General features: G+C 37.9%; 3 protein-coding genes across 5 annotated transcripts; all 3 read right to left on the minus strand.

Moving 5' to 3' along the window:
• Positions 1 to 2884: 2884 nt before the first annotated feature.
• LOC150085950 (peroxisomal acyl-coenzyme A oxidase 3-like) lies at positions 2885 to 360530 on the minus strand. 2 transcript variants are annotated; one of them, XM_090373609.1, is made up of 16 exons: positions 360367 to 360530; positions 350035 to 350569; positions 255830 to 256063; positions 243222 to 243296; positions 225828 to 225917; positions 216898 to 217130; positions 205200 to 205296; positions 195078 to 195260; positions 166295 to 166417; positions 113994 to 114114; positions 95302 to 95424; positions 80712 to 80819; positions 60250 to 60404; positions 36696 to 36828; positions 25132 to 25286; positions 2885 to 3001 (listed from the first exon to the last, which is right to left on the minus strand). In XM_090373609.1, exons 2-16 carry the CDS (start codon positions 350548 to 350550, stop codon positions 2885 to 2887), a joined length of 2463 nt encoding a protein of 820 aa, XP_090229735.1. In that variant the 5' UTR covers positions 350551 to 350569; positions 360367 to 360530. The 2 variants fall into 2 exon arrangements, with proteins under 2 accessions (XP_090229735.1, XP_090229736.1); XM_090373610.1 differs by lacking the exons at positions 350035 to 350569; positions 360367 to 360530 and adding an exon at positions 283261 to 283556.
• Positions 360531 to 401908: 41378 nt separating this feature from the next.
• Traf4 (TNF receptor associated factor 4) lies at positions 401909 to 901756 on the minus strand. 2 transcript variants are annotated; one of them, XM_090373611.1, is made up of 7 exons: positions 901659 to 901756; positions 546811 to 546862; positions 497467 to 497571; positions 461988 to 462149; positions 419265 to 419426; positions 405969 to 406124; positions 401909 to 402997 (listed from the first exon to the last, which is right to left on the minus strand). In XM_090373611.1, exons 1-7 carry the CDS (start codon positions 901727 to 901729, stop codon positions 402383 to 402385), a joined length of 1323 nt encoding a protein of 440 aa, XP_090229737.1. In that variant the 5' UTR covers positions 901730 to 901756; the 3' UTR covers positions 401909 to 402382. The 2 variants fall into 2 exon arrangements, with proteins under 2 accessions (XP_090229737.1, XP_090229739.1); XM_090373613.1 differs by lacking the exon at positions 419265 to 419426.
• Positions 901757 to 1066876: 165120 nt separating this feature from the next.
• On the minus strand, positions 1066877 to 1067857 carry LOC150085952 (uncharacterized). The gene has a single exon (XM_090374752.1). It carries the CDS (start codon positions 1067855 to 1067857, stop codon positions 1066877 to 1066879), a length of 981 nt encoding a protein of 326 aa, XP_090230878.1.
• Positions 1067858 to 1103454: the final 35597 nt, after the last annotated feature.

The following is a 1103454-nucleotide window of genomic DNA, read 5'->3' on the forward strand; positions in this document are numbered from 1 at the left end:
CCGGCTCTCCAGCCCCCCGCAAGTGCAAGTTGGATTAACCTGGATCCTAAGTAGAGACAGTTTGGCATTAATCGCTCCGTGTCCAGTTAAGAGGTATGTTACTTATAGACCTGGGGAGAACCAGTTGGGTGAGGTTGGGTAGTTTTGTTCAATATTGGGTAGAAATTTCTTTGTGATCTCTTCCTTTTGAGAGTTGCTCCACCTTTCCTGCCATGCCTGCTGCAGGTGAGTTTGTATCCTCTTTTCCACATTTCTGTTGCTGGTTAGGTCAATAGTGAACCCCAGAAAAGTCTGTGGGGTACCTTTGTCTAGGTAGGCTGTAGAAATCATACAACGCAGCCTACTACAGTAGGCTGCGTTGTATGATTTCTAAGTCCAGCGGGAGAGTGCCTGCAAGCACTTGAAGGGGATGGGTGCTCACCGTGCAGCAAGCGAGAGTGATGGTTAGGAGGATGGATCTATGATACATCTTGTTTACTGCTGTTGTAGTTTTTTGAAACCATGTGCCGGATGCATAGGTGGCAATCGGAGTGAAGATAGTTTTGTAGAACAGTTTGAGGACTCGCTTTTTCAAGCCCCGTGATGGGATTCTTCCTCTTGCTCAAATTCTGTACCTGAGGGGAGCATAAACTGAAATTAAGGAAAGATGTGCAGAAATTTGTCTTTAGCCAGCAGATGGTTGATTGCGGGAACAAACTTCCATCTGTCATTCTGGAAGTTGACAGCTTAAATAAATTAAATAAATTGAAGGCTGAACTAGACAAACTTTTGGAGTGAATGGGTGGGTGAAAAGGGAAGATTTTTATGATGTAAGAATGCTTGCTTTCTTGCATCATAAAATCATGATGCAAGAAATTCATTTGCCTAGATCTAATGCTATTAATGTAAATTGTTTCACAACTAGATGAACTTAGTACAAGGGCTGTTAAATAAAGAATAATCATCATTTTTTATGAACAACCATATTGACTGCTATTTCTAGCTAAGCTACAGAATTTAAGACCAAACCAAGCTGCATCACATAGTAACTGTACAGATAACTCATGCGAATGGTATGACTGTGGCAGTTGGGTAAGTTTATTCCTGTTCAGTTTTGGCTACATAACAATGGATGTGACACAAGAGGCAGAGTATGCTGCTCTCTAATTTTGTTTGTCTGAAGTGTATGAAATGTTAAGAGGCCTTTTGGTGAAACTACACTGCCATATGGCATGCTTACAGATGGTTTAGAAAGTTTAAAGGTGGACATGATTCAATCACAAAAATCCCCAGTCCTGGAGCTCCAAACACTGCTATTACCATAGAAACCATAAACACTGTTTCTGTAATTGTGAGAAAATCATCATATAACAATAAGTCAACTAGCAGCAATCTTGAGATATCAATAGGAAGCATGCGCAGTATTCTCCATACCCATTCGCACATGTGACATATCTGTACACAATGTGTTCCAAGGCTACCCAAGTAGTGGACACAAAACGTTCACATGGAGGTTTGTCAGGAGCTGCAATAGATGGTTACCAAGGAGGATGGTGAGGTTCTAGATAAGGTGATAACAGCAGCTGAGACATGGCTTCACATCTCAATCCAGAGAGTAAGCAGAAAATCTCCGTTTTGAAGTCTGTCATTGCCAACGCTGAAAAAAGCAAAAGTTCTGGCTTCTACTGGAAAGGTTATGGTCATTTTTTTTTTTTTTTTTTGACATTCAAAGAATGGTTTACTAGCATGTTGTGACATGTCATACGACTGTTATGGGACCTTACCACAGAACTGTACTGTGCTGTGAATAAGTGAATGCTGCATCACAATGCCAGATCTCACATTACTCATACTGTCATTGAGTACGTAGCCAGCATGAATGTCAAATGTGTTCCTCATTCACCCTATAACCTTGACCTTGCACCCTACGATTTATTTCCCCCCCCCTCAAAGTTGAAGGAGCTGCAAGGAAAATATTTCCAGTCATCAGAAGAAAAACAGGCAATTCTCAAATGCATGTCAAAAAACGGCTTCCACCATGGTTTTGAAGAATGGAAGAAACGGAGTACGTGTATTTCATCAAATGGGGTTTAAAAGGACCATCAAAATATGGATGATTAATAAAGGTGCTGTGGGGTAAAAAATTATGATCATTCTTAATTGAACAGCCCTCATATAAGAGTAATTATGGTTATGCTGTTCTCAAAAGAATCAGTGTTACATTTATAATTGCCAAAAATTGCTGTTGGTAACATTTCTTTTAAATTCCATTAGGTCTCTCATTATTTACTGATGCCATACAAATATAAAATTTACAAAAGGAAATGAAATCTTGGTCCTCAATATTTACAGTGAATTGTGCTGTGTACTAGATTTTTCAAGACTGGAAATCGAATCTTGAAAGATCTAGTACAAAAATCTAGCTCAGCAAGTTATTTAGTTAGTTAGTTATTTGGTTTTGAGGAGCATTAGCAACTAAGGCCATATTGCTCCGGGATATGTGGTGGTCATTCCCTGACCTTTCCGCATCCTCCGTATTTGGTGGTGATGGGCTCGAACCCCAGTCTAATCAAGAAGCGTGTGCTACGCACTGCTGCTCCTTCCCACCTGGCTACGGAGGCACCCACTCAGCAAGAATCGCATTACTAAAATAGTCAAACTATTTTAGAAATGGCATCCTCAAAAGCCATCTTTATATAAAGCTGCATATTTTCCATACTTATAATGAAATGAAATGAAATTACATGTATAGCTATCTTCTATTTGTAAGAATTTTACAGGACGCATGTATCTTCCCAATATAATTATATTTTATATCCAAATTAAAAGTAATCATATTCCGTTTTCAATTCTGATAAGCACAAACTAATTTTCAGAAAGTTATTAGATGAAGTGTAAACAAAAATTATAACTTGGCCTTTAATGAATGAACAGCTGGTTTCTGAAGAAATTCTTGCCACCAAGGTGCTCTCTCTAAGTTGCCAGGGGTCTGCACTATTGCTTCATATAAGTTTTTATACACCTAGAAAAAATTTTAGTAAACTATTTTAAAAGCTTGTATTATGTGAAGACAAGACTATACAATAAGATATTAGTATTGACAAAATAGCACAAGGAAGCAAAGCTATTATACAACATCTGTATACAGGAACTCCCCAACTTAGGTAATACTCAATTTATGGAAATTCAACTTTATGTAAGGTTTTGCTGGCTGGTGAAAACTTAAAAAAATTGTGGAAACATACTTTGCATCTCGTAGGAATAAATGGAGGTATCGTAATATAAACCCAATAACGAATTGTTTATTTTTTTATTTTTTTTTTATTTTTGGTAATTCGCTCCAAGTCCTTGGAAGTTGAAAATTTCGCCATATTACTAAGCTATTTATCTCTCCAAAAGGTCATATTTATAATGGAAATTGCACTACCCTTTCATCATTATCCTATGTTCCTGTTATAAGAATCAATTTTGGAACGCCTTTGTGATATTTTTCTAAAGCACATTTCTGGAAGTCACAACCAAAAAACGATAAAAACAATCTACACTTTCCAGTTTATTGGACTTTTCTGTTAGTGCAGCTAATTATAAATTAGTAGTAAACTCGACCTTATTGTATTTTCAATAATTGCAATTGTGTGAGTTTTTACGCTATTATGGTGAAATGTGTTCCCTTCACTGAAATCTTCAATCATATAAAAAACAAATTTTCAGAAACTTCTCTTCATTCCTATTTACGTATTACAATGATGAAGGGAAAGCAACCAATGAAAAGTGCAAGTGTTGGTAGTGCCAAGAAACGAAACAAAATTGATTTAGAAATGAAGATGAAAATGATTAAGAAGTACGAAGCAGGACAAAGTTTGTCATCTATTTCATGGGAATTAGGTCTCACTGCTTCAATAGTGAATACTATTTTAATGGACAGTGTGTGTATAAAAGAACATGTCAAAGGATCAACGCAACTTAAGATCAACAGTGAACACAAAACAGCGTTCAGGCGCTATATTGAAGATGGAACAGCTGTTAATAATATGGATGGAAAATCAGATTCAGAAGTGAGTGCCCCTGAGTCTAATGACCATTCAAGCAAAAGCAACAAGTAGTTATGAAGATATTAAGCATAAGTATGGCAAACCCCAACCCAAGTGTGTGGCAAGCAACGAGTGGTTTAATAGGTTTAAGCGCCGACCGGGCTAGCCGAGTGGGTAAAGTGCCTGCCCGGCAACCCAAAGGTCGCGGGTTCGATTCCCGCCTCGGGCTTGGATCAAAGTACTGCAAAAACCTTGGGAGGTGCAATATGGCCACAGAAGCCGATGCGCCAACAACTACCAAATCAATCAAATAGGTTTAAGCATAGCAATGGTTTCCACAACGTTAAAGTATGCGGTGAAGTTGCCAGTGCCGATTCTGCAGCTGCACAGAAATTTTGTGATGTGTTGGAAAAAATTATTGATGAAGGCAGCTATTCGATGCAGCAAATTTTTAACGTTGATGAGACTGCTCTGTATTGGAAAAAAATACCGGATCGAACATACATTGCCAAAGAGGAAAATACAATGCCAGGTTTCAATGCATCAAAAGATAGGGCCACGCTCTTGCATGGGGCTAATGCAGCAGGATATTACAGATTAAAATCACTGATTGTGTACCATTCTGGAAATCTTTGTGCATTTAAGGGCATCAATAAAGCCACCCTACCCGTGCATTTCTGATCGAAACAGAGAGCATGGATAACAATATCTCTCTTTGAGGATTGGTTTAAATGCTGCTTCATTCCCGAGGTTGAAAAATATTGTAAAGGCAATGACACGACGTTCCTTTCAAGATTTTGCTTCTATTAGATAATGCTCCTGGACACCTATGCATCTAGATGATTTCAATTCAAATGTGAGTCATATTTCTACTGCAAAACACGACTTCACTCATCCAACCTATGAATCGGGGTGTTATTTCAAATTTAAAAGCATACTATTTACACACAACATTTGCACAGGCATTGTTGCAGTAGACGATGAGGAGACTTTTCAAAATCTTACAATATTTACTATGCCATCTTAAACATTAATAAGGCCTGGGTGGAAATTACTAAAATTTGTTTAAATGGTGCATAGAAGAAAATATGCCCATGGCACGTAAAAGAATTGGAAAAAAGACGAATCATATGAAGAGGTTACAGCTAAGGTTGCAGAGCTACTTCAGCTGGAGGTTGATACCAAAGATGTGGAGGAGTTAATAGAGGAAGAAGAGAAGGAATTATCTAACGAAGAACTTATTGACTTGAAGGCAATAGTGAAAGAAGAAAATGTTGATGAAGCTCAAGATGAACCAAATGAGGAGCAGAGATGCTTCATCACCAGAGATGGCAATGGTATTTTTTGCAATTGCATTAGCAATGGCGACATTTGAGAAGATGGATCCTGATAGCGAACGATTCTTAAAAGTTAACAGAGGGGTGAATGATATGCTTACTTGCTACAAAGAAATCTACGAAGAAAAGAAAAAAGACACTGTCCAGTCATCCATTACTTTCGAAAGTTCGAGCAGCTTATCTCCACAGCCTTCGACCTCCTCAGCTGAAGACGTCAATTCTGGCAACAAAACTTGAGAGGTAAAACTTACTGACGTTATGCCTGTCTCCTCTCTTTTTTTGCAATTATTTATTGTTTTATTCAATTTTGTAAAAAAATTGAATAAATACAATAAATAATTCTATTTGCATGTTTGTCGAATATTTCTTTTTTTATTCAATCAATTCAGCAAGCACAGTTGCGAGTGCTGCACAAGCATGGGGGAAATTCTGACTTGTGTAGCGTTCTGCGGAACATAACCCTTCCTGTAAAAAGCCATCTATTACTTGTAGATGGCTTTTTGTCTTCTAACTTCTTGGTAATGCTGGTGTTTTGCAATGTTCAGTTCTTTCTCCCAATCTTTTTCTCTTGTATATAAATGACCTTCTTCCACTAACTGGTAATCCTCTCCATAGTTTTGCTGATGATAGCACATTGCAATCTACCTTCCAATTTAAGAAACCTTGCCCTGAACAAACAGCTTCAACTTCTTGAATATCCATCACCAATTTCTTAAATGCTGATCTCCGGGTAATTCTCCAGTGGGGCAAAGATAACTTAGTTGATTTCATTCCTTCTAAAACTCAGTCCTGTCTTATATCTTCAAAAAAAGGATTCTTCTGCTTCTGTGCTTATTTTTGATGACCACAGGAGCAGAAGAATTCGATGACACTCAGATTTATAGACAAGATCACATATCTCTATTAGGGATTACCCTGACTTCTAATCTCTCTTGACATAAGCATATTGCAAATACTGCTTCCTCTGCATCTAAAAAAACTTGTTTTTCTCTTTTACTCTCAGTATTACTTTTCATCCAAATAGCAAATTTGTCACTCTGTACAAATCTCAGTTCCATCCTATCATGGAATACTCTGCTCCCAAAACCTCTCTTAGGCTTGAAAATTCCATTCAAAAAGAGGGTAGTCGGGTAAATTAATGGCCAATCTCTTTACAAAGCTTCTTCATTCTTTGTCTCATTCTGTTTCTGCTGCATGCCTTTTATATAGATACTTCTATGGGCACAATTCTTCTGAATTGGCATCTGTAATTCACTCACTATCCTCCAAACCAGTCTGAACACATGCCACAACCAGGCATCATCATCATCAGCCATTTTCAATCCAAGGCAGGATGAAGGCCTCTCCAGCAACTTTCCAGTTCCTTCTGTTTTTGAGCACTGGCCATCCATTTACTACCAGAAAACTCATGAATTTCATCTATCCATCTCCGCCTTTGTCTTCCAGGTTTTCTTCTAGCTCCTCTTGGGTACCATTCTGTTATTTTCTTAGTCCATCTGTCATCATGTCTTCGAGCTATGCATCCTGCCCAAGACCATTTTAGTTCTTTAGTTTTTATAAGAATGTCCTTTACTTGAGTTTGCTGCCTAATCCATGTGTTTCTCTTCTTATCTAACAGTCTGATTCCCAATATAATTCGTTCCATTCTTCGCAGTGTAGTTCTCAGCTTCTCTTCCATTCTTTTGGTGAGTGCCCAAGTTTCACTTCCAGAAGTCATGGTGGGGAGTATACATTGGTTCATTATTTTACGTCTCAGATAAACTGGGATATTGCTCTTCAGAATGTGACTATATTTCCTGAATGCTATCCATTCTCTTGGCTATTCTTCTCTTGACTTAGCATTAGCATTAGAAGAGGCATTTGATGCAAGAAAGCAAGCTTATGCAGCATCAGCCAAAAAAAAAAAATAAAGTAAAATAAATAAATAAAAAATAACCACTTTCACTTCACCCCTCTGTTCGTTCGAAATACCTGTCCAGCTGAGCCTTAAACTTATTTAGGCTATCAACTTCCACGACAAGGGATGGAAGTCTGTTCCACCTACAAACCACCCGCTGGCTAAAGGCAAATTTCCGCACATCTATCCTACATCTGTCTTTCCTCAATTTGAACTTATGCCCTCTCAGGTGATTATTCTGAGCAAGAGGAAGAATCCCATCAGCATTGAGCATGCTCAAACCATTCAAGGCTTTGTACACCTCTATCAGATCACCTCGCTGGTGCCTAGTCTCCAGACACTAATTCGCAAAACTTAAGCCTTTCTTCATAAGAGCACCCCTTTGTTCCATTCACTAATCTTGTTGCTCTTCTCTGTACTCATTCCAGCAGCTCTACACCTTGAAATGAGGCCTCCAGGCCTGTATACAGTACTCTAGGTGTAGCCTGACCATTGCCATATACAAGGGAATAATCACCTCCTTATCCCTGCTAGAAAAATTCCTATATATCATTGACAATACACCATGAGCTACTCTTGCAGCCCATCTGCACTGCTCAGAGAACTTCATATCTGCCTGCACAACCACCCCCAGGTCCCTTTCATTCTCTACCACTGTCAGTGTAGTACCACAGAGTTGATACATTGCTCTGGGGTTGCTGTTTCCCATATGTAGTACTTTACATTTGTCAATGTTAAACTTCATTTGCCACCTCTCAGCCCATCTGCTCAACCTTTCCAGATCCTGTTGCAGAAGCATAGTGTCAGTAGTGTCCTTGACAACCCTGCCAACCTTCGTATCGTCTGCAAACTTGGACATTAAGCTTGATATACCATCATCAATATCATTTATAAATACAGAGAACAATAAAGGACCCAATACTGAACCCTGAGGGACTCCACTAATAACATTAGTCCACGATGAGCAGTGTCCATTGATTACCACTCTCTGTCTTCTCCCCCTCAACCACCCCTTTATCCATAGCAGCAATTTGCCTCCAATGACACACTGCTCCAATTTGTACAGCAGTCTTCCATGTGCAACAGTATCAAAAGCCTTTCTAAGATCCAAGTATATAATATCAAAGTTATTCCCTGCATCCAGTTCTTTTGTGACTGCATCATAGTATCCAATCAAATTGGTCAGGCAAGACTTCCCCTTAACAAAACCATGTTGTGTCCGAGCTATAACTGAAGTCTTGTCTAGATGATCCTGCAGTGCTTCTTTAACCAGTGCCTCCATTAATTTTCCGGGAACAGAAGTTAAACTCACAGGTCTATAATTACTTGTGTCAGCCTTTGATCCTCCCTAGTGAATTGGGGTCACATTTTCACATCTCCAGTCCATGGGTACCTCCCCTGAGTCCAAGGAAGCTCTCATAATTATGGCTAAGGGTTTGCTTACTTCCTTTGCTGCCTCCTTTAATATAACTGGATAGATCCCATCCACCCCAGGTGCCTTTCTTGTGTTTATCTTCAACAATTTCTCCTCCACTTTACTCTCAGTTATTACAAGATTCTCTAGCTTACTGCTAGAGTTGAATACACCTCTGGCATTCCCCTCGCTGAATAACTCCTCATGTGTGAATGTCGATGCAAAATATTCATTTAGTTTGTTAGCTACCTGAGCAGGGTCGTCAACTGTTGACCCATCAATATCAAGTGGACCAATCTGATTCATCCCCTTCCTTCTAGAGTTTACATAAGTAAAGAACTCTTTGCTGTTTTTCTTGGCATCCCTTGCCAAGGATTTCTCGTAATCTGCCTTCGCCTGCCTAACCTCCTTTGTAACTTGGTTACAGATCAACTTGTATCTATCATAGGCTTCTGTGTCACGTGTTAATTTGTATGTATCCCATGCATTTTTCTTCTCTGCCATATGCCTCATTAGTTCATCTGACATCCATTTAGGCCTAAACCTTAAACAATATTTCTTAGTTGGTATGTAAAGCCTAGTAGCTTGCAAGATAAGTTCTTTGAATGCTTCCCATTTTGAATTTGCTGTTGGTAACATCATCAGTTGATCCCACTGTATAGAATTTAAATACTGTCTCAGTCCATCGTAGTCGCCTTTACGAAAGCAATACCCGTTCCCTTTACCGCTAATGGTAGTTACCTCTTTGAGTAACTCCCACTTCAGAACACTGTGATCACTGCCACCTAGTGGTTCATTTATCTGCAGATTCTTAATGCATGAAGAATCACTACTGATAATCAAATCAAGAGTATTACTCCCTCTAGTTGCCTCTTGAACATGCTGATGTAGAAAACAATCATCCAATAAATCCACAAAAGCCTTGCTAGTGTGTGAGTGACCAGCTCCCAAATTCCAGTCAATATCTGGGAAATTAAAATCCCCCATTATAAGACTCTCTGATTTACTGGCCCACTCTATTTCCCCGTACAGTTTCTTATTATACTCATCAGTGTCATTAGGCCTATAGCACACTCCTACTCTCAATTTTGATCTTCCACTGCTTATGTCACACCAAATTGACTCGACACTGCACTGTCCAGCAATGTCCACTGGCTTCACTTCCTTGGATTTTATGTATTTTTTAACTAATAGCATAACCCCTCCTCCCTTCTTATCCTGTCTATCCTTTCTGTAGACATTATACTCCCCAAATTCCAGTTCTGCATTCCTTATATCTGTGTGACACCACGTCTCTGAAATCCCCATAATATCTAACTTTGATGTTTTGAGCAATAACTCAAATTCATCAAATTTATTTACTAAACTCCTAGCATTGGTGTACAAGCAAGTATACATGCACTTGCTCTTCCTCTTAGCCACCCTAACACAACCCATGTGTTTACTTGTACCCCCATGATTCCCAGCAGTCTCTGTAATATCCTGCTTCTTATTTTCCCAGCTGCTGCTCATTCCAATAGAAGCAGTGCAAGAATCACTTTCTCCTCTGCCAGTGGCTACTGTTAATGTATTAGTCCTTGTATCCCCCCAATCTAGCAGTTTTCCGACCCACCTAACACTGCCTCGATAGCATCAGCAAACATTCTTGCACCCTTTCTATTTAAGTGTATCCCATCCCTGTTGAAGCAGTCTCTCCTGTTAACAAGTACAGACCAGGCTGAAAAAAATTCTACCCCTTGAGCCCTGCACAATCTTTCCAGGGCCGAATTGATCGACAGGGCTCTCATCATATACTCCCTCCTATCGTGTCTGGGCAGAATTGCAGACACTTTCAAATTCAACCCTAATTCACGGCTTTTTTTCATCAGTGACCTGCACTTGTTAAGTAATTCCGCCGGTCTCCTACTCTTAATATCATTAGTGCCAGCGTGTACAAGTATATCACCTTTTGTGCCCATTTATCATTATTACAGCTAATAACTTGTCCCAGATAAGTATATGACTCCACCTTTTCAATTACTGCTCCTTCAATCATTATATCCCTTTCTGTGGCATACTTGTTCATCGTTACTTTTGTTTTAGCCATATTCATCTTTAGTCCAAAATCCTTACTAACGGTGCATAACTGATTAAGATTTTCCTCTAATTCTTTGGGATCGTGGCTTACGACCACAATGTTATCTGAAAATCGTAAATGGTTTAGGTACTCTCCATTCACATTGACTCCTTTCTGCAACCAGTCTAATCTTCTGAAAGCTTCCTCAAGGGCAGCAGTAAACAGCTTCGGAGATATTGTGCTTCCTTGTTGAACTCCTTTCTCGATTTTAAATTTCCTACTGTCTTTGTCTAGTCTAATAAAGGAGGTAGCACTCTCATATATTTTCTTCAAAATCATAATATATGGGGTATCTATGCCTTGTCTTTCCAGTGCCCGAAACATTGCCTTATGCTGTATGGAGTCAAATGCCTTTTCATAATCCACAAATGCCAGGCATAATGGTGTTTTATATTCATTTGCTTTCTCCATTAGCTGTGATATTACGTGAAGGTGATCCATAGTTGAGAATCCTGTCCTAAAGCCAGCTTGCTCTTTCGGTTGATTCTCGTCAAGTATTCTAATCTGTTAGTAATTACCCTTGTGAACAACTTGGTCTATAATTTCCAATTTCTGATTTATCTCCTTTCTTATGCAGCAAAACTATGATTGCATTATTCCACTGCTTAGGCATCACACCTTTTCTAATGCACTTTGTGAAGAGCCTTGCCAGTTTTTGTGATATGTCTCTTCCTCCCAATTTTAACAACTCTACAGTATCTTCATCTTCCCCCGGGGCTTTCTGATTCTTCATTTTATTCAATGCATGTTCTACCTCATGGATGCTGACTGCCACAACCAGTCAGCATCCATTTACTATCAAACTTCCAATCTACAAAAATTCAAGTCATTTAACAAGTTCACTGTGTTTTTCATACCTTTCAATTTCAAAAACTCAAAAAATAATTAATTCTGCTGAAAATTAATATTTTGCTATCCATTTTCCCGTTTAAAAGACTGTTAAGCACACCAAACATAAAACACACGCACACACATTTCTGCTTAATATGTGTATAAATAATTTTAAAAAATCTGTGTGTGTGTTATAAGAGGAATATTTGAATGATACAGACCTCGGTTACTACTACTACGTAGAGTAAAAAGTACCCAAAGACCATAAGTAAATAAATAATTGTAGGAGATTAAGTTATTAATGTGGCTAGTGGTGAGTAGGTAGTACAGTCAACCCTCACATAGCACAATAGTTGTGTTCCTAGAAATCCTCATGCAATATAAATAACAGGCCCTATGGGAAAAATAGGGTTAGGTGCCGACCACCCAAGATTGAACACACATTTGTAACCAAAACATTACCAAACACAATAAATAATCGTGATAAAATATTGCTAATGCTTTTGCTCCTATCGTAAGCAAACTTGTTTTTTTTTGTTTGATTTTCTATCCAAACTGATGACAGCCATTCCATCTCTTCCAATTCTTTGTGTCTTGATCTAATGGATTTTAATTACACTTTGAGTTGTTCCTGCTATGAAAGTTGTTTTTATTTTCTCTGCATTCTTTCTAATTCTCGGCGTTGCCTCATTTAGGCCAGTAGCACATGCAATATCACATGGTCTTAATTTTGCTCAGTGTTTCAAAATTTCATATTTTTTCTCTATCAACAGAGGTGGACTGGCCATAAGCCTTACCGGGGAAACCCGGTGGGTTGGAGGCCAGAAGAGGGTGGAGGCCGGTGTGATTTTGGCCATAAACGCTAGTATGAGGCCACTACAAATTTTTCCGGGTAAGAATTTTTGACCCAGTCACCTCTGTTTATCGATATTGCTTTTCTTTTTCTGTCTGCATCTGTAGTGTTTTCACCAGGATGCTTCCTTTTCACACGTTTTAAGTATTTATGGATTCCATCAGTTCCGCCAGTATGGATTCTGTCAGTGTCGATCCACTGGTGATATTCTGGCTTATGTTACCCATTTATGGACTAATTCAATGGAAAGGTTCGGTGAAACACAAGTAGTTGCTCTTGACATCTCAAAGGCTTTTGATTGTGCTTGGCATAAAGGTCTTCTAAACAAGCTTCCATCTTATGGTTTGCCAACTGTTTTTAGTAATTGGTTATCCAGTTTTCTCTCTGATCACTCACTGAGGGTGATGGTAGATGGCTCTCTGTCTTCTAACTTCTCCACTAATGCCGGTGTCCCCCAAGGTTCAGTTCTTTCCCCCACTCTTTTCCTCTTGTATATTAATGACCTTCTTCCATTGACTGGAAATCCTATCCATAGTTTTGCCGATGATAGCACATTGCATTCCACTTTCCATTTTGAGAAACTTTTTCCTGCTCAATCAGCTCAACTTCTCGAAAATCTGCTACCAATTCCTTAAATGCCGATCTCCAGGTAATTCACCAGTGGGGCAAGGACAACTTAGTTGATTTCAACCCTTCTAAAACTCAGTCTTGTCTTATATCTCGCAAAAAGGATTCTTCTGCTCCTATGCTTATCTTTAGTGACACTCTGATTTCTAGGCAAAATGATATATCTCTTTTGGGGATTACCCTGACTTCTAATCTCTCTTGGTACAAGCACATTACAAATATTGATTCCTCTGCATCTAAAAAACTTGGTTTTCTCTTTCACTCTTGGCGTTACTTTTCTTCCAAAAAGCTGCTCACTCTGTATAAATCGCAAATCCGCCCTGCCATGAAATATTGTTCCCACATCTGGGGTGGTGCCCCCAAAACCTTTCTCAGGCTTCTTGATTCCATTCAGAAGAGGGCAGTTAGGTTAATTAATGATTCATCTCTAACAGTCTCTCTCCACTCGCTATCTCATAGACGTACTGTTACTGCTGCATGCCTCTTCTACAGATACTTCCATGGGCACTGTTCTTCTGAATTGGCTTCTATAATTCCCGCTCTCTCTCTCTTTCAAAACAGTCCGAACACATGCCGCCAACATACATTTACTGTCCAACTTCAAACTCACAGAACCAACTTTTCATCTTCCTCATTTATTCATTCAACTGCTGTTTTCTGGAACAACCTTCCTTCATACGTATTTCCTGAAAATTACAGTCTACAGAAGCTGAAGTCCAATGTCAACAAATATCTTTTTTTTGTCTTCTCAACTTCCAACCCAAGCACGGTACTAAATACTATAGGTTCTAGTACCTCTCATGTTTGGGGTTTCCATAAAAAAAAAAAATTTTTTTACTCGTTTTTATGGAATAAAGCACAATTACAAAATGAGGAGGCATGCTTGATACACATAAACAAAGCTGCGCACGTATAGCAACTGAATAAACAACACCGTACAGGCAGAGACACACTATGAATACCTCACTAGCTCACATTTCTAGGAGTTATTACCATAAAACAATAAAAACTATTTCCAACTGCGTTTCTGCTAGTGGAATCTGTTATAAACTGGTAGTAAACTCGATCTAATTGCATTTGCGATAATACCGATAGCTGGAATTGTGTGGGTTTTTACGTTATTATGGCGAAAAGCATTTCCCCTTCACTGATATAAAAAGCATAAATACATTTTCAGAATCTTCTCTTCATTCCTATTGTGTTGCGTTCAGTTGGGGTGATTCCGCATTCAACTGCCATTTCTTGTAAACACAAAGGCGAATCGTGCATAAGCGAATTCGGTTCGTGTTATATACAATATCGTTCCCCTATTTGTAAATCGTGTATGATCGAATTCATGTAGTGTAAACACGTGTTATACGAGGACTGAAAATAAAACTGGAAATAGACTAATAAAACTGGAAATAGAAGTAAAATAATAAGTCAATTCGTACCTGCAAAAATAAAAATAAAACAAAATATTAAAAAATATTAAAAATATACGAAAAGTACTTATGTTGCATATTTGATGATTTTAACATCGTTCTCGAGGCCATCCATCAAAACCAAGGAAAATGCAGCAAGAAGTGAGGCCTCTGTTAAAATTATCGAATTTGCAACATTAAGTATTTTTAGTATATTATTTTTGATAATTTGTTTTTACCTTTATTTTACTTCTATTTCCGGTCTTATTCCACTACCTACTCACCACTAGCCACATTAATAACCTAATCTCTCCTACAATTATTTATATACAGTAATACCCCGACTTACGCTACCCCGACTTACGCGAACTCGGAGTTACGCGGTTCTTGATTTTTTCATTTGGCAACGCTGCCGCCCACTATCTTCAAGGTCGTTTTTCATATGTTAAAGAGAATGAGAGCGAAAGATGAACAAAATTCAACTTTGCTGCTTTTATGTTTTTTATATCAGTGAAGGGGAAACACATTTCACCATAATAACGTAAAAACCAACACAATTCCAGCTATCGGTATAATCGCAAATGCAATTAGATCGAGTTTACTACCAGTTTATAACAGATTTCACTAGCAGAAACGCAACTGGATTTTTATTGTTTTATGGTAGTAACCCCTAGAAATGTGAGGTGTTAATAGCGTATCTCTGCCTTTATGGTGTTGTTTATTACATGCGCGCAGCTTTGTTTATGCGTATCAAGCGTGCCTCCACGTTTTGTAATTGTGCATTTATTCCCTACAAATGAGTAAAATACTTAATTAAAAGGTGTGAAAAGGAAGCGTCCTGGTGAAGACACTGCAGATTCAGAGAGAAAAAGAAAAGCAATTATCGATAAACAGAGGCGGACTGGTCAAAAATTCTTACCCGGGAAAATTTATAGTGGCCTCATACTATGGTTTATGGCCAAAATCACACTGGCCCACCGGGGTTTCCCCGGTAAGGCTTATGGCCAGTCCGCCTCTGTCGATAGAGAAAAAATATGAAATTGTGAAACGCTTTGAGCGAAATGAAAGACCATGTGATATTGCACGTGCTACAGGCCTAAATGAAGCAACGGCGAAAAGCACATGACATTTGCAAACTTGACAGGTTGAAAATTGAAAAGGGCTTAAATATTTTAGAAAACATAGACTCCAACGAAGAACGCGTTATAGCTACAAAGCAAGGAATAAAAAAATTATTAGCTTGCTACGAAGAAATTCTGCGTGAAAAAAAAACGCGCTGTGTCGTCAGACGAATTTGTTAGATTTTATGAAGCCATCAACATCGAAATAACTTTTTAACGTAAGTCATTTGTTTTTTTAATACATATTTTGTATTAATATGTATAAAGAACTGCAATTTTATTAATATTTTTCTTCTAAACTAGTGTTTTTGTTAGTCCCTGGTCCCAATTAAGCAAAATTTATATGTATTTATATGCAAAGTTTTACCCCGACTTACGCGAATTCGACTTACGCGATTTTCGTCGGACCCACCTATCGCGTAACTTCGGGGTATTACTGTATACATACAGTAGAACGTCAGTTGTCCGGAATAATTTTTCTTCCTTTCTGTCTGGTTTTTTTTTTTTTTTTACGTCATATATATCTGGTAAAATGTTGGATTAGGACTGATAGGTTTTCTCAGAAATCATGAGTGATGGAGTTTAGTCATTTGCTTCTGTGAACCCAATTTTCCATGCCATATTTTGTTCTCTTCATTTCGTATTATGTTTAGTTTAGCTCCAGATTCAGTAAGAATATCGGCCCGAAACTGTGCAATTTATTATCTTTCTCAGTTTTTTTACGGGTAAAATGTCAACGAAAAGAAACAGCACTGAAATGGGCAGAAAACAAGGAAGAATGTGATATAACAAAGTTGATATTATTAAGGAACTTGAGAGATTTAGCAGCAAAAAATAGGTCAGAACAAGCAAAACAAAAAATGGTTGAACATTATTTTAAAAAATTACTTTAAAATTTTTCCATATAAAATATGCATAATGTAAATGTGCAAGTTTGTATTTTTTTTTAATAATTTCTTTTAATAATTAATTTTTTTTTAATAATTCTATTATAATTTTAATAATTATAATAGAATTTATTTAATTTTACCTTATGTTCAATTATCCGGAAGCGGTCTGACATTAATTATTCCAGATAACTGACAATCTACTGTATATATATATAAGATACTCCATTTTTAAATTTTTTCAAAATTTATTTCAAATTTGGTGCACAGTAAATTATAACAAATTGCTGTATAAGCTTGCTGGAAAAGCAAGCTTAATCACCCAAAAAAAAAAAAAAAAAAAAGCTTTCCATTTCACCCATCCATTCATTCCAGATGTTTGTATAGTTCTGCCTTGAATTTATTTAAACTGTGAACTTCCACAATGACAGGTGGAAGTTTGTTCGAGCGATCAACCACCCACTGGCTAAAGACAAATTTCTGCACATCTATTCTACAACTGTCTGTCCTCAATTTGAATTTATGTCCCCCCTCAGGTGTTTAATCATCGATATTGAGCTTGCTCAAACCATTCAAGGCTTTATACACCTCAATCAGATCCCCTTGCAGGTGCATAGTCTCCAGAGCTTAAGCTTTTCTCTGTAAGAGCAACCCTTTGTTCCATCCACCAATCTTGTTGCCCTTTCCTATACTCCAGCAGCTCTACATGCTTCCTAAAACGAGACCTCCAGACCTGTATGCAGTACTCAAGGTGTGGCCTTATAAAAGGGGATAATCACCTCCTTATCCCTGCTAGAAAAATTCCTGTATAATCATTGACAAGACCACATGAGCTACCCTTAAGACTGCTTTTCTCAGAAAACTTCATATCTGACTGCACAATTACCCCCAAGTCTTTCTCATTCTCCACTACCCTGAGTGTAGTACCACACAGTTGATATGTCACTCTAGGGTTACTGCTACCAATAAGCAGTCCAGCAGGCCCTCGATTTAATGGACTAATTGGGGGAAGGGGTGTTATTGCCGAAAGTCTGTTTTAAATCGAATGTATTTTAATTAAAATGTTATTATAATGTATAAGTATGAATAAAATATTATTAAAATGTACATTCAGTAATTTATACACACCACTAAAACATCTGCTAAAAATAAACTTACGACAGAGACCAAACTTTATTTTAATTAAACATATTAAACTATACAATGTAACTAATGGAGTATTTCCACCACTTTTTTAAATTTTTTTCCCTTAAAGCTCACACAAAGTTGTTTTTCAATGTGAACATTAGTTTTTTCCATTTAAATCCATTTTAGAGGGAAAAAAATACTTTAAAATTCTTAAACTCCACTGAATATAAACATACAAAATATTCAATATTAATATTAACTTAATTGAAAGAATCACAATTTTCAGAGTCAGAAACAACTGTCATATGGAGGGAGAGGTGTTAATTCCTTGCTGGTAGAGGGTTCTGGTGAAACAGGTCCAGTTGATCAAGTGGTCTTGAAGAAATCATCAAGCTTCAGTTGCCTTACAGTTTGGTGCTGCTCCTTATTACTGGAGATAGAAATTCTCTAAAATGTTCATAATAAGAAAGGACATCAGGGTCTAAGGTATAATGTCATCAATATGTTGTCTTATAACAAATAATTTAGGATGAGGTGCAACTGATTCTTTGTCTTTGTCAACATCATCGTCCTCTTGTTCTCCATGGACATTTTCCGAAATCTCTACCTCAGAAAAAATTTTATAGCCCAGATCACCATCATTTTCGAGCTGCTGTTCCACATCATTCTCAATTGCATTTTTGTTGCCGCCCCTCAGAAGAGTGTCCCAAAAATTAGACGCCTCGACTCCCTCAAAGTCCATTTCAGGTTCTACGTCGCACAACAACTTCTTCCAAGCATTGGCCAGTAATTTTCATATCTTTCCACACAGCTGCTAAACTGAAGATAGCAGATCTGATGTTGAATGCATGTAAATTTTGCAGTGTCCTGGTGCCTCTTGTATCATCTTCTGCATCCTCTGTTTCTTCTAAAACAACCATCACCTCTTCCAAAAACTTCTACGACCTCTTATATGCAACGATTAAACCCTGATCCATCAGCTGTATCAGTGAAGTAGTGTTAGGAGGCAGAAAAACACATTTAATTCTCCCATCCCTGCTAACTAACCTCTCTGCATTAGAGTGAGCAGGTACATTATCTAGCAGTAAAATAGCCTTTATTTCATGTGAAGGAATTTTCAGCACATCTGTCTGATTGGCATTACTTCAAAACAGAAATTAAACTAACAGGTCTGTAATTACTTGTCACCCTTTGATCTCCCTTTGTGAATTGGGGAAACATTTGCACATCTCCAGTCCATGGGGACTGCCCTTGAGTCCAAATCTCTCATAATTATGGCTAAGAGTTTGTTTACTTCCTTTGCCACCTCCTTTCATATAACTGGATAGATCCCATCCACCCCAGGTGTTTTTCTTATGTTTAACTTCAACAATTTCTCCTCCACTTTACTCTCAGTTAGATGCGAAATACTCATTCTGTTTGTCAGCTACCTGAGCAGGATCATTAACAGTCGAACCATCGATATCAAGTGGACCAATCTGATTCATCCCCTTCCATCTAGAGTTTACATAAGTATAGAACTCTGATGTTTTTCTTTGCATCTTTTTTGCCAAGGATTTCTTGTGCCTTCGCCTGCCTAACCTCGTTTGTGACTTCAATACAGACCAGCTTACATCTACCATAGGTTTCTGTGTCACTTGTTAGTTTATATGCTTCCCATGTATTTTTCTTCTCTGCTACGAGTGTCATTAGTTAATCTGACAATATTCTTATTCCGAACATCCTAAACACAGTAATTGTAAACCATGATTTAAATGAAGGTAGAGGGGAATGAGAAATAGAAGATTCCAACCCTTTTCACATAATGAGCAAAATATTAGGATCAGAAGATTGAAAACAATAATCCAACCATGGAAAAGAGGAATAGAAATCATGCAGATCATTCTATTTTGCATTCTTGTAATGCCAAATGACACAAAGTTCAGAATGGCAGAGAGAGAGAGAGAGAGAGAGAGAGACCTTTACTAAGTTATGAAGGTCTCTCTCTCTTGAAATAACCTAGAACACAGTTGCACATTTGGTTAAGGTGCATATACAGTAGACACTCGATTTTCTGGGATAGTTGGTTAAAAAAAAAATTCCCAGATAATCGATTTCCTGGTTAATCCAAAAAATACAGTAAGTCCCCGACATACATAAGAGATACGTTCCAGGACTTCTTACATAAGTCGAGTTTTACATAACTCGGGAATGACTAAAAAAATATTGCTACTATATCCCTGATATGCCAAAATTACAAAAACTATGTAATATCCTCAGAAGAATGAAGAAAAATAGTTATATATTTTTAATTAGTTCAATTAAAAACTTTATCTGGGGACAGCGGTGAAGTATTATAGTTGACTTCATTGGTGCCAATCACTTCACCGCTTCTCGTAATCTGTCTTTATCCTTTGTGTTCATCGTTGCCACTGACAAATCTGAATTCCGTGCAATACTTGTTATTGTTTGGCCATTTTCATACACCCTTATTATTTTAATTTTCTGACCCAACTCAATCACTTTCCTTTTCTTGGTAGATTTACTAGTACCGCTGTCACTTATTCTTTTAGTCGGCACCATGATAACAGTCAAAATTAAATTTTCTGAAAAGAACTTCACAGGGTTAAGGTGAAAACTCACTATTATCACCTCACACGAGCTCACATTTTACTAAAGCTCATTTCTGGAGGCCGCTGCCATAAAACAATAAAAACAATTGGCACTTTCTGGGGCTTTTCTATTAGTGCAATTCATTATAAACGGGTAATAAACTTAATCTAATTGCATTTGCGATAATACCAATAGCTGGAATTTTGTGGGTTTTTTACGTTATTATGGTGAAATGTGTGTCCTTCACTGAAATCTTCAGACATAAAAAAATATATAAATAACGTAAGTCTGAAGCTACATAAGTCGGGGACCTACGTAAAAAGTATGGAGATAGGCAAAAGTCGGGGACTTACTGCATCAAAAAATGTTCAGCAACCTACGTAAAAAGTATGGAGATAGGCAAAAAACGAAAAAAATTACCACACACTACTTGCATATCCAATATGATGCGTCCTTTTATATTTTACATGTCCATTTTAAATCTAATAGCTTCCCTGTCTTTTTTTTTTTACAATGTCGCATATGGTTTGGTCACTAACATTATGACGGTTCATTAGAGATTTAATGGATGCAACATTTTGAAACTTTTGAATAATTTCAGGTTTTTGTTTAATCGAAAGCAGAACCCTTGCATTTGCCCATCATTTACGAGATTTCTAAACGGGGGGGGGGGGGGAAGTTACTATAAAAAAAAAAAATTCCGACATCTCTGACATAAACAACAAAACAAAATTTGTCCCTTTGTGGTGCGACAGAACACAATAAGCGACATGACACACTAAAACAAACTAAACATTTGTTTAGTTTGTTTATGGTCTCTTTTTTTTTTTTGTCATTTAGTCTTTTTTTTCTTCTTCTTTTTTTTCTTTTTTTTTTTTTTGAGTGGCAGGTGTGAAGACAGCAAGGGTTGTAAATAATGGGCACACTAATCTCCCAAATGACAATTATAACGCCACTATTTACGACTTGCAAACATCTGTTCTTTTATACCTATTCTAGTTATTACTTGAATTTTATGATTTCTGGTTGATTTTTTTTTTATTTATTTATTTATTTTTTATTTGGAGTCTTTAAGTGTCCCGGTTAATCCGATCCTGGTAAATCGAGAGTCTGCTGTATAAAGTTGCATAACTAACATTGACTGCACATACTTAGGGTTTTTGGCGAAGAAAGGCGCTATAAAAAGGCACGAAAGTAATAGACATTCATACCACACGTGGTATGAATGTCTATTACTATAGTGATATGGTACTCTAGTATTTATTTTTGTTATTAGTAGAAGTAGCAAATGATGCAAGGAAACAAAATTATACTGTACCATTTTAGCCAAAAAAATAAAAATACCACTACCCACCTCATCTGTCCATCCTTCTGTGTAATTCTTACTTCAATTTAGTTTCACTACCTACTTCCACAACACCAGATAGAAGTTTTTTTTCTACACTCAATTACTCTCTGGATTAATGCAATCCATCCTTTTTTTCAATTTGTCTCCTTATGTGCACTGACTGAGAAAGAGTAAGGCCACTATAGGCATTTAGTTTACTCCATCCATTTAAAGCCTTACAGATATTAATCAGGTCTCCCTTACAGTTTCCACGGAATAAACACTCTTAACCTTGACTAATCTTGTTTCTCTTCTCGGCATCTGTTCTAACAGATCCACAACCTTCTTAAAATGATGCTTTCAGATATGGTATGAAGTCTCAAGGTGTGGCTTAACCAATACCAATCAATCAAATCACCTGTGTGGTGATCTGATTGAGGTGTATAAGGCCTTGAATGGGTTGAGCACACTGAATTCTGATGGGATCCATCCACTTGTTCAGATTAAGAACCTAAGGGGGCATAAATTCAAATTAAGAAAAGACAGATGTAGAATAGATGTGCGGAAATTTGCCTTTAGCCAGCAGGTGGTTAATTTCTGAAACAAACTTCCATCTGTCGTTGTGGAAGTTGATAGGTTAAATAAATTTAAGGAGGAACTGGACAGGCATTTGGAGGGAATGGTGTGATTTTTTTTTTTTTTTGGCTGATGCTACATGAACTCATACACTTGCTTTCTTGCATCACATGCTGCTACTACTACTACCACACACCATGGGATTATCACTTTGTCTCTTCTAGCAGAATTCCTTATATCACTTGACAGAATCCCATGATCTATCCTGACAGCCAGTCTGCACTGCTCAAACTTCATGCTGGACTTACAATTACCACCAATTCTTTCTTTTTCTCAACCTTCAGTTGGGAGCCACACTTTTGGTACATGGTACATTATTCTGAGGTTACTGCTGCCATTATATGCAGTGCTTACATTTATCAAAATTAAGATAAATACATCTTGATTCCTGCTATTAACTCTACTGCTAACCTTTGTATCAACTGCAAACAGTTAAGCTTGATATGCCTTCAATATCATTAATAGAGAGTAACAGGACTTGGCTCAGAAATCTGAAGAGGAGCAGTGCCTATTTATAACCTCCTTCTGTCACTCAACCATTTCTTTATTCATAGCAGTATTTTTCCTCCAATTAACCTTTATTGCTGCATCAATGTAACTAATCAGACTGGTCAGAAAATCATCCCTTAACAAATCCATACTGTCACTCAACCATTTCTTTATTCATAGCAGTATTTTTCCTCCAATTAACCTTTATTGCTGCATCAATGTAACTAATCAGACTGGTCAGAAAATCATCCCTTAACAAATCCATACTGTGATTTTCACATAACTGCATTCCTATCAAGATAATTCTGCAACAGTTCTATTAACCACCAATTCCATTATTTTCTCTCGAACAAAACTCAAGCTTACAGTTCGTAAGCGTAAGCAAAACTTACAAACTTCAGATTTCTTCTCAGTTATCACAAAATTATTAGCTCCAATTATAAATGAACTTGATATACTTTTGGTATTCCCATCCCTAAATACTTTTGTGTGTGAATAAATATTTTCCGAGACACAAAATATTTATTTAATTTGTCAGAAAATTGAAGAGGATCATCAATGGTTATGCCATTCATACCCAGTGGGTCAATGTGGTTCATTCCTTTCTTCTAGTGTTGACATAACCAAATACTTTTATGCTACTTTTCTTTGCATCCCTAGCCAATGTCTTCTCATTGCCTAACTGACTTAGTGGCTTGACTGTAGACTGTTTTGTATTTACTGTGGGTTTCTATGTACCCTTATAATTTATAATCATCATATGTATTTTCCTTCTTTACCACTAGTCTCATCAGTTCATCTGACATCTATTTCAGTCTAAACTTTGAACAGTATCTCTTATTTGGTATAAAACACTTGGTAGCATCTATGATTACTTCCCTAAATGTTTCACTTCTGTTTTAGAATTTACAGTTAGTAACATAATCAGTTTATCCCAATGAAAAGAATTTAAAAACTGGCTAAGACCATTGTAGTCACCTTTAAGAAAGCAGTACCCCATCTGTTTACTTGCATTATATCATTAAGTAAATCCAGCATCAGTATATTATAATCACTGCCACCTAGTGACTTTATCTGGAGATTCTAAATGCATGCAGAGTCCCTACTGGAAATCGGATCAAGAGTACTGATTTCTGTTGCCTCACTAACAAGCTGCTGGGGAAAACAGGCATACAATAAACTCTCTCTCTCTCTCTCACACACACACACACACACAAGTAGCAGGTATATTCTGCTACTGTGAGAGTGACCAACTCAAGTTTCAGTCAATATCTGGAAAGTTAAAAATCTTCCATTATAAGACATTCTGATTTACTGGCCCACTTTATTTTCCTGCATAGTTATTCGTTATACTTATTGTAGTCAGTAGGCTTATAACACACTCCTGTTATTTTTGTTTTCCCAGTGCTGTGTCACAGCAAATTGACTCAACATTGCACTGGTTACCCAAGTCAAATGGATGCGCTGCCTTAGATTTTATGTGTGTCTTAACTCCACCCCTCCCCCAGATCCTGACTGACTCAACACTGCACTGGCCACCCATATTATTTTCATTAGAAATTGTGACATCAATATTAATGGTGTCACAATTTGCTTAAAACCATTAGTAATAGGACTAAAGGGGACACCAAATGGAATATGCTCATTATGGTAAGGGTGCCTCCATAGCCAGGTGGGCAGGAGCAGCAGTGCGTAGCTCCTTGATCAGAACAGGATTTGAGCCCGTGACCATCAAATACGGAGGATATGGAAAGGTCAGGAAATGGCCACCGCATATCCCTGAAACAATATGGTCTTAATTGCTAATGCTCCTAAAAACCAAAACCAAATAATAACAACATTATGGTAGGATGGTATTATTTACCAAGACTGCTGATCCAAGGGCTGCAGAAAATTAAATGGAAATAAGAGAGCCTTAGTATTAGTAAATTAGTAATGGACAATGTTTCATGAAAGCAAGCTTATACAGCATCAGGCAAAAGGAGGGAGGACTTCCCATTTCACTTATTCATCCTATCAAGTAGTCTGTCTAGTTCTTTCTTGAATTTATACAAGTTTCCACTTTCTCAACATCAGATGGAAGTTTTTTTCCAGCAATCAACCACCTGCTAACTATATTTAGGACGGTAGGTAGAGCGAATTCAGATTAATTTTCAACCAAAAAAAAAAAAACACACTTTCTCGTAAGTCACCTGATAGGCTTGTGTGACCACTGCTGGGTGAAGAAGATAAATTAAAAATTTTGCTTCAGAGATTTTTAGCCTAGTATTTTTAGTAAATGAGGGAAACTACAACAAACTTAAGAACCATACCAAGGCAATACTATACATATGGTAAAGTTGTTTTACAGAGGATACCAAAATGCAATAGTGCTGTATTATTTATTACAATTTTTTTTTTTAAATTGACTCTTTTTCTTCTGTTTCTATACTTTATTTAGAATATTAGTAACAAAGACTTTACCTGGCCATCAGACTTTCCTAATGCTGAATTAAGAATAAAATCTGGTGGAGATATAACATCAACCAAAGCTACAGCTTCATTTTTCAGCTCACTGCACATCTTTAATATTTCTGCTCTGATAACTTCTGCAGCTGCTGATCCTTGACAATAACCTCCTGTAGTACAAAGGGGGGAAAAAATTATCACTACATATAGGAAACAACCAATAAGTTCAGTTCACAGTTTGAACACTCACTTGCACAATACCAAAACTTTATTTAAAACAAAAAAATCTGTAATGTTAAATGATATGAAGTATTTTCAAAACAAGTATCTGACAAACAACTGTCAAATACTTGTTTTGAAGGCAGGGAAAAAAGTAACAATAAACTAAAGGGATCTGGGTTGTGGACAACTATAAATTTGAACCCCTCCTCCCAGATGACCGAACAGCCCCTATATGATCTTTAAGAACCATACCAAAGCAGCCATCGACGCCTCTGTAGCCAGGTGGGCAGGAGCAGCAGTGCGTAGCACATGCTTCTTGATTAGACCGGGGTTCGAGCCTGTGACCATCAAATACGGAGGATGCAGAAAGGTCAGGGAATGACCACCGCATATCCCCGAAGCAATATGGCCTTAGTTGCTAATGCTCCAAATAACAAACAAAACAAAGCAGCCATCACCCCCTCCTCTGGTGGCAGACCATGTAGTATGGCAGTTTTGCCATGCATCTGGGTAATGGCATATGTTACAGATAAATAGTAAATATACTTCTTAAGGAACAGTGCTGCATATTTTACATGCAAGACTATGCAAATTGTGGTGCCTTGCTTCACAATGTAATATCGATGCCTCATTCACAAATTTCATTTGCCCTTAGCTCTGTACACAATTAAAGCCTCTGCCAACTCACATAGAGTAATCCAGTGAAACAAGTAGCTAAATGCATTTAAATATAACACCATATTTTTATCCTGTCCTGAGAAGTGTGACCTTTATAATTGCACCTAGCTATTTATATAGAATAGTCTCAAATGTAATACCATGCTCTTTACTGTCCTGATAAGTTTGACTTATGATTGCACATAGCTATTTATATGCGATAGTCTTGTTTGAAAATAGATAGAATGAATGATTCTAGAGGAACTCATAAAAATCTCCATTGAAATTAAGTTCTGAAAAACTTAACACACAAAATACAGAATCAAAAGAATGATGATTAATTTTACAGCTGAAAGCTTGACGTACTGTTGATTATCTATTAAGATTCTTAGCAGAGCTTATTATTTTATTCACTTCTAGATCCGTATTGATTAGGATTAAATTTACATAAAGGAAAGTAAAGAGAGTAAAAGTTTTCAATTTAAAAACATGTTTCTAGGAAGAAGGAGTGCACCACCTTTTTCCTGGTTGTCATTTATAAAATTATATGAAGAAGATTCGTGTGGTGAAAAACTAAGAGCTGGACAAGAAGCTTTCGATGTCATCATCATCAGTTGGTGAATGACATGAGTTGTAAGTGTTGATTTATAGTATCGTGGTACCCAGGATACATCACGTTAAACATGTGTAAACTTGATTCGTGTAAGCTGCCATATTGGTGATAGATTCGTGGGTAATTTAGTGTTTAAAATTTCGTATGATCTATTTTGGCAGAACCATTCTATAGCTAGGGCTTCGTACTGGAATATCTTATAATTCAATTTAAGTTTAATTATTCGATTAAAGTTTAATTAGTGTAATTGTGTTATCTATTAATGGATCATGATTAAAAGAGTGTACATGCTGACTGAGTTCAGTTCCTGGTTGATCTGATTTGAAACTATTATAATGATAGTATGCTCTCGTGCTGTTCTGGAAGTTCCATATTTTGTGGTGATTTTCTGGATGTAATGCATGCTACACGAGTAGCATGCATTACATCCAGATTGGCATTTTATAAAGTCTTGAATATTGCATTTATATGTTTCTCTGTATTTGCTGAAAAAAGTACTTAGTTTATTATATGATGAAAAAATCAGTGTAATGTTTGTACCTCTAAAAATATTCCACAGCTGAGGTGCAAGTTGGCTATGATAGGGAAGTGTGACTATTGTATTTTGTGTATGATCGGTACTAATGTTATCAATGCGAGGATTATTTTAATTTTTTCTTTTACACCTAATATGGTTTCTTGAATTAACTATTCTAGCTATAAAGGTTTTTGTTAAGTATAGTAGTTCTGTAGTCAAATCTTCCTGTGAATGATTGTATTTAATTGCATTGTAGATTTGGTTGAATAATACTGATTTTTTTGTGTTGTAGTGGTGGTGGGAATGAAAATGTAGGAATTTTCCTGTATTTTCCATCCACAACAAACTAAAATATACTTTAGAACTAGAAGAAGATAATAGTATTAATTTTTTTTCAATCCGACCATATATAAATCCGATAAACTCAAAACGTGAACATACAGAAAAAAGACATATACAGAAAAATTCCTATCCACTACCAATTCCTTAAATGCTGATCTCCAGGTATTCTCTAGTGGGGCAAAGATAACTTAGTTGATTTCAATCCTTCTAAAACTCAGTCCTGTCTTATATCTCACAAAAAGGATTCTTCAGCTCCTATGCTTATCTTTGGTGACACTCCGATTTCTAGGCAAGATGATATATCTCTTTTGGGGATTACCCTGACTTCTTTAATCTCTCTTGGCACAAGCACATTACAAATATTGCTTCCTCTGCTTCTACAAACCTTGGTTTTCTTTTTCGCTCTCAGCATTACTTTTATTCCAAACAGCTGTTCACTCTGTACAAATTGCAAATCTGCCCTACCATGGAATATTGTTCCCACATCTGGTGCAGCACCCCCAAAACCACTCTCAGGCTTGAAGAGGGCAGTTAGGTTAAATAATGGCTCATCTCTAACAGAATCTCTCCATTCGCTGTCTCATAGACATACTGTTTCTGCTGCGTGCCTTTTCTACAGATACTTCCATGGGCCAATTCTTCTGAATTGGCTTCTATAATTCTCTCTCTCTCTCTCTCTCTCTCTCTCTCTCTCTCTCTCTCTCTCTCTCTCTCTCTCTCTCTCTCTCTCTCTCTCTCTCTTCAAAACAGTCCAAACACATGCCGCCACCAGCCAACATCCATTTACTGTCCAAACTTCAAACTCACAGAACCAACTTTTCATCTTCCTTGTTTATTCTTTCAACTACCGTTTTCTAGAACAACCTTCCTTTACATATTTCCTGAAAATTACTGTCTACAGAAGCTCAAGTCTAATTTCAACAAATATCTTCTTTCGTCTTCTCAACCTCCAACCCAAGCATAGTACTAAGTACTACAATACCTCTCGTGTTTGGGGTTTCATAAAAAAAAAAGAAAGGGACGATTCACTAAACCAAATTTTTACAGTAAGACAGATATCGGAAAAATTGTAGGAACATAACAGAGACATATATGCTATTTTTTGACTTCCAGAAAACATATAATTGTATCCACAGGAGAAATATACAGAAAATAATGAGGGAATTCAAGGCACACTGCCCATTTTCTGTTTCGCACTTTATTTCACAACTTGTGTGATCTGATCCAGTTTTGACACAATACGATTTCCATAATTTTTTTATATGATGTCAATGGCTTTATTTCACTTTAAAAGATAATCAGATTTTATGAAGATTTTGCAAATGGAAATTATTTATTAAGTGCACTGCACAGATGTCTTGCTTATGCAGCTGATTTTGATTCCTCTTTTAGAAAAAATAAGAGGGAACTGGAAACAACGTTTAACCAAATAACAAACTATTGAATCAATGAAGAAAAAAATAATAATAGCATAGTAATGAGATGATTCAGGAATAGGAATATTTCCATTATTTACCATAATTCTGAGCCTGATAATAGCTCAAAATAATAGCAATAGAATTTAAATTATATTACTACAGAGCAACAAATTTTAATACACATTAACTCTTCTAAAATGATAATAACAGTTGGATGACATATTGTGCAGATTATCTCTAAACACCTGAATGAAAGCACTTCACATGTGTAAAGTTTGGAACCTATTTGTTATTCACAGAGTGTAAAAATCCACACTGCAGATGTTTTCTCCTTTTCTTCAGTGATTGTAATCCCATCTTCACAAAACATAAAATTAATACCTATAAATGCAAAAATTAAATTATACACAACTATCATAAGACCTATCATAATCTACCAATCAGTGACTTGGAGAATAAGGAGGAAAAGAAGCTGAAAAACCTTTGAAATAAGACACTCACAAAGATCTTAAGACAAGCGCCTCACCAAGGTGTCTCTGGAATCAGAAACCCACATTAAAAAAAGAGAAATCCACAACAATAAACTATATCAAATCAAAAGAGACTCAAGTGCACTGGCCATGTAACCACATTCCAGGAACCAGAATATCAAATAGAATTTTCATGATGAAACTGGGTGAGAGAATACTTAGGAGAAGACGAAGGAAGTGAAGTCAATGTTAGGAATGATGCTGAAATACTTGAAACTACGAACTGGAGACAGACAGAAGGCAGATTGAAAAAGTATTATGAAGGCAGCAAAAGACTATCAAGATTCACAGTTGCTAAAGATGATGATGATTGAGTTGTAACTCAAATTTAAGGAAGAATCTTTGCATATATTTTGAAGGTGGAAAATTAATGTTATCTTTCTCTGTGGGAGTTAGTGAATATCATATACAGGTCGACCATCACTAATCCGGCAGTGTTGGGACCTGTGGGGTGCCGGATTAGTAAGTTTCCCAGATCACCAGTGGTTATTTTAGCACATACATTTTACCCAACAGCTAACCACCACCTCCTTCTACCTTTAAAACATTGACTGCCAAGCTAGTTTAAAAAAAAAATTCCCCAGTGGCTAAAAATATTTAGGAAATAATTTGATTAGTAATTCTAAAATAAATATTGCAATGTCAGTGTTTTGTTTTTTCGCTTAAAATATAAAAAAAAAAGTCTTTTTTTATTTTTATGTTGTATATATGTGGCCACATATGTTAGTTACTTTACTTCTTCTGAAGCCATGTTGGCCACATACACATAAATATTGCAATGTCAGTGTTTTGTTTTTTCGCTTAAAATATAAAAAAAAAAGTCTTTTTTTTTTTTTTTTTTGTTGTATATATGTGGCCACATATGTTAGTTACTTTACTTCTTCTGAAGCCATGTTGGCCACATACATGTGACTCTATTACGACATACATATGAAGGTCGTTTGTGATTAGTTTATTGCACACGTGGTGAGCCTGCAATAAAACTAATTACAATAAAATAAACTCTCAAACATCGCAATAAGTTTGTCAGTATTGTTAGAGATTTTGTGAAAACAAGTTCGTTAGCGCACTGTATTATTTGTCATATTGTGTTGTAAGAAAAAAGAAAAAAAATCTAAAAAGGAATGGCTAAAAGAAAATTATTATTATTAATAAATAAGGATAAATGGAACATTATGAATAATTTGTTAAGTACAAGGAAGAAATTATCAAGGGGAAATCAAATTAAAACACTATTAGAACAGATTTCTGGTACAAACAAACAATATGAGGCTGCAAATAGGTTTGCCAAAGCTGTATTAGATCTCAAAAGATATTATATTCATTATTGCCAAAATTCCTTTACTCAACAAGATAGTCTTCCTCAGATAGTGAACTCTTGTGTAGTCTTAACTCCACAATATACTGAGATTCTTAAGATTATAGAACAGTTAAAGAACATGAAATCTTACGGATTGGACTGTATTACAGTAACCGAAGTAAAGAGAAATAAAGAACAGTTCTCTGTTCTCTTGGTGGAGCTTATAGGATGGATGTTAGAGTCGGGAAGCTATCCTACAAATTTACTTTCATTTAAGGTAATACCTATATATAAAAAGGGATCACCAGATGACTTTTGCAATTATAGACCAATAACAATACAGTCAGTTATAAATAATATAATAGAAAATTATATTTTTTCCCATATAAGCAAATACTTACATCAATATGGACTGTTAAACAACTCTCTATTCTAATATCGGAAGGGCAAGAGCACACAGACATTATTAGAGAATTTAGTAGACTCTTTTAACTTACATTTAAACAACAATAACTTCATAATGGTTTTATTTATAGATTTGACCAAAGCATATAACTTAACTGATATCCCAATATTGCAAAATAAATTACTGAAATATGGTATAAAGGGAAGAATCAATCAACTCTTAGCATGTTATTTAACCAAAAGAAAAATAACAGTTGAAGTATAAAATACAAAGGGAAAATATAATATAAAGAGAGGAGTACCTCAGGGCACTCATGCAGGGCCAATCATGTTCAACATCTATATAAATGACATATTCGAAGTAAAAAACTCCTTTATAAAAATTTATGCAGATGATATAATCTTATATACAATGGGAAAGAACCTGAACAAAAATGGCTCAAGATTTACAGCAGGATGTAATACATTTACAAACTTGGTTGCATGATAATAAATTAGCACTCAGCTTTGAAAAAACAAAATTTTTGGTAATTAGACCTCCTCATCAAACCTTGGACATGCAGTCCTCTATTAAATTACATAAACATAAATGCTTACATGATCAGAATTTCTAGAATTGCAAATGTCTAACTGTGGAAGACGTTTCAAATCATTGTTACCTTGGGTTATGGATTGACTACAGTCTAAGTTGGGCAATGCATATAACAAATTTGTACAAAAAAAATGAGATTTTATGTGTACTTTTTTTACTACATTAAGAATAAGTTAAATCTCAGAACAAAAGTTACCTTATATTATGCATTAGTGGACTCTCAACTCAATTATTTAGTAAATGTATGGGCACGAGCAAATATAACTGAAATAAGGATAATAAACAACTTAATTACAGGATTTTGAGACTATCAATGGGGACAAACTTTTGGAATGACCTAAATAAGAGATGACAATTTTCATTAAAATATAAAATACTTTATCCAGTTCAAAAACTGAAGTTAAATTTAATCTTGAAAAATCTTAACACTATTTTTGAAGAGTCGAATCTGCAAAGAAATGTCTCACATAATTTAAGGAACCCTAAAGCAATTGTTTTGCCTCAACCTAGGGTACTAAATAGATTTGGAGATAGGCATACAATGAATATAATAAACAACTTGTTGCTAGTGTAGATTTCAGGCTCAGAAGTTATTCTAACTCCAAATTAAAATTCTTAATAAGAAAATTTCTGATACTCAATGATACAGTAGATTAGAATTGCTATGCAGATAAATTGCTATCTCAGTTTGCAGTGCGGAATGTACTATGTGTTGTGATTTCATTATCTTTTCTGTTAGATAACAAATTTTCATGCAAAAACTGTTGTAAATGAAGAATTACAACTTGTTGTCAAGAAAGTTACTTTTCTTAACAAGTTCATTCATTGTAAACAAATTCTACTGATAAAAATAAATTGTATTGTATTAATAATAATAATAATTTTCTTACTAAGATAAGAGGAACTGAGAGAAATTGCTGGAATTTACAATTAAGCAGAGTTAAACTTCTCACAGACACACTGCTGTCGAGTTTTTCAGAAGTTCAACTTTATCTGTTATATACGGTGTTTGCACGACGAGAGGCACTTCCTTTATACATTGGAACCATGGCTGGGGCTAAATGTGAGCAGGTTATAATAATAAATGCAGAAAAGCAAGTGGGAATGGCTTGCCAGTGTTTACGAGTTCACGCCAACAGCTAATGCTGCAACCAACGTCACTAAAACAGTAGCGGCAGGTCGGTGCGCCGACCTGGGAAATTTGAAATTACATTCGCAGAAATTATGTCCAAATTAGCAGTGGAACCGGATTACCAGTGGCCGGATTAGTGATGGTCAACCTGTACTCTATTAAATTCATTAAGAGGTCCAAAAACCATAGATTTTAACAAAATTTTGCTTAGGTGACCATAAAAAAAAAAAAATAAATAAAATAAAAAAAAAGAAATTGAACTACAGCTATGTTGGTAAAACTGCTGAAAAATAGTTTCATGGCACTAGGAGTAAATCTGATGATTGCACCCTAGCTTCAAGTTAAATGACATTACTCAAAACTGTCATTATGGCCACAGTACTTGTTTTCTTGTTGTTTTAGAGGTTTTTTGGCACAAAGGCCTCCTGGTGCTTCTTCGTGATTTACTTGTGATCAGATCTTCTATATTATGATGATTATAAAAATTTAAGCATTTCAAGTAGTCAAACAGCTCATCAAGATTCATCATGATCCAGAATATGTTAGCAGTTCCTAAAAGATAGAGAGATAAAGCTAGTTTTCTGGATATTTGATTGTTGAGGACATTCAGTGGTGATGTGTTTGATTGTTAGCTGGGAATGACTGATATGGAGTCAAGGAAAATTTACTTCTCACCTGAAATTAGATGTCCACAGCTGTTCTTTTTTTATCTGTAGAAGTTTATTACTGATTTGAGTTTGCCACTGTTGAGACCAGCGATTCCTACATGCTGTTTTAATAATGGATTTGTAATCAGTGTAGGACACTTTTGGGTGACAGGAAAGTCCAGTGTCAGAATGTTTAGCAGTGCAATCTGTATGTTTATTCCCTGAGATGCCAACATGATCTGAGATCCAGAAGAAGGTGACCATCTAGGATGCATGCTTGATAGTGACATAATCGAGTTTGGGTATGTTTTTCAGAATGGAATGAGATGGAGAAAAACAGACAGACTGAAAGGCAGTAACTGTACTTAGGGAGTCTGTATATATCACAGCTTGGTTGAAATGGTAATTTCTTATGTATGTAAGGCTAATTTATTGCTGGCTAATTATCTAGGGCTTACTTTATAGATTCTGTAGGAAGAGACACAGCTACTGAGAAGATGAAAGAAACTGTTACAGTATCCACCGCTTCACCTGTTTTAGAGCCATTAGTATAGATACACAGTTTCTCCATGTATTTCCAATGTGTGTGTTTCATGTAGCTGCTAAAAGTTGTTGTTATTGTTTGCTAGGGAGCATTTTCCACACTGCTGAAAGAAATCATCACAAAGAATTGAGAATAGAGTTCAGGAAGTTGAGGAGTAGCAAAATCCTGGAGGATATCTGGAAATCAATTCCCAAACTGTGCATGAGCTCTCTCAATTGATGTCTTACAGGGTGGTTTTTTGGTAAATTTATTGTGGTATAGCATGTGACATATTGAGGATCAAATATGTCACATAGCTAAATAGTAGGGGTTTTCTCCTGAAATGTGAGATGTTCTCACAGCTATCCTGAGAGCATTCACAATAACTGTGAGAGAACACATGCAATAAAGAACTTTTTCTTGTAGTCACAGATTGGCAATCATTAACCCAAGTGGGACCAAATTAAGGTTTTGTAGAGAAGACGGAGAACATTTATCAACACACCAGGAAATAGTACAGATGGCATTTAAGGTGTTTAATTTTTTTTAGACAAACCATCTTAAGGTAATCTATGAGTACCAAATTTATGTTTATTATGTAAATATAGGTCCAATAAATGAAACTTGTTGGTAAGAGGAATCACTGTTTTTTAAACAGTTTCTGGATCTGAATGTGGGTTGTGGTTTTACAGAAGTGGATTGCAGTAGATTTCTTTTCTTCTAGGGGGAATAGCCATTGGATAGCACCAATGATTCTATTTTGACTATGGAAAGTTGAAGTTGCCTTTCAATAGCATTCAGAGTTTGTGAATGACAAGAGAAAATGAGGTCATCAAAAAACATATAATTCAACTATGTTTGGAATATTCCATGTTATGGTTGTAATTCTTACGGTAAATAATATGGTATAACATACTGAGGATGACAGACTGTGGTACACCCTCCTCTCGGTCAAATGATCTGGATACACTGTTCAGATAACACTGTTTGGATAAACTGTTCAGATGTGGTGTAGAAGGTATAAATTAGGATAACTGGCCTCTCAACCCAAAAGAATGACGATCTTGAAGAACACCATATCACCAAAGAGTATAAAAGGCTTTCTCAATGTCCAGATTAACCATGACCATATGTTGTCTCCTTATAAAATCATTGCAGATATTCGCTTTTATTTTTAATCATCACATATAATGTAGAACAAGTCTTCCAAAGCCTATACTTATTGCTTTTAGCAACTTTTTACTATCTTTCTGGGAACTATGCAAGTTGCTTATGAACAAATTTTACCAAAATTCTACATAAATAACTAGTCGGTAAAACCATCTTGTAATTATGTGGAAATATGCAATCCATACATGGATCCAGGAAGTCTAGGATAGTTCAGTGATAGGAGTTTGGGTAAAGGGAAGGGTTTTTTGATTTGGTAAAGGTGACTACAGTGGTCTCAGAGATTTTTTAGGTTCTATACAATGGGACCAACTGATGATGATGTTACCAATAGCAAATTCTAAATAGGAAGCATTCAAGGAAGTAATTTTGGAAGCTACTAGGCTTTTAAATTGTCAGGCAACACAGAAGCCTATGGTAGATACAACCTAGTCTGTAATCAAGTCACAAAGGAGGTTAGGTAAGTGAAGACAGATTATAAAAAATCTTGAGCAAAGGAGGCAAAGAAAAATAGCAAAGCCTTCTTTACTTATATAAACTCATTTTAAAATAATACGAGGAGTTTATCTCAACATAAACTCTAAAAGAAAGGGGATGAATTAAGTTGGTCCACTTGATATCAGTGGTTTGACTGTAGATGATCATAAGTGTCTGGGGACTAGGCACCTGCAAGGTGATCTGATTGAGGTGTATAAAACCTTGAATGGTTTGGCTCAATGCTGATGGGATTCTTCCTCTTGCTCAGAATAATAGCCCTGAGAGGACAAATTCAAATTGAGGAAAGACAGTTGTAGGAAAGATGTGTGGAAGTTTGCCTTTAGCCAGCTGGTGGTTGATTGCTGGAACAAACTTCCATCTGTCATCGTAGAAGTTGATAGCTTAAATAGATTCAAGGTAGAACTAGACAGACATTTGGAGCGAGTGGATGGGTGAAATGATAAGAGTTTTTTTTTTTTTTCGGCTGATGCTATATAAGCTTGCTTTCTTGCATCATGTGCCTTTACTAATGCTAATAGCTTGTAAAATCTGATTAGTAATATGTTCAGTGGCATTATCTAAGGGACTGGACCATAGCACCAGAAAACTAAATGTAATTCATAAGACTAAATTTACTATCAATGAATGTGAACATAAGAATAACTTTTAAAACTGAAGAACTGCAGCCTTGAGAAAATGCACTATAAAACACCCAGAGAATCTCTTGATCACTGTAACGCTTGGCACCCCAGGTCAGCCACATTTTACAGAAAGGGGGAGAGAAGTATTCACTACTCCATCCTATCAGTATTTATTTAATTATTTCATTTTTCTACACATTTCTTTCTACTTCCCCAAATGTCATTGTGTTGAGTTAAACAATGAAGTATATCCTTCGAATATATTTTTAAAATAGCAATGGATTTTCAGTTGCATGTATAAATTTTTTTTTTATATTTCCACAACATGTTTTCATTAAGAACAAAAAAACATAAGAAATATTATTTAATGCATGTTATAATATGATACATTCCTACCTTGATATAAGGTTGGGAGATGCTTCTCAAGACTCCATAAGCCATAAAGCATATTTAATTGTTGTAAAACTGTTGACAACTTACGATCTTCTTCTTGCTCAGTAAATCTTAAAAACCTCTGAAGTAATGTGTGCTAAAACATTGAATAGCATAAGAAACAAAGTTTTAGTGAAGAGCAATAAAAAAAAGATGTAGTATGTAAAAATGTATATGCATCTTTTCTTATGAAAAAAAAATATCCAAGAAACCAATATTTTGTTTTAACAATGAAAATATCAAAAATAAATACCCAAAATGGAATTATGTATTGAACAACTGATGAATTAAAAAATTTCCAGACATTAGTGAGGGTCTGCATTGTAGGTGAATTAATTTGGAAGAGAGAGAGAGAGAGAGTTAATCAATAAAATGTTGATATAATGAGCAATAGAATAACAAAATATTCAACATAACAAAATTACTTCCCATCCTCCTCTCCAAATTTATGTATCTAGGTAAAAATATTTCATTTTAATAAATATCATTTTAATGAAAATATCTGTTTAGCACACAAAAAAAAATTCAACATGCTACGAAAAAATCTCTGTATACATTAAAAAAGATTTCCTCCTGGTGAAATTTATTCGAGCCAATGGGAGAAGAAGGGAGGGCAATTACGTCGCTTATTCAAGCCATAACTGCCTCTATAACGTTCACCAACTTTGCACACATGAATGTGTGCGAAGTTGGTGAACGTGTGTCTAATACATGACCACGCCCGGCATCATATGATATTCCATTGTAATGTTATCTGATGAAGGGACCCAACTAACCCCCAGGGATTCACATCTGGTGAGTATGGGCTTCGCATATCCAGGGTTCTGAGCTGGATATCATCATTCTTCTCTTCCTTGGTGATTCCCTTCTACTCACTCTCTCTCTCTCTCTCTCTCTCTCTCTCTCTCTCTCTCTCTCTCTCTCTCTCAGGGTAACTTGGGAATTTTTTTTTTTTTGGCTGGTGCAGTATAAGCCTCAGGCTTCCTTGCAATATATGGCTAAAAATAATTTATCTTGTGCAAAGCTGAAGGAATTTTCATAGGTCCTCAAATAAGAAAGCTCCTAAAAGATGAATTTCAAAGAAACCTGAATGATGTTGAACTGGCTGCATGGAGATCTTTCAAGGCTGCAGTACACAAATTCCTCGGAAAGAGAAAAGAAGAGAACTATGAGCAACTGGTGGCAAACTTGCTGAAATGTTACAAGGACATGGGGTGCCAAATGTCATTGAAAATGCATTTCCTTCATTCCCATCTGGATTTCTTTCCTGAAAACTTAGCAGATGTCAGTGATCAACAAGGAATGATTCTCTTGGTGATTTCCTCTTTTACTCTCTCTCTCTCTCTCTTTCTCTCTCTCTCTCTCTCTCTCTCTCTCTCTCTCGCAGAGCAATATGGCCTTAGTTGCTAATGCTCCTAAAAAAAAAAAAATAACTCTCTCTCAGGGTAACTCGAAATTTTTTTTTTTTGGCTGGTGCAACAAAAGCCTCAGGCTTCCTTGCACCATATGGCTAATGATGATAATAATTATAATATAGTTTGTATATTTCTAAATATTTGTATAGTTTGTAAATATTTTAGTGCTGCTCTTTTGGATGCAACAATATTGCTCATGTATTACATAAGTCATTTCCTGATTAGATATCAATCAGTGCATTTCGACAGGTGTGTCTGGAATCCGTGACGTTTGATTTGCTAATTATATGTAATAATGTAGTAATTAACACAACAGCACAACCTATATTGGCAATCACTGATTCCAAGAGAAAACGACGCCGCCATCAATCTTCACAGAAATATAGAGAGAAACATTCCAAAAGTTATGAACTAATCATAGAATAAGTTCAAGGACGACGGAGAAAGTGGAAAATGAAGACTACAGACGTGGGTAGCTAATATGGATGAAAAATATGCCAAAACTCAGTGAACTATTAAATGGCTCAGACGTAATGCAAGATCTTTGTAAGATCCTGATAATGAAGAAACTACTGAAGTATCATATTGTGATTTAGACGATATGGTAGATGAATGTCAACATTGCAGTGGATTATCTTTTCACGGCGAACTCTCAAGAGCCACACATCCATGTTGTCATGGAGGAAAAGTATGTTTGCCGATGGTAGATACCTACCCAGACTCCATAGTCTGCACAAGTAGCACAGTAGTATCATCACTATCCTCCCCACACTGGGTTTTTTTTTTTTTTTTTGTAGTTGTTGGCGCATCAGCTTCTGTGGCCATAATGCACCTTCCAAGGTTTTTGCAGTACTTTGATCCAAGCCCGAGTCGGGATTCGAACCCGCGACCTTTGGGTTGCCAGGCAGGCACTTTACCCACCTGGCTAGCCCGATCGGCCGCCACACTGGGTGGAAAAGGCCCAGGTTTGAATCCCGTCAATGATGCAAGGAACTTTAATGGGCTTTTTTTTATTCCATAGCTGAGTTTGTCGGTCTCAGGCATAGTTGGTTTCATTCCATAGCTAAGTCGGTCTCATCCAGCAAAATAGGCAAATCGACCAGAGAACACGTAATTTACAAACACAAATACAGGTTTATGTAATCAATTATTGGAAATTCTAATATAATAATAATAATATCCAGAAACTTTAAAGACTGTTGTTTGTCAACATAGAAAAAGGAAGACACTTCTGAGAAAATATTCAAGTCTACAACCAACTTTATGCCTTCGTGTCTTTTAATGCCAAAAACACGGACCTTCAAGGTGGCGGCAGCCCTCATACAATGCAAATACGAGGAGGTGCCATGGTGAATGGAACAATGAGTTTCATGTCCATTAGAGACATTCCACAATTCAGCCAAACCTACATTTATGACGACAGAGAAGCATTGATGGGTTAAAAGAGTGAAAAGGACTTAAGTAGACTCGAACGTTTTCTCGTTAGATTCTACATCACCAGGGGGTGGCGAGCAAAGTGAGCAGGGGGTGGAGACCCTTGTAATCATTATAATAAAATTTGTAAAAAGAAATCCTTGAATAATATGACATCCACTACTTCAACTTTCAATTTTAACAAATGGTATCAGCTCATGATGCCCCTACTGATTGATGAGGCAGCTGCAGCATTACTGAAATTGTTTGTTTACATCATATCATCTGACAGTTGCACTTATTATGGGTTATAAATTTGAAAATGAAAGTCTTTCATGATAATGTTTTTCCTTTTTCCATAGTATTAATAACAGTTTTGTTTCATTAAAATAAGTGTAAAAAAAGATAAACTGCATTTAATAAGTAAGTTTATTTTGCTGTAATTCTTTTCTAATATGTTACTATCATCTGACATTTTTTATTGTTTCAGTGTAATGAAATTTCATTATAACAAATATTGTTGTCCACACGAATTCGTTATATCGACATTTCACTGTATTTCACCATTTCAAAATAATGCTTATCATTCAAGTAAATTTATAGCAAAAGCTTCAGGCATACAAGAGCAAGAACATTACTACGAGGTGAGGCTATTAAATTATGAGACTACATGTGCAGCAACACTACACACCAAGTACCACCTGTGAAACAAAGGCACAGCAGTTGACCTCGAACCTTTTGCTAGTTGTCTACCAAATCACGGTCCAACACATTCATTTTCTTTGCACTGAGACAGGTTTTCATCAGTGGCAGCTTGTGACTGATGTGTAGGGGTTCTGCTTCTTAAAGTTACATTAAATTGCCTTGGTTATAAGACATATAGTACAAAGGGTACTAGGAAAGTTTTGCAATACAGCTTTGTTTATTTAATTTTTTCAAAGTAATTTCCTCTACATTCAATACACCTCTCCATCCTCCGAAACCAATCTTTAAACCAGTTCTGCCAAGTTTCACTAGGGAGTAAAGCACACTCATTGTCCCAAGCCCGTAGAAGGTCCTCATCACTGGAAAACCGCCTCCCTTTTAGCTTCATTTTCACATGCGGGAACAGTGCAAAGTCGCAGGGAGCAAGGTCTGGACTGTAGGGAGGGTGCTCGAGAAGTTTCAGTCCTGTCGTGGTCGAATATTCGGTGCAGGCTTTGGCGCGGTGAGCTGGAGCATTTTCGTGATGGAGGTACCAGGTGTCCATTCTTGACTTTGGCCGCAGGTTCTTCATAGATCCAATGACTTTAGCAGGCATTGTTCAGTATACCACTTAGCTGTGACTGTCTTCTGCGTGTCCAAAACGACACGTTCCACAATTCCACTCCATTTGAAAAATACAGCTATCATTTTCTTCTTTACAGATCGGGATTTTCTGACAATTACGGGTGTGTCGTTATCATCAAAGACCCAAACTTTGTTTTGAGCCTTGGTCGGCAGATCGTAATAGTACAGCCAAGTCTCGTCACCTGTCACGATGTTGTTCACATACCGAGATTGTCCCTTATCAAACTTTTTTAACATCTCCCGGCACCAAGTCACACGTCGTGTCATCTGCTCTTCAGTCAGTTTATGCGGCACCCAGAGAGAACAAAGTTTCTTCACGTGCAAATGATCTTGCAGACTCGAACGAATTGCTGGTGCATTTAGGCCCAAAGTATCCTCTATCTGTTGGTAGGTCACTCGCCTGTTTTCGTCAAGCATTTTCCTCACAGCAGTAACGTTTTCCTCCATAACTGACGTTCGTGGCCTTCCCGGCCTCTCAGAACCCTCCAGAGTGAAATTTCCCCTTTGGAATTCTCTATACCACCTGAATATCGTTGTACGATGTGGACAATCATCATCTAGTGCAAGAGTCATTTCTTCTAAGCACTGGTCTATGGTTAAACCACGCACGAAATTATACCGCAAAACTGTCCTTATCTCATTTCGTGACCACGATGCCATCGCAAGCACTTTACACTCTCACTACTAATGAATAACTGAGCCCATCGACTTGGTGCGGCGGCTACTATGCACGTATGAACATGTTTCAACATGCAGCAACAAGCAGCTTCCTGTGATTCATTGTTGCATCATATTGCAAAACTTTCCTAGTACCCTTTGTAATAATAATAAGTAAAATTAAAAATACTACAAAACATTAACTGGATACTTATCATTAACAGACTTGGATAATCTTGAAATTTTATTTAAAAATAAAATCATTCTTCGGGTTTTATTTGTTGAAAACAAATTAATAACTTTTTCATTCACGTTTGGTGCACTGTTCAAATCAGTCCTGCTCTCTCTGCAGTTCCTTTGACTTGTTTTGTCACCTCTACAAAATGAATATTGGCAACCTGCCAACTACGCATTGACTCAACCACTGAGAGCAAAATGTGGAACTGTCTAGCGCACAGTTCCACATTTTGTATGAAGATGAAAATGATTAAGAACTATGAAGTAAGAAAAAGATTGTCATCTATTGTAAGGGAATTAAGTATCGCTGCTTCAACAGTGAATACTATTTTAAAGGGCAGTGCACATAAAAAGGAACATGTCAAAGGATCAATGCACTTAAGTTCAACAGTGGTCACAAAGCAGCATTCAGGTGCTATTATCGAAGGTGGAACAGCTGTTAATAATATGGATCGAAAATCAGATTCAGAAGAGAGTGCACCTGAGTCTAATGACCATTCAAGCAAAAGCAACAAGTATTTATAAAGATATTAAGGATAAGTACGGCTAACCCCAACCCAAGTGTGTGGCAAGCAACGAGTGGTTTAATAGGTTTAAGCATAGCAATGGTTTCCACAACGTTAAAGTATGCGGTGAAGTTGCCAGTGCCGATTCTGCAGCTGCACAGAAATTTTGTGATGTGTTGGAAAAAATTATTGATGAAGGCAGCTATTCGATGCAGCAAATTTTTAACGTTGATGAGACTGCTCTGTATTGGAGAAAAATACCGGAACGAACATACATTGCCAAAGAGGAAAATACAATGCCAGGTTTCAAGGCATCAAAAGATAGGGCCACGCTTTTGCATGGGGCTAATGCAGCAGGATATTACAGATTAAAATCACTGCTTGTGGACCATTCTGGAAATCTTTGTGCATTTAAGGGCATCAATAAAGCCATCCTACCCATGCATTTCTGATCGAAACAGAGAGCATGGATAACAATATCTCTCTTTGAGGATTGGTTTAAATGCTGCTTCATTCTTGAGGTTGAAAAATATTGTAAAGACAATGACGTTCCTTTCAAGATTTTGTTTATATTAGATAATGCACTTGTTTACATCATATCATCTGACAGTTGCACTTATTATGGTTTATAAATTTGAAAATGAAAGTCTTTCATGATAATGTTTTTCCTTTTTTCATAGTATTAATAACAGTTTTGTTTCATTAAAATAAGTGTAAAAAAAGATAAACTGCATTTAATAAGTAAGTTTATTTTGCTGTAATTCTTTTCTAATATGTTACTATCATCTGACATTTTTTATTGTTTCAGTGTAATGAAAATGATTTCAATCCGAGCGTGAGAGTCACATTTCTACTGCAAAACACAACTTCACTCATTTAACCTATGTATCAGTGTGTTATTTCGAATTTAAAAACATACTGTTTACGCACAACATTTGCTCAGACATTGTCTGCAGTAGACGGTGAGAAAAATTATGTTAAGAGACTTTTGGAAATCTTACAATATTTACCATGCCATCTTAAACATTAATAAGGCCTGGGTGGAAATTACTAAAAGTTGTTTAAATGGTGCATGGAAGAAAATATGCCCACGGCACGTAAAAGGCTTTGAAGGATTTGAAAAAGACTAATCATATGAAACGGTTACAGATAAGATTGTAAAATAACTCTACAACAAGTTGTAGAGTTATTTCAGTTGGAGGTTGATGCCAAAGACGTGGAGGAGTTAATAGAGGAAGAAGAGGAGGAATTATGTAACGAAGAACTTAGTTAAAACTTGACTTGAAGGCAGCAATAGTGAAAGAAGAAAATGCTGATGAAGCTCAAGATAAACTAAATGAGGAGCCGAGACGCTTCATCACCAAAGAGACGGCAATGGCATTTTGTGAAACTGCATCGGCAATGGCGAGGTTTGAGAAGATGGATCCTGACAGCGTACGATTTTTAAAAGTTAACAGAGGGAAGAATGATATGCTTGCTTGCTACAAAGAAATCTATGAAGAAAATAAAAAAGCCACCATCCAGTAATCCATTAACATGTTCTTTCGTAAGGTTGAGTGGCTTCTAAATCTCCACAGTGGGGTACTTATCAGCTTAACGATGCTCGAGAGGTATAACGTACTGATGTTATGCCTATCTCCTCTTTTTTTTGTAATTTTATAATTTTGAAATTGCACGTTTTTGTAATTTTTCCTGCGCATGAGATAAAAAATTGCATAAATACAATAAATAATTCTATTTACATGTTTGTCAAACATTTCTTTTTTGATTCAATCAATTCAGCAAGCACAGTCGCGAGTGCTGCACATGCACGGGGAAATTCCTCAACTGACATAGTGTTCTGCAGAACGCAACCCTTATGTAAGTCAGGGAGTTCCTGTAGTTGTTTTCCCATGAACCAAAGGCCTTAGGCTATGGTTGGGCCTGGATGGCCCGGGTTCTGTTTAATACTTGTATTAAATAAAGCAATTATTTATTTTTATTTATTTATTTTTTTTGATTATTGGAAACAGAGGATGAGATATTATATGTGGGTCCTGTTAATAAAAATATTCACTGCGTTGCATTGTTCTTCACAAAATTTTATATAACTCCGTTGACTGCATATTAGATTTAAAAAGCTGGGGTGCTGCAGTTCCACAGTGCCTACCAACGAGCTGCCCCTTGTTTTCAATAACCTGTGTTTTTGAAATTTGCCAGAAAACGACAGACAAAAGAATCAAACAACAAATAAACCTAAAATTTTTAATAAAACTAAAGGAAACACCAACTGAAAGCTATGAGCTGTTACATCAAGTTTATGGGAAAGATACTATGTTGAGAGGTCACACATTTGAATGGGTGAAAAGATTTTCAGAAGGAAGAGAGAATGTGGAAGACTATGAATGTCCAGGCTGTCCAATATACATGAAAATAATGAAAATGTGAACCAGGTAAGGACATTGATTAGAAGTGATCATTTTTTATAAGTATTAGATGAGTGCTTCAGAACACAATATGGAAAAAGAAACAGTTAGACAAATTTTAGCTGAAAATTTAATGTGCAAAATACCATAACGTGCAGATTTTTAGGAACACATGTACCGTGTTAAAGCAGAACTGACTGTATATGTTCATATATTCTCTAGATCAGTAGTCTCCAAAGTTGGGTGCACAAGATGATTTGCAATAAATCAATATTAATTATGAAAGCTTTAATTTTTCGAAACATAATTGAAAATAAAAATTATAAATAAATGTTTTTTAATACTTCAATATGCGGATTTGTTTGATCGCACCGTTGGTTTCGCCCATGTCTGAAATGAAGCAGCAGCTATGTGCTTGGAGTATATCTTCCATCCTTGTTTAACTTACTGAACAAATGTAGATCAAGCAATCAAATCAAACAAATGATTTTATAAACATGCTTTTAGATATAATGCTTCCCATGTAAATGATTTATAAATAAAAAAATATATTAAATTTATATATATAAAATTATATATTAAATTTATATATCAAATTTATATATATAAAAAATATATAAAAATTTCCAACATACTAAGTACCACCTCACAAAATAGCAAGTACTGCTGCATATGGGAATCAGATGGCAAGTTAGAGCATCATACCCACATTTCTAATACATCTTGGCCCTGTTCCAGGACCAAAGGGAAGGAAACTTATTAGAATGCAGTTGATCCTAGCAGTACGAACCACCAACCAATTGATCCCAGTTGGGTTGGTCCAGGAGCTCCTGTCCTGTCTTGTTGAAGCAGGGGCCAAAGTGGTGTATTGGGGCTGGGCCTAATACACCATTTTGGCCCCTCACCAGGACTCCCCCCCCCTTCCAAGTATCCACAGGTTGCGGCACATGCCACATTCCAGTGATGCAATCCTGGAACAAAGGTATGGCTGCCGGATCCCAATGACGCTAATCTTGTAGTCCAGCACTGGGAGGTCCCCTCACCACATACATGTGCCACATTGAAGGGGGTATTATTCGAGGCACCATCATTGTGTTAAGTCAAGGAATAAAAGCAAACATTAAATTTTGTTTTACGTTGGGAGAAAGTGCAACTGAAACCTACAAATTGGTAAAACAAGTGTGTGGCAACAATAACAATGCTCTATCTTATTCATATGTTTTTTACTGGTTTGCAAGATTTTGGGATAGCTGTGAGGTTCTGAAACATAATGAGCACTGATATGCCCAATAACACTTTGAATCATAAAAATGGTCAAAAAAAGTCAATACTGTATGTGAGTATCGAATGATGCTTTGAATGATAAAAGAACAATTTCATATTAATAGAGTTCATTATCAGAAGAGAAGCAATTCTTACAGGAGATGAGAATTCTGGAAAACAAAAGATCATTGGAAACAAAAGAGACATTGAGACTAGGCTACATTCATTTCACACCATTTGACTGATAAGCAAAAGCTGGTTTTGTTTGTTTTTTTTTCAGTTGACAGCAAGGAAATCATCAAAAAAAAAAAAAAGATAAGTTCCACAGGTAAGACTGAAAAAAAGGAGTAATATGCACAAGTTTTGAATTGTTTGGTTAAAATAATTCTGCATATAAGACAATTTCAAGAAAAAAAGGGAGATGATTCCTGTTGCACAATAACACCAGGCCGATTTTGCACTGATTGTCAAGGAACTTTTAGCAAAGCATGGAGCTTGACCATACCTCTTATTCCACTGCTTTATCTCCCCTGGATTACTTCTTATTACCTAAAATCAAATCTACAATGAAAGAAAGATGATTTGATAGTGTAGATGAGATTAAAAGAAATGTGACAAAGGAACTGGTGGCAGTCAGCTCAAATGCATTTCGAAAATCTTTCCAATAGCTCTAAAAATGATCCTACAAGTGTGTAGCTGCACAAGGAAATTACTTCAAAAAATATTAAAAGCATTTTTTCATTCTAACATCTTGTTTTCTTTTAAATGACTCATTTCTGAAACTTAGCTGTTAAACCTTTAAAATTTGGGGTTAAAAAACCATTTCACAAATCAACTAGAGTTAAGAAACAAAACTACCTGCAGTAGGGTTCAAGTTTATTAAAATTTTTCTAGACCAATAAGAAGAGCTCAAAGAATATTTAATTATTACATTTCTTTGCTAATTTAATTTTTGTTTTTTACATAAAAAATTTTCTGTCACACCCACTAACATCCACCTTCATTACAGATGAATGTCACACATTGAGAAACAAGTCACTCTTGCAAACAACAAAACTGTTAATGGATGTGGCATATATCTTTGCGAACAGTTATGTGGCTTTCCTGATCTAAATGCATTACATTTTTTCTATGTGAAGAATACCTAAAACAACTGCTGTAAGACTGGTGTCTGCTTAGAATGAATTACTTCAAAAGATTCAGCATACTGCTGAAGAGGTGCATTGTGTCCCAGAACAATTGCACCAACCCTTTAGAAACCATTTCTTCATCAGTGTATTATAAAAAAACAACTGCATATTAATACATACAACTTCATATATTAGCTGAAGGGTATATTTTACACAAAATATTCATATATATTCATTATAACAAAAAAAACCTTATAATGAGCTAAAGCTAATTAATAAAAGTAGGTGTTGATTATACAGGGTGTCTCAAAAATACATGGCATAACTTCAGGAATGAGTTCCTCATATGTAGACAATAAAAATATTTTATATCAACATAGTTCCGGAAATGCTTGGTTTCCAAGTTTTGAAGGTCTGTCTATGACACTTAACTGTTCACATCACCTTATAGTAATTGTTCAAAATGTCTACCTTCTGCCTGAATACAGGCCGCACATCAACATCTCATGGACTCGCGAAGATGATGCCAAATTCCTGGCATATTTCGTATTGTCTCACAACCTGCCACAATTCGATTTTGGAGAGTTTCCACATCAGCTACTGGAGTCGAATACACCAATGACTTTAAATGGCCCCGCAAGAAGAAATCTAGTGGGTTTAAATCAGTTGAGCGTGGAGGCCAGGCAGTTGGTCCACCCCTCTACTTCAGGAGCCGTAGATCTTAGTCGTCCTCTGTCGGCAGCACGAGGTGTAAAGGTCCCATGTTCACAAAGGCAATGATGGATACCTTGAAACGTTTTCTTGTCTGAACATCTTCGTTCTGGGAACCTTTCGTGTAAAAACGACAAGCCTTCAGAGCATTGCCATCCGCCAAACCATACATAAAGTGCATATCCGCTTGCTCCTGATTTGAGTACATGGTTGGAATGGAAAACCACCAGATTCTGTCTCAGTACCTTATGATGAAGGAAATCACCTGCGAGAGATAAGACATTCCGGTTAATAACCCGGGAACCAAGCAATACCGGAACTATGTTGATATGAAATATTTTTATTGTCTACATATGAGAAACTCATTCCTGAAGTTATGCCGTTTATTTTTGAGACACCCTGTATAATAAGCAAAGTTCAAGATGCTTAGACTCAACAAAAAGGAATTTTCAAATCCATGTTCATGAAAATTTTTTTTTACTTTTCAAACTCAATCCAGCATATAATCCAGTAGTTAAATAAGGTATAAAACATACAATGATAAAAGTGAAAAGGGTGATTATATCTGAGAATCATATTAACGGGCGGGGGGGGGGGTCTAGTCAACTTCCTTTTTACTTTTTTCCCTTAGTCCATTTGTCTTCAGCTTCCTTTATTAGATCCTGCTTCTGGATGGCTCTCCTTTATATCTAATGCAGACATGAAGGTGGAATTATCATTTGTCATTATTGTATAAACAGAAACAAAAAAGCTCACAAGCTGTAAAAAAATAATAATCCTTCTGAAGATTCATATGCTCATTTTGGCATTTTATGTCAAAATATTTTATTTGACGTGAACTTTATCCATACATATAACTCATTTCTGACATTCTCTATTTTGATATTTTCACAGTCTTTAATCAATCAGGCTAAAAAACAAGATTTAGAATGATATATATAGAGCAAAGAACCAAAAATGGGAAAAGGGTTTTCTTAGAATACAATCCTTCCATACTTATGGAAGGATTGTATTCTAAATTTGGAATTATTGGGCCAATCTGGTAACCAGCAGTGTGCCATCAATTTGCTAACAAAGGGCTCCACTTGCAAACAATTTCATCTAAGGGTCATCCAGGTTAAAATAGTCTGATAAATTTTATCGAATTAATTTTTTTACAAGGGCTTAGATCAGGGATTCTTAACAGGGGTGATATTGCCCCAAGGGGGTGAAAATCTGTTTTTTTTGGGGAGGGTCAAAAAATCATGGGTATTACAATGATTTGTGGTCCTCCAAAGTTCAACCCTACCCGGCAATATCTTATTCCTTAATATTTAATTTCTCTCATTGGGTTTTCTTTTTCCCTAAGAGAACATATAGGTATATTATATTAATAGTGAGTGAGAAATTTTGATAAAAGGAAGATAGTGGGTGTGATTTAATTCAACCAGCTTTGCTTTTTATAGGCATTAAATGCCTAAGTGCTTTCAGAGGTAATCTCTGCTAACTTCATGCCAAATGTCTTCAAGTGCCTGGCATGTAAAACAATAATATATTTTTTTTTTTTTACTGACACTGAAGCAGATTTTAAAATGGTGGTAGTCAAGGCCTCATTATTCCTTTTACAGCACTAATTTTTCATTTTGGATCCAGTCCTACAATTTCTTCAATTTCTGTTAAATAACAGGCAACTCATCTTTTCATGTCACAACAGATCACGTATCTGTTTCGCTTGTCTTAGGCTACCCACTCAGAGGAGTTTTTGTAAGTATTTTTTTTTTTTTTGCTATTCTGTATCTATTCTTCAGTCAAAATTCCAACTTCTGCAGACTGTCTTTTTCGCAGTTTACATTGCATCTAATTGCAGAGGTACTAATCACATTTCTGAAGTGACCTACAGAGAAATTCTGAGTTTTTAGGTTATAATAATCAGTCCTGAGAGAATTAACTCTCTGTCAGTCCTCTCAAAACAAAGTACATTCTATTCAATTTGAAGACTGGCTCACAAGAAGCAGATTTCTTTGAGTTTTTATTCATAAGGCGACAAAGTTAAATCACCCAAGAGTAAAGCACAAATTAAAAATCAGTGATTTTTGCTCCATGAGTGCAATATTGCCAATGATTTCTGAATTTTACTCATAATTTTATTGAGTTTTTACTCATAACTATAAAGCTGAATTAGGCAAATTTTTCTTGAGTGGTGACACCTGGTTCCACCTAAACAATTATATTAATTTCCAGAATAATCAAATATGGAGTACAGAAATTCCACATGCTTATCACGAGATGCCTCTTTGATCATAGGCTCGAGTTATGGTGTGCAGTAAGCAATTGAAGAATATTGGGCCTAATGTTTTTTGAGCAAATGATAAGTTCTGAAGCTTATCAAAGCACAATAATACAATTTCTCACTCTAGTTGAACAAGAGGAAAGAGAATGTTCAACGTTCTCTTTTAAATAGGACAAAGCAATATGTCCAGCAGCAAATTCAACTGTGGAGTTTTATGTGAATTTTTTGATGACAGAACTGTCTCCAAAGGGCATTTAACCTATAGGGTCTAACCTTCACTCAAGAAGCACTGAAAAAAAAACATCAAAGTTGAATAAAAGTGGTTTTTTTTTTTTTTTTTTTGTGGGTTGCATTTTAAAGAAGTGCACCCTGTATGTATATTTAATTACAGGCATAACCCAGTTAGCAGTACCCCTTTTAGTGCTGTTTCGTTTACAGCACTCATAACTTGGGAAATTAATTTTTGCTAAAAATTAAAAGAAATGACAAAAATTCATACACTGGGTAATATAATGATGATGATGTTGCATATATATTTTTATTTACTAATTAAGTTTTCTTTATTCATAAGAAGTCAAATACAGTGACTTTTTAATTTACACAAGGGTTATGTTCCAGAACGTCTCATGCTATTTAAATTCATTCGTAATGAAAATGATAAGCAACCAAAGAGATTCATTCATCTTTATCGATTTACTTTCTTTTTTTTTTTTGTACAGTAAGAAAAAGTATGTTCACTATAACCAACAACAGAGGAGAAGAACAAACCAGATCGGACCCTTATGTAATGGACATGGGATAGTATTAGTTCATCTGATGTTGCAGATGAACTCAACAGAAATTATGGGAGTGAAGTTGAAAAATATGTAATTAATGATATTGAAATTATTTAATGAAAAAACTTTCGAGCCTACAGGCCAGTAAGGCTCCTGGGGTTGATGGCATATACCCTATCATCTTAAGGGAGGCAGCAAGTGAGTGCACTGAACCATTGAGGCTAATTATGAGAGCATCACTGGACTCGGGAATGATTCTGTTGGATTGGAAAAATTCTAAAAGGTTTTAAGAGTGAAGTGGGAAATTACCGACCGTTCAGAGTAACTTCAGTAGTAGGGAAAATCACAGAGGCAATGATCAAGGGTGGAATTCAGGATCATTTAGATAGAAATGGAATTCTGAAGGATTTTTTTTTTTTGGTAGTTGTTGGCGCATCGGCTTCTGTGGCCATAATGCACCTCCCAAGGTTTTTGCAGTACTTTGATCCAAGCCCGAGGCGGGATTCGAACCCGCGACCTTTGGGTTGCCAGGCAGGCACTTTACCCACCTGGCTAGCCCGGTCGGCCCTGAAGGATACTCAGCATGGTTTTGTAAAGGGAAAATCATGTTTAACAAATCCGGTTACCTATTTTGACAGGATCACTCATGAGCTGGATTTAGGGAATAATTTCAACATTGTTTATTTGGATTTCAGCAAAGCATTTGACTCAGTCCCACATGAGCCATTACTTTATAAGTTGGAACAGGTTAGAATCACAGGGAAAATCCTTAGATGGACAGCAGGATGGCTTCAGGGCAGGAGGCAGAGGGTTGTGATAAATGGTTATTCCTCAGATTGGATTGTAAGAAGCGGGGTTCCCGAAGGATCAGTATTAGGACCACAGTTGTTTTTGATTTTCCTAAAATATATCGATGAAGGGATAGAGGGCATGACGTCTAAATCTGCAGATGAAGTAAAGATTGGTAGAGTAGTTAATAATCACTGCCAAGCAGAGCTTTTTCAGAATGATCTAGATAGACTTCAGGATGGTTAGAAAAATGGCAGCTATGATTTAATTAGGTCATTAATATACAAGAGGAAAAGAGTGGGGGAAAGAACTGAACCTTGGGGGACACCGGCATTAGTGGAGAAGTTAGAAGACAGAGAGGTGTAAGGTATTACACCTGAGGAACAGTTACCCCAAAATAACTTATACACCTGGTAGAATTGAACTAAAACCAGTAGTAGTGGAGGAAAGGGACTTGAGTGTTACAATACAGTAAGACATGAAGTTCTCCGAGCATTGTAGACAGGTTGCAAGGAAGGCCCATGGTGTCCTATTGATGACATCAAACATTTGCTAATATCGATATGGACATCATAATACCATTATATAAGGCTATTGTTAGACCACACTAGAATACTGTGTTCAAGTATAAAGACTGCACCTAAAGAAAGACATTGAGCTTCTTCAAAGGATCCAAAGGTGGGTAGCTCGCCTAGTGAGATCAGCAAAAGAACGTCCATATGAGGAAAGAATTCAAATATGTGGGTTGCAGAGCTTGGAAACTAGGCACCTTACAGGAGACTTGATTGAGGTATTTAATGCTCTGAGAAGCATAAGTAAAATGAATAGGGGCAAAATATTCATGATCATAACTGATTCTAGAATTACAGGACCATAAATTCAAGTTAAGGGATGGAAGATGTTTAGACTGGATTGCAGAAAGTTTTATTTTAGCAAGCAATTTATAAATTACTGGAATAAGTTACCATATATGGGTAATAGAGACTGAGAGTTTGAATTAATTCAAAGATCAGCTGAATAGTTACCTATGGAAGTAGGAAAATGCATAGGTTGTCTATTTCCTTTTCTTTTATTAATTATTATTTTTTTAAAAATTTTCTTATTATTATTATTTTACTCTTTTTTTTTTTGGCTCGTGCAGCATAAGACACGGGCTTCCTTGACCATGTGATCATTGCTAATTCTAATATACAGTAAAACATAAACAACAATTGTGTGTGTGTGTGTGTGTGTGTGTGAGAGAGAGAGAGAGAGAGAGAGAGAGAGAGAGAGAGAGAGAGAGAGAGAGAGAGAGAGAGAGAGAGAGAGGCTTTAGGCAGATTTTTTTTTTTTTTTTTTTTTTTTTTTAAACCCCAAACACCTCTTGTGTTTGGGGTTTAAAAAAAAATAGTACTTATAGTATTTAGTACTGTGCTTGGGCTGGAGGTTGAGAAGACGAAAGAAGATATTGGTTGACATTAGACTTGAACTTCTGTAGACTGTAATTTTCAGGAAATATGTATGGAGAAAGGTTGTTCCAGAAAAAGGCAGTTGAATGAATAAATGAGGAAGATGAAAAGTTGGTTCTGTGAGTTTGAAGTTGGACAGTAAATGGATATTGGAGGCACATGTTTGGACTGTTTTGAAAGAGAGAGCAGGAATTATAGAAGCCAATTCAGAAGAACAGTGCCCATGGAAATATCTGTAGAAAAGGCATGCAGCAGAAACTGTACGTCTATTAGACAGAGAGTGGAGTGACTCTGTTAGAGATGGGTCATTAATTAACCTACCTGTCCTCTTCTGAACAGAATCTAGAAGCCTGAGAGAGGTTTTGGGGGAACCGCACCAGATGTGGGAACAATATTCCATGGTAGGGCAGATTTGAGATTTGTACAGAGTGAACTGCTGTTTGGAAGAAAAGTAATGCCGAGATCAAAAGAGAAAACCAAGTTTTTTAGATGCAGAGGAAGCAATATTTGTAATGTGCTTGTGCCAAGACAGATTAGAAATCAGGGTAATCTCCAAAACAGATATATCATTTTGCCTAGAAATCGGAGGTCACGAAAGATAAGCATAGGAGCAGAAGAATCCTTTTTGCGAGATATAAGACAAGACTGAGTTTTAGGATTGAAATCAACTAAATTGTCTTTGCCCCACTGGAGAATTACCTGGAGATTGGCATTTAAGGAATTGGAAGCAGATATTTGAGAAGTTGAAGCTGATTGAGCAGGGCAAGCATTGCATTCCACTTTCCATTTCAATTTGATAAAGGACTAGATTTTAACGTGGAGTGCGGAATAAAGGATTCCATTCCTACAAGAATAATTTCAGTGACACGATCTGAGTAAACGTTGAGATCAGAAGTTTTGAAACAGCAATCTGACCAAGGAAAAGAAGAAAAGAAATCTTGCAGGTCATCCCATTTTGCATTCTTGTAATGCCAAACAACATGAGGTTGGGAATAGCCATGAGATAAAGGCTCCATTGGAGAAGAGACAATCACCAAGTTGTGATCTGAGGTGCTTGAAGGACCACTCACTTCGACTATATACTTAAAAGGGTTGGTTGTGAGAAAAAGATCAAGCATGTTGGCTGTATGGTTAAGATTGTCTGGTATTCTGGTAGGTAAATGAACAATCTGTGCGCAGTCATAAGTAATTTCAAAAGCCTCAGCATCTTGACCAGCTGGGTCTGTGTGACTAGAGAATGGAAGCCAGCTGGAGTTGTGAACATTAAAATGATTAGATTGATGAGTGGGATCATCATGGTCAGATTCCATTCCCTTAGATTAGGACCAGATAGGTGTGGATGTGGGCATTATGCTAACTGGGAGGCAAAAACGAGTTCAGAGTTAGTTGCTGTGCACGTTGTCTCTTCTCACACAACTGACAGTAGCAACAAGTTCTAGCATAACTTCACATTGCACTTTAGAGCTTTGTTCCAGATTAGGGTCTTCATTAGCTAATAGATTTAGGCATTCATCTCTAAGATTTAATGCCTTCAATATTCCTTTTACTGTCAGGCTCCATTCTTCTTTAACCTCTGTGCTTTTGCTTGCTGCTGCCTGCTCTTGAATGCAATGCTACTCCAGTACAAAGAGATCTTCATTTGACAATTCTGATGATGTGAATCAATAAAATCATCGACATCATTTGCCTTCACTCCAGTGAACCCTATCTTTTTTAGTGAGTTTCACACATCTGTCTTTAGTTTGTGCATAATCTTCATCAGTATCAGAGTCTTTGAAGGAGTTGCTAAGATCTGGACAACTTATGCCACAGACTTTGAATACAGTTATGTGGAACTTCACACCATGCAACATCAATCAATTTTAAAGCATCTTTTATATTGAAGGTGTGCCAATATTGCTGAATGCTCATCTGTTTGTGGTCGGTCTTGTCAATTAGCTCAGCCAGAATGCACTTTAAATACTGAGCCTTATAAAGATTTAATTACATGTTGGTCCACATGCTAGAGTACTGATGTTGTATTTCCTGGGAAAAAAACACTCTTGATATTGGAACAGACATCGACAATACTGGGTGGATGGCTTGTGGCATTATCACGAATAAGTAAGACATTGAATGGAATTCCTTATGCCTTGCAATACACTTCCAACTCTGGTCATAACTGAGATCCAAGATAACTTCTGAAAATAAGAGCAGTCATCCAACCTTTAGGGTTTGAGTACCAGTACACAGGCAAATATGACTTTTTGCAACATTTAAAGGCATGAGGGTTTTGATAGTGGTAAATTCACACAGGTTTCAGTTTATGACCCTCCATATTAGCGCTAAGCAGAAGTGTTAGCCAATCTTTCACTGCTTTAATGGCAGGCACAGTCTTTTTGGCAATGGAAATATAAGTATGATCAGGCATTTTTTTTCCAATATAAACCTGTTTCATTGCATGCATTGCAAGTGCACTAGGCTAATTTCAACATGTTTTTTATTTTGGTTACTCATCTATGTAGCAAACATTTTTTCCATGCATTCCATCAAACTTGACTGAGCATGCGACAACTTTTGTGCAGTTAAGGGCATACCACTCTTAACACTTTCTTTAATTTTATCCACACTAGCTCAAATAGTACGTAATGTACTCGCACTCAGACTTAGGGCATGTTTAATGCATGCCATGCTCTTACCCCATTTGCAGAGCTAATCATTTCTGGTTTCATTTCGAGCAAAATCGATTTCCTTGACCACTTGGCATCACTTCCACTAGAACTACAAGGATGTTTACTAGTCATAAAGGTAATAATAAAAACAAAAAAAGTAAAATGACAGGCTATTGTGCTGGCCTCTCATGGTGCTTTCCATAAATATGGTTGCCAAGTGTTATTTTAAATTTGCATAATTAAAAGAAGTGTAAATTAAGAAGTCAATGTATATACTTACAAAAAGTAGTTAACGATATAACGATGCAAAAAATAATATTGATATCATATATTTGGATTTCAGGAAAGCTTTTGACACTGTTGCACATGGAAGACTATTGTACAAATTGGAGCAGAATGGTATTAAGGGTAAGTTGCTACAATGGATAAAAGGATGGTAAAGTGGGAGAAGACAGAGGGTGGTAATCAATGGGTGCTGCTCTTCATGGACTAATGTTATTAGTGGAGTCCCACAGGGTTCGGTGTTAGGTCCACTGTTGTTTTGTATATTTATCAATGATATTGATGAAGGTATATCAGGCTTAATGTCGAAGTTTGCAGATGATACAAAGGTTGGCAGGGTTGTTAATGACAGTGTGCTGCTGTAACAGGATCTAGATAATTTTGGCAGATGGGCTAAGAAGTGGCAACTGAAGATTAACCTTGACAAATGCAAAATACTGCATATGGGTAGAAGTAACCCCAGAGAAACATACCAACTGTGTGGTACTACACTTAAGGTGGTAGAAAATGAAAAAGACCTGGGAGTAATTGTGCAGTCAGATATGAAGTTTTCTGACCAATGCAGACAGGCTGCCAGGGCAGGTCATGGGGTTTTGTCAATGATATATAGGAATTTTGTTAGCAGGGAAAAGGAGGTGATTGTCCCTCTGTATAAGGCAATGGTCAGGCCATGCCTTGAGTACTGCGTACAGGTCTGGAGGCCTCATTTTAGGAAGGATGTAGATTTACTTGAGCATGTACAGAGAAGGGCAACAAGACTGGTGAGGGGAATGAAGGGATTCTCTTACCAAGAGAGGCTTAAATTCTGCAAATTGCAGTGGCTGGAGACTAGGCACCTGCGCTGTGATCTGATTGTGGTGTATAAGACCTTGAATGGGTTGAGCACGCTGAATTCTGATAGGATCCTTCCACTTGTTCAGATTACGAACCTAAGGGGGCATAAATTCAAATTAAGAAAGGACAGATGTAGAATAAATGTGCGGAAATTTGCCTTTAGCCAGCGGGTGGTTAATTGCTGGAACAAACTTCCATCTGTCGCTGTGGAAGTTGATAGGTTGAATAAATTTAAGGAGGAACTGGACAGGCATTTGGAGGGAATGGTGTGATTTTTTTTTTTTTTTTTTTGGCTGATGCTGCATAAGCTCATACACTTGCTTTCTTGCATCACATGCCACTACTACTACTACTACATTCTTATTTAGGCATAAATTTTTTTTTTATTTTTATTACCCATTATGTCTGAAAAATGTCTTACAACTTCAAGTGCTAATAATGCATCTAAGGTACCGAGGAAAAGCATTTCTTTGAATGTAAAATGGCAAGAGTCAATTGGAAGCTAGTGAGCGTCAGGTGGATGTAGATTCCTCTTTGAACTTGGCTACATCCACAATTAGAACAATTATCAAAAATTGCAAAGAAGATAAAAGCTTCAGCAACAATGATCTTGAAGTTGTCTGCAACGAGGGTGACTTGTTCAAGAATCCATTTGCTTGAAGAAAAATGAAAGATGGCTTAGCATTTGGGTGGAGGACCAAACACAACAGAACATGCCCATAAGTCAACTGATAATAATGGAAAAGGCAAGGAGCATCTTCAGACACCTTCAGGAAGAAGATATATCAGAAACATTCACAGCCAGCAGAGGTTGGTTTAATAGATTCAAATGGAGCACTAACCTCCATTATGTATCTCCGTGAAGCTGCTAGTGTGGACACAAAGGCAGCCCAGGAATTTCTCGTGACTGTGAAAGCCATCATCGAGTGTGGCAACTAACTTCCTGATGTTGTCTTCAATGTCAATGAAGCAGGCCTTTTTTAGAAAAGAATGCATCTCATACTTTTATTTCCCAAGGAGAGAAATGCACATCTCGATTCAAAGAAAAGACAGACTGACTCTCTCTTACTAAGGGGAAAATGCTTCAGGTGACTCTAAGTTAAAGCTTGTGTATGATTCAGAAACACCATGGGCTATGAAAGGATTTTCAAAATAATATCTGCCAGTGATTTGGAAGTCAAACAAGAAGGTGTGGGTGATAATTTACATTTTCCAGAAGTGGTTGTTTCATATTTTTCCCCTGTAGTAAAGCACTATTGTGAAGAGCACAACCTAGAACCAAGGGCATTGTTGTTACTCAATAATGCCCCAGGATACCCTGAGAATCTAGACACCCTACAGACCTGCAGTCCTGTAGAAGTTTGGTTTGGGTTTTATTGGCATTTTAGTTACCGAGGCTATAATGAGCCCTGTAGAAGTGGTTTACCTTCCATCCGACACACTTCGTTACTCCAACCAATGGGAGATCAAAGAGTCATAATGAATTTTTAGTCCTATTATATTACCTTCACCACACATTCAGACAGCCCGTTGAGGAAAACATATGGTGAAGATAAACAGTCTATCAGGCAATTTTGGAAAAAATATGCATCATGAATGCTATAGACAATATCACAGGCACCTGGTATGCTTTGACTCAAAACTGCACGAACGGAGTGTGAAAGAAGCTATGGCCAGAAGCATGCATTTACTTTGTAGGATGTGAATGAGGAACCAGTCATTAAAAACATCGTTGAACTAGCCTGTTTAGTGGGAATGTAGGATGTTGATGAATTACTGCAGTCTCATGGTAAGAGTCTTACTAATGATGAACTTCATGAATTGGCAAAGCAATGCATACAGAGTGAAACTAAAGACCCCGATGATCCTGGCAGAAGAGGAAACACCAGTGAGAATCCTTATCACAGAATTCCAATACTATCACAGTAAAGTGATAGTATTGCTATGATCTCTCAAATGATGGACCAGTTCACCGAGAATGACTGTGACTGGTAGAGAAGCAGTAAGGCAAAGAGAGGTGTTCTTGATATGATTTCCTGCTGTCAAGAACTACTTTGTGAGAGGAAATTTAAGAGAAGACAGTCAACTCTTGACTCCTACTTCAAGAAATATTAACCTTCAAATGACTTATTCATGATATATACTGTACATTATTCAATAAAGGTACATTACAAAATTTTGGAAAAAATATGTCATGAATGCTATAAACAATATCACAGCCACCTGGCATGATAAGACTCAAAACTGCATGGACAGTGTGGAAGAAGCTATGGCCAGAAGCGTGCAATGACTTTGTAGGATCTGGATCTGGAAAAGTTGAGTAGATGGGCTGAGAGGTGGCAACTGAAGTTTAACAATGACAAATGTAAAGTACTGCATATGGGTAGAAGTAACTACAGAGTAATGTATCAACTATGCTGTACCACTCAGGGTAAAGAAGAACCAAAACGACACGGGGATAATTGCACAGTCAGATATGAAGTTTCCTGAGCAGTGCAGACAGGCCGCAAGAGTAGCTCATGGTGTCTTGTCAATGATATACAGGAATTTTGCTAGCATGGATAAGGAGATGATTGTCCCCTTGTATAAGGCAGTGATCAGGCCACACCTTGAGTACTGCCTACAGGTCTGGGGGGCTTATTTTAAGAAGGATGTAGAGCTACTGGAATGAGTACAGAGAAGGGCAGCAAGATTGGTGAGTGGAACAAAGGGTTGATCTTACCAAGAAAGGCTTAAGTTCTGCAAATTGCAGCATCTGGAGATTAGGCACCTGTGAGGTGATCTAATTGAGGTGTATAAGGCCTTGAATGGTTGAGCAAGCTCAATGCTGATGGGATTCTTCCTCTTGCTCAGATTACTCACCCGAGGGAACATAAATTCAAATTGAGGAAAGACAATTGTAGAATAGATGCGTGGAAATTTTACTTTAGCCAGAAGGCAGTTGATAGTTGGAACAAACTTCAATCTGTTGTAGTGGAGGTCAACATCTTAAATAAGTTCAAGGCAGAACTAGACAAACATTTGGAGTGAATGGATAGATGAAATGGGAAGGGTTTTTTTTGCTGATGCTAATACTGTAATGCTAATTACAGTATTAGTCTTTGTTTAACATACCAATAAATAACTGTATATTATATTTCTCAGGTTGAAAAAAAAAAGTTATAAGGAATGCATTCCCATTTATTTAATGTTAGAATGACCTTGTATAGTGCTGTTTCATTTAGCACTACATTTTTCATATCTTGAGGAACATATCTTAAGCACTAACTAGGGTTTCCTGTATTATTCTCTATCGGCAGTACTCAGTTCTCATGAATGAAGGCTCTTCTGTTTTCCACTTTTATCAAAGAAAGATTTTTAAAAAATTTGCAAATCAATTATAACTAAAAAACTATAAACTTACTTCAAAATATGCCAATGACAAAGTTCGACAGAAGTAAACTTGACTGTTGCATCGAGCAATAAATGGATCATTACTCTTTTTTAATTCAGACTTAAGCTTCTTTGAACTCTGTTGCAGCAAATAACATATAAGCCACTGATAACAAGCCAATACAACTGAAATTAAAGGAAGGATTATAAGAAATATCTAATGTTTAGATATTCCACTTTTAAATAAAGTATAAAGAATTTGAAATTTATCCCTATATTTCAAAGAATTTATTTTTCATTACAAATATATGACTGTAATGTGTTGATGCAGAGCTCTATATAAAAAATTATTTATAACAAGGGTACATGGAACATGATATTAAAATATACAAATGTGCTGATTCATCATAATATTCTTCAGTGCAGCAAAAAAATTTATGAGAACCTACAGCAAATCAAGATCTTCATGGTAGACATAGCTGGAATTTGAAATTTATCCCTATATTTCAAAGACTTTTTTTTTTTCATTACAAATATATGACTACAATGTGTTGATGCAGGGCTCTATATAAAAAATTATTTATAACATGGGTACATGGAACATGATAATAAAATATACAAATGTGCTGATTCATCATAATATTCTTCAGTGCAGCAAAAAATTTATGAGAAATAAAGATCTTCATGGTTGACATAGCTGGTTTGAGTACAGATAGACTAGGTGTAATTATTTGAGCTCCACTAAGTAGATATTTTATTGCTTAAATTATTGGTTGTTTGTTGTTTTGTTTAAAATTAGACTGCAGTTATTTCTGTTTCTTTGATAAAGTAGGCAAAACTGTTTCTTACTTACCCTTCACATTTGCTTAAAAACAAGAGTCAAAGTCAGGGGAATTCCAGTACCATTGTGTCTGTTAATCTCACTGATATTTTGTATTTGTTTTCATATCTATTTTTTGTAGTTCCATAGGAGTTTCATTACCAGCGGAAGTGTTTTTACTAAAGCTATAAACTATGTTAATAACGTTACAAATATAATTGTACAGCATAATAATATAGAATGTAATTTGGTAGCAAGATAGCAGGTAATTCATAACGTAATCTGGTAATAACATGTATTGTTATATCCTTACTTCTTAGTTCATGCAGTAATTTTAATTTTTAATTAAATATATACGAGAATCATGCCTCAAACAAGAGCAGCAAAGCTTTCACTCGGGACAGAACTGTAGATAGCAATCCTCTTGGTGATCATAACTACACATGTTATGATCACCACAGTTTTTCTGCAGTTACCTGTAGTAGGACACAATATGGCCAAGGGGTATATATCTCTGTCATGTGCTTTTGTTGCAGAGTGAGAGAGGATCTTACATGCGAAGTCAGTGTTCTGATGGGCTCAAATGAGGGCAGAACCCTCAAAGAAGTAAAAGGAGAGCCTCATAAAGCACTCAGATGCCAAGTACAACACAATCAGCCAACACAAAGCATAATAAGAACTTCCATGGTGGAGATCCTTCGTTGGTCCCAATGGAAGTAGATAGTGACTTGACTGTCAGGGAAACAGGAAATGCATATTGTGCAAAAAGGGACAGAAAGAATAGGACCAGGGCATGTCTGCCAGAGGCTAACGATGTTGAACTGTAGAACAGCTATCCTCTTTTAAGGGCACAAAAGGTGATATTGTTGTACTTGCTACTAATGGTAATAACAGTAGATCCGAAGAATTTATTCACAAGTACAGAGTAACATTGAGGAAAAATTCATGACTTAGGATTGAAATTGTAAGTGTCTGTAATTCAGCACATACATGATAGGAGGAAGTATACATGAAGAGAGCAATGCCACTCACAATTTGGCCTTGGAGAGACTGTGGAAGGCTAATGGGGTAGAATTATTCTCAGTATGGTCTGTGCTTGTTAATATGAGAGAGAATGATTTTACAGGGATAGGTTATGTTTAAATAGAAGAGGATCCAGAATATTTGCTGATACTATCAAGACAGTGTTAGGTGAATCAGAAAACTATTAGCTGAGAGAGATACACTGATTACTATACCAACAACAGCCATAGGTGGAGGTGTAAGTAATTCTTGCACTGCTTCTAATGGAAGCATGTAGCAATCTGGAAGGCAAGGTGTCAAGGATTTCAAGGCCTGCTGGTGGGCTCTCGTGGAAGAAGCAAATACATGGGCTGTGTTAAAGTTACTAACAATAAAAACAGTTCCATGTATGCTTACGTGTATACTAATGATAGGAGCATGGTAAACAAATTTGATGATTTTGAAATATGGCGGCTACAACATAGCGGAGTGGTCAGGAGCACAACTGCAGTGACACGCACTCTTTGAGTGGACCGAGGCCCAAGCCTGTGACTACTAAATATGATAAATGTTTGCATTGATATTGGGTGAAGGAAACACCAAAATAAAACCAAGAGTGTCAAGGCCTGGCCAGCTGGTTTGTAAAAATTTGGCTGGGCATATCAACATGCAGGAACAACGAGCGTTCCATCCATGTCACTGACCCCTAACTGGGACAAACAGTGCAGATAATTTTTTCTTTAAGTTATCAAATGAGGAGATTGTGGGGATATCGAAGATATGGTGTCACTCAGACATAAGGAATACAGAATTTGAATATGGAGAGTGCAATGTACACAGAGAAGACAGACAGGATGGGGGGGGGGGAGGGAAAGAGAATTTATGCTCTTAGTTAAGAAGCACATAAAATTTAAGGCAGTGCATCCAGCTGACATGGGTAGCCAGTACATGAGTCAGTTTGGTATGACATAAGTACTGAGAAAACAAAAATGAGAGCACGGGTGTATTATAGGCTTAATGACTGTCATGCATGTGATAAACAGCTATATAGAAATATTGAGTAAGCCAGTAAATCAGATTGTCAGTAAAAACAAGAGATTTTAATTTTCCAAATAGTGACTGGAACTTGTGGATTGAAGAAGAATCTTTATTGTAATGCTTAGAATGATAATTTACATAATAGTAGTTGCAACAGCCCATCACAGAACAATAGCCAGGGGTTAACAATGTACTACAGAGATATTATTACCTCAAAAGTCAAATACATAAATAAATAATAGAATGATAAATAAGTGAAAAAAGTACAGAAAAATGGAGAAATGACTTTAGTATACTACATATATAGAACAATAAGTGAGTATACAACCATTTGCTTCAAAATACATACTATAAGGATATACATTGAAGTGCATAAATATGTACATAGTTGTTTGGGTTAAGAATATACATTGCTCAAGACTCAAATTGTAATAGTAGGAGCCTTGGCCACCCCACTGAGTATTCCTTTCCTATATTGTCGATCTCGACAGAACTTGTTGAAGTCAACATCTAAGTCCTGGACTCGAGATAGCATCTGCTGAGGAAGAAACCAGTCTGACAGATGAAGACGCCTTTGCAGAGGACATAACTGGGGGATTGCTCATAATTGTGCCAGTGGGATCCTCCATGCACAGTTTTCCCAGAATGAGGGGAAGGAGATGAGACCGGTCATGAATTTGACTGTTGTGATGAGCCTCCTTTCATTAATGAGCAACATGAGACTTTATGGACTTACTGGATGCCTGTTTTCCTCACCACCATAGTAGTTAGGCAACAGGAGAATGCAATATTCTTGATCTGATTATCTGTAGCAACTCTTCATGATGAATTGATAGATAAAAGACACACAAGAGGGCATTGAGAACAGTATTTTGATGCAGGATTTGATTAAAGATATAACTAATGTCAAGGGCAAAGAGAAGGACTTTTTGTTTGTAAAGGTAACTACAGTGATCTCAGAATTTATTAATGAAAGGAGGCTCGTCACAACAGTCAAACTCATGACCGGTCTCATCTCCTCCCCCTCCTTCTGGGAAAATTGTGCATGGAGGATCCCACTGGCACATCTATGAGCAATCCCCCAGTTATGTCCTCTGCAAAGGCACCTTTATCTGTCGGACTGGTTTCTTCCTCAACAGATGTTATCTCAAGTCCAGGACTTAGATGTCAACTTCAACAAGTTCTGTTGAGATCGACAATATAGGAAAGGAATACTCAGTGGGGTGGCCACGGCTCCTACTATTACAATTTGAGTCTTGAGAAAAAAAAATTTTTAATTCTGTACAGTGGGAATAACTGATGATGTTATTATGTAAATTCTAAATGAGAAGCATTCAGGGAAATAATCATAGAAGCTGCTAGAGGTGCCTCCGTAGCAAGGTGGGAAGGAGCAGCAGTGCGTAGCACACGTTTCTTGATTAGGCCGGGGTTTGAGCCCGTCACCACCAAATACGGAGGATGCAGAAAGGTCAGGGAATGACCACCGCATATCCCGGAGTAATATGGCCTTAGATGCTAATGCTGCTAAAAACCAAATAACAAACAAACAAACAAAAGCTGCTAGACTTTTTACACCAACTGAGAGATACTGTTCAAAGTTCAGACCTAAATCGATGTCAGATGAGACTTTGGATACATATAAATTACCAGGTAAAAAAGAAGCCTACAGTGGATATTAAGTAATCTTCAGTCAAGTCACAAAAGTGGTTAGGCAATTAAGGCAGATTACAAAACATCTCTGGCAAAGACTGCAAAGATAAGTAGGAAAGGCTTCTTTACTTATGTAAACACTAGAAGGAAGGGGATGAATTACATAGGTGCACTACATATGGATACTGTTGAAGGTCCAGCTCAGGTTGCTGAAAACTGAATAGGTATTTTACATCTGCATTTACACAAGGAATTTTTTAAGAATAGGAATGATAGAAATGTATCGAATTCTAACAGGATACGGAAAGATTTTGTGATAACTGGGAGGAAATTAGAAGAGAAACTGTTAAAGTTAAACATTAAAAAAGCACCTGACATGGATAGGATCTATCCAATTATATTAAAATTTCTGAAGATAATCAACTATCAGTTGATTATCTTCAGAAATTGATCTTGTCAATGCCTCGACAGTGTGCTGCTGCTGCTGCTGTCATCAGGGCCAGAGGCAGTTAAACTAAATATTAGTTTGCACCTGGTGAACTTTTCATTTTGTTTTGTTTTCCATTTAAAATGATAAACTGAAGCAAATTGAGGGTTTCTGATAACATTTCAGCCATAAATGTTGTGTTTACCAAAACCGTTGTATAAAGGTTGCAAATGCTCATTTTGGAATATTTTGAGAGGACCTGTCAAATATTACTTAGCTTTGCCTTAACTATTAATAAATATCTTTTGTTTATATTTCTATTTGTGATGCTTGTCATTAATGTAACATACCATCGTGAAAAAGGATTAGAAATGTGAAATTCCTAGGTATGCACTTTCTTTGAACACCAGTGTATATCCATTTCAACAGCAAAAGCAGAGCCAATCCAATCAAATAAGATATTTTCATCGTTAAGAAGTGAGATGAATTTATATGAAGCAATATGTACACTGACACCAAATCTAAAAATTTTATTAGATGCACTGCTAACAATGAGACCTGCTTCAACCCAAAATGAAAAGAATTTTTTCTACTTCAGGCTTATTTGTAACTAAGCAATGATCCAGACTTTCCTACCAAGCAATTAATGCACTATGTTTTTAAAAATTTCATTTTAACATTGCAAATGATAAATGCTAATATTAGTTTTTATTATTATTATTTGTTTCAGTTTTAGTGTTTACTTAGGTTTCTTTTATGCTAATTTCAAATTTATGTTTTTGAATAAATGTATAGAATAATGTTGCTTATCTGTACACTGTACCAATATAATAAAATTTTCTGTTTACATTCATCAAACTACAAGTCATATTTTTTAATATCGAATTCTCATTAAACTTTAGTTTCTTACTTATAACACCCACAATGTACAGTTCATTACTATAGTGTTTTATGACCAGAATAAGGACAAAAATTCTTATCAAAGAGATAGCAAATATTTAATCAATAAAATAAAATTTTCGGGAATTCTCAAGAACCACAATTTCCCATTCCGGTTCTCAAAGGTTAAAAAATTTCGGGAATTTAGAAACCCTAGACAGTTATGTGCTATTTGCACTATGAAAATTGGCCCTATCAGCACAAAAGCACTGCATATCATACAGGTCTAGTTTGTGGACACTAACGGTGAAAAGGTGGCCTGGATGGCTTAGAGCCGACACATAAACTCTAATGAATGCCTCTGGGATGAATTAGAGGAATGACATCTGTTTAGATTTACATAGGTATATTTTTGTAAGCTACAAAATAGTTTAACATTAATTTATGCAGTTCGGTTTAAAATTTATATTAGTTATGGTTTGGGTCATGTGCCCTTACATAGCGAGCATGTGCAACAGGATGTTAGTGGGGTGGGATTGGGTGCCGATATGTATCGGCATGTTCAGTCACATGTAGACAAACTTTAGTAAACATTGCTAGTTGCTGCACTGTGCCATATTGTGTTGGATTTGAACATTATACATATTAAATTGTTTTTAACCTGAATTCATAGTATTTTCCATTCCATTCAGCTTGTAAATTCCATTCAGCTTGTCAAAATTCCCAAATAAAACCACATTTCCCACAATTCCTTATAATTAGTTTACCATCTTATGGTATATTATGTTAAATAAATATGTTTTCCATACAACGTGATGCAATGATACCACCACCTGGGTGGTGGTACTGTTGCATCACCAAGTACCTACCCATCAACCGAGGACAGGACAAATAGCCTTGAAATGGTGCCATCTGGGTGGTGGTATCCACTGGGAATAAGCAACAATAGTCTTCTCCATTGGTGAAGTTACATATTCAAGGTAGTGCAGTATCATGGCAACTGCAGGAGGAAACCGGCCAACCACATCTCGGGATAGAAAAAGATGGAAAAGTTTAGGAGAGGCCTCTGCCCAGCAGTGGGTCAGCAATGGCTAAAAAGAAGTAAAACCTATACAACTTATTCACTACTATGCCGAGAAGTCCCACTGGTCAGCTGTCCACAGCCATTGGCAAAGGTTAAGGCATATTCCTGATGCGGGCATTGGCTCTGGTCAACCTATTTTCTACCGTAAGCACCTATTAGAGAGTTAGGAGAGAGTGGTTTTCTTTTATCTCAGAAATTCATCTGTTGTTTCAAAGAAATAAGTCATCCACACTTTCACTAAATTTCACCTGTCTCTGTTTACATGGTAACTACAAGCCATCCCTAATTTCAGCTTTGTTTTAATTGCTGTGCAAATAACCTTACAATGTCTAATAGGAAATCCTTGAGTGTAGTGTGAAAAAGTGGAAGTGCTTAATAGTGTAGATCACAGCATTAAAACAAAAGAAATCGCTTTAAAATTTGATGTCCCTAACAGTAATGTGTTAACCATTCTGAAAAACCCTGTTTCGATTCTCAAACTGTCTGAGGAAATGTGACCCAGTTGGAAGCATGCAAAATTATGACTTTGGGAAGATGTAGATGAAGCAGTTTTTAAGTGGATGAAGTTGATTCTAGACAAAAACATGCCGATATCAGGGCTATTAATAAAATAAAATACTATGGAGTATACATCTTTTCTGGGGTACAAAACATTCCAAACCAGTTCTGGTTGGCTGGACAAATTTAAAGAGCATCATGCCTTACTCAAAAAAGTTATTTCTGATGAAAGTGGCATTGCAATTGAAGAAGCTATACCCATTGGAAAGAAACAGTTTTGAAAAAAAATCATTAGCATTAGTAGAGGCATACAATGCAAGAAACCAAGCTTATACAGCATCAGCCAAAAAAAAAAAAAAAAAAACCATTTCACCCCTCCATTTGATACAAATGCCTGTCCAGCTCACTCAGCCTTAAATTTAGGCTATTGGCTTCAACAACAAAAGATGGAAGCCTGTTCCACCAATCAACTACCAGCTGGCTAAAGGCAAATTTCTGCACATATATTCTACAACTTTCTTTCCTCAATTTGAAACTGTGCCCTCTCAGGTTAGTCTGAGCAAGAGGAAGAATCCCATCAGCATTCAGCTTGCTCAACCCATTCAAGGCCTTATACAACTCAATCAGATCACCTCGTAGGTACCTACTCTCCAGGCACTGCAATTTGCAGAACAAACCTTTCTTGGTAACAGCACCCCTTTGTCCCACTCACTAATCTTGTTGCCCTTCTTTGTATTCTAGCAACTCTACATCCTTAAAAAATAAATAAGGCCTCCTAACCTGTACACAGTACTCTACGTGTGGACTGACCATTGCCTTGTATAATGGGATAATCACCTCCCTATCCCTGCTAGCAAAATTCCTATATATCATTGAAAAGACTCCATGACATGCACTGGCCAGCTGTCTGCACTGTTCAGCAAACTTCATATTTGACTGTACAATTACCCCCGAGATCTTTTTCACTTTCAACTTCCCTGAGTGTAGTACCACAGAGTTGGTATGTTTCTCTTCTATTATTGCTACCCTTATGCAGTACTTTGCATTTGTTAAGGTTAAACTTCAGTTGCCACTTCTCAGCCCATTTTCCCAGATCCAGTTGGCGTAGCATACTGCCTTTACTGTCATTAACAACCCTGCCATTATCACTGATAAATATACAAAACAACAATGGGCCCAACACCAAACCCTGGGGAACACCACCACTAATATTTGTCCACAAGGAGCAATGTCCATTGATTACCACTCTCTGCCATCTCCCGCTCAACCATCCCTTTATCCATTGTAGCAACTTACTGTTAATACCATGCCTCTCCAATTTGTACAGCAGTTTTCCACGTGCAACAGTATCAAATGCTTTCCTGAAATCCAAGTACAGTGGATTCCGGTTATTTGGGCCACCGGTTAATAGGGGCAGCCGTTTATTTGGGGCAAATCTTAAAAAACAGAACCCAATCGAGAAAATAGCCAGGATTTACTTCGCTTAATTGGGACAAAATGCCGTTTAATCGGGGCAGGAGACCTCAGCACTGGAGATTACCCTACGATTGTCTCCGACCGTACCACGTAGTTCGGACGGATTTTTGGAGGTCACAACCATAAAACAATAAAAACAATTAGCAGTCACCTGTTTATTGGGCTTTTCTGTTAGTGCAATCTATCATAAACGGACAGTAAACTCGATCTTATTGAATTTGCGGTAATACCGGCAGCTGGAATTCTGTGGGTTATTATGGTAAAATGTGTTTACACTTCCATGGAATCTTCAATCATATAAAAAAAATAATTTTCAGAATCTTCTCTTCATTCCTATTTTTAAAGCTTCCTAATTTGTTACTCCGTTCTCACTTGCGCGTGTTGTGTTACTTGCAATTTGTGTGTGCCCTCTTCTTTGTTATTGATTGCTTATCTTTTTACTGTTTTAAATTTCAGCCCCCCACCAACAAATGTCAGTGAACAGAAATGTCAACTAGTATTAATTATTCCGATTATCACGTAATTCTTCCGATTTTCACGTATAATTTAATTTTTTAATTGGTAAGGTAATAAAGGGTAAATTTGTGCTTAATATATCTTTACTTTTATAGCCTGTGGATAATATTTCTCCTATTTTCGCTAATTAGAATCGCTGTTTAATAGAATTAAAATTCAATTCACAAACGTGATCATAATGAACGGCGCTTACTGCACATCGTATAGTGAACGGTACTTTACTATTTTGAGTTCGTCGTAACGTGATTTGATTGTACAGTGAACTAATTGTAAAGGGGGGGGTAAATTGTATTTTTAACTATTTACGTGAAACTTCGGATAATTGGGGCAGCCGCTTAATCGAGCCAAAATGCACTAGGCCCGATGTGTCCCAAATAACCGGAATCGACTGTATATGATATCAAAATTATTTTTGGCATTCAGTTCCTTTGTGACCACATCATAGTATCCAATCAAATTGGTCAGACAAGACCTCCCTTTAACAAACCCATGATGTGTCTTAACTATTAGTGCAGTCTTGTCTAGATGATCCTGCAATGCTTCTTTAACCAGTGATTCCATTATTTTCCCCAGAATACAAGTTAAACTAATAGGTCCTTATTTACTTGTGTTGAACCTTTTGTCACCTTTTGAACCCCCTTTGTGAATTTGTGATATATTTACACACCTCCAGTCCATGGGGGGCCTCCCCTGAGTCCAAGGAAGCTCTCATAATTATGGCTAAGGGTTTGCTTACTTCCTTTGCTGCCTCCTTTAATATAACTGGATAGTTCCCATCCACCCCAGGTGCCTTCCTTATGTTCAACTTCAACAATTTCTCCTCTAATTTGCTCTCAGTTATTACAAAATCACATAGCTCCCCATTAGCATTTGATAAACTTCTGACACTCCCCTCATTGAATAACTCCTCATATGTGAATGTAGATGCAAAATACTCATTCAGTTTATCAGCTACCCGAGCATGATCATCAATAGTCAACCCATCTATGTTAAGTGATCCAAATTGATTCATCCCTTTTCTTCTAGAGTTTACATAAGTAAAGATCTCTTTGCTGTTTTTCTTTGCATCCTTTGCCAAAGATTTCTTGTAATCTGCCTTCGCCTGCCTAACCTCCTTTGTGACTTGATTACAGATTAGTTTATACCTGTCATAGGCTTCTGTGTCACCTGATACATTATATGCATCCCATTCATTCTTCTTCTCTGCCACAAGCCTCATTAATTCATCTGATATCCATATAGGCCTAAACCTTTAACAGTATTTCTTAGTTGGAATGAAAAGCCTAGTAGCCTCCAAAATTAAGTCCCTGTAGGCTTCCCATTTAGAATTCAACGTTGGTAACATCATCAGTTCATCCCATTGTACAGAATTTAAAAACTGTCTGAGACCTCTGTAGTCACCTTTACAAAAGCAAAAGCCCTTCCCTTTAGTCTTGACGGTAGCTACATCTTTAAGTAATTCCCACATCAGTACATTGTGATCACTGTCACCAAGTGGTTGCTTTATCTGCAAATTCTTAATGCACGAATATTCACTGCTGATAATCAGATCAAGAGTATTACTCCCTCTGGTTGCCTCTCGAACAAGTTGCTATAAAAAACAGTCATCCAATAAATCCACAAAAGCCTTGCTAGTGTGTGAGTGACCAGCCCATAAGTTAAAAATTAATTAATAAGTGGAAAGTTAAAATCCCCCATTATAAGACATTTTGATTTACTGGCCCACTCTATTTCTCTGCACAATTGCTCATTATACTCATCAGATTCATTAGGCCTATAACACACACCTACTCTCATTTTAACTTTGCCAGTGTTTATTTCACACCAAACAGACTCGACACTGCATTGTTCACCAACATCAGTTGGATGCACTTGCTTATAGTAGTAGTAGTAGTAGTAGTAGTGGCACTTGATGCAAGAAAGCAAGTGTAGGAGCTTATGCAGCATCAGCCAAAAAAAAAAAAATCACACCATACCCTCCAATTGCCTGTCCAGTTCCTCCTTAAATTTATTTAACCTATCAACTTCCACAACGACAATGGAAGTTTGTTCCAGCAATTAACCACCCGCTGGCTAAAGGCAAATTTCCGCACATCTATTCTACATCTATCCTTTCTTAATTTGAACTTATGTCCCCGTAGGTTCGTATTCTGAACAAGTGGGAGGATCCCATCAGAATTCAGCGTGCTCAACCCACTCAAGGCCTTATAGACCTCAATCAGATCACCGCGCAGGTGCCTAGTCTCCAGCCACTGCAATTTGCAGAACTTAAGCCTCTCTTGGTAAGAGGATCCCTTCATTCCCCTCACCAATCGTGTTGCTCTTCTCTGTACACGCTCAAGCAAATCTACATCCTTCCTAAAATGAGGCCTCCAGACCTGTACGCAGTACTCAAGGCGTGGCCTGACCATTGCCTTATACAGAGGGATAATCACCTCCTTTTCCCTGCTAGCAAAATTCCTATATATCATTGACAAAACCCCATGACCTGCCCTAGCAGCCTGTCTACATTGCTCAGAAAACTTCATATCTGACTGCACAATTACTCCCAGGTCTTTTTCATATTCTACCACTCTACATGTATTACCACACAGTTGGTACGTTCCTCTGGGATTACTTCTACCCATATGCAGTACTTTGCATTTGTCAAGGTTAAACTTCAGTTGCCACTTCTTAGCCCATCTGCCCAAATTATCTAGATCCTGTTGCAGTAGCACACTGCCATTACTGTCATTAACAACCCTGCCAACCTTCGTGTCATCTGCAAACTTCGACATTAAGCCTGATATACCTTCATCAATATCATTGATAAATATACAAAACAACAGTGGACCCAACACCGAACCCTGTGGGACTCCACTAATAACATTAGTCCACGAAGAGCAGCACCCATTGATTACCACCCTCTGTCTTCTCCCACTTAACCATCCTTTTATCCATTGTAGCAACTTACCCTTAATACCATTCTGCTCCAATTTGTACAGTAGTCTTCCATGCGCAACAGTGTCAAAAGCTTTCCTGAAATCCAAGTATATGATATCAAAATTATTTTTTGCATCCAGTTCCTTTGTGACCACATCATAATAACCAATCAAATTTGTCAGACAAGACTTTCCCTTAACAAACCCATGCTGTGTCTGAATTATTGCTGCAGTCTTGTCTAGATGATCCTGCAATGCATCTTTAACCAGTGACTCCATTATTTTACCCGGAACAGAAGTTAAACTAACTGGTCTGTAATTATTCGTGTCACCCTTCGACCCTCCTTTGTGAATTGGGGATACATTTGCACATCTCCAGTCCGTGGGAACCTCCCCTGAATCCAAGGATGCTCTCATAATTATGGCTAAGGGTTTGCTTAGTTGCTTTGCCGCCTCCTTTAATATAACTGGATAGATCCCATCCACCCCAGGTGCCTTTCTTATGTTTAACTTCAACAATTTCTCCTCCACTTTGCTCTCAGTTATTACAAAATCATTAAGCACACTGCTACAATTTGATAACCTTCTTCCATTTTCAAACTGTAATGATTCCTCACGTGTGAATGTAGATGCAAAATACTCATTCAGTTTGTTTGCTATCTGAGCAGGATCATCAACAGTCAAACCATCGATGTCAAGTGGACCAATCATATTCAGCCCCTTCCTTTTAGAGTTTATATAAGTAAAGAAATCCTTGCTGTTTTTCTTAGCATCTTTTGCCAAAGATTTCTCGTAATCCGCCTTTGCCTGCTGAACCTCCTTTGTGACCTGATTACAGACTAGCTTATATCTGCTACAGGCTTCTGCGTCGCCTGATAATTTATATGCATCCCATGCATTTTTCTTCTCTGTCACGAGTCTCATTAGTTCATTTGATAACCATTTAGGCCTAAACCTTGAACAATATTTCTTCATCGGTATGAAAAGTCTGGTAGCTTCCACGATTAATTCCTTGAATGCTTCCCACTTAGAATTTACTGTTTGTAACATCGTCAGTCGATCCCACTGTACAGAATTTAAAAACTGTCTGAGACCACTGTACTCCCCTTTACGGAAGCAAAAACCCTTTCCTTTACCCCTGACGGTAGTTACCTCTTTGAGTAAATCCCACTTCAGCACACTGTGATCACTGCCACCTAGTGGTTCCTTTATCTGCAAATTCTTAATACACGAATGATCACTGCTGATAACCAGATCAAGAGTATTACTTTCTCTGGTTGCCTCTCGAACATGCTGCTGCAGAAAACAATCATCCAATAAATCCACAAAAGTCTGACTAGTGTGTGAGTGACCAACCCACAAGTTCCAGTCAATATCTGGGAAGTTAAAATCCCCCATTATAAGACATTCTGATTTACTGGCCCACTCTTTTTCTCTGTACAATTGTTCATTGTACTCATTCGAGTCATTAGGCCTATAACACACTCCTACTCTTATATTTTGTGTTTCTTAACTAACAGCATAATCCCTCCCTTCCTGTCCTGTCTCACACAGCCTGTACACATTGTACTCCTCAAATTCCAATTCTGCACTGCCTATATCTGTGTGACACCATGTCTCTGATATCCCAACAATATCTGCCTTTGATGTCTTGACTAGCACTTCAAGCTCATCAAATTTATTAACTATACTCCTAGCATTGGTGTACATGCAAGTATTCATGCACCTAAGGAGAACTACAGGTCCAAAGACATACAATGTTGATCAAACGTGTCTATTTTTTAAATGTTTGCCGAACAAGACACTGACTTTTAAAAGTGATAAATGTTTAGGTAGTAAAAATAGTAAGGAGAGAATTACACTCTTGATCGTAAATATGGCTGGTAATGAAAAACTGAAGCTTTTGGTAATAGGAAAAACTAAACAACCCCAATGTTTCAAAGGAGTAAAATCATTAGAGTTGGACTACAACTACAACAAAAATCCTTGAATGACAAGAAAAATTTTTGAGCAGTGGATTTTAAATTTTGATAGAAAGAAAACAGAAAAATCATGTTGATTGTCGACAACTGCCCTGCCCACATTCTTTCAGTAATTTCAAAACTTACAAGTGTGAAGCTTGTTTTCTTCCTTCTGAATAATTCATCGTAACTGCAGCCAATGAAACAAGGCATTATCAAGAATTTGAAAATGCACTACCGAAGACACATATTAAAAAAAATTATATTGAGAATGGAAACCAACCAACCTACCTATAGATTCTGGTATAGATTTGGAGATGTGCATATCAGAGTTGGTGAAAGTGTGGAGTCAAGATGTGGTGGAAACAATGATTAAGAATTGTTTTGCAAAAGCAGGTTTTTCTTAAAATGCTAATTAACAGCGATGAAATACAGGAAGACATTGAGCAATCTTGGGAAGAGTTCCAAGCGAGGTTTGATCAGTGGCGAAATTTTTCTTGATGAATTTTTAGGAGTTGATAATGATGTTGTAGTAGCTGAATATCCGAGTGACTCCAACATTTTGGAACACATTTAAAAGAACTAGTGACAATATCGAAGAGGAATTGGATGAAAATGAGGGCAATATTTGACCTTCCAAAAAATGTTGGCAGCATTTGAAACTTTGCATCGAGGCCTTCAGTGTGAAGAAAATGTGCCAGAAAATATATCTGAGTGTTTAAAGTTTAAACAAACGTGAACGTTTTTATGAATAGAATCCAGTGTACAACAAAAAATAACCAAATTTTTTACAACATAATTCTCAAAAGTGTATTGGGCATCATGTAAGTAGTCATTTCTTAATATGTATGCATTAATAAATTGTTTAAAATGTCAGAAAATTTATTAATTCCCACTTCTTTCCCATCTTTTACTGTATTTCCGAATTTACAGTATTTTTAATTGTTGAAAAGGTCCTAATTCTTTATAACGAAATTTCTGTATAACGAATTTTTTCAAGGGAAAGATCGACTTCGTTACATAGAAATCTGACTGTAATTTGTGACTTATGTATTTAGTAAACTGATAACAAAAAAAAAAAAAAAACAAGAAAAAAATTACTTTTATGTGTGAATCAAGAACATTTTGTTTCTGTACTCTACCATATTGCCCACTCACTCCTCCAATCAATGCATGGCAACAAACATGATATACAGTGCCTTGGCTCTAATATATGGTTATGGAAATTTGTGAGAAAATAAGCACTACAACCTACATAGAGTGTAACTCATCTTTAATTTCCTAAAGGATTACAGATCATTCTCAAACATTTTGTAGTATTTCCTGTACCACTTCTTCACGTAATGCCTGAATGTTCCTATTACTCCATCAGCTTCAAATACCAATGTCTTGGCATGATAGCACTGATTTTGTTACATACTATTTCCAGTCTGTTAAGTAGTCAATTTCCATTGTTTATAAAACATTAAACCATATTTTTTATTAAGCTTGGTTGCTTGGTGCAACTATCAATATGACTTGTACTAATGTCACATGTGGCTTGTATATGACGGAAAAATAGAGAACCGGTAAAAAAATAAAAAAAGTAGAATATAATATTATATAGGTATTATGGTACATAAAATGATAAACTTGTTTTATGTCATTTCATATGTAATTCAAACAATTAAAGTTTATAAATGGAAGTTAGAGAAGTTTTTATTTTAAGTCAAAGTTTTCTGTTAAGAGTTTGTATATGTTACAAATTAAAAAACAATTAAAAGGCTGATTAAAGTGCACACAATGCTGATCCTTTATACCAGTGGTTCTCAAAGTGGGTGCCGCTTACTCTTTATAGGGGTGCCGCAACGTCAAATTTAGCATCAGCTTACATCGTGACCATCACTACAAAAAGTCGTTGATTTTCATGCAACTGTGTAAATTAGAAGTCGTCTGAAATAATTGCTGACTGTATCAGTATTTATGTATATACACCAACATATATGGAACAGTTGAGCTGAGCCGTCCATCGCATACACTGTATTTGAAACAGCACAGTGCCACTGCGAACGTTCATACTCACTTAGCGGATCTTAGCCTTTAGCCCTAAAATTAATAAAATTTCAATATAATTTTGTAATTTTTTTTTTTTTTTTTTTTTTTAATTTTGAATTATTTTAGTTTCTGGATATAAATTAGAAAATGTAATTATTTTCTAAAAACATTAAAATAAGTATGAAAAGACAATTGAATATTATTTCTTTAATTTAGGTTTTTTCATACAATTTATTATTCTTAGAGATATAGAAATTGTGCATAAAATGTGGTATGAGGCCAATTTTTAAATTTAAAAAAATTGTTTAAAAATCCTGTACCAAAAGCCAAATTTTTTTTTTTTTTCATGCATTTTTTCAAAAAAAAATTCCCTCATTGCCTTTCCACATACACCACCTTACAAAATATTCTGCCAGCACCCATGCACCCAGTGCTGGAAATTTTTTATAATCGATTTAGGGTGTCTTCACATTAAAAAGTTTGAGAACCACTGCTCTATACCATTAGACTAAGTGTTTACGTAGATCGTTAATACATTTTACATGATCTGTGTATTTACTGGTAATGCTTTGAAATGAAACCAAAACTTGAACTGCAAAGTTAAACATGGACAAGGTGGTGTGAATAATATATTTTTAAGGATGGAAACATACACTGCATAAGTTATTAAAGAAGGAATGAAAACTAAATATATCAGCTTACTTAAAGGAGGTGGCAGGATGCTTCATTCAGATTTCTTTCAAGTAGATATAAGTAAAGATGATACTTATTTGTTGTTTTACTTTATTGTTGTTTGGACTGTCAAATCTTATGTATTCCTTACACCTCAAAATTATAATATTCTTTTAAATTACTTGTTGTCATTATTTTCCTTTATATTCCAGATTTATTTTATTGTCTAATGAAGAGAAAGAATCACAGTTGAACATGTTTTACCAGAAAGTTCAACTATCAAGCTTGTTTCCACATTTTTAATATTATGTATAGAATTAAGACTCAGTTGGTTCAAGTCTGAAATTTATGCAGTATAATAACATTAAATTAAAAAATAACTTTATAAACAGTCTTGTTATACAAAAAATATTTCTCAATCATGTATAGCCAAAAACTAAGGTTGCAAACAGCAAAAAAAAGAAGGAAACCAAAACTTTGTTATCATTTTTGCTGCTGAGCTTTTCTGACAACATTTTTTATCTGGGATTGAAAACTAAGGGATTGAGTCAAGGGTTGAGGAAAGCAGAGAAGACACTTTTGGACTTTCTTCTCACTAGGGCTGAATTAGTCAACCACTGGTGAAGGTTGCTTGACAAAAACAACCATTTTTGTTCCAACAAATCAGAAGGAAACATTCTTAAAATTCAGCTGCTTTTTCCATCAAGTGAAATAATAAGTAAATAAACACATTAACTGCATCTTAACACATACATGCATCAAGATGCAGTTAATGTGTTCAGTTACCAATTAAAGATGGAGATTAAAAGCAGCAATACTAAAATTCACACTTTTATATTCCAGTATTTGGATATTTAAATTCATAATGTTTATGAATTTAAATATCTTTTCATTGTATACACACAAAAACATGCCAGCCAGACAATTAATAACAAAAGAGTGTAAAAAAAACCACCCACATGCTTCAATGGAGTAGAACAAGTTGTAATTGTATACAAAAACCAATTAAATGTTTCGATGGACTTGGAAGTTTAAGGAATGGTACACATTCATCTTTATAGCTGAAGTTAAAAAATATCAGAAGAAAGTTAATAAGAAAGGAAATGTGTTGTTGATATTAGATAACATCTCTTATATAATCCCGGGGGCTCACATTTGGTAAGTATGGGCTTGGCATACCCAGGGTCCTGAGCTGGATATCATCATTCTTCTCTTTCTTGATGATTCCTTTCTATTTTTGTCTGTCTCTCTCTCTCTCTCTCTCTCTCTCTCTCTCTCTCTCAAGGTAACTCTTGAATTTTTTCTTGCTGGTGCAGCATAAGCTTCAGGATTCCTTGCACCATATGGCTAATAATAATAATAATAATAATAATCTCATCTGTGAAAAGACGTTTTAAATAAGGTAGACAAAAATTTTTGCACTGTGTTTTACCTCCTAATTAGCTCAAGGAGTGATTGAAACATTCAAATCACTGTTTCAACATAATATAAAGGAACTTTTGTTTACTTCTCACTGAGAGATATGAGATCAACAAAGCATATTAAATGTGCAGTTTTTAAAATATATTTTATTGTTCAATTAACCAGAAAAGTTCTTTATATGGAAAGGACATGACATTCATTATTCTCGGTAATCAATGCTCTACTGTATTTGTCTTCAACTTTGTACAAGTATAGTTATAGTTCTCTTAGCAAAGGAAATTTGATGATGCAAGAGAAGTTAGATGTCAAAAATTAAAAAATAATATAGAACGTATATATAAACAAAGACTAAAGGCAAAAATAAATACAGGGTGTTTCAAAAGTGATGCTCAATAATTTAAAGGTGAACTGTACAGATTACAATATGCAAAAAAGCCTAGTAAACATGGGTCCTTAAGTGAATAATTTTTGAGATATTGCACATTTCTAGTTGGGATTCACCACTGACAAGGTGAACTGTACAGAGTTGGGATCCATCACTGACTTGTTTGTTTAGGTTAGGTTATGCTTATTCTTTCCCTTTCCCCTCTCTCAATGCTCTGAGACGTAGCAGGCATACTAGTACTTGTCAAAGGATAATCAACATGGAAAGGGGTTACAGCAATGAAGAGTAATTAAATCCTATGGATTTTTGTATCTGGGGTCATGTAAAAAGTTTGGGGTACACTTCTGACATTAACACAGTTCAGTAATTGCAGCACTGGGTTGGAGTCTTTCAGCAAATCAGAAATGACCCAGGAATGCCTGAGAGGATTCGCAACTCAATGCCTGAGAAGATTACAAAGCTGCGTATGGAAGCAAGGACAGCATTTTGAACACCTTTTGTAACATCTAACATCTGTAAAATCCTGTGGTGTTAAAACCAAAAAATAAAAATGTATTATCTTATGTTTAATAAAACCACCCTTAGCAAAGGGTTCACAGCTTTTTGTTAAACTAGTGCTCCCACAGTCAGTGGCAGATCTTAACAGCAAATGTGCATTACCTCGGAAATGGTTCATTTGCGGCCTGATGTTCACTGGGACTTTTTTTGCTTATTTTAGTTTGTACTTTTCACCTTTAAATTATTGACCATCATTTTTGAAACACCCTGTATATAGCAAAAATTGGGGAGGGGGAATAATCAATACTCTTTTTTCTTTCAAAAATAATGAGTGCTTTTGTGGTCAGAGAAGACATTTCTGAATTATTGTTGAATTTTACTTTACCAAATTTTAATTATTATTAATTATCATTAAACAAATAAAATTACATTTAATAAGAATTCTTCTTGGCATACTTCAAACAGAATTCTAAGTGGAAATGCATACGTACGTGCAAAACTGATTTTCTGTGAACATTTAAAAAGGGAGGGGGGAGGGAGAGAGAGAGAGAGAGAGAGAGAGAGAGAGAGAGAGAGAAGTGGTCAATCAGACTAGGTGCCGATACTCTTTTTATGTAATAAATAACAAAAAGTAAAGCAGTTCAATGCAAAATATGCAAGTTTCTCTCTGAGATAAGGCTGACTAGTATATAGAGTTAAATCACGTCTATTCTTTCATATTTAAAAACCACCAAACATAAAAATATGCAAGTTTCCCTTTAAGATGACTCGTTCAACTGTTTCAACCTAGACTACAAGCAGAATAGCAGTAAATGCTCATATACCACTAATTAATGCTGTTATACTCAAATAAAACCACAGTGCTTTACAAATTAAAGTGGCAAAATCAATCAAAAAGTTAATGGATACAATTTGACTGATTTATGGTTATTTCATTTTGTCTTTTTTCCATCCAGTAAATGGGAAAAAAAGACTCAAGTGTGAGGTTAATTTTCTTTTATTACATTTTCTATTAATTTAAGTATAGTTTGCAGCATAAATCAAACAGCTTTATAAGCAGATGAATAATATAATAATAAAAGAAGTAACAATATTTTAGTGTATGGCCATTATAGTAACCAAAATACAAATTAAATATCTTTTAATGTATATCTTACAAAGATTATTTAATTATATGCAATACAACTAGATAAAAAAAAACACTCAATACCTTTTATATTCAAGCCATCTACTAAATACGTCTCAAAGGTGTCTTGCAAAATGTCATCAAAATGATTGAGAAAACTGATACTGTCGATGTTGAAGTGAATGTTTTTTTCTGTAAATATTGAAAATCAATATATTCTATTAATATTAGATAACAATGTCCAACTCACATAAATTTAGAGCAAAAGCTTCAGAAATGCAAGCATTTTAAAACATTATTATACACTTATTGATGAAGAGATTATATCATTTGGTTCAAAATATGAGCACTATGTATTACCTTATGTGGCCATCTGGATATTGGCATGGTGCTCAAAAGTTAAGGGGGTTAACATAAAAATACTGATAAAAAAAAAAAAAACCCTATTATCACATTTTATTACAAATATTACTGAGATGTTTGTTTAATTCATTTTAATATGGAGAAATAACTTAACAGTTCCACAGATAAGTTCATGAACAAACAAAAATGGCACAATGATAATCCATGGAAAATAAGGTGTTTGATCTTCATGTCATATGCATGCCATTGACTCTCTCTGGTAAAAATTTAATACTAATTAGCACTATATGTATCGATTTATATCAATTCATGTAGAACAAACTTATCTGTGAAAAGATCTAAAACTCCCAAACATTTCATTTCATTTCGCAAAAATTTGTGGTCTCAGTTCCAATCTCAACAATGTCCATTTCCACTTATAGTCTGTCAAATCACGTACTTTTTCTGACAGAATCCAAATTATTGGTTGATTCAACCACTACTTATCTCAGTTGTCCAAATTATTCACTGTACGATTCATTTTGCTTCAAAGGTAGTACTTGTGCATATATTTATTCTGATATTCTCTATCAGAGACTTAGTAATTTGGAATCTCCTCTTTTTGATCTTCATTGGCTTAAAATCTCTCTACCACAATCTGTCAAATTCATCTGTTGCCCCTATTGTTCTCCCAACTATGCTAATCACTTGAAACTCTTTGACTTCCTCTCTTTTAAACTTAACTTTCTCCAGTCCAACTGTCCTAACAGTGGGATAATTTTCTTTAGTGATTTTAATGTTAACAATTCCACCTGGCTTCTGTTTTCTAGTCATGTGGACCCAGCTGGTCAAGATACGGAGACTTTTGCAATTACTAATAACTTTGCACAGACTATTCATTTACCTATCAGAATACTAGACAATCCTAATACACAGCCAACACACTTGATCTTTTTCTCGCAAACAACTCCTCTAAATACAAGGTCGAGGTGAGTGGTCCTCTAGGCACAACTTGGTGATGGTTTCTTCTGTAATTGAGCCTTTCTCTCATGGCCAATCTCAACCTTGTGTTGTTTGGTATTACAAGAATGCAAAATGGGATGACCTGCAAGATTTCTTTACTTCTTTTCCTTGGTCAGATTACTGTTTCAAATATTCTGACATCAAAGTTTGCTCAGATCATGTTAGTGAAATTATTGTTGTAGGGATGAAATCCTTTATTCCACATTCCACATTAAAATCTCATCCTTTATCTAAACCTTGGTTTTCCAATAAATGTGTTAAGGCTGTTCAAGGTAAGAATGTCGCATATTGCAATTGGCTTGTATTTAAATCTCCAGGTTAATTTTCTGCCTACACCAAAAGCTCACAACGATTGTAAGGCAGTTATTAATCAGTCCAAACTAGATTTCGAACTGGCTAAGAGTAGAAAACTTGCTTCTTGTCCAAATGGTACTCCAGCATTCTGGTCTCTTGCCAAAGCTACTGACGACAACTTTTGCCCATCCCTATTCCCACATCTGTCAAAACCAGATGCTTCTATTGCTACTTCAGCCAAATATAAAGCAAACCTACCAGCATCCTACTTTTCTTCCAACTCATATATTGATGAACTTGGTAAACCACCTCTAACCATTCCCACTACACTCCATTCAATGCTCCCAGTGGTCTTCAGTCAAAAAGATAGCAGAAGGATTTTGAACAATCTTGATGCTAAGAAAGCTCTAGGTCCTACACTTGTTCTCAAAACTTGTGCTCTGGAACTTATTCCTGTTCTGTGTCACCTTTTTTCACTTTCTTATTCCAAAGGTGTTTTTCCTTCTGTTCGGAAATTTGCTCACATCCAGCCAGTTCCTAAAAAGGGGTGACAAATTCCTCCCATCCAATTACACTACCCAACATGATTTTTACCTCCAGCAAATCAATGGTTGTTTCTGGTCATGTTTTATGTATAGAATTTAAAATCAATCATAAAAATTTCCTATCACGTCTCAGTTTTAAAATATAGATAAATAACTGGATTCTGTACAAAGATATCATTACTGTTTGAAATACAATTTTTAAAATTATTAACTTTTGGTTGGTTTTGGGTTTTGTTTATTCAGCTAAAAGTTAAGCAAGTACATCATTACTGTTCTTGCAATATAGTATATTTTGATTTTGATGCACTTTTCCAGACAAGTCAGTATTTTTATTAATTTTATTACACCATTCAATATATAGTATGATAAACTACGCTACAAGAATTCACCTTCTGTTCAAATTTACCAATTGCTTTTACTATTTTTAGGTTAATGCATTGTTAAAATGGAGAAGACAAAGCACAGAACTTGCATCAATCACCCAGACAACTTCTTCTATGTTTGTGGACACTTAACCTCAAAAACTCAGAAGAAGAAGAATATGCAATGTCACAAAAGTTGCATATTCATTGTACTTCGGCTGCAAGATCGGTGACCAAGAAAAAAATTGGGATCCACATAGCTGTTGTATTACTTGTACAACAAACTTAAGGCTGTGGTTATATGGCAAGCTGAGAGCATTACCTTTTGCCATCTCTATGGTGTGGCATGAGCCCAAGAATCATTTCGATGACTGCTATTTCTGCATGACAAAAATAAAAGGTATTTCCAAAAACAGCAAGCACTACATCAAATATCCAAATATCCCAACAGCAATTAGGCCGATGCCACACGGTAAAGAACTGCCAGTAGCTGTGCCACCAAAATCTTGGGGTATTGGAAGTAGTGATGAAGGTACAGAAGAAATCATTTTACCAGATGTTGCAGAACCATGTACTTCACATGACTTGGACTATGAGCCAGAAAAAGAAAAGGCCCCACACTAAATTGAACAAGAAGAATTAAAAGACTTGATCAGAGACTTGGGCTTACCCAAAGAGAAGGCTGAATTACTCGGATCCAGACTACAACAGTGGAACTTACTCGCCAAAGGTACAAACATTACAATATACCGTAAGCGAAATGAAGAGTTTCAAGATATTTTGCAATGGAAAACAACATGTGTGTCTGAAAAGACGTCATTGGTTTAATGCACGAACTGAACATTGATCACAATACCTCTGAATGGCATTTGTTCATTGATGAGTCAAAGCTAAGTTTGAAAGTAGTATTGCTTCATAATGGAAATACTTTACCATCAATTCCTCTTGTTCGAACTGTTGGCCTGAAAGAAACTTACGATAGTATGTCCCAGATTCTTGCTGCCATATGTTATAATGACTATGGTTGGAATATTTGTGGTGATCTCAAAGTGATTGGACTGCTTGTTGGGTTGCAATGTGGTTTCACTAAATACTGTTGTTTCCTGTGTTCGTGGGATAGTCGTGCAACAGTCAAACACTACATTGTACAACACTGGCACAAGAGAGATGAATATATTCTCGGAAAAAGCAATGTAAAGTATGTTCCATTGGTTAATCCAAAAAACGTTTTTTTTTACCCCTTTACACATCAAGTTTGGATTGATTAAGAATTTCACTAAGGCACTGACTGGATAAAGAAAGCAGAGGATCTGCATATTTATTGAAAATGTTTTCCAAATTTATCTCATGCAAAGCTGAAGGAAGGAATTTTTCATAGGTCCTCAAATAAGAAAGCTCCTAAAAGATGAAGAATTTCAAAGAAACCTGAATGAGGCTGAACTGGCTGCATGGAGATCTTTCAAGGCTGTGGTACATGGATTCCTCGGAAAGAGAAAAGAAGAGAACTATGAGCAACTGGTGGCAAACTTGCTGAAATGTTACAAGGACATGGGGTGCCAAATGTCATTGAAAATGCATTTCCTTCATTCCCATCTAGATTTCTTTCCTGAAAACTTAGCAGATGTCAGTGATACCAAGGCCGCTCTGACTATGCCATGATGGGAGATTACTGTTGGTTCCTTAAATGGGAAAGCAATCTGGAGTATAAAAGGAAATCATTGAGTGGGAAACATGTCTAAGTAACATATATTGTGTGTAATAATTACAACCATGTATGCTGATATTGTATAAAAACAAGGAATTTAAAAAATGCTTTTCAAATGCTTTTGATCATGTATGGCATAAAGGTCTTCTAAATAAGCTTCCATCTTATGGTTTACCAACTGTTGTTTGTGATTGGGTATCCAGTTTTCTGTGTGATCGCAAACTGTGGGTTCTCTGTCTTCTAACTTCTCCACTAATGGAGATGTTCCCCAAGGTTTAGTTCTTTCTCCCACTCTTTAACTCTTGTATATTAATGACCTTCTTCCATTGACCAGAAAATCCTATCCATAGTTTTGCCGATGATTGCACATTGCATTCCACCTTCCAGTTTGAGAAACCTTGCCCTGCGCCAACAGCTTTAGCTTCTCGAATATTCGCTACCAATTCCTTAAATGCCAATCTCCAGGTAATTCTCCAGTGGAGTAAAGATAATGAATAATTTCTAGCTGAATATGAATTTCTGCATATCAATTCTACAACTATCCTATTTCAATCAAATTTATATCACCTTATGGTGTCATCTGAAAAAGAGTTAAGATGCCATCAGAATTTAGTTCACTTAACCTTTTTTAAAGCCTTATACACTTCAGTAAGTTCACAATGCAGATACCCAGCTTCCAAAGACTGCAATTTACAAATCCCAAGTCTTTCCTGGTAAGTATACCCCAATTAATCTTGCTGCACCCTTTCCAATAGATCTACATTCTTCCTAAAACTAACCACTGCCTTATACCAAGGGATCTCAAACTTTGCGATACTTTGATGCCTAAAATGATAGATAAATTTGTGCAATCCCCCATGAATAAAATTAATGATTTCATTTGGATTACAGTTGGACAAGAAATAAGTATACCATTTACTTTTAATAATTACATTTTAATCTATATATCAAATAAAATAATGATAGTTTCTTACAACTTCATAAAATAATATTGCTTTCTTTAGTTGAGTTTCTAACATGTTGGTGTAGAAAGTAGTCATCTAAGAAATCAATATTGTTATGCTATTGAGTGAACTGCCAATGCGTTACAATTAATATCAAGAAGGTTAAAATCTTGCAGGATAAGACATTCTAACTTGGTGGCCAACTTTATCTTTTGTGTAGTTGTTTATTGTACTCATCACTGTCATTTAGCTATAACATATGCTTCTTATTTTTGTTTTTCCACTGCTTACGTTGCATCAGACTGACTCACTTTTACTCTGGTAACCTGCATGGTTGTACAGCAATGGTTGTAAGGTTTTAGAATCTATGTGCTTCTCAATCAAAAGAATAACCTTCACCCTCACTTCTGTCATGTCTATCCTTTCTGCACACATCGAAATGCTGTGTTCAAATTAGGCATTAACAAAAAATCAGAAAACATCATATTTCCTATATGTGTATGTCAGCATTTGATGATTTAACAATAATTAAATTTCTTCACATTTATTTACTATACACCTAGCATCATTAGTGTACAATGCAAATAAATGTGTGCCTATGTAACTGATAACTGATAGTCCCATGTGGAACCACAGCAGGCCTTGTAAACCGTACTGTTTCCATGGCTACTGCATGTTCCAATAGATGAAATGTAATAATCATTCTGCTTCTGTTTATGGTTGTAACTAAACTATTTATGTATTATGCTGATATGTTATTCCTGTCATTTCAGCAATTGAGACTTAATACGTCAAATATAACAGCCTCCGTAGCCGAGTGGTCAGGAGTGGGAGTGCAGTAACATTCGTTCTTTGAGTAGACCGGGGTTCAAGCCCCTGACTGCTAAATACGGTCAATCTGCCAACCCGCACTGGACAAGCATGGCATATTATGGTCCATTTTCCTCAGCATCAGTGAGTTGATAATGGCAGCAGTTTACCTTTTTTTTTTTTTTTTTTTTTACTTCAGATTTATTTACTATTCTCCAATAATTAGTATAAATTGTTTGTTTGTTTGTCTGTTATTTGGTTTATAGGAGCATTAGCAACTAAGGCCATATTGCTCCGGGGATATGCAGTGGTCATTCCCTGACCTTTCCGCATCTTCCATATTTGGTGGGCACAGGCTCGAATTAGTACAAATGCAAGTAAGTGTCTGCCTATATGTCTTTCTTTCTATCTATAACACAGCCCATATGACTCCGTGTTCCATGAGAAACCTTAGGCACTCGCCAAGGTTTAACAGGCATTCTAAATAGAGAAATGCAATCAATTCTATTTCTGCTTGTCATCATCATCATCAGCCATTTTCAATCCACTGCAGGATAAAGGCCTCTCCAGCAACTTTCCAGTTCCTTCTCTTTTGTGCAATGGCCATCCATTTACTACCCACAAACTCATGAATTTCATCTATCCATCTCCGCCGTTGTCTTTCAGGTTTTCTTCTAGCTCCTCTTGGGTACAATTCTGTTATTTTCTTAGTCCATCTGTCATCATGTCTTCGAGCTATGTGTCCTGCCCAAGACCATTTTAGTTCTTTAGTTTGATAAGAATGTCCTTTTTGAGTTTGCTGCCTAATCCATGTGTTTCTCTTCTTATCTAACAGTCTGATTCCCAATATAATTCGTTCCATTTTTTGCTGTGTAGTTCTTAGCTTCTCTTCCATTCTTTTGGTGAGTGCCCAAGTTTCGCTTCCATAAGTCATGGTGGGGAGTATACATTGGTTCATTATTTTACATTTCAGACAAACTGGGATATTGTTCCTCAGTATGACTATATTTCCTGAATACTATCCATCCAATATTTATTCTTCTCTTGACTTCCAGGCATTTATCATTATTACAGCTAATAACTTGTCCTAGATAAGTATATTACTCCACCTTTTCAATTACTGCTCCTTCAATCATTATGTCCCTTTCTGTGGCATACTTGTTCATCATTACTTTTGTTTTAGCCATATTAATCTTTAGTCCAAAATCCTTACTAACTGTGCATAACTGATTAAAATTTTCCTCTAATTCTTTGGGATCATGGCTTATGACCACAATGTCATCTGCAAATCGTAAATGGTTTAGGTACTCTCCATTCACATTGACTCCTTTCTGCGACCAGTCTAATCTTCTGAAACCTTCCTTGTTGAACTCCTTTCGCAATTTTAAATTTCCTACTGTCTTTGTCTAGTCTAATAAAGGAGGTAGCATTCTCATATATTTTCTTCAAAATCATAATATATGGGGTATCTATGCCTTGTCTTTCCAGTGCCCGAAACATTGCCTTATGCTGTATGGAGTCAAATGCCTTTTCATAATCCACAAATGCCAGGCATAATGGCGTTTTATATTCATTTGCTTTCTCCATTAGCTGTGATATTACATGAAAGTGATCCACAGTTGAGAATCCTGTCCTAAAGCCAGCTTGCTCAATCAGTTGATTCTCATCAAGTGTTCTTTCCAATTTGTTAGTAATGACCCTTGTTGTTTGGTTTTTAGGAGCATTAGCAACTAAGACCATATTGCTCCGGGAATATACGGTGGTCATTCTTTGACCTTTCCGCATCCTCCGTATTTGGTGACGACGGGCTCGAATCCCGGTCTAATCAAGAAGCGTGTGCTACGCACTGCTGCTCCTTCCCACCTGGCTACGGAGGTGCATAATGACCCTTGTGAACAACTTGTAGATGTGGGATAACAAGCTAATTGGTCTATAATTTCCAATTTCTGATATCTCCTTTCTCATGCATCAAAACTACGATCGTATTATTCCACTCCTTAGGCATCACACCTTTTCAAATGCATTTTGTGAAGAGTCTTGCCAGTTTTTGTGTTATGTCTCTTCTTCCCAATTTTATCAACTCTACAGTAACTTCATCTAACCCCGGGGCTTTCTGATTCTTTATTTTCTTCAATGCATGTTCTACCTCATCAGGAAGAATATCGGGTATTTCGTATGTGTTACTAATTTGCGATCCATCTTCCCCACTGCTGGCATCATTCGTTCGCTTCTTGTATAATTCTCTATAGTAGTCTTCTGCTATTTGAATTATGCCTTCTCTGCTATTTATAAGTACACCATTGCTATTCTTCGGTTTCAGTATCATTTGTCTTTCTGTATTACTGCTCATGGCTGCTGATTTAAGTCCTTTGTTTTCCCTTAATGCTTGTTCTACTTTTCTTGTGTTAAATCTTCTTATGTCCTCTCTGAGTCTCTTTCTAATTGCTTTGCATAACTCAGTATACTCAATTTTCTCCTTGACAGTGTTATTTTGCTCTTCATTTGTTGCCTTCGGTTCATCATAACAAGTGTTTCTTAGCTAATTTTTTCTTCTTTGGATTTCTTTTTCCCTATAGGTTTCTTTGGCTTTATCACTTCCAGAAAGTTGTAATATTCCTCGTCGATATCTTGGTCCGCAGCAGTCTGCAGAAGCTCGAACTTGTTCTTAAGTTCCAGTACATACTGCTTTTTCTCCTCCTCCTCTGTTATCTCAAAGACCTTTGTATTATTTACTCAAGTCAGTTTTTTCCTTTCTTTTCCTACATATATAACAAGTGTGCATCTTACCATTCTGTGATCACTTCCAACATTTACCTTATTCAGGACGGTAACATCATTCATGATATATCTTTAGTTAGTGCTTCTGCTTGTAGTTGCCATTAAAATAACAGTTTTTAAGTAAATTTATGGTATAAAGCTTTATGCTGTGAGAGCTATAAAATATTATTTTATAAGTAGGGTATAGCCTTTTTATGTAATCTAGCAGTAGGAAAACTAAAGTTTGATACATGCATCGATCTTATTATTGCAAAAGCCTTTTGCCATGAGTTTCCTCGGTATTGCACTACTCTAAAAAAAAAAAAAAAAAAAACTGCTCCAATGGATAAGTACACTGCTTTTTATTTAAAGTACATGCACTTACCTAGCCCATGGTTCAGACTCTTAATGGAGTTGTGTTGGTAAGTGGCACCTTGCAGGCCTAAACATCCAATGAGATTAAAAACAAGTAAATTTACTTCAGTTTTTAAGATATCTCCATGATATATGAGATACTACCTGCATCTCATATATCATGGAGATATCAGATGCTAACCTACTTCCTCATTGACTAGACTTCAATAAGGATCAAAACCATAGTCTGGGTAAATGTTGCATCAAACTGACTCAGTATTACATTATTACATGTAAAACAATATTCTCAATATCTTTTAAGGCCATTTCTGCACCTAAGATAAAAAAAAGTATCAAGGAGTTCCAAATAGGCTATGCCCTACTTGCATAATAATGTATTATTAGTTTATGAATCCCCCAAAAGTAAGTTTTCCAAACCAATTAATGTTGTCTTGAAAGAACTGCAAATATTCATAATCACTTTTTCACTTTCTATTCAAGTGTAACCTGTCTATGTAAAAACAATCAATGCTCTTAACAAGTGCAGGCCATGGCAATAAATATTCTATTTTATGGGCATTACAACTGAACTGATTGTCAAGGTTCTTATCATGAATTTTCCCCTGTGATATCTTGATAAAATTTCATTAGTTTAATATCATTAGTAACCATACGTAAAACATTCTCAATGTCTTTTAAGTTCACCTTCTACGCACTTAAAAGATCACTGTTCTACAATATCACTACCCATGATATTGCCAAGGGGAATGTCTTTGTGTGCGCGCGATGTAAGGAGTGTGAGGAAATCAGATGCCAACTTAGCGTTGTTATGGGCCTATATGAGAGCTTGAAGGACAGGGTGGATGCCCTCGAAGGATTTAAACTGAGGGACCCATCAAGCTCTCAGCTGTCCACATCAATGCCATAGCTTGCACTTGAACATCACGCAACACAGTGGCAACCCCCAAGGCAGAATGTGCTGGTCCCAAAGGAACTAGTTGTTGTTGGTGACTATTTTCACGGAAACGGAGAACATATTGTGCAAAAAGGATAGGTGGAACAGGAACAGGGCATGTCTGCCAAGGGCAAAGGTTGATGACGAAGAGCAGATATCATCTTTTAAGGGCATAAAGGGCGATATTGTTGTACATGTTGGCACTAATGATATTAAGAGTAGGAGACTGGCGGAATTACTTAACAAGTACAGGTCAATGTTGAAAAAAAGCAGTGAGTTAGGGTGGAATTTGAAAGTGTCTGCAATTCTCCACAGACATATACTCCTTCTTATCATATCTGTGCAGTTCTGCACAGACATGATAAGAAGGAGTATATGATGAGAGCCTTATCGATCAATTCAGCCCTGGAGAGATTGTGCAAGGCTCAAGGGATAGAATTTTTCTCAGCCTGGCTGATAGCATCAGCAAATATTCTCGCACCCTTTCTATTTAAGTGCATCCCATACCTGCTTATACAGGGATGAGATACACTTAAATAGAAAGGGTGCAAGAATATTTGCTGATGCTATCGAGGCAGAGTTAGGTGGATCGGAAAACTGCTACTTTGGGGGATACACGGACTAACAGATTAAAAGTAGCTGCTGGCAGAGCTGAAAGTGATTCTTGCACTGCTTCTATTGAAATGAACAGCAGCCTGGAAAGCAAAGCAATGGGGATTTCCAGGACTGCTGGTAGTCATAGTGGAACAAGTAAATACATGGGCTGTGTTAGGGTAACTAAGAGTAGAAACAGGTGCATGTATACCAATGCAAGGATTATAGTTAATAAATTTGATGAGCTTGAAGTGCTAGTCAAGACGTCAAAGGTAGATATTGTTGGGATATCAGAGACATGGTGTCACACAGACATAAACAGTGCAGAATTGGAATTTGGGGAGTACAATGTGTACAGAAAAGATAGACAGGACAGGAAAGGAGGGGGTTTATGCTGTTAGTTAAGAAACAAATAAAATCTAAGGAAGTGCATCCAATTGATGTTGGTGGACAATGTAATGTTCATCTGTTTGGTGTGACATAAACACTGATAAAGGAAAAATGAGAGTAGGTGTGTGTTATAGATCTAATGAATCTGATGAGTATAATGAACAATTGTGCAGAGAAATAGAGTGGGCAAGTAAAGAGTGTGTTTTATAATGGGGGATTTTAATTTCCCAGAGATTTATTGGAATTTGTGAGTTGGTCACTCACACTCTAGCAAGGCTTTTGTGGTTTTATGGGATGATTGTTTTCTACAGCAGCATGTTCGGAAGGCAACTACAGGGAGTAATAATCTTGATCTGATTATCAGTAGTGATCACATTGTGCTCAAGTGGGATTTACTCAAACGGGTAACTACCATCAGGGATAAAGGGAAGGGTATTTTGCTTTCGTAAAGGTGACTATGGTTGTCTCAGACAGTATTTTAATTCTATACGGTGGGACCAACTGATGATGTTACCAACAAAAATTCAAAATTAAGGGCAGCTACTAGGCTTTTCATACCAACTAAGAAATATTATTCAAGATTTAGGCCTAAATGGATGTCAGATGAACTAATTAGACATGTGGCAGAGAAGAAAACTGCATCGGATACATATAAATGAACAGGCGTCACAGAAGACTAAGATAGATATAAGCTCGTCTGTAACCAAGTTGCAAAGGAGGTTAGGCAGGCAAAGGCAGATTACGAGAAATCTCTGGCAAAGGATGCAAAGAAAAACAGCAAAGAGTTCTTTACTTATGTAAACTTTGGTAGGAAGGGGATGAATCAGATTGGTCCACTTGATACTGATGGTTGATGATCCTGCTAAGGTAGCTAACCAACTATACGAATATTTTGCATCTACATTCACACATGAGGAGTTATTCAGGGAGGGGAATGCCAGAGGTGTATGAAACTCTGGCAGTAAGCTAGATGATCTTGTAATAACTGAGAGTAAAGTGGAGCAGGAAATGTTGAAGATAAACATAAGAAAGGCACCTGGGGTGGATGGAATCTATCCAGTTATATTAAAGGAGGCAGCAAAGGCAGTAAGCAAACCCTTAGCCATAATTATGAGAGCTTCCTTGGACTCAGGGGAGGGACCCATGGACTGGAGATGTGCAAATATGACCCCAATCCACAAAGGAGGATCAAAGGGAGACACAGGTAATTACAGACCTGTCAGTTTAACTTCTGTTCCAGGGAAATTAATGGAGGCACTGATTAAAGAAGCACTGCAGGATCATCTAGACAAGACTGCAGTAATAGTTAAGACACAGCATGGGTTTGTTAAAGGGAGGTCTTGACTGACCAATTTGATTGGATACTATGATGTGGTCACAAAGGAAGTGAATGCCAAAAATAATTTTGATATCATATACTTGGATTTCAGGAAAGCTTTTGATTTCTGTTGCACATGGAAGATTTCTGTACAAATTGGATTGGTATGGCATTAAGGATAAGTTGCTACAATGGAAAAAGGGATGGTTGAGTAGGAGAGGACAGAGAGTGGTAATCAACAGACACTGCTCTTCATGGATTAATGTTATTAATGGAGTCCCCCATGGTTCAGTGTTGGTCCATTGTTGTTTTTTGTATTCATTAATGATATTGATGATGGTATATCAAGCTTAATGTCCAAGTTTGCAGCCGATACAAAGTTCGGCAGGGTAATGACACTAATGACAGTACGCTGCTGCAACAAGATCTAGAAAAGTTGAGCAGATTGGCTGAGAGGTGGCAACTTAAGTTTAACATTGACAAATGTAAAGTACTGCATATGGGAAGCAGTGACCCCAGAGTAACATATCAACTGTGTGGTACTACACTGATTGTGGTAGAGAGGGAAAAGGACCTGGAGATAATTGTGCAGGCAGGTATGAAGTTTTTCTGAGCAGTGCAGACGGTCTGCAAGAGTAGCTCATGGTGTCTTGTCAATGATATACAGGAATTTTTCTAGCAGAGATAAGGAGGTGATTATCCCCTTGTATAAGGCAATGGTCAGGCCACACCTTGAATACTGTATACAGGCCTGGAGGTCTCATTTTAAGAATGTTTGTTTGTTTGTTATTTAGTTTTTAGGAGCATTAGCAACTAAGGCCATATTGCTGTGGGGATATTTGGTGGTCATTCCCTGATCTTTCCGCATTTTCCATATTTGGTGGTCACGGGCTCGAACCCCGGTCTAATCAAGAAGCATGTGCTATGCACTGCTGCTCCTACTCCTGCCCACCTGGCTACGGAGGCGCCATTTAAAGAAGGACGTAGAGTTGTTGGAACGAGTACAGAAGGGCAACAAGATTAGTGAATGGAACAAAGGGTTGCTCTTATAAAGAAAGGCTTAAGTTTTGTAAATTACAGTGTCTGGAGTTTAGGCACTTTTTTTTTTTTTTTTTTTGTTAGTTGTTGGCACATCTGCTTCTGTGGCCATAATGCACCTTTCAAAGTTTTTGTATTTTACTCTGATCCAAGCCCGAGGCGGGATTCGAATCCGCGATCTTTGGGCTGCCAGGCAGGCACTTTACCCACCTGGCTAGCCCGGTCGGCCTTAGGCACCTGCGAGGTGATCTAATTGAGTTGTACAAAGCTTTGAATGGTTTGAGCATGCTCAAATGCTGATGTGATTTTTCCTCTTGCTCAGAATAATCGCCTGAGAGGGCATAAATTCAAATTGAGGAAAGACAGTTGTAGGATAGATGTGCGGAAGTTAGCCTTTAGCCAGCAGGTGGTTGATTGCTGGAACAAACTTCCATCTGTTATTGTAGAAATTGATAACTTAAACAGATTCAAGACAGAACTAGACAAACATTTGGAATGAGTGGATGGGTGAAATAAGGGGTGTTTTTTTTTTTTTTTTTTTTTGGCTGATGCTATATAAGCTTGCTTTCTTTCATCCTGTGCCTTTGCTAATACCCTTGCAACCAGACCCCCATTCTGTTCACCCATCCTTATTACATTAGTATTAGTAATAGTGAAAATGATACTAGAAAGCAAGGTTATACAGCATCATCCAAAAAAAAAAAAAAAAAGGGGGTAGCACTTCCGATATTACTTGTCCATTTCTTTTTTCAGTTTGTCTAGCTATTCCTTGAATTTATTCAAATGACCCATCTCTACAAGACCAGATGGGAAGTTATTCTAACATTCGAACAATTGACCCCCTGCTATCTGAAGGCAAATTTCCACACTAATCTGCAACCATGCTTTCTTGGTCTGAATTTATGCTAGCCTCCATATGTGAAGTCTGAGTGAGAGGAACGATTCCATCAGCAATGAGCTTACTCAATCCGTTCAACACCTTAAACATTATTGTTGCTGAGTAAAACATAAGAATATTTGGCATCATTATCATCTTGAAGACAGCTAAATCTAGATGCTAAAAAAGCAAGATTTCAGTCAGATTTTAATTTATTATTAACACCAATAACTATTTTTAATAAATAAAGTTTACTGACTATTTATTCATCTTTAATTAAGTAAAAACTTTCTTTATCTTTAATGGGAAAAAGGTTAATCATTAATAACCACTAATGTTACTAATTAATCATTAAGAAGATCTTACCTTCTTCTTTTCTTTTAAACAAACCCAGTAAATAATTGCTAGTCTGTTGAAGTAGAACATTATTATCTCCCTCATAAGTGCAATTTGCATCATTATCATCTCGAAGGCAACCAAATCCAGCTGCTAAAAAAAGTAAATTTTTGGTTTAGAATATCAAACCTCTAAGAAAGAAACATTTCTTATAACTTATTAAAGTGAAATACCAATTACAAAATAATATTTAAGAAAATACATAAACTAATGATAAATATTTTAATAAATATTCAAAATGTATTTCAGATTACGTTTATAGCAGGGCTCAATAACCTTTTTACTTATAAGATCTCATTTTAAATTATTGGAGATGTGAAGAGTGTATACAGTGGTTTTATAGCTATATTATTTATTGCAAATATACAAATTGAAATCATTAAAGGTTTTTTCATTTGTACTAGTTTACTAATCTTCCAGAAAGAAATATCAAATGGAATAAATTCCAAGATCTCTGCAATTGAAAGAACTGTTGTAACATCACAAAAGCCTTTAATATGACAAACCATCAATTAATTGTAATAAATTTCTTTTTATGCTCTAAGCCAACCCAGATTAACCAAAGGAGGTGAGAAGTCTATTGTAACTCTTTTAAGAAAGTAAATATAGCAGGGTCACAGTGAACAATAAGCCTTGCATGTTTCTTGTGGAGTTGTGTAGATTTAATCGCACAACCATGCATACTCAAAACCACAGCTTGACCATAATGAAACTCGGGGCAGAGAAGAAAAATGCATGGAATGCATATAAATTATCAGGTGACACAGAAGCCTATGATCAATATAAGCTAGTCTATAATCAAGTCACAAAAGAGGTTAGTCAAGTGAAGGAAGATTATGAGAAATATTTGGCAAAGGATGCAAAGAAAAACAGGAAAGACTTCTTTACTTATGTAAACTCTAGAAGGATGTTATGTTATTTGGTTTTTTAGGAGCATTAACAACTAAGGCCATATTGCTCCGGGGATATGCGGTGGTTATTCCCTGACCTTTCTGCATTCTCTGTATTTGGTGGTCACGGGCTCGAACCCCTGTGTGATCAAGAAGCGTGTGCTACGCACTGCTGCTCCTGCCCACCTGGCTACGGAGGCGCCACTCTAGAAGGAAGGAAATGAATCAGATTGGCCCACTTGATATCTAGGGTTCGATTGTTGATGATCCAGCTGAGGTAGCTTCAAAACTGAATGAGTATTTTGCATCTACATTTACACATGAATTCTATAGAGAAGTGGAGACCAGAAGCTTATTAAACTAACAGATTGCTAAATGATTTTGTAATAATTGAGAACAAAGTGCAGGAGAAATTGTTGCAGTTAAACATAAGAAAGGCTGGATGCGATCTACCCAGTTATATTAAAGGAGAAAGCAAAGGAAGTAACCAAATCCTTAGCCATAATTATGAGAGCACTGTTGGCCTCGGGGCAGTTCCCCACAGACTGGAGATGTGCAAATGTGCCTCCAATTCACAAAAGAGGATCAAAGGTTGACACGAGTAATAACAGACCTGTTACTTTAATTTCTGTTACAGGGAAAATAATAGAGTCACTGGTTAAAGGATCATCCAGACAAGACTGCAGTAATAATTCAGACATAGCATGGGTTTGTCAAGGAGAAGTCTTGTCTGACCAATCTGACTGGATACTATGATGTGGCCACAAAGGAACTGGATGCAAAAAATAATTTTGATATCATATACTTGGATTTCACGAACGCTTTTGATTCCATTGTACAGGGAAGACTACTGTACAAATTGGCATTAGCATTAGTAGAGGCATATGATGCAAGAAAGCAAGTTTATGCAGCATCAGCCAAAAAAAAAAAAAAAAAAAAACACGCTCTGATTTCACCCCTCCGTTCGTTCCATATACCTGTCCAGCTCAGTCTTAAATTTATTAAGGTTATCCACTTCCACAATAAGGGATGGAAGTCTGTTCCACCAACCAACTACCCGCTGGCTAAAGGCAAACTTCCGTACATCTATCCTACATCTGTCTTTATGCCCTCTCAGGTGATTTTTCTGACCAAGAGGAAGAATCCCATCAGCACTGAGTATGCTCAAACCATTCACGGCTTTATACACCTCAATCAGATCACCTCACAGGTGCCTAGCTTCCAGACACTATAATTTGCAAAACTTAAGCCTTTCTTTGTAAGAGCAACCCTTTGTTCCATTCACTAATTTTGTTGTCTTTCTCTGTACTCCTTCCAACAATTCTACATCCCATCCTTCTTAAAATGAGGCCTCCAGACCTGTATACAAGGTGTGGCCTGACCATTGCAACAAGGGGATACTTACCTCCTTATCCCTGCCAGAAAAATTCCTGTATATCATTGACAACACACCATGAGTTACTCTTGCAGACCATCTGCACACTCTCAGAATACTTCCTATCTGCCTGCATAATTACCCCTATGTCCTTTTCATTCTCTACCACTGTCAGTGTAGTACCACAGAGCTGACACGTTACTCTGGGATTACTGCTTCCCATAGGTAGTACTTTACATTTGTCAATGTTAAACTTCATTTGCCGCCTCTCAGCCCATCTGCTCAACTTTTCTAGATCCTGTTGCAGTACCGTACTTTCATTAGTGTCTTTAACAACCCTGCCAACCTTTGTATCGTCTGAAAACTTGGACATTAAGCTTGATATACCATTATCAATATCATTTATAAATACAGAAAACAACAATGGACCAACACTGAACCCTGAGGGTTCAGTGTTGAGTCCATTGTTGTTGGGTCCACTAATAACATTAGTCCACGATGAGCAGTGACCATTGATTACCACTCTCTGTCTTCTCCCACCCAACCATCCCTTTATCAATAGCAGCAATTTACCTCCAATGCCACACTGCTCCAATTTGTTCAGCAGTCTTCCATGTGCAACAGCATCAAAAGCCTAAGTTCCAAATATATGATATCAAAGTTATTCCCTGCATCCAGTTCCTTTGTGACCACATCATAGTATCTAATCAAATTGGTCAGGCAAGACTTTCCCTTAACAAAACCATGCTGTGTCCGAGCTATAACTGAAGTCTTGTCTAGATGATCCTGCAGTTCTTCTTTAACCAGTGCCCCCATTAATTTATCTTGAACAGAAGTTAAACTAACAGGTCTAAAAGGAGGATCAAAGGGCAACTTGTGTCACCCTCTTATCCTCCTTTGTTAATTGGGGTCCCATTTTCACATCTCCAGTCCATGGCTACCTCCCCTGAATCAAAAGAAGCTCTCATAATTATGGCTAAGGGTTTGCTTACTTCCTTTTCTGCCGAGACCCCATCCACCTTGGGTGCTTAGATCCCATCTATCTCAGGTGCCGCCTTTTTTATGTTCATCTTCAACAATTTCTCCTCCACTTTACTCTCAGTTATTACAAAATCATCTAGCTCACTGCCAGAGTTTAATTCACATCTGGCATTCCCCTCCCTGAATAATTCGTCATGTGCGAATGTAGATGCAAAATACTCATTTAGTTTGTTAGCCATCCGAGCAAGATCATCAACAGCTGAACCATTAATATCCAGTAGACCAACCTGATTCATCCGTTTCCTTCTAGAGTTTACATAGGTAAAGAACTGTTTGCTGTTTTCCTTTGAATACTTTGCCAAAGATTTCTCATAATCTACCTTTGCCTGCCTAATCTCCTTTGTGACTTCGTTACAGACCAGCTTATATCAATCATAGCCTTCCATGTCACCCATTAATTTATATGTATCTCATGCATTTTTCTTCTCTGCCATGTCTCATTAGTTCATCTGACATCCATTTAGGCCTAAACCTTGAACAATATTTCTTAGTTGGTATGTAAAGCCTAGTTGGTTCCAAGATAAATTCTTTGAATGCTTCCCATTTTGAATTTGCTGTTGGTAACATCATCAGTTGGTTCCACTGTACAGAAATTAAATACTGTCTCAGACAACTGTAGTCGCCACAAAAGGATGGTTGATTGGGAGAAGACACAGAGTGGAAAATCAATGGGCACTGCTCTTTGTGGACTAATGTTATTAGTGGAATCATCCTGGGTTCGGTGTTGGGTCCATTGTTATTTTGTATATTTATCAATGATATTGATGATGCTATATCAGGCTTAATGTCGAAGTTTGCAGATGATAAAAAGGTTGGAAGGATTGTTAATGACAGTATGCTACTGCAACAGGATCTAGAAAAGTTGGGTAGATGAACTCAGAAGTGGCAACTGAAGTTTAACATTTGCAAATGCAAAGTACTGCATTAGCATTAGTAGAGGCATTTGATGCAAGAAAGCAAGCTTATGCAGGATCAGCCAAAAAAAAAAAAAATAACCCACTTCCACTTCACCCCTCTGTTCGTTCGAAATACCTGTCCAGCTGAGCATTAAACTTATTTAGGCTATCAACTTCCACGACAAGGGATGGAAGTCTGTTCACCAACCAACCACCCGCTGGCTAAAGGCAAATTTCTGCACGTCTATCCTACATCTGTCTTTCCTCAATTTGAATTTATGCCCTCTCAGGTGATTATTCTGAGTAAGAGGAAGAATCCCATCAGCATTGAGCATGCTCAAACCATTCAAGGCTTTATACACCTCTATAAGATCACCTCGCTGGTACCTAGTTTCCAGAAAATGTAATTTGCAAAACTTAAGCCTTTCTTCGTAAGAGCACCCCTTTGTTCCATTCACTAATCTTGTTGCCCTTCTCTGTACTCGTTCCAGCAGCTCTACATACTTCTTCAAATGAGGCATCCAGACCTGTATACAGTACTCTAGGTGTAGCCTGACCATTGCCTTATACAAGGGAATAATCACCTCCTTATCCTTGCTAGAAAAATTCCTATATATCATTGACAATACACCATGAGCTACTCTTGCAGCCCATCTGCACTGCTCAGAGAACTTCATATCTGCTTGCACAACCACCCCCAGGTCCCTTTCATTCTTTGCCACTTTCAGTGTAGTAGCACAGAGTTGATACATTGCTCTGGGGTTGCTGTTTCCCATATGTAGTACTTTACATTTGTCAATGTTAAACTTCATTTGCCACCTCTCAGCCCATCTGCTCAACCTTTCGAGATCCATTTGCAGTAGCATACTGTCAGTAGTGTCCTTGACAACCCTGCCAACCTTCGTATCATCTGCAAACTTGGACATTAAGCTTGATATACCATCCTCAATATCATTTATAAATACAGAAAACCATAATGGACCCAACACTGAAAACATTAGTCCACGATGAGCAGTGTCCATTGATTACCACTCTCTGTCTCCTCCCCCTCAACCACCCCTTTATCCACAGCAGCAATTTGTCTCCAATGCCACATTGCTCCAATATGTGCAGCATTCTTCCATTTGCAACAGTATCAAAAGCCTTTCTAAGATCCAAGTATATAATATCAAAGTTATTCCCTGCATCCAGTTCTTTTGTGACTGCATCATAGTATCCAATCAAATTGGTCAGGCAAGACTTCCCCTTAAAATAACCATGCTGTGTCGGAGCTATAACTGAGGTCTTGTCTAGATGATCCTGCAGTGTTTCTTTAACCAGTTCCTCCACTAATTTTCCTGCTTACTTCCTTTGCTGCCTCCTTTAATATAACTGGATAGATCCCATCCGCCCCAGGTGCTTTTCTTGTCTTTATCTTCAACAATTTCTCCTCCGCTTTACTCTCAGTTATTACAAGTTCTCTAGATTACTGCCAGAGTTGAATACACCTCTGGCATTCCCCGCTGAATAACACCTCACGTGTGAATGTCGATGCAAAATATTCATTTAGTTTGTTAGCTACCTGAGCAGGATCATCAACAGTTGACCCAACGATATCAAATGGACCAATCTGATTCATCCCCTTCCTTCTAGAGTTTACATAAGTAAAGAACTCTTTGAAGTTTTTCTTTGCATCCCTTCCCAAAGATTTCTCGTAATTTGCCTTCGCCTGCCTAACCTCCTTTGTAATTTGGTTACAGATCAACTTGTATCTATCATAGGCTTCTGTGTCACGTGTTAATTTGTACGTATCCCATGCATTTTTCTTCTCTGCTATATGACATCCATTTAGGCCTAAACCTTGAACAATATTTCTTAGTTGGTATGTAAAGCCTAGTAGCTTCCAAGATAAGTTCTTTGAATGCTTCCCATTTTGAAATTGCTGTTGGTAACATCATCAGTTGTTCCCACTGTATAGAATTTAAATACTGTCTCAGTCCATCGTAGTCGCCTTTATGAAAGCAATAACCCTTCCCTTTACCCCTAATGGCAGTTACCTTTTTGAGTAAATCCCACTTCAGCACACTGTGATCACTGCCACCTAGTGGTTCATTTATCTGCAGATTCTTAATGCATGAAGAATCACTACTGATAATAAAATCAAGAGTATTACTCCCTCTAGCTGCCTCCCGAACATGCTGATGTAGAAAACAATCATCCAATAAATCCACAAAAGCCTTGCTAGTGTGTGAGTGACCAGCCCCCAAATTCCAGTCAATATCTGGGAAATTAAAATCTCCCATTATAAGACTCTCTGATTTACTGGCCCACTATTTCCTTGTACAGTTTCTTATTATACTCATCAGAATCATTAGGCCTATAGCACAATCCTCCTCTCAATTTTGATATCCCAATGCTTATGTCACACCAAACTGACTCGACACTGCACTGTCCAGCGATGTCGACTGGCTTCACTTCCTTGGATTTTATGTGTTTGTTAACTAATAGCATAACCTCTCCTCCCTTCCTATCCTGTCTATCCTTTCTGTAGATTTTGTACTCCCCAAATTTCAGTTCTGCATTCCTCATATCTGTGTGACACCACGTGTCGAAATCCCAACAATATCTGCCTTTGATGTTTTGAGCAATACCTCAAATTCATTTACTAAACTCCTAGCATTGGTGTACATGCAAGTATACATGCACCTGTTTCTATTCTTAGCTACCCTAACACAACTCATGTGTTTACTTGTACCGCAATGAATCCCAGCAGTCTCTGAAATATCCTGCATCTTGTTTTTCAGGCTTCTGCTCATTCCAATAGAAGCAGTGCAAGAATCTCTTTCACCTCTGCCAGTGGCTACTGTTAATCTATTAGTCTTTGTCTCCCCGCAAGCTAGCAGTTTTCCGACCCACCTAGCACTGCCTCGATAGCAGCAGCAAATATTCTTGCACCCTTTCTATTTAAGTGTATCCCATCCCTGTAGAAGCAGTCTCTCCTGTTAACAAGTACAGTCCAGGCTGAAAAAGATTCTACCCCTTGAGCCTGGCACAATCTTTCCAGGGCTGAATGGATCGACAAGGCTGTCATCATATACCCCCTCCTATCATGTCTGGGCAGAATTGCAGACACTTTCAAATTCAACCCTAATTCAAGGCTTTTTTTTCAACAGTGATGGGTAGCATATGGGTAGCAGTAACTTCAGAGAAACGTACGAACTGCGTGGTGTTACACTCTGGGTAGTGGAGAATGAAAGAGATCTGGGAGTAATTTTGTAGTCAGATATGAAGTTTCCTGAGCAGTGCTGACAGAGCGGGTCATGGGATCTTGTCAACGACATACAGAAATTTTGCCAGTAGGGATAAGGAGGTGATTATCCCCTTGTATAAGGCAATGGTTAAGCCACACCTTGAGTACTCCATACAGGTCTGGAAGTCTTATTTTAGGAAGGATGTAAAGTTGCTAGAACAAGTACAGAGTAGGGCCACAAGACTGGTGAGGAGAACAAAGGGGTGCTCTTACGAAGAAAGGCTTAAGTTCTGCAAATTTCAGCAGCTGGAGGCTAGGCACTTGTGAGATGATTTGATTGAGGTGTACAAGGCCTTGAATGGCTTGAGCAGGCTCAATGCTGATGGGATTCTTCCTCTTGCTCAGATTACAAATCTGAGGGGGCATAAACTGAAATTGAGGAAAGCCAGTTGTTGAATAGGTGTGCATAAATTTGCCTTTAGCCAGCAGGTAGTTGACTGCTGGAACAAACTTCCATCTGTCACTGTGTAAATTGATCACTTAAATAAATTCAAGGAAGAAGTGGACAAACTTTTGGAACAAATGTAGAGTGGTTTTTTTTTTTTTTTTTTTTTGCTGAGGCTGAATGAACTTGCTTTCTTGCATCATATGCCTCTACTAATGCCAATCGACATTACACAAAATTGTAATGAAGGCAACATCTTCAAATGGTTTGAAAGTTTTACTATTCCTTACTAATCTGAAAGAAATTTTTAGCCAATCTATATTTCAACTTTTGGAATACCTTGAGGTTTAAAATGGGCTGAAGACTCAAAAGAATCTTCCTTAATGGTATCAGAAATACGATTGACGCATTTCTTTCTTTCTAAACTATGCTGATGATTTAAATCTTTACAAAATTATTAAAAACAGCTCTGAGCAACTAGAGCTGAGAGAAGTACTTATAGTTTGAACAAATTCATCATACAGAATGAACCCAAGATTAACAGGAAAAAAAAATCACATTCCACCATTTGAAGAAATTCAAACTGATGACCTTTAATAATTGTAAACTTAACAATCTTCACATTCCTAGAGTATATGATACATTTGACCTTGCAGTATTATTTGCAAGCAGCAGCAACAATACTTTCAAAAACAAACCAACCAAATTTTAGCACAAGCTTCAAAATCTAGGTGGTAGATGACTCTCATCAACCGATGCAATACCACCACTTTGCTTATTAGAGGCTTGAAGTGGCGGAACCCATGTTTAGTCTCCAGAGCTAAGTTCCGATAAACCCTACCCCATTTCTTCCATCATGCAGTATGACTGATGACTTTTGAGGTTATGATGGACATCATGGTGAGATCCAATCTTCCTTACATTCGAGGATACAGCTCTAAAACGGTGTTCGCAGGCCAGCAGCTAGTTAGTACACCGGACCAAACTTATTGGTAACTCTTTAGGAGGCTTCCGGATTAGCTAGTGTATAATGTTTCTACCTCTACTCTGCCAGACAGTGACTGGAGGGAGTCCAAGTAGTGTGTATGCAGGTGGGGGCATTGTCAAAGCCAAGTTATATCAAGGATCTGAGTAAATTCTTACCATATGTAAGCCATATCCAAAAATTTCCTTACTTCATACAGCATGTTCCCCCCACCCCCACTTCTTCTTACTATTGATTTCATTGGTTTTTGAGTTTTATTGGCGCATTAGCAACTAAGGCTATAATGCACCACCTCTCTTACTATTGAATACACCATAAATTGTCAAACTAATAGAGTAAGCTTATCTCCGAAAAGATCTAAACCTCCCAAACACTTCCTAGTTCATTTCACAAATATACGTGGTCTCAATTCTAATCTCAACAACGTCCATTTCCACTTGCAGTCTGCCAAAGCCCATGTACTTTTTCTGACAGAATCTCAGTTATCGGTTGATTTGACTACTGTTCATCTCAGTTGACCAAACCATTCGCTGTGTGATTCCTTTCGCCTCAAAGGTGGTATTTGTGCATATGTCCATTCCGATATTCCCTGTCCGAGACTCGGTAATTTGGAATCTCCTCTTTTCGATCTTCTCTGGCTTAAAATCTCTTTACCTCATTGTCAAATTCATCTGTTGTCTCTACCGTTCTCCCAACTCCACTAATCACTTGGAGCTCTTTGACTTCCGCTCTTTACAACTTGACTTTCTCCAATCCAACTTTCCTAACAGTGAGGTAATTTTCCTTGCTGATTTTAATTTTTACAACTCCAGCTGGCTTCCGTTTTCTAGTAGCACCCACCCAGCTGGCCGAGATGCTGAGGCTTTTGCAATTACTAACGACCTTGCACAGATTGTTCATTTACCTACAAGAATACGGGACAATCCTAACCATACAGCCAACACACTTGATCTTTTTCTCACAAACAACCCTTCTAAGTACACAGTTGAAGTGAATGGTCCTTTAGGCACCTCAGATCACAATTTGGTGATTTGTCTCTTCTCCAATGGAGCCTTTAACTCATGGCAATTCCCAACATCATGTTGTTTGGCATTACAGGAATGCAAAATGGGATGACCTGCGAGATTTATTTTCTTCTTTTCCTTGGTTGGATTACTGTTTCAAAACTTCTGATGTCAATGTTGGCTCAGATCGTGTCAGTGAAATTATCCTTGTAGGAATGGAATCATTTATCCCACACTCCACTTTAAAATCTCGTCCTTTATCTAAACCCTAGTTTTCCAATAAATGTGCTAAAGCCGTTCAGGAGAAGAATGTTGCATATTGTAATTCACTTTTTTCCAATTCTTCAATTTCATTTTCTGCCTACACCAAAGCTTGCAACAATTGTAAAGCAGTTGTTAATCAGTCCAAACTACATTTTGAACAGGCTAGAGTAGGAAACTTGCTTCTTGCCCTAATGGTAGCCGAGCATTCTGGTCTCTTGCCAAAGCTATTGGCCACAACTTTTGCCCATCTCTGCTCCCACCTCTGTCAAAACCAGATGGTTCTGTTGTTACTTTGGCCAAGGATAAAGCTGACCTGCTAGCCTCCCCTTTTTCTCCCAACTCGTGTATTAATGATCTTGGTAAAACATATCCCACCATTCCCAACATGCTCCATTCAATTCCTCCTGTGGTTTTCTGTCAAAAGGATGTCAGAAGGATTTTGACGAATTTTGATGCTAAGAAAGCTCCAGATACTGATGGATGGTATTTCTCCACTTGTTCTCAAAACCTGTGCTCCCGAACTTACTCCTGTTATTTGCCTCCTTCTTTCACTTTCTTATTCCAAAAGTGTTTTTCCTTCTGCTTGGAAATTTTCTCATATCCAGCCAGTTCCTAAAAAGGGTGACAAATCCCTCCCATCCAATTATCATCCCATTGCAATTACTTCTACTCTTTCTAAAGTAATGGAGTAATCAATTAACCGCCAACTCTTAAACCACCTAGAAACCTTCCATCTGATCAACGATCACCAGTATGGATTCCGTCAATGTCGATCCACTGGTGATATTCTGGCTTATTTTATCCAGTTATGGACAAATTCAACGGAAAAGTTTGGTGAAACACAAGCAGTTGACATTTCAAAGACTTTCAATCATATTTAGCATAAAGGTCTTCTAAACCAACTTCCATCTTATGGTTTGCCAACTGTTTTTTTGTAATTGGTTATCCAGTTTTCTATCTCATCGCTCACTGAGGGTGATGGTAGATGGCTCTCTGTCTTCTAACTTCTCCACTAATGCTGGTGTTCCCCAAAGTTAAGTTCTTTCCCCCACTCTTTTCCTCTTGTATATTAATGACCTTCTTCCATTGACTGGAAATCCTATCCATAGTTTTGCTGATGATAGCACATTGCATTTCACTTTCCATTTTGAGAAACCTTGCCCTGGTTAATCAGCTTCGTCTTCTTGAATATCCGCTACCAATTCCTTAAATACTGATTTCCAGGTAATTCTCCAGTGGAGCAAAGACAACTTAGTCGATTTCAATCCTTCTAAAACTCAGTCTTGTCTTATATCTTGCAAAAAGGATTTTTCTGCTCCTATGCTTATCTAGGATAAGCACTCTCGCGTATTGGGCACGCAAGTAGTGCATGGTAAGTTTTTCATTTTTTATCAATTGCCATACTTTTTACGTAGGTTGCTGAAGATTTTTTAATATAGTAAGTCCCCAACTTATGTATATTCGGACTTTTCAATGAAGGGAACACACATTTCACACAATAACATAAAAATCCACAGAATTCCAGCTATTGGTACTATAGCAAATGCAATAAGATCGAGTTTACTACCTGTTTATAATTGGTTACACTACAGATAAGCCCAATAACCCAGAAAGTGCAAACTGCTTTTATTGTTTTTTGGCAGTGACCTCCAGAAATGTGCTTTAGTAAAATGTGAGCTCGCATAGGGTGATAACCTTGTGAAGTTCTTTTCAGAAAATTTAATTTTGACTGTTATCATGGTGCCGCCTAAGAGAATAGGTGACAGCAGTACTAGTAAATTTATCAAGAAAAGGAAAGCGATTAAGTCGGATCAGAAAATTAAAATAATAACAATGTATAAAAATGGCCAAACATTAACAAGTATCGCGTGGAATTCAGATTTGTCAGTGGCAACAGTGAACACAGTAAACGAGAAAGAGAGAATATGAGAAGCGGCAAACCAATCGGCACCAATGAAGGTCAACTATAATAACCAAGACTACAAAATACATATCAGTTTTTACAGTACAATAACTTGCGTTTTTTTTTTTCCTTTTATGTTTTCTTTTCTTATGTGTCACTCCGGCTACTTCACCGCTGTCCCCAGATAAAGTTTTTAATTGAACTAATCAAAAATATATAACTATTTTTCTTCATTCTTCTGAGGACATTGTGGTTTTTGTAATTTTGGCATATTAGGGATATAGCAGCAATACAGTTGATTCCAGTTATTTGGGACACATTGGGACTAGTGCATTTTGGCCCAATTAAGCAGCTGCCCCAATTATCCGAAGTTTCATGTAAAAAAGTTAAAAATACAATGGACCCCTGCTTTACAATTGGTTCACTGTACAATCAAATCACGCTACAATGGAATCACCATAGTAAAGTACCATTCACTATACAATGTGTAGTAAGCGCCGGTCTTTGTGATCACATTTGTGAATTGAATTCTAATTAGTGAAAATAGGAGGAATATTATCCACAGGTTATAAAAGTAAAGAAATATTAAGCACAAATTTACCCTTTATAATCTTACCAATTAAAAAATTAAATGATACGTGAAAATCGGAAGAATATACGTGATAATCGGAATAATTAATATGTATTGTAATATGTACCTACTAACTAGTTGACATTTCTGTTCACTGACATTTGTGGGTGAGGATTGAAATTTAAAACAGTAAAAAGATAAGCAATCAATAACAAAGAACACAGCATGCATGAATTTCAAGTAACACGGTACGTGCAAGTGAGAACAGAGAACACAGAATTCCAGCTTTCGGAATTATCACAAATTCAATAAGATCGAGTTTACTATTCGTTTATGATAGATTGTACTAACAGAAAAGCCCAATAAACAAGTGACTGCTAATTGTTTTTACTGTTTTATGGTTGTGACCTCCAGAAATCCAATCGAACCACGTGGTACGGTGGGAGACAATTGTAAGGTAATCTCCAGTGCTGCGATCTCCTGCCCCGATTAAACGGCATGTTGTCCCAATTAAGTGAAGTAAACCCTGGCTATTTTCTCGATTGGGAAATCGATAGCCAATCGAGAAATCGATTTCTCGATTGGCTATTTTTAAGATTTGCCCCAATTAAACGGCTCCCCGATTAACCGGTGGCTCAAATAACCAGAATCCACTGTATTTTATTAGTCATTCCAGAGTTATGTAAAACTCGACTTACTAAGAAGTCCTGAAATGTATCTCTTACGTATGTCGGGGACTTACTGTATTTATGGATTAACCGGGAAATCAATTATCCAGGAATTTCTTTTTACCATCCATCACGGAAAATCGAGAGTCTACTGTATAACCATTTAGTTTTGGCCAGTATTATAAGCAAATTAGTATTGCATGAACTTAATGATCAATTGATCCAAGGATACCAGATTTTCTGCATTGGAAAAAAAAAAACCCTTTCTCATTGTTATCATGTCCTATCAGTTGACAACTATCTGTCTCCTCAAATTTTTCTAAGCTCTTAACGTCGATAATTCTAGGAAGTAATTTATTCTAGTCACTAAATGCTCATAGGTCAAAGACATATCTGCTGAAATGCATTTTACTGGTATCCTTCAGTTCATATTTATGCCTCCTGGTACTTGTTTCTCCTATACTGCAATGTACTGCCCATGTTCATTTTACCCATTGCCTTTATGGTCTTAAACATCTCAATCAGATCCCTCCTGAGATAACTAGTTTTCAATCATTGCAGATCTTTTGAAATCTATCCTCCGAGGTAAATCTAATTGCATTCCCCATCACTGGATAAAACCACCTTTAAAAGTTGGTGGTCTCACTACTAACTTATACAGGATTATCCAATTAAAATGCAACCGAGTTTGCAATATAACAAAATTTCATTTAAAAACACAGAATTTAATTAAAACTCTTTCAGAATGTTCTAGAAGTATCTACCTCACTCACATGCCCAATTAGTCACTCTTTTCAGCATGTTTGATGCAACTTTATGAAATAACATGGATCAGCAGAGTAAATGCTGTTCTCAGTGTTTTGGTTCAGCTCATCCAGAGCATATGGGTTGTTTGGATAAGTCTTATTCCTGAGTGCATTAATCCCACTCACTTCATATCAATGACATCATGTGTTCTGTTGCCATAGTCACCTCAGCACACACCAGTAACTGATAAGTTGCATAATACGTGGGTAACTCTGTATACTAGAATTATAACCATCACCTCCTCCTCCCCCCTACATTAAAAATGTTTGGGAAATCATTGACAAAATACTGTGTACTTTTCTAGCCATTCTGTAGCAAGTCTGGATTCTTTCAAAGTGGCATAGCTTCACTATTGTCATTCACCAATCTTCCACCTTTACATCATCTGCAAATTTTGATTGATGTCCAGCTTGCTGACCTGATGTCTGGCTATAGTTGCTCATTGGTTTAGCTCAATGTGGAATGTAGTCCAAGGAGAAGTCCAATGTTTACAAACATTGGACTCCTGGGGGGATACAAGGACTAATAGATTAACAGTAGCCACTGGCAGAGGTGAAAGTGATTCTTGCACTGCTTCTATTGGAATGAGCCGCAGCCTGGAAAATAAGATGCAGGATATTTCAGAGACTGCTGGGAATCATTGGGGTACAAGTAAACACATGGGTTGTGTTAGGGTAGCTAAGAAAAAGAACAGGTGCATGTATACTTGTGTGTACACCAATGCTAGGAGTTTAGTAAATAAATTTGATGAATTTGAGGTATTGCTCAAAACATCAAAGGCAGATATTGTGGGGATTTCAGAGACGTGGTGTCACACAGATATAAGAAATGCAGAACTGGAATTTGGGGAGTACAATGTCTACAGAAAGGATAGACAGGATAGGAAGGGAGGAGGGGTTATGCTATTAGTTAAAAAACACATAAAATCCAAGGAAGTGAAGCCAGTCGACATCGCTGGACAGTACAGTGTCGAGTCAGTTTGGTGTGACATAAGCATTGGGAGATCAAAATTGAGAGTAGGAGTGTGCTATAGGCCTAATGACTCTGATGAGTATAATAAGAAACTGTTCGGAGAAATAGAGTGGGCCAGTAAATCAGAGAGTCTTATAATGGGGGATTTTAATTTCCCAGATATTGACTGGAATTTGGGGGCTGGTCACTCACACAGTAGCAAGGCTTTTGTGGATTTATTGGATGATTGTTTTCTACATCAGCATGTTCGGGAGGCAACTAGAGGGAGTAATACTCTTGATTTGATTATCAGTAGTGATTCTTCATGCATTAAGAATCTGCAGATAAATGAACCACTTGGTGGCAGTGATCACAGTGTGCTGAAGTGAGAGTTACTCAAAGAGGTAACTACCATTAGGGGTAAAGGGAAGGGGTATTGCTTTCGTAAAGGCGACTACAATGGACTGAGACAGTATTTAAATTCTATACAGTGGGATCAACTGATGATATTGCCAACAGCAAATTCAAAATGGGAAGCATTCAAAGAACTTATCGTGGAAGCTACTAGGCTTTACATACCAACTAAGAAATATTGTTCAAGGTTTAGGCCTAAATGGTTGTCAGATGAACTAATGAGGCATATGGCAGAGAAGAAAAATGCATGGGATACATACAAATTAACACGTGACACGGACGCCTATGATAGATACAAGTTGATCTGTAACCAAGTTACAAACGAGGTTAGGCAGGCGAAGGCAGATTACGAGAGATCCTTGGCAAGGGATGCGAAGAAAAACAGCAAAGAGTTCTTTACTTATGTAAACTCTAGAAGGAAGGGGATGAATCAGATTGGTCCACTTGAGATCGATGGGTCAACTGTTGATGACCCTGCTCGGGTAGCTAACAAACTAAATGAATATTTTGCATCGACATTCACACATGAGGAGTTATTCAGCGAGGGGAATGCCAGAGGTGTATTCAACTCTAGCAGTAAGCTAGAGAATCTTGTAATAACTGAGAGCAAAGTGGAGGAGAAATTGTTGAAGATAAACACAAGAAAGGCACCTGGGGTGGATGGGATCTATCCAGTTATATTAAAGGAGGCAGCAAAGGAGGTAAGCAAACCCTTAGCCATAATTATGAGAGCTTCCTTGGACTCAGGGGAGGTACCCATTGACTGGAGATGTGCAAATGTGACCCCAATTCACAAAGGGGGATCAAAGGCTGACACAAGTAATTATAGACCTGTGAGTTTAACTTCTGTTCCCGGAAAATTAATGGAGGCACTGGTGAAAGAAGCACTGCAGGATCATCTAGACAAGACTTCAGTTATAGCTAGGACACAGCATGGTTTTGTTAAGGGGAAGTCTTGCCTGACCAATTTGATTGGATACTATGATGCAGTCACAAAAGAACTGGATGCAGGGAATAACTTTGATATTATATACTTGGATCTTAGAAAGGCTTTTGATACTGTTGCACATGGAAGACTGCTGCACAAATTGGAGCAGTGAGGCATTGGAGGCAAGTTGCTGCTATGGATAAAGGGGTGGTTGAGGGGGAGAAGACAGAGAGTGGTAATCAATGGACACTGCTCATCGTGGACTAATGTTATTAGTGGAGTCCCTCAGGGTTCAGTATTGGGGCCTTTATTGTTTTCTGTATTTATAAATGATATTGATGATGGTATATCAGGCTTAATGTCCAAGTTTGCAGACGATACGAAGGTTGGCAGGGTTGTCAAGGACACTACTGACACTATGCTGCTGCAACAGGATTTGGAAAGGTTGAGCAGATGGGCTTCGAGGTGGCAAATGAAGTTTAACATTGACAAATGTAAAGTACTACATATGGGAAACAGCAACCCCAGAGCAACGTATCAACTCTGTGGTACTACACTGACAGTGGTAGAGAATGAAAGGGACCTGGGGGTGGTGGTGCAGGCAGATATGAAGTTCTCTGAGCAGTGCAGACGAGCTGCAAGAGTAGCTCATGGTGTATTGTCAATGATATATAGGAATTTTTCTAGCAGGGATAAGGAGGTGATTATTCCCTTGTATAAGGCAATGGTCAGGCCACACCTAGAGTACTGTATACAGGCCTGGAGGCCTCATTTCAGGAAGGATGTAGAGCTGCTGGAACGAGTACAGAGAAGGGCAACTAGATTGGTGAATGGGACAAAGGGGTTCTCTTACGAAGAAAGGCTTAAGTTTTGCAAATTACAGTGTCTGGAAACTAGGCACCAGCGGGGTGATCTGATAGAGGTGTACAAAGCCTTGAATGGTTTGAGCATGCTCAATGCTGATGGGATTCTTCCTCTAGCTCAGAAAAATCACCTGAGAGGGCATAAATTCAAATTGAGGAAAGACAGATGTAGGATAGATGTGCGGAAATTTGCCTTTAGCCAGCGGGTGGTTGGTGGGTGGAACAGACTTCCATCCCTTGTCGTGGAAGTTGATAGCCTAAATAAGTTTAAGGCTCAGCTGGACAGGTATTTCGAACGAACAGAGGGGTGAAGTGGAAGTGGTTATTTTTATTTATTTATGTTACTTTTTTTTTTTTTTTTTTTTTTTTTTTTTTGGCTGATGCTGCATAAGCTTGCTTTCTTGCATCAAATGCCTCTACTAATGCTAATGCTAATGCTAACATCGTTGAGTGTACAAACAAAGGTGGTTGAGTGGGAGAAGACAGAGTGGTAATAAATAGGTACTGCTCTATGTGCATTGATGTTATTAGTGGCGTCCATCAGGGTTTGGTGTTGAGCCCATTGTTGTTTTGTATATTTATCAATGATATTGATGAAGGTATATCAAGCTTAATGTTAAAGTTTGAGAATGATACAAAGGTTGGCAAGGTTGTTAATAACAGTAATGACAGTATGCTACTGCAACAGGATCTGGAAAAGTTGGGTAGATGGACTGAGAAGTGGCAACTGAAGTTTAACATTGACAAATGCAAAATACTGCATATGGGTATAACCCCACAGAGAAATGTACCAACTATGTAGTGTTACACTCAGGGTAGTGGAGAATGAAAGAGAATTTGGGGTAATTGTACAGTCAGATATGAAGTTCTCTGAGCAGTGCAGATGGGCTGCCAGAGCAGGTCATGGAGTTTTGTCAATGATATATAGGAATTTTGCTAGCAGAGACAAGGAGGTGATTATCCCTTTGTATAAGGCAATGGTCAGGCCACACCTTGAGTATTGTATACCGACATGGAGACCTCATTTTAGGAAGGAAGTAGAGTTGCTAAAACGGGTACAGAGAAGGGCAACAAGATTGATGAGAGGAACAATGGGGTGCACTTATGAAGAAAGGCTTAAGTCTGCAAGTTGCAGAATCAGGAGACTAGTCACCTGCAAAGTGATCTGATTGAGGTGTATACGCTTTGAATGGTTTGAGCAGGCTCAATGCTGACGGGATACTTCCACTTGCTCAGACTGAGGGGGCATAGATTCAAATTGTGACCAGATGGGTGAAATGGGAAGGTGTTTTTTTTTTTTTTTGGCTGATGCTGTATAAGTTTGCTTTCTTGCATCATGTCTTTTTTTTTTTTTTTTTTTTTTGAGAATTTAGCTAATGCTAAATTCTCAAACTTTCAAAAATTTCTAATCTCCTATAAAATAGTTACCTTTTAAATAGCCATGACCACCACAAGCTTCCCTAGACTCTTGGATAGCATCTCTAGCTATCCATCCTGCTAATGGTTTAGCTGCACTGGAAAGAGCATGGATTTCAGCTACTCGTTCTGACTAGAGGAACAAAACCTAATTTCATTAGCTATTTATTTAAAATGTTATAAAATGAACCATTGTGTACAAAGCTTCTCTAAGATTATGCAAACATGCAACCCTTCTTTCCACAAATGAGTACTCAATATCAAATGATAATATAATAAATTCTGTTTGAGTATTGCCTACAAATGCATATATGTTACAATTTCCCAAAAATTTTTAATTTTGCAAGAGAAAGATTAACAAAATAAACATTTTTTCACATATTTCATATAAAAATATTCTGAAAATCCTGAGCAGTGTCTGAAGTATATGCAGGGCATATGTTCTACGAAACCATTCACTTCAAGTTTGGTTTAGCACTATTCCCATTCAAAATACTTTTACAATGGAAATATCTTTTTTTTTTTTTTGCAGAATTTAAGTAGACAGATGTAAACAGAAAATGTCATCTCCTGACCCCCATTACAAAAGATCAAAGTAATTCTGTATTCATTCCTGCTTCTACCAGACACGTGAAAAGGTTCCATTGAAATTTTCCACTTGACGACCTCTGAGAGCCCAAGATATGATGGCATCCAGGTTTCTATCACTTCCCTGACTGGTTTTAAACAGTCCTCTTAGATAAAAACAAGCAATCTGATGAAAAAAAACCTAAGACCAATTGATGATGGTTGCTGTAATAATACTGGAATACAAATGCTCTGATGTACATACACGAAATAAATTATTTATTATTGTGTTTTTAACATCTGAGAAATAAGATAAATATAAACAATACTGAAATAAATAAATCTACACACACATACCCAATAACTATTCTGTGTGGTCCTCTTCAATGTAGACACCAAATTAGTAATAAATGCATACCAAAGGAATTTCCCTAAGGTTAACTACTATATATAACAAACAAGGAAGAAATGAATTACAGTTTTATCTGGGAGATATCAACTGAATTAGTTATGTGGCAGCTATGGCCATTACTGACTTATACTCAGTGTGACCAATTGACCAGTACCTGATTGCAACTTCTGGATAGCTGGCAGTGGTTCTGAAGAAAAGACTGAACTTGAGCAGATGATGAACTAAGAAAGCTGCAAGTTTGTGGTAAGGTAGGAATTCGAAGATCTGACTTTTGGGAAGGGCAATGTAGACGAGGACTGTAGGTTTTACACTAAAGGCATCAGTCAACTACACTGTCATTTAATGACAGCATAATTGAATGAGAGTAAATTCAGACATTCAGTGAAGTTTTCTACCTTAGCAACTTGTTTCAAACACCAATAATTCATATACTATTACCCTAGGCTTGTCACTACATCTGGCTCTATAGATGTCAGTTTTTTACTGCATTTCTCCATCCATGCCCTACTCAAATAACAGCTGTATTATAATACCCAATAAAAGTAAATGTCTTTCACGTTGGTGCACGTCCAGCACTTGCTGGACACGCACAAGCACTCATACTTCATTTGAAATTGAACTAGCAAGATCATGCCCCTTCCCTATTGCCAGCTAAAATAATGTAGTAATGATACTCCTACATGATTTTGCTTAGGTCTCATGAACATATTACACAACACTGAATTGCATCTGTTTGCCTAGATTTGCATTAACATGCACTTTACAGTTCTTCACCGATTCTAATAAAATTTCCAGGCAGCATATACATAAACAAAGCAATAATTTATTTTAAATGATACTGCATGTTCTCACAATGTAATCACATACATACATGTATGTCTGACAAATACAGGCATGTTCCTTCATTACAACGGCTATCATCCATTCGCGTACAAACGATCTATTATTTTCAACCAATTTCTGAACGCATATAAGTATTCTACATCGGAGTTATTGTTAACCAACAAAATCCAAACACTGACAGATTTTCAAATAGAGGCTATCCTCTTTCTATCATTGACCAGATTAAAATACAAGCTACAAGTGAAAACTTTAGCCAATGGCAATAATTTATTGCTATTAAGAATTAAGGATTATTGCTATTAAGAATTAAGAACTTCATGCATTAAGAATCTGCAGATAAAGGAACCACTAGGCAGCAGTGATCACAGTGTGCTGAAGTGGGATTTACTCAAAGAGGTAACTACCATCAGGGGTAAAGGGAAGGGTTACTGCTTTCGTAAAGGCGACTACGATGGTCTGAGACAGTATTTAAATTCTATACAATGGGACCAACTGAAGATGTTACCAACAACAAATTCAAAATGGGAAGCTTTCAAAGAACTTATCTTGGAAGCTACTAGGCTTTACATACCAACTAAGAAATATAGTTCAAGGTTTAGGCCTAAATCGATGTCAGATGAACTAATGAGACATATGACAGAGAAGAAAAATGCATGGGATACATATAAATTAACACAGGCGCATTATAGCCAAAGCAGTTTATGTGCCATCAAACCCCCATATCAACAACAACAACAAAAACAACAACAAAAAATAAATTAACACGTGACACAGAAGCCTATGATAGATACAAGTTGATCTGTAACCAAGTTACAAAGGAGGTTAGGCAGGCAAAGGCAGATTACGAGAAATCTTTGGCAAGGGATGCAAAGAAAAACAGCAAAGGGTTCTTTACTTATGTAAACTCTAGAAGGAAGGGGATGAATCAGATTGGTCCACTTGATATCGATGGGTCAACTGTTGATGATCCTGCTCAGATAGCTAACAAACTAAATGAATATTTTGCATCGACATTCACACATGAGGAGTTATTCAGCGAGGGGAATGCCAGAGGTGTATTCAACTCTGGCAGTAAGCTAGATGATCTTGTAATAACTGAGAGTAAAGTGGAGGAGAAATTGTTGAAGATAAACACAAGAAAGGCACCTGGGGTGGATGAGATCTATTCAGTTATATTAAAGGAGGCAGCAAAGGAAGTAAGCAAAGCCTTAGCCAAATTATGAGAGCTTCCTTGGACTCAGGGGAGGTACCCACATACTGGAGATGTGCAAATGTGACCCCAATTAGCATAAGCATTAGTAGAGGTATTTGATGCAAGAAAGCAAGCTTATGCAGCATCAGCCAAAAAAAAATAAATAAATAAAAAATAACCACTTCCACTTCAACCCTCTGTTCGTTCGAAATACCTGTCCAGTTGACCCTTAAACTTATTTAGGCTATCAACATCCACGACAAGGGATGGAAGTCTGTTCCACCAACCAACCACCCGCTGGCTAAAGGCAAATTTCCACACGTCTATCCTACATCTGTCTTTCCTCAATTTGAATTTATGCCCTCTCAGGTGATTATTCTGAGCAAGAGGAAGAATCCCATCAGCATTGAGCATGCTCAAACCATTCAAGGCTTTATACACCTCTATCAGATCACCTCGCTGGTGCCTAGTCTCCAGACACTGTAATTTGCAAAACTTAAGCCTTTCTTCTTAAGAGCACCCCTTTGTTCCATTCACTAATCTTGTTGCCCTTCTCTGTGCTCGTTCCAGCAGCTCTACATCCTTCTTGAAATGAGGCCTCCAGACCTGTACGCAGTACTCCAGGCATGGCCTGACCATTGCCTTATACAGAGGGACAATCACCTCCTTTTCACTGTTAGCAAAATTCTTGTATATCAATTGACAACACCCCATGACCTGCCCTGGCAGCCTGTCTGCATTGCTCAGAGAACTTCATATCTGCCTGCACAATTACCCCCAGGTCCTTTTCATTCTCTACTACTGTCAATGTAGTACCACAAGATTTGATATGTTGTTCCGGGGTTGCTGTTTCCCATATGTAGTACTTTACATTTGTCAATGTTAAACTTCATTTGCCACCTCTCAGCCCATCTGCTCAACCTTTCCAGATCCTGTTGCAGCAGCATAGTGTCAGTAGTGTCCTTGACAACCCTGCCAACCTTCGTATCGTCTGAAACTTGGACATTAAGCTTGATATACCATCATCAATATCATTTATAAATACAGAAAACAATAATGGACCCAATACTGAACCCTGAGGGACTCCACTAATAACATTAGTCCACGATGAGCAGTGTCCATTGATTACCACTCTCTGTCAATTCACAAAGGAGGATCAAAGACTGACACAAGTAATTATAGACCTGTGAGTTTAACTTCTGTTCCAGGAAAATTAATGGAGGCACTGGTTAAAGAAGCACTGCAGGATCATCTAGACAAGACTTCAGTTATAGCTCGGACACAGCATGGTTTTGTTAAGGGGAAGTCTTGCCTGACCAATTTGATTGGATACTATGATGCAGTCACAAAAGAACTGGATGCAGAGAATAACTTTGATATTATATACTTGGATCTTAGAAAGGCTTTTGATACTGTTGCACATGGAAGACTGCTGCACAAATTGGAGCAGTGTGGCATTGGAGGCAAATTGCTGGTAGGGATAAAGGGGTGGTTGAGGGGGAGAAGACAGGGAGTGGTAATCAATGTACACTGCTCATCGTGGACTAATGTTATTAGTGGAGTCCTTCAGGGTTTACTGTTGGGTCCACATTATTGTTTTCTGTATTTATAAATGATATTGATAATGGTATATCAAGCCAAGTTTGCAGACGATACAAAGGTTGGCAGGGTTGTCAAGGACACTACTGACACTATGCTGCTGCAATAGGATCTGGAAAGGTTGAGCAGATGGGCTGAGAGGTAGCAAATGAAGTTTAACATTGACAAATGTAAAGTACTACATATGGGAAACAGCAACCTCAGAGCAACGTATCAACTCTGTGGTACTATACTGACAGCGGTAGAGAATGTTGTTGTTGTTATTTGGTTTTTAGGAGCATTAGCAACTAAGGCCATATTGCTCCAGGGATATGCAGTGGTCATTCCCTGACCTTTCCGCATCCTCCGTATTTGGTGGCTCATGGGCTTGAACTGCGGTCTAATCAAGAAGCATGTGCTACGCACAGCTGCTCCTGCCCACCTGGCTACGGAGGTGCTGGTAGAGAATGAAAAGGACCTGGGGGGTAATTGTGCAGGCAGATATGAAGTTCTCTGAGCAGTGCAGATGGGCTGCAAGAGTAACTCATGGTGTCTTGTCAATGGTATACAAGAAATTTTTCTAGCAGGGATAAAGAGGTGATTATTCCCTTGTATAAGGCAATGGTCAGGCCACACCTTGAGTACTGTATACAGATCTGGAAGCCTCATTTCAAGAAGGATGTAGAACTGCTGGAATGAGTACAGAGAAGGGCAACAAGATTAGTGAATGGAACAAAGGGGTACTCTTATGAAGAAAGATTTAAGTTTTGCAAATTACAGTGTCTGGAGACTAGGCACCAGCGAGGTGATCTGACAGAGGTGTATAAAGCTTTGAATGGTTTGAGCATGCTCAATGCTGATGGGATTCTTCCTCTTGCTCAGAATAATCACCTGAGAGGGCATAAATTCAAATTGAGGAAAGACAGATGTAGGATAGACGTGGGGAAATTTGCCTTTAGCCAGCGGGTAGTTGGTTGGTGGAACAGACTTCCATCCCTTGTCGTAGAAGTTGATAGCCTAAATAGATTTAAGTCTCAGCCGGACAGGTATTTTGAACAAACGGAGGGGTGAAGTGGAAGTGGGGTTTTTTTGTTTTTTTGGCTGATGCTGCATAAGCTTGCTTTCTTGCATCATATGCCTCTACTAACGCTAATGCTAATTCCAAGAAATACCTTATTTCCATTTCCTTCATCAAGCAATGGCACAAACAACTTAACACACTTTTCAGGGATATGGAATTTAAAATTGTGTCTAGACCCATTCGAAAATTACATACTGAACTAAACAATCGATTGAAACCTTCGTCATTTTTGACACAGATAAACGACATAGTACACAACATTTCATGTAGGGAATGTGATTCATCGTATCAAGGGTCGACAAGGTGTACGATGAATAAGAGAATCAAATCAAGCTTCAGTAAGCATCAACAAGAATCACACCTTTTTATTTGACAAGTCCAAAATACTTGGCATACAGAGAAATTACACTAAATTATTAATCACAGAAACTCTGGAAATCAAATTACATGAAAATCCCATTAATGTATGTCGCCCATTTCTCATATCAGATTCGTGGTTGTTTGCACACATGCACCAAGATATTAAATAATCTCAAATGCTTTAGAAGTTGCCACTAACTTACTTCACGTTACTTTTATTCTGTGATCAAGGCAGACCATCAAAAATCCCCAGTCTGCTTCAGGAAGGAAGTGGTTCAAAATTGGTTTAAATTATTTTAACTTTTATACACCGCAATTTTTTTAATGATTTTATTATTAAACAAAATGTCTTCTGGCACTCGGAGGAGTTGTGTGTTGGTGGTCGAATTGGGAAATTTTGACTATCGATCGCAGATACGTCATTCAAAAGTCTTCCTTCCTTCAAAGATATTCATATGTCTTTGAAGGAAGGAAGCCATTGAGTAATAATTTTATGTCCAATTGAATTCAGGTGTGTGTCGTGGTGAAGTTATTCTACAAAAAAGCATTGAGGTAAATTCCATTTTATTTCTATATATTAATATAAATGTAGAACTCATTGAGCATCATAGCTCTGTTTTTTATTTATGTGCATATTATATACACATGTATGTGGTATAGCAAATAAAGTTCCCAGACTGGTGCTGTTGCAATCATGTTCAACAAATTTGATAATAAACAAAAGTGGTATGTTGTAGTTCAAACTTCCTCCAACTGATGGTGGTACAGAGATTGCCCAGGTTGTTATTTGCAATTTGCAGACAAATTGCAAATAACAACCAGTTTCATTAGTGGCAATCTGCTTTAATATGGGAAAATCTTCAACAGAAATATCTGAAATGTTACAAACTGTTTATGGTGATGAACCATTATATAAGACAAACCAGTGAATAGTATCAGTGGTTCAAACCCAGATGTGAGAATGTTTGTGACAACCGAAGAAGTGGGCCTTGTTACAGGGTGGCACCCGGATCTACATCCATCTAAATATGGTGGCCTGTTAATGTAAATGTATGTAGTATGTTACAGTGAACAGGACACTCAGCCATCAGGTGATAGCAACAATTGGGCAAATATCACCCGGTGCACGACCTAGCAAGAAAAGCCAGGCCTGGGTCTGCTATCACAGATGGTATGATATGTACCTAAGGGAACAAACACACTATTATCACTTCACGAGACTTCACTCATATACATATCTAAAGTCAAATGTGGGGGAGCTATATTTACCAATTATTTTATTCCTTGGAGAGCACTTTTCTCATTGGCTGTATTCACAAGATAACACATCAGGTTTCAAGGCCGAATGACATTGTCAGGAACTCAGATTTTTCTGTTCGAACAGAAATTTCGTTAGGCGTGACAAGAGGAAAATGGATGAAATGCTAATAGAAAATTAAATTTGAAGTAAATAATTTGTTTTCAGCATACAAGTCGACATACTCACTGCAAATGTCCAGTCACAGGGATGCTCAAAAATGGCCAAAGGAGGAAAATAGACCAAGAGAATTAAAAATTGGGAGGATGAACAAGTCGATCATTTCAATTTGCACAACTCATAACAATTTCTTACAAGTTCAATTTTTAGGGTTGAGAAGTAGTTCTTTGTTGTTATTAAATTTCATTAAAAATTTTTGTTTCGTATTTTGACAGAATAAGTCCTTATTCAAAATTAAACTTGCAGTATTTTACCTTTCCTTTCACATATAACTAATATTTCCTTAGTGCTGATTGAATTTCGAAATTGCGTACTTTGCCCTTTAATGTCATCCTTAATTGGATTATATAGAAAATTAAATTCTTCTTTATTCATCTGTAAGTACATCGTGAAATGATTTTCATCTTCTTCTAAGTCCTGCAGTAAATGATGGAATTCGCCCTTTTCTGTTCTCTTCCAGTTGATGTTGTGTATCCGTATACTCTTTTGTTTTCTCAGCTATAAGAAAAGCGCATGCATTTTCTAAATCTTCAAAATCTGAAGAGGAAGATGAACTGTGGCAATTCATTTCACTTCAACTTTCTTCAATGAGAATGACACATAGACAACGTTACGGGTTGCCAGATGTACCCCTTTTGGAAGTATAATAAAATTTCCAAAATACCCCTTTTTTTAACATTTGAAAAAAGCAGAAATCATAAAACACCCTGTTGAGATGATTATTTAGGAAGAAAGAATTAACTGACGATAAAGTCGTTGTTGAAATGCACCCTTAATTAGAGACTCAAATACGACATTCTATCCTATTTACAAAGAGGGTTGTAGAATATTTATATTATGCTTACTTTGTAACCTTTTACATTCTACTTGACTTCTTTTTTATTTCGTTGTAATGGTTTAAGGCTCAGGCAACAAACGTTTTTTATTTAAAATTCCCAATATCAATATCGATTTGCTGTATGAAGAATATGTTCTGTTGAAATCATTCTGTAGAAATATTGAGACAAAAGACCTCAAAAATACCACAGATGTTTGGATAAAAATTTTAAATGCGTACGAAGTACGTAATACAGAAAAAAATATTAATTTTGTTTTTGCTTTGCCTCACTCAAATGCAATGAGTGAGCAAGTATTTAGCTCAATGTTTAATGCATGAAAAAAGGATAGAAATAAATTAGCCCTAAAGAATGTTGAAGGAAAACTGTGCAGAAAACCAATCACAATGTGTCATGCAAAGAATTTTACCCATTATGTACTAAAAAATTAAAAACTGTTAAAGAAAATTCACTCAAATGAAAAGTATTGCTAGGTAAATATTTTCTTTTTTGATAAAATAAATCAGGTTTATTGAATGTGTATTGTAAACAATTATGTAAAACATTTGATGTTAATATTTATAAAAGTTTCCTTTAGTGTTTATAACTTTTGCAATAAAATTTTCTGAATTAAAAGAATTAAAGCACAGGGCTGTAATTCGGTTAATTTTATTTAAATTTGACTAATTTTGCATTCCACAAACTTGTAAAAATCAACAAAATACAGAAATAAAATGGTTGTTATTAAAATTGTTCAGTTTTCTTAAGATATAATGTGAGTACCCCTAAAGGAGGAATAAATACCCCAAACATAAGCATGAGTACCTTGAGATAAAATTTTTAATCTGGCCACACTACGTTACAGTGACGTTTCTTCTCCGACCGACTTCGCAGTTTACATTAAAAAACAGGGACCACAGAGTACTACACTGTGACAGGGACATGACGAGATTCATATGGCATGATAATAGTGTGTTTGTGCCCTAACTCCTGCACCCACTAGTGAAGTGCAAGACTAGGTGGGTGCCAGCATTCTGCCCCTAGGATGCCCACTCCTAGGAGCTCGCAAAAAAATAAAATAAAAATAAATAAATAAATAAATATATAATAATAAAAATGAATAAATAAATAGATAATAATAAAAGTGAATAAATAAATAGATAATAATAAAAATAATAAATAAATAATAAAAAAAATAAAAAAAAAAATAAATAGATTTAAAAATATATATATATATAAAAAAAAAAAAAAATACATACAGTAGACTCTCGATTTTCTGGGACACATGGTAAAATAAAAATCCCAGATAATCAATTTCCCGCTTAATCCAAAAATACAGTAAGTCCCCAACATACATTCCAGGACTTCTTACATAAGTTGAGTTTTACGTAACTAGGGAATGACTAATAAAATATTGCTCCTATATCTGTGATATGCCAAAATTACAAAAACCACATAATATCCTCAGAAGAATGAAGAAAAATAGTTATATATTTTCAATTAGTTAGTTATATATTATTTATATATTAATTATATATATATAGAAAAATAGTTATATATTTTACAATTAGTTAGTTATATATTATTTATATATTAGTTATATATATATAGAAAAATAGTTATATATTTTTAATTAGTTCAATTAAAAACTTTATCTGGGAACAGTGGTGAAGTTTTTGGAGTGGCACACATGAAAAGAAAACATTAAATGAAGAAATTGTACAGTAAAAACTGATATGCATTTCGTAGCCTTGGTTATCATAGTTGACTTCATTGGTGCTGATCCCTTCACTGCTTCTTGTATTCTGTCTTTTTCCTTTATTATTGTGTTCACTGTTGACACTGACAAATCTAAATTCCATGCGATACTTGTTCATGTTTGACCATTTTCAAACATCCTTATTTTAATTTTCTGATCCGAATCGATCGCTTTCTTTTTTTTTCTTTTTTTTTTTTTTTTTTTTTTTTTTTTTTTTTGAGAGAGAGATTTACTAGTACTGCTCACTTATTCCTTAGTCAGCACCATGATAACGTTCAAAATGAAATTTTATGTAAAGAATTTCATAGGGTTAAGGTAAAAATCATTAAAACTATTATCACCCCACGAGCTCATATTTTACTAAAACACCTTCCTTGAGGGCACTACCATAAAACAATAAAAACAATTTACACATTCCGGGTTATTGGGCTTTTCTGTTACTGCAATTCATTATAAACAGATTGTAAACTAGATCGTATTGCATTTGCGATAATACCGATAGCTGGAATTCTGTGGGATTTTACGTTATTATGATGAAATGAAATGTGTGTCCCCTTCACTGAAATCCTCAGCCATATTAAAAAAAAAAAAAATAAATAAATTTTAAAAATCTTTTCTTCATTCCTATTTTTAAGCTTGTGACTCCATATCCCGCTTGTGCAATTTGTGCGTGCCGTGATCATCTTTATTGATTGCTTAATATTATTATTCTGTTTTAAATTTTACAATCCTAAAAAAAGAAACAAAAATTTGAGTAAAAAAATTAATGTACGTTCAAAGTTACGTAAGTCGGGGACTTACTACAGTACAGTATATCCAAAAACGTTCAGCAACCTACGCAAAAAAATATGGCGATAGATAAGAAACTTACCACACTACTTGCACATCCAATACATGCTTCCCTTTATTTTTTTTTATGTCGATTTTAAATCCAATAGCTTCCCTTTATTTTTTAAGATGTTGCGTATGGGTTGGTCACCAACATTATAATGGTTCATTAGAGATTTAACGAATGCACCATTTTCAAACTTTTGATTAATTGAAAGTGCAACTCTTTTATGTTTACCCATCATTTTCGCGATTTCTAAACAAAAAAAAAAAAAAAAATTTCATTATCCCTAACATAAATAACGAAACAAAATTTTTCTCTTCGTAATGCGATGAAACAGAACAATCGAAGCGACGCACTAAAACAAACTAAAAATTTCTTCCCTTTTTTTTTTTTTTTTTTTTTTTTTTTTTTTTTTTTAAGAGTCGGGTGTGAAGACAGTGAGGGTTGCAAGATAATAATCTCCCACTGGCAACTTAATAATGCCCTGCTTGTCGCTTATTTACAACTTCCAAAACATCTGTTTATGCCTATTCTAGTTATTACTTGAATCTTATGATTTCTGGTTGATTTTTTTTTTTATTGCCATGAAGTGCCCCGGTTAAACTGATCCCGGTAAATCGAGAGTCTGCTACACACACACACACACACACTAGGAGATAACTCCCAAATACGGGGTAAAAACATTCCGCAACTTGAATTCACAGGAAGCCAGCCTATATATACAGAGTGTCTCAAAAATATCGGTACAAACGTTTAGGGGAGGTAGGTAACATCTAAAGGAATGTGAATCGCATAGGAACCCATAACTGGAAACGTCACCATAAGTCGGTACACGGCGCTATTCATCAGTTGGGGAGAGGGAAAATTTCTGGTTTACTCATTCAAGCAGTAGTCGCCGCACAAAGAGCATGCATCGATATACGAACTGTGAGCTGGCAGACATGCACCTAGTGTATGGATTAGCAGAGGGCCCACACGGTGTGCGCCTCCATGCGGCACAACATCGCTTCTCAATAAATGTGTGGGCAGGTATGGTCGGTGACTGCTTAGTCGGCCCATACCTGTTACCATCCCACATGAACTCCGCTAAATATCGGATCTTTCTTGAACAAGTTCTACCAGGAACATCATCAAGAACAAGTTCTTGACGATGTTCCAGCAAATGTGAGACGCAACGTTTTGTTTCAACATGACGGGGTGCCGGCCCATTATGCAAGGTGTGTTCATGACCATTTGAACAGGCGTTTTTGGCATTGATGGATTGGCCATGGTGGACCCGTTGCCTGGCCCCCACGCTCACCTGATTTATCGAGCCTTGATTTCTTTCTGTGTGGGGGGGCCCGCAAATCTATCGTGTATGAATCGCCTGTGGAGACGGAAATGGATCTCGTGGCGAGACTCGTTTGCACTGCTGCTACTGTCAAAGAAACTCCAGGTGTGTTTGACTGTGTCCATCAATCCATGCTGCGTCGGTTTCACGCATGCATCGCATCTCATGGTGGAACCTTTGGGCATCTGTTGTAACATCATGAACTGCATCCATCTCATACTCCATTGTTAATATTATGTCAAATAAATGTTTGCCACTAATTACTGCCTTGTGTCATTTCTGCTTCTTGTGCCTCTGCTACTACTTTCCCATGACGTTTCCGGTTATGGGTTCCTATGCGATTCACATTCCTTTAGATGTTACCTACCTCCTCTAAACGTTTGTACCAATATTTTTGTGACACCCTGTATATAAAAAAAAAGATAACTCCCAAATACGGGGTAACATCCAGCAACCTGAATCCACAGGAAGCCCAAGAAGTGGGCATACGTCAACCTCTCAAAGTGAGAACAGAGTTAAAAAGGTTCGGGAAATTGTTGCAAGAGATCATCATTTGATTCTCCGAATGATGGCTGATGAGATGGATATGAATAAGGAAACAATTCATCAAACTCTGCATGAAGAATTAGGTTAAAGGAAGTTCTGAGCAAAATTTGAGCTGCACAGCCTCACAGAAGTAATGAAGAATGTCATAATGCAAAATCTTCATCTAGACTTATCAAGATGATCCTTTGTATCTGAAGGTGAGGGAGTCAATGCTGCATTCTACATACAAGTGCTTCAAATACTACTGAAGTGCATTTCCCAAGTGTGATAGTAATTTTGAGAGAAAGGCAGCTGGTTCTTGTTGCACAACAATGCTCTGTCCATTCTGCACTCATTGTGAAGATTTCTGATGAAACATGGCACTGAACAGATCAACCATCTGCCCTACTCTCCCAATCTAGCCCCACTAGACTTCTTCCTCTTTCCTAAGGTGAAAACTACTGAAAAACCTCAAAGGAAAGAGATTTCAAGATGTTGATGACATTAATAAAAATGTAATCACTGAACTGAACATCAACTCTTTGGATGCCTTTGCTGACTCTTTTCAGAAACTTTTAGAATAGTGTAATACGTGCATTCAATCAGGTGGTGATTACTTTGAATAAAAATAAAACCATTTTTGAGTTCCTTCAACCTTTTCTTTTTTTAATGCACCAGTCCAGAAACTTTATTGCCACCTCGTATGTATGTGAATGTGTATATACATATTGTATGCCGACCGGGCTAGCCGGGTGGGTAAAAGTGCCTGCCTGGCAACCCAAAGGTCACGGGTTCGAATCCCGCCTCGGGCTTGGATCAAAGTACTGCAAAAACCTTGGGAGGTGCATTATGGCCACAGAAGCTGATGCGCCAACAACTACAAAAAAAAAAAAAAAAAACATTGTATATTAGTATTAGCTATATGGTGCAAGGAAGTTCTAGGCTTTTGCTGTACCAGCAAATAAAAAAATAAAAACAAAATAAAATATAAAAACTGCTCTATGCGTTCCCTATCCATGCAAGTACTACCAGCTGACCTTTGAATTTCCCCAAGCCATCACCCACAATCATCAAAAGATAACTTATTCCAGTAATTAACAACTAAAATAAAACTTACTACGGTGCAACCTAAACTCTTCCCCTGTAATTTGCATTTATGTACTCTAGTCCCAGTAAAATTTATAACTGTGAATATTTCACCTTCAATCATTTTACTCTTCCTTTTCAGAGCATTACAGGTCTCAATCAGATACCCTCTAAGGTACCTAGTTACTAAGGTTTGTTGCACATATTAAGTCTTTCCTTACCCTTTAAGACAATCTCACCAGGCATGCCTGTTTATCTGTCTGTCTATCTTTAGATCCTTTCAAGAAGCTCAATGTCTTTGTTGCAGTCATAATAATTAGATGTAGCATTCCAAGTGCAGTCTGTATTGCCTTATGCAGTGGGATTATGACTCCATATCACTACAAGCAAATGTTTAATAAATCATCAAGAGAACACCACAGGCCTTCCTTGATGCCTGTCTGTCTATACTACATGAAGAACTATGGCTGGATCATGACCCCCAAATCATGATCCTCCTCCTCTACTGTCTTTAATTCAGTTCCATCTAATGTATAAAGTTATTCTGAGGTTGTTATTTCCAAAGTGTAAACCTTGCATTTTTCAGCATTAAAGCAAAGATGCCACTTTTCTGACTGCCCATGAAGCCTATCCAAGTCAAGAAAGGGTGCAAGAATATTTGCTGATGCTATCGAGGCAGTGTTAGGTGGGTTGAAAAACTGCTAGCTTGGGGGAATTCACAGACTAAAAGGTTAAAAGTAGTTGCAGGCAGAGGTGAAGGTGATTCTTACACTACTTCTATTAGAATAAGCAGTGGTTTGGAGTGAGGGGTGCTGAGGGTTTCAGGCACTGATAGCATCATGAAACAAGTGGGTATATAGGATGTGTTAGGGTAACTAAGAATAAGAATAGGTGCATGTATACCAATGCTAGAAGTATAGTAAATACATTTGTTGAATTTAAAGTGTTGGTCAAGACATCAAAGGCGGATATTGCTGGGATACCAGACACGTGGTGTCACACAGATATTAGGAATGCAAAATTGGAATTCGGGGAGTACAATGTGTACAGAAAGGATAGACAGGATAGGAAGGGAGGAGGGGTTATGCTGTCAATTAAGAAGAACATAAAATGAAAGGAAGTGCATCCAGTTGTTATAGATGGACAGTGCACTGTTGAGTCAGTTTGGTGTGATATAAGCACTGCAAAAGCAAAAATAAGAGTAGGAGTGTGTTACAGGCCGAATGAGTACAATGAACAATTGTACAGAGAAATAGAGTGGGCTAGTAAATCAGAATTTCTTATAATGGGGGATTTTAACTTCCAAGATATTGACTCGAATTTGTGGGTTGGTCACTAGCACACTACTAAGACATTTATTAAACAATTGTTTTTTGCTGCAGCATGTTTGGGGGCAACCAGAGAGGGTAATATTCTTGATCTGGTTATCAGCAGTGATCATTCGTATATTAAGAATTTGCAAATAAAGGAACCACTAGGTGGCAGTGATCACAGTGTACTGATGTGGGATTTACTTAAAGATATAATTACCATCAGCAGTAAAGGAAAGGGTTTTTGCTTCCGTAAAGGTGACTACAGTGGTCTCAGACAGTTTTTAAATTCTGTACAGTGGGATCAACTGATGATGTTACCAACAGCAAATTCTAAATGGGAAGCATTCAAGAAATTAATCGTGGAAGCTACTAAATGTTTCATATACCTATTAAGAAATACTGTTCAAGGTTTAGGCCTAAATGGTTGTCAAATGAACTAATGAGACTTGTGGCAGAAAAGAAAAATGCATGGGATGATGTATATAAATTATCAGGCGATACAGAAGCCTATGGCAGATATAAGCTAGTCTGTAATCAAGTCACAAAGGAGGTTAGGCAGGCGAAGGCAGATTATGAGAAATCTTTGGCAAAGGATGCTAAGAAAAACAGCAAGGATTTCTTTACTTATATAAACTCTAAAAGGAAGGGAATGAATCAGATTGGTCCACTGGATATCGATGGTTCGATTGTTGATGATCCTGCTCAGAAAACAAACAAATTGAATGAGTATTTTGCATATACATTCGCATATGAGGAGTTATTAAGGATTAAAAAATGCCAGAAGGTTATCAAATTGTAGCAGGGTGCTTAATGATTTTGTAATAACTGAGAGCACAGTGGAGGAGAAATTGTTGAAGTTAAACATAAGAAAGGCACCTGGGGTGGATGGGATCTATCCAGTTATATTAAAGGAGGCGGCAAAGGAAGTAAGCAAACCCTTAAGCCATAATTATGAGAGCATTCTTGGAATCAGGGGAGGTCCCCACAGACTGGAGATGTGTCCCCAATTCACAAAGGGGGATCGAAGGGTGACACGAGTAATTACAGACCAGTTAGTTTAACTTCTGTTCTGGGTAAAATAATGGAGTCACTGGTTAAAGATGCATTGCAGGATCATCTACACAAGAGTGCAGCAATAATTCAGACAAAGCATGGGTTTGTTAAGGGAAAGACTTGTCTGACAAATTTGATTGGATATTATGATGTTGTTACAAAGGAAATGGATGCAAAAAATAATTTTAATATCGTATGCTTGGATTTCAGGAAAGCTTTTGACACTGATGTGCACGGAAAACTACTATACAAATTCAAGCAGAATGGTATTAAGGGTAAGTTGCTACAATGGATAAAAGGATGGTTGAGTAGGAGAAGACAGAGGGTGGTAATCAATGGGCACTGCTCTTCGTGGACTAATGTTATTAGTGGAGTCCCGCAGAGTTTGCTGTTGTTTTGTATATTTATCAATGATATTGATGAAGGTATATCAGGCTTAGTGTCGAAGTTTGCAGATGATACAAAGGTTGGCAGGGTTGTTAAAGTCAGTAATGGCAGCGTGCTACTGGAACAGGATCTAGAAAATTTGGGAAGATGGGCTGAGAAGTGGCAACTGAAGTTTAACATTGACAAATGCAAAGTACTGCATATGGGTAGAAGTAACCCCAGAGGAACGCACCAACTGTGTGGTACTACACTTGGGGTAGTAAAAAATGAAAAAGACCTGGGAGTAATTGTGCAGTCAGATATGAAGTTTTCTGAGCAATGCAGACAAGCTGGCAGAGCAGATCATGGGGTTTTTTCAATGATATACAGGAATTTTGGGAGCAGGGAAAAGAAGGTGATTGTCCCTCTGTATAAGGCAATGGTCAGGCCATGCCTTGAGTACTGCCTACATGTCTGGAGGGCACATTTTACGAAGGATGTAGATTTGCTTGAGCGTGTACAGAGAAGGGCAACAAGATTGGTGAGTGGAATTAAGGGATCCTCTTACCAAGAGAGGCTTATGTTCTGCAAATTGCAGCAGCTGGAGACTAGGCACCTGCACGGTGATCTGATTGAGGTGTATAAGGCCTTGAATGGGTTGAGCACGCTGAATTCTGATGGGATTCTTCCACTTGTTCAGATTACGAATCTAAGGGGGCATAAATTCAAACTGAGGAAAGACAGCTGTAGAATAGATGTGTGGAAATTTGCCTTTAGTCAGAGGGTGGTTAATTGCTGGAACAAACTTCCATCTGTCGTTGTGGAAGTTGATAGGTTAAATAAATTTAAGGAGGAACTGGACAAACATTTAGAGGGAATGGTTGTGTGATTTTTTTTTTTTTTTTTTTGGGCTGATGCTACATAAGCTCATATGCTTGCTTTCTTGCATCACATGCCATGATTACTATTACTATTTTGAAGGAGCACACACTTTTGTTCTTGATATCATGTGCAAATTTTGACACTGCACACCGTGATGTCAAAATCACTTAAGAAAAATAAGAAACAGCAGTCTCGGTATAAATCCTGAAGAACCCCCACTTCTAACACTAGCCCAACCTGAAGAGTAACCACTGATCACAATTCCTCTGCCTCTTAGATGTAACCTTCACCCCAAAGTAAAAGGTTATTTCCATCAAAAGCAAACCCCACGAACTGGGCCTCAGAGACATACAATTCTGAATATTGAAAACTTAACCTTGGTACAACTCTGTTTATGCCTGCAACCATTATGAAAGCCCAAAAGGCAAGTTAATCACTACATTTAGACACCTTCCCAAAGACAAGGAATGTTGTTTTATTGAGATTAAGAATGCATATCCTGCCTTCTAAGACTTATCAACCAGTGTGTTCATAAATCATAGGATAGCTATAATACCAATGACACCAAGCAAACCACAACTCTTAGAATGTCCTAACCAAATAAGTCAAATAAAAAAAGCCAAGCAAAACCAAAGATTATTATTTCTGACACAACCGTAACTCCTTGGGTGTCCTATTGGATGTGGCCTTCTGAAAAACTGGTCAAGAAATGTACTCCCCATTTAACCACCCCCCCCAACCTACTGTTAAACACAGTCAAAGTGTCTCAGCACTTTTGCCCTCTCTCTATCTCAAACTGAACAACCCATAAGGTGCAGTAAATTATCTTGCTCTTGGATGCTCATGTGCAGTTGCATCCCTTGAGACCTGCCTATAAGGAACTGCTCTGTACCTCACCAAATTATAGGCTGCTGATTTGAAGTGGGTCTCCATCGCAGGGGTGAGATCTTTCTTACTGCAAAACACTGGCTGACCCTTAATTGAAAGTGGCACTAAGTGCCCTGCTTGAAGAGAGATAGTCCTGAAAAGCTGACCTCTGGAATCCTACCCCACAGGAGGAATAACTTTCTCAGAGATTGTTCTGCACCTTCTGGCACCCTCCCTACCATGTACACTTCCAGATCTAAGAGAGAAAGAGAGAGAATGTGAGGCATACCGAATATGAGTGAGTGAACGAATGAGGGAATGGATTTTATCACGTGAATGAGAGAATCCTAAATGGAAGAATGAATTAAAAACACACACACACTGTATTTTTCAGACTATAGTGGACACCGCTTATTATGTTTACTTTTTGGACATGGCTGAATTGATAACAATAACCAAAGAAACAAGAATGCAGCTGTTTCTGATGTAGAGCAGAAATGGGTATATAAAATGGTGGAAGTGGACAGTTCTTTTTGTCCACTATATAAAACATTAAAATTAAGCAATATAAAATACTTTCAATTGACTGTTCACTATTTCATCATGAAGGTCATGCTAATAATAAAACTGTCACAATATTTCTTGAAATTGACATAAACCATTAAAAACAAATAAAGAAAATATTAAAATTAAGAATTAGGGTAAATGCCCTATTTTAAAACAGGAGGATTGGTTTTTTTTTTTTTTTTTTTTTTTTTTTTGTTAGTTTTTGGGCATCAGCTTCTGTGGCCATAATGCACCTCCCAAGGTTTTTGCATTTTACTCTGATCCAAGCCCGAAGCGGGATTCGAACCTGCAACCTTTCGGTTGCCAGGCAGGCACTTTATCCACCTGGCAAGTCCGGTCGGCAGAAGGATTGGTAGGAGTGCAGATATAGTACTTTCTTTCATGGAGTAACAACACTAACAACCTTACTAACTATACAAAGCAAAAGCAGTAACTAGACATGCAAAGTGTTGGAGTTCCAGAGAAAAACTGTTCACTATTTCATGATGAAATAGTGAACAGTCAATCATTTCCACTGTACATGTATAAATCACAATATAGTCAAAAAGTGAAAACAAAAACTAAAACACTTAACCACAATACACTTTGTTTTTTTCAATGCATTTGTATATCCGATCAAGATATACAAATGCATTCACATTTGTATTCATTCACAAAAGTGATAAAATTATATGAATGATACCATTATCCACGATCGCAATAAACAGCATGCACTGCATAACATACAGTGAACCATAATATGGAACATTAGACCATAAAATGCACAATATCATTTATAAATACAGAAAACAACAATGGACCCAACATTGAACCCTGAGGGTCTCCACTAATAACATTAGTCCACGATGAGCAGTGTCCATTGATTACCCCTCTCTGTCTTCTCCCACTCAACCATCTCTTTATCCATAGCAGCAATTTGCCTCCAATGCCACACTGCTCCAATTTGTTCAGCAGTCTTCCATGTGAAACAGTATCAAAAGTCTTTCTAAGATCCAAATATATGATATCAAAGTTATTCCCTGCATTCAGTTGCTTTCTGACCACATCATAGTATCAAATCATATTGATCAGGCAAGACTTTCCCTTAACAAAGCCATGCTGTGTCCGAGCTATAACTGGAGTCTTGTCTAGATGATCCTGCAGTGCTTTTTTAACCAGTGCCTCCATTAAATTTCCTGGAACAGAAGTTAAACTAACAGGTCTATAAATACTTGTGTCACCCTTTGATCCTCCCTTGTGAATTGGGGTCACATTTGCACATCTCCAGTCCATGGGTACCTCCCCTGAGCCCAAAGAAGCTCTCATAATTATGGCTAAGGATTTGCTTACTTCCTTTGCTGCCTCCTTTAATATAACTGGATAGATCCTGTCCACCCCAAGTGCCTTTTTTTATGTTTATCTTCAACAATTTCTCCTCCACTTTCCTCTCACTGAAAGTGGAGGAGTGAATGTGACTCCTTAGTCACATTTACGAAAGGAAAAACCCTTCCCTTTACCCCTGATGATAGTTACCTCTTTGAGTAAATCCCACTTCAGCACACTGCAATCACTGCCACCCAGTGGTTCCTTTATCTGCAGATTCTTAATGCATGAAGAATCAATACTGAAAATCAGATCAAGAATATTACTCCCTCTAGTTGCCTCCCGAACATGCTGATGTAGAAAATAATCATCCAATAAATCCACAAAAAACTTGCTAGTGTATGAGTGACCAACCCACAAATTCCAGTCAGTATGTGGGAAATTAAAATCCCCCATTATAAGACTCCCTGATTTATTGGCCCACTATTTCTCTGTACAGTTGTTCATCAGAGTCATTATGCCTATAACACACTCCTCTCAATTTTGCTTTCCCAGTGCTTACGTCACACCAAACTGACTTGACACTGCACTGTCCAGCCATGTAGACTGGCTCTACTTCCTTCGATTTTATGTGTTTCTTAACCAATAGCATAACCCCTCCTCCCTTCCTATCCACATTGTACTCCCCAAATTTCAGTTCTGCATTCATTATATCTGTGTGACACCATGTCTCTGATAACCCAACAATATCTGCCTTTAATGTTCTGAGCAATACCTCAAATTTATAAAATTTATTTACCAAACTACTAGAATTGGTGTACATGCATGTATACATGCACCTGTTCCTATTCTTAGCTACCCTAAACACAACCCATGTGTTTACTTGTACCGCAATGACTACCAGCAGTCTCTGAAATACCCTGCATCTTGTTTTCCAGGCTGCTGCTCATTCCAATAGAAGCAGTGCAAGAATCACTTTCACCTCTGCCATTGGCTACTGTTAATCTATTAGTCCTTCTATCCCCCCAAGCTAGCAGTTTTCCGACCCACCTAACACTGCCTCGATAGCATCAGCAAATATTCTTGCACTCTTTCTATTTATTTAAGTGTATCCTATCACTGTAGAAGCAGTCTCTCCTGTTAACAAGTACAGACCAGGCTGAAAAAAATTTTACCCCTTGAGCCTTGCATAATCTTTCCAGGGACGAATTGATCGACAAGGCTCTCATCATATACTCCCTCCTATTGTGTCTGGGCAGAATTGCAGACACTTTCAAATTCAACCCTAATTCACGGCTTTTTTTCAACAGTGACCTGTACTTGTTAAGTAATTCTGCCGGTCTCGTACTCTTATTTGTAGAGAAATACAGTAGAATGTTGGTTATCCAGAAGTCAGCTATACGGAACACTGATAAATATAAGGAACTGTATTTGTAGAGAAATACAGTAGAACATCAGTTATCTGGAAGTCAGCTATCCGGAATAATTTGAAAGACTGATCTTTCTTTTTTTTTATTAACTGTTAGTACAGTAAACACCAGTTATAGTGTCAGATCACATTTGCAAATTTAATTTTGATTATAATAAGTGAAAGATCAAGTTTACAGCCCATTTATAACAGATTGTACAAACAAAAAGCCCAATAAACCGAAACCTGCAAATTGTTTTTATTGTTGTGACCTCTAGAATTCTATGTGACCTTCAGAAATGTGCTTTAGAAAAATATCACACAGACTACTGGGTTTTCTCAGAAACCATGAGTGAATTTCAGATTAGTTTAGCTCCAGATTCAGTAAGGATAATATCGGCCCTAAACTGTGTGATTTATTTTTTTAAATTTTTTACAGTAAAATGTGAACGAAAAGAAAATGTGCAGTTTTAATATTGCAACAAAAAATGTAAATTATTAATAGAATTAGAAAATGTGAAAATTTAGGAAATCTCTACAAAAAGTTTAATGTGCTTATAACATAATTTGTGTCATTGTGAATAGTGATCGAGGATCTAGCAGTTTTTCACTGTCCAGGCGAGACAAGACATTCAAGGCGAGAAACTTTCTGCAGAGGAATCTGCAGCGGTGTCCTTTAAAAGTAAATTCACTTCAGTTATGCAAATTACGAGAAAGAAAACGTTTATAATGTTGATGAGATGGGCTTTATTATGGAAAGCATTACCAAGAAAAACCCTAGCCACTAAAAGAGAAATGCCTGCATCGGGTTTTAAGATGAGTAAAGAGCGAGTTACAGTCGCTATGTATGCAAATGTCATTGGGATGCACAGATTGTCCGTGCTCGCTATCAATCGAAAAAACCAAGAGCATTTAAAAATCTTTCTAACTTTCCTGCTTTGTATAAAAATCATAAAAATGCCCAAATAGATGTTTCTGTTTTCCAATATTAGTTTATATATATTTTTTATTTAATTAATCTTAATTATTTAATTTGATCGTAAGGTAAGATTAAATTTATTTAATCTTATTTAATAAAATAATTAGATTAAATTTATTTAATCTTACCAGAAAAATTATCCGGAAAATTTGGCTTTCTGGAAGAGGTCTGACATAAATTATTCCAGGTAACTAACGCTCTACTATAATCCCATAAAAATAAAAATAATACCATATTTTCTACAAAATACGGGATTATTTTTAGGTCTTTCTCCACTACTTTGGATGTGGTACCACACTCAAGGTAGTGGAGAATGAAAAAGACCTAAAGGTAATTGTAGTCTGACAAAGTTTTCTGAGCAGTGTAGGTAGACTGAGAGGACAGCACATGGAATTCTGTTGATGAAGTACACGACAGGCAAAGAGGCACATTTTCCCATTAAATAAGGCACTTGGTTACACCTTATGTTGAGTATTACAAACAGGTTTGGAAGCCTTGTTGCACAAAATATATAATTCTGTTCGAATGGGTGCAGAGAAGAGCAATAATTTTAGTCAGGGGCACAAAAGGTAGTCTTACTAAAAAAGAGGACTTTTGTAAATTGCAGCACTTGGAAACTAGGCACCTGTGATGAGACGTAACTGACAAGTTTAAGCTTCCAAATTTGTTAAGTAAATTAAATTCTGATGGCGTCCTCACCCTTTCTCAGGGACATAAATTTAAAATGGAAAAGGATGAGTGCTGGATAGATGTAAGAAAATTTGCCTTCAGTCAGAGAATACATGATTGTTGGAACAAATTTCCTTTTCACTTGCAGAAGTGAGTAGTTTGAATAAATTTAAAAGAGTGAACAAATTATTAGAAGTCACAGGCACATGATGTAGGTTTTTTTTTTTCCCCTTGCTAATAAGCTTTCTTCCTTACATAATTTTACCTCTGCTAATAACTAACCCACCATAGCCATAAATATAAATTTCAAAATCAGCAATTAGTACATCTTTTTCAAGACATCAGTATGTATACAATTAAAAATCCACACTTAATTCAAGCATAGAGATTATGATTTGATTAACAGGCGTTTTTTGTTACCAATCAACAATGCAAAACATAAAAGTAATGTTATCACATGTTTCAAATATCATTCCTTTAGACCAGATGATATTCTGCTTCCTTGCATCATTTGGCTTGATTTAATAGAAACACAATGTCTCTAACTTTGGATTTGAACAGGAAGGAGCATAATTTGTCACTGCAGTAAACTCAATTTTTTTTTTTCTTTTGCTGACCAAAATTAATGCAGCATCAGCCAAAAAAAAAAAAAAAAACTGCTCCCATTTCACCCCTCCGTTCGTTCCAAATACCTGGCCAGCTCAGACTTAAATTTATTTAGGCATTCAACTTCCACAACAAAAGATGGAAATCTGTTCCACCAATCAACTACCCACTGGCTAAAGGCAAATTTCCGCACATCTATCCTACAACTGCCTTTCCTCAATTTGAATTTATGCCCTCTCAGGTGATTATTCTCAGCAAGAGCAAGGATCCCATCAGCATTGAGCATGCTCAAACCATTCAAGGCTTTATACACCTCAATCAGATCACCTCACAGGTGCCTAGTCTCCAGACACTGTAATCTGAAAAACTTAAGCCTTTCTTCGTAAGAGCAACCCTTCGTTCCATTCACAAATCTTGTTCTCCTTCTCAGTACTCATTCCAAAAGCTCTACTAAAATGAGGCCTCCAGACCTGTATACAGTACTCAAGGTGTGGCCTGACCATTGCCTTATATAAGGGGATAATCACCTCCTTATCCCTGCTAGAAAAATTCTGGTATATCATTGAAAAGACACCATGAGCTACTCATGCAGACCGTCTGCACTGCACAGAAAACTTCATATCTGCCGGCACAATTACCCCCAGGTCCTTTTCATTCTCTACCCCTGTCAGTGTAGTACCACAGAGTTGATACGTTACTCTGGGGTTACTGCTTCACATATGTAGTACTTTACATTTGTCAATGTTAAACTTCATTTGCCACCTCTCAGCCCATCTGCTCAACTTTTCTAGATCCTGTTGCAGCAGCATACTGTCATTATTATCCTTAATAACCCTGCCAACCTTCGTATTGTCTGAAAACGTGGACAATAAGTTTGATATACCATCATCAATATCATTTATAAATACAGAAAACAACAATGGACCCAACACTGAACCCTGAGGGACTCCACTAATAACATTAGTTCACGAAGAGCAGTGTCCATTGATTACCACTCTGTCTTCTTCCACTCAACTATCCCGTTATCCATAGCAGCAACTTGCCTGCTCTAATTTGTGCAATTTGCCTGCCGCAGTGCTCCAATTTGTGCAGCAGTCTTCCATGTGCAACAGTACCAAAAGCATTCCTAAGCTCCAAGTATATGATATCAAAGTTATTCCCTGCATCCAGTTGCTTTGTGACCACATCATAGTATACAATCAAATTGGTCAGACAAGACTTCCCCTTAACAAACCCATGCTGTGTCCGAGCTATAACTGAAGTCTTGTCTAGATGATCCTGCAGTGCTTCTTTAACCAGTGCCTTCCTTAATTTCCCTGGAACAGAAGTTAAATTAATAGGTCTATAATTACTTGTGTCGCACTTTGATCCTCCTTTGTGAATTGGTGTCACATTTGCACATCTCCAGTCCATGGATACCTCCCCTGAGTCCAAGGAAGCTCTCTTAATTATGGCTAAGTATTTGCTTACTTCCTTTGCTGCCTCCTTTAATATAAAGGATAGATCCCATCCACCTCGGGTGCTTTTTTTATGTTTATCTTCAACAATTTCTCCTCCACTTTCCTCAGTGATTACAAAATCATCTAGCTCACTGACAGAGTTTAATTCACCTCTGGCATTCCCCTCCCTGAATAACTCCTCATGTGTGAATGTAGATGCAAAATACTCAGTTTGTTAGCCACCTGAGCAGGATCATCAACAGTTGAACCATCAATATCCAGTGGACCAATCTGATTCATACCTTTCCTTCTAGAGGTTACATAGGTAAAGAACTCTTTGCTGTTTTTCTTTGCATCCTTTGCCAAAGATTTCTCATAATCTGCCTTTGCCTGCCTAATCTCCTTTGTGACTTGGTTACAGACCAGCTTATATCTATAATAGGCTTCCATGTCACCCATTAATTATATGTATCCCATGCATTTTTCTTCTCTGCCACATGTCTCATTAGTTCATCTGACATCCATTTAGGCCTAAACCTTGAACAATATTTCTTAGTTGGTATGTTTGTTTGTTTGTTATTTGGTTTTTAGGAGCATTAGCAACTAAGGCCATATTGCTCCGTGATATGCGGTGGTCATTCCGTGACCTTTCCGCATCCTCCGTATTTGGTGGTCAGGGCTCGAACCCCCGGTCTAATTAAGAAGCATGTGCTACGCACTGCTGCTCCTGCCCACCTGGCTACGGAAGCGCCTAGTTGGTATATAAAGATTAGTAGCTTCCTAGATTAATTCTTTGAATGCTTCCCATTTTGAATTTGCTGTTGGTAACATCATCAGTTAGTCTCACCGTATAGAATTTAAATACTGTCTCAGACCTCCTTTATCACATTTACGAAAGCAAACACCCTTCCCTTTACCCCTAATGGTAGTTACCTCTTTGAGTAAATCCCACTTCAGCACACTGCGATCACTGCCACCCCAGTGGTTCCTTAATCTGCAGATTCTTAATGCATGAAGAATCACTACTGATAATCAGATCAAGAGTATTACTCCCTCTAGTTGCCTCCCGAACATGCTGATGTAGAAAATAATCATCCAATAAATCCACAAAAACCTTGCTAGTGTGTGAGTGATCAACCCACAAATTCCAGTCAATATCCAGGAAATTAAAATCCCCATTATAAGACTCTCTGATTTACTGGCCCACTCTATTTCCCTGTACAATTTTTTATTATACTCATCAGAGTCATTAGGCCTATAACACACTCCTACTCTCAATTTTGATCTCCCAATGCTTATATCACACCAAACTGACTCGACACTGCACTATCCAACGATGTTGACTGGCTTCACTTCCTTGGATTTTATGTGTTTCTTAACTAACAGCATAATCCCTCCTCCCGCCCCTATCCTTTCAGTACACATTGTACTTCCCAAATTCCAGTTCTACATTCCTTATATCTGCGTGACACCACATATCTGATATCCCAACAATATCTGCCTTTGATGTTTTGACAAACATCTCAAATCCATCAAATTTATTTACCAAACTCCTAGCATTGGTGTACACGGAAGTATACATGCACCTATTCCTGTTCCTATTCTTAGCTACCCTAACACAACCCATGTGTTTACTTGTACCGCAATGACTCCTGGCAGTCTCTGAAATACCTTGCATCTTGTTTTCCAAGTTGCTGCTCATTCCAATAGAATTCCGACACATACAAGTAGCCCTCAATTTACTCCGGGGTTAAGTTCTTGGGGAGAGAAGTGCAAATGGAATCGGCACAAACAGAACCCTTTATATCATGGTGTCAATGGGAAACACAGGGTTAGTTCTGGGCACCAAAAATTTTACCTACCACTTTGCATCAATTGTTTTTATTTTATCAGCATTCTTCATAATTGTAGTAATAGTCAATGGAGGCATATTCATAGCCATACACTTATTAGGGTGGCTTTCACCAGCTTCCAATGTTATTGATCGATGTGCCTTTTCACACTTTCATTTGCACTAGGGTTCATTGAACTTAGTTTACCGGACATGGTGTCTCTTTTTTTATATTAAATTAAAAACTTTATAACATGATTCGCAAAAACTGCACATGGCTATCACTATTATTAATTATTATTTAATTTATTAATGGCACAATTAATAAAAAATGTTAGCATAATAAATTGCCAACACGTGTAAATGGTGTAAACGATAACCAACTGAATGCTTTACCGCATGGATCTTTACCACCTGCATCCACGAGTGACTACTTTGAGGGTAGGAAGCTTTCTCATCTCTAATTGGTTAGGATACAGACGCTGATTGGCTCAGATTGTCGTTGATCACGTGAATAGTGTATATACACAGCACATTATGATGCTGATAAATTTTTTCTGGCAATTTTAAACTTTCAATTTTAAAAAAATTGCAAAAATAAATAAAAATGGCCTCGTGGTTAGTGACTGGAGCTATTTCAAATCAGTGCAAATTGGACCGGTGCAATATGAGTGCTACCTGTAATTACAAGAAACCTCCTTATGTAATGAGTATTGAACAAAGGGAACTCATAACCAAAGGTTTTAAATTTAGAGCTCCTATTAACTCAGTTTTAATCTTATATAAAGAAAAAAAATTAAACTTAATTCTGCTGCAGTGTTTCTCAAAAACTTGAATATAAACATATATACCAATTTGAGGCCTTTGAAAAGCAGGTCATCACTACACATCAACAACTGTCAGTAGTTTTCTCACATACTAAAATTTACTTTAATATAATAAAGTGGCAGTAATGAACGGAAGGGTAACAAAATATTGAATAATGAAATCACTTGCCATCCCCTGCAAAATTTACTATGCATCTTTTTTTTTTAAGTAAAAATGTTTCATTTAAATAAATATCGCCTCAACAGAAATATCAGTTTAGCAAAATAAAAATTCATACTGCTACTATAGAAAAATATAATTATAAGAAAATTATAAAAAGAAAATACTTAAAACATACAACATGTGAGCTTGCTTTTCTGATCTTTGGTCTTTAGCTATAAGTGGCAATGATGTAATGATTTACTAATTAAGAAGTTAATTGCCAATTCAAGATTAGTGGTTTTTGACCCGCCTAGTTTCCAAAATCTTATTTCAGTAATTTGGGGATTGCATGGATTTTTTATGTGGAGCTACATACTTAGTGAAATATGTTGGTAGATGAGGTACTAGTGTTAAAATTATGTCTACAGTTTTGTGTGAATAAGTATAGTTGTTTATATCATCAGGTGACAGTTTCTCTTATCACAGCTGTATAAATTTGAAAATGGAAGAGACTGTAGTTTCATGCTTATAAAGTTTTTCTTTCTTCCAATCACAATTTAGTTTCATTATAATTATTTTGTAACCAGAAACTTATTGTTTTCACTTTTTTTTATTATTATTATTATTTTACTGCATTTAACTCAAATAAAATTTCCTTATAACAAATATGTTTCTTTTACCCAGGAAACTTTTTTACACTTATATTTCACTGTATAGATTTTGAAAAATACCATTTATGAATGTTAATACTGTATAATATAAAATCAAATAATTTAATTACAGAATGACATTGGGATAACAAATGTGGCAAAAGAATCTAATAACTATGATATTTTTTGAAAAAAATTCTACTATACAATCCTCAAAAAATGAAATAAAGAATAGCAGCATTTATACAAAAACCAACACTGGCAACAAAAAAAAAGGTAGAAGGCATCTATTATGCAGCAATGGTATTCTTTTGAACAAAGAGGTGCAAGGCTTTTTTCCAGTATCATTGAAGACACCTTAAGGGTTGAGGGAACTGCTAAATGGGGGAAAATAATAATACAGACAAGCATTTATCTGATGATATGGGTCAAAATAATGCTTGCATGCATAGCAACAGCCAATATTGGAAATATGATCTGAGGATGCAGCATTTCAAATGAGCAGAAAGATAAAGCTAGGGGAAACTAGCTTAAATAACTTCAATGGATGTGTCAGAGCAGTAAACTATACAATAATACTTAGTCTTAACTATGCCTGTAGTAATGTCAGGAATGCTGTCAGTAGATCTCTACATGCAGATGGAAAGGGCAAGCAAATGTGAATGTATTATTATGAGCGATTTCAATTTGACCCTGAGTGATTGGATGGTGGTACTGAACAAAATTTTTAAATAAACTAGATGATCAATATTTGTATCAGCACATTAGAGAAACAAAGTAAGAATATTCTAGACTTCATCATTACTTATGAATCAGAAGACATCACAGGGCTTACAGTACAGGAACCACTGGCAGGAAGTAATCATGCAGGGCTAAAGGTAAAGGCACAAGTTTTAATTACAGAAAAGGGGACTATGACAGTTTAAGGAGAATTGGGTCATCTATGAATTGGGTCAAATGCAGAGGGTGAAGATATTAGAAAATTGGAATACCTTTAAAGCATTAAATGGTCAGAAAAGTGGCAGCTATATTTTAATGCAGGAAAATACAACTTGGGGAATAGCAACTCCAAAATAATTTATACACCTGGTTGGGTTGAATTAAAAACAATCAAGGAATATATTGTAACCTAAAATAATCTACTATAATTTTAGGTTAGTATGGCTCATAATTTATATTTCTTTTTTTAAAGCTAATGCTGCTCTGGTGAAAAGGAGCATGTGAGGTTCCCCTTGAAAATAACGAGCCCATATAAACTGTTGGTTAAAAATAAAAATTCATGATTTTTCTGTACACTCTTAAATACAAACAAATATTTAGTTGGTATGATTTTTGCAATCCTTTTTTAACTGCCTTCCCAGAATTACTGTGTGAGAGAACCTATTCAGTCATGTGCCACCACATCTGTTCAACTTTTAACCCATAGTTATACTACTGTGGGAACCTGATGGGTACTGACACTATGAAGCTTGGAATTATGTGTTTGTTTATAGTTCAAGTTATTCGCGGAACTCTCCCAAGTGATCTATCCATATGACAGGTCAACAGTTTTAACAGACTAACATGAAGTGTTTTTGAGTGTTTTACTTGAAAGATTAATCATTATTTTTGAATAATAAGAAATGGATTATTATTTTAATGTGATTGGATTATTATGCATAATCTCTTTCACAAGTGAACACTGAAACATTCATTTCAATATTCACTTGCAATAGAGAGCATGTATAACATTCAAATTTAAAGCACTTCAAGGTGCACCAAATTTGAAATACATTTTTTAAAAATTTGAAAATCAAAACAATAATATCTAATATATATATATATATATATATTTATTTCTTTATTTTTAAAACTATTTATAATAATCAGAAATATATGTGCCTACACATCTGAAATTTCACACATTAATGTTCTTTTAAACTGAAAAATGGGAGAGACTAACAGTTTCATCTTTATTTTTTTCATCTTTAATACATTATGAGCATAAGCCCATAATGTATATTTTTTTTTTAATTTCAACAAAAATTAATTTTTTGTTTTTATTAAATGAAAGGTTTAAAAATGCAGCTTTTCTATATACTGTATTTTTAATTTTTTTTTATCAAAAAACTAAAAAATTACATACATTAAGTATTTGCATTCCACTAAGAAAAGACGAAATACTGGCATATTTATTAGACTTTTTAAAATAAAACAAAAAAAATTGTTAAAAACACAAAAACCTTTTCCAAAAATGAAAAAAAGTTTTCACCTGCCATGTTCTCTGCTACCGGCTTTGCTACAATATTGGGTATCACCACTGGAGGGTTAATTAGCCTGTTAGCTCACTATTCAACTTGATTAATAATTTCATTAAAGTTTATATCTAGTGATACCTCAATACAGCAACTTGCTTACTGTGATTTGGTTACATGGTTTTTATTTTCCATTCCAACTACAACTGTCCCACATTTCTATTAATGGCTCATATCTTTTCTTCCTCTCCTACTTTTACTATATTTACTTTCAATATATACTGTTCCATTTTTGCATAAGTATGGTATAAACCACCTTACTTTTCTATTAACATTAAACCAAGCCAGGGTTCTCTCTCCCTCTCTCTGATGATGGGCTGTTGTGCACCCAGCTTGCACATGTATTATTTAATCCTATTCTCATATTTTCATTTTTAACTATCTTTTCTTCCTCCTACAAAGAGATGGCAAAGGGGAGGGTTCTTGCTTTACTCTTCTTGTATTTTTGCCTTCATTCAATCATTAAATTCAATCATTATCCTCCCTCCCTCTCTCCCAAGCCATATTTCATATTCCTGATACAAACAATTGTCTAACTGTTTAAAGAAAATACTTTCTCACCTAGTGTAGTACACTACATTACTAATTTAGAAATTGTTGTTCTCCAAATAAAGATCAATTCGTTAGAAAGAGAGCAGAAATTCTTGAGCAGTTACCAAAACAAACAAGTTCTGTGAAACACCTGCATCCATAAAACAATGACAACAATTTAAGTATTTCTTAAAATAACAAACGTTTAACCGTTCCAGTTCTCACTGGTTTGAAACGCTTGGTTTCTATACATGTTATAGTAACTGATAACGACAATGCTAATGATAAAGCATTGAATCAAGTACACCATCCTTTAAAAAAACAGTCCTTCACTAAGTCTGAATATGTTAATTTTACAATTTAAACTCTGGTCACAAAATTTAAAAAACACTAACCTCAGTCTGTTGATAAACTGTTACAGCAGACTCTCGATTTACCGGGATCGGATTAACCGGGACACTTCAAGACTCCAAATTAAAAAAAAAAAAAAAAAAATCAAATCAACCAGAAATCATAAAATTAAAAATTCAAGTAATAACTAGAATAGGTATAAACAGATGTTTTGCAAGTCGTAAATAAGCAACAAGAAGCGGCATTATAAGCTGTCATTGGGAGATAATGTACCTATTATTTTGCAACCCCCGCTGTCTTCACACCCACCGCTCAAAAAAAAAAAAAAAAAAAAAGAGGAAAAGAAATGTTTAGTTTGTTTTAGTGCATTGTGGCAATTCTTGTATTCTGTTGCACTGCAAAAAGACAAAGTTTGTTTCGTTATTTATGTCAAGGATGTCGAAATTTTTTTTATAATAAATATTTTTTTTGTCTAGAAATCGCGAAAATGATGGATAAACGCAAAAGAGTTGTGCTTTCAGTTAAACAAAAACTTGAAATTATTCAAAAGTTTGAAAATGGTCCATCCATTAAATCTCTAATGAATCATTATAATGTTGGTGACCAAACTATACTTGACATTGTAAAAAATAAAGGAAAGCTATTAGATTTAAAATCGGCATCGTAAAAAATAAAAGGAAGCATCGTATTGAACACACGAGTAGTAAGTGGCAAGTTTTTTGGTTTTTTTTTTTTATCTATCACCATACTTTTTACATAGGTTGCTGAACATTTTTCGATACAGTAAGTCCATGACTTAAGTTGTGTTATTTATATATATTTTTTTATGTGACTGAAGGATTCAGTGAAGGGGACACACATTTCATTATAATACCATAACTTAAACACCCACAGAATTCCAGCTATTGGTATTATCGCAAATGCAATAAGATCGAGTTTACTACCCATTTATAATTAGATGCACTAACAGAAAAGCCCAATAACCGGAAAAGTGCAAATTGTTTTTATTGTTTTATGATACTGACTTCCAGAAATGTGCTTTAATAAAATGTGAGCTTGCGTGGGGTGAGTTTTCGCCTTAACCCTGTGAAGTTCTTTTCAGAAAATTTAATTTTGACTGTTATCATGGTGCCGACTAAGAGAATAAGTGACAGCGGTACTAGTAAATCTATCAAGAAAAGGAAAGCGATCGAGTTGGATCAGAAAATTAAAAGAATAAGGATGTATGAAAATGGTCAAACATTAACAAGTATGTATGAAAATGGCAAAACATTAAAAAGTATCGCGCAGAATTCAGATTTGTCAGTGGCAACGGTAAACACAATAATAAAGGAGAAAGACAGAATACGAGAAGCGGTGAAGGGATCGGCACTAATGAAGTCAACTATAATAACCAAGGCTATGAAACACATATCAGTTTTTACAGTACTAACTTGCGTTTTTTCTTCCTTTTATGTTTTCTTTTCTTATGTGCCACTCCAGCTACTTCACTGCCATCCCCAGATAAAGTTTTTAATTGAACTAATTAAAAATATATAACTATTTTTCTTCATTCTTCTGAGGATATTATGTGGTTTTTGTAATTTTGGCATATCAGAGATATATAGTAGCAATATTTTATTAGGCATTCCCGTCGTAAAACTTGACTTATATTAGAAGTCCTGGAACGTATCTCTTACGTGTGCCAGGGACTTCTGTATATTTGGATTAACCGGAAAATTGATTATCCGGGAATTTTTTTTTTACCATCTATCCCAGAAAATCGAGAGTCTACCGTATTTCTCTTAAAATTAAACGGTTAACTTAACAGCAGCCACCAGACTTAAAACTAAAACCACAGAATTATACATCTGGAATGAACAATAAGTTTAAACATTCTTCATTTTTTTTTTTTTTTTTTTTTTTGTTTTTTTTTTTCAAAATATAGCACTGATATATAATACTGACATAATGAAGTGTAAGTCTTTAAACACTATGACATTTTCAAACTTCATTTCACTTGCAATGAAAAGGGAAAATTTACTTTTCCATGAACAAACATCTGCTGACAAGTAAAAGTTCAAACTTAATTGTTCAGGAATCCTTTAAATAATTTGCTGCTTCTTGCCTATATACATACATATCAATATCCAATGTAAATCAGTTAGCATTACCAAATAAACTGAGTAAATAAATCCCTAATCCTGACTTTAAACATGTCGCTGATTTTGTGTGCAATTTCCATCAAGAGATAACTGTAATTTAAACCATAATTACTCAGTGGTAATTACCTTTATAAAGAGCATCACATTACTATACTGTACCTAGCCCCTTGTTCATATGCACATCTCCTCTCGGTGGTCAGGATGTCTAGGCAAGTAAGAGAAGGGAGGTGGTGCCATAAGAGAGCAAATGATCCCCAAATGGTCAATCAAAGAGATTCAGTAACCTGTCCTATAGATTTTAAACCCCAAGTGAAAAAAAAAAAAAAAATTTCATTATAAATTTATATTCTGCTGCCAACAAAAAGATGCATCTGCAATTTTTTACATTAAAGTATAGGAACATTCACTGGTTTAGATACCATATCAAGTGGATACTTTTTACATACTCCCATAGTTTCTTTCCTTTTCCTTTTATGTAATGTATGTAATTGCTTTCTTGAATTTGCTTCCATTCTGTGTTTTTTTTTTTTTTAACTGTTAAGTAATATTCCCATAATTTTATTTGTATTTGCATTTTGTCAACCATACTCTGTGAAAACCCACTGTTATAAAGGTATATGGAGGTGTGTTTAAGTTCCTCATCTAGTTTTTCAGACCACAAACTGTTATTGCTGCTACGTTAGCATTTTCATTATGCTATTTTTGATCTTCATTGGATGATTTAAATTAAAATTAACAAAAAGTCCAGAAACTAACTTTTTCTAACTAACTGAGTAATTTGATCACGGACTAATTTATACTTACTTTAGATTGCTGTATCCCTCTGATAATTTATAATGATCACATACATCTTTCTTCTCTTCCACAACTCTCACCAGTTCATCTGACATCCATTTAGGTCTGAACCTTGAAACAGTATCTTTTAGTTTTCAAAAGCTTAGCAGCCCTACAATTACTTAGCTAAATGCTTCCCATTTGATGTTCGTGTTTCTTAATGTTGGTTTATCTTATTTTAAAAGATTTTAATTTTGTCCAAGAATGTTCTATTCACCTTTTGCAAAAACAAAATTGTTCCTCCTCTACCTTTGACAACAGTTATAAATTCTGAATCAACACAATATGATCACTGTCACCTGGCAGTTTCTTTACCTGACTATTCTTAATGCATAAATTGTCACTGCTGATAATCACATTAAAAGGAATGCAATATTTTCACACTCTTTTCATCTAAAGCACACAAAGGCATTTGCTTGGCTCTATGTCCTGATAAAGTCAGCTCTACAAACATTCCACAAGCAGTACAAATGAGCAGATCCTGCGTAGGAGAATGTCCTCTGGCAATCCCCTTGACCCAAAACATTCTTACTGCTTACAGCTCTTGGCTTTGCTACTCTAGTCAGAGACACAATTTTAGTAAATTTTAAATTAAAAACTACAGCACCATATATTAAGTCTATTACCACAACTCTGAAAGAAACACAATAATAATGCTATTTTATTCCCAATTATTCCAGCAGTATGTATATATTATGTTATAATGGTTACATTTACAGACTTCATAAAAGTACAGTGGTACCTTGGATTACGAGTAACTTGGTATGCGAGTGTTTTGCAAGACGAGCAAAAATTTTTAATAAATTTTAACTTGATAAACGAGTGAGGTCTTGCAATACGAGTACAGTCAGTCCTCGTATAACACGTGTTTACACTACACGAATTCGATCATACACGATTTATAAATAGGGGAACGATATCTTATATAACACGAACCGAATTCGCTTATGCACAATTAGCCTTTGTGTTTACAAGAAATGGCAGTCGAACGCAGAATCACCCCAACCGAATGCAACTCGATAGGAATGAAGAGAAGATTTTGAAAATGTATTTATGGTTTTTTATATCAGTGAAGGGGAAACACATTTCACCATAATAACGTAAAAACCAACAATTCCAGCTAGTATAATCGCAAATGCAATTAGATCGAGTTTACTACCAGTTTATAACAGATTCCACTAGCTGGAACGCAACTGGAAATTGTTTTTATTGTTTTATGGTAGTAACCCCTAGAAATGTGCTTTAGTAAAATGTGAGGTGTTAATAGTGTATCTCTGCCTTTATGGTGTTGTTTATTCAGTTGCTACACGCGCGCAGCTTTGTTTATGTGTATCAAGCGTGCCTCCTTGTTTTGTAATAGTGCGAGCGATGAATCTGATTTCCGTGAAATCCTCAAAAGGAGGCAAAAGCAAGTGTGATTGGAAAGATTCCTTGTTAAAGTCGCACAAAAAGAAAAAATCAACAGATAGCAGTGATTCCGTTAGAGACAGTGAACGTCGTCCTACCCAATAATTAATAAATTCGATTGCTTTATGTATATTAAATTTAAATATTAAAAATATAAAAAGGTATGTATTTTGTATTAATCATTTTTACAGTATATGAATATTTTTGAGTTTTGGAACAAATCATCTGGGTTTCCATGATTTCTTATGGGAAAATTCGCTTTGATATACGAGTGCTTTGGATTACGAGCACGTTTCCGGAACGAATTATGCTCGCAAACCAAGGTAAATCTGTACTTATAATATTAATTAGACACTACAAAATTACATAGAAGCATATTCGAATCCTTATATCTTACTTACATCAGTATAACGAACACAAAGACAAAATTCTCTCCTACTTCAAATATGATTTTTGAATAAATTCCTAAGCCAATTAAAAACACTTTTAGCTATTTAATCAGATAAACAAAATAATAACTACTAATTTTAAACATAAAGATATAAAAATCCAATAAATATTAAATAAAAAAAAGAGAGTCTACATGGCAGAGATGAAAAAATGCTCTCACAAAGTGGCTAGAACATGGACTGTTTTATAATCTGATATAAGTTCTCTCACTGATACAGTAAGGCTGCTAGGCCAGCAAATGGAATAGGACAGCGATATGCATATCACTGTCAGTATCCCATCTGATGGGGTATATAGCACAGTAAGTGCTATATCAGAAGAACGGTGGTATATTTGGATATATATAATGTCCACAAAAGTACTTAGTTTAAAATCAGAATTTGGTAAACAAAAAGACATCCCAACTCAGGTCACATCTGAACTTTGATTCTGAGGTTAATGAAGCTGATGGTCTGAAGAATTTCAAAATCGTGTAATATATCGTAGCAGGTGCCTGTTAGTCATATGAAAACAGCATTACGGTACAAAAAAAAAAAAAAAAAAAAAAAAATTTTAAACAGTAGCTCCTATATCCCAAGTGTAATTTGTGTTTAAGTTGCATGTGCTCTCTGATTGGTTTTCTTGTCTTGCTTGATCAAAAACCCCAGAGTTTTCAGGAGTGAAAAACTTTGCTACCCTCACCAACTGACTTGGCCAGGGTGTAACATTAAAAAAAAAAAAAAAACATTTCCTACCATCATTGATAGGACTCAAACAAGGCTTTATCCACAGTGTGGGAAGTTGGTGATTATAACAGTTGTACTATCCATGGAAGAACATTACAGTGCAGTTTTTAATTATTCTACTCTATTTTACATTAGGAAATTTGCAAGTAAATTTAAGTGTTTTTAAAAAAAACTATTTCAACCTGCTACCCTCAATATATCAAAATGCAGCAAACAAAAAGAAAAATCTGCAAAAAAGGCTACCCTCACAGATTACTATGTACAATAAGCTGCAGTATAGAAAAGCATATTTTTTACAGTATTTTTTTACTATAATGTGACTACCAAATATCTGGAACATTCCAGGATCTGGAAAGGATCAAGTAAAGAAGGTTGCTAGATTTGGGAGATTTGAATATACTAAATTTACACAAGCTCCCTAGTTCTATAAGATTAGATGGTAATTGTTTCAATTACTATCTAATTGTTTATTTAATGACTGTCTACTATCTAATTGTTTACTTAATGACCGTCTAACAAAAAGAATTTTTCCTTAATTTAAGTACAAGTCCTCTATTTGTGTTGACTGCAAAAGAAAAAATATATCTTAAATTAAATATATATTATGTTAAATTATAATTTCTATTATTAATTTACTCAAGTCCTTCAGAACCTTAAATATCTCAATTAAGTCCTAGTGCAGATTTTCAGTTTGAAGAGAAAGACTGTGCAAACAAGTTTCATGACCCTCTCATTTGTTCCACCTTTTCCAGCAGACCCACATTCTTCATGAAATGGGGGCTCCAAACCTGTATATACAATACTCAAGATGCAGCCTAATCAAAGGGCTTTACATAGCGGAATAAGTATCACTTCATCCCTACTACCAAAATTCCTACACAGTGAGCTTTCAAGTTTACAAACTTTCAAGATTTATGAACTAATATCTCAATCTTACAAGCTTTTATGCAAATTCATAAAGCATCACCTTTTGAAAATAAAACGAGCAAAAATTAAAAATTTAAATTTTTTGTACTGTACATGCATTTAAATGCCATACAATATTTAAAGTACATTTTTGGTGAAATGTGCTATCAAGCACATGTGAAGGTACAAATTACAAACAGTATCTCTTATTAAATAAGTGATTTCTATTTAAGAATAATTTAATTTGTTGCTTGAAGAAAAGTGTTTGTTATTCTTGCCAAAGTTATTTCATGTTTACAGTGGTAAACAAGCTATTTTGTTGATAATTTTATTGTAGCTGTGTAAGCAGCAAGGTGTTTTCATAAGGTCACTTAAACTGGAATTTTATTTTTGGAAGAGGGTTGGTGGAAAGAGGGAGGGGGTAACCAACTTTAATCATAAGCTAGAAAAGTGCTACTTCTGTGATTATTTATTGCTATTGAAATTATACAATAATAACTATTCTCTTATGTATATGTGATGATTACCAGCACTCACTGCACTGCAAAACAGTAGATTCCATAATGGAATGCAAGTGAACTCCCCTATTGTGATTCATGGTACTATTATTGCTAGCTATGTGCAGTGCCTCAAGCCATTAGCGCTGGGGATAATCACATGAATAGTTGACGAATAGCCGCCAGTGCAAATGGCTAGAGGCACTGCACATAGCTAGCAGTAAAAGTACCATGAATTGCAATAGAGGAGTGCACTTGCACCCCATTATGGAATATACTGTTTTGCAGTGTGATGAGCGCTGTCGATCGTCACATATACGTGATTCTACTCTACCGACACCAGAATCATGATGCATGATCATGCTCAGCTGACTTTTGCTGTTTTAACCAAAATATATATACTGCCATCATTCACTGACTAAGCTGTGAAGAGGCACGTCATCACAAAAGCTACTGTATATTTTCTTAGTTTTGTCCATATTTTATTGTATTTTAATGCTTTTATTTTATTTTATCTCCGTTTTAGTATTTTATGTAGATATTATTTATTTATTTTAATAAATTTATTTTAAGTCAGTTTGTCGGTAGAATGTTTTTGTGATATGTAACCCAAAGCTCAAGGCCTGTTTTCAAATGAATAGCTGTGTTTGCACAAGCATTTCTGTTCTACTTATTAAAATATTAAAAAGCTATATAGTATGTAATTAGAAAGGCAAGGATAACGAATACAGCCATTAAACATATGGGAAAAGCCACGAGCCATCTTACAAATTTTGTTCTGCAGGTTTTTTATTCCCAGGGCAATGCAAACAATGCAGAGCTGATACAGTCGTATAATTCTTCACTTTAGAAAGCGCTTTAGAAACTCCAACTTGAATTGCTGAGAGAGTTGAAGTTAAAAAATATGAACTAATACATCACCCTCCCTTGTTAACAACTCACTATACAGACTGCATTCTCTGTCAACATTTATTAAAGAGAATGCAAGACAAGTACAGAGATATGTCATGAATGTCACACAGGTTGACAGATAATGAACTGATCATAGCACAATAATGCAATAGTGCAGTGTCGAGTCAGTTTGGTGTGACATAAGCACTGGGAAAGCAAAATTGAGAGTAGGAGTATGTTTTAGGCCTAATGACTCTGACGAGTATAATAAACAGCTGTGCAGAGAAATAAAGTGGGCCAGTAAATAAGACTGTCTTATAATGGGGGATTTCAATTTCCCAGATATGACTGGAATTTGTGGATTGGCCACTCACACACTAGCAAGGCTTTTGTGGATTTATTGGATGATTGTTTTCTGCAGCAGCATGTTCAGGAGGCAACTAGAGGGAGTAATACTCTTGATCTGATTCACTACCAACATGATTTTTACCTCCAGTAAATCAGTAGTTGTTTCTAGTCATGTTTTATGTATAGAATTTAAAATCAATCATAAAAATTTCCTATCCCGTCTCAGTTTTAAGATATAGATAGATAACTGGATTCTGTACAAAGATATCATTACTGTTTGAAATACAATTTTTAACCTTATTAACTTTTGGTTAGCTTTGGGTTTGTTTATTTGGCTAAAAGTTAAGCAAGTACATCATTACTGTTCTTGCAATATAGTATATTTTGATTTTGATGCACTTTTCCAGACAAGTCAGTATTTTTATGAATTTTATTACACCATTCAACTGTTCAATATATAGTGTATGATAAACTATGCTACAAGAATTCACTTTCTGTTCAAATTTACCAATTGCTTTTACTGTTTTTAGGTTAATGCATTGTTAAAATGGAGAAGACAAAGCACAGAACTTGTGTCAATCACCTAGACAACTCTGCTATGTTTCTGGACACTTAACCCCAAAAACTCAGAGGAAGAAAATATACAATGTCACAAAAGTTGCATATTCATTGTACTTCGGCTGCAAGATTGGTGACCAAGAAAAAAATTAGGCTCCACATACCTTTGTATTACTTGTACAATGAACTTAACGTTGTGGTTATATGGCAAGCTGAGAGCATTACCTTTTGCTGTCCCTACGGTATGGCACGAGCCCAAGAATCATTTTTATGACTGCTATTTCTGCATGACAAAAATAAAAGGTATTTCCAAAGAGAGCGAGCACTGCATCAAATATCTAAATATCCCGTCAGCAATTAACCCAGTGCCACAAGGTAAAGAACTGCCAGTACCTGTGCCACCAAAATCTTAGGGTATTGGAAGTAGTGATGAAGGTAGAGAAGAAATGGTTTTACCAGATGTCACAGAACCATGTACCATGATTTGGACTACCAGCCAGAAAAAGAAAAGGCCCACACAAAAAATTGAACAAGAAGAATTAAGCGACTTGTTCAGACACTTGTGCTTACCCAAAGAGAAGACTGCATTACTCGGATCCAGACTACAACAGTGAAACTTACTTGCCAAAGGTACAAACATTACAAAATGCCGTAAGCAAAATGAAGAGTTTTCAAGATATTTTGCAATGGAAAACAACATGTGTGTCTGCATAAAGGTCGTTGGTTTTATGCACGATCTGAACATTGATCACAATACTTCTAAATGGCATTTGTTCACTGATGAGTCAAAGCTAAGTTTGAAAGCAGTATTGCTTCATAATGGAAATACTTTACCATCGATTCTTCTTGTTCATGCTGTTGGCCTGAAAGATACTTACGATAGTATGTCCCAGATTCTTGCTGCCATATGTTATAATGACTATGGTTGGAATATTTGTGGTGATCTCAAAGTGATTGGACTGCTTGTTGGGTTGCAATGTGGTTTCACTAAATACTGTTGTTTCCTGTGTTCGTGGGATAGTCGTGCAACAGTCAAACACTACATTGTACAACACTGGCACAAGAGAGATGAATATATTCTCGGAAAAAGCAATGTAAAGTATGTTCCATTGGTTAATCCAAAAAACGTTTTTTTTTACCCCTTTACACATCAAGTTTGGATTGATTAAGAATTTCACTAAGGCACTGACTGGATAAAGAAAGCAGAGGATCTGCATATTTATTGAAAATGTTTTCCAAATTTATCTCATGCAAAGCTGAAGGAAGGAATTTTTCATAGGCCCTCAAATAAGAAAGCTCCTAAAAGACAAAGAATTTCAAAGAAACCTGAATGACGTTGAACTGGCTGCATGGAGATCTTTCAAGGTTGTGGTACACAGATTCCTCGGAGAGAGAAAAGAAGAGAACTATGAGCAACCGGTGACAAACTTGCTGAAATGTTACAAGAACATGGGGTGCCAAATGTCATAGAAAATGCATTTCCTTCATTCCCATCTGGATTTCTTTCCTGAAAACTTAGCAGATGTCAGTGATGAACAAGGAGAGCACTTCCACCAGGACGTATCTACAATGGAAAAACAATACCAAGGTCGCTGGGACTCTGCCATGATGGGAGGTTACTGTTGGTTCCTTAAAGGGGAAAGCAATCTGGAGTATAAAAGGAAATCATTAAGAGGGAAACATGTCTAAGTAACATATATTGTGTGTAAAAATTACACCCATGTATGCTGATATTGTATAAAAACAAGGAATTTAAAAAATGCATATCTTTTGATGTAGACACGACAGTAGTAAAAGATTGATATTTTCAGGACATTAATTTTATTCAGAATAATCAACTTTCATTCCAGAGGTATGACAGAAAAAATTTTTTGTTGGGTAGTGAATTATCAGTAGTGATTCCTCATGCATTAAGAATCTGCAGATAAAGGAACTACTAGGTGGCAGTGATCACAGTGTGCTGAAGTGGGATTTACTCAAAGAGGTAACTACCATCAGGAGTAAAGGGAAGGGGTTTTTCTTTCATAAAGGCGACTACGATGGTCTGAGACAGTTTTTAAATTCTATATGTGGGACCAACTGATCATGTTACCAACGACAAATTCAAAATGGGAAGCCTTCAAAGAATTAATCTTGGAAGCTACTAGGCTTTTAATACCAACTAAGAAATATTGTTCAAGGATTAGGCCTAAATGGATGTCAGATGAACTGATGAGACATGTGGCAGAGAAGAAAAATGCATAGGACACATATAAATTAACAGGTGACATGGAAGCCTATGATAGATATAAGTTGGTCTGTAACCAAGCCACAAAGGAGGTTTTGATTTGATTTGATTTGATTTGGTAGTTGTTGGCGCATCGGCTTCTGTGGCCATATTGCACCTCCCAAGGTTTTTGCAGTACTTTGATCCAAGCCCGAGGCGGGAATCGAACCCGCAACCTTTGGGTTGCCGGGCAGGTACTTTACCCACTAGCCCGGTCGGCCACAAAGGAGGTTAGGCAGGCAAAGGCAGATTACGAGAAATCTTTGGCAAAGGATGCAAAGAAAAACAACAAAGAGTTCTTTACTTATGTAAACTCTAAAAGGAGGAGGATAAATCAGATTGGTCCACTTGATATTGATGGTTCAACTGTTGATGATCCTGATGTTGATGATTAGGGGTAAAGGGAAGGGTTATTGCTTCCGTAAAGGCGACTACGATGGACTGAGACAGTATTTAAATTCTATACAGTGGGACCAACTGATGATGTTACCAACAGCAAATTCAAAATGGGAAGCATTCAAAGAACTTATCTTGGAAGCTACTAGGCTTCACATACCAACTAAGAAATATTGTTCAAGGTTTAGGCCAAAATGGATATCAGATGAACTAATGAGGCATATGGCAGAGAAGAAAAATGCATGGGATACTTACAAATTAACACATGACACAGAAGCCTATGATAGATACAAGTTGATATGCAACCAAGTTACAAAGGAGGTTAGGCAGGCGAAGGCAGATTACGAGAAATCCTTGGCAAGGGATGCAAAGAAAAACAGCAAAGAGTTCTTTACTTATGTAAACTCTAGAAGGAAGGGGATGAATCAGATTGGTCCACTTGATATTGATGGGTCAACTGTTGATGATCCTGCTCAGGTGGCTAACAAACTGAATGAATATTTTGCATCGACATTCACACATGAGGAGTTATTCAGCGAGGGGAATGCCAGAGGTGTATTCAACTCTGGCAGTAAGCTACAGAATCTTGAAATAACTGGGAGTAAAGTGGAGGAGAAACTGTTGAAGATAAACACAAGAAAGGCACCCGGGGTGGATGGGATCTATCCAGTTATATTAAAGGAGGCAGCAAAGGAAGTAAGCAAACCCTTAGCCATAATTATGAGAGCTTCCTTGGACTCAGGGGAGGTACCCATAGACTGGAAATGTGCAAATGTGACCCCAATTCACAAAAGAAGATCAAAGGCTGACACAAGTAATTATAGACCTGTGAGCTTAACTTCTGTTCCAGGAAAATTAATGGAGGTACTGGTTAAAGAAGCACTGCAGGATCATTTAGACAAGACTTCAGTTATAGCTCGGACACAGCATGGTTTTGTCAAGGGGAAGTCTTGCCTGACCAATTTGATTGGATACTATGATGCAGTCACAAAAGAACTGGATGCAGGGAATAGCTTTGATATTATATACTTGGATCTTAGAAAGGCTTTTGATACTGTTGCACATGGAAGACTGCTACACAAATTGGAGCAGTGTGACATTGGAGGCAAATTGCTGCTATGGATAAAGGGGTAGTTGAGGGGGGAGAAGACAGAGAGTGGTAATCAATGGACACTGCTCATCGTGGACTAATGTTATTAGTGGAGTCCCTCAGGGCTCAGTGTTGGGTCCATTATTGTTTTCTGTATTTATAAATGATACTGATGATGGTATATCAAGCTTAATGTCCAAGTTTGCGGACGATACAAAGGTTGGCAGGGTTGTCAAGGACACTACTGACACTATGCTGCTGCAACAGGATCTGGAAAGGTTGAGCAGATGGGCTGAGAGGTGGCAAATGAAGTTTAACATTGACAAATGTAAAGTACTACACATGGGAAAGAGCAACCCCAGAGCAACATATCAACTCTGTGGTACTACACTGACAGTGGTAGAGAATGAAAGGGACTTGGGGGTGGTTGTGCAGGCAGATATGAAGTTCTCTGAGCAGTGCAGACGGGCTGCAAGAGTAGCTCATGGAGTATTGTCAATGATATACAGGAATTTTTCCAGCAGGGATAAGGAGGTGATTATTCCCTTGTATAAGGCAATGGTCAGGCCACACCTAGAGTACTGTATACAGGTCTGGAGGCCTCATTTCAAGAAGGATATAGAGCTGCTGGAACGAGTACAGAGAAGGACAAGATTAGTGAATGGAACAAAGGGGTGCTCTTACGAAGAAAGGCTTAAGTTTTGCAAATTACATTTTCTGGAAACTAGGTACCAGCGAGGTGATCTTATAGAGGTGTATAAAGCCTTGAATGGTTTAAGCATGCTCAATGCTGATGGGATTCTTCCTCTAGCTCAGAACAATCACCTGAGAGGGCATAAATTCAAATTGAGGAAAGACAGATATAGGATAGATGTGCGGAAATTTGCCTTTAGCCAGCGGGTGGTTGGTTGGTGGAACAGACTTCCATCCCTTGTAGTGGAGGTTGATAGCCTAAATAAGTTTAAGGCTCAGCGGGACAGGTATTTTGAACGAACAGAGGGGTGAAGTGGAAGTGGGTTTTTTTTTTTTTTTTTTTTTTGGCTGATGCTGCATAAGCTTGCTTTCTTGCATCAAATGCCTCTACTAATGCTAATGCTAATGATAAATGCTCAAATAGCTAACAAACTAAATGAATATTTTGCATCTACATTCACACATGAGGAGTTATTCAAGGAGGGGAATGCCAGAGGTGAATTAAACTCTGGCAGTGAGCTAGATGATTTTGTAACAACTGACAGCAAAGTGGAGGAGATATTGTTGAAGATAAACATAAGAAAGGCACCTGGGGTGGATGAGATCTATCCAGTTATATTAAAGGAGGCAGCAAAGGAAGTAAGCAAACCCTTAGTCATTCCTTGGACTCAGGGAAGGTAACCATGACTGGAGATGTGCAAATGTGATTCCAATTCACAGAGGATGAATGAGCGACACAAGTAATTACAGACTTGTTCGGGAAATTAATGAAGGCACTGGTTAAAGAAGCACTTCTAGATCATCTAAGCTGGATTTCAGTTATAGCTCAGACACAGCATGGGTTTATTAAGAGGAAGTCTTGTCTGACCAATCTAATTGGATACTATGATGTGGTCACAAAGGAACTGGATGCAGGGAATAATTTTAATATCATACATTTGGATCTGTTGCACATGGCAGACTGCTGCACAAATTTGAGCAGTGTGGTATTTGAGGCAAATTGCTGCTATGGATGCAGGAAAAGACAGAGAGTGGTAATCGTTTTCTATACTCAAGTCTCATATATGGGATCCAGTAGATTCCACTCTTTTAAATGAGATATCAGGGATCTGCAATGAATTTATCAAAACCAAGTACCTCACTAAGACAACTATTTCCTTGCTGATTAAGGAAATGTGGCACTCTACTTGAACAGGCTTCTGAAGTGTCATACTAACTATCCTGCTCACCAGATTCATTACCCAATTCCAAAGTCTCTTCTCTGGAAGGTGGACTGGGAATTGTCAGATCTTCATAACATAATACTGGAACAATAGAGAATGATATTTTGGAATCCATTGCAGCATTTCATCTACACACTTCTAAATTTTTATAGAAAAAAAATACACCATACAAAAGTAGTAATCACAATAGCTTGTGGGCTCTCTCCATGTTCCAGGAATTGCAAAAGACATGCACTTAAAACTACCATGGCAGAAATGAGGTGCCCACAACTTGTCTTGATTACCTATAGGCATTCCAAAATAGGTTTTATATGCATTGCAAAATTTGTGAAACTAACATATATATCCAAAAACATAACAGAATCAGTCTGGGATAACTTTACACATTCATTTGTTAACTATAGCAAACTGCAAAAAAAAAAAAAAAAAAAAAGGCTCTTATATATCACAGCACTGATATGTACATATTTAGTCTAGGAAAGTTTATCGCCCGCAATTCACCGCCAGCAATTAATCGCTAGCAGTTTACCGGCGCGTCAGTTTATCGCATAAATAATTTATAGCCTACAAATGATCGCTAGCATATTTTATCTCCAGGCAATACATATAATTTATATAAATTTATTGGTCATTTTAAATTGAAAATAAGGTTTTTCTATAGGTGTTATTTAAGAATTAAGAGTAGCTAAAAATGAAAGTTATATGCTAGAAATACATACCATTGCAGGTGCTTTAATGTAATTGCCTGTTATTTTCCAAAATTGGAATTAAGTACCTACTTAATCCATTTAACTTAAGTAGCATGTTTTAGGGGAGTGGGGGTAGGGCGTGCCGATTAGGGAGGTACTTATATGTTTATAATCTCTTACAATCACAACATTTTCTTATTTTGAGAAAATTCCACCAACATCATGTTGGTGGAATTTTTGAAATCAGAAAAAGGAAAAGCGAAATTGTGCTTTAGTGGAATTTGTTTTATAAAGACAGGCAAAATGAAACAAAAATTCATTGGAAGTGTCAAAATTACCGAAAAACCAAATGTGCCACTCGGGTTACTACGGTAGATAACACCATCGTTAAAACATGGATGGAGCACAACCATTGTAGAGATGCAGCACAACTTCTTGATACTATTCGAACTTATGCAGAAACAACAAATAATACACCTCATAGTATTATTTCAAATGTTTCGAGAACCTGTAGCCAAGCAGCAGCCCCGAAGCTTCTGAGTGTAGATACAATGAAACGAACGATCCGAAATATAAGAAATCGAAATTTTGATGGCCCAGTTCTTCCAACGCATCATAGAGACATAGTTTTTACAGAAGAATATAAAACATCATGCAATGGAGAATTGTTTCTACAATTTGATTCTGGACCTAAGGACAATCGTATGTTAATTTTCGGTACGAAAAGAAATTTGCAGTTGTTAGCAAGAGGTGAACACTGTTATGCTGCTGGGACTTTCAAAACTGTTCCCTTACTTTTTTATCAGCTGTATACGATACATGGATTCAAGGACAAAATATCGCTTCCATTACTTTATGCATTATTGCCTAACAAGTCTGAGGAAATGTATGTATCTACTACAGCAGCTGAAAGTATTGGAACCGGCTATGTCCCCGCAATCAAAAACTATAGATTTTGAGATGACAATGATGAATGCTTGCAGAAGAGTTTTTACTGACGCTTCGCAACGGAGTTGTGTTTTCCACTCTTCACAATGTATTTTTCGTTCCATTCAGAATAATGGATTGAAACAACGTTATGAAACTGATGCTAATTTTGCTTTAAATATGCGAATTTTGGCAGCAATTGCATTTGTGCCCATTCCTATTGTGACGGTCGTTTTTGAACATTTGTGTGAAAATGGTGTTTTTCCTCCAGAATTGCAAGAAGTTGTTGATTATTTTGAGGATACATGGATTGGACACCCAACCAGACGACATCTTCATCGACCACCAAAGTATTCCCATGAAATGTGGAACGTACACCAGCTTTTCTTGAAGGATTACCAAGAACGAATAATTCTGTTGAAGGGTGGCATAGAAGATTTGAGGAACAAGTCGCTGCTTATCATCCCAACATTTGAAAATTTATTGATTGCATTAAAAAAGAACAAAGTATTAACAAAATGCACACTGAACAATATTTAAGTGGAAGTGATCCGGGCAACAAAAAAAAAACAGAAGTATCGCAATTGTGATGAATGAATTAAAAGGCTTGTTAGTGCATACAATGAACAGGGTGATATTGTTGATTATCTAAGAGGTATAGCGCATAATATTTCTTATTAATAATGTACATACTGTGTTGTAAATATTACAGTTTCTTAGTAATTAATTATCCCAACGTGACTGATTCTGAAGATTGCATAAACATTCATTTTGAATTTTTGCAGTGTACTATGACATACCTAATGTTATAATTAGTTTAGTTTAAAATTAACCAATTGTTACATTGTTTAAATAATGGATTTTTTACTATTTTTGTGATACATGTAACAATTAAAATACATAATCTACCTATTAAATTACATATTTCCATACATGTGTTTTTTTATTTCCATACTATTCCCTCATAGTTCATAGAATTCCAAAAATATGCTAATCATAGCTTAAGGCAGAAACTTAAATAAAAAATAACTTTTTATGATTTGACCAAACACATCTCATTGCTTCTAGATGGTAAAATATGCTAGTGATCATTTGTAGGCTATAAATTGTTTATTTGATAAACTGACGCGGCGGTAAACTGCTAGTGATTAATTGCTGGCGGTGAATTGCGGGCGATAAATTTTCCGGACCCCGTACATATTTATGTAATATACAATCAGGGTGTGTGACAGAGCATACAGCCAAGTTTTTCAGAAAGCTGCTTGCACCTTTAACTTGAACCAACAACACCTGTTTTCACACCTGTCTGTATCTCTGAACAGAAAAAAACCAGAAGATTAAATCTTGGATTTTTGAAAGACTACTCTTGAGACAAAATATACCAAATTTCATTTCTCTGGGATGATCCATTGTCCTACAGTAGAGCCTCAGAAATGGTAGTTTTTGCTGTCTGACTTGCTCACTCAACAATGTTCTGATATAATTTTGATTACGTTAGAGACTTGAAATTTGGTACAGTTAGAGGACAGTCTTTCCTCCAATGGGAAAAAGGAAAAACTATGACAAGCCATCTAGGGGTTCAATTTTGAAAATATACATGTTGCTAAATATGCTTCTGTATGATAGAGGTACAAAGAGTTGATGACATTTAATATTGAACATGACGGGTATCAAATTAATAACCAGCTTGATGAGTAAATTCTAAATGTACTGCTTGTTTTTAGATTTGGGGCGACCACCTCCTAAAAAATTAAAAAAACATTTAAAAATAAAAATAAAATAAATAAATTTTCTGTTTATACTCCGGCACGACAACCAAGTCAGTAGAGTTTACAGTAAATCGTCAATACAAATATTTATCATATTTAGTAGTCACGGGCTTTAACCCCGGTCCACTCAAGGAACGCATGCTATGCACTCTTGCTCCTGACCATTGGGCTATGTCATATTGACATGTGAGGTATCTCAAGTTAACTGGCTTGACAAGTAGATTCCAAATCTCAACAAAAAACAAAAACTTGTGAAAAAAGTGAGCCAAGTTCTTTCACAAGCTTTGCAAAAACCTCCACCATGAAAGGGTTTGAGATCAAACAGTGATGCCAAGTTCATCATAACCTCAGCCATGAAAAGCATTGAGATGAAAAAGTTGTGTGAAGTTTGTTATTAGCTAACAAGATTAAAAGTTTGTCATACACTTGGTAGATTCACCACATTATTTATATTTCAGTTCATTCCAGGTTCTCAAGTCTTTTATTTTTATATACAGTATTTTTTTTATCAGTTGCATAAGTCATGAATTTGCCAAGTGTATGACAAACTTTTAATCTGGTTAGCCAATAACAAACATAGCATAACTTTTTCATCTGAATGCTCATGGCTACCAATGTTACAAAAACCTTCTCAGTGCTAACAAAATACTGACACTAGAGAAAAACCAATGACACCACTGGATTCAGAAAATATAAACTTTTTTTTTTTTTTTTTTCATTACAGTGTTATGTTCTATCTATTTGTCACTGAGTGCATGTGCCTTTTATATCCTACTTTTATCTAGTACCACCATCTACCTATCAGATCATCTCTATAAATAACCTCTTCCCCACCTTGAGAAGTCAGGAGATGTCCAATACAGGCAAATGACAGTGTATGCAGGAAATGGTAAAAAAAAAAAAAGAGTATAAAGTGTAGTTAACTGAAACTACAGAAATAAACTGAAATGGTAGCATAACATTACAGGAAACTCCCACTCAGCACTTTTAATTAGGGCTTTAAAACAGAATGATAAGTGAACTTCCATTACTCAAAGGAGATTTAGCCATAGGAAATACTGTAAATAATTTTAACTGTTTGGGGTGACTAGTGTTTTTAGCTGATCTTAAGGCAATATTTCTTTATATAAAAATATTAAATGTAGCAGAAACATTTAAACCTTTAAAAAATAAATACAGTACATGGTCAAGAAAGTGCAAGAAAACTTACCTTAAAATTATGGAAGCTTATATGTATATTATATTTACACTATTTATAATAGCAATTTACGAAACAGATAATTTTGATAATTTAACCACAAGACGTAATGTAAATTTAGCACTCTCCCAAATCTAGATCTTTTTTACAATGTCCAACTTAGTTTCCAATGACTAGCTTTTCTGAAAAGAAATTTAGTGAGGTATTATTAGCAGTAGCTGACTCACTTTTCTCTTTGAGGCCATTAAAAAAAAACAAAGAGAGAAGTTGAAACTATCTACATGGTAAACTAAAATCAATCAATCTTGAACACAAATATCTCATAAACTGACTGGAAATTGAAACTAAATTGAAAACAGCATTAGGCAGTATGCAGCTAAAAGAAACTCCTTGTCAGTAAACAAACAGTTCCAAAGTAAAGTTTTATAAACAACACCACAATAAACTTAGGTTAATTAGAACCCTGGAGCAAGTGTTCCATTTCCCATAACACAGCTGAGTAGGAGGATGTATAAAGTGCATATTTTTGTAACATGCAAGAAAGCCATGGACACAGGAAACTTGTGTCAGCAAAAACAGCTACAGAAAATTAACATAGCGATGTAAATCTCTATGTTAATTTTCTTTCTCTTTTCAGGTTATTTTTCATGGGCATGAAAAATTACTTTTGGAACAATAAACAAGCAGCTTTCAAAGTTTTGCCTTATCATAAATTAGAAATGTGCCGCATTTCCAGTTTGGCTAGCAATTCAACCATTTCCTTGTTAATTACAGTATCAATTAAAAGTAAATTTTTAATAGTGAAATTAGAGAATACACCTTTGAAGGCACACACTGTGTACTGGAAAATCAGATCTGAGAGCATTAAAATTTTTCTTCAATACCCAAACATGTGCTAATAGGTAACTCCTCCCAAGGCATCTGTAATGAGTAGCACTATTCTGGGGTGGACAGAGTGCAACTCTGGATGGGGGGAATCAAAACACACAGAGCCCTATTGTAGTAGAGGACAACTACACATGACAATAAAAATAAATATTACCATAATTTAAAATAAACATAAAATGATATTCAAAGAAAGAAATATAAAAATCTATCTTCCAAACTCTATTTTCATAGTACTGTATTATAATAGATGAAAATCCTTATTAAAGATAAGGGTGTTTCATTTTTAATAATAATTTGCATGTATAATAATCAAAACTGAAGAGCATTTACATGTATATGTATCACAAATAAAGTTCATTATTATGTGATTCAATATTAAACTAATGCTGGTATTTTTGCTAAACGTCCTATATTACAAAACCTAAGTATCATAAAACTCAACATTAAAATAATATTATTTATTTTTAATATTTTTTTTACCATTTCAGGAGTTTTATTTCCAAATAGAACAGCCATCTGGAAGCTCAAGTAATCTCTGAGAAATTCATGAGAAAAATGATAAAGAACATATGTAGCTGCTAAATAAGGCAGAAGTCTCCACTGCTGAAAATAACAATAAAATTATAAGATATGATCACCATTACAGAAGAATTTGAATTTAAAAAGCTTACCTAGTAGGATTACATTTCATAAAAATAAATCTAAGTATTTATTTTTATAAAATGTAATCCTACTAGGTAAGCTTATTAAATTCAGAAAGATACTGAATAACAAATTACTGAATATTGAATAACAAAACTTATGAAAATGAGAAAGATATTGAATAACAAATGGAAAAAAAAATAAATAAATAATAAATAAATAACTGTAGGGAAATACAACATTATAATCTAAAGCTTTAGTAGTATAAAAAATGGGGATTCTAGCACAATGTGCACTTTTACAAATACAAAAAAAAAAACACCACACCACACCCTAAAAATCATTCATTTTCCTAAGAGAATCTACAAAAAATTAAACTTTTGTATATTTTTTTAAGAAAATAACATAGGTTTAAGCAAAAAAATGACTAAAAGTCTCCCTTTTTATTAAATTTATGTCTTTTTCATATTTTTTGCTTCAAAATCATCTATATGAGCTTTATTTTTTCTCACTTTTTCCATATCTTTATAAATTGGTTTCATTTTTATTTTATTTTAATCCTCAATATTTATGTGTTATTTCTCTGTTGAATCTATCTGGTAAAAATACTTTAAATTCATTTATGTGAATAATTATTTTATCTCCTCTTTTCTGTTTCAACTTATTCAAATTTTTTTATTAGAAAATGTTCATTAAGATTCGAATGGAATTGACTTGAATTGTCCAATGTTTTGTAGTCATTTTATTAGTTCCATTTATAAAAACGTAATTTTTTCAAATATTTTTTTCAAGTAATTTTTCAATTATTTTTTTTATAAAAAATAATTTTTTTTATAAAGAAATAAAATTCTGCAAAAAATGTGAGCAAGAAATAGATTTGAAACTAGTTTCTCTAATACATACTATTATTAGTATGTATTAGAGTATGTATTTCTCTAATACATACTAGTATTCACTTACTGGTATTATTAGTTGTAAAGTATCTTCACATTTTTGTTTTCAGAGTTCTGTTAAATCATTCTACTGTTTTAGCTTTTGTTTCTATGTTCAGTAGTAAACCAATGAACAATATACTTTTTAAAAAGCCATTACATTTGTCTATTTATAAATTCATTACTTCTATCAGTTAGTATTTTTTCAGGAATTCTTTCTGCAAATATAATCTAAAAAGCTTTTGATATCTCAGGCAATAAGAATGGAACAAAGGGGTGCTCTTACGAAGAAAGGCTTAAGTTTTGCAAATTACAGTGTCTGGAGACTAGGCACTGGCGAGGTGATCTGACAGAGGTGTATAAAGCCTTGAATGGTTTGAGCATGCTCAATGCTGATGGGATTCTTCCTCTTGCTCAGAATAATCACCTGAGAGGGCATAAATTCAAATTGAGGAAAGACAGATGTAGGATAGACGTGAGGAAATTTGCCTTTAGCCAGCGGGTGGTTGGTTGCTGGAATAGACTTCCATCCCTTGTCGTGGAAGTTGATAGCCTAAATAAGTTTAAGGTTCAGCTGGACAGGTATTTCGAACAAACAGAGAGGTGAAGTGGAAGTGGTTATTTTTTATTTATTTTTTTTTTTTTGGCTGATGCTGCATAAGATTGCTTTCTTCCATCAAATGCCTCTAATAATGCTAATCTCATTGCCCATGCATACTTAGAAAACACATCTATGACTGTTAGTATGTAGTTAGTGTTACTGTTAAACAATTTGTTTTCTTGCGTATCAACTAAGTCTGCTTGAAACTGATCATCTATATGACTAACAAACTCTCCTTCTCTTAAATTTTCTTTTCACAGATTTATGCTTCATATATTCATCTTGCTGATGAAAAAATTCTTTTATTTCTTTTACAGGTGAATTTGTTTTTCTTTGTAATTCTAAAATATCTGAATAACCTGCTAAGGGATTATAACACAGATTCTTAAAGCTAACATTAAAAAAAACAAAAAAAAAAAAAAAAAACACTTTTCTTTGCTGCACATATACTACAAATATCTTTCATTGTATTTCTTCCAGTCTTTGTTCCTGTTTTTGTATTAGCTTTTAAAATTTAAGGGGTAAATATTCATTGTATTTATTACAGAAGAAATTTTATCAATTCCTAATCCGAATCGTTTTTTAGCTTTAATTATCCATCTACTTGCATATTCTTCAAAAATTGGATTTTGTATAGCATCTAAATCATTTAATAATTCTTGATCTGCTATATGTCAATCAATTCGCCCCTGGAGTTGTTTTTTGGTTTTTAGGAGCATTAGCAACTAAGGCCATATTGCTCCGGGAATATGCGGTGGTCAGAGGGACTCCACTAATAATGCTAGTCCACGATGAGAAGTGTCCATTGATTACCACGCTTTGTCTTCTCCCCCTCAACCATCCCTTTATCCATAGCAGCAATTTGCCTCTAATACCACACGGCTCCAATTAGTGAAGCAGTCTTCCATGTGCAACAGTATCAAAAGCCTTTCTAAGATCCAAATATATAATATCAAAGTTATTCCCTGCATCCAGTTCTTTTGTGACTGCATCATAGTATCCAATCAAATTGGTCAGGCAAGACTTTCCCTTAACAAAACTATGCTGTGTCCGAGCTATAACTGAAGTCTTGTCTAGATGATCCTGCAGTGCTTCGTTAAATTTTCCTGGAACAGAAGTTAAACTCACAGGTCTATAATTACTTGTGTCTGCCTTTGATCCTCCTTTGTGAATTGGGGTCACATTTGCACATCTCCAGTCTATGGGTACCTCCCCTGAACCCAAACAAGCTCTCATAATTATGGCTAAGGGTATGCTCATTCCTTTGCTGCCTCCTTTAATATAACTGGATAGATCCCATCCAACCCAGATGCCTTTTTTATGTTTATCCTCAACAATTTCTCCTCCACCTTCTTCTCAGTTATTACAAAATCATCTAGCTCACTGCCAGTTTACTTCACCTCTGGCATTCCCCTTCCTGAATAACTCCTCACGTGTGAATGCAGATGCAAATACTCATTTAGTTTGTTAGCCACCTGAGCAGGATCCTCAACTGTCGAACCATCAATATCCAGTGGACCAATCTGATTCATCCCTTACCTTCTAGAGTTTACATAAGTAAAGAAATATTTTCTGTTTTTCTTTGCATTCTTTGCCAAGGATTTCTCTTTAATCTGCCTTTGCCTGCCTAATCTCCTTTGTGACTTGGTTACAGACCAGCTTATATCTATCATAAGCTTCCATGTCACCCATTAATTTATATGTATCCCATGGATTTTTCTTCTCTGCCATATGTCTCATTAGTTCATCTGACATCCATTTAGGCATAAAATTTGAACAATATTTCTTAGTTGGTATGTAAAGCCTAGTAGCTTCCAAGATAAGTTCTTTGAATGCTTCCCATTTTGAATTTCCTGTTGGTAACATCATCAGTTGGTCCCACTGGATAGAATTTAAATACTGTCTCAGACCATCGTAGTTGCCTTTACGAAAGCAAAAACCCTTCCCTTTACCCCTGATGTTAGTTACCTCTTTGAGTAAATCCCACTTCAGCACACTGTGATCACTGCCACCTAGTGGTTCCTTTATCTGCAGATGCTTAATGCATGAAGAATCACTACTGATAATCAGATCAAGAGTATTACTCCCTATAGTTGCCTCCCAAACATGCTGATGTAGAAAACAATCATCCAATAAATCCATAAAAGCCTTGCTAGTGTGTGAGTGACCAACCTACAAATTTCAGTCAATATCTGGGAAATTAAAATCCCCCATTATAAGACTCTGATTTACTGGCCCACTCTATTTCCCTGTAAAGTTTCTTATTATACTCATCAGAGTCATTAGGCCTATAGCTCACTCCTACTCTCAATTTTGATTTCCCAATGCTAATGGCACACCAAACTGGCTCGACACTGCACCGTCCAGTGATGTCGACTAGCTTCACTTCCTTGGAAGTGAAGCCAGTCGACATAATACTTTTATGTGTTTCTTAACTAATAATATAACCCCTCCTCCCTTCCTATCCTGTCTAACATTTCTGTACACATTGTACTCCCCAAATTCCAGTTCTGCATTCCTTATATCTGTGTGACACCACGTCTCTGATATCCCAACAATATTTGCCTTTGATGTTTTGAGCAATACCTCAAATTCATCAAATTTATTTACCAAACTCCTAGTATTAGTGTACACACAAGTATACATGCACCTGTTCCTATTCTTAGCTACCCTAACACAACCCATATGTTTACTTGTACCACAATGACTCCCAGCAGTCTCTGAAATATCCTGATTCTTGTTTTCCAGGCTGCTGCTTATTTCAATAGAAGCAGTGGAAGGATCACTTTCACCTCTGCCAGTGGCTACTGTTAATCTATTAGTCCTTGTATCCCCCCAAGCTAGCAGTTTTCTGCCCCAACTAACACTGCCTCGATAGCATCAGCAAATATTCTTGCACCCTTTCTATTTAAGTGTATCACATCCCTGTACAAGCAGTCTCTCCTGTTAACAAGTACAGAACAGGCTGAAAAAAATTCTACCCCTTGAGCCTTGCACAATCTTTCCAGGGCCGAATTGATCGACAAGGTTCTCATCATATATTCCCTCCTATCGTGTCTGGGCAAAATTGCAGACACTTTCAAATTCAACCCTAATTCACGGCTTTTTTTCAACAGTGACCTGTACTTGTTAAGTAAAAACATAAGCACTGGGAAAGGAAAAATGAGAGTAGGAGTGTGTTATAGGCCTAATGACTCTGATGAGTTCAAAGAACAACTGTACCTAGAAATAGAGTGGACCAGCAAGCCAGAATGTCTCATAATGAGGAATTTTAACATCCCAAATACTGACTGGAACTTGTGGGTTGGTCACTAGCACATATCAAGACTTCTGTGCATTTATAGGCTGACTGTTTTCTATAGCAGCACATTTGAGAGACAACCAGAGAGAGTAATACTCTTGATCTGATTATCAGCGGCGATTATTCACGCAAAGAATCAGCAGATAAAGAAACCACTAGGTGGCAGTGATCACAGTGTACTGATGTGGGATTTACTTAAAATTGTAACTGCCATCAGAGTAAAGGAAAGAGTTTTTTCTTTCATAAAGGGCTACAGCGTCTCAGACAGTTTGTAAATTCTAAACAGTGGGACCAACTGATGATGTTACTAACAACAAATTCTAAATGCAAAGCATTCAAGGAATTAATCTTGGAAGTTACCAGGCTTTTCATACCAACCAAGAAATACTGTTCAAGGTTTCGGCATAAATGGATGTCAGATGAACTAATGAGACTCAATGCAGAAAATAAAAATGCATTGGATACATAAAAATTATCAGGTGGCACAGAAGACTACAGTAGAATACGAGGCAGATTATGAAAAATCTTTAGCAAAAAATGCAAAGAGGAACAGCAAAGTCTTCTTTACTTATGTGAACTATATCTTGAAGGGGATGAATCAGATTGGTCCGCTTGATAATGATGGTTCAACTGTTGATGATCCTGCTCAGGTAGCTGACACACTGAATGAGTATTATGCATCTATATTCACACATGAGGAGTTACTTAGAAAGGGGAATGCCAGAAGTCTATCAAACTCTAAAAGGAAGCTAAACGATTTTGTAATAACTGAAAGCAAAGTGGAGGAGAAGTTAAATATAAGAAAGGCACCTGGGGTGGATAGGATTATCCAGTTATATTAAAAAAGGCAGCAAAGGAAGGAAACAAAGCCTTAGCCATTATTATGAGAGAATCTCTGAATTCAGGGAAGGTCCTCATGGACGGATATGAGAAAATATCCCCAATTCACAAAGAGGAGTCAAAAGGTGACACGAGTAATTATTTACCTGTTAATTTAACTTCTGTTCTGGGGAAAACAGTGGAATCACTGGTTAAAGAAACACTGCAGAATCATCCAGAAAAGACTGCAATTATAGTTCAGACACAGTATATGTTTGTCAAAGGGAAGTCTTGCTGACAAATTTGATTGGATACTTTGAGGTGGTCACAAGGGACTGGATGCTAAAAATAATTTTGATATCATATACTTGGATTTCTGGAAAGCTTTTGACACTGTTGCAAGTAAAAGACTGCTGTAAACATTGGAGCAGTATGGCATTAAGGGCAAGTTGCTGCTATGGATAAAGGGATGGCTGAATGGGAGATGACAGAGAGTGGTAATCAACGGACGCTGCTCTTCGTGGACTAATGTTATTAGTGTAGTCCCCTAGGGTTCGATGTTCGGCCCATTGTCATTTTCTGTATTTATCAATGATATTGATGAAGGTATATCAAGCTTAATATCCAAGTTAGCTGATGATACGAAGGTTGGCAGGATTGTTAATGACAGTAATGATAGTACGCTACTGCGACAGGATCTGGAAAAGTTGAGCAGATGGGTGGACAGGTGGCAACTGAAGTTTAACATTGACAAATGCAAAGTACTGCATATGGGTAGCAGTAACCTCAGAGTAATGTACCAACTGTGCAGTACTACACTCAGGGTATTGGAGAATGAAAAAGACCTGGGGGATTATTGTGCAGTCAGATATGAAGTTTTCTTAGCAATGCAGACAAGCTGCCAGAACAGATCATGATGTGTAGTCAATGATATACAGGAATTTGGTTAGCAGGGATAAGGAAGTGAATATTCCTTTGTATAAGGTGATGGTCAGGCCACACCTTGAGTACTGCATACAGGTCTGGAGGCCTCATTTTAGGAAGAATGAGGAGCTGCTGGAAGCACAGAGAAGGGCAACAACATTGGTGAGGAGAAGAAAGAGTTGCCCTTACAAAAAAAAGGCTTAATTTCTGCAAATTTGCAGTGTCAGGAGTTTAGGCACCAGTGAAGTGTTGACTGAGGTATAAGGCCTTGCACGGTTTAAACAAGATCAATGCTGATGGGATTCTTCCTCTTGTTCAGATTCAAAAAATATAATTTTTTTTTTGAACCTGAGCAAAACTTCAAATTGAGGAAAGACAGTTGTAGAATAGATGTGTGGAAATTTGCCTTTAGCCAGCAGATCATTGATTTCTGGAACAAACTTCCATCTGGTGTTGTGGAAGTAGATATCTTAAATAAATTCAAGGAATATCTAGACAAACTGATTTTTTTTGATTGATACTTTATAAGTATGTTTTCTTGTATCATACGCCTCTACAAATGCTGATGATGCTGAGCTGTACCTTTAGCTTTACTATATGCAATATCGTGTTTCTTACAGCTTTCGTAAACTCTATTAATTCCTATATCTCCACAAGCTAATTTCTCTTTTAATTTTGTAAAAGGTCTGCAAAAGTTATATTTTTTTTACCTGTTAGAGTTTTAAAATACATTTCTGGTGTTTTTAACTTTCAACCAACCAACTACAATCAGTGGTCACTATAATGAGAAGCTCTTTATAGCGACCATCTTTTTAACGTCCCAACACGTTACATCAATTTCTTATTAACCAATTCTATTTTACATTCAGTGTAATGACCTTGAAAATAAAACAATTTCTCTAAAATGGCCTTAAATATCTACTTCTTATTCTAAATTTTTACTTTTTTATTACAATATCTGTGCTTAAAAATGACAGAACACTTCAAATATATCGAATCAATTGACAAACTTGCAGCCTGAGAAATCATTTGTTAAGATTTCCCATGCTCTTTTCTCACAGTGCAGTAATGAAATGAACATGGGCTAGTTCATTTCATTAAATAGTTAGGATGTATGTTTATTGGTTATTCACTCCAAGAAAGTCAATAGCTTTGCCAATAGCAGATAACATTAAGATTTTGCAAATTGTAAATAATGGTGTGCATTCTAAGACTGACGACTGACACTGCAAAACAGTTCAGCATTCTTAAGAGTACTCTACTCACTATTTTGAAAGATTGACAGTTTAAAGAAATCTGTTGTGCCGAGTAGAATTCCAGCACAAAACGTGAGGTATCTGGATCTTGAAAAGATACTTTTGGAACGGCTAATGATGATGCATACAAAAAACGTTCCCATAGATAGAAATCTTTTAAAAGCTAAGGCTGAATCATTTACACATCGAACGGTGATAGTGAAGAATTTAAAAGTTCAGATGGATGGTTCCAGAAATCTAAGACTTGTCATGACCTGTCTTTCAAAAAAAAAAAAAAAGTGTGGCAAAAATGCAGCCAGGGACACTCACACTACAAACGAATGGAATGAAAATCGTTTAAAAAATGTTTTGCTGATATATGACCACAATATGTTCAATGCTGATGAAACTGGATGCTTTTTTAAATTGCTACCCAGATAAAATTTAAAGGAGAGAAATGAAGTAGTGGAAAAAAGGCCAAATGACAGATTACTGTTCTCCTAGCAGCAAACATGTCTGGCACAGAGAAGCTTCCTCTTTTAATCATGCGGAAGGGAAAGACCAGAAGCCTCAATGCTTTAAAGGGTTTAAGACATTACCGACTATGTATTGAGCAAACCAAAAAGCATGGATGACATCACAAATCTACAAAGAATGGATCAGAGACTTAGATCACAGGATCAGTGAGAAGAATAGAAATATTTTGCTGTTTGTGGATAACTGCACCCCTCATTTTCAAGTAAACAACCTCCGTGCAATCACTGTCAAAGAATTAACTGACTTTAGTCCTTCAATCACTGTTTGTTTGTTATTTGGTTTTTAGGAGTATTAGCAACTAAGGCCATATTGCTCCGGGAATATGCGGTGGTCATTCCCTGACCTTTCCGCATCCACCGCATTTGGTGGCGACGGGCTCGAACCCCGGTCTAATCAAGAAGAGTATGCTATGCACTGCTGCTCCTTCCCACCTGGCTATGGAGGCGCCTCCTTCAATCACTGAAGAACCAACATGATCAAATATGACGTTAATTCTTCAGCCACCTGATCAAGGTGTAATCCAGTGTTTTAAGAAAATGTACCAAAGAATGCTATTAAACAATATTGTCCTTTGTCTTGAAACAAAATTCAGTGCAAAATTGACATCCTGCAGGTAATGTATTTATGTGTTTCAGCATGGGATGAAGTTGAAGAAAAAGTAATCACCAACTGCTTCAAACATGCTGGATTTACCGCCTTGAATGGTGCAATGTGTGAAGTTTTTAGCATGCTCTTTCCTCTATTAATTGCAAAGAACAGTCCGATAATAGGGAACAAATATTTGAGAATGTGCATAATCACCTAAACTTACAGAAAAACTTAAGCTTCAAAGATTACACAGAAGTGAATGTTTCAGGATATGCACAAATGAAGAGGAACTCATTGCAGATATAATGGAATCTTCTGAAATTTGTAGTGATGAAGATGAGGAACTTACTGTGATTAAGCAAGAAGTTTCAGTGAAAGATGCTCATCAAGGATTAGAACTTGTATGTCGATTTTTTTCACGTGCAGCCTAACTGCAAAAAGTGAAATAACTGCTATTGTGCACATTCATAATTCTCTTTTAAAACATGCTCTACCATTGAAACAGCATGTTCTGACAGATTATTTTAAAGTATGAAACAATTCTCTTGTTTTGATAGGTATGTAAATTTCTTGATAGATATGTAGTGAAATTTACAATCATAATTTTCTTGTATAATACTGTAGTATATATTATAAATAAGATTATACTATATTGGATTAGTACGATTACATTAAATGTTCAAGCTTTTACTTATTTTGTTGCTGATTTTATGAACAATCGATATAACGTCCTTCTGATATATCAACCATTTTACTCACTCCTCTGGGGGTCATTATATAGAGCTTCGACTGTATATTATCTGCTACTAATTTCTCATTAAAATCACTAGATGTTTGAATAAATGAATACAATACATCATAAGGTGATTTATTCTTATTAATAAGTGTAATATTTATCATACAATAATAAATAGATAAAACAGAATCTGATTTTTGTACAGTAGAACTTCAATTATTTGTCAGGGTATGGGACTGGGACCAGGACCAAGACGGATAATCGAATAGACAGAATAGACATTAAAAACATTATGCATACAAAAAACTGGGTCATCTAACTTGTTTATTTTATTACCTAATACACAACCTAATGAAATTTAATTAAGCTTTAATTATTATTTATTTTTTACCAGGTGATCAAAAAATCATAGTACAGATATCTACATACATACATACCTATTCTTAATATTTTGACTTACATTGGTAATGTAATGAAAAAATTTTAAAGAAAACAATATTACATACATACAACATTGTTCTAATATCATTAAAGAAATTTAAAAGAAAACAATATTACATAATTCAATTTCTTTTCTAAAAAAGTCAGTCAATTTCTTTTGTTTCATTACCCCCTCGAGCCTTTTGGGAGGCAATGTTATGAATTTTATGCAAAAGTAACACGCGCAGCATTTGCTTCTTCTTGTACCTCGAACCACTCGATGCACTTTGACAACATAGTTTCAGCTTCGCAGTGGCTAATCATGTTCTTTAGTTCTTCAGTTTCAGAATCATCTGAAATTATCATCACTCTTTGCACAATTTCATTGTTGTCTAAAATTTCGCATCCGACGTCCATTTTGTCCATATCTAGCCAATCATTTACTTCCTCCATCGAAATATTTTTAAAACCAGGAACATTCAAACATAACTGCAAAATTTCAGTTTCTTTTGGAATGGTTTCTGTATCAGTTGAATATATTTCTGGCCCCAACTTATTTCAGCTTCTTTGTATTGTTTGAACTGGAACAGCATTACAGGCATCAGCAACACTAAAAACTGCATCTTTTAAAGTGTAGCCGTTCCAAAACTCTATCATTTTGCGATACGAACATTTTGAAATAACGACGGTTCATACTTTCAATCACGCCTTGGTCCATCAGTTGAATGAGTGATGTGGCATTTGTTGGCAGAAAGCGGCATGATATTTTACCACACCGCTTTTAAATCACATGCATGTATGGGATGAATAGGCACAATGTCCATCAGTAGCACTGCATATTGTGGTAAACCTTTTGTTGCCAAATGTGATCTTAGGAATGGTATAAATATTTTCTGAAACCCATCATGAAATATATCTTGGCTCATTCATGCATTGTTTTGTTATTTGTTATTTGATTTTTTTTTAGGAGCATTAGCAACTAAGGCCATATTGCTCCGGGATATGCGGTGATCATTCCCTGACCTTTCTGCATCCTCCGTATTTGGTGGTAACGGGCTCGAACCCCGGTCTAATCAAGAAGCGTGTGCTACGCACTGCTGCTCCTTCCCACCTGGCTACGGAGGCGCCTGCATTGTTTTGTGAGAAATATTTAACTGGCAAAGCATTTAAATTAATATTTTATGACTACTGCTGGCATTAGCACATACCATTATAGTTATGCGATCTTTTTTGCATCTTATATCCCGGTGTCATATGTTCAGTCATTGAGGTTAGTGTCTTTTGAGGTAGTGCCTTCCAATTAAGGCCAGTCTCATCACAGTTGTATATTTGGTCTTTAACCAAACTTCGATCAGCTATTTCCTTCTGTAGTTTTTCACAATAAACAGCTGTGCTACCTGCACTTAGCTTCTCACCCCTGGATTGACAATTGCCAAATACCACAGCAAAACTTAAATTTGTCCAACCATCTGCTGCAAGCCTTGAATGAAAGATCTCCACCTAGTTTTTTATTGATTTCAATGGCTTTTTCAATTATTATAGGTCTCAACAATGGAATTCCTTGGCTACATTTTTGAACAAACCGTTGAAACATTGCAGTATCCAACTGTACATTTTTAGCAAGCTTCATTGTTTTATGACTTTTAACATTATCTTCAGTTGTTTCCATTTTTGACACGCCATTTTCAATTTTGTCTGCATCACGCTTTATATCATTTACTGTTGTTCTTCCTATTCCATAAACCGATGCTATAGCTTGTAGCACTTTCACCTTTTCTTAGACAACTGATTATTTAAATTTTTTGTGATAATCACAACACTACTCGCTTATATTTCTGCCATTTCAATGGGTTTACTAAATAAAAATTATTAAAATATGAAACAAGAGGTTAAAGTACAGCCATATACAGTGAATTGTAAACAAAGACTGAGTAACACATGGTGCTAATATCACAATGAATTACAGCGTACTGGGGTTAAGTGACAGTTAACAGAGACTGACAGTAAATAGGGTGAGGGACAATCGAAGTTCTACTGTAATTAAAATGAGTTATATACTATTTTTTTATTTGAAGTTTTTAAATATTTTTTAACTTCTTCTGGTAGAGGAAACCCAAATTAATTTAAAAAATTTACACATTTTGGGTTTTTATTGTAATAAACATAGCCAGTGAGTACCATTTCCTATAAATGAACATAGATTAATAATACTGCTTTCAAATTTATTTGTTTTATTTGGTAAAATATCTCTAGAGAATATACCTCCAAAACCTTTTACATTTTTAATTGGTCGACCTCCAATATACATTCCTTTTCCACTTAATTTATCTACAACTATATATGCCCACATCTTCAAATTACTAGAATTAACTGGAATTAAAACTGCTGTAGTTTTTTTTAGTTTCATAGATTTCACCATGATAGATATATAGCTCTCTAGCTGTTACTCTGAACTGTCAACTGCTAAAATGCAGTCAGGTAGCTTCTCTGTTTACTTAAGCACTGATAAAAACTACTATGTGTTGTTATCTCTCCTTACTGGAAGACTAGGTATAACACAATGTTATCTCTCTTAAGTCTAATATAAAAGATTCTGAAAGATTTCTTCACGAAAACGTTTTTCAGTATGAAATGTAACAGTCCTTATGATGCATACTTATATTACAATACGCATTTGATAGCCTTGCAAACGATAAAACTCAGTCAGGTAGCTATCCTGTTTACTTAGGCAATGATAAAAACTACTGTGTGTTGGTATCTCCCCACACCACAATTACTAGGTAAAAACAAAGTTATCGCTTTGAGTGCATTATTCTCATTAAAAATATTCTAATTTTTATAGAAGTAAATGGGTGAAATACTAATTAGCTCTAAGATTCTAAAACAAACATCACTGTGTCTGAAATTATATTCAGATATACCTTTTATGTTTTGCTAATTCTTATGAAACTGCATTAACTAAATTAAATTCATACTATTCATGGTTTAATGTGAATAACACGGGTAGGGGGAAAAAAATTTTTTTGCTCCCCATTAAAATTCAGAATAATTCTTGTAGTTGACATTGCTGAATTCAAATATGGCTATAACACCCACCAATTTAAGGGAGAAGGAATTAAATTCAAAAACTAAGTTTCTAGTAAAAAAGATTTCATATATTTTAAGAAAATGTTACATATAGTAATAAATATTGAACAATGGGCCTATTAATGTTAAAAATGTTTATCTGATAACAAAACACTTATTTTGTCATTTTTTGCCTTATATAATCATTACTGTTGGAATCTCTTGTATGAAATTCCAACAGTAGTCTGCCAACATAATTGGACTCCATTTTCCCTGGTATCTTTCTCTATTTGAGAAATATCTTGGTGAAACCTTTCATCATGTTCATCAGTGACCACTCCCAAGTTTTCAGGAAAAAAGTCTAAATGGAATGTAGAAAATGAAGCTTTAACATGTTGCATCCCAACTATCTGTATACTAAAATTAGCTGATCTACAATTTCACTGTAATTTTGTGTCACGGCTTAAAAAGTTCTGGCAGATGTTTTCCAATGCCTTCCAGGCTCTTATTTCTGTAGCATTTCATTTTTTAATAAATTTCTTATCTTGGAATAGCAATCTGATTTGAGGACCCACAAAAATCCCCTCTTTTCTCTCAGCCCCACTGATTCAAGGAAACTTTTGCCTCAAACAGGAAAATCCTTTTTTTTTTGTCAATCACTTTCACAAATATTTTTTATCAAACCTAGCTTGATGTGCAATGGAGGTAAATAGAACTTTGACTTATCCACCAAAGGACGATGTGCTACATTTTTCTGGCTTGGTGTGGTTTCTGATTGGCCATTTTTTTACCCTGTATGGCAATCCTTCACTCAGCTGTCCCACTCGCATAAAAAGCAGCAGTATTTCATGTATCCACCTTGCAACCCAGTCAGCAAAGCTAATATTCCATTTCTATTCCGGATATTATTTTTTTTATTATTATAAAAAGCATATTATTTTTTGCAAAGAATGTGTAGGTTCTCGTACATTTCCTTCATGTGAACTGCACGGGCCAATGATATAGATTGACACTTATTTCCACTATGGAGTAAAACTGTTTTCAAACTGATCTTGGTTGAATTAATGAGAAAAGCTTCCACTGCTCAGTGACTTGCTCCAGATTAACTCTTTCATTAATTTCTGGACACTATTACAATAAATCAAAGCACTATCCATAGAATAATAGGTCATTACGTTAGATTATCTCTTCCTATAAAAAGGCACCTTGACACCCTTAAGAAGATTCTGCTGCTAATGCCATGATCCTAGCAATTGATCTGAACCTTGGTTTTGGAGAGGTCAATATTTCTGACCAAATCATTCAACTAAGAATCTCCCTACACGCAAATTATTGTCAAAAACAATAGGTGGTTTTTCTGAATCAAAATGAAGTTTCAAATAATCATTAAATAAATCTAATTCATAAATGCAATTACAAAGCATTATTAATTTCCAATGACTATCAAAATACTTGAAGTGATTATTGTTTTATTGATTACACTGGTTGGCATCACTTTCCTCACTGAAATAATTTTGACAGATTCCAGTAAGAAATATGTTCAAAAACTCATTTTTTGAACTATTTTTTTTTTAGAACATTTGGGAGCTTTCCACAATAGTCTAAAATATTCTGAAATGTGCAGAATATCGTTATATCCGGAAGAAATGTTGGGGTGTTTCTGGAAGGTTCTAGAACTTTCAACGGAGTCCTCTAGAAACATTGTGAGCCTTCTAGAAACTTCTCTACCAGTGTATATATGAGTGGGCCTGCACCAAGCAAGCATTATTAAACTTCTTGAATTTCTGCAGACTGTAATTTTCAGGAAATGCGTATGAAGGAAGGCTGTTCCAGAAAACGGCAGTGGAATGAATAAACGAGGAAGATGAAAAGTTGGTTCTGTGAGTTTGAAGTTGGACAGTAAATGGATGTTGGTGGTGGCGTCACGTGTTTGGACTGTTTTGAAAGAGAGAGAGCGGGAATTATAGAAGCCAATTCAGAACAACAGTGCTCATAGAAGTAACTATACAAAAGGCATGCAGCAGAAACATGAGAAATATGAGACAGCGAGTGGAGAGACTGTTAGATAGGAGTCATTAATTAATTTATCTGCCCTCTTCTGAATGGAATCTAGAAGCCTGAGAGAGGTTTTGGGAACCAGATGTAGGAACAATATTTCAAGGTAGGGCGGATTTGCAATTTGTACAGAGTGAAAGAGTTTGGAAGAAAAGTAATGCCGAGAGCAAAAGAGAAAACAAAGTTTTTTAGATGCAGAGGAAGCAATATTTGTAATGTGCTTGTGCCAAGAGAGATTAGAAGTCAGGGTAATCCCCAAAAGAGATATATTATTTTGCCTAGAAATCGGAGTGTCGCCCAAGATAAACATAGGAGCAGAAGAATCCTTTATGTGAGATATAAGACAAGACTGAGTTTTAGAAGGTTTGAAATCAACTAAGTTGTCTTTACACCATTGGAGAATTCACTGAAGATTGGCATTTAAGGAATTGGTAGCAGATATTCGAGAAGTTGCAGCTGATTAAGCAGGGCAAGGTTTCTCAAAATGGAAAGTGGAATGCAATGTGCTATCATCAGCAAAACTATGGATAGGATTTCCAGTCAATAGAAAGAGGTCATTAATACACAAGAGGAAAAGAATGGGGTAAAGAACTGAACCTTGGGGGACACCAGCATTAGTGGAGAAGTTAGAAGACAGAGAGCCATCTACCATCACCCTCAGTGAGTGATCAGAGAGAAAACTGGATAACCAATTACAAAAACCAGTTGGCAAACCATAAGATGGAAGCTTGTTTAGAAAACCTTTATGCCAAACACAATCAAAAGCCTTTGAGATGTCAAGAGCAACTGCTTGTGTTTCACCAAACTTTTATATTGAATTTGTCCATAAATGGGTAACGTAAGCCAGAATATCACCAGTGGATCGACACTGACGGAATCCATACTTGTGATCATTGATCAGACGGAAAGATTCTAGGTAGTTTCAGAGTTGGCAGTAAATTGATTTCTCCATTACTTTAGAAAAAGTAGAAATAACTGCAATGGGAAGATAATTGGATGGGAGGGATTTGTCACACTTTTTAGGAACTGGCTGGATATGAGCAGATTTCCAAGCAGAAGGAAAACACCTTTGGAATAAGAAAGTGAAAAAAGGCAGCAAAGAAAAGAAGTAAGTTCACAAGCACAGGTTTTGAGAACAAGTGGAGAAATACCATCAGGACCTGGAGCTTTCTTACCATCAAGATTCATCAAAATCCTTTTGACATCCTATTGACGGAAGACCACAGGAGGCATTGAATGGAGCATGTTGGGAATGGTGGGAGGTGTTTTACCAAGATTATTAATACATGAGTTGGAAGAAAAATGGGATGCTAGCAGGTCAGCTTTATCCTTGGCTGAAGTGACAACAGAACGATCTGGTTTTGACAGAGGTGGGAGCAGAGATGGGAAAAAGTTGCAGCAAATAGCTTTGGTGTAGGCAGAAAAAGAAGACCAGAATGCTCGGCTACCATTAGGTCAGGAAGCAAGTTTTCTACTCTTAGCCTGCTCAAAATCTAGTTTGGACTTATTAATAACTGCTTTACAATTGTTGCGAGCTTTGGTGTAGGCAGAAAATGAAACTGAAGAATTGGAAACAAGCCAATTATGATATGCAACGTTCTTCTCTTGAACAGCCTTAGCACATTTATTTGAAAACCAAGGTTTAGATAAAGGACGAGATTTTAAAGTGGAGTGTGTAATAAAGGATTCCATTTCTACAAGAATAATTTCACTGACACGATCTGAGCAATTTGTTGACGTCAGCAGTTTTGAAACAGTAATCCGACCAAGCAAAAGAAGAAAAGAAATCTCGCAAGTCATCCCATTTAACATTCTTGTAATGCCAAACAATACAAGGTTGGGAATAGCCAAGAGATAAAGGCTCCATTGGAAAAGAGACAATCACCAAGTTGTGATCTGAGGTGCCTAAAAGACCACTCACTTCAACCATGTACTTAGAAGGGTTGTTTGTAAGAAAAAGATCAAGGGTGTTGGTGTATGGTTAGGATTGTCCGGTATTCCTGTAGGTAAATGAACAATCTGTGAAAGGTCATTAGTAATTGCAAGTCTCAGCTTCTTGACAAGCTGGGTCAGTCTGACTAGAAAACAGAAGGCAGCTGGAAGTTGTGAACATTAAAATCACCAAGGAAAACTCCCTCACTGTTAGGAAAGTTGGACTGGAGAAAGTCAAGTTGCAAAGAGAGGAAATCAAAGAGCTTCAAGTGATTAGTGGAGTTGGGAGAATGGTAGAGACAACAGATGAATTTGACACAATGAGGTAGAGAGATTTTAAGCCAGAGAAGATCGAAAAGAGGAGATTCCAAATTACCAAGTCTCTGACAGGGAATATCGGAATGGACATATGCACAAGTACCACTTTTGAGGCAAAACGAATCATAAACTGAACAATTTGGGCAACTGAGAGGAGCAGTAGGTAAATCAACCGATAACTGAAATTCTGTCAGAAAAAGTACATGGGCTTTGGCAGACTGCAAGTGGAAATGGATATCGTTGAGATTAGAATTGAGACCACGTATATTTGTGAAATGGACTAGGAAGTGTTTAAGAGGTTTAGATCTTTTCGCAGATAAGCTTACTCTATTAGTTTGACAATTCATGGTGTATGCAATAGTAAGAAACAGTGAGGGGATATGCTGTATGAAGTAATGAAATTTTTGGATATGGCGTACATATGTAAGAATATACCCAGATCCTTGATATAACGTAGCCTCAACAATATCCTCCACATACACACTACTCGAACTCCCTCCAGTCACTATCTGGCAGGGTAGAGGTAGTAAGGTTATGCACTGGCTTATCCGGTAGACTCCTAAAGAGTTACCAATAGGTTCGGTCCAGTGTACTAACTAGCGGCCGGCTAGCTGCTGGCCAGCAAACACCGTTTTAAATGATGTCCATGATAACCTCAAAAGTCATCAGTCATACTGCATGATGGAAGAGATAGGGAACGGTTGACCAGAACTTAGCTCTGGAGACTAAACATGGGTTCCACCACTTCAAGCCTCCAATAAGCAAAGTGGTGATATTGTAACATTAGTCCACAAAGAGCAGTGCCCATTGATAATCCTTCCTCTCTTCTTCCACTTAATCATTCCTTTATCCATAGCAGTAACTTGCCCTTAATGTCACATTGTTCCATTTTATACAGCAATCTTATGTGTAACAGTATCAAAAGCCTTTGAAATCCAAGTATAAAATATCAAAATTAGTTTTTGCATCCAGTTCCTTGATTACTGCATTAACCTATCAGATTGGTTAGACAAGAATACCCCTTACCAAATACACGTTGTGACTGCAGTATAATTGCATTCCTGTTTCCATATGGTCCTGCATTACTTCTTTAACCAGGGACTCCATCATTTTCCCTGGAACAGATGTTAAGCTAACAGGTATATATTTACTCATGTCACCTCTTGAGCTCCCTTTATGAATTGGGGATACATTTGGACATCTCCAGTCCATAGAGTCCTCCCCTGAATCCAAGGATGATCTCATAATAATGGCTAAGGCTTTGCTTACTTCCTTTTCTAACTCTCTAAATATGTTTAGATACATACCATCCACCCAAGGTGCCTTGTTTATGTTCAGCTTCAACAATTCCTCAACAATTCACCTTCTTTCTTTTCAGTTATTGTAGTCATTTTGCTCTCTAAAGAATTCCTCATATATGAATGTATATGCAAAAATACCTATTCAATTTGTCAGCACTGTCAGATGTCAATGGCCCAATGTAATCACATTGGGCCATTGACATCGAATGGCCCAATGTGATTACATTCCCTCCTTCTACAGCTAATATAAACATAAAAGTCTCTGCTGTTTTTCTTTGCCAGAGACTTCTCATGATCTGCCTTATCATGCCTAACCTCCTTTGTGACTTGATTACAGACTAATTTATATCCCCCGCACACTTCTAAATCAGCTGATAATTTATATGCATTCCCATGCACTTTTCTTCTCTGCCACTTGTCTAAATAGTTCATCTGATATCCGTTTAGGTCTAAGCCTCGAACAGTATTTTTGCATTGGTATGAAAAGCCTAATAGCTTTTGTGATTACTTCCCTGAATGCTTCACATTTAGAATTTTTTGTTGGTAACATCAGCAGTTTGGTCCCACTACATAGAATTTAAAAACTTTCTGAGACCATTGTAGTCACCCTTTGAAATCAAAAGCCCTTCCCTTTACCTTTGACAGTAGTTATATCTTTAATTAAATTTCACATTGTTCACTGTGATTGCTGCCACCCAGTGGGTCTTTTACCAGCAGGTTTTTAATGCATGTAGAATCACTGCTGATATCCAGATGAAGATTACTGCTTCCTCTTGTTGCCTCTCTAACATGCTGCTGCTGTAGAAAACAGTCATCCAAGAAATCTACAAAAGCCTTGCTAGTGTGAGTGAACAACCCAAAAATTCCAGTTAATATCTGGATAGTTAGCATTAGAATTAGTAGAGGCATTTGATGCAAGAAAGCAAGCTTATGCAGCATCAGCCAAAAAAAAAATAATAATAAATAAATAAATATATAAAAAAATAACCACTTCCACTTTACCCCTCCGTTTGTTCGAAATACCTGTCCAGCTGAGCCTTAAATCTATTTAGGCTATCAACTTTCACCACAAGGGATGGAAGTCTGTTCCACCAACCAACCACCTGCTGGCTAAAGGCAAATTTCCACACGTCTATCCTACATCTGTCTTTCCACAATTTGAATTTATGCCCTCTCAAGTGATTATTCTGAGCAAGAGGAAAAATCCCATCAGCATTGAGCATGATCAAACCATTCAAGGCTTTATACACCTCTATCAGATCACCTCGCTGGTGCCTAGTCTCCAGACACTGTAATTTGCAAAACTTAAGCCTTTCTTCGTAAGAGCACAACTTTGTTCCATTCACTAATCTTGTTGCCCTTCTCTGTACTCGTTCCAGCAGCTCTACATCCTTCTTGAAATGAGGCCTCCAGGCCTATATACAGTACTCTAGGTGTGGCCTGACCATTGCCTTATACAAGGGAATAATCACCTCCTTATCCCTGCTAGAAAAATTCCTATATATCATTGACAATACACCATGAGCTACTCTTGCAGCCCATCTGCACTGCTCAGAGAACTTCATATCTGCCTGCACAACCACCCCCAAGTCCCTTTCATTCTCTACCACTGTCAGTGTAGTACCACAGAGTTGATACGTTGCTCTGGGGTTGCTGTTTCCCATATGTAGTACTTTACATTTGTCAATGGTTAAACTTCATTTGCCACCTCTCAGCCCATCTGCTCAACCTTTCCAGATCCTGTTGCAGCAGCATAGTGTCAGTAGTGTCCTTGACAACCCTGCCAACCTTCGATCGTCTGCAAACTTGAACATTAAGCTTGATATACCATCATCAATATCATTTATAAATACAGAAAACAATAATGGACCCAATACTGAACCCTGTGGGACTCCACTAATAACATTAGTCCACGATGAGCAGTGTCCATTGATTACCACTCTCTGTCTTCTCCCCCTCAGCCACCCCTTTATCCACAGCAGCAGAAGCAGCAATTTGCCTCCAATGTCACACTGCTCCAATTTGTGCAGCAGTCTTCCATGTGCAACAGTATCAAAAGCCTTTCTAAGATCCAAGTATATAATATCAAAGTTATTCCCTGCATCCAGTTCCTTTGTGACTGCATCATAGTATCCAATCAAATTGGTCAGGCAAGACTTCCCCTTAACAAAACCATGCTGTGTCCGAGCTATAACTGAAGTCTTGTCGAGATGATCCTGAAGTGCTTCTCTAACAAGTGCCTCCATTAATTTTCCTGGAACAAAAGTTAAACTCACAGGTCTATAATTACTTGTGTCAGCCTTTCATCCTCCTTTGTGAATTTGGGTCACATTTTCACATCTCCAGTCCATGGGTAATTCCCATGAGTCCAAGGAAGCTCTCATAATTATGGCTAAGGGTTTGCTTACTTCCTTTGCTGCCTCCTTTAATAAAACTGGATAGATCTCATCCGCCCCAGGTGCCTTTCTTGTGTTTATCTTCAACAATTTCTCCTCCACATTACTCTCAGTTATTACAAGATTCTCTAGCTCCCCTGACGGTACCTCTCCTGAATCCAAGGAAGCTCTCATAATTATGGCTAAGGTTTTGTTTACTTCCTTTGCTGCCTCCTTTAATATAACTGGAGAGATTCCATCCACTCCAGGTGCCTTTCTTGTGTTTATCTTCAACAATTTCTCCTCCACTTTACTCTCAGTTATTACAAGATTCTCTAGCTTACTGCCATTGTTGAATACACCTCTGGCATTCCCCTCGCTGAATAACTCCTCATGTGTGAATGTCCATGCAAAATATTCATTTAATTTGTTAGCTACATGATCAGGATCATCAACAGTTGACCCATCGATATCAAGTGGACCAATCTGATTCATCCCCTTCCTTCTAGAGTTTACATAAGTAAAGAACTCTTTGCTGTTTTTCTTTGCATCCCTTTCCAAAGATTTCTCGTAATCTGCCTTTGACTGCCTAACCTCCTTTGTAACTTGGTTACCAATCAACTTGTATTTATCATAAGCTTCTGTGTCACGTGTTAATTTGTATGTATCCCATGCATTTTTCTTCTCTGCCATATGTCTCATTAGTTCATCTGACATCCATTTAGGCCTAAAATTTGAACAATATTTCTTAGTTGGTATGTAAAGCCTAGTAGCTTCCAAGATAAGTTCTTTGAATGCTTCCCATTTTGAATTTGCTGTTGGTAACATCATCAGTTGGTCCCACTGTATAGAATTTAAATACTGTCTCAGTCCATCGTAGTCGCCTTTACGAAAGCAATAACCCTTCCCTTTACCCTTAATTGTAGTTACCTCTTTGAGTAAATCCCACTTCAGCACACTGTGATCACTGCCACCTAGTGGTTCATTTATCTGCAGATTCTTAATGCATGAACACTCACTACTGATAATCAAATCAAGAGTATTACTCCCTCTAGTTGCCTCCCGAACATGCTGAAGTAGAAAACAATCATCTAATAAATCCACAAAAGCCTTGCTAGTGTGACTTACCAGCCCCCAAATTCCAGTCAATATCTGGGAAATTAAAATCCCCCATTATAAGACTCTCTGATTTACTGGCCCACTCTATTTCTCTGTACAGTTTCTTATTATACTCATCAGAGTCATTAGGCCTATAGCACACTCCTACTCTCAATTTTGATCTCCCAATGCTTATGTCACACCAAACTGACTCGACCCTGCACTGTCCAGCAATGTCGACTGGCTTCACTTCCTTGGATTTTATGTATATCTTAACTAATAGCATAACCCCTCCTCCCTTCCTATCCTGTCTATCCTTTCTGTAGACATTGTACTCCCCAAATTCCAGTTCTGCATTCCTTATATCTGTGTGACACCACGTCTCTGAAATCCCAACAATATCTGCCTTTGATGTGTTGAGCAATACCTCAAATTCATCAGATTTATTTACTAAACTCCTAGCATTGGTGTACATGCAAGTATACATGCACCTGTTCTTTTTCTTAGCTACCCTAACACAACCCATGTGTTTACTTGTACCCCAATGATTCCCAGCAGTCTCTGAAATATCCTGCACCTTATTTTCCAGGCTGCTGCTCATTCCAATAGAAGCAGTGCAAGAATCGGTTTCACCTCCAGTGGCTACTGTTAATCTATTAGTCCATGTATCCCCCCAATCTAGCAGTTTTCCGACCCACCTAACACTGCCTCGATAGCATCAGCAACATTCTTGCACCCTTTCTTTTAGTTAAAATCCACATTAGAAGACATTCTTATTTACAGGCCCACTCTATTTCTCTGTATAGCTGTTTGGTATACTCATACATCATTAGGCCTATAACACACTACTAATCTAAATTTTGTTTTCCCAGTGCTTATATCACACCAAACTGACTCAACATTGCACTGGTCACTCATGTCGACTAGATGCACTGCCTTAGATTTAATATGCTTCTTAACCCCTTCCTGTATACATTGTACTCCCCATATTGAAATTCAAAATCACTCATATCTTTGCTATCCCTACAATGCCTGCATTTGATGACTCAATCAATACTTCAAATTCATCAAATTCATCAAGTTAACAATTTGCATATACGCTAATGCACCTGGCATTAGCGTACATGCAAATATACATGCACATGTTCTCACTCTTAGTTACCCTCACACAGCCGTGTATTCACTTGTTCAATGATGACCCACAGCAGAGCAGGGACTGAATCCATGACATCTTGCTTTATCAGGCTGCCACATTTCCCAATAGCAGCAGTTAAAGAATCCTCTGCCTGCAGCTCTGATTAATCTATTAGTCTGTGTATCCCATCAAGCTTGAGGGGAGGTGCCCCCTTTTCATTCCTTCCAGGGCATCTACCCTACTCTTCAGGCTTTCATAAACATCCATCAGAATGCTATGTTTATTAAATGTGAATGTTTGTTAAATGAGAACAAATAACAATAAAGTAAATCATGGAAAATGTTATGTACTGTAAAATAAATTTTAAATGCATGCCTATTAAAATATCATAACAAAATATCAAATAATATACTACAGAGAAAAAAAATGCTTCCATATTAAAGAATAAGAAAAAAAATTAACTGCTCTTCAGCAATAGTTATAATGAAGTATCTGCAATCTTGTTCAATTTAAATAACATTTTGATTTTATTAATGTACTGTGGAATTACACTATATGTTATATAAATACAGTAGACTCTCGATTTCCTGGGATAGATGGTAAAAAAAAAATTCCTGGTTAATCCAAAAATACAATAAGTCCCTGACATACATAAGAGATATGTTCCAGGACTTCTTACGTAAGTCGAGTTTATGTAACTCGGGAATGACTAATAAAATAATGCTACTATATCCCTGATATGCCAAAAATTACAAAAACCACATAATATCCTCAGAAGAATGAAGAAAACTAGTTATATATTTTTAATTAGTTCAATTAAAAAATTTATCTCGGGACAGCAGTGAAGTAGCCAGAGTGGCACATAAGAAAAGAAAACGAAAGGAAGAAAAAACACATGTTATTGTACAGTAAAAACCGATACGTATTTCGTAGCCTTGGTTATTATAGTTGACTTCATTGGTGCCGATCCCTTCACCCCTTATCGTATTCCGTCTTTGCCTTTTATTATTGTGTTCAACGTTGACACTGACAAATCTGAATTCCACGCGATACTTGTTGATGTCTGGCCATTTTCATACATCCTTATTATTTTAATTTTCTGATCCAAATCGATCACTTTCCTTTTCTTGATAGATTTACTAGTACCGTTGTCACTTATTCTCTTAGTTGATCTTAGTCCATGATAATGGTCAAAATTAAATTTTCTAAAAAAACTTCCCAGGTTAAGGGGAAAACTCACTATTATCACCCCACAATAAAAACAATTTGCACTTTCCGGGTTGGTGGGCTTTTCTGTTAGTGCAATTCATTATAAATGGGTAGTAAACTCAATCTTATTGCATTTGCAATAATACTGATAGCTGGAAATCTGTGGGTTTTTATGTTATTATGGTGAAATGTGAGTGTCCCCTACACTGAAATCTTCAGTCATATAAAAAATATATAAATAACGTAACGTAAGTCCGTAGCTATATGTCAGGGACTTATTGTATCGAAAAATGTTCAGCAACCTATGTAAAAAGTATGGCGATAGATAGAAAATGAAAAAACGTACCACACATTACTCACGTATTGGACATGCATTTATTTTTTACAATGTCAATTTTAAATCTAATAGCTTCCCTTTATTTTTTACAATGTCATGTATGGTTTTGTCACCAACATTATAATGGTTCATTAGAGATTTAACAGACGGATGCACAGTTTTCAAACTTTTAAATAATTTCAAGTTTTTGTTCAATTGAAAGCGCAACTCTTGCATTTGCCCATCATTTTTGTGATTTCTAAACAACAAAAAAAAAAAAAAAAAAAAAAATTCCGACATTCTTGACACAAATTACAAAACAAAACTTGTCCTTTTGCGGTGTGACGGAACACAACAATCATGTGACGCACTAAAACAAACTGAAAAAAAGAGAAGAAATGTAAACATTTCTTCTCTTTTTTTTTTTTTTTTTTTTTTTTGAGCAGCAGGTATGAAGACAGAGGGGGTTGCAAGATAATAGGTACACTAATCTCCCAATGACGACTTATAACGCTGTTTCTTGTCGCTTATTTATGCCTTGCAAAACATCTGTTTATACCTATTCTAGTTATTACTTGAATTTTATGATTTCTGGTTGATTATTATTTATATTTTTTTTTAATTTGGAGTCGTGAAGTATCCGGTTAAACCACTCCCAGTAAATCGAGAGTCTGCTGTATAGTAGAGGGGAAAATGAAGGGTGGATAAAGGTCAATCACTAGGCCTTTGTTTGTATGTCATCACTAGAGACCAGTTATTCCTAAAACAAGCTGTCTGAGCAGTCATCTTTTAAACAAATTCCCAATTAGCAGTTTTGTTTGGCATCTGCCTCCAAGTAATAAAAGACCAGGGCAATTCATTACAAAGACATTTTTTTTTTTTCTGATAGCAGAATTAAGACCACTGCATTATCTCTGCAGTTTATGCTTAATGCATAAACAGATTGAAGACAATACAGTTTTGCAAGTGCCAGATTTCTTTCAAAATATTAAGAAAGAATTCTCTCTGCCAGATTTCTTTCTTAATATTTTGAGACTACAATGTTGATTTTTGTGAAATGCACCAGGTTTTAAAAAATTCTAGATTGTGAAATACTGGATTTTACAGAGTTTGCTAAACTATTATTCAGTAAAACAAGTCTCAAAACAATTTTTTCATTTATACATTACTATTCTAGGATTAAAGCACATAAAGATAAACTGTTAAAATTTCTTGAAGGAACAAAGTTGGAAACTGAATTAAAAACAAATATATTTTGCAAGTTTTAACCTGTACTGCATTAGCAGCAGGCATGCATGCAGAGAGAGAGAGACCAGATGGCAAAAATACAAAAAAAGGCTGGATCTCTATGAAATGCCTCTCACAGTAGTAAACACAGAAGTTTAGTAAAGCTCAAAGAGGAATTGGATTGCCACTTTTTAGAAATGATGAAGGTATGAATGTAGAAAATTTCCCCTTCCCCTTGGCAGATTAAGAATGTCTGCTTCCTTGTGTCATTTGGCCATTACAATACCGAACACTAATACTATTTGAATAGTGTTTATTTAAACAAGAGGTCTTTTTATACTGTAGTTCATGTAGTTCATACATAATAAGACTAAATACAGGTTAAAGCATAAACACTTTATACATATATGTACTAAGCTTATTTAAGGTGGGTTCACTTTTATGATGTTTTTTTTATATTATCTATTTAAGAAAGTAACATTATCTTAATTGCATCTACCAGGTTCATGCAAGTCAGATTAGTAAAGTTCTACTACACTGGAGACTTGATAGTTAGTAAGCATAATCTTGGCATTTTAATAGTTTATAACTTTCCTTCATTTTACATATCTAAAGATATGAGCATACAATTTAAATAAGTAATAAAAAAATACTGTAGTTGTTGCCATGTCCATAATTCCGTTAACCAAAGGCATAACAAAAATATAAATAAATAAAAAATTAAAAAATAATGGATAAATGGAATCGAAAAATTTCCCTAGATGTGAAGTTATGAATTTTAACCTCAATAATGATAGTATGGAGACAAATAAAAATTTCTGCCACAATGTGAATGTTCAGAAACTTGAAAGAAAACTAAAGCACTTACTCACCAGTACAACATGTAATTTAATCCTCCCAAAAATATGTGAGGCAAGAGAGCAATGGATAGTAAAGAGCAGAGCTCACTACCAGACAAATTACAAGGTGCAATGGTTGTGAACAGTCAGACTCCTCTGCTGTCAAGCATGCTACAATGGATAAAAGGATGATTCAATGGGAGAAGACAGAGAGTGATGATCAATGGGTAAAAGAGCAGAGCTCACTACCAGACAAATTACAAGGTGCAATGGTTGTGAACGTCAGACTCCTCTGCTGTCAAGCATGCTACAATGGATAAAAGGATGATTGAATGGGAGAAGACAGAGAGTGTGATCAATGGGTACTGCTCTACATGTACTAAATGTTATTAGTGATGTCACTCAGGGTTTGGTGCTGGGCTCGTTGTTTTGTATACTTATCAATGATATTGATGAAGGTATATCAAGCTTAATGTCAGAGTTCGCAGATGATACAAAGGTTGGCAGGGTTGTTAATAACAGTAATGATAGTATGCTGCTGCAACAGGATCTGGAAAAGTTGGGTAGATGGGCTGAGAAGTGGATGTTGCCATGTCCATAATTCCGTTAACCAAAGGCATAACAAAAATATAAATAAATAAAAAATTAAAAAATAATGGATATCCCAAATAACTGGAATCTAAAAATTTCCATTGCTGTTAAGTTATGAAGTTTAACGTTGACAAATACAAAGTACTGCAGATGGGTAGCAGTAACCCCCAGAGAAATGTACCAACTATGTGGTGTTACAGTCAGATATGAAGTTTGCTGAGCAGTGCAGACAGGCTGCCAGAGTAGGTCATGAGGTGTTGTCAATGATATACAGGAATTTTGCGAGCAGGGAAAAGGAGGTGATTATCCCCTTGTAAAAGGCAATAGTCAGGCCACACCTTGAGTACTGCATACAGGTCTGGAAGCCTCATTTTAGGAAGGATGTAGAGTTGCTAGAATGAGTACAGAGAAGGGCAACAAGACTGGTGAAGGGAACAAAGGGGTGCTCTTATGAGGAAAGGCTTAAGTTCTGCAAATTGCAGCTTCTGGAGACTAGGCACCTGCAAGGCGATCTGATTGAGGTGTATAAGACCTTGAATGGATTGAGCAGGCTCAATGCTGATCGGATTCTTCCTCTTGCTCAGATTACATACCTGAGGGGGCATAGATTCAAATTGAGGAAAGACAGTTGTAGAATAGATGTGCAGAAGTTTGCCTTTAGTTAGCAGGAAGTTGATTGCTGGAACAAACTTCCATCTGTTGTTGTTTTGGAAGTTGATAGCTTAATTAAATTCAAGGCAGAACTAGACAAACATTTGGAATGAATGGATCAGTGAAATGGGAATGTTTTTTTTTTTTTTCCGGCTAATGCTGTATAAGTTTGCTTTCTTGCATCATGCGCCTCTAGTAATCTAATATGATATTAAAATAATGCTGTTAATTATAAGGTCAGTTTGCATATAAACCCATAACATGGATCTATAAAACAAAATTGTAACATCAAAAAATTAAAAAAAAAATCATCACACATTCATTATTAATTATCATATTCTATGACAATTAAGATACAAAAATATACTAAACATAGCACAAATAGAAAAAAAAAAAAAAAAAGATTTATATTTACTTGCAACTGATATTCTAAGATTGGCCACTCTGTGTCTCCAGCTGGTCCAAACTGCCTTCTAACGGCAGAATATCTAATCGAAATAGGAAGACACTTCTGAAGGTTGGTCACACACATATTTATTATGGCTATTCTTCCCAAGGATAAAGTACCAAGAGATATTCCAAATCTTTTCTTTGGATCCTATTAAAAAACAAAAAAAAAACATTTAACATTCTCTTTTTAGGTTATAAACTGATAATAATAAAACAATTCACCTTGCCTTAATAAGAAAGATGCTGCATTCTAGGGCAAACTTAGAAAAATTTATTTAATCAAATTCAAATACAAGACAATGAAATCCTGCAGATACTTTCATTAAAAATCTTATTACTTTTTTTAAAGAAACTGATTAAATCAGGGTTTAAGTGCTGCATACACTGGCCACTCTTCCATACACTGGCCACTCTTCTAGTGGGAAAGCTCTAGGAACCATGCATTCTCACACATTAGCATTAGCATTAGTAGAGGCATTTGATGCAAGAAAGCAAGCTTATGCAGCATCAGCCAAAAAAAAAAAAAAAAAAACCACTTACACTTCACCCCTCTGTTCATTCAAAATACCTGTCCAGCTGAGCCTTAAACTTATTTAGGCTATCAATGGCTAATGGCTGAAATAGTAGCAAGAAACAACTAGGTAGAAGTTGTGTGCCATGTGGTTATAAGTAGTTGTATAGTGGTTTAGCTAACAGGAGGCAAAATTAAAAAATACACACTCCTGCCCTCAAAAGTACACTAATAGCCCAGAGTGCAGAAAAATTCTAAAAAAAATGTTCTTGCTTATACTCCAGCACAACCACCAAGTCAGTGTAGTTTACAATAAATCAATCAGACAGTATGAACAGAACTCTAATCCTCAATACGTTCCATGTTGATATCAATAGTTGTAAAAGAATAAGAGAAGTTTACCTCAATATGATACATAGAACACTTCCGTATGATACTCTCCAGAAATTAAAACGAAAACAATTTAAAAAATCGAAAAACTTGCATTACAGTCAAAAATAATTAAAAATCAATTGAACACAATTAAAAATCAATTTAAACGCAATTAAAAATTAAAAATCAAGTAAAATATTAATTTAACAAAAAATTGTAAAACAATTTTTCCTTCCTTTTCTTTTAAAAATGTGTAGGTGGATGTGTCCCCCCCCAATGTACTAAGGTGAGGCTTGTGAGGAGAAACCAGAGTACCCAGAGGAAACCTCATGACACGGCCTGAGACCGATTAACTCAAGATACTGGGGGGATGAAACCCGCAATCCCGAAACCGAAACTAGAGTTGGCAAGACTGCCAGACTGTGCTGAGAGGAGTGCGGGTTCACGTCCCACCGGGGTTAATTGCATTTGTTCAATTGTCAACCTCCCTACTACATGGGTAACATTGACCTATTTACACCTTCTCCCCTTCCCACACTCAGGGTTACTTCAGCTTGTTATGAATAAGCCGAGAACCAATTTGCTAATGTCTTTGGTTCACCAATACAGCTTGGCTGACATTTGCTCCCCTTAGCCCATTTCACCAGCTCCTACTTGACACCACCACCATAAGTTGTCTGCCTTTGTCAATATCATCTCGTCTGCATTTTACATTACTTTTGTTTTTTAAATTCCTCTTGAGTTGCTTGTTATTTTATTTTATTTCTTATCTTAATTTTTTACTTTAGATTTGATCTGGATTTCATTCCTTTCCTTGTTGATCTCTGTCGGGTCAGCTATGAAATATACATCAGCCTACTTTTTTACCTATTGCTACATATATTTCATATCAGAAACAGAGGTCTTGCTGTATTTCCATTGGTTTTGGCTGCTGATCCTTGATGAAAATTAAAATCATTGGATCTATAGCATTAAGTACTACACTTATTTTTATTTAATTTTATTTTATCTTTTATTTTACAGGTACCTATTTATTTTGTGCCATTGTTAATACATCTGATGTGGTCAGCATTCCTCCATTTATACTCTAAACTACTTTTTATTTTATATATATATATATATATATATATGTATATTTTAATTAATATGATAAATAATCCAGTTTATTTAACTCTCTGATGTTTTCTGTTTTTACTCTTTAATACAATCCAGTTTATTTAACTCCATATTTATCTCCATATCCAGTTTATTTAACTCTCTGATGTTTTCTGTTTTTACTCTTTAATACAATCTTTTATATATTATATTATTATATATATATATATATATGTAAGAATAGATAAGGCTGACAAAATTGGCATAGATGGAGGTGAATATTCTTACCCTTCTAGTCCTTGGTACAAAGTACCAAGGACTAGAAGGGTAAGAATATTCACCTCCATATTCACCCTTCTAGTCCTTGGTACAAAGTACCAAGGACTAGAAGGGTAAGGATAGTAGAAAAAAGAAGTACAGTAGGTTTGTAAAAGGTGAAAGAATGTTAATATCCTAAAAGTTATGATGAATTAAGAAAATTATGGGCTAAATTGCAAAGCAAATTAGAGGTGAGGGAGCTGTAAAGCAAAATTATTAATACGAAATGATTAAACAAAATAAAGTAAAATAAAAGGTGGTAGAGCTGTCATCAGATATGAGTGGGTAAATTTAGTTATAAGTTGAAAACAGGAATAGCAAAAATGCAAAATCTGATGTCAGCTGAAGTAAATATTGATACATGGTCAGTTATTTCATCAGGGGACTACACCTGACCATCTATCAGGAAGTGCATTTCTATACTTGTCCATAACAGTAGAAGAGAGGGGAAATTAAGCCAAAAAAGCAAAAAGAATAACATTAGCACATTCTCTTACAGTATGTACAAGGTAGTCTTAATGCAGTGTCAATGATATGAAAATTATTAAAAATAAGGATAAAGCAAAAATAAAATATAATTAAGTGTTTTCAGAGTGGGAAAAAAGGTTTTTGAATTATATGTAGATTTTTAAGTAAATTTGGAAAAATATATTGATGTTGGAATTTTGTGGAAATTAGAGGAATTAAAATTATTTAGAACAAGCATATGGTATAGGGTGAGGTATTAAATTGAGGATGGGAAAGGGATAAAGGAGTGGTTAAATAAAGACGAAAAATAGCGACAGAATGAGGACGGCTGGAACGTTCATATCAACCTCATATTGCACTAATAGTTTTAGGAACACAAAGAAAGGTAGAAATGGAAAGTAGAAAGATAAAAAGTATATAAAAAGTTATTAAATGTACTGGGCTAGCTGGGGATGTAAAGCCCAAACACTACAAAGCCAGGACCCATAGTACGGGTCCTGGCTTTGTAGTGTTAGTATAAAAAGACACTAATACCAAATGCTTGTACTGCATGGAAAAAGCAGGCGAAATTTACAAGTCAAAATAGGCCTAAAAACAAGCCGAAACAGAAACTGAAAGTATAATGAGAACAGTAACAATACCTAGATTTATCAAGTAATACGCAGCAGAAGGAAGAAGGCTGGAAAATACTTAGCAGAAAGAAGGCGGGAAAATAAAGCACACTTATTTAGTAGAGTAGATGAGTGTATCAAAAGCATAACCACATTAGTGACTTTGCTACAGGATAAAGCGGTTTATAGCAGCATAACGGACATAATAGAGAGCTGTTAAGAAATGGAGATAGACAGAGAAAAAGTGACTCCTATAGTCATATTTTGAAAGAATAAGCACATAGAGATGCATAAGAGTAGCGATGGAAAAGAAAAAGTATATCTATAAGGTAGAAATGTGGTTGGAATAATAGGACCTTATAGATATAAAGTCATAGGATAAACAAAAATGAATATAAAACAGTTCATAGAAAAATAAAAAATACTAAACATAGCAGTGACAAGCTAAGTAAAACAGAAAGTAGTAAAATAAATGCAGATCAAAATAGTTGATAAATCTAGATTTTACCAATTAGAGGAGTACAACTTATATATAAAGAGTACTGGTAAGGGTATCCAATCGACGTATTAGACAAGATTTTGCAGCTCCGGCGAACACTAAGTTTTTAATTATATTTAGCCATTTTATTGATTTGTTATATTAAATTATTTTCTACAACTATCTTACAGACCAAGTCAAGTTCCTTTGTTTATTTTGAATTTAGAAAGCGATTTTGAAAGTTAATTAATACTTATTGTCCATAGATTTACCGTTCATAACTTGGCACCATTGTTATAAGATACAACATATATCCTGAACTAGACAGCGTAAGGTTTAACGTAAAACTAGAAAGCAAAACACATAGCACTGTATTAGAAATCTGTTAGCTTAGTGTAGTATAGTATTATCAATTAATTAGTAAAACTTATTAAACTTATTAAATTTCATTGTCAATTAAATTGTATTTTTTTAATTAAATACATATAACGACCTAGATTTTACAAACGTTAACATAAATTAATACATATAACTTGAAAGGAGATACGAAGGTCATATAATGTAACTCGGAGATAATACTCAATACTAAAATATATATATATATATAGTGTTATAACTGCATCAGAACATTGACAAATGCAAATGCAATCAAAATTTAACATTGACAAATGCAAAGTACTGCATATGGGAAGAAGTAACCCCAGAGTAACGTATCAACTGTGTGGGATTACACTGACAGTAGTAGAGAATGAAAAGTATTGGGGGTAACTGTGCAGGTAGTTATGAAGTTTTCTGAGCAGTGTAGACAGTCTGCAAGTATAGCTCATAGTATCTTGTCAATGACATACAGGAATTTTTCTACCAGGGATAAGGAAATGATTATCCCCTCGTATAAGGCAATGGTCAGGACACACCATGAGTACTGTATACAGGTCTGGAGGCCTCATTTTAAGAAGGATGTAGAGCTGCTGGAACGAATACAGAGAAGGGCAACAATATTAGTGAATGCGACAAGGGGTTGCTCTTATGAAGAAAGGCTTAAGTTTTGCAAATTACGCTGAATGCTCAATGGGATTCTTCCCCTTGCTCAGAATAATCGCCTGAGAGGGGATAAATCCAAATTGAGGAAAGACAGTTGTAGGATAGATGTGGTGAAATTTGCCTTTAGCCAGCGGGTGGTTTACTGCTAGAACAAACTTCCATCTGTCGTAGAAGTTGATAGCTTAAATAGATTCAAGCAGAACTAGACAAACATTTGGAGCCTGTTGAGGGGTGAAATGAGGTGTGTTTTTTTTTTTTTTTTGGCTGATGCTATATAAGCTTGTTTTTTTGCATCATGTGCCTTTACTAATGCTAAAAGACTGCTGTACAAATTGGAGCAGTGTGGAATTAAGGGAAAGTCGCTACTATGAATAAAGGGATGGTTGAGTGGGAAAGGACAGAGTAGTAATCAAACGACATTACTCTTCGTGAACTAATGTGTTATTAGTTGAGTCCCCCAGGATTTGTTGAGCCCATTGTTGTTTTCTATGTTTATCAATGATATCGATGAAGGCATATCAGGCTTAATGTCCAAGTTTGCAGAAAATACAAAGGTTAGCAGGGTGGTTAATGACAGTATGCTGCTGCTACAATAGGATCTGGAAAAGTTAGACAGATGGGCTGAGAAATAGCAATTGAAGTTTAACATTAATAAATGCAAAGTGCAGTTAATCCCCAAAATATATGTAAAAGATACGTTACAGGCCTTCTTACATGTGAAGCTCTACATAACTCGGGAATGACAAATAAAATATTTCTACTATTCCCTGATATGCCAAAATTACAAAAACCACATAATATCCTCAGAAGAATGAAGAAAAATAATTATATATTTTTAATTAGTTCAATTAAAAACTTTATCTGGGGACATCAGTGAAAGTAGTCGGAGTAGCACATAAGAAAACAAAACAAAAGGGGAAAAAAAAAAAAAAATGTTATTGTACTGCAAAAACTGATATATATTTTGCCACCTTGGTTATTATAGTTAAATTCGTTGGTGCCAATTCGCCGCCTCTCATATTCTGTGTTTGTCTTTTATTATTGTGTTCACTATTGACAAATTAAAATTTCATATGATACTTGTTAATGTTTGACCAATTTCATACATCTTTATTATTTTAATTTTCTGAGCCAAATCGATTGCTTTCCTTTTCTTGGTAGATTTACTAGTACCGCTAGGTGCCTCCGTAGCCAGGTGGGCAGGAGCAGCAGTGTGTAGCACATGCTTCTTGATTACACCAGGGTTCAAGCCTGTGACCACCAAATACGGAGGATGCGGAAAGGTCAGGGAATGACCACTGCATATCCCCAGAGCAATATGGCCTTAGTTGCTAATGCTCCAAATAACAAACAAACAACAACAACACAACTAGTACTGCTGTCACTTATTCTCTTAGTGAACACCATGATAAAGTCAAAATGAAATTTTCACTAAAGAACTTCATCTGGGTTAACACAGAAACACAATATTATCACCTCACATGAGCTCGTATTTTACTAAAGCACATTTCTGGAGGTCACTACCATAAAACAATAAAAACAATTTGCAGTTTCTGGTTTATTGGGCCTTTCTGTTAGTGCAATCCATTGTAAATGGGTAGAAAACTCGATCTTATTGCATTTTTGATAATAGTAAAAAAGGCCTACGTGCTCTGGATTCATTACGAAAACTTTTTTATTTTTGTTGCTCAGAGCAAAACTGTAAATACAACTAATGAGCTTTCGGCTGGGAGGCAGCCTTCTTCAGATTGAATACAGGTGACCCCCGCTTAACGCTGATCATTCGTTCCGGAAAAACAGGGCGCTAAGTGAATCCGCGCTAAGCGAGCGCCGCTTTCCCATAACGTAACATACGTATTTATGAGCTGCGGTCGGTGCCATAGGATATTTCCTAATGAATAATAAACAGTAATGAAAAGATGCACAAATGTCGGTCAAAATATTTAATATTCAAATATTTGCACATATAAAATATTCTGCATTGCATACGTATAATTATGTGGTAACTACTTGCGTATCAAAAGTAAATTTAAAATTCCAATTAAAATAATGAATTTAATTTAATTGATGAATTTAATCATGAAAAATGTATGGATTTTGAGTTGAACTTTGGCCCTCTTCCAAATAAACTAAAAGGGGTATTAATTTTAAATCCCCCGCAGCGTTACAACCAACAATAAAGTCAACCGATCCTTCGCCGCTTTGAAACCTGGCATGTTTTTTTTCTTCTTTCAATATGAAACTTCTTTTAGGCATTCGTTTCCACAAAAGTCCTGCTTCAGCTATGTTAAAAACTTGAGAAGTATAACACATAATACCCCCCTTCAATAATTTTAACAAAAGTTCTTTTTTGAAAGTTTCGGCTCCATGATCTGCACTTGCGGCTTCTCCCTGGATTTTAAATCTATTCAACCAGCCCTTACCAGTTTTAAATGGTTCCACATTTTTTTTTTTTTTTTTTTTTAGGCGAGTTTTCTTCAGATCATCATATTGGCTAATCTCTCTCTCTCTCTCTTTTTAATATTTAACTTAACTGAATTCTGCATTGGAATATTATCTTCAATAAAATTAGTCTTTCCATTTCAATCCTAACAGCCGGCCTAGTCCTAGTTGCTTGCAGTGGAACAGCTATCTTTCCCGCTGCAAAAATTAATTCTTTATTTTTTTATAATTGTTCTTACAGTTAAAGTTGCAAGCCCTAAATTATGGCACACATCCGTTTGTCGTTGACCGGAATCGATTCGCTTCAAAACGTCTAATTTAATTTTAAAATTCAGTCTTTTTCTTACATTTATAGTCTTCGTACTGCGCCCAGACGTTGTTGCTTTTTCATTCCTATCAGTCATTATTAGCTCTTCGAAAATGTAACTGCGTTGGTTGAATTAATTACGATACAATATTTAAGTAAACTTTCCGTTACGCACGATGTCTAATACTCTACTGAGTGATGACTAGACTTCGGATAAATGCATATACAAGCAATATACTTGGTCATTTTTTAAAATGTTGATCTCGGAACTACGTAACAAGTCACTGTACTGAAACTAAATTAGCGTGCGAGAAAATTTCACTGAGCGTGGGAAAACTTCTCAAGTGGGCGTGGGAAACGTTTTAATGCTGTTTTGCTATTCATTTTCAAGCTATCGACTCCATCAAATGAAACGATTGCGTTATGTCAAAAATGTAATCTGTAAAAGAGCGTTATAGTGATCTGTGACAGCGTTATAGTCAGATACGGGTTATAATATAAGAACAGCGTTATAGCGAATCAGCGTATAGCGAACCGCGTTATAACGGGGGCCTGCTGTACATGAATGGCAGTTGGAATAGAGATGTGCACTGCCAGGATGGTGCGTGAGGTGCGTGGTTAATTATTTGATGCTTGTGGCTGTGACATATCGTGTGTGACATATTTTTGATAATACTGATAGTTGGAATTATCCGGAGTTTTACATTATTATGGTGAAATGTGTGTCCCCTTCACTGAAATCTTCAGTCATATAAAAAAACATAAATCAATTTTCAAAAGCTTCTCTTCATTCCTATTTTTTAAGCTTTGTAAACTTGTTACTCTGTATCTCATTGTGCAATTTGTGCATACCATGTTCATCATTATTTATGGCTTTTTTTTTTTTTTTTTTTATCGTTTTAAATTTTACAATCCTAAAAAGAAAAAAAAATTTTAGTGAAAAAAGATTAATGTAATTCCGAAGTTACATAACTCGGACTTACTACACTACATATGGGTAGCAATAACCCCAGAAAAATTTACTACACTCAGAGTAGGGAGAATGAAAAAGACCTGGGGATAACTGTGCAGTCAGATATCAAGTTTTCTAAACAGTGCAGACAAGCTGCCAGAGCAGGTCATGGGGGTCTTGTCAATAATATACAGGAATTTTGCTAGTAGGGAAAAGGAGGTGATTATATCCTTGTATAAAGCAATGGTCAGGCCACACCTTTTAATGAATACAGGTCTGGAGGTCTCATTTTAGAAAGGATGTAGAGTTGCTAGAACGAGTACAGAGAAGGGCAACAAGACTGGTGAGGGGAACAAAGGGGATGCTCTTACGAAGAAAGGCTTAAGTTCTGCAAATTGCAGTGTCTAGAGACTAGGCTCCTGCAAGGCAATCTGATTCATGTGTATAAGACCTTGAATGATTGGACAGACTTAAGGTTGAGAGGATTCTTCCTCTTTCTCAGATTACAAACCTGAGGGGGCATAAATTCATTGAGGAAAGACAATTGTAGAATAGATGTGTCGAAATTTGCCTTTAGCCAGCTAGTAGTTGATTGCTGGAACAAACTTTTATCTGTTGTTGTGAAATTTGATAGCTTAAATAAGTTCAAAGCAGAACCTGGACAAACATTTGGAGTAGATGTATGGGTGAAATGGGAAGTTTTTTTTTTTTTTTTTTGGCTGATGCTGTACAAGCTTACTTTCTTGCATCATATGCCTCTGCTAATCCTAATGTGTAATGCACACTTTTTGTAATAATGCATGATATTAATATTCCTGCAGTGAACTGTAATATAAAAGCTTATATTACAGGCATTTATGAATATTTCTTGAAATAAAGTGATTTAATATAATAGACCATTAGCCTATTATACTGACTGACTGAAAATTAATTCATCTAATTAATCTAAATCAAAACACGCAAAAATTTTAGCTACTGAACACCATCACAACACTGGTAATTTGGAAGCTTATCAAATACAAATTCCAAATATAACAAACTATGACAAATTAAAAAAGACTACCACCCCCAAAACACACACTGGCTAGTTTCTTCCTTTAATAATAAGTCAGTTAACATTATCCCCTCTCTCACTTTTTTCCAGGTTATGACCTGATTAAAATTTTCACAATCCAGTGTAATGATGCAACAATACAGAACAATTCACAGCATACCTCCCCACCAACCACCATCAGTCTAGCTGCCCAACAGATTGCATTTTGTTGCTATGAATAAAGGAACAAAATGCAGGAAAGAAAACTAGAGCAGCCCAACCACAAAGTCATCATACCAATGCACTGAGTCAGAAGTTACTAAAGGGTTCACAGTTGTTTGATTTGTGGACCAAAACAATTCTAATGGCCTCAAACATACTGAAACAGTAAAATATTAATATTGAAAAGCAACAGAAACCTTACTACAAAAATTTATTAATTTTTTAGTTCAATCATACCTTATATGGTGAAACGTATTTTCCATCTGGTGTGATATCCCCTGTCCTGCTTAATAAATTTTTTCTTGGAATGCGATAATTCTTAAAAGAAAGAAACCTAAAAAAGTATATGAATTATTGATAAATTAGATTTAATATAGCAAGACAATCTTAAGAGCAAACAGTAAATTTTTCTAATTACTGCTTTAAACATGATTGGCCTTAAGTTATATATTCAGCACCAACTTTATTAGGTATACTACCTAATAAAGTGTAGCACCACTTTTTTTTTTGCTCTCAACAAAGAATAATTTGAGAGCAATTTATCTTGCCATGAACTCTGCTAATTTTCAGTAATGCTCTGGTGGTATATTTGGTTCATAAAAAAAGGACAATCTTGCAATTCATAGAGTAAATAGCAGTGACTTTGGATGCTAGTGATAATTTCAATGTCTTCCCAAACACATACTAGACACAATAAAAGCATGATAACATAATGCATTATTTTGTTAGAATTAGGTGCACCTGGTTCAACAATGAAAGTAGTGTTGTGCGCATGAATAATGAGTGCCTAGCCCTATGCTGTATTTGTCATGCACTAACCCTGCCACAATATGGAGTTGAAAGTCCATTTTTATGCACCACCAACTCTTTTTACAGTGGCTAGTGTCAAATTCCGACGTTTAACAGGTCATTACAAACATTTCTTTCTGTTGGTGCAGATAGAAATGATGTAGCTGCTCAATAATGTGGGATTTAGATAATATTGAAATACTCAACGAATAATAAGCACCAATACCTGCTACCATGTTTCTTGAATGCACTGTGCTGATATTATCCTCTACATGACATGTCTGTTGGCCTGTCATGAGAAATGCTCCATTTTCTATAGCTACTCAACAGGAGAGAAAAAAAAAAAACACTTGTGGAAGAACAAAAAAGAGCAATTTTCAGAGCAATTTCACTAACAACAGCATTGTTAGTGAAATTGCTCTGAAAAAAAATGGGCCATTTCTGATTGCTACATATAGCAGAAATCAAAGTGATTCCAAACTACAAGGATAGGTCAATAAAGTAATACATGCATGCCCATACACACGCACATGCATAAGGAAGTGGGGGAGATTTATGATGTACGCCTATTATACTACTAATTACCCATTAACACACACCTAATATCATTTTTCTGGTGTTTTTAGATCTGAAGATATGGATGGACAAAGCAACGGCCATTTCAAGCAACAACGTGTGAGAGAGTTCCTGTTCAAATCAGGTAATAAGTTGGCCACATCTATCCATAAAAAACTCCTGTCACTGTACAGAGACCAGATAATTGATCGAAGTGCTGCCCAGAGGTGGCTCCAACAGCACAGGGAAGGTGATTTTGACACCAGGGACAAACCAGGAGCTGGAAGACAAAATCTGTCAAAAACAGCAAAAAAGAAGAATTTACTGACCAGCTCATTCAAAAATAACAGGTGCATGACCACTAGACAACGTTTTGACCATTATCAACAGACTAGGGTAAAGAAAAATCTTTTCTCAGTGGGTGCCTAAGCTGGTGATGATAAACACAAGGAATGATGGCTGTGAGGAAAGAGATCTGTGAAGATCTTCTGGAGAGGCATGGCGCTGGTGGACCTAACTGCTTTAAAGGGGTTGTCACATGTGATTAAACATGGCATTCCATTATGATCCACAAACCAAACGGCAATCCATAAAATGGGCATACTATACATCACCTGTAAACAAAAAATCATCACCTGTAAACCAAAAGACCTGAACCAAATTGGCAGGGCATCAAGTTTCATCAGGATAACACAGGGCCACACATAGCACAGATGAAATTGTCAAGGATTGCCCAGCTGGGGTGAAGCATAATGCTCACACACCCTATAGCCCTTAAATTGCCTCATCAGATTTTTTTTTTTTTTTTTTTTGTTGATAGATTGAAGGCATAACTGAATGGTAAGGTGTTTGAGCAATATGGAACTCATTTCTGACATTAAACATTGGTGCACACATCAGCCTCCTGATTTTAAACAAAATCAGGAGGCTGATGTGTACACCTGGAAAGTGCATTTACTGCCTGGAAAGAACAGTGAAGAAAATGCAGTGAGTGTGTTGATTCTTACATTCATTGTTATTTCACAAAGTTGAAAGATTGTAGAGCCACTCCCCGATTAACGTAAGGGTAGTGTTGCATGGAACTCTACGTAAGTTGGATTTTATGTAAGTCGGCATTTCCCCCATGATTGTGCACAACTCACAATTGTGCTCGCTGAATTGATTGAATCAGAAAAGAAATGTTCGACGAACATGTGAATAGAATTATTGATTGTATTTATTCAATTTTTTATCTCATGCGCAGGAAAAATTACAAAAGTGTGCAATTAAAAATATTTAAAAATTATAAAGTTACAAAAAAAGCAAGGAGATGCATAATAACATCAGTAAGTTTTACCTCTCCAGAATCGACGTCTTCAGTACGCCACTGCAGAGATTTAGAAGGGGTTAGCTCCTCAACCTTACGAAAGAACATATTAATGGATGACTGGACAGTGGCTTTTTTTCTTTTCATCATAGATTTCTTTGTAGCAAGCAAGCATATCATTCACCCCTCTGTTAACTTTTAAGAATCATTCGCTGTCAGGTTTCGTTCACTGTCATCTTCTCAAACCTCGCCACTGCCATCTGTCAGGTGGTGAAGCATCTCAGCTCCTCATTTGGTTCATCTTGAGCTTTGTCAGCATTTTCTTCTTTCACTATCACTGCCTGCAAGTCAATAAGTTCTTCGTTACATAATTCCTTCTTTTTTTTCTCTCTATTAACTCCTCCACGTCTTTGGCAACAACCTCCAACTGAAGTAGCTCTGCAACCTTTACAATCTTATCTGTAACCTCTTCATATGATTAGTCTTTTTCAAACCCTTCAAAGCCTTTTATGTGCCATGGGCATATTTTCTTCCATGCACCATTTAAACAACTTTTAGTAATTTCTGTTTAAGATGGCATGGTAAATATTGTAAGATTTCTAAAAGTCTCTTAATGTAAAATTTTTATCACCGTCTACTGCAGACAATGCCTGAGCAAATGTTGCACGTAAATAGTATGCTTTTAAATTCAAAATAACACCCTGATCCATAGGTTAGATGAGTAAAGTTGTGTTTGGCAGTAGAAATATGACTCTCACATTCGAATTGAAATTGTCTAAATACATAGTATGTCCAGGAGCATTATCTAACAGAAACAAAATCTTGAAAGGAATGTCGTTGCCTTACAATATTTTTCAACCTTGGAAATGAAGCAGCATTTAAACCAATCCTCAAAGAGAAATATTGTTATCCATACTCTCTGGTTCGATCTGAAATGCACAGGTAGGGTGGCTTTATTGATGCGCTTAAAGTAATGCATGAGAATTTCCAGAATGGTACATAAGCAGTGGTATTAATCTGTAATCTCCCGCTGCATTAGCCCCAAGCAAGAGTGTGGCCCAATCTTTTAAAGCTTGGCATTGTCTTTTCCTCTTTGGCAATGTACATTTGATCCGGCATTTTTTTCAATAGCCAGCAGTCTCGTCAACGTTAAAAAATTTGCTACGTTGAATAGCCGCTTTCATCAATAATTTTTTCCAACACTTCACAAAATTTCTCTGCAGCTGTAGAATCTAGCCCCAAGCAAGAGCGTGGCCCTATCTTTTGAAGCCTGGCATTGTCTTTTCCTCTTTGGCAATGTATGTTCGATTCGGAATTTTTTTTTCAATACAGAGCAGTCTCGTCAACATTAAAAATTTGCTGCATTGAATAGCCACCTTCAATAATTTTTTCCAAAACATCACAAAATCTGTTCAGCTGCAGAATCAGCACTGGTGACTTCACCGCATCCTTTTATGTTTTGAAAACCAGCACAATGCTTGAACCTATTAAGCCACCCATTGCTTGCCACGAACTTGGCTTGGGGTTCGTCGTACTTATCCTTAATATCTTCATAGATACTTCTTGCTTTTGCTTGAATGGCCATTGGACTCAGGACTTGTTTCTGAATCTGATTTTCCATCCATATTATTATTAATAGCTGATCCATCTTTGATATAGCACCCGAACACTGTTTTGTGATCACTGTTAATCTTAAATGTGTCGATACTTTGACATGTTCTTTTATATGTGCACTGTCCTTTAAAACAGTATTCACCATTCAAGCAGCGAGACCTAATTCCTCTTGCAATAGATGACAAACTTTGTCCTCCTTCGTACTTCTTAATCATTTTCATCTTCATTTCTAAATCAATTTTGTTTTGTTTCCTGGCACTGCCAGCACTTGCACTTTCCGTTGGTCGCTTTCCCTTCATAATTGTAATACGTAAATAGGAATGAAGAGAAGTTTCTGAAAATTTGTTTTATATGATAAAAGATTTCAGTGAGGAGAACTCATTTCACCATAATACCATAACATGAAAACCAGCAGTATTCCAGTTATCGGGATTATTGCAAATGCAATAAGATCGAGTTTACTACTCATTTATAATAGACTGTGCTAACAGAATTCTTCCTGCCAGTACTACATTAGGCAGCCTGTGTTCTTTCATCCAGTTCACATGTCCAAACCACTGAAGTTGTTTTTTGTAGATCTGCTCTATTATTCTGCATTCAAAATTTAGATCTCTCTTTACTTGTTCATTAGTTTTATGTTCTCTTCAATTTGTTTTATTGATTTTCCTTAGACATGTCATTTCAAATGACATTATTTTTTGCCTTTCTTTCTTATTTATTCTTCAATTCTCTGATCCGTAAGTTGCTGTGGGTATGACAGTTTCATATAGTTTAATTTTTAGACTATTTGAGATTTTATTGCTCTTCCATATGTTTTTGAGTTTGTTCATGTTTGTCCATCCAATGTTCAGTCTGTGATTAATTTGGTCAATATTACTTAGGTTTCCGGTTATTAGAAAGCCCAGGTATACAAATTTTTGTACTTTTTCTATTTGTTGATTTTGGATGTTTATGTTTACCTTCTATGTTTTTTTCCGATTTGCATTATTTGGATTTTATTAATATTAATATTAATTCCATAATTGTTTCTTGCTTTATCGATGTTTGTTAATATTTCTTTTAGTTGCTCTTTGGTTTCTGTTAAAAATCACAATATCATCAATATCACAATATCATTTTAAGTGGTTTATATTTTTTCCATTTATTATTGTGCCTATTTTTTCTTCAATTGATTTCATTAGTTCTTCTAGGTAGATATTAAATAGATATGGAGATAAAGGGCATCCCGGCATGACTCCTTCCTCTGTTTCAAATTTCTCTGTTTTAAGGTTGTCGAATTTTACTATTGCTCTTGTGTTTTTGTATAAATTGTTTACAAACATGATTATTTCATGATCAAGTGGGGTTTTTTGTAGTTGCTTCATTAAATTTTCTCTGTTTACAGAGTCAAATGCCTACTTGAAATGGATGAAGCACAGATAAAGAGGTTTCTTCTTATTCCAATGTTTTTCTGCAATGATGTTTAGTATGAATATTTGGTCTATTGCTGATCTGTCTTTTCTAAATCCTGCTTGTTCTTCTCCTATTGTTTCTTCATATGTTTTAAGTATCCTATTTTGTAAGATCCTTATAAATATTTTATATATATGGTTTAAAAGGGTAATGGGTCTATAATTCTGGAAATTTTCTTTATCTCCTTTTTTGTGTATAGGTACTATTATTCCACTTTTCTAGTCTTCCGGTATGTCACCTGTAAATAAAATTAGATTAAACAATTGTGCGAGGTGCTTTAACACTGCATCACCTCCGAATTTCCATTTCATCATTTCCGAGTGCCTTGTCATTCTTCATTTGGCTAATTGCTTTCTGAACTTCTTTTATTATCGAGGATGCTTTATCTCTTCTATTATCTGAGGCAAGAGCATTTTTTCCTTCCCCTTTGAACAGGGTTTGGTATATTCTTTCCATATTTTTTTTAAATTCTTGCATGTTTCCTGTTTTTATATTGTTTTTATTTTTCATCGTCAGTATTTTCAGGATGTAGGTTTTAGAGAGTTCCTTTATAACCCAGAAAGTTGTTTTAAGTTGCCCAAGAAACCTATAGGGAAAAAGAAATCCAAAGAAGAAAAAATTAGTCAAGAAACACTTGTCATGATGAACCGAAGACAACAAATGAAGAGCAAGAAAAACACTGACAGGGAGAAAATTGAGTATACTGAGTTATGCAAAGCCATTAGAAAGAGACTCAGAGAGGACATAAGAAGATTTAACACAAGAAAAGTAGAACAAGTAATAAGGGAAAACAAAGGATTTAAATCAGCAGCCATGAGCAGTAATACAGAAAGACAAATGATACTGAAACTGAAGAATAGCGATGGCGTACTTATAAAGAGCAGAGAAGGCATAATTCAAATAGCAGAAGACTACTATAAAGAATTATACAAGGAGCGAGGGAATGATGCCAGGAGTGGGGAAGATGGTTTGCAAAGTAGCAACACATACGACATACACGATATTCTTCCTGATGAGGTAGAACATGCATTGAAGAAAATGAAGAATCAGAAAGCCCCGGGGGAAGATGAAGTTACTGTAGAGTTGTTAAAATTAGGAGGAAGAGACATAACACAAAAACTGGCAAGGCTCTTCACAAAGTGCATTAGAAAAGGTGTGACACCTAAGTAGTGGAATAATGCAATCATAGTTTTGCTGCATTTTTTTTTTTTTTTTTTTTTTAATAGTTGTTGGCGCATAAGCTTCTGTGGCCATAATGCACCTCCCAAGGTTTTTGCAGTACTCTGATCCAAGCCCGAGGCGGGAATCGAACCTGCGACCTTTGGGTTGCCAGGCAAGCACTTCACCCACCTGGCTAGCCTGGTCGACTGTTTTGCTGCATAAGAAAGGAGATAAATCAGAAATTGGAAATTATAGACCAATTAGCTTGTTATCCCACATCTACAAGTTGTTCATAAGGGTCATTACTAACAGATTAGAAAGAATACTTGATGAGAATCAAACGAAAGAACAAGCTGGCTTTAGGACAGGATTCTCAACTATGGATCACCTTCACGTAATATCACAGCTAATGGAGAAAGCAAATGAATATAAAACACCATTATGCCTGGCATTTGTGGATTATGAAAAGTTTGACTCCATACAGCGTAAGGCAATGTTTTGGGCACTGGAAAGACAAGGCATAGATACCCCATATATTATGATTTTGAAGTAAATATATATGAGAGTGCTACCTCATTTATTAGACTAGACAAAGACAGTAGGAAATTTAAAATCGAGAAAGGAGTTCGACAAGGAGACACAATATCTCCGAAGCTGTTTACTGCTGCCCTTGAGGAAGCTTTCAGAAGATTAGACTGGTCGCAGAAAGGAGTCAATGTGAACGGAAATTACCTAAACCATTTACGATTTGCAGATGACATTGTGGTCATAAGCCATGATCCCAAAGAATTAGAGGAAAATCTTAATCAGTTATGCACAGTTAGTAAGGATTTTGAACTAAAGATTAATATGGCTAAAACAAAAGTAATGATGAACAAGTATGCCACGGAAAGGTGGCATACTTGTTCATCATATGATTGAAGGAGCAGTGTTGAAAAGGTGGAGTCATATACTTATCTGGGACAAGTTATTAGCTGTAATAATGATAAATGGCTGGAAGTCAAGAAGAATAAATTTTGGATGAATAGCATTCAGAAAATATAGTCACATACTGAAGAGCAATATCCCAGTTTGTCTGAAACGTAAAATAATGAACCGATGTATACTCCCCACCATGACTTATGGAAGTGAAACTTGGGCACTCACCAAAAGAATGGAAGAGAAGCTGAGAACTACACAGCAAAGAAGGGAACGAATTATATTGGGAATCAGACTGTTAGATAAGAAGAGAAACACATGGATTAGGCAGCAAACTCAAGTAAAGGACATTCTTATCAAAACTAAAGAACTAAAATGGTCTTGGGCAGGATGCATAGCTCGAAGACATGATGACAGATGGACTAAGAAAATAACAGAATGGTACCCAAGAGGAGCTAGAAGAAAACCTGGAAGACAAAGGTGGAGATGGATAGATGAAATTCATGAGTTTTTGGGTAGTAAATGGATGGCCAATGCTGAAAACAGAAGGAACTGGAAAGTTGCTGGAGAGGCCTTCATCCTGCAGTGGATTGAAAATGGCTGTTGATGATGATGAAGTTGTTTTAGAGTTGTGACGTTTATTTGCCTCTTCGCACTGCTTTGCTGTCTTCCAACCATTCCCTTTTAGTAGCTTTACATAGATTGTCTCTTTTGTTTTTTAGGATTTTATATTTTTTTCCAGACTATTTTTTGTTTAGGAGGTTTTTCATTCGTCTTTTTCCGTCCATACCTCTAAAATTTCTACTGTAATCCATGGATTATTTCGTTTTGGTTTTGTTCCCAAGGTTTCTAAGGCTGCATCTTTAGTCATTTGTTTAATTATCTCCCATATATTTTACACAGATAATGAATAGTTTATATCTTTTAATTTTTCATGTAGTGTTTCCCATAAATTTCCTTTATTTTGTCTTCCTTAAATCATGATATATTTAATCGGTGTCAAAATCTGTACTTCTAAGAGTTTTAACATTTTGAATGGATGATTTCCAGTTGTTATTTATTGAGATGTAGTCGATACAGTTTTTTGAATTTCCATCTGGTGATGTCCATGTATACTTATGTTGAGATCTGTGGTAGAACAGTGTATTGGTGATGAATAGTTTATTTTCTTTGCAGAAGTTCAAGAGTTCTTCTCCTCGCTCATTTCTACTTCCTTTCCCGAACTTTCCTAATACGTCGCTGAAGTCTGTCGAAAAGCCTCCAACTTTTGCTTTAAAGTCTCCCATTATTATTAAAATATCTTTTTTGTTTGTGTTACCTATGGTTTCTTGTAGGTCCGAATAGAAGGCAGCTGTATCATCGTGTGAGGAGTCTGGGGCGTATACCTGGATTATTTTTATGAAGATTCCTTTTTCTTTCCCTTTTATTCTTAAACATCATTCTTGAGCTGTGTGGGTGAAAGTGTTCCTTCAGCCAAAGTATTATTAACCATTTGAGCTACTCTTGTAACAATTGGAAGCTTAACTAAATTTAAAGAGGGACTGCACAAATACTTGAGATAAATAGGTAAATGAAGTGAGGGAAGGTGATTAAAAAATGGTTACTTTATTTTTAATTTAATTTTTTCATTTAATTTTGTTTTACTTATTAATTTTTGCATGGTGCTATATTTGCTAGCAGGGATAAAGAGGTGATTATCCCATTATATAGGTCAATGGTCAGGCCACATCTTGAGAACTGTATACAGGTCTAAAGGTCTCATTTTAGGAAGGATGTAGAGCTGCAGGAGCAGGTACAGAGAAGGAAACGAGACTGGTAAAGGGAACAAAAGGGTGCTGTTAAAAAAAAAAAAAGGCTACAGAACTGTCTGGAGAAAGGCACCTAGGAGGTGATATGATTGAGGTGGTTAAGGCCTTGAATGGCTTGAGTAAACTCAATGCTGATGGGATTCTTCCTCTTGCTCAGACTATGCACGTGAAGGAGCATACATTCAAACTGAGGAAGGATGGGTGCAGAACACATGTGCAGAAGTTTGCCATCGGCCAATGGGTAGTTGATTGCTGGAACAAGCTTTCACCAGTTGGAAGTGGACAGTTCGGATAAATTTGAGGTAAAACTAAAACTACAGGAGGGAATAAATAGGTGAAATGGATTGATTTTTTTTTTCTTCTTGTTTTTGGCTGATGCTGTATTTGACTGATTCTTGCATAATTTTCCACTACTAACACACTGGTGTACAAAACTTAAGGACCAGTCAGGTTTTCGCCTGTAGCTTCTCATAGGAGTGACCTGAATATAGGAAAAACATACTAAAGGAACTTCATGAGGTGCAGAAATGATAAAGGAAACAACACCGACACAACAACGGAAACAAAACGGTACAGAGGGACTTTATGCAAAAGTGGCAATATAACACTGGCTGCCATGATACAGATGCATCACTGCTAAAGATGGAACAAATGGAAGAGGTGGTACTCAGTAGGAGATATGGCCACCCCTAATGCCGAGGCAGGCTTTGCACAGCCTGTCCATACTTAGAACAATGTTGTTGATAAGTTCTTGCGGTAACATCGTCCATTCCTCTGTCAGCGCCATCTTCAGCTGGTGAACATTTTCTGGTGGGTGTGGACGTGCCACTAGGCATCTCCACAGAGCATCCCATATGTGTTCAATGGGATTTATATTTGCGGAACAGGCAGGCCAATCCATATGAACAATGTCCTCACTTTCCAAAAGCATATCAACAGCTGCAGTGCGATGGGGTGTGACGTTATCATCCATAAACATGAACTCGGAGCCAATGGCACTTCGGAACAGATATGCATGGGAAGAATTACCTCAGTACAGTAGTGTGCACCGATTACAGTACCACCGTCCAGTATCTGGAGTTGTGTACATCCATCCAAGATAATGCCTCCCCAGACGAGAACACCTCGACCGCCACATCGATCCCTTTCAGTGATGTTTGCGGGGTGATACCGTGTGCCAGCCTCTCGCCAGATTAGCTGACATCCAGAATCGCTGCTGAGACTGAATCTACTCTCATCAGTAAAGAGTATCTTACCTCACTGTGCTGCTATCCAGTCCTTGTGTTCGATGCACCACTGTAAACAGCATCTCTCATGGGCAGGTGTTAAAGGGACATAGCGTACTGGCCGTCGGGCAAACAGTCCACATTTGTGGAGTCGCCAGGCCACAGAAAACTGCGACATCCTGCATCCTGTGCAGCTGGTTTGCAATGGATCCTGCTGTCTGGTGTCTGTCCCTCTTAGCTTGTTTGTTTGTTATTTGGTTTTGAGGAGCATTAGCAACTAAGGTCATATTGCTCCGGGGATATGCGGTGGTCATTCCCTGACCTTTCCGCATCCTCCGTATTTGGTGGTCATGGGCTCGAACCCCGGTCTAATCAAGAAGCGTGTGTACACACTGCTGCTCCTGCTCACCTGGCTGCTCCTGCTCACTCTTGGCCTGTAGGAGTATATAGCAGTCATCATTGGGTGTTATTTTTTGTGGACGACCACCACTGGTCTTTCGAACAGCTGTACCTGTCATTTTAAAGGCCGACCACGCACGTGAGACGATACTATGGGTGATACCGAACTCTGAAACCACACTCCTCGCACTTCGACCTTCCTCAAGCTTCCCAATTATTTGACCCTGGGTAAAGTTGTCCAGATGTTGTCTACTGGCCATTTCGTTGTCTGTAGCACTGTATGAAACCAATCGAATGTCTGTAACAATCGTGTTCACCATTCGGTAATTTGCATATAACTGCTGCGTTTCTGTTTATGTGAGCCCTCTCATCACGATTCAAATTTTTGCATGTGCACCAGCTTTCTACTGAACGGCCATAGTTATGCAAATCGCCACAAGCTGTTTCGTTTGATTTTGTGGTTGTAACCTTTAGAAATAGTGTTGGTCCTTAAGTTTTGCACAAAAGTGTACTAATAAGTTTGCTTCCTTCATCATTTTCCCAATACTAATACTTCAGAGTATTCACTAGATTATTATTACTTTTTTTTGTAATAGTAAAATTGCACCATGTATAACATTTTGTTAAAATTGTGCAGGATTTATGAGGATTTTACTGAACTAATAAATATTGAAACTTAACACTTGAACAAAAGTGAGTTATTTTACCCATTATCTAATCCATTCAGTCCAAGCTTTGGCCCCAAATCTCCAACTGTAACGTTAGGCAAAGGCAACATTGTCTCACGATCTCTAATTGGTACAATAAAGGCATGAAGACCATGGCATTCATTATCAGGAGTATAAAGCTGAGCATATAGTATTGTATGTGTAGCTGTTTGTCCAACGTTACCAATCCACACCTTGGTAGCATCAATATCAGGAGTATTGATTACGAATTCCTAAAATTAAAAGAACCTTATATAAGAATTAATGCTGATTTTTAAAAAAATTTTATTTCAGTGCATACTAATTCAGTATATTATACTACTTTCAATATTACTTTTTTTTCTTTTTTTTTAACCCCATACATTAACAGTCTGCAAAAAAAGATGGGTTCCTACTGAACCCACCAAAGCAAAATCAGCATCGTGTTTTAGTTTTTTCTCAGTGTAGTCAACCAGCTGACATGCAAATATATGATATGCAAAAAATGATTTTGATATCATATATTTGGATTTCAGAAAAGCTTTTGACACTGTTGTGCATGGAAGACTATTGTACAAATTGGAGCAGAATGGTATTAAGGGTAAGTTGCTACAATGGATAAAAGGATGATTGAGTGGGAGAAGACAGAGGGTGGTAATCAATGGGTGCTGCTCTTTGTGGACTAATGTTATTAATGGAGTCCCACAGGGTTTGCTGTTGTTTTGTATATTTATCAATGATATTGATGAAGGTATATCAGGCTTAGTGTCGAAGTTTGCAGATGATACAAAGGTTGGCAGGGTTGTTAATGACAGTAATGGCAGTGTGCTACTGCAACAGGATCTAGAAAATTTGGACAGATGGACTAAGAAGTGGCAACTGAAGTTTAACCTTGACAAATGCAAAGTACTACATATGGGTAGAAGTAACCCCAGAGAAACGTACCAACTGTGTGGTACTACACTTAAGATGGTAGAAAATGAAAAAGACCTGGGAGTAATTGTGCAGTCAGATATGAAGTTTTCTGAGCAATGCAGACAGGCTGCCAGGGCAGGTTATGGGGTTTTGTCAATGATATATAGGAATTTTGCTAGCAGGGAAAAGGAGGTGATTGTCCCTCTGTATAAGGCAATGGCCAGCCCACGCCTTGAGTACTGCGTACAGGTCTGGAGGCCTCATTTTAGGAAGGATGTAGATTTGCTTGAGTGTGTACAGAGAAGGGCAACAAGAAGGGTGAGGGAAATGAAGGAATGAAGAGAGGCTTAAGTTCTGCAAATTGCAGTGGCTGGAGACTAGGCACCTGCACGGTGATCTGATTGAGGTGTATAAGGCCTTGAATGGGTTCAGCACGCTGAATTCTGATGGGATCCTTCCACTTGTTCAGATTACGAACCTAAGGGGGCATAAATTCAAATTAAGAAAGGACAGATGTAGAATAGACGTACGGAAATTTGCCTTTAGCCAGCGGGTGGTTAATTGCTGGAACAAACTTCCATCTGTCGTTGTGAAAGTTAATAGGTTAAATAAATTTAAGGAGGAACTGGACAGGCATTTGGAGGGAATGGTGTGATTTTTTTTTTTTTTGGCTGATGCTGCATAAGCTCATACACTTGCTTTCTTGCATCACATGCCACTACTACTACTACTACTACATTTACTACTGGATGCGCACACCATGTATAGCAATGCTTGTGTGTCAAAAATAATGGTGAAACACCAAGGTTCACGATCAACTGCTGGTATGACACAGCTTAGACTGACATGTGTTGTCATAACAGCAGACAATATTTCAGCTCTGAAAGTAGCAATAAGACAAGACAATTACATGTCCATTAGATAACAACAATGGTACCTAAAGCAATGGGTCGTAAGACTTTTAACTACTTCATCATAGGATCAGCAGCCAAAACCGTAGGAGCCATCGCAATAAGTACAGTCTCTGTTTCTGTTATGATGTATACGTATGAAACATATACATTATAGCTGACCTGAAAAAGACCAAAAGGAAGGAATAAAATTCAAACATAAATAAAAATAAATACATAAATAAAGTTAAAAAGCTGAAATAATGCCAATTAAATCTTGTTAAAGGAAAAATGAATGAAAGTTTGAATTCAAAAAGAAGGCAAAATTCAGTATGAAATTTAAACAAAGTAACTTAAGATAAAGGAATAAAGTCAGGTGTATGACACCTTACTGTGTGCTTAGACCAAAATTGGTGAAATTAGCTGAGTGTGGTGAATACAGAGCTACATCAGAGACCAAAGATGAAAGTCGATATTTCTCTATACAGTATATTTATATCAGTTGATTTATATAAGTTTAAGTCTTTTTACATTTCCTCAATAACAATACCAATACTGACTTAAACACATGAGGCATTTGTCTAGTCATCCATCCAGGGACCAACTATGGTACGGGTTTCACAAACCCGGACGGCCTTAGCATAACTATAGTCCCCTTCTCCCAATTGCTTTCTACTGTCCTTAATAACTACAACTTATTTCTCGTGCATGATTAGGCTGACTGAAAGCAATACGAGATGCTATTCCTCTGCTATCGCTCCTTTTTTCCTTCTTAAACAGTTTAATGTCTTTTCTACACTACCTTGTTAGTCATTGATTCTCCCTTTGCTGGCACTTTGCCTCATTTGTTTAATTGCTTACTTCCCTGTCACATGGGTATGGTTCACTTTGTCGATTTCACGCCTCCCCCCCTCACTCAGGGTTACTTCAAATGATATAAATATACTGTACAGAGAATATCAGCTTTATTCAGTCTCCGATGTAGTTCAGTATTCACCACAATCAGCTAATTTCACCAATTCCGGTCTAAGCACAGTAAGGTTCATATACCTGACTTTATTCCTTTATCTTAAGTTACTTTGTTTAAATTTCATACTGAATTTTGCCTTCTTTTTGAATTCAAACTTTCATTCATTTTTCCTTTAACAAGATTTAATTGGCATTATTGTAGCTTTTTAACTTTATTTATATTTATATATTTATTTATGTTTGAATTTTATTACTTCCTTTTGGTCTCTGTCAGGTCGGCTATGATGTATACATTTCGTACGTATACATCATAACAGAAACAGAGATCCTGCTTATTGCGGTGGCTCCTACGGTTTTGGCTGCTGACCCTATCATGAAGTAGTTAAAGTCCTAGGACCCACTGCTTTCAATACCATCACTGTTATCATTATTATTTTTATCTTAATTTCATTTAATTTCAGGTAGTCTGCTTTTACCTTGCAGGCATTCTCAATTTTTTCCATGGTAATTACACTTTACAGGTCAGCACCCCTACCCAATACACTGATACTATACATTTGTGTATATATGTGTGTGTGTGTGTGTGTGTGTGTATGTGTGTACATATAATTCTATATTTTTTCTACATTTTTATCACTTATTCAATGTATCCTTTTATCAGTAATTTGCTTCATCATTTTATTTTTATTATCATATTATTTTATTATAATTTATGTGTTTAATTATAGGGTATAACAATGAAGACCAACTAAGGTTACCTAAATACTTGGCCCTATGGCTCTATAGGTATATTTTTACTCTGAATACCTATATTCCATATTCTTATTAAATTTCATTAGTTATGCGATTCCCTTGGTATTCAGTTCAATAAATACTGTAATACACACACACACACACACACACACACACACACACACACACACACACACACACACACACACACACACACAGTAAACCCTCACTAATCCAAATTAATTGGAGGAGAGGTCATCCAGATTAAGCAATAATCCAGAATAGTGAAGCAAAAGATAGCCCTAAAAGACAAAAAACTTAGAACACAAATAAATGGAAAATTTAATCATATAGGTAATGCTGATGAAAATAAAAAAAATATCACTGTAGAGACTTTATTTAAAACTATAAAAAGACAGTATATTTATCCATCTATCAATGAATAAATGGGCAGTATTGTTTTTTATACATTGATCAGGTGGTGGAATCGCATGCCAACTCCACTTGATTATTGCTGAATATTACTTAAATACAGCTTCTTCAAGCCAACGCTTCTTTTGGCTTTTTTTAATGTCTGCCTAATTGATACACTGCTTTTATCACTCCCCACATCGATTTTAAAGCAAACACCTTTATACGTTCTTTTTGTTTTTTAATATCTGACACAGTCTGTTGGCCAATACCAAATTCTTCAGCAATTTTTTTTCAAGGAACATCATTATAACGAAATAGGCCTACGCGCTCTGGATTCATTGAGGAATTTTATTGTGGCTTAAACACAGAGCGTACAGATAAAGCAGATTCTGCTTTATCTGTACGCTCTGTGTTTAAGCCACAATAAAATTCCTCAAGGAACATCATTTTCAAGTTGTTCTATCACTTTGAGCCTGTTAATGTTAATTAAAGTACAGTAAACCCTCGATTTAACAGATTAATAGGGGAGAAGTGGTATCCGTTAATTCCGAAAGTCCATTAAATCGAATGTAACCAGGGGGGGGCATTTTTTATTGTTCTTAATGTAAAAAAAAAAAAGCTTTAATACAATATACAATACCGTACAATATAAAATTATGTTGCAATTTTATATTTTTATATGTTGCAATTTTATATTTGGATTTTTATTTATGGATATCAGAACAGTGTTTTTTTATGCTGCAAATTTCACAAACATGTGCTACTGAGATGCCTTGTTCTAATTTCTCAATTAGCTCTAATTTCCGTGCCACATTTAAGTTCACACGTTTTCTTTCAACTCCTCTATCACTTGATGTCATTTTAAACTGTAAGGATTGCAAAATCATTTAATAAATAAAGTCACAATTCAGAAATCACAGAAACACTCTGTATACAACCTGACCGCACGATAGCTTGAATAAGACTGAGACAGAAACAAAGCGAGTTGGTAGACCTGCAGTTTAGTGTCTCGAGTCACGTTCAGCTCGCAAGTCACCGCCTGCACTTATCTGTTATCTGTAATCTGGGAAAACAGCTATTTGAACACATTTTCAGAAAGAATTAAAAACTATTTCCTGAATTTGATTATAAAAATAAAAGTAGGTAATTATCAAAACAATAATGGAAACAGGTAATTATTATTAATTTTTAATTAATAATAACACTGAAGTTTTTTATAACCTAAAAAAAATAATATGGTCGAGATTAATATGTACATTACTGTATCATTATTTATCCGGTCCGTTAAATCCGAAATCTGTTAAATCGGAGTCAGTTAAATCAAGGGTTTACTGTAATGTGTTTTCTTTTTATTCCACTTTTAAATTCTTTAGAACCCATAATTATAAAATATGTTAACTTATATATATATATATATATATATATATATATAAAGAAGTAAGGAAATGAAGTGATATAAGCAATAACATCCATTCGACTCAGAGTCAACAATGATATTGAACAACACACAAGACAATGTAATGTATGTTCCATCTCTCTCTCTGCCCAGTCAATCAGTGCACAGCCAGAGTGACTCATCTGCCTTCCTAAATCCTGTCTTTCAAAGTATTCAACTATGAACAGAATTTTTCATATTTCGATCCAGATTAACTGTAACTGGATTAGCGAGGGTTTACTGTATACACACATGGTATGACAATTAACATCTATTGGACATTCTCATTCACACACACAGCAATCCCTTTTATAACAGTACCCTGAATAGACATAGCACACGTTTTATAGATTTTTTTTTTCCAGGTTAACTGGACTCATTTCTCACCCAGCCAGTTACACATAGCAAGACTAATTACACTACACATTCACTCAGACTTAACACACACTCCATTGAAAACATTTCCTTTCATACTTGCACTGGGTGGGAAACATATTCTAGCTGGCCAGTCGTTATCAGTAGTTGTCACAGTCAGGGTGAGGAACTTTTCAGGGTAGAGGTGGGTGTCACAATTTAGGTTATTGCTGCATGGTTGCTTCTTCTAGTCTCAAAAGCTTTTTGAACAAATTCAGAGAAGATCATGTAATGCATGTCATCAGAGATGAGAAGTTGTTCATTTCCGTGGCTCATGGGTCCTATTTCTGTCAGAAGTATACATCTGTGGAGATGATAATTGGGGCAGTGATATAAGACATGGGCCCAGTCCTCATCAGCACCACAGGTATATTTTGGGTCGCATGTGAGGCCAAGTTAACATAGTTTTATGTTCAGGGAGCCATGCTCTGTTAGCAAAAAATGTAGTGTATAAGCCCTTTATCTGACTGGTCCCATCTATCTTTCCATTGCTGGTATAGACAGGTCAATATCCTTTTCTTTTCCTGTTTAGGATCAGCTGTTAGGTCTATATTGATTCCTATGATGTCAGCAGGGATCTACCTTCTAAGCCTATAGTTGAGGCCTCTTCAAATTATTTCCAAATCTAATCGCAGCGCACCAGGCAGAACCTGCAAGGGAGGTTCTGGCTGGTGCTGGCTAGGGCATGCCATAGTGTGTTGACCCTGCGGAATGCCCTAGTAATTGTAAGTAGGATGACATGCTGAATGGATCCTAGTTTAGCTATATTGACTAGTAACATTCTAGGGAATCAGACGCCAGCCCCATAAGAAATTACTGGGAAGAAGATAGCCTTATAAATGACGGCTAAAGTCTTCCTTTTTAAACCCAGAAGGCTCTACTTATTCTGGCAATTATGCCAGTGTACCTTCTCACTTTTTTGCCAACAGTTGTTAGACAAGGGTGAAATGTTAGCTTGGAGTCAAAGATGACTCCGAGGCAGGGGAACACCGGGAGTGTGCAGTGCCTGTGTGCAAAAATTTATATGGCACCCCATTAATTAAAAACATCAGAAAATAATATTCTAAAATTCAATGAATTTTACTTTTGGCCTCCTGGCGCCTGTGTGCATTGCACACATGGACAGCACGCCCCTGCTCCAAGGTATTTTAATTCTGTTGTTAAGGCTATTGTTTTTCCTGAAATCTTTACCAGAGGTAATCTTCTTAATCTGCTTTTTAGTAGGATGGATTTAGGTTTTGTACTAGAAATTACCAGTTTATGGATTTATGCCCAGTTCTCTAGAAGGTTCAGGGCATGATTTGTCTGGTGTTCCTGAGCCCTTCTGATATTACCCTTCACAAAAAGAACAAAAATTAAATTTTTTGTTAATATTCTGGGATGACCAAACAGTAAGAGGAGTTCACAGGATAGACAGAATACAAGAAACAGAACCGTATTTAGTAGATATGGGCTTGAACCCCGGCCACTCAGGGCATGTGTACTTATGCATCTGCGTGCCTGACCGCTCGGCTACAGAGACCGATCTGTGCAAAGGCAACCTTGTCTACTTGGCCTGTGTCAGCCTCCAGGAACTCATCCAGCACTAGGTTCCAAAAACAGGGACATAGCACTGAACCCTGAGGGCATGCACGGATAACACACTCTATCGGGTAACATTTTGCTGTATACATTGAAATCTAGTTTGCACTGCTATTTTCCTGTTATGGAGATAATCGTTGATACAATTATACAGGTTCTGTGGAATATCAGCATGGTGTATTCTCCTGAGGATGCTGGGCCACCATAAGGTATCAAAGGCACCAGCAAAATCAACTGAAGTAGCCAGCATGTTGGTTTCCTGGGTGGTTTGAACTGCACTCATTAATTTGTTCATTGCACCCTCATTTGAACATCCGGGTTTGAAACCAAACTGTCTGTCCGACCAAAGGTTTGCATTCAGATAATGTACTTCTAAGTAGTATAATATGAGCCTTTCCAATACTTTGCCCAGAACTGGTAACAAGGCTATTGGCCTATGTGATTTAGGATCATTTGGAGGTTTTTCTGGATTCTTTAAGATTAAGCTCAGGTTTACCAGTTTCCATGTGGTGAGAAATATACCTTAGAAATATACCTTACTTAGACAGTTATTAAATAGTTGGAGATGTTGAGACTGACTTTTGGCAAGAATTTTTATAATTTCTGGTTCAATTAAATCATGACCAGGGCGCCGAATGGGCTGGCCGGGTAGGTAAAGTGCCTGCCTGGCAACCCTAAGGTTGCAGGTTCGATTCCAGCCTTGGGCTGGATATCACAATGGTGCCGAACCAACCGATTGGTTGGATATCCCGGCCACGATACATGAAGGAAGCAAGAAAAAACTGGTTCCTTCGTGTATTGATCACATCATACAAAATAAATAAATGGCCAGGGCATTTCTTTTCCTTTGTTCTATCGAAAGCATTTGTTAGTTCTACATGAAGAGGGGGGGGGGATCTATATCTGGAGATACATAGGCCTCATTCTCATTACAGATGTAGGTCTGTTCATAAGTTAGTGCTTTGTCATCATCTGGGAACAAAGAGTCAAGGATGTTATTGACTGTTCCATCCCAAGTGCATGTTGGCAGTCCTGTCAGTATGTGGTGTGAACGACATCACCTTTTGGCAGCATGTTGGTAACTTATGTGGTATACAACACCCCAGGAGTCTGCATTACCGGAGGTACCAACAAGAGACCTCCGTGTTTCTTTTTTCTTATTAGTTGGGTATAGTTATTTCTCAGGGAGCGATACATCTCCCTTTGGGCATTTACCTCATCTGGAGGCCAGCTAGATCTTTGAATGGTGCCTGGACCATTTGCCGGAGATTTCCCAGTTCAGGCCACTGCCCTACCTCAAACACCCTGTTCTGACTATCTCAAAAACCCTATCCCAGTCTTCTCTGTATATTATCTATAAAAATAAAAGAAGCTAAAAAAATCATTCTCTCTCTCTCTCTCTCTCTCTCTCTCTCTCTCTCTCTCTCTCTCTCTCTCTCTCTCTCTCTCTCTCTTCCCCCTCCCTCCCCCATCCCACTCATTAAAAATATCACAGAATCCTAGGATTCCATGTCCCATGAAAACCAGTTTATAAACTTTTCATAGAAGATATAGGATAAATCTAACATTAAGTATAATATTCCTGTTTCAATAATAAATACCTCAGTTGTTGAATCATATACTGCTGTTGTCCGCATCTTTCGAGCATTTGTTCCATGTGTAAATTCGGTTAGTGCAAAGCAGCCAATTATCTTTATAAAAAAAAAAATTGTAAATATAAATTGGCTTTTGATTTATTATGCTAACATTTGAATATAATGAGAAAAATACTTCTAAAAAATTATGTATAGATGTAATTAATTAAAATTCATTAAAATAAATAAATGCAGTAATTCATTAAGAACATCTTTTTAATTAAAAATTCAGCCTGGTGCATTACTGAATTTGTGGGTAATGAGTATATAACAGAGTGAAAATGCATCTTAACATTCACTCAGTGAAGTCAGTGAAGGCAAAGCAAAGGTCCAAGGGTGATACACAGAAAAATATACAGGTACATGGCAAGTTATGAACAGTTTATATTATAAAAGAGTATTTTTTATTTGATGAAAATATTTGTTTTATGCTCTATCAGTTGCATCTATCAGTGAGTGTAAATGTGAAAAAGTATATAGTGACTAAGTTCTCATTAGAAATTTCTATTACTGTTAATACTGTTAATTTGAATAACCTTTTTATAATATCAATAAATACTGATTTTAGTCACGAAAAATAATTACATTTTTGTTTCAGCTGATTTTACACATTCAAGCCAGTTTGCCACTTTTACTCTAGAAAAGTATAATGGAACTTGGCTGTGACTATAGCATAACTATATAAATAATTGCAAAGTACATTTCACAGTACTTTGCAATTTGCATGAAAGAATATTTTGAAAAGCACTCACTGACAGATACACACTTATTTAGACTATCTTGTCTCTGTTGAACAAAGCATTTTCAAAGTGTGCTAAATTTGCAAATTAAAATAGAGTAAAATAAAACAAGATAAAAATGAAATGAAGTCACTAAAAGATAATTGCACCAACCTCTCAAAATAGGCACTTAAGAAATCTTGATTAGTGCTAAAACCAAAGTTAGTTATATTAGATATTATTAACTTCCCTAAGAATTACATAAAGGAGGATTTCATCCACACCATCTCATCAGGAGCTATAAAACCTCGGTGAATGAAAGAAACAAAAGCCCATAGCATTTCAAAAATTCCTACTATAATCGATTAATCCTCTTACAGTTTAATTGAGTGGCTGTGCCTCAGCTCCAAATTCTTTTCTATTAACCCTGCAGTGGTGTCTTCCCTAATTGTTACAAAAAAAGGTGACGCTACACCTGATGGGTGTAAACTGGGTGTTAGATGGGTTGGAAAACTGCTAGATTGGGGGGATACACAGACTACAAGGTTAACAGTGGCCGCAGGCAGAGGCAAAAGTGATTCTTGCACTGCTTCTATTAGAATGAGCAGCAGCAGCCTGGAAAGCAAGGTAATGGAGATTTACAGGACTGCTGGGAGTCATAGTGGAACAAGTAAATACATGGGCTGTGTTAGTGTAACTAAGAGTAGAAACAGGTGCATGTATACTTGCATGTACACCAATGCTAGGAATATAGTTAATAAATTTGATGAGCTTGAAGTGCTAATCAAGACATCAGAGGCAGATATTGTTGGGATATCAGAGAAGTGGTGTCACACAGACATAAGCAGTGCAGAATTGCAATTTGGGGGAGTACAATGTGTACATGAAGGACAGACAGGAAGGGAGGAGGGGTTATGCTGTTAGTTAAGAAACACAAAATCTAAGGAAGTGCATCCAATTGATGTTGGTGGACAATGCAGTGTTGAGTTTGTTTGGTGTGAAATAAGTACTGGCAAAGGAAAAATGAGAGTAGGTATGTGTTATAGGCCTAATGAATCTGAGGAGTATAATGAGCGATTGTGCAGAGAAATAGAGTGGGCCAGTAAATCAGAATGTCTTATAATGGGGGATTTTAACTGTCCAGATATTGACTGGAACTTGTGGGTTGGTCACTCACAGAGTAGCAAGACTTTTGTGGATTTATTCGATGACTTTTTTCTACAGCAATCTGTTCAAGAAGCAACAAGAGGGTGTAATACTCTTGATCTGATTATCAGTAGTGATTATTCATGCAATAAGAATTTGCAGATAAAGGAACCACCGGGTGACAGTGATCAAAATGTAATGATGTGGGAATTACTTAAAGATGTAGGCGCCTCCGTAGCCAGGTGGGAAGGAGCAGCAGTGCATAGCACACGCTTCTTGATTAGACCGGGGTTCGAGCCCGTCACCACCAAATACGGAGGATGCGGAAAGGTCAGGGAATGACCACGCATATCCTCGAGCAATATGGCCTGAGTTGCTAATGCTCCTAAAAACCAAATAACAAATAACTTAAAGATGTAACTACCATCAAGGCTAAAGGGAAGGGCTTTTGCTTTTGTAAAGGTGACTACAGAAGTCTCAGACAGTTTTTAAATTCTGTACAGAGGGGTGAACTGATGATGTTACCAACGTTGAATTCTAAACAGGAAGCCTTCAGGGACTTAATTTTGGAGGCTACTATGCTTTTCATTCCAACTAAGAAATACTGTTCGAGGTTTAGGCCTAAATGGAAGTTAGATGAATTAATGAGGCTCGTGGCAGAGAAGAAGAATGTATGGGATGCATATAAAGTATCAGGTGACAGAGACACCCACGGCAGGTATAAACTAGTCTGTAATCAAGTCACAAAGGAGGTTAGGCAGGAGAAGGCAGATTACGAGAAATATTTGGCAAAGGATGCAAAAGAAAACAGCAAAGAGTTCTTTACTTATGTAAACTCTAGAAGGAAAGGATGAATCAGATTGGACCACTTAACATAAATGGCTTGACTGTTGATGATCAGGTGGTTGATAAACATTATTGAATGAGTATTTTGCATCTACATTCACACATGAGGAGTTATTCAATGAGGGGAGTGCCAGCAGTTTATCAAACACTAACAGGGAGCTAAGTGATTCTGTAATAATTGAGAGCAACGTGGAGGAGAAATTGTTGAAGTTAAACATAAGGAAGGCACCTGCGGTGGATCAATCTATCCAGTTATATTAAAGGAGGCAGCAAAGGAAAGTAAGCAAACCCTTAGCTATAGTTATGAAAGCTGCCTTGGACTAGGGGCAGGTTCCCATGGACTGGAAGTGTGCAAATGTATCACAATTTAACAAATGGGGTTCAAAAGGTGAAACACTAATTACAGACCTGTTAGTTTAACTTGTGTTCCAGGGAAAGTAATGGAATCACTTGTTAAAGAAGTATTGCAGGATCATCTAGACAAGACTGCAGTAATAGTTAAGACACAGTATAAGTTTGTTAAATGGAGGTCTTGTCTGACCAATTTGATTAGATACTATGATATGGTCACAAAGGAACTGAATGCCAGAAATAATTTTGACATCGTATATTTGGATTTCAGGAAAGCTTTTGATACTGTTGCACATGGAAGACTGCTGTACAATTTGGAGAGGTATGGCATTAAGGGTAAGTTGCTACAATGGATAAAGGGATGGTTGAGTGGGAGACGACAAAGAGTGGTAATCAATGGAAACTGCTCCTCGTGGACAAATGTTATTAGTGGAGTTCCCCAGGGTTTGGTGTTGGGCACATTGTTGTTCTGTATATTTATCAATGATATTGATGAAGGTATATCATGTTTAATGTCCAAGTTTGCAGATGATGCAAAGGTTGGCAGGGTTGTTAATGACAGTATGCTACTCCAACTGGAACTAGATAAGTTGGGAAAATCAGCTGAGAAGTGGCAACTGAAGTTTAACATTGACAAATGCAAAGTACTGCATATGGGTAGCAATAACCGAAGAGAAACGTACCAACTGTGTGGTACTACACTGAGGAAGTGGAAAGTGAAAAAGACCTGGGGGTAATTGTGCAGTCAAATATGAAGTTTGCTGAGCAGTGCAGATGGGCTTCCAGGGCAGGTCCTGCAGTCTTGTCAATGATATATAGGAATTTTGCTAGAAGGGACAGGGAGGTGATTATACCATTATACAAGGCATTATACATTGTAATGTGTATACCATAATGGTATAATCACCATTATAGTATACAGAGTACTCTAGGTCAGGCCACACCTAGAGTACTGTGTACAGGTCTGGAGGCCTCATTTTAGGAAGGATGTAGAGCTGCTAGAACGAGTACAAAGAAGGGCAACAAGATTGGCGAGAGGAACAAAGGGGTACACTTTGTCTCCTAGTCTCCAGATGCTGCAAGTTGTAGCATCTGGAGACTAGGTGATCTGACTGAGGTGTATAAGTCTTTGAATGGGTTGAGCAAGCTGAATGCTGATGGGATTCTTCCTCTTGCTCAGACTAAGAACCTGAGGGAGCACAGTTTCAAACTGAGGAAAGATAGTTGTAGTTTGTTGTTTGTTTGTTTGTTGTTTGTTTGTTTGTTATTTGGGTTTTAGGAGCATTAGCAACTAAGGCCATATTGCTCCGCGGATATACGATGGTCATTCCCTGACCTTTCCGCATCCTCCGTATTTGGTGGTCACGGGCTCAAACAGATAGTTGTAGAATAAATGTGCGGAAATTTGCCTTTAGCCAGAGGGTAGTTGATTGGTGGAACAGGCTTCTATCTTTTGTTGTGGAAGCTAATGGCCTAGATAAATTTAAGGCTTTTTAAGATTGGGTTTTTTTTGGCTAATGTTGCATAAACTAGCTTTTTCGCATCGTATGCCTCTACTAATACTAACTTTCTTTTTAATTTCTGGAAAAACTTTATGGGGTTTTTTTTAAAATTCTGCTTGGAGTTTATCAATATTTCATCTTTTCTTAATGGACTGCAATGGTTATTGTATGTTTTTTTTTTAGTTTGCAATGAAAAAAATTGAATATTTAATGTGTTTTTTTATACCTTTTGTTTTCAAAAAATAAAAAAATATTAATTTTGCTGAAAATTAAGAAAAAACTTATAGACAATATATAACAATGAAACTGTTAATTACTTCCATTTTCCAGTTTTAAATACTGTTAAATGCACACATGCATATATATTTCATTATATTATGCATTATATGTATAAAGTGTGTATTAATTATGTATAAATTGTTTTAAAAACATTTAAGAATTATATAACATTTTATAAGCTATTATTTACTTCCATTTTCCAATTTTTTTTAAAAAATTTGTTTCAAATTTGGGAGGGTAGTATCACCTTCAGTGTTATCGTGATTATCAAAATAATAACAAAAAAACAATTAACAAATCTTAAAAAAAAAAAAAAAATTCATGTAAGACTACTGATGTTTACAGAACACCTGGGGCAGTTCTTTGCCATAGACTGTCTATTCTATTATTTCTTCTGCTTGCAGCAGTAAAAACTCTGCCTGCACAACAAGTTGCACTGGTACTATACTACTTTCAAATGAATGGCCTCACTAAAAGCCTAATCTGATATTTATTTAATTTCTGGAGAATGATAATAAATTAGATAGTCTGCTTCTCTCTTTTTTAAAGCAGTCTCTATCTAATTTATTATTGTTATTTGGATAATTATAAGCCTTTTAGGCTATAATGTTCTAAGTACACTCTTGCTGTGATTGAAGAGATCCTCCAAAATTAGAAGTAGCAGTAATAACAATAAAAATAATGCACGATAGCACAATGGTTACGACACCGGACTGATGGACCTGGGTTGGAGTTGCGCTTTGACAGAAGCAAAGGCTCTATCGCGTTGGGAGACCACAGTGGTGTCCAACCTACAGCCCATGCAGAAAGTGAATTAAAACAGCATTTTAAATTTTGTGAATTATCAAAAAAATTTTCTCATTAAATGTTTAGTTCAGTAAATGTAATTGTGTATTGTACTTAATAAAATTTTTGAATATTTTCAATTTTAGGTGTATCATTATATTTATTTAATCATCCTTAATATTTAAAAGCAGTGATCCTTTTCAAATTGTAAATTTTCTGAAGTGAGCATTTAAAGGCAAAAGGTATTTTTTTGAAAAACAAGAGTCATCTTTTTATAATTTTAATAAAATCTAAAAAATAAATTAGTGACATAGATTTGTTACACATAAGTGTTGGGAATTTGCATTTTTTATATATAGCCTGAAAATAGAAAACAGAAACTTCCTTTTACATGTAACAAGATAATCTTTGTAAAATCACTCACTATTCTTTGTAAAGTCACTCAGTACAGCTCACAAACGAAATCTAACTTTGAATATGGCCGCTGTACAGGAAAAGGTTGGACACCAGTGCAATAGAAGGTGGACCAGAGCCCAATGTCAGCATCGGGAATACCCCTTGTTCTGTTCACTATTGATCAATGTGACTTCTCCGTTTATGGGACAGACGATTGAATAGGTTTTACGAGTACCACTAAGTTGTAGAATGGTAATCCTTTTAGCTCTTGTTATTTGTTTTTTTTTTTTTTTTTAGGAGTATTAGCAACTAAGGCTATATTGCTCCGGGAATATGCGGTGGTCATTCCTTGACCTTTCCGCATCCTCCGTATTTGGTGGTGATGGGCTCAAACCCTGGTCTAATCAAGAAGCGAGTGCTACGCACTGCTGCTACTTCTCACATGGCTACGGAGGCGCCTCTTTTAGCCCTCTTAATTCTTGCTTAGCAGCAGCAATAATTTCCTAAATTTCCTGAAGGCCAGAATTGAGAACAGCAGTTAAGTCTCCTAAACTGTTAGTTATATGAAATTTTTCTTTGCTCAACAGGAAACTATTTTAAATGTAATTTCCAAGGGGAATTACAAAAAATTTGCTATAAAAGGAGTTCGTTAAACAGAGGTCCAACTGAGTAATTTAGAATTGTAAAAATGGTTATAAAGTTTTATATAAAAAATATCTTCACAACGACAGTGAAAAATGCATATTTAGTTAAATAACTTTAAGCTATTTTAACAGTAGGTAAACGTGAAAAAAATTTATGGAATATTACAAATTTCGAAGTGTATTACATTCAAATCCATTGATTGATATCGATGGGTCAATTGTTGATGATCCTGCTCAGGTAGCTAACAAACTAAATGAATATTTTGCATCAACATTCACACATGAGCAGTTATTCAGCGAGGGGAATGCCAGAGGTGTATTCAACTCTGGCAGTAAGCTAGAGAGTCTTGTAATAACTGAGAGTAAAGTGAAGGAGAAATTGTTGAAGATGAACACAAGAAATGCACCTGGGGTGGATGGGATCTATCCAGTTATATTAAAGGAGGCAGCAAAGGAAGTAAGCAAACCCTTAGCCATAATTATGAGAGCTTCCTTGGACTCAGGGGAGATACCCACAGACTGGAGATGTGCAAATGTGACCCCAATTCACAAAGGAGGATCAAAGGCCAACACAAGTAATTATAGACCTGTGAGTTTAACTTCTGTTCTAGGAAAATTAATGGAGGTACTGGTTAAAGAAGCACTGCAGGATCATCTAAACAAGACTTCAGTTATAGCTCGGACACAGCATGGTTTTGTTAAGGGGGAGTCTTGCTTGACCAATTTGATTGGATATTATGATGCAGTCACAAAAGAACTGGATGCAGGGAATAATTTTGATATTATATACTTGGATCTTAGAAAGGCTTTTGATACTGTTGCACATGGAAGACTGCTGCACAAATTGGAGCAGTGTAGCATTGGAGGCAAATTGCTGCTATGAATAAAGGGGTGGTTGAGGGGGAGAAGACAGAGAGTGGCACTTAATGGACACTACTCATCGTGGACTAATGTTATTAGTGGAGTCCCTCAGGGTTAAATGTTGGGTCCATTATTGTTTTCTGTATTTATAAATGATATTGATGATGGTATATCAAGCTTAATGTCCAAGTTTTCAGATGATACAAAGGTTGGCAGGGTTGTCAAAGACACTACTGACACTATGCTGCTGCAACAGGATCTGGAAAGGTTGAGCAGATGGGCTGAGAGGTGGCAAATGAAGTTTAACATTGACAAATGTAAAGTACTACATATGGGAAACAGCAACCACAGAGCAACGTATCAATTCTGTGATACTACACTGACAGTGGTAGAGAATGAAAAGGACCTGGGGGTAATTGTGCAGGCAGATATGAAGTTTTCTGAGCAGTGCAGATGGGCTGCAAGAGTAGCTCATGGTGTCTTGTCAATGATATACAGGAATTTTTCTAGCAGGGATAAGGAGGTGATTATTCCCTTGTATAAGGCAATGGTCAGGCCACACCTTGAGTACTGTATACAGGTCTGGAGGCCTCATTTCAAGAAGGATGTAGAGCTGCTGGAACGAGTACAGAGAAGGGCAACAAGATTAGTGAATGGAACAAAGGGTACTCTTACGAAGAAAGGCTTAAGTTTTGCAAATTACAGTGTCTGGAGACTAGGCACCAGCGAGGTGATCTGATAGAGGTGTATAAAGCCTTAAATGGTTTGAGCATGCTCAATGCTGATGGGATTCCTCCTCTTGCTCAGAATAATCATCTGAGAGGGCATAAATTCAAATTGAGGAAAGACAGATGTAGGATAGACGTGCGGAAATTTGCCTTTAGCCAGCGGGTAGTTGGTTGGTGGAACAGACTTCCATCCTTTGTCGTGGAAGTTGATAGCCTAAATAAATTTAAGGCTCAGCTGGACAGGTATTTCAGACGAACGGAGGTGTGAAGTGCGGTTTTTTTTTTTTTTTTTTTTTGGCTGATGCTGCATAAGCTTGCTTTCTTACATCATATGCCTCTGCTAATGCTAATGCTAAAATGTCACACGTCCCTGTTAATAAAGGTGCCGGTACACCATACCATTGCATACGATCTCAAAAAAAGCACTGATAACAGTAATAAATTAGAATAATAATCATAAATAAATTAATAATGATAATAAATAAATAAACGTTGCGAAAATTGCTCTGGACCTACCTTCCCCAGGATCAGAGTGGTGGCACTATCTGGTATCACTCCCAAGAACTAACATTACCTTACCACTGGACATAAGCCAAAACTAAACAGGTCCACCACATAGATGGATGATGTCGAAGAGAAATAATCATCAACCGCAGTGAGTATGGTGAGAGGATAAAGTCACTCGCGTTCAGGCCTTAGGCAGAGGGGTTGGTTCGAAAAGTCAGATACAGTCTCCCGAAGAAGACAGTGGAGCAAATAGAGCTGTCCCCCATATGGCTACCACAAGAGAAGAGCAAGATCATCCAGCCCACCAACTGGAAGTGCTACCTACATAAATAAGCTAGTGACCATCCAGGAAGGAAGAAAATTCACTCTAGAGATAGATGTTTCAGCTCACCATATACTATTAGTAGATTCATTTTATTTTATTATTTTTATTATTATTATTTTGTTTTATAATTGGATGTATTCAGAGGGAACACTTATACATCAACACAAGTGGACATTCACTTACATTCAATGTTCATTCAATTCTCACTTATGACAACCCTCTGAATAATGATGAGGGGGGCACATTTTTCTCTCTCTCAGGCTAAAGATACAACAATTATGAAGGGCCTTGCCTGAGTTAAAGATACAACAATTATGGTGGGCCTTGCCTGAGTTAAAGATACAACAATTATGGTGGGCTTTGCCTGAGTCACCCCAACCCAAGGAAAAACCCCAGCCACACATATTGACATGCTGCCCAGCAGATACACAGCCAGCCCATAAGGGCCATTAGGAGTGCAAAGGGGACCATGTTTAAAAATGGGTTCACTCTTCTGGAGGTTTGTTTTCATGGAGGTAGGTTTTGGTGAGTAGCCAAGGGTTCCCTATCCATCAAGTATAACCATACGGTTAGTATGGAACCAGAGGCAGTTGCCAGGAGTGGGAGAACTTTAGGGAATTAATCAGTGTTGGAAGTCCCTCCCCATGAGCCAAAGGCAATTTGGTTTCTCCTCATAAGGCACTCCAAAAGTCTTCCCCATGAACTGGCATGGGGTTAGTGACCACCACTGAGTGCATAAGGGAGGGGGAAGGAAGGTTATATTGAAAGGTGGATGAGTACAGGTCCACGTATCTGGATAATATTTTGTGTTAAAGGGGTGGATGATATGGTTAGGGAGAACAAGATTTCTTAAGGTCAGGGTGAAACCTTGGGTTCCCCCGACCATAAGAAAGGGGCTGTATTTCCAAAAATGTTCTGGCAAGGCATCAAGAAAATCCAGTCAACCACACATCCTCTTTCAACCACACATCCTCTTACTCAACAGAACAAGAGAAGAAAGGCAATGGACCCCCCCCCACCAGAAAGTACTCAAAGAGTTCTGGGGAACCTGTGGAGCAGTGAAGTTAGCCATAATGGCCATGCCCTCTGGACAGACCTAGTAAAGAAAAAAAACAAAGAAAATACACAATATGACAGATTCAAGAGTAAGAAGTACACCAGTTGATCTGCAAGGTCCACAAATGGCAAACCCCGGGGACAGACAACATCACAACTACTGGTACAAGAAGTTGTACCAGTGGTACTTTCTCACCCGCGAGGTGATCTGATTGAGGTATATAAGGCTTTGAATGGATTGAGCAGGCTCAATGCCGAAGGGATTCTTCCTCTTGCTCAGATTACAAACCTGAGGAGGCATAAACTGAAATTGAGGAAAGACAGTTGTCGAATAGATGTGCAGAAATGTGCCTTTAGCTAGCGGGTGGTTGATTGCTGGAACAAACTTCCATCTGTTGTTGTGGAAGTTGATAGCTTAAATAAATTCAAGGAAGAAGGAGTGAATGGATGGGTGAAATGGGAAGTTTTTTTTTTTTTTTTTTGGCTGATGCTGTATAAGCTTGCATTCTTGCATCATATGCCTCTACTAATGCTAACACCCCAGAGCCTCTGACTCAAGAAATCACCTATCTGAAAGTGAAGGACAAAGACATCACAAACCTGGCAAAGTTTGTTTGTTATTTGGTTTTTAGGAGCATTAGCAACTAAGGCCATATTGCTCCGGGATATGCAGTGGTCATTCCCTGACCTTTCCGCATCCTCCGTATTTGGTGGTCACGGGCTTGAACCCCGGTCTAATCAAGAAGCGTGTACTACGCTCCTGGTACAGACCAATCACCTGTCTCCCAACAATGTACAAGATCCAGACCAGCTGCATAATCAAGAAGATATCAGAATACTTGGAGACCAAAAACATCATGACTGAGTAGCAGAAGGGATGTAAACAGATGAGTAAAGGATGCAAGGAGCAAGACAACAAGAGCACTGCAACCTGCATACAGCCTACACGACCCCCGCAAGACCTTTGACTCCGTATCCCCACAACTAGTAGACAGAGATACTGAAAATCCACAAAATCACTCTGATACTGACAGATAGAAGCAACAATGGTGAAATGGAAGATCTAACAAGGTTGAGAACACATGATCAGACCAAGCTCCATGAGAAGAGGAGATGCCCTGGGCTCACTGTAGTTCTGTCTAGCACTCAATTCACTGTACACCATGCTCAACAACAGCAAATATGGATATTTAAGAAGAGAGGAAGCACCTGTAATGCTCTTACAGAAAGAACCTGTAACTAGAAAGAAAAAAGAATGAAACCATGACAGAGGGCAAAATCTACAAATATCTGGGAATGATACAGGCTCAACAGCTAGAACACAAGGAGATCAAGGCCCACCTCACTGAGAAATACCATTTCATGGTATTTCCCATGAAATACTGAGAAGCCTGCTAAAATCAAAGTTGAATGGCAAAACATGATCACAGCCATAAACATTTACACAGTCCCAGTAATAACATGCTCCTCTAAGATCAGAGACTGGACCAAGACTGAGCTCGAAGAGATTATTATTTTATTTAATGAAACCCAAAGAAGAGAAGTATTAGAACATATAATACTTAGTACCAAGCATGGGCTGAAGGTTGAGAAGATGAAAGACAATACTTGTTGACATTAGACTTGAATTTCTAGAGATTGTAATTTTCACGAAATACATATGAAGGAAGGTTGTTCCAGAAAATAGACTTTGAATAAATAAATGAGGAAAAAGAAAAAAGTTGATTTTGTGCATATGAAGGTGGACAGTAAAGAGATGCTGACTGGTTGAGGCTAGTGTTTGGACTGCTTCTCGAGAGAGCAGAAATTATCAACGTCAATTCAGAAGAACAGTGCCATAGAAGTATCAGCAGAAAAGGAATGCAGCAGAAACAGAATTTCTACGAGACAGAGAATGGAGAGACTGTTAGAGATGAGTCATTAATTAATCTAACTGCCCTATTTTGAATGGAATCTAGAAGCCTGAGAGAGGTTTTGGGGGGCAGGACCCCAGATGTGGGAACAATATTCCATGGTAGGGCTTATTATCATGGTAGAGCAAAAGAGAAAACCCAATTTTTTAGATGCAGAGGAAACATATTTGTAATGTGCTTATGTCAAGAGAGATTAGAAATTAGGGTAATCTCCAATAGAGATACATGACCTTACCTGGAAATCAGAGTGTCATCGGAGCACAGGAGCAGAAGAATCTTTTTTGCAAGATATTGTAGAAGGACTGAAATCAACTAAGTTATCTTTGTCCCACTGGAGAATTACCTGGAGATCAGTATTTAAGGAATTGGTAGTGTATATTTGAGAAAATCAAGTTGTTTGTGCAGGACAAGGTTTCTCCAACTGGAATTATGGATAGGATTTCTGGTCAATGGAAAAAGCCATTAATACACAAGAAGAAAAGAGTGGGAGAAAAACTGAACCTTGGGGACCACCAGCAATTAGTGTAGAAGACAGAAAACAGAGGGCCATCTACCATCACCAGCAGTGAGTGGTCAGAGAGGAAACTGGATACCCAATTACAAAAAAACAGTTGGCAAGCCATAAGACGGAAGCTTATTTAGAAGACCTTTATGCAAAACACAATCAAAAGCCTTTGAAATGTCAAGAGAGACCGCTTGAGTTTTGCCACTCTTTTCCATGGAATTTGTCCACTGATGGATAACATACACCACAATATTACCAGTGGATCGATCCATACTGGCAGTTGTTGATCAGGAAGGTTTCTAGATAGTTTAAGAGTTAGCAGTTAATTGATTTCTCCATTACTTTATAAAATGCAATCATAATTGGATAGCAGGGATTTGCCACCCTTTTTAGGAACTGGCTGCATATGAGCAAATTTCCAAGCAGAAGGGAAAACGCCTTTAGAATAAGAAAGTGAAAAAGGCAACACAGAACAGGAGTAAGTTCAGGAGCACAGACCTTGAGAACAAGTCGAGAAATACCATTACGACTTTTAAACTTTCTTATCATCAAGATTGTTCAAATTCCTTCTGACATCCTTTTGACAGAAGACCACAGGAGGCATTGAATGGAGAGTGCTGGGAATAGTAGGAGGTGAAGTACCAAGATCATCAATACACAAGTTGGAAGAAAAGTAGGTTTTCTCAAATCAACTTTATATTTCGATGAAGTGGCAATTGAACTATTTGGTCGTGACAGAGGTGTCAATAGAGATGGGCAAAAGTTGCAGCCAAAAGCTTTGGCAAGAGACCAAAATGCTCAACTACCATCCGCACAACAAAGTAAGTTTTCTATTCTTAGCCAATTCAAAATCTAGTTCGGACTGATTAATAACTGCTTTACAACCATTGCGATCTTTGGTGTAGGCAGAAAATAAATGTGGAGATTTCGATACAAGCCAAGTGTGATATACAACATTCTTATCTTGAATAGCCATAGCACATTTATTGGAAAAACCAAAGTTTAGATAAAGGATGAGATTTTAAGATGTACCGTGAAATAAAGGATTTCATCCCTACAAGAATAATTTCACTAGAACAATGTGAGCAAACATTGACATCAGAAGATTTGACACAGTATGGTTTGCCAAATGTTTCCTGTAATCGGGTATCTGGTTTTCTCCCTGACTGCTCAGTGAGGGTGATAGTAGACGCCTCTCTGTCTTCTAACTTCTCCACTAATACAGGTGTTCTCCAAGGGTCAGTTCTTTGTCCCACTCTTTTCCTCTTGTAGATTAATGACCTTCTTCCATTGACCAGAAATCTTATCCATAATTTTGCTGATGATAGCACATTGCATTCCACCTTCCAGTATGAGAAACCTTGCCCTGCACAAACAGCTTCAACTTCTCGAATATCCACTATCAATTAGATGCTAATTTCCAGGTAATTCTCCAGTGGGAAAAAGATAACTTAGTTGATGTCAATCCTTCTAAAACTCAGTCCTGTCTTATATTTCACAAAAAGGATGACACTCCGATTTCTAAGAAAGATCATATATCTCCATTGGGATTACCCTGACCTTTATCTTCCTCATCATAAGCACATTACAAATACTGTTTCTTCTACCACTCTACCATGGAATATTGTTCCCACACCTGAGGCAGTGTCCCCAAAACCTCTCTCAGCCTTCTAGATTCCATTCAAAAGAGGACAGTTAGTTTAATTAATAACTCATCTCTAACAGAGTCTTTCCACTCTCTGCCTCATAGACATTCTGTTTCTGCTGCATGCCTTTTCTATAGATACTTCCATAGGCACTGTTCTTCTGAATTGTCTTTGATAATTACCGCTCTCTCTTCCAAGGCAGTCCAAACACATGCTGTAACTAGTCAACATCCTTTCACTATCCAACTTCAAACTCATAGAATTTGAAGGGTTATTAGTATATAAGAAAAATAAAACATATTATTTGTTTATTTCTTAAATGTAAATTTAAGAAAATAAACACATATATAGATAAAATATGTAACTCCATTATAAGTATCCAGTTAAGATAGAGGCTACTTTACCTCTCAAGGTTCAAGGTACATCCTTTCCAATGTCTGGCACAGAACACATCCTAAAGTTGCCAGACCAAAGGGGCTTAGTGTACAAGGAAAATATCATTTATAACACAGCTTACAAAATCATACAAAATATTTCTAGCTTATCTTATATTTTATTTCATATCATATTAATATCATACTACAGTTGAACCTTCCAAATCTGGCAATCCATTATCCGACACCACCCATTTTCTCCACCCTGATTCTGCAGGGTGGGGGGATCACCCCAGTGCCATAAGTTTTTATCAAGCATCAACCATCGGAAAATATGTCAGAAGGTCATGGGATGGTCAACTGCTACTTGTGAAAAAAAAAAAAAAGATTAGGCTCATTGATTATAAGTAGCAATAGATTACTCAAAGTGCTTCTAGGCCTTGCAATTCATATGTGAAAAATCAGGCTGGAATACTCCATTCACTGAACACTAAATAGCTTTTGGATTGTTGTGCTTATAAACAACATCAAACATAGCAATTATCATCCATTATATGATGTCTAAAAGGATTACCCTGAGAACTATGGTGGTTCAAAATGTAAGCACTGCTCGCTCTTTATGTATTATCAAAGAAATTTGACAGTAGAATTTCAGCAAAGTGTTTTTGAAACTTTTGGTGTTGGTTCACCAATTGCTGGTATATTTTTACTATAGGGTGAACCAACATCATTTGATGTTGGTTCACCCTGTAGTATATTTTAGAGGAAAATAAGTAATTTTATATTTCCTATACCATACAATCTAGCCCTTACAGGTAGCACAGTACAGTCGGTCCTCGTATAACACGTGTTTACATTACACGAATTCGATCATACACGATTTATAAATAGGGGAACGATATCTTATATAACACGAACCGAATTCGCTTATGCACGATTCGCCTTTGTGTTTACAAGAAATGGCAATCACCCCAACCGAACACAACACGATAGGAATGAAGAGAAGATTCTGAAAATGTATTTATGTTTTTTATATCAGTGAAGGGGAAACACATTTCACCATAATAACGTAAAAACCAACACAATTCCAGCTATCGGTATAATCGCAAATGCAATTAGATGGAGTTTACTACCAGTTTATAACAGATTCCACTAGCAGAAACGCAACTGGAAATTGTTTTATGGTAGTAACCCCCAGAAATGTGCTTTAATAAAATGTGAGGTGTTAATAGTGTATCTCGGCCTTTACGGTGTTGTTTATTCAGTTGCTACACGGGCGCAGCTTTGTTTATGTGTATCAAGCGTGCCTCCACGTTTTGTAATTGTCAATTGTGTTTTATTCCCTAAAAATTAGTAAAATACTTAAAAGGTGTGAAAAGGAAGCGTCCTGGCGAAGACACTGCAGATTCAGAGAGAAAAAAAAAAAGCAATATCGATAAACAGGGGCGGACTGGGTCAAAAATTCTTACCCTGGAAAATTTATAGTGGTCTCGTACTATGGTTTATGGCCAAAATCACACCGGCCTCCGGCCCACCGGGATTTCCCGGGTAAGGCTTATGGCCAGTCCGCCTCTGTCGATAGAGAAAAAATATGAAATTGTGAAACGCTTTGAGCAAAATGAAAGACCATGTGATATTGCACGTGCTACAGACCGAAATGAGGCAATGCCGAGAATTAGAAAGAATGCAGAGAAAATAAAAACAACTTTCATAGCAGGAACAACACAAAGTGTAATTAAAATCCATTAGATTAAGACACAAAGAATTGGAAGAGATGGAATGGCTGTCATCTGTTTGGATAGAAAATCAAACAAAAAACAAGTTTGCTTACGATAGAAGCAAAAGCATTAGCAATATTTTATTACGTAATAGTCGTAATAAAATACGTAAGCATTTTATTACGACTTACGTATTATAATTTATACTTGCGTATTATAAAATACGTAAGTACTTTATTACGACTATTTTATTTAATATAATAAATTTTTTACTATTTTATTAATAAATTTTTATTATTTAAATAAATAATAATAAATAAATATTTTTTATTATATTATAATAAAAATAAAAAATATATTATAATATTATTTTTTATTACGTATTTTAATCGTTATAAAATACATAAGTATTTTATAACGATTAAAAAATTACCCGATTATTTATTGTGTTTGGTAATGTTTTGGTTCCAAATGTGTGTTCAATCTTGGGTGGTCGGCACCTAACCCCACTTTTCCCATAGGGACTGTTGTTTATATTGCACGATTTTGCATTGCACGAGGGTTTCTAGGAACACAACTATCGTGCTATACGAGGACAGACTGTAGTTATACTTCCTGTCCTCCACGCCATGCAAAAAAAAGCCTAAGTTCAAATCCCATCAATAAAAAATAATGCAAGAAACGTTTATGGACTTTTCTCACACTGTGGCTGAGTCAGTCAGTCTGAGGCAGGGGTAGCAAGGTTTTTTCCCCTCCAGGAATCTCAAGTTTTTTGTACAGCAATCAGCAAACCAAACAGAAAACATGCAATTTACAGACATAATTATATACATATTTGTATGAACATTTCTTCTTGGGTATCCCAATTTTGATACATCTGTGTAGTACAATATTTTTCCATGTACTGTTACTTTTCCCTTGATATTGCACATTGCCTTAAAATCAGGAAAATTCCTATATCTGGTGATGATCATATCTGGGGGCAGGCCAGTTTTGAGAGGGTTCAACTATACACAAAGATATCATTGTAATCTTCACATAAAACATTTTAAACGGTACCTGAAAATTTTCTAGGTCTTTCAGCAAATCTAAATGCTTCAAAGTGCCTGTAGCCCTGAGCGCTCCTACAAAATACTTATTTGAAAAAAAAAAAAATTTTAATTGCAATTAAAATCAATTGTTCAAACATACAATTTGTAAATTATATGTTTGAACAATTTATAGTTTATAATGAATTTAAAAATTTATAATTTATAATGAATTTACTGAAAAGAAAATCTGCAAATTTCTTTACTGACTTCCAAATAAAACTTATAATTTTATCTGAAAGCATCAATATAAAATTCTGAAGCATAATAGTTTTAGAATAAATGAATATAATGGAAGACACAGGAAATTGTTAGAGAAACAGTTTCAAGATAACCACAACTAATATTACATGATTCATACTGACTTTCAGTTCATGGAGTCCCTGGACAAACTATTATGGATACATTTTTTTCAAGATATTGAATTTTTAACAATATTTTTATGTAGTTAGATCTTTAATAACAATATTTATTGTTTTGACAATTTAAAAATATATTCTCTGGTTACAACTTCAAGTAATCAATAACAGGTATAAATTACACTTTTCCAGTGACAATATTGTTTGTCAGTAGCTATGCATTGTCTTATCTATTTTTAAAATCATATTTTTGGAGATTAGGTACCACACGTTTAGCAATTTCCTCATGTTTTTGCAAAAATAAATTTAAAATTAATTAATTTATAATTAATTAATTGTAAATTAATTATAATTATTATAATAATTAATTATAGTTCTACTATACCTGAATAATATTTTTTGTAACAATTAATTATTTTTGAATAAAGAAATATTAAATTTATAAGTGTTAATAAAGTAATGAAATAAGCTCATTTTTCGTTGATTTTTTTTGACATAGGTAAGACAGCTGATCTGTCTCCAAGAAAAAGTACATTCAGGCTTTCCTTGAAGATGAGACTTTTCTTGGTCCCAAATAGCAGCAAAGTATTGAATTTCTAAATCTTCTATCCAAAATATAAGTGAAAAAAAAAAATAATAATAATAAAATACAAAAAGGGAAAGTCATCTTCAAAAAGACAGGGTAAATGTAGTAGGAAACTTATTTTAACATGTCGAATCAAGAGTTTTGACAAGAATCATCAAAGAAAACAGAATTTCGATAAATTCTGATATTACCAATAAGATACAAGAAGCAGGAGTTAAGATATCAATGAAGACAGTTTGCCAACACTTAGTGGACTTGGACTAGGACAACAGAAGGCCATTTGGAAAACCCAAACTGACTAAAAATATGAAAAAGAAATAAATGGGCCAAAGAACATCAGCACTTTATGGTTGATGACTGGAATAAAGTGTCATTTTCCAGTCATCCAATATCTGGCAATGATCTTATACATTTATGTATAGCTTATATATTTATGTTTCAGGTAGTTTATTTTAGTGATTAAAATGCTAATCAAATATTAACAAACAAATCTCAGTATGTGATAAGAAAAAAATTCTGAGAAATAACCATGCAGACTGCATTAAAACAATGTTAAAGCATCCAAATTCGATTATGATTAGTCCATAGATTATGATTAGTTTATAGTCCATTGTACTTGATACAATGGACTATAAATCAGAAGTAGCATATAGAGGTTCTCCAGCAATTCTTAATTTCCCAAAATGAATGAATGGTTCTCTAATGATGATAAACTGATATTTATGCAAGACTGAGAACCATTCAAAGTAAGTCAAAAACTTTTTGAACGACCAAAAAAATATTCCTTTTGGCAAGAAAACTACCCTAATATCAAACCAACTGAGAATGTTTGAGATCTCTCAAAAATGTAAATTACAAAAGAAAATATTGCAAACTAAGAGCCAGCTAATTTCCCCCCTTTCTGATGACACGTCAGAAAAATTTTCCAATTTTCTGACGTGACATCATCAGAAAAGGGGAAGAGAGAGAGTGATGATCTTATCCAAAATGAGCTCTTTTTTTAGTCACCTAGCTGAACAATCAGCACGACTGAGGGAAACAACATTTCAAGCATGATTTAAAGCTAATTTTTATACTTCTAGTTTCCATGAAAAACTTATAATTTTATATACTTTTTTTTTTTAATATCATCATGGGGGCTCTCAAGCTGAAATAGACAGAACTGATAATACTAAACAGCTACTGCTTCATCTGCATCTTCTTTTTGTGCAACATTCAAAAATCACTGGGAATTTTCCCACAAAAAATCTTAAACCTTCAAGTGATGCACTACTACCTGACAAAATCTCTGCTGCTTCATTTATTTAAGCACTTTCCAAAAGTAACTTCTGTATCAAGCAATCACTTGTAGCAATAAGTGCAGAAGAACAGTCTTCCTTACTCTTGGAAGTGTAGACAAAAATCAGGAATACTATTTTGGTGAAATCTGCAGTAATCAACTTCCAAAATGGATTTAAAGGATTAAATATTTAGACATCATATCTACGATGTATCAAGAAGTATCAATCTTAGTAAATGTATTTTTATACAGCTGTCTAGCATCATCATCATTGTCAGCCATTTTCAATTCACTGCAAGATGAAGGCCTCTCCAGCAACTTTCCAGTTCCTTCAGTTTTGTGCAATGGCCATCCATTTACTACCCACGAACTGATGAATTTCATCTGACCATCTCCGTTGTTGTCTTCCAAGTTTTCTTTTAGCTCCTCTTGGGTACCATTCCATTATTTTCTTAGTCCACCTGTCATCATATCTTCAAGCTATGTGTCCTGCCAAGGTCCAGTTCAGTTCATTAGTTTTGATAAGAATGTCCTTTATTTGTGTTTGCTACCTTATGCATGTGTTTCTCTTCTCATCTAACAGTCTGATTCCTAATATAATTTGTTCCATTCTTCACTGTGTAGTTTTCAGCTTCTCTTCCATTCTTTTGGTGAGCACCCAAGTTTCACTTCGATAAGTCATGGTAGGGAGTGTAAATTGGTTCATTGTTTTACCTTTCAGACAAATTGGGATATTGCTCCTCAGTATGTGACTATATTTCCTGAATGCTATCCAACCGAAATTTATCCTTCTCTTGACTTCCAGCTATCTGATGAGTATCCATTATCTGATGAGTACAATGAACTGTTTAACATTATCACTATTTATCATTATCTGATCTGTACTGAGAAATAGAGTAGGCAAGTAAATCAGATTGTCTAATAATGGGGGATTTTAACTTCACAGATATTGACTGGAATTTGTGGGTTGGGTGATTATACAGGCATACCTCGGTTAACGTTACCTCTGATAACGAAGCCTCGATATAACGAAGTCGGCAATTTCAAGCCCCATTTAACATAAAAAAATATTCCAATTTAAGACCAACGCCCGACAATCATTCAATTGGTGACTGACGGCGACTCGTTACGTATTCCCGAGCTGCGGGCGTGTCTGTTATAACAGTTTTGCGCGTCAATCGCATAATTTAGTTGTTGTTTACATGATTGACGTTGTTTCAGTGTGGCGCATTGCAATAATCGACGTAGGTTCTTTGTAGCATTACATAACGTAGATTTTGTAAATTTTAATAGAAATATTTTTGTTTTAGTTAATTAAAATGTCAGAATCAAAGAAAAGAAAAGCAATTTCTTTGGAAACTAAACTAAATATCGTACGACGTGTTGAAAGCGGCGAAAGAAAATCCGATGTGGCACATTCTTTAGGATTAGCGCAATCAACTTTAACAACCATACTAAGTCAATCAGAAAAAATAAAACAGTCTGCTCAGAATTGTACAGATGTTACAGCGGCAAAATTAACTCGCTTAAGGAATCCAATTTTAGAAAAAATGGAGAAAATGTTAAGTTTGTGGATAGATGATATGTCACAACGTCATATGCCTTTAAGTCAAATGGTGATTCAAGAAAAAGCATTATTTTTGTTTAATCACCTGAAATCTAAACAAACTGAAGAAATTACGGAAACCTTTAGCGCTTCTCGTGGTTGGTTTGAGAAATTTAAAAAAACGGGCCAGGATTCATAGTGTAAAATTAACAGGAGAAGCTGTAAATAAGTTTCCAGAAAAACTAAAGGAAATAATTGAACGTGAAAATTTTCCACCAAATTTGGTGTTCAATGTTGACGAAAGCGGTTTGTTCTGGAAACGGCTACCAACAAAAAGCTTCATTTCTATTGAAGAAAAATCAGCTGCTGGGTTCAAAGCAGCCAAAGACCGTTTAACGTTACTCTTTGGATCAAATGCCTCTGGCGATTATAAATTAAAATTGTTATTAGTTTACCATTCAGAAAATCCGAGGGCGTTAAAAGGTAACATAAAAATGAATTTACCTATAATATGGAAAGCAAATAGAAAAGCGTGGGTTACCAAGGAGTTATTTACTGATTGGTTTGTTAACCACTTTTGTCCTGGAGTAAAACGGTATTGTCAAAAAAAAACAACTTTGAAGAAAAAGCTCTTTTGTTGTTAGACAATGCTCCGGGACATCCTACTGATCTTAACACGTTGGACACATGCATTCCTGTCAAAGTTGTGTTTCTTCCAGCAAACACAACTTTCCTGATTCAACCATTGGATCAGGGAGTAATAGCATCATTTAAAGCTTATTATCTGCGTCGAATTTTAAGCAATTTACCTGAACTAGTAGAGGATAAAGAGGAAATGACAGTTAAAACTTTTTGGAAAAACTACACCATTAAAAACGCAATTGAAAACATTGATAGTTCTTGGAAAGAAGTCACTAAGAAATGTTTAAATGGAGTTTGGCGCAAAATATGGCCAGAAGTTGTACTAGAAGAAGAAAATAACATCCAAGAAATTAGAAATGAAGTTATCCAGATGACTCATTGTCGATGAAGAGGATGTTAGAAATTTATTGAATGCAGAAGATGATGGTTTTTCAGTAGAAGATTTAGAAAACCTTGTTAGCAACGAAGACAAAGATAATGAAGGCGAAGTTAAAGAAGTTCCTGCCGAAAAAGTGTTAACAAACAAAGATTTAAAAAGGTGCTTAAATGACATTGAAAACGTTTTAAATTTTTTTAGTGAAAATGATCCTGATTTAGGAAGAAGTGTTATAGTTAAGCGATCAGTGTTAAATGCAATAACTCCGTATAGGCAATTGTTAAATGAAAGAGAAAAAAAGCATAAACAATCAACTTTAACCTCATATTTTAAAATGTGATTTCACTTTGTATGTAAGTTGACTGTTTATTTAATAAAACTTTTCTTTGTTCGAAAAAAAGCTTTTCATTTTCTTTAAGTAGGAACGTATCCCTATTCTGGCCATAGTATTTTTACCTCTGAAAACGAAGTAATTTCGTGGAACGCATCCTATTCATTAATCGAGGTATGCCTGTATTTCCTAAATGCTATCCATCCGAAATTTATTCTTCTCTTGATTTTTAGCCATTTACCATTGTTACAGCTAATGACTTGTACAAGATTAGTATATGAATCCACCTTTTCAATTTATATTCCTTCAACAATTATATCCCTTCCTGTGGCATACTTATTCATCATTACTTTTGTTTTAGTCCATATTCATCTTTAGTCCAAAATTCTTACTAACTCTGCATAACTGATTAAGATTTTCCTCTAATTCTTTGGGATTGTGGCTTATGATCGCAATGTCATCTAAAAATCATAAATGGTTTAGGTACTCTCCATTCATATTGACTCCTTTCTGTGACCAGTCTAATCTTCTGAAAGCTTCAAGGGTAGCAGTAAACAACTTCAGAGATATTGTGTCTCCTTGTCGAACCCCTTTCTCGATTTTAAATTTGCTACTGTCTTTGTCTAGTCTAATAAAGAAGGTATTGCTCTCATACATTTTCATCAAAATCAAAAGGGTATAGGGTATCTATGCCTTATTTTTCCAGTGCCCGAAACATTGCCTTATGCTGTATGGAGTCAAATGCCTTTTCATAATCCACAAATGCCAGGCATAATGGTGTTTTATGTTCATTTACTTTCTCTATTAGCTGCAATATTATGTGAAAGTGATCCATAGTTGAGAATCCTGTCCTAAAGCCAGCTTACTCTTTTGGTTGATTCTCATCAAGTATTCTTTCTAATCTGTTAGTAATGACCCTTGTGAACAACTTGTAGATGTGGAATAACAAGCTAATTGGTTTATAATTTAATTTCTAATTAATCTCCTTTCTTATGCAGCAAAATTATGATTGCATTATTCCACTCCTTAGGAGTCACACCTTTCCTAATGTACAGGGTGGTCATAATTAAAGTATCCCTATTCAGAGCTCTCTGTAGCTCTAAGTAATAGGCGAAATGCCACCAAATTTAGTAAGTAAACTATTCAAGGCATGGGGAGAAGGATCCCGTGAAGAAAAAAAAATTAGTTTCAAAATCTGCCAATAGGGGATAATATGGTGCTGTACAAAAGGAAAGCCATGACAGTGTACCAACAAATAAATAACTAAGCCAAATCTTATGAAATTACATATTTTTATTTGTGCTCTTTGTAAAAAAACAAAGAAACTGAACTAAACTGCCAGAGGAAATGGTTTCACAGCTCCAAACTCACTCACAGTTTACTCCCGATGGTCGATGTCACTGATGGTGGAGTTAGTTTTTGATATGATTACCATTGTTCTGGACCAGAAAATTGCATTTGATGCACATTGTGCTCGACTGTAGAATACAACATCTCTGGAATAATGTTCTGCACTTGCTGTGTTACACTGTCCTTTAATACAGGCATGTTAAGTACACTTCCTCGATATACATTTGCCTTGATGTGACCCAAAGCCAAAAATCACACAGTGTAAAGTCAGGCAAACGGGGTGGCCATGCAATGGGAAACAAATGACTAACTCTTTCTGCAGTAAAGTGATGCCGGAGAAGCTGCTTTACTGGTCATGCGATATGAGGAGGAGCGCCATCTTGCATAAAAATTGTCTCATCCAGTCATCCTCTTTGCTGCAGTTGAGGAATATTGAAACTGCTCAGCATGTGATGAAATCTTTGTGCTGTAACGGAACAGTGGCTGCACCTGCTGGGTGCAATTCCTCAAAAAAGTATGGTCCTAGGATGAAATTTGAAGTCACACCAAACAAGAGTGATTTTTGGCGAGTGCAATGGGATTTGCTGAATAGCATGCAGTGCTTCTGAAGCCCATATTCAGCAGTTTGGAGCATTGACAGTCCTCAAGATAAAAATGGGCCTCATTTTCCCAATAAATGTCCCATGGCCAGTCATCATCCACTTCCATTCTGGCCAAAAACGTTAGAGAAAATGCCATACATTTTTCAGGATCATCTCTTTGCAGCTGCTGCTGGTGACTGATCTTGTATGGATAATAATGGATTAGTTTCTGAAGAATTTTCCACACAGTGGAATTTGGGTCATCCAATTGCCTCGCTACTCCCCGTGCACTGCTATTAGTTCCAGCAGCTGTATCCATGGATCGGTTGACGACTGCCATTGCAACTTCCTCTGCTACCTGAGGTGAAACAGGCTTCCTTCCTCTTCCAGGCTTACAACGATAGACCCAGTTTCCTTAAATTTGTTAATCATCTTAACTGCCGCAGCTGATAAAAGACATTGACGTAAGTTCTTAGAGCATCTAAATTCAAGCAGAGCGGCTGCTGTATTGCATCCATTAATGCAGAAGAAGTTTAAAATTAAAGTGCAATGATGCAGAGTGAGACGCATTGTTAACAGTAAACTTACAGAATACACTTGCGATGTTTGCGTTGTGCCTTTATAGCTCTCTGCTGCTGGTAAAATTTAATTAAATCAGATTTATGTACATTTTCTGCTCTCTTGTGTGTCTTATTTTTTAGTTTGGATTTAAAACTTTAGTGCAATTCATTTTTTTTTTTTTTTTTGCAAAGAGCACAAATAAAAATTTGTAATTTCATTAAGGTTTGTCTTATTTATTTGTTGGTACTTTGTCATGTCTTTCCTCTTGTACAGCACCATATTATCTCCTATCGGCAGATTTTGCAACTTTTTTTTTTTTTTTTTCATGGAATCCTTCTCCCCATGCCTTGAATAGTTTACTTACTAATTTTGGTGGCATTCCACTCATTACTTAGAGCTACAGAGAGCTCTGAATAGGGATACTTTAATTATGGCTACCCTGTATTTTGTGAAGAGTTGCCATTTCTGTGTCATGTCTCTTCCTCCCAATTTTAACAACTCTACAGTAACTTCATCTTCACCCAGGACTTTCTGATTCTTCATTTTCTTCAATGCATGTTCTACTTCATCAGGAAGGATATTGAGGTATGTCAAATGTGTTGCCAATTAGTGATCCATTTTCCCCACTGCTGGCATCATTCCCTCGCTCCTTATATAATTCTTTATAGTAGTCCTGCTATTTGAATTATGCCTTCTCTACTATTTATAAGTACAACATCACTATACTTCAGTTTCAGTATCATTTGTCTTTCTGTATTACTGTTCACGGCTGCTGATTTAAGTCCTTTGTTTTCCCTTAATGCTTGTTCTACTTTTCTTGTGTTAAATCTTATTATGACCTCTCTGATTCTCTTTCTAATGGCTTTGCATAACCCAGTATACTCAATTTTGTCCTTGTCACTGTTTATGTTGTCTCTTCATTTGTCACCTACGCTTCATCATGACAAGTGTTTCTTGAATAATTTTTTCTTCTTTGGATTTCTTTTTACCTATAGGTTTCTTGGGCTTTATTACTTTCAGAAAGTTGTTGTATTCCTCGTTGATATCTTGGTCCTGAAAGGTCTGCAGAAGCTCAAACTTGTTCTTAAGTTCCAGTACATACTGCTTTTTCTCCTCTTCCGTCATCTCAAAGATCTTCGTATTATTTACTCGAGTCAGGTTTTTCCTTTCTTTTCTTGCATCTATACCAAGTGTGCATCTTATCATGCTGTATAGCATACCTGTATCTAGTACAATAATTTTCAAAACTAATAGGTAATACTGACTATACAGGGTGATTCACTACCAGTGCGACAAACTTGCAGGAGGTGTAGGGGCACAAAGACGAATCGGGATCATATAGCATTGCAGGGTCCGAAATGCCTTCGTCATGCAGTAGAGGACGTTGAACGGGATGTCGTGTGAACAGCGATCCCGCTGGAAGTCAGCATTTGTGAACTGTTTCTGTTGAAGAAACCAAGTAGCAAAAGTCCTCCAGAGTGGATAATCCGCAGGCTCCAATGATTGGATGCGTTGCAGATTGTATGAACTCATTTGGTTTGTTGACAGTATCCTCCATACAGTGGATTGGGAAATACCCAATCGTTGGCCTATCGCTCGAGTACTCGTACTCGGATTGCCTTCTGCAAGATGTAGGACATTCTCCTCATTGTCTGGCATCCTCGTCGTTCGCTCTCGATTCATGGCACCTCTCGTGAAACAACCAGTCTCACGTAACCTTCTGTGCACACGTGCAAAAATCGTATGATGAGGAGCACACCTGTGCGGGGAAACATTCCTGGTACAAGCGAGGAGCGGCGCGCCCATTACAGTCTGCAGCTCCATACGCGAGGTGCATGTCGGCCAGTTCAACGTTTGAATACTTGTCCATCCTACTGCCTCGGGAACCAGTTCGCAAATGCTGACTTCCAGTGGGATCGCTGTTCACGCGACCTCCTGTTCAACATCCTCTACCGCATGACGAAGGCATTTTGGACTCCTGCAATGCTATGTGATTCCGATCCATCTTTGTGCCCCCTACACCTCCTGCAATCACCCTGTATAACTAGATATGAAAACATTTTTCATTTCCAACAATGAAATGAAATTGAAGTCAGAAATAAAAATTATTTTCATTTCTAACCTGGCATAATAGGGATGTGTATTATCTAGCAATATCTAACTGAAACCTTTTAGAAAGAAACATAACCGTAGCCACTGGTATGGTACGGTAGTAGTAGTGGTAGTAGTAATGGCAAAAGAAGCAAGAAAACAATCTTATAAGAGCATCATCCAAAAAAAAAAAGAACCAGTACAGGACCCTCCAAGAATTTGTCTAGTTCTTACTTGAATTTATTCAACCCATCCACTTCCACAACAACAGATGGAAGCCTGTTTCAACAATCAACCACCCACTTGCTGAAGGTAAACTTTCACACGTCTATTCTGCAACCACCCTTCTTCAACTTGAATTTATAACCCCTTGGTCACTGAATAAACAGTAACCTCTCAGCAGGTGGAAGAATTCTATTAACATTCGGCTTACTCAATCCATTCAAGGCTTTAAACACTTAATCACATCTCTTCAGGTGCATAGTCTCAAGGTGCTGCAATTTGCAGAACTGAAGCCTATCTAAGAAAGAGCACACAATCAACAATTTGCACCCTACACTAGTCTTCTTGCCCTTTTCTACACCCATTTCAGCAGATCTAAATCCTAAAGTCAGGCCTCCAGACCTGTATACAGTACTCAAGATGCAGCCTAACCTTGGCCCTATACAAAGGGATAACCACCTCCTTATCCCTGCTAGCAAAGTGTCTGGACATCATTGACAAACCCTTTGAGCTGTTCTGGCACAATGTTGGCACTGCTCAGAGAATTTCATGTCTGACTGCACAATTACCGCAAAAACTACCCTGAGTATAGTAACACACAATTGTTAAGTTACTCTGGGGTTACTGCTACCCATATGCAGAAACCCCAGACATTAAGCTAAGAGGTTTGTCACACAGCCTTTTGATCCCCTTTATGATTTGGGAATACATTTGCACATCTCAATGTTAAACATAAACTGCCATTTATCAGCCCATAACGGCAATTTTTCTAGATCTTGTTGCAATAGCTCACCCAGATAACTGTTGTTAACTTAGACATTAAGCCTGATATACCTTCATCAATATCGTTAATAAATACTGAAAAGAATAATGGGCCCAGCACTGAACCCTGGGGAACTCCACTAATTACATTAGTCCATGCAGAGCAGTGCCCATTGATAATTACTCTCTGTCTTCATCCACTTACCCATTCCTTTATCCATAGTAGTAACATGCTCTTAATGCCACATTGCTCCAGTTTGTACAGCAGTCTTTTATGTGTAACAGAATCAAAAGCCTTCCTAGAATCCAGTTGTATGATGTCCAAATTATTTTTTTGTATTCAGTTCCTTGGTCACTGCATCATAGTAACCTTTCAAGTTGGTTAGACAAGACCACCCCTTAATACATCCATGCTGTGGTTGCAGTATAACTGTATGCTTGTCCAGGTGATCCTGCATTACTTCTTTAACCAGTAGTTCCATTATTTTTCATGGAACAGACATTAAGCTAAGAGGTCCGTCACACCACCTTTTGATCCCCGTTTATGAATTGGGAATACATTTGCACATCTCCAGTCCATAGGGACCTCTCCTGAATCCAAGGATGCTCTCACAATTATGGTCAAGGGTTTGCTTATCTCCTTTACTGCCTTCCTATTAATATAATTAGATAGATTCCATCCACCTTAGGTGCCTTGTTTATGTCCATCTTCAATAATTTCTCCTCCACTTTCCTTTCAGCTATCAGATAGTCATTTAGTTCCTCATCACAGTTTGATAAACGTCTGGCATCCCCTTCCCTAAAGAATTCCTCATATGAGAATGTAGATGCAAAATACCTATTCAATTTGTCCACAATCTGAGCAGGGTCGTGTACAGTTAACCCACAGAAATCCAGTGGCTCAATGTGATTCAACCCCTTCCTTCTACTGTTACTATAAGCATAGAAGTCATTGCTGTTTTTCTTTACATTCTTCGCCAGAGACTTCTCATAATCTGCCTTAGCTTACCTAACCTCCTTTGTGATTTCATTACAGACTAATTTATATCTACCGCACGCTTCTGTATCACCTGATAATTTATATGCATCCCATGCACTTTACTTCTCAGCCATATGTCTCAATAGTTCATCTGATATCCATTTAGGTCTTGAACAGTATTTCTTCATAGGTATGAAAAGCCTAGTAGCTTCTTTGATTACTTCCCTGAATACTTTGCATTTAGAATTTGCTATTGGTAACACCATCAGTTGGTCTCACTGCACAGAACTTCAAAACTGTTTAAGACCACTGATCCCTTTACCCTTGACAGTAGTTATGTCTTTAATTAAATTCCATATTAGTACAGTGATCGCTGCCACCCTTTTACCTGCACAATCTTAATTCACAAAATATCACTGCTAATAACAAGATCAACAGTAACAGTACTGTTTCCTCTTGTTGCCTTTCTAACATGCTGCTGTGGAAAACTATCATCCCAGAAATCCACAAAAGTCTTGCCAGTGTGAGAGTGACCAAACCACAAATTCCAATCAGCATCTGGAAAATTAAAATCCCCAATCATCAGACATTCTGATTTGCTGGCCCACTGTAGCTGTTTGGTATACTCATTGTCATTGTTAAGCAAATTATTGTATTATAGTAGGGTATCATAAGCTTAACAACTGTGTAAAAATAAACTAAAGTGAAATAAATAAAACTGAAAGAATGCATTTTCATGTGGAAAAAGCATCCTCCTTTCAATTTTTTCCATGATATCTGACACCATAAGATGGACCACTAAATTTCATATTTATTTAATTTCTAAGTAAACATTAACATTCAATATTTTCATCAGAGAAAAAAAATATAAAAAAAATTAGCCTGCTTTAAAATTAAAGTAAAATAAAGTTTACCTCATATGCTACAGATCTCTTAATACCAAGAGACCAATCATACATCCCTAAACACATAAGCAAAGACTCTGCAATGAGAGGATTAGCAAAGAATTCTTCTTCTGTGAAAAATTCATATTCCATTATGCGTTTTAATCGTCTAAAACATAAGTGTCTAAGTTGCTGGTGGGAGAGTTCTTCGGTGGGTGTGCGATGAAATAAAGGATCAGACTCCAATGCTCGCCATACTTTCATCTATCAAAATAAGCAGTACATCTTTTATATACATTAAAATAACATATCTTAGTAAATCTGAAACTATTTTACACTGTATAACTGGTATGTTACTAGTAAGAAATGAAATGATACTTTGAATGCATACTTGCCACCTTTTAGACTAAAAAGCTTAAACTCCAGGCCAAGAAGCCAGAGAAGTCACGCTGTTATCAAACCACATGAATTTAAGGGGGTAAACACTTCCAGGACAGAGGCCTAAGCAGACCAGATCCTATCCTGACCCTGGTAAATGTACCAATACTTCCTCATCTGGCATATGTGCCATCATCAAACCATGCATGTGATCCACTCTCTGAAGCCCAGCATTCATAATTGCAATTGTCTGAAGCACATAAACAGTTACACAGTCTAAGAAGCTGCAGTATTTGTGATAATAACACAAACACTACTGGGCAGTATGAGGGTCAGATGTCTCCTCTTGCTGAAGGCAAGGGGTGATATCTCTAGCAGCCAGGAGAGGTGTACTATATACTATACTACATGAATATACCAAACAATGACAGAAAAAGCCTGCTCTAGCAGAAGCATGCCTAAGTAGGCACAAAAAAGCATTCCCCTTAAAGTAACAGGAGATATCACATAACCAACTTGGCCAAGAGCGATCATACTCTTCCCAAAGAAGTTTCATTAAACTCCCTTTCAAAGGTAAAATGTGGGGCAAAGCAAGTGTTCAACACCTTGCCTCAGTGTGTCCAGCTGGAGGATTTTTTGCAGAGATTATTCTCTCTGCCTAGAATTTTATTTCTCATATAGGACAAGACCTATTCAGCTGCTGTGTATTCATTCTATATTCAATTCTATTCAATTATACCTGCTGCACGTAGATGGTCCCAACAAGATATTTTAAGCTTATATGGGAGGATTCAATTCTAATGCAAAGGCTATAGGCGCTTTTAGGTATTTAGCAGGAGAGTTTATGCTTATTTCAAAGGCACAGTTCCAATACACCAAATTGTAAGAGGCTAGAGGTAGAACATACAAGATAACCTTTCAGTGACTGAACAGAAAAAAAAAAAAAAAAACTTCTGTTACCATATAGGTTCAATCATTAGCATAGGCATATGACGCAAGAAACCAAGCTTACACAGCATTAACCACAAAAAAAAAAAAATTCCCATTTCACCCATCCATTCACTCCAAAAGATTGTCCACTTCTTCCTTGAATTTATTTAAGCTGTCAACTTAGATGGAAGTCAACACAATAGATGGAAGTCTGTTCCATCAATCAACTACTTGCTGGCTAAAGGCAAATTTCTGCACATCTATTCTACAACTATCTATGTAATGCAGAATATTTTGTACATATAAAATATTCTGCATTACATATGTATATAATTATGTGGTAACTACTTATGTATCAAAATTAAACTTAAAATTCCAATTAAAATCATGAATTTAATTGATCTAAATTGATTTTAATTGATTTAATTTAATTGATGAATTTAATCATGAAAAATGTGTCAATTTTGGGTTGTACTTTGGCCCTCTTCCTGGTAACCTAAAAGGAGTTTTAATTTTAAATCTCCTGCAGCATTACAGTGTTATAGTCAGATACGGGTTATAATATAAGAACAGCGTTATAGCGAATCAGCGTAAAGTGAACAGTGTTATAACGAGGGCCTGCTGTACTTTTTTGTTGCAGTTTGTGAGACTCACTGAGGACAATTACATCATGTGAATTTTGATACATAAGTAGTTACCACATAATTATATACATATGTAATGCAGAATATTTTATATGTACAAATATTTGAATATTAAATATTTTGATCGCCATTTGTTCCTCTTTTCACTACCATTTATTATTGATTAGGAATTATCCTATGGCACCGACCACAACTCACAAATACATATGTTACCTTATGGGAATGCAGCTCTCGCTTAGCACGGATTCACTTAGCACTGTTTTTCCGGAACGAATTATCAGCATTAAGCGGGGGTCACCTGTACTGGCACATTTCCTAAATCAAAGGTCGCTGACGGCTAATTAATACAATGACAAGGAGAAGGAGAAAGGATAAAAAGGTACAAGAATTGCTAATAAAGTCCTGCATAAAAAACGAGTAAAATTATATATGCATGGGTCTGTCAGTCCCAACCCAATCAGAAAAGGGTTAACACTGTAAATATCAACAACCAAATAAATACATGGGCTGTGTTAGGATATTTAAGAAAAAGAATAGGTGCATGTACACCAATGCTAGAAGTATAGTAAATAAATTTGATGAATTTGAAGTGCAGGTCAAGACATCAAAGGCAGATATTGGTGGGATATCAGAGACAGAAGAATGTCTCAGAAGTTCTGTTTCTGCTGCATGACTTTTCTATAAATACTTCCATGGCACTGTTCTTCTGAATTTGCTCCTATAATTCTCCCTCTGTCTTCCAAACCAGTCCAAACACATGCAACAACTAGTCAGCATCCTTTTACTGTTAAGCTTTAAACAGAACCAACTTTACTTCTTTTTCATTTCTTCAACTTCTGTTTTCTGGATAAACTCCTTTCACACCTATTTCCTAAAAAAATTACAATCTACAGAAATTCCAGTCTAATCCAACAAAATTCCAACTAGTATCTTCTTTCATCATCTCATCCTACCCACATTTCTAAGTACTATATGTTCAAATACCTTTCGTGTTTAGGGTTTCTCAAAAAAAAAAAAAAAAAATTCACGCTATTATTATTTTTGTACAAAAGTATCATAAATGTTCATTTCTGTCCTAATCAGGTCAAGAGTGGATTTACCTTCACAGAAACTGCACTGTACTGGTTTCAGAGGTCATTTTGATATAGAAACTAGGTTAGCCATGCACTGATAATTTTTTCCATGACCTTTCTCACAGTTTGGGAGTGCAATAATGTTGCAGTAAGGTCAGGTCAGTAATGTTGCAGATTTTTCAGATCATTTCCTGGTTTCAGAAATGCCAAAAGATAAACATGATACCATTTGTCTGGAAAGGCACTTTCTTTAAATATTCTGTTGTAGAGAAGTAACAGTGTTTTAAGGGCTAGTTAGCATTAGCATTAGTAGAGGCATTTGATGCAAGAAAGCAAGCTTATGCAGCATCAGCCAAAAAAAAAAAAAAAAAAAAAGTAACATAAATAAATAAAAATAACCACTTCCACTTCACCCCTCTGTTCGTTCGAAATACCTGTCCAGCTGAGCCTTAAACTTATTTAGGCTATCAACTTCCACGACAAGGGATGGAAGTCTGTTCCACCCACCAACCACCCGCTGGCTAAAGGCAAATTTCCGCACATCTATCCTACATCTGTCTTTCCTCAATTTGAATTTATGCCCTCTCAGGTGATTTTTCTGAGCTAGAGGAAGAATCCCATCAGCATTGAGCATGCTCAAACCATTCAAGGCTTTGTACACCTCTATCAGATCACCCCGCTGGTGCCTAGTTTCCAGACATTGTAATTTGCAAAACTTAAGCCTTTCTTCGTAAGAGAACCCCTTTGTTCCATTCACCAATCTAGTTGCCCTTCTCTGTACTCGTTCCAGCAGCTCTACATCCTTCCTGAAATGAGGCCTCCAGGCCTGTATACAGTACTCTAGGTGTGGCCTGACCATTGCCTTATACAAGGGAATAATCACCTCCTTATCCCTGCTAGAAAAATTCCTATATATCATTGACAATACACCATGAGCTACTCTTGCAGCTCGTCTGCACTGCTCAGAGAACTTCATATCTGCCTGCACCACCACCCCCAGGTCCCTTTCATTCTCTACCACTGTCAGTGTAGTACCACAGAGTTGATACGTTGCTCTGGGGTTGCTGTTTCCCATATGTAGTACTTTACATTTGTCAATGTTAAACTTCATTTGCCACCTCGAAGCCCATCTGCTCAACCTTTCCAAATCCTGTTGCAGCAGCATAGTGTCAGTAGTGTCCTTGACAACCCTGCCAACCTTCGTATCGTCTGCAAACTTGGACATTAAGCCTGATATACCATCATCAATATCATTTATAAATACAGAAAACAATAAAGGCCCCAATACTGAACCCTGAGGGACTCCACTAATAACATTAGTCCACGATGAGCAGTGTCCATTGATTACCACTCTCTGTCTTCTCCCCCTCAACCACCCCTTTATCCATAGCAGCAACTTGCCTCCAATGCCACACTGCTCCAATTTGTGCAGCAGTCTTCCATGTGCAACAGTATCAAAAGCCTTTCTAAGATCCAAGTATATAATATCAAAGTTATTCCCTGCATCCAGTTCTTTTGTGACTGCATCATGGTCAGGCAAGACTTCCCCTTAACAAAACCATGCTGTGTCCTAGCTATAACTGAAGTCTTGTCTAGATGATCCTGCAGTGCTTCTTTCACCAGTGCCTCCATTAATTTTCCGGGAACAGAAGTTAAACTCACAGGTCTATAATTACTTGTGTCAGCCTTTGATCCCCCTTTGTGAATTGGGGTCACATTTGCACATCTCCAGTCAATGGGTACCTCCCCTGAGTCCAAGGAAGCTCTCATAATTATGGCTAAGGGTTTGCTTACCTCCTTTGCTGCCTCCTTTAATATAACTGGACAGATCCCATCCACCCCAGGTGCCTTTCTTGTGTTTATCTTCAACAATTTCTCCTCCACTTTGCTCTCAGTTATTACAAGATTCTCTAGCTTACTGCTAGAGTTGAATACACCTCTGGCATTCCCCTCGCTGAATAACTCCTCATGTGTGAATGTCGATGCAAAATATTCATTTAGTTTGTTAGCTACCCGAGCAGGGTCATCAACAGTTGACCCATCGATCTCAAGTGGACCAATCTGATTCATCCCCTTCCTTCTAGAGTTTACATAAGTAAAGAACTCTTTGCTGTTTTTCTTCGCATCCCTTGCCAAGGATCTCTCGTAATCTGCCTTCGCCTGCCTAACCTCCTTTGTAACTTGGTTACAGATCAACTTGTATCTATCATAGGCGTCCGTGTCACGTGTTAATTTGTATGTATCCCATGCATTTTTCTTCTCTGCCATATGCCTCATTAGTTCATCTGACAACCATTTAGGCCTAAACCTTGAACAATATTTCTTAGTTGGTATGTAAAGCCTAGTAGCTTCCACGATAAGTTCTTTGAATGCTTCCCATTTTGAATTTGCTGTTGGCAATATCATCAGTTGATCCCACTGTATAGAATTTAAATACTGTCTCAGTCCATTGTAGTCGCCTTTACGAAAGCAATACCCCTTCCCTTTACCCCTAATGGTAGTTACTTCTTTGAGTAACTCCCACTTCAGCACACTGTGATCACTGCCACCAAGTGGTTCATTTATCTGCAGATTCTTAATGCATGAAGAATCACTACTGATAATCAAATCAAGAGTATTACTCCCTCTAGTTGCCTCCCGAACATGCTGATGTAGAAAACAATCATCCAATAAATCCACAAAAGCCTTGCTTCTGTGTGAGTGACCAGCCCCCAAATTCCAGTCAATATCTGGGAAATTAAAATCCCCCATTATAAGACTCTCTGATTTACTGGCCCACTCTATTTCTCCGAACAGTTTCTTATTATACTCATCAGAGTCATTAGGCCTATAGCACACTCCTACTCTCAATTTTGATCTCCCAATGCTTATGTCACACCAAACTGACTCGACACTGCACTGTCCAGCGATGTCGACTGGCTTCACTTCCTTGGATTTTATGTGTTTTTTAACTAATAGCATAACCCCTCCTCCCTTCCTATCCTGTCTATCCTTTCTGTAGACATTGTACTCCCCAAATTCCAGTTCTGCATTTCTTATATCTGTGTGACACCACGTCTCTGAAATCCCCACAATATCTGCCTTTGATGTTTTGAGCAATACCTCAAATTCATCAAATTTATTTACTAAACTCCTAGCATTGGTGTACACTTGGGTAGTTACTTCTCTACATCAGAAAAGTAACAGTATCTTAAGGGATAGTTCAATAAGTTGTGCTATCAGGATAATCTGCTTCACTGAGTTTGATGGAAGTTAGAGCATAGTGCAATTTTGGCACTGTTCACATCAGATGGTATGCACCACTATACAGAAATTCAAAGTTGATCGCATGTTTTTCAGCTTGTGCTTTTTGTGCCTAAATATACATTAAGTAAGATATCGTAACTGAAAGTTCCATAAAATATCCGACATCTTTTGCCCCTGAATAAAATGGTATTCAGGGAAAGTCTCTACGGACTGCAGATGTGAAAATGTATCCCCAATTCACAAAGGGAATCTAAGGGCGACACGAGTAATTACAGACCAGTTAGTTTAACTTCTGTTCCGTGGCATGATATTTAAAATTAATAAGATCAATAAATTTAATTAATTAATTATCAATACTACACTATCTAATAGAATCCTAAATGCAGTGATGCTTATTACTCTATATAATTTTACGTTACAGCTACCTATTTACCAAAATTAAAAATTTTAATTCCCTACCACCCTCTATAAGAAAACAATGGTTGCAAGATTCAAACGAAACAACAGTTTTACGTATATTAAGTAGTATATCATGTGAAAAATGCCAAAATTGCACCATGCTGTAGTCTCCATTAAATTAGGGGTCAATGAAGCAGGATATCATGATAGCACAACTTATTAAACTATCCCTTAAGATACTGTTACTTTTCTGATGTAGAGAAGTAATCTCTTCTTTGGTTTTGTAACATCCCAACCATTGAGAGTGAGCGTAGGTAGGTCAATGTGTGGGTTTTTTGAGAACACCTGTTGTAGTTTGGCTTATATCATTTTCATTTTTGTGGTTCTTTTAATTGTGAAAGCAATACGCCTGCATCCTTCCCTTTTGTTGGTCTGCTGAATTCATTTCACTTTTGCCCAAACCTGTTTAAAGCAAATGAGATTTGCAGTTGATGGGAAACTTCCTGAAGACGTTCCATGCTCTATTTTCTTTTTTAGCTGCAATACATGTATTATTCCGCTGCACCTTTGAGCATGCTGATATTTGTGGGATTGTTTTAGAAAGAACTGCTTGGTCCACTGCCTGTAGTATTTGGTTAGATATGTATTCTATTGCCAAGTTTATGGATGTTTATTGAAACTGCTTTTCCTCTAGTGCTGTCAGCTGCTTGTATACTTCCCATTCAGCATTCAAAAATTTCCAGTAATTTTTTGATAGTTTGTCCATGCTTGTCCAGGTTTTGACTTCCCCCACAGTAGGTGGTGATTACTGACATCCCCTAAGATACAGTGGGGTTAAGGAAGTTGTACCATTAATTCTTCTAAGTTGGCATGGCTTATATCTTGAGTAGGGGATAAGTATAACAAAACTATAGTTAAATCAAAATTAGCATTGACTTGTGCTGCAACTGCCTCAAGGTGGTTTTAGTGGATTGGTTTCAAAGGTATCAGAATCAATTATCAACATTATCCCTCCTCCATCTCCACCATGTGTGACACAATGACACAACCTTGCTGATGTATTATGTAGTTCCAGAGCAAAATAGTTATATGCAGTTTAGATTGGTATCCCGTAGACAAGAGACAATAGGGTCATATTGTGACAGGAGATCTCAGGGGTCAATCAAATTACTCCATAACCTCTACAATTCCACTGCAAGAAGGTGCAACCTTCTTGCAGTGCAACCAAAGGTTTATGTCACTCAACTTTACTTTCAACCTTCTTTGAAAAGTATGGTTTTTCAGTATCCATCTCCTCTTCAGTGAATAGTTCTAGAAGCTATTAGTGTGAACTATCTTCTATAAGTTTGGCTTAGTGTGAACTATCTTCTATAAGTTTGCCTTAGTGTGAACTATCTTCTATAAGTTTGCCTTAGTGTGAACTATCTTCTATAAGTTTGCCTTAGTGTGAACTATCTTCTATAAGTTTGCCTTAGTGTGAACTATCTTCAATAAGTTTGCCTTAGTGTGAACTATCTTCGAAAAGTCCATACAGCCTGTTTGATTTGCATCAGGAATAGCAGATACCTTAGAATTCTCTGCAAAACAGCATTTGGTTGTACAGCAATTGGTATGTTTACAGCTTTACTTTGCTCATGGGCACAGCAGCCAATAGTGATCTTGCCCACTCAACCAATGATTCACTTGATAGTATGGTTCATCATCATCATCAGCCATTTTCAATCCACTGCAGGATGAAGGCCTCTCCAGCAACTTTCCAGTTCCTTCTGTTTTGAGCACTGGCCATCCATTTACTACCCACAAACTCATGAATTTCATCTATCCATCTCCGCCTTTGTCTTCCAGGTTTTCTTCTAGCTCCTCTTGGATACCACTCTGTTATTTTCTTAGTCCATCTGTCATCATGTCTTCGGGCTATGTGTCCTGCCCAAGACCATTTTAGTTCTTTAGTTTTAATAAGAATGTCCTTTACTTGAGTTTGTTGCCTAATCCATGTGTTTCTCTCCTTATCTAACAGTCTGATTCCCAATATGATTTGTTCCATTCTTCGCTGTGTAGTTCTCAGCTTCTCTTCCATTCTTTTGGTGAGTGCCCAAGTTTCACTTCCATAAGTCATGGTGGGGAGTATACATTGGTTCATTATTTTACGTTTCAGACAAATTGGGATATTGCTCTTCAGTATGTGACTATATTTCCTGAATGCTATCCATCCAAAATTTATTCTTCTCTTGACTTCCAGCCATTTATCATTATTACAGCTAATAACTTGTCCCAGATAAGTATATGACTCCACCTTTTCAATTACTGCTCCTTCAATCATTATTTCCCTTTCTGTGGCATACTTGTTCATCATTACTTTTGTTTTAGCCATATTCATCATTAGTCCAAAATCCTTACTAGCTGTGCATAACTGATTAAGATTTTCCTCTAATTCTTTGGGATCATGGCTTATGACCACAATGTCATCTGCAAATCGTAAATGGTTTAGGTACTCTCCATTCACACTGACTCCTTTCTGCGACCAGTCTAATCTTCTGAAAGCGTCCTCAAGGGCAGCAGTAAACAGCTTCGGAGATATTGTCTCCTTGTCGAACTCCTTTCTCAATTTTAAATTTCCTACTGTCTTTGTCTAGCCTAATAAAGGAGGTAGCACTCTCATATATTTTCTTTAAAATCATAATATATGGGGTATCAATGCTTTGTCTTTCCAGTGCCCGAAACATGCTGAATGGAGTCAAATGCCTTTTCATAATCCACAGATGCCAGGCATAATGGTGTTTTATATTCATTTGCTTTCTCCATTAGCTGTGATATTACGTGAAGGTGATCCATAGTTGAGAATCCTGTCCTAAAGCCAGCTTGCTCTTTCGGTTGATTCTCATCAAGTATTCTTTCTAATCTGTTAGTAATGACCCTTGTGAACAACTTGTAGATGTGGGATAACAAGCTAATTGGTCTGTAATTTCCAATTTCTGATTTATCTCCTTTCTTGTGCAGCAAAACTATGATTGCATTATTCCACTGCTTAGGCGTCACACCTTTTCTAATGCACTTTGTGAAGAGCCTTGCCAGTTTTTGTGTTATGTCTCTTCCTCCCAATTTTAACAACTCTTCAGTAACTTCATCTTTCCCCGGGGCTTTCTGATTCTTCAATGCATGTTCTACCTCATCAGGAAGAATATCGGGTATGTCGTATGTGTTGCTACTTTGCAATCCATCTTCCCCACTGCTGGTATCATTCCCTCGCTCCTTGTATAATTCTCTATAGCAGTCTTCTGCTATTTGAATTATGCCTTTTCTGCTGTTTATAAGTACACCATCGCTATTCTTCAGTTTCAGTATCATTTGTCTTTCTGTATTACTGCTCATGGCTGCTGATTTAAATCCTTTGTTTTCCCTTAATGCTTGTTCTACTTTTCTTGTGTTAAATCTTCTTATGTCCTCTCCGAGTCTCTTTCTAATGGCTTTGCATAACTCAGTATACTCAATTTTCTCCCTGTCAGTGTTTTTCTTGCTTTTCATTTGTCGTCTTCGGTTCATCATGAGTTCATCAGTTCATCAGTTTTTTCCTTTCCTTTCCTACATCTATATCAAGTGTACATCTTACCATTCTGTGATCACTTCCAACATTTACCTTATTCAGGACAGTAACATCATTCACAATATATCTTCTGTTAGTGAGGATGAAGTCGATTTCATTAGTAGTTAATCCATTTGGACTCTTCCATGTCCACTTTCTGTTCACCCTTTTCTTGAAAAAAGTGTTTATTACTGACAGTCCTTGAGATTCTGCAAATTCCACAAGTCTTTCACCTCTTTCATTTCTTTCACCAATTCCAAAATTTCCTATAGTTCCCCTTTCTGCGCTGTTTTGTCTTTTTCCAACCTTAGCATTGAAGTCTCCCATAATAATAGTGTAGTGGGTTTTCTGCTCATCTAGAAGACTCTCAATTTCGGTGTACATTTCTTCAACCTCTTCATCATCATGGCTCGATGTTGGTGCATAAATCATTATAATCTTTAGCTTGTATCTCTTCGAAATCTTGAGTATTAGTCTTGACACTCTTGGTGATGTACTTTTGAATTCCAAAATGTTGTTTTTAAAATCTTTATGGACCAGAAACCCAACTCCACCTTCACTCCTTTCACTGTTTCCATTGGTGTACAGCAGATTTCCACTTGATAAAGTTATAAGTGATTCATTTCTTCTTCTTGTTTCAGCCAAACCGATGATACTCCAATTCACATTTTCTAATTCCTTTTCCAGCTCTAATATCCTGTCTTCACCGATGAGTGTTCTTACGTTATAATAGGCCAAGTTCAGTTTCCGTGCATGGCAGCCTGGTCGTACCCAGAGATTCTTAGCACCCTCTGCTTCCACTCTGATCCTCTCGCTGCCGTAAGAGGGAGAGTGAAAGCTGCTGGGGACTGAGGGCCATTTGTTTCGTCGTGCTTTCATATGCTGGAGGGCTTGGTCTTTTCCTCTTCACGCTGACCAGGCGTCTTGATGGTATGGTTACTTGGGCATTAATTGGCTTATTAGTATTTGAGGCAAATAAGGATTTTTTGGCCTCTAGGTTACATTGTGTTCAGTTTTGTATTGTCATGTCTTTTTTTTCATGTTTCCAAAGGTTACACTCCTCAGAATATGCCCGATGCACTCCTTTGCAGTTAAGACAATGGCATTGTGGCTGTGCAGTTAACATTAATGTGTGCAGTGGAACCACATGTGTCACAGGCAGCTGCTTCTCTTCAGACTGTGAGTGCCCAAACTTCTGGCACTTGCAGCAGTGTAAGGGGTTTGTGATGCAGGCTTTCATGGCAGTTAACTTAGCCTGCTTTGATCACTGTAATTAGTTTGGGATTGTCAAAAGAATTATGTTCTGAAATATACCATCCTGCTTTGTCATAATTCATCTGACATTGACGACTCCTTAACCTTGCAGTTCTTGTTTTAATTCTTCATCTGGCAGACAATGATGAGGTCCCTTTCAGTGATGACAGCTCTTGACATGTTCGGGAAAAAAAGTGTAGCAAAACATGTAACAGAGGTTCCACCAAAATTTTTAGTTTTTGCAGTTGCTCAGACTGTCCAGCAGTGGTAACTTCAACTAGTATCTCCTGATCTTCAACAACAAGCTGTCTTAGGGTTACCTATTGTACTTTCTTGTCATTTCTGTGAAAGTAATGGTGAGAGTTTTCCCAATCGGTTGTTCTTTAGTTGAATGGATAATGAAAAATGTTGGAGCTTGGATTCTGTCTATCAGTCAGTCAGTCTTTTGATGTTTTGCTGCAACAGAACCAAGTTCCTTCGTTTTCAACCTGTCAAAGTTTAATCCTGGTGGATTTATGGGCTTGGAAACTATTTGCTCCATTTTGCCTTGGAAGGGAGGTTCCTCCCCTCCCCCCTCGAGGTTACCAGTCCTGCCATTTGGAGGCAAGAGCCGTGCCACCTTGTAACCAAGCAGTAGTGGGTTGCTAATAAAAATAAAATGAAAAGAAGAAAGAAAGAAGGTTACTTTTCCACCTGATCTAGTAAAGTGATTTCTTTGCTAAGGATTATTTAACTGAATATTAATATAATGCTGCAAACAAGGAAATAATTGTATTTCTTCAAGAAAGGTAACGAATTTACTAGCAAAGACACTTGATCACAAAATGCTTGGCACTGGGGCTATTCTGATGAGGAATTTGAAAAATATTTTTATGCACTAAGTGAAATGACAAATGATGCCACACAAGAACAAAGACAATAATGCAATATTGTTGACAACACCCCACGAGCTGCCCTGACAGCCTGTCTGCATGGCTCAGAGAACTTCATATCTAACTTTTCCACTATCCTGAGTGTAATACCACACTGCTGGTACATTACTCTGAGATTATTGCCACGCATATGCAGCACCTTGCATTTGTCAATGTTAAACTTCAAATGCCATTTCCCAGCCCATCTGCCTAATTTTTCTGGATCATGTTGCAGTAGCATACCTTCATTACTATCAATAACCACCCTGCCAACCTTTGTATCATTTGCAAACTTAGACATTAAGCCTGATATACCTTCATCAATATCATTAATAAATATAGAAAACAACAATGGGCTCAGCACTGTCAGTCATCATCAAACATCAATCCATGAAGGGCAATGTCTATTAATAACCATTCAACCATCCCTTTATCCAAAACAGTAACTAGCACTTAATGTAATACAGCTCCAATTTGTACAGCACTCCTTTATGTGCATCAGTATCAAAAGCCTTCCTGAAATCCAAGTATATGATATCAAAATTATTTTTTGCACCCAATTCCTTTGTAACTGCATCTATTTACAAAGATGAAGGAACCACAGCATTCATAAACATTTTGGTTTCTTATAATGTTCAGTTATTAATTAAATTTCTAAAATATGTTATTACAATGCAGTGCAGTATAATGAAATTAGTTAATTGTGCATACGTACTCATGTTCTTCAATCACCTCATTTGATCTAAAAGTATGGGTTTTTTTTTATTCTTTTTGATTTATCTCTATTCCTTCAAACGTTATGCAATACGAAAATATAATAACAGCAAAATCCAAAAACAATAACAAAGAAACAAACTAAATACAGACCTAGGTTTTTTGATTAATTGCTGTAACAATAATGTGGCTAACAAATGTGTAAAACAACTCCACAGAGAACTCATTTTCAGCCCATGTGATAAATAAAGCTTTTCAGCAGTACAATTGAACACGCTAGATTAGACATCTCTAAATTAATTTCCACCAACAATATGATATTTAAGTACTTTAAAAGAAAAGGTTCTACAACACAGGGATTTCACTAACCTTAGAATGCATTTATCCATCAGCACCACTAAAACTCACTAATCATCATCATTCTACTCTTCCATTTGGCAAGGTTAAGTCCCTATTTAGATATCGTCCTCCATTGTTGTCGATCTCTTGAATCTTGCATCATTTGTTGATAACTCTGAAAGCCTGTGTTTTCCTTTAGGCATTGAAGCCATTCTCTTTTGGGTCTTCCTGGTGGTCTCATCTCAAAATCTTCCTGTCAATACTACATCAGGCAGCCCGTGTTGTGTCATCCGGTTCACATGTCCAAACCACTGAAGTTGTTTTTTGTAGATCTGCTCTATTAATCTGCGTTCAAAATTTAAATCTCTCCTTACTTGTTCATTAGTTTTATGTTCTCTCCAATTTTTTATTGATTTTCCTTAGACATCTCATTTCAAATTACATTATTTTTTGCCTTTCTTTCTTATTTATTCTCCAATTCTCTGATCCATAAGTTGCTGTGAGTATGATGACAGTTTCATATAGTTTAATTTTTAGACTATTTGAGATTTTATTGCTCTTCCATATGTTTTTGAGTTTGTTCATGTTTGTCCATCCAATGTTCAGTCTGTGATTAATTTGGTCAATATTACTTAGGTTTCCAGTTATTTGAGAGCACAGGTATACAAATTTTTGTACTTGTTCTATTTGTTGATTTTGGATGTTTATGTCTTCTATGTTTTTTTCCAATTTGCATTACTTTGGTTTTATTTATATTAATTCCATAATTGTTGCTGCTTTATTGATGTTTGTTAATATTTCTTTTAGTTGTTCTTTGGTTTCTGTTAAAATCACAATATCATCTGCATATTTTATGTGGTTTATATTTTTTCCATTTATTATTGTGCCTCTTTTTTCTTCAATTGATTTCATTAGTTCTTCTAGGTAGATATTAAATAGATATGGAAATAAAGGGCATCCCAGCATGACTCCTTCCTTTCTCTTTTCAAATTTCTCTGTTTTAAGGTTGCTGAATTTTACTACTGCTCTTGTATTTTTGTAGAAATTGTTTACAAACATGATTATTTCATGATCAAGTGGAATTTTTTATAGTTGCTTCATTAAATTTTCTCTGTTTACAGAGTTAAATGCCTACTTGAAATCGATGAAGCACAGATAAAGAGGTTTCTTCTTATTCCAATATTTTTCTGCAATCTGTTTTTTCTAAATCCTGCTTGTTCTTCACCTATTGTCTCTTCATATGTTTTAAGTATCCTATTTTGTAAATTCCTTATAAATATTTTATATATATGGTTTAAAAGGGTAATGGGTCTATAATTCTGGAAATTTTCTTTATCTCCTTTTTTGTGTATAGGTACTATTATTCCACTTTTCCAGTCTTCTGGTATATCACCTGTAAATAAAATTAGATTAAACAATTGTGTGAGGTGTTTTAACATTGCATTGCCTCGAATTTCCATAGTTCTGTTTGGATACCATCATTTCCAGGTGCCTTGTCATTCTTCATTTGGCTAATTGCTTTCTGAACTTCTTTTGTTATCGAAGGTGCTTTATCTCTTCTATTTTTTTAATTTCTTGTGTGTTTCCTGTTTTTATATTGTTTTTATTTTTCATCTTCAGTGTTTTCAGGATGTATGTTTTAGAGAGTTCCTTTATAACCCAGTAAGTTGTTTTAGAGTTGTGACATTTATTTACCTCTTCGCACTGCTGTGCTTTGCCTTTCAACCATTTCCTTTTAACAGCTTTACATAGGTTGTCTATTTTTTTTTTTTAGGGTTTTATATTTTTTCTAGACTATTTCCTTTGTTTAGGAGGTTTTTCATGTCTTTTTTCCATCCATACATCTAAAATTTCTGCTGTAATCCAAGGATTATTTGGTTTTGGTCCCAATGTTTAGTTTTCTCCCATATATTTTCCACAGATAATGAATAGTTTATATCTTTTAATTTTTCTTGTAGCATTTTCCCATAAATTTCCTTTATTTTGTCTTCTTCAAATCGTGATATATTTAATGTTGCTCTATTGTTCTTTGGCTTCGTATTTTAAAATTTCCATTTAATTATTGCTGCTAGAAGTTCATGGTTATCATCTTTTAAGGGCACATGGTTATCATCATAGAGCGGTTATCATCTTTTAAGGGCACAAAAGGTGATATAGTTGTACACGTTGGCACTAATGACATTAAGAGTAGGAGACCGGCGGAATTACTTGACAAGTACAGGTCACTGATGAAAAAAAGCCGTGAATTAGGGTTGACATTGAAAGTGTCTGCAATTCTGCCCAGACACGATAGGAGGGAGTATATGATGAGAGCCCTGTCAATCAATTCGGCCCTGGAAAGATTGTGCAGGGCTCAAGGGGTAGAATTTTTTTCAGCCTGGTCTGTACTTGTTAACAGGAGAGACTGCTTCTACAGGGATGGGATACACTTAAATAGAAAGGGTGCAAGAATGTTTGCTGATGCTATCGAGGCAATGTTAGGTGGGTCGGAAAACTGCTAGATTGGGGGGATACAAGGACTAATAGATTAACAGTAGCCACTGGCAGAGGTGAAAGTGATTCTTGCACTGCTTCTATTGGAATGAGCCGCAGCCTGGAAAATAAGATGCAGGATATTTCAGAGACTGCTGGGAATCATTGGGGTACAAGTAAACACATGGGTTGTGTTAGGGTAGCTAAGAAAAAGAACAGGTGCATGTATACTTGTGTGTACACCAATGCTAGGAGTTTAGTAAATAAATTTGATGAATTTGAGGTATTGCTCAAAACATCAAAGGCAGATATTGTGGGGATTTCAGAGACGTGGTGTCACACAGATATAAGAAATGCAGAACTGGAATTTGGGGAGTACAACGTCTACAGAAAGGATAGACAGGATAGGAAGGGAGGAGGGGTTATGCTATTAGTTAAAAAACACATAAAATCCAAGGAAGTGAAGCCAGTCGACATCGCTGGACAGTGCAGTGTCGAGTCAGTTTGGTGTGACATAAGCATTGGGAGATCAAAATTGAGAGTAGGAGTGTGCTATAGGCCTAATGACTCTGATGAGTATAATAAGAAACTGTTCGGAGAAATAGAGTGGGCCAGTAAATCAGAGAGTCTTATAATGGGGGATTTTAATTTCCCAGATATTGACTGGAATTTGGGGGCTGGTCACTCACACAGAAGCAAGGCTTTTGTGGATTTATTGGATGATTGTTTTCTACATCAGCATGTTCGGGAGGCAACTAGAGGGAGTAATACTCTTGATTTGATTATCAGTAGTGATTCTTCATGCATTAAGAATCTGCAGATAAATGAACCACTTGGTGGCAGTGATCACAGTGTGCTGAAGTGGGAGTTACTCAAAGAAGTAACCACCATTAGGGGTAAAGGGAAGGGGTATTGCTTTCGTAAAGGCGACTACAATGGACTGAGACAGTATTTAAATTCTATACAGTGGGATCAACTGATGATATTGCCAACAGCAAATTCAAAATGGGAAGCATTCAAAGAACTTATCGTGGAAGCTACTAGGCTTTACATACCAACTAAGAAATATTGTTCAAGGTTTAGGCCTAAATGGTTGTCAGATGAACTAATGAGGCATATGGCAGAGAAGAAAAATGCATGGGATACATACAAATTAACACATGACACGGACGCCTATGATAGATACAAGTTGATCTGTAACCAAGTTACAAAGGAGGTTAGGCAGGCGAAGGCAGATTACGAGAGATCCTTGGCAAGGGATGCGAAGAAAAACAGCAAAGAGTTCTTTACTTATGTAAACTCTAGAAGGAAGGGGATGAATCAGATTGGTCCACATGAGATCGATGGGTCAACTGTTGATGATCCTGCTCGGGTAGCTAACAAACTAAATGAATATTTTGCATCGACATTCACACATGAGGAGTTATTCAGCGAGGGGAATGCCAGAGGTGTATTCAACTCTAGCAGTAAGCTAGAGAATCTTGTAATAACTGAGAGCAAAGTGGAGGAGAAATTGTTGAAGATAAACACAAGAAAGGCACCTGGGGTGGATGGGATCTGTCCAGTTATATTAAAGGAGGCAGCAAAGGAGGTAAGCAAACCCTTAGCCATAATTATGAGAGCTTCCTTGGACTCAGGGGAGGTACCCATTGACTGGAGATGTGCAAATGTGACCCCAATTCACAAAGGGGGATCAAAGGCTGACACAAGTAATTATAGACCTGTGAGTTTAACTTCTGTTCCCGGAAAATTAATGGAGGCACTGGTGAAAGAAGCACTGCAGGATCATCTAGACAAGACTTCAGTTATAGCTAGGACACAGCATGGTTTTGTTAAGGGGAAGTCTTGCCTGACCAATTTGATTGGATACTATGATGCAGTCACAAAAGAACTGGATGCAGGGAATAACTTTGATATTATATACTTGGATCTTAGAAAGGCTTTTGATACTGTTGCACATGGAAGACTGCTGCACAAATTGGAGCAGTGTGGCATTGGAGGCAAGTTGCTGCTATGGATAAAGGGGTGGTTGAGGGGGAGAAGACAGAGAGTGGTAATCAATGGACACTGCTCATCGTGGACTAATGTTATTAGTGGAGTCCCTCAGGGTTCAGTATTGGGGCCTTTATTGTTTTCTGTATTTATAAATGATATTGATGATGGTATATCAGGCTTAATGTCCAAGTTTGCAGACGATACGAAGGTTGGCAGGGTTGTCAAGGACACTACTGACACTATGCTGCTGCAACAGGATTTGGAAAGGTTGAGCAGATGGGCTTCGAGGTGGCAAATGAAGTTTAACATTGACAAATGTAAAGTACTACATATGGGAAACAGCAACCCCAGAGCAACGTATCAACTCTGTGGTACTACACTGACAGTGGTAGAGAATGAAAGGGACCTGGGGGTGGTGGTGCAGGCAGATATGAAGTTCTCTGAGCAGTGCAGACGAGCTGCAAGAGTAGCTCATGGTGTATTGTCAATGATATATAGGAATTTTTCTAGCAGGGATAAGGAGGTGATTATTCCCTTGTATAAGGCAATGGTCAGGCCACACCTAGAGTACTGTATACAGGCCTGGAGGCCTCATTTCAGGAAGGATGTAGAGCTGCTGGAACGAGTACAGAGAAGGGCAACTAGATTGGTGAATGGGACAAAGGGGTTCTCTTACGAAGAAAGGCTTAAGTTTTGCAAATTACAGTGTCTGGAAACTAGGCACCAGCGGGGTGATCTGATAGAGGTGTACAAAGCCTTGAATGGTTTGAGCATGCTCAATGCTGATGGGATTCTTCCTCTAGCTCAGAAAAATCACCTGAGAGGGCATAAATTCAAATTGAGGAAAGACAGATGTAGGATAGATGTGCGGAAATTTGCCTTTAGCCAGCGGGTGGTTGGTGGGTGGAACAGACTTCCATCCCTTGTCGTGGAAGTTGATAGCCTAAATAAGTTTAAGGCTCAGCTGGACAGGTATTTCGAACGAACAGAGGGGTGAAGTGGAAGTGGTTATTTTTATTTATTTATGTTACTTTTTTTTTTTTTTTTTTTTTTGGCTGATGCTGCATAAGCTTGCTTTCTTGCATCAAATGCCTCTACTAATGCTAATGCTATTTCCTTTGTTTAGGAGGTTTTTCATGTCTTTTTTCCATCCATACATCTAAAATTTCTGCTGTAATCCAAGGATTATTTGGTTTTGGTCCCAATGTTTAGTTTTCTCCCATATATTTTCCACAGATAATGAACAGTTTATATCTTTTAATTTTTCTTGTAGCATTTTCCCATAAATTTCCTTTATTTTGTCTTCTTCAAATCGTGATATATTTAATGTTGCTCTATTGTTCTTTGGCTTCGTATTTTAAAATTTCCATTTAATTATTGCTGCTAGAAGTTCATGGTCGGTGTCAAAATTTGTACTTCTAAGAGTTTTAACATTTTGAATGGATGATTTTCAGTTGTTATTTATTAAGATGTAGTCGATACAGTTTTTTGTATTTCCATCTAGTGATGTCCACGTATACTTATGTTGAGATCTGTGGTAGAACAGTGTGTTGGTGATGAATAGTTTATTTTCTTTGCAGAAGTTCAAGAGTTCTCTTCTCCTCGCTCATTTCTATTTCCTATCCCAAACTTTCCTAATACATCACTGAAATCTATCAAAAAGCCTCCAACTTTTGTGTTAAAGTCTCCCATTATTATTAAAATATGTTTTTTGTTTGTGTTATCTATGGTTTCTTGTAGGTATGTCCATGTATACTTATGTTGAGATCTGTGGTAGAACAGTGTTGGTGATGAATAGTTTATTTTCTTTGCAGAAGTTCAAGAGTTCTTTTCTCCTCGCTCATTTCTATTTCCTATCCCAAACTTTCCTAATACATCACTGAAATCTATCAAAAAGCCTCCAACTTTTGTGTTAAAGTCTCCCATTATTATTAAAATATATCTTTTTTGTTTGTGTTATCTATGGTTTCTTGTAGGTCTGAATAGAAGGCAGCTGTCTCTGTATCATCATGTGAGGAGTCTGGGGCATATACCTAGATTATTTTAATGAAGATTCCTTTTTCTTTACCTTTTATTCTTAAACTTATCATTCTTGAGCTGTGTGGGTGAATTTTTATTACTGAATTTAATAAATATTTCTTTACTATGAAAGTGACTCCTTCTCTATGTACGTTGTCTTTTCTCCCTGAGTAAAATATTCTTCCTTCTGTCATATCCAGTGTTCCTTCTTCTGTCCAATGTGTCTCTGACATTCCTACAATATCCCATTTGATCTTTTTCAATTCTTCTTCTACCAATTTTATTTTCCTGGGCTTGTAAAGCGATCTTACATTTAGTGTTGAGAGATACATTTGAGTTTTGGCTGACGATATAGCTTTCTTCACAGCTGTTCTCCATGGTATAAGAACAGCCGCGTCAGTTACCCTGGACGCGGTAGTATAACTGTTTATCTTACAATGACTAAGATCCATAGGGTTTAAGGCAGATAATGCAGCCGGCTTCTCATTCCTCTGCTGAATAGTCCACAATTTAGATGGGACCAGTATCTTGGAAGAGTGGCAGACTTCCACTTTTTCTGAAGACAGATCCTCCATCTTCACCTGTAATCCAGGCAAGGGCCCATCCCAGGTACTGTTGGCCAGAGCCAGCCGAGCCTGGGGTTTTTTTTACATTTTTTACTTGAGTAACTCACTAAGTTACTCAAGACAAATAAGACAAAACGTTTGCTCTTGCTTCCTTAAAACACAGAAAATCACTATTCAATAATGTCTATTTAGGTTCCTCCAAAAATTAATGTCTTCCCCTTCACACACCAGCAAGAAGGATGATAATCTTACCTGTGCTATATGACTAATGCTAGTGTATCCTCTTTGCCTAATTCAAATATATCCCCTATCCCCATATGCAAAAAGAAGCATTATTTTTCAGTCCACCCTCATATATATATATGTATAGTAGTAAAATTATAAGTTCTATAAGCAAAGTAAGCAGATGAGAAAAAGTAGAGAAATTTTTGAAACGTATCGTATGTCAAATGCTCCAAAACGCGCAGGGCAATATGAGGAAGCAAAAGAATATATAAATGTGTAGTAAGAAACATTAATACAGTGTCTGCAAAGATGGATATGAGAAGTACACATAGTGCTTGAACTAAAAGGGTGTAAAGGATAGCAGAAAAAAGAAATGAAGTAGTAACGAAAAAGGTGAAAGAATGTTAAAATCCTAGTACAATTATGAATTAAGATTATTAATGGCATAATAAACACGCCAACAGGAAGAAATGGATTTGTGGAAAAAGAAAATAAATTACTTACAATGGGATATACAAAAATTACAAAGGGGTTTACAAAATAAATTATAAAGGGGCATAACTGTATTCAGATTTTTTTTTCTTTTTTTTTTTGGTAGTTATTGGCGCATCGGCTTCTGTGGCCATAATGCACCTCCCAAGGTTTTTGCAGTACTTTGATCCAAGCCCGAGGCGGGATTCGAACCCACGACCTTTGAGTTACCAGGCAGGCGCTTTACCCGCCCGGGTATTCAGATATAGGTGGGCAATTTTAGAAAGAAGGTCGAATATAGGGATGGCAAGTATGCAAAATCTGAAGACAGTTAAAAAGAAAAATTGATACATGGCCAAGCATTTCATCAGGGGACTACACCTGACCATGTATCAGAAACTGCATTTCCAAACTTGTCCATAGTACAAGAAAAGGGGCCAATACAAAAGTAAAGCCCTTGTCTTAATACTATCAAACAAGGTAATCCGTACGCAGTATAATAATACAAAATAATACAAAGTGTTTACGGTGTGGTATGGGGAAAAAACAAACTGTAACAAGACAGTTTTTGTCTTGTTACAGTTTATGTTTTTTCCTCATTTCTTCCTGTTGGCTTGTTTATTATGCCATTAATAATCTTAATTCATAATTGTACTAGGATTTTAGCATTCTTTCACCTTTTTCATTACTACTGCATTTTTTTTTCTGCTATCCTTTACACCCTTTTAGTTCAGGCATTGTGTACTTCTCATATCCATCTTTGCAGATCCCATATTAATGTTCCTTACTACACATACACACATATACAGGGTCTGGGTGTCTCAAAAATACACGGCATAACTTCAGGAATGAGTTCCTCATATGTAGACAATAAAAATATTTTATATCAACACAGTTCCAGAAATGCTTGGTTTCCGAGTTTTGAAGGTCTGTCTATGACACTTAACTGTTCACATCACCTTATAGCAATTGTTCAAAATGTCCACCTTCTGCCTGAATACAGGCCTCACATCAACGTCTCGTGGACTCATGAAGACGATGCCAAATTCTTGGCATGTTTCGTATTGTCTCGCAACCTGCCACAATTCGATTGTGGGGAGTTTCCAACATCAGCTACCGGAGTCGAATACACCAATGACTTTAAATGGCCCCACAAGAAGAAATCTAGTGGGTTAAAATCATGTGAGCATGGAGGCCAGGCAGTTGGTCCACCCCTCTACTTCACGAGTCGTAGATCTTGGTCATCCTCTGTCGACAGCACGAGGTGTAAAGGTCTCATGTTCACAAAGGCGGCAATGGATACCTTCAAACATTTTCCTGTCTAGACATCTTCGTTCTGGGAACCTTTCATGGTACAAACGACGAGCCTCCAGAGCATTACCGTCCTCCAAACCATACATAAAGTACATATCCGCTTGCTCCTGATTTGAGTACATGGTCGGAATGGAAAACCACCAGATTCTGTCAGTACCTTGTGATAAAGGAAATCACCTGTGGGAGATAAAACATTCCGGTTAATAACTCGGGAACCAAGCATTTCCGGAACTATGTTGATATAAAATATTTTTATTGTCTACATATGAGGAACTCGTTCCTGAAGTTATGCCATGTATATTTGAGACACCCTGTATATGTATGTATATACAGTACTGTAGTGGCAAAATTAGCAGCAGGTATACTCTTATGAATGTTATAATGTTAAATATTTTAATAATATTTGTTTTTTCAAATCTTTCAAAAACCGAACGGTATATGCTATACACCTAAAAAGTCCAGATGGCATACGGCATATACTCTTCACTACAGCCCTGTATTTATGTGTGTGTGTGTATTTATGATGTTGAAGAGGATTATAACAATATATTTATACGGTTTATGGACACTGCTAATTTTGGCAGAATGACCCAACAACCATTATGGACATATAAGTTATAAGACTGAGAGGAAGGGAATTAGAAATGAGCAAACAAAATGGGAACTGGAACTATGGAAGATACAAGAAAAAATAAAAAGTAATACTTAATGCTGAAAATCGTTGAAATCATAAGATTTTCAGCATTGAGTACTTTTTATTTTTTCTTGTACCTTCCGTAGTTCCGATTTATATTTTGTTAGCTCATTTCCTATTGTCTTCCTCTCAATTTAACAACTTACACACACAACTATGCACTGAGTTGAATTTAACAAGCACAGGTTATAATGCTCAACAAGAGCAATGGACCGTGTTTTACATGGTAAACAATTTTTTATTATGATATTTGAACATATAAAAATGAAACACATTTTCTGGATAACAAGGAGAATGCACAATCATTTCATCTCCAATTTATTTTAAACTTTATTAGGATAAAGTATTTGACCAAGGAGGAATTAAATGATTTGGAACCCTGGCACAAATACATTTAGAGACCCTAAAATAGTCATATGGTAGCACTGGACCAAAAGTAATTGGTAAATCTGACAGAGAAAGAATTTATTATCATCCCCTGTAAATAAGGGATCAAGATGAATGCTTCCTAATTCAAAGATCAAGCGTGGTGGAGGAGAGTATTTTTCTTTTTTTTCTTTAGATTTTAGTTTTGTTTCATTTTCTTTTTTCTCCCCTTGATTATATTGCTGAGCTAATTTGTCATAAGAATAAGGGTATATGGATAGCAGTAATCCCAGAATTATTCGTTATTGTTATTTGATTTTTTGGAGCATTAGCAAGGCCATATTGCTCCGGGGATATGCGGTGGTCATTCCATGACCTTTCCGCATCCTCCATATTTGGTGGTCATGGGCTCAAACCCCGGTCTAATCAAGAAGCGTGTGCTACACGCTGCTGCTTCTGCCCACCTGGAATCCCAGAATAATATACCGACTGTGTGGTTAATTTAGGTTGGTAAAGAATTAGAAAGACCTGGGGTAATTGTGCAGTCAGACAAAGTTATTTGAACAGTGCAGACAGGCTAGTAGAACAGCTCATTGTGCTTTGTCAATGATATACATGAATTCTGCTAGCAGGGATAAGGAGGTGATTATACAGTTGTATATGACAATGGTTAGGCCACATCTTGATTACTGCATACTGGTCTGGAAGCCTAATTTTAAAAAGAATGTGGATCTGTTGGACGAAGTGCAAGGAAGAGCACCAAGATTAATTAAGAGAAAAAAAAAAAAAAGAGTTCAGTTCTGCAAACTGCAGCATCTGGTAGCCAGGCACCTGTGAGTATATCTGAATGAGGTGTTTAAGGTTTTGAATGGATTGAGCAAGGTCAATGCTGATGGCATCATTTCTCTTGCTCAGACTACTCACGGGGGGGAGGTAAATTCAAATTGAGGAAGGAGGTTGCATGACAAATGTGTGGAAATCTGCCTTCAGCAGGCAAGTAATTGATTGTTGGAAAAAGCCTCTATTTAGTGTTATAGAAATGGATCATTTTGATAAATTCAAGAAAGAACTAAACAAACTATTAGTGGGGATGAACAGGTGACATAAGAAATGTTTTTTTTTTTTTTTGGCTGATGTTATATTCTTGCATCATTTGCCACTACTAATACTTAGAACGTTTAAACATAGTTACACAATGACTATTTTCATTCTTAGACTTGTAGCCCAATGCTGATGCCTATAGCCAAATGTGTTTCAAACTTCATTACTTACCAACTCACATAAAGGATCAATGAGTAATTAAAGGTGAGTACAGTGGTAAAACCATATTACTACCAGGTCTATCACTATAAAGAGCGAATGGGACTCTGTAGTTTTATCACTAGTAATTAAAATATATAGTTTGTTATTCTTTTGTTTTCAAAGGAAATTAGTTCTGAACTAATTTAAGAAAGTAATATGAACGTAGAAAAATTAGAAACAAGAAATACATATTTAACATATGTGAGGTTCAAACCTGCGGCCTCTGGAATGGTAAACTTTTGCTTTCACTCCTAGACCACAAAGGTTGATACAAAGGGGTTGCATACTAGTATTACAGATCAAAGAAAATTTTTTCGGGCATATCTCAATATGGGATGAAGAATGCTTCATCCACAAGTTTAAAATCAATTGGAGACAATATACGGGTGCCTTACCAGCATACCACTGGCAAGTCAGCCCTCAAAACACCTACCCTTTGGACAATAACTAGAGTAGCTAACCTGCTTAACTGTCAACTACAATCACTACTTTTAGAGACACCCATAATCCCTGCCCGGGCAAGTGCTGAAATCTGACTGTTACCACTACTCCCACATAAAATTCCAATCTTCTACAGTATTCTACTTCCTAGAAACAAAAAACTATATACCATGTACAGAACTGTGCTGGGGCATGGGCAGACAGGCCACCCACCTCAATTGGCAGACAGGCCCCTCAAGTGGGTGTCCTGTCTGCCAATTTTTCTACAGTTAATGATAATTTTGTCATTTCTTATGCATACATAGGAAAATTATTTTTCTCAAAAATGAAATTTTTATAAAGTTCCAGAGGCGAACAGTATGAATTGCTATTTGCTCTGAGCACAAAATTAGCTAAGCATGGAAATAACCTCAAAACACCTATGATGCAAAGAAGCTGGCACCTATGACAATTGAAAAGTTATCAGGGGTAGTGGTGGTGGTAGTAGTAGTGGCATGTGATGCAAGAAAGCATGTGTATGAGCTTATGCAGCATCAGCCAAAAAAAAAAAAAAAAAAAATCACATCATTCCCTCCAAATGCCTGTCCAGTTCCTCCTTAAATTTATTCAACCTATCAACTTCCACAACAACAGATGGAAGTTTGTTCCAGCAATTAACCACCCGCTGGCTAAAGGCAAATTTCCGCACATCTATTCTACATCTGTCTTTTCTTAATTTGAATTTATGCCCCCCTTAGGTTCGTAATCTGAACAAGTGGAAGGATCCCATCAGAATTCAGCTTGCTCAACCCATTCAAGGCCTTATACACCTCAATCAGATCACCACGCAGGTGCCTAGTCTCCAGCCATTGCAATTTGCAGAACTTAAGCCTCTCTTGGTAAGAGGATCCCTTCATTCCCTTAACCAATCTTGTTGCCCTTCTCTGTACACGCTCAAGCAAATCTACATCCTTCCTAAAATGAGGCCTCCAGACCTGCACACAGTACTCAAGGCGTGACCTGACCATTACCTTATACAGAGGGATAATCACTTCCTTTTCCCTGCTAGCAAAATTCCTATATATCATTGACAAAACCCCATGACCTACCCTGGCAGCCTGTCTGCATTGCTCAGAAAACTTCATTTTCTATGTGTGGTACTAACTGTGTAGTACCACACAGTTAGTACGTTTCTCTGGGGTTACTTCTACCCATATGCAGTACTTTGCATTTGTCAAGGTTAAACTTCAGTTGCCACTTCTTAGCCCATCTGCCCAAATTATCTAGATCCTGTTGCAGTAGCACACTGTCATTAACAACTCTGCCAACCTTTGTATCATCTGCAAACTTCGACATTAAGCCTGATATACCTTCATCAATATCATTGATAAATATACAAAACAACAGTGGACCCAACACCGAACCCTGTGGGACTCCACTAATAACATTAGTCCATGAAGAGCAGCACCCATTGATTACCACCCTTTGTCTTCTCCCACTTAACCATCCTTTTATCCATTGTAGCAACTTACCCTTAATACCATTCTGCTGCAATTTGTACAATAGTCTTCCATTCGCAACAATGTCAAATGCTTTCCTGAAATCCAAATATATGATATCAAAATTATTTTTTGCATCCAGTTCCTTTGTAACCACATCATAATAACCAATCAAATTTGTCAGACAAGACTTTCCCTTAAACCCATGCTGTGTCTGAATTATTGCTGCAGTCTTGTCTAGATGATCCTACAATGCATTTTAAACAGCGACTCCATTATTTTACCCGGAACAGAAGTTAAACTAACTGGTCTGTAATTACTCATGTCACCCTTCGATCCCCCTTTGTGAATTGAGGATACATTTGCACATCTCCAGTCCGTGGGTAGGTAACAACTATCACCACAAAATTTTTATTGTATTATTATTAGCCATATGGTGCAAGGAAGCCTGAGGCCTATGTTGCACCAGTCAAAAAAACAAAAAATTTCTGAACTACCCCGAGAGAGAGAGAAAGAAAGAAATAAATAAATAAAAGGGAATCACCAAGGAAGAGAAGAATGATGATATAAAATGAGCAACCACAGACGCTTGTGATTTCTTCATGAAAGTAAGCAAGGCAACATTCGAATTATTAAAACGACAAAGCTACCTGAAATGTAATTGTTTCTATTCCTTGTAAAGCAATTTTCATTTTTCTCCAATCAAAGCTTGCTTTCTTGCGGTAATCATCTAGAGGACCAGGAGGAAAATCAGGTAAAAGTTTCAGTATTTCGGAAGGCACAGATTCATTCATACCGTTACGATGTTTTTCAACCGTCAATCGCCTACAAAAATAAAGTACTATAAAGAATAAAGAAAATAAAAGTGCGAATACAACTAACAGAGAACCACGCACTACCACATCTACAAGAGATACTCATCTAGTACTACTGTGATATGCATGTAGCCCGTGATAACTGATACAAACAAACCGCTTATGAAATTTGTACCCGATTGCGTGAAGCGCAGATTTTTTTTTTTTTTTCTTTCTTTCTTTATTTTTTGTGAAGTATCACCAAGCCAGTTCGCAGAAGATTTTTACAAAGATTTTTAATCGTCCTAATGGACGATTAAAAATCTTTGGAAAAAAGCCAGTTTAGGACCTCACCCAAATCTCAAAGGAAATCGAACTTCTAAGTTATTACGGTATTCTCCTTCTAGAACAACAAACAAATCACAAAACAACATAGACATATATATATATATATATATATATATATATATATATATATATACATATATATATATATTTTTTTTTTTTTTTTTCGCTCTCTCTCCCTCTTTCAGCGTAAAATTAGCCTGTATGGTTAGCCCACCGTTTTGCCATACCCTGCGAGAAAGGCGGGAGTTCAAATAAGATCGCATTACTACAAACATAAATCACTGTAGCTTCACGGCCCAAGCTGCCTTGGCGCTTAACACACAAGTATGAGTGAAAAATGTTATATAAATATTCGTTAGTTTGAAGGTGCTCAAAATTGTTGAAGCACATTCCCAAACTGGAGCGAAACAAACTCAAGCTGGACTACATACAGCGATTTATTCTTCTATCAGTAACCAGGGCGTGCCGCACTGTCAGCACCCCTGCGTTCCAAGTCATCGCAGGGTACATGCCCCTATACCCTGAAGTTGCCAAAAAAGGCCTTTTCCATCGTCTGAAAAAAGGCATACTTACACAGCTACTTAATCTCCAACTGGACCTGACAAGCGACCACAAACAGGAAAAAAGACGAATCTCAGATCACTTGCAGCGCCTCTGGCAGGAATCCTGGAATTCAATCCACAAAGAAATTCTTCCCCTCAGTCAACTTCACCTTTCCCAAGCCTCCTCCCTGGTACTTTCCTGGATTGCAAGCAATGTTTTTATTAACAGAACACGGATCGTTCCAGCAAAAAACTCAACTCCGTGGGTATCGAACCACATCACTTTTTACATTGTGGCGATGAGGAGTCCTGGTCCCACATTATGTATGAGTGCCCCTCCGATGAAAACACCCGTTACAACTGTTTACAGTAATCCCAGAAACTCCCCGCAATCAGGAGCAAGATCTACTAAATGACGGAGATCAATATATAGCGTTCACTCGATTTGCCCAGGCTGTCTTCACCACAAGGCGTGCCAAGCTCACAGCTGCTAGGACAGTCCAGAAAACTCCCCAATCCCTGCTGCTCTCTTCGCGGGTAGGATAAATGCAAATCTGTGCTACAGAATCAATACTGCAAACCATTTATGGGTAAGATTCATGCTGGCACCCAATTTAGGGTACGGTATCACTGCTGGCACTCAACTGGATGCTAGATCAATACACAGGGTCACCTGCTCCTGCGACTTTTAATCCCCTTCCCTATCCCTACTTCGCCTAAATCCATGATGGACTGGCTTCACTATTAGACCAACTTTCTTTCACCGTACAGTCTGACCTCCTCCTCTCTTATTCCCTGTAAACTCTCTTCAACAAAAAAAATTTTTTTTTTTTTTTTTGTGTGCCCTCTGTCACGAACTCAAGCGACCATGGCAGAGACAACCCAGATAATGACGAGCAGCCTGGCTCACCTCCCCGTGGTGGCGGCGGGCAAAGTAGGGTCTCATTAGGGGCCCTGTGGCCAAGAAGCCAGAGAAACACAATACTATACACATAAAACATGCCACACACATTTCTGGCATTTATAGAGTCCTATATACTTCACAAGAGTCCAGATGGTGAAGTTGTGAGAGACCACAGGTGGCGCCTTACCCTAAACCCTATGCCACTATATCCAAAGGAATAGTCTGCGCACCATCCTCCCCACACCGGGTGGAAAATGCCCGAGTTCGAATCCCATCGATGACTCGAGAAACTTTAATAGACTTTTTTCACTCCGTGGCTAAGTTAGTCGGTCTCAGGTGCAGATAACAGGGTTTACCAGGACGTTGGACGAAAAAACCCCCATAAACTAGGGTTTTTCGTCCAACAAAACAAACAAATCGTCCAAAGAACACAGGCATAACACACAGAGCATACCAGATAAATTTAGTTATTCGGGTTGCCTAAAAATAATAGTGGGTTTTTTTTTTGTTTTTTTATCCAAAGGAAAAGTCTCTTCTTTTTTTGTTTTTAATTTCTATTTTTTTCTTTTTCTTCTTTATTTTTTTCTTTTTTTCCGCCCTCTATAGTGGGCGCACACTCCAGAAGGAAACTAAAAAGGTTTCTTGTCGTCTCATAAACTGAGATCATAAACGTCCTACCTACTGGAACTGGCCGAACTTCCCGTGGTGTGGACGAATACGCAGAGATAGCATTCCGAGTAATTGAATTAACGTTCCAAGAAGGCAAGTGTTGTGTTGTGTTGTTTGGGCTGTGTTTGTATTTGTGTTGCTTGCTTTCTTATAACTAACGTTCTAAGACAGCTAGCTTATGCAGCATCAGCCAAAAAAAAAACTCCCATTTCACCCCTCCATTCCTTCCAAATCCTGTCCAGCTCAGCCATAAATTTATTAAGACTATCAACTTCCACAACAAAAGATGGAAGTCTGTTCCACCAATCACCAACCCGCTGGCAAAAGGCAAATTTCCGTACATCTATTCTACAACTGTCTTTCCTCAATTTGAATCAATGCCCCCTCAGGTTCTTAATCTGAGCAAGTGAAAGAATCTCATCAGCATTAATGAAATAATCCCATCAGTATAAGGCTTAATCTCAGCAAGAGGAAGAATCCTGATGGGATTCTTCTTCTTGTAGAACAGACTTCCATCTTTTGTTGGGGAAGTTAATTTCCTAAATAAATAATAAATTTAAGGCTGAGCTGGACAGGCATTTGGAACGAATGGTGGGATGTAATGGCTTTTTTTTTTTTTTTTTTTTTTGGCTGATGCTGTATAAGCATGCTGTCTTGCATCGTATGCCTCTACTAATGCTAAAGCGTTTCCTTCGACTGCTAACATAAGTAATAAATGCTTTGGTATCTCCTTCGCATTCTGAGTCCACGATTTCTTGTAATCTGTCTTATTAATTTCACTGCAAACTGGCTTATACTTTTTGTTCGCTTGTGTCTCTCTGATCATTTATGATTATCCCCTCCATTTCTTTCTCAGCCACTATTCTTGTCGTTTCATCTGATGTCTCTTTTTGGTCTAAACTTTGATCAGTATCTCTTATTTGGTATGAAAATCTTGATAACTTTTGCGAATGCTTTCCTTATCTCTTCCAGTTTAGAACTTTCAGTTGTAAACATCATCGGTTTGTCTCTGCTAGAAAACAAAAACCATCATTCTTACAATTATTTCAGAAAAACATTCGGCTACGACTATTGTAGTTATCTTTAGCAAAGCAAATCAATGCACTGTCACTACTATCGCCTAGTGTTTCTTTTATCTGTAGATTCATAATGCATGAAGAGTTACTACTGATAATTAGATCAGCAGTGACTCTTCATGCATTAAGTAATACTCAATTCACAAAGGGGGATCGAAGGGTGACACGAATAATTAAAGACCAGTTAGTTTAACTTCTGTTCCGGGTAAAATAATGGAGTCACTGGTTAAAGATGCATTGCAGCATCATCTAGACAAGACTGCAGCAATAATTCAGACACAGCATGCGTTTGTTAAGGGAAAGTCTTGTCTGACAAATTTGATAGGATATTATGATGTGGCTACAAAGGAACTGGATGCAAAAAATAATTTTGATATCATATATATTTGGATTTCAGGAAAGCTTTTGACACTGTTGCGCATGGCAGATTATTATACAAATTGGAGCAGAATGCAACAATGGATAAAAGGATGGTTGAGTGGGAGAAGACAGAGGATGGTAATTAATGGGTGCTGCTCTTCGTGGACTAATGTTATTAGTGGAGTCCCAAAAGGTTCGGTGTTGGATCCTCTGTTGTTCTGTATATTTATCAATGATATTGATGAAGATATATCAGGCTTAGTGCCAAAGTTTGCCGATGATACAAAGGTTGGCAGGGTTGTTAATGACAGTAATGGCAGTGTGCTACTGAAACAGGATCTAGATAATTTGGGCAGATGGGCTAAGAAGTAGCAACAGAAGTTTATAACTGGACAAATGCAAAGTACTGCATATGGGTAGAAGTAACCCCAGAGAAACGAACCAACTGTGTGGTACTACACTTAAGGTGGTAGAAAATGAAAAAGACCTGAGAGCAATTGTGCAGACAGATATGAAGTTTTCTGAGCAATGCAGACAGGCTGCCAGGGCAGGTCATGGGATTTTGTCAATGATACATAGAAATTTTGCTAGCAGGGAAAAGGAAGTGATTGTCCCTTTGTTAAGGCAATGGTCAGGCTACGCCTTGAGTGCTGCGTACAGACCTGGAGGCCTCATTTCAGGAAGGATGTAGATTTGCTTGAGCATGTACAGAGAAGGGCAACAAGATTGGTGAGGGGAATGAAGGGATCCTCTTACCAAGAGAGGCTTAAGTTGTGCAAATTGCAGTGGCTGGAGACTAGGCACCGCGGTGATCTCATTGAGGTGTATAAGGCCTTGAATGGATTGAGTACACTAAATTCTGATGGGATCCTTCCACTTGTTCAGATTACGAACCTAAGGGGGCATAAATTGAAATTAAGAAAGGACAAATGTAGAATAGATGTGCGGAAATTTGCCTTTAGCCAGCGAGTGGTTAATTGCTGGAACAAACTTCCATCTGTCGTTGTGGAAGTTGATAGGTTAAATAAATTTAAGGCGGAACTGGACAGGCATTTGGAAGGAATGGTGCGATTTATTTATTTTATTTATTTTTTTTTTTTTTTTTTTTTTGGCTGATGCTGCATAAGCTCATACACTTGCTTTCTTGCATCACATGCCACTACTACTACTACTGTTGATAATGATAATCAGATAAGCAGTATTGCTTCCTCTTGTTATTATTATTATTAGCTACATGGTTCAAGGAAGCCTGAGGCTTATGCTGCACCACCCAAAAAAAAAAAAAAAAAAAAATTCCCAAGTTAACCTGAGAGAGAGAGAGTCAAAAGTAGAAGGGAATCACCAAGAAAGGGAAGAATGATGATACCCAGCTGTTGCCTCTCTAATGTTTTCTACTGTAAAAACAGTCATCCAATAAATACAGAATTTTCCGCTAATATGGAAATGACCAATCCACAAGTTCCAGATATTATGTCACAAGTTAAAATTTTCCATTTCTAGAAATAGTTCGTTGTAAGGTTTTAGGCACATCAGCAGTAATATGTCAGTAAATTCCGTGTATTCTGTGGTTAGTTTGCTATACGCAACATCCAAACTTCCGCGAGATAACCCATACTACCATCGCGTGAGACCAAATAACTCAGCCACGCTGTGCATAAAATCCATAAAAATTTCTCGCATCACTGACTTAATTCGAATTAGTCTTTTCCATTCAGTACGGGTAGGACGATGATTATACCAGCTGTGTTACCCAGGGTTAAGATATTGTAATTTATTTGTCCATTCTATTTCCTATAACTTAGCCCTGTTCTGATTTTTGTGTTTCTATAGTGCTTATATCACACCAAACTGACTCAACATTGCATTTCCATCAAACTCAACTGGGTGTGCACTACCTTAGATTTTCTTTCTCTTTTTCTTTCCTCTTAGTAATCACAAGAACATGTAATTTTAAGTTATAATTTGACAAACGTCTAGTGATTCCCCTTTCCTTCGTGAGAAAATATTTTTTTCGGTTTTTAATGTCTTGTGTGTGGTTTTTAACTATGAGCATAACACACCATTCCGCTATCCTCTCCATACAAGTACTCACAATGTTAAAATTCTGCATTCCTTCTGCTTGACTGGCGCCACTTTTCCAATAACCCTATAATGTCCACTTCGCATGACTTAATGAATACTTCTTAACAAATGTATCCTCTTTACAAAAAAAAAAAAAAAAAAATTTGGAACATTTCTGAAATCATTTCATTTTGAACGTTAGTTGAAATCCACCTCGCATCAGTGAAATTTTACAGACTGTAAGAATGGGCCAAACATATAGTAGTGCGTGTTGTGTTGTTTGTGCTGGCCGCTTGGCTACCCAGGAGCACCAATCACTCGGAATGCTGCCTCTGAGTACTCATCCATAGCACGGGAAGGTAAGGTGAGCCAGTTCCAATAGGTAGGACGATTAGGATCAGTTTATGAGACAACAACAAACCTTCTTTTTTTTTTTCCTCTGGAGAGGGCGCCCACTCCAGAGGGGAAAAAAAGAAGAAAAGGGGGAAAGAAGAAAAAAGGGAGAGGAAGAAAAGAGGGAAAGAAGAAGAAAGGGAAAAAAAAAAAAGAATAAAAGGGAAAAAGAGAATAAAACATGGAAAAAAATAAAAATTTAAAGAAAAAAAAAAAAAAAGAATAAAAGGGAAAAAGAGAATAAAACATGGAAAAAAATAAAAATTTAAAGAAAAAAAAAAAAAAAAAAAGAAGAGAAACTTTTCCTTTGGATAAAAAAACAAACAAACTTATTTTTAGGCAACCCGAATAATTAAATTCGTCTGGCATACTCTGTGTGCTATGTCTGTATTCTTTGGTAGATTTGTCTGTTTTGTTGGACGAAAAACCTGTTCTGGGGGGGTTAACCCTGTTTTTTTTTTTTTTTTTTTTTTGGTAGTTGTTGGCATATCGACTTCTGTGGCCATAATGCACCTCCCAAGGTTTTTTTTTTGCAGTACTTTGATTCATGCAAGAGGCGGGATTCGAACCCGCGACTTTTGGATTGCCAGGCAGACACTTTACCCACCCTGCTAGCCCTGTCGGCAAGGTAAACCCTGCTATCTGCGCCTGAGACCGATTAACTCAGACACTCCGTGTCTGAGTTAGTCGGTCCATTAAAAAGGACCATTACAGTTCCTCGCGTCATCGACAGGATTCGGACTTTTTTCACCCAGCCTGGGGTGAACAATGACGTTACTACTGTGCTACGCTCGCAGACTATTCCTTTGGATATGTCGTTCAATTTGAGCACCTTCAAACTTTCAAATTTACGAATATTTACATGACATTTTTCACTCATACTTGTGTTAAACGCAAAGGCAGCCTAGGCCGTGGGGCGACAGTAATTTATGTTATCAGCGAGCAGGTATCCAGCCCACTGAGGAGCCAACAAGCTCCGAAACGCGTCTGGGTGTTGGTGGTAGTAGTAGTAGTAGGGGTGGTGGTGGTGGTGGTGGTGGTGGCATGTGATGCAACAAAGCAAGTGTATGAGGTTATGCTGCATCAGCCAAAAAAAAAAAAAAATAATCACACCATTCCCTCCAAATGAATGTGCAGTTCCTCCTTAAATTTATTTAACCTATCAACTTGCACAACGACAGATGGAAGTTTGTTCCAGCAATTAACCACCTGCTGGCTAAAGGCAAATTTCCGCACATTTATTCTACATCTGTCTTTTCTTAAATTGAATGTATGCCCCTTAGGTTCGTAATCTGAACAAGTGGAAGGATCTCATCAGAATTCAGCGTGCTCAACACATTCAAGGCCTTATACACCTCAAGCAGATCACTGCACAGGTGCCTAGTCTCCAGCCACTGCAATTTGCTTAACTTAAGCCTCTCTTGGTAAGAGAATCCCTTCATTCCCCTCACCAATCTTGTTGCCCTTTCTCTGTACACGCTCAAGCAAATCTACATCCTTCCTAAAATGAGGCCTCCAGATCTGTACGCAGTACTCAAGGCATTGCCTTATACAGAGGGACAATCACCTCCTTTTCCCTGCTAGCAAAATTCCTATATATCATTCACAAAACCCCACGACCTGCCCTGGTAGCCTGTCTGCATTGCTCAGAAAACTTCATATCTGACTGCACAATTAGTCCCAGGTCTTTTTCATTTTCTACCACCTTAAGTGTAGTACTACACAGTTGGTACGTTTCTCTGGGGTTACTTCTACCCATATGTAGTACTTTGCATTTGTCAAGGTTAAACTTCAGTTGCCACTTCTTAGCCCATCTGCCCAAATTATCTAGATCCTCTTGAATAGCATACTATCATTACTGTCATTAACAACCCTGCCAACCTTTGTATAATTGGCAAACTTCGACACTAAGCCTGATATACCTTCATCAATATCATTGATAAATATACAAAAGTGGACCCAACACCAAACCCTGTGGGACTACACTAATAACATTAGTCCACAAAGATAAGCACCCATTAATTACCACCCTCAATCTCCTCCCACAAACCATCCTTTTATCCATTGTAGCAACTTACTCTTAATACAATTCTGTTCCAGTTTGTACAAGTCTTCCAGGTGCAACAGTGTCAAAAACTTTCCTGAAATCCAAATATGATAACAAAATTATTTTTTGCATCCAGTTCCTTTGTAACCACATCATAATATCCTATCAAATTTGTCAGACAAGACTTTCCCTTAACAAACCCATGCTGTGTCTGAATTATTGCTGCAGTCTTGTCTAGATGATCCTGCAATGCATCTTTAACCAGAGACTCCCATTATTTTACCCGGAAAAGAAGTTAAACTAACTGGTCTGTATTTATTCGTGTCACCCTTCGATCCCCCTTGGTGGATTCGGGATACATTTGCACATCTCCAGTCTGTGGGCCCTCCCCTGAGTCCAAGGAGGCTCTCATAATTATGGCTAAGGGGTTCCCTTAGTTGCTTTGCCGCCTCCTTTAATATAACTGGATAGATCCCATCTACCCCAGGTGCATTTCTTGTTTTAACTTCAATTTCTCCTCCACTTTGCTGTTATTACAAAATCATTCAGCACCCTGCTACAATTTGATAACCTTCTGCCATTTTGAAACCTTAATAACTGGTGTGAATATAGATGCAAAATACTCGTTCAGTTTGTTTGCTATCTGAGCAGGATCATAAACAATCAAACCATCGATATGAAGAGGACCAATCAGATTCATCCCCTTCCTTTTAAAGTTTATATAAGAAAAGCGAAGATTTCTCGTAATCTGCCTTCGCCTGCCTAACCTCATTTGTGACCTGATTACAGACTAGCTTATATCTGCCTTCGCCTGCCTAACCTCATTTGTGACCTGATTACAGACTAGCTTATATCTGCCATAGGCTTCGGAGTCGCTTGATAATTTATATGCATCCCGCATTCTTCTTCTCTGTTACGAGTCTCATTAGTTCATTTGATAATCATTTAGGCCTAAACTTTGGTGCCCACTGAGAATAAAGAACAATAGTCTCCTCTACTAGAGGTGTTATTAATTTGAAGTAGTGCAATATCTGGTATCTCGTGAAGGTAGCCCCAATATGAGATAAAATCCAAACGGCACGGTTGCACTACGTACGTATGTAGTTAAACTTATGGGTGTATTTACATCGATATTATATACAGTAATTAATTTCAACCCACAGCGTATTATGCCTTGAGTATTTAGTCTTAAAAATTCTAAGTTAATTATTCCATATCATATTCCCAGTGCCAATTTCTCTCCTAGTGGCGGAAATCTGAACTAATTTTTTTCCTTCTGCAAATCGCATCCCCACACATATGCACTGATTTTCAGAGCACTATCTCTAACTGTTTTGACACTAGTGTCTCCTGAGTAGGGAAACTATTTAATGAAAAAACTTTCATGCCTACAGGAGTAAGGCTCCAGGGGTTGTTGAAACAGACACTTAAAAGATAGAATTCATGGGTAACGCAATGTTGTCACACCTCTCGCTTGTGGACGAACCTATCGCTTGGCAGGTATATAGGTACACTGCATCATTGCATTCATGTAGATGGCAATTCGATGCCATTATTGATAAACGTCATGAGTTAACCAACTTTGAAAGAGGGATGATAGTGGGGGCCCAACATGTGGGTCACTATTGCGGAGGTGGTACAGAAATTGCGCTATCCCCGTTCAACGGTATCAAGAGCGTATCGAGGAAAACACCATTTCCGGAATAACATCTGTGTGGACGCCATGGGGAGAGAAAGGTGACAGATGAACGTGGCCTTCAACGTGTCTCACATTGTTTCAGCTAACCAGAGAGAAACATTGGCAGAAATCACAGCCGATTCAATGAGGGAGGTGCCAGACATGTATCCATCAAGCGATCGTTAAACGCAATAGGTTATGGGAGCTACCGTTCCACCAGAGTCCCATTGCTAACACCATGATACAGGACTCTACGCCTTCACTGGGGAAAAAGACCATCAGCACTGGACCTTGGAGATGAGTCTCATAGTCTGATGAGTCCTGTTTCCAGTTATTTCAAGAGGACAGGAAGGTGCATATCTTGCAGAAACTGCACGAAGCTATGCACCCATCATGTCAACAAGGAACTGTTCAGGCAAGTGAACAGTCGGTAATGGTCTGGGCGTGTTCAACTAGCACGCGTTGGGACTTCTGGTACATCTAGATGCACCTCTGAATGTTCCAGGTTGTGCTCATCTTTGCAGACCATCTGCATCCCTTCATGGTCATCGTGCACCCACAAGACAATGTACCCTTCCAGTACAATGCACCTCCCCGCAGATCTGTGGTGACTAGAACATGATTCAGAGAGCATTCCGAAGATTTTATCACCATGGAATTGCCTTCTCATTCACCGGACATGGACCGTATGGATTCTACAGATAGTTCTACATGCTTTCCTTAACTTGAGATGACATTTTGAAAATGGAGGGATGCTATGGAAGGTCCGTTCGAGCTTTCGATCCTCCACCCAGAAATACAACAGAATTATGGACAGCAGTGCAGCAAGCATGGATGGATGGATGGATGGAAATACCTGTGGAACAATTTTGTGAATTAGTGAACTGAATGCTTCGCCGTGTTACTGCACTTATCCAGCCGAATAGTGGGCCTTCCTGTTACTAGGTAGTTATCCCATGATTTTTCTATTCAGTGTACCCTATAATTTTAAGGAAGGTGGCAAAGAGGAGTAGTAGTACTACTACTACTGAGTTCATTGAATCATTGAGGATAATTATGAGAGCATCACTGGGCACAGAAGATTCCATTGGATTGAAAAAGTGCCAATTTATCTCCAGTACATAAGGACTATTCTAAAAGTGTAGTGGGAATTAACGACCAGCAAGTCTAACTTCAGTAGTAGGGAAAATCGTTGAGGAATGATCAAGGGTGGCATTCAGATTCATTTAGATAGAAATGGAATTCTGAAGGATACGCAACATGGTTTTGTAAATCTGGTTAGCTATTTTCGACAGGTTCTTATGAGCTGAATTTAGGGAATAATTTCAACAGCTGAATTTAGGGAATAATTTCAACATAGTTTATTTCGATTTTAGAAAGCATTGGGCTCATCCTACATGAATGGTTACTTTTTAAGCTCTGATAGCTTGGAATCCAGAGAAAATTCTTAGATGAATAGCTGGATGGGTTCAGGACAGGAGGCAGAGATTAATGGTTGTTTCTCAGACTGGGTTAATGAAGCCACAGAAGCAGTAACACCAGAGTAACGTATCAACTGTGTGGTACTACACTGACAGTGGTAGAGCAAAAAGGACCTGGGGTAATTGTGCAGGCAGATATGAAGTTTCCAGATAGTGCAGACAGTCTGAAAGAGTAGCTCATGGTGTCTCGTCAATGATATACAGGAATTTCTCTAGCAGGAATAAGATGATTATTCCCTTATATAAAGCAATGGTCATGCTACACCTTGAGTACTGTATACAGGTCTGGAGGCCTCGTTTTAAGGATGTAGAGCTGTTGGAACGAGTACAGAGAAGGGCAACAAGATCAGTGAATGGAACGAAGTGTTGCTCTTAAGAAGAAGAAAGGCTTAAGTTTTGCAAATTACAGTGTCTGGAGACTAGGCACCTGCGAGGTGATCTGGCCCTGCTTTGTTCCCATACACTATCATAAATATTGGCTCGACCCAAAAGTGCATCTATTTTTGGTCTTTTGTTTCAGTGAGCTGGTTATTTTCTACATTAATTTGCACAGAGATATTAATTAGGTAAAAAATTTAAAAGCTTTTAATTTCCAGAGTTTAATTATAAATGGTGGTCCACTATCAGAACATAAGTTTGGTTGCTTTTGAAGGTCACATTAGATGAATTTACCACTAACAAACAAGGTAAACACTATTATGATTTTACATCACCCAAGTTTACTGTCTATCAGCTGTTTCAGACCTCTTCTCTTGGTGGCTTGGGAAAATGGCACATCAGAAGCAAAGTAAATAAATAAATAAATTTTCTGTTTATACTCCGGGACGACCAAACGGTCAGAAGAGTTCACAAGATATACAGAATACAAGAAATAGCACCGTATTCAGCAGTCACGGACTTGAACCCCGGTCACTCAAGGCACGTGTACTTATGCACCCGCGCGCCTGACCACTAGGCTACGGCGGCCTTGAGTACTGGAAACTTCTGGGAGTTAGTCGTCATTGTGGAAGGCACACAGGCAGACTTCAGCATTATGTACAGTCCCAACCATAACCAAGTTTGTGAGGACTATGTGCCATATTAAAGTAGTCGAATTTTAATAATTTCAGCTCAAGCACTGAAATTCATTGTTCAAATGCTGAATTCCACTTAAATTTTCTCACCTTCCTTGCACTGGAAACAGAAGCATTTCCTCTGTCTATAAACATTTTCAAAATAATTAAAACTCCTTTCCAAGAAGGGCAGGGGACGTGCTGAACAACTATGCTACATAAAAAAGCCCATGTTTCTCACATTATTGAATTCAAAATTAGGCATCGTCCATATTGTGGAAGAAGGGTGATTGTAACCACAGTGCTAATCACAAGGGTTGTCATGCTATTTTTATTTTTTGTGTAGGCAGCCTCAGCCACATTATGATAACTCTATGTGTATTATATGAAAATACTATACAGATAAAGACCAATCAGTTTAGTGGTGTAAGTCACCTTCACAGATATCCCTCACACAGTGCAAAAGATAAAACCCTGACCATCGTAAAATTTTATTCAGCAACACCCCACCCTACCTATATGCCAAAGCATTCTCATTGCTGTGAAACTTTTGCTTCGCTTCTCTAACTAGGGCTGGATTTTAGTTAAAACCATAAATTAAAAACTATAGCACTATATCTCAGTTCTTTCCATAATATCAAAAAATATGCAAGTTTAATAACAAAAATGCACTATTCCCAGTTACTAGTCATACATGGTGTTGCCACATCTACACCTACACAATAGTGAATAAGCATCCCTATGCCATGCTTTATGCCTTGTAGAGCATGGCATAAGAGGGATTGTTGACAAAGCATGGCACTATTGACATCTGGCAGGATGGGTTCATGGACTCCTGCTGTTTGCCATATTCTAGCCTTCCATAAACTGTGAAAGGGCACAAAATTTGTCAACCCATGGATATTTTTTTATTTTATTATTTTTTCAATCCACCGATGTCTAGTGCTGGTATTTCCATGCCCACTGTAGCTCTATCTTTTCATTTTTCACTGAACTCCGTAGAACTTAGTGTGGCTGCAGGGTGTGACATGCCCATCCATGATAATGTAAGTTGTGCATTGTGAAATGCCACTTTCATTAGCATTGTACTGGGTCATTTGACTGACTAGCATTTCTGTTATCCCTTCACAAGTCTTTCCGGCCTCTACTGGAATCACACGAACAAGACATTTCCAACGACAGCACTGCCATTAGATGGACATTATTTGGTTGATGGACCAATCTTGATACATTGGGGCACATGTAAACCCTGATAAGGGTCGAAATGATGACTCCCCCTGGAAGACTGAAAGAGATGATCATTTTCCCCATATTCTTCAGCCCTTCTCAGTCTTGAGATTTGGCAGCCACCATGCCCTTACCTATGTTCCCAGATTTAAAATAGGAAAAGATCGATTTACCCTTGGAAGCAATGTGGAAGGCAATTTTAAATTAAAACCTTTGATTTACCATTCTGAAACTTCCAGATTGTTATGGGGGGGGAAGTCTGTAAAGGGCAGATCCAAATGAGTTTGGTGATCAAATAAAAAGCATGGGTAATGTTATCTTGAAATATTTCAACAGGAATTGCTAAAGAAACAAAATAATAACGTGCAAGAAATAATCTTGACTTCAAATTTCTGTTAGTTCTCAGTAATTCTTCAGGCCTATCGTCCAATAGTGCAGATCTTTCACAAAATATTAAAAAAATGTTTCTTACATTTTTATCTCTGAACACAAACTTCATTATTTAATCTATAGACTAAAAAATTATACTAACCTTTAAAGCCCATTATGTAAACAGAGAATTTTGAAAATTTTCTGCATGTATAATATTCTCAGGCCCTCAGCTGAGATATTATCAAAGTGCATTAAAGCTAGCTATATATTTTTTTTTCCTTGATATCATTTATGCACTTTGATATCATTTATGCATTTTTCAAAATACAAACATCTGTGTAGATATGGAATATGCCAGGCAGATGTTTGTATTTTGAGAAATGAAACTGTCACTTTCTCAAAAGAGAACCAGTCAAAGATATGGATGTGAATTGTCATGAATATGCTTGATTACTACCAAGAATTAAGCAATGAAGAAATCGCTAACTTAAAGAGATGAAAAACCTAACAGATTTGAATATTCATGTGTTGAAAGCATTTTCTCTTATAGAGGACGCCTTAGTAATTTTCAAAGATGATACTACTCAGTTAAGAAGCTCCAGTGTCAAGAGAAGGTACAAATATTGAGTTGCTATTATATTTATAAATTAAAGTATAATCGATTAAAACAACAATCTCTTAATATTAAAAAAATAATAATAATAAACAAATAAAATTAAGCTTTAACACTAGAAGTACATATTTTAAAGAGAATTAAAAATTTAAGCACTTCATCATGCAATTTTGTGGTACAGGAAATACTACTAGAGCAGTGTTTCTCAACATCTTTTTAATGTCCCCTAAAGGGCTTTTTTAGACAATTACTTTTTTGTAATCACCTCCCATGAAATTTTAAACAAGAAAATACTTCATACTTACTCTTTTTATTCAATGGGATCCCTGAACCTGATGCTCCTTAGCTAAAATTTCAATGTTCGATATAATGTTAGTAAGTTTAATTCTGATGTCACCTCTTGAACAAATAACAATTTTGTTTCTTTCCTTTGTTAATATTTTATTTACTGAACTAAAACCATTTTCAACCATATAAGATACTGGAAAAGAAAGAAATACTTTGGCCATTTCAGACCACATTGTTGGCTAAAGAAGTTTAGTTTTGATTCTCACAACACAGCCATTCCACCTTTTTTGAATATATACTTGTATTCTTCATTACATTTTAATTCAACGAGTTCTTGAATTTCTTCACTAGCAGACCAGACCCAGCATCGTGTCCAATTGGATCTAACATCCATGGCTTCACTTCAAAAGAAAATAAATATGAAAATCTATTTTCATTTCACCTTTTAAAGAACACAAATGCTCTGAATAATTCTTGAATAATTCTTAAGATCATTCTCAGTGAGAGATTCATTGATTTCAGCTAACTCTTGCATACAATTAAATTGCTTTCAAATATTTCCAGTTTTTCAGTGAAGGCTTTTAATATGCATTTGCAGCCCATTACTGTAATTAATTTCCCTTCAATTTAAAGAGATACTTCATTAAGTTTTCGAAAAATCCAAGCCATGAGGTACATGTTGTTTTTGTGTTTGCTGATCTTCTTTGCAAAATCTGTGCCTCCTTCACTTTCTAAAAAACTAACTATCATTCAAAAAGGTTTACAAATTTTGTTAGACAGTTTTCTTTAGAAAGCCATCTGACTTCTTTATGTAAAAGAAGCTTCACATACTGTTCATTTTCAATGCAAAATTTCTGAAAAGGCAATCATATTTGCTATGTGACTATTTTATTGATGGTTTTAATAACAATACTGAGAGATTGATAATGAACTGGACTAATGATAGAAAAAAGGATAGACAGGATAAGAAGGGAGGAGGGGTTATGCTATTTCTTAAGAAACAAATAAAATCCAAGGAAGTGAAGCCAGTCGACATCGCTGGACAGTGCAGTGTCGAGTCAGTTTGGTGTGACATAAGCATTGGGAGATCAAAATTGAGAGGAGGAGTGTGCTATAGGCCTAATGACTCTGATGAGTATAATAAGAAACTGTACAGGGAAATAGAGTGGGCCAGTACATCAGAGAGTCTTATAATGGGAGATTTTAATTTCCCAGATATTGACTGGAATTTGTGGGTTGGTCAATCACACACTAGCAAAGCTTTTGTGGATTTACTGGATGATTGTTTTCTACATCAGCATGTTCGGGAGGCAACTAGAGGGAGTAATACTCTTAATCTGATTATCAGTAGTGATTCTTCATGCATTAAGAATCTGCAGATAAAGGAACCACTAGGTGACAGTGATCACAGTGTGCTGAAGGGGATTTACTCAAAGAGGTAACTACCACGAGGGGTAAAGGGAAGAGTTTTTGCTTTCGTAAAGGTGGCTACGATGGTCTGAGACAGTATTTAAATTCTATACAGTGGAACCAACTGATGATGTTACCAACAGCAAATTCAAAATGGCAAGCATTCAAAGAACTTATCTTGGAAGCTACTAGGTTTTAATACCAACTAAGAAATATTGTTCAAGGTTTAGGCCTAAATGGATGTCAGATGAACTAATGGGTGACATGGAAGCCTATGATAGATAAAAGCTGGTCTGTGGTAGTAGTAGTAGTAGTGGCTTGTGATGCAAGAAAGCAAGTGTATGAGCTTATGCAGCATCAGCCAAAAAAAATAATAAAATAAAATAAATAAATCACACCATTCCCTCCAAATGTCTGACAGGTTCCTCCTTAAATTTATTTAACCTATCAACTTCCACAACAAAAGATGGCAGTTTGTACCAGCAATTAACCACCCGCTGGGTAAAGGCAAATTTCCGAACATCTATTCTACATCTGTCTTTTCTTAATTTGAATTTATGCCCCCTTAGGTTTGTAATCTGAACAAGTGGAAGGATCCCCTCAGAATTCAGCGTGCTCAACCCATTCAAGGCCTTATACACCTCAATCAGATCACTGTGAAGGTGCCTAGTCTCCAGCCACTGTAATTTGCAGAACTTAAGCCTCTCTTGGTAAGAGGATCCCTTCATTCCCTTAACCAATCTTGTTGCCCTTCTCTGTACACGCTCAAGCAAATCTACATCCTTCCTAAAATGAGGCCTCCAGACCTGTACGCAGTACTCAAAGTGTGTCATGACCATTGCCTTATACAGAGGGACAATCACTTCCTTTATCCTGCTAGCAAAATTCCTATATATCATTGACAAAACGCCGTGACCTGCTCTTGCAGCCTGTCTGTATAGCTCAGAAAACTTCATACCTGACTGCACAATTACTCCCAGGTCTTTTTCATTTTCTACCACACAGTTGGTATGTTCCTCTGGGGTTACTTCTACCCATATGCAGTACTTTGCATTTGTCAAGGTTAAACTTCAGTTGCCACTTCTTAGCCCATCTGCCCAAATTATCTAGATCCTGTTGCAGTAGCACACTGCCATTACTGTCATTAACAACCCTGCCAACCTTTGTATCATTGGCAAACTTGACACTATATCCGGCTTAGTGTCAACCTTTGTATCATTGGCAAACTTTGACACTAAGCCTGATATACCCTCATCAATATCATTGATAAATATACAAAACAACAGAGGACCCAACACTGAACCCTGTAGGACTCCACTAATAACATTAGTCCACAAAGATAAGCACCCATTAATTAACACCCTCAATCTTCTCCCAGTCAACCATCCTTTTATCCATTGTAGCAACTTACTCTTAATACCATTCTGTTCCAGTTTGTACAATAGTCTTCCATGTGCAACAGTGTCAAAAGCTTTCCTGAAATCCAAATATATGATAACAAAATTATTTTTTGCCTCCAGTTCCTTTGTAACCACATCATAATATACTATCAAATTTGTCACACAAGACTTTCCCTTAACAAACCCATGCTGTGTCTGAATTATTGCTGCAGTCTTGTCTAGATGATCCTGCAATGCATCTTTAACCAGAGACTCCCATTATTTTACCTGGAACAGAAGTTAAACTAACTGGTCTGTATTTATTCGTGTCACCCTTCGATCCCTCTTGGCGAATTGGAGATACATTTGCACATCTCCAGTCCGTGGGACCTCCCCTAAGTCCAAGGAGGCTCTCATAATTATGGCTATGGGGTTTGCTTAGTTGCTTTGCCGCCTCCTTTAATATAACTGGATAGATCCCATCCACCCCAGGTGCCTTTCTTGTTTTAACTTCAACAATTTCTCCTCCACTTTGCTCTCAGTTATTACAAAATCATTAAACACCCTGCTACAATTTAATAACCTTCTGCCATTTTCAAACCTTAATAACTCCTCATGTGTGAAGGAAGATGTAAAATACTCATGCAGTTTGTTTGCTATCTGAGGAGGATCATCAACAGTCGAACCATTGATATCAAGTGGACAAATCAGATTCATCCCCTTCCTTTTAGAGTTTATATAAGTAAAGATATCCTTGCTGTTTTTCTTAGCATCTTTTGCCAAAGATTTCTCGTAATCTGCCTTCGTCTGCCTAACCTCCTTTGTGACCTGATTACAGACTAGCTTATATCGGTCATCGGCTTTCGAGTCGCTTGATAATTTATATGCATCCAATGCATTTTTCTTCTCTGTCACAAGTCTCATTAGTTCATTTGATAACCATTTAGGCCTAAACCTTGAACAATATTTCTTAATAGATATGAAACTTTTAGTAGCATCCACGATTAATTCCTTGAATGCTTCCCACTTTGAATTTATTGTTGGTAACATCGTCAGTTGATCCCACTGTACAGAATTTAAAAACTGTCTGAGACCACTGACAGTTTTAAAATCTCCTTTGTAATCAAGTCACAAAGGAGATTAGGCAGCAAAGGCAGATTATGAGAAATCCTTGGCAAAGGATGCAAAGAAAAACAGAAAAGAGTTCTTTACTTATGTAAATTCTAGAAGGAAAGGGATGAATCAGATTGGTCAACTGGATATTGATGATTCAACAGTTGAAGATCCTGCTCAGGTAGCTAACCAACTAAACGAGTATTTTGCATCTACATTCACACATGAGGAGTTATTCAGGAAGGGGAATGCCAGAGGTGAAGTAAACTCTGCCAGTGAGCTAGATGATTTCTTAATAACTGAGAGGAAAGTGGAGGAGAAATTGTTGAGGATAAACATAAAAAACGCACCTGGGGTGGATGGGATCTATCCAGTTATATTAAAGGAGGCAGCAAAGGATGTAAGCAAACTCTTAGCCATAATTATGAGAGATTCCTTGGACTCAGGGGAGGTACCCATGGACTGGAGATGTGCCAATGTGACCCCAATTCACAAAGGAGGATCAAAGGGGGAGACAGGTAATTACAGACCAGAAGTTAAACTAACAGGAGGCACTGGTTAAAGAAGCATTGCAGAATCATCCAGACAAGACTTCAGTTATAGCTCGGACACAGCATGGATTTGTTAAGGGGAAGTCTTGTCCGACCAATTTGATTGAATACTATAATGTAGTCACAAAGGAACTGGATGCAAAGAATAATTTTGATATCCTATATTTGGATCTTAGAAAGGCTTTTGATACTGTTGCACATGGAAAACTGCTGCACAGATTGGAGCAGTGTGGCATTGGAGGCAAATTGCTGCTATGAATAAAGGGATGGGGGAGTGGGAGAAGACAGAGTGGTAATAAATGGACACTGCTCTTCATGGACTAATGTTATTAGTGGAGTCGCCCAGGGTTCAGTGTTGGGTCCATTTTTGTTTTCTGTATTCATTAATGATATTGATGATGGTATATCAGACTTAAGGTCCAAGTTTGCAGATGGTACGAAGGTCTGCAATGTTGTTAATGACACTAATGACAGTGCACTGCTGCAACAGGATCTAGAAAACTTGAGCAGATTGGCTGAGAGGTGGCAACTGAAATGTAACATTGACAAATGTAAAGTACTGCATATGGGAAGCAGTAACCCCCAGAGTAACATATCAACTGTGTGGTACTACACTGACAGTGGTAGAGAGTGAAAAGGACCTGGGGGTAATTGTGCAGGCAGTTATGAAGTTTTCTGAGCAGTGCAGATGGTCTGCAAGAGTAGCTCGTGATGTTTTGTCAATGATATACAGGAATTTTTTTAGCAGGGATAAGAGGTGATTATCCCCTTGTATAAGGCAATGGTCAGGCCACACGTTGAGTACTGTATACAGGTCTGGAGGCCTCATTTTAAGAAGGATGTAGACCTGTTGTAACGAGTACAGAGAAGGGCAACAAGATTAGTGAATGAAACAAAGGGTTGCTCTTACGAAGAAAGGCTTAAGTTTTGCAAATTACAGTGTCTGGAGACTAGGCACCTGTGAGGTGATCTGATTGAGGTGTATAAAGCCTTGAATGATTATCAGTGCTGATGGGATTCTTCCTCTTGCTCAAAATAATCGCCTGAGAGGGCATAAATTCAAATTGAGGAAAGACAGTTGTAGGATAGATGTGCAGATGTTTGCCTTTAGCCAGCAGGTGGTTGACTGCTGGAACAAACTTCCATCTGTCATTGTAGAAGTTGATAGCGTAAACAGATTCAAGGCAGAACTTGACAAACATTTGGAGCGAGTGGATGGGCGAAATGAGAAGGGGGTGTGCATTTTTTTTTTGGTTGATGCTATATAAGCTTGCTTTCTTGCATCATGTGCCCTTGCTAATGCTAATATGTAATAGCTAATATGTTTACCATCCAAGCAGGTATTTTGATTTCATCTTAGTCTTTTTTTTTTTTTAAACTCAATAGTGTTATATAGTCTCTTTAATGCTCTTCAGCAAGTACTACTTCTTGAATAACCAACCACACAATAATGTTAAACTTTAAAGTGGACTTTTTCAAATGTGAGCAGTTTACTTTAAGTTCATAGGTTTTACTATTCATAGTAATGTTCAGCAATTGTGGTTTCCCTAAACAGGTATATAATTAATGTTTTCCCAAAGTAGTTAAATGTTCCTAATTACTGCTTGCTAATATTTTATGAAGAAGCTCCATTTTATGATATGACTTGGTAGACTGAATTAAATATAATATCAGTCAAGTAGAAGAAAAAATATCTGTTTTTACAAATTAGAGCTTCTTTATAAGGGGCTGTGCTGTCCTGGAATGATTTTGAAGCTCATGGGCCATGAAATCTAAGAGGGCAGATGGCATTGAGAAAACTAAATGCTGTTTGAAATCTAATATTTGAAAGAGGTACCATCCACTTAAAAATGTGAAATATGAAAACTGGTCACTTTTCAAATCACATTTAAGGTCAAGTGAATCAATAAAATTTTTGTTGCAACTTGTTTAACCATTATAGAAGGTATAGTAAACCCTCATTAATCCGGAACCCAGTAATCCATACATCGCTTAATCTGGATAGCTCTAAAAAAATTTAAAAGTGTAAAAATAAAATGGCAATCAAGCTCAAAAGGTCATATGTATTGGGCCCGAGGTCATTGGGCCATGATGACTCACACTGCACAAACAACCTGATTCTCGGCTGTGGTTCATACAGTTGTCTGTCATTTGTTCCGCAGTTACGTGCTTCTATCTTTTGTCGTTTGTGCTGTGCAGTTAAACAATGTCTTTAAGTAAGCGTAGTGTAGGACAGAAGCATAAGCATAAAATGCTTTCTCTTCACGATAAACTATCACAGTTATAGAAAAACTTGAAAAGGGAGCTTCAATGTCCAGCATCTGTCTTGAGTACAGCATCGCAAAACAAACCGTGTCAGACATTAAAAAGAAAAAAAGTGAAATTCATAATTTTGTTCTCAAGTTTAACGTGGAGAAAGAAAAAAGTAAAGTTAAACGAATGTGGATGCCTACTGATAAAGAACTAGATGATGCTGTGTACAAATGGTTTTCCCAACTTCGTTTGTCTGGTTTGGCTGTGCGAGGAATAAAAATTCAAGCAGCAGCGGAGAAACTGGCTGCTAAACAGTTAGGAATTGAACAATTTAAAGCGAGCTGAGGTGGTTTTTTAGATTTAGAAGACAGTATAACATTTCAAACAAGAAAATGTGTGAGGAAATTCTTAGTGCTAATTTTTAAGATGTTGAGCCTTTCAGGAAACAAATGAATGATTTTATTCAAAAGGAGGGTTATCAATTGAACCAGGTGTACAACTTTGATGAGAAAGGACTGTTTTGGAGAGCTCTTCCTGAAAACACACAAGCGTCAAAGACTGAGAAAACTATGCCTGGAAGAAAAATAAGCAAGGAACATGTTTCAGCATTGCTGTATGCAAATGCCGACGGAAGCCATATGTTAAAAACTGTCATCATTGGGAAAAGCAAAAAACCACATGCCCTAAAAAACATTGTAGTAAGGGACGGCCTACCGGTACACTACTACAATTCCCACAATGCATGATTTACCATGGAAATAACAATGGATTGGTTCCACAAGAAAGCTATGCCAGAAATCAGAAGACATCAAATCGAAGATTTGAAAATCCCAGAAGACAAAATAAAGGCCTTGGTTTTGCTAGATAACGCCCCAACCCACCATGATGTTGAAAAACTCATCAGTCCAGATAAAAAGATTAAGTGCATGTTCTTGCCACCAAAGACGACATCTGTTTTCCAGCCTACAGACGAAGGGGTGATCTACACGGCAAAGCAGCTCTACAGAAAGAAGTTTTTGAGTGAAGTCCTAGAAGTCGAGGAGCCAATAGTTGGTGAAGAAGACAGAAGAGGACAACAGACAAAAAATTTAAAGTCGTACAACATAAGATCTATGATTTACAACTTTGCTGATGCTGCAAAAGAAATCAATTCAAAAACTTTGGTGAATTCATGGAAAAAACTTCTCTTAGATGAAGAGGCTAATTCAGAAACAGATGGTTGTGAGACAGAAGACGTTCACAAGACTCTACAACGAGGAGGGGGAAAAGTTGTGTCCTTAGAGGAGATAGAGTCATGGATGGAAGAAGATGATCCTGGCTACCAAATCATGACCAAAGAGGAGATCGCAGATAGTGTAATGGGAGCAGCAGAAAGTTCAGACGAGGAAGAAGATGAAGTGAGCAACAACTCTCAGCCAAAAATTAAGGTAAGCGAAGTAAAAGACCACTTGAACTTTGTAATTCAGTACGTTGAACAATCAACAAATGAAAACGTATCTGCCTATTATGAACACTTAAAACACCTACGTGAATTGGTAGAAAAGGAAATAAACTGCAAACAATCACAAAAAATAAGTAATTCTTTCAAACCAGTGAATGTGGCAAGTGACGTAAGTGAAGATGATCCAGTGCAATCTTGTTCTAATTGATTATAGACATTATGTATTTTTAATGTAAATACAGTATGTACATACATACATACATACATATTTTTGACTATGTACATACATATTTTTAATGTAAAATAAACATGTTTTTACTGTTAACCACATACATTATGTTGTTTAAATAAGCTTTACCCACATTACAAAGTGTATTTCACATAATCCGGACTTTCATTAAAACGGACATCTCTCAGCCCCTATTAGTCCGGTTTAATGAGGGTTTACTATATTTCAATTAAAATGCACTGGAGTCAAATCGTACTTATTCCTAATTTATTTATTTGGGCCAAAATTTTTGAATTTGATTAGACTAAGTATCATGGTTTACATTTTATGATTTTGAAATTAAAATGTTGCTAATCAACTGCTTTGTTCTTGATGGAGAAGCTGTTCCCTCTTCAGTTCAGTCTAAAAATATTATCTCTATACTTCTGAAACAAATGTAAATTGATTTTATTTGAAGAAAAAACAAAAATAACAACAGTTGTGTAATATCACTCTTCAGTATGCGCATTTAGTTGTGAGCAGCAACAGCTGTTGTCAGTTTGTATTTTTTTTTCAAATAAAATCAGTTTAACTATTTCTGAAGCACAAAATAAATGTTTTTAGACTAAACTGATGAGAGAACAACTTTCCCAATTGAGGGAAAAGAGCAGTTGATTAGGAAAAATTTTTAATCCAGAAATCGTAAAACCTAAACAGCAATACTTAGTTCAATTTTAACAAATATTTCGGTCCAAATATGACAAAAAAATATCCAGATAGCTACCTACCTAAACTGAAGAACAAGTCTTTTTCTTAGGTTTAGGACTTACAGACACTATTGCCTTTTAACTGAAACACACTGTATATTGTGCACTTGCACAAATGGTTGTGGTTATGCTGTGTTTGTGCTCCTGCAAAAGTGAGCTAAATGAATGGTTTCAGATGAATCTGCTCCAACATTTTTACTGTCTGAATCAGCAAGTTATGTTCATCACATCCATCAAGAAAGAAGCGATTTGGAAAGATAGTTTTCATGCTATAATGAATGAAATTTATGTTTCTTTCTAAGAAGCATCTCAGATCGTTTCCCTAGGCGCCCCAGAAGCTGGGAAGTAACGAAAGGATTACTCCCTCGCAGTATAACCAAGGTCAGTCACTTTACTGTTTTTGTCTCCGATAATAGCACGCAAGATCACCTGCCACTGTTCTTATGAAGAGGACTGAGCCTTTCAAAAGACCCTCTGCTAGTTAATTTGCAGTGGTGTGAAATCCAGAACTGTTGCTTAAATGTTGTTTAAATTTAAGAATGTTGTTAAGGAATGCCTGTTGCCTAAATTAGGAATCTACTAAGCATATCTTTAAAATTCGCTCTTTGAATGAATTGTAATGAATTCTAAAGAATTTTAACTAAAGTTCACGGATACGTGAACTTTAGTTAAAATTATTTCAGATAGCAATAATTCTGTGTTGTATATCTCATACTTTGTATATTCATATTTTGTATGTTGTATATTTTTTATTGTTTAATCTCAAAAGAAATTGTGTACTTATTGTTAATTACAATGGCTCCACAAGTGCAAATTATTTGCCAATCATGCAAAAAGAAATGCAAATACTTCCTTCAATGCAATGTGGTCTTGTGTACTGCATCAAATGCATAGATATGTCAACTGCGAACTGGAAAAAGATGTCACAGGCAGTGATCAACTCGTGGAAGGGCCCTTGTTGTTGTTTAAATCACAGGCAATCAAAGAAAAAACAGACGAAACATGAAAATAACTTGGGCTCCAGCCCAGCTGATCCCTCAAGCCCTCCCAACGGTGAACCTCAGTGTTTCAATTGTCCCTCATCGTCAATGGATACTCGGCAGAGTGGGCTATCCGAGGCCATACCTCATGATGTGGTATCAGAGCAGACAAATCGTTCCTTCTCTCAACTCCTTAACCAAGAAGTTTCACAAGATGAAAATCCAAATGAGCTGACCACAAAACTCATTTTTCAAATCTTGGACACTCACAAATCCATGATGGTCTCTCTTCTTGATGAAACTAAAAAAATCAGATTGGAAAATGCGCAATTGCGTGAATTTAATATTTTACTAAAGAAACTTTCGGATTTGACAGATCTTATTCGAAACTCCAGCAGATCATTAAGTCCTACATACAATAGGACAAACCCCATGGAAAATTCTACTTTCCAGCCAACCCCTGCTCAGCTCCTGTTGCAGAAGACACGCATCTATTATAAAGCAACCTCCATACCCTCCAGGATATGCTCCTGTCCCCAGTCGGTCTCAGAAAACATCTAAGGATGTCAGTTGAACTGCAAATCCACTCCTAGAAGATGTCATTTTCTCTAGGCGGCAGACAGATCTCATCGGAAGACAGCAGAATCTATCTGCCTCTAATCACACGGGCAGACGTCGACATCCTCCTCCTGTTGTGGGAACAGCCACTAACTCTACAATCAGAGCAATCCCCAGAACCAAAAGTTCAACCAAGGGTATTTTTGTCTTGAGACTCTAACCCCAACTCTGCAATAGAGAAGTAGAGCAGCACATCAGAACGCAGCTGCAGACAGAAACAAAGGCAATAAAAATTATTTATAAACACAAGTCGTACAGCTCTTTCTATATTCAATGCCAGCAAACAGACTTTGATGAATTACTGAAGGACCACTGTTGACCTGTAGGCCTTTCTATGGACGACCCCCTGTTCCTGGCCCTAGGTTACCAGCTAGTGACTTAGCTATCGAAACAAGTGAGCATGAATGACAATCTGTGCGTTTTTCAGATATTCAGGAATGGCTACAGGAAATAACGTCTCTTCTGCCAGAATTTGAATGACACTAACTCTTGTGAAAACATCTTTCTACCTTGTCACTTGCCAACAATTAAGCCAAACAGCTTAAGCCTTACTGCAGCACCAAAAGATGCAATTACTGTATTCTATATGAACGCATGCAGTCTTCTAAAACATACTGAGACCTGGTTCTCTCCTGAGGTTTCAATCCAAATTCCAGACTACTCTCTTTTTCAAAGTTGTAGAGGTGATTCAAAAGGTGGTGGAGTTGCTATTTATGTTCATAGTCATCTGCGATGCTCTACCTTTCCTATTTCAAATCTGCCTGATCAAGCTTGTGAACTCACTTTTATCCGCATTGCCTCTTTGGTGATCGGGTGTCTATACCGACCTCCCTCGGCTTCAGTTAACAGCTTTGTTGTAACTCTTGACAACACTATCTCATTTCACGAGCAAATCCCTAAGCCTCCTACTGATTGGTGACTTTAATATTAACATTCTTCAATGCTCTTCCTCTCAGGTGCAAGACCTCCTAGATGTCATTACTTCAAATGGTTTCTCTGTTCTTACTAATGGAGATATTCCGACTAGAATGGGAGAGTCCCACAATTCCCTTCTTGACTTCGCAATTGGGGAATGCTCTCTCATGTATGCAATACTTGATACAACTGTTTCGGATCATCATCCCATCTTAATGGTAATCGAAAATGAAATAAATGAAGCAGAGATCATGCACACTTTCAAATCTGTCACTCCAGACTCTCTCAATCAGATATGTCACGACCTGCAGCAGTCAACGTGGGATAGAGTGCTTGCTACAAGTGATCCTGAAATTGCAACTAACTGCTTTTCTGAGCATATCCTAAATAGCTATGAAAAATACATATCATATATCAGGAGCCCAGGGAATAAAAAGGCCACCAGGACAAGAGGGAAAATATGCCCGTTCATCTCAAACAAGATTTGTAATATGTTAAAACAACCTTGCAAGAATTGCTAGAGCAACAGGAATCGAGGTAGATAAAATTAAATACACAACGTACAGAAACAAAGTCACTGACTGCATTCGGTCAGAGAAAAGAAAATACTATAGTTCTCAACTTACATGTATCGTAACAAGCAAGAAAAAATGCACAGTTTTGAACAAACTATTACTGGGAAGGAACTGAAATCACGGAGCTACATTGGAGATGTAGTTGAAAATGAGGTACTCATTTCAGATGACAAGCCTTCTGTAACTACTTTATTTCAAGTGTGAATAACCTCTTTCAAGACGAACTTGACTTCAGAGACAATGAAATGAGAGAATCTGCCAAGTACTCAATCAGAAACTCTTTTTTTTCTCGTTCCTCTCTCCGATCAAGAGATTTTAGAGGCAAGGAATCAGTTGAAAGAAAAGGGAGCCCTGGCTTTAATGAAATATCTCCGTCTCTCCCTGTTCCCAAGGGAAACCATAGTAACTCCATCAACAATTTTCGCCCAATAGCTCTATTCTCAGTTTTTGCAAAATTATTCGAAAAAAAAAAATCTTCATAGAAGACTCGTGGGTTTTCTTGAAGAAAATCAGCTCATCCATCAACAACAGTATGCTTATTGCTCTAAAAGATCCACTGATCTTGCAACTGTTGACTTCTGCTCAAGGATCGATAGTCTTGAAAAGGGTCACTATGCTATAGCACTGTTTTTTGATTTATCTAAAGCTTTTAATTGCATAAACCATACTATTCTACTTAACAAACACAATAACCTTGGCTTGAGAGGGAAAATTAACCTTCTCCTTGAAGACTACCTTACCGATCAGCTGTTTGCCATAAAAACAAATCAATCATACTCTGACATCTGTTATTTCTCCAGGGTAGTACCTCAAGGCTCACTTCTTGGACTTATCCTATTTGTTCTTTACATCGATGAATTTCTCTCTCTTCTTCCATCTTCTCACCTAGTAGCGTATGCCGATGATATTTCCATCCTAATCACAGATAAAGACCCTAATGAGATTCAGCTCAAAATCTCTGCCTTTCTTTCTGTGGTGCATAATTGGCTTATACTGAATCCAGAAAATCAAAATATATGGTGTTTAGAACGAAAAACAAACCACTAAATACTGATTTAGACGTAACATACAAAGAAAAACAACTTGAAAGGGTGAATGAAACCAAGTTTCTCGAAAACTGGCTAGATGATAAGCTAAGTTGGCCAAAACAAATGATAACTCTACGAAAGAAAACTTCATCACTAGAGGGAATACTCGCCAGGGCCTCTGCCTGGGTGTCTCCTCTTCTCAGACAAGTATTCCTTTCTTTAATTCAGCCACACCTCACCTATGGAATCATCTCATGGGGAACCACCAGCGAAGAAAACCTTACAAGAATCAACTCCATTCTCAATTGATGTGTTCGTTCAATTTTGGGCCTTCCTTGGAACGCATCGGTTACTTCGAGATACAAGGAAGTGAGACTCCTAAGCATCTACCAGCTATTGCAGAAAGCCAAAGCAATCCTTGTTTACAATGCTATGAAGACAGCAGACTTTCCCCCTCTCTTCAGATCCTTTTTCATAACCACAGACGAAGAAGAAATATCATACAATCTAAGAAATGAAGCCTACCTGAAGATTCCACTTTTCAGAAAAGCCATAGGCCAGAAAAGTATAAAATACAGAGGTGCTAAAACGTGGAACAAACTTCCTGCAAAAATCAAATATGTCACTTCATTAAATCAAATCAAGAAACTACTAATTGAACACATCACCAGGGATGTCTGATTCAAATTACCTACCACTAAACTCCTGAATTTTAAAAACACCAACATGGAAATAATGTACAAATGTTAAAGGAAGCAGTTGGCAAATAGTTTGTAAATTTCTGTGCATGTATCTCATCATTTTTCTTTTCTCTCCTCATTTAATTGTAAAAATGTTCATAATGATGTTACAAGTAGTGATACTTTTTGAAGTCTTCTGTAAAAAAAATGTACAAAAAACTCCAATTTATTTATGTCTTTCCTGTTGAACATTGCCTGTACATTTTTCAATTGTATATTTGTATCTTCAAATAGGCCTCTGGGGTTGGGTATACTCATACTATGATTTTTAGTGTTTTCCACCAACCATGGAATAAAACGAAAGACGAAAAAACCCAAATTTTTAAAATATTTAATATTTACAATAAATTATTTACAAACAAAATATTACTGATAGTAATTTTAAAATAAAACAACTGTGATATACAGGATAATAATAAAATGCCGAATTTAAAATGCAATAAAATATACTAGGTTAAAAGCGCTAAAATACTAACTGAAGCTTTCAAAGGCTTCTGCCTTCTTTCTCAACAGTGTAATTTCTGTTCTGCGGTGCATCATTAAATACCAGCAGGTTCACGGTGCATCTCACGTGAACGTGTACTGTTCCCGTCAGAACCGGAAGTGGCTCGGGAGCGTTTCAGGCAGAAACGTTCATCACCTCCAAGGATTACCGCCTCAAAGAGGGGATGAATGCGTGTGCCCCTATCTCTATTTATATTTTTGAATATAAATAGAGATAGGTGCATCTCACCTGAACCTGCTGGTATTTAATGATGCACCGCAGAACAGAAATTACACTGTTGAGAAAGAAGGCAGAAGCCTTTGAAAGCTTCAGTTAGTATTTTAGCGCTTTTAACCTAGTATACAAAGGGTACTAGGAAAGTTTTGCAATACAGCTTTGTTTATTTAATTTTTTCAAAGTAATTTCCTCTACATTCAATACACCTCTCCATCCTCCGAAACCAATCTTTAAACCAGTTCCGCCAAGTTTCACTAGGGAGTAAAGCACACTCGTTGTCCCAAGCCCGTAGAAGGTCCTCATCACTGGAAAACCGCCTCCCTTTTAGCTTCATTTTCACATGCGGGAACAGTGCAAAGTCGCAGGGAGCAAGCTCTGGTCTGTAGGGAGGGTGCTCGAGAAGTTTCAGTCCTGTCGTGGTCAAATATTCGGTGCAGGCTTTGGCGCGGTGAGCTGGAGCATTATCGTGATGGAGGTACCAGGTGTCCATTCTTGACTTTGGCCGCAGGTTCTTCATAGATCCAATGACTTTAGGCAGGCATTGTTCAGTATACCACTTAGCTGTGACTGTCTTCTGCGTGTCCAAAACGACACGTTCCACAATTCCACTCGATTTGAAAAATACAGCTATCATTTTCTTCTTTACAGATCGGGATTTTCTGACAATTACGGGTGTGTCGTCATCATCAAAGACCCAAACTTTGTTTTGAGCCTTGGTCGGCAGATCTTAATAGAACAGCCAAGTCTCGTCACCTGTCACGATGTTGTTCACATACCGAGATTGTCCCTTATCAAACTTTTTTAACATCTCCCGGCACCAAGTCACACGTCGTGTCATCTGCTCTTCAGTCAGTTGATGCGGCACCCAGAGAGAACAAAGTTTCTTCACGTGCAAATGATCTTGCAGAATCGAACGAATTGCTGGTGCATTTACGCCCAAAGTATCCTCTATCTGTTGGTAGGTCACTCGCCTGTTTTCGTCAAGCATTTTCCTCACAGCAGTAACGTTTTCCTCCGTAACTGACGTTCGTGGCCTTCCCGGCCTCTCAGAATCCTCCAGAGTGAAATTTCCCCTTTGAAATTCTCTATACCACCTGAATATCGTTGTTCGATGTGGACAATCATCATCTAGTGCAAGAGTCATTTCTTCTAAGCACTGGTCTGTGGTTAAACCACGCACGAAATTATACCGCAAAACTGTCCTTATCTCATTTCGTGACCACGATGCCATGGCAAGCACTTTACACTCTCACTACTAATGAATAACTGAGCCCATCGACTTGGCGCGGCGGCTACTATGCACGTATGAACATGTCTCAACATGCAGCAACAAGCAGCTTCCTGTGATTCATTGTTGCGTCATATTGCAAAACTTTCCTAGTACCCTTTGTATTTTATTGCATTTTAAATTCGGCATTTTATTATTATCCTGTATATCACAGTTGTTTTATTTTAAAATTACTATCAGTAATATTTTGTTTGTAAATAATTTATTGTAAATATTAAATATTTTAAAAATTTGGGTTTTTTCGTCTTTCGTTTTATTCCATGGTTGGTGGAAAACACTAAAAATCATAGTATGAGTATACCGAACCCCAGAGGCCTATTTGAAGAACTGTTTAGATGCTATGGCCATACAGTTGTGCGGTGCGTTAGAGAATACCAGAAACATAGTGCTAGAGAAGCTAAACATGAACAACATCTGAGGTTTGCCCACCGATGTAAGACGTATAACCTCACACCTCGTGGCTTTCAAGTTAAACCTCCTTTTGAAGACGAGCGGTTGTTTAATGTTTCTAAGTGGTACCAAAGAAAGATCCTAAGCATTTGGATTGATAAGTTACATAAGAACTTGTACCACATTAGGAGAGATAAGAATAGGTGCTTAAACAAGATAAGTGAGAGATTAACCTCTGTACATTTGACATTAGTGATTAGTGTGGTATCGAACAAAGCAAAACGGATTTCTGACAGTTACAGACAAAGACAAATGAATAAGTTCGATAGGCTTAAAGAACAAACCATGTCCAGGAGTAATAGTGGTAATAGTACCAACAGTAACTTTATTGTTAATATCAGTAGTAAACAGTTGACTGATGATCAAATAGAAGTGTTAAATCTAGGACCTAAGTTTGCTACGATTCCCCCCAAAGTGCCCATAGCAGAAATAGCTATGAGCATTGAGAGAGCGGCTAGTAAGTTACCTGTGTGCATGGCCAATGAAATCCGTGTGAAAACAGCAGCTATTTTAAGTCAAGCCAAGAAAGTTCCCTTGAATCTTAATACAAAGCAAAGATTAGCACTAGAAAGTCTTAAGCAGGACGATAATGTTGTGGTCCTACCAGCTGATAAAGGTAGAGCAATGGTGGTTTTGGATAAAGAAGCATATGTAAGCAAAGCATTAGATTTGTTAAATGATCGCACAACCTATATGATTATTCATAAGAATCCCCTGTCGAATCGGGAACGACAAGTTAATAAGATGGTGCAATGTTGGATGAAATCCAATAAGATTTCAAAGGAGCGGTATTGGGCATTACATGCCACAGGAAGCCAGATACCGAGATTTTACGGTTTGCCAAAAATACATAAAGTGGGTGTGCCACTCAGACCGATAGTCTCGTTTATTGGCAGCCCCGCGTATGCATTATCTGGTTTCCTAGCCAAACTACTGTCACCATTAGTTGGACTCTCTGAACATAGTATCAGAGACAGTAAAGAATTTGTACAATTCATAAGAGGACAACGTATAGAAGAAAACGAGGTTATGATATCCTTTGATGTAACATCGTTGTTTACCTGCATCCCAATTGACCATGGGATACATTGTGCGTACATGGCTTTAGAAAGAGACACCACCTTGAATAATAGGACGCAACTAAACTTAGAGGACATATGTAAAGGAATAGAGTTATGTCTTTCGAGTACTACCATGGTGTTTAATAACACCATGTACAAGCAGGTTAACGGTGCAGCTATGGGCTCCCCAATCAGCGCCATCATAGCTAATTTAGCGATGGAGGAGCTCGAGTCCAGACTATTTAACACTACAGTTCTCCCTATGCGTCCATGGAAAAGGTATGTTGATGATACGTTTTCAGTTATTCGGGAAGGGAGTGAGGATGATACGTTGAATTTTCTTAATAGCTTCTCCCCGTTCATACAATTCACCTCTGAGGTAGAGGAAGGAGGGGTTTTGCCGTTCCTGGATGTGCTGATTTGTAGAGAAGGCCAGCATTTGAAAACAAAAGTATTTAGAAAATCTATGTGCAGGGGCCAATATTCACGCTACAACTCAGCGCAGACTAATTATCACAGGAACAGTGTAGTAAGAGCATTAGTGGATAGGGCAAAATCCCATTGTAGTACCTCAGAGGATAGAAACTTGGAGTATGAACATGTTACGGCGGATCTTTTGAAGTGTGGCTACCCCCGGAGGATCATAGAGAAATACATTAGTGGAGGGCAGAGTAGAAGTGAGTCCTTCACGCCAATAGCCACCGCATACATTCCCTACTATCCAGGTTTATCCGAGCGTTTAGCTCGCGTATTAAGGAATTACCAGACGCGTTGTATGCAGCTCCCAGGCAGGAAGCTGCACACAATCGTGTCACAGGTGAAGGACCCTGTCTTAAATGAAAATATAAGTGGGGTCGTATACAGTATTAAATGCCCGGAATGTGGGGAGTGTTATGTGGGAGAAACAAAACGGCGTCTCAAAGATCGTCTGGGGGAGCACACAAATGTGATAAGAAATGCAGACTATGGCAAATCTGCCGTAGCTGAACATTTCTGGGAGAAGCAACATCAAATCTCCCCAGATGAAGCGGTCATCACTGATCGGGCGCATAGATTTTGGGACCGCAAGTGGCTCGAGAGCTTGCGAATTAGTTCTACTGAGAAAAATATAAATAGAGATAGGGGCACATGCATTCATCCCCTCTTTGAGGCGGTAATCCTTGGAGGGGATAAACGTTTCTGCCTGAAACGCTCCCGAGCCACTTCCGGTTCTGACGGGAACAGTACACGTTCACGTGAGATGCACCGTGAACCTGCTGGTATTTAATGATGCACTGCAGAACAGAAATTACACTGTTGAGAAAGAAGGCAGAAGCCTTTGAAAGCTTCAGTTAGTATTTTAGCGCTTTTAACCTAGTATATTTTATTGCATTTTAAATTCGGTATTTTATGATTATCCCCCTAAAAAGCCATTGGCTTATGTGTTCTCCCTCCCTTTTTGCTGTTATCTTCCAAAAAAGTGTAACATAAAATAGGGATAAATAAATTATTATTATTATTATTATTACTAATAAGAACTGTAAAATTTGGTATTAATAATATTTAATAAAATAAATAAATAACATTGCAAAACTACATTCCCACGAATCATAAATGTTCTCAACTCTCGTGTTCTCTGAACATTAAGAAGAACAGCACATTCTAGACCTTTTGCTTACACAATAAATCTTTGAGGGTTGTGCAATGTTTCCAATCTATCTATCTCTTCACAACACTGCCTACTTGTAACTCTATAAATAACAGCCACTAACTAGGCAATGTAACAGACTGAAAATTACACACAATTTGATTTTGTATATTTTTCATTCACTGCATCATTCACTTTTACTTTAATTATGTTATTAACAAAATTCAGTGTTAAAGATTCTTCAAAGGAGAGTCACAGAAACAATTTCAGCAGAATGGGGTGCTGTTGCAAAAATGGTTGGGATGAGAGTGACTCATCTAATGCATCATCGTCTAAACTTGTAATTAAGATGAATTCATTAACATTTGTATGAACAGTACAATCCGTCACAAATGATGCCACTGTCAATCAACATAAACTGGGTTGCCATTAATTGAACACTTTGATAAATAGGATCTTTTGTTGTTACTAATATAGGTGGATAAGCAGGGATGGACTTAGATGTGACATTCCCCAAGCCAAACCTTGTGAAGAGACCTCAAAATATGTAATTAAAATTTTATTCTTGAAGAAGGAAATGGCAAGGTCCCTTCCTCTGAGAGTGAGATCAAAGCCATAGCTTATTTGGTTTATGTCTAAATTCAGCACTGGTTATGGGATATAAAAAAAGAACAATCTTCACATGCCAATTATAATCATTATATTATAAAAAATTCACATTTTTCTAAGCAACAGAAAACAACTTGCTTTCTAGAAGCTTCTGCAATATTTACAAAATAATTCACAGATGAAAGATCTTGCCCTTGTGGAAAACTTTAATTTTGGCTGTCAACTGACTCATTTGAAAAAGCCTATGAAAAGAACAAATAAAAGTAATAACTGATGTGTAGCAAAAGTTCAAAGAACTTATATTTCTCAAAACTTGAACTAATTTTATAAATCTTACCATAATCTTATTCTATTTTGGGACAAAAAAGGTTCAATATTTTATGGCATCTAAATTAATAAAATTACTATTATTGTTATGTGAAACTACAGAATCTTATTCATAAACAGATGCAAAAAACTTATACAAAAGCTGAACTCAAATCATCTTGCACCATAGGCATACATTAGTATGCCTAGGGAGTAAGATGATTTCAGTGAATATATACATTATACAGTTTCCATACTTTGCAACTACATTAATTATGAGATCCTTAATCATTAACTAATCAATCTGAGTCATCACTTCAAGGCACTTATACATGCTAGCTATTAGCAAACTGGTTGTGATTATAAGATATATTAATGAAATGTACATTAACCATTCGATGGAGTATAATCACCAGTGTAATGAAAGTACATCATGGAACAACCTGTTCATTCTATAATTGTTATTAATTTAGCGAAAAGATATTTCTTTGCTAAGTTTATGCATGAGCAATGCGCACATATTTCTACTACCAAGGTAGTTCTAATGCATCATTTTAATAATATCTCATATTGTGAATATCTTCACAACGAGTTTCCACGGTATTGCATTACCTCGAATAAGTAACACTTCACCTATGGAGAAGACTGTTGTTACTTATTCTCGAATAAGTAACGGTTCTCCATGGATTGTCACTATTGCAACAACAGGGTACATGCCCATCTACCGATGAGAAGCCAACAGGCTTCGAAACGATGCCACCTGGGTGGTGGTATCTGCCAAGAATAAGTAACAATAGTCTTCTCCATATGTGAAGCATTACTTATTCGAGGTTGTGCAATACCATGGAAACTCATTGTGAAGGTATTTGCAATATGAGATATGATTAAAACAACACATTAAAACTACCCTGGTAGTAGAAATGATGTGTAGCATTACCCATGCATAAACAAACTCCTTCATTAATTTAGCTGTTTATAACAAATGTAAACAAGTTTTATTTCCTTGTATCTCGGCCTAGTTTTATGAAACAATTACCATACTATATATGTCAGGAGGTGTAAAAAATTTTGTCAATAAAAAGTAATTTTAATAATTATAACTTTCAGTAAACTATCACATCACTCATCAATCAGGCATATTTAATACAGGCATAATTTTCAGCCATTCACTGTCCACCCACCCATAAAGAAAACTATTATATACAGGCATACCTCGGTTAACGTTACCTCTGATAACGAAGCTTCGATATAACGAAGTCCGCAATTTCAAGCCCCATTTAACATAAAAAAAAATTCCAGTTTAATCACCTGAAATCTAAACAAACTGAAGAAATTACGGAAACCTTTGGGGCTTCTCGTGGTTGGTTCGAGAAATTTAAAAAACGGGCCAGGGTTCATAGTGTAAAATTAACAGAAGCTGCAAATAAGTTTCCAGAAAAACTAAAGGAAATAATTGAACGTGAAAATTTTCCACCAAATTTGGTGTTCAGTGTTGACGAAAGTGGTTTGTTCTGGAAACGGCTACCAACAAAAAGCTTCATTTCTATTGAAGAAAAATCAGTTGCTGGGTTCAAAGCAGCCAAAGACCGTTTAACGTTACTCTTTGGATCAAATGCCTCTGGCGATTATAAATTAAAATTGTTATTAGTTTACCATTCAGAAAATCCGAGGGCGTTAAAAGGTAACATAAAAATGAATTTACCTGTAATATGGAAAGCAAATAGAAAAGCGTGGGTTACCAAGGAGTTATTTACTGATTGGTTTGTTAATCACTTTTGTCCTGAAGTAAAACAGTATTGTCAAAAAAACAACTTTGAAGAAAAAGCTCTTTTGTTGTTAGACAATGCTCGGGACATCCTACTGATCTTAACACGTTGGACACATGCATTCCTGTCAAAGTTGTGTTTCTTCCAGCAAGATCAGGAAATAATAGCATCATTTAAAGCTTATTATCTGCGTAAAACATTAAGCAATTTAACTGAACTAGATAGAGGATAAAGAGGAAATGACAGTTAAAACCTTTTGGAAAAACTACACCATTAAAAACGCAATTGAAAACATTGATAGTTCTTGGAAAGAAGTCAATAAGAAATGCTTAAATGGAGTTTGGCGCAAAATATGGCCAGAAGTTGTACTAGAAGAAGAAAATAACATCCAAGAAATTAGAAATGAAGTTATCCAGATGGCTCAATCAATAGGTTTCGAAAATGTCGATGAAGAGGACGTTAGAAATTTATTGAATGCAGAAGATGATGGTTTTTCAGTGGAAGATTTAGAAAACCTTGTTAGCAACGAAGACAAAGATAATGAAGACGAAGTTAAAGAAGTTCCTGCCGAAAAAGTGTTAACCAAAGATTTAAAAATGTGCTTAAAATGACATTGAAAACGTTTTAAATTTTTTTAGTGAAAATGATCCTGATTTAGGAAGAAGTTTTATTGTTAAGCGATCAGTGTTAAATGCAATAACTCCGTATAGGCAATTGTTAAATGAAAGAGAAAAAAAGCATAAGCAATCAACTTTAGACTCATATTTTAAAATGTGATTTCACTTTGTATGTAAGTTGACTGTTTATTTAATAAAACTTTTCTTTGTTCGAAAAAAAAAAGCTTTTCATTTTCTTTACGTAGGAACGTATCCCTATTCCGGCCATAGTATTTTTACCTCTGAAAACGAAGTTTCGCTTAACGAAGTAATTTCGTGGAACGCATCCTATTCGTTATTCGAGGTACGCCTGTATTACCTTAACAGCACTAATCCACAATACATCGTCTGGGGGCTCTTTAGAAAGCATGAAGAGTACAAACCTAATAATATGCCAGAAGCACATTGGCTTTACAGTAGATGATCTTTTATCAATAAGTGCTGGGACTATGGATGTTCTGAACAATTAAAATCAACTTCTCATTGTTTAAATCATATTTAAAAAAAAAAAAAGGAAAGAAAAGTTTTGATATGATATTTGACATGCATATTAATGCATGTTCTCGAGGATAATAAAATGAAAATATTTATTAGATTCTTTAAGTAGAAAGGATGTAGAATAAATTTACAACCAAACATTATAACATCTCGGTGGTGAATGATGGCAAAAACAATTTAAAATTACAGGTAGTTCTCAACTTTACGAGTTAATTTGTTCCTAGGGTGCACTCATAAAGCGGGAATTAAATCCCATAGACGTAATGTTAAAAATAGGGGTTACGTTCTCAACAATGAAATTAGTTAGCTAATTAATTTATGTTTAAACAATGATTGATTTATCCAATGAAATTAAAATGTAGCCAGTAAAATCAAGCAAATTATAATAATAAAGAAATTATTTATGACTTACAAATTTTAAAGAATGTTTATTCTTCATCATCGACTAAATGTACGCTCGTTGATCGCATTATTGGTTCGGTACTCGTTGGTTTGTTGCACAAGGAGTCTTCTTCAGAAATGCTTCAAAAGGCGTTTGTTCCCAAGATAATCTTTTATTTTCTTTATAAATTTCAAAAATGCATAAGCATTTTTTAACAGAACGCACAAATTGCAACTAACACAATTTGCATGGAGTAACAAGTTTACGAAGATTAAAAAAAAAAAAAAGAATGAAGAGAAGATTCTGAAAATTTATTTATGTTTTTTATACGATTTAAGATTTCAGTAAAGGGGAAACACATTTCACCATAATAACGCAAAAAACCACATAATTCCAGCTATCGGTATTTTCGCAAATGCAATAACATCGAGTTTACTACCCATTTATAATTGCTTGCATTAACAGAAAAGCCCAATAAACCAGAAAGTGCAAATTGTTTTATGGTCGTGACCTCCAGAAATGTGCTTTAGAAAAATGTCACAAAGGCGTTCAAAATTGGTTCTTATAACAGAACATATGATAACGATGAAAGTGTAGTGCAATTTATTCATTTGAAATGGTAACTAATACAATTTGCACTATAAAAACAACCTCTTAGAGAGTTATATAGCGAAAATTTCAACTTCTGAGGTCGTGGATATTATGACTATATATTAAGATGTTATGATGTTCAGATGTTATAACTATATATTAAACGTCACATTAATAGTTACAACTGACAACTATAAAAATGCTTGTGGGTACCACCACAAACCTACTCTTTACAAATACTTGCTCTAAAGTGGAATCCTGGTGGATCTGAATGCATCCTGCAGGGCTACCACATATGGGTTGTGCACTGCTCAAAGGCACTTAGTTATGAGGGGCCAACAATAGTTTACAAATTTTAAAAATTAAAATAAATAAAAAATTTTAAATTAAAACAAGAATGATTATTCTCGCTTTGTTTGTACTTGACTGTAAACATTACTAAAAATTTACGAGTCCATTACAAAATTTACATATCAGGTAAAATTTGTTTATTTTATTGTGAAAGCGCCAGCCAACGATCATAAGAAATACAAAGCGAATAGTTAATAGCCACGTGCATTGGCTCAACCTGCTGCTTAGTTTTACACTTTGCTGTGTGTCTGGCTATCGATTTCACAACTGCAGACTATTTGAAAGACCAAACTAATATTGACATAAAGTCAGGCCAGAAGCTTTACCCATCATGCAGAAAAGAGATTAACAGCCAGAAGGCACAACACATGATCGGAGTCTTCAGGATGATCAAATGTATATTTCTGAAAGTCTAAATGCAAGCTTGATGGCTATAGGTGTTTCACCACTAAAATTTTAAAGAATTTCAAACAGACATTCATATGATTATACAAAGCAGAAAATTAGTCAAGTACAAAATGTAATTCTCAACAAAATTGCAACTATTGGAGGTCTTAACCTCTATGATGTTGTGAAACCTGTTACAAGTAAACTGTGTGAAGACTGTTAAGATTATGATCAGCTGTTGGAAGAATTGAGGCAAAAATTGAAAGTAACAAGCAGATCAGAACTTCAAATTTTGATGTTAGCACCAGCCAGCATGTGTACATCATATCTAAAAACTTCATACTTCATACAGCATACTTCATACAGCATGTTCTCAACCCAGACTTTTTTTCTTACTACTGAATACACCATGAATTGTCAAACTAATAGAGCAAACTTAATTGCAAAAAAGATCTAAACCTACCAAACACTTCCTGATTCATTTCACAAATATACATGATCTCAGTTCTAATCTCAATGATGTTCATTTCTACTTACAGTCTGCCAAACTCCTTGTACTTTTTAAGAAAGAATCTGTTATCAGTTGATTCAATCTGTTTTTCGAATTATTCGTTGTAAGATTCCTTTCACTTTGAAGGTGGTAACTGTGCATATGTCCATTCTGATATTCCCTGTCAGAGAATTGAAACTTGATTTCCTCCAGTCCAACTTTCCAAACAGTGAGGTAATTATCCTTGGTGATTTTAATGTCCACAACTCCATCTGGCTTCCAATTTCACGGATCCAGCTGGTCGAGATGCTGAGGCTTCTGCAATTACTAATGATCTCAGACAGATTATTCATTTACCTACCAGAATACCAGACAATCCTAGCCACACAGGCAACACGCTTAATCTTTTTCTCACAAACAACCCTTCTAAGTACACGGTCGAGGTGGTCCTCTAAGCACCTCAGATCACAACTTGGTGATGGTCTCTTCTCCAATGGAGGCTTTCTCTCACAGCCATTCCCAACCTCGTGTTGTTTGGCATTACAAGAATGCAAAATAGGATGATCTGCGAGATTTCTTTTCTTCTTTTCCTTGGTTGGATCACTGTTTCAAAAGTTCTGATGTCAGTATTTGCACGGATCGTGTAAGTGAAATTATTCTTTTCTCCAAAATCCACCTTACAATCCCATCCTTTATCTTAACCTTGACTTCCATTAAATGTGCTAAGGCAGTTAAGAGGAGAATGTTACATATCGCAATTGGCTTGTTTCCAAATCTTCAGTTTCATTTTCTCCCTACACCAAAGTTAGCACCAATTGTAAAGCAGTTATTCATCAGTCCAAATGACATTTTGAACAGGCTAAGAGTAGAAAACTTGCTTCTTGTCCAAATGGAAGACAAGCATTCTGGTCTCCTGCCAAAGCTATTGGCCGCAACTTTTGCCCATTTTGTTCCCACGTCTGTCAAAACCAGATGGTTCTGTTGCCACTTCAGCCAAGGATAAAAATGACCTGTTAGCATCCTATTTTTTTTTCCAACTCGTGTACTAATGATCTTAGTAAACCATCTCTCACCATTCCCAGTATGCTCCATTCAATGCCTCCTATGGTCTTCCATCATAAGGATGTCAAAAGGATTTTGAACAATCTTGATGCTAAGAAAGCTCCAGATCCTGATGGTATTTCTCCACCTGTTTTCAAAACCTACGCTCCTGAACTTACTCCTGTTCGGTGTTGTCATTTTTCACTTTCTTATTCCAAAGGTGTTTTTCATTCTGCTTGAAAATTTCCTCATATCCAGCAAGTTCTTAAAAAGGGGTGACAAATCCCTCCCATCTAATTATCGTCGCATTGCAATTACTTCTACTCTTTCTAAAGTAATGGAGAAATCAATAACAGCCAACTCTTAACCTATCTAGAAACCTTCCATCTGATCAGTGATAGCCAGTACGAATTCCATCAGTGTCGATTCGCTGGCGATATTCTGGCTTATGTTACCCATCTATGGACAAATTCAATGGCAAAGGTTGGTAAAACTGAAGCAGTTGCTCTTAACACATTTCAAAGGCTTTTGATCGTGTTTGGCAAAAAGGTTTTCTAAATAAGCTTTCCATCTTATGGTTTGCCAACTGTTTTTTTGTAATTAAGTATCCAGTTCTCTCTCTGACCGGTCACTGCGGGTGATGGTAGATGGCTCTCTGTTTACTAACTTCTCCACTAATGATGGTGTTCCCCAATGTTCAGTTCTTTCTTCCATTCTTTACCTCCTGTACATTAATGACCTTTTTCCATTGACCAGAAATCCTATCCATAATTTTCCTGATGATAGAACATTGCATTCCACCTTCCAGTCTGAGAAACCTTGCCCTGCACAAACAGCTTCAACTTATCGAACATCCATTATCAATTCCTTAAATGCAGATCTCTAGGTAACTCCATGGCAGCAAAGACAACTTAGTTGATTTCAATCCTTCTAAAACTCAGTCTTGCCTTACATCTCACAAAAAGGATTCTTCTGCTCCTATGCTTATCTTTGATCACACTCCGATTTCTAGGCAAGTTATCTCTATTGGGGATTACCCTGACTTCTAATCTCTCTTGGCATAAGCACATTACATATATTGCTTCCTCTTGCACTCTCTGTATCATAGACATTCTGTTTCTGCTGAATGCCTTTTCTATAGTTACTTCCATGGGCATTGTTCTTCTTAACTGACTTCTATAATTTATGTTCTCTCTTTCAAAGTACTCTGAACACGTTCCGTACCACTCAACATCCTTTTACTGCCCAACTTAAAACTCACAGAACCAGCTTTTCTTCTTTCTCATTTATTTATTCAACTTCTGTTTTCTGGAAAAACCTTCCCTCATACTTATTTCCTGATAATTACAAAATGAAAAAGACCTGAGAGTAATTGTGCAGTCAGATATGAAGTTTTCTGAGCAATGCAGACAGGCTGCCAGGGCAGGTCATGGGGTTTTGTCAATGATATATAGGAATTTTGCTATCAGGGAAAAGGAGGTGATTGTCCCTCTGTATAAGGCATTGGTCAGGCCACGCCTTAAGTACTGCGTAAAGGTCTGGAGGCCTCATTTTAGGAAGGATGTAGATTTGCTTGAGCGTGTACAGAAAAGGGCAACAAGATTGGTGAGGGGAATGAAGAGATCCTCTTACCAAGAGAGGCTTAAGTTCTGCAAATTGCATACACTTGCTTTCTTTCATCACATGCCACTACTACTACCACCACAGAAATTTAAGTCTAATGTCAACAACTATCTTCTTTCATTTTCTCAACTTCAGCCTGTGCACAGTACTAAGTACTATAGGTTCTAATATCTCTTGTGCTTAGGGTTTTCATAAAAAAAAAAACCCTGGACAATAAGAAAGACAGTGGAAGAGTTTGACGTTTCAAAATGAATGGTCAGAAATTCCAGGAAGCTTAAATAAAAAAAGGAATCTTTGCCAATGACAGCACCTTTCCTTGTTCAAAAAAACAAGGAAAGATGCTTTTTGAACATGTGAAGTTGAAAGTGGTAGACTTCTTTGTGTGTCCTGGAAAGGATTTCATTTCTGTTAGAACTGCTGCAGCAAAAAATGGTGTAGAAGCAATTAGTGCTTAGCAATTTGAAGGATATGTATATAACCTATTGAGACCGGAATGGACCTGAAGTTGAGTTTCAAAGTTTTGTAAGCTTCAGCCCAAATGGTGTTTGATGGTTGGTTCTGCAAAACACGTTCCATTTGTGTATGCAGAATTCATCAAAATGTTAAATTCATGTTAACAGCAAATCACATCCAGGAAGATTACAAGGTTCTCATTGGTAAGACTGTTTGCAATTTAAACTCCAAAGACTGTATGCTTCAATGGTAACAACACCCTGGAATTGAAGTGCTAGAAATATTCCTAGTAAATGTTTTTGAAGACAATGACCCTGAAGAAACAATAGAATTCAAGCAATGGGTCCACACTGATCGAGAGACTGGAAACAAAACAACTGATGATAGAGCACTTTATTGCAGAATTAGCCAAAAAATTTCAAATCTTTCCTGCCACCATCAAGTTGCAAAGCACCAAAGTTGTTATCTAAAATTAACAAAGGAAAACTTAAAAAGCCAGGGGAACTAGTTATTTTCATGGATTTTGCTGAATTACTCATATGTTGTGCAAGATGTCATTCAAGGCTTTCACTGGGAAAACAGCCAGGTTACATTACACTCATTTGTAGTTTACTACATGGGCACTGACGAAATTCAGAGTTAGTGCTGTGTAATCAATGACTGTTTGCACCACATTTATTTTACAAAATCGATCAAATACCTGAGAAGCACCCTCACAGAAATCAAGCACATCTATTACTTCAGTGATGGTCCTATTGCTCAATATAATTATAAGAATTTTATCAATTTGTGTCACCATCACAATGACTCTGGTATTACTGCAGAATGGAATTTTTTTGGAATAAGCCAGGGTAAGTCACCAAATGTGATGGAATTGGTGGAACAGCAAAGCAGCTGGCTGCACAAGCAAATCTTCAGTGTCCTTTAGAAAACCAAATCCTAATGCCAGCTGACTTATTCACATTTTGTGATGAGAATTTCAATGAAATTAAAATCTTCTTTGTTCCAAAGAATAAAATTGATGCAGGCAGACCACTTCAAGAAGAAAGATTCAAAGATGGTTGCACTGTTGCTGTAACAAGGGAAAACCACCACTTTGTACCTATTGATGAAAAGTGGATTCATATCAGCAAAGTGTCAAACGATGCAGTGTCATTTATAGCTAATGTTGACCAATCTCTAGCCCAGTGTTTCCCAAACTTTTTTAGTCACAGAACATATTCACGGAACACATTTCATTTGACCCCAGGGGATCACATCTGGTGAGTATGGGCTGGGCACACCCAGGGTCCTGAGCTGGATATCATCATTCTTCTCTTTCTTGGTGATTCCCTTCTACTTCTTTTTCTCTCTCTCTCTCTCTCTCTCTCTCTCTCTCTCTCTCTCTCTCTCTCGGAGTAATTACGAAATTTTTTTTTGGCTGGTGCAGCATAAGCCTCGGGCTTCCTTGCACCATATGGCTAATAATAATAATATTCTCGCAACATATTCACGGAACACTTTTATTCTCACAACATATTCATGGAACACTTACGAAACACAAGTTTAGCGGGAGCCAAAGAACTGTTTGCTAATATTTTATTACATATGATGCACTGTGCATCAGGAGCACTTTATTTCCAACACATTTAAATCCGAAATTCAAATAACTGTCATCATGCTTTTGTTTTAGTCTTATTAGTTTCCCTTTTTTCACTTCGGATTTTTGGGGAACAAAGGGTTGCGATTGTTCATCCTCACTTTGAAGTGTGACAATATTGTGTTCGTTTTAATCGACCACAGTTGCACTACTTTGTTGCACTACAGAAGTACTTTGCTTCTCGTTTTAAGGTTCCTTTTTAAAACCACAAATCCATGGGCACATATTTTAATAATAATATTTTGAAATACTAATAATTATCAAAACATTTATACAAGGAAATGAGTTTGGTTATGATATCGGTTCGCTTCCTCCTCTGATTCAACAAATGTACTCAAGGTAAATCATATAGGAATGGCATACTAGATCACCACATTGCTACTTTTTTGTAGATGTCATTACCTCTATGTATAAGTCCATCAAAATAAAGTGTTCTGTAGTATATTTGATTATTAGTCTATGCCAGTATATTAATAACTGAAAAAAAAATTATGTTAAATTATGTTTCGTATATTATGATCCGAAAGTGGTGTATGCTACAAATATGCAAAATTTATTTTTATTTTATTTATTTTTTTAAAAATTAATAATTACGATTTTTCGCGAAACATTTGTTCACATCTCACGGAACACTAACGTTCAGCAGAACACAGTTTGGGAAACACTGCTCTAGACGCTACTAGTTTACAGGTTTTAAAACTCCCACCCAAACAATAAGAAACCTGCATTTATGAAAACAACTGGTGCATTGGCAGTGTTTGTGAAACTTCACTTGAAGAGCATGATGCTTTAATCAACTTCAAGCATCTTCATGTAATTTCTCATTCATTCCATTGGCCTTCAAGAAATGACAGCTGCTGGATTTCTAACAGCAAATTATTATCAATCTTCCAGCTCCCATAGCAACAACAGGATAGCATTACACTTTACCTGCAAAAAGCCATGTTAAACATCAATGAACAGTTCCAGTTCATTTCAAAGCAATAATACTTTTCAGCATTCAGGCTTTGCGCAAAGACCCCACCATAGGCTAGGGAGCTTAAACAAAGAAACCACTTTAGGCATAGTATCCTAGGTAAAGAAACACACCCACCTGTGGCTGGACTTGCCTGGCTATCGAGTGTGGCTCCCCCTTGGTGATGAAGTTACCAATTATAAGACTGATAGTGACATAGCCATCATGGACCAATGCCAGGCTTTTATCCCTGCTGTTTTGACACAGCTCATTTGCAACATTTTGACAATCAGAGCTCAAATTTGACATTATATTCAATTGAAATATCTCAATCAGTACATAAACAATGGAGCTGCAACTTGAACAACTTGTAAAGTGTCCCTCACTTGATAAACTGGCCAAACAGCAAGATACCAGAGGTTTTTATTTTAAAGATACAGATTACCAAAGTATGGATCAAATCTGTCATGAATTTTTATGGCCTCTTTTAGACTTAATTTTGACAAATACAGGCTTGGGAGTTTTCGCAATGCAATTTCTGTGTTCACCACAAAAAGTTGAGTAAGTACACCATATTTCAGACTTCTAGCTTTTGGGGTCTTAGCCACATGCCACATTAAACTTGCTACGATTAATAATATGCTTACCATGTGCCAAAATGCATAATTTTTAAAGTTATTGTTGTTGTTATTTGGTTTTTAGGAGCATTAGCACCTAAGGCCATATTGCTCCGGAGATATGAAGTGGTCATGCCCTGACCTTTCCGCATCCTCCGTATTTGGTGGGCACTGGCTCGAACCCCGGTCTAATCAAGAAGCGTGTGCTATGCACTGCTGCTGCTCCTGCCCACCTGGCTACGGAGGCGCCAATTTTTAAAGTACTTTTTTCGTTTCGACTAAGGCGCATTTAGGGCTAGAGCCTCAAGCTGCGAACAAATTTAGACTATGTATATAAAGTGCTTAGCATCATAATACACAGCCATTTCTGAATAAACAGAAAATTTTTAAGGTGGCATCGTTTTAGGTTATATCTCATATTGTGAATACCTTCACAACGAGTTGCCATGATATTGCACTACTTCGAATAAGTAACGCTTCACCTAAGGAGAAGACTAGTGTTACTTATTCTCAGATAGGTACCACCACCCAGACAGCACTGTTTCAGGGCTATTTGGCCCTTCGTCAGTGAGTGGGTAGGTACCCAAGTGATGCAATGATGGCAAAAACAGTTATGAAGTATAACTCCACAATATGAGAGATGCCTGATGGTGTATGATGTATTTAGACTAAGGCGCATTTAGGGCTAGAGCCTCAAGCTGCGAACAAATTTAGACTATGTATATAAAGTGCTTAGCATCATATACACAGCCATTTCTGAATAAACAAAATTTTTAAGGTGGCATCGTTTTAGGTTATATCTCATATTGTGAATACCTTCACAACGAGTTGCCATGATATTGCACTACTTCGAATAAGTAACGCTTCACTTAAGGAGAAGACTAGTGTTACTTATTCTCAGATAGGTACCACCACCCAGACAGCACTGTTTCAGGGCTATTTGGCCCTTCGTCAGTGAGTGGGTAGGTACCCAAGTGATGCAATGATGGCAAAAACAGTTATGAAGTATAACTCCACAATATGAGAGATGCCTGATGGTGTATGATGTATTTAGACTAAGGCGCATTTAGGGCTAGAGCCTCAAGCTGCGAACAAATTTAGACTATGTATATAAAGTGCTTAGCATCATAATACACAGCCATTTCTGAATAAACAGAAAATTTTTAAGGTGGCATCGTTTTAGGTTATATCTCATATTGTGAATACCTTCACAACGAGTTGCCATGATATTGCACTACTTCGAATAAGTGGTCCTTATTCGAAGTATCATGGCAATATCATGGCAACTCGTTGTGAAGGTATTCACAATATGAGATATAACCTAAAACGATGCCACCTTAAAAATTTTCTGTTTATTCAGAAATGGCTGTGTATTATGATGCTAAGCACTTTATATACATAGTCTAAATTTGTTCGCAGCTTGAGGCTCTAGCCCTAAATGCGCCTTAGTCTAAATACATCATACACCATCAGGCATCTCTCATATTGTGGAGTTATACTTCATAACTGTTTTTGCCATCATTGCATCACTTGGGTACCTACCCACTCACTGACGAAGGGCCAAATAGCCCTGAAACAGTGCTGTCTGGGTGGTGGTACCTATCTGAGAATAAGTAACACTAGTCTTCTCCTTAGGTGAAGCGTTACTTATTCGAAGTAGTGCAATATCATGGCAACTCGTTGTGAAGGTATTCACAATATGAGATATAACCTAAAACGATGCCACCTTAAAAATTTTCTGTTTATTCAGAAATGGCTGTGTATTATGATGCTAAGCACTTTATATACATAGTCTAAATTTGTTCGCAGCTTGAGGCTCTAGCCCTAAATGCGCCTTAGTCTAAATACATCATACACCATCAGGCATCTCTCATATTGTGGAGTTATACTTCATAACTGTTTTTGCCATCATTGCATCACTTGGGTACCTACCCACTCACTGACGAAGGGCCAAATAGCCCTGAAACAGTGCTGTCTGGGTGGTGGTACCTATCTGAGAATAAGTAACACTAGTCTTCTCCTTAGGTGAAGCAAGCGTTACTTATTCGAAGTAGTGCAATATCATGGCAACTCGTTGTGAAGGTATTCACAATATGAGATATAACCTAAAACGATGCCACCTTAAAAAATTTTCTGTTTATTCAGAAATGGCTGTGTATTATGATGCTAAGCACTTTATATACATAGTCTTTTTTCATTTCTTAAATGGAAAGACAACAAAATGGGGAACTGGTCTCTAGAAGAGCAAATCTGCTCTTTCCAACAGTACTAGAAAAAACAAAATTGGTGGTGGCACATTTTTTAGATATTTGGCTCTGAACATAGATCAAATTTGGCACTTCAAATTTTGGCCACGTGTTCATGGGCAAATATCTCAACAAGGAAACCAGCTTCTGGGCTAATATCTGTTCAATATTGTGGAAGAGATGGTTAATAAACTGGTAAAATAGAAAGTTACTGGAGGTTTTTATTTTAAAGTTATTTTGTTGATTGCGACAATAACTTGACAAATCGTATCAGATTTGTCGCAATGAATTTTCAAAGCCACTTTCAGACCTAATTTTTAAAAATATATTGATTTGTGAACTTTGTGAGAATTTTTGTGATCGTGCAAAAAGTTGAACAAGTTTACTAAATTTCAGGGTGCTAAATGCTATGGTTGTGAATTAGCAACATGCAAAACTTGCAAATTCTTTGCAATCGAATTCATGTTTCTTGGATGAATTCGATTGCAAATTCATGACCCATATTATATATGGAGCTGAAATTCTGCACAAGTTCATAGGACATATGAGAGACATTCAATAAATTATCTACCTAAGGTATACCCACAGTTATATTTCAGTAGAATGGGGTGCTGTTGCAAAAACGGTTGGGATGAGAGTAACTCATCTAATGCATCATCATCATCTAAAATTGTAATTAAGATGAATTCATTAACATTTGCATCATCTACCCACAGTTATATTTCAATGATTCATGATTTATCATGTTCCTACATATCTCAACTTGATTCATACTAATTTTGATCTCACTATGTTTGTGCTGCTGTAGCAGAAAGAAGGAAAACACCTGTATCAAGTTGTGGATTTGCTCAAATTGGAGCATTGTTCAGTCGAGTTTCTCACCAAAGAAGGAAATGGGCCAAAGACCATTCATGAAACAGTGCACCTTCAGAGTATCAGGTGAAATTCTGGTCAAAACAATTCATGTGGGGGTAGAGGATCCACTGAAGATGATCTACATCCAGGAAGGCCTGTGACAGTGACCACTCCAGAAATGTGCCAAGCTGTGGAAAACCTCGGGCTGAATGACAGACATTTAAAAGTGTCTCAAATCTCTAGGAAATATGACATATCTGAGGGAACAGTTATAACCATCCTCCATGAATATTTGGGGATGCCTAAGGTAAGTGCAAGTTGGGTCCCCAGATTTCTGACCCCTGTGCAGACGCAATTCACAGTACGGTGTTGTGGGGAGAATTTAAAACTTTATGGAAGGGATTCTGAAACTTTTATCTCCAGAATTGTTATGGGTGATGAAACACTGGTTCATTATTGAGATCCTGAGACCAAGCAAGAATCAATGCAATGGAAGCACAAGGGTTCTCCCCTACCCAAACCATTTCAGACAACCTTCAGCTGGCAAGATCATGGCCACCATTTTTGGGATGCTAAGGGTATTTTGTACATTCACTACTTGGAACACAAGCAGACAGTCACTGGGGAGTCATAAGCGTCCCTACCGTGCAACCCAAGGGATGTCATAAAGAAAAAACACCATGGAAAATTTTTCAGAGGTGTGCTGCTTCTTCATGACAACACACCAGTGCACAGGTCACATGCTGTAGCTGTTGCTTTGAGAGACTGAATTTACAGAACTTACCCATTCACCTTACAGTCCAGCTCTGACCCCAGTGACAATTTCCTGTTTTGACAACTCAAGAAAAACATATGCGGACGTCGCTTTAATGATAATGAACTGAAGTCTGCTGTTTCTTTGACGGAGAGGAAAAAGAATTTTGTCAGGTATTTCCTCATTGCCAACAAACTGGAAAAAAAGTATTGAAGTTCAGGGGAGTTACATTGAAAAATAAAAACAGATTTTTGCCACTATCTCATTTCATTCATGGGTAGGTAGATAATTTATTGAATGCTCCTCGCATGCAGGTAAACTCATACCAAGTTTGAAAAAAACTGATGATTGTCGAGCAGGGACCATCTTCAAATTTGGGACACTTGACATGGAATGAGCCAATTTTAACTAAAATTTAAATTAAAAAATACCAAACGAAATTAAATACCATACAAAACTAAGATATGCAAGTACAGTAATAATTCTACATTATTCCCAGGTTAGGTGACAGTAATATGTACTATACTATAAAATTACATTACATATTGTTACAGTCTAGTCTAAGGCATCATTTTAACTTACATTTAAATTAAAAATACCACATTAAGATATGCAAGTACAATAATATTGCTACATTATTCCCATGTTATGTGACAGTAATATATACTACACTATAAAATTAAGTTATATATCATTATGGTTATGTTATAAAATCATGTTATAAATTTAGGAAGAAATTCCTTCAGGTTGTCACAGACATTCTCTCAGATATACCAGACAAGCTGTACTTGCTACCTGGGAGTCTAAAATGCTGATGGAACTGATATTCTGGTGACTCTGAAGTCAAGTGGACCCAATTTCGGCAAAGTCCAGACAGTCTGTGACAGCCAAATCCTCTACTTGCAGATTCATGATGGTGGGACTGTTAGTGATCCTGGGTATAACCTCCATGCACAAGAACTGTGGGTGACCACCCAGGTGTGAACCAACGTAAGCATGGATCAAAGTGTGGCGCCTACACCACACAGAGCCCATGCCCACCAAATACGGAGGATGCAGAAAGGTCAGGGAATGACCACCGCATATCCCCAGAGCAATATGGCCTTAGTTGCTAATGCTCCTAAAAACCAAATAACAACAACCACACAGAGGAATGCCCCCCCCCCTCTGTGTTACCAAGCAATACTAGGTGGTAGTTGACTCTCATCAACCAGTGCAATACCACCACTTTGCTTATTGGAGGCTTGAAGTGGTGGAACCTAAGTTCCGGTCAATCCTTCCCCATCTCTTCCATCATGCAGTATGACTGATGACTTTTGAGGTTATCATGAACATCATGGCGAAGATCCAACCTTCCTTACATTTCACGGATACAGCTCTAAAATGGTGTTCGCAGGCTGGCCGCTAGTTAGTGCACCAGAACGAACCTATTGGTAACTCTTTAGGAGGCTTCCGGATCAGCTAGTGTATAATCTTGCTACCTCTACTCTGCCAGATAGTGAATGGAGGGAGTCCGAATAGTGTGCATGCGGGTGGGGCATTATCGAGGCCATGTTATGTCAAGGATCTGGGTATATTCTTACCATGTGTATGCCATATCCAAAAATTTTCATTACTTCATACAGCATGTCCCCCCCCCCCACTTTTCAATACTATTGAATACACCATGAATTGTCAAATCAATAGAGTAACCTTTTCTGCGAAAAGATCTAAACCTACCAAACACTTCCTAGTTCATTTCACAAATATACGTGGTCTAAATTCTAACAGTAATCTCAACGTGGTCTAAATTCTAATAGTAATCTCAACGATGTCCATTTCCGCTTGCAGTCTGCCAAACCCCATGTACTTTTTTCTGACAGAATCTCAGTTACAGTTGATTCAACTACTGCTCATCTCACTTGCTTAAATTATTCACTGTATGATTCCTTTTGCCTCAAAGGTGATACTTGTGCATACGTCCATTCCAATATTCCCTGTCAGAGACTTGGTAATTTGGAATCTCCTCTCTTCGATCTTCTCTGGCTTAAAATCTCTCTACCTCACTGGGTAAAATTCATCGTTCTCCCAACTCCACTAATCACTTGGAGCTCTTTGACTTCCTCTCTTTGCAACTTGACTTTCTCCAGTCCAACTTTCCTAACAGTGAAGTAATTTTCCTTGGTGATTTTAATGTTCATAACTCCAGCTGGCTTCTATTTTCTAGTCACACTGACCCAGCTGATAGAGACGCTAAGGCTTTTGCATTTACTAATCACCTTGCACAGACTGTTCATTTACCTACAAGAATACCAGCCAATCCTAACCATACAGCCAACATACTTGAACATTTTCTCACAAACAACCCTTCTAAATACACAGTCGAAGTAAGTGATCCTTTAGGCACCTAAGATCGCAACTTGTTGATTGTCTCTTCTCCAATGGAGCCTTTATCTCATGGCAATTCCAAACATTTTGTTGTTTGGCATTACAAGAATGCAAATTGGGATGACCTGCGAGATTTATTTTCTTCTTTTCCTTGGTTGGATTACTGTTTCAAAACTTCTGATGTCAATGTTTGCGCAGATCGTGTCAGTGAAATTATTCTTGTAGGAATGGAATCCTTTATTACACACTCCACTTTAAAATCTCGTCCATTATCTAAACCTTGGTTTTCCAATAAATGTGCTAAGGCTGTTCAAGAGAACGTTGCATATCGTAATTGGCTTATTTGCAATTCTTCAGTTTCATTTTATGCCTATACCAAAGCTCGTACCAATTGTAAAGCAGTTATAAATCAGTCCACACTAGATTTTGAACAGGTTAAGAGTAAAAAACTTGCTTCTTGCCCTAATGGTAGCCGAGCTGTTTGTTTGTTATTTGGTTTTTAGGAGGATTAGCAACTAACACCATATTGCTCCGGGGATATGCGGTGGTCATTCCCTGACCTTTCTGCATCCTCCGTATTTAGTGGTCACGGGCTCGAACCCCAGACTAATCAAGAAGCGTGTGCTACGCACTACTGCTGCTGCCTAGTAGCCGAGTATTCTGGTCTCTTGCCAAAGCTACTGGCTGCAACTTTTGCCCATCTTTGCTCCCACCTCTGTCAAAACCAGATGGTCACTTCAGCCAAGGATAAAGCTGCCCTTTTAGCATCCCATTTTTCTTCCACCTCATTAGCATTAGCATTAGTAGAGGCATTTGATGCAAGAAAGCAAGCTTATGCAGCATCAGCCAAAAAAAAAAAAAAAAAAAAACCACTTCCACTTCACCCCTCTGTTCGTTCAAAATACCTTTCATGTATTAATGATCATGGTAAAACACCTCCCACCATTCCCAACACACTCCATTCAATGCCTCCTGTGGTCTTCCATCAAAAGGATGTTTGTTGTTTGTCATTTAGACCATTAGCAACTAAGACCATATTTCCCCCGGGAAATTCGGTGATCATTCCCTCACCTTTCCGCATCCTCCGTATTTGGTAGTCACAGGCTCGAACCCCGGTCTAATCAAGAAGCCTGTGCTACGCACTACTGCTCCTGCCCACCTTTCTACAGAGGAGCCCTCAAAAGGATGTCAGAAGGATTTTGACAAATCTTGATGCCACGAAAGCTCCAGGTCCTGATGGTATTTCTCCACTTGTTTTCAAAACCTGTGCTACTGAACTTACTCCTGTTCTTTGCCGCCTTTTTTCACTTTATTCCAAAGCTACTTGGAAATTTGCTCATATATAGCCAGTTCCTAAAAAGGGTGACAAATCCCTCCCATCTAATTATTGTCCCATTGCAATTACTCTACTCTTTCTAAAGTAATGGAGAAATCAATTAACCGCCAACTCTTAAACTACCTAGAAACCTTGCGTCTGATCAACGATCACCAGTATGGATTCAGTCAGTGTAGATCCATTGGTGATATTCTGGCTTATGCTACCCATTTATGGACAAATTCAATGGAAACGTTCGGTGAAACACAAGCAGTTGCTCTTAACATCTCAAACGCTTTCAATCGTGTTTGGCATAAAGGACGTCTAAATAAGCTTCCATCTTATAGTTTGCCAACTGTTTTTTGTAATTGGTTACCCAGTTTTCTCTCTGATCGCTCACTGAGGATGATGGTAGATAGCTCTCTGTCTTCTAACTTCTCCACTAATGCCGGTGTCCCCCAAGGTTCAGTTCTTTCCCCTACTCTTTTTCTCCTGTACATTAATGACCTTTCTCCATTGACCAGAAATTCTATCCATAATTTTGCTGATGATAGCACATTGCATTCCACCTTCCAGTTTGAGAAACCTTGCCCTGCACAAACAGCTTCAACTTCTCGAAAATCTGCTACCAATTCCTTAAATGTTGATCTTCAGGTAATTCTCCAGTGGGGCAAAGATAAAATTGTTGATTTCAATCCTTCTAAAACTCAGTCTTGTCTTATATCTCACAAAAAGGATTCTTCTGCTCCTATGCTTACCTTTGGTGAAACTCCGATTTCTAGGCAAGTTGATATATCTCTTTAGGGGATTACCCTGACTTCTGATCTCTCTTAGCCGACCGGGCTAGCCGAGTGGGTAAAGTACCTGCCCGGCAACCCAAAGGTCGCGGGTTCGATTCCCGCCTCGGTCTTGGATCAAAGTACTGCAAAAACCTTCGGAGGTGCAATATGGCCACAGAAGCCGATGCGCCAACAACTACCAAATCAAAAAAAAAAAAAAAAAAAATCTCTCTTGGCACAAGCACATTACAAATATTGCTTCCTCTGCATCTAAAAAACTTGGTTTTCTCCTTCGCTCTCGGCGTTAGTTTTCTTCCAAACAGCTGTTCACTCTGTACAAATCACAAATCCGCCCTACCATGGAATACTGTTCCCACATATGGGGCGGTGCCCCCAAAACCTATCTCAGGCTTCTAAATTCCATTCAGAAGAGGGAAGTTAGGTTAATTAATGATTCCTCTCTAAAAGAGTCTCTCCACCTGCTGTCTCATAGACGTACTGTTACTGCTGCATGCTTTTTCTACAGATACTTCCATGGACACTTCTTCTTAATTGGCTTCTATTATTCCCGCTCTCTCTTTCAAAACAGTCTGAACACCTGCTGCCACCAGCCAACATACATTTACTGTCCATCTTCAAACTCACAGAACCAACTTTTCATCTTCCTCGTTTATTCACTCAACTGCTGTTTTCTGGAACAACCTTCCTTCGTACGTATTCCTTGAAAATTACAGTCTACAGAAGTTCAAGTCTAATGTCAACAAATATCTTCTCAACCTCCAATTCAAGCACGGTACCAAGTACTATAGGTTCTAAAACCTCTCGTGTTTGGGGGTTTCATAAAAAAAAAAAAAATTTATAATTGATTATATTCTTATAAACAGCACATTCAATACATTAGAGACTCCAGAGTATACAGGGGAAATTAAACTGACAGTGTTCATTAATTACTACAAAGTAAATTTCAAATCCCTCACAAAAGGATTATAAAATATAACAGAAAGAAGAACAAAGATTATGACAGAAATTTTTTTAAAACACATTTGCTGGAACAAGGAAGTACCAGATATCTGCACGAAAAAAAGTTGATAAGAGAAAATTAAACCTAGCACAAATTATATAGAAAAAGATTGGCAAAATACAGGAACTCCCTGACTTCAGGGTTGCGCTCCGTGGTATTCTGCATAAGTTGGAATTTCCTTCAAGCTTGTGCAGCACTCGCAACTGTGCTAGCTGAATCAATTGAATCAAAAAAGAAATGTTCGACGAACATGTAAATAGAATTATTTATTGTATTTATTAAATTTTTTATCTCATGCACAGGAAAAAGAGTGCAATTTAAAAAAAATTTCAAAATTACAAAACTGCAAAAAAGAGGAGACAGGCATAACGTCAGTAAGTTTTACCTCTCAAGCATCGTTGCCAGAATCGACATCTTCGGCTGATAAGTACACCGCTGCAGAGGTTGAGGACTGTGGAGATTTAGAAGGGGTCGGCCGCTCAAACTTATGAAAGAACATATTAATGGATGACTGGATGGTGGCTTTTTTCTTTTCATCATAGATTTCTTTGTTGCAAGCAAGCATATCATTAATCCCTCTGTTAACTTTTAAGAATTGCTTGCTATTGGGATCCATCTTAAACCTCACCATTGTCAATACAATTTCACAAAATGCCATTGCCAGCTCTCTGGTGATGAAAAGTTTCAGCTCCTCGTTAGATTCATCTTGATCTTCATCAGCATTTTCTTCTTTCACTATCGCTGCCTGCAAGTCAGCAAGTTCTTCGTTAGATAATTCCTTCTCCTCTTCCTCTAACTCCTCCACTTCTTTGGCATCAACCTCCAACTGAAGTAGCTCTGCAACCATTACAATTTTATCTGTAACCTCTTCATATGATTCGTCTTTTTCAAATCCTTTGAAGTCTTTTACGTGCCGTGGGCATATTTTCTTCCATGTGCCATTTAAACAACTTTTGGTAATTTCTGCAAAGGCCTTATTAATGTTTGAGATGGCATGGTAAATATTGTAAGATTTCCAAAAGTCTCTTAACATAAAATTTTTCTCATAGTCTACTGCAGACAATGCCTGAGTAAATGTTGTGCGTAAACAGTATGCTTTTAAATTCAAAATAACACCCTGATCCATAGGTTGGATGAGTGAAGTTGTATTTGGCAGTAGAAATATAACTCTCATGTTTGAATTGAAATCATCTAGATACGTAGGATGTCCAGGAGCATTATCTAATAAAGCAAAATCTTGAAAGGAATGTCATTGTCTTTACAATATTTTTGAACCTCGGGAATGAAGCAGCATTTAAACCAATCCTCAAAGAGAAATATTGTTATCCATTCTCTCTGGTTCAATTGGAAGTGCACAGGTAGGGTGGCTTTATTGATGCCCTTAAATGCACGAGGATTTCCAGAATGGTACACAAGCAGTGGTTTTAATCTGTAATCTCTTGCTGCATTAGCCCCAGGCAAGAGCGTGGCTCTATCTTTTGATGCCTTGAAACCTGGCATTGTATTTTCCTCTTAGGCAATGTATGTTCGATCCAGCATTTTTTTCCAATACAGAGCAGTCTCGTCAACGTTAAAAATTTGATGCGTTGAACAGCCACCTTCATCAATAATTTTTTCCAGCACATCACAAAATTTTTCTGCACCTGCAGAATCGGCATTGGCGACTTCACCACATCCTTTAACGTTGTGGAAACTAGCATGATACTTGAACCTATTAAACCACCCGTTGCTTGCCACGAACTTGGCTTAGGGTTCGCCGTACTTTTCCTTAATATCTTTATAAATACTTGTTGCTTTTTCTTGAATGGTCATTAGACTCAGGGACACTTGCTTCTGAATCTAATTTTCCATCAATATTATTAACAGCTGTTCCATCTTCAATATAGCACCTGAATGCTGTTTTTTGATCACTGTTGAACTTAAGTGCGTTGATCCTTTGACATGTTCTTTTATACGTGCACTGTCCTTTAAAATAGTATTCACTGTTGAAGCAGCGAGACTTAATTCCCTTGCAACAGACGAAAAACTTTGTCCTGCTTCGTACTTCTTAATCATTTTCATCTCCATTTCTAAATCAATTTTGTTTTGTTTCCTGGCACTACCACCACTTGCACTTTCCGTTGATCGCTTTCCCTTCATCATTGTAATACATAAATAGGAATGAAGAGAATTTCAGAAAATTTGTTTTTTACATGATTGAAGATTTCAGTGAAGGGGAACTCATTTCACCATAATAGTGTAAAAACCCACACAATTGCAGTTATCGGAATTATCGCAAATGCAATAAGATCGAGTTTACCACCGTTTATAATTAGATGCACTAACAGAAAAGTCCAATAAACCGGAAAGTGCATATTGATTTTTGGTCATGATCTCCAGAAACATCCTTTAGAAAAATATCACAAAGGTATTCAAAATTGATTCTTATAATGGGAACATATGATAACAACGAAAGGATAATGGAATTTCCATTATAAATATGGCCTTTTAGAGAGATAAATAGCTTATTGTATCTTTACTGTACAATAAAGATTTCTTCTTAGTTATATAGCAAAATTTCCAACTTCCAAGGACTTTGAACAAATTACAAAAAAAAAACAAGGTGTTATTGGGTTCATATTCCTATATTTTCACGATACCTCCATTTATTTCTACGGGATGTAAAATACATTTCCACAATTTTTTTAAGCTTGCAGCAGCCGGCAAAAACTTACGTAAAGTCGAATTTCCGTAAGTCGAGCATTACATAAGTCAGGGAGTTCCTGACTAAAAATATATAAAAGATTGGAAAAATATAAAAGAAGCAGTATTGACAGCAGCAAAGGAAAGCATTGGATATAAATCTTTAAAGTAAAAGAATTGGCTGAAAAGCTGGAACGAAGAAATTCAAAATATCATAGAAAAGAAAAAAAACAAGCATATAATACATTTACAAAGCAGAAGTTTGAATGACTACATAAATTATAGAATAACTAAGAGCAGAAGTTTGAAAACTATCGCGAACCATAAAAAGACAAGATTAGGATAAATTTGTTAAATCTTTAGAATAGGATATAACTGGTGCACAAAGAATGGGATCCAATATATTTAAAAAATTACAAATGGAAGAAAACATTACTCTTCATGGAACTCAGAAAAAACAGGAGAAGATAGTAGGGTTATCTCCCTTAGAGGAAATCATGGAAACTATGGACGCAATAAACCTAGAAGAATTCAAAAATGTCATTCAGAAGTCCAAGACTAGATAAAATATGTGTAGAACTGTTTAAATATGGTGGAAAACTAATTCAGGAAAGACTACTCACATTGCTTAATAATATATGGAATTCTAAAAGAATACCAAATGATTGGCAGATAGGACTTGTAATCAGCATACATAAAAAAGTACAAAAAAATAACTGTGGGAATTACGAAAGAATCATTATCATCAACGGCATCAAAACTATATGCAAATATCTTAAAGAACAAACTAAACGAATACACGGAAGAATACTTCGAAGAAGAACAGTGTGGATTCAGAAAAGGAAGAGGGTACACAGATGCAATATTCACTCTGTATACAGAGTGCATTCACTTTTCATACAGAAAAGAGAACAAATTTTGCCAATATACTTATTATTTATTGATTGTGAAAAAGTGTAGGAGAGTTTGAATTGAGAAAGACTATGGACAATTTTAGAAAATTATAACATCCTCTGGGAACTAATAAATGCAATAAGAAATATATACAAAGCCACAAAAATTTGCATAAAATACGTGAATGGACACATTTCAGAACCTGTATCAACAAATAAGGGTGTAACACAAGGTTGTGGATTGTCACCAACACTATTCAATATTTATATTAACAAAATACTGCAGGAATGGAAAAAACTTATAACAGGTGGAATTCAGTTATCCAACAACAGCAAAATTAACACAATTCTATGTGATAATGATCAAGTACTTTTGGCCAAATCAGTGGATGAATTAAAGATATTAACAGTTTAAATACGACAGCAAAGAACTATAATTTAAAAATATCAGTTTTAAAAACAATATCAATGGCAATGTGTGGTAATGATATCAGACAAGTGAAGACCAATAGATGGAAACATCACTGAACAATTAACTTAATTTAAATATTTAGGAAATAGGATTTCAGAATTTAAAAAGGATATGGAATACAAATTACAAACTTACAATAGAATGAATGGAATAATAAAAATAAAGTTTGGCAAACAAATGACAATACAAACGAAATTACGAATACAGAACATAACGTCAAAGGCAGCACTTAAATATGGTAGAAGTATGGACACTTGGGAAGAGGGATAAACAACACCTGGAAGCAGCCCAAATGAAATTTCTCAGACCATTATTGGGATTAACAGGACTAGATAACTAAAGAAACACATATATAAGAGAAAGACTAAACACCTCCAACATAATAGAATAAATACAAAATTATCAATTAAAATGGAAAGAACATGCAGAGAGAATGAGTAGAAAGAGACTACCAAAACTGGCAATGAACTATAAACCTATTGGAAAAAGAAACAGAGGCATCCCAAGAAAGAGATGGATTGAACAGTTCTTTGAAGAGAGATAATGGTACAAGCCTCATAAGCTTAAGGGCAGAAACACACTATTATCACATCACGTGAATCTCATCATGTCCCTGCTACAGAGTAGTATTCTGTGGCAGGGATATGACGAGAAAATTTGATCTCGAGGTACTCATGCTTATGTTTGGGGTATTCATTCCTCATTCAGGGGTACACGCATTATATCTTAAAAGAAAATCGAACAATTTTAATAACAACCATTTTATTTCTATTCTTTGTTGATTTTTACAAGTTTGTGGAATAAAAAATTAGTTAAATTTTAATAAAACTAACCGAAGCATAGCCTATGCTTTAATTCATTTTAATTCGAAAAATTTTATTGCAAGAGTTGTAAATACTAAAGGAAACTTTTTATAAATATCAACATCAAATGTTTTACGTAATTGTTTATAATACATATTCAATACACCTGATTTATTTTATCGAAACGAAAATATTTACCTAGCAATACTTCTTATTTGAGCAAATTTTCTTTAACAGTTTTTAATTTTTTTAGTGCATTTGTATAAAATTCTTTGCAAGACATATTGTCATTGGTTTTCGGCAACAGTTCTCCCTCAACATTCTTATTAAATACTCGCTCAACATTCCATTTGAGTGAGGAAAAGAAAAAACAAAATTAATTTTTTTTTCTGTATTACGTACTTCGTATGCATTTAAAATTTTTATCCAAACATCTGTGGTATTTTTGAGGTCTTTTGTCTCAATACTTTTGTGGAATGATTTCAGCAGAACATATTCTTCATACAGCAAATCGATATTGAGAATTTTAAATAAAAAATTTAAAAAAAGTTTGTTGCCTGAGGCTTAAGCCATTACAACGAAATAAAAAAAGATGTCAAGTAGAATGTAAAAGGTTACAAAGTAAGCATATTTTTTTTTTTTTTTTTTTAGGAGCATTAGCAACTAAGGCCATATTGCTCTGGGATATGTGGTGGTCATTCCCTGACCTTTCTGCATCCTCCGTATTTGGTGGTGACGGGCTCGAACCCTGGTCTAATCAAGAAGTGTGTGCTACGCACTGCTGCTCCTTCCCACCTAGTACGGAGGCGCCTAAGCATAATATGAATATTCTTTAACTCCCTTTGTAAATAGGATAGAATGTTGTTTTTTGAGTCTTTAAGGGTGCATTTCAACAACAACTTTATCGTCAGTTAATTCTTTCTTCCTAAATAATCATTTCAACAGGTTGTTTTATGAGCTCTGCTTTTTTCAAATTCCCCATTTCAAACGTTAAAAAAGGTGTATCTTGGAAATTTTATTATAATTCCAAAAAGGGATACGTCTGGCAAACTGTAACATTGTATATGTGTCATTCTCTTTAAGGAAAGCTGAAGCGAAATGAATTTCCACAGTTCATCCTCCTCTTCAGATTTTGAAGAAGATTTAGAAAATGCATGCGCTTTTCTTATAGCCGAGAAAACAAAAGAGTATGCAATGGACACATGACATCAATTGGAAGAGAACAGAAAAGGGCGAATTCCACCATTTAGTGCAGGACTTAGAAGATGATGAAAATCGTTTCACAATGTACTTACGGATGAATAAAGAAGAATTTAATTTCCTATATAATCCCATTAAGGATGACATTCAAGGGCAAAATACGCAATTTCAGAATTCAATCAGCGCTAAGGAAAAATTAGTTATACGTTTAAGGAAAGTTGAAATACTGCAAGTTTAATTTTGAATAAGGATTTATTCTGTCAAAATACGAAACAAAAATTTTTAATAAAATTTAATTACAACGAAAAACTTCTCAATCCTAAAAATTGAACTTGTAAGAAATCGTTATGAGTTGTTCGAATTGATATGATCGACGTGTTCGTCCTCTCAATTTGTTAATTGGAATTCTGTTGATCTATTTTCCTCCTTTGGCCATTTTTGAGCGTCCTTGTGACTGGACATTTGCGGTAAGTATGCCGAGTAGCTGGTCAAAGTGGATGGTGCTTCGGAATAGGCACAGGTGCAATGTCCTTGATGTTGTTGTTGTTATTTGATTTCGGATATTCTTACTTGTGCGCTCAAAACAGTTTATTTACTTCTAATTTAATTTTCTATTAGCATTTCCTCCATTTTCTTCTTGTCACACGGTCACGCCTTACGAAATTTCTGTTTGAACAGAAAAATCTGACTCCCTGACAATGTCATTCAGCCTTGAAACCCGACGTGTTATCTTGTGAATTCAGCCAATCACAATGGTGCTCTCCAAGCAATACGCTAATTGTTAAATATAGCTCCCCCACATTTGACGTTAGATATGTATACGAGTGAAGTCGCGTGAAGTGACAATAGTGTGTTTCTGCCCTAAAACACGCTAAGTACAAGAAGAACTTATAGTTGATAGACTTACTTATACTCCTATGGAACTACACAAAACAATATTATAAAGCATTTATGTTGTTCATACATCAATGAAATAACATTTAACAATGACAGCAGAATTCTTCCCTACTTCAGCTCTTGTTTCTGAGCAATTTCCCAAATCAGATAAGAAATAAATAATTTCACATACTTTGTCCTTGATGTTGTTGTTGTTATTTGATTTCGGATATTCTTACTTGTGCGCTCAAAACAGTTTATTTACTTCTAATTTAATTTTCTATTAGCATTTCCTCCATTTTCTTCTTGTCACACGGTCACGCCTTACGAAATTTCTGTTTGAACAGAAAAATCTGACTCCCTGACAATGTCATTCAGCCTTGAAACCCGACGTGTTATCTTGTGAATTCAGCCAATCACAATGGTGCTCTCCAAGCAATACGCTAATTGTTAAATATAGCTCCCCCACATTTGACGTTAGATATGTATACGAGTGAAGTCGCGTGAAGTGACAATAGTGTGTTTCTGCCCTAAAACACGCTAAGTACAAGAAGAACTTATAGTTGATAGACTTACTTATACTCCTATGGAACTACACAAAACAATATTATAAAGCATTTATGTTGTTCATACATCAATGAAATAACATTTAACAATGACAGCAGAATTCTTTCCTACTTCAGCTCTTGTTTCTGAGCAATTTCCCAAATCAGATAAGAAATAAATAATTTCACATACTTTATCAGCACAAATTGGAGCAGTGTGGCATCGGAGGCAAATTGCTGCTATGGATAAAAGGATGGTTGAGTGGGAGAAGACAGAGTGGTAATCAATGGACACTGCTCCTCGTGGACTAATGTTATTAGGGGAGTCCCCCAGGGATCAGTGTTGGGTCCATTGTTGTTTTCTGTATTCATTAATGATACTGATGATAGTAGAGGCCTGACGTAGCCCAGTGGTCAGGAGCGAGAGTGCATAGCACGCGTTCCTTGAATGGACCGGGGTTCGAGCCCGTGACCACTAAATACGATAAATATTTGTACTGACGATTTATTGTCAACTCTACTAACTTGGTTATCGTGCCGGAGTATAAACAGAAAATTTATTTATTTATTTTATATCAGGCTTAATGTCCAAGTTTGCAGACAATACGAAGTTCGACAGAGTTGTTAATGACAGTACGCTGCTGCAACAGGATCTAGAAAAGTTGAGCAGATGGGCTGAGAGGTGGCAACTGAAGTTTAACATTGACAAATGTAAAGTACTGCAATGGGAAGCAGTAATCCCAGAGAAACATATCAACTGTGTGGTACTACACTGACAGTGGTAGAGAATGAAAAGGACCTGGGGGTAATTGTGCTGGCAGATATGAAGTTTTCTGAGCAGTGCAGACAGTCTGCAAGAGTAGCTCATGGTGTCTTGTTAATGACATACAGGAATTTTTCTAGCAGGGATAAGGAGGTGATTATCCCCTTGTATAAGGCAATGGTCAGGCCACACCTTGAGTACTGTATACAGGTCTGGAGGCCTCGTTTTAAAAAGCATGTAGAGCTGTTGGAATGAGTACAGAGAAGGGCAACAAGAATAGTGAATGGAACAAAGGGTTGCTCTTATGAAGAAAGGCTTAAGTTTAGCAAATTACAGTGTCTGGAGACTAGGCGCCTGCGAGGTAATCTGATTGAGAGGTATAAAGCCTTGAATGGTTTGAGCATGCTCAATGCTGATGGGATACTTGCTCTTGCCCAGAATAACTGCCTGAGAGGGCATAAATTTAAATTGAGGAAAGACAGTTGTAGGATAGATGTGTGAAGTTTGCCTTTAGCCAGGGGGGTGGTTGATTGCTGGAACAAACTTCCATCTGCCATTGTAGAAGTTGATAGCTTAAACAGATTCAAAGCCGAACAAGATAAACATTTGGAGCAAGTGGATGGGTGAAATGAGAAGGGGTGTGTGTGTTTTTTTTTTTTTTGGCTGATGCTATATAAGCTTAGACTTTTTTGCATCATGTGCCCTTGCTAATGCTAATCACAAATAATAACTGCCTACTAATTTTAAACAAAAAAAGATGGGAAATTTTTTTTTAAAAAATATAAAAATTCCATGGCCCAGATTAATAATTTATTTTTATATCTATGAGTAATTGTTTATTTCAGAGGTTCCCAAACTGTGGTCCGCAGTTCTCTTGGGATGTACGAACAGTTCCCAGGGGATCCAAATTTTGAATTTTATTTATTTTTTTAAATAAAATCTAAATATAGTTACAGACGGGATGTCTCCTGACATGAGAATTCAGTTGTCTACAATCACTCCCAACTTTAAAGGACTTTGTGAGATGAAAAAATAATGCCATTCTTCACATTAGTAGCCTATGAAGTACAATTGATTGTATATTCAAATAGTAACAGTTTATTATTCATTTATTTTTTGTGTCAGTCTGGAAAAGGTAGATTGCAAACATAATAAATCAGTTCTAAGATATAATTTTTTTAATTCTGAATACAGTCAGTTCTGCTATAACGGGCATTTTGGCAATGCGACTGATATATTAGGGATCAATGCGGGTATAACACAATTTTCACACTGTCTCATGTGTGATTTCATTTGCGAGTAACATCAGGTGAATGCAAAACCCGGCACCAAGCTGAACATAGCATCCTGCGCAGCAATACATATAAGTTTACGAAGCTTAAAAGATGTCAAATGTGTGAGAGCTATATTTCCCATTTACTGTAGTTTTATTGGTCGGAGACACACTGTTGTCATTCGCTGTATTCATAAGATATTATAGGCTGATGTTTTCAGGAGCTCACATTTTTCAGTTCTAACAGAAATTTCAGGAGTGATAGTGTGAGCAGAGGAGTACATTTCTGGAGGTCACTACCATAAAACAATAAAAACAATTTGCTAGTCCCAGTTTACTGGGGTTTTCTGTTAGTTCAATCTAATTATAAACGGGTAGCAAACTCGGTCGTATTGCATTTGCAATAAAACCGATGGCTGTAGTTCTGTGGGGTTTTACATTATTATGGTGAAATGTGTTTCCCCTTCCATGAAATCTTCAATTATATAAAAAACATAAATAAATTTTCAGAAGCTTCTCTTCATTCCTATTTTTAATGTGCATTATTGTTATGCCGTATCTCACTTTGTGAAATTTGTGTGTGCTGTGTTCGTCATTAACTGCTTATCTTTTTTACTGTTTTAAATTTTACAATCCAAAAACAAAAAAAAAAAAAAAAAAAAAATATATATATCAATGGACAAAAATATCAATTAGTATGTATATATTGCAGTGCTATATTTACTGTAATATTTATTTATTAGAAATTTAAGATATTTAAACCTGTGTTAGCAATTTTATTGGGTTTCTAACTTTTTTTAGTATTTTATTTATCACACTGAACTTTTTTTCTTTTTTTTGAGTGCTCTGCACCTGTCCCTATTTTTCCCATAAGACCTGTTGTTTTTAATGAGCGAAATGCCATAACATGAAGATTTTTAGGAACATATATACTGCATTATAGCAGAACTGACTGTACCTATCATCCAGACACCCCACTCCATTCAACAGTTACAGTGCCACTCCAGGCACTGTCACTGTTGAATTTCTGTCCTTTCAAGTCCTTTTTGAGATTTAAGTGAGCTAGGATGTGAGGATCTGTGATTATTTTTCGAAGCCAAAATGGATCCACGAGCAAAAAAGTTTGGGAAACACAGGTTAATTCTATTTATCAGCTAAAAAATCATTTTTGAATTAAAACACATACCTGATGTAACTTAAACATTTCATTGAGAGATCCTGTAAGAAGACATTTTGAACTATTTAGTTCCAACGAAGTCAGGTTACTAAGTTTGGCATAAAAGGCTTCAGTTTTAAAAATTGCATCTGATGAACTTCGTAGTTTAGACATTCTAGTATCCCAGATGTCTTTAATCAGTGTTTTAATTTCATCAGCATGAGGAATATCGGGTAATGCATTGTCTAACAATATCTGTGCAATTTCTCGATAGTGTTTACTTGGCATTTCAGTAAATAGAGGGGACTCTATTTCTTCTTGCTTCTTCTCTTCTAATTTTTGAGAATCCATCCACTCAGGAGGCAAAATACGGCATTTTTGCCTTTGCCTTAGATTAACGGCTAACCATAATGGAACCTCTGTAGGAATGCTAGGAGTAAAAGGACCAAAATCTCCGGAAATAAGATATAGCTTTCCATGTGAAAAATTTGGAATAATAGTTACAATTTCCTGTTCTGCTAAGAATTCAATTTCTGATGGGTCCATTATATCGATAATCCCATTTCTATATATTAAAAACAAAACAATAACATTAGTCCATATGCAACACTCAATATCTGTCAACTTTCAGAAATTAGAATCTGAAACAATTTTTGCATAGATGTCTTTCAGCTGAAATGAAATTCTAAAATGTTTCTTACAAATTAATAATAAATAATTAATGCATATTACAACAAAATAGGAAAATAATGCATGCCAAATTATGAAATGCAAAAACATATTTTGGTTATTTGCTTTGTTTATAATGTTGTTTATTTAATTTCATTTATTTATTATTAGAAATATGGTACAAGGAAGCCCGAAGCTTATGCTGCACCAACCAACCAAAAAAAAATATATATATATATATTTTTTTTTATCCAGGGTCCTGGACAAACCCAGGATCCAGCTCAGAACCCTGGGTTTGCCAAGCCTATACTCACCAGATGTGAACCCCTGGGGTTTGACTTTTATCCACTTATAAAGAATTAGCTACTGAAAATTGAGTGCCAGTATATATATATATATACTATCATTAAATTATATTAAATAAAGTTAAATTATAATAAATGAATAAATAATTAAGCATTCATTAGAGGCAGCGACATGCAATTCCTCCATATGAAGCTGAAATACATCCATTATTTTAATTAAATAAACCATAAGCCAGTAGTATGGCAAAAGCTGTAGAGCGAAAATTAACATAAAAATAACCCAAATAAACAATCGAACGAAAAGAAAGAATAGATATAAATAGTAGCCCAGAAACCCTAATATAATTTCGATCTTTAAATCCAATACAAATTTTAGGATAATGCCAATTAGCTATTAATTTAGCGGTACCAGTTCCGAAAGACGTGAAATATCACCCAAAGAGGGTTAAAGGAACTACCAAACGATAACAAAATCAAAATAAACTAAAATAAAATAGACTGACCATCATGCCCCATATAGACAGAGGACCACGAGGCCAATAATGGTCATGGAATCGCTGCATTTCAATCGTCATACAAAACATCGCAAAGGCGGAAATATCGAAGAACCAAACCACCCTTCCATTCTCCGATAGATCAACCAATGCAGAGGATTTGTATGGCGGTGGTCCTTATGCAGCGAAAATAAACTATAGAACAGACAGCACTCTAAAGCAGAGCCACACCACTGACATACTGTAAGCTGAATCAGCTTATATTGAAGAAAAAAAGAAAATAGATGGCGGCACAGGCGTTGCTAAATTAGCATATCGACCCATTACTATTGAATTATATTAAATGTTGACGAAAATTAAATTATAATAAAAAATTAAAATAATTAAGCATTCATTAGAGGCAGCAACTTGCAATTCCTCCATATGAAGCCGAAATATATACTATCATTAAATTATATTAAATAAAGTTAAATTATAATAAATGAATAAATAATTAAGCATTCATTAGAGGCAGCGACATGCAATTCCTCCATATGAAGCTGAAATACATCCATTATTTTAATTAAATAAACCATAAGCCAGTAGTATGGCAAAAACTGTAGAGCGAAAATTAACATAAAAATAACCCAAATAAACAATCGAACGAAAAGAAAGAATAGATATAAATAGTAGCCCAGAAACCCTAATATAATTTCGATCTTTAAATCCAATACAAATTTTAGGATAATGCCAATTAGCTATTAATTTAGCGGTACCCCCCCGAGAGGTACCAGTTCCGAAAGACGTGAAATATCACCCAAAGAGGGTTAAAGGAACTACCAAACGATAACAAAATCAAAATAAACTAAAATAAAATAGACTGACCATCATGCCCCATATCGACAGAGGACTACAAATCCTCTGCATTGGTTGATCTATCGGAGAATGGAAGGGTGGTTTGGTTCTTCGATATTTCCGCCTTTGCGATGTTTTGTATGACGATTGAAATGCAGCGATTCCATGACCATTATTGGCCTCGTGGTCCTCTGTCGATATGGGGCATGATGGTCAGTCTATTTTATTTTAGTTTATTTTGATTTTGTTATCGTTTGGTAGTTCCTTTAACCCTCTTTGGGTGATATTTCACGTCTTTCGGAACTGGTACCTCTCGGGGGGGGGGGGGGGGTACCGCTAAATTAATAGCTAATTGGCATTATCCTAAAATTTGTATTGGATTTAAAGATCGAAATTATATTAGGGTTTCTGGGCTACTATTTATATCTATTCTTTCTTTTCGTTCGATTGTTTATTTGGGTTATTTTTATGTTAATTTTCGCTCTACAGTTTTTGCCATACTACTGGCTTATGGTTTATTTAATTAAAATAATGGATATATATATATATATATATATATGACATAGAAAGTTGAAAAGTTTCTAGCCTCTCACAGAAGCTGGAAAGCTATAAAGAACCATTTATTTTTCAAATCCCCCCCCTTAGGTCAACATCCTTTCTGGCACAATCCAATAGCTTTTGTAAACCTCTCAACTAAAATTCAGAAGATTTTTAATCAAAAAACCAGTTGCTGACTGCATCCATCACAGCACTGTCACTATTGAATTTCTGTCCTTTCAAGTCCTTTTTGAGGTTTGAAAACATAGAACAGTCCAATGGAGCCAAATCAAGTGAATAGGGTGGATGCTGTGATAGCTCAAACTCACAGTCAGGCAGTGTTGCCCAAGTCACAAATGTGTGTGCCAGTGCATTGTCCTGATGCAAAATGAATTCCAGTGTTCCCCCCAGGGCCTATCGAATGGGCACACCGCTTGGTGAATTTAACTGACTGCTGGGGCAAAATTTAAGCAATTCTCACTAATGGTACTGCTCACTGATCTCGATCAATGTGACATGGGCATATAATGTTAAATTATGCAATTAATTTTTTCTCTGGATCACTTAAGTCACATTTATAAATAACAGAAAATTTTATAACACTGACTGCAAAGTATTACACTTCTCACGCGGCTACTTCATGATGCCACCTGGCTGGCAAAATTTCTGAGGAAAACATCGAATTCTTTTGCCAATTTTACGTACCCCTTAAGCTTCAATTCCTCGAAGAAACATCTCGGTATATTAAAATAATACTTGGCATTGATAGTTCCAGGAACTCAACCATGATAATTCCTTCTGCATTCCAGAAGACAGATGCTTCCACTGTTCTTTTGTTTCAAAGTCAAAGTGGTGCACCCACCCATGTTTTGTCCATAGTGACATATTCCTTCCCCCCCCCAAAAAAAAGTTTAGCATTTGCTTCACAATCTCATGACAACACTACACTTTCCTGCTTCTGATCTGCATTCAGTGCTTTTACGGACCTGCCTTGAAGAAACCAACTTAAATCCTAAAACATTCACCACAGTATCGTGAGCTGACTTCTGGGAGATGAATGTTGTCTCAATGTGCTTCAATGTTATTCTATGGTCTTGCATGATCAGGCCACGAATGGAATCCACATTTGCAAGTGTAAACAAGGTAACAGGCCTCCCACTGCAGGGCACATCTTCAACACTGTCTTGTTGTTGTTATTTGGTTTTTAGGAGCATTAGCAACTAAGGCCATATTGCTCCGGGGATGTGCGGTGGTCATTCCCTGACCTTTCCGCATCCTCCGTATTTGGTGGTGACGGGCTCGAACCCCGGTCTAATCAAGAAGCGTGTGCTACACACTGGTGCTCCTTCCCACCTGGCTACGGAGGCGCCACACTGTCTTGTCTACACAAATTTTGCAACCCAGTTTCTGGCCAAGGCATATGAAGGACAAGGTTCCCCTAATGTTTGCTGCACGTTTTTATAAATTTATTTCAGCAATATTCCTTTTAAATGAAGCTATTCAATTAATGCACAGTGCTTGATTACCCTCAATAGTCACCATCTTCATTCACTTTTTACACTACGATGCCCTCTGTAAAGGAGAAGAATACAGTTACAAACCTGAAATTAAATCTGTGAGCACAATAGAAGAGTCACAGCACTGAGTAGCAATATTGCTCACAAAAACCTTTGCAATCTAACTTGGGCTAAAAAATTTCAACCCCCCCCCCACATACACTTTTTTTTTGTTAGAAGAGGAAAGGAAAGTAGTCCATAGCATTTAAAGAGATAAAATAAACTAAAAGATAAACCTTTACAGGAAGAAAAACAATACAATCCCTCCATACCTACCAAAAAAGCAAATTGTCTTCACTTGATACAACTTATCTTGATAAACCTTTAAAGTAGTAGCTTTCTTTGCTCTTTTCAGGTAATCTGCACTATAATAATTCTGTTCATAAGAAGGGCTGACCTAATTTTATACATTTTAAAACCATAAAAGACTAACATTTTATTTAATACAGATAATATGAATTCTCTTCCGCTCTTTTTAAAACAAAATGGAATTTTTCATTGTACAGTGTCCGGATTTCACTAGTGAAAGGGTTAGTACAATTGCACCATGTTTTTTTTGTAGTGAACTTGGCACCGTTTTAATTGTATCTCATATTGTAAGATAGAATGAGATACAATACAATAAACTTCGCATGCTTCCATGGTATTGCACTACCTCGAATAAGTAATGCTTCACAAATGGAGAAGACTAATGTTACTTATTCTCAGCGAATACTACCACCCAGACGGCACTATTTGTAAAATGGTATGGAATAAAAAAAACTGTGTTATCCACATATCTGTCCCTATTAGATTTAGGAAAACAAAAAGGAAGCGGAAAATGATAGTCGAAAAAGAAGAAGAAATGCCATCAAAAGAGGTAAGGGGCAGTTACTCCTCACTCATAAATCCCTCAAATAGGCAATGCATCCCCATTAGGGAAGACTGTTGTTACCTATTCTCGGTAACTCGTTCAGCATCAAGCTTCTGCAGATGGCACCGTTTGAAGGCTTGTTGGCCTCTCCTCGGTGAGGTACCCTAATGTTGCAATTGTCACAATCCAGTTACGAAGTTTAACTCCAAAATATGATAGATGCCCGATGGTGTACAATAGTATAAACCAAGATGATTATTTTGCATAAAGCTTGAGACTATGCATAAAATTCACTAGTGAATGGGTTAGTGCCATTGCACGCACCATGTTTTGTTTGTAGTGAACAAAACATGACGAAATGGCATGTTTTGTTCCTAAGTAGATAACTGGCATCATTTTAATTGTATCTCATATTGTGAATACCTTCACGAGTTTCCATGGTATTGCACTACCTCGAATAAGTAACACTTCACCAATGGAGAAGACTAATATTACTTATCCTTGGTGGATACCGCAACCCAGACGGCACCATTTCAAAACTTGTTGGACTCTCCTTGGTGGACGGATAGGTAATCTGGTGTTCCAATCATGAAAAAGGTATTTGAGGTAGTGCAATACCATGGTATCATGAAATCATATTATGAAAAAGGTATTTGAGGTAGTACAATACCATGGGAACTCGTTGTGAAAGTATTCACAATATGAGACAATTAAAACAATGCCAATCATCTGCTTCAGCAGTTCAATATGAAAACGTGGTGCAATGACACTAATCCGTTCGCTAGTGAATCTTATGTGTAGTCTCATTCTTTATGCAAAATAATCACCTTAGTGTCTGGAATGTAAACAAGTTCGCATTCTGCATTACTATATAGGAGATAAGGATGAACAAAACAATTTTCAATATTCCATCTGTTCTGCAAACAGTGGAAAACATAACCCAATTTGCATCCACATTATATTCTATTGTGGTAATGGCAAAATACTATTTTTAAGAAATTCTCCACATATATAATGAGAGAATTTGTTTATTCCAGAATATACTGATATTCTGCTCTATGGCATCTAGCTTTGATGATCATAAATATATAAGTTTGTGGACCACATTAAATTTTTTTTATTGATTATAATGTGAAGTTTAGTTTCTTCAATATTTAAAGAAAATAAAGTTTTTTTTAGTAGTACTACAAAAGCAATCTAAGAAAAAGAAAAAGCAGTTTAATCAGTTTTATTCATAAAAAGATCTAAGGGTGTGTGTGTGAAAACATCGGTTCTGTTGGGGGGGGGGGGAGTTAATGCAAATGATAATGTTGCTACTACAGTATTACCAACACCAAAACAGCTTCTGACCACCAAACAGAATGCTGAAGATTTTGTTACCAGTTGATGAAATCAAAAGTTAAAAATAATATCTGAGCTGTACTCAAGAATGCATGCAACACATAACCATGCATACGAAATCAGATTTTTTCTCTCTTTAAATTAAATTATTAAAAGGTTAATAGGTTTCGCTGTTTCTTTAAATTTTAATACTGTGATTCTGCTTTTTCTCATTTATATGATAACTATATACTTTCATTTCAAATGTACTATTTCTTTTCTCAAGGTTTCTTTTATAAATAAAAATCCAAATATATTAGAAGTTTTTCCATTTTTGATGGGCCTCATTATCACAAACCCCTTTATTACAAAATCTGAAAATTCAGTCCCCTTTAATATTTAGTATTAGCAAGATTTTTCAATATATAATATAAACATTCAAGTGCGATTTCCACCATGTTTAATTTAGTTAGCAAAAAGCATATCTTTTTTATTATGCAATCGAAATACTCCCCAAATTATTCTTCTTTGTGTGTCATCTCCATCTAGGAGGATGACTACCATGAGTCTCCACCAGCTTCACATCTGTGCTTCTTTTGCAGTCATAACAAAATTTAGTCCATTCCTCCCCCGAAATTCACAGCAGCAAAAATGTTGTTGTTATTATCATTATCCATACGGTGCAAAGAAGCGTGAGGCTTACGATGCACCAGACAAAAAAAAAAAAAAAATCTGAATTACCCAGAGAGAAATAGAAGGGAATCACCAAGAAAGAGAAGAATGATAAAAATAAATAGACAAGACTTCAGCTGGGACACAGCATGGTTTTGTTAAGGGAAGGTTTTGCCTGACTAATTTGATTGGATACTATGATGTGGTCACAAAGGAACTGGATGCAGGGAACAACTTTGATATCATATATTTGGATCTTAGGAAGGCTTTTGATACTGTTGCACATGGAAGACTGCTGCACAAATTGGAGCAGTGTGGCATTGGAGGCAAATTGCTGCTATGAATAAAGGGATGGTTGAGTGGGAGAGACAGAGCGTGCTAATCAATGGACACTGCTCTTCATGGACTAATGTTATTAGTGGAGTCCCCCAGAGTTCAGTGTTGGGTCCATTGTTATTTTCTGTATTTATAAATAAATAAAATAAATTTTCTGTTTATACTCCTGGCCGACCAAATGATCAGAGGAGTTCACAAGATAGACAGAATACAAGAAACAGCACCGTATTCAGCAGTCACAGGCTTGAACCCTGGTCACTCAAGGCACGTGTACTTATGCACCCGCGTGCCTGACCACTAGGCTACGGCAGCACTATAAATGATTTTATGATGGTATATCAAGCTTAATGTCCAAGTTTTCAGGGTTGTTAATGACACTAATGACAGTACACTGCTCCAAAAGGATCTAGAAAAGTTGAGCAGATGGGCTGTGAGGTGGCAAATGAAGTTTAACATTGACAAATGTAAAGTACTACATATGGGAAGCAGCAACCCCAGAGTGACGTATCAACTCTGTGGTACTACACTGACAGTGGTAGAGAACAAAAAGGACCTGGGGGTAATTGTGCAGGCAGTTATGAAGTTTTCTGAGCAGTGCAGATGGTCTGCAAGAGTAGCTCGTGATGTCTTGTCAAGGATATACAGGAATTTTTCTAGCAGGGATAAGAGGTGATTATCCCCTTGTATAAGGCAATGGTCAGGCCACACGTTGAGTACTGTATAGAAGTCTGGAGGCCTCATTATAAGAAGGATGTAGACCTGTTGGAACGAGTACAGAGAAGGGCAACAAGAGTAGTGAATGAAACAAAGAGTTACTCTTACCAAGAAAGGCTTAAGTTTTGCAAATTACAGTGAGTGGAGACTAGGTACCTGTGAAGTAATCTGATTGAGGTGTATAGAGCCTTGAATGATTTAAGCATTCTCAATGCTGATGGGATTCTTCCTTTTGCTCAGAATAATTGCCTGAGAGGGCATAAATTCAAATTGAGGAAAGACAGCTGTCGGATAGATGTGCGAACGTCTGCCTTTAGCCAGCAGGTGGTTGGTTGGTGGAACAGACTTTCATCCTTTGTTGTGGAAGTTGATAGCCTAAATAAATTTAAGGCTGAGCTGGACAGGTACTTGGAACGAACGGAGGAGTGAAATGGGAGCGTGTTTTTTTTGGCCGATGATGCATAAGCTTGCTTTCTTGCATCACATGCTAATGCTCAAAGAAGCACTGCAAGATCATATAAACAAGACTGCAGTTATAGTTCAGACACAGCATGGGTAGTCTTGTCTGACCAATTTGATTGGATACTATGATGTGATCACAAAGGAACCTGATGCAAAAAATAATTTTCATATCATATAGTTGAATTTTAGGAAAGATTTTCATACTGTTGCACATGGAAGACTACTGTACAAATTGGAGCAGATAAGACAAAGTAGTAATCAATGGACACTGCTCTTTGTGGACTAATGTTATTAGTGGAGTCCTCCTGGATTCAGTGTTGGGCCCATTGTTGTTTTCTGTATTTATCAATGATATTGATGAAAATATATCAGCCTTAAAGTCCAAGTTTGCATATAAATAAATTTTCTGTTTATACTCCGGGACGACCAACCAGTCAGAGGAGTTATATGATACGAAAGTTGGCAGGGTTGTTAATGGCAGTAATAACACTACACTACTGCAACAGTATCTAGAAAAGTTGAGCAGATGGGCTGAGAGGTGGCAACAGAAGTTTAACATTGACAAATGCAAAGTACTGCATATAGGTAGCAGTAACCCGATAGTAACATACAAACTGTACAATACCACACTCAGGGTATTGGAGAATGAAAAAGACATGGGGGGGGGAGTAATCGTGCAGTTAGATATGAAGTTTTCTGTGCACTGCAGACAGGCTGCCAAAGTAGCTCATAGAGTCTTGTCAACGATATACAGGAATTTTGCTAGTAGGGGCAAGGAGGTTGATTATCCTTTTGTATAAGGCAATGGTTGGGCCACACTTTGAGTATTATACAGGTCTGAAAGCCTCAATTTAGGAAGGATATCGAGTTGCTGGAATGAGTACAGAGAAGGAAAATGGGATTGGTGAGTGGAACAAAGGGTTGTTCTTACCAGGAAAGACTTAATTTCTGTAAATTGCAGCAGCATTTGGAGAATAGGCACCTGCGAGGTGATCTGACTGAGGTGCTTAAGGACTTGAATGGTTTGAGCAAGCCCAATGCTAATGGGACTCTGCATCTTGCTCAGATTCTGCACCCGAGGGGGAATAAATTCAAATTGAGATTCCAATTGATTCAAAGTTATAGAATAGATATGTGGAAATTTGTCTTTAGCCAGCACGTGGTTGATTGCTGGAACAAAGTTCCATCTTGTCATTGCAGAAGTTGACAGCTTAAATAAATTCAAGGCAGAATTAGACAAACTTTTGGAGTGAATGGGATGAAATGGGAAGGATTTTTTTTTTTTTTTTTATGATGCTGTATAAGCTTGCTTTCTTGCATCGTATGCCTCTACTAATGCTTATGATGATATCCAGATCAGGACCCTGGGTGTGCTAAGCCCATACTCACCAGATGTGAGCCCAAGTTTGTTGTATCTAATCATACGAATGCATTACATTAAACTATCAGATAACCTGAGCTTGCCGAGTTTAAAAACATACTATTACCAGGGAAAGAAAGATGGGTTCACCAGCAAAAATTTTTATAAAACCATGGTATCAGTAATAATAAATAATTTTATTAAATAATTTTCCGGTTCAGCTCTGCACGTAGTCTGAAACAGCACATACCTTTTTGGGGCGGCTTTCGCTGTTCTATTACGCAGTGTGTGTAGAAAGTCACCTTAATTACATTATGTAATCCTAGAGTTCGAATTATAATCACATTGCTTCAGAATTCTGAAGCAATGTGATTTCACTTTTATAAGTAAAATTTATAAATAATCTAAAAAAATTTCACTACAGTAAACTATTTTCCTGAATTAATTTGTTTTTCCCGCAATGTTACTTGCTAAAACTAAACACGACACAGAGAGTCACAGACACTTCTCAAGCGACACCTATTAATTTTTATTTCAGTAAGCGGATTTATCGTGAATCACACTCATTTATCAAATCGATTTTCCTGTTTGAAAAATTAATTGTATATATTTAATACTTTTTTGAAATTATTATATTGGGTATTTTCTAACGTACTGCAATAAAAAAAAGCCATGTCTCTGCAGCAATTAAACCAATGCACAGATTAGTAAACTACGAAACGGTTCTGGAATTGTGGGAATTGTTTCACCAAAGATTAGCGCTAAAATCCATTTTCATATTTTGATACTTCAAAATAAATACCAACTAATAAGTGAGAGTCGACTGTTCTTAAAAAATATATTAGCAAGGGCACATGATGCAAGAAAGCAAGCTTATATAGCATCAGCCAAAAAAAAAAAAAAACACACACACACACACCCTTCTCATTTCACCCATCCACTCGCTCCAAATGTTTGTCTAGTTCTGCCTTGAATCTGTTTAAGCTATCACCTTCTACAACGACAGATGTTTGTTCCAGCAATCAACCACCCGCTTGGCTAAAGGCAAACTTCCGCACATCTATCCTACAACTGCACATCTAGAAGCAATCTCTCCTGTTAACAGGAGAGATTGCTTCTACAGGGATGGGATACACTTAAATAGAAAGGGTGCAAGAATATTTGCTGATGCTATAGAGGCAGTGTTAGGTGGGTCGGAAAACTGCTAGCTTGGGGGAAGACAAAGACCAATAGATTGACAGTTGCCACTGGCAGAGGTGAAAGAGATTCTTGCACTGCTTCTATTAGAATGAGCAGAAGCCTGAAAAACAAGATGCATGGTATTTCAGAGACTGCTGGGAGCCATTGCTGTACAAGTAAACACATGGGTTGTGTTAGGGTAGCTAAGAATAGAAACAGGTGCAGGTATACTTGCGTGTACACCAATGCTAGGAGTTTAGTAAATAAATTTCATGAATTTGAGGTATTGCTCAAAACATCAAAGGCAGATATTGTTGGGATTTCAGAGACGTGGTGTCACACAGATATAAGGGATGCAGAACTGCAATTTGGGGAGTACAACGTCTACAGAAAGGATAGACAGGATAGGAAGGGAGGAGGGGTTATGCTATTAGTTAAGAAACACATAAAAACCAAGGAAGTGAAGCCAGTCGACATCGCTGGACAGTGCAGTGTCGAGTCAGTTTGGTGTGACATAAGCATTGGGAGATCAAAATTGAGAGTAGGAGTGTGCTATAGGCCTAATGACTCTGATGAGTATAATAAGGAACTGTACAGGGAAATAGAGTGGGCCAGTAAATCAGAGAGTCTTATAATGGAAGATTTTAATTTCCCAGATATTGACTGGAATTTGGGGGCTGGTCACTCACACATTAGCAAGGCTTTTGTGGATTTATTGGATGATTGTTTTCTACATCAGCATGTTCGGGAGGCAACTAGAGGGAGTAATACTCTTGATTTGATTATCAGCAGTGATTCTTCATGCATTAAGAATCTGCAGATAAATGAACCACTAGGTGGCAGTGATCACAGTGTGCTGAAGTGGGATTTACTGAAAGAGGTAACTACCATTAGGGGTAAAGGGAAGGGTTATTGCTTCCGTAAAGGCGACTACGATGGACTGAGACAGTATTTAAATTCTATACAGTGGGACCAACTGATGATGTTACCAACAGCAAATTCAAAATGGGAAGCATTCAAAGAACTTATCTTGGAAGCTACTAGGCTTTACATACCAACTAAGAAATATTGTTCAAGGTTTAGGCCAAAATGGATGTCAGATGAACTAATGAGGCATATGGCAGAGAAGAAAAATGCATGGGATACTTACAAATTAACACATGACACAGAAGCCTATGATAGATACAAGTTGATATGCAACCAAGTTACAAAGGAGGTTAGGCAGGCGAAGGCAGATTACGAGAAATCCTTGGCAAGGGATGCAAAGAAAAACAGCAAAGAGTTCTTTACTTATGTAAACTCTAGAAGGAAGGGGATGAATCAGATTGGTCCACTAGATATTGATGGGTCAACTGTTGATGATCCTGCTCAGGTAGCTAACAAACTAAATGAATATTTTGCATCGATATTCACACATGAGGAGTTATTCAGCAAGGGGAATGCCAGAGGTGTATTCAACTCTAGCAGTAAGCTACAGAATCTTGAAATAACTGGGAGTAAAATGGAGGAGAAACTGTTGAAGATAAACACAAGAAAGGCACCCGGGGTGGATGGGATCTATCCAGTTATATTAAAGGAGGCAGCAAAGGAAGTAAGCAAACCCTTAGCCATAGTTATGAGAGCTTCCTTGGACTCAGGGGAGGTGGGGAGGTACCCATGGACTGGAAATGTGCAAATGTGACCCCAATTCACAAAGGAGGATCAAAGGCTGAAACAAGTAATTATAGACCTGTGAGCTTAACTTCTGTTCCAGGAAGATTAATGGAGGCACTGGTTAAAGAAGCACTGCAGGATCATTTAGACAAGACTTCAGTTATAGCTCAGACACAGCATGGTTTTGTTAAGGGGAAGTCTTGCCTGACCAACTTGATTGGATACTATGATGTAGTCACAAAAGAGCTGGATGCAGGGAATAACTTTGATATTATATACTTGGATCTTAGAAAGGCTTTTGATACTGTTGCACATGGAAGACTGCTACACAAATTGGAGCAGTGTGACATTGGAGGCAAATTGCTGCTATGGATAAAGGGGTGGGTGAGAGGGAGAAGACAGAGAGTGGTAATCAATGGACACTGCTCATCGTGGACTGATGTTATTAGTGGAGTCCCTCAGGGCTCAGTGTTGGGTCCATTGTCGTTTTCTGTATTTATAAATGATATTGATGATGGTATATCAAGCTTAATGTCCAAGTTTGCAGATGATACAAAGGTTGGCAGGGTTGTCAAGGACACTACTGACACTATGCTGCTGCAACAGGATCTGGAAAGGTTGAGCAGATGGGCTGAGAGGTGGCAAATGAAGTTTAACATTGACAAATGTAAAGTACTACACATGGGAAACAGCAACCCCAGAGCAACGTATCAACTCTGTGGTACTACACTGACAGTGGTAGAGAATGAAAGGGACTTGGGGGTGATTGTGCAGGCAGATATGAAGTTCTCTGAGCAGTGCAGACGGGCTGCAAGAGTAGCTCATGGAGTATTGTCAATGATATACAGGAATTTTTCCAGCAGGGATAAGGAGGTGATTATTCCATTGTATAAGGCAATGGTCAGGCCACACCTAGAGTACTGTATACAGGTCTGGAGGCCTCATTTCAAGAAGGATGTAGAGCTGCTGGAACGAGTACAGAGAAGGGCAACAAGATTAGTGAATGGAACAAAGGGGTGCTCTTACGAAGAAAGGCTTAAGTTTTGCAAATTACAGTGTCTGGAGACTAGGCACCAGCGAGGTGATCTGATAGAGGTGTATAAAGCCTTGAATGGTTTAAGCATGCTCAATGCTGATGGGATTCTTCCTCTAGCTCAGAAAAATCACCTGAGAGGGCATAAATTCAAATTGAGGAAAGACAGATGTAGGATAGACGTGCGGAAATTTGCCTTTAGCCAGCGGGTGGTTGGTTGGTGGAACAGACTGCCATCCCTTGTGGTGGAGGTTGATAGCCTAAATAAGTTTAAGGCTCAGCTGGACAGGTATTTTGAACGAACAGAGGGGTGAAGTGGAAGTGGGTTTTTTTTTTTTTTTTGGCTGATGCTGCATAAGCTTGCTTTCTTGCATCAAATGCCTCTACTAATGCTAATGCTAATGCTAAATGCTAACTGTCTTTCCTCAATTTTAATTTATGCCCTCTCAGACGATTATTCTAAGCAAGAGGAAGAATTCCATCAGCACTGAGCATGCTCAAACCATTCAAGGCTTTATACACCTCAATCACATCACCTCGCAGGTGTCTAGTCTCCAGACACTGAAATTTGCAAAACTTAAGCCTTCCTTCGTAAGAGCAACCTTTTGTTCCATTCATTAATCATGTTGCCCTATTCTGTACTCGTTCCAACAGCTCTACATTCAACAGTTCTGGTGTACTTCTCTAGACCATTTTGGGAACTTGTGTTGCTCTGATTTTTATGCAAAGATAATTTTCCGAACTAAATATTACAAGTGCATAAAGCACATACTTTTATTTTAAAACGGCATTAACATTATGGGACGTATCGAAATAGAGACATCGGATAAAAGGCTAGTTACTTGTAGTATTCAGATCACATAACAGATTTCCAAGTGTATCTTTTACAGTTCTTTGTTTAGAGCAGCGAAATTAGAATATATGGTTAACCTGTAGTAGTTCTAGTAGTAGTAGGATTTCATGTGCATCAGCAACATTAGCAGAGGCAAAAAATGCAAGAAAGAAAACTTATACAGCATCCAGCAAAAAAAAAAAAAAAAAAAAAATTCCGGGATTAACCTGAGAGAGAAGTAGACAGGAATCACCAAGAAAGCAAGAAAGAGAAGAATGATGATATCCAGCTCAGGATCCTGGATTTCCCAAGCCCATACTCACCACATCTGAGCCCCTGGCGTAAGTTTATGTAGCATCGCCAAAAATAAAAAACAAACATTTCACACATCAATTCCCACTAAACGTTTGTCCAGATCCCCGTTGAATTTATTTAAGCTATCAGCTTCCACAACGACAGATGGAAGTTTGTTCCAGCAACTAACAACCCGCTGGCTAAAGGCAAATTTCTGCACATCTATTCTATAACTGTCTTTTCTCAATTTGAATTTATGCTTTCTCAGATTCGTAAACTGAGCAAGAGAAACAATTCCACTAGAATTCAGCCTGCCCAACTCATTCAAGGCCTTACACAGTTCAGTTCACACATCAATTCCCACTAAACGTTTGTCCAGATCCCCGTTGAATTTATTTTAATTAGTAGGAGATGTTAGCTGGCAGTGGGGGAGGGGGGAGAGTAATCTTTCCATCCCACTGTCAGGGGAGTAGGAGAGACACATTTACTTCATTCATGAATTCATAATCTGCAGTCTCACTCTACTTGTATTCTATTTTTATACTTTTTTCTTATATTATTATTATTATTAATGCTCTTATATTATTTCTACCTGATTGGGGGTTCCACGTCGTGACGGGTATTGCTATCAAGTACACAGGGTAGTTGTTTATTATTGTTATTATTAGCCATATTGTTCAAGGAAGCCTGAGGCTTATGCCAAAAAAAAAAAAAAAAAAAATTCTGAGTTACCCTGAGAGACAAAAAAAAGCAGAACGGAATCACCAAAAAAGAGAAGAATGATGATATCCAGCTCAGGACCCAAGCCGATACTCACCAGATATGAGGCCTGGGGTTAAATATTTTATATATATATTTTTTTCTGTTAGGTTATATATATATTGTTTTTTTTTCACTCACTCATCTTTTCCTCATACACCAGGAGGGGATGCAATGGCGTGTAATGAAAATGTAAATACTAATGTTAAGCTAAATAAGGAATAATACGAAAGATTAAAACCACGGTTAGTGTGTACTTAACTGTAACATTTATGGTTTGTGTTCTTTTTCTCACATACACTCTCATTCACTCTTCTGGCTTTCATTTCATTTATTCGACTCTTGCTTTTTGCACTGCACTCTCTGGGCACCCCAGCTTACTGTTATTCTTCAGTTGTGGCGCAGGCCTAGCCGCAAGTTTTTTGCAGACCAAGAGAGAATGCAGTGATAGTGTTGTTAGTAAATGTTTGTTAGTATATATAAAGTTGTTGTTATTTGGTTTTTAGGAGCATTAGCAACTAAGGCCATATTGCTCCGAGGGGATATGCGGTGGTCATTCCCTGACCTTTCTGCATCCTCCGTATTTGGTGGTCACGGGCTCGAACTCCGGGCTTATCAAGAAGCGTGTGCTACGCACTGATGCTCCTGACCCTGGCTACGGAGGCGCCATATATAAATTAATGTACGTTATTATTAACTTTGTATTCTTTCGGCCAATTATATTTGCTCTTCCACTCATGAGAATGGGAATGAGTGGAAGACCATGACACTCTCCCTTTTCTCCCATGCTGTGTCACTCTTTCTTTCACCAAAACTTACATTTATTCCCTTTTACCATAATTCCTATTTCACTCTTTCACTCAATGCCCAGCCTATTCATTCTGTCTTTCAATCTCATTCATTCATTCTGCATTGCATTCCCTTGCTACTAGCTTACTGATATTTTTCAGCTAATCTGCTTCCCTGGCTGCCTGTACATCTCTTGTACAACAAAAAGAGAAAAGGAGATATAAAATGTGAAAATCAAAAACAGAAGAGATTTATAGTTTCCATTTTCCCGTCTTTATTTTGGAAAATTTTTTCGATAATATCATCAAAATTAAATGTATTGGAATATTCATTTTCAATAGATAATGTGGCTAGATTTGATAATCTAGTCTGACGCATTGATGAGTGGAAGTAATTTTTAATTAATTTTAATTTGGAAAAGCTTCTTTCACTAGAAGCTATAGATACACATACTGTTAAAAAGAACCTTAAACCTAATAATAAATTTGGTAGAGATTCCGAAAAATCCCAATTTTTATAATAAATTCTACAAACAGCAAAGCTGTCCACTGTTTTGCTTCCTTAACAGTTGTTTTTGCATCTTGTAAGCGACGTCTTAGTCGGCCAATTTCTAATACAGTTTCTTCATGACGAAATTCATCGAAAAAATTTCGGTCAACTTTGAAATATGCATTTCATAGACTGCTTTCTTCGCAACAACCAAATTATATGGTTGAACAATGGCAAACGTTGAAAGAATTTCGTCCATCGCTTTCAAACGAACCTCCAATTCTAGACGAACTATATCCGGGCGTTCATACAAAAAAAGTACATCGCTTTTTTTAATTCTCCTTGGAGTGACAGTCCAGCAAACTTTCTCATTTCTTCTGGTCTTTGTTTTTTTTTTTTTTAATTCTCCTTGGAGTGACAGTCCAGCAAACTTTCTCATTTCTTCTGGTCTTTGTTTTTTTTTTTTAATCCTTATTCTTCCTCTTATTCCTATTGAAATGCCCATTTCCACGCAAGTTGTATTTGAAAATTGAAGAGCCATTTCTACAATTTTATTTCTTTCTTCGTTAAAAAATAAATTTAAGGTCTTTCTACAATTTCGGGCCAGAAAGAAAGATAATTTAGAAAAGAAAAATCACATATGGATAATGATAAAATTTCAACGGTCCCTCTGGTATCTATATTTTCTTGCATTTCCCACAGTGTTTGCAGAGCGTAAGTTATTTTTTCAAAATTTATTGTGACCCTATTTGCAGATTCATAATGTGCACTCTCATGCCCTGGGCAAGTCTTTTGGCTGTCATTCCTATATATCTGCGTGTGTAGCACGGTGGTATCATCACCGTTCCCACCACACTGGCTGGAAAAAGCCCGGGTTCGAATCCCGTCGATAACGCGAACTTTTATGGACTTTTTCACTCCGTGGCTGAGTTAGTCGGTCTCAGGCGTAGACAACAAGGTTTTTCACCCGGAACCCGGGGTTTTTCGTCGTAACAAATCGACTAAAGAACACACGCAATTTACAGACACAATACACATGGGTAGATGAAGTAACTTTCCGGTTAATCCTAATAAAGAGCTTTTTTTTTTTTTTCCCATTCCTGTATGTTTTTTTCATTATTTTCCAACGGTGTTAAGAGACTGAAAAGAAACAATGAAGGTTTTCTAAAGCTCCAAAGAAGGTTACGTGTGACGGAATGCTTGCAAATGAATGCATTCTGCTTAAATTTAACGAGTGGTTTGCACAGGGCATAAACAATGCTTTGGGATTAGTTTCCTTGATTTTATTGGACTCCGCCATGAATTCCTACCATACACAATATGTGATGCAAGAAAGAAAGCGTATGATCATGTGTAGCATCAGCCAAAAAAAAAAGAAAGAAAAGAAAAAATCACACACTCATTCCCTCTAAATATTTGTCCAGTTCCTCCTTGAATTTATTTAAGCTATCAACTTCCAGAACGACAGATGGAAGTTTGTTCCAGCAACTAACCACCCGCTGGCTAAAGGCAAATTTCCGCACATCTATTCTACAACTGTTTTTCCGCAATTTGAATTTATGTCCCCTTCGGTTCGTAATCTGAGCAAGTGGAAGAATCCCAACAAAATTCAGCATGCTCAACCCATTTCGGGTTGTACACCTCGCCTTATACACCTCAATCAGATCACCTTGCAGGTGCCTAGTCTCCAGCCGCTGCAATTTGCAGAACTTAAGCGTCTCTTGGTAAGAGGATCCCTTCACCAATCTTGTTGTTCTTCTCTGTACACGCCCAAGCATATCTACATCCCTACTAGAATGAGGCCTCCAGATCTGTATCCAAATCCCATGGCCTGCTCTGCAGCCTCTGCATTGCTCAGAAAATTTCATATCTGACTGCACAATTACCCCTAGATCTTTTTATATTTTTCTACAACTCTAAGTGTAGTACCACACAGTTGGCACGTTCCTCTAGGGTTACTTCTACCCATATGCAGTACGTTGCATTTGTCAATGTTAAACTTCAGTTGCCACTTCTCATTCCATCTGCCCAAATTTTCTAGATCCTGTTGCAGTAGCACACTGTCATTAACAACTCTGCCAACCTTTGTATTATCTGCAAACTTCGACACTTAGCCTGATATACCTTCATCAATATCATTGATAAATATACAAAACAACAGTGGGCCCAACACTGAACCATGCGGAATTCCACTAATAACATTAGTCCATGTTGAGCAGTGACCATTGATTACTAATCTGTCTTCTCCCACTCAACCACCCTTTTATCCATTGTAGCAACTTACCCTTAATACCATTCTGCTCCAATTTGTACAGTAGTCTTCCATGCGCAACAGTGTCAAAGCTTTCCTGAAATCCAAGTATATGATATAAAAATTATTTTTTGCATTCTTTATAACCACATCATAGTATCCAATCAAATTTGTCAGACAACACTTTCCCTTAACAAACCCATGCTGTGTCTGAACTATTGCTGTAGTCTTGTCTAGATGATCCTGCAGTGCATTTTTAACCACCGACTACATTATTTTACCAGGAACAGAAGTTAAACTAACTGGTTTGTAATTACTCGTGTCAACCTTCGATCTCCCTTTGTGAATTGGAGATACATTGGCACATCTCCAGTCTGTGGGGATCTCCCCTGAGTCAAAGGATGCTCTCATAATTATGGCTAAGGATTTGCTTAGCCATAATTATGAGAGCATCCTATAATATGTCTGGATAGATCCCATCCACCTCAGGTGCCTTTCTTATGTTTAACTTCAACCAGCTGGACCACGGATCGTTTATATCCAGTCCACCCTTTTTTAAATTATTCAAAATTTATTTTGTGAGTTCGGTAGCGGTGTTTCCAACAATGGGGAAGAAACCTAAAAATGACTCCTTCAATTCAACCTTGTCACCTACAATGTGAACATATATAATTACTTTCCACATGTGGTCAGTGTGGGATACGTCTGGTGTTCTGTCAAGTAGAATTCCCAAATATTTAGCTTGTTTTGTGTTATCGTATAGTATATTTCCTCTCACATAATTTCCTAAAATGTTAGTAAACTCATTTTGAATCTCTAGCAATAAATATGAAGGTTCTTTTCTATCCGATGGACTTTCAATTCTTAAAATGTGTTCTTTCAAAACGTGGTCATAATTTGATAGCAACGCTACCATTTCTATAAAATTTCCTTTATTTGTAGAAAATATGGATTCATCATGTCTCCTAAAAGGATAATTGTGACGAGCCAGAAATAAGATTACATCTAAAGCCGATGTAAAACATCTCTCCATTTCTTTCTTTCTTTATCCAGTACTGTCTTATGGATGTGGTCAATAGTTTGCTGAAACTTCAACCGTGCACTTAAGGTTTTTCACTTCTTCAAACAGGAGAGATGCTGTTCGGTATTTTCATGGTCAGAAACCTTTGGGTTTAGTTTCCACCAAGTTTTAAATCCCTTAATAAGGTTGGATGTTTCGATTTCTTTATTCTCCAATGAAAATAGTTTGCAGCAAAAACAAAATAAATTTCCTGATGATGGTGAATAAACTATCCATGTTATTAATTTTCTTTTCTATGTTTGGCAGTGTCTTATAAAATAAAAAAAATGTTAGCTTTCGACATTCCCCTTTAATTTTTTTCTCTTGCTCTTTCAACAGTGTTAAAAGGTCCAACCTTATTTTGAAAATATTCATTGCCTTTCTTAATAAAATAAATTCTCACGTTTTTTAGTGTCGGCATAGGCCAAAAATCGACGTCGGAATACTTTAAAAATATGGTTATTTCCTCTTCCATTTCAGAATCTTCTCTCTGCTCATCTGTATTTTCACCAGATTCTTCTCTAATAATGGATGAATAAGCAGTTTCTAGGTTATTCTCCACTAGTACATGAATAATGATCTAAACGCATTTGTCAACGCTGAATATTGTTTTGATACCCAGTTTTATGTCATTTAATAATATACCAAAAATTTAATCGCAAGTATACAGTGGGAGTCGGCTAATATAAAAATCAAAGCATCTTATCGTTAATTGAATTGTGTCAAATAGAAATACTAACAACTGTAAGTATAAGTGGAAAAAGATAAATAAAAAAAAAAGTTGCAATTATTTTGTTAAAAGGAATACTTTCCTTCTCGTATTTTAAAGTGATGGCACCCCTTTCTGGCTAGCACCTGGGGCGGACTGCTCCACCGCCCCTTCCCTTGCTACGCCACTGCACTGAGGGCACCGGAATACAAGACAGCTCATGGGGTTTTGTTAATGATGTATTGAAATTTTTCTAGCAGGGACAAAGAGGTGATTATCCCTTTTTATAAGGTAATGATCAGGCCACATCTTGAGTACTGCATATATGTCTAGAGGCATCGTTTTAGGATGGATGTTTTGCTGCTGTAGCGAGATTGAAGGGCAACTAGATTAGTGAAGGGAACAAAGGTATGATCTAAATGCATACTAAGAAAGGCTTCAGTTCTGCAAATTGCATCGTCTAGAGTTAAGGCACCTGCGAGGTTATCCGATTGAGGAGTTTAATGCTTTTAATGGATTATGCAAGCTGAATGCTGGTAGGATTCTTCCTCTTGTTCAGACTATACTACGCACACGACAGGGTGAAAATTCAAATTGAGGAAGGACGGTTGCAGAACAGATACGGAAGTTTCTGTAGGAGTATGTTGTTGGGACATCAGAGACGTGGTGTCACACAGATATAAGCAGTGCAGAATTGGAATTTGGGGAGTACAATATGTACAGGCAGCATAGGAAGTAGGAGGAGTTATGTTGTTAGTTAAGAAACATATAAAGTCTAAGGAAGTGCATCCAGTTGACATAGATCAGTGGTTCTCAACGGGGCCATGCCATATTTCTGAGGGGCCACAGGTAAAAGTCGTAAAATTGGGGGCCATGGAAATTTAATTTCTTAACAGTTCACTTCTAAAATAAAATTAAAATTAAATTATCCGCAAGGATCTTACTAAACTAAGGGACAATAATATTGTAATATTTTTTTGTTAGGAGCATAATTGTATATTGGGAATAAACAATATTATATGAGTAAAAATTCTGTTATAAATAAAGATTGTGGTTAATTGGGGTTGTAAAACCCCTTTTTATTATTAATATTCCTTATATTATAAACAAATAAAAATAAAATGCAGTTCATAAAGTACATATTTATTATGAATGTTACATTTATTATAATTAAACAATATGAGGGGTGGGCCACAGAGTTGAATGAAACTCAGAAGTGAACCACGAGCAAAAAAAGGTTGAGAACCACTGACATAAATAGTCAGTGCAAGGTTGAGTCAGTTTGTGTGACATAAGCACTGGGAAAGCAAAAATTAGAGTAGGAATGCGTTGTAGGCCTAATGACTCTCATGAATACAACGAACAACTGTACAGAGAAATAGAGTGGACTAGTAAATCAGATTGTCTAATAATGGGGGATTTTAACTTCCTATATATTAATTTGTTTGTTTGTTGGTCACTCACACACTAGCAAAGCTTTTATGGATTTATTGGACGATTGTTTTCTCCAGCAACATGTTAGGGAGGCAACTAGAGAGAGTAATACTCTTGATCTGATTATCGGCAATGATTATTCATGCATTAAGAATTTTCAGATAAAGGAACTACTAGGTGGTAGTGATCCCAGTGTACTGATGTGGGATTCACTTAAGGGAATGGTTTTCGCTTTCGTAGAGCTGACTACAGTGGTCTCAGACATTTTTTTAATTTTGTGCAGTAGGACCTCCTGATGATGTTACCCACAGCAAATTCTAAATGGGAAGCATTCAAGGAAGCAATCGTAGAAGTTTCTTAAGAAATATTGTTCAAAGTTTATGCCTAAATGGATGTAGGATGAACTGATGAGACTCGTGGCAGAGAAGAAAAATGCATGTGATGCATTTAAATTTTCAGATGACACGGAAGTCTATGGTAAATATAAGTTAGTCTGTAATCAAATCACAAAGGAGATCAGGCAGATTACTAGAAATCTTTGGCAAAGGATGCTAAGAAAAACAGCAAGAACTTCTTTAGTTATATAAACTGTAGAAGGGGGATCTAAGGGTGACGAGAGAAATTACAGATTAGTTAGTTTAACTTCCGTTATGAGGAAAATATTGGAGTCACTGGTTAAAGATGCATTGCAGTATCATCAAGACGAGAATGCAGAAATATTTCAGACACAGTATGGGTTCGTTAAGGAAAGTCTTGTCTGACAAATTTGATTGGATAGTATGATGTGGTTAAAAAGGAACTTGATGCGAAAAATAATTTCGATATCATATACTTGGATTTCAGGAAAGATTTTGACACTTTTGCGCATGATAGACTAATTTACAATTTGGAGCAGTGTGGTATTAAGGGCAAGTTGCTACAATGGATAAAAAGGGTGGTTGAGTGGGAGAAGACAGAGAATGCTAATGAATGGACGCTGGTCTTCCTGGACTAATGTTATTAGTGGAGTCCCCCACGGTTTGGTGTTGGGCCCACTGTTATTTTGTTTATTTATCAATGATATTGATGAAGGCGTGATATTTATCAATGGGTAGATGCCGGAATATCAGGCTTAATGTCGGAAGTTTACAGATGATACAAACGTTGGCAGGACTGTTAATCAAAGTAATGGTAGTGTGCTACTGCAACAGGTTCTAGAAAAGTTGGGCAGATGGGCTGAGAAGTTGCAACCGAAATTTAACATTGATAAATGTAAAGCACTGCATATGGGTAGAAATAGGCCAAGAGAAACCTACCAACTATGTGGCACTACACCTAGGCTGGTAGAAAATGAAAAAGACCTGGGAGAGTTATTGTGCAGTCACATATGAAGTTTTCTGAGCAATGCAGACAGGCTGCCAGAGCAGGTCATGGGGTTTTTTCAATGATATAAAGAGGAATTTTGTTAGTAGGGTAAAGGAAATGATTATCCCTTTGTATAAGGTAAATGGTCAGGCCACTCCTTGAGTACTGTCACAGGTGTGGAGGCCTCATTTTTACAGTTACTTGAGCAAGTAGAGAGAAGGATAACAAGTGGTCCGTAGGCTTTCCCGTTATAGTTTGCTTGCCGAATAACCCTTTTCACCTAGCGATTAAGACAATCAACTCATTCAATTACTCAATATTCAATGCATAAAATAAAGCTACCGGGCAGGGCTATCACTAACATATGTGTTCCAGGAACCCTGGGTTTTATATGATCGGCTAGCGATTTAGTTTTAGGACTACTATCTCGTGCCTCAAATCTTATCCTGATATATGGAGGATAGATCCGCGACACCAAGAAGGCACTGTGATCTCCACTCTGGTTCCTTTCAGATGATTAGACTTCAGAGCGGCCGCAAATGGTGGTTCTTTTATGTATAAAACTAGTGCTATGGATGGGATGTGTCAAGAGAATGACTAGGAGGCAGAAGTGAACAAACAGAACATAGTTTAATGGGCATAAACATCTATGATACAAATGAATCAAAGCAGTGGCTGGTTGCTTCTCAGCATTAAAGAGTATGACTCTGTACCATATTCGCGATATACTGAAGATTGCATAATATACCAAAAGTTGTTTGTTTGTTTGTTATTTGGAGCATTAGCAACTAAGGCCATATTGCTCCTGGATATGCGGTGGTCATTCCCTGACCTTTCCGCACCCTCCATATTTGGTGGTGACGGACTCGAACCCCGGTCTAATCAAGAAGCGTGTGCTACGCACTGCTGCTCCTTCCCACCTGGCTACGGAGGCGCCTTACCAAAAGTTAAGACATATATGGCAGTGGTTTGTGTTCCTCGTGAGGCCTTTATTAGATATTCATTGCTCGTACTCAAATGTGTCAATAGGCATCTCGCTGTCCGAATATCTAGGCAACTGTGTAGAGTTGACTTGCATATGTACCAATAATTGACAGTACTACATTTAATAGTATTAACAATAGCTAAAATGTTGACATGTAAATCTGAGAGGAGGGATGTAAGTAATCGTTGACAGTCTGAAGGGAGGGGTAGGTCTTATTGTTGTGTCGTTCCGTTTAATTTGCTATTAAAGTACCAGCAAACTTACCAGAAAATATCTGCATCCCTCCAGGGTTTGAAGGCTTTTCAGAGCGTTCCATGGTGTATAATTCTTTTCTCCAGACACTGCTTCGACTACAATCAGTCACCACTTCCACAACCGACCAGAACGAAAAACAACTCTCTCTCTCTAACCAACTAGCCCCTCTTTTTCTGCCCTCTACAAATATATATCGCTCGCTCCCTCCCCCAAGTTTGAATCCTCGTATTGGTCAAGAGACTCATTTTTTGGGGCAAAGAAAAACGATTGTCTTGGAAAACTGACCCAATTAAAAATAGAATCTTATGAATAGAAAGAGGAACTTCGAATCTGCATGAGGTGGCATTTCCAGATTGTTCAGCATTAGTCACTAAATCTACAGTCTCTTATTCGTACCAATCTCCAGATAACAATCGCTTCGTAATTAGGAAGTTCAGGTTTCACCTCAAAGGCATGTTCCTTACTTAGCAATACTCCAATTTCTCCACCGAGAATTAGACTTTTTCATTGTTTTAATGAAATCTGCGACATTTGTCCGAACCGATCGAGTGACAATCTCTTGCTGTGATTTAGCCGGACTCACAATAGCGTCTCTGTTGCTGCCTCCCAAGTTCGAAGTCAAGGTGTGTATATCAGAACAGACAAAAATAGCTCATTGCATGTAATGGTTATTATTCTTTGAGTATAGCAGTGGCAAAAATATAGGGAAACTTGCTGATGGGAATTAAGTAATGCACGCATTTTGTTATACAAGATTGATGAGGGCAATGAAAGCGTGGTCTTAGAAAGAAAGGCTAACGTCCTGCAAATTGCAGCATCTGGAGCCTAGGCATCTGCTAGGTGATCTGATTGAGTTTGGATGGGCAGTTTGACCATCCTACCAGATTCACCACTTACATGGGCCTGACGACGATCACCGACGAAGACATACTGCAGCTCCGCTGCCGACAAGCCATTTGGCGATCTGAACCGGTTACGCAAACCCGGTTCACTTTAAAACCCCTCCACAGGCAGGGGGGACAGATCTCTGTCTCCTCCCCTCCCTGCCTCCCCCATACTTCGCCTTGTGGGTCTCGTCCCCACTGACCTTTTTGGGGATGCCTACTCTATCGTCCCCATCCTTCTACAAGTTTTCCCTAGCCTTCAGTCTTCTCCCACACTCTAAATAAACCAACCAAATATGCCCCTAACAATGACAAATTCTAATCAACGCCTAAATCCAACCGCTTTCTTGTAAACCTCTTTCGGTCTTTAATTTTATTTTATTTATTTTTATTATTATATATTTTTTATTTATTATTTATTTACTTTATTTTATTATTATTATTATTATATTTTTTATTTATTTTTCTTTATCTTATTTTATTTTATATATTTTTTATTTATTTATTTAAATTTTTTTTTGTGCTGGCACTCGGGTTAGTTTATTTATTATTATTTTTTTATTCTTTTTTTTTTTTTTTTTCGTATGGTTTGTTCTCTCATCTGAGTGCGGGATTAAATTATTATTATTTTATTTATTTATTTATTATTATTAGTTTTTTTTTTTTTTTTTTTGCTAGCTTCCAGGTTGGGCCACCTGGGAACGGGAAGGCTGGTATCCACCAGGCTTCCGCTTCTTCTGGTGGGTACGGCATAGTGTGCTAGTCACACGGACAGAATAGTAGATTCAGGCCCTGCTCCTCGTGACAGGGTCGGGCACCAAGGGGCATTTGCCCATATGGTGACTGCTCCCTGATAGCGAAGAGGCCTGATTAACAAGTACAATATATTACACTTTACTAACATTCTTGCATTTCAGGCCCCTTGTAGCAGTTTTACATCAATTACGGAGTACACATTGTATCAAATACCTACATGTCATGTATGTATAATCCTGTTGCAAGGTAGCACTAGACATACGTCCATATCCATCTAAATAAAATGTGGGCAAATGATCTCATAAAAGTTGCCTGATGTGTTAGTGCGTGTATGCGTGTGTGTAATGTTATGTAATGTGAATACAGGCTACTTTGCCGCCAGGTGGCAGCCACGACGTGGGCAATACCACCTGGTGCCCGTCCCTGGCACAAGGAACCAGGCCTGGGTCTGATAGTTCTGTCTGTACATTAAATAACCCTATTCTCACACCCATCAGTGGTTATGCAAGACTGATGAGTGCCAGCAATCCCGCTCCTATGTTGCCCACACCAAGGAGCCAAGTACACAAAAAAACACATTATGATATTAGGGTCCCCTGTAAATGATTACATCTACCCATATATTTATTTTGTCCGTAAATTGCGTGTGTTCTATTGTCCGTTTTGCTGGACGAAAAACCCCCAGTGGTTAGAGGGGAAAAACCTTGCCACTACGCCTGAGACCGAATAACTCAGCCACGGAGTAAAAAAAGCCCACTAAAGTTCCTCGCGTCATCGACGGGATTCGAACCCGGGCCTTTTCCAATCGGTGTGGGGAGGACGGTAACGATACCACTGTGCCACGCGCGCACACATAGCCAAGTACACAGGTGGAGATGGGCAGAAGCATAGGAGCTACCATCGACATGAATATACATACCTCCCTGCCCCCACCATACTTCGCCTTGTGGGGCTTGTCCTCACTGACCTCTTTGGGGATGCTTACTCTATCGTCCCCATCCTTCTACACGTTTTCCCTCAGCCGTCAGTCTTCCCCCCCCCACTCTAAATAAACCGACCGAATACGCCTCTGACAATGCAGCCAAATTCTAATCAACGCCTAATACCAATCGCTTTCTCGTAAACCACTTTCGATCTTTCCAAATTCTAGTGTCCCCGCCTTTATATATATATATATATATATATATATATGTTTTAAAGGAAGCAACAATTTAAGATATTATTAATAATAAAAATAATAATAATGGATTATGGACCTGGGAACCGCTATATGCAGAAGGTACCCAAGGTACCTGACCATAATTTCTACATAAGTTAGTAGTCGTGAGGGCAATGTGCTAATGTTACGGTACCAGTAACGCTAATTATGGAGAACAAAGGCGAACGGAACAGAAATCGGTATCACGGTGAACAAAGAAGGGAGCTCAGATAAAGGAGAAGTAATAATGAATAATAAGAATAACTTAGTGCTGTTCGCCTGTGACCTCAGCGCCTTTTTCAGGGGCCAGCCGCCGAAATCAAAGGTGGAAACGGCAATAAATGGGTATAGCCTCTGTTTCTGACATGAAATACATACAGGTTTTCATCCAAGTTTTAAGTTTATTTTTATTGGGTTATTTTGTTCTGATACACTGTTTGATATTGCTAACTTAGGAAAAATGTCGGATGATAATGTTTCTCAGTCAGTCATCGATGCCATGTAACTTGACTGTTGCCCCCGATGTTTGGAGGCAAACTTGAACGAATTGCAGGAACCATTCATGAAATTTGTTGATTTCATGGGACGGGAGTCCCCACTGTTGCATTCAACACAAGAAGAGTTGAATAACATTATAAATAGTCAATAACATGAATAACATTTTCACCGTCCCTCGACATTGGACTTCATCTTTGTGTAAAAAAATAACCTTTTAGATGTTTTGAGGGACGGTGAAAATGTTACCTCTTCTATGATTATAGAGGTTAGTCGAATCTGGAATTCAGTGAAGAGGTTGATGCTGGACCTAACGACAGAAAATGAGAAATTCAAAGCGAGGATAGATAAGAAAAACATGCCTATAACTGTCCAGGCCCCTAGCTTTGCTAGTGTGACTGCCTCTAAAATAGGCACACAGGTCTCGGGTGATAAAGGGCTTAGGCCAAAGCGTATAGTGATCGTAAGGGCAGGACAGAATAACACCTGCCAAACTAGTGAAGAAGTGAAACAGGAAGTCTCAAAAAACTTTAAATCTGAGTTTAAACAGTTAAAAATTAGATCAGTGAGAAAGATTCGTGAAAAAGGTATTTTGATAGAAACTGCGTCACAGAATTACCTAGATAAGCTTAAAAGCAGTAATAAATTTAAAGAATTAAATTTGTCTGTGGACCTAGCAAAAAAAACTCAATCCTACGTTAATAATTTATGACATCAAAAAAGATGTCTCTGACTTATTAGATTATCTTTACGATAAAAACTTGTCTGATCATGGAATTACAGTAGAAGAATTTAAGCGCACAGTAACAATTAGATTTAAAATCAGGTCGCGGAATAAAAGTAACCTACACTGGATTGTAGAAACGCCTGGTATTATTAGAAAAATTCTTATGGATTTGGGTGCTAAGGTGTACTTAAGCTGGTCCGTGCACGGTGTCAAGGACTTTTTAATCGCTTCGCGATGTTTTAAGTGCTTAAACTACGGACATTCGTCCAAGAATTGTCATCAGGAACAAAGCACCTGTGGGCATTGTGGCTACCAGGGTCACCAAATCGGTGAGTGCCCTAACAAGGAATCTACTGTCGTTTGTCCAAACTGCAAGTTGCGAAAGCGTAAGCCTAACCATTCTTATAGAGATATTAAGTGCCCAGAATTTAAAAGAGCTCAGGAAGCCACTAAAGTTAGAACTGACTATGCTTAGTACACCAGTTAATAGAAGTAATATTAGTGAAAACATCAAAACATTGCAATTTAATTGTCAGCATGCAATTGCAGTTATGCGTGATTTGTCTAAAGCTTACTGTTGAGCATAATATCAATCTTCTTGGTTCACAGGAGGTAAACCAAGAAGGCTGTTTCATCACAGGGCTAGTCGTTTATCAATATTACTGGATGGTCCATACTTCGTGGGCTTCCAGTGACCATATAAAAGCATTGTGAAAGGCTTACCTTCTCTTTGTACAGCCTTTGATCCCCTCAGTTGTAGAAACTACTAGAGAAGTTGGGGGTAATGCTACTATTAGAGTTTGGACTGCTTTGGTGGTGGTAGATCCCGGGTTTACGGGCACTAGGATTGATAGCCTCTGCACTACTCATTCTGTTTGTGCGTGTTTGGACGGTCCATTTGGACAGATTTACTTGGTTTCCATGTATGCACAGTGTAGCCAACACCATCCGGCTATAGAACCTTTTCTCAATTATATTGAAAACCCTGTTAATCAGACTGTCTGGCAAAAGAGTGGATATTATGATGGACGCTAACGCTTCATCCACTCTTTGGAATAGTCCGGTGACTGATCCTAAGGAAGAACTACTGGAAGAATTACTTAGAACTAACAATCTAACGTTGTGGAACTCTCATGGTCATCCACCCACTTTTGTTTCATCACAGGGCCAGTCGGTTATCGATATTACAATTTCAAACTCAACATTTGGGCAAGGTTTAATAACTGGATGGTCCTCACTTCGTGGGCTTCCAGTGACCATAATGCTATAACTTTTGACATTGCTACCAATTGTGACTCGCGTTCTTTGAGATGTTCTTTTGATTTCCCTCGTTATTAAACTAAGGAGGCAGATTGGAATACTTTTGACACTAAATTACGTGAATAAACTTCTCCAGATGGGCGCCTCCGTAGCCAGGCGGGCAGGAGCAGCAGTGCGTAGCACACGCTTCTTGATTAGACCGGGGTTCGACCCCATGACCACCAAATACGGAGGATGTGGAAAGGTCAGGTAATGATCACCGCATATCCCCGGGGCAATATGGCCTTAGTTGCTAATGCTCCTAAAAACCAAATAACAACAACAACTTCTCCAGATAACGTTGGAAATATAGGGCAGTTAACTACCAGAGCGCAGGAGGTGGAAGTACAAAAACTTATAAGTAAAGTTTGTGATGCCTCATTACAAAAGAAAAAGCATAAGAAAAATTTTGTTCCCTGGTGGACCCAGGGACTCACATCTCTCAGAAAAAATTTAAAGACAGCTCCCAAAAATTATCAACGTGCTAAAAGAGGTAATAAATCTCGGGTGAAGACTGAGCGTCCCGAGGAACAGTATAAAACAGCCAGGAGAGCATACTTTAATAGTATCTACAGGGAAAAGCGTTCAGCTTGGGATAGGTTAGTTGAATCTAAGCTTAAAGATGACCCTTGGGGTTTACCCTATAAATTGGTCTGTGAGAAAATACATCAAGGCGAAACTTTTTCGTCTATTGTAACTTCGGCTAATGTCGAAACACTTACTTGGTGCGATTCTATCAATACTCTGCTTAATGGAATTATTCATCAAGATGTTACGGTCCCTGAAAGTAATGAACAGACTATAATGAGACTTGAACATTTAACTTATGTTGGCAACAGTTATGAGGATAATTTCTCGCAACTTGAAATTGAGAATGCAATAAACACAATGAAAGATGGAAAATGTCCCGGAGCTGACCTACTCGTATTAGTTGCGGTGTTGAAAATGGTTTGGAAGGTCTGTCCTAAACTCATAAAAAATTTACGAAATACTTGTTTAAATGGGGGGGGGGGTGTTTTCCTGGCAAATCTGAAACTGCTATTAAAGAATTCTGGCAAGTCGCTAAATGTACCTACTTCATATAGGCCTATCGCCCTTCTGCCGATTCTCGGCAAGGTTATTACGGAGAAATTAATTGTAATATTTTTCAAAATTATTATTTGGCTAAGGAATTAAATGCAAAAACGCAATTCGGTTTTACAAAAGGAATGTCCACAGTAGATGCAATTAAAAAGATCATGGATTCAGTTTCTTCTTCACAGTCTAAATATGTCCTCGGCCTCTTCGTGGACTTCAAAGGGGCCTTTCACACCCTTTGGTGGCAAAGTGTCCTGGCGAGGTTCCGAGGTCTCTGTTCCTGTTTATCGGCTTATTTCAAGTTACTTTAGTGATAGATTTGTTTCTGTTACTTAAGGTTATTGTTCTGTGACCAGGCCTATCACTAGGGGCTACTCTCAGGGATCCGTGCTCGGCCCTGTTTGCTGGAAGGTGGTCCTTGATGGGTGGCTCTCTGTGGACCGAGAAAAAGTTCTAAAATTTGCTTACGCCGATGATCTTGTTGTGTTAATTTTTGGAGAAGCAAGGCCAGAATTAGAAAACAGAGCTAATAATATATTGGATGACTCAAATTGTTGGTGTTTAACACATAAATTAAAAATTTCAATCCCTAAAACTAAAAGGCTCCTTAAATTTAAAAAAAATTTAAATCGACCCCCCATATAAGCTTAATGGTAAAGCAATTAAAATTACTCGTACTTCTAAATATTTGGGAATTATGTTGGATGACCGCTTTAATTTTGTTAATCATGCTAAATATGTATTACATAAGATGAAGGTGTTGACAGGTAAAATTTTGAGAATTACCAAAAATGTCTGGGGCCTTAAGCCCGCTACTCTCAAATTGTATTATACTTGTTTATTTTTACCAATAACTTATTATGCTGCTGCTGTGCCTGGGGCTCCAAGGTGAATCATTGTTCAGTTAAAAAATACCTTTTGCAGGCGCAGCATTTTTTTTTTCTTTTGGCTGTATCTAGGGCCTGCAGAACGGTTTCGATCGTGGCTCTGCAGGTTCTCTGTTGTAGGATTCCAGTACAATATGAGGTAATTTTTCAATACTTGCAGTATCATCGTAGGAAACATCTACCGGCTGACGTGGGGAATTACTTTCTGAATCTCGATTTACCGGGAAAAGATATTGCTAGGCTTCGGAGTGAATTTTTAAGGGATTGGCAACAAGACTGGAGTGAATCAAGCTGCGCAGAACTACAAATAAATTCATTCCTCATGTCTCGGAATATAATAAACAGATGAACTGGTTTAATCCTGGTCTTAATGTTACGTTTTTATTGACAGGACACGTGAACCTTAACAGCAAGTTATTCTCTTTTGGGTTGGTCAACTCTCCTCTCTGTCATTGCGGTGCTCCTGAGACTGTGGAGCATTTGTTATTTGACTGCAACATATATTTGGATATTAGACGTGAGCTTCAAATCCTAACTGGGATATTTTATTCGTTCAATTGGACTCAGTTCTTAGAGAACAAGGATAATTTTATGGCTTCATCTGAATATGCAGATAAGCTGCTTAACAGAAGAAAATCTATAATGAATAGAGATATACCTTGAAGTGACTAACATGATTGTAGTGCATTACTTTATTAGTATGTATTTGGATTCTACGATTTATAGAAGACAATGATTGGATATGAGCTGGTTGTTTCATGAGTGGAACATTGGACGTAGTTGTTTCATGAGTGGAACAATGTACATAGTTGTAATTTCGATCCAATCTTTGGACCGAAATTAAGCGTCCATGTCTGACCAGATTAATGATTCTGGATTAAAACTTGGAAAGATTATTAAATGTATTTATTAAAGAGTATTAAATGTATTTTTGCTGTATTATAAAACGTTAAACTATAGTCCTAGTATTATTAGGACTGAATCAGACAGATGATTGGTTTTATTGTTTTTGAAAGTGATATGTTATTGAGTATTATGTTTTTTGAACTTGGATTGCACTGCTGATACTTAGTTACTCTATATGAGACTTGGTTTGTCTGGAGAAGACATGTATGTGACTTTGGCTCACAGAAGTATTGTGGGATCTCATGATTGGTTTAACATTAACTGTAGATATGGTAGTTGTGGATGAGACAAGATCCTTGGGTCTCTGTATCTAGCTTAGTGTGAGTAATAGATAGTAATAGATGTTTTTTTTTTTTTTTTTTGTTTTGGTCTTGAGTTGATTGCTGTTTTGTTGGGCAGTATGTTAAACTTAACGATTTAAGCATGGAAAGGGTACATGGTGTATGTTTATGTTCTCTTTTAGGTGTGTGTTGGTTGCTTGTTAGGGTTAATGAAAGTGTATCCTCTAAAATGGATGAAGTTTACATGTTGAAGCTGATTTAATCATTATTGTTTTGTTGTAGAATGTTAGTTTCTTTACTGTTTTATTATGAGTGTTCTGATTTCTTCGCATAAGTGCAGCAGTGAAAGCACCCTTCCTACCAGGATAAAATTAAATTAATCTCCAAAAGTGATTGTAGTTTTGATAACCAAATTTGGTATTTAATTATTGGTGTAAATAGTAATTTGTCTATTCTTCTTTAGTTGAGAGAAATGTTAAAGTTAATTAAGAAAATTAAAGATTAAAAAAATTTATTTTATTTTACTGTTTCCATATAACGAATATGGATTAACTATATCCTGATTTGAAGGGTAATAAAGAGATACTAAATTAAAATTCAACCTAGGAGTATTTATATTCACACATATTGAATTCTGATTACATAAGCTAGACAATACAGTAACCTGCACAAGCCTGTTAAACACAACAATTGCTGTTTTTGGTTTTTCATTTGTGACACTTATAACTCTTGCTTCAAGAGGGAAACCAACAATTTTATGATTATGTGCAAAGGAACCAACGTACGGCTCCTGCATAAGCAAAATGTCAATAAAGTCTTCTTTTTAACCTTTCTAATTTATCAGTCACCATACGGCATCTATGAGCATTAAGCTGTATTAGCTTAAGTATCCTAGCTTCAGCGTGAGATTGCCACCTGTCATTAATATTAAAAGTAGTGAAATTATTCATCATAAGTACGCATACTTGCAATTTCAAGTGCATTTTTATACTCGGGACATTCACTGCTCCTGAATGAATGATCATAAGTTCTTCCTCTACGCTTACAATTTACACAGCAAGAATCCTTATTCTTATTTGGGCAGTCCACAAAGAGGTGACCACCCTGAGCACAGTGACCACACGACATATTCTTGTGTGTGCAGTACTGCGCAGAGTGACCCCAGGCATTTGCAACATTTAGTCACTATTGTAAAGCGCCTGAATTTGTGTGAAGTATATCCAAAATTCAATCTATCATTAGTCATCAGTTTGTCCAGCAAGTGAGGAGCTACTCCAATAACCCAATTGTTGAACCTGGCTTGGATCAAAACCAAAGTCCTGAAAATTCTTCTTATAAAGATCCATAATAATGTCCTCCTGAGTCAGCTCCTTTGGCACTTCATAAACTAAAATGGTGGGGTTTTGTAACCTAACTTTATTCTGCTTAAACCCTTATGAGAGAAAACCTCTGACCGTATCAACTTATTCAAATCCTTGTCATTATCTGTCTCCACTAACACCTCTTTATTCCGAATTGTTCTCAAATTCCTAATTTTTAGCTCTCGGAAACCTTCCTTTAATGTATTAACAATAATCTCTTTAACATCCTGACTTGTCCTATACTGATCAGAAGACTCCTCAGCCCTGAAAATAATCTTATTATTATGTCTTGCCACATTACCCTGCTTTCTCTGACTATTAACCATAGGAATTTTATTTAATATCACCTGCTCACCATGTCGATACGGACTAAACCCACCCTTAACTTTATCTGCATAGGTTCCTTGTTGTTCCACAGCATTAGGTAAGAAAGGCTGTCCTCGTATAATATCATTAAAAAGACTGGCACGTACTTCCATTCTTCAACTTTTGTTTTCAAGCGCTCATTTTCGATAACTAAGGCTGTTGAAATAGTCTCCATGTCCACCCAAAATCTAATAAGAAATTAGTTGCAGCTTTAGTCACTTTATTGCTTTCGCCTGTCATGTAATCGATGACTTTTTTCTTTAATTTTGTCACAAACTCGTAAATAGTTGAAACTTCCGGAATGTCTGCCTCTGTTCCTGTATGCTAGCAACAATAATTTCATTTTCACGCACATTAACGCCAGTGCTTCTTCTGCCTGAATATCTGGAAAATTAGTTATTTTAACATTCGACAACACATTTGTTAAATCAGTAACCACATCCCCTTCCTCAAACTGGACACCCTGTACTGTTGTATAAACCACATTTACTGTACCACCTGCCTGGGAACTAGAACCAATAATTCCAGAAACAGCAAGATTTATATTCTCACTAACATTAGATAGTATGAACCAGAGCTGTAACGCTCAATACGTTCTACGTTGATATCAATATTTGTAAAATAATAAGAGACGTTTACCTCAATATAGTACGTAGAACACTTCCGTATGATATTCTCCAGAAATTAAAACGAAAAAAATCGAAAAACTTTAAGAGTAACAAATAATTAAAAATCAATTTAACACAATTAAATTGATTTTTAATTGTGTTAAATTGATTTTTAATTATGTTAAATTGATTTTTAATTATTTGTTACTCTAATGTAAGTTTTTCGATTTTTTCGTTTTAATTTCTGGAGAATGTCATACGGAAGTTAAAATAATAAGAGAAGTTTACATCAATTACTATATTGAAGTAAACTTCTCTTATTATTTTACAAATTCTCACTAACAGCACTCCTTACACTGCTAACTCCACTACTAGGTGCACTACTTGCCTTAATATTTTTACCATTAATAATTTATCCGAAACCTTTGTAGGCTCATTTACTATGCAACCTTGGAACTTTAAAAGAGAGGGGGGAAAGCCCAATCTCTTCTTCCTTTCCCCCACTTCTACTAACATTTTTGCTTTGAGATAGTATGAACTATCTTCCATTACTTAAAATAAGTAGTGCAAATGAGCACAATAAAAATTTCATAAATCCCAGTAACATAAATAATTCAGACCAACCTGTAATATCTTCTTAAGAATAATCAATGCCCGACTTATCAACGAATATGTTAATCCGTAGATTAACCACTAATCCAACGACAATTATCCAAGCAATTTCCCCTCCAACTTCTTTCTCAAAAATAGTCAACAAGATACTTCTGCAACACTACGTGAAGGTAAGACGAACGATATCTTCAAAACGGCGGCATAAACACAGGTTAGATAATAGCGAAACACAAATTAAACTTGAATTAAATTACTGATTAATATAAATTCACAGTTAAGAGTTCAACAATTAAAGAAAACACTACAAATTCTTCAACAGCAAAGAATCGGTGCTACACAAGCCTTGCTAGCATGTGAGTCATTCATCAGTAAAGATACGCCATTCAAAAGATGGCGTATCTTTGCTGAGCTTTGCGTTAAAAAAAAAAAAAAAAAAACTATTATATTTAGGCCACCCAAATAATTAAATTCATCTGCCGTGCTGTGTCTTATGTCTGTTAATTGCGTGTGTTCTATGGTCGATTTGTCTGTTTTCTGTACGAAAAACCCCAGTTTCTGTGGGTATAACCTTGCTATCTACGCCTGAGACCGACTAACTCAGCCACGGAGTGAAAAAAGCCCATTAAAGTTCCTCGCGTCATCCGAACCCGGGCCTTTTCCACCGGTGGGGAGGACGGTGACGATACCACTGTGCTACCCACGCAGACTGAGGTTTGTGTAAAACAAAATGACTTGTAAGATATAAAATCTTAAAAGTAAAATATTTTATACAAAAGAGAGATTTATTAAAAGTAAGGCTTCTGATATAGCAATATGGGGCAGCGAAACATTACAAGTCACGAATATTATTTAGATAATGGGTTACTCGCTAGGAATTAAATTAGACAAGTTTAATAGAGGGAGCGGTAAGCCGAAAGGCTAGTGGCAATAGGGGTGCACTTCAGCTCCCAGCACCAGGAATAAACCAAAACAATGGAAACAGGTAGCAACGGCTGTAAGTAAATAGGTGTTAACTCTGGAAAACAATGGTGCAGTGGACCATGGTACTGTCGGGATATTTCTTTGATCGGTGACATCTGGAGAAATGCTCAAATTAGAATTAAGACTGGCGTCTGGCTGTCAGTGATGGCAAGCCTTGTAGATTTTGTGAAATAAACCTGCTAAGTATAACCAGGGGCGGCTGACTTCAAAGCGATGGACTGCCTGGGAAAATTACAAATTTATTAAAATGAGGAGTTGGATAGAGCACTGAAGAGACAGCTTGAGAAAAGATAAAATAAAATGGGCGAATAGAACAGAGTGAAAGTTTGATTAAATGAGAAGATTGGTTAAGACACAGAACTAGGACGAGTATCAATATAGGGGCAGTACGTAATTTAGATGAACAAAAAGTGAGTGAAAGAGGGGAGAGGAACACACAGTTGAGTTTTTTCGTTGGTGTAAGTAAAAATGAGTTAGTAAGATAAGAGTTGAGTTTTATGTGGGTGTTTATGGAAATGAGTTAGAGGAGACACAGTTGAGTTTTGACGTGTTAGAATATATGGAGTGTAAGGAGAATAAGCCTGTCCGTCATTGGAAGGCAAGGGCAGTGGCCGAATGCAGAAAGTCTAATCCGTCATGGAGGAAGGGCCGTAAAACGAGCGCTGTGAAATATTTTTTGGTGAACGAATTATTAATTAAAAGGTGGAGCGGAGAAGAGAGGGTAGCGCCCTGTGAAGTTTTCTTCTTGTGAAAGAGTTTCTTAAAAGGTGAAGCGGAGAAGCGAGGGTAACGCCCTGTGAGCTTTCTCCTTGTGAATGAGTTTTAATAAGGTGGAGCAGAGAAGGAGTTAGTGAGAGATGCCCTGTGAGTTTTCTTATTTTAATAAGAAGTTCTTAATAGGTGGAGCGGCGAAGCGAGGGTAACGCCCTGTGGGCTTTCTTCTTGTGGATGAGTTTTAAAAAAGTGGAAAAGAAAAAGGCTGTGAGGTTTCTTTTTGTGAATGTGTTTTTAAAAAGGTGGAGAGACAAAAGTAACGGAGAAAGTAAAGGAATGGAGTGATAGAAATCAGCGAAGGCGTAAGTGCCTGGAAGAGGAGGAAGCCACTTTCGAAGAAGGCATCGAGTTCTGATGTCCCAGACAGTAGGAAGCAGCCCCTGTATCGAAATTAACAGGTGGTGAGGGCAAAGTGCCAGCCCGATTAGACGGAGCAAAGCCGAAAAATTAGTAGCCCGATCAGGTGGAGAAAGGACGCCAGACCCATGCAGCCAGGAATTCTGGAAAATTATCTGAAGCAGATTCAGGAGAAAGCAGATGAAGGAGATCCTCAGAAGACAGCCTGGAGCGCCTAAGATGGAAGCTTGAAACCTCCCTGGAAAAGAAAGGAACAAGATAGAAGTAGGTGAGCGATATATTGAGTACACTAAGTTAACAAGAAGGACTGTTAGTGAAATAGTATAGTAATTAATTAAAAGGGGGAAGCACTAGAAAGTAAAATGAAAGATAAATTATCTCTGAAGTAGATACACTAACAGAGTTAGTGTATCTACTTCAGAGTTAAAAAGGGTTAATGTATTATGCAAGGGAAACGAAGGAATGAGTAACAGATGAAACTGATGTACAAATAGCTGTGTTAGAAGGGTAGTAGAATTTATAAAGAGGGATTCTGAATATGTTTTAACGATAGATAATTGAGTTATATGAGCAACCAACTCTGAATATAATGTTTTAATTGATGAAGAATTGTTGGTTTATCTGAAAGTCTAATAACAAGTAGAGACTTTAGGAAAGTTAAGATTGGTCTACAAGTATATTTTTTTTTTTTTTTTTTTTTTTTGTTTGTATTGTAACAGTGTGGTGAGAACACAGAGCTGAATGATAAAAGTAGCATATTTGATTGTTAATATATATAACAGAATTGTATCCGGGAATAAGTTAAATAGGTATGGTGAATGTATAAGTGTTAGGAGTTAGTTAGGGCAAGAAGAATGAATCAAGTGTTTTCATATAATGGTCAACTCAGATTAGCTAGTGAAGGGAAACAGGAATAAGAATAATATATGCAAGGTATCTCTGATTTATATTTGTATGTCATATTACATGCTATCTAATTCAGTTGTATCTCATGTTGTATATTATATGTAAATAAACATTGTTATTTATTAATTAGTGAGTTTGTTATTCTTGAACACTCAGCCTTTCCGAAGGGAATTATACATAATTGAGAAGTTCCCTTGAATCTGGAATTCTCCTGTGAAGCAAAGTCAGATGTGTAAGTGGGGGTGTAAAAAAAAAAGGTCTATATAGTTATAAGGGAACAAAACAAAATAAAAGAATATTTAACATTATCATTAAATAAAAACAAACAACAAAATAAGAAGTAAAGACCACCTCTAATTCCCCCCCCCCAAGACTGTAATCAAACACTATCTTATACGTTTCACTACAAATGTTACTTTTTTTTTAAGGTCATGCAGTTGTTTTTTGTCCGCAACTGTATACCGTCTCTAAATTTAATGCGTTCTGTGGTCGATTTTTCTGTTTACTGGATGAAAAACCCGAGTTTCTGGGAGAAAAACCATGCTACCCTCGCTTGACACAGACTAACTCAGCCACGTTGTGAAAAAAGGGCAGTAAAAATTCCTTCCGTCATCGACGGGATTCGAACTAAGGTCTTTTCCATTACAGTATGAATGGAAATGGCGCTTCTTGTGTTATATGGTTCAGAATAATTTTACTGTTCTCAGAAACTCCGACTCTATGCAGATACTGTACAGTACTTTTGTTCTCATTCTATCAGAAATAAGTTCTTACAGTAAGAATACTAAATAATTAATTACTCAGGCAAGAATTATTTACTGTTCGTCCCATAACTATAAACGTCAACAGTATATTTTCATAAATATAAATTATATTACACTTATCGGGTCGAACCCTCGGAACCCATCCTTGCCGAATCTTGAAATTTTCCGGATTTCGGATAGCCATAGTATTGTTGTAAAAAAGCCAAGAAAAATTATTCATTTGTCTACTGTGAGTATACTGAGTTATGCAAAGCCATTAGAAAGAGACTCAGAGAGGACATAAGAAGATTTAACACAAGAAAAGTAGAACAAGCATTAAGGGAAAACAAAGGAGTTAAATCAGCAGCCATGAGCAGTAATACAGAAAGACAAATGATACTGAAACTGAAGAATAGCGATGGTGTACTTATAAACAGCAGAGAAGGCATAATTCAAATAGCAGAAGACTACTATAGAGAATTATACAAGGAGCGAGGGAATGATACCAGCAGTGAGGAAGATGGATTGCAAAGTAGCAACACATACGACATACCCGATATTCTTCCTGATGAGGTAGAACATGCATTGAAGAAAATGAAGAATCGGAAAGCCCCGGGGGAAGATGAAGTTACTGTAGAGTTGTTAAAATTGGGAGGAAGAGACATAACACAAAAACTGGCAAGGCTCTTCACAAAGTGCATTAGAAAAGGTGTGATGCCTAAGCAGTGGAATAATGCAATCATAGTTTTGCTACATGAGAAAGGAGATAAATCAGAAATCGGAAATTATAGACCAATTAGCTTGTTATCCCATATCTACAAGTTGTTCACAAGGGTCATTACTAACAGATTAGAAAGAATACTTGATGAGAATCAACCGAAAGAGCAAGCTGGTTTTAGGACAGGATTCTCAACTATGGATCACCTTCACGTAATATCACAGCTAATGGAGAAAGCAAATGAATATAAAACACCATTATGCCTGGCATTTGTGGATTATGAAAAGGCATTTGACTCCATACAGCATAAGGCAATGTTTCGAGCACTGGAAAGACAAGGCATAGATACTCCATATATTATGATTTTGAAGAAAATATATGAGAGTGCTACATCCTTTATTAGACTAGACAAAGACAGTAGCAAATTTAAAATCGAGAAAGGAGTTCGACAAGGAGACACAATATCTACGAAGCTGTTTACTGCTGCCCTTGAGGAAGCTTTCAGAAGATTAGACTGGTCGCAGAAAGGAGTCAATGTGAACGGAGAGTACCTAAACCATTTACGATTTGCAGATGACATTGTGGTCATAAGCCACGATCCCAAAGAATTAGAGGAAAATCTTAATCAGTTATGCACAGTTAGTAAGGATTTTGGACTAAAGATGAATATGGCTAAAACAAAAGTAATGATGAACAAGTATGCCACGGAAAGGGAAATAATTATTGAAGGAGCAGTAATTGAAAAGGTGGAGTCATATACTTATCTGGGACAAGTTAGTAGCTGTAATAATGATAAATGGCTGGAAGTCAAGAGAAGAATAAATTTTGGATGGATAGCATTCAGGAAATATAGTCACATACTGAAGAGCAATATCCCAGTTTGTCTGAAACGTAAAATAATGAATCAATGTATACTCCCCACCATGACTTATGGAAGTGAAACTTGGGCACTCACCAAAAGAATGGAAGAGAAGCTAAGAACTACACAGCGAAGAATGGAACGAATTATATTGGGAATCAGACTTTTAGATAAGAAGAGAAACACATGGATTAGGCAGCAAACTCAAGTAAAGGACATTCTTATCAAAACTAAAGAACTAAAATGGTCTTGGGCAGGACACATAGCTCGAAGACATGATGACAGATGGACTAAGAAAATAACAGAATGGTACCCAAGAGGAGCTAGAAGAAAACCTGGAAGACAAAGGCGGAGATGGATAGATGAAATTCATGAGTTTTTGAGTAGTAAATGGATGGCCAGTGCTCAAAACAGAAGGAACTGGAAAGTTGCTGGAGAGGCCTTCATCCTGCAGTGGATTGAAAATGGCTGTTGATGATGAATTTACAGTATACAGTTTTGTACAAGTATATAGATTTTTTTTGAGAAAGAGAGAGAGTGGAACATACAGAATATGCAAAGTATAGTAAAAATAAAAATTTTACCCCTCTCCCCAAAATATACCAATCTGTGTATATATTTTTGAAGAAAAAAGGCGAAATGTTACGCACAATCGGAGTTCGAGCGTCGAGCATCTCGAACAATTATCTTTTTCACAATAGGTAAGGACCTGTGCATTTGTATTTAGAGGTTAAAATCCTTACGGCTATTTAATTTTCTTTTTAATCGGTATGATAAACAAAATGGATGAACTGAACGTTGATGTGCCGATATTTCTTAATGTTTACTAACGATATTCTAAAAATATTCACTAAACAGATTTAGTGAATTCTTATCTCAGCATAAAATACAACGGACAAATCACGAAACTGGGAAAATGAGTATTGCATCGCTTACTCAATTGCTAATTTTTTTCCTGAGCGGTAATTAGACCACTGCCTTCCAACTTTTTGACATCGCCACACTATACACGTGCCAAAAATAATTCGATGCACCGCCTAGAATTTTGTAACTATTCGACACCCACCCGTTCGCAACTTTCTTTCTTTCAGCCAAAAGCATGCAGGCATTAGGAAGATGTGCCCGTACTAAGTAGAAGCTTAGCCAAGTTATCCAAAATCGACCATATCAAAAAGAACACTTCAGAACTCACTGGTCATTATTTCTACTTCTCTTTCACCTTTATCAGCCATATGATGCGAGGAAGCCTGAGTCTTTTGCTGCACCAGGGAAAAAAAAAAAAAAAAAAAAAAAAGAAGAAATTCTGAGTTACCCTGAGTGAGATCACCAAGAAAGAGAAGTATGATGATATCCAGCTCAGGACCAAGTCCATACTCACCAGATGTGCCCTTCTTCTAATAATTTGTCTAATCCTCCTTTAAATTTATTCAGACTACCCACTACAACACCAGACGGAAGTTTGTTTAAAAAGTCAAATACTGTATTCTTTATTAAACATCAGACTTTTGCATCTCTATCGTGTTTCTATTCTATGAGAAGTTGGCTCGATCGCTATCATATGGAAAAGGCCTAAGTCAATTCTGTCAAGAGAGTTGAAAATTAGGGGATTTTCATTATTATTTATTACTATTATTTATTTCACACCATGAGCTAATTAGTTCGTCACGGTGTGAATACTGGATATATAAAACAGCGTACGGAATGGAATTCGATTTTTTCTTATTTAGCTTATCTGAATCAGCATGTTTTGTTTGGCATCTTTAGTTGTATAAAATAAATATTTCATTAAAATAAAGGCATTGAAACCGCATATAGTTACTATATTTGTATATTAACAAGTATATATTTTCTTAATTTTAGCTTAATCCTAATTTAACCCAGAAAAAGGGTTACAAAGTGGACTCGAAACGTAGCCTATGAAGTTTTAGTAAACTGAGAGTACTGGGCTTTGTACCTTCTAGTATACCTCAATAAAAACTAAAATTCTGTTATTTACCAACACTGGATTAGGTGTCTCCTTATTTAAAGTAATAATATTTTACTCGTTTTCCCATTTTTTTTTCACTCCAAATTTAATCAAAATTAAAATAAACTGAAAAATAATGCATGGTTAATTTTTAAGCAGCAGTTTATTACCTACCAAAAAACTCATGGATCCCTAGGTCAGAAACCACTATTCTATACCCGACCAATGGCTGGCCATGGCGCTTGTCACTTCCTGGTATGGGTTTTTTAAAACGTATCTATGAGTATTTATGTCATGCTGTTTGCTGATACTGTTACTAACTACAGTATATTTGTGCTTTGTCTTTTCAATTGTATGATTGGGAAAAGGGAGCGTATAATTATTGTGAACTAGCCATTTACGTATCAGGTACTTATGATACACTTTTACTAACTTGCTTTTGAATTGCTTCGATATTTTTGCGCTGATATCACACAGCTTTATTCGAAGCATAAAAACAAACACAAGCACATATACAAATGTTAGAAATGACTGACACAATCATAACAGATATGGAAGACATTTTATTTCACACTTCTACAGTCTTGCTTGTTAATGACTAGCATATTATACAAACATTCGGTTTAATAAGAAATTCCTTCTACGCAACATCGAAGAAACACAGACAAAGACATATACAAATAACAGTAGAATTTGATAATACAATTCACAATTACACAATATGATAAGTTTTTTTTATTATTTTTTTTTTTTTATAGTACCACATTTGTTACACTTTTTACAAACCTTCTGGCACTTCGAAGTGTCAGATATTGAGGTATGCTATATACCCTTTTAAACCACTATTCATTATGTACGTGATGGCATGAAATATAACGTAAAATTGGCCCCAAACATTATGTGAAACATGTAGGTGAGTTAAACTTGAACACACTTCATGGCGATTAAAGATGGCGGAGAATTCTCCAACAAAAAAAGAATCAGTGGTTATGGCAAAAAATAGTATCAAACATCTCTCATATATTTTTTTCGGTTACCTGCATTTAAATTGAATTATAGTTAAATACATCGTACATAATGAGTTCAGGCTTTTCATAATGAAAAAGCTTAGCCCCATTAATTAAAAACTAAAACATAAGTATTAAAATCCTGATATGCTAGTCTACTAACATTGCAAATGTCAGTAGACTAACATAACAGGATTTTAACAGTATAGTTCACTGACATTGCAAATGTCAGTAGACTATACTGACATACAAAAACAAATACAGAATTTATTTAATGAAAACAGTAGCAGAATGTGCCGGAAGTGTTTACCTTTCTCATACAGACATGAATTCAATCTTTTTAGTGTGTCTGATGCAGCTCGATGAAAATGTTCTTCAATGGTGCGAAGGAACACCATCGGCCAGCGCCACCTAGATATTACAGGTAGCAATGCCTCGGCGCCAGCACACACAACGTTGAGCAGTGAGGTTGTGGCATAAATGGATAACCGTGTATAAATATTGATAATTAAAGGCCATCCATGCCGTAAAGTTTTATGTGTTATTCTGACACGGTGAGAGCTGAGTTCTTTAATTCGTTCAAGTACCGCATGCCTTACTAAATGAAGAGCCAAATATTTACCTCTGCATAGTAACAAAACTTCCTGGCTGGCAAACAGTGTGCCCAGTAAATTTACGATTGTGGAAGGAAATTAAAAGCAACACGGATCTAAACTTTTTATAAACCATTTCTATATTGAATTAAATTCTAGCCTTACTTTATAATAATTTAAAAACCATTTCCAGAATAATTTAAACAGGAATAATTTAAAAACCATTAATGCGAAAAAATAATTTTGAATCGTCACCATAATGCAGAAATCCAAAAGAAACAAAGACAATCTGATTTATGATTGCAAACTATAGAAAATTTAATGTTTTTATTATCATTTTTTTTTTAAAGCAAGAAAACACAAAATATACTTATTCAGAAAAAAAACCCTTCAGTATTGTTACAAAGTTTAGTAACATATTCGTGTACATGTACTTTTCTTTGCTGAATACGAAAGCTATATTTAAAGAATCATATTACCAATAATCGCTGCCTATTTATTTATACACATGACCACTGTTTTTAAGAAACATTTCGGGAATCCCTTCAGGGCCAGGGCGAATCGCGCACCCCTGGTTTTGCACGGAGCACTAATAAGCATTTATTTTATGCGATATACATTCTCTATAAAATTAGTATAATAAACGAAACCGCAGAAATAATTTACAAAACTCATTTTATGGTTAGGCTTGATTAGGTGACTACCTATTATGGAGAGGAACAAAATGCATAAAAACGATTCTTTTATTTAAAATTTTATCAAAATTACCATCCTCGTAGTTCTAGAGAGAAGTAGTATATAACATTAATTGTGCAATAGATACGAAAACAGTACAATATGAACAACAAACAGTAACATTACACTTTGAACATAAATAAGACAAAAACACATATGGTCAATAAATGTGAGCATAAGTACCAGCTCTGTACTGTATTTTTATAATCAGTAAGCCTCTAAGTTTAAAACCATGCAGTTAACAGAAAAAAATTCCGTTACTTTCTTGAGCATTACATAATAGTAACATCAAGCATTTATTATTTCTGGCCTGCAGCGGTGAAACTACCATACGGCCACTGCAAGGGTTTCCGAGGAGTCAGAGGGGCCCGATGGTTGATGTTCGCCAATCTGGCGGGGAAAGACCAGAATTTATAGTTTCGCCACTGATGGCTGTCTGGCTTCAGTAAATAATATAATGCAGCTTCATCACGTTTTAATAAGTCTCTAATAAAGTTATTTAAATTCTAAAAATTATAATTTTTGAAGCTTGAAAACACTAATGCATGTTTTGAATAAAATCGAACGAAATTCTTTTTTAAAACATTATTTGGACATTATTTTATACACAATCACCACAAACGAAGATTTGAACGAAAAACCTAACGGTTATAAACACATTCAAAAGATTTAGATATAGTTGTGTAGTATACATGAAGTTTAGAATTAGCAATTGCAATTCTGGAAATTTTTAGGAAGCTACATAGGAAAAAGTGGGGAATATTTGGTACTGTACAGTATATGTTTACTCATATCCGTACAGTGCTGCCATCGCGTGATGAAGATTTCACTTACTAGTGCTTCTGCACAGAGGAGTAAATTTCGGCAAAGTGCATTAATATTTTTGTGTTGTTTATGATATGTAATCTTGTTTGGTCGTAATTTATTCACCATGTTGCAAAGTGTGCTTCTCATTACTATAGCATGACTATGTCAAAGTAAAATAGGGATGGACCGCCAGAAGTGTATTTTGACACGTACAAACAAATATCAGAAATGTACCGTTGTTTTCATAAAAATGATTATATTGTAATAAATTATAGAAAAAAAAAACAGTTAATAAATTATTGTCTATGAGGTGTTGCTTTTACAAAAAAAGATTTTTTAATAAACGATTTTGATAACAATTGTTATATTTTTAAAATAAATTATAAATTCAGCTAGTCATTTGCTCCATTTGAGCTTAATGAATATGGTGAGTTTGGCTGGTGCCACACTGGCATACCCTAGTAACCTAGTTACGCCTCAGCGGATTGGGTACTGTTCTTTTACTAGCCCCCCCCTCTCTCTTGGTTTTTTTTTTTTTTTTTTTTTTTTGATCTTGTAGTGTTAGAAAGAGGAAATTTATTCATATTATTTACTACGTGGATAATTCAACCCAGGGACATCTGGTGAATATGGGCTTGGCGCACCCAGGGTCCTGGGCTGGATAGCATTATTCTTTTCTTTCTTGGTGATTCCATTCTACTCCTGACTATCTCTCTCTCTCTCTCAAGCGGAGATGGGGGAACCCCTGGTGCCGTTTGACACTAAACACACACACACAGACTCACTCACTCACTCTTGGGGTAATTCAGAATTTTTTTTTTTTTTTTTTTGGCTGGTGCACCATAAGCCTCAGGCTTTTTTTACACCTTATGGCTAATAATAATAATAATTCTGACTCATGATAACTCTCCCATTAGATGGACCATTATATATATATATATATATATATATATATATATATATATTGTGAATTTTGATAAAAAGGAACATGTAATATCAGTGGCATGTAATATCATTTAATATAAAACAAAGTGAAATTCACTTTTTTTTAAATTAAAAGGTACTTTTTTGACACTTTGTAAATAAAAACATTGCAGTATGAACTTCAAATGGAAAAAATGAAACCAGTCAAGTGAAAACATGACAATATGAAATTTCTTGGGGAACTGGAGGGTCTTATTAGTAGGTTTTCTCAAGATAGTCCTGCTAGAGCAGAATGGATTATTCATCAAAAAAAAAAATTAAATGATCCATTAGCAGAGGTTTGGATGCCTGAGAAGCTCCATAAAAAAAAAAAACCTTTAATGTTCTTTAATTTGATTTCCCAAATAACTGCATTCACAGTGTTTGCCTTCAATTAGTGTTCTCTGATTTGTAACTAATATAGTAATTAAAGAAGAAGAAAAAAAAACCAGCAGAATTGCCAGTCAAACTGAAATACTGCAAAATATTTCCATTTTATGCCAAGGAAAAATTCTGAAGACTGTTTATTGTCCCAAAACTTATTTTTTGCATCCATGAAAAACTGACATCTTTGTATTAACTTTTTGTTGCTGTTTGCACTTGCACAAGTTTTCTAAGTCCATGGCTGCAGAACACTACTTAATGGTATCTATATTCTTTAATCAGAATCTCCAAAATACAAAGAACATATTATGTGAGGAAACCACATGACACAAAATGAAAGCTTTTTTTTTTTTTTTTTTTTAAGGAATGGTCAAATGCATGACAGGAATTTGCTTTTATCTGCACACTGCTCAGCAATGCTGGTTTCAGTTTCCACAGTCAGGTCCTGTTTATGCATGCTATGCCCATGAAATTGATTTTACTTTGCCATACTGATAATTTCAACTTCTCTCTCTTTTATTTATTTTATTATTTTTTTTTTTTAATGGCCTCAAAGAGATCAGGTGAGTCAGCTAATGCTAATAATGCATATATGATGAAAAGCAATCTGAACAACTTGTTACTGGACACAAAATTTGACATTTCAGAGTGACCTGAATCCACTCTTTTCAGAGTGGATTCAGGAAAACACTACATTTAGTACAATTTATGAAGAATATGAAATTAACGGTACTGCAAGCTATTATTGTAGATAATGTAAATACAGAATTATGAAGATTACAGAATAATGTAAATACAGAATAATTATGAAGAATATGAAATTAACAGCACTGCAAGCTATTATTGTAGATAATGTAAATACAGATCAATCATTTTAAGATATGTTTTCTTGAGTTTCTTGAATGTATACTGTATTTTGTGTTTAATTGCATAAATCATGTATTTAAAGTTTAAATGTTTCTGCAACATTTAATATTGTTAGTAGAGAAATGGTATCTTAAAATCAGCCAGAAACACAGGTCATGCCAACCAGTTAAAATTAGTTACATTATTTTCTATGAATAAATCTCCGACCACACCCAACCACGTAACGAGGATTCACTTGGTGCCCAGTATTTACAGTCCCAATAAAGAGTACTAAACAGAGATTGCCTGTAACGTAGAGCTGCTGGAATGAGTACAGAGAAGGACAACGAGATCGATGAGGGGAACAAAGGGTTGCCCCTACCAAGAAAGGCTTAAATTCTGCAAACTGTAGCATCTGGAGACTAGGAACCTGCGAGGTGATCTGTTTAGGTGTATAAGGCTTTGAATGGCTTGAGCAAGCTCAATGCTGATGGGATTCTTCCTCTTGTGCAGATTACACACCATGAGGGGGCATAAATTCAAACTGAGGAAAGACAGTTGTAGAACAGATGTGCAGAAATATGCCTTTAGCCAGCAGGTTGATTGCTGGAACAAACTTCCATCTCTCATTGTGGAAGTTGATAGCTTAAATAAATTCAAGGAAGAACTGGACAAAGTTTTGGAGCAAATGGATGGGTGAAGTGTATTTTTTTTTGATTTTTTTTTTTTTTTTTGGCTAATGCTGTATAAGCTTGCTTTCTTCCATCATATGCCTCTACTGATGCTAATGTATTATTATTCAGCAGGGAGGGAGGAGGAGGTTCTATAAACAAACTTTTAGAAATCCATTTTGTTAACTTCTAATTACAATCAACTGAAAATGTTGCATTATAGGTTTTGAGATAAGAATAAATTTTGGATCCCTTTTTTTTTTACTAAATAAATTCATTTCAAGTTTGAAGTTTCTATTTTTTTTATCCCATTCATTCTCTCCAAATTATAAGATTTAAATCACTTATAAGTATTAATTTTTATGAATAATTGTTCTTTATCAATTTTTGCAACATTTTTCGTAGCTTCCTGACAAAATCTAACTTGCCACTATTTTAACTTATTGCCACTTTACATGTTGGAAAAAAGTTTCTTTAGTTTTAAGAAATCTAAACAAACTGCTCATGTAAAAGCACAGCAGAAGTCGGTACAGCACCAGCTAAGTCTTCGCACACAAATTAGGTATAACATATATTAGGCATAACACAAATTAGGTATAACAAATGAATATATATATATATATATGAAGTAAAATTAGAATCTGACTCTGCTTTTTTTCAAAATTCTAATGCTAACATTAACAAGAATATGTGATGTTTAAAAAACAGTATGACGTTATTTTGATAAGACTTAAGTTTAATGAAGTAATCAGTTTCTAAATTTATAATTATCAGTAATTATAATAAATGCACTTACTTGCAAATTAATGAGTGTACTGGACTCATTCAACTTATATCCCAATAATTGTTTACCCACTTGAGATCAGTACAGTTCAAGTTAAGTCTCTCAGTAAATGAGTAAAAATGGCCATCAGTGTTATTTTGTATGCAGTGTATTAAGTTATATAAACCTTTAACTTAATTTGTCATTGTGTATTAGTCAATGGATCGATGACAAAAGGGAAAATGTTTTTTTTATTTATTTTTTAATGAAAAGTTAATGTTAACTAGAAATCGAATAATGTTAACTAGAAATCTGGATGATAAATTATAAGCAGAACAGTTTAAGGGGCTATGAAAATACAGAGTGTAATATATAAATAAACTGCACATGTCTTTCAATTTGCTCTTGAGTACAGGTAAGTTGGAATAAGAATTACATGCATTATGACAATCGCAAAGCAAAATGTATCACGTAATCTGTCAAATAAATGACACTGTTCTAAGACTAATAAAAAGTAGCACTAAATCTGTTCTTAAATTGTGAAGAAAATTTGGCAAGCAATTTAAGATCAATTTTCCTATGAAACAGAAAAAAATTATATTCAGAATTCATAACGAAAAATTGTTTCTTTCCTTTTTTTTTTGCTATTAATCGTACATTAATTATATATTATATATTAATATGTGAACAATTGGTAATATTTCTAATTTGTTATTAATCATAATAAATTCTGGAATATGACTACGTGTTTTAAGTATTAACTAGTAAAAGGCTCACTGACAAATATACAACTTGAACATATAAAGATATGTAGTTTAGCCTTAAAAGGTACAAAACTGTCAACAATCTCTCTCTCTCTCTCTCTCTCTCTCTCTCTCTCTCTCTCTCTCTCTCTCTCTCTCTCTCTCTCTCTCTCATGCAGTATATTATAATTTTTGTGAATTTCAATAATACCTAACAAATCGGTTTATGAAAAAATGTGTGAAGAAAACCGTGAGAGATTACAATATAATATTTATTTTTGATAATTTATCAACTTTAACTTGTATTCTGATGATTAAATGTAGAAAGGAGTATGGCCTTCCTGACACTGATTGCTGCAGCTGTACAATTCAAAGAATTGTTTACTGTAATTTTCTTTGACAGTATGTACATTCAATAATGTCAAAGGAAGATGATGGCTAAATAAAAAAAAAAAAAAAAAGAAGGTAAACAGAGTAACCAGAACATATCAACATTAGTGTGGCACCATATTACAAGTAATTAAACCAAATGAGCACTTCATCTCCTCTATGTTCGATATCTAAGAGGCAGTTACATATCAAACACATACACATGTAACAAGAATGGGAATGTGCAACATTCAAAAAAGGTGAAAACTTCATATAAAAACAACTTTCAACTTTTTCCTCGATTAATAAGATGTGTAAGAAAGTTTCTTATTCTAACAACAACAATAACAACAAGCAACAGACACTGCGCTGGGATGTGCAATATCCAAAATTTCTTGTTGGTTTCCTTCAATATGAAAACTACAAGTATCTAAATCATATGGGATACGCCAATTAACACCACCACTAGGTACTGACTAATTAATACAGCCCATGAAAGGCCTTCGGCTCAAGGATTTCTGAGTGACTTACAAAATTCAAATCTACAAAACTTCAGCTTCAGACTGCAATAATCTTACTGGCATCTACCTTGACTTTGATGAACAGTGTATCATCTTTCATGTAGTTCCGCTTCTTAAGTGTTTCATGTGATACAAAACGAGGAAATCCAAATCCAAGAGCATCTGGTTCCTTGCTTGGCCTCTGGAAATTCTTCCACGTAGGATCAGGAACAAAGCTTTCTACGATATTGCAAGCTTTTTCAGGAGTTAGGGCTTGATCATACAGGATGAAAGACACAGTGTGAGAGAAGGGCCATGGTAAAAGGGAGTCATATTCACCTGGTAAAATTTTAATGTATACTGAAACATGGGTACCCTCTCCTGCACCATTACCATTGAGAAAAAGAGTAGCCATCAGTTTGTAGCCATGCTGGCTGGTATAAAATGGTATACTGCATAGTTCATATCCTTCTTTTGCTTTGGCTTCTGCCATTTTCTGAGCATAGTCGGTGATCTTCCACAATAATATACCTGAAGTGTTGAGGGTAAGACTGGCTAGAGTGGAACGAAGTGTAGAAATCTGGTGCTGTTGACGTGACACCAGGCCACACATTAGCACCAGATGGGACTTAGCATTATCCTCCATGTGTTGATCTAGGGAAAATCTGCTTCCCTGAAAGGAGACAAGGTATGCTCTATTTATTAGAAATTTCTCTTTGTTATAAATAGGCAGAATTAGAAGCAGCATTAATTGTGTTTTTGAAGAATTTCTCACAAAAAAGGAACTGATATTAACATCAGTTCCTTTTCTGATGTTAATAATATCATATAATAATAATATTCTGATATTAATATCATATACATCATATATGATTTAGGTTATTATATTAAAGATTCATTTTGTTAAATACAGTCGGACCTCTCTTTAACGAACTTTCATATGGCGATTTTTCCTATGTAGTGAAATTTTTTGATTTCTCCTTGGTCATTACATTGAAAATAGTTTCTGTATAATGAAGAAAATTTCTGTATAAATTATTAAATGATTTCGAGAGACCTGAGTGCGCATTATTTGCACCTCTGGCCTTTAGCCAATAAAGCTAATGATGTAGAAAACAGAAATTAAGATCTAAAGAAATTAATACTTAATGCTTTTATTAAAAATTAACCTCTTTTGCTTTTAAGAGCTAAAACATTCTAAAATTTAGTGGTGCCCCTAAAGTCCTGCAGGTAAAAACTGACCAACCACGATGCGGGACAGAAAAAGATGGATGGTTTTGGGAGAGGACTTTGCCCAGCAGTGGGTCAGCAATGACTAAAAATAAGAAGTAAAACATATACAACCTATACACTACTATACCAAGAAGTTGCACTGGTCAATTGCTATCTGTGTCCGCAGTCATTGGCAAAGATTAAGGCATATTTCCGACACTGACATTGGCTCTGGTCAACCGTTTTCTATTGTAAGCATCCTATTAGAGAATTAGGAGATAGTGATTTTCCGTTATCCCTGAAATTCATCTGTTGTTTCGAAGAAATGAGTCATCCACACTTTTGCTAAATTTCACCTGTCTCTGTTTACATGGTAGGTAAAAGTATTCCCTAAATCGTTTTTGTTTTAGCTGCTGTGGAAAATTTGGTATTCTTGCCAGTAGTGTGCTAACCATTGTGAAAAACTGTTTCGATTTTCAGACTGCTTGAGGAAACGGGACCCAATCGGAAGCACACAAAATTATGCCTGTGTGAATATATAGATGAAGCAGATTTTAAGTGAATGAAGTTGACTGGAGACCAAAATGTGCCAATATCAGTGCCATTAATAAAAGAAAATGCTATGGAGTATGCATCTTTTCTGGACATAAAACATTCCAAGCCAGTTCTGGTTGACTGGACAAATTTAAACAGCACCATGGATTACTCAAAAAAGTTATTTCTGGTGAAAGTAGAGTTGTTATTGAAGAAGACTATACCCATTGGAAAGAAACAGTTTGAAAAAAATTATGGAGGACTGAGAGCCCAAAGACATTCAACATTGATGAAACAGGTCTATATTTTAAATGTTTGCCGAACAAGACACTGACTTTTAAAGGTGATATATGTTTAGGTGGTAAAAATAATGAGGAGGGAATACTGCATAGTTCATACAGTCTTGATTGGTGCAAATATGTCTGATAATAAACAACTGAAGTTTTTGGTAATAGGCAAAGGTAAACAACCCCCAATGTTTCATAGGAGTAAAGTTGTTAGAGTTGGATTACAACTATAACAAAAAATCTTGGATGATAAGTGAAATTTTTGAGAAGTAAATTTTAAATTTTGATAGAAAGATGACGAAGGAAAACAGAAAAATTGCATTTATTGTCGACACCACCCTGCCCACCTTCACTCGGTAATTTCAAAACTTAGAAGTACGAAGCTTGTTTTCTTCCCTCATCTAAACTGCAGCCAGTGGGCCAAGGATTTTAAAATGCACTATCAAATGTACATACTGAAAAAAATTATACTGAGAATAGAAACCAACCTATAGATTCTGTTATAGATTTGTGGGTGTGCATATCAGTGTTGGAAAAAGTGTGGAGTCAAGATGTGATGGAAACAACAATTAAGAATTATTTTGCAAAAGCAGGTTTTGGTTTTGGTAAAATGCTAATTAACAGCGATGAAAAGGATGAACTACTGCAAGACATTGAGCAATCTTGTGAAGAGTTCCAAGCGAGATTTGATCAGTGGTGAAATTGTTCTTGACAAATTTTTAGGAGTCGATAATGATGTAATAGTATCTGAGTGACGCCAACATTTTGGAGTGTATTTAAAGAACTAGTGGCAATATCGACGATGAGTTGGATGAAAATGAGGGCAACAAAGGGAATGAGGGCAATAGCAATAGTAAACCTTCCAAACAAGAAATGTTGGTAGTATTTGAAACTTTGCGTCAAGGCCTTCAATGGAAAGAAAATGTAACAAAATATATATGAGTGTTTAAACAAATGTGAACATTTGAATGGTGTACAGTAGAATCCAGTGAACAACAAAAAATAATTAATTATTTTACGACATAATTGTTAAAAGTACTAATACAGTGTGAGCATCATGCAAGTAGTCATTTCTTAATATGTATGTATTAATAAATTAATTGCTTTAAAATGTTAGAAAATTTATTCATTCCCACTTATTTCTGAATTATTTCTCATCTTTTACTATATTTCTGAATTTACAGTATTTTTCATTGTTGAAAAGGTCATATTTCTTTATAACGACTTTTTTCAAGGGAACGATCGATTTCGTTATATAGAGGTCTGACTGTGTGTGTGTGTGTGTGTGTATATATACATATACATACACTCAATCAAGGTAATATTTCAAATATATTTTTTTTAATCTTAAGAACCATGATAGTTAACAGCTGTTTGTAACAATTTAGTGTCCATCAATGTCTTAACTTTTAATAAAGCCATTTTTTATTATTTACAGTATAAAGTTTTGTTTCCAAAGGTATAAATAAAAATCTTTAATCCATACTAAGTGTATATAAAATATATTCAGAAAAGATTATGGATATTTATGACTGCACAACTTTTGCAGTCATAAATTTTACAGAGTATTCATATAATCTAAAAATGTAAAAGTGTTCTTTTAAAGTGTACCTTAAATTTGCAGCCCATGTCTTTAAAAGCACAGTGAAGGGTTAGAGCAGAGCACTGATCTGTTATATGACTTTCCATCTCCTCTCGAGGAATCTTGACTAATTCACAGCGATTGGGGCATGGCAGTGGATACCGTGGACATTTTCCAGTATGATTCTGAAATAATAATAAAAAATTATACACATATACAGAGTAAGTTTTTTTTATTCATCATATATGCCAGTCCTTAACTGTTTTATTCATCTGAAGAACATAAAATATTTTTTAAAAAGAAAAATTAACACAAACTATATTTAGGAGTTTTGTGAAATTCATGTAACAACAAGTTCAACGTGTCCTTCACATTTATCAATAATGTCCACCTTTCTTATCTACCATGTCTCATCAGTAATCAGGACAGAAGCATTGCAGATCATGTTTCTGCTGATAATCTAATCTAGTTATCTCTTAGATTCCAGAAATTGGCTCTGCTTCAGGGGCTCATGTCTAGTGAGTATGGGCCTTGGCACACCCAGGGTCCTGAGCGGGATATCATTATTCTTATTTTTCTTGTTGATTCCCTTCTACTTCTGACTCTCTCTCTCTCTCTCTCTCTCTCTCTCTCTCTCTCTCTCTCTCTCTCTCTCTCTCTCTCAGGGTAACTCAAAAAAAAATTTTTTTTTTTTTTTTGGCTGGTGCAGAAAAGTCTCAGGCTTCCTTGCACCATATGGCTAATAATAATAATGCATTGCAGTCCAAGTGTGAAGTTGCAAAGAATATGCTCCTATGTTTCTTGTGACACAAAAAATTTCAATTTCAATTGCTTTCTTCAGTGTAGAAATGGTTCGTGGATTCTTCTGAAACACTGTCTTTGAGAAAATCCTGGAGATAAAAATCACATGGGTTTAAATCATTTATCAATGGAAGTAATGCCAGTCCTTTGCCACCATTAGTATCCAGGCAGGCAGGCAGGTGCACACGTGCACACACACCCTTTATTTACAGGAAAACTGAATAACGAGTGCTGAAACCTTTAGCCTTTCAAATTGTCAAGGAAAACCAATAACCTGTATCACAGGACAATGCTCAATGTCGTACTGCTCACATTGTGATGGACTCGGCTGGGGACAGGAGCATTGAAAAGTTGGAGTGACCAGCCCAACACACACACACACCTCAATCATATAGAGAACTTTTGGGATGAATTGGCCTCTGGTTTCCATGGAACACTCTCCACAAGTTTTTCTTTTTTTTTCTGTAAATGTCCTACAATATCTTCCACCATTTGGCATTCAAAGTGGCAACCAGTTCAGCTGTTTTTTTGGCAGTCTCACCTCACATGCACCTGATGATACAATTCATCCCCAAAGTTCTCTGTTTGATTGAGGTCAGAGCTCTGAGCTGGCCAGTCCAACTTTTCAGTGCACATGTTCTCAGCCCAGTCCATCGCAAGCATGTGAGCAGTACGACATGGAGCATTGTCCTATGATACAGGTTATGGGCCTTCCTTGACATGCTTCCACAGTATAGGTAATGCATTGTCTAGGATGTCTAGATAGACCTCAGTATTTATAGTTTTGTTTAAAAACAACCAATGGTTCCAGGCCATGTTCATTCTGTCTCTCTCTCTCTCTCTGTCTGTCTGTCTGTCAGGTAGCTTTCTCCAGGCATCCAACATAAACAGGCATGACTGGCAGACCATGTATAATAAGACATCACTCCAAAGCACAACTTTCCATTGGACTACACTCCAAGAATGATGGATCTCACAACAAACTTGATGATATCGGGCATTAGTGGGATGATTAGTAGTTTGTGAGCATAGTGTTTACTGTCTTGCAGTACTGCTTTGTGGACTCCACACTCCTCTTGTCTCCTCAAACTTTTTCTTACTCAATAGCAATGTTTGCTTCTTCAACGTGGAAGAAGCAATAACAATCTTCCCAGAGCCATTATAAAAGAATCGCCACTAGAACTCATTTCGATACTTGTGCTTCAACACAAAATGCAACTGTCCCTTTAGTACAGACAAACAGAAAAATCAATTAAAAATCTGTCACCATTTGATAAAATTCATGGGACTTCTGTCTCCTTAGTGTAAACTAAGGAGACAAAAGAAGACATTGGTCCTTGAGGTTGTCACAGACATTCCCTCAGATATGCCAGACAAGCTGTACTTGCTACCTGGGAGTCTGAAAGGCTAATCAAACTGATATTTGCGTGACACTCAAGTCAAGTGGACCCAATTTTGGCGAAGTCCGGATGGGATGTGACAGCCAAATCCTCTGCTTGCACCTTCACAATGGTGGGACTGTTAGTAATCCTGGGTATAACCTCCATGCACAAGTACGTGGTGGATGACCACAAAGTGTGAACTAACGTAATGAGGGGACGAGGTGTGGTGCCCACACCACGTGGAGGAATGCCGCCCTTCTATGTTACCAGGCAGTAGATGACTCATCAACCGGTGCAATACCACCGCTTTGCTTATTGAAGGCTTGAGGTGGTGGAACCCATGTTTAGTCTCTAGAGCTAAGTTCCAGCCAACCCTTCCCTATCTCTTCCATCATGCAGTATGATTGATGACTTTTGAGGTTATGATGAACATTGTGTCGAGATCCAATATTCCTTACATTTCGAGGGTACAGCTCTTAAACGGTGTTCACAGGCCAGCCGCTAGTTAGTACACTGGACAGAACCTATTGGTAACTCTCTAGGAGGCTTCTGGATCAGGTAGTGTATAATCTTGCTGCCTCTACTGTGCCAGATGGTGACTGGAGGGAGTATAAGTAGTGTGTATGCGGGGAGCATTGTCGAGGCCATGTGGTGTCAAGGATCTGGGTATATTCTTACCGTGTGTATGCCATATCCACAAATTTCATTACTTCATACAGCATGTCCCACCCACTTTTTCTTACTATTGAATACACCATGAATTGTCAAACTAATACAGCAAGCTTATCTGCGAAAAGATCTAAACCTCCCAAGCACTTCCTAATTCATTTCACAAATATACGTGGTCTCAATTCTAATCTCAACGATGTCAATTTCCACTTGCAGTCTGCCAAACCCCATGTACTTTTTCTGACAGAATCTCAGTTATTGGTTGATTCAATTACTGCTCATCTCAGATGCCCAAATTATTCGCTGTATGATTCCTTTCGCCTCAAAGGTGGTACTTATGCATATGTCTGTTCTGATATTCCCTGTCAGAGACTTGGAAATTTGGAATCTCCTCTGGCTTAAAATCTCTCTACCTCATTGTATCAAATCCATCTGTTGTCTCTACCATTCTCCCAACTTCACTAATCACTTGGAGCTCTTTGACTTCCTCTCTTTGCAACTTGACTTTCTCCAGTCCAACTTTCCTAACAGTGAGGTAATTTTCCTTGGTGATTTTAATGTTCACAACTCCAGCTGGCTTCCGTTTTCTAGTCACACTGACCCAGCTGGTCGAGATTCTGAGGCTTTTGCAATTACTAATGACCTTGCACAGATTGTTCATTTACTTACAAGAATACCGGACAATTCTAATCATACAGCCAACACGCTTGATCTTTTTCTCACAAACAACCCTTCTAAGTACACAGTCGAAGTGAGAGGTCCTTTAGGCACTTCACGTCACAACTTGGTGATTGTCTCTTCTCCAATGGAGCCTTTATCTCATGGTTATTCCCAACCTCGTTTTGTTTGGCATTACAAGAATGCAAAATGGGATGACCTGCGAGATTTCTTTTCTTCTTTTCCTTGGTCGGATTACTGTTTCAAAACTTCTGATGTCAATGTTTGCTCAGATCGTGTCAGTGAAATTATTCTTGCAGGAATGGAATCCCTTATCCCACACTCCACTTTAAAATCTCGTCCTTTATCTAAATCTTGGTTTTCCAATAAATGTGCTAAGGCTGTTCAAGAGAAGAATGTTGAATATCGTAATTGGCTTGTTTCTAATTCTTCAGTTTCGTTTTCTGCCACACCAAAGCTCGCAACAATTGTAAAGCAGTTATTAATCAGTCAAAACTAGAGTGTGAACAGGCTAAGAGTAGAAAACTTACTTCTTGCCCTAACGATAGCCAAGCATTCTGGTCTCTTCCCAAAGCTATTGGCCACAACTTTTGCCCATCTCTGCTCCCACCTCTGTCCAAACTAGATGATTCTGTTGTCACTTTAGCCAAGTATAAAGCTGACCTGCTAGCATCCCATTTTTCTTCGAGCTCATGTATTAATGATCTTGGTAAAACACCTCCCACCATTCCCAACACGCTCCATTCAATGCCTCCTGTGGTCTTCCATCAAAAGGATGTCAGAAGGATTTTGACGAATCTTGATGCTAAGAAAGCTCCAGGTCCCGATGGTATTTCTCCACTTGTTCTCAAAACCTATGCTCCTGAACTTACTCCTAATTCTTTGCCGCCTTTTTTCACTTTCTTATTCCAAAGGTGTTTTTCCTTCTGCTTGGAAATTTGCTCATATCCAGCCAGTTCCTAAAAAGGGTGACAAATCCCTCCCATCCAATTATCGTCCCATTGCAATTACTTCTACTCTTTCTAAAGTAATGGAGAAATCAATTAACCGCCAACTCTTAAACTACCTAGAAACCTTCCGTCTGATCAACGATCGCCAGTATGGATTCCGTCAGTGTCGATCCACTGGTGATATTCTGGCTTATGTTACCCATTTATGGACTAATTCAATGGAAAGGTTCGGTGAAACACAAGTAGTTGCTCTTGACATCGCAAAGGCTTTCGATCATGTTTGACATAAAGGTCTTCTAAACAAGCTTCCATCTTATGGTTTGCCAACTGTTTTTAGTAATTGGTTATCCAGTTTTCTTTCTGATCGCTCACTGAGGGTGATGGTAGAGGGCTCTTTGTCTTCTAACTTCTCCACTAATGCCAGTGTCGCCCAAAGTTCAGTTCTTTCTTCCACTCTTTTGCTCTTGTATATTAATGACTTTCTTCCATTGACTGGAAATCCTATCCATAGTTTTGCCGATGATAGCACATTCCATTCTACTTTTCTATTTTGAGAAACCTTGCCCTGCTCAATCAGCTTCAACTTCTCAAAAATCTGCTACCAATTCCTTAAATGCCGATCTTCAGGTAATTCTCCAGTGGGGCAAAGACAACTTAGTTGATTTCAACCCTTCTAAAACTCAGTCTTGTCTTACATCTCGCAAAAAGCATTCTTCTGCTTCTGTGCTTATCTTTGGAGACATTCCGATTTCTAGGCAAAAGGATATATCTCTTTTGGGGATTACCCTGATTTCTAATCTCTCTTGGCACAAGCACATTACAAATATTGCTTCCTCTTCATCTAAAAAACTTGGTTTTCTCTTTCGCTCTCGGCATTACTTTTCTTCCAAACAGCTGCTCACTCTGTATAAATTGCAAATCCGCCCTGCCATGGAATATTGTTCCCACATCTGGGGTGGTGCCCCGAAAACCTCTCTCAGGCTTCTTGATTCCATTCAGAAGAGGGCAGTTAGGTTAATTAATGATCCATCTCTAACAGTCTCTCCACTCGCTGTCTAATAGATGTACTGTTTCTGCTGCATGCGTCTTCTACAGATACTTCCATGGGCACTGTTCTTCTGAATTGGCTTCTACAATTCCGGCTCTCTCTCTCTCTCTCTCTCTCTCTCTCTTTTTCAAAACAGTCCGAACATGTGCTGCCACCAGGAAACATCCATTTACTGTCCAACTTCAAACTCACAGAACCAACTTTTCATCTTTCTCGTTTATTCATTCAACTGCCATTTTCTGGAACAACCTTCCTTCACACGTATTTCCGGAAAATTACAATCTACAGAAGTTCAAGTTCAATGTCAACAAATATTTTCTTTCGTCTTCTCGACCTCCAACCCAAACACGGTACTAAGTACTATCGGTTCTAATACCTCTCTTGTTTGGGATTTACATTAAAAAAACATAAAAAACTAGTGTCTTCGTTTTGTTGGCTATTAAAGCTGCCAAATAGGACACAAAAATCACTATCGCTGTTTTGCAGTTCTGGTGTGAATGTGGCCAAAGATTCTCTGGTGGGGGAAAACTCTGTCACCAAAGCTTGCCGGGGAGGGCAAAATAAACACAAAAACAACAGAACAGATGTTATTGTTGGAAAGGTGTACTGGAAAGATAGTGTGAGTAGGGGAGTATAGGTGAAGATAAAGAAGGTGGATGGTAGAGAGACTTCCAACTGGAAAGCAGAAGTTGCAGGGATAGAGAGGTACCCCTGTGGTCCATCTCCCACAGGGGGGACTGTTAAGAACAGTGGCAGATTTGAGGTGGTAGGATCCACCAGGCGAAATGTTTTAATGGGAGGTGAGCTTTGAAAGGGAAGTAAAATCATATTGTCAGAGTGCTGTACGTAAGAGGAAGATCACACTGTGGGTGCACAGTGCAATGTGGTAAGAAATCCCACATGGGCCAGACCAGCTGCAGCTAGAGTCAGCAGATGTAATGCCATGCCTCTAAAGAGGGGAGGCATAAAGTGAGTGGGAAAGTTGATCCCCCACAGCAAGGGAAACCTATTTAGGAGGGGCTTGTCAGAACACCATACATTTTACACACATTCTGATCACTTACCTGTCATACTTATCACTTACATGACACTTTTTTTTTAATGCTTAACATATGTTTAAAGGAAAACAACAGATTAAAATGACATTTCTTTCTCCCACTCATTTGCCACATTACATCCATCAACCAGACATGACACAATCATCACCTAAATATGAACAGCATGTATATACACATACATACTTTTTCTTTAACTGGTCACAAGCATTCACTCAGCTATCACACAGCTTACACATATGACTTCGCATCCTTACAACTTAACCGATAGGGTTGAGAAATTTCTCTCTCTCTCTTTTCTTATACGAGAGGGTATCAAAAAGTTCATATCCTTACCTAGAAATAATAGCCCTAGAGAGGTGAAACTTCACAGGAACTTTAATCCTTTTCTATGTTACTCTCCATGTATAGTATCAAATTTCTCCCATCTATGGATCAGTTTTTTAATGCCTTGATCATAGAGTCCACACTTTTTGCATGAAACCATGATTCCACTTTATTGATGACTTCCTGAGATGAATCAAAGCGGCATCCACACAATGGTTTCTTCATTGTGCACTCAGCATTCGTCATTTGTCACCAACTGATCAAAAAATGTTCTCAACATCTGCATTACACAAATCCAACAGTTGGCGAGAACATTGCATTCGACATTGCTTCTGGAAAGGCATCAGCAATCTTGGAACCCATTGTGACGAGACCTTAGACATGTGCAGTTGGTCAAGTAAAATGCTGTGGGAAGACCCATAACTAATCCCTACTGAATTTGTAATGAAATGAATGTGTTACACGTCTGTGATAATTCTCTTGGCTCGTCAAAGATACTTGCACAACTGCACTGGAATTACTGTTTCCACTTTTTTACAGTGCCATAGGATGGACAATTCTGCCCATATACAACTTTAATTTCTTTGTCAATTTCTTGAGCTTACTTGTCCTGTACATGCAGGAACTTGATCACTGCTCGATACTCCCCATTGTCAACCATAGCATCCTTCCTCAGATTCTGGGCTCCACCTCTAGTTATACCACACATGTTTATACCACTCAGTACAGTACCCTGATTAGGGCATGGACAGACTTTTTTTTTTTTTTTTTTTTTTTGCAAGCAAGTTAAGTGGACTCATTTCCCATCCAGCACAAACACACATTTATACTTACCCTCACACACACTGTTAGATATGTATACGCACATAAACATATATACATACATTCACACACATTTATAAATACAGGGGCTCACATACATACTTGCACTCACTCACTCACACGCACGCATGCACACACAAAGTTATGTCCTCATATGCACATACACATGTTAATACTCATGTACTTGCATACAATCTAGTGCCTAAGTTTATACAAGTATATCAGGACACATTCATTCACATAAATATTTATACACATATGCATGAACGTATAGGGGAGATAAAGATATGTTCTTCCATTAAATTATTGATGTTTACACATTCTGTCACATCAAGGTATGAGGACACAATAATTTACAGTGGGGGATTATACATTCTTGCTGGGGAAAACACTTGTACCCAAACACTGTGTGGAAACAGAAGCTCTTGCTCACATCCAGCAATGTGGATGTGAGTGAGAGCTCCAGCCTAACAAACTTTCAATACACATACAAACCGATATCCATGGCCAAGTTCACTGGAACATAGCCAGAGCAAACATACACTCATGTATACCCAAAAACATGCTCACATCATATACAATATACCTACTGATTCACATAAACATAGATATTACATTTAACATATATACAGTTTCTTTCTATCTTTCTTTCTTTCTATCATGTCTATCTTTCTATCTATCATGTATTTGGGTGTAAAACACATTCTGACAGGCTGATCTTATTTAGGTTTGACTATATTGTGGTTTGTCATGGTTCAGATAGTCATGATTTTCTAAGTGGGGGGGGGGGTGTCACAGTTTGGGTGGTCATAATTTCTCCTTGCAAGGCCAGCCAGATATTTCTTGGGACCAAGTGCAAACATTGAATGTAGTGGCTCTTATTATTATTAGTAGTATATTTTTCCTTCCTGTGGCATAATAGCCCATGGTGGACCAAGGCTAACCTTTAAGTACTCGCAGTAGCCTAGTGCACAGGCCGTTTTTCATAGGTATTCATCTGGGGAGAAGGATCACAAAAAAACTCCAGTCAGAGTCGCTGGCCTGGCATTGAACCTGCGATCTCAGATGGTATTATTATTGTTGTTTATTATTATAGGTATAGATTTTTGAAGAATGAGGTACTGAATAAAAAGTAAATACAATAATTTATAATTATTTTACAGGCAATCCTTGTATAACACGGTACTTCTACAACATGGTTTCCCTCTAACACGATTGATAAATTACATGCTGCTGAAGTGATGGAGGCATGCAAACATTTTTCAATTGTGGACTGTATCAGAATCATAGCTTTATTGCTCAAAGAAGTAAAACTGTCAACATTAAATGCGTGTTGGAAAAATGTATGGCCAGAGTCAGTTCATTCAGGAAATATGGTCGAACCGGCAGAAAACAGAATCGGTGCGATAATAGAACTTGCTAAGATGATAGGAGGGGAAAGTTTTGATGATATGACTACTTAAGACATTCACGAATTATTGGTAGAAAAGGATGCTGGTGAAGCGGATTTGGTGGAAATGGCATCGGAGGTAAACCAAATCAATTCAGAGGAAGACAAATGAAAATTCTGAAGTTCCAAATTTTACACTAAAAAGCATGTGGGAAGGCATAAACTTAGCAATTATAATCTTATTTTTTGATCTAACACTGAAAGGTACACAAAGTTCAAAAGGGAGCTTCAAACATGTTTAGCTACACACCATGAAATTTCCAAAGATTTATCAAGCAAAAGTAAACAAATCCAGATTACTGATTTTTTAAAGAGAGAAAAAGATACACAAAATCTACATGCTGCAGAAGAAATTTCAGAAGGTGATATCCTGCAACAGACAAAACACTCTTTTGATTGTGCTTAGCAAAGATGAAGAGGAAGAAAATTAAATGAACGTACATTATCTGACATATATGTATCACAGTTTTTAAGGTAAGATGTTCAGTTATTACTATTTAAGTTACCACTATTATAAAAATAAAGTTAAAATGTTTACTTATTACTATTATAAAAATAAAGTTAAAATATTTAGTTACTATTACTATTATAAAAATAACAGTAATAACTACCATCTTGGTGTTAAATGTTTTGGCGTTAAATCCCTTACATGTTTTTGTAATATATGCCAGTGTGATGTTAATGCAACAAATACAGTGTAAATTTTTTGCAAAATACTAAAGAAAGTAACTGCTATTATTGACGAATTTGCTATATTCCCAAGAAATAAATTGATGTTATGAAATGCACAAGCAGTATACGATTCTTTGGGATTTTCTTTTGAAAAATATGCCTGGACACCTTGATAAGCACCTGTCATGTTAATGCCACTGTCATAGCGTTGGCATTGACAATTGGATAATTCTATTCCTAATTCATTCAAAAGTAATTTAACCCTTTCTGACAATCCTCTTCCTGTTGTGTCATGTACTTCCAAAAAAAGTAATAAAATGCTCCCAAATATCAATGTCGCTATTGTTAGATTCACTAATCTAAACAAATCTCAAACTAACTGACAATTGTTCTGTGTGATTTACACCTGGTGTGCAGTCAAGTAATACAGAACAGTATTTTGCATTCTTCACAAATTTTACTACTTTTTGTTGTACCTCACTCCCCATGGAATTGATTAATTCAATTTCGATAATATGAGATAAATAGGTATTATATTTTTGTCCAATTTTATTCTTTTCTGAAAAAAGATTTAAATGGTCTTTTAGAATTGGATTGAATTTTGCAATACGCTCAATGAGGTCTAAAAATTTTCTATTATGGGGTGGGTAGAGAGTATCCTCAAAATGCTAAATTATGTTCAGCTAAATATAGTGTTGCAGCAATTATACGCTGAAACACACTGCACCGTCACTCTCTGGAGAAATTTTTCATGTGCTGCATCAATTGTACTTCCCGATTTTAAATTTCTCTTCATTTGCAACCAAATATACATGCTTTCTAAATGCTTAGGAGCAAGTTCATGTATTTTAAACTTTTGACATAATGTTTGGAAAAGGAACTTTTCTTCTGATCAGTAGAAAAGTGATCAATCTTCACTTGTACTGGACCATGCTCAACTGTTAATGTTTTCATCTCAACATTTAAATATTTCAGCCATGTAGCTGGATCCTCAACATTGAATAGCACTTTCATTGATTTGCTTCAGGATTGAAGAGATTCCTTTTCCATCTACAGCAGATGCCCTCTCAATCGGTGGATAAGTTAATAAATTTTCATAATCCTCCTGCTGTTCATTAATTTCCACGATGTTTTTTTTTTTTTTTTTTGTTGGAATGCTCATTGCTTTTATTGGATTCACAGAAAATTTCTTCATCTTCCTTTTCTGTTAACCTGCTTTATTTGAATTTGAAGAGATGGTGGTAGGATCGATATCACTTTTTATATATTTAAAAAGAGCATCTCGTTGTTGTCTTGCAGTCTGCTCTTTATGCAATTTTCTTTTTAGTTTTTCATTTACACTTATATATTTTCTGTTTCAATCTCACTGTCGGCTTGTCATGATGTATCTTCAATCTAATTTTAAATAAAAATATTAATATTTATTTAGCATTCTTAATAAACGTACATACGTGGTAAAAAAATTAAAAATACTAAATAGAATAAATGCACAAGGCATAATAAGGCTACGGATTGGTAATTTATCATCAGTGATATATCACCATATTTTTCCGTAGTAGTATAAAAACTACAGAAGTAGTGTAAATGTCATCGATTTAATTGTCTCTCATATTGTGACTATTTTCACAATGAGTTAACATGTATTGCACTACCTCGAATAAATAACGCTTCACCAATGGAGAAGACTATTGTTACTTATTCTCAGGGGATACTGCCACCCAGACAGCACCGTTTCAAGGCTTGTTGGCCTATCGTTGGTGGGTGGGTAGGTACCTTGGTCTTGCAACCATGCTAACCCAGTTGTAAAGTATAACTCCACAATATGCCCTCACTGATATCAAGGGCATTTAATTTAAATAATCATTATTCTAAATACGTGATCAATTAAAAACTTCCAATCTTAAAGTGTTTCTTTAGGCAGATTAACTGCAGCAATTTAGAGTTCACTAAACAACTTAGAGCAGGTCAACTTAGATATAGCATTTATGTAATACTGAACGACTTCATTCCAGTCTGTGTTTGTGATAAACACAGACTGGAATGAAGTGTCACAGAATGTTTGTGATAAATTGTTTGTAAAAAATCATTAAAATAACAGTATTGCCATTCTATAAAATTAAAAATGAAAGGAAAATTAGAAAATAAGCTACTTCTTCAAAGGAGTCTTTCAAAGTTGTATATTTTAACAGAAATAGTGCTCAGTACCTGTCTCAACAATATGATATTTGATTATGCATAAAGTGAATAATTAACCAAACAGTACCAAAACTTTTGAAACTGAAAATTTTATTAATAAGGAATTCAAGTTTGGTCTTCCAGCACAAGTGATGCAGATGAAAAGTTCAACATTTGGATATATACTAAATCATCAGATATGACAGTACAGCACCCTTAACCCTCTATTATTGAAAGAACCAAACAATGTTAACTATCAAAATAGTACTCCAATTAATCATATTAACAATTACACTACATATTTGCTATTTCTAAAATCACAGTTCTTGTGCTTATACGAATCAAACTTCACCTCGATATATACTGCTCCTCTCTTTACATGAAGACAATGTATTTTCAGAAGATGTTCTATTCTTCCAATTTATGCTCTGAAGAAGAAAGGAATATGTAATATTCTGAAAAGCATTCCATCAGCAGTTCCAAGATGTTCATTTTCACATAAATTGAAGAATTACTTTTCTGACAGTCTCATGGGCTGAAGTAAGTTACTGGAGTTGCTGAGCTCACTTAGCCTAAAAAAATTCATATTACTTAATTTGTCTGAGAAGGAAGATATTGATTAACACTGATATCAATATAAGGGACTTCAAACACCTTTGAGAGATACTGGTGAGTCTTTGCGCTATCTGAGATGAGAAAAGTAGTAAAATGTTAATGGGATATGTCAAATGAAGATAAATACGTAATGTCATAAAAGGATAAAGCCTATTTAATTTTCTATCTCAATAATGCAAAAGGAAACTGTCTGAAAACTTTATAAGTGTCATATCATAAAAAGTCCAAAGTGGTTACCATTAAAGTTCTTTTTGAAATGAGAAGTAAACCTTAATTTCATACTGCCACCATTTCTTGGTTCCATCATCTCTACGTGGAAAGGAACAAAAGGGGGAAGGGATGATATGAATTTAAAATCAAAAAACCAAAACAAAATGCAGTTTCCTCATAAACATGCCTTTCATCAGAAAGGGTTTACATATTTGGAATGTAACAGCTAAATAATATCTGACTACCATTCAATGGCCATTTTTATCATATCAAAATACAAGGATGAATCTTGTGTTACTTATTTCATGTGAGGATTGCAGAAATATGTAACTGTAATATAATAGGAAAACTGATATACGTTCAATAGATCCTTTACTGAAATAGAAAAGCTACATGAAAAATTTGGAAAGAATGTGAATAAATGGAATTAAGCAATATTTTATCTGTTTGAAAGGTGAAGTCAAAGCTCACCTGTAGTGTGTCAAAGACAAACTCTTTCTGACAGTAGCGACATGGAATGAGACGTTTAGAGCATTCATTCATCCTGTGATTATTCATAAACCTCCTCTGGATCTTGACACCACACTTATTTTCGCAGTAGATTGGCTCAAACTGGCAACTACCCGTGTGACCCTAGGAAGAAGAAGAAGGTGGAAATAGTTTAGGATTACATAAGAAAGTAGGGAATTTTATCATCTTCAGACCTTTATGTTTATTGCTCTTACACCTCCCAACAATGTGAAATGAGCTTTAACATTTATTTTCTGTTCATTACCCAAAAAGAATGAATCCTAAATGCAACCACTGAAGGTGTTAACTTAGCTTTTGTTAACACAGTTCAGGTGACAACAAAAAAGAATTAACATTTTCTACTACAAAAAGGCAGTCCAGTTTCTAGGGTAAAAATTATAAAAAAAAAAAAAAAAAAAAAAAAATCGCTTCAAGTCAAGGCAACTAAAATTTGCTTTAGTATTTTTTAAACTTCAAGTTGCATAATTCTTTCATAAATTATCCCACCACTTGTACATTTAGTTTTTTGGCTGCTCATTTTAATATAGAGTATTTGAAGAGAATCTCAATTTTTTTCTGTGCAAATGGACATTTTAGTGATGTTTCTAAAGCAAAGAGTACATGCAAAATGTTAGTCTTTAATAGAGCACAAAAAAGAATATTCAGAAAATCTGGTGACAAAAAATACTTCCAGTGCTGTATACACAACAAATAATCAACTTCTAAGAAAGCTACAAAGTTATTAATTTCAGTTTCAAATATATAATTAAAACAAATCATTTTCTGGTGGAAATATACAGGGTGTTTCATAACATGTGGGTAATATTTTCAAGATTGAATCAACTCCCAAAAACAATGAAAAAAAAAAAAAAATACCCTTTTGTATTTCAGAAATTATTCATTGAAAACTGGCTGTTGGTCTCTGGGTACACAAACCACATTACAACAGCTTAGGTCAGCAGGCAAGTACTAAATTTTCTGGCTATTTTACTGTTCGTAATCAAAACTTCTTACCATAAAATCAGTTCTAACTGAAGTTCAACAAAAAAAAAAAAAAAAAAAAATCCAACCCATATAAGTTTTGTGTTATTAAGTGATAGTGTCCATTTTATGTAAAAGTGGAGGCTTATCCAAACCAAGAAATAAGAGACAATCATCAATGCATGGAATTGCTAGCTGCAGCTGGTCACAACAAAATGTCTGCATGCATACACGTATGAAGACAAATATTTAGCATTAGCATTAGTAGAGGCATATGATACAAGAACACAAGCTTATACAGCATCAGCCAAAAAAATAAAATAAAAAACCCTTCCTATTTCACCCACCAATTCATTCCAAAAGTTTGACTAGTTCTGCCTTGAATTTATATAAGCTGTCAACTTCCACAACAACAGATGGAAGCTTGTTCCAGCAATCAATCACCCACTGGCTAAAGGCAAATTTCCACATATCTATTCTACAACTGGCTTTCCTTAATTTTGAATTTATGCCCCCTCTCAGGTGTGCAATCTGAGCAAGAGGAAGAATCCCATCAGCATTCAGCTTACTCAAACCATTCAAGGCCTTGTATACCTCACTCAGATCACTTTGCAGGTGCCTAATCTCCAGACCTGCAATTTGCAGAACTTAATGCTTTCTTGGAAAACTCTTTGTTCCACTCACCAATCTCATTGCTCTCCTTTTTACTCATTCCAGCAGCTCTACATCGTTCCTAAAATGAGGCTCAGAGACTTATATGCAGCACTCAAAGTGTGGCCTGACCATTGCCTTATACAAAGGGATAATCACCTCCTTATTCTTGCTAACAAGATTCCTGTATATTATTGACAAGACTCCATGAGCTACTCTTGCAGCCTGTGCCTGTATGCACTGCCCAGAAAACTTCATATCTGACTGCACAATTAGCCCCAGGTATTTTTCATTTTCCTACAGTTATTGCTACCTATATGCAGTACTTTGAATTTGTCAATGTTAAACTTCAGTTGCCACTTCTCAGCCCATCTGCTCAACTTTTCTAGAACCTGTTGCAGTAGCGTATTGTCATTACTGTCATTAACAACCTTTGTATCATTTGCAGACTTGAACATTAAGCCTGATATACCATCATCAGTATCATTAATGAATTCAGAAAACAACAATGGGTCCAACATCGAACCCTGGGGAACTCCACTAATAACATTATTCCACTAAAAGCAGTGTCCATTGATTACCACTCAACCAATCTTTTATCCATAGCAGCAACTTGCCCTTAATGCCATACTGCTCCAATTTGTACAGTAGTCTTCTGTGTGCAACAGTAACAAAAGCTTTCCTAAAATCCAAGTATATGATATCAAAATTATTTTTTGCATCCAGTTCCTTTGTGACCACATCATAGTATCCAATCAAATTGGTCAGGCAAGACTTCCCCTTAACAAACCCATGCTGTGCCTGAATTATTACTACAGTCTTGTCTAGATGATCCTGCAGTGCTTCTTTAACCAGTGACTCCATTATTTTCCCCGCAACAGGTTAAACTAACAGGTCTGTAATTACCCATGTCACCCTTTGAACCCCCTTTGTGATTTGAGGATACATTAGCATATCTCCAGTCCATGGGGACCTCCCCTGAGTCCAACGATGCTTTCATAATCATGGCTTAGGGTTTGTTTACTTCCTTTGCTGCCTCCTTTAATATAACTGAATAGATCCTATTCATCCTAGGTATCTTTCTTATGTTTAACTTCAACAATTTCCCTTCCACTTTGCTGCCAGTTATTACAAAATCCTTTAGCTCCCTGTTACAGTTTGATAAATTTCTGGCATTCATCCCCCTTAATAACTCCTCGTGTGAATGAAGACACGATGAAGATCCTTCAGAGAACAGATAAGTGTCTTGTTGAATGATCCTGTTTCACTGATGTGAAACAGGATCATTCAACGAGTGAGTTTCAGACAGTGGCAGACCAATCAGCACCAAAATTTCTAGATTGGAGGAGTGGGTCTTCAGTTACAGAGAAAAATCAGCATCTATAACTTACTAATCCCAAAGTTTTCACTTCCTAAAACACATTTCCAGATATCATTCAAAATCAAATTATGATATTATTGGATGGTTCACCGCCAATCAAATATTCAGATCCATGTTTCTCATTGGTTACTCCTGATCAGGAAGAACTGTCAGCTACTGTCAATCAAACTGCATGTCACATAGATGTTTAAAGCAAAAGTTTTATTATATATTTAATTTTTTACATTTTAAAATGTGATGCCATCACATAATGAAACAAACGAAAAGGAAATGTTTCTCCTCATGATGAACTGGAGCAAGTGTTGATGTAGTGGTTTGAAGTAATATGTTGCACAAACTTACTAATCACAACAAAACAATAAGTAGAAAGTTAGAAATCTCTAATTTCAGTAGCTCTGAAATTAGGGATTAATAATTTTAAAACTTACAGTGGTTTTTATTATTTAGGAAAATACTGTACTATTGATTATGGGAGCCGACCGGGCTGGCCGAGTGGGTAAAGTACCTGCCCGGCAACCCAAAGGTCGCGGGTTCGATTCCCGCCTCGGGCTTGGATCAAAGTACTGCAAAAACCTTGGGAGGTGCAATATGGCCACAGAAGCCGATGCGCCAACAACTACCAAATCAAAAAAAAAAAAAAAAAAAAATTGATTATGGAATCTCTAGAGAAACAGTTTCTTTAGCTACTTATTTAAAGAAATTATTTTAATCATAAATATACCCAGCAAATCTTATAAGAAGATGAAAAGTATCTTGATGTAATTTTGCATAACTCCCATTTGGTGATATCTCGATTTACTGTAAGAGCTATTACCCCACAGATTAAGTTGGGATTTCACTATACTGTAAATTATTATTTTGCCAGACAAAATGAAATGCTGTTTCATTTTGTGAGTAGAAATAACATTAATGCAAGGAGTAATAAGACTGCTCACTACTTTTATTAAGCATATCAAGATTGAGCCCGGTAAATGGGTTCAGCAGCAAATAGTTCAGGTTTAATGAATAGAGAGTTTAGTGAATCCAAAAGTGTGGTTGGGAAATATCTTGAATTTTTATGTATAGACGAAGATATATCACTGCATATCTCAGGAGTACTTCACAGGTACCGTCCAGGTATTTTCCAACAAGAGCCCACATGTCAATTGTATCTTTACAGGTTAAGAAATGCTATTACCCCTTTGTAAATGGATATTATATGGAACTGTGTGAACATGTGTGTTCTGCACAGAGCTTCCTTGAGGGTTGCATATGGGAAGTGAGACCAGTTATTGGCCTACTTTAGTGCTCATAGTTCAAAGCCAATAATAACTCAGACCTTTTCCATTGAGTGTGGGGAGGACAATAATAAATCCTGATACTTCTGAAAATTATATGGAACTGTAATGTGTAGTGAAGGTTTTCCTTTTCCATCGTGGGTGGGGAGGACGATAATTAATCCTGGTACTTCTGAGTACTCTCAATAAATTGTGAGTACAGTACTTAGAAGTACCAGGGATCACATTTCCGTCAAATTGCATAACTGAAATGTGATGCTATGTATTGTCTGGTGATTTCATAGAGTTTTGTACAAGTCTAGTTCAATTCCCTAGAAGGCTATTAGTGCACCTTGAAATGGTGATAGTGAATATATGATCCTTAGAGGATAGGTTTCGGTCCAGGATTAATCCTTGGAATTTTATTCAATGGCTCCAGCTGATGATGTTCCACAAAACAGGAGTGTAAGGATAATCACATGCAGTGTCAATATTAAAATTAAGTTCTCTAGGTGAGAAGATTACATATTTAGATTTCCTGGGTAAGGCCCACTGACTACAGAAAAGTTGGACAACTTGTTACTGTACAATATTTCACTCAGCAACAGTATGAGTGCTGTTATATGTATCTCTTGGCATCGGACAATAAAAATGTTATGATTGTTAGAAATAGGGTTTTTAGCCAACAATAACTTATTGTACTGATGACTCAATCACGAGACTTCAATGTACTATAATTTCAGAGAATATCTTAGTCGCATAGTCCAATTTGTGCTTGACCATGAGAAAGATTTTATAATTTCTTTTCTAGGAACTAATTGTCAGTTCCTCTTTCTAGGTAAAGATCATATTGTCTTTTGAAACATAAAATAAATGCTGATTTCTAATTAAGAATCAGCTCTCACAAATATCACTTTACATATTGTGCAAATGATAATTACTTTACCTTTTGTTTTAGACTGCAGATTGTAATGCAAAAAGTAAATGTTGTATGTTGTTGTAGCAGGGTTTTAGGAGCATCAGTGACTAAGGTCATATTCCTCCGTGTGTAGTGTCTGTGAGCTGTGTAAGTTGATTTTCTTGTTTTTCTGGATGAAAAACCTGAGTTTCTTGGAGGAAAAAACTATGCCACACTCGCCTGAGAAGAACTAACTTGGCCACATTGTAAAAAAAGGCTCATAAAAATTACTCCCATCATCAACAGGACTCTAACTCAAGTCTTTCCCATCTAGTGTGGGGAGGTTTGTAGGTTAATTTTTTATACATTCCTGTATAAAAAATTAACTTTCAAACCTTGAAAACTTTAACTATATAAATAACATTAAACAAAACATGTACAATGCCAGAAAAAAACTTTAGCCAGCTTTAGCAATTTCCCTGTAAGAAATAACGTTTTATCGTCATTATTGAACACTATATGTTTATAACATTATATACAGAGTAAATAATATTGCGATAAATTCTGTATTATACTAATATGGTATTTTTATGCAGTAGCACACCAGGGTTCATTCTGAACCCTGGTGTGCTACTGCATAAAAATACCATATTATCCTCAAATACCATATTATCCATACCATACTGCATAAAAATACCATATTATCCTCAAATACCATATTATCCATACCATACTGCATAAAAATACCATATTAACCATATTAACCAAAGCAGCGGTATATGTCATGTGCATGTTTTATTAATAAATAATCCATTTTGTAAAAGTTTTTAATTTCAGCCCTTGAAACAGAGAAGTACCAGGGTAACAGAGAGTGGATGGCCAGGGTAACAGAGAGTGGATGGCCAAATTATTTATTAACATTCAAAATTTAGTTATTTGGAAAGCTCCTGATAACTACTAACTTAATGGAAGCTGAACCCATCAATACCCCAATAACCCACCATATCGCAAGGTTATGAATACCTCCTTATTAATGATGAGGTGCATTATCATAAAAATATAATTAAAACAAATAATTTTCTAGTGGGAATATAGAGGTGTTTCATAACATGTGGGTCATATTTTCAAGACTGAATCAACTCCCAAAAACAAGGGAGAAAAAAAAAAAAAAAACATACCCTTTTGTATTTCAGAAATTATTCAATGAAAACTGGCTGTCGGTCCGGTTTACCCAGGACCTATTCGCTGAAAGGAAACGTCTGCATACCCAAGATCGCAACAACTCCAAACCTCCCCTAAAAAAGAACAAAGTAAACCACTGATGTCAAATTATTTACCTCTTTAAGTAATTAGCACCCTCACATACCTTTTTCAGGATGAGACTGTAATCCGCCTATACTCATCTCTTAAAAAGAAAAATCTGGACTATATACTCCTACCCCTACTTGCATTTCCATGGGCAGTGACCCATCTATTTTCATTACTTTTTATTTTTATTATTATTTTTATTTTGGTTTAGTTATTAAAATTGTTTAATTAATTAATTAATTTTATTTATTATTTATTATTATTGTTTAATTTTTTATTTATTTACTTTTTTAAATTTATTTATTTTTATTTTATTTTTTATTATTTATTTATTTTATTTTTTATTATTTACTTATTTACTTTTTTTAATATTTATTTTTATTATTTATTGTCATCCAGGAAGCTCAGGCGACCTGGCAGAGACAAGCCAGAAAATAATAGGCAGCCTGGCTACCTCCTAGTGATGTGTGCAGGCAAAGTGGGGTCTTGCCGGGGGCTTGCGGCCCTGCGTGGATAGCACAGTGGTATTGTCACCCTCCTCCCCACACCGGATGGAAAAGACCTGTGTTCGAATCATGTCGATCATGCAAGGAACTTTAATGGGCTTTTTTCACTCTGTGCTCTGTGGCAGAGTTAGTCGGTCTCAAGCGTAGATAGCAATTTCCCCCCAGAAACTGGGGTTTTTCATCCAGTAAAACACAAATCGACCATAGAACACACACACAATTAACAGACATAAGACACAGCACGGCAGATGAATTTAATTATTCGGGAGGTCTAAAAATAATAGTTTTGTTTAGTTTTAGCCTGCGGCCAAATTCCAGGACATAACAACAGAACCCAACATAATACTACACATTCAACACAACACTTTTCGGTCATTTACAGTAGTTCTTCACAGCGTACATACAGTGCAGAGGTGGGACTCCACAGAAGGCGTCCAACCCTAACACTATGCCACTTTATGCGTGCATACTGGCCAGCTCATCAATTACCCCTGACCACTGCCAATGGTCAACAGTGTCTAGAATGGTGCTGTGCACAGCCACCTAGGATACACAATGGTGTCAAGTAGTCTTCAGTGCTGAATGCTACTTCTGTTTAGGGCTGATGATTGCCGCATACACATGTGGCAACATGTGGCCACACCTTACAGTGGGATATCTTGTTGAACTTAGTATACAATATGCCTAAGGCTCTGATCACACTACAAGCAATTCCAGCCATTTTCACTTGATAGCATGCAAACTAGAGGTGGTAGCACTGTAAGTGATTGATCACTGTTCACTTAAGGGTCAATGTCATTCCCACCCAGTGAATGTCGAGCAAGCACCTGTTTCGGTGGGTACCAAAAGCAAAATGAAAGACAACATACATTGCACTCCATCAAATTTTTACAAATCCCTAGAAAATGGATCACAAAAATTACCACCAAATACAAAGCTTTTTCACACTCACCATCCTTCGTTCTTGCCAAATTCCGTTACTTCTCTGAGCATACACATAACAATATGTATAAGAGTTTTAATAGTATACATTATTTCTAAATAAATATTTATTTAATAAATTCTACTTACTTGAAACATCCCAGTTATGGTAACTTGGCCTTTTTTGATCCTACAAAGATTTTTCCACTGTAAACAAGATTAATCTTTTTTCTTTTGCTTTTAGATCCACAGTTCGCATGTTCAAAACAAATTTTAATGATTAGTGACGAGGAGCAATCCGATAAATAAATTCGCTTCCACTATGGCCAGTTACACAAGATGAACATTAACATGATGAAAGATTTGAATGTTTGCACAATGAGAAATTCTCCATAAATCGCACACAGTGTGACGACAGCCTAAAAGATGAGGCTGAAGAACTTCACTTGTGGTCACACCTTACAGTGGGATATCTTGTTGAAATTAGTATGCAATATGCCTAAGGCTCTGATCACACTACAAGCGATTCCAGCCGTTTTCACTTGACTGGAGGATGTGAAGATAATTGTTTAGGCTATTTTCTAATATATGGTATCTAGGTGTTTTCTCTCTCTCTCTCTCTCTCTCTCTCTCTCTCTCTCTCTCCCCTCAAGCTCAGCTCTGGGACTTGTTCCTGGGGCCAGAGCAGCAATAGCACTCTCCTGGTATTCCTTCCCCTCTTTGTCCTATGCAGCATGCACCTTGTGCGGGATGAAAACCTTTTTTTTTTACCCTATCATCTTGTTGTTGGCACCCTGGACAATGCTCCCTTCCTTTCTTCGGCTGGGGTGCAGGATTAAATTTTTTTTTTTTCCCCTTTTTTAATTCTCTTTGCACTGTGCTCTGGGTCTGGAGCCAGAGCAGCAACAGCACTCTCCTGCTAACTTTTCCTCTTTGTGCCGTGTGGGATGAAAAACTTTTTTTTTTAATCTATCCCCCTGGATGATGCTCCGTTCCTTTCTACAGCCAGATGCAGGATTAAATTTTTTATTTATTATTATTTTTTTTGTATTCTGCCCTGGGCTGGGGCTCTCCACACCAGGCCAACTCCTCTCTCACCCCCTTAAGTTTTTTTTTTTTTTTTTTTTGTGTTGTTGTTCTAGAAATCCACCTTGGATTGGGCTTCCTCGAGGCCAGGGAAGTCCTCCTCCTTTCTTCTCCTTCCCCCTCATCTTATACAAGTTTTTCTTTTCTTCCCAGGGGTAGAAGTTTCCCAGGGAGGAGGGCAAGCAGATAGCAGGGGAGGACCTGCCTTCCCGTGGCTAGGGACGAGTACCTGGAAGCAGTTGTCCAGGTGATCGCCGCTTCCAGGTAGCCAAAACACATCACACTACAGAACGCACACATAAGCTCATAAACAGTTACTTTTTTCTTTCCTATCTTTCTCCCATGCGGGATGAAAAACTCTGCCGCTCCACCTTCCTTTTCATCTAACTTCATCCAGCATAGGATATTTCTATGCGGGATTTTTTTTTTTTTTTTTTTTTTTTTTGCACGCACGCACGCACACGCACACTGTGTCTGTAAAAACTGAACACAGCAACAAGGCGGAGATGAACTTTTGTTCTAGGAGCCGCCCATAAAAAAATACAAATATGGTACCTGGGTACTTGTACTAAGGTCAGGGTACTGAATCTTTACGGATTTTTTATTATTTTTTTTTTCATCCTACGCGGAATGGGAAAACTTGATTTTTTTTTGCTGGCGCCCTGGCTGAGGTACTGAGGTCAGGGTGTGGGATCTTAAAAAAAAAAAAAAAAAAAATTTTTTTTCGCCTTCCTGGGAAACTTTGTTTGCAGGGAGACGGGCAGAGCTGATAGTAGAGAAGGCCTTGCCTTCCCGCTGCTAGGGACGAGTACCTGGAGGCGGCAGTCCTGATTATCACTGCTCCTAGGTAGCCAAAAGGCCAATACAATACAACAACGTACCACACACATATACACCCAAACACTCTCCTTACACATTGGCCCTATATTGACAGAGTACTATAAAAACTAGACAGAGTAACGAGGCGGAGCTGAACATTTGTTCTAGGAGCCGCCCATACATACATATGATATTTAGGTCCAAGTCTTCCTTTCAGCACATGCCATGTAGCAGACGTCATCTGCATGCTAGGCATGCAGAAACCAAATCCAACAGAAAAACAAATACTGCTAAGGACAGAGCCTCCTGGCAAAATTTTTACCTCCACTGATGATGTTATTATTAGTATTAGTATTAGTTACGGCCGTATGGTGCAAGAAAGCCTATGGCTTATGCTGCACCAGCCAAAAAAAAAAAAAAAAAAAAAATCCGAACAAAACAATGATAAAAACAAAAATTAAATAAATAAATAATAATAATTAATAAATAAATAAAAATAATAAAATGAAATTAAAAATTAAATAAAAAGGAAATTAATCCTATCATCCTATGCGCTTCCCTTACCCGAAAGTACTATCCAGATGACCTTTGAATTTCCCCAAACTGTCGGCCTCTATACCACCCATGAAGGCAACTTATTCCAGTAATTTATAACTCGCTGGCTAAAATAAAACTTCCTGCAGTCCAATCTAAACATTTCCCCGCGTAACTTGAATTTATGTCCCCTAGTTCTAGCATCATTTATAATCTTGAAAATTTTGTCCTCATTCATTTTACTGATGCCTCTCAGAGCCTTAAACACCTCAATCAAATCTCCTCTAAGGTGTCTAGTTTCCAAACTCTGCAACCCACATATTCGAAGTCTTTCTTCATAAAGACGCCCTTTTGCCGATCTCACCAGGCGAGTTACCCTTCTTTGCACCCTTTCAAGAAGCTCGATGTCTTTCTTTAGGTGCGGTCTCCATACTTGAACACAGTATTCCAAGTGTGGTCTAACATAGGCCTTATATAATGGGATTATCACGTCCCTATCTCTACTTGCAAAAGTTCGATAGATCATCGATAGGACACCATGGGCCTTCCTTGCAACCTGTTTACAATGCTCAGAGAATTTCATGTCTGACCGTATCGTAACACCCAAGTCCCTTTCCTCCAGTACTGGGTTTAGTTGAACTCCACCAAGTGAATAAGTTATTTTGGGATTACTGTTTCCCAGGTGTAATACCTTACACTTTGTTGGATTAAAGCACAGCTGCCATTTTTCTGACCATTCTTGAAGTCTATCTAGGTCTCTCTGAAGAAGCTCAGCTTGACAGTGATCATTAACTACTCTACCAATTTTAACATCATCTGCAAATTTAGACATCACGCCCTCTATCCCTTCATCAATGTCGTTTATGAAAATTAAAAACAACAGTGGTCCTAATACTGATCCTTGGGTAACCCCACTTCTTACATCAACCCAATCTGAGGAATAGCCATTTATCACAACCCTCTGCCTCCTGCCCTGAAGCCACCCTTCTATCCATCTAAGGATTTTCCCAGTGATTCCAACCTGTTCCAGCTTATAAAGCAACCGCTCATGTGGGACTGAGTCAAAAGCTTTGCTGAAATCTAAATAAACAATGTCGAAATTATTCCCTAAATCCAGCTCGTGAGTGACCCTTTCGAAATAGCGAACCAGATTTGTTAAACATGATTTTCCCTTTACAAAACCATGCTGAGTATCCTTGAGAATTTCAATTCGATCCAAATGATCCTGAATTCCACCCTTGATCAATGCCTCCATGATTTTCCCTACTACTGAAGTCAGACTGACAGGTCGATAATTTCCCACTTCACTTTTAGAGCCACCCTTATGTATGGGAGATACATTTGCACTTTTCCAATTCAAGGGAATCTCCCCAGAGTCTAGTGATGCTCGCATAACCAGCCTCAGTGGTTCAATGCACTCGCTTGCCGCCTCTCTCAAGATTATAGGGTATATTCCATCAACTCCAGGAGCCTTACTAGTCTGTAGGCTTGAAAGTTTTTTCATTAAATAATTTGCGAAATTTCAATATCATTAATTACATATTTTTCAACTTCGCTCCCACAATTTCCCATTGCCACAAAAGGCTTTTTATTTGTAAATATCGATGCAAAATAACTGTTGAGTTCATCTGCAACGGCAGCTGGTGTATTTATTACTATCCCCTTTCCCTTACGTAAAGGTCCGATCTGGTTTGTCCTGCTCTTCTTGGCATTTATATATGTGAAGAATTCTTTATCCCCCCTCTTTGCTCTGTTTGCTAGTGATTTCTCATAAACTGCCTTTGCCTGTCGAACCTTTTCTGTGGCTCTATTATTCTAAAGTGTGACGATATTTTGGTTAACAAATTCTTTATAAGTACCAATAAGCACCAATGATGCCAGAGAGCTCAGGAGTAGCAGGAGGGTGAGACTTTATACTCAGTAGAAAGCAACTTTTGTGCCCAAAAAGACAGCATGCCTTCCAAGAGTGAATTACATGTATTTATTTTTATTTATTTTTTTTTTGCGTTAATGAATAAAAACAGGTGACAGCTGATCTATTTTTTCATGGCAAAATTCGTATGCTTCAGGCTGTTTGCGGAAATTTGATAAGTTACATACTGAAGAAGAGATTTACCCGGGCACGAAATTCTTGGAAAAATCTAGGAAGGCAAGCGAGGCTACCGGCCAGAAGTTATGTCACTGATTCAAAATTTTAGGGAGTTAAACCAAATTTTAAGGTACTGTTTTTTTATATATATAGAAGATCAGGTCAAAATAGTAACTTTGCCTACACAGAAAACCCAACTTAAAATTGCACTGCTGTGAATCCGGCGAGTATTAATATTCGTGTTAATGGTACTACCCCTTTAGATTTTACTACGTCGATTTTCATTTTACATAGCGGAATGTAGAATTTTGAATTTTAGATAAAAAATTATTTTATCGGTACAAAAATATGTTATCATCGTCATAGGTTATTTAAAAAAACATCTTTGAATTTCCATTTCTATTAACTATACTTAACTGTTAACTAAACCAAATTGTTTAGGTTAAGAAATATTAATGTGTTTGTTTTTAGCGATTGAAGCAACCTCTTAGCTAATGTCATTAGAAAATAATGAAAGGATAGTACTGTATAAAACAAACATTAACAAGCCACACACAATTGTTAGAGATTTATCATTTGTTCTGCTAGCATCCATGGCACCATCTGCTAGATACCGCTCAGAAAAGTGGCCTGTCATCTCCAGCGAAAACGCAATAGGCAATTTGGTGCTCGATAAATAATCACACAAAAATTCAAATAGCTCATAAATTCACTTTTGTTTTTCGTAGCTTGGCATTTTGAGCGGAAACTGGAAATGCTGCAAAGTTATAATGGTCGGTATTTTCCCACCTCTGGAATTAAATTCAAATCTACAAGAAAAGATTTGCATAAAATATGCCAGCAGGAAGCGACAGAAGGGAAAACACCCAATTAAGTAAAAGTGCTGCTGGCATTTTCACTTCATGCACCAAGCAGCTATCTGCATAAAGTAATCTCCATATATTTAAGAGAAGTAAAGATATATTTATTACCTCTTCGTACCTTCAGAGAAAGGGAAGACTGGGCATTAAGTAGGGTAATACTTACCGAGTATTGGCGTGCAAGATGTGTTTATAAACATCATTTGTATCTTAAGGTGTAAAGTTTTAAAGTGCTGCTGACTTTGTTGAGAAATGATTTGGTATCAACACTACTGAATTTTTCTACACCCTCTAGATGGCTTGCTTTTATAAGCACCTAATCAGTTCTTTTGGCTTTATTATTATAGCCATCTGGTACCACCATGAAATTCTCATCAGTCGAATGTAATGTAATAATTCTCTCATGTTTATTGCTTAAGTATTTAATATTCAACGAACCATAGAAAAGGACTAGCAAACACCGAGATGTGTGTGTGTGTGTGTGTGTGTGTGTGAGAGAGAGAGAGAGAGAGAGAGAGAGAGAGAGAGAGAGAGAGATGAGAAAATAGTTTGGTGCTGCATGTTGCAGTCTGAGCAGAAACTGGATACAGTACTTCTTTTATAATTATCGGAACCGAGAGACAAATAAATAACTTCACTGCATTTGGTGGGTGCCTACCAAGATTAAAAGCTGACTAATGCAATTCCCATAACTTCACTAATGTCAGCGGTGTAATAAGTATGATGGAAAAACAAGTATTCAAATATACACTGAGTGGCCAGTTTATTTGTACCTAACAAAGTTTAAGCCTCAGAAAAGGGATTCGCCGTGGCATGAACTCAATGTTTCCATATTCATGTTAAGCCACTTATTTTTCTTATGATCAGCATTGACGGTCACTAATGTGACCGTCAATGTTGATCATAAGAAAAATAAGGAATGACCACCGCATATCCCCGGAGTAATATGGCCTTAGTTGCTAATGCTCCTAAAAACCAAATAACAACAACATGTGAGTTAGGATTAGAGTCTGATCCACGTTGTGTCTGTCAACCGTTAGAGCCTTGGGATCATGTGCTGTTCGATTGTCCATTTTATGAGCAGTTAAGAATAACTCTCAGTACTCATGTGCCTGATCTACAACATGGAGGGAATAAACAGGTACTATTATCTAATCCTCAGTATTTTCGGTTATTACAAGACTTTGCAAAAAAGAGTTTTTCGGGAAAGGAGGCAATTAGCTATTTTGATAATGATCGATGAAATTCATCTGAAACCTGATAGTGATTACTGATTGATTTTCTTTGAATGATGTTTGCAAAAATAGTCATTTTGGAGAAATAATTTAAAATTTGCTAATTAATGCGATTATCAATATTCTGCTCAACAATTTTTGTAAAAATAAAAATTATGTATTAAAAGTAACACATAAACGTAAAACACTGAAAAACAATTTCTGTTCAATTATAGTAATCAAATTATTAGATTTAATGAATAAATGTACACTGGTGTTCAAAGAAAGTGTATCACCCCTTAAAATTGTAATTGACGTCCGAATAACGTAAGAATATGGAAATATTCCTTACAGATTGCATCAGATAAGATTGACAAGCGTAGATGATGACGTAATAGTGCATCAGCTGTTACTTTCAGCAATATAAGCACGCTCTGCAAGAGTTGCAGTCATTCCTTGCTTATGTCAGGATGGCGAGTTACGTGCAGTTGACGCCACGAAGAAAGAGTGCTATTGTTGCTTTAAGTGACAAAGGATGTTCTTCCGTCATATTAAATAAATCAATTTTCTGTTTATACTCCGGGACGACCAAATGGTAAGAGGAGTTCACAAACAGGCAGAATACAAGTAATGAGCAGTCACTCAAGGGAAGTGTACTTATGCACCGCCTGCGTGACCACTCAGCTACAGCGGTTTATAGAGTACCTTGTAATCAGTCGACAGTGAGTAGATTTCTTTCCAAACTCAAGAATACTGGATCTACTGATAGGAAAAAATGAACCAGACCCAAACGAGTCTCTACGCCAAAACAGGGCAGTATTTTGAAGCGCTTATGCCTTAAAAACCTACGTAAAACTTCTTCGTCTGAGCTGAAAAGAAAACGGGAAGAACATACACGAGTGGCAGCAAGTGCAGTAACAGTCAGAAGACGCCTCTTCTAAAATGGACTTGTAGCCCGTCTTCCTAAGAAGAAGCACCTCCTCACACAAAAAATGAAAAGGCCCGATTAATTTGGTGTAAGGAGCATGTCAAATAGATACCCGAGCAGTGGAAGTCAGTTATTTTCTCGGGTGAGAAGAAATTCAACCTGCATGGCTCTGATGGGAGACAAACGATTCGCCGTAGACGTAGTGAAGAATGCCATCCAGACTGTATGGTGTCTACAATGAAATTCCCTACCAGCCAAATGATATGGGCATGCATTTAGTATCGTGGAGTAGGTCACCTGCAGTTTATAAAAGGTTCCGTAAATGACAATGGATACCTGGCTATACTGGAAGGTAAATTGCTACCAACCATTAGAGACCATTTCAACCTGTCAAGTAACTGCATCCTTCTGGACGATTCTGTTCCTTGTCATCGAGCGAAAAGTGTAAGTAGGCACTTCTGTAGTTACTTCAGTTTCATTTCTGCATTAGAGGTTCGACAGTAATGTGTTTACATTTGTTACAGGTGAAAAAAATGGTTGGTAGAACGGTCCATTACAACTGTTAGCTGTCCAGGAAACAGCCCGGACCTGAATCCTACAGAGAACTGTTGGCATCGTGTGGAATCTGCAGTTGCCAGAAAGAAACCAAAGACCCTTCGTGAACTTCAGGAAGCCATAATTCGTGTGTTTGGAACCAGGAACTATCAGTTGATTGTCTTCAGAAATTGATGTTGTGAATGCCTCGACGGTGTGCTGCTGTCAGAGCCAGAGGCGGTTCAACTAAATAATAGTTTGCACCTGGTGAACTTTTCATTTTGTTTTCCATTTAAAATGATAAACTGAAGCAAATTGAAGGCTTCTGATAACATTTCAGCCATAATTGTCGTGTTTACAAAAACTGTTGTATAAAGGTTGCAAATACTCATTTTGGAATATTTTGAGAGCACCTGTCAAATATTAGTTGGCTTTGCCTTAACTATTAATAAATATCTTTTGTTTATATTTCTATTTGTGATGCTAGTCATTAATGTAACGTACCATCGCGAAAAGGGTTAGAAATGTGAAATTCCTAGGTAATGCACTTTCTTTGAACACCAGTGTACACATTAGTTGGATTACACATTAGTTGGATTACAAATTATCCTCAATAAAACACATGACAATAAAAAAAAATAAATAAAAAAAACGCCTCTTCTCTGTTGTAAGGTTTCAGGCGCATCTGCGACTAAGACCATAATATGCTGTCTGCAGTGTAGCCCAGGTTTTTCCTTGAGGGGAGCAAAGGTGACAAAATAGGCACTTTTACTGTCTGTTTGTAATATGGTCTATTTCTCTGTCAATAAATTGTGCACCCTTCAATAGGCGCCATTTAAGGCAAAAATATTGCAGGGGCACAAATGTTTCCTCTGAAACCCCCCTAGGTAGGCTATTGGCTGTCTGTAAATTGCGTGCATTCTGTGGTCGATTTTCCGTTTGTTGTATGAAAACCCCGGGAGAAAAAACCATTTACCCTCACCTAAAACCGACTAACTCAGCTACGTTGTGAAAAAGACCCATAAAAATTCCTCACGCCATCGACGGGACTCGAACTCAGGCCTTTTCCACTGGGGAGAAGAGCGATAAACCACCAACAGTGCTACCCACGAGGGCCTGTTCTTGGTTTTGCTTTTCAAATCCAGCTGAAATATTTTTTCATGTTTACATATAGCTATAGGATGAATGGTTGCGTCAAATAGGGACAAGATGTAACACTATAAGACTTGTGATAGGAAAGAAAGCCCTGAAAGTACAGCACAGAAATTAAAATAATAACCAAAAGAAAGCAGCCGCTGTCAGGTACCAGATGTAATCTATTATTCAATCAAGTTTTCCGAAAGGAAATATGTTACCACTACACATTTCTCTGGTTTAATGAAATCCCCGAACAATTGAAAGTTTGAATGGAAGATAACTGTGCATTTATTTTATCTTTGCTGTATTCTTCCAGTCAGTGAATTTGGCTACAACGTTGAATTAATGGGCATTGGTGGATAGCATCTGTTTACTGCAAAGTAGATCTGTCGTCAAGTGAAGTACAATCTCTGAACGGAAGAAACGAGCACTAGCAAACAAATCATTCAAACCGTCTATAATAATTAAAAAGGGAAAAAAAAAAAAAAAAAAAAAACTTTGACTTACAGAGAAAAAAAATATTAACCGCCTGCAAGGGAAAAAAAAACAAAAAAAAAAAAACATAAGAATGAAATTTTATGAAGTTATAAAGATAGAAACAAGGATAACCATTGGCCTGCACGCGGCATGATATCCCTTACACTCTGGCCATAAGGTTACTTATAAAAAAAAACAGGGTGGGGAAGACCATATGTGTATGACGCACAACGTAGATGTTTTTAGGATGACAGAGTGTGGGAAACACAGTACTGAATGCCACCCAGGAAAGCTTCCGTCCATCCATGAAGTTAATTCGGGGTAAAGAGCGAGTATAGCAGTGATAAGATACAATCTGGAGCCGGACCATCTGTGCAAACACACAGAACTTAAACTGTTTAAAAAAGCAGGGGAAAAAAAAAAACGAAGAAAGATACAGTACTGCAATTCGAAGTGTTATTGTTTCCCTGTTATTTTAGCTGATTTTGCCAAATAAACAAACAAATCCGTTGAATTAATCACTCTTAAACGATGTTAAATTAATAATGTTGAAACTACATATTTATAGTATTGCATATTTAGTAAACTATAATGTTACCATATTGGAAACGGTACCAGAAGCGCTTGTAATGACAACAGTGCAAAGTCACCAATTACATCGTGCTAATGTTCCAGATTATTTTCATAAGACTGACATTTTTGCTCTCTATTAATATCAACTAACAGTTAGCGTTTTTCTAACTTAGATCATATGTAACCGTCTCTTCAAGGAAGAATTATCAGTATATTGTCTTTAAATTGCATGTATACTATGGTTGATTTGATTGTTTTCTGGGCGAAAAACTCGAGTTTCCTGACAAAAAAAAAAAAAAAAAAACATATATAATACATTACATTTTGTATGTTGCGTTTCTTCCTGAGAAACGCAACATACAAAATGTTGCGTTTCTCAGGAATGTTGAACCTTCGCCTGAGACTCGCTAACTCAGCCACGTTGTGAAAGAAGCCCATAAAAATTCATGGCGACACTCAGACTTTTCCATCCGATGAGAGGAGATCGATGGTTATACCCGCTGTGCTACCTACGAGGGAAAACTTTGGTTCGTTTCTCGAGAAAATATGGCAGATGCAACGGATAAAATTTGATAGCCCTCAGTGCTGCTACTGGAAGCAGAAAGAATCGTTAGTTATTTGTTGAGGTAGTCGTAAAATGCACACATAAGTTATTTTAAACCGAAGGAACGTGAATTCATACTGTACAAAGAAAGGTAATACGAACGAGAAAAATAACACCGGACTCTTTTCTAATATCAGATAGTAATAGCGGAGACTAGGCAGCAATTCGATATCGCATTGAAAGGCGGCAAAGAAGGGAGAGAGAAAAAAATAAAAAAAAATAAAACTTATAAACACACCGGATGTTGAATTGTGAGAGAGTCTCTTGACAAGTTATGCCACAGTGGGGGGTCTTCTTACTATTTTACTTTTTTCTGCTCGTTAGCTGGAGGTCAGTTTTCAAGTGGTTTGAACAGGGGCAGTCGCCATAACGAGTACAAGGACAATTCTCGTCAGGAATGAATAATAGCGATAAGAGGAGCAATTATTGAAGGCATTAAACATGGATGCAAAATGAATGAGTTGTTCGATCTGATCAAAACCCTTGCAGGCATCAGCATGGACTACAGATTTACACTTCTTTGAAGTGAGAGAAAAGACTGGAACAACGCAAACAAACAATTATATTGGAAGAATATACGCTCAGTGATCACGGAAATATGACCACCCAACTAAAATGGTCTTGAGCAGGACACATAGCTCGAAGACATGATGACAGATGGATTAAGAAAATAATAGAATGGTACCTAAGAGGAGCTAGAAGAAAACCTGGAAGACAAAGGCGAAGATGGATAGATGAAATTCATGAGTTTGTGGGTAGTAAATGGATGGCCAGTGCTCAAAACAAAAGGAACTGGAAAGTTGCTGGAGAGGCCTTCATCATGCAGTGGATTGAAGTTATGCCACAGTGGGGGGTCTTCTTACTATTTTACTTTTTTCTGCTCGTTAGCTGGAGGTCAGTTTTCAAGTGGTTTGAACAGGGGCAGTCGCCATAACGAGTACAAGGACAATTCTCGTCAGGAATGAATAATAGCGATAAGAGGAGCGATTATTGAAGGCATTAAACATGGATGCAAAATGAATGAGTTGTTCGATCTGATCAAAACCCTTGCAGGCATCAGCATGGACTACAGATTTACACTTCTTTGAAGTGAGAGAAAAGACTGGAACAACGCAAACAAACAATTATATTGGAAGAATATACGCTCAGTGATCACGGAAATATGACCACCCAACTAAAATGGTCTTGAGCAGGACACATAGCTCGAAGACATGATGACAGATGGATTAAGAAAATAATAGAATGGTACCTAAGAGGAGCTAGAAGAAAACCTGGAAGACAAAGGCGAAGATGGATAGATGAAATTCATGAGTTTGTGGGTAGTAAATGGATGGCCAGTGCTCAAAACAAAAGGAACTGGAAAGTTGCTGGAGAGGCCTTCATCATGCAGTGGATTGAAAATGGCTGATGATGATGACCTAATACCGTATTGGGCCACCGTTCGCACGAATAACAACTGCTATTCGCCTATGCATTCACTCCTTTATGGAAGACGTCCGTAAGGATCTGCAGCCATGCTGCTTGCAAGTTGGAACTCTGTTAGACCCTCAACATACCCAGTGTCAGAACAGATGACGGTTGCGTCTCCATATGCCTCACATCCTGTTCCAAAACATCCCACAAGTGTTCAATTTGGAGTCCGATCAAGATAGATGATATTTTCACTGTATTCCTTGAAACACTCGTGCACAGTGCGGGCCCGATGACATGGCGCATTATCGCCTTGGAAGATCCCACTTCTGTCCGGGAAAAACTGCAACACGGAAGGGTGCATTGTTGAAATGAACAATCGCAGATCTTCGCCTCGAAGCACTGATTAAAGGTTAATACCCTATATAAATGGAATCAATTCCGGACACAGTAATATTAGTCCACAATTATAGTCTCTCTCTCTCTCTCTCTCTCTCTCTCTCTCTCTCTCTCAAACAAAGTATTCAAAGTATTTCGTGTTAATTAAATGCTCAACATTCCAAAGAAATGGTTTTTAGTTTTTCACGAATGTATTTAATAACACTGTTTTTCATTCTTTTTCCTATATAGTCAAAGAACGATTCTCACCCAGGATAAAACTAGTTTTAAATGATTGAACAAGTTTGTGAACTTCTAGCATAATGTATCGATAATGAATCCATATATACAACCTATTATTTATGTAGTCAGTACGTGAGCGCCGCACACGCCGCATAAAATGTATAGGCGGTTACTTCGATATCTGTTGTTCCCCATTAATTGGGGATAAACACGAGGCATTGCGTGTTCAGCAATTCAGCATCCAACTCCCGTTTGCCAAACTTCGTCCATTAGCGAGATGACATCTCACACTCGGAATACTTAATGCTTGACAAACGTCATTTGTCATAGATGTATAACACGAGCCTTCCGAATGCGTCTTCAAGTACTATTGAGGTTAGCATTGATACTACAATAGCAGCTCGTTGTTCACTAGTAGGGTCACGTAACTTTGATGGAAGAATTGGCTAAAGTTCTGCGATCCAATTTTTTAGAAATATATATATATATATAGGCATGTTTCTGGAAAACAACCTTAGTTAACAATGACCATACTAAATATTTTACTCTGCGTCTAACATAAAAGGCCATCTTGGGTTATTTATACTTTATGCTAAGCAACAGTTGTAACAAATAGATCTCACCGTCATCACTTCGCGAATCTTTGTATCATAATCAAACCAAAGATGGATACTTCTCATAAACAAGAACACACACGATATTAACGGATGATGCTAGTAATAACATCACTGACAGACATCCAAACTGGGATCCCTGTGAATCCGATTTGTTGCTTTGAATAAGGACTACTATCAGGACAGATATCTCAAGCAGGTCGTCGTCCAGAACAACTGTTTTCTTTGTACTGTTATTTTAAGAGAAGTGGAATCCCAACTGCAAAAAGTATATTGGCCAGATTGATCGTCTCATTCTCTCGATGAAAAACGCAATTTTACCGCCTTGCTCCAATCAATATATCGATTACACTATCAGGTCTCAGGAGTATCGAATAAGGAGAAAAATTCCGTTTAAATAAGGAAATTATTCTGCAGAATGGATCTTGAGGGATAAATATAAATCACAGAACCGTGTTAACAGAACATATGTTTTTGTAAAATCCAAGGTGAGAAAAGGAAGTCGGTGTGTTTATCTTGAATTCAGACTGAATACTAATTCGAAGACTCTAGGCAGGAATTTGGAGAATAAACAAACATATACTACCAGATTCGGTAATCCTAGAAACATTTTTCTATGAATATTGTAAAACAAAACTTTCCAGATAAATGTAACATAAAAAAAACACAATGCAGATATAATTTCAAGGAAAAATTTGTTGAAATTCATGGGCAGTCTTTGTTTGTACCTGGATTGTTGTGGTGCATTAAAAAATAAACATATTTAGTTGCAATGGGTTGATTTTATCAGTAGGTACATGGATAATGTTCGCAAAATGTTTATCGGTTCGTTTCAACATAATTTTGAAATCTCAAATGATCTTGTTTCCTTATACGAAGGAAAGACTAAGAATATTTTTTATAAAATTACGCTTGCTCAAGTTCCTTGTTCATGTGAACATTTTCAAAGTACTCTCCTTTGAACTCAACTGTATCTTCCGTTTTTCCACGATCTCTGTGTGCAATCATCACAGTAGAAAGAAATCTGTATGGATATTTACCAAGTGCAAATATCCATCAGATTGCAGGAATCTTGTGCATCGAAACAGGAAAAGGAATAGCGCTGTTCCTCTTCTAATACACAGATTCCTGCACATCACAAATGTCATTCATAGTCTCCTTTCCCCTGTGGTGTAAGGATATCTGGGATCTATGCTCACGTGGTATTTTTTTTCTCTAAGAATGGGATACATACTGTCCACCAATATTTGTGGTAATGACTGTTATTACTTCCTCTATTATAACTCATTTTTGTGATCACAGTCCTCTGTCAACACTGAACCAAGAACGCAAACATAACTTCATACTGGGGCTGCAAAGTTTTTGCTTTGTTAATAAATGAGAGTGATGAGAGATATAAGATCTTAGGGCTTGAAATCTAAGTGTCATCACTCAGATTTCTAGACAAGATCACATATCGCTATTACGGATTACCCTGACTTCTAAACTCTGTTGGCAAAAGCACATCATAAATATTGCTTCCTCTGCATCTAAAAAACTGGGGTTTCTCTTTCGCTCTCGGCGTCACTTTTCTTCCAAACAGCTGTGCACTCTGTACAAATTGCAAATCCGCCCTACCATGGATTATTGTTCCCACATCTGGGGGTGGTACCCCCCAATACTTCTCTCAGGCTTCTAGATTCCACACAAAAGAGGACAGTTAGGTTAATTAATGGTCCATCTCTAACAAAGTCCCTCAACTCTTTGTCTCACAGACGTTCTGCTGCATGCCTTTTCTATATATACTTCCATAGGCACTGTTCTTCTGAATTGGCTTCTATAATTCCTGCTGTCTCTTTCAAAGCAATCCGAACACGTGCCGTTACCACTCAACATCCTTTTACTGTCCAACTTCAAACTCACAGAACCAACTTTTCTTCTTGCTCATTTATTCCTTCAACTTCCCTTTATTGGCTCAACCTCACTTCACACCCATTTCCTCAAAAAATTACAAATCTACAGAAGTTCAAGTGTAATGTCAACAAGTATCTTCTTTTATCTTCTCAACTCTCAACCCATGCATGGTACTAAGTAATAAAGGTTCTAATACCTCTCCTGATTGGGGTTTCCATAAAAAAAAACTAAATACATAAAATGTGTGTATCTGCTTTTATTATAATCTTTTTATTGCACATATAGCTAAATAATTTTTTATGATTACTGTCCGTCAAAATAAAAGTAAAATTTTGTCAAACATACAAATTGTATATTTACATAATATATATATATACTGTATATTTTATGTCAAACATCCATATATACATGTTTAAAAGTACATACATGTTAAACATATATACTGTATGTTTGACATAAAATTTAACAACAAGGCATTGTTTTTCTTTTTCAAAAAAGAAAAACAATGAAGTTCGCTTTTTTCCCCCACTTGGTTTTCTTTCCTGCGGATGGTAATGTGTAAATTTAAAAGTATCATCTTGTCAGCAAGAACAACTTCGTTGTTGTCGTAGGATTTTAGGCACATCGGCTACTTAACCCATATTGTGCCCTCTATATATATAAATATAAAACATAGAAATAAATGATAAAGGACATAGTAAGATGGGAAAGTTATTAACAACAACGTGCCATGCCTAATGGAAGAAGATATGAGAAGAAAAGAATGTTAAGATCCTAATAAATTAAGTGGAAAAAGTGGCTGAATTGATAAGCCAAATCATATTTACAAAAGCTAGAAAAAAGTGGTAATTAATGCATGAAAATAAAAAAAAAATAGTAATAAATAAAAATGAAAATAATGAAAATAAATTGGTACATAGATCAGGTATTTCATCAGGGGACTACACCCGATCATGTACCAAAATACTGCGTTTCTATACAAACCCATGCCGATGGAGGTAGCAATAAATTAAAAAAAGAATTAAAAATTAAAAATTAAAAAATGAATTAAAATTTAAAAAATTTTAAAAAATTAATTAAAATTTTTTTGAAACCTTCATAAACATGAGTGAGGTAGCCCCAACGCAGTGTGTATATTTTAAGTAAACCGTTAAATTAAAAGGTGTAATTAAAAAGGTGTAACAGGCAGCAGTATAGAAAAGGGAAGTAATACAAGGTATGGGTGGGAAAAAAATAGTAGTAAAAAAAGAGGCGAAAATAGCGAGAATAAGAAAAGAAGGAATGTCCGAATCACCCTCGTATTGCACTAATAGTTCAACGGACGGAAAAAGCAGAATAGAAAATATAAAGACGTAAAGAGAAGGAAAAGATTTTAAAGATACTAGGCAAGCTGGGTTCGTAAATACCCAACCTCTTAGAGGGCCTTGGCTGTGAAGATGTTAGTAGAAGAGGAAAATTAATACCGCTAGCCTGTGAAATATTTTTTTGTTAATGTCAGATGTAAAAAAAAAAACTAGTATAAAGAAGAATAAAATTACATACCTTTAAAATTATGTAGATCAATTAGTAAAATTATGTAGCGTCAATTAGTAAAATTATGTAGCATCAATTAGTAAAATGCATAATAGACATGATTAATAAATAGAATACAAACAAGGAGAGGTTGCTTAGTAGAAAAATAATAATGGACGCCCTCTATAGTTAAAAGTGAGGAAAAGGTCCGAATAATAATTAAAAATAATTAAGCAAAAATAATTAAAATAAAATAATAATGGAAAAAATTAAATAAATAAAACTTAAAGGGTAACTTAGAAAGTGAAAAGACATGAGCATCGTTCAGAATAGAAGTCATATGATGTGATGTGATCACTTTCAAAGTGGTGGGAATACCACCATTTAAATTTACAACTATACATCTGTACAAATTATCATGTTAACCCTAATCAAAATGAGATATAGTGAAACCGAATTTATGTTTAATGAAGTTAGAAAGATTTTTAATAATACGATTTATAAAATTAATAGGAATATCGTTTAAACATAATTTGGTATATAGGCCGTTTAAAGCTTTGATAAAAAGTGTTTGATTGCTGCTAAGATATGCAAGACGTAAAATTTGTGTACGAATGATATTTTTATGAACTGTAATGGAAATATTAGAGTTCCAATTTGTTAAATAAATAATGTTGAAATTAAATTGACTTCTTTTATCAAATAGTTCCAAGGTATTACGAAGAGGTGAATTATTTAAAGTAATGCTTAAATCGAGAAAGTTTGCGTGTTGGTTACCATTATTTTCTTTGTTTAAAGTAAGTTCAGTAGGATATATCAATTTAGCAATATTTCACAATATTTAGCAATCTTCACAGCCAAGGCCCTCTCTAAGAGGTTGGGTATTTACGAACCCAGCTTGCCTAGTATCTTTAAAATCTTTTCCTTCTCTTTACGTCTTTATACTTTCTATTCTGCTTTTTCCGTCCGTTGAACTATTAGTGCAATACGAGGGTGATTCGGACATTCCTTCTTTTCTTATTCTCGCTATTTTCGCCTCTTTTTTTACTACTATTTTTTTTCCACCCATACCTTGTATTACTTCCCTTTTCTATACTGCTGCCTGTTACACCTTTTTAATTACACCTTTTAATTTAACGGTTTACTTAAAATATACACACTGCGTTGGGGCTACCTCACTCATGTTTATGAAGGTTTCAAAAAAATTTTAATTAATTTTTTAAATTTTTTTTAAATTTTTTTAAATTTTAATTCATTTTTTAAATTTTAATTTTTAATTCTTTTTTTAATTTATTGCTACCTCCATCGGCATGGGTTTGTATAGAAACGCAGTATTTTGGTACATGATCGGGTGTAGTCCCCTGATGAAATACCTGATCTATGTACCAATTTATTTTCATTATTTTCATTTTTATTTATTACTATTTTTTTTTTATTTTCATGCATTAATTACCACTTTTTTCTAGCTTTTGTAAATATGATTTGGCTTATCAATTCAGCCACTTTTTCCACTTAATTTATTAGGATCTTAACATTCTTTTCTTCTCATATCTTCTTCCATTAGGCATGGCACGTTGTTAATAACTTTCCCATCTTACTATGTCCTTTATCATTTATTTCTATGTTTTATTTTATAGTTGTATCCTGTTCTGTAGCCTTGCGCGTCCAGGTACATCTATTTTCTATTTTCTTTTTTTACCTTTTTCTTTTCCTTTCTTTACCTTTTTCACCTGTTTTATATACTATATATATATATATATATATATATATATATATATATATATATATATATATAGTGTGTGTGTGTGTGTGTGTGTGTGTGTGTGTGTGTGTGTGTGTGTGTGTGTGTGTGTGGTCGATTAACCGGTTGCTTGCAAAAAACGCGATTTTCCGAAAGAGAGAGGAAAGAAAAAAAAAAAAAAAAAAAAATTAATTCCGCCACGTTGTGGGAAAAAAAAAAAAAACTGAGGGATTTGAACACTGCCTTTGTTCCATGTAATCGAGTAAAGAGTCATTCTAAATAACACTTGAGCATTTTTTCATGTGAATTAATGAGCTTAAGTTTTTATTTGTTCAGTAATAATAATAAGCAGCAGAAGATAGAGGGTCAACTGACCCAGTACCAACGGGAAATAGGAGTAAGTTGATTGGGAAAGTAAACATCATCCTCAAGAGAGAACGTCCACAAACACAAAAAAAAAAAAAAAAAAAAACTGTTATATTTAGGGTCACCCATAATTTCTTACATATATACCCATTTATTTATTATGTCTGGAAATTATGAGTGTTCTCTGGTCGATTTGCCTGTTTTGCTGGACGAAAAAAATCCCAGTTTCTGGGGGGGGGGGACCTTGCTATCTACGCATCAGACCGACTAACTCAGCCACGAAGTGAAAAAAGCTCATTAAAGTTGCCCGCGTCATCGACGGGATTCGAACCCGGGCCTTTTCCACCCGGTGTGAGGAAAACGGTGACGATACCATTGTGCTACACGCGCAGAGAGACAACATCCACAGCAAACATGAGACAACAAAATCAGAGAATAGGAGAGTACTTGGACACACTGAAGCAGAACCTCCTCGCACTCCGCAAGACTACGCCGATACAAAGAGAGCTCCCAGAGGAAAATAAACAACAGAATCTTTAATGAGGACCAAAGAGGCTTCTACAGGAGTCTCAGAGAAGATGGGAAAGAATGGAACGGACCACCCGAACAGAAGACGATTGAGGAGTTCGGGGTTCTGGGGCAACATATAGAGCAGGGAAGTAATACATAACAGCCGAGCCGCCTGCATAGAACAAGAACGCAAGAAAACCATGGACGTACAAGAGATTAGAGAGTGGGAGATTCAAGAAGAAGTAAAACAGACGATCAGGAACTCTCGCAACTGGCGAATTCCAGGAATAGATAACGTCAACAACTACAAGTACAAGAAGCTCACTTGCACACACAAGCACCTGGCAGAGCAGTTCACCCGAATGATAAGGCACTCAGAGACAATCCCGAAGTTTCTCACTCAAGGAATCACATATCTGAAGACGCCTAAAGACGAAGATACGAGAAATCCGGCGAAAAACGGGCTAATCAGATGCATAACCAAGAAGATATCAGACCACTTGGAGAGCCAGAACATAAAGGCCGAACAGCAGAAAGGATGCAAGCAGCTCAGCAAAGGATGCAAAGTGCAATTAACCATAGATGCCGCAGTTATAGAACTAGTCTGCAAGAAGCGCCGCAACTTGTAACACCGCCTACATCGATTACCGCAAGGCCTTCGATTCCGTGCCTCATAGCTGGCTAATAGAGGCGCTGAAGATTTACAAAATCAATTCGATAGTGACAAACCTCCTAGGAGAAACGATGGCGAAATGAAGTACCACCATTAAGGTCGAGAACATCACAACCAGCCCAATCTCCATCAGGAGGTGCCCTGGGCCCACTGTGGTTCTGTCAAGCCCTTAACCGGTTATCCACAAGTAAGTACATCCGTACTTGCTGTTGTTGAGCATTGTTCTTCCATCAAAGAAGGAAGGAAGAAAGAACCTGTACAACCTCACCCACCTGATGTACATGGATGAAATCAAGCTCTACGCTGCAACCGAGAAGCAACTCCAGCAACTACTCTGAATCACCGAAGAATTCAGCAATGATATTAGGATGGAATTTGGTCTAAACAAATGCAATACCCACGGATTGAACCAGAGAAAATTAGTCAACCGAAACTACCAGCTGCAGACTGGTAAAGAGCTCGAAGCCATGGCAGAGGCCTACAAATACTTGGATGATGCAGGCTCAGCAGTTACAGCACAAGGAAATTAAGGTCTGCCTGACCGAAAAATAGCATCAGAGACTCAGAAGTCTGCTGAAAGGAAAGCCGAACGGAGGGAACACAGTTAAAGCCATAAACACCTATGCAGTCCCAACATACTCCTTCGGGGTCATAGATTGGACTAATACCGAGCTGGAGGAGATCATGAGAAAGACAAGGACAATGATGACCAAAAGCCGCCAACACCACCCGAAGTCAGCCGTGGAGAGACTGACAATTGCTAGGAAAGAAGGAGAAAGGGGTCTGATAGACGTCATCGAGGAAGAGAAAACAGCGATTGCTAACCTGAAGGATTACTTCCAGAAACACACATCAGCACTCCACCAGGCCATAAGGAAGATAGACAAGCAATATACCCGACTTAACCTAAGCGAGCAGCCCCCTCCCAACCAGGAGGCAAAAGCGAAGCTAGAAAGATGAGCAGAGAAGACACTCCATGGCAGACACTACAATGATCTCCATCAAGATCACATAGATAAAAATGGCTCACGAGCGGGGCGCTCTTCCCTTAGACTGAAGGATTCATACTCGCCATCCAAGACCAGGTAATCAACGCCAGAAACAATAAAAAATACATCGCCAAGGATCCCGGATGGTCCGATGACACATGTTAACAATGCCAACTGGACTCAGAAACGATCCAACACATCACTGCAGGATACAAGATGATCACCATGACTGAGTACACTCATAGACACGACCAGGATAATACATCAGAAGCTAGCAAGGAAATACCAGTTGATCAAAGAAAGTGTACCGTACTGCAAGTACGAACCCCCAGCAGCAGTAAAGACCCCAAACCACAAGCAGCACTGGGACCGCGCCATAATAACGGATAAGACAATCCCGCACAACAGACCGAACATAATCTTTGTGGACAAGAAGGTTTGTTTGTTATTTGGTTTCTAGGAGCAGTAGCAACTAAGGCCATATTGCTCCGGGATATGCGGTGGTCATTCCCTGACCTTTCCGCATCCTCCGTATTTGGTGGTGACGCACTCCTGCTCCTTCCCACCTGGCTACGGAGGCGCCTGGACAAGAAGGAAAAGGCCACCTATCTGATTGACATAACGGTACCCAACACTGGCAACCTGCAGAAAACTCATGGGGAAAAAAATCAGGAAGTACACGAACCTAGAACGTGAGATCAAAGAGATGCGGCATATGCAACAAGTAACGACCATTCCGATTATCGTGTCAGCCACCGGTATGGTGCCAAAGACCCTACATAACAGCCTAGCAGCAATAGGTCTCCCAGCGAACACCTACAAGGAACTTCAGAAAGTCGCAATCTTGAACACCTGTAGGACAGTCAGAGAGTTCCTCGACCAACAGTAACACCAGACATAACAACCACCCTGTGTACTTGGTAGCAATACCCGTCACCGTCAAGAGGTGGAATCCCCAATCGGGGACAAATAATATAATAATACCAGGAACTAGAGAAAATACATCGCCAAGGAGCCCGAAGTGACAGATTACACATGTCGACGACGCCACGTGGCCCAAGAAATGATCCAACACATCACCGCAGGATGATCACTCAGACGGATTATACTCGTAGACCGAACCAGGATGCTAGGATAATATATCAGAAGCTAGCGAGGAAATACCAGTTGATCAAACAAAGTGTACCGTATAACAAGTACGAATCTCAGGCTGTACTAGAGACCCCGAACTACAAGCTGTATTGGGACCGAGCCATAATAACGGACAAGGCAGTCTCGCACAACAGATTGGACATAACCATCATTTCATCAAGAAGGAAAAGGCTACGTATCTGATCGACATAGCGGTGCCCAACACTGGCAACCTCCAGAAAATCCACGAAAAAAAGATCAGTAAGTAGACCTAACACAGGAGATCAAAGAGATGTGGCATATGGAAAAAGTAACGACCATCCCGATCATCGTATCAATTACCGATACACACGGGCGCAAATTATGGTGCCAAAGGCCTTACATAAGAGCCTAGCAGCAATGCCTCCTAGAGAACACCTACCAAGAACTCCAGAAAGTCGCAATCCTGGACACTTGTAGGATAGTCAGAGTTCCTCGAGCAACAGTAACATAACCAACCTGTGCACTTGGTACCTGACTCGTCACGTGGTGGAACCCCCCCCCCTCTTATCGGGGAGAAATAATAATACATTTCTTTTTCACATGATGGACGCAACGCAAATAAGACCAAAGTGAGCTAGCTAGAAAACAAAGGTCCAGATGAAGTTTCCGAGAAATCTGCCTCCCGGTAATCAAATGTCTACTGTAGTCAGTTCGGCTGCGCAGAGCATTTTTATAGTTTTTGTGGAAAGAAAACGTGTAACTGGGGGAATTCTTAAACGATTTAAAACTCAGGCGAGAAAAAACTCGAACTTAAAATTCTGGCGAGATGAACATTTATCCCAATCAGAAGTACACAAATGGTGCAAAGCTTTCAATAAGGTCGTGAAAATGTACTGGTTAGTTTTCTTTTTGGAACTGTTATCATCACTGATTTTCTCATGGAGAAAATCAGTGATGATAACTATTAGTAGTTAATAGATATCCAGTAATAGTTATTCGTTTATATGAATAACTATTATTGAATTTTTTATTATTCCCCCCCCCCCACCAGATTCATTGTTTGGATGTGCAATTTAAAACATCTGGATATGGCAATATTCATAACCGAGGTCAGAAGATGCAGTAGGAAGGCTACAGTTCTTAATTCCACAGATATTAACAACTTTATCGATTAATCACCAACAGCTTGCTGCAAAGTAAATGGCTTTGAATCTTAATGAAGTGCTCATAGACACAGTTATGATTACAAATTTATTTAAATTACATTAGATAGAAAAATGTTTTCCGCGATAAGGAACAGATTAGGAAACGTTAGAAGCACTTTCATACCCGACTTCCATTTGTCAAAAATGTTTACTAAACCTTTCGGCTAGGAACTGAGTCTGGCGAAGAAATCATTAAAGTAATTAGATCGATTAAAACTTCACTGTTTCTTCCACAGAGTTAAAAAAAAAAAAAAAATGTTCTGCTGATACTCTGGTACGATTTATACCCTACGTAGACAAGACCTATCCAAAAGCCCCCAAATGGTTCTACCCAGGACTGAACACCACCTTCCTCCTGACGGGCCATGGGGCCCTTTAACGCAAAACTGAATGCATTCGGACTGACCGAGGACCCAACTTGCACCTGTGGCAATATGGAGACGTGGCAACATATCATGCACAAATGTGAAGGCGCATTATAGCCAAAGCAGCTTATGCGCCATAAAACCCCCACAACAACAACAACAACAACAAGCACAAATGTGAATGCTATGAGGAACAAAGATCAGTACTCATCACCAGTATAAAATTTGTACCAAAAGACAATGAGCATCACCTCCTGGATTCGGAAGACGAGTACACCGCGTTCAGCCGCTACGCCCAGGACATCTTTAACAGAAGGAGAACAGAAATCGCTATCCGCAACAATATGGAAACATCTGAATAGAAGAACTCCATTGAAACTAACCAAGGAGGAGACTACAGCATGAACATACCGCATGACTACAACCGATCAGAAGAAATTACCAACAAAGATAACTCTCCATTCATGACCTGGTGCAAATGGCCAGGACTGATGCTCTCAACGAATATGACTACCTGAATTGACATCAAAGCAGTACTACAAACTGACCAGAGTCATCACTCCTCTTCCTGATCCCATAAGATGAACAAGAGACAAGTGAGACTGAACCAAGACTGTGACCTACCTGAAGTGACACTGAACTGAACATCCAAAAACCATGACTGTGACCGCAGCTGCGCTGTTGCCTCGCCTTTTGGCGATCTGGGTTGGACACCTAGTCTGGCCCACTTTCTCTCCATATCCTGGCGGTGGGAGGGGCCGGGACCGTCCCCTCCCCCGTCTCCCCCGTTTACTTCTCCTGGTGCGGCATGGGCATGCCACACTGATATCTGGGTTCGTCTACCCTATTGGCCTCATACTTCTGTCTTTCCCCTCCAGTCTTCAGTCTTTCCCCCCACTCTCTCTCTCTCTATACATCACAGTGTACGCCCCACACGACAAAAACTTAAACTTCCAAATTATAACAGCCAAATCGTGCATCAATTCCGAAACTTAACCTCATTAGCGAACCACCCCTTAAAATCGCGTTATTATTATTATTTTTATTTATTTTATTTATTATTACTATTTTTTTTTTTTTAAGGCCCTAGCCACTGAAATCTCAGGAAATTAGGTGGCAGGGCCTGCCAGAGTAAATAATTATGCTGGGTGTACCTGGTCTGCCTCCACGGGGCTGAGTGTGGGCAACGTTGGGCCCCAGCAGGGGTCCAGCGGCTAAATGGCCAGAAGAACAACGATACACAGCACAATACTTCCAAATCCCATACACTTTTAAATCTCTGGCCTTAACAGTGATCTGTTACACCCACAAAGAAAACCACGCGGAGATGGGGGGGAACCCCTGGTGCCGTTTGACACGAACACACTTTACACTACTCTGGTACGATCATATAGGTCAGAGAAGTTTACAACTAATCATTTTCACAAGAATATAACCATTAAGCGTATTTAGCAATCACGTGAGCTAGAACCATAGTAAACTGAAAGGCGTGTGCTACTGCGCTCATTGTTAACCACTCGGCGACTTCAGACCTTATGAAATATGATTAGGTCGTAAAGGAAAATAATAAAATAAACACTTATACTAGAGGCGCCTCCGTAGCCAGGAGTAGCAGTGCGTAGCACACGCTTCTTGATCAGACCGGGGTTCGAGCCCGTGACCACCAAATATGGAGGATGCGGAAAGGTCAGGAAATGACCACTGCATATCCCTGGAGCAATATGGCCTTAGTTGGTAATGCTCCTAAAAACCAAATAACTTATACTAGGAAAAGGTAATTTAATAAAGTTTTGTGAGAGAACCAAGGATACTTCCAAACATTTATTATTTTGCTGTCACATCTTTATGAATTCAACACCCCCTTCAGCTAACTAACAACGTAATTTCAATCAAAATGAAATAACTGGCTGGTGCATTCATACAGGAAAGTACAGGAAAACTTTGTGATTAAGGGAGCAATGTTTGCGACAGAGTTTTAATCTTAACATTGGAAATCGACTTGTTAATCAAAGAAGTTTGAAAACTCAATCTAGTTAATAAGATCGTAAATGGCATGAGTTGTCATAATTTCTGAAAATATCTAATGAAAAAAAAATTAAAATGTCCCGACTCTTCACTGAAATTTTTTTTTAATTTTTAGGTGCATTTACAAATGCGCCATGCGTCTGTTAACTTCGGCGTGTTTTTCCGTCACCCCACATTTAACAACTGGACAATTTATAATTCAGAATTGTTAGAATTTAACAAATTTCAATGAACAGTTTTCCAAGAAATTTTATATTTTTTCTTTTAAGAGAAATGGAAATCAGACTTTTTTTTCCATAGCATTTCATGTTATATCATGAAATTAATTGGAGTGCTAATTATGATATACAAGTGTGGAAATTCTATTTTGTGGCAGTGCACTGATTGAGAAATGAATGGTCAACGTAGTGAATGCAAGCAAAGAAGGTATTCTTGGTTCAAGCGCCGTGCATATGAAGTTGGTACTTTTTTGAAGAGTTTGTTTTTATTATTAATTTACTAAATATATCTCTCTCTATACATTAAAAAAGTTTTCTCCCTAGTGACATTTATTCGAGCCGACTGGAGAAAAGGGCGAGGCAATTAATAATAGCCATTAATAATGTTTACCTACAAATGCAATTAATTATTTACAACTGCTTCCATAACGTTCACCAACCTCGTGCACGTGCCTCATTGTAACGTGTTTTTTTTTTTTTTTTTGTATATTAATGAATATTGTATATCTGTATGTAGTTTAGTATTTCGTAAATATTTGTATAATTTGTAAATATTTTAGTCCTGCTTTTTGGGATGCAACAATATTCTTCGTGCGTTATGAAACCGGAAGCAAAGGGCCTTTTCTTAAGTGACCTATATAAACGCAGGTAAGTAATTACACAGTGATATTTATTTGACCTTGAGAATTCCGCACACTACAAATGCACGGGTAAATAATTACATAGGTCATTTCCTGATTAGATATCGATCATAGTGACATAATTTTTTATCTGTAGACACCAGGGGGTCTCCCCCCAACTTTGTGTAGAATACAATACTCTGCATAAGGCCAGGATGTGTGTTAGTGTGTGTTTTGTGAAGTATTAGTGTGGGTTGTGTTGTTCCTTTGGCCATTTAGCCTGGATGCCTGTCGAGAGCCATTAACACCCCCAATTTCTAATACCGCCCCGGGGAAGCGGGCCAGGACACATTAGGAGAGAAGAAAGCTATGGCGGGAAAAACCCTGGGGTAGCCTAGGCATCCAAGGAGAGTTCCCCCGCTTAAAAAAAAATAAATAAATATTGGAAAGGAGATAATGGGGAGATAGAAAGAGGATGGAATAAAAGGGGTAGAGAACAAAGGAGACAGTAGCTGAGGCAGTGAGGGGACCCCTAGTACAGGCCGCCCATCCTGGTTCAGAGGGTGGGAGTTGAAAGTGGACGGTGGGGTGAGCCACCAAGCAAAAGGGGTTAGAGCCATCCAGGGTGAGAGGAGGATACTCAACCTCCTCCCACCATGGATATTTGAAAAATAAATTGCTATGGAAAGTTTGCATTTCTACTTTGCGAAGAGTTTCCACTCGAAATGGTGGGTTGCAAGATGCCTTCTAGCCTGAAAGTGCGGTTTCCCTTCTGCAATCCCCCCCACCCTACACAAATGCCTTTATTAATGTACGCAATATATATTATCAAAACAGAGCACTCCTATTTCTGTTGACCTAAATAATCACAAAGGCAGGTTGGTAAATTCTTTTCTTGGTTTTCATTTGCTGATGTTGTTCTTAAACAAAGATGAATATTAGCACACAGACACTAGTTTAAGCTCTAAATCCATTTACTGATTTAATCCTACATGATTTCACTGAATGAGCATTTCGAGAATGCTGGCTAACAATCATGGTTGCACGAAGTTTCATACAGCCATGGCTGCTATACAGTTATATTTGGTAAATCTTTATCGTATTCATAACATGCAATATCAGGTTTCAAGATAAGAATAAAAAATTGTAAGGATCGCACAAAAAACAGAATTAGAAGTTTTCTAAATTTTAGTACGAACCTATTTGGCACAATGTTCAGAGGTGCATCAGAAGTCTCGACAGAGCGTGGGGTGTCGTTGTGACAGATTCGTTACAGACTACATTACGGGCTGAAAGCTACATGCGCCGACTACCGATTATCTATCAAGACAATTTTGCACTTCCGTTAACTGTGTTAGTCTCGAACTGAAGTAATTGTCGGGCTTATTTTATTCTCTCATGCGACAGCGTTAGGCACATAATGGAGAAGGAGGATTGCTGCATCACAGAACAATAACTATTCCTCTGTGTATTGGAAGGGAGTAAAAAAATCAAATAAAAATTATCCAGTAAAAGTCGATAAGTGGCATGAATCCTGAAAGAACGAATTCGCCATAAAAATTACAACGAATACCTTCTCCTTTTTTATCTGCATGGAAATTAGAACATACAACTCGTCTCAAGAAAATAGGTAAGTAATTTTTTAAAATAAAATAACAGAAAGCGTATAATTCCAACAACAGATAAACGATTGCATACTGCCTGCGTCCATAATAGTGATACTTTATGCCAAGTGGACTGGAAAAACGAAATATGTTTTTACTGATACCAATTACAAACACAATATCTACAGTGGCATAAAAGGAGAGGCAAAGTGCGCAGAATCCTACATGTATTCCCGAATGTGGATGAAGAAGCTGTGCAAGAAGAGTATCCTGATGTCAATATTGAACAAATAAAGAAAACGTTAAAATATTGAGTACTTTAGAGGAAGTAATACTTTATCATGCTCTTACTGTAGATAAATAATTTGGCAAAGATTGGTGTGAAGTAAGGTAATTTAGACTGCAAATGTTAAAATATTATTGTGAAAAAAAAAATATCGACACTAAATTGTTATCTGGTAACGTTTCAGGATTCTTTTCGAATTCTGTCATCAAAGTTAAGTGAGTCTGTAAATTAAGAAAAGGAAACAAAATTAACTAAAGAATGGATTAAAATTACAATAAATTACATGACAATAAAACCCGCGTTCACGTTTACAACAATAAACAAAACTATTATTCAGATCAGGGAATATTAAGTACGTGTTGCTTTTCATCCACACACTTCTCTTATATACTAAGTGGAACATTATAAATTGGGTTATATGTACATAAGAGTGGCTAGCATATTCCTAAGAGAGAAGGGAATGCTAATTATAGGGTTAGTACGATATTCGAAAAGTGTCGCTAATGTCCTGTTCGTATGGTTTTCAGCGGGCATTTCGGTTAATCTCTGAAGCGCTCTAAATTTAATTCAGTTATTCTGGAGTATTTGGTAATAAATTATTCCTTCCTTATTATAAATTTTAAGTTTTGCATTGTACTTCCAAAATATCATTAGGGCTAATTGCCGAATCACTGCGCGGCCTCGTTAACAGCTACGTGCGTACTGTTTAATAGATCTGTCATCAAAACTAAGTGAGTACGTAAATGAAGAATGGGAAACAAAACTATATAAATGAAAAAAAAAAAAAAAAAAAAGTTAATCGCTCTATCTGTATTCTTACTATTTAAATGCAGCATTATTTCCTATGCATTCTCACACGCATATCAGCTACCTGAGCAAATGAATACTCCAAATTAAGTTTTCCAACTCACCTTTTACAATTGATATTAATAATTCAATGACAAAAAGGCGAAGAAAAACGAAAAATTGTATCAGCTATTGCATTTATTTATTTATTTAAATTTTCTTTCAATTCAATTTAATCAACGGGTAATAGTATGTCATAGTAGTAATGACATGTGATGCAAGAAAGCAATCGTATGAGCTTATGCAGCATCAACCAAAAAAAAAAAAAAATTACAAAACAATCCCCTCTAAATATTTGTCCAGTTCCTCCTTAAATTTATTTAACCTATCAACTTCCACAACGACAGATGGAAGTTTTGTTCCAGCAATTAACCACCCGCTGGCTAAAGGCATATTTCCGCACATCTATTCTACATCTGTCCTTCCTCAATTTGAATTTATGCCCCATTAGGTTCGTAATCTGAACACGTGGAAGAATCACATCAGAATTCAGCGTGCTCAACCCATTCAAGGCCTTATACACCTCAATTAGATCACCTCGCAGGTGCCTATTCTCCAGCTGCGGCAATTTGCAGAATTTAAGCCTCTCCTGGTAAGAGGATCCCTTCATTCTCCTCACCAATCTTGTTGCCCTTCTCTGTACACGCTCAAGCAAATCTACATCCTTCCTAAAATGAGGCCTCCAGACCTGCACGCACTACTCAAGGCGTGGCCTGACCATTGCCTTATACAGAGGGACAATCACCTCCTTTTCCCTGCTAACAAAATTCCTGTATATCATTGACAACGCCCCATGACCTACCCTGGCAGCCTGTCTGCATTGCTCAGAAAAACTTCATATCTGACTGCACAATTACTCCTAGGTCTTTTTCATTTTCTACCTCCTTAAGTGTAGCACCACACAGTTGGTACGTTTCTCTGGGGTTACTTCTACCCATATGCAGTACTTTGTGTTTTTCAATGTTAAACTTCAGTTGCCACTTCTCAGCCCATCTGCCCAAATTTTCTAGATCCTGTTGCAGTAACACACTGCCATTACTGTCATTAACAACCCTGACAACCTTTGTATCATCTGCAAACTTCGACACTAAGCCTGATATACCTTCATCAATATCATTGATAAATATACAAAACAACAGTGGACCCAACATCGAACCCTGTGGGACTCCACTAATAACATTAGTCCACGAAGAGCAACACCCATTGATTACCATCCTCGCTCTTCTCTCACTCAACCATCCTTTTATCCATTGTAGCAACTTACACTTAATACCATTCTACTCCAATTTGTGCAATAGTCTTCCATGCACAACAGTGTCAAAAGCTTTCCTGAAATCCAAATATATGATATCAAAATTATTTTTTGCATCCAGTTCCTTTGTAACTACATCATAATATCCTATCAAATTTGTCACACAAGACTTTCCCTTAACAAACCCATGCTGTGTCTGAATTATTGCTGTAGTCTTGTCTAGATGATCCTGCAATGCATCTTTAACCAGTGACTCCATTATTTTACCCGGAACAGAAGTTAAACTAACTGGTTAAACTAATTACTCGTGTCATCCTTCGATCCCCTTTTGTGAATTGGGGACACATTTGCACATCTCCAGTCCGTGGGGACCTCCGCTGAGTCCAAGGATGCTCTCATAATTATGGCTAAGGGTTTGCTTACTTCCTTTGCCGCTTCCTTTAATATAACTGGACAGATCCCATCCACCCCGGGTGCCTTTCTTATGTTTAACTTCAACAATTTCTCCCCCACTTTGTTCTCAGTTATTACAAAATCATTAAGCACCCTGTTACAATTTGATAACCTTGTGGCATTTTCAAACCTTAATAACCCCTCATGTGTGAATGTAGATGCAAAATACTCATTCAGTTTGTTTGCTATCTGGGCAGGATCATCAACAGTCGAACCATCGATATCAAGTGAACCAATCAGATTCATCCCCTTCCTTTTAGAGTTTATATAAGTAAAGAAATCCTTGCTGTTTTTCTTAGCATCCTCTGCCAAAGATTTCTCGTAATCTGCCTTCGCCTGCCTAACCTCCTTTGTGATTTGATTACACTAGCTTATATATATCATAGGCTTCTGCGTCGTCTGATAATTTATATGCATCCCATGCATTTTTCTTCTCTGCCACGAGTCTCATTAGTTCTTTTGACAACCATTTAGGCCTAAACCTTGAACAATATTTCTTAATTAGCATGAAACGTTTAGTAGCTTCCACTATTAATTCCTTGAATGCTTCCCACTTAGAATTTGCTGTTGGTAACATCATCAGTTGGTCCCACTGTACAGAATTTAAAAACTGTCTATAATCAAGGCGAAATGTGGGCTAATACGTTATTAAAGCTGTATCCATACAAGGGTTCATTGAAACATGTAGGTACAGTATCTGGTCGCTTCTGGCAATATAGTGTATGTTACGTTATTTCGTGATATCAAATTTCCGGCTGCCTTCCCTTTGGGTATACACACACATAGACGGTACGTTATGCTGTTTAACAAAATTGAATGACCAGGTCATAACCTGTCCAATCGACAGGGTGTCAGTTTTCGTAGTTCCATAATTTGGAAACACTAACCACAGAGAAAGAGAGGAAAGTTTGAAGCACTTTTTTTTTTTCCATTTTTAATGTATGCAATACGATTATTAAAAGTATCCGAAGTTCCCTTTGCATGTATGCTGAATACTCATAACAAAATTCAAAGATACCACACGCCTCAAAATTAGAAGGGGGAAGTTAGCCGTGAGCGGAGCAGTAGCTGTTGAGGGAAGCTGTGTTGACTAAATCAACTAGACCCAAACGTTAGACTATGTTACGTTCGTTTAATTATAGAAACTTTGTAGTTACTTAAGTTTTCCATAATCACTTTAAATTTTGTCATATATATCAACATTTCACAGTTCGTAATCTGTCCCTCATTTCTTAGCAAAAATAATGTGATTTCATATAGGGAAAAAGGATGAGAAACTCAAAAATGGATGAGAAACACTTAAAAAAAAGTTGCTGTGTGCAGTGAATAGCGAATAGTTGCTCTAAAAGAAACAGCCACCGACTTACTATACGTGGATTTGGCGCATTATAGCCTAAGCCGCTCGTGTGCCATAAAAACCAAACCAAATCAAACAGAAAATACGAAACGCTTATTTCTTGGGTAGTGCAGGCTCGAACCAGCTCTATTCCGAACTTCGTACCTATTATAGATATGGATAGTGTAATAAATAACGGTATACATATTCGCAACGTATGAATAATCGAAGTAATCAAAGATTTTTTAATTAAAAATATGAATATATTTCTGCTTTTTATTCAAATTGATAATATTGATTCGAAAATCATTATCATTCATAATGTTTTGTTATCGTAATTTAAACGATATTTCACTTTGCACAAGTAGCTTTCGGAGTGAAAAGTGTTCTAGGTTTATTATTCAATACGGAATAACTTATGTTATGCAAATTTAATAGCACATCTGCAAAAGCTTCTTCGAAAACGCATCATTTCTCAAATACAGACGATTTTAAAGTTAGATTTAAGCCTATATTCAGTTATTTTCGACAGTAACCGGCCATTGGTATCTCAAACAACGATGAACATAAATCTAAAGAGTTATGAACATTTATGGCTGTCTCTGGCCGAGACAGTCTGGAACTTACTCTCGGAGAAAATCTGTATTCAAGATATAAAGGCCGAATAAAGATATGAGTACATACTGGTGCCCGTTTACATTATTTTCAATCAAATAATTTTTGAGGAATTCGATTACTGTCAGCTATCAGTTATTGTCAGACAAAGTGGTGCACAGTTACCACAAGATTCATACGAATGCTTTATTATGATCACGTGGTCACAACCTTGGGGCGGTTCTCTCTGGAGGATTTATAATATATTTACGAAAGGAAAAAAAAACATACTGGTAGATTCAGTATGCTCGTTAAAACGAGTGAATCACTGGATGTCGAATCTTCACTCAGCAGAGCTCCAGTTACAGCGAATGATCTTTGAAACCAATTTGTATGAACGAGCGAAGAGCAGGGATTAATAACATCAAACTGCCACCCTCTAATACATCACAGTGGTATTCTCAGTACTTATTGCAGTCTATTTTAAGTTCATTTGAAATCTAGTAGTTCTTTACAAAATACAGAAACTAAGTCATCGTTCCCCAGCAGGAAAACAAACACTAATGCACAAGGGCTCACATCATCTCCGGAAGTGAGCGCCACTAAGTCAATTTCTTCTACCGTCAATCACTCTTTTAGACACTGACAGGAATGTTTTCGTAAGACGCCCTTTGACCTTATGGTGACAGGGAGGAAAGCGAAGAGAATTTGTAATTACTTTCTGAAGAAGTAGTAGTCAGGGTTCTGCCTAATATACTAGTGTCGATAATTTCGTATAATAAACTTCCGTGAAGAGATTAGACCAGTGGTTTTCAACCGGGTACCGCGGTACCTTAGGGTGCCGCAACAACATTCCAGGGGTGCCACATAATTTGGGTTTAAACTTATTATTATTTTTTAATTTATATGTTTATTTCATTATAAAAAGGTGTACAGTATCTTTTTAATTTTGTGGTGATCTATAATTGATGTTTACTTAGTACCTCTATATAAAGAATAAAATTATATACTGTATATATATAATTTGTATTATGAAATGTAATTTTTATAATTATATTATTGTAATAAATATTATATAACATTTATATTTTTAATAGTATATATATATTGAGAAAATTGAGTAGGGGTGCTGCAAAATAAAATAAATTACTTAGGGGGTGCCGTTATTAAAAAAAGGTTGAAACCCACTGGATTAGACGATTGCGTTTTTCTAGGGTCGTGCGTACAAACATGCTGAGTATATTGGTACGCAACAAAAGTATAAAACAGCTTGGATGCCCACTTGCCTTGCGTTAACAAAAGCAAAAATCGTTCACAAATATTTAACTTCCAGTTCTTTTCCATTTTTAGAAGCATTTGTACAAAAGGCAGCGACGATATAAGAAGCAAGCAATTTCAGCGCAGGAAATTAACCTTAAAATTTTCGCCCTTTTAACTTTCTGTTTTGAACTTTTTTGTCGTGATTCCCCCCCCCCCCCCAATCAAAGCTCACTCTGAGACGATTGCCTCAGATAAATTGCTTTATTTATCGCCAAGGACCTTGTCTCTAGAGCACTCTCCATTCAGTTTACGCTTATTTTATTATTTTTTAATAAAACTTTATTCTACTCTACTCTAGCAAACAGTTCTTGTATCTTTGGCAATATCATTTCTTTTTCTAAAACGATTTCTTTTCACCTACCTCTAACATCTCCCCAGAAAAATCTCGGCCACAGTATTCGCAACGTGTTCTTCTTTTCGGGCATGTGTACAACAAATGATCTTCCATGAGTAAACGAGGTATCATGGCAGCACAGTGGTTGGTGCATGGAATGGCATCATATTTACAAGTGTTCAGATGACCCTGCAATTAAAAAAATATATATAAAAAAAATAAATCGATAACAAATACATCTAGAACAAAATGAGGACTACTGGACAGTATCAAGTGATCTGATGACTCCGTAACATGGCTTAAAAGGTATATAAAAGTAAACAGTTTATAAATAAGAACGGATGATAACCGTCTTCAATTAAAATGTACACGGCAACAGTTTTATTAAATGAAAGAACTGGTAGAAACAGAATATAATATCACAATTAGACATCAAGTGATCAGAGACCTTTACTTGTAGCTTTTTTTTTGGGGGGGGGGGGCGCATACAGAACATTTGAACAATCACTGAAATACAATGAGATTTCTGTAGACATTTAAAATATGGACATATGATTTCTATAGAATGACAATTAGTCTGAACACTTAATCCCTTCTTAATCAGCAGTACTAAAAGTCTTAATCAGCAGTATCAGTGGAGGACCAGCACCAAACTCTGTTGTGTGCAATATTTCTAACAGATGTTATTTATTAGCATTCTTTCTTTTAGTTAAAAAAAAAAAAATTCACACAACCCACATGTATACCTTATTCAGATGACATCAGTTTATTAAACACATGAAAACATTTGATTAATACAATAAAATGTAATAATTAAATATTTTTGATGTTGTCATCATACGAAGAATAGAATATTTTATGTAGGAATAAATTTTACAGAGTATTATATTGTTTTCGTTTGGAACTGGATACAACCTACCCACAATTCATCACACTCTTCACATGGTCAGTCCGTTATTGATTCATACTAGAAGTTTTTTTTAAACTAGAATCCCATAATTTATATTTACCATTAGGTATATAATTTATAATCGACCTCTACGAGGAGATATATATATATATATAAAAAAAAAAAAAATCTTTACTATCGAAGTAAAACTTCGATGCATACACAGATAGATAACTGCCAAATTTATAATAATAAACATAATATAATAACAAATGACTATAATACAATAATGCCCAGAATATAATATAACAAAAATGTCTGTAATGTAAATATGTCTATAAAAATATAATATAATATAATATGCATATAATATAATAAATGCGTAATAAGGCATTTCTCATAGCTTACAATTAAATTTTCTATAACACTACAATAGAAGGTTGTTCTATTGCATAAGGTATATTTTTGGCTCCTACTGGGTGTCCCCGGTGAATTGAGAACAACGCAGGGTACGAAATTCAAGGCAGCAATTCACCAAGAAAGAAGTGTGTGTCAGAGAAGAATATTGAACAAAATAACAGAACTCTCTCCTCTTGTTTTGGACTCTCCACAAGCTGGCAGTAGAAATGCTTATGATTGAGTCAGAATCATCCTCCTGGTTTAGTGTACAATGGTAATGAACTTCTAAACTGGAAGATTTAAAAAAAAAAAAAAAAAAACCTGTTGGTATACCAAAATTCCACATAATATTCTTCAACGTATCTGGGAGTAATGACCGCATTCCATAAATGTGAGGTATGTTGGATTGAAGGACTAAGTTCAGATTTTCAAAGGTTGACATAACATATAAAATAAACAAACAATTACTTTATTCAAACTGGAAGAAAGGAACATGAGTAAAAATAGCATGCTTAAAATTATGAGCTTGCTTGGTCTGCTTGGCAATGCTTTCATCATAAGATCTCTTTCTTTAATTAATTTGTCTACTTTGCAGACTTCTTTTAGATGATGGACTACATTTGGACATGAGCCAGTGCAACTCATTAGTGATAGCTTGTACTTTTCAATCTGGTAACCCTGAAAAATGCACATATGGCTTTTTTCACCACTTCCAACCCTTCTTGAAATAGACTTGTCAAAGGCTGCCACTGTTGCGGCAGTTTCGTTAAACTTTTATCCCACAATAGCCAACGTGTACACACATGATTCTAACTCGATTTTACTTCAGTGGCATGCATGTGTTTAAATGAGAGCATTTAAACACATCTTCCCTTTTAGCACTTCTTGCTAGATAATACAGGGTGTTCGGGAAGTCACTGTGCACTTTTCTAATGATATTTTGTTTATATTTCAGATTTTGATCCCAATATGGTTTTAACAACTGAAGAACGTGTATGGCTCGTCGAACACGTATTCCGAGAAGGTGATAGATACACAGATGTGGTGCGACAGCGATTTGCTGACAAATTCCCAGATACACCTGTTCCACATCGCAATACAGTTCGTAACCTTGTTGATAAGTTTCGGGAAACAGGAGCAGTGGATGATGTCAAACGCTGTGGAAGTCCAGAAAAGCTATCGGAGGAGAAACTGTTGGATATTTCTGACAGTAGTTGCAGAGTCCATCAAAATCATTACGAAAGTTAGCTCAGCAGCATGATATTGGTCTTGGAACTGCTCATAAAGCCGTCAGAAAGAAATTAAAGCTCTTCCCATGCAAAATAATGGCGGTACACGAACTGAAAGCAACTGATCATGAAAAACGAATACGCTATTGCAGATGGTTTAACCGATTTATCGAAGAGAATACAGCTTATGTGTTGGATCTGACCTTTTTCACCGACGAAGCATGGTTCCATCTCTTGTTATGTTAATTCGCAAAATTCAAGATTGTGGTCATCCGATAATCCTCAAACTTTGCACAAAACACCCCTACATGATTTCAAGGTTGGTGTGTAGGTTGCGATTTCCAGACGTCGAATTGTTGGCCCTATTTTCTTTATGAACACAATAAACAGCGAGCGCTATTGTTTGGAGATTCTTCGCACCTTCATCGGTCAGATGACAAGTGATGAAATCAATTACACATGGTTTCAACAGGATGGTGCTACTGCCCACACATCTCACAGATCTATGCAGTTATTAAAGGAATGTTTTGGAGACCGCATTATTTCGACAGACGTGTGGCCCCCACGCTCACTAGATCTAAATCCACCAGACTTTTATCTATGGGGAGCAGCAAAATCTGCAGTGTATCGAGCTTGTCCGCGCACGCTGGATGATTTGAAAGCAGCGATAACAGCATTCATTCAGTCTATTTCAAGCGAGCAACTGATAGCGATGTTTAGAAACAAAATAAGAAGGATCCAAGGCTGTATTGATGCTAAGGGGGGGGTCACTTTCTACATTGTTTATAATTGTCATTCATATTTACCTCCTGTATTCTATATTGAAACACGTCTGTTAATAAATATATAAGTGCACAGTGACTTTCCAAACACCCTGTAGTAAATGTCTATCAAATACATCTACTTTCGCAAAAAGGCAGGCATGAAGTCTCCTCTTGCAGTATACAAATTAATGCGACAACAAAGGCAGCCTATTATCACTAAGAGCTCAATCTTCTCTTTTAAATGATACACAAGACTTCGGCAAAAAAATGCATTTGTTTCAGAGCATCTTCAAGGAATGAAATATTTGCAGTCTGTCGTCTAAGGGAGGTGCTAAATATAACACTTCATTTGAATTGGAGGCAGGAAATTGCACGTATCTATGAGATCTCATTTTAATAGTTTACAAGGAAAACTGATTTGCCACGTTTTTAAATTCAACTGATATTAGCGTTCTACTGGCGAAACTTCATGACAATAACACTACCATACCTAACAAAATGCTCCATGGTTGTTAAATCCAGGTAAGGATTGTTGGTAATGAACCTAAGAAAGTTCTCTAAACGATGGCTTGCATCTTTAATTTTTAAAGTTCCTTGAAAACATTGAGTTCTCTCTCTCTCTCTCTCTCTCTCTCTCTCTCTCTCTCTCTCTCTCTCTCTCTCTCTCTCTCTCTCTCAAATATACAGGCACACGGAAATTTTTCTTCGTCCTCATCCCTACACTTCAAACATGAGATCTTCCTGAATGCCTCTTCCATTTATAAGTTCTTCCAGAATTCAGACAGTTGGTTTGTATCCTCCAGGCAATGACGTGTGTTGCTAAGCTACATAACTATGTTTTTCCAACGTTTTTGAACTCTGACCGACGTGGTGTTTATCAGGAAATTTATCTGTAACTGGTATAAATTTTCCAATACTTTATCCGCAGCACTTTTCATTTGCTTTCTCATGACGCAAACTCAAAGTTTTGATAAAATGCACAAAACTTTATTTTCTCTCATTTAAACGTAAATAAAAAAGAGCAGTGAGTGCCATGTTGATCTCAATGACGTTCGCTATCAATGTAATATTTCTAGCATGGTAAAATATCTTCTGTGGCAAATTTTCATCCTCAATATCCTGATCTGTAAGCTCATATTCATATCTTAAGATTATGATGTGGGCTTACAGATCAATAATCCCATATCATAATCTTAAGTGTCGTTAAACCGAACTACAACAACAACATTAAGTCTACGATACTCGATTCTCCAGAATTTAATTAAAACACAAGATCCCCTTGGTGTGCTGCATCGCAACTGTAAAAGAGTTGAGTGATAAAAATAACAAGGACATATTAGCAACTGCACTGGTATTTTTAAATATCGCTTGTGTTCTTGTCAACGTTGCTTTTACGATAGGATCGCAACCCCGAAAGAGTTGGTTTAGGGTCTTAAGGGGAGGGAGTATGGCCTTCCACTCTTGAGATAGTCGGGGTTTTTGAGCCCACAGAACATGTAAATCGGCCTGTGAATATAGACTTGTACAAATATATACAATTGGCTTATGATGCTGGTGCATTGTAAAAATATCAAAAATAGTCTAAAGCAGTGTTGCTGAACCTTTTTTGCTGGACGAGCAACACCAAAAATGGCACCAGAGAGAGAGCCACTTAGATTAGCCCTGGTCTGAAGCAGGCGTGGTAACCATATGCACTCGTGCCGCCTGGTAGCACCCGGAAAGGTTTTCTGCGGCATGCACTTTCTATTATCTAGAACTCACTTCCTCATCTGCCAAATTTTAAACCGAATTTGTCAGACTGCTATACATAAAACGCATGACTCAACGACTGAGTTACGTCAACAAAAAACAAGACGGTGAGGTTATAGTGAGCTCAGGAACATTAGGCAGTGGAAATTGGAAAAATCTTACCTGGATTGCCGAATCCCGATTCTTGCTTTTTCACGATGATAAGCAGAGCAGAGTAATGCGAAAATAAGTTGAGTCCATAGATCATCCTGCCGGATGACAACACTGCAGGTTATTGGTAGCAGTGTAATAGTGTGGGGATGTTTTGCATGCTGAGCCCCTTGGTACCAGGGAAGCAACAATTTCGACGCTATCCATCACTTCATGGGATGCATAGTATCAAAATGCAATACATTCATCTGCGAAAAGGTTCTTCCCATAGAATAATACGCCATGTTACAAGGCCAGAATAGTATAGAGAACTGATTACTGACACAACCAGCCTCCGTAGCCGAGTGGGCAGGAGCGGGAGTGCAGTAGCAGACGCTCTTTGAGTAGATCGGGGTTCAAGTCCCTGACTGCTGAATACGGTTGATCTGCCAACCCGCACTGGACCAGCGTGGCAGGTTATGGTCCATTTCCCTCAGCATGAATTGTTGAGGAGGCTTCCATCCTGCAGTGGGTTGATAATGGCTGCACTTTACTTTTTTTTATTGACACATGCGAGTGAATTGGGCTTATTTGTGCAAATTGTAGGATGAGGTGAAACGAGTTCTTCGGAGCAACAATCGGCAACCAACTGACTCAAATGCTTTCCAATTGTGGAAAGCAACTGATACAATATGTGCCCGCCACAGCCAGGAGTTTGACAAGGTTATGGGGTTAAATATAAAAACGTGTATCACAAATAGATGAGAATTAAAACATGACATTAAATTAAATTAAAATGTGACATTAAAACATGCTATGGATTAATGAATATCCAAATGCATACAAGTTCTGAGGCGGACAGTACACAAAGCTATATACGTACATTTGTACAAAGTAATTACAAAGCACATGTATGCTCATAAGTCAGCATAATATTTCACAGGCATGCATTAAGTTGGTCTGTACGGTATACAGTTTGGCATTTTCATATGAAAGATTTCGTCAGTACACATGCGAGGTGACGTTCTGCGCCTCAGATACCTGGTGGGGGATATCAGTTTGAGAGTCGGCATCAGGGGCCATACAATAGCGGAACAAGTTCGGCCAGCGAATGCCTGTAATTACGATCCGAAGCGAACTTCTGGAGGTCTGTTCCGATCATTAGCAGGGCTTGTATTGCGAGAAGCACTTGGCCGGGTAGAAATCGGTCGCCGATCTTCAGCCTGTTCCGCTGTAGCTGAAGAAAATAAGTGGCTCTTAGGGAAGGAGGTGGCACATGCCACTGGCATATGTCCCAGAAGGCAGGGAAATTGATTTTGCCAACCAGCATTTTGACAGTGTTCGCAGTTCTCCCCATGCGGATTATGTGAGTCAGCCGTGGGATCTGAAGTTGATCGGACATAATGGTGGTCCTCTGTTAGGAGGGAAGGAGATGTTTGTGGGTTGCCCACTTCAGTATCTAGTCTAGTATTCGCTGGAGAGGATAGGTTTCATGAGAGAAGATGCTGCAGAGGCCCATATTTCGGAGGCATACAGAACAGTGGGGTACACAACGGTTTGCAGATATTGTAGTTTTTAAAACCGTAATATGAAGGCGATGTTGACGGACAATCCAGGGCATTCGGCTTATCTTGCGTAGAACAGATTCGATGTGATAGTTGAACCTATGTTTTCGGTCGAAAGTTACACCGAGATCTTTGTGTTTAGTCACACTGGAATAACTGCGCCCTCCAGTGAGGGCTGCATGAGTGCAGAGAGAAAACCACAATTACGGATTTTTGGGAGTTCATTTTAAGACCGAAATGGTTGAGATAGTTACAGAGAGCTATGATCTTATTACTGATTTCCGTTAAGAGCTTTATATTAGGTAATTATATCTCTGTTAATCACAAACGGCATAAGGAGAGCGGTAAATAGCAGCCCCGATAAAACGCCGCCTTGCGGCAAGTCTACGTGGATGGATTGGGTAGATGAGGCGTTGCGATGAGTGAGGTACACTGAGTGGACAGAAATCATGGGATACTTATCTAGTAACGGATAGGCCACCTTCCACCCGAATAAGGGCAGTCACAAGGCGAGGCATTGAGTCCACTAGTTCACGAAAGCGGTCCACAGGTATTTCCATCCATTCTTGCTGCACTGCTGTCTATAATTCCCGTCGCATTCCTGGGCGGGGGATCCAAAGCTCGAACGAACCTTTCCACAGCATACCGAAGATGCTCCACAGGGTTCATGTCTGCTGAACGGGGATACCTTTCCATGGTGATAAAATCTGTGGAATGCTCTTCGAACCATGTTCTAGTCACCACGGCTCTGTGGGAAGCGTACATTGCCCTGTGGGTGCACGATGACCATGAAGGGATGCAGATGATCTGCAAGGATGGACACATAAGCTGGACCATTCAGAGATGAGTCTAGACGTACCAGAGGTCCCAACGTATGTCAGTTGAACATGCCCTAGACCATTACCGACCGGTCCACCAGCCTGAATAGTTCCTTGTTGACATGAACGGGTGCATAGTTTCGTGTGGCTCCGCCAGATACGCACCCTCCCGTCTGCTAGAAATAACAGGAAACGGGACTCACAGGCCATAAGACTCGTCTCCAATCATCTAAGGTACAGTGCCGATGCTCTTTCGCCAGTTAAGGCGTAAGAGTCCTGTGTCGTGGTGTTAGCAATGGGGCTCTGGTGGGTCGGCGGCTACTATAACTTACTGCGGCTAATGCTCGCCTGATGGTCTTTGTGGAGACGTTTCTGGCAACTCCCCTTTTTTTTTTTTAATAATCACAAAAAACAGCAAAAAGTCTTACATTTGTGAAAAACAGTTTGAAATATAATAATAACATATAAAAGTAATACAAGTAAATCTCAGTAAAAGTTAAAATATAAAGAATTAATACAAAACATGAATGGGCTAAAACAACAGTTTGTGATATTCATTTTTAACACTAGTTTTATTAATAAAAATATCAATTTTATTTTCATCTAACAATGCAGCTATTCTGTTGAAAAATTAAAATTTAATATGATTTGTCCTAAATTTGGAGATGTGAAATAATTTATGTTCTCTCAAAGGCCTAGGGCAGAGGTTTTCAATCGGGGTGCCGCAACAACATTTTAGGGGTGCCGTTTAATCTGGATTTAAGTTACTTAAAGTTATTATTATTATTATTATTTTTAATTTGTATATTTATTTCATTATAAAAAGGTGTACGGTATCCATTGTACGGTATCTTTTTAATTTTGTGGTGATCTATAACTCATCTTTATTTAGTACCTCTATATAAAGCAAAAAATATTATACAGGTATATATATTAAAAAGTCGAAAACCACTGTGTTAGGTATTTCTTTTGGCCTAGGGGGTGCCGTGAAAAAAAAAATTACTGGGACACTAAGGGCGCCGTGAACCGAGAAAGGTTGGGAACCTCTGGCCTAGGGGGACAATTGAAGTTAATACACGAGAATAGCAATGGAGCGTCTATTTTGCCTTGAACAATCGAATGTAGAAGGAAGCAATCAAATATATTCCTTCTAACACTTAACATGGGAAGGTTAAAAATTTTACACCGATCTTTATATTCAAACATAAAATAGTCTAAATCTGATTTATAAACTAAGAATCTGATGAGAGATTTTTGAACCCTTTCGAGCGTATTAATATTATTTATACCCAAAGGGGTCCACGCTTGTGTTGCGTACTCCAGAATTGGACGAATATATAATAAATAAGCAAGTTTTGGGATATCAAGGCCAACAAAGTCAAAACAAACCTTTTTGATTAAGCCAAGTAATTTAGAGGCTCTGGCAGTTACTTTATTGATATGAGTTGTGTAAGATCCATTACTGGTTCTTAAAATTCCTAAATCTTTTATTTCATGAGTTCTATTAATATGCAAAGATTCTAAAGTGTAATTGTAACAGATGACAAATTGTTTATGAGGTTCTGAAGTGGTAATGACATGACATTTATCAATATTAACATCTAGTCCATGACTTTTAATCCATTGGTATAATAATTGAATATCTTTTTGTAGCTACTCACAATCCAAAGACTGATTAATTTCTTTGTACAATTTCATGTCATTGGCGAAGATAAGAATACTGAATTTGGCTTCCTCATTGACGTCGGCGGTAATTTGTGCCACTGTCGATCTCTCGTTGGCTGAAACAATGCGAGACAGACATCCATTGGACACGTTCATCCACCACCTTTCTTCGCCCACAGCGCTGTCCACGATGAGATGTTATTCCGGAAATGGCGTATTCGCGATACACTGTTGATACTGTCGAACGGGGATAGTGCAATTTCTGCACCACCTCCGCGATAGAGTGACCCATGCGTCGGGCACCCACTCTCATCCCTCTTTCATGTCGGTTAACTCATGAAGTTTGTCCATACTGACATCGAATTACTATCTACGTGAATGCAGTGTACCTATATACCTGTCAACCGGTAGGTTCGTCCACTAGCGAGAGAGGTGACAGCGTCGCGTTACCCAGGAACCAGGTATGCTATGAATTCTGTCCTTTCAGTGTACACTGTTCTATTACGGGGGAGTGAATGCAGAAAAGCGAAAAGGTCACCTTTTATCGGGAAGAAATTGGTCAGCAGATTCGGAAGGGCTGCAATATACATAGGCTATCAAAAGCAGCTTTGATAGCAGCATAAATAACCGCTATTTGTGCTCTGGACTCAAATGCATTTAGAATTGCCGTTTGAACTGCCAGAAGGTTGGAGACAATTGATCTGTTGGGGAGAACGTAATGGAGTTGCTTTGGTGGTTGTGGAAAAAGATGGCGTGTTATGTGCGGTAGAAGGGCTTTTTCCAATAGCTTTAGGAGCGTGGATGCAGTCAATATCGGTTTTTTTGTGCTTCGGCTGGCTTGGTACGTGTTTTGGTAGTGGGGCGAGAGCGTATTTGTTTCAGGACACAGCATCATCATCTCCCCGTCCTCTTTATGAGAGAGGATGGAGTTGAACACGCAGAGGATCAAGAATATATGGACTGAGGCCCTTTACGATGAAATGCGGAACTTTATCCACGCCAGCAGTGCATGACGGACGCAGCGAGTTGATGGCTTGAAGGAGCTGCTCTCGATCGATTTGGATGGGACAGACTAAAGAAGGTCCTACTCGCAATTAGGTAATTGAAACCCAATAAAGTGGCCGCTCAGTATAATACAGTTTAAAATGTCTGCGCTTCCATCAAGATATCGCAGCAATGGAACAAAGATACAAAAACAAATGGAGTGCCGCCATGTTAGCCGATTATTGTTGGATGGTGAAAAGGGATGCTCCCGACGCTGAATACAAGCAAAAGGCGAAAAGGTCCCGTGTGTAATACAAGTATGTTCGTAGCTACATCTTACTGCCGTATAAATAAAAAAATACCTCGTATAAATATAAAAAACCCATTTTTTTTTTTTTTTTTGAAAACAAGAGCCAATATTTCCGTGTTTAGCACTCCAAAATCTAAAAAGCAAACTTACTTTCATGCCCGTAACAAGACATGACCCAAAATTTGTTGTTCAGTGTTATTACTCGAAGTTAGACCGACAACATGATTTCAATAACTGGCTACATGATAAAAGGAAACGAAACAATAACCATCAGATTTCGATTTTTTTTTTTTTTTTTTAACCTCCCTTTTCTGCAAGTGCATGGTGTTTTCCACGTTAAATCCCCTCAATCAAGTCGACAGTTTACAGTTGCGTGACAGGCCTAAAGATGGAACTCAACAACGCTGCTATAAATATTTACGCTGGAAAGAGGTTATTTCTAAACTGCTGTCATTCATGAATACATACATGTATTTGCATTGATCACATTGTTCGCTTGACCCATGTTTTTCCTTTAATAAATAGTTACAGTTAGTGCGCAGTGAATGTGCTATCTATCAATACATGTATCATCTATCTATCAATACATCAATACAATATCTATCAATATGTCGAACAGTCCTAACTGTTCGACAGCATTTTAAGTATTGCTATTGGATTACTAAGCTGAAAGAAATTCTTACAATGCAATTTAATATCAAATGTTATAGGGAATTCTCACTTAACAGTTACTATTTCTAAACTAGAAATAGTAACTTTCCATTTATTGTAACCAAGTAAATAGCCAATAAATAACTAAATAAATGCCTGCCTCTCTCTCTCTTTAAATTTCTGTTTATACTCCGGCACGACAACCAAGTCAGTAGAGTTTACAATAAATCGTCAATACAAATATTTATCGTATTTAGTAGTCACGGGCTTGAACCCCGGTCCACTCAAGGAACGCGTGCTAAGCACTCTCGCTCCTAACCACTCGGCTTCTCTCTTTGAAGACAATTCATTTTGCAGCAACTACAATGCTACAAGGGGTCTGTCCAGATTTCATTGTAAAGTAAATGAAGTTCAATTCACAACTGAAGCTTCCAGTCGAAGCGCGCCTAAAGGCTCATATAATTTATGAATTTTATTTAAAATTTTTATATCAGTGTATTTCCTTCAAGTTCCAATATTTTCACATATATTAACATAGTGCGAACTTATAAAAGCTTACAACACTTCAAAGGACGCACAACAAACCAATTTTCACATGATGAATGTTAAAGCTTGGCATCCCCGCTGGTAAACTTTGGTTGGGAGTGCCCATGTAGGTGTATTGTAGTAGGGTTTTTAGGAACATCAGCGACCAAGGCCATATTGCTCTGTAAATTGCGTATGTTCTACGGTCGATTTTCTGTTTGCTGGACGAAAAACGCGCATGTACAAGAACTTCGGATGGAACTAGCAGCATGTACAAGAAGAACTTCGGAAGGAACAACAAAGAATAAAAAATAAATAAATAAATAAATAGAGAGAGTAATATCAGAGGAGAAATGGCACCCACGAGGAAAAGACCTAACCAAGCACTCTTGAAGCGAATGGAAAATATAGTAGCAGACCTCAAAAGTAGAAAAATGAAAGAATTTTTTCAGAAGAATCGTTTATAATTTGCTATTCAGAACACGTCAACTCTAGTCCTAACAAGCCCCTGCACATCTGAAGATTTTTTACAAATTGGGTATTCTAATGATTTTTCTGTCTCCAGCAATGGACAAGCGATCAGCATGTTATACAAGGTGCCAACCTGGATACAGCGTGGCACCATAGTACTCGTACGTCAGATGGCCACGACCAATTGTTGAAAAACTGTTCGATCGAAAAGAGGCGTTCACACCATTAGTTTCACAATTAGTAATCAATGAACTGCTTACATTTACGTTACTACCACATTTTATACCAGCGGTTATGTCATGCAAGGTTATCCATTCTTCGCGATAAATGGACACCCTGTACCTGTAATATAAACTTAATGAATATAGAGCACGTGAAGTCATTGAATATGCAGCGAGTGGCAGCAGATAGTGGTATTGATCAGTGCGGTGTATAATGTGGGCTTCTCCGAGAAGAATGCATATTCATTTCGAAACATTACCTTTCATCTAAATCATTTTTGCAATGCCTAGAGACATTCAGTAATAAACATCCAAACACGTATTTTTTTCTTATATTAAATAAGAAGTGTACTGCATTCGTGCCAGTGATGAGTTGCAACAGACACACTAATGAATGCATATCTACACAAGCAAGGCGGGCACTTCCAGCACATTCTGTAATAGTATGCCTGGCGTAGCTGAATGGGAAGCGCAAGAGTGCAGCAGCACTCTTGTATCAGGTAGTGGTTCTAGTCTACATGGTTGCTAAATACTGTTAATGATTGTGTTCATTCTCAAACTCCTATGAACTAGTGGTCGTGCGCCAATCTAAAGGCCATTAGACTCCGGTCGTGCCAGTCTAAACGCTCTGTTTAGACTCTACGACCACTAGGTCACACTGAGTTACATTTGTAAAGACATTGCAATCTGGGTTGAATTTTAAATGGATAACCTTGTATTTAAGGTTTAACGTTTAAGGTTTAAATCCGACGGAATTAAATCTCATATCTTGTAAATAAAAACTTTTTGACAGTAGTCAAAAAGTTTTTATGAAAAGTTAAATGATGATCGCAACTTCATCTAGCGAGAGGTAGTTATACTTCTTTATACTTGTGCATAGGCGACATAAATACATCCATGAACCATCGACTGACGTTAGCTTAAGAAAAGTTCAGGATGAATAAGGTCGGTTTTTTTTTAATCATACCCTTTCTTACACGGAGTTCACGAAAGGCACTTTAAAAAATATTTCCGGTGCGCTATTTTTTATAAATCTTTGGTTTTTGGTATCATGTTTTCTAATTGTTTTTTTTTTTTTTTTTTTTTTAATGGGGAGACGTTTATTTTATTGGGTTAGCGAACTCGTGGCCCTAAATATAAGGTTACCAGACGTCCCTGGTTTCTAGGAATTCTCGGAAATTAAATGTCCCCGAAATGTTTCCAAATTTTAGAATGTGCCGCCGGAAAGGTGATGCAAATAATCACATGCTGGAGACTACTTTTTCGAGATCAACATTCTGTTTCTGATTCGCATCACATGGCGAGCTCTCTTGATATAAATAAACAAATAAATTTTCTATTTATACTCCGGGACGACCACATGGTCAGAGGAGCTCACAGGATAGAGCGAATACAAGAAATAGCACTGTATTTAGCAGATCACGGGCTTGAACCCCGGTTCCTTAAAGCATGTGCAGCCTTATGCCTGACGACTCGGCTACGGGGGCCTTTGTCAAGGACAATTCCAGTTTTAGGAAGACCTGACACACATATGTTTACTGACTCTAAAATAATAAAATTAAAATAAACAATACTTGCATTATCCAGGGATCTCCCGGATACCTCGAAGCCCTAGAGCAACTGCGCCTCTGCACCTCGGTAAATCCGACATTGGGTCAATGATGACATATTTTCTCGCTGGATTAGTGTGAATATGACCTCGAGCCACAGAACAAACTACTTTCACGAAGTAGTTTTTCGAGGTCATATTCACACTAATCCAGCGAGAAAATATGTCATCATTGACCCAATGTCGGATTTACCGAGGTGCAGAGGCGCAGTTGTGTATTAATTAAGCAGGTTAAATCGTGCTGGCGAACGGGGATAGTGCGAACGGGGATAAATAAATAAATAATAATAAAATAAAATAAAAAATATATATATATATAATAGAGGCCGGAATAGTCCTCCTCCAGATAATTTAATAATTATTTTATTTTTATAATATATTTTTTCTATTTGTTTATGTTTGTAATCCAATTAATATAAAGTTAATTGATTAATATTATAATATAACTATTGTTTATGGTTTCATTTATTGATCAAATAAATTCATATTTTCATTTATTTAATAATTTCTGTCCCAGAAAAAAAAATACAAAATGATACATGTTTATTTTCCATGTTCTTTATGTTTTGTAACCGGATTTGATGGATTAAAAACAGCTAATTTTATTTTTAGTTATTTTTGAGACGTTTATTTACTCAGTCAGCAGTGATTCTCATGCTCACTTTTTTCAAGATTCTCTCTCAGCATCGTAAAGCTTTCTAGTCACTGAAACTTGATTGGTTTCAATTGCAAATCAGCATAGCTTAACTGTGAATGAGAAATTAAATAAAATAAAGTAGAACGATTTCGATTCGACATTTTACAAAACACTATACCACTATTAGTTTATCTATTTGCATCACAGTATAACATTAAATTAAAATGGGGTTATAATTACTGGCGCGCGCGCGAGAGAGAGCGAGCATAGTTACTATAGTTCAAACCACAGCGCATCGGAGTGCATTAATTACTAATCAACTTTCCCCCTGGCGCCAGCACGACATTTCATGTAAGGGTTATTACCCGAGTATTTTTGCGGGCAATTATCAGCAGAAATTAATGAGTCAGTTCTTTTAGAAAGATTAACGAACTAATGAAGCTCAAGTCATTATGGAACCCGCAACGTGAAACTAAATCTTGATCAGCAATTGCCCAATTTTTTACTCTTTATTTCCGGATATTGTGTTACATGTGAGAAAGTAAAGTAATATAATTACAAACAATGGCACATAAATAATCTCATTTTAGTATTTCTGTGTTGGGTGCTTACTACATCCTCTCTCTTGGTTATTAATATGTACAATCATGTTTTGTTGTATCTGAAAGCGTCTTTACAAGCAAAATGTATTCTGATCGTAATAATTTACGCATGTTCTATTTTACAAACCGAATGAAGTATTCAGCTCCATCTGCTCACAATAATGAGGAAGCTGGGGCTTTGTTGTGAAGACTTACAGTAATGGCAGTGTGCTACTGCAACAGGATCTAGATAATTTGGGCAGATGGGCTAAGAAGTGGCAACTGAAGTTTAACCTTGACAAATGCAAAGTACTGCATATGGGTAGAAGTAACCCCAGAGAAACGTACCAACTGTGTGGTACTACACTTAAGGTGGTAGAAAATGAAAAATACCTGGGAGTAATTGTGCAGTCAGATATGAAGTTTTCTGAGCAATGCAGACAGGCTGCTAGGGCAGGTCATGGGGTTTTGTCAATGATATATAGGAATTTAGCTTTGATTTTTTTGCTATTTCGCTGTCGAGAACCATATTTCTGAACAACGAGCTTGCATGATCAACACAACTCAAAAAACAGATTGTGTTCTATGACAAACGATGTAGATTCGGCATGTATAACATCATCGTCACTATGAAATGATTCATCTATTTTTGCATTTCCTTTTGTGCGTTGATTAGACATTTACTAAACATTTGTTAAGCAAATATCTAATAAAATATCTAATTTGTTTATTAGATATTTGTTAAGCAAATATCTAATAAACAAAGGTCTAATTTGGCTTTCCCCCCCCCCTCTAATAGGCACAACATCATAGTCCTTGTGCTTATTTGTTTGCAAATGTCTAATTATATTTCGTTTCTCGCCGCTTGAAGTTGAAAAATCACATCCACACACAGTAAAAGGTAACACAAACAAACGTGTTACCTTTCGAAAGAATCCAAAATTTACAGAGAATCTTGCGTATATGTCTTCTGAAAACTTACGTTGCATTTCTTTGGCATTTTATTGAAATACATTCTTAATTAGCTTTGCAAAACATGAGTACTGTACTAGGAAAAAATGATTGCAAATAACAGACAACAACGCATTTCCCCATTTCTATTTTGCAAGGTTACAGCACACCTATGGACAATTCGCTAAAGAAAATAAGCAAAATGGCAAAATTAAAAAAAAAAAAAAAAGTTCCAATGTTCACTTAGTATTATTATTATTTTTTTTTTTGAAAAGAAGATGATGGAGAAAAACTGATGTTTTGCAAAAAGTTGGAGAAACTCTTGGTCGCCAACTATATTACTACGGTAAGACGGAGAAGGGTAAAATCTGGTAAAAAAAAAGACAGATTCGCGGTGGTAAATCCGAAGGGTCGGCAGATATAAATATGAGGGGGATAATGCATATATAATATATATAATTTACGACCTGATGGGGACTCCTTGGATTAACACATGGCCTTCCATCGAAAAAAGGTTCCCCACCCCCTGGTTTAAGTCATTAGCCGTGAGTCACATCCACCAATAAATAAATAAATAATAATAATAAAAATTAGATAAAAGCGGTATTCCTCTGCTGCTATGTATAGTTATACTTGATTGTAGTTGAAGTGTGGCACCATATTAAGGGTACTTGCATCTAAAAACCAACAGATATTGTTTTGTTGCTTATATATGACTTTATTTGGTTGCTGCTTTCATTAAATGGAGATGTATATCTTAAATGATCCTTTTCTGATGAGTAATACGAAAACTGCCTCTATTAGACTGAAGAGAGTAGGACACTCCAAAAATTCAAACACTCTCAAGACACAGCTGAAATTAACAATGAAAATATTCTAAGCATCCTATCCTTTTTAGGAAGAATTTATATTAACAACGCGAACAGAGATTAATTGATGTTGCTAAGCTACACATTCTTAATCACAATAACAGAATTAAGCAGGGTTTTTTTCGATCCAGTGGATCAGTGGCAGTACTTTAGTTCAGAAGATGCTGCAGTTTTATAAGTTCGATTTCCAAAGACGCTTTACAGCCTAATTGCTCGCACAATGACAACTTGGTGATGCAGGACAGAACACATTGAACTATACTCCATTTGTACTCCGACAAAATAGCCCTCAGTGCCATTAGGTCCACCGCAGCACTCGTTCGTATTTTGACAGTCTGAGGCAGACGACCGCTATCAAGGAAGAATTAAGTCTCGCTGCCTCCCGTCGGCATTTTAATATAATCTCCTCAAGAGTTCCCGTCCTGATTCAATTCAAGTTCCTCGCTCCAATGAATTCCTATTATTCGGTGAGCAGGCTGATGTCGAGAGAAGGCAATCTACTAAATACAATGGAATTCCCACTAAGGACGTGCATTCTTCGTGTGACAATCATTTGTGAAAGTCTCTGGAGGCCAAGATTAGATGCATTTAATTGAAAGGAGCCCCTGATTTCCAAAAAAAAAAAAAAAAAAAAAATGGATAATTAATAAATCTCTAAGGGTAACACGAAAACAGTAGTTTGTTCTCATTTACTATGCTAGTTGGTTGACATTTCTGGTAGACAACACTTTTCTTAGTGATACTAAAAGAACACACTCTTTCTCTCTCTGCAATTTCAACTTAATAGTAATCTATCAGCAGCTCCCGTTACAATTAAACTTACCTTTGCATGTGCAAATTTTTCACTAAACGCGAACAGAAAAATGCGAATGGTTTGTGAGACGAAAGAAATGAAAGCGCTATAACCAGACCGAGCATGTTAATTGTTTTTCACTAATGTAGAAGAATGTAATGAAAATAACGATTTTTGGTTAATGACACAGCCCACACTTCTCATGTAATTAAAGGAGCATGACTAAGTGTATTTTTCTCCCCCTTTTTTTTAAGGGTTATCACTTATAAGAGCGTCTTAAAAACACGCTCATCTATTAGCTGCAGTTTAATTTTCCTGTTCATACTCGTATATTAAAACAGTTCATTTACTCAAGTCGGTTCTCTTGTTTCAGAAAGCAAGTAACCTCTCTAAAGTTGACAAAAAAAAGCATCCTATTCGTAAAGTGGAGAACACGGATAATGCATTTTGCATTTTAGAGTATGAGTTAAATTCAGGCACCAAGAATTACCTGGTAGAGATTCCTTAGGGTTACATCAACTATATACAGAATAAGGCAAAGGTATAATAAAACAATTTAAAAAGAAGGCTTTTTTGAAAAGTGAACAAACTGTCTAAAATAAACATTAAAAGAAATCAAGAATTTCGTTAAGCCTTCAAAATTATAAGAAAATTTTATTATAATAAAAGAGCTTTTACAGGACTTGTTCCTCCTACTTTAAAAACAAATCCGGTGACTGCCGAAACCAAATTCTTATATGCATGAGTAAAATTTATCATACATGAGTAATACCCTCAGTGTTACAAATTACAAACAGTAATTTGGGAAACGTACCAGAGGCCAGAAGAACCATTACACTGTCTTTAATAATAAATAAACATGGCTGGAAGCAGGAATTAAAGACAACATCGGCTGTTTGCATCTTACAATTTCAAATGGAGAAACAAAAATTAAAAACTTATATGGCTGACTGATGAAAATATTCAGTGTGTGTGTGTGTGTGTGTGTGTGTGTGTGTGGAGGAGGTGCTATAAATAATACGACCCGGATAATACAGTCAACTGGATAACTGGTCGACAGGGCAGTTGGTCTCAAAAATGTCCATTATTATCCGTCTCATTTCTCATATTGCATTAGATAAAGAAATAATAAAATAAAATAATAATAATAATAATAATAATAATAAATAAATAAAAATAAAAAATCTAAAAGTCATCATGTGACTTTTAGATTATGATTGGGTGGAGACGATCCATCATAATCTAAAACTGGCTGCTTCTTCTTAAAACAACACCTTTTGCTGTACTTTAACCTTCAGTATTTTAATACTGTATATTGGAAGTATAAACACATGTTAAATCTGCAGCTAGAGCAATTATTTTATCATGTCATTTACGTAAATGATTTTTCATACAGAATACATTCCAGTCGAAAACTCTGACAGAAATCGGTAAGAATTCATTTATTTAAAAGTTTGCAGTTAAAAAGCTGTCGACTGATGACCAGAATCAATGGTGGGCAGTGCTTAACGAGGATGCGCTGCCCACTTTTTTAAGTATGCTGCGCCATCAAAAATCGATGGCGCGAGATACTTAAAAATTCTTCCAATATATGAATAAAAGTTAGTGGTTAGGAGATATCCCGGATATCCCTATGTCTCCTAACTACTTCATAAAGCATAAATTCAGTGCAGAACTCTCGAGGAGGTAATGAGGTGTGGAGGCTGTTTCAGTTTTTTCTTTTTTTCCCTTCTTATACAGAAGATAGAGTAGGCACAGTGGAAGTTTATTATCGTAAGAACAAATATACCTACCCTCGCTAAATTCCTGACATCTACGATATGATGTGCGAGTACTTTCCGGCATCATCTCACTTCCAAGAAGCCAAAACATCCCAGCGATCTGCAAATAGGCTACTATTGACTGTAACAAATCATGCTCAGGCCTGTAGAACTGCTGTCTTTCAACAAGCAACTCAAAAGAATACTAACTCAAACCCATATCAGTGAAAATACGACCCGCCAATCAAAGAAAATTATTAGATTTCTAACTCATGATGAGTACTATCGTTTCTAGAACTATGTACCGCACTTAGCATCAATAAACATAATTTATAAAAATAAGTTTTCCATTTGCTGCAGACCTGGCTTATTGAGCCTTCATCCGCTAATGAATAGAAAAGTAACCCTTGTATCTACGAGTACATTGATTTTAATTGTAATTATTGAAAATAGTGTGACGTATTGTACTATATTAATTTATTTCCTTATTTTTTAAAACTAGAAAACAATATAAATATGATTATACAAAGAGTACTAGGAAAGTTTTGCAATACAGCTTTGTTTATTTAATTTTTTCAAAGTAATTTCCTCTACATTCAATATACCTCTCCATCCTCCGAAACCAATCTTTAAACCAGTTCTGCCAAGTTTCACTAGGGAGTAAAGCACACTCGTTGTCCCAAACCCGTAGAAGGTCCTCATCACTGGAAAACCGCCTCCCTTTTAGCTTCATTTTCACATGCGGGAACAGTGCAAAGTCGCAGGGAGCAAGGTCTGGTCTGTAGGGAGGGTGCTCGAGAAGTTTCAGTCCTGTCGTGGTCAAATATTCGGTGCAGGCTTTGGCGCGGTGAGCTGGAGCATTATCGTGATGGAGGTACCAGGTGTCCATTCTTGACTTTGGCCGCAGGTTCTTCATAGATCCAATGACTTTAGGCAGGCATTGTTCAGTATACCACTTAGCTGTGACTGTCTTCTGCGTGTCCAAAACGACACGTTCCACAATTCCACTCGATTTGAAAAATACAGCTATCATTTTCTTCTTTACAGATCGGGATTTTCTGACAATTACGGGTGTGTCGTCATCATCAAAGACCCAAACTTTGTTTTGAGCCTTGGTCGGCAGATCGTAATAGTACAGCCAAGTCTCGTCACCTGTCACGATATTGTTCACATACCGAGATTGTCCCTTATCAAACTTTTTTAACATCTCCCGGCACCAAGTCACACGTCGTGTCATCTGCTCTTCAGTCAGTTGATGCGGCACCCAGAGAGAACAAAGTTTCTTCACGTGCAAATGATCTTGCAGAATCGAACGAATTGCTGGTGCATTTAGGCCCAAAGTATCCTGTATCTGTTGGTAGGTCACTCGCCTGTTTTCGTCAAGCATTTTCCTCACAGCAGTAACGTTTTCCTCCGTAACTGACGTTCGTGGCCTTCCCGGCCTCTCAGAATCCTCCAGAGTGAAATTTCCCCTTTGGAATTCTCTATACCACCTGAATATCGTTGTACGATGTGGACAATCATCATCTAGTGCAAGAGTAATTTCTTCTAAGCACTGGTCTATGGTTAAACCACGCACGAAATTATACCGCAAAACTGTCCTTATCTCATTTCGTGACCACGATGTCATCGCAAGCACTTTACACTCTCACTACTAATGAATAACTGAGCCCATCGACTTGGCGCGGCGGCTACTATGCACGTATGAACATGTCTCAACATGCAGCAACAAGCAGCTTCCTGTGATTCATTGTTGCGTCATATTGCAAAACTTTCCTAGTACCCTTTGTATATATATATTTTTTTCATTTATATCTGTGAAACATCAAGTGGTTTCGAAAAATGTCCTGTTAATAAATCACCGAGTCGACCAAGTGTTTTGTAGACGAACTGTCACAGATCAAAATAACAGAATCATAAATGCCACAATCTTCATGATTTCTTTAAATGTAGAAATTCGTAAAAAAAAACTTCAACTATTCCCGTAATTATAAAAAAACTGGTTCTTTTAGAGATATGTTAATTTATTTTTCTCATACGTATACTTTTTCTGTATTCTATTTCTTAACTTTTTACACTAATTTGTTGGAAAGTTCACTGACTTATTAGACAAACTTTGTAACAACACGAAACAGAAATCTTCCAATATTTAGGCAGAACACAAGTAATTACTTTGTAAGAAACAAGGAGTGTAGCTAAATCAGATGCATTGTTAATTTAACTAGGTGTTGATTTTCCTTAGGTACTTAAATTAAGACAACTCCATAAGTTCAACTTATAAAAGTTGTGTTCGTCATGATCATCCTAGAAGAAAAAGAGTTTGATGTACCACCAGAGTGCACTGCACCAAACTATTGATTTTTCAATATTGTTAAGCGTGTGTGTGTGTGTGTGTGAATGTGCGCCTCCTGATAAGGGAAGGAAACGCGATGGAAGTGAAAATCGGAGGTTCTTTTGCGGTATTTAGCAAATTTTAATTACTGTCTCAATCCTTTCTTAGCCGCTTCCGTGGCTGTTCCGCACTCAGTTGCGTAGCAAGTGAAGTCTTAATTGCCTTTTAAACCCCGAAGATCCTGCAAGATAGGAGGAATTTTAAGAATCACACAGTATGAATTTAAGTAGGCGACGTTTAATTTAACTTTGCTTTAACTCTCTCTCTCTCTCTCTCTCTCTCTCTCTCTCTCTCTCTCTCTCTCTCTCTCTCTTCAGACAGTTCTCTGGAACATTGTGTTTGATGAATTTCTCTACGCCAACCTTGGGGAAGTGCAGTCGCAAGCTTTTGCGGACGACCTTATCCTGATGGTGACCGCTGATTCCAGAGCCCAGGCAAACTATGCTCTAACTGCCCTGCAGAAATGGATAGAGGAGAAAGTCCTTCAATTTTCCACTGAAAAAACCACACTGATCCTCCTTAAAGGAACCTTGAACATCAGAAGACCACCTCAGATTAAGATTAACGGAACCACAATCAAGTTTACCACGCAGATGAAATATCTTGGCGTTATCTTCGATAGCAACCTCACATTTCAACCGCACCTAAAGCATTTTAGAACTAAAATCAGAAATTACTTTGCCCAGGTCGCTCGGATCACGCGACGTGACTGGGCCCTCAACAAGAGAACACTCTTCCTATACTATAAAGCAACGTTCATAACAGCAATCTCATATGCGGCGGCGATATGGTACTACAGGATAGAGTAAACAGAAGAGTGTGGTGGTAAATAGAAGAGTGTTGGACTCAATTCAAAGATCAATCCTACTTACAGTAACCCCTGCATGCAACACCATTAGCACGCAGGCGCTCCAGGTGCTGGCGGGGGTCCTCCCGCTGGACTGGAGATCGTTAGATGGGGCCTGCTCTATTACCTTTCCCAAGGGATTTCAATCACATTCACGGGATACACCACTGAACCGGCGAACGACAAGAAAATGGAGAAAGCCCGACTTATGACGCACCTTAAACAGGAATGGAAACCGCTGGACAACCTCAACTAAAGGAGAAGTCACACGGAAGTTTGCGCCCAAAATGTCGAGTATAGTCCTAGGTGAAACCTCTTCGTTTCACCTAGGACTATACTCGACATTCCTTTTAACGGGTCACGGACCCTTCAATGAGAAATTGGCCTCTATCACCCTGCTTGATGATCTATACTGCACATGAGGCAAGCCGGAGACTTGGAGCCACTTAATGCACCACTGCCCACTCTACGACGCCTTACGGGGAATCTTTATCACTCGACTGGCCTATTTACCACAGGGCCGGGAACATCATCTCTTGGACACCTGCGACGAATAAGACCTTTTCATCAGAAGGAGATCCCGAATTGTGATGAGGAACTGACACCAATGCAGAAAATCCTTCGGGAAGAAGAGAAACTTATACCCCAAGACAGGACTGTGTCCCAAGTAAGACAACACTGAACTGGACTTACAAAAACCGACGATGACTGATACTGCAGCTAGCTGATCCTACGCTGACTACGCTGACTGGACTGCACATATTAACTCTGACGATGCCTTGCATCCCTCACTGGTTGGACCGGATTTCACTCACACATGGATTGTGACATGCAGCTTTTGCTGCTTATACGCCATTTGGCGATCTGAGCTGGGTGCTCTTATCTGGCTCACTTTAATTCCCCATTCCCCTGGCGGGGGGAGACGTTTTCCGTATACTACCTCTGCCTCCGCTCTCTCTGAAAGGCCGCGGGTTCGATCCCCGACACCTCCAACCACTTCCTTTCAGAGCAGCCAAGGTCATACAGACCCATAGCACTCCTTCCCTTTTAAGCAAAATATTTGAACGTCTTCTCTTATCCAGATTGAAAAAAAAAAAACACTATGACAGTGTATACCTCCAGTCCCAAAACCAGTTCGGCTTTCTGGCAGGCCGTTCGGCAGAAGCTGCCCTTCAACAGCTCATGGACTTTGTCAAAAATTCAGCCACCAAATACTTCTTGGTAATATCAGTGGATTTCGCAGGGGCCTTTAATTTGCTCTGGTGGCCAAGTATTTGACTTGCTCTGGAAGACTCAGAGAAGCTAGCGTTCCAGCAAATCTTTATAGCTGCATACAGGACTATCTGCACAACAGAAGTGTTCGAGTCAGAAATGCCTATCGACAAGTATCCAGAAATGTCTACAGAGGCTGCCCCCAGGGCTTTGTCCTTGGCCCGTTCCTATGGAATGTGGTCATGGATGAGTTCCTGAACCTAGACCTGGGCCATGTTTCCACCCAAGCCATCGCAGACGACCTGATTCTGACAGTCACTGGAAACCCCAGAGTTTCCATGGAAACAACAGCCAATGAAGCTCTAACAAAGCTAAAAGAATGGGCCATCCTCCATAAACTCCATATATCCCCTAGAGAAAACTACTTCAATTCTACTCAGAGGAACCCTTCAAAAAAGTAGGCCGCTGCAGATTAAAACTGCTGGTAGAACCATCAAACTGGCAACTGAGATGAAAAATCTTGGGAGTAATCTTGACCTCAAGCTCACGTTTTACCCGCACTTAGACTACCTTCATCGCAAAATCAGGAACTACACCGCAATGGCAGCGAGGATCAGCAGGTCTGACTCGGATCTCAATCGTCGCTCACTGCAGATGCTATATAAAGCTGTATTTATTACCACTATAACCTACTGTGCGGGTATCGGGTATCATCGTGCACTCATTGTTCGTAACCAAAGGAAGCTCACCTCCATTCAGCATAATATCCTTCCCACTATTACCCGTGCCTGCTGCACGGTAAGCAATCCAACGCTCCAAGTCCTGGCAGGAATTCTCCTCTGGATCTGCAGGTAATTCGCAAAGGCACTCCCTACCACCATCTTGGATTTCACTACTAACCCAGCAAACACCATCAAAGAAGAAAACACCTGGCAAAACAGAAGAAATACAACCCCCAAAGGCTCCATCACTAAATAATTATTCTTACCTCAAATAGCCCAGATCTACCCTAAAGCTCCAGCATGGTACAGCTCAGATATATACCACTTTCCTGATTACAGGCCATGGATCCATAAATCACAAACTTGCTTCTATGAACATCGTGGATGACTCTCACTGTCTTTGTGGTGAAAACGAAGACTGGGATCACCCATTATTCTATGTTTGCCCATTCTACGAGGACCTCCCATTCTTTTTTTTACATTTATTTGTACACACAATTATTGACAAATTATATACAAAACTTACAAAGAATATATATATACAATTTTATATACATTAGCCTTCTCATTATACATATATAAGATACTATATTGTGTGTGTGTGTCTGTGTGTGTGTTACCTGTATCAAGGGTGGCTCCTAGGCCTAAACCCGTCTCCACCTTGCATGTCTGTGTTGGTGCAGAAACTCTGCAAAGCTTTATGTCTTGGTGTGTCGCTTGTGTCAGTCCACCTCGCCACCAGGGAGCAGGCGCTGCCCGCCCCCAGGCACAAGCAGCCGAGCCTGATCACCTTAGTACCTTGTGCACAAATCCCACACCCACCGGAGATAGTGCAATACCGGTGGGTGCCAGCAATCCCGTTCCCAGGTTGCCCAAACCTGGAAACCATTAAAAAAAAAAAAAAAAAAAAAAAAACACCTAGTGAAAAAATATCCAAGCCTCAGCAGACACAAACCAATTTGAAAAACTCCAATAAACTTAGCGAAATAAATATTTACATTTGTACAAGATACTAGAATTTAAACTCTAAATCCTAGCAATACAATTAAATTTACACATCTTACAACAAGTCACAAACATATATATTAACTTCTCAGCTGTCAGATTTCTATTCGATTTTGGATTTGAGTTCTTAGTTCAAGTCTTTTCTTAAAGACCGATTCTGCAAAGGTCTGGAAAGTCTCAAAGTTTGTATTGTTCTCAACTAGTATTTTTACATTGTCCTCAGCTAGACCTGGAACCTGATTAAGTAGCAATACTCGGATGGTCTGTATATTGCGGACAAAATAATAAAACATGGATCCAGTCTTCCATTTGACCACAGGTGCAAAAAGGATCCGGCTCCAAACCTCTGTCGAAAAGTCTGGCCCTCAAAGATCCATCGGCTGTTAATAAATACGTCATAAACATGCTTGGAGCAAACCATAAAACAGAAGGTTGAGTAGAAGCAAACTCAACATTTTATAATATAGTTTCATGGTCTTTTTTTTCAAACCCCAGTCTCTTTTGGAGATTCTTATGACCGAAGCAGTAAAATTTCTAATTTTTTCCTTCAGTGTGGTGACATGAGGGAGAAAGGTTAATTTATCATCGAGGATTATGCCGAGATATTTGTTTTGAGGAACATAAGGTATCTGTGAACCATTCAGTTGAATTCTTGGTGGTCTTCCATAATTAAAGTGATTTTTAAATGTCATGAAATTTGTTTTACTCTGAGGTATCTTGAGCTTGTTGATTTCAGCCCATGCCACCAAATCATCTACGATAGGTTGAATTTTGTCCTCTAATACCTTATGTGACCTTCCTTCTATAGCAATCACGAAGTCATCAGCGTAGGCCACCTTTAGAGAATCCTCGTGTGTTCACGTGAGCCACTGATCTAATACGGCACATTACAGATGAGAGGCCCCAGCACCGACCCCTGGGGGCATCCTCTCGAAACCTGGGCATTATAAGACAGATGCTTTGCCTTGACCATGATATATCTCTCATTAAATTATGAACTCAGTACTCTGTACACATAATTATCACATTTAGCCAACCTTAAAGACCTGAGGGCACTCTCCCATCAGAGGGAGTCGAAAGCACCCTCAAAGTCCACAAAAATTGCCAAAACATATTTAGAAGATGAATTCTGGATAAAGTTAGTCAATGTAATAATAGCATCGTCAGTGGGACCTGCGAACGTTGCTCATAACAAAGATATGAGGAAATGAACATCTTCTGATCAATGAGGAAGACCAATACCACGCCTTCTCTGCCTTCGCCCATGATGTCTTCACCAGAAAAATAACACTGGTACAGCGTCCTAGAACCAATGCACACTGATCGACACTTTTTTTTTTCATATACTGAACATCTCCACCTGAGATTCGTCCAAATTCGACTGTCTCAACCCGACTGTGAACATCTTCACCTTGATTGTGACCACTTCTACCTACTGGACTTGATACTCAAGTGGCTTGAATTGTTTCATCCATGTCTCTCTTGATACGTCCTTGATTGGTCCTTGAGGTTGTCACAGACATTCTCTCAGATATGCCAGACAAGCTGTTCTTGCTACCTGGGAGTCTAAAACGCTGATGGAACTGATATTCGGGTGACACTCAAGTCAAAGTGGACCCAATTTCGGCGAAGTCCGGACGGTCTATGACAGCCAAATCCTCTGCTTGCACCTTCACGATGGTGGGACTGTTAGTAATCCTGGGTATAACCTTCATGCACAAGTACATGGTGGGTGACCACCCAGGCGTGAACCAACGTAAGCAGGGGTCGAGGTGTGGCACCCACACCACATGGAGGAACGCCGCCCCTCTATGTTACCAGGCAGTACTAGGTGGTAGATGACTCTCATCAACCGGTGAAATACCACCACTTTGCTTATTGGAGGCTTGAAGTGGTGGAACCCATGTTTAGTCTCTAGAGCTAAGTTCCGGCCAACCCTTCCCTGTCTCTTCCATCATGCAGTATGATTGATGATTTTTGAGGTTATGATGAATGTCGTGGCGAGATCCAATATTCCTTACATTTCGAGGGTACAGCTCTAAAACGGTGTTCGCAGGCCGGCCGCTAGTTAGTACACCGGACTGAACCTATTGGTAACTCTCTAGGAAGCTTCCGGATCAGCTAGTGTATAATCTTGCTACCTCTACTCTGCCAGATAGTGACTGGAGGGAGTCCGAGTAGTGTGTATTCGGGGAGCATTGTCGAGGCCACGTTATGTCAAGGTCTGGGTATATTCTTACCACATGTGCGCCATATCCAAAAATTTCATTACTTCATACAGCATGTCCCACCCACTTTTTCTTACTATTGAATACACCATGAATTGTCAAAATAATAGAGCAAACTTATCTGCGAAAAGATCTAAACCTCACAAGGACTTCCTAATTCATTTCACAAATATACGTGGTCTCAATTCTAATCTCAACGATGTCCATTTCCACTTGCAGTCTTCCAAACCCCATGTACTTTTTCTGACTGAATCCCAGTTATCAGTTGATTCAACTACTGCTCATCTCAGATGTCCAAATTATTTGCTGTATGATTCCTTTCGCCTCAAAGGTGGTATTTGTGCATATGTCCGTTCAGATATTCCCTGTCAGAGACTTGGCAATTTGGAATCTCCTCTCTTTGATCTTCTCTGGCTTAAAATCTCTCTACCTCATTGTGTAAAATTCATCTGTTGTCTCTACCGTTCTCCCAACTCCACTAATCACTTGGAGCTCTTTGACTTCCTCTCTTTGCAACTTGACTTTCTCCAGTCCCAACTTTCCTAACAGTGAGGTAATTTTCCTTGGTGATTTTAACGTTCACAACTCCAGCTGGCTTTCGTTTTCTAGTCACACCGACCCAGCAGGTCGAGATGCTGAGGCTTTTGCAATTACTAATGACCTAGCACAGATTGTTCATTTACCTACAAGAATACCGGACAATCCTAATCATACAGCCAATACGCTTGATCTTTTTCTCACAAACAACCCTTCTAAGTACAAGGTTGAAGTGAGAGGTCCTTTAGGCACTTCAGATCACAACTTGGTGATTGTCTCTTCTCCAATGGAACCTTTATCTCATGGCTATTCCCAACCTCGTATTGTTTGGCATTACAAGAATGCAAAATGGGATGACCTGCGAGACTTCTTTTCTTCTTTTCCTTGGTCTGATTACTGTTTCAAAACTTCTGATGTCAACGTTTGCTCAGATCGTGTCAGTGAAATTATTCTTGCAGGAATGGAATCCTTTATCCCACACTCCACTTTAAAATCTCGTCCTTTATCTAAACCTTGGTTTTCCAATAAATGCGCTAAGGCTGTCCAAGAGAAGAACGTTGCATATCGTAATTGGCTTGTTTCTAATTCTTCAGTTTCATTTTCTGCCTACACCAAAGCTCGCAACAATTGTAAAGCAGTTATTAATCAGTCCAAACTAGAGTTTGAACAGGCTAAGAGTAGAAAACTTGCTTCTTGCCCTAATGGTAGCCGAGCATTCTGGTCTCTTGCCAAAGCTATTGGCCGCAACTTTTGCCCATCTCTGCTCCCACCTCTGTCCAAACCAGATGGTTCTGTTGTCACTTTAGCGAAGGATAAAGCTGACCTGCTAGCATCCCATTTTTCTTCGAGCTCATGTATTAATGATCTTGGTAAAACACCTCCCACCATTCCTAACACGCTCCATTCAATGCCTTCTGTGGTCTTCCGTCAAAAGGATATCAGAAGGATTTTGATGAATCTTGATGCTAAGAAAGCTCCAGGTCCTGATGGTATTTCTCCACTTGTTCTTAAAACCTGTGCTCCTGAACTTACTCCTATTCTTTGCCGCCTTTTTTCACTTTCTTATTCCAAAGGTGTTTTTCCTTCTGCTTGGAAATTTGCTCATATCCAGCCAGTTCTTAAAAAGGGTGACAAATCCCTCCCATCCAATTATCGTCCCATTGCAATTACTTCTACTCTTTCTAAAGTAATGGAGAAATCAATTAACCGCCAACTCTTAAACTACCTAGAAACCTTCCGTCTGATCAACGATCGCCAGTATGGATTCCGTCAGTGTCGATCCACTGGTGATATTCTGGCTTATGTTACCCATTTATGGACTAATTCAATGGAAAGATTCGGTGAAACACAAGTAGTTGCTCTTGACATCTCAAAGGCTTTTTTGATCGTGTTTGGCATAAAGGTCTTCTAAACAAGCTTCCATCTTATGGTTTGCCAACTGTTTTTAGTAATTGGTTATCCAGTTTTCTCTCTGATCGCTCACTGAGGGTGATGGTAGATGGCTCTCTGTCTTCTAACTTCTGCACTAATGCCGGTGTCCCCCAAGGTTCAGTTCTTTCCCCCACTCTTTTCCTCTTGTATATCAATGACCTTCTTCCATTGACTGGAAATCCTATCCATAGTTTTGCCGATGATAGCACATTGCATTCAACTTTCCATTTTGAGAAACCTTGTCCAGCTCAATCAGCTTCAAGTTCTCGAAAATCTGCTGCCAATTCCTTAAATGCCGATCTTCAGGTAATTCTCCAGTGGGGCAAAGACAACTTAGTTGATTTCAACCCTTCTAAAACTCAATCTTGTCTTATATCTCGCAAAAAGGATTCTTCTGCTCCTATGCTTATCTTTAGTGACACTCCGATTTTTAGGCAAAATGATATATCTCTTTTGGGGATTACCCTGACTTCTAATCTCTCTTGGCACAAGCACATTAAAAATATTGCTTCCTCTGCATCTAAAAAACTTGGTTTTCTCTTTCGCTCTCGGCGTTACTTTTCTCCCAAACAGCTGCTCACTCTGTATAAATCGCAAATCCGCCCTGCCATGGAATATTGTTCCCACATCTTGGGTGGTGCCCCCAAAACCTCTCTCAGGCTTCTTGATTCCATTCAGAAGAGGGTAGTTAGGTTAATTAATGATTCATCTCTAACAGAGTCTCTCCACTCGCTTTCTCATAGACGCACTGTTTCTGCTGCATGCCTCTTCTACAGATACTTCCATGGGCACTGTTCTTCTGAATTGGCTTCTATAATTCCCGCTCTCTCTTTCAAAACAGTCCGAACACGTGCCGCCACCAGCCAACATCCATTTACTGTCCAACTTCAAACCCACAGAACCAACTTTTCATCTTCCTCATTTATTCATTCAACTGCCGTTTTCTGGAACAACCTTCCTTCATACGTATTTCCTGAAAATTACAATCTACAGAAGTTCAAGTCCAATATCAACAAATATCTTCTTTCGTCTTCTCAACCTCCAACCCAAGCACGGTACTAAGTACTATAGGTTATAATACCTCTCGTGTTTGGGGTTCTCATAAAAAAAAAAAAAAACGTGACTGCCTTTCCATCCTCTCAAGGGCCCTCTTCTTCCACTTTCCGCTTAGGTGGGAGAAATCCCACCCAACCTGCAGAGGATGCCTTCCCTTATATCCTCCATCTATACCTCCTTTCCTTTACTCTCTCCGGTACATCCTGTACTCTTTATCTTTTTTTTTTTTTTTTTTACTTGTCTCTTTTCACGAAGCTCAGGCGACTTGGAGGAGACTAGCCAAAGAATTATGGGCAGCCTGGCTACCTTCTAGTGGTGTGCGGGCAATGTGGGATCCCTCCAGGGGTCCTGCGGCCAAAATCCAGGACACCCAACAGAACCCAAGACAGTACTTCATTTAAAAAACAACACTTTTTGGCTTTCACAGTGATACTGTTTGTCTCTACAGAGTTTGGGCAACCTGGGGACGGGATTGCTGACACCCACCGGTATTGCACTATCTCCGGTGGGTGTGGGATTTGTGCCCATGGCACTAAAGGTAATAGTAGACCCAGGCTTGGCTGCTTGTGCCTGGGGGCAGGCAGCGGCTGCCTGGGTGTTGGCTGCTCCCTGGTGGCAAGGTGGACATACACAAGCGATAAAAAGCTTGCTGAGTTTCTGCACCACCACAGACGTGCAAGGTGGAGATGGGCTAAGGCCTAGGAGCCACCCTTGATACAGGTAATACACACACACGTGTTCATATATAATATAGTATATATATAGGTATAATGAGAATGCTAATGTATATAAAATTGTATATATATATTCTCTGTAAGTTCTTGTATAGAAAATGTAAAGAATTGTGTGTACAAATAAATGGAAAATGTCTCTACAGAGTTTATATGGTGCAGATGTGGAAAACCACCAGAAGCCCTTTCCCCTAACACTATGCCTCCCCTCTCTCTACAGAGAGCGGGATACATGCAAACCCATAAGGGTAGGATAATGCTGGCACCGAAATGATGCCGGATTGCCGGCTGTCTGCGGGAGCCCTGCAGATAGCGGGATTCAGTGCGAAACCACAAGGGTAGGATTCCGCCGACATCGCTGAATCCTACCCTTGTGGAGGGTCAGCGATCTCGACAGGCTTCGAGATCGCTGACCCTCCAGCCTCTCTGGAGGCTGGGATGCTACGCTAACCCGTCTGGGTAAGATTCTGCTGGCACGCCCTGGAGGATTACAGGGTGCCACTGGGTTCTGGCGATCACACAGGGACGCCCCCCTGTCCCTATGACTTTTATTCCTCTTCCCTTTCACCTTAGGGCACCTGTCTCCTGTAACTTTATAATCCCATCCCCAAATTTCGCCTAATATAGGGTGAACAATTCTTCAAATAGGCCTCTGAGGTTGGGTATATTCATACTGTAGATTTTAGTGTTTTGCACCAACCTTACGTAAAAATAAAAACACAAAGGAAACTGGACTTTTAATAACTGTGTTTATAATAAATTATAATAACCTGTATTTACAATAAATTTAACTTTACGATAAACTATACATATAAAATATTAAAATCTGCTACATTAAGAACAATAAAATGCATTAAAATATACTAAGTTAAAAGCGATAAAAAAAAAGCGATAAAAAACCACCAGATAGGGTGAACAATCTCCCTATCTGCCCACCCACTCCTTTTTCCTCATTCTGACCTCTCTACTTCTCTTACCTATTGTCTCCTTTCAAAAAAAAAAATTTTTCTTTTTTCTTTTTTAGCCTCTGACGGGAAGCTCAGGCGACCCTAGTAGAGATCAGTGAGAGTATGTAGGGCAGCCTGGCTCATCCCCCCCCCCAGTGGTGGTGGAGGGTTTCCACTAGGGGCCCTGCGGCCAAGAAGCCAGAGAGACACAACAACAGAACATAACACTACTCTGACACAAACCAGACATTACACTTTTTTTTGGCTTTTACAGAGATTCTGTACTTTTTCACAAAGTACCATGACGCAGATGTGGCACTTGTCACCACTGATCTTTTTTGTGGTTGCCTTCCCCATACTTCTACCTGTTTCTCTCCCCCCCCCCCTTCTTCAGCTGTTGTTATTTGTTGTTGTTATTTTGGTTTTTTAGGAGCATTAGCAACTAAGGCCATATTGCTCCGGTGCGGTGGTCATTCCCTGACCTTTCCGCATGTTCCGTATTTGGTGGTGACGGGCTCGAACCCCGGTCTAATCAAGAAGGGTGTGCTACGCACTGCTGCTCCTTCCCACCTGGCTACGGAGGCGCCTCCTTCTTCAGCCTTTATCCCTAACCTAACTCATCGCGGTTTTTTTTTTTTTTTCATAGTAGGCCCCAGCCACTGAAATCTTCAGAAACCAGGTGGCGGGGCCTGCTAGAATACTATTGCGATCTATCTATGCCTGACCTGCCTCCTCGTGGCGAAGTGTGGACAACGGGGGGTTCCAGTAGGGCCCAACGACTAAATGGTCAGAGGAACAACATAAAATGACACTACAATAACACACACACACACACACACACACACACACACACACACACACACACACACACACACACACACACACACACACACTTTTTGAAAAACTTCTGGCCTTCACAGAGTTCTGTTGTACACAGAATACACAACGCAGAGATGGGGAAACCCCCTCTGGCCGTCAGACATCAACACTTTGCACTCTTCAGACAGTTCAGCCCATTCCCCATTGTGTGGCTGCTTATTTGAAGAAAGAGTGAAAGGGAACATATTTCATTTCGTAGCAACGGCTTAATTTGAGAAGTCTGGTTTCAGGAAAGTAAATTTTCTTTATTTTGGGCTTTAGTGTAGTCAGTGGCACTAGTATAATGCTAATTATTCAATTTAAGAAAAAGAATACATTCCTCTAATGTTCAACTTTTTTTTTTTTACTTCCTTGGATATCCAAACCAGAAATAACCGATGATAAATAAAAAAAAGAAAAAAGTAAACTGCAGCCTTGTCAATACACTGCAGGATGGAAGCCTCCTCAACGATTCATGTGAGGGAATGGACCATAATTTGTCACGCTGGTCCAGTGCGGATTGGCAGATCGACCGTATTTAGCAGTCAGGGGTTTGAACCCTCCAGTCTACTCAGAGAGCGTATTCTACTGCACTCCAGCTCCTGACCACTCGGCTTCCGATAATATATGACTGTTAATATAACAAAAATAAGATCAAGATATACCAAACATCTTTGACCACGCGCTACCTGTCGACGGCTTAACTTTGTATATCTTTCAGTGTTTGGCAAAAAAGATCAAACTGACCATGACAATTCTCCATCAATATGGGATTCAATATTTTATTGCTAAACGCCTACTTTGAGAGCAATTTCTCGAATAAGACAGCAGCAACTGGCTTATGTTACTCATCTATGAAAAAATTCAATGAAACTCTGTTGACATTTCAAAGGCTTTTAATCGTGTTTGGCACAAAGACCTTCTAAATAAGTTTCCATCTTATGGATTGACGACTGTTTTTTGTTATCGTGTGTCCAGCTTTCTTCCTGGCTGCTCATTGTGGGTGATGGTTGATGGCTCTCGGTCTTCTAACTCCTCCACTGGTGTTCTTCGAGTTTCAGTTCTTTCTCCCAGTCGTTTCCCCTTCTATGTTAATGACCTATTGACTGGAAATCCTATTCACAGTTTTCCTGATGACAGAACATTGCATTCCACCTTCCAGTTTGAAAAACCTTATCCTGCACAAAAAAAAAGCTTCAACTTCTCCAGTATCCACCACCAATTCCTTAAATGCTGATCTCCAGGTAATTCTCTAATGGGGCAAAAATAACTTCCTTAATTTCAATCCCTCTAAAACTCAGTCCTGCCTTACATTTCGCAAAAAAGATTCTTCAGCTTCTCTCCACTCTCTCTCATAGACGTTCTGCTATTGCGGCGGCATGCCTTTTCTATAGATACTTTGTTCTTCTGAATTAGCTTCTGTAATTCTCTCCCCCTCTCTTCAAAACCAGTCCGAGCACGTGCCGCAAGCAGTTCGCATCCTTTTACTGTCCAGTTTCAAACTCACAGAGCCAACTTTTCTTCTTTCTTATTTATTCTTTCAACTTCCGTTTTCTGGAACAACCTCCCTTCACACATGTTTCCGGAAAATTACAAAAAATATCTACAAAAATTCGAGTCTAATTTCAACAACTATTTTCTTTTATCTTCTCAACCTTTAACCCATACAGGGTACTAAGTACTATAGGTTCTAATACCACTTGTGTTTAAGAATTTTCATTAAAAAAAAAAAAAAAAAAGCATTACCTGGGTCAGTTTAAGTATATAATTTGATTGTATCGACTTACAGATGAATTTATGTCTCTTAATGCATATGTATTATTCATTCACTTCATAGATAAGAAATGCTTTTAATGATGCTAATCCAAATCACAAACAAGTTGTCTAAATCTCTTTTTAAAATCGATATTTTAATGGCTGCTTAACTTACTTTAATTTTTTGTAAGCAAAGTTTCTTTACATTTAACGTACCTGTAGTTTCTTGAGTTCGTCCATCCATTTACATCCTTCCTTGTAATGTATACAATAGACCATGGCACCCATAATGGCAGATTCAGTTTCTGGATCGGGGTAAATCTATATGAAGACAAGAATGAAATCGTGATGAAACCATGAAACGTGCAATGCAAAATGACAGCAAAAAGTAAAGGAATAACTATTTTCTAGATAAAAATCATAATAAACCTGCCATGTTAATAAACAGAACAATTCTAACATTATTTTGTATATTTTTTTAATATTTTTATTATTTTTTAAACATTTCATTAATCAACTGATGACTAAGGACAGCTTTAGGCATAAAAATTAAGACAGGAATCATCCCATACAATTTTATCGCCTTATGGTATAAAGCTATACTATGAAGAACATTCTCCAAAAAAAAAAAAAAATAAATAAATAAATACACGAAACATCCAGTAAGCTGACAATACGATTGTCTTATTATAATGCATTTCTAATGCCAAAGACTACATTAGGAGAAACGAACTAAAGTAAATACGTAGGATTCGTTTATAGAATTCAAATCTTCTTACATTACATAAGTTAGTTAATGCAAAGCATTGCATTACATTACATTTCAGGCGCGATAGCAAATAGTAATAATTCAGGATTTATAACAAACAAAAAAAAAAAAAAAAAAAAGCAAGGACTTCTGTGCGGGAACGGAGAAGAACATTTCGTTTCTCCGCACTGCAACAAGCATAATATCCGATATTTGGATAGCCTATGCCCTATGTGCTAACATAACTATATGCAGTATATGGATAGCCTATGCGATAGGTACGGAAAAAAAAAAAATAATAATAATTTCCAAGTTTCTATTGGAATTTTATGAAAATCTATCCACTAGGTAATCAGCCTAATAATGAAAGCTAGTGATTTTTTTTTTTTTTTTTTTTTTTTTGACAACCTGACAGAATATTAACAATTCGCAGAGGTACAGTTTGCTGCCAGACCACTACCTATTTAGAAAATTAAAAAGAAAACTGTTCATTAGGTACATTAGCATATATGAGCAAAGCACCTATTGTCTGCACTGTGTCCGTCAGCATGTAATAACTCGACTCCTAGTGGATAGATTTTGGCTCTTTCAGAAAGATCGTCAAACCATCCCAAGTTTCATCAAAAATAGACCAATAGAAATCTGGCAATTATTATTTCACGTTACATATTTTGTGCATCCACATGTAATAACTCGACTCTCAGTTGAATGATTTTATATTTGACTCTTTTAGAACTTTATATCGCCATCTATTGCTAATAAATATACAGAATTCGATTCTGTGTTTCCAACGTTGTATTCCAAAATAAAAGAATATTCATTGCACCTAAACAGTTCATAATACCATTTGATGTGAAAATATATTATTATTAATAATCTATTTGCAATAAAAAATTATAGTCTTTATTGATTATGCGGGAAAGAATCTTCACAGAGGGAAAAACTAAAGTTTCACTGGGAGTCTATGAATAACGAGAAAATTCTATTTTCTTTGTAAGTTCTTTCTGAAAAGGAAAGGGCTATTCAATTAACTTGCAACCCAGTTTACAATATTTTTTTTTTTATTAAAAACAATTATAGAATTCAATTGGTCCACCTTACGTACACAAACATTTCACTGTTTTTAGTGTGTTTGATGCAACTCTACTACAGCGTTCACAGTATCCTCAGCAATAACACGAAAGCAGTACTCAACGTTTTTGCTTCAGTTCATCCGTCTTCACTTCAGAGTACTGTATGTGGATTGTTGAGTAAGCCTTATTTTTGAGCGCAATCCACTGACAAAATCCAGAGATGACAGCCTGGAGATCATGTATTGTGGAGAAAAAATATGCTAGGCACAACACTAATAAATACTGTACTGCTCTTAAACTATCATTGCAGTCACTAAGAACAAACCGCCTTCTTTCAGCTGTCCAAACAATATCTCACTCCATATCTGATGACATCGCATTTTCTGTTACCATAGTTACCTCAGTACACACTACTGATAAGTGGTTGTGCGATAATTTCATAACCCTATGTAGCTCTAACATATTGCACAATAAAGTACACATTTCCAGCACTTCAGCATATATATATATAGTTCAGAATTTTTAATCAACAGTTCAAGAAAAAGTAAAGGCAATATAAATAATGATAATATTTAAAGTAAATTTAACAGAAACGATTAACGTCATCGAATAAACATTACATCAGAAAAACATTACAACATGTGATATTAGAGAATAAGAAAATATGGAGAATAACAATTTAAAAATATGCACATTATACAGAAAAATGGCTAGTTCATACTGAAAGGAAAGGAAAGGAAAGGTATGTGTGCCCTAAACAAATAACAAAAAGAGAAGCACTAAAAAATAATAATATTATTACTAAAATGATCGCTAATTATCAAAAAAAGATACATTGTTTGGTACGTTACCACCATTCAATACATCCAACTAATAACCAGCAAAAGCTAACTGTTTCTGATTGCTACTTGCCAGTAATTGCAGGACCTAATAATAGGCCAAACAGACCTGAGTAAAAAAAATGTAATATAAATGTATAAATTCATCAAAATTTTAGCAGCATGCTGGCAAAATAACAGCCAGCCCAACAGATAGCAGACTGAACAAATATATACGCAAATTATAAACTATACATAAGATGAGAGGGTGGGGGAGTTAATAGAAGAAGGTAAGAAATATCTATATCTCCATTTATGGGAATAAGCACACAGCCTGATGTAGCCAAGTGGTCAGAAGGGAGAATGCAATAGCCTACGCTCTTTGAGTGGACCGGGATTCAAGCCAGCGACTACTAAATACGATTAACGATTGTATTTATGATTTATTGTAAAAACTCCTCTGCCCTAGTGGTTGTGCCGGAGTATGTACAAAAATTTGATTCCGCGTTTCCAACGGTGTATTCCAAAATAAGAGAACATTTTTTTTTGCATAAAAAACTCATTATCATTTGATGAGAAAATAGATTATTATTAATAATCTATTTCCAATAAAAATTATAATCTTTATTGTTTATGCGGGGAAAGAATCTTCACTTGGTGGTCTTTGCTGCATTTAACCTCATATTATTACATTAATTTTTACTTAACTCATTGCACCTTATACAAAAAAGCCATTTATTAATTAAAATTACAGTATGTACCTACTTACAATAATTTATTTTTAAATTTAAATGTTTTAAAAAATATATCTCTTAGAATCCCACAAATCCTTAATCCGCTAGTGAGATCTACTGTACATTCCCGTTCGTTAAGGATTCCTTCAATCCTTATGCGCGTGCGCCTACAAATAGGTTCGTATTCATACGAACCTATTTGTAGGCGCGTACAGTAAGTAGACAGGTACACTTTGGGTTATGGTTGTTCAGTAAGTACATACGTATTTTGGGTTTATTTCAAAAGTTTTAAAGTTACCCATCATGTTAAAAAGCAAACGAATTGTTCTTTCAGTACAACAAAAACTTGCACTCATCAATAAACATGGAAAAGGTGCTGGAGTGTCAGCTTTAATGAAAGAGTACAATGTTGGCGAACAAACGAGATTTAATAAAGAATAAAGTTAAATTAATCGGATAGTACTGGCGGATATACATTTTTTTTTATGCATATTTTTCATAATCCCGATTTTTTGCTTATTTTGCGACGGATTATCCGGGGTAATTAATTTCCGGTCCCCCGGGTTAATCGGGAGTCTACTGTGCCGCCACAATTTAGACAATTTTGATTCAACAGAGTGGATGACGTGGAGGAGCTCCCAAAGCTAAGCTAAACGATAAATAAAACTTCTTGCTAAGGAGCGATAAAAACATTTCCAATAAATAAAATACGGAATTTCTTGACAGCCTCCAGGACATGTCTCCTCTTATCCCATCTTCACTCCCTTCTTAGCCTTCTTCGGTTTATTCTACTGGGAACTGGCGACTGAAAGTAACTTATGAGTCCTCAAATCCTGTTAAAAAGAAATAAACAAAAAAAAAAAAAACAAAACAAAACAAAAGGAAAATGAACTGAGAGAGCTACCAGGAGAATGAAATTGCGTGCACTATCTTCGACGCTTGCCAGTGTTATACGTTGCAGTAGAAAAAAATCAAGGTGCCTTTCCATTATTAAAAACTGAGAGCAGCTACTAAAAACTTTACAGGGCTCAAAATAGATTACTGCGAATTCACGACAAATAGCATCACGTGGTCCTATTACCGTCTAATCTCCGTGGCGCACGATAAAAGATAATGGCAACTCGACTGTGCATTTGACCATCGTAACGAAGAAAACACCAAAACAGGAAAGTTAATGGCGCATGCTGCCAATGCAGGTCTGGTCATGCATATAAATGAACAATCCATTTTACAACCACTCCAAGTGTCTTGTGTTCCTGTAATGTGTTCATTTCGGCACGAGACTGATCAAAATAGTCCCCGACACTCAAAATTATTCGGTCAAGTGCACGTTCTTTATTTAGTTATAATTGATCAGAAACTTGCCTGCTTGAACATGAATATTCGTGGTTAGTTATTATAGTGAACAAGAATGTATTCTGCATATTTTTGTATAATCTACAATACTAATGAGATAGACTGAACAGCATAAGTTCCAATAAAAGTGCCAATAAATTCCTAAATATTTCAATTCGAGGACTAATTAAGTTAAAAATACTTCTTATGTAATCCAATGTTTATGTAGCGTCCTCTATGTGGGACCAGGTCAAAAAGTGGAAAAAAGCAGCAAACACTAAGCTCTACTTACCATCAAAGCTGAAAGAGTTTTTTTTCCCTACATTTGGAGTTGCATTTCTCTTCGATCATGCAGATAATCACACTAAATATACTACAGTTCCCAGAAAAGTGATAGTAGCATTTCCTGCATTTTGAAAACTTTCAGAAAATTAGCAGTTATTTGGTGGCCGCTGGGCCACCAAACAACTACTTCCTGTTATTTGAGCACTGCTATTTGAGCAGTTTTTGTCAGTAACATGAAAAGTCAGAGTGCGTAAGATTAAACGACTAAATCAATACGATTTGTTTGTTCAGTCACTTCGGTGCTTGGTATATTTATCTTAGTTCCGTGTCTATTGCCGTATTGTCGGTGCAGAGCAAAGAGATAGATCACTCAGATAAGAATTGGGCATGGAGATAGCGGTTGCTATACACTAAGGGCTTATAGCAATCGAGAGCCACCATAAAATATTTGATATAAAAAAATAATAATAACAAGTAACAAAGTATGTGAAGAAGCTTCATCGAACTAGTTTCACAAAGATGGAGAAATTTATTTCTTTATACTGTATTCCCAATGTTGAATAAATGAACTTAAAGATTTCATGCCTAGCATAAGATTTATCGTAGCAAAAAAGCCAGAGTTATTTTATTAAAAATATAGAAGGGATTCTGAGGAAAGAAATAATCACACTTCAAATATTAACAATGTTAAATTGCTTACATTATCAACTTGAGGTATTGCCACAGTGAAGACTAATTTTCTATGCTTTCTGGACAAATTGTGGAGAATCTGCTCGAGATAGATTAACAAGTTAGGAAATGTGCATACTGCGTTATATTTCATTACTGTTAACAAACAGTAATAATTCATGATTTATTTTAAAAATAAGCAAAAAAACAATGTTTTTTGCAGTATAGTGGTTATAATGGTAACTGATGCAAGAAAGCAAGCTTATATAGCATCAGCCAAAAAAAAAAAAGACATAGTACACACATCCGCACCCTCCAAGAATTTGTCTAGTTCTTCCTTGAATTTATTCAACCCATCCACTTCCACAACAATAGATGGAACGCTGTCTCAACAATCAACCATCCGCTGGCTGAAAGCAAACTTTCAGCACATCCGCAACCATCCTTCCACAAATTGAATTTATGCCCCCTCAATGTGTAGTCTCAGCAAGTGGAAGAATGCAATTAACATTCAACTTACTCAATATTCAATGCTTTGAACTCAATCAGATCTCCCCGGAGTTGCCTACTCTCGAGACGCTGAAGTCTGCAGAACTGAAGCCTTTCTAGGCAAGAGAACCCTTCTGTTCCCTTCACCGCTCTGGTTGCCCTTCTCTGCACCCGTTCTAGCAGTTCTTCATCCTTCCTAAAGTGAGGCCCTATACCCATATACCATAAGTGTAAGTGTGTAAGTGTATGTTGTTGTCTTACGGCACCAGGGGTTTCCCCCATCTCCGCGTTGCTTTCATTGGGGTGAACCAGTTCACTGGGAAATGCCAGAAATTTAAAAGTGTGTGGGAATTGTACATGTGTTGTGTTCTGTACCGTTGTTCATCTGGTCATTTAGCCGTTGGATCCCTATTGAGGCCCAACGTTGTCCCACTTACGCCCCGTGGAGGCAGACCAGGAACTCAGTAGCTGTAGATTCACTCTGGCAGGTCCTGCCGCTTAATTTCCTGGGATTTAGGCGGCTGCGGAGGCGCCTCTATTTGGAATGGCTCTACGAATCTTCTAAGAGGACTAAATTTAAATTTCATGAAATCCGTCCAACTGGGATCGATTTGTTACATGCGGGCGAATGGACGGACATGGTGAAAAGAATAGGCGCATTATGCATATATATGTTAGCGAGACTGAAAATGGCCAATAACTGGTTATTGATGCTGCTATATCAGAAGTACAGGTTATGAGCCCATTGAACAAACAGGTAAAAATCATACTTTTTATCCATACCCATTTCTAGGTTTTATGATATATTCCTAAGGCGGCAGTGGTGCAATAATTTTTCTAATTTTTTCTTAAGTGGTAAATTAATACAAAAGGGTACGGACTTTGCTCTTGTACATAATAGGGAAGCAAAATTTCCATTCTGGTAAGTTAATCGTGGCTTTTCAGCAATCAACCTTCAAATCGGCCTGCAAACACACATTTGTACAGGCATAACATACGATAGATTATATTAATTAGTATACGATATGAAAACTCGCACACGAAATTAATCAGAGTCCAGGAACCCTAAAGAACAAACAATCAACTTGACATAATTTATGTCTACTTTACATATGAAACATTTCAATGAATTGAGAGAACATGGACACGACAGTGTCCATGTAATGGGAATAATAATTTAATACAAAAATACGGCTGATAAAGCTAGATTTAATGGAAACAAAAAAAAGGTAATATTACGTAAGTCTTTCAGTTATTAAGTGGATCGTAAGGAGAGGGCAATGACAGAAACAGTCTTTCTCATCTCTATCTTTTAACCGTCCTCTTCCAGGTGTATTTTGGCTTCCTACTCCATCTGAGGCCTTGAAGATTCCACCCTAGAGCCTGCTCTGCTATGTTATCTACTTCCCTTTTAAGTGTACGACCAGTTCATTTCCATGCATTAATTCACATTCTATAGGTGTTTAGTCCGTTTTCTTATGCAACTGTTTTAATTGCTAAATTAGTTTGGGATGAATGTGCCTCTAACCTAATTTATGCTGTCCTTCAGATTTTCCACCATATATGGGTATTTCCAAGAGAAAAACAGAAGCTCTTTCATTACTTTCTCCTGGAAGAACTTTTGCATTATTTCTATTTCTCACTTTCGTTTCCTTAGTCTTTTTACTACTTATTCTCAATGAGCTACCACTTTGTGGTCAGTTAATTTTGCCTTCATGTCATTAATCGTATAACTCTGTGCAACTAAGAAAGTGTCATAATAATAATTACATCTGAAGACCAATAAATTTGTGAATTCGGTCATTCCAATAACAAGAACTATATGACAAGGCATAAAAAAAATATATCATAAGATAGTGGTTCTCAAACTACTGAGATCTATGGATCCTTTCAAAAATCAAAAAAAGTTTTGCGGACCTCTATATATAACATATGATTATATATATGGTCGACACTGTTTCGCGGACCCCCAGCAATCCGCGGTCCCCAATTTAGGAAACGCTGTCATAAGAGATAAAATGTTTATTAATTGCTTTCTATAATAATGAATTTATACCATATTTTAAAATTAATAGCAAGCGAATTTTGGGCTATGAAATAGATCGGCACTCAACATCAGCTTAGAACCATCCCCACCAAATTTCGGTGCTTGTTCTGCAACAAGAAGCTCAGTAGATTTCATTACTGTAATGTTCTAGAAGTTAGTGAAGCGTTATTAAGATAAAATTTGGCTTAATATTAACATGCGGTAGAAGACTTTTGAAGGGGGGGGGGGGGAAGGCGCATATAATGACCAACACGTTTCACACATTACCAGGAGTGATTAATCGAACGTATTCGAATGCATTAACATGGTTCTCTCTACTGTTAAAAGTTAAAATGAATTGTGAAAAATACTGCTTCAATGCCATTTGTCATCCTGAACGCCAGGGAATATTTAAATGAACTCTTACTAACGGCATTTAACAAGACAGATCACACCCAATTATAACAGATTACTCGTTAATCGACAAATTTGCGGGAAAGTCACTTTCCTTAAAGATCGGAGTTTAATGAGAAATCTCTTCACAGACATTTCCACATTAATACCATTTACACCGTTTGTGTGTTTTTGAAGTGGACGACATAAATAAATTCAAAAAGGGAAATCTAAATGCAAATAAAAGTACTGATATCGTTAGATAATGCACCTGCAATCCTTCCCTGAATTTTTATCAGGAGAAGATTCCCGTTTCTTACCAAAACAACCTATGGATCACGAATTGATACTCAGCTGTAAACGTTTGTATCAAAGGAAACAACTGAAAAGTGTTTTGTTTTTTTTTCTTTGACGATTCTGATTCAAAAGGAAAGGTTTCCAATATGTATTAAAAATCACAACATAAAAGTGCTATTTACAACCGGGCTGCAAACTGGCAAGATGAAATTAAGTAAAGTATTTCAATTTTATCGCATCGATTTATCATGAAATAAAATGCAATATATTTCTCCATTTTATTTATTTGTATAAAAAAAAGACTTCTATATACAAATTATCTTTTATATATCGTTCGGTGACAATTTTTTTCTTGGAGAAAATAAAGGGCATATCTGAAATAGGTTCACATAAGGATAAAAAAATTTTTTTTTTTAAAGTTTATTTTTATTACTTTGTTTTTCAAAGGAAAGTTCAAGACCAAAACTAAGAAAAAGTTTACAAAAATATTTAACAAAAACGCATATTCTAATAAAAATATCTAACATCAAATAATATATGTAAATTTAGTTAAAAACAACAACTCAATTTTTATATTTTTCGCACGAATGTACTTTTTTAAAATATCACGCTCATCTTTTAAAAAGTCATAAAACTGCATACAACTCATATCAAAATTGCATTTAGTATAAATGCATGCTTCCACTGTTTCAACTTTTAGTTGTGTTTTTTCGCTGGTCCACATATTGTTTATTAGTGAAAATATTCTCTCAGTAGGAGCATTTGATCCAGGGAGACATAGACAAAATTCTGCGATTTTTAAAAGATATTTATTTATCAATAAAATATCTAACTATTTCAACCCATTTGTTACTGGGTTGAAATAGTTTTCATGAAAAGTTGAAGCTTGACTGTGAAAGAAAAATAACCATGATTCAACTAACGGATCGTTAAAAAAAAGTTTGAGAACTGTGGGACATCTTTCTTGTTCCAAAAAATACAATTTTAGCGGCTTAAAAAGTTTCAAAATCCTTTCTAAAGCGGGTAGAAGAGTCAACCAGCTAGTTTTGCTGTAACCTAGTAGTTTTTTTTATACTGAACATGTATATCATCACATATTTCCTTAAATTTTTAAATTATAATTGTGTAGATGTAAAAGTATCAATAAATTTTGGTAAAACATTTAGAACAGGGTTCCCTTCCAAAATGGCGGCGAAAAGAAGAGGAAGAAGACAGTGCTTGACATGGCTAACCCACTGTGGTTAGTGTTAGTTAGTGTTTATCCCCCTCCCCTTGCCGCTGTTTTAAAATCGGGAATTCGTTTTCCTATTTTAAAACAGCAGGAAGAGGGGGGGGATAAACACCCTAAGACTCAGAAAGTCTGGAGAGGCACCCTATACTAAAGTTCAGCCACTAATACAAATACACTAATAAAACTTCAATATCAATATCAACTTCATCAGCCTTTTCCGTGCGAAGCATACTCGCTACATCGGGTCTTCCCCGAAACACTCCCGTAATACTAAAACACAATAACGCATTTTAAGTGAGCCATGACGTTATAAGAAGCAAGTATTAGAAAAGGACAGTGTATTAAGTGGTTCCATTTGTACAATAAAAGTTAAATGACTAAACAAAATAAAGGACAAAAGTGGGTTTTTGAAAAATAAATAAATCTAAAGGACAGCTTCCTGAAACAAAGGACTGTCCTTTATAATAAAGGACGTATGGTCATCGTACATATCAGTGTCTTTTGTTATCACACACGAATTTGTTAGGAAAACGTTTTATATTTATATACATATACCATAGTTGGCAAATACGCACTTGCCCAGGGTTTTTATTTTCCCAATATTAGCAGTCAGCACACTAAAACAATGCCATCACCTGAAAATTAAGAAGTTATACTCACTGTTTATAGCAACTAAATACTTGAATGGTTAAAGAGTTTCTTAGACCAGAGGCGATATTATACGGTGTGAATTAAACTTTTTCAAATCTATCTATGTTCCACAGAGTTTTTCGGACTATTGCCATTCAACGTTTACTGAAATGTAAGTTTCCCTTCTCCTTCGAGATAAAACTGCCCTTTATTTTAATCTGTGCAGGCTAAAATAAAGGGCAAATAAATCTAATTAAAATAAATTTTAAATAGATTTAAAATTTAAGATTTTAAAATCCGATAAAAGGAGTCAAGTTAACGAGGATCAATAACAATTGCAAGAAATTGCTGTTTTATGCGGGCTTTTCTTCGGGTGACCCCAAGATCAATATCGAAAAAAGTTAGTATACTAGTACGCGCACTGTCATCTGGCTCGTCTATCTCAAAGAATGTACAGCTCTTGCGCGGTATATATCAGCTGCAATATGCAAGGAAACAATTACAATGACGTCAACTCTTCTGTCTGCACCGAACACACAATTTTTATTTCTTAGTCTTGTTTGCAAACTCTCTTCGACACAATTTAATTATAAAATCATCAAAGGACTCACTGGCCATCGCGAATTCGGAATCACTGTCCAGTATGCCCAGAGAGATGTGCGGTTCCTATAATGCACTACACATCGGTGATTTTGGCATCTGACCCTCCATTCTGAAGCGGAGCCTAAACATAGAATAAGATGAGATGGCTAAACTAGAGGAAGAATAAAAGTCACAGGGACAGGTGTCCCATTGTGATCGCCAGAGGCCTGGTAGCACTCTGAAATCCCACGCTCCAAGGACCGCCAGCAATCTTGCACCAAATAGTGCTAGCAGTATCTTACTTGGTGCGTTTGCAGTTTATCAAACACTCAACAGAGAGCCAGCGAATCCTATCCTGAAACGGGTTAGCAGTTTGATCCCGCATCGAAGATGGCAGCATTTCTCCTACCCACATGGGTTAGCGTTTCTTCCTTTGTAGGAATGTGTATTCCTGTTCTGTTTTCGCTGTATCCCAACCCAGTTGGGAGGTGGTTGGGGGAATTACCTTGTTGGGTCCTAAATTTTGCGAGTTTTGTTCTTTGGGTGTTGAAGACCCCTGAGCGAATTTGGTCAGAGCTTTGTGCATGTTTTCATTCTGGAATGGGTATCTTTCATTGTTCCGTGGGTTACAGTGAACCTCAGTGAGGAATCTGATTCTTTCATCCTCATAGGAGGAGCACTCAAACTACGTGACGCCATGTCTCTTCCTCGACACAGTGACAGACGGGGTCAGCTTCAATACCCACAGACATCAGTTTTTGCTTGAATGGGCCATGGCCCGTGATTAGGATTGTGATGTGGAGGCCAGGTGATAGCCAGGGAGGGATCTGTGGATATGTTGTACTTATTGTTGGTAGAAATCGTTTGGTTGTTTCACCTTTAGGCGTTTCTTCCCAGGGCTGTTGCCATAATCTTTTTAAGTGGTCCGTGATAGCTCCTCACTCCTGTATAGGCTCATTTGTTAAGTCCAGATGTAGGTTTAAAATTGTGGTTGGTACCCGCGTGAACCTCTCCTGCTGACGTCAAGGTTAGTGGGAGACATCCAGTTATCACTTGTAGGGCAGGCGTGCTAACCGTGCAGCACTCTACAAATGGAAAGCAGCGTGCACCTTTGGATATAATCCAATAAAATATGGCTTTGAAAATGAGTAGTAAGGCTTTGTTTTTAACTCCCAAATCTGCCCCGCTAATCCTTCTGATCAACGCAACGTACCTCCAGACCTTGGTTGAGAGAAATTTCAGATGAGTATGGAATGTAAGCTCCGATGAGATATAGAATCCCAGGTATTTTACTTTAGGACAGTTGAATTGGGGTGTTTTCAAATTTTATTGCTGACGGTGGGCGGATCTATAACCTCCCTTTGAGGAAGATTGACTTTGTTTTGGTTCCAGAGATCCGAAGACTGTGCATTGCTGCCCACCTTTGGGCTCTGTCCAGCGCTGCGTTTGCTAAGGTTTCGAGTGACGCCCTGCTATCAGCGTTCACCAGAAGGACGAAGTCATCTGCAAAAAGCTAGTGGTTTGACTTCACCAAGATCAAACCCCAGCAACTCTTGTGTAGGATTGGAATTTGTTCCCAATCTGGACCTTCCTGTCGCTGAGGTAATCAATGCAGCTGTACAGATTCTTGGGAACTTTTTCTAGGGGAAGCTTTCGTAATACATTGGGCCACCATATGCAGTTGAATGCACCAGCAAATTCTACCATGATGGCCAGGATTATTTGGTAGTGGTCTGAGTGGCGTGTGAAATAAGGTTGTGGATGGCATCTTCAGTACTGAGTCCAGTTTTTTAAAAGCCAAACTGGTAGGGAGAAGAAAGTTGGCACTCATTGTAATATAGCGATAAACGAAACAGGAGACGGTCCAATAATTTTGCTAGCACTGATAGCAAAGCGATAGGTCGATATGAAGCTGTATCCTGCAGGGGTTTGTCTAGATTCTTAAGTATTAATTTAAGTGAGGGTAATTTTCCATTGCGCTGGGAAGGAACCTTCCATTAGGTATTTGTTGTAGAGGTTCAGGGGCGCTGTAGGGTGACTCTCTGCAAATTTCTTTACAACATCGACCTCCAAAAGATCAGCTCCGGGTTCTTGCCTTCCTTTGCGCCTGCTGCACCAACTAAAAATAAAATAAAATAAATCATCTATTTTACTCCCTCCTCACGTAGGTGTCTACCAGCTGAGTTCCGAATTTCCCAAAGATGTCAGCCTCAACCACACATGAAAGCAACTTATTTCCGATAATTAACAACTCGCTGGCTAAAAGAAAACTACTCGCAGACCAGTCTAAACTTCCCCTCCGTAAGTTGAATTTATGGCCCTTAGCTCTGGCAGTGAAAATTTCACCCTCGCTCACTTTACTTTCATCTCTCAAAGCCTTATACACCTAAATGAAACCTCTTCTAAGGTGTCTTTTCCATCCGGTGTGGGGAGGACGGCGCTTATATCAACTGTACTACCGAGATGGCCTCTTATAGGCCTCTTAACGAATTTGCTTTATTTACTGAGATTTCCATATTATATTTTAGTACAATTTGTTTAAATTTGTAGAGCAATTTTGTAAATCATCTTCTGTTTGTGCGAGAAGTACTATATCATCTACATAATTTATCATTTTTAATTCTTTATTTCCTTTCTTAACTTCTAATTTCTTTAATAATTTTACCCGTAATAAGAGCGGAAGGGGATTGGATTCAATAGATCCAATCCTTATATCTTTTCTAATCGGTACTCATTTAGATAACGTATTGTTAGGTTTAATTAGTCCTTGATTTTCCATATAAATTTCTTTCGCTATTCTAATAAGGTTTTAGGTATAAGTTGAAAAAAACATTTTTTATATACACATATAAACATTTTTATATACACATTCGTTAGGTGGAAAGATATCTTTTCTGTGTTACGTATAACTGTAAAGAGTCGGAATATTTCTTCTAACAATTTGCGGCCGCTGTATTTCAGAAGTTTATTATTAATTTTATAAATTAATCCTCTGTCTTATATTAATGAACTAGTAACATTTCTTCATTTATTGTTAGATATATGTTATTAATTGTACAAATTATACACAAGTAAACTTAATGTACATGCATTATTTTTCAATCTATCCTGTGAACTCCCGGTTGGCGGGATGGGCTTATTGCAACTACTTATACTTTGTATATAATTGCAATAAAAAAAAAAAGTCTTTCTCTCTAAAACATTAAAAAAAGCTCAGAAGATTTCAAGAAGACTAATTCTAGAAGACAGAAACATAATTACGCTCTCTGATTTACTAGCCAACAAAATGAACAAACCAGACTTCTGATCCAAGCAGAGGAAGAAACTGCGAAGAGAGTGCAACACTGAAAGCTGACCAATCTCAGTAACCTGAGAAGAATGTTTCCTGCAAGCATAATTGAATGTTCTGAATGAAGCTTGCATAGATTGTGAACTTCTGTGTACAAACAGCAGTTTTTACCTACCTATCTCCACAATATAACTAAAACGTTTCTTCTCTATGACTGTATATAGACTTTTAAAACTTATCAACCATTATTAACTTTTAATAAAGATATCCAAAGGTCTTATTTTATCAGTAATCCTGTAACAAAAAAAAAAAAAAAAAAAAAAAAGACTTCCCACTGATTGTTTACAACAGGGTTACTTCCAGTTGCTATTAATATATATAATTACTTATTATATTTAATTGTAAATAACTGAATTGTAAGGTGTATTGTTAAGATAATGTATAATCGTATAGGAAGAATAAGAGTTTATTCAGCTCTAGTATAAGAGCTGAATAAACAATATTTAAAGTAATCTCTGGCTCTCCATGGGCAGAACTCTGTAAAACCTGTATTGCTTATAACTTTTTCAAGTTATGGTACCTAACAGATTTCTTCTGAAATAATAAATAAAAACTTTCTCTCCACAATTAATCACTCATAAGGTGGCCATCTTAACATATGATGAATGGGAACAAAGTTAACTTGCAGTACTCGACACTACACACCTGCCAATAAGGCCGCTGCTAATAAAAATAATAACAACAAAAACCTTCACAGTACATAAATGCATTTCGTTTCGTGCGTGTGCAGCTGGTGATGTTAGAGGACCAACCGTAGTTTGAACTATTATTAATATCTTTCAGAATGTTCGAAACCGCAGCCTGGACATGGGAGGCTACTCAAAAAAAGGCAAGCTGCCAACAATAGCTCATGAATAAATTCTCCTGCACTATGCGATTAGCCACTATAAACCGGCCAACAGCAGGCAGCATTTGTTGCGTGTCGCTTCTGTTGTTGGAATTTGTGCTTGTTTTGAATTGGATTTCGTGACATTAGTAGTACGAAATGTTAAGCTCACTGCAACCAAGGTACTCGCTACCAGCAGTTTCAATTCTCTGTTTGTATTAATATATTAAATGTACGTAAAATCATAAGCTGAGATTTTGCAATTTTTATATATTACAAATTGGATTGTTCCTGCATTATTCAGTGAATGAAATAAAAATAATATTCCTAGCCTTCAACAACACTGAATTAATAATAATAAAAAAAGTGTTAATCGACAGTACTTCCGTTTGAAACATAGTTTTGTGTACATTGCACGTCAGTATACACTGTCTCAGAGTATTATGACCACTGACCTAATAGTGAGTAGGTCCTCCTCTTGCAGCCAATACGCCGCTACACGACGAGGTATGGACTCCATAAGGCCTCTGAACATTTCAGGAGGTATACTGTAGGATTGCGTCCCGCAAATCTGCGATAGTTCGTGGCAGTGGTTCCAAAAGCAGGATCTGTCGATTCACGAAATTAGAGAGATATTCTATGCGATTCATATCGGGCGATTTCGACGGCAAAAGTAGCATCTGGAAGCCACTTTCGTGCTCAGGGAACTACTCTCTTACAATGCAGGCAACGTGGCAGTGCGCATTATTCTGCTGGAACACACCTGTGTGCCATCCGGGAAGGCAGTCACTATGAAGGGATGTACCAAATTAATGGATAGGTAGTTTTTAATATTAAGAGTGCGGGCTAGAGGTATCGAGAGATTCCCAAAAAAAAACATTCTCCATACCAAAACAATGCCGCCACCCACCTGTTTCTGTTGGAGTAATTCGAAGTGATTCCTCTCCGCAGTTTGTCGCCGTACCTTCTATCTACCGTCTACACAGCATAGCAGGAAATATGATTCATCAGAAAAGGCAACATTTTCTAGTCGTCATCCGATTACGCCGTTCAGATGCAAACTTTAGGCGTTGTTGGCTCTGGATGGCCATAAACACTGGTACATTTACTGGGCGCCTACTCCGAGGGCCCATACGGAGGAGTGTTCTTTGGATCGTGGTCTTAGAAACACCGCTTGTCATCCTCTGGTTAAAGTTCAAGGTCGGCCGTTTCTCTATTTTCCATCTGTCGGTTTCCAACTTTCACAACGGCCAACGATGAGGCGTGTGCGCCCGCCATTAGCTTGGTGATTGGTGTCCACCAAGCCAAATCTGTCCACTTTACAGTGTACTGAAACACACGACAATGTAGACTACGCGGAGATGGGGGAAATTCCTGGTGCCGTTAGACCCTAAACGCACTTTACTTTACTTTTCACTTTATTCGTCCACACATGGAACGCCTTAACTACAGCGCTCTGCAAACATCCCACGATATTCGCTGTTTCCGTAATACTGCTACCCTTCAACCAGTACCACATACAATCATCCGTTTTTCGAAGTCCGTTATCCCTTGCCTTATGATACTATTTTTTTCTCCCCCCCCCCCCCCAAATTTGAGCAGCGACCTAAAACAAGTGAGCTGTCCGTTGCATTATGATTCAAAAACGGAAATACATTTTTCACTTCCTATCTAAAAAGTTTTAGGTACTGGCATGTTTTGGGAGAGAGAGAAAAAAAAAACCCAGCTTCTCAACTGACTAACAAACATTTGGAAATTCCTTACCATGATTGTGATGGCAGACAAAATATTGCATGAACAAAGTCGGGGGAAGAGCAAGTCCACTTTCCCCATCCAATTTTTAAACTTAAAAGTTTTTTATTATATTCTTAAAAAGTTCACTCGCAGAGAGGCCTTCTGACTCCACATATTTTGCTGGTTATTTCAAACAAGTAAAAGCAGTTTCGTTTGCTGTATAAAGAAATTTTATAAATAATTCGCTCACTCTATAAAATCGCGTCTTTAAGGAGTAACGCCTAAATAGCAAAAAGCGTAATGTTAATTTAGTAGTAAATATATAGCTCACATTGAAGGATTTTTTCCAAAGGGATTTCTCCGTGAAATACAGTGTTAATGACTGTTTTGAGTGAAGCGAGTCAAGCCACACCGAAAGCAAAATGATTAATTTATTATAATGACTCGTGATTTAGCAAAGAGAACGTGGATTCGTTAATATCTTTAAAAGTGCAAGGAATTGCTAGGGCGCTCTCATCCAGCATGCGGTAAACTAACTTTTATCAGGTTTAAGTAGTACTGAAAACTGATTACAATCATATCGATCAAGAAACAATAATCCCAAAAGCTTCATTAAAGAAACATTTAAATATATATCTTTATTGAAATCAGCGAAAATAAGTAAATTTTCCTTGGATGCTTGATGCGATGCCCATAACAGCAAAAATGCTAGGCGTTTTACCTAACAAACAAACAAACAAACAATAAATAATAAGTTTTAAACACACGAAAACAGTTTTTTTTTTTTTTTTAAATCATACTAATATACTGCCTGGTTCCATACAATTTACTGAAACTCACAACGGGGTCGATCTCGTTGCCTGCTTGGACTGAGGGAACCCCTCCTTTGTTTAGATTTGGGGCTTTTTTTCAGTTTGTGATCCGAATGCTTTTCGCACGTCCCCCCCCCCCCCCCCCGACGAGGAAAGGTCCTGAACCAAATTTCCAACTACTTTCTTCCATCAACGCAATTTCATTGGTCAACGCAACAAAACAAAAGCTGGTTTTCTTTCCCCATCTGAATTTGGACAGAAGTGGTAAACGAACCAAGAGATATACATTACTATACTAAAAATTCTGCTTTCACTGCATATCTACATTTGTGAAAACTGATGATTTAGAGGACAAGTTTCAGTGACACAGGCTGTCCAAACAGTAAAATAAGTTTAAAACGCTGATTGTTTTTTCATGACGATTCAGTTTTCGATCTTCGTAATCATCATTTTCTAAAAAGTGATCATATAAAGGTTGATAGGAAGAATAAATACGCAAGCTATCTTTCAAAGCTTCTAGCAAAAACAATCAAGTCCTTGGCCAGATTCTTAGAAAATCTCTTTGTGTTCCTTTCAATGTCAATCTGTTCTTTACAGATATCCAAATAGCGAAAAGGACACATTCGTGCAATTAGAATAAAATAAAGAGCCGTAGAGGATTATCCACCCGTAAAGTCGTCACATGACACTGGGTTCAAATGAGATAATATTCTTGTGACGTGCTAACACGCATGGAGAAAGGGCCCTGTTTAGGCTACAGTCCTTTATTTTAATAGTTTCCTTTTTTTTTTTATTCATCATGAGAATCTGAACTGACCTTATATGGAAAATTTCTAAGACAATATGCATAACTTTTCCATTACTTTTTCCCCCTCACTGAAAAGTATACCAAAAGTATACTTTTCAGAAATTAGTAAAACGGAAAGTACCCATGCTTCTGGTCTATTTATAGATTTCATTCATTTAGTAATCTAAATGAAATATGGTCTATTTACACATTTCATTCAGAGTACTAACAGACTTAAATATATTTGTTAAATAATGATGAGACTGCATCATGGATAATCCAGTGACAAGAAATTGGCGTAGTTGTCCTCCCCCCCCCTCCAAATTATTCAAATAGCATATTATGCTTTTACATTATGTAAAATTTATATTTTACATAATGCAAACGCATAATATGCAAATAAATAAATATGCAGATAAAATCTTATAGAAAGTTGCTCTATTAAGAACAACTTTCTATAAGATTTTATCACCTCGTTTTCCTATGCTGTTTTCCAACTCCAATTATGAAAATCGGATCCATCCTTGGATTAATAATATGTTAAGACTGCTTAATGGACAATCCTCTTTTTCTATAGGTTCTCCGTGGCAGTATGGTGAGTCTGGTACTTGTCTGGAGGAATTCTTAAAGGTCCCTTTCGATGGTCTTAAGTAGTCGGAAACGGTCTCTCCACACATGAATTTTATTTCCAGTTTTTTTTCAGCCAGCACAATAATATTCAAATCTGCCCTGGAGCACTCAAAAATAACATATGAAATCATCATCATCATCATCAGCCATTTTCAATCCACTGCAGGATGAAGGCCTCTCCAGCAACTTTCCAGTTGCTTCTGTTTTGAGCACTGGACATCCATTTACTACCCACAAACTCATGAATTTCATCTATCCATCTCCGCCTTTGTCTTCCAGGTTTTCTTCTAGCTCCTCTTGGATACCATTCTGTTATTTTCTTAGTCCATCTGTCATCATGTCTTCGAGCTATGTGTCCTGCCCAAGACCATTTTAGTTCTTTAGTTTTGATAAGAATGTCCTTTACTTGAGTTTGTTGCCTAATCCATGTGTTTCTCTTCTTATCTAACAGTCTTATTCCCAATATGATTCGTTCCATTCTTCGCTGTGTGGTTCTCAGCTTCTCTTCCATTCTTTTGGTGAGTGCCCAAGTTTCACTTCCATAAGTCATGGTGGGGAGTATACATTGGTCCATTATTTTACGTTTCAGACAAACTGGGATATTGCTCTTCAGTATGTGACTATATTTCCTGAATGCTATCCATCCAAAATTTATTCTTCTCTTGACTTCCAGCCATTTATCATTATTACAGCTAATAACTTGTCCCAGATAAGTATATGACTCCACCTTTTCAATTACTGCTCCTTCAATCATTATTTCCCTTTCTGTGGCATACTTGTTCATCATTACTTTTGTTTTAGCCATATTCATCTTTAGTCCAAAATCCTTACTAGCTGTGCATAACTGATTAAGATTTTCCTCTAATTCTTTGGGATCATGGCTTATGACCACAATGTCATCTGCAAATCGCAAATGGTTTAGGTACTCTCCGTTCACATTGACTCCTTTCTGCGACCAGTCTAATCTTCTGAAAGCTTCCTCAAGGGCAGCAGTAAACAGCTTCGGAGATATTGTGTCTCCTTGTCGAACTCCTTTCTCAATTTTAAATTTCCTACTGTCTTTGTCTAGTCTAATAAAGGAGGTAGCACTCTCGTATATTTTCTTCAAAATCATAATATATGGGGTATCAATGCCTTGTCTTTCCAGTGCCCGAAACATTGCCTTATGCTGTATGGAGTCAAATGCCTTTTCATAATCCACAAATGCCAGGCATAATGGTGTTTTATATTCATTTGCTTTCTCCCTTAGCTGTGATATTACATGAAGGTGATCCATAGTTGAGAATCCTGTCCTAAAGCCAGCTTGCTCTTTCGGTTGATTCTCATCCAGTATTCTTTCTAATCTGTTAGTAATGACCCTTGTGAACAACTTGTAGATGTGGGATAACAAGCTAATTGGTCTATAATTTCCAATTTCTGATTTATCTCCTTTCTTATGCAGCAAAACTATGATTGCATTATTCCACTGCTTAGGCGTCACACCTTTTCTAATGCACTTTGTGAAGAGCCTTGCCAGTTTTTGTTTTATGTCTCTTCCTCCCAATTTTAACAACTCTACAGTAACTTCATCTTCCCCCGAGGCTTTCTGATTCTTCATTTTCTTCAATGCATGTTCTACCTCATCAGGAAGAATATTGGGTATGTCGTATGTGTTGCTACTTTGCAATCCATCTTCCCCACTGCTGGCATCATTCCCCTGCTCCTTGTATAATTCTCTATAGTAGTCTTCTGCTATTTGAATTATGCCTTCTCTGCTGTTTATAAGTACACCATCGCTATTCTTCAGTTTCAGTATCATTTGTCTTTCTGTATTACTGAACATGGCTGCTGATTTAAATCCTTTGTTTTCCCTTAATGCTTGTTCTACTTTTCTTGTGTTAAATCTTCTTATGTCCTCTCTGAGTCTCTTTCTAATGGCTTTGCATAACTCAGTATACTCAATTTTCTCCCTGTCAGTGTTTTTCTTGCTTTTCATTTGTCGTCTTCGGTTCATCATGACAAGTGTTTCTTGACTAATTTTTTCTTCTTTGGATTTCTTTTTCCCTATAGGTTTCTTGGGCTTTATCACTTTCAAAAAGTTGTAATATTCTTCGTCGATATCTTGGTCCTCAGCAGTCTGCAGAAGCTCAAACTTGTTCTTAAGTTCCAGTACATACTGCTTTTTCTCCTCTTCTGTTATCTCAAAGACCTTTGTATTATTTACTCGAGTCAGTTTTTTCCTTTCCTTTCCTACATCTATATCAAGTGTACATCTTACCATTCTGTGATCACTTCCAACATTTACCTTATTCAGGACGGTGACATCATTCACAATATATCTTCTATTAGTGAGGATGAAGTCGATTTCATTAGTAGTTAATCCATTTGGACTCTTCCATGTCCACTTTCTGTTCACCCTTTTCTTGAAAAAAGTGTTCATTACTGACAGTCCTTGAGATTCTGCAAATTCCACAAGTCTTTCACCTCTTTCATTTCTTTCACCAATTCCAAAATTTCCTATAGTTCCCCTTTCTGTGCTGTTTTGTCTTTTTCCAACCTTAGCATTGAAGTCTCCCATAATAATAGTGTAGTGGGTTTTCTGCTCATCTAGAAGACTCTCAATTTCAGTGTACATTTCTTCAACCTCTTCATCAGCATGGCTCGATGTTGGTGCATAAATCATTATAATCTTTAGCTTGTATCTCTTAGAAATCTTGAGTATTAGTCTTGACACTCTTGGTGATGTACTTTTGAATTCCAAAATGTTGTTTTTAAAATCTTTATGGACCAGAAACCCAATTCCACCTTCACTCCTTTCACTGTTTCCATTGGTGTACAGCAGATTTCCACTTGATAAACTTATAAGTGATTCGTTTCTTCTTCTTGTTTCAGCCAAACTCTTCCATGTCCACTTTCTGTTCACCCTTTTCTTGAAAAAAGTGTTCATTACTGACAGTCCTTGAGATTCTGCAAATTCCACAAGTCTTTCACCTCTTTCATTTCTTTCACCAATTCCAAAATTTCCTATAGTTCCCCTTTCTGTGCTGTTTTGTCTTTTTCCAAACTTAGCATTGAAGTCTCCCATATGAAAATTCCATATGAACATATGAAATAGCATGCCATAAACACTAGAGCAATATGACCAGGGTATTGTGTAGTCAAGGCGCAAAAAGAAAGAAAGAAAGAAAAAAAAAAACCTTTCAATTTCAAACGGTTTAAAAATAGCAAAATTAAGATATTTATTGAAGGTAAGAATGGGAAATATTTCCTCCACAAAGGCACGTTCAATTCACTAAATAAAACTGCACTGGTGTCAACGTTTGAGATCCATTCTGGGGATTCTGTTATCAAATCAAATTCATAGGATCTGATGACGTATTAAAGCTGGTAGGAATATTAGGGAATCTTAATGTAAAGCAATTATGAATTTTTAAAGTTCAGTTTGTAAATTACCCTGCACTTTTTTTTTGAACCACCACTGAACAAAAAAGCATGTAGTATAATTAACACTCTAATTCTAAAAAGTAGGTAAAAGTCAAAGCAGTGAAGAGAATTAAAATGACAATCGCTGAGTCCAAACTTCTATTTAGCATAACAACACTTTCTATATATTCATAGGACACCAAAGAAGCACGTGGGAAATTTGACAAAACTGACCAGTTTTTCGGCTGGCCTTCTGTGGCGAACTGATCAGAACCCTCCTTAAGGGTAAAAAATAAGACTTCTCTCGTTATGGGGCTCCCGCAATGCATGTATTCCGCTAAGCCTTTGCCTATTTTTAGAGTTTGAAGCGATGTTTATTGCAGAAAATCTTAAATAAGCTTTAGTTGTATATTACGCAAAAAAAAGTCCCAAATCCCAAAGGATTTGATAATAACTGAATAATAATGAAATAAAAAAGTAACAGAAACATAAGTTAGCATAATTAATCACATAATGAGGGGGCTACCGACCTTCGACTATTCCCCCCCCCAAAAAAAAACGAAAAAAAAAAACAGTAGAGTAGTTTTCTCTAGAAGCTGTGATCCTCGGACCTACCCACAGAAAATCTTGGATGAACCACTAACGTAAAATCCGTTATATTCCGGCAAAGGTTCTAAAAGCCAATTATAAACTTGAAACTTTCATTTTGACTTTTTAATACATTTCTGACAAAAAAAATTAGGTACTGCCGAACTCTACAATTTACTTTTTTTAAATAAATATTTTTGATATTTTGAAAAAAATTACAGACCAGTTAAACGATATAATTAATTTCGGCACCTACATATCACTGAAAAATTAAAGGTGAAAGGAGGGAGAGTGAACAGGAAAAAGAATAGAGGGAATGAACAGATCCGAAATTATGAACTTCTGGACAGAGCACTAAACGACAAATTTTGACTGTCTATTTTGAAATTTGTATTTTATAAATATACTCATTAAACTTATTTCATTCCAAAAATTTTAAAAGAAACTGAAAACACAAAAGAAAAGCGACAGAAGAGGGGAAAGCGGGGAAGAAGTGCGGACAGGCTCAGGTGACCGAGACTTTTAGATATAACCTGAGAGATGTCGGCCCCGCCTTGGAGAGGGGGAGCGGAGGAGAGAAGATATGTGCAAGACATGTCTGCCGCATTACACATCGGAGTTCAATTTATTGTTTCCAGCCTGGCAGCTGATTCAAAACGAGTGAAAGTTGCGAACGGGTTCAGCTTATAAGATTTAAAAGGACAACATTTATATAACTTTTAATTTACAGTTCAGGTAATTCACGAATGTCCCTTCTTATTTCCATAAATCATCAGCCTAATAGATCTGAATATATCATAACCTGGTAACTGGCACACAAAATGCGCAAACAAGTTAAAAACACGATAGCAGCATAAGTTGCAGTTAGTAAAAATTTCTAAATAATTCTAGTCCACGTACTAGAATATAATCGGAACATGCAGATCAAAATCAAGATTTTACCTTGTCTAGTCTTCTAGACCCGCAATCTTCCCGACAGCCTGAACGTCGTCTCCACTCAAATTCTGCACCAGCCTCCATTCTCGACAATTTTCCGCCGTCTTCGATAGGAGTACAACTCAAAGGTCACCTATGACACCCAGTATCACTGTAAAGGTCCTTTATCTTCCACAAGTCCAAAGGCCAATTCCAGAAGTCGAAGAGACAGGGATGCTAATCAGAACGTGCAATCACTATTGGCAGATCTATGACGTTGTGCACTAATCATCTATTATTCAACTACAAATTGTGTAGTTTCTTCCAGTTTCGATAATATAATAGATGAAGATAACTCCTTTGTTCATGATGCAGTGTTTTTTTTTTTTTTTTGAAAAGATTATAAGTAGGGGCGTTTTATAGTGCACAGAACACCAGGATCCACACGAGTGATACTAAACACCAAGACGTGTACCGAGAGAGCTCTGGACCTCTCCAGCAAATGCTGACGCCTCATGCTCCCCCATGTGTTGCAGCATCCCACGCGTGTGGCGACCCTACTCGTCACGTGGAAACATTTCTGAGTCAAAACGAAAGTGAAGCGTCCTTCTCTGCTGGTTATCCCCCCCCCTCCCCATCTCTCTCTCTCTCTCTCTCTCTCTCTCTCTCTCTCTCTCTCTCTCTCTCTCTGGGGAGGCAAAAGAGCTGCAGGGTAAAGAATTATAAGAATAAAGTCGGCAAGAATCCCAAAACGACCTCGTAATCCAGTGGCAAGGTCAGAGGGCTTGGGAACTAACCAAAACCCATGGGATGGCAGTTTCCGGTTTGTCAGCCCTTAAAGTAAGGGTCACTATTAAAGAGCTATGGTCAACACCAGGGGGCCGTCGTTACCCTTGTTCAAAAGATAGGTGCACGTGCTGCTGGTAATTTTTCACGTCTACTTGGATAAGAGAGTGAACGAGAGCCTAAGAGACGGAAAACTTGGACGACGATGGAGTAGCTTAATCAACAAGAAGAGGTTATCTTACTGAACAGAAGGTCATGTCAAAATGGCGACAGACCACAGTTTATAATAGAGTTGGAGCCATAGTTTTTGCTAGGCTTGATGTTTCGGAAGGAGACCCGTAACTCAATCTGCTTCTCCCAGGGAGTGTAATCGGATATCTACATTACATTTTGAGGAGAGCAGGGAGAAGAAATTTCTACAAGCGCATCAGCGATCCGAGTGAAATCAATCGACTTACACACACATACACACACACACACACACACACACACACACACACACACACACACACACACACACACACACACACACACACACACACACACACACACACACACACACAGTCATTAAGTTACGGGTACAGTGTATTTTAGTTTCTGCGAAACTAAATTAACAAAATGAACTTCGTGGCCATTAAATATCGCTCATCCTGTCCCCTCTACATCTGACAATAAACAGAAGACTTGATGAGTTTTTATAGTTACTGAAAAGTGATATGTGACTTAGCAGTCTGCTCTTCTTCTTTAAATGGTAAATCCAAGCAGAAAAGGCTGTTGAACCTTATGGTACTTTGTAACGTGAATGGGTGGAAGGGGTACTTATCAATAGGCGCAAAAGGTCCGCGCCAAGAGTCCCGATTCAGGAAGAGCCAAAAAAAAATTTAAAAATGTTCGCTCTTAAAAATATTCATAAAGATATTATATGCATATGAACGTTTATTTTTAGGAGTGGGCCACTGAGATATGGAGGCTTTGCTTAAAACAAATATAGTAGACAAATTATTTTATTAAAGTAACCAATATTTACAAATACTAATTTTAAAACTTTACTCGTATTTGGATAACATTATTATTTATTATACAAAGAATCGTATCAATGTTAACAATAACATAGTGACCAAAACCTGAGATTGCGCTTTGGGCCAAGAATAGCCAAATCCATCATTGTGGTTGATCAAAACAGATAAAAACCCTGCTAACACTGGAATTGGAAATCTAAAGATTTGTAATTTTCAGAAAAGAAGATGAAGGAAGCTTATAAAAATGTTATAATAAAGGTAAAGATATTCTCTTATTTTACAGAATGGGAACAGATGGAATAAATGAAGAGGAGGAATCTGAGTTTGGTAAGTTCTGAGTTGAACAGCGAAGGTAAAGTTCCGTTAGAAGGCAATGGCACAATTATACATAGAGCCGAAAAGCTGCATTCCTTAATCTATCTCTTCACATTTTTAAAAATAACCGGTGAGTGTCACTGTAGATAAAAAGGAGCACAGTGGATTTTCAGCCACTTTACAGATTCCAATCCGAAATAAAAATGCAGAATATCCGAATTAAAAACAGGCACGTGAGACATCTGTGTAAATAGGAACGAATCGAGGGAAAAGGGAGCATGATTAACCTGATCTAACTGTTTGATTAATTTAATCACACAAGGACACCTGATATACGAATACTTGTGCCGGGGGAGTGTCAGAGTGTGTATTCTATTATTCTAGAATGCACACTAGTCTGTAAACTCTTCATTCGCTGTTATACAGTATTTATTTATTTTATTTAGTTCGAGACTATTGTCTCACCTCAGGACAGCAAGTTGATGACAGTGGGCATCAAGATACAAACATAAACAGTAAAACCGTAACTACCAATACATATGAGAACTGTATACATATTGTAACGCACGTCTATGTAAATAGAGTTAATAATGAATTTTGAAGAACTGGTTGTGATGGCCTGACTGATATACAAAAGGTGAGGCCTGATACGAATTCTGTTGGTTTTCGATGTTCTTGGTAACGATCACTTGGATTATATCAATAATTCGAGAGATCATTACCAGATGGCAGCTTTTCTTTAAGTTTAACAGAATGTGACTGAGTGGATTTCTCATTTGAAAAAAGTTCGAACCACATCGATAAGAACTTTAAGGAATGAGTTAATCTGTCTCAGGTGGAGGGCCAAGACGTCCTAATGGAGTAATGATTAATCGGGTATTTATTCTTTCTGGATGGACAACGCATTGTTTAATAGCAGAAAATTACGGGCCGCTAGTCAATTCATGGAAATGAGTGCTGCTCAGGTTTGACGCCCACAGATTAATATTTTTTCCTTCAGATTCCTAAATGCTATGTTATATAGCATTCAGGGAACTTTGACTGTAAATAATGCTTACAATTTCAGAAAACTTAAATCCGGAATACAAAGGAAGTACTATATATCTTATTTATAACTTGCACAAACAGTAACTCAATACTGAGTGGGGAGTTGCTAAGGGGTCTCGCTATATAACTAATATTTTCGAAGAGTAATAAGGTATGACTGTAACCGCGTGGCCAGCGTAAAAGTACATACACATGATACTACAAAAAACGTCAATTTTCTTTTGGTCTCTATGCTGCATCCTCCTCTGAGCCTGAAAATCTTTAGCTTTTATAACAACTTCCAGACCTCTTTTGGTAGATGGGAATCAATTTACGAATTAGTCTAGTGTCAACAAATATCTTCTTTCATCTTCCCACCCTCCAACCCATGCACGGTACTAAAGTACTATAGGTTCTAATACCTCTCGTGTTTGCGGTTTTCAAAAAAAAAAAAAAAAACGGATATAGAGCCGCCGTCCTAATTCCTAGTTTTCTATACAGGCATAGATGTTTCTCAAGCTCTCTTTTAAATAAATTTTTCTGCTTATACTCCGGGACGGCCAAACAGTCAGAGGAGTTAACAAGATAGACAGAATACAAGAAACAGCACCGTATTTTAGTTCCGTGCAACAACTTTCTCCATAATATTAGCAAAGAAATTAAAATGTTCTATCGTCCCGGTCTTTTACCTAAAACCATAAAATTACTGGTGCAACAAAGCAGAAAGAATGGGAGCACTTTTTTTAAATTAAAACAACAACCTAAATAACAGGATTCTGGATAATTATAGTAAATGAGGTTCTAGATATTATGAAAATGATTTGAAAAAATTTCCATAGCAATTCAATCTATTTTTCCACACCCATGTGCTTGCATGAATCCATCTATCTAGGCCAGTAAACTTGACTGTATTCCAAAATCAATAAATGGAGCTACATACAGGAGAGAAACCACATATACTCATTAATAAATGTTACTAATCATGCGATATGAATCAAAAAGGATTACTTTACACATGAGATAGATCTACATTCTGACTGTTTCACTGTAAAACTATATTTATCTTAGCATTACTCGCACATAGTCCAGAATACAGTTATTTAATAATAATAATATATATATATATATATATATATATATATATATATATATATACATACAGTATATAAAAATTCGATTTCATAACTATTCTAAAGTTGCATTTCTCGCGAAATAAAAAAAAAATGATACTTCTAAAACCATTATTTATTCAGAAGGTTGACAAATGAAATTACTGTTACAAAGAAACGCTTGGGGAGAAATTGAGAGGCTAGGGAACAAAAGTATTTCAAAGCAGTCTTTTCGATTGTCATATGGTAATCCAAAAGGAATTACCTCTAAAATTTATTGTTGTTAGAACACCTGCAACTTTTACTGGAGTACGTTTTTCAAATGATGACCATCACATGCTGCAAAATTACTGAAACTGCTCTTTTCATTTTGAATCCTTTCAATTCATAACGCCCCATCTAAACTTACTACTAGTGCATTTTTTTGTAATATAGAATTTTAAACTAGGGCTCTTACTATAGTATTGGTTAATGTGATCTCCGCAGGAGGCTATACTACTTGCACCTGCACAATGCAGAGAGTTTGACAAAAGAAGCCAAAACACCTTACCGATTAACTTAGCAGGGAGAGGGGGAGTTTCGTATCATTCGTTACACAAAGACGTTCGTGCGTGCTCAGTGAATAAAGATTGGATGGTACGCGAGGTAGTTGTATCAATGAGATAAAGTGAAAGCTTTGCTACAACACATCTTCACTTTAGTCAGGGCCGGCTCGAAGCAACATCCAGTTTATCAACACATCGGGGCGCCCATAATAAGTGGACGCCGTAGTGTCCTCTTATTACAGAGCATCCAGACAGGAAGCGTGTTTCAACTGGAAACTGCCCAGGGTAACTGCATGCCTAGAGCCGCTCCTGACTTTAACATAAGAAAAATTACAATATACAGTAAAACCCAGAAAAGAAGTTTTCCAAGGGACTGGAGGTTTAGAACTTCTTACGAGAGAAAACTTGCTAGAAGGGAAAATGACCTAAGGGTATGAAATATTAACTACACAAATAAAAATGAAAAGATACACATACATAAGTTAAAGATCATTTTAAGTCCTATTTCAGAATTTATAAATATTTTACTCTGCCTGTGGGAAGTATTTTTAATCTGAGGATTTCTAATTGCTTAACATGTAGATGTTCATAACACTCATTACCAAGTTGGAATTTACCTTAAACGGTCACAATTACAATAAGAGAGAGAGCAACGATCCACTAAGTAATTCAGAACTGTTCACAACCATCAGAAGCTAACGCTTAACGTGGTCGACGTATCCAGTTATGGATATCGATGAAAAGAATTGCAATATGTCACTTCCATTATAACAAGATGTTTATACTAAAACGGTTCTAGCGCTGAAAGCCTCTGACTACGGAAAATTCGCTAATCGAATACCACCACCACCACCCCTGAGTGGTGGTATCCGCCAAGAATAAGTAACATTAGTGTTTTCCAATGGCGAAGCGTTGCTTATTCGAGGAAGCGCAATATCAGGGCAACTCGTTGTGAAGGCATTCACAATATGATATATAACATTTAAAACGATGCCATTTCACCTATTTCGGTGATTTACTACGAACTAAAATAATGCTTGGCACTAACTTGTTCGATTACCAAAATGTTTATATTGTTTTATATTTTTTTAATATAAAAATAAAGAATTTCTATATTTAAAAAACGTATTAAGTGGGAAAACGTCAAAATAATAATAATAATAATACACTGTGTATTCTTTATCATGAACTTTTTATGCGGAAAATAATACCCTACAATATATAGAGTTGAAATTGGGAATTAAGAAACCAAACCTAGCACAAGGGAAAAACTTATGCGAGAATTTCTTATCTGAGTTCTACAATCTTTGTCTAGTGACAGTGCCATATATCTGGAATATATATACAAATACATATAATTTTGTGAACGTAATGTGATTTGTAAACATTACGAGCGCAAAAAGATAAGAACTACACTACAAGTCCAGTTAAAACAAAAACTAATATTTTCCTTCAAAAGTGTCATATTTCTGCAATATTCTGGGCAACAAACCAGCGTACATCGCTCATTAATTGCAGTACGAATTGCACTATTGCTTCAATTGAGATTTTCTCCCAAGAGAAGTTTTCTTCGGTTTTTCCATCAAGAACATGCAAATCAAAAACAAAGAGAGTACGTTCATTTCAGTATGGCAAGGGACATGATCCAATTGCGATCACAGAAGGTCACACAAAACTAGAAAAAAAAAACTCTTATAAACGCTTCAATATAAATAGACTGATTTAAATTACCTGTCATAATCCCGTTTGTTGAATCTTATGGTACTACCTGAGTCAACGGAGATTTGTGGGCTTCTTTCAAAAGCAAGTATTTTATTGCTGTATAAAAAGTACAATGGCAATCTAGCCAATGTCAGGCAGAGACTATAAAATAAGCTGCAGTGGATAAGAAACTACCGATTTTTTTTTCTCTCTTTTTATATAAATATGCGAAAAGTGCCTAATACTGAATAAGATAAGACATGCTTAAGTGTCTGATAAAATAAATAATTGCTAATTAAAAGTAGAATGCGAGCGGTTCACTTTAGGATATAACGTATAAACTACAGCTGTGATCTCATGTCATCGCAGCTGTAGTCCCCCACCCCGACCACCCACCCTTTAACCGGCCAACATCCGTCACATTTGCAGCTGTCAGCTACCCCTCACTTCTAGGAAACAGCATCCTATTTGCGGGATCTCAGGCGATTGTCGAAGAAGTGTCTTCCGCTCTTTCTACATCATATGGTGCGATTTTCGGATGCAAAATGGCCCAGAGAGTGGGTGGCCTGAAATCCTAAAGTGAAGAGCAAAAAGTGGAAAATAATACTAGAACGGGGAAAGCTGAAGTTCAAAGAAATTTAAAGGATTTTCATAAAGGATACTTTATATTAGTATTCATACAGATTTTTTTTTTTATTTTATTTTATTTTGGTAGTTGTTGGCGCATCGGCTTCTGTGGCCATATTGCACCTCCCAAGGTTTTTTGCAGTACTTTGATCCAAGCCCGAGGCGGGAATCGAACCCGCGACCTTTGGGTTGCCGGGCAGGTACTATTCATACAGAACACTGACCATGGCTCTATGCATGGTAAAATACAAAGTGTCCGAAAAGTCTCGAACCTAAAGTGAAGATCTCAGATTTTTTAGATGATCTCAGATTTTTACAGCATACACCTACAGGAATCCCCAAAATGCAAAGTCCACTAATACCACTGAGAAGGCCTATCTTCCACTCTTTCATCCAGTATAAACAGCATCCCATGTTCGGTTTTCACATATATGTGATTAAATCTTCAGGATCGCTGTCGAAATACGCCACTAGAACCTGAAGAAATTTTTAGAACAGATACCTTATCTGTTCAAAATGTTTAAGGAATTTTTTTAGAGCTACACACATTCGAATAAAAATACTTGAAAGTGCACAAATTTCTAGATCTCCACATTGAAAAACATCTGTGTAAACACGCAACTTTGTTACATTCTTTTCTATGAAGTGATTTCGGAGCCAGTTTTTGCCTAACGGAACTATTTCCAGGAACGCATTAATTGCAATAACTCGATCGATACTGTCTGGATCAGAGGTCACCAATTACAGCGTTCTTCGCGGTCCATATTACAAAAAAAAAAAAAAAAAAAAAAAAAAAAAGTGGCACAATGAGGCCCGGATCCCTTTTTGACATGAAATTAATAAGACGTCAAGTGAATATTATGATAACATATTATGTAACCATAAATTTATTTCTCCCTTTCGGAAGAAATAAACTGGAATAATATAATTATGAGTACATATTAGTATTGGCAATATAATGCAAGGAATCAAGGGTTATACTGCGCTAGCCAAAAAAAAAAAAAAAAATCCCTTCATGTGCCCATTCCTTCCAATAATTTGTTCAATTGTCCAAACCTTCCTTAAAGTTATTCAAACTCCCCACCCACATAACATCAGGTAAAATTTTATTCCAACACTTGATTACTCGTTGGCTGAATGCAAATTTCTGCAGCCATCCTTTCCCATTTAAATTTATGTTCCCTTGCGTGTTTCATATCAGAAAGTGTAAAGATGCCATCAGCATTTAGTTTACTCAGCCCTTTTAAACCTTCCACACTTCAATCAGGTCACGAGCAGATGCCTAGTTTCCAGAAATTGAAATTTACAGAACCGCAATCTTTTTTGGGAAGAATATCCTTTTGTGCCCACCAACTAATCTTGTTGCTCGTCTTTCCACCCTTTCCAACAGCTATGTCTTTCCTAAAATGAGCTTTCCAAACATGGATACATTATTCCAGATGTGGCCTAACCAATACCTTATACAATGGGATAATCGCCTCTTTGTCCTTTCTGGCAAATTTAGACTCCAAATTTGAAATACCTATATCAATGTCATTAATGACATGAAAAACAGTAAGGGAGCCCAACACCGACCCCTAAGGAACTTCACTCATCATATTAATACATGAAGAGCAGTAGCTGCTTATAATCATGCTTTGTCTCCTATTACTTAATCACCCCTTCATCCATAGTAGTAACCCGCCTCCATGTCACACTGTTTATTTGATGATATTGGTCAAAGTAATGCCTGCACTCACCTTATGAATTCTTGTTTGTTGCCACAACAGCTGATGTTGATAAGATGATCTGAAAGTAGCAATGTTTAAAATGAGGGGAAAGATAAAGCTTGGGATACAACCTAAATAACTTCAAGGGGTGTGTCAGAGTAGTAAACTATAGAAGATTACTTAGTCTCAACTATGTCTACAGTAATGACAGGAGTGTTGTCAATAAAATGGTGAATTTGAACTCCTGCTTAGGAAAACTAATACTGATAAAACAGGGCAAACGGAAGCGTGGTGCTACCCGGAAATTGGCGATGACGAGTTCCACTACAGTACGTATAATGTATTTAGGAAAGATAGGGAAGATAGAAGGGGTGGAGAGGTCATGCTTCTTATCGCAGAAAGGAGGTTTTTCCGAGTCGAAGTTACGTCTGCCAGCACAGAATCTGTGTGGTGGAGTTAGTTGGAAGCAAAGGAACAATGACAGCGGGAGTATTCTACAGACCAGAAGATTGTGAAGAATATGACGAGAATCATTACATGCAGATGCAAGCGTGAATGTCTTATTACAGGCGACTTTAATCTGCCCCAGATTGACTGGAATAAATGGAAGAGGGGAAACTCACGATGGAGAAAAACATTTTTAAATAAACTAGATTGCTGTATTATTATTTTTACTAGCATGTTAGAAAAAGTACTAGAGGTGAGAATATTCTTAACCTCGTCATTACTAACGAATCAGATGGTAACACAGAGCTTAAAGTACAAGAATCATTGTCAAGATGAAGAAAGATGTTGCAGTAATTAAAGGTAAAGGCACGAGTTTTAACTTTAGAAGGGGGGGGGGGATTTGACCGTTTAAGGCGCTATAGGGTACCTGTGAATATGGCGGATTGCTGAGGGATGGCGAAATACCTTTAAGGTAAAAATCACAGAAGCCATGAACGCATACATACCTTTAAGAAAATATAGTCTGTGCGTGTATCACAATGGTATCGTCATCGTTCTCCCCACACCGAGTGGAAAGGTCCGGGTTCGAATCCTGTCGATGACAAGGAACTTTTATGGGATTTTTCCAGACTGTGGCCGAGTTAGTCGGTCTCAGGCATGGATAGCAAAGCCTTCCCACAGACTGTTTTTTTTTTTTTTTTTTTGTCCAGCAAAAAAGGCAATTCGGCCAGAGAACACATGTAATTTACAGGCACAATACACATGGGTATAGAAATTAGCTTTCCGGGTGACCCTGATGTAACAGTTTTTGTTTTAAGAAAATATTACAGGAGGAGGATGTTGACAGGGGTGACTGCGTAGCTGGATGGTCAAACAGAGCAGAAAAAGAGAGCATGGGACAGTTATAAAATGATGAAAATAACTGAAGCCTACAACAGGTACAAGTAGAACTGTAATAGTACCACAGAGAAGACCAAGGCTGCATATGAGAAAGCGTTGTCTAAGAGAGAAAAGAATGGGGACAACAATTTTTCAGATATGTGAATACAATAAGAAAGCTAATCAGATCGGACCCTTGCGCAGTGGATGTGGGAAAGTCTTAGATAACCCAGTTAATGTTGCGGATAAATTGAATAGGTACTTTGCAATGGTATTTACTGACGAAAGACCTTTCATGTCGAGAAGAGGCTGTACGAGCGAGGCTAGGCCATTTGAAATTAGTGATGTCGTAATTACTGATGATTGTTTATTAGAAAAACATTTGACCATAAGGGCAAGTAAAGCTCTGAGTTGATGGCATATATCCTGTAGTTTTTAGGGAAGCTACTAGGGAGTGTATTGAACCATTGAAGTTAATTATGAGGGCATTTTCGAAATCAGCGACGATTCCTTTGGATCGGAGAAGTGCCAATGTATCGCCAATACATAAAACCAGTTCTAAGAGTGAAGATGGTAATTACAGACCAGTTAGTCTGCTTTCAGTGGTAGGAAATATCTTAGAGGCAATGATTAAGAGTGCAGTCCTGGAACATTTAGATAGATATGGCATTCTGAAGGACACACAACATGGTTTCGTTGGGGAAAATCATGTTTAACTAATTTGGTAGGCAATTTTGACAGTTACAATTTCAACACAGTTTATTTGAATTTTAGTAAAGTATTTGACTCTGTCCCTCAGAGAGATTGCTGCATAAACTTGAACAAGTTGGGATTACTAGTCAGATTATAAGATGGATTGCTGGCTGCAGGGCAGAAAGCAGAGGGTTGTGATTAATGGATATTCTTCAGATTGGTCAGGAGTGGGGTACCTCAAGGATCGGTTCTTGGACCACTGTTGTTTCTCATTTTCATAAATGACATCGACGAAAGGATAGAAGGCACGATGTCAAAATTTGTATGGACGTAAAGACTGGCAGAGTCGTTAATGATCAGTGCCAAGCAGTACTCCTTCAGTATGACTTAAACAGTCTTCAAAGACGGTCAGAAGTAGCAGCTATTCCACCATCCACTATAAACAAATTCACTGTCACCAAGGAGACTGGTGACAGTGGATTTGTTTTGGTGGAGTAAAGGATCTCGGGAGGCGAGTTTGATAGATTATGCTTGGTTAGAATTGGCAGAAGCATCTTTTATTGCAACTTGAGAAGAACTGAAGGCATTGGCAAATACACTGAAAGAACAGAATTCATGGGATACCTGGTTCCTGGGCAAGCGACGCTGTCATCCCTCTCGCTAGTAGACAAACCCACCGCTTGGCCGGTATATAGGTACACTGTATTCACGTATACGGTAATTCGATGTCAGTATGGATAAACGTCGTGAGTTAACCGACTTTGAAAGAGGGATAATAGGGGGTGCCCGACGCATGAATCATTCTATAGCGGGGGTGGTACAGAAATTGCACTACCCCTGTTCGATAGTATCAGGAGTGTATCGGGAATACGCCATTTCCGGAATAACATCTCACCGTGGACAGCACTGTGGGCGGAGAAAGGTGGTGGATGAACCTGGCAGTCGACGTCTGTCTCACATTGTTTCAGCCAACAGGAGAGCAACAGTGGAACTTATCGCCATCTCACCGTGGACAGCACTGTGGGCGGAGAAAGGTGGTGGATGAACCTGGCAGCCGACGTCTGTCTCACATTGTTTCAGCCAACCGGAGAGCAACAGTGGAACTAATCGCCGCCGACTACAACGAGGGAGGTGCCAGAAACGTCTCCACCAAGACCATCAGACGATCATTAGCTGCAATAGTTTATGGGAGCCGCCGACCCACCAGAGTCCCATTGCTAACACCACGAAACAGGAGACTACACCTCAGCTGGGTGAAAAAACATCAGCACTGAAGCTTGGATGATTGGAGACGGGTCTCCTGGTCCGATGAGTCCCGTTTCCAGTTATTTCGAGCGAACGGGAATGTGCGTATCTGGAGTAAACCGCACTAAGCTATGCACCCGTCGCGTCAACAAGGAGCTGTTCAGGCAGGTGGATGATCGGTATGGTCTGGAGCGTGTTCAACTGGCACACGTTGGGACCACTGGTACGTGTAGACGCATTTCGGAAAGGTCCAAGTTACGTGTCCATCCTTGCAGACCATCTGCATCCCTTCATGGTCATCCTGCACGGACAGGGCAATGGCCTCTTCTAGGAGGATAATCCGCCTCCCTAGAGAGCTGTGGTACTAGTACATGTTTCGAAGAGCAGTCCGCAGATTTTACCACCATGGAATGGCCTCCCCGTTAATCGGACCCAAGGATCCAAGGCTCGAACGGACCTTTCCGCAGCATCCCAAAGATGCTCCATAGGGTTCATGTCACCCAGGAATGCGACGAAATTATGGACAGGGTGCAGCAAACATGTATGGAAATACTTGCGGGATGTTTTCGTGAGCTAGTGGATTCAATGCCTCGCCGTGTGACTGTCCTTATCAGGGCGAAAGGTGGGCCTACAGAAACCATGTATCCCATGGTTTCTGTCCACTCAGTGTAGTCTATAGTGGTTCACAAATGTGGGAGTGCGAGTTTTTGCTAATGGTCTGATATGGGAACCGTTTCATGGGGAGGAGAAATAATGAGTGGAGAGGAGATAGTTGAATATAACTAGGAAAAGATTGGAGATCTTTTGCTAGTTATATTCATTGGGGATAAGGGCTGGGGCATTTTTGTAAGAATTTGAGGACTGCGTCTTCACCAGCAGTACTGAAAGCCGGAATGGCCGTAACCAGCTGATGACCAATAGTGTTAGCGGATCAACCAGAAATTCATATGGCGATAAAGAGAGCGCTCATCGCCATTCAGCATCCTTCTTTAATCTAATGATGTGATCGAGCCATTAAAATAATTAATAAAAAAATATTACTGCTATGAAAGGTGAAGGTTACAAAAAGGTATCACGTGGAACTTATTTGGAAAACATGCGTGGTCCTGAGAAAGTGATAATTATAACTTGTATCAGTCGCTACGAACTACAAATAACTTTCACGTTTGCGAAACTTTGAGGATACACATACTTATATACTGTATCGCAAGTGCGTGTGTCCCCAAAGTTTTCCAACCGATATTTCATAGTTTGTAATTTTAAATGATGTATTGCTGTAATCAATCAGGTGCGCATGCTGATTCTTGCAGCTTTCACTCCTATCTAAAGGAACAATAAATTTAAAACTAACGAGAATTCGCCAGCTTCAAGAGATAGCTAAAATCGATTAATTTTGCAGTGTTGCTTTTAAAATAAACTGTACTGCGTGGAATGCGTATGCCTCGTTTTAGGGTTCAGCTATTTACAGAATCTTGTCTAAAAGCGTGAGATTATAAAAAAAAAAAAGTAGTGCGGTAAAAGTGCGCGGTGGTGGTCGTTCGGTATACGAGCACCTTTTGAATAATCCCTTTCTCGCACTACGGAGGAAATTTCCTGTGGTGCATGAATTGGAGAAAAATGAACAAAAGGAGAGAAAATAAAAGGACGGCAGAACTTCCCCAAGTTGTCCCTTAAAAGCAAATAAACAGCAGGGAGGCGTGCGGAAAAAGTTTATCCACGAAACATTACAAACTGTGGCATTCCTTTAGATAGAAATTCAAAAATGGACCAAATGTTGAAGTTGTCTAATTAAATAACAGGCTTTCGCATTTCTGCTTCTTATTTGTTATGAAAAACTTTCAGTAATGTTATGATTCAACCCCTTGCCTTACAGCCGCGAAGGATAATTTGCAATGTATGGCATCTCTCTCTCTCTCTCTTCTCTCTCTCTCTCTCTCTCTAATAAGGATGCTTTGAAACACAAAATATTCATCATTTCATGTGCAAACTATTCTCTAATCTATTTAAAATAAACATTACATTAGTTTTTTTTTTTTTTTTTATCGTGACAGGGAATCGATAGACTATTTCTGCATCGAATTAATATAAATTAAGTTGCAGTAAAATATTTTAGAAAATGGGCTTATAATGAGATAATAAAGAATGCATGAATTTCATTACAAAACACTAATGTTTTGTAATGCATGAATTTCATTACAAAACATTAGTGGGAGAGAAAGCGCACAAAATCTACAGTAATTATCTGATATGGAAAGAAGACCTGAGGTTAATAATATAATAAGAAATATATATTATTATTAATATATATTATAATAATAAGAAATATATTACAAATGATATACAGATAAGCACAGCACCATCTCACTTTGGCATCAGTTCAAAGACGGATTTCCTGAACTTAAGCATTTGTACAAAAGTTGAGAAAAGTGATAATCAAACTGCAAAGTCCAGTCATGTTTAATGATGCAGAATGTAAATGAGCAAAGGTGCACGTTTTAAATACAGCGGTCTGACCGTGCTTCACACAGTTCGATTATGCAATGATACCTAGCAAGTCTGCGCTTAAGCATCCGCCCGATATACATAGTTCAATGGAAGAGACACTGTATGACTGATTCATTGCGGGGAGGATGACAGCAGACTGCAAGATGGAACCGGTCAATTTCGGGCAAGGATAGCACGGGGTCCGTAATGTCCATCTAAATGTGATAACCCTACTGTTGGTTAAGGCAAGTCCAGAAGACAGGAATGATATCCGGAAGAACTGTACAAGGTCAATCAAGAATCACGATACTAATACGCGACCGATATCTAGTCCTATCTGCCAGTCAACATTGGGAAATAACAGCACAGCAGCGCTCCTGAATTTGCAGCCATCTCGGGGTGCAAAATCTCCAGCTGAACACACACTCTCTCTCTCCCCCCCCCCCCCCCGCAGGCCGCGAAGAGGGATTTCATTCAACTGCTTTCATGAGTATTTCAATTGAAACTAAGAGGAGCAATCCAATGTTGCTCCTGAAAGTGTCTAGATTCAGTCAAAAATACACATTGAGAAGCACTCTGAAAGTGATTCTCGCTGCATTCTCACCGATGGAGGACCTGAAACCAATACAAAAACATCAAGAAAAAGGTGGCGTACTGGCCTTGGCAGGAATAATGTGCAATGCATGTACTGAACTTTACATTTTCGAAAGAGGAACTGAGACTGTAACAGACTTTTCAAGGATGCCTTACCCAGAGTTCATTCTTCAGAGAGAAGCTATTAAAAAACAGAGTGACCAGCGAGGGTCTGCATGGTTGTTAGAACTACCCTTCTGGAAGAGTAGACGTCAATCTCACTAGACCGCTTGGACACTTACAGCGTGAAAGCCCGATGTGAGTGTTATCTGACTGTCAGAAGTATCCTAAACGCTTATTTAGGTCGATAACATCTTCTGCTGAATACTCATTTTCAGGCACGCACAGGCCAGTTTAGTTTGTACGGGGGCTGTTCAACCATACTGCTTGCTATTTATAGCTGAGCTGAGGAATTTCATGTTTTTGTCTCAGGAAAATATCGGCTGAAGCTTATGAAACGTTATCTACTCTTCCATATAGCACAGCTCGCAGGTGGTTTAGAATGTTTAAAGATGGACGTGATTCAATCACAAAAATTGGCAGTCCTAGAGCTAGAACCACTCCTGTCATCACAAAAACCATAAACACTGCTTCTGCAATCGTGAGAGAAGATCGGCCTATAACAGTAAAGCAACTGGCAGAGATGTTGAGAATATCAGTAGGGAGCACGCACGGTATTCTCCATGACATTTGCATATGGGACGCGTTTGTGCACGCTGAGTTCCAAGACTCACATCTGAGTGTAAGTTCGCATGTCAGGAATAAGTACGAGAGTAAGTTCGCATGGAGGTTTGTCAGGAGCTGCAACGGATAATTACAAAGAATGGTGAGGTTCTGCACAAGTTGATAATGGCGGATGAGATATGGCTTCGGCATTTCGACCCAGAGAGTAAGTTTGGAAGTCTACGACATCGCCAAAGCCGGAAAAAAAAAAAAAAAAAAAAAGTTATGGCTTCTACAGGAAAGTTATGTTTAACTCTTCGTTTGACATTCAAGAAATGGTTTACCAGCACGTTGTGCTACGTCATACGACTGTTACCGGATCTTACTACAAAACTGTAACGCACATTTTGCAGGATCAAATTCGTCGCAAACGACCACAACTGCATGCAGGTGGGTGGATGCTACACCACGATAATGCGAGACCTCACACTGCTCATACTGTCATCGACATACTTACCCAGCATTAATGTGAAATATATGCAAAAAAAAATTACAAGGTGCAAGGTCAGAGCCGTAGGGCCCTAAACTTTCACGCTGCGATTTATTTATTTATTTATTTTTTTATTTCCAAAGTTAAAGCAGGAGCTGCGAGGAAAACGTTTCTAGTCTTCAGAAGTTGTAAAGATATCGCAGGCGATTCTAAAACGGATGTAAAAAAAAAAGTTTCCACAATGTTTTTGAAGAATGGCAGAAACGTTGGAGTAAGTGTATTTTCATTCATTATTGAACAGACCTTGTATATTTCAGAAATTACATGCTTTACACATTGGTTTACACAACACTGCATCACAGCCTAATGTACTTCCATACATAAATTTACTGACTTGTACCAATTTATCTTGCAAACTGCTTGGCTTTATGTATATCTTAAGTAAATACATTTCATTTACTTTATACATAACGAGAATCCTATGGGTGTGAGGATTAAATATGAATATAGAGTCAACTGAATGAAGAGTGAACCAAACAGACAGGAATCAAATAATATGGTTAAGTTTGATCTACCATGATGTTTACTATTCAACGTTTAGAATGTCACTTAGGGAAAAGATTGTGGTTAAATGAATTCAGTAATCCTGTTATCGTTACAGTTTAAAGTAGTGGTGTCTTATAAGACATAACTGTAAGGAAGTGTTTAATCTGAGTTATAAGAATTTAATCTAAGTTTCAAGGGGGAGAGAGAGAGAGAGAGAGAGAGAGAGAGAGAGAGAGAGAGAGAGAGAGAGAGAGAGAGAGAGAGAGAGAGAGAGAGAGATTGTATAGCCCTTGCTGTTTTGCGAACAAGGTGAAATGAAGGACAGTGTTGTATTAATTCTCTGATGTGCATCCCATTTTCATTAGGTCACAAATAAAACTGAAGGAACGAACGTGATATAGGCAAAAGACAACAAAGAGTGCGAAACAACAAGCATCATTGTGGTAATGAAGGAAATTGATCTGACACATGCTACCATAAATCACAGTAAGTCCCACGGGGCCGCATCAAATGCCAACGACAGGAAGATGTTTCCTACGGACCCGTAGTGTAATGACAGTTTCTGCACTACCTATCGGATTTCCGGTGGTATGGATGTACCCCAGAATAGAAGGAAGAGGGGGAGGCAAAATAAAGTTGTGTTTCAAAATCAACCCTAAACTGACTATTAAACGAAGCAGATCACTTGATCCATTCTACTTTAAAGGAGAGTTTAGTTGCTGATTAAGGTTAGGATAAGAAAAACTAATTTAGTGGCCTGCACACTAATGTTAACTTGCTGTACTAGCTTCTAATGTGCTCTCTAGTTCGTAATGTGATCGATCTACTTCGCTGTATCCCTACGCGACCAATTTGCTTCACTTAAGCATCATCAATGTCACACTCCTGAAAGGGATTTTATTTCTTGGAGTCGTTTCGCAATGCCTTGTATGCCATTATCTTAAGCGATGATCATTTGGGCCACTTGCGCTTTAGGCTGCTCCGCCTGCCATGTCGTTAGTGCTGCGAGTCTGCGCACAATTATTTATTTATTATTTTTTACGGCAGACCCAAACCCAAAAGTTATCAAAACTGATAGACAGTCCTTCAGAATCAAGAATGGATTGGAAGTTTAGAAATCAGATACCTCATCGACATTTGACTTGGATTTCTGCAAGATATAATCTTCAGGATATATTTAGGGAGGAATGTTGTTCTAGATAACAGCCATAGAAAGAATAAATGTAAAAAATAATAAATAAATTCGATTTGTTTAGTTGATGCATATGTCTGAACTACTCGTTTAGAACAAAGGAATGGAATTACAGTTACCAAGTCGAAAGACCTTTGCTCATACGAATACAAGCCTGACATTTAAGTTCCAGGACTAAGTTAATTTAAAGAATATAACGAAACAAGTTTTTAGCATTTTTCGAAGTAATCGCCTTGAGGAGTTGCCATAGCAAGATCGATTATAGAGTTGTTAGAAATATTTTTGAAAGACTTTTGACCATTTTGGGAAACAAGACGTGGTCCGGGGAAGTTAAACCAGGAGAAAGGGGGGGGGGGGGGCTTACAAAAATGATAGAGCGAAGAATGCGCCCTAGCGTTGTGAGAACGAGCTTCCTTTTTACCCACCTTTTCTTTTCTAACTGGAGTGAATCATTTTAACCAAACATTTTAAAACTTTGTGCCTAGTATTCCTTCACCGTCTTACCTGGTGGAACGAAGTCCTTGTGAAAGTCCTTACTATTAAAGAAAGTGATCACGATCACTTTGATTTTTTAATTTTTGAAAATGAAACTTTTTTTATCTCGGAGAGCACGTTGATCGCCATTTCATGCTTTTTCTCTTGTTTGTGGATCGTGCTCGAATCGTCAGGACTTGTTATCTGTTATGATCAAATCGAGCAAGGAGGGATCGTTATCACCAACAGCTTGAACGAGCTCTTCGCATGCTTCTAGTCTAAGCAGCTTTAGTTCATCAGTCAAACAGTTCGGAACGACCTAGCGCAGACTTTCCGTTCTATCCAAATCTTCTGTCAGAATTGCAAGAACTGTTTCTCTGTTAATTGTGAAGCTATTCTTTCTTCTTTCGAAGAATCATTCCACGATCAGACGCAATGAAAGTGCGAAATTTTTCAAATGTTTCTGAAGTTTGTAGTTGGATGTTCACAACGCTCGTCGTCTTCCTCACAGCTGTTGTTGTTATTTGGTTTTAGGAGCATTAGCAACTAAGGCCATATTACTCCGGGATATGCGGTGGTCATTCCCTGTCTTTCCGCATCCTCCATATTTGGTGGTGACCTTCCTCACAGCAATCAAAATCATGCAAACCAGCGAAAAACATGTGAGCGAAATAGAACATCATTACTACAGACTTGTTTCATTAATTCATAGGTTTCAATTGTACTTTTCCCCAACCAGAAACTGAACTTAATCTTCGCTCTTTGTTCCATCACTTAACAAATGAAAATAACGACTTGAATCATACGGAAACTCTAACAAGACTGTGCGAACGACTTAAAATGCCCATATTACCTTGTTGGGGATCAGCGAAACTGTATAAAATCAGAAATTTATATGCTTCCTTGTACCACAGGAACCATGGTACACTAGAGCCTGAATAGCAAATGCATCAAAAGTTCCCAAGGACAATTTCTTTCTTCCTTCTTGAGATAGTTAAGATAGGATTGGTTGGGGTTCAGTAAGATGCAAAATTTAAGAGAGAGAGAGAGTCAGAAGGGTTTTTGGACAAAACGGGAGCTATTTTTTTTGCAAAAAACAGGAGTTTTTTTTATTTTTTTTTAAAGTCCACTCTGTACTAGAAATCAATCACTAGCTACAATACACATTTTATACTGCCACAGGATTATTTATTATCAGTATATGCTTTCAAACACTATTTTACCTGGGATTTTTCTGCCTCTAGATTTGTTTCGGTTGTCTATTTGATATCAATTGCTTAAATACTATACGTATATTTTATTTAATTATGTTATCATTCAACTGATAATATATAAACAGGAATATGCTGGAATAAAATTTTGAAATTTCGCGCGCTTAACAAAGCGGAAAATTTGAAGTGCGTGTGTGTTTTCGTTTTTTAAAATATTTATATAATGTATAAAAGCAGAAAACGTGCACACGCGCAATTTTTAAATCTCGCGCCCTTAACCATTTTATTATTTGTTAAATGGAATGTACTAATATTTTCATGTGTTTATATTTTTATGTTTATAACTTAATTTTATTTTGAGCGTAACTCATAAAAGTACTATTTCACTGAAAATGCCATTAAAAAAACACAATATTTTTAAAATTTTTCATTAAAAAATTGTATATAATAATGCAATCCATTAACAAAAGGTTGCACGCATTGGTATACTACAAAACAATATTTTTCCAAAAATATAAAAAAAATTTGGCTGCCTATTTCTGTGTAACAGGCAGCCAAACGTTTATTACCACTCGAGACACATCTGCTAACATGTTCAAGTTAAATAATAGTTAACTGAACTACTTTTAATAATATAAAAAAAAAAATTATTTAACTTAACACTTCCGAAATATCAGTTGGTAACTTGCTGTCTACGAATTCTGTTTGGAGCCAGCAGACTGGAATGCCTTAAGGAAACGCCCTTTGTCTTAGGAATTCACGACAGAGCTAGCCCAAAATTTACTAAATTGATTCACAAAGTCAAAGCTTCTGCTATGAATGTATTAAATATCTGAAGCTGTTTACAATTCTCTGGATTATCAGAACACAAATCACTTCGGCTGCACCACGGACACTTTTCTAAATTCCAATTCTATCTTTTCTTCTCTATCATTTATCTCTTCTACTGCTGTTTTCTGGAATAACCTTCCTTTCAAAATTTATAATCTACAGGAATTCAAGTCTAACATCAACACTATCTTCTCCCTCTCAACCAACTTACGGTACTTGAGTATTGTATATTATAAGAGTTTTTGAGTTTCGGGTCACCATAAAATTTAAAAAAAAAATGTTATTTATTCATTTATTTTCCCACAACGCACTAGCATTTAAGCTATATTGCACCAGTGTATTAAGTCTGTAAAAGTATTCACAGCCGATTTGTATATTGTACAGCTGAAAAACAAAAAACCTACTCAGCCCTCATGAGACCGACTAACTACTTCCATCCTCCCACCTCGGATATGATAAGCTTCAGTTCACTTGTTTTTTTTTTTTTTTTTTTCATATAGTTCTGCTGGAGTTGGCTAAGCTCTGCTATTATCTTGAAAAAGATATCTAAATATCAAGAAAGTGGATCTGAACCCTTGATTAGAAAGTCATAGTTATATCTGGGGGGAAACTATCGGTCTGGTGGCACAAAATTTCAAAAGTAACAGTAAGTATAGGTCAACTGAAGGAGGAAAATAAACAAAGATAAAGAGGTAAGGGTTTCCGGCGATTGACTAATTGCAATCGATTACATGACCACCACTGAATGGAACGAAAAGAATTTTGTCTAAAACCTATTCCTAAACATTCGTCCTTGCCCCACAATTTCGCAAGGATCGGGCATCCTCTTCTTCAGTTACAAGCAAGTAAGCAAGTGAAAGAACAAACCCCCACACACCACTTTTTTAAGTCTTCCACCATGCACTGTCCCATGTCACCAGATGGAACGATGCCTAGTGGAAGAGTATTGCGAACAGAACATACAAGGATTTTGGCGTTCTAAGGAATGCTATGTCGATATTCATGGCATTACTTCGATACAGCCATGCGCGTACGTACAAGAGGGAAAGGAACCAAAAACAAATCGTAGAATAATAAGTTGAATTGTGATATAATGTTTAACAATGCATGCCCAAGAGGATAAAAACTCTATGACAATATCTAAGGGGTGATACAACACAGTTCGAAACTATGATGTGATGCACATGTCATGCCAAACAGTGTACAGCATACGTGGTGATGTTTGCCTAAACGGTTACGGCAGTGTTTCTTAATCCTTTACAGTATTTAAAATCAGTAAATTTTAAATAAATTTGTTACTGCCCTTGAAAGCTTTCTCAATGGCAGCAGTAAACAACTTCAGAGATATTGTGTCTCCTTGTCGAACTTCTTTCTCGATTTTAAATTTGTTACTGTCTTTGTCTAGTCCAGTCCAGTGGTTTTCAAGCAGAGTGCCGCAACAACATTTCAGACATGCCACGCAATTTGGGTTTAAGTTACTTAAACTTATTATATTTTTAAATTTATGTTTATTTCATTATAAAAAGGTACATCCTTGTTATTGTGTTCCATAAACCATAATTACAGTATTTACATATGTCAACTGATCATTCTATTTATAATTCCAAAATAAAAAAAATAAATAAAATAATGATAAAAAATTCACATTAATAAAAGATAACAGTTTCATTACATACAGTATTATGTTACGGTTAACCTTTTGTGCTCCAGGACTTTGTCGAGCACGACTCAACATGACACAAACATGTGCTCCAGGACTTGTGTTTTTTTTTTTTTTTTTTTTTTTTTCGTTTTTTTTTTTTTTATTCTTTATAAAGAGGTACTAAATTGTATACCTCTTTATAAAGAATAAAATTATAATATAAGTATATATCATTTGTATTATGAATTGTAATTTTGTTTATATTATTGTAATAACTATCATATAACGTGGTGTGTGTGTGTGTGTGTGTATATATATATATATATATATATATATAACAGGCATAAAATTGAGTAGGGGTGCCACAAAATAAAATAAATTACTTAAGGGTGCCATTATTAAAAAGAGGTCGAAAACCACTGGTCTAGTGTAAGCGTTCTCATATATTTACTTCAAAATCATAATGTATGGGGGTATCTATGCCTTGTTTTTCCAGTGCCTAAAACATTGCCTTATGGAGTCAAATGTCTTTTCATAATCCACATAAGCCAGACATAATGGTGTTTTATATTCATTTGCGTTCTCCATTAGCTGCGATATTACGTGAAAGTGGTCCATAGTTGAGAATCCTGTACAAAAGCCAGCTTGCTCTTTCGGTTGATTCTCATCAAGTATTCTTTCTAATCTGTTAGTAACGACCCTTGTGAACAAATTGTAGAATGTGGGACAACAAGCTAATTGGTCTATAATTTATGATTTATCTCCTTTCTTATGCAGCAAAATTATAATTGCATTATTCCACTCCTAGGCGTCACGCGTTTCCAAATGTATTTTGTGAAGTCTTGCCAGTTTCTGTGTTATGGCTCTTCCTCCCAATTTTAACAACTCTACAGCATATAGTGTGCATAGTGTTAGGGTCAGGCGCCACCTGTGGTTTCCCACATCTGCGCCATATATACACACTGTGAAGAAATACAGTACTACTGTAAATGCCAGAAAAGTGTTGTGCGTTGAATGTGCAGTATTGTGTTGGGTTCTGTTGTATGTCCTGGCCTTTGGCCGCAGGGCCCCTGGTGGAACCCCACGTTACCCGCACACACCACTAAGAGGTAGCCAGGCTGCCCATAATTCTCTGGCTCGTCTCCGTCAGGGTAGCCTCAGCTTCCTGAGCGGAGACCAAGTTAAAAGAAAAAAAAAAATCTGATTGCATTTTCTTCAATGCATGTTGTACCTGATCAGGAAGGATATCGGGTATGTAGTATGTGTTGCTTATTTATAATACATCTTCCCCACTGCTGGCATCATTTCTCTTGCTCCTTATATAAAACTCTTTATAGTAGTCGTCTGCTATTGAATTATGCCTTCTCGGCTATTTATAAGTACACCATCAAATATAGCTTTTCGAATTTTATCAGTGCATAGGCAAGGAAATAATGCAATAAACAGAGTATCTTACGGATATATTGAGTTAATACAATGATTGCTTATTAAAAATGCTCCTCTGCTACTAGGAAAACAGATTTTTTGACTGCAAGAATATACCTGCATAAGTGTTGCAGTTAAGCCTTTTCTTGTTTAGTCGTTTTATCACACAATTCTGCAGAGAAACCGGATTTCACAACAGAATGAGCGACTCCCTACTTGGAAACAATGCTCACGGGAATTACATTTAATCGCAGGGTGAGAACAACAAAGTGCTATTTCAAGCCAGGAAGGCTTTTCATATCAGATATGGCGAACCTGATCCTTTCATACATTGATAAAAATCACCACTTTGTTTCCGGAGAATGGGCCGGCAAATACACAAAACACTTTCTCACGATATGCTTTTGAAAGGTTAAGTGGTGAATATCTCCAAAAACAAAGCAAAAAGTACTTCCCATTCTAGTTTATAAAGCCAGCCTTAATGTAATTATTGCTCCCCACACGTTCTCACGTGTTTCTTGCATCGATGAGATTAATTACATCTAGTGAACGGAACGAACACGACTTAAAGCCATTCTATTCCTCCCCACCTCTCAAACAGGAAGTGACAATTTCGTGTTCTAAATATAATGCTGAATTACCAGTTTCGGCCCCCTTCTTTCCCCCTCTCATTAAATGATATCTAGAACACAGTGTCACAACCTTTGCTAATAGTACGGAAATGATAGTTTCAGTGCTGCTTAAGATTATGACAAGGGGAAAGGAATGGGGGAGGGGACATTAAAAAATGAAATAGTAATCCTATAATTTTACAGGATTACTATTTCATTATCTTTCATTAGCTTTCAATATCAAGTGAAAACAACATACCTGCAACAGCTTTTAAATGGGCTATTAGCATTTTCTAAACATTTTTAAATAGAGATTTTGCGATGATTTCATAGATAAATATATTTCGTATTCGTTCACACTCCTAAACTGGTGTTCCTATAACTATCAGTATTAATAGTTGTTTGAATATTTAAAACTTGCGGTTTAGATACTGATGAAGTTGCTTTTTAAACATAAAAATCATTTTCATATATATATACACATATATTAATTTTACATATTCGTATATGTTAGTTTATTAACCATATATTAGTTTCACATATACAGTTATTTCATTTGCAAAATTACAAGTAGCTTAGAGAAGACACGACAGTTAGCCATTAAGTGTAATCAATGCTTTAAGCATTAAACTGAGGTCAATGGCATTTCTAGCGATTTGGAGAGGAAAGAATTTCATTAGATTGAATAACGACAGAAATATTTATTCTAGAAGAGAAAACTATTTGGGATCAATAATACGTTCAACGATGTTATTTTTCGAAGTAGTACATTTTATATTGATTTAAATGCTATGCGGAGCTTTACCTAAGTTGTCAAGAGGAAAGGCTAATTGATAATAAGGACTCAAAATAGACACATTGATAAAAATGGTAATAAATAAGGATTACTGAAAAAAATACTTACTTTGGCGTAGTCGAGAGGCATGTTATCCTCAGGACACGTGAACACCCCTTCACTGAAAGAAAACAGAACTATCTTTAAGGATCTGACAGTGAGAAAATTAAAATAATCAAACTTTTATATAATATCTGATCATTTTTGAAATAAATGAAACATTTTTTAAATTTTATTCAGACCAATTCTACAGGCGATCCAAAGTTCGTGCAATCCTAAAATAGACCAGGATTGCACGAACAATCACAAAAAGATCATTTTCTATGAACATAAAATTGAGGAATCGCCCCAATTCTAGGTCAGCTCTCGAAGAGCAAAAACGACTTTTTCACACAAATGCAACACGAGTTTATTACGAAGCATAATTTGATGTTACTTCCTTATTTATCTATCTGAATATATTTAGTTGAGCATTTCCGAAGTTTTCTGTTCTGAAAAATTGAACAATAGCCATCTCAAAAATCATTTACAGGTGCATTCGGATCAAATTTCAGCGTTAAATAATGAAATGAAACGATTGCTAAAATGAGTAAACGTTTGTTAAAACTGATGTTTACCCAGCAGTGTGGGTTGTCATATGGGAGTACAAAGGAATAACTAAATTCTAAAGTTTAATAAATTCAAGAAATGCAGAGATAAATGAAATCCAATAAACCGAACGGTTCAAGACACAAGCTTTCCTTTGCTGTCATCTGTATTCTCTTACGCATGCAATTTTATAAAATACAATAAATCCTCGCTTTAATGGATCACAATTTAAGAGGTTTCAGAAATAAGACAGCGTCCACTGAACTAGGATTTTCATCCGTACAGGATCAGAGATGTAACTGCCTCAATATGATCGTATTTGCTAAAGAGCGAAGATGTTCCTCACCATCATCTTCCATCAGCCTGTCAAGCGTGTCAGAAATCAAATGGGAGTCATCTGAACCCCCACGAGGGCATTCGAGAGTTCTTCAGACTACAAATAAGCTTTAGTCACAGTTTCACTGCTATACGATACAGCAAAATTCCAAGCTCTTCTACTTACACATTAAGTGCAGTAAAACAAACAACTTCAGTAACTGCATGTACAGTATTTCTTTTGAGTTTAACGGAGAATGGATTTTAGGAGACAGCCCTTATCTCCATACAGTCAGTTAAAATCGAGGTTTTACTGTATTATTTTATATTACAAAATATATGGCTGGTGATGGCCAGGAGATCAATTGGCTAAACTCATTTCTGAATTAAATACATTCAGTTCAATTTCAGTTATCTATAAGTATCCAATAGAATTCAGTGTAAGTCCCAGTGTAATTAAAGTTCATGATTGTTTTAGAATGAGTTGTGAGCAGTTTTGAATCTGACACATTCAGTTATGAAAAAAGCTTAAGATTCTACACACAAAGAGAGAGAGAGCATTTGAGATACAGTTTTCTTCTCTCACCCCCCACAAACTTGATTTCAGCTGAATGAATAAGTAAATTTAAAAGACTGAGTGCAAAAATTCACTCATGACCATCATAAAAAATTCACCTTAAAAATTGGAGTCTGGTGTACTTGATTTGGTGTGTGGAGGGGGGGGGGAGGAAATGAGCGCAACTCATTCTCCCTCATTTAAATATAATTACATAGTACTGTTATATAATTGAAAAATTACATATTATATTATTATTATAATATATTATATAATAATTCCCTGTTTGCACAAAGGGATTATCAGCTAGTTAAGTAATGGTCCTAGACGCGATGGTGAGAGAAGTTATCTCGAGTTATATAGATTAATCATGATCTTTGTTACTGTAGGAAGTAAAGAACCACTTCGGTCTCTAGGTGACGCACAGCGAAGAGGCATTCCGCTATGCATACTTTGCTGTTGACGAATTAGTTGAATATATGATGAGGAAATTAAATAAATCAACTGTATTTTTCAGGAAACATGCTGTTAAAAGTGGACAGGTTACACAAGATGGGAAGCAGTCAACCAGGGGTTGACCTGCTTCCTACATTAACTCAATTTATTACCATATGCTTCACTACTGAACAGCCTTCAGCTGGGGACGGGATAACTATGCTCTTGGAGTAACTATAACTCCAGTTAATACAGGCGAGTTAATTTGTTTCACTATCTCTTTTGCCAATACGTTAATATGAGTTCTTCTGAAAAATATATTGTTAATAAATAACAATATATTTTTCGTTAACTATATTATTATTTTTTTTTAAGCCGTCAAGGTTTCACATCGAAGTTGATATAAAGGATTTCCCTGGAGGTTGTTGGCGGGTTTCCAGCAACTTTATTCATCCTCCTCAATATTCACTACTCTACTTGATAGATATCTAGGGAGTAGCAGAGATCATATTAATAATATCATATCAATATTACAAACCGTAATTAATAACTAAAGAATAAAAGACGTAATTAACAACACAAACAGTTTAGTGCATGTTGGAACTTGGCGTTAACAAAATTTTCTAACGACAGCGAGATTATTTATTTATTTATTTTTAACCCCTGCACAGCTTATGTGCCAGGAGGGTTTTAACCGTATGCACACAAGGAAGAGGAACCCAGTCTTTACGTTCTGGATAGCAAATAGCTTTACAATCTACACATTTAAGAGTTTGTTTGTAAAATTCGATTCTCCAACCACATGGAAAGCACGATTCTGGTTTGATAACTGTTTTTGCAGTGAAGGCATGGGGTCGGCTATTAAGTTTTCTAGCTGAACTCAAGTGGCGAATGGGTATATTCTACTTGGAGCAATATTACAAACCCCACCAACTCGATCGCAGTCAAATTTGTAGGGAGGTCTACACGAAACAGGTTCTTTTGATGAATATAAATGTTCACTGTTACTGTGTTTTTTTTGCTGAAGAATATCTGTCCTTGACAAATGAGTTACACTATTTTTAGGCAATTCCTGACAGATTAGCATGACCTGCATCTCCACTAGCTGATGATTTTTATTTTAGGAGAATCAGAATTATTACTTTAAGGTTGTATATCAGATCTATTTCTCTGTGGTGGTGGTGGGGGGGGGTAATGAGTTTTTTGGAAGATATTTAATGAATATCTAACTCTTAATCTGTTCTGTCAAAACTTATTTAAGGTGGTGATAACACTGATCCTACACATTCCTCAATTTTTCCAAACTTTTCTGAGGAGATACAGTTTCCTATTATTTAATTACGTACTATTTAGAAATGGCAGTTTCTCTTTAGATTTCATTTTCATCAGCTAACAAAACTTCTCTTATTATACCAATTTGCATTTCCAAAGGATCTCTCTGCGCTGCTGCATTCGCCCCCTTTCTCATCTCTATACTAAGTAGATTTCTGGCATGTGTAAGCTGAGTCTGTAATGTCTTAAATTCAGTCTGAGCCTTCCGTAACATTTCTTGGAAGTTCCTCTATTTCACATCGTGACAGCTCATATAATAGTTTTCTTGTTTTATCAGATAGTTTATACTCGTATTATCTTCTTCATTTCCTTCCATCAAAACTTTAGAATGCCGATATAAGTCATTAAACTGAGTCATTAACGACATCTTTGGAGTTGCGGTTGCCACAACCATGCTCTGGCTGTTCTGTTCCCGACTGTCCACTTATGAAGCTAGGTATTGCACAGTTAAAATGGAGGATTAAATAGCACAAACTACTACTAAACGATTAAGCCAAAATAAAGAATTTAATAAAAAAACATAAAAGACTAAATAAAAATTAATTTTTCACATATCTACAGCAGTAAACTTTAAACGAGATGGAGGCACTGCTCATGTTACAAACTCAACAATGAGGATCTTGGAAAAATTCCATGTACACATTTACAAAATGATGCAAAGAAACAAAAGTATAGGCCATCAGTCTTAAAAAAATTAAAAATATTACTAACTGTAACCTTTCATTCATTTTCTTAAGTACTTTCACCTGACAATTTACCTCCTCCCTCTTTAAATTTACACAAGCTTTCAGTTTCATAAGATTAAGTGTGTTTTCCAAAAGCCAATGATCTTCGATTACAGACGAAATTTATAAGCTTATCTAGTCTGCAGTTATATCTAACGAATTTAAATCGATGTTCCCTTGATGTGCAAGTTTTCAAAAATAATTTAAGGTACTGAAGTCCTTAAATTATATTTGAAACTCTATGAGTGATTTCATATAGATCAAAGCATGAATCCTCATTGAAAGATTGCTGGAAGTATGTTTGGGTCATCTAGTTCGCATCAAAAACAATAATAAATTATCTATCTGTACTCCAGAAGGGAAGACCCAATAGGGCTAGAGAATAAAGAAAATAGACTGCAAGAATTTTAACTTTATGATTTGGTATTACGTGGATTGGAACATGCGGCGTGTGTAAATTTTAATTTCGCGTTGACTACTGCATTCTCACTGAAAGCGAGTATGGATAAGTTTAAAGTAATGCACATTTACTGCGTTTAAAACAATGCTTTTAAATAGTATATTGCTATTTTAATCCCCTATAGACATTTATACAGTCTAAGCTCTATATAACGACCCACCAATGAATGAGAAAACGGTCGTTATATCGATTGTTCATAAAATAGCATTAGTTTAATGAGAAATTGGCCGGGACCAACCGCATAGGACGTTAAAAAGATGGTCGCTATAAATATCGATGGTCGGTGTAAATATCAATACAGGATTAAAACAGCAATTTGCATCACTTCGGTGGCATAACTTTCTAGGCCGACCGGGCTAGCCGGGTGGCTAAAGTGCCTACCTGGCAACCCAAAGGTCGCGGGTTCGAATCCCGCCTCGGGCATGGTTCAGAGTACTGCAAAAACCTTGGGAGGTGCATTATAGCCACAGAAGCAGATGCGCCAATAACTAACATAAAAAAAAAAAATAATAAATAACTTTCTAGTGTCCAGAAAATACCCCCACAACTTTAATAACTGTTCTCCGGATGTCTTTTTTTGCCTTCCTTTTACTGTTCGCTTCGAACTAGTCTACAAGGGTTAGTTTTTCAAATGCTAACTCTCAGCTAAGAGTTAACAAAAATTTTTAAGATTTACGCAAATCTGTCTTATTTTCTGTTTAAAAGATTAGAAAAATATTAAAATAGAAGTATGAAAAAAGCATATTAGCAATTAAAAAAAATCATTTCTGATATAAATATTTTTTAATATAAGGATGGATTAGGTATCGTAATGAACAGATGCTTCTACACAAATTATACAATAATGAAGTATCGCCGATCTCACACAGCCATGAAACACTTAAGAAACAAAGAGTTCTCTTCAGCAGAGAACCACTGTTAGCAGAGAACCATCTGTTAATTAAGGAATAATTCTTTTCCACTTGGGTGCGTGATTAAGTAGCCGTCTAGTACTAATCTAATCACATTCTAGTGCTGGTTATCCCATTGTGAGGCTACAGGCTACTTAATCAGTTTACTGCAAGCTGCGTTCAGTTACGTCACAGCTATCGACACGTGCATTGTTACAAGACACTGGGAACTATAAACAAAGCTATCAAGATTCCAGACATCCTAATGGAACTCGCAATTAAGATTCTTAATTAAAGTCGATCGATTTTCTAGATAATGTTAGCTGTCTCTAAATTAACAATACAACTAACAAATTGCATTTTCGGGATTTGTCTGTAGTTTATCACAAAATTTGCATTTTCTGTATTAATTTAACAGAGAAGTGACACGAATATACGCTACATTTTCCATATTAACTAGCATTTTTATTAGGAACAAAACGAAACGTTACCTTGGAAATGAACAGCACATAACTTTCCTCCTTTCCGATTGCGATTTCTGTGGATGAAGATAATCCATAAACACCAACGATGGTTCTTTTACTCTACTTCGTATCTTCTAGCCACCGCTCACATATCTAGAACAGCGGCAGAATCGAACACAAGAAAATAAACTCGCAAACAAATCAATCCGAAACGAAAAACGGACCTCCTCGTACGCTGTCCGCTTTACACTGGCGGCACTGGATGCTGTAAAGGCGACCGCACCGAAAACGTAGAATGCACGTTTAGACAGGTTGCTACAGACGACAATGAAGTGTTGGCGTCTACCTGACGTCAGAGCAAAACGCGCACGTGCTGCAGAGAGAAAGTTCGGCTTCTCACTCGAAATATATCACTCCAATGTGAATGCTCACTGCCAAGTTCAGGTAAGGAACTATCACTAGATGGCGCACTGATTCTGTCCATGTTTGTAAACAGCTTTTAAAAGAAAGAAACGGAAACAATTGCATTGTCATCTTGAGAACATCTTAGAAGAGATGAGAGAACATGCGCGTACTCACTTACCACCTGATCAGAATCAACAACCGGATTTTTTGAGTGAAACGACAATTAAAATACAAATGAAATTAATTAACTACAAAAAACGTTTAGTCAGCCTTAAAAGTATGGTAGAGGTACAAACAGTGAATGTGTACATACTCAAAAAAATACTTTATAAGTTAGCCAAATACATTTTACTGCAAAGCTTATTTCACTAATGTTAATAATAATGGTAATACAGTAACAGCAGCAATAACGGTAGTAGTTATCTAGGTATTAGATACAGCAATTGATTCAAGTAAGCAAATCATTAAATGTTCGGAATATTAAAAATTACATCCATTAGTGGTGCGGAATATAAACGAAATGTTAAGATAAAAATGTCATTCTCACACTTCGTTTCCTTATTTCATTCACTTTTATATTCTCCACTTCGAGTAACTGTGACACTTAATGAAAAATTTTAATATTTTCATTTTTTTTCTAAACTTCTAATGATCTGTTTGCTTAAATCGGGGAGCTCCATAATAACTACGCATTTTTTTTTTTTTTTACCAGTTATTGAAACTATAAATATTTAAGGAAAGGAATAATTGAGAATTCTTCTTTTTAAAAAAATAAATTGTAGCTCAAAATTCTTTCTCAATAACTTCGCAATAAATTTTCAATAACTTCGCAAAATTTTTGTGTTCTCGTTTTTACTCTTCTTGACAAAATCAAGAAGTTCTACACTTCTTGATTAATTTCTTGAAAGAAGTTAATACTTTATTACCAGAGAAATAAAATGTACATGGGGATCACAAAAACAAAGCGCACTCTGGATTTAGTCTTACAAGTTTTCGAAATATTTTGTTAGACTAAAGTTACTACATTACAAAATTTCCCACTCGCATGTCGGGCATGATTCAACATGTTCTCAAGGTGAGTGTTGCCAAAGCAGCAATGCATTCTTTTTGCTCCTGTTGGTGACTCACAAATGACCTCCGGTAGTAGGGTCGAGATCTCTGGTGAAGCCAAGGTTGTCATACTAGTTCGTGAATGGAAATATTTACGAAAGAGGAAACCGACGCTCTTTCCCTTGAAAATACTGTAAAAAGAGGATTAGTTCGGTGAACTATAGTTGATGGGCGTGTACAATAAAACTGGATGTTTCTTCAGTGTGTACTCTATATTTCGTAGGAATCTGCCTGGATATCTTTCTGAAAATTATTTTCTCTCAAACAATCATTTTTTTTTCCCGAGAAAATCCGAGATTAGTAGATCCAAGAAAATCTCTGATATACTAATTAGTCCTTTATTAGTAGATCAGAGACTTATCTACTAACAAAGGACTGAAAGCCAGTTTCAAAAAAAGTTACCTTAGGTCACAATTATAATGGTTTAGGTTACATACACACACCTCATTTATTTTTCCACATGAGTGTATGTTTGTTTATAACCTCTAACAGGTCGCTGATGTGATGAAATAACCGTAGTCGAGTGGCCAATATAGAGCGTTTAACACGTTGGAATTCATGCGATGGATGCCACAAAATATGGCAATATTCTTGAAGTTCAAACAGAGTACAGTACAAACAGGAAACATATTTAGTTATTTTTTAAATATTTATTCTTGATATTAATAACTGAACTTATAGTAATTATTTTGCTTACTTGAGAAAAACCAAGAAGGAAGTTTAAACTGTTCTTTTTGAAGAGGTAGGCAGAACTGATTTCAGGTGATAAGCGAATATGGATCAAATATTCCCCCCCCCCCACAAATATCCCTGAAAGCTTTGTGTGACTAACTTTATGAGAGAAAGGTTAATATCGTTTATTTAAGTTCTGTTTTTCTGATTATTAAATTAGCAATTTTATTGAGTGGTTTAATATTGCCTTTTCTATGAAATGATGACGGTACATTTATTATGAAATCATGAGACAGTTCAGTGCAGTTACAAACTGCCTCACAATACAAAAGTGTGTGAGTGTTTTCTTCAAATTTTCTACACAGTATTTAGATAACGTCGATATAACAGACGGTTCATATTTGTACGACAGTGTAGATGAAAGGTGAGACTTTGAATCTCAGAATGCATCATTAAAATACACTTAAAAAAAAACTTTGCTGGGTTTAAAACTCTCAGCAGTACAAAGGCGCCTCACTTATCCCAAGAATTATTGGACTTTCTGCAAGCAAATTAAGTTCTAAAATTGGAAAGGACGAGCTATCGATCACGAATGTAAAAACAGTTAATCGACCTTTAGTATCAGTACAACTTGAACACAGCTCCGTGGATTCAGATGATCACCATACGTAACATCTGCACTCTAGCACAACTTCTGACTGGGAGTTTAGATGCCCCTCAGATTGAAAATCTTTAGTAAGGCCCCGCCCCGGAGCCCGCTTCCACAATCCTCATAGTCTCCGAAGCGCTCTCAATAACACAGACGGATGTTCCCTGCCAATACTCTGCAGGTGTTTAGAGACCTCAAAATAGACACGGACAGGTACTGCCATGAGAAAACTTACAGGAAGCTCATTGCAGCGGATCTGTATACGAAACTACAAATATGATGAAGAATAATTCAAGAAAGACTTCAAGTGCCCTCGAACTCATAAAAACCTTAAATGAACGATTTATAGTGTTTCCAAAAGACTCTTATAGGACTAAGGGTATTCCTTTTTGTTCAGAGAAGGACAATCAGGATCAATTGATAGTGTAAATGACGATGTCATTTTTCTATGTATGTATAATGTTTTGTAATTTTTCCTCTATATTTATTTATCTTATGTACTTGCTGATATTTTATCTTATGTTACATTCTAATAAGTTTAGTTGGATGTATGTATGAGCCACCCTCCTAGATCATTTCTGTTGTTGAATAAACTGATAATAATAAGGCCAACTGATGCAAGGAAGCCGACATGAAATAAATAATAATAAAATAGAATATTCGTATTATTCCCATTCTCACTAGATAACTAACCAATTCCCCTCTGAACTTATGAAATATCATTCCGTAAGTTAAAAATCAGAGGCATCCAGAAGTACATTCCTTTTTCCTTGAACTAGTAGAAAGCATTGTGATGCATATTCCTATGGGGGGGGAACAATCAATAATTATTATTTTTTAATAAAAGTGGTCAATACAACAGCAGTGAAACTGGTTTTCTGTTAAACAGAGGTTTCTTGAACGAAATTGCATCACTTCTATGCATTCCATTAATGGCGATACGTGGCAAGGATAAATGCCTGTAGGGAAACAGCCTACACAGGACATTGGGACTGTCTGCTAATGACTGACCTCGAGACGTTCTTTGTCGTTATCGCATGCTTGGCTGTATCTTACTAATTGCTTTTGTCATCTCAATGAATATGGTATCGCCACTAAGTACGCTTGAAATATGCACTTAGTAGCAATGGTGACAGCTGTATTTTGTTCGGAGTAAATAGAGCCAGAGATAGATTTTAAACTAAAATCTGACTAATTAAGTGAGATATCAGCTAGTTATTGTAAATTATTTCATCGATAAAGAAGAATGAATTTAGAAAACAGACGAAGCAATGAGGACGTTAAATTTCTTAGTAAGTTTATGCCAACATTAAAGCAGTTAGATATCGAAAACAAATTTTAAAACCTATAGAATGCGAATAAAAAAAAAGAAAAAGATTTCATCATATGGTGGAAATTCGAATTGCAGCAAACTTTCCAATAAAAATATTTTGTTGGAAAGAATACCAACAATGGTATTAATCTTAATGGCATTACCGTAAATGTAGTACTCTGTTTATTCAGATTATAGTAAACTTTAGATTTCGGTAAAATTTGTTCTTGTTTATACTCCGGCACGACCACCAGGTCAGTGGAGTTTACAATAAATCAATCAATACAAATGTTAACCGTATTTAGTAGTCACGGGATTCAACCCCGGTCCACTCAAAGAACGTGTGCCACTGCACTCGCGCCCTTGACCACTCGGCTACATCTGTCTTTGTTACTAGCCGTTCCCTCCAAAGAAAGCAGCCAACACATAAAAAAAAAAAGAAGAAGAAGAAAAATCATTTTCATACTATAATTTAAAGGAAATTAAAAACACTACCACACCACGCGACAGTTTAAATGTTTATTGAAGTGAATCACATCAATTTGTACTTAAAACTTTGGCGACGTTTCGAGGCTCAACTGAACCCGGTCATCAGGACTGAATTCTGGAGAGAGAGAATACGTTTGAAGTAGACTGCAAAACTGGGCTGAGCCTCGAAAGTCGCCAAAATATTAAGTGTAAATTGATGTGATTCACTTCAATAAACATTTAAAACTCTATCACGTGGTGTAACAGTGTTTTTAATTTCCTTTAAATCATAGTTGAAGTATAACCACGTCTCGTTCCCCCCTTTCACAAAATTAGCATTTTCGAACTGGTTTGCATTTTACTCTATATTTTAGAATTATAGAAGGTATCGAAATATTTTACACTAAGCTTCGTGTTCTTTACTGACAGTAAACAACCACTATTTACCATAACTTACCTCTACTTACCTCCTTTTCAATTACAATACACTTGGATTGTATGTTCAAGTATGTTCAGCGCATTCCGGTCCCCCCTCCTACTAGTTGGTACTGTCCTAGTAGAAATAGGCCTATTTGATTACATCTGTAGATACATGTACAAACGTATAAATTTCTATAAGCGCTCTCTGTCAACAGCTAATTAATTTTTAAGTCAAGACGCATCAATAGTTTACAGTTCCTGTTTTGATTTATGGCTCGGTGAGGTTCTAAGAATTATTTATACATATAAAACTGCTATTCCCATTCCTCTTATTTTTATTATTATTTTTTTAATTTTTCACATGTCTTTAGATGAATCAACTGTAACTACGATCCGATCAAGTTTCTTTCTCAGAACATGGAGTAACAAATTCGGATGACGAAGACACGTGCAACTTTTACACTGAGCAGTCTTTATTAGTTAAACCTATCCCTTTCATGAAATGGAGCGCTCCTTCAGTAACAGAATCACATGTTCGAACCGTGCGATATAAAGCAGGTGGGCAGACTGAGCACCTATGAGATGCGGTGGAATGTACGGATGCTGTATATGTGAGATTCAGTGCGAGAATGGAAAGACGAAAGATTTAAGTGACTCTGAACTTGGAGTGGTAGTCAGCGCCACACGCGCCAGCAGGAGTATCTCAGAAATGCAACCTTGCTGAGGTTTCAGAACGACAGTGTGTCGGATATATCGAGACTAGTCCCATAATCAAATAACAGCCAACCAATGTAGGGGCTGACAAGACTTCCGCAAGGCAAGAAGGGGCTATAGTGCCAAACAATAAACCAGTACAACAGTGGTAAATAATGACACATTTCAGGATGCACAACTTGTACCACGGCCGACGACCTAACCGAATTCCACTCCTATAAGCAAAAAAACAAAAACGAGAAACACCGTTATCGTACCACAGGTTAGCTGGTACGATAACGGTGGGTTAGAAACACCGACACTGAACGGTGCAGGATTGGGAAAACATTATTGCCCGCTGATGGAAGGATAAAAATATGACGAAAACAGTATGAATTCATAAATCCATCCTGCCAGGTGTCAATAATGCAGGCTGGTGCTGGTGCCAGTGCAATGGCATGGTGCATGTTTTTGTGCGCACGCTGGGCCTCTTGATACCAGTGGGAAAATATGTATGCCACAGGTTAGCTGGAAATTGCTTCCAACTACGCGCATCCCTTCGGGATGCATTTTATCCATCTATATATGGTTTTTCCAACGGGACAATGCACCATGTCACAAGGCCAGAATTGTGCAGGATTGGTTCCAGAATTGAGTGAATTCAGCCCACTGCAGTGGCTGAATTCACTCTCATCAGATCTCAATCCATTTGAGCACCTATGAAATGAACTGGTTCCAACTCTTTTAATAGAGATCCTCCAGAACTGTGGGAAGCAACTACGTAAACATTGACCAGCATTCCTGTGATGTGTACGTTTTCGACACCTCGTTGACTCCAAGCCGCGAAGAATCCAGGCTGTTCTTGAGGCTAAAGGGGAGGGGAGGAAATGGAAAGGTTTCTGGGAGCCCATCTTGTACAAACTATGGACATTGCCAAATGCTCATGTATTATTGTTAAAATGCTTCCATGGGATATGTTAAGTACATTTTCAAATTTAGACATTTTAATTCTGTTTCTTACTCCCTCCCCCCTTTAGAGACGATTGTTTGAGATGGCCGACCAGACTTCAGATTATCTTCAATGACTCCTTTATTTTTTTCAGTTTTGCAGACCACCTTGCAACAGTAGCATAACTGGATGATACATCCCCAAACCCTCTAGTCATGCTTTCATAGATTTCTTTATCATTCCTTGTCCTCTTTAGTCAAAAATTTGATTACTGAACGCTGCTCTATTTGCTTGATATTCGTTCTTCTGCCTACCAGAAAAAAACAATTACATTTTAGAAACTATATAAGACATTAAGCTATCAATATAACCTATTTATAATTTATTAACACATTTTATATACCCTGTTCTCAAAACGTTTTGACCATAATCCCTCGTATCATACTTTTCATGCTGAATTTACATCAGAAAAACCCCACCAATTAACTCGATTTCTGCTTTATACAAAATTAAAAACCAATCAATATGTGTAAAATACATTAAAACAGAACTAAAATATATTTATACAAAAATACATTGCGAGCCGAAAACCTAACTGTACATTCCTCATGGATCGTTAACCTTGCAATTCGAGAATTTGTATTTTCTGGACATCTTTAGAAACGTAAGCCCCGCGAATGGCGAGGTCCTTCTGCAGAGTTATACTGACGTCACGTTAAAAGATTTTAGAAGTTTATTTACAAATAAACTTTAGTTTATTTGTAAGTACGTCCATGGAAGACCACCAAGAATTCAACTGAATGGTTTACAGATACCTTATGTTCCTCAAAACAAATATCTTGGCATAATTCTCGATGATAAATTAACCTTTCTCCCTCATGTCACCAAACTGAAGGAAAAAATTAGAAAGTTTACTGCTTCGGTCATAAAAATCTCCAAAAGAGACTGGGGTTTGAATAAAAAGACCATGAAACTATATTATAAAGCAATATTTCTGCCTATAGTATCGTACGGAGCAGGTATTTGGCATCAGAACGTCGTTAAGGTGAAAATTAAAAATAAGCTACTATCAATTCAAAGAACAATGCTTCTGGCACTCAACAATGCCCCTCGTACAGTATCAAACAATGCCCTCCAAATCCTTGGAGGAGAACTGCCTTTAGATTTATTTATCTTATACCGTGGCATGATTTATAAACATAAGAAAGGACTGCAGGTATCTATTATGAGAACTACAACCGACCCAGTTAGTAACTTAAAGACAGAACGGAAAAGATTATGGAGTGAAATGGTTAGTATTTGGCAAAGTAGATGGAATGAGTCTGTGCACGGTGAAGTCACAAAGAAGTATATTGAAAATGTTGAGTTTGCTTCTACTCAACCTTCTGTTTCGTGGTTTGCACCAAGCATGTTTACGACGTATTTATTAACAGGCCATGGATCTCTGAGGGCCAAACTATTCGACAGAGGTTTGGAGCCGGATCCTTTTTGCACCTGTGGTCAAATGGAAGACTGGATCCATGTCTTACTGTTTTGTCCGCAATATACAGACCATCGAGTATTGCTACTTAATCAGGTTCCAGATCTAGCTGAGGACAATGTGAAAATACTAGTTGAGAACAAAACAAACTTTGAGTCTTTCCAGACCATTGCAGAATCGGTCTTTAAGAAAAGACTTCAACTAAGAACTCAAATCCAAAATCGAATATAAATCTGATAGCTGAGAAGTTAATATATATGTTTGTATTCCATTAAATATAAATAGGATGATTTGTAAGATATGTAAATTGAATTGTATTGCTAGGATTTAGAGTTAAAATTCTATTATCTTTTGTACAAATGTAAATATTTACTTCGCTAAGTTTATTGGAGTTTCCAAACTGGCTTGTATCTGCAGAGGCTTGGATTTTTTTTTTTTTTTTTTTTTTTGCTGGTTTGCAGGTTTGGGCAACCTGGAGACGGGATTGCTGGCACCCACCGGTATTGCACTATCTCCGGTGGGTGCGGGATTTGTGCCCAAGGCACTAAAGATAATAGTAGACCCAGGCAGGCTGCTTGTGCCTGGGGGCAGGCAGCGGCTGCATAGGTGTTGGCTGCTCCCTGGTGGCAAGGTGGACGTACACAAGCGATAAAAAGCTTTGCAGAGTTTCTGCACCAACACAGACGTGCAAGGTGGAGATGGGCTAAGGCCTAGGAGCCACCCTTGATACAGGTAAAGCACACACACACACACACACACACACACACACACACACACACACACACACACACACACACACACACAGACGTGTTTGTATATAATACAGTGTATAAAAAAAAAAAATATATATACAGTAAACCCCCGCTATTCGCGGTATCTGTATTCGCGGTTTCGCGTATTCGCGATCCCCGATTTAATATAAAATGAAACCTAAAAAATGGGAATTTTAAAGCGCCGTGAATATTTTCCACCATAAAAAAAAACATTGGCGTGGCTAAAATTATCTTTCCCGGTCAAAACAGCGCTCAGTGGGTGGGGGGAGAGGGGTGACAAAATCGCGAGCGTGAATGTTTCTCGCTAATCTTTGTTCAATATGTGTTATGCGCTTGTTATGGAAGGTTTCGTCGTTTGCTTTTAATTTATATGCTTATAAATCGAATAAATTTATCAATTTATAAATTGATATGCTTAAAAAAGTGATAAATCTACCGTTTTGCAGTGTAAAACAGACTTTTTCGAGTGTGTTAACGGAAGAAAGTGACTTTATTGTGGACAAGTTCTTTCTAACCCCTACAAAAATACGACTACGAATAACAAGAGAAATGTGAAAATATCAAAGAAGGTGATGACATTAGCGAATAAAATTGAGTTATTAGATAAAATTTCTAATAGTGAAAGTGTCTCGTCAGTGGCAAAACATAAAATCAATGAGTCAACGGTACGATCAATCAAGAAATCGGAAGAAAAAATCCGCCGTAGTGTCCGTGAAAACGCGCTAATTGCTTCAAAAATTTGCTCTGTAACTCGTGATGTTAAATTAGAAAAAATGGAAAAGGCTTTAAATCTGTGGATAGAAGACCGAACTCAAAATAAAATTCCGTTAAATTCACTCATCATTCGTGAAAACGCAACTCCTTATCAACGCTTTAGCGAAACTGGTGATAGCACTGGCGGGATAGGTTTTTTAGCTAGCAAAGACGCTGGTTTGAAAGATTTGTTTGAAATTTCTAATAAATATTATATTTAATATTAAATTGTTTCTTATTTTCATTTCGATGCCATATGCTTGCATTTCACTATATACTGTCTATGTACATAGTCATATTATGAAGGTACATATAATACATACATAGACAAAATTTTAGACTAGTTTTTCTTATATATTTCATACTTTGGAACGGAACCCCTTTATTACTATGGGAGCCATAACTCTATTCGCGTTTTCGGTATTCGCGGCTTTTCTCAGGAACGTAACCCCCGCGAATAGCGGGGGTTTACTGTATATATATTTTTTTTTATATGTATAATGAGAATGCTAATGTATATATATCTTCTCTGTAAGTTTTTGTATATAATCTGTAAAGAATTGTGTGTACAAATAAATGGAAAAAATGGAAATGTAAGTACGTCCACGGCTTGAAAATTTATTACAAAAAAGAACAAAGGGACCTTGCAAGTCTGCCGCTTAAACCCCCGCATTAAAATTAAGCCAAATTTCACAAAATACATATTGATATTAATTAACTTATGTGGTTCAAAACAATTATTAATATTGAACATCCGTTATTTCACAGTATATTCGTTTTGCCAGGTCAATCGATGGAAGAGGTCTGGGTTCGAGTCGCTTCACAGATTGGAGGAATTTTTAAAGGCCTTTCAATTTCTATAGTTAACTCAGGCGAGGGTAATAACGTTTTCCCTATGAGTTATTCAGAGTTTTTCAACACGCACAACATCCCAATCAGTCCGTGAACACACACATACGCTCACACAGCTTGTCTAGACATAATACATAATAGTGGAATATGGCCTGCGCATACGTTTTTGATGCACCTAAAAAACAATAAATATTAGACAACAAGAAGTAACAAAGCGACTCGCGGTCGTTATAACGAATTAAAAAGAACTAGCGATCGTTCGTCACAAAACATTCACAAGTTTTTCGCAGAGCAAGCGAGGAAATTGTTCAAGGGCAAAATCGATTCTTTGTAATATGACTCCATCATATTACAAAGAGCGGCGAATTCAACGTTCCTTCAAAATACCATGAAACCACGTTTGCAAAATTGTACAGCAGTTAAAAGCTTACGGTAAGACGCAACTTGGGATTTGGCAGATTCAACAATGAGCTCTGAACTACTGAAGAAAGCTCTACTGAAGTATGCAAGAGACAAGAGGTTACTTTACAGAATTCTTGGAAAATGTGGTGCAGTTAGTTACGAAAGAGAATATATTCGTGGGTTAATGGATAAGACTGCTGTTCTTACTCTAAAGGCGGAAGGCATATTTATAGGATTTTTCTGTGGTGTCCGAGTTGGTGGATCAGGAACGAGGGTTGCTAGTCTCACCTCCAGAAACTCTAGTTTTACATCCAGCGAAAGAGAAAGAACCACAGAAATTAGAAAAATTTACAGAAACAATGCACTGATGCCTGCAAAGTCTTTGGTTGATACTTGGAGTTATTTTTCGAAATATTATTATTATTATTAGCCACATAGTGCAAGGAAGCCTGAGGCTTATGCTGTAACAGCCAAAAGAATTTCCGAGTTACCCAGAGAGAGAGAGAGAGAGAGAGAGAGAGAGAGAGAGAGAGAGAGAGAGAGAGAGAGAGAGAGAGAGAGTAGAAGGGAATCACCAAGAAAGAGAAGAATGATGATATCCAGCTCAGGACTCTGGGTGTGCTAAACCCATACTCACCAGATGTGAGCCTCTTGGGGTGATATGGAAGTTAAGGCCCATTAACATGCCACAGTTTAAATAAAAAATGTTCTATAACTTCTAGGAATGGTTCAGTAGGTCACGTAAATGGTAGGAGGCGCCCTAGGAATGCTTCTGTTCTTGATAATTCTGTTACAGGTATTTAACCATTTTTCGATTGCTATCATAGCATGTAGGAAACAACTTCGCTGAAGATCTTCTGTTGTTATAAACATCAGTAGTCAGAACTGATGTTTATAACAACATCAGTTCTTTTACATTTTTACTCTGTTAGACCATGACTACAAGGTCATGGTCTAACAGAGTAAAACTGGACATAATGGACATAACAGAGTAAAACTGGATCACATCTACTGAATTTCCGAAACGTGTTCATCTAGACAAAAAATATTGCTTATTTTAACAGTAATTATAATATTAAAATTATGTAAATAAATCTCTTCATCTATAACGCAAAAAAAAAAAAAAAAAACTCACTTATGAAACTGATAGTTTAGATATTTTTTCATGTATTATCAATTTCCAAAATTGCAGAAAGGTTTACAGATTGAACATGACATAGCATGTTATGGACACTATGAAAAATAAAGACATGCCACCAAACTTAAAAAAAAAAAAAAAAAAAAAAAAAATGAAATATTACTCGAATTCTTGTTCCAATGTATCAGAACATAATTTTAAACTACGTTTTCAATAAAACGAACGTTTACTACTCAGTACAATCGGAATTTTCATAATTAATATCAGTCAACAGAGACAAGGAGGAAATGGGCTGCCAAAAGCAGACGACATATCACGAGCACGTGACGATGAAAGAGAAAGAATATTACTGCTTGAATGCATATGCTTAGCTGAAAAGTAACGACATGGAACAGAAGAATGAAAGGAAAATTAATTAGTTAATTAAAAAGAAAAAAAAAGTTTTCCAGCACTTGGAGTAACAAAACGAATTACCACAAGCATTTTGACCATCTATGCGAAAGGGAAATTTTCAGATCTTATTAGTTTTTTTTTTCTTCTTCTTTTGTTATAAAAGTACTGGTTTATTTAATATGGGCAAAAGTTCCTATGCCAGCCATGCATTAAGTTTTAGCCGGAATCGTCAGGTAATAGATGGAAAGGTTTCGGAGCAGCAAAGTACCATACGAAAGAAAATTCCTTAAAAAAATTAAACAGTAAAAAAACTTAGAACAAGTACTAAATCCAATCTAAAATAATGCATGTGTACAATTACTAGCATAAAAATGCAGAGAATTTAACCGCATATCATGCGTAATTGGTGTTCCAGTCAGAAAGTTTACTGACCATTATATGTCTAACTGTGACATTACAAAATTTTAACGTGATCTACATTAACAAAACCATTTTTGAAAATATGGCCAAATAGTTGTAATTTGCAAGAACATTTGCGAAGTTTACAGAATACGGGATAACACTAAAAACCCTTTTAGTTAAATGTCAACAAATGACAATAAACAAAATTACAACAAATGTTGTCATGTACTATAATTCCTAGTCCAGCATCAAAGAGAATATCACTTAGTGTACTTTAGAGAGAATATAATTTCGCACTGGAGGATAAAAATAATTTTTTTTTTACTCCAGAAATTACATAATTGAAAGAAACAAATGATCCTGAAACTTCTGAAAGTTTTGCATGTTGAATGCCTGTGTATTTATTATGGCATCTAAATTAGTGTTTGAACCACTTTAGTAACAAGCATACTGTATATAACTACGGATGATTGAATTTAGTGAGCTGTTTTTGATATAGGTCTAAATACGGAATCAAATACAACTGTTAACACATCGAATGTACTAATTTTACTCTATTCGTATACATTCGTTTACACTTCGGATTTGAACGAAATTTTAAACGCACTTAGAAACTAACAAAAAGCTTGCTGAGACAGTCATATCCACTCTGTGCTGTTGGATTTGTAAAATGAAATAAAAATTGGAATACAAATTAACTAGTTTAACAAAGAATGATTTTTTTCTAGCCAGGAACTACAAGGCACCGCCGTCGAAAACAAGCAGGATATGGGCTTCAACAACTTCTAAATCAACTTTGAAAGACTGTGCTTCCTAACAAGGCAGGGTTTGGTCAGAGAAAATCATTCTCTGACCATATTTTCATTTTATTTACAAGTGAAACAACCTTCAAAAACACCAGCTACAGAGAAAAAAAGGACTGTCTTAGCAAGCATTGTACTTTCTTTCAAATCTCAACGCACTGTTGTGATACATTGGAATTATGCGTACTGCACCTTTCATATACATATTTTATATAACGTTGAAGGTATTTTTTTTTTTTTTTTTTTTTTAATTTTTAAAATAATTTCTGAAGCGAAGTGATCATGAAATGAAGATATCATGATATAAATGATGAAAGTTATTGCCGGGAAAAGAGTTTATGGATCAAATCGTATATTAAACAAAATACATTAAAACGTAACTTTTTTTTTTTTTTAACAAATACGAATTAAATTATGTGAAAAATTTCTACGAAAATGCTAAACTGCGTTAATGCTTCAAATATTGCTTGCAGTCTAATAAAACAACCTCTGCAGAAGAATTCCGGCAATTTGTGATATACTTATATTGGGTGATTTTATACCATGAAAAATATTTACCTAGAATTGTGATTTGTTTTGTTAATAGCACAGTCAATTTTTTTAAAATCCAGCGCCCTAGGAGATTGAGAGGTGAAATTTAAAAAAAATTCAGGGTTTTACAGAAATATACGTAATGGCTGAGCAGTTTTTGAGCTCATTTCAATGAATATTAAACTGAACTTATTTAAATCTGAAACCATAAACTCCGCCTTTTAAGTTATTATAAATGTTTACAGATGGAAATAACAGTTCAATTTGTTAAATGTCAACAAATGACAATAAACAAAATTATAAATATTGTCATGTACTATAATTCCTAGTCCAGCATCAAAGAGAATATCACTTAGTGTGCTTTAGGAAAAAAATACTTTCGCACTGGATGATAAAAATAAAATATTTTAGGAATATGTATAACGAAGTACTGTGTGCAATTTTTATCAATTTAGATGACATTTTAATTTTAATAATGTACTATGGAGAAATTCAATTTATTTCTTGCACAATACAAAATTCCATCAATTTCTCACGTTTTTGCTGCCATTATAATTTGTCATACAACTGATGAGTTAATGACTAGTGTTATAATGGTGGCAAAATACCTGGCTGAGTAAATCAAATCTTCTTGTTCGGCGTGAATAAGTAGCTGCTTATGGAAGAGATTAACCACACATTTAATGAAGCATTATGCCAGCTGTACTCACACTGGGCATTTTCCATCGCTTGGCTCTCAGCTGTTCTAAAGTGACAAACTGCGAACCAGCTCACACAAGCGATGTACGACTGGCCAAATAGTTGTAATTTGCAAGAACATTTGCGAAGTTTACAGGATAGCACTAAAAACCCTTTTCTGCATGGACAAATACGATACGAATGCCGGATTGCCTTCTTCATATTTTCGGATCGTAACAATATTCGTTTCTTCAATCGAATATGACTTGCCTGTTTCCTCTTCCATAATTCGAATGTGGTCTGGGCAGTGAAAAATAATAAGGGCAAGGCTCATGTGTTTTAACTTCCATCAGGAGAGTTCTTTCTAAATGCAAGGTTAAATTAGCTTTCATGATGCAAAAACAATTAAACGTAAACAGGATGGAAAACGAGAAGACTGTATAAGAAGCACATGTAATATAAAAATTAAGGAAATAAAAAGGAAGAAAACCATTACCCAGTATTTCTACAGCTGTTGAACTGTCAGTCTGTCTAAAAGTGGAATATGCTTAATAAAAATGTATAGTACACTGTCCCGTTCGAGCATCAAAGTAAGTAATTCAGCCGACCGGGCTAGCCGGGTGGGTAAAGTGCCTGCCTACCAACCCAAAGGTCGCTGGTTCGAATCCCGCCTCGGGCTTGGATATCAAGGTGATGCCGCACTATGCGGTTGGATCTCACGGCCACGATACACAAAGGAAGCAGGAAAAAACTGGTTCCTTCGTGTATTGATCACATCATACGATAAAAAAAAAGAAAAAAGTAATTCGAATTCAAGCTTTAATTTAATTTATGATGCTATTTTTCATTTATAACATTAATCAATAGTTCGATTTAAAGCTTGCATTTAATTTAAAAACCGTATATACTGTTTCATTTACTGAGAGAGAATGAGAATATTTATCGCACTTCATATAACTAAACTGGTTCATTAATAACACTGACATTATCTAATATTGCAAATTTTGGAGATAATTAATTTAAATCCTTCTTTCACTTACCTATCAAGATGGTTACGCGGAATTTTTTATGACATGATAAGATTTAATTAATATTGGAATCGATGATGGTCCCAATTAAAAATGAGAAATTTTAATATCTCAGACAAAAAAATTAATAAGCTCAAAAAAAACTAACACGAAATATAAAATCCTTAGGGGTTTCTTAGCATGCATGCAATGTTTCAGTTTGCGAGTTATTGCATTGCCGCACACACTTGTGTTTGTTATCCACTCACAGGTCAGTTTGAAATACGTATACAAAAACAAAGGACAATGAAGCTTCTGATAAATGCTTTTTAAGAACTTACAAGAAAATTATATGAAAGGTCGGGATGAATTTCCATTTTGTTCGAAATTCCAGAAAACAATCATAAGAGAAGAAAAATGTGATGTGAGACTACTGACAGAGACAAAGTAAGAATTTGGACCTTTTTTTTTTTGTTAGTTGTTGGCGCATCGGCTTCTGTGATCCAAGCCCGAGGCGGGATTCGAACCCGCGACCTTTGGGTTACCAGGCAGGCACTTTACCCACCTGGCAAGCCCCGTCGGAAATTTGGATGTGATCATATAAATTAACTCATACTTCGTAATATCTTTCTCTTTCTCTCCTTTTAGATCCCAACGTATTACCCTTTGCTTACTGTCCATCTGCTACAAAACTGCACTACTTTGAAACAATTAGTTTAGTCTTGTTATTGGCCTAAATGATGGAGTTTTCAAATTTACTAAGCGCCTGTATACAACCCTTTGACCTTCACTTAAGACAAATATCTGCGTGTTACAGGTGTTTTCGAGTGTGGGGGAGAACCTGCTGTCACAGACGGAAAGCAAAAGCAATGCCGGGAAATCGACATTCCTGTCTGAGAGCAGTGACTGAGCAGTTATTCACTGAATGAAAAATGTGTTATCCGGCTGTAGCAGCAGCACAACACACTGCTTGGTACCATTGCAGCCTCGTAAAGAAGGCGGGGAAAAGGTTTCACCTGGTATGTGCCACAAGAGATAGAGTCAACAGAGAGACAATTTCCGAACGCTTTCTAAAGGTGTTGGTCATGAAACGAAAAAAAGTTGTCATATTTATATCCGGTTAGTAGAAAAGTAAAATACAGTTAATCTATTTTACTTTATTCGGTTCTTCCTACACACCCACATCCGGGTGCATAACAAAAAAGAAATAAAAACTTATACCCAGCCCCATTCTTAACGATATATGCAAATACATTGAGCAATGCGGAAAATTTATACGTTAATATAAATTGAACAAGAAAAAATATGGGTCCTACATTTAAAAGATTCGGGTTGATAGAATTAATCTGCCTCTAGCTGCTTGAAACAGAGGCAACGTTTCATAATGAAAGGTCGAAACGTGCTTTAGGAATGCCATTTTTATCAAATTTAATTATACATCATGATCCAAAAGTAAAAAAGAATCAACTAATGTTGGTCATGGTCGTTTTGAACAGTTACTTTAATAATGATGCATGTAAAGTCATTTCAACTAGTTTGGTTTTTGTTTATTTTTCCGTTAGAGGTTCGTTAAGAATCAGCTTGCTTAATCTTATGTGAAATAATTACACATGACTTGACTTCTCATCTTGTCCTCCCTTTGTTTTTCTCTTCCTCTTGCCTTGTGTCGTCCAGGGTGCATATAAAGTAGAAGTACCTTATATATTCTCTCATAATAAACTGATATTTATTTATTTTTATGTTTGTACATTACATAAAAATATGTACCGTATTTCCCCATGTATAAGACGCACCTTTTTTCGAAAAATTTGGGGTCTAAAAACTGGGTGCGTCTTATACAGTGTGGGGAACATCCTTTGTGAAAAGGATAGGTGGAACAGGACCAGGGTATGTCTGCCAGGGGCAAAGGTTGATGACGTTGTAGAGCAGATATCATCTTTTAGGGGCACAAAAGGTGATATAGTTGTACACGTTGGCACTAATGATATTAAGAGTAGGAGACCGGCAGAATTACTTAACAAGTACAGGTCACTGTTGAAAAAAAGCCGTGAAATAGGGTTGAATTTGAAAGTGTCTGCAATTCTGCCCAGACACGATAGGAGGGAGTATATGATGAGAGCCTTGTCGATCAATTCGGCCCTGGAAAGATTGTGCAAGGCTCAAGGGATAGAATTTTTTTCAGCCTGGACTGTACTTGTTAACAGGAGAGACTGCTTCTACAGGGATGGGATACACTTAAATAGAAAGGGTGCAAGAATATTTGCTGATGCTATCGAGGCAGTGTTAGGTGGGTCGGAAAACTGATAGCTTGGGGGGATACAAAGACTAATAGTTTAACAGTAGCCACTGGCAGAGGTGAAGGTGATTCTTGCACAACTTCTATTAGAATAAGTAGCGACCTGGAGCGAGGGGTGTTGGGGGTTTCAGGGACGGATGGCAGTCATCGTGAAACAGGTGGGTATATGGGATGTGTTAGAGTAATTAAGAATAAGAATAGGTACATGTATACTTGCATGTATACCAATGCTAGAAGTATAGTAAATAAATTTGATGAATTTGAAGTGTTGGTCAAGACATCAAAGGCGGATATTGTTGGGATATCAGAGACGTGGTGTCACACAGATATAAGGAATGCCGAACTGGAATTTGGGGAGTACAATGTGTACAGAAAGGATAGACAGGATAGGAAGGGAGGAGGTGTTATGCTGTTAATAAAGAAAAACATAAAATCAAAAGAAGTGCATCCAGTTGATATAGATGAACAGTGCTCTGTTGAGTCAGTTTGGTGTGACATAAGCACTGCGAAAGCAAAAATAAGAGTAGGAGTGTGTTATAGGCCTAATGACTTGAATGAGTACAATGAACAATTGTACAGAGAAATAGAGTGGGCTAGTAAATCGGAATGTCTTATAATGGGGGATTTTAACTTCCCAGATATTGACTGGAATTTGTGGGTTGGGCACACACACACACTAGTCAGACTTTTGTGGATTTATTGGATGATTGTTTTCTGCAGCAGCATGTTCGAGAGGCAACCAGAGAAAGTAATACTCTTGATCTGGTTATCAGCAGTGATCATTCATGTATTAGGAATTTGCAGATAAAAGAACCACTAGGTGGAAGTGATCACAGTGTACTGACGTGGGATTTACTTAAAGATTTAACTACTATCAGGGGTAAAGGAAAGGGTTTTTGCTTCCGTAAAGGCGAGTACAGTGGTCTCCGACAGTTTTTAGTTTCTGTACAGTGGGATCAACTGACGATGTTACCAACAGTAAATTCTAAGTGGGAAGCATTCAAGGAATTAATCGTGGAAGCTACTAAAAGGTTCATACCTATTAAGAAATATTGTCCAAGGTTTAGGCCTAAATGGTTGTCAAATGAACTAATGAGACTCGTAACAGAGAAGAAAAATGCATGGGATGCATATAAATTATCAAGCGACTCAGAAGCATATGGCAGATATAAGTTAATCTGTAATCAGGTCACAAAGGAGGTTCGGCAGGCGAAGGCAGATTACGAGAAATCCTTGGCAAAAGATGCTAAAATAAACAGCAAGGATTTCTTTACTTATATAAACTCTAAAAGGAAGGGGATGAATCTGATCGGTCCACTTGACATCGATGGTTCGACTGTTGATGATCCTGCTCAGATAGCAAACAAACTGAATGAGTATTTTGCATCTACATTCACACGTGAGGAATTATTAAGGTTTGAAAATGGCAGCAGGTTATCAAATTGTAGCAAGATACTTAATGATTTTGTAATAACCGAGAGCAAAGTGGAAGAGAAATTGTTGAAGTTAAACGTAAGAAAAGCACCTGGGGTGGATGGGATCTATCCAGTTATATTAAAGGAGGCGGCAAGGCAACTAAGCAAACCCTTAGCCATAATTATAAGAGCATCCTTGGACTCAGGGGAGGTTCGCACAGACTGGAGATGTGCAAATGTATCCCCAATTCACAAAGGGGGATCGAAGGGTGACACGAGTAACTACAGACCAGTTAGTTTAACTTCTGTTCCGGGTAAAATAATGGAGTCGCTGGTTAAGGATGCATTGCAGGATCATCTAGACAAGACTGCAGCAATAATTCAGACACAGCATGGGTTTGTTAAGGGAAAGTCTTGTCTGACAAATTTGATAGGATATTATGATGTGGTTACAAAGGAACTGGATGCGAAAAATAATTTTGATATCATATATTTGGATTTCAGGAAAGCTTTTGACACTGTTGCGCATGGAAGACTATTGTACAAATTGGAGCAGAATGGTATTAAGGGTAAGTTGCTACAATGGATAAAAGGATGGTTAAGTGCTAGAAGACAGAGGGTGGTAATCAATGGGTGCTGCTCTTCTTGGACTAATGTTATTAGTGGAGTCCCACAGGGTTCGGTGTTGGGTCCACTGTTGTTTTGTATATTTATCAATGATATTGATGAAGGTATATCAGGCTTAATGTCGAAGTTTGCAGATGATACAAAGGTTGGCAGGGTTGTTAATGATAGTAATGGCAGTGTGCTACTGCAGCAGGATCTAGATAATTTGGGCAGATGGGCTAAGAAGTGGCAACTGAAGTTTAACCTTGACAAAAGCAAAGTACTACATATGGGTAGAAGTAACCCCAGAGAAACGTACCAACTATGTGGTACTACACTTAAGGTGGTAGAAAATGAAAAAGACCTGGGAGTAATTGTGCAGGCAAATATGAAGTTTTCTGAGCAATGCAGACAGGCTGCCAGGGCAGGTCATGGGGTTTTGTCAATGATATATAGGAATTTTGCTAGCAGGGAAAAGGAGGTGATTACCCTCTGTATAAGGCAATGGTCAGGCCACGGCTTGAGTACTGCGTACAGGTCTGGAGGCCTCATTTTAGGAAGGATGTAGATTTACTTGAGCGTGTACAGAGAAGGGCAACAAGATTGGTGAGGGGAATGAAGGGATTCTCTTACCAACAGAGGCTTAAGTTCTGCAAATTGCAGTGGCTGGAGACTAGGCACCTGCGCGGTGATCTGATTGAGGTATATAAGGCCTTGAATGGGTTGAGCACGCTGAATTCTGATGGGATCCTTCCACTTGTTCAGATTACGAATCTAAGGGGGCATAAATTCAAATTAAGAAAAGACAGATGTAGAATAGATGTGCGGAAATTTTCCTTTAGCCAGCGGGTGGTTAATTGCTGGAACAAACTTCCATCTGTCGTTGTGGAAGTTGATAGGTTGAATAAATTTAAGGAGGAACTGGACAGGCATTTGGAGGGAATGGTGTGATTTTTTTTTTGGCTGATGCTGCATAAGCTCATACACTTGCTTTCTTGCATCACATGCCACTACTACTACTACAGTGGTTGTAGATTTTTTTTTCTTGCATTTCCCGCTTGTTGTCTTTGCGCTCATTGTTTTGCACTTGTTAACGGTATATTAAGTTACGTTCTGACCAGAAATAGCTCAGAAAATATTTTCGTACAGTGCTGAATTCAAGTTAAAAGTGATCCAGTTTGCAAAAGTGAATGGAAATCGTACTGCTGAACGTAAGTTTGGTCCTCCTCCAACTGAGAAAACAATCAGCGACTGGCTACAGGAAGAAGAAACCCTACTGAAAACGCCACGGCAGAAGAAGGCCATGAGAAGTAAGTTAGCAAAATGGCCTGATTTAGAGAGGGAATTGAAGATATGGATTGAAGAGCAAAGGGCAATTGGAATTCCTGTGTCCACAAAGATGGTTCAGCATGAGGCAAGAATTGCTGATGAAAAAGAAGTTACTGATTTCAAAGGAGGACACAATTGGTGCTTCAGGTTCATGAAACGGAATGGACTAAGCATGCGTACACGCACCAGACTTGCCCGAAAGATGCCTGAAAGCTATGAGCAGAAGGTCCTTGAATCTCATCGTTTTGTTATTCAATGTCAGAAGACACATCAGTTTGAGTTGGGACAGATTGCAAATATGGACGAAGTCCCCCTTCAATTTGATGTCCCAAGTAACAGAACTGTTGATAAGAAGGGGTGAAAACTGTAACTGTGAAGACAAGTGGACATGAAAAGAGCCATTATACAGTTGTTCTAGCTTGTTGTGCCGACGGAACCAAGCTGTCTCTGCTGATTTTCAAACGCAAAACAATGCCAAAAGCAGACATTCCTCGAGGAGTGATTGTCCACGTTCATGACAAGGGTTGGATGCATCAGGATGGGATGAAGATCTGGTTTGAGAAAGTTTGGAGCAGGAGACCAGGTGGGCTCTTACGCAAACCTGCCCTATTGGTGCTTGATCAGAAGGGCATACATAAAAAACACAAAGATTGCTGCAGAGCAAAAAACAAAACTTGCCGTCATACCTGGAGGCTTGACATCCCAGCTCCAACCACTTGATGTCAGCATTAACAAACCCTTCAAAGCTGCCATGAGAGACGAATGGAACTACAATGGATGAAGCCTTCTGGGGAAAATTTGACACCAGCAGGAAGAGTGAAGAAACCAACTATAGGAGAAGTTTGTACCTGGGGGAAAAGATCCTGGGATAATATCAAGATTGAGATCGTTGTGAAGTCATTTAAAGTGTGGCATTTAAAATGCCATAGATGGAACTGAGGACGAGGCAATATATGAAGACAGTGATTCGTCATCAGACACAGATGAGGACAAGCTAATGGATTGGAGTTTTGACAGTGATGAGGAGTTGTATGAATTTTATGATGAATAAAACTTGAGTTCAATAACTTTATGTAATACTTTTTTTTTTTTTTTTTTTTTCAAATTTCGGGCCTCAAAATTAAGGTGCGTATTATACATGGGGAAATAAGGTAAACTGGGTTTTGTTAGCTCTTTTAAGTTATCCTCATGTTCATACATATTATAAAGGTTGTTTCATAGCATGCAGGGCTTACTTTCAGGATTTATTCAGGACTTGAAAACAATGAACACATTTTATATAAACATATATATTAGACTGCAGTGTTTCCGATTAATCAACTTTAAAGGAAGTGCTCAAAATGACCGCCGTGTAATTCTATTCGATTTTTTTGTATTGCTTTATATTATATTAAATACTGATATATAACCTACATCACTGAGTGATGTAGGTTATATATCAGTATTTAGCAATATTATTAGTTATGTAATGATTGATAGATTTTCGTATTATTAAATGTACAAAAAAAAAAAAAAAAGAGAGAGAGAGAAAGAAACTAAAAATTAAATTATACATGTATTTCGAAAAATACATAATTAGTAGTAAGGAACTGTTCTTACGGCCGCTAACTCGCTTCCTGCAAAAAACCTTCTGCCTGAGACCTTTAGCATTTCATCAGTTTTGACACCCCTAGCCAATAAAAATTGGAAACCTCAGTTATAAATAGTCATTCTTCAAGTGAACCAGGATTAAAAGCAGGATCAGTCAAGGTTCCGTGCTAGAGCCATTCTTGTTTCTGTTGTTAAATGATGTAAATGAGCGAAAATAAAAGGTAAAGTGTTGAAATTTGCAGCTTATATAAAAGTCTGATGGTTGATTTTACAATGCAGATCAGGCTGAGCTTCTTCAGAATTGATGTGAGCACGCTCATGGATAATTTTAGAAATGGCAGTTGTTTTTATCCTACCAATTGTAAGGTTCTACTTTTCTACATTTGGGAAAGAACAACCCGAGAATTATTTAAACACTAGTTGGGATACAACTCAAGGGTGCGATTGAGGAAATAGACCTGGGCGTTTTGATAGCATGCAGTGTAAGTAGGCGCCAGGAGGCGCACAGTGTATTATCAATGATTTAGCGTACGTAAATCGAAGGTAGAAGGAAGTTACAGTTCCGTTATAAAAGTCGATGGTGAGATGTTGTTGTTGTTATTTGGTTTTTAGGAGCATTAGCAACTAAGGCCATATTGCTCCGGGGATATGCGGTGGTCATTCCCTGACCTTTCCGCATCCTCCATGTTTGTGGCTCACGGGCTCGAACCCCGGTCTAATCAAGAAGCGTGTGCTACGCACTGCTGCTCCTGCCCACCTGGATACGGAGGCGCCTTCGATGGTGAGACAGCATTTGGAATCATGTTGGGATTTGAAAGCTACATTTAAGAAAAGACACTACTCGCTTCTTGAAAAGGTCCAAATACAGACGACTGTATTTGGACCTATCTAGTGCGAATAGCAAAGGGGCGTCCATATGAGTAGAGATGATAAAGAGGTCAGTTAGAGAGCTCAGAAACAAGGATCACGGAAGCAGGATCTGACTGAGGTGTGTGTGTGTGTGTGTGTGTGTGTGTTTAGAGGAATTTTGAGTGAAATACAGGTGTCATCGTATGCTGACTGTAATTAATACAGTATTAAAACAGTTTAGTTTAACTGTACTCAGTTTCTACAGGAGCCAGATTTTCAATATAAACGGAATCGCTGATCAGAATGTCATCCGACACGTTTTTAACAGTCAACGTATTTCTAGTGACTAGTGTGACTACACAGGTATAGTAATTGGTAAAACGAGCGAGAAAGGTGGGGATGGGGGAAGCGAAGAAAAAGAAAGAGCAAATAAAAGCGGAGAAAAACTAATGAGAATGTGAGAGAGAATGGGAGATTTATTTACATAGAATTTCTTTCTGTTTTTCGCTTCTGCTGTCTTTTGTATTTCTGAAAGCAGTAAGTTGGATGTTCGAGGTCGCGCCTGACGATGCTGAACACACACACACACACACACACACACACACACACACACACACACACACACACACACACACACACACACACACACACAGTGCGAATTGTCCTTGGAACAGCAGTGAAGAAGTTTCTCTTCAGCCTTAAACAATTACGGAGTTCAGTTGTGCAGCCCAGAGCAATTGCTGCTGGAATAAGTGCCCTAATGAAGACAAGACGCTGAAGGCGATGCTGGAATTGATGTTGTCTACATTGTTCTTCTGATGATTGTCGGGAAGAATGTTCGACGCTTTGAAACGCTAGTGCTTGCTGCACGAGAGAGAGAGAGAGAGAGCCGAAGGAAAACTCAATCTTATACAGTGTATTATACAATGAAAATTGGCTATAACAACAGCTAACGTCAACTACTCGCTATAGCGGATTTTCATTATAGCCAAAGGATTCATATGTGTAAAATGTCATAAATGCAAATAATAAACAAGAAATTGAGAAAACCTATTGTATTTTCACTTTTTACATCATTTTTCATCGATGCGTCGGGATGGAGGAAGCGAATCACCTAAGCATAAATGAAGCTGCAGTAGGCAGAAGTATCATTTACAATGAACATGTCAACGAAAAGCTAGATCATTTTGAAGCTTCTCTACATTGCCAGTGATGTTCCGTAAGGAACATCATAAGCGATAGGCAGATGGCGATGCCAAAGTTGATCAGGCAGACCGAATTACTGCTTTAACCACCTCTAAAAGTACCCTTCAAGCAAATTTAGATTGGGTACCCTGGCAACTGATTCTAATCAGAATGAACATTTCTACCCTCTCAAAACTCATCAGCAAAAAGATAGAAATCCCTAGCATAACTGAGATTGTCTTTCACCACCCAACTTCTAGCAGACCCCGTCGACATAGCCAAACTACAACGCAGCCACCCAGGAACAGGATAAAATCTGTTGACCGGATGTTCCCTTCCAATACCATTGGTATGTTCCTCACCCTGGACATTAACTGTGACCGATTTCATAAAGAAAAGAACTACCAGGCTGAGATTGTGCATCGCGTGTACACCATCCTGCCCAACACCTACCAGATCGACATTGGTAAAAGAAAGATCCAGACTAATTAATCATACATCTCAGGAATGCTGTGTACCGGACGTCAGCTGCTGACCTCTAGCGGTTGCCTCTCGAAAGTAAAACAGTCCAATTTCCAAGTGGGCCCAGATCCCGATACAGAATTCTCAGTTTCCATTAAGAATGAAACTCAACAACCTTTCCTTCCTGAACAATATATTTCCAGCATGAGCCACGCTTTAATCCCTTAGAGATGTCTAGTAAGAAAGAGCCAACTGTGTTTTTTCCCCTTGATCCGAGGAATCAGTGAACTCTCCTATCTAAAGTCCAGTTTGTCCAATTCCTTATATTTATTTAAAATAATTAAATGCACAAGGCATAATACATTAAGAGTTTAATATCTATATAATATCGGTGTGTAGATACACCATAGACAACTCTTAAAAAACTACAAAGTAGTTGTTGTGGGCATCATTTGCTCTTTCTCATATTGTGCTCTGCCTTCACGACGAGTTGCCATGATATTGCACTACCTCGAATAAGTAACGCTTCACTAATAGAGAAGACTATTGTTACTTATTCTCAGTGAGTACCACCACCCAGACATGTTTCAAGGCTACTGGCCTATCATCTTATATTTATGTAAATGTCAAATATCAATTGTACATATTTCTACAGATCAATACTGTCATTGTTGTTGTTTATTTTTATTGTAATTATTTTATGTTGGTTCTTTTTTGCATCCTTCTAGCTTGCATACTGTTCTAGGGATGTTTGTAAAAAGCAATAAACTGAATAAATAAATAAATCAGACTTCTTGTTTCAGAAAGGCAGCACTTAGGATTTTCTATGACTTCGCGGCCGGATAAGGAACGGGGCAGTTTAACGTCGTATTGTTTTGCTCCTTAAAATAAGAAAATGTTTTGGATGGATTTGTCCGAGGCATGATCATGGTAACAAAATATGGCTTGAAAAATACTGTATAAGCTGACACAAAAAAGAATATAGATACTATTATCAGAAGAATGTTATTGCCACTAAAATTTGTGTGATGAACAATTATCGAGGATCAATAATAATAGAGAATTACTTTGTTTCAGAAGTTTGTTTCCTTTTGCTTCCTAAGTTTGATAATTCCATACGTTTATATATATATTACGTTTATTTTTATGGGTTAAAACACTTTACATAACATTAAAGTTTAAATCGTTTTTTACAGGGGACAATATTTTCATTGACAATGCGCATATGATACTGACGTAACTTTGATGTATGTATTTTGTTGCTCATCGCGTGAAAAATGGCTGTCTGGTCATAGGCAAATTTGAAAAATATCTCTAGTTGAGAAGAGGGTGGAGTGAAGAGTAATGGACTTTCTTTCACACTGTGGTAGGGTTAGTTGGTTTCAACAGAGGGTTTCACAGTTTTTTATTTTTATTATTTCTTCCTGGAAATAGGTGTTCCCCTCCCGCAAAACAAACAAACCGATCAAAGAATGCACGCAACTTACAAACGCCTCATGACTTTAATTTCCTAGGCGCAAATTTTAAGTGATCCAACTCCGTATTTCGTTTCATTTACCTCCTCAACAAAACACATCGTAGTAACGGCTCAGAGAAAGTGGAATTCTTTACTGGCGTGCTATAACATCTCTCCTCAGACTTCATTGTATTGAAGAGAAGATTAGGAAAAAAGCCTGTACCTCGATGCCCCCACTGAATGTCCATGCAGAATTAACCGAGACTGGGGATAATTACGTTGTCCTCCGAGGCAAACAAGTTCGGAACGGACTACTGAGAAAAAACTTGGAAAGTGGGTTAAAGCTCTGATGAGTATAGGCAGGATGTTGACGGCAGCACTTCCGTTTGTAATTTGTGTACACCGGTGCGAAAAATAAAAAAATAAGGAGAGGAATGTATCAGGAATAAAAAAAGTTACTATGGAATAACTATAAAAATCAAGATTCTACAATAACAAAGCAGCGAACTGGGTTTTTCACTAAAGATGTATTGTCTCTTTCTTCCCACATACACATGAACAACAAATCTGTAAAATACTTAAGAAAAAGTTCATCACATAATTAGCCAAAAGCACCACTGTGATTGAGCTTTTAGTTTTACTTTTAAGTCTTTCTATTCTATTAAAAAGGAGGAAATCCAGTTTTCTTTCTTTTCAAACAAAAGATAAATTTTTTAAATTAAAATGTATTTGTTGGAAGAGGGGGGGGAAGACGTTGAGGTTCCTCTCCTTGATGTCAGTGTTAGTTTCGCTAAAATATGCGTACAGCAAGAAAAGCATAGTTTTGAATCTTAGGTACTCTTTTTACCTAACAAACAAAGAGACGCATCAGATAACCAAAACTGATAATTTTTTTAAAAGGAAAATAACACTACAAAGGTGTAACTAAGTACAATGAACTAAACGGAATAACTACAGAGGAAATGGGCTGAATACTCTTCACTTAATACAGTGTTCTGCAATCTTTTCACTTCAATGACACAATGAATTTGTCCAAAACACTTGGAGGAACTGCACACAATGTTTCAGAGATAACGGAAAGAAAAGAAGACACAGAAGTAAGTTATGGTGACAAAAAAATAAAAGCTTTTTGTGTGTATATTTCTATAATTATGATATATCCCCACCCCTAATAAAGAATCAAGACGCAGACTGGTTGGAGGATAACAGTGGCCTAACTATGATATTCTTTTAGCAATACCCCACTTAATATTCATCTACAAATATACACACACAAAAAATAGGAAACATATTTTGTGTGTCTTGGGTAACCGAGAACTAACTTTTGCTTCTTGAACTGTATTATATTAAGGTAACTTGCATGGAAAGAAGTATGCCTGAAATATCCACCTATGAAATGTAAAGTTAACATGACTGAACCAATCACTGTACATTATCCCACTTTGGAAGAGAGAGTTTACAGGCATCGCCACCGCCATGTGAATAACAAACAGTCTTTTGTTCCCTGTTCCTAACTCTGTATACCGAAAAGTACAGAAAAGCTAGTGCAGAATATCAGGGAGTGATGGTAGAGTAACGAAGTATGTCTTTCTTCTCGTTCTTCAGAAAGAGTGATGCTATTTCGTGACCCCTGCTTGGACTCTTAGAACCCTACAGAGAAAGATGGGGGAAAGAAGATAGGAAAAAAATGTCTGAAAGGAAAAACCGAGTGCAGTTGCCAAGGAAACCGGTCGTATTGGAGTTACCATCTTGCAGCCTATGACGGGTCATAGACAAAACATAACGGTAGCGTATGTGATTGGGCTTGTGGGAGGCTCATCCTCCGAACATCTGTTTCTCATTATAGTGACCTCTGAACCTTTCGAAAACAGTCGCATCATTGTCAGTGGGGCCAACGGATGAGCTGCAAGTTTATCTAGCTTGTTTAGTGCCAGCTGTAGGTGATATATACCTGCTAGAGTATCTTTCCAAATATCAGCTGCACTCGTAATAAATCTTGCCATAAGAGAACTCTACTGATACGTTGAGTAGGTGACATATAACTAGACAGATGGCAAATGACATGTGGAAGCAGCTGTATATCAAGAGTATAAAGGATATCATTATCTTCTTTTCTTCTGTGAGAGAAGAGAGAGAGAGATTTTGTGTAATCATTAGATACCTGGTCACATATATTTAGAGATACATTCAGTAATTATGTCAACATATGACAGAAGAAAACAACGCCAATAACCTGTTAAAGCAGATTCTAAAATGTAGTTTCTCAAACAAAACTAGATAGTGGAGGACGATGCAATACAACAAAATACGTAATTATTTAAGCAAGCAGATTTACGATTATTAAAGTGATAGCACTTAATAGCAGTACTGCGTTTAACAAGGCGAGATGAAGTCATTTATGAAGAAACACAAAATTGAGAAGAATGAGGAGTGTAGCTACAACAAAGCGCTTTAAAGGCGTTTGTAGTATGGTACCGAGTATGAAAAGGATGTACATGCTGGCTACTGAATATGAGGATCCAAAGAAACATCGATCGATACGGCTCATCCTCCACTTATCTATCTCTCATTCCTTTTATTATTTTTATTGTAGCTTTGCTCATGTTCTCTTATTGCTGCGTGCAGTCTACTTAGCTTGACCTTAAATTCGGAATGCAGTTCCATTTTAATTTTTATCCCTCCTCTAACAATCTTCAAGTAGCAATAATTATTTTCTGAATACTCCTTTCTTTGAAGGTCAACAAACACAAAAGATCCAAAAAAAACAAGAGCTTCTGCTGTGAATAAAAGCAAATAGAACTGACAGTTATGTGGCTGTCATAAGGGTCGACAGCTAGGAGGGGTCTCTGCGATACTGGAAGAAGAAAGGTCATACAATTGTAGTGGGGAGTTGGGGGGGAGGAATTTCATTCTTGTGCAGCCAGGTGAATTTAGTGGTCTTAACAAGGCGGCAGTGGACGGATCTTAATGAGAGACCTTGGTGTAATGGTTTGTATGCATGACTGAATCCAATTCGTGCGTGGCGATTGCTATCATCATGCATTCAAAAGTTAGACCAGTGCTCGTTGACGCTACAGATAATTCGAAGAAGGCCGATATTGTGTTTAAAAAGATCATTCTCACTCCGCTTTTGATATTTTTCATCGAATAAAATCAGGGGTTGAGACTTAGATTTAAAAAAAAAAAAAAAAAAAAAATCTGTCGGTTACTGCAAAGCGTAGTGCTAGAAGTAGAAGATGCATGTGATCCATGAAATAAAGCTTATGTAGCATCAGCCAAAAAAAAAAAAAAAAAAAAACACTCACATACATCCATTCCCTTTAAAAGTTTGTCCAGTTCCTCCTTGAATTTATTTAAGCTATCAACTTCCGCGACAGATGGAAGTTTTTCCAGCAACCAACTACCCTCTGACTAAAGGCAAATATTCGATATATTCTATAACTGTCTTTCCTCATTTGAGATTTATGCCCTCTCAGGTTCGCAATATGAGCAAGAGAAAGAATCCCATCAGAATTGAGCCTGCTCAACCCATTCAAGGCTTTATATATCTCAATCAGATCACCTCGCAGGTGCCTAGTCTCCTCACGCTGCAATTTGCAGAACTTAAGCCTTTCTTGGTAAGAGGATCGTTTCCCTCATCAATCTTGTTACTCTTCTCTGTGGATAATGCTCGCTCAAACAACTCTACATTCTTCCTAAAATGAGGCCTCCAGAGCAGTACACAAGGCATGACCTGACCAAAGGGATAATCACCTCCTATTTCCTATATAAATCCTGTATATCATTGACAATATCCCATGACTTGCTCTGGCAACCTGTCTACACTGCTCAGAAAACTTCATACCTGACTGCACCATTACTCCCAGATCGTTTTCATTTTCTACCACCCTAAGTGTAGTACCGCACAGTTGACACGTTTCTCTGGTGTTACTTCCACCCATATGCAGTACTTTGCATTTGTCAATGTTAACCTTTAGCTGCTGCTACTTCTCTGCCCATCTGACCAAATTTTCTAGATCTGCTGCAGTAGCACACTGCCATTATTGTCATTAACACACTGCTAATCTTCGTATCCTGTGTAAACTTAGGCATGAACCCTGATTTACCTACATCAATATCATTGATAAATATACAAAACAACACTGGGCTCAACACCGAACCCAGTGGGGACTCCACTAATGACATTAGTCCAAGAAGAGCAGCGTCCATTGATTACCACTGTCTTCACCCACTCAACCACCCTTTTATCCATTGTAGCAACTTGCCCTTAATACTATACTGCTCTAATTTGTACAGTAGACCAGGAGTGGTCAACTTAATTTGTGATGCGATCTACTTTTTATCTTCAAAATGTGCCACGATCTACCATCTCAAAAATTTTAATTGCACAAAGTGCACAAATCGAGAGATGACTGTATATTTAAAATTCGTCGTGATCGACCGAAATTAAATCCGCGATCGACTTTGGCCACCCCTGCAGTAGACTGCTGTACTTTTGATACTGTCCATGCGCAACAGTATCAAAATCTTTCCTGAAATCCAAGTATATGATATCAAAATTATTTTTTGCATCCAGTTCCTTTGTAATCACATCATAGTATCCAATCAAATTTGTCACACAAGACTTTCTTAACAAACCCGTGCTGTGTCTGAATTATTACTGCAGTCTAGATGATCCTGCAGTGCTTCTTTAACCAGTGACTCCATTATTTTCCCCGAAACAGAAGTTAAACTAACAGGTCTGTAATTATTCGTGTCACCCTTTGATCTCTTTGTGAATCGGAGATACATTTGCACATCTCCAGTCCGTGGGGACTTCCCCTCATTCCAAGGATGCTCTCATAATCATGGCTAAGGGTTTGTTTACTTCCTTTGCCGCCTCCTTTAATATAACTGGATAGTCCTATCCACCCCAGATGCCTTTCTTATGTTTAACTTCAACAATTTCTCCTCCACTTTTCTCTCCGTTATTACAAAATCATTAAGCTCCCTGCTAGAGTTTAATAAGCTTCTGTCCTCCGCTTCCCTAGAGAATTCCTCATGTATGAATGTAGATGCAAAATACTCATTCAGTTTGTCAGCTGCCTGAGGAGGATCATCAACAGCCGAACTATCGATATCAAGTGGACCAATCTGATTCATTCCCTTCCTTCTGGCGTTTATATTAAGTAAGCGCAAATCTTTGAAATGTCTGTTGGAATGGGGAGGAGTAAACCTGCGTATATGAAATAACGTTGTATGAAGTCTAGCGTGGGAAGTGTCTTGTCTGCGCTCATCCCATCTCTTTAGAAATTTTACAAAGTGGATAAAGCTTAAAATATTCTCTCTTCTTAGCTGGGTAATAATTCTGAAGTCCTCCTTACTTTTTTTTTTTTTTTTTTTTTTTCCCAACAAAAAACCTACAAATATTTCCGAGAACACCAATTTGAGCAAAAAAAAAAAGGTTTTACATCACCGCGAGAGAGAGAGATGAATAAAGTAAGAGTGCTGTAAGGGAATCAGCTTATGGCATCGCAAATCCCTTTCTGTTTACACATTCTAAAAATAGAAGTGGGATATCTTTCGCCCTCCGTGTGCGTTACTAGACACGCGGCCACTGATGCCCTTCACGAAGAGAGCTTTCATTATTACGGGGAGTGTTTGAATTTCGGAGATCGATCTGCAGACATAATATTTACACAGGATATTTACGCAGTTGTAAAGACGAAAAGCTGCTAAATACAAACACAATTGGCTGTCGCAATGAATCGCTTGTCATGGGTTTCAGCAGAATTAACTGACACGAAAAAGCAAAACTGAGTGAGTCCTAACTGCAGTTGTCTTGTTCTCTCGCTATTCTACAATGTCGTCCAGTTTATTGATGAAAGAAGCAGCGGAAAGCATGTAAAGAATATTACTGGCTGTCACCGACATCCGAGGTCAGCAGGCAGTCTCCGGAGTTGGTATCCAGAACACAACACTGCTGTCGGCCACAATGACAAGTGACCATACACCCACATGACAACGTCCGCTATCGGTTATCCTTTACGTCGAGTCTTTAATGGCTATAGACAATGACAATCTCAAGAAGACGATGCAGTTGGCGCGTGCTGATAGAGGGAGAAAAGAAAAAACACCAATGAAGTGTACTTGAGTCTAAAATTAAATGGAATGTAACAAAAAAATGTCATTAGAGATACATTTTTTGAGTTCACTAATATATTAATGGATTTTCTGAATATCAGGTAGTTTTACATAAAAGCAAGAGCATCTCTTAGGCAATAAGTATTCAACTTTACAATAAAACATAACTTAAAAAAGTATAAATTTAATAAACAGTAATTTGGTCATGTAACATAAAACTGCAGGAAAGATATTTAATAAGCAGCCAATTTAAATCTACTCATTACTTTTAGCTACCCAAACAGAAATGGTAGAGTTGAACCATTTCTGTTTGGTAGCTAAAAGTAGTGGATTATTTCAACGTGCAAGAAGAGACGGCACGTTGAAATAATCCACCAAAAATAAGATAACTTGTAATCTGTTGTATGTAATCTTAAAGGAGAATCATGGCTGACACATATGAACAATATGGCTACTATGAATTCACTTTTCTTGTATTAGGAAACAGAAGCTTATCTTTCTCTATAGACAACAAACACACACAGCGCCATCTAGTGTTTGTCATAAAAATATTTTATTACCTAAAGCATTTTTCATCACACATTACTTTCGCTTTAACCGCTTCTCTGCAAATGGACTCCCGGAGGTTGTTGCCTCTTCCGGAACTACGTCCATCAGCAGCAGCACTGATAAGAGTCGTTTCTTCTGTCTGAAGGAATAAACAGATATGATAGAAGACGAGATACCACCGAGTAATATTGCTACAGCTTTGCTGAAGAAGACATCACAAGAAATGAAAAGGAATAGGAAAATGCAATATTCTGGTCAGCAGAACGTAGATTTGAAATTTGTTGTTATCTATAGCAGTGTTTTCTCACCCTCTTTAGATACGTATCACTTTTACATTTGACGACCACAGACCACTTTTATATTTGAAAGCCAAGGACCGCAATAAATATTAAACTGTGCATACAAATATAATAATAAATATAGTATATACAGGGTGTTTCAAAAGTGATGGTCAATAATTTAAAAGTGAACTGTACAGACTACAATACTCAAAAAAAGCCTAAACATGGGTCCTTAAGTGAAACGTTTTTGAGATATTGCACATTTCTAGTTGGGATTCACCACTGACAAGGTGAACTGTACAGAGTTGGGATCCACCACTGACTTGCTTTTTTAGGTTAGGCTATGCTCATTCTCTCCCTTTCCCCTCTCTCAATGCTCTGAGAAGTAGCAGACATACTAGTACTTGTCAAAGGATAGTCAACGTGGAAAGAGGTTACAGCTACGAAGAGTACGCGGACATGCACTTTGTAAGATGTAAAATCTTACAAATATATTATTTTATAGAAAAGTGAGATTAATTTAAAGTAAAACTTATAATATGGCAATATGGGGGAGCGAACCTTACAAGTCAAGAATATTACTAAGATCGCTCGCAAGGGATTAAATTAGACAACGTCTATACAAGGGGAGTGGAAGGCTGAAAAGCTATTAGCAACCTGGGTACACTTAGACTCCCAGCTCACACAGACAAACCAAAACAATAGAAACAGTAGAAACTGCTATTAGTAGAAGGTGTTAACTCTGGAAAACAATGGCGCGGGTGGACCATGTGCTGTAGGGACATTTCTTTAATCGGTGACACCTGGAGGAGAGACAGGGTAGTGAAAACGGAACAAATGCTGTGAATTAGATTTAAGGCTGGCAGTGATGGCAAGTTTTATAGATCGTGGGAAATTAGTCTGCTAAAGTATAACTATAAGCGGCTGACTTCAAAAAGGTACAGACAGCCTGAGAAATTTTACAAACTTCTTAAAATAAGAAGTTAGATCGAGCAATAAGGAATCAGCTTGAGAAAATAAAACGGGCAAATAAGAAGAGAGTGGAAGTTGATAAAATGAGAAAGATTGGTTAAGACTCAGAACAAGGATGAGCCTGACACAAAGGGGTGATACGTAGTTGAGATAAAAAAAAAACGAGTGAACAGGGAGGGAGAGGAGTCAGAACCCAAAGTTGAGATTCATGTGGGTGTTTATGGAAATGAGTTAGTAGGGAGACAAAGTTGATATTTTTGTTGGTGCTAGGGAAAATGAAATAATCAGCGGGCACAGCAGTCGAGATTTTCGTCGATATAAGTAAAAATGAGTTAGTAACATGGACAGTTGAGGGTTCTGTTGTGGTAGGAAATATGTGTCAGTTAACAGTTGAGTGTTTGGTCGTGGTGGGAAAAGAGAAGGGTAGCGCCCTGGGAAGTTTTCTTCTTGAAAGAGTTCTTAATAGGTGAGCGAAAAAACGAGGGTAGCACCCTATGAGTTTTTTCTTGTGATAAGTTTGAATAAAGTGGAGTGGAGAAGGAGTTAGTGTGAGATGCCCTATGAGTTTTCCTTGTGATAGGTTTTAATAAGGTGGAGAGAAAAGGAGCGAAATCCGCAAAATTAAATAAATTTTCTGTTTATACTCCGGCACGACAACCAAGTCAGTAGAGTTTACAATAAATCGTCAATACAAATATTTATCGTATTTAGTAGTCACAGGCTTGAACCCCGGTCCACTCAAGGAACGCGTGCTATACACGCTCGCTCCTGACCACTGGGCTACGTCATTAGTAGCTCGAGAGAAGGAGCGAAAACGCGGAATTAGTAGCTCGATGAGAAGGAAGGAAGCAGCGAATGGAAAAGGTAGAAGTAGCCCGAATAAGGTGGAGAAAGGACGCCAGACCCATGCAGCAAAGAGTTCTTGATAATTATCTATAGCAGATTCAGGTGAAGCAGATGAAGGAAATCCTCAGAGAGCTAAAAATGGAAGGTTGAAACCTCCCCGGAAGGGAAAGAAAAAAGATAGAAGTAGGTGAGATATTATTAAGTACTGAAAGTTAACAAGGACTATTAGTGAAACAGTATAGTGATTAATTAAAAAAAAGGGAGTAGCACTAGAAATAAATTGATAGATAAATTATCTCTGAAATAAATTATATATATACTAACAGAGTTTAATTAATTAAAAAAGGTTATTGTAAATTGCAAGAGAAACGAAGGATGAGTAACAGATTAAATTGTTGTTCAAATGATTATAATGTGTTAGAAGGGTAGTAAGGATAATATGAGAATCTTTGAATGTTTTAAGGATAGATAATTGAATATAGTGTTTGTATTAATGAAGAATTGTTGGTTCATCTGGAAGATTAATAACAAATAGAGACTTTAGGAAAGTTAAGATTGGTCTTCAGTGTATTGTAACAGAATGGTGAGAACACAGAGTATAATGATGAAAGTAGCATATTGATTGTTAATATAAGATTAATATATGCAAGGTATCCTTGACTTAACTTTGTATGCATATTACATGTTTTTTATTCAATTGTATATTATGTTGTGTATATATATGTAAATAAACCTTGTTGTTTATTAATTTGCGAGTTTGTTATTCCTGAACACTCAAGCTTTCCGAAGGGAATTATACATAATTGAGAAGTTCCCTTGAATCTGGAATTCTCCTGTGAAGCAAAGTCAGATGTGTACGTGGGGGTGTAAGGAATAGAGGTCTATATAGTTATAAGGGAACAGAACAAATAAGAAATATTTAATGAAGCATTATTATTATGCATATTCAAAATAAAATTTAAAGAAGAGTAAAGACATATATATATATATATTAGTTAAGAAACATCTTTTTCACCCCCCACAACTTCATGTATAATAAAGCCAACGGCAGTGCACTCGAGGCTGCACCTTTGTACCAAGAAGCATTTCCCCGCCGAAAGCAGCCCAACAGGCGCACATTCATCAGGGTACATCAATTCCTTAGAGAACATGGGCGCTTCGCACATGAAATACGAGCAGGTAGGAACAGAAGAATAACACCTGATGTTGAGAAAGGGTATTAGAAAGAATAGAACCAAATCCAGAAATTTCGACAAGGAGGGTTGCTCTGCAAGAGCGTGTACTGAATCATAGCAGTGTGTGGCGAATTTTACTTCACTAATTACTGTACCCCTACCATATCCAGCGTGTACGAGGTATCAGCAATACAGACTACCCTCCCAGAATGAACTTTTGCCAGTGGATGCAACGACAGTGTGTCCTGAACCCCCAATTTTAAACAACATTTTGTTCTCTTACGAAGCTGGGTTTACTCGTGATGGTATTTTTAATTTTCATAACTGTCACGTTTGGGTCCGACGAAAATCCTAATTCACGAGTCACAACGTCAGCAACGTTTCTTTTTGAATGTCTGGGCAAGACTATTAGGATACCGTCTAATTGGACCACACTTTCTGCCAAACAGACTAACAGGAGAGCTGTACCTTCAGTTCCTGCAGAATGTTCTTCCAGACCTCCGTGATGATGATGATGATGTTCCACTTCAGCAACGCCAGAACATGTGGTTTATGCATGATGGTGCACCGGCACATTTTGCTCGAGTTGTGACTCGGTATCTAACTAGAAGGTATGGTCAACGGTGGATAGGTAGAGGTGGGCCTGTAATGTGGCCTCCTAGATCACCAGACTTAAATTCTACGGATTTTTGTATCTGGGGTCATGTAAAAAGCTTGTGACATTAACACAGTTGAGGAATTGCAGCGTCGGGTTGAAGGAGCCTTTCAGCAAATCAGAAATGACCCAGGAATGCCTGAGAGGATTCACAACTCAATGCAGAGAAGACTACAAAGCTGCGTACGGATGCAAGGACAGCATTTTGAACACCTTTTGTAACATCCTGTAACATGTAATTTACTGGGTTTACTCGTGATGGTAAAATCCTATGGTGTTGAAACCAAAGATTAAAAATGTATTATCTTATGTTTAATAAAACCACCCTTAGCAAAGGATTCGCAGCTTTTTGCTAAACTAGTGCTCCCATACTCAGTAGCGGACCTTAACAGAAAATGTGAATTGTCTCGAAAACGGTTCATTTGCGGCCCAATGTTCACTGGGACTTTTTGCTTATTTTCGTTTGTACTTTTCACCTTTAAATTACTGACCCTCATTTTTGAAACACCCTGTATAATAAAAAAATATATATATATTTTTTAAAAAGTGACATTTCTCTCTTTATAAGATGCATACAGCACTATTAAAGCTTCTGGGTGTATAAACAATGCAATGGTCTCAACCCTCGCAATACAACAAACTTGTCTTTGCAATGAGTTTTGCACTATTTTCAAACAAGCCTCGCCAAAAGGCTAACTTTGTTTAAAAGATGCGACTGCTATGACAGCCTGTTTCAGAAGCAAATGATCCTTCATCATATGGGCTCCACTGGTAACAAGCAAATAACGGTTGTAAAAGAGTTCGATATAACCTGCGGTATGCGCACTCAAATGTTACAACACGGACGGACAACTATATCACATTCTGAAAACTCCGAAATCGGAATTCATGGTGTGATATAGCTACAGCTATCTGTTTTTTTTTTTTTTTTTAGGGCTGTCACTAGAGACCACTTATTATCCGAAGAGGGGCCGGTTAGTTCTGAAACAGACTGTTATAGCAACTTCATTTTTCAGTTAAATAATTGTGATACATTTGGCGAGGCTATTTGGAAGTAATACAATACTATGACAACTTGTTACAAAGGCAAGTCTGTTCTGCTGAGAATTGAGACCGCTGCATTTTTAAAATCCTGTTGGGTGCAAAAGCATCTTATAATTCCTGGGATCACGTCAATTGGTACAAGACAATTCGTCGTGCGGCAGCTCAGGGCGCGACAATTCAGTGTTCGAGACAATTTGGTGCATGAAATTTCGCAATGTGTGAGCTTGGTGTATGACCATTTGGTGAAAGGCAACTGGTGGCTACGACAACTCGATGTATCGCATATAATACCAGAAATCAAGCAAATCAATGTAGTAAAAGGTTTGGGAAACTAAGAGAAATTTTGGTCATTTAGACAGGAGAATGAAAAAATATAGACAAATATAGAAAAGACTATTTTTTATCAAATTATTTCGTGTAAAAGTATTCAAGCCGAATCGTACTTTTAAGCAAGTTGGAACGCACCTATTATCTTCAGCATGACTGTCCGTCCATGTTGTAACAATTTTACAATATGGACGGAGATTCATTACGAAGATAATATGCGCATACTCAACCAACCCATGCTGCTATTCTAGAACTGCGCAATGGTATACGAGGACTGGGTGCATGATTAGTTTTGGGACACCCCCCCCCTCACTTTTTTTTATAGCTATGTCATACCATTTAATAAACATTTTGAGGATCCTTTCTGTGTTCGGGCTAATGCGTCGCATCGAATCGCATCATTATGGAAAAAAATATTATGGCCGGGTGCAAGGGTTCCCACCCCCTCTTTTCACCGGGTAAATCGCATTTTTTGTTAGTCAAACAAGGCAAACTGATAATACAATATACAGTATGCATTTACAACCATTATATACAGATACCTCACTGCCTTGCTTGATTGGCGCGCAAAAAAACACCCTTTTAAACTACCGTGGCGGTTCCTAAAGAAATATCTGACTGGATCAGATTATGAACTTCAATTCTGAGTTCCCCGCCATAATGCCCAAGAAAGCTTACTCGCCACCGGCTGTTCGATGCTCCTGCCCTTAACCCATCTACGGAACTAGCCATCACTAACTTTAACTGCTTCACACAGTAAAAAGTATAATGCGGGGTGCAAAATAAAAATGAACGCTCATTAACCAGCCAGTATCCATTAATGATCTCTACTTTTGGTCTCCGGAATGACTAACTTCCATATCAATTTTCTAAAAATAAAAACTACAGAAAAATAAGAAAAGTAATCGAAAGGAAAGTAATTGTTTTTCAAGTTTTAACCTTTCCGTGGTACTTTTTTATAGAATGCGCATTAAAAAACAAAGGCAATAATTGCTCTCAACCGTATCACCATCATTAGGTTAACCATTTATAGTAGGGTATGTTAAAAGTTTTGCATTTTTGGTCCTGCTTTGTCATACACCGATCGAATTCTCGCATAGAATTTACTGAATCGTCCTACTTACCAAATTGTTACATACAGTGAAATATCATGCGACAAATTGTCTCATGCACAGAACTGTCGTACACAGTCTTGTACTGAATTGACGTGGACCCATAATTTATCTGTGGCCACCCAGCTCTAGCTATATTAGAACTTTGAATTTGTCTTTTAGCGTTCTCTTATTCAGTAAAATTCGCGAACTGCTCGTGCAAATTACAGCTATGTGGCTGATCATACCGCGCTTGCGTGAGCTGGTTACTTTTTGACGTCAAAGGGGGGAAAACTGAAAATACCCAATATACTGCATGTCTTTTAATATAAGCTTAATTAAATTTTAATCTGTTCTATAAACAACGACTTCCTGACTCGCACGAATACTAGATTTAATTCCACACAACCAAGCTTCCCCTCATTATAACTGTCATAACTACTCTGCATGAATAAAGTAGGGAGGGAAAACAACAAGCTGCTCAAGGCTACACCATTTTGGCGTTCGGCTCCGTACTAAAGCTATGGAAGAGAAAACATAGTGAGTGACCTTGACCGCTTGTTGTTTATCTCTCTGCTATAGTTATAATGGAGGCAAAAACGAAAACTTAGCGATCTTTGTTATTACTTGCAGGAAATCAATTTAATTTCTCTACAATGCATGATCATTTTATTATTTACATTATATGTACTTAAATGTATATTATTTTTCTCTGAAGCACAATCATTTATTTCCTGAGCCGCGCTGTTCACTATGTTTTTGTCATTTGTTCATATTTAACAAATTGAATTGTTATTTACATTTTAAACACTACTAATATATTTTAGTAAATAGAAACATTTACAGAATGTAATCTGTAATTTGCATTTACAGATTTAATTTTTTACATTTACACATTTACAGCCATAAGAATGTATTTCTCCAAAACTGCTCAACCACTAGATATATTACCTCTCTAAAATCCGGAAAATTTCAGTTTACTGTATTAGGACATGTATCATAAGAGAAATGTTAATTGTGAACATTTTAAGATTAAGCTCTTCCCACGCACACAAGCGCAAGGTTGTACTATAAATTTAGTGGGGGGGAACCCATAAACTATTTCCTTTCTTCTTTCCGATACCTGGCACAAAAGATATGCGTAAACCTCAATCTGTCGTCAACTCGTGGCCAGTGACGACACACTTTCACGGACTTTTGACGTCCCCATTCCCCGTCAGTACTCCTAGTTAGTACTCACTTACCAGACCACAGTGACCTGTCTCTTGGACCAGGTCAGCGCCATCCGTCCGCCTACTGAACCCACAATTGCGGAGCTGTTAAACAAACACACTTTCACCATTCGAAGCAGCTTCTCGACATCCGCTAAAGCAAGCGTGGAGCACTCACCCTTCCAGAGGCATTCTTTAGTCACCTGTCTCGGAAACACACTCGACCTCCTGATCCTTCAACAGGTCCGTATCAAGTGGTGGCACGACGTTCAAGTCACGGGTCGACTACCGTGGCAGGAAGTTAGACTGGGAGGAAGAGGAAAGGGGGGATGACAAAGACAAGATAGCGGCAGGAAACAATAAGACAGGTTCAAGGCTGCGCCATAAGAAGCTCAAGGGTTTAACAATGGAGCTGAAAAGGGCGGACCATCAAGGAATCACGTGATTTCTTGTGTGTGTGTGTGTGTGTGTGTGTGTGTGTGTGTGTGTTTTGAAGTGAATTTTATTATTTTGGCTAGGATCACTAAGAATAACTGAATTTTCATTCGCACTAACTGATATTACTGCTAATATTACCAAAAAATCTAAATGTCAACCAGGAGCTAAAGCCCTGTTTTATTTTTTTATTACTGCTGCATCATGATTAACAATTAATGATTCCCTAGGAAACATTAATCGGGCCTTAAATTGTAGCATCGTCTCAGGTATCGATGTGTTCTTAGTAACCAGATTTTCATAGTCGAAATGTTTCCCACTATCCAAAAGGTATTTCACCGTTTACTGGAAACTCTGCATAGCAATTGTAAGACTTACGAAAATTTACAACGAGTTGTGCGCATCCGACGAATTAATCAACTCGTTGGACGCCCACAATGGATGGAATGACTCCTCTCGTTGAAATGAGAGTCATTCCATACACCTTGCGTGCTCCAACAACGGTAAAACTTAAGGACTCTCGTTAACGTGGTTTTATACCAGAATTATACCAGCGTTCAAAGGGTGAAAATACTTTGGAACCCTATAGCTTAACAAGAAACCAGCTAACTCGTTCCCACTTCGAAAAGACGAAGTTCTCGTGTTATTGATACGATTCGCACTCAAACTTCTTCAAAGTACCAAGTGATATAGCGACTAGCCTACATCTCGGCAATGGCAACGTCCTCTCAAGGAGGAACAGAATGAACTGATATCAAATCTTTCGCAGAACTGATTTCCAACCTATCCGATTTTCCAATTTAAATAAGTTGGAAAATAGGATAGGTTGGAAATCCGACGAATAAAGTCAAATGACTTTATTCGATGGTGTGAGCGAGAAAGCAGGAACTACAGTCGCTACTTTCTCAAACCATGAGGAAAAGGCATAGTTCGATTCCCGCCACTAAAACATGTTTCCCGCAGGGATGAGGAGAACATTTATGAATATTTTTCATCTCCGAGTTAGTCACAGAGAAGTGTGTTGCATAGTTTTTTGTCTTGGAAACTTGAATTTTTCATCGCGAAAAACAGGAAAATCCACAAAAGAATACAAACGCTTTACAGACACAGTATGCTGAAGCCTTAGCTGCTTCAGCGCAAATTCTAAACTCATCCAAACTGATATCAAGCGACTTATCTCCAACATCTTTAAACATATATGGACGAAAGGCAACTTTCGACTTTGTTCGTCATGATTTTCATTACAAATGAGTTAAACAAACGAGTAGTGACGGCTCATAAAAATAAGCCATCACTACGTTTGTTAAAAGACTGCAAATAGATGGCAAACCGCTCTTACTAGATCATTTTAAACGACTTTACTTCTTGTACTCTTTCTTTCAACGCTCTTCGATGGACCAATTATTATTTAATTGTTTAATAATAATTTACTGAGACCATGCACGCATACTAGAGTTTAAATTCAGTATAACTAAAATTCACAAATTAGGTTAGGTCATGTGAGTATTAAGCGCCAAAACAACTGAGACTATGAGAAGAGATCAATGCTATGTTTGTAATTGTGTGATTCTTCTGACGGTTTGCAGTTTATGAGACGAAAAATCCCCAGCGGTATCGTGTGTGTGTTAAGCGCTAAAGCAAGTAAGGTTATAAGGCATCAATATATTATATGTCTGTAAATTGTGTATTCTGTCGTCGATTTGCCTGTGTTCATGACAGAAAATCATGAAACCGTCATCTCAGGTCGACTAATTCAACCACATTGTGAAAAAAGCCCATAAAAATTTCTCGCGTTATTGACGAGATTCGAACTCAGGCCTTTTTTCACTTGGTATGAAAGGACGGTGATTATAACCATTGTGATACTGCAACGACTAAACGCACTGAACCCGGACTGTGAATCAATGGAAATCGGTCCTGTGGGGCAATAAGTCCCTCTACAGTCTCTTCCAGTCTGATAGATGTTTGAGTATGGATAATGCCTGGATAAATCTTACTATCTGAGTGTGTTGTTCCGTTGAATTTAGGGGGGAAAGGTGGTACCATGAGTGGTGTTTCTCGTTGTATAAGTCAGGTCAAGTGGTCTCAGCATTGACCCATGAATGTTGCATCCTATACTGATGTCCAGGAAAATTCTGCATCCTACTAACATTATCATACTTTATGAAAGTGACCCTTACACCTTCCAAAACGACAAGGCTCAATATCGCAAAGAAAGATTGTGAACGAGTAATTTAAAGATAATAAATTGGAACATTGCAGTGCCCAGCACAGTGTTTCGATCTCAACAAAAGCGAACACCTTCGGGATGAATTAGAAATCAAGGAAGAATTAAGCAGAATTAGGGAAGGTCAAGCCTGTGTTCATGACAATAAATCATGAAACCCTCGTCGTTAGCGGGACTTAGAAATGCTTTAAGGAAAAGTCGAGCACAATACTACCAGATTTCTACCGAAAATTAATAGTCTTCCGCGATGCATTGAAGCAGTCATATTATGGCCAAATATGGGTCAACTTGTTATTTACATCAGACTCTCAATTAACAGGGGCGAATATTGCCCCGGATAATGCGCTCAAGGGGCTTCTCTTTTTTGTCAGGACCACACATGATTTGCAAATACTGCACTCCCTTTTTGCATGACTCAGGGTATAGATAAGGTGAAACACGGGATAGGCAGCCAATGTTCGTCATCCTGAACAGTTTGTTTAATTACCTCCCATTTTTTTAATGGTGTTTGTAAAATCTTAGCAACCAGTTTAGTTTTTGTTCCTTATATGTCTATTGAACGGGTTAGCGCCTTTGCACCATGTTTTGTTCGTAGTGAACTGTCAAAATCGATAATTGGCATCGTTTTAATTGTATCTCATATTTTTAATACCTCCACGAGTGGCCGAGGTATTGCACTGTTTTGAATAAGTAACGCTTCACCAGTGGAGCCACCACCTTCGGATACCACCACCTAGACGGCACCGTTTCGAAGCTGGTTAGCTTCTCATCGGTGGATGGCCAGGTACCCTGGTGATGCAATAGTGACAATCCAGTTATGAAGTATAAGTTCATAATATGAGAGATGCTTGATAGTGTGTAATAGTATAAAGAAAGGTGATTATTTTGCATGAAGCATGGGACTGCGCTTAAGAATCATTATTGAACGGCCTTTGCACCATGTTTTGTTCGTAATGCACTGTCAAAGTCGATAATTGACATCGTTTTAATTGTATCTTATATTATGACTACCTTCACAACGAGTGGTGACGTACTGCATTACTTTACCTCATGCTTCATGCAAAATAATCACCTTAGTTTATGTGTCTGTACATCACTAAGGCTATGAGGCGATTGCATAGTGTGCTTGCTGCTGCCTGTATTCTATGATCGATTTGCCTGTTTGCCAGAGAAAAACCGAGTTACCGGGAGAAAAAGCTATGCAATTCTTGTCTAAGACACAAACTCAGCCGTTGTGAAAAGGTATTCGAACTCAGGCCTTTTCCAACCGGTGAAGAACGGTGATCACATCCACTGTGCTACTCATAACAACTAAAGTAAAAGCATAAAAGACGAAAAGAGGCACCCAACCAATCATTTTAACTATGGCCTGATAAAGGTTTTATCCCCTCTTAAAAGACAATTTCAATAAATTAAAATGTCATATAATGAAAGAAATGTTATTCCTTAATATCTCCAATCCCTATTCCTTCATTAATTTTAATTTATTCAAAAAGTCTGTAAGAAGTTCACTATATAAAGTGCACTTCTACGATTATTTTAGTAGGTATAACTTTTTTTATATATGTTTAAAACCTCAATAAAAGATCCTGTAATAGAGTACTAACTAGAATTACAACCATAACAATTTTAGCCGCATGCTAGCCGACCGGGCTAGCCGAGTGGGTAAAGTACCTGCCCGGCAACCCAAAGGTCGCGGGTTCGATTCCCGCCTCGGGCTTGGATCAAAGTACTGCAAAAACCTTGGGAGGTGCAATATGGCCACAGAAGCCGATGCGCCAACAACTACCAAATCAAAAATCAAAAAAGCCGCATGCTAATACAGAAAGAATTTAATAACGGAATCATGACATGCAGGTAAGTACTCGATTTGAGAGAGAGAGAAATGTTCAAGTCTCTAGATGTTTATTAGATTTGAATTAGTTTAGTTATACAGTTAATCGATGATTTTGTTAAATTTTAAATTACTGTACAATATTTTAAATTATAAGAATTAAATTACTACATAGAATTGGTAGTGGCCGAACACAGTTATATCCAGTACAAAGAGCCCAGCGAAAATCACGTCTGAAAAGTAAGTTTCAATGAATGAGGTGGGCATCAGTTACTGGAAATGTTTGTGACATCAATAGGTTAGTTGGCTGCACTATAAGAGCAAGCAAAGACGCACTAAAAGAATCTGTCATGCAGTTAACCTCAATGGTGTTTAAGTATACCACAAACCCAATTAAAATAAAATGGATACTTGGCTAATACAATGGACGGAAGATAACAACCCACGAGTCACATCAGAATACACACTATCACCACCGCCAAAGCATTTGCACATAATCGACTGAAGCAAAAGAAAGAGAGGAGTGGAAAAACAGAGGACTGCAAGCAGCGAACAAAGGTAGGGTTGATCAAATGCGCAGTGTTACAACTTTAAATTCAAAAGGTAAGGATAATAATGGATTAGGCTACAACAACCACAGTTCCAGAGGCACATTTTCACTGTGGTTAATAGAAACGTCACAGCAATTTTTCATACTGACAATGAACGGTTCTAATATATGGAAGGGTACCAAGTCAACCAATTATTAAAGAAGAGAAAAGTGCTTCTGGATTTAAGGAAGCCAAAAACAAATGATGATTTTAAATGCCACAAAAATTAGGGACTAGTGCAGTTCCCCCCCCTAAGAAAATTTCGGTAACCATTAAATCGTTTTTTATTATTCTTGGGAAGAAGCTGTCCGAACAGCACCTTTCCCCGTCTATCCTTTTTTATGTATTATTAAGCCCAATTTACGCATAAATCGATGATTTACATTATTGTACATATATCACGGTATCAAGAACCTGAAATCTTTATCGAGAAACGGAAAGTTTGGAATGTTGGTCGAGGCAACAATAAAATAAATCGAAAAATAGGGGGATGTGTAGATGAAAAAACAAAGAATGGTAGGAGAACGCTTCATTTTTATCAAATGTGTTCTACTCTTCGGCAATTCTACATTTTTGTTCTCTCCACATCTGAATTCCGTATAATGTGCGCATATTACTAAACGTCTAGTGCAGCCAGCTTTCTTTTAGATCCACTCTGTCTTTCAGGTATCTTCAATTTCAGGCGAAAACTGGCGAGGATAGCTGCGCAGTGCTATTACCCTTCCAAATTCGGCCAAGCATGAATTCAAAGACTCATTTCCTTTCGAAGAATGAAAAAAAATTCAAGAAGAGGTTGGTAAAATTGGGTACCCTCAGTTTCACTTGTTCAATGAGGAATATTACAGTGTTAGATCGCAGATCCGCCATCAACAGGGCTCAAAGATGGAGGATCTGCTTTATCTACTCTACTTCCACTATATAAAAATATACTACACCATTTACTACTATTTTGCATTTTATCAAAGACATCAGTAAATTACGAACTACTTAAAAACCAGAGTCGAAAATTATTAAACAAAATTCTGTAAACATTAACTAGTTCAGAGGATATGTATTTAAAATAATATAATTCACAATAAAATAAAATGGTTGAATTATAAAAACAAAAGGAATTATAAAATAGTCATTCATGTTATATAATTTTATAAAACAAAATTATATAACATGAATAAATGTAACCAAACACTTGCTAGCAATGGCAATGGTAAAGTAACAGAAACCACGTAATAACTGACATGTGCCTGTAAATCGAAGGAGAAATTAGAGGGGAGGGTTGTAAACGAGACAGGAATAAATAAAAACAGGAGAAATACACTGGGTGGACAGAAATTATGGGTTACCTACCTAGTAACGAGTAAGTTCACCTTTCGTCCAGATAAGAGCAGTCACACGGCGAGGAGTTGGGTCCACTAGTTCACGAAAGCGTTCCACGGTTATTTCCATCCACGCTTGCTGGACCGCTTTCCATAATTCTGTCGCATTCCTGGGTGGAAGATCCAAAGCTCGAAAGGACCTTTCCACACCAAATATGCTCCACAGGGATCATGTCCGATGAACGGGGAAGGCATTCCATGGTGGCAAAATCTTCGGAATGCTCTTCAAACTACGTTCTAGTCACCACGGTTCTGTGGGGAAGCACACTGTCCTGCTGGAAGAGTACATTGTCCCGTGGGTGAACGATGACCACGAAGGGATGCAGATGGTCTGCAAGGATGGACACGTAACCTGGACCGTTCAGAGATGCATCTAGACGTACCAGAGCTCCCAACGTATGCCATGTTGAACAAGCCCAGACGATTATAGACCGTACACCTGCCTGAACAGTTCCTTCTTTACATGACGGGTGCATAGATTCGTGCGGTTTCCGCCAGATACGTACCCTCCCGTGCGCTCGAAATAACGGGAAACGGGACTCATCAGATCATCAGGAAACTCTTCTCCAAATATCCAAGGTTCAGAGCCTATGTTCTTTCGCCCAGTTGAGGTATCGGTCGTCCTGTGTCGTTGCGTTGGCAATGGTTCAGTGCCGATGGTCTTTCGCCCAGTTGAGGCATCGAGTTCTGAGTCGTTGTGTTAGCAATTTGACTCTGATGAGTTGACGGCTGCCATTACCCTATTGCGGCTAATGATCGCCTGATGGTCTAGGCGGAGACGTTTCTGGCACCTCCCTCGTTGAAATAGGTATGAGGTATGAGGTATATTGAGGGTCTAGCGGCTCCTGGGATTTCTCCCATCTCCGCGAATGTTCTATGTATCGGTGACAGTACCCTGTCAAAGCCAGAGATTTAGAAGTGTGTGGGTCATGAGTAGTGTTATATGTTGTGCCCATTGTTTATCCGGCTTATTGGCCGCCAGGCCCCTAATGGGACCAGACGTTGTCCATACCTCGCCACGTGGAGGCTAGCCGGGTGTTACCATTGAGTCAATTGTACTCTGGCTGGTCCTGCCACTTACTTTCCTGGGATTTTAGTGGCTAGGACCAAAAATAAAATTGGAACGACCGCGGTTGATTTTAAATCACTTACATTAAAGCACTAATATGGGGTTGACGCTGAAAGCCTGTTTCTGAAGTGCCTAAAAGGTTGGGCGAAATTTTTTGGTGTATTTAAATTTGGACGTGTAGGGCTATACGCTGTGCAAGAAAAAGTGCTGGGAGGGGAGAATGAAGGCTGGTGGGTGAAATAGGAAGAAGAGGGTCGATAGGGTAGGTGACCCCCAATTTTTCAGTGAGGCATGCCCATGCCCCACCAGAGGGAAGAAATGGTGTGGCAGGGAAGAGACGCGACAGCAAGCCGTCACCTCCCACCCCTGCCGGGTGTGGGAGTAAAAGAATTGCACTGCACAAGAGAGTGCAGAGCATAGAGCCAATATGGCTCCGTTGAGGCAGCAACTTGGAGTTCTCTATCTTCGTTGGTCTTCTCTGTCATTGGTAGCCATATTTTTCCTCAGCTATGAACACTGGTCAGGTCCATTGTTGGTCTGTTAGCTATGGCTGTGGTTCTCTTCATCATGGGAAGATCCGCAGCTCCATGGGGTTATTCTTGCGATCGCTGGTTTTAGATGATTAGTAGTAAGCAGGTTCCTGGGCGAGGTTCTCCTTGAGTCCTCTCCACGCATGTTCTGTGTTTTTTTTTTTTTTTTACCTTCTGTAGATGCTAGTTGAAATAGGTAGTGATTTGTGCCACTGTCGCTCTCCGGTTGGCTGAAACAATGCGAGACAGACGTCGACAGTCACGTTCATCAACCACCTTTCTCCGCCCACAGCGCTATCCACGATGAGATGTTATTCCAGAAAAGTCGTATTCCCGATACACTTTTTGATACTGTCAAACGGGGATAGTGCAATTTCTGTACCACCTCCGCGATAGAGTGACTAGTCGGGGTGAAAATATAGCCTCGGATGCTGATGCACCATAAACCCACTAAACAAACAAACAACCATGCGTCGGGCACCCACTATCATCCCTCTTTCAAGTAGGTTAACTCACGACGTTTATCCATACTGACATCCAATTACTGTCTACGTCAATGAGTATACCTATATACCTGCCAAGCAGTAGGTTCGTCCACTGGTGACAGCGTCACTTTGTCCAGCAACCAGATATCCCCTGAATTCTGTCCTTTCAGTGTACACAGCTGATGAATTCAAAACGCATTCAAAAGGTTTAAACGAGTGTCAGTAGATGCTTCCCCAGAACCACCTATTCCAACACAGGATTAATAGGTGTACCTTGATCGTAACTAGTCGTATTCAGTATAAAATCTAAAATATAGTGCGTCTAGCAATTGTCTGTGAAAAACATTCTGTGAAATGTTTAAAATCTCAACACAGTCAATGTTAGTTATATCGTGAAATTCTCTCAAAATGTTGAGCCAAGTTCGAATCCACAATATCGGCATGATGGAATGGCAGCCTTGTGCGCAACCATTCTGTCCTTTAGGCATCTCTTCAATTTGCTATGCATTCTGTTCCACAATCCAGGCAAGGTGCCTGGATTGTGGTATCCAGTTTTTTCTGACAGCTCACTGCGGGTGATGAAGACGTCTCTGTTTTCTAACTTCCAGCTAATGCTGGTGTTCCCCAAGGTTCAGTTCTTTCTCCCACTCTTTTCCTCATGTACATTAATGACCTTCCATTGACTGGAAATCCTATCCATAGTTTTGGTGATGATAGCATATTGCATTCCACTTTCCAATTTGAGAAACCTTGTCCTGCTTAATCAGCTTCAACTTCTCGATTATCCACTACCAATTCTTAAATGCTGATCTCCATGTAATTCTCCAGTGGAGCAAAGACAACTTAGTTGATCCTTATAAAATTCAGTCCTGTCTTATATCTCGCAAAAGGAATTCTTCTGCTCCTGCTCCTATGCTTATCTTTGATCACACTCCAATTTCAAGGCAAGATGATATATCTCTATTGGGGATTACCCTGACTTCTAACCTCTCTTGGCATAATCACATTACAAATATTACTTCCTCTGCATTTAAAAAAATTGATTTTCTCTGTCGCAGCTGTTCTCTGTACAAATCGCAAATCCGCCCTACCATGGAATATCGTTCCCACATCTGGGGTGGTGCCCCCAAAACCTCTCTCACGCTTCTAGATTCCATTCGGAAGAGGGTTAATTAATGATTCATATCTAACAGAGTCTCTCCCACTCGCTGTCTCATACACATACTGTTTCTGCTGCATGCCTTTTCTACAGATACTTCCATGGGCAGTGTTCTTCTGAATTGGCTTCTATAATTCCCGCTCTCTCTTTCAAAACAGTCCGAACACGTGCCGCCACTAGCCAACATGCATCTACTGTCCAACTTCAAACTCACAGAATCAACTTTTCTTCTTTCTCATTTATTCATTCAACTTCCGTTTTCTGGATCAACTTTCCTTCATACGTATTTCCTGATAATTACAATCAACAGAAGTTCAAGTCTAATGTCAACAAATATCTTTCATCTTCTCAACCTCCAACCCATGCATAGTACTATAGGTTCTAATAGCTCTTGAGTTTGGGGTTTTCATAAAAAATAACTCAGTATTAGGCCTAGTTAGTAATTTAAAAATTATAGTTTTGATATTACTACGAGAATTCGTAAATAATTCATTTCTCTTAGTGGTAGATCCGAATAATGAAAGTAAAAAAAGTAACATATACCCAAAGGGTATCTTGGTTATTTTTAACACCACGTTTCTTCTTCCCCTCTCCCTTGCACTAGCTAGTGTGTGTGTGTGTGTGTGTGTGTGTGTGTGTGTGTGTGTGTGTGTGTGTGTGTAAATTATAAAAATTCTGAAATAAACGCTAATGTATTTCCAATATCCGTGACGAAAATGTGTTAATCAGCAATCTGTTACTAATTTAACTTATCAATGACAGACAATAACTTAACCTGACAGACTGTTGCCAATTATCTTCATGTATGACCTAGTCAGTTTGATTCTCTATTTTGTTTTATGAAACACATGTGGTGAGTGGTATATCGCATATATATTATCTCTTCAATAAAAGAATACATTTATTTAATCTACATTAAATTAAAGTAAGTGCAATTAAAACGACTGGTCATTAATTTTAAGATTTTATAAGATTTGTTATTGTTATTTGGTTTTTAGGAGCATTAGCAACTAAGGCCATATTGCTCAGGGGATATGCAGTGGTATGTGGTGGTCACGGGCTCGAACCCAGGTCTAATCAAGAAGCGTGTGCGACGCACTGCTGCTCCTGCCCACGGAGGCGCCTATTTTTTTTTATTTTATAAGAAAATGGTAACCAGATTACTAATGAAAAACAACTAACGGTTAATAATTAACTGCAAAACTGACAATGGAGGGATTAGACTTTTTATTGTAACAAACTGTTTCCAGGCTCTACAGTGTACCACTGGGACCTCCAACCGACAGCTACAAGAACTTGAAAATTTCTTCATGCGATTGGGCTCCATAAACAAACAAAAAACTGCTCAACTTACTATCACCAAGAAGAGAAATATTAATGATGTGAATATCATAAATGGGAAGTCTCCAGTTAAAAAAGTAAATTAACATAAAGATTTCGGGATCACATGGGACAAAGACCTTACGTTCCTACCTCATTTTAATGCCACTCGGAAAAAAACATATTCTGCTATATGGGCTGTGAAACAGGAGATCTCAAACTTTCATATCCGTATCTTATCAGCAACTATATTCTTCGTTGCATAATCCCCATTCCCTTATATACCTCTACTATATGATCCTCGGCATTGCACGCAAATACTAGATTTTAAGATGGCCGAATAAGATTGCAGGTCTACTACCTACTATTTCAAAATCTGTCCTGCTCTCCAATCTAAATTTGCTACCATGGAAGTATCACATCATCTCTAGGAACCTCGTTATCTTCACTCAGCTCCTGGCCGGAAAGCTAAACTGATGTGATATCTGGGAGATCATTGCCAGACCGTCAGGTCGAAATAGCTTTACCAATGCACTCCCATATGGATCTAAGCTGCGTAGCATGACCTTCCTGGACAATGTTTCCATTTAACTCTATTGAAATATTTAACACGTTATCCATAGACTTCCAGAAGCTGTGCAACGACAAAATCTACAGGTCTTCCACTCTAGCAGATATGTATAACTTCGTAAGCTCGAGGTGAGATTATGTCTGTGAAGCTACATTACACGCATTCATATATATAAAGCAGAGGCTGGTTTAAGGCATGTGTTATGTACTGACTACTCAGTACATAAACTGTATATAGTATGTCATTTTTCATTCATGTAAACCTTGTCAACCTTGTTTTCATTCATGTAAACATTCAACCTTGTAATTTTTCATTCATGTAATCCGTGTCCTCTAGCTGCTAAGGGATATTCCTTAGTGTAAAAAAAATATTATGGAGTCCTAAAGTCTCTAAAAACTTTATTAGACATGTTGAACAGACAACTTGTGTAGTAGAAACCCGCTAAATTAGCGGGTCTCGACTACACAAGTTGTCTGTCCAACAGGGATATTCCTTTGGAAATAAAATCATAATAATAAGTTCTTTTCTGCGCTCTGTAAGAAAAAATTCGTTACAGAAAGAACGACCACGGTAGAAGAATAATAACAGACGAAACGATGGGCTTCGAATAACAAAAATCATTAATTCTAAACCAATAGTTTGATTCACTTAAGCACAATGAATGAATTAAGGTCAATAATTACGTAATAAATATTACTAATTAAGCAAAAATTAAAGAGAAGTTAATTAATGTATGCAGTGTGTTACATTTCAGGCACGTTAGTAAATTTTAATATTTCATAATTTATAACAAAAAATGATATGTATGAAAAAAATAAATAATAGCCGGATTTCTATAGATCTGATTTTAATTAAATTTGGAAAAGCATAACAAATAATTATAAGAGAGCGAAATAAAAAATTTCACTAAAATCCATTCGCTGGGAGTCCAGCTGTTGCATGCGGACGGACATAATAAATACAATAGGCGCATTATACGTATATGCTAAGGCGCCTAAAAACCGAAAGCAGATATTGTATGATAAATCAGAATTCCTCGTTTCAAGAGAATTGTTTTATCAGTGTAGAATATACAATTTAATGAGGGAGATTTCATTACAGTATACAGTACTAGTTTACCGTAATAAGAAAAGTTTAACCTGAGTGTGTGTGCGCGCGCAACGACGTGTCATTTAGCATACTACAAAAGATCAATTTGCGTTTTCTAACATACACAACAAATACCTGACACTTATACAATAAATAAATTCTACCATCCGTTCAACGTTTATAATCTGTCTTCGTTCATCGACCTTTCATATGATTGTCACTGTTCTTTGTGACGCTGCCCACTACATGTGATTTAATCTTTTACATGACGTCATCAGACAAATTTCTACCTTCAGAGGTTGATCCCCCCTCCCTCCTTTTAGTGAAGGCCGATTTTGTTTAACACCACCTACTAGTACGAATTAGGTTAAACCCTTTTCACGACAACGTGTTATGAATGAGCTGAATGGGTCGGGGTTCACAGAGCATCCCTGTGTGTGGGTGACGAAATACCTGTATCTGAAGAAGTGTTCCGTGCTAACAGACCGTCAACTTGGGTGGTGTACTGTTGGAACTAAAGTACTGGTACACCCATGTACAAAAGTAATCGGTAACTCTTCTCCTTGCTCATTAATACGTATTTATTGACGAATAACAAAATAAAATTTATTTTACAGTATTTATTATTTTTGGCTGGCGTAGCAAAGGTGCAGCTTTCATAATAAAAGATCATTTGCCTCATGACGTACATAGAATTACAAAATTGCATAATTATATATATTTTAATTAGTTTTAATAGTAAAATGAGAATATGGAATAATGAGATAACGAATTTATCGATTGCACTTCACTGCGATAATAAAGCAATGATCAAAATTGCATCCCTGAACGGCAATCTAAGAAACCATCATCGAAGTGGTCGAACTGCTAAATTTCTGTGTGTATTAAGACCTTCCAGTTACCTTGTAAAACATACAAAGTCGTGTAAGGAAACATCACACGCTTTCTGCCTCTAGAACAAGTCCCAAAAACCCAAGTAACACGGACCGAAATGACGTCACTACCCAATATTCGGGCAAAGAGGAAAATGGTCAATCACTCAGATAGCGTGAGTCGTAGGCCGAGATAGCGCGCCTGTCACAAGCGCACCGCCGCATCTCGTCGATGTCATTTACACCGTCTCGCTTCCGTCACTGCCATTAAGTCGTTTTGTCTGGAAGAGTGCATTAGGCGAGCACGTGCTAAATTGAGTGCCTTTTGTAAAACTTTTGATAGCAAGGACTTTTGACGGGTGAGTTTGGTCGGGGATGACTCTCGGCATTCGTACGTGTGACATTAGGTTTATAAAAATGCTCTTGATGGAGTGACAAACCTGACGTTTTGAGGCAAAGTCTTAAGGTGTTGCGATTATCTCTGGTGGTCGGCAGTACCGGTTTAACGTAAGGTGAATGAAACGGTCTACCATTTCTCTCTGGCTCTAAAAGTGCATTCATAATCTGTTTTACAAGTATATTTCATAAACCGTTTTCAATTTTTTAAAATATCTAGACATAATTTTAAGCATAGCTTTAGAGTAGAAAGGTCAACAAACGTGTATGTGTGTGTTCTAGAATAATTTAAATTTACATAGCTGGTAGATAGACAATGAAGATCTATAAAATCAACCCAACCCTGACACACTTCCTAGAAGCAACCATGGCAAAATGGAGGACCACCATCAAGGTCAAAAACATCACGACCAGACCGATACCCATCAGAAGAGGATTTTTCCAAGGAGATGCCGAGCCCACCATGGTTCTGTCTAGTACCCACTGTCTACCATGCTCAATAACAGCAAATACATGTATACTCCAAAAGAATGGATCAATAACCTGTACATCCTCTCTCACCTGATGTACATGGATAACATCAAACTCTGCCGCAACTGAGAATCAACTTCAACAGCTACTCTGAACCACCGAAGAGTTCAGGATGCAGTTTGTCCTAGATAAATACAAGATCCATGGATTGCATCACGTATATACAGTCGGAAGAAACTACCAGCTGAAGATAGGGAATACGTTCCCATTGAAGCCATGACAGAGGGAGAGACAGGATATCAAGGCCCGCCTGACTGAGATATATCATCAGAGACTGAAAGAGAAGCCTGCTAAAATAAAAGCTGAATGGAGAGAACATGGTCACGGCCATAAACACTTACGCTGTCCCAGTACTAACGTACTCTTTCGGGATCACAGATTGGACAAACGCCGAGATGGAACAGATTATGAGATCGATCAGGATAATGATGACCAAGAGCCGCTAGCACCACCCGAAGTCGGCCATCGAGAGACTGATTATAGCCCATAAAGGAGAAAGGGGATTGACTGGCCTTATTGAACATGAGAAGGCGATGCGCGATTACTACCAGGAAAACATATAGAGCCAATCTACCAAGCCATAAGAAAGACTGACAGACGACAAAGAAACAAAGACAGAAAGATGGGCGAAGAATATACTCCAGGGCAGACACTACGATCTCCATCAAGACTATACAGATAAGGCAGCTTCCAACGCTTGGCCCACGAACGGAAGACCCCCAAGACCGGAGGATTCGTGCTCGCCATCCAAGACCATGTAATCAACACTACGAACTATAGGAAATACATCGCTAAGAACCCCGGAATAACAGATGACACATATCGACGACGTCACCCGGCCCCAGAAACAACTAAGCTGTTGTTGTAGTAGGGTTTTTAGGAGCACCAGCGACAAAGGCCATATTGCTGTATGTATATTGTGTGTAAATTGCGTGTGTTCTGAGGTCGATTTTCTGTTTTCTGGACAAAAAATTCGAGTTTCCGGGAGAAAAAAAACCATCTGACTAACTCAGCCACGTTGTGAAAAAAGCCTATAAGAATTCCTAGCGTCATAGACGGAACTCGAACTCATGTCTTTTCCACCTGGTGTGGGGAGGATGGCGATCCCGTCAACTGTGCTACTACACACGAGCAATAAACAAGCACCTTACCGCAGGATGCAGGGTTATCATCCAGACGGATTACACTAAAAGACAAGAGCAGGTGGTTAAGGATAATACATGAGAAGCTAACAACAAAATCACCAGCTGATCAAAGGAAGTTTACCGTATTACAAGTAAGAGTCTCAGTCCGTACTAGAGACCTTTACTCACAGAATATACTGGGACCGTGCCATAATGACGGACAAGACGATCGTGCACGACAGACCATACACAACTTCATCGACAAGAAGAAATGGCTACCTATCTGATTGACATAGTGGTGCCCAACACGCAACATCCAGAAAACATACGAGGAAAAGATCAAGAAGTATTCAGACTTAAGACGGGAAGTCAAAGATATGTGCCATATGGAACGAGTAATGATCATCCCGATCATCGTGTCAACCAACGGCATGGTGCCAAAGAGCCTCCATAAGAACCTAACAACAATAGGCCTCCCAGGAACGCTTACATGGAACTCCAGAAGCTGCAGTCCTGAACACCTGTAAGATAGTAACAGTTTCTCGACCAACAGTAACCATAATAATATTATTTTTTATTATCTTTATTTTCTCCTAAGAGACACCCGCTTACAGCTATTAACCAGGGGGTGCACATTCATATATACAAATATAATTTATATACATAATTATCTATTTATAATTTATACAAATCAGTCTTTATAAATTATACAAATTATACAATGTCTAAATTATACATTTTCTAAATCATACATTGTCTGATTAATCATTGCCTTATTTTACATGACAGGCAGATAGAAAGAGAGCACAAGCATAATTTACAATTTTACAAGGAATTAGAGAATGTTCACATCTACAGCACTATTTACAGCGAGTTCACAGAAAGACAAGACGTCCAATATAAACATAACAGGAGCAAAAACAGTTCATTTTCTTCATTTCCTGCATTCTCTTTTGTTTCCCTCTGTCGGCATCACTCAACATTTATAGGTGGAGTAATGCCTTTTGAAACACTTCGGTCCTGTATCTCTTCTCTGCGCAAAGCCTTTCTGGGTCTGCTTGAAGATCGTTGAACATTTTAATAGTGTTCAAAGGAAAAAATCGCCGAAGGCTTTCCAGCTGTGTGAGCGCGCTACTGATTGGAAGGGATGTTGTTCTATTCGCCCACCTTTGCGTCATGTGGGGCCGAGTCAGCAGGTGGTCAGTTTTCGGCGAGTCGACTCTTCCGGTCAGTAGTTTTGCAAGCGTGAGGATGTTCTTGGTGACAATAATGTGAGACCAAGGCGTGACATCCAAGTTGGCATATAAAATGGTTCTTGAGATTGTAAATGGCTTCGTAGTGATCCTGTTTAACCATCTCAGCATCCAGTACTCTAAACCCAGGAAAGCCTTGATGGTAGCAACTGGGGCAGAAGACCAAATCTGAGATGCGTAGAGAGGGATGGGGATGACGCATCTTAAAATATATTGTTTAACAAGGTCAGGGTTTCTGATACCTACTAGTTCTTGTCTGGAGGTCCATAGCGCTGCGTAAGTTTTCTTCTTTACATGTCCGAAATGGGGTGTGAAGTTTAGGTTTTCGTCCCATTTCAGACCAAGATCAATATGTGTCCTGACTTTTTTGACCACACTGCCATTTACGCGTATTGATATGTGGTTTTTTAATACCTTGTTGGTGAAAACAATTTGGGCTGTCTTGTGTTCATTTAGTCGGAGCCCCATGCAATTAAGGTATTCTTGCAACTCGGCGATTTTGGAGTTTGCTTCGTTGTTGCATTGTAAAGATGTGTTTTGGTCATTCGAGGTGACGAAATATTTCAAGTCGTCTGCATATACGACAAATTGCTTTTGATTTTGGGTCAGGAAGGGATGCAGTGCTGTTGCGAAGAGAGTAGCAGAGAGGACACCACCTTGTGGGACTCCCCTGTTGACTTGGAAGGTCTCTTTGGAAGTTCCATTTATGGCAGTGATGTGTCTCTCCCTCAAAGAACTCGTTATTATAGCTAATACGTGCCCAGTTATATGGAAATATTCCTCCAAGATGATAGTAATAGCCGAGATGGATATTCTGTCGAATGCGGATGCAACGTCTAAGAAGACAATGTCTAATTGCTGTCTGAAGTTAAGGGCGTGTTGTATTCGAAATAGAGTCTCCATGAGATTGGTGGTAGTAGATCTTTGTGGGATCACTGAATGAAGGTACTCCGGTCTATGCCCGAAGCAGTGATGATTGTTGATGGTATTTAAAATGGATTTCTCAAATATTTTTTGAAACGAACATCCAATTGCAATAGGCCTGTAGTCTTTGGCGGATTTAGGATTGCTATTTTTGGGAACAGGTTTAACGAAATACGTATTCCATATCTTCGGAAAGTGGTTTTCACTTAAAATTTTGTGGAAAATGTGAAGGAGCAGATCTATGATGTATACACTGCTGATCTTAATCATGAAGAGTGGGAATTTATCAGGCCCAATTGTGGCTTTATTCTTGAGGCTATTCACAGCGGCTTTAATGTCATCTCTAGCGATACTGATTTGAGACAGTTCAGGATAGAACTCTGCCTTCAGTTTGCTAATTGCTTCACGGATTTTCTCTGTGTTGACTTCACTTTCAACTTGATTTTCTGCTAGAGGAGTTCCAAAGGTGGCTTGGATCCATTCTGAGAAGATGTGCTCGGGCATTATATCTGTACGCCTTTTCTTATTATATATCCTGCTTCCTTTCTTTAAATGTGATCGCACCATGTCATAGTGAGCTTGACGTTTCAATCGAATGAACCGCGCTCTAGCTTCTTTATATCGAATATAATCAGGTGGGTGTTCAGTTTTTTTCCATTTTCTGAACAGTTTTTGCTTCTTTTTAAAAAGCATATTTTACTTGTGGACTAAACCAGGAATTTGCTCGATGGGAAATTTTTATGTGTTTTGATGCGCCCTCAAGAGCAATAAAGTGAAGGGTATCCGAAAGTGCTTCTAAGGCATCGTCTACGGGGAGTTGGAAGAGATTTTGCCAGTTGAAATTCGCAAGCCGTTTCAAAATTACGTCTGGTTTTATATACTTGGTTGAGAAGATAACATCAGCGTTGTTTTCCCTCTTCTAGTTCTCTTTTTGTCTACAAGCTTGACTTGTCAGGTTGACTTGGATTGAGAGAGGGATGTGATCCGAAGCGAAGCGAGTCGTACTGCCAGTTAATGTGATGTCTAGAGCATTATAGTATACCAGGTCAAGGCGCTGTGTAATAGTAACCGAACACAACCAACCATCCCAAGCACTTGGTACCAGTACCCGTCATGGGGCGAAAAAAACCTATTAGGGAGAAACGGATTTTTTTTTTTTTTTTTTTTTTTTAAATAATACTATTATCAGGCACCTTTTTTGACTGTGTCATGATCCATAACGGGTTACAACGCTGCCAGAGGAACTCGTACTTTACAGTTGTTTTCTGCATTAAATAAATATTCTTTGCTCTAAATTTTTGATACTTTCTCTTACCAGTTTGTACATTGGAGCGTACGACAGGATAATTTTTCTGACGCTGTAGTATACAATCACGTGGTGATTGGTCATCCCAATAAGAATATTCCATACTGTGCAGCATACACAACTGAATACAGTTAGGGGGGGGGGGGGGGAGGTAAACTTCAGCTATTATCAACCCACTGCAGGATGGAAGCCTCCTCAACAATTCATGTTGAGGGAAATGGACCATAATCTGCCTACTGGTCCAGTCCGAGTTAGCAGATCGACCGTATTTAGCAGTCAGGTGCTTGAACCCTGTCTACTCAAGCAGCGTGTGCTACTGCCCTCCCGCTGTGACCACTCGGCTATGGAGGCGTCCACTGAGTACAGTATAACCTCTCAAATCCGGAAGCCCCGATACCTGATTTCTGAAGATCTCGGGATTTTCGAGATTTTGGGTAGTCATAATGCAGCAATAAAATAATTGCGCAAAATATTGCAATGCATTTTTGCACAGCAACTATTAGGCAAATTATCCAATTTTCGAGAGAAAGGTATACAGTACATGTACAAGTGCAGTAAGTAAATAAACGGTACATGGATAAGTACAGTATGTAAATATACAGTACATATCGGAAAAGTAAAGTAAAAATCAAACTATTCCATTATCAAAGTAAGTCAATTTTTTCTGGCATATTTTGGACGGAAAATAAGAAAAGTTACACAAATTTCTTCACCAGAAGCTGCAGTCACCAGAGTCGAGCGTTTTTCACATATATTTTCCACAATAGACAGACACGGATTTGAAGGATATTTAATTTTCTTTTTATTTTCATATTTGTGGCTTAATACTATCTACATTAACATATTGCTGGATTGTGAATACATTTCTTTATTTTTACAAACTATGACTTAAAAATATTTACATATATTCTATGATTCAGACTACCTGTTTTCTCTATTAGTCCGAATTTCTCAGGTTTTACTGTACTAAAATCTGTCAAACTTAAAACAGGGAAAGATGATCATATTTAAAGTATTATCCATGACTTGTTACAAATTTTCAGCGACACAGTGATTAAAAACCTCTGGCTTAAAGGGAACATTGCAGGGAACTAAAACTAAACCCATACAGATCACTAAGGGTATAATACGAGTACTAAAAGGTGTTTTCACAATAGCAGATTTAATTTAATCCTCATTACATAAGGCTAATTAGAATCTTTTTAAATTAATAAAACTCCCATATTACATTTATGTAATTTATCAATATTAACTATTTTCTGTTGAGCAAGACTTCTCTCGCTGTAGACGTCTCAAAAAATCTTGTACTGCTACAATCCAATCCGTCTAAAACATTAATTAAATTTTATTTCTATCAAAAACAGTTGTTCACAATATTGATTATAATTAATTGTAAAAATTGTAAGCTCTAGACTCACGTAGATCCATGTGTGAACTACATTTCTCATGGAAATAAAAATTCATAAGAAATTTCCTAATTAGTTAGTACTTAAGAAATTAGTCAATTAGTCTAGAACGAACTTTTTAATGCTATTACAGAAAAAAAAACCTCTTTTATTGCGGAGGCCAAATTAAGGCTTAAGTTTAAAGAATGCTGCATCAGAGAGAGAGAGAGAGCGAGAGAGAGAGGGTTTGTATGGATTATCACAGAAAATTTTCCGGGGGGAACGGAGTACAAGATAAATACACAAATACAATCTTGCATAAATGTATATAAAGGTTACATTAAAATCAGTATAACTTAAATCAGAGTACTATAGCAATGTGAAAAAAGTATTCGCACATTTTATTTTAATTTTCTGAAATCCAAATGATAACTTTTCTCTTTCTATTGTCTTCATAAGAGTGATCTGTTCAGACAGTCTCCCCAAAGTTAGCTGAAGTAATATTCAGGTTCTTTAAAAGAGTTTGACAAACTTTGATATGTAATATTTTTGTTTTACTATTTCATATTAGCGTTAAAATTTTAAGACCAAAGCTGACTGATCTTAGAACTGTTCGTTTTAATGACAGTTCGAAAATAACACACATAAACGCAAAGGCAGTGCGTTCTCGACACTGGATTCTGTCAATTTTATTCGCACCATAGCTACAAGCAGGTCATGACTGCCTACAGCAATGAGATGAAAATCATTATTGCCCAATGCTTGTTAAGAAGCAGCGAACGGAGTAAGACACTAATTGTCGCAGGGTCGTTCGGTTCGCTCATTCTTCATTTTCCGGCAGTCGTTTATCAAGCAAACTTTAGCCCATATGTTAGCAACCCTGCATGTCACCACGTGCAAAGATCATTATCGACTGGATTAGTCGCACTACACGCCTGGAACTCCCTCAGATAGCCGTCGCATAAAAAAAGTATGTTTTAATGCTACAGTACCCTGCTTTGCATGAGTTCTGTGAAGTATATTAGAATGGCAAGTGGCATCTTTCTTTTTTTTTTTTCTATTTCTCCTCCTCATGCTCTCCCCCTCCCTTCCCTTCAAGAGAGTCGTTTTCATAGAAAGCTTTCGTCTTCTATGACAGTCACGCTTAGCTAGACCTCAGCTTCCGTTTCGTTACTATTCTCAGAGACATCAGGACACTTGAAGGGCATCATGGTTACCGTTTAAAATACCCACGGAACATTTAACCTATGTTTCGTCCATGGTCTGGTGCTTACTTGGTTGATGAACTAACTATAGTCACCCGGATGACCCAATGATGATAGTACTGCTGTTCCTCACGGGTCATTCTCCCGGTTTCATTGACTCATCAGGAACATTAGGTAAGTTACAAACATACACAGATAAATATCCGTCCACAAAGATTAAGAAATATCAACTTACCTTGACCTGCCTACCATTAAGACTAGGGCCAGCATAACCGCATAAATAGTTCAGGCAATCAGTTAATACAGCAAACTTTGTCATGGATTTCCCCCACGGGGAACTCCTATTTTTAATATTGAAAATTAAATCGGCAAACCGACTGCAGATACGATATAAAAATCTCTATTGGCCTCAGTAAACGGCCCACGAACCCATGGCAGGGAGGAAAAGAGAGAGAGAGAGAAAAAAAAAAAAAAAAACATTATCAAAAGCTTGATGACGAAGTCACTTTGTATCTAAACCAAAGGTTTGAGTTTAGATATAGCATGTGTATATGAAGGCGCAAATTATCACAAGCATTGATCGATGAGACAAACTCTGCGATGCAATAAATTAAATCTAGTAAACCGTTAGTACTGCTTTTGCCTACTTCACTGTCTTCAAGGAATAATTATATAGTAAATAATGCGAATAATTCATTTCTAAACATGAATTCAAAATTCAGATTATAAAAAGCTTTTCCCTATAGCAGTAGCAAACGTACTTCATTAAGGCCGCAATAATTAATACCGGTAACACTATTGTATTTTAGTCATGTTTTTGGAGCAACATATGAGTGGGTCAGAAGTATAGTGAACCAATACCAATTTTTCCAAGTCATGCTACATGTATACTAAGTCCCTTCAAGCCAATAATTATTCAGTGAAAATGTTGACCAAGCCTTAGTTCTTTAGCCAGCCGATAGAGAGCAGTGGTGCCTTATAACGCTGAAGAACATCTGATAGTGTTCGTTGTTACAATGGGCCAAGTCCATCTATTTTAATAACTATTTTCAAACAAATATTGGCATAATTTATTTAAATTTATCTAACAATGAATTTTTTATTGGCTCATATGCAAAAGTTAATGTTTTTTTCAATACTATTTGAATGTGACTTGGTTCACTAGCCTTCTGACCCACTCATATGTTGCCAACTACATACAGTAAATTTACTGTAGCTGTCTGCTTCTCATCTAGAGCATAGTTATGTCATGAGTTCTGATATTGTTGTTCGAGTTGAACTCATTCTGGCTAAAAGCCAAAACCTCTCAGCGTCTTTTCAGTTGTTCGGCACAACTACCAAAACCCTGTTGAGAAAAAATCTCGTAGAAAGATGGGAAGGGAGAACAGACAAAAACTGTACAATAATATTCAGCAGTTTACTTTTAGTGTCACTTATGGCTTAAAAAAGGTGGAATGTGATGACGACTAAAAATAAAAAGAAATGCAATATAAATGCGCTCCAGTATTCTGCTCAGGTTACGCGACCGGCTGAATGAACACTATGTGCATCTCTGGATTTTTATTTATTATTATTATTTTTTTATGTTGGGTGTTTCGAGTTTACCCTCCCTCCATTACCAGCTATCCACGGGAATCCTATATAGTTTCAAAATTAATTGAGCGTGAAACTGCATAATAATAAACTTTACAATTACATTAATCTGGCGTATTAGATGTTATCCCAAATCCTAAAAGCAAACTACAAACCAAGATGTCATAGGAAGCTAAGTGACTCAGGGCTGTAGTGGGGGCTATACGCGGATATGCGCCGTATACCCCTGGATTTTTTTTTAGGTGAATAGCATATACCTTCTGGTTTTTGAAAGACTTGAAAAACAAATATTATTAAAATATTTACGTATTGTTTTTAAGAATACTGATTAAAAGCGTATAAGAACTATATTGGCCTCCCAGAAATTTTTAAGACTAGGAATGCGAGTCTTTTTAAGACTCGTATTCCTGGCAGTAACTGATAGGAATGCGACTTCAACGTTTACTTTAGCTATATTAATATCCAAATCCGACTGGAGTAGTCCCGAAGAATCCAGAAACTGTTACAGAATGGACAAAGAATCAAATCACAAGATGAAGTGCAGATAACTTTTGTGATATTAAGTCCCATTTTTTTTTTTTTTTTTTTTTTTTCCATCTTTATTTCAGTTTGAAGAACATCTGGTCAATGTGAATTAAAGAGCGACTAAGACAATTATTCCTCTTTTCAAGAAGTTCTAAGACCAAGAAAAGCTGTTCTCAGCCTGTAAATTAGAACAGCAGAAACAACTTCAGCAACAAGTTCTGAAGTGAAAAAAAATTACTCGGACAAGTGTTTCTACAGTTTATAAACTTCAACTTGTTCAGAACTTGAAACCTAAGTAATATGGGAACAGATTATTGTCGTCATGTCTAAGCTTCTTTGAAGACAATCGAACGCAATGTCCTGGCATCACTCTTCATATCCGATGATGTTTCGATTTGAATGACCACGTCAACAAACAGAACTGCCATATGTGGGTCGAAGATAATTATTGGACCGTTCAGAATGCACAAGGATCCAACGAAAAGGAGAGAAACATGTGAAAGTAATATAACCGTTTATGGTACAAAAAATTTGGTGAAAGGCTAATTTCGATAAACAGTTGTTCAATTCCACTCAAATCAAACGAGTTGGGCGCATTCAATTTCTGTTTGTGGAGAAAAATTTTTATTTTGTGAAACGCAAACAAACCAAATAATTCAAAGTCAAAAAAATATAAGACACGTAGACTTCTGCAAATTCTACTTGTCATATTTAGAATATAGAAAGACAAAAACTTGTAGAATTCTAAATTTTTGCCTTTGATTAGCAAAGAAACATTAACAAAGGAATGTTTCTTGCGCGATACAGAGGGTGTTCCGAATTATTAATTAGTGCACAGCTCAAGCAAGTTATTTTTCATTAATATCTTACAAATTCTCCAAGAAACTAATATTAATTACACCTTCAAACTGTATTTTAATTTTGTTAATAATACCTTTAATAAGAATCTATTTCAGCTCCAAAATGGCATTTGCTATTCAAATTACCAATTCCATTTTGGGGATTGGACTTTGGGCCTCTCCATGAAAAATACTGTCTACAATGACGACGTGAAGAGTGATTTGAAATTATCGTGAATTCATATAATTTAAAACGTCATCTAGTTAAAAACTTACCTGAATATACTGATGAATGTTTCAAATGTTAATGCATCTAATCGCATTAAACTATTCATGGACCAATATATTCAAGTAAGTTTTGCTTAACGACTTTTATAAATAACATGAATTCGTAATAATTTCATATCCCTCTTCACGTGGTTTTGTCCAGCGACTTCCTCCAGATAAACACAGTACGGTACTGTAATATTACTAACCTGAGTGCTACTTTTGTGGATGATTTGATTCTTATAGCTGCGATATATTTTATTTTATTGTAAAATGCTATTGAGCATAATTGGTAATCCACTGAGTATTAACCTTCACGAATCAGCATTTACGTAAAAATATTCTAAAATGTTCTCAAGGCTTCAATGGAGGCTCATTGCATCAAAAGCTGAACTCCGACTAGCCACTAATGAAGTTACATTATTACATACCCCCACTTCCCCCTCCCCAACAAGAGAAACACTTCTCGCACATCTGGCAGAGCCATTTCCGCCACAGATGACGAAACTAGTTCGAAAAATACTCCTGTAGTACAGTGGGATGATCTCACTTCCGACAGCACCAGTTCCTGCCTTGATCAAGATGAATGAACAAATAGATGAATGAATGTCATTGGTCAGATATTTCTAAGGGGGGAGTAAGGAAATAACTGATATGACGTCACACAACAGATGAAGTCTAACACGTTCCTGTTCCCTGGTTCCATTACTCGTGATATGGAAGACTACCCTGCAATATACTTCTCTCTCTCTCTCATTTCTATTGTTTCTCGTAAGAAAAAATATTTGCGGTTTGGTTACAAATGTTTGATTTTTTTGTATTATTTCAACTAAAGTAAGCCCCAGGCTTCCTTGCACCATATGGCTAATAATAATAATTTCCGTAACAATATTTACACAAAGATATAATGTAATATATTGTATATAATGTTAAATTCTTTGTATTAGTATTGCAGAATAGTGAATAACTAATAGACATACCTAGTTAAATTAATGCAGTATACGTAGGTAAATTTGTGTTAGATTGTTAAAGAATATAAGATAATATACGAAATACCTATCGTTGCATACCTACAGTATGGGTGAGTTTTACAGGAGTCAACCACTTAGATTGAAATTACCTTATCTTTCAATCTCGGTTGCTGACTCTTGAAAAAGTCGCCCAGTTTGTAGGAAACGGTAGATATTTCGTATATTACCTTGTGTCACTCGCGTTCAAGCCTTAGGCAGATGGTTCAGTTCGAAAAGTCGACAATTCTCTTGGGTAAAACAGTGAAGCAAGTGGCGCTGTCCTCCCCTATAGCTACCACAAGGAAAGGGAAAAATTATCCACCCCAACCAACTGGAAGTGTTTTCACCGAAATTGCGCTAGTGAGCACCACTACCTAAGATGGGAAGAAATATCAACGCATGAAATGGAGCACCGAAATGAATGTATTCGTCATGCGAATATACTACAAAGTAACCAAGATGGAGACCGATATGAGTATGTACAGGAAAAAACTACAGAGAGACCAGCAAAACAAGGAACACAAAAATAAGGAACCAGAATGGGTGGGGGGGGGGCTTCAGCAGAAGACAAACGAGCTGAGAGTCAAGATAGGCCAGCTAACTCAGTACCAACGGGGAAACAGACTCAAGAAAGACAACACCTACAGAGACCAAGAATCATAGGATAGAAGAATATTTACACACCCTAAAGCAGAACCTTTTCATACTCAGCAGAAGGCTACGCCGATACAGAGTGGGAGAGAGCGCTCAGTGAAAAATAAATAAACGGATCTTCAATGAAAACCAAATCGCCTTCTACAGGAGCATCGGAGAAGAGAAGGAGGGTAACGGACCACTCAATCAAAAGGTGATCGAGGAGATCTGGGGTAACGGATGGGGCATTCAAGTTAGACATAAAGCCTAGCCCCCCCCCCCCGAAAGACACAAAACGGAAGAAAACCAAAGACACAAGAGATGGAAAAATGGGAGATTCATTAGGAAGAAGTACAACATATGATCAGGGAGTTCCACAAATGGTGAACACCACGAATAGACAACATCCACAACTACTAGTACAAGTTCATCAGCACACAAGCAACTAAAGGAGCAGTTCACCCAGATGATAAGGTGTCCGAGGAGATCCCAGAGTATTTCACTCAAGGAATCGCTTACTGAAGGCTAAAGACAAAATGTACCAAAAACCAAGAAAAGATCACTTTTTAAATCCCAGCTATGTATAAGATCAACTCGATAGTGGCAAACTTCCTAAAAGCAATCATTGCGAAATGGAAGACCATCATTAAGATCGAGACCATCACGACCAAAACGAACCCCATCAGGAGAGGAATCTTCCAGCGAGATGCTCTGATCCCACTGTGATTCTCTTTAGCACTCAACCCTATCCACCCTGCTTAATACCATAAAGTATGGATATATCCTTTAAGGATACACACCCTCCCACCTTATGTACATAGACAACATCAAGCTCTAAGAGGCACCTAAAACAGCAACTCCTGATCACCGAAGAGTTCAGCACTGAAATTAGTATGGAATTCTGACTACACAAATGAAATACCTCTGGATTGCATCGAGGAAAACCAGTCGAACGAAACTACGAGATGAAGACCGATAAAATCGAAGCCATGATACCTCTATCATGGCTTCCTATAAGTACTTAGGGATGATTAAACCTATAAGTACCTGGGGATGATGTAAGCTGAACGTCTAGAATATAAGGAGATAAAAGCCCGCCTGACTGAGAAATACCATTAAAGACTCAGATGCCTGATAAAAGCAAAGCTAAATGGAGGGAACACAGTCAAAGCCATAGACACCTACGCAGTCTCAGTATACTAACGTACTCCTTCGGGACTATAAAGTGAACAACACCGAGCAGGGAAGATCATGACGACTAGGACAACGATGGCGAAGAGCCGCCAATACTAACGGAAGGCGGCTGTCGAGAGAATGACAATATCCCGGAAAGGAGGGAGAGAGGGATTTGACAGGCCTCGTCGAATAACACAATAAAACAATTAAAACTTTGAAGGATGAATAATTCTAGAAAACCACAGCGGCAATCCACCATAATGAAGATAATGAAGATACACAAATGGCACACTTCGCTGAACCTCAACGATGAGACCTCACCCACCCAGACAGAAGAAAGGAAGATAGAAAAAATGGACAAAGAAGGCTCTACAATGATCTCCATCAAGACTACATAGATAAGAAAGCATGGCTCACCAGTGGACGCTTTTTTCCGAGAGTGAATCATCCATACTAGTCATACAAAACCAGATAATCAACACCAGGTGCTACAGAAAATACATCGCTAAGGACCTCAGAGTAACAGATGACACATGTCGACGATGCCATCTTGCACCAGAAACAATGTAGCACATTACCGCGTGATGTAGGGTGACAGGGCAGGCGTTAGCGTTTGTGGCGCCTGAGGTAAAACCTTGTAACGGCGCTTAATTCACATCGTATCTTAACATATATATATATATACAGTATATATATATATACGGAGTCCAGTTCACAATATTATGACCATCCCCCAATGCAGACTACACACACGCCTAGCGAATTATACAGCGCACGTGTCAAGTTCACACACTGCAAGCATATAGGCTTGATGTTCGGCATCCGGGAACACAGTAACAGCATCTGTTATGGGAAAAACATGCGATCTATCAGACCTGGAAAAGGCATGATCATCGGCTATCGGGCCAGGGGTGCCAGCATTTCCGAACCAGCGGACTTTGTGAAATGCTCATATGCTGCAGTGATGAAAGTGTCTAAAGACTAGACAAATGGGACAGTTTTGACGACCCAACGCAACTGTGAAGCCCCATGCGCCATTAATCTCAGAGGTGAACGTCGGCTGAAACGGTTGGTCAGGACCGATCGGCGCGCTACTGTTGCTCAACTGGCCGTCCAAATGAACCGTGTGGCCACTAGAAATAGGCCAGAGTAGCCCAGTTGTTAGAGAGCGAGAGTGCATAGCACGCGTTCCTTGAGTGGACAGGGTTCAAGCCCGTGACTACTAAATACGATAAATATTTGTATTGACGATTAATTGTAAACTCTACTGACTTGGTTGTCGTGCCGGAGTATAAACAGAAAATTTAATTTAAAGGTCTCCAACACGACAGTGCAGCGAACCCTGTTGCGCATTGGGCACCGGAGCTCCGCTTGATGACAGCATCCATGCTGACGGCCGTTCATCGAAAACATCGTCGTCAGTTGGCACAGCAATACCGACACTGGACCCCTGCCGAGTAGCAACGGGTGGCCTTCTCCGATGAATCACGGTTTCTGCTCCAACGAATGGATGAATGGCGGATTAGGCGTAAAACCACCGAGAACAGACCAAAAAAAAAATTTTTTTTAATTATGATATTCGGGTCCCCTGTAAATGATTACATCTACCCATATATTGTATTTATTTTGTCTGTAAATTGCTTGTGTTCTCTGGTCGATTTGTCTGTTTACTGGACGAAAAAATCCCAGTTTCTGGAGGGTAAAACCTTGCTATCTACGCCCGAGAGCGACTAACTCAGCCATGGAGTGGAACAAAGCCCACTAGTAATTTTTCCTGTATAAGTTATTTAATGTTAAACCCCTAGCATTGTCGCTGTTGTGGGTATTATTGCATCAGGCAATCATGTAACCAATCACTGCCTGCAATAAAGATATATATATATCAAAGTTCCTCGCGTCATCGACAGGATTTGAACCCGGGGCTTTTCCACCCGGTGTGGGGAGTACGGTGGTTATACCACTGTGCTACATGCGCAAACCCCGAGAACAGATACCCGGACAAGATTGTTGGCAGAAGGCAAGCGGGTGGGGGGCGGAGTAATGGTTACCTATCGATCGTCGCCGATCAGGTACACCCATACATGTTGACCGTGTTACCTGTGGGCGATGGTATCTATCAGCAAGACAATGCGCCATGCAATGTCGCCAGAATTGACCGTGAGTGGTTTGAGGAGCCCGAAGACTTCAAGCTACTCCCTTGGCCACCGAATCCTCCGGATCTTAAACCAATTGAAAATCTATGGGACCACTTCGATCGACACATCAGACGGATGATTCCTTGGTGGATCCTCCACCAAGAAACCTACATGAACTCCGGGGTGCACTGCAGTCTGCATGGTCACAAATACCCGTAGCAACCTTCCACGGACTTATTGAGTCCCTCCCACGGCGGCTGGCTGCGGTGTATGCTGCGAAAGGCGCATATTCTGGATACTAAGCAGATGGTCATAATAATGTGACTGGACCCTATATATATATATATATATATATATAGGTATGGCCAACCAAGTTGTGTGTAATGCGGTCAGCAATGCAGGTATGGAGGTGATTGGTGTATCCAGACGCCTGACATGCCTTTCCATAGTGTCCCCAAAAATGCTCTATGGGATTGATATCGGGGGAAGTTCGGAGGCCAATCGATATGCTGGAAGTCAGAACTGTGTTCCTCAAACCATTCCTGCACAGCACAACAAGTGCCCGATGGCTTGGCGCATTGTCATCTTGGAAGATACCATCGGCATTCGGGAAAAGGTTTAACATAGCGAGGTGTACACAGTCAGCAAGCAGTTAACGATAGCGGAGGCCACTGATACGTTGTTCCACATGCACCAAGGGTCAAAGTCCCTGCCAGTGAAACATGCCCCACACCATACAACCGCCTCCACCGACCTGCACTTTTGATACCATGCATGATGGATCAAGGGCCTCATGTTGTTGATGCCAAAATCGTACACGACCATCCACGATGTGGAGTAAATAACGTGACTCATCCGACCAGCACAACGTCCGTCGGATGAGTCTAACGTCCAACTTGCATGCTTTTTGTCCCAGGCGAGTCTTTTACGCCGATGAACCTTGCTTAGGAGAGGATGCCGTAGGGGTCGTTTGCTGGTATAGCCGATACGTGCAAGCGTGCGACGCATAGTCATGCCAGATATTGTTCCGGGTTGGCCCAAGTTGTATTGGGTAGCCAACTCTTCAACAGTGCTGCGCCTGTTCGCCTGTAGGCGTCGTCGAACCCGGCGCTCACATCTAACATCAACCTTTCACCGACTTCTGCAGTTTTTCCGTCGGGTCGTTGTTTCACCATTCCTGGTACACTTTAACTACGGTGGCTTTCGAACAGCCTACCAGTTCAGCCGTTTGGGAAATCGAGGCACCAGCTCGTTGCGCACCCACAATCTATTCTTTATCAAAGTCCGATAAATCCTTCCTTTTACCCATCACGCTCGGAATTTTACTACCTTCTGAAACACTGATACCTTATCTATGCTATGTAGGTCGACTACCTCCGCATTCTCGTACCTCACGTGGTGAACGGGTCGCATTCAGTTTTCATAGGGGTGGTCATAATTCAGTGTGTGTGTACATATATATATATATATATACACACAATAGCATATCTAGCAGTCCCTATTTTAGGTGGCTCCTGTGGCAAGAGCCCTGACATTGCAGGGTGATCACCCAGACGCAGGATAATACAGAAGCGAGCGAAGAAATACCAGTTGATCAAAGAAAGGATACTATATTACAAATACGAACCTCACAAGGCGTATTATATGTCCCTTCCCACAAGTGGTAGAGGGACTGGGCAATACAAACGGACAAGATGATTCCGCAAAACAGATCGGAGAAATGTCGGTGACATTTAAAGGTAAAATCTCATATCTTTTCAAGCCTGAAATTGGTGTCCCGCAGGGTTCATCCTTAGGCCCGCTATTATTTCTTATCTACATAAACGACCTGCCAAGTACCCTTGGAGACTACCAAATCAAAATCAACATATTAGCAGACGACATAAAAATTTATAAAGCAATTCGCAGTACCAATGACTGCATCATCCTAAACGAAGCCCTTCAACGAGTTATTCAGTGGCTGAAGGAGAACACAAAATGGCAGTCAATGAAAATAAGTGTGAGCTGATGAGCTTTGCTAATGCACACAAGAAAAACAAACTTAATTTTTCTTATTGTATCAACAACAAGGCAATCAAACAAGTTAGTACAGCCAAAAATTGAGGTATCTTTATTAAAGAATTATTTTCTTTTGATGTCCATGTCTCCAACAATGTGAAGGCAGCTAGCAAAAAACTAGGTTTCCTGAAAAGAATTAATTGCGACTTCAATCAATTGGCACTTTTCATCTTTCTCTACAAAATCTATGTTAGACCAGCCCTAGAATTTGCCTCACAGGTCTAATCCCCACATGCAGCTTACCAAAAATTAGAAATTTAAAATATTCAAAAAAAAAAAAAAAGAGCAATACAGTACGTTTGCTTTAAAAGTGGTCTTGAATACAATGAGAAATCTTACCAAGAGTGGTAAGATTTGTATTCTTTTGACTTGAAACGCTGGAAGAAAGAAGAGATAAAGCCGACTTATTCCTTTTTAACCAGCTGTTAAATGATACCCTGAATTGTCCTCATCTCGTCTCACAAATAAATTTCAACGCACCGAACAAGAGCTTTAAGACACCATCCTATGCGAGAACAAATTATGGATACTACAACTTCTATAACAGGACTGCAAGATCAATCAACAAAATAAACCTGGAGATATTTGACACCCCCCTGGACACTTCAAGAGGCAACTGAAATTGCTAACTTCATCCGTTATCTGAACCTTAAAATCGACTCTTCTTGCAAGTTCTAAGACTCTGATTGTTTAATGTGTGTGAATAAATACCAATGCTCTACCTTACTCCTACCTGTTCACTTAAACGGATCAGTCCTATTTTTATTTAGTTTTATTTTTATCTGTAGATTTCAATTTACTGTTTTGTGTTTTCTTTATGTACATTTACTTTTCGCTTTACTTGTAACTGCACCCTCAGGCACGTTTGATTGCTGTTTTGTAGCTGTTAACAATAATAATAATAATAACAAAGAGAAAAAGACTACATACGTGATTGACATAGTAGTGGCAACATGAGCAACCTTCAGGAAACCTACGAGGAAAAGATCAAAAAGTACAGGAACCTTAGGAAGTCAAAGAGGTGTGGCATATGAAACAAGTAACTACCATTCTGATCACCACTGGTCTGGTACCAAAGAGCCTACATAGGAGACTAGCAGCAATAAGCCTCCCAGAGAACATATACAAAAAATTGCAGAAAGCAGAGATCCTGAAGGATAATCAAAGAATTCATATTTCGAAAACAGAATTGGTTGAGGAATTCTGGTTGCTCGTGTTGGGCACCGCAATGTCGATCAGGTAGGTAGGTAGCCATTTCCTTCTTGTCAGTGAGAGTTTATGTCTGGTCTGTTGTGCTGGATAGTCTTGTCCTTATGATGGCATAGACCCAGTATAGTCTGTGAGTAGAGGTCTCTAGTACGGGTTGAGGCTCGTACGTATAATACGGTAAACTTTCTTTGATCAGCTGGTATTTTTGCCCTGGCTTCTTCATCAGAAGCCAGGGCAAAAACTCACAGACACGACCTGGCCACCTGGTCGTGTCTGTGAGTGTACATATATATAATCTTTATTGTATAAAACAACAGCATTTTCGCAATATAGCTTATATACAATATACCCTTTTTTCCATAGTGAGTGGAACAATGACAATGGTTGTGCACCACATTCAGTTGACAATTTAATACATATCCTTTTATTTATTGTTTCCAGAGACTTACACGACTATTAACTGGTGACAACATATCTAATGAGGATCTAATGTCATCAAATTCTGTCCTTCTCTTCGGAAAATAGAAGGGCAGAAAGAGAGCCATTCGGTGGAATTCTGGCAAATAATTATTAATAAGAAAGGAATTGTTCGGTTGTAAAAGACGGTTCTATCGTAGGAGGGATTCATGTATATAAAAGAGCAAACTATCTCGTATTCAGTGGACAGGGTCAAATGTAGAGGATAAGTCAAGGTAAACCAGGTTAAGTCGATCATTTAAGTTTATGGCACCAGATACAAGAAGGGCATTTTCAACAAAACATTAGTGAGGGTAGAAACACCCTTTTTTTCCATAGTGAATGTAAGAGAAAAAAAAGAGGAGGCTGTACTTCGTCTGGGTGATCACCCTGCATTTGCAGTGATGTGCTGGACTGTTTCTGGGACCAGATGGCATCGCCGACATGTGTCATCCATTACTCCAGGGTCCTTGGCGATGCATTTCTTGTAGTTTCTGGTGTTGACTACCTGGTCTTGGATGGCGAGCAGCTGTCTCGGGAAAGAGCCTTGCTTTCCATTCGTGAGCCAAGTGTTAGAAGCAACCTTATCTATGTAGTTTTGATGGAGGTCATTGTACAGTCTGTCTCAGCTGAGACATAGAATTTGATGTCATCCAAGTACATCAGGCGAGAGAAGGTGTACAGGTGGTGTACACCTGTGAACTCTAGTCTCCACTATACAGTGGTCTGTATTCTCCCGCCAAATCACGGGAATTGAAAATGGCACATCCTTCTTTTTACCATTTTTCCACAATCTCAATGTTTCACGGGTTCCGCAAACTTTATGTGGAGTCGATTGTTTATCTTGTTCACCGAGTTTTACTTCAAAATAAGCCCAATGCATTTTTTTTTTTTTTAAAGTCTGTAATATCTTGTCTTTGCTTGAGGATTACATAACTTCCACAAATATAATAAAATAAGTTCGGATTGTTGAAACTTGCGTAAAGACATTTTACTCACTTTTCAAGAGAAATATGACACGATAACCTCAAAAAATAAACTGAGGTCACACTGATAAATACTTCTGCATGGAGTTTTCAAGGTGAAGAAACAAATAACTGAGGGCAGTGTTGCCAACATGTGAAGACATTTACAAATTCCCAGCATTTACTCCTAATTAATTTAATACGTTCAATAATACAACTCATGACATCAATCAACTTAAGTGATCTGTGAAAAAACGGTACGTGACAGAAAAAAACAAAAACGAATAACATTTCTGAAATCTAACATTTCTGGTATTAGAAACCATGCAGAGTGATGTTATTTTTCAGTGAGAATAAAATGTGGGCCGATTTAGAAGCTTTAATGGAGAGCGTGAAGCCTTTAAGATAGTTTTCGAGACCGCTCAGAATTGCACTGATGTTAGCGTTGATATCTGTCACCTTGTCTTCAGGAGTGATTCTAGTTAGTATCTTTAGATGACCGGCATTGCACGTGACGTTGGCCCTGTTCTCAATGAAAGATGTGACGAAGGGTGGGAATAAATTTCCAGATAGTACCTCCCGCCCCCTTGTGGTACTCCAGCGGTAATGGTTATTGAGATCGAGCCCTCGTTAGCCTGGGGTATTATGTGTCTGTTGCGAAAAAGGGCACTGATGAACCATGGCACTTCCCCAGGGATTTCAAATATTGTTATAAGGGTGTGAAGAGTGTCAGGATATGGATGGTGTCGAAGGCTGCTTGAGGTGAAGGTAGGTGATGGCCATATCAGTGTTATCCTGAAAAGCTCGAAGTATGGATGTAGTGACAGCTACGGTGGTTGGTAATGGTAGATCTAGCAGAAACTGCATAGTCTAACCAACCACTCATGCAGTTGGTACCAGTACCCGTAACTGGGAGGAAAAAATCTCGTAAGGAGAAAGTAATAATAATAATAATTTGTACTTTATACACTTTATACTATTCTGTCTCTTTGCTCTTATTTACATAAGGAAAAAGAAGGGGGGGGAGAAATATTTACACTTTACGTAAATATTTTGTACAACCCAGTGCATAATCTGTGACATTTTTCCCTCTCCTTGATGCAGTCTTAAAAATCTCAATTATATAGATTTATTGGATTGGCAGTATTTGAAAATAATAAACATTTAGTCCAAAATGGTGCTTTTTCACATAGAGCACCAGACATAACTTTACTGACTCTCACTTTTCTCAATTTATAAAATAGTGACGCTACACAAATGCTACCACTTCCCTCACGTAATCTGGCTAGGCTCATCGCGCACAAACGTATATATCTGTAATATAATTTCGAACAACTGAGCAAGTTTATTCGCAGCGCGCGTAGTCGCCCTGTCTCATTAAGTACAGCAATAACCACAAGACACATGCAGGTGGAAAGCTGCATGCCGCTGTCCAACCGTATTCCTGCATGCAGGCAACAGGAAGTAGGAGGGTCATTTACAGATGGCTGCTCTTTGTCATAGTGCGGTTCCGACTCCTTTCACATTCCTATGAAGGCAAGGAATAATTAAGCAAAGCCCCGAGCCACGTTCTAATGAAACACCCTTATTTTATAATCGGCAGGATACGTCGACTTGATCTTTATGTGGTATTGTAATTCCGTTTCATTGTGGATCTACAATGAACTCTTTGTCATTTTACAGCCATATTCTTGGGAGAAATAGAGGATGATGGGGTGAAAAAGGAAACCAGTAAAGCGCTGCAAACACCATGGTGAGCGAGCATCTCAACAAACGCAATTTAATAAGATTCTATAAGCTATAATGTTTTAATGCTTCCTTCCCTTACATCAATCGGAAAAGGCAGATAGACACCGTCACCTATGCGCCAGTTATTGTTCCTCAATCCTCATTAAACACTCACTCCACCATAAATGGAAAGAACTTCGTGTATTTATGATTTGCTAATTAGCTTGACATTTCTATTAGACAACAGGAGAGATAAAATAGAATGCTTCCACTCGTTTTACATGCAGGTGATAATTAAATTCTAGGAATAAGTGGGAATAAGAAAAAAGTGGTAATGTTTCAATCATTTAATCGGATCTTCCTAATAAACTTCCTTCCTACGCTGCACTTCTCTGTCTTGTAATCAAGGTCCCCTCTAAAGTGCGTAGCTGGTATTTTTCTGTGTATAATTCAGAAAATATCGTAATAATTCCCATGACATCAGTCAAACTCGGTCATTTTACCTATTCTAAACCACTTCCATAATGGTCTGTTTATCTGTATTTCTATGAATTTATTTATGAATTTGGGTATGCTGATTCCGAACATCACTTTACATTTCACATAGCATCAATGAAATGATTCTCTCAGAAATGAAAGAAAAGTAAATATGCAATAATACAAGATCAGATTTATTAACAATGTTTAACTTCTGTAGAGAATAGAATGTATTTTTCTTTTTTTTTGTTACAAGTAAATAACAAGCTAAAAAATTCAAATAAAAAAGTAGAAGCCCTCCTCGGATTAATAAAAAAATTCCTTAAAAGTTTACATTTGAAGTCTGCATTTTTGCGATCAGTGTAATCATCACAAAACAAGAAACAGATATAGTCGTCCATTATAGTGTATGTCCTGATGGAATCTCTCACCATGCTCTTCAGTAACATCCACCAACTAAGCATGAAGAAATCTAGGTGAGAATGCAAGTAATGAGAACTGAGTGAAATTATGAATCACATTTTTCCGTAATTTTCGATCAACTTGCCATCTAGTTATTTGTATATTGAACTCTTAATGCTACTAAGAAAGATATTAACTACAAGGCGAAACAGCTGCCACGAATTTCACTCTTAGCATCAGTTATTCTTTCTTCCACATCTGGTGAAACCAACATCTGCTTAACCTGTAAACCAATAAATATGACACCTTTCACTTTCGTATCAGGCAATTTCGGAAATTTGGATTGCATATGCCAATCAATACTTTTACAGATTGTTTGGCCAGTCTCAGCTTGATATGGAGTAGTGAAGTAAGACTTTATTTCTTGGAATCAAGGGTCTGTTACTACACTGTGTTCACCAGGCTGCAACTGAATTCTGGCAAACCATTCTATACTCCTGTAGTATTCATCTACTGCATTGCTTTCTCAGAGGCAGAAAAAAGCAATGGATCTTAGTGAAAACACCTTGCAAACCCATAAGGATCCCCCAGGATCTTTAAATCCCCACATATATCCCATTTATGCTGGTACAGTATTCAAACTTGATCTTCTCTAACACATGTTTCACATTTCTGTAGTCTTATTTAATATGAGCAAATGCAGAACAGGAATTGTTGAGTGTAAATTCCCATTGTGAAGCAACACCGCTTTCACTCAAATCAAAACAACAGCACAAGAATCCTTCAACAGTGTAAAAAAAAAAAAAAAAAACATTAGCAGCAGTCTTGCAGCTCGATTCCAGTACGATTAGATCCCACTCTTTTAAACGAGATTTAAGATGGTTGGTTGTTGTAGGGTTTTAGGCGCATCACCGACTTAGACCATACTGAGCCGTATATAATAGGTCTGTAAACTGCGTGTATTCCGTGGTCGTTTTCCTTATTGCTGGATGAAAAACCCGTGCCTTCTGGAAGCAGAAACCTTGCTCTACTCACTCTACATGTGAGTAGAGGTAGTTTTTGTTTTGTTTGAATTTTTCATCAAAAACCTCACTTCTTTGCATGTATGACCAATACTAAATGCAGCTGCATGTGTTCTATGGTCGAGTTCCCTGTTCCTGATGAAAAACCCGAGTTTTGAGTGGAGGTTGTTGTTGGGTTTCAGGCACATCGGCGACTTAGGCAATATACGGACCGATATAGGCCATATTGGCCTGTGAAAACAAACAAGTGTTTATTCACGGGTCGATTTGTATGTCGTGCAGGCTGAAACCCCTGCTCCCTCCACCTGGATCGGCTAACTACAGCTTCGATTGAAGAAGCCTTTAGAAATTCTTCGAGTCGCTGATAGGGCTCGAATCCAGATCGTTTCAAACAAGTGACAAATGAAAAAACAACTATACTGTCACGGAGAAGTGAGTGTAAGTGGAATAGGGTACAAAAGGGTGTTATGTGACATCTTGTCGTGATCGATTAATTCTGCTATTGGATGAAAATAGCGCGTAACAACTCTGTTCATCGCCGGCAGGAAGTATTCCTCAACTTCTGAAGGCAACATGGAACAAACTCATGTCAATTCCGATAGGTATAGAAGAACAGCGACTAGAGCACCATGGGCTAGACCAGATGATTACTTACCAAAGAAGAATCAGTAACGTTGCCTGTAAGTAATTGGTTTAAACATTTGAATGTGCTAGATGTTGGTAATTTTAAAGGTTAAATTCAAAATTTCCAGCATTTCTGCTTTCAATAAATTAATTTTAACCACAAATGTGGTAAAAATGTTTCTTTTTACAAAAATGTTTTGTAGCGCTATCTATTTGTATATTTGCATAACTGTGCATGAAAGATGTGTGGCTGAACTGCGTCTTTGTATTCTGAACTCTCGTGCAGTCGTCTTGGGTTATTTATTCGAAGTTAGCACCAAGACACCTGAAGCTAAGGAGCGTCAGTATATCACATTTATTAACTGTTCGTAATCCAGGTCCATCTGCATGTGGATAGGTGAAAAAACTTACACCTTGGTATATCCGCTGAGCTGCTACGGAGTTTGGTATTCAGTGAAAGGACAAGAGCAGGTTACTTGAAGGTCAATTACTAAGCATTTCAGTGTCACCATGTTAATTAAGAAATGTTACCGAACCGAACCAAAAACACACACACACACACACCAATTTTTCAAACCCCATCACATCCCGTTTTCCAGGTGTCTATTAATTATCCATATTTCACAAATGGATGATCAACGGAGAGGAACCAGGAAATGAGCACAAGACAAAGAGGGTGGGGTACGTGCACGCACGTATAACTCTATCGCAGGAAACATCTCGTGAGAGACAAATATCAAGGTGGTGTCCTTCACACACACCGCTGTGTGTTTGATGTTGGAGATGTCGCAATGCCCTCTTCAACATTCTAGTAGATGAATTAACATATTCTATCTACTCATACATACAAAAAAGGTACGTGAGATATGTTTTTCAGTGACGTGATCTCATTCCATAATTCCCAAGAGTCTAATTATAGTCAATAACAACTTAGCCACACCCAGAGCTTATCTGAACTATTATCATCGTGATTCTGTCTATTACGATATTGTGTTAACATCTCTTCCTTAACGAAGTTAAACTAGAACAATAATTTAGATATTACTAGACTGGCAACGATACGTTGTATAGATACGCTTAATCGCAAAACTTTGGGTTCCCTGACCATACAATTGATGAAATAATTATTTCAATCGCATGTAACCACCAGAAACTTTCCGATGCAGTGTATAAGATATACAAAACAAATCGCAGCATTTCACTAGTGGCATAAATGATCGATGCATGTGCCGCAAATGCATCTCCTCAACTAGTAAATGAAGAAAACATCAGACAGCACGTACAAATTTGTTAAGTAAGAGACTGTTGAATGACAGTTAAATCACTCTCCTTCAGCACTCCTATTCTGCGGATTCTTCTCTCACGATTCAATCTAAATAGGTTTACGGCAAAAAATTTGTCAGCGGATACACAGCCCCATGCTTATTACTCAAGAGATGTACACAACTCGCTGCTGCAGAAACGACAGCAGTAACTTAATTAAAAAAAAAAAAAGAGGAAAAACAAATGAATGACACTATAGTGAAGGGAGTTGTATACAGCAATGTGCTTTCTGTATATAATAAAGAATTCTTCTTCTTCTTCTTCTTCTTATATTTTATTCATGATAATCGCCCGGCTGGCAATGAAAAATACTGGAATATACTACACTTGCGTGATTCTGTACATATGGAAAGACCCGACAGATTATGGCAACAGAGATCTAATACATCCCCATAGTTATTTATACACTTGTTTAAATAACTATAGGGGATATATTAGGGCAGTACAAAATAAATAAATAATAATAATCTGTCTGTATGCTGGGAGTATTGTAAATAAAATGAGTGAACTCGAGCTTCTGTTTAGATCAAATAATACAGATCTTATAGGAATAATTGAAAAATGGTGCCATGCCGAGATAAAGGATGATAAATGTCATTTCGATGCGTTCAGGGAGAAGCGAGGAGATGGGAGTTATGCATGAAAACAACTAGCCGGTTCCCAGAGCCTGATAAAGCCGAGACAGATGTTAAGTCCATGTAGTGTGAGATTAGTACAGTATTACTGTTATTAATGATGCAAGGAAGCCGACTCTTCCTTTATTTTCCAAAAAAAAAAAGGGGAGGGGTAGAAAGATAAAAAAAATCTCAATCACTCATTTCCCCGTTACCAAAAAGTGGTTATCCAAATACCCCTTGAACTTTAGCAAACTCACCGTCTGGGCCACTGTGGCAGAGAATTTACTATAATGATCTACAACACGCAGCCAAAAAAGTAAACTTCATGAGATCTGGTCCCCGAAATTTTATATTTGTGCTTTCTAGTTTCTTCTCTCTCTCTCTTCTGCCAGTGAAAATAGACCTCACTCAACCTGCTGATTCCCTTCAGGGCTTTATATACTACTAATAATAATTTTTCTGTTTATACTCCGGCACGACAACCAAGTCAGTAGAGTTTACAATAAATCGTCAATACAAATATTTATCGTATTTAGTAGTCACGGACTTGAACCTCAATCTGACTCGCCTCTCCCCTCGCAAGATGTCTAGCTGCCAAGCTTTGCAGTCCGCATCTTCTAAGCAGTTCTTAGTATATACCACGTCACCAATCTGGCTGTCCTTTTTTTTTTTTTTTTTTCTAGAAGTGCTATGTTTTTCTTCAAGTGTGGTTTCCAGCCCTAAATACAATATTCTAAATGCAATATCATCACCGACTTATATAAAGGGAAGATACAATGAAATCCTTTTCCCTGCATACGAAGGACCTATATATCATAGAACAACAATCATCAGATTGGGGCCACTTTCCCAACTTCTCCTGCGCTCCCTTATCAATTACATTAAGGAAGATAAGAAACAGAAGTGGTCCCAATACTGATCCCCGAGGAACTCAACTTGCTACGCTAGTTCGTCCTGAGCAACTTCTTATTCACTGAAGGATCTTACCAGGAATTCCAATTAGCTCCAGTTTATACAATAGCTTTTCATGAGAAACCGTATCAAAAGCTTTACTGAAGTCAAAGTAAAAAGTGTCAGTTTTTTCTAGCATCCAAGAGATGATCAGTGGTAAAGGAAAGATGATAGTGATGGTGTGCTACAGGCCAAGCGATTCCGAAGGGTACAATAAAAATCTCTTTAGGCAACTTGAGGGAGCAAACAGGAGGGAATGCATCATTATGGGCGATTTAATTTTCCTCTTATAGAATGAAATCTGTGGCCATGAAGTACACACACGGTAGTTACTTGAATAAACTGATGACAGTATATATTTCAACAAGCCAGAGAAAACACAAGGGGGAAAAATCGAATATAACTGACCTATTTTTTCAATCTCAATGTTCAGTTCTTGGCAAGGATCCAAACAGTATTAAAACATCTTCATGAACCAGAAGCGGAAAGACATCGTAATGTTAAAAAAGGTGTCCTAAGAAATTTGGAAAGAAATTTGGTCCTAAGAAAAAGAATGGTGTCCTAAAAAATTTGATGGTCAAAGGCTAAGGCTTTAATTACAAAAAGGGGATTATGGCAGTATCAAGTATTTTTAGCCACATTAACTGGAGTTATTGCTATATGCTATTTGATATTAATGCATTATTGTGAAGTTTTTAAGCGATTCATTCCAGTTGAGAAGTAACACATAAGAAAGATACCAAAATGGATGAAAGAAAGCTAAAAGACTTAAGAAAGCAAAAGGAAAAACCACGAGACAGTTGCAGCCTATTGCGTGACACTATTTGGTACAATAACTACAAACAAATGTATAATAAAATCACTAACGGGCAAGACTTTTAAGCGCTGAGTATAAAAAATCGCTGTCAAAGAGAGAGCTAAGAATGGGATAAAAGATAGACAATCGAAATGGCCGCCGAGTTGAATAAGTGTAATGCAACCACCTTTACTGTCGAAACTACATTAGTGCCAACGGGAAACAGAAGGTGTTGGACCGTTTTAAAAGTAAGTGCCATAAATGGTATCACTGAAGAGTCTATCCGAAAAGCTAGTGAAGCTTAAAAGTGTAAAGCTCCAAGGCGGGTGTACATCCACTTATACTGAAAAGGAGGGCATTCAACCATTCGTAATGATAATGTTAGATTTAGAGATTATTTCCCTGTACCGAAGAAGTGCCAATGTCTCCCCAATCCATAAGGGAGGAGCTACAAAAGTGACGGGCAATTATAGAATACTGAGTTCTGTGGTTGGTAAGCTTACGGAATCAATGGTAAAAGAAACAATACAGGCAGTGGTAACCAGCTATTTTCTGTTGAACAGGTTTTCAATTTTTAAAAAATAATTAAAAACGACATGGCGAGCAAAAAAAAAAAAAAAAAACCTGAAATTCTTTCTTTTAACTGTTAAATCTTTTCTCTTATTTCTTCATACTTTCCTCTTTTCTTTTCTTTTCTTTTTTTTTTTTTTTTTTTGCTTCGGCCTTAATGGTACAGAACTGCTTGCACCCATTGCACTAGATTATTGCACAAATTGAATAGGTCCACATAACACGAAAGATCTATCAGTAGATTAGTTGGCTGGGGGACAGGAGATTGGGTTGGTCACAAAGTTTAACGTTTTCAATTGGGATCAGAGCAAAAAATAATAAATAACCAAATGATATTAAAATGAAAATAAATTTTGTACTTAAACACTAATACCATTATAGAACAGAGGATAAACACAAGCACTGTACTTCATCTGGCCATCATTCCGGATGACAGCTGCACACCGTGTAGGCATGCTAGAAATAAACTTCTGTGTGTGTGTGCACGCGCGTGAGCGCGTTAGAGAGAAAAAGCCAATCAATGGTGTCAACACGTAGAATTGTTCCTAGAGGTCTCCCTTTTTTATTAGATATTGTCTGTGCAACCGCTTTCCATTGCATGCCAAAAGCGATGAGATCAGGACTGTTACCAAGTCGTTTTAAACACAAACACGAAACAGTACATCAATTAAATTTACTGTCCACTTGTGAACATAATGGATGTGCCAAGAGAATAAAATCACTAAAAAAAAAAAGAACATAAAAATACTTGCAGTACGATTTTATGTTTCAAGCTGTTGTCCTTATGAGGTATCTGATGGATGAGGAGGGAAAAAAATAGAATCAATAAGGAGAGAATCGATCCAATTTCTACTTAATCTTCGTAGGTATTAATATCATTTTTACTTTGTGGTTTCTATACTATTCGGCATCTTGTAATTTATATTGTCACTGAGTTGTCAAGTGTGACAAAGCAAAATACATAACCCCATCCCCTCCACTAATCAGATGAAAATAATCACGCCGTATTGATGCTACGCATCGTTTCATTTGCAATTAAATTAAATTACACTTCTCATTTGAAAAGTGCTGTTCACAATGAAAACATTGCTATTCTAGAGATTTCAGTCTAGTATAAGGACTTCTACGATGATTTTTGAGCGAACTTATTCATTTGGAATTCTCCCATTTGCAATAGGAAAAAACAAGGCTGCGTAGAATGTATGAAATAGCTCATTTTCTTTACGAAGAAACTACGTTCTTGCAAACAACATTTAACCTGTGGCAAATAGGATTTGTCACAAGTCGAACATTGACAGAAAATTACAACGGAATATTTATTGGTTAAATTCCTCCCCTCCCTTTTTTTTTAACTCTATGACGGCCACAAAGGATCAGAGTTTAGAAGATAGAGAGAACAAAGAATACAACGCCGGATATAACAGTCACTTGACTTTGAATCACGGTCAACTCAAACGCATATGATACTGTACCCTCACGTTTGACAACTCAGCTGTTCTTAATCAATAAATGCTTTAAAAAAAAAAAAAAAAAAACGGTATTGAGCGATTACATAGGCAGAATGAAGCTTCTCACTTAATTGAAATGATCCCTCATCACAGGAATACGACGAATTCTGAAATCCGGATATTGTACAATTGTCTTCATTACTGCATCTGACACATAACGAAGTCGTTCCACGCTTCTGGCTACAAAGGAAAAGTAGCTACAGGTGTGGGGAAATGCACCTTTCCTATTGTTAAAAACAATTCAGATGAAACGACTCGCCTTTTCTCATCATCCACAGCCATCGAAGGATGGAAAATAGACTAGGTAGCAATTATTATTATTTTAATATCCGTGCTACGATTACTTTTATAATCGTATGTGTATTTTGTCTGTAGAAGTGTGCGTTCCATTTGCATGTTTTCAGGCTGAAAAACCCTACTCTCTCCGCCTGAGATCTGCTAACTACAGTCCCGATTGACGAGGACTTTAGAAATTCCTCCAGTTTTCAATGGGAATTGGATCTAGACCTCTCCAAACGAGTGGGAAAGGGCACATATCCGACTAAGCTGACACAGAGGCCTTATAACCATAGAGATCAAAATTCAACTCGTCTGAGAAAATAACGCTGTTCCATTGATATACTTCGACTGTGCTTCACTCGATTTTTTTACAAGCTAAAAGCGACTTTTCTTGGGATGATAGTCTTTGATTCCCGTTGTACATAATCGTCGGCAAACGATTCTATTTATACATGGCTAAACACTTCCTCACAATTCATTTTTGAGATGAGTTTGACTTATGGTTTATAAGAAAAAATCTATGCAGATAACGATCTTGACTCATAATGGAAACTCTATTACTGATGTATTTCCTTGACAGTGCTTGTTTCTCGGTTCTTATTAAACGGAAAATTGTAGAATGATGATATTGCATTTTACAAGTCAATTAACATTCGGAAATAAATTCGCAAAGAGGCATTCCCAAATATAACTTATATACAAAAATTTGACTGAAATTCTGGCTCGAGCTTATATATATATTAACTTTAGTTAACTAAAGCTAGATTAGTACTTTTTTAAATTGGTTTGCAATTTTCGGATGGAGAGAGAGAAAACGAGATTAAACCAGCATATACGTGTGTAGAAGTGCGCACATACTGTGAGCATTAGTGGAATGCAGTACGTTGAACTAAATCAGTGGTTTTCAACCTGGGTGCCACGTAATTCGGGTTTAAATTACTTAAACTTTCTTTCTTTTTTTGAAATTTATATATTTATTTCATTATAAAAAGGCGTACGGCATCCATTGTACCGTTTCTTTTTCATTTTGTAGTGATCTATAATTGATATTTATTTAGTACCTCTATTTTAAAAAATAAAATTATTATATAAGTATATATTCAGTAATTTGTATTATGAATTGTAATTTTGTTTATAATTATATTATTATAATAACTATCATATGACATTTTTTTTAAATATTACACATAGACAGAGAATCGGATTATTAAAAGGTCTAAACCACTGTATTCGGTATTTCTTTTGACCCAGGGGCCCCGTGAAAAAAATACTGGGACGCTAAGGGTGCCGTGAACTGAGAAAGTTTGGGAATTTCTGAACTAAATAATAAAAAAACATCTCTGATCAGCAGAACTATCTAATGGGTCACGTGATATAATCTGTTCTCAGAGTTCTCTGATCAGCGCACAATTAAGGGGGTATACATCGTGACAAAGAAGTTTTTCTGTAGCTGACCGCCGACCGGGGTAGCCGGGTGGGTAAAGTGGCTGCTTAGCAACCCAAAGGCCGCGGGTTCAAATCCCGCCTCGGGCATGGATCAGAGTAGTGCAAAAACCTTGGGAGGTGCATTATGGCCACAGAAGCCAATGCGTCAACAAATAACAAAAAAACAAACAAAACATCTAGCTGACCAGTGCATGTATTCCTTGTTTCTTCAACTCCTTAGCCAACAGTTCAACATTACAAAACTCTTTGCGCTAAGCAGACCACACCCATTATCTTTATTAAGTGTGGGTAGAATCACTGATGCGTGTGGAGCAGCGGTAGCTATTCCTGAACCTCAGTCATTAACCGCCGTCTACTCTATGAATGATATGGCAGGATAAATGATGTAAAAAATAATACGCTTTGATAGCATTCCTCTACATAATTATCAACTTTAAATATTCATTCAAAGAGAAACAGCAGAAGATGCATCTGCTCATGATTGAAGGAATTGTTTTTGGTAGTGTGGGTGGGTATGAATGGCGCAGGAGGGGGAGTGATTAAATTTCAGTGCAGCGCTAATGTGTTAACCAGATCGTTGATGTGTTTACTTATCAACTAGTACCTTTATCTGTGGAAGAAAGTGTGGCACTGTTGGGGAGAGGAGGAAGAAGAGCATCGTACTCAGTTTTTGTCTACGTTATTCAAATCTCCTAGCTTGTTTTCCGTCCGAAACTCTATCGCCCATTCATCGCCACGTGTCATTAAACTAACCACGACAGTGAACAGGTGGCGTGGTTTTAGTGTTAAATGTTGATTATCCCATGGTAACCGAATATGTTGCAGATTATCACCTAGCAATGCAGATTTGTGTGTAAAAAGCCAGCCATGCAGTTCGACAGATCATATTTTACAGTAAGAGTAATGAGAGCCTTAGCATTCCCTGGTGATCTTAATTAGGTGGTTGGATTGGATGGTGACTGGACGTAATCAGAAACCATGTCTGTGTATGTATACTGTAATTAGAATTTTTTCTTTTGCTGAACGTTACGGTTCCATGCTTCAGCTCATGAATGCGAATGAAGTATAAATATGTCTGGAAATTTCTTTCAACACGAGCAATTAGAAAGTTTTATTCAGAAATCATGCTAAATTTCTTACAAGATATAAACAGAACCAGAAAATGGGTGTGTATTTGGAACAGCTACACCAACACTGTACTAAAAATATTTTGCTAACATCAGATTTTTTTATTTATTTATATTTTAAAGAACTTAGTTAGACACTAGATGGCAGCAGTAACTAACATGAATGTTTCCATTATTTTTGCTATAACATCAACGACAGAAAGTTTGGAATTACTAAGTGTCTTTCGAAAACAAATTGCTCAATTCATATGAAAACTCTGCCCGGGCACAAATTCAGAAAGGCTGACTGGCCCCTCATCAACCTTGCACTAACTCTCTCGAATTGGTAGGTTAAGTGGATGCCCTCACTAATGGAATTATTAGCAATATCCTTTCCATCATTACAGATCTTGTCCATACTACATCAGGAAGAGGACATCTGCTTCCTGGTGTTATGGTATGTAGTATTACTCGGAAATCATCCATAAGAACAATTCACAGAAGAAAATATACAGCTTTTGGGGACCATCATCATCATTTCTCCGGAAAGAAACTAAACATTAATTCATGCAGCTTACTAAAATTACATAAGATAAATTCAGGCTAGTTTCCTCCATTTTCGCCGCAGATGTTAAACCTCTTAAGGATGATATTCTTATTAATATTCTAGTAACCGATAATGACCTTGATCTTTCAAAAGCTTGGATATGGAAAACTCTACTGGCACATAACAGTAATCCCTTGAAAGAAGACGATTACTACACTGAGATCCCTCATTGTTGTCGTCTTTAATGTGCCTCTCAAAATTGGGAAGTACCCAACACACTTTAAGCAAGTAAATATTAAACCTATCTTTAAGAAAATTTCTACTGATTCCGTAAATAACTATAAATAAATAACTACTTAAACAACAAAATAATTACAGGCAAATTTCACTGTAAAATGATATATCAAAAATATTCGATACAGCTGTCCATAAGCATCTATTTATTCAGTTCTCAGTTCGTTCCTAGACCAACAACAGCAGGGTTTCTGTCTCACCAACCTAATATCTTTTTGTAGTTTGTTCAGGAGGCCTTGAACGATCGATTCCATCTACATCGATATCTCAAAAGCCTTTGCTGAAGTATCCCATGAACTACTAATCTGGAAACTAAAGCTTTTGGAATCCAAGATCCGGTTTTATCTTTCTCTAAGTGTGCATAAAAATAAAACCAGCCACGTGCACTCGGATTCGTTCACAGCTCTAAGTGTGGTCCCCCAAGGTTCGCCTTGGAAACCTACTTTTAATGTTTTATTAATGATCTGCCAAACATTATCACAATCGTCATGTAAGTGTAACCTTTTTTTGTAGACAATTTCAAAATCTAATCAATTATCAATAAGCCATCTTTCTCTCTCTCTCTCTCATCAGCCTTACCATAAATAATAATAATAATAATTTTCTGTTTATACTCCGGCACGACAACCAAGTCAGTAGAGTTTACAATAAATCATCAATACAAATATTTATCGTATTTAGTAGTCACGGGACTGAACCCCGGTCCACTCAAGAAACGCGTGCTATGCACTCGCGCTCCTGACCACTGGGCTACGTCAGGCCTTCTAAGGAAATGTTAATATATCAGATTATTACTCCTCTTAGAGACTAAGTTGTTGTTTTTGTTTTGTGTAGGGTTTTAGGCGCATCAACGATTTAGACCATATTGTGCCATATATACACTGCCCTACCCAAGCACTACGTGTCAGACACAGCTACAAATATTCTTGTAAGCCTTCATGGAGACAGTAGTAGGATTGTGAATGTGAGATACTGCGATCGATGAAGGTTAACAGACTTCCAGCGCAGAATAATAATAGGGTGCCATATAAGAAATCAGTTTGCACGTGACATTTCAAAGGCACCGAAGATCCGAAGGTTAACGATTGGTGATGTGAACAAAGTCTCGACTATGAAGTTTGGCGGAGACAGCGTGATGGTTTGAGGCTGTTTTTCATGGTTTGGCCTGAGACCATTGATTGTTTCGGAACAAAATCATGAATGCTGATGTTTATCTAGAAGTCCTGGACAAAATGCCTTGTGGCAGCAAGTCGAGGAAAGCCCATACCTGTATTAAGAGGAGCAGCACAGTTGAGACGCCGCAGATCGGAGTTGCTGTTCCAACACAAACCACAGATGCTCGATGGCACTGATGTCTGGGGAATTTGGAGGCCAGGGCAATACCTGGAAGTCTTCCTTATGCTCCGCGAACCAGTCTAGAACAATCTGGGCGGTGTGGCATGGAGCATTATCCTGCTGAAAGACGACACCGCCAGAGGGGAACACGGTTGCCATGAAAGGGTATACCTGGTGAGCAATGATGTTTAGGTACATGGATGACTGGACCTAGGGAATCCCAGTCGAACATCGCATGTCAATATATCTAATGTTTTTTTAATATGGACATGTCCTCACAGATAACACAGTTGTTTATAATCAGCGTCCTTCCCACACCGAGTGGAAAAGACCTGAGTTCGAATCCCACCACTATATCTATTTTTTTTCCCTCGACATCCAAAATTCGCTTCCTGGTGGTCAGAGGAATTAACTGATCTCCACTCCTCTCTCAAGCGTGCAAGGAAAGAGTTACAAATAAAAGGAAGAACACACCACCTCAAACGGTAGCACAATACAAGGAAACATACAATGCAATCCGGAGAGAATACACGAACAAAATTTACTATGTCAAACAAAGTTCATGGCGTGCCCTGGTGGAACGGAAAGCAATAAAAACCCTTGGGGCTTGGTTCACAAGCTCATTAGGAACAAAGTAGGATCCACGGATATCATAAATTCTATCAGTTTTGAGGGCTCCTCTGAGACGCTTTCCTGGAAGGAGACAATGAATAAGAGTCTAGACGGATTAATTTATCAAGACAATCCTGATCTTGACGTTGAAATATATAAAAACGTTTTATGGCTGAGAATCAGCGCTACTTGCATTCTGCCAAAGGAGAACCCTTCAATGAAGAGGAGGTTGCATGAACTATAAATAAAATCAAAAATGGAAAAGCTCCCGGACTGGAATGCTGCACCAGAAGTTCTAGTACAACTGTTCAACACATGTCTTAATGAAGGCTCCTTTCCTACAAGTTAGAAACACGCAAGCCAAAGATCCAAATTGTCCCACTGGTACAGCGAAAGCATACCGTTAAATTGCTCTATTACCAATACTAGGAAAAGTATTTGAGAGATTACTTCTCACCCGTCTCCAGTCTGTTGTTGTTGTTCGATTTTAGCAGCATCGGCAACTAAGGCCATGTTGCTCCGTGTCTGTACTGAGTGTGTTCTGAGGTCGATTTTCTGTTTTCTGGAATCACCCCAGTTTCCGGGAGAAAAACCATGGTGCTCTCACCTGAGACCGACTAACTCAACCACGTTGCGAAAAAGACCCATAAAAATTCCTCCCGTCATCCACAGGATTCGAACTCAGGTCTTTTCCACCCGGTGTCGGGAGGACGGCAATCCTACCAACAGTGCTATCCACGAGAGCTCTACAGTCTGTCTATGAAACCAAAGGACTCGCCTCCCCACTCCAGTTTGGCTTCAAGCAGGGGCTGCTCAACTATTGATGCACTACTGAAAATCACCCAGCTAGCAGATAATTCTGATGCTGGTTAAGTACTGGCGCTTTTTATAGATTTTAAAGGAGTTTTTGACACCGTCTGGTGGCCAGGGATCCTGCAGCGAGCCAGAGTATCTGGTTGCTTCTTCAACATCTTCAAATGTCTTGCAGACTACTTCTCTAACAGAAAAGTTACCATCAAAAAAAATTTCATAGTATCACCCACCAACTTACCAGAAGCTGTCCCCAGTGCTCCTGTTCTGGGGCCAGCTGTTTGGAATATGATTCTAGATGAATGGCTCTTGCAGGACATCCCCATACAACACAGCTCTCATATGCAGATGACCTGGTTATCGTTGTGGAGGGCCCTACTCGTGCGGCTAATGACACCACAGCCAACGCCGTCTTGAATGCCCTGTCGGTTTGGGCTGAAGAGAATAAGCTGAAAATCTCTACAGATAACAGCAGAACCCTGCTTCTCAAAGGACGTCTTGACATCAACAGACCACAAACTATTCGTAATAAAGAACAGGTTGGTTGGTTGGTTTTTAGGGGTTTTATGGCGCATCAGCATTTACAGCTATTGTGCGCCTAAAGGACAGGCACTCAAGAATCAACGTTCATTAAAATACAGTATTTCGGAATTACCCTAGATGATCGCAGAACTTTCATGCCACATCTAAAGCCCATGAAAGAGAAGGCCAAAAATTACATCAGCACATGCTTCTCGTTTCACTCGCAAAGACTGGGGTCTTAAAGGACGTGCACTCCACCTTCTTTACTCAGCTGTCTTTGTACCAATCGTAACATATGGCGCTGGGGTATGGTTTCACCGTTTGTCCATCATCAGCGCTAGAGCCTAATCCTACAGATACAATGTTATTAAAAATAACATTGTATCTGTTGATGTTATTAAAAATGACTCGAGCATGTGGAATGATATCAACAGTAGCACTACAAGTATTGACAGGCTGTATCCCCTTGACCTCCAACCAGCCTTCACAGGACTTTCCCATGGTATTAGAAAGAACAAAGAAGCTGAATTCCTTGGGATAAAAACTCTCGTCGATGTAGATCCAAAACAAGAACTCCGGCGTACTTGGCAGGAAATAGTCTCCCTCTGGCAAATCCGTTGGGATGTTTACACCAAAGGCAGTACTACCAAGCTATTTCTACCTAGTGTATCATACAAAGACTTGACTGGTTCTTCTCTAATGTACATACTACCTTTCTTCTAACAGGACACGAGTCAATCAAAAAACGACTTCAGGACTTTGGGCTTGTAAATGATGATCATTGCTAATGCAGAGAACTGGAGGACTGACACAGCGTAATGCACTCGTTTAACATCCACCTGGAAGTACGTAATCAACTGTTACTGGATCTAAATTAAACCACACTCAGTCCGGAGAGCAACCTGTCAAAATCAAAAGAAGCGTTTTTAGCTTTTAGCAGGTGTGTGCCTCTGCAGTCTTCAAGAGGCGCTGGTATCATCTCTCCTCGTCTGATTTTACAAATGAGACAGCCAGACCAAACGTTCCTGAACCCGCTCTGCCTCTTGCATCTGCTCTTTCCTCATCACCGGACACAACCAGAATTGAACGAATATCCAGCTGGGCATCCTTCTAATAGTAAAGACGGCACTGATCTGAAAGCACGATCGTACTCACTCTTTCAGCTAACCAGGGAATAGCCTGGTGGGATTTGAAGCCCGTCTGACGGTCGACGTCTGCTCTGCTGCACCACCTTGATCATTTCATCAAAAGCCTCCTGCAACAGTGAATTAACTCTTCCATAGTCAAACTCAACCCATACCCCAACAGCGCATGGAAGACTACTGTACAAATTGGAGCAGAATGGTATTAAGGGTAAGATTGCTACAATGGATAAAAGGATGGTTGAGTGGAAGAAGACAGAGGGTGGTAATGAATGGGTGCTGCTCTTCGTGGACTAATGTTATTAGTGGAGTCCCACAGGGTTCGGTGTTGGGTCCACTGTTGTTTTGTATATTTATCAATGATATTGATCAAGGTATATCAAGCTTAGTGTCGAAGTTTGCAGATGATACAAAGGTTGGCAGGGTTGTTAATGACAGTGTGCTACTGCAATAAGATCTAGATAATTTGGGCAGATGGACTAAGAAGTGGCAACTTAAGTTTAACCTTGACAAATGCAAAGTACTGCACTGCATATGGGTAGAAGTAACCCAAGAGAAAAGTACCAACTGTGTGGTACTACACTTAAGGTGATATAAAACGAAAAAGACCTGGAAGTAATTGTGCAGTCAGATATGAAGTTTTCTGAGCAGTGCAGACAGGCGGCCAGGGCAGGTCATGGGGTTTTGTCAATGATATACCGTACAGGAATTTTGCTAGCAGGGAAAAGGAGGTAATTGTCCCTTTGTATAAGGCAATGGTCAGGACACGCCTTGAGTACTGCGTACAGGTCTGGAGGCCTCATTTTAGGAAGGATGTAGATTTGCTTGAGCGTGCAGAGAAGGGCAACAAGATTGGTGAGGGGAATGAAAGGATCCTCTTACCAACAGAGGCTTAAGTCCTGAAAATTGCAGCGGCTGGAGACTAAGCACCTGCGAGGTGATCTGATTGAGGTGTATAAGGCCTTGAATGGGTTGAGCACGCTGAATTCTGATGGGATTCTTCCACTTGTTCAGATTACGAACCTAAGGGAGCATAAATTCAAAATGAAGAAAGACAGATGTAGAACAGATGTGCGGAAATTTGCCTTTAGCCAGCGGGTGGTTAATTTCTGGAACAAACTTCCATCTGTCGTTGTGGAAGTTGATAGGTTAAATAAATTTAAGGAGGAACTGGATAAACATTTAGAGCGATTTGTTTTGTAAATTTTTTTTGGCTGATGCTGCATAAGCTCATACACTTGCTTTCTTGAATTACATGCTACTACTACTACTACTACTACTACCACCTAGATGACACCTCGCAGCAGGCAAAACTTCTACTCACGCTTTTGCACACTCTCTTTCCTTCTCCATTTGGGGACACTAATCATTTTCCTCTCCTCTGTTTTCGCCTTGGAGGTGCCTTCCGCTCTGCTGCCTCCATATGCCTTCCGTGCCTTCATCTTTCCTATAAAATGCTCCTTTCTGCTGGCTCCCTTCACTCTCACTATTGCAAGAGTGCAAGAAGCCCGACGGGCGTTTTTCTACTGTCCCAGGTCTACTGTCCCTCCACGTGCCTTGCATGGATGCTAGGAGGTCCTTTCTTGGTGATCGTGCCTTCCTGTAACTAAGAGACCAGCCGAACAACACACTACACACATAGCCCACACCGACTGGCTTTGCACAGTTATGCATCATCACAGAGTATTTACAGTGGATTTGTAGGAACCACAGGAACCCCCCCTAACAAATACACTATGTCCACTATCTAATTTTTTTCCTCCCAGGCCTTGCTAGATGATTGGCCCTCCATAGGCAATAAACTCCACCTCTATAAAGAAGGGAGATCAAGGTCGGCGACTGGGAATTATTTTCTCAAGAAATTGGCCGTTTTGATGCCCATTTTCAACAAGTTGTTAACAAAACCATTGGTTTTATCAGGAGAAACGCATTCGTGTATAAAGACTACATATACATTGCCATTCTCTACAAGACTATGTACTTGTGGAGAATACACCTTGAGTATGGTCCCCTGTTTGGAACACCTTCTCAGAAACATTTTGACAAAACCGAGGAAGAAAACAAAAGAACGTTATTCGCTATGTCAAGTTCAGAAATTCATTCTTGAACCACACGATTTACTACCCATCACTCTGCGACGGCGTAGCCTGAAACCTCTCTACATTAGAATAACTGCTGAAATTAAAGTTATGTAAAAGTATTATCAAGAGCATATGATGTCCCCAAAGTCCTCTATAAAGTACACATATATCCTCAAGAAACATTCGAACATTCGTAACTAAATTTCATATCTCCTCTACAAATTCTGATATCACGTAGCTTATGCTTCATGTTCAGGGATGGAAATTCATGCACCATAGACTAATTCAATGATCCTCAATCAGGGAATATGCCATATCTCTATCTCCGGTGTAGCCAGTGGCCAATTCAAGTTGTATTCCATTATTTCTTTAATTTTTTTCCCTTTCCCGGTAAGCTATTGTGAGCATTTTTAAACTGACATTTAAAAATGTGAAACTCTGCACAGTTCAGTTCAACATACACTGTTATTGGTTTTACTATTGTGTAAGTATTGTTTTGAAATAAAGAAAAACAGATAAAGAAATAAAGATAAACAATACTAATAGGCTTGCAAATGCAGAATACTCTGCAGAATAGTTAATCCTGCTGAGCCAAAGGCAGGTGGCTCAAATACGACTGCGTAAATGTCACGTGACTGACGCGCACGACAACCGTCAGGAAGCAAGCAATTCCCGGAATGTGCCGGCATCCCCATACACTGTCCTATTAATGGGCATATAGCCTGACTGGGTTTCTACAGTCACCTGAAACCCAGCAATATCACGGCAGTTCTGGCAACTCAATACGGGAAGGAGCAGCTGATGAACTGAGTTGAATGATCTATAGGGTATGCAAGAGGCAGGTGATGGAGGATTTCTTGAACACAAGGGGAATTACTGCGTAGCGTAACGATGGACTGGTGACAGAGGTCACAATACATTAATCCAATTTCGAAAAAATTCTTTAATCACTTAGTGGAAAGTATTGGAAACGTTTTTCGCACATTGAAACTGACCGAACTTCACAATTCAGTTGAAGGAATTGCTTTTGAGAACAAGTTGCGTTACTTGTAATCGAAGACTTTTTAAATTCCAATGAGAATTATAACGTTTCATTCAAAGAGGTGTGAAATGGCTATATCAGCGGCAAAGAGAAAAGGATGCTTTTTATCAATATATAAAGCATTGTTATTCACTATTGGTAGTGTTTTCCTACACCACCAATTTAATATTCTTGATCTGATTATCAGCAAGTGATTTATTATGTATTAAGAACCTTCAGGCTAAGAAACCTTTAGGTGACAGTAACCATAGTGCATTGGTGTGGAATTCATTCTAAGATATAATTATTATCACGGTTAAATGGAAGGTATTTTGTTTTCGCAAGGTGATTATAATGGGCTCAGACATTTTAAACACTTTTCAATGGGACTAACTAATGTCAAGAGACACTTCTCAAATGTGACTCTGGACACTCAACTCGCTCAACATCGACATCGACCTGTGGACTATAGACAAGGCATATCGCGATTGCATCTTGTCCTATCTTGCTGTTTGTAAAGGACATTTATGTAAGTGCCGATCTTAGCCGATGTCATTTCATGTTCTGCTCAACTTGTAGTCCTTTTTCGTTGTAACTACTACTTCATTTTTACATTTTGATTATTATCTTTGTTTTTATCTATTAATTATTATTTATTATTATTTTATTTCATTTTTTCCCTATTATAAAACAAAATCACTTGTATAAACAACGAATTGTTTTTCTGTGTAAGGAATCACTATTGTATAAAATTTATGGTAATAAAGAATCTTATTATTATTATATATAAGAGAAAGTTTTAATTCAATGTGCTTGGAAAATGATAGTGATTAGAAAATGACTGTTCTTGCAGTGGCACCATTAGCAATACCTGTTGGTGCGTGCACTGCTAGAAGTGTAAGGTTTCCTTGGAGTTTTCATTTTGCAAAAGGGCAAACGAGCTTTAAAATACACCTTAATTTACATCGTAACATACTAATGTAAATTACTTGTGTGCCTGCAGCATGGGGATATTGATCACTATGACTGTATAACATTTAAACCACCATTCATTTGACGATAACTCTAAATAAACTGAATTAAGTACAACAAGAGGAACAAATATAATTTGGAAAATCGAGACATACGTTGATTCAAAAGATTTTTTTTTTTTTTTTTTTTTTTCATTTCCTTTATTTTCAGTAATCTACCTTCTTGATATTCTGGTTTTGTGACGGATACGTATTACACATTCCTTCTTTGCCTCTTATAAATTCAGTTTTAAAGCGCTGCTAGCCGGAAATGAATAAATTAAGAACACACAGCCGAAGCATGAAAAGAATACAAAAGAAAACGAGCCAAAATCACCGGCATTCATAACCCTACCCGCCTCCCAACCACGTCTGCATATAAAACAGTTGGAATGATTTGCAAATTTGGAAGCCCAACTGAGAAGGCAGCAGAGAAACAGCACGAAGACAATTCTAAAATCTCTCTCTCTCTCTCTCATAATACTTGAAGCACATCTGCCCTAAACAATGTTTATTCTTACCTATATATGATGCAATACGATGAGAAATATGGATATTGCGGAAACCAGGATCTGCATCGCTTTGTTTATAGGTTATGCACGTCACTAGGTGTAGCAGTATAGCACTGGTTTCCGACGGTTCCTTTACGCTAAAAGGAAAATTCGCATTCCATGGCTTTCCATGGATGGAGCAAGGGTCAATCGAAAGTGTGTGCAAGTCTTAAACTGTATTTTCCATCATTTGGATGACGTGCTCTTACATATTAGAGCATTCGGGCAGAAAATAAAATAAAATACATATATCAGTAAAAGTTTCTTCTTAAAATAACAGTTCATATATTGAGTTTCAGTTCTTCCTGACTATAAACTGCTTTAAAGACTAAATTTCTTTTTCCTTCTTTAGCGGCTCGACCCAATTTACGTCCTGTTGGACCCAACGGGACACTAATCGGGTTAAGTTACAGTAACTGGATTACTAGAGCCGCCTTATCACTGGAATACTTATTAGTTACATGGTATACAGTAGTAAATTAATATATGTGTCTGATGAATGGCAGCACCTGGAACGTCAATTCAACCCCGCCGTGTTTCGCTGTGGTGAAAGAGGACATGCCTGTAGGTAGAAAAACAAGAGTAAACAAAGAAAAGAGTTAGATTTTCTTTAAAAATAGGGAAATTATTTAGAGACAGATAACCTGAAATAGTTATGCAAAGGCACCATTCAACCGTTTGCAAGAAAAATAATTACGCAGAATATTATACAACCTTAAAGAAATAGCGATACAAACTGTTTGCAACAAAATAAATTATACAGAAAATTTCAAAATTATACAGACACAAAATATAAAAAAATATACAGAATTATAAAAATATTCAAATAATTATGTAAAAGAAATTATTACATATTCAAAAAAGAGGGGAATCAACCATTAAAGTTAATAAATCAGCCAACGATTAATGTCTAATCAGTCCAAGATATGAACAGGGGTTCAACACAATAAAAATTTTGCAAAATAATGACATAAGTTATGTTACGTTACTGTCTGTGAGAGTTCATAACGTTCAAGTTTTGATTAGAATCAAATAAACACTGAAGGTGATGAAAGCACACTTTATCACAAAATCTAAAGAAAACAAAGGCGTTATTTAAATATAAACTTAATCACCGATATTAATGATATTGATGAAGGTATATCAGGCTTGTAAATGACAGTAATGGCAGTGTGCTACTGCAACAGGATCTAGAAATTTGGGCAGATGGGCTGAGAAGTGGCAACTGAAGTTTAACCTTGATAAATGCAAAGTACTGCACTGCAGTGCAGTGCAGTGCAGTGCAAAGTACTGCACTGCATATGGGTAGAAGTAACCCCAGAGAAACGTACCAACTGTGTGGTACTACACTTAAGGTGATAGAAAATGAAAAAGACCTGGGAGTAATTGTACAGTCAGATATGAAGTTTTCTGAGCAATGCAGACAGGCTGCCACGGCAGGTCATGGGGTTTTGTCAATGATATACCATACAGGAATTTTGCTAGCAGGGAAAAGGAGGTGATTGTCCCTCTGTATAAGGCAATGGTCAGGCCACGCCTTGAGTACGGCGTAAAGGTCTGGAGGCATCATTTCAGGAAGGATGTAGATTTGCTTGAGCGTGTACAGAGAAGGGCAACAAGATTGGTGAGGGAAATGAAGGGATTCTCTTACCAACAGAGGCTTAAGTTCTGCAAATTGCAATGGCTGGAGACTAGGCACCTGCGCGGTGATCTGATTGAGGTGTATAAAGCCTTGAATGGGTTGAGCACGCTGAATTCTAAAGGAATTCTTCCACTTGTTCACATTAGAGAGAGAGAGAGATATAATCTTTTATTACCCTTCACGGCCATAAAGCCAGGGGCTTACAGTTTCCCAAACTTGGGAAAATTGAACAGTTATGTACAAAAAGGTAATTTTACAAAGAAAACATATTATAATACAAAGGAGAGAACTCCTTACGAGAGTTAAATCTGCTTGAGCTGGCTTAACATCGAGATAAGAGCACCAGCTCAATCAGACAGGAACAGGTGCAAGGTATACATCAGTCATTGCTGATTAGTCCTACTCGTCATAATTTTTTTCCGGTAAGTCCGGTCAGCAGCGAATTTGTTCAGGTCGGCGTCCAGTGCCTGGGTTTGCTTGAGCATCTGCTGAGGAAGGAACCTGTCCGAGAGATGGAGTCGTGCTGAATGCGAGTAGAGCTCGGGATTGGCCCTAAGGGCAGCAGGGGGGATCCTCCAGCCACAGGTATCCCAGAATGAAGGTGTTGCCATTATGCCTGTTATCATCTTGACTGTTGCTAGGAGGCGTTGGTCATCGATTAAGGTAGGAAGCCGTGGAATTCCAAGAGAGTTGGCAAGCTGTGTGGTACGAATCAGAGCTGGAAGGTTGTGCTTCCTGTTGGCCCACTTTAGGAGCCAGAATTCTGTGGCAAAGAGTGGTTTCTTTATTGACGGTGCCGCTGACGCCCAAATTTCAGCAGCATAGAGTAAAGGTGGAAAGATAACTGTTCTTATGTACCTCACGGTTATCGTTTTATCTGTGATATGAAGGAGATGCTGTTTTGCTATCCACCGGAGTCTTACGAACCTAAGGGGCATAAATTCAAATTAAGGAAAGACAGATGTAGAATAGATGAGCGGAAATTTACCTTTAGCCAGCGGGTGGTTAATTGCTGGAACAAACTTCCATCTGTCGTTGTGGAAGTTGATAGGTTAAATAAATTTTAGGAGGAACTGGACAAACATTTAGAGGGAATGGTTGTGTGAATTTTTTTTTTTTTTTTTTGGTTGATGCTACATAACCTCATACACTTGCTTTCTTGCATCACATGCCACTACTACTACTACTACTACTACTACTACTACTACTACTACACTTTTCGCAAAATATGAATATTAGGCCTAAATGGATGTCAGATGAATTAATGAGACTTGTGGCAGAGAAGAAAAATGCATGGGACACAAATTATCAGGAGACACAGATGCCTGTGGTAGATATAAGATAGTCTGTAATCAAGTCATAAAGGACGTTAGGCAAGCAAAGGCAGATTACGCAAAATCTTTGGCAAAGGATAGAAAGAAAAATAGTAAAGACTTCTTTACTTATGTAAACTCTAGAAGGAAGAGGATGAATCAGTTGGTCCACTTCACATCGATGGTTCGATTGTTGATAAACCTGCTGGGGTTGCTGACAAACTGAATGAGTATTTTGCGTCTATATTCACGTAGGAGGAAGTATGTAGGGAAGTGGAGGCCAGAAGCTTATCAAGCTCTGTCAGGAAGCTAAATGATTTTGTAATAACTGAGAGCAAAGTGAGAAGAAATTATTGAAACTGAACATAAGAAAGGCACCTCGGGTGGATGGGATCTATCCAGTTATATTAAAGGAGGCAGCAAAGGAAGTAAGCAAACCTTAGCCATAATTATGAAGACTTCCATGGACTCAGGGGAGGTCCCCATGGACTGGAGATGTGCAAATGTGTCCTCAATTCACAAAGGGGGGGATCAAAGGGTGACACGAGCAATTGTCTGTAATTGTTAGTTTAACTGCTGTTCCAGGTAAAATAATGGAGTCACTGGTTAAAGAAACAATGCAGGATCACCTAGACAAGACTGCAGTTATAGTTCAGACAAAGCATGGGTTTGTTAAGGGGAAGTCTTGTCTGACAAATTTGATTGTATACTATGATGTGATCACAAAGGAAATGAATGCAAAAAATAATTTTGATTATCATATACAGTACTTGGATTTTAGGAAAGCTTTTGATACTGTTGCACATGAAAGACTATTGTACAAATTGGAGCAGTATGGCATTAAGGGCAAGTTGCTACAATGGATAAAAGGATGGTTCATTGGGAGAAGACAGAGAGTGGTAATCAATGGACACTGCTCTTCGTGGACTAATGTTATTAGTGGAATCCCCCAGGTTTCTGTGTTGGGCCCATTGTTGTTTTGTGTATTTATCAATGATATTGATGAAGGTATATCAAGGTTTAATGTCTAAGTTTGCAGACGATACGAAGGTTGGCAGGATTGTCAATGACAGTAATGATGGTACGCTAGTGCAACAGGATCTGGAAAAGTTGAGCAGATGGGTTGAGAGATAGCAACTGAAGTTTAACCTTGGCAAATGTAAAGTACTGCATATGGGTAGCAGTAACCCCAGAGTAGCGTACCAACTGGGTGGTACGACACTCAGGGTAGTGGAGAATGAAAAGGACCTAGGGGTAATTGTGCAGTCAGATATGAAGTTTTCTGACAGTGCAACAGGCCGCATGGTGTCTTGGTGATGATATACAGGAATTTTGCTAGCAAAAACAAGGAGGTGATTGTTCCCTTGTATAAGGCCCACGGAATGAAATGTAGATATGTATCCCACTGTATTGTTGCTGCTGTCACTATTTTTGAGCGATAGTGAGGACTTTGCCTGGGCTGTGCGAACAGGCAGAAATGAGGATAATTTGCGTACAATTTTCACGAAATTTTTCACATATATTGTTTAATGACGAGGATATAAAATCAAAGTGGAAAATTTGTATAAAATTATTGATAATATAGCCTATAAAGATTTATTCCCTTTTCTAGTTTTTAAACATGGGCATACCGGTAAGTATATCTACCCCAAAAGCTATAATAATATTTTGTTTTAATATAATAATTTTTATTTTCAATTTCGGCCTTTCAGGCTCGTTAGCATATACATATGCACAAAGCTGTCTTCACCCCTTTTGTCTCCCGGTCCACATGTAGTAACTTGACTTCCAGTAGATGGAATGTATTTGACTCTTTTATCTCAAATTTCCTTAAAATCGGATCAACATAAATCTGTAACATTATTATTTCTTTTTTTTTTTTTTTTTTTTTCGTATATATATATCACACAGGCTATCCATCTACAGTATATTGTAGCTGAAGCACTGGATTTTTGTTTGTTAGAGGAATGAACGAGAAACATGGCGGATGCGCCGAAATGAAATGTTCTCAGTTCGCGCATCAAAGACGTTACTTTTTCGCTATTTTTTGTTATCAGTTTACGAAATACATAAATCATGAATTATTATTAAGGTACTCATGTGACATAATCGCTGTATCTTATGCGCTTAGTGAGAATGAGAGATGACTAACAGTATCTCGAGAGCACTGTAACAACTGTATTTACGTATGTTGAAGTCCACCAAGCAATCTCAACTGGTTGTGTAAGTAACCGTCTTTTGTTTCAGAACGATCTTCTCAGCCGGTGAATCTATTGCAGGAAAGCAAGTAACTGTTATTGCACGTTAAAATATTTTGACTTAAATTGGCCTTAAGCATTCTGAAAGATAATTTTCTCTACTTGTTAGTGGTGCAGTTGCTTTTCCATTTCAGTGTTACTGTAACTGGTTTGTTGGGAAAAGTGTTTCACAAGTATTTTTAAATAAATAAAAAAAAAATATATGACAAAGAGGTTAACCAATGTAAGAGGTTAAACTCTGTAAAAATAGCTTTCCCTACAGAAAATACATGTATGCTCAACTGATTAAATGATATTGCTTAAAGACGAATCCAATCTTTTGAACCCAATTTGGGATTCAGCTCTCACGCCAAAGATATCACATAAGAACAGTAATCAAACTTGAGGCTGTTATTTAAATTGAAAAAACATAACAAAACAAACTTCGTTAAGTGTACTTTTTTACCATTTAGAAATGATTAATTGCCCACGCAGTGCCTTTCACATATAATAAAGCGCGTAAAATTTCGAGATGTCTTTAAATATAATTTACTGGCTATTATTTTTCCTTATTTTCGATCCCGAAATCTGAGGTTTCAAAAGTTATGCATTGAGAGCAGGATGCTACAGAGATTTGGTTGGCGACCGCTTCTGTACATTTCCTCACTCTAATAAGAGAAAATAAAATATCGTATAATGAATATTGTATTTCAATATTTTCTATTCAGTCGTGATCCCTCAGGCCTATTTCCACAGCTTTTTCTCCCTTTTATTCTGATATATTATTGAATATATTATCTTACAGACATAACGCACCGTCAAGTTAAGTTTTTATTTTAGTTTGGCAGAGGCGAACAGATCATTTTCTTCTTTAAATAAAGGAACACAAATGCACAATACGCATCATTCAGTTAAATTTTAATGTCACTGATTAATGGAATTCACAACACCTTGTCTGCAAAATGTGCAATACTTTGGTCAGCGTTCCCGGCAAATACGTTCGGAATGTATAACTCCCTGGGAACTGATGCCTCATCTTTCTGCAGCTCGAAGCGCTATAGACAGGACATAGTGAAAGAACTCTATAAACACGAACAATAAGCACTATGTGAAAAGAATTCCCTGGAAAGGCTTTTCTGGATTCGCCATTGTGTTTTTTACTGTTTGTTATTTATTTATTTTATTGTTTATTATTTTATGTATTGATTTTTACTTTGTTTTGTATTTTCAATCTGTTTTGATCTCTTGCAATTCCAATGAATGTAATCAACTGGAATTTGCATAATGTACACCCTTCTAGCCAAACCAGGCTTCCTTCCACAATATGGGAGATTCCAGGGGTGCCCAGCGATGTGGAAATAAATTGATATTATTAATAATAATAAAATATTTTAGAATTGGTGGTCCCCCCTTCCCAGTAAGTCAAACCCGGTCCAAGGCCAAATTTTACGATCCAGTATAAGTTGTGAATATATAGTTTAAAATGCCTAAATTGTACATTTTCTAATAATGTACAGAATTTAAAAGCGTAGAAGAGAAAACTGGCAGTAGGCTCATTCAAATTAGTGGAGTGGAGTAGATCTCTTCAGAAATGCAAGTATTTCGAAATACGTACTTGCCATTTCGGAGAGACGGAAGTTGTGATAATCTTAAAATTATCACGTTAACACACTTCTTTCCATTCTATTTCACGTTGACAATAGCGTTATCTCTTCTCATCGTCTTCCACAATAAAGTGTGTTGAGGACACTTTCTGACTGAAATACTGCCATGCCAAGGACAGGTTTAGCATGGGAAAAGCAGCGCTTACCACAGTGCCGGGTTAGAAAGCCTTTATAGGAAGTTTCTAACGCATTCACTCTCATAGTAACACTTAGTTCTAAGGTAGCGGTTAATCCCATCAGCAATACACGACAGCACAAGGCGATGATCATAACTTCAGCTAATGGATGCTACTGAGAAGTAGGTCAGCCCATTGTAAAAATGCGAGAGTGAGCCCTTAACTAGGAGTCACAACAGTGGCATTTATCAGGTGTCTGACGTAACATGTCACGCTAAAGACATAAGAAATTAAAAAGAAGAAGAAGAAAAAAAACAATACTATTTCATTGATGACTGTCAACTTTCTTCACTGTTTGTGGCAATACGTATATCATAAAACATCCATATCAAAAAAACTTAACAGAAAAAGGAAATTGTTTGAATTACTTTGAGGTTTAGTAATACAATGGCAGACATTATTTATCTTTTTAGCTTAGTTTCAGAAAATAAAATTCACTTATGAGATTTTCATATCTTTCTGCCCTCCCCCATAATAGCAGCTCCATTCTAATCAACTTTGCAATACATGGTGATACCTAGTTTAAGGGTATAAGTGATTCTGACGAGGAAGCAGGGTTTGGATTTTTTAAAAGATGATTTTAAGAGACATATTTCTCCGTGTTTATTTATTTACTCACATTTGTATTTTATAATATCATAATAAGCATATAAATGATATTTAATGTAATCATTAGTTTCTACGTATATTTAAGATCCTAGCTTTACAGGCTGCTAAGAGTTAGACTAATATGCTGTAAGACTTCTAGTATGCAATAAAGGTTATTTATTTATAATTGGAGTGTAATTGGTCCTTTTAAAAGAAAATAAAATAGCCTCCACTATTTACTAATGAAAGAAAATAGAAAGAAATTTCCATCACAGTCAACGTTCCATCAGTTCTACCTAGAATTTGTTAACTTGTTATTGCAACCTTTTTATATTAAGGAAACGGCAACACAATCGAAAAGCTAATGAGCTGATATGTCATACCATGAGATGTAAAATTCTGTTTTTTAATACTCGATTCTGAATACAGAAAGAAAACCCTGTTCGAAAGTGTCGAAGGCAGTTGGCTATTATTTACTGTACATCCAGAACATAGGTTTTCGAACTGCGTTCCGAGGAGTTCTAGGGTTCTGTTAGAGCTTGCTACGGTTGCACGAGATTTTGTAAAGAGAGAGAGAGAGCGGATTTTGCGATCTTCATTATGCACATTTTTGTTACCTAATATAAGCAGGAAAGAAAGCATAGAAATCTTTTCAATCTTTTCACAGAACCAGAGGGCTTCGCAAAGGGATACGTTCTATGGATGTGTTCCATAGAACCAGAAGGTTTCGCAAAGGGATGTCAAAAGTTCTGAAAATATTCCGTTGACGTTTTAAAATTAATTTGTCCACCTGCTTTAGTGTTTTTTAATTTACTGTTAATTATTACTGTTTTTAAAAATATTAGCGTTAAGTGGAAGATTCAGATTTCAAGGAGGTTCTGCGGTCAAAAAAAGATTGGAAAATTCTGATGTAGAGGATATCAATTGATTTTTAACTTTCTGTTTCTTGCGTCTCTACGAATGACCTCTTGAATCAATCACCTCCCGCTGAAGGACAACTAAGGTCACGTGGTGTGTGCTGCTCTTAACAGGTGAGTGAGCTGTAAACCCCAGGGAGGTAGCAGCTGGAGGATCATCGTCCAGCTGGTAGCTATGTTTGTCAACACGAGGCACGCGCCCAACAGCGTTGCTGTGTTTGGCTTGACTAACAGAGCAAGCGGATAACAGACGCATCTGCAAGGCTTAGTTCATTAAATGAACACAGAATCCAACTTCTACATATGAAACCATATGTGGAATTGACTGGGACTTTCTCTTTGACACGCATAAATACAGTGAATATAAAAGGACATTTATTTCTACCTTCAATAATATTAAAACAAGAATAAGACCGCGGCATCTGTTTACTATCCGCTTCTGAATTACTTAAGTTGCATCTCATGCAGATGAAGTATTAAAACGTATTCATAATTGAACAGTATTCCGGAACTGCAGTTATCAGTGTAAAGACTAGGATTAAGACGTGAGCGGATCACTAAATTAAATGACATCTCGTGGTACAGCAAATCACATGCGCCACTACCTTTAACTGTGAAAGAATCAACGGGGCACTTAGGGGAATAGACACACGAGTTTTAAGAGGGGAAGGTGAAAAGATGGGTAATTTACCATTGCCTAAACAAACCTGCTAACGACGACAATGGTAATAGAAAAGAGCTCCGTCAATCCTCAATTACGCACAACACGGCAAACGGGTATCGTAACAATGGCAATGCCAGCTGCAATGGCGTCGTTAATAATAGTTAAATGCTTTGGCATCGTTAACATTAAGCTGTTTGTAACGTCGTTAATAATTCCGAATTACCGTATCTATACTGCGCTCGGAAATAGCTCAAGAATTAATACAACAGATGAGCTTCTCGAGGTCGTTAGAATTACTGTAGTTTAGAGGATAAACTACCCCGTCCCCTTTTTTTTTGTTTAAGTTTCAGTTGCATGGAATTCTGAATGAAGATGCTTAACATAATTCTCTAAAGTCACTTCGTGCAGACTTATGTACGGCTTTCTTTGTTGAAATCAATTCTTTGTAAATATTCCCATATGGTTTTGGCAAGAAAAGGAACGCCTTATTCATCACAAGCCCTTTCCGAGTTTTTTTATATTTTTTTTTTATTATTATTACTTTTTTTTTATAGCAGGAAAACTTATTCTTTGAAGAAAGATGCCATTTGAGAAGCAATCATATACATCGTGGACTGAATCTGAATACATTTAAAAAACTGCTATGTACGCTAAAGTTACAAGCGCTAGAAGCAGAATGTTATATTGAAATCCGATGAAAATATTAGTTTCCTATTGGAACTAAGAGACTATCCATGTAGTGGAATTTCTAATTTCATAATTAAGAAAAATTATCAGCACATTCGGCCAATGTGTTCTAAAAGAAACTTCCAGGAGTATCAAAGAGAAATGTATCCTAATATAAATCCTCTTTCTGATCTGGAAGAGAAAAAAAAAAGTTTGATGAAGGTCAAAACAGATCTTTAACGATTTACCAATGATAAAACAAACCATAGCAAAATCCTCCGAAGCTAAAATAAACTACTACAAACATTAAACCCACGAAATACTCAAATATAATCGAATTGGTCAGTCACGTATATTTTTATCATATCATATTTTATCTGCAGCTCCTCTTGTCACTTCTGTAGCAAACATGTATGCTATACATTAGAATTGCTTCTCTGTAAATCTAATTTTAATTGTCATTATTTATAAATTTCTGGACTTTCTAGAATAATGGGATATTCTTATATTAGGAAAAGCCTCGAAAATTCAAACAAAAATCAATACAATACTATAATTAATTATATTTTTACAAAAAAAATTTCGCAATTTCTGTGAACACATATAGCGGGAAATCCTGTCAATTATAATTTTGTTTATACATCACTGGCTATTTGAAACAAGGCCACTTTTTATTTATTTTTCTCGTAATTAAATGAATTAAGAATTCTTAATATAATTAATAAAAATAATATTAAGAATTATTTTTTTAAATCTCCTATTTCTAAATTATATTTAATAACCATCTTTTACTTGAGCGTGTTTTATTTTATTATTTTTTTATTATTACTATTTTGTTTTAATTCTGCACTGATTTAATTTTAATAACCTATAAGTTAATTAATAAAACAAATTATAGAGTATGAAGTAGACCATCAACATTCTAAACGTAAAATTTTAATGAATAATATAATAATGCGCTATGTGAAACTATCCTGCGAGAGGGGAATAAAAACAATAAATTGCTTTCACTTATTATACAGATTAATAATAATTTCACACTAATTACAGTAATTTCAAACTAAGTTTTTAACAGTTACTTTCAAGTAATGATAAGATAAATTTTCTGAAAATTTACTAAAAAAAGCAAACTAGCTTTCTAAAGAAACATCAAACGCCTCATAGAGGGAAATCACCAACAGTTGCCTTGGTCTTACACTACAAATAGACAATAGAGATTACTGTTCCTTCATTGGGGAATTATTAGAATTGAAAGACTTGACAAGCTAGCCATGATGTTTCCACAATATGGGAGATGCCAAAAGCATGCATGATTAGATATGTACACATTTAGAGTTGATAAGCTTCCGGCTACAGCAGTCATATAGTATTTAAATTTATACAGAATTTAAATATCTCTTAACATTACACTGATGCTGTGGAAACTTATCTTCAGTGGGCTATTAGGTCTTATAGTTCTAGTAACAATAAGATATCGTTTTATATCCACTTTCATAATCGGCCATTTTCCACTTTTTGAAGAATTTATTAATGGAGATTAATATATACAGTATTATATATATTGTATTGCAATAAACACGACTTCTGTAAATGAACTTGCTGGAAAATGATATTCCGGACTTCAGGCACAAAGGGGGAGTGATCCTTCAACTGTATAAACCCTTAAGCTAAATAAGCTTTAATTCTAATAGTTTATAGTTCGAGGCGAACAACCAAGTCAGAAAACGTCGTAACAGAGAAAGCTGTGGAAATGTTTTACTGAAATCTGTAAATAATTAATGGTGTGCAGAATAAGGAAACAAATCCTCTGTTTGAGAAATTTCAATCAATAAATGTTAAGAGAATTCGGATGTCAACAAAATGAGGACGAAAGTGAAAGATAAAAACACAATGCTGCGCATGAGCACAGGCGCATATATACAGTATATAAAAACTTAACAGGTATCATGTTTGTTTTTAAATTGCCTTGCTCTAGCATGTTTTTTTTTTTTTTTTTTTTCCCAGGCAGTAATAATTAATCTCGTTATCATTTTGCTGTCCATATATGGAGTAAACTGTAATTTTCCAGGCTGCAAAAATAGTGCTTGGAGCCTATCAGACATCTTCGTGTGTGAGGATAAAGGCGAGATTATGAATAAAATCTTGCTAATGAAAGACATAAATACAACTATAATATACAACTTACACCGTTAATCATAGGTTAGTGTCTTCAGATGAACAGAGGTTGTTTACTTTGTCATTCGAATAGATAAAACAAGAGACATCGAATCCACGTTTCGTCAATAACAAGTCCAGTTTCTTAGTTTTTAAATCAAGAAACGAAGGAAATGTGGAAGGCACGTACAAAGTACATATACACGCAACAAGGGAGTTCAAGAGAATAGCTTACCTTGCAGAAAAGTCGGCGCTATCACTTCGTCCGTAACAGTTTGCTATCAGGGATTGCACGGCCCAGCGACTGTAAGACCGCTTTGTATGTTGTGTGTGTGTATGCATATGGCCAAATACACTAGATTCTCCCGCCAAGTTCAAGCCAGCTGCAAAGTGTCACGTGATTCGCTAAATGGTTGCTTTCCTTTCGATGGCTGGCGCGTGCCACGCGTCTAGAAGAGTACAATACTGTGACCAGCACTGCGGCTGCCATCTGCGAGGATTCAAACACTTTTTTTTATTGTTGCACCCTCCTGGCGCGTGCGACACATGGTTCGTTTGCATGCAGGTGGCCTGCCAAACGAGGGAGGTTACCGCTACAAAAGAAGGATGCAGACGGAGTGAGAGGAAGCGAATTTACAGTGTGTAAAGCGATAAATAAAGCAGACTCTTCACCGACTTGGACCAAATTTTAGTTTCTGAGTTTTTCTTACATCTCGGCCAACTTCTAGTTTTAAGAGAACAGTATATGTTCGTGTCCCATTGTATGATTTAATTTATTATCTACCTTAATAACGGTTCAATTTTAAATAGGAATACATGTATTTTGTTTAACAGACAATGCTACGATGCCTCTTTACTTGTATGCAAAATATGGTTCATTGCTTTCGTAAAAATATCAAAAATATCGGCTGGAGTTTCGTTTTCTTTTTCTATTTGAGCTACAATAAAATAATATAGCTTTGTGAAACTTTAATCCATTCTGCAATGGGAATCCTATTTCATGAGATTATTCTCTTTTAAAATAATAATAATAAATTAGAATCTGAACGTTTTTAGGTGAAAGGAGGGGGGTACAAGGAATGAAATAACTATAAGCTTTGGGCTGCGCGTCTGTCACATGCAATATATAAAATTTGGAAAAACGAGTTGGTGATGTGAGAAAACCTCAAACTTCAAAAGACTGGGCTCTATGTGGACGGAAATTCAGTAAATACTCTAAGCAGTATAAGAATTTTATGCCATAAAAGACTAATTAGAACTTTCACACTACTTGAAGATATTTTCATTTATTCCATAACGTTCAGATTTTTAGATACACTAACTTTATATGAAACGCGTCTACTTTGGCCTACGTCGACAGCGTTTTCTTTCTTAACTATCATCTTTGTTTACATCATACACATCCAACAACTTTACTGGAGAGGGCCGGGTTCGAAACCGCAGAAGCTGCGAGAATTTATTATTAAAGACCTCTTCAATCGGGTTGTAGTCAGGAGTGAGTACGGCTTTCCCTTGAGAGTTATTCGGGATTATCAGCTGGCAAAATGCAAATTGGCCCACGAATACACTTGTGCAAGAATACACAACAAACTGTATAAATTGGAGAACCACAGGAATTAGTGCACTTTCGCTTGAATAGCAAATGTGCCAAAAATTCTCAAGAATAAGAAGGCATTTAACAACTTATGAAGTGAGTCAAGTTGTCATAACGCGCGCCTTTCCATAAAATGATATATATTTTTTAATTTTTATGCCCTTTAGAAAATTAATATCCATGACTATATTCCGAACGAGTGTAAGGAGTGTACAGTATTTACGATGAATACATTTATTTACTTTGTTCTAAATGAATACATTTAGAACAAGTCAGACCAGTAAAATTCTTAGACATACGGTCTAAGAATTTTACTTCCAAAAACATTACGCATACAGTACGCTATAAAAAAAAAAAGGTAAAGTGCAGCCATTATCAACCCACTGTAGGATGGAAGCCTCCTCAACAATTCATGTTGAGGGAGATGGACCATAATCTGCCACGCTGGCCCAGTGCGGGTTGGCAGATCGACCGTATTCAGCAGTCAGGGGCTTGAACCCCGGTCTACTCAAAGAGCGTGTACTACTGCACTCCCGCTCCTGACCACTATGCGCAGTTTTCTTGAAGAGAAAAATGCTAAATTGCGAAACGGAATGCTGTATTTGCAACTGATTAATAATATCGTCATTGAAGAAACTGATCCAATAAAGAAAAAATTAATAATATAGACAAACAATTCCACAAAAAAAAAAAAAAAAAAAAAACAATCAAGCGACAAACATAACGCGTAAAGAAATTTTATTCAATAATTCAATAATTGTTTAGTCTAATCAGAAGGAATTTGTTCAGTTCGAAATGCTCTGCTAAACACTTTCAATGTGCCACCGTTTATTCAATATTCAGCTGGAATTAGTCGTTTCAGTCACAAATGGTAAATGATTTAATTAAATTTCTATTAAATAGCGATACTGTTCTATTGAGACTCAATCTTTTCTTCCGTTTATAGTCATTAATGAGTTGTCTATTCAATTCACTAATTATGAGTTCGCCATTCTTTAAAGAATGCATCATCAGAACTGGAAATTAGTAACAGCTGCTTTGGATGGGAAATTAAATTAATAATTAATTGCTTTATACATCAACAAAACCCAAAATAAAAGTTTTAGTTTATCCAATAAAGTACGAAAATTCTCTGTCGGATACTCGTAAGTAAATATACAAGTACAAGTAAATATCTACTACTTCTAGCTGAGCAATCTAAGGCAAGTGGTTTCAACCTTGCTGGGAGAGAGGGAAAAAAAAAAAAAAAAACAAGCAGTAATGTGAAGTATTAGAAATGGAGTGAGCGAAGTGGGGACAGAAGCCATGTTATAATCCAAAAGAAGTAATACAAGGTATGCCCCAAAAGTTCCAGGATTGACTTTTTTTTTTTTTTTTTTTTATCGGAGACTACTCATGCAATTTCTTTTTTCAGATCGTTTTCTAATTCGAAGCAGTAAATTCTTGCACATTCGTTCCTGTCACGTAACTCGCAGCTGCTTTCTTATTGACGTCTTCAGGTCAGCTTGTTTAGATCAGTACACAATCTCCTTTTCCTTTTATGAAAGGGATGCATCCCTTGAATATCATAAGAAGCGACAATTCGTTATTAATTAATTAAACGAAAATGAATTTCCCACTAATTTTAAGATAATAGTCATGCATATGACAATTTGAGACAAGACAGTACATACATATATAAATAAATAACAGTAAAGGAAAGTAAATATATAATAACATACGTATGTACCTATGTATTTATTTATTATAAAGAACGATATTTTTAAATGAACATTTTTTTTTTTAATTTATTTAAAAAAATAGAAATAAAATGGTGATTTATTTACTTGTTGAAGTTGATGGCTAAGGTTCTGAGGCCAAAACGAGCAGCCGTTGAATCTATTTGGCTACCCAGTCCTTCTAGCCGCGACTGAATGGGACCTCCCTTTGTTTGGACTCTGGACTCTTTTCAATCGGGAGGGGGCCAAAACACAACATCCCCTGCGCCCCTTTCCATTTCTTCAAGGACTGGCTCTGCTCGGCTTGAAGAAAGTAAGTGACATCTGTTTAGCTTGCTGGTCGTTCACATTTATAGACCTCCCTATAGCAATGAAGGGCATTTTCAGCATTCTGCTCGAGTTCCACATTCGAGCATCTTTGAAAATATCTTTCTAAAGGGAAAGTGGGCAATAGTAGTATAACATAATAGTATTCCTCAACAAGAGCAATAATAAATTAAATTTTCTGTTTATACTCCGGCACGACAACCAAGTCAGTAGAGTTTACAAAAAATCGTCAATACAAATATTCATCGTATTTAGTAGTCACGGGCTTGAACCCCGGTCCACTCAAGGAACAGCGTGCTATGCACTCTCGCTCCTGACCACTGGGCTACGTCAGGCCTTACATACATACTTTCATTCGTAACCATTAGAAGTGACACTGATCGTATTAATCTCAACATCCTTTGATTCTCTGAGTCTATAGTGTGCCCAAAAAATAAAATAAAATTACAGGCTATAAGAAGGGCTGGCAACGAATGCACTGTTTGGCGTGTTTTCGTTGTAACGAAAATTCACTGCGTATGCTGAAAAAGCGAATGCGTTAATGCGAAAATTCGTTAGCTTTCGTTCAAGAACAATTATTGGCGTGGACGATAAAGAGTGAACATTAAAGGCATGTTGTTTAAAAATTTGAAAAAGTGCTACAAAGACACAATATATTTCAAGTAGCTTACAGCAATGAACCTCTATCGTATTTTTGGGTGGTAAGGTCGTTTTCAAGTAGGACTGTTAAAGTGATACTAGATTGGAGCCTTCCGGTGCGCGCTCATCAAAGACATCGACAGGGTCCGAGAGTTTTGTAACATGATCGCCAAATAATAGTTTGGCAAAAACAGCTGTAATCGAATTTTAGCTGAAGATTTGGGGAAAATTATGTGTTGGTTCCAAACAACCTGACACCAGAACAAAAGGAAACTATGTCTGCGATTTGTGCTAGTCTTCTGAAAATTTCACTTAATGGAAACTTCATTAGTTTCGATTACTTTCATTATTGCTCGAGATAAAAGTTGGTGTTTCAAATATGACTGTTGAACGAAGCGACATAAGAAGTCGAAAATTGTCCTCCATTCTCGACAGAGTCGAGAATGGAGGACAATTTACACTGAAATGACAGAATTCATGTGATATCTGGTTCTTGGGCAATGCTACGCTGTCACGCCTCTCGCTGGTGGACGAACCCACCGCCTGGCAGGTATATAGGTACACTGCATTCACGTAGGCGGTAATTCGATGTCAGCATGGATAAACGTTGTGAGTTAACCGACTTTGAAAGAGGATGATAGTGGGCGCCCGATGCAGGGGTTACTCTATTCTGGAGGTGGTACAGAAATTGCACTATCCCCGTTCGACAGTATCAAGAGTGCATCGGGAAAAAGCCATTTCCGGAATTACATCTCATTGTGGACAGCGCTGTGGGCGGAGAATGGTGGTGGATGAACGTGGCCGTCAAGGTCTGCCTAGCATTGTTTCAGCCAACCGGAGAGCGACAGTGGCACAAATCACCGCCTACTTCAACGAGAAAAGTCTGCCAGAAACGTCTCCACCAAGGCCATCAGGTGAACATTAGCCCTCAACTGGTTATGGGAGTCGCCGACCTACCAGAGTCCCATTGCTATCACCACGACACAGGACGAAACTGGGCAAAAGAACATCGGCACTGGACCTTGGATGACTGGAGATGGGTCTCCTGGTCCGATGAGTCCCGTTTCCATTTAATTCGAGCGGATGGGAGAGTGCGTATCTGGTGGAAACCGCACGAAACTATGAACCCGTCATGTCAACAAGGAACTGTTCAGGCAGGTGGACGGTCGGTAATGATCTAGGCCGTGTTCAACTGGCACATGTTGGGACCTCTGGTATGTCTAGACGCATCTCTGAACTGTACAGTTTACGTGTCCATCCTTGCAGACCATCTGCATCCCTTCATGGTCATCGTGCACCCACAGGGCAATGGACTCTTCCAGCAGGACAATGCGCCTCCCCACAGAACCGTGGTGACTAGAACATGGTTCGAAGAGCATTCCGGAGAATTTACCACCATGGAATGGCCTCCGCCTCCACGTTCACCGGACATGAACTCTGTGGAATATCTTTGGGATGCTGCGGAAAGGTTCGTTCGAGCTTTGGATCATCCAACCAGGAATGCGCGGAATTATGGACAGCGGTGCAGCAAACATGGATGGAAATACCCGTGGAACGCTTTCGTGAACTAGTGGACTCAATGCCTTGCCGTGTGACTGCTCTTATCAGGGCGAAAGGTGGGCCTACCCGTTACTAGGTATGTATCCCATGATTTCTGTCCACTCAGTGTACAGAAATTCTGATCTGAACTTCTTTGGCTACCGTTTCGTTCCATTCTGAATATCAGATATGTCCGTCCTTTCAATTATTAATTTCCATTTTTTTACAGCTGAATGATCTGCTTTATTTCCTCGATTCAAGCAGTTGGCACACATAACTTGCTTATGACTAACCGGAAAAGTGCGATATGTATGCCCACTCTTTGCACACTGGCTGCAAATAGGCTCTTGTCGCCTGCAAGTTTTTGCACTGTGGCCGAATGATTGGCAGTTGTAACATCTACTCTACTTTGGTTCAACGGGTTTTACAGTCCGCCCCACATGCAAACACGGTTTAAAAAGCAGCCACTGAGTAGCCCTACAGTTATATAATGGTACGGAAAATTCATAATGGACTGTTTGTGCAATCATCACGGCCCATATGGTAACCGAACAAAAGACCGTGATACACACAAACTTATTTGAGGAAGTTTTACGCGCAGCCCAGAGAAATCCATAAGACGTTCCATTCGTGAGCTTAACATGTCAAGATCAAGTGTTTAACATATGTCACGTATGAGAATGAAACCATACAACTTACAGCTCGTACGAACCAGTCAACCAACGAAAAACCAAGATGATAGAATTTTGTGGTAAATTCCTCAATGATTGCAGTTTCGTGATTATGTTGCCATCATAAAGATATCCTTGATCGCAAGAAAGAGATTTTAGGTTTGTATCATGTATCCTATTCACACAATAACGTTTTAGTTTTGTAAAGATTTGTGGAAAGTCCAAATTTTTATGTAAATACAGAGTTGCCATCGCTCCAGATTTACGTGGATGAGTCTTTTTTGATCTTCATTGTAACACAGTTCGTGACAGTTTCTTTGTCTTTTTGCAAAAATTCAGTTTTTCTCCCTCTTTTACTTTCACAAAAAAAAGTTAATATTTTTTATGAAATTCAAAAAAAAAATTATATAAAAAAATAGAAAAAAAATATGCAAACTTCTGCTTATTTTGGTTAACAAATTGGCCACCAGTTGTGCTTGTGTACACTGCAAAACAGAAACGTGGGATAATATCATTGTAATGTGCAATCGTTTCATATTACTTGTGTGATGCGAAACAAATTAAGTCTTTTAGTAAGATGGCAAAGAAATACGATGTAAAATTTCAGAAGACGTATTTTTCCTGTTATAGATGTAGATGTGATTTTCCTTTTTAAAGAGGTGGAAAACGCGATGTAATAACATATTTGGTAACTGAAATAAGGAGAGCGTGCAGTGCATAAAAAAGACATGCAAAAATAGATGTAGCATTTCATTGTGCCGATATGTCAATACTTGACAAATGTTTATTTGCATCTTTTGTCATAAAATATAATCTTCCTCTGAGTTGTGCTGATCAAGAAGGCGTGTTGTTCAGAAATGTTTCTCGATAGTGAAATAGCAAAAAAAAATACGGTAGTGGAAGAACAAAAACAACAGACATTGTTATGAAATTGCAGGAATAGGGAAAGAAGAGGTAGTAATGTCTCTGAAAAAAAAAATAATAATCCATTTTATAATTGATACAGTTGAGAGTAATCAAAGTTATTCTAAGTTACATTCCATTGTGCGACCTTTAGCAATAAAAAAAGGTCTCTATAGGGTCAATATTTGGTACCTTCTTCTGAACAACATTAAAGCATGTGGTATTCTTTCAAAAACTGTCTGACACTTAGTGTTGATAATACGCCTGTTATGATAGTCCAAAAACTGGACTAACAAGAGAATTAAAAGAGGAGAATGAGCACTTGGTGGTAATAAGTTATCCTTGTCATCTGTTAATTAGTGTGTTGAAAAGGGAGCTGAATGCCTTCCTGTGAAAATGGGTGAATATCGGGTGGACATTTACTACTAACTGGAAAGAAGTGCTAAAAGGAAAGATAAATTTAAACAATTTCAACTGATGTATGCAACTAAAGTAAAAAAGACCTTTTAGCATGTTTGTTCTCTTTGGGTAAAAGTTTAACTATACTGGTAGAATAATGGCAACATTTGACAATCCATTTATAGAAGAGGTTAGATGCGGTGAGAAAGGCCACTTGGTCATTTTTCAGAGTTACCAAACTGAAAAGTACAAGCGATCACTAGTGAGTGGCACTAACTCATGTTAAAATCCAGTTCATAATCCAAAAGTTTTGAAAGAAGACAAACTAATGAATTCAAGAAAAAGAACCTCTGAACCTGAAACTTCTGGTGAAAGTTTTTGATTCAAGCTGTAAATTCTAGGAATATTATCTTAACCCGTGAAGAAAATCTGTTCATATTCCTCTCTTCTGGCTTGAATAAATACAGCATTAAGTCAATGTTTGAAAATTAGCTCTTCGATCCAAAGTACCACGCATCCACGTACGGAAGTAATTACTACGATATGTTGGGGACTGTTAGATACAAATTACTAATTCTAACAATTTTTGAATCATCCACTTCTATTTTAGAAGTTTATTACCACAGCAGACTATACCAGAAGGATGATGACTTAGTCATAGGCATTTCTTCTGCAAGGCTTTGGAGAGTCTACAGCAATAGAAGATTCTATTCTTTTATGCAATAAGGAAATACAGTACTTTATCGACTACATCGTTCAGAAGTTCCCATTGAAAAATTATGTTCTTATAAATGCCGAGATAGCAAAAATTTCATCAATTTGCAGTACATCATTTTCAAATTTTAAATTCTTTTCGGACATTGCCATTACTTCTTGTAGTCGTTAAAGATAAATACAGTAATAGGTGTTTTGCAGCATCACTTCTGTCAGTTTCAGCGTGAAAACCTACCAATCACTATTCCTTAGAAACGGTTCCACAGTGGTCCTTGGCTGAGAAGTGGAAAGTACACAAGGAAGCTTGAAATATAACAAATTATCCCACGTCATGCTTCGCATTTTTACAATTCCTCACAGTAATGCTGAGTGCGATAAAAAATTCAGCCAAGTGAGAAAAACAAAAAATTGAGTTGAAGATCTCCTTCTGGTGAAATTTTGGAAATGCTTTTGGCAGCCAAGTCTGAACAGCAGTGCCATTATTCTGTATGTAAACAAATCTTTGACTCAACATTTTTGAAGAGGTGCAAGTTTGCAACAGTATCTTTAACAGACAATGCAAACAGAAATCCACAGACAAAAAAAAAAAAATCCTAGGTAAGCTAATGTTTGAAAGCTTACTGTTATTGTACTATACTATACTGTACTATTAAATAGTACAGTAGGGCTGTATTTTAATATAAAATTTGCATTTGTGTCAGCGAAATTTAATTTCTAGTGCACTGTAGACCATAAAAATGTCTTGCTTTTTGTGAGGGGGAAAAAAATTCATGTTTTTTGCTTGTTTTGGCCCAAAAATCTGCTGTTTTTCTACTCTTACAATTGAATTCTGATCTCCAGCATTTTGAAAGTGAAAAGTTGCCAGCATCAGTTCTGTGTTTTGGAAAGTCAAATGGTGGTAGCAATTATGTAAATGTAATCTCTGCTATTCTAGAACATACAACGACCCATTGTTAATTGTTGCACTAGTTTATCGACTATAAGAAAGCAGTTACGATAAAGTTTGGAACTCCTTTGGCTCGCTTGAAGCGTAATGGATTATAAACGGAAATTTAAATTTTTTTATAACAATCTATAAAATAATTGTATAAATTCACACAAAGATGCTTCGTTGATGAACAAGTACGGAAACGAAAAATTTTACATTAGAAGTTCGATTAGTTATTAACTGTACTCACTACTGAAATAAATGACATTGGTGTTAATAATCGATCTTTCTTACCCCAGAAAGCGCTAGAATTTTCTCAATTATACTATACTCATATATACTGTATATGTATATGTATATGGATTGCTAATAAATCTGCAGAGGAAAGGCGACTGTCCCTGAAAGCAGCCTTATAGAGGCTAATTATCAGTCGTATTTATCTTCTGCCATCAACAATTTACCAAAACTTAAGGGACGGGACAAGGAAATTAACTTCGATTACTGTATTGACGACAGTCAATACTGTAGCTACCGACTGTCACCACATATTACGAATATATTAGGTGTATCAATTATAAACTTCCTTTTCCCAAATTTTATTTGTTTTCACAAATAAACGTTTGTTTCCTTAAAGAAGGAGACGAACGTTTATTTTGAAAATTAAGAGAAATGAATTTGTACCCGTCATGGAGTGGAATCCCCCAAATCAGGGAGAAATAATATAAGAGCAACAACAACAACAATAATAATAATAATAATAATAAAGGTTGCAAGTGGATCAAGACCACAACTCGAAAATGCAAGGGGCACATTTTTGATTCATTAAAAACATAACTCTCTAACAAAAAAAAAAAAAAAAAAAAAAAAGGCAAAACTGTCAGAATTATTTCTGTTTGAGGGAAAGCGTTAAAACACTGGTTCATAATAAACGGAGACTGAATCAACTACATGATCTGGGGGCGGTCAGAAATCAGCTGCTGTAGTCAATTTGGTTAACAAGCCAAGGTTATGTAAATGAAACAATGAAAATGAACAGGCATTAGAATTAATCATTATTCGTATTTTATTGGGAGTACCTAATATAAAATACGAATTTGATTTCTAAAACACTGCAACGATTTGCTCGCATTAATGACATCTTATATATGAAATTAATGACATATTTATCAGTAAGTAGCTGCACAGAAACTCAAAATTTAGTGAGCACCCGAAACTACAAATTAATGTATATATCTAGGTCACATGTCAAAAACATACGAGCTCTTGACATACCGGGCGGTTATAAAATAAGTTTCCCTATTCAGGAGACCCTATTGTCAAAATCGGTGGGTATGTCATTTTGGGTATGGGATAGTGATTTGTAGGAGAAAAAAATTAGTTAAAATTTTAGCCACCAGGGGAAAACGGCGCTGCACATATGTAAAAGTTCTCATTTACTTCAAGACAAGCTGATTACGCAAATGACATCCTGTTAGATAAAAGCAGAAAGGCCAACGCCACCATCAATAACCATTATGGCTCTTACAAAAAAGGAACGTGCTCTTTTAGTAAAAGTGTTCTACCAGAATAATAGTAACGCTAATGCAGCACTACGTGAATATCGGAAACTTAAAGGTTTGCGTAAAGGACCTTTGATGTCAGTGGGGCTTCGAAAACTAATAAAGAAATTTGAAGTGACCGGGAAGTTAGGTGTAATTCCAAGCAGGGGACGATCACGTATCGGCACGGGAGTAGTGGATGAAGTGGTGGTTGCAACGGCCTCCAGGTCAGAATGCGAAACTCTACCAGTCAGTAGTGCCAGAGGTGTGCAAGAGACTTGAACCTTCCTTGGTCTACTGTACGTAAAGTGCTTCGAATAATTTTACGCTGGTTCCCGTACAAGATTCACGTAGTGCAAGGACTAAAGTCTTGTGACGAGCAACAACGAACAGATTTTGCCCTACGATTTCTGGCTCGTATGGAACTTGATGATACATGGGCTCGACTGATGAGGCACATTTCACTCTTCGTGGGACTGTAAATGCACAAAACTGCCGAATATGGGAAACTTCTCGTTCATCTGCTCGTTCATGAAAGACCACTAAGTATTCACAGAAAAGTTAATAATCGGACCATTTTTATTTGGAGAGTCTACACCTCATGGCCTTGTAAGGTGTACGGTAACTAGTGCACGGTACTGAGCTCTTCTAAAGATCACATTATTCTCGTTCTGCAAGAAAGGCAATGCTTGGAGACCATAGTGTTCATGCAAGATGGTGACCCTCCCCATGTTGGTCGACAAGTGAAGGAACTGCTCTGTTCAACGTTCAGAAATGATTGCATCATTTTTAGAGACTTTCCGCAATTCTGGCCAGCCCGATCACAGATCTCAATCCCTATGATTTCTGGCTATGGGGATACTTGAAAGACAGAGTTTACCGGGGCAGCATACAGACGCTTGTCGATTCGAAAGCAAGCATTAAAGAGCATGTAGCCAATGGGATACTACGCGAAACAGTGTCGCATGCAGTCTTCCGTTTTCAGAATGTCATCTCAAGTGAAGGAAAGTACATAGAACAATATCTGTAGATTTCTAAATTCTGATATTAAACTCTAATCCTAAATTAAGTATTCCATCTCATATTTACAGTGCCAATTTCTCCCCTGGTGGCGGAAATTCGAACCATTTTTTTCTTCTTTTTATTTTTTTTCTTCTACAAATCGCTTTCCCATACCCTAAATGACATACCCACCAATTTTCACAGCGCTATCTCTAAGCATTTTGACACTAGGGTCTCTTGAATAGGGAAACTTATTTTATAACCACCCAGTATAATGAGATGTTCCTTTATGTTCCTCATGTTTTAATCAACCAGGTGTACGTAACACTATGTTTTTATATTATATGGGTCCATAAAAACGTTTTCCCGAAAGTGATAAATCTAACACTGAAAACTTAAAATTTGCTGTAAATATTAAAATCAAAAGAGAGATAAAATTTGCAGCTAGTTTAATATGATGTGTGTTTTTCAAATTAAAAACGAAGACGTCTTTGAGATTGTCAATAATAGAGAGGTCATGCTAGCTTTTCATAGTTTCAATTTTAAATGGCACTGCTTCGTTATTGGAGTTCTTTTAAAATACAGTATTTAAAAGGAGAAGGAAAAATAAAATGGTAATATAATTACAAGCAGAATAAAAAATGCTTATAAGAATAGTGAACTACGTCTTAAGGTTATCAAAAATCACTAGGATTCGCTAATTGTCTAAGGACGACAATGATTTCGATTACATCGTTTTTACACTCAAAGCCTTCTCTGTTCTACAACATAATATTTATAAACTCGGTATAATTAAAATGTGGTTTAGGAAATAGGATTCGAATACATTTATTATTCTATTACACGTGCATGCGAGTCTCAGTTCCACAGTTGATCTATCGGAGATTTAGTCTCCTTATCTGCAGTGCAATAAATGCTTTTCTTTTTTTAATCCAGTTTTTATCCATCCTTTATTTAACTTTGGTCTTGTTCTACGAAAGTAAACTCATCTTTCTTTTCCCCCTTTCTTTCTTTCTGTAGCTTTTGCTGATGTCACCGTTTCTTTATCTTGGAGAAAGTTGTTTTGATCACAGCCGGATGTTGGACGTTCGTAATGCAATTGTGTTTTCCTTCACGATTCTAGCATGTTTTCTTTTCAGTTGGTGATTATTTATTTTATTTTATTTTTATTATTTTTTGTTTTTTCTGCAGTATAACAACTGTGCTAGCACATGACCAATTCTTTTCTAAATAAGCACACTCACAACTGCCTACCTGTTCGCTATGTAAGTCTTTATCTCTTCGCTACTCTTTTTTTTTTTTTTTTTTTTTTCAATTCTTCCTTTAGTTTTTTTTTTTTTTTTTTTTTTTCAATTCTTCTTTTAGTTTTTTTTTTTTTTTTTTTTTTTTACCATCCTGATTGGGTGTTACAAAAGAACTTAAAATATTCAGATACACGACGTTTCTGCAAACATTTTAATGTGATAATATAAATTCCAAACAACTAAAGCTATGAGGGAATATTATACTAGCTGCTACAAGAAAGGCCCTACACCGCCCTATACAGCTGCTACAAGAAAGACCCTACCCCAAACACTTGGAGCTCATTGAATTCCTCTCTTTGCAACTTGACTTTCTCCAGTCCAACTTTCCTAATAGTGAGATAATTTTCTTTGGTGATTTTAATGTACACAACTCCAGCTGGCTTCGTTTTCTAGTCACACCGACCCAGCTGGTCGAGATGCTGAGGCTTTTGCAATTACTAATGACCTTGCACAGATTGTTCATTTACCTACAAGAATACCGGACAATCCTAATCATACAGCCAACACGCTTGATCTTTTTCTCACAAACAATCCTTCTAAGTACACGGCCGAACTGAGAGGCCCTTTAGGCACTTCAGATCACAACTTGGTGATTGTCTCTTCTCCAATGGAGCCTTTATCTCATAGCTATTCCCAACCTCGTGTTGTTTTGCATTACAAGAATGCAAAATGGAATGACCTGCGAGATCTATTTTCTTCTTTTCCTTGGTCGGATTACTGTTTCAAAACTTCTGATGTCAACGTTTGCTCAGATCGTGTCAGTGAAATTATTCGTGCAGGAATGGAATCCTTTATCCCAAACGCCACTTTAAAATCTCGTCCTTTATTACCTTGGTTTTCAAATAAATATGCTAAGGCTGTTCAAGAGAAGAATGTTGCATATCTTAATTGGCTTGTTTCTAATTCTTCAGTTTTATTTTCTGCATACATCAAAGCTCGCAACAATTGTAAAGCAGTTATTAATCAGTCCAAACTAGAGTTTGAACAGGCTAAGAGTAGAAAAAACTTGCTTCTTTCCCTAATGGTAGCCGAGCATTCTGGTCTCTTGCCAAAGCTATTGGCCGCAACTTTTGCCCATCTCTGCTCCCACCTCTGTCCAAACCAGATGGTTCTGTTGCCACTTCAGCCAAGGATAAAGCTGACCTGCTAGCATCCCATTTTTCTTCCAGCTCATGTATTAATGATCTTGGTAAAACACCTCCCACCATTCCCAACACGCTCCATTCAATGCCTCCAGTGGTCTTCCGTCAAAAGGATGTCAGAAAGATTTTTACGAATCTTGATGCTAAGAAAGCTCCAGGTCCCAATGGTATTTCTCCACTTGTTCTCAAAACCTGTGCTCCTGAACTTACTCCTATTCTTTGCCGCCTTTTTTCACTTTCTTATTCCAAAGGTGTTTTTCCTTCTGCTTGGAAATTTGCTCATATCCAGCCAGTTCCTAAAAAGAGTGACAAATTCCTTCCATCCAATTATCGTCCCATTGCAATTACTTCTACTCTTTCTAAAGTAATGGAGAAATCAATTAACCGCCAACTCTTAAACTACCTAGAAACCTTCCGTCTGATCAACGATCGCCAGTATGGATTCCGTCAGTGTCGATCCACTGGTGATATTCTGGCTTATGTTACCCATTTATGGACTAATTCAATGGAAAGGTTCGGTGAAACACAAGTAGTTGCTCTTGACATCTCAAAGGCTTTCGATCGTGTTTGGCATAAAGGTCTTCTAAACAAGCTTCCATCTTATGGTTTGCCAACTGTTTTTAGTAATTGCTTATCCAGTTTTCTCTCTGATCGCTCACTGAGGGTGATGGTAGATGGCTCTCTGTCTTCTAACTTCTCCACTAATGCCGGTGTCCTCCAAGGTTCACTTGTTTCTCCCACTCTTTTCCTCTTGTATATTAACGACCTTCTTCTATTGACTGGAAATCCTATCCATAGTTTTGCCGATGATAGCACATTGCATTCAACTTTCCATTTTGAGAAACCTTGCCGTCCTCAATCAGCTCCAACTTCTCGAAAATCTGTTACCAATACCTTAAATGCCGATCTTCAGGTAATTCTCCAGTGGGGCAAAGACAACTTAGTTGATTTCAACCCTTCTAAAACTCAGTCTTGTCTTATATCTCGCAAAAATGATATATCTCTTTTGGGGATTACCCTTACTTCTAATCTCTCTTGGCACAAGCACATTACAAATATTGCTTCCTCTGCATCTAAAAAACTTGGTTTTCTCTTTCGCTCTCGGCGTTACTTTTCTTAAAAACAGCTGCTCACTCTGTATAAATCGCAAATCCGCCCTGCCATGGAATATTGTTCCCACATCTGGGGTGGCGCCCCCAAAACCTCTCTCAGGCTTCTTGATTCCATTCAGAAGAGGGCAGTTAGGTTAATTAATGATTCATCTCTAACAGAGTCTCTCCACTCGCTTTTTCATAGACGTACTGTTTCTGCTGCATGCCTCTTCTACAGATACTTCCATGGGCACTGTGCTTCTATAATTCCCGCTCTCTTTTTCCAAACAGTCTGAAGACGTGCTGCCACCAGCCAACATCCATTTACTGTCCAACTTCAAACTCAAAGAACCAACTTTTCATCTTCCTCGTTTATTCATTCAACTGCCGTTTTCTGGAACAACCTTCCATCATACGTATTTCCTGAAAATTGCAGTCTACAGAAGTCCAATGTCAACAAATATCTTCTTTCGTCTTCTCAACCTCCAACCCAAGCACGGTACTAAGTACTATAGGTTCTAATACCTCTCGTGTTTGGGGTTTATAAAAAAAAAAAAAAAAAAAAAAAACACCTTAGCGCGCGATCAACAAACTTGGCAACTGCTTCAAAATCCTTTAAAATTTTGTACTATCGTCTTCAGGAATAAATCACACTGGTCTGGTGACAGGAATCGAACTCAGACCTTCCTAAAAGAAGAGTAATATAGCCCCGCGCCGAGTATCTAGGTGGAAAGAAGTAATGCACTACAATGAAAAAACAAACATTCTTTTCGTTTGTTTTTTCATTGTAGTGCATCATACTCAAATATGTTCCTCTCCTCTCTTCATTGACGGGAATCGAACCAGGACCTGTTCCACCCTGTACGGGATGGATGGTGTTAATCACTGTGCTACCGAAGACTATCCTTGTGGTGAGAATTAAATGTTTAAGAACTACTTAAATATTTAAGAACTACTGATGATGAGAAGGAAGTCGTTCTTCGTTTTTTCTCATAAAAGTGATTTATGCCGCTTTGTCTTTACTTATTTCGAGATTGATGGAATAAAGTAATTCTTCAAGTCTTGTGAGTACTTGTGCTATTTCTTCAGAGATTAATTGGGTGTGGTAGTTGAATCTCCTGAAGCGAAGAGAACATATTCCCTTGTGAGACACCTCTTAAGATGGTTAAATGCGGGGAAGTGCTAATGTGCGATTAAGAGATGCTTGTTTAAGAGACTGATGTCAGGACTTTCATGAGGTTGACGGTATGTTAAGATAAGATCCTAAGATATGAAAGAGAACGGAATAGAAATCCGATCACATGCTAACTCGTATACAATGTCATGTTTCGATTTGTAGGAGCGTCTAGAAAGCTAGTGGTGGCTATAACTGATTGAAGCAGAATTGAGAATTTCCTAAAGTAAGAGTAAAGGAGTAGGTGCCACGTAATTCAAATATGAACACTGGGGGGGGGGTCGTCTAGGGCCAACTCCTTGTTAGGAATCTTGTTAATTATGGCGATGAGATCAGACATGAGATGAGATAACCTCTGAAAATTGGAACTGTTAATAAGATAGCTCTTCTGGAAGGACGAACCTTCTGAAGGTAGTAGAGGACACTCAGTTTCACATCATGAACGAGCTCACCAAATATATTTTCGGCCCACTCAAAGGAAGTGGTTTCATTAAGGACGGAACCTTTGGACTGTTTGAAACGGATCTGCTTGGCTTGTGAAGGGCACTTGAGAAATGACCAGAATAAGCTTGCCTTCTCAAGTTTGAGGAAATTGGCTCTCCCTTAATTAAAATTAAAGTGGTATTGCGTGCAAAATTTTTGTCCAAATTAGAAAATCTTCCTTGTGGACTGAATCTAATAATTTTTCAGCTATTTTTATTTCTAACTATATATTTTTCTGAAGTAACCAGTGAGTAGAAATACTTTTGTTTCCACTTATTGTAGGTAGAAACCGGAGTATTTCTACTCACCGGAATACGGAATGGATTCAGTCTCAAGGATCTCACACTGGAGTCGGTCGATATCTCTTCAGCAGTCTGGATGGTTTATTTGGAATTAGCAACAACTAATTGGAACTAATGAAGTGCTTGCAAATTGAGCATATTCTACAGTCGATTTGTTTGTAAGATGTCAAAACTCAGAGGAAACCACCACCAACCTCAACCCGAGACCAATTATTTCGCAGTAAAACTCTTTAGTTCTCACTGGCCGTAAAGGGTCTTGTTGCCTTGAAATGAAGATTTTATACATATGATCCCTTATTTTAAAAGGTCACCATATTCGATTCCCGTTCAAAACTCGTCATTCACGAGATTAACCGAACATTTCCAAGTAGAGAGAGAGAGAGAGAGAGAGAGAGAGAGAGAGAGAGAGAGAGAGAGAGAGAGCGCATATTCTACAGTCGATTTGTTTGTAAGATGTCAAAGGAAAGATGTCAGAGGAAACCACCACCAACCTCAACCCGAGACCAATTATTTCGCAGTAAAACTCTTTAGCCACTGGCCGTAAAGGGTCTTGTTGCCTTGAAATGAAGATTTTATCATATGATCCCTTATTTTAAAAGGTCACCATATTCGAATCCCGTTCAAAACTCGTCATTCACGAGATTAAACCAAACATTTCCAAGGAGAGAGAGAGAGAGAGAGAGAGAGAGAGAGAGAGAGAGAGAGAGAGAGCGCGCTAGCTACAGTGATAAAGATTGCTTTTCAACATATTGAAGGAGTTGATCATTTTAAAAGTCTTTCAAACGACACTGAAATATTGGAGAAAGAAACAGCTTAAAACAGTTTCGCATCTAGTAATGACATGTAAATAATAAATTAAATATGAAATATTAAATAACTCATGGCAAGACTTCTTCAAGTTCTCTGCCCACAGGCAGGTGCAGGGCTCCATTGACGCCATTTTTCTCGATCTTTCGCTTTAATTTTAATTCCTGCATAATTTCCTCTTTCCATCCAATCTATCATTCCAATTCTTTCTCCCAACAGCTCTCTTCCCACACATCTCCCCCGCTATCACTTTCCTCAGCATGCTTTCTCTTTTCAAAATACGTCCTATAAAGTTCTTTTGCCTTCTTCTTAGTTCCTTTTACTAAGGTTCTCTCTTCTACTTTCCTCAAAACTTCCTCATTATTCACTCTGTTCACCCATTTCACCATTTCCATTCTCCTCCACACCCACATCTCGAAAGCTTCTAGCCGTCTGATCACCTCTCTTCCCAGTGTCCATGTTTCTGAGCCATAAAGTACAACAGTTCATATTAATGTTTTCACCATTTGCTTTCTTAATTCCTTCTTGAAACTTCTCAATAGTTTTTTCTATTACTAAATGCCTCTTTGTCCATTGCAATTATTGTTTTTATTTCCTACAGGCTTTTCCCATTTTCTGTCATTATGCTTCCCATGTATCTGTATCTGTCCACCTGTTCCAATCTTATTCCATCTAATGTTACATTGATTCTTCTTCCTGGCCACTTTTAAATTAACATTATCTTGGTTTTCTTGCTGTTAATCTTCATATTGTACTCCTTTACTTTGCCGTTCAAGATATCCAAGGAGCTCTGTAATTCCTCCTCATTATTAGCATTCAAAACCTGGTCGTCGGCAAATCTTATTCTCTTTTCTTCTCCCCTCCTACTGCTACCCCCTTTCTGCTTTTCTTTGTAAGCCTTCATCGATGTTTCTGCACATATATTAAATAGTAAGAGGGACATGGAACATCCTTGCCTTACACCCATATCAATATCTCTACTTCTTCTGAATCCTCTCCATCAATCCGAACCACAGCTGTCTGTTCCATGTAAAGTTCACAAATTAGTTTTATATCTCTTTTATCTAGTACCTTTCCTAGTACTTCGATCAGCTTAACCAAATTCGCTCTGTCAAAAGCCTTTTCGAGATCAACAAAACAGATTGCCAGATCATTTCCTATTTCCATGCTTCTTTCTGCTAGTGTTTTTAATATTCCTATTGGCCCTCTGGTCCCATATCCTTCTCTGAACCCGAACTGACCTATGAATCCGCACTCCTTCGTTGGCAAGCACAGTATATATATAAAAAAAAACAAACCAGTTTCTCTGTTTCAATAATTCTTTAAGAATGAGAATAGTTACATCTCAATCACTGCCGGATCCCAAAGACAGGATTAGGCAATGAGACTAGATTAACTTACAATTATTCGATGACAAAAACAACCAAGAAAGCAAAATGCAGAAGATATTTTCAAATCTACCACATACTCGTATATACATACCTGATCTGACAAAAATAATTACCAGTAGACAAAGAAAAGCAAATTTGAAAATATTTTTTGATCCTTCTTTAGACTGTGTGACACTAAGGTAAATCGCAGCTAACAGTTCATCAAAACGAGCAACCTTTGTGTCCATGCCAAAACGAGTTTAGTATAGTGTCTAATAACAACCCAGTAAATTTCAGAAGCAATTCCGTTACTGTTTTTCGAGGATGTTTCCCTTCATGCTAGAAGATTCTGTATGATGACACAAATCAATACCCGGTCTCCTCAAATGGTCTGTTTCAGCGGCAAAAGAAAAAAAAAATAATATATATTTCAAACTGTTTTCTGATTCAATTTACAAGCACGAGGCCCAATCAATACCTTCCCTTCGTAGAGCACACAGCGTTGGGGCATGCGTTCAGGCGAAATGTGAGTATAAATAAAATTACTTGTAAAAGAAACAATTGCATTAACTCTTTCTTTGTGTCTGTTTTGCTTCACACACGACAATACGGCTTATTTCTACCTCTCAGTCAAGACAACGCACACGGCCAGTCTACGAAAGCGTCTTATTTATTTCAAATATTTCTTCAAGAGCCGTTTCTTCCTACCGCGGGGCACTAGTCAGGAAAGTGAATTCAGACAGTTCTTTCAATGGCACCAAGTAACTCTGAACGAAGTCCAATAGAGTAAGGAATTCTTCTCACGTGCTTTTCAACATGCTTTCGGGAATAGCTTTCCTCGAAGAGACTATCTGGTGCAATGAAAGCTTCTACTCTTTTATTTATTTATTTATTTTTTTAGAGTTTATAGTTGATCAATATAAAATCTCTCATTATGCTTTCAACATAACAATAACAAGTTGGATTTCAGGCGCTTTCGACTTTTGTTTCTTAACTTTAAATGGATTGTTTATTTATTATTATTTTTTAAATATTTTTCTTTGATTAATTAAAATGAAACCCGCAAGTGTTGGTTAAAATACAAGCAATTCTTAACTTGTATCTTTCCCCTCGGCTTTGCTTAGTATTCTGGGATAATTTTATTCAAGCATTTACTCAACCAAACACGAATGCGAAACATAACCACGTGTGACATCATACGCCTCGATAAATGCTCGTTTAGCAAACGAGCATTTATCGAGGATAGTGCAGTGACTACAGGGAATTCAACTACATTACATTAAGTAGGGGTAACGACGAAAACTGTATCAAGGAAACATATAAGCTTGATTAAGTCACTGTGGGTATCCACCACTAAGCTTAGAGATCATTGAGTTCTGAAAATTACCGTTTAGTGATGGCTCGTTGTGTAGTGCGAGTTTCTGAGAACAGAGCAGAATTCACAGTCACCACAAGTTATACAAATATGCTTGGAAAAAGTACACGTCTTTTAGCACCTAAGAGTCATTTTTCGCTGGAACTAAATATGCTAAGCTATGCAAATACAGTTGTACCTAGTTAACTGAAATGTTTCAGTGAGTATGCCTTACAACAAAGTGCTATTTAGAAATACATTAGTAGCTCACGTGAGCCATGCACGCTATTGGTACTATTAAAGGAATTTTACTGTGTGTGTTACTATTTATCTCATAAAAGGAAAGTACCATAGATTAAAATGAGAGAGCTATGCTGTTTCCATTTCTTTTGTAGAGAATGCATCACTACAGAACTTGAGGATTTAGACAATGGGTATTACTGTGAATAGTAAAGCATACACAACATGAATGTAATAGTATTTATACTTAAGTTTAATACAACATGCTTTTTTAAGCGGATGGCTACACACCATGATAAAAATTTTTAATAAAATGTGAATGTAGAGGCGTGGTTATAAAATCCTTTTCCACTTTTAAAAATTACTAACTGGAAAACTATATTTATAAGCCGTATCAAAAACGAGTTTTAGCATTAAAATCAGTGTATATGGGATTTTTTAAACAATTAAAAAGACTCGAAATTTAACCACTAGAGGCGCACAAGGTGATTATTCCATTAAGATTAGTAAAAAAAAATAATTTTTTTCACCAAGTTTTATTGATTCAAATCTCCATCTGTCCACCATTATTTTCTAATAAGAAACTAAGAAGGAGCAATTGTGTCTCCACAGCTGCCTTCAAAATTTCCAATGGAATATTCACTACCTCACGACTGACTGCACCACTCAATCTCAGAGCTGAAGGCAAATCATTTTCCTTCACGCTTGTGATATCCTCCACAATCAAAAATCTGCTGGAGTTAGGTTGGGCGATCTTGCAAGCCAGAGATGTGGAAAATAGCGAATGATAATTCGCTCTTCCATGAAGGATTCTCATACTAACTGTTTGGCATTATTGTCAATACGGAGCGTAGCGTAGCACCAACCTGCATAAAAGTTATACTTCCCTGTAAAACCACGTTCATTAATCTCTGGGATAAGTTTGGAACGCAACAGGCCAAAATATCGTGTACCATTAATTGTTCATGCATCAGAATTGTTAAGCGTTTTATGCACGCCAATAATAGCGTGTGGCACTATTATTCGTCACCATACAGTAGCCTTTAATGGGTGGCATGATTCCTCAACGCACACGCTAGGCCTAGGGTTCCTCTAGTCCAGTGGTTCCCAAACTACTGAGATCTACGGACCCTTTCAAAAATCAAAAAAGTTTGCGGATCCCTATAAATAACATATGCATATGTTATATATGGTCGACCACCATTTCGCGGACATGCCACCCTCCCATGGGTCCGTGGACCCCAATTTGGGAAACGCTGCTCTAGTCCAAATTCACAAATTCTGCCCACCACATATCCATCAAGCTGAAAGTGCACTTCAACGGTTCATAATATCTTAAATAACCATTCTGGATTCCGCGCAACCTTGTCAGTCATCCAATGAGTGAAATTACGACGGCTTTGATAGTCCTGTGGTTCCAAGCGACGCAGGCGTTTGATTTTATTGGGAGACAGGTAGAGACCTACCTTTAATACTTAAAGACTTTGCTCCATGGAATACTAATTCATATGAGTTATATGGAGAATAGATAAGCTCAATAAATCTGATCAAGATTCTTGTTGTTGCACTTCATGGATTCTTTGAATCGTTACTTGTGATTCGCATGATACTTTAAATGCTTGTGATACTTTAAAAAATTAGCAATTAGCTTCTTCGGAACGCTTCCCAACATTTAATACGGTTATTCACGAACAAAGAGGCCTTGAAGCATTTTTGTCTTTGATACGCTCAAAGGGCTGAAACAACGCTATCAACATTCCTATAATAAAATTTAATTAAAAAGTGCTTGATCTTATGACATCATTTTAAAACGAATTTTGCTAGACTTAGTTACTTAAGTTAAGGATACAGCTTCAAGCTTTTTATCTTAGCAAAGAAGAATACGCCCACCATAAGCAAACACTCGAATTCTCCGAGATAATTTGCTTATTGGAGTGAATTAGCGCCTGGTGGTAAAATTTCGAATTAAATGTTTTATCGTTTAAAAATCCGACATATGCTGATTACAATGCAAAAACCGTTTGTCGATTACAACTTAGTTTTCGAGTTAATTTTTAAAAGTGTACGAAAAGACTATGTTGTTGAATGTATGCAAGAAAGAATGGGTCAGTGTCGAGATCTTTCCAATTCGAACGTAGAAATTATTGTAGGGCAAGATGTCCAGATGCCAGTACTGTATCTCAATAATATGGTTGTGCTTCAGTTCTGTGGTGTCACGAGCCCACCGTGACTGGCTCAACAGCGGTCTAACAGCATCGGCGACTAAGGCCATACTGCGCCGTGTATAATGCCTGTCAAGATTCTTGTAGAGGACGTCAAGAACTTTGTGGCTTTGCAAAGATTTTGCAAAGAAGAGCTTACTTGGTTTTTAAGAAGAGCTTACTTTGATGGCTATTGGCTATTTGAAGGACTTGTGGACTTGCCAATAGAAAACTTGGTACTGGACTGCCATTTGGTATTGAAAATTATCTTCTGTTTTGTTCAGTACTGGCTTGTGCCAAGACAAGAAGTTTTATCTAACATTGCTCATTAATGCTTTTACTAATGTACTATATATTTCTGAACAATTATTACTGTTCAATGGCCTTGTTTAAGTATAGCTTATTTATTGGCGGGGTTGCTCAAGCTTGAATGTTAAATGCAAACTTATTTGATGCGCAGCTTATTATTGTAATTATATGTCTGATTGGATTACTGCTTGGAGGGAATTAATGTGTACACAACTTAACTTACTGATTTTAAATTATTTTTAATTGATTTTAAATTGTTGAAAAAGTTATTTTACTGATTATTTCAAAATTGACGACAGCTGACATGCTTGTGATTAAAGGGGTTGTCTTTTTTAGACACAAATCATTTCCCCCCCTACAGGTTAGACAACCTGTGGGATAGAGTGCATCCATTGGTATTGCACTTCCTCCAATGGATGCGAACTTGGTGCATATCAGCACTAAATAGTAGAACCAGTCCCAGCTAAACGTGCCTAGAGACGGGCGCAAGGAAGCGACTGACCAGGTGTTGGTTGTGTTTGTGTGTGTGTTTACATAAACAAACACGGATACAATATTCTCAGGCCTTTGGATAAATTTTACTTTTCAAATATTTACAAGTAGGAGTTTGAATTGCGTCTAGGTGCCACCCAAAACATGTTACAGATACATACATAGCTACATACAGTTTCCATTATATATGAGAATGTACATAAAATTATATATAAATCTTGTATATTATTGGATGTATATAAAATTGTATGTATAAATAAATGAGTGAAAAAATGAAATGCATACTGCCTGTAAACTGCGTGTGTTCTATGGTCGATTTTCTGTTTCTGGACGAAAAACCCAAGTTTCCGGGAGAAAAAACCATGATACCCTCTCTTGAGACCGACTAACTCAGCGATGTAATGAAAAAGGGCCCATAAAAATTCCTCAGGTCATTGACGGAACTCGAACTCAGGTCTTTTCCACGCGGTGTGGGGAGGACGGCGATCTACCAACTGTGCCACCCACGAGGGGTCACACGTGGGATAGCAATGTGTGTGCAAAGCCGTGGGTGAGCATCATGTGTCTCATCTCGCAATACAGAAGCGACGCAGCACAGTGGCCCAGCTAACCATCCAGCACAACTTAGGAATAACAAGATATATCCAAATGGACTTTAGTGTTTATTTAGTGTTATATGTCTTGGGGCTCCAGAGGTTCTCCCAAATCCACACATCTACATGGGCTTAGTGTTACAGGTCAAGCGCACCGGGAGCTCTCCCCAACTCGGCTATCTACACGGACTATGCGCCGGACATTAGCACGTGCAGGCTGCGGCAATCGACTGCCGTCACGGGTACCCATGTTCATTGCGAGATACCAAGAACTGCACCCATGCAAGGCACAGTTCTTTGTGTCTCGCAGTCAGCATGTATCATGCTTTTGGGTGTATCCGCATTTCTAGAAAGCAACCTGAACGCGCTGTTCGCATTCAGGTTGCGAGCAGCGCATTCAGGAGGCGGTGGTGTTATAGTTTAAGGATTATTTTCTTGGCATGCTCTAGGTCCTCTGATCACCGCTAATCAACGGCTCGATGGGAACTTTTCTTTCTATTGTACCCCACCAAGTACACCCATTCATGATGACAGTGCATCCAGACAATTCCGGTGTCTAACAACACAAAGCACCATGCCACAAGGCCCGGCAGGTTGCTAACTGGGTTCATAAACACGACAATGAATTCTCCGTCCTCCTATTTCCGTCCATCTCATCCGATCTCAACCCAATTGAGAATGTCGAGGACCACCTGGAAAAGAAGATATTCCATGCTACGACCATCCTCCCCCACCCCCGACAATGTGCGAGCATTACTGAACACACTGTACAACGCACAGGTATCACTACAACAGGATTTTCCTGTAACGTCTTGCGGAGTCCATGCCAAGACGTGTACGGGCTGTATTACGGCAAAAGGTGGCTCCACAAAATATTACATAGGTGTTGCTAATGCAACGCCAACTTAGTGTATACGAAATCATTATAGAAATGGTCATCTGGTAGGAAATGAAACAAGATGAAAAATCAAGCTTTTCCTGCCAATAACTTAAATAACAGAATTCACTGATATGAATACGAAGATATCACTTTTTTTTTTTTGGACTTGATTTTTTGTTGAGAAAATACTGCGGTTAGTTCATACATTGGCAACATAAGCTGAATGATTATATTAGAAAACTAAAGAGAAACTATTTGAGGACCAATTTATAAAATTTTAAATGGATTTATATAAGTAATAAATCATAAGTAATGTTTTACGTAATATTTTATAAAAGAACCTGCGAAGTTCCGCTACACATCATATATATTTTTATTAGTGTATCGCACCATCCATATAGACAGCTACAACTCCCTCTTCCATCTCTGAAGCCATCAGTGGGAGAATGCACATACTATTAGGGGGAAAAAAAGTTCTGGGAGTGACTACACTTTCTGTAGAAAAAAAAAATTCCATAAAGGTAATAATTCATTGCAGGATTATGTTCACGTGACTTAGAAAATCTAACCAAGTGGAATTTACCGAAAGATAACAGCGTAGTAAGAACGATCAGTGGACTATATACAAAACAATGAACTTGCGATTAAATAAAACTCAATACTATTTTAATGTGGATCGTATCCATAAACCGGTTGTCAGCAATAAACATAATGCTCTGATTTTTGATACAGCTTTTGAATTCCAGATTCTGAATAATAACGACTTTCATGAATCCTCAGTAGGAATAATCAAAATTCCTATAAAATATCGCTTTATGACATATCGAATTTGGTATCAGTTTTTGAGTGTTTATTATTATTATTATTAACATAATTTTATTTCCACATCAGTGGACACCACTGTAACAGCCTGGTTCGGCTCTAGAGGGGTGTGCATAATAAATATTCAAGGCGATTAAAGGTTACATTGAGTTTAAAAAAATAGGAAAACACATTGTATTTACAAGTAAGCTGACATAAAATAACACTGAAAAAGTTTCAAAACTGTGAAGGTGGTACAGTCAATAGAACTTGGTACTGTTCTTTTAGGGTGTCCTGTCTGTAGCGCTTCGAGCTGCAGAAAGCTTAGGCATCGATTCCGAGGGAGTTATACGGTACGACAGTATTTCGGGAAACACTGATCCTAGGTATTGGAGGTTTTGTAGAGAAGATCGTGGACAAGGTGTTGCACTACACCGGATTCGTTGGATGGTCCGAGAGTTTGTCGTCACTTCCCAGATGTCAGGCGAATCCATTCGGCCACAAAGGAGTTGAGTCAATGTGTGCAGTTCCTCTCCTTGATAGTTTCCCATGGTCTCAGGCCGAGATTTGCATAGAGAACGCTCCGAGAGATGGTAAAAGGGTGGCCCATCACCCTGTTTAACCATCTCAGGAGCCAGTACTCGGTCCCAAGGAATCTCTTTTTATTAGTTTGTAATTTATCAGTTTGGACTTAGAAGAAAGAAATCAACAATTTATTCGAAATCTTTATATTGCGTCAATTTCGCACAGTGATCGAGCCTGCCTGCTCTGATACTTTTGGTGGAGCAGTAGGTGCCTCTCTACAACCATTGCGGTAGCCATAATCTGGAACCCATTTCCACTTTAACTGCTGCAACGCAGGAACAATATCTTGCGCTCATCAGCATCCTCTGCCTGTCCCATCCACACTTGTCGCTAGCAGTTGTCTTATGACGGTGAAATATCGACGGGAATGTCTAGCTTCGCGTGTACTGATGATATCCGATATTATTGGAAAACGCTGCCACCATGTGTGCCAAGCAATTTGATCGGAAATATTCGTGAATATATTAACTTGCTGTTAGCGTCGTGCCGGAAGCGTCACATCACGGTCGTCAACTAGACTACTCTCTTTGAATGTAACTGCTTGACAACATCGAATGTGTATCGAGATGAAACACTTTCTTTCTGCTATCCCCCTTCCCCAACGTGAATCTCATCGACAGATACCATTTCATTTAAGACAACAGCGTAAATGACCTGTACGTCCGATCGGCACATTTTCGTATATATTAACCTTGAATCGAAGAGGTCAACATTGTTGGTGGGGAAAAAAAAACAAAAAACACAATAATAATAATAAACAAAAAGTTACAGCGAAAGTAATACCTTGCGATCCAGCGCAATTTTCTGGAACTTCCAGAAAATTGCGCTGGATCGCAAGAAAACCTTTTCAGTAAAGAAGCTATTTGGCGTGTGGCCAAATAATATCTTCTTTACTGAAAAGCTTTAAAAATTGAACTTATAGATATTCAGAAAACTTCTACGAAGAACTGCAACTACGAGTCACGGGATCACTCAAAAAGCTATCTACCTCAGTAATCAAGAATCAACAAGGTCTAGTTTTTTTTTTTTTCTTTTATATATATATATATATATATATATATATATATATATATATATACAGTATTAAATGTAAATTGTAAATGAATAAGAGAAATTTACCTAAATATGATATGCAGAACACTTCCTTATGATACTCCCCAGAATTTAAAACGAAAACAATTAAAAAATTGAAAATCTTACATTACAGTAAGAAATAATTAACAATAATTAAAAATCAAATAAATACAATTAAAAATCAATTTAACGCAATTAAAAATTAAGGAAAAAATTAATTTAACGAAAAAACTGCAAAACGATTTTCCTTCCTACACCAACCAACAATAAAGGAGATACAGTGGTAATACTCAATAAACTGATTATATTGCTAAGTTAGAGTCAGTTGTATCAGATACCTCCACTAATCTTGAAGTAGACCTGGCACTATTTACCAATTTGGTCAATCAATACAATGAAACGTTAACCGCGTATTGAAAAAAAACGACTACATTACTGTGGCTCAGTTAAAGGAATTGAAGGCCAGAACATACAATATTCCTGCACTTTTCGGTCAGGTAAAATTACATAAGACCGGATTTCCTATTCGGCTTATTGTTTCCTACAGAAACTCGGGATTTTCATCCATGGCCACACATGTATATAGCATTATAAAACCCTTTAGACAGGCGATACAATTTGGGATTAAGGACTACAATACGCTAATTAATAACCTTAAGGACTGTAGACTTGGCGGTAATGATAACTTATTCTCACTAGATGTTACCTCGTTATATACGAATGTAAATGTTGAATACACATTAGATATGCTTTGGGATATGTTAAATAATAACTCGATACCAATTAATTATACAAGCTTCCTATTAAGGAAATTTTTCACTTAATTAAATTCTTAGTTGAAACCAACTATATCATCTTTCGAGACAAAGTATACAAACAAATTTTTGGTTTGCCAATAGGATTAAGCCTGAGCGGTCTAATATCGGAGATCAATCTCTCAACGATTGAACGTATACATATGACGCCTTTTCTACCCCGTATCACATACTATGGGAGGTATTTAGACGATGTTCTATTCATTACCGATAGTAGCACTATCCAAGACATTTTACATTCGTTTAAAAATATTCATTCTAGACTCAAATTTACACTGGCGAGCGAGAATACGGATACTAAATCATTAAATTTTCTAAATTTCACGCTTACTCGGGACGCGAATAAAATCCAATTTAACATCTATCGTAAACCTACAAACACCGGTATGCTTTTGCATTATAACAGCTATCACCCATTCACCTACAAAAGATCGATTATCTTTAATCAATTTCTCAATGCTTATAAATATTCAACGACGGAATCTGCTTTGTGCTCAGAAATACAAATATTAACCAGCAGATTCTTAAACAGGGGTTACCCACTTGCTACAATAGACAGAATTAGAGTACAAGCTAAGAATAAAGATTCGCAACACAAATAAATGACCTAGTATACATTTCTTGCGGTGATTGCGACTCGTCTTATCAGGGTTCTACGCGGTTTTCTCTGAATTTTCGTGTTAATCCAAACGCGGCCTCAGTTCGTTCAACAGCGTCAGAATTAGCCTTTCATGCGTTAATGAAAAACACTTTTTTATTTAACAAGGCCAAAATACTTAGTGTCCAACGTAATTATACGAGACTATTAATTGCAGAAACTGTCGAAATTAAATTAAATGAGAATCTTGTTAATATTCGCCGGCCATACCTAATCTCCTACTCGTGGTTCTTTACGCTCATGCGCGAAGACAAATAATCCCTATTTAAGTTCCCTGTTCACCCCTATTCAGTAATTTTCATTCCTGTGAGGAAGGAAAATCGTTTTGCAATTTTTTTCGTTGAATCAATTTTTTTCTTAATTTTTAATTGCGTTAAATTAATTTTTAATTGTGTTAATTTGATTTTTAATCATTGTTAATTATTTCTTACTGTAATGTAAGATTTTCGATTTTTTAATTGATTTCGTTTTAATTTCTGGAGTTTTTAATTTCATACGGAAGTGTTCTACGTATCATATTGAGGTAAACTTCTCTTATTCTTTTACAAATATATCAATGTAGAACGTATTGAGCATTATAGCTCTGATTCATACTATTAAATGTAATATGAGATCAAAGTTTCAGCTGATGGATAAAAATAAATAATCAAGGTATTACAGATGCGTAAAGCAGCAGTAAAGGATGCAAAAGTATACATAAGTATACAAGAATAGATAAATCTGATAAAATTTGCATAGATGGAGGTGAAAAATACACAAAGTGCCAAGGACTAGAATGGTAAGGATAGTAGAACAAAGAAAATTATGAATGAATTAAGAAATGAATGAATGAATGGATGAATGAATGAATGAAAAAAAGATGAATTAAGAAAATTATGGGATGAACTGCAAAGCCAATTAGAAGTGAGGGAGCTGTAAAGTAAAATGATTAATACCAAATCAATAAAGAAAACAAAACAAAATAAACTGTGGCAGAGCTGTCATCAGATATGGGTGAACAAATTTAGTTATAAGTCGAAAACAGGGATAGCAAAAATGCAAAATCTGATGTCAGCAGAAGTAAATATTGATACATGGTCGGTAATTCATCAGGGGACTACCCCTGATCATGTATCAGGAACTGCGTTTCTATACTTGTCCATAACAGTGAAAGAGAGGTGAAATAAAACCAAAAAAAGCAAAGAAAGTTTACATCAGATTTTGCATTTTTGCTATCCCTGTTTTCGACTTATAACTAAATTTGCCCACCCATATCTGATGACAACTCTATCATCTTTTATTTTACTTTATTTGGTTTAATCATTTTACTTTACAGCACCCTCGCCTCTAATTTACTTTACAATTCAACCCATAATTTTCTTAATTCATCATAACTTTTAGGCTATTAACATTCTTCTGCCTTTTACAACCTACTATCCTTACTTTTCTAGTCCTTGACACTTTGTGTATTTTTCACCTCCATCTATGCAAATTTTATCAGACTTATCTAAATATATATATATATATATATATAAAATATTTAGTATAATATATAATATTGAAGATAATAATTATAGAAGTTAATTCAAGTAGACAATATCAAGCTGGATTTAAAGAAAAGCAACGGATATAATTATATATATATATAAAAAAAAAAAATATATATATATACATATATATATAACTTATCGTTGTCTACCCACAATCTAGACGACTTCAACCTGCAGCCAACCACCCAGACTGATGGCAAAAAACAAGGAGTTCTCTGTTTCTGTAATGATCAATATCTGCTAAGATATATAAAAATCCGAGAATAAGTAATTTAAATCTAAACCAATTAAAGGTAGTTAATTTTTTTTTTTAGAATAAAAAGAAAGATATTATAATTGAACATCGTTGACCCGACAGAGAACGCAATTTAATAATTAAAATAAGAACAAATGCAAAGTATAAGGCATATCTACCGTATCCAGGACATAATGTAACAACTAGTCGTTATGAAATAATAATCCCTCTAGAAATATAGTAGTACAGATAAGAAATAGTTTCTCCTGCATCCTAGGATTACCCTAATAATTTCGGAGAAATAAGAACAAAGAGTGTAGGACAGCTTAAAGACAATACAAGAAATAAGTTGCAGCTCGGGTGTGCTGAATGTAGAGAGACACCACGCGCTGTGACGATAAGTCTAGATTGTGGGTTGATTTTTGATTTGATTGTGGTAGTTGTTGGCGCATCGGCTTCTGTGGCCATATTGCACCTCCCAAGGTTTTCTTTTTTTTGCAGTACTTTGATCCAAGCCCGAGGCGGGAATCGAACCCGCGACCTTTGGGTTGCCAGGCAGGTACTTTACCCACTCGGCTAGCCCGGTCGGCCTAGATTGTGGGTAGACAACGATAAGTTTTTTATATATATATATATATATCTTGCGTATCTTTAAATCCAGCTTGGTATTATTTGCTTGAATTAACTTCTATATTATTATCTTCAATATTATATATTATACTAAATATTTTATACACATTATGGTCGTAATGCATAATTGCTCTAGCAACTGCATTGGCCCATAAGTATTGGTTACAGCTTGATACAATTTATTAACTTTCTTTCCATATTACTCATATATATATATATATATATATATACGGTTTATGTACCAGGGATACTGCTATAAATAGCAGAAGGAACCAACAATCATAATGGAATATAGGTGAGTTGCAAGTGAAGGAGAGTAAGGGAACGTGCTAACAAAGCCGGAAATTGAAACTACAGTAAAACCGGAGGGTACCTGAAAAATAAAAATAATAAAAGAAAAGGATGTACTTAATGCTGTAGATCCCATGATTTCAATGTGTTCGTCAAGGGTCAGCCGTTGAACCTACAAGGACAGCAAGAAAGTAAAGCCTCTGTTTCTAACATGAAATATACACATCACGTGGTTGAAACATTGAAGCCATAATGGAAATTGAATTAAGCGCGGTAGGAAGTAAGGTCAAAAAGTAGCGGTAGGCAAGGGTAACGCTAGTGTATATTATCAGGGTTGACCAGACCGAGGCAGAGAAAAGACACAGAAAGGGAAAAAAAAAGGTGAAAAGATAAAGAAAATAACTTACTGGAATGCCAACATTAGAGACGAGTCGGTACGCTGAACGTAGAGAGACACCACGCGCTGTGACGATAAGAGGCCAAAACACTGCTATTCTGTTCGACGTATTTATGGTATGTTGCAGCAACTCCAAGTGTTGGATAAAGGAGACAACAAATCTGACAATGTTAAAACTAAAATTAAGAAAGAATATTGGGTGAATATTGGGCATTAAACAAATGAAGTAGTACATCCCAAGATAGAAGAGAAAATAATAAGCTTACAATACATTAAACTTTGTGTAAGGCGAGAAAAGTATGTACAGTAGAAAAATTGCACTCGATATCGCATTCTGCAAACTAATGGCCCACGAGAAATAAAAATGTAGGGTAGTAGGACAGTGAAAAGCAATCGGAAGAAGAGGGAAAATTAGGGGGTTCGGGCAGCCCGGGGTTGCATTTCCCGTTCCTGTAGTAGGACCCTGAACATAGTTCTGGTAGTACACCTCGTGTGTTTTAGTCAGTTATGTTAAAATAATAATAAACTAACATAAAATTAAAATGAAAATAAAAAAGTAAATGTGGGTACAGGTTTTCTAGACTGTAAGACACCAAAGAGGCTGAAGGTATCTGTACAATATGCACAACCCTGTAAGCAGTAGGATATCAGCAAGCCATGATATTATGGATATCAGATGGGTGGTTAAACATCTTTTTATGTTTGATGATAAGGAGTGCTTTATTGAAATGGTAATACTGGAGGAAACTTGTTGTCCAAAAACTTATTGTACAGGTTTCTGATATTATGAACTATCAAACTGTTGCTGTTGCAAATGGTAGCTATCCCGATACATTGGGAAAGAATAATGTTAGAATGTACCCTTTTTGATATGTTAGAGTGCTAGTGGGTACAGTTAACTACATCAAAGTTGAAGGCATCACGTTTCTTATATATATTGATTGTAGTATCTGGGCTATTAATTTTGACGTCTGGATCTAAGAAATTGGTAGAAAGGTTATTGCAATTGGTTCTTTCCAGTGTGAGCTCTGGAGGATAAATATTTGCAAAACCTTGTAGAAAATTGGGGCAGTTAATTACTAATAAATCGTCAATGTATCTGAACATGCATAATTCGGTAGGTAGTGAAGTTTCTGACTAGTATAGATAGTGGCTAGCTATTACACAGCTAGCAGGGCTGCCCATAGGAGTTCCCTTTGTTTTCAAGTAAACTGTGTTACCATCAAAGATGAAATTATTGGAGATATGTAGGTTAATTAAATTATTCCAATGTGCAGGTTTGCAGTTTATTATATGTTTGTATTTATTGTACAGTTTGTTCAAAACTAACTTCAAATTAACTAGATCAATACTGGCGAAAAGACTATTGAAATAAAACGTTTGTACGTGTGAAATATTATTATTTTTCAGAGCTTCTAATATAGGTAAGATATTCAAAATGGGTTGAGTAACTGTTCCTATGCCTACCAGGTTTATGTGCATAGCTGTTTTTACATAAAGTAATCAATCTTAAAGCAATAGGATTCTTGTGAAACCTGGGTATGAAATATAAGTAGGGGAATCTGTAATTACGAATGTTAAACTTTAATTTTTGAAAGCTAATAACTTTTTTTTGTAATAATGCTGCTGTTATTGGTAATGGGATTGTAAGTTACACTGGAATTGGGTTCTATATTTAAGGTATGGAAGTAAAAAGATTTTTCTATGAAGGCATAGTTGTTGAAGGCTTTGTCAACTGGAGTGGTGATAAACTGTTTATGCAGTCTGATAAGTGTTGTTAAATTTTGGAAAATTGCAGATAATGCTAGTAGTAGGAGATCCAAATCATATTACAGTCTTATAGTTGTTGATTAATTCTGTAGACACAGTATTTATCCATTTTGGAAAGCTTTTATGGGTGTGTTATATTTGCAAGCTAACATGAAACAGTAGCTAAGTAGGTCCTGATATCGTTGCTTTTTTACAGCAGTAAGGTTGATTTTTGTGTATCTAAATCTGGTTTTTATTTGGATGTTTTGGCAACTAGTTGGAAGGAGAACCTTCCAACTAACTGCCAAAACCAAATTTAGAAAAGAAACCTGAAGATACATGAAAAATAAAAACAATAAAAAGTACTTGATGCTGTAGATACGATGATGATTTCAACATCTTCATCAAGGGTAAACCGTCGAAACCACATGAAAGACAGCAAGAAGTAAGTAAGGTCTCTGTTTCTGACATGAAATATACGTAGCATGTGATGGAAACGGCGAAGCCATATTGAATTTTAAATTAAGCGGTAGCCAAAGTAAGGTCAAAAAGTAGCGGTAGACAACACTAAAGCTAAAGTATATTTCATGGCTGACCCGACAGAGGCAGAGAAGAGAGAAAGAAAAAGAGAAATGAAAAAAGAAAAGAAAATACCTTACTGCAATACCAAACAGGAGTGAAGTCGGTATACGGACAGTTTATTACACGCAACATTCGGTGGAATATGCATTAATTCTGCCACTGATGTTTGCTATACTATTTTTATTTTCTTCATATTCCTTTCATTATAATTTTGTTAAATTTTACAATATATATATACATCCCCTTGAGTTCAACAGAAGTCTATTTTGAGGACAAAGAGGAAATACCTGAAAAAATTAATTCTTTCTTTTGGTCTCTGAAAAAGCGATTTACAGCTTCCTTGAAGTCGTCATCGCTTAAAAATCGATGACCACGCAGGCCGTTCATCAGTTTTCTGAAGAGGAAATACGGAATGAGGGCTAGGTCAAAAGGGCCGATGGTTTAACTCCTGAATTTGTAATCTCTGAGAGCAGAAACTGCTTTATGGGAATTGTGAAGGAGCATTGTCATAAAGAAGCAGGATGCCCCTTGCCAATTTCCCTCTTATCTGTTCTGTGATGGACCTTCTTAAATTTTTGAGAACAGCAGCATAGGCTTCTCCAGTTATTGTTTTCTTATGCAGTATGTAGTCTATCAAAAGAATTTCTTCTATATCCCAAAATATAGGGCCATGATCTTCACAGAGGTTGGCTGAGTCCTCTGTGAAGATCTGCTCCAATTTTCGGATGATGGTGACACATGATGTTTCCATTATGTTGTCTCCTATTTATGAAGTATGTGAGCATTGTTTGCATCCAGCGAAGTAAGTATTATATTCTCTGGTGGCACCTCCGTAGCCAGGTGGGAAGGAGCAGCAGTGCATAGCACCCGCTTCTTGATTAGACCGGGGTTCGAGACCGTCACCACCAAATATGGAGAATGCGGAAAGGTCAGGGAATGACCACCGCATATCCCGGAGCAATATGGCCTTAGTTGCTAATGCTCCTAAAACCAAAAAAAAAAAAAAAAAAAAAAAAATTCTCTGGTAACCATAGGCATTTTAATAAGTCTATCGTGCATAACCACGTCTCCAATTTTTTGGCGTATTTCTGGAGTTATCACTTCGGTTGATTTTCCTGAGCGGGAGTCTGCGCGTGTAGCACAGTGGTATCGTCACCGTTCGCCCCACATCAGTGGATAAGGCCGTTTTTTTGTTTTTGTTTTTTTTTGTTATTTGGTTTTTAAGAGCATTAACAACTAAGGCCATATTGCTCCGTGAATATGCGGTAGTCATTCCCTGACCCTTTCCGCATCCTCCGTATTTGGTGGCGACGGGCTCGAACCCCGGTCTAATCAAGAAGTGTGTGCTACGCACTGTTGCTACTTCCAACCTGGCTACGGAGGCCCCTTTGAAAAGGCCGGGTTCGAATCCCTTCGATGACGCGAGGAACTTTAATGGGCTTTTTTCACTCCATGGCTGAGTTAGTCGGTCTCAGGCGTAGATAGCAAGGGTTTTCCCCCACAGAAACTGGGGTTTTTCGTCCAGCAAAACAGACAAATCGACCATAGAACACACGTAATTAAGACTTAAAACACACAGCACGGCAGATGAATTTAATTATTCGGGTGGCCTAAAAATAATACTTTGAGTTTTTTTTTTTTTTTGTCCTGAGCGGGAGTCATATTCTATAGATTCACAACCCCACCTAAACTGCTTACGCCAAACTTTTATCTGGTAATCACCACCACCATATACAGTGTTCATGTGTTCATGAATAACTTTTGGTCCTTTCCTTTATTTTGTCAAAATTTTGATGGTGGCCCGATGCTCCAATTTCGTGACGTCCATGTTTTCCTTTGGGTTAGTTGCTTTAAATCTCTTCTGTTCTTTTGAACTTCACTGTATTGAACTGGGCCTGCACATATAAGATACACACATTTATGAGAATATGATAAAACTAAGAGTTTTTATGTATCAAGCATATTTATAGTCAACTTATTGAACACTCCCCTCACTGTTTACTAAAGAGAGATGCTTTAAGAAACTTGCTGGGCATCTGGTGAGTATGTATTTCTTCGCGGAGCCGAAATCTCTTATTCTGTTTGTTTTGGTTTGGTGACTTTGTTTCAGTGGGAGAACTATAAATTCTGCCCCCCCCCCCCGGTGCCAAATGAACGAACAGCCCATGTAATCTTTAACAACCATACCAAACTAGTCCCCCCCCCCAGGTGAGCCTGGCAGTATGGAAATTTCACCGCTACTTCATTTCCTTTTCACCAAACTCCTAGAGGCGTTCCTAATTTTTTGCACAACCGCCTCCCTTCCAATTTGGCCCTGCGATCTAACCTCGCTTTCTATATTCTAATTTTCAAAGTTTATTTTGAAACTAGAACATAGTTAGAGAGGTCAGTTTTGAATTTTGATATTAAAAGTGATTTTTCAAAATCCTTTTTTCTTTAAAGTCATATCTACTCATCAAAACAACAGCTTGAAATGAACAGATGAAGCAAAAAATAAAAATAAAAAATAGCTTAAATCACTTCTCCAAGATCCCTAGTTCACCTCCTCTAGAGAGGCAACCTGGCTAAAACTCCTGTTCTATTTTATATATGGAAAATGCCTTTTGCATACGCTTTAGTTGTTAAAATGGTTGCATGCTATGAGAATAAATGAGAGGAAATGACTTGTTTTTGCATCTAACTAGTTAAATACAATGTAAAAGAAGGAGCAAAAAAATCTTGCTGTTTCTATATGGATCGGATTTCCTTGTATACTCATGAGCTCCTTATTGGATGTGTGCCGAGTTCATGAAGGCATTGATTACTGTGATCGTGTATATACTACAAATCGTGGGAATATTTGCGATTATAATTAAGTAGTGCGTGCATTAAATCCGTGAATAATTTACAAGCCCACAAGGTCATCTTCCCCAAGCAGAGTAAGTAGGATAATTAATATATCATTAACGACACAAGCTTTCCACCACGGCTCGATAAGACAAATCACAAGAATCTTAAGAAGTTGCAGAGGAAGGGCAATGAAAAATCAATACACATTAAACTGATTTATGTGAAAATCAATAGATTTACTTTTAGTACCGCTCGAACACTTAAGGGAATTATTTATCAAAGGAAACGAGTAAACGTGTGAAGTCAGCACTTTCAATAAAATTGATTCACTTTTACGTTAAAATGGAATTTCGGTTCTAATGTTCATTACGAAACATGTCTACTGGACATGTTTCATATGTTGCTAGTTCGAATGCGCGTGACTCCACACGTAAGTAATGTTCGTATGCGTAACAGATCTGTATTTCACTCTTAAAATGCTTATTCTAACTCCTCTAATTGAACAGTTGCTCCAGAGTATGGAATGAAACCTTTTACAAGGCCAGCCAGTCGTATCTAGGATTTAGTGAACCCAGGTGCAAAGAAAAAAGATGAGCACCCCCTTTTCCCCTCAAGTGGGCCAGATAAATTTTCTTTACATTAGAATGGTACACTACTGTGAAAAAAAATATCAGAATTCACATTTCATTTTCTTCAACCCAATGTAAGCAATAACGAAAATCTAAATGTATTATACAAGGTACAATTAAAAAGGCACAAGGGTCCATCTTGACTTTTTTTTTTTACCGTAATTGGGCTGAATTTTTTGATGTAAACAGTGAACAAAATCAGTTATAGAAATTGGGCAAAAAAATAAATAAAATAAAATAATGATTTCTAAATGACAAATTTTTATAATCAAATCCTTCCTTCCCCCCCCCCCCCATCAAACTGGAAAGTTGCTGCTCCCCTAGGTATAGATGAAAATTGTAATAGGTACTGCTGAAACTAACGTAAACCCATTTTATTTGAAAATAATAATAATAAAAAAAACTTAAACAAAACTGGTCAATGTGTGAGGAGATGCAACACTACCTTCATAGTTGTGTTTCGTTGTGTTCAGAAATACTTTGTAGTAAAGTTCTACTTTACTACAAAGTATTTTGTAGTATTTTACTACAAAGTATGAAACAGACATATCCTGTATGTCTGTTTCAGGGTATAAAATAAAAAAATATTTAAATATCATTCTGTGTCACAGAAAAATTACAAAAAAGGAAGCCAACATATTTACTTCCCACGAGCGATTACATTCTGCCATACTGTGCTGCGCAGTTTATCTATTTCATTCTCTGCTACGCATCATGTCCCAGAAATAAATTAGATAAAATAAAAAAAACACCATTGAAATTAAGCATGCTAGATGTAAGATATTATTTGAATACAACCAGGAAAGAACTCTAATTAATCAACAAAAGAACGCCATAAATGTCATTACTCAGAAGGCAAAGCTTATTAAATATTAATAAGATTCTGAATTTAATATATTTAGCAACCTAGGGAAATTATCTTCCACTAAGAGGTGCTGACATTTACTTTTTATAAATGAATATTATCGATGCAATAAATGGCGTGCCAATCGTGCAATTATGGAATTGCAAGGTTGTTTGCCACTGATGATCAGTGACAGATTTAAGTACAAGCGGTTAAATTCACAACTACTACTAATAATAAACACATTTTGTACCAGTTGTTAGGTTAAAATTGTTTGTGATAGTTTGGACAAAATAACAACTTATTAAAATCGGCATCTTCCTATTGATGTTTTATCTACGTCAGGGTGCGAACTTTTTGATACCCCTCGTAAAACAGCTACTCCGAATCAACGAACTTTTTCATACCCCTCCCCCCTTCGTAGTTTCTTATAGGTTCCCGCGTAGAGCTGGATGTCACCCATGTACATCAGTGGGAGAGGGTGTACAGGTTTTTCCTTCCTTCTTTTAGGCTATATCCGTATTTGCTGTTGTTGAGCATGGTGGATAGATCTCCCTGAAAGATTCCTCTCCTGATAGGATCGATCTGATAGTGATGCTCTGGACTTTGATGGTGGTACTCCATTTTGCCATGGTCGCTCCTAGGAAGTGTGTTACTGTCCGATTGACTGTGTAGATGTTCAGCGTCTCTATTAGCCAGCTATAAGGCACTGAGTCAAAGGCCATGTACAGGTTGCGGTGGTTCTTGTAAGCCTGCTCCATAATTATTGCATCAATGGTTAATTGCTCATCGCATCCTTTGCCCATCTGCCTATATCCCTTCTGCTCCTTGGCCATGATGTTCCGGCTCTCAAAGTGGTCCAATATCTTCTTGATTATGCAGCTGGCCAGGATCTTGCTGGGAGACACGTGATCGGCGTGTGTTTCGCCGGGTTTCTTGAATCCTTAAGCTTCCGGTATGTGATTTCTTGCGTAAGAAACACTGGGATTGTCTCTGGGTGACTTACCATCCGGATGAACTGCTCTGTGGAAAAGTGAAGAGAATCCTCATGAGAGGATGCTCTTCTCGTTTTTCAAGCAACTTCTTACTCCTATTACCCAGTTGATGCTGGGTAAATTGGCCTATCTTGATTTTTAGTTCTTCCATCTTCTGCTGAAGCCTTCTTTCCCAAGCTGGTGGTTCTTTTCTTTCCTCCCCCCCCCCCGTTTCTTCTGCTGCTGCTGGTCTCTCGTTTCTGTTTCACTGATCCTAGTGGCTCTACGGCAACACAGTACACGGCTGTGTGGATGGCCTCCAGCGTTGTTCCATTGTTGTTGTTGAGGTAACGTGGTATTATTTGCCGATTGAGGTTGTCTATGACTTTCCACAGGATTCTATTGGGTCTCCGCTTCGGTGTGGCATGGGTCTTTGTGGGGGTCCATTCCCTCGAATTCTGTTAGGGCCTTTTTCCACTCGTCTTCTACTCTGGATATCATGACCTCATATGCTTACACTTCAGCTGCTCCTTGTTATATTTCTTCTTGATCTTCCTTCTCTGGTTCGATGTTGTCCATATCCTTCGTTCTTTGCAGTTGGCCTCTCTTATCCTGCTTGATTTTTCAGATTGCAGGAGCTAGCAGGTTCTTCGCGACGATGGTCCTTATGTGATCTGCTATTCACTGTTCAGTGACCTGAACATCCGGAAAATGTTCCAATCACTTGGTATATATCTCATCCTGTACATTGTCATATTGGTCTTGATTACTTCGTAGTAAGTTCACATCATGAGTGTATTCCTTTTGATGCTCCATTTCACGCGTTGCAATACTTCGAACAGAATTGAAAGAATTCTTAAAGACTCTTCCACATGGGTTATTAGTCTCGTAACCATACAGTGGTTACGACACTAATAACCATGTGGAAGGATCCAGATTCAATTCCTGACGCCAGACGAAAGTAGAATTCTTCTTCCGTCGGCAAAGTTAACCAAACTCGAGAAGTTCGGTCAGTAGTTCAACAATTTCATCCCGCAAACATAGTAAGCATACACGCAATTGTTGGCTGGTTGCTTACTTGCTTTAAGAATTCTTTGGCGCACTGACTACCTTGATCACAGTGTTCCAGTTCGTATATGTCTGTATAAGTGTGTATTCCTGGGCTGATCTACATGTTGTGCTGACTGAAAAACTTGGTAGTAGTATTTGAGGTTTTTTTGGCCCAAGGGCCTCTTGGGCCATATTGTGCCTCGAAAAACTAGGAATGTACTTACTAGGTAATCTGTGCTCCCTTCGCCTGAAATTAGATAACTACAGACTGATTAAAAGAGTCCTTTTTAAAAATTCTTCCAATCATTGACGGAATTCGAATCAACCCACAACTATACTTTGAAGGAGAAATTAAGAAAACTAAAATAAAAAGAATATAGGATATTTACTAAAATATATTTTTCCCCTCTACCCTAAAAGCAGTATTATAAAAGTACTAATAACTTATTCTTAAGGTATTCCACTCATATAAATAAACATTAAGTGCGCTAAACTGCGGACAGGTCAAAATTTAATATAACGTACGTTGCCCATTAAAGTACAGAGAGTTACTTTTAAAATCATTCTTATATCTTGTCTTGTTTAGCTTTCGTAATCTGACCTGCAGTCTTTTATTTTTAAAATAATGTTCGTTACTTTAAATAAAAAAGAATGGTTTTCTGGTGATTATTTCACTATTGTCTGACTTTTTTTTATGGCGTACTGGCAGTGAAGGCCACAGTGCACATTTCATATTAACAATCTCAAGGCAATTTTTCCTAACTTGTACATAATTATGAATGATTAACAAATACAGTATGAGTATTGCTCAATTAATTAATTAATTACTCTTAATACAAAGGAGCGTTGACGCAAAAAGTTTGTTTTGTCAGGTAATTGTCCTAGTGAAGATCTTAGCTGATGAACTACCATGTGCTCAACTTCAGAATTAGATTCAGTGATTTTTGATGACAAACAGGCACATAGTTTATTACTATTATAGTTTAGACATCAAAGGCGGATATTGTTGGGATATCAGAGACGTGGTGTCACACAGATATTAGGAATGCAGAACTGGAATTTGGGGAGTACAATGTGTACAGAAAGGATAGACAGGATAGGAAGGGAGGAGGGGTTATGATGTTAATCAAGAAACACATAAAATCAAAGGAGGTGCATCCAGTTGACATAGATGGACATTGCAACGTTGAGTCAGTTTGGTGTGACATAAGCACTGGGAAAGCAAAAATAAGAGGAGTGTTTTATAGTCCTAATGACTCGAACGAGTACAACTAACAACTGTACAGAGAAATAGGGTGGGCTAGTAAATCAGAAAGTCTTATAATAGGGGAATTTAACTTCCCAAATATTTACTGGAACTTGTCGATTGGTCACTCGCATAGCAACACGTTTGTGGATTTATTGCATGATTGTTTTCTGCAACAGCATGTTCGAGAAGCAACCAGAGAAAGTAATACTCTTGATCTGGTTATCAGCAGTGATCATTCGTGTATTAAGAATTTCCAGATAAAGGAACCACTAGGTGGCAGTGATCACAGTGTACTGTGATCACTGCCACCTAGTGGTTGTGGGATTTACTTAAAGATATAATTACCATCAGGGGTAAAGGAAAGGGTTTTTGTTTCTGTAAAGGTGACTACAGTGGTCTCAGACAGTTTTTAAATTCTGTACAGTGGGACCAACTGATGATGTTACCAACAGCCAATTCTAAGTGGGAAGCATTCAAGGAATTAATCGTGGAAGCTACTAAAAGTTTCATACCTATTAAGAAATACTGTTCAAGGTTTAAGCCTAAATGGTTGTTAAATGAACTAATGAGACTGTAATTAAGTCACAAAAGAGATTAGGCAAGCGAAGGCAGATTACGAGAAATCTTTGGCAAAAGATGCTAAGAAAAACAGCAAGGATTTCTTTACTTATATAAACTCTAAAAGGAAGGGGACCAATCCGTGATATCGATGGTTAGACTGTTGATGATCATGCTCAGATAACAAACAAACTGAATGAGTATTTTGCTACATTCACACATGAGGAGTTATTAAGGAAGGAAAATGCTAGAAGGTTATCAAATTGTAGCAGGGTGCTTAATGATTTTGTAATAACTGAGAGAAAAATGGAGGAGAAATTCTTGAAGTTAAACATAAGAAAGGAACCTGGGGTGGATGGGATATATCCAGTTATATTAAAGGAGGCGGCAAAGAAACTAAGCAAACCCTTAGCCATAATTATGAGAGCACCCTTGGACTCAGGGGAGTTCCCCACGGACTGGAGATGTGCAAATTTATTCCAAATTCACAAAGGGGGATCGAAGGGTGACACGAATAATTACAGACCAGTTAGTTTAACTTCTGTTCCGGGGAAAATAATGGAGTCACTGGTAAAAAAAAATGCATTGCCAGATCATCTAGACAAGACTGCAGCATGGGTTTGTTAACGAAACGTCTTGTCTGACAAATTTGATTGGATACTATGATGTGGTTACAAAGTAACTGGATGCAAAAAATAATTTTGATATCATATACTGTACTTCAATTTCAGGAAAACTTTTGACACTGTTGCGCAAGGAAGACTACTGTACAAATTGGAACAGAATGGTATTAAGGGTAAGTTGCTACAATGAATAAAAGGGTGGTTGAGTGGGAGAAGAGAGGGTGGTAATCAATGGACGCTGCTCTTCGGGGATTAATGTTATTAGTGGAGTTCCACGGGGTTCGGTGTTGGGGGCACTGTTGTTTTGTATATTTATCAGTGATATTGATAAAGGTATATCAGGCTTAGTGTCAAAGTTTGCAGATGATAGAAAGGTTGGCAGGGTTTTTAATGACAGTAATGGCAGTGTGCTACTGCAACAGGATCTAGAAAATTTGAGCAGATGGGCTGAGAAGTGGCATCTGAAGTTTAACATTGACAAATGCAAAGTACTGCATATGGGTAGAAGTAACCCCAGAGAAACATACCAACTGTGTGGTAGAAAATGAAAAAGACCTGGGAGTAATTGTGCAGTCAGGTATGAAGTTTTCTGAGTTATACAGACAGGCTGCAAGAGCAGGTCATGGCGTTTTGTCAATGATATACAGGAATTTTGCTAGCAGGGAAAATGAGGTGATTATCCCTTTGTATAAGGCAATGGTCAGGCCAAGCCTTGAGTACTGCGTACAGGTCTGGAGGCCTCATTTTAGGAAGGATATAGATTTTCTTGAGCGTGTACAGAGAAGGCAACAAGATTGGTGAGGGGAATGAAGGGATCCTCTTGCCAAGAGGCTTAAGCACTGCAAATTGCAGTGTCTGGAGCGTAGGCACCTGCGAGGTGATCTGATTGAGGTGTATAAGGCCTTGAATGGGTTGAGCACGCTGAATTCTGATGGGATTTCCACTTGCTCAGATTACGAACCTAAGGGGCCATAAATTCAAATTGAGGAAAGACATGTAGAATAGATGTGCGGAAATTTGCCTTTAGCCAGCGGGTGGTTAATTGTTGGAACAAACTTCCATCTGTAGTTGTGGAAGTTGATAGCTTAAATAAATTCAAGAAGGAACTGGACAAACATTTAGAGGGAATGTTGTGTGAAGTCTACGCGAGTAGCACAGTGGTATCGTCACCGTCCTCCCCACACCGCGTGGAAAAGGCCCGGAATCGAATCACGTCGATGAAGCGAAGAACTTTAATGGGCTTTTTCCTCCAGCAAAACAGACAAATCGACCATAGAACACACACGCAATTTACAGACATAAGACACCCTGTACGGCGGATGAACTTAAGTATTCAGGTGGCCTAAATAAAAATAATAGTTGGTTGTGTGAAATTTTTTTTTTTTTTTTTTTTGGCTGATGCTACATAAGCTCATACTCTTGCTTTCTTGCATCAAATGCCTCTATTACTATTATTACTATTACTAATCCATAAATAAAATATGCAACTCTTCTTATGAAAGAGTGTCTGATTTCGAGACAGACTGATCAGATTAAGTTTATCTCCCCATAGAAAAGCAGCGGGGAAGTGGTTCGGAAAATTAAAATAATTAGACTAAATTACTAAGAGAAGGTTAATTAACTTCTGGAATGTTTTGTTACCACAGTTTATGATGGAGTTTGGACGCATATCAATTCAGATCACACAATAAATTTTAATTGGCTAAAGTAAAAAAAAAAAAAAAAAATCTAGCAATGAAATACTAACTGATAACTGTTCAAACAATGAACAGATCAAAAATAATTTTTCATCTCTTGAAGAACCTGTTGTTAACAGTGGATATATAAACACCTAATACGCATATTTATGAGCACCCATTTGTTTATTAACTATTAATAATTAGCCAAAATAGAGGATGTGTATAAATGTTCATTACCTAATATTTGCAGGAATTCGTTTAGTGGAAAACCAAAATTAAAACAAACTGTTTTGATCTTGGAGACAAGTGATGATCGCTGTAATGGACTTACGAAAAAAATAAATAAAAAAAAAGGATGTCGCTGAGCTGAAATATGTGGGCACGCTGAGGGAGGGTTACAGTGTTACTTGGAGATAGATAAGGTGGAGGAATACATATCGTAAAAGACACTAGCAGGCGAGGAGAAGGAGTGTTATTTACGTCGGTGATAACGCTGTTTATGTGTGAAAGGGTCTCTGGATAAAAAGCACATAAAGTACACTGACAGACTCTTTATCTGTGTTTGTCTGTGCATCGAATAGGTTCGGTAGATGGAGGTCTGCATTAAAGAGACGCTGAAGAAAATTGTCGCCAGGAAGTGGCGGGAGACCTATACACACAAAACAAAGTGAAGAAAGAAACAATGTGACCCCCTCCGCCACCAAAGTAACAGATGAAAGAGATGGTTCGTTCTCTGCAGAGTTTGAGAACATGAAATAAAATATTACTGAATCTTCCAAGTATTAATTAATATTAGCTACTCAAAGCTACTAGTTACCGAGATCGAAATTAAATCAGGAATCACTTATTCCTGATTTAATTAATTTCGTCTATAATCTATTTTAGGTGGGATTATTTGAATCCTACAGATGAATACATAATCACAGAAATGGCAGCCCTCGGTATTTCTGTCTCATGTGGAGAGAATATAAAAGTAATTCTGTTTTCTGTGCTATTGTAGTTATTACATCTTTTAATCTTCCTTCAATATTATTGGAATGCTGTTGTAGTTTATGTTAAAAAAATGAAAAAAAAGGAAAAAGAAAGAAAAGAAAATACCTCCAAAAGGCATACTTGTAACGGTATTAAAGATAACTATTTTAACTACTAACATAATAAGTTTAAATCCAATAAGGACAAAATAACAATTTTAACAGCTTGATATTCAGAGTAACCACTATTCAGTACACTTAAACGTAAAAGCAATTTAGGGCTAAAGCCTCAAGTTGCGTAGAACTTAACTGACATACAAGTTAAATAAATAAATAAATCTTTATTTATCCTACCAAATATAAAATTTGGTGTACATTGGAAAATGACAAATTCCCTTCACGGCAGAAAATATCAGGGAATTACCATAAAATGAAAAATAAAAGAATGGCTAAAATATACAAGAAAGGTAAAATATACACGAAAAGATGAAATATAAACTGCATTACTCATCACTACATTTCTGTCTAGAGTCCTGGAATTGTAATACAAAATTTCATCTTAACATCACATCCACTGAAGTTGATTCAGTGGATGTGATGTTAAGATGTGATGTTAATCAACTTGTGCGAGATATACACTATTCAACTGCGTATACACAGTTCTTGATAGAAATTCACTGAACTACTAGGCATCAGTAGCCTCAGCGACCCACACAGCGATTTGTTTCCTATATTTCGGATCTTATGTGAGCCTTGGTAGGTCAATTCCGATATGTGTTAGGCACTGAATTAATTTCTAATGCACTGGCGGGTATAAACCTGTCGACTATCTTCAGTCTGTTGGTCTTCATTCTCAAGGATTTCGTGCCTCTTAATGCAGATGGCGGGATGTGCCACTCACAAAGCTGCCAGAAACATGGTGATGATATCGTGCCAGTCATCACTGATTGTGATTATTAATCGTTTCCAGGCAATGAAGTCTGGTAAACGCTGCCGTTTAAGCTGTTCAGAAAGCTGCGTGGTTCTTAACTGTTGAGGGAGATGGTACTTATGGTTTTCCCACTTATGGTTAGTGCAAATGCATCATTTTACCATCTCTCGGAGCGTTCTCTATGCAAATCTCGGCTTGAAACTATGGGAACCATCATCAAGGAGAGGAACCTGCACACATTGGCTCAACTCCTTTGTGGCCGAATGGATTCACCCGATATCTGAGAATTGATGACAAACTCTCGGACTATCCAACGAACCCGGTACAGTTCAACACTTTGTCCAAGATATTCTCTACAAAACCTCCAATACCCAGGATCAGTGTTTCCGGCAAACATGTTCGGACCGTATAACTCCCTCAGAATCGATGTCTGAGCTTTCTGCAGCTCGAAGCGCTACAGACAGGACACCCTGAAAGAACCGTACAAAGTAGAACTATTGACTGTACCACCTTCACAGTTTTTAAATTTCAGTGTTATTTGATGTCAGCTTACTTGTAAATACAATGTGTTTTCATATTGTTTTAAACTCAATGTTACATTGAGTTTAAAAAATAGGAAATCGCCTTGAATATTTATTATGTACACCCCTCTAGCGGAACCTGGCTGTTTTGGGGGTACCCACTGATGTGGAAATAAAATGATCTTAATAATAATAATAATTTTAGTACGCAGAAAACTACTTAAGTAGTTATAAATTGGCATCAGTTAAGAATATCTCATATTGCGAATACCTTCACAACAAGTTGCCATGATATTGCACTACCTGGAATCATCATCATCCATTTTCAATCCACTGAAGGATGAAGGCCTCTCCAGCAACTTTCCAGTTCCTTCTGTTTTGTGCAATGGCCATCCATTTACTACCCAAAAAACTCATGAATTTCATCTATCCATCTACGCCATTGTCTTCCAGGTTTTCTTCTAGCTCCTCTCGGGTACCATTCTGTTATTTTCTTAGTCCATCTGTCATCATGTCTTCGAGCTATGTGTCCTGCCCAAGACCATTTTAGTTCTTTAGTTTTGATAAGAATATCCTTTACTTGAGTTTGCTGTCTAATCCATGTGTTTCTCTTCTTATCTAACAGTCTGATTCCCAATATAATTAGTTCCATTCTTCGCTGTGTAGTTCCCAGCGTCTCTTCCATTCTTTTGGTGAGTGCCCAAGTTTCACTTCCATAAGTTATGGTGGGGAGTATACACTGGTTCATTATTTTACGTTTCAGACAAATTGGGATATTGTTCTTCAGTATGTGACTATATTTCCTGAATGCTATCCATCCAAAATTTATTCTTCTCTTGACTTTCGGCCATTTATCATTATTACAGCTAATAACTTTTCCCAGATAAGTATATGACTCCACCTTTTCAATTACTGCTCCTTCAATCATTATTTCCCTTTCTGTGGCATACTTATTCATCATTACTTTTGTTTTAGCCATATTCATCTTTAGTCCAAAATCCTTACTAACTGTGCATAACTGATTAAGATTTTCCTCTAATTCTTTGGGATCGTGGCTTATGACCACAATGTCATCTGCAAATCGTAAATGGTTTAGGTACTCTCCGTTCACATTGACTCCTTTCTGCGACCAGTCTAATCTTCTGAAAGCTTCCTCAAGGGCAGCAGTAAACAGCTTCGGAGATATTGTATCTCCTTGTCGAACTCCTTTCTCGATTTTAAATTTCCTACTGTCTTTGTCTAGTCTGATAAAGGAGGTAGCACTCTCATATATTTTCTTCAAAATCATAATATATGGGGTATCTATGCCTTGTCTTTCCAGTGCCCGAAACATTGCCTTATGCTATATGGAGTCAAATGCTTTTTCATAATCTACAAATGCTACGCATAATGGTGTTTTATATTCATTTGCTTTCTCCATTAGCTGCGATATTATGTGAAGGTGATCCATAGTTGAGAATCCTCCTAAAGCCAGCTTGCTCTTTCGGTTGATTCTCATCAAGTATTATTTATAATCTGTTGGTAATGACCCTTGTGAACGACTTGTAGATGTGGGATGACAAGCTAATTGGTCTATAATTTCCAATTTCTGATTTATCTCCTTTCTTATGCAGCAAAACTATGATTGCATTATTCCACTGCTTAGGCGTCACACCTTTTATAGTGTACTTTGTGAAGAGCCTTGCCAGTTTTTGTGTTATGTCTCTTCCTCCCAATTTTAACAACTGTACAGTAACTTCATCTTCCCCCGGGGCTTTCTGATTCTTCATTTTCTTCACCGCATGTTCTACCTCATCAGGAAGAATATCGGGTATGTCGTTATGTTTTGGTAATTTGCGATCCATTACTACCTCGAATAAGTAACGCTTATTAAATTCAATATCACGGCTGATACCAACACAGACGGCATCGTCTGCAAAAATGTATAGGATAAAAACTGTTATCCATATCTCTGTCCCTATTAGACTTAGGAAAGCAAAACGGTAGAGAAAAGTGATAGAAGGAGAAGAAATGCCATCGAAAGAGGCAGTTACTCCTCACTCCGGCAACGCTTCCCCATTAGGGAAGACTGCTGTTACCTATTTTCGGTAACTCAGGCAGCATCAAGCTACCGCAGACGGCCGTTTCGGAGCTAATTGGCCCCTCTTTGGTGGGTGGATAGTTATCCTGGTGGTGTAATGATGACAACCCAGGTATGACGTATAACTCCACAATATGAGAAATGCCAGATCGTGTGCAAATAGATTAGACTAAAAGCATTTTAGGGTTAATATGAATTACTTAAACAACAGTTAAGGGAAATACATAAATATAAAATAAATAATAACTTCAATTTATATTATTCCGATTTTAATTAAATTTGTGAAAGTTTGACAAACCTTTCTGAAATATCTAAATATAAAATTTCATGAAATTCACCAATCAGGAGCCCAGTTATTACATGCGGACAGGAGGACGAAGAAATTACAACTGTCCTATTTTTATTGGACAAATTTTAATGAAATTTGGGAGAGCTCGACAAATCTTTCTAAACATGCCAAATATAAAAATTTCACGAAAATCATAACTTTGGGAGTCAAGTTGTTGAAGTGTTGTTGAAGTGTCCGTGGGTGCGCACGCACACACACGCACACTTCAGGAAATTTCCTGAAGGAAATTTCGTGCGCACATTTTCTGAATGCACCCAAGTATTTCTTAAAATGGTTCATGGCAAGATTATTAAATCACAATATTTACAGGTTATTAAAATCTGTAGCAATAATTATACTATATCTGAAAAATAGGGGGAAAAAAATAAAAGTTAACACAATATTACATTTCAGGCACCTTCGAATATTTTTCTTATATTAATTTTTTTTCTTAGTTAATAGAAGTGAAAAGTTAATGCAATTATCTCCTTATCAATTAATTACTAAGATTATGACTTTAGAGAACACTTAATAAAACTCTATAGTTTTACGTTCTCTAAACTTAGTCGTTCAGTTTAATTACAATGTAATAATATTTATCACTCTTCTCCCGTACACTGATTTTTTTTTAAGTCTCTTTTCCCTCTACATATATATATGAATCTCGTCACAAGCGAAACTACGTTTACGAGTCTTACATAATCAGACCTCGAATTATATGCAGTCGCATATGTGCATATGCAAATGCATAATTGTGGCCACTGTAGTCGCAGTGCAAATAGCACAAATATTACAAGCAATACTGCATATTCCTTAACTTTATTTATTTATTTATTATTTTATTATTATTATTTTTTTTCTCAAATGTTAAATTAGCGTGGGATAATATTTCACTGAGTGTGGAAAACGTTGTAATGCGATTTTGCTATTCGTTCTCATTAGACTATATTAGATGAAACGTTTTCGTTAAACATGCCAAATATTAAATCTGTTACAAAAAACCTCGTTTGGAATTGTGGATTGCCAATCACGGAAAAGATTTTAATACTTATGGCATTATTTTTGTTCTGCGTTGTTTGTTAAAAAAAAAAAAAAAAGGACGTTCCATGCAAGAAAAAATTACAGATCCACTAACATGTGAAAACAGCATTGCACAAAGGAAAAATTTCCAGAGCAGTCACTTTTAACCAAGCCACGTACTTCAAAAGAAGAGAAAAGTGATTTTTCAAAGGATTTTGCCTCACCCTAGTAAGCAGCAATTTCCTTTCAGTAAGTAAAACAATCAAGTCTTCAAGCAAATTTTGAAAAAAATATTGTATAAATCAAAGTATCCCAGCCGAATCTACCTTGAGAAATAATTAACTTAATGACATTGATGACATTATTCGCGATTTTCTTCAAGAGAAAATTAATTTGGATGTCCGTCGCCGAAACGACAGACGTTTGTAACCGTTATATTGCACATTTTATATATGGAAAATTAGACGCAGAACTCGTTCGGATTTACTCTTTTAAGGTCATCGAAAATGTGAATTATACTAAAACAGCAAGATTTTCTAATAATTCTTTGCAGTCATTATGGCCAGAATCGACCCATGGCGAAAGAGTCTGCATTTTTGTTAGTGACGCTGCTTCGTATATGGCAAAAGTCCCTTCTGCGTTACAAGTTTTCTATCCAAATCTGATCCATGTTACTTGCTTAGCCCATGGCTTACATAGGTTGGCAGAGGCAATTCGGGAGAATATTGGAGAAATTAATAAACATATTTCTAGTATTTAAAAAAAAAATTGTCAAAAGCGCCTTCGAGAATAGCAACTTACAGAAATATGCTACCTACGTTTCCTCTTCCACCTGATCCTGTTCTCACAAGGTGAGGAACATGGCTACAAGAGACATCGTTTTATGCTAAGGCAATGCTTTATGATTCTTTGGCTGAAAAACATTTATTGTTCATTCAGTTTGTATAACCGAACTTGAAATGTGAGGACTTTCTTTGAGCATCGCAAATGGAGAGATGGAAAAGGTTGAATTGCAAATTTCAACCGTGCCTGGAGGCCCAGGAGAAGAAATAAGAATAAAATACAATAATGTTTTAGCAAAGAACTCTGGATTTCACATTTTATGGAAAATATATGCATTATAAATGGAAAAGAAAATGAACTTGCATTTCAAGTAGAGGCTTCAAAAGCTCACATTTTGTAAATATAGCCTAGTAGAAAGGTAGAAAGTTTCTACTTACGTAGAAGTAGAAAGGTTATTCTCTGCATATAAAATGATCTTGGACGATAAAACGCCTCAAAGTTTCTTCAATGGACTACTTTGACAAATATATTATTGTGTATTGTAACAAAAATTATTATAGGTGCGAGTCTGAAAGGGAAAAACATTTTAAAAAGATGTTAAAACTTTTCATAAAGTTTATTAATTTAATGTTGAATACGAAGAAATTGTGGTTCAATTAATTGTAATAAACAAGTAATAAATATAAAAATTGTAGTACATATTTTAGTGCATATAATCCGATGTCTTATTTGACCTGTTTTTAGTGTTATTATTAGACATCATAGAATATGATGTCTAATAATAATGTATGCGAAGCATGCATACACGGATTGTCTAAAGCTAAGAATATGCATTAAAATTATATTTAACCTATGAATTTCTTTTTTTCATATAAGTTGTATGTAAAAAATTTGGAATAGCTCGAAAAATAATTTTAAAAGGAACAAATATAACATTCCATGAAACTTCTTTCCCTGGGAGCAGAGCTGTTACATGAGATAGGACGGACAGACGGACGGGCATGTTGAGGACAATAGACGCTTATGCATATACTGTATATATATATATATATATATATATATACGAATGTGCCAAAAACAACTGATCAAAACTCTAAAGCGTAATAATGTAATCATAAGGTTTGTAAAATTCTATATAAACAGAATGTTGTCCATGGTCTAATGACTCTACCTAATACCGTTAAGAATTAATCACGTGTTTGATTGGAGTGACTTGTAAATGTCTAAGGTTATATCGCTGGCTACTAAATACACTCTCGCCTAAAAGCTTGGAATCAGTTTATATCTAAAGTGATTAATACACCCTTACTATACCTTACATTAATATCTGCAGTCCGCATCTTCTAAACCGTTCTTCATATCGACATCAATTAGTACCCCTCACCAATCCCGTTGCACTTCTTTGAAACCTTTTTAGAAGCTCCATGTCTTTCTTCAAGTGTGACCTCCAAACCTGGACACAATATTCTAAATGCGGTCTCACTATCATTTTAAGGGATAATACCATCATTTTCTAACTAACTTTCTTGTTTTCTTTTATTATTAATTTCTTATTTTATATCTTCTTTTCTCTCTAATCCAATAGTAATCTATTGGATTAGAAGTTCTGTAGTTTAATTTGTATGAAAGAGTGGGGCGAAACTGTTCACATCGTGAAAAAAATCAATTTGTTCTCATGATGTTAATTTGAAGTGAACAGGGATTTTTAAGAGATCTGGTAGCTCTGCTGCATTTTATAAAATGTATGATATTCCTGTTTGTGAATTGCTGATAAAATTCAAATACAATGCTCGATTCATTAACAATTTGCCAAGGCCATCATGTACCCTTACAATACAAATAACTACGATACATTCAATGCTATGCTATACCGTAGCATTTTGTTGTTAGATTTCTAATATTTTGTATAAAAAAATTTATTTACACCAACCAACGATTTTCAGCCATATGGTCTAGTGGAGGAGCTATAAACAGAAGGAATTAAAGCTTCCGGTGAATTTTTTTATCAAAGTTATTCATTGTCTATCCAGAGTATTACATTGTCTTGTAAGTTTATTAACAACAGTAGTTCTTTGTCGGTATCCGACTTTTGATAGACAATGTAAGAGGTCAAGGAGTCTGATTAGCAATTAGTGATTGCAAAGAAGAGTTTAAAGACATATGGAATGCCACTAGTGCGCACTAAGTAAGTTAACTGTCACGCTAAACGTTGTTAAAATGGTCAATATAAAGCATTCTGTGGTAATTATCTCGCCATTCAGTCCAACTGCGGTTTCTGATTAGTGCCATAATGCCCATATAGCTCAATATGTCCGGAAGGAACAAATGTGGCGACAGGGTTTCGCTGTGTGAGATCTCCACCTCTTAAATTCCTAACGCTTTGCAGCAATCATAAAAGCAGCATCTTACGTAGAACTACTGTCAGGTGGCAATCAAGTATGTAAATAGCTCTCGCCTCTACATACGATTGCCATAGAAACGACCTTCACCAAGCCTCAGGACAAAATGAAAAATGGGGTTATGAGAGGTTGTATGATCGGGTCATTACATCGGTGTCCATTCATATGGATGGGAAACGGAGTTGTGCTAAACTCACGTGATTTGATTCTGTGGCGTCAGGTAACGTGATGAGGGTTCATGACCTCTGTGGACTGTGGTTATCTTGACACCGAAGCATGGAAACCGACAGACGTTCAAGGCACTTTTTCCATACACGGTAGTCGACTAAAAGAGACGAGATTTCTGTGATGATAAAACAAGCATGGTAAAATCGCATAAAATAATCCAGTGCCGAGAAAGACCTCGCTAATAGCAAATGATGAAATACAGACTGTGTTCATGTTTTCAGACAACAATCTTTTATTTAATTAATACTAAATATTTGGGTACAAAAAAAAAAAATAATAATAAATAAAATAAAATTATTTTTAGGCCACCCAAATAATTAAATTCATCTGCCGTGCTGTGTGTCTTATGTCTGTTAATTGCGTGTGTTCTATGGTCGATTTGTCTGTTCGCTGGACGGAAAACTAGTTTTTTTTGGGGGGGGAAGGACCTTGCTACCTACGCTTGAGACCGACTAACTCAGCCACGGAGTAAAAAAAGGCCCATTAAAGTTCCTCGCGTCATCGACGGGATTCGAACCCGGGCCTTTTCCACCCGGTGTGAGGAGGACGGTGACGATACCACTGTGCTTCCCGCGCAGACTAGGGCTTTCCTAAGTAGGAACCGCGTCATCATATCTGCCAGACTGCATAGTCGGAATTGAGACATTCGCCAAGCAGGAGGCTAGCAACAGCCTATGTATTATGGTCTGAGGATGGATTTCGGCAAGGTTCCTGAAACGCTACTTTAAGTGTGTAGGGATTTAGTTAGTAACTAAATAAACTATCTTAATATTCACGTGGTATACAAGTAGTCATATAGAAAAACTAGATTTCATGGAAAACTACCACGTAACATCCTTCTCCAACTATATTATATATTTTACTATGAACATAGTGAAACTGAAAACAAGGGAGATATTTTAAAGTGCTAAAAAGAAATTGCTTTTAAAAGTAACCTGTTGTAGAATAATAGTAAATTGCAAATAGCAGATTGATTAACTGCGGATGCTGTAATCAATCACTGATACATACGTTCAACCTCGCATGTTCAACCATGAAAATCAACACAGCCACTAAATCCTTCTGTTGCTGTTTAAAATTAATTCGAAATGGCAGCTGAAATACTGTGACTCTAGTCCGGTATATTTTAAAAATTAAAATGTGCTTTCCAAAGATACTAAAAGTGCTTTCGCCTCTTGAGGCTGTAGATTAGTTGATACCAAGAAACAGCAATAAATTTTTGATTATGGACTGATAAAAAAAAAGGGGGAGCAAGGATAGCGAGTGCTAGGCATCCCCTTACAGTACCAGAAGGGCTGCGATATTGCTTATCGACTGGAATTAAAGTCAATAAAAGCACTATGTACCATAACCAGTAAATGGACGGATATGTTTCCATCTAATGCTTAATCCACTTTAGCCTGCCTAAGGATTACCCATTCACAACGCTTGCGTGTTACGGCATGAAGCATGTTCCATCAGCAACCGTAAATAAGTAGCGTTACACGTGTTTGTCTGTCTGAGCCATCCTCGAGCTGGAAATACCTCCGGAAATGCGATGTATACGATAAAAAAACTATTAGATTTCATTCTGAAGATGCACTTGTAATTCCACTATGAATGATACTCTTATTAGGAGAAAGAGGATTAGTAGTATGCACATCATAGTCATTAGCTTTTAATTTCGATTACTTTTGTCTGCCTTTGCGTAGTTTTCAACTTGAATTTTATTTTATTTTTCTATTTTTGTGAGCGGAACATCTTTCATAATGAGTAAAAGCATGTTAAAACAATGAATAAGATAGAGCATGTTAAAACAATGAATAAGATAGAGCATGTTAAAACAATGAATAAGATAGAGCATGTTAAAACAATGAATAAGAAAAAAAAAAAAAAAAAACCTGCGATACTGCTGCTATTCACGAAACCGTTTGAAATTTTGATTTATGAATAATCGAACTCCAAAGGTTTCGTGAATAGCAGCAGTATCAGTTTACTCATTATTTAACATGCGCCTCCGTAGCCGAGTGGGCAGGAGCGGGAGTGCAGTAGCACACGCTCTTTGAGTAGACCGGGGTTCTGACTGCTGAATACGGTCGAAGCCCCTGACTGCTGAATACGGTCGATCTGCCAACCCACACTGGACCAGCGTGGCAGATTATGGTCCATTTCCCTCAGCATGAATTGTTGAGGAGGCTTCCACCCTGCGGTGTGTTGATAATGGCTGCACTTGACTTTTTTTTTTTTTTACTTAGCAACATTCCGTGTTAAATCTTTTATTTAGTGTTTAATTTATCAAAATTAGAGAATGTTTCTAAAAAAATTGGGAGCACTACTATAAAAAATCTAGAATGTGTTACGATTGCCTGGTTTATAAGTGTCAATTAATATTTATGATGACGGTTGGATTATCCAATGGGCACAACGGTACAACCAACCCTTAAGGCTTACAAAAAGTTTTAAACCTTAGGTTAGGGATTGTAGGCCAAAAAAATTTTTAGATGACTCAACAAAAAAAGAAAATTATGCTAAATAAAACAAAATAGTTTGCATATATATATATATATATATACCAGATAGGATATGGCAAATGCACCAAAGCGCGCAAAGCAGCAGCAATGGATGCAAATGTAAGTATATGCATATTAAAAAATATGACAAATAAAAATAAAGATGATGGCAGTGCGAAACGTCCGGAAAGGCACAGGCCAAAAAGGAAGAGCCGAAAATATGGTAACCTTTAAAGTAAAAATGTGATAACTTTTAAAAATAAAAAATAAAAACAGCAGCCTACATCAGATAAAGGAGGGGAAAATTTTGCAAAAATACATGTACCTCGAAACGGGGAAGGAGGCAAATATGCCATTAATTAAAAAATAATAATAATAATTAAATCTGATGACGGCAAAGTAAATATTGATACCGGATTAGGTATTTCATCGGGGGGCTACATTCTCTCATCGCCATTTTCAGGTATAATTGTTTAGTCTTCCAGCTTTTCATTTTCTTTTTACTAATTTTTACTTGTATCTGCCTTTTTTAAAAACTGCGTAGGGACTATTTTGTCCATACTATGTAAGAGATATCTTTCCGTTTCGTTTATATTTTTAAATTTTCCCTATTGACAAGTATGGAAACGCAGTCCTTTGATGCATAGTTATGTGTAGTCCCCCGATGAAATACCTAATCATGTATCAATATTTACTTTACCGTCATCAGATTTCTTTTTTTATTAATGACATATTTGCCTCTCTTTCCCTTTTCGAGGTATTTTTGCAATTTTTTACCGCCTTTATCTGATGTATGGTGCTGTTATTTTTATTTTTAAACTTATCACATTTTTATTTTAATGGTTACCACATTTTCGGCTATCTTCCTTTTTTGGCCTGTGGATTTCCGGACGTTTCGCACTACCATCACCTTTATTTTTATTTGTCATATTTTTTTAATATGCATAAATATATATATATATATCACGTGCACATCATAACAGAAACAGAGATCCGGCTTATTGCGGTGGCTCCTACGATTTTCGCTGCCGACCCTTTGACGAAGCAGTTAAAGTCCTAGGACCCACGGCTTTAGGTACTATCATTTATTTTTATGTTAAACCTTAATTTCATTTTATTTCGGGTAATAGGCGCCTCCGTAGCCAGGTGGGAAGGAGCAGCAGCATGTGCATAGCACATGCTTCTTGATTAGACCGGGGTTCGAGCCCGTCACCACCAAATACGGAGGATGTGGAAAGGTCAGGGAATGACCACCGCATATCCCGGAGCAATATGGCCTTAGCTGCTAATGCTCCTAAAAAAAAAAAAAAAAAACAAATAACCAACCAATTTCAGGTAATCTGTTTTTACCACGCATGTGTTCTCAATTTTTCCATCGTAATTACACCTGACAGTTCATCTCCTCCACCTAATACGTATATATATATATAAATTATGAATCTAAACCAATTAAAGGTAGATACATTTTTTTTAGAATCAAAAGAAAGATAATATAAAGTATTAATGCAAGCACATATTGAACATCGTTGATCCGACAGAGAACGTAATTTAATAATTAAAATAAGAACAAATGTAAAGTATAAGGCATATCTACCGTATCCAGGACATAATGTAGCATCAACAATAGTCGTAAGGAAAGAAATAGCAATCCCTATAGTGAGTTAATATACATGTGATGGATATGGTAAAAATAAATAATTAATTAATTAAAATTAAGTTAACGCAAAGAGAAACATGCGGATAGTAAGATGAATAAAAACTAATAGAGTAGGAATAATAGAAACTGAACTCCTTGAAGGCGAAAATATAGTAGTACAAATAAGTAGTAGTTTCTCCTACATCATCGGATTACCCTAATAATATCGGAGAAATAAGAACAAAGAGTGGAGGACAGCTTAAAGACGATGCAAGATATAAGTTGTAGCTCGGGTAAGCCCGGGATCACAAACCCGTTCCTATAGTAGGACCCTGAGCTGAATTTGCATGTAACCTTAGCGTGAAGTATATATAGTTATATCACCTGCCTGCAAATAGCATAAAATAAAAATCGATTTAACACAATTAAAAAATCAATTTAACACAATCAAAAATCAATTTAACGCAATTAAAAATAAGAAAATTAATTAAAAGAATTTAACAAAAAAATTGCAAAACGATTTTCCTTCCTGAAGCTGACAACGCTTTTTGACTGTATGTCATAATAACAGGAATGAAAATTACCGAATACGGTTGAACGTGAAACTTAAATAGGGATTATTTGTGTTCGCGCATGCGCGTAAAAGCCCACGACTCGGAGATCAGATATGGCCGAGGAACATTAACAGAATTCTCGTGTAATTTAATTTCTACGGTTTCTGCAATTAATAGTCGCGTATAATTACGCTGGACACTATAAGTATTTTGGCCTCGTATTTTGGACATTATAAGTATTTTAAGTATTTTGGCCTCGTTAAATAATAAATTTTCTGTTTATACTGCGGGACGACCAAACGGTCAGAGGAGTTCGCATGATGGATTGAATACAAGAAACAGCACCGTATTCAGTAGTCACGGGCTTGAAACCCGGTCACTCAAGGCACGAGTACTTAGGCCTGACTACTAGGCTACGGCAATCTAATGTAAGATTTTCGATTTTTTTGTTTTAATTTCTGGAGAGTATCATACAGAAGTGTTCTACGTACTATACTGAGGTAAACTTCTCTTATTATTTTACAAATATTGATATCAACGTAGAACGTATTGAGCATTACAGCTCTGGTTTATACTATCTAATTAAATAATGTAAATAAAACTATTATAATAAATAACAACTTACCGATTATAAATGCAATAAAAAATAACAATATTCAGCAAATACAAACATTTGACTTTTACCGTCTATTCCCTAGTATCAATCTCAACAAATTAAAAGATGTTCTCCAAAAGCTATATTTGGAACATAAAAATTCCATAAAGTTTGATTTAACCTTCTGGGATACTTTAATAAATCTATGTATTTTTAATAATTATGTATATAACGGAACTTCGTTATACTTACAAGTGAATGGCACCCCTATGGAAGTGCAGCATCCTTCATAATTGCAAACCTCTATCTATATTCTACAGAAAGAACACTCCAACATAACCTACTTATGTTCAGATACGTAGATGATCTAAGTGTGTTTAATTGTCCACATTTCGTTCAGTATACAGCAGATTATATCCAGCTGAACTTGTATTGGAAAAAACTAATAGTTCTGATACTATAGAAAATTATCTGGATCTTCGTATAGAAATATTCCATAATAATATAGATGTAAACGTATATAATAAAAGAGATGTATTTAATTTCAATGTAGTCGGCCTTACAAACTGGAGATCTAATATATCGAAATCAGTGCATGCTAATATCATTTTATCCCAATGCCTGAGGATTGCTTCTATTTGCAATAAAAACACAACCTGTGCGAATTGCGTTAAATTGATTTTTTAATTGTTTTAAACTGATTTTTTAATTATTTGTTACTCAAATGTGAGATTTTCGATTTTTTTTTTTTTTTTTTTTTTTAATTTCTGGAGAGTATCATACAGAAGTGTTCTACGTACTATATTGAAGTAAACTTCTCTTATTATTTTACAAATATATATATATATTAAAAATAATAAAACTATAAGTATAGTCTAAGAACAAAATTCTAATAATTTTTTTTTTTTAATTTTCAGTAAATATTTTAATAATATTTGTTTCAAGTCTTTCCAAAACCAGAATGTATATGCTGTTCACATAAAAGAATCCAGAGAGTATATGGCGTATACCATCCACTACAGCCTTGCCTACAAGGACTTTAATACGGCCCTGTTTAAGATGCAACATTAGGTAAAAATTTATATTAAAGGCTGTCATATCGTCAGGAATTATTATAAAGAAGTTAAGAGATAATTCTTTATTTAAAGTCCTAAAACTATAGCAGCTTTCACTGGGATGGATAGGGTTGGAATGATCTCAGATATGCTGTGCCATTGTTCGCTACGTTCATATTAATATGATTCGGCGTTTATTGTACCACTGATATTTAACCTCTCCTTGATATGTAGTTCTACGAGTAATAAATTCAGAAATACAAAATGATAGTGAGAAAAAAATAAGATGATGGGTAATAAGTCTTTGTTAACTTTAAATTGTGGGAAATAGAGCAATCATTGGTAGTTGCTTGCATGTTCTGAAGGCAGCCTGCCAAGCAACCCTTCTGGAAGTTCTCATACCAACTCTATAGATTTCCTGCAACCATCGAGCCAGCCACAATAGTGAACTACCAATAAGCGATTTCCAATATGTAACATGCACAGCCGTTCGCAATCCCCCCCAGCATCTCTAGAGGGTTATCTCTCCTAACTTATTCTCATAAAGGGAGCAAGACAAACTACTGATCGCTGTTCATCGTTAATGTTTGAAACACCATTAGTCCATATTGGTTTAAGGCTATGTGCGTGGGCAACATATTGAGTATTCATCAATGAATGAACTTAAACAGTGACAGACACCATAAATTCCCACGTACCTTAATGTAATGAGAAAACAGTTCAGTAGCAAAATTCATTAAGATGCAATTAACTCAAGAAGAAATATAAGTATTCTTATTCATGTCGCTTCAGAATGAAATACGCACGAAAGTACGAAGATTGAGAGAGAGAGAGAGAGAGAGAGAGAGAGAGAGAGAGAGAGAGAGAGAGAGAGAGAGAGAGAGAGAGAGCCCTCTCCTAATTCGACGAAAATACACTTATGAATTGGGAAGGTTCATACACTGGTGTGCAAAATTTAAGGACCAGTCAGGTTTTCACCTGCAGCTTCTCATATGAGTGGCCGGGATATGGGAAAAGCATACCGAAGGAACCTCGTGAGGTACAGAAATGATGAAGGAAACAACACCGACACAGCAACGGAAACAAAACGGTACAGAGGGACTTTATTCAAAAATGGCAACATTGCATTGGCTGCCATGATACAGATGCATCACTGCCAAAGATGGAACAAAGGGAAGAGGTGGTCCTCAGTAGGATATATGGCTACCCCTAATGCCGATGCAGACTTTGCACCACCTGTCGGCGCCTCCGTAGCCAGGTGGGCAGGAGCAGCAGTGCGTAGCACATGCTTCTTGATCAGACCGGGGTTCGAGCCCATGACCACCAAATACGGAGGATGTGGAAAGGTCAAGAAATGACCACCGCATATCCCGGGAGCTTAGGGCCTTAGTTGCTAATGCTCCTAAAAACCAACTAACAACAACAGCACCGCCTGTCCGTACTTAGAACAGAGGAATGGACGATGTTCTCCGGTAACATCGTCCATTGCTCTGTACGCGCCATCTTCAGCTGGTGAACATTTTCTGGTGGGTGTGGACGTGCCGCCAGGCATCTCCCCAGGGCGTCCCATATGTGTTCGATGGGATTTAGATCGGTGGAAACGGGCAGCAATTCCAAACGAACAATGTCCTCACTTTCCGAAAACATAACAGCTGCAGTGCGATGGGGGTGTGGCGTTATCACCCATAAACACGAATCGGGGCTAGTGGCTCCTCGGAACAGACGCACATGGGGAAAGATTACCTCAGTACAGTAGCGTGCACCGGTTACAGTACCGCCTTCCAGTATCTGTGTACGTCCATTCAAGATAACGCCTCCCCAGACGAGAACACCTCGACCGCCATATCGATCCCTTTTAGTGATGTTTGCGGGGTGATACTGTGTGCCAACCTCTCGCCAGATTAGCTGACATCCAGAATCGCTGCTGAGACTGAATCTACTCTCATCAGTAAAGCGAACCTTACCCCCATTGCGCTGCTGTCCACTCCTTGTGTTCGATATACCACTGTAAAAGGGGTGTCTCCGATGGGCAGGTGTTAAAGAGACACAGCGTACTGGCCGTCGGGCAAACAGTCCACCTTTGTGGAGTCGCCTGGATACAGTAACCCGCGATATTCTGCGTCCTGTGCAGCTGGTTTGCAATGGATCCCGCTGTCTGGTGTCGGTCCGTCTTGGCCTGTAGGAGTATACAGCGGTCATCACTGAGCGTTTTTTTTTTTTCGTGGACTACCACCACTGGTCCTTCGAACAGCTGTACCTGTCATTCTGAAGGCCGAGCACGCACGTGAGGCGATGCTATCGGCGATACTGAACTCTGCAGCCACACTCCTCGTACTTCGACCTTCCTCGAGCTTCCCAATTATTCGACCCCGGGTAAAGTCATCCAGATGTTGTCTACTGGCCATTTCGTTGTCTGTAGCACTGTATGAAACCAATGGAATGTCTGTAACAATCGTGCTCACCATTCGGTAATTTGCACATAACTGCTGAACTGCTGCTTTTATCTGTTTATGTGAGCTATCTCATCACGATTCAAATTTTTGCAAGTGCACCAGCTTTCTACAGAACGGCCACAGTTACGCAAATCGCCAAAGGCTGTTTCGTTTGATTTTGTGGTTGTAACTTTTAGAAATAGTATTGGTCCTTAAGTTTTGCACGCCAGTGTACTAACCTATATATATATAGGGTGATTCACTACCAGTGCGACAAACTTGCAGGAGGTGTAGGGGGCACAAAGACGAATCGGAATCACATAGCATTGCAGGGTCCGAAATGCCTTCGTCATGCGGTAGAGGACGTTGAACGGGAGGTCGCGTGAACAGCGATCCCGCTGGAAGTCAGCATTTGCGAACCGGTTCCCGAGGCAGTAGGATGGACTAGTATTCAAATGTTGAAATGGCCGACATGCACCTCGCGTACGCCCACCACAAATCAAGATCTCCGGAAAACAGCTTCCTATTGTGACACAGGCTAAAGTCCTAGGGGTGATCATTGACCATAAGCTGAGCTTCCTTCCACATCTACAATACCTAGGGATCAAAACGAAAAGATTTTCAGCTGCAATCATGAGGATCTCCAAGAGCAACTGGGGACTCTCCAACAAAACACTCTGTATTATAAAGCTGTTTTCATCCCCATTGTGACCTACGCAACAGGAGCGTGGTTTCACAGGGTTCAACGAGTGCATATGAAAGTCAAGGTCAACTCCATTCAACGTGCTATGCTCTTGACCACGCACAGATTAAGCCGAACAGTGTCTACAGCTGCCATCCAGGTGATAGCTGGATCTAGTGCCGCTTGATCTATTTGTTATCTTCAGAGGGCTTAACTTCAGAAATAAAAAGAAAATACCAACGAAGATACAGGGCCTAACACTAAATCTCAATGCTGACCACAAACCAGAAAGAGCTCGCTGTTATAAGGAACTCGTCAACATTTGGCAGTCTAGATGGAACACCTCACACACAGGCTCAGTTACCAGAAAATTCCTCCCTGATGTCACTTTCACAACCCTGAAAACGGTAAAGACATGGCTTTCTCTCACCTTGGAATCCTCCTACTTGGTTACCGGACACGGGTCCCTCAACGAAAAGTTACATCTACTGGGTTTGCTACCAACAGATCGCTGTTTCTGCGGCAGTTCAGAGAATTGGAAACATCTTCTTTTCGAATGCAGGTTGTACGATGACTTAAGAAGGACCCTGCTGCAGGCTGTGCCAGGTATCTCAGAACAGCAACCAGAGCCTCTACTCCCAACACCTGACAATCTAAAGGCATTCCAATCCTATGCATCCGAAGCCTTTGAGCGCAGGAAGCAGAGCTACATAGTTGTTACTGCACCTAACAATACCTCTTCAGTGACTTAAAGAGTTCTATATTCACATGCCACCATCTTCTTTATTTATTTTTTTTTTTTCTTCTTCTCCACGTGCTGTCTGGAGTTCCCACTCTAGTGCAGCCAGTTTATTTATTCATTCATTTTCATTTCGTTTCATTTATTTATTTATTTTATTTTATTTATTTTCTCTTCTTTAATTTCTAAATCAAATTATTCTTTTCTTTATTTTTATTAAATTATTATTTTTCTTATTTATTTAATTTTGTTCTTCACGCGCTCTGCCTTGAGATCCCACTCTAGCGCAGCCAATTTATTTACTTATTTTATTATTTTATATCTATTTTTTTTTTCACGCGCTCTGCTTCGAGTTCCCACTCTAGTGCAGCCAATTTATTTATTTATTTTATTTTATTATTTTTATTATTTTATTTTATTTTATTATTTTTATTCCTATTTTTTATTATTATATATATATTTTTTAAATTATTATTTTTTTTTCACGCGCTCTGCCTTGAGTTCCCACTAGTGCAGCCAATTTATTTAAATTGTTTTTTCTTCTTATTATTATTATTTCTTTATTTCTTTATTTTTTATTATTATTTTTATCATTATTATTTAATATATATATATTTTTTTTATTAATTAATTTATTATTATTATTTTACTTTTTTTTTCTTCTTTTTTTTTTTCCTAACTGCACCACGGGTGGATTTTTTTTTGAAATGGGCCCCCAGAGGAATCTGTTCCACCCTCTGGCAACAATAGGTGGGTCAGAGTCTCTCTTGAGACAGTACGTGTTTTTCTGGGACTGGACCACCTTCCCGTGGTGTGGACGAATACCCAGAATAGAACACACACATAATACACACAAAAGTACGTCACACACATATCTGGTCCATTTGTAGTGATACTGTTCTTCACAGAGACACGAGGCGGAGTTGAACAAACGTTCTAGGTGCCGCCCTTACATATACACATGTCCACACATGTCCACCTCGCGTGCGGAGCTGCGGACTGTAATAGACGCGCCTCTTTTCGCTTGTACCAGGAACGTTTCCCGCACAGGCGTGCTCCTCATCATACGATTTTCGCACGTGTGCACAGAAGGTTACATGAGACTGGTTGTTACACGAGAGGTACCATGAATCGAGAGCGAACGACGAGGACGCCAGACAATGAGGAGAATGTCCTACGTCTTGCAGAAGGCAATCCGAGTACGAGTACTCGAGCGATAGGCCAACGATTGGGTATTTCCCAATCCACTGTATGGAGGATACTGTCAACAAACCAAATGAGTTCATACCATCTGCAACGCGTCCAATCATTGGAGCCTGCGGATTATCCACTCCAGAGGACTTTTGCTACTTGGTTTCTTCAACAGAAACGGTTCGCGAATGCTGACTTCCAGCGGGATCGCTGTTCACGCGACCTCCCGTTCAACGTCCTCTACCGCATGACGAAGGCATTTCGGACCCTGCAATGCTATGTGATTCCGATTCATCTTTGTGCCCCCTACACCTCCTGCAAGTTTGTCGCACTGGTAGTGAATCACCCTGTATATATATTTTTTTTATTTATTTTTCCCCACGCTTACTCTTACGTTTTCTGCAAATTTATACCTTCTAAAAGCAAGCTGTTCAGCATAATTCTTCGTAATTATGCAAAGCAGGCTGCATAAATATTATTTTATGTTATTAAATGACATTTATACTGTCCAAATATAATTATATATATACATATAGTGGACATACCAGTGTGTTTGTCAAGTTCTTGTGGTTCCCAACAAATCCGCTTTGAGTGCTCATTGATGTATGCACAACATTGCAAAGTTTGTTTGTTGTTTGTTTGTTTATTTGGTTTTTAGGAGCATTAGCAACTAAGGCCATATTGCTCCAGGATATGCGGTGGTTATTCCCTGACCTTTCCGCATCCTCCGTATTTGGTGGTGACGGGCTCGAACCCCAGTGTGATCAAGAAGCGTGTGCTGCTCCTTCCCACCTGTCTACGGAGGCGCCTTATTGCAAAGACAGTCGGTGTGGGTTATGTGAGTAGTGTATTGTTCGGCTGGCTTCTTAGTTACTGGGAGGCTCGATCACCGTGGAAAGAGCCTTTTATTTCAGCCTCAGTCCACCGGCACGAGGAGCTGAGACAAGAAGGTAGAAAGGGAGCCTGATGGACTCTTCCCCCACTTGCAAAGCGAGAGAGGAGAGAGGCCAAGTTGGAGGAACGGAGCGAGTTGGGCAGGAAAGGAAGCAGCAGAGGAAGGCAGAGCGGAAGGCTACCCCCTACAGGCGAGTTGGAGCAAGAAAAGTGCATGACGCATAGGTGTGGAGATCCCTATAGAAGATATAAAGGTTAGGGAAGAAGAGAAAGTGTTAAAGTGTGTGAAAAGACCACCTTGAAGGACAACCATTGAGAGTTGCAGTGCGCGTAGAGCTGTCAACAGACGAAAAATTTCTGTTGCAACTAAGCAACTGTCAGAGATAAGTGGAGGCAGTAGGAGATCGCCAAGTGGCATAATTTTGAGAGGTGAAGGGTGGAGTTAAACATCTGATGGAGCAGGAGGTAATTTTGTAGATAGTGTCCACCTGATGAAGCAGCAGGTCATCCGGAAGGAAGTGCAGAAACAGAAAGAACCCTGCCCGAGAAGAGTCCCAGGCTAGCAGAAGGCTGAACAGCCAGGTGATCCCACGCCTGTCAGCTGACCAGCGTCAACAGAACCCTTTCGATAAGAACTCATCGAGAGTGGTTAAATCCCGCCTGGGGAGTTTCCCAGGCCAGCAGAAGAGCCAAAAATCATCTAATCCCACGCCGGTGGAAAGCCGGCGTCAGCAAAGGAACTTCAAGGAGAAGAGGTGAAGAACTGGTTCCGCTGTTGTATGGCCCCTGATGTATACTCCCCAAATGGTGGTCCCACACCTGCCATCTGAGGCGCAGAACGGCACCTCTTATACACATGGATGAACTCCTGCACACATTTGAAACTTTATACAGACCAAAGAGACACGTAGACACGTGATTTCAGAGAAAGAAGTTTGCAAATTGAAAACTAACTCAATGTATGTTGAAGATTATTTAGAGATTTTGATTTTACCTAACTTACGAGCATACATGTGTTCTGTGAATATTTCATTCAAATGTGCGTTTGTGTCCTGTCAGTCTCAAAATTTGTATATTCTTCCAACTATATACACTGTGCTGCCACTTTATTAGATACAACCCTGCTGTGCACACAAATGGTTTCTCCCACAACGTTGCAAGTCACATGACCACAGTTGTGGATATAAATTCAGCAGAACCTTTCTAGTATCAGTTAAGCGTGCAAATCGTAGCAAGAATGGGGAAAAGGAGTGATCTAACGGACTTCGAACGTGGCATGGTAGTAGGTGCTAGACAAAGCATCCCTGAAACGGCAGCTCTCCTGAACTTTTCACGCACCATAGTTTCAAGGGTGTATCGAGAATGGTGCAACGAACAGAAAACATTCTCTCAACGGCACTACCGTGGAAGAAAATCGCTTGTTGATGAGAGAGGTCAGAGGATGGCTAGAATTGTGCAAGCAAAACATGGCGGGTCACAATGTCGCACATCACGTCAGAATACAACCTTTGTGCGCGGAACAAAATATCGCAAAGGACCACTAGTCGCACTTTGTCGCGAATGGGCTACAACAGCCGACGGCACCAGCGCGTACATTTGTTATCAATGAAGAACAAGAGAGCACGCCTCTTGTGGGCACAGCAACACCAGAACTGGACTATCGAGGATTGGAAAACAGTTGCTTGGCCTGACAAGTAGAAGTTTCTGGTGCATCATGGTGATGGAAGGCTCAGAATTTGGCGAAAACAACATGAATCCATGAACCCGTCATGTCTGACGACTACTGTGCAAGGTGGTGGGGGCAGTGTTATGGTGTTGTGAATTTTTTCTTGGCACACGATGGGTCCATTAATACCCATAGAATCACGTCTCAATTCCATATCGTACTTAAACGTCGTTGCTGACCAAGTGCATCCGTTCATGTTGACAGTTTATCCTCATTCAGATGGTTACTTCCAGCAGGATAATGCGCCGGTGCACAAAGCCCGAATCACTATGGAATGGTTCCAGGAACATGACAATGACTTTTCTTTGCTGCAGTGGCCAGCTCATTCCACGGATCTCAATCCTATTGAATATCTTTGGGAACAAAGATGTTCAATAGGATTGAACACCGCCGTCGAATCTCAAGGAACTGCGTAACAAGCTCATGTCTGCATGGTACTCCATTCCTGCACAACGTTTTCAGCATCTTGTTCAATCCATGCCTAGACGAATTCAGGCTGTTTGAAGTCTAAAGGGGGACTCAATACGCTACTAGGTAGGTGTACCTAATAAAGTGGCAGCACAGTGTATATATATATATATATATATATATTTAAATTTTAACATGTTTTAATGTTACATATTATTCTTATCTATTTGATATATGCGTTTTTGTTTCCCTAACCTTTGTCAAGCCCATGGCCATTGCTGGTGGATATTGCGGATACATATTGTATCTGTGCTGTATATGGACGATATATGTTATGTGGATACCATGTACACATTACAGTACGATAAAGATTTTCTCTCTCTGATATATTTGCTTGTCATATTTGTGTATATTTTGTAAAACGATAAATAATTCAAGCAACTTCTTCAATCTATACAATTATTCCTCGAATTACATTATTACACGAGGAATTATATTAAACGAGGAATTACATTATTCCTCGTTTAGTCCGATCTTATGATAATATTTTACGTCTTTGATTTGGAAGTAGTTTAAAAAATGAATCCATAGAATTATTTCGAGACCGCAGTATCATTACTTTTTCCCTTAATATACAATTTGAGATTCATCTGATTATATGCAAACAACAGGCAACTATTTTACAATTCTTGGTGAGCACAATGGATAAGAAGTATTTTCCACTAGCAACTACAAAGAGAAGCATCTCATCTACTTTACTTGAAGGGCAGCTAGTTCGATGCAGCTTTCAACGGATGAAAACATCTATATAATAAATAAATTTTCTGTTTATACTACGAGACGACCAAACGGTCAGAGGAGTTTACAAATACACAGAATACAAAAACAGCACCGTATTCGGCAGTCACGGGCTTGAACCCCGGTGATTCAAGTGGTCAGGCACCCGCGCGCCTGACCACTAGGCAACAGCGGCCTTTGTGTTGTCCTTTTCTAGTTCGCGTATCAGCTTTATCTGCTAACTTCGTATTTCAATTGTAAGTGGTAAAACTGCAACTGCTACACTTACAATTTGCAGATGCAAAAATTGTTTTAGGCCAGACAGAATGAAACAGAGTTATGCATAAACTTCATCATGAAGATAAGCCATTTGTTTTATTTTCGCTTAGCGAGTCTACGGGAAGCTCAGAGACGCTGAAAAGCAAAAGTGCCACACTTTGTAAAAGTTAAAAATGGGTTCCCTCGCTGTTTACAGCCGTCGTGGGGAGGCGGTATTGTTATGGCGCCTTAAGGGTTGTCTGGGTTATCTGTCACCTTGTCTGTAGTCTCATTTGAAGAATACTAGCGAGGCTGAGGCCATGCTTCCCAACTGTTACGCCATTACATCTGTAGGACAAGTTAGCTCCACGTGCAAAAATAAAAATACAGCAAGGCCGCTGTGGCAATCCTTGAAAGTGCTATTTTCACGAGATAACATCTGTACATAATTAGTTGTAATGGGGACTTCCAGTTTCCTGTAATTAACCCCCACCTGCTACGGATCATCTCACCATGGCACCAGTTTCCACTGAGCTGTTCCACAACGCAGGTGTGGGAGGAAGGGAGGGACTGCAATGTTGTAAGCAACATTCGGGAGGCGCTACATTGAACGGTACAAAATGTGGGATTGTTGTACGCTTTCATGAGAGATGTATGCCATTAGGAGGATCTTTGTTGATCTGACTACAATTTGGATTCAGTATAGCGAAGCTATCTGCTGGCTCCTCACTAAAAGTGGATCGGCATTAGAAAAAAATAATTAATTTGCATAGGTCTAGAAAAATTATACAAAGGAATAGTACAAATGAAAGACAAACAATGCGCAAATCTGCATCTTAAAAATCTTACATGTTGATAAATTGGTTAGAAAATATATAAAAGAATATTCACGTGAGCGGCTTCGAAACGACTCAACCTAACAAATAACTTACGAACAAGTCAACACAGAAAGCAAGCCCTAAAGTAGTTTAAGAGGTAGTACTTATAATTTTTTTTTTTTTTTTTGCTGCATGCACCGATCATGCATGTTAGGTATCTCCAGTCATATAAACCCCATTCAGATACTTACACTAGGCGCCACCAGTGTATGTATCCGAACTATATTTCAATAACCACAATTTATCTGAATTTCTAAAATAACAGTGAAGCTGGATTACGTTCTTGATCAGACTTTTTACTTTTTCATAAGCATTTTAATTAGAATATGATTTAGAATTAAATACGATCATTTAATATGTGTTGTGTATACATATTGTATCTTAAAATAGAGAGCTGGTAAACGCGTTATAAAGAACGGGAAATATCATATTCACTTAAAACCTCTGGAATATAAGGCCAAAACCAGTCACATTTATTAGGTGTTATTTTTATCGATGGGAAGTAACTTGTCATCCGTTGGGCAGCATATGAATTGTGTGCGGGCCACTGTCATGAAGCAACTGCTACAAATAGGACAAATAGTCGGAGTAATATGTTCCGGCAATAGCGCTGCACATTAAAAGATAATCGATGGAAATCGATTATCTTTTAATGGGCAGCCTATATTTTTATCGATGGGAATCGATTATTTTTTACTGGCCTATCTTTTAACTGACAGCATTACCTTGAGTTCAGGGTTAAAATGGGGGAATGCTGGTTTCATTGACTACCACCAGTCGTAAACAGCCCAAAGTTTCTCCGTGCAATTCTGGCTTTGTACTGTATTTTCTGAAAAGGTGAAATCGTCAAGGAATTCATCGGGAAGAAAAGTTGTTCTGAATGATATTTTCCTCACAGACAACACTCAGAAGAGCCATAAGCTAGTAAGCGAATTATGAGACTACGATCTTCCATGACTTCTACCTCCTTCATACTCTCCTCCAACATAACAGTTGCTGGGGCCTTCTTTACACGTTTCCCCAGGAATCCTTTCCTTTTGCTCAGTGACAAGCGTAACAGCCTTGAATACCCAGCCCTGTGGGTAGCACAGTTCGTAGAATCGCCGTACTCCCCACACCGGGTGAAAAGACCTGAGTTCGAGTCCCGTCAATGACGTGAGGAATTTTTATGGGCATTTTTCACAACGTGGCTGAGTTAGTCGGTTTCAGAAGGAGGTAGAGGGCTGGGTATTCAAGCCTGTCACGCTTGTCACTGAGCAAAGGGAAAGGGTTCCTGCGAAACGTTGTCTAAAGAGGGCACCAGGGCACCAGCAACTGTTATGTTGTAGGAGAGTGAAAAGGAGGGGGTTTCACGGTTTTTCTCGCGGAAACTCGAGTTTTTCGTCCAGCAAACAGAAAATCGACCTCAAAACACACGCAATTTACAGGCAATATTACACGGAGCAATATGGCCTTAGTCGCTGATTCTTCTAAAATCCTACCACAACAACAACAAATTGAATACCCCGAGCACAACCGGCATATTGTGTGCTTAGATTTACTACAGATTAAAGTTTCGTCTGCAGAAGTATGGCAAAAGTCAAAAGTCAAGTATTTTATTATTTTTTGGCGGGCTCCTGGGTTTCTCCTATTCGCCGCTGAAAGTAATCTAGACATTGTGTACAATTAATAATGATTAATTGTACATAAAAGTACAATGATTAATTATACATAAAAAGACTATATACAATGATGGTACATAAAAAGACTATATACAATGATGATACATAAATAAATATCCTGAAAGAGGCCTCTGAGGTCGGGAAAACTCATATCTAGGAAATAAACTCATACACCGACCATTGAACAAAATGTTACTGTAACTAAAATTTTACAAATAGTATAAAAATAATATAAAATCAAAAACAAATTATTTTCAATAAACTAATGATTATATATTGCGGAATACTAAAAACTGTAATAAAAGATCGTTTACAATAAAATAAGCTAAAATATAAAATTAAAAGCGCTAAAATTTCATCCCTGTACATAAAATGCTACAGGAACTGCAGGAAGAGAATTTTCTTCTCAAAGAACAAAACAGTAGAATATTGCACACCCTTAAAGAGTAGGATGCTTTGAATCAGTCCTCACTGCACAAGGTGGCTCAGCGGCCCCCGTAACCGACGAAACTTGCTATGCGAGGCAGAGCTACCCAAATAAAAGTAGAAGTGATATGCATGGATTGTACAGGAGGACAGAAAGCATTGAAAATCAGAAACAGAAGACAAGAAAAGAATTGAATTCGGGGGAAAACACATCAGAACGAATTGCAAAACTACAAGACAGTCAAATAATATGTGAATTTCAAGCCCAGCCGCGAACTGTCTGTTTGCAGCAGGACCTCGCAAGCAATTGTACCAAACCCAGTGAAACTTTAGGGGCAGCACAAGGAAATGGCTCCACACATTCCACTAGGAAAAGTCGAAACCAAAATAAAGAAGTCTCAGAAATATTAGGACAACAGGAATCAACTTAAATGATTGGGGCATGCATGTATTCCAAGAGTACGAACGCCAGAGTTACATCTTCCTCTTCAGATCATGTTCCAGCAAACCCACTCACTTATGCGCACATCACTATGCTACCTAAAAAGCATAACACTTTTGAGGGTAGAAAAACCCGCCCATCCCAAAATTTCATGCCTACTCTCGCCGAGAACGGCCGACGACGTAATCCAGTTCACAGAGAAAGTATTAACGTGTCTTCCTGTAACACACCTGAAACAAACAAACGGTTTTCTGAAATCTACAACATTACTTCCGTTGCAACCAGAAAGCAAATTTTTGCATCAAGGCTGGGGCCCACAACACAGCCCAGAAACATTAAAGCCATGTGTGAGGGCGAACATGGGATAACTGTGGAAGTAAAGCAAGTGAAAACACGACACCCAGCTTACTCCTCCTTTATAATCTCTTGTCCACCAGATAAAGCAACTCGCCTATAAGACGTAAGCGCCTGGCCAGTAGGTACCTTAGTCAAGCCCTACAGAGACAGATGGGCCAGACCACTGGTTAAAAATGATGCAAGGAATCGGGCTCAATAGCAATCAAAAAAACTACCCCCAGCTGGGGATGCAGAACATCACATCCACCTGTTTGCACAAAACGTGAGGAGCATCTCAAATAAGCTCCACACCCTACAAACGATGATGATGTACGAGGACCTGGATTTCATTTGCCTAATCGAAACCTGGTTGGGAAATGGAAAACAGTTAGATCGGCTAACTGCGGCAGCAAACTGCAAATGTGTGGGAAGAGGAAGAACAGATAGGCGAGGAGGAGGAGTTATAATTTGCTATAAAAATAAATACTAGCCTATAAGAGAACGAACAACCAATTCAAATAATTTTGAAGGTATTTGCGTTACCTTTTCAAAAGAGCAGGTGAAAATACAATTATGCATCATATACCTCCCACCTGAGCACACAAAGGAGACAAGAAACGAACTCTATGCTTGGCTTGCTGAAAATCTAAAGCCATCAGTCGACACAATAATAGCGGGAGATTTTAATTTGCCTCTTCCGAAACACAGGGAGGCCAAGAAAGAGTTGGATGCTACATTGGGTGCATTGCACTTAACACAGCTTCCGACACCAGTGACAAGGGGAATACAGCAACTTGACCTGTTGTATCATAGTTCCTTAGACATAAGGCTAGCGCAAAACTGCATAAAATTTAAGTCGGACCACAATCCCATTGAAATAGAAGCAGCACTGAAGATACACAAATACTGTACATGCAGGGTAACCACACGAACTGGGAAAAGCAAAGTAAGTATCTTTTCTCCGTGAAGTATATTAATGCAGAGGTCATTCTCAGTCACCTGACTAGTTACAACTGGAATGACCTGCAAGAAAAGCCAGTAGACGAAGCTTTAGAAATGATCACTAAAAAGCTATACCAAACAGCATTGGAAGGAGCAGCAAAAGAAATCAAAATATCTGAGAGAACAAAAGAATGGTTTAATCCACAACTGAAAGCAAGTTTCCTCGGGAAGCAAAAGCTGTATAGAAAATGGCAAAGAACGGGTCATCCCTTCGATCACATTCGTTATAAGAAGGAAAGAGCACATTTTATCAAAGCAAAACGACAGGCACACTGTAGTGTTATTCATAACAAACTAAAACGAGCAAAAAGAATTACTAGCAATAGAAATAGCACAGAGAATATGACCGAATGCATTTTCATGGAATGGGCTAATAACACTTTTAGTAACCTGCATGGACTGAATCAAATTGAGAACACTGATAATGGTAACAAAATTTTGTAATTCCTGAAAAATTTAAACAAGCGAAACTATTCGGTAAGAGAGGAACCAACAAGACCTCCTTTGAGTGAAATACAAATCACCAAAGAGAGCGTAATGAAAGCAATCAACGATCTGCCCAATAAGGCCACTGTTGGACCAGACAAATTTCCAATGTTCATCCTTAAAATAAGTAGCCCATTTATAATAGATCTATTACTGCATATCTATCAGGAAATCATCAGGTCAGGAGCTTTCCCGCAAGCTTGGAAAAATTACATTGTAACCCCAATACCAAAGATTAAACACCCAAAATTGGCTAAGGATTACAGACCAATTTCTGTTAGTTGCACCCTACAGAAGGTATTCGAAAAAGCGCTGCTTCCCACCATCAATCAACACTGCTTCAGCCATAGACCACCACATTTGCACTCAGTTATTTCGGGTAGATCAACAATAACAAACTTACTGGAAACCCTTTTTCGGAGGCAGAAAGCACTAAATGAGAAAAAGCAAATTGATTTTATTTTTTTGGATATCTCCGCAGCCTACGACAACGTCTCAATTCCAGCGCTCATTGCGATTTTAAGGAATTATTTTAATGTAAGAGGAAATTTGTTAACTATAATAACCAGCCTGCTAGAACATAGAAAACTTACTGTTAAGCACCAAAAGCTACAATCTTGCTTTACCATCTGGCAAGGAGTGCCACAAGGGGGAGTTCTTTCGGCTACTCTCTTCGCGGCCGCCCTGGAGCCGTTTCTTGCACGGTACTACAATTTTATAACATATGCTGACGATGTAAAATTCTTCATCACTTCCAAAGACCATGAATCAGCAGAAGGTATTTGTCAGATGGCAAATAGCACAATCCGAGAATTTGAGAGCTACCTGGATTGCATCGGGCTCCGTATTAATGCACAGAAGTCTGCCCAAATGACCATAACTTGCAAGCAGAATAAAAATGACATCTCGATCTCTGTGAACGGGTCTAGTGTGGTAAAAGTGCACTCTCACCTGGACCTGGGTCTTAAGTGGGATGACAGACTCACCTTTGCTCAACACTTCGCCCATATGAAGACAAAAATATTCGCCGCTTTATGGGCTACTAGACAGGAACTTGTAGGAATTAGGGATCCTCAGCTAGCGACCAAGTACATTTTAATGTGTGTCCTGCCAATTGCAATGTATGCCTCGCAAATCTGGTCTTCAGCTCCAGATTCACATTATAAGTCCGTCCTTGGGATCGAGTACTGGTTCTTGCGATGGCTTAACAGAGTTGCTGGCCACCCTTTTACTATCTCAAGGGCCATTCTCTACTCAAACCTTAACATCACACCCTGGATGCAGCGGACAATTAACAGGAACATACACACTCTCGCACAAATGCTCACAGGCAGAATAGATGCTCCAGTCCTGGATAATATTCTAGTCAAACCGCATGCCACTGCTAGACGTTGCGGAGAAGTAAATAATCCATTGCGTTCAGTCCTGAACAATCTTAGTAGCCTGCAAAGATTCTTCCCATCAAATGCAGCGAAAATATTTAACTCACTACACATAGATGCCGAAAAACTGTGTGAGGATGCAGCATACCGGAAAGAGATCTTTCAGAATTCGTACAGACTTACCGAAATATGAATCGGCTGCAAAGTACCAAAGAATTGTGAATAAAAGTGAAACTTTCTGCTTTAAGAACAATAATAATTTGTTGACTGGAAAAATATACCTTCTGTAACAGTTATGTAAATATGTAAGTTATAGATGGAATTATTAGTGAATTGTAAATATATGAGTTGTAGAATGTTTGTACAGAATGATTAATGTGTAAATACTGTATATATTAAACATAAAATGTGTATATAATATTTCGGGACGAGACTACGTGTTCAGTATATGTAACCCACTACACGTAGTATCTCGTACCCTGATATGTACGTACTTAGCACCCTCCTGGCACTTTGCCGTCCCGGGGCGGTTTCCTTATGGAAATAAACAGATAATGATAATAATAATAATAATAATATTAATAATAACCTGGAGCTTTCGAGAGGGTCTCTTCTTCAACAGTAATATGACTTGCTGCAACATCTCCTTAAATAGCAGGTTCACGATACCTCCACACGTGGTATTTTTCCACGTGTTTCAATCGGCACATGGTCAAAACCGGAAGCGGAAATGTCTCGGGTACGTGGCAAAGAGAATCGTTCATCCGAACTTAATACAATTGTTTCAAAAATAGGATGAATGCCATAAGAACTGCTGATTACAGTAAGTCCGCCGTGGCCGAACATTTTTGGGAGAAGCAGCATCAAATCTCCCAGGAGGACGCTATTATTTTGGATCGTGCACACGGATACTAGAAGCGTAAATGGCTCGAGGGTTTACGATTGGTTCATCCAGTAAGAATACCATGAATAGAGATAGAGGCATGCGTATTCATCCTATTTTTGAAACAATTGTATTAAGTTCGGATGAACGATTCTCTTTGCCACGTACCCGAGACATTTCCGCTTCCGGTTTTGACCATGTGCCGATTGAACCACTTGGAGAAATACCACGTGTGGAGGTACCGTGAACCTGCTATTTAAGGAGATGTTGCAGCAAGTCATATTACTGTTGAAGAAGAGAGCTGACGCTCTCGAAAGCTCCAGGTTTTTAGCGCTTTTAATTTTATATTTTAGCTTATTTTATTGTAAACGATCTTTTATTACAGTTTTTAGTATTCCGCAATATACAATCATTAGTTGATTGTAAATAATTTGTTTTTGATTTTATATTATTTTTATACTATTTGTAAAATTTTAGTTACAGTAAAATTTTGTTCAATGGTCGGTGTATGAGTTTATTTCCCAGACATAAATAAATACTGGGCTTCGGAATCCAGCAGACTGATCAATACGTCAGGTAAGAGTAATCCAAAGAAACAGTCTAGCATTTTACTGAACCTCAGGAGCAAGAATTCTTTTCTTCCGTTTAAACAATTTTTCTGCATAGGAGGAAAAGGCAGTACAATATTCAGAACAGTTAACCAATCTTGGCAGTTCGGAGCAGTCAAATACATTTGTGAGAAGTTGAAAGTCCAGTCTTAAATCATCGTACAGAGGACAATAAAAGACGAGGTGCTCAACAGTTTCTTGAGCACCACAACTACAGAGAGGAGTGTTACTTAATCTTAGTGAGAACAATTTAAAGTTAAGACTTCTGTGACCGGTATATAAAAACGTAACGTATAAACCAGGATTGAACCAGTTCATTTTCTTGTCGTAATCAACAACCTCAGGAAAAAACTTCAAAGGTCTCCCTACCCAAAGTAGAGGTAGACCAGGTATTTTGCCACGCTCTACAACATTCATTTCTCATTCTTTTAATGTCTACATTTTCTTGCAAGTCAGTATTATATATTATACCATTTACAATCGCAGGAACATTTTTTCTTCTGCAATATAAAAGATAGTGTAACATTACTTCATACTGGATTGGCAGTCGATGACTGAGGACCTGGAGAGCAGCTGTAGAGACAGTTCGACAAGCTCTACTTACAGTGAGAAGAAAGAATCTTTGTTTTTGGGTAAGATATTTTTGAACAAGGGAGTTACCGATTCTGTATCCCCAGGCCCCAGCCGCATAACACACAATTGGTATAAATATACAAGAGTAGTATAATTTAATGGAAGATTTCTTTACACCAAAAATGCTCCTGGTAATCTTAATAATTTTATAGGTCATAGCTTTTATATTCTGAAGTACATATTTTGCATGGTAATTAAAATTAAGATGGTCATCAAAATAAATTCCTAAGTATTTATGCTGCCGAGTACTCCTAATCATTTCTCCATTCAACTTAATAACAGGTGATCTATTCACATCAAGAGAGCCTTTTAGCAACATTTGTTTTGTTTTATTAGTCGAGATTTGAAGTTTATGTGTTTGACACCAGATATCCAAGTCCTCTAGAACTTAATTTGCTCTGTACTCTAGCTCCACACGGGAATTACCAAAAATCAGAACAGCAAGGTCGTCTGCGTAAGCTATCTGAAGGATGTTGTCTCGATCAATCGAGAGCCACCCATCAAGGACCAAGTTCCAGCACACAGGGCCAAGAACAGAGCCCTGAGGGCAGACCCTAGAAACAGATCTGGAGACAGCAGAATCCTGAGGAAACTGTAATGCTACGAGAATCAAAGTAATTCGAGAGGAGACCGAGGCCGAGTATCCTGGCCACCAAACAGTGTCGAATGCCCCTTGGAAATCAACAAAGAGACCGAGGACATATTTAGAATTGGAATTTTGAACAGAACTCAAAACCTGACAAATAGCATCAACAGAAGACCTTCCACGTGTAAAGCCAAATTGAAGTGGGGAACTTGGCAGAGGTCACATATTCCAGCGCCGACGGGGCTAGCCAGGTGGGTAAAGTGCCTACCTGGCAACCTAAAGGTAAAGTGTAAAGTGTAAAGTGTGTTTAGGGTCAAACGGCACCAGGGGTTTCCCCGATCTCCGCGTTGCTTTCATTGTGGGTGAACCAGTTCGTTGGGAAATGCCAGAGATTTAAAAGTGTATGGATATTGTATATGTGTAGTGTCATGTACCGTTGTTCATCTGGTCGTTTAGCCGCTGGACCCCTACTGAGGCCCAACGTTGCCCCACTTTCGCCCCGTGGAGGCAGACCAGGAAACACCAGTAGACTAAGATTTACTCTGGCAGGTCCTGCCGCTTAATTTCCTGAGATTTCGGCGGCTAGGTCCTAAAAAAAAAAAAAAAAGAGAAAAAAAATAAAAAAAAATAAAATATAATAATATATTTGTATATTTGGTAAATTCGATGAGGAATAACGCTAAATTTTGAAAGGCCGAATGTATGGGCGAAAAACGTAATTTGGAGATGATTAAATCAATTCTGAAGTGTAGGGCATTCGCTTGCGTATGTGTGGAAGTATGGAGTCGAGAGAGGAGGCAACCCCAAGTCACAGTGGGTCATGCCCATGCCCCATCAGAAGGGAAAGTGGGAATGGCAAGGAGGGGAGGAGACAGTAAGACCGTCTCCCCCCACCGGGGATAGGGTTATTAAAGATGAAGGAGGCTAGGGCGTCCTCTTCAAGTCGCCAAATGGCGTTTGGCAGCTGTGCTGCGTTAAGTCTCTTTTCTTCAATGTCGAGTCGATTTCAGTCCAGTCGCTCATGGGGTAAGCCTCGTCCTTGTGTTTTTCACTTTCTTGTCTCAGGGTTTTTCTCTGTAGTAACTCCATTGGATGGTATTTTATGGTCTTGTACAGTTTAACTTGTGGTGGTCTTTCGTCAGACACGATTTATGGTAATTAGCAGTTTTCTCCTCACGAAGAGGTCCTGCGCATATTGAGAAAGTGCTCTGTATTCCTCTTCTGTGTCAATGAAGTGGGATTCCAGTCCTTTCGGAAGGTAGTGTATCTTTGTGATCAGGATGCCTCTGAGATCTTCATATTCTGGGCAGTCGTAGACCAAGTGATTCCAGTTCTCGACCTCCCCACACGTGCATTTGGGGTCCTCAACAAGGCCGAACCCGAGCAGCTTCTCCTTAAAGGGGCCATGACCAGTAAGGAGCGAAGTCAAGTGCTTCCCCGGAAAGTACCAGGCCGGTTGCTTGGGGTATATTTTGCTGAGGTCGGGGAGGAATTTTCTTGTAATTTCTCCTTTTGTTGTATCGGCCCATCTTTGTTGCCACTCCCGAACTAGGTAGGCCTGCAATCGGACTTTTTCTGTTTTAGTACTACTCGCTGGGTGAATTATGAAATCCTGGAAGGTGGCAGCAACCCCCCTGGCGTGCAGGAAGAGCAAGCCAGCTTTTACAGTCTCCAAATCGAGGGGGAGCGCTCCAGCAAGCACCTGCAACGCCGGTGTGCTTACTGTTCTGCATGCTCGTGTGGTTGTTAATAAAATGGTCCTTTGTATCATATCCAGAGTTCTCCTATTGACTGCAAGCGTTGTTTTGCTGTACCACACTGCAGCAGCATAAGTTATCGCAGGGATGAAGATGCCTTATAATACAACATTAGTGCTGTTTTTTTTAATCCCCAGTCTTTTATCGTAACCCTCGCCACCATTACCGAGTAACGACTTATCTTCGTCCTTGTATATTGTAGGTGAGGTTGGAAGGATAAGTTTTTGTCTAGGATTACTCCTAGATATTTCATTTGGTTGGCAAGTTTAATGGTCACACCTTCTATTTTAATTTGGGGTGGGCGCCGTATTTGCAGGGTTCCTTTTAGTAGAATAGATGTGGTTTTTGTCGGTGAAATTTTTAACTGGTTTCTTGTAGCCCAGTTTTGTATTTTCTGAAGAGCTTGGTTTGCGGTGGTTTCCAGTTGGGCTCTTGAGTCAGCCTCAATGGTAAGAATAAGGTCGTCCGCAAAGGCCTGGGCCCCAATCAGCCCCAGGTCCAGGTTCAGGAGCTCGTCGAGGACCATGTTCCAAAGGAGTGGCCCCAAGACAGACCCCTGTGTACAGATCTTGTGACTTTTTGGTAGTTGGCATTTATTTCTACTTTCCTGCAAGATAGGTAGTCCTCCATTACCTTGTCGCGGGTTCGAATCCCGCCTCGGGCTTGGATCACAGTAAAATGCAAAAAATTTGGGAGGTGCATTATGGCCATAGAAGCTGATGCGCCAACAACTAACAAAAAACAAAAAAAAAAAAAAAAACACATATTCCAGCAAATGCTGTGTTCTTAGTCTGAGTCATTATTGCCGTTCGCAACCTAGACGTGTACAGTATATCTAGCAAGCAGCTCTGTGTTTTTGCTGAATTGTCAGTTCCTTTATGGAAAATTAAGAAATTAGTGTCCCTAGGGGTGGGATAGCCACCGTTTACAACTCCTGAAGCTAAACCAGTCAACTAGGCCTGACGTAGGTCAGTGGTCAGGAGCGAGAGTGCATAGCACGCGTTCCTTGAGTGGACCGGGGTTAAGCCCGTGACTACTAAATACGATAAATGTTTGTATTGACGATTTATTGTAAACTCTACTGACTTGGTTGTCGTGCCGGAGTATAAACAGAAAATTTATTTAGCTCTTTTCATGGAAGTTCAACGATAACCTTGAAATCAGGTTGGGCGTCCACATCCATAGTTCAATTACTATTAATATAAAAATATTAATAAACAATTCTCTGATTAAGACAGGTCAAAGAAGAGTATCTCTATGTACCTGGTATCCATAGGTTCACGTAGATCCTACACATGGAACAGTTCATAGGGATCATCATTCACTATTACAACGTAAGCAGGCGCCTCCGTAGCCAGGTGGGCAGGAGCAGCAGTGCGTAGCACACGCTTCTTGATTAGACCTGGGTTCGAGCCCGTGACCACTAAATACGGATGATGCGGAAATGTCAGGGTAATGACCACCGCATATCCCCGGAGCAATATGGCCTTAGTTGCTAATGCTCCTGAAAACCAAAATAAGAACAACGTAAGCACGGAGCACATAGAATTTGGGTGTGCTCCAACGCAGGGCAGTTGTCTTTTATTTCCTTCCCATATACAGTATACTGTACTCATCTCATCGTGAATTGTTTTAGGGTTCCCCGCCTCTCTTTTGAGAAATAGAAAGCGGGTGATAGATATATGATTACATCTCTCTCTCTCTCTCTCTCTATGTAATAAGCATAACAAAACGATAAACTGCAGAATTACCAAAAATTTCGCAACGGTTATAAACTATTTTTTGTATTAAAAACACGTTTCTTGGTTGGGTTTTCAGGTGAAAATGAATCGTTACTGAAATCGAGCTGAGGCATGTTATATGAGTGGCCAATCGCCCCGATATTTTTAACTTAAAAATTAGGATATATGATATGAGTGTCCATTTACCAGCTACCTTTATTCTGGTCAATTGGCGGTCCAAATTAAGAAAGGCAAAAAGCCTTTAAATTAACTATACGATAACTTTACAGTTATCGTATAGTTAATTTTACATTTGAGTATCATAAAGCATTGTATAGGTAAAATCATAAAAAAAAAAAAATTTGATTTCGTATAAAAAAGTACAATATACAGCTGAATGGAAATGTACCGAGGCTATTTCTTTGCGCTCTTCTGAGGAAATTCAGTAGTTGGAAATTTCTACTTATAAAATCCCGATCCAGTTTTTATAAGTAAAAACTTGAAAATTTTTAAACTGATAACCATGAGAATGTATCGCTTTAATTCATTACTTATTCAAAATTAATATTCACTATAGCATCTTTTATAGCGCTCATTTATGATAAATTTCTCATTTGGCTTCTTTGATATTTAATTATATTTTATGTTATGACAAAATAGTATGCGCTTGCAGGCCTATTTCACACGTCCTAATCGTGGACAAATGTATAGCAAGAGCCAGTGCTGTTCTGTACAGCCTTATCAGTCTCTAGAGCCTTCCTCTTATCCCTGGTAGAAGCACAACTTTGCTCCTCTACCAGGCCTGTTATACCTCATTTTTCTTAGGGAATATTTCCTAAACCTTAGTTCTCACTCATCCTCCTTGCAGTTCCGATCAAATCCCCGACACTTAGCTACCATGGAGACCAAACTATCGGCACTCCCCAGTGCTTACGAAGACTGAAACACTTTAACGATAGAGTCAACATCTTCCGCATCTTCTTTCCTTCCGTAATCTGCTCGTTCCGTTCTTCTTGATCGAAAGTGGAAACGGAACAGATACACACACTGCCACGTCACTCACACATGGGAACGAGTCCTTTGACATGACACACGTTTAAATGTGAATGATTTGACTCGCTGTAAACTTGTCGCAAGAGAATTTACGCTTGAATATATGCATTGCAATCTTCCAAGATTTAGAATGCATGGGTGTTTTCTATTCTAGGGAGTCTTTAGCCCTTCCAAGAGTATTTTAACTTTCGCCCTCTTCCATATGCGGCAAGAAAGAGTTAGCAGCAGTGCAGGAATCCGTATCGCGCCACAGAGGGCACTTCTTGCATGATCAGTTTCTGTGGAGAGTAATAAAGGGATCTATGAACAGACGCCGTAGAAAATGGTGTAATTTTCATATACATGGTATATCATGTATGCGGATGGACGCAGTACTGAATCCAGGAAGGAAACAGAACACATTATGTCAGTGCGTAATCATCCCCACGGGGATGATTACGCACTGACATAAAAATTCGTCATGTGGAGGAGAAAATACTGTCATTTCCTTTACCTCCACAATGATGTCTAAATCTCTCTCAGAGAGAAATGCCTGGATTCGACATTGAATGGATAATGAGTGAACGGTCTACGAATTCGTGCGCGAAACAAATTTTGCGAGAATCCGGAGAAGTCTTCGATTAGGATTTGAGAGAGTTACCGATGGCGGTAGTGATAATTTTGTCTGAGAACTGGAAGCGGTCGGTTCATTGTGACACTAAGTACTGTACATTTAATGACGTCACAACAGACGATGGCCATCTGAAGGTCACGAGTCCTTACAGTGGTTTCCTTTTGTGCTACAGCGATGCGGAATACAAACACCGATCAAATTTTCGTTCTACCTTGCTAGGGTGTTTACCGCTCCTTAGACAAGCAGGTCCACTCGACGCAAACGAGTCGTCTCTAGAAAAGCCCTCTCCTATGAGCGTGTGCGGAAAAGTTGGTATCTCTTGAAACCAATTTCTTTCATGGACGCAGCGGTGAATAGTGTTTAGCAATCTGCTATTTATTCCATTCATCTCGGCATTTTTTTTTTTTTTTTTCTTTGTCGTTCTAGTGACCATAGTAAGAGAGACCTTCAAGATTTCCGCCTGGCTGGATATATCCCCCACAGAATGATAGTCAATAAAAGAAAAAAATAAAGTAGGATACTACAAACGGGAAATATAATGACGCATGAATCACTTGTATAGTCCATCCAGCTCATGCTTTTAAAGCTTCCACACACGATTGCTTAAACTGTAAATGCAACAGAATTAAAAAAAAAAAAAAAAGCCTCCGCAAGCACTTATAACAGGTGGTTCGTACACTGATCAAAAATCAATAAAGCAATAATAAATAAAACTAGCCTTCTGCATTTTTAAAATACAGAAAGCTAGTTTTATTTTATTTTATTATTATTTTTTTAATTAAAAATTTTATTTTTTATTTTCGTAACAAATTTGTTTCCATGATCAAAATCTATTTGAATTCCTGCTATTAATACTTCCATAGTAATTAAGATTATTTTAATCAAAATTTAAAGGTGTAAAAGATAGATATAAAAACATTCCATACCAAGAAAGGTTCGCAATTCCTGTTCTAGGCCAATAGTTCACAACTTTCTTCTAAATCGTCGATTAACTGAGTAATTGGTTTCTGAACATATGGCGAACCAATTTTGAAAAAAAATAAAACATTTTAATTTCGACCGTAGTTCCATTCAGTGAGCAAGTTTATACAGTTGGCAATACCTTTGTAGCCTGCAAGATATACTCGTGGGCTAACAATACTTCTGGTTGGTTTCTTAAAAATGGGCCATAACTTAGCACTCATCACCTTACGGAGATTTTCAAGTATCAAATCTTCTTTAATCAAGCTTACATCGCTTAAAGAAAAGATACATCTTTCTTTAAGCGAAATTTCATTGTGGGACTAAAGGATTACTAAAGTCTTGAATATCTCATGCCGTAGTGATCACTGATATTTCACTGATGCTGTATCGTTTTCTCTGGTTCAAAGTACCATTCAACGTCACTATGCCATTTAAGAAGTTCGTCCCTCGAATTGATTGAAAACATAAAAGTAATTCCGACCGGGCTAGCCAGGTGGGTAAAGTGCCTGCCTGGCAACCCAAAGGTTGCGGGTTCGAATCCCGCCTCGGGCTTGAATCAGAGTAAAATGCAAAAACTTCGGACAGTGCATTATGGCCACAGAAGCCGATGGGCTAACAACAACAAAAAAAAAAAAAAGTAATTTACTTTCTTTTCACATCGCGTTAGCTACTATGGACAACCCCATTTGAGAACGTTTGTGTTCATCGCCACCGTTGATAGTAAAGTGTGCACCCCATCACATACATATACAGTATATATTGAGTGACCAGTTTATTATGGGCGCCTCCGTAGCCAGGTGGGTAGGAGCAGCAGTGCGTAGCACACGTTTCTTGATTAGACCGGGATTCGAGCCCGTGACCACCAAATACGGAGGATGAGGAAAGGTTAGGGAAAGACCACCGCATATCCCCGGAGCAATATGACCTTAGTTGCTAATGCTCCTAAAAACCAAATAACAATAACAACCAGCTTATTAAGTGCACTCTCCTAGTTACAACTATAGAATCGACCGCTCCCTTAGTAGTCAGACGAGAGGTTGCATGTGTATGGGCGCCCGCACACGCACACAAAGCCTCGAGTCAGTGACAGAATAGGCCAACAGCACAATCTGAGTGAATATGAGTGCAATGCGATAGTCTGCGCCAGTGCTGCTATAAGTATAGTAAAATCCGGCATTTATGTATTCGGAAAGCTCATGCAACTGGAAAATTTGAAAAGTAATACATTTATATACGGGGCGAAAGCAGCTGCCCCACCTACCAACACAATAGCAAAGGGATAGTGTTTATTTTAAAATCAAACCAAAGAAAATAAAGTGTATATCGATGTGACTAATAAGTTTAACTTCACATCACAGAATTCCATTGTGTAGGCATATGAGAACAATGGTCATGCAAACAGTATCTCCCAGAGATTCCGACTAACTGGACTTTTACTTATTACGGACACGACATTCCAGTAACTGCTGGGATGTCCACGCAACAATGTCTAGAGCAGGGGTGGCGAACCTATGTCCGAAGCGGCACGCATAAAATTTTTTTGGGCACGCAGAATTCAGAGCGTCCCAAAAAAATTTCAAACCTCGAACATCACTCCAGGAATCCATCTTGAGTCGTGACCTGCGCACGCCCGTTCTCTCTGCCAGGCACGTTACACAATTCAGTAAATAGCTGCATTCATGCAGTGATTTGTTTCTGAACCACCCTGCACTCCAACTCATGTTGTATACAAATTTCGGCTCGCATTTAAAAGACTTGAACATCGAATTACAAGGCTCTGGTATGGCCCTTGATGTTATGTTCGATAACATAAAGGCATTTTAAATTAAGCTGGGTGTTTTTAAACGCGATGTACAGTGGAAATTTTAAATATTTCCCAAACCTAAAAAGATAAATCACTGAGCTTGAAACTGATGAGAAAACAGACCGTCAGAGTCTTCAAATGCTGTCTGACCGTAATTGAGTCAACTATTGAACAGTTTTCTTAAAATTTGTCAAGTTCAGAGAATTGAAAGAAACTGAAAAATTCATTAAGTTTACAGACAGTGTAAAACTAGCCGAACTGAACCTGAAAATGTTTCAGTAGATCGACCTGGATGATTTTGAGATGCAATTGATTGATTTTCAGAGCAGCTCAATTTGGAGGCAAAAATTTATAGATCTCAGAGCTTATTTATAAAATATTGAAAGGGAACGATTAGCAAAGAAAACTGCAGAAAATGATGTAATAAAAGTTTGGAATTCCATTCCTGAAACCTTTGTCTGTTTAAAAAATCTGACAACAGCATTACTAACAACTTTGTCACAACATATTCTCAGTGACAACTTTTGCTAAGTCTAGTCACAGGAGTAGTCTCACGGATGAAACTAGTGCTGCATGCACTAGTTTCATAAAAGTTACAAAGTATAAACCCGATGTAAAGTATCTGTCGTCAATGGTGCAGCAACAGAAAGAAGCTCAATAATGTTTTATAGTTATAATATAAGAGAGGTTTATCATTTTACATTAAATTATTTGTTCTGTAAGCTAAAAGTTACATTTTCGTTATGAAGGATTTCATTTTAATACCTTTATTAAAGCATCTTTGAAATAATGTCTTTTATTTCATTCTTTTTTTTTCTGTGACGTTTTTGTCAAGTAAAACGCGTATGAGAAAAATAACGATACAGTAGAACGTTGATTATCCGAACTAAACGGGACCAAGGTTGGTTCGGTTAATCAAACATACATGAGAATACCCAGTTTATATGAAACAAAGTGCAATTAGGACTATAATTAAATTATTGTACGCAAGGTATTTTGAAATATGATACTGTATTTTTAAATATGAAGTATTATAAAAAATAATTGATTTAGCAAATGGTTTACTAACTAAATAATAAATAAAAAGTTTCAAAGATACGATGTATATTATATTTATTTTGAACTTACCTAATTGTTTTACATGGTTTCAACTATAAACTACACTTTTTTATACTAACAGAAATAAACACGTATTAATGATCTTAGTAAAACACCTCCCACCATTCCCAACACGCTCCATTCAATGCCTCCTGTGTCTTCTGTCAAAAGGACGTCAGAAGGATTTTGACGAAACTTGATGCTCAGAAACCTCCAGGTCCTGATGGTATTTCTCCACTTGTTCTCAAAACCTGTGCTCCTGAACTTACTCCTGTTCTTGGCCGCCTTTTTTCTCTTTTCTTATTCCAAAGGTGTTTTTCCTTCTGCTTGGAAATTTGCTCATATCTAGCCAGTTCCTAAAAAGGGTTACAAATCTCTCCCATACAATTATCGTTCAGTTGTAATTACTTCTACTCTTTCTAAAGTAATGGAGAAATCAATTAACCGCCAACCCTTAAACCACCTAGAAAACTTCCGTCTGATCAACGATCGCCAGTATGGATTCCGTCAGTGTCGATCCACTGGCGATATTCTGACTTATGTTATCCATTTATAGTAATCAGCTTGGATAGTAGTCTTCTATGTGCAACAGTATCAAAAGATTTCCTAAATCCAAGTATATAATATCAGAATTATTTTTTGCATCCAGTTCCTTTGTGACCACATCATAGTATCTAATCAAATTGGTCAGACAAGACTTCCCCTTAACAAACCCATGATGTGTCTGAACTATAACTGCAGTCTTCTCGAGTTGATCCCGCAGTGTTTCTTTAACCAGTGACTCTGTTATTTTCTCCGGAACAAAAGTTAAACCAACAGGTCTGTAATTACTCGTGTTGTCACCTTTAGATTCCCCTTTGTGAATTGGGGATACATTTGAACATCTCCAGTCTGTGGGGACTTCCCCTGAATCGAAGGATGCCCTCAAATCATGGCTAAGGGCATGCTTACTTCTTTTGCTGCCTCCTTTAATATAACTGGATAGATCCCACCCCCGCCATGTGCTTTCCTTATGTTTAACTTCAGCAATTTCTCCTCCACTTTGCTCTCAGTTATTACAAAATCATTTAACTCCCTACTAGAGTTTGATAAGTTTCTGATTTCCACTTCCCTACAAAATTCCTCATGTGTGAATGTAGATGAAAAACAGTAATTCAGTTTGTCAGCTACCTGAGCAGAATCATCAGCAATCGAACCATCGATATCAAATAGACCAATCTGATTCATCCCCTTCCTTCTAGAGTTTACGTAAATAAGAAGTCTTTACTGATTTTCTTTGCATCCTTTGCCAAAGATTTCTCGTAATCTGCCTTAGCTTGCCTAACCATCTCTGTGACTTGATTAAACACTATTATATACCATATCTACTACAGGCATCTGTGTCTCCTGATAATTTACATGTGTCCCATGCATTTTCTTCTCTGCCACGAGTCTCATTAGTTCATCTAACATCCATTTAGGCCTAACCCTTGAACAGCATTTCTTAGTTGGTATGAAAAGCCTAATAGTTTCGAAGATTATTCTTCGAGAATTCTTGAATGCTTCCCATTTGGAATTTGCTGTTGGTAACAACATCAGTTGGTCCCATTGCATAGAGTTTAAAAACTGTCTGAGACCACTGCAGTCACCTTTCCGAAAGCAAAAACCCTTCCCTTTACACCTGATGCTAGTTACATCTTTCAGTAAATCCAATATTAGTACACAGTGATCACTACCATATAGTGGTTCCTTTATCTGCAGATTCTTAATGTATGAATAATCACTGTTGATAATCAGATCAAGAGTATTACTCTCCCTGGTAGCTTCTCGAACATGCTGCTGCAGAAAACACTCATCCAATAAATCCACAAAAGTCTTGCTAGTGTGTGAGTGATCAACCCACAAGTTCCTATCTATATCCGAGAAGTTAAAACCCCCCCATTATAACACAATATGATTTACTGGCCCACTGTATTTCCCTGTACAGCTGTTCGTTGTACTCATCAGAGTCATTAGGCCTATAACACACTCCGAATCTCAATTTTACTTTCCCAGTGCTTATTTCACACTAAACTGCCTCAATACTCGACTGTCCATCCTTGTCAACTGGATGCACTTCGTTAGATTTTGTTTATTAACTAACGGCATGACCCCACCTTCCTTTCTATCCTGTCTAGTCTTTCTGTATACATTGTACTCCCCAAATTCCAATTCTGAATTCCTTATCTGTGTGTGTCACCATGTCTCTGATATCTGAACAATATCTGCCTTTGATGTCTTCACCAGCATCTTAAATTCATAAAATTTATTTACTATACTCCTAGCATTGGTGTACATGCAAGTGTACACCAATGCATGTACAACAGGCGTACATGCACCTATTCTTACTCTTAGTTACCCTAACACAACCCATGTATTTACTTGTTCCATGATCCCAGTAGTCCTTGAAATCTCCAGTACCTCGCTTTCCAGGCTCATTCCAATAGAAGCAGTGCAAGAATCACTTTCACATCTGCCTGTGGCTACTCTTAATCTATTATTCTGTAATTTCCACCAAACTAGCAGTTTTCCGACCCACCTAACACTGCCTCGATAGCATCAGCAAATATTCTTGTGCCCTTTCTATTTAAGAGTATCCCATCCCTGTAGAAACAATCTCTCTTGTTAAACACAGACCACGCTGAGAAAATTCTACCCCCACGAGCCTTGCACAATCTCTCCTGGGCCCAAATGATTGGCAAGGCTCTCATCATATACTCCGTCCTATCGTGTCTGGGCAGAATTGCAGATACTTTCAAATTTAACTCTAGCTCGAGACTTTTTTCAACATTGATATGTACTTGTTAATCTCCTAATCGCAGATCTCCAACTCTTAATGTCATTAGTGCCAACATGTACAACAGTATCATCCTTTGTGCCCTTAAAAGGTGATATCGGCTGTACAATCATCAACTTTTGCACCTGGCAGACATATCCTGGTCCTATCCCACCTATCCTTTTTGCACAATATATTTCCCGTCTCCCTGATAATAGAGTCACCGACAATAACTAGCTCCTGTGGGACCAGCGCATTCTGCCCTGAAGATTTCCGCTGTGTTGCCTGATGCTTCAGAGTGAGCTCTGACGTTATTTGTTGTTTGTTATTTGGTTTTTAGGAGCATTAGCAGCTAAGGCCATATTGTTCCGGGGATATGCGGTGGTCATTTCCTGACCTTTCCGCATCCTCCGTATTTGGTGGTCACGGGCGCGAACCCCGGTCTAATCAAGAAGCGTGTGCTGCCCCTGCCCACCTGGCTACGGAGGCGCCAGCTCTGACGTTGAATTAGGCAGCTGAGAGTTTGATGGGCTCCCTCCACTTTAATTCCTTCGAGGGAATGTACCCTACTCTTCAAACTCTCAAAGACACTCAACAGAACGCTGAGTTGGCGCCTAATTTCTTGACACTCTCTGCACTTAGCACAAACACAAAGCTATCCTCCTTGGCTAGATCGTGTTCTGTTCCAGAAATCTGCAAACATTTCAAAACTTTCACATTTTTTAAGCTGTGATGTGTTGGAGAATCGCCCCCTTCGGTTCTCCCCCCGTCACAGCACTCCCGCTTTCTATTTCTCCATTTACTATTTTCGTTGTACAGTCAATGTTTCTCAACAATTTCCCAGCTAAAATTCTTTCAAGGGAGATCGTAAAACAATTGAAGCTGTGTACAGGAAAGTTTGTAAGACCAGTTAAAATACCACGTTATTATACATTTTAATGATTAAAATACATGGACCATTTTCACAATCAGAATCTATATAGGATTTATAGTTAGCCACGAGAAATTTCTTGAAGTTAGGTGAGCAGCGTTATTAAAAAGGTTGAGAAACGCTGTTATGGAATACATGTTGGACATGAGACAAGAATGTTGTCTAGCGGGTTACGTTCGTTTCAGTAATGTGTTCTCACACAGATAATTAGTTGTCATATCAAAAGTATATTACTGCAATTTTTGTAGACGTTATCAGAACTAATGAACAGGACGTCTGATGTATTTTCAATTCCTCAATAGGATACTATATAACTATCAAATTCAATTGCACATACGATGGAGTGCTATATTATAATGAATTGTTAAAAACACCCGAATATTTTGCTTCGTACTTCCTCGATGACGTAAGAATGTAATTATCCATAGCAGTCAACTAGTTCTCATGGAGAAGTGGGTGGGGGAGCATAAATAAATACGAGAAAAGATTAAAAATCAATATAAAACAAAAAGCTATTGAGGGAAAGATATTTATCTTTCCGCTCTTGATTGGTAAAAACTTATCTGCACTAAGCGTCATCCATTAATATAAATACTCGTATTAATTCCACATTGTTTTTCTTTCCTCTGAAGACTCTCAACAAGCATCATTAAAAGCAATAATTAAAATTTAGATAAAACAGAAACGTGGAGTGAAAAGTTCTATTAAGAGATTTAATAACAAGAACACCAAAGCGCCAGGTTTGGAACTGATATATATGAATGGAAGCAAAATTTACGTAGCATCTTACTGAGTGACCAGTGCAGAGCATGACATCATTGACAATTTTAGCAAAGCGGTTCCCAATTGAGGCATGCCGAGATAAATAAGAATTATGTACTCGCCTCCCCCAAAAAAGCTGCACAATAAAACTTTCAGGATGATTTATGTATGAGGGAAATGTTACCATTTGGGTGGTAACATTTTTACTCATACATAAATGATTCACTATATACAACACTGCAGTTTATTATATATATACGAGGCGGTATCAAAACGTTCGCACCCTGACCTAGGTAAAACAGCAGTAGGAAGATGCCGTTTTTAATACAAGTTGTCTACATATTCAGTAACTATCACGTGAGATTTCATTCCCGTAGGTGATCGTACACCAGAGGTGGAGCTCGGAATTCGAGGAAGGACGCTATGGTTGACAAAGTGGAGTATCGAGAAGTGATTAAGTTCCTGCATTTGCAGGGCAAGAAAGCTCAGGAAATTGACGAAGAAATGAAAGCTATGTATGGGTAGAATTGTCCATCATATGGCACTGTAAAAAAGCGGAAACTGGAGTTCCAGTGCGGTCGTACAAGTGTCTTTGACGAGCCAAGAGAAGGAAGGCCATCAATATCCACATATAGTGAGACGGTTACAAAAGTTGAGCAGCTGGTGCTGAGTGACAGACGTGTGACAATTCATTTAATCGCAAATGCAGTGGGAATTAGTTAAGGGTCTGCCCACAGCATTTTACATGTCTAAGGTCTCCGCACGGTGGGTTCCAAGATTGCTGACGCCTTTGCAGAAGCAATGTCGAATGCAATGTTCTCGCCAACTGCTGGATTTGTGTAATGCGGATGTTGAGAACTTTTTTGATCGGTTGGTGACAAATGACGAATACTCTACCAATATTATCTAGAGACTAAAAACATGTCGAAGCAATGGAAGCACACCTCCTCTCCACCTCCCAAAACGGCAAAGACCACTCCATCTGCGAAGAAGGTGATGTTGTCCGTATTTTGGGACAGAGAAGGGGTTATCCCAGTGGTTTTCAACCGGGGTGCCGCAACAACATTCCAGGGCTGCCACGTAATTAGGGTTTAAGTTACTTAAACTTATAATTTTTTTTTTAATTTATGTTTATTTCATTATAAAAAGGTGCACAATATCTTTTTAATTTTGTGGTAATCTATAATTGATGTTTACTTATTACCTCTAAATAAAGAATAAAATTATTATATACTGTCTATATATATAGTTTGTATTATGAAATGTAATTTTTATAATTATATTATTGTAATAATTATCATATAACATATATATTTTTTAATATATTATATATATATATATATACACACACACACACAGAATCGGATCTAACAGACAGAAAATTGAGTAGGGGCGCCCCAAAATAAAATAAATGTCTTAGGGGTGCCGTTATTAAAACAAAAGGGTTGAAACCACTGGGTTATCCTGACAGATTACCTACCTCGTGGTTCCACACTTACTGGAGAATACTACAGAAATGAAATCTTTTGAAAAAGTTAAGCAATGCTTGGAAGGTGAAAAGGCGTCCGTCTTCTATCAGACAATGCATTAGCTCACACGGCCGTTGCCACCACCAACTTTGTTGCCCAGTGCTACTTCGAAATATTTCAGCACCCACCCTATTCTTCTGACCTAGCACCGTGAGACTTCTTGTTTCAAGAAATGAAGAAAACATTGTGTGGACGCCACTTTGATTCGTCTCAGGAAGTCATCAATGAAATGGAATCGTGGAATACCCTTCCGTTGATAGCTTGTTACTTACTATCCATGCACCACGTGTCAGACAACAATAAATACAGCAGGCTCTCGATTACGCGAGGTAATCTGGAAATAAATTCAGCCCGGAAAATCGAAATCCCCGGATAATCCGCAAAATGGAAGAAAAATTCATAAAGGTGACAAAAACGTAAATAAATTTATATTCATAAATACTGTATTCGTATTTATAAAAGTGAGAAGATTCGATACAAAATTTAATATCGATATACTAAACGTGAGAAGATTCGATACAAAATTTAATACGCAGATATAATTTTTTTTGAAAAAGGAAAACAACGAAGTTCGCTCTTTGAAGTCTATAAGGAAGTTTGATTTATCTTTCTATAGCTGATAAATTAATTACCACTGTCGTAAATTTGAAAGCACAGTCCATTTCAGCGAGAGTGATGTCTCCTTCTTTGCTGATCCATGTAGTCGAGTAGAAACAAGAAGGAACTGGTCCAGGCGGACCGGACGGTAATCTTCGCCTTGGCCAAAGCCAGCCTGAGTTCCACCATGAGTAGAACGGTAGAGCTGCTAAGTGTAAACTATAATGAGTTGGAAACTGTAGCGTCTTTCTTATGTTTATTGATAAACTGGAGTTTTTGTTCAAACTAAAGAATAACACTTTTCCGTTTTAAAGGTGCTGGATGAACAAGGGCAATTAAAAAAAAAAATTCGGAGAAGAATGATAAAATTAATCCTACAATAGTAAAGGAACATTACAAAATGTAAAAAAACAACACCTGTAAAGGCTTACAACGGATTATTCGTATTTATTTTGGTTATCCGACTTCTGTGAGTCACAGACACTCTGGTTGTCAACCTGGATAATCTATTCCCAGAAAATCGAAATTGTATAGCATGCTTGTAGGCTTTCGAGGAGATAGTAGTAAGACTGTGAATGCAAGATGCCGCAATGGACCGAGTTAACAGACTTCGGAATGATAATAGGATACCGCATAAGCAATATGTCTGCACGTGATATTTCAATAGCTGAAGAATCCTAGGGCAAGGATTAGTGATGTGATCTGCAAATGGAAGCAGACTAGTGCTGAAACTGTCATGAAACAACCCGAAAAACCCCCGAAGCTCACAGACCGTCAAAGGAGAGCTCTGTAAAGATTCTTCCGCTTGGAACGCAGGTCGACGTTGTCTAGTGCGAGGACGCTACATGACATGGGTTACCACGGTCGTGCAGTCCACCATAAGCCACTAATCACCCCGATTAATGAAAGACGTCGTTTAGCTTGGTGTAAAATACGCCATTCTTGGGCCGCAGAAAAATGGAAAGCTGTTTTAGAGCGACGAGTCACAGCAGGGTCTACAAGTAGGATGGTCGTGTCTGGATAGGGTGGATTCCCGGAGAAAGCAACCTGCCAGACTCTACCGTCCCGACGATGAAGTTTGGCAGAGATAGAGTGATGGTCTGTGGCTGTTTTTCATGGTTTAACCTGGAACTATTGGTTGAATTTAGACAAATCTATAAATGCTGAGGTTTATCTAGACGTCCTGGACAAGCGTTACGTACGTTGTGGCAGCACGTCGGGGAAGGCTCAACCTATATCAGCAGGACAATCCTCTACTTCATACTGCTCGCGTTGTAAGACTCGTTTGTGAACGTCGAAAAGTTGGACCGGCTAGTCTGGAGCCCTGACCTCAATCATATAGAGAATTTCTGGGATGAACTGGACAGTCGGGTGCGTGTGAGAAGAGACTGCTCAAAAACACAGACTTGAACTATTCGCCACTTTGAAGGCAGAATAGCGGAAAATACTGGAATACATTTACAAAAAAAACTGGTGAAGAGTGTTCCACGGAGAATAGAAGCTGTCATAGATGCTAAAGGTTTCAGCACACGTTATTAGTTTTCCTGCAAACAAATGTTATTTGTAGATATGAAGAATACTTCACTATTTGCAAAGTACTTAAGAAGCTTCACTCTGCTCTTTTTCCATGTTATACAAACTTGATGAACCAAAGCCAAAAGTTTTACACCACTGTTTCACCGAAGTTCCACTGTCGAGCTTCCACTGTCGTCCACTACGGCAAAGGTTGCTTCCACTGTCTGCAACCTTTGCCATAAACAACTAGCATATACGGCAATATATCAATATAACAAACTGAGTAAATAAATAAATAACGATTACTGTTTGGGTTTTGAGCCACAACATGCCTCTGGGCACCTTCTTTTTTGATTTGGCATATTTAAAGCACATAACTAAATATACTATACTGATAAAATGGATGTAAACAAGGGATGAAGTAAACAAACGGAGATACCACACACAGTAAATGGCGCATCTTCGATGAAGCTTCGATGCGCCATTTACTGTGTGTGGCTAACCGGAGAACTAAATTCACTGTCCCTCGAGTGTTTTGCCTGATTCACCCATTTTTATAAAAATAACCAGAAAATAGACTGCCTGATCTGAGAGATCTAAATGTTTTAGATTTGAGAGATCGTAGAGATCTAAACGAGAGATCTAAAAGTAATTTATGATTTTTAATTCAAATTTTATAAAATTATACGTGAGTAAGATAAAATTTTAAAATGTAATTATAAAATTTTATATAAATAACTACACAGCTGTAAAAGGTCACAACACTTAGTCTGGGCACAAAGAAGCGTGCTTGGTATCCTAGATAAAACTATTTACTATAAATAGGGGTTCGTTGACGATCGATGTAGTTGTCCATGATACTCATTCATTATGTCGTTTAGCTGCGAAGAAACCCCAAAGAGGTCTTCGCAAATTAAGTGAAATTGTGATGAATAATGAGATTTGAAAGGTGTTTTATTACGTCGCAGGTTTTTTTTTTTTTTTTCCCTCGAATAAATCTGTTCTTTCCTGGATCGAGAAGTAATTTTAATATAATCCTCATACCCCTTAGTTTGCTTCTGAAAGGAGAAGGAAAATTTAAAACAATAATAATAGTAGTAATAACTAATCAGTAAGGCCAACATTGCGTAGTGTAATATTACGCAAGATATACTCGTAGAACCCTTTCTTTGCAGCTATTCTCTCCAAACATCTGGATTTTACAGTCTAGCTAGATTGCATCAATCAACTTCTTCTCAAGTTTCATAAGCTTTTATTCAGCTCTGTTATCCAATTCATCCAAATATGACCAAGTACCGTATCTGTATTCTTTCGATTCAAAAAAGAGCTGTTCAGTTTGCCACAAGAGCTGATAAACGTGTTTACGCGATGGTCGCCTGAAAGACGTACAAACTTGGAGTCATTGAAGAATTGACATGTTACAACTGTAATTCTTCAGCAGGTAATTCTTAAAAAAATCAACTACTTCATTTCTTCGTCCACTTGTGATCATAAATAAAGAAAAGAATGGGCCTATGCTCTTCTTCGAGAAAGGCGTGTAGCGGAGAGTATTAGGTACCCCAACTGAGTATCTTTCATTTTTTTAACTGTCTCAGTTGCAGCTAAAATCCACGTTAGCTGCATTGAAGTATTCTGCGGAACTGAGCATCATCACGCTGCACGAGATCCGTCTAAGTAAAGTGATAAAGCCACGTTTTGTGGCTTCATTCAGCCTCGTGACTGCACAATAGCGTCCATTCCTTTCATCTTTCCGTGTCTTCTGGACCATTTGTAGTTGTCATATCTGTCTTCTTGCTTGTCGACTTTCCTCTTACAGACAATTCATTCCGGGCTCTTTCTTGCAGACGACAACTTTAAATGTTCCCAAGCTCTATCCTTTTGACCTTAGCCGCAGCCTAACATTTCAAGTTTTCTTTTAAAAAACTGTTTTGCGTCTTCCTATCTGTTGGAGTCGTGATTAATTTCGCAAGTGCTCGTTGCTAAATGTGTTTGTAGTTAAAGTAATGGAACTTTCGAATCGTGGTGTCTGGGTTCTAAGTGTATGATGCGCTTGTGCAACAATTTTTGTTTCTTGAATGGCAAGAGGATTAATGTACAGATCAGTTCCATGAACGTTTCCTACCAAATAAGACTTCAAAGTAACCACAAACGCCTTTTGTGTGTACTTTTAATTAGGCACGCCTTTACGAAGGAATAAATATTACTTCGTTAAAGTAATCAAAAACAGTAAGGATGCTAAAACTAGAGTACCAGTCAGAGAAGTAGAGCTTGAACACCTAGGATTACAACCTAAGAGCATTATTACAGATAAATTTAATTTTCTGAAATTCTAATCTCTAGGAGTCTCTTTTTAGGTGCATTCGCAACTGCTTATAGCGCCTAGTCTTCACCACGTTCGTCTTTCCGTATGTAACAAACAACTCAATTAAAATTTTATGTTTTGACGTTTTAAAAGATTTGGCAAGCTAATCAAAATTTTGTTAAAATCGCACTAACAGAAATTCGACTTCCCCGCCCCCGTAAAATTTTGAATTTTCTCTATACGAGTATATCATATATCGTATATACAAGGTGTCTCAATTAAAAGGCAACAGGATTGGAGATTTTTTTTGCAATATTTTGGCTGAAATGTTTGAATTCAATGTTGAAATTGGACTAAATGTTATCGTTTAGATTTCACAAGTTCTGTATTTAAACTTTGGTTGATTAATTGCGTTTTTCTCAAAGGGAAAATTATTCCCCATCCTCGAGACAAACAAACGTCTACAAAAGTCTCAGACATTTCCAAAGGTCATAGGTAAAGTGACCAGACGTCCCGGATTTCAGTCGTTTGCCCTGCATTGCAAACTGTCCCGGAAAATATTCCGGATTGGACATGTCGCCTCCATACTTAATGGTAAACATAACGCAAATCACTTGCATTATGTTTTTCGGGAACCAATGGTATAACGGAAAGAGTTTTTTTGGTAGTAATAAGTTGTGGCATCAACAAAGACACAACTGACCGTAGAAACGATGAAAGCAATACTACAAGTTAAGTGCAATTTTGCTAATTCTTGTTAAGATATTTAAGAAGAAATAACAAATAAGGAAGAATTATTAAGAAAAATTCACTCTGCCGAAAAATATTTAATTTCTCCTGTTTTTATTGTTAAAAGAAGTATGCATTTTTATTATTAGTATTATTTCACAGAAAAAAACCTAACCTTTTTTCACTAAACAAAAATGAAAGTCGATTAAAAACATGATCCCTTTAATAAGCGAGTGTTTTTTACATCTGATTACTACTAGTTTTACATCTGATTACTACTACTATTTTTCTGAATTCATGTTCTCACGCAACCTTCTGTTCCTCACGTAGCGTAACACGAGAGGTACCATATACTGAATTTCAGCCTTTCTGTAAAAAATAAATTAAAAAAAATAGGCTGTATTTTATTTTATTTTATTTTTTTAAGTAAAGTGTAAAGTGTAAAGTGTAAAGTGTGTTCGTGTCAAACGGCACCAGGGGTTTCCCCCATCTCCGCGTGGTTTTCTTTGTGGGTGTAACAGATCACTGTTAAGGCCAGAGATTTAAAAGTGTATGGGATTTGGAAGTATTGTGTTGTGTATCGTTGTTCCTCTGGCCATTTAGCCGCTAGACCCCTGCTGGGGCCCAACGTTGCCCACACTCAGCCCCGTGGAGGCAGACCAGGTACACCCAGCATAATTATTTACTCTGGCAGGCCCTGCCACCTAATTTCCTGAGATTTCAGTGGCTAGGGCCTAAAAAAAAAAAAAAAAAAAAAAAAAAAAAAAAAAATAGTAATAATAAATAAAAATAATAATAATAACGCGATTTTAGGGGGTGGTTCGCTAATGAGGTTAAGTTTCGGAATTGATGCACGATTTGGCTATTATAATTTGGAAGTTTAAGTTTTTGTCGTGTGGGGCGTACACTGTGATGTATAGAGAGAGAGAGTGGGGGAAAGACTGAAGACTGGAGGGGAAAGACAGAAGTATGAGGCCAATAGGGTAGACGACCCCAGATATCAGTGTGGCATGCCCATGCCGCACCAGGAGAAGTAAACGGGGGAGACGGGGGAGGGGACGGTCCCGGCCCCTCCCACCGCCAGGATATGGAGAGAAAGTGGGCCAGACTAGGTGTCCAACCCAGATCGCCAAAAGGCGAGGCAACAGCGTAGCTGCAGTCACAGTCATGGTTTTTGGATGTTCAGTTCAGTGTTGCTTCAGGTGGGTCACAGTCTTGGTTCAGTCTCACTTGTCTCGTGTTCATCTTATGGGATCAGGAAGAGGAGTGATGACTCTGGTCAGTTTGTAGTACTGCTTTGATGTCAATTCAGGTAGTCATATTCGTTGAGAGCATCAGTCCTGGCCATTTGCACCAGGTCATGAATGGAGAGTTATCTTTGTTGGTAATTTCTTCTGATCGGTTGTAGTCATGCGGTATGTTCATGCTGTAGTCTTGAATGTCTCCTCCTTGGTTAGTTTCAATGGAGTTCTTCTATTCAGATGTTTCCATATTGTTGCGGATAGCGATTTCTGTTCTCCTTCTGTTAAAGATGTCCTGGGCGTAGCGGCTGAACGCGGTGTACTCGTCTTCCGAATCCAGGAGGTGATGCTCATTGTCTTTTGGTACAAATTTTATACTGGTGATGAGTACTGATCTTTGTTCCTCATAGCATTCACATTTGTGCATGATATGTTGCCACGTCTCCATATTGCCACAGGTGCAAGTTGGGTCCTCGGTCAGTCCGAATGAATTCAGTTTTGCGTTAAAGGGCCCATGGCCCGTCAGGAGGAAGGTGGTGTTCAGTCCTGGGTAGAACCATTTGGGGGCTTTTGGATAGGTCTTGTCTACGTAGGGTATAAATTTCCGTGTGACTTCACCCTTGGTCGTCTCTTGCCATCTCCTCTGCCAAGTTTCTTTCAGGTGTTCCATGATTTTCTGTTTTTCCATTCGGTGGTTGTTTGTAGGGTCCAGTGTAAAAGTGTCAAACGTGGTCGGTGTTCCCTTTGCCAGGTAGTACATCAACCCACATCTCGCCACCTCCAGGTCCAGAGGGAGAGTTCCCGCCAGGACCTGCAACGCACAGGTACTCACCGTGTTACACGCCCTGGTGATGGTGAGGAGTATTTTTCGCTGTATTGTATCGAGGATTCTTTTTTTAAGTAGTGTGATTTTTTTATATATAAGTCGTGTTTGGGAGATGAATGTACCAATTATCCTGCAACCCCCCCCCCCTCTGTCATCACACCCGCCGCTCAAAAAAACAATGGAAAGAGAATGAATATTTAGTTTGTTTTAGTGCGTCGCGTGGACTGTGTTCCGTCGCACCGCAAAAAAACAGAAATTTTGTTTCCTTATTTATGTCAGGAGTGTCGAAATTTTTTTTATAGTATATATATATATATATATATATATATATATACATTTTTTTTTTCTTTTTTTTTTTTAGAAATCGCGAAAATGATGGGTAAACGCAAGAGTTGTTTCAATTCAACAAAAACTTGAAATTATTCAAATGTTTTAAAACCTGCATCCGTTAAATCTTTAAAGAATCATTATAATGTTGGTGACCAAACCATACGCGACATCGTAATTAATAAAGGGAAGCTATCAAATTTTGCGGGCGTATCTGATAGCATCAAAGGCATGACTATCAAAAAAACGATGAAACCGTCTGCGTACGAGGAATTCGGCAAAGCAACGATGTTGTGGGTTAGCCCAGTGGCGCGCAAACTTATTTCGCTGGCGACCCCCTGTATTAAATATAAAATTAATGCGACCCCTCAATGTAAACCCTGAGGTAGGATGACCAAATTTTTTAAGAAGAAAAATGGCATTTTATAAATTATGTAGTAGAAAATTTTATTCGAGTACTAAGAAAGAAATAAAAAAAATTGTTTCCTTTTTAATTTACAGGTTAAAAATATTGTTTAATATTTTAATTGAATACAGCAAAAACAACAAATCAAATTCTTATTCTTCAATTAAGATTACAAAACAATAAAAAATGAACAATTCAAAACAATAAAAAATGAACAATTACAAAACAATAAAAAATGAACAATTGCAAAACAAAACAATAAGAAAGACGAGCCTGGATAACCGATAATATTTGGCGCAATGTTTGAAATTACTAATCTCATGGCATCTTCTGGATCAAGTCTGGAACGCTGTTTTGTCATTATAGCTATTAATTTTGAGAAACCAACCTCACATAAATATGTAGACTCAAAGGGTAGCAATGTTTGTATCGCCAATTTCGATAATTCTGGTTACTCGTCTCGAAAAGAATGCCAAAAATTTTCCCAAGTAGTCTTGAAAACAGCACGTAATGTTTCGTCAGACGACAGGTCGATGAGATGTTCCTTTTGCTGAATGGTAATTCAGCAAATAAAATAAATAATTTTGGGACATGAAGAAATATCAAATGCAAAGGGATCGCGAATGCAATACAACTTTTTTTCTGGAGATACATTAAATCATTTGGAAAAATTCTTAATTAGCATTGTTAGTTGGGTGGCAATGATATCCCTAAATCCGCTTAAACCTACACATGGATGACAAACAACTTCATGATACTGAGGAGTTTCTTCCGTCAGTATCTAGGGCTGAAAGTTCTGGGTTATTAAATCCACAAGTTGCCCTCGAGGGATCGGATGGTTCTGAGTCTTCGCAAGATGAAACCTTTCGTCAGAAATCTCTTTCCACTGAACAGATGAAATTGAATGGCTCATTGCAGGACTCTGCAACGCAAAAAACACTGGCTAAAAATATACAGTCAGAGTTGGATAGTGATATCGCAAAGGGGGAGCCAACGAATGACAAGTTTGATACAGGCTCCGAAGGTGACTTGAACTTACAAACAAAGCTAAATGAAATGGACGCACCTGTCATTCTGGGAACCATATCTAAACTGCATAATGATTTTTCTGGGGTTCTCTCCCAAGAGGGAAACAAGATTACTAAAACAGCTGGTAACATCCTAAGAGAAAAGTGGCACAATTTGGAAACCGTGACAATGTCACTTCTCATTGAAAACGAAATATTAAAGGCACTTAATCAAGAGGTACAAAACAGAACAAATCTTGATAGGATTATAAATACCTGCCCGGCCTTTGTGATGAATTCAGATGCGGCCAGACGAGAGAGAGAAATCAAAGGATCTGATGGGATCCAAGGTTATCTATTCTCAGCTGATAAGGGAGCCAGACCTGTCATGTTCAGAACCTAATCATTCTGGGTTACTACCTGCTTCTCCTTTTCATAGATCATATGCAGACACTGTTCGAATTTCGATACAAAAGGCTGCTGTAGAGGAAAAGAAACGTGCATATCAGAAATGGCTGGGTGATAGGAATGATGCATATAAGAAAATTTATGTTGAAAAAAAAGAAAATAGCCAATTGGTTGGTAGTAGAAGCCAAAAATGAAGAATGGGAAAGGAAATGCGCAACTATTAATAGCAAATTGGCTTCAAGCAATCAGCAGAATCGTGGAAGGTCCTTAAAGAATAGTCCTTAAAGACTTGAGAAAACAGAATAAATACAATGCTGGTTTGCAATTAATACCTTTGAAAGACTGGACGGAGTACTATGAAGGACTTTTAAAAGAAGACCGGGAAGAGTTCAAGACGATGGAGGATTTTGGTGTAGAAGACTCGGGCTTAAAAGTTTCTGTTAGGGAAGTGGAACTCCTGCTAAAGGAAGGAAGGAATGGCAAATCACCTGGACCTGGAGGAGTTTACATGGAACTTCTGAACTATGGAGGAAGAGGAGTGGCTGTTCTAATACAAAAACTGTTAAATAGTATACTGAGAGGAGAAGAAATACCGAAAGAAATGATAACAGGATATATTACATCAATTTATAAGAAGGGCGATCGGAAAAGCTGTTCAAATTACAGAGGAATATGCATCCTGAACCCGCTGTTAAAGATCCTTGGAAAATGGATCAGGAACCATTTAGAAGACCGAATCGAGGTATCAGAAGAACAAAGTGGTTTTTCAGCTGGGAGGTCAGGTATAGATCATATCTCAACAGTACGACAGATCCTTGAAAAATGCCAATCAAAAGGGAAAAAAATCTTTATGATTTTCATTGACCTTGAAAAGGCAGATGACAGTGTTCCAAGAAAACTCTTATGGGAAGCACTGAAAGAGGCAAATATTGATGGACAACTGATTAACATTATTAAGGCAATTTACAGAAATGATAGATACAGAATTAAAGTGGGATCAGCTCTGTCACCTGAATTCCACACTTCAAAAGGCTTATTACAAGGTTGTTGCATGTAACCAACACTTTTCAAAATTTATATTGACATCTGCCTAAGATCCTGGTTAAAAAAATGTAATAAAATGGGATTGCCGATTAATAAGAACACCTATATTCACAATTTACTTTTTGCAGATGATACACAAGACTTAGAAGATGCAAAGTATGCATGTCAATTGTTTGAGGAATATAAACAATGGGGTCTAAAAATCAATTTTAGCAAGACTGAAATGTTGTCTTCAGGGCCAGGACACATTCTAAATATTGCAGGTTTTAAAATCAAACCAGTCGATAAATTCAAATATTTGGGATCAATCTTACAAAGTGATGGATCATCCCAAGCAGAGATCAATAAGAGAATTACAGACGGCAGAAAGGCTATCGGCATGTTAAACTCTGTTCTGTGGAGCAAAAATATCCTAAATAAAACAAAGAAACCTATATTTCAAACGATTGTACAAAGTCTTCTATTGTATGGAGCGGAAACCTGGACATTGATAGGCGAGCAGAAAACAAATTGCTCTCTACAGAAATGGATTTTTGGAGACGCTCAGCAGGAACTTCTAGAAGAGACAGAAAACGGAATGAAGACATAAGGGAAAAAATGGAAGTGAAAAAGACTATTATTGACACCATCAAAGAAAAGCGTCTAACATGGTATGGACATGTAAAACGGATGCAGGAAAACAGATATCCAAAGGCTATCCTGGAATGGATACCTCCTGGAAGAAGGAGAAGAGGAAGACCTAGGAGGACAGGGATGGATGGAGTACTACGGGAGTGCATGACAGCCAGGCTTAACCGACCAAGACACCTTGAACTGCACTTTATGGCGGGAAAAAATTCCTAACAAGAAATAACTTGTAGGCTGAGGAAACCCATTGTAAATGGAAACACTCCTCTTGAAGAAGAAGAAGAAGAAGAAGAAGAAGAAGACTGGACAACCGAAAGTTAAAACTGATAATGTTATTATTCTTCGAGCTTCAAACACCAGTGGGTGCAAAACAAGTGGCGATGTTAAAAATCTCGTTACTAAGACCCTCAAGTTTGATTTTAAGACTGTTAAAATTAAGTCCCTACGTATGATACGAAATAAAGGAGTTATTATAGAAACTGCTACCAAGACAGACTTGGAAAATTTATCTGCTTCTGAGTCTCTTACTTCGGCTGGCGTCTCTCTCGGTCGCCCTCGCATGGGAAACTCGTCTTTGCTTCTTTACGACATTCCAAAAGATTTAACTAAAGACGAAATAATCGAAAATCTTCATGTGAAAAACTTGGCTGACAATGGATTTTCCTTAGAGGAATGTAAACAGGAAATTGCTCTCAGATTTACTACCCGTGCAAGATCGTCGTCACTTGTGAATTGGGTAATAAGCTTCCCGCCAAGAATGTACAAACGCCTTCTGTCACAAGAAAGGATTTTCTTATCTTGGAGTTCTCACAAATTCCGTCGGTTTACAATTATAACCAAGTGTTACCTCTGCTTAGGATATGGGCACACTATACAGTTTTGTTCCCACGAATCCCCTTCGTGCGGTCACTGTGCCCGCAGTGGTCATGTTTTCTCTGAGTGCCCTCATAAGGAAGAGGCGGCTTGCTGCGCAAACTGCAAGCGACGTAAACGGGAGTACAGCCATTCTGTAAAGAACAGTGAATGTCCTGAATATAAAAGAGCATTAGAAACCGCAAGAATAAGGACCGCTTATGAGTAATTTGACTCATCACTCTGTACATAATGTAAACACTACCTCTCTAAACGGCTCTACGCCAGTTTCGTCTGTGAGAGAGAAAGGCCGTCTGAGGATTATGTAGATAAACGGGCAGCGATCTCGGGCAGTAGCTGACGAGATTAGGCTTTCTGCCGAGACAAATTGTATTGACATTGTCGCTATACAAGAGCCTTATTTTGCACGCGTCCAGTCTGGACTACAGTCTAAAATCCTGGGTTACTCGTTAAAAATAAGAATAATACAACCCATTGACCAGAATCCCAAATCTTGTATATTAATTCTTAATGACTCTTTAGACATCACGGTTCTTCATGGATTTTGCATCAGTTCTCTACCCGCGTTCTTGTCACACACTCCGTAATGAATTTTTACTTAATTTCTCTCTACTGCCCTCCATCGGAGGACTTTAATCACTCTCTTGCTTACCTCGAGACTGTGATAAATACTTTGGGACCGAATAGCAATATATTGATCTCATCGGATGTCAACGCAAAATCAAACTTTTGGCACAGCTCTTCTACAGATACACGTGGCCTTCTCTTGGAGGAGTTCATAATTAATCATTGTGTTTCAATTCACAACAAGCCTAATCACCCTCATATTTTCTCAAGTTATGCAGGAGAATCTAATGTAGATACAACGATGACAAACTCTCACTTCGATTTGCGGCTTACTGACTGGACTGTGTATACGGACTGGTGCACCAGTGACCACATAGTCATCTATTATATGCTTTCCCCTGATTCTGCCGTTCCATCTTCACACACTTTCTCACAGCCAGAATTAATAAGATTTTCCATCAGAAATATTGATTGGAATGCTTTTGACTCTTCCATTCTTCTGGACCTTGAAGAAGAGAAACTTGCTTCTTTTGAAACCTCACCTATTTCTCATCAAGTGAACTATATTCAAAATGCTATAATAAAAGCGTCATATAAGTCTTCTAGGAAAATAAGGGTTAATCCGAAGACATGTTCATGGTGGACGCAGGAGTTATCCCAGTTAAGAAGGGAAGTTCATCGAGCCCGTAAGTACTACCAAAGGCATAGAGACTGGCCCCAAGCCGACGTTAATCGTTTTTACCAGCAGTATTCTTCGTTGAGAAAAAGCTACGTGAAGGCCATTGCCTCTCGAAAGCGTGAAACGTGGATGAATTTCATTCACACCTCTGGAAATGCTAACCCTTGGGGTCATCTATACAAGATTGTAAGAGGCAAAATCTCTGGTTCTAACATATTTGGCTCAATTGTGGCGGACTCCGTGGAAACACTGAACTGGCATGATTCTGCAAATGCAATCTTAGATGCTCTTTTTCCGTTGGATGATCCTACCTAAGACTTAGCTGTTCATTCTAAAATCCGATCAGACAATGAATTTTATGTGTCCTCAACAACCACCGAACCGTTTACGATGGATGAACTGCAGGCTGTCTCGCATAAAGTTAATGTTCAGAAGTGCCCAGGACTAGATCTTGTAGAAAACATTTTTATTATCAGAGTCTTGAAATTAAAACCTTATGTTCTTCTAAACTTATTCAACAGATGCCTTCAGGAAGAAACTTTTCCGGGATTTTGGAAGGTCGCTCTAGTTAAGTTGATCAGAAAGCCGGAGCGGCTAGATCGTACGGGCCGATCGCTCTGCTGGCTAATTTGGGTAAATTGCTAGAGCGACTAATGGCCATTAGATTGAATACCCTACTGGTAGAACAGGATCTGCTTTCAAGGAGTAAATATGGGTTCTGTCCCGGACGTTCCTGCGAGGATGCTCTTGTGGACTTTGTCTCTTCAGTTCAAAACTCGGTACATAAATATACCCTGGCCGTTTTCATTGACTTCGAGGGCGCCTTCGATTCCCTTTGGTGAGAGAGCGTCCTGGAGCGTCTGCGATCGGCTAGGTGCTCCAACCACCTTTACCTTTTAATCCGTAATTACTTTGCCAATAGAACCATAATAGTCAAGGCTACACATAGCCAAGTATCAAGATCAGTATCTAGAGGGTGCCCACATGGAACATGGTGCTGCAGCAGTGGCTCTTCCGATCTTTTGATAACGTCAAAATAATAGCGTATGCAGACGATCTCACCATCTTGGTAAATGGTAACTCTAGGGCCGATCTTGAAACTACCGCAAATTTTGTTCTCCGGGATCTCTACGATTGGACAGTGACCAATAAGCTTAAAATCAGCTTGTCAAAAACAAAGATGATGATTCTTGGATCAAAGTTGGATATCTCTCGTCCTCCGTTGGTCAAGTTCAACAACATTCGTCTCCCCATAGTTAAAGAATACAAGGTCCTAAGGGTGGTAATTGATTCCAGTCTCAATTTTATTCCTCACTTGACAAACTTATCATCTAAAATACGTAGATTTACTGGTGCAATTGTTAGGGTGTCCCGAGTTGAATGGGGGCTCTCCAGAAAAACTTTAAGGATCTATTACAATGCAGTTTTCCTCCCTCTAATTACGTATGCTGCCGGTGCATGGTTTCACTGGGCACGGCTCAAACACTTCAAAGCAAAACTCGCCTCATTGCAGAGAACCATCTTGCGGTGTTTAGTTAAGGCATGAAGGACAGTCTCGACGCAAGCTCTGCAAGTACTAGCCGGAACATTACCTTTAGACTTGCAAGTTACTTATAGAGGATTTTTATACAGACTGAAAAACAGATTGAGACCGAATTTCTTGGAATAACCATCAACCTTCAAGATGATGCTAAAAGAGAAAGAAGGAGACTGTGGAACAAGTTAGTTAACATCTGGCAGTCTCGATGGGATACAGCTCCCGTTGGCGCAACAACGAGAAAATTTATACCACAAGTTTCATTTCTCCTTGATAAACGTGTTCGATTGTGGTTCTGCATGGACATATTCACGTCCTATCTGTTGACAGGCCATGGATCGATGAACTAGTGTCTTTTTAGGTTCAATTTATCACAAACAGACCTCTGTTCGTGTGGATCACCAGAGAGTCGGGATCACATCTTGTTTCATTGCTCCCTGTATGACGATCTCAGACTCCCTCTTCATGCACTTACTAATTTTCAACCAGGACAGGAGTCGTCTCTGCTTCAGAGCTCGGAGTCATATCAGATTCTTCAGGATTTCGCTCAAGGCGTATTTCTTCGAAAGCGTTCAGTGTCGACAGATCTCAACAGAATGCAGCACAATGGTCCTGCTGATGCATAGCTGGTTAGATAATATATGAACTCAAATCCTCAAGAAGTGAAATTTTTCCTCGGCCTGCAGACAAAATTAAGTGCTTTTTTTTTTTTTTTTCCATGCTTACTAATTTATTTGGCTTGCTTTTTTTTTTTTTTTTTTTTTTGTTTACTTGACTTTTTTTTTTTTATTTAGCAGCACCACTACTTCTAACATTTTACTTATTTTATTTATTTATTTATTTATTTTTATAAATGTTTTATTTTATTAATTTCGGTTCCATATCCAGCACCATGGGTGATCGTTGTTTTTTTTTTTTTTTTTTTCCCCTCTGGAATGGGCCCCCAGAGGATCCTGGCCTACCTTCTGACAACATAAAGGTGGGTCAGAGTCTCTCTTGAGACAGTACGTGCTTTACATGGACTGGCCCACCTTCCCGTGGTGTGGATGAGTCATCTGTCCAGGTGACTTATGCTTCTGGGTATCCAAGCGGCCAGAACAGAACAACAGAACACACGCATAATACACACAAATCGAAGTCACACATATCTGACCTCTATGTAGTGATACTGTTCTTCACAGAGATACGAAGCGGAGTTGAACAAACATTCTAGGAGCCGCCCTTTACATATACACATGTCCACACATCCACATCCGTAAATTGTAAAATGTCAATATAACAAAATTAGAAAAGGATGGGAACATTTCAATTTTAGTATTATTACGTTCAAATTCAGTTTTCCAAAGATTAAGCTTCCCTTTGAAAGTTTCTATTTTATCACTGTGTATTAATATATTTATTCCCTGTTCTTGAAGATTTAAATTTAAATCATTAAGTTTTTCAAATATCTCAGCAAGGGAACTAATTTTTTCAGGCCATTTTTGATTTGTAAAAAATTGAGCAAGGTTCCGATTTTTATCCGATAGATAAAAACAAAATTTGATGTTTAAGGTCAAAAAGATGTCGCAACATTTTTACCACTGAACAACCCCACTTTCGTATCTAAAAGATGTCGCAACATTTTTACCACTGAATAACCACCGCACCTTCGTATCTAAAAGATGCGTTTCATCCAATTTCATTACAAAGAATTGTGAAAAGTCTGCTATTTAAGCTTCTACTGTTTAATAAAGTTGATCACCCTTATCGCATCTTTCAAAACTTCGTGCAAATCAGTTTGCATTTCGTTTGCTACTGATGCTTCCCTATGTACTGTATAATGCAATGATTCAAAACTATATTTGGAGCAATTTCCTTTACTTTGCCTTTCAAACCTTTATTTTATCCTGTTAATTCAGCCGCACCAACAGTACAAATCGCAAAGCAGTTGTTCCACTTTAGACAATATTTGTTTGAAAGAAAATGTTTATAACATCAAAAATCTCTCCTGTCGTTCTTCCTTCCTTCCAAAGCTTTGCAAAATAGAAAATTCTCCAAATATCTCCCTCGTAGCAGTATATGACATATACAATAAGTTGAGCAAGGTTTTAAATATATGTGAATTCATCTAAACTGTATTGCAAAAATTAGACTTCTCTCAATCGATTTTATGTTGTTCGCGTTAACTGTATCTCTGGATAGAAGATTGGTATTTAAATCGTTGCTGTTCTTTTCTCCATGCATAATTGAAATAATTTTTATTGCAGCAGGGAGAACAAGGGATTCAGCAATAGAATGTGATTTCAATTTTTTTTTCCTATTAAATATGAAACTTCAAACGATGCTCTAAAAGCTTTACAAGGAACTGCAGTGTTTCTTCATGACAGATTTCAGACCTTGTATGGCGTCGTCGTCTTTTGAACACGGATTCAGTTTTTTTTTTTCATTATCTCTGGATGTTTCGTATGCCGACCGGGCTAGCCGAGTGGGTAAAGTACCTGCCCAGCAACCCAAAGGTCGCGGGTTCGATTCCCGCCTCGGGCTTGGATCAAAGTACTGCAAACAAAAACCTTGGGAGGTGCAATATGGCCACAGAAGCCGATGCGCCAACAACTACCAAATCAAAAAAAAAAAAAAAAATGTTTCGTATGTAAGTGTCTTTTTAATTTAATAGGTTTCATGCTTTCGTTAGCCAGTTTTTCGTAACATATTATGCACGCAGGACGTTGCTTATCATCAACAACACTAAGTAAAGTAAAGCTGTACTTCATAAATTCTTCTTGATATTTTCATTCTTTTTGATTTGGAATATGATGGCTCTCTACCAGAAATTGGTGGTAGCTGTAGGAATAAGGTTGAAGAGTTGACAACACTTGAAATAACATTAGCGTCCAAAATTTCACATGATACATTTCTTACCCTTTCAGTTTCTGATGTATCTGTAGTAACATTATTGTCGTCACTCCTCGACCGTTTTGTTCTGATTACCCAATTGTCCATGGTAAAATATATAAAAATGTGCACATTTTTTTGTTTTCTTAAAAACAACGATAATATAAAAAGTAGCAGAAGAATAAAAAACACATCCAGGTTGACGTGAAAGCGCCGAATTACGAAGCAGAATAAAGCGTGCGTGCAACAGACTTGCTATTTACTGCCACCGCATTGCACCTCTGGCCTTTAGGCAATTTCAGAAATTTTTGCTGCAGGAAACACGAATTAAGAGCTACAGGGATATTACGGTTCAGCAAGTGAGTAGAACTGCAGTGAGAGTATTAATACATACTGAGAAGTCACACTAGTCAGCTGCTTTCTGTGTGTCCATAGCCAGTGAGCAAATTAAGCCATATTATCCACAAGGACAATAAGTGAGAAAGCCGTCTGCATCACACGTGAAACCACTCTAATATATAAAGACTGGCAATAGGGTTCATTCGTATCTCAGACTTCGTTCGAGTAGTAAGGTCTCTACACTTACAGTATTGAAAAAGTAATTTTGATAACAGGTTTTTTTGTCTTTCGTGTACAAAAAAAAACTAATTTTATTTAAAAATTGCCGCGACCTCTTTAATTTATCCCGCGACCCCTCTGGAGGTCGCGCCCCATAGTTTGCGTACCACTGGGTTAGTCAACGATTACATAAACCCATAATATATAAAATACGTTAACTTATGTACATATATACGCAAATGAAGCAGTATAAGCAATAACACTCGTCAGACTCAGTAATCCCACAAAATCCCACACAATCCCACAAAAGTGACGATGGGAGCAATTACAGATATGTAAAGTAGACGTAAATATCTTATCACATTTTGCAGCCAACCACCCATATTTTTTTATTTTTTATATTTTTTTGGAAAATCGATTCATTCCAATTTGGTTAAAAAAAACTCTGAATAGCTCTTGGATGACAAATTGGTTCTCCAAATACGATTATATTTAAATTAAAATTAGATAATATTTAACTTAACGCTTCAGAAAACTCAACTAGTTACCTATGAATGTAATCGATTTGGGGTAGGCAGACTTTTAACTGCATAAAGAAACACTTTAGTCTTCGGTATTTACGTTAAAAAAAAAGTCAGCTGGCTACTAAACTAAATCCACAATTTAACATATTTATTCATGAAGTCATTCTGCTATAAGTGTATCTAAAGCTTGTTTTTTTATTTATCATTTGTTTTGTTTTTACCGTATGTATAAGACACTATTTTTTGGGGTTCTATACTATCGGCATTGTTAGTTAGACGGATTGTCGGAGTGTTCATTTATTTATTTCCTTTGATAATGTATCATTAATGATATTATTTTTTAATAAACTTTAAATTACTTTATTAATTTTTATTGTTTCCTAAATAGGCAGGCTGCCATTCCTGGGCCGTATCATATGGGTTGAGTTGGAAATGATGTAGTAGGGTTTTTTTTTTTAGGCACATCATCGATTTACGCCATAATGCACTGCATATAATATGTCTGTAAATCACGTTATGTTCCGTGGTCAAGTTGCTATTTGCCGGAAGAAAAACCCGAATACCGAGAGAAAACAACCATGCTACCATCGCTTGAGCCCGACTAACTCAGCAATATGTGAAAAAGGCCCATAAAAATTCCTCCCGTCACTGACGAGATTCGAACTCAGGTCGTTTCAACGCAGTGCGGGGAAGACAGCGTTTATACTAACTCTCTGCCCGCAAAGACTGTTGGAAATGAAAACCTTGTAGCATAAAGTTTCTTTTTCATGGATAACTAAAAATTATGGCAAATCTTGCGTTTTTATTAGTCGTATCCGTTAGCAAAAATAAGACGAAATTCACAGAATTTTTTTAAAATTCCGATTTTAATGCAGTCTTAAGTTTTTTCTATCGAAAATAAAAAAAATACGGAGAAAACTATATTATTGCAGTACAAAACACGGAGAAATTCTATGCTACGAAAGCAAAACAGTGATACAGAGAAGAGGTTAAATCGAGTCAAAAAGATGGATCACCATCGTAAATGTTTTATAATAAAAACATCTTTGTTTATTGCAAAAAGAATAAAACAAGATGTTTATATAGTTTTACACATTTCTCTTTATACTTCGGTTGGTCTAGTGACCTTTTTCTTTTCAGTAATGTTTTTCAACGTCCAGTAATGCGCAGGGGCAACGTCCAAGAGATGAGAACAGGGTTATAACACAAAAGACAAAATTGGAAAACAAAACTTTAGTACTTGTAACAGCCCAGTCAAACAGCAAGTTTAGAGTGCACAATAAGCCCTTACTAATTAATGTATTAGTATCTGAACATGTTTGTAATTTTATGTTCAGTATATGAAGATATGCTCAACAAGATGAATGCAAAGGCGGTAAAACTGGGTTCCAGAATGCGCTGATTTCATTTTTTATATGAAAAATACGCAGGACATATTCACTCTATTCATGCAGGGAAACTCGACCGTGGCGCCATCTCAGTAACAATGATAAAACTTCAAGTAATAATTACAAACTGTTTTCATGTTTAACAAATTAACCAGCAGACCATCATACACGCTGATTAATGTCTTCGACGATATCATTAGTTACAAAAGTGAATGCATTAATAACAATAAACAGTAATTAACAATTTAATAAATTAATTCCAGTATATATATATATATATATATATATATATATATATATATATATATATACACACACACACACACATACACCGATGAGCTAAAACATTATGACCAGAGAGTCGTTATGTAAATTGTAGCAACTGCAGGTGAACTACGACGCGTGCGCAGGTCGGGACACGGTATAAAAATACCTGATACTGAGCTCCGTTAACCAGTGTTACTCTTGTTCTTCAGATTGGAAAGGCAGCGGACTTAAGCGAGTTTGACAAAGGCCAAATTGTAATGGCCAAACGACTGGGTCAGAACATATCAGAAACGGCATGGCTGGTGGGATGCTCACGGTCAGCCGTGGTTAGTACCTACCGAAAGTGATCCGAGGAGGGGGAACCCACGAACCGCCGGCGAGGTGTTGGACGACTCATCGATGCTCGAGGTGAGCGAAGGCTCTCCCGGATGGTACGTGGCAACAGAAGAGCGACTGTGGCGCAACTCGCTGGTCATTGGAATGCTGGTGACGGGAGTAATGTGTTACAACGAACCTCGAACATCGAACCCTGCTGAAAATGGGCATCGAAAAAGTACATAGAACCCTGCTGAAAATGGGCCTGCATAGCCTCAGGCCGATCCGAGTGCCCATGATAACCGGACACGGCTCCCTTAATGCTAAGTTGTTTGTCCTGGAATTGTCAGACACTGATTTATGTTTTTGTGCTGCTCAGGAAAGTTGGAACCATATACTTTATGATTGTGCTATTTACGAGAACTTGAGAATTCAAATTCGCGGAATAATGGAGGATCTGATACCAGGCCGGGAAGGATTAATTTTGGCTGATCAAAAGAATTTTGATCTTTTTTAAGAAATCTCAAAAGCAGTGCTCAGACATATATATTTAATGCCAATTTTACGTACTTAATGCTTGGGTTCATTATGGTGAGGTCTTGATCATCAGAGACTGTGGTCGAGGTGTAATGCTGAGAGTTTATTTTATTTATTTATTTTCTTTAGCTCTGGATGGGCCACCAGAGGTTTTTTTTTTTTTGTTTGTCTCATCTGAGACCATAAGAGCGTTCCATCTACTGGACTTCGCCCACCGTCCCGTGGTGTGGAGGAGTACTCAGAAGTAGCTTTCCTAGTGATTGCTGCTTCTTGGTAGCCAAGAGGCCAGCACCACACAACAACAGAACACACACTGATTACACAAACATGACATTAATACACGGCTGGCCTATTTTACAAAGTCTGTTCAACTAACATGGACACGAGGCGGATTTGAACGGACGTTCTAGGTGCCGCCCTTACATATACACATGTCCACCTAAACATCATTGCTGACCAGGTACACAGTTTCATGGCAACGGCCTTCCCCTCTGGCGGTGCCGTCTTTCAACAGGATAATGCGCCATACCACACCGCCCGGACTGTTCGAGACTGGTTCGCGGAACATGATGAAGACTTCCAGGTATTGCCCTGGCCTCCAAATTCCAAAGACATCAATCTAATCGAGCATCTGTGGTTTGTGTTGGAACAGCAACTTCGATCTGCGGGGTCTAAACCACGGACCTTACAGGAGTTAAAGGATCTGCTGGTTACGTGTTGGTACCAGATTACACAAGACACATTTAGAAATCTTGTAGCGTCCATGCCTCGCCGGGTACGAGCTGTTTTGGCTGCATGTGGAGGAAATGTTTTCCCACATTATATATATATATATACATATATATTTTTTTTTTTTTTCAATTCATAAATATGTACTAGTAATTTTTATGTTTTTCTTTATAATCCCAAAATTCCCAAAATATAAAAACAGAATTTGTTTATTTTATTTATTATTATGCTGTTGAATTTCGCATATATTATTGTAATTTGCATTTTACATTATTTCATTTGTCCTTGTGTTGTATGTTATTTTAATGTTACGTCCATACGCTCGAGTGAACAAACGTTCACAGCGTGCAAAATATTTTCAACATTTTACACGCTGCACAAGTACAGACAGTGGCAAACGTGACACGCACAGAAGAAATCTGAGAACATAACAAACAGTGATTTGATAGTTCAGTTTTGAGATAGCACAGAAAAAGATAACAGCCAGCTGCTGTGAGGATGCAGCAGCTGCAATCCTTTAATTCGGAAGATGAGTTGAGGCGTTAATAATCTGTAACGATACATTTCATACACAAATGGCTACTCCCCTAATGTAAAGATCCCTAAATAGCTCGTGAAGGCCTACAAATGAATAAAAACACGTGCAGAAGCTGAAATAATGTCTTGCTCAATTCGCACTTGTTTCTAGGTCTGACTTCAAATAAAAAGCTGGTAGTTAATTTTACTTCTACTAAAAACCAAAGCAAAATGCTGGTGTAGATGTGTGACTAATGGACACGTTCTCTATTGTACTTGTTCCTCTAACAGGGAAAAGAGTAATTTTTCGATTCCATTTTCCTGCCTTTTGAGCATTATAAATTTTCTTAATCTGCTGCCCGAGTATTGGAAGCGATAAATCATCGAAGACCAAACACACGCTGTGAGCACGTTATGGAATGCTATAAATGGCTAAGGGGTGGAAAGAAAGGAGACATTAACGAATTTTTCAAGGCTGCTTCTTCTTCTTTTTTTTTTTTTTCTTTTTTTACTTTTGCACCTCTTTTCTTGATCAGAAGAACTCTCCTCGTAAGAGCCTTCCGCACAATTAATGGCAGATTAGACGCATTTCTTTTTTCCTTTTCTTTTCGCATCAAAGCCTGTGGAGTTAATCCACCATGGTGGATTAGTTTTTGTCTTCCCATTCAATCAAACTCTTTGCAGCCATCTTTTTTTTTTTTTTCTCACGGTTGGCTGTAAATGAAGGCTATTTTTTTCTCCAAACCAGCCAGATTTATTAATCATAACAGCTAATTACTGGATGTACGCACGCAGAAATACTTTACACTATAAAAAAAAAAAAAAAAAAAAAAGTAAAACTTTGTATTCAGCCTTGACAAACTACACGCAGATATGCAATGTTTAAATTTTACGGGTTTTCATAATTGTTCAATAACGTTTGTAACAGTTTAAGAAATGTCACAAGTACACCGAAAGAACAGAATTCATGGGATACCTGGTTCCTGGGGAACCAGACGCTGTCACCCCAGTCGCTAGTGGACGAACCCATTCTTGGCAGGTATATAGGTACACTGCATCACTGCATTCACGTAGACGGTAATTCGATGTCAGTATGGATAAACATCGTGAGTTAACCGAATTTGAAAGAAGAGTGATAGTCGGTGCCCGACGCATGGGTCACTCTATCGCGGAGGTGGTACAGAAATTTCCCTATCTCCGTTCGACAGTATCAAGAGTGTAACATTTCATCGTAGACAGCGCTATGGGCGGAGAAAAGTGGTGGATGAAAGTGGCCGTCGACGTCTGTCTCGCATTGTTTCAACCAACCGGAGAGCGACAGTGCCACAAATCACCACCGACTTCAACGAGGCAGGTGCCAGAAACGTCTCCATCAAGAAAATCAGGAAATCATTAGCCACAATAGGTTATGGGAGTCGCCGAACCAACAGAGTCCCATTGCTAACACTAAGACACAGGACTCTACGCCTCAACTGGGCGAAAGAATATCGGCACTGGACCTTGGATAATTGGAGACGGGTCTCCTGGACCGATGAGTCCCGTTTCCAGTTATTTCGAGGGGACGGGAGGGTATGTATCTGGAGTAAACCGCACGAAGCTATACGCCCAACATATCAACGAGGAACTGTTCAAGCAGGCGGACGGTTGATAATGGTCTGGGGCGTGTTCAACTGGCACACGTTGGGACCTCTGGTACGTATAGACGCATCTCTGAACGGTCCAGGTTACGTGTCCATCCTTGCAGACCATATGCATCCCTTCAAGGTCATCGTGCACCCAAAGGGCAATGGACTCTTCCAGCAGACAATGCCTCTCCCCACAGAACCGTGGTGACTAGAACATGGTTCGAAGAGCATTCCGCAGGTTTTACCACCATGGAATGTTCACCGGACATGAATTCCACATATTTTACCACCTCTGTTCACCGGACATGAACCCTGTGGAGCATCTTTGGGATCCTGTGGAAAAGCCCGTATGAACTTCGGATCTTCTACCCAGTAATGCGACGGAAGTATGGTCACCGGTGCAGCAAGCATGGATGGATGGAAATACCCGTGGAACGCTTTCGTGAACTAGTGGACTCAGTGCCTCGTGGTGTGACTGCCCTTATCCGGGCGAATGGTGGGCCTACCCGTTACTAGGTTGGTATCCCATTATTTCTGTCGTTTCAGTGTATAGGACAATTACATAAATATATAAATTCTGCGCCTTTCGTGATAGTACAGGTTTCGCCACTCACTCGTTTGTAGAGGACCCGGTTAGATTTCATCTGTAACTGGAGGCATTTCTAAAGTTCTGTTCAATCGAGACTGTAACCTCACGCCGAGAGAGTAAGGTTTACCGCGAGTTATGCAGGGTTTTTCAGCCCGAACAACATGCAAATCGGCCGTAAACACGATCTTGTACCGACATAATATACAATTGGACAATATGGTCTAGATCGCTGATGCGCCTAAAACCCAAAAACAACAAATTCTGCTTATTTTCATTTATATCTTAAACTTTCAGGAACACAGCGGTCTGTCTTAAGATTTCAAACACCTTTTTCCTTTAGCGCATAAGCTAACTTATTTTTTCTTCCACTATTTCAATTATTCACTAACTCTTAAAGGTAATAAGCAACCATTTTAGTCAGAAAGTATCATTTATATCAATGTAATCTATTTTGTAATCTGGTTCTTTCTCTATGTTATTTTAGACAGCGGACAAGGAAGTTTCACTGATAGCCATCCAATGGACTGATGTAACAATTTCATTTCTCTTTATATGGCTATTGTATCATTCCTGTGCCATCAAAATTGGCATTTCCGTAAAGAAACAATTTCTAACAAAAAAAAAAAAAAAAAAAAAAGAAACGAAAAAAGAAAAAAAAAAAAAAAAGATTTATCGAAAGCTGCTGGGAGAGAAGCACATAAACACAGATTTCAATACTGTTCGTGCATTGGAAGCATACAGTTGAAACCTAGCCAAGTTTTACACCGTCTTCACTTCCTTTTTTTCATCTGAAACTTCAACAGAACGTTGCATCACAAAGATCTGGTTCTTTCTCTACATTAAAAGAAACAAAAAAGGCTAAACAGTATCTGAATGTGGATAAAGTTTAACACGAAAGTGAGTACGCCAAATAAATTAAGGCATCATTTCTGATGGTAAAACTTTGCTCAAACGGAGTTTCAAATTTCTTTTAAATAGAGAGGTTACTACGTATATTCATTGCATTTATTTATATGGTCTCCGAACTCATACAGCAGTATAATCCCTGTTCTTCCATACAGCTGCAAAATTTTTGATTTGAGTCCCGTCTTATCTGGTGAAACGTTTTTCGGCTTTTTAACAACTTCCGTAGCCAAGTTAGTCGCATGCGAGAGCAACTTGACTTTTCTCCTAGAAACTCGGGTTTTTTTAAATGAGCCAAACAAAACAGTTTCGTGACCCAAGTCAATTCATATCACGGGAAGGTCCTCTCCCAGTAGTGGGGGGGGGGGATATATATATATAAGCAAAAGTCCCAGTGAACATCGAGCCGCAAATGAATCGTTTTCGAGATAATGCACATTTCCTGTTAAGATCCGCCACTGACTACGGGAGCACTAGTTTAGCAAAAAAGCTGTGAATTCTTTGCTGAGGGTGGTTTTATTAAACATAAGATAATACATTTTTAATTTTTGGTTTCAACGCCACAGGATTTTACAGATGTTACAGGATGTTCTTTCTAACACCCTTTCCTCGACGTCAAGTGTTATGCTTCTGGGCCTACCTGCTCGTACTCCATCTGTGAAGCGCTCATGTTCTCTAAGGCATTGATGTACCCTGATGAATGTGCGCCTGTTGGGCTGCTTTCGGCGGGGAAATGCTTCTTGGCACAAAGGTGCAGCCTCGAGTGCACTGCCGTTGGCTTTACTATACATGAAGTGCATGTCCGCGTACTCTTCGTTGCTGTAACCTCTTTCCATGTTGACTATCCTTTGACAAGTACTTGTATGCCAGCTACGTCTCAGAGCATTGAGAGAGGGGAAAGAGAGAGAATGAACATAACCTAACCTAAACAAACAAGTCAGTGGTGGATCCCAACTCTATACAGTTCACCTTGTCAGTGGTGGATCCCAACTAGAAATGTGCAATATCTCGAAAACGATTCACTTAAGGACTCATGTTTACTAGGCTTTTTTTGCATATTGTAGTCTGTACAGGTCACCTTTAAATTATTGACCATCACTTTTGATGTGTGACAAAAATGAAAGCTATTTTCGTGTTATACCCAAAAAAAGAGGGGGAGGGTTCTGTTTAGTTTCAACTCAAATGGCCCAATACGATTCATTCAACCCGTTCCTGCTACCGTTAATATAAGCACAGAAGTCTTTGCTGCTGTTCTTTGCCCGAGACTTCTCGTAATCTGTCTTAGCTTGCCGAACCTCCTGTTTGAATTGGTTTCAGACTAGTTTACATCTCCCTTAGGCTTCTCTATCACCTGATAATTTTTATGCATTCCACGCACTTTTCTTCTCTTTCAAAGTCTCATTTCATCTGACATCCATTTAGGTCTAAGCCTTGAACAATATTTCTTATTTGTATGAAAAGTCTAGTAGCTTCTGTGATCATTTCCCTGAACGCTACCCATTTATAATTTGCTGTTAGAAATACCATTCACTGCATAGAATTTAAAAACTGTCTGAGACCAGTCACTCTTGCGAAAGCAAAAGCTTTCATAAGGGTGACTTACTTTACTCTTGACTGTATGTCGTTAAGTAAATTCCACATCAGCACGTTGTGACCACAGCCACCCAGGGTTGGTTTACCTGCATATTCTTAATAAGTGCAGAATCGCTGTTGATAATCGGATCAAGAGTACTGCTTCCCCTTGTTGCCTCTTCTCTAACATGCTGCTGTAGAAACCGTCATCCAATATGTCCACAAAAGTCTTGCTAGTGTGTGAGTGACCAATTCACAAGAGACAGTTAATATCTGGTAAGTTAAAATTCCCATTATAAGACATTCTGATTTACTGGCCCACTATTTCTATGTATAGTTGCATGGTATAGTCATTATAATCATTAGGCCTATAATACACTCCTACTCTCATTTTCGTATTTCCGGTGCTTATGTCACACCAAACTGATTCAACATTGCACAGGCCACCCATGTCGACTGGATGCATGCCTTAGATTTAATATGCTTCTTAACTAACAGTATAACAGCGTATATTTGGAGGAGCAGTGAGCTCCGCAGAAGTAGTCAATGTGAGAATCACATTTACATCTCCATTACTAACTCTTACGAACTCCGCAAAGGACCGGGAAGTGGCCAGCTCGAATCTCCAATTCAGCTGATCTAGTTTTCAGTCTTTCATTATCGATCAACAACACTGTGGTAATAGCTTTAAGATCAGCCCAGTGTTCTAAGGAGGAAGCAGGTTAGATACGCATCTGTTCGGTGGAGTTGTGCTTTAACTGAATTAAGACATCAAGTTCAGTTAGTCAGACGTAACTATCAAAGGAATCGACATTACACATATTAATAACGATATTAACAAAGGAATCAATAGTTAGCCAAACGTAAATCAACAGTTAGCCTATTAAAGGAATCAAAGGAATCGATAATCCCTGGCATGGTGCCGTGAAGGGTTTTGTAAACTCGTGCAACCTGCGTGTACAGGTGAACCTTACAATAAAGATCTTGTTTACATTTATCAGACTATGATGTTCGACAGTTAAAAAATATTTATAATGAGAAGCGAAAGCAATACTATAAATGCATAGCCGAGAGTAAGTCTGCTTGTTGGCAAAGTCTGGTTACTGATGTAGGCAATACAAACCGCAGGGATCTGGTATATAAGATTTCTCGAAATAAATTATTATGTGGTGAAATTTACAACACGGTTGTTTGAAATGAACAAGAAACAACCGATTGGGACTCTACCATTCATGCAATCATGAATAACCTTTTTCCTGAGGATGTTCCTGACCTGGATACGTTGGAGCAGGCGGAGATACACAGAGAAAACAGAGAATATATTCGCCCATCTGACGTAGAGTTATTTTCCTTGATCGAGCTTGGCTCTGCAATCTCCAAACGTAATGTTAAACATGTCCAGGAATGATGTTGCCAACAGAAAATTCTAAATGGGAAGCGTTCAAGGAACTAATCGTCGAAGCTACTAGGCGTTTCATACCGATTAAGAAATACTGTTCAAGGTTTAGACCTAAATGGACGTCAGATGAACTAATGAGATTCGTGTCAGAGAAGAAAAATGCATGGGACGCATATAAATTATCAGGAGACACAGAATCCTATGGTAGATATAAGCTAGTCTTTAAGCAAGTCAGGTTAGGCAAGCGAAGGCAGATTACGAGAAATCTTTGGCGAAGGATGAAAAGTAAACAGCAAAGACTTCTTTACTTATATAAACTCTAGAATGAAGGGGATTAATCAGATTGATCCATTTGATATCAATAGTTCGACTGTTGATGATCCTGCTCAGATAGCTGACAAACTGAATGAGTATTTTGCATCTACATTCATATATGAAGAATTCTAAAGGAAAGTGGAGGACAGAAGCTTATTAAACTCTAACAGGGAGCTTAATGATTTTGTAATAACTGAGCAAAGTGGAGGAGAAATTGTTGAAGTTAAACATAAGAAAGGCACCTGGAGTGGATGGGATCAATCCTGTTATATTAAAGGAGGGGGCAAAGTATGCAAGCAAACCCTTAGACATAATTATGAGAGCATCCTTGGACTCAGGGGAAGTTCCCACGGACTGAAGATGTGCAAATGTGTCTCCAATTCACAAAGGGGATCAAAGGGTGACAGGAGTAATTACAGACCTGTTAGTTTAACTTCTGTTTCGGGGAAAATAATAGTCACTGGTTAAAGAAACATTGCAGGATCATCTAGACAAGACTGCAGTAATAATTCAGACACATCATGGGTTTGTTAAGGGAGAGCCTTGTCTGACAAATTTGATTGGATACTATGATGGGGTCACAAAGGAACTGGATGCAAAAAATAATTTTGATATCATATACTTGGATTTCAGGAAAGCTTTCGATACCGTTGCGCATAGAAGACTACTGTACAAATTGGAGCAGTATGGTATTAAGGGCAAGTTGCTGTAATGGATAGAAGGGTGGTTGAATGGGAGAAGACGGATAGGGGAAATCAATGGCTGCTCTTCGTGGAGTAATGTTATTAGTGGAGTCCCCCAGGGTTCGGTGTTGGGCCCACTGTTGTTTTGTATATTGATCAAAGATAATGATGAAGGCTTAATGTCCGAGTGCTACTGAACAGGATCTAGAAAAGTTGAGCAGATGGGCTGAGAAATGGCAACTGAAGTTTAAAATTGATAAATGCAAAATACTGCATATGGGTAGAAGTAAACCCAGAGAAACGCACCATCTGTGTGGTACTACACTTAGGGTGGTATAAAATGAAAAAGGCCCGGGAGTAACTGTATAGTCAGATATGAAGTTTTCTGGGTAGTGCAGACAGGCTGCAAGAGCAGGTCATGGGGTATTGTTAATGCTATACAGGAATTTTGTTAGTAGGGAGAAGGAGGTGTTTATCCCTTTGTATAAGGAAAGGATCAGGCCACACCTTGAGTACTACGTGCAGGTCTGGAAGCCTCATTTTAGAAAAGAATGCAGAGTTGCTTGAGCGAGTACAGAGAAGGGCAACGAGATTTGTGAGAGGAACGAATAGGTCCTCTTACCAAGAAAGGCTTGAGTTCTGCAAATTGCAGCGTCTGGAGACTAAGCACCTGCGAGGTGATCTGACTGATGTGTAAGGCCTGGAATGGGTTGAGCAAGCTCAATGCTAATGGGATTCTTCCCCTTGCTCAGATTACGAACCTCAGGAGCATAAATTTAAATTGAAGAAAGACAGCTGTAGAATAGATGTGCGGAAATTTACCTTTAGCCAGCGGGTAGTTGTTTTTGGAACAAACTTCCATTTGTCGTTGCGGCAGTTGATAGCTTAAATAAATTCAAGGAGGAACTGGAAAAACCTTTAGAAGGAATGAATGTGTGAAATGTTTTTTTTTTGTTTTTTTTTTATTGGCTGCTGCTACATAAGCTTGTTTTCTTGCATCACATGCTTCTACTACTACTACTAATGGATTTAGTAGAGAATCAGATCTTGATTAAATTTTATGATTTTTCCAGCCCATTTTGTTGAATCTTTTCAACAAGTGTTTTCTGTGGGGCATATTTCCTAAACAGTGGAAGACGGCCCTTCTTAAGATATTACATAAACCAGGAAAGCCTAAACGGATCCAAGAACGTATCGTCCGATTTCACTCTTTTTATAATTTGAGAAAACTGTTTGAACGGTTGTGGGCCCCTAGAATCTTAAAGATGTTCGAGGATCATCACTTGTGTTCTGAATTCTAATTTGGATTCAAAAAGGGACATTCTACGGAGGATGCAATTATCTCTTCTTAATTATGTGCATAATTCACAGAGTAAGTATGTTTTCTGTAAGCAGAAAGAAGCCTTCTACTTACTACCCCCCAGCTTCATGAACCCAAAACTTCTCCAGTTATCTCCACACTCTGTTCCGTTGTTTTGTTTTTTTTCCAAACCGGCCCTCCCCGTAGCTTCTGCTAAGGTGGAAGGTCAGCTAGAGTACATGGTACAACCTGGCATGCCTCTACATTGCAAGGGACGAGAGGCAGGGAACACCCGACCGGGTGTTGGATACTCCCTGTCTGCTAAGATGCCAGACGCCGGTCACACAACGCCCCACTGCATGACACACATTGACTCTTACCACACTAATACGGCGCCTCCGTATCCAGGTGGGCAGGAGCAGCAGTGCGTAGCACATACTTCTTGATTAGACCGGGGTTCGAGCCCGTGAGCCACCAAATACGGAGGATGCGGAAAGGTCAGGGAATGACCACCGCATATCCCCGTAGCAATATGGCCTTAGTTGCTAATGCTCCTAAAAACCAAATAACAACAACAACAACGCACTAATACATACGACCGGCTAGGCTTACACAAACCTTACAGATGCTACAACGGTGAATTCCCCGCAAACACTTTAGACACATTTGACATTGTCCCTGTATACACTGTACTCCCCATATTCAAATTCAGTATTGCTTATGTCTGAGTGACACCGATATTTCCTACAATGTGTGCACTTGATGACTTAATCAGTACTTCACATTCATCAAATTTATTTACAATGATCCTAGCATTAGTGTACATGCAAGTATACATAGAGTGCAAGAATCACTTTCGCTTCTGCTTGGACTCTAGTTAATCTATTAGCTTGTGTATATCTCCCCCACCCCCCAAGCTAGCAATTTTCCGACCTATCACTGCGTCAATAGCATTAGCAAATATTCTTGAATAGCTTCTATTTAAGTGTATCCGATCCCTATAAAAACAGTCCCTCCTGAATAGCAAATTACGATGTAGTAGGTCGCACATGAACTTTTGCCTCACCAGTGAAGCAGAAGAAATTTATCATGAAATCGGACTGATCATAGGAATGTGCACTGCCTGAACTACTAAGAATGGTTACTAATGAAGGAACCAGGTATCTAGCGAAGTTATGAACAGCCAACTAAATACTTTATGAAACGAATATGCTACCCTTTTACGCATGTCTGTTCCATAGAATTCTGTGAAATCACAGAATTTCCATTTAAAAGATGCTAAATCTTTATGTCGCTTTTGGTGCCATATAATATATTTACTTCACTCATAAATTCTTTCGGCAGGAAGAGGTATGAACTCCAGTCTGTTAGTACGAATCATACACAAAAGAATTCAACATTTAACATTTTAAAAGATATTATAGATGCCGTCTAGTCTAAGCTTGTTTCAGGTATAAAATGTAATAAAAGGTGTCATAATAAAAAGCAACTTTTCACTTCCCGAGTTTATTCTTCTATTGCCATAATTCCAATAATGTACGCGACGATATAAAAGCAAAGAACCTCTCTATCTTTGTGTTCCTATAGCAACGGCGTGATGCTTTTTCGACGTTGCAGCATTCTTCCGTGTGCTAATCGAACTTTTCTTAATAAAAATTTCGTCCCCTTTTTATTATTTATAGTGGTGTGAAGTTTCGGAAAGTGAATTCTTTCCGAAATTCCGAAAGATCTATTTACGAAACATACAAACGCTAGTAGTAACGTCTTTCATCTCTCGCGGTGATGGAGAATCTTCTGCTAAAAGAAGTTTAAAGGGAGGGGAGGGGGAGCGTAAATTTGATGTTACTGAAGGAAGTTTCTCGTAACGTAGTTGTATTGAAAGATCGTGGGAGTTATTAGATCTCTTTCCGCTACAGTTCCTTATTTTGTCCAATGGCATCAACACGTGGAAAATGAGATTGTGACCATGCAAGTATACTAAAGCAATGTAGTAACATCCCTACTGTCATATTCCTATTTCAAATCGCAGCCAGCTGGTGAAACAGATAATGCGTTGTTTCTGAAATTATGTCTGTTAGTTTGAGCGATATTAATAAGAGGGAATTTTTTAAAATATTTATTACGACAGCGCAGAAATATCATCTAAGTTAAGGATAATGCATACTGGAGGTCTTAAGTTAAGCAAACTAGCAACTCTCGATGTACGCAGCTTTCCTCAATAACATCACAAAGTATCAAAAATCAGCGAAACATGGAGGAATCCTTAACATCTATCAGATCTTCATTTCAAAAAACACTTCGTTAGACCACAACTGTGTTTTATCAGAACATTTCAATAAAAGCCCACGTGTTGAAATTCAAACACACCCCACTATCAACTCACCATATCTCATAAAAGTTGTTCCGAAATGGTATTATTTTCACACGAGATTTTATATAGACGGAGCAGTACCTATCAACAGAAATCTTACCAGAAATAAGCTTTAGTTCCATGATTATATTGCTTCGTTTATTTAAAACAGCGATTAAGCATTTTTTTTTATCCCTTCTAGGCGGCAGATGACTCTCATCAACCGGTGAAATACCACCACTTTGCTTATTGGAGGCTTGAAGTGGTGGAACCCATGTTTAGTCTCTAGAGCTAAGTTCCGGTCAACCCTTCCCTATCTCTTCCATCATGCAGTATAATTGATGACTTTTGAGGTTATGATGAACGTCGTGGCGAGATCCAATATTCCTTACATTTCGAGAGTACAGCTCTAAAACGGTGTTCGCAGGCCGGCCGCTAGTTAGTACACCGGACTGAACCTATTGGTAACTCTCTAGGAAGCTTCCGGATCAGCTAGTGTATAATCTTGCTACCTCTACTCTGCCAGATAGTGACTGGAGGGAGTTCGAGTAGTGTGTATGCGGGGAGCATTGTCGAGGCCACGTTATGTCAAGGATTTGGGTATATTCTTACCACATGTACGCCATATCCAAAAATTTCATTACTTCATACAGCATGTCCCACCTACTTTTTCTTACTATTGAATACACCATGAATTGTCAAACTAATAGAGCAAGCTTATCTGCGAAAAGATCTAAACCTCCCAAGCACTTCCTAATTCATTTCACAAATATACGTGGTCTCAATTCTAATCTCAACGATGTCCATTTCCACTTGCAGTCTGCCAAACCCCATGTACTTTTTCTTACAGAATCTCAGTTATCGGTTGATTCATCTACTGCTCATCTCAGATGCCCAAATTATTCGCTGTATGATTCCTTTCGCCTCAAAGGTGGTACTTGTGCATATGTCCGTTCTGATATTCCCTGTCAGAGACTTGGCAATTTGTAATCTCCTCTCTTTGATCTTCTCTGGCTTAAAATCTCTCTACCTCATTGTGTCAAATTCATCTGTTGTCTCTACCGTTCTCCCAACTCCACCAATCACTTGGAGCTCTTTGACTTCCTCTCTTTGCAACTCGATTTTCTCCAGTCCAACTTTCCTAACAGTGAAGTAATTTTCCTTGGTGATTTTAATGTTCACAACTCCAGCTAGCTTCCGTTTTCTAGTCACACCGACCCAGCAGGTCGAGATGCTGAGGCTTTTGCAATTACTAATGAACTTGCACAGATTCTTCATTTACCTACAAGAATACCGGACAATCCTAATCATACAGCCAACACGCTTGATCTTTTTCTCACAAACAACCCTGCTAAGTACACGGCGGTCGAAGTGAGAGGTCCTTTAGGCACTTCAGATCACAACTTGGTGATTGTCTCTTCTCCAATGGTGCCTTTATCTCATGGCTATTCCCAACCTCGTGTTGTTTGGTATTACTAGAATGAAAAATGGGATGACCTGCGAGACTTCTTTTCTTCTTTTCCTTGGTCGGATTACTGTTTCAAAACTTCTGATGTCAATGTTTGCTCAGATCGTGTCAGTGAAATTATTCTTGCAGGAATGGAATCCCTTACCCACACTCCACTCTAAAATCTCGTCCTTTATCTAAAACCTTGGTTTTCCAATAAATGTGCTAAGGCTGTCCAAGAGAAGAATGTTGCATATCGTAATTGGCTTGTTTCTAATTCTTCAGTTTCATTTTCTGCCTACACCAAAGCTCGCAACAGTTGTAAAGCAGTTATTAATCAGTCCAAACTAGAGTTTGAACAGGCTAAGAGTAGAAAAAACTTGCTTCTTTCCCTAATGGTAGCCGAGCATTCTGGTCTCTTGCCAAAGCTATTGGCCGCAACTTTTGCCCATCTCTGCTCCCACCTCTGTCCAAACCAGATGGTTCTGTTATCACTTCAGCCAAGGATAAAGCTGACTTGCTAGCATCCCATTTTTCTTCCAACTCATGTATTAATGATCTTGGTAAAACACCTCCCACCATTCCTAACACGCTCCATTCAATGCCTCCAGTGGTCTTCCGTCAAAAGGATGTCAGAAAGATTTTGATGAATCTTGATGCTAAGAAAGCTCCAGGTCCTGATGGTATTTCCCCACTTGTTCTCAAAACCTGTGCTCCTGAACTTACTCCTATTCTTTGCCGCCTTTTTTCACTTTCTTATTCCAAAGGTGTTTTTCCTTCTGCTTGGAAATTTGCTCATATCCAGCCAGTTCCTAAAAAGGGTGACAAATCCCTCCCATCCAATTATCGTCCCATTGCAATTACTTCTACTCTTTCTAAAGTAATAGAGAAATCAATTAACCGCCAACTCTTAAACTACCTAGAAACCTTCCGTCTGATCAACGATCACCAGTATGGATTCCGTCAGTGTCGATCCACTGGAGATATTTTGGCTTATGTTACCCATTTATGGACTAATTCAATGGAAAGGTTCGGTGAAACACAAGTAGTTGCTCTTGACATCTCAAAGGCTTTTGATCGTGTTTGGCATAAAGGTCTTCTAAACAAGCTTCCACCTTATGGTCTGCCAACTGTTTTTAGTAATTGGTTATCCAGTTTTCTTTCTGATCGCTCACTGAGGGTGATGGTAGATGGCTCTCTGTCTTCTAACTTCTCCACTAATGCCGGTGTCCCCCAAGGTTCAGTTCTTTCCCCCACTCTTTTCCTCTTGTATATCAATGACCTTCTTCCATTGACTGGAAATCCTATCCATAGTTTTGCCGATGATAGCACATTACATTCGACTTTCCATTTTGAGAAACCTTGTCCTGCTCAATCAGCTTCAACTTCTCGAAAATCTGCTACCAATTCCTTAAATGCCGATCTTCAGGTATTTCTCCAGTGGGGGCAAAAACAACTTAGTTGATTTCAACCCTTCTAAAACTCAGTCTTGTCTTATATCTCGCAAAAAGGATTCTTCTGCTCCTATGCTTATCTTTAGTGACACTCCGATTTCTAGGCAAAATGATATATCTCTTTTGGGGATTACCCTAACTTCTAAACTCTCTTGGCACAAGCACATTACAAATATTGCTTCCTCTGCATCTAAAAAACTTAGTTTTCTCTTTCGCTCTCGGCGTTACTTTTCTTCCAAACAGCTGCTCACTCTGTATAAATCGCAAATCCGCCCTGCCATGGAGTATTGTTCCCACATCTGGGGTGGTGCCCCCAAAACGTCTCTGAGGCTTCTTGATTCCATTCAGAAGAGGGCAGTTAGGTTAATTAATGATTCATCTCTAACAGAGTCTCTCCACTCGCTTTCTCATAGACGTACTGTTTCTACTGCATGCCTCTTCTACAGATACTTCCATGGGCACTGTTCTTCTGAATTGGCTTCTATAATTCCTGTTCTCTCTTTCAAAACAGTACGAACACGTTCCGCCACTAGCCAACATCCATTTACTGTCCAACTTCAAACCCACAGAACCAACTTTTCATCTCCCTCATTTATTCATTCAACTGCCGTTTTCTGGAACAACCTTCCTTCATACGTATTTCCTGAAAATTACAATCTACAGAAGTTCAAGTCCAATGTCAACAAATATCTTCTTTCGTCTTCTTAACCTCAAACCCAAGCACGGTACTAAGTACTATAGGTTCTAATACCTCTCGTGTTTGGGGTTCACATAAAAAAAAAAAAAAAAAAAAAACGCGGGAGTGTCATTTTCCTGACACTCCCGCGTTTGTTTGAAAACAGCGAAACTTAAATTCTTTATTCAAACTTTGGAAAATTAATAGAAGTGAAAATGCATTTCCATCAATGTCATCCATTCTGAAATGTTACCACACTCTCCATATTCTTCTAACTTGGCTCCAAATGACTATCATCTTCTGGGGGCAGTTCCACTTCGTCATCGGAATGGAAGTGGTCCCAAAACCTATGCATGAGTGGCTCGGTAAGCAGTCAAAGAAATTTTTCTTTGACGGTATCTAGATAGGCATTGCAAGAGACTATACTGAAAAACAAAGAAAAGCAAAGACCTCTTTACCACAGATTTTATTAATTAACAATTAATGAATGTTAATTTAACTTTTGTTTTCATCTGAAGCACCCTAGTACACTGGATTAATTGACTTTATGTGCAGTATTATTATTTGTATAATATCGGTGTAGATACACCATAGATAACTCGAAGGTAACAGTTACCATCGAGTTATCTAGGGTTACCATCGGGTACTCGATGGTAACACCATAGATAATTCGAAGAAACCACGATGGTAGTTAGTGTGGGCGGCATTATTTGCTCTGTATCTCATATTGTGCTCTTCCTTCACAACGAGTTGCCATGGTATTGCACTACCGCGAATAAGTAACGCTTCACTAATGGAGAAGACCATTGTTACTCATTCTCAGTGAGTACCACCACCACCACCACCACCACCACCCACCCAGACGACACTGTTTCAAAGCTATCGGCCTATCATCGGTGGGTGGGTAGGCACCCCGTTATTGCAGATATCACAACCCAGTTATGAAGACAATCACACAATATAAGAGATGCCAAAAGGTTTAAATGATAATATTTAAAAATAACTAAGTGCACAAGGCATAATATTTTAAGAGTTAAGAGTTTAATATCTATATAATAGTGCCTCTCACTATTATATAGAAATAATGCCTCCCACACTAACTACCATCATGGTTTCTTGAGAGTTATCTATGGTGTATCTACACCGATATTATATAGATTTTAAACTCTTAATCTTAAAGTATTATGCCTTGTGCATTTAGTTATTTTTAAGTATTATTATTATAACGTTTCTCCTTATAGGATTTTTCTACCCCGTGACAGGGACTGGTACCAAGTGCATGCGGTAACTGGTTGTGTCCGGTTATTATTATTATTATTATTATTACTGAAGGTCGAGGAACTCTCTGACTATTCTACAAGATCACGGCTTCGGGACCTCCATGTAAGTCTTTTCTGGGCGACCTAATTGCTGATAGGTTCTTATGGAGGTTCTTTGGCACTATGCCGATGGCTGACACGGTGGTAAATCTGGTGAAGCGACTTCAGCGTGTTTTTTTTATTTTTTTTTATTTATCGCGGTGTGATTCTAATCCGGGTCCACCACATTGGCTGTCCAGCGTCGTAACAACTATGCTTTTCATTATTATTATCGCGCCCTTTCATTATTATTATTAAATCGAATATACACTACAGGCATGTACCCAGTTAATATGTAGAGTACAGCAGTATTCAATACATTAGAATACATAAATAAATAAAGTTTAAAAGCGAATAATGAAATATTTCAATGATGATAGTGTTCTATCAGGAAATCAGTCCGATACAACGAAAAGAAAAACAAAGTTCTTGGATTTTTTTTTTTTTTTTTTTTTTTTCATCCTGTATCATGAAAAAAATCCCAGAAAAGCAGGATCTTGCAAGAAACTTAATCACACATCACGGATAGATGACACCTCACACAGGAACAGTCTATCAATCAGATAATCGGTTCCAGACAGCTCCATGAAATTCTTTCTTGTCCAAAGCTAGATCCAGGCCATGTTTGTTTATTAATTAGAATGCTCTTTTGAAGAAATTCGTGGCTACTTCTAACCTCACACGATGTTGAAGGTAATATTCCAATAGCTACCGCCAGTGAGAGAGATCTGGTTATCATCTTGTTATAAATCATGGAACTTGTTTCTTCAGTGACATCATTTTCATTAGTTTAAACAACTCGGAAATTAATTAACCTTATTAATTTATGTATTAATTTATAAGTGTTAACCCCTGGCCTTTTGGCCGTGAGGGACATTGCAACACAATCTAATCATGTTATTGTCAAAATTGAAGGTGGTGCAATAAAAGATTCTCTCTCTCTTAATCTTAAGTTTAAAACCTGTAAATTTAAACAAAACCTCCTCACTAATCAGATATATAGTTTCTGTCTGCGATTTCCGCTTTTCTTTTGTAATTTGCAATTTATGAACGCATTTGTAACAAATATTTAATTCGATACTGTGTGCGTGTAAGTAGAACCATAGTATCGAGTATAAAAGAATTTTTTTAACTATAAAAAATATAAAACATAAAAACAATTTAAATTTAGAGGTAACTTCATTGGAATTTTAATAATAATAATAATAATAGTCACTTGTAATTTCAATGTACAAGTGAAATTACAAGTGACTTTACAAATAATATTAGAAGTGAAAAACAAACGTGCATACATCACACCATATTTCGAGATCTTTCTCCTTTGCATCTCAGCTAACCTAGTTTCGCCCTTTTCACATTTTCATGCAAGAGATGTTTAAAAACTTCCCCTCCGGTGTCTTTCTCCGGAGGTATGAATTCCTCCTGTCCTCTGACCGCGTGGTCGTCCCGGAGTATAAACAGAAAATTTAATTTTTTTATTTATATACCGAATTACATCTAAAATGGTATTTCACCCATGCAGTAGTTCCTTCTCGTGATTTCTGTTACTTTTGGAGTCTTTTTTAACACTACGAAAAAACCATTTTCCTTATCTAAGCTGGGAGTTTTTGAAAACACAATTAAAATACAGTGTCATATTTACAAACCATGATAGCATCATATTTTTAACCAATATGGTACCCGTTTATATACTTGTAGTTAGCACTGCTTTCATCTTAGTTCAAATATAGTAGGCTTAGGCAGCTGGAAAATAAGATTGTCTTCAAAGGAAAGAATAAAAGAAAAAAGAAAGAAAAATTCGATAAGCGATGGCGCCACAAAAAAACAAGAAGGTAAAGAAAGAAAACGAGTTCAGTACTTTCTAAAGCGACCTGACTGATATGGAATTACTGAGGAGGAAGAAAGACACTGGAGGGAAAGTTTTTAAACATCTATTGCATGAAAATGCGAAAAGGGCGAAAGTAGGTTACCTAAGATGCAAAGGAGAAAGATCTCGAAAGCGTGGCACGAAACTGGGTTTCGAAGGTTCACGAAACTTACATGAAAAATGGACACACTTCCCCGAGCACAAATAAAATAACTTCTAGTACACCAGGGAGATATTAGGTAGCATAAGAAATCAGAAGCAAATAATTTTTCGCTTCCCAAATGTTGAAAGAAGTTGTTGGTGGGTTTGAGGAAACAAAAAGAAAACCTCTTTGCACCTGCGTCAAAAATGAAGTGAAATGTAACGAACAAAAACACCTGTGGAACTATTAGAGATTGTCGGTTTCCGTGAAAAAGCAGGGATGAAAAGTATATAGTCGTACCTAAATCCTTCCCCCTACTATTACTACAAACACTGGAGCTGTCTGCGTCATAATTAATATAGCTGAAATTTTATCAAGCACTTTCCTTAGTTTTTTTTTTTTCCCTTCCAGGAAATGTTAGGATAAACTTGTACCTATAGCTCGAATAGGCACTGTACCAATACCTCTAAAACAAACTTCAAAGCCACATTATTCATATTTTTGGCGAGTTTAAACAAAATATAAAAAAATAAATAAGTGGATTTCAAAGCAAGCCAAATTCGGGATTCAAAAGCAAGGTTTGTTAAAGATGACAACCATCAATCTCTATTGAAATCGGTAGAACGGCGACCAAAAAGAAGAAAATGCTGTCTTGGAGTGATTTGTACGCTTCGCTCACGTTCAGTTCGTGACTGCAAATGCGGCTCAGCAAAGCGTTCTGAAGAATTCAAGCATATGCGCACAAAGTAGACGGGGAAATACTTATACAGCTGCAACATTTGACTATATTTACTTCAGAAAGGAACTTCGGTTGTCACGTGCAAGCCGAACACCAGAAAATGCCCTCCGAGACCAACTGATTCATTTAAGTAGTGGAAAGGAGTTCAAAGACTGTTTAAGGTCCCAGCTCTTCTTCAGTCCTTTCACACAATCTAGTAAGCTATTTAAATCGGTGCTCAGTGTAGATTTTACCTCCCAGTGTTACAGAACAGAGTAAACTTTTTGATACTTTGGTTGTTAAATAGATATTATTTTTAAGACTACGTGATGGGAATTCATAATAAAGAAATGATTACTGCAGTATAAATAAACAGCCTGCCTTTTACACAATTACGTCCTTTTAAACTTTTACGTCCTACAGAGGACGTAAAGTAAGGAAGTGATACGTCGCTAGGGATTTAATTTCCGCCATAAATCAGTAGCCTAATAATATGCCGCAAGTCCCGTCACTGCCAAAAGCTCGAAAACTCAGGGCAGACAGCAAGCTAGTTATTTTATTTTATTTCATTAAAACCTCTCACATTATAAGTAAATAGCACCATATGTTAAAAGGTACAATTTTTATACAAAGTGTTTCAATTAAAAGGCGCCTGGGTCTAGCAAATATTTTTAGTTTAAGCAATATATAGTATGTATTTTTTGGTCAAATTTGGGCTGAGGTTTGGAATTTGATGTTAAAATTGAATTAAGTATTGGATAAAGATTTTACGTTTTCTAAATTTAAAATTTGCCTAATCAACTGCTTTTTTTCTCGACGAGAAAGTTGTATTCCGTTCTCAATTTAGTCTAAAAATTCCTCTAGTGTTTTTTTTTTTTTTTTTTTTTTAATTCAAAGAAAACTGGCTTACATTCGTTTCAGAATTACACATATTATGTTTTTGGACTAAACCGATGAGGGGAGATCGACTTACCCATTAAGTTGATCCCCTATGAATGCTAAGGTATATTTGTATATGCTCTAGCATCTTTAAATGAACGTAAAACAATTTGGTATGTTTATGTACGAGAGGGGCGGGGTCATATAGAAAATCTCCTGGAGAACAGAATTTGTAGTTATACCCCTGGTTTTTAACTAATTCATACCGGCTCATGAGAGGGTTTTTGACATAATCAACAAATAGGACGTTTATAACTTTGAGATTCGTACATATAATTATATATAATTTAGTTATTGATTTAAAGTGAAAAATTACTATAATTGGAGTAAGTGTAGCACGCCACACCAAATTTAGCAAGATCAAATGCAGTTGTCTACAGGTGGATGTCCAATGTTTAACAGACACTGCGGGCAAGGTGGTATTACCCTCCAAAATCTGGATGAATTAGTTGTCCTCGGACAGAATCAGACCCGCTTTCATTTTTACATAAATATATATACAGTATATATATATATCTGCCCCCATAAATATATTTGGATGTAGTACAAACCAGCAATCAGAGATTCCATATAAACTAAGTGGCAAAGAAGCGTTTGTTAGTGAAAGTACCAGTTTAAGTCATAAAATGTCGGCACATGAAAGGCTCAGTAAATTTAATTTGCTACTTGAGCTAAGAGGCAGTGTTTATTGTTTCCCAGCACAATTAGCGATCCATTATAATGTTAAGTTATGCAGGAATGCTAACTTCCATCAAGACTGTTCACTTGGGTAACTTCTGGCACGTTATTTAACATAAACTAGTATCCTTGCATCAACCACGTTTGTCCAAGATCTATAGCGTGTTTCCTCAAGCACGTCTTAGTCTCGATGTTATTTAAGCGTGTTTCCTGAACCGCAACATTATTCAGCAGAAGATAGCGGCATCAGCGAAAGCCATCAAGGACGGCAATGCAATAATAACATGTTTGCCACATGACGCAGCTAGAGCTGTTAACAGAGCAGGTGATATTACTTGGTCAGCGACTTTTACATATGTTGGTTTAGACTAGAGGATTAATGATAAGCTTACAAACAGGACACGTGGCAAAGTTGACATAATTCTGTCTTACAAGAGATGATAATTTCATGGGAAGCAGCATATGGAACACGAAGAAAATGTAAAAGAATAATAAAAAATTACAGTTATATCATAAAATATAATTTTCGTTAGAGTATTAGATTATATTCTTAATTATAGCAAAATAAAGTGAAAATTAACTGTAATATTTAAATTTTAACGTATACACTACTTTCATTCTCTCCAATATATCTAAAATAATTACTTAAAATAATTAATTAAAGAGGCCGAAATAACAAATGTTCGGCCTCTAATTAATAAAGAAAGAGGCTAAAGAAAGGCAGTTAAATTCGGATATGCCATATAGGATGTGTTAATTAAACAGCATTTACCTAAGAGGTAAATGCTGTTTAATTAACAGAATTTAATCGCTTTTAATTAATTGTCAAATGATGAATTTTACGAATTTTAGATAACACTGACATTGATTCCGGAGTCCCATATTTCAGGGAAATTCAAGCACGTCTTTGTTCAAGTTCACAGTTCAAGTCAAGTGTTTTAAGAACTTTAATTGAAAGGATTTACAGTCTGTCCATGAAAGCCGGCATGTTTTCTGTCAGATTCCAAAAAAGTACTGTAAAGCACTGAAGAAGTACTTGCAGGAAAATAACAAATACAAATCGAAAACCAAATCATCTTAAATACTTTTGCAGTCTTTAAAATTCATCTACACATTTGACAAACTGAAAATAAATAATAGAGCATTTATTTATTTTTTAATTTACTGATTTGAATGTTTCATAATGTTCAGTGGGAAAATGTCGTAAGGAATCCTCTAGTAATAGAACTGGCAACTTGATAAGAATGGATCACCATTTGTGTACTCAGATTCAACCAAATTCCAATTGCCTTAATAATCCCGTTTCTCTCCTGTTGTATAAGATTAGAATATTACAGATAAAGGAATGCTTTAGAAATAACTACAAGACAAAAGAGAAATGTGACCTAGTTTGCTTCTTTTTTTTTTAATCTATAAACAACTTTTTGTCGAGGGGTAAGCATCAAACACAAAGTGGATAGAGAAATAGGTCATCCATATGACCTTTTATGCTTATTCTTATTTTTATCTTTTACTTTCATTTATTCTGTCTCATTTTACATACTCTATTATACATTTTCTCTCGATCATGAAATTTGCCTATTTTTTCTACTTCCTCTCCTTTTACACCCTTTTCAATATTTTATTCTTACCTCTCAAATATTCTTTTAATGATAAAAGCCAAGTTGCTATAAAATCACCAATATATAGAAAAGCACACATTTATTACAATCATCCTCTTCAAAAAAAATTATTTAGAAAATTTAATACTCATATGTTAAACATTCGTAATAAGCACTCATCATTATCACTATGATCCAAATAATCATCACAAGTGCAGACGGTTCGAGCCTTAGTTTCGGCTTCGCAAGATGTACTATTTAGAAATTTTCTTTCAAAATAAGACAATGAATGCGTTGGGTTATTTTCCAATTATTTCCATTAATAAGAATCATTGTCTCGCAAAAATTACAAATTGATAAGGAATCAGACAATAAGCACAATGATACCAAAGAGGACAGCAATTGAATTAATAAATTCTGTTTATACACTGCAAATACCACATAATATCAGAGGAGTTCAAAAATTATATAGTGTTGTTGTTATTTGGTTTTTAGGAGCATTAGCAACTAAGGCCATATTGCTCAGGGTATATGCGGTGGTCATTCCCTGACCTTTCCGCATCCTCCGTATTTGGTGGCTCACGGGCTCGAACCACGGTCTAATCCAGAAGCCTGTGCTACGCACTGCTACTCCTGCCCACCTGGCTACGGAGGCGCCTATATAGAGTGAATACAAGAACTTGGAAGAGGGGGAGTCTACGTGACTGTTCATTTTTATGTTAATACTGTATAATGATAGATACTACACATTATATCACATGGTAGATTAAATAATTTATTATGGAAATGATACAATTTGTGTGATAAGGGAATTGAACCAACTCAATGCCAGATACTTAAACTATTTATGGCTACGTTTCGAGAATACGGGAAACAGAGTTCCCGAAACGTAGCCATAAATAGTTTGTGTTTGGCATTAAGGTGGTTAAATTCCTTTAAAATCGTATCATTTCAATAATAAATTATTCAATCTACCATGTGATATAATGGTGTAGTATCTATCAATTCATTAACATCACCGAATTTAATAGTCGCGCAGCTTGAACCACGCCCTTCTGTACCCTCGTGCTTATCCAATTGGCTCCACACTTCACACAAAAAAAAAAATCTTTGAACGATATGAATTAGGACATGATCTATCTGAAGTAAAGTAATATATTTGAAATGCACTATCAAAAAGCCAAACAGAGTAAATAAACATTCTGTAAAAATCACGAACCACAAAAATAGGCATAAAGTTGGGTTTGGCTTGCAGCTTTAGGTGAAGTGACATTTTTGGGTGCAAGTACATCTTAGACATCGTACACGCAAAGGTTCAGTTCGGTGGGTCAGACTGGTTGAAATAGATATGTGATAAACACACAAAAAGTAACAGATGATGGAAACGTGTTTTTGAATGTAAGGAAATGATTACCGAATATGAGATCTACCTGCGGGATAGAACGAATCAATACAACCTCTTTAAAAAAAATTACCTTTGATCAACGATGCACTGCCACAATAAACATTTCGCACTCCACCGAATCTTCAACTTATTTGAAAGCCACTACTCTTAATTAATTAATTCTTAATTAATACCATTCTTAATTAATTATAAAATTAAGTTTTTTTTTTTTTATAGAGACTGGCAGTGAAAGCTGGAAAGCATTTACACCATTATTATTATATTCACACTTACCGAACAAAAACTCCACGTTTCGCGAAATTCACCTTTCCTTTTTCGAATTACGCTACCGTATAACTGCGGGGGGGGGGGACGTTAAAAAAGTTCGTGACCTAATTATGAAAAGGTAGTGGTAAACATTTCTGTACTTAATGTATAACACCTCAGATAGTAACCCACCGAGGTTCATGCAGTTTCAAATGTATTCTTTTAATTAAAGGCCCTGAAATCAATAAAATTATGTGAATGAGGAAAGACAGACAAAATCAGTCACCGTTCACTCATCCAATATTGGGGGGGGGGGGTTGAAGGGACTAACGTCAATGGCAATCACGAGGATATGGATACAACCTTGGGGGAGATGCCCTTCCTATTCCATGGTTAAGAAGTAGGCTGCAGAATTTAAACGAGGGAGGGAAAACGTGCAACGTCTATCACTCCAGAAGTTGTTGACAGTGTGCATGATATGGTAATGAGTAATAGACGAGTGACAGATCGGTACATTGCCAACACCTTGGGTATCTCATTTGAATGTGTGTGCGTCTGTGTGTGTGCGTGTGTAACACATAACAATCGAGGTTCTCGCTATGAAAAAGGTGTCAGCACGATGGGGCCGAGAACGGTTGACAGCAGATAAAAAAAGCACAAGAGTTGTTAAGTCTTCTGCAACATTTGCAAGCAGATCCAAAAAATATCCTTACAAAGTTTGTGACTATGGATGAGACGTGGGTCCATCACTTTTAGCCAAAAACAGAGCAGTCCAAAGAATGGAATATTGCTCTTCTCCTCCAAAGAAAGCCAAGTCAGTTCCTTCTTCTAGCAAAGTGATGGCATCGGTTTTTTGGGATGCTGCTAGTGGACCTTCAGAAAAGCCAGACAGTCGCAGGGGAATATTATACAGATCTTGTGAATCGTTTCCGTGAAAACATTAAAGAAAAAAGCCGATTAATTCCAGCAAGACTCTTGTTTCCAGGACAACTTGCCTACTCACAAGTATGTCACTGCCATGGCTGCACTGCATGAACGCGGCTTTATAATCTTGGACCTTTCCCCTTTTTAAGTGCATCTAGCACCATCGGACTTCCATGTTTCCTAATTTGAAAAATACCCCGCTGGAATCCATTTTTCCACCGACAGTGGAGTCATTGCTACAGTGGACGCATTGCTGGAGGCCCAAGAGACAACTTTCTTTGCACCTGAAATCAACGCAATGCAGCATCGGTTGCAAAAGTGTACTGACTTCAAAGGGGACTATGTTGAAAAGTAACATGTTACCAGACTTCAAAGGGGATTTAACATGTTGAAACATGTTGAAAACTAACATGTAGCAAACTCCCGAAATAAACACTTTCATAAATCAGACCACTTTCAAATGCTCTCGTACAATTACAAAGATCTTTGCAATTATTACGAGGGTGTTTAAGTTCACGTGCTTTGAGCGATCGGGGTTCAAACCCGTGACTGCTAAATACGGTACTGTATTTCTCTATCTTGTGAACCCCTCTGACCGTGTGGTCGTCCCGTAGCATAAATAGACAAATCTCAAGAAATTGAAATTTTTACTAAAAGTGTGAATAAAACTTTAACTCATTGTGATATAAGTGCTCCCTATTAAAAAAAAGAAAGAAAAATTTACAGTAAACTGGCCGTAGAAGACATAAGAATGAGTTCTTACAAGTTCTTACAAAGATAATATTAGAGACTACCGAGAAAACTCAAGCTTGAACCTTATTAAAAGAGTACAATTTACTGAATAAAAAAATCAATAAAAATTAAAATGCTCTTAAAATTAAAAAAAAACTATACTTGAGCTGTAAATATTAGTAATCTATCCCTGGGCCATCCGTGACAATATAATGGGTTCACCATTTATCACCTGTTCGGAGAGGTGCAAGTTTGAAACCCGTCGAAGACTGCAGGAATTCTTTAAAGGCCTCTTCAGTAGGTACTGTAGTTAATCAACGTTTTTTGTGACGTGAGTTATTCTAGGATTTTCACTATGAATAATTTTCAAATCAGCCAGTAAACTTGAACAGGCACCATAGGCCGGATTAAGACTACAGTACGGCGATATTAATTTGGTGCACTATGACCACCGTCAATACACCAGCGAACTAGTGTAATGAATTGTTATTCAGGGAACTAGTGCACAATTAATTGTTATTCACTGCGCGTACCACTTTCCTGATTACAGGCCATGGATCCATAAATCACAAACTTACCTCTATGAACATCGTGGATGACCCTCGCTATCTTTGTGGTGAAAACGAAGACTGGGATCACCTATTCTATGTTTGCCCGCTCTACGAGGACCTGCGAACGAAAAATACATGCCTTGCCTCGAGGAAATGAACATTTTCTGATCAATGAGGAAGACCAGTACCACCTTTCTCTGCCTTCGCCCATGATCTCTTCACCAGAAGAAGATCACTGGTACAACGTCCTGGAACTGATGCACATTGATCAACACCCTTTTCTCATATACTGAACATCTTTACCTAGATTGTGACCACTTCTAGCTACTGAACTTGACACTCAGATCTCTTGAATTGTTTCATCCGTGTCTCTCTTGATACGTAATTGTTTCCCACCCTCTCGAGGGCCCTCTTCTTCCACTTAGGTGAGAGAATTCCCACCCAACCTGTGGAGGATGCCTTCCCTTACATCCTCCGTCACTCTGTCTATACCTCCTTTCCTTTACCCTCTCCAGTACATCCTGTACTCCCTGAACCCTATTATTTTATTATATTTTATATATATATTTATTATTTTTTATTTTTTTATTTTTATTTTTTTTACTTGGTCTCTTTCCAGGAAGCTCAGGTGACCTGGAGGAGACTAGCCAGAGAATTATGGGCAGCCTGGCTACCTCCTAGTGGAGTGTGCGAGCAACGTGGGGTCCCATCAGGGGCCCTGCGGCCAAAAGCCAGGACACCCAACAGAACCCAGCATAATACTTCATTTACAACACAAAATTTTTTTCTGGCTTTCACAATGATACTGTTTGTCTCCACAGAGTATATATGGTGCAGATGTGGGAAACCACCGGAGGCGCCTTTCCCCAAACACTATGCATACTATGCACACTATGCGCGTACCAATCAATCAACCAACTAACCTGTCTCCGGAGAAATTGACTCGACCACAATCGCTTATCCAAGAAAAAAATAATAATAAAAAAGTCCCTCCCTTCCAGTTAATTCACAAAAGCAGTACGTATTAATTAGCCTCTGATACTACAAATGATGGTTCTATACGTTTCTTTTTAATATTCTACTAGGGAACTGCGCTCGCTTCTTTTGATAAAATAAACTACAGAAGTTTTAGACACTGTGTGTGTGTCTCTTTCTCAGCTATGAATATACAGGGTGTCTCAAAAATATTGGTACAAACGTTTAGGGGAGGTAGGTAACATCTAAAGGAATGTGAATCGCATAGGAACCCTTAACTGGAAACGTCACCGTAAGTCGGTACACGGTGCTGTTCAACAGTTCGCGAGAGGGAAAATTTCTGATTTACTCATTCAAGCAGTGGCGCCTCCGTAGCCAGGTGGGCAGGAGCAGCAATGCGTAGCACATGCTTCTTGATTAGACCGGGGTTCAAGCCCGTGACCACCAAGTACGGAGGATGCGGAAAGGTCAGGTAATGATCACCGCATATCCTCGGAGAAATATGGCCTTAGTTGCTAACGCTCCTAAAAACTAAATAACAACAACAACATTCAAGCAGTAGTCGCCGCACGAAGAGTGCATCGATATACGAACTCTGAGTTGGCAGACATGCACCTAGTGTATGGATTAGCAGAGGGCAATGGACGAGCCGCTCAACTAATTTATGGAGAACGCTTCCCAGACAGACATGTACCGGACCACCGTTTGTTTGCGCGTGTGCATCAAAATTTTTGCGATTATGGGTCATTTAGAGGTAACAGGTGTAGTGCGGGCAGACCACGTTCGACTCCCGCCATGGAAGAAAGTGTGTTGAATGCCGTCCAGAATAATTCTACTACCAGCACACGTGCCTCTGCCTTAGGAGTGTCTCGTTGCAGTGTACAGCGTGTCTGGCACGACGATTCCTTACACCCCTTTCATCTCCAAAGAGTTCAGTTACTGCTCCCCCAAGTTCATCCTGCACGTGTGGCTTTTGCACAGTGGTTTCTCCAAGAAAGTGTTCAAGACTTGAATTTTCCAGCATATGTTTTGGTCCCGGATGAGGCTTATTTCATTTGGGAAGGCTTATTTCACTTGGGAAGGCTTATTCAATCAGCACAATGCTCATGTGTGGGCTCACGCAACCCACACGGTGTGCGCCCCCATGCGGCACAACATCGCTTTGCAATAAGCGTGTGGGCAGGTATGGTCGGTGACTGCTTAGTCGGCCCATATCTGTTACCATCACGCATGAACTCCGCTAAATATCGGATCTTTCTTGAACAAGTTCTACCAGGGTTACTTGATGATGTCCCAGCAAATGTGAGACGCAACATTTGGTTTCAACATGACGCGGCGCCTGCCCATTATGGAAGGTGTGTTCGTGACCATTTGAACAGGCGTTTTGGGCGTCGATGGATTGGCCGTGGTGGACCCGTTGCCTGGCCCTCAAGCTCACCTGATTTATCGAGCCTCGATTTTATTCTGTGGGGGGGGGGCCTCAAATCTATTGTGTATGAATCGCCTGTGGAGACGGAACTGGATCTCATGGCGAGACTCGTCTGCGCTGCTGCTACTGTCAAAGGAACTCCAGGTGTGTTCGACCGTGTCCGCCAATCCATGCTGCGTCGGTGTCACGCATGCATCGCGTCTCATGGTGGAACCTTCGAGCATCTGTTGTAACATCATGAAATGCATCCATCTCGTACTCCATTGTTAATATTATGTCAAATAAATGTTTGCCATTAATTACTGTCTTGTGTCATTTCTGCTTGTTGTGCCTCTGCTACTACTTTCCCGTGACGTTTCCGATTATGGGTTCCTATGCAATTCACATTCCTTTAGATGTTACCTACCTCCCCTAAACGTTTGTACCAATATTTTTGAGACACCCTGTGTAAATACGTTACATATGGAAATCAAGGATGGTACAGCGTTGTAATGCTAGATAAACAAAGCGCGAGCACAAGGTTCATCTAGCATGATTAGGCTAAAACAAAAGCTTGTTTTATCACAGCAAAACAAGCTTCTGTTATGTATTTTAGTATGGTTAAGTATTACTACTTAACCCACATCACTCTTCTACCATTGGCTAAATATCACTAGGAGGAAAATTATTTTAATGTATAGAAAGAAACAAAAAAAGGAATAAAGTTGGCATAAACGGAAGCAGAGTGGAGTTATATTTAAGTGGAAATATTTAATTGACGTGGCCAAGTGGATATGACAGCAGAACATTTTTTTTTCTAGCAGAATGATGGTTTTTATTTTTTTGTTTAATCGTTAAGGATTTGAAAATTTTAATTGGCTTTAACATTTCACCTGAATGTTATTAACGCAGTATTATATTACATATATTACTGCGCTAATGGCAAGTTGCTGCAATGGATAAAAGGATAGTTGTGGGGGAGACGGCAGAGAGTGGTAATAAATGGACACTGCTCCACGTGGATTAATGTTATTAGTGGAGCTCCCCAGGGCTCGGTGCTGGGCCCCTTGTTGTTTTGTGTATTTATTAATGATATCGATGAAGGCATATCAGGCTTAATGTCCAAGTTTGCAGATGATACAAAGGTTGGCACGGTTGTTAATGATAGTAAGCTACTGAAACAGGATCTATAAAAGTTAGGTAGATGGGCTGAGAAGCGGCAACTGAAGTCTAATATTGACAAATGCTGTCAGAGCAGGTCATGGAGTTTTGTCAATGATACATAGGAATTTTGCTAGCAGAGACAAGGAGGTGATTATACCTTTATATAAGGCAATGGTCAAGCCACACCATGAATACTGCGTACAGGTCTGGAGGCCTCATTTTAGGAAGGGTGTAAAGTTGCTAGAACGAGCACAGAGAAGGGCAACAAGATTGGTGAGGGGAATGAAGGGATCCTCTTACCAAGAGAGGCTTAAGTTCTGCAAGTTGCAGCATCTGGAGACTAGGCACCTGCGAGGTGATCTGACTGAGGTGTACAAGGTCTTGAATGGTTTGAGCAGGCTCAATGCTGATGGGATACTTCCGCTTGCTCAGATTAAGAACCTGAGGGCCACAGATTCATATTGAGGAAAGACAGTTCTAGAATAAATGTACGGAAGTTTACCTTTAGCCAGCGGGTAGTTGATTGCTGGAACAGACTTCCATCTGTTGTTGTGGAAGTTGATAGCTTAAATAAATTTAAGGTTGAACTAGACAAACATTTGGAGTGACTGGTTGGATGAAATGGGAAGAATTTTTTTTTTTTTTTTGGCTGATGCTCTATGAACTTGTTTTCTTGCATCATATGCCGCAACTAATGCTAATGCTAATATCAAAATACGCAGAGAAGAGCAATTAGGATAACTCTTGGCATAAAGACACAATTCCTATACAGAGTGTTGCAAAGTCTCGAGAAGAGAAGTCTGCGAGGGGACTGATCAAGGTATTTCTCGGTTCGCAGGGCTTGAGTAAATTAAATAATGGAAATAATGGGAATCTTTCAAAACTTGTGAACTCACGAATGACCGCATTTTATTAAGTTTTTCTGATTTCGTTTATGATCAGATTAGTTGTCTTTTTTTCTTTTTTTATTTAATTGGGGAAAGGGTTCAATAGTCCAAACAAGTAAAGAATTTCGGTTTTTGAATAAACCATGCCTCAAAAAAGAGAAGTCAGCTCACTCGGTGCTCAGGGCAAGATATGGCAAAAATTCCCTGTGGCTCTTCTGGCAACAAGACACACCAATCCTTTCGCATTCAGTCAACAGAAACAATCTATTATACATTATAGCCGTTTGTAAATATGTAAACATCTACAATACAGTACATACAAATATCCACGGCCTTACTCTTAAGATCTACAAATACATTATATATATATATATATACCAATTAAAAGGTCTTGACGAAGAATTCCTGTAATATGAATTTTATCATATTAACAGGAATTAAAGTAATTTTTAATTACGAAATTACAGAAGTGAATAACTGATTTTGTCATTTTGTTGAAATAAAGTAATGATTTTAGCAGTCGATCTCAATAAAGGTAACATAATCTTAAGCAATTTAGTAAGGTGTAATGTAGTGGCTAATTAGCATGCTTCCCGAACTGCGTTCGTTTCTTGGTATACATAACCAAACCAAACTGTGGGAATTGAGTGCTTTCCCCTTATTTCCTTGATTCTTTTCGCAAAAAAAAAAAAAAAAAAAGAAGAAGAAGAAAGCGATACAAATGATAGCCATAAATGAGAAAGCTTTTGGTTACTGTCCAGTTTTAGACGAATCTGTGACTTTGACCATTTCACCAATTTGTGTTATGTCTGCGCAAATGTGCACAAATAACACGGTCCGATTTACATGTTGTAAGAGCTGAAAAATCAAGTAACTGATCGGCCCCAACTGAAGAGGCCTGGAGTTTAGAAATTCCCTCAGTCTGTGACTCAAGACTTCTCCTTCCCCACAATCTCTGACAGCACCTAGACCTCTTCTCCAAACAAGTGACAAGGAGAAACCACTACCATACTGTTACGGAGGACACGAGAAAGCGTATCGCAGAGAAAAGAGTTTAAGGATTAAATGAATTAACTACCAATTATATTTCATTCAGTCTAAGTAACAGACGTCGTTGGAAGAATACGGGGAATTCTGTGATCTATCGTTAATTTAATAATTATCCATATATTTAATTTAGTAATAAAGTATCTTCGAGAGAGGTCGATTCTATTCCAAAAAAAATTTAGAATATGTACTGGTAAGTGTTAAAAGTTAATATGGTGATTGTAAGTTTGGTATTATTTTAATACAAAACATATGCAAAAAGAGTAATTTTACCCTTATTCCGGCGGTATGCCTTGTTCTGTTATCGACTTTGTGTGTGATAACTACGGGTTTTACAAGCTGTGGCAACTGGAAATCACAGTGCTCTTGTTAAACGAAAGAGCCAATTGACTAAGCTGTCTTCAATGCTCCAAAAAGTAATGGCAAATGATAACACAGACCAGATACATGGAATATAAAAATGGGTAAGGGGATAGCAGTGATAAAATGCACAAGTGACTTTAGTTTACGGAGAGATTCAAAAAAAAAATTTACTTAAGCAACTACTATACATTGCAAACAAAGGTGTTATAAATAAATTTTCTGTTTATACTGAGGGACGAACATGTAAAGCCAGAGAAGTTCACAAAGAGAGAGAGAGAGAGAGAGAGAGAGAGAGAGAGAGAGAGAGAGAGAGAGAGAGAGACTACAAGAACATCACCGTATTCAGTAGTCACACGAGCTTTACCCAGGTAACTCCAGCGGGTGTGTACTTATGTACTCACGTTCTTGACCACTCAGCTACGGCATCCTTATGTTTATGTTATTTTACTTATTTATTTTTTTCAATAGTACAAATGTATACAATTTTCAATATTCACTTGAAAACGCTATTTATGAACGCATCTATCGCAGCTTCTTTTGTAAATAACAATTTTGGAACGTGGGAACATAGGTTTCAAATTATTGAATAATTGTCATAATGATCAGTTTCTTTCATGAGGAAAAGTTAATCGTTGCGAGGCAATTCCACTTATAGTGGGCTATGCATATTGTTCACTGCAACCATTCTGTAAGTACGTTATTTATACACCTCTCTATTTTAAAGGCTTCTTAATATCGATTACTACCAGCAGTCCGTTGAAAATGTGCTATTCTATCGCGCTGCGGCTTCATGCGTAATAAAGAGAGTAATTTATTAAAATGACCAGCAAAATTACTTGTCCTTTAAGCATAAATTACTGTTGTTAGCGGAAAACTTCTCTTCATACATAGTGCATGTTCGAAATACCGAGCTAATAGATGCCCATAAATAGCGAGGCAAATAGATCCTATGAATTCGTGTTTACGGGTATAACAAAGCACTCACTGGATACAATGCAGTGTTGTAAAAGTATAGTTATTACATACATTAAAAGAGCGAGGGAGACTGAATGCTACTACTTTCGCTTATTTTGTGGTATAGTGGTCATTAAAGCAATATACATTGAATAAAACCAGTGCAATGGAGTTCGAAGAAATATCTCATAATTTGAAAATGTGTTTCCATTCGGCGGTAAACAGCAAGCAAACGGAACGACATACAGAATGAGGCGAAAGTATTTTGTTCCTTCGACTATTTCCACCCGCCTGAAAGTATTATTAAATTATATATAGGGAAATTATAATTAAAATGCGTCGCTTTAAATAGCTGACAGAAACAGGCTACTTGCAAAGAGATGAAATTTGGAATCGATAATATAGTCAGGCAATGAGGAAAGGAATGAAGAGGAAAAAAATTTAGTTCCGAAAATTGCCACCAGAGGAACATAGTGATATCCAGAAGAATTTTGCAAATTATACTTCGATGACGTAGCCGTGAAAAGAGTTATTAATGTAACATACATAATGTAATTAGGATTAATGTAACATACCATAGCAAAAATGTGTAGATCCAGCCTCCTGGCCCCAAAGTATATATATATCAGAACCTTCTCTGTGAAAAAGAGCCCCCCCCCCATCAACAATCTCAACTAATTCACCCTCCTCGATAGCAATCAATGCTGCAAGGGAACAAGCATGAATGCCCCACATTCCGCGTAATTTCTCAAAATGTGCACAGCATAATTCAAATTATACAAGTGGTGACAAATATCGGCATCATCAAATTGGTACCATCAGTCTTCAATTACCAATGATAAAACAGTTCGGGAATGCTCATCCCAACGTGGGTCACGAATCGACAAACTCGAAAGCCTGCCTTGAATAAAAATACTAGAGACACCTGCCTTAAAAAGATCCATAAAAATTGCACAATCGGTCTTTTACCAGAATGTTAGAATATTCTGCAACAAACTGGATACCACTGATCAAATTCTGCTCGCTAGTGATATTGATAACCCCTGTGCCACAGAGACCTGGCTTGATAAAGACCAAGAATTTTTTATATCTTGTACTCCAGCTGGGTATAAATCAGCGTTTACTTCTAGAGTTGGCCAAAGAGGAGGCGGTGTTGCCATTTTCTTTAAGAGCCCACAGGCCTCAGTTGTTCATCAAGTTTCTAGCCAAACACCGCCTCTATGAAGCTCTTGAAGCTCTTGCTGTTACTCTCAGCTACCATAGCGTCCTCATAGACGTAATTGCTATATATATATATACCCCCAGCACCTTCATATGACGCCATCAATGAAATATCAAACTGAAATATCAATGAAATATAAATATCATTAACCAGCTTCATCCTTCAGCCTTGCTCCTATCAAACCTATCTTGTACAGGGTTACAAATGATCAACGATCTTCCGACCAGAGGTAACAACCAACTAGATCTCATCCTTGCCTCCTTTCCTTGCACACCTGATTACCTGCCAGAGACGTATTTCAATTCGGATCACGAGCCAATTATTGTTCTTTTACACATACCTGCTCCAACCTTCAATGTTGTGAATTCAACTAATACCAGAGTAATAGTTAGTCCAGATTTTCGAGCATTGCTAAATATGTTGAGGCTGCCTCTGCCATCCTGTGATCAGTCCTAGAAAACTGTGATCTTGAAATTGCAGTGAATTTGCTTACTAATTGGCTTAAGACGATTGCGATATTTGCAGCATCAAAGAGAATTTATATTATCCCTCAGTCCAGAGCATGGTGGACTCCCCATCTTAATATGAGCTTCAGATTAAAACAGCAACTGCACAAAATGTAGAAGAAGTAGCAAAGTGTTCAAGACAGGATAGCTTACTCTAGAGCCCGTGCAACATTCAACAAGCTGAAATCTCAAGAAATTTATAACTATATGGACACTACCCTTCGTAGAGGGAAAACCCCCTATTTTCAGCGGCCTTCTGATTTCCCCCTAAATCTTGAACCTGACCAGTGGCTAGACTTTATATCTAGATTTGCCTCGACTCGGAACAATGTGCTGATCTTCAGACACCAACAACTGGAATCCCGCCTGACACGCTGTCTGCAGTACCAGTCTCCAGGGAACAGCTTATTGCTGCCATAAATTCTACACCTGCTTCTGCTAAGGCAGGTGCAGATGGAATACCTGAATTCATTATTAAATGTCCTAGCCCATACATTTTGGGTCCCCTTCTCACTATTTTTAAAGCTATTTTGTCCAGTCATTTCTTTCCCCAGCAGTGGAGCATCTACCTTGTGAAGCCTATACCCAAAATTCAATCTCCTACTCTTCTTAAGCATTACCGGCCAATCTCTAACGCCTCAAGTCTTCTAAAACTTCTAGAGAAGGTACTTCTCCCCGTTCTAACTAAACAACTTCTTCCACATCAGCCTCATCAAATCCACTACTCCCTTCCTCATAGATCCACTGTAACTAATCTCTTAGCCACCACCAGCTCTATCCTCTCTGCGTTTGAATCTCATGCAGAGCCTGCAGTCACCTATGTAGACCTCGAAGCAGCTTTTGACTCAATAAACGTTCCTGCAATGCTGAAGCTACTTTCAGCCCATTATCAAATCAAGGGTGGTGAAGTGAGGAACTTTACAGTTCCTCACTTTACTCCTTCAAAATAGAAGAATCCAGCTTACTGCCCATGGTCAAACATACGAGCGATGTGCTTCTTCAGGTGTCCCACAGGGTGGTGTCTTATCTGGACTCTTGTTTACAGCGCTTATCTCTCCGCTTGTTGAGTCCATGCATGATACTCTATGTTATGCTGATGGTAGAAACTCCTCACACTGATTTCTCCACATGATGATCTTCTCATGATAGCAGCATCAATTAACAATATACTCCTGGGACTTGCAAACTACCTCAACCAGTTCGGACTAAAAATAAATCCAGAAAAGTCTGAATTTATGACATTCTCATTAAAGAAAACGCCTTCCTATATTCAGCCAATACTATGTAATTCTCCTATTCCCATCGTAAATACACATACTGATCTCAGGGTTGTTTTTGATCCAAGCTCTGCTTTGGTAACCACATTGACAAGCTGCCTGGGTGATTTGGATGGATGTCCAAACAGCATTTGCATTATATTAATGAAATAACGACTACCAGAAGATATATAAAAACCACTGTATACTCACCGCTTCTATATGCTGCAGAGGTATAGGCATTTGCTGCCTCTAGCACAATTCGACCACTCTTTTCTACTGACTTTAAAGTGGACCATAAACAAACATAAACTTCCTCCACAGTTAAGGACAACTGAAATGACCAGTTGTCCTTAACTGTGGAGGACAACTGAAATGGCCATTTTGATAAAAATTCATAGGCTTCTCACGCTGGTGAAACGCCTTACCATAACAGTAAAAATTACCACTGGCAAGATTTCTGCACCATCATTCTGGGACCTGTGCTCTTGGAGAGTCTCTCAGCCTTCCCTCAGAGCGACTCCAACTCTGTGCGCACAGCTCAGCCGTCTCCACCTATCCGATAGGTTTCTGCCATTTCATGTGCCCAGTATTTGGATGCTGACCGTAATAAATTTTCTTGTGACAGAGAATACAGACGCAGCATCCTTACATTGTACTTCCCTGCCCCTGATCCTTCCCTTCAAAGCACGCCTTAATGCCGCAAGCCAGCAATATGACATGAAAATGGCTTACTAACCTTTCAGTTTTGCACCTATATATTCTTTGTACATCGTGATGTGTATAATTGAATTACACTTTGAGTGTTGAGCTGCAGTTACTCTTATTCGTCCACATTTATATTTTCTTATGTTTAATTTATTAATTTCTTTTTCTTACATATTGTAATATTATTGTTAACCCGTGAAGGGAATCTTTATTGCAATAATAATAATACAAATGGATACATTGCAATGTATCCATTTGTATTATTATTATTGCAATAAAGATTCCTAAAATGTGAAATTCCTAGGTGATGCACTTTCTTTGAACACCAGTGTATATCAGCCAGTCACCTACAAGGTTAAGATTAAAATCATAACATCATAAATTTAAGAGTATACAGTAATGTTAAGTACAATTTAAATTGTAATTATAAGATTTTGTTGCATATAGATATACAGACAACCACTTCCGGATGCATATATTTGCCATGTCCAGGACCGTTACTAACACGGACGGGAAATAGCGCTCACAGATAACCCGAGCACTAACTTTATATTCTTCAATCATGTTTACTTTCCTACAAATAAAATTTTCCACACTCTGGGCTATTAGTGTAATAAGAGGGCAGGAGTGTCTGTTTCTATCCTAATTTCGCCTCCAGTTATCTAAACAGCCAGACAACTTATAACTATAATGCACAATATGTACACGAAGTCCAAGTCCAGAGAGTACTGCATTACGTTCAGGAAGTTTTATAGTCTTCTTTTCTTAAATTTCCTTCAATTCTAACGATGACACTCGCTCCAGAAAAATAGAAGCAACCCCAGATCCTGATGGAACCACGACCGTGTTTGACTGTAGGCACTAAATAGTAGCACTATTTTTTCTTCAGCTGATTGATCATCTCACAAACTACGTTTGGATCCAAAAATTTCATATTTGGATTCGTTGGTACATAGTACGATTTTACACTTTTCAACTGTCCAATGTTATGGCTCTCAATCAAGCTCATCGTTTCTTTCGATTTTCCGGTTTTAATACGGGTTTTCGGACCACTACAAGTCATGCTTGTTTAAGACGAAGTTTTAAAGTGGATGTACACTGAATATACACTGGAAATCTTGTGTTAAATATGACATTTTCTTTTAGAGTAACGGTCAAATATCTGAAACATATTACAGTTATGTATAGAAATAAATCAAAATTTTATGGAAAAAAATTTCCGAATTTCTAATAAGCTGATTTTTATGAAATTTGTGCTGGCTCGCCATATCTTTTCTAAACGACTCAAATATAAAATTTCATTGAAATCTGATTACTTGAAGTCGGATAATAATATTTCGTCAATATTATACTGGATATGCAAACGGTAAATGTAAATTTTAAGCGATTAAAGGCCAATTTAAATTTGATTGAATAAAATTATTCAACACAATCTCTCAAAGAAGAATAAACAATCCACAGCGAAAAAAAATAACCGTTTCTAACCGTGATATTGATGAAATAAATCTATTAACTATAATCGAGAGAACTAATTATAATCTCTTGATGCCCATCTAATCTGTTAATGATTCGAATGATATGAGTATAACTGAACGAGTCTAATGAATTTTCATGATGATATAATCGAATGAATGGAATGATGACATAATCGAATGACTCAATTATAACATTTCAATTACACTGGTCGGCAAAAAGCATATTTTTTTCGCTCCCTGTTAAAATTCAGGGTGATTCTTGAAGTTTGACGTTGTTGAATTCAAATATGGCAACCATACTACTGTAACACCCACCAATTTTAAGGGAGAAGTGATTAAAGTAAAAAACTAAGTTTCTAATAAAAAAAAAAAAAGATTTCATATATTTTAGAATATGTTACATTACTAAATTTTGAAAAATGAGTCTATTAACCTTATTCTATTTACAAAATTGTTTATCTGATAACAAAACACTTATTTTGTCGTTTGTTGCCTTTTATACAATTGCCCACTGGTGTCTCCCGTACGAGATTCCAACAGTGGCCAACAGTGGTAAAATGGAGTATTCGGACTCCATTTTACCTGTTATCTTTTTTCCATTTGAGAAATATTTTGGTGAAACCTTTCACCGTATTCATCGGAGACCGCATTCAAGTTTTCATTTTGGAAAGTTTTCTTTCAGGAAAAAAAGCCTAAATGGGAATGTAGGAAATGTTTTCACAATATGCTGCATCCCAACTCTCTATAAGCTAAAATTAGCTCATTCACAATTTCACTGTAATTTTGATTTCTCATTGCTTAAAAAAGTTCTGGCAGACGTTTTCGAATGCCTTCCAGGGTATTATTTCTCTCTTTTATCTTGGCTTCACTGATTCGAGGATACTTTTGCCTCAAACAAAAAAATCCCTCTCCTACGTTTCTCGTAGGAGAGGGATTTTCTCCTAGGTTCTCGTACGTTTTCTTCATGTGAACTGCATGGGCCAATGGTATAAATGGATACTTATTTCCACTGTGGAGTAAAACTGCTTTAAAACTAATTTTGACTAAATCAATGAAAAGCCTCCACTGCTAGGGAACGTGCTCCGGATGTAACTCTTTCATTAATTCCTGGACATTGTTACAATAAACCAAAGCACCATCCAAGGAATAATAGGTCGTTATGTTAGCTTGCCTCTTCCTATAAAAAGACACCTTGACAACCTTTTAAAGAAGATTCCACTGCTGAAGCCGTGATCATAGTAATTGAACCTTAGTTTTGTAGAGGCCCAAATCTCTGACCAAATCGTTGAGCAGCTGCGGCTTTGCAGTATCAAGAGTTGAAAAGTCTGGATCTGTATTCGTTCTAGGTTCTGCGTCTTCTGGAGACCCCTTTTTCGAACCTGATTCGTAGTCAAGTCCATAAGTTTCTGGTGGTTTGGGCATATCATCATGAGGAACCAGCCTTAGAGCAGAAGGTACATTGGGATACTCTACTTTATGCTTGGATTTCTCAGAAAAACCAAAAATATTGGTCATGCAAAAGTAACAATCTTTTATGTGGACTCGAGGTTCCCGCCATATCACCGGAACAGCAAAAGGCATCGTTTTATGACTACTTCTAAGCCAGCCTGTTAATGCCCTTGAACACGAGCTACAGGTAATCTTTGAAGTCCATACTTTATCTTGATCTCCGACCTTACATCCAAAACAGAGTTCACAGGCTTTTCTCACAAGTGTGACAGTGGCTTCCACTGCGATTTTAATACCACTTCGCAAATGTAGCAAAAGCTAGAATCAGGTTAATTTCGGCAAGAACGAGACATTTCATGTACGGTTGAGGTACGAGCACATAAGAATACAATTAAGAAATTGTAGATTTTTATTTATAATTTATAAAAAAATTTCACAATTGACACTCATGTACATAACACTTGTTTACAAACGCTAATTCACTAAAATACTTGTTCACCACTCGCTCTCTGAAACACATACTTTTTGAAATACGAAAATGCTAGCTCGGAGCGGAACCCACTCGTATATATACCAACAGAGAAGTTCTAGAAGACTCACAATGTTCCTAGAGAACTCTGTCGAATGTTCTAGAACAATCCAGAAACATTCCGATCTTTTTTTCCAGCAAGTAACAATATTCTATTACGTTTCGGAACATTCTCGAATGTTGAAGAAGGCTTCCAAATTCTCTAGAAATCTCCTGAATGTTCTAGGGAAAAAAAAAAAAAAAATTAGATAAAATAGATGGAAAAGATGATTCAACGAACTACAGGTCTTGATATTCAGTGTCATTAACCTACGATATCTGAAAACTAATGTCACGTGATGAGAACTTTTTAAGCACATATCTGAGTTTTTTAACATATTTTCTACGAGAATCAGTCGAAATTATTTCAGGGAGGAAATTGATGCCGACCAATAAATTATACGAGTATGCCACTGTACTCCTTCGCGCAAGCATTCGGTTACATTAAGGTATTCCCTAAAATCATGTTAAATTAAGTAATATAATAATTCATACACTTTTCAATGCACTAGATTACTTGTAGAGTTACTCGGCAGTTTCGACCTTAAAAATAATTCTGATGTAAGCATCTGAATACCTTCTCTACGATCACTTTCTGCAATCTGAATATTATTTACGTATTACAAGGAAACCTCTGTGATTGCTTTATCTGTTGGGCTCGTGTGCATTATAAATTTCTTTCAAGTATTTCCTATAAATCAAGGTAAATGTGTCATGCAGAAAAGTCTGTCTTTAACCTTGGAAAATTTTGCTGATATTTGTAATTTGGTAGTCCCCTCGGCGCCTGTTTGGCGTCACTCCTGTCTGCGACAATTTGTCCAGTGATCATTGTCGTCACATCGTCATTCATCACCATCGTGCGCGTCGAGGAAAGACGGACTGTTCACTTCGCTACTTGACCCTCTTATTCCAAGATCGATCGTCAGAAGCAGTGACGGAATGAATAGTGAGGTGCTGTTTCCAATCAAGACTCAGACACGGGTGCCTAAATAGCAAAGGACGACATGTATAGTCACTGAAGGATCACCGTTTTGATGTATCATAAAGCTAGGAATAATACAGGCTTTGGCCACGTTTCAAGTCAACTAAGTGGCATGCATCACGTGAAAATTAGCTCAGGATGTATGAAGCTATTTATCTATTGCTTTGGATGTTGCTTTCATGCCAAAGGATAAAAGAGATGTATCGGCAGCCTAATTGTTTTAATGGATATATATCTCCACTGTGATCCAAGTTTCAATTAAGCCAATCCTTGCAAAGGATCAACATTTTTCGAAATATATCAGACAGTGATTGCATATACAGAATATTTCCATGTCTCAGCGACGAAGGATAACTTCACACCGAGCAAGTTGACATAGCTGACATGTCTAATAGAAGATTTAATAAAAGGGTGCTTCGTAATATTTTAGGTACCACCTAGTTGGACCTGATACCTGGTTGAGCAAGTAAAATGCTACTATACGATGGTTATACGCTAATTAATCAATAAACATTCCACATAAAAACTTGGAAAGGAAATTCGAAAAATAACATAAAAAATCCGAAAATAATGTTTATAGTAATATAAATAGAAACCCGATCATTAAACAACAATTGGGTAGTGTTTTACAAAGGAAACATTTTTAGTAAAACGAAAATATCAATTGATACAAATCCCTACAATGCCGTCGTACAGAGCGAACTTGAAAGCAACCCTGCAGTAACAATAAAAATCAAAAATAGGAACTTTTATGTAGGGAATGCACACGTCCCTTATTTTATATAGGAGCTGTCGTTTCCTGGTTCTTTTGGGTTTGTTTGTGATCGGTTTACTGTGCACTATGGAAGGGATTCTGTTTGCATCTGGCGTGGAATATATATATTTTGTCATGTTTCGTTGTCTACAACTTCAAGCTTATACTGCTATGTGAGATATTAGCCAAAGGATATCTTTCCGTTTACCTTTTCGACGCTCAAGAAAACAGAAAACGTTATTCCAACTTTTGCCATCTTTATTTCGAATAGAATGAAGAAATTTCTGCCATTCCATGAATAAATACATGGAATTTGAGATGGAATTTACTTATTTATGAAAAACAAAATCTAAACTGAAGCCGGAACTGCAATTCGACGTAAAATATTCCTTCCCTCCGAATATAAATAATTTCTGAATCTCTTAACACGTTTCTTCTTTTATGCATGAACCATACTTCATATTTGTGCTGCCAAATGTCCCAGTAAAATATTTATTCCTTTCGAAGTTTCATAAAAATAATTAGTTTCTTCAATTTAGAAATATTTATATTTCTTTGACATTTATCTTACTTTAGAGAGGCAATGAGATCAACAAGAAAGAAAAAAAAAACGTCTGTAAGGGAAATGTTTACAATGCACCATGTATAATTTCTTTTGTTCCTCTAAAGAGTTTTCGACAAGAAACACCTTTCATATAAAGTCAGATGGTTTTAGTTCACACAATTTTAATTCACTTAACAGAACTGCCAAACTATATGATAGTTATACGTGTAAACTAACATTCGGGATGGACGTTTCATCATGAAATAATCAACATACGAAGGCATGAATAACTTCCTCAGTTCAGGATAAATTATATGTAAGGTTCGGCTAATGTATGGACCTTACAGCTGGCTCTAATTTGATGAATAAGGCAAGGAAATTTCTAAAGTTGTCGAATGCAAAGTTATTCTATGTGAATTCAAAAGTGGACGAACGTTTCGCGGAGCCCTTAAATATTAACTAAAATATTTCGGTTATTTATTATTAGTGTCTGACGTATTACTAGCCTTATTAAATATTGAAAACACACCAAAGTTCAGTCATTCTTCCACGTAGGTTTCGCGGGGCTGTATTTTTAACACCAGTCAAAATGTAGAACCCTTTAAACGGGAACACGCTTGGAGACAGTCCTAGTTAAACAATGTAATACATGAAAAAGCCTCACATAAGATGCTACAAAGTTCGCGAATCTCGTCTCTACTGTATATCTGTGAGGAGTCAAAATACCTCCTTCATACTAGTGCATATGGTGGGACTGTTCATTGTGATGCCTCCCGCAAAAGCATATACAATAAGTTGATAATAAGATTAAAGACTGAAACTCTAATTATCGATGAAGTGTAAATTGGCCCATTCATTTTAGCTTAGGGGATATCAGCAACTTAGGCTATATTAAACAGTATTTATAATTGTCTGCAAATTGTGTGTATTCTGTGGTCGATTTGCTTGTTTGCTGGACAAAAAATCCAAGTTTCTAAGAGAAAAAAACCACGCTATCCTCGCATGAGACCTTTGTGAAAATGGCCAATAAAAATTGCTCCCATCAGAGAGAGGGGGGACAAGGGACAAGGGACAAGGTATTCTTGTATTGATTGCGGCCTCCAGGGTTACCCCTGTATACCGCTGTAGCATCTGTAGGTTATTTATAGCCGGCAAGTGTGTGTAAGTGTGTGTGTGTGTAAGTATATATGTGTGTTGTGATGGTTGTTGTTTGCCGGCCCTGGAGTCTTAGCAGCCGGGAGGCAGGGAGCAAGCTACCTGCGTCCCGACTCCCGTCCCTAGCCACGTGGAGGCGCTCCAGGAACTATCTAAATTACACTTAGTGGGATTCCAACAAGTGGAATCCCGGTTATAGTAAATAATGAATAGGGAGGATAAAGTAGGAGAAAAGAAAGTAGAAGAAGAAATGAGAGCAAAACACTCTCTCAGGAAAAAGAGGAAAGAGGAAAACACTAGTTGGAAAATCTAACAAGCGAGAGAGCTTGAAGAGGTAAAATTTTGAAGCCTGAAGGCTTGTACATTTGAAGGAAAGATTCCCCTAGCCGGGAAGGAAGCCCAACTTACACCGACAAGGGGAAAAAGAAAAGTCTCAAGGAAAGAACATAGGTAATGTACAAGTGGCTATTAGATAGCCACTTAAAAGAATAAATTAAGATAAATAATAAATACTTATGTCACCGATATGAAACATAGCAGTAAACATATTAACAAATTACACTGCATAAGCAGAGAGTAAAATATACAATATTTACAAAATAAGTAATTAAAATCTTGGCTGAAAAATTAGTCAACCAAGAAATTAACAGAAATAGTCAACCAGAAGAAATGTAGAAACATATATACAAAACACAAAGAGACAAACAGAACTCACCCAAGGCAAAGATATGCCAAAGGCAAAACCAATAAATACTGTACAAATAAATTAGTTAACCGAATCAAAAGCAATTCTAAATTTAAATCTAAGTATAACAGATCAAAATAATAAGTTAAGTATTAAACAATAATTAATTAATATGCAGAGAAAATGTCTCTGCACAAGTAATCTAATCTATAAACATATGTACATAACCAGTAAGTGCAAAGCTGCTACCACAAGCTGCGAAAAACAAAACTTGTTTCAAATAACAAGACACGTAGAATTAACAATAATGAATAGGTAAGCATTAAAAAAAAAAAAAAAAAAAATGGATGTCAATTGCCAACAAAGCAATTGGATCTGAGAGGGCGGGGAGAGGTCCATCCCACCCCTCAGAACCAAAACCCATTTACAACTAAGAGAAGAGAGAGAGAGAGAGAGAGAGAGAGAGAGAGAGAGAGAGAGAGAGAGAGAGAGAGAGAGAGAGAGATTACCTTTTCTCTCTTCCCTATCTCTGTCAGGGCCTACCTGATGACTCTCTATTAGGCCTAGACAGCCGTCATCCTGGGATGTTGTAATCCTTGGCCAATCTCGAATTGCCTTTGAGTCACCTATTCTGTTAATTATTATTAATTTCTGATTTTCCTTAACTTTGAAATTAATTACCTACAACAGGTCCGTGCACCTCTAGCCTGAGACTCAATAATTCGGCCATGTGTGAAAAATTGAGGTGTATTACGCCGATTCCTCTCTATGCTTCGGAAATTTGGTCATCTGCCCCTGCCTCATACCTTCAGAAGTATCTTAGTTTAGAGTACTGGTTGCTTAGATGGATGAACAGGGTGGTAGGCCACCCCCTAACTATCTCCAGATCTATCCTACAAGCAAATCTAGGCACCACTCCTTGGAGACATATCATCATGACAAAAAATGTTCTCACGCTTGCACGGCTTATAACGAGGCGAATTGATGCTCCATCAGTATCCGCATTAATCTCTGGCCCGAGGAGGGCAAGAGGGAAGCACCCCGACTCCTGTCTCCCTCTACGTCTTACTCTGTCAAACATTGATTCCCTGAGGAACATGTTTCCAGCCAATTGTCTTCGGATCTTCAATAAATTTAGGATCCACCCTGATAGGTTCTGTGAAGACAAGCCCTACAGGAAGGAAATCCTCAAGAACTGTTACCAGATTATGAACTTATAATACTCCCCTTCTCCTGGACAGACTTTTTTTTTTTTTTTTTTTTTTTTATTTTTAACTTGCCTATTTGTATATGGCAAAGACTTTCTGTTTTCATGTAATCATGTATATTACCGTATATTTTGTACATTATTGTTTATTTAACCCTGTAAAAGTCTCGGGTCGAGCACGAATGTACCCTTGTTTATTGTACATTGTGTTCCTCGCACCTTAGTCTGTATTCACACCCTTCTGGCACAGAGCCGTCCCGGGGTGACCCAAGGTTTCTTGGGAAATAAACTGATTTTAATAATAAAAAAAATAATAAATTCATAAAAGTTTTCGTCGAGACAGTATTCGAACCTGGGCCTTGACCACATAGCGTTGAAGGATAGCGATTACAACCATGCTACCTGCAAGGACTAGCCAATTTTAAGGGAGTTGTGATGATGATGATTGGCGAATGGGAAAACAAAAATACACTGCTCAACAAAATTAACAGAACACGTAGAAAACGTGGTATAATTCGTGCAACTTCCGATGAAGCGCATCAAAATTTAATATGATGGTGTACCATAGAATAACGATGAAATGAGCAGACAAAGAGAAACTTCAGCCAGGTATAAAGGACATTTATAGGGGTTGTAAAAGAATTACCAAAAAGGTCACATTACAGAAGTGGATACAATATGCTCGAAAATATGGATAACATCGGATAACATCAGTACGACGTATGATCCCCTCCAACGGCTAAACAAGCTTGTCACATAATCTCAATAAGATTATGTGGCAACAAATCCCATTCTTCCGCCAGCGCAAACCTTAACTCACCAAGTGACCGAGGAGTTGGCTATTGGCGTGCAATGCGACTCCTAAGAGCACTCCACACATGTTCGATCGGATTTAAGTCTAGTGATCGTGCTAGCCACGGCAGTCGTTGGACATCTTCAGTTTTAAGTTATTCCTCCACCACTTGAACTCTATATGCAGTGGCGTTGTCGTGAATGAAAAGAAAATCTGGGCCAACCGCACCCTTAAAAAGTTGCACATAAGGTTCGAGAATCTGTTCTCGGTACCTCTGCGCAGTTACTGTATCCCTACCAAAAACATGAAGAGGGGTGGGTAAACCATTGATCACCATTCCGCCCCGCACGAGAACAATGCCTCAACCGTAAGTGTATCTCTCTCTGATTTACCGGTGCATGTCTGGTGCACCGGTACATCAGAGGTGCACGGCTCTCTGGTGCATGTTTGCCAGCTCACAGTTCGTACATCGATGCATGCTCTTCGTGCGGCGACTACTGCTTGAATGAGTAAACCAGAAATTTTCCCTCTCGCGAACTGATGAACATCGCCGTGTACCGACTTACGGTGACGTTTCCGGTTATGGGTTCCTATGCGATTCACATTCCTTTAGATGTTACTTACCTCCCCTAAATGTTTGTACCAATATTTTTGGGACACCCTGTATATATATATATACAGAGAGAAAGAATCGGATCTAACAAGCAGAAAATTGAGTAGAGGTGCCACAAAATAAAATAAATTACTTAGGGGGTGCCGTTATTACAAGCTGAAAACCACTGAATGTACAACGATTCAGTGAATTCTTGGGAAGGATTAAGTGTATGGAAATAAGAATTAAGTGAATCAAGTGCAAAAGAACTAGTTTAGTGACCACAATACCGTTTTTGATATTTTATATTATTGTTGGAGCGTACTATCCTCTCTCTCTCTCTCTCTCCCTTCCCCAACCAACATCTAAATATCAGACGCATAATCGCCAATAGGACTTCTTCCCATTGTTCCACAGACAGTACCAAAGCGATGGCAAGATATAATAGTGTTGTCTCCAGCTATTCTTGGCTTCGCTAAACTTGCAAGATACATTTCTATCAAGAAAACTAGGGTTGCAGAACTCCCTACAGCTAACGGACGCAATTATATAGTACAGCCACTTTTGCTGATGCTAGAACTTCCATCACATTGCAGAGAAGCTTCTCAAAATATTTCAATCATTATGCTAGCCTACCAGATTATTTCTTAACTGTCATCCCATGTTTCCCTCTATTTTCACGCTTCGGGTACACATGACTTCAAAATATCAAAATTGCACTAATAGCCGACTGGTTGTAATATTCAACAACCAGTTTCCTTTGAAACGACGTTAAGCTCTGCTCTTCAACCTATACTGGTTATTGCTCATTTGTGACGATCCACTATCACCTTTATAGTTGCTCCTGCTTGCGTACGGCCAATTGGACCTACTTCGCTACTGGTTGAGATGTATCTAAATACCTTGAAAAGTAAGCAACTGTATAATTTTTGATACACTGAAATGTGTTTATAATAACCCCGTAAGGACGTTTGTAAAGAAGTGAAACGAATGCTCAACAAAAAACAGCTGCTTATTATTTATTTATTTAAATCACTATTATCCAAGTATGAATTAATTCTAAAGAGAATCCCCAAAGAAGCCTTAGAATCGGTATTTGAAAAGTGGACTCAGTGTTGAGAGAGAGAGAGAGAGAGAGAGAGAGAGAGAGAGAGAGAGAGAGAGAGAGAGAGAGAGAGAGAGAGAGAGAGCTATGAATGATTATAAAGATAAGTTTAGTATCAGGTGTCAATATTTCTTTTCAGGACTATCGTTATCGTTCTCATTACTTTCTGAACACCTATCGTGGCTTACACTAGTATATAAAAATAACACGGCCTCTGGGTAGATAAGAACTGGTTAAAATTAAAATAACATAAGTAGAGAACGGCAACCGTTTCAGACATACTCTTAATGATGACGATGATGAAGAAGATAAATGAAACTTCTCGTCCGTGTGTAATGATCCACTTTATGTTTTAACTATATGTGAACTCGAGAAGCATCCCAAAAATGAGAAAAGCGGTGCTACAAAAGAAGAAAAATGAAGTTTCTATGGGATGAATTCCCATAGAAACAATAAAAATGAAGAAAAAATAACTGACTTCGTAAATAAGTACTGTTACCAAGGAAAGAAAAGCTCGGCCCTTTTTAATGAAAATAAGCCCAGTGAAAAGATGAACACGCAACCATCATCTTCATTTCGTTGCGCTACACAAGGTGTCTGCTACAAATGAAGTGTAGATTTATTAAAACATATTACACCCAGTGTTTCAATAACGCGAAGGATTTATTTAAAGAATAATAAAAATAAACATACTAAAGTACAGTACCTCATAAATGGAGTAGAAATGTTTTTACTACTTTAAAGAGAATTTTCTTAAGGACCATGTCTAGTGAAAGGAAGGAAAATAAATTTAACAAAGAGATGAATTGCATTAAAAATCAAATTACATTCATCACGACAGTTAAATAAAACGATGATATAAGCTACAATCAAGTGCTAAATATTTTTTCTCTTCATTTCAATATAAATGGCTACTTTAAGTGAATTACAGCACTAATATTTCGCGGGTAGTCGGTAACAGTTCATGCTCGACGACAGGCTCAGAAAACAAGCAAAAAAAAAAAAAAAAAAAAAGAAGAAGAAGAAAAAAGAAATTAACTTTCTGAACAATTCCTTCACACGGAATGGGAAAATAGTAGTGTAATAGTAGTAGTGGCATGTGATGCAAGAAAGCAAGTGTATGAGCTTATGCAGCATCAGCCAAAAAAAAAAAAAAAAAAAAAAAAATCACACCATTCCCTCCAAATGCCTGTCCAGTTGGAGGGAATGGTGTGATTTTTATGTATTCACTATAAAGTTACTCGAGTAATGGTTTCCAAATGAAAAAATCTGAAGCTAGTATTTTTTTTTAATTTATATTTATTTATTATTTTTAAAAAATGGTTTCGTCTCCATAAAGCGAATTGCTACTAGGACTTACATTTTATTATGATCGATAAAATTACTTACAGTAAAATTATTAAGGTATAGAATATATTTAAAATTTAAAAAACTATACACCTACTTCACTTCACGATTCCTAATACTGTACAGTATATACGCCACAAATTCAATGACTACAACTGTTCAGTACCAGTTCTCGATTCTGCTGCTCCTTCTACCTTTAATGACTATACATCTATTTACTCTCTATAGTCCTCTGGGCAATTTCCCTGTTATTATAGAAAGAGTTTAAATTTTATACAATCCATTTTATTAGCACGTGCTTAACATAACTGTATCTTATTCGTTACTTCCAGTGATGGAATAAGGATAATGCACCCGGCCTCATCCTGGGGTTCATACTTCATAAGAGAGGGAAAAAGCGAAACAAAGGTGTTCGAGATTGGAATAGAAAGAGTTACTGTGCTGAAATTTTTAATATTTTATTACAGTGAGATTAACAATTACAATAATCGTAACAACCTTTTGTACATCGCTATGAGCAAACTGGGTTTGCTACTTAGTGCATCGATCTCATCTTGCGAAAGTACTTTGACAGAAGTTGTCTCGGCATCACGGTACTCTAAATTAAAGGCATTGCTCCAGTGTAATAAAGTACAGTATGTTAGTTTTTATTTAAAGTGCATGCCACTACCCAGGCCCGGGTTCCAACTCTTATGAAGTTAATGTGGTCAAACTGATAGCCTGTAGTATATCGGAAAACAACTGACGCTGATCAAATGCAAGAATCCCGGATAGATTATATACATCCTGTTATACTAAAAATGCTGCGTACAAGTGCATCGCTCGTGGAGGATGTTAATGAGATCAACATTCGACTCCGGAAAGATCTTCTCACCCTAAACTGGAGAAGCGCTAACGCCTGCCCACTCCTCAAAGTAGGTGTGAAAAACGTAATAGAGAACTACAGTGACTTTAACTTCAGTGATGGGTAAGACATGAAGTTTCTGATTAAGGATACAGAACAATACAGGATAATCTCGATAGGAATGGTATAAATAAATTTCTGTTTATACTCCGGGACGACCAAACGGTCAGAGGAGTTCACAAGATAGATAGAATACAAGAAACAGCACCGTATTCAGTAGTCACGGGCTTGAACCCCGGTCACTCAAGGCACGTGTACTTATGTCCTTAATACATCACAACACAGGCTCAAGGGGGTTATCGTGACTTTCCATTCTAGTTAATTTTACGAAAATTTCATAAAACAGTTGTATGCAAGAAGCAAGCCTACAAGCAAGTCTGACATTAGCCTACTTACCTTACCCCCAAACGGTTCCCCAAGAAAGACTATTATATAAATTGTAACTGTAGCAAACTAAGAGCAGTGAGAAACCCTTGGTTGGTTCAAGAGCTAAAAGACAGAAAGTAGTCATAAATGGACATGCAGCAGGGTGGACAAGTGTAGCAAGCGGGGTATCTCAGGGATTAGTTGAGGCCACTTCTGCTTATTTTCCTTAATGGCACTAATGAGGAAGTGCAGGGGTTGTCAAAGTTTGGTGATGACTTAAAGGTAGAAATGATAGTTAACGAGATTTACTAGGCCATTTTGTTTCAAAATTTACAACTGAAATTTAATGTTTCTAAATGTAAGGTTTTACAACTAGAGAACAGAAATCCAGGAGTTACAAACTAGAAGGGGGGAGTTAAAAGTGGTCGTGTAGGAAGCACACAATTCCATTAGTGTGAATGGTTTTACACACACGCGCGTGCGCACGTGTGTGTGTGTGTGTGTGTGTGTTTTTAATTTTTTTTTTAATTCAATAGTTATAGCATAGTATTAGTAATGGCCGCATGGTGCCAGAAAGCCTATGGCTTATGCTGCACCAGCCAAAATAAAAAAATTAAAAAAACCGAATAAAACAATGATAAAAAAATAATACTAATAATAAATAAATAAATAATAATAATTAATAAAATAAAAGGAAATTAAACCTATCATGCTATGCGCTTCCCTGACCTAAAGGTACTATCCATATGACCTTTGAATTTCCCCAAACTGTCAGCCTCTACCACCCATGTAGGCAACTTATTCCAGTAATTATTAACTCGTTGGCTAAAATAAAACTTCCTGCAGTCCAATCTAAACATTTCCCCCCGTAACTTGAGTTTATGTCCCCTAGTTCTAGCATTATTTATAATCTTGAAAATTTCATCCTCATTCATTTTACTGATGCCTCTCAGAGCCTTAAACACCTCAGTCAAATCTCCTCTAAGGTATCTAGTTTCCAAAACCTGCAACCCACATATCCGAAGTCTTTCTTCATAAGGGTGTCCTTTTGCCGATCTCACCAGGCGAGTTACCCATCTTTGCACCCTTTCAAGAAGCTCGATGTCTTTCTTTAGGTGCGGTCTCCATACTTGAACACAGTATTCCAAGTGTGGTCTAACATAAGCCTTATATAATGGGATTATCACGTCCCTATCTCTACTTGCAAAAGTTCGATAGATCATCGATAGGACACCATGGGCCTTCCTTTCAACCTGTTTACAATGCTCAGAGAATTTCATGTCTGATCATATCGTAACACCCAAGTCCCTTTCCTCCAGTACTGGGTTTAGTTGAACTCCACCAAGTGAATAAGTTATTTTGGGATTAGTGTTTCCCAGGTGTAATACCTTACACTTTGTTGGATTAAAGCATAGCTGCCGTTTTTCTGACCATTCCTGAAGTCTATCTAGGTCTCTCTGAAGAAGCTCAGCTTGACAGTGATCATTATCTACTCTACCAATTGTAACATCATCTGCAAATTTAGACATCACGCCCTCTATCCCTTCATCGATGTCGTTTATGAAAATTAAAAACAACATTGGTCCTAATACTGATCCTTGGGGAACCCCACTTCTTACATCAACCCAGTCTGAGGAATAGCCATCCCTCTGCCTCCTGCCCTGAAGCCATCCTGCTATCCATCTAAGGATTTTCCCAGTGATTCCAACCTGTTGCAGCTTATAAAGTAATCGCTCATATGGGACTGAGTCAAAAGCTTTGCTGAAATATAAATAATGTTGAAATTATTCCCTAAATCCAGCTCGTGAATGACCCTTTCAAAACAGAACCAAATTTTAACCAGATTTGTTAAACATGATTTTCCCTTTACAAAACCATGCTGAGTATCCTTGAGAATTTCAATTCGATCCAAATGATCCTGAATTCCACCCTTGATCATTGCCTCCATGATTTTCCCTACCACTGAAGTCAGAATGACAGGTCGATAATTTCCCACTTCCTCTTAGAGCCACCCTTATGTATGGGAGATACATCGGTACTTTTCCAATCCAAGGGAATCTCCCCAGAGTCTAGTGATGCTCGCATAATTAGCCTCGATGGCTAAATGCACTCACTTGCCGCCTCCCTTAAGATTATAGGGTATATTCCATCAACTCCAGGAGCTTTACTGGCCTGTAGGCTCCAAAGTTTTTTCATTAAATAATCTTGCGAAATTTCAATATCATTAATTACATATTTTTCAACTTCGCTCCCACAATTTCCCATTGCCACAAAAGGTTTTTCATTTGTAAATATCGATGCAAAATAACTGTTGGGTTCATCTGCAACGGCAGCTGGTGTATTTAATACTATCCCCTTTCCCTTACTTAAATGTCCCATCTGATTTGTCCTGTTCTTTTTGGCATTTATATATGTGAAGAATTCCTTATCCCTCTCTTTGCTCTGTTTGCTAGTGATTTCTCATAAACTGCCTTTGCCTGTCGAACCTTTTCTGTGCTTCTATTACAGACCATCTTGTAGCTGTTATAGGCTTCAGTACTTTTTATTGCTCTGTATCCTTTCCATGCCACCTTTTTCTGCTCAAGTAATGTGGCAACTTCACTATTCAACCAACTTGGAACCCTCCTCGCGGAGTATTTTTGCACAGTTGGTGTTAACACCTATGCACAGCATGAACAATTAAGTAAAAAAAAAAAAAATGAGGGAGATAGAGATCGATAAGAGGTAACAAAAATGTATAAGAGATAAATAATCACAAAATTGGTAAAATAATTAAAAAATCTACAAAACAAGAATTTTGTTTGCCACACAACTTACAAAATGGACTCTCGTCAGGTGTCAACTTCCAGAATTGCAAGCAAACAGTAACGTGTGTCTTCATTTGTGATGTAAACCACAAGCCAAAGTATAAGACGCATAAACATAAATAAAAGTGACAATAAAAGTTTACTGTTACCGAAATAAATGAAAATGAAAATAAAATTTTTATGAGCAAAATAAGAATTTTTTTACAAGGATTAAAAAGGGAAGTATTTTGAAAAGACTCCCTTTTCAAGATTTGTTCTGAAACGTTTCTAAAGTTTAGTAGTTCCGTTATTTGTGACGAATGTGCGAGGGGCAGAAGTTCATGCTTGTACAGGATACCGTCACTGACGGCAGGAATTTTTATGGGATTTTTTCACACTGCGGCTGCATGGTTTCTTTTTCCTTTATCAGCGAAACACCCAAGTTTTCGGATGTTTCGACTACGGATGTTTGAAGAGGTAAATCGACCAGAGAACAACACGCAATTTACAGATATAATACATTAACACATACTGCACAATACGGTCTAAATCGGTGATACACATAAAATTCTACACCAAAGAAGAGATTTGAGGAAAGGAATCATGTGAGAAACATTATTAAATAATCCTAGTAAAATCGTTGGTCAAAAAGACTAGAGCCATTTTATAAGTATGCTTACCAATCAAATTAGTTTCTGGACATTTGCTGGCTTCAGTAAAACAAGTGTCTGGGACCTAAAAGAAGTTTGCTTTGAGTATTAATCTTGGATAGTGCAGTACTGAGTTCTTCATTAGAGAAAGGAAGAGTACTGAAATTTGGGTTTCGAGTCAGTGTTGATGTGTGGAAGAATCACTGGAAATGTCGTCTTCAAAGAGAAATTTGTCCAATATTAAGTTTAGTGAATCAATTCCATTAGGCATAATGGAGCTATACGAATATATCTCTCCTGGATACACTTCATTTTTGGCTATTTTGTAAGTCCCCAGGGGGTTGCATGCGCAGAAGAAGAAACTAGATAATGTCATAATTTGCATTTGCCTTTATAAATAAGTTTAACGCATCGTTTCTTAATATTTTTATATTGTTAACAAAGGCATTCAACCTCCGCCTCCGACCACCTACGTCCCTTCCTCTGAAATTCGCCCTGCACGACGAACAAAGTAACGGTGAGATCACTGGCCACCAGGGAGTACATTTGTACTTTAGTTTATTTATTTTATTTTTTTGCATGGATTTGAAAATTTCAGTTAATAGTGCGTATTGAATGTGTTTAGAAGACTGTTCAGCAGAGAAGGAAGCAATGAATCTCAGTCGTCATAGGAGAGTTATTACTTATGGATGGAATCGAAATATTATCAGCAGATGTTTCCTAGAGAATATCTAACAAAGTCACGTGGTGAGTTCAAATGTGTGGATAAAGTCTAATGTTTGATACCCGAAGCAAATCACAGAAACTGGGAGGCTGGTTAGGAAATTTGGTACAGTCAAATGATGAGCGAAAATAAAGCTTTACGGTTGTAGTCTTTTAGATTCAGTTGAAGAATTACGTCATAAAACTGGTTTTGAATTTGTATCAGTTGAGATTAGCATTAAAGCAGAACTTAAATTATCAATAAAATTTCGAAATAATTCTAAAATGGTGTAGTGTCCGAAGAAGGAGGAGCTGGTTGTTTGGTTGTTGTAGAGTTTAAAGATGATATATGAAATGAGTAACAAGATATAGCAGCGATCTGTGCAAAACAGCAAAATGAGTAAGGCTGGAAATCAATAATGCATAATTAATTTTATCAATATTGTGATTAAAAATTATAATCTGACTTTGAATGTACTGTTGATACTTTCGTGGTTTATCATGATCGCGCACTGCGACAAAAGTAGTCGATGCGCCAACCATCACAAAGTTTGACGATAAGTTGTAAACAGAGCGGGAATACGATGTTACATGAAAGCATTATCGCAAGTTCCCACTACCTCTTCGATAACGAGAAGTGAAGTGGCTGTGTAACAGGCATTTTGTGTATTTATTGATTGTACACTTCTACGTATAAGTTTTCTATGGACTGTCACGACTGCAACAATCAGAGTACCAGTGAAACCAGGCAGTATTCGATGTGACACGCGGTGGAACGCAAAACACTTTGCAGTGGTGAAAGTGATGGAAGAATGAGGAGGGGAAAAAAAAAGAACGAGCAAGTCCATCAGTACAATTGGATCAGAGAGAGATAACGAGCATTCCCGTTCGCCCCAAGAAAAACATTAGCAGCATCTGCCTGTGACCTACGTTCGCAAGTGACAAGACATTTGATTCCGCCAAACGTGACAGTATAGTCACGTGATTGGATTAGTTGGGTGCCGCTGTCAGCAACCTTCGTGTCCCAAAAACAGAAACTAACAAGGGATGTAGTTTGAAAAGGCGATGTCATAAAGAGAGAGAGAGAGAGAGAGAGAGAGAGAGAGAGAGAGAGAGAGAGAGAGAGAGAGAGAAAAGTTTGCTGCTGAAGCTGTGTATTTTGAAACCGTATATTTCTTTTTTTTTTTTTTGGCTGGTGCAGCATAAGCCATAGGCTTTCTTGCACCATGCGGCCGTTACTAATACTAATTTCTACCAGTGATAATATTAACGGCGTGTGTGGGCGATGAATATGATATAATACGCTTTTCCACAGTGCATTCACACAATATGAGGATGACATCTGGTGTTACGTTCGATAGTCTTGACATTTAATTAATATATACTAATACGATACTAATTTACATGACTGTCGAATAATTTATTAATTATAATTTATACTGTCGAATCTAATTTTGCAATGCAAATAAAGAATCTCAAAGTCCAACCTTTGTTTATTTTTGTCTATTTTTATGATAATCCTACAAAGAAAAGTTAGTGTGGTAGAGTAGATGGGCTGAAGGTTGGAAAGCCAGAAATAATCTGATGATTAGAAACAACACACACAATGACAACAAATATTTCACTGACTTCAACCTATCCACCCAGCTTGCAAGGAATATAATGATAATTTTTAATAAGGTTATCTGGCTAGAAGGTTAAAAAAAATTATTCGGAACAACAGTTTCAAACCTATTATAAGAGAACGGTGATATGTTGAGCGAGGCGAGAATAAAAATTAAACAAAATTAATGGTGTAGTAAAAGCAATTTTCGGTAGTCGTATGATACTCAAAAAAAAAAAAAAAAAAAAAAAAAGAGAGAGAGAGAGAGAAACTCTGGATAACACTGCACATACATCAGCGGATAAAAATATTCTAGAAACTAATTAAACGTTCAATGTGGATAAGTACGCTCAGAATCACAACTTCCCCATCCAAAAAGAGTTAATGGAAGGGTCGACAAATTTCCATGTTGCTACATTGTTTCGAAAGATCAAACCGACTAAATGATGAAAGCAAAAATAAGCAAGAAACAAAGCCAGCGACGTGTCCCGTAAGACTGAGAAAACAAATTACAATTCATCCCCCCCCGCCAATAGGCGAATTTGCTATAACGTGGTTTATATTTTAAAAAATTAAAAGCAAAATTTTTACACAAAAATATCTGGGGGAGAGCGGTAGACAAACAGTACCGGTAGGAACGATCCAACCGAGCTTTAAGAGAAATTACAGGCCGCCGCGTATTGTGATCACTTAGGGATACAGATAATGTAGAGCAGAAATGTGCACATAAAAATGTGAAAGTAGACAGAAAGAAAACATTAAAATCAAGCAATATAAATAATTAAATTTGACTTTCCTCTATTTCTTGGAGAAATTCATCAGTAAAAATGAAACTGTCATAATGTTTCTCGAAATCCGTATAAACCATTAAAAACAAATAAAGAAAATATTCAAATCAAGAATTAAAAAAGAATTAATGACCTTTTCTAATTCATTTCTAATGCCCAATTTCGTGGTACCACACCCTTACAATGCTCTCCTGCAGCTTAAACTTACTTGTTGGCTTCTTATGAGCAATTTTAGACGACATTATGTACCAGCAATTTCAATAGGGTTCAAATCTAGACTGTTACCGGGCTAGTCCAACACTGTAATGCCAGCATTTCTGGGGTATGACTGCACCTTAAGGGAGAAAAACGAGGGAAAACATTGATGTAAGTATGTTTTAAGCATTGTGAGACAAGAAGACAAACTCATCATTAAATCTAAATAGCATAAAACTTATCAATTTTGCTGTGTGGCAAGGTGCTGAGTCCTGTTGAAAAATGCAGTTTCGGACGTCTGTGTGGTGACCCTAATAACGGGTTTCAGGCACTTCTCCAAGATAGCAGTGTAGCTTTCTGCATTCACCGTTCCGTTAATAAACTTAATTCGCCCCACCCCTCTGTTTGTTATGCATCCCCAGACAATCTGACCGGCGGGAAACTTTACAGTTGGTGTTAGACAGTCAGGATGGTATGCCTCCTTCCGTTTTCTGACATATCGCTTCCCATCCGAGCCATGCAGGTTGAATTTCGATTCGTCAGAAAAGATGACGGTATCCCATTGCTCTTTTGTCCATTAAACATGCGTTTTAGCCCAAGTAAGTCGCTTCGTCCTCATTTGTTGGGTCAACAAAGGCTTTTTCTTGGGCCGATAGGCATGCAGACCACATTCCGAACGCCATCTTTGGATAGTTCGTGCACTTGTCTCAACACCACAGGCCAACTCAAAGTCCAGTTTTAGATCAGGAGCACTAGCATGGCGATTACGAGAGCATAGCCATTTCAAATATCGACCTTGCAAAGGCGTAGTCACTCTCTTAAGGTCTGATCCAGGTCTTCTCTTCACATCGCCGGTTTCACGGTTTAATTTCAGCACCCAATATACTGATGACTGGTGGCAGCCTATTTTATTAGCGATAGCACGTGTAGAAAGCCCTTCCTGGGACAGAGTAACAGCTATACTTTTTTTTCTTGGTGTCAACTGAATGTATGTAGTCGTGCTTACACTTCCGCAAAACAGGATACTAATGAGCGTGCATACCCTTCCACCGCCGTATTTATAGAAACGGCTAATGCAATACCTTGCATTTACTGTCTGATGCAATAGAAGCGTTATCTGACGTAAAACCTTTGCTTTGCGACAAACAAAATGACTGTAATCAAAGAATGTCTTATACGTTTCGCTGCAAATGTTACTTGTTTAAGATGATGCAGTTTTTTTGTCCACCACTGTATATGTCTGAGTGGGAATTGATAAAAGTGATTTTTTTTTTTTTTTTTTTTTTTTTACATATTGTAATATTACTGTTAACCCCTGGCCTTGTGGCCGTGAAGGGCTTATTGCAATGTATCCATTGTATTACTATTATTATTATCATTGCAATAAAGATTTCTACATTATCCGTGATCACAATAAGCGGCGTGTATTGTACAAGAAAAAGAGCTAATAATGGAGAAAAAAAAGTCCTTTTCATATGTGAAGGCAAAAATGAAGAGAGTGAATCAAATAGGCTCCTTACTTAATCGAAGTCGTAAAGCCACAGAAAACCCAGCAAAAGTGGCATGCTAACTAAATAGGTATTTTGTAACGATTTTTACACTTGTAATTGTAATTGTGAATGTAATTGTAATTGCAAGAAAAGTAGGAAAAGTGTCCCAGATCAGATTAATGACATCAAATTATTGATTAAACATTACGTCAGTCTGCAAAATAATTACAACTGTACGTAAGATAAGGATTTAAGATAAAGGATTTGAGAGTGCTAAATTATAATAATGTACAATAAAAGATATACGATAGAGCCCCAAGCCAAATTAATATGCATACAGAGTTAGCCTTTAGGCCAAAAAGGAAGATAAGATTTTAGAATATACGTTAAAAAAGTATACCAGAGAGCCATGTGGCCAAAAGACTTAGATAGCCTGAACTAATTTATTTAGTTATACCCTATAAACAGACAAATAATTAATAATAAAATAAAATATATGCAAGTAAAGTAAAATAAAATTATGATAATGAGGCAAATTATTGGTATTAGAATATACTGAATGGTACGTTTACGAGGGCTATCACCATTCAATACATCCAATGAATAATTGGTAAAGGCTATTGGTATTGTTATCTGCTAGTTTCGCTGGTTCAAATAATCCAAATGTTAAAATTTAGCAGAAAACTCACAAAATAACAGCTAGCCCTTGGCTAGCTGTTATTTTGACTAGCCCAAATTGGTAAAGGGTACTAATGTTCATACTAAGAACGGCTTAAAAAAAGAGCAGAGTTTTTTTTTTTTATGTAAACCCCAAACATGAGAGGTATTAGAACCTATAGTACTTAGTACCGTGCTTGGGTTGCAGGTTGAAAAGAAGAAAGAAGATATTTGTTGACATTGGACTTGAACTTCTGTAGACTAATTTTCAGGATATAAGTATGAAGGAAAGTTGTTCCAGAAAACAGCACTTGAATGAATAAACGAGGAAGATGAAAAGTATGTTCTGTGAGTTTCAAGTTGGACAGTAAATGGATGTTGGCTGGTGGCGGCAAGTGTTCGGACTGTTTTGAAAGAGAGAGCCGGAATTATAGAAGCCAATTCAGAAGAACAGTGGAAGCCCATGGAAATATCTGTAGAAGAGGTATGCAGCAGAAACAGTACGTCTATGAGACTGAGTGGAGAGACTCTGTTAGAGATGAATCATTAATTAACCTAACTGCCCTCTTCTGAACGGAATCAAGAAGCCTGAGAGAGGTTTTGGGGGAACCACCCCAAAATTTACACTGATAACGTTCTAGGAAAAGGGTTATTGCAAATCAAGGACTGATCCGTGTTTTACAAAATTTGAGGTCATAAACCCGAAGGCAGAACTTTCTTGCTGCAGCTAAAAGAAAGTGTCCTTTGAGCTGAGGATATGACTTCGCCCATCTCTCTCTCTCTCTCTCTCTCTCTCTCTCTCTCTCTCTCTCTCTCTCTCTCTCTCTCTCTCTCTCTCTCTCTCTCTCTCTCTCTCTCACACACACACACACGCACACACACACAATGCGAAAATCTCAGATAGAAACAGGTGGTTGTACAAGGTTTATGAGAAGTTTAAGTATCTCAATAAATATCTTGATTTGCGGCTATCCTGAGTAGGCTGAAATAACTGATTTCTTCAATGTCCTAATTGATCAATTCTACATCCTGTGGACACCTGTATAGAAGAGAAACCGTATATAGAATGATTTCCGCTTTCAAGCAGGAAACGCCGGAAATTGTCTTAATCTGAATATTTCCTCAATTAAATTTCAATTCTCTTACATGAATTTAAGAAGCGGAAGACGTCAGAGGCAAGTTTCAGCTCATGTCTCGTTATTTTTTTTTTTTTAAAGAAGTTACTGCGCAGACAGAAAGACACTGCTGAAGTTCGAGTAATTAAGAAAAATTCTAAAATGTAATTAAAAGAAACTCAGAGCAGTAAAGTAGAACAAAAGCCCTTCAGAAGGGAACATTTAACTAATGCTACACAGAGCTGCATACATTGTGGCAAATGCTTTCCGAGCACCAGAGAAATGGCTGAAACACTAATGCATGAAAGTTTGTATGATGAAAGAAAATAATTAAACCACCAAACTGCACTATGCTCTGCCCAAACAATACCACACCTTAAAGAAATGAACAAGACAGAAAAAGATACCTTTCTGCTTTCTTTCTGTTAAGAACTGCGGGCAGAAGATAATCATCTTATGCCTCAAGCTATTTTTCTGCAAACGAAGCTCCATCGAGTAGATATCAAAAGTATTTATTGGGTTTATGGTTTGTGTCCTCGCACTGTAGGACAGAGTAATGAATGTTCTGATATCTACCAATTACGACCAGTGCCTAGTAAGCAAGAGAGGAGAAAGCCTGTTATCAGAGAACTACAGTACTACCAAACATCATTACTAATAGAAGTGGAGCGAATGGCGAACATCCAAACCAGTGCCTGGAGCATGTTCCGGGGTTAGTGAAAAAGGAACATTAAAAGATTCTCTCTCACTCTCTCCATTTTTTCTCTCCATTTCATCCAAAATACTGTTCTGTTTTTTTTATATTTGTGCTGAAAATATGAACTATCCAATGAGTGTACACTCTGTTACAGAACAGTGCTTGCGTGGGTTCGTTAATGCCATCAATAAAAGATATTATTTTTAACTAATTCCCTAATTGTGGGAAGAGCTATTATGAGTGCCCCACTAGGTCACTAACCAAGTTCTCGTGGCATCTGAAAATGTTCTGCAAAAATTCATCGCCAGGGGGATAGACTTTGCTGTCCAGAATGCCATGAAACCTGATATTACAATAAATATTGCACGTCAAAAAGTTAGAGGCTGTGTAATATAAAGAAAGAGAACTGAGTTGCTGTCTTGGAGAGTGATTCCTCTGCATAAAAATATACCTCCTGCTAAGGAAAAGTTTATCATTAGTTGCTGAACTAATAAAAAACCTTATTCGTGATTTCAATGGAAAATCATCCATCACCCAGAATACAGCTCCTACTTATCCTCAGCCTTTCAAACATTAATTTTCACCCCAAAACAGCAGAGTTCCTATACAAGAAGCAAAGACTGCCATCTCAAGAAAACTTTTACTTGGTCCAATATTTTACTATAAAAAAAGTCAGAATATGAAAGGGCTAAATTTAAGGTTTTCCTCTAGTACAAACCATACGATACCTTATGTAAGCCTATGACAGCAGGAATTATTATGTAGCTTCTCTCTCATCGTGATCAAGAAAGTCGGACTAGGGAAAGGGTTGCATGCTTCCCTCTCCACAGAAACCGGAGTTTTTTTTATAAGAAAAAGAGACAAGCCGACCATAGAATACACTAAATTTACAGACACAATGCAAATAGCCTCACTCTCTTTTGCTCCCCAGACATTATAACATAACATAACGTCTCTTGTAACAACGAACACACAAGAGTTTAAACAAAATTTAATATGGAACAAATGAGTAAAATACAAATTTAGTAAATTTGATAAAATCAATAAAACATTAAAATACTGTCAGAAAACGGAACAGTCAATCAGTTATAGAAAATATGGTTCTACGGTAATATAGTAAATAAAATACAATAAGCAGCTTTCGAGGTGAAGCGCCTCTTCTTCAGCTCAAAAGAATGCCTTGCTGCATTTAGTTTGACTTAAAGCTTAAAAGAATCCATGGCATATTGGGATATAAATAAAGATCAGTAACACGTAATTTGCATGGCAAGGAATAACTAGGGAAGATCATAAAAAGAAAAAAGAAACTAATGATATGCCTTCGGTAATGTAATTTAATGTACATGGCATATATCAGCGCTCATCGTACTGCAAGATGGTGGGCTCCATAATAAACATAACAAATATGATGTATTCACTATCGGGGCACACCAACTTTTATTATAAAGGCATAAACTTTTATTATAAAGGCATATACGCTGAAATAAGCACCAAAACAATTTCGTGATTATATGTATGAGTTGGAGTTTGTTGTTATATACTATGCTAGGTTTATTAGCATTAGCAGCGGTAAGAAAGCAAGCTTATACAGCATTAGTCCCAAAAAAAAAAAAATAATAAATAAATAATAATAATAATAATAATAATAATAATATTAAAAAAAAAAAAAAAAAACACTTCCCATTTCATCTGCTCCAAAGGTTTGTCCAGTTCTTTCTTGAATTTATTTAAACTATCAACTTCCACAACAACCGATATGAGTTTGTTCCAGCAGTCAACCATCCGCTGGCTAAAGGCAAATTTCCGCACATATATTCTGCAACTGTCTTTCCCCAATTTGAATTTATGCTCTCTCAAGTGCGTAATCTGAGAAAGAGGAAGAATCCCATCAGCATTGAGCTTGCTAAAACTATTCAAAGTCTTATAAACTTCAGTCAGATCATCTCGCAGGTGCCTGGTCTCCAAATACTGTAATTTGCAAAACTTAAGCCTTTCTTGGTAAGAGAACCCCTTTGTTCCCCTCACCAATCTCGTTGGCGAGGAGAGTCAAACGTGTGGAGAGTCAAACGTGTGGAGAGTCTTCCTAAAATGAGGCCTCCAGACGTGTATGCAATACAATCGAAAAAAAAAACTATTGCAATCCGGAAAAAATATTCCTTTATTCTGGTAATTTAATTATCTAAAGTATGTTTTGGGAACGTTAATATACATATACACAGTACGTAAAAGTGTCAAGTATTTGATGTTCAACGGCACCAGGGGTTTTCGCCATCTCCGTGTTGTATACTATGTTTGTGTGACACAGAACTCTGTGAAGGCCAGAGATTTTTACAAAAGTGTAAGGGGTATTGTTATGATGTGTAATGTCATGTATGTTCTTTCTCTGACCTTTTAGCCGTGGGTCCTCTAGTGGGACCCTCCCGTTGCCAACACTTTGCTCCAAGTGGCAAGTCAGGTGCCCAGCAGTTTATTTTGTGCTCTGGCAGGCCCATCCACTTAATTTCCGAAGCTGTCAGTGGCAAGGGCCTATTGTGGCATTAAAAAAAAAAAAAAAAAGGAATAAACGCTGGAATTGGAATAAGGCCGGATAGGATTTAAAAATGGTTAGGTTGAATTTGGACGTCAGAATATAGGAATTTAGCAGCATTATGTGTGATCGTGTGTTTGAGCCCCACCAGGAGGAAAACAGGGTGGTTTTATTTTTTTTTTTGTATAGTATCTTATTTAGGACGGCACCTGAACGAAAGTTCAACTCCGCCTTTGTACACTGCGATGGTTACAGAGCACTGTAACAGGCCAGAAATATGTGTAATATTATTCTCGTACAGTGTGTGTTGTTTAGTTGTTTCTGGCCGTTTTGTCACCGGGCAGGCAGGCGATCACCTGGAAAGCCTGCCCAGTGTCCGTCTACACCACGGGGAGGTAGGCCACAACTACGCATGCACCATGGCCAGCCTCAACAGTCACACACAGAATGTCCAAAGCGAGTTTGGAGCCATTCAAAAGAACCCCGTGCCAACAAGCCGGCAACAGCGCGCGCGCACGCACACACACACACACACACACACACACACACACACACACACACACACACACACACACACACACAGTCATCCTCAGGAGACACGACAGCAGAAGACGAAGAAATAAAGAAAATAAAATTTAAAAAAATAAATAAATAAAAAAGTTAAATGAAATAAAATAAAATAAATAAAGTAAAATAAAATAAAAAATATATATATGAAACAAAAAAATAAATTAATTAAAAATATATATAAAACAAAAAAAAATAATAAATAAAATCTTTATCTGTCTTTGCCCACGTCTTTATGCAGTGCTGCCCAAAGTAGTCCACAAAGAGAAAAAGTGTACTGTCAAACAGAAGTAGTAATGTCATTCAAACAAGATCACCAAGAACAAGTTCTAGATATAATTCTGTTAATCTGGAGTGGTATCAGAAGTCATTGGTGTTCTTGAAAGCCAGCAACATTTTGGACATTACGTGATCAGGATGACAAACGAGGCAACAGGCTGTACTTTCATTTATGAAGTGTTTTCAGTTTGATTGCTTTCATTAACATTGACGTTGAAAGTATTCCTACGATTAAAAGGAGCATTGCAGAAGATTTGAAGGGCCTGGAAATTACTGATAGATATGAGTACCTTCTTACATCCGGGAGACAAGTTTGGTACTGTTGCCTTAAGAGTCAATCTTAGATTCTCGTAAATGGAGCATTCAAAAAGTACGTGTGGAGAGTCTTCCAGTAGCCCACATCGACAGGAGACTGCATTAGAAAGTCTGAATTGGCAGAATTTTGCGTTAAGCAAACCATGTCCAGTTAGTATGTAGGAAGTAAACAGTGAGGGTGAAAACCATTTTCTGGTGGATGATGAAAGTAGTGCAGTTAAGTCGGGAACGAATTTTTTTGGTAACAGCTCTTTTTCGGTAAAATTCCATCTATTCTGCCAGGTATTATCTAACAAATTTCAGCATCGGGTTCGTTCGGTTTTGGGATCAGCCTTAACAATAATAATTCCCTGAAATTTCGTATAAATGCCTCTGCGGATGTAAAAGCAAAGCCCTCTAAACACAACGTGCAGGTCAAGTGGTGTAGTGCCTGCAAGAGTCTGTAGAGCTGGAGTTGATACTGTTCGGCAAAAGTGAAGTAGGCTAAGGAGAAAACAACGTTGAATAGTGGATAACTTGGGTTGTACAGTTTTGAGTGCAGTACGTCTAAACCAAAGGCTGGCAGCATAGGTTGTAATTGGGATTATGGCAGCATTATAAAATAGATGTAGAGTTTTAGTGTTCAATCCCCCCCCCCGTTTTGTCTGGTATTTGGAGCAGCATTGCAGTAAAACTCTTAACTATGACGGACAGATGTTGAATATGTGCAGTAAAGGAAAAGCGGTCGTCGATGATGACTCCTAAAAATTTGGTGCTTCGGACAGGTGGAAGTGATTTCTTGTCAAATTTTACAACTGGTGGTCTGCCATAGTCTAATTTGTGTTTAAAAAAATCATGATCTTCCATTTGGTTTGGGATATTTTCAACTTGTTCTTAGACGACCAAGATGACAGGTCAAAGAGTACTTTATTGGCATAGTTTCCTAAATCAGATCTTGAGTTTCCATTCACCAAAATGACAAGGTCATCTGCATACGCAAGTTGTTGCACATTTTGAAATTCAGTCGTCCTAAGAAGCCAATCATCAAGAACTAGGTTCCAAATCAAGGGACCTAAAATTGATCCTTGGGGAAACCACGGGAGATAGATCTGTGAATCTTCGTGCTTTTAGTGATCACGGTGACAGTGCGATCAGGCAGGTAATTTCTAACAAGTTTATAAAGCTGAAGAGAGCAATGATTGGAACGGAGTCTACTGAGAGCGCTCTCCCTCCATAAAGTATCAAAAGCGTCTCACTCAAAATCGATAAAGATCGCCATAATGTACTTGGAAGTGGAGCTATCAATAAGGTGGTGAAGTTCTAATACGGCGTCTTCGCATCCAAGCCCTTGCCTAAAACAGTATTGAAGAGAGGATGTGGAGCTTGTAGCTCCTTGCAGTGTGGTAATTTTATTAGCAATTAGTCTCTCCAACACTTTTCCCAGGTGCGAGAGCAAGGCAATGGGGTGGTAGGATCTAGCAATGTCTAGTGGTTTACCAGGTTTATGTAAAATCTTAAGAATGGCGTGTTTCCATGGCTTGGGAAACGTTCCAGTATTTAAGCAATTGGTTGAATAACTTAAGTAGAACTTTGGGCCTTAGGTCATAAAAATGTTTGATAAATATATTATCAATCAGGTCAAGGCCAGGACATTTATTTGACTGAATTTTTTTCAGGATTGAAGTAAGTTCCTCTACAGTGAATAGACTAGTTTCTTCTAAAGGAAGGTATTTTTGGTTTAAATCTCGAAAAGATATATGGTATGAAGTGTCAATAGTGAGATCATCGTTAGACAGCAGATGGTCCAAGATGGCATTTATGGAGTCTGTTAATGTAAGAGTTTCCATACTGTTGGAGGTAATGGAGTTAAAAATGTCACCCAGGATCATTTTATTTTTAGCAATTTTATAAATGACATTCCGAGGATTATTATTCCCAGATGTACGGACAAAATTGTGCCAGGATGGGTTGGCAGGAGGGAGACAGCAACATGTCTCCCCCCCTGCTGGGGGAAAGGGATTAAAGTGAGTCGGGTTAGAGCACCCGGCTCAGGTCGCCAAATGGAGAATTGGCAGGCAGGCTGCAGCTTGTCCTTACCGGTGTTTATAATCTTGTAAGATAGAGTCCGGTGGTAAGGCTTACTTAGGACTTGGATCCGTTCACAAAGGTATTGCAATCCAGGAGGAGTTGCTATCCTCAACTCCAGGATTGCACATCCGATGTTGTTACTTTTGGTTGTCGTTCATCAAAGATAACTATGTGTTTCTCAATTATACTTGATCAGCTCGTCAAAGTGCTTTGTCCATTCCTGTTCTGTTTATTTATAGAGATCTTGGCATGCGTCAATGAAGTCTCTGTTGAAGAGCTGACTAGTATATATAACATGGGTCAACCAGGAACAATATCTGGCATGACCATGCGTCGCACACTCGCACGTATGGGCTATATCAGCAGACGACCCCTACGGCATCCTCTCCTAACCAAGGTTCATCGGCGTAAAAGACTCGCCTGGTGCAAAGAGCATGCAAGTTGGACGATAGACGACTGGAAGAAAGTGTGCTGGTCGGATGAGTCACATTATTTATTCCCCACCGTGGAGGATCGTGTACGGATTTGGTGTGAACAACAAGAGGCTCTTGAACCATCATGCATGGTATCAAAAGTGGAGGCTGATGGAGGCGGTTGTATGGAGTGGGGCATGTTTCACCGGCAGAAACTTGGACCCCTGGTGAATGTGGAACAAAGTGGTCTCCGCTATCGTCAACTGCTTGCTGTCCGTGTACACCCCGCTTTGTTACACTTTTCCCCGAATGGCAATGGTGCCTTCCAAGATGACAATGCCCCGAGCCTTCGGTCACCTGTTGTGCAGTGTGGTTTGAGGAAAGCAGTTCTGATTTCAATTGGCCTCCGAGCTCCGCCCATATCAATCCCACAGGGAACTTGTGGGACACTATGGAAAGGCATGTCAGGCGTCTGGATACGCCAATCACCTCCATACCTGCATTGCTGACCGCATTACACACAGCTTAGTACGCCATACCTGCCGAACGCTTCCGACATCTTGTTGAATCAATGCCATGTAATAGCGGCTGTACTGAGGGCAAAAGGAGGACCTATGAAGAGTTAGGTAGGGGCATAATTCAGTGATCACTCAGTGTATATATATATTTTTTTTCTTTTTATTTATTTATTTATTATTTTGTTTTCATACATATCACATAGGCTATCCATATAAAATATATTGCAGCTGAAGCAAGGATTTTTTTTTTTTTTTTTTTTTTGTTTTATGTAAACACCCAAACACGAGAGGTACTAGAACCTATAGTACTTAGTACAGTGCTTGGGTTGGAGGTTCAGAAGACGAAAGAAGATATTTGTTGACATTAGACTTGAACTTCTGTAGACTCTAATTTTCAGGAAATACGTATGAATGAAGGTCGTTCCAGAAAAAGGCAGTTGAATGAATAAACGAGGAAGATGAAAAGTTGGTTCTGTCAGTTTGAAGTTGGACAGTAAATGAGTGTTGGCTGGTGGCGGCACGTGTTCGGACTGTTTTGAAAGAGAGAGCGGGAATTATAGAAGCAAATTCAGAAGAACAGTGCCCATGGAAGTTTTTTTTTTGTTGTTGTTTTATGTAAACCCCTAAACACGGGAGGTATTAGAACCTATAGTACTTAGTACCGTGCTGGGGTTGGAGGTTCAGAAGACGAAGAAGATATTTGTTGACATTGGACTTGAACTTCTGTAGACTGTAATTTTCAGGCAATACGTATGAAGGAAAGTTGTTCCAGAAAACGGCAGATTAATGAATAAACGAGGAAGATGAAAATTGGTTCTGTCAGTGTGCAGTTGGACAGCGAGTGAAGAGACTCTGTTAGAGATGAATCATTAATTAACCTAACTGCTCTCTTCTGAATGGAATGAAGAAGCCTGAGAGAGGTTTTGGGGGCACCACCCCAGATGTGGGAACAATATTCCATGCCAGGGCGGATTTGCGATTTATACAGAGTGAGCAGCTGTTTGGAAGAAAGGTAACGACGAGAGCGAAAGAGAAAACCAAGTTTTTTAGATGCAGAGCAAGCATTTTTTGTAATGTGCTTGTGCCAAGAGACATTAGAAGTCAGGGTAATCCCCAAAAGAGAAATATATCATTTTGCTTAGAAATCGGAGTGTCACTAAAGATAAGCATTGGAGCAGAAGAATCCTTTTTGCGAGATATAAGACAAGACTGAGTTTTAGAAGGGTTGAAATCAACTAAGTTGTCTTTGGCCGACTGGAGAATTACCTGAAGATCGGCATTTAAGGAATTGGTAGCAGATTTTCGAGAAGTTGAAGCTGATTGAACAGGGCAAGGTTTCTAAAAATAGAAAGTGGAATGCAATGTGCTATCATCGGCAAAACTATGGATAGGATTTTCAGTCAATGGAAGAAGGTCATTAATATACAAGAGGAAAAGAGTGGGGGAAAGAACTGAACTTTGGGGGACACCGGCATTAGTGGAGAAGTCAGAAGACAGAGAGCCATCTACCATCATCCTCAGTGAGCGATCAGAGAGAGAACTGGATAACTAATTACTAAAAACAGTTGGCAAACCATAAAATGGAAGCTTGTTTAGAAGACCTTTACGCCAAACACGATCAAAAGTCTTTGAGATGTCAAGAGCAACTGCTTGTGTTTCAGCGAACTTTTCCATTGAATTAGTCCATAAAGTAACATAAGCCAGAATATCACCAGCGGATCGCCACTGACGGAATCCATACTGGTGATCGTTGATCAGACGGAAGGTTTTCTAGGTAGTTTAAGAGTTGGCGGTTAATTGATTTCTCCATTACTTTAGAAAGAGTAGAAGTAATTGCAATGGGACGATAATTGGATGGGAGGGATTTGTCATCCTTTTTAGGAACTGGCTGGATATGAGCAAATTTCCAAGCAGAAGGAAAAACACCTTTGGAATAAAAAAGTGAAAAAAGGCGGCAAAGAATTGGAGTAAGTTAAGGAGCACAGGTTTTGAGAACAAGTGGAGAAATACCATCGGAACATGGAGCTTGCTTAGCATCAAGATTCGTCAAAATCCTTCTGACATCGTTTTGAGGGAAGACAACAAGAGGCATTGAATGGAGCGTGTTGGGAATGGGGGGAGATGTTTTACCAAGATCATTAATTCATGAGTTGGAAGGAAAATGGGATGCTAACAGGTCAGCTTTATCCTCGGCTGAAGTGACAACAGAATCATCTGGTTTGGACAGAGGTAAGAGCAGAGATGGGCAAATGTTGAGGCCAATAGCTTTGGCAAGGGAACAGAATGCTCGGCTACCATTAGGGCAATAAGCAAGTTTTCTACACTTAGCCTGTTCAAACTCTAGTTTTGACTGATTAATAACTGCTTTACAATTGTTGCGAGCTTTGGTGTAGGCAGAAAATGAAACTGAAGAATTAGAAACAAGCCAATTACGATATGCAACATTCTTCTCTTGAACAGCCTTAGCACATTTATTGGAAAACCAAGGTTTAGATAAAGGACGATATTTTAAAGTGGTGTGTGGGATAAAGGAATCCGTTCCGGCAAGAATAATTTCACTGACACGATCTGAGCAAACGTTGACATCAGAAGTTTTGAAACTAATCCGACCAAAGAAAAGAAGAAAAGAAATCTCGGTAATCCCATTTTTCATTCTAGTAATACCAAACAACACGAGGTTGGGAATAGCCATGAGATAAAGGCACCATTGGAGAAGAGACAATCACCAAGTTGTGATCTGAAGTGCCTAAAGGACCTCTCACTTCGACCGCCGTGTACTTAGCAGGGTTGTTTGTGAGAAAAAGATCAAGCGTGTTGGCTGTATGATTAGGATTGTCCGGTATTCTTGTAGGTAAATGAAGAATCTGTGCAAGTTCATTAGTAATTGCAAAAATCTCAGCATCTCGACCAGCTTGGTCGTTGTGACTAGAAAACGGAAGCCAGCTGCAGTTGTGAACATTAAAATCACCAAGGAAAATTACCTCACTGTTAGGAAAGTTGGACTGGAGAAAGTCAAGTTCCAAAGAGTGGAAGTCAAAGAGGTCCAAGTGATTAGTAGAGTTGAGAAAACGGTAGAGACAACAGATGAATTTTACACAATGAGGTAGAGAGATTTTAAGCCACAGAAGATTAAAGAGAGGCGATTCCAAATTGCCAAGTCTCTGACGGGGAATATCAGAACGGACATATGCACAAGTACCACTTTTGAGGCGAAAGGAATAATACAGCGAATAATTTGGGCATCTGAGATGAGCAGTAGATGAATCAACCGATAACTGAGATTCTGTCAGAAAAAGTACATGGGGTTTGGCAGACTGCAAGTGGAAATGGACATCGTTAAGATTAGAATTGAGACCACATATATTTGTGAAATGAATTAGGAAGTGCTTGGGAGATTTAGAACTTTTCGCAGATAAGCTTGCTCTATTAGTTTGACATTTCATGGTGTATTCAATAATAAGAAAAAGTGGATGAGACATGCTGTATGAAGTAATGAAATTTTTGGATATGGCGTACACATGGTAAGAATATACCCAGATCCTTGACATAACGTGACCTCGACAATGCTCCCCGCATACACACTACTCGGACTCCCTACAGTCACTATCTGGCAGAGTAGAGGTAGCAAGATATAAAAACTAGCTGATCCGGAAGCCTCCTAGAGAGTTACCAATAGGTTCGGTCGGGTATACTAAATAGCGGCCGGCCTGCGAACACCCTTTTAGAGCTGTACCATCGAAATGCAAGGAATATTGTATCTCGCCGCGATGTTCATCATAACCTCAAAAGTCATCAATCATACTGCATGATGGAAGAGATAGGGAAGGGTTGACAGAAACCTAGCTCTAGAGACTAAACATGGGTTCCACCACTTCAAGCCTCCAATAAGCAAAGTGGTGAAATGGCACCGGTTGATGAGAATCATCAACCGGTGCCATTTCACCATTTCACCATATAGCGCATGTGCAGTAACGAAATGCTTTCGGTTTATACATAAAAGTCATTACTTTTTGCTCGTTTTTTTTTTAAATAAATCTTGTATTTCTATTTGGTAATGGGTGTGAAATAAAACGCACTGCGTACATGAATAACTTGTTCATAAATGATAAGTTTAAAACGAAATAACTTTATATTTCGATGGAAATCCCGTATGTTTACACTGTCTTCGTTAGCATTAGCATTAGTAGAGGCATACAATGCAAGAAAACACGCTTATGCAGCACCAGCCAAAAAAAAAAAAAAAAACCCTCCACTCGTTCGAAATGACTGTCCAGCTCAGCCTTAAATTTATTTAGGCTATTATCTTCCACAACAAAAGATGAAAGCCTGTTCCACCAATCAACTACCCACCGGCTAAAGGCAAATTTCCGCACATCTATTCTACAACTATCTTTTCTCAATTTGAAACTGTGCCCTCTCAGGTTCTTAGTTTGAACAAGAGGAAGAATCACATCAGAATTCAGCGTGCTCAACTCATTCAAGGCCTTATAAACCTCAATCAGATCACCTCGCAGGTGCCTAGTCTCTAGCCGCTGCAATTTGCAGAACTTAAGCCTTTCTTGGTAAGAGCACTCCTTTATTCCCCTAACCAATCTTGTTGCCCTTCTAGTACTCGTTCTAGCAACTCTACATCCTTACTAAAATCAGGCCTCCAGACCTGTACACAGTACTCTAGGTGTGGCTTGACTATTGCCTTGTATAACGGGATAATCACCTCCCTGTCACTGCTAGCAAAATTCCTATAGATCATTGACAAGACTTGATGAGCTAGCATAGCAGCCCGTCTGCACTGCTCAGCGAATTTCATATTTGACTACACAATTACCTCCAGGTTTTTTTTTTCACTTTCTACTTCCCTGAGTGTAGTACTACACAGTTGGTACGTTTCTCTTCGGTTACTGCTACACATATGCACTACTTTGCATTTGTCAACGTTAAACTTCAGTTGCTACTTCTCAGCCCATTTTCCCAACTTGTCTAGATCCAGCTGGAGTAGCATTCTATCATTACTGTAATTGACAACCCTTCCAACCTTTGTATCATCTGCAAACTTGAATATTAAGCCTGATATACCTTCATCAATATCATTGATAAATATACAAAACAACAATGGGCCCAACACCGAACCCTGTGAAACTCCACTAATAACATTTGTCCACGAAGAGCAGTGTCCACTGATTACCACTCTCTGTCGTCTCCCACTCACCCATCCCCTTATCCATTGTAGCAACTTACCCTTAATGTCATAACCCTCTAATTTGTACAGCAATCTTCCATACGCAACAGTATCAAAAGCTTTCCTGAAATCTAAGTATATGATATCAAAATTACTTTTGGCATTCAGTTCCTTTGTGACCACATCATAGTATCCAATCAAATTGGCCAGACAAGACCTCCCTTTAACAAACCCATGCTGTATCTTAACTATTACTGTGTCTTGTCTAGATGATCCTGCAATGCTTCTTTGACCAGTGATTCCATTGTTTTTCCCGAAACACAAGTTAAACTAACAGATCTGTAGTTACTTGTGTCACCTTTTTGAACTCCCTTTGTGAATTGGTGATACATTTGCACAACTCTAGTCCATGGCGACCTCCTCTGAGTCCAAGGATGCTCTCATAATTATGGGTTAGGGTATGCTTACTTCCTTTGCTGCCTCCTTTAATATAACTGGATAGATCCCGTCCACCCCAGGTGCCCTCCTTATGTTTAACTTCATCAATTTCTCCACCACTTTGCTCTCAGTTATTACAAAATCTCTTAGCTCCCAGTTAGCATTTGATAAACTTCTGGCACTCTCCTGTTGTTTGAATGTAGACACAAAATACTCATTCAGTTTATCAGCTACCTGAGCATGACCATCAATAGTCAACCCATCTATGTTAAGTGGTCCAATCTGATTCATCCCTTTCCTTCTAGAACTAGAACTTTTCTGTTTTTCTTTGCGTCCTTTTCCAAAGATTTCTCGTAATTAATCTGCATTCGCCTGCCTAAACTCCTTTGTGACTTGATTACAGACTAGTTTATACTTGCCATAGGCTTCTTTGTGACCTGAAATTTTTATATGCATACCATACATCCTTCTACTCTGCCACGAGCCTCATTAATTCATCTGACGTCCATTTAGGCCTTGAAAAATATTTCTTATTTGGAATGAAAAGCCTAGTAGCCTCCAAAATTAAGTCCATGAAGGTTCCAATTTAGAATTCAACGTTGGTAACATCATCAGATCATCCCACTGTACAGAATTTAAAAATTGTCTGGGACCTCTGTAATCACCTTTAAGAAAGCAAAAGCCCTTTCCTTTAGCCTTGATGGTAGTTACATCTTTAAGTAATTCCCACATAAGTACATTGTGATCACTGTCACCCAGTGGTTCTTTTATCTGCAAATTCTTAATGCATGAATAATCACTGCTGATAATCAGATCAAGAGTGTTACTCCCTCTGGTTGCCTCTCGAACATGTTGCTGTAGAAAACCGTCATCCAATAAATCCACAAAAGTGTTGCTAGTGTGCGGGTGACTAACCACAAGTTCCACTCAATATCAGGAAAGTTAAAATCACCCATTATAAGACATTCAGATTTACTGGCCCGTTCTATTTCTCTGCACAATTGCTCATTATACTCATCAGATTCATTAGGCCTATAACACACACCTACTCTCATTTTTCCTTTGACAGTGCTTATTTCACACCAAACGGACTCAACACTGCATTGTCCACCAACATCAACTGGATGCACTTCCTTAGCTTTTATGTGTTTCTTAACTAACAGCATAAACCCCTCCTCCCTTCCTATCCTGTCTATCCTACTATCAGTATTAGTATTAGCAATAGCCGCATGGTGCAAGAATGCTGCACCAGCCAAAGGGGGGGGGGAACCGAATAAAACAATGATAAAAAAAATAATAATAAATAAATAAATAATAATAATTAATAAAAGAAAAGGAAATTAAACCTATCATGCTATGCGCTTCCCTGACCTGAAGGTACTATCCAGATGACCTTTGAATTTCCCCAAACTGTCAGCCTGTAACCCATGTAGGCAACTTATTCCAGTAATTTATAACTCGCTGGCTAAAATAAAACTTCCTGCATTCCAATCTAAACATTTCCCCCCGTAACTTGAATTTATGTCCCCTAGTTCTAGCATTATTTATAATCTTGAAAATTTCGTCCTCATTCATTTTACTGATGCCTCTCAGAGCCTTAAACACCTCAGTCAAATCTCCTCTAAGGTATCTAGTTTCCAAAATCTGCAACCCACATATTCGAAGTCTTTCTTCATAAGGACGCCCTTTTGCCGATCTCACCAGGCGAGTTACCCATCTTTGCACCCTTTCAAGAAGCTCGATGTCATTCTTTAGGTGCGGTCTCCATACTTGAACACAGTATTCCAAGTGTGGTCTAACATAAGCCTTATATAATGGGATCATCACGTCCCTATCTCTACTTGCAAAAGTTCGATAGATCATCGATAGGACATCAATGGGCCTTCCTTGAAACCTGTTTACAATGCTCAGAGAATTTCATGTCTGACCGTATCGTAACACCCAAGTCCCTTTCCTCCAGTACTGGGTTTAGTTGAACTCCACCAAGTGAATAAGTTATTTTGGGATTACTTTTTCCCAGGTGTAATACCTTACACTTTGTTGGATTAAAGCATAGCTGCCATTTTTCTGACCATTCCTGAAGTCTATCTAGGTCTCTCTGAAGACGCTCAGCTTGACAGTGATCATTAACTACTCTACCTAACAATTTTAACATCATCTGCAAATTTAGACATCACACCCTCTATCCCTTCATCGATGTCGTTTATGAAAATTAAAAACAACAGTGGTCCTAATACTGCTCATTGGGGAACCCCATTTCTTACATCAACCCAATCTGAGGAACAGCCATTTATCACAACCCTCTGCTTCCTGCCCTGAAGCCATCCTGCTATCCATCTAAGGATTTTCCCAGTGATTCCAACCTGTTCCACCTTATAAAGCAATGTGGGACTGAGTCAACAGCTTTGCTGAAATCTAAATAAACGATGTCGAAATTATTCCATAAATCCAGTTCGTGAGTGACCCTTTCAAAATAGCGAACCAGGATTTGTTAAACATGATTTTCCCTTTACACATTCTTCCTTCCTGTAAACACAGCCCATATATTTACTTGCTCCACTATGCCTTCAAGTAGTCCTGGAAATCTCTATTACCTTGCTTTCCAGGCTGCTGCTCATTCTAATAGAAGCAGCGCAAGAATCACTTTTGTCTCTGCTTGCGGCCACTGTTAACCTTTTAGTCATGCATTACGATGGCTTTATTGTCAGTTTCTTAATCACTGCTTATCGAATACTTTCATTTATTTATTACGATAATTTATTTATTACGATAATTCAAATGAACACACATTGTATGATGTGTGTTCATTTTTTTTTTTTTTTTGTATTTACGCAATTATTAAGAGTAAACCTCAAAGATCATGAATTATACATTTGCAGGCAACGGCTTACTGCCAGACGTACGTTTTATAATGAATTTGGACGTTTTCTGGACTCTTAAACGGCCAATAATGGTATTAAGTAATGCAGCGCAATGGCATATTATCCCGAGATACGATAGTGCAAATACACATTATTGGATTGATTAATTTGCACGCATTACTGGATTGATTAATTTGCACTAACTGCATTAACATGTACACTGAAAGGACAGAATTTGTAGGATACCTGGTTACTGGGCAACGCGACGCTGTCGCTCGTCTCGCTAGTGGACGAACTCTCCGCTTGGCAGGTATATATAGGTACACTGCATCACTGCATTAACGTAGACGGTAATTCGATGTCAGTGTGGATAAACGTCATGAGTTAACCGACTTTGAAAGAGGGATGATAGTGGGTGCCTGACGCATGGGTCACTCTATGGAGGTGGTACAGAAATTGCACTATTCCCGTTCGACAGTATCAAGAGTGTATCGGGAATACGCCATTTCCGGAATAACGTCTGCCTCGCATTGTTTCAGCAAACCGGAGAGCGACAGTGGCACAAATCACCGCCGACTTCAATGATGGAGGTGCCAGAAACGTATCCACCAAGACCAGCAGGCGATCACTAGCCACAATAGGTTATCGGAGCAGCCGATCCACCAGAGTCCCACTGCTAACACCACGTCACAGAACTCTACGCCTCAACTGGGCGAAAGAACATCGGCACTGAACCTTGGAGACGGGTCACCTGGTCCAATGAGTCCAGTTTCCAGTTATTTCGAGCGGACGGGAGAGTGCGTATCTGGCGGAAACCTCACGAAGCTATGCACCCGTCATGTCAACAAGGAACTGTTCAGGCAAGTGGACGATCGGTAATGGTCTGGGGCGTATTTAATTTGCACACGTTGGGACCTCTGGTACGTATAGATGCATCTCTGAACGGTCCAAGTCACGTGTCCATCCTTGAAGACCATCTGCATCTCTTATGGTAATCGTGCACCCAAAGGGCAATGAACTCTTTAGACAGGACAATGCGTCTCGCCACAGAGCCGTGGTGACTAGAACATGGTTCGAAGAGCATTCCACAAATTTTACCACTATTGAATGGCCTTCCAGTTCAACGGACAGGAATCCTGTGGAACATCTTTGGGATACTGTGGAAAGGTCCGTTCGAGCTTTGAATCTTCCACCCAGGAATACGGCGGAATTATGGACAGCGGTGCAGCAAGCATGGATGGATGGATGGAAATACCTGTGGAACGCTTTTGTAAATTACACTACTCAATGCCTCGCCGTGTGACCGCCCTTATTCGGGCGGAAGATGGGCATACCCGTTACTAGGCAGGTATCGCATGATTTCTGTCATTCAGTGTACAATGCAAGCATATCTGCATCGCATGTGCAAATGGAAAATTCAATGCAAAAAATAAATAAATAAAAATAAAAAATTTGTTTAACGACAGCTGAAACGAGATGAATGCTAGGAATGCCATTTATCGCAGGTAAATGCAAATGCAAAATGCAAAATGCAAAATGAACGCTTAATGCAAAGGAGATAGTTTGAACCTTAATCACTTCCATGGAAAAGAGTATTGGAACGCGATAAATGGAAGATAAACAAGAAAATGATCTTTATTTAGTCGCTGGAAGTATAAACTTCATAAATATTATCATCAATTTTGAACTGCAACAAAATTTACCCTCTATGATAATATAACTCCACGACCGCAGATGAGTGATAGTTTGCAGTACAGAGTTACGCACACTGCGTATGATCAAATCACGTGGTGAAACAAAATACATTAAAATTCTTATAAATTTCTGTAGCTTTAAACCATTTGATTTATTATTATTATTATTTATTTATTTATTTATTTATTTTAACCCATAGGGCATAGTTTCTGGCATCCACTGTATGGCACACCTAATGGTGGATGCGGGATTTTGTGAGCTATAGCAAAGACTGCTGACATAGGCCCGGCTCCACGTGCCAATGGACGGACACCAAGAATCAGCTATCCAGGTGCTATCCCTGGTGGCAAAATAACCTGACACAAACAACACATAATACAGTACGCACGCACACAGACACAAACACACACACATTAATACTACGTCAGGCCCGTTTTACAGAGATTCTGCATTCCTTCACAGTGACATTAGGTGGAGTTGGTGCGCGCCTAGGAGCCACTATAGACGGGGAACACATACACATGTCCCGGAGTATAGAGAGGAGAAAATGCATTTTTATTTATTTCATTATCTTACATTTCTCATAATACGATAAGACTGCTTTTCCTTCAGAAAATGCATTTTTATTTATTTCATTATCTTACATTTCTCATAATACGATAAGACTGCTTTTCCTTCAGAAAATGCTTAATATTTATAACTGATGTTTTGCCTAGACCGATCTGGCATTAGATATGTGGTAATTACAAATCCATTCAATCTATTTGTGCGCGAGTGCGCTAAAGCGCCAAAGCAAGTAAGGCTACAAGACGACAATATATTATCTCTGTAAATTGAGAATATTTCGTCCAGCATGCGGATTTTCGTGCAGATTCAAACAGACAAATCGCCTGTTTCCTGAACGAAAAAACCAAGTGTCCGGGATAAAAAACATGTAACCCTCACCTGATATCAACTAACTCAGCCACATTGTGAAAAGCCCAAAATTTTCCTCGCGTCATTGACGGGATTCAAACTCGGACACCTTCTATCCGGTGTGGGCGTGGAAGCGTTGATTATATCCACTGTACTACACACAAGAGCCTCTCCATTCAATATATAGAAAAATTCATACATATAATGCAAAACTTTTTTTTTAAATCTTTGTACCAACTATAAATTACTGTTAGAGCATGATCGCATCTGTAGCTCGCTGCAATGCTATGCGAAAGCACCAATAGTAATTTCACGCCTTCTATCCACCCGACAGGTATTAAAGACTGCTAAAACAATATCTCAAATTGGTTATGGAACAGGTCAAATACAGGGTCAAATGTCGTCCAACTAGCCTCTTTCTACCCTGGTAGAACTAGATTATTCTAGTGGTTAATCACTTAGTTGTGTCTGGTGACACTGCTATAAAGTGTAATTTACCCGACAACAGGGTTCGCTCACAACCAGCGCTACTGCTTTACGTAACGCGTATGTCTTGGGGCAGTTAGGACACGGCCTGATGGCCGGTGGCAGGTATTTCCCATGACCTTCCCGCAAGGACAGAGCGCCATCAAGAATGGTACTGGAAAAAAGGGGGGAGAGGAAGGTGACAAAAGCAACGTACAACGAACTCTATCTCAAAAATCCTATTACGTACAACTAACGCATTGAGTGGTCAACATCATGGGATACAAAAGTCGTTAACAAAAAGCTATACTCTAAAGGTTTCCACATGGCTATGTGCACTGCCAAATAATTCTGGACGTATGAGTTCTAAAGATGTGATTACAGAGAAACTTTTATATTTATGTTTTTATAGTTTCAACCACAGTTTAGCGATGCTAACGACAAAAGAAAAAAAAAAACATAAAACAAGTTGTCTGCAAGGTAACAAGGCTTATTAGTAAAGTGTGTTTAGGGTCAAACAGCATCAGGGATTTCCGCCATCTCTGCGTAGTTCACATTGTGGGTGTACCAGTTAATTGGAAATGCCAGAGATTTAAAAGTGTATGGGCTCTGTATATGTGCAATGTCATTTACCGCTGTTCTTCTGGTTCTTTAGCCGCCAGACCTCTTCTGAGACCCGACGTTACCCCACTTTCGCCCCGTAGAGGCAGACCAGATACCCAGTAGTACATGATTCACTGTGGCAGGTCCTGCCACTTAATTTCCTGAGATTTCAGTGGCTAGGACCTTAAAAAAAAAAAAAAAAAAAAAAAAAAAAAAAAAAGAGATGTGATCGCGTTGCGGGGAAGCGCTAGGAGGTCAAAAAATGGTGGACGAAATTGATTTTGAATTGTTGAATTCAGATTGTGTGGGGCGTTCTCTAGCGTGCAGGTAGAGTGGGGAGGGAGACTGAAGATTGGGGGAGATAGATAGAAGTATGGAGGCGATAGGGAAGACAACTACAGTTTACAAGTGTAAAGTGCGTTAGTTGTCTGACGACATCGGGGGTTTTCTCCATATCCGCGTTGTATTCTTTGTAAGTGACACAGAACTCATGTGGAGGCCAGAGATTTAAAAAGTGTGTGGAGAGTGGTTGTTGTGTAGTGTTATGTTCTGTTGTTTCTCTGACCATTTAGCCGTTGGGATCCAATTGGGACCCACTGTTGCCCACACTTTGCCACGAGGAGGTAGGTCAGGCACCCAGTAGAATATTTAAGTACTCTGGCAGGCCCCGCCATCTATTTTCCGAGGATTTCAGTGGCAAGACCTATAAAAAAAAGGGGAGGGTGAACACTACAATTTGGAAAGGCCGAAAGTGGTTTATGAGAAAGCAGTTGAATTTTCAGACGTTGATTAGAATTTGGCGGCATTGTTAGAGGCGTACTCGGTCGGTTTAGTTAGAGTGGGGGGGGGAAGACTGGAGGAAACAGGTAGAAGGATGGGGACAATAGAGTTGGCCAAAGAGGTCAGTGGAGACGAGTCCCACCAGGCGAAGTATGGGGGAGCAGGAAGGGGAGGAGACAGAGACCCTTCTCCTCCCTCCCTCCCCTGCCTGGGGATGGGGTTTTAAAGAGAACCGGGTTAGAATACCCAGTTCAGATCGCCAGATGGCGTGTTAGCATTGGAGCTGCAGTATGTCTTCATTGGTGATGGGTGTTAGGTTCCCCTCTCCCTCCCCCAATATTTTCATGGCAGTTTTAGATGACTTTCATCAACCGGTGAAATACCACCACTTTGCTTATTGGAGGCTTGAAGTGGTGAAACCCATGTTTAGTCTCTAGAGCAAAGTTTCCGGCATCCCCCTCCCCCCATACTTCTCCTTCAACCCATGCACGGTACTAAGTACTATAGGTTTTGATACTTTTCGTGTTTGGGATTTTCATAAAAAAAAAATATATTTCATTTTAATGCAGAAGATTGTGGTAAATGATTGGTTACAGACTGACGTTCGAGTGTAATTTGATTGGCATTAGTTTTCTCTGACCGGATATGAAAAAAATAGTCCTTGCTAGCCGAATTTAAATTCTGACTTGCAAATTTCATGTTATAATTCGAAAAAGTAGTTTATTTATTTATTTTTTTTTATTTCGAACTAAACATTAACCTTCAGTCCTGCTGTATTACAAGAATTGTAATTTCACTCCTCTGTCTACTCTTAATATCACGAAGGAAATTTTGCTGAAAGTTATCAACCAACAACCAAACAAAGCTATCATCGGGCCTGATGGATTTCCCTTGTTTATCATTAAAATATCCTGTGTCTTCATCGTGAATGTTCTTTTACATATCTTCAAGGAAATTTTGCGAACATCTACTGTGCCTGAAAATTGGGCACACTACTGCGTCAAACCCATTCCAAAGAATTCGAGGCCTACAACTGCGAAGGATTTTCGCGCGATCTCAGTGGGCTCTTCGCTCCTTAAAGTTTTTGAAAAGACAATCCTAGCGCAACTTACTGAGCACTGTTTCATTGCAGACCTTGCCACCTTCACAGTGTCATCCCTGAGAGATCTACTACCACCAATCTCCTTCAAACATTGTTTCACATGCAGGAAGCTTTGAATTCTTGAACGCAGCTTGACATAATTTATCTTCACGTGAAATCTGCATGACAGGATTTCCATCACATGTTTACTTAACATCCTGAAGAACTACTGTACTTCAAAATCTCCGATAATCTCCTCACTGTACTCAAAAAAAAAAATTGCAGAAAAGACGACTCCTTGTAGATTATTTAATGGTCTCTTGAGCAAAATGGTCTCTCACGATCCTTTACTGTCTTCAGAGGGGTTTCACAACGTGGCGTTTTGTCAGCAGCGCTGGTCGCAGCAGCTTTGGAACCTCTGCTAGCAAATTTCCAAAACATGACATCGTATGACGACGATCTGAAGCTTTTCATTCTTTCGGAAGCCGGAACAAGCTCTCTCTATCTAAAGCGCTACAATAAAACAAATCTCTGAAATAAGCACCTTTCTTCAATATATTGGTCTTGAACTAAATGCCGAAAAATCTGCAAGAAATATCTATTCTGCGTTTACAAAAAGAAGAATAATCCCAATGCACATCTCTATAAATGGACATCAAATTAAACTTGGGAACTCTCACAAGGACCTAGGCTTGTTCTGGGATTCGAACCTGTATTTTCAGGAGAACTTCAAGGAAGCTAGAAACAAATTCTTCTCAGCCCTTTGGTCAGCTCGACAGGAACTGGTACCAGGGTTACCGCAATAGCAAGCTGACAACTAAGTATATCCGATCTTGTGTAGTACCGGTGGCTCTCTACGCATCGGAAATCTGGTCCTCTGTCCATCCAACCTACCTGCGGCAGTTCTTGGGGATTGGGTATCGGCTTCTTCGATCCCTTAATAGGACTTCAGGACATTCCCTTACTATATCTAGGGGGTATACTACATTCGTTGCATGGAATGATCCCTTGGAAGAGAATCATCACCACTCGCAACATAATTACCCTCCCTAAGCTCATTTCCGGTAAAGTAGACGCTCCCAGCATCGATAGCCTCATCATCCTGCCCAAGAATAACAGAAGAATAAGTAACCAGCAAACATCTGTGACCCGGCCTGCCCTCAACCAAATCAGCTCGCTCAGTCATATGTTCCCAGCAAACACGATTGGACTTCTCAAAGACTTAAACATCAACCCTGAAGCAATTTGTTTTGACAAGGCCTACAGAACAAAGGTTTTTGCAGATACCTACGGTATCTTGCAATTTTAGACCTTCATTTCATCATCGTCCTACGTGACTTCTGTAATTGAGGATGATCTGTGCTCCTTCTGTTCCAGTCAGCCTACAGCAGTGTTTCCCAACTTTTTTATATTCGTGGCACATTTAAGCAGCTTTTCAGATTTCGGTGGCACCGCTCCCTTTTCTTTCCCAACCAGTAGTAATCGTGGTTTTTCATTATCACATGAAGCGAGAAATCAAGATGTTATTTATTCTACTAGTTCAGTGGTCTTCGACCCTTTTTTAATAATGGCACCCTTAAGTAATTTATTTTTTTTTGTGGCACCCCTACTCAAATTTTCTGCCTGTTAGATCCGATTCTCTCTCTCTATATATATATATATATAGTTATTATGGTAAAAGTATAATTTATACTATATAGGTACTGAATATGTATATAAACATAACAATATACAGTGGGCCATAAGGCCAAAAATAACTTATATAGACTAAGACAGCCTGTGTAGGTCTACATTGCTATACCCTGGAAATAAATATATAATACAGGCATACCTCGGTTAACGTTACCTCTGATAACGAAGCCTCGATATAACGAAGTCCACAATTTCAAGCCCCATTTAACATAAAAAAATATTCCACTTTTGTTTAATCACCTGAAATCTAAACAAACTGAAGAAATTACGGAAACCTTTGGGGCTTCTCGTGGTTGGTTCGAGAAATTTAAAAAACGGGCCAGGATTCATAGTGTAAAATGAACAGGAGAAGCTGCAAGTGCAGATGTTGAAGCTGCAAATAAGTTTCCAGAAAAACTAAAGGAAATAATTAAACGTGAAAATTTTCCACCAAATTTGGTGTTCAATGTTGACGAAAGCGGTTTGTTCTGGAAACGGCTACCAACAAAAAGCTTCATTTCTATTGAAGAAAAATCAGCTGCTTGGTTCAAAACAGCCAAAGACCGTTTAACGTTACTCTTTGGATCAAATGCCTCTGGCGATTATAAATTAAAATTGTTATTAGTTTACCATTCAGAAAATCCGAGGGCGTTAAAAGGTAACATAAAAATGAATTTACCTGTAATATGGAAAGCAAATAGAAAAGCGTGGGTTACCAAGGAGTTATTTACTGATTGGTTTGTTAACCACTTTTGTCCTGGAGTAAAACAGTATTGTCATAAAAACAAATTTGAAGAAAAAGCTCTTTTGTTGTTAGACAATGCTCCGGGACATCCTACTGATCTTAACACGTTGGACACATGCATTCCTGTCAAAGTTGTGTTTCTTCCAGCAAACACAACTTCCCTGATTCCCTGATCAGGGAGTAATAGCATCATTTAAAGCTTATTATCTGCGTCGAACTTTAAGCAATTTAACTGAACTAGAGGATAAAGAGGAAATGACAGTTAAAACTTTTTGGAAAAACTACACCATTAAAAACGCAATAGAAAGCATTGATAGTTCTTGGAAAGAAGTCACTAAGAAATGCTTAAATGGAGTTTGGCGCAAATATGGCCAGAAGTTGTACTAGAAGAAGAAAATAACATCCAAGAATTAGAAATGAAGTTATCCAGATGGCTCAATCAAATAGGTTTCGAAAATGTCGATGAAGAGGATGTTAGAAATTTATTGAATGCAGAAGATGATGGTTTTTCAGTGGAAGATTTAGAAAGCCTTGTTAGCAACGAAGACAAAGATAGTGAAGGCGAAGTTAAAGAAGTACCTGCCGAAAAAGTGTTAACAACCAAAGATTTAAAAAGGTGCTTAAATGATATTGAAAACGTTTTAAATTTTTTTAGTGAAAATGATCCTGACTTAGGAAGAAGTGTTATAGTTAAGCGATCAGTGTTAAATGCAATAACTCCGTATAGGCAATTGTTAAATGAAAGGGGAAAAAAGCATAAACAATCAACTTTAACCTCATATTTTAAAATGTGATTTCACTTTGTATGTAAGTTGACTGTTTATTTAATAAAACTTTTCTTTGTTCGAAAAAAAAGCTTTTCATTTTCTTTACGTAGGAACGTATCCCTATTCTGGCCATAGTATTTCTACCTCTGAAAACGAAGTTTCGCTTAACGAAGTAATTTCGTGGAACGCATCCTATTCGTTAATCGAGGTATGCCTGTATATAATATAGAATACAATAATGATTATGTAGTCAATTATTGATCTGTAGATACATTGAAAGGAACTTTTTCGAGGGCTAACCCCTTTCAATATTTCTCACCAATAATTAGAAGAGCTATCTGTTTCTGATTGCCAGTAAGGGATCCTGGTATGTCTACAAGGATATACTAGATGAAATTTAGAATAATAAGGAAAAAAGGGGAATGGCTAATTCCAAATACCTGAATTCTAACTAATTTTGTAATAAATTATACACAATCTTTAAAGAGCTGTTAAATTAACCTATCACTACCACAAAACAGATGAACTATGCTGAACAGATAATTAAGAATAACCAACTTTATCCATAAATAAATAGGAAAAAACTGCTTACCACTTTGAACTATATTAAGTTTTTTTTTTTTTTTTGGTAGTTGTTGGTACATAGGCTTCTGTGGCCATAACGCACCTCCCAAGGTTTTTGCAGTACTCTGATCCAAGCCCGAGGCGGGAATCGAACCCGCGACCTTTGGGTTGCTAGGCAAGCACTTTACCCACCCGGCTAGCCCGATTGGCACTATATTAAGTAAAAGAATGAAAATTTTGAGCACATGTTACTTTATACCAAACAAATATTTACAAAATTAGTCAGTTGTAATATTTACAATATTACAATAATTGCAAAATTAGTTGTAATATTTACAATATTACAAAATTCGTTAGAATTCAGGTATTTGGAATTAGCCATTCCCTTTTTTCCTTATTATTCGAAATTTCATCTAGTATCCTCTTGTAAACATACCAAGATCCCTTACTAAAGGGTCGGGCAGTTACGCTCCCGGTATATATCCTAAGTAACATTACATAAAGCTATTTTCTTTACTTTTCACTTTTTACCATCTAACCCTAATTTTTCATGCCTCAAGATCTATTAGAGCAATTCGAGGGAAACTGAGGTACTATTACTATACTTATCTTTACTTCCTTTCTCCTTATGTCAGCAGTAGCTTTCTTTTGCATAAATATAAATCAAATAATATTACCACAACTGAAATTGAAAATTATGTTGGCCTTCTATTTTCCATATAATATTCTATATATTCATTTCGTAGTTATCTGTCGGGCTAGCTGTTATCTTGCCTGTTTGCTGTTAAATTTAAACTTTAGCCAAACAGCCTTTATGTTTATGATTATTAATTGGACCTAGTTAAACAGGCAGATGGCAATCAGAAACAGATAGCTCTGCTAATTATTGGTGGGTTATATTGAAAGGGGTTAGCCCTTGAAAAAGTTCCTTTCAATGTATCTACAGATCAATAATTGGCTACATAATCATTATTGTATTCTATTTTATATATTATATGTTTATTTCCAGGGTATGGCAATGTAGACCTACACAGGCTATCTTAGTCTTTATAAGTTATTTGGCCTTATGGCCCACTGTATACTGTTATGTTTATATACATATTCAGTACCTATATAGTATAAATTATACTTTTACCATAATAACTATATTATAGACTGATATAATGTTCAATCTACTATTGATGGCATTAATCTGATCTGATGTAATTTTTACATTTATCCAAATTATTCTTAATAGATTATACAGGGTTATTCAAAATGAAGTCCGGGGTTTCAAACAATTCCTGTACACACATGAGCAGACATAGGAAGAAAGAAATATTTCCAGAATGAAAGTATAGTAATGAAGTTTTTTTATATACCTCATAAATGTTCAAGATGAGAGCCTTTAGTGAAATCGCCACTTCTGCTTATTCACTTTCCCCGACAAATGGAAGGTCGATTCATCAGAAAAAATCACTCTGTCAGCAAAGTGGCGTTGCACAACGGTAACAGATTTACTTACATGAAACTCCAACACAGTAAAATCTTTCTCATTACATTCCGAAGCCATATCGCAACAGAGCAGAATTAGCGTCACAGGCAAACGAACGACCACGACGGTATGCGTCCAACGCCATCTGGTGGTTAGCCGTGGGAACGAAACATGAGATATTATGCGGTCTTTCGAGATGGCTACAAATGATTATGACACATGCACTTTCCCCAAAAAAAATTCTCAAAACCCCGGACTTCATTTTGAATAACCATGTATATATATATATAATATTTTACAAAATATGTTATATGATACCATCGAGCTTATTAGCATTAGCATTAGCATTAGTAGAGGCATTTGATGCAAGAAAGCAAGCTTATGCAGCATCAGCCAAAAAAAAAATAAATAAATAAAATAAATAATAACCACTTCCACTTCACCCCTCTGTTTGTTCGAAATACCTGTCCAGCTGAGCCTTAAACTTATTTAGGCTATCAACTTCCACGACAAGGGATGGAAGTCTGTTCCACCAACCAACCAACCACCCGCTGGCTAAAGGCAAATTTCCTCACGTCTATCCTACATCTGTCTTTTCTCAATTTGAATTTATGCCCTCTCAGGTGATTATTCTGAGCAAGAGAAAGAATCCCATCAGCACTGAGCATGCTCAAACCATTCAAGGCTTTATACACCTCTATCAGATCACCTCGCTGGTGCCTAGTCTTCCAGACACTGTAATTTGCAAACTTAAGCCTTTCTTCGTAAGAGCACCCCTTTGTTCCATTGATTAATATATGGTGTTGACCATATATTAATCAATGACTAATTAATCAATGGCTGAAAGATGTTAAATCTAAGAACTGGCTCTGCAAATTTGATGATGATTATTTAAAATGTTTTGTAAATATTGTAAATGCATGCTGAAAGCCAAATTAAGTAACATTGAAAGGCATCGTAATACAAACGAATCACAAAAAAGCCGAAGAGACCTTTAGTTTTCATCATCATCACAGTATTGCCGTTCAAGAAAATTGGCGATACAGAACGTGCAACAGCAAAAAGCAGCACAGAATTTTTCATAGCTGTGCAGGGAGATGGAGGTTTTGTGGGCCCTCTTTAAGAAAAATATTGCAAACTTTCTTTGTATATTTTTTAAAGGTGATGGTCACTCAGACCATCAGCTTTAAAACCACCTTGCACCATGCACCGGCAGCATGGTGCAAAGTGCACCATCTTGCACTATGGACATTTGAAGTCCAAAGGTGGTGCAATTGTACCACCTTTGTATATCGAAGCAAATTATTGAAACATTTAAACAATGCAAGTCCTTTCTCCCACCAATCACGAAACATTGGCTCAGCTGTACATGTAAATCAAATTTAACTTAATTAAAATAATGCATTTTTTTCCCAAAATTTGGTGAAAAAAAATTTATTCCCACATGCACCACCTTGCAAGAATATCCTGCCAGCACCCATGACTCCAACACCACCCAACACAACAGTGTGATGGAGGGGAAGTCGGAATGGAAAGAGACAGCGGTGGTTAAAATATCTTACTTTTTCAAATCTTACAAAAACATATGACTATGAGAAAATATTGATAGCGCCCCTACCAGGGCCTTGAAGGAGCCCATTCAAATGAGGGCCACACTGAAAATGAAGCTTAAGCTTCGCTGTAAATCTGCCTCTGCACGTACTTCTATTATTCTTTCCTTTTATAATTTTCTTATCTAGTAGTAGTAGTAGTGGCATGTGATGCAAGAAAGCAAGTGTATGAGCTTATGCAGCATCAGCCAAAAAAAAATCACACCATTGCCTCCAAATGCCTGTCCAGTTCCTCCTTAAATTTATTCAACCTATCAACTTCCACAACGACAGATGGAAGTTTGTTCCAGCAATTAACCACCCGCTGGCTAAAGGCAAATTTCCTCACATCTATTCTACATCTCTTTTCTTAATTTGAATTTATGCCACCTTAGGTTAGTAATCTGAACAAGTGGAAGGATCCCATCAGAATTCAGCGTGCTCCACCCATTCAAGGCCTTATATACCTCAATTAGATCACCGCGCAGGTGCCTAGTCTCCAGCCACTGCAATTTGCAGAACTTAAGCCTCTCTTGGTAAGAGGATCCCTTCATTCCCCTCACCAATCTTGTTGCCCTTCTCTGTACACGCTCAAGTAAATCTACATCCTTCCTAAAATGAGGTCTCCAGACCTGTACGCAGTACTCAAGGCGTGGCCTGATCATTGCCTTATACAGAGGGATAATAACCTCCTTTTCCCTGCTAGCAAAATTCCTATATATCATTGACAAAACCCCATGACCTGCCCTGGCAGCCTGATTGCATTGCTCAGAAAACATCATATCTGACTGCACAATTACTCCCAGGTCTTTTTCATTTTCTACCACCTTAAGTGTAGTACCAAAGTGTAGTCAACAATGTCACTTTCCAATTTGGATTCAAATCTGGGTTCCCAACAACTGAAACCCTTATACTAATATTAACAGCAAGAGAGTGTAATAGGAAGTATTTCCTCCTGATCTCTGTCGACTTTGCCAGGGCGTTCAACTCACTTTGGTGGCCGAACATCCCTGGTAGATTCAGAAAGGCTAAAGAGCCTATTAATCTATACAAAGTTATAGCAACCTACTTAACACAAATAGAAATAGGGATAAACACTCCATATAGGAAACTTGCAAGGCCAGTATACAGGTGCTGCACACAAGGGTCAGTGCTGGGCCCCTTATTCTGGAACATAGTATTTGATGCCTTTGCAGATGACCTCATCGTCACTATGAAGGCATACTCCAGAATACAACTGGAGACCCCAGGCCAATCATGCCCTACAACTACTCCATAGAAAGTTTCTAGTCACTGGGTGACTAGAAACTTTCTCACCATCCCACCAACCAGAACATCATCAGTCCTACTGAAGGGGTCCCTGACGGCCTCCACTGATCAAAATTCACGGGCCACAAGTAACCTTGCCAATCAAATTAAATATCTAGGCATAATATTGGACAGTAAACTCTCCTTTCAATTCCAGCTCAAGTACTTAAGAACAAAGATCAGGAACTACTCAGTGGCTAGAGTTACAAAACATGACTGGGGCCTTAACAAACATATACTAGCACTACACTACACGATGACTTTCGAACTGGCGATTACATACGCCTTTGCAGTGTGGTGTAATAAAACCATATCAGTGGTGGAACAGAAGAATCCTGGATATTACCCAACGCACCATCTTACTGACAATTACACATCTGCAGAACTATGAGTAATCCAGCACTTCATATGCTTGGTGGAACACTACTGCTAGACCTAGAAATAATAACAATAGGACTTCTTTACTTCCTATCTAAAGGACAAACTGTCACCTTTCTAAATTGTACAACAAACTGTTTTAAAGAATACCAAGAAGTGCGGTGCGGTTGGTCAATTTGTGGTTGGCCACTGATCAAAATTCACGGGCCACAAGTAAACTTGCCAATCAAATAAAATATCTAGGCATAATATTGGACAGTAAACTCTCCTTTCAATTCTAGCTCAAGTACTTATTTCGACACAGTTCCTGAGGCATCTGTTTGTGATATCTCGACAAGGGCGCATAAAAGGTTAACCGTAACGTAATATTGTGTGTAATGAAGCTGTTATCTTTTATAATGTGAGGTTTTTGTAATTTTTTTATTTTTTTTCGGAATTGTAAATAGGATGATCAGTTCACATATGTAAATACTGTCATTGTGGTTTATGGAACACAATAATATGGATGTCCCTTTTTATAACGAAATAAATATATAAATTTAAAAAAAAATAAGTTTAAGTAACTTAAACCCAAATTACGTGGCACCCCTGGAATGTTGTTGCGGCACCCTGGTTGAAAGCCACCGGCCTACAGCATCCCCGCACTCTGCTTGGATAGACGCTGACTGTATTTATTGAGCATTTATGTCGAACATAATGTCTTAGCCTTCTACTTTATCTTTGTATATTTTATATTATCCAATATAGAATTTGTATTGCTATGTTATGGTTTTATTTACCCTCCTAGCATCTGATTGCTGTCCAGGGGTGAATGTAACTTTTACTGTATCTGAATTAAATAAAATAAATAAATAAAAAAAATGTAGAGTAGAAATTCGATTGTCCTCACCTATTCACGAATTCAAACGCAAACAATGAAAACTTCTAATTATCTCTATGATAGCAGTTTTCGAATGCTAGCCAAAACGGTTTTTATGTGGAGGAAATTATTTAATACATATAGTAATAGTAATTGTAATCGTGGCATGTGATGCATGAAAGCAAGCGTACGAGCTTATGTAGCATCTGCCAAAAAAAAAAAAAAAAAAAAAATTCACACAACCATTCCCTCTAAATGTTAGTCCAGTTCCTCATTAAATTTATTTAACCTATCAACTTCCACAACGACATCGAAGTTTGTTCCAGCAATTAACCACCCGCTGACTAAAGGCAAATTTCCGCATATCTATTCTACAGCTGTCTTTCCTCAATTTGAATTTATGGCCCCTTAGTTTTGGTAATCTGAACAAGTGGAAGAATCCCATCAGAATTCAGCGTGCTCAACCCTTTCAAGACCTTATACACCTCAATCATATCACCTTGGTAAGAGGATCCCTTCATTCCCCTCACCAATCTTGTTGCGCTTCTGTGTACACGCTCAAGAAAATCTACATCCTTCCTAAAATGAGGCCTCAAGACCTGTACACAGTACACAGTACTCAGGCGTGGCCTGACCATTGCCTTATACAGATGGACAATCACCTCCTTTTCCCTGCTGGCAAAATTCCTGTATATCATTGACAAAACTCCATGACCCCATCTGGCAGCCTGCCTGCATTGCTCAGAAAACTTCATATTTGATTGCACAATTACTCCCAGGTCTTTTTCATTTTCTACCACGTTAAATGTAGTACCACACAGTTGGTACATTCCTCAGGGGTTACTTATACCCGTATGCAGTAGTTTGCATTTGTCAATGTTAAACTTCAGTTGCCACTTCTCAGCCCATCTTCCCAAATTTTCTAGATCCTGTTGCAGTAGCACACTGCAATTACTGTCATTAACAACCCTGCCAACATTTGTATCATCTGCAAATTTCGACACTAAGCCTGATATACCTTCATCAATATCATTGATAAATATGCAAAACAACAGTGGACCCATAACCGAACCCTGTGGGACTCCCCTAATAACATTAGTCCACGAAGAGCAGCGCCCATTGATTACCACCCTCTGTCTTCTCCCACTCAACCATCCTTTTATCCGTTGTAGAAATTTACCCTTAATACCATTCAGCTCCAATTCGTACAGTAGCCTTCCATGCGCAAGTGTCTAAAGCTTTCCTGAAATCCAAGTATATGATATCAAAATTATTTTTTGCATCCAGTTCCTTTTTAACCACATCATAATATCCTATCTAATTTGTCAGACAAGACCTTCCCTTAACAAACCCATGCTATGTCTGAATTATTGCTTCAGTCCTGTCTAGATGATTCTGCAATGCATCTTTAACCAGTGACTCCATTATTTTACCCGGAACAGAAGTTAAACTAACTGGTCTGTAATTACTCATGTCACCCTTCGAATCTCCTTTGTGAATTGGGGATACATTTGCACATCTCCAGTCCGTGGGGACCTCCCCTGAGTCCAAAGATGCTCTCATAATTATGGCTAAGGGTTTGCTTAGTTCCTTTGCGCCTCGTTCAATATAACTGGATAGATCCCATCCACCCCAGGTGCCTTTCTTATGTTTAACTTCAACAATTTCTCCTCCACTTTGCTCTCTCTCTTATTACAAAATAATTAAGCACCCTACTAAAATTTGATAATCTTCTGGAATTTTCCTTCCTTAATAACACTTCATGTGTAAATGTAGATCCAAAATACTCATTTAGTTTGTTTGCTATCTGAGCAGGATCATCAACAGTCGAACCATCGATATCAAGTGGACCAATCTGATTCATCCCCTTCCTTTTAGAGTTTATTTAAGTAAAGAAATCTTTGCTGTTTTTCTCAGCATCCTTTGCCAAAGATTTCTTGTAATCTGCCTTCGCCTGCCTAACCTCCTTTGTGACTTCATTACAGACTAGCTTATATCTACCATATAAATACTATATTTATATAGTCCATATAAATATATGTAATATAAAAATAATATTAATCAAAAAGAATGGTATAAATTAACCAACCACTTGGCAGTTGGAATATCGAACTTCAAGAAAAACATATTACATAAAACATAAAACATATCTGTTGGAGACTCTCTTCAGAATGCAGCACGCATTAAATGAAAAAGCCCAAATTGACATCGTATTCCTTGACATAAAGGCAGCTTTCGATAATGTGTCGCTACCTGCACTTGAAAACATATTGAAAGTTTATTTCCGCATTGAGGGCAAACTATTGCAGATCATCAAGACCATTTTGAAGCCAAGGCACCTCATTGTACAACACCAAGAATTCCGTGCAGAATGCACCCTCACTTGGGGCATCCCTCAGGGAGGAGTTTTATCAGCTTTGCTGTTTGCTGCGCCCTAGAGCCTTTTCTGGCGCGAAATCAGAATTTTATTTCCTACGCCGATGATATTAAGTATTTTGTTGTTTCTAACGAAGGATCTCAGGTGTCCGACGTCAATTTCCATGCCAACGTTAAGCTGAATGAACTGGAGACATACCTACGCAAAATCGGTTTGTGGCTAAACTCAGACAAGTCAGCACAACTAACAATAACTAATAAGAAGATAAAAAATGAAATCAAATTATCTATTAATGGAGCACATATTAAGAAAGTCAACTCATACACCGACCTAGGAGTGACGTGGGACGAGGGCCTTACCTTCCAAAGGCACTTTCAGAACACGAGAACAAAAACTCTCGCTGCCATATGGGCTGTAAAACAGGAAATAACTGGGATTCGAAACCAGCAGCTAGTGACCCAATATATCCAAAGATGTATCATTCCTGTATCCTTATATGCTTCGACAATTTGGTCCTCTGCTCCAAATACTTATATCAGGAAATTTCTCAGCCTGGAATACTGGTTGCTCCGGTGGTTAAATAGGATCGCCGGGAAGCCCTTCACAATTTCGAAATCCATACTGTACGCAAACTTGAACACAGCTCCGTGGATTCAGATGATCACAATACGTAACATCTGCACTCTGGCACAACTTCTGACTGGGAGTTTAGATGCCCCTCAAATTGAAAATCTTGTAGTTAGGCCCCGCCCTGGAGCCCGCCTCCACAACCCTCATAGTCTCCGAAGCGCTCTCCACCACACGGACGGATTAAAGCGGATGTTTCCTGCCAATACTCTGGAGCTGTTTAGAGACCTCAAAATAGACCCGGACAGGTACTGCCACGAGAAAACTTACAGGAAGCTCATTGCAGCGGATCTGTATACGAAACTACAGATATGATGAAGAACGTAATTGAAGAAAGACTTCAAGTGCCCTCGAACTCATAAAAATCTTAAATGAACGATATATTATTTTCCAAAAGATTCTTATAGTACTGAGGGTATTCCTTTTGTTCAGAGAATAAAAATGAGGACCAATTCATAGTGTAAATGACGATGTCATTTTTCTATGTATGTACATTGTTTTGTAATTTTGTAAATTTTTCTATGTACATATATTGTTTTGTAATTTTTCTGTGAATGCATGATTTCTGTATGTAAGTAATTCTTCCTCTATGTTTATATATCTTATGTATTTGCTGATATTTAATCCTATGTTACACTCTAATAAGTGTATTTGGATGTATGCATGCGCCACCCTCCTAGAAAATTTCTGTACAGGGGTGTTTCTTGAATAAACTGATGATAATAATAATAATAATATTAATAATAATATTATTATTACACCAATTTAACATTTTCTTCCCCCCACCCTATAAAAGGTAATAGAGGTACGTATAAAAGTAATAGAGGCACGTGATGCAAGAAAGAAAGCGTATGAGCTTATGTAGCATCAGACAAAAAATAAAAATAAAATAAATAAATAAATAAAAAATTCTCAACCATTTCCTGTAAAAGTTTTTCTAGTTCCTCCTTGAATTTATTTAAGCTATCAACTTCCACAACGACAGATGGAAGTTTGTCCCAGCAATTAACCACCCGCTGGCTAAAAGCAAATTTCCGCATATCTATTCTATAACTGTCTTTATTCAATTTGAATTTATGCCCCCTTAGGTTCGTAATATGAGCAAGTGGAAGAATCCCATCAGAATTCAGAGTGCTCAACCCATTCAAGTCCTTATACACCTCAATCAGATCACCTCGCAGGTGCCTAGCCGCTGCAATTTGCAGAACTTAAGCCTTTTTTGGTAGCAGAAACCCTTCGTTTCCCACACCAATCTTATTACCTTTCTCTGTGGATAATGCTCGCTCAAACAACTCTGCATTCTTCCTAAAATGGGGTCTCTAGAGCTGTACGCAATACTCAAGGTACGCAATGGTCAGGCCATTGCCTTTGTATAATCACCTCCTTTTTCCTACTAGCAAAATTCCTGTATATCATTGACAAACCCCATGACCTGCTCTGGCAGCCTGTCTACACTGCTCAGAAAACTTCATATCTGACTGCACAATTACTCCCAGGTAGTTTTTATTTTGTACCACCCTAAGTGTAGTACCACACAGTTGGCACGTTTCTCTGTGGTTACTTCTATCTATATGCAGTACTTTGCATTTGTCAAAGTTAAACTTCAGCTGCTGCTACGTCTCAGTCCATCTGCCCAACGTTTCTAGTTCTGTTGCAGTAGCACACTGCCATTACTGTCATTAACAACACTGCTAACCTTCGTATCCTCTGCAAACTTAGGCATTAACCCTGATATACCTTCATCGATATCATTGATAAATATACAAAACAAAAGTTGGCCCAACACCGAACCCTGGGGATTCCGCTAATAACACTAGTCCACGAAGAGCAGCGTCCATTGATTACCACCCTCTGCCTTCTCCCACTCAACCACCCTTTTATCCATTGTAATAACTTACCCTTAATACCATTCTGCTCCAATTTGTACAGTAATCTTCCATGCGCAACAGTGTCAAAAGCTTTTCTGAAATGTAAAGTATATGATATAAAAATTATTTTTTGCATCTAGTTCCTTTGTAACCATATCATAGTACTGTATATCCTGGCACCTCCGTAGCCAGGTGGGCAGGAGCAGCAGTGCGTAGCACACGTTTCTTGATTAGACTGGGGTTCGAGCCCGTGACCACAAAATACGGAGGATGCGGAAAGGTTAGGGAATGACCACCGCATATCCCCGGAGCAATATGGCCTTAGTTGCTAATGCCCCTAAAAACCAAATAACAAACATAGTATATCCAGTCAAATTTGTCAGAGAAGACTTTCCCTTAACAAACCCATGTTGTGTCTGAATTATTGCTGCAGTCTTGTCTAGATGATCCTGCAATGCATCTTTAACCAGTGACTCCATTATTTTACCCGGAACAGAAGTTAAACTAACTGGTCTGTAATTTAACAGTTCTGAGAATTCCTTTCACTTTGTACATTACTTTTTCACAGTTTGCTATCAAAGTCGATAAACTAATCAAACCCTTGTAAATCACAATATTTTCTTGTCTCAGCAATGCCATAAATAATTTTCCTCCATCTTCCATCATTTAACGTTTTATGCTAACGTTTTTCAAATTGTACGGAAATTTCCTGATTGGTAAGCAAAGGCGATCAGATTAGATAAAAACTGATACAGTCTTATCTATATTTGTATATATACAAATAAATATATATATATATATATATATATATATATATATATATATATATATATATATATATATTTTTTTTTTTTTTTTTTTCTGTACACATTCCAGTCAGTACAGACCTTTGGTCACTCATTTTTTTTTTTTTTTTTTTTTTTTTTAATTTGCCTTTGCTACAATTTTGAGAACACTGCCTTAAGAATTTCAGAAACTTCAAGCCTCAGACAAAACGTACAATATAAGTACGTATTGTAAACAGAGGTTGTAAAAAAGAATATAGAACTATGTTTACTTTCACTTTGTGATCCTGTGTCTACATAAAGTTATTTAATGACAATCCAGATACTATCACTTTAAAAAGCGAATATTATTACTTTAAAACTGAAATTAAAAGTAATTTCCCAATAAATTAATAATAATACGATTCAGAGGACGTCATGTTTTAAGAAACAACAATGTGACTTTAAGGTTTATGTCACTGAATCTTTGATTTCCGTTTAGAAGGATTATTCTTCCAACAAGACAGTTTTAAAAATTAGACTCTAGCAAACGACAACATAAAGGTATTGTTAAACTTCGTTAAGGCGTATGTGAAGTAGACAAAGACATATCGATGTCATTAAACCATGCCCTACGCCCTCATCACTTAATGGTTCGGGAAGTATTGAATAAGTAGAAGATGAATATTGGTACAAACACGGCAATAATGTTAGTATTCGAACGCAATCAATAACGAACACATTGCACCGAACTCCATGATTGCAGTGATTGATAAAGGAAAAATTGATGTTTAGCTGAAGAAAAAATTTCTACTGCGACGTTATCTCATACCCTTCTTTCTCTCCTGTCCTGCGCTGCCTTGGGTTTGGGAATGTTAAATGCAACTTAAAGAGAGCTACAAATGAGCACGTATTGGAAGAAATTAACTGATGTAATAAATTTGGTGGCAGCTTTACGGCGACTGTTATCCATCACATTTAATAGCGTTTCTTCTCTCTTTTTCAGAGTAAGGCTATTAATTAGAGCGCTATTATTAATTACTAGCCAATTATCTGTTCCTAATTATTTTTTAAGCTTAATTCCTACTTTGTCTTTTTTTACTCCTATGAAAGTTTTAAAACAAAAAAAAAAAAAAAAATTGCGTGTACTTTATTTTTTTTTTACATTTTCAGGAAAAACTTTACAACATAAACGTTCCTTTTGAAAGATGTTTCTGGAATCTTATTTAATTAAATTGAAGGGATAAGAGTTTAGGATTATCAATTATGAATATTTTAGCTGTTATCTTCCAGACTACAGATTTGGAGGGGGGAATCAAAAGTTCAGAAATTCATTTTACGCAGTAGTGTGTGTGTGGTAATATACATTGCTTTCTCTAAGGTATTACTTGATAACATTCATTGCTTTTTTTTCATGAAAGGTATTGAAAACTGGTACTGAAGCCATCCTTCTATCCTTTCATGAAAGGATAGAAGGATGGCTTCAGGGCAGGAGGCAGAGGGTTGTGATAAATGGCTATTCCTCAGATTGGGTTGATGTAAGAAGTGGGGTTCCCCAAGGATCAGTATTAGGACCACTGTTGTTTTTAATTTTCATAAACGACATTGATGAAGGGATAGAGGGCGTGATGTCTAAATTTGCAGATGATGTTAAAATTGGTAGAGTAGTTAATGATCACTGTCAAGCTGAGCTTCTTCAGAGAGACCTAGATAGACTTCAAGAATGGTCAGAAAAATGGCAGCTGTGCTTTAATCCAACAAAGTGTAAGGTATTACACCTGGGAAACAGTAATCCCAAAATAACTTATTCACTTGGTGGAGTTCAACTAAACCCAGTACTGAAGGAAAGGGACTTGGGTGTTACGATACGGTCAGACATGAAATTCTCTGAGCATTGTAAACAGGTTACAAGGAAGGTCCATGGTGTCCTATCGATGATCTATCGAACTTTTGCAAGTAGAGATAGGGACGTGATGATCCCATTATATAAGGCTTATGTTAGACCACACTTGGAATACTGTGTTCAAGTATGGAGACCGCACCTAAAGAAAGACATCGAGCTTCTTGAAAGGGTGCAAAGAAGGGTAACTCGCCTGGTGAGATCGGCAAAAGGGCGTCCTTATGAAGAAAGACTTCGAATATGTGGGTTGCAGAGTTTGGAAACTAGACACCTTAGAGGAGATTTGATTGAGGTGTTTAAGGCTCTGAGAGGCATCAGTAAAATGAATGAGGACAAAATTTTCAAGATTATAAATGATGCTAGAACTAGGGGACATAAATTCAAGTTACGGGGGGAAATGTTTAGATTGGACTGCAGGAAGTTTTATTTTAGCCAGCGAGTTATAAATTACTGGAATAAGTTGCCTTCATGGGTGGTAGAGGCCGACAGTTTGGGGAAATTCAAAGGTCATCTGGATAGTACTTTCGGGTAAGGGAAGCGCATAGGATGATAGGATTAATTTCCTTTTTATTTATTTTTTATTTCATTTTATTATTTTTATTTATTTATTAATTATTATTATTTATTTATTTATTTAATTTTTGTTTTTATCATTGTTTTGTTCGGATTTATTTTATTTTTTTTTTTTTTTGGCTGGTGCAGCATAAGCCATAGGCTTTCTTGCACCATGCGGCCGTTACTAATACTAATACTATTGCTTAGTAATATTCAATGTTTTCTTATGAAAGCAGTGAATATATTTACAGTAGTAATATTCATTGCTTTCATAAGAAAGCAATGAATATATTCACAGACGTTTCTAAGAAATCATTCAGTAAGCTAACGAGTTGCAAAGTTCTCCAGCTCGACCAAGACGTATCGCTATGACAAAGTCTATGTCATTTCCGACATAGGAATTTCCTTTCCGCGCATGAAAAACCGCAACACGTAGGTCTCCTTCCACGTTTGTGATCGCGCTTACCACAAACTGGCAACCTGGCCACGAGCAACCACTGGTGTTTGACTGTTTCCAGAGAGCGGGAATTCCGTGAAAAGACAACAGCCTTTTGGGATTAGAGATCACAAACAGTTGCAGTTCCAATCCAGTAAATAACACGAGGACTTACAGAGGTCTTTTCAAGTGAAACTGAGTTTATAACATGGAGAGCCTATGCCTCTTGAGGTACAGGCTCTCCACGTTTCTTCATTCCTCAATATGTCCTCAGTATATAAGTAATTTTTAAACATAACATACATACGTCCATTACAATATGAGGAATGTGTTCATAACTGCATTCTCAAGGTGGACATTCTCGAGCATTCTGGCCTCTGCATGACCGAATTTCAATCCAAGGCGTCTCGCAAAAAATATGATTCTATTACTGTAGATGGATATAGTACAGGAATCCAAGTACTGTATATGCCTGCCTTCCTCTACTCACTGTACATCCAACAGGATTCAATTTATATTTTCAGCGAATTTATATGTATATACAGTATATACACACAGTGATCACTGAATTATGACCACCCCTATGAAAATTGAATGCGACCCGTTGACCACGTGAGGTACGAGAGTGCGCAGTTAGTCGACCTACGTAGCATAGATAAGGAGTCAGTGGTTTAGTAGTAGTAAAATTCCGAGCGTGATGGGTAAAAGAAAAAAATTATCGGGCTTTGATAAACGACAGATTGTGGGTGCTCGACGAGCTGGTGCCTCGATTTCCCAAACGGCTGAACTGGTGGGGTGTTCGAGAGCCGCTGTAGTTAAAGTGCCAGGACTGGCGTCAAAATTGTCAAACAACGATCCGACGGAAAAACTGCAAAGGTTAGAGAAAGGTTGATGTTAGAGGTGAGCGCCTGGTCCGACGATTCGCACAGGCGAACAGGCTCAACACTGTTGAAGAGTTGACTACCCAATACAACATGGGTCAACCAGGAACAATATCTGAAATGACCATGCGCCACACGCTGGCACGTATGGGCTATACTAGCAGACGACCTCTACGGCATCCTCTCCTAACCAAGGTTCATCGGCGTAAAAGACTCGCCTGGTGCAAAGAGCATGCAAGTTGGACGATAGAAGACTGGAAGAAGGTGTGCTGGTCGGATGAGTCACGTTATTTACTGCACACCGTGGATGGCCGTGTACGGATTTGGCGTCAACAACATGAGCCTCTTGATCCATCATGCATGGTATCAAACGTGAAGGCTGATGGAGGCGTTTGGTATGGTGTGGGGCATGTTTCACTGGCAGGAACTTGGACCCCTGGTGCATGTGAAACAACGTATGGTCGCCGCTATCGTTAATTGCTTGCTGCTGTGTACACCCCGCTATGCTACAACTTTTCCCGTATGACGATGGTGTCTTGCAAGATGACAATGCGCCGAACCAGCGGGCACCTGTTGTGCAGGAATGGTTTGAGGAACACAGTTCTGACTTCCAGCATATCGATTGGTCTCCGAACACCCCCCCCCCCGCCCAATGTCAATCCCATAGAGCACTTGTGGGCCACTATGGAAGGGCATATCAGGCGTCTGGCTACACCAATCACCTCCATACCTGCATTGCTAGCCGCATTACACACGGCTTGGTTAGCCATACCTCCCGAACGCTTCTGACACCTTGTTGAATGAATGCCACATCGGATAACTGCTGTACTGAGGGGAAAAGGAGGACCTACGAAATATTAGTTAGGTGGTCATAATTCAGTGATCACTCAGTGTATATATATGAGCCACCACATGAAGTTAAAATTACGGTTGGCACTCTTTTTCTGTATATTCGTTTCAAAGCTATCTGTCGGGCTATCTGTTATTTTGCCTGTTTGCTGTTAAATTTAAGTTTACCATAGATCGTCTTTATGTTTAATTATTTGGACCTAATTAAACAGGCAGATAACAATCAGAAACAGATAGCCTTGCTAATTATCGCTGAGTCCTTTTATGCCAAATACATAAATTTTAATACACTTTGAATACCTATAGTATCAATTATACTCTTACAATAGTAATTAGATTACAGACTGATGTAATGTTCAATCCACAATTGATGGCATTAACTGATCTGACATACCTTTTACATATATTCCAATATTTCATAATGGATTATTGGAACTTAAACATTTAAGGGAATATACCTGTTTTATTCAAAAAAAAAAAAAAAAAAACCTTTAACAGAAAAGAATAACAGCAAATGAGTTGGAAAATTCGGTAATACATTCGCCGCATTTTAACCGCATTGTGGACAGTGCCTTAACAAGTAAATCAACATCATTGTGCTTCATCCTCTCTTACTCATAAAGTAAGGAGCGAAAGCGAGAAGAAAGTAAGAAATCGACCGAATATTTGAATGCAGGTGTTTCAAGTGCCCTGTGCATCCCAGAGGGCGCATGCAATTGCGGCTGAGTCTGGCACTGTGCCAACAACCAACTAGACGTACACAAATGTCACCTGTAATAAAGTGTACCTGCAGGCTACAGAGGCTACTTCAACACACTTCCTGCAGCTTTCTTCCCTCGCATCTTACAGGTCCACCGAATGCTTCACGTCGTCATAGTAACCAGAGAAAACAACTAAGAAAAACATAGTGCTGCACTAGTTACTGATAAGTATGAGGAAAAGACCAAAAGGGCTGTACTCTGCATTATTACTAGTACGACACCGAAAGTTAATCTTAGTAGACATTTGCAAGTGTTTTTCTAATGAGCATAATAAAATATGGAGGCGTCGCATCGTTATATCTTCGTAATACAAGTCCCACAAAGGCACCCACGTTCGGGTGTCGTACAGACCTCGCTGACATATTAACCTGTGTGGGCATCTGACCTTAAGCTCACTCACTCCTTTGTTGCCTAAATGGAGCTGGGTGGATATCCAGTACTGAATAATGGCTACCCTAACCTGGGCTGGAAGACCACCAAATTTGGTAGGTTAAACTGCTGTGGGCTACATTTCCTACACTTCATAACAGAAGATATACGATCCAGCTAAAAAATGCCAAATGATCACTTGCTAGTTTTAGCCCACTGGATTCAAAATTATTTATAGCCCCCCCCCCCCAAGTTGATGAAAAATTAAGTCATTTTATTACTTTGGCACCTTGCTATCGAATCTTATGAATTTTAATCTGTTTAACTACACATTCAGCGCAAATCCATTCGATTTTCTCTGTAATGAAATATTCTTCACAATGCTTTCTATATTATCCCTATACAATAAATATCAATAAAACTAAATAGCATATTTACTATGTACTGTATCGCAAACATTTCCACCGCTCTTCCTTTTTTCTCTTCTCCCTTATTTTTAGGAGCATCAGCGACTAAGGCCATATTGGCCCGTGTATATTGTCTGTAAATTGCGTGTGTTCTGAGGTCGGTTTGCTGGACGAAAAACTCGAGTTTCCGGGAGAAAAAACCATGCTAGCGTGCCCGAGACCAACTAACTCAGCCACGTTGTGAAAAAAGGCCCATAAAAAATCCCTCTCGTCATCGATGAGACTCGAACTCGGGTCTTTTCCACCCGGTGTGGGGAGGACGGTGATCATACCACTGGTGCAATCCACGAGGTCTCTTCTCTATTTTTTTTTTTTTTTTTTTTTACCAATATTGTGCAAATAAATGCAAACTGTGCAACTGCTGGAACCTATATACACTGTTCTGCAAAACTTAAGAACCACCACTATTTCTAAAAGTTACAACCACAAAATCAAACGATACAGCCAGCAGCGATTTGCATAACTGTGGCCGTTCATCAGAAAGCTGGTGCACATGCAAAAATTTGAATCGTGATGGGAGGGCTCACATAAACAGATAAAAGCAGTAGTTCAGCAGTTATTTGCAAATTACCGAATGGTGAGCATGATGGTTACAGACGTTCGATTGGTTTCATACAGTACTACGGACAACGAAATGGCCAGTAGACAACATCTAGATGACTTTACCCCGGGTCGAATAATTGGAAAGCTCGAGGAAGGTCGAAATGCGAGGAGTGTGTCTGCAGAGTATTGCCCATAGCATCGTCTCACGTGCGAGGTCGACCTTCGGAACGACAGGTATAGTTGTTCGAAGGACCAGTGGTAGTCGACCTTCAGAACGACAGGTACAGCTGTTCGAAGGACCAGTAGTGGTCGTCCACGAAAAACAAAGCCCAATGATGACCGCTATATACTCCTACAGGCAAAGAGAGACAGACAGACAGACACCAGACAGCAGGACCCACTGCAAACCAGCTGCCCATGAGCACAGGACGCAGGATATCGCAGTTTACTGGGGATATGCGACTCCACAAAGGTGGAGTCGACGGTCAGAACGCTGTTTCCCTTTAACACCTGACCATTGGAGACACCGTTTACAGTGGTGCATCGAACACAAGGACTGGACAGCAGCGCAATCGGGTAAGGTACTCTTTACTGATGAGAGTAGATTCAGTCTCAGCAGCGGTTCTGACGTCAGCTAATCTGGCTAGAGGTTGGCACACAGTATCACCCCGCAAACATCACTGAAAGGGATCGATATGGCAGTCGAGGTCTTCTCGTCTGGGGAGGCGTTATCTTGGATGGACGTACACAACTCCAGATACTGGAAGGCGGTACTTTAACCGGTGCACACTACTGTACTGAGGTAATCCTTACCCATGTGCGTCTGTTCCGAGGTGCCGTTGGCCCCGAGTTCCTGTTTATGGATAATAATGCCACACGCCATCACACTGCAGCTGTTGATATGCTTTTGGAAAGTGACAACATTGTTCGTATGAACTGGCCTGTCCATTTCCATCGATCTAAATCCCATTGAACACGTATGGGACGCTCTGGGGTGACGCCTAACAGCATGTCCACACCCACCAGAAAATATTCACCAGCTGAAGATGGCGCTGACAGAGGAATGGACGATGTTACCGCAAGAACTTATCAACAACATTGTTCTAAGTGTGGACAGGCGGTGCAAAGTCTGCATCGACATTAGGGATGGCCATACCTCCTATTGAGGACCACCTCTTCCCTTTGTTCCATCTTTGGCAGTGATGCATCTGTATCATGGGAGCCAGTGCTATGTTGCCATTTTTGAATAAAGTCCCTCTGTACCGTTTTATTTCAGTTGTTGTGTCGGTATTGTTTCCTTCATAATTTCTGTACCTCACGAGGTTCCTTTGGTATGCTTTTCCTATATCCAGGCCACTCCTATGCGAAGCTACAAGTGAAAACCCTGACTGGTCCTTAAGTTTTGCAAACCAGTGTAGCATAGAAATAATACCCACAACAGGCCGGGTGTTTTAGAATAGAAAGACAATAATAGAAAGATATTTAGTTAAATACATTAAAGAGTAAATAAAAATAAATAACTGAAAAATAAATAGCTGAGAGTCCTGGTACTTGAAGTGACTGGGCCATGTCAGTAGTACGCAGCTGAAAGGGCAGACTGTGTTTAAAGGTAACCCACCTGAACAGCCAAAAGTCAGCTATACAAAATAGTTTAACTGTTGTGGGAGCTGCAGTTGCCTAAATTTCAGCAGCATAGAGCAGTATACAAGAGATAATAGTTATTACACGATGTACCTTTTTTTTACTTTTTGCCATGTCAGGAACATGAAGAAAATGATCTTTATCCACACAGCGCATCCGGGAGATCCTAATTAGAACTGCTGCTCAATATTGAAATTAAATGTTAGTTTGGGGTCAAAAGTGAGCCCATGATCTCTGACTATTAACCATAGGGATTGGAAACCCCACCGAAAGCAGGCTTGAATTGGGCAGGTATTGGTTTCAGGGAAAACAACATTGCGAATTGGAGGAGTGGAATGTGCCTGGCACGGGCGCCGGGAGGCAGCTGTCCAGGTGTTGGCTGCTTCCTGGTTGTGAGGTGGCCTGAATATAACATTCAGGCCTTTATACAGAGTGCATGTAAGACAATAATACTAGGTGGATTTGGACGAGAGTCTCGGAGCCACCAGAGAACAGAAACACAGATGAGATGAGTTCCACTTTATGGGCTGAATGGTCTTGCCCTTCTGTTGTGGTAGCCATGCTGAGGACAGCGCCACTTGCTCCAATGTCTTCCTCGGGAGATAGTCTCCGACTATTCGAGTCGACCCCTCTCCCTAAGGCCATGAAGCGAGTGATTTTATCCTGCACCACACTCGATGCAGTCTGTTCATTATTTTTCTTCGACGTCATCCATCTACGGAAATCGACCTGTTTAGCTTTGGCTTGCGTCCAATGGTGGGTGTTAGTTCTTGGAAGTGACGCCAGACGGCGCCACTGCCCGCCTCAGCCGTCATTCGCCTTTGTGGAGGTAGGTCCAATGAACCGACTTTATCAATTTTATTACATTTATTATTACATTATTATTATCATGCTGGTCTCCCAACGTGATGGACACGCGTTCGTTCCGATAAGACGGGCTCGAACCCAGATCCATCACGCTGGCAGTCCAATGTCGTATCCACTGGCCATTGTGCCCCTTTTTATTATTATTTCTGCATTCTTTACTTTAATGACAGCTTTCTAATTTCACCGTTTATCATAACTCTCATATAACAGCATTCACCATACGGCTTTAGATGACGTACGAAAAGTCAGATGAAATGGTGCCATTCACTTCTAAGTCATGATGGCGAACAGAAACAATGCCTTTCCTTAAACCTGTTTAAATATTATTTCTTGCATTTAGGCAAAATGAGGTCATCACAACATCAGGTTGTTCATTGTGCTTGCCGAGCCATACCGATGAAAACATATGTTAATAGGTTACTCTGTCTAAAGGTGTAAACTTCTGAAGTACACTATTCATAAGTTCGGTCAGTGACTGGGTTGCTTTGCCCACCTGTTTCTCTCCCTGCATATCACGACTTAACAAAAAGACAATGCAAACCGGTATGGCCACAACACAAAACCTTGTGTTCAAGAACGCTCTCAGTTTCTTCATGTTTTTGAGATTGCCTTTTTTTTTTTTTTTTTTTTTATTCAGGACCTTGAGGAAATAGTAACAGCGGTTATGAAAGATCTTTTTTATCGTCCGAACTTCCTAAACAAGAATCATGGGGCAGGGATGGGAAGAATAACGAAAGATATGCGACCAAGAGACCCACATTCGCCCTTCATAATTTTAAAAGTACTTCAGAGAAAGTTGTGGGGCGATTAACTTACCTTGATTATTCATAGTTGTCAAATGTACTATGTAATATACTATGTCAAATTTAATATACTATGTATCAATTTACTGTCTAGAGAATTAAATTAACAGAATGTGACGTATTAACTTATATTATTGAACCCATTATATTCAATGCAGCAGACGCTGCACATTAAAATCGAATTCACTGAAGAAACAGCTATCGAATCTAAGAAATAGCAACATGCAATTTGCAACTTCTTCAGTCCTACTCCTTAGTTCGGTTTCTAGAAAAGCCCAAAAATTTAAATTGAATAAATTTCTTCATAAAAAACAAACTTCATACTGTATTTGAACTCGGTAGGGAGTTTCGGAAAGCACACAAAACAGAAAACAGCAGACAGAGAAGAAAAGAAGAGCCAGAATGAACTACTGCAGAGAAAACCCAATATATAGAGAATGCTATAAGAAATAACGAACTACACAACTAGATGGAACACTGCCAGCAACTCAACCCTCCAGACAATTGATTACGCGAAACCATCAAGCGTAAGTTGTATGCAGTATCTCCAAAGATACTGGAGAACAACTGCTAAGAAGGAACATTGAAAGTGTGCGTGTGCGCATATATATTACACACACACACACACACATATATATATATATATATATAATTACTAATTTCGTAATTACTAATTTCAAATCTGCGAATGAGAAAAAAAAAATGGCATAGAAATAGTCTAAATGAGTTACTAAAAGCCCATATATGGAGACTTCAAAGTTGATAGCTTCAACACATAAGACCTAATGCTGTCAAGAAGAAAACAATATTCAAATAAAACGTTCATTCCTTCAGAGCATTATAGACTCCTGCTTCGACTAACGCCAGTAGTGCGTTCTTGCAAAAGCACGCGTTAATGGAATAATTTTTTTCCATAGAAGTACAACGTTAAAATGGAAGATTCGAGTTCCTGATAGGAAAATGAATTTAAATTCAAGCAAAAAGAAATAAGAGTTATCACTAAAATTTCTTACATACATGTAAAAAATTTTACATTTCTTATATTTAAAAAAACAATATGAATAGAGGAGTTTACAGTTTTGACAATGAAATCAATCGATAACCATATTTGATAGTTATGCGGCTTGAACCACAGACTTTTCTACTCACAAGTTCGTGCATTACTGCATTCTGAAGCTTAACCACAGCGGCGCTTTGGTAGCGTTTAGTTAAACCTTACCAAATTATCCAATTTATCCCATTTTACCTCATTTTTAGTAGGACTACAATGTCCCCCTCCCTCCATCAACAGCGGAGATGGGAGAAATCCCAGGAGCCGCTAGACCCTCAATATACCTCATACCTCATACCTCCCTCCATCAACAACGGAGACCCCAAAAAAGAAAGACCCATCAATAGTTATTTTCAATTGAATAAATTTAATCTACAACCACAACAACTCACGGAAGAAATACATAGAAGAAACCTAAAAAGCAACTTACCGAATCAAGAAGGCGCGGCACTGCTGACTCCAAAATACAGAACCCAGTCCCAAACAAATGGAGGATATAACTGCACAGTTGAGCTGACTCCGCCCGCCTGGCAGGTCCTAAAAAACCAAAGCAGGATCTTTATCGAGTGGAGTTTCCTCCGTTTTAGAGAGCATGTGGCCATACCGACATGCTTTAGATGTTGCAAACATGGCCACACCACTCACTCCTGTGCCGAAAAGGAACCAACCTGCGGCCACCGCTCAGAGATGGGACATGATTTTAAGAACTGCCCCAACAAAACTAAGGAACCCATTTCCACCAATTGCAAAAGTCTCAGAATGGAACACAGCCACTCCATCCGAGTCTCAAACTGTCCCACCTACCTCAAGGTAAAAGACACCTACCAACAAAGAATCGATTATGGGAATACACCATAAAAAATACAATTACGGCGTACTAAAGATACACCAACTAAACGCCCAGCGAGCTCGAGCGGTTGTTGAGCAGGTACGACTCCAAGCAGATGAGGATAATGCCGACATTATCATAGCCCTAGAACCGTATACCAATCAGAAACAAGTAAGGGGCTACCCGCTCAATTATAATTGTGCAAAGCAACGAAAACATCCCCTGGGCAGCAGTACTAGTCGGAAATCCAGAGATAAAGGTTACAAAGATACCACAACTTTGCACACCCTGGGCAGCCTGTGCCCATATAATATGCACCATAGGCAGCTACTACATAATAGCCCTCTACTGCAGGCCTGGAGTAGAAATCGACTTTGCCACAACATATCTACAATCAGTACAGACAATCCTGGCAGGGCATAAAATCTTGATTGGAGCGGATGTTAACTGCCGCTCACTTGTCTGGCACAGTTCTACACCGGACCACAGGGGAGCTTCAAACGGACGGAAACTAGAAGACTTCCTAGCAAATTCAATATTTACAGTCAAAAACCAGCCGTTCTGCCTCCCAACGTATTGTAACATGTTATGGGAAGAAACGATCGACATAACTTTAACATCCAGAAATATAGGTACAAACGTTACCCACTGGACTGTACAAAACGCATGGACTACATCTGACCACCGAACCATTACTACAGCATACAAAGGAATCAGGCTAGAACAGTCGCCACAAAATACCTATCAAACAGATTCGCAATCGGGAAAGCAAATTGGGAGGCCTACTGCAATTTCTTATCCACCCAAGGGAGACAGTACATGGAGGACTTGGACAGACGGGAGACCGAAGGCGAAAGGATAGACCCCAACCAGTTCGCACAAGATATAACCTGCATAATCACCAATGCAGCGGAAGCGGCGATGAAAAGGAAAACTCCGATGACCGCAGCCATGCCATGGTTGACCCCGGAGCTGCAAAGAATGAGAAGACAAGTACAGGATAAAACAAAGCAGTATCCAAGTGCACGAAGAACATGGCCCCAGGCGGAAGTCGCGGAATTGAGACAACAATATAGACAGATCCGAAACCTTTATACAGAAACCATTAAGAAAAACAAGAAAACATCCTGGGAACGACATGCCAAGTAACGGGAAATACTGAATCCTGGGGAGTGGTGTATAAAATCACCACAAACAAACTCCCCAGAGGCGAAGTGATGACCGCAACAAAGACGGCGCAAGGAACACTCACTGCAACATGGCAGGACTCAAAAAAGAACATACACACAGCAATCTAATCCAAGATCTACCGGGCATACTAACAGAGGACCAGAAAGCCATCTGCCAAGCAAACGAAGAATATGAGACCCAACAACTAGAGCCCCCTTTCGCAGCCAACGAACTACAAGAAGCGTATCACAAACCAGGAACAAAAAGTGCCCTGGCCCCGATCTCATCGAGCCGGAAATGGCCAAGAAAGCAGCGGAGGTTATGCCGGACCTCCTGCTCCGACTGTACAACACCTGTATCAAAGAGGGCCAGTTCCCCACCAGCTGGAGAACGGGCAATCTAAAACTGATACTCAAAAATCCAAACAGACACCAGGAAAATCCCAATTCATATAGACTCACAGCCTTATTGTCGACACTCAGAAAGCTTTACGAAAGATTATTACATAAAACTACCACTATAATGAGGCAAACCTGAATTCACCTAAGCAATACGACTTCAAATCGGGATCTTCGACCATAGATGCCATCCAAGGTTTAATCACCAAAGCGATGCAGTGTACCAAGAAATATTTCCTGGTCATAGCCGTCGACTTTATCTACGTCTAGATAAAGATCTTTATCGTCGACTAGATCCTGTTGCCGTGCTACTGCAACATGATCTAGATAATTTGGGCAGATGGGCTAAGAAGTGGCAACTGAAGTTTAACCTTGACAAATGCAAAGTACTGCATATGGGTAGAAGTAACCCCAGAGAAACGTACCAACTGTGTGATACTACACTTAAGGTGGTATAAAACGAAAAAGACCTGGGAGTAATGGTGCAGTCAGATATCAAGTTTTCTGAGCAATGCACACAGGCTGCCAGGGCAGGTCATGGGGTTTTGTCAATGATATATAGGAATTTTGCTAGCAGGGGAAAGGAGGTGATTGTCCCTCTGTATAACGCAATGGTCAGGCCACGCCTTGAGTACTGCGTACAGGTCTGGAGGTGTCATTTTAGGAAGGATGTAGATTTGCTTGAGCGTGTACAGAGAAGGGCAACGAGATTGGTGAGGGGAATGAAGGGATCCTCTTACCAAGAGAGGCTTAAGTTCTGCAAATTGCAGTGGCTGGAGACTAGGCACCTGCGCGGTGATCTAATTGAGGTGTATAAGGCCTTGAATGGGTTGAGCACACTGAATTCTGATGGGATCGTTCCACTTGTTCAGATTACGAACCTAAGGGGGCATAAATTCAAATTAAGAAAAGACAGATGTAGAATAGATGTGCGGAAATTTGCCTTTAGCCAGCGCGTCGTTAATTGCTGGAACAAACTTCCATCTGTCGTTGTGGAAGTTGATAGGTTAAATAAATTTAAGGAGGAACTGGATAGGCATTTGGAGGGGATGGTGTGATTTTTTAAAAATTTTTTTTTGGCTGATGCTGCATAAGCTTATACACTTGCTTCTTTGCATCACATGCCACTACTACTACTACTACTACTTTGCCAGGGCGTTTGACACCCTATGGTGGCCGAGCGTCCTTGGCAGGCTCAGGGCAGCGAGAACACCAAGCAATTTGTACAGGAGCAATAAAACTTATCTATCCAAGTAATAACGCCCTACAAGAAGTTGACATGGCCGGTCCGCAGGGGCTGCCCTCAGGGATCTGTCCTGGGGCCGCTCCTGTGGAACATGGTGTTTGACGAGTTCCTCACCATGGACCTGGGCGAGGTGGAGGCCCAGGCCTTCGCAGACGACCTCGTCTTGACAGTCGCGGTGGATTCCAGACAGAACCTTGAAACGCTTGCAAATCAAGCCCTTCAAACCCCGCAGGACTGGGCAAAACTACACACCTTAACAATCTCGCCAACGAAGACGGACTCAGTACTATTCAGAGGGAGGTTAAACCTTAGAAGACCACCACAAATAAAGCTGGCAGGACAAACAATCAAACTGTCAACACAAATTAAATATCTGGGACTGATCATCGATCAGAACTTAACACTTAAACCACACCTAATCTATCTAAAAGAGAAACTGTGGAAATACGCAGCGCTCGATGCCAGAGTTACACGCAGGGACTGGGGGATAAACAGGAGAACCCTGTCCCAGTATTATAAAGCTATCTTCATCCCGATAATAACATATGGATCTTCCATATGGTACAAGAAAGCAGGAACAGCAGTGAATAAAAGGATACTGGACACGATCCAACGCAACATATTATTAACAACAATAACAAGAGCATGTAACACGGTTAGTACGAGTGCCCTACAGGTCCTTGCGGGAACCCTACCATTGGATTTAGAGGTAACCCGCTGCGGACTCGTGTATATACTAGCCAAAGGAACCCAAACCACCTACAACGGTCTTAACATCGACATCACCAATAATAGGAAAAACGGGAAACAAAAAATAGTGGACCACCTCGTACAAATTTGGCAGAGAAGATGGACAGACGTGGAAAAAGGAGCGATAACAAAAAAATTTATTCCCCAAGTAACCAAGCTGTATCCCAAGGCTTCCGTATGGCTCTACCCAGGCCTAAACACTACTTTTCTACTCACCGGCCACGGGCCTTTCAAGGCCAAAGTAAATGCCTTGGGCATAATCGAAGAATCACACTGTCTCTGCGGCGAACTAGAAACATGGCATCACGTTATGCATCAGTGTGAAATATACGAGGACATCAGATGTCAAATGATCACGAGAATTAAATACATCCTTAACACCCAGGAACACCATCTCCTGGACGCACCAGAAGAATTTGCGGCCTTTAGTCGCTTTGCACAGGACGTCTTCTCCAGAAGCAAACTACAAATAGCCATCCACCAAAGCGAACAGGAGTAATGAAACCAAATATGGACATAAAGGAGAAACTAAGAACGAGATATCAACCCATGATTGATGACCATCGGAATATGTCACCCAAAGTTGAGAACGGAACGCCACCCGCTTAAGATAACAGAACCCACCTGATAGGGAAGTAAACAAAAAAAAAAAAAGTTACCACACAATCAAAGAAGGATGCTGAACCAAAGAAAGAGGAACACAAGGATAGGGCTTGCCCCATGAGCGACAATGAAGAGAAACAGACGTGAGACAAAGGCCATATTGGAGACCTGAAGATGGCACTCTAGCCCCTTCACCTATAATTCCTATCTCCCCAGGAGGAGGGGACGACCACACGGTTCCCCCTTCTCACCATCCCCTGTTTCCTCTCTGATGGGGCATGGGCATGTCCCACTGAAACTGGAGCCGCCTTCTCTATTGGCTCCATACTTCTGCCTTTTCCCCAGTCTTCTGCCTCCCTTCCCTCTCTATCTTCACGCTAGCGAAAGTCCCGCACATCAAAATTTTATACATCAAAACCGCCATACGCCCAACATTCGGCCTAAAAAATTAAAGCGATAATGCTCTCACGGCAACGCGAATAATAATATCCGCCTTTTTTTTTTTTTTTTTTTTTTTTTTTTTTCCGTCCTAGATGCCGAAATCTCAGGAAACTAAGCGGCAGGACCTGCCAGAGTAAACTAAGTCTACTGAGTTCCTGGCCTGCCTCCACGGGGAGTAAGTGGGGCAATGTTGGATCCCAACAGTGGTACAGTGGCTAAATGGCCAGAAGAACGTGGCCGCCGTAGCCTAGTGGTCAGGCGCGCGGATGCATAAGTACACGTAGTTTGAGTGACCGGGGTTCAAACCCGTGACTACTGAATACGGTACTGTTTCTTGCAATCTGTCTATCTTGTGAACTCCTCTGACCGTTTTGTCGTCCCGGAGTATAGACAGAAAATTTATATTTATTTTTTTAACAACGGTATACGACATTACACGATCCAAGATTCATAAACTTTTAAATCTCTAGCATTTAAATTGTACTGTAATACACCACAACGTAAACTACGTAGAGACGGGGGAAACTCCTGGTGCCGCTTGACCCTAAAAACACTTACACTTACACACTTACTCCCTCCATCAAGGATAGCAACGATGTACGGTAGGTACTACCAAGTTTATGGACACTGTTTAAAATTTACACTCTGAATTAAAAAAAATGCTAAAATCTTTTCAATTTAAACGACTATTAGAAAAATTTAATTGGAAATTTAAGTTCAAGATTTCATGCACTACAGGATATACTTTCTTTGAAATTTCTGTAGGAATTCGTGGACTCCCAAGGTCTCATTTCCAAAACACTGAGTTAAGTAACTCGTTTATTATTATTATTATTATTATTATTATTATTGCTCTTATATTATTTCTCCCTGATTGGGGGGTTCCACCTCGTGACGGGTATTGCTACCAAGTACACAGGGTGGTTGTTGTTATGTCTAGTGTTACTGTTGGTCGAGGAATTCTCTGACTGTCCTACAGGCGTTCAGAATTGCGACTTTCTGGAGTTCCTTGTAGGTATTCGCTGGGAGTTCTATTGCTGCTAGGCTGTTATGTAGGGTCTTTGGCACCATACCTGCGGTTCACATGATGATTGTTACTTGCTGCATATGCCACATCTCTTTGATCTCCTGTCTTAGGTTCGTGTACATCCTGATTTTCACCCTATGGGTTTTCTGCAGGTTGCCAGTGTTGGGTACCGCTATGTCAATCGATTAGGTAGCCTTTTCCTTCTTGTCCACAAGGGTTATGTCTGGTCTGTTGTGCGGGATTGTCCTATCCGTTATTATGGCGCGGTCCAGTACAGCTTGAGAGTTGGTGTCTCTAGTACTGCCTGGGGTTCGTACTTGTAGTACGGTACACTTTCTTCGACCAACTAGTATTTCCTTGCTAGCTTCTGATGTATTATCCTGGCTACCTGGTCGTGTCTATGAGTGTACTCAGTCTGGGTAATCACCTTGAATCCCGCAGTGATGTCCTGTCTGTTGTGCGGGATTGTCCTATCCGTTATTATGGCGCGGTCCAGTACAGCTTGAGAGTTGGGGTCTCTAGTACTGCCTGGGGTTCGTACTTGTAGTACGATACACTTTCTTCGACCAACTGGTATTTCCTTGCTAGCTTCTGATGTATTATCCTGGCTACCTGGTCGTGTCTATGAGTGTACTAGTCTGGGTGATCACCTTGCATCCCGCAGTGATGTGTTGGATCGTTTCTGAGGCCAGGTGTCATCGAACACTCCGGGCTCCTTGGCGATGTATTTTCTATAGTTTCTGGTGTTGATTACCTGGTCTTGGATGGCGAGCATGAATCCTTCAGTCTCGGGGAAGAGCATCCCGCTCGTGAGCCATGCATCGAAAGCAATTTTATCTATGTGATCTTGATGTGCCATGGAGTGTCTTCTCTGCCCATCTTTCTAGCTTCGTTTGTACCTCCTGGTTGGGGGGAACTCCTCGCTTAGGTTGAGTGGGGGTATACCGCTTGTCTATCTTCCTTATGGCCTGGTGGAGTGCTGCTGTATGTTTCTGTAAGTAATCCTTCAGGTTAACTATCGCTGTCTTCTGTTGCTCAATGGGGTCTACCAGGCCCCTTCCTCCTTCTTCCCGGGCAATTGTCAGTCTCTCCACAGCAGATTTCGGGTGGTGTTGGCGGCTCTTGTTTATTATTTTTTTTATTGGCGGTTATTATTATTATTATTATTAGCTACATTGTGCATGGAAGCCTGAGGCTTATTCTGCACCGGCCAAAAAAAAAAAAAAAAAAATCCCAAATTACTCTAAGAGAGAGAGAAGTAGAAAGGAATCACCAAGAAAGAGAAGAATGATGATATCCAGCTGAGGACCCTGGGTTTGCCAAGTCCATACTCACCAGATGTGAGCCCCTGGGGTTATTTGAGTCAATTAAATAATATATAGATTCCACTAATGTTATTGCGAAAAAAATAAACGAAACTTGGTTCAAAAAAAAAAAAATTTGATTCGAAAAAAATCAAAATTGTTTTTTTTTTTTTTTTTTTTTGCACTACTGCTATTCTAATCTAAATATTCAAGTATTATTACAGGGAGGGAACCCCTCCTTTAAAAAAATAAATAAATAAAACAAGACATTAGTATACATGATTACATACTTTTACCACACTTACGTATCGGAGTGGTTGAAATATGGTCGTGTTACTCGCAACCGATATAAAATAAAAAGCTTACATTGTTGAAAGCATGGGTGTATTCATTAGATTAATTTGGGTTTTCACTCTTCAAGTCAAAAATTCATTTTTCACAAGATGGCGAACACAGCACAAAGAATTTTTCCATTCTACATTCGGGGGCAAAATAGATAAAGGTCCAATTTCACTATGTCCCATCACAAAAATGCGTAAAAATATATTATACTTCATTAGTATTAGTGAGGCCAAATGATCCAAGGAAGCGGACTTTTCAGCAGCAGCCAAAATTAATAATAATAAGTACGAACCCTAGGCCGTACTAGATTTACCTATTCACAAACAATACTGGAACTGTGCCATAATTACGGACAAGACGATCCCACACAAGAGCCCAGACATAACTCTCATCAAGAAGGAAATGGCTACCTACCCTATTGACACATAGCGATGCTCAACAGCAGTAACATCCAGAAAAACTGAGGAAAATATCTGGAAGTACACAGACCTAAAACAGGAAATCACACAAATGTACCATAAGGAACAAGTAATGACCATCCCAATCACCAAGTCAACCACCGGCATGCCAAAGATGGTGCCAAAGAGCCTCCAAAAGAAACCAGCAGCACTAGGCTTCGTAGAGAACACTTACATGGAACTCCAGAAAGCCGCGATCCTGAACACCTGCAGGACAGTCAGAGAGTTTTCTCGACCAATAATAGTAATCGGGGATAACAATCACACCAATCACCTGGTTAGTATCCGTCACGGGGTCTGCGCGGATAGTACAGTAGTATCGTCACCAATGTGACAATACCACTATGCTATCTGCGCAGAAGGTTCCCCCCCCCAGAAATTGGGGGTTTTTTTCGTCCAGCAAAACAGGCAAATCAATCACAGAACACACGCAATTTACAGACACAAATACGGGCTTATGTAAAGAATTAGGGGTAACCCTAATATAATAATTTGAGTACCCGTCACGGGATGGAGAAAAATCAATTAGGAGAAGAAAGAGATAATGATAATTATTATTATTATTATTATTATTATTATTATTATCTGTTTATTTCCATAAGGAAACCACCCCGGGACGGCAAAGTGCCAGGAGGGTGCTAAGTACATATCAGGGTACGAGATACTACGTGGAGTGGGTTACATATACTGAACACGTAGTCTCGTCCCGAAATATTATATACACATTTTATGTTTAATACATACAGTATTTACGCATTTATGATTGTGTACAAACATTATACAGCTCATATATTTACAATTCATTAATAATTCCACATATAACTTACATATTAACATAACTGTTACAGAAGGTATATTTTTACAGTCAACAGATTATTATTGTTCTTAAAGCAGAAAGCTTCACTTTTATTCACAATTCTTTAGTACTTTGCGGCCGATTCATATTTCGGTAAGTCTGTACGAATCCTGGAAGATCTCTTTCCGGTATGTTGCATCCTCACACAGTTTTTCGGCATCTACCTTTTCTACCTACCTACTTTTTCATACATCTAATAAAACAGAATATCCAAACCGTTCCCATTCCTACAAGGTATGGATATATACTTTGTAGAAATGTAACCATGCAATTCCACTTTGAACATAGCCCAGTACCCCTGTCACTTGGGAGGCAACTTAGTCCAGTATTCAACAACCAGTTGCCCATAGGTGAACATCATGAGATCAAATCTTATACTTTTCCTTAAGATAAAGTTTATTTGTGTCCCCTAGTTCTTGTCTCCCTACGAAAGAGAATGGTAGTTCCTCAATCATTTGCTCGACCCTTTCACCTATACACCTCAATCATATCTCTCCTTAAGATGTCTAGTTGTCAAACTCTGTGTTCCACGCCTTTCAAGCCGTTCGTCATATGTGCACTCATCGCTAATCTGGTCGCCCTTCTTCAAACCATTTGCAAAGGTTCTGTCTTTTTTTTTTAACCGTGGTCTCCTGATCTGAATACAATATTCCAAATGTAGTCTAACCATCATTTGTATAGAAAGATAATGACGTCTTCTCCCTAATAGCAAGGTCCTATAAATCATGGGCATTATGTTCCATGGTGTTCTGTCCACGATTTAAGACTTTTCCGGCCTCCCGTTTACACTGCATCGAATATATTATGGCACATTGAATAGTAACACCTAAGTATTTTCCTTCTTACCATGTTTAGCTCCTCTCTCCCAAGCTGATACATGGCACCAGGAATCTAGTCCACAAACGCATAACCATACCATCAGAGGCATTAAGCTTTAGTTGCCATTCTGTGGACCATACAGTATGTGCAACCTATTTAAGTCTTTTTGAAGCAACGCAATCAAATTCAGCCATCATTCACAGCAATGTAGAGTTAGTGCCATTAAAATTCACAACTAATCAAGCGACAGTAGACTTTTACTCAGAAATTTTTCTTTAAATATTATTTGTCACGAATTGTGAGATTATCAAAATCAAAAAAAATATAAAATAATTTTTAAAAAAAAATATCATCAATTTTAAAGATTCGTTTCTTTGGGTACTTTATTTTTACCTACAAGTACACTGGTGTGCAAAAACTTAAAGACCAGTCAGGTTTTCACCTGTAGCTTCTCATAGGAGTGGCCTGGATATGGGAAAAGCATACCAAAAGGAACCACGCGAGGTACAGAAATGATGAAGGAAACAACACCGACACAACAACGGAAACAAAACGGTACAGACGGACTTTATTCAAAAATGGCAACGTAGCAATGGCTGCCATGATACAGATGCATCACTGCCAAAGATGGAACAAAGGGAAGAGGTGGTCTTCAGTAGGAGATATGGACACCCCTAATGTCGATGTAGGATTTGCACTGCCTGTCCATACTTAGAACAATGTTGTTGATAAGTTCTTGCGGTAACATCGTCCATTCCTCTGTCAGCACCATCTTCAGATGGTGAACATTTTCTGGTGGGCGTGGACGTGCCGCTAGGCATCTCCCCAGAGCGTCCCGTATGTGTTCGATGGGATTTAGATCGTTGAAACGGGCAGACCAATCCATACGAACAATGTCCTGACTTTCCAAAAGCATATCAATAGCTGCAGTTCGCTGGGTTATGGCGTTGTCATCCATAAACACGAACTCGGGGCCAATGGCACTTCGGAACAGACGCACATGGGGAAGGATTACCTCAGTACAGTAGTGTGCACCGGTTATAGTGCTGCCTTCCAGTATCTGGAGTTGTGTACATCCATCCAAGATAACGCCTCCCCAGACGAGAACACCTCCACCGTCATAAAGCCTGAATCTACTCTCATCAGTAAAGACTACTTTATCCGATTGCGCTTCTGTCCAGTCCTTGTGTTCGATGCACCACTATAAACGGTGCCTCCGATGGGCAGCTGTTAAAGGGACACCGCGTACTGGCCGTCGGGCAAACAGTTTACCTTTGTGGAGTCGCTTGGCCCCAGTAAACCGCGATATCCTGCGTCCTGTGCAGCTGGTTTTTTTTTTTTTTTTTTTTTTGATTTGGTAGTTGTTGGCGCATCGGCTTCTGTGGCCATATTGCACCTCCCAAGGTTTTTTGCAGTACTTTGATCCAAGCCCGAGGCGGGAATCGAACCCGCGACCTTTGGGTTGCCCCGGGCAGGTACTTTACCCACTCGGCTAGCCCGGTCGGCTAGCTGGTTTGCAATGGATTCCGCTGTCTAGCGACGGTCCCTCTTGGCCTGTAGGAGTATATAGCGGTCATCACTGGGCGTTGTTTTTCGTGGACGACCAGTGATGGTCGTCCACGGTTATCGCCGATAGCATCGTCTCACGTGCGTGGTCGGCCTTCAGAACGACAGGTACACACTTCGACCTTCCTCGAGCTTTCCAATTATTCGACCCTGGGTAAAGTAATCCAGATGTTGTCTACTGGCCATCTCGTTGTCTGCAGCACTGTATGAAACCAATCGAGCATCTGTAACAATTGTGCTCACCATTCGGTAATTTGCACATAACTGCTGTTTTTATCTGTTTATGTGAGCCTTCTCATCGCTATTCAGATTTATGCATGTGCACCAGCTTTCTACCGAACTGCCACAGTTATGCAAATCGCAACAGGCTGTTTCGTTTGATTTTATGGTTGTAACCTTTAGAAATAGTGTTGGTCCTTAAATTTTGCACACCAGTGTATGATGATAAATATATCCCTAAACATGCTGAAAAAAGAAGAGGGAAAGAAAGCATACGTCTCCACGATAGATGATTGAGTAAAGGAAACACCCTTTAATAATGCAAACAAACCCGGGGTTCCCCCAACTACGTTCTTTCATTTTCCTCACGTAAATAGGCAAATAACCACAGAGGGCCTACACAATTTTATATATAACAACACTTTTCAATGGAATCAGCGAAGCATGAAACAAATGCTAACTTCTTTCTTTCTAACATTTCTTGGTTTAAAACGTGTCAGACAAAGGCTAAAAATTGTTATTTTAAACGAAATCTAAAAAAATAATAAATAAATAAATAAAATAAAATAACATAACATAACATAACATAAAATAAAATAAAATAAAATAAAATAATATATAAACAAGCTTTTTGTAAATTACAGTAATCACAATTAATGTAAATAATGTTAAGAAATATTTATCTTAAAATCCTGTGCAATTGAGATAATACGATTAATGTTTGTATTGATAATTTATTGTAAACTCCTCTGACCTGGTGGTCGTGCCGGAGTACAAACAAGAACATAAATTAAAACTCAATCATTTAAAACTAACTGAAGAACATAATTTTTTTTTATTATTATTATATTATAATAATTTTTTATTATTATTATTATTTTATTATTATCTGTTTATTTCCTTATGGAAATAAACAGATAATAATAAAAAAAAATTAAAAGTTCGAAAACTCAATAATATAAGCTTAATTCAAGGTTATAAACACGTAATGGTAAAACTAGGCCATTCATATCAAAAGAAATGAAAATGGAAAAAATAATTTTTCAAATGATGTGATTTTGCTTCAGCAGAAATTGTGAATATCATAGAACACATGATACACAATACCTAAAATGGTGAAATATATGCACGGGTAAATCAAATGTAGTTGATAGGAGTACACCAAGTACGCCAATTATGCAACAGCAGGAGCAGCAGCAACAACCGCAAGAAAAGTATGATAATACTGGAAAACTACAATCGCTATAATCGTTGAAGATACAATACAGAGAGAGAGAGATGATACATGACACATACATTACTCTATTTTAAGACGCTACATTCTATCGCTTCAACTTGTTCAATGCAATTATCGAAATTTTCCTAGCGTTAACTAATTTACGGCTTTCTTTTGAGGTAAGGTAGAAAAACATCTGAGCACACCTCACCCAGTTTCCTTTTGTAAGGAGTTATACAACATTCCCCTTTCACCTGGTCCACTGCACCTCTTTATTTAGAAGATAATAGAAGTACTTCGTCACTAAAAGAGCTAAAAAAATAGCACGTAATTAAAGCAATGCTAATTAAAAGCGTTTACTACTTTGCAAATACACAGTAGCGACAGGAAGTTAATCTCGAAGATCTCACTAAAAAACAAAGTCTTTTATGACATGTTTTCCATAAGAGTCATTAGTGAGGCATCTAATTAAAGTGCCAGTTGCAGTTTGCGAAGATGGTTTAAGCGAGAAAATAACGTATTCTCGTTAACGGAAAAAAAAAATAAACAAAAAAGTACAATGGGTTTTGAAACCAATAATGACGTGTTTTTAAATATAGAGGTGGGCTCCAGCTGAGTGTTAGAGCGACAAAAAGAAGCGCTCATTACGTTCATTTGGTCATTACCGTAGGTTTTGTTATCATGAACACCATCAGATTAACGCCCTGCTGTACTGTCAAAATAAAAATAAAAAGTTTCCACAATTAAACGCGGCTGTGAGGTAACGAGAGTAATTATAGTTCGCGTGTCTTCAGAGAAGTCACTTTCTGTTAGAATTTGATGTGCGAACAACTATACGATTAAAAAAAAATACTATATAATAAATCTACTTCCTCAATGTACTGGCTAATGTTTGCCCACCTGAGGTAGTCCTGTAAGCACGTGTCACAAAAGCGGTGACCACACGTGGTTATTTGAACGGGATCTTTCATAGGTAGTCGGCACAGGGGACAGGTATAGCGTCTCCTCACCGTGTTACGGAACTTGCATCCATAGCCCGGCATCCCAGTCCTGGTAGCCGTAGCTTTTCACTGTGTGTCACCGAGACAGTGGGCTCCAGCTGATCACTCTGGTGCAGCGCTTGTAAACAGGAGTCGGTAGTGTGCTGAAGACCGTCAGGGAGTGCTGGGAAACGAGCTGTTTCTCCTGAAGGCCATTTATCCTTTTAACTTCGTGTTTTGAATGTCGGCTTTAGTCTTCCGAGGAAAACAAGAAAGAAAGCATATTTTGCCACTTTTAATTTTAAGGCAGCCGCAATGAAGCCATTTAAATACCACCTAGCTTAATTGTTTGAACTGAGCTATGCTACCGCGCAAAACGTATAATCAATCAATGCCCTACTACATATTTTGAAATGTGTGAAAAAAATTTCATACTAAAAAAAATAAATAAATATATATATATATATATATATATATATAAAATAAGTGACTGTATTTATTTTTCTAAAATAGTTTAGATTCTAATTATATTATTATTATTTACTCAATTTATTGCTTATTCTTCACCCCTGAACAGCCTTTAGCCAGGAGGGTGCCTATAAACATACATAAGCATTAGTTTCCATAATATAATACAACAAATAACATCCAATACTTGTGCCGACCAGGCTAGCCAGGTGGGTCAAGTACCTGCCTGGCAACCCAAAGGTGGCGGGTTCGAATCCCGCCTCGGGCTTGGATCAGATTAAAATGCACAAACTTTGGGAGGTGCATTATAGCCACATAAGCCGATGCGCTAACAACTAAAAAAATCCAATACTTGTAAATAATGCACATACAAATATATACAGTGACACCAGCAAAAGTAGAGACATATAAACACGTACGCATGTAATATATACAACTAATATACATAATAATACATACAAATAATTTAAAACAAATTAATTCCCTCAGCAGTGGAGCAAATTAAGGTTAATTAAACAGAGATTCCATCCTGAAAGGGTTAATCAGGAAACTGCTACAGCTGTATGTGATGGTACATGTCCTGTATCTTTTGCGAACTGTGGGGGTCAATCTTCAGAGTGTTGCACGTTTGGAGGATGTTAGCCGGAAAAAATCTTCGAATCATTGTTAAATTCTGTAGCGAGCTTCTTAGGGAATCCACGCGTCACTGCGAAGGACGCGGGACAGCCTGGAACCCGCAACAAGATTGTGGACATTTGGGGCATCAAGGCGATCGGTGAGGAGCTGACAGAGGTGGCGTAATTTTCCTGCCATGAGCAACTGATTCCAAGGGGTGCAACCAAGGTTTGCATACTAATTATATGTACAGTGTGAATTGCAGTTCAGAAAGAAAGAGTAACATTTCGCCCACAAATTAAATTATTCCCTAGTCCATTGTAAAAGCTAAAAATTGAACACTTCAAATGTATTCTCCATCCATAACTTAATTCTCGTTTTGTTTCGAGAGAAAAATATATACTGATATACGCAGTTAATAATTACAAGTGAGTACAGAAGAGGAGGATATTTTTATGGTATACACATGAATGCCATAAAATTATGCCGATTACGTTAACAGAAGTTGATTACAGCCAATTTTATTTCAGTATCAGCAAAAAGAAATAAGTTATTAATTTGGTAAAAATATATATATATACCATTATGAATATTTATTAGTATATCTTCTAATGTTCAAATACAGAGGTCAGGTATTCATTTTGGAAAAAGTGATTTCTGGATTTGATATTCATTTTGGAATTATTTTTCATGAATTATTCCACCATACTTCCTGAAAATAATTGAAAAACATGCAAAGAGTCTCAAGAAGGCCCAATTTTACATAATAAAATGCTCTACACAATAAATCCCACATCACAATTCTTTGCAAGTAGAAACGAAGCGGTAAGTCACTTCGGGCGCACCTTAGAGATGGAGCTCATACACATTACGTACAGATTATTGTGAATTGGAACGGGGATGGACGTCTAGGGGCTTACCTGGCATAGATATGCCTGTGCTAAGCATAGCGTTTCAAATTAGCTTTATGGCAAACCGAGTATGAGAACAGCAACTACTCTGGAATCAGGTGAAGCCGCTCTCATCACTCCACTTGGAAAATCGAAAGACTTACTACAGCCACCATAAAATGAAGGTTCATTGTTTAATAGTTCAGTAAGTTTTTCGATTTCCTAAGCTAGAAGGTACCTGTAATGAATGAATCATTTGAGTTTCTGACAAAAAACTAAAAAAAAAAAAAAAAAAAAAGTTAGCTTCATGTAATGAATGACACAAGTGCACTGGAAGTGTATTTACATGAAATATTCGTACAGGACTTCCAGATAATTGTTAACGCTTACACAATTATCAATAATAAGAAAGATATCTCTTTATTTTGATAATAGATTAACTGGATACTGCAAAAAAACTTCATATTTTACTCTCATCATATATTTAGGTACTGATTGCCTTGTCCCGGTGCCATATTGAACTTTATTTCAATCTTTTCAGTGGTCAGCGTTTATCCGCATGTAACATACTTTCAACGTGATAATTTAATCTTTATGTTCTTTACCTACTTTCAAGTCTCTAATTTCTTCGTTCATCTTTCTGTCTAGTAACCTAGTCAGTTGAAATGAGTAGAAGGGGAAGAGGGATCAATTTCCCCGGATCCCACAGAATGTACCCAAGTCTTCGCTGTTATTCAAAAGTTGCAATACGGGAACTCGGCAACGTTTCTTTTCCCGGTCCAGGACCAGACGCATTGTGGCTCTCTACGCTCCTTGTATGGTTCGTTGCTCTTCCTTACGAATCCCATTTCAGCTTAGGTTAATCTTCAGTGATATTAAAGTTTCCCATATTTTCTTCTCAAACTCCAATATATTCAACTTAAAGAGGTGTTTCTCTTACTCATATTAAAATTTTAATATGAGTAAGAGAATTTTCAACACGGATAAGAAGCAGCGTTGCAGAGGATAGAGAAGGGAGAAAATTTCTCCGATCCCTGTGATAATGAAACTAATCATGAAATTTATGGGAAGACGGATCCACCTTGCACTTCGTTGCAACCACTGGGCGGGTTGGTCTTCTCAATAAACACTGATTCTGAAAGGGATAATTTGATCAAGCATCTGGCTTCACTACTTGCCGAATGCGTGAAGAGAGTTTGATTCTTCAAATGGCTCGTACAAAACGGATGCCGATTTTCTTCTAAATAAAAAAATCCTAAAGTAGTGTTGCTAATGGTCTGATTCTGAACATATTTTGTGAACAGTGCTACCGCTTCAAGCATTCTGAATGCACATAGTGACATCCAAGAGCAAGCAGTCTAGTCTGCAGCTGTACCAGGATGTGACTACATTAGTGATGCTGGTAAAATAAACCATCCATTACTGACTTTTCCAAACTTGCCACTTAAGAAAATTGAAGGGAGCTTTCTTAGTGTCGGAAACTTCTGGTCCTTCCCTTCCTTGATGTATTCTGGATAACTGCGTTTAATGGTCCGCTGGCTTTCAAGATGCAATGGGAGTGGAACAGTTATGGACGTCAAGTGATGCAAAGCCATTTGATTCACTTAGTGTAACAAATTTCTGAGCACTGTGTAGACACAATGGTCGGTCGGAACGAGATCTGCAGGCAACCCCACTTGTATTTAATGAGCCATGTAAGGAGATTATTTCTGACCAAGAAGTAATGCGACCATTTCAAACAAAGGAATTTTTAACTAAACCTGTTCTAATTTTCTTGTCTTGCAGTTAAAGCTTGTGTCTTTTCGTAAAAAAAAAAAAAAAAAAAAAAAAAAAAAAAAAAACCATATTTACCAAGTGTTTTGGGAAATGTATTCAATTCAAAAGACCCATTTAATCTGTCATCTCAGGAAAATGGGGGGAAATTATGAATTTTCTTTTGCTTTTCATATCAAGGCGAACAGTTCTTCCAACGATTATCGTGGTGTCTTAGCAGAACCATAAATATATTTTTTTATGAAAGAAGATATCCTTTGATACGAAAAATACCGAAGTTGTCAATTGGTAAAAGAGAAATACAATTACGAAGTCCATCTGTTTAGTCAAACTGAGATTGCTGTTTTGTTATTTGGAGCATTAGCAACTAAGGCCATATTGCTCCGGGGATATGCGGTAGACATTCCCTGACCTTTCCACATCCTCCGTATTTGGTGGTCACGGGTTCGAACCCCGGTCTAATCAAGAAGCGTGTGTTAGACACTGCTGCTCCTGTCCACCTGGCTACGGAGGCGCCTAATTGAGATTGCAAGGAAGAGCACAGTAACACACCTCTAGAGACTGAGTTCCACAAAAATTAGTCTATGAACATCAATCTATACGGGAACAATTACTTGGCTTTTCCCAAGGTTCTTTATTTAAAAATAGCACTCAGTTAATACTATTGCCGTTTTATCTTAATATGTTTTTTCAGAGAAAAAAAAAAAAAAAAAAAAGGAAGGAAGGTACTTCCTTTCGCAGTGTTCTAGGAAGTTCACACACCGGACTTAAAATAACTAATGGTAGTATCACTTTTATCTAGTCCAAGAAAGAAACCACCAAAGAAACAAAGAAAGGAACAGTTCTTCCTTTTTTAGTGTTCTAGAAAGTTCACATATGGGAATTAAAATAACTAACGGTAGTCTCACTTTTATCTAGTCCAACAAAGGAACCACTTTTACTCCTGTTCATTCCTCTCGACATACCCCTGTTACCACGGTCATTTCTTTCAATACGTTTTAACACACGAATGCCAGTTCTGGAATTACTGACGCAGTAATTCCAGAACTTCGGCAAAAAATCTAAGCGGTCATTGAAAGACATCTTGGATTTTTTTAAATGAAACATTAAATGGTGTAGCTTATGCATATAAAGAAAATTTAACGATAAACGCAGTGCATTTCATTCCTACTAAAGTATCCAACAACGATGAAAAAGGAACTTGAAGCAAAATATTACCGTGGAGCATCTTATCTCAGATCTCCAAAATGAAGCACTGTAGTATTAATGTGATACGGTGTGAACAGAATGCTTTTCAGTACACGCGTTTGACTTGACCATGTCCTGAGGGTTTCAAAAAAAGTTTATTTTCGAGTGTTAGTTTTTTTTTTCTCGATAGATGGCGTTAGTTGTAATTTCAGAATTACATATTAATTTTATTTTTCGCGATCTGCGATCGTTACGGGTGGCGAGCGGAGACGTTGCCTCGCGACCGTGCGGGTTCCCCAATTAGATTTGGGTTAGATGTTGGTTTTGAATGTATTGGTTGTGACGCCATAGTGAATTTTGTGAATAATTATGTGGCAATGCATTCTTAATCCGGAAGCTCTATTTTGTGGGGTAGCTATGCTGTGGGGAAGGTCGTCCCCAGGCGTTCTGGACAGTTTATTTTGGAGTGGTTATGCTGTGGGCCGCCGCCACCCGCCCCGTGTCCGCATCTCAGACGCGGCACTTTGTGTGCGGGATGGAAAACCTTGCGGGATGAGAAACTTTTTTTTTCTTGAAAGATGAAAACACCTTGCTGTTTCTATCTGTTGTTGAGACTTGAAAATAAAATCTGTATTCTTAAAGATTTTTCCTTCCAAATTTCCACCTGTTCTAAAAAAGCTGAAACTTAAAACTGTGTGTTTCCTTGAAGTCTTATGAAGTTTAATCTGCAATGATTGTTTTTTTTCCTCAAAAGCTGTAATTTGTGAATATCGAGAACTACACAATTCAATTTTATTCTGGTTATATTGCTCTTCTTTGGAATTAAAATAGGTTGTTTCCATCTGTTGTTGAGACATGAAAATAAAATTATCTGTATTCTTAAAGTTTTTCTTGACCAAAGTTCCAACTGTTCTTGAAAAGTTTAACACATAGGTTGAAAATTCAACCTATGCGTTTTCTTGGAGTTTATCAAGTTTATCTGCAACGTTGATTTGTAAAATCTATTCCAAAGTAAAATTTAGCAGTTGTTAAAAGGTTATTACCTGTTCTTGAAAAGCTGAAAATAAACCTGTGTGTTTCTTGAAGCGTTATCAAGTTTATCTGCAATCTGGTTTTTCTTTAACTTCTGTATATGTTGATGTGTAAAACCTATTTAAGATTTAAAATTAAGCACTTGTTTAACGCCTAAAAGGTTATTTTTCCCTCTAATACTAAAGAATCAACACAGACATGTAATATTTGCAAAAAAAGAATAATTTGAATAGTGATAACCAATAGACAAGTTCTAAAGAAGATACCAGTAAACATATAAATTATTTTCTTAACTAGTAAGAGAATGTGAAATCCATGTCCATAAATATAATAGTCACTCATATATTTTTTTGACAGAGCACATTTTCTGTCTTTTTTCCTTTTAGTTGAACGGGAAAGCACTATATTTGCAAAAGTAACTGGCCTCAAAGTTCTCTCATCATAGCTACAACAGCCTGGTAGATGGCATAGAAGTTGAATTTTGGATGTCTATCTTCTCTCTTTACATTAAGCTAAAAAATTTTGCACCGTAATAAAAGAACTTGCTGTGCGTAGATAGTGTTCATAAACAAGTAAAAAAGGTATTTCGAACGAACCAGACAAATATTCAGATCTCAGTCGCTCACGTACCTGATCGAGGTCTTCCATTACTGTTAGCTCAATTAGATGGAATAATGGTTTTTCTGATTCCAGTTGCTGTAAGAAATCGTCAATGAAGGGGATTTCAAGAGATAAGACCTCCAACTCGGAAATGTGAAGAGTTAATTGCACTTCAGCCTTACCAACATCAGTAAGCCATTCTATAACTGCATGAGCATTACCTATTTCGATTGTTAGCCTGTGAAGATGTAAGGTCTTTTTAGTCCTTCCACATATGAGAAGTAAAATTTCATCAAGTTTTCCTTTCAGCTCAGTCCATTGGTTTTTGAACAACCTTATGTAAGCTTTATACGTTTCAATGAGGATAACGGTATGAAATTAGAAAAACAGCTTACGGAGTGTTGAATGTGCACCCAAACGTCTATAGAAAACAACATTTTTCTCACCCGAGCAGGATGAGTCTTAATCTGTACTTGCCATTTTGGTTAGCGAACACACGCTCAAGAAAGAACTGAGAATGAATGACTCCTTCAGCCACAACCAGAGCAATAGTGAAATGTGGGTTGGGCAGCAACGACTCGAGTGACGAAAAGGACATGCTACGGTATCGAAATGGAGTTTTCTGATAGGTGGACAGTTCAGGTCGGTCACATCTGTAAGGGGAAGCAATGTAAAGTTTTTCAATATTTTTATTTTTTCTAGCCCTTTAACAAAAATACGATCGGTGTTGTTTGTTTTAGCCCATAACCACGTCCAGATATCATCTTGTGATAAATCGCCAGCTTGCCATGGAATTCTGTGGTTATTATCCTGCAGCCAATGGTTCTGTCTTCGGATTTTAAAAGGCAATTGCCACCATGTACAAACTGGACGGATCACGGCAAAATATGTACCTGAATCGTTAGAAACGGCAATTTCTTTTATTATTAATTCCGACTGTTCATTTAAGCATCACATTTGAACATCACAGGCGATCATTTTAACACTTTCACAAATCACGCCTGTGATTTGTGAAAATAAACAATACCAACTGATGGAAATAAAAATTTTCTCCACCCACAAGTCCTCTTCAGGATGACAAATCTTTCCCCTCTTGAGACGATACAGAGACCATTAGCTACGGTTCATTTCTGATTTTTCCCCTTACATCCCAATCCAACACACACACACACACACACACACACACACACACACACACACACACACACACACACACACACACACACACACACACACACACACACACACAGGGACCACGGGTTGGGATCTGCTTGCAACCTGAACTGACCAAAAGTGCCCGACCGGGGCCCCACCAACCATCCGAGAGCAGCCACTGACCTTCTGTGCAGCAGAAGGCCGTTTTATCACAAGGTGATATCCGGACATGGTTTTAGGCTAAAACAAACAACATCGATCGTATTTTTGTTAAAAGGTTAGAAAACATAAAAATATTGAAAAACTTTACATCGCTGCCCCTTACAGATGTGACCGATCTGAACTGTCCACCTATCAGAAAACTCCATTTCGATACGGTAGCATATCCTTTTGCCTCTTGACCTCGAGACGTTGCCTCGTGACCCACACAGTCGCGAGGCAACATCTCCGCTCTCCACCCATAACGATCAGAGATCGCTCCCCGAAAAATAAAATTAATATTAAATTTTGAAATTAAAACTAACGCCATCTATCGAGAGAAAAAAAAGTTAACACTAGAAAAATAAACATTTTTTTCCTAACCCCCTCAGGACATGGTCAAGTCAAACGCGTGTACTGAAAAGAATTCGGTTCAAACCGTATTCCATTATTACTCACTGTAGTACAGTAGATTAAAAGTAGGGATATGTATTGTGAAATTAGTGCATGAATCACCATAAGCTTTACAATGATACACCATTTAGTCTCTCTGTCTTGTACGTAATCTAATTCTTGTTTAGAGAGGCAATTGACAATACCAAATGATAAAGGGACGGGGAAGATGATAAACTAAAAAAACAAATATTCAATAATCTTATTGAATATTTATTTTATATTCAATTATATTCATTTTGTTTTATATTCATTTTATATTCAATAAATATTGAAGATTTATTGAATATTTGAATATTTATTCCATTAAAAAACAAATATTCAATAACATTATTGAATATTTGTTTTTTTTAATGGAATCGTTTTAAAACAGATGCCATTTTCGTTATTACTAGAATAATGATTTCGTTTATTCAGTTTCATTAAATTCCTATAACAGGCCAATATTTGAATTGGCCTGTATAGGAGTTATTTGAAACTACTAAATCGAACTGAATTAAGAATGTAAAAAAATAAATAAATAAAATAAATAAATAAACAAATAAAAATTATAGTAACCAAAGAGGACTTCAAGTAAGAATTTAAATGATTCACGTGGTTCTGAAGATATAAATGAAATGTTCAAAGGGGACTTACTGCAATTAAGTAGAAATTCTGAAGTTAGATTACTAATGCAAAAGTGATTCCCTTATTGATTATAAGTTAACTTCATGTAAAAGGGCATCATTTTTCAAATTCATATAGAAATGTTCGTTGTGAAAGATGAAAGCTTCAAAACAGGAATCTCCAACAGGTGACTCGCGGGATAATTTTAATTAGTCCTCGTGAGATTTTCACAAAAGCGGAAGCTACATAGGAGTATTTACCAATACGAACAAGAAAGCTTGTAAAATATAACTGCTATTTTTGGTTCTTTATTTAATTTAATTTAATATATATATAAATTTTTTTTTTTTTGGCAACGTTCCAAAATGCTTTTATACCACTCTGTAAACCGAAGATGCCAAAATATTTATGAGAATAATATCACTAGAGCCGTTGGAAGTGCAAGGCCCGCCGTTCCTCACTCAATAGATTTTTCAATCGACTAGTCCAACTATAATATTAAATCAAAGGATGAATGATAATAAGAATGGAAGAAAACGTGGGAGAAGAACAGTTTGGTTTCAAGAGGGGAAAGGGATACGTTTATGTTTATCCTGTCTTCTACTATTTGCTGTTTGAGGTGGCCTGGACTCCACAGGATTCTATTGGGCCTCTAATTCGATATCAGATGGGTCTTTGTAGAGTCCATTCCTTCGCATTCTGTTAGGGCCTTCTTCCACTCATCTTCTATTCTGGATATTATGACCTCGTCTCTTTCCACCTCAACTGCTCTGGGTTGTATTTCTTCTTGTTTTTCCTCTTGTGTTTCCATGTTGCCCATATTCGTTGTTCTTTGTAGCTGATCGCCGAGGTCCTGCTGAATTTTTTCCAAGATTACAGGAGCTATCAGGTTCTTCGTGATGATGGCCCTTCTCTGGTCTGCTATTCGCTGTTCGGTGACCTGAATATCCGATAATCAGCGCTTCGTATGTAGTCTCGACCTGTATATTGTTATATCGATCTCTAGCTTGGTTATTTCGTAGTATGCTCGCATAAAGTACATATTCATTTCAATGCTCCACTTCATGCATTGGCCTTTTCTTCCTTCCTGGGTGGTCACCAGTACAGTTGTGCAAGCACTTCCATTGGTGAGGCTGGATGGCTTGTCCTCTTATGGTAGCCATATGGAGGACAGCGCCACTTGCTCCCAGTATCTTCCTCGGGAAACTGTCTGCGACTTTTCGAACCGACCCCTCTGCCTAATGCCTGAACGCAGGTGACTTTATTCTACGCCACACTCGATGCAGTATGAATGTTATTTATATTATTTCTCTTCGACATCATCCATCTAAGGAGGTAGCTGTTTAGCTTCGGCTTACGTCCAGTGGCAGTACTAGTTCTTGGGAGTGACACCAGACGGCGTCACGATCTGCCTTAGCCGTCACTCCTACCTTGGGTAAGATTGGTCCGCTGGAGCAACTCTCGCGATGTTTATTTTATTATTAAATTTTTTTTTCATTTTATTATCTCTCTATACATTGAAAAAGTTTTCCTCCTAGTGATATTTATTCGAGCCAATGGGAGAAGAGGGCAAGGCAATTATGTCTATTATTCAAGCAAATGGGAGAGGAGGATGAGGAAATTACGTAGTAGTAGTAGTAGTAGTAGTTGTAGTAGTGGCATGTGATGCAAGAAAGCAGGCGTATGAGCTTATGCAGTATCAGCCAAAAAAAAAAAAAAAATTTACAAAACAATCCCCTTTAAATATTTGTCCAGTTTCTCCTTAAATTTATTTAACCTATCAACTTCCACAACGACAGATGGAAGTTTGTTCCAGCAATTAACCACCCGCTGGCTAAAGGCAAATTTCCGCACATCTATCCTCCCTCAATTTCAATTTATGCCCCCTTAGGTTCATAATCTGAACAAGTGGAAGAATCCCATCAAAATTCAGCGTGCTCAACCCATTCAAGGCCTTATACACCTCAAATGCGCTACTACAAATGATTAGATTTCGATAGTGCATTATAATGTTAGTATGAAGTTAATATGCACTTATAACGCATTATACAATTTGTATTGTATAATGTTATTATTATACAAATAACATTATACAATACAAAATTATACAAATAACATTATACTTTACAAAACTATAAAAATATTTACAAAAAACTGAACTATTTACAATCTACTATATTGGGACGATGGGTTCCTCATCAGCTGACATTAATATAAAAAAAAAAAAAAAACGTTAGAATAGAACATCAAACGATGCCGGGCATGGTCATTAGACAATGAAGCATGTGCACGAGGTTGATGAACGTTAAATGGAAGGTACCGATATAATTTGTATACTGTATTTGTAAATAGTTTAGTATTTTGCAAATATTTGTATAGTTTGTAAATATTTTAGTTATATATTTTAGTCCTGCTCTTTTGGCTGCAACAATATTGCTCATGCATTATGGAACCAGAAGTAAAAGGCCTTTGCCTAAGTGACCTATGTAAACGCAGGTAAATAATTTCATAGTGATATATTTATGCGACCATGAGAATGCGGCGTAGTGGGGTATGGGGTAGCCAATTGGAGAAGAGGATGCTGGTCACGTGGTACATGTGGGCGGGCAATTACATCACTACAAATGCATAGGTAAATAATTACATAGGCTATTTCCTGATTAGATATCGATCAGTGTGTTTCGACAGGTATGTCTTACGCATAAAACTGCTATTTAAAGAATGCGTGAATGCCTTGGTGGTAGTATTGTTGGTAGAATCGCCGTTCTACCCCATACCGGGTGGAAAAGACTTGAGTTCCAGTCCCGTCAATGACATGAGGAATTTTTATGGGTTTGAGTTTAGGTACTTTCTCACAATGCAGCTGAGTTAGTCGGTCTCAGGCGAAGGCAGCATGGTTTTTCCTTCCGGAATCTCGTTTTCGTCCGGCAAACAGAAAATTTACACAAGCAATTTACAGATAGTATATACAGAGCAATATGGCCTTATTTGATGCTCCTAAAACCCTACATAACAACAACATATGTGAATGCATATGGAAATTCAACCACCTTTTAATTTAATGTTGCCTAAAAGCGACCAAGGGAATCCGAAAGTTCTAGTACCTTTAAGAAAGTGAAAAAACTATCTGAAAAACTTTACATTAGAAATGGAATTCGTAAAATAGGCGATTCGTATAACAGTCGATATAGCGAATTCTGCCATAGGAGAATTCGCCTATACCATCAGATGTTTTCCCATTTAATAACACAGAAACATTTTACGCATTGCCGGTGGCGATTCATGACATAACCTTAGCCATAGGTTGCTTTATTTGTGGTGTTTCAGGACTTGAGTTGTAACTCGGTAATCCCCAAGACTAAAACCTGTTAACACCGAGGAATATTTTATTAGTACAAAAAAAAAAAAAAAAAAAAAAAAATTTTTTTTATCATGAAATGGGCCTAAACCACCCAGCGATGGCGAATCTTTTCTGGCCTGCGTGCTGCAGAAATAAAATGAACAAAAATTGAAGAAACGAATATTTCTTTATGTTTAATTTCTTTAACTTAAGAACAAGAGGGCGCTGACTCTCTTTAAAAATTACAGCTGTGAATTACAGGCTCCGAAAAAGCGATGTGTGTTTTTTTTTTACCTAATTGTTATTTTATATTGTACTTTATACGTAGTCTTATAGTTATAGTTACGCTGGTTATTTTTATTTTTAATTTAGATAAAGAGTTTTTGTAGATTACTACTTAATATACGTAAAACCGTTATTTCTTTCGAATCTTGTAGCCATTGTATAGTGGTAGGGAATACAAATTTTTAATTGTGTTAACTAGGTAGCTCTAACGTATAATTATATACCGTAAAACGCATCACTGTTTCTATTAGATAGCGTAGTATTGACATTTAATTAATTAAATTTATTGATCTTATTAATTTAAAATATCATGCCCCAGACTAGAGCAGCAAAGCAATGGGCACAAAATGGTAGGAGTGCTGTGACTCGGGGGAGAACTGAGGGGGGGGGGGCGATTCTCCAACGCATCACAGCCTAAAAAAATGTGCAATTTGTGAAATGTTTGCCGAACTCTCTGGAACAGAACATGATGTTGCCATGGGGGATGTCTTTGTGTGTGCGCGATGTAAGGAATGTAAGGAAATCAGGCGACAACTCAGCGTTGTTATGGGCCTGTATGAGAGCTTGAAGGACAGGGTATAGGTATGTTGAGGGTCTGACGGCTCCGGGGATTTCTCCCATCTCCGCGTATGTTCTATGTATCGAGTGACAGTACCCTGTCTATGCCAGAAGGACAGGGTGGATGCCCTCGAAGGATCTAGATTGAGGGGGCCCATCAAGCTCTCAGCTGCCCACATCAACGCCAGAGCTTGCACTTGGTCATCGCGCGACACAGCGGCGACCCCCAAGGCAGAATGCGCTGGTCCCACAGTAACTGGTAGTTGTTGGTGACTGTATTGTCAGAGAAACGGGGAACATGCTTTGTAAAAAGGATAGGTGGAACAGGACCAGGGTATGTCTGCCAGGGGCAAAGGTTGGTGACGCTGTAGAGCGGATATCATCTTTTAAGGGCACAAAAGGTGATATAGTTGTACACGTTGGCACTAATGATATTAAAAGTAGAAGACCGGCAGAATTACTTAACAAGCGTGGGTCGCTGTTGAACAAGAGCCGTGAGTTGGGGTTGAATTTGGGAGTGTCTGCAATTCTGCCCAGATACGATGGGAGGGTGTGTGTGTGTGTGTGTGTGTGTGTGTGTGTGTGTGTGTGTGTGTGTGTGTGTGTGTGGTGAGAGCCTTGTCGATCAGTTCGGCCCTGGAAAGATTGTGTAAGGCTCAAGGGATAGAATTTTTTTCAGCCTGGTCTGTGCTTGTTGGCAGGAGGGACTGCTTCTGCAGGGATGGGATGCACTTGAATAGAAAGGGTGCAAGAATATTTGCTGATGCTGTCGAGGCAGTGTTGGGTGGGTTGGAGAACTGCTAGCTTAGGGGGATACAAGGACTAATAGTTTAACAGTGACCGCAGGCAGAGGAGAGGGTGATTCTTGCACAACGTCTATTGGAATGAGTAGCGACCTAGAGCGAGGGGTGTTGGGGGTTTCCAGGGATGGATGTCAGTCATCGTGAAATAGGCGGGTATAATAGCAATAGGTGCATGTATACCAATGCTAGAAGTATAGTAAATAAATTTGATGAATTTGAACTGTTGGTCAAGACATCAAAGGCGAATATTGTTGGGATAGCAGAGACATAGTGTCACCCAGATATAAGGAATGCAGAACTTGAATTTGGGGAGTACAATGTGTACAGAAAGGATAGACGGGATAGGAAGGGAGGAGATGTTATGCTGTTAATTAAGAAAAACATAAAATCAAAAGAAGTGCACCCAGTTGATATAGATGAACAGTGCACTGTTGAGTCAGTTTGGTGTGACATAAGCACTGCGAAAGCAAAAATAAGAGTAGGAGTGTGTTATAGGCCTAACGACTCGAATGAGTACAATGAACAATTGTACAGAGAAATAGAGTGGGCCAGTAAATCGGAATGTCTTATAATGGGGGATTTTAACTTCCCAGATATTGACTGGAACTTGTGGGTTGGTCACTCACACACTAGTCAGACTTTTGTCGATTTATTGGATGATTATTTTCTGCAGCAGCATGTTCGAGAGGCAACCAGAGAGAGTAATACTCTTGACCTGGTTATCAGCAGTGATCATTCGTGTATTAAGAATTTGCAGATAAAGGAACCACTAGGTGGCAGTGATCACAGTGTACTGATGGGGGATTTACTTAAAGATATAATTACCATCAGTGGTAAAGGAAAGGGTTTCTGCTTCCGTAAAGGTAAGTACAGTGGTCTCAGACAGTTTTTAAATTCTGTACAGTGGGATCAACTGACGATGTTACCAACAGTAAATTCTAAGTGGGAAGCATTCAAGGAATTAATTGTGGAAGCTACTAAAAGTTTCATACCTATTAAGAAATATTGTTCAAAGTTTAGGCCTAAATGGTTATCAAATGAACTAATGAGACTCGTAACAGAGAATAAAAATGCATGGGATGCATATAAATTATCAAGCAACTCAGAAGCCTATGGCTGATATAAGCTAGTCTGTAATCAGGTCACAAAGGAGGTTAGGCAGGCGAAGGCAGATTACGAGAAATCCTTGACAAAAGATGCTAAGAAAAACAGCAAGGATTTCTTTACTTATATAAACTCTAAAAGGAAGGGGTGAATCTGATTGGTCCACTTGACATCGATGGTTAGACTGTTGATGATCCTGCTCAGATAACAAACAAACTGAATGAGTATTTTGCATCTACATTCACACATGAGGAGTTATTAAGGAAGGAAAATGCCAGAAGGTTATCAAATTGCAGCAGGGTGCTTAATGATTTTGTAATAACTGAGAGCAAAGTGGAGGAGAAATTGTTGAAGTTAAACATAAGAAAGAAATCTGGGATGGATGGGATCTATCCAGTTATATTAAAGGAGGCGGCAAAGGAACTAAGCAAACCGTTAGCCATAATTATGAGAGCACCCTTGGACTCAGGGGAGTTCCCCACATACTGGAGATGTGTAAATTTATCCCAAATTCACAAAGGGGGATCGAAGGGTGACACGAATAATTACAGACCAGTTAGTTTAACTTCTGTTCCGGGTAAAATAATGGAGTCACTGGTAAAAAAAAATTGCATTGCCAGATCATCTAGACAAGACTACAGCAATAATTCAGACACAGCATGGGTTTGTTAAAGAAACGTCTTGTCTGACAAATTTGATTGGATACTATGATGTGGTTACAAAGTAACTGGATGAAAAAATAATTTTGATATCATATAGTGTACTTGGATTTCAGAAAAGCTTTTGACACTGTTGCACATGGAAGACTATTGTACAAATTGGAGCAGAATGGTATTAAGGGTAAGTTGCTACAATGGATAAAAGGATGGTTAAGTGGGAGAAGACAGAGGTGGTAATCAACGGGTGCTGCTCTTCGTGGACTAATGTTATTAGTGGAGTCCCGTAGGATTCGGCGTTGGGTCCACGGTTGTTTTGTATATTTATCAATGATATTGATGAAGGTATATCAGGCTTAATGTCCAAGTTTGCAGATGATACAAAGGTTGGCAGGGTTGATAATGACAGTGTGCTACTGCAACAAGATCTAGATAATTTGGGCAGATGGGCTAAGAAGTGGCAACTGAAGTTTAACCTTGACAAATGCAAAGTACTGCATATGAGTAGAAGTAACCCGAGAGAAAAGTACCAACTGTGTGGTACTACACTTAAGGTGGTAGAAAACGAAAAAGACCTGGGAGTAATTGTGCAGTAAGACATGAAGTTTTCTGAGCAATGCAGACAGTCTGCCACGGCAGGTCATGGGGTTTTGTCAATGATATATAGGAATTTTGCTAGCAGAGAAAAGGAGGTGATTGTCCCTCTGTATAAAGCAATGGTCAGGCCATGCCTTCAGTACTGCGAGGTCTGGAGGCCTCATTTAGGAAGAATGTCGATTTGCTTGAGCGTGTACAGAGAAGGGCAACAAGATTGGTGAGGGGAATGATTGTTTGTTATGTTATTTGGTTTTTAGGAGCATTAGCAACTAAGGCCATATTGCTCCGGGATATGCGGTGGTCATTTCCTGACCTTTCCGCATCTTCCGTATTTGGTCGTGACGGGCTCGAACCCCGGTCTAATCAAGAAGCGTGTGCTACGCACTGCTGCTCCTTCCCACCTGGCTACGGAGGCGCCCGAGGGGAATGAAGGGATCCTCTTACCAAGAGAGGCTTAAGTTCTGCAAATTGCAGTGGCTGGAAACTAGGCACCTGCGCGGTGATCTGATTGAGGTGTATAAGGCCTTGAATGGGTTGAGAAGGCTGAATGCTGATGGGATTCTTCCTCTTGCTCAGACTAAGAACCTGAGGGGGCACAGTTTCAAATTGAGGAACAATAGTTTTGGAACAGATGCGCGGAAATTTGCCTTTATCCAGCGGGTAGTTGATTGGTGGAACAGGCTTCCATCTTTTGTTGTGGAAGCTAATAGCCTAAATAAATTTAAGGCGGAGCTGGACAGGCATTTGGAACGAATGGAGGGGTGAAATGGAAGGTTTTTTTTTTTATGACTTATGCTGCATATGCTTGCTTTCTTGCATTGTATGCCTCTACTAATGCTAAGATGTTCAATGATTCCAAAATTGCTTTGTGACTGGTAAACTTAATGGTTAGTTGTACAATGATCGAGTCTGAAAAGGGTATAAATAAGGTAACTGAAGAGTGACTCTTTGGAGTCGCTCCATGAAAGTTATGGCGAACTTTTCGGCGTCTTGTCACTCTAGGGAAAGGAATTTCGTAATTTTCACAGATGATATCTTTCAGCAATTTAATAACTATATTGTATATTTTTCCAAACTCTGCATCAATATACAATGTCTGTAGGAACAAAATTATCTGCCCAAATATATACAACACAGTGCAATATCAAAACAGTGAAACATATGACTGGAACTCAACAGTTGAGAAAATCATTGAACACATCTTTCCCGAAGATGATCCCAATCTTGACAATATGCACAAAAATAAGATTCGAGAGACAATGGCACTTACGAAGGTACCCTGGACGTTGATCTTTTCACTGCTGTTGATCTTGCTGCTGTGGTGGCCAAGTTGAAACCCAAAAAGTGTCCAGGCCTTGATCTGGTAGAAAATGCAGTCATCACCAGATTTCATGAGCTCAACCCAATATTTTGTTAAATCTACAACAAGTGCCTTTTGGAAGGCACATTTCCCAATTTATGGAAGCAGGCACTGCTTAAAATTATTCAAAAACCAGGAAAACCTAATACCGATCCAAGAGTGTACCGCCCAATCTCTATGTTAGCCAACCTGGGAAAGCTGTTTGAAAGAATGTTTGGTCCCAGAATCCAAACTATTCTAAACTAACAAAACCTTTCATCCAACTCGCAGTATGGCTTCAAGAAAGGATCCTCCGCGGATGATGCCATAGAAGCCCTTGTAAAACTGTACACATTCCACAGCAGTCTATGAGATGGTCATCTTTGTGGATTTTGAGGGTGCCTTTGATACCCTTTGGTGGGAGAGTTCCCTCAGGTCCCTTAGACTGGCAAACTGCAATCAATATCTTTACAGAGTCATAAGATCCTATTCAGTAACAGTTCAATTCAGGTCCCTGCCCAACACCTTTTATATTCAAAATTTATAAACAGAGGTTGCCCACAGGGTTCAGTGCTAGGACCACTCCTTTGGAACTCCGTACTTGACCAGTGGCTCACCAGAAGCTTTGACAACTGCGTCAATTTCGCATATGCAGACGACTTGGTTATTTGCATTGCAGGAAGATCCAGGAGAACCCTTGAGGACAGTGCAAAGATTGTCCTGGATGATCTAGTAAACTGGACCCTCACAAATAAATTAAAAACATCAAACACAAAAACAAAGCTAATGATCTTCAAAAACAGGTTGGATTACCGCAGACCCCCTAAAGTGCTTATTCACGTTAAACAAATTCCATATGTTTCACAAACTAAACACCGTGGCATAATATTGGACGACAGGCTCAGTTTCCAACCACACGTGAACAGTTTAGCAAACAAAACCAAAGCCTTCACTGCAGCCTTCATCAGGATCTCTCGTTCGGACTGGGGACTCACCAAAAGAACCCTGTCTCTCTACTATAAAGCTCTGTTCTTGCCAATTGCCTCCTAGCTGCTGGAGTCTGGTTCCATAGGGTCACTAACAGTAAAATCCGGGCCAAACTCCTTTCCATGCAAAGAACTATGCTGCTTGCGACACACCAAGTAACAAGAACACCATCAACTAATGCACTGCAGGTCCTATCTGGGGCCCTACCCCTGGACCTGTATATAGCTTATAGAGATTTCATCTGCAAACACAAAAAAGGCCTACCAACCTCCCTTGGAATAGACTGCAATCCTGCTACAAATATCAAACAGGAAAAAATAAACCCATGGAATAAATTCCTCTCGCTTTGGAAGAGGAGTTTATGAGCAATGAGGATTTGTTGCCAGTCCGAATTGGAACAGTTTCGCTTTAAGAGGGCCATGTCCTGTTAAGATGTAGGATGTGCTCATGGATGGGTAGAACCAATTACAATGTGGCTTATTCATGGCAAAGGTGACATCCGGAATAAAAAGTCTGGTGACCGCTCCAGTGGGAAGAGGAATCCTGGAACCTTATCCTATTGTCCTGTCCCAACTATGAAGAACAACGGACAACACTTAAAAATAAGGTTCAGAACATCTCAGAAGTCAATCTTAAAGCCTTACTTGAAAATGAGACTAACTTTCAAGCCCTTCAAATCTTCACGACGTCTTCAGCAGAAGATTGCAGATGCTTCGCCACACTGGATAATTCAACAAATTCTTGCTGAACTGTTCCCTGTGACACCTACCAGTCATCCTGGACTTGAATTCTTTTAATCTCTGAGGTTGTTCAGAGATGTCAACCACTGGTGTTTTTTTGTTTTAATTTTTTTATATTTATTTATTATTTTTTTTCTCCCTGCTGGCACTCAGGACTGGGCATCCTGAGTACAGGATTGCTGGCATCCACTGGTATTGCGCTACCTCCAGTGGATGCGGGACTTTAGCGCAGTACCGAAGCGCAGATAGTTATGTCCGGCTCCACGTGCCCTGGAACGGGCATCAGGCAGCAGTTGCTCAAGTATTGGCTGCTCACATTTCAAGCCCTGATTACACAGATTCTGTAGTCAAGATAGAGACAATTTGCGGAGATGGATCCAGGTCCTGGAGCCGCTACAAACAGGCCACATACATACACGAATACATAAATGTCATTTAGTGTGCATACATGCATTTCTTTTAATTGAGTATTGAGAGTTTTGTTGTGTTTTACAATTTTGTAAGAGAAGCTCCGCTTTCTGATGGAGTTTCTTACACAGGTTCAAATGATTGTAAATAGAGAGTGTTATGTTTTTTTGTATTTATGTAAATAAATAAAAAAATAAAATAAACTCTGCATCAACATCATTACGTGTTTCTTTCAGTTTTTCCTTACAGTTTCAGCCATTTTAACTGCTTCTCCTAAGTCGATAGAAGGTGACAGCAGCATTCTACTCAGCGGCAACGTATTAGCATTAGCATTAGTAGAGGCATTTGATGCAAGAAAGCAAGCTTATGCAGCATCAGCCAAAAAAAAAAAAAAAAACCCACTTCCACTTCACCCCTCTGTTCGTTCAAAATACCTGACCAGCTGAGCCTTAAACTTATTTAGGCTATCAACCTCCACGACAAGGGATAGAAGTCTCTTCCACCAACCAACCACCCGCTGGCTAAAGGCAAATTTCCGCACGTCTATCCTACATCTGTCTTTCCTCAATTCGAATTTATGCCCTCTCAGATGATTATTCTGAGCTAGAGGAAGAATCCCATCAGCATTGAGCATGCTCAAACCATTCAAGGCTTTATATACCTCTATCAGATCACCTCGCTGGTGCCTAGTCTCCAGACTCTGTAATTTGCAAAACTTAAGCCTTTCTTCGTAAGAGTACCCCTTTGTTCCATTCACTAATCTTGTTGCCCTTCTCTGTACTCGTTCCAGCAGCTCTACATCCTTCTTGAAATGAGGCCTCCAGACCTGTATACAGTACTCTAGGTGTGGCCTGACCATTGCCTTATACAAGGGAATAATCACCTCCTTATCCCTGCTAGAAAAATTCCTGTATATCATTGACAATACTCCATGAGCTACTCTTGCAGCCCGTCTGCACTGCTCAGAGAACTTCATATCTGCCTGCACAACCACCCCCAAGTCCCTTTCATTCTCTACCACTGTCAGTGTAGTACCACAGAGTTGATACGTTGCTCTGGGGTTGCTGTTTCCCATGTGTAGTACTTAACATTTGTCAATGTTAATCTTCATTTGCCACATCTCAGCCCATCTGCTCAACCTTTCCAGATCCTGTTGCAGCAGCATAGTGTCAGTAGTGACCTTGACAACCCTGCCAACCTTTGTATCGTCTGCAAACTTGGACATTAAGCTTGATATACCATCATCAATATCATTTATAAATACAGAAAACAATAATGGACCCAACACTGAGCCCTGAGGGACTCCACTAATAACATTAGTCCACGATGAGCAGTGTCCATTGATTACCACTTTCTGTCTTCTCCCCCTCAACCACCTCTTTATCCATAGCAGCAATTTGCCTCCAATGTCACACTGCTCCAATTTGTGTAGCAGTCTTCCATGTGCAACAGTATCAAAAGCCTTTCTAAGATCCAAGTATATAATATCAAAGCTATTCCCTGCATCCAGTTCTTTTGTGACTGCATCATAGTATCCAATCAAATTGGTCAGGCAAGACTTCCCCTTAACAAAACCATGCTGTGTCCGAGCTATAACTGAAGTCTTGTCTAAATGATCCTGCAGTGTTTCTTTAACCAGTGCCTCCATTAATTTTCCTGGAACAGACGTTAAGCTCACAGGTCTATAATTACTTATGTCAGCCTTTGATCCTCCTTTGTGAATTGGGGTCACATTTGCACATTTCCAGTCTATGGGTACCTCCCCTGAGTCCAAGGAAGCTCTCATAATTATGGCTAATGGGTTGCTTACTTCCTTTGCTGCCTCCTTTAATATAACTGGATAGATCCCATCCACCCCGGGTGCCTTTCTTGTGTTTATCTTCAACAATTTCTCCTCCACTTTACTCCCAGTTATTTCAAGATTCTGTAGCTTACTGCTAGAGTTGAATACACCTCTGGCATTCCCCTTGCTGAATAACTCCTCATGTGTGAATGTCGATGCAAAATATTCATTTAGTTTGTTAGCTACTTGAGCAGGATAATCAACAGTTGACCCTTCAATATCAAGTGGACCAATCTGATTCATCCCCTTCCTTCAAGAGTTTACATAAGTAAAGAACTCTTTGCTGTTTTTCTTTGCATCCCTTGCCAAGGATTTCTCGTAATCTGCCTTCGCCTGCCTAACCTCCTTTGTAACTTGGTTGCATATCAACTTGTATCTATCATAGGCTTCTGTGTCGTGTGTTAATTTGTAAGTATCCCATGCATTTTTCTTCTCTGCCATATGCCTCATTAATTCATCTGACATCCAATTTGGCCTAAACCTTGAACAATATTTCTTAGTTGGTATGTAAAGCCTAGTAGCTTCCAAGATAAGTTCTTTGAATGCTTCCCATTTTGAATTTGCTGTTGGTAACATCATCAGTTGGTCCCACTGTATAGAATTTAAATACTGTCTCAGTCCATCGTAGTCACCTTTACGGAAGCAATAACCCTTCCCTTTACCCCTAATGGTAGTTACCTCTTTGAGTAAATCCCACTTCAGCACACTGTGATCACTGTCACCTAGTGGTTCATTTATCTGCAGATTCTTAATGCATGAAGAATCACTGCTGATAATCAAATCAAGAGTATTACTCCCTCTAGTTGCCTCCCGAACATGCTGATGTAGAAAACAATCATCCAATAAATCCACAAAAGCCCTGCTGGTGTGTGAGTGACCAGCTCCCAAATTCCAATCAATATCTGGGAAATTAAAATCTCCCATTATAAGATTCTCTGATTTACTGGCCCACTCTATTTCCCTGTACAGTTTCTTATTATACTCATCAGAGTCATTAGGCCTATAGCACACTCCTACTCTCAATTTTGATCTCCAAATGCTTATGTCACACCAAACTGACTCAACACTGCACTGTCCAGCGATGTCGACTGGCTTCACTTCCTTGGTTTTTATGTGTTTCTTAACTAATAGCATAACCCCTCCCCCCTTTCCTATCCTGTCTATCCTTTCTGTAGATATTGTACTCCCCAAATTCCAGTTCTGCATCCCTTATATCTGTGTGACACCACGTCTCTGATATCCCAACAATATCTGCCTTTGATGTTTTGAGCAATACCTCAAATTCATCAAATTTATTTACTAAACTCCTAGCATTGGTGTACACGCAAGTATACGTGCACCTGTTTCTATTCTTAGCTACCCTAACACAACCCATGTGTTTACTTGTACGGCAATGGCTCCCAGCAGTCTCTGAAGTATCATCCATCTTGTTTTTCAGGCTGCTGCTCATTCTAATAGAAGCAGTGCAAGAATCTCTTTCACCTCTGCCAGTGGCTACTGTCAATCTATTGGTCTTTGTCTCCCCCCAAGCTAGCAGTTTTCCGACCCACCTAACACTGCCTTGATAGCATCAGCAAATATTCTTGCACCCTTTCTATTTAAGTGTATCCCATCCCTGTAGAAGCAATCTCTCCTGTTAACAAGTACAGTCCAGGCTGAAAAAAATTCTACCCCTTGAGCCTTGCACAATCTTTCCAGGGCCGAATTGATCGACAAGGCTCTCATCATATACTCCCTCCTATCGTGTCTGGGCAGAATTGCAGACACTTTCAAATTCAACCCTAATTCTCGGCTTTTGTTCAACAGTGACCTGTACTTGTTAAGTAATTCTGCCGGTCTCCTACTGTATAAGATTACAATGCTTGCATGGAAAGAATACAATCACAAACAGAATTTTTACTGAATGAAGTAATAAAGCTGCACTTTCTGTTGTTTGTTTATCTGTCCACTCCTCAGTAATAATTTTTTTCCAAAGAAGAAGAACACGTTTGAATAATTCTACAAATAGAACGATTGATTCGTCTTTCGACCCATCTAGTTGAACATTGTTGCTTTAATCTCTGCCTTTTTTGTATTAAGGAATAATCTGCCAATCCACTCCTGAAGAAGACTGTAATGAAGAAAGAATGGCATGATTCAACTATTCCCATGCAATTTCTTATATCTTTTTCGGAGCAAGCGTGGCTTATGGCTATATTCAGACAATAGGAAGCACAGTGCAGATGGAAACTTGTAAAGAACTCTCGTTTTCAAGCCTTTTACTTTGCCGCATATTGCACCAGCGCCCCAGCGCCATCGTACCCTTGTTCTCTTAGGTATTTCATATTTACACCCATTTCCATCATGTAAACTTATGAAAACTGGAAAAATAAATTCACCTACATGGAATAATAAAATTACTTATTACAGAATCATTACAAAGTTGACATTGCATTGCATTGCGCACATAAAGCAAATCAATGCATACTTCTCTATTCAGAGGTGCGCATTCATTGTACACTGAGCGCAAAAGGGAAAAAAAAAAGGTGCGGACAAGAAAAATAACTTTTTGTTATATCTTTTTCTAATCTGGACATGAACTATCAACAAATTTTCAATAAAAAAATTTTTATTGACACCAGAGTAATAAAATTACAAATTGTTCTGTCAAATTGTAACTAAATGCAAAGCATTGTAAAAAATATAATAAATAAACTACAGCAATAAGTAACATATATTAATACCAAAACTAGAGACCGTTTGATGATCGCCGACGTCATGGATCATTCATAATTTGTGAATCCGTTAATCTTGATCCTGTCATTAAATAGCAATAGGCGTTAGAAACAGTAATTAGGGAATTCCCAATCCCTTGCCAGCCTGCACACCAACCCTGATGACCAGTGTATGGGTGCAAAGGTCACCCAATGGAGCTATAAATTAATTGCTGCAGCCTGTATGCACATAAAGTTTCTGGTAGCATCGGCAAGAGGAGGCTGTCGACAGGTATGAATTGAATCTCTTTGTATTACCTTAGATTTCCTGTTTTCTATTGTAACAGCAATTCAAACTTAATACTTTAGAATCGTAAGTTTTGTTTGCCTAATAGTTTATTAGGCAAACAGCCTAATAAACTATATTATTAATTTCACCTGATATAAGTGTGATATGAATATAATAATAACCTTTATGTTAAAATTTTTCATAAAATTTGATAACGAAAAAAAAGAAAAGTTGATATTGATTGTTGCGATTTTAATGAGCGGTGGCCAATTAATTACTTTTTTGCACTGCTCAATGATACTGGCAAGTGTCTTATTTGCAATGAAGCCTTAAAGGTGTTCAAGGAATATACTGTGAAATCTCACTACGCGACAAAGCATGTCTCTATTTACGATAAATTTCAAGGAGCTTTGCAGCAGAAAAAATTCGAAGGACTAACCCTAACTTTTCAAAGTCAACAACAGAATATTAGAAATTTTACTTATTAAAATTTATCTGCAATTAGAGCTAGTTTTCGAGCTTCCCAAATCATTTGCCGAAGAAGGAAAGGCCTTTATGGATGGAGAATTTGTAAAACGAATTTGTTTGGCAATTGCAGAAGTATGTCCTGAAAAAGTAAAGAATTTTGCGTCTGTAAATTTATCTTCATCAACTGTGACAAGAATAATTGAAGATTTAGGAACCGATGTTCGTTCAAAACGAACTCGTAGAAAAAAGTTCGTGAATTCACACATTTTTCCATAACAATTGATGAGAGTGAAGGTACAAGGCATACACAGTTCAATTACTAATTTATATCCGATGTGTAAATCTAAATTTTGCAGTAACTGATGAGCTAGTTGCATTAAAAAATTTTGAAAGATAAACAACAGGTGAAAATATAGTTTTGAGTGTGCCTCAAGCAGTTGACGGCCTCAAATTGAATTGGGATTTGCTATCAGCGGTTATGACGGATGGCGCTAAAAATATGGTCTCTACTAAAATTGGGTTCATGGGTCAGCTTCATAAATATCTTGAGAGTAAAAATATTAAAAAAACCAATGCAATTTCTTTGTATAATTCACCAGCAGTCTTTGTGCGGAAATTTTTTGTCGATACTGTTGATATCACAGTCGTGTCAACTGTAATATCAACAGTAAATTTTATTCGCAACACTGGTCTGAAACATCGGCAATTAAATTTTTTTCTTGAAACTATTGAGGCTGAATACGGTGATTTGTTCTACTGTACTGTTCGATAGTTGAGTCGGGATAACGTGCTGATTCAATTTTTTGAACTTAGGATCGAAATAGATCTATTTATGAATGAAAAATGAAACCTGTTCCGGAACTGTCAGATCTAAAATGGTTGTGTAACCTTGCCTTTTTAACAGATATATGTGTTCACCTGAATTTTCTTAATATGTAACTATAAGGACGAGACAAACTTGTCAATGAATTGTATTTTTATGTCAAAGCATTTGAAACTAATCTGGAACTACTTCGAAATAATTTTTCATATTTTCATGTTGCAATATAATTTATCTAAAAATATGCCTAGTTATAATTTTTCCATTGAACATTTTGTTCAAAACGTTAGTTTGTTGCAGGAAAATTTTGCGGCTAGATTTTCTGATTTTAAAAATAATTCAAAGGAATTATCGTTGCAGGAAAATTTTGTGGCTAGATTTTCTGATTTTAAAATTAATTCAAAGATGTTTGAACTTTTTCAAAATCCGTTTGACATACCCGTCAACGATGTTAATGAGAACTTACACTAAGAGTTGGTAGATCTTCAATCTAATGATGCACTGAATACAATATTTAAAAATTTGAAAAATAATAAGAGGAGTATCCCTCAATATAGTACGTAGAACACTTCCGTATGATTCCCTCCAGAAATTAAAACAGAGAAAACGAAAAAATCGACAACTTACCGATACATTAGAGTAAAATATAAATAATTAAAGACTAATGTTAAATAATTAAAAAAATTAACACAATTCAAATCAATTTAAAACAATTAAAAATCAAATTAACGCAATTAAAAGAATCTAACGAAAATATTCAAAACGAAAGGAAGGAAAATCGTTTTGAATATTTTCGTTAGATTCTTTTAATTGCGTTAATTTGATTTTTAATTGTTTTAAATTGATTTGAATTGTGTTAAATTGGTTTTTTAATTATTTAATTATTTATATTTTACTCTAATGTACCGGTAAGTTGTCGATTTTTCCGTTTTAATTTCTGGAGGGTACGGAAGTGTTCTACGTACTATATTGAGGTATACTTCTCTTATTATTTTACAAATATTATTATCAACGTAGAACGTATTGAGTATTACAGCTCTGATTCATACTATCTAATATTTAAAAATGAAAATCTAATTCAATTTTATTCAACATTATCTGAGTCAGATTATCCAAAAATTAAAAATTTTGCAAGAAAGGTTACATCAATTTTCGGAAGTACATATGTAAGCAGACCTTTTTAGAAATGATATACAGTATGTAAAATGAAAAATACGATCTGTAAGATTCAAAAATCTTACAGAATAAAAATAATAAGTTGGTTTTATTAATTAATAAAAATGGGAGTTCTTGTTGCTAGTGGATACGAAAGTAATATCGTCTGATTTCAATAAATAGGATTTTTCAGCATGGAATATAAATTTAATGGGTAGTAAGTAATAAAAGCAGAGCCATTAGCCATCACTTCCGTTATAAGCGGGGAACAAACAGTAGAAAAACTACTGTAAAGCAGCATGGGTCCAAACAACAACAACAGGCAAATTCAGCTTTATGCGGGGTCGAACCTAGTGGGTCGTAAACAGGAAGTGGGTTCTTGACCAGCACATAAGTTTCCAAATATAGGTGCTGTGGTCAGGAGATGTGATTTTCGTGGTTTTAGAACGCTACGGGGACAAAGGCGTTATATGACAGGGGAAGAGTTGTTTTTTGGATAATCGGCAAACATCTAAAGGCACACTGTATGGAGAAAATCTGGTAGAATTGTAAAAAGTGGGTGTATGGTAACACATGCTACTGGGCAGGCTGAGTATAGGCCTTCTAACAAATCAAATGAGAAGAATTCGTAAATGAATATAGGATTGGAAGGAGTCACTGAGAATAGGCGTGGCGAAATCGGGAGTAAGATGAAGGAAAAAGGCAGTGAAAGGATTGGAAAGGGACACAAAGTTGAGATTTTTGTCGGTGTGAGTGAAAATGGTTTAGCAGACAGAGTTGAGGTTTTTTTTGTCGGTGTTTCTGAAGATGAGTTAGTCAAAGACACAAAGTTGAGATTTTGGCGGTGTTAGTTAAAATGGTTTAGTCGGTCAGAGTTGAGCAAGTGCTGACCAGTTTAAGATGGTATAGTCAGTCAGTGTCAGTAAGTTTAGTTGTAGTATAAATTAGTGTTGGAGAGAAGAAAGGGGATCAAGTTAAGATGTAGCAGTTAGTCAATCCGTCAGCCAGTAGCAGACAGTTTTGTTTCAGTAAAGAGAGTTCAGAGTTTTTTACAGAGTTCAGTAAAGAGCAGAAGGCAACTAAAATAGTTGAGAAAGCAGAATACGGCGAAGTTAGCTCATTGTAGGATAAAAAAGATGTCTGATGCCCAGGAGATAATGGAGCTGAAGCTGATAGAATCAGGAGACCGAAGGGAGAACAAACGTGCTGACCAGATGAAATGAATCGTTTTTTAGGAGCAAAGGTACTCGAAACCCAAGAAGCAAACCCGAAAACTCCTGTCGAACTCTCCAAGGTTTGCGAGATGTGTTCCAGATGGAGTTGACCTGCTATTCACCGCGAGAAAGATGAAAGACAAGCCGCAGAACCTCAAGATAACTGAGTAAGTGGCTAGTTACATAAGTATTCTCATACACAAAAAGAACTGTAGGAACCCCGAAATTTAAGTAGCAGGACTTTTAAAAGATACTGTGAATAAGAATTACTCGGTTGTAAGGATAGGTTATTTTAGGATATGTGCTGAAGGACATTAGCCAGGGCAAGTTAATAGACATAAATAATTTTGGAAGGGAATACATATATATAAAATATTTGAAGTAATTGATGCCTTGTTTATAATTGCTTGATAGGCTACAATTAAATATGTTTTGGATGGGAATTAGAAGTGAGTGAGTGATACCTATTAATAATCATTGTGATAAGTAAATGAATAAGTATTGAATTATGTAAGAAATAATAGAAAGGGGATTGATAATTTGTTATTAATGGTTTTAATTGATGCATGATCAATATATGTAGGAAATAATAGAAAGGGATCGATTTTTTTGTTATTGATGGTTTTAAATGATGCAGGATTGAATGTATACAGAAGGGAATCGAACGGGATTGGTATTGTTATTAATGGTTTTAACTGATCAATGATTAAGATATATATATATATACATAAGAAGATGAGACTAGATCATGTTATCATATGTTTGGGTTTAATCATTTTGGTTTTGATGTATTCATGTAAATATGTACAATAAACTGAATGTTATATGTAACCTTTGTGTGTTTTTGTTGTTGTTGTTCTGAGTACTAGCCTATCCGAAGAGAATTAAATACATCTAAGAGCTTTTCCCCTTGAACCTAGAATTTTCTGTGAAGTTAATAGTCAGATGCGCAAGTGGGGAGTTATTGTAAAGGGGAACTAATCTCAAAGGGAAAATAATAATATATAAGAAAAATAATATACAAATATAAATAAAATAATTAAAAATCCCCACCCCCCCCCACAGATCACGTCTAAATGACCCACATTTACATGACTTTTTTAAGAATTGGAACTAGTACTTTAAAACCCGATATTATGAAACATTGTCGCACTCTACAACCACATTCATCGCATTAATTATAATTTTGTTGTATTATTAATCCCTCGGTTTAATTTTGAATCTGTAGATATAAAATTTGTTTCTCTGCATATCATTAAAGTTATGCAGAGAATGTAGTTTTCAGTAATTAAGAATTTTCATTGGCCCGCCAAATATTCCAAAAATTCATATGCGGCCCGCTTCTCTAAAAGTTTGCGGACCCCTGATGTAAACTAATGAAAACTGGAACAATAAATCTACTTACATCTCAGCCTTTATATCACAAGTTAGAAAAGAATAGTTGTAATGGGTAATTTTTTTCGTCCTCTAAGAAACCTGAAAATGTAGAATCAGAGAATAGTACACGATGCTTGATAACAGATGCAGAACGTTCTTTCTCTGCCAGTAAAACAAATGAAAACCTCTGTGATAGGCTGAATTTTTTTGTTTCGTTTCCCAAGTTACTCCAAGTAATTTTGCAACAAATTTTCCCGCCACAAACGAAAACAGAATAGATACATATAAAAGGGTTATAAAATGTATATAAAATAAATAATAATTCATTGCCAGCGACAAAGTCTGACTCTTATTTTTTTTTTTTGGTAGTTGTTGGCGCATCGGCTTCTGTGGCCATGATGCATCTCCCAAGGTTTTTGCAGTACTTTGATCCAAGCCCGAAGCAGGATTCGAACCAGCAACCTTTGGGTTGCTAGGCAGGTACTTTACCACCCGGCTAGCCCGGTCGGCTCTGGGTCCTATTAGCTGCATGGAAACACAGCAATAGACAAACAAGGGTAAGGGTATAATGTTGTGAAAATAGCAAATGAATCTGAAAACCATAAATTTAACAGAACTGAATGCTTTGGAGTGACTAAAAAAAGACGGCCGCTGTAACCGAGTGGTCAAGCGCGCGGGTGCATAAGTACACGTGCCTTGAGTGACAGGGTTCAAGCCCGTGACTGTTAAATACGGTGCTGTTTCTTGTATTCTGTCTATCTTGTGAATTCCTCTGACCGTTTGGTTGTCTCGGAGTATAAACAGAAAATTTATTCATTTAAATTAGAGGCTTTACTCTACCTGGTCATTGTTTATTCCGCACTCTAAACACCATGGGGTAAACGCTAATTGCAGGAAGGGTTCCTCCCAATGCACTGTTCAGTTTCAGAACGACAAAATGCGAAAAGCAAAGGATCCGCAATTTAGTTTTGTCTCTCGTTAGCTAGCAATAACTCATTGGTAGTTAATGAGTTATTGCTAGTTATTAAACCCATTATTGAGTTATTAAACCCAAAGGACGCGGGTTCGAATCTCGCCTCGGACTGGGATCAGAGTAAAATGCAAAACCTTGGGAGGTGCAATTTGGCCACAGAAGCCGATGCGCCAACAACTAAAAAAAAAAAAAAAAATCTAGCTTGAAAGGCGCTATAAGATGTGACTCTTACAAATATGGAGAGTTAGAGTTTTTTGACATTAAAGAGATGCATATATGGCAAGAATACTGGATTTAGAAATAAGCGATTATAGATGTCTAAATTGAATAGCACTCAAATGGAAGAGAAAGTAACATATAAATGTAAATGCGTGGTAAAAGGAGTAAACAAAGGCAGTGGCCCATACTATGGAAGGAGTGGTCATTGGCGAACGAGCTGAAAAGAGTTACTAGAAGCAAAACAATGCGACAGTGAAATGCGGGTGATTAAGAAACGTTTGAGCTATGCGGCATCTGGACATAAGTCCCGATGGGCTAGCGTTTGGGTCGGAAAAGACCAGATCACTGTGGCGACCTTTTGGTAATTGACAACATTTTGCAAATGCGAAAACACGAAAATGGATATACAGTGTATTTGGAGACGATGGCAGACATGAAAGGTTTGTGCTGCCCTGAGAACTAGACAAGAAAATTACGGGAACAAGGCTTAGTTTGCACACGGGGCAAAAGGGTTATGGTAATTTTTTTAACAAATAGAAAAGAAAGAAAGTTAGGAGAATTCTTGGGATTGGTGGAGAGTCCTATGGGAGGAAGTTCAAACTACAGAGAAAAAGTTGGGGGTCGTCGTGTGAAGAGAAGAGAGAAGTGGCTAAAACAGTGGTCGTGGAGACAGAGTGAAAAAAGTAAGTGGGGCAGTGCAAAAAGGTCCCTGGGGAAAAATAGTTAAGAGTAGCACATAACGGAAAGTTCAAGTATGATAAGCAAAAAAAAAAGGTTATGAAAGACGGTTAAGTGAACCAGGAAAGGTAACGACCTCTTGGAGAAAGATACATCTGAGTAAAGGAGGAGTTGTGTATTCAGAGCAAGAAGTCCAGGAGATTAAGAATGCCAGATCTAAGCAGCCAAGAGATCTGGAAAATTATCTGAAGCAGAGTCGGGAGGAAGCAAATGAAGAAAATCAGAAAGGAAAGCCCAAGATGAAAGCCTGAAACCTCCCTGGAGAAGAAGAGAAAGAAGCAGGTGAGCGATATATTAGGTATATTCTTAGTTAACAAGAAGGACTGTTAGTAAAATAGTAGGGTAATTAATGAAAGGGGATAGCACTAGAATAAAGAAAGATTCTGAATATGTTTTAAATGATAGATAATTAAGTAATATGAGCAAAGCTGAACATGGTGTTTTAATAGATGAAATTGGTGTACAAATAGCTATAAGGTGCTAGAAAGGGACGTAAAGAGATCAAGAAAGATTCTGAATATGCTTTAAATGATAGATAATTAACTTATATGAGCAACTCTGAATACAGTGTTTTAATTTATGGAAATTTGTGTACAAGTAGTTTAGCTGAATGATTAGTAACAAGTAGGGATTTTGGATACTGAAGATTGGTCTACAAGTATATTGTAACAGTGTGGTAAGAACAAAGAGCTGAATGATGAATGTAGCATATTTGAGTATTACTATATGAAACGGTATTGTATCCAGGAGTAAAAGAAATAGGTCTAGTGAATGTCCAAGTGTTAGGAGTTAATTAGGGAATAAGACAAGAAGAATGAATCATGTTTTTTTTATATAATTGTCAAATCAGAATAACTAGTGAAGGGAAACTGTAATAAGAATAATATATGCAAGGTATCTCTGAGTCAACTTTGTATATTATGATCATATGCTATCTAGTTCAATAGTATATTTATGTTGTATATATGTATGTATTAAATTTCATGTTTTATTTTCACTTTGAGTCCTGTTATTCTAAATAACACACTCCTTGCTTGCCTAGTTAACAGTTGCTCTCACACAATTCGGCGAGAGAATCCTGACTAAGGGGAAATAAAGGAAATCACCCTCATGATGCTGAGAACCTTCTGTGAGATATGCACTGTATAATCTCACAGAAGATTCTGAGGTCAGTCAGGTGGCAAAAAAGTAGGGCCTTGGTAGGTGTGAGGGCACCTAAGAAAAAGCTAAATAAGAAATATACAAGGAAAGGTAGCAATCTTCAGTGAATTGCAGTAAAATAAAATTATATTATCCCCCCCCCCCCAACAGCGCTAAAATGACAACACTGGCCATAGCTAGACTGTTATGTGACAAATTTGTGTATTGTGAAATAAAACATATTGCCCTCCGACAACAATCAGAATATGCACACACAAAAAATGTAAAATAAATTCACCAACACTAAAATAAAATCAGACAGATGTATATTTATATTTGACACTGGTTTTGCTGAATATTTCACGACTATCTATATACTAATATTTACTATCTATTTACTAACAGATATTCGTGAAATAATATTTTTATAATTGTGGCATTGTAAGAGTACATACATTGAAAAGGTGGAGTCATATACTTATCTGGGACAAGTTATTAGCTGTAATAATGATAAATGGCTGGAAGTCAAGAGAAGAATAAATTTTGGATGGATAGCATTCAGGAAATATAGTCACATACTGAAGAGCAATATCCCAGTTTGTCTGAAACGTAAAATAATGAACCAATGTATACTCCCCACTATGACTTACTGAAGTGAAACTTGGGCACTCACTAAAAGAATGGAAGAGAAGCTGAGAACTACACAGCGAAGAATGGAACTTATATTCGGAATCAGACTGTTAGATAAGAAGAGAAACACTTGGATTAGGCAGAAAACTCAAGTAAAGGGCATTCTTATCAAAACTAAAGAACTAAAATAGTCTTGGGCAGGACACATAGCTCGAAGACATGATGACAGATGGACTAAGAAAATAACAGAATGGTACCCAAGAGGAACTAGAAGAAAACCTGGAAGACAACGGCAGAGATGGATAGATGAAATTCATGAGTTTGTGGGTAGTAAATGGATGGCCATTGCACAAAACAGAAGGAACTGGAAAGTTGCTGGAGAGGCCTTTATCCTGCAGTGGATTGAAAATGGCTGATGATGATGAAGAGTACATACAATCTTACAAATTAAATTAAAATATTTATTTATGTGAAAAAAATACAGGTAGGGCAGAGTATATGGTGAATATTAAATTTCAATATGGTAAATATTAAAATGTTTGAAAGTATTAAGAATTAGAAATATAGGAGGTTATAGATGTGTAAATTAAATAACAGTTAAATGGAGACAAGAATTACAAGTAACACAAAAATAGGTGAATTGAGAGTACACAAAACTGTGGCCCGTGTATTTAGGAAGGAGTGGTTATTTGCGAACGAGCGAGAAAGAGGTTACTAAGGGCAAAACAATGGGACGGTATAATTAACATAATGGGAATCTGGTCTTCCTCGTCGTAAGAGAGAAAATGAGTGGAAGCCCTTTACCTACGTGTGACAAAAGTTGTCATCAGTGTATTAATTTTGAGAGAGAAAGAAAAAATATCTTTATTATTTCTTTTTCTATTTGGATTTATCTTTGTGAGTACCATACTATTTTCAGGAATATTATCGAGCATTATCGATTTTTAAGATTATACGTAATCAGTGATTACGTATAATCATCATCTTATGTAAGTTTTTATCATGTCAAATTATGTATACAGTATTAATTTATCCTTTGCTTAATACTGCCCCTGCTAGACATTGTGCTGTAATTGGGATTGTATTCAGTTATGCGAGATAAAGCATAAATAAATATGGAAAAAAAGGAAGAAACAATAAGAACAATTCCTCCAAAACCAAGAAGCTTTTCTAATACGTACTGATAAACAGTCTTTAGCTGATTCCGTGCATATTTCTTTACCTAAAACTCTCCGGAAATAGTAAAATAAATATCCCTTACGAACCCCAGCAATTACTTGTTACTGCTCCTAGATGGCGCTTCCATCATGCTATTGAGAGGGATGCAGACTCCTACTGTTAGAGATTGTTCGAGAACTTCTTAGCATGCAGGCAGAAGTATGAAGAGATGAGCTGGGTTCGCAGCGGGAAGCAGGGTAATTATTACGTAACAATTTGAAGCGAAGTTGTTCTAAATAATGCTCAGTACAATTAGTGGGAGACTTTATAAGCCGTTCATAAGAATGAAAGAAAAAAATAATAATAATTTACAGTTCGCTGAGAGCAGTTTATACACGACCAACACAAGGATTGGCAAAGGATGCGCGCATTTGTGTGTTGTGCATTACATTAGGAGTTACAGTAAAAATGAGTTGTCTTCACTTAGCTTGCTTTCTTTCTTTCAAGATTACTGCTCTCCAATGACTAAACATTAAAAGAAAAAGAAAACAGCATAATATGCAAACTGCCCTAATTAATTGACAAATATATGTACTGAAATTAGACCGGAGTGTGGAGGAGTGCATTGTGTTTATTATTTTTCTATTTCTAATTTGATTATTCGGTATTCAAGAAATAATTCATGAATAAGGACTTCATTCTCGACAAGTAGGTTTGCAAGGTTTCAACGACCACAAAAGTAGGTTCCCCCCCACCCCCTCTTAAGACTGGAAAATAACCAGTTATGATCTCAACAATTTTTTTATAGTGTAACTGAACTTCAAAATTAGATTATATTCTACAGGAACAAACTTACGCTTAAATAAATAAAATTGTCTGAAGCCCGATTTTATGTTTCAGCCAACCATTAACTGAAATTTTTTACCTCAGATTCTCTCTCCTCGCCCTCTTCATATATGGGTCTCTTCTGCAGGGACACATATATGAATTCTGTCTATGACTAAGACAATAATTTTTATATCAGGCCTTGGATGAACGATACCCATATGAATTTATTCTACTATTAAAATTATTAGGAAATACACGTTCAAAGCAAAATTAAATCACTTTTATTGAAGTAACAGCTGTATTAAGCTTTAAAGGTGTTATTCGAAGCTATTCGTGAGAACGTCGTGATATTTTAAAAGTGTTCCTTTTCAATCTCGTTACAAATACACAATAAATTCCAAATAAATAAAAAAATCTTCAAGGCAAAAAAAAACCCCTCCTCCTCTGAATTTAATATATGCCTAACTTTGGGTTCTTTTCGTGCCAATGGAAAATTACTATATGACCAAACACAAAAGTAAATAAATAAAAATAAAATTCTTCCAAGTGTGTCTGCATTTGGAACACATTTTAATGCAAGCAGTCTTGGATTGCAATGTGCTCTCGACCTAAATAATTACACGATTGTAGTTAAAAGATATCAGGTTTCATGACAAATAGGATGGACAATATGGACGTAGCACCAACCTGAAACAGAAAAACCACAGGGGAAAAAAAAAAAAAAAAATTCACGAGGTCCTTGGGGAAGTTCATGCAATGCGTTCTTCAACATGTGCGTGTGTCTAAGTTATATGATGCCAAGTACAGTAAGTGCAATTTTGCAGCATTCCACTGACGTTACAACAAATGAATTTTCTTTCCTTTTAGGACGGGTAAAATTATCACAGTGGATGACATCCGTACAGATGCAATAAGCGAAAATAATGCAGCCTTTATTTGTATGACCATTAATAATATAGCGTTTTGAATAATAGTTTAATTTGAAAAGTTTTTTTAATAAGATGCAAATTTTAATATATATATATAATTTTATTTTTTCTGATTCCTATTTCGCTGTAAAAGAGTTACTCAGCTGTTCCAATTTTGAGCTGCTACACTGCGTAATAATGTTGCTACACCGGAGGAAAAAGCAAAACCCCCACTACATGCAAAAGATATAGTTAAGTTTAACGCTCGTTTCTGAGGCTAACGGTCGATATAACCCTCTGACCTTGGGAGCAAATCTCCTCATGTACAAGTTTTACATTTTAATGAAAGGGACTTTATGAAACTTCGTAAAGTTCTATCTAGCGGACAGAAGCAATAATAAGCATGACAGAAAGCTAGGTATGCAAATTAGGAATCGCAGTGAAGTTCGAGCAGCGTTGAAATGAGAGAGTTAAAATTTAATGTACAAGAAAAGCAAAATTCTCTGCATCCAACACTTACAAGTACGTGCTCATTTAACTTATGCAACTATTGGTTGTAACCGGAATAATAAGTATGGAAAACCTATAAAAGTTTACAAGTTTCTTCGAAATAATTCAGTGTTCCGAGATGGACAAAGCCTTTAAACGATCTCTGGTGCAAGAAACATTTCCGAGCTTACTTGCCTCCCTTGAATTTTTAAACAATATTAACAACATATGTAAGTGAATGTTAATTTTTTACTATGGTCATTCCTGGAATTAGTCATTTTAAAAAGCGGCCATGAAGTACAATGAAATCTCGATTTAACTTTTATCTCGGGAAGATTATTGTACATTCAGTGGAGGAAAGCCTCAAAATGGAGATTATGCACAAATAAAATCAATGGCTTTCTGTCTGTCTGTCTGTCTCTATTATGCTTTTTAAAAATAACAGGCGGGAGTTGGGGGGTTCAAAAAGATTTGTATTCACCCAGAAGCAGTTGTCGTAGACGGGGTTGAAACAAACAAACACCATGTATTACACTTTTTCAACATACTTTCGGAAATGTACTCAGAGGCCAGACAAAATGACACATTTTTGCCACTTCTCAGTACACCTCCTCAGGCCAATTTTGTAGAAGTCCTCTGACTGTCCTTCAAACCAAGACTCGACAGCAGAAATCACTCCATCAATCAGCAGAAAATTGTTTTCCACGAAGAAGGGACTGCAGGGAAAGAAAATGGAAGAAATTTGAAGGTGCAAGGTAAGGGAAATAAGCAAAATTCAGCAATAATTCAAACCCACATTCGTGGGCACACCTTGCGTACAATTGCGAAAGGGGCATTATCGTGAAAACAAAGTGTAAAGTGTTTTGGGTCTAACGGCACCAGGGGTCTCTTCGGTTGTGTTCGCTTTGTATAATCTGTGTGCAGCACAGAAACTCTGTGAAGGCCATAGATTTTAAATAAAAGTGTGTGTGGTTGTGTAGTATAGTGTTATTCCTCTGACCTTTTAGCCGTTGGGACCCCCCCCCCCGTTGCCCACACTTCGCCACGAGGAGGCAGGTCAAGCATAGAGGGATCGCAGTAGAAGACGTACCCTGGCAGGCCATGATACTTAATTTCCGAAGATTTCAGTGGCTAGAGCCTGAAAAAAAAAACTTGCAGCTCTGCCGCCAGCGCCTTTTTGACGACCTGTATCGTGCTCTCTTGCGCGGTATCTTTACTCCCTTCTCCCCTCCAGCCGCCCCCTCTTTCTCATGGTGGGGTCTGTCCCCGCTGATATTTTTTGCGGTCGCCTTCCCTATCGTTCCCATATTTCCATCTCCCCCCGCCCCAGCCTTCAGTCTTCCTCCATACCCAATTCACCAAACCATCTCGACTGCTTCTAATCTAAATTTAACTTAATCTAGCGTTTAAAGTAACGCTTTATCGTAATCACTATCGCTTTATATTAACACATTATCGTGGAGCAGGCGCACACCTTTTAACAGCTTTCTCCATCATTTTTCTTTTATAGCAGCACGTAGCTTTATGAGGTGGTTGGAATAATATTTCGCCGTCACAGTACAGCCCTTCTGAAGGTAATATGTTAGTATTACAAGCTGACCCAAAAACAGACAGCATTACCTTGCCAGCACTTGGTTGCATCTTTGCCTCTTTTTTTTTTTTTTTTTTGGAGGGAGGATCCTGCCTGCTTCCATTGTTTTGACTTTTGTTTAATTTCGGGATGATAGTGATATATCCATGTTTTATTCATGGTGACTAGCTGTGAGAAAACTCCTCTGGCTTTTCCAGGCACATCAACAAATTTCATGTGCACATTATGCCCTTTCCTTCTTCTGGTAAGAGATCAAAAGTCTAGAAACCCATCTAGCAGCCATTTGATATTTACTCATATGCAACTGTTTATGTTTCTCCACAGACCTTTGGCGCTAAATAAGACGTCCAAGATTAAGGCCTCAATTTTTGCAATACTCTTCTGTTATAACTGCTGCTGCGGATCCTGAGATTTCTTCGTCATGCTCTGAGGTTCTTCTACATTTGAATTGTTATATCAAAGTGCAACAATATCGTCACCCGGACAGTCTGCTCCATAAACAGCGACCATTTCTTCGTGAAAATTAAAAAAAATAAAAAACAGGATTTGAGGATGATCATTAAGAAATATATAGAAAACAGGTGGTATAATATAATATTCGCTGTTCTCTACATGGAGTATTATAGCTGAGTTCTGAACAGTGAATTATTTTTCCACATCATTCAAAACCTTCGTTTTATCTTCACTTGAACGCTGTTACCATTTCTTTATACCTTTCTGAGCCGTATTTAGAATATGGGATGCACACGACATAGTGTTTCAGATAATGAGTTTCGTACATGACTGACAAAAACACCTAGTGTTTCTCCGCTCCTTCACCTATCATTAAAGATTTTCATATACAGTTTCTATTTCTCTATAAACAAATATATTTTATGAATATTTGGAAATAATTACTTTAATTAGACAATGACCAAACTTATTATCTAATTAAAAGTTACAAAATTCATTGCCTACACAGTCTTCCACAAGAGATCAACCAGCAACTTGCTGGATACTCTGGCGCATTATAGCCTCAGTTGCTGATGCACCAATAAATCCCAAAATAAACCAATCCAATATCCGGAATACTCTCCTCAGGTTATAGAAAGTGTTCTACAAGTTACAGCTGGAGCCTTCCTCGATAATAAAATATGCATACAATAATGCATCCACCTCAATTCACATCCATGTATTGAAATTCAGTATCTCAGATAACGCTTTTTTTTTTTTTTTTTTTTTTGTTAGTTGTTTGCGCATCGGCTTCTGTGGCCATAATGCACCTCCCAAAATTTTTTCATTTTTTCACTCTAATCCAAGCACGAGGCGGGATTCGAATCTGCGACCTTGGTTTCCAAGCAAGCACTTTACCCACCTGGCTAGCCCGGTCGGCACACGAGGAGTATTAGAACCTATAGTACTTAGTACCGTGCATGGGTTGCAGGTTGAGCAGACAAAGGAAGGTGTTTGGTGACATTACAATTGAACTTCTGTAGACTAATTTTCAGGAAATACGTATGAAGGAACGTTGTTCCAGAAAACGGCAGCTGAATGAATAACCGAGGAAGATGAAAAGTTGGTTCTGTGAGTTTGAAGTTGAACAGTAAATGGATGTTGACTGGTGGCGACAGACGTTCCGACTGTTTTGAAAGAGAGAGCGGGAATTATAGAAGCCAATTCAGAGGAATATTGCCCATGGAAGTATCTGTAGAAAAGGCATGCAGCAGAAACAGCACGTCTATGAGACAGAGAGTGAAGAGACTCTGTTAGAGATGAGCCATTAATTAACCTAACTGCCCTCTTCTGAATGGAATCTAGAATCCTGAGAGAGGTTTTGTGTGCATAGTATTAGAGTCAGGCGCCCCCTGTGGTTTCCCACATCTGCGCCATATGTACACTGTGAAGAAATACAGAACTACTGTAAATACCAGAAAAGTGTTCTCTGTTGAATACGTAGTATTGTGTTGGGTTCTGTTGGGTGTTCTGGCATTTGGCCGCAGGGCCCCTGGTGGAATCCCACGTTGCCCGCACACACCGCTAGGAGGTAGCCAGGCTGCCCATTATTCTCTGGCTAATCTCTGCAGGGTCGCCTAAGCTTCCTGACAGAGACCAATGTAAAAAAAAAAAAAAAGGGAGAGTTAGAGCGGGCGGGCTTTAGAGTCAAGAAAGGGGGGGAACAGGTAGAAATATGGGGAATGAAGAAAAAGGCAACCCCCAGGTACAATGGAATACATCCATCAGGCGAAAGTAAGGGATGGAAGTGGGACAAAAGTTGCCATGCAAGAGAGCACAAGCGTGATCGCCATTTGGCACAATCTTGCTTTTCTCATTCAGGTCCGGTCGTGATGTCATCCGGTGATCTGTGTCGAAGTCAGTAGGGATATAAATAGGAATGCAGCTGTGACTGTCTTATACTGGATCTTCTCAGATTTGGTGGTGGTGGTGGTGTAGTCTCATTTGTTGGTTGGCCTCTGCATTGATTCCCAAAATATAGGTGGTTGTCTTCTCTTGGTTTTGATGATGATCCGGATAGTGACTATATACATGGTAGGGTCTTCCGTCATGCGAATAAGTCATGTTCGTAGCGCGTAAAGGCGACATAGTCTTCTTCTCTTTCGAGGATGTGCTGTTCTTGGTTTTTAGGAAGGTAACGTACCCTAGTCAGGAGGAGGCATCTCAAATCTTCGTATATTTCGCACTCGTACATCAGATGGTCCCAACTTTCAAGGGAACCACAGAGGTATTGTGGGTTTTCGGTGATCCCGAGTGCAGTGAGCTTTCCTCTGATAGATCCATGGCCAGTTAACAAAAAAGTGACGTATGGGCCAGGGGAGAACCATGTGGGAGATTTTGGGTATACTGTTGCTTTGTAGGAATGAATTTTCTAGTGATTTCTCCTTTTCTAGACCGTGTCCACCTAGACTGCCAGACCTGCTGCAAGTATGCAGTGAGGCGCTTCTTCTCGTCTTTGATGTTATTTGAGGAGTCGGTGGTAAAATCAAGACAGGAGATGGCTTTACCTTTGGAAAGCATATACATCAAACAACATTTGATTATTTCTAGATCTAGACGGGGGGGCACCGTCCCAAATGTGGGAACAACATTCCATGGTAGGGAAGATTTTCGATTTTTACACTGTGAACACTGTGTACAAATCGCAAACTCGGCGTTACTTTTCTTCCAAACAGCTGTTTGGAAGAAACGTAACGCCGAAAGCGAAAGAGAAAACCAAGTTTTTTGGATGCAAAGGAAGCAATATTTGTAATGGGCTTGTGCCAAGAGGGATTAGAAGCCAGGGTAATCCCCAAAAGAGATATAACATTTTACCTACAGATCGGAGTGGCACCAAAGATAAGCGTAGGAGCAGAAGAATCCTTTTTGCGAGATATAAGACAGAACTGAGTTTTAGAAGGATTGAAATCAACTAAGTTGTCTTTGCCCCAATGGAGAATTACCTGGAGATCGGCATTGAAGGGATTGGTAGCAGATATTCGAGAAGTTGAAGCTGATCGAGCATGGCGAGGTTTCTCAAACTGGAAAGTGGAATGTAATGTCCTATCGTCGGCAAAACTATGGATAGGATTTCCGGTCAATGGAAGAAGGTGATTAATATACAAGAGGAAAAGAGTGCAAGAAAGAACTGAACGTTGGGTTGTTGTTATTTGGTTTTTAGGAGCATTAGCAACTAAGGCCATATTGCTCCGGGGATATGCGGTGGTCATTCCCTGACCGCATCCTCAGTATTTGGTGGGCACGGGCTCGAACCCCGGTCTAATCAAGAAGTGTATGCTACGCACTGCTGCTTCTGCCCACTTGGCTACGGAGGCGGCCTTCAGATTTGGTGGTTGATTGTTTTCTCCATTATGATAATTGCATGTGAGGGATTTGTCACCCTTTTTAGGTACTGGCTGGACATGAGCAAATTTCCACGCAGAAGGAAAAACACCGTTGGAATAAAAAAAAAAGTGAAAAAAAGGCGGCAAAGAACAGGAGTAAGTTCAGGAGCGCAGGTTTTGAGAACAACAGAAATCCCATCAGGACCTGGAGCTTTCTTAGCATCAAGATTCGTCAAAATCCTTCTGACATCCTTTTGACGGAAGACCACAGGAACCATTGAATGAAGCGTTTTACCAAGATTAATGCATGAGTTGGAAGAAAAATAGGATGCTATCAGGTCAGCTTTATCCTTGGCTGAAAGTGATAATAGAACCAACTGGTTTTGACAGAGGTGGGAGCAGAGATGGGCAAAAGTTTCGCCCGACAGCTTTGGCAAGAATGCTCGGCTACCATTAGGGCAAGAAGCAAGTTTTCTACTCTTAGCCTGTTCAAAATCTAGTTTTGAACTCTGAGATTCTGTCAGAAAAAGTACATGGGGTTTGGCAGACTGCAAGTGGAAATGGACATCGTTAAGATTAGAATTGAGACCACGTATATTTGTGAAATGAATTAGGAAGTGTTTGGGAGGTTTAGATCTTTTCGCAGATAAGCTTACTCTATTAGTCTGACAATTCATGGTGTATTCGATAGTAAGAAAAAGTGGGGGCCATGCTGTATGAAAAAATGAAATTTTTGGATATGGCGCACACATGGTAAGAATATACCCAGATCCTTGACATAACGTGGTCTCGACAATGCCGTCGCATAACCACTACTCGGACTCCCTCTGAGTAGAGGTAGCAAGATTATACACTAGCTGATCCGGAAGCCTCCTAGAGAGTTATCAATAGGTTCGGTCCGGTGTACTAACTAGCAGCCGGCCTGCGAACGCCGTTTTAGAGTTGTACCCTCGAAATCTAAGGAAGTTTAGATCCAGTCATGGTGTTCATCATAACCTCAAAAGACATTAATGGTACTGCATGATGGAAGATATGGTGGTGGTGGTGGTGGTTTGACCGGAACTTAGCTCTGGAGACTAAACATGGGTTCCACCACTTCAAGCCTCCAATAAACAACGTGATGATCTTGCACCGGTTGGTGAAAGTCATCTACCACATAGTATTGCCTGATAACACAGAGGGGTGGCATTCCTCCGTGTGCTGTGGATGCCACACCTCGACTCCTGCTTACGTTGGTTCACACCTGGGTGGTCACCGACAGTGTGCTTGCGTATGGGGGTTATATCCAGGATTACTAACAGTCCCACCATCGTGAAGGTGCAAGCAGAGGATTTGGCTGTCACTGACCGTCCGGACTTCGCCGAAATTGGGTCCACTTGAGCGTCACCTGAATATCAGTTCCATCAGCGTTTTAGACGCCCAGGTAGCAAGCACAGCTTCTCTAGCATATCTGAGAGAATGCCTGCGACAACCTCAAGGCTACAAGTAATCCTCAAAGCCATCCTTAGTCCTAGGCTTCCTATTATTTCTTCTCAAGATAACCAGTGCAAATATTTAGTCACAAGAAGCATACCACAGGGAGGATTCTTGTGAGCTATCGTTTTATTGTAATTCTTGAATTTTTACCAATGACCCATGCTAATTTTACACCGACGACTCAAAGTTTTTGACGTCATCAAATGATGTAGATACATACTATGTACTAACGAAATATTAGTAAGGAAAATGCGATTGCTCAAGGGCTACCTTGAAACTAATGGATTGAAGCCCAGAAATCGGCACATTTCACTTAAATCAAGCAGACATCAAAATAAATAAACTAATGTGAAATAATATGTATGTGGAAAAAAAAAGTCAAAAAAGTGATGTTGGAAAGTCTCACTTCCAACATCACTTAAAAATATATAGGCAAAAACAGTTATTTCTTTCATCTTTCAATTAGTTCATTCTGTTCTGGTCTGGTCTGTTCCAACTTATATTCAGTTTTGACTTCGGCTTCTGATTTCGTGTTTTAATCCTGGGTTATTTTGTTTCTGGAACACGAGCAAGCTGTGGTCGTGGCGCAATGTTCACTATACTCTGCGACTCTTACGGCTGATACTTCCCACATTGCTACTATTTCATCCGGCATAAAATATCATAAACAAATAATAATAATAATAATCCCCATGAAATCAGCCATATTTAATACTTGTAATACATCAGCTATTCTAAATCAGCTAAGCTTTTTTTTTTTCTTTCTTTCTTTTTATATGAGAACTTCCTTTAGGCCTTAAAATCACCGCTTTCAAATAGTATTGTGTTACCGTTCGCTGTGCTCAGTAAACTGTTTCTAGTATTTTTTTTTTTTTTTTTTGTGCTTTCCGCAGAAATTGTGTTGTACAAATTAGAAATCACTGATCAGAATTAACGTCATAACCGACTACTGATGCTTACTGAGTTTGGCGATTCGAGCAAAACTGTAAAACAGAGGGAATACTGTCCTGGAGTAATGTATATGCCGATACGAGTACGCACACTACAAGCCTGTTTAAAAGGGTGCCGCGAATCACAGTGGATACTTTTAGGGTGCCGTCAGCTAAAAAAAGTTTGCGAAAATGTTTAAATGAATGCTAGGTCGACACTGGCTACAATTATAGTGGCTGCTATTTGACCAATCCAATCATGTACATGCTTCGCAACTTGCAATGTAAATGGGAGAGTTGTAAATTGAGAGCGGCAGCTTGCTACTAAAAGGTGACGGAAGCGTGACTGCTTCAAACAGCTATAATCTTAATGTAGGGATGTGTTATGTCCTCCTTCTGCTTGGTGAATGAAGATTAAAACCAGAGAGTAGAGATATTTAATGTAACTGTACAAGCTAGAACAAGGATAATTATGGAGTTGGAACTAAAAGCGCCTCACAATAAAGCTGAAACACCTGGCTTTTGAAAACAAGTTGTCGTACATACTTAGCAATTTTAGTGCTTATTTACAACGACTATGCATTAAACAGCTTTGTGCAACATACTCGAAAACTTTTCTATAAAGGGGTAATCCAAAATTATCTTGATTTTGAATTTAAAAAAAAAATTATATATATATATATATATATATATATATATATATACAGTATATAAAATATTTTGTATAATTTTGAAGTAATAATATAGAAGATAATTCAAGCAGACAATACCAAACTGGATTTAAAGAAACGCAAGGGATATAAATATATATATATATATATATATATATAAAAAAAAAAATATATATATATATATATAAGTTATCGTTGTCTGCCCACAATCTAGATGACTTCAAATGGGGCCAACCACCCCGACTGAAGGCAAAAAACAACAAGGAGCTCTCTGTTTCTGTAATGATCAATATCTGCTAAGATATATAAAAATTCAGAGATTAAGTAATTTGAATCTAAATCAATTAAAGGTAGTTAAATTTTTTTTAGAATCAAAAGAAAGATAGTATAAATGTAAGCATATATTAAACATCGTTGACCCGACAGAGAACGTAATTTAATAATTAAAATAACAATAAATGTAAAGTATAAGGCATATCTACCGTATCCAGGACATATGTAACAACTAGTCGTCATGAAATAATAATCCCTCTAGTGAGTATATTTGTGGTGACTGCTATGTGATGGATATGGTAAAATTAATTAATTAAAATTAAGTTAACGCAAAGAGAAACATGCAGATAGTAAGAACAATAAAAACTAATAGAGTAGGAATAATAGAACCTGAACTCCATAAAGGCGAAAATATAGTAGTACAAATAAGAAATAGTTTCTCCTACATCCTCGGATTACCCTAATAATTTCGGAGAAATAAGAACAAAGAGTGGAGGACAGCTTAAAGACAATACAAGATATAAGTTGTAGCTCGGGTATGCCCAGGATCGTAAATCCGTTCCTATAGTAGGACCCTGAGCTGAATTTGCATGTCAGCTTAGTGTGAACTTAAGTATATACAGTGTGATTATAAAATAGGATAAGATAAAATAACATCAAATAAAATAAAATAAATGATGCACTATAATTTGCAAGCCGGTGGGTACAAGAGATAGTTATGCTAAAATTCCAGGTAAAACGTTAGAAAAGTTACTTAAAACTATATTAAATAATGTAAATAAAACTATTATAATAAATAACAACTTACCGATTATAAATGCAATAAACAATATTCAGCAAATACAAACATTTGACTTTAACCATTTATTCACTAGTATCAATCTCGACAATTTAAAAGATGTTCTCCAAAAACTATATTTGGAACATAAAAATGCTATAAAGTTTGATTTAATTATTTGATTTGATTTGATTATTGAGATACTGTAATAAAATTATGTATTTTTAATAATTATGTATATGACGGAACTTCGTTATACTTACAAGTGAATGGCACCCCTATGGGAAGTCCAGCATCCTGCATAATTGCAAACCTCTATCTATATTGTAAGAAAGAACATTCCAAGATAACCTACTTATGTTCTGATACGTAGATGATCTATGTGTGTTTAATTGTCCGCATTTCGTTCAGGGTCACAGCAGATGATATCCAGAATAACTTGTATTGGAAAAAACTAATAGTTCTGATACTATAGCAAATTACCTGGATCTTCGTATAGAAATATTCCATAATATAGATAGATGTAAACGTATATAATAAAAGAGACGCATTTAATTTCAATGTAATCGGCCTTACAAACTGGAGATCTAATATATCGAAATCAGTGCATGCTAATATCGTTTTATCCCAATGCCTGAGGATTGCTTCTATTTGCAATAAAAACACAACCTGTGCAGCAAACATAATAGCATTGTACAATAAGTTGATAAATAATAAATTCCCTATCGCTTACCTGAAATACCACTTCAGGAAGGCGATAAATATAATTCATTTCAAAAATTTATTTTCTGAACCCATTGCTTCAATATAATTACCATAATTACGGATTTAGAGCCATGTATATTATGTACATAGGATACGATTTGCTTTCTTGGTGTCTTACGGCTTAGAAAACTTGTACCCACCGGCTTGCAAATTATAGTATATTTTATTTTATGTTATTTTATCTTATCTTATTTTATGATCACACTGTATATACTTAAGTTTACACTAAGGTGACATGCAAATTCAGCTCAGGGTCCTACAATAGGAACGGATTTACGATCCCGCGAATACCCGAGCTACAACTTATATCTTGTATTGTCTTTAAGTTGTCCTCCACTCTTCGTTCTTATTTCTCCGAAATGATTAGGGTAATCCGAGGATGTAGGAGAAACTATTTCTTGTTTGTACTACTATATTTTTCCTACTCTATAGTTTTTATTCTTCTTACTATCTGCATGTTTCTCTTTGCGTTAACTTAATTTTAATTGATTTATTTTTACCATATCCATCACATAGGGGTCACCACATATATACCCTCTAGAGGGATTATTATTTCATGACGACTAGTTGTTACATTATGCCCTGGATACGGTAGATATGCCTTATACTTTACATTTATTCTTATTTTAATTATTAAATTACGTTCTCTGTCGGGTCAACGATGTTCAATATATGCTTACATTTATACTATCTTTCTTTTGATTCTAAAAAAAATTTGAACTATCTTTAATTGGTTTAAAATCAAATTACTTAATCTCCGAATTTTTATGTACAGTATCTTAGATATTGATCACAGAAACAGAGAACTCCTTGTTTTTTGCCTTCAGTCTGGGTGGTTGGCCCCAGTTAAAGTCATCTAGATTGTGGGCAGACAACGATAAGTTTTATATATATTTTTTTATATATATTTATATCCCTTGCGTTTCTTTAAATACAGTTTGGTATTGTCTGCTTGAATTATCTTCTATATTATTATCTTCAATATTACACAAAATATTTTATACACATTATGGTCGTAATGCATAATTGCTCTAGCAAGTGCATTGACCCGTAAGTATTGGTTACATTTTGTTTCAATTTATTAACTTTCTTTCCATATTACTCACATATATATATATATATATATATATATATATAATATGGAAAGAAAGTAAGAAAGAAAGTTAATAAATTGTAACAAGCTGTAACTAATACAGCTTGTTACAATATTAACTTTATATATATATATATTGTAGGAATATATAACAGTTAAGAAGCAAAATAAGCAGAAAAAGGGAAATAACAAAAGTTTTGTTATATAGCATGTCTAATTCTCCAAAACGCGCAGTGCAACAGTAAAGGAAGCAAAAGGATATAAATAATGTGTGGTTTGTAGAATAAATGAAGTGTCTATGAAAATGGAAATGAAAAGTACACAAGGTGCCAGAACTAAGAGAAGTTTAAGGGATAGTAGAAAGTGGAAGTGAAGTAGTGGTTAAACAGGTGAAAGAATTTGAAAAAACCATGTGTAAAAATGAACTGGGACTGAGGGGGGAGGGAAATAATATACAGTATATATATATATATATATATATATATATATATATATATTATTGACCATGTATCAAGCACGGCGTTTCCAAACTTGTCTGTAGTATTAGAAAAAGGACGGGGGCAAATATGCGGCCTTTTATCGCAATACTAGGTAGTCCCTACACAGTGTAAAAAATGTAAATTAAAATTTTACCATTTGCTTAGCTGCGTAAACTGCAAAAGGCAAAGACGGGAACATAACTATTCTGTCCGGGACATCTCCTGCCCAGAATACCAAAGAGCATTAGAACTAGTACGGCAAAGGACCGCTAATGTTTAGTCCAACCAGCTCTACTCTTCAAGATGGTTCCATTGCTAGCCCCTTCCACTATACTGATAATTCCCCTTCCATACCTGGACGCCGGAGTCTAAACATTATGCAAATCAATGGGCACAGGTCACGTACTGTGGCAGACGAAATCCGCCTTGCTGCAGAGAGCCACTCTGTCGACATCATCTTGATTCAGGAGCCATTTGTCACTAGGACACATTCTCTTCTCTCTCTCTCTCTCTCTCTCTCTGCAAAAATCACCGGATATTCCATTCATACCCACATTATTCAACCTGCCCAGGCAGATCCCAAAACATGCATTGTGGTGCTTAACAAAGATCTGGATGTCTTGGTCATTCAGGGACTCTGCAACCAGTTTGCAACGTCCATCCAAGTCACATACTCTGAACAGTCTTTCTACCTAATGTCACTCTACTGCCCCCCACCAGCAGATATCAATGACTCCCTTAACTTCTTGGAGTACGCCCTGGACTTTATCGGCTCAGAATCACTCCTCATAGTCACTGATGCCAACGCAAAATCGCCATTCTGGTTCAGTTCGACTACCGACACCCGGAGAATTCTGGTTGAGGACTTCATCATCAGCAGGAATCTAACAATCCGCAATCAGCAGCTCCACTGGAGAGCCAAACATTGATCTCACCATTTCCACAAGGAAACTTAGCCCTCTAGTCTCCAATTGGGAAGTCATTCCCGACTGGACAATTAGCGATCACAGAGTTATCCTGTTCTCCATAACATTAACTACAACCATAAACACCAATGAAACTAGGATTCCGGACTTTTGTCAGATTCTCCATCAGAAATGTTGACTGGGAAGCTTTCGAAAGATCTATTATCTCAGATTTCCCTCTCACGGATCCAACCCAATACAGTGTCTGCACTGCTGACGAATTAGTTACCACCCTTCAGCAAGCTGTCCTGAAGGCTTCTTATAAATCTGCCAAGAAGAAAATCTTCCGTCCTACTGTATGCCCTTGGTGGACTCGGGAACTCACCTTGCTTAGACGGTCCATCCACCGAGCTCGCCGATTTTACCAGCGACACCGTGACTGGCCAGCGCCGGAAGTAGGACGACTATACAGCGACTACAGCGCTAAGAAAAATGAATACGCAAAGGCCATTGCAGCTAGGAAGAAAGCAACATGGTCTGACTTTGTCATAGAATCTGGTACGATGAATCCGTGGGGCCTAGTCTACAAGATTATGGGGGACAAAAACTACATTCGGGACATCTTCAGCACAGTGATTGCAGACTCCCAACTAGCAGGACTCAGCCAATCACATCCTTGATAAGCTATTTCCACCAGACGACACTGCTCAGGACTTGTCTGAACATACTGCCATTCGTACTGCAAACAACAGTTATGAGTCGGATGAAACCACAGAACCTTTCACCTTGGAAGAATTATCAGCAGTTCTCCAAAATATTAACATCCAAAAATGTCCAGGATTAGATCTCATCGAATACAGTTTCATCCTCCGTCTCCACAAGCTTCGGTCAGAGTATATACTCTTACTGTACAACAAATGTCTTCAAGAGGGATGTTTTCCTGGGGACTGGAAGATCTCGCTAATGAGACTAATTAAGAAGCAGCACAAAAACCCTACTGACCCGCGTTTTCACCGTCCAATTGCGCTACTTGCAAACTTTGGCAAAATACTGGAGCAGCTAATCGCGTTCAGGACCACAGCTCTCTTTCAAGCACAGAATTTGCTCTCCCCCTGCCAGTATGGATTCACTCCAGGACGATCCTGTGAGGAGGCTCTCTTTGATCTAGTTCTGCACATAGAAAACTCCGAAGCAAAATTTGAACTTTCCATCTTCATTAACTTCGAGGGTGCGTTTGACACTGCCGGGTGGGGCGGTGCTCTGGCACGCCTCCGGACAGCCTCCTGTCCCAGCCATCTCTATAAACTTTTTCAAAGCTACTTTTCAGATAGAACAGTAATTCTAAAGTCAAAATACCATCATGTCTCCAAGCCAATCACCCGGGGTGCCCTCAGGGCTCAGTCCTGGGACCTCTCCTGTGGAACATGATCCTACAAGACTGGCTTTCCCGCTCCTTTGCCAATACCAAGATTGTTGCTTTTGCGGACGATCTCACGATAGTGGTGTCCGGCCGCTCTCGCAAAGCCATAGAAGATAATGCTAATCGGGTCCTTGACGACCTCTCTTCCTGGGCTGCACTACATAAACTACGGATAAATCCAAGCAAGACTAAAATGATGCTGTTTAAAAATAAGCTGGACCTCAGGTGGCCTCCGCAAGTTAAAGTCTCTAGGTACAACTTCCCATTGTCACAACTTCCCATTGTCACCATGTGCTAGGGGTGGTTCTGGATCATAAATAAAGCTTTCACCCCCACCTCATACATCTCAGCTCCAAGGTGAAAACATTTCAGGATCAATCATCAGAATCACCAGAACCACCCTGTCCAAGGGGCCTGTCCAAGCAGTCGCTTCAGCTGTACTATAGAGCCGTCTTCCTTCCGATCGTGACGTATGCTGCAGGTGCTTGGTTCCACCGATCTAGATTGGTAAACATGATAGGCAAATTAGACTCTATACAACGGACAATGCTCCTGGCTACCCATAGGGTATGCAGGACAATAGCCACTGCTGCTATCCAGGTCTTAGCTGGGACCCTTCCACTGGACCTGTATGTAACCTTCCGTGACCTGACCTTTAGAATCAACAAGAAAATTCCGACCAAGATCTTGGACATTGAGCTAAACCTGGACACTGACCCTAAGGCAGAGAAAACACGCTGTTATAATGAGATGATAAACATCTGACAGACAAGATGGGACACTTCCACCAGGGGAGCAGTTACAAGGAGATTCCTGCCGGATGTGACTTTCCCCTCCTCTAAATCAGCGCAGAAGTGGCTCTAACTCTTGAGACATCGTTCCTAGTCACTGGACATGGCTCATTGAACGAGAAGCTCTTTCAACTAGGCCTAATACCCATAGACGTTTGCTACTGCGGGGCCAAGGAGAATTGGTTCCACCTTCTCTTCGAGTGCGCTCTCTACAAGGACCCGAGGCAAGACCTAGCAAATACCATCCCTCTCACTGAAAATCAACTGGACATTCTATTACAGACACCACAGAACCTTGCTGCCTTCCAGAACTTCTCGACGGAAGTATTCATGCGCAGGAAAGCCTCCTACAGAATAACGCAGGCTAAGAATGGGGATCCCCAGACAACAGCTTAAAATTATTTTTTTATTAATCTAAAATTTTTAATTATCTATATTTGTTTTTATTTTATTAATTATTTTTATTATTTTTTTATTTATTTTTTTTTAATTTATTTTGTTTATTATTTTTTTTCTCATTTTCTCTTCGCGCTCTGCACTAGCGTACTTTTTTCCCCCTCATTCCTCACCCCCCGCTTTCTACTAGTGTAGCTTCTCTCTCTCTTTCTTTCTTTCTTTTTTTTTTAATTACGCCATGGAATTTTTTCCCCCTCTCTTCCTCTGGAATGGGCCCCCAGAGGAACCTAGCCCACCTTTTGACAACATCAGGTGAGTCAGAGCCTCTTTTAAGACGGTACGTGTTTTACGTGGTGTGGATGAGTACCCAGAATCATCTGTCCAGGTGACTGATGGGTAGCCAAGAGGCCAGAACAGAACACACACATAATGCTGTACACACAAACCTACGTCACACATATCTGGCCCATTTGTAGTGATACTGTTCTTCACAGAGATACGAGACGGAGTTGAACAGACGTTCTAGGAGCCGCCCTTTACAAAAACACATGTCCACATTTACCATTTGCTTGTCTATACTTTTTCATGCGCTTCACATACATTTGTATTATATTCCACAATACAATTCTGTAAATTTGTATATATTTGTATTTATTTTAATTTACATTTTTTACACTGCGTAGGGACTACCTTGTCTACTAGTATTAAATTAAAAGGCCGCATATTTGCCCCCCTTTTTCTAACTACAGACAAGTTTGGAAACGCGGTGCCTGATACATGGTTAGGAGTAGTCCCCTGATGAATTTCCTGGCTATGTATCATTTGTATCATTTTTTCATCTACTATATTCAGATTCTGCATATCTGTCATCCCCTGATTCGACCTCTTGCTAAAATTGCCCTCCCATATCTGAATACAGTGTTATTTATTTTATTTTTTTTCCCTCAGTCCCAGTTCATTTTTACACTAGGTTTTTCAAATTCTTTCACCTGTTGACGCTTCCTCTCTGTCCCCTCTGCCTTCAAAAGCCCCAAACAATGATCGCTCATCTACTTCCCTGGAACAAATGCCGAGGAAACAATTTAGAGAAAATGAAGATATTAAACAGCATCTTTTTCGAATAGAAGATCAGCAATGTAAATTCTACCACTTGCTTCTCGAACTAAAGGCTATGGTCGAAAGCCATCCGGTGCCTCACCCTTCTTTTCATCAGGCTTCTGCAGTTCCAGTCCTCAGTCCAGATGCTGAAGAATTTGTTCCAGAAAAAACAGCTGCGCGACCCCAAAAATCAAGCTCTAGTTCTCTTTCTGTCAGAGAACAAAATCGTGCTTCCTCGCAACGTGTTGACACAGGCAGACAACCGATATCCACCACTATTAGTAATCAACAAAAACCGAGCAATTTGTATGTGCACTGTCAAAATGATCGCTCTGAGCATTATCCTGAAGTGCCTTCCCATAATAGCTTGCCTACAAACTCCCCAGGTTTTAAGTTTCCCCGCAAAAACAACAGATATGCAAGCATAATAGGAACAAGAAATATGCAGTCTTGTATTAAAATTAGAAACAGAAATAGTTCGACGCTTAGAAGTAGTAACATTTTTGTTAGCAGGCTAGACCCCAATACTACTTTCCAGCAGATGGACCAGCTACTATTAGAACCAGAAATTCCAGGTAGAGCGTTCAAAAGAAGAACGAAATATCCCACATATTCATCATTTAGAATTGAGCTAAAGAATTGTGACCTACAACAATATCTAAATCCTGATATCTGGCCAAATGGTCTACTTGTCATGACATTTTATGGAGCTATTGGAGGATCGGTCAACAACTCTAGTGAGAAGGTACCAACTAATTCTCGATCTGCTGAATTCTCTGCATAGCTAGAGAATAATATTCCTAATTCTCATCCTAATCCATCATTTAACTTGCCACCTAATACATATCCTTTAGAAGGATATTTGCCACCTTTGCAAATATCCTTCTAACACAAATGTCCATCTCAGCATTCTTCTTCAAAATGTAAGAAGCATAAAAAATAAACTGTCTACGCTTATTTCATTAATGGTTGAAGAATCGCATGACATCATATGTTTAGTTGAAACGTGGATGCAGGAATCTTTACAAGATGTTTTCCTACTGCCGAAGAATCTCAGCTACACGCCATTCATGACATCAAGAATTAATCGTAGAGGTGGTGGGACAGTAATAATTTTAAAATCCAATTTTAAAGTGTTGAACACATACAACTCTAATACTTTCAACTGTGAAGGAATTTCCCTACTAATCCAAGTTAAGGATTCTCTGCTTCAAATTTATAATATTTATATTCAGCCTGGACCTACTGATGATATCATTAATGAAGTAATAACCTGGATCACTACTGTTCTTAAGCCTCAAACTAACATCATCATAATGGGCGACTTTAACCTTCCCCTGCCCAAATATAATCTACAAATGAAGCTGCTGTCCGACTTATTTTTAGTTCTAGGAGCTAAAAAAATTAACGTCCCTGTTACAAGAGGTAATCAAGCGCTTGATCTTGTATACTCTTAACTTTCCACTGCATGAAAAACTTAGCAGGAACATTACATTTAAATCTGACCACAAAAGTATAAACTGCAAGCAACAATTTGTTGCGGGAATCCTCGCCCCCCCCCCTCTGGAAATCACTAAAAGAATATCATCAATTAAATTCCTTCAGAAAGAAAAGTTTTTGCAGTTCTTAAAATACTACCCATGGGATTCTCTCAAAAATATTCCTATACAGGACGCCACCTTTCTTCTTATAAAATGGCTGAATCAACTGAAAACAGAGTCGGCATCCAAACCTTGGTTCAAATCCCACCTGAAACCATACTTTATAAGTAAGCAAAAATACCACAGACAGTGGAAGAAATACGGCACTTCATCAGCACACATAAAATATAAAAAGAGCAGAGCTTTGTTTCAACTCAAAAAAATTCAGTCATACAACAATTATGTTATGTCCACGCTAAAGCACAATAAAAGAGCACTTTCTACAAAAACAACAGCTACCTTACAGCATGAACTAGTTTTTGAATGGATAAGATGCAATATGGAAACGAGCAGATCTGACATTTTCACTGAAGGTATACAAAACAGATTTATAGCATTTAATTCCTATGAACAAGCAGACAAAGTGCAACATGATGTGTCTCCGGATCAAGCTCTGCTAATTAACCAACTTGTGAACAAGAATACAGTTCAGCGTGCAGTTAACCAAATACGCCTTGATAGTAGTGAAGGTCTTGACGGCATCCCTGGTTTTATTATTAGATTGTCCAGCGTATACATTATTGATTGGTCAGTGCATATCATTTCCAGGTGCATCTGCCAGCCATTCCTTCCAAGACAGTGGAAAACTTTCAGGATTACGCTGATTCCTAAAAAAGCTTGCAGAAATAATCATCCCGGCCATCGACCAATTGCTGTTTCGTCAATAATTACTAAAATTATTGAAAAAATCATGCTCCCATATCTTCAACGTGCAATCTTCGCTAATGCACCTGTCAATATGCATTTTGGTCCTAGAGGGCGCCCCACAACAAGCCTAGCTGACACCATTGTACGCATCCAAACTGCGTTTCAAGATAAGGCACAATGCGATGTATACTCCCCACCATGACTTATGGAAGTGAAACTTGGGCACTCACCAAAAGAACAGAAGAGAAGCTGACAACTACACAGCGAAGAATGGAACGAATTATATTGGGAATCAGACTGTTAGATAAGAAGAGAAACACATGGATTAGGCAGCAAACTCAAGTAAAGGACATTCTTATCAAAACTAAAGAACTAAAATGGTCTTGGGCAGGACACATAGCTCGAAGACATGATGACAGATGGACTAAGAAAATAACAGAATGGTACCCAAGAGGGGCTAGAAGAAAACCTGGAAGACAAAGGCGGAGATGGATAGATGAAATTCATGAGTTTGTGGGTAGTAAATGGAATGGCCAGTGCTCAAAACAGAAGGAACTGGAAAGTTGCTGGAGAGGCCTTCATCCTGCAGTGGATTGAAAATGGCTGATGATGATGATGATGCGATGTATTTTATTTTGACATCAAAGGTGCTTTTGATAACATAGATCTCAAAAAAGCTTTTCAAATACTAAAAAATCATTTTCTCGTTGACACAATGATTATTTCCTATCTTCAATACAGCCTAAATCGCAGACTTCTCCTCTTCCCCACTAGTACTGACAATATTCTCGTCACAACCTCAACAGGCATTCCCCAAGGTGCCGTTCTCTCCAGTACTATATTTTCAGCATCTATTCAACCACTTCTACAAGAAATCCAAATCTACTGGCATATACCGATGATTTAAAGTTATTTATAATCTCCAAAGCTAGTGATGATATTCGCAAAGTTATCACTAATGCGAATTCACTGATTTGTGAAATCATCAAGTACCTGAAAGATCTCAATCTGAATATAAATGCAAGCAAATCTGCTCAAATTACTTATTCCCTTCAGAAAGAACCCAACCACATAGAAATAAAAATTGCAGATGTCCCAATCCCAAATGTTTACGCTCACAAAGACCTTGGAGTTGTTTTTCATAAAAATCTCTCCTTTAATGCCCACTATTTATATGTTGCTCAAAAAATTCAAAAAGCAAAATGGTTAATCAAACAAGAAACAGCAGCGATTCAAGACAGAAAAACAGTCATTAAGCATGTTCAAAGATGCATCTTTCCCATTCTGTCCTATGCTTCCGAAATCTGGTCTGGTGCTCCTCAAGTAACCGTCAAGAAATTCCTTGCCCTAGAATATTGGGTTCTTAGATGGCTCAATAGTAAGCTTCGTTTTCCCCCATACAATATCCAGGCAACAGCTTTATAAAAACCTAAAAACAAAGCCTCTGCAACAGATGATCAACGAGTCTGGAGTCATGCTTCTTGCAAAGTTAATCACCTCTGCATGCGAATCACCAAACTTAGCCAATATAATAGCTGCCCCCCAACAGGGAAAATTCAAGAAACCAGCGATTCAAATCCAACCTCTCCAGGCTCAAACAAATGGACAGAATGTTCCCCAATGCATCTCTTCACCTCATAAATCATCACAACATTGATTGCAACAGGTTAATCAACTCTGAAGCCTACAGGAGTCAGATCTCCGATAAAATGAAGAAAAATAATCCAACCCAGTAATTGCAACTGAAAGCCAAATGCGAATTCCTGTTCTGCAATTTTTTAAAATTCATAACTAAAATTCCTAGCCATTGTTAATATCTATAAAATCTGCTATGTACATATACTCGATTATTTTATGTCATTCCCTTTGTATTTTTACCTGTCCCTAGGTATTCCCTTTGTATTTTTACCTGTCCCTAGGTATTCCCTTTGTATTTTTATCTGCTTGCTGTATTTGCAATAAATGAATATTTATTTATTTATTTATTACTTCACTTCCACTTTCTACTATCCCTTAAACTTCTCTTAGTTCTGGCACCTTGTGTACTTTTCATTTCCATTTTCACAGACACTATTTATTCTACAAACCACACACATATATATATATATATATATATATATATATATATATATACAGAAGGTGCTTTTTTTTTTTTTTTTTTTTAATTTGAAATCGATATAATCGAATTAAAATACATACCATTCTGGAAGAAACATTCAAAGCTGTTTTCTATCTGAAATTAATCATAATTACAATAATGATGATCATCGTAATTAATTTCAGATGGAGAACAGCTTTGAGTTTTCCAAACTGCTAGTCTTCAACAATAACGCTTTGAAACGTGTTTTAAGTGAGCTCGCATTTCGCATAACAAAATTGAGCGAGATATTCTGCAAAAATCTTTCAAAAAAAGAAAAAGAAAAGAAAAAAGTGTAGGGCATTTACCATTTGCAGCAAGTGGCGGTTTTTAGAAGAAAATCCCAACAACTCTAATATTAGCGATACAAGAGTCAAAAATTTTTCCGCAGAACCAGTTGCCAAATTAATTTGCCGCAAACAGCTGATGGAGATTCATAGGAAATGAATCAGCCTTTACCCTTACAAACTGCATACGCTATAATCACAGAAGACGACAGAATAGAACGCTGTGAATTCTGTTGTCAAATAATAAACAATGTTTCTTATTATTATTATAAAAAAAAAAAATCTCCTTTATGGAATTTTTTTCCCGCCCTGTGACGATACTGGTACCAATTGCATGGGTTAATTGTGTCCGGTTACTATTACTGTTGGTCGAAGAACTCTCTTGCTATCCTACAGGTCTTCAGGATCGCGGCTTTCTGGAATTCCATGTAAGCGTACTTTGAGAGACCTATGTTATTTACAGCCATCATTGCGCCCCTTGTCTGTAACAATGAGAAAATCATCACGTATGCAGACGACATAAAAATTCTAACGCCTATTGCTTCCAACAATGATTTATTTATTTATTCAATTGATTGTTAGTTACAATCGCCTCATGTACAGCATGCAAGCCAGAGGAGATAAAAAATTTACAACTCAGAGAATAAATTTACATAAATATTGACAGTTTAGTGGAAAAAGGTCCATCGTGCTGGGCATCTCCAAAGAGGAGTATCCACATCATGTTCCAGTTAGTACTGATGTAATTCAGTTATTTATTGAAAGATCTTGAGGCTACAGCGTGTATTAATAATAGTCTCATCAACACCGCCTCTTACCTCAAAGAGTATGGACTCTAAATCAATCCAACACAAAAAAAAAAAAAAAAACCGCATGGTATTTTCCCTCAAATCAACCGCTAAAGTAATAGCTCCAACATTCGACGGAATTGTAATAGCTGCCACTCCTACCTACGCAGATGTGGGAATAGTAATTCTGGCTCCTTAAACAGGAAAGCCAGAACTTCGTTAGGTCACACACTCTCTCTCTCTCTCTTTCAACTTATTTTAAGTAGTGCAATATCAGACAACTCGAAGGTATTCACAATATCAAATATGGTAAAAACAATGCCATTTTCACCAATTCGGTGATTCATTTAAGTATAACAATGATGCTACTGCACTAACCATTACGTCAAGTGAATTCCCCATAGGTTGAGGCCATAGCACTTCCAAATTCTTTCAGTCTATAGATATCACACTTATATTCTATTATACGGGGTGATTCAAAAGTCTCCAAATATAGGGAATGATGTTTCTGTTTTTAGGTACCCTTCTAAAATGCCTCTGTCTAAAGAAGAGCGTAGAAAAATCATTCTCATGGCTGGATCAGGAAGCTGTCGCAAGGTTGCAATTGAATTTAACAAGAGACAAAGCATTGTGAATAAAGTGACAGTTTGTTAAAAGCAGTATGGAGAATTTTGAATCACATATGTATTTTTAAATACTGATTATGGAATTGTGCATTTCTGACTCTTCTAAAATAAGCTACTTCAAATAAGCTTATTCGAAGTAGTGCAATAGCAGGCAACTCGTTGGAAGGTATTCACAATATGAGATATGATAAAAATGATGCCATTTCCACCATTTCGGTGATTCACCATCGATGATGATCAGCAATACAAATATCATTTGGGATATTGTTCTTGCATTCCCATATTATTACACTCAACACTCTCCACTAGGCATTGAGGAGTCAACCGCTACAACTAAGCTGCTATATGACATCATGTCTGAACTGTGTCTCAAGCAGTATAACAATACTTGTACTAGAGGCAAGGCGATGCTGGATCTCATTTTTGCATCCAAGCAGATCCTTATTTTAGAAGCAGTTTCATTTCTGCCGTCTGATCACAAGGCTTTAAGCTGTCAAATAAACACATCACAGAAGAGTAGAAGCACTACTCCTGTCCCAGCCAAGCTGAACTTTAGGAGAGCAGACTGGCAACTATTAGGGCGTGAGCTCGATTGCATTTATTGGTTCTCCTTCCTACGGATTAATGATCTTGACGCAATCACAGATCATCTTATTAGCACAATCTCCTCTATCATTCAAGAGTTCGTACCTCTTAGTAAAAATTACAGGAATAGATTCCCTCATTGGATCACGACAGACATAATTGTGATTATACGAGCCAAAGAACAGTGCAGAAAACACTTTAGGACGTCACATGATGAAGCATATATGGCACTGTTCAAGGAACACAGAAGTAACGTTAAAAGGATGATCAGAAGTCAGTACGCTCGTTATATTCAATCAATTCAACACAGTTTCACAGTAAATGGAGACCTGAAGCCATTCTGGAACACGCTAAAGAATTCTAATAACTGCTCAACAGGAAACAGGATCATTGATTCCGATGGCAAGCCTATAACCTGTGACAAAACTAAAGCAGATCTTTTTGCGACCTTTTTCTCCTCCTTTTCAGAGAAAACAGCAGCTACTGCTGCTTCAGCTTATCAATTTCAAGTCATTAAGGATGATACACTGAATAATCTCTCGATGGACACAGACGATATCATTCAAGCGCTTCGGAAACTAACAAAAGATTTTTCTGCAGGCCCAGATAAGATTCCACTTATCTTGTGGAAGAAATTCTTTCCACAACTTAAATATATAATATTGCATATATTCAATCTTTCCGTTAAGTCTGGTATCTACCCCACTCACTTCAAAACTGTTAATGTTATTCCTATCCCAAAGAGAAGTGCAAACCACTCACTAGAGAATTACCGTCCCATCTGCCTTATGAACTAGCTGGCAAAAATTCTGGACACTCATTCACCACCGATTAATGGAATATTTTCATCACTTTATCTGCGACTGCCAACATGGCTTCACCAGGGGCCGATCAACTACCACTAATCTTCTCACTATCTGGCAACAGGTTCTAGACACCGTCGATCGCGGGGGACAGGTTGATGAGATCTACACAGACCTTACTAAGGCTTTCGACAGTGTCCCGCATAATCAACTTGCTCAAAAACTAAGCCACTATGGAATACTTGACCCTTTATTATCTGGTTGATGAGCTATATTTCATATCGAAAACATAGGGTGATCATCCAACAGGAAGTCTCAAGGGAATTTTTTCCATAGAGAGGAGTACCACAGGGATCATCTCTTGGGCCTCTTTTATTCACCATCTTTATCAACGATCTACCGCAATTTGTTGAGAGAGGTGGTATCAAGACACTAATGTTTGCCGATGATGTGAAATTATATTCACATATCAGCAGTCAAGATGATGCAGTTAACCTTCAGGCTGCTCTCAACTCTTTTTCTGATTGGGTTGCTTTGAATGGTTTGGAGATTAATACTAGGAAATGCAGCTCTATTTCCTTTGCAGCTACGAGGAAAACTAAGACTTTAGTTAATGAATATTACATCAAGGAGATGCCGATTTCCAGAGTTGACGAAGTTAAAGATCTGGGAGTTACTTTTACCGCTACATGTGGGTTTGATAAACATGTTAGGAATATATTAAACCAAGCGAAAAAACAAACTGGCTTCATTAAACGGCAGACATACAGATTTCAAGATCCTCAGTTCTCTGTGCTCCTATTTAAGACAACTATACTCCCTATAGTGGAGTTTACTTCTCCTATATGGAACCCACACTATGCATACTTGATACAGCAAATAGAATCGCTCCAGATGAAATTTATCCACTATCTTTCCAGACGTAACCCCATGTTTTACCACAGAATCTTCTACCGGAATCTCTGTTCATACTTCAAGCTTCAATCTCTGGAAACTCGGCGAACTGTTCTTGATTTAAAACTGTTGTACCACATCTTCGCTGATTCAACCTACCTGCCGGATCTTCTGTGCCATATTGACCTTCACGCTCCAGTGGTGGCTACTAGACAGAAGACTGCATTCCACATCGGTAACTCCAGATTACAGATATCCAGGAACTCCTTCTTCAAAAGAACATTGGCACTCATGAACAAGTTTGACTTGGATATGGCTGTGGACAAGAAACAATTTCACAGAACTATTTGGAGTAGGTTGACCGACTGACGGATGAGTTCTGGGCTAAAGATGTTCTCATTATTCGTGTGTGTGTGTGTGTGTGTGTGTGTGTGTGTGTGTGTGTGTGTGTGTGTGTGTGTGTGTGTGTGTGTGTGTGTGATGATGTCTCCTGCAGCAAACTGCTTTCTGCGAGTTTACATAGCGCTGGATTTGAGGTCATGAATATCTTTTTTATTTTTGTGAATTGGACTTTTCCCGTTTGAATTAACTTTCATTGTACAAAGTATATTAGTCTACCATTTATTTTTATGTTTTGTACAACCTTTGCTCTGTTATACAGTCACTCGCTGTGTGATTACTTTCATCTGAGGCCTCTGTGCACTAGAAGAGTTACTGCTGACATCGCCCTTCTAGCCAAAGTAATTACTGGAATTTACGAAGCATCTGATATCCTGAGTAAAATAAACTTCAATGCTCCTTGTAGACAAGTCAGGAACCTTACACCGTTTCGCCTTGACTCTGCCAACACGGACTTAATGAAGTTCAGTCCACTGAACAGAATCAGCAAATCAGCAAATGACTCTCGCATTGACTTCTTTGACAACTCCCAATCACTGATGAACTCCATCCACAAGTTTGCCTCTTCACTTAAACTGCAAAGTGACTAGCTCACATCTAATTATTGTAGCTTTTTATTTGTTATATTATTTTTCTATTCTATAACGGATTAATTATTACTTGTTTTACCGGTAACTTAACTTAATACAATCCTCTTTTGTACATATGCTTTTATTGTTTGAATCTATATCAATGTTTATCGTCCTGTTGGATTTCATATTATTGTTATTATGTTTATTGATCTTATCTCAGATACACTGTTAATGGTTACCTGTTGTGTATCTTGTTATTAATAAAATAAAAAAATAATAAAAAAATAAAATACACTTTAACTGGGCGAATGCCTGTTGTGTATATTATATGTTAAAAATAAAAATAAAAAATAAAAATAAAATATCAACTGTTGCAATGTGACCTGCTGTTGAGCTCATGCAACATGCTGCACCCTTCGCTTACCGTATACCTTGCATAATCCTTTACAGTTCTGTAGGCGAGAGGTGGTTTGACCTGTTCGACACCATTCTTTGTACACCTTACCCACAGTGGGTCGTAAACAACCGACAAGAGATGCCGTTTCCGATATGGAACCACCCGACGCATGAGTTCCCACAATCACGCCCTTTTGAAACCCCGTGATATCTTTACTACGTGCAATAACTGCTGCTTTATCACTTTGACTTGCACAGTCAGATTCAACTTACCACTTCTCTAGCATAGGAAGTTGGTCGAATTTTCATACTGCGAGCTATGTGGCACAGTCCATTTCGGATGGGGTAATCATAATTCAGTTATCACTGAATGTACAAGTTAATATCTTATCAAAAATCAGAAATGAATGAAATCTGAAAATGTTTGTTTCCTGTCCGTGTGCTTATACCGCCACGTTATCGCATGCGCAATACATTAGACAAGTTGAGTAGGCGTAGCATAGTCAGTTGTCTCAGCGCTGCTACCAGTCACAAGTGCATCTGCTACTCTGCTTTTTTTTTTTTTTTTTTTTTTTTGAGATTTTGAGTTTCATTCATCGTTAAAATATCAAAAACCCCTATGGTTAACAGTTAGGAGAAGAAGAAAAGGAGGCATTTCTCATTATCAATATCACAGTAAGTGGAGTTATTGTAGAAGCTTGTGCGGTGTCTTACTGAAGAATATGGTGTGGGAATCATCGCCATATATGACTTAAAGAAACAGAAAGACAAGTTGTTGAAGTTTTACGCTGACAATGATGACCATAATATAGGAAAACATTGAATACGGCGAAAATTTAAGATCCTGACCATGTGCTGAAAAAGGGGATTCGACAAGAAGTGAACATATGCCACTAACTGGTTTGTTGATCATGAAACAAGCTAGAATATTGCACGAAGCCCTGGACATTGAAGGTGAGTGTGAATATTAAGAAGGTTGGCTGCAAAAATTTAAGAAGCGACATGGTATAAAATATCTGAAAATCTGTGGTGAAAAAGGTTGATGATTATGAAGCAGCTGAAAATTACATTGACGAATTTGCCAAAATAATATCTAACGAAAACCTTGGTCCTGAACAAATTTACAATGCCGATGACCATCTCTGTACTGGCGCTACGTTTCTAGAAAAACATTAACAACGGCTGATGGGAGAGCACCAGCATAGCATGTGTTAAGGACGCTAAGGACAGGTTGACCGTTTTTGTATGTGCCAATGCTGCAAGCACATACACACAAATTATAGTTGGTGGTGATTGGAAAAAGCCAACATCCGAGACGTTAGCAAGGTGTACACAACTTATTTGTGCATCGTTATGCCAACAACAAAGCATGGTAACTAGAAAAATATTTTCTGGTTCAATAACCACTTAGTAACAGCGGTACGAACTAATTTTAGGCAAGCTGGATTAGAAGAAAATTGGAAAATTTTCTTGTTCGTGGGCAACTAATATGACATCTTTAACACAGCCTTGTGACCAAGCAAGTTTACGCTCCACGAAGAGCCAGTATAAATACGTTTTTTTTTTTTTTTTTTTTAACTGTATGCTTAATGCAGTCAGACGCATGGGCGCCGACAGGATATTTTGCAAGATTGTGCAAAACTTTACTTTGTAAATTTATACTCCAGGCTGCTTTGGAGCTGTGTTGGAAGTGAATGGAAAAAGCCAACATCCGAGACGTTAGCAAGGTGTACCAACTTACTCGTGCATCATTATGCAATGTACTACAATGTAACCGCAATGTAATGCTTTGTAGCTGCACCCTCAGGCATGTTTTATTGCTATTAACAATAATAATAATAATCAGAAAAAAAAATTACAGTAGAACGTCGATTATCCGAACGTCGAATATTCAATTATCCGAATCACTGCTGCCCCCCAAAAAATTACAGTACTATTACACTGGTTGTTATGTTGAAATATTACTACTGCTGCTTAATGCATTCGTTTCACATTATTTATTCGAAGATATATGCAGTATAGCGTAGAAATAGTTTTAATTTGTCACTACAGAAGTTAAAAATCAAATGTTGGCTTTAGCTGCTGTGTGGACCCAGGACAGTCTCCCATGACCTTGATGCGTCATTGTCTGTTGTACCTTTGTCAGCGCAGGAGTACGGTATGGGGGGCGTTAGCTTTCACTCAGTCTGCTGCGAGCCACTGCAGTGTGATGTTATTGCAGGCGTTTTGTTTCTAATCTCTCAATGTTCGAGTTTTTCTTCGTGGCTATTTCAAAGTGAAATACTTGTACTGTGTCATTTTGCTTTTTAATTTTAATACTGCTGCCCTTTGTATTAATAATGGCGTCTACAGGCAAAAGAAACCGCAATGTGTTGTCGAAAGAAGACAAGTAATTATTAATACACTGGTAAAGGGCGAAACCGGTGTATCGCTTGATTTTTAACGTTGGTATAGCAACCATATCTGACATAAAGAGCAGGAAAAAATGAAATTTTGAAGTCTTCTTCAACGTTATACAATGAAGATGAATCTAAAAAAAAGGAAAACTATGAAAAAAGATAGTGATGAAAAATTAGAAGACGCTGTTTATTTTTGGTTTCTTCAAAAGAGAAGTCAAAGCGAACTATCTCTGGACCTCTGTTATGCGAAAGAGCGTTACAATTCAATCAAAAGTTTAAAAGCTCATCTGAATTTAAAGCCAGTACAGGGTGGCAGAAGCTTTTAAAGAGTCTTTTCTGAAAATGGCGGAGGAAGAAGGTTTTACCAAGGATGAAGTTTACAATGCAGTTGAAACTGGTCTTAATTGGAAGTCACACCCTCGTAAATCACTTACATCATGAACAACACTACACAACATGCACATGACTGGATATGGCAAAAGCCTCTTCACAAGATGTGCATCCCCCTCCCCCCATACTTCTCCTTCAACCCATGCACGGTACTAAGTACTATAAGTTTTGATACCTTTCGTGTTTGGGGTTTTCATAAAAAAAAAAAAAAAAAAAGCAGCTAATGAGGGGAAACCCTGGGATCCGCAACAACACTTGAATCCCCTGCATCACGACGCGAAATGGCTGCTCCTAGTTTCAAAGCTAACAAACAGCGTGTTACAGTTATGGTGTGTGCAAATGCAAGTGTACAGCATGTTTACCATTGTTGGTGATAGGAAATCCAAGACGCTTTAAAAAGGGGTAAAGTACAATATAAAGGGCAGAAAAATGCTTGGATGAATTCCAACATTTTTTTTTTTTTTTTTTGGATTGGTTTAGCCAAGATTTTATTCCAAGTGTGAAGAGGCATCGAGAAAATGAGGGTAAAGCTGGTAAAGTTTTCCTTATTATCGATAATGCACCATCCCACCTTCCCCTTGAAAAACTGAATTCGATTGACGAGAACGTAATTGTCAGGTTTTTACCGCAAAATGTTACAGCCCTCCTGCAGCCAATATATCAAGGTGTTATAGAGAAACTAAAAGCGATGTACAAAACACAAGTCTTGCATCACTTGCTGCTACCAGAGGGAGATGAAGAGAGGGAGGTGGTTGAGTTTTCAAAGTTTAACATTAAGGATTGTTGCTACATGTTAACAGATGCCTGGAACATGTTGTCGGAGATAAATCTGAAAACGGCATGGCATAAACTACGGGGTGCTGTTGAAGAGACGGTCACAAATGTGCAAGATTTGAATGAAGACATAGGTGAGATTGTAGGTAACTCTATTTCAAAGGATTCCCGGGTTTTCCGAGTATGGAGAAGATAATGCAGAGGCATGGTTAAACAACGATGCTGATGATCCTCGTTATCATATTTTAACTGAAGAAGAAATCGTTGCATTAGTCCAGGATGAAGAACGTGCTGACTTTAACCAATGTGATTCTGATGACGAAGAGGGGCCCGCTCACGCGGAGGCCTTCACTGGCTCAAATTCGAATTATTATATTAGGGCACCGTAAATGATTACATATGCCCGTTTATGTATTATGTTTGTAAATTGTGTGCGTTCTCTGGTCGATTTGCCTGTTTTTCTGGACGAAAAAACCTTGCTAGATATGCCTGAGACAGACTAATTCAGCCACGGAGTGAAAAAAGCCCATTAAAGTTCCTCGCGTCATCGACGGGATTCGAACCCCGGGCCTTTTCCAACCGGTGTGGGGAGGACAGTGACGATATCACTGTGCTAACCGCGCAGACTCTATGTATGTATTTATTTATTTAACTGTCGAAGGGTGGCACCCGGACATAAGTGTGTGTGTACACGTGTGTGTAATGTGTTGTAAAGTGAGACATGCTACTCTGCCACCAGGTGATAGTCCATTGGGCAATTACCACCTGGTGCCCATCCCTGGCACGAGGAGTTAAGCCTGGGTCTACTAACTCCTGGTGCCCATCCCTGGCACGAGGAATTAAGCCTGGATCTACTAACTCTGGCGGTGCATATTGCACCTAGATCCCGCACCCACCAGTAAGTGTGCAAGACTGATGAGTGCCAGCAGTCCCGCTCCTGGTGTGCCCACACCCAAGAGCCAGCAAAAAAAAAAAAAAAAAAAACATGCACCAACTAGGAGAATACTTCTTACTAGTGAGTGAAACAATCCCGCCTCATGGTCATTCCACAAAGTCTGCAAAAAAAAAAAAAAAAAGAAAAAAAAAAGTTTTCTCCCCGCTTCCAAGACAGAATGCCTATCCATCCAAAGAAGGAGGGGAAAAAAAAAGGTACAGGTCTTTAGTCAGTATTAGTAACCACAAGTATACTCCTTTTATTTTTTATTAAATGTCAACCTGCAAAACCGTTGAAATTCTACAAAATTCCTTTCATTAGACAGCCAAATTAATTCAGAACCCCTAATAAAATTAGGTACCAAATTAAATAAGTCTAATCTAAATTCGTCATACAAATTGGTCTTCTAACTTACAACTAGCGTCCGAATCAACTCCAAATTGCTTGAGTCCTACACCCAAAAACTTAACAACATCAAATCGCCCAACTCTAGTACTCCCTTTGTTTTGGCTGATCCCTATCTATAGCAGTTTTTTTTTTTTTTTTAGGTCCTTTCCTTGCCACTGAAATCTCATGAAATTAGGTGGCAAGACCTGCCAGAGTAAATAACTATAATAGTGGTGTACCTGGTCTGCCTCCACGGGGCGGAGTGGGGCAACGTTGGGTCTCATTAGGGGCCCAGCGGCTAAATGACCAGATGAACAACGGTACACGACACTACACAAATACAAAATCCATATACTTTTAAATCTCTGGCATTGACAGTGTTCTGTTTCACACCCACAATGTATAGCACGCGGAGATGGGGTGAACCCCTGGTGCCGTGTGACACTAAACACACTCTACACTCTACACACTCTATATCAAACTATATTCGCAGAGAAGCCGAGAAGATTGCAATTTTTATTTAAAGATAATGACGAAAATTAACGGGGTCTAATTCTGTTTCAAGAATTATTTCAATTTTGTTCTTGTTTTGATAAATTATTTGAATATGTATCTCAATTTTAGTGTTTTTTTTTTTTTTTGTAAAATTTGTATTGTTTTAATTTTTCAATAAATTAACGAAAATATTAAAAATGGAGTATTACTTTGACATCCAAAGGTGGTGCACTGCACCACTTTGCTGGCGCCCATGGTCAGAAGCGTAGGAATCGTAGGAAGCGTTGGCTGATGTTTTATAAGCATCAGCCAAGAAAAAAAAAAGAGAAAATCCCTTCCAATAGCTTGTCTAGTTCTTCCTTCCATTCATTGAAACAACCCACTTCCACAACAACAACAGATGGAAGTTTTTTTCAACAATCAACCAACCGCTGGCTGAAGGCAAACTTCCGCACATCTATCTTTCCTTGATTTGAAGGGCATAAATTATTAAATTTTAAATTATCATAAATTACAGTATATAAATTTAATATGCATATAAAAATAAAACATTCAAAATAACCACAAAGATGAGTTTCTAGTAGACTATCTTTCCAATGCAGAGGAGAAAGAGCAGATGTTAAACCCTCTTAATACAAACGAAAGTTAAATAAATTTAATATGCATATAAAAATGCATATAAAAATATAAAAAAAAAAGTGCGGTGTCTTGTTAGGAGAATGTACTGCTATGCAATGTCTCATAGCAATACATTCTGCAATATATTTAATACTATTATGTAGTCTATCCATTATTAATTTATATGAATTTAAATTTAGCTATTTAAATTCAAAATAAGGTGCTAGAAACCAACTACTTAACTGGGCCTTTTGTGTCCCTCACAAAATTTTTCATAAACCAAATGACAAGAAAAATGCAAAATTAGCTCCATTAATACTGTACTGTTGTCTGGTACTGACAACCCACTCTGATAAGTAAGTTGTTCTGAATAAATACAATTCAGAAATCCCCAACTATTTTCGAGTGTTTGGGTTTAGGTATATTTGGAACTTAAGTTAACTTTTTATGAGAATGATTAATTACTACAATAGTAACCCTGAAAGAAAAATAACATCAATCAAAGTGACATGCAAGTCATATCCATTTAAGAAAACATCGTGAACAGGAAAAATCACTCACTACTCTTAATATACAATATATCAAACGCCCCTTGCAATTAGCAACTTAATAACTAGAATTCAATTATTTTATCATATACAGCTGACAAAATAAAGAGATTTTTTCCCCTTAAATTTCATGGTAACCGACTTCAAGTAACACACATTAAAACAAGTTCTGAAATTCTCTATGGGATTAAATACATTAGAATTACAGCTTTCTTTGAACAGTATTTTTTATCAGATATATTATTAACTCTGTTCTATAGTACCTGTTTAATTTCTGACCCTGTATCCTTTCCACCCTCCCCATTTATTACTGTCTCAAAATACTCTTAAAGAACTATACTGGTGTGCAAAATTTAAGGATCAGTCAGGTTTTCACCTGTAGCTTCTCATAGGAGTGGCCTCGATATGGGAAAAAGAATACCAAAGGAACCGCGTGAGATCTAGAAATGATGAAGGAAACAACACCGACACAACAACGGAAACAAAACGGTACAGAGGGACTTTATTCAAAAATGGCAACATAGCACTGGCTGCCATGATACAGATGCATCACTGCCAAAGATAGAACAAAGGGAAGAGGTGGTCCTCAGTAGGAGATATAGCCACCCCTAATGTCGATGCAGGCTTTTCACCGCCAGTCCATACTTAAAAATATGTTGTTAAGTTCTTGTGGTAACATCGTTCATTCCTCTGTCAGCGCAATCTTCAACTGGTGAACATTTTCTGGAGGATGTGGACGTGCCGCTAGGCGTATCTCCAGAGCGTCCCATATGTGTTCGATGGGATTTAGATAGATGGAACAGGCAGACCAATGACCTTTCTTAATCAAGATAATAGTCGATTCACCAGACAAGCGGCAAATTATGTTCAAGAACTCTGGGCTACCCTTGAATCTATTACCACTGCCCTCCTCATCGACAGCGAGAAACTAAAAACCACTAACGAGGAACTTAAGACAAGAACCTCCATCCTTGAGAAGGTGCTGGACACTCTACCGAATCTTCCTACACCACAGTCTCAACAGCTTACTCCCACATATGCAAAAGCGCTGAAGATTCCAAACAACAAAGAGACAAACCCAAAGGCCCCGCAACCTAGAAAACAACCACTGCTTCGAACACCAAACCTTGTGGTCCTCAGACCAGCAGAGACAGAAGGAACACAAACAAGTGAGGATTTTAAAACAACCATAATGAAAACACTAAAGGATGATTTAAAGACAACAAAGATAAAAGCAATTAGAAAGACGAGAAATGTAGGGGTAATAATAGAAACAGAGTCAAGGGAGGATATCAAGAATATCGTGGAAAACCCCAAGATAGCCACACTGGGTATCACTGCAGAGCCACCCAAGAGAAGAGGGCCATCAATCTTAATTTTCGATGTCAACAAAGATGTGACGCCTGCCCAACTTGCAGAGGAAGTGCTAACTCGTAATCTACAAGGGATAAATAAAGACATGACAAATCTTGTCAAACCAAGATATTCAAAAAAGTCAAAGTCCGGAGAAAACAACTGGATAGTGGAACTGGCTCCTGCCGCTTGGCAGATTCTAAAACACCAGACAAGACTCTATATTGAGTGGGGTAGCCACAGGTTCAGGGAGCATGTGACCGTGCCTAAATGCTATAAATGCTGCAGCTATGGCCACACCTCCCATACATGCACTCAGATCACACCAACTTGCGGACACTGCTCTAGCAAAGGGCATGAATACAACAGCTGTCCAAACAAGGAGCAAGAACCAGTTTGTGTGAATTGTAAATCCTCAAAGCTCGAACATACCCATTCAATCAGGGATCCAAAATGTCCGACGTATAACAAGATAAAGAGTTTATACCAAATGAGGACTGATTATGGCAATACAATTTAAAAAGTTCAATACAACCAAGCTGTTAATACTACAACAAAACGCACACCATGCCAGAGCAGTGCCTGAACAACTCAGAAAAATAGCGGACGAGGAAAATGCCGACATCCTCTTGTTGCAGGAACCCTACACCCACTCCAAAAAAGTAAGAGGCTATCCAATAGCATATAAAATCATACAGGCTGAGAATGAGACCCCAAAAGGCGGCCATAGTGATCCGCAATCCAATCATTACTGCCACCCGTATCACATAACTCTGTACAGGCTGGGCTGCTTGTGCCCATATAATATCACCCCTGGGATCCTTCTACGCGATTGCCTTGTATTGTAGGCCGGGAGAAGAAATAACATTTGCCACGAGATACCTCCAGGTTGTGTTGGACACTCTTCCAGGCCAACGGATCTTGGTAGGTTTTGTAATACTCTGTGGGAGGCAACAATTGACGTCACCCTTGCCACCGGAAACCTTGCAGGACACATCACTGGCTGGACAGTCCAAGACTCCTGGACCACGTCTGACCACAGAGTGATTACCTTCCAAATCAACCGATCTCTATATAGAACACCAACAGCCAAACAGATGCTTAACCGCTTTGCAGTAAACAAAGCTGACTGGAGACTCTTTGGGGAACTGCTGACTCGAACCTTATGCCAACACCGCATTAAAGCGGATGGACAAGAAGACCCAGACGACATCCAGAGAAAAATTACCAAGACCATAATAGCGGCCAGTGAGGCTCCGATGAAGCGAAAATTGCCCGCACCTGGTGCAGTCCCTTGGTGGACTCGGGACATTCAGAACCTCAGAAGAGAAGTCATAAAGGCAAGAAAACAATTCCAAAGGGCAAGACGTACCTGGCCGGAAGTGGAAGTAACAGCACTCGGACAAAGATACGCAACAGTGAGAAACAGATACACTGCGTTAATACGAAAAAGTAAGCAGAAGGCCTGGGAGCAATTAGTCAGCACGACTGGAAATGCCGACCCCTGGGGGGTGGTATACAAAGTCACTACGAATAAACTCCCCAGGGGTGAGGTCATGACCTCGACCCGCACCCCGCAGGGAACATTGGCTACCACCTGGGAACAGTCTATCACCAACATCCTCGATGTGATTTTCCAAAAACCAGCACACCCACAACTACCAGAACAACTGCAGATCTGCGATAGAAATGAAACATATCATATAGACCAAATGGAACCACCTTTTGCCTTAGAAGAATTACAACAGGCAGCTCAACAAATAAGGAATAAAAAATGCCCAGGCCCAGATCTTCTGGAGCCGGAGATTATTAAAAAAGTGGTAGACATCTCTCCGCAGACTTTACTAAACCTCTTCAACACATGCCTGAAGACAGAAGTCTTTCCAGCCGACTGGAAAATGGCCAACGTCAAATTAATTCTAAAAAATCCAATGAAGCCACCAGAACAACCCGAATCATACCGGCCAATTTCCCTGCTCCCAGTTGCTAGTAAACTCCTTGAAAAGATGCTTCACAAGCGACTCCTGCACCACTATGAAGCTGCAAATCTCGTGATGCCCACACAGTTTGGGTTCAAACCCGGAACCTCAACAGTGGATGCTCTCAACAGCCTCCTAAGTTTGGCTGCTGCCTGTGATAGGAAGTATTTCTTGGTTATTTCGGTCGATTTTGCTGGGGCATTCGACACCATCTGGTGGCCGAGCGTCCTAGCCAGACTGAGGAAGGCAAAAACACCCGTCAACCTTTACAAAATAATGAAGTCATATTTATCCAAGAGAAAAATACAAGTAGTGACTCCGTACAAGAAACTGACCAGGCCTGTTTACAGGGGCTGCCCCCAGGGATCGGTACTGGGACCACTCCTCTGGAGTATGGTATTGGATGAGTTTCTGTCCTTCGACTTGGGGGAAGTCCACTCACAGGCATTTGCAGATGACCTGATACTGACTGTTGCCGCAGACAATCGACTTCAATTGGAAACCCAGGCAAATCGAGCAATTCAAATTCTACAAGACTGGATGAAGGTCCATTTTCTTAAGATCTCACCGGGGAAAACCTACTCAATGCTACTGAAAGGAACATTAAATCTCTGTAGACCACCGCAAATTAAAGTAGAAAATACAACTATCAAACTAATCAGTGAGATGAAATATCTAGGAATCATACTGGACAAGAACCAATCTTTCAACCCACACTTGAAACATATCCGAGAGAAAATAAGGAGATATTCTGCCCTCGTCTCAAGAATATCTAAAAGGGATTGGGGACTCAAGAGGCACACCTTGGGACTGTATTACAAAACAACATTTATACCAGCCATAACTTACGCGTTACCCATCTGGTTCCAAAAAACAACTACTGCAGTTAACAGAAGGACACTCGATTCCATCCAACGGACAATACTCCTCTCTATTACACGGCCTGCTGCACTGTGGGTACACATGTTCTGCAGGTTCTGGCGGGAGCACTCCCCCTTGATCTCGAGGTGGTGCATTGTGCCATGGTGCAGCATCTCGCAAAAGGGCTTCCCTGCACCTTCCTGGGCCACTCCATTGATCCTACAGGAAACCTAAAAAGAGAGAAAACAAAACTCGCCACCCACCTACAGCAGGTCTGGCAGGATAGATGGTCAGAATCCACAAAAGGGGAAATAACGAGGAAATTTCTGCCTGATGTCGGAAGATTATACCCAAAGGCACCATCATGGTTTCACCCTGGACTGTACACTACGTATCTTTTAACAGGTCATGGGGCGCTCAATGCCAAACTAAACAGTTTTAAATTAGTAAACGATCCCCGCTGTGTCTGTGGGGAAGTGGAGACATGGTCTCACATAAGGTACAACTGTGAAAATTATGAGGATCTCCGCTGCCTCCTGATGACAAAGCTGACTTACTTCCCTCGCAACAGGGAATCAAACCTGTTGGACTCGCAAGAGGAGTATAAGGAGTTGACAAAATTCGCCCAGGGACTGTTCACCCGAAGGAGGACACTTATTGCTATCTACAGGGATCAAGAACAGGCACCACGACTAAACTAACCATTCTTGGACTGATACAAGACCTTCCTTTGGGACTCTATAGATTTTTTTTTTTTTTTTTTTTTTAAGCCACGCTCCTTTGCGTGGCCCTTTGCCTCCACTCCCCGGGCGGGAGGGGGAGGTGACTTCTGGTCTCCTTCCCCCCTCGCCGCCCCTCTCTTCCCTCTGGTGGGCATGGGCCTGCTCCACTGATTTGGGGGTCATCTTCTCTATGGACCCCTTATTTCTGTCTTTTCCCCCCAGCCTTCAGTCTCCCCACCCCTCTCTCTCTCTCTCTTTTAATTATAATTACTAGTGTCTGAACCATTGTTAAATTGCATGAGCCCTACATCCAAAAACTTAACATTTATTTGCGTAAATTATTTGCAGTACTTCATTTTGGCTGACCCATAACTATAACGTTTTTTTTTTTTTTTTTTTTTAAGGTCCTTGCCACCGAAATCTCAGGAAATTAGGTGGCAGGACCTGCCAGAGTAAATAACTATAATACTAGTGTACCTGGTCTGCCTCCACGAGGCAGAGTGTCGACAACGTTGGGTCCCATTAGGGGCCCAGCGGCTGAATGACCAGAGGAACAACGGTACACGACACTACACATGTACAAAATCCATACACTTTTAAACCTCTGGCATTGACAGTGTTCTGTTTCACACCCACAATGTATAGCCCGCGGAGATGGGGGAAACCCCTAGTGCCGTTTCACACTAAACACACTCTACACTCTACATACGAACAATGTCCTCATTTTCCAAAAGCATATCAACAGCTGCAGTGCGATGGAGTGTGGCGTTATCATCCATAAACACGAACTCGAGGCCAACGGCACCTTGGAACAGACGCACAGGAGAAGGATTATCTCGTTACAGTAGCGTGCACCGGTTACAGTACCACCTTCCAATATCTGGAGTTGTGTACATCCATCCAAGATAACGCCTCCCCATACGAGAACACCTCGACCGCCATATCGATCCCTTTCAGTGGTGTTTACATGGTGATACCGTGTGCCAACCTCTCGCCAGATTAGCTGACATCCAGAATCGCTGCTGAGACTGAATCTACTCTCATCTGTAAAGGGTACCTTAAGTAAAGATTTTGTGGTTGTAACCTTTAGAAATAGCGTTGGTCCTTAAGTTTTGCACACAAGTGTATGATCGTCCTCCAAGTAAATTATTCAAATAGAAACTGCATCATTTGACTCTTTTTATTTTAAGTTGGCATAATTAATGCACTTTGATGTATGTTCATTAACCACCTTCAGAACCGTATGTGGATAAAGATGCTTAGTTTCTTCAATTTATTCTATAATCTATTCATATTATTATATATTATAATAATATGGTTAGATATAATATACATATATAATATCAATATTATATATATATATATATTATACTTATTAATGTATTTCTAACGTTACGACAGTTTGACATGATATTTATTTTTTACTTTTTTATATACTGATACATACTAGTAACCCTCTTCTGCACATGAAAAGCATATAATATGAATTAGAAGCATTTATAGTCGTTATAAAAACTGTATTTAACTAAATAACAAATATAAATCGCATAAAATTTATATTTTACTTATACCTTTAATATGGTAGATACTTATACCATAAGTAAAATATACTTATGGTATAAGTATAACCTTTGAGGAAGAGGAACTGCTAATCCCTATTTCTCGAAATTAGACTTAAGGCTGTTTCTTATTGGATAGTGAGATTTTTGTGTACCTTTTTTTTTTTATCGTAGGATTATAATATTATCAGAAATGTAATCAGTGGTAATGAATTACGAAGAACATAATAGCTGTTCTTCGTAATGTATAAATAAGTATAAGTATAATTATGCGGTCAGTTGCCCTGCCAAGTGTGTAAAGGCAGAGGGATAGATAAAAGGAATCTTTTGGCCATAATTTTGGGAAAAATTAAGACAGAAGGGTTGGGGTATACTGTCCTGTCTGAATGCAAGGTGATGAATGGAACAAGGTAAATGTGTGAGAGGAAGTCATTGTTAATTGTTGTTTCTCCTCTAAATATATGTAAAAATGTGTGTGCCGAGCACGCATTGCTCAAGTTAAGTGAAACTTCTTTAGACGAACATTAATCACTTAACCGAGGATCCCGTATTGACCGTATGAATGCCTCAAGCAAATCTGATGGAATGGGAGCCTCTGAGATATGAGACGTTCAGTTACCAAATCTAGTTTCGTCAAGTGCTGTGGCATCGGATGATATTTAAAACCATTAGTTTCATCCACCGCGTTTCATCTCATTACCTTTCACCATTATTAAGGAAAAAAATGTTATCTTACTTTTCGGAAACCCCTCGTTTAAGTGGTGGCAGTGTGCCAGTATATTTTCCTCTGCCTGAGGCTCACCATCGCTGCTCTAGGACATCGTTGATCTCATAATGCTATCATCTATGACTAATAGGTGATAGTAATAACATTAATTAAATAATGTTACAAGCACTTAATAAAATATTTGAATTATTCATGTGGTATTGCATTATGTAACCTATAGATAATCACCAGGTGTCGTCATTCCAAATTACATTTCATTGCCCTTATAATACTATCACTTGTCAATTACACTCCAAATACTTTATCATAAAAACCAGGCCTTAATATGGGTAATTCGCTACAGTTCCCATTCGTATTGATATTTTTATAGTTAAATTAAACCATCTTACGGAGGGCTTAAAAATCAGATTGAAACTCTAGGTTTGATAGAGCAATGGCGTCCTGTCAATATGATAAAAGAACTTGATTCAGAACTTGAAGATTTTGCCATCATCAACAGTCATCCCAACATTAAACTTTACAGTGGAAGTGCATGATAACCGAATCTTTTTTCTTCAGGTATAAAAATAATTTCACTTCCAAAGTTGCTCACTTGACCCGCCTATGGGAGCAAGTTAGCCACTTTACAGACTTACTCAAGCATCATTATACAAATTGCGATTTGCAGAGTTATAATAATTTTTCTCTACATTCTTGAATATCTTCGCAACATGACATATTTATTCTCGAAAAAATATATAAAAATGCATTATACAATTTATTGGGAAAAAAAAAAAAAGTGGCTTGGTTTTCTCCAGTCTCTCCTATATATAAACAAACTCTCATCCGGAGATTTATGTCCCCCCCCCCGGTTGAGCTGGTCCAGACCGTAATTCATTTCTGCCAAAACCTAAAATTCTTGGAAAATTAGTCCATATTATTATCATATACAAATGTATCATTGTATCATTGATTCAACACCGAAGTTTTTTCGTTTAGTACTTAAGTAAGCTGTCGCTTTGGACTTGGTCATACGATGGGGCTACACATAGCCTTCTATGGAAACATGACCATATGTGTTCTTTTATTATCACATCGGTACAATCTCCCGTTCCGCGAATGGGAAGTTTATTAAACGTGATATGGAACACCAAGGAAAAAATAACATAACTCCCCTACAGCAATAGGACATCTCGGGATAAAGAACCTCACTGTTAATACCACGCCTCAAACGTTTTCTGTATGTCAAGATTTTATCTTCCACGCGTGTATTTCTTGTCTTTCCCTCTCTTCTCCCCACCAAAATCCCAGCTGCGAAATATCATTTGCCCTTGGCGCAAACACTTCAGTATTTGCAGAATGGAGAACATAACTACATGTGATTGTACTGCAAATCATATAAACGCAAGGTTACTAGTTAAAACGCCCAGATTCGCACGGATTACAACAATATAAATTGTTTTATTTATTTATTCAAATTGAGACTATAAGATTTAATTTGGGTTCGATTTCACGCAATTTGTTGACTGGAGGTGACACTCAACACAACAAATTTCTTGTGAGGTATACACATTAGAATAAAAACAAAAACATACACATCGAAAAAAAAAAGTTAATAGTGTTTATTGTAATTACCTTATTTTAACTGTATATAATACTGCTCTGAATCATACAGGTAAACCTTGAGCTATTCATTAAATTAAAAAGCAATGAAAGTTAAACGTTTAAATATTTAAACAACTTAATTTAAAATGTATTTGTTATGAAAAATTTTATTATAGTGTTGTTTAGTATTTTATTTATTATACGGTTTGGAAGTACCATATTTTAATTTTTTTTTTTTTATGTGAATCCCAAACACAAGAGGTATTAGAACGTATAGTACAGTACTTAGTACCGTGCTTGGGTTGGAGGTTGAGGAGACGAAAGAAGATATTTGTTGACATTGGACTTGAACTTCTGTAGGCTATAATTTTCAGGAAATACGTATGAAGGAAGGTTGTTGCAGAAAACGGCAGCTGAATGAATAAATGAGGAAGATGAAAAGTTGGTTCTGTGGGTTTGAAGTTGGACAGTAAATGGATGTTGGCTGGTGGCGGCACGTGTTCGGACTGTTTTGAAAGAGAGAGCGGGAATTATAGAAGCCAATTCAGAAGAACAGTGCCCATGAAAGTATCTGTAGAAGAGGCATGCAGCAGAAACAGTACGTCTATGAGAAAGCGAGTGGAGAGACTCTGTTAGAGATGAATCATTAATTAACCTAACTGCCCTCTTCTGAATGGAATCAAGAAGCCTGAGAGAGGCTTTGGGGGAACCACCCCAGATGTGGGAACAATATTCCATGGCAGGGCGGATTTCCGATTTATACAGAGTGAGCAGCTGTTTCGAAGAAAAGTAACGCCGAGAGCAAAAGAGAAAACCTAGTTTTTTAGATGCAGAGAAAGCAATATTTGTAATGTCCTTGTACCGAAGAGAGAGAGATTAGCAGTCAGGGTAATCCCCAAAAGAGATATATCATTTTGTCAAGAAATCGGAGTGTCACTAAAGATAAGCAGGAGAGCAGAAGAATCCTTTTTGCGAGATATAAGACAAGACTGAGTTTTAGAAGGGTTGAAATCAACTAAGTTGTCTTTGCCCCACCGGAAAATTACCTGAAGATCAGCATTTAAGGAAATGGTAGCAGATTTTCGAGAAGTTGAAGCTGATTGAGCAGGACAAGGTTTCTCAAAATGGAAAGTTGAATGCAATGTGCTATCATCGGCAAAACTATGGATAGGATTTCCAGTCGATGGAAGAAGGTCATTAATATACAAGAGGAAAAGAGTGGGGGAAAGAACTGAACCTTGGGGGACACCGGCATTAGTGGAGAAGTTAGAAGACAGAGAGCCATCTACCATCACCCTCAGTGAGCGATCAGAGAGAAAACTGGATAACCAATTACTGAAAACAGTTGGTAAACCATAAGACGGAAGCTTGTTTAGAAGACCTTTATGCCAAACACGATCAAAAGCATTTGAGATATCAAGAGCAACTACTTGTGTTTCACCGAACCTTTCCATTGAATTAGTCCATAAATGGGTAACATAAGCCAGAATATCACCAGTGGATCGACACTGACGGAATCCATACTGGCGATCGTTGATCAGACGGAAGGTTTCTAGGTAGTTTAAGAGTTGGCGATTAATTTATTTCTCTATTACTTTAAAAAGAGTAGACGATAATTGGATGGGAGGGATTTGTCACCCTTTTTAGGAACTGGCTGGATATGAGCAAATTTTCAAGCAGAAGGAAAAACACCTTTGGAATAAGAAAGTGAAAAAAGGCAGCAAAGAATAGGAATAAGTTCAGGAGCACAGGTTTTGAGAACAAGTGGAGAAATATCATCGGGACCTGGAGCTTTCTTAGCATCGAGATTCATAAAAATCATTCTGATATCCTTTTGACGGAAGACCACAGGAGGCATTGAATGGAGCGTGTTGGGAATGGTGGGAGGTTTTTTTACCAAGATCTGGATACATGAGCTGGAAGAAAAATGGGAAGCTAGGAGGTCAGCTTTATCCTTGGCTCAAGTGACAACAGAACCATCTGGTTTGGACAGAGGTGGGAGCAGAGATGGGCAAAAGTTGCGGCCAATAGCTTTAGCAAGAGACCAGAATGTTCGGCTACCATTAGGGCAAGAAGCAAATTTTCTACTCTTAGCCTGTTCAAACTCTAGTTTGGACTGATTAATAACTGCTTTACAATTGTTGCGGGCTTTGGTTTAGGCAGAAAATGAAACTGAAGAATTAGAAACAAGCCAATTACGATATGCAACGTTCTTCTCTTGAACAGCCTTAGCACATTTATTGGAAAACCAAGGTTTAGATAAAGGATGAGATTTTAAAGTGGAGTGTGGGATAAACGATTCTATTCCTTCAAGAATAATTTCACTGACACGATCTGAGCAAACAGTGACATCAGAAGTTTTGAAACAGTAATCCGACCAAGGAAAAGAAGAAAAGAAATCTCGGTAATCCCATTTTTCATTATTGTAATGCCAAACAATAGGAGTTTGGGAATAGCCATGAGATAGAGGCTCCATAGGAACAGAGACAATTACCAAATTGTGATCTGAGGTGCCTACAGGACCTCTCACTTCGACCGTGTCCTCAGTTTTTTGTGGGAAAAAGATCAAGTGTGTTGGCTGTATGGTTAGGATTGTCCGTTATTCTTGTAGGTAAATGAACAATCTGTGCAAGGTCATTAGTAATTGCAAAAGCCTCAGCATCTCGACCTGCTGGTTCAGTGAGACTAGACGGAAGCCAGCTGAAGTTGTCAACATTAAAATCACCAAGGAAAATTACCTCACTGTTAGGAAAGTTGGACTGGAGAAAGTCAAGTTGCAAAGAGAGAAAGTCAAAGAGCTCCAAGTGATTAGTGGAGTTGGGAGAATGGTAGAGACAAAGGATGAATTTAACACAATGAGGTAGAGAGATTTTAAGCCAGAGAAGATCGAAATGTCATTCCAAATTACCAAGTCTCTGATAGGGAATATCGGAACGGACATATGCACAAGTACCACCTTTGAGGCGAAAGTAATAATACAACGAATAATTTGGGCAACTGAGATGAGCAGTAGTTGAATCAACCGATAAATGAGATTCTGTCAGAAAAAGTACATGGGGTTTGGCAGACTGCAAGTGGAAATGGACATCGTTGAGATTAGAATTGAGACCACGTATATTTGTGAAATGAATTAAGAAGTGTTTGGGAGGTTTAGATCTTTTCGCAGATAAGCTTACTTTATTAGTTTGACAATTCATGGTATATTCAATAGTAAGAAAAGGTGGGTGGGACATGCTGTATGAAGAAATGAAATTTTGGATATAGCGTACACGTGGTAAGAATATACCCAGATCCTTGACATAACGTGGCCTCGACAATGCCCCCCCCCCCATACACACTACTCGCACTCCCTCCAGTCGCTATCTGGCAGAGTAGAGGTAGCATGATTATACACTAGCTGATCCGGAAGCCTCCTAGAGAGTTACCAATAGGTTCTATCCTGTGTACTAACTAGCGGACGACCTGCGAATACCGTTTTAGAGTTGTACCCTCGAAATGTAAGGAAGTTTGGATCCAGCCATGGTGTTCATCATAACCTCAAAAGACATTAATGATACTGCATATGTTGGAAGAGATGGTGGTGGGTTGACTGGAACTTAGCACTGGAGACGAAACATGGGTTCCACCATTTCAAGCCTCCAATAAGCAAAGTGGTGGTATTGCACTGGTTGATGAGAGTCATCTACCACCTAATCAATGAAATCAAACGTAATTAATGTCATCAAACGTAATCAAGTAATCAATGAAATCAAACGATTTAATTGATTTAATCCAGAATTCAAAAGTCAAATTGATATGATCCAGAATTGATTTAATCCAGAAAACAACCAGAAGTCAAAAACGAAACATCCTGACGGATTAAAATTCCTTACGTACAATTTTCGTTTGATTTAAAAGAGAAAAAATCGTTCGACTACCGAGTGCCGGGCACTCAGAATGAAGTGTCCGTAGTCTCGAATGGTCGTTAGTGTAGTATCTCGTATAGAGAGCGAAACGTTTCTAGCTTGGCGTAAAACTGAGGAACTAACGAAAACGTTGGCTATTTGAGTCTTTCCAGTTGTGAATGACAAGGGAGGGAGAGGCAACTCCGACTGCTACCTGGAGAAGTCATTAAATTCTTGGAAGAGAAGCGCCTGGCGGGCGAGGGTCGTGCAAAACTCCGCGCAGGCTCCTCCCCACCACCGCCGCCTCAACGCTGGCTCTCTGAGTACCTCCTTGCCGGGACAACTTCAGCTTTGAAAATTGTTAAAAAATTCTTCTCGTCGCAAAATTTAAAAATGACCTTTATAGAATTATTAACTAACTATTTTGCAACCTTTTTATCACCAAAAGAAGAGTTACCTAGTACAAAGAAGCGCGCTATCGAAATGCAATAAAAAATTGGTATTTTAATTTTAAAACAAAAGGTAAATGATAGATATGATTAAAGAGGCCTGTGCACTCTGGATTCATTATTATTGTGGATTATTGTGTGACACAGAGCGAAACGGAAGACAGAATAAATAATGACAGGTTTAATACTAATTGTAAAACACATATAAAATATATACAGTATAAAAGCTTTCGGTTATTATGGTAACCTTCATCAGTCAACTGACAGTTAAAAGTGTAGAACATGAGGGCGTGTACTGCCAGTCATATATATGAAACTGCATGATGTTTCATATACATGTACATGTTAATTGTTTGATGTTGAAGCCTGCGACTGTGACGTATGTGAACGTTGCCAACGTTAGACATTCATCAAAATGGTTGCTTCAAAAATAGGGTGGACATGACATCTACTGCTTCTGTTGACTGAGGTATTAAGAGCATGTGATGTTCAACGACTCCAACCAGTCGCGTCGCCGGTAGTGGCGGGCCCTACTTACAATCACGACATTGCGGTGCGGGTCAGTGTCGTGGCAGGTTGACCAGAAGTGTTCGGCAATAGCCGAGTGTTCTATGTCGGATAAGCGGATGGCTCTTTCGTGTTCCGAAAGACATTGCCGAGCCGTTTCCCAGCTTCCCCGATGTAGAAGCTAGTGCAGTCACGGCAAGAAATGCGATAGACTAGACCACTTTGTAGTAAGACGGGAACCGGTGTTTTCACTCTAGAGATGAGGGATCGACACTTTCTGCCTCGGAGCTGTAAGCACTTTATTCCATGTGATTTTAGGACAATAGAAACCTGTTGTGATAGGTTTGGGTAGTATGGGATAAAGGCGCTCACGGTTGAGTCGCGGTTAACCTTGGATGAAGGTCATCATAATAACCGAAAGCTTTTATACTGCATGTATCTAATATATGTGTGTTTTACAATTAGTATTAAACCTGTCATTCTTTATTGTCTTCCGTTTCGCTGTGTGTCACACAATAATCCATAATAACAAATGATAGATTTCAATTGGAATAGTTTTCCCTTGATAAGCATCGAATAACGCATAGCTAATTTGATTTTTAAATTTCTAGCTCCATTAGCGAAGGAAATAGAGGGGGGGACACGAAAATTACTCACATTTTCCTTTCTGGCACCGCTATTTTTAATTTTAAAAATATTTTAAACCTACTCGTTGAGCTAGTCCAATAGTGTATAATAAGCTATAGATTGTCGACATTTTACCTCCCCCCACATTTCAGCCCCCCCATTTCTCAGACAATTTGTGTAAATGACTATCAGTAAGGTGTTATGTTGGCCCACATGATGTACAAACCCATGCAAAATTTAAAGTCAATAGGTTGAGTGGTTCCATAGATATAATGCTGGGACAGACAGACAGACAACCGAGTGACATCATAAGGGTCCTTCGTTAAACTACGGACCCTAAAAAGGGGAGAGAGAGAGAAAACAAGGAGAGTTATTACTCAAATATAAGTAAGAAAAAAATAATAAATAAATAAAAATATAAATATAAACAAGTCAGTTAATGTACGCAGTGAGTTACATTTCAAGTGCATTTGATTTTTTCTTAAATTAAATGATTTCTTTCTTTTTCTGTGGTAACCTTCATCAGTCAACTGACAGTTAAGGGATCTGTGATTAACAGAAGTTAACAATTGATAAGGATATAACTACACTGGTGTTCAAAGAAAGTGCATCACCCATTAAAATTGAAATTGGCGTCCGAATAACAAGTCTATGGTAATATTTCTTAAAAATTGCATCAGATAAGATTGACACGCGTAGGTGATGACGTAATATTGCATCAGATGTTACTTTCAGCTTATATAGCTGAAAGAGTTGCAGTCATTCCTTGCTTGTGTCAGAATGGCGAGTTACGTGCAGTTGAAGCCACGAAAGAGTGCGATTGTTGCTTTTCGTGAGGAAGGATATTCTTCCCTCATATTGCTTATAGTGTGTCTTGTAATCAGTCAACAGTGAGTAGGTTTCTTTCCAAACTCAAGAATACTGGTTGTGCTGATAGAAATAAAGGAACCGGACGAAAATGAGTTTCTACCAAAACAGGACCGCGTTTTGAAGCGCTTATGCCTTAAATGCGTAAAGCTTCTTCGTCTGAGCTGAAAAGAGAATGGGAAGAACACACAGGAGTGGTAGCAAGTGCAGTAACAGTCAAGATACGCCTCTTCAAAAATTGACTTGTAGCCCGTCGTCCTAAGAAGAAGAAGCCCCTCCTCACACAAAAAATGAAAAAGGTCCGATTAATTTGGTGTAAGGAGCGTGGCAAATGGACCCCCGACCAGTGGAAGTCAGTTATTTTCTCGGCTGAGAAGAAATTGAACCTGCATGGCTCTGATGGGAGACAAACGATTCGCCCTAAACACGGTGAACGATTTTGTCGTGTTTACTAAAATTGTTGTATAAAGGTTGCAAATGTTCATTTTGGAATATTTTGAGAGCACCTGTCAAATATTACTTAGCTTTGCCTTAACTATTAATAAATATCTTTTGTTTATACTGTATTTCTATTTGTGATGCTAGTCATTAATATAACAAAAAAAAAAAAAAAAAAAAGAAAGAGAGAGAGAGAGCGAGAGAGAGCGAGAGCGAGAGAGAGAGAGAGAGAGAGAGAGAGACCACCGTAGCCTAGTGGTCAGGCGCGCGGATGCATAATTACACGTGCCTTGAGTGATTGGGGTTCAAGCCCGTGACTACTGAATACGGTTCTGTTTCTTGTATTCTGTCTATCTTGTGAACTCCTCTGACCGTTTGGGCGTCCCAGAGTATAAACAGAAACTTTATTTAAATAAATATCTTTTGTTTATATTTCTATTTGTGATGCTAGTCATTAATGTAACATACCATCGCGAAAAAGGGTTAGAAATGTGAAATTCCTAGTTGATGCACTTTCTTTGAACAGCAGTGTATATGTTTTGTTATAAATATTTGTTTTATTCTGACGTAACATATGTTTAAGAATAATGGTTTAAATTTTTCGATTCGATTATAATTCGAATGTAGAAAATAAATTTGCATGTCAAAAGAACAGTTGTAAGAAAAGGTCATTCCGAAATCTGATTTATGAAGAACTCTAGTCAACTGAGTTTGATTCAGAACGTATTCAAGGTGAATAGACGTCTTCCGGGGAGTCAGCAAAGGACCTGACAGTTTTTTTGAGTCGCCCAAGAAGTGATAAGATTAAGGGACTTTTGGAGGGAATTACACGTTGTTGGGTTCATACGAGAAGCGCAATGATGCCAATTTCGTCTGTCAGAAGTAGAGGAGAATCACCAAGAAAGAGAAAGAGAAGAATGATGATATCCAGCTCAGGACCCTGGGTATGCCACGCCCATACTCACCAGATGTGAACTCCTGCGGTTAAATTGAATAGGAGAGGCCCTAAAAAGCCCTTGGGGAATTTTCGATCTGTTACGTAATTAAAAAGCCAATCAAGGAAGGTGGGGGGGTTAGTAAATCGTAATATTGCAGTTTGTAGTTCACCAGGTTGTGGTCTAGAGTCTAGGAAATCAAAAGCTCTATAAAGGTCGATGTAAATGACGTCCACCGAGCCTCTCCGGTCAAGCTCAGTGGTGGCAAAATGCCAAAATAAGACCAGGTTGGTGACCAACAGCCCGTCGAGGAGAAAACCGTGCAAATCTGACGCTAATATGGAATTTACATATTGAGAGAATTTTCTGTGAATAACTGTATCAAAGAAAATAAATTATAATTTTTAAGAATTTAGAGTTCCTACATACGAGAAAAAATTTATGTTAATAATAAAAATAATTCTTAAAATAATTTTTAATGTTACCAGAAAAAATCCATATTGTTTTGAATGAATATTAACTGACTGCAGTACTGTACTGTATTTATATTTCATTCATATAATATCAAAAAAAGGTTTTGGATCAAATATGTTTGCACAATTCACCCATTTCGTTATGCCAAAATATACAAAATCCAGCAGCATCGACTTTCCTCAAAAGACATTTCCTAATTGCTGGAGAAGCCTTATCCTGCAATAGATTGAAACTGGCTGATGATGATGATACGGGTTACTACATTTTTTGACTTCCCGATATGTAATATATATATATATATAATAACGAATAATGGTTCTAAGAAGCTAATTAATATGGGGGGAAAGTGCCTGTACGAAAAAGATAATAATAGTAATATAGCTTATGGATAAGGGACGCTGCATTAGCAAAACGTACCCTATATATAATATTGTAAGTAGAACGCATAAATTAGATTTAATTGGTTTAAGTCTAATGAAAATACGGTATACACTGGGAGCGATATATGGAATGAAAAAGAGGAAGAAATGGACTGGAGATTAAAATAAGAAGTGAAAAAGGAACCAAAATGGAATAACATTGCGGTGTCTCTCACAATTTCAGTGTCATCATCAGAGGTCATCCACCGAAATTATGAAAAAGACAGCAATGTTCTTGCTTCTGTTTCCGACATACGTATGCTCTGCTGCACGTGTAGTTTCCACGTGCGATGAAGGTAAATTTCGATATGGATTTTGTATTAATAAGTTTATAAAGGATGTGCCAATAAAAGTGGTTATAATACGTAGTGTATCCAGATCATGGATGACCTTACAGAAGCAAGTGAAAAGAATTGAAAAAATTGGATAAACTATAATAAGGAATATCAGTATAAGCCGGAAGAAAGGGACTTAACCGTTACTTTGTAAGAGTGACCAAAAGAACAATATGGCGGGGTGCCGGTATATTTATGTGGGGGAACGCTAGAGGCTCCTAGCGTTAGGTGTGAAAAAAAAAAAAATTATGGTGTATGTATAGATAGGAATGATATGAAATAAGGTAAAATTAAATATGTTTACAATATATACATGTTTAATACACTGTGTTAGCCAATTGGTGGGTACAAGTTTTCTAGACTGTAAGACACCACAGAGGCCTAGTGGTATATACACTATATACATACTTGGTGTGTATGGGTTTAGTTATTAATTAAAGATTATGCTGATTATTTTAATGTCCCATAGTTTTTTATGCTTTAAGATGTTAAGGGCTTTACCGAAGTGGTAGCGAAGATATGCTTTAGGAAAATATAATATATTATAATATATTATATATATTATAATATATTATATATATTATAATATATTATATATATATTATAATATAGATATTATAATATATATATATACTGTGTATATATATATATACACACACTGGTCAGAAAGTAAATGAATATAAAACATCATTAGAAGGCCGTCGTATCCTAGTGGTCAGGCGCGCGGGTGCATAAGTACACGTGCCTTGAGTGACCGGGGTTCAACCAGTGACTACTGAATACGGTGCTGTTTCTTGCATTCTGTCTATATTGTGAACTCCTATGACCGTTTGGTCGTCCCGGAGTATAAACAGAAATTTATTTATTTATTATTATGCCTGGCATTTTGTGGATTATGAAAAAGTATTTGACTCCATACAGCATAAGCCAATGTTTCAGCAAGGCATAGACACCCCATACATTACGATTTTGAAAAAATATATGAGAATGCTACCTCCTTTATTAGACTAGACAAAGACAGTAGCAAATTTAAAATTGAGAAAGAAGTTCGACAAGGTGACACAATATCTCCGAAGTTGTTTACTGCTGCCCTCCAGACTGATCGCAGAAAGGAGTCAATGTGAATGGAGAGTACCTAAACCATTTCCAAGTTGCAGATGACATTGTGATCATAAGCCACGATCCCGAAGAATTAGAGGAAAATCTTAATCAGTTATGCAGAGTTAGTAAGGATTTCGGACTAAAGATGAATATGGTTAAAACAAAAGTAATGATGAACACGTATGCCACAGAAAGGGATATAATCGTTCAAGAAGTAGAAATTGAAAAGGTGGATTCATATACTTAACTTAGACAAGTCATTAGCTGTAACAATGATAAATGGCTGAAAGTCAAGAGAAGAATAAATTTCGGATGGATGGCATTCAGGAAATATACTCACATTCTGAGGAGCAATATCCCAATTTGTCTGAAACGTAAAATGATAAACCAATGTATGCTTCCCACCACGACTTATGAAAGTGATACTTGGGCACTCACCAACAGAATGGAAGAGAAGCTGAAAACTGCACGGCGAAGGATGGAACGAATTATATCAGGAATCAGACTGTCGGATAAGAAGAGAAACACATGGATTAGACAGCAAACATAAATAAAGGACATTCTTATCAAACTAAAGAACTGAAATTGACTTGGACAGGACACATAGCTCGAAGACATGATGTCAGACGGACTAAGAAAATAACAGAATAGTACCCAAGAGTATCTAAAAGAAAATCTGGAAGACAACAACGGAGAAGGCCAGATGAAATTCAAGAGTTCGTGGGTAGTAAATGGATTTTAGATCCGGTACAAAAATACTGAAGGAAGACTAATTTTATAGAAATTTCATATAAAAATTCAGTCTATACATAACCACAGGACCACGCCCAATCCGTGAGTGGCCATAAGTAAAGAGGATTAGGTTCGTTCTTAATACGCTATCGCGAAAAATGCACCGCAAATTGCGAAATGTGGCCCCGAAATTTTGAATTTACCCCTAATTCAACACTTAAATCAAAATAAATAAGCAAACTCTTCTGGTCTCGAGAATAAAGGGAAATTTATTTTTAAAATAAATTTTATCGACGTTCGTCCCTAACACATCATCCCCCACAGCAATCACTCATGCCTCGGGACAGCCCTGTGCATCACGTTACATAAATGTTATAAATTTCATTTTTACAACCAAGGCAAACTTCAGACGCCATCCGTATTTGGTATGATGTGTACTCAGTTCCTAGCTTCTCATTCATAAAACTGATTTTCTCTCCTCATTCACGTTACGTCACTACTCAAAAAAGAAGACTAACGCCCTTTATGAATACTATTCCACCCAAGGGGCTTTCAAGGCGACTCCTATTGTTTGTGGAGTTTCTGCTAGGATCCCTTCGGGGTGTCGATCATACAGCGACTTTTTAAGCATTTTTAGGGCTAGTCAGAAGGTGTAACTGCTTCTACACGTGCTTCAGTTATTTGTCATGTCAGCAGTATACAGTTCATTTCGTATCCGGGAAAAAAAACGGAATACACTATTTCAGTTAAACCGTATCAGGTTTTTTAAAAACCACTTTAAACAGTTCCGAGGTTTTCCAGATCTCTTTATGCAGTGGTGTCACCCCAGGGGTTTTTTTTTTTTTTTTTTAACAGCCTGTTCGCTTCCGTTATTCTTTTAGAGACGCATAGTAAAACAGTACGACTATAGCAGTTACTAGCATTCTAAAATTTTAGCAGCCGATTATACCGTACTGGTGACTGGATGATACCACTACCTTTATGTGTACTATAAAGAAACAATGATTTAAAAACATATATAAATATAAAAAATACTATAAGTAACTGATAAACTTGTAAACGTGCCTGTTTAATGAACAACACTGCATTTCTTTCTGATTACTTTAATGTACCTCATTTTCCGGGGAAATTTTCACATAACCCTGGTCAATACATACATATCAGATACTCCAGTTGCTGGGTTCAGTGACTTCTCCGGTGAACGGTTTTATCGTGAACGTTAGTCTTCATTAATTAATCAAGGACGGATGCCTCCTAATATTTAAAGCCGATGCTTCATCCATTTAAGTCATGGTGGGGAGCAGGGAAGAGATGGATTCTGATAGTAGCCCATTTCATGAGCAAATACTCGCCAAATAAAATCCGCTTAACACTGGATGAGGCGGATGGGCCCTCAAATCTCTGACCCACAGAGAATTTCTCTTGTAAATATTTTACTCTTGTAACTTCATTATATCAAACATTTTTTGGTCAGAATGTGCATTTAATATTTCAGAAAGAGGGCAGAGAGAGAAGGAAAAGGGAGGATTATACAATATTCTCTGAAATTACCAACTTGGGTCTTTTTCTATTTTAAGAACTTATTATGCCCTTTTAAATTTGATCCAAAATTTCCGGAACACCAAACATTTTATTGAGAAAAATGAACAATAATTTTATTGTGCATTTTACGCCTTGTACTTATTGCTTTATTTCTAGTAACCACTTTAAAGAAGTCTGTATAATGAAGAACTACGGGTCAATAATCTACACAGATTCGAATATTTCATAGTTGTACAATGGAGAGAGATACATTCCCACCTAAAAGTTTGGAATCGCAGCGTATGACAGCCAGAACGTTGGGAGCGTAAGCTAACAACTTACCGTCTGCAGTAGCGAAACTAAAAATAAAACTGCCAGGTCCACCACCGTATAAGGAAGCGGTGCCTTGGCGGCAGTCTAGTTAACCACCCAGTATGTTCAAATACAATCTTGCTAAAAAGAACAGAGAGGAAAGTGTTAGACATTACTATCCGATTTGCTTCCGTAAAGGTGACTACAGTGGTCTCAGACAGTTTTTAAATTCTGTACAGTGGGACCAACTGATGATGTTACCAACAGCAAATTCTAAGCGGGAAGCATTTAAGGAATTAATCGTGTAAGCTACTAGACTTTATAAACCGATTAAGAAATACTGTTCAAGGTTTAGGCCTAAATGGTTGTCAAATGAACTAATGAGACTCGTGGCAGAGAAGAAAAATGCGTGGGATGCATACAAATTTTTAGGCGACACAGAAGCCTATGATAGATATAAGCTAGTCTGTAATCAACTCACAAAGGAGATTAGGCAAGCGAAGGCAGATTACGAGAAATCTTTGGCAAAGGATGCTAAGAAAAACAGCAAGGATTTCTTTACTTACATAAACTCTAAAAGGAAGAGGATGAATTAGATTAGTCCACCTGATATCGATAGTTCGACTGTTGATGATCCTGCTCAGATAGCAAACAAACTGAATGAGTATTTTGCATCTACATTCACACATGAGGAGTTATTAAGGAAGGAAAATGGCAGAAGTTTAACAAATTGTAACAGGGTGCTTAATGATTTTGTAATAACTGAGAGGAAAGTGGAGGAGAAATTGTCGAAGTTAAACATAAGAAAGGCACCTGGGTTGGATGGGATCTATCCAGTTATATTAAAGGAGGAGGCAAAGGAATTAAACAAACCGTTAGCATTAATTATGAGAGCATCCTTGGACTCGGGAAAAGTCCCCACGGACTGGAGATGTGCAAATACATTCCCAATTCACAAAGGGGATCGAAGGGTAACACGAGTAATTACAGACCAGTTAGTTTAATTTCTGTTCCGGGTAAAATAATGGAGTCACTGGTTAAAGATGCATTGCAGGATATCTAGACAAGACTGCAGCAATAATTCAGCCATAGCATGTGTTTGTTAAGGGGAAGTTTTGTCTGACAAATTTGATTGGATACTATGATGTGGTTAGTGGGGAAGCTGGATTGCAAAGTGGCAACACATACGACATACCCGATATATTTCCTGATGAGGTAGAACATGCATTGAAGAAAATGAAGAATCAGAAAGCCCCGGGGGAAGATGAAGTTACTGTAGAGTTGTTAAAATTGGGAGGAAGAGACATAACACAAAAACTGGCAAGGCTCTTCACAAAGTGCATTAGAAAAGGTGTGACGCCTAAGCAGTGGAATAATGCAATCATAGTTTTGCTGCATAAGAAAGGAGATAAATCAGAAATTGGAAATTATAGACCAATTAGCTTGTTATCCCACATCTACAAGTTGTTCACAAGGGTCATTACTAACAGATTAGAAAGAATACTTGATGAGAATCAACCGAAAGAGCAAGCTGGCTTTAGGACAGGATTCTCAACTATGGATCGCCTTCGTAATATCACAGCTAATGGAGAAAGCAAATGAATATAAAACACCATTATGCCTGGCATTTGTGGATTATGAAAAGGCATTTGCTCCATACAGCATAAGGCAATGTTTCGGGCACTGGAAAGACAAGGCATAGATACCCCATATATTATGATTTTGAAGAAAATATATGAGAGTGCTACCTCCTTTATTAAACTAGACAAAGACAGTAGGAAATTTAAAATTGAGAAAGGAGTTCGACAAGGAGACACAATATCTCCGAAGCTGTTTACTGCTGCCCTTGAGGAAGCTTTCAGAAGATTAGACTGGTCGCAGAAAGGAGTCAATGTGAACGGAGAGTACCTAAACCATTTACGATTTGCAGATGACATTGTGGTCATAAGCCACGATCCCAAAGAATTAGAGGAAAATCTTAATCAGTTATGCACAGCTAGTAAGGATTTTGGACTAAAGATGAATATGGCTAAAACAAAAGTAATGATGAACAAGTATACCACAGAAAGGGATACAATGATTGAAGGAGTAGTAATTGAAAAGGTGGAGTCATATACTTATCTGGGACAAGTTATTAGCTGTAATAATGATAAATGGCTGGAAGTCAAGAGAAGAATAAATTTTGGATGGATAGCATTGAGGAAATATAGTCACATACTGAAGAGCAATATCCTAGTTTGTCTGAAACGTAAAATAATGAACCAATGTATACTCCCCACCATGACTTATGGAAGTGAAACTTGGGCACTCACCAAAAGAATGGAAGAGAAGCTGAGAACTACACAGCGAAGAATGGAACGAATTATATTGGGAATCAGACTGTTAGATAAGAAGAGAAACATGGATTAGGCAGCAAACTCAAGTAAAGGACATTCTTATCAAAACTAAAGAACTAAAATGGTCTTGGGCAGGACACATAGCTCGAAGACATGATGGCAGATGGACTAAGAAAATAACAGAATGGTACCAAGAGGAGCTAGAAGAAAACCTGGAAGACAAAGGTTGAGATGGATAGATGAAATTCATGAGTTTTTGGGTAGTAAATGGATGGTCAGTGCTGCTCAAAACAGAAGGAACTGGAAAGATGCTGGAGAGGCCTTCATCTTGCAGTGGATTGAAAATGGCTGATGATGATGATGACTCATTTAAGCGTGTCAGAAGTAAAACTGCAGCCATTATCAACCCACTGCAGGATGGAAGCCTCCTCAACAATTCATAGTGAGGAAAATGGACCATAATCTGGAACGCTGGTCCAATGCGGGTTGGAAGATCGACAGTATTTAGCAATCAGGGGCTTGAACCCAGGTCTACTCAAAGAGCGTGTGCTACTGCACTCCCGCTCCTGACCACTCGGCTACGGTGGCCAGAAGTAATCTTCACTAATTGTGCTGATCTTATAGGAAAAAAATTTAGATTAAGCTTGCTGGTTGTCGGCCGTTCAAGTACTGGATATGATATTTGTTGCAGTGCGGATTGAAGGAATGAATGGGCAGTATGGCAGCTGTTAAAATAAAAAATAACAAAATATTCTCGATTCTTGTTCGGGCAAGTTTTTTTTTTTTTTTTTGTCTGGTAGTTATGCTGTTTATGTTAACAGTCCGTGTTTTTGATCGGCGTCCAGCATTTTTTTAAATATAATAAAACGTTCCTCGATTCATTGTAATGTATTTAAAAATCGCTCTTCAGTGTCTTTTTTTATTCATTAAATGAATTATGAAATTAATGTCTACTCTAATTTACAGGGTGTACACCATTTCTTTTTCTATTCATTAAAAAAAAAAAAAAAACATTTCCAAGAGGAATAATTCCTCATCTGAACTGGAACTTGAAAATTGTATTGCCCATTCTCAGAAGATTGTACATTCTCCTCAATTCACATGTAAAACTGGCTTAACAACGTTTCCTACTATAACTTACGTGTTCCGAGTAACAATAATACCCAAGAACTCGCGCTGGTCAATCTGCTTACTACCGTAATAAAGCCCCATGAGAAAAAAAACAAGAAAAAAAAATATGTCAATAGACTGGCAAGCTTATTTCAAGATTGTGACGGCGAGATTCCAAAGACGGCTGGTAAGTGTTTATGTATTATTGTTATTTAATTAAAAATTAACCTAAAACGAAATTGTTAAATTAGACCTAAGTTTGATTTACTAAAACTTTTAATTCTACTAAAAATTTTTAAGAATTCCATAATAATAAACCTTAGTTTTTGCAGTCACTGAAGAAGTATTAAAAAATGCCACGAAACGTTTGACGTTCCAATTCGGAAATAAACATAATCATACTAACGTAGGTTTGACTGCTTTATTACCTTCACCATGCCGCTCATGGAATCCCTAAGCTTATTTAAATTTACAAGATCCCAATATTTTTTTGGAAAACTTGTATGATAATATTCATCAGATTATTAAAAGTACTGTTCCTACTAAATCTATCACTAAACACTACTGGAATAAACATCCAGCGTGGTTACATTACGGATTAATATTATTTTATTTATTTATTTCGCATGATGTGATCAATACATGAAGGAACCAGTTTTTTAGTGCTTCCTTCGTGTATCGTGGCCGGGATATCCAACCAATCCGGTTGGTTCGGCACCATCGTGATATCCAGCCCGAGGCGGGAATCGAACCCGCGACCTTTGGGGTTGCCAGGCAGGCACTTTACCTACCCGGCTAGCCCGGTCGGCATTAATATTATTAATTAAAAAAATATAATAAATATAAAAGCTCAAATAACCCATCCTTCTATATAGCTTATTCTATTCACAAAAAAAAAAAAAAAAAAACATGTGAAACATGAAGTTAAGAATGCTTACAGTAATTACATAAAAAGTATACAGTACTACATAGAAAAGATACCAGTCTTTTTTTTATTTTTTATTTATTTATTATTATTATTATTTTTTTTTTTGTAAATACTGGCAACAGGGAAAAAAACAAATGTAAACCATCTACAGGTTTTTGTAATATTAAGGTTGAGGAATTAAAAAAAAAAAAAAAAAAACTACTACACCTCACTTAGCATCTCTCATATTATGAAATTAAAATTAAATTTAATTGTATATTAATTTAATACATATATATATATATGAAATTAATTTTAATTAAAGTAAAAATTATACTACACCCCACTTGGAATCTTTCATATTGTGAAATTAATTCACGACTGGATTGTCAGCTGTTACACCATTGGGGTGGTGCATGTTGAGTATAAGTAACAATAGTCTCCTGTACTCGAGAAGCGGTACTTATTTTAGGTATAATGAGATAGGCAACTCATTGTGAAGGAATTCACAATATGACTTCAGGTGATTTACTGTGCATAGAAATGATGCTAATGTACCAACTTATATGACAAAAACAATACTAAACTCACATCCAAAACATAATCTTAAACAATATTCCTTTTGACTCTACTAATGACTTACTTACCTATTTTAAAACTGATTATATTTTATTAGGTACAGCAAACAGTTTCACTGTCCAAATTATTCTCATAGTTTAGATGGAATTCCAATGGTCATTTGGAAACTTTGCTTTGTAGTACTCCATCAGCAATTGATTTGTCTAATAAGGATCATTCAATCATGGAATATACCCAACAAAATTAAAAATGATAACTATCACTCCTCTTCTAAAAGAAGGGAAGGATTTTGTCCCATCTGTTTATAAACCTGTACATAAAGCAAACCCCATTTGAAAGATCATTGAAAATAACATACACTCAGATAAGAAAATTCACAACTAACAAAATTGGATCTGGCCATCATGTCTTCCTTAATGTGACTTCCTCATTGTGACTAATCTTGTTCCATTGCGATTTGACATTAAAAGAGTACTTCATAGAAATAATCTGATGGATATTATATATTTGGATTTTAAGAAAGTCTTTGACACCATTCCTGATGCTCTAATTTGTTCCAAGCTAAATTACATGGGGGCAGTGGGCAAAGCATATATTTCATAATGGAAAACCTTTTTACTCATACACAAAGTTCAGTGATATGGAAGGATACATACTCTACCTTTTTTTCCCTATTAAAAGGGGTGTGCCTTAGGCTTCTCCTCTGAGTCTGCTTTTATTTGGCATATTTTTTTAAAAATGATATCCAGGAATGTTTACAGAAAACTAATTTTAAATTACTCACTTATGCTGATGACTTGAAAATCTACAAAAATATATATTATTGGATCAAACATAATGATTTATCTATTAACCTTGGGAAATGCTGTTCCATATCTATTTCAGACTACCAGAAAAAATATACATTTGATTCAACCACTGGACAATCATAAAATAGAGAAGGTTAAACAAAATAAGAGATCCGGGAATTATTTTTAACTCTAATGGTAACTTTAACAGACATATTGATAAAATTACTGCCAGAGTTTCAAAAACAGTAGGCTTTCTAAAAAGAATCTTTTTTGATTTCAGTAATATTAATTAATAAAAAAAATAATAATAAAAAAAAAAACAGTCTATACTATGACTATTAATTCAATCTGGAATATGCTTACAAGGTTTGGGCCCACTAGTACTGTTGTCGTTATTTGGTTTTTAGGAGCATTAGTAACTAAGGCCATATTGCTACTGGGATATGCGGTGGTCATTCCCTGATCTTTCCGTATCCAGTGGTCACGGGCTTGAATCCCAGTCTAATCAAGAAGAGTGTGTTACGCACTACTGCTCCTGCTCACCTGGCTACAGAGGCACCCCACTAGTACTAAATATTTAATTAATCTACTGGAGCAAGTTCAGAGGTCCATCATCAGGTTTTTGATATTTAAATCTAAATTAAAATTTGAAATGAAATCCTATGATGAGGGGAATAAATTTTTTGACTTATCTCCTCTATGTCAAAAGAGAAGCATTGCAGATTATAAGTTTCTGCATTTATTAATCTCCAGTAAACTATATTCCTGTGATCTATTATCTCTGATGAACACAGGATGTCCACCCAGACCACTAAAACATCATACATAAACTTTTTGTTCCTCATAATTTTAGAACTAACCTATTTAAATAGGTTAAATTTTGATTTTTTCAATAGAACATTCAATTTTTTTAAACTCTTCAAATATTGATGTTTTCTATGAAAGAACCAACATAAAAAAAGTTGTCCATTGTGCAATTCCAGAGAGCATGAGGATTTATAAGTGTCATCTACTTTTAAGTGGGAAAAAAAATGGAAATTTCAGATATTGAAATTTACCCCTCCTCCTCCTTTTCTCTTCTGACTTCCTTTTTTTTAATCTCCTATCCTGTTTTTTTTTAATCTTCCTACCCTTTTTTCAATCTCTTAGATATAATTGATTTTATAGGAGTATTTAATTTCGTATCTCTATTTTATTTATGTTATTTTTATTATATCATTTTTATTATTTATTATTTTTCTTTATTATTATTCTTTATTATTTTTCATTATTAATAAAGATTATTCATCTTTATTATTTTTCATATGTTTAAATTTTTTCATATGTAAGGTATTTTGCTGTTTTTGTAAATTAATAAAAAAAGGACAATAGATACTTGTCAACCATAGCAAGTATAGTAGTTATAATACCCACAGTTAGTGACCTCAATCATATCACAGAATTACCATAAATATTTTATACAATATTTGAAATATTTTAATTTTAATAGAAATAGAAAAGAAAGAAAGAAAGAAAAAGTTGATTACATCATATGGTTGTGCCTGATCCTGTACAGCTATCTGATGTGAACTATAGTGATCATTATTTGTATATCACTTTATTTATATACAGGGGCTGGTCTATGTAGCCCAGGGATGGTGTTCTTAGTGGGCCCCTTTTAGGTATTAGTATAATGTGGATGGCACAATCAGTTAAATCAATGTGGTCAATTAAGAGGAGGCATTGGCTCCTCTCTCACTAATATTCCATTTGTTATTGTCAGTAAAGATAACAACCACAGTGTTGATACATAATATTTTTAGAACATATTTTAGAACGTTGCTTGGACTATGAAAAGTTGCAGCTTGGTTCTACCAGGGTCATTGTGTCAGAACAAGTGCAGTATCCACTACCACTAACATTCTAGTCGTGAAATCCTCGCGATTTGTAGAGGATTTTTGTTAAAAACTGCTTCAAGGTCGGAATTACCGTTAATCGTTTAAAAATTTAAATGTCAAGTAAGTTTGTATGAAATAATAAATAAAAAATGTTTTACAAATTAATAATAATACCCTAACACAAAAAAATACAAGTTAGGTATCTGGGGCTCCGGGAATCGAGGGGACCAACGGCTCATGCCCTAATTGCTGCGTCTGGATCCGCCCCTGTTTATACAGGGTGTTTCAGTTAAACGTTTCAGAACTTCTAAGAGGGGTAGGGTACATCCTGACAACTCGAAATCATATAGCAATGTGGGGTCGGAAATGCTTTCCTGAAGCGGTATTGTACACAGAAGTCGTCGTGCGACGTCGTGCAGCACAGATTCGATTTTCGGTCAATGAATGGGCCGGTATTATGGGAGATCACCTCATCGGACCTTACCTGTTACCGTGTCGTCTAACCGGACCTATCTACTTGATCTTTCTGCAGCAAATATTGCCACAACTTTTGAGAGATGAACAGATTTCTGCATCGACGCAACAGACAATGTGGTTCCAACACGATGGAGCCCCTGCCCATTATAGCGGAGATGTTCGTAACTACCTGGATGTCACATTTGGTCAACAGTGGATCGGACGTGGTGGTCCCGTGCGTTGGCCTGTTCGGTCACCCGACCTATCATGTCTTGATTTTTATTTCTGGGGTCATATGAAATCGCTAGTTTATGACACCCCTGTTGACAATGCTGAGGAGCTGGTTGCAAGAATCGCAGTAGCTGCCGAAGAAATTCGAAATTCGCCTGGAGTATTCCAGAATGTTCGGATGTCCATGCGTCGGAGATGTGAGGCGTGCATTGTAGCCCGTGGAAGAAACTTCGAACACTTACTTTAATCCATGTACCTTTTGCTTCTTTTCATGTATTATTAAAACGATTTCTCACTTACGGTCTCTTTTGTTTATGGTGCTTCTGTGTACAACACCGCTTCAGGAAAGCATTTCCGACCCCACATTGCTATATGATTTCGAGTTGTCAGGATGTACCCTACCCCTCTTAGAAGTTCTGAAACGTTTAACTGAAACACCCTGTATATCTCACCTTTTATTTTCTTTTGTACATTACTTTTCTTCATTGTACATGATTCTATATATATATATATATACAGTATATACATACACACACACACACACACACACAATATTTTATGTAATATCTCCTGTCTCTGCCGTGGTGGGAAGATCTATATTAAAATTTATTTATTTATTTATGTTACACTATTACTTCGCGTTGCCCGAGAAATTAAACTTGGGGTAAGAATGCTACAGTAATTCATGTCAGCTTACCACGAACAACAGGCTTTCACTGTTGACAATTGGTGCCATCTAGTATTAGGATGAAGAAATATAATCAACCAAATTTTGCTGCATCATATTATAATTAATACCTATTACACCAAACATATTATGACATAAAGTTTCACTGCAGGTATGTGAAACTTTTTAACGATGTCGAATCTATTTTGAATTCTACTCGATTTTAGTAATCTGAATGTTGTAACCACTGAAAATTCACATATAATATACTTCAATATTTTTGAAACACAATACACACACTAAGATTTTTTTTTTTTTTTACAATTATTTCTGTAGTTAGAAATTTACTGAACAGACTTTATTATTTTTAGGCCATAATGCACCTACAAAATTACATTATAGATAACACTTTAAATAATTTCAAAGTACAGTACTACGAATTATAATTACTGTATTAGTAAATTCTATTCTTGTTTTCGCACTTGATAAAAAAAAGAAGCTAAATAGGCTGATTTCTTTTTTTTTTTTTTTTGCACTTTCTGAGTACAGTACACACAGCGTTCACAAATATTTAGCCATATTTAATTATCAAGATAAAAAAAATATGTTTTTTTGATAAGCCTTTTACAAATCTGATGTTACGACATAGCTAATTTCCAAAATAAGTGGTTGAAAAATGCTTACCTGCTAAAATGCGTAGATCATTTCCCATATAAGCACAGTGAAGGAGACAGTCAACACAATCTAAAAACTTGAAATACAGTACATGTACATAAAAAAAAAAAAAAAAAAACTGACTTCACAGCTACAGTTTCGGCGCGCACTTCATTTGAACAACAGACGATTAGACTACAGCATGTGATACCGAAATGCATAAATAAATAGACATCTATCGGAAACTTATATTAAACTAATCAATATATTAAAAAAAATAATAATAAATATTATAGCCAAAAACTAGCCAGCTGAGAGGCGTGAGTGTGAAACCGGGTGGAGAGGAAAGAAAAACAACCAGGACTCGATTCTCGTATTTGCATAATCAATCAAATCAGTTTATTAACTGATAATATTACAATTTTTTTAAAACACTAGAAAAACACCACAAGAAGGTGAAGAGCACAGACTAAAGCAAGAAAACGAAGCCAAGAATTTTACAACTACTGTAGTCTGATAATAGAAGGGATGCAAAAGCAAAGTAATAAACTAGGAAGGCTCGCCCGGATTAGTATATAATTGGCAAGAAGAGCTTTCCATTTCAGGAAGAACAACACAAAAATTAATAAAATATATATATAACAGAAAACTCAAGTTTTTTGGTTATATAGTAAGAAGGGAAAACTTTCTGTTGAAGAATATAATGGAAGGAAAAATCGAGGGGAAGAGGTGCAGAGAAAGACCTGCAACTAGGTGGAAGGATAGGATCAGTGAACTTCTGGGCATGACACTTTTTGCGATGCCGCTCGTAGAGCACATGATCAATGCAGTTAGAGGAATTTGTTGGTGGTCACAACAGCTCCTCAGGGAGGTATGTGACTGGAAGAAGAAGATATATATATCTTTTTTTCTTTTTTTTTTTTTTTTGGCAAAAGTATGTCCAACACATGCAAACTCTATAGGCATAGTATAATCACCAATGCTTTTCTTAATATTATGGGAAGTTTAATAACCGGACGCCATGTCTGTTAATAAAATCATATAATATCGTTGTAGTAATATTATATTGTATAATAGTATTATAATCATATAATATTGTATAATACCATAGTTTACCCATAAATTTGAACTACGTACGTAGTGCGAAAGGCATCGTTTTAATTGTATCTCATATTGTGGGTACCTTCACAACGAGATAGCTGGTATTGCACTACTTCAAATAAATAACGCTTCTCTAGTAGAGAAGGAGGCTCTAGTAGAGAAGACTATTACCTAATTACCTAAACCTAAACCCATATTTTCATATTGTGAAAATAATTTCGCAACTTTAATGGCATGTTGCATTACCAGGGTATCTGCCCACTCACTGATGATGAAGCCAAAAATCTTCGAAACGATCGTCTGGGTGGTGGTATCCCCTGAAAATAAATAACACTTAAGTCTTCTCTACTAGAGAAGCGTTATTTATTTGAAGTAGTGCAATACCGGCTATCTCGTTGTGAAGGCACCCATAATATGCGATACAATTAAAACGATGCACTACGTACGTAGTTCAAATTTATGGGTAAACTATGGTGTATCTACACCGATATTATTTAATTATCTAAACCCATAAGAAATTATGCCTTGTGCATTTCATCATCTAATACGTTAATAAAATTAAATTTTATTAACAGATCGGCAAAATTCGAAGGCGGAAAATACTTTAAAAATAATAAATAAATAAAATAAAAAATAACAGGTAAAAAGTAGAAAAGGGTGATGTTATAATTCACACCTGAAATTTGTTTTGAAGCTAGTTCAATCAATTTATTTTGCGACACCTTTTAACCTGGATTAACATCAAAAGAGCATTTATGTCATTCGTAATTTTGAATAGGAAGTGATTATTACGTTACATAACCACAGTAGTATAAATGAGCTTAGGTTTAATTTTATTGGATCTTCGCGAAATTTAGAAGTCTATAATGGACCATAAAAGTGAGAAGCCAACTTGAGAGGTATAAAGCTTATAGAACAATGCTAGATTTTGTTTGCCAAAATTAAGACATACCAGATACTTCTTGTATGTCTTAATTTTGACTTATCAGTAATTTAGACGTAGAGACATGTCAGTTTTTGAATTTATGGGCTTAGAGATTGCTTCAAGAAGGTCCAGCAAAGAAAACAATTCCCCATTGCTAAGATTTATTATTATTATTATTATTTTTTAAACTGGAACGTATAACTCCAGATTAAATGAGGCAGGTATGAAAATATTGGTTATAACATAGCGTTAAAATATTCAATGATAAACTAGAAGAAAACTGCTATTAACTCGGTTGATCACTTAGCAGGTCAACGCTCAACTCAAATGCTTGTACTGCTGCACTCTTGCGATTGCCCATTCGGTTACAAGTTCTAGTATGAATAAATAAAAATATAATGAGTAAAAATAACTCCACTTGATATGCAAAATTTATTATTTCTTTCAGTACATTTTCATTTCTCGAATTTTGACTTATGACTTCCAAAAGAATACAATAGACAGAAATATGCTCTTGGCTTCCTGATGACATCATTTTTCCTGTCTTCCAAGCTTCTATTCAATAGAAGCTTCAGTGATTCTGAAAAGTACATTATGAAACTGGCTTTAAACAAAATAGCCACAATGAAAATAAACAAAAATGAATTAATAATAACACTCCATCACATATGCTGGTTTAGTGACCTTCTATATAAGGGGGTATTGCATATATTTACCGTTTCCTTTACAGTCTATGCTGTGCTGTTACAGAACATCACGATGTAAATTTTTAAAAGAACTAGCAGAAATAATTGAATTAAAAGATAGAAAGTAGTTCTTAATGCATATTTTACTATAATACGCTACTAAACAAAATGCGAAAGATAATTGTAAAAAAAGGGTGGACTTGTACAGAGAAAGGATGATTAAAGGCGAATTTTCAAGGGAAAAATCATATGGCGCTTCGACATATATGCCGGAGAATATTATGTTTAATCTCACACAACCAAGGTTTTTGCTTAATTATAATCGAACCTAATAACGTTTAGGTTATAATTGTAATTTTTTTATTATTATTATTTTATTTTGTAATTTTTAACGCAGCATAGTTTTAACGTCTCATAGCCTTCGTTTCTTTGGGACATAACACCTGCACATTACACCAACACCACCCAGAATAACATATCATTTGGTAGCTTCATACTCAAGGTAGTGAAAAAGATCTAAGAGTTAGTACAGTCCCACATGAAGTTCTCTGAGTAGTGCAGACGAGCTGCTAGAACAAATCATCGGGTTCTGTCAATCACATACAGGAACTCTGCTACTTGGAACAAAGGAGTGATTATTGAATTACATAAACCAGTGGTCGGGCTACATTTTGAAATACTGCATACAGGTTTCGAATTGCGTTTTAGGAGGACGTAGATCTGTCGGAAAAGATGCAGAGAAAAACAACAAGGTCAGCTTCTGGGGGCCTCAGAAGGATATTCTTTCCGAGAAAGACTGGGGTTCTGTAAACTTGTCTTACAACACCCTCTTGTCTGGAAACTAGGAATCTGCAAGATGTAATTGAAGCGTATGCGACTTTAAACAGGTTGCTTGAATTAATATTGATGACATCTATATTCTTTCTCAGACAAGAAGCACACGCGCAAAGAGATATAAATTTAAATTGAAAAAAGGATAGTTGCAAAAGTGTGCAAAGTTTAGCCTTCGGCCAGAGAATTGATTGTTGAAATAAACTTCCGTCTATTGTTGCAGAAATACGTATTTAAAGAAAGATCAGAAAAATTATTAGAATGAATGGGCAAATGAAATGGATAAGCCTGTTTTTTTTTTTTTTAATGTTTTTTTTTTTTTTAGCTGATTCTGTGTAATCTCGCTTTCTAGCATCATTTTGTGAATACTAATATTAATAATAAAATTAAGTTTCTTTATACATACAAGAAAATATACCAAATTCTAAAAACATTACCTAAGAGCATTCAGTAGACTCAGCAAAATTTCTTTTTCGTTTAAAACAGTTGCAGCAAAAGAATGATAGATTCTTCTGTTTGAAACTTGGAGAATATAGCGAAGTTTCTTCTACATTTGCTAAAAGTTCTGAAAAACCAAAAAAATATCAACTTATCCAATTAGAGGAGACATTGGTGAAGCCATCATCACTGAAATGGGTGTTTTTTTTTTAAATTTTAGTATAATTTTTATACACAAATTTTACCTTCACACTTCGAAATATTTATACCAATGCCTTCACTCCCTTTTAGCTGAGACGTTCAGGAGAAATTCTCCAAGTGAATAGTTTTCGTAGATTAACTTCTGAACCACGAAGTATAGCCAGTCTTCAGTTTCTGCCAACTCACTCATACCCGATTTGGTAAGCAGGAGAGAAAAAAAAAAAAAAAAAAACAGTTGTCTTTGCATTACAACACCCTCTTGTGTAGAATGGAATAGTCTGTGATGCTGGTGAAGGCTCAAAGTCGGAACGGCTGATATAAGATTATAGTTCGCACATGTAGCGATCTAAGTGTCTGCGAGGAAGAATGGCCTACTGTCAAACGTGGAATGAGTGTGGAGGCAATACGTGCAGGTGCCAGTATCTCGACAGCAACCGACACAATTAAGTGCACTCGTGTGGTGCCATTCAATCAGTAGCGTAGCTACCATGTAGGCAGGCAAAGCAACTGCCTCAACCCGGGCCCTTTAGGGGCCCGGCGTATTTGGCTGTCTCCTGTTTTTGCAATTTTCATTAATTAAGTAGGGGCCCGAACATGTTCTTTGCCTCCGGCCCGAAAAAGGATAGCTACGCTAGTGCCATGAGTCTATTGTGACTGGCTCAACAACGGTCAAACAACCTACCAAACTTCAGTGTAGCAGGAACGCCATGTGTGGTTGACGTATGAACGTCGTGATGAACACAGCAGCGACGCAGTACAGTGGCCCAGCTAACCACCCAGTACATGGGTACCCATATTCATTGCGAGATACAAAAATGTTTCTCGCTCACCTTAATATGAGTGGAAAAAGCTATGATTGCATTTGAGTCAAATAAAAGCAGGAAACGTTATGTCATAAATTAAACTTTTAAATTAACCCATCAATATGCCGCATGAATGGCCAAATTTGAAGTGCTGTGCATGGGTAGCATTTGAAAAATCTGATGAGAATGATGTGAGAGAACTGCTGTAGGCACATTCAAAAGACTTTCCAAATGAGGAATTAATGCTGACGCGGATCAGCGACGTCCTTGGAAAATTTTCATACTGGAATTATTGCTATTCACAGGTTATTGTTGCTGAGTTTAAAGCACATTAGCGACCTAGATTCTTCTAAAGCGACCAATGGAATATAAGAAATCTGTAATTGTGTTCGTCCCGTGGACGATTTGCCTATTTGCTGGACGAAAACCCCGGGGGCTCACATCTGGTGAGTATGGGCTTGGCACACCCAGGGTCCTGAGCTGGATATCATCATTCTTCTCTTTCTTAGTGATTCCCTTCTACCTTTGACTCTCTCTTTCTCTTAGGGCAACTTGGGAATTTTCTTTTTTTTTCCTGGTGCAGCATAAGCCTCAGGCTTCCTTGCACCATATGGCTATTATTAATAATAATAATAAAAGCACCAGTTTCCGGAGGAAGAAAAAAAAAGCTTGGAAAAATTCCTCGCGTCATTGACAGGATTCGAACGCAGGCTTTTAGGCTTTCGTGGGTAACACCTTTAATGTAACATTTAGTTAGTATAATGTGTAATTCTAAATGTGTAATATTTAGCATAATGTTTCTACACGTTTAGTATAATGTGCTACCCATGTCTTCTCCATACAGGGGGATGGAAAAGACTTGAGTTCAAATCTCGTCAACGACAGGAGAAATTTTTATAGATATTTTTCACAGCGTGGCTGAGTTAGAGGGTCCCAGGCGAGGATACATGGTTTTTTCTCCCGGAAACTAGAGTTTTTCGTCCAGGAAACAGCAAATCGATCACAAGAACACGCCTAATTTACGGATATTATATACAGCTATATACAGTGCAATATGGCCCATTTTGACGATGCGCCTAAAACACTACAAGAACTGCAACCCGGGCCTTTTCTACCCGGTGTGTGAAGGATGGTGCTTGTATTTACTGTGCTAGCCAAGAGGGCATATTCACCAGAATGTTCTTAATACAATTCGTAGGAACTGAGCGAATTTCGTGGCAAGGGAGGATTGACACAAGCCTTCCACATATTACTTCAACGAACGACCATAGTCGTTTACGTTTGCAGTGGTACCTAAATTAGGCAGCCTAACCCATCGTTCTTGGACCATGGAACAGTGAAAACAGGCCTTATGCATAAAAGAGTCGCGTTATATAGTTTTCATATCAGATGGTAAACTGGATGATATCACTAGTGCAGTGCATTATGACCGTAATACATTTCGAAGGAGGTGCAGGCTTATTATTATTCTTTTATCATCATTTATAGATTAGATCAAGGCTGTTCAACTACATTTATGTGCATTTATTCGTCATTTATTCACTTGCTTCAAAATCAGAGATTCCTACCCTTCAGTATTTTTGGCCTACCTGACTGTTCATGCACACCGCCATTGCCCTTATTCTTCCGTATTTTCACTGCATCAGTTGAGATTGAATTTGCGAGCTGAAAGGTATGGTTGTCGCATTCAGTGACAAATTACTAACGTGAGGTGCGATGATTAAGCCTCTTTGAAACACTTACTGCAACTCAATTTAGTTGTTTTAATATTTCAGCTATTGCTTGCACACCTTTAAACGTGTTCCTGCTTTGTACTCATCTCGTTAATGCCGTTCACTATACTGAAATGTGTCTAAATACTTTTGGCACGGTAGTGTATATCTAAGGAGAAAGTGAAAATTCCCAGTAGAGAAGACATTGTAAATAAAATAGGAAAATTATATGATCTCACGACCTTGAATGTGTAATGTTACAGATACCAACAGTTCCATAATGGCCGTAAATTGTGATGCAAGGACAAATGCGAGAAAATTATACAAGGACGAGCAGACAGGTAGAGTAGCTAGTGCTCGCGTAGAGTTCAAAAAATCAAATAAGCGCAAGAAACAAAAAACGATACTTGATATCAGGGATCAGTAGAGGAATTGCAGGATGTTACATGTAAACGGACGTTTCAGTGTTAACACGGTGGTTAGGATTGTTGCCCTTCGATACCGTATGGTACAGACCTGGGTTAGGAATTATGTCGAGACAGAAGGAATTTTTATGGGCTTTCATTCGCTCTGGCGGAGTTAGTTGTTCCTGGGAGTCTTTTCCTCTTGCAAACTAGGAGATCTCATCAAAAACAAAAAAAAACAGCCAAACCGACCATAAGATAAATGCAGTTCACAACCAATAAATAATTATGCCTCGTGGCCCTTGTGGCTCGGCCTGTGTCTTAAACAAGCAAGCAAACAAAATGACTAACAGACGTGATACTGTTAAAGGATTAATGTATGCTTCGAGCAAAAACACATTAGTATGGATCTTTGCATCGACATTTGGCATTGTCCACCTAAGCAACAGCAGTAAAAGTCCTTGATGTGCATATTGATATCTGTAAAAAAGAGGGAGAAACTCTATAAAATGGCATTTGGGGCATTGGAACTGGTCTATAGGGAAGAATTACATTTCCATCTACATCATGGTGCTGGTAGTATCAAGATTTGATAACAGCAACAAGAATCCGCGGAGCAGTCATGCATGTCCAAGAACCCGTAGCGGTGATTGAAACATGACAGCATGAAATCCCTGAACAATTGAACATTTAAATATCCTTGCAAACTATATCCGTTAAATCATAGTTATTATTATTATTATTATTATCTGTTTATTTCCATAAGGAAACCACCCCGGGACGGCAAAGTGCCAGGAGGGTGCTAAGTACATAGGGTACGAGATACTACGTGCAGTGGGTTACATATACTGAACACGTAGTCTCGTCCCGAAATATTATATACACATTTTATGTTTAATATATACAGTATTTACGCATTAATCATTCTACAACTCATATTGCCTATCGCTCAGGTGTAGTTACTTCCAGGAGCAGAATATATAATGCCACCTTGCCGACATAGTCTCCGATAAGTTTGAGAAACATAATGAGGACTTTTTTTCCCTTCATCAGTGGCCTCAACAGTCACTGAAACTCAACCTCATAGAGCACCTATTTGAAAACATCGAATGAGTAATCCGACACAAGATACCTCTGCCATCTACAAAAATTGGAAGTTGTCCATTGTGCATGGATCTACATACCAGGGACGTTATCGAAAGTTAGTGCGGTCGCCGCCGAAATTAACTTACTGCGTTGCAAGTAAAGGGGTTCCAGGATAACAGGCTATTGAACCTAATAAAGTGAGGGCCGAGTGTAAAATAATAATAATAATAACAATAATAATAATAAATATTTATTTCATGAGGCCTATTGTATTCTACGAAATAGCGTATGTAAATTGTAGTCAACTAACTTTGGGAACTTGAGTCTGTTAAACAGCTGAGACTGGGAGCCTTTGTAACCACTTCTTGGCTAGGCAGTCTATTTTCCTTTATTGGATTATCAGAAAGACGCTCGTATGTTATTGAAATTCCACTTCCATCCACGTCTTTAAGACACTGTTTTTCTCTTACAGTCTTTAGCTCCCTTTTACCTTCGGTGATGACGGAGAAGTCAATTAAGGGAAAATTTTCTTTCCATATTTGCTTGGGTTTGCAGTAAAAGGAATCCCCAAAGAGAAGCGAGGTGAAAGTGGACACAACAACTTCGCGGTCCATGGGAAACAAATTTATTGGCCAGGAATGTAGCTCTGATGTGAAGATTTCTTTAAGTAATTGAGTCTCGACAGATGTATTTGAGTGTTCGCCAATAGCATTAGATGCATGACTCGTGGTACACGAAAATGAGTTGTTGATTGATGACTGATTTTGAATTACTGAAGAACATGAATCCATAGTAGCATCGCCTTGAGCTGGATCTATTTTCAAGAAGTGCAGTAAACTCCTCATTGATTTAGCGACTTCAGGCATCCCAGTTTTCAATTGTGGCTCTTGGATTTTATCCGAGATTTCTACAATACACAAGACCTCTGCTTTTAATTGTTTCCTAGCTAGTGAATTTGAGGAAAAGGAAGGGAAATTAAAAGAACATGGAGATGAGTTGAAAGGTGATGAAAGGAACGTTGGCTTTGTCTCGCTGGGCACATACCGTTCAAATATTCCGAAATCTGTTACGTCTTGGTTTTCCGTTTTAGCTGCTTGACTGTCTCGTTCTCTTTGCATCGCACTATCAGGAATACTATGAAACTGAGGCATTAACACATTCAAATTATTGTCCTCCAGCTTAGGTTTTGTATTTTGATTAATTTCATCCGAAGAAACTAATATGTTCTCTACATTTGCAGCTACACTGGTACCATTAGTTGATTCATTTTCAGTTCGAATACTTCGAATTCCTAAAGCATAAACAGACTGCTCGATCGTAGAAATACACCTTGTTGAACAAATCATTTTGCTTCTCTCTTGGATAATATCTTTCTTAGGGCAGGAAAATGTCCTGGTTTCTTCAGATACGTCACTCTCTGGTGCGCTAATCTTGGTATTTGAACATCTAAGAGAAACAGCGGAACAAAGCTCCACATCATTTTGGTCACAAGACATATTTCCTGTATCCATATAGCACTGAAATTCTTGTTTTGTGTTTGGCCTGTTTTGAAACACTGGAAGCGTAGTACGAAGCGCAGTTGGTAGGCAATCACATGAAGACTCAATATCTTTTGTCACAACTGAAAAAAAAAAGAAAAAAGGAAAGCATATGTTAAGATGAATTTTAAATCACATAAACTCATATTATAGACATCATATAAATCAAATTAAAAAGTAGAAAAATAAAATGGTCTTACATTATATTTGAAGGTGTGACCTAATGGAGTCACATGGCAGAGGTGTAAAGAGCCAACACTATTCATTTATAGCTTTGACCGTAACTAAAATTTTTGGCACTTTTCAGATTTCATTGCTCAACCCGCTTGGTAAGATATTTATTATGCTATATTAGGGCCACCAATAATTTTTAATACATCTACCCGTATTTGTGACTGTAAATTGCATGTGTTCTCTGGTCGATTTGCCTGTTTTGCTGGACGAATAAAAAACCCCAGTTTCTGGGGTAAAAAACCGACTGACTCAGCCACGGAGTGAAAAAACCCCATTAAAGTTCCCCGCATTGTCGACAAGATTCGAACCCTGGCCTTTTCCACCCAGTGTGAGGAGAAAGGTGACGATACCACTGTGCTACTCGCGCAGACTTGTAAAACTGCAAAAGGGCACCTATACCAAGTAAGACTTTGAATATTTGGGTTCCAGATTTCGGCAACCAAGAGCGCTTAACAGGCCTTGGACTTCCAAACTCTGTAAACTTCAGGAAGCCTTATAGATCTGATTAGAGTCAATAAAGGTCTAATTTTCAACGAACCGCTGCCGCCGAACATTATTAGATTGAGCAGCACAATCTTGATCCCCAACGGGATATTGAAATCGTCAACTATTCACGTGATTACCGCCAGCGCTCATGGCTTGAAGCACTACACATAGCCACCAATAATAGTACTGTACTATGAATCACACGAGGGGAGTACACTTACACCCTGTTATAAAATGTACTGTATTGCAGTTCGATGAGCGCTGGTGATCATCACGTGTACGTAATTCTGATTTACCGGCGCCAGACTCGTGATATATGATCATGCCCAGCTGCCGTGTGCTTTTATAACTATAAATATATTAATCCCGGGGGCTCACATCTGGTGAGTATGGGCTTGGCACACCCAGGGTCTTGAGCTCGATATCATCATTCTTCTCTTTCTTGGTGATTCCCTTCTACTTTTGACTCTCTCTCTCTCTCTCTCACACAGGGTTACTCGGGAACTTTTTTTTTTTTTTCTGGTGCAGCATAAGCCTCAGGCTTCCTTGCATCATATGGATATTAATAATAATAATATACTGAGGTACACCATTCACAGACTAGCTGATGAAGAGGCACATAGCTTTGAAAGCTACTATGTATTTTTAACGCTTTTATTATATTATATATTAACTCTTTTATCTTATTGTATTTTAACGCTTTTATCTTATTTTATTTCTGTTTTGTCTTATGGATATATCATTTTTATTTTAATAAATTTATTTTAACCAGTTAGTCGTGGCAAGAAACTTGGATGATATAGTATTATTACCATTATTATGTCAAATCAGCCATATGGTGCAAGGAGGCTTGAGGCTTATGCTGCACCAGCCAAAAAAAATTTCCAAATTACCCTGAGAAAGAGAAAGAGAGAGTGAGTGACTGACTGAGTGAGAGTCAGAAGTAGAAATAAATCACCAAGAAAGAAAATAATAATGAAGAATGATGATATCCAGCTCAGGACCCTGGGTGTGCCAAGCCCAAATTCACCAGATGTGAGCCCCTGGGGTAAAGTGAATGATGACGAAATTTCCACTGTTATAAACAATTCTAGAGCTAGGGAGCCATAAATTCAAATTACGGAAAATACAATTAGGCATTATTGTAGGAAATTTTTGTTTAGTCAGCGAGTTGTTAATCACTGCAAATAAGTTAACTCTCTGAATAGTTGAGGCTTAGAGCTTGGGGAGAATTCATAGGATAGCTGGATAGTTACTTGCATGAGCAGGAAAAACATGAAAGTTGTTTACTGTTTTGTTTTTTAGATAGTGTAGAAAAAGCCTGAGGCTTTCTTGCACTGTTCTGGTAATACTGACCTCGTGGGTAGCACAGTTTATAGAATTGCTGACCTCCCTACTACTATGTGGATAAGACCTAAGTTCAGGTTCCATTAATGATATGAGAAATTATTATGGTCCTTTTTCACAATGTGGCTGAGGTAGTCACTCTCAGGCACAGGTAACGTGGTTTTTCCTTCCAGAAATTTGGGTTTTTTGTCCCACAAACAGAAAATCAAGCAGAGAACACAGACAGTATATACAGAGCAATATGGCCACTGATGCTCCTGAAATCCAAAAAAAAAATTTTATTGCCATTCACTTAGATTCCAGGTAAGATTTTGATTGCTCCAATTTGTAAAGCAGAATTTCCTTAATGTAAGATTTTGATTGCTCCAATTTGTAAAGCAGAATTTCCTTAATGTCACATTGCTCCAGTTTATACAGCAATTTCATTAACCCCAGGGCTCACATCTGGTCTCTCTCTCTCTCTCTCTCTCTCTCTCTCTCAGGGTAACTCAGAATTTTTTTTGGCAGGCATAGCATAAGCCTCAGGCTTCCTTGCACCATATGGCTAATAATAATTAAGGGCAGGTTACTGCTTTGGATGGGGTGATGGTTGAGTGGGAGAAGACAAACAGTGTTTATTAATGGACACCGTTCTTCATTTAGTGATGTTGTTTGTGGAGTTCTCCAGGGTTTGATGCTGGGCCCAATGTTGTTTTCTGTATTTATTGGTGGTATTTGTGAGGACATATCAGTCTTGTCTAGGTTTGCAGGGTAGTTGAAGTTTAAAATTGACAGATTCAAGGTGCTGTACGTTGGTACCGGTGATCCCAGATTGAATTTCCAACTGTGTCTACTCTCAGGAAATGGAAAATGAAAGTGACCTGGTGATTGTGTTGTCAGGTGTGGGGTTCTCTGAGCAGTGTAGGTGGACTGCCTGGGTAGCTCAGGGGATATTTTTTAATGCTATCAGGAATTTTACCTGCAGGGATGTGGGGGTGGGGATTATCCCATTGTGCTTTGTTTGTTAGTTATTTGGTTTTTAGGAGCATTAGCAACTAAGGCCATATTGCTCTGAGAATATGCAGTGGTCATTTCCTGACCTTTCTGCATCCCTCCATATTTGGTGGTGATGGGCTTGAACCCCGGTCTAATCAAGAAGCGTGTGTTTTCCATTGTGCGGGGCAGTGGTTGAGTTGCAGCTTGGGTGTTGCATGTGGGTTTGGAGGCATCATTTTGGAAACAGTGTAATTCTGGGTGTAGAGAGGGGTAGCGGGGTCAGTGAAAGGGGCAAAGAGATGGTTTCAACAGGAAGGTTTTCAGTTTTGCAGATAGCAGTAGTGCTAGTGTTTATTTGAGGAGGGCATGGGTTTGGGTTTAGGAAGGATGGTTGCAGATGTGGTAGTGGTAAAATTCTGTTCACATAAATATTTGTTCCAGCAATGAACTACCTGCTGGCAAAGGCCAGCAGGTAGTTCATTGCTGGAACAAATTTCTATAGTTTGGATGGATTCAAGGTAAGAACTGGACAGATTGTTGAGGGGATGGACAGGTGGTGTGGGAGTTGTTTTTTTTTTTTTCTTCTTTTCTCCCTTTGCTGATGATTTATAAGTTTGCTTTCTTGCTTGATCCCACTAATAATTACAATATTAATAAAAGCTTTCACTACTGATGACATATGGATGGCTATCAGGTGTTATCTCTCTCTCTGTTAGCTTGTTTCTTTTCATCAGGTAAAAATTCTGTTCATAAATATTTACTGTCAAATTTCACAGGCAAATTGAATTATCTGAATTGTTCTCTGGGTAAATAGGAATAAAAGTTTGGCACTCCCACATCAATGAACTCTCCTGTTAGATATGAATTTCATTGCAGTTCACTGAGCTCCAAATCCAAGTGCAACTCATGCAAATTTAACAAACTGTTTCAAAATGACAGTTATTATTTTTTAATGCATTAATCAGGGCTAAAGTTTTGCTTGAAGTGCATTATAAGTTTATTATGCTATGTTATATTATAAGTTTGTTTTTTCCTTGAACTTCTGGAAATATATTTTCTAAAAAGATGGAGGAATTGGAACAAGGTAATTCTGGCAGGGGCTAAAGTTGATTATGGTTGTTTGTCTAAAGCATAGAGCAGCTGTCATCTTTTAAGGGCATAAAAGGTGATACTGTACACAGTTGTGTTAATAATATTAACAGTAGAGATCTGTGGAACTTAACAAATACAGAGCAATGCTGAGAAAGTCGCGATTTAGGAATAAAATTCAAAGTGACATGATCAGAACCACAACCCTGGAGAGAAAGTGCAAGGCTCAAAAAGTAGACTTTTTTTATCAATGTGGTATGTGCCTGTTAACAGGATAGACTAGTTTTGCAGGGATGGGATACATTGAAGTAGAAGGGGTGCAAGAATATTTGCTGATGCAATCATGGCAGTGTTTGGTGGGTAGGAAAACTATTAGCCTGAGGGAAATACATGGACTAATAGATTAACAGCAGCACAAGTCAAAGTGATCTGTGCACTTCTATTGGGATATAAAACAACCTGAAAAGCGAGGTGTTGAAGATTACAAGGCCTGCTGGAGGTCACCATGGGACAAGCAGATACATGGATTGTGTTAGGTTACTAAAAGCAAAAACAGGTGCATTTATATATGCTTGTGCACTAATGCTTTGTAGACATGATGCACAGCATCTTATATTCAGTGGTTTGAGAATGTTAGTTCAATTTCCGTGGTACACAGTGATGAATACAGAACTCTGTAAAAATGTGTGTAGTGTTATGTTTGTGAAGTGTGCGTTGTTTATTTGTTGCCAGCCACTTTGCCACCAGGAAAGTGAGAGTAGAAAGAGAGAGAGAGAGAGAGTAGGAGATAAATATATGCTTATGAGTTTAACAAACAACTGTACTCACAAATAGAGTTGGCCAATAAATCAAATTATCTTATAATGGGGGATTTTTATCTTTCCAGATAATAACTAGAACTTGTGGGTTGGTAACTCATGGAGTAGCAGAAATTTTCTGGATGGATTTTATTAGATGGCACTATAGCAGTATTTTAGAGAGGCAAAAGTGCCAATGTATCACCAGTACATAAAGGAGGTTCTAAGAGTGTAGTGGGAAATTGCTGACCAGTCAGTCTAACTTCAGTAGTAGATTCTGAGTTTCACCCTTAATCATTGCCTCCATGAGGCAATGATTAAGGTGAAACTCAGGATCATTTAGATAGAAATGGAATTCTGAAGGATACCCAGCATAGTTTTGTAAAAGGGAAAATCATATTTAACCAATCTGGTTAGCTATTTGAGGGGGTCACTCATGAGCTGGATTTAAGAATAATTTCGACATTGTTTATTTAGATTTCAGCAATGCATTTGACTCAGTTCCACACGAGCGATTGCTTTATGAGCTGGAACAGGTTGGAATCAGAGGGTAAATCCTTAGATGGATAGCAGGATGGCTTGGGGAAAGGTTCAAGGCATCTGTTTGTTTTTATTGTGGACGCTAGGGTTTCCCCTTGCCATGGTTTCAGAGCAGGAGGCAAATGGTTGTGATAAACGGTTATTCCTTAGATTGGGTTCATGTAAGAAGTGGGGTTCCTCAAGGATCAATATTGGGACTGCTGTTGTTTTTGATTTTCTTAAATGACATCGATGAAGGGATAGAGGGTGTGACATCTAAATTTGCAGATAATGTAAAGATTGTAGAGTAATTAATGATCACTGCCAAGCAGAGCTTCAGAGTGACCTAGATAGACTTCAGGGATGGTCAGGAAAATGGCAGCTATGCTTTAAAACAGCAAAGTGTAGCATCTTACACCTGGGGAACAGTAATCCCAAAATAACATACACTTGGTGGAGTTAAACTAAAGCCAGTAGTGGAGGAAAGGGACTTTGGTGTTACAATATGGTCAGACACGAAGTTCTCCTAGCATTGTAGACAGGGTTGAAAGGAAAGCCCATGGTATCCTATCGATGATTTATCGAACATTTGCTAGTAGAGATAAGGAACCATCATAATCCCATTATGTAAGGCTATTGTTAGACTACACTTTGAATACTGTGTTCAAGTATGGAGACCGCACCTAAAGCAAGACATCGAGCTCCTTGAAAGGGTCCAAAGGCAGTTAACTCGCCTAGTGAGATCAGCAAAAGGATGTGCATATGAGAAAGACTTCGAATATGTGAGTTGCAGAGCTTGGAAACTAGGTACCTTAGAGAAGACTTGATTAAGGTGGTTTAAGGCTCTGAGAGGCATAAGCAAAATGCATAAGGACAAAATTTTCATGGTTTTAAATGATTCTAGAACTAGGGGCCAATAAGTTAGGGGGGGGTTGTGTAGACTGGATTGCAGGAAGTTTTATTTTAGTCAGCAAGTTATAAATTACTGCAATAAGTTACCTACACAGGTGGTAGAAGCTGACGGTTTGGGGAAATTCAAAAGTCAGCTGGATAATTACTTATGGGAGGAGGCAAACGCATAGGTAGTCTATTTCCTTTCTCTTATTATTTATTTTTTTTAAAATTATCTTCTTATTATTATTTTATTTTTTTTTTTTATTTTATTTATTCTAATCTATAAAAAGGCACAAGAAGATTATTACAATTGCAGACCTATAACAATACAGTCATTATTGTTATAGGTTAGTAAGTATTTACATCAATATGTACATCATATGTACATCAATTTATATCAATGCTGAGGCTTTTGCAATTACTAATGACCTTCCACAGATTGTTCATGTACCTTAGCATTAGCATTAGTAGAGGCATTTGATGCAAGAAAGAAAGCTTATGCAGCATCAGCCAAAAAAAAAAAAAAAAAAAAAAAAACCACTTCCACTTCACCCCTCTGTTCGTTCAAAATACCTGTCCAGCTGAGCCTTAAACTTATTTAGGCTATCAACTTCCACGACAAGGGATGGAAGTCTGTTCCACCAACCAACCACCCGCTGGCTAAAGGCAAATTTCCGCACGTCTATCCTACATCTGTCTTTCCTCAATTTGAATTTATGCCCTCTCAGGTGATTATTCTGAGCGAGAGGAAGAATCCCATCAGCATTGAGCATGCTCAAACCCTTCAAGGCTTTATACACCTCTATCAGATCACCTCGCTGGTGCCTAGTCTCCAGACACTGTAATTTGCAAATCTTAAGCCTTTCTTCGTAAGAGCACCCCTTTGTTCCATTCACTAATCTTGTTGCCCTTCTCTGTACTCGTTCCAGCAGCTCTACATCCTTCTGGAAATGAGGCCTCCAGGCCTGTATACAGTACTCTAGGTGTGGCCTGACCATTGCCTTATACAAGGGAATAATCACCTCCTTATCCCTGCTAGAAAAATTCCTATATATCATTGACAATACACCATGAGCTACTCTTGCAGCCCATCTGCACTGCTCAGAGAACTTCATATCTGCCTGCACAACCACCCCCAGGTCCCTTTCATTCTCTACCACTGTCAGTGTAATACCACAGAGTTGATACATTGCTCTGGGGTTGCAGTTTCCCATGTGTAGTACTTTACATTTGTCAATGTTAAACTTCATTTGCCACCTCTCAGCCCATCTGCTCAACCTTTCCAGATCCTGTTGCAGCAGCATAGTGTCAGTAGTGTCCTTGACAACCCTGCCAACCTTTGTATTGTCTGCAAACTTGGACATTAAGCCCGATATACAATCATCAATATCATTTATAAATACAGAAAACAATAATGGACCCAACACTGAGCCCTGAGGGACTCCACTAATAACATCAGTCCACAATGAGCAGTGTCCATTGATTACCACTCTCTGTCTTCTCCCCCTCAACCACCCCTTTATCCATAGCAGCAATTTGCCTCCAATGTCACACTGCTCCAATTTGTGTAGCAGTCTTCCATGTGCAACAGTATCAAAAGCCTTTCTAAGATCAAAGTATATAATATCAAAGTTATTCCCTGCATCCAGTTCTTTTGTGACTGCATCATAGTATCCAATCAAGTTGGTCAGGCAAGACCTCCCCTTAACAAAACCATGCTGTGTCTGAGCTATAACTGAAGTCTTGTCTAAATGATCCTGCAGTGCTTCTTTAACCAGTGCCTCCATTAATTTTCCTGGAACAGAAGTTAAGCTCACAGGTCTATAATTACTTGTGTCAGCCTTTGATCCTCCTTTGTGAATTGGGGTCACATTTGCACATTTCCAGTCTATGGGTACCTCCCCTGAGTCCAAGGAAGCTCTCATAATTATGGCTAAGGGTTTGCTTACTTCCTTTGCTGCCTCCTTTAATATAACTGGATAGATCCCATCCACCCCAGGTGCCTTTCTTGTGTTTGTCTTCAACAATTTCTCCTCCACTCTACTCTCAGTTATTACAAGATTCTCTAGCTTACTGCTAGAGTTGAATACACCTCTGGCTTTCCCCTCGCTAAATAACTCCTCATGTGTGAATGTCGATGCAAAATATTCATTTAGTTTGTTAGCTACCTGAGCAGGATCATCAACACTTGACCCATCAATATCAAGTGGACCAATCTGATTCATCCCCTTCCTTCTAGAGTTTACATAAGTAAAGAACTCTTTGCTGTTTTTCTTTGCATCCCTTGCCAAAGATTTCTCGTAATCTGCCTTCGCCTGCCTAACCTCCTTTGTAACTTGGTTACAGATCAACTTGTATCTATCATAGGCTTCTGTGTCATGTGTTAATTTGTATGTATCCCATGCATGTTTCTTCTCTGCCTTGTGCCTCATCAGTTCATCTGACATCCAGTTAGGCCTAAACCTTGAACAATATTTCGTAGTTTGGTATGTAAAGTCTAGTAGCTTCCAAGATAAGTTCTTTGAATGCTTCCCATTTTGCATTTACTGTTGGTAACATCATCAGTTGGTCCCACTGTATAGAATTTAAATACTGTCTCAGTCCATCGTAGTCGCCTTTACGAAAGCAATAACCCTTCCCTTTACCCCTAATGGTAGTTACCTCTTTGAGTAAATCCCACTTCAGCACACTGTGATCACTGCCACCTAGTGGTTCATTTATCTGCAGATTCTTAATGCATGAAGAATCACTGCTGATAATCAAATCAAGAGTATTCCTCCCTCTAGTTGCCTCCCGAACATGCTGATGTAGAAAACAATCATCCAATAAATCCACAAAAGCCTTGCTAGTGTGTGAGTGACCAGCCCACAAATTCCAGTCAATATCTGGGAAATTAAAATCTCCCATTATAAGACTCTCTGATTTACTGGCCCACTCTATTTCCCTGTACAGTTTCTTATTATACTCATCAGAGTCATTAGGCCTATAGCACACTCCTACTCTCAATTTTGATCTCCCAATGCTTATGTCACACCAAACTGACTCGACACTGCACTGTCCAGCGATGTCCACTGGCTTCACTTCCTTGGACTTTATGTATTTCTTAACTAATAGCATAACCCCTCCTCCCTTCCTATCCAGTCTATCTTTTCTGTAGACGTTGTACTCCCCAAATTCCAGTTCTGCATTCCTTATATCTGTGTGACACCAAGTCACTAATATCCCAACAATATCTGCCTTTGATGTTTTGAGCAATACCTCAAATTCATCAAATTTATTTACTCAACTCCTAGCATTGGTGTACACGCAAGTATACATGCACCTATTTCTATTCTTAGCTACCCTAACACAACCCATGTGTTTACTTGTACCGCAATGACTCCCAGCAGTCTCTGAAATATCCTGAATCTTGTTTTTCAGGCTTCTGCTCATTCCAATAGAAGCAGTGCAAGAATCTCTTTCACCTCTGCCAGTGGCTACTGTTAATCTATTTGTCTTTGTATCCCCCTAAGCTAGCAGTTTTCCGACTCACCTAACACTGCCTCAATAGCATCAGCAAAAATTCTTGCACCCTTTCTATTTAAGTGTATCCCATCCCTGTAAAAGCAATCCCTCCTGTTAACAAGTAGAGTCCAGGCTGAAAAAAATTCTACCCCTTGAGCCTTGCACAATCTTTCCAGGGCCGAATTGAATTACACTACTTCGAATAAGTAACCTTCACCAAAAGGAGAAGACTGTTGTTACTTATTCTCAGCAGATACTACCATCCAGACGGCACCATTTCAGGGCTATTTGGCCCTTCTTCGGTGGGTGGGTAGGTACCCTAGTGATGTAATGATGGCAAAACAGTTATGAAGTTATAACTTCATATTTTGGAGTTATACTTCATAACTGTTTATAAGTGTTATACAAGATATTGTATATTTGGATATACAATATCTTATTACAATACATAAACATGAATGCCTTCATGTTGCGAATTTCCATAAATGTAATTGTCAGACTGTAAAAGTAGTTTTTAATCATTGTCACTTAAAGTTAGGATTGGTATTGCCTCAGTGGGATAATGCAAATAATCAATATGTACAAAAAAAAAAAAAAAAAAAAAAAAAAGATTTTATGTTCACTTTTTCTTTTCTTTTTAAATTTGGGAACAAAAATATTCTTATATCATTGCATTAGTTGATTCCCAGCTTTTACATAATCAATGTGTGGGCAAGTTCCAGTTTATCTGAAGTTAAGGCAATAAATAATTTAACCATAGAATTTTTAAACTTATTATTATTACTGTTAGTAGTACTGGAAAATAATACGAGAAAGCAAGCTTATATAGCACCAGCCAAAAAAAAACAGTTCTACCATCACCTGTCCATTCCCTTTAATAATTTATCTAGTAACTTATAATAGGAAACTATATTTGGAATAACTTGGATAAGAGAAGGCAAGTTTTGTTAAAGTATAAAATTCTTTATTCACTTCAGAAACTAATGAATAATTTTTAACTATTCAAAACTTTAACATTATCCTTGATGAAATACTGATCCAAGGAATATTTTGCACAATTTAAGGGATTTAATATCAATTATTAGTAGAGGCATATGATGTAAGAAAGCAAGCTTATGAAGCACCAGCAAAAAATTCCCACATCACTGCCGATCTCCCTCAACAAATTTGTCTAGCCCTTCCTTGAATTCATTCAAATTGTCCACTTCCATAACAACAGATAGAAGTTTGTTCCATCAATCAACCATCTGCTGGCTGAAGACAAACCTCCACACATCTATCCTGCAGCCATCATTTCCCAATTTCAGTTTATGCCCCTCATTGTGTGTAGGCTGAGCAAGAGGAAGAATGCATCAGCTTTGAGCTTGCTCAGTCCATTCAAAGCCTTAAACACCTCGCTCAGAACACGTTGCAGGTGCCTGGTCTCCAGATGATGCAATCTGCAGAACTGAAGCCTTTCTTAGTAAGAGCACCATTTTGTTCATTTATCTTCTCAATCGTTTTGTTCCCAATTGCAATGCCCTTCTCTGTGACTGTACCAGCAGAACTACATCCTTCCTAAATTGAGGCCTCCAGAACTGTATGCAGTACTCAAGATGCATCATAACCATTGCCTTGTACAATGTGATAATCACTCCTTATTCCTGCTAACAAAATTCTTGTATATCACAGACAAAATCCCAAGAGCTGTCCTGGAAGCCTGTCTGCATTGCTCAGAGAATTTCATATCTGACTGCAGAATTACCCACAGGTCTTTTTCATTTTCCACTGCCCTGGGTGCAGTACCACACAGTGTGTTAATCTGGAATAACTGCTATCCACATGCAGTACCTTACATTTCTCAATGTTAAACTTCAACTGCTATTGCTCAGCTCATCTGCCTAATTTTTTTTATAGATCTTGTTGCATATCTTCATTACTCTCATTAACTTCCCTGCCAACCTTTGTATTATCTGTGAACTTAGACATTAAGCTTGATATACCTTTATCAATATTACTAATAAGTACAGAAAACAACAACTGAGAGACTCTACTAATAGCATTAGTACAAGAAGAGCAGTCCCCATTGATAAGAACTCTTCATCTTCTCACATTCAACCATCCCTTTATCCAGAGCAGTAACTTGCCCTTAATGCCACACTGCTCCAATTGTATAGCAGTCTTTTATGTACAACACTATCAAAAAATCCAAGTATATGATATCAGGATTGTTTTTTGCATCCAGTTCCTTTGTTACTGAATCATGATACCCAATCAGATTGATCTGACAAGATTGCGCCTTAACAAATTCATGTTGTGACTGTGGTATAATTGGATTCCTGTCTAGATGGTCCTGCATTACCTCTTTAACCAGAGATGCCATTATTTTCCCTGGAATAGAAGTTCAGCTAACAAGTTTGCAATTACTCATATCATCTGTTGAGCCCCTGTCATGAATTGGGGATACATTAGCACATATCCAGTCCATAGGGACCTCTCCTGAATCCAAATACATTCTCATAATTATGGTTAAGGGTTTGCTTACATCCTTTGCTACCTCCCTTAACATAATTAGATAGATCCCATCCACACCAGGTGCTTTTTTTTATGTTAAGCTTCAGCAAACTCTTCCACTTTTCTCTCAGGTATCAGAAAATCATTTAGCTCCCTATAAGATTCTGATGACCTTCTGACATTCCCCTTCCTAAAGGACTCCTCATGCATGAATGTGGATGCAAAATACCTATTTTTTTCTTGGCATTCTTTGCTAGACACTTCTTGTAATCTGCCTTACCTCGCCCAACACCCTCTATAACTTGATTACAGGTAAGGTAAGGCTGACACCAAAGCACACGCACACTGAATATTTCTGAAACCAAATCTATGCTAATCAAAGGAAAGCTCTGCAGGTGACCACAGATAAAAATTTTATTTGTTGAAAATAAATTAATAACTTTTTCATTCAAGTTTGGTGCCCTGTTCAAATCGGCACTCGCTCCATAGTTCCTTAAATTTTGCACACCAGTGTATTTCATAAGTGCATTTCTATTCAAGTGCTGGATAAGAAATGTGTCTACTTAATCTATTAAAAAAGTGTATGTGTAGACTACACATGTAGTTCAATTCAGGATACTTTAGTGAGTGGGATAAGTGTGTGAAAAGGATGGCCAAATGCAATGTCCTATATATGTAGATTGTTGTTTCCTGAATATTAAAAAAATAATAATTATACTAGCAGGTTAAGTTGTATATAGGTGAGTGAATGCCTATAAGGTCAACTGTATAAACTATGTATTGTATGTATGGGTGACTATGTGGTGACTGAGTGAATGTTTTTGAATAGTATATATATATATATATATATATATATATATATATAAAAAATGTGTTTGTCTTACAATTTCCATATTTAGGTGGTTTGTTGGTTTGGTTTTATTGGTGCATTAGCTACTAAGGCTATAGTGCACCCCATATTTAGGTGGCATCTGCATCCTGTCTGGTTGAGTAATGATGAATGCAAGATGACAAACATGTGTGAGAAAGTTGTCTTATGTTCTACTATTCAGTCTGCCTCTAAATAATTTATTATAAAAAAAAAGTGTTTACTTGTGTATAGTTATGTGTGACAGGTATACAGGTGGGCTAAATATATGTGGAATATGTGTGTTCTGCCAGACCCCCAAATTACACTGCATTGGAGGAGCCGACCGGGCTAGCCGGGTGGGTAAAATGCCTGCCCGGCAACCCAAAGGTCGCGGGTTTGAATCCCGCCTCGGGCTTTAGCATTAGCATTAGTAGAGGCATTTGATGCAAGAAAGCAAGCTTATGCAGCATCAGCCAAAAAAAAAAAAAAAAAAAACCCACTTCCACTTCACCCCTCTGTTCGTTCAAAATACCTGTCCAGCTGAGCCTTAAACTTATTTAGGCTATCAACCTCCACCACAAGGGATGGAAGTCTGTTCCACCAACCAACCACCCGCTGGCTAAAGGCAAATTTCCGCACGTCTATCCTACATCTGTCTTTCCTCAATTTGAATTTATGCCCTCTCAGGTGATTTTTCTGAGCTAGAGGAAGAATCCCATCAGCATTGAGCATGCTTAAACCATTCAAGGCTTTATACACCTCTATCAGATCACCTCGCTATTGCCTAGTCTCCAGACACTGTAATTTGCAAAACTTAAGCCTTTCTTCGTAAGACCACCCCTTTGTTCCATTCACTAATCTTGTTGCCCTTCTCTGTACTCGTTCGAGCAGCTCTACATCCTTCTTGAAATGAGGCCTCCAGACCTGTATACAGTACTCTAGGTGTGGCCTGACCATCGCCTTATACAATGGAATAATCACCTCCTTATCCCTGCTGGAAAAATTCCTGTATATCATTGACAATACTCCATGAGCTACTCTTGCAGCCCGTCTGCACTGCTCAGAGAACTTCATATCTGCCTGCACAACCACCCCCAAGTCCCTTTCATTCTCTACCACTGTCAGTGTAGTACCACAGAGTTGATACGTTGCTCTGGGGTTGCTGTTTCCCATGTGTAGTACTTTACATTTGTCAATGTTAAACTTCATTTGCCACCTCTCAGCCCATCTGCTCAACCTTTCCAGATCCTGTTGCAGCAGCATAGTGTCAGTAGTGTCCTTGACAACCCTGCCAACCTTTGTATCGTCTGCAAACTTGGACATTAAGCCCGATATACAATCATCAATATCATTTATAAATACAGAAAACAATAATGGACCCAACACTGAGCCCTGAGGGACTCCACTAATAACATCAGTCCACAATGAGCAGTGTCCATTGATTACCACTCTCTGTCTTCTCCCCCTCAACCACCCCTTTATCCATAGCAGCAATTTGCCTCCAATGTCACACTGCTCCAATTTGTGTAGCAGTCTTCCATGTGCAACAGTATCAAAAGCCTTTCTAAGATCAAAGTATATAATATCAAAGTTATTCCCTGCATCCAGTTCTTTTGTGACTGCATCATAGTATCCAATCAAGTTGGTCAGGCAAGACCTCCCCTTAACAAAACCATGCTGTGTCTGAGCTATAACTGAAGTCTTGTCTAAATGATCCTGCAGTGCTTCTTTAACCAGTGCCTCCATTAATTTTCCTGGAACAGAAGTTAAGCTCACAGGTCTATAATTACTTGTGTCAGCCTTTGATCCTCCTTTGTGAATTGGGGTCACATTTGCACATTTCCAGTCTATGGGTACCTCCCCTGAGTCCAAGGAAGCTCTCATAATTATGGCTAAGGGTTTGCTTACTTCCTTTGCTGCCTCCTTTAATATAACTGGATAGATCCCATCCACCCCAGGTGCCTTTCTTGTGTTTGTCTTCAACAATTTCTCCTCCACTCTACTCTCAGTTATTACAAGATTCTCTAGCTTACTGCTAGAGTTGAATACACCTCTGGCTTTCCCCTCGCTAAATAACTCCTCATGTGTGAATGTCGATGCAAAATATTCATTTAGTTTGTTAGCTACCTGAGCAGGATCATCAACACTTGACCCATCAATATCAAGTGGACCAATCTGATTCATCCCCTTCCTTCTAGAGTTTACATAAGTAAAGAACTCTTTGCTGTTTTTCTTTGCATCCCTTGCCAAGGATTTCTCGTAATCTGCCTTCACCTGCCTAACCTCCTTTGTAACTTGGTTGCATATCAACTTGTATCTATCATAGGCTTCTGTGTCATGTGTTAATTTGTATGTATCCCATGCATTTTTCTTCTCTGCCATATGCCTCATTATTTCATCTGACATCCATTTTGGCCTAAACCTTGAACAATATTTCTTAGTTGGTATGTAAAGCCTAGTAGCTTCCAAGATAAGTTCTTTGAATGCTTCCCATTTTGAATTTGCTGTTGGTAACATCATCAGTTGGTCCCACTGTATAGAATTTAAATACTGTCTCAGTCCATCGTAGTCGCCTTTACGGAAGCAATAACCCTTCCCTTTACCCCTAATGGTAGTTACCTCTTTGGGTAAATCCCACTTCAGCACACTGTGATCACTGCCACCTAGTGGTTCATTTATCTGCAGATTCTTAATGCATGAAGAATCACTGCTGATAATCAAATCAAGAGTATTACTCCCTCTAGTTGCCTCCCGAACATGCTGATGTAGAAAACAATCATCCAATAAATCCACAAAAGTCCTGCTAGTGTGTGAGTAACCAGCCCCCAAATTCCAGTCAATATCTGGGAAATTAAAATCTCCCATTATAAGACACTCTGATTTACTGGCCCACTCTATTTCCCTGTACAGTTCCTTATTATACTCATCAGAGTCATTAGGCCTATAGCACACTCCTACTCTAAGTTACCACAAAAAAACCTTGGGAAGTGCATTATGGCCACAGAAGCTGATGCGCCAACAACTAACTAAAAAAAAAGCATTGGAGGAAACTTATGAAGCCCCTGCCATACCTCTGCCCTTCTTGAGGCATGCCATGGGAACTGCTGACACTGGCTCCAGCTGGTCACCAATGTGGGATCTCATACAGAGATCAATTGTGCAATCTTCCCCAACTAATTCCCCACCCAAACATTTCACCAGTCCAGTGTTTATACTCGACTCTACCACCACAAAACTTTTACTGTTCTCAACAGTCTCTCCCTTGTGTGGAGGATGGGCTCGTTCCACAGAAGTGTCCCCCCTCTATTCCTCCTAAATTCCTATTTCCAAATGGATAGTCTTCTGATTATCCATCTTCTTTATCTTCATCTGTTCCCTCCTACCTTCACTGTCTCCCCAGCTCTCTTTTCACCTTCCAGAGGTCTCCCCCCCATTCTGGGGCCCTCGCTGAACAAGGAACATCACAACATTTTTATCACCATTGAAAGTGGATTTTTCTGTTTTTTTTTCTCTCAAACAAATGGCTTCCAAATAGTCAGGTGACTGCCAATATCCAATTTCTTCAATTCGCTGCACATGGTATGGGTTGAACTAGGAAAGTTCTTAGCTTTGTTCCATTCAGATGTTATTTTTTGCACATCAGATTTACTATTTTTCCATACAGTCCTCCTTAGAGCAAGACAGCTTCATTCTTGAAGTATTGTTTTACTGCCACATTTATGCTTTTGGGATGTAGAAGAACTGCTTACTGGAAAGTAAGCAGTTCGTCCACATCTTTTGCCAAACCTGCCAATGGCCTCACCCAAAGATGGGCCTCATTTTCAGTGTAAATATTTTCTAAAGTAGTAATAAAAATTTCTAATAATAATAATAATAATAAACAAAGAAAACGTGTAATATAAAAGCATACTTAAACTTAACTTGTTAAGTGTTTCTGACATGAACAGAGACTGTACTTCTTGCCATTTTTTCCTTTGATTTCGGCAGCTGCCCCCAGAAGAAGGCACTGAAATCATAGGATAAACAGCATTAAGTACTTCTAATTACTTATTATTATCATCTTTTTCTTCTTTGTTCTCCATAATTACAGTTCCTTTAGCACTTCGACATTATCTATCTACCTTTATACTCTCCACTTATGCATCCATTATGGTTGTTGGGTTGTTTCTGCAGTGTCCCTGGTCCATAAACCATTAATTAATTAATTTAATATTTTATACTGTTCAATTCTTATAAAAGTTATATATATATGTATTAAAAGGGGCCTCAAATTTAAATATAGTCAGGGGCCTGTTCCATCCTTAATCCTGCCCTGCTTTTGAGAAACCAGTTGTCTTTTGTTCCTTGAATCGTGGCTCCTACTAAATGTGCATCCATGATAAGACCTTTTACAAAGTTTGATAGACCACGTATTTTCCCCAATTCTGGCTTCAGATCACTGCAGTTGAAAAGCCTGTGCAGTATTTATACTCGAGGCAACACGTCATCACCCCCAACATCACATTTTTTGCATATATTTGCATTTCTTTGGTCTGTGACTATCTTAATATAAAGGTTCATATTTTTCTTCACCAGTGTGTATAATACAATGCTGCACGTGGACATGTCATCCACGTGTAGCACTGTACATAAAGTTCAGACAGAACTTTCCCAACCTCTGAGGCCTATTTAAAAAATTTCTTGTAAAAGATTTTCATGTTTTTTTCTAACCTTTCTTTTTACCAAACATATTTAAGACTTATTAACGATTTGGAAAATTAACGTATCCGTTGTAAACTAACATTTATTTTAACTTTTATTGTAGGCTGTTAAGTTAGCATTAGCATTAGTAGAGGCATTTGATGCAAGAAAGCAAGCTTATGCAGCATCAGCCAAAAAAAAAAAAAAAAACCCACTTCCACTTCACCCCTCTGTTCGTTCAAAATACCTGTCCAGCTGAGCCTTAAACTTATTTAGGCTATCAACCTCCACCACAAGGGATGGAAGTCTGTTCCACCAACCAACCACCCGCTGGCTAAGTTTTCAAGTAGTGCTGTAAGTGAATGGTATGAAAAGAGCAGCACTAATTGAAAGTTTAGCAGCCCACAATAAATGTCAGTTTAAATAAATGTTACCTTTGGTTCCAATGAAATAAATGTTATATTGGAACAAATGGTAAATTATTTGATAGACTTCTTAGTAGAGGTATATGATGCAAGAATGTGTATCATATTTATATGATACAAATTGTTACCAAGCTTATATAGCAACAGCCAAAAAAAAAAAAAAAAAATCCCGTTTCACCCATCCATTCTTTCCAAAAGTTTGTCCAGTTCTTCCTTGAATTTATTTAAGCTATCAACTTCCACATTGACAGATGGAAGTTTGTTCCAGCAATTGTAATCTGAATAAGAGGAAGAATCCATCAGCACTGAGCTTGCCCAAGCCAATTCAAACCCTTAAACACCTCATCAGATGACCTCGCAGGTCCTTAGTCTTCAGATGCTGCAATTTGCAGAACTTAAGCCTTTCTTGGTAAGAGCACCCCTTCGTTCCCCTCACCAATCTCGTTGCCCTTCTCTGTACTCGCTCAAGCAACTCTACATCTTTCCTAAAATGAGGCCTCCAGACCTGTATGCAGTACTCTTGGCAAGGCCTGACCAATGCCTTATACAAAGGGATAATCACCTCCTTTTCCCTACTAGCAAAATTCCTGTACATCATTGACGATACACCCCATGACTTGTTCTGGCAGCCTGTCTGCATTGCTCAGAAAACATCATATCTGACTGCACAATTACTCCCAGGTCTTTTTTTCATTTATTACCATGCTAAGTGTAGTACTGCACAGTTCGTACATTTCTGTGGGGTTACTTCTACCCATATGCAGTACTTTGTATTTGTCAATGTTAAACTTCAGTTGCCACTTCTCGGCCGATCTTTTCTTGATCCTGTTGAAAGTAGCATACTGTTATTACTGTCATGAACAACCCTGCCAACCTTGGTATCATCTGCAAACTTGGTCATTAAGCCTGATATACCTTCATCAATATCATTGATAAATACGGAAAACAACAATGGGCCCAATGCAAACCCTGGGGGACTCTACTAATAACATTAATCTACAAAGAGCAGTATCCATTGATTGCCACTCTCTGTCTTCTCCCACTCAACCATCCCTTTATCCATAGCAGCAACTTGCATTTAATGCCATACTTCTCCAACTTGTACAACAGTCTTCTATGTGCAACAGTATCAAAAACTTTTCTGAAATCCAAGTATATATAAAATATATATAAAAGTGTATATATATAATATTAAAATTATTTTTTGCATCCAGCTCCTTTGTGACCACATTGTAGTATCCAATTAAATTGGTCAGACAAGACCTTCTCTTAACAAACCCATGCTGTGCCTGAACTATAATTGTATTCCGTCTAGATGGTCCTGTATTACCTCTTTAACCAAAGACTTATTTTCTCTGGAATAGAAGTTCAGCTAACAGGTTTGCGATTATTCATATCATCTGATGATCCCCCGTCATGAATTGGGGTTTACATTAGCACATATCCAGTACATAGGAGACCTTTCTTGAGTCCAAATATGCCCACATAATTATGGTTAAGGGTTTCTTACTTTCTTTGCTGCCTCCTTTAATATAACTGAATACATCCCATCCACACTAGATGCCTTTCTTATGTTTAACTTCAACAATTTCTCCTCTACTTTGCTCTCGGCAGTTCTTGAAATCCCCAGCACCTTGCTTTCCTTGCTACTGCTCATTCCAATAGAAGCAGTGCAAGAATCAATTTCACTCTGCCTGCTGCTACTGTTAATCTTTTATTCTGTGAATTCTCCTGAGCCGGAAATCATAATGAAAGCAACTGAATACGTACCACAGCTAATCCTTAATCTCTTCAACCACTGCCTGAGCTGTGGCAGGTTCCCCTTGGATTGGAAGGTTGACTCATTCTCAAGAATCCCACCAAAGAGCAAGACCTCCCAGATTCTTATAGGCTTATCACCCTGCTGTCTGTCCTCAGCAACGTGCTGAAGAATCTCATTCGCCAAAGAACTGAAATCCACTACAACTCTGCAGAACTAGCCACTTCCAACCAGTTTGGTTTTAAACAAGGCAATTCCACCTTAGACATAATTGAAAATATTATGAATCAAGCAAACAACTGCAACTATAAGTACTTCCTAGTAATACCTATTGACTTCGCGAGGGCATTTAATGCTTTGTGGTGGCCAAGCATCCTTGGCCGATTCCAGCAAGCCAAACTACCGGGCAACCTCTACAGATGCATTAACAGCTACCTTGCTGACAGGAAGATCATTGTAAAAGCCCACTATTGCTAAGTATCAAGTCAAGTTCACCAAGGCTGTTCAAGGTCTATGTCTTAGGGCCCCTGCTCTGGAACTCTGTGCTTGATGAATTTCTGAATATTGACTTGGGTAAGGTTCTTGCAGACCTATGTGGACGACCTCATCTTGATGCTGGGGGCAGACTCCAGGGTGCTACTGGAAACCCATACCAATCAAGCCATAACAACCCTACAAGTTTCGGCAAACCACAATCAACTGTCCATATCACCAACAAAGACCTACTCTGTTCTGTTGAAGGGATCACTTGCTCCAACCAGATATCCACAAATTAGAATCCATGCCCCAACTATAAAGCTGTTATGTTTTATAGTATTTAGACAAAAATATAAGTTGTATAATAGACAGAAACCTATCATTCCTTCCCATCTTACTCATGTACAGAAGAAAATAACCAACTATACTGCTCTGGTGGCAAGGGTGACTCGGTGTGACTGGGGGCTTGAAGAAGTGCACCCCTCACTATTTTACAAAGCGACCTTCATTCCTGCTGCAAACTACACCTTAGGAGTCTGATTCCCCAAGGCACTGACTGCTGTAAACCACATAAACTTGAAAGTTTACAGCAATCCATCCTATTAACAATGACAACAGCTTGTAGAACTGTATCCATGCATGCTCTGCAAGTCCTGGTTGGTGTACTTCCAGTGGACCTGAAAGTCATCCATACCGATGTTCTGTATCAACTCTCCAAGGGTAAACTGCAAACTATCCTGGACTTTACGTCTGATCAACAAAACAACCACAAGTCAGAAAAGAAACAACTTGTCTCCCACGTGCTCCAAGCCTGGCAGGTGCAATGGTCAGAATCCACAAAAGGAGCCATAACCTACAAATTTATACCTCAAGTACAAGCAGTCTATCCAAAAATTCCTCCCTGGTTCTCCCCAGGTCTATATACTTCCTATTTATTAACAGGCCATGGCTCCATCCGAGTGAAACTAACCACCTTCAACATCACTGATAATCCATCTGTCATTGTGGGTCCCAGGACCATCTAATGTATTACTGCCCACTTTATGAAAATCGAGGGATTCTCATAACGAAAATTCACTACCTTCCCAAGGATCAGGAATTCCACATCCTAGAAAATGAACATCACTACAATGCCTTCTCAGAATATGCACAAGAACTCTTCCACACAAAGAACTCTTCCTCAATTGCAGGAACAGACTGGATAGTTCCGCCCTCTGGACTCTCAGTGACTCTCCTTTGGATGGTTGAGCCCTGCTTCCCTCAAAGCAGGATCTCAGTTGTGGCACAGTGACCATGCACCTATTCAGGCCAGAATTTGACATCTACAAACTCCTCCCACAGCTAGATACCACTAAACCTGTGTGACAAATCATCATGGTTTGCACCCTGTCCCAGGAATGACAAGACAGCACTTGACTTAGCAAACTAGACTACTCACGGTGGGAGGGACCATGTCCCATGGATACCCTGCATGGATTGTTCGAACTGGACTCTCTGCTCTTGTCAGTGTTCCACCATTCTCTGACGATCCGAACTGGGCCCTCTCACTCAGTTCTCTTCACATCCCCTTCCCTGGGTGGGGAGGGGACGGTCTTCTGTCTCCTATCACCTCTTTCTCCTGGTGGGGTTTCTCCCACTGTCCTCTCTGGAGTCACCTTCCCTATCATCCCCATATTTCTATCTTTCCTCCCCAGCCTTCAGTCTTCCCCCCCCACACACTAACTATTCTAACAGTGCACGCCCATAATTTAACCAACTAAATTCCACTAGTGTTCAAACTCAACTTCACCTTGGTTTTGATGTCAATGTTCATTTTTTTTATAGGCCCTAGCCACCGAAATCTTCAGAAACTAGGTAGCAGGGCCTGCTATATAATAATATAATATAAGGTAAAAGTACAGAACACGGTGCCCCTTTGAAAATCACGTACGTAACCTGCTATGGTTAGCGTTAGTTAGGGTGTTTATCCCACCCTTGCCACTGTTTTAAAATCGGGAACTCGTTTTCCTATCTTAAAACAGCTGAAAGAGGGGGAGTAAACACCCCAAGACCATGGCAGGCTGAAGGTGCACCATGTTCTGGAGTATAGCGTAATATAATAATATAAACCTATATAATATAATATATTATAATATAATATAATGTTAACCCCAGGGGCTCACATCTGGTGAGTATGGGCTTGGCACACCCAGGGTCCTGAGCTGGATATCATTATCATTCTCTTTCTTGGTGATTCCCTTCTATTTCTCTCTCTCGCTCTCTCTTTCAGGGTGACTCAGAAATTTTTTTTGGCTGGTGCAGCATAAGCCTCAGGCTTCCTTACACCATATTGCTCATAATAATAATAATAATCCCCTATACAAATATAATAATATAAGCGTCTACTGGATATCTGACCTGCATCCTCGTGGAAAAGTATGGGCAACGGAGGATACCAACAGGGGCCCAACAGCTAAAAGGTCAGAGAAACAACATACCACGATATTACACAACAGAACAATACCCCTATACTTTTGAAAAATCTCTGGCCTTAACAGTGTGACACAAAAACGGAGTACATAACGCAGAGATGGGAGAACCCCTGGCACTGTTAGACCCAAAACACTTTACACTAGCAATTTTCTGATCCACCTTATACTACATTGCCTCGATAGCATCAGCAAATATTCTTGCACCCTTTCTACTTAAGTGTATCCCATCCCTGTAGAAGCACTCTCTCTCTTGACAGGGGCGTATTCAGGGGGGCAGAGAGGAATATGCCCACTCCTTAACCATGCGTATAAGTGTTCCTAGGTCTATCTAAAAAACACTCAAAAATCTGGTCATCATAACCCCCCCCTTACATCGATACGATAGTGTCTTCTGCAAGCACAGACCATGAAAAACCGAGCTTTGCACAATCTCTCCATTGCTGAATTTATTGACAAGGCTCTCATCATATGCTTCTTCCTATTCTGTCCGGGCAGAATTGCAGACACTTTAAAATTTTACCCTAACTCGGTACTATTTTTCAATCCTTTATAGCAGTGGTTTTCAACCTTTTTTTAATAACGGCACCCCTACTCAATTTTCTCAATATATATATATATATATATATATTTATTTATTTATTTATATATATAATATTAAAAATATAAATGTTATATGATATTTATTACAATAATATAATTATAAAAATTACATTTCATAATACAAATTATATATATATATACAGTATATAATTTTATTCTTTATATAGAGGTACTAAGTAAACATCAATTACAGTTCACCACAAAATTAAAAAGATACCGTACACCTTTTTAAAATGAAATAAACATATAAATTAAAAAATAATAATAAGTTTAAGTAACTTAAACGCAAATTACGTGACAACCGTGGAATGTTGTTGCGGCACCCCGGTTGAAAATCACTGCTTTATAGTCTTGCTAAACGGGGTAAGTTTCAGGAACGTATGCCTCGCTGTTGCCAGCGGTTCCTGTGACATTTGGATGACATGGGATTCAAAGACCAGGGGCTCACATCTGGTGAGTATAGGCTTGGCACACCCAGGGTCCTAAGCTGGATATCATCATTCTTCTCTTTCTTGGTGAATTCTCTCTCAGGGTAACTCGGGAATTTTTTTTTTTTTTTTTTTTTGGCTGGTGCAGCATAAGCCTCAGGCTTCCTTGCACCATATAGCTAATGATAATAATAATAATAATAAGAGATGTAACTGAATGAATAGGTTAAATCCATTTTGTTCCTCCTTCCACGTTTATATATCTATCATTCTCTTATGCCGTAAGTTCCTTTCATCTTATCCGTAAACTATTCCTTCTGGCTTTGGCTTTGAATTCTTTATTCTCAGTATTATAGAGTATATTTTTTAATCATTATTTTATTAAATCTCAAATATAAGACTATATAGATTTTCACAGACGGCGCATGATTTCTATAAATAAACGTTTCAGTTAGCACTTCTATTTTCTAATTCTATTTGCTGATTTTGGGAAAGGTGTGTTTTTTATATTTATATTAATTTATTATAATTCTGTATGGAATTTGAATCGATGATATTTGATAATTTACAGTATATGATAAAAACTATTATTTTTAGACCACCCGAATAATTAAATTCATCTGCATTGCTGTGAGTCTTATGTCTGTTAATTGCGTGTTCTATGGGAATCCTGGTAAAAATATCTCCTGTAAAAATATCCCCAGTAAAAATATCTCGGGGATATTTTTACCGGTTAGCGCCTAGGGTGTTTCTCCCCACTTGACGATGTTTGTAAATCACGAACTCGTTTATCGATTTTAAAACAGCTGGATAGGGGGAAAACACTCTACCTCATCAAACACCCCTTGACGACACAAATCAATCAAAACGCTCTCGCCTTCACCGAATCACAAATTTCGACTGTACCATCAATCCACTTTGACGATGTTTTTAAATCACGAACTCGTTTACCGATTTTAAAACAGCTGGATAGGGGGGAAAGCCCTATCTCAGCTAAGACACCCCCATCGACGACACAAATCAATCAGAAAGAAAACGCTCTCGCCTTCAGCGTATCACAAAATTCGACTGACAATCAGTCCATTTTTACCGGGGATATTTTTACTGGTTACCGTTCTATGGTCGATTTGTCTGTTTTTCTGGACGAAAAACTCCAGTCTCTGGGGGAAAAAAAAAACCATGCTAACTACGCCTGAGACCGATTAACTCTACGCAGAGTGAAAAAAGTCCATAAAAGTTCCTCGCGTCTTCGACGGGATTTGAACCCAGGCCTTTTCCACTCGGTGTAAGGAGAACGGTGATGATACCACTGCTAACCGCGCAGACTCAGTATTGACCGCTAAATTATTTTCAGTCTTGTATAATTTAACATAAATGACATTTTTCAGAGCTAATAAGTTCGCATAAAACCTTCTCCTGGATAAGATTTTAAAGGTGTTCGCAATAATTGGGTTTAACTATTCCTGAATTAAAACCAGCAGCAAAGGAGGACAAATTCTTTTCCCGATTTTAAACCGGCGCCAAAGAGGAAATATAGTTTCGAGGTCCCCCACCCCCTGCTTTGGCGCTGGTTTAAAATCAGGAAACGAAGTTACGCACAGGAACAGATTGTCCAATCACTGCGAACTAGTGGGCGGAGCTATATTGATTCAAATATTGTCACGCAATTTCTCTGTGGGTGTGATTATGGGCTTGCAGTTAACCTCAGTGATCTCCAGTAACCCCTCCCACAAGTCTGGAGTTTCAACAGTGATGTAGGCATTGGTGGAATTCAGCCGGTTCGCGCGAACCTGTTCCTAGAATTTCCCGAGTTCGCCGAATCGGTCCCTAAAGGCCGTTTCACACCGAAAGCAAAGCGAGCTATGCTACTTTTTATCTATGTTTGGTTTTTATTTTTACCTTGAAAAGAGGGAGTAAGGTGATGAGAACCGGTTTTTAAAATTTTTTGATTCCTACCACTGGATGTAGGGCACATTGGTATACCTCAGTTACAGCGAGTATGTATCAAATGTATCAAGGATATTTTGAGAATGCATGTTATAAAAGTCGGTTGAATTCAAAGATATTTGAAAATATCAATTTTCATATGCAATTATGGAGTGGACAGGGACGTTCCTAGGGTATGTGGCGATCGGGTGCCAATTCGCAATTTTTCGCCCGGGTGCCAATTGAAATTTGGCGCTCCCCTTTAAAATTTTCTTCGTATAAGGCGCCTCCGTAGCCAGGTGGGCAGCAGCAACAGTGCGTAGCACACGCTTCTTGATTAGACCGGGGTTCGAGTCCGTGACCACCAAATACGGAGGATGCGGAAAGGTCAGGGAATGACCACCGCATATCCCCGGAGCAATATGGCCTTAGTTGCTAATGCTCCTAAAAAAAAAACCAAATAACATAACATAATAACATGTTCATGTAAGTTTCAGGTATTCAGGCGTCCCTGAACATGTCGCCCGGGTGCAGTACACCCCTTCCACCTTCGGGACAGCTCGCCCCTGGGAGTGGACACCCTGGATGTTTATTGTTATCAGGACAAATATACATATCCTGGCAAATTTATTGAAAGGTAGATATGACGCACCAGTCCTATCCAGCATCATCTCGCACCCACGAAGTCTGAGGAAATCATGCAGTCTCCAAATTAGCATTATCATTAGCATTAGTTGAGGCATATGATGAAAGAAAGCAAGCTTATGCAGCATCAGCCAAAAAAAAAAAAAAAACCCTATCGGGTCACTCCAAATGTTTGTCTAGTTTATTTAGCCTTAAATTTATTTAAGCTATCAAATTCCACAATAGTTGGCAGTCTGTTCCAGCAATCAACTTCCTGCTGGCTAAAGGCAAATTTCCGCACGTCTATTTTACAGCAAGCTTTCCTCAATTTGAATCTATGCCCCCTCAGATTCTTAATCTCAGAAAGTGGAAGTATCCCATCAGATTTTGAGTCTGTTCAAATCATTCAAAGCCTTGTGCACCTCAATCAGATCACCTCGCAGTTGCCTAGTCTCCAGATGCTGCAACTTATAGAATTTAAGCCCCTCCTGGTAAGAGAACCCATTTGTTCCTCTCACCAATCTTGTTGCCCTTCTCTGTACTCATTCTAGGAACGCTACATCCTAAAATGACGCGAGTAGGTCTGTACGCAGTATACTCAAGGTGTGACCTGACCATTGCCTTATACAAAGGCAGTGGTCAGGCCACATCACCTCCCTGTTCCCTTCTAGCAAATTCCTATATATCATTGACAAATCTGCATGACCTGCTTTGGCAGCCCGTCTGCACTGCTCAGAGAACTTCATATCCAACTGCACAGTAACCCCCAGGTATTTTTTATTCTCCACCTCCCTGAGTGTAGTACCACACAGTTGGTGCGTTTCTCTTGTGTTACTGCTACCCATATGCATTTGCATTTTTCAATATTAAACTTCAGTTGCCACTTCTCAGCCAATCTATCTAACTTTTCTAGATCCTGTTGCAGTAGCATATTGTCTTTACTCTCATTAACAACCCTGCCAACTCCTCTGCATACTTGGACATTAAGCATGATGTACATTTCAATATCATTAAAAAAATACACAAAACAACAATGTGCCCAGCACCGAACCCTGGGGGATTCCACTAATAACATTAGTCCACGTAGAGCAGTGTCCATTTATTACCACTCTCTGCCGTCTCCCACTCAATCATCCTTTTATCCATTGCAGCAATTGGCCCTTAATGCCATTCCGCTGCAATTTGTACAGCAGCTTTTCTTGTGCAACAGTATAAAAAGCTTTCCTGAAATCCAAGTATAGGATATCAAAATTATTTTTTGCATCCAGTTCCTTTGTGACCACATCGTAGAATCCAATCAAATTGGTCAGACAAGACTTCCCCTTAACAAACCCATTCTCTGTCTGAACTATTAAAGCAGACTTCTCTTAGATTCAGGGACCTCCCTTGAATCTAAGGATGCCCTCATAATTATAACTAAGGGTTTGCTTACTTCCCTCGCTGCCTCCGTCAATATAACTGGATAGATTCCATCTGCCCCAGGTGTCTTTTTTTTTATGTTTAACTTCAACAATTTCTCCTCCACTTTGCTCTCTGTCATTACAAAATCATTTAGTTCCCTGTTAGAGTTTAGTAAACTTCTGTCCTCCCCTTCCTTACAGAATTCCTCATGTGCGAAGGTAGATGCAAAATACTCGTTCAGTTTGTTAACTATCTGATGAGGATCATCGACGGTCGAGCCACCAACATTAAGTGGACCAATCTGATCCATCTCCTTCCTTCTAGAGTTTACATAAGTAAAGAAGTGGTCGGTGTTTTTCTTTGCATCCTTTGCCAAGGATTTCTTGTAATCAGCCATCGCTCGTCTAACCTCCCTTGTGACTTGATTACATACTAGCTTATATCTGCCATATGTTTTTGCGTCACCTGCTAATTTATATGCATCCCGCGCATTTTTCTTCTCTGCTACGAGCGTCATTAGTTTATCTGACATCCACGTCAAATGTCAGATTTGACGTGCATGTCAAATCTGACTGTAAAATATTATCAAAGATTTTACATAAACCTGGTAAGCCACTAGATAATGCGAGATCCTACCGCCCCATAGCCTTGCTCTCTCACCTGGGAAAAGTGTTAGAGAGATTAATTGCCAATAAAATAACCACACTGCAGGGAGCCACAAGCTCCACATCCTCTCTTCAATACGGATTTAGGCAAGGGCTTGGATGCGAAGACGCCTTATTAGAACTCCACCACCTCATTGACTGCTCCACTTCCAAGTACGTTATGGAAATCTTTATCGATTTTGAGGGCGCTTTTGATAATTTATGGTGGGAAAGTGCCCTCAGCAGACTCCGTTCCAATCACTGCTCTCTTCAGCTTTATAAACTTGTTAGAAACTATTTTGCTGATCGCACCGTCACCGTCATCACTAAAAGCACGAAGATTAACAGATCTGTCTCCCGTGGTTGCCCCCAAGGATCAATTTTAGGTCCCTTGATTTGGAACCTAGTTCTCGATGATTGGCTGCTTAGGACGACTGAATTTCAAAAGTGCAACAACTTGCGTATGCAGATGACATTATCATTTTAGTGAATGGAAACTCAAGATCTGAATTAGAACTCTATGCCAATAAAGTACTCTTTGAACTATCGTCCTGGTCCTCTAAGACCAAATTAAAATTATCCCCAACAAAATCGAAGATCATGATTTTTAAACACAAATTAGACTATCGCAGACCACCAGTTGTAAAACTTGACAAGAAATCACTTCCACTTGTCCGAAGCACCAAATTTTTAGGAGTCATCATCGACGACCGCTTTTCCTTTACTGAGCATATTCAACATCTGTCTGTCAAAGTTAAGAGTTTTACCGCAATGCTGCTCCAAATTACCAGACAAGACTGGGGACTGAACACTAAAACCCTACATCTATTTTATAATGCTGCCATAATCCCAATTACAACCTACGCTGCCAGCCTTTGGTTTAGACGTACTGCACTCAAAACAGTACAAACCAAGTTATCGACTATTCAACGTTGCTTTCTCCTCAGCCTACTTCACGTTTGCCGAACAGTATCAACTCCAGCATTACAGACTCTTGCAGGCATCATACCACTTGACTTGCATGTTGTGTTTAGAGGGCTTTGCTTTTACATCCGCAAAGGCATTTCTGTGGAATTTCAGGGAATCATTGTTAACCCTCAGACTGATCCCAAAACTGAGCGAACCAGATGCTGGAATTTGTTAGTGAATACCTGGCAGAATAGATGGAATTCTACCGAAAAAGGAGCTATCACCAAAAACTTCGTTCCCGACGTAACTGCACTACTCTCATCATCCACCAGAAAATGGTTTTCACCCTCACTGTTTACCTCCTACATACTAACTGGGCATGGTTCGCTTAACGCAAAACTCTACCAATTCAGACTTTCCAATACAGTCTCCTGTCGATGTGGGCTACCGGAAGACTCTCCTCACGTACTTTTTGAATGCTCCATTTACGAGGATCTAAGATCGGCTCTTAAGGCAACAGTACCAAACTTGTGTCCCGGAGGTGAGAAGATACTCATTTCTGTCAACAATTTCCAGGCCCTTCAAACCTTCTGCAATGCTGCTTTTAATCGCAGGAAGGCTCTCAACCTCAATGTTAATTCAAGAAATGAAACTGAAAATGCATCATAAATCATAATACAACTGTGCGCTGCCTCGTCGTCCTGATGACGTCATATACAAAATTGTTGTGGCTTTCAAGACCACGCAAAGATTTTAACAGATGCTGCACTTCTCTGACTCATCCTTTATCAAGACTCTCTTCAACTAAACCTCTGCTCAGTGATACTGTCATCTACCAGAGACTTCTGACACCACTCCAGTTTAACAGAATTCAGAATTATATCTAGAACTTGTTCCTGCCGATCATGATTGAATGACATTACAACTTCTGTTTGACAATACACCTTTTCTCCTTGTGGACCACTTTGTACTTTTTTTTTTTTTTTTATTATTATTATTTATTTTTATTTTATTTATTTATTTATTTTTTTTTACTTTATGCTATTCTCATCCTTATTTCTTCGTCTTCTGCTGTCCTGTCTCCTGGGAGAGTGTGTGTGTGTGTGTGTGTGTGTGTGTGTGTGTGTGTGTGTGTGTGTGTGTGTGTGTGTGTGTGTGTGTGTGTGTGTGTGCTGTTGCCGGCTTGCTGGCGCTTGGACATTCAGTACGTGACTGTTGAGGTTGACCATGGTTCTTGCGCAGTTATGGCCTACCTCCCCGTGGTGTAGACGGACACTGGGCAGGCTTTCCAGGTGATCGCCTGCCTGGTGACAAAACGGCCAGAAACAACTAAACAACACAACAACACACACACTGCACGAACATAACGTTACACACATTTCTGGCCTGTTACAGTGCTCTGTAACCATCACAGTGTACAAAGACGGAGTTGAACTTTCGTTCAGGTGCCGTCCTACATAAGATACTATACATGTCTACATGTAAAATATTATCAGAATGTTCCTGTTTAATACAATGGAATCCTGAATCAGTTTCAAGTAAACTGTGAAACATTATGCTCCAGTAAGACCTACAGAACTATCTTATTTGATTCAATTTTTTGTTGAATTATCGTTCAACAAACAACTGAATCAAATAAGTACTAACTGGAACATAATGGAGACACTCAGCACGATGGAATTTTTTTACTAAACTCAATATTTATGTAAATTTATTCTCTGTGTTGTAGATTTTTTATCCCATCTGGCATGCACGCTGTACAAGAGGCGAGTTTGCGCAGGTTGTCCAATGGTATCGTTACCGTCCTCCCCACACCGGGTGGAAAAGACCCGGGTTTGAATCCAGTTGAACTTTAGTGGGCTTTTTTCACTCGTTGCTGAGTTAGTCGGTCACAGGCGTAAATAGCAAAGTTCCCCCCCCAGAAATTGGGTTTTTTTTGCAAAGCAGGCAAATCGACCAGAGAACACACGCAATTTACAGACATAATACATATATGGGTAAATGTAAGAGATTACGGGTGGCCCTAATATAATAATTTGAATTTCAATTTGAATTTTTGTACAAGGGGCTATTGTAACTAGCAATCAATTGAATAAATAATAAAATACATTTTGTGGAAGTATACTATTACACTCGTGTGCAAAACTTAAGGAACAACACAACTTCTAAAGTTACTACCACAAAATCTTTTCTTAAGCTACTCTTTACTGATGAGAGTAGATTTAGTTTCATCAGCGATTCTGGACGTCAGCTAATCTGGCGAGAGGTTGGCACATGGAAAAAAAAAAGTAAAGTGCAACCGTTATCAACCCACTGCAGGATGGAAGCCTCCTCATACCGCAAACATCACTGAAAGGGAGTCTGCGCGTGTAGCACAGTGGTATCGCCAACTTCCTCCCCACACCGGGTGGAAAAGGCCTGGGTTCAAATCCCGTCGATGACGCGAGGAACTTTAATGGGCTTTTTTCACTCCGTGGCTGAGTTAGTTGGTCTCAGGCGTAGATAGCAAGGTTTTTCTCCCCAGTAACTGGGGTTTTTTCGTCCAGCAAAACAGGCAAATCAACTATAGAACATACGCAATTTACAGACACAAATACGGGTTAATGTATTTAATTACGGGCAACCCTAAAATAATAATAATAATAAAAATAATAATCACTGAAAGGGATCGATATGGCGGTCGAGGTGTTCTCCTCTGGGGAGGCGTTATCTTGGATGGACATATACAACTCGAGATACTGGAAATCGGTACTGTAACCGGTGCACGCTACTGTACTGAGCGAATCCTTCCCCATGTGCGTCTGTTCTTAGGTGCCATTGGCCCTGAATTCGTGTTTATGGATGATAACACCACACCCCAACACTGCAGCTGTTAATATGCTTTTGGAAAGTGAGGATATTGTTTATATGGATTGGCCTGCCCGTTTCCATCGATCTAAATCCCATCGAACATATATGGGAAGCTCTGGGGATACGCCTAGCGGCACGCCCACACCCACCAAAAAATGTTCACCAGCTGAAGATGGCGCTGACAGAGGAATGGACGATGTTACCTCAAGAACTTATCAACAACATTGATCATAGTATGGACAGGCGGTGCAAAACCTGCATAGACATTAGGGGTGGCCATATCTCCTACTGAGGACCACCTCTTCCCTTTGTTCCATCTTTGGCAGTGATGCATCTGTATCATGGCAGCCAGTGCTATGTTGCCATTTTTGAATCAAGTCCTTCTGTACCGTTTTGTTTCCGTTGTTGTGTCGGTGTTGTTTCCTTCATCATTTCTGTACCCACGAGATTCCTTTGGTATGATTTTTCCATATCGAGGCCACTCCTATGAGAAGCTACAGGTGAAAATCTGACTGGTCCTTAAATTTTTTACACCAGTGTATTATAGATGTACACTGAGAGGACATAATTCATGGGATACCTGGTTCCCCGGCAATGCGATGCTGTCACCCCTCTCGCTAGTGGACGAACCCACAGCTTGACAGGTATAGACGTGTATGCATTCACGTAGACGATAATTCGAAGTCAGTATGGATAAACGTTGTGAGTTAAACGACTTTGAAAGAGGGATGATAGTGGGTGCTCGACGCATGGGTCACTCCATTGCGGATGTGGTACAGAAATTGCACTATCCCCGTTCGACAGTATCAAGAGTGTATCGGGAATACGCCATTTCCGGAATAACATCTAATCGTGGACAGCCCTATAGGCGGAGTAAGGTGGTGGATGAACGTGGCCGTCGACCTCTGTATCGCATTGTTTCAGCCAACCGGAGGTTGACGGTAGCAAAAATCACTGCCGACTTCAACGATGGAGGTGCCTGAAACGGCTCTACCAAGACCATCAGGTGATCATTAGCCGTATTGGGTTATAGGAGCAGCCGACCCACCAGAGTCCCATTGCTAACACGACGACACAGTACTCTACTGCGAGCCTAAATAAATTCAAGGAGTAACTGGGCAAACTTTTAGAGGAAATGGATGTTTGAAATTGTTTTTTTTGTTTTTTTAATTTTTTTATTTTGGCTGATGCTACATAAGCTTATACGCTTGCTTTGTTGCCACCACTACTACTACTTCGGCCGCCGTAGCCGAGTGGTCACACGTGCGGGTGCATAAGTACACTTGTCTTGAGTGACCGAGGTTCAAGCCCGTGACTGCTAAATGCGGTGCTGTTTCTTGTATTCTGTCTATCTTGTAAACTCCTCTCACCGTTTGGTCGTCTCGGAGTATAAACAGAAAATTTATTTATTTATTAACTATACGAAGTAATCATTTTACTTTACTGGGAAGTATACCGTTTTTTGCGATCGATTTTTTATGTTCCCACTTGGATCACAAATAACCCCATTCCAAAAAAAAAAAAAAAAAAAAAACGGGGTATTTTTAAATATGGTATCCGGGACAAACTGAAGCCAGGATGTTGATCAAAATAAGATTGCAGTTTAACGTTCAGTGGCTAATTTATTTACATTTTGATATTTTTTCATTTTGTTAATTTCTATTAAAAGAATCAAGGAATAGTTAATTAAAAATAATAAGGATTACGTCTGGATTTGATTCACCTTACGTAGAGTAGAAAGAGTAATGATACACAAAACTATTTTATCCATTGCGCAGTTCAGCTGTTATTGTTGTGTTTATAATATCCTGATTTAAAACGTCAATTTATCATTTGTTCATACACATCGATTGCTTTATTTCGTTTTTAAAAATAAATTCATTAAATTTTTGGTTAATATCATAATCACCATTCGCGGTTGAGACTTTTCGAGTGATATTTTATTTCTGTACATACAAAACTCGAGCGTAATATCGTGAACAAACGTATTCGAAGAGTTGCAATCAATTTCTCCGACTGGTGCACTAAAAAGAACGCAAATTGAAGGAGGCGCCTCCATAGCCAGGTGGGAAGGATCAGCAGTGCGTAGCACACGCTTCTTGATTAGACCGGGGTTCGAGCCCGTCACCACCAAATACGGAGGATGCGGAAAGGTCAGGGAATGACCACCGCATATCCCGGAGCAATATGGCCTTAGTTGCTAATGCTCCTAAAAACCAAACAAAAAAAAAAATAATAGCAAATTGAAGGAGTTCAGAAATGGTTTAATTATATTCAATTATTCACCACCTGATTGAATACACTTATTATGCCGTTCTAAAAGTTTCTGAAAAGAATTAGCCAAGGCGTCTAAAGAGATGATGTTCAGTGTGGCGGTGGTGTTTTTCTTAATGATATGATCCCGAAATCTCTTTCGTTCAGTTGGTGCTAAATGGGGAGAGTAAGCTGGATGGTTGATGTGCACGGTATCAAATCGTCAGAAATGTCTTCAACAAGTATGGAATGGTCAGGGGCATTGTCCTGTAACAAGAACCAGCTGCCTTTCTCTAGAAATTGCGACCTCATCCGGGAAATGCCCTTCAACAGTCTTTGAAGCACTTGTACGTAGAATGCAGAATTGAATTTCTACCCTTCAAGTACAAATTCCTTGTGAATCACATCATTTTTGTAAAATAACATGATCAGCATTGTCTTGATCCTGTACTTTTGTAAACGAAACTTTTTTGGGCCTTGGTAATGATTTTGAAGTTTACTGCCACGCTTTATCTCTGGGTCGTACTGAAACACCCAACACTCATATCTGATGATTAAACCCTTTGTTGCTTCTGCTCATCCGTTCTCTGAGGCACAAATTTTTTGTACTGACCTTTCTTTATCCTAAATCATACAGAATTTAGGATTCCTTATTCTTATCAAACTTCATTGGCCATCACTGTGGGAGTCAAACAACGATTTCTTGCCACAATTTCCCGAACCTTTGCAACTTTTTACTTTGTCCTCATTTCGAGTGGTTGGTGGTCGCCCACTTCTTGGGTTATCGCGAACATCCTCATATCCGTATCAAACACAGTCTAATGACAACGTTTCATCAGAGCCGGGTTTCCCATTAGGCACTACAGGCACAGCGCCTTCCTAGGGCCTACTAAGGAAGGGAAAAATTTAAAAAAAAAAACAAAAAACAAAGCAGTTTCTGAAAACCATTCCTACGCGTGATATTTCTTTGCAATCGACAATGGGAGCTTCAATTCAATACGCATACGCTATCTAGCGAATGTTCTCGAAACTAGAAGGATCGAAATGATGGTCGCTCTGTCAATTGAGGTGGTTTATCATTTATTATAGTTGAAACTTCAGTCACTAATTGACGTGATTCGCAAAGTGTTAAAATAGAAGAAACATTTTGCCCCTTTTTTAAGCACATCTCGGAATAAAAGTGCTTAGGACCTACGAACACCAAAATCCACCCCTGCGTTTCATCACCATAAAAGTTTATAATATTTCATATGTTTCTGTTGCAGATTTTCCGATTAAAAAAAAAAATGTCATTCGTTCGTTGCCCCATTTCAAAATCGTGACAAGAAACGTTAACGCTACTAATGAAACTGGTTGTTACTTGCAACTTGTCAGCCTACTGGACGATCTCTGTACTACAATCAGTTGGTGAACCATTCAACTACAACATGGTTTATTTTCAAACTCATCGAATATGATCGCAACAGCACCAGGCCATGAATTTTATTGTCACACCTCGCATGTATGAACGATTTTGATAACAAGCTGAGCCTACGCAAAAAATTTCGCTCGGTTTAGAATCGCTAGAAGCAAATAAAAATAAAATTGCGTTCTTCTCCCCCCCCCCCCACCCTCGATTTGATTTTTTTTAAAACCAAGCTGTGGTGGATTAGGTATTTATATAGCGGGAAAAGTGTATGAGACATTAAATGTGAAACTTTTTTAAATAAAAAGTTTCAAAAAACCTTGGACTGTTTTTTTCACACATCTCTCTCTCTCTCTTCTCGCTTGTTCTCTCTTTTGGTCAACAGTTTTGAACTACAGTGAGGTAAGCGCAGGGTCGGGAACGCGGGGACATCGAGTATAATACGTTGCCGAATGGTTAGGGGCGAGAGTGCATTAGCACGCGCTCTTTGAGTTGACCAGGATTCAACTCCGTGCCGGCTAAATACGATTAACCTTCATATTGATGATTTATTGTAAACCTCACTGATCTGGTGTTCGTGCTGGAGTATAAACAAGAATTTCTTCAGGACTTGTGCATCCAGGCTGCAGTGGTAAAAACATTACGAAATGCTATAAGTTACATAATTATCATTAAAATTAAGAAAAATACCAATAAATGAGAATATAACTTCCTTGTAAAAACGAAGGTATATGATAAAAAAAAATCGCAATTTAGAACTACTACATGATATTATTATACCTTATTGTATATACAGTAATATAATATAATATTATTATATTATTACACAAACTTGTATCAAGCATTACCCATCAGTCCAAGGGGCATGCTTGCTTTAACTGGGCTGTGTTAATGCACTACGTCGTTGCTGAACCTGAGACTTGTGTGTGAGGAGTCACTGCAGGTTATGTCCACTGAATTCAATTGCTTGCACGTAGAAATAGCATGTAATACTCGAGTTATTTTAAACTATTGCCTAATAAAATTGGTTGAACTTCTCTTTTTACATATAGTAAAACAGATTTGAATATTGTACAGTATCATCAATTTGAATATTGTGCAGTACCCTTTTCCGTTTTTAATGAGGAAGGGTATTCCCCTCATATGTCGTTGTATAATCGGGAAACTGATTAACAGCTGCTGCCGTATTTCCACTGAAATGGTCTGTCACGTACTTTTTAATATTCCTTCCAAAATGAATTCCAAGGGCAAAAAGAAGGGAAGGGGCATTTGCCTTATATACCGTTGTATTCAAATCGGAAACTGTGATTCATAGTGCGTGCCGTATCTCCATACATGGTCTCTTGCATACTTTTTACAAGGGGACATTTAATTCGCGGACTAGTAAAAGATTTTATGTTTATCATGCGAACTTTCCATAACTAGAGGCACTCTCCCTAATCGCTACTGAGCAGATTCTGTGCGCTCTTGCCAGTACTTATGGAGCTAGTGTTGCGTGAAGAGAGTTTTTTAGCTGCGTGTTACAGACGATCGTTTTGAAGCAAGTATCATGTCGGACATACAGATTGAACAGCGATATGTGATTCGTTATTGTGTCAGACGGGGCTTAAATTAAGGTGACCATTTGGGAGGGGGATTTCCGGGAACGCAGGATTTTTTTTTTTTTTTTAAAGGGCCCATTTCTTGGTAGAGGCCTTTGTTGGGCTATATAGACGCCCTCGGCGGGATCTCAGCCCATTATGCCGCTGAGCGGAACCGACTGCCATAGAATGGTTACCCCTCCAACTACTGACAACGCCCGACAGTGCTTAACCCCAGCAATCAGAGAGGTGCACTCTAACATGAGTAGCCATCGTACTGCCTGACGCGGAACTTTAAATAATACTCATTCTATAATAATAATAATAATAATAATAATAATAATAATAATAATAATAATTGAAAACCCTTTTTACATAAATGTTTGCATCGCATTAATTAACTGCTGTATATTTGAATAAGAATGAATTTTTTTCAATATAGCAGCTGATATTTTCACACTAAAGGCCTCACATGATAAACCCCTGTTTATTTTAACAGCTATGATATTTCGCATTGTTTCCACCTTCAGCTGTGATTTTTCATCTTTCCAAATGTAATTCATGCAAGAAAACACTCTTTCAACAAAAGCGTTGCTTCCAGGGAGGCACATCACAAGACTAACAACTTTCTTCACGTTAGCATTCGGTACATTATTTTCTTTCATATGAAGAGCTTCGTACCATTTCTTAGCAAGGGCAATAGAATTGAACCATTCGTTGTCTCTTCCCGATAAATATGTTCGCAAGTAAGTAAATTCATCAAAAAGCTCATCGCGTTTGATATTTAGTATTTGACACTCTGACGACAACAGATCAATTGTCATATCAAATTTTTCTCTCAGAGGAACCTGATTCAGAAGAAAGTAGTTTAAATCTGGTAAATCTTCATTGTTTTTGTTCCAAGCTTTTAAATAAGATAAAGCCGTGTCATAAAATTCTTTTGATCTTTCAAAATAAGATTCCATTGTCATTTTACCATCATCTACTTAATCTATTGTTTCTTCACCATGTTTTGAATAAAATTTTCATCTTGTCGTGTCTCCAGTTTTGACCATAGATTTTTTTCAACTAATGCCGATTCCGCAGCGCACTTATCATTGCCTTCAAGCGTCTTGATTGTATCATGAAAAAGAGAAGCTTGTGAATGAGCAAAGCTAATCCACAATTCTGCGTCACTTCTATCAAGAAATTGTTTCAGCACTTTTGGACATTGGTTTTCTGACATAAAAAAGGACTTCAGTGCCGGGTAAAGTTTAAGTATCCTTTCTAAGGCCGGAAATAATGAAAACCACCTCACATTAGCATAATTCAATATTTGTTTGTATTCCTGTCCAAAAAAATCACAAAAATCTTTTAAGCGTTCTACGCGAACCGTGTATATATGGAAATACCCAAATATTTTTGTAATAAGTACTTCAATATCAATGGGCATTGAATCAAAAGCTGTCCTAGCACAATTATGTACAATACATATGTGCATTACAGCCAAGACCAATTATGTTTCTGTTTAATTTTGTTTTAAGTTTAGTTATAACATTTTCTTTGCCCTTTGGAGTAACCCTCCAAAGTTTATGTTCGTGTTATCGACCGAAAGTCCGATTACCTTATTATCCAACTCATATGATGCAATTGTTTTTATGATTTCTGAAGAAATAATGTCAGCTGTTTCACCTGATATTTCAACAAAAGTTAAGACTTTATTATTGATCGGAGCATGCATGTTGTATCCATCAAAATAACGTACAGTAATTGGTAATAACTTTTTTAAGTATTTGTGATTTGAAATATCGCAAGAAAAGGTGACAAAATCAGCGTTTTTAAGTTCATTTTTCATTTCTTCCAGCGACCAAGGGTAAAATACATTTTTTACAATTGCCTTGCACTTTGTTCTTGAGCATTAAAACTTTTCGTCTGAAAATTTCTTTTGTAAACTCGTTGTGCAGTCCATGCTTCGAAAACTTCGATTGTGTCGAATGGTATGATAGGCATAAGTACCTTCATGAATAGCTAAATCGTATTCGGATTTTGATGGCTCAAGTTTGCAATAATAGTTACTAATACTTCCATACTGAGATTTTGATTCCAATGCAGTTTTGTGCTTTTGTGTTTTCATGTGGTCTGTTATGGAAGATTTTCCACCACTGGCTATAGAAAATGCCGAATTGCACACAGTGCACTGTACTGAAGTGCCTTCATTGTTAACTGCATGAATAAATGAAAATTAGGCCTGTAATGATTCGCTGGTGAGCCTTTTGCTTTTTTGAACTCATAATTCTAAAATAACAAGTACGTAATTAATTAAAAATTTAAACATGCAAAACAACTTACAGTTTTAATCTTGTATAACTTTTTTATTTAATAACACAGTAAACACACGTAGTAAATAGAAAGACAAGTGTTGAACGCTACGAAAATACTCTTACGAGAAACCTGTCATCAAACCACTTTGATGTCTCGTTCATCACTGGTCACAACCCAGGGCCGAATGTTCGAGTCTAGACCTTGGGGATTCCCAGTACGGTTACACTGTTGCCAGATTAGCAGAATTTTAATAGCAAAATCGTGGCTCCGATTTCGTATTCATTATTTTATAACTTTAAGGAAGAAATACAGAATTGGTAACAAAAATAAGCCGGAACACAAGCCTTGTTTCGGAGACTGTCCTCGAAAATCGGGGACGAATGGTCATCTTAGCTTAAATGCATCGGAAACAGTTAAAGAGATGAATAGGCCTGACGTAGCCGAGTGGTCAGGAGCGAGAGTGTATAGCACGCGTTCCTTGAGTGGACCGGGGTTCAAGCTCCGAGACTACTAAATGCGATAAATATTTGTATTGACGCTTTATTGTAAACTCTACTGACTTGGTTGTCGTGCCGGAGTATAAACAGAAAAAAAAAAAAAAAAAAGTAGTATCGTCACCGTCCTCCCCACACCGGGTGGAAAAGACCTTGGTTTGAATCCCGTCGCTGACGCCAGGACTTTAATGTGCTTTTTTTTTTCACTCCGTGGCTGAGTTAGTCGGTCTCAGGCGTAGATAGCAAGGTTCCCCCCCCCTCCAGAAATTGAGGTTTATTCGTCCAGAAAAACAGGCAAATCGACCAGAGAACACACGCAATTTACAGACACAAATACGGGTTTATGTAATCAATTACGGGTAACCCTAATGTAATATATTTTTTTTTTTTTTTTTTTTTTTTTTGTCTTGATAGGACGGCCATATTTAAATGGCACATGCGATTCAGTGAAGGCCGTAATTCTGTTGCAGATGACCCAAGGCCTGATCAGCCTTCCTCCTCAACTACTCCTGAGCAAATCACAAAAGTCCAGGAAATCTTGCATGAAGACAGGCGAATTGCACTTCTTGAATTAGCTGTTACAATATCCATTTCATATGGCAGTGCTCACAAAATTGTGAAAGATCACCTGAAAATGTTGTGAATCTGTGCCCGCTGGATTCCACACAATTTTACTCCAGAACAAAAACAGCCAGGGACGTTCCTAGGGTATGTGGTTCCCAGGTGTCAATAGCAATTTTGCGTATGGTAATGAGTGTCTTGGTAGGACAAGGGAGGCGCCTAATTGAAATTTGGCGCTTCCCTTTAAAATTTTCTTAATATGTATATCTAAGTTTCAGGGTTTCAGGCGCCCTTTGAACGTTGATGCCCGGCTTCAATGCACCCCTTTCACCGTTAGGACGGCCCGCCTCTGAAAACAGACTTGAAAGAGTAGACTTGTGCAAAGAAATGACTGATCGTTTTGAAACACAAGATCAAAACTTTTTAAATCGAATAGTGACTTGTGATAAAACTTGGATTTTTCACTATGACCCAGAGACAAAACAACAGCCGAGTGAGTGGGAGCATTCTGATTAACCAAGACCTAAGAAATTTCAACCTTCTCATTCCGCTGACAAACAAATGGTTCTTGTGTTTTTGACTTAAAAAGCATTCTTGTTACACAATTTGTGCTTCGCGGTACAAGTATGGGCGCCTCCGTAGCCAGGTGGGAAGGAGCAGCAGTGCTGTAGCACACGCTTCTTGATTAGACCGGGGTTCGAGCCCGTCACCACCAAATACGGAGGATGCAGAAATGTCAGGGAATGACCACCGCATATCCCGGAGCAATATGGCCTTAGTTGCTAATGCTCCTAAAAAACCAAAACAACAACAGTACAACTATAAATAAGGGAGCATACTCTGAGGTTCTTAGAGTCAAACTTCGCCGCGCTATTCGTGAGAAACGTCAAGGACTTTCCCATGTGAAGTGGTTTCTTCCTCTTCAAGACAATGCCGGCCTCATACGGCTAATATTGCGCAGCCAGTGATCATTGCCATAGGTGCTGAGCTTCTGCCACATCCCCCTTATTCATTGAACTTAGCCCCGTGTGATATCTTCCTGTTTCCACGTCTGAAGAAAGTTCTAAAAGGCAAGTGTTTCGCGTTCGACAATGAAGCTCGCAGAGCCACAACGCAGTTTTTCGAAAAAAAATGGCTTGCAAGAAGCATTTAATGTTTCGGTCGACGATGGCGAAAGTGTGTGAAGTTCAAGGGAGACTATTTCGAGAAGGAGAAATCCACAGATGATGACAATTAAGATAAGATCTTGCAACAGTCTGCGAATTAAATGTCACCTCTCATATATGCCTTTCAAAATTTAATCCAAGGAGAAAGGATTTTCCTCCGTATGGCGTTGTATTAAAATCAGAAACTGATTCACAGTTGCTGCCGTATCTGTATTAAAATGTTCTGTCACATAATTGTTTATCCATTTCAATATATTCCAAGGACAAAGGGGGGAAGAAGTATTGCCCCATATGCAGCTGTATTAAAAGCGAAAACTGTAATTCAAATTTGCTACCATAGCAACTGTGATTCACATTTACTACAGAGTTAGCTTATGATGTATCTGCAGTGATGCTCCCCACAAGTTTGACGTTGCAACAATGATGTGGGTCATGTTGATGACCTCAGTTAAAGCAAGTATGCCGTCCAAGGTTTCCACCAGTGGAAATCGAATCAAAAGTACCACTTAAATAATACGTAAAATTTACATGCAGAGGTGTTAGTTACAGTATTTCAATTCCGTCGAATAAAAAAAAAACGGAATTTTTAATTATTATTCTTTTTTTCTTTCACTGATACTGCTTATAATAAATAAACTTATAGGAGTTTGTGAAAGGGTACACTCTCTGCACATTCCTACTGTGCCTATTGAGAAATCCGGCGATGATTTATAGGTATTAATTAACCCGAGTGTGTGTGTGTGTGTGTGTGTGTGTGTGTGTGTGTGTGTGTGCGTGCGTTTGCAATTTTAGTATTAGTAAGGCCAAGTGATGCAAGAAAGTGGATTTTTTCTGCATCAGTAAAATAATAATAACAAATAACTAGGGGGATCCGCCCCCTGCTCGCTTTGCTCGCCAACCCCCGCGCACTCTTTTCTACGTACTGTAATTTGTAGAGTAAGATTTGACTGAGTAAGTCAAATCTTTTCTACATAAAAGACACACCTGTCGAAACGCACTGATCGATATCGAATGCCCCTGCGAAACCCACTTTTCCTCTGGTGGGGCATGCCCACTGAACATTTAGGGGCCACCTTCTCTATCGGTAGACGGCCTCCGTAGCTGAGTGGTCAGGAACGGAGTGCAGTAGCACACGCTCTTTGAGTAGACCATGGTTCAAGCCCCTGACTGCTGAATACGGTCGATCTACCAACCTGCACTGGACCAGCATGGCAGATTATGGTCCAATTCCTTCAGCATGAATTGTTGAGGAGGCTTCCATCCTGCAATGGGTTGATAATGGCTGCACTTTACCTTTTCTCTATCGGTCACTTACTCCTTCTTCTACCCTCCAGCCTTCCACTTTCCGCACCCAAATCTGTCTAACTTCACAGCTCACAGTCTCACATGCCAAAATTGCTTTTCCCGACCCTTTTCAGCCAAAAATAAAACTCATTCAGCGTACAATCTCTTCTCGCTCTTAAAACAAACCTCTATCACCAAACAAAAGCATCAACAGCGATTAAAGTGATTTTTTTTTTAGGTCCTAGGCACTGAAATTTGAGGAAAGTAGGTGGCAGGACCTGCCAGAGTACTGATTTCTTACTTGTAATACCTGGCTAGCCTCCCCGTGGCGCGGTATGGGTAACATCGGGTCCCATCTGGGGCCCGACTGCGAATAAACCAGACGAACAATGGGCACAACAGACTACAGTATACACAATCCACACACTTTAATCTCTGGCTTGACAGGGTACTGTCACTCGATACAGAGAATACCGTGGAGATGGGAGAAATCTCAGGAGTCGCCAGATGGGAGAAATTACAGGACCCTCAACATACCAAATACCAAATGATCGATATCTAATCTAATATATAAAAGAAAATATGAAGTGGAAGAAAAAACTAGAAAAAGGAAAATTGTGTGAATGAAAGTTATTATGAATTGCATGTTCTGTCTTAGCCTCTTCATAGCACAGACTGATGGCTATGTAGGCCCTCAGGGGGCCTTATGGTTATCCAAGCTGACATCATGCTGTAGCTTTTCCTTGCTGGCATGGTGTAGGATGTTGATACTGGCCATTTGGGTAAGTGTCGGACAGAGCTGCAAAAAAGCACGCTCCAACATAGGAATCTCTTTTATTCTTGCTACCTGGGGTTGTTGAGTCTCCTTTCGTCAATCCCCTTCCCCACTCTGGGAGACTCTTATCTCCTTTGGCCTGATGGCTCACCCCTCCACCAACTTTCAACTCCACCCTCTGAACAGGATAGGCGTGCTCTACCAGGGGTCCCCTTACTGTCCCCTCTTTCAAATCAAGTGGGTGCCTCAACTACTACCCCCTCTGTTCTCTACCCCTTTTATCCCACTCTATTCATATCTCCCCATTATCTCCTTTCCAATAAAAATTGGTGGCGCCTCCGTAGCCAGGTGGGCAGGAGCATCAGTGCATAGCACACGCTTCTTGATTAGACCGTAACCACCAAATACGGAGAATGCGGAAAGGTCAGGGAATGACCAACGCATATCCCTGGAGCAATATGGCCTTAGTTGCTAATGCTCCTAAAAACCAAATAACAAACAATAAAAATTGGGTAAAACTCCAGATAGGGTATCCCGTCCAACGTGGCAGCTAGCAAAACAATGGGACAGAAGTGGACCAACCTGATTCATCCCCTTCCTTCTAAGGGTTCTTTACTTACGTAAACTCTTGAAGGAAGGGGATGAATCAGATTGGTCTACTTAACATAGATGATTCGACTATTGATGATCCTGCTCAAGGTTTATCAAACTCAGACAGGGAGTTACGTGATTTTGTAATAACTGAGAGCAAAGTGGAGGAGAAACTGTTAAAGTTAAACATAAAAAAGGCACCTGGGGTAGATGGAATCTATACAGTTATATTGAAGGAGGTAGAGAGGGAAGTTATCAAACCCTCAGCCATAATTATGAGTGCATCCTTAGATTCAGGGGAGGTCCCCATGGACTGGAGCTGTGCAAATGTATCCTCAATTTACAAAAGAGGTCCAAAGTGTGACACAAATAATTATAACACAAATGAACTTCTGTTCCGGGGGAAATAATGGAGTCCCTCGTTAAAGAGGTGATAGAGGATCACCTAGAGAAGACTGCACTAATAGTTCAGACTTAGCATGGGTTTGTTAAGGGAAGGTTTTGTCGGTCGGACCAGTTTGATTGGATACTATGATGTGATTACAAAGGAACTGGATGTAAAAAATAATTTTGATATCATATAGCATTAGCATTAACATTAGTAGAGGCATATGACTCAAGAAAGCAAACTGATGCAGCATCAGCCAAAAAAAAAAAAAAAAAAAAATGCTCCCATTTCACCCCTCCGTTCGTTCCAAATACCTGTCCAGCTCAGCCTAAAATTTATTTAGGCTAACAACTTCCACAACAAGGGATGGAAGTCTGTTCCACCAGCCAACTACACGCTGGCTAAAGGTAAACTTCAGCACATCTATCCTGCACCTGTCTTTCCTCAATTTGAATTTATGCCCTCTCATGTGATTATTCTGAGCAAGAGGAAGAATACCATCAGCATTGAGCATGCTCAAACTATTCAAGGCTTTACACACCTCAATCAGATCACCTCGCAGGTGCCTAGTCTCCAGACACTGTAATTTGCAAAACTTAAGCCTTTCTTCGTAAGAGAAACCCTTTGTTCCATTCACTAATCTTGTTGCCTTTCTCTGTACTCGTTCCAACAGCTCTACATAAAATGAGTCCTCCAGACCTGTATACAGTATTCAAGGTGTGGCCTGACCATTGTCTTATACAAGGGGATAATCACCTCCTTATCCCTTCTAGAAATATTTTTGTATATCATTGACAAGACACTATGAGCTACTCTTGCAGACCGTCTACACTGGTCAGAAAATTTCATATCTGCTTGCACTATTATCCCCTGGTCCTTTATGTTCTCTACCACTGTCAGTGTAGTACCACAGAGTTGATACGTTGCTCTGTGGTTATTGCTTCTCATATGTAGTACTTTATATTTGTCAATGTTAAACTTCATTTGCCACCTCTCAGCCCATCTGCTCAACTGTTCTAGATCCTGTTGCAGCAGCATACTGTCGTTAGTGTCCGTAACAACCCTGCCAACCTTCGTATCGTCTGCAAACTTGGACATTAAGCTTGATATACCATCATCAATATCATTTATAAATACAGAAAACAATAATGGACCCAACACTGAACCCTGTGGGACTCCACTAATAACATTAGTCCACGATGAGCAGTGTCCATTGATTACCACTCTCTGTCTTCTCCCACTCAACCATCCCTTTATCATTAGCAGCAGTTTGCCTCCAATGCCACACTGCTTCAGTTTGTTCAGGAGTCTTTCATGTACAACAGTATCAAAAGCCTTTCTAACATCCAAATATATGATATCAAAATTATTCCCTGCATCTGGTTCCTTTGTGAACACAATATAGTATCCAATCAAATCGGTCAGACAAGACTCTCCCTTAGCAAAACCATACTGTGTCCGAACTATAACTTCAGTCTTGTCTAGATGATCCTGCAGTGCTTCTTTAACTAGTGCCTCCATTAATTTTCCTGGAACAGAAGTTAAACTCACAGGTCTATAATTACTTGTGTCAGCCTTTGATCCTCCTTTGTGAATTGGGGTCACATTTGCACATCTCCAGTCTATGGGCCTCCCCTGAGTCCAAAGAAGCTCTCATAATTATGGCTAAGGGTTTGCTTACTTCCTTTGCTGCCTCCTTTAATATAACTGGATAGATCCCATCCTCCCCGGGTGCCTTTTTTATGTTTATCTTCAACAATTTTCCCTCCACTTTCCTCTCAGTTATTAAAAAATCATCTAGCTCACTGCCAGAGTTTACTTCACCTCTGGCATTGTCCTCCCTGAATAACTCCTCATGTGTGAATGTAGATGCAAAATACTCATTTAGTTTGTTAGCCACCTGAGCAGGATCATCAATATTTGAACCATCAATATCCAGTGGACCAATCTGATTCATCCCTTTCCTTCTAGAGTTTGCATAGGTAAACTCTTTGCTGTTTTTCTTTGCATCCTTTGCCAAAGATTTCTCATAATCTGTCTTTGCTTGCGTAATCTCCTTTGTGACTTGGTTGCAGACCAGCTTATATCTATCATAGGCTTCCATATCTCCAATGAGGCCCTCAAGGCTGGGACAATTCATATTGAACAATTAGACTTTACACCAGCCGGTATTCGAATAAACAAATTTCAATCCTGCAACTAAAACACTTTATTTACAATAAAATAAAATATATAGTAGTCTAAAACTGATGTGATTTAATTTACAATAAAATAAAAAAATATATATAAAATAAAATATGATAAAAGCGATAAAAACAGTTAATAAAATACTGTAATAACTGTAGCTTTCGGAGACGGCGGTCTCCTTTCTCAACAGCACAACATTAAATCACATCAGTTTTAGACTACTATATATTTTATTTTATTTCATTTCATACGCTTGTATTTTATTTTATTGTAAATAAAGTGTTTTAGTTGCAGGATTGAAATTTGTTTATTCGAATACAGGCTGGTGTAAAGTCTGATTGTTCAATATAGGCTTCCATGTCACCCATTAATTTATATGTATCCCATGCATTTTTCTTCTCTGCCATATGCCTCATTAGTTCATCTGACATCCATTTTGGCCTAAACCTTGAACAATATTTCTTAGTTGGTATGTAAAGGCTAGTAGCTTCCAAGATAAATTTTTGAATGCTTCCCATTTTGAATTTGCTGTTGGTAACTTCATCAGTTGGTTCCACTGTATAGAATTTAAATACTGTCTCAAACCACCGTAGTAGCCTCTACGAAAGCAAAAACCCTTCCCTTTACCCATAATGGTAGTTACCTCTTTGAGTAAATCCCACATTCAGCACACTGTGATCACTGCCACCTAGTGGTTCCTTTTTCTGCAGCTTCTGAATGCATGAAGAGACTACTGATAATCACATCAAGAGTATTACTCCCTCTAGTTGCCTCCCGAACATGCTGATATAGAAAACAATCATCCAGTAAATCCCCAAAAAGCCTTGCTAATGTGTGAGTAATCCACAAATTCCAGTCAATATCCGGGAAATTAAAATCCCCCATTATAAGACTCTCTAATTTACTGGTTGTTGTTGTTGTTGTTGGTTTTTAGGAGCATTAGCAACTAAGGCCATATTGCTCCGGGGATATGCGGTGGTCATTCCCTGACCTTTCAGCATTCGTCGTATTTGGTGGTCACGGGCTCGAACCCCTGTCTAATCAAGAAACAAATAAATTTTTTCTGTTTATACTCCGGCACGACAACAAGTCAGTAGAGTTTACAATAAATCGTCAATACAAATATTTATCGTATTTAGTAGTCACGGGCTTGAACCCCGGTCCACTCAAAGAACGCGTGCTATGCACTCTCGCTCCTGACCACTCGGCTACGTCATGTGCTACGCACTGCTGCTCCTGCCCACCTGGCTACGGAGGCGCCGCTGATTTACTGGCCCACTCTATTTCCCTGTACAGTTTCTTATTATACTCATCAGAGTCATTAGGCCTATAGCACACTCCTACTCTCAATTTTGATCTCCCAATGCTTATGTCACACCAAACTGACTGGACACTGCACTGTCCAGTGATGTCGAATGGCTTCACTTCCTTGGATTTTATGTGTTTCTTAACTAATAGCATAACCCCTCCTTCCTTCTTTCCTGTCTTGTCTATCCTTCCTGTACACCCTGTACTCCCGAAATTCCAGTTCTGCATTTCTTATTTCTGTGTGACACCACGTCTCTGATATCCCAACAATATCTGCCTTTGATGTTTTGAGAAATACCTCAAATTCATCAAATTTATTTACCAAACTCCTAGCATTGGTGTACACGCAAGTATACATGCATATGTTCCTATATTCTTAGCTATCCTAACACAACACGTGTTTACTTGTACCGCAATGACTCCCAGCAGTCTCTGAAATATTCTGCATCTTGTTTTCCAGGCTGTTGCTCATTCCAATAGAAGCAGTGCAATAATCGCTTTCACCTCTGCCAGTGGCTCCTGTTAATCGATTAGTCCTTGTATCCCCCCAAGCTAGCAGTTTTCCGACCCACCTAACACTGCCTCGATAGCATCAGCGAATATTCTTGCACCCTTTCTATTTAAGTGTATCCCATCCATGTAGAAGCAGTCTCTCCTGTTAACAAGTACCGATCAGAATGAAAAAAATTCTACCCCTTGATCCTTGCACAATCTTTCCAGGGCCGAATTGATGTACTTGGATTTAAGAAAAGCTTTCTTTTGATACTGTTGCACATGGAAGACTTCTGTACAAATTTGAGTGGTATGGCATTAAGGGAAAGTTGCTGCAATGGATAAAGTGATGGTTGAGTGGGAGACGGCAGAGAGTGGTAATAAATGGACACTGCTCTACGTGGACTAATGTTATTATTAAGAGAAACCTTTGGCAAATGATGTATAGAAAAACAGCATATGGCTCTCGTAATCTGCCTTTCCCTGCCTAACCTCCTTTGTGACTTGATTACAGACTAGCTTATATCCGCCGTAGGCTTATCTGTCGCCTGATGATTTCTATATGCATCCCATGCATTTTTCTTCTCTGCCACGAGCCTCATTAATTCATCTGACTTCCATTTAGGCCTCAATCTTGAACAGTATTTCTTAGTTGGTATGAAAAGCCTAGTAGCCTCCAAGATTAAGTCCCTGAAGGCTTCATATTTAGAATTCACCGTTGGTAACATCATCAGTTGTTCCCACTGTATGGAATTTTGAAAACTGTAGTCACCTTTACGGAAGCAAAAACCCTTCCCTTTACCCGTGATGGTAATTACATCTTTAAGTAAATCCCACATCATTACACTGTGATTACTCTTACCTAGTGGTTCCGTTAGCTGCAAATTCTTAATGCATGAATTATCACTGCTGATAATCAAATCAAGAGTATTACTCCCGCTGGTTGTCCTTCGAACATGTTGCTGTAGAAAACAATCCTCCAATAAATCCAGAAAATTCTTGCTAGCGTGCGAGTGACCAACCCACAAGTTCCAGTCAATACCTGGAAAGTTGAAATCCCCCATTACAAGACATTCTGATTTCCTGACCCACTCTATTTCTTTGCACAATTGTTCGTTGTTCTCAACATTCCTGCTCTAATTTTCCCTTTCCCAGTGCTTATATCACACCAAACTGACTCAACATTGCACTATCCACCCATTTCAGCTGGATGCACTTCCTTAGATTTTATGTGTTTCTTAACTAACAGCATAACCCCTTCTCCCTTCTTGTCCTCTCAATCCTTTCTGTACACATTGTACTCCCCAAATTCCAGTTCTGCACTGCTTATATCTGTGTGATACCATGTCTCTGATATCCCAAAAATATCTGCCTTTGATGCCTTGATCGGCACTTGAAATTCATCAAATTTATTTTCTGTACTTCTAGTATTGGTGTACATGCAACTTTACATGCACCTGTTCTTACTCTTAGTTACCCTAACACAACCCATTTATTTACTTGTGCCATGATGACTCCCAGCAGCTCTTGAAATCCCCATCAACTTGTTCTCTAGGCTGCTGCTCATTAAAATAGAAGCAGTGCAAGAATCACTTTCACCTCTGCCTGCGGCTACTATTAGTCTTTTAGTCTGTGAGTCCCTCTAAGCTTGCAGTTTTCCGACCCACTTAACACTGCCTCGATACCATCAGCAAATATTCTTTCACCCTTTCTATTTAAGTGCGTCCCATCCCTGTAGAAGCAGGCTCTCCTGTTAGCAAGCACAGACCACGCTGAAAAAATTCTACTCCGTGAGCTTGCACAATCTCTCCAGGGCCAAATTGATTGACAAGGCTCTCATCATATACTCCCTCCTATCTTGTGTGGACAGAATTGCGGACACTTTCAAATTTGACCCTAACTCACAACATTTTTACAGCATTGACCTCTACTTGTTAAGCAAATCTGCAGACCTCTTACTTTTAAGGTCGTTAGCGCCAACGTGTACAATAATATCACCTTTTGTGCACTTATAAGATGATATCTGCCCTACAACGTCATCAACTTTTGTCCCTGGCATTCATACCCTGGTCCTGTACCATCTATCCCTTTTGCATAATATATTCACCGTCTCCCTGACAAAAGAGTCACCAACGGTAACTAGTTCCTGTGGGACCAGCACCATTTGCCTTGGAGATTGCCGCTGTCTTGCCTGATGCACAAGAGCACTAGGTTGGTATGGCTACGGTGTTTTTCCCCCCACGTGCCGTTGTTTTTAGATCGGAAACTCAATTTCCGCTTCAAAAACAGATGGGGGGGGGGTAAACACCAAAAAAATGACACAAACAATCAGAGAGAAAACGGCTCTACAATAATCACCCAATCACAGAACTCCACCGTACAATCACGGCGTTCTACGACCATGCCCACTGAGTTAGTACGATCACAGCATTGAGTGGGAGCTGCCATCACCTGTCAATCGCTGTCGTCTTTCCTCGCTTTCATTTGTGTATTTTTCAAAGTTCAAAGTACAAAGTATTTTATTATTTTTTGGCGGGCTCCAGGGTTTCCCCTGTTTGCCGCGGTGTACTGTATACTGGATTTCAGCCAAAATTTTTTTTCTTTTTTTTGGGCTGTCCTTGTATGCTTTTGGGGACACCTACTCTATTGTCCCCATACTTCTGGCTTCCCCCCCAGTCTTTAGTCTCCCTCCCCTACTCTGTCTATACACCAGCGAACGTCCCACACAATGTTAAAAATTAAAATATGTCCAAATTCAAACCGCGCACGCAAAACTCTTTCGGCTTAAACCCTTTTCAGCGATTATTTTATTTTTTTACAAAAAAATAATTTTTTTTTTAAGGCCCTAGCCACTGAAATCTCAGGAAACTAGGTGGCAGGGCCTACCAGAGTAAAATATCAACTACTGGGTACCTGGTCTGCCTCCACGAGGCTAAGTGTGGACAACGTTGGACCCCAACAGGGGTCTAGCGGCTAAATGGCCAGAAGAACAACAATACACAACACTACACTTACAAAATCCATACACTTTTAAATCTCTGGCTTTTACAGTGAACTGTTACACCTACAATGAAAGCAACGCGGAGTTGAGGGAAACCTCCGGTGCCGCTAGACACAAATACACTTTACACTTTACACTTTGTATGCTTAGGCAGTCCCAGGGTTTGCCCCGCCAGAGCTCTCTTCTCTTCTAATGTGTCCTGGAACGCCTCCCCAGGGCAGTGATGGAAACCGGGGGTATTAGTGGCTCTCCACAGGCTGCCAGGCTAAGTGGCCAGAAGAACAACACAACCCACAATAATACTTAACAAAACACACACACCCTGGTCTTATGCAGAGTATTCTACACAGAGTAAAAACGCAGAGTTGGGGGAGATCCCCGGTGCCACCAGGCAAAAAACACTATGTCACTATGATTGACATCTAATCAGGAAAAGACCTATGTAATTATTACATAGGAATAAGCCTTTTGCTTCGGGTTCCATCCGAAGCAAAAGTTGTTGCATCCAAAAGAGCAGGATTAAAATATCTAACTGAAATATTTACAAACTATACAAATATTTAAAATATTTACAAAATACTAAACTGTTTACAAACTATGCAAATATTTTAAATATTTACAAAATACTAAACTATTTACAAATATATAGTATTCATTAATGTACAAAAAACGTTACAGTGGAACGTTTGATGCTACTGCTTCATTTGATCCCAGTTAGATAGTGAAGCACGTGCACGAGATGGTAGTAGTAGTCGTAGTAGTAGTAGTAGTAGTAGTAGTGGCATGTGATGCAAGAAAGCAAGTGTATGAGCTTATGCAGCATTAGCCAAAAAAAAAAAAAAAATCACACCATTCCCTCCAAATACCTGTCCAGTTCCTCCTTAAATTTATAAACCTGTCAACTTCTACAACGACAGATGGAAGTTTGTTCCAGCAATTAACCACCCGCTACATCTGTTCTACATCTGTCTTTTCTTAATTTGAATTTGTGCCCCCTTGGGTTCGTAATCTGAACAAGTGGAAGGATCCCATCAGAATTCAGCGTGCTCAACCCATTCAAGGCCTTATACACCTCAATCAGATCACCGCGCAGGTGTCTAGTCTCCAGCCACTGCAATTTGCAGAACTTAAGCCTCTCTTGGTAAGAGCATCCCTTCATTCCTCTCACCAATCTTGTAAATCTACATCCTTCCTAAAATGAGACCTCCAGACCTGTACGCAGTACTCAAGGCGTGGCCTGACCATTGCCTTATACAGAGGGACAATCATCTCCTTCTTCCTGCTAGCAAAATTCCTATATATCATTGACAAAACCCCATGACCTGCCCTGGCAGCCTGTCTGCATTGCTCAGAAAACTTCATATCTGACTGCACAATTACTCCCAGGTCTTTTTCATTTTCTACCACCTTAAGTGTAGTACCACACAGTTGGTACGTTTCTTTGGGGTTACTTCTACCCATATGCAGTTCTTTGCATTTGTCAAGGTTAAACTTCAGTTGCCACTTCTTAGCCCATCTGCCCAAATTATCTAGATCCTGTTGCAGTAGCACACTGCAACAGGATGAACGTTATAGAGGCAGTTCTTAATAATTAATTGCATTTGTAGTGACGTAATTGCCTGACTTCCTTCTCTCATTGGCTCGAATAAATATCATTAGGAGGAAAACTTTTTTAATGTATAGAGAGACAAATAAAGTAAATAATAAAAATACTATTGCCATTCCATCAAGTTGCCATCCAATTCCGCTTTAATATTATAATTAAACATTTTTAATGTTACACTTTTTATCTTCTACTTTCTAAAATATATACAACAGCCTACAAAAAATATGGGAAGGTATGAGGGAAAAAAGATGAACATGGACCTCATAAAAATAATATGTTCCTGTCGTGAGAAATCATGAATCATGCTCTGGACTGTATTGTAGCATTATTATAAACTGTCGGTTAGATTTCGACCGCTTAGAAAATAACTCTGAGGCCTACACTAAAGGAATCACCCCGAAGGTATTGTCATGAATAATCAAAATGAGAATGTTTTTTTACTTTTGGTTTGAATTCCGTAAGTAAATGTGTACACGCTTCTCCTGCCTCTATTGAAGAACTCTAAAATTCTCCTCGTGCGCGATTGTCGTACAGTGCAAGTTCTTTTCTAAGCTGTCAACCTATCATATCCTTTTTCTTCCCCAATTCATTCGTACTTATCCGCTATAAACAGAGACAATCCCAGGTAGGGCTAAAAGGACTATAGTCCTCTCCTTATGGGCTTGGCGCACCCAGGGTCCTGAGCTGGATATCACCATTCTTCTCTTTCTTGGTGATGCCTCTCTCTCTCTCTCTCTCTCTCTCTCTCTCTCTCTCTCTCTCTCTCTCTCTCTCTCTCTCTCTCTCTCTTTCTCTCTCTCTCTCTCTCTCTCTCATGGTAACTCGGGAATATTTTTTGGCTGGTGCAGCATAAGCTTCATGCTTCCTTGCACCATATAGCTAATAATAATAATAAAAATAATGTGGATTTTTTTACTGCTGTATATGATGATTAAAATCATTATGACTACCCATGACGCTACTTTCAGTAACTCCTTTTAGAAAATTCTGGGACCGCTCCTGGTTATAAACTACACTTAATGACAATGTTGATGGCTAAAATTTCAATTTAAAATAAAAATGATTCATAAATTTTGTTTAGCGAAAGTCGTTTTATACCTTGATTTTTATCGGCCACATTTGACTCATGACTCCTTTCTTCATTGTTGCTAAGGAAGCCGTGCTTTAATCCTTCGTTTGCAGTTATTCTCTTTATTGGTTGTTCATTCAAGCATTTCATAATAAAATCAAGACAGATATGAACATCGTCTTGAGCAATCTCAGACATTGGAAGCGATGTGTCCAGATAAGTAAAAAATTCTTCCCTTTTCAGAAGTCCCAGAAGAATAGGACGAACATCCTCGTCCCAACACGTACAATCGGGAACTTCGTGTAACAGTGTTCCTTGTGTGAAAGTCTCCATGACCATGATTCCAAATCCCCAAATATCAAAACTTTTGCCGTTAATTGGCTCCCGTGGATGACTTCCACAAGCTTCGGGTGGACGATAGCAGTATGGTAAACCTACGTCGGACAGTTGCAAATAATTGTCTATTGGAGCGAGAAAGGAAAAATCACTCAGCAGTGCCGTTGAGTTAAAAGATATCAGGACGTTATCCTCTTTTACGTCCAAATGGCAGAAACCAATGGAATGAAGATATTCCAGCCCAGAAAGTGTTTGTTGTAGCCATCGCTTTATGGTATGGAACGCTGACTTGTCATTCATAAAATCAGGATCCCACAGAAAGTCTCCCAAAGTTTTTTGCTGAAGAGGCGTTATGAAAAATGTCAGGCTATTTTTTAATGCTATTACTTCTGAAAGCGGAAGTATATTTGGGTGCTTCAAATTGGGCCATTGGTCTAGTTCCCACTGTGTCAAATTTTTTTCCTCCACAATCTTGACTGCTACTTCTTCACGTCTCATTGGATCCCACATTTTTACTACGTCTCCATACGTTCCGCTTCCCAAACGTTCTATGTAACGAAATTCATACCTAACTTTTAAAATGGACAGAGCTTTACAAATGACTTCTCTTCTGTCTTCAGACATGATGACTCTTCTATAACTTAGAAAGACAATACCATATTAATTATAGTGTTGGTAACTTTTCACTTAATAAGCAGAAAATCATTTTAGGAGAGCACAAATCTAATTGTATTTAGATTCTGTAAACCCTCAGTTTCCTATTTTCTTTTCTATAAAAAAAACAATTAAGTGAAAAAATTTGATGGACAGTGAAACTAGTCATTGTTGTTTAAAATACTGAAGACCTCATTGTTGTCAGTTTTCATTCTTTTGTAAAACGCTGAACCTCCTGTGTTCTCTGAGAAGGTTTTTTTTTTTTTTTTTTTTTGAATGCTGAAATCACAATGGATTAAAGTTAGGGATATATATATATAATATTCATTTTAGAATGTATTAGAGAACGTTGCAGTGTTTGGTACATAGGTTGCCACGCTTAGAAGATGCTAGAAAAGTAGGAAGGATTTAAAAAAAAAAAAAAGTAAAATAAATAAAAGAGTACAGAAAAAGAAAATTATTCCTAATGCAAAAATCAATGGCGAATATCAGGTTATATTTAAATTATATAAATAGAGTATACGTGTAATAATCTAAGAAGACTTAAGATTTATATAAGAAGCCCAAAAATATAGATAAGTATAATAATGAATTGCAAGAACTAAAGGTATATGTATTAAAACAAATGTACATTAAAACCCCTCCCCCAAAATAAAGAATACTTTCATGGTCAGTATCTTCAGGGACCACTAAAATCATAATCTCTTCAGGATATGGAGTTTCGAACTTAAGTACCAATGTAGACAAAGGGTCTAAAGATATTAACAAATGGTTAGTAAAGGAATTTATAAAATCATCACTATAGATAAAGCTTTTAGTCCAGACACTATGTAATGATAATACGTTTTATTTATTAAATAATGATCAAAATGTAGCCGAATGCTAAAAACAATTTAGAAAATCATCAATATAGATAAGGAGTATAGTCCAAAGCAGTGGCGTAGCTACCATGTAGGCAGGCAAGGCAATTGCATGCGGGCCCGGGTCCTTTAGGGGCCCGGCGTCTTTGGCTGTCTCCTGTTTTTGCAATTTTCATTAATTAAGTAGGGTCCCGAACATGTTCTTTGCCTCCGGGCCCGAAAAAGGGTAGCTACGCTACTGGTCCAGAGCCAGAGGTTCCAAAACTTTCTCGGTTCACGGCTCCCTTAGTGTCTCAGTAATTTTTTCACGGCACCCCTAGGCCAAAAGAAATACCAGACAGTTCCGTTTATCAAGTAGTTAGGTCCAAACAACTTAATAAATAATGTTGAAACTGTGAACTACCTCGAGTACCTTAGTAATTCGCGCGGTGTCTGACAGATGTCGAGTATCGCTGTGTTTCTCGGCGCCTCCGTAGCCAGGTGGGAAGGAGCAGCAGTGCATAGCACACGCTTCTTGATTAGACCGGGATTCGAGCCCGTCACCACCAAATACGGAGGATGCGGAAAGGTCAGGGAATGACCACCGCATATTCCCGGATCAATATGGCCTTAGTTACTAATGCTCGTAAAAAAAAAACGAATCAACCAAACGCTGTGTTTCTCTCGAAAATTTAAAATATCCCGTGTCGCACAATTTGGGAACCGCTGGTCCAAAGGCTATGTAACTGATAATACATTTTATTTATTAAACAATGACTAAAATGTATCTGAATACATAATCTCAGGAAACTAGGTGGCAGGACCTGCCAGAGTAAACTACAACTACTGGGTACCTGGTCTGCCTCCACGGGGCGAAGTGTGGGCAACGTCGGGCCTCAGCAGGGGTCTGGCGGCTAAATGGCCAGAAGAACAACGGTACACGACATCACACACACCTCAAGATCCATATACTTTTAAATCTCTGGCCTTTACAGTGAACTGTATCACACCACAATGTAAACTACGCAGAGATGGGGGAAACCCCTGGTGCCGTTCGACCCTAAACACACTTTACACTTTACTTTTCTATAATTTAAATGTTACGTATGGTAGCGTCTGGACTATACTCAATCCGCTGCAAGATGGAGACCTCACCAAGTCATGTTGAGAAAATGAACCATAATCTGTCACGCTAGTCCAGTGCGGGTTGACAGATCGATCGTATTTAGCAGTCCATATATATATATATATAATAAGAAACAGAACCTGCTACGCAGGCAAGAGAACTTTGACCAACCTTAAGCATATTCTAGAATAGGTGTGTGTGTGTGTGTGTGTGTGTGTGTGCGTGTTTGAGGGTGGGGAGAGCTGGAACTCGCGACATTAAATTATAACTTCGACGAATGAAATTACGCTTCAAAGAAGTTAATTGACAGGCAAGCCATGTCACAGTGTCTACTGTGAGCAGACATCGAAAAAGGTGTCTGCTCAGTGAAATACCCAACCTGCTACTTGCGTAGCCTAGTTGTTTCCTAGTCTCTATGTAAAGAATTCCTAGAGTAGGCAGGCTTAGCATGAATTTGAAATTCTTAGGCTTAGCATGAATTTGAAATAAAAGAGGTATTACGTATGCAGACTATTTGGAAAATCTAGAAACACAGTACAGTGGTACCTTGGTTTGCAAGCATAATTCGTTCCGGAAACGTGCTCGTAATCCAAAGCACTCGTATATCAAAGCGAATTTCTCCATAAGAAATAATGGAAACCCAGATGATTTGTTCCAAAACTCAAAAATATTCATATACTGCAAAAATGATTAATACAAAATACATACATACCTTTTTATATTTTTAATATTTAAATTTAATATACATAAAGCAATCGAATTTATTAATTATTGGGTAGGACGACTTTCAATGTCACTAACGGAATCACTGCTATCTGTTGACTTTTTCTTTTTGTGCGACTTTAACAAGGAACCTATCCAATGACACTTGCTTTTGTCTCCTTTTGAGGATTTCACGGAAATATGACATTGCATTGTCGTTAAACAGATTCATCGCTCGCACTGCCACAGCCTTACTCGGGTGGTGCTTTTCTACAAAATTTTGGATTGTTTCCCACATTTTATACAACTCCCTAATCTCATTTGAAGAGAGAAATGTCTCCATTTTTCTTTCCTCCTCCTCAGACGAGATCTCCTCCATAACCTCTTGCTGTTGCTCGCGATGCAGATCCATCAGTTCGTCGGTGGTAAACTCCTCGCCATGTTCCTCCACCAGCTCTTGAATGTCGTCCTTATTCACCTCCAGTCCTATGGTCGTCCCCAAGGACACAATTTCATCGACAACTGGCATCTCCTGTTCATGAGCAAACCCCTCAACGTAATCAGACCACAGTTTTCTCCAAGCAGAATTGAGGGTTCTCTTGGTGACCCCATCCCAGGCTTTATCGATGATCTTGAGGCAGTTTACGATGTGGAAATGATTTTTCCAAAACTCTCGGAGGGTAAGGTTAGTTCCTTCGGTCACTTCGAAGCATCGCTTAAATAGTGCCTTGATGTAAAGCTTTTTAAAGTTCGAAATGACCTGCTGATCCATGGGCTGGAGTAATGGAGTAGTGTTGGGAGGAAGGAACTTGACCTTAATGAACTCGAATTCTTCCAATAAGTCGTCCTCAAGGCCTGGAGGATGAACAGGAGCATTATCCATAACCAGCAAGACTTTGAGTGGCAGTTTTTTTTTTTCTAAAAGGTATTTCTTCACTGCGGGACCGAAGACCTCGTTGATCCACTCAACGAACAAGATACGAGTGACCCAAGCCTTGCTGTTGGACCTCAACATAACGTTTAACTGGCTCTTCTGCACCTTGCATTTCTTGAAGGCTCGTGGATTCTCAGAATGATACACGAGCAGGGGCTTGACTTTGAAATCACCGCTTGCATTAGCACACAGCAAGAGGGTGAGACGGTCTTTCATGGGCTTGTGACCGAGCATTGCATTCTCTTCTGCTGTAATGTAGGTCCTCTTTGGCATCTTTTTCCAAAAAAGCCCCGTCTCATCGCAATTAAAAACTTGCAGGCAAGAGAACTTTGACCAACCTTAAGCATATTCTAGAATAGGTGTGTGTGTGTGTGTGTGTGTGTGTGCGTGTTTGAGGGTGGGGAGAGCTGGAACTCGCGACATTAAATTATAACTTCGACGAATGAAATTACGCTTCAAAGAAGTTAATTGACAGGCAAGCCATGTCACAGTGTCTACTGTGAGCAGACATCGAAAAAGGTGTCTGCTCAGTGAAATACCCAACCTGCTACTTGCGTAGCCTAGTTGTTTCCTAGTCTCTATGTAAAGAATTCCTAGAGTAGGCAGGCTTAGCATGAATTTGAAATTCTTAGGCTTAGCATGAATTTGAAATAAAAGAGGTATTACGTATGCAGACTATTTGGAAAATCTAGAAACACAGTACAGTGGTACCTTGGTTTGCAAGCATAATTCGTTCCGGAAACGTGCTCGTAATCCAAAGCACTCGTATATCAAAGCGAATTTCTCCATAAGAAATAATGGAAACCCAGATGATTTGTTCCAAAACTCAAAAATATTCATATACTGCAAAAATGATTAATACAAAATACATACATACCTTTTTATATTTTTAATATTTAAATTTAATATACATAAAGCAATCGAATTTATTAATTATTGGGTAGGACGACTTTCAATGTCACTAACGGAATCACTGCTATCTGTTGACTTTTTCTTTTTGTGCGACTTTAACAAGGAACCTATCCAATGACACTTGCTTTTGTCTCCTTTTGAGGATTTCACGGAAATATGACATTGCATTGTCGTTAAACAGATTCATCGCTCGCACTGCCACAGCCTTACTCGGGTGGTGCTTTTCTACAAAATTTTGGATTGTTTCCCACATTTTATACAACTCCCTAATCTCATTTGAAGAGAGAAATGTCTCCATTTTTCTTTCCTCCTCCTCAGACGAGATCTCCTCCATAACCTCTTGCTGTTGCTCGCGATGCAGATCCATCAGTTCGTCGGTGGTAAACTCCTCGCCATGTTCCTCCACCAGCTCTTGAATGTCGTCCTTATTCACCTCCAGTCCTATGGTCGTCCCCAAGGACACAATTTCATCGACAACTGGCATCTCCTGTTCATGAGCAAACCCCTCAACGTAATCAGACCACAGTTTTCTCCAAGCAGAATTGAGGGTTCTCTTGGTGACCCCATCCCAGGCTTTATCGATGATCTTGAGGCAGTTTACGATGTGGAAATGATTTTTCCAAAACTCTCGGAGGGTAAGGTTAGTTCCTTCGGTCACTTCGAAGCATCGCTTAAATAGTGCCTTGATGTAAAGCTTTTTAAAGTTCGAAATGACCTGCTGATCCATGGGCTGGAGTAATGGAGTAGTGTTGGGAGGAAGGAACTTGACCTTAATGAACTCGAATTCTTCCAATAAGTCGTCCTCAAGGCCTGGAGGATGAACAGGAGCATTATCCATAACCAGCAAGACTTTGAGTGGCAGTTTTTTTTTTTCTAAAAGGTATTTCTTCACTGCGGGACCGAAGACCTCGTTGATCCACTCAACGAACAAGATACGAGTGACCCAAGCCTTGCTGTTGGACCTCAACATAACGTTTAACTGGCTCTTCTGCACCTTGCATTTCTTGAAGGCTCGTGGATTCTCAGAATGATACACGAGCAGGGGCTTGACTTTGAAATCACCGCTTGCATTAGCACACAGCAAGAGGGTGAGACGGTCTTTCATGGGCTTGTGACCGAGCATTGCATTCTCTTCTGCTGTAATGTAGGTCCTCTTTGGCATCTTTTTCCAAAAAAGCCCCGTCTCATCGCAATTAAAAACTTGCAGGCAAGAGAACTTTGACCAACCTTAAGCATATTCTAGAATAGGTGTGTGTGTGTGTGTGTGTGTGTGTGCGTGTTTGAGGGTGGGGAGAGCTGGAACTCGCGACATTAAATTATAACTTCGACGAATGAAATTACGCTTCAAAGAAGTTAATTGACAGGCAAGCCATGTCACAGTGTCTACTGTGAGCAGACATCGAAAAAGGTGTCTGCTCAGTGAAATACCCAACCTGCTACTTGCGTAGCCTAGTTGTTTCCTAGTCTCTATGTAAAGAATTCCTAGAGTAGGCAGGCTTAGCATGAATTTGAAATTCTTAGGCTTAGCATGAATTTGAAATAAAAGAGGTATTACGTATGCAGACTATTTGGAAAATCTAGAAACACAGTACAGTGGTACCTTGGTTTGCAAGCATAATTCGTTCCGGAAACGTGCTCGTAATCCAAAGCACTCGTATATCAAAGCGAATTTCTCCATAAGAAATAATGGAAACCCAGATGATTTGTTCCAAAACTCAAAAATATTCATATACTGCAAAAATGATTAATACAAAATACATACATACCTTTTTATATTTTTAATATTTAAATTTAATATACATAAAGCAATCGAATTTATTAATTATTGGGTAGGACGACTTTCAATGTCACTAACGGAATCACTGCTATCTGTTGACTTTTTCTTTTTGTGCGACTTTAACAAGGAACCTATCCAATGACACTTGCTTTTGTCTCCTTTTGAGGATTTCACGGAAATATGACATTGCATTGTCGTTAAACAGATTCATCGCTCGCACTGCCACAGCCTTACTCGGGTGGTGCTTTTCTACAAAATTTTGGATTGTTTCCCACATTTTATACAACTCCCTAATCTCATTTGAAGAGAGAAATGTCTCCATTTTTCTTTCCTCCTCCTCAGACGAGATCTCCTCCATAACCTCTTGCTGTTGCTCGCGATGCAGATCCATCAGTTCGTCGGTGGTAAACTCCTCGCCATGTTCCTCCACCAGCTCTTGAATGTCGTCCTTATTCACCTCCAGTCCTATGGTCGTCCCCAAGGACACAATTTCATCGACAACTGGCATCTCCTGTTCATGAGCAAACCCCTCAACGTAATCAGACCACAGTTTTCTCCAAGCAGAATTGAGGGTTCTCTTGGTGACCCCATCCCAGGCTTTATCGATGATCTTGAGGCAGTTTACGATGTGGAAATGATTTTTCCAAAACTCTCGGAGGGTAAGGTTAGTTCCTTCGGTCACTTCGAAGCATCGCTTAAATAGTGCCTTGATGTAAAGCTTTTTAAAGTTCGAAATGACCTGCTGATCCATGGGCTGGAGTAATGGAGTAGTGTTGGGAGGAAGGAACTTGACCTTAATGAACTCGAATTCTTCCAATAAGTCGTCCTCAAGGCCTGGAGGATGAACAGGAGCATTATCCATAACCAGCAAGACTTTGAGTGGCAGTTTTTTTTTTTCTAAAAGGTATTTCTTCACTGCGGGACCGAAGACCTCGTTGATCCACTCAACGAACAAGATACGAGTGACCCAAGCCTTGCTGTTGGACCTCAACATAACGTTTAACTGGCTCTTCTGCACCTTGCATTTCTTGAAGGCTCGTGGATTCTCAGAATGATACACGAGCAGGGGCTTGACTTTGAAATCACCGCTTGCATTAGCACACAGCAAGAGGGTGAGACGGTCTTTCATGGGCTTGTGACCGAGCATTGCATTCTCTTCTGCTGTAATGTAGGTCCTCTTTGGCATCTTTTTCCAAAAAAGCCCCGTCTCATCGCAATTAAAAACTTGCTGCGGCAGGTAACACTAGGAAACCATGAGCTTCTGGAACTCGGCAACGAACGCCTCAGCTGCCTTAGTGTCCGAACTCGCAGCCTCTCCGTGCCTCACAACACTATGGATGCCACTTCTCCTCTTAAAGTTATCAAACCATCCCCTGCTCGCCTTGAAGCCTTCTTCGTTTTCTGTAGACGTACCTGGCAGTTTACTTACGAGGTCGGCGTACAAGGCCTTTCCCTTCTCACAGATCAAGTTCTCGGTCACAGTATCATCTGCTGGTTGCTTCTCGTTTATTCACACCAAAAGCAACTTTTCTACATCTTCCAGAATACGTGGCCGTTGCTTTGATATTCTCGTGACTCCTTTTGCTACATATAGTCCCCTTAGTTCTTCTTTCTTCTTTAATACTGTGCAAATCGTTGACGTAGACTTCTTATAAAATCTTGTGATGGCGGCCACTTTCATATCTTGTTCGTGCTTCCCGATGATTTCCTTCTTAACTTCTACCGTAATCATCTCCTTCTTCTTACCGCCTTCCTTTTCAACCCTTTTCTTCATTGGGGCCATTTTCGTAGTGTACAGTTAATAAAGAACAGTCACTACATTTGAACACAAAATAAAAAAATGCTTTACGCACATACAGGTGGTCATAACGCTGACACGAATGTTGACAACAGTGTTGACTGCAATGTTGACTGTATACGAATGAGGTATGCCGACTGAGATCGAGACGATTACCCACAATCCCGATCAACATGTGATCACGTGACGCTCGGCAGACAATTTTTAGGGAATAAAGCAGAATTACAAAATGAGGAAGCACGCTTGATACACATAAACAAATCTGCGCGCGTGTAGCAACTGAATAAACAACACCGTAAAGGCAGAGATACACTATTAACACCTCACATTGGAAGTGAATTGATTATCTTTCTTTTTAATTTCTTTATTCATGTACACGCGAATTTTCATTTCCAAAAACGTACAAATGGGTTGTAAATATAAATTTTGATATTAAACCAGAAACGGCGGTAGCGTTTGTGGCGCCTGAAGAAATACCTTCATACGGTAAGAAGCCTAATTCGTACCGTATCTTAACATGCATATACAGGGTGATTCACTACCAGTGCGACAAACTTGCAAGAGGTGTTGGGGGCACAAAGACGAATCGGAATCACATAGCATTGCAGGGTCCGAAATGCCTTCGTCATGCGGTAGAAGACGTTGAACGGGAGGTCGCGTGAACAGTGAACCCGCTGGAAGTCAGCATTTGCGAACCGGTTCCCGAGGCAGTAGGATGGACGAGTATTCAAACGTTGAACTGGCCGACATGCACCTCTCGTATGGAGCTGCGGACTGTAACGGGCGTGCCGCTCTACGCTTGTACCAGGAACGTTTCCCGCACAGGTGTGCTCCTCATCATACGATTTTCGCACGTGTGCACAGAAGGTTACGTGAGACTGGTTGTTTCACGAGAGGGTCCATGAATCGAGAGCGAACGACTAGGACGCCAGACAATGAGGAGAATGTCCTACGTCTTGCAGAAGGCAATCCGAGTACGAGCGATAGGCCAACGATTGGGTATTTCCCAATCCACTGTATGGAGGATACTGTCAACAAACCAAATGAGTTCATACCATCTGCAACGCCTCCAATCATTGGAGCCTGCGGATTATCCACTCCGGAGGACTTTTGCTACTTGGTTTCTTCAACAGAAACGGTTCGCAAATGCTGACTTCCAGCGGGATCGCTGTTCACGCGACCTCGCAAGCATGACGAAGGCATTTCGGACCTTGCAATGCTATGTGATTCCGATTCGTCTTTGTGCCCCTACACCTCCTGCAAGTTTGTCGCACTGGTAGTGAATCACCCTGTATACAGTACAGTATATGCTGTAGCGCATCTAGCAGCATCTATTTTAGGTGGCGCTTGTGGAAAGTGCCTCACTTGCGTACCCCTTGCGCCAGGCCTGTATAAAACATGATAAACCAGCATTTGACCAAAATAGTTGAATGCAATAAAAATCTCCAAAACAAGAGCAACCGTAACAGATTTTTTTCATAAATTTGAGAATTACTCAACGCAAGATGAAATTTAAAATTTTAGCAAATATACACTAAATAGGTCTTGCGGCTTGGGGCCCACGAGTAGGGAAGCAGGTTCCCGGAAATTTTCTGGTATCCTGGTCGCCTAGTAAACACCTCGTTCGGTAGAAGGTTTGTCTGAGGTATATCAGCAAACGACTTTTTTTTGAAAGCTTCCCATTGGTCAAATAATTTTTTTCCAGACAGACCAAGGGGGAAACATTTATGTTACATATTGTATAAGCATTTATGTTACGTTTATTGTATTGTATTTGTTACTACATATTGTCTGTGTACAAGCCTGGAGTTTAAAGTAATAATAAAACCTACCTATTTTACTAGCACGTAACTTGAAAAGTGTAAATGAATTCGGCAATTTCTCTTACCCTACGCTAATACTAACAAAACAGATAAGGTAATTGGACAGAAATTCAAAAGATAAGATAAATAAAATAATAACCTGTTTTACTAACGATTACAAATGTTCAAATATTGTGCTCGCTTTCTGTCTTACTATCTTCTACTTTTTCTCCATCTCCACGCATAGCGCAGAGATAAAAAAAAATGAAAATAAACTAAAAATTTTAGATATTAGTATTATAAAATATTAGTGGAAAATGTTGTAAGAAAGCAAGCTTATCAGCATTATTAGCAAAAAAAAAAAAAACCCAACGAACTCTTCCCATATCACCTGTCCATCTCTAACAGTATGTCTGGTTCTTCTTTGAATTTATTCAGCCCAGAGCCGTGCCGAGGGTGAGGCGAACGAGACCCTTTCCTCAGGTTAAAAGCTGAAAGAGGCGCCAAAAGGAAGATTAACTAATTGCCAATGTTGCCATCATTAACAGTAGGGCGCAATTTTTCATTCTTGCCTTAGGTACTAAAATGGCTCGGCACGGCCCTGATTCAGCCACCCGTCTTTTACAACACTAGGTGGAAGTTCTAACAATCAACTGCCCGCTGGCTGAAGGTACACTTCTGCATATCTATCCTGCAACCATCCTACCTCAATTTGAATTTATGCCTCCTTCATATGGGAAGTCAGAGCAAGAGGAATTCCATCAGCATTGAGCAGCTTGCTCAATGTAGTAAAAGCCTAGAACATCTCAATCAGATCTCACAGTTGCCTGTCTCCAGACGCTACAATTTGTAGCATTTGAAGCTTTTCCTAGTAAGAGCACCCTTTTTTCCCTCCAACTAATTTCATTGCTCTTCACTGCACCTTTTCCAACAGATTCACATCTTTACTAAAATGAGTCTTCTAGACCTGTATGCAATAGTAAAAGATGGGAAAATGACTTCCTTATACCTGCCAGAAAAATTTCTGTATATCATTGGCAAACCCCATGCGCTGTCCATGGCCTGTTTGCACTGCTCAGAAAACTTCATAATTGACTGTACAATTACTCTATCTTCTTCGAATTCGATACTATTGTGAGTGTGTTATAAAGCACAGTTAGTACACTAATCTGGAATTTGTGTTGTCCATTTACAGTAACTTACATTTCTCAATGTTAAACTTTAATTTCCACTTCTCAATCCATCGGCCTAATTTATCTAGGTTTTGTTGCAGTAGCATAATCTGATTGCTGTCATAAACCACCTTGCCAACCGTAGTAACATCTGCAAATTTAGACATTAAGCCTGATACCCTGGTACCCTGGTGTGCAAAACTGAATGACCAGTCAGGTTTTTACCTGTAGCTTCTCGTAGGAGTGGCCTCGATTTGGGTAAAGAAATGATGAAGGAAACAACACCGACACAACAACGGAAACAAAACGGTACAGAGGGACTTTATTCAAAAATGGCAACATAGCACTGGCAGCAATGATACAGATGCATCACTGCCAAAGATGGAACAAAGGGAAGAGACGATCCTCAGTAGGAGATATGGCCACCCTTAATGTCGATGCAGGCTTTGCAACGCCTGTCCATACTTAAAACAATGTTGTTGATAAGTTCTTGTGGTAACATCATCCATTACTCTGTCAGCATCTTCAGCTGGCGAAAATTTTCTGATGGGTGCAGACATGCCGCTAGGCGTCTCCCCAGAGCGTCCCATACGTCGATGGGATTTAGATCGTGGGACGGGCAAGCCAATCCATACAAACAATATCCTCACTTTCCAAAAGCATATCAACAGTTTCAGTGTGATGGGATGTGGCGTTATCATCCATAAACACGAACTCGGGGCCAATAGCACCTCGGAACAGACGCACATGGGAAAGGATTACCTGAGTACAGTAGCGTGCACCAGTTACAGTATCGCTTTCCAGTATCTGGACTTGTGTACGTCCATCCAAGATAACGCCTCTCCAGACGAGAACCCCTCGACCACCATATCGATCCCTTTCATTGATGTTTGCTCGGTGATACCGTGTGCCAACCTCTCGTCATATTAGCTGACGTTCAGAATCGCTGCTGAGACTGAATCTACTCTCATCAGTAAAGAGTACCTTACCCCATTGCGCAGCTGTCCACTCATTGTGTTCGATGCACCACACTAAACAGTGCTCCGATGGGAAAGAATTAAAGGGACACAGCGTACTGGCCGTCGGGCAAACAGTCCACCTTTGTGGAGTCGTCTGGCCACAGTAAACCCCAATATCCTCTGTCCTGTGCAGCTGGTTTGCAATGGTTCCCGCTGTTTGGTGTGGGTCCCTCTTGGCCTGTAGGAGTATATAGCAGTCATTGAGTGTTGTTTTTCGTGGTCGACCACCACTGGTCCTTCGAACAGCTGTACCTGTCGTTCTGAAGGCCGACCACGCGCGTGAGACGATGCTATGGGCGATACCGAACTCTGCAGCCACACTTCGACCTTCCCAATTATTGGACCACGGAAAGGTCATCCAGACGCTGTCTTCTGGCCATTTCGTTGTCTGTAGCACTGTATGAAACCAATCGAACGTCTGTAATAATCGTGCTCACCATTCGGTAAATTGCACATAACTGCTGAACTGCAGCTTTTATCTGTTTATGTGAGCCCTCTCATCACGATTCAAATTTTTGCATGTGCACTACATTTTTACTTAACGGCCACAGTTATGCAAATCGCCACAGGCTGTTTCATTTGATTTTGTGGTTGTAACCTTTAGAAATAGTGTTGGTTCTTAAGTTTTGCACACCAGTTTGTCTTCATCAGTATTATTTACTGATGATTATTAATATTAATCAGTATATAATACTTCACCGATATTAATAAATATTGAAAAGAACAACGGGTCCAGTATTGACTCTTGAGGATTTCCACTAATAATATTGTTCCAAGAGAAGTGGTGCCCATCGATAACCACTCTCTACTTTCTCCTGTTGAATCCCTTTATTTATAAGAGCAACTTGACTTTAATGCCACAATGCTTCAATTTGTACCACTGTCTTTCATGTGCAACAGTATCAAATGCTTTTCTAAAATCTAAGTATTGATATTAGTATTATTTTTGCATCCAGTTTCTTTGTTATTCCGTCATATTTTCCAGTCGGATTGGCCAGATAAGACTGTCCCTTAACAAAGTCAGGACCCTGCAAAGAGGGAGGGCATTGTAGGCGCCACGCTAGGGGCCCCAATCGAGGGCGCCATCAAAGTCTCAACATAAATAAATGTCCCTTAATCCTGTTTGCATCCGTGCCCCCAAGTACTTTTGAACAGCCCTGAACAAATCCATTCTCTGACTGAAGTATAGCATATCCTCTCTAGATGGTTCTGCATTACTTCTTTAACGAGTGACTCCATTATGTTCCCTGGAACAATAGCAAGCTCACAGGTCTATAATTACTCGTTATCCTGTGATACCTCTTTGTGAATAGTGGATACATTCGATGATTGAGGACCTGAGAGGAATAAAAGAAGAGGAGCCATCAAACACTCAGCTACTCAGTCCAATATTTAAGCCCATGCTCGCACAACAAACAACACAACGATATTTTCCATGGCAAAGATGTCTCATCCCACAGTAGGCAGTAGTCGTCAGTGACTCCGTAGTCAGGGAAATGGGATCAGGGCAGAATCAACAATCAAGGGCAATGTCTCTAGGATCAACAATCCTAGAGACACTGCGGAACGCCATACTGCAGCCCTGATCAATATGCTCACGCTTCATAGTAGTTGTTGTTGTTATTTGGTTTTTAGGAGCATTAGCAACTAAGGCCATATTGCTCCGGGATATGCGGTAGTCATTCCCTGAATGACCTTTCCGCATCCTCCGTATTTGGTGGTGACGGGCTCGAACCCCGGTCTAATCAAGAAGCGTGTGCTACGCACTGCTGCTCCTTCCCACCTGGCTACGGAGGCGCCTACTTCATAGTAGTCTTAACCATTCTGACGCTAAACACACGCTAATCTATATCATCTCCCTACATAATTTCTTGATATTATGTACTTTCCTCAGGAGATGGGTGGGGGGGGGGAGAGAGTGTTCACACAATTTTTTTTTGGCTTTGTATCCCCTTTTAATCCATTATATATATATATTATTTCTATTCGATTCAGTTATTGCAATTTCAGTGGCACAAAGTCTATTACACACAGGGAGATGATATAGATTAGTGTGTGTTTAGAATCAGAATGGTTAAGGCTACTATGAAGCTTGAGCATATTGTATACATAACTACATGCATTTCTCAATCGGTTTGCTGTTTTCTGGTCGAAAAACCAGAGATTTCGGGAGGGTAAATCCATGTCTTCCATTCCTGAGACAAATGAATTCAATCACGCCATGGAATGCTCATAAAAATTTCTCGTCATTGATGGGATTCTAACTCAGTTGTCTTCCACTCGGAGTGGGAAGACGGTGATTATAGCCATTGTTCTACTCACTAAGAGTTATATGTTATTGTCACTAAGTATCTTTACAAATGATGGTCGAAATGGTTTCGAAATTTATGGCTTCAGCAGAATAGCAAGTCATCTAGAAGTTCAGCCTTGGTTCAACCTCGAAGTTATTTTTCTCTTCACTTCCACCTTGATTAGGTCCCTGGCACAGTGCTATTACTCGCACCATAAGAAAATACAGTATACGACTGCCAACGAACTTCAAATCCCGCGGATTAGTTTCAAGAGGAACTTAGGTGACGTCTCCATTCAAGTTACAACTTCTGTTCATTGTTTTATACGTTGGAACTTCTGTCTAGATTTAATCCTATTTTCAACACTGCCCATTTCTGTTTCTGCTCATATCATCATTCTTCTTTTTCTTGGTGATTCAGAAAAAATTTTTGGCTGGTGCAGCATAAGCCTCAGGCTTCATTGCCCCATATGGCTATTATTATTATTACAATACAATTTATTTTTATCAATTGTATTGTATTGTAAAATAATAATAATACAATACAATTTATTTTTATCAAGAGAATTTGTTTACAATGAATGAACTTAAGAAAAGTAAATTTCTTGACAAGTTGTAATTCTTCATTTACAAGTTTTTGCATACAAATTTGTTATCTAACAGAAAAAATAATGAAATCACAACACATAGTACATTCCGCACTGCAAACAGAGATAGCAATTTATCTGCATAGCAATTCTAATCTACTGTATCATTATGTATTAAAATTTTTCTTATTAAGAATTTTAATTTGGAGCTAGAATAACTTCTCCTGAGCCTGAAATCTACACTAGCCAACAAGTTGTTTATTATATTCATTGTATGCTTATCTGCAAATCTATTTAGTACCCTAGGGTGAGGCAAAACAATTGCTTTTGGGTTCTTTAAATTATGTGAGACATTTCTTTGCAGATTCGCCTCTTCAAAAATAGTGTTAAGATTTTTCAAGATTAAATTTAACTTCAGTTTTTGAACTGGATAAAGTATTTTATATTTCAAGAAAAATTGTATTCTCTTATGCAGGTCATTCCAAAAGTTTGTCCCCATTAAAAGTCTCAAAATCCTGTTAAGTTGTTTATTACGCCTATTTCAGTTATGCTCGTGCCCATACATTTACTAAATAATTGAGTTGGGAGTCCACTAATGCATAATATAAGGTAACTTTTGTTCTAAGATTTAACTTATTCTTAATGTAGTAAAAAAGTACACATAAAATCTCATTTTTTTTGCACAAATTTGTTATATGCATTGCTCAACTTAGACTGTTGTCAATCCATAACCCAAGGTAACAATGATTTGAAACTTCTTCCACAGTTAGACATTTGCAATTCTGATCATGTAGGCATTCATGTTTATGTAATTTAGTAAAGGGATGCAGGTCCAAGGTTTGATGAGGAGGTCTAATTACCAAAAATCGTTTTTTCAAAGCTGAGTGCTAATTTATTATCATGCAACCAAGTATGTAAATGTGTTACATCCTGCTGTAAATCTTTAACCATTTTTGTCCGGTTCTTTCCATTGTATATAAGATTATATCATCTTCATAAATTTTTATAAAGGAGTTCTTTATTACTTCTTTATCTATATAAATGAATATATAGATGTATTCAAGTATGTATTTAATACATCTATATATTCATTTATATAGATGTTGAACATGATTGGCCCTGCGTGAGTGCCCTGAGGTACTCCTCTCTTTACATTATATGATTTTCCCTTTGCATTTTCTACTTCAATGTTATTTTTCTTTTGGTTAAATAACATGCTAAGAGTTGATTGATTCTTCCCCTTATACCATATTTCAGTAATTTTTGTTGCAATATTGGGATATCAATTAAGTCATATGCTTTGGTCAAATCTATAAATAAAATCATTATGAAGTTATTTTTGTTTAAATGTAAGTTAAAAGAGTCTAAATTCTCTAATAATGTCTGTGTGCTCTTGCCCTAATGATATGACAATAGTTTATGTAATTTAACAGTCCATATTGATGGATTGTTAAATTACATAAACTATTGTCATACAGTCAGTTATAAATAAGATAATTTTCTATTATCTTATTTATAACTGACTGTATTGGTCTATAATTGCAAAAATCATCTGGTGATCCCTTTTTATATATAGGAATTACCTTAAATGAAAGTAAATTTGTAGGATAGCTTCCCGACTCTAACATCCGTGCTATGAGCTCCACCAAGAGAACTGTTCTTTATTTCTCTTTACTTCGGTTACAGTAATACAGTCCAGTCGGTAAGATTTCTTGTTCTTTAACTGTTCTGTAATCTTAAGAATCTTAGTATATTGTGGGTTAAGACTACAAAAGAGTTCACTATCCGAGGAAGACTATCTTGTTAATTAAAGGAATTTTGGCAATAATGAATATAATATCTTTTGATATCTAATACAGCTTTGGCAAACCAATTTGCAGCCTCATATTGTTTGTTTGTACCAGAAATCTGTTATAATAGTGTTTTAATTTTATTTCCCCTTAATATTTCTTCCTTGTACTTAACAGGTTATTTATAATGTTCCATTTATCCTTTTGAGTTATCTGCTTATCCATAAAAAGTTGATTGGGATAAGTGTTTTTTTGTTTTCTAATCATACCTGTCAATTTATTTCTGAGTGTTTTATAATTGTGATAATGTTCTATCTTTGATGGACAATTTCTATACTGCCAGAAGTATTTATCCCTTTGTACCATTAATTCTTCTATTTCGTTAGTCATCCAAGATTTCTTAAGCTTAATCCTGCTACTCCTGGGCAAGTAAGCGTCAATGCCTTATTATGGGTGATTTCAATTTGCCTCTAATTGATTGGAGTAAATGGGAAGGAAACTCGAAATGGGGAACAAAATTTTTAAATCAACTAGATGACTGTTATTTGTATCAACGTGTCAGGGAAAATACTAGAGAAAAGAATATCCTAGACCTCATCATCACACATGAATCAGATGACATAACAGGGCTGACAGTAGAGGAACCAGTAGCAGGAAGTGATCACGGAGTTCTACGGTGGATGATGACGAGAGAGGTAGCAGAAGTAAAAGGCAAAGGAATGGGTTTTAATTTCAGAAAAGGAAATTACGATGCCTTAAGGTACTACATGGCCTCTATTAACTGGGTAGATATCGCGCAGAGAACGAATACAATTGAACTGTGGTACGCTTTTAAAACATTAATCACAGATGCCTTGAATGCGTATATACCATTAAAAAAATACTCCACGAGAAGGGTTCCAAGTTGGATGAATAGTGAAGTTGCCACATTACTTGAGCAGAAAAAGGTGGCATGGAAAGGTTACAGAGCAATAAAAAGTACCGAAGCCTATAACAGCTACACGGTGATGTGTAATAGAGCCACAGAAAAGATTCGACAGGCAAAAGCAGTTTATGAGAAATCACTAGCAAACAGAGTAAAGAGGGGGGATAAAGAATTCTTCACATATATAAATACCACGTAGAGCAGGACAAACCAGATCGGACCTTTACGTAAGGGAAAGGGGATAGTAATAAATACACCAGCTGCCGTTGCAGATGAACTCAACAGTTATTTTGCATCGATATTTACAAATGAAAAGCCTTTTGTGGCAATGGGAAATTGTGGGAGCGAAGTTAAAAAATATGTAATTAATGATATTGAAATTTCGCAAGATTATTTAATGAAAAAACTTTCGAGCCTACAGACCAGTAAGGCTCCTGGAGTTGATGGAATATACCCTATAATCTTAAGGGAGGCGGCAAGCGAGTGCATTGAACCATTGAGGTTAATTATCCGAGCATCACTAGACTTTGGGGAGATTCCCTTGGATTGGAAAAGTGCAAATGTATCTCCCATACATAAGGGTGGCTCTAAAAGTGAAGTGGGAAATTATCGACCTGTCAGTCTGACTTCAGTAGTAGGGAAAATCATGGAGGCAATGATCAAGGGTGGAATTCAGGATCATTTGGATCGAATTGAAATCCTCAAGGATACTCAGCATGGTTTTGTAAAGGGAAAATCATGTTTAACAAATCTGGTTCGCTTTTCGAAAGGGTCACTCAGGAGCTGGATTTAGGGAATAATTTCGACATTGTTTATTTAGATTTCAGCAAAGCTTTTGACTCAGTCCCACATGAGCGGTTGCTTTATAAGCTGGAACAGGTTGGAATCACTGGGAAAATCCTTAGATGGATAGAAGGATGGCTTCAGGGCAGGAGGCAGAGGGTTGTGATAAATGGCTATTCCTCAGATTGGGTTGATGTAAGAAGTGGGGTTCTCCAAGGATCAGTATTAGGACCACTGTTGTTTTTAATTTTCATAAACGATATTGATGAAGGGATAGAGGGCGTGATGTCTAAATTTGCAGATGATGTTAAAATTGGTAGAGTAGCTAATGATCACTGTCAAGCTGAGCTTCTTCAGAGAGACATAGATAGACTTCAGGAATGGTCAGAAAAATGGCAGCTATGCTTTAATCCAACAAAGTGTAAGGTATTACACCTGGGAAACAGTAATCCCAAAAAAACTTATTCACTTGGTGGAGTTCAACTAAACCCAGTACTGGAGGAAAGGGACTTGGGTGTTACGATACGGTCAGACATGAAATTCTCTGAGCATTGTAAACAGGTTGCAAGGAAGGCCCATGGTGTCCTATCCATGATCTATCGAACTTTTGCAAGTAGAGATAGGGACGTGATAATCCCATTATATAAGGCTTATGTTAGACCACACGTGGAATACTGTGTTCAAGTATGGAGACCGCACCTAAAGAAAGACATCGAGCTTCTTGAAGCAAAGCTTCTTGAACTCTTACAGCAAAGACGGGTAACTCTCCTGGTGAGATCGGCAAAAGGGCGTCCTTATGAAGAAAGACTTCGAATATGTGGGTTGCAGAGTTTGGAAACTAGACACCTTAGAGGAGATTTGATTGAGGTGTTTAAGGCTCTGAGAGGCATCAGTAAAATGAATGAGGACGAAATTTTCAAGATTATAAATGATGCTAGAACTAGGGGACATAAATTCAAGTTACGGGGGGAAATGTTTAGATTGGACTGCAGGAAGTTTTATTTTAGCCAGCGAGTTATAAATTACTGGAATAAGTTGCCTTCATGGGTGGTAGAGGCCGACAGTTTGGGGAAATTCAAAGGTCATCTGGATAGTACTTTCGGGTAAGGGAAGCGCATAGGATGATAGGTTTAATTTCATTTTTTTTTTATTAATTATTATTATTTAGTTTTTTTTTTTATCATTGTGTTTTTTTTTGGCTGGTGCAGCATAAGCCATAGGCTTTCTTGCACCATGCGGCCGTTACTAATACTAATACTAATACTCCTAGAATTTATGTTTCAAGCTGAGTGATTTACTTTTCTCTCTGTATTAAACCTCGAATTGTTTATCATTTGTATTATCTTATTTGTAAAGACATTTACATTTGTTGTGTAAGATACTTGCTCTTGTATTAACATGTTATCTATGTTCTGTTTCAGTTTATCTGTTGATAAATGATTTTTCTTCGTAACATTTGTTAATTTTATATCTTCACATGGATGTTGTTTTGAGTACATATCTACTATTAGTATAACTGTTCTGTGATCTGAAAATTGATTTAATAGTTTGTAAGAATTAGCATACTTCAACTTTATATTTGTTATAAAGTGATCTAAACAGGAGCTTACTGTTCTATTACCCTCCATCCTTTGTTGCCTTGTTATTCCAAATAAGGTATGTTCAAATCCATTATTGTTTAAGATTGCAGAGTATCTGAGTATCACATCATCATCATAATAATAATTAAGGGGTGCAATGGCCCAGTGGTTACGATACTGGACTACGAGCCTGATGGACCCGGGTTTGAGTACTGCATTGGCGGAAGCGAATGCCGCTCCATCGCACCGGGAGGCTGGTATAATAGTAATAAAAAAATAATAAAATAAATAAACATCGCGAAAGTTGCTCCAATGGACCTACCTACCTCAAGGTCGGAGTGCGGCTAAGGTAGATTGTGGCACTATCTGGCATCACTCGTCAGAACTACCACTGGACATAAGCTGAAGCTAAACAGGTCGACCTCCAATAATGGATGATGCCGCAGAGAAATATTAATCATTCTGCATGAAGTGTGGTGCAGGATAAAGTCACTCGTGTTCAGGCCTTAGGCAAAAGGATCAGTTCGAAAAATCAGAGACTGTTTCCCGAGGAAGACAGTGAAGCAAGTGGCGCCGTCCCCCGTATGGCTACCACAAGAGAAGGGCAAGACCATCCAGCCCCACCAACTGGAAGTGCTTTCTGCGCTAGGAAGGGAAAAAATGTCAACGTATGAAGTGGAGCATTGAAATGAATACGTACATCATGCAAGAATACTATGAAATAACGAAGCTGAAAAACGATATGACAACTTACAGGGCGAGACTACATACGAAGTGGTCTGGAACGATTCCCAGATATTCAGGTCACCGAACAGCGAATTAGAGAAGGACCATCGTCATGAAGAACCTAACAGCCTCTGCAATCTTCGAAAAAATCAAGCAGGATATGAGCGATCAACTACAAAGGATAAAGATATGGAACCAGAGGAGGAAGAACATACCATCACCGCAGAAAAGCAAGAGGAAATACAATCCGCAGCAGCTGAAGTGGAAACGGACGAGGTCATGATATCCAGAATGGAGAACGAGTGGAAAAAGGCCTTAACAGAATTCGAAGGAATGGACCCCACATAGACTCATGTGATATAGAAGCAGAGTCCAAATAGAACCTTGTGGAGAGTCCCAGACCACCTCAATTGGCACATAACACCGCATTACCCCAACAGCAATGTGTAACACTGGAGGCCATCCACACAGCCGTATATTGTGCTGCGGTAGCAGCCACAAGGACTAATGGAAGAGAAGCAAGAGACCAGTAGCAGAAGAACCGAAAACAGAAGGAACCATCAGTTTGGGAAAGAAGACTTCAGCAGAAGACAGAAGAATTAAGAGTCAAGATAGGCCAATTGACTCAGTAACAACGGAGCAATAGGAGTAAGAAATAAATTGGAAAAGTGAAGAGCATAACTAGAGAGAGACAGTGTCCACAGCAAACATGAGACAAATCAGAGAATAGGAGAGTACTTGGACACATTGAAGCAGAATTTCCTTGCACTCAGGAAGAGCCTACGCTGATACAAAGAGCTCCAAGAGGAAAATAAACAACCGAAGCTTCGATGAGGACCAAAGAGGTTTCTACAGGAATCTCTGAGAAGACCGGAAACAAGGGAATGGACCACCCAAGAAGAAGACGATTGAGGATTTCTGGGGCAACATATGGAGCAGGGAAGTAAAACATAGCTGAGCCACCTGGATTGAACTAGAACGCAAGAAAACCAAGGACGCACAAGAAATGAGAGGATGGGAGATTTGGAAAGAACTAAAGCAGACGATCAAGAACTCTTACAACTGGCGAACTCCAATAACAGATAACGTCCAGAACTATTGGTACAAGAAGCTCACTTGCTCACACAAACACTTGGCAGAGCAGTTCATCCAAATGATAAAGCATCCAGAGACAATCACGAAGTTTCTCACTTAAGGAATATCTGAAGCCTAAAGACGAAGAGACAAGAAACCCGGCGAAATATAGGCCAATAACCTGCATCCCAATAATGTACAAGATCCTGACCAGCTGCATAACAAGGAAGATAACAGACCACTTGGAGAGCCAGAGCATAATGGCTGAACAGCAGAAAGGATGCAAGCGGCTGAGCAAGGGATGCAAGGAGCAATTAACCATAGATGCTCCGGTGATGGAGCAAGCATACAAGAAGCGCCGCAACACGTACACAGCCTACATCGGTTACCTCAAGGCCTTCGACTCTGTGCCTCATAGATGGCTAATATAGGTGCTGAAAATCTACAAAGTACCACCATTAAGGTCGAAAACATCACAACCAGGCCAATCCCCATCAGGAGAGGAATCTTTCAGGGAGATTCTCCGAGCCCATTGTGGTTCTGTCTAGCACTTAACCCGCTACCTACCATGCTCAACAGTAACAAGTACGGATATAACCTCAAAGAAGGAAGGAAGGACCTGTACACCCTCACCCACCTGATGTATATGGATGACATCAAGTTCTACGCGGGAACAGAGAAGCACATTCAGCAACTACTCCAGATCACCGAAGAATTCAGTAATGATATTAGGATGGAATTTGGTCTAAACAAATGCAAGACCCACGGATTGCATCAGGGCAAACTAGTCCACCGAAACTACCAGTTGCAGAGTGGTAAAGATATAGAAGTCATGGCTGAGGGAGAAGCCTACAAATACTTGGGGTTGATGCAGGCTCAGGAGTTACAGCACAAGGAAATTAAGGCCTGCCTCACCGAAAAATACCATCAGAGACTCAGAAGCCTGCTGAAAGCAAAGTGGAACGGAGAAAACACAGTTAAAGCCATAAACACCTGTGCATTAAACTGGTGAACTGTACAATAAAGATCTTATTATTCCCAGTGCTAATATAATCCTTTGGGGTAATAGATTGGACTAACACCGAGCTGGAGGATATCATGAGAAAGACAAGGGCAATGATGACCAAGAGCTGCCAACACCACCCAGAATCTGCCGTGGAGAGACTGGCAATTGCCAGCGAAGAAGGAGGAAGGGGCTTGATAGACCTCATTGTGCAACAGAAGACAGCGATAGTTAACCTGAAGGATTACTTCCAGAAACACACAGCAGCGCTCCACCAGGCCATAAGGAAGATAGACAAGTGGTATACCCCACCCTACTTAAGCAGGAGGTACTTCGTTTGTACCTCCTGGTCGGGGGTACAAACGAAGCTAGAAAGATGGGCAGAGAAGACACTCCATGGTAGACACCACAATGATCTCCATCAAGATCACATAGATAAAACTGCTTCCAATGCATGGCTCACCAGCGGGACACTCTTCCCCGTGACTTAAGGATTCATTCTCGCCATCCAAGACCAGGTAATCAACATCAGGAACTATAGAAAATACATCGCCAAGGAACCTGGAGTGTCTGATGACACATGTCCACGATGCCACAGGAAAGATCCAACACATCACTGTGGGATGCAAGGTGATCACCCCGACTGAGTACACTCATAGACACGACCAGGTAGCCAGGATAATACATCAGAAGCTAGCGAGGAAATACCAGTTGACTAAAGAAAGCGTACCATACTACAAGTACGAACCACAGGCAGTACTAGAGATCCGAACCCACAAGCTGTACTGGGACCGCACCATAATAACGGATAAGACCATCCCGCACAACAGGCTGGACATAACCCTTGTGGACAAGGAAAAGGCTACCTACCTGATTGACATAGCGGTGCCGAACACCAGCAATGTCCAGAATACCCATGAGAAAAAAATTAGAAAGTACACAAACCTGAGACATGAGACCAAGGAGATGTGGCATATGCAAAAAGTATCAACCATCCCAATCATCGTGTAAACAACTGGTATGGTACCAAAGACTCTACATAACAGCCTACCATCAATAGGTCTCCCAGAGAACACCTACAACGAACCCCAGAAAGTTGCAATCCTGAATACCTGTATCATTGTCAGAGATTTCCTCGACCCACAGTAACACCAGACATTACAACCACTCTGTGTACTTGCTAGCCGTACCCGTCACGGAGTGGAAACCCCCAATCAGGGAGAAATAATATAAGAGCAAGAATGATAATAGAGTAAGAACATAATGGCCGAAAAGCAGAAAGGATGGAAGCGGAGGACCAGAGGATGCAAGGAGCAATTAATCATAGATGCTGCTGTTATGGAGCAAGTCTACAAGAAGCATTGCAACCTATACACGGCCTACTTCGATTACCGCAAGGCGTTCGGCTCCGTACCTCATAGCTGGCTAATAGAGAGCCTGAAGAGCTAGAAGGTCAATCCGATAGTAACAAACTTCCTAGGAGCAACAATGGCGAAATGGGGTACCACCATTAAGGTCGAGATCACAACCAGGCCAATCCCATTAGAAGAAGAATCTTTCAGGAAGCTGCTCTGAGCACACTGTGGTTCTGTCTAGCACTCAACCCGCTATCCACCATGCTTAACGGCAGCAAGTATGGATATAATCTCAAAGAAGGAAGAAAGAACCTGTACACCCTCAACCACCTGATGTACATGGATGACATCAAGCTCTATGCGGCAACTGAGAAGTAACTCCAGCAACTAGTCCGGATCACCGAAGAATTCAGCAGGGACATCAGGATGGAATTTGGCCTAGACAAATGCAAGACTCACACACTGCACCAGGGAAATGTTCCACAGGGCTTTCTGTTATTGGGTGGATGCTTGCTGGACATCATGCCAATGGAGAATAAGGCCATCAGCTCTTGCAATTATTCACCATTCAATCTATACAATAAGGTTCCGGGCAAGTCAAATCATTAATACGGATGTTCCAGAAAACGCCTGTGTTTTCTATGGTCGACTAGTAGTTCATAATTTGGGACAACAATCTCGTGTTCTCAAGATCTATTCTGAATCGTGGTGAAAAGACTCGCAATATGAAAATCAGCGTTGTATTTATTCATCTGGAATCTTTCTATTAGTTAGATCTCAAAATGCATAATAATATTGTTCTTTTAATATAAAACTCGTGCTGTGGAGAAACATGTAGCAAGAGAATGGCTAAGAGGCAAGGAGGATTAAACAACATGATGAATTAACATGATTTGTTAATTGTAGCATACAAATAGATATAAAAATGAAGTTATGGTGTCTTTCGAACAATTAAATATGAACTGTTTATCTCATATTAATGGATAAACAATAGGTTAATATGATAATGATATATATAAATTTGTCTGCGTTCTTTTTTTTAGTTGGCACTGCTGCTCGTACTTTCTGGAGCCGGCAGTCATCTCGCTGTCCGAATATCTGGGTACAAGTGTAAGAATGCCATATAGGTTTGACAATCACAACTGATAGTATTACTTTTATACAAGTGGATCTTGTTAGCCTTAAGTTCTAGGTTCTAAGTGTGATAAAATAGATACTACCACCTAGGAGTAGGGTTGTTTGTCACTGGACTCTAGTTAATAAGGGGTTAGGTCTTAATGTTCGACACTTTCATTCTGCTAGCTATCGTATTACAAACATGGAGTGAAACTTACCAGAATACTCCTTGGTATGTTCAGGGGTTGGCAGTTGAGAGCAGGAGCCAGCGGCACAAGACTCACGAGACGTCTCTTATGGTCAGATAGCCTAAAAAAAAAAAGCTTCCTCAGCGTTCGTCTCTCTCTAGATTTTTCTCCCAGTTCTTCTTCTGTCTCTGTTCTCTCTCTGTCCTGCCTCTCTGCGTCCGCGCTCTTTTTTCTTCTCCTTTCTTTGTCTCCCATCTGCATATATCTATGTCCCCCCCTTTTGAGTTTCCAGTCCTTCTATTGGTCAAAAGAGCTAATTTTGTGGGGAAAAGAAAATCCCAGAGACTGTTATTTCGGAGACCTGACACGGTAAAAATGGAATTTATGAGGAGAAAGAGGAACTTCACATCTGCATGGGGTGGCATTTCCAGACTGTCCAGCGGTAGTCACTAGGTCTAAAGTTTGTTCGTTCCTACACAAGGAATTTCCAGACAGCAGTCACCCAGTAGTTATCAGGTTCAGATTTCATCCAAAAGTATATTCCTTTATTGACATTATTCAGTTCTCTTTGACAAAAGTCATATACTTTCTCACCGTTTTATAAACACTACCTCCACGATGTTCGTCCAATCCGATCGAGTAACGATCTCTTGCTGTGAATCAGCCGGACTCATAAAGATGGCATAGTGTTTCAACTGCTATTTTCCCTAGCGCGGCGGCGTCAACGAGCGTACGCTAAAAAAAAGGAAACAGCCTTCTACAAGAAGTGAATATCACCCTACACGTACAGTTGTGGCAAAAGTATAGGGTGACGTTGCAAGGATTTCTTCACTTATATAAACTCTAAAAGGAAGGGGATGAATCTGATTGGTCCACTTGACATCGATGGTTCGACTGTTGATGATCCTGCTCAGATAGCAAACAAACTGAATGAGTATTTTGCATCTACATTCACACATGAGGAATTATTAAGGTTTGAAAATGGGAGAAGGTTATCAAATTGTAGCAGGATACTTAATGATTTTGTAATAACTGAGAGCAAAGTGGAGGAGAAATTGTTGAAGTTAAACATAAGAAAAGCACCTGGGGTAGATGGGATCTATCCAGTTATATTAAAGGAGGCGGCAAAGCAACTAAGCAAACCCTTAGCCGTAATTATGAGAGCATCTTTGGACTCAGGGGAGGTTCCCACGGACTGGAGATGTGCAAATGTATCCCCAATTCACGAAGGGTGACACGAGTAATTACAGACCAGTTAGTTTAACTTTTGTTCTGGGTAAAATAATGGAGTCACTGGTTAAAGATGCATTGCAGGATCATCTAGACAAGACTGCAGCAATATTTCAGACACAGCATGGGTTTGTTAAGGGAAAGCCTTGTCTGACAAATTTGATAGGATATTATGATGTGGTTACAAAGGAACTGGATGCAAAAAATAATTTTGATATCATATCATATATTTGGATTTCAGGAAAGCTTTTGACACTGTTGCGCATGTAAGACTATTGTACAAATTGGACCAGAATGGTATTAAGGGTAAGTTGCTACAATGGATAAAAGGATGGTTAAGTGAGAGAAGACAGAGGGTGGTAATCAATGGGTGTTGCTCTTCGTGGACTAATGTTATTAGTGGAGTCCCACAGGGTTCGGTGTTGGATCCACTGCAGTTTTGTGTATTTATCAATGATATTGATGAAGGTATATCAGGCTTAATGTCGAAGTTTGCAGATGATATAAAGGTTGGCAGGATTGTTAATGACAGTAATGGCAGTGTGTTACTGCAACAGGATCTAGATAATTTGGGTAGATGGGCTAAGGAGTAGCAACTGAAGTTTAACCTTGACAAATGCAAAGTACTGCATATGTGTAGAAGTAACCCCAGAGAAACGTACCAACTGTGTGGTACTACACTCAAGGTGGTAGAAAATGAAAAAGACCTGGGATTAATTGCGCAGTTAGATATGAAATTTTCTGAGCCATGCAGACAGGCTGCAAGGGCAGGTCATGGGGTTTTGTCAATGGTATATAGGAATTTTGCTATCAGGGAAAAGGAGGTGATTGTCCATCTGTATAAGGCAATGGTCAGGCCACGCCTTGAGTACTGCGTACAGGTCTGGAGACCTCATTTTAGGAAGGATGTAGATTTACTTGAGCGTGTACAGAGAAGGGCAACACGATTGGTGAGGGGAATGAAGGGATCCTCTTACCAAGAGAGGTTTAAGTTCTGCAAATTGCAGTGGCTGGAGACTAGGCACCTGCGCGGTGATCATTGAGGTGTATAAGGCCTTGAATGGCTTGAGCACGCTGAATTCTGATGGGATCCTTCCACTTGTTCTGATTACCAACCTAAGGGGACAAAAATTCAAATTAAGAAAGGACAGATGTAGAATAGATCTGCGGAAATTTGCCTTTAGCCAGCGGGTGGTTAATTGCTGGAACAAACTTCCATCTTTCGTTGTGGAAGTTGATAGGTTGAATAAATTTAAGAAGGAACTGGACAGGCATTTGGAGGGAATGGTGTGATTTTTTTTTTTTTTCGGTTGATGCTGCATAAACTCATACACTTGCTTTCTTGCATCACATGCCACTACTACTACTGCTACTACTACTACAGAAAATTAGTTGGCTGAAACTACCAGCTGCTGACTGGTAAAGAGATCGAAGCTATGACAGAAGGAGAGACCTACAAATACCTAGGGATGATGTAGGCTCCGGAGTTAGAGCACAAGGAAATCAAGACGTGTCTGATCGAAAAATATCATCAGAGACTCAGAAGCCTGCTGAAAGCAAAATTGAACGGAAGGAACACAGTTAAAGCCTTAAACACCTATGCAGCTCAAGTACTCAAAGTATTCAAAGTATATTGTACATTATTGGTGGCAACCAGGGTTTCCCCTATAAAGCACTGTATTTTAGGCATTTCGCCAAACGCCACAAAGAAAAAAAAAAAAAAAAAAAAAAAGAGAGAATTTTGGAAAAAAGATTCACAAAGGATAGTAAAGTAATGTAATTAGTGTTGAGTTGTGTGTTGTTAGTGATGTGTGTATGCCGGCACCTGGCATTTATCAGCAGGGGGCCGAGAGCAAAGTAAGCTTCGATCCCCTACTCCCATCCCTAGCCACGAGGAGGCAGCTAGGAACTACTATAAGCAAAACTCTTAGGGGAAACCGGACAAGTCTGGTCTCCAAAGAAGAAAAGAAGTTACGAGTTGGAAACACAAAACAATATAATTCTACAAAACTAAAGAAAATTGGTCTCATCTAAGTAAATTAAACATGTAAAACAGAAAATGGTAGCTGTCTAAAATCGAAAAAAATCAACACTTAAGCCAAAGAAGCCAGTTTTGGGAAAAACCATAACAATTAGTTATGAGCTTAAAATTACAGCTTTTACAGAAATAAATATTAAAAAGCAGCAAGCAATTAGATAAAGCAATTAATTAAATAACTAAGATTACAAAATAATTAACATTATATATAAGCACTATTGATGTAATGGTGCGATTAAATATACTGTACTGTAAGTGTAAGTGTGTGTTGTTGTCGTACGGCACCAGGGGTTTCCCCCATCTCCGCGTTGCTTTCATTGTGGTGAACCAGTTCACTGGGAAATGCCAGAGATTTAAAAATGTGTGGGAATTGTTCATGTGTTGTGTTCTGTACCATTGTTCATCTGGTCATTTAGCCGTTGGACCCATATTGAGGCTCAGCGTTGTCCCACTTATGCCCCATGGAGGCAGACCAGGAACCCAGTAGCTGTAGATTCACTCTGGCAGGTCCTGCCGCTTAATATCCTGGGATTTCGGCGGCTAGGACCTTAAAAAAAAATAAATAAATAATAAAAAATAATAATAATAAATAAATAATAATAATAAAAAAATAATAATGATAAAAACAAATAAATAAAATCAAAAATAAACAGTACTAGGTGTAAGGTGTAAGGTATATTGTTGTCATGCGGCACCAGGGGTTTCCCCCATCTCCGCGTTGCTTTCTTTGTGGGTGTACCAGTTTCCTGGGAATGCCAGAGGTTTAAAAATGTGTGGGTATTGTACCTGTGTAATGTCGTGTACCGTTGTTCATCTGGTCATTTAGCCGCTGGACCCCTGCTGGAGCCCAGCATTGCCCCACCTTCGCCCCGTGGAGGCAGACCAGGAAACACCAGTAGACTAAGATTTACTCTGGCAGGTCCTGCCGCTTAATTTCCTGAGATTTCGGCAGCTAGGACCTAAAAAAAAAAAAAAAACCTATGTACACATACACATATATATAAGAACATACACATATATGCACATATACACAACAGTGATACATAATATATACGCATCCATGCAATCGTAATTACTTTGGATGTTTGCATACAGCACGTGTGCATGCATTCATATGGCAGGAGTAGGGCAGTGCGGAGGATAATTAGGCCGAGACTCGGCGAAGATTATTTTTGGGCTAGATTAAATTTAGTGTGTAGGGCGCTCGCGTCGTGTATAGATAGAGTGGGGGAGGGGAGGAAGAAGGTTGGGGGAAAAGGCAGAAGTATGGGGGACACAGAAGAGATTCCCCCAGGTTGTCAGTGAGGCATGCCCATGCCTCACCAGAAAGAAAGGTGGGGTAGCAGGGAGGCGAGGCGACCTGGTCATCTCGTCCTCCTGCCAGGAAGGGGTATTAAAGGAGAGCCGGGCAAGTGCTTGGCTCAGGCCGCCAGAACAGCTGCTATTCGTCCTTCATTCAGATTTTTTGTCTATCTTCATGGTTGCTTGGTAGGTCCTCTTTGGTGTTATGCATATTTTGGCTTCTAGCCATTATGTGGCTAGTGTGCATTCAGGTCCCGTCTTCTTCTGTACAAGGCTTCAGCGAACTTTGAGAAGGCAATATATTCCTGCCTTCCGTCCAGGAGGTGTTGTTCTCTATCTCTGGGCAAAAAAGTGATCCGGGTGATGAGCTGACAGCGGAGGTCATTATAAAGCTGGCATTCATGCATGAGGTGGTGCCAGCTCTCCAGCTCTCCACAGCAGCAAGTAGGGTCATCTGTAATGGCCAGGGCTGTAAGTTTAGCCTTAAAGGCACCATGTCCTGTTAGCAGGAAGGTCGCGTGGAGTCCCGGCGTGAACCATGCTGGAGCCATTGGATAGAGTTTTCCAACGTTGGGGAAGAATCGTTTGGTGACTTCGCCCTTTGGGGAATTCTCCCATCTGGTTTGCCAGGTTTGCACGAGATGATTTGTAAGTCTCTTTTTCTCAGTCAAACGGTTTGTGGTAGGATCTGCGTCGAAGCCGGCGAAGGTGCAGGCTCTTCCCTTGGAGAGTTTTGTATAATACTCCACATTTAGCTACTTCGAGGTCTAAAGGTAGGGTTCCCGCCAGCACCTGCAGCGCGTGGGTGCTAACTGTTCTGCAGGCCCGGGTTATAGCGAGCAGCATGGCTCTATGGATAGAGTCGAGGATTCTGCGATTTACAGCCATGGTGACTTTGGGGTACCATGCTCCGGAAGCATAGGTAGCTATCGGCAGGAAGGCGGCTTTGTAAAACAACTTGAGGGTCTTCTTTTTCAATCCCCAGTCCCTTTTTGCGACTCTGGTAACAAGGGCTGTATAGCCCCGTATCTTCTTACGGATGTATTTCAAGTGTGCCTGGAAGGAGAGAGTGGGGTCCAGTATCGCTCCCAGGTATCTAAGTTCCTTGGACAGTCGTAATGTGATACCATCAATCTTAATCTGTGGGGGTCGCCTGTAATCTAGTGAACCCTTGAGGAGAATGGAGTCCGTTTTGGTTACAGAGATCCTAAGGAAGTGGATATTGGTCCACTCTTGTAGGATTTTAAGGGCATGATTTGCCTTTCTTTCCAGCTGGATTCTGCTGTTTCCCTCTATCATCAGGATGAGGTCGTCTGCAAAGGCTTGTGAAGACGCCTCTCCAATATTTGTATTTAGGAATTCATCCAAGACGATGTTCCATAACGTAGGTCCTAAAACGGAGCCTTGTGGACAGCCTCTGTAGATTTTTCTGGTGAGTATTTTATATGGAGCATTCACCATGATGAGTCTACTGGAGAGGTAGCTTTCGATTACTCGATAGAGGTTGCTCGGCATCCCACTCTCCCGGAGCCGGGCCAGGACGCTCGGCCACCAAAGGGTGTCGAACGCCCCAGCAAAGTCGATAGAGATAGCCAGGAAATATTTGTTTTCTGTGGCAGCTGCACGTGCAAGGAGCAGAGTAGTCTCACTACTCTGCTCCTCTAGAGTGGATCGTAGCATCTGGTAACCAGCCTGAGGTGCATAGGCAACGGAGTCCTGCCCATACCCAAGACACGTTTCAGCAATACAGAGGACATCTATGGTTTTCGAGAGTAGAAGCTGTTCGACAGTATCTAGTTTGTTACAGATACTTCTTGCATTTTGAAAGACAATTCGAAGGGTGGTAGCCACAGCAATCGGAGTTCGTACGGGTGGCAAGTCTCTTTTTTGGGCCCGCATTGGTCTACTGTGCGTTGCGATATGTACAGGAATATTAGAGACAGGTTTGCAGCCTTGGGGATTGACATCATAAACGGCTGGTAGTTGGATTGTTTGATATGTGGACATTTTGTTTCCTATAGTAGGTTTGTTCTCAGTAGATTCATTTGAATCTACTGAGAACAAACTCCCCCTTCTTCTGCGTTTCTTTGGCTTGGCACCTTGGTAATTTTAATTGCTATTGCATTTGTTGATGATTTTGGTGGTTTATAGCGGTTCTTGGCGTCTGGTCTAGGAAGGGTTTGACGAGAGTTCCAGGGGGCCATAGCCTTGGATCCAACACGAAGCTCATCATCTCTGGGTGGTAGGTAAGGATGAAAAATGCGTAAGTTGAGGGGGGGATGAAAAATGCGTAGAGGAGGGGGAGTCGCAATACTCTACAATACCACCCTCTTTTCATTGGTACATTCTGTGGTAAGCCAATCCCTTGCATTTGAAGCTGTCATGATGTCCCTCAAGCTTAACACCTACTTGTTAGACATAGCAACAGTATATATTCCACCAAGCCCAAACAGTGATATCATTTAAGATGTAATCCATTGGCTAGTGAATCACCTCCACGCCTCTGCTAAGCACATTGTTTGTGGAGATTTCAATCTTCTACCTACTCTCGCACATCTTAGTAGGACACTCGTTAGCAGTATGGTTTCACTGGGTATCAGCCTTCTCAACTGCCACCCCACGAGAGGATTCAGTCTCTAAGATTTGGTATTCTCCTCAGCACCATGCGAACTCGAAGACAAACCTCACAATCTCTTTCAATCCGATCAGGCCCAATAAAGAAAAAAGAAATAACAGCCCCCAAATTCATTGATCCACCACGATGTCTCGAAGCCGCATCCTCCATCCCTTGGGAAGCTCTCAGCAATTGTGATCTCCAGCTGGCTGTGGATCTCATGACCGGATTGATCCGGACCATTGCCAACTACGGAGTGACAAAGACTGTCTGCATCACTCCTCGTTGAAGAGCTTGGTGGACACTTGCACTGAACAAAACCTTCCAAGAAAAACAAAATCTGCATAAGAGATGGAAAGAGTCAGGGACTGTACAAGATCGGATTGCCTTCTACAGAGGAAGGGCAGTGTTCAACCGCCAGAAATCATCTGCAATCAAAAAACATCTAAAAGCAACCCTACAAAAAGGCAAACCATTTTTATGACTTTCGGCACACAGGAATTCCTAAAACACTGGATCTCAACGACATCTCAACGGATATGCTCGCCACCGTTAACATCACCAGGAAGCAGCTTATAACTGCTATAGACGAATTGCCACCCACCGCAACCGCAGGCCCTGACCTTGTGCCACAATTCATGATCAAGTGTCTCAGCGCGTTTATCATCGATCCACTACTCTCAAATTTTAACCGTGTCTTAACGCTGCACTACTTTCCCCCTCTCTGGAATATATATGCTGTGAGGCCACATTCTAAATGCCAATCTGCATCCCTCATTAAACAGTTCAGGCCAATCTCTCGCTCTTCTAGCCTTTTGAAACTTATGGAGAAGGCATTACTTTCAACCATCACTAATCAAATCTTGCCTCACAACCCCCACGAATTCACTATGCCATTCCCGGAAGATCCACAGTCACCAATTTAATATCTATTACCAGCACTATTCTTAGAGCACTAGAAGCTAAAGCAGAACTTGCCGTCACGTACGTCGACCTGGAAGCTGCCTTTGACTCAATCCGCATTCCCTCGCTCGTTCACCTCCTAGAAAATTACTTCCATATAAAAGGTGACATGTTGTGGTTTATCACAACCCTGCTATCAGAGAGAATCATTGTTCTTACAGCGGATCAAGATATAATCTCAAGAAAAATCACTGACGGAGTTCCCCAAGGCGGAGTTCTCCCCGGAGCTTTATTTACTGCAGTCATTATTCCGTTTGTTCAAGAGAGAGAGAAGACATAATCTGCTATGCTGACGATATTAAGCTACATACCCAGATTAACCCGGGCGAACATATCTCAAAAATTAATGAAAAGGTGAATCGAAAGTTACACGGCTTATAATGCTATCTCCATCAATTTAGGCTACTTATTAATCCTGCAAAATCAGCCCAAATTGTGTTTTCTTTGAAACACCAAACCACTGAAGTCCAAGCTTCTCTAGATGACATTCTCCTTCTAGTGGTGAATACACATACGGACTTGGGAGTCGTCTTCGATTGCAAACTGACCATCAAGCCCCACATTGACAAGCTCATAACAAAATTCTGCAAAATGCGGTGGATTACCAAACAACAACTACTTCACGTTAAGGACCTGGATGTGACTCGGCGAAACGTATACACCTCTGTATACTCCGTCGTGTTATACGGTTCGTAAATATGGGCATATGCAGCCCCCACGAATATCAATCGTGTGTACTCCTCTGAATACTGGCTCCTTCGTTGGATCACACATAAACATCATCGCTCACCCCAGCAAAGAACAATGCAATGGCAACCGCACTGAACTTTGCCCGACTGCCAAACCTTATAATGGAAAGACGCCTCACACTAACTGCCAAAATGACCACTGGAATAATCTCGGAGCCGAATATATGGGAACTGTGCAGCTGGAGAATCCCTCAACCCGGACTGAGGTCAGCTCCAACACTTAAAGCCAACCATAATAGACTAGCCCTTAGCGACCGCTTTCTCCCCAAGCAGATGCTTATCACAGTCCAAGCAATCGAAGGCGACCTCTACAAATTTGTCAAGGATCGCAAATACCGGAGAGAGATCCTTGATGACCTAAACTCAACCAGGCAAACTGCACAGTAATGTCGCAGTATAATAAATTTAAAAAAAGGATATCTGTATAATATTGTATACAGGGTGATTCACTACCCGTGCGACAAACTTGCAGGAGGTGTAGGGGGCACAAACACGAATCGGAATCACATAGCATTGCAGGGTCCGAAATGCCTTCGTCATGCGGTAGAGGACGTTGAACGGGAGGTCGCGTGAACAGCGATCCCGCTGGAAGTCAGCATTTGCGAACCGGTTCTCGAGGCAGTAGGATTGACGAGTATTCAAACGTTGAACTGGCTGACATGCACCTCGCGTATGGATCTGCGGACTGTTACGGGCGCGCCGCTCTGCGCTTGTACCAGGAACGTTTCCCGCACAGGCGTGCTCCTCATCATACGATTTTTGCACGTGTGCACAGAAGGTTACGTGAGACTGGTTGTTTTACGAGAGGTACCATGAATCGAGAGCGAACGACGAGGACGCCAGACAATGAGGAGAATGTCCTACGTCTTGCAGAAGGCAATCCGAGTACGAGTACTCGGATTGCCTTCTTCAAGATGTAGGCCAACGATTGGGTATTTTCCAATCCACTGTATGGAGGATACTGTCAACAAACCAAATGAGTTCATACCATCTGCAATGCGTCCAATCATTGGAGCCTGCGGATTATCCACTCCGGAGGACTTTTGCTACTTGGTTTCTTCAACAGAAACGGTTCGCAAATGCTGACTTCCAGCGGGATCGCTGTTCACGCGACCTCCCGTTCAACGTCCTCTACCGCATGAAGAAGGCATTTCGGACCCTGCAATGCTATGT

This window comes from Mastigoproctus giganteus, chromosome 5, assembly GCF_048544385.1.
Source record: "Mastigoproctus giganteus isolate SK-2022 chromosome 5, ASM4854438v1, whole genome shotgun sequence".
Taxonomy (NCBI): domain Eukaryota; kingdom Metazoa; phylum Arthropoda; class Arachnida; order Uropygi; family Thelyphonidae; genus Mastigoproctus; species Mastigoproctus giganteus.

What these genes read in the sequence shown, in the direction of transcription:
- LOC150085950 (XM_090373609.1), bottom strand. Translation starts at nt 350,550, where the DNA reads ATGGACCCATCAGAAATTGAATTCTTAGCAGAACAGGAAATTGTAACT. An exon ending in GTTTAAAAGAAAAGAAGAAG is followed by an intron (nt 80,820 to 95,301) that starts GTAAGATCTTCT and finishes CAATATTTACAG; the next exon opens with AAAAAAACATTCACTTCAAC. An exon ending in TGTCATTGGCATATTTTGAA is followed by an intron (nt 36,829 to 60,249) that starts GTAAGTTTATAG and finishes TCAATGTTTTAG; the next exon opens with CACACATTACTTCAGAGGTT.
- Traf4 (XM_090373611.1), bottom strand. Translation starts at nt 901,729, where the DNA reads ATGAAAGATCCCGTTCAAATAACCACGTGTGGTCACCGCTTTTGTGAC. An exon ending in ACGAACTCAAGAAACTACAG is followed by an intron (nt 462,150 to 497,466) that starts GTACGTTAAATG and finishes TTTTAATTGCAG; the next exon opens with GGTCATCTGAACACTTGTAA. An exon ending in TTGTCTTTGACACACTACAG is followed by an intron (nt 406,125 to 419,264) that starts GTGAGCTTTGAC and finishes TTATTATTTCAG; the next exon opens with AATCATACTGGAAAATGTCC.
- LOC150085952 (XM_090374752.1), bottom strand. Translation starts at nt 1,067,857, where the DNA reads ATGTCTGAAGACAGAAGAGAAGTCATTTGTAAAGCTCTGTCCATTTTA.